Raw genomic sequence first — 1153433 nt, 5'->3', positions numbered from 1 at the left:
TTGTTTTGATTATTGTAAGCATTGTGGATTTTCATATGAATTTTAGAATCCCCTGGAAATTTCTACCAAAAAAAATAGCATACTGAGATTTTGCTTGAGATTATGTTGAGTTTATAAATCAATTTAAGGAGAATTGGCAGCTTCACAATATTGGGTTTTCCAACCCATGAGCAAGGTATACCTCTCCATTTGTTATTGAGACTTCTTTAATTGCCCTCAGCAGTTATATGCTGTTTTATAATTTTTGGTGTACAGGTTTGCATATCTTTTGTCAAGTTTATTTCTAAATATTCCATATGTTTATGCTATTGTCATGGCATTGGATTTTATATCGATCATTGCGAGTATATAGAAATATAATGGATTTTTATAAATTGAACTTGTGTTTTGCAACCTAAGTCCACTTATTCTAGTAGCGTTTTTATAAATTCTGTCAATCTTCCTCCATAGATAATAATGTCATCTGTGACAGTTTTACCTCTACCTTTTCAATCTGTCTCTTCTTTTCTTGCCTTATTGGAATGGCTAGAACTTCCTATACAATGATGAATAGAAATGGTGAGAACAAACATCCTTGTCTTTTTCTTGATTTGGGGGGAAAAGCATTAAATCTTTCATCATTAAGTATGATGTTAGCTGAAGGTTTTTCATAGATAAGCTTTATCAGGTTGAGAAAATTCCCTTCAATTCCTTATTAGCTGAAAGTTTTCATCAGGAGCAGATGTTGGAGTTTGTCAAATGCTTTTATAGCATCTATTGAGGTGATCATATGGTTTCTCTTTTTTAGTCTATTACTACGTAGTTATATTACTTGATTTTCAAATGTTAAACCAATCTTTCATTTTTGGGATAAACCTCACTTGGTCATAATGCATTTTTTTAATGTTTTTCTATTTTTTGTCTCAAAAAAGCAGGAATTGAAACTCATGGGAAGAAAACAAAAAGCCAGGAGAATATGGTGTTTCCTTCTTAATTCCTTACTCAGTTTTAAATTAGTCAGTAATTTGAGCATTGGGGAAGATTATAACCTATGTTTGCTTCTCATTACTTCTCAGTATAATTTCTAACACAAGCCTTTTTGTGCAATTTCTAAGATGTGGTTAATGGAATTATTTTTAATATGCCATCTGCTGGTCTTTTAATTTTAGCACTAGTAACAGAGACTAAGATTTGGTAAAATACATAACAACCTTATAGAACTTATATCTTACTTGGTAACTTCTCTCCAACAGAAATAATGCTCAAAGTAGTTTTTCCTCATTAATTATTTTCTAGGAATAGATGATTGTATACTTTCTCAGAACCTTGTCTTTATTTCCAACTTTTACATTGTACCTAACATTTCATAATTACCATGAACAATTGAATTCATGTATAAGCTTCAGTTGTATTCTGGTATAAGCTTCAACTCTAACTAGCAAGGAATTTTTGTCGAAAGGGAAGTTTCAATTCCATCCTAAATATTCTCCTGTATTATTTGGACACCACTTCTGGGCAGTCATTTTACCTGTGGCTGCCACAAATCAGGACATCATTTTTATGTGTTTCATAAAAGAGGTAGTTCTAGATGATACGTTTAAAAGTATGGATATATATCTAATATGTAGTTTTGCTCTATACTATTATTTATAGAAAAATACAAATAGAACGTATAATGAGTGGGGAAGGGTGAGTGCCTTTTATGTAGGTCTTTTTGTTGTTGTTTATTCAATTGAAGGGACATTTAAGGAATGCCAACTCAACACAGGGTTCTTAATAGTATTTCTTAATTTGTTATCCCTCTCCGAAATGATGGTATTTTATCATTTCATTCGATAGGTCTATTTTAACAGAGAGATGGCTACTCTTAGATTAGTCATATGATGGATGATAATGTAATTTGTTTCATTCAAGTAGGGAGAGTTTTTGCATTTCTAGGAATCCCATTGTCCTTAAAACTTTACCCAATTTTCTTCTTTTCATGAAATTACCTCCTTAGCTTAATTACAAGTGTAGTGTTTTCCCACAAGCAATATAATATCTACTTATCCTAAACACCCCAAAGTCAAGAAAACTTAGTGTTAATAAAATTGATTCATTCAGTTCAGATCAAAAGCAGCATTACAGCTTACTGGTTAATCAATGTAAATTTTGCTAATGCCACAAGGAGTCGAGTCCATTTGTAAAAGAACACGTGTGCGACTTATTTCATGAAATTGTATTTTCTACACAATGTTAATTTGACCTCGCTAATAAGATAGTTTTGTGAGACAAAAAAGAATATTTCATTAAAATATTCTAATTGTTTTATGTGAGATGTGTCCAGATAAGGAAGGAGATGTGTACAGTATTATGTAGAAACATTTGTTGACATAGAAAACTGCCTGAGCTCTTTGTGTTAAAAGCTGATCAGCTAGTGCTTACAGCAAATGCATAGAGTTCATCCTAAGGAAAATCAGGTCAACAGTGATCAAAAGAACAAGTCTACACTCTTCACCAAATTTAATTCTTGAAAATTGCTTCTAAGCTGACAGCAGTATTTCTCCACAGGGGGAATATATTATTGTGGTTCCATTTCCTGATAAAATGAATATAAATTAAAAATATAATCAATATTATATCAAAATAGCAAAGTACAACAAATATAAATTTTGATCAGATCAAGTAGGAAAATGATGCTGCCTTTGTATAAAAGAGAACAAATGAACTAATTATGAATCCCTCAAGGAAGTTAAAAATCATACCTCCCAGTACCAAACAATACCACTGTACTATGTGGTAACTAACCTAAAGTAGGATACTGGCTAAAACAAACTTTGGTTAAAATTCTACTAAAATTTCTTTGGCTTAAAATTTAGGAGGACATCTGAGGGATTTTGTGACTTTTTCAACTCTCCTAAAGCTATCCATAGACATCTGCACATCTCCCTTCTTTTTCCTAATGTATTTTTCCCTCTACTAAACAAAAGTTTTCATACATAATTATTTTGTCGACCTCAAAATCAAAATCATTGGTCTCAATATAACCAGCCACTGTTGACAGCTCTGAGAGTGGTTTACACTTCACTGGGAGGCCGTAAAAAAAATCACCAGGTCATTGACACAAACCTTTATTTTTCTTTTTCTTCAGAGCTTTGAAAGTTCTCTTAGGAATTGCAAAGATAAGAGGTATCCCAGAGCAAACCCAGAGCACAAGTATTTGCTCCAAAATCTGTCAATTTTAAGTGAATGGATAAAGGGTGGCAAAAACTGAGGTTTTAATTAAGCCTGAATTGAGGAGAATGATATTCAAAGCCACAAAAAGGAGTCTTGTGACATACCTTTAGTCCTTAGGTAACTTGGGCCAAAAGTCTTGTGACATACCTTTAGTCCTTAGGTAACTTGGGCCAAAAGTATTCTTCTTTTCCTTTGCATTTGATCCCACATACTAGTTCTTCAAAACTTTCTAAGGAGAGGAAAAAAAAGTCAGGTCAACCTTTGGGGAAGCTACATTAACTTTTCAAGACCAGCACCTGCATATTTCATGCAGCTAAACAAAGTCTAGTGAAGGGCCAACATAAAATCAGCTGTGCCCACGTGGTGCCAGGAGTAGCTGTGGAGATGAAGTTCAGCGTAGGATTCTGCAGGGCCCAAGAGAGCCTAGGAAACTAGGACCAGTTCTGGAAAACCCCCAAACTGAATAGATTTGGAGAAGATACAAAGAGCAAGATGGCTGCTGGGGACCTGGACTTGGGGTCAAGCACCACTGATTTAAACACATACTGATGCTCAGAAAAGGAGATAATGAGTGTGGATTTGTCTCTCTGGAGACACAACTTTAACCTATAATTAGTCAACAGAAGTGAAATGTCTGTTGGGAAATCTGAATGCACATAGTCCCCTAGCTGTTAGTATTTTTTCCTTCACCACACAGTCTAGGTATCAGAGGAACTGAGTTCAATTCCAAGCTCTGTCACTTGCTTGTCATAGGATTTTTATAACTTATAAAATCTCTATGGTTTAAACATTTTTAAAATGAAAGTCAAATGCTTCTCCCTTTTGGATCTCAGGATCGTTTTAAGTATCAAAAGGGATACAACACGTAGGAGTGCTTTGGAAATTAGAGCACTAGATAAGATGTTAAGAATATAGTCAATCAACAAGTAATGAATTGCTGAGTGTTTTCCAGAGTTAGCTGGACTCTGCAGAGCTGTGGTTCTCAAAGGTCAACCATTTGCGGTCAGTTTCCATGAGTTTTCCCATATCCTCCTACCACCTATACTATTATTTACTTAGTATTTTTTCCATAAATTAACTCACTTTTTTTTTCTTTTGTGCCTACTGAAGCCTCATCCTAAAATTAATATTCCTAAAATCAGAGGTTGAAGTGCTTCTTATATAATTGCAATATATATTAAAATAAATTCATACTTATTAAAATTCTTTATAGTTCTCTATACCATGCTTCAGTAAACATTGCTAAAGAAGAGTGCTTTAAAATTCAGGCAAGTAGTTGAGGCTGAACAGAGTCAGAAATGGAAGACATCAAAGGTTTTGGCAATTATTTTATCCTTTTTCAGATATAATCACTCTTCTCCCAAAAGGTACAGTTTTGCTTTTTAGATGAGTTGGAATTTTATTTTGAAATGCCTTTACAATAACTAAAGTCATCTGGAAGTGTGGTTTCCCAAGAAAACTTTGTATTTGGGGTTTTAGAAACCTGTCTTGGTCCAGCAATTTCTGTCCATTGGGGGAGGGCACACTGGCACATGCTGCAGTTCAGAAGGGGAGACTTTTCTGAAATGCCTGTTTATGAAGCCATATTTTAAATTTCTTACACAGCCATAGCTGTAGCTCAGCATGTTGGCATTATGATATAATTTCAATGATAGAGTCTGAAATAAGGCTATATTGTGTGATTTTTGGCACAAGCATTCATCCAATAAACTGAGCATTCTAAAAGGGGAAGCAAAGACCATGTAAATCCCTTCAGACCAGAGTGCCTCACTTTTGCTTCTTAGTGTATAAGTACTGCCATCAAGGTTTACTACCACTTTTCAAGCTACCCGGGCCTGCCCCTCTGAAGGCTGTAGACGACAACAGGAGGCCCCAGATCTACAGATTTGTTCCCATTTCAGCACTGAATGTAGAGGTTCTAGAATCAGCTTATGTTCCAGAATGCCAAAGTCCGAAGGTAGAATGGGCTGCGTGCAGCTGTTCCTAAGCCAGGAGTTCAATAACATATACTAAAATGGTTAGTCAGTAGAGGAAATGCTACAGTAAACACATAGTCTTCTATACTGATGATATTTTTGGAGCCTTTGATATACCCATAGTCACTGAAAATCACCAAGATGGGACTCCATATGCATCAGTCCACAAACTGATTTTACCACATAATCTTTTTTTTTTAGGGAGTATCTGAGGAGACTAGTGTCCCAGGAGAGCACTGCTCTAAAAACATAACATTGCTATTTGTGGATAATATAAATGTAATGCAATATAATATAGGAGGTTACCTTTTCATCTATTTTAAAAGTATGTTACTTTTGTGCTTTGGAATTGCCCTAGATAAATATGTTTTAAACTTTTGTTAAGTCTCTGCTTATTCAGCTTAGTAACCGCTTTGTGGCTTCTGAATAATGTAAGAACTTGATTCATTATTTAGAAATCTTAGTAGCTGCACTAAATGAAGTAGATATTACACTTAATTGAGACTACAAATACTGCAGAGGTTGCCAATCTCACATGGCATCAGACCTTACTGAGTTTTCATGCCAGCTTAAAAAAAAAAAAAAGAAAAAGAATTCACTTTCAAGAGTTAGAGAAAACACTGTGCCAGTTGCTAGTGACCCTGGATGTGACTTAGTTTATAGAAAGACACAGATTAATTCTTTTCAATCCAAATGCTATGACTCTTAGCTAGCACTTTAATTTTAAACAAATCCTATTCTCCATCTTGTCTGGGAGACCTTACCTACAAAGTGATAAAGCCTGTAATGACTGTCTGGCATGATGTCAACTTTAGAAGCATATACTGTATATGTTTTGGAACTAAATATTTCTTCTTCCCATTGACTCTTGACCCCCTTAGAACAGCTGTCGCCTTCTTCAAACGCTTTCACTAAGTAAAAAGTCAATTGGCTGTAAGTGGTGATGAAGAAATGTCATGTGATTAATACTACAGTTTAGGCTGCTGTGATTAGTCACGGAAAAAACAGTTAAACTTCCTCCCCAAGAAACATGGTACGTTAACAGCAAATGGCCTGCCTGAGCCCGATAGGAAGAAATAGTTGGCATGTTAAAAGCTGCCTATTGATTTGTGCCCTGACTGAAAGCCAGGCGTTGATGTAAATGAAAATGTGTCAAGAGTTGATATCGATTTTTTTTTAAATCAGACCATCTCTGGGGAAATACTGCTAGCCATACTACTGCTCTTGTCTATGAGTGAAATAAGGTTCCTTTCCACAAGACTACACATGTCCAGACATCAAATTTTCCTCTTTAACTGAGGTGTGGTAGGATGCTGGTCCATCATCTGCAATCTCTGCTCAAAAAAATGGCGCAGAGTCCCTATATCCAGGAATAAAATGAAAAGGAGAATTTTAAGTTTAAGAGGGACTTGTACGTGGGAAAGGATGTGGATCCATGCCACCTACCTACCAACTGGCCTGTTGTATATGGATCAGAGCACACACATACACTTAAGCTAGAAATTTCCAGCCCATGTGTTCCAAGATAAATCATTTCAGAAGGATGTTTATTTTTAGAAAATCCTATTCAAAGATAACCATGATGTAAGATAGAAGGTGAAATTTATTAGGATACAAACCACCAAGTTGGGGTCTTTCTTCTCCTTCAGCCTGTAGGAAACTAGCCACATTTTCCCCTCTTAGAAGTAATTTTCTGAGCTGTGCTTTACTCATAGGCCCCAGTGCTTGTAAATATTGATGAACAGTTTAAGAAAAGGCCAAGAATAATAATAATCATGCAGCTTTTGATCAAATCTGTGGAGGTTTCAGCTGCCTAGACAAGGCTGCACTTCACGATTCAGCTGGGGTAAGGGATGGATTTTAATATTGGGCACTTAGAATGGAAAATTAGTATGGAAAAGGAGAGGTCATCACCTGCCAATATATGTGGATTATTTGGAATCAGCTGTTGGGATTAGAGAAATTCCTAATAAACTGATAAGGGGAAGGGTCATTCCCTCCATGGTAGCTTAGAGAGCTAAATCCACTTAGCTTGATTCGTTGGCCTTAGGCACAGGCACGTGATAAAAACTCCACATTGCAAATTGATTAGCTTTTTGTTGATTACTCAATGACCTTTGAGGTATTCTAGATTTCATGATCTATACACTCTGCCCTCGAAATTAAATAAAAAACAATGATCGGAAATAGACCTTAAGGGAATGGGAATTATTATGATGAGATCATTCTATGCTGAATGTCCTGCATTAAAATTTAGGAATGTGTAGCAAAAGCTTGCAGAAGACAGTTAATTACTTTGTAGTAACAAATGAGGTAACAAATGTTCTAAGTAGATGGGACTTTGCAATTTAGGGCCAGTGTCTTAAAACAGTTACAATTAATCTGTAGCTCTTAAAATAGGTATAGCTTGCTAGATCTGTAGTTTAACTAACAAACTAAGCTTATGGCTGATCCTCCAGAGTTTCCCTGAGGAGGTTACAAGAGCAGCCCTTCCTGCAGCCTGGAAAACCAGTGCAGACCCAGAGATATTTGCCTACGATGGTCCTAGACCAACTCTTGACTGTTGTGCCTCCTGCCATCCCACGTATTGTTGTCTTGTACTGTTATTTATCTTTGGATATATGTTGATTAAGTATCTCCAAAAGGATAGCAAGCTTAGTAAAGTCAGAGAGCATGCATTATAGTTCATTGTGTTACCAGCAATGCATAACTTCATAACTGCTTAAGGGAAAAAACCTATAAATATACATACATATATATATACACACAGATGCATATATATATTATATATAATATATATTTATATATTTAACTTAGCCACTTTTCACCCTGAAATCAAAAATATACATACCAATAGATTTACACAGTTATTCATTCTAGGATAAGCTCAAATCAACTCAGAAAATATTATTCAGAATGAAAAATGCTTTTCTTCTCATAGTTCATTCAACTGCTTAACATACACACTCATTAAGTAACTCCTAGAGGCCTTTCTCTCATGCTCAGGCATATAAATATCATTTTCAAATACGTATACTTAAGACAATGAGATAAAATGATTTGAGAGTAGCCGTGAAGTCTTGAATCATGGATAATATTAATTTATCAACTATATGTAATATAATAGCAATAAATCATTATACATTTGCCTGTGTTTCCAGATTTAGTGGTCACCCAGAATTTTCAAATATGTTGTCTAGAGGTATGCATTTAACAAATTAATTGATCTTCTGATTTTGACTTCACTTACCAAATTGTAGGTTTTTGTGTGGTTGTTTTATAAGTTTCTAGGAAAAGAAATTAGCAGTTGTGCTAGGAAAAGAAATTGTCACAGCCCAAAACTTCCAGGTTGAGATCATAATAACTTTATTTACTACCTTGAATGTTTTAGTATATTCTTTACTTGCTTAGTAAAAGTCTAAAGTGTATGTTAACATTTAATTCCCATCCTTTCCTTTCACAGCCTGCCCTGCTTTTTCAAGACTAGTGAAAGAGGCATACAAGTAAATGTTGTACACAGGTTATTCATCTGTCTTTTGTTTGTAGGAAAGAAATAGAAAAAAAATGCACATATATAAACCTAAAAATAAGAATGAATTATTTGTCAACCCACAAAATTTTGTCACTACTCTTTTTTGTTCATAGGGGGTAGAGTTAGTTAAAAATCTATACTTAAAATTTTAGTGGGGAATTAAAAGTCTGAAATGGGAAACAGAAAAGAATGAGAATGCATACTATACTCTGATAAAAAGAAAAAGGAAGGAAAACTAGGGAAAATTTTCTTCCCTTTCTCATTCTCCACACCTACCACCCCCTAAAACACTTCTGATTACTTCAATTCAAAGGATACAAATTTTCCAGAGCACAAAATACACTTCAGATATAGTTCTATGTGGAATTTTCAGATATTCATGCTTCAACATTTGACCAGAATAGAAACAAATAAGAATTAACATAATGCAGTGCTCATAATTTGGACATATCTAAAAGTCTGTGGAAACAAGCACCAATCACAATATATTGTATAAAGAATGCTAAATATCCAATTTTTCCTTTCCTAGTAATAATGCTTTGTGTCATAAATATAATTTAATGTTACTGGGGAAAATTTTTTTAAATGAGTTTGGCATTTTATACGCCTGAGAACAATAAATCAAATATATCCTTATAATAAAAGATACCTTTTCTCTTAAGTATATCTACACAGGACCAAGCCTTTCATAGATTTCTCTAACTGGTAATATATTAGAATTCACAACTTAAAATTTTTATTCTGCATATTCTGTTGCATAGAGTTAAACAATCTAATATCCAATTCCATATATATCTATATGTTCTCCAGAGGGATATTTATTTCATGTCAGTAAATAACGATCTACTAGTATGATAGAATAATTCAGGTGATAAAAACATTTTAATATTTTCACTTTGTGTTACTCAGCAAGAAAAGTAATCAGGAAACTAGATGAAGTGCTTTTTTCCCCTTTTACTACACCAAAGAAATTGAGTTCAGCGAAGCATATTATGCATTTCTCTGGTCAGGTGCATATTTACATTTGCATTTCTAAATTATTTACCATAAATACATTTTTAATTCTAGCAAACCTTAAAATAATAAAATTCCATTTTCAGCCTTTATACAAACATGCAAATGTTAATGTTGCTAAGGAATATACTTTAAATTACAGAGCATTTTTATTCATTATTCTATTACCCCTTCTATGATATTGAGGTCTCCCAACAATTTTGGAATATTAGGGAGCCCCCTAGTGGCGCCTGTATTTCTAATAAATTTCCAAACTAAAGAATAAAGTTAGTTTTGTTTTGTTTTGTTTTACTAATTACTTGGACCAGTTTTGATACTTACACATATTTTGCTGACTTTTTCCCCAGTTTTTAAACACAAGTAGACTTTCTTTCATGTCCCACAAATGTTGAGTATGTTTCTGGAATCAAAAATATATTCATAATAATTCTCATCTCCAGTTATTCAAATGCCCAATTGCTACAATCTCTTTTCATTCTTTCTCATCTTGTGACCTTTCCAGTCATCTCAGAAACCATTTGGAGATTGACTATAAAGAAACATTTTCATGGGAAACAAAATTTCTGTATTAAATTGTAAAAACACACATCTACCCAAATAGAGGTTAGTTTTAATATTATTGTAATACAGAGGCGTATCTTTATTATACTTCCATCTAGCCAAAGGAAGATGTACGCAATGATACCTAGACTGCATTATCATTGGGCCAACTATATAAAACTTTTAGAACTTACTTTTAATTATGGTGAAGATTTGATGATGGGCTGAAGTATGATGTCCCCTTGGATCAAGTGAGTAATTAGCAGTAGTTCTGATGCTTTTCCAACCAGATCCCCACAAAGCCTCTACTCTATTCTGGCCTGGAATGATCCTCCTTAATAGGTGAGCAAAGGCTTCCTGTGGGTTTTAACACTTCCACCGAATCTTAAAGGTTGAGGTGAAGTCAAAGAAACGATGGGGGAGAGCATTCTTCACAGTGAGAACAACTTCAGCAGGCATGTAGAGATGAAAATAGCATGACTTTGCCTTGGAAACCGTATGGTAAACTGTCAATATCATTGAAACACGGAGTGAGTGGTGGGAGCATAGGAGACATATCCAGAGATGTAGCAGGGCCAACCCAGCTATGGAAGGCTTTGGCGGCTATGCCAAGGAGTTTGAATTTACGCTGAACACCAGTGACAAATGTCGTGAGATAGTAAGATTCGTGTTTTAGAGAGCGAGTCTGGGAACAAAGTAGAGGATAAATTTGAGAGGGAGTAAGATACAAGTCAGAGTGAAGATTTGGTCCAGGCAGGAAAGGATGAGAGCTGGTAGAGCAGGTTGTAAAAGTGCCTCTGTAGTAAGTGAGGTCATTTCTGAGCCACTGATACCCTGGGTGACAGTGGAATTAACCAAGGTCTGAGCAGAGGCCCTGGCACACCCTGCCTCAGCTCAGCACCCCATCAATTTTGTCTTTTTGTTTATTTACCCCTTGTCCTTGGCCATACTACTGCCTCCCTCCCTCTCTCTGAAAGTGAGCTCACATGAGCATCTCATAGCCTTCAGCCTTGAAGAAAGACATGGGTTGTGTAGTCAAATTTCACTACTTTGGACGATGTAAAGCATGGAAGAGACAAACTCACGGAACGTGCAGAATGATTAGATGTTGGGCATAAGGGTTGGGAGAAGCCCAGAATGACTCCTAGGCCTCTGGTATGGTAACTGGGAAGATGGAAGCACTAATCACTGGTTTGTAGAGCCAGTAAGAGAGAAGGAGCAAAGTGAACTAGTTTTCTAGGCTGTGTAACAAACTCCTGCAAACTTTAGCAGCTTCGAACAGCACACATGTATGATCTCATCATTCCTTTGGGTCAGGAGCCTGGGCATAGCTTAGCTGGTTTCTTCCCCTCACGGCCCCATAAGGCTGCAACCAAGGTGTCAGCCAGAGCTTGGTTCTCATCTGGAGGCTCAACTAGGGAAGGATGTGTTTCCTTGCTTGTGCAGCTGTGGATTGCATTCACTTTCTCTCAGCAGAGAGTCCATAGCAGCTTCCTTCTTCAAAGCCAGCAAAGCCCGCTAGCAAGACAGAGTCTTACATAATGTAACAAAACCACAGGAGTGATACCCCATCACCTCTGCCATATTCTAGGGGTTAGAAGCAAGTCATAGGTCTTACCCATGCTTAAGGGGAGGGGCTTATCCAAAGGCATGAACATCAGGTCCCAGGGATCATGGGTGATACCCTAACTGTCCGTCATGTGAGCCTTTTAATAAGGTTTTAAAATGTGAAACTTCTGGGTATCTTTACTTCCAACTGTCAACTCAAGGAAATTCCATTATATACCATAACTTGGACCATTATTACACTAACTTAGGATTATTAGAATATTTATCCTGAAAATATCTACCGTAGAGAGAGAGAGGAAAAGCTCAATTCTTTCTGATCTTCAACATCCATTCAAGAAAGGTTACAATATACATTTTAAATAAAAATTTGTTCTTCAGAAACAAATTTTTATTTGAGAAATCTCAGTTCATCATTTCAAAATTACAAAAGAGCAATATCTAAGAATACTTCATACTAAATGAGATTATAAAAACATTGGGTTGTTGCTGGTTGCAACACTGTCCACTCTGAGGTTTGATTTGACATGAATATTTAGTGAAATATTGGAACTGACTTTAAATCCTTTCCTTGGGCACCTGTTCTTGAACACTACCACCCACCAAAAAACAAGAATTTTTGAGAACTGGAGATAACCTAAAATGTCATATATTATATCCAGTCTTTCTTCCAAGTCCTAACGGCCTTTTCTTCAAAATACCTGCTCTACTTACCCCTTTTCCTCCATTCACACAACGTGTACTCTAGGGCAAGCTGTCAGTGCCTCATGTCTGGATAAATCAGCATCAGCCCCCTACCTGGTGTCCTTATTCTAATATTTCCTCCCCACTCTGTCAGTCCTATTCAAGATTGAATTTTTCTTCTACATAAACAGCTTTTAACAAACAGTTTATTTTTTCAATCATTTGTGCTGCTGTTCCGTTTCCTATGCTACCATCTGTACACACCCACGTCTGGCTTTTTACAAGATCTATCGTCTCATATATATTCCATTCAATCTCACTTCCATGCTTTAGTACAAGCCATCTTTTCTCTCTCCAATAATTCCCTCCTGGTTCCTACACATGGCGAGCTTGTGTCTGTTTCCTTATCTCTGCTCATATTGTACTTGGGTTGTTCACACCCCTGTCATCATCGCAAATGTCCTAAGTCACAATGAATAGATATTGGAGGATGGAGAACCCAGGTAAAGAATGAGGGGAAAGCCAGATTCTATGTATATGACAGAAAAGGAGAACGACAAAGCAAATCTATAACAGGACTCAGAAGGTAGCAGAGGAGGCGGAGACAGAAGGTTGGAAGAAGGTGGGTATAATGAGCACTAAGGTCATCACATCCTAGAAGTCAAAACCAATCCCTAGAGCCAAGCTAGGTTGCTTAGCCTGGACAAATGTAAGTATCAAGGGTTGAGATAAGCAGAGATGGGCAGACAGAAAGCATCCAAGAAAACAAAATCCCAGAGGGCAAGAGAGGTCATGTGTGAGGATCTTCTCAGGCATTATAGGGATGGGCAGGTGATCAAAAAGAGCAGACAGGTGCATATTCACCTGCCTGATGAGAGAACAACTCGATAAGAGGGAGTACTCTGCCTGAGACCCCAGTTTTCCCATGACATAGTGTACTTTTAATCTAGGCAGCTAGGTGCATGTGGAGGATCATGGTTTTTAAAGCCAGTCAGTCTTGGTTTCAAATTCCTCTTCCACCATTTGTTGGCTGTGTGACTTTGGACCACTTATTGACTTTCCCCAAGCCTCAGTTCACTTATCTGTAAAATGTGGATAATCATATCGAGCTCATGGTGTTATAAGGATTAAATATGATTACATATATATGAAATGCCTGACATTTAGCAAGCATACACATACTTATTGATTTTTATCGTTATTTTTATTTTTCCATCTGCCAAAACCAAAATGGCTACACAGTCGTCCCTGAGAGCTGCATGACCTTCTCTAAGCTCTTGTGATCTGTAGAGTCTGCCTCATTCTTTGTTGTGCTGTGGGTTTGCAAAGTTTCAGTTGATGTAAGCTAATTTCTCCAATGATGTTATGAACGACCTGGGGAAAGTCTTCCCAATGCTGAGCTCATCACAAACTCAGCTGGCACTTGCTATTACAATGCATTTCATGGCCCCACTTCATTCATTCCTTCAACAAATATTTCTTGAGCACCCACTGGCTGGGAGGCATGGGGATGCAAAAACAAATAACAGCTTGGCTTCCTGGAGCGAGGCATGGATGATACCACTCAAGTAAAAGCATGTGAATCTTAAAACTGGAAGGACCTAAGAGATTATCTGGCCAGCTCTTTCATTTTATAAATGTGTGATTGAGGATCTAAGAGATGACTCAGGCTTTTAATTTCTTCATCACTGATTTTTTTTTTTTTTTTTGGCCTACCAAATCATGTCATTTTGAAAAACAAAGAGAAAAGTCTAGGGTGTTTTTAACTGAGCAAGAGTTTGGAACTGAATGGTTTTACCATCTGCCATGTCATTGTGAAACTGAGCCCACTCCTCTCAGAGAACGTTGCCCCAAACGTGCATGGCATAACCTCTTGCAAGTCTTTACCAGAAAACTGACAAGAGTTCTCTCTGGTGGCTGTGCTCTGGTCTCATTGCTTCTTCCTCAGCATGAAAAAAAAAAAATCTGTCATAGAAACAGAGGTAATACAGGCAGAATGCAAAGATGCTTTCTACTTTCTTTGCCAGGGAAGGCCAAGATGATGGTTTCCTCTGATGGTCATTCCAGACCATTGCTTTGTACATTTGAAAAGACACATCTAAGCATTTATATAGAGAAGTGCATTTGAATCAATAATATGGGACTAGCATCTGAAGACTCAGTGGCTTTAATCAAACTCTTTGCTCAATACCCTTCAATACTTGATCCACAAACTTGTCTCCAGATTAGAAGGCCAAGGTGAAGAGTAACATCTCTAGTTCAGGGGGGCTAAAGAGACATTTATTAATGTCTACAAGAAATAAATGAGACATTTATGAATCCTACAAGAAAATCTTAATTAGACACTGGAGCACTGTTTGTTTCATTGTTAAAAACTACCCAATCCCGGAAGAGCTGAAGAATAAGTAAAGACTAAAATAGAAAGTAGTGTTATAATTAGGCCCCCTGAAATGAAAGTGATACTTCACACACACACACACACACACACACACACACACACACACGGAAAGTATTTGTCACTTATTTCTCCTAAATAATTCAGTATTAGCACTTACAATGAAAGTTTGATATAAACATTCTTGAAATAGCTAGACATGTGGATACCGAAGAAACAGGAGATTATGATTCAACAAAATTCCACTAAGAAGGCAGTTTTGTTGTGAGTTTTAGCTGCAGCAGTGTTAGTTCCGTCCAAGTTAATTAGCAAGATGACTTCATTATGATTTTCTTCTTGTTCATTTAATAGGTTCTTTCTGTTAAGAAACACTACTTTTTAACACAAGGATTTCATAGTGCAAGTCCACGTATTTTGGAACTGCTTCCTTTTATTTCATTGGCACTTTTTTCAGTCTACCCATCACACCCAAGGAAGCGAGGGCGATGGGAGGAGCAGGGCGGTAACATAAAGGGATGGTAGACATTTACTCAACCTTCCTAAAGCTAAGAGGGTGGCATACCCACAATGATATGCGTGGCCAACAGGCTTTCCAGTAATATTTGATGTTCTAAATTTTGTTTTCATTAGTAGGTTCAAGATAAGAGCAGAGAGGAAGAAAAGAGGGGAGGGAGAGAACTTTGGGGACATTCATTTACAGCTTCAGAAAAATTCCCCTTGCTAAAATAAGAGGTGGGAAAAATACTGCTGGCATTTTACATACAATTAGTTACAAAGTATGCTAATAAACCAGGTTGTCAGATTGTGTCAGTCCCATCTAAATAATAAGCAAATTGCCTTATACAGATGGAAAATGTGTGAGATGAATAGATCTCCTGTGTAAACTACCTCAACTAAGATTTATGAATTTTGTTCTACTTATCTATCCTATTTAATATCATACCCTGCATTCTTTTCAACTTCTTAAAAAAAAATCATTAAGCCTAAACCTCATTTCAAAATCTTCAAGCTTTCATAAGTCCCCTAATCTTTAGCAGCGGGTGGGGGGAATCCACCTGTACAGAGTTCCCAAGAAAATGTCAATTGCTGTCTCTTCATCACTGGAGTTTCAGAAATGGAGCAAGGGTACACCCCATATGAAGTTTTGGGGAGCCATTTAGCAATGGTTCTAGTTGTTGTTATATTGGATAAGACTATTGAAAACAGAAAAGCTATTTTCTTTCCACACATACTAAACCCCAAAAATTGTGTTTTGAAGAGAATATTCTGAAAAATAAGAAATTGGCTGGTGATTTTTTTTTCCAGCCAGGGTAGTGTTTATTGCCTTTCCCTTGGGCTAAGCCAGCACGAAGTCCATCTGGAGACTCAAGCCCCACAGCAGCAATGGGAGGCAAGAGGAGCTGAGCTGACAGGAAGCCCTGCTCCGATGTCTGGGTCAGGGAGAGATGGCCCTTGTACCTTGGTCCTCTTGAGGCTTCAAGGGCCTGCTTGGCCGTGACCACGGCGCTGAGGGGAAGCCTGTGCTGACTGGAGAAATCTCAGGCTCACAGGGTCCAGTAGGCATAGATGAGGGTCAGAAGGAGGGAGGTGGCCACAGACAGCAGCATGTTCTTCCGGTTCTCCTGCCGAAGCAGCTGCAGCTCCTTCTCATAGTTGGAGGCTTTGTTCATCAGGCTGCTTTTCTCCTTCTCCAGAGACCTCCTGGCCTCTGAGCTCAGCTCTGCCCCATGAGGTTGACCGATGGCTCTCTTCTGTCCACTGGCCACAGATAATACCTCTTGCCCCAGCTATAATGAATGTGTACTCTTATTCACAGTGATAATGGGAAATAATGGAGGAAGCAAGTATAGTTATTTGGAAATAATACAGAAGATACATCCAGCTCTGACCCTTCTTAGCTGTATGATGTTTGACCAGTCTTAGTTCACTTCCCTGAGTATCACATTTCTAAGTGGAGGTGCTCATAATACCTAGTAACTTTGCTTTGAGGATTTTATAGTGTAATACATGTGGGAGAAATGCTCTGTAAAATATCAAGCAACAGATAAGTGTACAGAAGGGACCAGAACAAGAAAGAATGGGGGAATCAATGAAATCCATCACTGCTATTTTGAAAGTTACCGAAAGCACATACTCTTCTGCCCAGATAAAGGGCAGCAAGATAAATAAACCCTAACCAACTTGGAGGGGGTCACCTGAACAGGAGGGGAAGTGTAATTTACTCTTGTATAACCACATATCCCTAGATGCCATTGCCAGAAAAACTGTTGAATGAATAACGCCAAAGTTGGCTGATAAGAATATTTTAAACATTGCTTCCCAACTTTCCTTCCCCTTTCTACATGGCAGAGTGAAAATCATACTACTCTGCGAATCAGGAGATATGTCGTCTAGTTTCAGTTCCCTAGGTGTGCATTGCATTGTTATTCATCCATTCATTCATTGGACCAATGTTTATTGACCTCTAAGTGTCAGGTCCTGTACTGAGCACAAAAGATACAGCAGTATACTTCGCACATCCCTAGCAGGGATCACTCAAACTCTCCATCTAGAACTTCTGCATCTGTAAGAAGGGAGAAATGGGCATAATGCTCTCTCCAGTCCCTTTCAGTTCTAATGTCTTTCTTTTCCTCTCTGCAGATTTTCATCCTATATTCTCCTCCAAAGACTCAGGGAGTCTTCATGCTGATCTTTCCTATTCATTAAACTATAAAATAATATTTATGAATATGTATATAGAGACATTACAATGTCTATAATGTATACACATATGCACGTCTATAACTTATTTCCTAAATAGCATTCCTCCATTCATTTATGCATCACACCTTGAGAGTCTTTGAGGGGAGTCACTTCGCTATTTGTGGTGGCATGTGCAGATATATTAAATAGTCCTTACCCTCTAAGTACTTTGTAATAGAGGAGACAAAAGATACTCACAAATAATTACATGTCAGAATCCTTTCTTTAGAAAAAAAAAAAATCCGTTCACTTGATGAGATCAGAAAAGATTTCTTGTAGGTAGTGGTGCTAAAATGAGCCTGGAAGAAGGGATAGGATTGTGAAGCAAAGTGGAAGAAGAGGTCATACAAGAAATAGTAAGGGCAGAGGAAAAGACTAAGAACAGGATATCTGAAAAAGTACTGACCATATGGACATTTCATGTGTGAGACATGAAAGATGAGGCTGTTAAAGGAGATTGAGGTCAAGTGTGAATCACGATGCCAAATGCAGGTGCTAGGACTTTATGCCTTTGGCTAGCACTGTCTATAGCATGTAATGCAAGCCATATACATAATTTTAGTGGCCTCATTTAAAAAGGTAAAAAGAAACAAGTGAATTAATTTTAGTGATATATTTTCTTTTACCCAGTGTAGGCAATGTATCATTTCATTTCAACATATAGTCAATATAATCAATACAAAACATTTTAATGAAATATTTTACATTCTTTTTTTCATACTATGTCTTTAAAATCTGTGGGTATTTAACACTTGCAGCAGTGTGCTAATGGCTAGTGACCAGTGACTACAGTATTGGACAAAGCAACTCTAGGCTATGGACAGACATTGCTGGGTTTTGAGGTAGAGAGTGGTTCAGTAAAAACAATTTTTAGACAGCTGAATGACGTTTTAGTATGTAGACATGTATCAGATTGTGAGGATATTATGGTCACAGGAAGGATATTATGGACACAAGACAGGGAGACGATGTTGTGGAAATAACCTGGCTTTGAAATAATTGAGGATGGGCTGTGGTGGTTGACTCGTGTATTATAGAAGTTTGGGAGAAATGCCAAGTCTGCACAATCCAGTTGAAGGAGAAAGTAAAGAGCAGTATATGCCAATTCACATAGTTAAAGGAAAAGGAGAACAGTTTGTTGCACCACCTGATTATCTTGCTTATCTCACTAGATTGGAACCTCAGTTCCACAGACATCTACTAATGAACTGTGCCAGGCTTTGGGGAGTTTATAAATATATATATATATGTATATAAATGTTTATAAATGTATTGATATGAACAGTTGTTCTTAATGTAACTTAACAACATCATGGGCAAAGCAGGCATTTACACAACAGAGAGCAAAACCTGATTTTGAACACTTTGGAAACACAGAAGAGGGAATATACAATTCTGCCTGGAAGAATCTAGAAAAGGTTCTTGGGGGAAGTGAGCTCAGAGCTGAATATTGAAGAATAAGGACAATTTTTACAAGTGGACATAAAGAAAGGACATCATGAGTAGAAGGAAAGGCATGAAGGAAATTAGCAAAATATCTGGCATATTTTGGAAATTAAATATTTGGAAACTAAATATTTGCCAAATTTAGGGTCTGTATGGACATATCATATGAAAGGAAGCTGGAAAGGTGATTAAGGAGAAATCGGGGTGAGGGAATGTCAAGAGCTAGTTAAATGAACAGTGTTCCACTTTGCTCCAGAGGCCTGGAGCATCATCAGGGAAAGAAGCCCACTTCCAGAGGTGGGCGTTGGGGAACATGGCTTTAGCTTGAGAAAAACATGCAGAGGGGTCGGCTTCCGAGAGAGTAATATGAAGACAGTAGTTTGTACATTATAACTCGGAGTACTGACTTAGTGTCGGATATAATGATCTGCCTTTTCACTGAAAAGTATCTGACATTTCACTAAATTGACCTTTTCTTGCCAATAGCAAACTCAATTGCATCATCCTCTCTGTTCAATGTTTGAGCATAGAGCTGGCATTGTCAGGGGTACATGTGTCTCTTGAAGGCAAGCCTTCCCTGTTTGGTACTCAGTATTCTAAGAGAAGAAAGAAATCACTCCTGCTTTTTTGTTTTCTTTAAGCTACAGATGATGGGGAAATATGTCTGTATTGGTTTTATAATGCTGCATAACAAATGACTTGCGAGCATCCCAACTTAATACCGATTTATTAACTCACAGTTCTGTAGGTCAGAAGTCCAGGTGGGCTCAACAGGATTCTCTCTGGAGAATCTCACAAGGCTGAAATCAAGCCATCAGTTTGACTGGGCTCTTATCTAGAGAGTCTGGGGAAGGATCTACTTCCAAGTTCATTCACGGTTGACAGAATCTAGTTCCTTGTGGTTGTAGGAATGAGGTCCCTGTGTTCTTTCTGGTTGCTGGCCAGAGGTTGCTCTCACTTCCCAGAAGTTGCTCTCCAAGTTCATGTACCTTAAGCTCTCAACAGCACATCAAATCCTCTCTTGCTTGGAATCTCTCTAACCATCCCTTTTGCTACCAGCTGGAGAAAACTCCCTGCTTTTAAAGAGCTCCTCTGATCAGATTAGGCCCACCTGGGTGATCTCCTTATTTTTAGGTCAACTGTTTAGCAACCTTAATTACAATCTGCAAAATCATTTTGCTCTGTAACATAACATAATCACAGGAGGAACACCAGGGGCAAAGGTCATGGAGGAAATGAAGAATTCTTCCCCACCTACTGTGCCCTTACTATATCATATCAGAATACATTTCAAATGGAACCATTTCATTTTTTCCTTGTAAATTGAAATAAGCCACTATACAAGATGAAACAAAGACACAAAATGTCTTTGTCTATAAAAGGACAAATTTCGTCCTTGCTGAGTGACTGATTAAACAGATGGGCAAGAAATTTATATGAGCCTAAGGGGAAAGGAATAAAATAAAAGAGACTTTCATTTCTGGCAGTGTGGTCAAATAAGTACCCTGTATCGCACTCACTATTGAAATAACTAAAATGTATGGTGAAGTAACTAAACTATATGTCCATCTCTATAAGTATATAACTATATCTATGAGGCTACTTGAAAGGAGGGAATCAGTGGAGCCCAAAAATGAAATAAAATTAGGAATGATTAGTAAGTTCCCAAGAGAATATTACTCCGAGAATTTCTGCCAAACCCTAGAATCCTTTAGCTTGCACTTTGATGGTTATGTGGGCTTAGCTTTGAGAAAAAGCACGGGAGCTGGTCAGTGCAAGGACTCTAATAAGAGACACTCATAAAAATAGTATTCTAGAAGACTATACTGTTATTGTAAGAATGAATTAGAAATAAACCCTAATATTCCACAAGGAAATCAATTTTGGCACAGAGTGAGAAGACAAAATTCCCTGAGGATTCATAATCACAAATAGGTCCTCCCTTGAGTTTGGTGTTCTAATTCATGCTACAGGTGTGGTCCAAAAAACCTCAAGCATTATCCCAGAGGATCATGCCCTCAGGCAACTGGCAGAAGCAAATCTATAACTCCTTTGAAAGACTCAACTTAAACCCAGGCTTCCTGCTAAATGGGAAGGAAATCTAAAAAAGAGTGGATATATGTACACGTATAACTGATTCACTTTGCTGTACAGCAGAAACTAACACAACATTGTAAATCAACTATACTCCAATTTAAAAAAAGTCATGCTTTTTACGACATGATCATTTACTACTCAGTTTATGTTTGAATCCGATAGTGGCTGTTTGTAGTAGAAGACATACAAGGATATGTGTTGCATTATTCCTAATAATGGAGAAAACTTGAAAGCAAACTTAGGTGTCTGACAGTTGCACATGTACTGCATATATTTTTAATTGATTTATTAAACTGATTTTATTTAAAAAAAACAAAACAAAACAGGCTTCCTGGGTTAAATAAAGTTCCTTAGAAAATGAACAACCCAGAATGAAGAATCATGGAACAAACAAGGAAATAAGACACTATGAGTAAAACAAAAAACCTCAACGGCCTCAGATAATGGAATTTTGGATGATATTGATAAATGCAGATAAATCTAAATAAGCAATGTTTTGTAAAACAGTAATAACAAAAATAATGCCTAACCTAGGAGGTGCTGAGGAATCACACTAGAATGAATATCCTGACCTGAAATGTACATAGTGGCTGGGAGAAAGTGATTGGAGTTAATGTGCTAAATTTGTAATTTGCATAATGATTGTTATTCTCAGGAATTATTTAATTAACTGGTTTCTGTCCTCTTTTTCTACCCTTGATGAAAGTATTGTCATCCAATCAGGATGTTTTTCTGGGAAGAACTGATGATCCAACCAGAGAGAGACAGAAAGGATATTAACACTTGTTAATTACTTTATACCGCTTTCTTTTCTTCCAAGCGCTATACTTTGACAAAAATCACTTTAGCACTCTTTCAAAACGTACAGCACCCAAGGATTAGATTTGCACTGATGAATGAGTATCTAGTCCTGGTACTAAAATTAATGCCAAATCTTCATAGAAAGAGGATGAATTTTCCCACAAATACTGACGGTCAATACAGCTAGATTCTATTTTGAACTCTGCCAGTCATTAGCTAAGCGGACCTAGGACTGTACCTGGACCAGACATTGGCTTCCTCATTTAGAGAATAGAGAATAAAATAGTTATTGTCTCTCATATCTTTGCTGTTAAACTCCAATGAAACAATGTTTAAGCTAGAGCTTTAAAAACTGCAAAGTGCTACACAAATAGATAGTAACTTTATGAAAACTTTTTATGATGATTAAGTAGATAATAGGAAATCTTTCTCTAAAGTTTTTAGGTTGTTCTGATACAAATTCACTTAAATTTTATGTTAAATGTGTTGAATTTTCTCAGTCCAACTTTGAGATTTGAACATGGTGCATTCACATTTCTGTGCCATCAGTCTGCTAATGGTTTAATTCTTCACTTTAATGGTAAAATCAGCATCATCTTCAGATTATAAAAGAAATATATAACTTAGTGTTATAGAGGTTAAAGGGGAGGAAAAAGTTGCTGCAGACAGAGGATAATGAAAACTACAATGAAATAAAAGTTAATGATAAAAATACCACCATACTTTTAATCTATTTGTGGCATTAAGGTATTTTTTTATATACATCATTTCTTTGATCCTCACCAAAAACAAAATTTGTGAGACAAGAAATTAGATTTAAAAGCTGACTTTTTATCTGGTAGTTTATTTTTGCGGTATGCGGGCCTCTTACTGTTGTGGCCTCTCCCGTTGCGGAGCACAGGCTCTGGACACGCAGGCTCAGCAGCCATGGCTCACGGGCCCAGCTACTCCACGGCATGTGGGATCTTCCTGGACCCGGGCACGAACCCGTGTCCCCTGCATCGGCAGGCGGACTCTCAACCACTGTGCCACCAGGGAAGCCCGATACTATACTTGATTTTAAAATAAATATACTCAACTGTTACTGAGTATGACAAGTAGAACTGATGTTACTATAAAATTTACCAGCTATACAAGGCAGAGGGAAGAGCTTATCCAGTTAACTTGAGCTCTTTAACTGCATGAGGCTAAATTACTGGAATGATCTGTTTGGACCACGTATCTTAACTTAATTACCTGTATAATTGTCACCTCTCCAACTCACACTTTTCTATAAACACAAGATTAGAGGAGAGATTCTGCTTCCAAACTTATCAGCAGGAAAAATTTACTAAACTCCAGTAACTATTTAATGAAGTGAAAAGAAACTTTAGGAGGGAAAATACATACCCTTCTTCTACAAACATTAGTTACATATACCAATGAGATACGGAAATTAAGACTAATTGGGATTTCATGCCAAAATAAAATTCAGTTCCTATCTCTTTCCTTAAGACCTCATTCTAGTAAATGAGACCCTGAAACAGAAACAGAATTAACTGATTCCTTTTAAGTTTAGTAATTACAAATGCAAAATGAGTATCCTGCAGAGAGCCAGAGGACTACTCAAGCTAATGCAATAATGGTAGCTGTGAGAAATTATGTATGCACGATATCAGAAGCTGAATGGAGGAAAGAAATGGAGAACCCATTTGAAAATTTGGAATTTGCTCAAAGCTGCTCCTGCAGTAACTCCCAGGATAAGCCCTCAGCACGGAGCAGTAATAAACTCCACAGTTCTATATAATTTACCAACTTTTTTCTTTTCATGTCTAACATTGACCCTTCATGGTTAACTGAAGAAACAAAGAACTCAATAGCTTCCTTAGCCATTTGATAGAGCAATTATGAGCATCCTGACGGATACATTTTCTGCTTAATCTGCTAACAAGTGGTGTCCATTTTCCTCTTAATCTACACCCGTCTCTTCACATTTGACCTGACACATGCAGAGCACCACTTCCCATGCCCTTGTTCTTATACACTCTTCATTTGTTTCTTTCTCCTTACAGCTGTCTTATGTGATCATTATAACAGAAGAAAAGTGAATTCTTTGTGACACTTTTCCTCTGCTGCCCTTGGTTAACTTTTTCAGAATGAGATTCCTATGGGCTCCCTGACGTCCGGGCAGATTGAAAGCTCATCAGTAGACTCTTTCTTAAGTGTCGGTGTCTTTTCAAAGAAATTTCTTGGCTTTGAATGAGAGAATTGCTTTTCACAGTGATAGGCAGCGGAATGTGAGGCAGCCATCTTGAAAGAGTTCCAGACTATTTACAACTGGGGGCTTATAAGCACTTAACAATTGAGATTCACCTCAGGCACTAATTTCCGCCCCCACTGCAATTGTCTTTACTTCCTTACACATTAATCTGTCCTTATAAGAACACTCATTTAGTGCTAATCTGTTAAAATTCCTTAGTGTAAGAGAAGTTTAGACCCAGAAGGGATTGTTAAACTCATCCCTTCCAAACCCTTTGTTTCTTGGGAGGAAAAATCAGAAGACCAGGGAGGGTAGATGATTTACCCAAAGTCACAGAGCAGGTGAGTAACAAAGTTTGAGCTTCCTGTTTTTACTTTAAAGGGAGCAGAGAGGTGGGAGTCAGAGGATTTCCCCCACAGATCTATGGTAGGGGATCCCCTCTGCTGGAGTGTGTGTGTGTATGTGTGTGACCACATTATCCTTGCGTGGCCCATGCTCTTTTAGGGATATTGTACTTAGGACTGTAAGGCTTTGTGGATAGCTACCATGCTTCTGAAAGTCAACACCATTCCCAGGGTTGGGTACCCAAGGAAGAGATGGGCCTCAGGGAAGACCACAGAACTTAGAGGGAGAAATGAAGGGGAGTGGAATCCCAGTGCTGTAAGAAGATATGAAGGACTGTGCTCCTACGTGATGGGGTTAAGACAGCACCTCTCTTAAAGCCAAGCATCTGGAAAAAGGAGGCACCACTGTGAAGGCCCACAGCCTATACACAAGTAATCCATTCTCTGAAGGCTGGAGGGTCTGGCACCAGGACTGTACACATAATTTGTGGGACCCACTACAAAATGAAAATGGGCTCCTTGTTCAGAAATTATTAAGAATTTCAAGGCAGTGACAGCAGAGCCTTAAACCAAGCATTCAGCCCTTCTAAACACAGAGCCCCATGCAAATACACAGGTCACGTGGCCAACAGCTGGCCCTGTCAGGCAGCAAGCTGTTCCCTTGGCAGATTCTGGTCTAAACATCCCAACATCTTCACTGGCAGGGGGGTTTGAAGAGAGGAGTCTTTTAAAGGAAGACTAGTGCCTTTTGGAGAGTGGTCTGACTGTGGATACTTGGGCAGGAGGCAAGGACCCTCCACAGGGGAAGTGGATCTTAGGGCCAGGAGATGAGACTCTGAGATCCAGCAGACCCTGCCCTTGTGAGGAGTCTTCCTTCACTGCCAGTCTAAGAGGATCTGGGCTCTGTGTTTAAGGGAGGATGCAGTTTCCTTACACTTTTAACAAGAGTTGACCTTGAATGCTGGAAGACAAAGAGAGTAATGAAGCAGGATCTGTGTCCCTTGTTGCCCACATCATTCCCGGAGTCTGCAGTAAACATGGCAGCACTCAGTAAACATTTGTTGATGAATGGTAACATAGGCAGTTATCTTGAGATAACAGAATTTGGTGGAGCCCTTCTGGCCCTGAAAGGAAGATCTGAGATTCCGAAAAAAGAGGTGTCTATGGTAATAAAAAGAGGAATGCTTTGAAGCACATTAATAATACTGCAATTTAAGAAAATGTTAGCCTGCCCAAGAAGGAGACTTTTAGAATCATTTTGCATACAAACTAATTATAAATTATTTTACAGATTTATTAAATACTCAAAAGATTTTACTACGAAATGTAGCTGTACTTTTCTTTTGTTATCAATGCCAAGAATAACAGCACTGCATTCTTTCTCTTTAAGTTCTGTTATTTAAAGAACATAGTGGCGGGATGCAGGGAGAAACTGGAAGCAGGCACAGAAAGCTGAGGACAAAGACCTAGAAAAGTGAAAATAGAAAGAAAGGGATTACAAGGGCCTCAGAAGTGAATATAGTCTCTTTTGAATTCTGGTTTTCTCAGGGTATATGCCCAGTAGTGGGATTGCTGGGTCATATGGTAGTTCTATTTTTAGTTTTTTAAGGTACCTCCATACTGTTCTCCATAGTGGCTGTATCAATTTACATTCCCACCAGCAGTGCAAGAGTGTTCCCTTTTCTCCACACCCTTTTCAGCATATATTGTTTGTAGATTTTTTTGATGACGACCATTCTGACTGGTGTGAGGTGATACCTCACTGTAGTTTTGATTTGCATTTCTCTAATGATTAGTGATGTTGAGCATCTTTTCATGTGCCTCTTGGCCATCTGTATGTCTTCTTTGGTGAAATGTCTGTTTAGGTCTTCCGCCCATTTTTTAATTGGGTGTTTGTTTTTTTGATATTGAGCTCCATGAGCTGTTTGTATATTTTGGAGATTAATCCTTTGTCCGTTGCTTCATCTGCAAATATTTTCTCACACATGCACCCCAGTGTTCATTGCAGCTCTATTTACCATAGCCAGGACATGGAAGCAACCTAAGTGTCTATCGACAGATGAATGGATAAAGAAGATGTGGTACATATATACAATGGAGTATTACTCAGCCATAGAAAGGAATGAAATTGGGTCATTTGTAGAGATGTGAATGGACCTAGAGTCTGTCGTACAGGGTGAAGTAAGCCAGAAAGAGAAAAACAAATATCATATATTAACGCATATATGTGGAATCGAGAAAAATGGTACAGATGAACCTATGTGAAGGGCAGGAATAGAGACGTAGACGTAGAGAACCGACATGTGGACACAGAGGGGCAAGGGGAGGGTGGGATGAATTGGGAGATTAGGTTTGTCATAGATACACTACCATGTGTAAAATAGATAGCTAGTGGGAACCTGCGGTACAGCACAAGGAGCTCAGCTTGGTGCTCTGTGATGACCTAGATGGGTGGGATGGGGAGGTGGTGGGAGGTCCAAGAGGGAGGGGATATGTGTATACATATAGCTGATTCACTTCGTTACACAGCAGAAACTAGCACAACATTGTAAAGCAATCATACTCCAATTAAAAAAAAAAAAAAAAAAGGGCTTCCCTGGTGGCGCAGTGGTTGAGAGTCCGACTGCCGATGCAGGGGACACGGGTTTGTGCCCCGGTCCGGGAAGATCCCACATGCCGCGGAGCGGCTGCCCCCATGAGCCATGGCCGCTGAGCCTGCGCGTCCGGAGCCTGTTGCTCCGCAACGGGAGAAGCCATAACAGTGAGAGGCCCGCGTATCACAAAAAAAAAAAAAAAGAAAGAAATGAATATAATCTCTTTAGAAAGGAAGGAGAATGGAGGAGGAGGCTAAAGAGGGAAGAGGAGGTGACAGACAGGTACACTGTCCTTTTCCGTGATGGCACTTGGCGGCACACTACACACTCAGTGGGCACTCAGGAAAGTTGTGATTAATGAATCCATAAAAGAAAAAGTGAGTGGGACATGGTTAGTAGTGTTCTGGTAAATACTTCACAACCTGCTCTTGGGGAGGGGGGATGTTTTGTAGTGTTTGTAAATATCAGTTGTATAAATCCTCCCTCCGAGGCCAATTTTAAACTACCCACATGAATTCACTAAGTGTGGAATTAGGAAGAGAGGCACAATATTATCTCCACTGAACAACACAATAGACCTAACTTCAGGAGCATAGATAATAGTAAAATGTAGTATGATAATTAGGAAATAATGAGTTTTCAATATTTATTGCCTTTGTTTTTTAACTTCTTTAATTGTGAATGTCTGTAATGTAGTTCTTAATCATGGCTTTAAGAACTAGCTTGCAAAGTATGAGCCAGCTCCAGCCCTCCGATGGATGGGCGTCCTCAGATGCTGCCATTATTCACGTTGTATAGAAAGAGCTTTTTCCATTTTTCTTTCTTTAAAAGAATTGAGAAAAGCAAACAGGAGACAGTACAAGAAATCTCCTGAGAATATTTTCTCCTTAGCCACTTTTCCAAAGGTTTTTTTTTTTTTTTTGATACCTAACTCATCAGAATTTACAAGTTGAATGTTTAAGAGAAGATGAGTGATATATCTATTTCTACCAATAAACTCTATAACATTTTCAACGTTAAATGAACTTAGTAGGGAGGCGGAGTTGCACAATGTAAAAAGCCTGAAACTAGCAGTTAGCAACCCCAGGTTTAATAGTTTGAGGCTTTGAGCAGGTCATTTCACTTTCTTAGGCCTCAAGGATGCCCACTGCCCCACTTATATCACAGGACTTTGTGGGGATCAGGTGCGGGTCTTCTAACATGCTGAAATGTTGATAATCTGTTACTTATTTTTAAACGGTTTAGTAAAAATAATATGTTTATATAGAGAAAGATAAAGCAAAGATGTCAAAATTTAACAATCGGTAAATCTAGATGAAGGATATGTAATCATTCAAATTTTGCAAAATAAAAAGGTGGGGAGGACAGGAATAAAGACACAGACCTACTGGAGAACGGACTTGAGGATATGGGGAGGGGGAAGGGTAAGCTGTGACAGGGCGAGAGAGAGTCATGGACATATACACACTAACAAACGTAAGGTAGATAGCTAGTGGGAAGCAGCCGCATGGCACAGGGATATCGGCTCGGCTCGGTGCTTTGTGACCGCCTGGAGGGGTGGGATAGGGAGGGTGGGAGGGAGGGAGACGCAAGAGGGAAGAGATATGGGAACATATGTATATGTATAACTGATTCACTTTGTTTTAAAGCAGAAACTAACACACCATTGTAAAGCAATTATACCCCAATAAAGATGTTAAAAAGAAAAAAAAAACCCCAAAGTGCTAACCAGAAAAGGAAAAAATAAATAAATAAAAAATAAATGTTGCCACAATGAAAAAAAAAAAGGTGGGGAGGGACTTCCCTGGCGGTCCAGTGATTGAGACTTCGTCTTCCAATGCAAGGGGTGCGGGTACAATCCCCCTGGTCAGGGAGCTAAGATCCCACATGTCTCCCAGCCAAAAAAACCCCACATAAAACAGAAGCAATATTGTAACAAACTCAATAAAGACTTTTTAAAAAAATGGTCACATCAAAAAAAAAAATCTTTCAAAAAGAAAAAGGGTGGGGAAATGAGGTTATATATTAATGAGGTTATTATACACATATAGCACTCTGTAAACCTGCAAAGTACTAAACAAAGATAAAGTACTTTTACCTGCTTAAAGAGATGTGGTATACAGGTACCATAGCTATTAGGATAGTCAAAGTTCATTTCATCTAGCTGATTCAATTATTCAGCAATTATTTACTGAGTATGAGACCCTAAATGCTGGTGATACAATAACGAACACGGCACAGTCCATAATCTCATGGAAGTTACATTCTAGTTAGAGGGACACACAGTACACAGGCAATTACAATTTGGTTTCAATAGAATTAAATGATGCTGTGCTGACACATAGAAGGAACATGTAAGCCAACCTTATGTGATAAAGAAAGACTTTCCCAAGGAGCCTAAAATCTAAAAGATAGGAATTAATCCAAGGCCTGGAGAGAAGTCAGCATTAGTAGATGTAGCTAATGTTTATTGACTATTACAATGTGTCAAACAGTGTTCTAATTACTTTACATGCTCATTTCCTACTCACAGAAGTTCTTTGGGGCGGGCTATTAGTATCTTACTGGGACACCATCTATTGGTGCCCCAGACCTGATAGATGAGGCACAGAGTTATTGTTTTTAGGCTCTGGAAACTTTATTTATCAATAGAAAGGCCCTGATGCAAAACTGACCATGACCTATTCCAAAGAACTGCAAGTTGTTCTGTCTACTGAAGTTTGTACGTGAATGTGCTGGGGGAGGGGTGGTGGTAATGAGGAATTGCGGTGGAAAGAAGTAAAAGGCCTTTAAAACCCTGTGGATAATAGGGTCCCATTAAAGAGTATTAAGCCTGAAGGCAACAGGATCAAATTTCTGTTTGGAAGGACCACTCTGTCATCGGTGTGGAGAATAAACTGAGGCGAAAACAAAAACTAACAGTGGGCAGGCCAGTTAGGAGCCCATCAAATCTGAGGGAAAGAGAGTGTGGCCTGAACCAAGGCACTCACAAATGACAGTGCAGAGAACTAGGTAGAGTCCAATAGTACTTTGGAGATAGAATTTTACTGGCGGGGCGGAGCCAAGGATGATTAGATTCCAAGGTTTCTGGGTTGGGCAACCCCGTCAGCAGATGGGGAGCCATTCACTGAGATACTGAGAAGAGCTGGGGGGAGGTAAGATGAGACGGGGTGATAATGAAAAGGCAATAAACGGATTTAGCCAAGATCTTACAGAGATCAGGACATAAGAATCTGAATCAAGGGGCAGTCAAAACCAATGTTATTTTGATCCTCTACCAAAAAATCTTTCAAAAGGAGAGTCAGTTCGTGAATTACGGGGAAAACAAGTGGGGTTCCCATGATTCTGGTTGGTTTTAATCATAAGCACATAGTGAATATGAAAAATACATTATAACCTATATAGACATTACCTTTCATTATTATTTTCATTATCATTACTTATTAATATTTTCCCTTCCTTTTATTAGGTTCAAACACCCAAATAGCCCTTTTTATTTACCCCTCCATAAAAATGTTTCCCTCTTTTACTCTTTCGTTTCACATCCTCATCTTCTACTGTAAGATTCAGTGGAAGGAAATTTGAGGAGAGTTGAAGTGGTTTTGTCTGCTCGCATCAGTCAATAAGCAAAAGTATTTATTAAGAGTCTCCCAGCGGTGATCATTTCTAAATGTATAGAAATATCAAACCACTGTGTTATGCATTAGGAACGAAATAGTGTTGTAGGTCAATTGTACTTCAAAAAACAAATACACAAACTCATAGAAAAAGAGATCAGATTATGGTTACCAGAAGCAGGGGTTGGGTGTAGTGGGTGGGAATTGTATGAAGGCAGTCAAAAGGTACAAACTTCCACTTATAAATAAGTACTAGGGGTGTAATGTACAACATGATAAATATCATTAATATTGTTCTACATTATATATAAAAGTTGTTGAGCTCTCATAACAAGGAAAAAGATTTTTTTCTTTTATTTTGTATCTGTGTGAGATGAAGGATGTTCGCTAAACTTGCTGTGATATGCATTTCGTGATGCATGTAAGTGAAATCATTATGCTGTACACCTTAAACTTATACTGTGCTCTATGTCAATTACATCTCAATAAAACTGAAAGAAAAATTTAATCAAAAAAACAAAAAGCGCCTCTCAGGTGAGCATCCAAAGCTCAGGGAGTGACATTGCCATCAAGGGGCCATGTTCTTTGGGGTCAGATAATTCTGAATTTAAATCCTCCTGCATTTACCAGCCACATGCCCTTGGGTAAATAATCTGTTCATCTCTCTGCTCTTCGGTTTCCATCAGAAAAAATAATAAAACGGATAATACCTCACAGGTCTGTTGTATTATGTGAGATAATAAATGTGAAAGAAAGTAACAGAGAGACTAGGGCTCAATAAATGTGGTTCCTGTCCACCCCATAAGGCCATTGCCCAGGATAAATGAGCTAATACTCAATAGACTGTTGTGATTTCCTTGGAATAATTCTGCTATATAAGTTCAGTTGTTTTTAATGAACTTTGCTGATGTTGTTTCTGTTATCATTTTTATTGGTACCAGGGACTTGCAGCAACCGTGTCTACAAGCCTTTGAAGAGCACTTGAACATATCTTTATTATTATTATTTTTGAATTCCCTTATTTCTTTGTGTCAGCTTGGGAATCATTTCTTTCTTTACTTAGCGCTGCTTTGGAGAAACAGCCAGATGTCTGTACAATTTGTCGTTTCTGGCCACATACCCTGTTATTTAGATACTCAGCTTTGTTCAGCTAAGATACTGTGTCTATTAAAGCTTTCATAGTCTGGAGAAACTATCATTGTGCTGTTCTTGGCACACAAAATGAAAGAGACTGGGAGATTAAAAACTGGAGATAAAGGAGGGCTTAAATGTCACTGTAGGTCTTTAACTTTTTTTTAATAAAAAGAAATAATAAATTTTTTAAACCTTTAATTTTACATAAATTGCCTATTACCAGTATGACTGCTCTGATGAAAGATTATTAAACTATCCATTAAAGCTGGCATAGCTAAAGGGAAGGGACTTTGGGGTTGGAGAAGCAGTTAACCTTCTCCCCAATTTAATAGCATTGTCTGTAAGGGTTAGATGGTATGGCTTCTCTGTGACTTGTACTCCTAGACCAAGACCTGCAACTCCCAGCTTTTAAGACTCCATTGTGGCAGATGCTTGAGCACTTCGTGATGTCATAGAAAACCAAAGAGGCATCTTGAATGTTAAATTTGCCAAGTACGTTTGGTTTTCCTTTTTTTTAAAATAAATTTATTTGTTTATTTTTGGCTGCATTGGGTCTTCGTTGCTGCACGCAGGCTTCCTCTAGTTGCGGCAAGAGGGGGCTACTCTTTGTTGTGGTGCACGGGCTTCTCACTGAAGTGGCTTCTCTTGTTGCGGAGCACGGGCTCTAGGCGCACGGGCTTCAGTAGTTGTGGCACGTGGGTTCAGTAGCTGTGGCACGTGGGCTCAGTAGTTGTGGTGCACGGGCTTAGTTGCTCCACGGCATGTGGGATCTTCCTGGACCAGGGATCGAACCTGTGTCCCCTGCATTGGCAGGTGGATTCTTAACCACTGGGCCACCAGGGAAGTCCACCTTTGGTTTTCCTTGAGCAAGGTTTATTCTGCGGCTGCTCTAATACTATCTCTTAGCACATGGTCTGAGTGATTACAAAGCAGAACGAGATTTCACTTCCTGTGTCCCAGAGAGCCTTATTAGAAACTGCAACCTTGGCCCCCCTCACTTCTCAAAAATTCCAAGAGATTTCGACTTAAGATAAGTGTTAACTTTTTGTTTGTTTGTAATTGTGCCATCTTGCTTTGAACAGCAATTATAGTGTGTGTTAGCATTTTAATGTTTAACAGGAATTTCCATTGAAAGTTATTTATATAAAAGTGGATTTAGTGTTTTGCAATCCAGTTACACTATTAATGAGAACTGCATTTATTTTATTCTTTTCTTGTTAAAGTATTACCCTCCCGAAGATACTAATTCTGCTTCATTTTTGTGAAGTGCCCAAATGTAAAGTTCTGTTCCACAGTATCTTACTCAAGGCTCCTGTCATAACACCCCTGTGAGACAAACATTATTATCTTAATTTTACAGGTGAGGATACCAAAACTCAGAAACTTTCAGTTACAAAACTAAACAAAAATGTGACTCAAGGGCTTTGACTCCCAATCCAATGGTCTTTGTACTTCACCCTGTACAACTTGTTCATATTAGTTGAGGTCTCAAATAAATTAAAAAATCTTAGTTTTCCTCAGTGTCCTAGTGGGCATAAAGATGCTTTGGAGGGCATAATGGACTTTCCATAAGTGGACGAGGCAGTGTAAAGAGCTAGGCCAGCCCTGCAAACAAAAGCCTGGAGAAATCAGGATTCCCAAAGAGAGAAAACCCCAGTGGGTGTATTTAAGTCATCTCAGCCATAAAGAAGCTGGGCCGGCAGCAGCAACTTATCCCACAGAGGAAAACCTTCATGGTGATAACTGGGCTTATCACAAAGGAAGAGTCTGTGGGTGGAGCATTGGAGTCTTCGAGACTGAGCGACATTCAGTGGCAGTAGAAGAAGTAATGACCCCATATTCAGTCAGGTTTAATAATCTAATGTTTACCAGATGATATGTGCGTTGCAATAGAGAACTGGAGAACTTTGCCATGATATTCTCCTAAATCTTGGGCTACTTCCCCAGCAGGCTTCACATCCTTAGTCGCTTTTTTCGTCTCTTTCCTGCCTGCTCACTCAAGCAGAATTCAGCTGTGAGATGGCTTCATAGCTTCACTCACCCCATGCAGGTAAATGTCTCCCAAGTTTTATCCCTAAACCCAGCTATGACCCTTTGGTCCCATAATTATCTACACAAGGGACCTGACCCATTACTACCTACCAACGGGAAGAGTGTTGGGATTTTTTCCCCCCAAATTCCACCTCCACCAGGACCACCCTCCCCAGGAAGATATCAGTGGAATCTGGGAGTATTAAAGGAGGAGAGATAGGAAAGACATTCCAGGCCAGTGAGGAAACTGACAAGAGCATAGAGATGAGAGCGCAGGGGTATGGGGAGCCATGAAGAGGCCGACCTGACAGGCATGGGGCTGGTGTTGGTGAGTAATAAGAGGGAAGAAGCCAACTGCCCAAGCTGGGACCTCAGAAGGAAGGGCCTGGGCTGGCAAAGGGAAGAGATTGGACTTGATCTAGTGAACAACTGAAAACAGATGACTGACAAAATAAGTTGTGTTAGGAAGATTAATCAGACTGTCTGGACCATAGGAAACGAACACAGAGACACACCCAGATGTTAAGAAACAAGGGAGGCACTAAGTGCCTGGACAAGACAAGGAGAGAAGAAATTAAGGAGAGTTTACTGACCGTGGTGACCAAAGAGAAAAAAGATAATAGAAAACGATTTGGAGTTTTGTGCGTCATTCCCTCCACTGTAAAAATACAGACACAAGATTAATACAGACCTGTTGAGTTGGAATCTCTGAGTAGGGGGGGCAGGTGTGTGTTTTCTAAAGACTCTGCAAGTTCAACGTGGGGAACCACCAGCCTGTGGAGCAAAGCAGACAGATTCCAGGCGGACTGCCTTTCAGTTAGTCTTCTCGGATTTCTCAGTCAGCGGGCTTAGCCCATTGCTAGGAGGTGTGATGGAACACGCAGGAGGCAGCAGCTAACGCTAGTGCAACACTTCTGAACACTGGCCTCCTAACTGAGGTTCTAACTACAAGAACAAGAATTCAGGAGAGGAGGGAGTGGACCATGGACTAGGGCATCAGCTGGAGAGCCCTTCCTAGAGGAACTGGGACATGGCCCAGACCTTGAAGAATGGCTGAGCTGTAGCTGCAGACAGACAGGTGGATCAGGGAGCTGGCGAAAGCAGACTAAGCATCATGCGGTATAGTTTTGAATGGGGAGCGTGGGTGCTACATTTAGGTAGCAGAGGAGGCCAGGTGATCCCCAGCCTCCCTCCAAGTTGCTCTTCTATATGAGGCCAGTGACCCTCATTGGGGCCACGGGCAAGCACATTTTTACCTTTGCTTTTCCCATCTCTCCCATTTGTAGCTGGCCCTCTTCAACCACATCCTAGCTTTTACTCTCTCATACTGTTTGTGAGCACACATTAAATTCATTTACACTAAGATATAATGACACATAATCCCTTATGTTAGCCTGGCATATTAATAAGCCTTTGTGTAGTGATGTCACTTGTAGAACCCTTACTTCATTCTCGTTATAGCCCTATGGAGTGGGGAAGTTAGAGATTGTCCCCATTTTATAGAGAAGGAAAAAAGGTTCAGAGAATCTAAACAGCCACTGCAAGATCACTAAGGGGAGAATTTCAATAGGGGACTTGAACACAGGTTTCTTTCTGCCACCCTGTTCCACATCTTGCTGCAGTATTTGCATTTCAACAGGGATCAGAGCCCTGTGCTGAAGGTAGGTGGCTCTGAGGACTTCAGACATCGACCCAGAGATAGGAGAAGATTGATTCTTTCAGTGGAGCCCTGAGTCATGCTACATAAGTTACTGCCTTTGCCTCCACATTACCTGCAAGTTGTGTGATCACAGGCAAGTTAGAGAAAATTGCCTGAGCTTCACTCTACCTGTTTTTGAAATGGAAATAACTGTATCTGCCTAGTACGATTCTTCTGACAATTTCCTGAAATACCACCTGGATAATGTCCTTGTCACACAGTCGGTCTCAACAAACCTCCTTTTCTCTCCCCCTTTTCTTCCCCATTTTATCTACACACAAGGCAGGCCATGCTAAGCTAGAACCCCAGCCTCACCCAGTCCCTACAAAGACGTTTCCTGTCGCCTCTCCTTTGCTTTTGCTCTTAGCCCTTCCTCTTCTCCGCTAAATCCCCGTGTCCAACCACACCAACCCTCCTTCGCTTCTCAAACTAGCCAAGCTTTCTCCCTGCGCAGTACTTTTGCACACACTGGTTAGTCTGGCTGAAACGCACCTTGCCCTCCTCCGGCCCTCCTTGGTCCTTGTGCTCCAGGCGTAAGCCCAAATGTCACTTCTTCAAGAAGGACGGAAGTATCTTCCTCCTGTATTCTTTCTCACTGCATCCTGTACTTTTCCTCTGTTATTACAATTTGTAGGTACATGTGAATCCTACATTTACCGGTTTAGTTTCTGTCTTCTCCACGAGACTATAGCCTCCCACGTTGGCCACTATCTCTGGGGCACCCGGTACAGAATCTAAAACCTAAGTCACGTTCCATAAATATTTGTGGGCTGTGTGTTGGGTGAATGCTGCTCTTCTCTCTCCCTTTTGGGGTGACCTCCTACAGCCTCCTCAGCAAATCATATACTACATACCACCAAACAGCATTCCCATCGAGCCCACATACCTGACCATCTCCTTCATTTTCTTTTCCCAACAGTTATTCATACATTATCACGAATGAGGTGGTGTTCTCTGATTGTTTCATGATTCTCTAATCACATCGTCAGTTTTCCAAGGGCTAAAACTCTTTAAGGATCTTTTTTGGGATCCCCCATAAACCTAGTAGAATAGCTGGAAATGCTATCAGTGCTCAGTATTTCCTGATGAATGAGTGAATCAACCCATCAATCCTAGTATAATCCTTTTTTGTACAGAGAATATCTTCACTTAGCAAATAGGGAGAGACTATTGCATCAAAACAATCTCTAACCACGACCCATTGCTGTTGTCCCTCTTCTGGGGTTACCATTTTGACTTTGAATGCGAAGCAAACAATCTTATCTTGAAAGGGGGACTGGATTTATATTTAATAAGAGAGACTGAATTGGAAGCTTGCATTTTTTCCCAAAATTTAATAACAGCACTAGTAAAGCCTTACACTCCTCAGCTGGCCTTATTTCAGGTATAAGAGTACAGAGCTTCCGGGTAAGCTTCTGTCTTGATGTTAGAGCGAGGTCCATAACACCAACCCTGTTTAAATTCATTGAGAGCCAGGAGGGGGTCACATAGCAGGGCACCTAGTCAGAGCATGTTTTCAGAATCAGTCAGTCCAATCCAGGCCTGGGCAGAGGAGATGAAGGGAAACATCTGGTTACTGAGAGCCACTGTCCCCAAACATTTGAGATCCTGATAGCTACCACTGATGACCTCAGTTAGCAAAGACATAGCTTTTGATCTTACCCCCTTCCTCCGCTCACAACTAGAACGAAACGAAACAAAAAACATATCAGTAAAGCATGTCATTGTTATGCCCCAAATACTAACTTACTGAAGGGGGATTTCAATTGCTACCTTCATCCCATTATACTGAAGTAGAACCTTTAGTTTACTGGTTGCCCGGCTGCTAAACCTCAGGTTGCTCCGTTGCTCATTTTATCAGTATTCTTTGAATGACTAACAACAAAAACATATATATATTTACATATATATGCATTTAAAATTATATATGCATTTTAGTGTACTTTGACAGTTGCCCAGCAAGTTCTGTCTAGTTAGTGTCTTCCCTCTGGTTTAGCATTTGATCTTATAACACAGAGCAGGGAAAGGTAGGTAAGTTTTGCTAAATAGCTGTTGTCCATGAACGCTGTCAAGGCTGGTATGACATCTGTTCTTTGTGTGACATCACTTTATCCCCTGTATTCCCACCCCTGCTTGGCTTTGTGACAATCAACAGAGCCAGTAAGAGATGACTGCTGATGAGTCCCCTTCTATCCCCATCTCTCAGGCTGCAGAAGTCCTGAAGGTTGATGGAGGGCCATGCTATTCAAACAGCAGGCATGGCTGAGACAGAAGCTCCTGGTGCTGGGAAGCCTTGCCGTTGGGAGTCTCCTGTATCTAGTCGCCAGAGTTGGGAGCTTGGATAGGTAGGTGATTAAACACATACTTATGCCTGTATGACTTTAAATGTCTCTTGATTTCAACTTCCTTAGGACATAATTTTAAATCTATCCATTTGTTTTCCTCCTTCAAGATTCCCAAGAAGCATGTTTTTCTGCAGTATTGATTTTGATTTATTGAGCCTTTAAAAGAAAGAGATCCAAGTTGCTCAAACCAAGGTGTTCATCAAGATCCATTTGTATTCTGTGTGTGTTGTTTGCTTTCAGAGAAGGGATAAAGCCATGTACAGTAAAAATGTCATTTACTATAGCTCTGTGTGCATCTGGTTGTTGACCTCTAGCCGTAGCAAAATAGTGATGATGTATTTATGTATCTACATTTTGAACTTTATAAGTGGGCAATTAATGTGCTACCAAGAGAGTTAAAATTATGTATGAGACTGTAAAGGAGCTCATCAGGTTTGGAATCCATTGCCCTGGAAGGATGGCTGCAGGGGGAGTTTTAACTATGTTAATTAGCTCTGGTTTCCAGGAGCTGAACATACCAGACAAGGAGTCTGTCGCTCAGAGTAATGGCCCAGAAAGCAGTGGAAAGTTCACAGAGAGGAAATTTACAGAGCTAGTGTTTGGCTCTAAATAAGCCAACAGTTGAGAGAGGTACTAGACCTGCAGAAGTCCAGCAGTGTCACCTGGCTTCAGCTTGAATGCCACTGGACTGTCCCACATCCGGTATGATTAGAAAGGGTAGAGAAGTTAATTTCTGAAATTTGAAGCTTCCTTTTTTGCCCTTTAAAATTAATTCTTGCTCTTGAAAAACTGATGTATGCTCCCCATGAATTCAATTCCCATTTTCTATAAAAGTGTAGCCACACATTAAAATAAAAATATCTTCCTTACAGTTTTTCTTTTCTAATCTATAGATCTTATCACAGAAATATTTAACAAATAATATAACAGTGGTCTTTGCTTTCCTTCAGCCAGTATTAATTTTGACTGATAAAATGAACCCCTTTAATGCTTTTCAATTCAAAATTCCTAAGTAAACTTCCTACTCACTATGGGAAACGGTATAACCCAGAGCTTATCACTGACTCCGAGTAGTTCCCTAAAGTAGGACTTGTTATTAGTGAAGAGCCTTGAGGTGGTACCATTGTCCTATGTCCATAATGGAACTTTTATATCAAGTTCTTCCCAATACCTTTAGTTTGCTTCTAATCATTTGCTTTATTGAGTAATTGATCTAACAATCATTAACATATTAGTTATTTAGTTGATAACTCTTTTCATTGTTAACCTGGTCTCTAGTCTCTAATGGGGTAGCTTTTATAAGGAATTGGATTGCTTGGGGGGCTTTCTCAAAACCTCTCACTTGAGAGTTTGAGCAGATTGTCTAAAATTGACACATGCTGACACAGACCTGTCCTTTAGAAACTGAAGACCCTGCTCTCTGGGCGGGAGGCTGAGCTCAATTACTTCTACTGTCCCTTCCAATCCTAAAATTTCATGTTTTTTAGTCTGGGGTCCATGCCTACTCTTTAGGGAGTGGAAATAATATGATATTTTTTCCTATCTTGAGTTAGGGAGTCCAAAAAGCAATTGTTCTGCAGGGAACGAGCTCCCATGGTAGAAGGTAAATAAAGGAAAGAAGGAAAATGACCTTTTCTAGAAGTAGAGAAATTCCTTTCGAGCTCAGACAGGGCAGACACTGTTTCAGCCTCTCTCAGCCTGGGTTCTGTGAGAGAATCAAGTCCTACAGCAAAGAATTTGATTGACTGTTTCCTCAGTTCTCCCAAGGACAGCATCATTCAAGATGCCTGGGAGAGAAGTCCATCCATTGCATTCAGTGGATGCCTTAAGGGATTAGGGTTTAATTCTCAACCGGAGCCCAGCAAGAGCTAAAAGATGAATTTGTGACATCCCAATCAACGTCACAATTGAAAACATACTTCGACTATGTACGTGTTGCTCCTTATATATCTTCCATTTAGAGCTCTAACATATTAATCCTATTAACAAATTTATGAAAACAAAACTCATGTTTCTCTAAAATATTAACTGTGATTAACCCTGTTTTTTATAGTATGCCATATTTTTATGTTTTCCACAATGAGCATACGTTGTTTTTAGAATCATAAAAAACCCACAAAAAAGGTAAAATATCTTCATATATTTCCTTAAGCATTATGATAGCTGTTTAAACATTGCATAGGCCGAGCCCCTTCCCCTCAGTTCTGCAAAATGCCTTGGCATGACCTTGAGGTTTTTCCCTTCTCCCTTTAATTGTAAACATTACAGAAGATAAGAAAGGTACAGTGGGGTCTCTTGGGAAAAGCAAGAGACAGCCTCATTGCCACAGAGAGGGGAGCACAGACTCCAAATTATTAGGGCAACCTAGAAGCTTCATTTGGAGGAATTGGTTTAACAGCCATTTCGACTAATACTATACCCTTTAACAAGAAAGCAAAAATACCTTCTCAGATAAACTTAGGAAAGTTATAATGAATTCAGTTCAATTGCAGACTATACCCCAAAGGAAATTCAATTTACTAACCATATAAATTGGCCACACCAAATTAAATAGTCACTCCAGCCTAATATCACTGTGATTGTTACCACAACTTTCTCTGCGAAAAAAAGTAGTGGTGCTTTTTCACTGCTTAGGGCAATGTTGAAGTGGAAATCCTCCTTTCTGGCTCCATCCTTTGCTTTGCTTCTTTCATGAGTTTGAGTCCCGGATTTAAATGGGCTTGACAATGAGGACCTGAGGTTTCTGACACTGCCAGAGTCTTGTTGATTTCTGGTCCCAGGTGTGGTAGGTGATATACAGCACTTGCTGTTGGCATTCGGTTTGCTCCTATGTTCAGCAAAGTAAAAACATAAGCCTGACCTTTTTAGATAGAAAGAGAAAGAGAAGCAGAAGAAATATGTACTCTTCTAGCTGTCCCCAAGGCCAAAAGCAGAAATTCTCATATAATGGAAAGCTCAGCAAGTGCCAAGATTGGAATTTTGCAGGTTGATGACGCAAATAGCCGAGGGCAGAGACTGGGACCTCTTTTCAGATTATATCTCAAAAGATTTTTCAGAGTCATATGAGTGCAGCTGAGCTGCAAGAAAATAATACCACATGAAACCCACAAAAGGGCCTCCTAGCTGCCCTTTAGCCTCCCAACTGAAGATTCTAATCTTCCGTCTTTCGTATTTTCTAAATGATGTTAACTGGTGGGCTGCTAAAAGGCTATTAGTATGGTTGGTGTCACTTGTCTGTCCTGTACTGTGAATGTCAGTACACGCTATAGTCAATTAAGAGCTTGGTGAATAAGAATTTTAAGAAACACTAATAAAAATATTCCATCAATTATGTGTGCTTCATTTAATACAGAGTTGCTTAAAATAAAATTTCCCAAACATATGTTCATTGTGGATTGCAGTAGGCAGGGAGCAGTGGTTTTATTTATGCATTTTAAGTCTTACTCTCACTGGGGAACCAGAGAAATGAGAAATTAGTTGCAGTGAGCTCCTTAGAGCATCTCTCTGTTGCTTACAGGCTACAACCCATTTGCCCCATCGAAGGCCGGTTCGGAGCCCGTGGTCAGGCTGAATTCCCCCTGCGCGCCCTGCAGTTTAAGCGTGGCTTGCTGCACGAGTTTCGGAAGGGCAACTCTTCCAAGGAGCAGGTACGCCTTCATGACCTGGTCCAGCAGCTCCCCAAGGCCATTATCATCGGGGTGAGGAAAGGAGGCACCAGGGCCCTGCTTGAGATGCTGAACCTCCATCCGGCAGTGGTCAAAGCCTCTCAAGAAATCCACTTTTTTGACAATGATGAGAATTATGCCAAGGGTATTGAGTGGTATAGGAAAAAGATGCCTTTTTCCTACCCTCAGCAAATCACAATTGAAAAGAGCCCAGCATATTTTATCACGGAGGAAGTTCCAGAAAGGATTTACAAAATGAACTCGTCTATCAAGTTGTTGATCATTGTCAGGGAGCCAACCACAAGAGCTATTTCTGATTACACTCAGGTGCTAGAGGGGAAGGAGAGGAAGAATAAAACCTATTACAAGTTTGAGAAGCTGGCTATAGACCCTAATACCTGCGAAGTGAACACAAAGTACAAGGCAGTAAGAACCAGCGTCTACACCAAACATCTGGAACGGTGGTTGAAGTACTTTCCAATTGAGCAATTTCACATCGTCGATGGAGATCGCCTCATCACGGAACCCCTGCCAGAACTTCAACTGGTGGAGAAGTTCCTAAATCTTCCCCCGAGGATAAGTCAATACAATTTGTATTTCAATGCTACCAGAGGGTTTTACTGCTTGCGATTTAACATTATCTTTAATAAGTGCCTGGCGGGCAGCAAGGGGCGCATTCATCCAGAGGTGGACCCCTCTGTCATTACCAAATTGCGCAAATTCTTTCACCCTTTCAATCAAAAATTTTACCAGATCACTGGGAGGACATTGAACTGGCCCTAAAATAATGTCATACAACACTATGTGTTGTGCCTGGGGACACACAATGTCTCGTCTGGATTAAAATATGCACTTTTCCTATAGACACAACTGTCCAAGTCATTTTTCCATGTATACTTGTACATACGCAGTGTGTGACCAAATATAAGATCAGCTCTTTTTCTACTGAAAATTTACAAAAACAAAAACAAAAAACAAACCAATTTGCTGTCTACATAGTTGCATCTTTTATGCTATTTACAAAAAGAAGAGGTGGTGGTACTGGGGGAAAGTGACTTCAGCTATTCTCAAAGAGTTAGTCTTCCTTTGAGTCAGAATTTGTCGCCTGCCATTTTCATAGATTTAAGCCAAAAGATTAACATGTGAAAATGTACCAATGGCTGTGAAGTTTCAGGAAGTAGAGGATTCGGTTATGCATTCTTTTCTAAGGGAAAGCTGACTCTTTAATTCAGATGCTGAATTGATGCCATGAAAACAGAAAATACTATTTTCTTATTATTTAAAAAAATGTCTTATCTCATAAAATTGACATCGTTCCAAAGTTCCTGTGGTGATTTTGCACTATCGTTTTCTCATATGGACCATGGTGTCACTTGTAGCATGTCAGTCACACATCGGAAAGTCAAGTCCTTTTACTTCCGTGTTCTATGTCAACAAAGAGAAATGTCCTGTACATAGTGTATATAGTTGTAAATACTGGTTTCACACTAATTCTATTTTGTAAACTGAATATGGCTATTTAATTTATTGTGAACATTAAATTTATTGTGGTATTTAAAAAATGGAATGGATTAAAATTACTCTATGTGCAATTTTTTTTTTACTCATTTTGTTTTATGTGCCCCTTGCTGGCTCCCAAAGTCAAAGCTGTTTATGTGCACATGAGAGCACTTGGAAAGATGCACTTCTCCGTTGGATTTCTGTACCCTTGTGATATGAAGCAAGGTTGGATATATTTTTTAAAAATATCTCAACCATCTGGAAATCTAGTATAACAGCCACCTCAAAGAGCACTTGTGCTTCTCTGCTACAACCTTGTAACAATTAACTTACTTGCAGTTGCTCCTGGTGCTAGGAGACAGACAAGAAATACTTTAATATAATCAAGGCATAGAAGAATCACAGTTTTATACGAACCTCTAATCAAAGTCAGACCAATAGAGAAATTAAATAAGATTAGAAAACTTGTGTAGCCTCTGTACTGAAAGCTGCTGATGCTTCCGCAAACTCTCAGAACTCCCTCTTTGAGATGAAACTACATCAGCCTGCTCAGGAATGATCAAATTACGGAGTGTTGCTATTACTAACATAAACATATGGCTCAGATTTCCATCCAGAGAAATTAATGCTAAATTGGGTGCTTGCTAACATCAGATAGCCTGTACTGTTCTGCATTTATAGATGCTTAAATATAGTTTGGAAAACCTTGGAAAGAGGTATCAACAGAAAAAATAATAATAATAATAAGATGGATTTTTCACAATCATGGTTGCTTATCCAGTGGAAGATGTTTAAGCGAGTTTTGTTCACATTGAGAGTGCCTAGCAAATAACAGTGGATTCCCTTTTGATTGTACTAAGTGTTGATTTTCTCCATGAGTTGTTCATCCTGTCCAGTGATTGATGGTGAACTTTTCTAAATAAATAGCCCTTTGCCCTTCATTGTCGGTATATGTTGCTTCTCAAGCTTCAGCCTTGGTAATCATCTCTACCGTTTCAATTAGCATTGGTGCTGTTTTCTCAGCATGGAACAGGCATGACACCAGCACATGCTTAGAGGCCAGCTTCTCACTGACTGCACAGTGAGTCTGGAGTGAGAGTCTTGGGTCTAAATGTCAATCACTCTCATCTAAGCCGTGAAGGAAATCAAACATAAGGAACTTAGCATCAGACTTCTCTATGCCTCAACTCTCAGCTAACCGTCAGAGTAAACTGATTGAATACTACACTCAAGGACATAATCAACACATTATCATTAATTTTATTATAAATCTTCCTAGAGCACTCTACAGCTAATACAGTTTTATACCAGTAACTGTCAAAGTATGCTCGACTGGAACACTGACGTTTCAAAAACTCAGCCTAGGTATTCCACCAGTAAAACTGAAAAATAGCAATCTTTTCCTAGACTCATAGAGAAATTTTTAAAAGTAATGAATAGAAATGTTTCAGTGATAATCTTTTATAGTCCAAATTTTTCTTCAACTTTGCTGCTGCTACCAAGAGTATATATCAGAGTTGATTCTAAGATTCTATTTGACTTGTGCTGTCTTTTATAATTTGTTGCTTTTAGCTCAGTAAGCAAGTATTTCTTCATCACATGCAGAAAAAAAAAAGTGTTGCAGTTTCCAGTTGTTAAATAAGTTTGAGAGTTGTTTTAGACCTTGGGGCCTCCTCACAGATACCTAAAACAGGACGCCTGGCCTAGGAGGATGTTTTTAGAGGCAGGTTTCATTTCACTGAAAAAAAAACAAACATAAAACAAAACAAAAAAACAGTCACAGCCACTGCTGATTGAACTAGGTAGAAATAAAAATGCTACGACCTTAATAGCACACTCCACTGGAGGTTTCAAACCTCCTTGTTTAGAAAATGTTTCCTGTTGTCATCAGACAGGTAACCGACCTCTAGAGGAATCTACAGCTCATCACAATAGATCCACTAGGATTCTCTTTAGTAAGTTATTCCTTTTACATCATGAAAACTTTGCATTTCTTCCAGAGGCTTGGTGGCACCATACGGTTTTGTGAAACAGTTCCAGCTGCAAAGAGTAAAAAACTGTTTAAGCAACGGTGAGGTTTCTGCTGGATTGTAAAGCTGAAACGACACCATTTTGGAAGCCAGGGAATTCCAATTATAATTGTACAAACAGGAACAGGAGTCCCAAGGGAGTGAGAGAGAGTAGGGAACAGAGAGAAAAGGAGACATGCAAACCCATAGACAGGCATCATATTCCAAGCCCATCTTGTAGTCACCTGAAATCACCCCACAAAAACCTTCAACTGATGAAGGTATTAATTTTTCCCACTAATTACACTGTAGTATAGGAAAAAATCTAAGACATCAGGGTCTTTAGGTGATGTGTGATAAAGCAAAGGCATGTAAATCCATTGTAATCACATCTGATCTTAGATTTGGTACCTGTTATGTTGATGGACCAGCAATTGCCAGAACAGTTTCCACTAAAGCTGATGGAGCCTTGTGAGAGCACTGCTTGGGGTGCTGCCCCTGGAACAAGGGCCCTGCTGGAGGACAAGCTCCAGGACCGGTGAAAAACTCCTGGGATGTGCTAAGGGAAGGTAAGAACCAAGGACAAGTGCAGCCCCAAATCCAGTCCTACCAATGAGCTTGTGCTTTGTCCATTTATCAGTCTGCTAAATTGGATTGTCTTCATAAGCTTAATTTGAGAATTTTCCATGGATGGAAAATTTCAAATGATCGTAAATCGTGTCTGCCTGCTGAAGCCTTTTGTACTCTTTTCACACACTCAGCAGCCATTTTCCACTTATGAAAACAGACACAGTCTAAGCAGAAAAGAAAACTTTGCTGAAAACATTCCCTCTAAAAATGACTAAATACAGCAAAATCTTAGCAATTCAGGCTAACAAGGTGAAAATATTTTAAAGCAAATTCATTGCAATTATTCCCAAGTAGGCAAAGTACCAAACTATACTAACGAGTGCATTGATAAATAAATATCTAATTGCACCAGCTTTACAAAATAAAAGCCTCTTAATTGGCATATTGTTTTCCTAAATGGGTGTTACTTCAAGTATTTCAAAACAGTCTGTCCTCTTAAGTAGGTTACTCAGGCCCCCTAGTATCTGTTTATGAATTTTTATAGCAAACTTTTCTTTTACAGCTAGTGCAAGGATGAAATTTAGTCCGAAATATGATCATTTGGTAAGGTCCTAATAAATTATACCTTATGATACATCTTACAAGAACAATTTCTTTATGTTTTATGCTTTTAAAGATTTATTTCCAATTACATTTTATCGTAACTTTAAGGAATAAGAGTGCTATTTCATAATGATTAGAAGTGGATTGGTGCATTGAAAAGGCAGAACTGAACTGAGAGCAATATGCATTTCCCACAGAAAGCACCTGATTGGTATTCCAAGAACAAGTGTCTGTTATTTAGAGTCAGCTCAGTCGAAAAGCAATAGCCTTTCAATCATATCAAGGAGGCAGCAGCATGCTTGGTACCTCATCGGGCTAGTTCCATCACGTCTGAATTTGTGAACCATATCAGTCTACCAGGTCTTGGGGAGCTGTTGGTGAAAGGGTTTATTGTTTCTAAACATACATGTCATTCCCCTTTAAAAACAGTCCACCAAGAAGGTGAGTTGCTCCCAGAAGATTGGTAACATCATTTCAAAGAGCTGGCTCACCTCCAACCTTTCTAAATGCGCACAGCTTTGCTTTACATTACCTTTTCTTTAAAGGCACCAGAGAACAATCTTTAAGACCAACTGCAAAACTGCCTGTTTCTTTGGTAAGGCCACGTGGATGGCATCCTCCATCTCTGGCTCATTTTTTCCAGGAATGAGGCAAAGGTGTCCTTTCAAAGACAGTTCTCTGGGTATGCTGACCATGGAAGAGTCATACTCTCTCCTTGCCACCAAGCTTCTGGCTATAGGTCCACCCATCCTGAGACTTATATCAGGAGATACAGGAAAAAGAAGGAAACTGAACACAACATTCTCCTGTAAGTACTGTAACGTTTTCAAAAGTGTTTAGGAAATAGATTTGTTTCATTGAACACAAAGGAAATATAAGCTAAATGTAAGTGAAATGGGCAAGTCAGTTCATCTCTTTGGGCTTGAGCTTTCTATTAAATAAAATAGGAGCATCAGATTAGGGGATGTTTAAGCTCTTTCAAGATAACATCATACCATCAGATGAAAACGATTACTGGAGCATGCTTTTGACAGTGAATGTCACGGAGTTGAGGGCATGAAGGCGGAGAGGAAAGAGGGGTTAGACTCAATGTACTTAGCTGTTCCTGTGCGTAGAATCTCTCCCAAAAGTTTCATATCTATGGTTTTTCTTTAAGGGATATTCTTTTTCACTTTTCCCTTGTAACTGAATTTTCTTTCTATTCAACCTTATTCTTGGCTTTGGCTTCCATTTTGCCTGTCACTTCCTGCATTAATTAACTTTTGTTGTATAACAGACCACCCTCAAAACATCCTGATTAGCTCAGTATTCTGTTTCTTATCTGGGCAGTCCTTCTGGTCTGGCCCAGCTGGGCTCCACACTGCTGGCCTTCCTCATGCACCTGTGGTTTCTGGCAGGTCATCTGGTGACTGGATGATCTAAGGTGATCACTCTTAAATGTTGGTGGCTTGTGCAGTTGATCGATTGGTGCTACTTGCCAATACTGACTATTGGCTCAATGACAAAGGTGCCTGGGTTACATGTGTCTCACCTCTTAGTAGACTCACTCGGGTGTCTTCATGGTAGTCAGAGGGGTGTAAAGAATAGCAAGAGATGGCAAATCCCAACACGCAAGCATTCTTCAAGCACCTGTTTGCATCCTGTTTGTTATTTCTCATTGGCCAGAGTATGCCACATGGTCAAGCCCATAGTCAGCGTGAGAGGGGATGACACAAAAGTGTGTATAGGACAGAAAATTATCGTGGCCATTTCTGCAAATATGGACCACATCTCTCAACCGTGATTCTATCACAGTGAAAGTTATAACAATTATAGTAATAATTCACAAAACAACTTTATCTTCCTCCATTCCTGAAGAAACATAATGATAATAAGAAGGGTGATAGGCAGAATAACGCCCTCCTTCCAAAGACATATACATCCTAACCTCAGGAACCTGTGAATATGTTACCTTACATGGCAGAAGGGACTTTGTAGATGTGATGAAGTGAAGGACTTCGAGATGGGGAGAGCTTCCTGGATTATCTGGGTGGGCCCAATGTAACCACAGGGTCCTTAAAGGTAGGAGAGAGAAAGAGAAAAGGGGACAGTCAGAGAGATGATGATAATGGAAAAATGGGTTTAGACTTTGGGGACCTTCAGAGAGATGCAGCATTGCTGGCTTTGAAGATGGAGAGAGGTGGCCACAAGCCAAGGAATATAGGCAACTTTAAGAAGCTGGAAAAAGCAAGGAAATAGTTTTCCCTAGATCCTCTGGAAGGAAACATAGCCCTGCCAACACCTTAATTTTAGCCCAGGGAAACTTGTGTTGGACTTTTAAATGTACAGAAATGTGAAAGAATAAGTTTTTGTTGTTTTAAGCCGCTAAGTTTGTGGTAAGTTGTTCTAGGAGCCTTAGAAAATGAGTGCAAGAAATCAGGGGAAACAGAGCACTCAGCAAATGCTGGTGTGTTTAATTAGCTTATTCTCCTCCAGCATCACAGGGTGAGGGAGCAATAGCCGTCAGTCACAAAGGGCATTTCCAAACAAAGCAAGCAGAAGTCCTGAAGCATAGGACCTGAAGGGTAGCGCCCCTGCAAGTTCCCAAAGGTGAATGCAGGCAGAGTGACCCTCAAGGAGATAATTCCCTGGTCATTGAAACACAGAGCAAGTCTCATTTCTTCTGGGACACCTCCACTGAAGCCCAACAGGTAAGAAACAGTTTAATGGTAAATTGCAGATAACTTTACGGCAAGGTCTAGATTATGTGACATTTAAAAGTATCTTTAACATTTTGGTTTTCACGCTGAAAAACTGAAACATATTCGGTCTTCTTAAAAGTCCATAAAATTTATCCTCGATCCAAAATATCTGAAGTCTCCAAAGATCAGAGCCAGGAGCCTTATTTTAGATTGGTCCCAGGATCTCTTCCAGATGGCCTTGGAAATTGTCCGGTGAGGAAAACAACCTGAGATTCTTTCTCCTGACCTTAATGAAATTCAGAGGCATTTATTGATCACCTAATATGTCCTAGCTTCTGAAAGATTTACCAAACAATTACTAAAGGTCACTAGGAAAGCCAGAGTTAGAGGTGTGACTAGAATACAGCCCTCCAGAATTCCAGCCACTTGTCAAGAAAAGCCTCTAAATGGTTCTATTTATTATTTATGTCTACCTACTTCCTAAAAGGATTTGAGGTGGCAATTTTCTAATTAAAATTTGTTGCTAATCTCTTTCTAATCTTGTTTTATTGGCTGCATTTCAACCCTCTTGTACTTAATCAACCTTGAATGGTAACGTGTATTGAGTCTGTATAAAAATATGAATTAGCATTAAAATTAAAATGTACACACATTTAGTACACATGTAATATTTATGGACATATTTGTATTTGTAAGCTTGTTGAAAGAAGCTAATTATAATAGTTCATTATGGGACTAATCAAAACCATTCTTTTGTTAGTGATTATCTGTCAAATTTGCACAGCTGCCGTCTAAAAATTACATTCCAAAGGTGTCACAGTCCAGCCAAACACAGTGAGTGCACATAAAGAAAAGGAAAATTCAATAAATTAATATTTCAGAAGCACATTAACTGATCTGGAAACAAATATTTTGATAAAAGAATACAATTTGCCTAATTAAAGTGTCATTACATATAGTATAAGTTTCAGTGGTAAAAAATATATGTTTATTTGTCTTGCTAATTCAAGGATTTTGAAGGTGCTCACATGGAAAATATTATACCTGCCACCATTGTGTGCTGTGCATGTGGACACGTGTGTATGTGCGTGCATGCGTGTGTGTGGTTCTTGACAATTCTATAACAGTGTCTCATCCTCATGTGATTATCACATTACTCTTCAGCTTGATCATCACAAGTCTTCCACCTTGGAATTGTATCAGGTTCCTCTGAAAGCACAGTAATAATCATTAATATTAATAATGAAAATAATTATATGATAACAGTATAATTAATAACGAAAGAGTGATTCATTCACTCAATCCACAAAGGTTAATTGAACACCTATCACTAGATTCTGAGTTATTTTTCATTATTTATTTATTTATTTTTGGCCGCGCTGGGTCTTCGTTGCTGCGCGTGGGCTTTCTCTAGTTGTGGCGAGCGGGGGCTACTCTTCATTGCAGTGCACGGGCTTCTGATTGTGGTGGCTTCTCTAGTTGCGAAGCATGGGTTCTAGGCACGTGGGCTTCAGTAGTTGTGGCTCGCAGGCCCCAGAACACAGGCTCAGTAGTTGTGGCGCACGGGCTTAGTTGCTCCGCGGCATGTGGGATCTTCCCGGACCAGAGATCGAGCCCGTGTCCCCTGCATTGACAGGCGGATTCTTAACCACTTCACCACCAGGGAGGCCCCATTTTTATTACTTTTAAATTTAAACATAAATTTAAGAACAATGTGTTTACTTGGTATTATTATCTGCATCTATTGTGCTTGAGGCACTAATTTTAAATTGTGTGAAATTAGTAAGTACAAACCTCCAAGCCTAAAACTCTGAGAGTATGGCATTGATAACTCTCTCTGGGAAACAACACTGAAAATAAAAGGTTTTTGAGGTGAGGGGCCAGAATCATCATGACAGAATAGCCCCGGTGCTCTGCATGGGAAAGAGTCACGTCATGGGAAAGACTGCAAAGGGACCAGACACCCACTTACCATTATCTGTGTTTATACCCACAGAATGACCAGCTGACTTCAGTTACACAAACCCTTAATTTGGATAGAGTTTGTTGAAATTGGTCAAATTGGTGACTACGTGATTGTCCTGAAAAAAAGTTACTTCAATCTTTCCAATTTCTCCTTCAAACAATATCTTTGAAATATTTGGAGAAAGCTTAACAACTCTTTATGTGAAATTACTTCTTTTTCCATCCCTTTGGCTGACTCATGCCCAACATGGGCCCTGGCCCCTGCAACGTGCTCTCAGAGCATTCAGGAACCCTCAACAGCTCCTTAGCTCTGCTGACACACAGCCAGCCAGCACCACAGGGCACCGTCAGGAGTGGCTGTCTGTCAGTACTGCAGCCAACCCTGCTGGGCACTGTGGCTTCCCAGCTGGCATTGCCACCATCTCCACTTCCCCAAAGACCTATGGCAATGTATGTATGGGTATGCGTGGTGTGTGTGTGTGGAAGGGGCGGAGCCGGGGGGAGATCCTGTCTCTCATGTTATACTCCCTTTTAAAAAGTACAAAAGCCATCCTATGTAGATACCAAAAAAGGTGCCCCTTCCACTCTGTGTTCAGAATCCACCCTCTCCATAAGGTCAGGCTAGAGTGGAAGACAAATCTGAGTAACAGACACCATGGTAAACTCAGAATCTCATAATAGGTGTTCAATAAACCTTTGTGGATTGAACAGATTAATGACTTTTTCCTTATGATGATGGAGACTTTACTGCTGGATTAAGCTTGTCTGCCTGTCTCTTTCTTCCCTTAGAATGGGACCTCTGCCCAGGAGATTCTAAAGTCCTTTATGCAAATAGATCTCTGGTGGCCAACCCACCATACAGCCAGACATGTTCCCCAGCAATGGACATAATGCAGGCTTTTGCTGGGCTCCTGAACGCCCATTATACTTTTAATGCATTGTAAGATACAGATGCTAAGAACCAAGGGCTAGCTTCAGACTCTACACTTCAAAGACCTTTTCATGCCAGGAACCAGCATGACAGTTTAAATCACTTCTCTCCTTTATGTCTCATAATATATGACAGTGACGCAGCAGATGTCAACTGCTATTTATATGAGTCCTGGCCCCTCAATGACATGGATCTCTAAACTTTCTCTATTAAACTGTTAAATTTTACACTTAATTTAGCATAAAGTAAAATTGTGAATTTCAAAAATAATGACCGAAACAATAAACTAATTTCCACTTTCATCACAGTGAACCATGCGCTGAATATCACTGTTTAGGGTTTTACAGTGTTAAAGGTGAACAGCTTAGTTCACTAATGGTATAGAAGTACGTACAGCTCATTGTTGTCGTTTTTAATTACACTTCTACCTCTTTTTCATGTTAACACATCTTAGCCTGAGAATGTGCAGACGCAATACGGTGGACTCAAAGAGAAGTAGACCGTTCATAGGCCACAAAGACACTAGAAAAAAACAGGAATCTTCGTATACACAATAACTCTCCAGTCACAGAGTAGAACAAACACCCACTTTTATTTGTTTTGACACATTTAGGAAATCATTATTAGATATTAATTAACGAATGATTAAAGCTAATTATTTGATGAAGGCTCCATATGTCCAAATAAAACAACCAGACCATGGATGATCTACTTATTTCTACTCTAATAGTGGAAGTCCCTGCAAATTGAAATTGTCATTCCCTGAATCTAGTTGATTCTTGCATCTCAGTTGAATGGTTACAACATATAGACACAGGCAAATCTTTTAGGAACACACTTTGATGCATGAATGATTTTGGAAAATTCAGCAAGTGAAGAGGCAGCAGCTGTGAATACATGAACAGTCTTGACCTGAGTATCCACCTGTCAATAGAAATACACCTGTCAGGGCAGGATGGTAATATGGTTAACATCTACCCACTGGGCTGCTTATTTCAGTATCTCACAGCTAATTCTGGCAGAGACTCAAAAGAAATGTTTCTGCCAGTTCCTACCCCTCAGGTTGCAGATAAGCAGCCCAGGTGGAGAACCATTATTCTCTATTCTAAAATGTAGGTGTCGACTTTATTGTCTTAGTAAACGCAGCATCATTAAGAGAATGGTGTCTTTGGGACTTCACTGGCAGTGCAGTGGTTGAGACACCGTGCTTCCAGTGCACGGGGCACAGGTTCTATCCCTGGTCGGGAAACTAAGACCCCACATGCCGTGGGGCCAGGAAATTAAAAACAGAGAGAGAGAGAATGGTGTCTTTGTTTAACATTTCTTCTCATTGTAAGCAACTATAGGACAAGTATTGTCATCGACATTTCCCTTTCCCTTGAAGGCCACAGACTCACACTTTGTACCATAGTAAATAAGTAAAAAAATTTTTTTCAAATGAAAAAATTATAACTATTTATTTATTTATTTAAATAATATCAAGAATCTTGAAAATTAATTATTTGCTGAAAAATAGCTTCTCATGCACGATACCACTCAGAGCCCACCAAATATGGATGATCGTAGATACGTGCATTTAGTGTAGGACCCATCACAGTGGGTGCAGGGAGGGCCATTTGCTCCAAGACTCACATTGACGAAGAGGTCACAGTTGGACTGGTGACATTACCTCCAAATGACATTAGACTACTGTTCCTGAAAAACTCTGACTTATTTTTTGACATTTTTTTTCCAGACCACCTTTTATTACATGAGAAAAGCAACATTAGGCACTAGATATTGCAAAATATGTTCTGACCAACTCTAAACTTTCTGAAATTAAATATGTGTAACCACTGTAAGGTTTTTAGTGAACAAAACAGTTAAATACAAACTTTCATTTGCAAAATAGATTACTGTGTAACTGGCAACCTCAGAGCCAAGAGCTAACTTTTCTTGCACAGATTTCAGCGGCAGTGGAATGGGGAGATGTAAATCCTAATGAGTACCAAACTTAATTTTGGCTTTATATATAGAAAGAAACTTTGAGGAAAAATACCTTTAAATTGAATAGTATCTTTTGAAATAAACAGCTCAGTCCAGCACTTACATATGTGAGGTTTATACTCAACCGGATCTGGGATGAAAATGAAGATTTAGGGTTTACAGTGACTTTAAATCCAGTTTCAAGAGTAGCCAAGTCACCTCATTTCCAGAAAGGGAAGTCTCTTTAGGATGACCACGACACTCTTCTGAAGACACTTGGATAGCCAGAGTTCCTTGGCCACAGTTCCACTTTTCCACGACACCGTGCCAATGCTGTAGTGTGGAACTTCCTCTGAAAGGCAGAGCCCTACACCACAGCGCTTCTCCTGGCATTTTCAAGCCTCAAAAGAAGAAAGACCTCCTGCTTCAAGTCTGCAGTTATGGCTCTGGCTAGAGAAGTTAATTAACCCTTCCCCTCCCCACTGCTTTCCCTCCTGATCTCCAGCAGGGAGTGGCAGCTTAACATTCCTTTCAGAAATAAATAGTTCAAATAAGTAATTTAGAGTTAACTTTAAAAGAGCGGCAGAAAACAGCCACTGACCATTATGTTTGCAAATGAGTGAGAGAATGAATACACGTGAACAAACACACAGAAGAATAAAGTAGAATAAATCGTTTCCCACATTCATAGGGGAAAAAAATCTTAAAAAAAAGAGTATTAATTAGCATTTGTTCTTGTGTGGGTAGAGAGTCCAGGGCTCTGAGCAGGCATGGCCTTATAAACAGGTTTGCTATAAACAGGGTTGCAAGCAGCCCTCCGCACACCAAGTCAGGACTAGGGTGCAGAGGGGGGCCTTCATGCACTTCTGACAGCTCAGTACCTGTGGGAGAACAGAGGTGATGCAGGGACTTTTTAACCCACAATGCATGAGGTATAGGGAAACGTCCATCCGTGAAAGAACCAACAGCAGCTGGAGGGACAGCGGCAGGGCGTTCTCACAGCAACTGCTGATGAAGGATTTCCCACACCATCTTCTTCCGGAACAGAGGCATCTGGTGCTGAGTAAATGTGATGGGTTTGTCCCTAGAGATATAATCTGCATATTTACAAGTAAACATTCCACAATCACTCCCATTCAACTGTTGAGGAATCTCATGTGCCTTCATGTGGTAGTGGGTCCACTCTAAAACATTCAGGTCAATATTTCTTTTGGTCTTACTTTCATCCTGTAAGTACTGAAGGAGAATCTCACAGATCCTGTGGCCCTTTTGTCCCATAGAATCCAGATATTTAAGACACGTTTTTCTTAGGTCTGTAACTACCAGGCTCCAATGTACCTTCCGATGAATAGGCACCAGAATAAGTTCTTGTTCAAAGAGACTGACCCCTTTGGTCCATCTTTTCACTGCTTGGTAACACCCAGACTTTAATTTTGGATAAAAGAAAGTACTGAATGCATAAAGTGCTAGATACCCTTGTTTTTTATTTCTTTCCACCAGGAGATTCATGTAAAAATTAATGACTTCATCATTGAGCCAGTGATAGTTCTTCAAGGTCTGGATATCTCCTCGAGTGATCCGTAATTTGAAAGCACTATTTAGGATCTCATCCTGTGGGCCATGGCCTAGAGCATTACTGATTTCCTTTTCCATGTCCTCTTAAGTTCAAGAAGATCATACGTCCTTTTATCCCTCTCTTTGCTTGAGCAATTTTTTTCTTTTGTCTCAAGTATTGACATCTTCCTCCTGAGTAAGCCATTGTTTCCACTGCCCAGGCGGAGTCGGGCTGACACTTCTTCAGATAGGTCAGGTTCCAGCTGGAGTCCCCTCCTACCTTCATTTTCAAGTCTGATTCCAACTGTCTTCTCTGTATCAGAAATTTTCCCCTTTGAACACCTCTTTTCGCTTCTCACTGACCATAGAGGTCCCCTTGTTTCAAACAACTCTATATTGTTTTGGAACAGACTGAGTTGTTTTGACTCCATGCCTTTGCTCTTGCCCCCAGCCTTTGGTCTTTAATGTGTCTATCTGACTTCTTTGAAAACTATGATGAGTTGAAGTTACAGGAGGAACAGAGTTTCCATGACCACCTTCTTTAAGTCACTCTAATAACCTTCGGTATTTCTCTTTCCTCTTTTTGAACACCCTCCTCCACAGTACAGTGGGGACGCCTCAGACCCTTGCCACCCTCTTCAGAAATCATCTGTTACAACCTGTTCCTGAGACTTACACGTTAAGGAACTCTCCAGATTGCCTTTGCTATGGCGACGGTCACCTGGTCTTCTATTACAGGCTTCTGAGCTCAAAGTAAAACCAAAGGAAGGCAGGACTCTGCATGGCTGATCTCGAGTTACTGTCACTCTGATCTTTGGATGGTCACTTATTCCATTAGGAGATTTATTACCCAGTTTCAGCATGTTGTTCCAGGATCCAGAACCTGTCAGTTCAGAAGATGAAGAGTTCGAAAATACCTTTCCTGAAGGAACCACATTCCATGTTCCATTACAAGCAGAAGTTACCACGGGCTTTGTGGTCAGCTGGAATGGGGATCCAAATAAGCTGGCAGCATTGTAGAGACTGCTTTTCACCCAGTGAATAAAGCAATCTAATCTCGGTTTTTGGCTGGTATTTCATCAGCATCCACTGTAGAAAACAGAGTGAGTCACTCCTGCCTGGGTCTCGTCTGCCAGTTGGTGCCTTTGATGTCCTGTCGTCCACAGTAGAGGCATGGACCACTGCCCATCCACTGACCAAGGAGTGGGATTATCCTTAACCCCAAATCCACTACTGCCAGAGCCATTCTCAGACCCAGGAACTCTTCACTGGAGGCCCAGAAGAGAATCCCCAAATCACACGGAGTACAAGGATATTGAGATTACTGCCCTTGGTTTGGATAACTTGCACCCATGTACTGCCAGAGGAGCACAACCTCATTGCTTCAGTTTTCATAGGGTATCCTAACTGGTTATCCTAGTTTTCCAAAAAGTATTTTTTGACATATTTTGTTAATACACCCAAAACCTCAGAAAATGGTGGTAGGCCCCTCGACCTATGAGAGACAACAATCTCAGACTCCTGGACCTAAACTCAGGCACCACAGGAGCAGCAGGCTGGAAGGGGTGTCCCTTTAGCCTATTCACTTTGCTTGTCCTAGTCAATTTGGTTGAGAAACAATAGCATGGGATCCACAGGCCTGCAGGAGAATGCACTTTCTTTCCAGCAGGGCAAGTGCTAGGAGGGAGAGTGCTAGCAGGGAAAAAAAATACAGGAACACTAACCCATATTCCCATGGAAATGCTCTGGTTTCAACATTCCTTTTGAAAAACATAGCTTCTCTAGTAAGTTGGTCACACTCCAAGAGGAATTAAGCTTGAAAGATAACAGAACTTCAAAAGTCAGATTGAAAAGACCAGACCCGAGGCTGTGAAAGGCATTCAGAAGAGAGAAGCGTTTTAACTCAGCTTTCAAAGCATGTTCTCCCTCCTCTTTGAAAATTTCTCACACTCTCAGAGTTGCTGAAGATTTTCCCACCCGAGACATCTTTCATCAGGAAACCATGAAATAACAAAAATCTCTCTCCAGGTAGAATAGGAGGAAAATGTGAAAGTAAGTTCAAGTAAGTTGCTGCTTGTTCTGCTTATTCTTGAGCCTAACACGTCATCTCCAAGAAAGTTACTAGGGTCTTACTTATCTCACTGCAAATTAGCAGGATGCACATCCTACTGTGAGTGGAACTGAGGCCCCAAACACGTGGCCCCCAACAGGAAGCAGAGGTCTTGGCAGGTTGCCAGAAATGTGTCTCCATGACCCATTTGCCAGGGGGTGGCCAAAAACCAGAAGGGAAAAAATAGACAGTAGGAATAAAAGGTGTATAAACACATCTCAACACTTACATTCCTGCCTTTTTCAGGCTACTTCCTTTACCCAGAATCCTCTGTTCTGTGTTTACCTGGGTAACCTCTGCTGACCCTTCATGGCTCAACTGAGAATCATCCCAGTTACGACTATGTGCCAGGCCCAATGCTAGGCACAAGGAACATGACAGTGCACAATGCAAGATGCCTACCCTCAAGGAGCTGTGTGCCAGGCTCACAAGTGGGCATGGTGAACAATGTACAAGGAAAGCAATTATCCTAAGCTCATTGCTTGCCACAAAGGATGAACCAGTGTAAAAGATGCCTACCCTCAAGGAGCGCTTAGATTCAATGCTGGGCAAATGGAAAACAACAGTGCACAAGACACCTACCTCCAAGGAGCTGAGGGCAGGCTGAGCTTTGAGCACAAGGAGCTTGACGGTGCATGATGCAAGGTGCCTTCCCACAGAGGTTGAGTGCCAGCCTCGGTACTGGACCCAAGAAGCACAACAGTGCAGAATGAAATGAGCTTACCTGGAGGGAACGAGAGTCCAGGCTCAGTGCTGGACACAAGGAGCATAGCAGTGCACAGTCCAAGGTTCCTATTCATTGTAGATGTGTGCCAGGCTCCATATGGGCAAAATGGACATCGTGGCGTACTATACAATGTACAGCAACGCAACTGGGTAAAGGAACCTTCCTTGAACCCCTTGGCCTGGTAATTGCTCCTACACCCTCCATTTATACCCTGATAAACATCACTTTTGAGTGAAATATTTACAGTGTTTATTTCCCCCATGGACAACAGGCATAGTGAGGGCATCAATTAGACTTTGTCTGTGTTCCCCAGCACTAAGCACAGTGACCTCAAAAAACCCAAACCACCACCGGCAGTGATAACAGACATATATGGCACTGAACCAAATTACTGAAGTTCCGTTCAAAACAATGCCAAAGAAGTTACAGGGAAACATTTTGCTTACTGTATTCTAGTTAGTATTTTTACATCAGTGTTCATGAGTGTTACTGGTCTTCGGTACTCTTGCCTTATAGTATCTTTAACTGGCTTATGTATCAGTGTCAAACTTGTTCATAAAAGAAGTGAGGAAGTTTTCCTTCCCATTCCATGTTCTAGAACATGTGTCAGCACATTTTTTCTCTAATGGGTTGATAGTAAATGATAGTAAACACTTTAGGCGATGTGGTCCATATGGTCTCTGTGTTGCAACTACAGTTATCCTTTAGTATCCATGGGGGATTGATTCCAGGATCCCCACAGAAACCAAAATCCAAGGATGCTCAAGTCCCTTATATAAAATGGCATAGAACAGTTGTACCCCAGCATGTATCCATGCGTTCTCTATCCATGGATACAGAGGGCTGTGTGTACTCAACTCGGCCAGAAAGCAGCCATAAACAATAAGGAAACAAGTGGGAGTGACTGTGTTCCAATTAAACTTTATACGCAAAAACAGGTGGCGGGGCTTCCCTGGTGGCCCAGTGGTTGAGAGTCCGCCTGCCGATGCAGGGGACACGGGTTCGTGCCCCGGTCCGGGAGGATCCCACAGGCCGCGGAGCGGCTGGGCCCGTGAGCCATGGCCGCTGAGCCTGCGCGTCCACGTCCGGAGCCTGTGCTCCGCAGCGGGAGAGGCCGCAGCAGTGAGAGGCCCGCGTACCGCAAAAAAAACCCAAAAAACAAAAAAACAGGTGGCAGAGGGCCAGATTTGATCTGTGGGCCTTAGTTTGTGGACATTTGACCTGGAATAATTTACAGAGCAGGTGGACCATGTGGTCTTTGATGGTTTGGGAGAAACGTACCTGTGCCTGATCTTAGTGAAAAAGACTGTAGTGTTCCCCACTAAATAAGATCACAAGACGTTATGGGTTCATCTTGCATTTTCCCTGCCTCAGTTCTGGAACGACCCACTTCTCCGAAGAGCCAGTACCATACTGCTTTAGTTATAGAGGCTTTATAGTATGTTTAATGTCTGGTAGAGCTAGTTTCCCTTTGTAGTTTTACTTTTATCAAGTTTTGTGACAGGATCGTCCCTGGCTTAGCCAACCACAGAAAAACAGAGATTAGGAGGGTACATGACCCAGAGGCAGATTTGCTCACAGGGGTAGGGTCTGAGAGGAGGAAGCCCAGCCCAGCAGGCCAAATGTGGGAGCTAGCAGCTCGAGTGTGGCAATATTGTGACCATGGGCCCCATGTCTTTGGTCTTGTCGAGGAAGATGAGAGTTAACACCAAGGACATAAGGAAAGGTCTGGAAGCAGTGAATCCAGGTGTGAAGGCAATCCTGAAATCCACTTATGCTGGGTAACAGCAAGTAGTGAGGATCTGCTCCAGGCAGGTTTGCTGTCCCTACAAAGGAAGGTTGCCTGGCATGGACAAGGCAAAGGCCTAAGTATAGAAGCTCAAGGTCCCAAGACAGGGACCCCAGCAGAGGAAGCAAATGAGGTCCCTTGGCAGAGCTGCCAGGAATCCAGGAAGTAAAGTGAGACCCCAGAATAAGGCCCAAGGCAAGTTACCAAAATGGGAGCACAGGACAGAGCTGGATGAGGACTAAGTGGGATTTAGGCTGAACTCCAAATGTCAAGCTAGAGCTCCTAAGTTCCTCCTGCTCAATGTCACAGTTACAGAGCCTGCAGGTAGGGTTAATTACTCTGGCTTTGAAGGAAAGAAGGAGAGAGAACTTGGGAATCATCAAGGTCAGACACAAGGCTTTGAGTCTCTGGGGTTGTCCTTAATTAGCCATGACCTTGGGCAGGCCACTTTGCCTCTGTTCTACCAAGGGAATTGAATGAGATTATATCTAAGGCTCCTTCTAGTTCTAAGAGTCAGTTGACCCCCAATTAAGAGCAATGGAGGGACTTCCCTGGCAGTCCAGTGGTTAACACTCCATGCTTCCACCACTACAGGGGGCACAGGTTTGATCCCTGGTGGGACAACTAAGACTCCGCATGCCGTGTGGGGTGGCCAAAAAAATAAAGAAAAATTGGAGCAATGGAGACCTGTGTTTCACCAGCACATTCTATGTGCCATACATGCTGCCAGACACTTTACATACATTAAAGGGAAGAAAACTAATGGTTTTTGTTACCAGTGGTGATAAATATTTAACAACCAGCTCTCTTCAGGGGAGAAAAAAAAAAACAACCCTGATTTGTAGCATTTTCCCAATATCTGAGGTGCAAATATTCCCACCATGATTTCAAGTTACCACCATGTAGTCACCGAATTCAGAGTTGGGAAGAAAAGTGCAGTGGAACACCATCATACAGTGTTTTCATCCTACAGATACAATAGATGCAAATAGGCTCGGAACATAGATAATAATAAAATGTAATAAACTGATTAGAAAGTGATGTTATGAGTATATATATATATTTCATTTGTTTTTAATATAATTTTTAACTGTAAATATATATAATTTTCAACAATGACTGTGTTTAACAACTGGCTCTCAAAATTTCTGATAATTGATCAATCAGTCCTTGAGAGCTGATAAGGACCAGCTGCAGCACACTACTGATCATTACGTACTGTCTACTGTCTACCGGAGGCCACGATTGTCACTGTAGTTCTATTGTTTCATTAATCTTCACTGTGACTTTCTGAAATAGTAATTGTTTTACTGATGAATAAAAGGATCTCAGAAAGGTTAAATAACCTACCTGGAACCACACAGCTCCTATGGTTATGTGACCTCCACCCTGCAAATCCCCAAATTATATTATCCCACGCTGTCTCTCATAGAACAAAATTTTGATTTTAAACTGTTTTATTCTTTAAGAGAGTAGATTATGTTCCATTTAAGCCAAAGTCCTCTGAACACTGATGTGTGTTTGAGGTCACTGCCGAGTCAGTTTGGTGACAGAAAGTGCCATTAAGCTAAACAAGTTGCCATTGTGAGGCAGGACTTGACTTGTAGAGTCTTGTAGAGAAGCACAGTAGGGCACCTATTACCCAGTAAGAAGTCTTCTACCCAGAAACCCTGGGAATCACCTCAAGCTCTCCTCTCATTTTCCTATCTTTTCCCTAAAGTCATTCCAACTCAACAAAGCTAATTCCTTTTTAATCAAGTCAATATTTTGTACCATGAACCTCAAGCTAAATATCCAATAACATTTCAACTACCGTTTTCAACAAATTCACAACACTTTTTATAGTTGTTGTAATTTTTGTGGTTCAGAGTTATTATTTCTTTTTACAACATAACATGATGATGTTTTCTTTCTAATAAACAGCATCACTAGAAGTTACAATGGAAGCCCCTGGGAACAAAATAATTTTTAAAAATTAATAATACATTTTCCCCAAAATAGAAAGAAGAAAGAGCTTACAGAAAAAAATATATTTTATAATTCAAAAAAATTAGTGGATACTACTAGGGAATATTTAAACAACTATACAATCTACCTAAAAGGATCAAAGGCAGTTGTTCACAATCATGAGTAACCAGCCATACCAGCAGAAGGACACCATAATTGACTCCACTGAACAACAATACATTTAATTGCAAATACTGGGACTCTTACGTAAAACTATTTTACCTGTCGCTGGTTGGTTAAGTTATCCTCATATGCCTTTATTGAGGAGTTATTTTAGGTCTTAGAATAAATGTAATATATTACTTTTAATTACAGCATAAATTTACAATATTATTTTTCCCTTCATGTTTGCTTCAGGGACCACACAGGAAGCTCTAAAGAACTGTGCAGCCCGGAAGGCTGATCTGACATCGAATGTGTTTCCTGTTATCGTCACGATTCTTGCTTTTCTGTCCCCTATCTTCAGTTATAACCCTTCTTGGTTCTTTCTCTGATGCTCTCATTTCCTCCTCCTCTTCATTTCTCTCCTGACACTCAGTAAGAGAGTAGATGGAAAAGAGAAAGGAAAGTGGGTATGTGCCCAGAGCCTGGCACATGTGTAACACATCATAGGAGCCCAGGGATGGAGAGGAAACATGGTGCAAGGGCCAGGGAACTGTTCCTCTGTACCCATCTCATTCGTTATATACTTTTATATACAAGGGTTTTGGACACTGAAATAGGGGACATAGTGGAGGGATGGAGTGAGGAAAAGATATAAAATAGAATAACAGAGCAGATTGGGACAGGGATATCTCAACACACCTCATCTGCTTCTCTTTTTTCTTCAGGATTAAACCAAAGGTTCAAATAAATTGGATGTGATCCTTCAAAACTATTCTATGTCGGTGTCATTGGTCCTACTGGGAAGGGCATGAGATTTACTGGACCAGGGCAGAACCCAGGGCAAAGGGTCCTGATGATGGATGATGAAAAGAGATCTTCCATTTTATTTAATGTACTTATTTATTTTAAGAGATAGACAAAGGAATATTTAATAACTTAAAGATGAAGTTCAGGAATGATTGTCTAAGGAACATTTCCTGTTCAATGCTGAGGGAATTGGTTGCTATTAAGCATATTCATAATGCTCCTCCCTGATCAGTAATAATAATGCCACTAACGATCATTTAAAATAATTATCACTCTCATTGACTGTTTCTTATGTGACAAGCACTGTTCTAAATGTTTACTTAACATTAATTCGTCTCACAGCAACCCTATGCAATAGGAATGATTAGTATCCTAACTTTACAGTAAACTGAAGTAAAAAGAGATTAATAATTTATCCAATAACTTCTCATTATTCTAAAGATAAACTCCAGATTCCTTAGGTTTCCAATCAAGGCCCTCCATGATGTGGCCCCAAATGCTTTTTCAAAATTAGGTCCTACTCCTAGCTGACAGCAATAGTACTCATTAGGACCTGCCACATCTTCTGCTTCTTGACTCTAAACCTCACTCCCACCACTGTTCCCACCCAAGAGGCCGTCTTCCTTGCCTTTTGCCTACTTGGGTCCTCCCATCACACAAAACTCTGCTCTGTTGTCAACTCTTCCCTGGAGACATCTCTGACCATTCTCACCCAATGACTCACAAACAACTCTTGCCAGTCCTACCTAGTAACTCCTTGTGACTTGTTATCTCGTATTGTCATTTAAATGTCTACATCAAAGTCTTGTCCCTCCAACTAGAACTCTAACTTGGTGTAAGTCATGTCTCCACAATGACTAGCACAGTTCTGAATTCATAGTTATCCTCAGTGCCTTTTCTGTTAAGTTAATGTATCCTATAGCTTATGCAGAGGTTATTCCTTTCATCGGAAATGCAGTTTGTTCTTGGACCCACACCTCACACATTTTCAGCATGAAATATGCCTGAAGATTGCATCCATTCTGGTAAAAAGAACTGACAAGATTTATCTGTTAGTCAGGATATTTGCTACCCCAAACTCATATTTTTTTTGCTCTGTTTTCATATGCTATAAAAAATAGAATGTTAGAAAAAAAATTTTTCCCACTGCAAGCAAACTGGTTAAAATAACATTGGAAAAACTCACAGCTTAGGCAAGAAACAATTGTTTGAAAGTAAATGATTTTCCTTCTGATAATGTACAAGACCAAAGGTAAGGCAGATGTAAAAGAGTGCCACATGCTACTGGGGTTCTTTTTTAATAACTTCAGAGATCCTTGTAGAAGGAAGAGTTACAAAAGTTAAAATGAGGAAAACAGCAGTTTTAAATGGCAGGTGAACTTGGAAGTTTGGAAAACTTTTCAGGGCAGTAATTCACAGCTTTTTCAATGTACTTAAATGAGGTGGAAACTGCCAAAACTGAATTGTGTTGGAAAACTTGCCCAAAGCAGACAAAGAGCTGATGGAAAGATGATGACAGTGAACACACTGCATGCTCCTTAACTCCACTTTGGTGATGGTCCATTAGACTAAAGATGAGAAAAAAAAAGAAAAACAGTGTAACTCGAAAGGAAGGAAGTAGACAAGCTAGCTACTTTCAACGTACTCTGCCTGATTTTATTTCAAACTGCTCTTTGGGGGATCAGAAGTACATCAGTTCCTGAAAGCAGACAGTGGAGACCATCTTTGTGCCCCTCCCAAAGCTCATTTGCTCGTAAAACAAAAGAATGAACAAGAATGCAGCATCAACGCTTACTGGTCCCATCGTCAGAATTAGTGTCACCTTATTTTTAGGAGTCCTGATTGGCCAAATTCTTAGCACAGCACTTAAACACCAAGGCGATTTAATTGGAGTGACGTCAGTCAAGAATTCAGGAGAAATACATGAGGAACTGAAATTAGGTAACGGTAACAAAGGCCCGGGACGCTCTAGATTCAGAAAACTGTGGACTGTCTGGTTTAACTTCTGTCCTAAAGAAAGTATCAGGTTTTATTTTTAGAAACCAATTGAGAATACTAAGGGACAAAGCTTCTCTTCATTAAGGGGAGCCAACGTGGTTGCAGGAAAATATGTCTGCTCTCACTAACAGAGGTAATAAGAGCTGTCATTTGAAGATATTAGAGCCAAGGAGGACAAAAGGAAAAGCCTACATCATAATTAGATTGCCCCGAAGGGGTATGAGAGCATTTCACACTCAGAGGAAAAGCTGTAAAGGGCCAAGTCAGAGAAATGCTAGTAATGGCCCGGTCGGCACTCAGTGTTAACACTCAGATGCAAGATAGAAAGATTCCGTAACCTCAGATTCTTGAAGATTTGGGGGGCAGTACCCTACATGTGAAATTGTTATGGACTGAGGAGTAGTTTTTATTAAATATAAATAATAGATTACAACTTGCCTTAAAACATGTTCCAATATGATATTAAGAACCATGGCTGAGAAATGAAAATTCAATCCAATACAAAACTTGACAGACCAGGGCTATATCTCATCCATACCACCCTCTGGAGAAGGTATGAGCAGACAAAAGTATATATCTAGAAGCTTCTGAATAAAAATCAATGTCTTGTATTTCTTGTCACAGACTTTCACTCCAAACAAATACATTTGGCTTTGAACAGAACATCTGGCCAATTTGGTCCAAAGTTCCATCAGTCATAGGAATGCTCCCAGGCAGCTGGATTAATGATCTTTTTAATGTATTGACTCTCCATTTAGGTGTCAGGATTTTATTCAAGGGCATAAGTGACTTCTTAAGAAAGTAAGTTCTCTGACGGGTGTGTAACTCCTTTATTTCCTGCCCTTGAAGCAGCATACGCTACTCTAGATTTGCACCATCACCAAACATTTATTGAGGAGACAAAACCCAAACGCAGAGGAGCATGCATTGAAATAACAAAGGGGCGTAAACTATGTACCAAATGAATGCTCAGGACAATAAATGCCACAGAAAGAGGTAACTGCTCTGGAAAAGAAAAACTTCACAGAGAATGCGACATTGAGTGAGTTTGAAAGTACGAGAAGAATTGGATAAATAAAGAGGAATACAGACATCCAGGGTAAGGAAGATATGTCAGCAAAAATCTAGAGTTGGAATTCATCTGGCTTGTCTTCTTGGAATTACAATGCAGGTTTCTTGTACTAGACATAATGAAAAATAAATCTGGAAAGATGATTAAGAGCAAAATGATGTAGTTCTTGAATGTCAGGTTTAGCAATTTGTACTCAACCTGCAGATGAAGACATTGATGATTTGGAAAGTTTGAAGGGATATCTGTGAATGAGATGTGTTGAAAGAATGAAAACTGAAAAATCAGTAAGACTATTTCAATAATCCTAGCCAGCCAAACCAAATTCACACACTAGTGGCCCAATCTGGTCCATTGCAGATTTTATTTGGCCTACATGCTTATTTCTATGAGAGATTATTGACGTATTACACTGTGCAAGTTTAAGGTGTATAACCTCTTATATATTGATACAGTTATATTCAATACATTGCAATATGATTACCACTGTCATGTTGATTAACACCCTTGTCACGTCACATGGTTATCATTTCTTTTTTGTGGTGAGAACATCTACGATCTAGTCTCTTAACAACTTTAAAGCATGTAATACAGTATTGTTGGCTATGATCACTATGCTGTGCCTTAGATCTCCAGAACTTATTCATCTTCTGGTTGTAAGTTTGTACCCTTTGACCAAAATCTCCCCAGTTCCTCCCACCCTCCAGCCCCTGGTAACTGTCATTCTCTTCTCTGTTTCTATGAGTTCAGCTTTTCTTACATTCCACGTAGGTGTGATATCATACAGTTTTTGTCTTTCTCTGTCTGACTTATCTGGCTTAGCTTAATGCCCTCAAGGTCCACCCATGTTTCCACAAAAGCCTACATACTTTTTAAAAAATTCAAAATAAGTTGCCAACATTTAAAATGGGAATATTTCCCACTAAAACCCAAATTTCCAATTTTTCCAGAAAGGCTGTTTTAAGACCTTCATAGTCCCTAAGGCCTAGGCACTGAGTTTGCAGACCCCATCCCACTTTCTATCAAACATTCCTAAGTGAAACCAAATCCAACATTAAAAATAATTTATACCCAACTTTCTAGAAGTTGATTTGCATTTGATTAGTTGGCAGCAATTTAGTGTTTGCAGACATTTACTTAAAACATTTATCAATTTCAATTTGCAGTTTTGTTTTTAAAGCCAAAATTCTTTTTTTAATTCTAGGTTATCCATACTTCATCATTTCTTCAAAAGCTCTAGACTGTAGACCATGCCTGTGGTGCCTAACAGATAAAATAATACTATTTTCCTGAACAGTTTAATCTAAACTAGATGGGGCAGGGATGGGGCAGCGACTGCCATTCCTTTGTTTCTGCATTCCCTCACCCCGCTAATTAGTAACTGTTCTCATCTGCCCTTTGGAACTCAGGGAAGGTCTAGGAGGCTGAAGCCTTTTTCCTACAAACAAGAAACAGGGGACACGGAAAGGCTTTTGTGCCTGGGAGAGTCCCACAGGGTTCTGATTGGTTTCAATCTCCCCCCTTTTCTTTGATACTCTTCAACCTTGAGGTGAATAGGTGTTGGACAAGAGAGGGAATAATGTTTTGGATAAAGATTAACTCGGCAGAGGAACTCGGTTTTAGGGGGACTTGGTTTCAGGGTGAATTTGGTCATTTGAAAGCCATCACTGTCTGATGCAAGCATACCTTTTGAGAAGGTGCTGGAACCAGAAACTGGGGCAGCAGTTGAGGGCAGAGCCCTGTTGCACAAGATGGCAGTTAAAATCCCACTGTTAAAAGGAAAAATTCCAATGAAGAGACGTTTCTTAAGATGTGTTGCAAAGAGGAAAGAGCATTTGCCCGCAGACAAATTGCAAATGTGCCTTCCAGGCAAGGAAGCCAAATGAGCAAAAGCAAGGAAGCCTGAATTGTCAGGGCTTACAGTAAGATAACAAAAGTTTAGTGCATGACTGAAGCACAGCTGGGGGTGTTGTCAGGGAAGGGCTGGGTTTGAAGGGCTGGAATGAAGAGCTTGGCAATGTAGGCTGGAAGCGGCTTGTAAAGCTGGGGAAGGAAGTGGGGAGGAGGTGAATAGTTTCAAGCCTTGAATACCTTAATTAGATATGCACTTTAAAAATCTGACCCTAGGCTATTTGGAGTATAGACTCAAGTGGGATAAGAGGCTAGCAAAGAGCTGGGAAGACACCATTATATACATTTCATCAGTGGTTTCCAAAGTGAGAATAATGTACCCTAGGAGGGGTACAAGTGTATCCATCATGGTTCAGAAAGGAAATTTCAGAAATTCTGTTGATATGTATTTGTTATATTGTCATCTGAAAAAAATAAGGCTTAATAGCATTTAATATATGGATTAATACGGGGACCTTCACTTGGTTTGTGTGCCAGAGGGACACATGCTGCTTATCGTGCTGGAGGAGTAGAGAGAGTTCTACACTGTAGAAGAGATTTTGCAGCCAGAGCTGCTCCAGGTCTTTCCTCAAAACCTCTACCCTTAGCAGGAGTGTCCCTTCTCACAACCCTCCAACCCTCACCTTTAGCAGGAGTTAACATAAATCTTTAAGTTAAAGGGTCCAGTAATAAGAAAGGAAGATACAAACAAACCAAAAAAAAAAAACCAGATGGAGCCAGCTGGGACCAAGATGGTGAGGAATCTGACCTCCAACAGACCCTGAGTCTCATTATATATGCTGATTTTACTACATTAACATATTAAATGACACACCTACTGGTGGCCATGACTAGACATTAAGGACCAGAAAAGGATGAAAAGTAGGTGGCACCCTACTCCCTCAAAAAAGCCCTGCCCCTCCCCCGGTAGACTAATGCATATGCCTCCCCACCATTAGCCTCACTTCTCCTCTCTTTGTTTTTACTCTAAAATTAAATCCCTCTCACTGGGTGGGAGAGAAGTTAACCTGTGAATTAGTTCCCGCTTCTCCATTCTTTGGCCACTGAATAAAACTTGTGCTGTAATTGGCTGCTCAAACCCAAACAGAAAAAGAGCTTCCCCACTGCCAGGCAGAGAGCCTTTGGCAGGGCTAGGGCCCTAGCAGAGTCTATACGAATTAATTTGGTAACATTGTTAGGACACTCTTCACCTCACATACTTTAAAGTGCCTATTTCAGTGAACATGTGCCCAGTTAAGTGGATTCATGCATTATATTATCTAATTTAAACCAAACTCACCCTCACCAAGTGAATACATGATTTATAAAAGATAAATCATATAAAAGTAGTAAGATGTTTAAGTAACAATATTGTTACTCACAATAGGAGTAAATCTCAGAAACTTCACATTGAGCAACAGACGGCAGGCACAAGGAGGATATGCTATTTGACTGCTGCCATATAAAGTTCAAAACAAGTAAAACTCAACTGTGGTGTCAGAGGTCAGGCTAGTGATTATCCTTGGCAGTGGAGGAGGAGGGAATAGTGACCAGGAGAGGGTACAAGGGGAGCTTCTGAGGCACTGGTCATGTTCTATTTCCTGCTCCTAATTTAAGTTACACGATTACACAACTATGTTCACTTTGTGAAAATTCATGAAGCTGGACATTCATGATTTGTCTTCTTTTCTCCTTGCATGTTATTGTTAAATAAAAAAGTTTACTTACAAAAACTTTTTTAAAGTCAGATGTTTAATAATAAAGTCTCAAGTACGTTGACAAATTTCTATAATATGTGAGAAAATTGCTTTTGTGCTTTTAAAAACACAACTTTTAAGATATTGTTTTGGGGAATTCCCTGTGGTCCATTGGCTAGGACTTGGCACTTTCACTGCCAGGGGCCCAGGTTCGATCCCTGGTTGGGAAACTAAGGCCCCACAAGCCATGCGTCGGTAGCCAGAAAAATAAAATTAAAAAAATAAATAAAATTTAAAAAATTATTGTTTTGTTCAATTTTACCTCCTCTAAAATTTTATTTATAATATATAAAATATTAGATAAATAGTGCATGAATTTAATTTCATCAACTATAAAAATATATATACTGGGGAGTTTGAACTCATCAGTTAACTGATGGGGATATGCCATAAAAAAATCTCATCAGTCCAAGCAAAGGTTGATAAGAGTGTTAATTCCCAGTAGTACTGGGGATGAGAGAAGGAAAGAAGAGTCACTAGTGGCTCCCAGGTTTCAATGTGGGCTCTGAGAGGCTGATAATGTCCTTCACCAAGACAGAACTCAGGAAGACAATGGCTGTGGAGAAGGTGCAGACATTTAGCACCTAAAATGATTAATTTATTATTTTCTGAAGCCACACAAAGAAGAGTCACACCTAAGAGGAAATCTTAACTAATTAATGTTATATACTTATGGTTATACGCTGCTTTTGAAAGATGGTCTAGGAAAAATTACTCTCAAATCAAGTACTGTAATTATTTTTATAACTGTGGAAAAAAGTACGCAGTATTTTATTATCAGGTCTATGAAAAAGGGCAGTATAATTAATCATCAATTATATTCTTAAAATTAGGCTTCTTTTAAAACATAACAGGCAAAGAAATGCATTCATTTTTAATTGAGGCTTTAAGAATATGTTTTAAATTAACATCATGAAAATGTTATTAAGACAAAAATCACTTGCACTGCCCACAAAAGACGCTGTTCTCTGTAATGTGCATCAAGTGTATTGTCTCTAATAAGACTTTGACCTTCCTTAGCTTTTTTTTTTTTAATCTAAAAAGCTTCTATTTCTTTACAAATATTTATCCCACGTGCCTCATGAGGATAATTCTTTGAGAGATTAAACCACAAAAAGATGCCTGCCTTTCCCTCAGGTCACACCGTGATGGACTAAGTGGCACATGCAGTGAGGGACAACCCAGGGGAGACTTCACAGTGTCCGTGTTGCTCCTTTTACTACAGTAAAAAATTATTCTACAAAGCTATGAAAGGCTATGGGAGGCCTTAAAATGTGTTGGAGGACAAGAAAAATACCCCCAAAGAAGAAAGGAGACTATTGGTGGAAGAAAAAGAAAAATGGCTCCAGCATTTGAAGGATCACACTCCACCATCATCTCTCACTCATATTCGATGTGTTTTCTTTCTCTTACATTCACTGTCTGTAACTGATTGAAGTTTCCCTTCCCTTCTTTTCCCTTCCTTCACTTCCTTCCCTTCTTTTTCTTCCTTCCTTCTTCTTTGTTTTCTCCATAGTCGTTAACTGATTGCTGACTATAGGTGGGTACAGTGCTGGCATTAGGGACACCAACATAAGTAGGACCCAGTTCCTTACCCTCAAGGAGGCCACAGTTTAGTAAGGAACTTTAGTCAAGGAAAGACATATCTTTGATACATTTTTTTTGGCCCACAAAGCATTAGGGCTTTTTAGTTTGACCAGGAAATTGCCAATATTTTTGCTTTGAAATCTTAAAACACTGATAGATTGGCTTTTTGGCCTGGTCGTTTAGGGATTTAGGTAAATCCCTTTCACAAAGGACTGAAAGGCAAGTTGGCTTTACCTGTGGATGATGTCTTTCTAAGGCTGGGAGTGATTTTTAAGATAATTGTCTTTATTGATACTGATGCATACAGTAAGCGTTTCAGAGTGCCATATACTAAAACCCCAGGCTCAGAGGTGCATAACTTTAAAAATCCTAGTTATTTTTCTCCCCTCCCTCACGTTTTTTGGTCATTCCAAGACTGTTTGGGATAACAAAGCACAGGCACAAGCAAGCATGCTTTCCTTCTTTTTTAAAATTTTTATTTATTTATTTATTTACTTTTGGCTGTGTTGGGTCTTCGTTGCTGCATGCAGGCTTTCTCTAGTTGCGGTGAGCAGGGGCTACTCTTCGTTGTGGTATGCAGGCTTCTCATTGCGGTGGCTTCTCTTGTTGTGGAGCACGGGCTCTAGGTGTGCAGGCTTCAGTAGTCGTGGCACATGGGTTTCAGTAGTTGTGGCGTGTGGGCTCTAGAGCTCAGGCTCAGTTAGCTGTGGCACACGAGCTTAGTTGCCCTGTGGCATGTGGGATCTTCCCGGACCAGGGCTCGAACCTGTGTCCCCTGCATTGACAGGCTGATTCCAAACCACTGCACCACCAGGGAAGCCTGCATGCTTTCCTTCTAATGGGCACTGCATTGTTCCTATAATTTCCCTCCTCATTCCTCAGCTAGCTATTAAAGTTGGAAGATGTGAACTTTCCCTGCATGGGCCAGAGATTTCTGGGAGATTCACATCGCACTGGGGTCTGAATACAGAAACCACCCTGCTGTTTGCAAGATCCAAGACTTAGGTTGGATGCAATGAAATGGATGAGTGAACTTCAGCCAGTGCACCTGAGAGTCCTCCCTCAGGGCTCTGTGTTGTATAAAGTGCTTTGATGCGGTTGGGAGAATGGGGCACTCCCTGGGATGCTTCTGTTGCCCAGCACAAAGTAAGTATCTTCCAATGACATAGTCAAATGAAAGGGAACCACAGCCACTGTGCAGATGAAGCAGATTTTTTACTAGTGACCTGCTGTAAAATGTAATCAGAGCTTTCCTTTAATGGACTGAAAATCCAAACCAATTAGAAAACCGACCCAAACCACAGTTCAGTTCAGACTATAAGAGAAGCAATTGTCTCTAATGTACTTCACCTCTCCCCTGAAACAAGCCCTGGTGCTTTCAAAAAGGTTAAAATTATGCCCAGGCAACAAAACTATAAATGGCCTACCTTTAAAGGAGCAGACTTCAAAATGATATCCTGAATCCTTACCCTCAGCAAGATAAAACCACAGACATTGGAGAAGCGTGGCCGCTAATGTTCAGGCAAAAGATCTGGAGAAGTAAGGAAAGAGAATCTTTAATAAATTGATACTTATTAAAATAATAATGAGAGAAGTTTCAGGTGCTTTTCATAGACTGATTCAGGAGGACAGTACAAATTCCCGAATGTCCATGCACAGAGGGAAGGAGTCTCTATTCCCCAGCAGGAGATGCACAGATATAATGGGACTGCCCATGAATTCCAGAGCCTAGAAAATCAAACTGAAGGTACAGTGTGTGTGAACAGCAGGGATAGTAGCTCTGTGATCTTAATGATCTTCCTCAACTTAACAGTGGGGTTAAGTTCCAATAAACCCATCGTAAGTTGAAAATAGTGTAAATTGAAAAAGCACTTAATACTCCTAACCTACCAAACATCATAGCTTAGCCTAGCCTACCTTAAACGTGCTCAGAACACTTACATTAGCCTACAGTTGGGCAAGATCATCTAACGCAAAATGTATTTTACAATAAATTGTTGAATAACTCATGTAATTGATTGAATACTGTACAGAAAGTGAAAAACAGAATGGCTGTATGGAAACAGCATGGTTTTAAGTGTATTGGTTGTTTACCCTCATGATCTCACGGCCGTTGAGGAGCTGCAGCCCATTGCCATTGCCCAGCATCGTGAGAGAGTATCGTACTACCTACCACTAGCCCAGGAAAAGGTCAAAATTAACAATTCCAAGTATTATTTCTACTGAATACATACCACTTTCAAACCGCATAAAGTTGAAAAATCATAAGTCAAACCATTTTAAGTTGGGGACCGTCTGTAAATGGTTAGACTGGGAAGGAATTAGTTTTGGGGAAAAAAAATAGAGGTAGACCAAATTAACCAAAATATTACTTTCTTCAGCTGAATCATCTGCCATCCCATATGGTTACATGAAAGTCCTGAGCGAACTGACAAGAAAAACTAGAGAAATTTCTCAAATCATATGTGGAAAGAAAACATGCAAGAACATCTAAGGTAGGCTACAAGCCAATGGATTTTTTGTGCTGTGGAGATGAGAAACAGGAGGGGCAGATATGCATCAAACACTATTACGTGCCGTAGGGCCTCAGGGGGGCGTTTTGTAACTCGGTGGGCCAGTTATTAATTGATTGTCTCACAGCTCCAAATCCACTCTTCTTTGCCCTGCCTTGTGACAGTGGAACGGGTCCCTGTAAAATTATCTTCATTGCTGGCTGGATCATATAAGGCTTTGCCAATAGAGGGCACTAGAGAGACTCTTCAAGGACAGAACAGGAGGCAGGGATTTTCCTTCCTTCTTCCGGTGGGACGTTTCCACTCAGCAGTTGGCAGATTTAGCAAGCATGGTCAACTGACACCCTCCAGCAAGGTTCTCCAGCACCAGCGGGCCACATGTACCCTCTTCTCAGAGGTTCTGAAGCTCAACCTGGGGTTGAGGGAGGAGCTTCCTCTAAGTTTCTAGTTCCTTATTGTTCACTCTCTTTCTGCCTAGGCATAGATTCTGCTTTACCTCTCGGAGTCCTTTCACACTCTCTTTAGTTAACTGTCTGTTGCAAGTTAACAATTCTTCGTGTTAAATTTTCCCTTTTCAGTTATTGGTGTGATTTCTGTCTCCGTGAGGTCTTCATGGAGATTAAAGCCTCCAAGGGTTACCATGGTCCAGGGTCTGGTACCAGGGTCTGGCTTTGCAGATCTGGAAGCTCAAAGAATATGAAGAATCTAGAGCGTACTTTATCACTGGAACGACTTGAATTTCAATCCTGGTTCCACCACTTTTTTTTGAATATGAAGAATTTAGAGCGTACTTTATCACTGGAACGACTTGAATTTCAATCCTGGTTCCACCACTTTTTTTTACTAGCTTTGTAATCAAGAGCAACTTGTATAAATAATTCTACTTATAGGCAATGATTCATTCATTCAATACATATGTTTATTGAGAATCCTACCATGTATCAGGTACTATTGTAGACATTAAGGATATTGACAAAAATCCCTGCCCTCAAGGAGCTTATATTTTGGTAGGGGAAGACTGGCAATAAATAAAAGCAATATATGAAATACATAGTATGTTACATGGTCATAAGTTCTATGGGAAAAAATTAGGCAGGGAAGAGGATAGGAAGCATTGGGAAGTTGAAAGTTTAAATAGAATGATTGGGGAAAGCTTCTCCGTAAATATAACATTTGAGTCAACATCTGAAAGAGATGAGAGAATATCTGGGGGAAAGTATTCTAGGTTAGGGATTGTTCCCAAAAGTGCTGCTTCAAGGCTTCATGGGCCAGATCGGCTGGAGCAGACTGAGTGAGTGAGAGGAAGGACTCCAAGAAACGAGATCAGAAAGATGACAGAGAGCAAGATTGTGAGACATGGAAGTCTCTTAACCCAGTGCCAGGCACACACTCCCTAAATGGTAACTATAATAGTTACCCTTGGGACTGAGCTCCTAAAGATGAGAGAAGCCCTCAGAGTGGGAATCACATCCTATTCACTTTTGAATTTCTAGCACCTGCGGTGGTGCCCAGCACAAAGAAAGTGCTGAATGAATGATGAACAAATTACTCCAATTACACACATGGGACTGCTATGTGAGGTCAGAGCATGAAGTTATTAATTTATAACATGTGATACACCTCTTGAATATACTAATTATGTCAGTCAGCTAACTAGGGCACTTCCTACCAGATATCAAGGTAGTTAGGTAGCATAATTAATCAAGAGAATACTGCTTAATAAGCATGGAATAAGGTCAAAGAAAGCTGGAGAGTCTTAAGGGATGTTACTTGCAGTCCTGTCTTCCCTGCCCTGGCAATTTTACATATCAGAAGACATGCCAGTCTAGTAAATTGGATCAAAGCAGGACATGGAATAAGCACACGAAAGGGATCTTGTTGGTTGCCTATCCAAGATTCATCCCTACCCCATAGTTCCTGGCTAACAGATACCCAGGAGTTACCTGCTTCAAGGGGAGGGCTGGGCCCCATCCCAGTCCCAAAAAGTGACTCACAATTGATCTAAACCAATCACAGTAATCCCATTTTCCTTGAAGGGACTACTTAGGCAAAAGCATATGATACCATTTTGACTAAGACTGAGGAGAGGATTTTGGAGGGTGGGATGGGACTACTGGAGAAGTTTTTTTTCACTCTTAAATGGATTTGCATGAGGAGAAGCCTGCTTTTCTGCTTCTTATACAGCTGTGTGCAGAGGTAACACTTGGGGCTATTAGCTCTCTTGTATTCATGCATAGACAAGCCTAAGGGTTAAAAGTCAATATGCTAAGGATGGCAGGGCAGGAAAATGAAAAGAGCCTGGGTCCTTGTTCACATTATTGAGCTGCTAATTAATCAACCCTGGGAACGTCCTAACTCTGGAACTCTCTATATTATATGAAGTGATAAATTTGCTTATATTAAAGCAATTTTGTTGGATCTTATATCAGTTTGTTAGAGCTGTCATAATAATATACCACAGACTAGGTGGGTTAAACAACTGAAATTTATTTTCTCACAGTTCTGGAGGCTCGAAGTCCAAGATCAAGATGTTGGCAGGTTTAGTGTCTCCTGAGGCCTCTCTCCTTAGCTTGTAGTTGATCGCCCTTATAGGGTCCTTCCTCTGTGAGTGCATCCCTGGTATCCCTTCCTCTTCTTATAAAAACATAGGCCATATTGGATGAAGGCCTTATCCTCATGACCTTAGTTAACTTTAATTACGTCTTTAAAGACCCTATCTCCGAATTCACATGTGGTTCATATATCCATGTATGAACCACATATGAATTTGGGAAGGACACTGTAACTGTTCATAACAGGTCTCCTCTTATAGATAATATACTATCTCTTAGGTGATTGTGAACATTTTAGAGTGTCAGTGAAAACCAATTCTCACAACATTTTCTTTTTTTTTAATTTTTAAATTTAATTTAATTCAATTTTATACAGCAGCTTCTTATGAGTTATCTATTTTATGCATATTAGTGTATATATGTCAATCCCAATCTCCCAATTCATCCCACCACCACCACCCCCCATCCCGCCACTTTCCCCCCTTGGTGTCCATATGTTTGTTCTCTACATCTGTCTCACAACATTTTCTAATAGTGACTATAGGTTACCCATCACATTTTCAGTTTGCATAATATAATCAGATGGTTAGACTAGATGAACTTTGAAGACCCTCCCAACTCTGAAATTCTATGAGTACATTTGTTTATTGTTAATATTTTTAAAATTATAATTATTTATATGATATACAAGTTGAATTACTTCCAGCCTCAAGAAATACAAATATCTTTTTTTAAAAATGCAGCTAAAAGTGACTTTAACCACATCACATAAAAAATCCAGAAACAGAGAAGTTCCAGGGTTAGTTTAAAAAGTTGATTAATAAATCAACAGGGCCAAGAATTTTTTCTTCATTCTAGCCTGCCAGTTGTCAATGTTTCAGCACTTACCTCATGGTCACAAAATGACTGCAGCAGCCCCAGGTTTAACATCACTACACAGCACCTCCACAGGCAAGACAAGGAAAAGGGAAACATCTTTGCTTCCTTCCATTTTTTTTAAGAATGAAGAAAGCCTTTCATAAAGCTTCCCTGTTAGGCTTCTCACTGGTCAAACTTTTGTCATGTACTTACCATGACTGGTTTAAATTAGCAGACTTCCCCTCAGTACTCTTTCATAGAACCAAGTAGCATACATGCCACATCAATCAAAGGCAAATGAGGAAAAGGAAACCAATTATGAGTCTTCCATGGGGTCAGCTTTCTCTAAAGCAGTTGCCTCTTGGAAAAGAGTTACCAAATCAAGGTTCCTTTAGCAAGGATAAAGGACAGGAACCTCTGTTGGTTACAACAACAGATGCAACAACCATATTATTAAAATCCCAAATCAGACCTGACTTTAGAAATGAATATTTGATATCAAGATTGCCCTGGGAAATCTGAGGGACCACAGAGATGGTGACTACAGTGGTTTCCACTCTGCAGTTCCCTAGAAATATCAGAAGGTATTGATGGAATTTCTTAACTATTTTCAATATCTCAAAAACCCTAGGAGAAAAGTTTGCACAAACTAGCTAAAAGATTTTTTTGATCTGACTGAAATTCTATAAGGTCAGTATGTTAAGGATTGTTCTCTCATGCAAATCAGGAGCCCATATTGACCATTAAATATAGATTGAAGTAATAAAAGTTTTCAGTAAATTAATAACTAAATACATATATTTGAAAGACTTAAAACAAGGAATCCATGGAGGAAAAATAGTTTTTAGATATTTTAATAATTATTTTAAGGTAATTTTAAAATAATTTTTAAAAATAATTTTAAAGGTCATTGGTGGAGTAAAACATGAGAAATCCTTGATGCTCAAACCATTCCCTTTCTCAAGGAAATGTAAAGGATGTCAGCTATTCATGATTCAGCAGTGTTGTTCTCTCTAAAGAGATAAGAACTATTTACAGACATTAAACCATTAGATCTTAGTCTGTTTTATGCCTGGGCAGTTATCTTTCACATTGACCATATGTCCCCAAATTACTAACTTTCCATACCATTAACTCATGACACCACCGGGATTTCTTGAATATGGAAAATGCATTACTTAATCTAAATGGGATGTAGTAATAGGCACCCCTGTTATCTTTTTTTCCTGTAGGAAAAGGACCAATCAACAAGGAGTACTTAAATTAAATTCTATCAACAATATATCCTTATTTGATATCATAGACATTGACATTTTATACCCTGTAATCACCATCTGCTCATAGTAATTTAATTATTTAATAAATAATACCAAGGAGAGTAAACATTAATGAAAATTGTGAACATTTTATGGGTCCTTCTAGTTTTCTTGTTCAATAGTGACAACTATATACTTAATAATTTTAAAAGAGCATTAAGCAAAGTCAGAGAGTGATGATGAAAGATGGTTACATGACTCTTGAATATTAGATGGCCAAAGGAAATATCAATTCTAGAAGTAGTGTCTGGGGAGAAGAATAAGCAGAGCATAAATTGTCAGTATGTTTTGAGTATGTGTTGTGATGCTAATGTGATTGGGTAGGATAAAAACAATTGGCTGGAAAGAGAATGCACTGAGATTGCATCAACACCCTCAGCCTTGTGCCTTTTTATTAGGCTGGCACTTTGTCCTGCTTGGCAGCTAAAAGATGAAATTAGCCTCCTTAAGAATCATCTACAGAGAAGACGTTGATCTCAGATTGTTGGAAGACATCATGGGAAGAATTTTTTTATATTCCTTTTTTTGTTTTTTAAGTGAATGACTATTGCTTGCATTCATACCCTGGTGAAGTGGACACTGAGCAAGGAATATATCTGATACTCCATATCAGACAGGAGGACCACTGTCCTAAGGAACTTTTTGGTTTCCGGGAACAAAGACTCAAACTAAGTCAAATGAGTCAGGATATTAGGAACATCTAAATGGGATAAAGAAAAGGGAGGGCTTCCCTGGTGGCGCAGTGGTTGAGAGTCCGCCTGCCGATGCAGGGGACGCGGGTTCGTGCCCTGGTCCTGGAGGATCCCACGTGCCGCGGAGCGGCTGGGCCCGTGAGCCATGGCCGCTGAGCCTGCGCGTCTGGAGCCTGTGCTCCGCAACGGGAGAGGCCACAGCAGCGAGAGGCTCGTGTACCACAAAAAAAAGAAAAAAGAAAAGGGAATGTCACAGATATACAGAAAGAGGAGTCAGAAGAGGGTCAAAGCTCAACTGTCAGGAAGAATAAACTGAAGGGTGGGGCTTAATCCAAGATTTCTCAGGAGTCCTCAGCAGTGGGATGTCTTTGCTGCAGTGCTCCACAATTTACAGAGCACCACCACTTCTCCATATGCCTTCTTTATTTTCTTTTCCTGTGAACTGGCTTCTTTATTCTCTAGTCTTCTCCATCTTCAAGTGTCTGTTCATTCGTAACCATGGCTCATGTATAGTTTTATCTCACCCTTGACCTATTTCTATCTCACTCCCTTTCACTTTCTCTCCCCATTGCTAACACTTTATTCTCTTGGAATATACCACTTGAAATGCCCAAGAGAGATCAGCTGATTGTCTCAGAGGACCTGTCCATGCCCAGGTCACTAAATAGCTCATACAGTTGACTGGCATCTCTAGTAAAACAACTAAATGAAGAGTACTCAGTCAGAAGACACACCTGTAGGTAGCTGCAGTATCTGATTTGCAGATCTTCATTGAGTCATTAAATTTGATAATCATTCCATATCATTTTATGTAATGTAATCATAGTCTATACTTCTTTCAATTTAAAAGTAAATGTTAGCAATTATGAGAGATATTTTTCAAATGCACTGGAGTTCTTGATGCAAGTATTTTCTTGAATCAACACAATTTCAATAAATCAAGATCCATGGGAATCTACCATCTTCTCTAACTCCAATGAAATAAACTCCCTGTGGAATCCATGAATCATGACTATCCACTATGTTGCTAATAAATTCTGTAGGAAACACTTCAAAATAAAGGGCAGTTTATTATTATTTAGAGAGATCATATTTATTAAATGTGCTGATGGTATTGAGGGGAATTAGAAGAAAATACTCCAATGGACTAAGAGACCACATTGAGACACAGGTCAATACTGATTACCATAAACCTACTGCATCCATTCCCCTGGCATTGTCTTTTTTTAACATCTTTATTGGAGTATAATTACTTTACAATGGTGTGTTAGTTTCTGCTTTATAACAAAGTGAATCAGCTATACATATACATATATCCCATATCTCTTCCCTCTTGCGTCTCCCTCCCTCCCACCCTCCCTATCCCACCCCTCTAGGTGGTCACAAAGCACCTAGCTGATCTCCCCGTGTTATGCAGCTCCTTCCCACTAGATATCGGTTTTACATTTGGTAGTGTATATATGTCCATGCCACTCTCTCACTTTGTCATAGCTTACCCTTCCCCCTCCCTGTGTCCTCAAGTCCATTCTCTAGTAGGTCTGAGTCTTTATTCCCGTCCTGCCCCTAGGTTCTTCATGACCTTTTTTTTTTTTTTTAGATTCCATATATATGTGTTAGCATACAGTATTTGTTTTTCTCTTTCTGACTTACTTCACTCTGTATGACAGACTCTAGGTCCATCCACCTCACTACAAATAACTCAATTTCGTTTCTTCGTACGGCTGAGTAATATTCCATTGTATATATGTGCCACATCTTCTTTATCCATTCATCTGTCAATGGACACTTAGGTTGCTTCCATTTCCTGGCTATTGTAAATAGAGCTGCAGTGAACATTGTGGTACATGATTCTTTTTGAATTATGATTTTCTCAGGGTATATGCCCAGAAGTGGGATTGCTGGGTCGCATGGTAGTTCTATTTTTAGTTTTTTAAGGAACCTCCATACTGTTCTCCATAGTGGCAGTATCAACTTACATTCCCACCAACAGTGCAAGAGGGTTCCCTTTTCTCCACACCCTCTCCAGCATTTGTTGTTTGTAGATTTTCTGATGATGCCCACTCTAACTGGTGTGAGGTGATACCTCATTGTAGTTTTGATTTGCATTTCTCTAATAATTAGTGATGTTGAGCAGCTTTTCATGTGCTTTTGGCCATCTGTATGTCTTCTTTGGAGAAATGTCTATTTAGGTCTTCTGCCCATTTTTGGATTGGGTTGTTTGTTTTTTTAATATTGAGCTGCATGAGCTGTTTATATATTTTGGAGATTAATCGTTTGTCCGTTGATTCGTTTACAAATATTTTCTCCCATTCAGAGGGTTGTCTTTTCATCTTGTTTATGGTTTCCTTTGCTGTGCAAAAGCTGTGAAGTTTCATTAGGTCCCATTTGTTTATTTTTGTTTTTATTTCCATTTCTGTAGGAGGTGAGTCAAAAAGGATCTTGCTGTGATTTATGTCATAGAGTGTTCTGCCTATGTTTTCCTCTAAGAGTTTGATAGTGTCTGGCCTTACATTTAGGTCTTTAATCCATTTTGAGTTTATTTTTGTGTACAGTGTTAGGGAGTATTCTAATTTCATTCTTTTACATATAACTGTACAGTTTTCCAAGCTCCACTTATTGAAGAGGATATCTTTTCTCCATTGTATATTCTTGCCTCCTTTATCAAAAATAAGGTGACCATAGGTGCATGGGTTTATCTCTGGGCTTTCTATCTTGTTCCATTGATCTATATTTCTGTTTTTGTGCCAGTACCATACTGTCTTGATTACTGTAGCTTTGTAGTATAGTCTGAAGTCAGGGAGTCTGATTCCTCCAGCTCCGTTTTTCGTTCTCAAGATTGCTTTGGCTATTCAGGGTCTTTTGTGTTTCCATACAAATTGTGAAATTTTTTGCTCTAGTTCTGTGAAAAATGCCAGTGGTAGTTTGATAGGGATTGCATTGAATCTGTAGATTGCTTTGTGTAGTATAGTCATTTTCACAATGTTGATTCTTCCAATCCAAGAATATGGTATAACTCTCCATATATCTGTATCATCTTTAATTTCTTTCATCAGTGTCTTATAGTTTTCTGAGTACAGGTCTTTTACCTCCTTAGGTAGGTTTATTCCTAGGTATTTTATTCTTTCTGTTGCAATGGTAAATGGAAGTGTTTCCTTAATTTCACTTTCAGATTTTTCATCATTAGTCTATAGGAATGCAAGAGATTTCAGTGCATTAATTTTGTATCCTGCTACTTTACCAAATTCATTGATTAGCTCTAGTAGTTTTCTGGTAGCATCTTTAGGATTCTCTATGTCTAGTATCATGTCATCTGCAAACAGTGACACTTTTACTTTTTATTTTCCAATTTGGATTCCTTTTATTTCTTTTTCTTCTCTGATTGCTGTGGCTAGAACTTTCAAAACTATGTTGAATAATAATGATGAGAGTGGGCAACCTTGTCTTGTTCCTGATCTTAGTGGAATTCTCTTAGTTTTCGCTTGTCTGTAAAGCTTTTAATTTCTCCATCAAATCTGAATGAGATCCTTGCTGGGTAGAGTAATCTTGGTTGTAGGTTTTTCCCTTTCATCACTTTAAATGTGTCCTGCCACTCCCTTCTGGCTTGCAGAGTTTCTGCTGAAAGATCAGCTGTTAACCCTATGGGGATTCCCTTGTATGTTATTTGTTGTTTTTCCCTTGCTGCTTTTAATATTTTTTTCTTTGTATTTAATTTTTGATAGTTTGATTAATATGTGTCTTGGTGTGTTTCTCCTTGGATTTATCCTGTATGGCACTCTCTGCACTTCCTGGACTTGATTGACTATTTTTTTTTCCCATATTAGGGAAGTTTTCAACTGTAATCTTTTCAAATATTTTCTCAGTCTCTTTCTTTTTCTCTTCTTCTGGGACCCCTATAATTCGAATGTTGGTGCGTTTAATGTTGTCCCAGAGGTCTCTGAGACTGTCCTCAATTCTTTTCATTCTTTTTTCTTTATTCTGCTCTGCAGTAGTTATTTCCACTATTTTATCTTCCAGGTCACTTATCTGTTCTTCTGCCTCAGTTATTCTGCTATTGATTCCTTCTAGAGAATTTTTAATTTCATTTATTGTGTTGTTCCTCATTGTCTGTTTGCTCTTTAGTTCTTCTAGATCCTTGTTAAACGTTTCTTGTATTTTCTCCATTCTATTTTCAAGATTTTGGATCATCTTTACTATCATTATTCTGAATTCTTTCTCAGGTAGACTGCCTATTTCCTCTTCATTTGTTTGGTTTGGTGGGTTTTTACCTTGCTCCTTCAACTGCTGTGTGCTTCTCTGTCTTCTCATTTTGCTTAACTTGCTGTGTTTGGGGTCTCCTTTTCGTAGGCTGTAGGTTCGTAGTTCCCGTTGTTTTTGGTGTCTGCCCCCAGTGGCTAAGGTTGGTTCAGTGGGTTGTGTAGGCTTCCTGGTGCAGGGGACTAGTGCTTCCTGGTGCAGGGGACTGGTGCCTGAGTTCTGGTGTATGACAGTGGATCTTGTCTTTCTGGTGGGCAGGACCGTGTCTGGTGGTTTGTTTTGACATGTCTGTGACCTTATTATGGTATTATGCAGCCTCTCTGCTAATGGGTGGGGTTGTGTTCCTGTCTTGCTAGTTGTTTGGCATAGGGTGTCCAGCACTGTAGCTTGCTGGTCGTTGAGTGGAGCTGGGTCTTGGCATTGAGATGGAGCTCTCTGGGAGATTTTTGCCGTTTGATATTACATGGAGCTGGGAGGTCTCTGGTGGACCAGTGTCCTGAACTTGGCTCTCCCACCTCAGAGGCCCAGGCCTGATGCCCGGCCGGAGCACCAAGATACTGTTATCCACTCATCTCAGAATAAAAGGGAGAAAAAAAAAAGAAAGAAAAAAAAAGTTATTAAAGTAAAAAATAATTATTAATAATTAAAAAAAATTTAAAAAGTAATAAAAAAAATGAAAGAGAGCAACCAAACCAAAAAACAAATCCACCAATGATAACAAGTGCTAAAAACTCTACTGAAGGGCTTCCCTGGTGGCATAGTGGTTGAGAGTCCACCTGCCGATGCAGGGGACATGGGTTCATGCCCCAGTCTGGGAAGATCCCACATGCCGCGGAGCGGCTAGGCCCGTGTGCCATGGCCGCTGAGCCTGCGCGTCCGGAGCCTGTGCTCCGCAATGGGAGAGGCCACAACAGTGAGAGGCCCGAGTACTGCTAAGCAAACAAACAAACAAATAAATAAATAAATATACTGAAAAAAAAAAAAAAAACGGACAGACAGAACCCTAGGACAAATGGTAAAAGCAAAGCTATACAGAAAAAATCACACACAGAAGCATACACATACACACTTACAAAAAGAGAAAAAGGAAAAAAATATATATATTGTTGCTCCTGAAGTCCACCGCCTCAGTTTGGGATGATTCGTTGTCTATTCAGGTATTCCACAGATGCAGGGTACATCATGTTGACTGTGGAGATTTAATCCGGTGCTCCTGAGGCTGCTGGGAGCGATTTCCCTTTCTCTTCTGTGTTCGCTCAGCTTCTGGCGCTCAGCTTTGGATTTGGCCCTGCCTCTGAGTGTAGGTCGCCTGAGGGCGTCTGTTCCCGTCCAGACAGGACGGGGTTAAAGGAACAGCTGATTCGAGGGCTCTGGCTCACTCAGGCCGGGGGGAGGGAGGGGTATGGATGCGGGGCGAGCCTGCAGCGGCAGAGGCCGGCCGGACATTGCACCAGCCTGAGGCGCGCTGTGTGTTCTCCCGGGGGAAGTTGTCCCTGGATCCCGGAGCCCAGGCAGTGGCGGGCTGCACAGCCTCCCTGGAGGGGAGGTGTGGAGAGTGACCTGTGCTCGCACACAGGCTTTTGGTGGCGGCAGCAGCAGCCTTAGCGTCTCATGCCCGTCTCTGGGGTCCGCACTTTTAGCCGCGGCTCGCGCCCGTCTCTGGAGCTCCTTTAAGCAGCGCTCTGAATCCCCTTTCCTCGCGCACCAGGAAACAAAGAGGGAAGAAAAAGTCTCTTGCCTCTCCGGCAGGTCCAGACTTTTTCCCGGACTCCCTCCCGGCCAGCTGTGGCGCACTAGTCCCCTTCAGGCTGTGTTCACGCCGCCAACCCCAGTCCTCTCCCTGGGATCTAAGCTCCGAAGCCCGAGGCTCAGCTCGCAGCCCCGCCCGCCCCGGCGGGTTAGCAAACAAGCCTCTCGGGCTGGTGAGTGCTGGTCGGCACCGATCCTCTGTGCGGGAATCTCTCCGCTTTGCCCTCCGCACCCCTGTTGCTGCGCCCTCCTCCTTGGCTCCGAAGCTTCGCCCCACCGCCACCCACAGTCTCTGCCCGTGAAGGGCCTTCCTGGTGTGTGGAAACCTTTCCTCCTTCACAGCTCCCTCCCACTGGTGCAGGTCCCGTCCCTATCCTTTTGTCTCTGTTTATTCTTTTTTCTTTTGCCCTACCCAGGTACGTGGGGAGTTTCTTGCCTTTTGGGAGGTCTGACGTCTTCTGCCAGCGTTCAGTGGGTGTTCTGTAGGAGTTGTTCCACATGTAGATGTATTTCAGATGTATTTGTGGGGAGGAAGGTGATCTCCGTGTCTTACTCTTCTGCCATCTTGAAGCTCCTCTCCAGTTTATTATTTATTGTTTGTAATGAAGCTTACTGGACTCAGAGGGACATTGTGAGGATCACTGTCAAATTTTGTAAAATGCCTTTGGCTTTTCAATGGAAAGGTACTATATATGATAATAAAAGAAATAGCAATCATATTCTTGAAGAACCCTGACACTGAGTTCATCTTTGTCTTAAAAATATAAGATAGTTCATCTTTAGGTCTTATGGGGATTACTGAATTCAATTTGTTCTGAGAATGCTGAGGCTGATGAAAAAAGATGCTCATTATAAAAGCACTTTCTCCAGTTCCTGTTCTGTTCAATATGTGTTGCTCTTAACTTGGTTTATACTGAAGAGTTGAGCATCATTTGCAAATGTACAATGGTACTATTTGGAATCTGAACCTTATAAAAATTTTACAGTGACATAAGAAGAACTTTTTAAAAATAAGGCAGCATAAACTTTGCAAATGTGCTCACCTAGCACTCATGTACTTATGCAGTTATGTATACATACATGAGAGAGAGAGACAAAGCAAGAAAAGGAGCTATGGAGTAAGACTCAAGAATAATGCTATGATCATACCTATCTATATGGGTTGTGCTTGTATTGCTTTACAAACCACCTTTGAATACCTTATTTCCTTTGGTTCTCACTAGAAACCTTGGAGCTAGGTGGGAAGATGAGGCTTGTCTAGCTCTCTGGTCCTGGGCACTATAAGATTCAAAGGCAATCAGACTTTCCAGAGGACAACAGAGTTTGGGGGGTGAGAAGGCAAGTATATCAACAGTTTCCTGGTGGAGACAAAGGGAGAGACCCCATGGAAGCCCAGAAAGCCACTGAACCTGAACAGCAGTGTTCCTTATCAGGTCCCAAAGGAGATTTCCAATTGCTTTTCTTTCTTTTTTAAAAAATTTTTAATTTATTTTATTTTTGGCTGTGTTGGGTCTTCGTTGCTGCGTGCGGGCCTTCCTCTGGTTGTGGCAAGCGGGGGCTACTCTTCGCTGCGGTGCGCAGGCTTCTCATTGCGGTGGCCTCTCTTGTGGCGGAGCATGGGCTCTAGGCGCGCGGGCTTCAGTATTTGTGGCACGCGGGGTCAGCAGCTGTGGCTCACGGGCTTCGTTGCTCCGCAGCATGTGGGATCCTCCCGGCCCAGGGCTCAAACCCGTGTCCCCTGCCTTGGCAGGCGGATTCCCAACCACTGAGCCACCAGGGAAACCCTCCAATTGCTTTTCCTTTAACCTTGCCAACATCTAGGTTTGGGTGAGGAGAAGGATGCATTGGGATGCAGTGAGATTTGAAGTGGGTATGTCATTTGGATCATTCCTTTCTAGGCATTTTTCAGGAGCCAACAGAGACCAAGACAGTAACACAAGCCACAGAGCTAAAAGTGAGGAGTCTTGCAAAATTCAAGATTCATGCCAAAGCTCCTGTAGTCAGGTCTCTATGACTCACATATCCGATGTGCCATTAATTCTCTATAAACAAGCCATTTTGATCAAATCACAACCCAGAATCAAGTGAATGTCTCCAGAGAAGCTGCCCTAAGCTTGCCTCCGCAGATACTCTGATCATTCCTGCCTCGTATGAAACGGTCACTCTTTTCTAGCTTTTTTTTGCATTCTCACTTTTCAAAACTTCCAGGCTATCTCACATGTGGCAGCCTAGCAACTTTCTCCCTATAGAAAACTTCACCTTGTCATTCTGCCATTTCTAAATCTAATTTAGAATTGCTTTTCTGGTTTTTACAACTCATCGGTTTGTTCCTCCCTCCCTTTCCAAATTCATTTCTCCTTCTCTTCACCAATCTGTCACCTTCAGCTCCACTCCCCTCACTCCACTTCTTGGCTTTTCAGGCAGTTACTATTGAATGAGAAGATTGAAAATCTCATTTATCACTTTTGAGAAGTCTCATAGGAGCATACTGCAAAGCTTCCCTCACACCCAAGAGAGAGGAAGAGAGGGAAAGCGCAACACCTAAAAATGAATCTCTAAAGAGGGAGTATCCCTAAATAGAGCGAAATAATAAATGGATGCTGCTGTGCTTTCTTACAAAACAAAACAAAACTCACAGTGGAACTTTCTTTTTGTAGAGGAGCTATTATTAAAGGGTTTGATTCTGGAGAAGTTCCACAAATTGCTAAATTCCCTTTAAAAATTAAAATCCATGTTGTTCAAACCACTGCAACAAATCTGCAACTGAAACAGCTGCAAAGACAAAGCCCCACTCTCACTTGGTACTAACACTACCCTGGTCCATGCTACACCACCTCACAGACTTGGCAATCCAAACATCTGTTCTAAGGCACACTTGTACTGCTGCTTCCATTCACATTCCTTCCTTCCACAGACTTGACAGATGGATGAATTCCTAATGGCCCCAGGCTACATTCACAGGGTTGCAACAGCTACCTCCTTCTTAGCAAACACTGCTTTCCCCTCCAGGTAGCAAAACTGAGATAACAGTAGAGGGATGTACAGTGACATAAATTGGGGATCTAGGCTCAAACCCCAACCTTTTCCCACTGGCAGGAACACCAGACGGTGGTGTCTGCATCCTGCCATGCTCATATTCTATGAGTGACAATAGACAATGAAGCACAATGGAAAAGAGAAAGATATGCCCACAGGGTCCTGCCCAATGGTGGCCAGGTGTTTTGTTTGAACCACCTCGTGGCTGATGGAGGTGGAATTGCAAGCTCCCTGGAAGACTGCCTGCCACCCTGTTAGGATCTTTGCCGATCGATCATCACCAAGGTTCTTAAGTCTTCGGAACGCAATGAAAAATAAGTCTCGTAAAGGAAGGTGGTATAAACTGGGAAATGCAGGCTACTTTGTCAGAATCATGTGGATGGATGCGGTCTGCTAGCGGGCTTCCATGTCACTCTATAACAGGAAGGAAAAGAGATGAAAGTCCTAACAAAAAAAACCCATTAAAACTGGTGCCAGAGAAAAGAATTTTTACCACCGAGTCATGCAGACTGGGGTCTCCACTTACAGATGGTGATTAACATAGACTAGGGACTAAACTGTGTTGACATATACAGACCAGAAGTCTCTATGTCCTTATGTGGACTCTATTTGGTCTTCTTTCCTCATGCTCTTTTCTTATGCTCCATTTTCCAATTTTGCTTTCTGCTCTAAGTTGGCATAAGATTCAGGTTTCTAAGGGTGTCAGGTTGTGAGTGTGAAAAACGATTCCATTCTAACTTATTTTTGTGTCTGAAATGTAATGTAAAATGAAGTAGGTGTATGTCATCTTTGAAAGAGGTTGTGAAGAATATTCTTCTAGTGAAGCATCTACTTCCTGTAGCTTTGTGGCCTCTGATATGACAATAGAAGGTGATCCATTTCTATTTTCATTAAAATTTATTCACAGTCTTGGCATGTCCCTTTTTTTTTTTTTTTTTTTGCCTCTCCCGTTGCGGAGCACAGGCTCCGGACACGGAGGCCTAGCGGCCATGGCTCACGGGCCTTTCCGCTCTGCGGCATGTGGGATCTTCCCGGACCGGGGCACGAACCCGTGTCCCCTGCATCGGCAGGCGGGCTCTCAACCACTGCGCCACCAGGGAAGCCCGGCATGTCCCTTTTTGTAATCTGCCAATATCCTTGTCTTTTCCACTATCACAACCACTGACAAAACATTTATTTCTTAAAAGGTTGCATGCTGTTCAGTTTACAGGTTCTCTAATAATGAATTTGTTCTCTACACCACCTTTTCCCCTCTTGCCAGCTGCTATCGCGTCTCATATTTGGCTCTTCATACGTATCCCCAATTCTAACATTTCATTTGCTTTCTTCCCTCTCTTCTTTCCTCACTAATTCTCTGGAGGAGATGAGATTCTCTCACAATTATTGCTATTTTCTTTTTTCTTCTAAAGACTGGAGGAGTGGAGCTGAAATATATGGAAAGTGACGACCAGTTCTATAAATATCAAGAGGTGAGTAGTAAGTGGAAGCTGGTCCAGGAATCTAAATTCCTAGGTTGTGAATCATGGAAGACATGGGCAAGATTCAAAATCGAGTGCCCGTAATTATTTTCTGGAGCCGAAATCAGATCGGGTTTCTGGGTTGTAAATTTATGACAAAGTTATTTTATCCATGACGATAAGCAATTGCTAAACCTTACTACTGAGTAAGAAGTTTTTAATAGATTTCTGTAAATGCTACAAAACTGCAAGAGGAAAGGTACTTTGCTTAATAAGATATAGCTCTCATTATTTTAATTTGAAAAAGAAGTAAATTGACATCTTAGCTTGATGGTATTTCTCTCTAAGCATGAAAGGATAAGAAAGCCCCACTGGCATAGGACCCAGCTGCCACTGACCTCCTTTTTTTTGGTCTGAATCAGTGGCTCAAAAGGCTGCTAAAAACCTGCTTTTGTATAGCTTAGTGGTGGTGATTTTTTGTTTTGTTTCAGATGAGATTTGAAATGGTTGCCCCCTTTTAAGAAAAACAGGGTGTCCTCGTAAACGGTAGATGAAGGACCAAACCCTGGGCTTGGAGGAAGAGGGGGTGGGGCCCACAGGAGCCCACAGCCCCTCTCTCTGGCAGGCAGCAGGCAGGCGGGAAGCCAGCAGTTAGAAGTAGCAGGCTGAGGACGACCTCAGCTGGGAGGAAGGAGAGTCTCTCTAGTGGAGAGCTGAGGTGCAGGGCTCTTAAAACTATTGTTACCTTTACTGAAAGAGCGGAGGGCAGGGCTTCCCAGACACTGGTGAGCAGAAGAATCAGGTCAACCGCTTACAAATTCAGATCCCCAGTCTCACCTCCAGAGTCTTGGGGCCTGGGACTCCTTATTTTAAATCATCAACACGGGTGATTCTGATGCAGCTGTGCCAGGAACCACACTTTAAAAATCCCTGGCCAGGGTGCAGCATCTCTGACTATAAAATACACACAGTATGATGATTATGTGGGTGGTAGGACTATTTCTCTTAGAGATTGTGCTTTCTTTTAGCCCTTAAAACAATCTTACCCATGAAATTAAATTATTTAGGGACTATTTAATTAAGACACTTCCATCTTCTGATATTCTGACATCTTGTCAGACGATGTATCCCAATCTGGGACATTCTAAATGTGATCCTCATGTATTGTACAGCACAAGGAATATAGCCAATATTTTGTAATAACTAGAAGTGGAGTATAATCTTTAAAAATTGTGAATCACTATATTGTACACCTGTAACTTATATAATATTGTACATCAACTCTACTTCAATATAAAAACACCTAAAAGAAGAACAATAAATAAATATGATCCTCATTTTAGAAAGAACTATGATCTTTGCTGTTAACAATAATTTATATTTGTTGCTCTTTTGTTCTTAAAAAATAAAACTCACATGAAGTGGGACCCCCACGTACTACTTCTCTCAGTCACTCAGAAATAAAATAATCCTGGCTATCACTGATCCTAAGCTATGCCAAGCCTGCCTGGGAGCCACTTGTTGGAATGCCTGCGCAGGGCCTTGAAGGAATAATTGTTCTCAAAAAAGGCCAGCTGTTTACATTGCCATTTCCCACAAGGGTTCTGCTGCGCAGGAAGGCTGCGCTCTGCTGGTTCTTTACTGGCATCCATTCTATCCGTTGCTGCATCATGGGCCCCAGAGTGTCTGCCTGAAGACGGTTTTCACCACAGCACAAAAGCACCATCTTACGAGCGCATTTTTGCAATCTGATGGACGATTTGAGTGGCACAAGGTTCAGTAACTGCCAGAGGCAAGTGCAGTAAACCTAGAGAAATAAATCAAAAGGAAAAGAAGGGTCGTGGGGGAGTGACTTTAATCATATGCATTAAGATTGGCAGCATTTCTTAGTTCTTCCTGGTAGGAGTCTCAGTCTTTGTCTGAGAAAGACAGTGCTTAAGGCCTTCCCCAGGAATTCATATTCTGCTATTGTCTGCAGGTCAAGGTGAAAGTCAGCGTTGAAAGAACCAGCTATAAATCTAATAAGTGGCAGAGAAACAGACGGTTTTTATGGAAAAGTAAGTTCTTTTAGATAGACTGCAAAAATGTGCTTACCTTAAATCACCAGTTACAGGGTAATATTTGAGCTATACAAGAAGACTACTGAATTTTAGGACTATTTTCAGAAATACAAGAGTTTTTTGTTTTCAAAGCTCTAAACTGAATCATCAGTAAATTATCATATCATTGAGAGGTTTAAGCAAAGTGGAGCCTTATACCTTGGTTATGTAAGCATTAGAAAGTCGGCTACAGGATCTCATTGGGTCTTTGGTCCTTCCTGGCAGGATTTTCAACACTGATGTCTTATGCTGCATCTCCCTCTGCTGCCCACACCCTCTGTAGCAATGGTAGAGCTGAGGCAATTGGTGGGTAGGGAGAGAAGGAGTGAGACAAATAAGAGGTGGCAGACTGGGAGGAAATGGGTGTTTTCCTCTTGGTAATCAGAGAATTTGATGTGCACAACTTCATACATTTCTTATGGTTGCCATAGACACTGACCCGGGGCTGATATTCTCTTTTATCTTTAAATCCTCTCCCTAAGCACATGCAGACTGTATAACAATGACAATACTAACCCTGTTTACTGAGCACTGGCTAGGAAAAGTTGGACAGCATTGATTTCAAAGGTGAGGTCGTCTGAAACGTGCAATGAGGAGTTTAAGCCCCATGGTTTCTGGACTGTGGGAGAAAGAGCAGCCTCTTCCAGAGATTACAGGGGAGTTAGACCTGGAAGGAATAGCAGAAGATGGAATTTAAGGTGAGAAGGTTGAGGGTGTATGTAAGAAGGCTAATTAGGTACCAGTTATGGTAACACTAGACAAATGCTTAGTACCAGTTATGGTAACACTAGACAAATGCTTAAACAAATAAGCCCCAAAGTTTCAATGGCTAGTTCTCTCATATCCAGGTTAACAGTTCAGAGCAGATATTCTGCACTGGCTACACCTTTCTCTATAGAGGAGCCCAGAGACCTAAGCTCCTTCCATCTTATGACTCTGCCAACCCCTAAGGCTGAAGAAGCTTTCCCATTCAGACAGGCGTAAGGGAGCAGGGAAGGCACAGATTCTTTTTTTTGTTTTGTTTTGTTTTTTGCGGTACGCGGGCCTCTCACTGTTGTGGCCTCTCCCGTTGCGGAGCACAGGCTCCGGACGCGCAGGCTCAGCGGCCACGGCTCATGGGCCCAGCCGCTCTGCGGCATGTGGGATCCTCCCGGACCGGGGCACGAACCCGCGTCCCCTGCATCGGCAGGCGGACTCTCAGCCACTGCGCCACCAGGGAAGCCCCCACAAATTCTTTTTAAAAGAAAAATTCAATTACATTGGGAAGTGACATAAATCTCCTCCTCATTCCATTGGTGAGAACTAGTCATGTGGCCACATCTGGATGCAGGAAGGACTATAGAGGATGCAGTCCCAGCCGGGCAGCAGCCTCCCGTGACATCTCTACCCTACGAAGGGAAGCTGAGTGGTGGGGAGCGGCTGGCCTCTTGCTTCTCCTGCCACTGCTGCAGGAGCTTCTTAGCCTTGTCTTACAAATAGTGGTGCTCTTCACGGTGCTGTCCCAGGCCTCGTCTCGTCTCACTTTGCACACTCTTCCCCAGTGATCTCATCCCCATGGCTTTGACTGATTTTCAGCTATCTGCTGCGGACTCCCAGATCTGCATCTCCAGCTACTCACTCAAAACTCAAAACCCCTCAGGGCTCTCGTAACCCTGAGGTTAATTGGCACTGTAACTACAGTTACCCCTTTACCTCCTGCTTTTCCTGAAGAACTAGAGCCCTGGCTCAAAAATGATTACTGAGCATCTAATCATCACTGTAATCAATCTCATTATATTACCAGGGTTTTTAAAGCTGTGGATCACGACCCATTATTGGGACTAGAATTCATTTGGGGAGTTATAACTACTTTTCTCAAGAATGGAACATGGAATAGAATGGAATAGAAATAGCCCAATGCTTGTCTCCCTGTATAAGTAAGTATTGCTTTAAGAGTTTTTGTTTTCAGTGTGTGTGCACTGGGTCATAATAAAAATTTTATTTTTTTTACTGTGGGTCATTGACAAAAGTTGAATACTTACTGGATTAGACCACTATCTCTTCCAGAGCACCCCCAATCAAACTGTAAGAGGAAGGATTCAGGAATTAAATTACCTGGGTTCAATCACAAGCTCTAGTGCTTATTAGCTGTGTTTTCTTGGACAAATTACTTAACCTCTCTACCTCTCAATTTTCTCATCTGTTAAATGAGTGTAAAAATGGTACCTCCTCATGGACCTATTGTGAAGATTAAATAAATTAATACAGTATTGCTTGACATGGGTGAGTGCTTTCCACGCATTAACTATTCTTAAACAATGAAATATATAAATACTCTATTAAAGATACCAAATTGTGGAAGTACATGATGGATATCCACATATAGGCGTACTGTATATAATATGGAAATAGACAAACTTATCAGACTGTTTCACCTTTTTCATGATGTGACAAATACAGAAAATGATAGTGTTTTTTGGAACCATGGGGTAAAGGGAACAGGCCACTCTGGCTGGAGGTGACTAACCAGATGTGACAGTGGCTTCTGGACAGGAATAAATGACGGTTTTAAGGCCTAAAGGAGTCAATATCTCTACATTTGACCCATTCTTAGCTCAAGATGAGAAACTCTAGAATCTAAATCAATAGGCGCAGTCTTTCCCAAGGTCAGTTACCAGTTCAGGGTGGGCCTGTAACCAAGGCTAGCCAAGGAGACTGGTGAGAAGGATTTACACTCCACTGTGCCTTTCTATGTCCTACTGGATGAGAAAAAGGAAGCCCATTGCCCAAGTTGATGCCAGCCTTAGGGTGGGGCCGACTCTGTGATGGCAGAAAAAGTGACCTAAGGCAGCTCGTCTCCAACAAAGTGGATGGGCTGCTGAATCAACCAACGCTGAAGGCTGTCTTATTCTAGATTCTCTGTTAGGGGGATAATAAATGTTATTATTGTTTAAGCCATTTTGAGTGATGATTTCAATTACATTCAGCCCAAAGTATCTAACTGATTCAGTGTCTTGTTCTATTTTATAGATTTTTTAACACTATAATTTATAGAATAATACTGTACCATGAAATAGAAAGTATTACACACAACTTTAGCAATCAGTGTTATGGGCCACAGAACACAAACAATCACAAGTGTTTAAATTTGGAGTTTCGAGTTCTTCTGAGATTTTCGATAACCCTTCCATGGCAAAAGTTTCTGCTAACTAGAGACTGTTTAATCCATTGCACCTCATTTAGATTTTCCTGCATTTTGGTGGATTTGATGCCCTTTCATAAATCTGGATAATTTCAGGATTTAAACTGCTGGAAGCCACAGTGCCACCATTCTGTGCAATCGCTCCTTTGGGTGGCCTGTGGGGAACTCTGTCACGGCAATTTCCATATCTGTGTAAAAAGACTTAAGTTCATGGAACTCAGTACCTGTGGGGACACAAGAACCCCATGCCTTCTAGATGGCCCATGCCTGATTGTGCTTCCTCTTACCATCTTGAAGGTGTCAAAAGCTTACAAGCTACTGCAGATAGGAAAGGCTAGGGCAGGCACACGGAGCATCTTCTTAAGCTGCTCATTGCTCTCCCAGCTCTTCTTCTGGCTGCTGCCTGACATCATCTTCTAAATGTATTGGCAGAAATAGAAGATGCATCCATGGAGTGAGCAGCCTGGGAACTCCTGAGAACTCCCTTTACAGTCACCATTGCAAAGCCTCTCGCATGTGACAGAGGATGAGAGATGCGTTCCAGCTCCTGCACCTGCCTCAGCAGGTACGGGTGTGGCAGAGGGGAGGAAAGGACCCTCGCAGAACCCTGAAGAGTGGTTGGAACGGTAATGAAGCAGTTTTTGAAGCAGAGTTCACACTGTCTCTACATTTTTAGGCAACTTTGGATGACAAATAGTGACACACATCTTCAGCCCTGCAATCACTTGAGAGGAATTCCTTCCCTCCTCTCTGCCACTTGAAGCAATCCATCTGGAAGCAGCCCACCAAAGCATGAGCAGGGCTCACTGGAATGGCTGGCTCATTCTTACTCCTCCTATTGCTTTGTTTGTTTTTGTTTTTCATGGTAGAAACATTAAGGAGCTGATGAGTTTTGACTACTGACCACTGGACTCTACTTACCCATTAACTAGATTATGCACCACTCCTGACTTAGTGCTTTGAATTTAGCATACACAGAGCGACTTCCCTTGGGGAAATGTGACTGGGACAGGATGGGTTCTGGGGGACTCCCTCATAAGGATCTCTGAATTCCCATCACTTGAATGTCTAGAGAGCCTGATCTTCCACCAGTCCCAAGGCTACTTCCAATTCCTGTCCCTGGAGTGTGTGATGCTTCTTTGAGGAAAAACTGTTAAAGTATTTTATAGCAAAGAAATGGCCTTTTGCACAGTTAATAGCAGTTTCAGTCCCTAGATATGAAGCCGTCATATTATTTGAGTTTGCCACCCTTCGTTTTGTAAAACTTAATGGGATTACTTATACAAAGATAAAGCTAGTAACCATCCATTGTTTTCAGAGATTAGTTTGAGGTCACTTTAAATCTGTGACAGATGCTACAACCTAGGATTTTAAGGATTGTAGAGAACAACAAACATTGATTGTAGAGTTAGTCAGACCCTTCCCTCAAAACAAAAACAAAAACCCCAAAAAACAAACAACATAAAAGGAAAAGTTTTCATTAGAAGGAAAAAGGAAATCTAGGTGGTGGCTCTCTTATGGGATGATTTAATATTGAAGAATCAATTACCAGCAGTGCTTTTCTAGGCCATAGTGTCCTTGGTAATTTGTATGGAGCAAATAATCTGTGTAGAGTTAAAGGAAATAGATTGTGTGCACAGTTGGGAGTAAACTGAGAGGAGAAGCTTGTTCTGGGTATAGCGTATGGCTGATGCTGGAGCCTCTGCTCACCCAGCACCGAGAGGACCCAGCGGCAGGAACAGCAGCAACAGCGGCAAAGGGGCGGCTTCACTGGCCATTAGACTTCCTCACACTGGTAGCTATGGCCCTTCTGGATGAAGTACCCTCAGTATACTTAAATTCATCACAATGCAGATCCTAGAAAGATCAAAGGATAAGGGGAATAGGAGTCCCTTAAAAACATCATTTTTTTCCTTAAGCCCATGAACTGAAACATACTCATATTACAGGCATGTGTAATGGAGATACACATTAGAGTACATGGTACTGTTTATTTTCCACTTAACTGAGATATAATTGGTGTACAACAAACTGCGTATATCTAAGTGACCTTTGACCTGTGTCTACTGTGAAATCACTATCACAATCAAGATGAAGAACATATCCATCACTTCCAAAAGTTTCCTCTTGTCCCTTTGCAATCCTTCCCGCTCTTCTGCTCCTCCCCAGTGCTTCTTTCATCTCTAGGCAACCATCCGTCTGCTTTCTGTCACTATAGATCAGTTGGCATTTTCTAGAATTTTATATACATGGAATTATACAGTATGTATTTATTTTTGTCTGTCTTCTTTCACTCATCATAATTATTTTGAGATTCATTCATGGTGCTTCATATATCAATAGTTCATTACGTTTTTAATGCAGAATGGTATTCCATTGCATGGACACCCTACAATTTTTTTATCCATTTACTTGTTAATGGACACTTGGGTTGTTTCAAGTTTTTGGCTATTAAAAATTAAGCCCTTATGAACCTTCATGTACAAATCTTTGTCTGAACATATTCTTTCATTTCCCTTGGATAAATACTTAAGTGTGGAATGGCTGGATCATATGATAGATATATGTTTAACTTTTTAAAGAAACTGCCAAATTGTTTTCCAAAGTGATTGTACCATTTTACATTCTCACCAGTGGTGTATGAGAATCCCAAATGCCCCACATCTTTGCCAACACTTGGTATAGACAGTCTTTTTTATTTTAGCCATTCTAATGGGTGTGTGGTGGTATCTTATTGTGATTTTGATGTATGTTTCATTAATGGCTAATAAGGTTGATCATCTTTCTATGTGCTTAACACCTGTATATGTTCACAGGTGAAGTGTCTGTTTAGCTCTTTTGCCCATTTGTAATATACATATATGTATAATATTCTCTAATTAAAAATAGATTTTTTGGCTAAATCATACTAGATCAATATATTGAGGCAGATTACTATTTCCTCCAGATTTTCATCCCCACAACTACTAAATACCTTACAAATAAGATATTTGAAAAGTCTCAGCCCGTTCAAGGAGTAGAACATAGAGACTAGAGTCTGACTCGAAAAGTTTCCCCTGCCTTAGAAATCTTACAGTATGGAATTTAGATGTCTTAGAGCAGGGGAGTGGAAGAAGTCAATTGCTAGAATGCCCAGATCCTAGGACCAGAGTATAAACATGGCATCAAAAGGGAACTGAAGAACAAGGAGGTTGTAAAGTCAACCACTGTTTGTAAGTGGTTCTGGGATGGAGGGCAAGATGAGGATCTTTTTTGGGCTACATTCTCTTCTTTGCCAACATGGCCTTACAGGAATGTGTCACCTTTCAGCTGGATATCTGTGCTGGAGGCAGCAAGAGTCACACAAAAAGGCTGGGCTGCCTACAAATCCACTGGATGTTAAGGCCAGAGCTCTCCTGAGAATCCCAATCTTAAGAGGGTTCACAGAGGCCTACAATTAAATAGAGTGGGCCCACAGAGTTGGAGGGGTGAGATAGCTGTGAGAAAAGGGCTATGATTTAATAAGCATGGTGGTGCCCAGTGTGGCACACAGCATTTTTCAAAAATGGCTGCCAACACTTTCAATCCCTAGTGTTTTTCTTAAATGTGACCTTGACATTCCACTCATCAAGCAGTGAGCTCTATATCCCCTTGCCTTGAGTTGGGGTACACTTCTGTAACTGCCTTATCCAAGAAAGTGCTGTAGAAGTGAAGTTATGTGACTTCTGAGGCAAGGTCACCAAAAATGCCATGTTCTTTCACTTTGTTATCTTGGCATGTTCTTAGAACTCAGCCACTATGCTGCAAGAAACACTAAACAAACCCGTGGAGAGTCTCAAAGTATCTCCCCTCAAATAAGTTGCTATTTACAAGGGGGAGAATAAAAAACTATACAGTGGAGAAACCTGTGGACACCATCTGAACCAAGTGAGCAAAGTTAACATGACCAGTGATGAGGAAAATGAATATCATGCGTCTCCTGATATGATATACCAAGAAGGACACACCATCACTGCAGTGGCATATCTGTAAAAAATGGAATCTAATCATGAGAAACATCAGATAAACACAAAGAGAAAGGCATTGTACAAAATAACTGGCCTGTACTCTGCAAAAATGGCAAGATCAAGAAAGACAGAGAGGGACTTCCCTGGTGGTGCAGTGGTTAAGAATCCGCCTGCCAATGCAGGGGACAAGGGTTCGAGCCCTGATCTGGGAAGATCCCATATGCCGCGGAGCAACTAAAACCGTGCACCACAACTACTGAGCCTGTGCTCTAGAGCCCGTGCTCCACAACAAGAGAAGCCACTGCAATGAGAAGCCCGTGCACCGCAACGAAGAGTAGCCCCCACTTGCCGCAACTAGAGAAAACCCACGTGTAGCAACGAAGACCCAACACAGCCAGAAATAAATTAATTAATTAATTAAAAAAAAAAGAAACACAGAGAAAGACTGAGGAACTCTTACAGATTAAAGGCGACTAAAGAGACATCACAGCTAAATGCAACACATGATCCTGGATTAGATCTTAAACTGGGGGTGAAAATAGCTATAAAAATATTATTGGGATAGTTGAGAAATGTTAACATAGACTCTGGATTAGATAATAGTATTCTACAAATATTATATCTCTTCATTCTCATAATGCTACTCTGCTTATGTAAGCAAATGTCTTAGTTCTCAGGAAATACACACTGAAATGTTTTCAACCTACTTTTAAATGGGAAAAAGAAGTGTATGTGAATAATTGGCAAAACAGTATACAGAAGTTTCTAGTACTATCCTTGTAACTATTCTGAAAGTTAAAAGTTATGTCAGAGTAAATAGCTCTCCCTAACCCCCTAAAAGAAGAGAGGGGCCTAAGCGTTCATGGGATAGGGCTGGCTTGGGCACAGGCAATCTTCTTGCTCCTAGAAGATTCTCTGAATCCAGCAATGTTCATAGGCTTGGTTGTGCTTTGGGAAGCAATGAGCGAGCCTCAGAAAATGGGAATACAGTACAGAGGGATGCCCTGGATTCTGGACAGGGGCTTGGACCAGCAAGTATTGCTTTGTAGCAGAGGGTGGTCAGTCCATGCAAACTTTTCTGTGACACTTTGTGGCTATTGCAGACTTCAGTGCCATCTATTTGCCAGGATTAACCTTTGAACTTGGTCATCTCTCAGAGTTCTTGGACGATTTGGGAGGAAAGATGTTAAGAGGGGACACTATGCTTCCTGTTAAATATGGCATGTGAGTTTTCAAACTAGAAAGTAGAAAAATAAGAGATGTAACAGTATTTGTATCCTGAGTTTATAAAGTGATGCCAATCCTACTTCCTTAGCTTTATACACTCCTGCACAACAATTGTGTCAAAAATGATGCAAGTGCTAAGAGAAGATGGTGAAAATACAACCGGGTGTGTTCTCACAAAAGGTAAAAGTGCAGCTGCCAAACAGAATTATGTGATAATCTTTTGCAGAATATGTGTTCATAAAAAGCTATGAATAATTTGTATTTTTGTAATTGAAACCATATTTTCATTGCACATGAGAAGCATTTAAAAGAATATTATAGAATAACATTTTGAAATGTGAGAACGTACAAACTGTTTAGTTCTTTAATCCAAATTTTCAGTGTCTAAAACAAACATTTTTCCTTAAAGTGCAGTATTCCTGCAAAGTTGGATGTTTAGATAGGTAGAGGCTAGAGATAAATCATGTAAGCTTAAGAGCAAAAATCCTATGTTTTAAATTAATGAACCATATGATAGGAAATAAATGTACACGTAGATATTAAGATAAATTTCTTCATGTATTATCAAGGCTGTTACGGTTATAAGTGACAGAGATCCACATCAACTAGTTTAAGCAAAAAATGGGAATTTATTGGCCTCTATTACTAGGGAGTCCAAAGGTAGTTGTAACTTTCAGGCATGGCTAGATACAGAGGTTCAAATCTTTCCTATCTATCTATCTATCTATCATCCATCCCTCCAGCCATCCAGCTATCTATCTGCCTATCTACCTAAACATCAATCATCTATCATTTTCTACTTCCTTCCATATTTCTCTCAGTTGCTCTTTGTACAAACAGCCTTCTCCTTAAGGCCAGGGAAGACAGCCAAGAGCAGATAAAATAAGTCTCTTAATTTGCTTTATCAGCAATGTCTGGGGGAATACTCTGGTCCAATTTGAATCACAAGCCCATGCCTGGGATGGGAGAAGGGAGGCAAGGTGATTAACAACCCTTCCAGGATCATGATCCAAGGTGGTGGGGTGGGGGCAGAATAGGATGTTACAAGGTGCAGTTCACCTAAAGAACCAGAAGAGAGAAGGAGACACTGGTAGACAGACAAAAACCATAGCTACAATTTTCCCCTATGCTTCATAGAGGCACAGTTGTATGATATAATTCTAATGAACCTAAACATAGATAACTATATATCAAAAGCTTTTTAAGGTAAATATTGGACAAAAACATAAAAATCTATTATCATAGATTTAAAGAAAACACTGTTTTATAAGAGCTAAAGATTTTTATTTAATCATCTAGTAGAGCTTCAGTTAAACAAATCTTATGTTATTCATGAAATGGTTTTGAATATATATAGAGATTTAAAAACTGTATGTATTTATAAAGCAGTATATAAACACTAAGTCTCTCTTTTCATCTTATAATGTATTTTCTTACCTGCTTACATATATACATATGCATTTAAAAAATAGGGAATGGGGCTTCCCTGGTGGCACACTGGTTAAGACTCTGAGCTCACACAGGGGGCCTGGGTTCGATCCCTGACCAGGAAACTAGATCCCACATGCATGCCACAACTAAGGAGCCTGCCTGCCACAACTAAGACCCAGCACAACCAAATACATAAATAAAATAAATAAAAAGTAGGGAAGTATATACAATAGAATGTTACCAAGGGATATTTCAAGCTGGAAAGAAATGGATGATAGATGATTTTTAAAAATTTTGGCCTATATATAGTTTTTATTTTCCTATAAAATAAAACTCAAATTCTATATAAAATTTTATGCATTAAATGTTACTTGCAAGTAACCTAGTCAGTTTCACAGTGGTGGCAACAGGCAGGTGTCGGCCCCACTAACTTACCTAGTTAACTAAATGATTTGGTCAATAAGAAAAATTGGGCCAAAAGTCTCAGTGGATTGCAATGACCTGCAGGAAAACATTTAGATACCAAGTATGGGTAATGTTTCCCAATGTGTGGGTCTTGGGTCACCTATATCAGAATCATTTCTGAGGAGTTTGCTAAAATGCAGATTCCCTGTCCTGTTCCAGACTTTCTGATTCAGAAATTTAGGCAGTGGGCCAAAGAACTGGCATTTTCAGTAAGTCCCCCAGGGAATTTTTATGCACACTGAAGCATGAGAACACCTGTTTCAGAGATCATAAGGAACAGTGTGAGAAGAAAGTGTCTGCACTGCCAGGAAGGGACCACTGTACACCCCAGTGCCTTTATATTCCCACGATCATCAACTGCACAGTTCTTTTGTCTAACATTTCACCTATGAACATTAATCATAAAATTATACAGTTGTCATCAAACATTCTTTGATTTGAAAAGTAGAATCATTTTACTACATTTTTTCCCAGTAGAATACATTCCAAAATTTTAGGGATCAAAATTCATAAAATCTTCAAAAATTCACATTATAGAAACAATTCTAGGATCATATCTATGTTGTTAGCAAAGTAGTATTGAAAGTATAGATAGTCCTGAAAGAAACAGAAAAGGAAAGGAAGGAGGGAGGAGGATGGGAGAAGGAAGGAAAGAAAAATTCATTAGCATTTTGCTAGGCACCAATTAAGTATTATACTTAGGACAAGCACTTTTATAATCAGAAAACTCCATCAAGGTTACTTTCTAAATGATTTAAAATATAATTTTATTACACCAAATTTGAGTTTGCAGATTAACTTTTAGGGAGTCTACAATTTTAGGTGTTTCTTATTATCCTAAAACTTTAGTAGAATGATAATTAAATGAAGAAATAAAAGTAAGTTGAATAATTAAGACTGCTTCAACTCTACCTAGTAAATGAGTATACATAAGTAATATAATGGAAAGCAGTCAGTAATAAGGGAAGTAATTTAATGGAAAAGTTTTGTTTAATAGAATAAAATGAGTTAAGCTAAATTCTGGTAAATCTTTATTATGAATATACTGAATAATTTTCCACTGGGAGTAGAAAAAAATCTTTATTGGCTGCTATGAATAGTTTTAAAGTACAGGGATACCACGGAGACATTGCGGGTTTGGTTACAGACCACCATGCTGAAGTGAGTCACACAAATTTTTTTGGTTTCCCAGTACGTACAAAAGTTATGTTTATGCTATACTGTAGTCTATTAAATGTGCAATAGGATTATGTCTAAAGAAACAATGTAAATACCTTAATTTAAAAATACTTTATTGCTAAAAAATGTTAACCATCATCTGAGCCTTCTGCAAGTCACAGTAGTAATATCAAAGATCACCAATCACAGACCATAATAATAAACATTATAATAATGAACAAGTTTGAAATATTGCAAGAAGTAACAAAATGTAACAAAGAGACATGAAGTGAGCAAATACTGTTTGGGAAAAATGATGCCAATAGACTTGCTCCGTGCAGGGTTGCCACAAACTTTCAATTCATAAATAATGCAGTATCTGCAAAGCACAATAAAATGTCTGTATCTGGAAATACAGTGTAGAGGGAAACTCAGCAAAATATATAAGTTAAATTACCCATTCAGTTATTTTTTTCTATAATTCTACAGTTTCCTAATAGCTTAAAGGAAGCTTTACTACAGGAGAGCTGTTGTGCACCAGATTTCAGTTATGCAGCACACAGCTTATTCTTAGGGACATAGTACTCATTCTATTGTATTCTAATATGATTGTATTAGTCAGAGTTCTGCAGAGAAACAGAACCAATAAGGTGTGTGTAGCTATAGAAAGAGATTTATTTTAAGGAATTAGCTCCTGTAAATATGGAGGCTAGTACATCCAAAATCTGCAGGGTGGCTCAGCAGGCTGGAGACCCAGGAAGGTTCAATATTGTAGTTCAAGTCTGAAGGCCATCCACTGGCAGAATTCCTTCTTGCTCAGGAGGAGGTCAGTCTTATGTTCTATTCAGGCCTTCAACTGAATAGTCAACCCGCCTTAGTCAACCTATAGATTCAAATGTTAACCCCACCTAGAAACGCCCTCACAGAAACATTCAGAATGATATTTAACCCAATATCTAGGCACCCTGTGGCCCAATTAAGTTGACACTTTAAATTAACCATCACACAGAAACACCCAGAATAATGTTTAAGCCAATATCTGAGCACCCTGTGGCCCAGCCAACTTGACACATAAAATTAACCATCACAGTGACCTAAGTTGTATCTGATGTCTATGAGATTAACAGTAATTTTTCTTTACTTTTTACAGAAATGGTTCATTTTCCAGTTGAATATTTTATAATAAAAATTAAGGTTTTCAAGTTACTTTATGAAAAGAAAGATGAGTCTGTGTATCAGTATAATAACATAGAAGAACCATCAAAGTTAATTATATGTCATTTGTATCAAGAGGCTAAGATCTGAGGTGGACATTTGTTGGCTGACCAGCATTTTGACTCTCTTCTTACGTTTGGGCAGTCTTCCACTGGTTTATTTTGATAGCAGCCAAGCTCCCATCTCCCACCAAAAACACCAGACACGTGCTCCCATGAATTCCTGATGACTGGAAATGCCCAGTACTTTTAACCTGAAGTGAACACACAGAGAAGGGAGGGACAATTTGTGACTCTGGTGTGACCAGTGGTAGCTGATTCCAGGGTCTGGAGCTGGGGGTGGGGATGGTGGTGCTATCAATGACAGTTTTCAGTGCCAATGAGGAAGTAACATCATAACCAGACCCATCAAGTGAAATATTTAGCTGTGCTCTGTCTTACGTTGGTTGATTCCTGTCAATTTTCCAAGCCCGTACCTCTGGCTTTCCCATCAGCTTTGTAAGCAACCTGTACCCTTCTAATACATTCCTTGTATGCTTATGGTAACCAGAATTGGCAACCAAGAACCCTGACTAATGTAGCACTCTTGTCTAGGAAGTTTCAAGGGAAGTTCTTTTGATATAGTTTATAAAGTAGTTATAGCATAAGTGGGGCTATTTTGATATGTTACAAAGCCTGGATTAATTTTACAACATAACTTGTGTACATTTATATTAGTCATCCAAAATCCAAAGAGAAATAAGACAAGTTTCCCTCTTACTATGGGTTGAATTGTGTCCCTCCAAAAGTCATATGTTGAAGCCCTAAGCCCCAGGACCTCTGAATGTGATTGTACTTGGAGACAGGGCCTGTAAAGAGGTGATTAAGTTTAAATGGGGTTCTTAGAGTGGTCTTAATCCAATATGACTTGTGTCCTTATAAGAACAGGAGATTAGGACACAGACAACACAAAGGGATGACCTTGTGAGGACACAGTAAGAGGGAGCCATCTGCAAGCCAAAGAGAAAGGCCTTAGAAGAAACCAAACCTGCCAACACCTTAATTTTGAACTTCTAGCCTCCAGAATTGTGAGAAAATACGTTTTTATGATTTAAGCCACCTAGTCTACAGTATTTTGTTATGGCAGCCCTAGTGAAATAACACACATGTTTGCAAGGATCTTAAAACTTTGTAAAGGGTGATAAATATGAATAAGCGTAAGAAAAAAATATAGATGCTAAGATATAAATTAAATAGAGGATAGGGGAGGATAAGCATGAAGAGTTAGGGAAGAGGGTTAGGAAAATGCTATAATGGCTTTAGATATTATTTGTCTTATTTTTAAACATGATCTTTTCTTGAAACTCATTAGTTCAAGTACTAGTTGTTTAAGCTTAGGAAGAAAATGAAAATATTTGGCGAATTAACCTACAATCACAAAAGAAATGCAGTAAAGGCAAACTATAAAGCAACTGACGGACAAAAAAAAATTCAAGCCTTAACATCTTATTTTTAAAGTTTTTCCTGAAAGATGCTTTCGAACATACTAATATATTAACCACTGTACACATTTATTGTGTGAACAGATAGAATATATAACTAAATCAGACTATTCCCACAAAGCAAGGTGGCTAAATTATACCAGGACAGCAACTGACCATCCTGTGAAGAAAGACTGCTACTAGCACAACTAAGCCAGGGTCCACAGTGAAAAGTGTAATGCTTTAGAAAATGATGAAACTTTGTTAAAAAAAAAAAGAGTTAGCAGCAGCAGAGAGCGCAGCCCCTATGACTGTGTGCACCCAGGTGGAAGTTGCTATATTAAGGAAGGTGTGGTCATTTCTCCAGGCACCACAATGGAAAGTTTGGATGAGAAAGAAAACAAGGTCATATGTCAATTGTATATCAATAAAACTGGAAAAAAAGAAAACAAGGTGAGTTAGAAGAGAAAAAGAGAAGGTGAAGAAAATGTCAGTTGGCATAATCTAACCTCCCCTGCTGCTGAGTAATATCTAGCCCGGATTACCAGCATTCTCTATCCAGGCTCATGAAGATATTGAATCTTGGATAATTTGTGATTCTATTCAAGTGCTTTCGATACCTCAACCTTTTTTGTATTAACATTAGCACAAATGGGATATGATACAAGAGCATATCCAGTTTTCTTTGCTAACTACCGATCTGATGGGGTTGTCCAATTAAACCCATCCAAAGCTAATGTGCAGTTTCCTGGGAATTTTTACAGTTTTTCCCCTGTGATCAGAAAGAAGAATCTAGGATTCATCTCGAGTTGGATGTAAAATATCTATAGGCTCACAGTATAAGGAAACATTTCTCATTGTTAACAATGTTTTGGCGTTATATGGTTACGAACTGTGAAGCATTTGGGATTTTATTCCTTCTTGCAATGTAACAAATTAACCTGTTACAGTTTCATGGACTCTGGCTCAAGTCAAGAGACTCCTGGATCAGAAACAAAGTACTTTACTGTTCACAGCACAGCGAGTGGCATGAGCATCAACATATTTGTGTCAGTTGCTCTTTCCCCCAAGCCCCACGGGGGGAATATGTGATGGACCCGGATGACATCTGTACACCAAGTGGGTTGCACTGTAAAAAAGGAACTAAAGACCAAGAATCCAGGCTTCTTGAGCAAGCAGCAGCAAGCCAGCCTCCCTTCCCCTGAGAGCAGGCAGTTACACGATAGCCATGATATGGTCACCTTGACCTACTTAGTTGTCTGTGTGACGAACCACAGAAACTGCTCAGTCGCAGGAGAAGCCTCACAATCTGGCATACTCAGCAAGGATGTGCAAGGACACTCAGAGCTACGGCAGACCTGCCTCTTCTAACAATCCACTCCACACATTCTTGGCACAACTGAAATGTTTACATGGATATGTGATTCTGTTGACCACTATGATTAATCTGACAAAGGTGTCATGCAATTTGTCTCATACAGCGTTTAATTAAGGCACTGTCACCAATAGCCGAACGGCAGGGTGAGGCCAATCTGCAGTAGTGACTTCAATCGTAGCCCCCAGGTTCCTGAAATCCCATAAACCGTCAGGGTCTACCTTATAACTGTTATATCTTCCTGCTGTTTTGAATCTTTTATTAGTATATAATGTCCTTCTTTGTCTCTTGTAATATTTTTGTTTTGTTTTTTTGTCTTGATTTTGTTGTTTTTGGCCATGCCATGCGTGGCATGTGGGATCTTAGTTCCCCTACCAGGGATCGAACCTGTGCCCCCTGCATTGGAAGCGCAGAGTCTTAACCACTGGACCGTCAGGGAAGTCCCCATCAGGGGGTACCTTAGAAAGCCAGCAGCTTTCTCCTTAAGGCTCTGATTTGACCTTTCTACTCGGTCTGAGGCATTAATCCAGGTATATCTGGATGTATTAGGGATAGTTCAGAATCTGCCATCTAGGGCAATTCTATCATCTATAACAACTCTGGCCAGTGAGTTGAGGCAGATCTGACTGCCTTCTAAGGCTCAGGTGGCATCACTGATCACTTTAGCTAAACTCAGGGATACATATCTTACCACTTTTTCTGATTAACTGACTCACATCATTGGGATTACCAATCACAGAGTGCGCATAAATGAGTCAGTTATCCCTCTGGGAAGTCCTTCCAAGTAACTAAGGATGGTCCTGTTTCAGAGAGATCTCCATAATTATCTGAGTCTCTTATGACCACGCCTGGGGTACAAATTATTGTGATCTTGGAAGTAGAAAAATTAATGTGTGGCTTCCACACAAGAAGTACAGTCCTGGGGGTGAACAGGGTGTCCCTTGAAAGAAAGTGTTGATTATAATTATTGGGGCTCCCCAGTGGAACCAACGTAAGTCTGAGATCCCAGATGGACAGTGCCTCCAACATGGTGAAGAAGTTCCAACACCTGGGGGAAAGTTATAACAACCAGGACACTGTTCAGGCATCTGTCTGTAAAGCTACTTTCTGGTATTCATCCTGAAACCCCCTCCTCACTTGCTCCTCATTAACAGGCAATACAGTGGAGGGCCATTTAATTCCCAGATGACCATACAATCTGGCTGATATGTTTGCTACCAATTCCCATGGACTTTCCTCAAATTCTGTTAGTTGATAAGGCCTTCATCTTTCCTTTTTCAGAAAGCTATGTCTCTCTCAGCATCCAAGCCTCATCACCAAAAACTGTTAAGAAATGGGAAGGATCTGAGATTTTACCCTATTTGCAAGCTAACAAGCTAGCCAACACAGTTTCACAGATGCTAGTATAAGACACAAAAACCTGCATTAAAGACAAAAGATAAGTTATTATTCATGACGATAGCAGTGACCAGTGCATCGATAATATTTTTTCGTGATGCTGCCCTGAAGCCCCAGTTCCTACAGGCCATGAGGAAGAGGCCCAGATGATACCTACACTTGCAGTGGATTGCATTAAGGAGAGGAACCCTGAATTTAGGGAACCTGAATCTTTTATAATGGGTAGTAAGCATGCCCATCCTTTGCTCCAGGGGGAGTCATCGTCTCTACCTTCCAGAGCTGTTCACTATACAAACATCCTTGAATGGACTGTTCAGAACAAAAGGCATTCAGTACCTTTGCTCTCAAGATATTCAGAAACCCATGGAGAGCTGTTTCCTAACAGAAATCCATAGTTTCTTAGTAGAAATTACCAGAAGCCACTAACTTCTAATTCATATTTTGCATGAGCTATTGTATTCAGCTGTGTATAACAAAATCCTGAGTACAGTGGTTTAACCAAATATTGTTTGTTTTGTTTGGCTTTTTCCCTGCATGTAACCAGCAGTCCAGAGGTGGCCAGTCCGGGTTTGGTACAAAACTAAATGAGTTCTTCAAGGACCAGGTCCCTATCCTCCTGCTCTACCATCCTCACCATTTGGTTTTCCACTTGATGGGTGGAGTAACAACATACTCCGCTCCCATTTGTATAGTTCTAGTGCTCCGATTATCAGATTTGAAGGAAAGCTTAAAAAACTGAGATATGAAAGAGGAAGAATTAAGATACAAATGTAGAGTGATTAGGAGATACTAGCAAGTAGATTTCCATAGAAACAGTGTGGGTGTAGAATTTTACTAGAAAATTTGTGCAAGTAGATGGATTGGATCAAAGTAATACTATGTTTTGAGGTTCACGGGCAAAGTAATAATTAACAAGTTAACAGAGGTGACTTGGAAGGTTTAATGTAACTGAATAATTTAGTAGATAAGCTATAACTCAAAAATATTTTTAATGAAAACGGGCGATTTTAAATTTTGTTACGCAAACACACAGTTCAAATAGCATTATAATACTTCATTGTTTTGGTACTACTGTTTAGATTTATGAGCTACAGTTTACAGTACTGTGTAAAAATAGGCACCATGCTTCCAAGGAGATCAGAATTCAGCTTGAGGCTGTTTTAGTTTGCGATAACACCCTAGTGTTAGTCACTATACTTTACCTTCTGTATTACCTTATGGAATTGCTACATAGAATTTAATGCCAAGAAATCTAAATTTCCTTAGAGTAGAAACAAGCTTATATGAATAATTTTATAGCAACCAAAATTAAACTGTCTGCTGCAGTTGATAGCAAGGTTTCATTGTCAGCATACGCTGAAGCAATGTTTTTAAATAGTCATGTTTCTAAATAATCCATTTATGTTTAACAGATCATTTAATTGAATAATCTCAAAGCACTAAACATCTTCAAGACTGAAAAAAATAAGTCCATGTAGACAGAGCAGGAACTAAAGAAAAATAGTTTAAGAATAAAGGCTATCCTCAATTATGCATTCTATGAATTATCCATGCATTCAATTTGTTTCCTTCTACTGATTATTGTCTAAAACTCCCCTTTTTCTAATGGTAAAAAGGTTTGATAGAGACGAGTTTGAATATGGAAATGAACTTGTCAACAGGTTTCAATAACTGATTCCAGGTTTAGCTCTAATGATCTAAAGTTCACTACAGATGTTTAGGCACATAATTCTCATGACCATAATTATCATTGGACAAGACTCCTTCTCCAATACCAGTTTCTAGGGCTAAAATAATTTGCTCAGTTGATTTAAAATCATCAAATAATCGGGTGGAGATCAAGATGGCAGAACAGAAGGACATGGAGCTCACCTCCTCCCACAAATACATCAAAATTCTGTGGAATAATTCTCACAGAATACCTACCGAATGCTGGCAGATCTCATACAATCCAAATTGCAAGAAAGATCTTTATGTAACTAGGTAGGATGAAAGAAAAGAAAGGAATTGGGGTGGACCTGCGCCCCTGGGAGGGAGCTGTGAAAGACGAAAGGTTCCCTCACCCTGGGAACCCCCTTCACCAGCTGGGAGATCAGCTGAACAGAAAAGGAGCGTCAGAGGCTCAGAGGAGAGTACAGCAGCTGGACTGTAGCGGGCAGAACAGAGAGAGACCAGCACAGAGGGTCCTGGCCATCTCTGTGCACTCCCTAGCCCAAGAACACCGCTGCTGGTGTGTGTGGGGGCTGGGTGCTGAAACTCGGGCTTCAGCAGACAGGCCCGGGAGAGGACTGGGGTTGGCCTTGTGGAGACAGCCTGCAGGGGTGGAGTGTGGTCTGAGCTGCAATCGGGGTGTGGGGGGGTACACAGGACCTAGCCCAGGTCTTCCATAGAAGCACCATTAATTGGAAGAATTTATATTGTTAAAATGGCCATACTATGCAAAGCAATCTACAGATTTAATGCAATCTCTATCAAATTACCCATGACATTTTTCACAGAACTAGAACAAATAATACTAAAATTTATATAGAATCAAAAAAACAAAAAAACCCCTAGAATTGCCAAAATAATCCTGAGGAAAAAGAATATAAAGCTGGAGGCATAACCCTCCCAGACTTCAGACAATACTACAAATCTACAGTAATCAAAACAGCATGGTATTGGCACTAAAACAGACATATGCATCCATGGAACAGAACAGAGATCCCAGAAATAAACTCACACACCTACAGTTGAGTAATCTTTGACAAAGGAGGCAAGAATATAAAATGGAGAAAAGACAGTCTCTTCAGCAAGTGGTGTTGGGAAAGCTCGACAGCCACATATAAATCAAGGAAGTTAGAACACTCCCTCACACCATACACAAAAATAAACTCAAATGGCTTAAAGCCTTAAATATAAGATATGATACTATAAAACTCCTAGAAGACAACACAGGCAAAACATTCTGTGACATAAATTGTAGCAGTGTTTTCTTAGGTTAGTCTCCCAAGGCAACAGAAATAAAAGCAAAAATAAACAAATGGGATCTAATTAAACTTATATGCTTTTGCAGAGCAAAGGAAACAAACCAAACGAAAAGACAACATACGGACTGGGAGAAAATATTTGCAAACGATGCAACCAACAAGGGCTTAATTTCCAAAATATACAAACAGCTCATACAACTCAATAACAAAAAACTAAAAACTAACCAAAAATGGAACAAAAAACTAAACAACCCAGTCAGAAAATGGGCAGAAGACCTAAATAAACATTTCTCTAAAGACATACAGATGGGCAATAGGCACATGAAAAGATGCTCAACATCGTTAACTATCAGAGAAATGCAAATCAAAACTACAATGAGGCATCACCTCGCACTGGTCAGAATGGCCATCTTTAAAAAGTTTTTTAAGTTTTTTGTTTTTATTACACAATGGAATATTACTCAGCCATAAGAAAGAGTGAAATAATGCTATTTGCAGCAACATGGATGGACCTAGAGATTATCGTACCAAGTGAAGTAAATCAAAAGAGAAGGACAAGTACCATATGATATCACTTATATGTGGAATCTAAAATATGATACAAATGACTTATTTACAGAACAGAAACAGATTCACAGACATAACAAACAAACTTATGGTTACTAAAGGGGAAAGGGAATGGGGGAAGGATAATTAAGGAGTTTGGAATTAGCAGATACAAGCTACTATATATAAAATAAACAACAAGGTCCTACTGTATAGCACAGGGAACTATATTCAATATCCTGTAATAGCCATAATGGAAAAGAATATAAAAAGGTACACATTTATACTTTAAAAAGTATACATATATATATAAAACTGAATCACTTTGCTGTACACCAGAAACTAACATAACATTGTAAATCAACTATATTTCAATTAAAAAACTAAAAATAAATAAATAAAATTATTAAATAATAATTAATATAACAAGTTCCTCAACCAGTCAAAATATATAAATATATGTCCAGGCTCTTTTCACATGTTCAAGGCTAGGTGCTGTGGATGCCAACAATAATAATTATTACTAGCATTATAACAATAATCCTAATAATCCCTTATATTCACATAGTTCTTTATTGTTTAAAAACTATTCTGTATTAATTTTCTTATTTGAGGTACTCTATATTCACATGAGGAATTACTCTCCAAGTAATACTGCCCCATTTTACAGATAAGGCAATTCAGACAATCGAGTGACTTGCCCCAAGTCATAGGCATACACATATACTTATATGCAAGACAGACACAGTCGCTCCTCTCATAACGCTCTGTTCTAATGAGAATTTCAGAGAAGTTACAGGCAACTGCAACATGGTGAGTGTGGAGCTAGAGGGGTACAAGTCACATCCAGGCAGTGAGGGGCTGAAAAAACAGACTCCGGGGTGGGGAAGAAGTAGTCAGGGAAGTGTTACAGAAGTAAACAAAGTCTCACTTCAGATTCCACTATGCTGGCTCTGAGAACATTAGTTTCTACTAAATTAACTTATTCTGTTCTCAGAATGTAGCAAGTTGATTTTGGACTTGATAGAGTAAAACTTTTAAGGTCAATACCATGCAATTTTTACCTCTGAGTCAAAGTTTCTCACTCTGGTTCCTGTACCAACTGCATCAGTTACCTGGGGTGCTTGCTAAAAATACAGACTTGGGTAGAGGGCGATGGAGCCTACCCTGGACTTTTTCTAAATTTCTTGGGGATGAGGTCCAGGAAAATTGCTGCTTTAAGTATGAACTACTTGGGGATTCTGAAGTCAAATAGCAAAATAAAGAGGATATTTTTGGTAGTGGCTCTGAATAATTCCTGCTTCAATATGGCCTTTTTTTTTAATGGGGGTGAGGGAGAGTGTGTATTTTGGGAAAACTGTTAAGTGGCAAACGGTATAGGGGAATAAGAGTTCTATGTAGCGGACTGTCAGCATCCGCCTCCCCCCAGTCACCTGCAAGGTGGCTGGCTTTGAGTAGGTAGGTGCTCGATGTTTGTTGACTTGTTGAACACAGGGACAAAGGTATTTATAACTTCCAAGACTTTTGAAAGTCCTTTCTCTGAACTTCTGCACCAATCTTTCAGTGCCCAGCTATCAGAAGCAGTCATAATGGAGTAGCTAGGGTGTATGGATTTTGGAGAAAGACTGAAATCAAACTCCAGACCATCAACATTTGAGAGGATCAAGTTCCTTAATCTCCCCATTTATAAAGAAGAACTAGAAGTAATACTTACATCCCAGCGTTGTTGGGAGTCTCAACTGAGTTAACAGGTTATCTATTACAAATAGGTATCAATGAAATACATCATTAATGCAAACACTCAGAACCCTATCCAACACATAAATGCATTCCATAAATGCCCATTCAAACCCAGGTACTCCTTAATGTCTGCAGTAGGTCCCCTTAACAGGTCAGAACCTCCGAGCAATTATCAGCAGAAAATGAAAAAATAAATGAAATCCACGACGACCCAGTATAGGGGTCGTGGGCTGCAGCTCAGCGGGTTCCATGCGGTCGAAGGGGTGGGAGAGCGGTCTCTCCCCGCCCGGCTCGGAGCACGTGGTCCGCCCGGGCGGGAGCTTAGCCACAGTGGGGGAGGGGAGCGGCGTGGGACATCGCGGAGGGGGTCTAGGCGGCCCCGGCTACGGTTGGGGAGGCGCCGACTGCGCAGGCTCGTGATAGGCGCAACCACTGTGCGAAGATCCGAAGGGGTGGAGCGTTCACCTGGCTCCACGCTCTCTTTACTTACGGAGCGAAAGCCTGACTCTTTTTAAAAATAGTTTTCCGACTGTATTTGTAGCCGCCCTGCGCAAGTTGTTCATCGTTGGAAGGCCTCCTTCCCCAGAAATGAAGAAGCCTCTTTCTCTAGTCGTGCCCCCTCCTCCCCCGTGGAGTCACAGTGGACGCGCCCCACCTCCCCTCGGCCTCCGGAGGTGGTTTGGCTGCCCCCTCCCCCCCCCCCAGTGTCGCGAGTTGGCGCCGCTGCCACCCCCTGGTCTGCGCTCTCGGCCACTCGGCCGGGCGGTACCGAGCCCTCCCGGCACTCCCCTCCTCTCCTCCCTCCGGCCCTCCGGCCTGCCTTTCCCCGCGGCACTGCCACCGCCCCCCCACCTTCGCCCCAGCCCTCTTCTCTCCCCGCCGAGCCGCGGCGGCAGCAGCAGCAGCAGCAGCCAGAGGAGGAGCCGGAGGCGGCGGTGGCCGGGGAGCCCATGGCGTACAGTCAGGGAGGCGGCAAGAAGAAAGTCTGCTACTACTACGATGGTGAGAGGCAGGCCGGCCGGCGGGTGGGTGGGCGGGCAGGGCTGCGGCGCCGGGCCCGGAGCCGCACCTGGCTCTGCGGCAGCCGTCGCGAGTGGTCGCCGGTGCTGAGGGGTCAGGAGGAGGGACCGACGTTTGGCCGCATCTTAACCCATTCGCGACCCGACACTGTCTGGCAGCCTCCGCGGGGACCTAAGTGGACGCCCCACTTTTCCGTCCGGCCCCTCTCCTTCCCGCAGTGTCGTCCGCCGCCGGCCTACCCTGGGTTCGTGCTGGTGCGAAGCAGACGGCCCTCCCTCGCGTCTCTCCCCTCCGCCTCTCCGTGGGAGGGAGGTTTGGGGTCCCCTGCTCCGGCCGCCTGCACCCGATTTCTCCCCCCGGGTCAAAACAGCTACCCCGGCCCAGACTCCACACAAAGCCCCACGGCCTCGAGAGCTCCGCCCCTCGAGCCCCCATTCCTCCTCTCCCCTCCTCCGCTCCCCTCTGTCCCCGGCTGGCCCGAGCGTCTTCTCCTTTCTCTGCTGCCGGCCTCTCCCCGGACCCCTCGACCCGGGTGGGTGCTGGAGAGTACCCCTTGAGGGTGGGGGCTCACGTGCGCCTTGAGGCGCGCTCACACCCCTGTTTTGCGTGGGCTCCATCCCTCTCCTTTGTTTGCCGGGTGCTTTGAGCGCCACTTTCTCAGCATTCAAATGAAAAGGCTTCACTTCCTCAATAAAAATGAGGGTTTTCGAGTTTGAGGTAGTCAGGCTTCAGGGGAAATAAGACGGTGGGAGGGCATCGTAGAGCTGTTGCTGCTTGTGTTGTCGGTCAGGCTCGATGGGTCCTGGCTTGCCTCTCTGAGAGGTGGTTACCACCCACTTCTTTGTTGCTTTGTTCGATCAGGAAATACCGTGCTTTGGAGGTGTGGGACAGATAGCATTGGCATTTGGCTTGCGAAGGCTGTTTCTAGGCGATGGGAGGCCTGGTGCAGGAAAACTTTGAGGAGCAGTGCAGAAAGTGCTAAATAATCAGAAAAGCTTGAACTCGTGGAACAGTAAATTATAAAAGTAAGATAATTTAATTTTAGGGGTTCTTCTCATTTGCAATTTGAGCAGTAAGTCTTCTTGAATCCCATTGCTTGGGCCAGTCAAAATACAATGAAAGGAGCGGTTACTTTTTTACAGATTGCACAAAGACGTTAACTTGGTACATAGTTCCTAGTAGGTTACTCTCCAGAGAAGAAATTCTAAAATTTAACAAAGAAGCTAGGTTCAGAGACCTGAAGGTCCATCTGATTTGTGAGAAGCGATACAAATTTTGGAAGCTGTTTACTACATTCAATGTATTGTAAATCGTAAAATCTTAGAGCGGTGGAAAGATCTTACAGGACTAGGTCAGAATAAATCTGACTTTAATTTTAAAATGGCCATATCATATCTCTCCAGTTAGCAAGGATGAATCATTTTAATGCCTATTTATATAAAATAACCACTTGTGTCATTTGTGGAAAAATCTAAAATCTTACAGAAGAAATCTAAATTGTTTGATATTTGGTAGCTAGTGCTAAGTAGTCACAGCCATGTTTTTAAAATATTTTTTGAGAGAACTTGCATGTATGTGTGATACAAATTGATTTGAAATTATGCCATCATGGGGGGGTGGAGATGGGAGTACATTTTAATTTTAACGTGAATTATTAACGTTTCTTAAAGTTAATTCTTTAAGAATTCCCGCATATTTTGGGTCACTGGCCTGGTCTTGCACTCCATGACCAAATTGGAAAGTAAATAACCATGTATGTAAGTTAATTTTTAAAACAACATTGTTTCCCTAAGGTTTAGAGATTGTTGTTGTCAGGGCTTTGGGTAGAGAAGAAAGGTTTTAAAAGTTTGGCGTAACTGGTGCTAAGGCTCTTCCTGGAGCTGTTAGTTGCTGTTGACAGTGATAGGCTCTGATGAAGTAAGCTGCTTGAAACTTCTTGTCACCAGGCTTGAACCGTAGAACCAGGAGGTACACTTAAGTTGCAGTTTTATCAGCTATTTGTTCCTGGGCCCGTCTATGATGAGCCTCTGTTGAGGAAATGGGAGCAAGTACTGGTCCCAAAGGCGGGATGCAGACTTGATAGGAAGAGTAATCTTTGATTGTGACTTAAGTACTTTATAGTGGACCATACAACTGCATTATCTGATGGCCAGCAGCAGGTGTATAACTGAATGTTTGGGTATCTCTGGTTAGGTTATCTGTCTTTTGTCTATGGCTCTTCCTTGACTAATTTTTAGAATGGAATTTGTAGTTGCTTACATTTGGAATATGCTTTGAGTTCTTTTCATGGGTGTGGGGCTAATAAAATATTTTGCAGAGGTTATTAAATTGAAGGGGTATTGTTATGCTAATTCTTTGTATGTGATAGTATTTTAAGCTGTGCATAGTTAATTCCAAAGCTTACATTTTCATCACCAGAAAAACCCTATTTTGTCAGCTTATAGAGGTAGCGATAGTAGTTTTTTCTTTTTTTAATTGTGAGGAAAGAGGATGCAAGTAAAGCAGCTTGTGCACAGGGAACTAACTCTAAGATACACAACATGGATTGGATTTGGAGTGTGTGGTGTCAATAATAATAGGGCCTTAATCTATTAGACTAGAATAGCTGGTTTTAACTTGTTAGTAAAGGAAGTAGAAGGAAGAAAGATAAAGAGGAAAGGAGTGAAGTAGCAAATTCTGTAACCATAGGAATCCTACCTTTAGGCTTACTGGAACCATTAGGACTACTCTTGGTGACACAGAGAGAATGTCTAGCAAATGAAAGGGGCTTCTAAAAGACGTATGTTCTTTTCTCCGTACACATTACAGTCTTCAATATCAATACCCTTTAGATCACTGGAATGATGGTTTCTTCTTCTTCTTTTTTTTTTTTGGCCATACGCGGGCCTCTCACTGTTGTGGCCTCTCCCGTTGCAGAGCACAGGCTCTGGACGCGCAGGCCTAGCGGCCATGGCTCATGGGCCCAGCTGCTCCGCGGCATGTGGGATCCTTCCGGACCGGGGCACGAACCCGCGTCTCCTGCATCGGTAGGCGGACTCTCAGCCACTGCACCACCAGGGAAGCCCATGGAATGATGGTTTCAAGTGAACCTTCAGGCACTGATGGATAAAGTATTCTTAAACCTTTGAGGACAAGTAAGAGAAGTTTTTACTTCTCTTATTGCAGCTATTGACTCATGACTCATTTCCGAAAACGTATATCTAAATCTTGATCTTCTAGTATATACTGCAAGATTGTCAATAATCTGTAAACGATATAGTTAGATCCCTTCTGGCTTTAAAATAATGTGACTTCCGGGGATTCCCTGGCAATGTGGTGTTAGGGCTCTGAGCTTCCACTGCAGGGGGCACGGGTTCTATCCCTGATCGGGGAACTGAGATCACACACACCACACAGAGCGGCCAAAAGAGAAGAAAATAAATAGATGTGATTCTGTACTTAAATGTAATTAGCAAACCAAGCTTTGTTAGGCTCTGATTAAATACTCACATTATTAATACTTTATCTAGAAATGTTAAGAGTACTTTCTTTTAAGCTTGAGGCCAATTACATTTAGTGTCTTCTACTGTATATACAATATGATAGGGTTGTATATATACATAATTTATATGATTACATGCATTGCTCTGTGTTATATTTTTCCCTTCTCTGATAGGACACATCAAACTATTTGGAGACAGGTGGTTCAGAGAAAAGCACTCAACACTGTACAAAGAGTTACCAAGATCATGTCTCCCAATATACTCCTAGTTTACTGTAGCACATTGTAAGAATTCTGCTTGGCAGCCAACTATTGACAGATTTCCTTAGACGTTTACTTATAACAGTGATGCCAAAGCCTTTTGCTAGGTAGTCTTTAATGTAATTGCATGGGTTCTTAGCTATAGTATAAATCGTTATTATCCATAAAATAGGTAACCTTTTCTTTGGAGGCAAATCAGGGTGCTGAATGAATTATAGCAGCAGTTCACAAATACCAATGGTTTTAATTGCACATCATTAATTTAAACATAGTAGAACATAAGACTGAGATTTTCATATACTTGGGTTCTCTTCCCCCAGATGTTTTTTTACCATTTACTTCCTTCAAATTTCACCTTTTCAGAGAAGCTTTTCCCTATTACCTTAATCCCTGTTACTGCTTTTCTCCCTATCAATTATACCACCTAATTTTTGTCTCTCTTCGCACTAGAATATAAACTTCATGAGGACAGAATCTGTTTTGCTGATGTCTATACTTTCACCAGCCTAAATATAAATAAATAAATAAACAAACAAACATTTTTTACATTATTGATGAATAAATGATTAACACCTTATATTTTTATAGCTGGAGCACTTTCATATAATATTCTCTCTAATTCTTACACCCACTCTAGTTACAGACAGGTAGGATAAGTGGCGTTTTATTTATTTTCCCCATGAAAATAGATTCGTATCTTTGTTTGACTCAGTCCACCACTTAATCCTTTTCTACATTGTCTAGTTTTAATGTCCAAGGCGAGATCAACATCTGGTACCTAAAAGATTTTTCTTTTTTCCTTTGGTGACCCAAGAGTGGAACTATTGCCACTGCTACAGAAAAAAAAAAGGTTTCTCTGCTACCAAAAAAAAAAAAAAGTATTGGTAATTATATCTTTCCATTAACAAAAATTTTAAATGCTTGTGTTGACACATCCTTAAAGGAAACAGTTGGAATTGAGGAGGGAGGGTAGTTATCTCTTAGGGAATAATAACAGCACTGAAACATGGATGAGATAAGATTTAAAAGTTCAAGTGTAAGGGTGAAGTCAGCTTTGGGTTCAGAAATATCAAATGGGCTTAAAGTCCCTACTGTGTGCCAGGTAGAGAAAAGATTGAAGTCCTAAGAAGAAAATATAAGACCATATTAGAAGTAAATGCTGGAAAGGGTGTGGAAAAAAGGGAACCCTCCTATACTGTTGGAGGAGATGTAAATTGATACAGCCTCTATGGAGAACAGTGGAGGTTCCTTAAAAAACTGAAAATAGAGCTACCATATGATCCAGCAATCTCACTCCTGGTCATATATCTGGAGATAACTCTAATTCAAAAAGATACATGCACCCCAGAACTTCCCTGATGGCACAGTGATTAAGAATCTGCCTGCTAATGCAGGGGTCACAGGTTCGAGCCCTGGTCTGGGAAGATCCCACGTGCCGCGGAGCAACTAAGCCTGTGCGCCACAACTACTGAAGCCCGCACGCCTAGAGTCCATGCTCTGCAACAAGAGAAGCCACCTCATTGAGAAGCCCACGCACCACAACAAAGAGTAGCTCCCGCTCACCGCAACTAGAGAAAGCCCGTGTGCAGCAACAAAGACCCAGTGCAGCCAAAATTAAATAAATAAATTGATTAAAAAAAAAAAAAAAAAGGATACATGCACCCCAGTGTTCATTGCAGCACTGTTTACAACAGCCAAGACATGGAAGCAACCTAGATTTCCAGCGACAGAGGAATGGATAAAGGTGTGGTGCATACATACAATGGACTATTACTCAACCATAACAAAGAATGAAATAATGCCATTTGCAGCCATGTGGATGGACTTAGAGATTATCATACGAAGTAAAGTAAGTCAGACAGAGAAAGGCAAATATCATATGATATCACTTATACGTGGAACCTAAAAAAATGATGCAAATGAACTTAAAAAACAGAAATAAGACTCACAGACTTAGGAAACAAATTTATGGTTATTACCAAAGGGGAAAGTTGGGAGGGAGGGGTAAATTAGGAATTTGGGATTAACATATACACACTACTATATATAAAATAGTTAATCTGTATAATACTGTATAGCCCAGGGAACTCTGCTCAGTACTATGTAATAACCTATGTGAGAAAAGAATCTGAAAAAGAATAGATATATGTATATGTATAACTGAATCACTTTGCTGTACATGTGAAACTAACACAGCATTGTGAATCAACTATACTCCAATGTAAAATAAAAATCTAAAAAAATTTTTAAAAATGTCTTTAAGGAGAAAAAAAATAAGACTGTTAGATAGTAAGAGAGGGAACCTTTGTAGGGTAAATCGGACAAGGGAGGGCCTGAAGGCAGAGAATGGGCCAGCCTCCTTAAAAGAGTTTTCCTACATAAGACATTGCAAACTTCAAAGGCTGGGTAGTTAGAAAGAACCTAGTACACTTAACAGAAAGGAAGCCAAGAGGAAGACATGGGGGAACTGTAGGGTGCCAGGCCAAGTAGTAAAGGGCCAGACCACACAAGACTTTGTGGTAAGAGATTTGGACTTGAATATTCAGGAAGCAGAAAGCCATTGAAGGTTTCTTAAGTAGAGAGAACTCTGGAAAGTGGAGAAAGAATGGTAAAGAGTAATAGAATGTGAACACTGAAAGCAAGAATTGAGTATATACTGGCCCACGTACAAGACAATAATTGCAACTGATAGACATGGACATATTTAAGAGAGGTTTTGGGAGTAAAACCTATAGAACTTGTTGATGGATTGGAAATGGAGTTGGGGCTTTGTGATGACTGAATAAAGGATGGCTCCTAAATTTCTGAATTGAGCAGTTAGGTGGCTTATTCCTGAGAGAAGAGGATTTAGGGCAGCACTCTTGATTCATTGACATACCCAAGCACCTGCCTGGCACACAGTAGGCTCTTGGTCTGTTCAGTGAATAAGTGAACTTGAGAAACCCCTGATATTTCAAGGTTGGTGGAGGAGTGGCTGTGGGGTGGTAGTAAAGTCCAGGAACGTGGTATTGTGGAAGCCAAGAGTGAATGTTTCAAGAAGTGGCCAGTGTGTTAAAGCCGCTAGTGGACTAACTAGTCTGGAAGACAAAAATAATACAGTAGCTCTCTGTTTTTTCCTGAATCATTTTTTAGTCAGCTTTTCTTCAGGGGTATGTTTTATATTTCATAGTCCTGAAGTCCAAAATTATCTGAAAGGTGAAAAGAAATTTTTGTAACTCATTTGGAATCAAAAGCTTAACCTGAATTAATGTTTATCATCTTTATTCCTCTTATTCTGAATATTCGTACATTTTTGCTGCAGAAATATTAATGTTTGATTACAGAAGGCTGCCCAGTCTCCAGGTTATCACATAATATCTGGCAGATTTATCATTTTACATTTATAAAATCTGAAAAAGTCTGAAATGTATCTAGTCTCAAGGACTTTAGAGGACTTTAGATAAAAGAGATTGTAGACCTTAGTAGCCACTTCTCTTCTGATAGCTTCTTGAAGAGTGAGCAGCTTTGAAAATTTTGCAGATAACTAAATCTTTTTGGTAATTACTTCACATTGACAAAGTTTGTTGTATTCAAGGAGCCACTTAGAGCTAATTTTCCTGGATAGTTATTTCATTGGTAAAGCATTTTATTTTAAACTATTTTGATGAAAATCAGGGTAACATTTTAAATGCCCAAATTACATTACTGACCATTTAAATCAGATGAATGAAATCCATAGGTTTTTAAAACTAAGAAAAGCCATATTTTATCTTTATGAAAAAGTGGATGGCTGCAGAGCACCCACGTAGAGAATTTTGTGATAGGGGATTAAGCAGGAAAAAAGTTGGGGATGGTTCTTTTAGACCCCCCTTACATTTTGGAAGAATTCTTCATAAGCCAAATAGCAGTTATCTGTAGCTTGGCTGCCCTTGTGGACATGTGTCATTTAAGTAGTGCGCATATTCTTCTTTTTTTAAAAAAAAATAATTTTTGTCTGCATTGGGTCTTTGTTGCTGCACACGGGCTTTCTCTAGTTGCAGAGATGGGGGTACTCTTCCTTGCAGTGTGCACGCGGGCTTCTCATTGCGGTGGCTTCTCTTGTTAAAGAGCATAGGCTCTAAGTGCACGGGCTTCAATAGTTGTGGCACGCAGTCTTGGTAGTTGGGGCATGCAGGCTTAGTAGTTGTGGCGCATGGGCTTGGTTGTTGCGCGGCATATGGGATCTTCCCGGACCAGGGATCAAACCCGTGTGCCCTGCATTGGCAGGCGGATTCTTAACCACTGTGCCACCAGGGAAGCCCAACAAAGATCTTAAGTCTTTATTAAAATGTTTATATTCTGTATTATGTCCTTTTCTTGTCAGGCTTCCCCCTACCATTTCTTTCTAGGTTCTATAAGTGTCGTTGCTTTCCCAGTAGCTACTACTTAAGAAGATTGGCAGGGTTGCCTTGCCTGAGTTTGAATCTAGCTCCTCTATTGCTAGCTATTGTGACTTTGACAATATCACCTGACTTGTCTGCATCTCATCCATCTTCACTATTATAAAATAGGAAAGTAGTAATAATACCTACATCATAGGATTGTTGAGAAGATTAACAGATAATACACATGAAGTGCTTAGAATAGTGCCTTCTAGTAAGCTGTCAATAAATGTTAATTATTGCTAACATCTTTTTTTATCAAGCACTCTTGCTGAGAAATTGCAACTGTACTTTCCCTTCTATAGATTATTGTGGTCTTTCCCATTATTAGATTAGTGATTACTTTTCACTGGATTCTCAGTATGTACATAACTAGAGTATTTGATCTTAAGATACGGTAGATATTAGAGACATTTCATCTTGATAATTCTTACACAGGGGCAGATGGAAGTTATGTGAAGATTAGTTTCTTTATTCTTACTCTCGTTATCTCCTTTGGTAGTGATGATAACTTAGAAATACCTTCCTTGCATTAACCTTAGCTCAATGATGCTTCCTGTCTCTAGTGGGCTTTCTACATCTAAGAATTCGTTGAGACCAGGCTGCTTTCAAGGAACTTTATGTGTACTACCACGATGTAGAGCGGAGCTTTATAGCTTGGGAGGTAGTTTGTTTCCTGCATTCATAGACTGAATTGTGATAAATGCAGAGGAGTGTCCCCATAGCTCTGCTTTGCTATTTGTCTGTATTGTCTTAGCTTTACTGTTGGTACAGATTAAGAAAGGTTACTTTCCTTTTAAATGACCATGTGTATATATGAATCGTTTTCAGAAGAGAGCTTGTGTTGAAAATGAAGAGTTAAGTAAATTAGAGGTGCGGCACCAACAAAATCAATTAGTAGTAGTATTAGAAACGGGTATAAAAGTGAATGTTCATCCTGGACTGTTATCAAAAATATGGAAGAGAGAAGCAAAAGGTTTTGAATTCTTAGTTTTCATTAAACAAACAAAAAGTGTGTATTTAGGCAGGATTTTGAAAGATTTTTTTGATCTAGAAGGGGAGTAAATGGCATTTTTTATCCCTAGTTTTTATTATATGAACCCATGTTTAAATGATTAACTTCAAACCACTAAAATCAGCTTGGCTATCGTAACAAAATTTTAGAATTGATTATTTAAAAACTAGAATTAGTACCGAAGGTAATTTCTAATAAAGGCTGTTGTAAAAATTGCCCATTACATTAGAAAAATGGTATATATTTAAGTGGCATCCTTAACACTTTTTATTATAGAAACACTGGATCTTTACCTTAAAGTATTAATTTTGTTGAAGTTTGGTAGACAAAAATCTGGGATTTTGGTGTTTTTATTTTGTTTATTTATTTTTTTGCGGTACGCGGGCCTCTCCCGTTTGCAGAGCACAGGCTCCGGACGCACAGGCTCAGCAGCCATGGCTCACGGGCCCAGCCGCTCCGCGGCATGTGGGATCTTCCCGGACCGGGGCATGAACCCGTGTCCCCTGCATCGGCAGGCGGACTCTCAACCACTGCGCCACCAGGGAAGCCCTGGTGTTATTTAAAGTAAATCTTACGTGTCAGTTTTAAGACCTTGGGATGTAATATATCATAAAAAGATAGGTTAGGAATTATAACTTTTTAATTGTGAAGAATGAGAAAAAATATCCTTATTACCTTGAAAAATGTAATAAGTATGTCATCATAGCAAAACTTTATTTAGGATCCAAATTTCAGTTACCAAAATTTTTATTGACTGTGATATGGATATATAAAACATTGTAGCCATGATAATACCAACTATAAAGGATTTTTGGCATGCCAGTGAATCATCCAAGAAGCAATATTTGCTATAAAATTTTTAAGTCATACTGGTGAAACTCAGAGAATGTACCTTAAGCATCTAAATTTGCCAGTAAATACTAAAAGCAGATATCACTCTAAGGAACAAAAACTTTTGTAAGTGAGTAAAGAGTATTTTATTTGGGCTAATCCTAAATAAGAAAGTTCAGTAAACTAAAAATCAGAAAAGCTTGCTTGCCTTAATCTTTGAACAAACATAATATATTGATGGAGTCATCAGTATGTAAAAGTGTGCATAGGATCTTGGTTTTCTAATACAGTTTGAAAGTTGAAAAATCTAAAATTATTATTTAAGATTTCAAATAAAGCTTATTTAGGTGATAAATGTCGTCTAATGGTGGACACATAAATTTTAATAGTTCATGAAGATTCTCTTGTCTGTATTGTTCATTTTGTCTCTTTCCTCTTTTAGGTGATATTGGAAATTATTATTATGGACAGGGTCATCCCATGAAACCTCATAGGATCCGCATGACCCATAACTTGCTGCTAAATTATGGCTTGTATAGAAAAATGGAAATATATGTGAGTATACCTTTCGGTAAATATTCACTGTTTGTTTGTTTAAACCACTACTTTGAAACTTTGTTTTCAAAGTTGGAGGGCATTTAGCAGATGAAAAGGTGTGGAAGAAAACAGAAACTCCTCTTTTTGTTTTATTCTTCAGAGAAAACTTGAGAGTGTGGGAGCTGTGGCCTCTTTTTTTTCCCTTATTCCTTCAACCATTTTAAAAAACAGTTTCCCTTCCCCAGGTTTTCACATAACTGGAGACCAACTCAATTTAGCATACTAAATATTTTTGTTATGATAATTATTGACCTGTCTGCTGCTGAAGAGTTGACCTGGGACTGTTAAAAAAGAATTATGCAGAAAATTAATCCTACCAATATTTGTTGGCGTATAGGAACACTGTATTAGTGAGCAAGCAAAGTGTCTATTTTGTAGAAGATGTGGGAGTATAGATAAACAGATATAAGATGCAACAATTCTTATCCACTTGGGGAGAAGAGAAAGACTTGAAGCAGTTAACAATGTTGGGTAATATATGTGAGCTTCTTTGTTTCAGATTATAGACATTTAGAGAAGAGGAGTTGGATAAGACTTTCAGTCAGGAAGCCTTGTGGCAGAAGTGTGTCATAAATGAAACGATCCTAGGAACAAGGATGATTTGGATAGTCAGAGGAAAAGGAAGAGAGATCATGAACTAATAGAGAATGAATCTCATTCTACCTGAATGAGTCTCACTCATCCTTCCTGAAGCTTTTTGGTCATTGATGAAATTACTGGATATAGAGCAGGAGGTTTGTGATAGAAAATAAGAGAAAGTAGAGTTTATGAACGTGGATTAGTCTTTAGAAGGGTTGACCTATTTCCACTAAAATAAAAGGAGTGATTAATTCATAGTTGGTGTTAGGCCTGCCTTAATCCTTTTTAAAGGAATGTGAATTATCTTTGGATTTGATTTCTGTTTTCTAAAACACACATGTATAAATTTGGATTTGCTTTGGAATTTATTTTGTTCTGGCAGACCTAGTTCTTTTGAGAGTATTGTTAGGGGAAATTGTATACTTTGTGTTTGGTAACCCTGATGTTACCAGTTGTAATTCCACAATTCTGACATTTATTTTTCTTCACAGAGGCCCCATAAAGCCACTGCTGAAGAAATGACAAAATACCACAGCGATGAGTACATCAAATTTCTGCGTTCAATAAGACCAGATAACATGTCCGAGTATAGTAAGCAGATGCAGAGATGTATGTTTCTATGTTAAAAGTATATATTAGTAATGATAAATATAAATGAGTACTTTTAGAAGCTTGTAATTAGTTATCCAAATCTAGGTATTTTCCTGATCTAAAATATTGTTTTAATTATTTACTGATTTAAAAAGTCCGTGTAACAATACTAAAGCTACTTTAAAAAAAAAACAACAAAAAACCTACTTGAAGCTTATTGGTCTGCCAAACTGCCAGAGGGCTATCTGGATCTTCTTTGCATTTTGTTTTGGTTCCTTGTTAACTTTGGGATAATGGATATTGGTGGGGAGACCTCACTCCCCTGCTTTAAAAAAAAAAAAAGATTGTACTTTGGCCTTAGCTTTGTGTGTATGCCTCTTGTCTTCTGTTTGGGTGCTTTAGTTAATCTGGACTATTCCAGAAAGTTCCAAAAAACAAAACTGAATTTGCCTCCTGTAGGCAGCTGTTTACATTGAATTTACAACTACATGCTTACGTTGTATCAGGTATTGTAAGTAATCTAGAGCTGATGTAAATACATGGGAGGATGTTCCATGGGTTGTATGCAAATAGTATATAAGGGATTTGAGCATCCCCAGATTTTGGTATCCTCAGGGTCTTGGAACCACTCCCTTGTGGATACCAAGGGACAGTTGTACATATAATTTGTACTTCCCTTTGTTGTATTAGTGGAGCTTTTGATTCTCTTCTACATAGTGTTCTCTTTTGTAGATAAAAGGTATTTTATTATTAGAGATTGGTTGGCTTGAAGATGGAATGCAAAATGTCATTCTAAAATGACTGGAACAGTGTCTTTTAAAGCTTGATACTGGAATTCATTCTCATTGATGTTTTTATTGATGGACTTCAGTAATGATTTTTTTAAAAAAAGAACAGTTTCAATAATACTAAATTAAGTGTAGTTGCTAGACATCTCATAAATTCATAGAACTTCATGTACATTTCTACCATAGATTATCTCATTTGATTCAATAAAATGCTGTAATATAAATAGATACTATTTGTCCCTGTTTTTTCAGTGGGGATTCAGGCTTCGATTAAGTCATGGGTAGCCCTAAGGTAAATGAATTAACAGGATTGGTTTAAAATTTACATAATACTGAATTGTATTAAGATTGTGATCATATCTGAATAGCAGGAAGCTAAAATTTATTCATTATAGTGTCAATAAATTAAGGATGTGCAAAGCTACATAAAATAATGACCCTTTTTTTGAAGAGGATATAAATTAAGGGATGAGGAGAAACTGAGAATGGGTTATATGCATCACGACATATTTAGTTCCTCTTTCATTCAGTACTAAGGAACTAAATATGTCGTGATGTGTGGTATATCTGCATGTGTTGTCTCCTTGTGCCTTAAATATTTCTTCTGTATCTTGGCTGTCATGAGCTTAGTTAATTCTTACCATCTTTCAAGATCAATGCTAACCATGGACATAGGGAACCAACTGTTACATCTTTTTGGTAGTCAGTAAAATACATTTCAAAGTTTTGGATGTTCTGTGTACTTAAGGAGTTTTAAAGAATGTAAATCATAAAGCAACTGAAGTTACTTATTTAAAGTTTTTAGAATTTTGTTTAATTTACTGTCGTATATTTAAGGAAAAATGCCTGGAAAATTTAAGCCCATGTTTTAATTAAATAACACCAAATACCTTTTATATTTTGCTAGCTATTGATTTCTTGTTAACAAAGCAGACATATTCCACAAATAATCATGTTAAGAATTGGTGGTGGTATTTCACATATAACACTGTAACTGCCTTGGATAAAATTGCAAACTTTAGATTACTGCTGTGCTGTGTATGTTTTATGATTGCATCAAACAAACATTATTTGTAGGAAATAGTTTTTGTAAGAAAAGACTTTCATTAATTCACAGAATGAATTGAAATTAATGAAATCCATCTTCCACAGTTAATGTTGGAGAGGATTGTCCAGTGTTTGATGGGCTCTTTGAGTTTTGTCAGCTTTCAACTGGTGGTTCAGTTGGTAAGTGTCCTGATTTGGTCAAATTTGAAAATTGATTTAAACTTGGTATGTATCTTTTGGGTTATTTGCTTAGAACAAGTTTTAATAGTGGCGGATTTTAATAACAAAAAGTGTGTTTAGCAGAGTACAGTTTTCTTTAGCTGGGCCCCCCTCCATGTTTTGGGATCTTAATGTCTCAAACTTTTTTTTTTTAATTTTCAGTTTTTTACTTCAGTTGCATTTTCACTTAGAGACTTCTAACTACCATTGTCACTACTCCTTTCCATCTATGTGCTCTTATTTAATCAGATCACAACTATAGGAAAATAGTTACCTAAGGAGAAACTGTTAGTGCCCTTGATAATGATCCTTTTATGGTTTTATACTCTTGCTTATTTGCTTATGCATGGCATACTCTTTCCACTAGGGCTTTTGTCTAGTTATACTAATTTTTTATCTTAAACATTTAAAAGTCTCCCCTGTCTTGTTTGTTAGCTGGGGCTGTGAAGTTAAACCGACAACAAACTGATATGGCTGTTAACTGGGCTGGAGGATTACATCATGCTAAGAAATCAGAAGCATCAGGATTCTGTTATGTTAATGATATTGTGCTTGCCATCCTTGAATTACTAAAGTAAGTTAATTTGTGTTGATGTTTTTCCTATGAAAAAGTGTTTTATTTAAAACAATAAAATTCTATGGCTTAAAAAAATAAAAGTGAACAGTGGGTTGAAAATAGTTAATGGTGAATCATCATCTGTGGATTCATTCCAAACCATTGTAAAAATACAGGAAATTTGCCCAGTCCTTGGATCATTAAGAATGAGAAGTACATATCAATGTTTGAGGCTCCATTAAGTACCTTTCTAAAAAATATTAGAAGTAGTTTGACAATTTAGATTGGAGATATAGTTTTAATTAATGAAAAATGACATGACCCGAGAAGTTTATGTTCTAACATTTTGTAAGTTTTAACTTTTGAAGGCAAAAATTTGAAACCTATGTTAAAGGAAATTTGTTTACCTATTGAATGAGACCAGCTAACTGCCTAGCTTCCACATAGAATGGGGTTTTGTGCTAATGGATATAATCATCTAAGTTGCTACAGGAGTTAAAGTTATTCTTGACTGCAGTTTGAGAGCAATATCTATAGCGGTATTTGTGATTTTGGAGATTTACAAAGTTAGATTTTTTACCCTCATTAGTTATAACACATCTTAGCAGATTCTACTTCAGATTGTAACAAATTGGTGTTTTCTTAACTTTGAAAATGTTCTTGCCTGAAGTTGTTCCATGCATACTATTTATAAAGGCTAATTTTTCAGTTACTTAAAATTAGGTATTGACTCCTTCAATAAACAACTGATCTCTGTCAATTGACTAATTGAGAGCCAAGCAAAACCCCTTGAAATCATTTGCCTTGTTTTTTAATTCACTGTTGATGTTGGTTGCTGTGTCTTCATCTCTGAGCAGCAGTTCTTACCTGCATGCTAACAGTCTTAACAGGTTTAATGTAGTTTCTCTGGACACACTTCTTCAACTAGTGCAAACTTGATTTAATTAATTGACTATTGGAAACAGCTTATGAGCCACTCAGACATTTAACTTTGTTCACACTTTTTTTTTTCTTTTTTTAAGAAAGTCTATGATGAGACATTCTGGTTTTTATTTTCCAAGTTTCTGAATGTTGCTTTCCTGCGAGTTGAGGATATTCTTGTGAGTGCTTAGTCGGTAATGTCAGCCTGTATTGTATTCTTTTAACATGGCTGTGGTATTATTGTAAAATAAACACAGTGCTCTGCCATTTAATTCCATAATAATCCTCACTTCATTGTGCCTTGAAAGGATGATATATGAAATTCACTTTTCTTTTTTCTTGTTTTGACATGGGTATGCACTGGTTATAAGATCCAGTATGGTGATACATGTGGCTTTTAAAATGCATTCGAATTTTACTGCGATTTGTAGTTCTCCAAGCAGTACTGTGAAGTGTTGAGAATACCACTTGTGGTTTCTGTCACAAGCATTCGGTTGAAATAAAAAAGAAGCCATAGACAATACGTGAACAAGCGAGCATGGCCATGTTTCAGTAACACTTTACTTATGGACGTTGAAATTTGAATTTCATTTAATTGTCACATATCACAAAATTATTATTTTGATTGTGTTTTTCAGCCATTTAAAAATGTTAAAAACTATGCTTATCTCAAAGGCTATACAAAAAGAGGCCATTGTCCGAATTTGGCCTATGGACCATAGATTGGCAAACCCTATTTTATAATACTAAAGATACGCTAGAGAGATGTTTTAAAGTAACAATCTTAAGTAAGGTATAATCTTCAGTTATTAATGTACGGAAACATATACTATGATTTTAAAGCAGAATAAGGCAGATTTCACAGAGCAAACATTTTCTCACCTAGATTGGGTGTAAAGGGAAGATTTAAAGGTCTGAGGCTCAAACTGTAACTTCAGGATGGTCTCTTTGAATGGTGTCTTAGGCTGGAAGCAAAGAAAAGAAAGGGGATTAAACATTCTGGAATGCAGGAGCTCAAAAATAGGTTTCCTGAATCCATGGTGGTTTTTTCCGTCTTAAAACCTTTTTGAAAACTTACTTAAGGTTTTGTTTTCAGGTATCATCAGAGAGTCTTATATATTGATATTGATATCCATCATGGTGATGGTGTTGAAGAAGCTTTTTATACAACAGATCGTGTAATGACTGTATCATTCCATAAATATGGGGAATACTTTCCTGGAACGGGAGACTTGAGGGTAAGATTGAATTCTGTCTGAATAAATATTATGAGATTAACCTAGGAGGTTAGTAATCTTACACCTGAACTAATGTTTTTCTGAGTCATTAATTTGAATCTTGTATGAAGGATTCGTCATTTTATATGCTATAACATTTGTTGGAATTCACTTTTGCTGACTACAAGCAAACATTCAACGAGAACTTAAAGGGCTTTCTTTTGCTGAGCTTTTTTCTTTGGTTGAATAAATATTTTTGAACATCCACAAAGCATGAAGCAGTTTTCTTGATGTTCAGTTTGAATCTTCAGAACCTACTTGATGGTAGCCTGTATTGCTGTTGAATATAAAGATTGGTGGAATAAAATAATTGAGTCTTTTTAAGGTTCTTGTACTGCCCTCCTTTTATGATTGGTCTTTATTTAATTGGTCTAATTTTAATCCCTTTTTTTCTTTAGGCTTCTGAAATTTGTAATGTATGTATATTCTCCCCCCGCCCCCCCCCCCACCTTGGGGAGAGAAAGAATATCATAGCTTATCCTGCCTGCCTATTACATCAAGTGCATTTATTTCTATATTTCTGTTATCTTCTTTCATTTGGTGCTCTTGAAGTTGTTTTGGGTTTTTTTTGTTTTTGCTATACTAGAGGTTTGGTTTTTTGAACCAAACTACAAACATGTTGAAGTTTATTCTGAAATTTAAACAGCTGTTTTTAGTTTAGCTGTATTTTATGGGAGATTTCTTTTGGCATGGCATTCAACATTTGTTCTAAACTGTTTTGTTAAGGTTGTTTTTCAGATCTGTGGTATGTCTTTATAGTTTAACAACCAAAAGTTTAGAGTGACCTTAAAGTAGTCTTCAAATGTATGACTTAATTATTTGATCACAACGTTGTGCTCTTTCAGTAAGAATTCAGATGGTGAAACCTTACTTTATCTATAAGTGGGTAAGAGGTCATTTGTTTCATTTATTTCAGTTTAAATTATGTGGCTTTTAAAATAATTTATATTTGCAGTTCTTTCTTGCCATGTTAGCTCATTCAGTGACTTTCCCCACTTGGTCTTATCTTACAGACCAGTGGTTCCCAAAGATTGATCCTTAAACTAGCAGAATCACTATCACCTGAGAACTTAGAAGCACATATTCTCAGACTTTAGGTACTCTGGATGATTCTTTTCTGTACACTAAAGTTTGAGAACCACTGTTCTAAACCAGTAGTATTTGTTTGTGTATAACCATTGCACTCTGATAGAAATTAAGCAAAGCTTTCCAGCTTTAAGCTTAAAGAAAGATAGTGTCTTTGCAATACAATTCTAATAATCTCAGAAATAGCAAATGGAAGCCTCTGTTTTAATTTCTGACAGTGTACTTGAAGTTGTTAGAAAATATTGGAGAATATGTGTGTTTTAAAAAGATTGAGAATGACTTTCAATATCTCTTTTCTTAGGATTTTATACTCCCTGTATAAAATGTCAAAATTTTTTCCTTTTGCATATTATAAAGGTGTCCCCCAAATTTAGGAAACTAAAATCAACTGCTTCATTATATGTGTAGTTGTATTTGGACTTTCGTGAAACTCAAGCATAACTTAATAAATATCACCTTTTCTACCTGACAGTTCATTCTAAATCAGAAAAGAAGGCTACTCTAAGCTTAGATTGTTGTTAGAACTATGCTTGCATTTATTAGATCAGTAGTCTAGGTGGAAGAAAAAAACCAAAGGTGTGATGAAGTAGTAGTTGTGGAGTAAGAAATGGAAGGTATAAAACTCGGTCCAACAAAGGCCACAGCTCTGATTTACCAGCCTTTAGCTAGAGTGAGAAGTGCTGACCAACTTTCTGTATTGTAAAATCTTAGTGTCAACATGTATTCCAACTGTGTTTTTAGTGCAGAAGTCTAGGGGTTTACAGTTCTTTAAGTTTGTCCACATGTGTATAGTTTGTATTTAGTTATATAAAAATTTAGATTCTTTAAGAAAAATTGTAGGAGTGAGTGTGTAATTTCATGCTTTTTCATTGAAAGTTGGATCATAATAACTCTAATATTGAAGGGTAAGCTATGCTTTTTAAAAAAATGGGTTCAAGCTGAGATCATTCCATGAGAGATAAGGGAAGAACATGTATTTGTATTAGTAGTTCTAAAGATTCATATATATTGAGACATTATACAGGTGACCCTTGAAGAATGAGAGGGTCAGGGCGCTGACTTCTGTGCAGTTGAAAATCTGCATATGACTCTGACTCCCCAAAAGCATAAATACTAATAGCCTTCGTGATAATATAGTCAGTTAACATATTCTGTATATGTATATCTACATGTATTTTATGCATTCATAACATACCTTTTTCTTAATTTTTAAAAATATTTCTAAAAAAAATATTTCTAGACTGTAGTCATGTGCAAGTTTTTTCAGGTTGTTGCAAATCTCCAGAAAAATTTTCCAATACATTTATTGAAAAAAATCTGCATGTAAGTGGACCCACAATTCAAACCCTGTTGTTTAAGGGTCAACTGTAATTTAAAACATGTAAGAATCAGTTACCCCCAATCCTTTGATGTTGTAGTTAAAGCACTGTTTTGTAGAAATGTCTCAGCCATATCTTCTAGGAATATACAGTTGACCCTTGAACAACACAGGTTTGAACTTCTATGTAGATTTTTTTCAATAAATAATTACTGCAGTGCTAAACAACTCACAGTTGGTTGATCTGCAGATGCAGAATCATGGAGATGGAGGACAGACTGTAAAGTTAAATTCAGGTTTTCAACTATACGGGGGTTTGTACCCCTAACCCTGGTGTTGTTCAAAGGTCAACTGTTTATGTGTGTATATATCTGTATGAACATACACATACATAGATATACACATGCATAACATACACAAATAAATAAGTATATAGTACATGTATGTATATTTTAAGTGTGTGTGTGTGTGTGTACACAAATAAATAAGTATATAGTACATGTATGTATATTTTAAGTGTGTGTGTGTGTGTGTGTAGCTGGAACCCAGCTCTCAATTTCTCTCCTTTGCTTCTTTTGGGAGGTATTAATGTCTAGAGTGGTACTTATTCAACAAGTAGAAACAAAATTTATTTCAAGCCCAGTTAAACAACAGATTTCAATGCTTTAGTCTGCAACTGTTAAAACTTCAAGGAAGTCTTATAAGTAAACTCATAGCAGATTGTGAGCCACAAGAAGGATTCTACTTTAGAGACAATTGTCCTGCAGGGTTCTTTGGCTCAGAGTTTATATTTCCTACAGTTTTACCTATAAAGTTGTCTTGTGTATTTTGTTTATGACAAATTTTTTGGGTAATACTTAACTTCAGATTGCCTTTAACTGTGTTAAATTTCTTTTCTCCCCAAAATAATCATTACAGATTAAGTGGAATTGGTTCTTTTCAGCTTTATAAGCCATCCATAAATGTTGTAATATGTACTTTTTCTGTATTATTTCCCTTCTCAGCCTACTAGATGAATTAAGAATTGGGTTTTGTTACCTAGTCTTTTAATCTTTTAAACATATTTTAATAATTAAATATGTCAAACTTTTTATTATGATATATTCTCTGAGATCTATTTAACTATGTATTTTAGGATATTGGTGCAGGAAAAGGCAAATACTATGCTGTCAATTTTCCAATGAGAGATGGTATAGATGATGAATCATATGGGCAGATATTTAAGCCTGTAAGTATTATTATTTTCAGAAATGAAAAGGAATTCTAAAATGTTTTTTAGAGACATTAACATTTGTTACCTTGTACATAGATTATTTCAAAAGTGATGGAGATGTATCAACCTAGTGCTGTGGTGCTACAGTGTGGTGCAGACTCACTATCCGGTGATAGACTTGGTTGCTTCAATTTGACAGTCAAAGGTAAGCAATTTGAAGGGTGATATTCCAGGAAGAAAGTTTTTTTTCTTCCTAATAACCTCCCATAAAAGTTGTCATTTAATTTTTACCTGCTATTTTAACAGGGAGCCATGTGTTTTTTATGGGTTTTTGTCATATGTATCTTTTATTTTGTCAAATTTATGTATATATTCATACATGAGTAGTTTTGTAAGGCTTGTTGCAATACCAACCAAGGCAGCGATTTTCTTTTTTTTAAACTTTTATTTATTTGTTTAATTATTTATTCCAGTTTTATTGAGATGTTGGCATACAGCACCATGTGAGCATAAGATGTACAACATAATGATTTGACTTCAATATCATGATTTCAGCATCATGAAATGATTAACACAGCAGGTTTAGTGAACACTCATCTCCTATAGTACAACATTAAAGAAATACATTAAAATATGTATATTTTTCTTTGTGATGCAAACTCTTAGGATTTATTCTCTTTAACAGCTTTCATTTATAACATACAGCAGTGTTGATTATCTTTATCATGTTGTACATTTCATCCCTAATACTTACGTATCTTTTAACTGGAAGTTTGTGCCTTCTGACTGTCTTCATCTAATCTCCCCTCCCCTGACTTCTTGCCTCTGGTAATCACAAATCTGATCTCTTTTTCTATGAGTTTGTTTGTTGTTTGTTTTCGAAATATAACTGACCTACAACACTATGTTAGTTCCTGGTCCACAACATGTGGTTTGATATTTCTATACATTTCAAAATGATCGCCATGCTAAGTCTAGTTGTCATCTGTCATCATATAAAAATATTATATTACTATTGACTGTATTCCCCACTCTGTACATTTCATACCTGTGACTCATTTATTTTGTAACTCAGTGTTTGTACCTCTTAATCTCCCTCATATATTTCTCTCCTCCCCTCTGGCAACCATCTGTTGTTCTCTATATCTGTGACTGTTTCTGTTTAGTTATGTTTGTTCATTTGTTTTTTTGATTCCACATATTACACTTAGCATAATTTTCAACAATTTTTGTTGATTCTTTTGGTGCTTACCTTTCTTTAAATAACATGTAAGCTTTTCTTTCTTTTTTTTTTGACCGCACCATGCAGCATGTGGGATCTTAGTTCCCTGACCAGGGATTGAACCCAGGTCCTTGGCAGTGTGAGCGTAGAGTCCTAACCACTGGACCACAAGGGAATTCCCCAAGCTTTATTATTTTTAACTTTTAATTTTAACCTTGTATATTCACTTTCCATTGTGAAAGAAGAGGGAGCCACCACTTTGTCCCCAACACATGCGTACACCCTTCCAATATTTCCATTTTTACAATTTAAATCTGGTATTTAGACCAGAATTTTAGTCATGGTATTCAGTGTTAATGGCATCACCAGCAACATTAAAGCATGTTTCAGCTTATTCAATTTCCTTTTGCATAACTTGTTTTTCCCCATACAATTTTGTCATTTCCTTAGTTTTCTCCTTACTCATTAGTAAATTGCCAGTATTTATAAATAGTACATTATATTCAGATGGATCAAGTGTTCTGTCCGTTTTACCTCCATGAAGAACAGCCTTCTGACTTGTTCCTGTTTGGGTGAATTTCCTCTGTAGATCTGGTAGAACATCGAGCTGTTCTTTGCTTATAAGTGTTGAAATCAACATATGCTAGAGGTCCAGACCAAAGTAAAGATCACCGTTATGGAATGAACTGCTAGGGTATAAGAATAAATCTGAAATTTTATTTAATAAGTTCTTAAAATTTATTATGTATGGATTAGTTGTGATTTTTCACAGATATTGTACATGATTTTGGAGTTGTTTTCCTTGTGAACTTTTAGGTAACAAGTTCATGTTCTGCTTTGAATTCTCTCATAAAATGTGAAGAATTCTCAAGTAGAACTTTTTCCAGAACAACTCTTGGCCTAAATGGAATTTAATAACTAAATACAGGTATTAAAGGCTATTTTATTTGATGTTACGATAGCTCCTATGCCAGCCAGCATTACAATTATGACGTAATCAATCTATTCTGCTTATGTTAGGTTGAACAATTTGAAATAATTGCCCCTTTTCTTGCTAGGTCAAAAGTGGCCAAAAAGCAGCAGTTTCGTATTGTTGAAAATAATGTGCAGATAACCATCTGTTGCCTCAAAATGGATACAATCTTCTTAAAATCTACTTAATGTACTCTTAAGATGTGTATTAACTTGTCAGTTTTCTTAACTTTTTGAAAGTTATTAATGCCTTTGTACTTAAAAGCAATAGCTTTCATAATCACAAACTACAGCATTTTATTTTACTCTTACTATAAATCTATATTTCAACTAACTGATAGAATATCCGTTGTATAAAGCAGGTAAAGATATTTGCAATCCCAAATGTCAAACTTGATTCCAAGCTTTCTCCACTGCCAGCTTCAATTCAAACTGCTAAAGTCAGTTTACCTCTTGTCTGTCTCCTTTCTATCTTACTTTATATTGATACTGTTGTATGCTCTCCCATTCTTCATTTTTATAAATTTTAGCCTTTAAAATATTCCTTTATAATCATTTTTATCAGGTTTTGAGATGAAAGAAAAGTAAATGTCTTTGTTTAGCCAGCTATCTTTACTGTTATCTTTAAGTTAACTGTTTGTTTATTTCATCTTTAAGTTAACTGTTTGTTTATTTCATCTTTAAAAAATACCCAAACAGTTTTCCTTTATTATAAGAAGCCTGAATTTTCATAATTGCAGTAATAACAGTTGGGTTATGAATCATATAATATAACTGTTTTTATATACATATATGTTTTTATATATGTTATATGTTTATGTGTTTACACTTTTTATGTCCTTATACATAATTTCACATATTTATACATATTTATATACCCTTTTTTTTTAACATCTTTATTGGAGTATAATTGCTTTACAGTGGTTTGTCACTTTCTGCTTTATAACAAAGTGAATCAGTTATACATATGTCCGCATATCTCTTCCCTCTTGGCATCTCCCTTCCTCCCACCCTCCCTATCCCACCCCTCTAGGTGGTCACAAAGCATATAATGTAACTATTGAAGAGTACTTAATGAAAATGCTCACAGTATAGTTACGTGAAGAAGACATACCATTAAGCTTTTAAAAATTAAAAAGAATTGGAAAGGAATATTCAAAAAACTATCTTTGGATGAGAATTTTAGGTAGTTTTTTTCTTTGTACTATTTTGATTTTTCCAAAATATTATTCAACATACATCAATTTCTTCTATAATTGAAGGATTTTTTTCTTGCTTTAAACATTGACTTGTGTTCCTGAATGATGATGATAATATAAGAAGTTACTAGTAACTCGTAACTGATTTCTAAACTATGACATCCAAAGGAAATATTTTGTTTTCATGTTAGGTTTACTTTATACTGAAATTTCTACATATAGAAATTGGTTAAAGTTTTTTATAATAGTAATAGATATTAATTTTATAATTTTAGGTAAGTTAAGAAAAATGTCCATAATACCACTGCCTAACGATAACCTATATAGTTAAACCTGTATAGCCTTACATAATTTTTCTGTATATGTCTATGGGGGAAAGTGGTAACAAAAAGTCAGTTTAGATTAGATTATACAATGTTTCATTGCAACCTCACTTATTTTTTCCCCCAGGTAACCTCACAGGAATATAATATCTTCATATCACATTAATAAAATGTGTTATAGTCATATTTTAATATTAATATAGTTGTATATTTGATCAGGGACACTTGCTGACATAGCCAGTTATGTCTTATTGTGTTTTCTATATCATTGCATAAAAGGTGTTTTATTGATAAAAGTTTTAAACTAGAAATTTTCACATAATTAAAGCCATTTTGGTTGAGTAAAGTCTTGTTTATATTATCTTTTTAAAATTTATTTTTCCAACTGTTACAATGTGCAGATGTATTGTTACCCAAATTTTCTTTGTTTTAGGTCATGCTAAATGTGTAGAAGTTGTAAAAACTTTCAATTTACCATTACTGATGCTTGGGGGAGGTGGATACACAATCCGCAATGTTGCTCGATGTTGGACATATGAGACTGCTGTTGCCCTTGATTGTGAGATTCCCAATGGTAAGTGTTCTTATTTTGATGTCTTTATTGGATGAACTGTCAGTTCATAGAGAAAGATGTTTAGGTGATTACAGTTAATTCCAAAACCATGTAAATAGGAGAGCAGTCACTTAATGAATTCATTTTGCGTTCACTTTTAAACATCTTCTCTGGAAATATTTTACAACTTGAATCTGGATTTTGTGCATGGATTTGTGTGAAAATTGAGCTTTTAATATGTAACTTTATTTCATTGTTTTTGATAGAATTGCCATATAATGATTACTTTGAGTATTTTGGACCAGACTTCAAACTGCATATTAGTCCTTCAAACATGACAAACCAGAACACTCCAGAATATATGGAAAAGATAAAGTAAGACATCATTGAATTGATTTGATAAACATTTCATCTTGATACAGCATTAGGAGTTTTTAGAGGGCCAAATGCAGTAGGTCATTTTAGCTTTATACATAGGTATTTCCTTTGTCAAAAGTATTTGAAACCTTAAGGTTATTGATTAATTTTATAAAATAATGGAAAATGTATGGGATTCATAGCTCAAAAATATTTCTATTTTCTATTAGTTAAAATGGATTTTTCAATTGAAAGGGGCACTATAAATTTTATATTTTCTCACCTTACATGAAAGTGAAATTTATTTTCATTGAAACATTTTGATAAAGCTTTATCTAAGAACGGAGTGTTTAGAGAGACATTGTAGTACACAGACCTGGGTTTGTGTCCTCTCTTTACCACACACTAGCTCTGTGACTTTTGGCAAGTTAATTTGCCTTTGTGCTTATATTTCCTCATTCTTGAAATGGGGGATGTTAGTATCTATCCTGTAAATTTTGAGGATTAAACGAGTTAATAATATGTAAAGTACCAGTGCTCAGTAAATGTTACTATTTTAATTCATAGGTTAAGCTAGATAAAAGATGCAATTTTTTTGCATAATGTTTCCTCTTACATTTAAAAGGAACTTGAAAGAAAATATTTTTTTCTTATAACTGCGCATGTTGTAATTTAGACAGCGTTTATTTGAAAATTTACGCATGTTGCCACATGCACCTGGAGTCCAAATGCAAGCTATTCCAGAAGATGCAGTTCATGAAGACAGTGGAGATGAAGATGGAGAAGATCCAGACAAGAGAATTTCTAGTAAGATAGTCCCTTGATGTGTATTGTTACATTTTTCTGGTTTATTAAAAGAATACTATAAATTGAAGCTTTTGGTGGCCCAAGGACTTCACATGTTTTCATGAGCAGCAGTCCCCAACCTTTTTGGCAGCAGGGACTGGTTTCGTGGAAGACAGTTTTTCCACAGACCGGGGATGGGGATGGTTCAGGCGGTAATGAAGGCGATGGGGAGCAGCAGATGGAGCTTCCCTGATTCGCTCGCCCGCCGCCCACCCCCTGCTGTGCGGCCTGGTTCCTGACAGGCTGCAGACCGGTACTGGTCCATGGTCCGGGGTATTGGGGATCCCTGTTCATGAGCACACTATCATTACTTGTCTTTATTTTTACCATTTTTTAAATCTTACGTGGATTTAATTTCCTATGTCTCAAAGCTTGATTGGAGTATCAGCCATTTCAGTTTATTTGACTACATATATGATCAAAAGTTTCCACAAATTAACCACTTATGTAGAGTGAGTTGAATAACATTAAGCACCTTCTGTTTGATTCTGCAGTCTAATTCCACTTGATATGATTCGTAGGTTTATAGCATAATGGTATGCTATCACGGTATAGACATTCTAACATACTTGGTGTTAATGATATTTTTTATTTTCTCTACTTCCACTCAGCTCTGAAATAAAGGATTTTTATTTGAAGACATCATTCCCACTACCTATCAGGAAAACAGTATTTTTCCTCTAAAGTTGTTTGTTTTTTTAATGAGATCTGCAAATGTTTTTCTTGTTTCTTTGAATTATTTCTTCCTAAAGCTAAATTTTCAGTATTTAGCAAGCCATGCATTCAGTTCTAATCTTAAAATCTGTTATCCTTACTTTTAAATGTGGTGACTGGCTAGTTCTTTTGTAGAGGGGTGCACTTAACAATTGTAAAACCTGTGACTGCTTTTGTCAAAACTTTTATTAAAAATCTTTAATGTATCAGTTCGAGCATCAGACAAACGGATAGCTTGTGATGAAGAATTCTCAGATTCTGAGGACGAAGGAGAGGGAGGTCGTAGAAATGTGGCTGATCATAAGAAAGGAGCAAAGAAAGCTAGAATTGAAGAAGACAAGAAGGAAACGGAGGACAAAAAAACAGGTCAGATTTATTTTTTGATTAATGTTTTAATTGTAAGTTTTTGAAAGTGAGCTATACTGCAATTTTTATGAGATCCTGAAGTCAATGATGCAAGTATTGGAGGGGGTGAGTGTGCTAAGTAGGTGACTTTTTCTTCCCCCCATGTAAGTAAGCTCTTTTAATTAGAGCTCTCTGAATGCTATTAGTCACATTGGTTTTTATATTACAGGAAACTCTCTCTTCTTGACGACATAGGCTTAAAATAGTGAACATTGTACTATGATATAGATTGGGTAAGAGAGAGGACAAAGCGGTTATAGATCCATATGTAGCCTGTGAGCAGAGGTGAAATTCTAAGATAATTTGTAGCTACCTGTAACTTTATCTGATGGGAATAAAACACAGAAGAGTCACATTATCTATCCTTAGACCAGTTTCACTATTTTGAAAAGGCTCAGAGAATAGACTTTGTTCAGAAATTATATGAAGGAAACATAAAAGCTGCAGAGATGGGAAGGGATTTGGGAGCTGGGTTGGGAGGAGATAATATTTTCTGTTGTCTTAATTTTAAAAATGCTGTGTCAGTTTGTTGAGAAAATAGATGCTTTAGGGCATTGAATTTGCTACCAGAATGTGTTACTTTTATCTGAGTTTCCAGAGCACTTACACATACCTGGGTCATTTTATTTTATTTAACACATTGTATTATAGCACCTCATTAGGGACTTTATATATCTCTCTGCTAGATTGAGCTGCTCATGGCTAGAGAATGCAACGTGCTAAATATCTGTATTCTTGCGCTTGGTGCATTTCCTGATGGATACCTGATACCTATATGCAAGTAAAGGTGATGAGCACAGGTTTTAGTTGACCTGTTAATTTTGACCCTGTAGCATGTGGAAAACTGATTCAGAGATACTGGTCCAACATCCTTTTCCTATCATATTGAAGTTATGTGAGTAAGCTGCCTCTCATGTTCTTTTTTACTAGAGAGTTAGGAATCCGTAGCATGTCTGACACATCTAGTTCTGTTCTTGTTCGTGGATTGACTCCTCTATACGCTACTGTTCTCTGTCTACCATTTTATAATTTTAACTTCCCAATGTATTACAATGATGGCTCCAGTCTACTCTTGTGTACTGATTGACATCCAGAAATTCCAGCTGTGATGGAGGTAAGGACTTAGCTTTAGTTGTAGGATTTTTCTAGTATTTTTTTCTCTTACTGTTAATTTGTCTTGTCTGGTTTTTCTGTTTGTTTGTTTTCCATTTTGGTGTTTCTTCCTGTTTTTAAATCTTTATCTTTTCTGTGCTTTTTCTTCCAAATAGGAAAGTGGGTGCACTGTGGTGCTTATCTTTCATTGCTATTTAAGCTAGAAATGAGAGTACTTTTTGATCTGGCTTAATGGCCAGGTGGTGGATTAATCTCATAGTAGTTCCTAAATACTTTTGTTATTGATACGGTAATGAAATTTGGTAATGAAATTCTTCTTATAGGGTCTTGCATTTGTTAAAATCTTGCAGCCTACAAATAAAAGAAATATTACCATAGAAAACATTTTTAAAAATCTGCAGTTCAAAACCTGAAGTTAGGAACGTTTCTTTTCTCTGCCTCCCTCCCCCTATCCCATTTGGCACTTTGAATTATTAAATTTGCACATCCTAAATTAAGCCAGAAGCCTAAACAAATGTCATCGTAACCATATTGCCATGTGTTTGTATTATAATCAGTGCCTCACAACTTTGGTTCATTTGCTTATCTAAAGAAAAAATTTAGTACATTTGGGCTAATTTGTTTCAGTGATCTTGAATAGGTAGTATTGCTCCTCCTGTTTCATTAATTTTTTTTTTAATGGTAAAGTTTTGGTACTTATATAGTGAGGGTTAAAAACTAATGGTTAGGGCTTCCCTTGTGGCGCAGTGGTTGAGAGTCCGCCTGCCAATGCAGGGGACACAGGTTCGTGCCCCAGTTGGTCCGGGAAGATCCCACATGCCGCGGAGCGGCTGGGCCCGTGAGCCATGGCCGCTGAGCCTGCACGTCCGGAGCCTGTGCTCCGCAACGGGAGAGGCCACAACAGTGAGAGGCCTGCATACCGCAAAAAAACAAAAAAAAAAACAACTAATGGTTACATAAGTAATAGAATTTACCCTCTGTTTTGTCTGTGGCCTCATCTAGTTCTGTCCCCTTCTCACAGTACCCCAGCCACATTGGTCTTTCAGTTCTTCCTTCCAGCCTAATTCCTTCTTGCCTCAGAGTCCTTTTAAGTTTTCCCTCTGTTCAAGAGACTTCTCCCTGTTTCCCACCCAAAAACTATTCGTTCTTCAGAATGTCTCTCAAACATCACTTCTTCATCGTAGGCTTTCCTAATCTCCCACAGTGCTATGCTCACGTCTGTAGGCTGGACTTCTTCACAGCACATATCCTGGCTGTAGTGCTGTGATCCCATAGAAGAAAACTTCCCAAAGGCAGGACTACAGTGTTATACTGACACCTTGAACCTCTGTCATTTAGTACAGCACCTAACACAAAGCTTATTTAGTTACTGATTTCATGAATAGTAAGATTGTATATGGCAGTTTTTTATATTTTAAGTAAGATATATTTTAAAATAAAATGTATACACTTTATATTTCAAAGTAGGTGTTAATCTTTTCCCAATTTTTGTTTTTAGATGTTAAAGAAGAAGATAAGTCCAAGGACAATAGTGGTGAAAAAACAGATACCAAAGGGTAAACTATATTCTTTAGTAATTTTCATATACTATAAAAATAATGAGCACATACTGGGGTTGCGGTGGGTGTACATGTGTTCTTTTGAGAAATACTGAACTGAACCTGGAATATCAGTAAGTTGTTGTGAGATGCTCTGAATTTTAGTCTGTAATGGTGCATAAGACAATATATGTATCTTAACTATTAGTTTATGTGTCATCTACTTTCTCATTTTTCATTTATGTAGCTTGCTTTTAAAGAATTACAAAGACTGGTAATAATCAGTATTATAGCTGAATATAGATCAGTTTATATTCTTGAACATAATTTATCTGAGCCTTGTTTTGCTATTAACTTTTTTTTTAAATTTATTTAATTTATTTATTTTTGGCTGCGTTGGGTCTTCATTGCTGCGCATGGGCTTTCTCTAGTTGCGGCGAGCGGGGGCTCTTCTTCGTTGCGGTGCGGGGGTTCTCATTGCGGTGGCTTGTCTTGTTGCGGAGCATGGGCTCTAGGCGCGCGGACTCAGTAGTTGTGGCTCGTGGGCTCTAGAGCACAGGCTCAGTAGTCGTGGTGCACAGGCTTAGTTGCTCTGTGGCATGTGGTATCTTCCAACACCAGGGCTCAAACCCGTGTCCCCTGCATTGGCAGGTGGATTCTTAACCACTGTGCCACCAGGGAAGCCCGCTGTTAACTTTTATATAGGCACTTGTGGTCTTTCATGGTGCTCTTATTTCTGTATACATGATTTTTTAGTGTTGTGAGACAGGTAAATTTAAGAAGCACTGGGCTAGCATAACATAATTTGTTTTTTAAACCGTACATAATTTTTTTAAAAACCATAGTTGAGGTTTTTATTGTTGGAAAGCATGTTAAAAGCTTGGCCACACATAATTTTGTGCTAGCCTTCATAGGATGACTTGGAATAGATTGTAGAACCACTAGAAAGATCAAGGCAGTCAGTACTCCAAAAACACTCAAGGCACTATCAGCTTAACGTGTTTCTTGGTACGAGCCAAGAATGAGGACTCAATGAAGACTGATCCATTGGTCGGTGCATTTAAGTGGTGATTGTGCTGTTTTTAATATTTCATGTTGCCTCTTTTAACAGAGCCAAATCAGAACAGCTCAGCAACCCTTGAATTTGAGAGTCTCATCACTTTCAGTGAGGAAATATTGGGAAGAAAAATGTTTTCTTTTTGAAGACTTCTGGCTTCATTTTATACTACTTTGGCATGGACTGTATTTATTTTCAAAATGGCTTTTTTCGGTTTTGTTTTTCTTGGCAAGTTTTATTGTGAGTTTTCTAATTATGAAGCAAAATTTCTTTTCTCCACCATGCTTTATGTGATAGTATTTAAAACTGATGTGTTATTATGTCAAAAAACTGCTCTATTAAAGAAGTAATTGGCCGTTCTGAGCTGATTTTTCCATCTTTTGTAATTATCTTTATTAAAAAATTGTACTTGGATTGTCTTTTGTCTGTTTATTACATCATGGAGTCTTTTTTCATAGGCTAATGACATGACTGTTTCTGTAGCAATAGAATACACTAGAGGTGGAAGATACTGATTTGCAACTTCAAAGACATCCATAAACTATTTCTTGAGGAAATTACTGTATTTACAGTAATTATTATTTCTTAATGTAATAGGAGTTCTTCAGTCTTGTCCTCTATAGGTTAACCAGTCAATGTTGGTGAAGATTGATATCTCATTATCATAATTTATCTCTGAAATTAATGATACAAGCTATGCAATTGAGATATAGGAATTATCTTTGAGCTGAACCAAAGATTCTCAAAAACTGGAAATGGAGATTCTGAGTTGAAAGAAGAAATCAATAATCAGAAAAGGAAACTATAGCTTCCATACTGAGCTACATGTGACTCTTTTGCCAACCCCCACAATAAACCAAGTAGACAAGAAATTGTATGGTTGTGTTTTACCAGAACTTTCCTGTGTTTATATTAAGGCTAAAATAAAACCTGCTGTTTAGACAAAACCTGGTTCTTGTACTGCATTTACATGGTATCCAGGTTCCACAATTTACACCCAGGTTTCCAAATCAAGGAAATCAACACTTAAAAGTCATTTATGGTTCAATTTATTGAGTGTCTACCCATTAAAGCTTTGAGTATGCATCTGAACATAAAGGGGAAAATGCCTGCTCCTATAGCTTACATTCTAGCGGTAGAAAGCAGACAAATGGGGTAATTTCTACTAAAATATGCAAAGGAGAAAGTAAAACATTTTAGAAACTTGCCAAAATCAGTGAAATCTCTCTTTTCACAAAGCCCAAATTGATTATTTTGAGATAAAAATTATAGAATGCTAGACAACAGGCCAGTCAAAAATGTTTCTTTAAAAGCCTGTGTTAAGAAATACTTCAGACATTCACAAAAGCACCTGGACTTTTGTAATGAGCAGCCATTCTCCCACCTGTATTTAACAGATGTTTCACTTTAGCCATATTTGGTTCAAGCGTTTTCTTTTTTCTTTAAATAAATTACACAGAAGTAGAAGCCCTCCTTACCACTTTGCCATTTAATTTCCCTCCCACTCTTCAGAAGTAACCATATCTCATCCATGTTTTCACTCTTGCTGCATATCTGTCAGCATATAAACCCTTATGACATTAGGAATTATGGAATTCAGTCTTTCATTAGTGAAATAGTGACATGCATTTAGTGTTTGAGAAACACAGATGGTATTGCATGTGTACACTTCTGTAATTTGCTTCTTTACATTTTAATTATCTAACCCTGTTTAACAAGTACAGCTCATTTTAACTGCTCTGTATTAATGTTCGATTACAAGGGTATACCAACAATTTGTTTCAATACTGAGGTGAGCCTGCTTGGTCACATTTAGGTTTTGTTTTCCTATTTACAAATAGAAGCATTTATATAAAACTGAAGCCTCAAGAGAACAGTATGAAACCAAGTTCAGCCAGGTGACTGGGTACAACATTAATACACAGAAACCAGCAGCTGTTAATATATCTGAACAACAACCAGAAGATCTGTTGGAAAAAGGAAGATCCCATTTACAAGAGCAATAACAAAAATTTCTAGAAATAAAAGTGCAAAGAAGCTACTGTTTTGGTGTATAGTGAAAAAGGTTGTAATACAGGATGTATAAATACCCTAATACATTTGGAAATTAATATTGGATAAAAATATTTCAAGTTGATGAGGGAAGAGAGAGTATCCCTTAAGTGATATTGGGATAATGGGTAGTCAAATGGGAAAAAAGTTTTATGCCCTCCATCAGAAGAATCAGATTAGTTGGAAAGGGAAAATGAAACTAAGTACTAGAAACCATAAGGGACTTTTGAGAAAGTACTAGGCCTTTCTAAGTATGACACTGAACCCAAACTGTAAACGAAATGATATTTAAAAGATTCTGTAGGCTAGCAACTTCTAATTGAGAAAAATGACAATTGGGGTGGGCAGTGTGCAGAATTGCAACATTACAGTTCAAGAGGCTAATATCTAAAGGTTTTTTTTTAAGGCATGAAGGATGTGGAGAGTTAGCTGGGAAAAAATGCAAATAATTCTTAAGTATGAAAAGATTTTTAACCTTAATTTAGGAAATGCAAGTTAAAAGCTATGAAGATACTTTTAAATTTTTAACCTAAATTTTAAACCTATCACTTTATAAAGAACAGCTGTTGGCAAAAGTTTAAGGAAGTTGTGTTTTGCAGTAGGTTGTATAAGTCAGTATAACCTCTTGAGCTTAATTTGACATTCTATATAAAAATCAAATAATCTGATTTAAAATGCCATTTTGGAAAATTTAATATACTTTATGTGCAATATGACTTTCAGAAGTCTTCATTATGAAACATTGCTTAAAGTAATAAAAGATTAAAATGGCCTAAATATTCAATATAGGATGTGTTGAATGACACTTAAGAAAGAATACTATACAGCCATAACTAACAAGAATGAGAACTATGTACTGTATATATGGAAATACCTTCAAGACACATCATTAAGTGAAAAGAGGAAGACCTGGGACATGTGACATACCTTTTGTGTAAAATGAAAAAAATAGGCAAAATTACTTTATTATACAGATATCTAGGAAAGGTGATCATGAAACTGGTAGTATTGAAGCATTGGCTGCTTTCATGGGGATTTGAATGCTGGACAATGTGAGTATACAAATTTTTAAAAAAATTTTATTGGAGTATAGTTGATTTACAATGTGTTAGTTTCAGGTGTACAGCAAAGTGTTTCAGATATACATATATATCCTTTTCCAGATTCTTTTCCATTATAGGTTATTAGATAATACTGAATATAGTACCCTGTGCTGTATAGTAGGACCTTGTTTATCTATTTTATATATAGTAATGTGTATATGTTAATTCCAAACTCCTAATTCCCCACTATCCCCTTTGGTAACCATAAATTTATTGTCTCTGTGTTTCTGTTTTGTAAATAAGTTCATTTATATCTTTTTTTTTTTTAAGATTCCGCATGTAAGTATCATATGATATTTGTCTTTCTCAGTCTGACTTCACTTAGTATGATAATCTCTGGGTCCATGCATGCCACTGCAAACAGAATTATTTCATTCTTATGGTTGAGTAATATTCTATTGTATATATGTACCACATCTTCTTTATCCATTCATCTGTTGATGGATATTTAAGTTACTTCCATGTCTTTGCTATTGTAAATAGTGCTGCAGTGAACATTGGGGTGCATGTATCTTTTTGAATTAGAGTTTTCTCTGGATATATGCCCGGGGTGGGATTGCAGAATCATATGGTAACTATTTTTAATTTTTGAAGGAACCTCCTTACTGTTCTCCATAGTGGCTGTACCAATTTACATACCCACCAACAGTGTAGGAGTGTTCCCTTTTCTCTACACCCACTCCAGCATTTGTTATTTGTAGACTTTTAAGGATGGCCATTCTGATGGGTGTGAGGTCATATCTCATTGTAGTTTTGATTTGCATTCACTAATAATTAGTGACGTTGAGCATTTTTTCATGTCCCTGTTGGCTATCTCTATGTCTTTGGAGAAATGTCTATCTAGATTTTCTGCCCATTTTTTGATTGGGTTGTTTGGGTTTTTTTTTTTTGATACTGAGCTGTATCAGCTGTTTATATATTTCAGAAATTAATACCTTGTCAGTACTATAATTTGCAAATATTTTCTCCCAGTCCATAGGTTGTCTTTTTGTTTTGTTTATGGTTTCCTTTGCTGTGCAAAAGCTTTTAAGTTTATTTAGTCCCATTTGGTTTTGTTTCCATTATTCTAGAAGGCAGATTCAAAATGATACCGCTGCAATTTATGTCAAAGAGTGTTCTGCCTATGTTTTCCTCCAGAAGTTTTATAGTATCCGGTCTTACATTTAGGTCTTTAATCCATTTTGGGTTTATTTTTGTATATGGTGTTAGAGAATGTTGTAATTTCATTTTTTTACATGTAGCTGTCCAGTTTTCCCGCCATCACTTACTGAAGAGACTGTCTTTTCTCCATTGTATATTCTTATCTCCTTTGTCCTAGCTGAGCTTTCTATCCAGTTCCATTGGTCTATATGTCTGTTTTTGTGTCAGTACCATACTGTTTTGATTACTGTAGCTTTGTAGTATAGTCTGAAGTCAGGGAGCCTGACTCCTCTGGCTCCATTCTTCTTTCTCAACATTGTTTTGGCTATTTGGGGTCTTTAATGTTTCCATACAAAATTTAAAGTTATTTGTTCTAGTTCTGTGAAAAATGCCGATGGTAATTTGATAGAGATTGAACTGAATCTGTATATTGCCTTGGGTAGTATGGTCATTTTAACAATATTGATTCTTCCAATCCAAGAGCATGGTATATCTTTCCATCTGTTTGTGTCGTCTTCAGTTTCTTTCATCAGTGTCTTATAATTTTCAGAGTACAGGTCTTTTGCCTCCTTAGGTAGGTTTATTGCTAGGTATTTTATTCTTTTCGATGCAGTGGTAAATGGAATTATTTCCTTAACTTCTCCTTCTAATATTTCATTGTTAGTGTATAGAAATGCAACAGATTGCTGTATATTAATTTCCTGTCCAGCAACTTTACCAAATTCATTGGTGAACTCTAGTAGTTTTCTGGTAGCGTCTTTAGGATTTTCTATGTATAGTATCATGTCATCTGCAAACAGTGGCAGTTTTACTTTTCCAATTTGGACTCCTTTTCTTCTCTGATTGCTGTGGTTAGGACTTCCAAAACTATGTTGAGTAAAAGTGGTGAGAGTGGGCATCCTTGTCTTGTTCCTGATCTTAGAGGAAATGCTTTCAGCTTTTTCACCATTGAGTATGATGCTAGCTGTGGGTTTGTCATATATGGCCTTTATTATGTTGAGGTATGTCCCCTCTGTGCCCACTTTCTGAAGAATTTTTATCAAATGGATGTTGAATTTTATCAAAAGTTTTTTTCTGCATCTATTGATGTTATCATGGGGTTTTTATTCAATTTTTTTAATGTGTAAATTTTTAATTAACTAAAAATTATGAACAGATCATTTCTAGTCAAAGGGATGGAAATTTTATACAACCTTACAACTTTCTTTTCCTTTTCTCAAATTATCTTTTGCAATGACTTGCAGATTCATATAGTTCAGTGTTGCTGGGACATTAGTGACTATCTTAGTTTCATTTCTTCCCAGGAGAAGGAAGATTTTGCCATGTGGCTAAAAGCCTAACACAAAAAATAAGGTATGTAAGTCATCTGGAATAACCATATGGTCCCGATGAGGGTATAGTAGCTATCAACCATCGGTATCATTTCATTCTTAAAAAATGGCACTTTAAAACTAAGACCTCAATTCAGCAAGGGGGTGGGGGCCAGTCCTTTAACTAAGTTAATGAAGATGTTGCTGTGTTCTCAATTTTTCTCATTTTCCTTGTGGCATGGGTGAAAGCTTCCAAATCCCATTGGTACTATAAAGTAGTTGTACCAAACCTACTAGCATTCCGTCAATAGTAGATTCTTTGAAGTCCTTACATTGAAGTAATTTACCTGCATCTTCTGGTTTCCCTGGTTTCAGTAAAATTACTACTGAAGCTCTTATACCTGGGGTTCATAGCATTTCTTATTTATATTGTGGTATAAAGGACATGGGACTTCAGGGTTTTAAGTGAAAACTTCAATTTGTATGCTATCACAAGTAATAAGTTTCAGCAGCCTAAAGATCCTTTTTTCTTCTCCATAATGTTGTGCAAGTTACTAACTTCTCTGTGCCTCAATTGCTTCTTAATTTAAAATGAGGAAGATGATAATAGTCCTCACCTCATTAAGGTTGTTGTAAGGATTGAGTCAATACACAGTTAATGCTCAGCAAGTGTTAACTACTACTGTTGTTGTTATGTCAGGTAAAGGGAGATAGATGGGGCCAGAATTGTGAGGGAAGTCTTAAATCTTCAAGTGTTATTTAGACATCAGATGAATTGCTTTTGAGCCTTCTGTTGCACTTCGATGCCTACTAGCATCAAACTACTAGGCCATGGTGGATAGAGAAGCAATCTTTGGACAACTTGTTTTAGCAAGGAAGCTATTAACGTTTGGCAAATTTAAGGGGATCTCAATGCCCTTGCAATTTACTCGCGGATAATCTGTCAAGAAAAATGGTTGTGAATGGATTATGGAAAAAATGAAACTATTAAATTGTTATCGGCTATTTACATGCGTAGCAATGTTCATGTAAAGAAATAAATGCTCAGAAGGGTTACAGTATTTAGAAGTTACTCAACAGTAGCTGCATTTCCTCCATCTTACCACAAGATGGCAGATGTTCCATTGTTTAAATTTTTTTTTCTACTGTTTGTGCATTTTCTCCTGTAATCACTTGGTGATCCATTTAACAAGCAGAGTAACACTCGTTAACAGGTTCTGCTGCATGCAATATTGGACTCAATACTATTTGAATAAAACCACAATGTGGTTTATTGATTTGGATTTTTCTTTAGGTAGAAAAATTATAACTGATTCCTGAGCTTTACATCCATAAAACGCAGTAGAGTGTATCTGGTAGTAAATGTTACTTGTGACATGTCTAGTCAAAAGTAGAATAGAAATGAATATTAGAGCCAGAGTAGTTTTCTATTTTGGCTGGGAATGGAATCATTTAAAATACACAATAGAAAAGGAGAATTGAAATTTATTTCTAAGAAATGCATCTCAGGGACTTCCCTGGTGGTGCAGTGGATAAGCCTCCACGCTCCCAATGCAGGGATTCTGGGTTCGATCCCTGGTCAGGGAACTAGATCCCACATGCATGCCGCAACTAAGAGTTCGCATGCCGCAACTAAGGAGCCTGTGTGCTGCAACTAAGGAGCTGGCAAGTCTCAACTAAGGAGGCTGCCTGCTGCGACTAAGACCTGGTGCAAGCAAATAAATATTTCTTAAAAAGAAAAAAAGAAATGGATCTCAGAGTGAAGTTCATATGCAGGGACATTGGACTCTTGTTCCACATCTTGTGTTACTAAACTAAGTACCTAACCTCTTTGATCTTTGAAATTATGAAACTTTGCAGAGTTGTGATTAGGATTACTAGTAAGTGGTAGTGGAATAAATTATAAAGGAGAGCTGAGTCCTTCCTTGATTAAATTGTTATTTGCTCTTTATTTAATAATTTACGAATGTTTAAAGGTTGAGGAAATATGTACAAATTAATTATTTCCAAAATAACGTGAATAATAAAATTCCAAATCAGTCAGTGTCTTGCCAGGCCCACCTTGTAACCAATGGTATGTGTTCACGAGTGAGTTCAACAAAGTAATGAGTGAAATCTAGGACTCTAGTCTCTCTCGAGTTATGAATTTTGGTTCTATTGATAAAGTAGAAGTTTCTAGCTTCTCTCATGTATCCTTTAACTAATTAGCTTTTTTTGTTTCTTCAGAAATCAACATTTCAAGGGTGACCGCCAATCACGTGGCATATACTTAATTTCCTGATGTGCAGGTAAAACTTTTCAATAAACAGGCAAATATAGAGAAGCAGTTCCTAAGTTAAAAGAGAAAACGTTCTCAAAATTGCTTCTGCTTAATAAATACTAACAAAAGGTCATTGGGTTCCGGCAACTAATAAACTGAATGTTTGACTTAAGAGACAAGAGTTTCTCCTTTTGCCTTTTTTAATTGCACTTTTGCTGTGTCCCTAGGTGAGAAAAGCACTTCAAAAATCTCCTTATTCTGTAGTCTAGCAGGAAAATTCAAACTTGGGTTGTCTTTGATTAGATTCTAGGTGGGATTGAGCTGCTTAAGGGCACTCTTGTGTGCTCCTGTGGTGGATAACAGCCTTCCAGGTACAAGAACTGGAGAGCTACATCTCATCAGCCTTGCAGAAGTTATACTCTTAAATGGGCTGAATTCGAATTTCCATAGGATCTACCTGAAGTGGACATACAGTATTTTCCAGAAAAATATTTTCTCTACAATCCAAAGTCCAAACTATTACTAGCTATCATCCTCCCCATCAGTCAATTGCAAATAAAATTTCTTTTGGTGAATTAAAAGAAAATATTATATTTAGACATATTTACTTGTATAGTTAATGTTTACATGTACTAGGCTTAGGTGCAATTTCTGTGCTATTCCCCTTTTTTTTTTTTTTTTTTTTGAGGTACGCGGGCCTCTCACTGCTGTGGCCTCTCCCGTTGGCGGAGCACAGGCTCCTGACGCGCAGGCTCAGCGGCCATGGCTCACGGGCCCAGCCACTCGGCGGCATGTGGGATCTTCCCGGACCGGGGCACGAACCCATGTCCCCTGCATCAGCAGGCGGACTCTCGACCACTGCGCCACCACGGAAGACCCCAGTGTGCTATTCCCTTTTGATGGTGAGTACGTTTTTAAAATCTGTCTGAAAACCAAATTAACATATGACATCTCTTTAAGTAAATGGTAAAGCATTGGGGTTTCTTAATTTAATGACACTGAATGCCGTCCTATTTCTAGAGTTAGACAGAAAACTCTGTAAGTTCATTTTATTTCAGATCTATTTATTACTATGGTGGGCAATAAATCTGATTTCCCAGATATGCACCACAGATCCTAAAAGTGATTTAAGGGTAAACAGCCTCATCTTTAGCTTGTTTGTGCTTCTTACTTGGCCTGCTCAAAACTCCATCATCACTTAGAGCAGCAACAGGTAAACAGCAGTGCACTGGAAATCATAAATATGGAGTTAGCCCCAGTCTTTATATTATATAGCTTTGCTTTGACCAAGTCATTTAAATCTCTATGCCTCAGTTTACTAATCTGTAAAACTGGTCAGGTAACAGCTGACAAATAACCGTGCTTTTCCACCACTTTTCTTTTACCTGTGGCAGATATCATAAATTGATCATTGTTTTCTGACCTTAAAATTCTTCTCAACCCAAATAGCCATTATAGTTAATCAGAGTTGGCGTTAAAGATGAAATGCTTTTGCCATCCCTGTGTTGAAAGATCTTTCAAGTCCAAAATTAACAGTATGCCTTTATGTCTTTTTGCATAATAGGTATGCAATATATTTCTTGGTTGTTGAATATAATATACTTACTAGAAATTCTTTTTTTTAATCTTTCCCTCATATCTAAACATTTACCCATAGAGGTTAATTTTTAAAATTTTACACCAGTTCATTATACCAAAAATCTCTATTGGAAAAATATCATAAAGGTCACAGAGACCAAAGATTCCCTGTGCCAGAGTCTAATCAGGAGAGAAAAACCACAATGTAATTTGCACATGACAAGTTTAATATAATCATTAATTATAACAGGATTGGAGTAATGAGGGACTGCCTAGTGAAAAATAAAGAGAATGCTAAAAAAAAAAAAAAAATGCAACCGAAAAAACAGCAATAAATAACAGATATAAGGAGAGTCCACTACCCCTAGGGCTGAGAGAGCGTGTCCAAAGAGCCCACCACCCCAACCCAAGACTGAGATCCAGACTCTGGAGGGGAAACGTGCATGGCTCTCAGGGTAGCAGAGAAGTCACCGGGGATTGTCTGGGTAGAAACCCACTCTGCAACACCTGCCAGAAATTCTCCCTCGAAGGTGCTAGGGAGATGCTGCTGACCGTTGTGTGATGGGGCCAAGCGCTAGAGAACTGACTGGTGATGCAGGAGCCAGGTGCTGGAGAAGCCATTCACGCTGCAAGGACCTGCTGAGGAGAGCACACCAGAACCAGAGAAGAGAAGCCCCTCCTCCTTTAGCACCCTCTACTGACAAAGCTTGGTATCGTGCCAGCTGACCAAGCAGAGGTATTTAGAAGAGTCCGCTCTAATATTGCAGTGCAGGCAAAGAAAACTCTATTTGGAACTGAGAGGAAATAAACTCATAACTGGCCTGTTCCTCTTCCCAGAGGACTCTCTGGTGTTAGCTGTTTTGTGCAATGGAGTAGTAAAACATCAACTGTTCCCTCTCTGGGCTCAGGTAGGCTAGACTTGAGTCACTGTTGCCTTGCCCACCTAGAAGCAAATCCACTCTTCCTTCCTGCACAACTATCCAAATCTCTCTCAGCCACTATCACTACCACTCGATTTCCTCTTTACTGCTTCTTGAACCTTTGCTAGTAATTGCCTAACACAGATTCCTGTGTCTCTAGGAACATTGAGTATGAGTAAAGGTTAAAATAATGAACCTGTCTAGTCTTGGGGTACGAGTACCAGGAAAATGAACTTCTTGATTTATGCCATAGGGAACAGAGGGAACTCTATAAGCAAAACTTGTTTTAGAACACTTGCTGAAGCCAGGTAACATTGGAGTAATTGTGACTACTTATGCTTAGTAAAGCTATATAAGGTAGTATAAAGATCACCACTTACTATCTTTGTGGCCTTTTACAAGTTTCCTAAACTCTCTGAACCTCAGTTTCCTCATCTATAAAATGGGAATAATATCAATTTCAGATATAAAGATTAAATGAGATATGACTTTATCTCTGGTCCTTCTTAAAACCACTAATATATTAAAAAGGAGCAAAAACTAAATCCAGAAGGAGAATGGAAGTGAATATTAAAGCAGAAAAGAAAAATGATCATTTTGGAAAGTTACAGAAAGTTATGATTGGAACCAACTCCTACAAGGGTAAAAGTCAGGAAGCAGTCAGTTCCTTGTCAGAACTCCAGAAAGGCATAGAATGGGAGGCATCACTGAAAGCTGCAGTGCTAATTGGAAATGAAAGTGGGACAATTGGTGGTGTCTTTAAGAGGATCAACTAGATCTCTAAATACCTTTCCCTACCCTGAGAGGCCTGGCAGTCACCCCACTCCTTCTCCCCAGTAGAAGAGCTTTGCCCTCTGCAGAAGATGAACCAGATTGGCTCTGGGCTCAGAGACACAAGACCTGAGGTGACACTCTGAGAAAATGAAAGCCTTCATGCTAAACTGTGAGACCCTACTGTGTCTCAATGTATATTTTTTGTGTTTATAATTCTTGGAGTTCATTGAGCTTCTTAGATTTGTAGATTCATATATTTCATCAAATTTGAAAAGATCAACAAAATTGACAGACTTTTAGCTAGGCTGACTAAGAGAAAGAGAGAATACATAAATAATTAAATCAGCAATGGAAGTGAAGACATTGCTAACAAACTTACAGAAATAATGAGGATTATAAAAGAATAATATGAAGAATTGTGTGCCAGAAATTTGGTAGTGTAGATGAAATGGAGAAATTCCTAGAAATACACAAATTATCAAAACTGACTTAAGAAGAAATAGAAAATCTCAATAGACATAACAAGTAACAGGGATTGAATCAGTTAAAAACCAAAGACAAAAACAAAAAAAAAACAACCTCCCAACAAAGAAAAAATGTTCAGGATCAGATGGCTTCACTGGCAAATTCCAGCAAACATTTAAAGAAGAATTTATGCCAATACTTCTCAAACTCTTCCAAAAAATAGAAAAGGAACACTTACTATCTCATCCTATGAAGCCAGTCTTTCCCTGATACCAAAGCCAGATGAAGACACAAGAAAAAACTACAGACTAATATATAATAGTGAAATGTTATAGGAATGAAATACTGATACATGCTACAACATCGATGAACCCTGAAACCATTACACTAAGTGAAAGAAGCCCGACACAAGGGATCCCATATTGTATGATTCCATTTATATAAAATATCAAGAATAGGTACATTGTTAGCAAGAGAATGCAAATTGGTGGTTGCCAGGGGCTAGGGCAGAGGGGGAATTGGGGAGTAAGTGCTAAATGGGTATGAGATTTCATTTTGGAGGTGCTGAAAATGTTTTGGAACTGGATACAAGTGTTGGTTGTACAACACTGTGAATGCACTAAACACCACTGAATTGTTCACTTTAAAATGCTCAATTTTATGTTATGTGAATTTCGCCTCAAAAAAAAATGTGTATGTTTATGTTAGGCTCTCTCCTGAATGATGTATTTACTGTAGGGTTCATAGCACTGGCCCTAAATCTAATCTACCTTCTAGTCTCATGAAAGAGGCAGGCATAGCAAACAAGCAGACAATTGATTACTCATTTACTAACTGATTTTGGTCAGTTAGCTATATAAAAGAGAAGGAGTGGCATGAAGAAAACAGTGAGGAAATTAAGTTAGATCGGGATGTGGGAGAGAGGGGACAACGGGAGAGGGGGTGTCAGGAAGGTCTATCTGAGGAAGTGACTTTTCAGCTGGGATCTAAAGAATGAGTAGGAATTAAGCCTAGTGAGGGGTTGGGTATTACAGACTCCAGACAGAAAGGGCACCTTGCCTAGTGTCCTGAGGCAGGAAAGAGCTAGTGCATTTAAGAAATGGAAAGACTAGCCCAGCCCAGGCCCAGTGAGGGCCCCGGGGTGACTTCAGTCTGTCCCTTGAGGAGCAGAAGAGGCGCTCATCTCCATGTGGATGCCCCTCAGCCTGCTCAGACTCTGCCACTCCACTTTGAGGCTCCTCAAGGTGTAGGCACCTGCCTTGGCTCTGCCTTGTCTAATATACAGTTTTTCAGACCAAATTTTTTTCAGAAAGAGAAGGTAAAGGAAGGGAAGAGGGAGAGCAAAAGACAAAAACTGGAGTCTTGTCTGCCACTATTAGTGCCTGATTTAAGGCAAGTTATTTAACCTCATTATTCCTTAATTGATTAATTACTTAATTTTTTGTGGGGAAAAAAAACATGTCCTGTGGTCAGTAAATTAGAGAAATTGTGTGTTGGTGGACTAGATACTTTCTGATCTTTGAACATCTTTCTCTTTCATTTCCTGTATTCAATCCATTGGCCTTTCTTTGTTTCTTCATAGTATCTTTCAAATGTGTCTATTTAAAATCACATATTAACATTATATACTAGGCATTTAAAAAACTATAATTTAGTCTTCACAAGAATTATATATGTTAACTTCACATCCATTTTCTAGGTAGAGAAACTTAGGTTTAGAGGGGTCAGGTACCTTGCTTGGGGTCACGGAGCTCATACGTGATTGAGCTTTGGTTCAAACCCAGTCCTTTGTAACTTTGAAGTCTGTGCTTTTCCCAGGAGTACGTGCTGTTTTCTTTCAATTCTACTGCAGTGACCTTCCCCGTTTTCCCCATGGACAACACCAACAGCTTCCTAGTTTTCCTTCCTTCCCTCCAATCTCTTTCTGCTTCAATCCACACTGTCCCATACTCTACCCTGCAACCAGGTTAATTTATCCTAAACACATATACCCCCAAAATCGAGGTCCCCAAAGGCTTTTGATTGAATCAAAGCAGAGGAGGGAGCTGAGGCTCCAGTAGCTTCACAGAAATTTATCTGTGGGGAAGATTCTTCTGCACCCATTAAAGTTTTCAAAGAAAAAAAGATTATAAATTACTAGAAGAAGGTGAGATGGTTAAAACCTTCCAGAGTACTTGAATATGTGCCCTCAGGTCAGGTGGGATCTGGAGAGGCATGGGATGTGCAGAAGGGATGATCCAGTGTTCTGGATACTGCCTGCTCTCTCCTCTGTTCCCCCTTACATGCCAAGGGGAGGTGGGTCCCTCCCTACTGCATAGGAGACCAGGTCTGGGAAACCTACCAACAATCCACGATGGAAACTGGAAAAGGAAACTGATGTTTTGATTCAGCGAATATTTGAAATTATTTCATTCTAAAGAAAAATATCCCAATTAAAGTGCCAAGCATTCAGTATTCACAAACAGAAAACAGATGCAACATGTGTTCAATTTGAAACTGGCTTGGGAGTAAGTCCCCGAAACTGAATGTGGACATATTTAAACAATATAATTCATAACAGAGCTCTGGAGGGGTTTCTAAGAGGAGACAAAGGAGTACTATACACACATTTAGCTATCCCTAGAGTATGGGCATGTACCAAATGTAATAAATATATGTCCGCTATTTAGCTCTGCAATTTCCACATGTTTTTTAAGTGACTGCATTCCTGATTACATAAGACCCTAAAATCTTTTTAGAAATATGTGTAGTGATAATGTTTTTAGAACCAAATTATAAAAATAATTAACCACTGGAAAATATATATTTTTTCTATTTCTCAAGTTCAATGCTATCCTAAGAAAAAATTTCTGCTTCCTGATTTGGAAAATGAACTTGGAGCCAAGATTTACTTTCTCTTAGAAAGGAAACTTCAATAAAGTTTTCTCTTCCTTTGATCCTTTTAGGAAAATGAGGTTTATCACTCTTCAGAAAACAAAATTCTCGAAGATTTCTCACATTCCTTTTGCATAAACATAAAAGTGTTTTTGGAGTGCAGAAATAGGATCATAGTTTTTAAAAAATGGCTATCAGGATGGCTAAATTTTAGCCAATCTTCCATCCAAGTGAATAAAAAAGTTTTAACATGTCCATAAAATACTTCCATGTGTTTCTAACTAGAAAGATGATGGTGGATACCAAATTGTAACATTTTAGAGTCAATACTGTTGTCAGTATTTTGTATGTATTTTTTTTTCTTTGTCTCAACAAATGAGAGTTTTAACATTTTGAATGTGTTGTTTTAGCAACAGTTTTCACATTCAAAATAAATTTACATAGAATCTGTTCAGCAAATATATAGAGTACTCCCTATGTATGAGACATTATACTGTGCTGTTATACACTTTCCATTTAGATTAAACTTTTATATTGGTTAATTTATGTGTCAATTTTATTGACTGATTTTTTAGAAACAAATTTTCAACCTGATTTTTTTATACTACTTCCTCACTAATGTACTGTGCAATTGACTATGTACCTCTGTAGTCTCAATTAATAAAAAGAGTGGGTTTAATATGGTGTATTTGCATCTAATAAAGTTTAAAATTAACAATCCTATTAAAATGTGGAATAAGATTAAATGTAAGTAAAATTAGAAATATATAGATATAGTACACGGTCTAAGACTGCTGCAATATAAACATATGTGAACATCTAAGATACTAACATAGATTACATCATTGGCCCCAGTTGCCCCTGCCCCACTTTCCCTCCTCCATATCCGAGCACTTTGCTGTGCCTCTTTGCAGTTCTCTCCCACAGTAGGCATACTTCTTATTGACAGTTATCTAGATTGCATTAATTCTCTACCCTGGGCTTAGTCGTTAGGATTTATTTGGTCAATGGATGAAGCAGCATCATAGTTTGCTAGCTCCAAGATTAGGCCTCAAAAGATTTTGCATATTTCCATTTTCTCTCTTGTGTTCCTGCCATCCACAAGAAAGATATGCCCAGGACTAGCCACAGGTGCCAGCAGTAGGAATTTAGGCATGTGGAGGTGAGTCGCCCCAGTTAAAGTACCCTTGTCAAACCCAGCCCAGGGCAGAGCTCCCAGCTCACTTGTACCTGGAGCCCAACTCATACCTGCTGTATTAGTTTCCAGGGCTGTCATAACTAAGTACCACATACCGGGTGGCTTAAACAGAAATTTATTTGCCCACAGTTCTGGAGGCTGGAAGTCTGAAATCAGATGCTGGCAGGGTTGGTTTCTTCCAAGGCCTCTCTTCTGGGCTTGTAGATGGCCATCTTCACGTTCACGTGGTGTTCTCTATGTGTGTCTATGTCCAAATCGCCTCTTCTTGTTAGGACACCAATCAAATTAGATTAGGGCCCACCATAATGACCTAATTTTAACTTGATTACTACTTTAAAGGCCCTGTCTCCAGATACAGTCACATTCTGAGGCACTAGGGGTTAGCACTTCAAAATATGAATCTTTGGAGGACACGACTTGGCTCATAACATCAGCCAAACTCAGCCTAGATCAGGCAGTGCTCAGGTGTCCGACAGACTCGCGTGCTGTAATAATAGATTAGCGTTTTAAGGCTCTGAGTTTTGAAGTACTTTGTAACGAAACATTAGCTAATCCATACAAATGGTATAAAAATGTTTTTGGATAATTATTGGTGATGAGATTTTGAGTAATTAAAAATATGTTCTTTAAGATTTTGAGTAATTAAAAATATTTTCTTTAAAAATATTTTTTTCGACATATCCTTTTAAACTAGCGTTTTGTGAGTGTAAAGTAATACTTTTCCATCATTATAAAAACAGAAAATATGGTAATATATAAAATGTAAAAACCCCCCCACCCTAGGGGAAATTATTTTCCTATTTACAAACACACACTCATACATATTTTTACGCATATAGTCATACATAGTTTTACCCAAAAAAGGTATTCCATCATACATACTTTAAACTGCTTTTTCTTAAATAAAAATTTTTCCAAGGATAGCATTGTTAATAAATATAGAGCTACATTATAATTTTAATGACTGCATAGTATGTCTTTTCATCAGTTTCCAGAATTTATTTACTAACTTCTTATTGACTATTATATAGAGTGCATTCATTTTTCATGATCATTTTATTTTTTTTACTAAAAAACCAAACCAAAACAAAAGAAAACATGTAATAGTAATGTTTCTTCCTAAAATGCTTTGAGATCTGGGGTTGAAAACACAAAATCCACATAGAGGCTATTACTGCTAACTCTAGTTTATTGTAAGATTTCAGTTTCTGCCAACTTTACATACATGGCTTTAACAAAGCGTAAAGATGATAATGTATCTGACCTTGGTGCAAAGGTCAGTGAATTGAAATAAGGATGATGATAACACCAGAGCTGATGGCTTCATTTTATTAAACATTAATCCAATCAGTATCTACTGGGTTACCTACAAAGTGTGTGACACTGGCCTGTGCACTCCAGAAATGAAGCAGACACAGATGCGACTTCAGATATCTTCCTACTTAGCAGGGGGAGCAGACAGAGAGGCATACAGGTGACCCTGAGGACTCACCACCTTAAGTCCACAAGGTTGCATATGGGATGAGGAAGGAAATTCAATGTAAATTTTGGAAAGAAGCGTGTTTTCTAATCTTATAATTGATAAGTTGTACTTCTTAAGAGTACTGCTTTTCTTCTTGGTTGTTCTTTCCAACCAAGAGAAGAAAACAATTCTAATTTCCCTAACAACAGGATACATTTAACAACCCTCAATATCTCTCTAAGGAACAGCCTCCTAGGCAAATACTTTCTTCGAAGTCCCTGGCGCTTTGGCCAGCCATCTGTCATTTGTGCTTCTGGTTTCTCTCCTGCCTGCCTTCTACCACTCCATCGCAGCCAGCCTGGCCACAACAGGGAGTCAACACGCATCACACAAGGACCCCTCTATCTTCTGACCCCACCAAGGCGGCTGGTGGTGCTAAACTGCTGGTGCCATTTGTTCCATGGCTTGGGGACCCCTCCTTGGCTGTGACTTGGTGCCAGAGAATCTTTACTTCTGGAGAATATGGCGGTGATGTGCTTGCATCGTTTCTCCTCCAGAAAGCAAGGCGTTCATTGCGTAAGTAACGTACCACACAGAAGTGTTTTTCTCTGCAAAGTTGGGAACCTCTTTGGAGGGAGCAATATTTTTATCTAAACACACTGTTTGAATTTAGGTTAGTGTGATACGGAAATCGTACAAAAGCCATGCCAGCCTACTTTCTGCACTTCTGGCAGTAAATTTAGAAAGCACGGATTAGTGCAGCTATATTGAGTTTTATTACATTTAACGTTTTTAGCAATGCTATGTGTTTTCAGTATCAGGATTCTAGGAAACAAATACGCTGTCTGATAATGTAAATGACAGGTATATTTACCACACACTTACTTACCTTTGGATACACTTGGTCAAAGCTCTGGGATGCAAAATAATGAGGCTGGGGACCAACAGGTGTATATATTTTCAATCAAGATGTTAAAGGTCTGGGCCAAGGAGGAGATTAGATTTTACACTGGAAGATTTGTTAACAGACTAAATATAGGAAGTGGAAGATAAGGCTAGAGTCATTATAACAACAGGAGCAACAATAATAATAATAGAAACAACAATGATAATTACAACTATAGTTTATTGAAAGCTTCCTGTTGCTCAGCATCAGGCTAAGCATGGCATATACTTACATTCTTTCTCCTCCACAACAACATTATAGAGGCAAATACTATTATTATCATTATTCTTTCCATAGATCGAGGCACAAAGTGATTAAGTGACTTGCTTGTCACCTTAAAGGTAGAAAGTGACAGAGCTGGGATTTTTACCAGATCTTGGGCTCTTAATCACTGCAATGTACTACTGATGGGCATTCATCTTTCACTGTTCTTTTCTGTACTATGCAAGCTATTATTACTTTTAAAATAAGATAATAACAAACACCTAAGGGGGGAGAAAATTCCTCAAGCCTTCTTATTTGAAGAGAACCAGTACTGCAGGAGCTAAGACCCAGGCCTTCCAATGGGGTTCATTATACCCACTACAGTCACTGCCACATTTCCATGTCTAGATCTTTCTAAATGTGAGATGAGATAGTACTTCTTAGGTATTGCTTTGGGACCTTTGCACAAAGTTTCCTGTTGACAAATGCACTGCACATGGGGAGGACACCCTTGACAACATAGGTCCTGGGTTGTCCTGGGTGGTGTGCTTGCAGTAGTTTCTCTCTGGCTGTCTCTCTCTCAGAATCATTAATCATGACTTTACTATCCATACCTTCCACATAAATAACCCCCACCCTTCCTCCTAGGCCCACTCCTCAAGCTCCCTTTCCTCCTTAGCTCACCTCCACTTGCCTCATTCTAGGGGAGTCCCTACTGGCTTTGGCATTTATCCACCTGTGCTCCAGCCTCCGGGAGAACCGTGTCACCTTCGGTCCACAGATGACCCAGGCAGTGATCCAGGCAGCCAGGGAGCTGGAAGCAGAAGAAAAGACGCACTGCCACTCTCTTACCTGCTCTTTCAGGTCAGTAGGAGCTGCCTTCTCGGGAGCACAGCAAGATACCCGACCAGTCCTGAGGGAGGGTGCACTTTCTTTACAGCTTTAATGAAACTTCAGAGTGATGAATAGCTTCGACATGTCTTATTGATGCCATGTCCACACTCATCTATATTCACATTGTCTCTTACAAGCTGTGAATCTCACAGAGCATTTGGGATATGCATTGCATGGCGCAGTAATTAAACTCATCTCAGGCCTCCTCATTAAGGCGAGTGAGGTCTGTTATACCTTGTGTTTTCCTGGACTTCAGAGGAGCCTTTGAAAATTCATTGTCATTTGCCCTTCTGTGAAGCTGGGCAGTGATCAACACTAAGGACAAAAACAGGAGCAAACTGCTGATACACACAAACATGGAGGAACCTCAAAAACTTTATCCTAATTGAAAGAAGCCATGTAAAACGACTACATATTCTAGGATTCCACTTACATGAAATGCTAGAAAGGGCAAAGCTATTAGCAACGAAAGGACCAGAGGTTGCCTTTGGCCAGGGTTTGGAGGAGGGGGCTGACTTCAAAGGACACAAGGAAAGCTTCTGGGATGACAAATGTTTTATATCTGATTCCGGTGGTGATTATAAGACTGTGTACAATTTCAACATTCATCAACTATACCCTTAAAATGGGTGAATTTTATTATGCGTAAATTATACCTCAATAAAACTGGGGGAAAACAAAGTAGCTTTAAAGACAGCGTGAGAGGAATAAGCATCATGGAAATCAGGAGGAGAGGGTCAGGCTCAGATGACTTTAAAGGAGGAATGGGCTGGACACCCAGACCTCTGCTTATAGGCTCTAATTTTGTGCTTTTCCTAGTTTAGCTCAGTGGGTCCACACTGCAGGGTTTATAAGATTCACTATACTGGGTTGTATATACAAAACCATGTTTATATGGCTCATTTTACGGATAATTTAAGGTATTTTTCGAGAGTAATTTTGACTACACACAATTTTTGTCTTTCCTGTTCACTTTAGGTCCTAGCTGGCTAGAAGATGCAATTCCACTGAGTAAGAGTGCCAGGATGGGGCAGCTGGGTTGGATCTTAAGGTCAGGATCTAAGGCTGGGCAGCCTTTGAATGGGAAAGCTGCCCACTCTGCCCATTCGCAAGGCTCACTCCCAAAGCGAGCTGTGTTATGCTCATCATAACTGGCTACCAAACCACTTCTGGTGTTCACGCTTTTGCTTCAAACACACAACTCCAGCCATTGTTAGCTTCAAAGAGGGAGGCATTTGCAGGGCTGGCCTCATAATTACTTTTGTTGGTGTTAACCTCTCCTGGCATCACCTTGATCGGGGCTGTCACGTTCCCCCGATACATAAGGTAGAGGTGAACCGCAGGCAGCAATGCCATCACTGAGGCCTCACTTTTATCTCGGCAGGATTCTCCAGTGGGTACACTCATCTTCTTCCTTTTTGGTCCTCCCACTGGGCTCTGCACACCATAAAGGCAGAGATGATGTCTACTTTTCTTCTATGCCTTATTCTGACGCAAGAATTTGGAAAATTTGTGTTAAATAGGAGAGGAATGGGTGACATCCCTCTAGGGCTTCAAATGAGACAGCAGATGTAAGCATATAACCTAACACCTGACGCACAGCAGACACTCAGTATTAGTCCTTCTTTTCATTCCCCCAACCCCTCCAAATCCCTCTTCTCGGAGGCTTTTGTCTGACTCTGTTCCCTAGTGGGAGAGGTGATTCATTGGAATCCACTGAGGGTGATCCTTCCCTGTAAGGAATGATGGGATTTGGTTGGGAAGTATATATTTCTGGAATAGTTTCAACTTGAACTAGTTTTAAGAGGATATAGGTTCATCTATGAGGACATTTTATAGAGTGATAAGTGATGACCTCACTTCCTGGGAACATGTATAGTAAATTAGCTTGTACATTAATTAGGTGATAATTGCATTTTGGTGTGGGCTGAAACTCAATAAACACATTATTGAAAACTGATAATTATAAATTGTAACAATAATAGTAGATGTTGAGATTCACCGCTAATATTATGGAGCCTACTCAGCACAAAGCAAAGAAAAATTTTAAAGTGCAAATTCAGTTCTAGAAGTTAAACTTTACCATTAAAATTATTTAAATATAAATGCCTGGTGCAGATTTGATCAGGCAGTAAAGACTATTTTGGCCACTAGAGGGAGCTCATACTTTAAAAAAAATGGAGCAACCACATTGTGCCACCGACAGCCAATGTGGGTTTTTTTGTTTTTTTTAAAAATAAACTTCTTTCTTTCTTTCTTTATTTTTGGCTGTGTTGGGTCTTCGTTGTTGCGCGCGGGTTTTTTCTAGTTGCGGCGCCTGGGCTTCTCATTGTGGGGGCTTCTCTTGTTACGGAGCACAGGCTCTATGGCGCCCAGGCTCAGTAGTTGCAGTACGTGGGCTTAGTTGCTCCGCGGCATGTGGGATCTTCCCGGACCAGGGCTGGAACTCGTGTTTCCTGCATTGGCAGGTGGATTCTTAACCACTGCGCCACCAGGGAGGCCTCCAATGTGGATTTTAAAACTCGTAATGATGTTGCACTGATTTTTTTTCTTTGTTCTTTGAGGCTTCTTTCATTGCTAACGTTGCAAAAGGATGGATAAGTGACAAGAATTGTAAATCCATGTGAATATATTAGAAATGTTGTCTAGAAATGTCCAAAAGTGTAATCTCTGATGACACATAAAGTTATGGATCTAATTTACCTTCTCTCTTTTTTCCAGAACATAAACTTTTTTTTTTTTTTTTTTTTTGCAGTACGCGGGCCTCTCACTGTTGTGGCCTCTCCCGTTGCGGAGCACAGGCTCCGGACGCGCAGGCTCAGCGGCCATGGCTCACGGGCCTAGCCGCTCCGCAGCATATGGGATCTTCCCGGACCCGGCCATGAACCCGTGTCCCCTGCATCAGCGGGCGGACTCTCAACCACTGCGCCACCAGGGAAGCCCCATAAACTACTTTTTAAAGGTACTCTCTTTTAAATACCACATTTATTCAAAAGGAAGGTTTTAGAATTATTTATTTTGTTTTCATTTTTTCACGGATGGGAGAATTGGTATCATAATTTTACCATTTCACATATGATACATGTATGAAATATGTAGTGTTTCAGGGTCATATCAACTTCTGGAATGTTCCCTAAAACTACTTCTTTTACCGGTGCTCAGTGCCACAGGCAAGTGCAAGAGCTCGTTGTTTTCCCCTGGATGGTCATGATAGTTTTTTCTTGGCCTCCCCACCGTCACAGGCCACTTCTGTCTAGTGTCTCCTAAATGCAATTTACTTTATACATGGCTCTCAGACTAATTTTCATGAAACAAATTTTTTTATCTCATCACCTTTCTGCTCAGAAACCTTTAGTAGCTCCCTACTTCTACAAAACAAAGCCACAAATTCCCACTCGGCATTCAAGATCCTATTTAATACCACCTCCTCTTCAGACCCAGCAGTCCCAGTCTGGAATATTTCTCTCCCTCTCTTTCCTAAGTTCTCATGGTACTTTTTCTCTGTACTGACCTTTATTTCATGGTTCCTTGAGAGCACGTCTGGTATCACATCCAAGAACAACTTCTTTAAAGGCATGAGTCCTTGTTCTGACCAGACAGCAAGCTTTGCCTTAGCAAATATATGAAGCTGAAGGTCTGCCTAAGAGAACCAGATTGGGGAGACATTCTGAGGCAGCATGAATAGAACCTGGTGTTCTACTGCTATGTAAAAAGCCACCTCAAACTTAGTGGCTTAAAGTGACAATTTATTATTATCTCTCAAGCTTCTGGGGGTTGACTAGACCTAGCTGGATGGTTCTTGCTTGGAATCTCAAGTGCATTTGCAGTCAGATGGTGGCTCAGCTGGAGTCATCTAAATGCTCAACCAGGCTGAACATCCAAGACGGCGTCCTCACTTACGTGTCTGGCCATCCAGGCTGGGACAGCTGAAATCTCTAGGGGCTCGCCAAGCATTTTGTTCTCTTCATGCGGTTCCTCCATGTGACTACATGGGACTTCCTCAAAGCATGGTGGTCTCAGGTCAGACTTCCTACATGGTGGCTGAATTTCCCCAGAATAGGCATTTCAAAAGACACTGGTAGAAGCAGCAAGGCTTCTTGGGAAATCACACCCAGAGTGGGCTACACAGGAGCACAATACTGGGAGGCATGGTTCAGGGGCCATCTCTGGAGACCAGCTACCTCACCTGCTAACATTTTCAATGTGGAAAATGCCTGAAGCGAGACCAATCAGAAGAACTGGAAAAGATCAGGGTAAGAAAAACTTAATTGCAAGACAAAAAGGATGGTCAGTCAATATTGTTTAGTACATCCACAAATCCTTTTACCCTCTTCTCATCAAGAGGTGGGAGCTATGCTCCCTCCCTCTAAAACTGGGCAGGCTTTTCTGACTGTGATGCTATGTAACTTCCAAGGCAAGTTCAAAAAAGGCAGTGACGATATTTCCAACTTGCTTGCTGGAATACTTGCTCTTGTAAACTTCAGCTTCTATATAAGCAGCCTGCATTCCTGAGGCTGCCATGTTGTGAGGAAGTCCAAACTACTCCATGTGGGATATGGAACATACTGTCATTCATTTACTGTCATCATTTAGATGTCATATAAAGTGGGGGCTGGGAATTCCTGATGTACTTGCTCTGGAGAGATGTTTAAATTCTCAGATGCTTAACAGATGGCCATAGGAATTGGATGGGGTCACTGGAGGACATGGTTTTGTAACCCTGATGACCCTTTTAAAACGAGATTGGAGGCTGATTTAAGACTTGGGGTGGGCAAGTATAAAGTTGTAAGCAGGTAGGATACAGAATACCCATCAAATAACTTTGGACCTTCTGCTTTTTCACTCCTATTTTAGGCTAAGTGTTCAGTGTGCTGTTCTTTCCTTTAGTTCAGCTTTTGAAGCTCTTTTCTTTTTTCTTTTTTTTAAACCACTAGCACATCCCAGTGTAGCTGTACCACTTTCCTATCACATTATGTACATCACAGTGCTACATTTTTTTGTTGTTGTTGTTTTTAATTTTTATTTATTTATTTATTTTTGGCTGTGTTGGGTCTTCGTTGCTGCACGCGGGCTTTCTCTAGTTGTGGCTCGCGGGCTCTAGGCAGGCGGGCTTCAGAAGTTGTGGCTCGCAGTCTTAGTTGCTCTGCAGCATGTGGGATCTTCCCGGACCAGGGATCGAACCCATGTATTCTTATACACTGCACCACCAGGGAAGCCCTCTTTTATTTCTTTAAAGGTCATTTTCACCTAAAAGTTAAAGACTTACCATGGGTCCTGTAAGTGTGAAAAGCCTGGAAGGAAATGGTTTTGGCATGTTTGGGTGAAGCTAAGTTTGGAGGGACACCAGTGCCAGGGGTCCCGAACTGATTCCTTTCATCCTTCTGCCCTGCTACCTGTGTTTCTGTAGCACAGTCAAACATTCTTGGGGAGAATGAAGTCCATTGACCTCATCCCAAGAAAATCAGTAGCAAACAAACATCCAGTTATCTTTGAGAAGGAAAGAAGACGACATTGAGAGATAAAGAGCTAGAACCACTGGTCACTCTTTCAGTCTTCCCAGTGGGAACTTGATGCCTCTGATAAACAAAGGCGCTGGCAGGAAGGAGGCTAAAGGTAGAGGAGGGGGCTGGCAGGCCCCACCGAAGCAGCTGGAAGAGAAGCCTGGGCTGGGGATCTCCGGGTCTCTTTTTCAACAACCTTTGAGTCCCTCCTTCTGCAACAAGGCTCCTGGTGATGCCCTCTGGCCTGGGGGACGTAGGTGAATCTGAAGCTCCCCAGAGGGCAATGCATGCAGGTTTTTGTGCTTGTCACTGGGAAGAAGTGGGCAGCACTGGAGGCAAGCAAGGTTGAGGGTACAAGGAACCTTCTTGTCAAACCCATTCCCAGGCTTTCTAACTCTCTAGGAACAGAAGGCAGAGAATGCCTTGGCGGGTTTCCTGTAATTCAGTCAGTGGAGCCGGGACGTCAGTGAGTGCTCACTGTGAGAAAACAAATGCACAAGAGAAAAGGACAAGAAGGAGGAAAAGCCAGCTAGGCAACTCCAAAGGGATCAGCGGGTAAGCTCAGGGGCAAACCGCTTTGGTGCAGGAAGGAAGTAAAGCACAAACAGGATCCGAGCGAGGTCACTTGTTCTGCAGGAGAGGGTGGGGGGAGGGGGAGGGGCCGTGGCGTGAATGTGCAGAATTCGGTCAGAGCTTCCAGGTCCTGGGCCGCCCTGCCTACAGCACGTTGCAGAGCAGCCACCCCTGCTCGCTGAGCACTCAGCTGTACAGCCCTCGCCAAATCTGTCAAGGTCATTAAAAAATTAATATCCCTCTTGTCGCAAGATCGACACCAAGAGTTACTTTCCTGGGGAGCTGCCGGGGTGAAGGGGAGGTAGTGAGAGTTCCTAGGAGAACTTTTGTGATCCGCTCAGAATATTTTTTTTTTTATGACACAACTGCAGGTTAATTTTATTGCCAGAGTCTAATTATCAACTCAGTTTTCAAAGGTAACAGCTAATATTTTATCTTTAAAAAGTATAAACAAGGTTAATACATGATTAATAGACTGATCCGCAATAAAAGCAAAAAATAATACCTCAGTGACAATTCATATTGAAGGTGATATTTATGTAGATATTTGAGTTAGAATATGATTGAAATCTACATAAAACCATTTTTCTAGGGAAATATTACTGCACACACTCAGAATATTTTCACAAATTCTTAGATGTATTCAGTGAGTTTCCTTTTTATGAAAATGCCATTCCCTGAACAGATTGTACTGATTTTCTGGAGTCATTTCTTCAGTGCACTTTTACCTTATGACCTTTCATGGTCAACTTTATGCGTGGTGTTACTTTGGCTGAACAGTAGATAATAAGAACTTTCTCATGGACCGTTTTGCTCAACATTTGTTTCTAGAGACAACTTTAGGACCTTTAGGGTGTGAAAGAATATCAGCCTGGCCTTATCACGTGGTCTTCCGTACCAAAAGATAAATAAGTTTAGGTATTAGAGAGAAAGAAGAAAAGATAGCGTAGATCAAGAATCCAAAAAGGTCAGTAGCTCACAGTCTTTGAAGAAGTAAAGACTCCTTCACTCTTGGGTGGTATTTCCCACTGTTTTACAAAAGGTGGTAACTTTCTTTTGACTTAACTCGTTTTGTTCATGTTTTCCAGAATTCCAAATAGGCAGAATTCATTAACAAGTGGGAGTGGGGAGATAAAATGCTCAGATTAAAAAAAAAAAAAAAGCCTCTCCTAAGGACTTTTTCAGTGGATTCAGCTGCTCTCACCTGATAACTACTGTCTGCTCTGGCACTTTCTACTCTGGGCTGTGACAAGTCACACCAGCCATGTGAGCTCACATGTCACCTATGTGACCCTGGAAGGGAAGGTGGAGACACCTTTATAAAACAGTGGGCCCAGGATGGGAAAGCAAAGGGAATGGGCAGCTGGCCAAGCTAAACAGGTAATTTTATATCCCAGGGAATTTACAGGCTGCTTCTAGGTCCAAATAAGATGCAATGAGGTGATTTCTCTGCAGGCTCCTTGCACGTGCCGCAGAGAGGGCCCAGGCTTGGGCCCACCTGTCTTAACATTTTCCTTTACATTGTTTTTTCCACCTGGTACTCTAACTTGAATTTTTTTTCTGGAAACAATCACCTGGCAAGGATTAGTCCTAGATATCACTCAGGGATCACTAGGCACGACTGGATTCTTACACTGGTAGAAAGGTGTCTTCTATTTATTTATTATGATTTTTATTTTATTTTATCGTCATTTTTGGCCTCACCACGCGGCATGCAGGACCTTAGTTCCCTGACCAGGGATCGAACCCATGCCCCCTGCAGTGGAAACGGGGAGCCCTAACCACTGGACCGCCAGGGAAGCCCCAGAAATGGGTCTTTTAAATGGAGTGTCCTGAAATGATTCTTGGGGAATCCAGTGAACTATTTGTGGTAGAAGCCTTTGTTGCAAAGACGATGGTCAAGGCAGTGCTTTTTCAAAGTGGTAGAAGTTACAACTGAAATTTAAGACAATTTAAGATCTGTCTAGTTATAAAATGGAAATACGTATCTACCTCTCTCTACATGTGATATATTCATATCTGTTTAAGAAAGCTGCATAAGAGAGATGCAGTTTTAATGTGACAAATGTGACTGCATTTCTGTCTCCAATGTAATAATAAATATTCCTCTGTCTCCCCTGCAGCTCTTCTATTTTTGACTGTGTGCTTGCAGCAGAAAGTAGTCTAAAAAAGTTGTAACTATTGCCCAGTGATTGGCTTCCAAGAAGCTGAGAAGTGGAGTTCACTGTTGTGATTATTTAAGTATAACAGCTGCTACAACAAAAATGCCTATATTTGACATCATTGGAATCTCATAAAATGTGCATTTCAGTTACCCAAATTCAACCATTAGTGATAAGAGCTGGTAATTGTACCTTCTAGTTCTCTCAATGTCAGATTACTTAGACTGAGCTTCCAACAGGAGGCTGTCCACCTGGTGCTCAACCAAGAGTGATATGTTCTAATGTTGGAGGAAAAGGTCACTTCATGTGACATACTTAGAACTTGTATGGTGGAAAGAAATTTTGAGATCTATTTTGACTCTTCATGATTTCTTTTATACATGTATAAGATGTGTTTCCACCTGGGTACATGATGATGTTCCAGGCCTGTTCTGAGTACTAGTAATAGGAATTTAGTTCTAGCAGGGCATGTTTGGATGTCCTTCCAGAAATTCTACTGGTCTGAAGACTTAATGAGTCTTCTGGGGGAGACAACTGTTGACTTATATCAGAAGCCAAAGGCTCATCTCTCCATTCCCTGAGCTTGGGGAATAGGTAGCATCATTCTGTCCTTAAAGCATAGGAGTACTGCTGTGATTATTCAGGTTAAAAGATGTTCTACTGACCATTTTTTGACTTAGTATTCCAGTTTCTACTCTATCCCAAAGATGCACTGGCAAGTATGGGAAGATGTAGGCACAAGGTTATTCACTGGATCACTATTTGTTTTTGGAAACAACTCAAATGTTGATCAAAAGGGGACAATCAGCTATGGTTACATCCATACGATGGAGTATTATACAGCTATAAAAAGAAATGAAGAATATTATCTCTATATAACCCTATGAGAAGATCTCCAGGATATATTGTCAATGAATTAAATGTTAAGACATGATCACTAAAACAAAACAATATGAAAATTTGAACTTATGTATTGGGGGTTGATGGCACATCCCCTCAGGGAGGAAATATTTCAAGTGACTTTAAAACATGGGAATTAACTCTAGATCCCAAGTGGGATATATATATCCTTAGATCAGAAGGAACTGCGGAAAAAACAAAAACAAAAAAACTTCAAAATTTTCAATAATTATATTGTTGCTATTGTTATTCTGAGACTGTTGGATACGTTTTGTGGGTTAAAACAAATGAGTAATTATGTAGGTGTTGCTGGGAACCAGGATTTTGGGTATGAAGGGAGATACAGATGTGAGATAGACAAGACCAGATCAAAGCCCTATGGTCCTGAACTAGAATTTGCACTGGAAACATTAGTATCAACTTGCAATATTTCGTCTACATCTACCTGTTTATCTACCTATCATCTATCATCTGTCCATCTCTAATCTCCGAGCTTTGTTTCCTGAAGAGGCCTAGAAACAATGAACAACCCATTAGGAACATGCATCCCTAACACAGAGATTAGGAACCCTGAAGGAGGAGGGCTCCTTAGAGAAATACCTGGCTCCAGGTCTGCTCAAGATGAATCTTTAACATCTGGTCATATGTGAAAAGAATGACACTATTGACCACCTCTATGACTGTGTCAAAGGGAGTCAGGAACTAACTTGGAGGGACTCTCGTTTGAATATCAATAAAAATAGTAACTGAAATAAATGGAAGCACATTAACTCTGTTTAAATCTATGAGTTTATCAAAAAAAGGAGTCCCCGGGCTTCCCTCGTGGCGCAGTGGTTGAGAATCTGCCTGCCAATGCAGGGGACACGGGTTCGAGCCCTGGTCTGGGAAGATCCCACATGCCACGGAGCAACTAGGCCCGTGAGCCACAACTACTGGGCCTGCGCGTCTGGAGGCCATGCTCCGCAACAAGAGAGGCCGCGACAGTGAGAGGCCCGCGCACCGCGATGAAGAGTGGCCCCCGCTCGTCACAACTGGAGAAAGCCCTCGCACAGAAACGAAGACCCAACACAGCCAAAAAAATAAATAAATAAACAAATGTGGGGTTTAAAAAAAAAAAAAAGGAGTCCCCTAGGAATGGCCGTCAGGGTGGCAGTAACAAATCCCAAGGACAGGTAAAGGGTTGCGTAACTGGTTAGGGGCAGCAGCGTGACCACGTCAGTGACAGCCACAAAGCAGCAGAGCGGGGATGGCGATGGGCACGGGCACAGCGGCAGCAGCATTCGGGATGCTTCCAGAGGATGCATGCCATGCTGGAACCAGGTCAGAGCACAGGAGGCGGAGCAGGGCGCTGCAGGGTTGGGGTCCAGCGGGGACTGATGGAGGCCGGCAACCACAGGACGTTCTTCTCCATGTTGTCTTTTTCCTGATGCTGTGACCCGGGAAATCAGAGTTAGGAGCATTGACATCAAGGAAACTGAAGTCAGTTACCCTGAGAATCTCATATTATTGTAGAAAAATCTAAGCATAGGGCTTTATTATTAAAATCAATCAATTTGGGGACTTCCCTGGCAGTCCAGTGGTTAGGACTCTGCACTCCCACTGCAGGGGACGCGGGTTCATCCCTGGTGGGGGAACTAAGATCCCACCTGTGGCCTGGGGCGGCCCAAACAAAATAAAACAAAACAATCAATTTTAGAAGCCAAAATATTTTCCCGCTTTTTTATTTCAAGTAGAACGTTTGTCTGAAAACTAAGATCTGCAGCCATCTTGCTGGCATTCATATGTGAGAAAGGGTTTTTGCTGTCAGCTGAAACCCTCCGCAGCCCACCCACCACTAATTCCTCTTCACTCTGGCACGCAGAGCTAAGTAAGTGACTCAGCTCGGTTTGGCTTTAAAGCATGGGTCCTACGGGGTGTTCGGAGAGGGTGGCTGAGCAGGGACTGGGGCTAAGATTGCTTGGCTCACGAGCCTGATGTTTTGCCTGACTGAGGTGCTATGATTGAATTTACATGTTTTTATGACTGCAGGCTTATTTCTTGGTTTTTCAGATTTAAAGAAACTATTCGAAATAATACACTTCCTTTTTCTCTTGTGATTGAATCTATGGTGGTAATAAAAAAAAGTAAAGAACAGCTGTGCAGAGGGGTAACCATGACTCCAAAACTTCTAGCCAACTTTGGATAACAGCAAAGGCCTGAAATGCAAAAAATGGAAATCTCGTTTGGAGCAAACATTCTGGTCAGCTTCCTCCCAAACCTTGCAGTATCCGCAATATTGCGGTTTGGGAGAGAGCAGTGATTCACAGGGTTTTAAGCCTGGAGAGCTGGGAGCCAGGAGGAGCAATTTGGTAGAACTTCCTCTTGCTACCTGGTCTCATTTATTGGTAAATCTGAACCCCACCATCAATCCATCTTTTCCTCTGTCCAGGTATATATGCCTTCCTGACTTCCTAATGAAAGTAAACTCTTCAACAGCAGACCTCACCTTAGACAAAAGCAGAAGAGTTGAACACTGACTTAAGGAAAATGTGTAGATTCCTTACCTTCTACAGGGAGAGAGAAAGTGCAGAAAAACAAACATTTTTATTATTTAATATAAATACTCAATTTGACCTATGTTTAGTGCTGTGCCTCATTATTATGCTGGTACCTGAGTCTCAAAAACAAGGTTCTGGAATGCCATTCTGGCCTGCATGTTTGATTCTGTGAAATGTGTTTGGTGCTTTTTCAAGCCAGGGGGTGACATGGTCAAGTGCACATGTTAGAAAAACCCAACCGGCAGCATTAAGGACTGCAGATTAAAGAGGAGGAGACCCTACAAGTGAGACCACTGCCTGCAAGGGAGTTATTTAAAGAATGACCAGAAATCTCATTTGCTAGAAAATATTAGTTATGAAGATGCCAATATTGGGATAACTAAAAGACATGGGCTAAATTCCCATGATTTTCAGACTTAACAGGACTATGGTATCTAATGTACAGCTAGAATATGAAGGGTCATCAGACAGCTATGGGTTGATTTGCTCCAGAAATTGCAATGAAGAAAGCAAGAAAGCACTGAGTGAACAGAACTTTAGAAGGAGAAGGGATACAGAATATTCCAGTTAAGACCTATGTTGTGGAAACTGCCTGTATCAGTCAGGGTTCATCCAGAGAAGCAGAACCAGCAGGATATGTAGGTCTACAGAAAGAGAATTGCCTTACACAATTGTGGGAGCTGTCTAAGCAAGCCCCAAGTCCACACGATAAGCAGTTAGGAAGGGAAGGTAACTAGCCAGCTCAAGCTCAAGTTCATGGATTTCCAGCTGGCTATTCTGAGAGAAAATTATATCAAACTGTTGCCTCCACTTTTTTTTTTTTTTTTTTTTTTTTGCGCGGGCCTCTCACTGTTGTGGCCTGTCCCGTTGCGGAGCACAGGCTCCGGACGCGCAGGCTCAGTGGCCATGGCTCACGGGCACAGCCGCTCCGCGGCACGTGGGATCTTCCTGGACCGGGACACAAACCCGTGTCCTCTGCATCGGCAGGCGGACTCTCAACCACTGCGCCACCAGGGAAGCTCTGCCTCCACTTTTGATGGGAATAAACATGAATGATAGCAACTATGGCAATTTCTTATTATTTTCAACTGTTTTTTAAAATAAGAAAATGAATGCAAAATACCAAGTCAGGCAACCTATTAAAGATTTCAAAAGACTAAGACAATGTAAATGATGAGATATGAAATTGCTGAAAGAACAGAGAGGAGAGAACAAAGAGAAAGGAGGAAAGAGGAGAGGAAGCTGGGGCTGGCGTCTGCTGGAGTAGACACCCCAGTTAGACCTAGTGATACTGCCACCCTCAAGTGGTTTGGACCTTTTATTAAAAAGTTGCAACTATGATAAGCAGTCCTTAACTTACACTGTTAAAGTAATTTATTCGTTCAACAAATATTTATTAAGCCTCCGCTATCCGCCAGGCACATGGCATATATAACAGCTAGGGAAACACAAGTGAGCCAAGGAAGACCTGTTGTGGTTGATTCTCTTACCGTGTCTTTTCTCAGGCCTGTGCATAACTGAAGTAGGAATATATACTTGAAATGTAAGACATTTTTCATCCTAGGATAAAATCAGAAGATTAACTAAAGAAAGAATAAAAATCCTATTTCTCTGATGCTTCTATGTTTTTATTTTCATAGAAGGGAGTTATGATTATTACCCCTTTCTAGACATTTCCAGTCAGACATTACATGGTTTGTCCAAAATAAAAAAAAAAATTTAATATAGATAGCAAACAAAAAGAAATCCAGTAAAGCTGTGATTTTCCCAATGTTAAAATCTGACCATCAATAATTTCCCTTTGCCTTCAGGAATTGAATTTGTTTAAAGGTTTCTAATTACCTTATAAGAGGCCTTGTCCTTTAAATATATAGACTTAAGTATTTACAGATGAAATAATGTGATGTCTGGCATTTTCTTCAAAATAATCTGGAGGAGAGAAAGTATGTGAGGGTATAGATGAAATAGGATAAGCCAGGAGTTGATAATTATGAAAGTTAGGTGATGCATACATGGCATTACTTATTTTTTCATATATATATACATTTATTGATTGATTATTTTGGGCTGCTTTTTTTGGCTCTTTGCTGCTGTGCGTGGCTTTCTCTAGTTGCGGCGAGCAGGGGCTACTCTTTGTTGCGGTGCGCAGGCTTCTCATTGCCGTGGCTTCTCTTGTCGCGGAGCACGGGCTCTAGGCGCACGGGCTTCAGTAGTCGTGGCATGTGGGCTCAGTAGTTGTGGCTTGCGGCCTCTTGAGCGCAGGCTCAGTAGTTGTGGTGCACGGGCTTAGTTGCTCCATGGCATGTGGGATCTTCCCGGACCAGGGCTCGAACCTGTGTCCCCTGCATTGGCAGGCAGATTCTTAACCACTGCGCCACCAGGGAAGCCCTGGCATTACTTATACTATTGATATTTTGTCTACTTTATATATATCTGGAACTTTCTATAATAAAACACTTTTTAAACTATCATATGACATATAGAAGAATCTAATATATCTAATATATGTATATATGGCACATAATATATCTAACATAAAATATGTAAAATATTACATGACTTTCTTGAGTGCTTAGAATCAGAATGTGAATGACAGATGAATTCAATCCACAGAATAAGAATTCTGCCACAACAATCCTTCAACAGTGTTTTCAACCCTCTGAGTGAAATGCCAGTGCGATTTTATGAGTCAAATCAATGGACTTTATAAAAATATTTTATATGTAATAGCCTTGAGGGTGATGTTCTTGAAAAAAATTAGATAACTAAGAGAGAGAAAGAAAAGAAAAACCTATAACGTCTCAGTCGTTTAACTAATTTGGGAGGAAAATAAACAAAAGCGTTTTTAGAGCCAACTTGAACATTTGGTGTCCGTGGAGAAATAAAAACACTCTGTGAATTGAGACTGTAGATACAAGACAAACAATACTACTTATGGAATGGGGAAGCGGGGCTGAGCGGTCAAGTGGCTGTGCTGTAAGGACTCTCACCCGGTGCGCGCACAGGCCATATGTTTAATCCAAGTGTTTATGTCAAGTGATTCCGTAAACACAGAGTATATGAAGAACTGGGGCTTATGAGAGTGTCTACTCAATAACAAATACCTGATGGAAAGTTTAAATTGTAATCGATTTTGGTGTTTGGGAGCATCTGGACTTGGGGTACTTTGAGGTGCTTCTGCTACTGGTGTTTACTGGATGCTTACGCTTCTCCAGGCCCCGATCTGGGAGCTGGAAAACCCAGAAACAACGTAAGCAAGTTCTCGCCTTCATGAATCTCATATTCTAATGGAAAGAGTCAGACAGTAAACATAACAAAAGTTAGAGATGTATGTGTTGAGGAACAAAATAAAGCAGGACGGAGCAGGGAGTACAGGAGTTGCAGGGGAGGACATTGTTGTTTTTGTAAAGAGAGCTCAGAAAAGGGCTCAGTGGAGAAGAGACCTGTGAGCAGGCAGACCTCCGGGGAAAGGATTCCAGGTGGAGAACAGTCAGTCCAAGGCCCTGAGGTAACAGCATCCCTGAGGTGCTAGAGAACAGCAAGAGGGCCGTGGGTCTGGATGGGGCTGAGAAGGGGCAAGGGATGGAAGGTGGGCGGGGAGGGGCTCAGACCACGAAACAGGTCTGACAGGGTCTCTCCGGCCCCACCGGGATCTAGAGTGGTCACAGGTGGGTCGAAAATGGTGTACCATAGTTTGTTAAACAGTCACCTAGAGGTGTTTAAGTTTTTCTGATCTTTTGCTGGAAACATAGTGCTGCAATGACTATCGTTGTGTTGACATTACTTTGCACATGAATTGAGTATTTGATCAACAATTCAGAGGCAAGGAAGAATCATATTTGAGATTCTGTTCAAGCTCTATGTTTTGCTGAGACATCATAAACTTTTGAATTCTAACTATGTAGCACACTCTAGCATTTTTCTTTCTTCTTTTGCATATGTATACCTCATAGAACTAATTGTTTAAATCCTAAAATAGCTTTGATAGATACAAACAAGTTGAACGTCCGTGGCATCTTTCTCTTTATCCAATTTTTTGGTGAGGACATGCGGTGAAGCTCAGCATAAAATTAACGAAGAAAGAAAAGAAAAGAAAACACAAAGCCATGACTCCGTGACTCCAAGGCATTTCCAGTTGAGCAGCTCTTCTGGGACAGATCAACTAATGCAGCTTTCTGAGTGTTACTTTGCAGATTTAAGACAATAGAAGCATGTGAAAACAATTACACAGGAAAAAAATCAAGAAAAGTTAAAAGAATTTTTAGGATAACAAAATGCAGCAAAAATACAACTTTAGAAATGTCTTTGAAATTCAAACTAGATTTCTTGAGTTATTTTGGAGTGGCTGAGGGCTGATGGGAAGAATCACACATCTCAGACGCAAATCCCCCCTCCAATTCTGTTGCTGGTTTGTAATAGATAGTTTGTGTGTGTGTGTGATTTGTATGTGTGTGTTTATAAAATACAATGTTCGAAAAAAAAAAATCAGGCCAACCATTTATAAACAAATTTTCCCAAGTTCCAAGAACTTTCTGACAAACTATGTCATCTCAGAATCTCAAAGACCAAGCTAATTAGCTGAAGGCTGACCTCAGAGGTTACTCATTTGGCCAAGTGTTTCCAATGCGCATTGCAAGGTGATGGAAATAGATGTCTGAGCACCCAGTGTTCTGCACTCCTCTGGGTGTTCACCCCTTAGCAGGCTCCTCAAAAATGCAACCGTAGCAGAGGAAGCCTCTCATTTGAGGGTCACTTACTGACCTTTCTCCAGTCTCAGGCCATGCACAGTAAAGGGGTCAGATAGACTGTGCGGTTTCACCTGGAAGAAAAATCCTCCTGGAAGCGGCACTTGCTCTCCCTGCCCTCAGGTGAATAAACGTGGTCCAGTGAGCTCACACCCCCCTGCTGACCTTGGGCCTTCATTGTGAGCCATAGCGACGCGTATTAGGGGAGCCCAGGGCACACAGTGCCTCAGCTCAGGCTGAGGATGGGAGCCTCTTTGCAGGTGAGCACACACTCATCAGTCACTTCCTGGCACCCCTGGACTGGGACCCTTTCCCTGGATAGAGACAAAGTACATTCCTACCTTCTTCCTGCTCCCCTTTAAAGTTTTTTCTACCTTCACTTTGTTTTTCTGTGACCTCTAACTCCAGCCCTCTCCAGTCTGATACACTGGGCCACATACCAGCTTTGTAATCAAATAGATTAAATCTAACCTGACTCTGCCACCGAAACCCTGAGCAGATTATGGCATTGCTTAGAAGGGTTAGTTCCTATCGCCTCTCCTCCCACCCTAAACCAAAAGAAGTTCATGTTATTGCAAAAAAAAAAAAAAAAGACCTAAAGCTTACATATTCATAAAGACAGTCCAAAATGACATATGAGGCACTCATATAGAGGTTACCTATTAGAGGGGTGTAGGCACTGGGCAATTTGGGGACAAAGATCGGAAGGATACTCTTTGTTGCATATATTTTTGAACTTCTAGTTTTTGAACCATTCAATAAAAATATAATACAAAAATAAATAAGAAATATATCTGCAGAAAAAAAATTACTTCTTGCTAATTAAATCTGACTTTACCATAGAGAAAATATTATAATAGGCTTATTTTGTTTAATGTAGGTTAATTTCAACAAATCAGTTTTCCTTTTTACTGAAATGGCCATAAATATGAATTGTATCGCATCTGCATTATAGAATAAAGCAATAAACAAAGAACTGTATCCCTTCAATTATCCTTTCTTATTCCATCCAATGTGTAATAAAAATTTCTTGAGTAAACTGTGAACATTTATAAAGCACTTTAATGTTTGCAAAGTCCTTCACACGCTCTGTCTAATTACAATCTTCACAGAAGCAGCCGGGCACAATTCTTCACTTCCCAGCTGAGGAAATGAGTTCTGACTTGTTCAAGGCCACAGAGCCAACCAGTGGCAGAATTGGGATTTGAATCCAGTTCTCCTGGCTCTGAATGGTGCCATAATGTTTCCTCTAATTTCAGGGCAGAATTCATACATGGAAAGTTTAAATTCAGCTTGAGAGACTAGAAAAAGAAAAGAAAAACTTAAATAACTACTCTATGGACAACGCCATCATAATTCGAACATGCTGTATTTTACACTTTATTGTTTCCATTTCTCTACCCTTAGGTCTCCAGTGTGTGGCCCAGGAACGCTTGACACCATCTCAGAATCCAAAGTGGACATATTTATAGTGTGTCCCGACTTTGAAAGGAGTTAAGAGCAGAGAGCTGAAAATAGTTGGTCTGGATGGGAAATGAAAATCAAATGTTCTCTTACTCTGAAGGACGTGATGAACGAAGATTCATAAAGTAAGATGCTATGTAGCACTCTGAGAAAAGATGATGCCTACATATTTAGCTTAATTTAAGGGAAGATGGTGAGTTGGATTTTTATGTGTATAACATACTATGAAAAAATGTGAAGAAAGGAGAATTTCACTGATGTTGAAATTTATGGTCTTTTTTTTTTTTTCACTCCCACAAGCAATTCTCTTTTTGGCAGAAACTGGAGAAAGCTTAACATTTATTTATATGGTTTAACTGTTCCATTTTGTCTTGTCATCATCTTTTGGTTGAATACAACTGAGTTTTTAAATGAGAAAGTCTTGTTAAACAATCTAACTGCAGGGATCAAACACACACACACACACACACACACACACACGAGCTATCATTCCATAGTGTATTTGTTTAAGGATTTTAGAATCAGAAGGCCTTCCTCAAGCTCTGACCTGAGAATTCCCACCTGTGAGACTTTGAGCAACTAACTCAAACTTTCTGAAGACTCATTTCCTACCTTAGAATTATATGACAATCAAGCAAGATAATGAATTTAAAGCAAAAGTATACTTCTTGAAATATAACACTGGTTTGTTCATGCATCCATTCAACTAATACTAATCAGGCTCTATCTTGTGCAGGCCCTGAACCCAGCACTGGAGATACAGCAGTGAACAAAACAGCAACCCTGGCCCCAGGAATTTTACGTTCTCTGAGGGGAGACAGGAAATAACAAATAAGGTGAAATTTTAGAGTGTCCGAGAATGCTATTGAAAAAAATAATGGGGATAGAGGAGAGAATATTAGGGATACAATTTTAAGTAATTGATTGGGGGAGGCTATGCTAAGAAAGAATGGGTTTACTAAATATTAGTTATTATTATAATTGTGGCGTATTATTCCATATTCACTTATCCCATTTGCAAGTCTTTGTGAGTAGGCGGATGAATCTGACACTATTAATGGCAAACATAGAAGATAATCATACACTCATGTGCTCATCCTGCTTCTCTGAAAATAATTTAATATCCTAGAATTGTTTCATGGCCCCCCTGCCATTAAACACTTGTTTTACATGAAATTTTATAATACATCTAGTGTCAAGGTTATAATAATGTATGATCAAAACTAGCCTGAACTTGTTAAAATAACTGTATAGAGTAGATCTATGCCTTTAAAAAAAAAAATGTGTTTTCTGCAGTGTGGAGTGTCCATTTTGATTCTCCTTGACTTGTCAAAGTCACTTGCTCCCAGTCGGAGGCTCTCTTTGAAGCAATTGTCACATCTGGTGAAAACAGGCCCCTGTACCTGGTGTCAAAACATAGGGAATCGACATTTTATGACTTTGCAGAAAATAGAGTCCTTATCTAGATCCCATTTACTATGATGATCCCACTTAGCTTTTCCCTTTATTTCTTACCTTCTTATATTTTTCTTTCTACCTTTCCCCTTCTTTGTTACCTTTCTTCTCTCAGATTCCTGCTTTTTCTCCTCTCTTCTTTCTTTTTTTAGCACTCTTCTCACTGTGAGCTTTTTTAAGACTAGGAGGCAGTCTTCCACCAAGTGAGAACATCTCAGACTAGGAATCTCCCCACTTCCTGGGCCCCTTTTACCCTGGGCAGCTTGAGTCATCTGAAAGCTTTGGCTAAATCGCTCATAACAGGGAAGAGCCACACGAGCTGTGTGGCCCCAGGTAACTCAACCTCTGAGTGTCAGTTTCTTCAACAAACACAACTTATACTTTCTGGTTAAAGCTTGTTTTATAAGTTAGAAATAATATTTGAAAAGTGCTTCGCCCCTTGGCATTGCAATGCAACTGCTGAGTGATGTACATGAAAGAAGTTTGAAAGGATTGTGGTCAACTCATTTCACATTCCCATAAATATATGAAGAATCTTTTTTAAGTGCTTGGCATACTGTAGGCACTAAATAATAAGAATTATTATTACCTTACTTGGCACCATTTTTTTCTTTGAGCTTGGTTCTTCCTTTCTGTCCTCTCTGGTGTGTCTGTTCTTCTCCATCTAAGATGGGCTTTATTTTTCTCAGTTTCTTTGCATTCCTGAAGCAGCAGGTCCTTTCTTTCTGAGTCTAAAGACCCTGGCTTAGGCCTGGGCACGTGTCAGCTGAGCATTGTCTTTCATAGCGAGGCGTTGGCAGTGCCAGGGCAGGAATGGGGGCTTCTTGACTGTGGGAGTGGGGTCCTTCCCTCACTGCGCCATATGGCCTCTGAGGGCCGCATTTGATTTTCCTTTAATTGAAATTCTTGTAGTAGATCGTGACAATAGCATTAGCAGTAAACAGCTCTTTTAATTGTCAGAATAATCCTTGTCTGTTTTTGTGCAGATGTTGTCTTGCGCCCAGGGCAGCTGTGAGTATGTGAATGTCTCATCAGTGACTGTGGACACCGCCCAAATGGCAATCAGCACAGAAACCTTATAAAATTACCAACAGATTACTGCTTCTGTCTGCCAGCACTTTCAATGCCAGCCAGCCTGGGGGCTTGTTTTGTTTTGGGTTTTTTTGGTTTTGTTTTTTTTTCTACTGGCATACGTTGTGATTTAGAGTGAGTCTTTGTGGACTGAATGAAAATATAGGCTCACACCCAGTTAACAAGCTTTGACAAATCAGAAGGCACATACATGGCATATTGGCAAGAATGAATAACAACCTAGAAAACTAGGGATCTTCTTCTCCCTTCCCTTCCCTTAGTAATCCAGGACAAATTTAATAAAACTCTGTCTTACCCCTGTCATACGCTCTATGTTGTGAGGAATACCAAAGAAGTAAGTGACACTTCCTGTCCTTCAAGGGCAAATATAAGAAGGTTGAATCACAATGACTGTGGTTTGAATCATTTACCAGGATAGAAAAAAATTAAGCTGAAAGTATCTATTCACATGTGCTTCTATCTCTTTTGATATCCAGAGGATGTGAGTGACATAACATCTGAGTTAGATATATTTCCCCCAATGCAAAAGTGATCGCCTTAGTCTTATTCTTGTTTGGGCTACACACTCTCCCAATTTCCCCCAATTCCTGCAGCTCTCCCTCAGTGACTTCTCTTTTCTATATTTTATAGGATCTCCGAAGAATCCCTGCTTCTGTGAGACCACCTAAACCATGACCCCATAAAATTAAAATGGTGAGATGGAAAACCACGTAGAGCATCACGATACACTACGGTACCTGGTGGTTGAGTGGAGCTTTGTGCTGCCAAAGGGGTCCAGGCCTGGGCTTCTGCCATGTGATTCCCTGCCCACCTTCTACCCAGAGGGGACTGCTAATTTTTTTAAATAGGTTTGACACTGCTGCTATCCAAACAGTTATACACTATTTTCTCTACTCTGTTCAATCTTCTTCCTGTGGGTACATTTTTCAATTGTTTCCAAAAAATTCAGTCCCCTGTGAAGCATGAGTTTGTAAAGATTTAGATCAGGTTTGTTATCTCTACTGATTTTAACTGAACAATGTGTCCTGATATATTATGTGAATTAGCAGGTCAAATTTTATTTCACTACTATAGAGTTTGGAAAGAGCCCTAGAAGCCAATAAGAAACCAAGCTTCTCAAGAACCTGGGCAGGTACTTTCACTTCTATTTTCTTATCTGTTACCAGGGTACCACTATGACCATACAGGTCTGCATCGTACAATTCAAGGAGACCATTCACATCATGACTGAGCAGCAAGACAGTCTGTCTATAACAGGAGGAGGGGTGAGCAAATAAAATGGTCTTTAAAATCACTTTGAGCTAAAACTTAATCATTATGACAATGTGGTATTCCAGCTTTTCTCTAGATTTTCTTCATGTTTGCTTTCTTTTTTTGGTACACGGACCTCTCACTGTTGTGGCCTCTCCTGTTGTGGAGCACAGGCTCCGGACGTACAGGCTCAGCGGCCATGGCTCACGGGCGCAGCCGCTCCGTGGCATGTGGGATCCTCCCGGACCGGGGCACGAACCCGTGTCCCCTGAATCGGTAGGTGGACTCTCAACCACTGTACCACCAGGGAAGCCCCATGTTTGCTTTTTAAAATATCATTTTTTACCGGTGCTTTTTAACATATGTTCTGGACTAAATTTGGTTTAGAAAATAGTTTTAAATTTTGTAATATTTTGTGTAAAAAAATGAAATAGTAAATATTAAAAAAAATTAATGTCTTAAAACTTTACAAACTCCACAAAAACCAAAATTCTGTAATAAAAATAGCATGCCACAGAGATCATCTATACAATGATTTAAACTGAGATTGCTAACAAATTAAGTGGATTATTAGATGTCAAATACTGTTGCTTTCCACTGTAATTCAAATGGAATATTCCTAGGCCTTAAACATCACCATGAGCACTGTGCTCTAAAGCCAACCTCCCTATCCTTATCATTGGTCTTGGAACCCAACCAAGGGAGTTTAGTTACTGAATTGCTAACAAAACTCCCTTGATGAAATGATTCTCCCCGTTAAATGGTCCTAACAGTGTTAGAATCCATCTCTTTTCCTGTAGGTAGTAGTATGTTTATGTTAAATCACTATACTCTACATCCAATCAAAAGGATGCAGGGAAGCTTCAAAGTTTATTAATACCATGATGACTAAAATCAAGTAGCTTTGCTTTGTAATTTCCAGCTCAGCAGTATCTTACAGTGCAATGTGGCAGGAAGTCTACAAACTGGAAGCCTAGCCATTCCTGCTATAAATTAAACCTGTTTCCTTATTGTTATAAACAAAATGCTTAATTATCACTCTCCTTTTTCACCATCCTTTCATAGTATTCAAGACTCTTTGGTCTTCTTATTTTTTTCACCTCTAGAAAAGGACATTTTTTTTAAAACTTCCGCCATTGTAAGGGCTTGCCTAGAAACCAAACCTGACTTCAAAACTGGGTAGAGAATTCCCCATGACATCTGAGCACTTGCTCTGTACCAGGCACTGTTTGTAATATTGTACTTTTACATATTTTATTACCTCATTTAATCCTCACAACAACCCTAAGAGGTAATTCCATTATTCTCATTTTACAGGTGAGGAACCTGAGGCCCGGAGAGGTTAGTAGGTTACCCAAGGTCATGCCATTAGAATTCAACAGAGCAGAACATGTGCTCTTAACCACTGGTCCCCACTGCTATCCCCAATTTGAGCTTACTTGTTTGGTAGCCAAATTTCTAAACACTGCTGATGCATGTAACTTAATTGCCTTCAGAACGTTCTCCTGGTAAGCAGTGTTATTGCAAGTCTAAAAGCAGGCTTGTTAACACACTCATCATCAGAGGAAGAAACGATGCTCTAAACGTTCCTAGCCTGGCACCAGCTCCTCCCAGACGGCTCCCGCCCTGTTTTTTTGTTGGATTGTCTGTTTTGCAAACGGTGCCCTTGATACTCCTTTTTCATGTTGAATACTTTGAATTTCACTTTAACTCTGAGATGTCTGTGCAGCATTTTAAAAGGAACTAAAAACATAGAGATTGCGTAGAAAATGGTAGGCTAGAATTGGTAGTTGAAAAGTAAAACAAAAATCGATAAAATTACAAATATAAAAATAATATAGTATTCTGAATTTTTCAAAAGATAGGCTAAAAGACTTCCTTAGAAACAATTTTCTACATGTCATTCTCACTCAACCACTACATGGTATAAATGTGTATTTTCAGATAATTGGGCAAAGCTAATAACTTCAAAGCGATAGAAGTCTAAACAAACTGATACCTCAGTTTGAAGGCTAAAACCATATTTGCAATAAGTCTAAATGTTAGTGCTTAAACTGCCCAGGAGTGTCCTTGGCCTTTGAATTGAGATACAGTGCACACTAGTGGCCTCTTAGTGTCACTGGTGACCTTTCCTGGACCCCCTTGCACCTCAGCTCTTGAATGGGTTTCCACTCAAGTGCCATAGATGTTCTTGCAAAGGCCACTGGAGATAATGGCTTTTATCACAGCGAATCTCTTCCCAAGACGTATAGTATTCGGGATGAAAAGAATGTTCCTGGCTAATTTATGTTGCTCAGAAAACTGAAACAGATAAAGGAATCACCTTTAAAAATCACCACCACACTGTAATATAATCAGGAACTGGGTAAACTCAACAATAGAAGGAAGTCGAATAGGCTGACCTTTCCCAAGTTGTTTTTAAACTGACATGTGAGTGGAAATTACTGGTGTGGTTTTGTTGCAGCTTCTGTTTTCCTAAGGAATTTGGAATTTGAGCAGGGAAGTAGTCTTGTTCTTTGGACATAGAACAAGAAAGAATACACCCATAAACAAGAAGTATTATTTATCTCTTACTATTGACCTGCACAGTTCTACACAGTGGTAGAGCTTGAGGGGAACAAGTTTCAAAAGAAGTATTGGAATACACTGAGTTAATAAAGGGTGTCTTCTCTCAAGAAGTTTTTACAGTTTAACTCAAAATTTTTGCATTTTAAACATGTTTGGAAGTATTTAATTTTCTTGCATCGTCATTTGTCATTTTAAAAGTTACATCTGTAGGGCTTCCCTAGTGGCACAGTGGTGAAGAATCCACCTGCCAATGGAGGGGACATGGGTTTGAGCCCTGGTCCGGGAAGATCTCACATGCCACGGAGCAACTAAGCCCGTGTGCCACAACTACCGAGCCTGCGCTCCAGAGCCCGTGAGCCACAACTACTGAGCCCATGTGCCACAACTACTGAAGTCCGCGCACCTAGAGCCCGTGTTCCACAGCAAGAGAAGCCACCGCAATGAGAAGCACACGCACCGCAGCAAAGAGTAGCCCCCACTCGCCACAGCTAGAGTAAAGCCCACGCACAGCAACTAAGACCCAACACAGCCAAAAATAAGTAAGTAAATAATTCAATAATTTTTTTTTTTTTTTTCGGTACGCGGGCCTCTCACTGTTGTGGCCTCTCCCGTTGTGGAGCACAGGCTCCGGACGCGCAGGCTCAGCGGCCATGGCTCACGGGCCTAGCCGCTCCGCGGACCGGGACATGAACCCGTGTCCCCTGCATCGGCAGGCGGACTCTCAACCACTGCACCACAAGGGAAGCCCAGTAAATTTTTTTAAAAAAATAAAAGTTACGTCTGTAGTGTCTACATAAACTGTGATTCCTGGGTTTTCTAACATGGTACCCAAATACTGTGTATGTTGTATACTGTGTTGTCTTTTCATGTAAATATATTATTAACAAATTACCAAAAAGTAGGGGCCATTGTTAAACCATTTGTTTTTAGTTTAAAAGATATGGTTTTTAGTTTAAAAAATATGGTCACTCTAACCATGCGTCAGTGTTCTAAGTGGACTTATCCAATTTACAATATCAGTCACATAGTAATACCCCCAAATAAAACAGTGGCAATACATTTCTAACAACCAACAGTAGAAGCAGAACCCCACGGTCCGTCATTCCTTGGATTGTACCTTTATCCAGAATCGTCCTGTGTTTGAAATCTTTGACTTCAAACCACAAATCAAATTGTCTTCTACTTGTCTAACTTCACCGCCCTTACTCCCATTCTGGGTCCTCTCCACACTGCTCATTTCTCATTGTCTCCCATTTCTTCTGAATTCCTGTCCAGGATTGTAGGGTCCATCGCTTTTACATCTCTCACACCAGAGTCCTTCCATATTCTCTTGTCCTTCTCCCACACCTGCCTCATCCATCTTCAATCCTGGATCAGTTCATTATCTGTTTTCTCTGTATCTCAGTCAGCAGAGAAAAATCTCATCGATGTGTTGATGGCAGGATTGCAAGCTCAGGTCTTTTTTTGACCTGGCTCATCTACTTGTTCTTGCTTGTCTTACTCATTTCCTATGGAAATGCTGCCAAAATTTTTCATTCTCTCTAAGCCTTCCCTCTTACCCTGAAAAATTCATATTCAAGAGATGACCTTGCCTCCTCTTTCACATAAAAAATAGAAACCATCAGCATTGACCCCTCTCAATTTCTTCTTACTGCAGCCTACCAATATTTTCAGGCCGCCTTTTCACTCTTCAAGCCTTAGCATAAAAGCCACCCTGGATCATTCTCTCTCAGTGCAGGTCGTCAGTTCTGTTTTCTGAGCTTCAATCATATAACGAATATAATCACTGTCAAAATGATAGATTTTTTAGGAATAGATTTTAAATTTCCTGCTCTCCACTAAATATATCTGATGAAATAAAAATCATACTTTAAGGAAAGACAAGAAAAATTTAAACATGAAATTCTTTTCTCTGCCCATTTGGACCTCCTCCCTCCCTTCTGGTATGCACTGTGCATCTGCATTATGATAAACCAGACCTTCCCAATGGCAGAGATACCTGCTCAACCATAAAGATCAATTTTTCTTCCTCTGGCACCAGCCATGTCACTCTGTAAAAGGTAACCTTCCTTTCTCAATCCTGTGAGGGGTTACGATGACCCACTAGTTGCCTCAAACCTGCAGATGTCTTTGGTGAATTTTATATACAATGCCAATATATCATTTCCCTTAAAGTTAGTGACTGATGCAGAACAGACTGGGTCAGATGACCTGGGGAGATACTGGGCCTCACCTAATGGAATTCTTAGCTTAAATTCTTATTTATGTCCTTATTAATGTTACTTGCTATCTTGCTTGTATTCTGCCTATTTTACAAGATTATGGTTTCTTGCACTACCAAATGTGTGACTGAGCCTCTGATAAAATTAATCATGATTAGGTGACTTGAAATGATTGAGCAAATATATAGTTCTATGAGATCAATGACCATGATAGTAAAACTCAAGATATGGGAAGAGGCAACAAAAGGGAAACATCTCCTGAACAATAACACACTAGTAAGACAGTCGGTCCAGAGGCTTTTGGCTGCTGTTAACAGGGCCAAGTCCAGTAATAGCACATTGAGTTACCTATCAATGAACTCCTCACCTGACGTGGGAACGAGCATTCCTAGCATCTCATGAAATGCCTCCCAAACTTGGATGAAATTAAGACTGAAGGGCTTCCCTGGTGGCGCAGTGGTTGAGAGTCCGCCTGCTGATGCAGGGGACACGGGTTCGTGCCCCGGTCCGGGAGCATCCCACATGCCGCGGAGCGGCTGGGCCCGTGAGCCATGGCCGCTGAGCTTGCGCGTCCGGAGCCTGTGCTCCGCAACGGGAGAGGCCACAACGGTGAGAGGCGCGCGTACCAACAAAAAAAAAAAAAATTAATATTAATATTAGCAAGCACACTTTCTGATTTATGCCTGAGTTATATATATATTAGATTTATATTAGACTTATTAATAATAGTGAGAATATTTGTATGCTTGCTATTATTAATTTATTATATGTATATAAATTAATATATTGACTACATATGTATTACTTGTAAATATACTTTTGATAACAAAATCGGTATCCAGGACAGTAAGAAATTAGGGAGGACGTATGCTTTATGAGCAACTAGTTGTAATGAGCCTTCTTGATCTAAACCAAAAAATATCAAAACTTTTTATTTTCTCAATAAATGTTTATTCTGTGTTTTAAGTTATGGCAGAAATGTTTCAAAAGAGCTAGTCTTCATTTGCTGTTACTATGACTATATTTTTTACCAACTGTACTAAATACTTCTTTGTCCACTAAACATTCATAAGCATGAAAAATCAGAGTGGTTCAAGATGGCAGAGTAGAAGGACGTGTGCTCACTCCCTCTTGCGAGAGCACTGGAATCACAACTAACTGCTGAACAATCATCAAAAGGAAGATACTGAAACTCACCAAAAAAGACACCCCACATCCAAAGACAAAGGAGAAGCTGCAATGAGATGGTAGGAGGGGTGCAATCACAATAAAATCAAATCCCATAACTGCTGGGTGGGTGACTCACAAATTGGAGAACAACTATACCACAGAAGTCCACCCACTGGACTGAAGGTTCTGAGCCCCACATAAGGCTTCCCAACCTGGGGGTCCGGCAACAGGAGGAGGAATTTCCAGAGAATCAGACTGTGAAGGCTAGCAGGATTTGGTTGCAGGATTTGATAGGACTGGGAGAAACAGAGACTCCACTCTTGGAGGGCACGCACAAAGTAGTGTGTGCACCAACCCAGGGGGAAGGAGCATTGACGCCATAAGAGACCGAACCAGACCTACCTGCTAGTGTTGGAAGGTTTCCTGCAGAAGTGGGGTGGGGGGGGGCAGCTGTGGCTCACTACAGGGACAAGGACACTGGCAGCAGAAGTTCTGGGAAATACTCCTTGGCCTGAGCCCTCCTGGAGTCCACCATTAGCTCCACCAAAGAGCTTCTAGGGTTGAGTGCTGGGTCACCTCAGGCCAAACAACCAACAGGGAGGGAACTCAGCCCCACCCATCAGCAGACAAGTGGATTAAAGTTTTTTTTTAATTAATTAATTTACTTATTGTTCATTTTTGCCTGTGTTGGGTCTTTGTTGCTGTGCGCAGGCTTTCTTTAGTTGTGGCGAGCAGGGGCTACTCTTTGTTGCGGTGTGCGGGCTTCACATTGTGGTGGCTTCTCTTGTTGCGGAGCACGGGCTCTAAGTGAGCAGACTCAGTAGTTGTGGCTTGTGGGCTCTAGAGCACAGGCTCAGTAGTTGTGGAGCACAGGCTTAGTTGCTCCGTGGCATGTGGGATCAGAGCAGGGATCAAACCCATGTCCCCTGCATTGGCAGGCAGATTCTTAACCTCTGTGCCACCAGGGAAGTCCATAGATTAAAGTTTTACTGAGCTGTGCCCACCAGAGCAACACCCAGCTCTACACATCACTAGTCCCTCCCATCAGGAAGCTTGCACAAGCCTCTTAGATAGCCTCATCCACCAGAGGGCAGACAGCAGAAGCAAGAAGAACTACAATCCTGTAGCCTGTGGAATGAAAACCACATTTACAGAAAGATAGACAAAATGAAAAGGCAGAGGACTATGTACCAGATTAAGGAACAAGATAAAACTCCATAAAAACAATTAAATGAAGTGGAGATAGGCAACCTTCCAGAAAAAGAATTCAGAATAATGGTAGTGAAGATGACTCAGGACCTCGGAAAAAGAATGGAGGCAAAGATCGAGAAGATGCAAGACATGTTTAACAAAGATCTAGAAGAATTAAAGAACAAACAAACAGAGATGAATAATACAATAACTGAAATGAAAAATACACTAGAAGGAATCAATAACAGAATAACTGAGGAAGAAGAATGGATAAGTGACCTGGAAGACAGAATGGTGGAATTCACTGCCACAGAAGAGAATAAAGAAAAAAGAATGAGAATAAATGAAGACAGCCTAAGAGACCTCTGTGACAACATTAAACACACCAACATTCACATTATAGGGGTCCCAGAAGGAGAAGAGAGAGAGAGAAAGGGTCTGAGAAAATATTTGAAGAGATTATAGTTGAAAACTTCCCTAACATGGGAAAGGAAATTGCCACCCAAGTCCGGGAAGTGCAGAGAGTCCCACGCAGGATAAACCCAGAGAAGAAACATACCAAGACACATAGTAATCAAATTGACAAAAATTAAAGGCAAAGAAAAGTTATTAAAAGCAACAAGGGAAAAATGACAAATAATATACAGGGGAACTCCCATAAGGTTAACAGCTGATTCTCAGCAGAAACTTTACAAGCCAGAAGGGAGTGGCATGATATATTTAAAGTGATAAAAGGGAAGAACCTACAACCAAGATTACTCTACTCAGCAAGGATCTCATTCAGATTTGATGGAGAAATCAAAAGCTTTACAGACAAGCAAAAGCTAAGAGAATTCAGCATCACCAAACCAGCTCTACAACAAATGCTAAAGGAACTTCTCTAAGTGGGAAACACAAGAGAAGAAAAAGACATACAAAGACAAAACCAAAACAATTAAGGAAATTGTAACAGGAACATACATATCGATAATTACCTTAAATGTGAATGGATTAAACGCTCCAACCAAAAGACACAGGTTTGCTGAATGGATACAAAAACAAGACCCATATATATGCTGTCTACAAGAGACCCACTTCAGATCAAGGGACACATATAGACTGAAAGTGAGGGGATGGAAAAAGATATTCCATGCAAATGGAAATCAAAAGAAAGCTGCAGTAGCAATACTCATATCAGATAAAATAGACTTTAAAATAAAGAATGTTACAAGAAACAAGGAAAGACACCACATAATGATCAAGGGATCAACCCAAGAAGAAGATATAACAATTATAAATATGTATGCAACCAACATAGAAGCACCTCAATACAAAAGGCAAATGCTAACGGCTATAAAAGAGGCTATAAAATAGACAGTAACACAATAATAGTGGGGGACTTTAACACCTCACCTACACCAATGGACAGATTATCCAGATGGAAAATTAATAAGGAAACACAAGCTTTAAATGACACATTAAATAAGATGGACTTAACTGATATTTATAGGACATTCCATTCAAAAACAGCAGATTACACTTTTTTCTCAAGTGCACATGGAACATTCTCCAGGATAGGTCACATCTTGGGTCACAAATCAAGCCTTGGTAAATTTAAGAAAATTGAAATCATATCAAGCATCTTTTCCAACCACAACACTATGATATTAGAAGTAAATGACAGGGGAAAAAACCTAAAAAACACAAACACATGGAGGCTAAACAATACATTACTAAATAATCAAAAGATCACTGAAGAAATCAAAGAGGAAATAAAAAAATACCTAGAGACACACAACAAAAGCATGACAATCCAAAACCTATGGTATACAGCTAAAGCAGTTCTAAGAGGGAATTTTATAGCAATACAATCCTACCTCAAGAAACAAGAAAAATCTCAAATAAACAATCTAACCTTACACCTAAAGGAACTACAGAAAGGAGAACAAACAAAATCCAAAGTTAGTAGAAGGAAAGGAATCACAAAGATCAGAGCAGAAATAAATGAAATAGAAACAAAGAAAACAATAGCAAAGATCAATAAAGCTAAAAGCTGATTCTTTGAGAAGCTAAATAAATTTGATAAACCTTTAGCCAGACTCATCAAGAAAACGAGGGAGAGGACTCAAATCAATAAAATTAGAAATGAAAAAGGAGAAGTTACAACAGACATGGCAGAAATACAAAGCATCCTAAGAGACTACTACAAGCAACTCTATGCCAATAAAATGGACAACCTGGAATAAATGGACAAATTCTTAGAAAGGTATAACTTTCCAAGACTGAACCAGGAAGAAATAGAAAATATGAACAGACCAATCACAAGTAATGATGTTGGAACTGTGATTAAAATTTTTCCAAAAAACAAAAGTCTGGGACCAGATGGCTTCACAGGTGAATTCTATCTAACCTTTAGAGAAGAGCTAACACCCATCCTTCTCAAACTCTTCAAAAAAATTGCAGAGGAAGGAACACTCCCAAACTCATTCTACAAGGCCACCATCACCCTGATACCAAAACCAGACAAAGATACTACAAAAAAAGGAAATTAGAGCAATATCACTGATGAATATAGATGCAAAAATCCTCAACAAAATACTAGCAAACAGAGTCCAACAACACATTAAGAGGCTCATACACCATGATCAAGTGGGATTTATCCCAGGGATGCAAAGATTCTTCAATATATGCAAATCAATCAATGTGATACACCATATTAACAAATTGAAGAATAAAAATCATATGGTCAACTCAATAGATGCAGAAAAAGCTTTTGACAAAATTCAACACCTATTTATGATAAAAAACTCTCCAAAAAGTGGGCGTAGAGGGCACTTATTTCAACATAATAAAGGCCATATATGACAAACCCACGGGAAACATCATTCTCAATGGTGAAAACTTGAAAGCAGTTCCTCTAAGATCAGGAACAAGACAAGGATGTCCACTCTCGCCACTATTATTCAACATACATTTGGAAGTCCTAGCCACAGCATTCAGAGAAGACAAAGAAAAAAAAGGAATCCAAATTGGAAAAGAAGACATAAAACTATCACTGTTTGCAGATGCCATGATACTATATGTAGAGAATCTTAAGATGCCACCAGTCAACTACTAGAGCTATTCAATGAATTTGGTAAACTTGCAGGATACAAAACTAATGCACAGAAATCTCTTGCATTCCTATAAACTAACGACAAAAGATCAGAAGGAGAAATTAAGGAAACGATCCCATTCACCGTTGCAACAAGAATAAAATACCTAGGAATAAACCTACCTAAGGAGGTAAAAGACCTGTACTCAGAAAACTATAAGACACTGATGAAAGAAATCAAAGATGACACAAACAGATGGAGAGATATACCATGTTCTTGGATTGGAAGTATCAATATTGTGAAAATGACTCTACTACTCAAAGCAATCTACAGATTCAATGCAATCCCTATCAAATTACCAATGGTGTTTTTTACAGAACTAGAACAAAAAATCTTAAAATTTGTATGGAGACACAAAAGACCCTGAATAGCCAAAGCAATCTTGAGAGAAAAAAACGGAGCTGGAGGAATCAGACTCCCTGACTTCAGACTATACTACAAAGCTACAGTAATTAAGACAATATGATACTGGCACATAAACAGGAATATAGATCAATGGAACAGGATAGAAAGCCAAGAGATAAACCCACGCACCTATTCTTAGCTAATCTATGACAAAGGAGGCAAGGATATACAATGGAGAGAAGATAGTCTCTTCAATAAGTGATGTTGGGAAGACTGGACAATTACATGTAAAAGAATGAAATTAAAATACTCTCTAACACCATACACAAAAAGAAACTCAAAACAGATTAAAGACCTAAATGTAAGACCGGGCACTATAAAACTTTTGGAATAAAACATAGGAAGAACACACTTTGCAATAAATCACAGCAAGATTGCTTTTTTACCCACCTCCTAGAGTAATGGAAATAAAAACAAAAATTAACAAATGGGACCTAATGAAACTTAAAAGCTTTTGCACAGCAAAGGAAACTATAAACCAGATGAAAAGAAAACCCTCAGAATAGGAGAAAATATTTGTAAATGAATCAATGGACAAAGGATTAATCTCCAAAATATATAAACAGCTCGTGCAGCTCAATATTAAAAAAACAACCCAATCAAAAAATGGGCAGAAGACCTAAATAGACATCTCTCCAAAGAAGACATACAGATGGCCAAGAGGCACATGAAAAGCTGCTTAACATCACTAATCATTAGAGAAATGCAAATCAAAACTACAATGAGGTATCACCTCACATCAGTTAGAATAGGCGTCATCAGAAAATCTACAAACAACAAATGCTGGAGAGGGTGTGGAGAAAAGGGAACCCTCTTGCACTGTTGGTGGGAATGTAAATTGATACAGCCACTATGGAGAACAGTATGGAGGTTCCTTAAAAAACTATAAATAGAATTACCATATGACCCAGCAATCCCACTACTAGGCATATACCATATGAGAAACCATATGAGAAAACCATATGAGAAACCATATGAGAAAACCATAATTCAAAAAGATACATGCACCCCAATGTTCATTGCAGCAGTATTTACAATAGTCAGGTCATGGAAGCAACCTAAATGTCCATCGACAGACAAATGGATGAAAAAGATGTGGTACATATATACAATGGAATATTACTCAGCCATAAAAAGGAATGAAATTGGGTCATTTGTAGGGACGTGGATGGACCTAGAGACTGTCATACAGAGTGAAGTAAGTCAGAAAGAAAAACAAATATCATATATTAATGCATATATGTGGAACCTAGAAAAATGGTACAGATGAACCAGTTTGCAAAGCAGAAATAGAGACACAGATGTAGAGAACAAACGTATGGACACCAAGCGGGAAAGTGGGGGTGGGTGGGTGGTGGTGGGATGAATTGGGAGATTGGGTTGACATATATACACTAATATGTATAAAATAGGTAAGTAATCAGAACCTGCTGTATAAAAAAAATAATTAAATTTAAAAAATAAGCATGAAAAATCATTGTGCTCTGTGTAAGAATGTTGAAAATATAGATTTTCTGAAGAGATATTAATGACAACTTTCATTATAGTTTTGAGAAGAAACTCTAGTATTTGCATATTTTTTTGTTTGAAATAAGTACATCATTGGAGTGCTAATAAATTTCATTTCTGGATCAAATGAAAATTTAAATTTAGAAGGTATATACCAATAATTTTTTTTAAATTCTCATTAAAAATTTTTAAAATTCTAATTCCAAAATTTCTACCAATAACTTATGTTTTTAACATATCAGAACATATATGTTAAAAAGAAAATAAGACATTATTTGTACCAGTTTATTCCAATACTAAAACTATAATAGTGCCCCAGAAATGGGAGGAAAATGACATTGTCAAGATAATTAATTTTTCTAGTTAAAAATTAATATTTGGTAATATGACCTGACCAAGTCCTTAGGCTTCTTTTCCTTTATAATTTCACTGTGTTCTCATATCTGTTGAAATGTTATGTATTTTAAATACTCAATTGCCTCATCCAGTGCTTGCCAATTTTTTAAAAACTTTAAAATAAGTAGCTCTAGTTGGTAGTTTCCTTAAAAGAGAATATTACCTTACGGTACTTAAATTCAACTTCCTCAAAATTTCTGTATAAAAGCAGCCAATTAATTCTGCCATGGGGGCTCTGGGCTCTACAATGAGTATAATTTTTCTTTAAAAATTGCCAGTTTCACTGACCTATGCTCCATCACAGATGTTTTAGTATTCTGCCGGGGAAATTAGTAATGCCTGCCGACCAACATGTTCTATTTAGTGTACCGCTTCATCAAGTGCTAAAATGTATGTCTCCATGACTAGTGATTGCTGAGGCTCCTCAATCTTGTAAATTTCCAGACATTTTTCTTACTACATGGAGTAAAGTGTTAAGTTCATAGATTTTGATGACATTTAAAATGATTACCCAGCAGTAATCATTGGGTAAGAGAAACAATTGCAATGCTTCCTATTTCTTTGAAATTATGTAAACAGAAGTCTTCTCGACATGACACCTCAACTAAAATTTATGGGCATGCCCACATTTAAATATGTAAATCCAATTAATTTGAGTAAATATCGAGTTGCATTTGTGTTTTGCACATTCCCATGTAGCATCTTAATAAAATTTAAACTGATTTCATTTATTGAATTCTGTAAATTTAAAAGATAATCTACCATGAGTCAATCAGAGCATCACTTACATTGCTTATATCAAATAAGCTTAAATCGATGAATGTGTAAGGATATTAAACAACAAATACCATCATTGGTCACCTTTGGAGGATATTAAGGAACCAACTCATTATTCTGAAAATCGGTAAATAGAGGGAAAGAATCAAACATTTATTCTGCCTTTCCATAAAGAAATGTACCTCAGAACAACAAAATGGTTGATGAAGGAAAGTTTCTTTTTATAGAGTAGCTGCACAAATAATAGAAAAAGGAAAGACAATTAGAGTAATGCCATTTTACAACTCTAAGTTAAATTAATGGATTTAAGATCCATTTAAGATCCAAAGATCAATGACTTCAAACATCACAAAAAGAGAAACAACCAGGCATATGTGCCTTCTGATAGAAATATATACCATCACCGATGATATAGTCCTTTGAACCTGAATCTGATCAAGCCTCTAGATCTATTGATCAATTTACAGAAAATACAAGAAGTACAGAAAAGAGGAAGGAATGTATTAAATGACAGCATGAGGTGCAATTGGCAAAATTCACACTGGAAATTATAGGACAAATAACTCAGTTTCTTGCACAAATAAATTGCAAGGAAAATACAAAGAGATGGATAAATTCAGACATAACACTACATTGTATTTTTAGACAATATTTTTTTACTATTCGTGTTTCAGAGATTTTCCCCATCAACTTATTAATAAAGAATTAAGATAGAGACGTAATCTATCTTTCTAATTTTGAAACTATTGTTTCTCTTTTCTAGGGTAAAACAATAATAATAATGATAAAAATCTCAAGCTAGAAAGTAGTCTCTCTTCCACTGAAGGAGGAGAAAAAGCAAGCCTGTAAAATTCTTTACAACTTCAGCTAAGGACAGACAATCTTTCCATTCTTACCCTGGAGTCCTGTTTTAGTTCGCTAGGGCTGCCATAACAAATACCAGACTGGGTGGTTTTAACAACAGAAATTTATTTTCTCACAGTTCTGGAGGCTAGAAGTCTAAAATCAAGGAGCTGAGAGGTCTGACGTCTTCTGAAGCTCCTCTTCTTGACTTGCAGATGGCCACCTTTTGTTGTGTCCTCACATGGTCTTTTTTCTATACACATGCACCTCTGGTGTCTCTCAGTATGTCCAATTATTTTCTTCTTATAAGGACATCAGTTACATTAAATTAGGGCTGACCCTAACACCCTTATTTGAACTTAATCACCTCTTTAAAGACCCTGTCTCCAAATACAGTCACATTCTAAGGTACTGGAGGTTAGAGCTTCAACATGAATTTGGGGGGGGACAATATAGCCCATAACAAGTTCTTTCAAGAATCTAACCATGTTTATTTGTAACATCAATGCCATATTAACTGTTTAAAATGGTTTGAAATCTAGAAAATACTTGATGTTGAGTAGAGAAACAAATGTTGACTCAAAAGCTAAGCCCTTGAAACTCATGGAATTAATTACAAAGCTACACTTTGCAAATAGTCTGTAGCCCAACACTTCTAATCATTCCTTGACTCTCACACCTTAATTCTCCAGACATGTGCCCTCCAATATGGTAGCCACATGTGGCCAGTAAGCATTTGGAATGTGGCTGGTCCAAATTGAGATGTGCTATTAGTCTAAAATCACTGAATTTCAAAGACTTAGTAAGAAAAAATATATAAACTATCTCAGTAATTTTTATATTTATTACATGTTCAAATATCTTGGATATATAGATTATTGAAGTTAATTTAATCTGTTCCTCATTTTTAAAAAATTATGGTTACTGAAAAAGTTTAAAATTACATATGTGGCTAGAATTATATTTTTATTGGATGGTGCTTTCCCAAAATGCAGGTATGTGTCATTTGAATTAAGACTTTTTTTTTTTTTTTTTGAATTAAGACTTGTTTTGAAGGCTTTCTTAGACTTCTGATTTATAACTCTCCCGAAGGATTCCTTTCCTTTTCTCACCCCCACTAATTTACACAGGTACAGAATTCTAGCACTTTATCCAGTCCATAACACACATTTCAAAACTAAGGAACACTTGCCCACTTGTTAGGAAGACAGTCTGTAATGCCAACTTAACAAATTCAACTGAAATGTTATATTCATTGAAATTTTAAGTGATGAGTAATCCTGTTGCCTTTCACCTTTCCCTGGAAATGAGAGAAATTGTAAAAGGATCAATTGACAAAGATATTCTCATTTCGCATTTACTAGTAGTACGAAAAAGTGTTATGGTCTAATTTTATCGAAACACTAGAACTGAGGACTTCCCCGGTGGCGCAGCGGTTAGGAATCCACCTGCCAATGCAGGGAACATGGATTCGAGCCCTGGTCCAGGAAGATTTCACATGCCGTGGAGCAGCTAAGCCCGTGCACAACTACTGAGCCTGTGCTCTAGAGCCCGCGAACCACAACTACTGAGCCCCGTGGCACAACTATTGAAGCCCGCACGCCTAGAGCCCATGCTCCGCAACGAGATTAGCCACTGCAAATGAGAGAACCCCACGCAGTGCAACAAAGAGTAGCCCCCGCTCTCTGCAACTAGAGAAAGCCCGCGCAGCAACAAAGACCCAACGCAGCCAAAAATAAAATAAATAAATTTATTAAAAGAAAAAAAACATACTAGAATTGAGATTATCAGGATAGTTTCTAAAAATTTTGAAGGAATTATTTTACATACTTTCAGCTGCTAGATCTTATGATGGAATAGAAATTTTGGTTTGTTTTAAAGTTGATGTTGAACAGTTGAGAGGAAGAACTATAGATAGGAGTATTTCAGGATCAGGAATTTATCACTTTTTCAGGAACATAAAACATGGTTAACATTCACATCTTTTAGAAGTATTTATTTTCCATTTTTAAAATAGCATTGTTGGGTGTAATTTAAAGGAGTGCTAGAACTTGAATATCCAGCAGGGACTGGAGCATTTGAAAGCATTTTAAAATTCCTGTTTGCTACACCCTGCTTTAAGCACTTTCATATAGCTGGGAAGTGGAGAGGGAAAAAAAATGCTCTGTTTGCACAGTGAATGATTAAAGGAAAGATAAAAGCTAATAGCCCTGTTACTTAACTAATTTTTTAATTTTCAAAGCTAACTTGGGCTATGTTAAACTACATGCCCCTCCCAGTTGGACCTACCTAAAATATATAAAAGCAAAAAGCACCCTTCCCCCAAATCCTTAACCTTAACTGCAGTTTTATTAAGTTTATATTCATATGAGGGGAAATATAAATAAATTACATTGTTTCTCAAACATATTATCAAGTTCTATCATTAAAATTTTTATTTGACTTGTGAGCATTGTTAACTCACCTTCAATGGATATAATTTTATATCCTAAGTATGATGTCAAGCATACCTTCTAAATTCCTTAAATTGAATGTTATACTTACCATCAACACTTAAGATTTAAAAAATTTCTCTAAAACTTGCATTTTAAAATTAAATTTGTAAAAAATCCTATTTTAGCAAGCTTGATTATATCAACTGGTAAAACTTTATTTTACAAGCAATAGGAATTGGATCAAATGATTATTATAATCCAGAGGAATTATTTTATAACCATAGCAAATGCCATTATACATACTGCCAAAACAGATTTAATAGACAATACTGAACTGTACAAGAGTTATTTATTTTTCCTTAATCTCAAAGCTATTTTAGTAATACAAAAAGCCATATTAACATTTTTCCATTAGAAAACAATGTGATGTACAAAACTTTGGATGAAAGGATATATGTCAAATTTCACTTAATCATTTGGTGGAAAACCCACCACTCCATCAATACCACCCAAAGTGTTTTAGGCAATGATTAAAGTCAAAGTAAGCATCTTAATTCCAGCTGTTAAAAAAACAAACCTAGTAATATAGTTTGCTACATAGTATTTTTGACTACTCAGGAGTTACTTTTTAAAATCTATTTTTTTTCTGAGTCCTACCACATACCAAGTGCTATACTTGTCCAAGTGGGTATTTGAGAAGTTGGTAAGGTGGAAGACCCCATACAGCGGTCCTTGGGTTACCAGACTTGACTTTTAACTTTCAAACATCCTCCAAGATCAAGAAACACCAACTAAAATTACACACTCCTCCAAGTGTTATTTGATTTTATTAGTGGGGAGGGTAATAGTGGGGAGGGTAAAGAGGTCATGAACTATTATTTATAATCCATTATTCCAATTAAAACCATATGTCAAAAGCTAATTTATTTTTCTAATGAGTTTAAGATTTGACATTATTACAAACGTGGTTCACTACTGACTTACTGTGAACCCTACAAGGCACACTGCTCAAAAACAGCAAAGCAGGTGTGCATAAACGCTTTTCTTTGCATTTAGTGAAATAATATTTGATACCCATCTTTATCTTAAAATTCCATTCAGTTTAGGGTCCAGTGAGGAAAATAAATCCAGTTACAGATGGTAAAGAGCAAAGAAGGTAAACTAGTAAGGATTATTACTATACAAGGAAATTTATTCTCTATCTTTTCCTTTGAATAACAAGATGCTAACACACTACTTTCATTTAAAAAAAAAATGCTTGCAACTATTGAATTGAGGCAAGTACTAAAGGCCCATAAACTGACAAAGTCGTCCATTCACCACCATTACTTCTTTACATAAGCTTGTTTTCCTAAGTATAATGCGTACTCTAAGCTATAATTTGGAAATTAGCCAAGCACTAAGCAATTACAATGGCAGGTAATACACCATCGGTTTTTGAAACACATTCGGTCACTTTTCATGACCCACCTGCAGTTTGGATTAAATAGACTCTCACTCAGTATAAATTTGTTTTGGGATCTGCATGACAACAACAACAAAAAATGTAGTTTTATGACATTTTCACATAAGACATTTAAAGAGTCTTTGGGTCATACCACTTTTGTATTAAGTGATTCATCCTGACATGCTATTAACTACAATAAAAATAATTGTTCAATTTTTAAATGAAAACTAAATGCAGATAAATGGTAACAGATTTGACATGGAATGTTGTAAAATATTCCTGTACGTAATCTGATACTACTGATTACAAATTTCCCAGTTTGAAAACTTCAGATTAAAAACCACAAGAAAATTTACTCTTGATGGCATGCGAGATCTTCTTCAAAATGAAACTAGAACCTCAAAGTCTCAGTATTTTATCAAACATAAAGAAACACAACAAATTTGTACATTTTATTCACATTTATTTTTCGCTTTTAGTGTGCTCACAGAAAATTAGAACACCTTAAGCAGGAGTTTAATAGCAATTTTTGTAAGCAAAGTTACATTCCATCTCTAAGTCAAATTGGTCAAAGCTTCTCCAGTATTTACAAAACATGATAGACAAGATGCTACACAAAACCATTGCATCTGAAGATTTTTTCCTTATTCTCAAAGACGACTGGAAAAGAAAGCATTGTCTGCTGTAATCAAAAACATACCACAGTATAAACAGTAACCATTCCACTTATCACAGCTTGGTTGAGTTTAAAATTTGTGTTTAAAAGGTCCAAGATGACTGCAGTTTTACAAAAATGGGCAGGGTGGAAAGTTGCAAACTTCATGTGCTTCTGGATATCAAGATTTGTTTTTATACAATAGTCACAGTTAAAAACACCCTGCTGGTAATACATAATTACACTTTATTAAGGTCATAAACCAGCAATAAACAATAAAGCCTATACAACTTGTAGTTCTACTTAATCACTGACTGGTACAGCTAACATGAGATAAGTGAAAAGTTCCTATGGTTTAAATGAACTCCTAAGACTATGATCTTTTTAAAAATCTGGGTATTGGTGTTTTGTTTTTTTTTTCCACTTTCCTTCTTAATCAAGACTTGTAGTGTTGTAAACCTGCCTCACAAAATACATCGTAATAACTTTTCTTTAAAAAAAAAAAAAAGACTAAGCCTTTACACCATCCTCTGTAGTGGTACATTATCTTGGCAATGTTATGCACCACTAAATTTCTCCATCGTGGCTCCTATCACTTCATCGGATATCCCTTTTTGACCCACCCATCTCCTTCATATATGGGCATGTCCATAGATTGACAAAGAAAGTTTACATTTTTGAATAAAGATGCAAAGTATGCAAAAAACATTAATACTGATGCAAAAATAAAAATAAAAGAGAAACAAGGCAGAGGAAGGTAACTAAGCTCTCCTCGACCTGTTGGAATGGTGGTAACAGAATGATCTGAGATGGGATCTGTGGGTAGGTGGTTAAAAACAAAATTTGCTGCTTAAAAAAAAGTAAAATAAGAAAAGACATCTTTAAAATCAATCCCTGGTTGTAGACAAGTTCTCCAAAACCAGTACCTGGCACCACTCCAACAAACAAACGGGGGCGGGGGGAGAAAAGTTCTTCGATTATCTCAAAAAATCTTGCCCTTTTACTCTGCCGCCTCCGCTGGGGGGGCTTCTGGACTGCACTCGGGCTGGGCCTCCTGTGAGGGAGCTGCGCAGGCTGACGACGCCGCGGCGGCCGCCGCCTCCTCCGCGGGGGCCGCCTCCTGCTCCGGGGGCGCGCCGGGCCCCGCGGCCGAGGGCGCCTCGCAGGTGGCCGCGCTGGCCCCGGCCTCCTCGGTCTTCTCCTCGGCCTTGCTGGGCTCCTCGGCGGCCTTGGCCTCCTCGCTAGCGGACGGCTTCTCGGGCGCGACGGCGGCCTCCTCGGGCTTGGCCTCCTGCGGGTCGCCCCCCGCCGCCCCCTGCTCGCCCGCGGCCGCCTCCTCGCTCGGCGCCGCCGCCGGCTCCCCGGAGGCCGCGCCCGCAGCCTCGCCGGCGGCCGCAGCGGCGCCCCCGGCGGCCTCGTCCTTGCCGCCTTCGGCGGAGGCGCCGGCGGTGCCTTCGGCTTCACCGCCCTCTCCCGCTTCCTTCTTGTTCTTCTTGAAGGAGAAGCCGCTCAGCTTGAAAGACTTCTTGAAGGAAAAGCGCTTCTTTTTTTTTTTCGGGGTCTCGTTGCTGGGCGAGGGCGTGGCCCCGTCCTCGGCCTTGGGCGAAGACGTCGAGGAGGCGGCTGACGCGGCCTCCCCCTCCGCGGCCGTGGGCGAGCCGGGCTCGGCGGCCTCGCCCTCCGCGGGGGCCTCCTTCTCCGCAGGGCTGGCCCCGGCCTCGGGGGCGGCGGCGGCCAGCTCATCTTTCTCGGCCGCGGCGGGCGACGCCGCCCCGCTCCCGGCGGCCGCGGGCTCCTCCTTGTCGGCGGCCGGGGCGCTGCCGTTAGCCTGCAGCTCCTCCTTGGCGCCGGGCTCGGCGGCCGCGGGAGAAGCGTCGCCGTTTACCTTCACGTGGCCATTTTCCTGCGGGGCAGAGAAAGCGGGAGGTCACTGAAGGGGGCCTGGGCCTGTCATCCCCGCCCCCACTCCAGGACCGGGAGGGACTAGCGTCCACCGGGGCCCCTCTGGTTTTGGAGACCTTCTCCTTCATGGGGAGGCGGTATTGGATGCCCAGAGGAGAGTTCCTCGAAGACCTGGGGGCAGTGCTGTTTGGGATGTCTAAAGGAACTGAGGAAGCCTCGACTACGCAATAAATGCCCCCGAGGCCTTAAAAGGGCCGAGTCTGAAACGTGAAAAGCAAAGGGTAACCCATTCCAACCTTCGCCTCAAGGACTTTGGGATAAAGGAGTCACGTAATATACGCCAAACACCCTTTGGAAGGAGGCACAGAGCCAGAGCGGGTGATCTGCGCCTAGGTTACACATCCCCCTTTCTCCCTAAACTCTAAAGGCGCCTTCAAAACACCAAGAACTCCCAGCGGGATCCCAGCGGTCCAGCCAGAAGTGCCTGGGCTGCGCGCGCAAAGGCCCTACGCCCGCCAAGGGCCTGGGGTCGGCAGGGGGCGCTGCGGCTCCACGGCGCGGAGCGGGGCGCGGAGGGGCGGGGCGGCCGGGCCACCCCGCCCTGCCGGGTCGGGCCCTGCCCGCTAGCCAAGGCGCCCCCAAGCCCGGATAGCGCAGCGCGGAGTCCGCAAACAAAGCTCAGGTGGCATCCTAGTCTGGATAAAACTAACAAGGCAGGGGGAAACCGATTATTTCAGAGGTCTCGCCTCTTCTTCCACGCCCACCTTCGCCAGTGATTCTGCGAAGCCCGGGCGCGCCCAGGCGGCTCATTTTGCATTTTTAACGGGTTCAAAGCCTCTTGGCAGAGCTTGCCGCCGAAGCAACACGGCCTCTGCTCTAGGAAAAGAGGCGTGGTGGGTGCCCGGTGTTTGCGAAGCAGCCACCCTTGGCCGACCTCTCGGGCCCACCCAACCGTAGCCATCCGCCTGGGTTCGGGCATCGCAGGGGCAGCCCCCGCAGTGGTCCAGGCGGCACGCACAGCAACAATCTCGACCGAAACACAAGAACTGCCTCTGGTTGACCATCTGGACAGGTTCTTCAAGGACCCACAGAGTCTTCCCACACTAGGGAGACCATTTAAAAGTCAGATGGGTGTGTAATTCCAGAGACAACTACAAATAAAGATTTAGAACAGTGGGAAAAGCCCACCGAAAGGTAGTGAAACCCTTCTGCCCAGCTCCAGCCAGCCAGCCAGCAACCTTTCCAAGAACCCGGGGCACGCCGCCTCGGCATACAATAAGACAGCCCTTCTTCCCTCCTCGCCTTTCTCCACCGCCATCCCTATTCGCCCTCCCCCCGCCCTTCCCTACCCACATACACAATCACACCAGTTCAGAAATCTTGAAGGCGACCCAGTCTCGACAACAAACACGAGAGACACTCAAATACCTTTGTGCCCACTAAACACAAATGCAACCTGGCTGGGTGCGGGGGTGTGGGGTAGCACCTAGCTAGTCACGTTCTGCCAAGCTCCAAACACGCCATTTTAGACGATTTATCATTCATTCCTCCCGTCTACACAAGAATCACCAGGATTCTCCGGGAACCACTACTTTGGAGTGGGGGGAGACCCCACCTATAAGAAATTGACAATTTAAGCTATCGATTTCCATTCAACTTTCAGACTGGAATCTGGTCACGGTCCTCTCCGCCGAAGGCGCTTCGGGCACGACCAGAAGGGAAGGGGAAGCGTCGGGACTAGAGAAAGACACCAAAGAAATAACCAGAACCACAGGTAGAATTTACCTGCCCATTCGCTTTAGAAGGCGACGAGGCCACAGCCGCCTCTCCAGGCCTCTCCGCGGCGGCTTCTCCCTTCGCAGCGGTCTTGGAGAATTGGGCACCCATGCTGGCTTCTTCAACAAAGAAACTCAACAGATCCAAGGGGGGAACAAAGAGCTTCGGGTTGGTGTAACGACGGGGTAAGCAGTAGCGGCGGCGGCAGCAGCGGCGGCGGCAGCAGCAGCGGCACACACACCGGAGGGAGGGGGGAGTGGGGGTGGTGAAGAGGACAGAACAGAACCGATTAAATACACTCCGGATAAAAAAATTTTAGTCGAAGAGATCAAAAAGCAGCAGCGCAGGAGGGAGGGAAAAAGGGTGGAAAAGTCGAGCACAAAAAAAGGAGCCCAAGTGTAGTTTTTTTAAAAAAGAAGTAATAAAAAAATCCCAGATTTGTAGCCGCACTGTAGACAAGAGGAAAATGGAGAAATCTCCCTGGTTGCTAATAAGATGCGGGGTCCAACGCCCAAGTGCACAGATGAATGGGCTCGCGGGCGCTGACGCGGCCCCCGCGCGCGCCGGCCAATCCGCGCGCCGCACACAAAGCAGGGGGCGGGGCCTGCGCGCCCGGCGAACAATGGAGCCGCGCTTTGCAAACGGTTTGAAAATCAGCCTCAGACCGAGAATTAATGTCCTCCAAATAAATAAATCAATTAAAAAATACATGCCTCTCGCCTCCCTCTGCTTGAAAATACTAATGCATTACTTGATTGGCTTGCTTTGTTTGTAATTAATTAACGCGGGAGGGGTGGTACTTGTGGATGGGGGCGGAGAAAGCGTTAACTTGACTCGCTTTGACTCTGGTCGGTCTATATCCGTGTCTGTCTCCCTCCCCTCCCTCCCCTCCCCCATCTTTCCCGTGTGTTTCTGTGTATGTGTGTATGTATGCGAGTTTTTAAGACAATGGTGGGGATATGTGTGCAGCATGTTTTCTGTCTCTGTGTTCCATATTGGTTTCACAGATACTGCACAGGGTTTGTTTTTCTAACGGTTGCAAATGTGAATTAGCCCCAAATTGAAAGGTATTTAAACCAAGAAGATCGAATTTCATCAAACGAGATCGCGAGTTAGAATTAGGTCTGTAGGCCAGATGTAGAAAATGCAAAAGCAGCAAGCAGACGAAGCCACACTCCCTTCTCTATCCCACACTGGCAGGAAATAAAATATTTCGAGATTGGCCTGCGGCGCTCATCAACCCCCCGCCCTCCCCGTTCCCAATTAGTGATTTCCCCCCCAACAATATAAAGTGAGGGCCATGTACAAAAGATCGGAAAGGTCTGCATTTTATCATTGTATGAAATGACAGTTTTTCCTCTGTGGTGAAATGAGACACAGCCTAGAGTGTACGAATCCATATTTACAGTTGGGATGCAATTCGCGTCGATATGAATCTTTTTCAGCCTACTGCCAGCCTCGGAGGGACTCTTTTCTTCCTGAACATGTGTGAATGTGCACGCAATCGAGTGGGCTCCTGGAAGGGAGGGAGGCAGCCGCGACGAAACTCTGAACAACCGGATTGACTATTACAGTTCTAAGGAGAAATTACGTATTGAGAGATAGCAAGAACATCCCTGAACGCTCCAAGTCTAACTTGGGTTAGAGAAAAGGTCTACCAGTGTACCTCCATCTGCACCCCTTGCCACCGAAGTACCAGACGCTACTTGTGCGTGAAAGACAGCGCGCTGATTTAAAGAATGGAGGGGGAGGGGGGAGAGGCAAAAATCAAGGATACACCCTTATAAGCATTCTCCTACCACCTACATTTTTGCTCCCAAAGTTTTCACTCGTGTCCAAATCAGACTACTTTTTCTCGTTTACATTTAGTGATCCTCAAATGAATAATCTTTAGCTTATGGAGGTGAGAAGCAGTCGGAGGAATGGTTCACTTCTCCCGGTGCTGGCTCTGAATTCTCAAAGTTTTATTTTCCTGCTCATTGTAGGGAAATGGGTCACACTCTGAGTGAAAAAGACGGTTGATTCAAGCCAATAACTCTTTGTTCAAGTACTGCTTTGAAAATCACCAAGCTGCAGATCGTTACATGAAGCTTCGTCTTCTCACTGTCCACTTCTTCAGATGCGTCATTATTCAATCACGAAGTCATATTCCCCAGAGCCGACGTTAAGACGTTTCCGTAGAAGTGTATCTTGCCAAACTTGTTATCACCCTAAGGGAGCCCGCTAGCCTGGCCCAAGACCCCAGCCGCCGCGATGGTTACGAATCCCTTGTATTATCGTCGTTCCAACTTGAAAAGCCAACTGGGCTGATCCAAAACCACCATCCAGGCGATTCTCAAAAGCTCTTTTAAGCTGTTGATTTCCCCCTACCCCCAACGTGAATCATGCCCCTTCCTTTGCATCCCCCTCCCGGTTAAACTTGGGGCGATTGCTAGCTCGCTTTTGGATTTTCTCCTGACGTGTTCTTAGCCCTCCATTTGGGGGCTGCTTTTATTGCTCCTTTGTTACCAGGCTGCGGTGTAGCTTTCCCGTCTTTTTCTTTCTCGAATGCCTATTTGCCTGGTATCGGCTTGTCTCCTTGGCAACGGCCAGGGAGGATTCGGAGCCCCAGGCTGGGGGGAGTGGGAAGGGGCGGAGCCGACGGGGGGTGGGCAGGGAGGTGGTGGAAGAGAAAGAGACGCAGAGCGAGAGACAGTCAGCGAAGCAGATGGCCGCACGAGGGGGCGGAGTCCCGGCGGGGCGTGGACGTCGCGAGCTCGACGGAGCCAATCAATTCCCTCAGCTCCTCCGGAGCTAGAAAACAAGTGTAAACACGTAGATTGATTACCCACGAGCGGTCCCTAGTTTAGGGTAGTAAAGTTGGTTTTCTTTCGATAAGAGAGCGCATTTTTAGCGTAGGTTGGAAAGCCGACAGTCCCCAGTAACTGGCAGGGGGAGGCGGTTTGCGGGGCTCTGCCGGGGGGTGGCAGCGGGGGCGGGGGGCGCTGGGTCAACCTCTCCTCAAACTCTCCCGGCGTCGGGCCAGCCGGGGGGAAGCCGCGAATGCGCGAGGCGGGTGAAGGCGGAGGTGAGGAAGGAAGGGGCTGGGAAATGGGAAGAGGTCACTCTGCCTCGGAAACTACATAACGACTGGGAAGGACCTCCAAACAAGACTGGAACCAGTAGGAAGTTGTACAGTGTAAGTACATAGTTCCTCAGGAGTTCGGTGTTCTTACACCCCGAGCTAAAGGTTTCAAATCAAGTTCTAAGTATATAAATATGATTATATATATATATATATGACTAAAGAACCCAAGTGGTCATAGTGAAAATGTAAAACTGGTAAATGCCTGTAACCAACTCACCAGGAGGAAACAGTCATTTATTCTCTTTTCACCACGCACTAGGGTATTTCTAAGAGGATGACAATCTGTATATGGTTTTCTCTAGAAAAAGAATGATATCTTTAGGATACCTCAGTTATTTTTTCCTTAAAATGTTAGCAGTAGAAGGGAATTTTTAGATAGTTCCACAAATTCCTTGAGGGCCTGCTGTATTCCTCAAGGCCTTGTTTTCCCATCAGAGAACAAGAGAGATGCAATGCAATCTTTGGCCTCCAGGAGCTTACTTTCTTTTTCTGGCCGCGTGGCTTGCAGGATCTTAGTTCCCCAACCAGGGATTGAACCACTTCCCTGTAGTGGAAGCCTGGAGCCCTAACCACTGGACCGCCAAGGAATTCCCTAGGAGTTTGCATTTTAGTAGATTGCTTTAGGTGAATTGGATTATCTAGTTTCATCTAGTCTCTTACCAGATGAAGAAACAGTCCTGGGGAAGTTGCCAGATTATGTCAGTTGGTAGAGTCAGGGATAGAGCTCACCCCCTTGATGATTCCACATCTCTGGCTTCTTCCACTCCTCCCGGTGCTGACTAACCTTCCTTCCCTTGATGGCACAGATTCATTGGATAGGTTGGTTATTCATAACTAAATTATTTCTTCGGCTCCTGCTAAGTACTAGGAAGGGGCTAGACATCAGTTGACACCAGGGAAGAGGATGAACAATGTCTGTCCTCTCATGTAACTTCCACTTCGCATTATTATCTCTTAAAATTTCTTAGAATATGAAGAAAGAGAACAAAGGATGGGATTAACTGTGTACTTAGAAGAAAGCAAACAAACGAAAAAACAATAACAAAGATGCGGGCCACGTTCTAGATTCCAAATTAAATATACCTTTTTCATTTGAAAGCATTCATTCAACATTCATTCATTCACAAAGTACAAGATCACACTGTGTTAATGGTGTGGTGCTCCGTTTTTCATCTTAGGTTTTATATTACCTGAACTTTAATTCCACAGAAATTGATTAATGTGGAATACAGTGTGGAGCAAAGCAGACACAGCCCGTCATTCATTCAACAGGTATTTATTGATTTCCTATCATGTGCTAGGTATGTGGAACATATCAGTGAACAAAAGAGACAAGAAATCTTTATGGAGCTTACATTCTAGAGTAGGGAGAAAACAAACTTTCATAAATGTAAGTAAGCAGATTATATGGAATACTAGTAGTACATAAGTGTTGGGGTGGGGGCAAAGTAAGGGGGATATGAGTGCAGGGTTGAAATTCTATGTAGGAGGTCAGGGAAGGCCTCACTGAGAAGATAAACTTTGAGCAGATTTGAGGAGGTGAGGGAATTGGTCAGGTGCACCTAACCTAGCAAGAGAAGGAGAAATCAGAGTTGAACAAAAAGATCACAAATAGATAAGTCATTATAAATAATCATATGTGTTCTGAAGGGAAATGTAGGGTGCTATAAGATAGTCTAATTTAGTTAAGAGGGTTTCAGAGGGCCTTTTAAAGGAGTGACATTTTAAGAGGAAACCTAAAGGATAAGTAGGCATTAACCAGGTAAAGTGGTGGAAAATTGTATTCAGATGGAGTAAAGCCCCTGAGGAGGGAAGAGTTCAAATGGGTTTGGGGGGAATGTCAAGAGATTGGTTTGGCCATATTTTTGGTTGCCTATAAAATGTTCTAGTAGAAAAGTTAAATGTGCAGGTGTAGGAGTCTGGAGCTCAAAGACTGGTTTGGAATGCAAATATAGATATATGATCATTCCAGATGTCATTATTTTCTGAAGCCAAGTCATGAACGTATACAGAGAGAGTGCAGAAATACCTAAATACCTAAATAACTCTAAATACCTTCTGCCTTAAGAGGCTGGGTAGATATTTGTCAATTATACCTTAATAAAGTATAACATAAAGTAATAAAGTAAAATAAAAATCAGTGAATAGAAAAAAAGAGAGCGGTTGGGTAGAAAAGAAGGCTAGCTGGCAAAGAAGACTGAGAAGGAACCTCCAAGGAGGAGACAGAAAACCAGGACAATGTCCTGTCTGGAAAATCAGTGAAGACAGTGTCTCAAGAAGGAGTGGTTAGTTTTGTCAAATGCTGTTGAGAAGTCAAATAAAGACTGAAAAGTTTCCATTGGCTGTTGCTGGTTATAGAACAGCATTCTGTATACAGAATACAGAAGTTACTAGTTATGGGCTCCAGAGCAGTTTTTATCCTATGTTGAGAGTGGAATGCAGATTTAGTGTGTTAAAGAGTAAACGGGAGGTGAAGAAGATGACAGCATAAATAGTCCCTTCTTTATGAAGCTTGGCTGGGTAGAGGGTGTAGAGAGACAGGGAAGTAGCTGGAAAGGGAAGGTGTAATGTTTTTTGTTTGGGTTTGTGTTGTCTTGGATGGAAGATATTAGAGCAAAGTTAACTACTCTGGAAATTAATCCAGTAGAAAGGAAAATGTTACAGATATAAGAGAGAAAAAGAATAGTGAATGGAATGAGGTTCCTAAGAATGCAGGAGGGAATGGAGATGTAGGGCACATGCTGAGATACTGACTTTTGAAAGACTCTCCTCCTTTCCTGTAACAGGGGAAGAAGAGGATGGTCAAGATTGACACGGCTGGAAGATGAGAGAACTCCCTCCTGATGGTTTCTACTTGCCTTTGAAATTCATCAGCTAAGGGCGAGGAAGAGAAGTTGGGGTGTGATTATATTATAGAAGGTATGGAATAATAATGGGGAAGCATAGGATTGAGACTTTTGGGCATAGTAAGATTTTAGAGCAATAATGAGTACCCATTTGAGGTTGATAAATCCCAATGATGCTTAGTCAGTATATCAAAGTTTCTCTCTCAAATAAATTCTTAAGTGAAAAATAGTATCTATTACAATCCTCTTTAAGATTACCAGCTATTCCCTTTCCCAGCCTATACCCAGTTTTAAAAAATTGAAGTATAGTTGATTTACAGTGTTGTGTTACTTACTGCTGTACAGCAAAGTGACTCAGTTATACATATATAAGCATTCTTTTTCATATTCTTTTCCATTATGGTTTATCACAGGATACTGAATATAGTTTACTGTGCTATACAGTAGGACCTTGCTGTTTATCCATTCTATATATACCAGTTTGCATCTGCTAATCCCAAACTCCCGGTCCAACCCTCACCAATCCCCCACCCTCTTGGCACCCACCAGTCTATTCTCTATGTCCCTGATTCTGTTTCATAGATAGGTTCATTTGTGTCATATTTTAAGATTCCACATATAAGTGATATCATATGGTATTTGTCTTTCTTTTTTTTAAAATTTATTTATTTTTGGCTGTTTTGGGTCTTTGTTGCTTCATGCGGGCTTTCTCTAGTGGCGGCAAGTGGGGGGGCTACTCTTCATCGCGATGCACGGGCTTCTCATTGCGGTGGCTTCTCTTGTTGCGAAGCTCAAGAGACGGGCTCTAGGCACACGGGCTTCAGTAGTTGTGGCACGCAGGCTCAGTAGTTGTGGCGCACAGGCTTAGTTACTCCGTGGCATGTGGGATCTTCCCGGACCAGGGATCGAACCCATGTCTCCTGCATTGGCAGGCGGATTCTTAGCCACTGCGCCACTAGGGAAGTCCCTGTCTTTCTCTTTCTGACTTACTTCACTCAGTATGATAATCTGTAGTTGCATCCATATTGTTGCAAATGGCATTATTTTGTTCTTTTTTATGGTCGAGTAGTATTCCATTGTATAAACGTACCACATCTTCTTTATCCATTCATCTGTTAATGGACATTTAGGTTGTTTCCACCTCTTGGCTATTATGAATAGTGTTGCTATCCAATTTGTATTATGCCTATGCAGTCAATATCTGCACAAAAATATAGAGTAAGCTGGGTCTGCTTTTATAAACTCCATTTCAGTTAATCCTGTATGATTTTGTACAGATATGTATAAACAGAATGGAAAAGGGAAGAGAACCTACTGGGTGCTAGGCACTGCACCATGTGAGCCTGTGCTAGGCTTGTGTTTCACCCTTACAACAAACCCATGGACTTGAATCATTATCCCCATTTTATAGATTTGGAAATTGATGTTCAGCAAGGTTTGGGAAGTGAAATTCAACTAGTGTGTTGAGGGCTATCTGATTTTAGGAATCTAATAAAATCTCAAGTGGTTGTAACAGCAAAGTGGGCTCTCATAGTAGGAGCTTTATTAATTTTTTAATTGGTACCATGTACTGAAATTTTAACTTTAAACTTGCTTTAGTGTTCTTTATTAACTATCCAATAGCACTCAAATAGAAAGATTCTTTCATGGTTAGGAAACATCAGAGTCACTGATTATCTGATCTGAAGGCTCAAGGACTAATACCTAGAATAGGAATGAAGCTTCTGGAATGTTAGATCCCCTCCAGATACTTAGGTGATTACTACAAAACCACTAGAAGCTTGAGTATATTTTTAATTACTGCTCTTCAGGCGTATTGATCGACTTAGCAAGAGTTTATATATTTGAAAAAATCCCAAAGGGTAAGATACACTCTAGATTAGAGAAAGGTTAAAAAAAAAAAAAGCAGGAAAACCCCCAAAATTTTAAAGAAAAAGTTTTCTCCAGAAATTTTGAATCAAAGCTTATCTACAGTAGCATTTTCTAGAATTTGCAGTATTTATCCTCTAAGGGACAGGCTGAAAACTTTCCGTATCAGCTTTTGAAAGAGCTGAGTTGGGAGAGGGAGATAATTCCCTTCCCATCTTTGTTTCCAGAGGTAACAGGCAAGTAAATAAAGAAAAACAATCAAAGTTTACATTAAAAGGATATGGTTCCTAGTCTTATAGAGTTATCTAACTAGTCAGCCAGAAATGAGAGTAGAAAATTCACATGGAAAAAAAGTTGAATTTTCAGTGTGACATCATAGGAACCATGTAAAGGTTCATTTTTCATTGTTATTTTAAAGTCATGGGGCTTCCCTGGTGGTGCAGTGGTTAAGAATCTGCCTGCCAATGCAGGGGACATGGGTTCGATTCCTGGTCTGGGAATATCCCACATGCCGTGGAGCAGCTAAGCCCGTGAGCCGCAACTACTGAGCCTGCGCTCTAGAGCCCGCGAGCCACAACTACGGAGTCCGCGTGCCGCAACTACTGAAGCCTGTGCACCTACAGCCCGTGCTCCACAACAAGAGAAGCCACCGCAATGAGAAGCCTGCACACCACAACGAAGAGTAGCCCCCGCTCGCCACAACTAGAGAAAGCCTGCACGCAGCAATGAAGACCAAACACAGCCAAAAATAAATAAATTTATAAAAAAATAAAAATAAAGTCATAAATACTTTCTGATATTAAAAAGTAGATTAAACCCCTGAGATACTTGAACTATTCTATGGCTCAAGAAATTAAAGTATAAAATCATATCAAACATTTATCTTTATTCCAAATGATAATGGAGTTTTTAAAAAAGGATATGTTAACCTTTAGAAATCACATGTTGCAGCCAATAAATTGACAAGTTTTTATTAAGCTGCTGCTAAACCAGACTTCATTAAGGCCCCCTCCAGTCTGATGGACAGTTCAGTGCCTTTAGCACTCTGTTAGGCTTTCTGATGGGATGATTTGGAAGGATGATGACATTCATTTTTTCAACCGATATTTATTAAGCACCTACTTTATACCAAGCACTGGGTGATAGTGCTTTGCCTACGATAGCTCACTGAATCCGCAGAGTAATTTTATAAGGTAGAAACCATTGCTTCCTATGTCTTCACAAATCAAGTCCTGCAGAGGTTACATAACATGTTCAATTTTTTGCTGCTTTTAAGTGGTCTGGGCTGGGTTGGGTTCTGAATCCAGCTCTTGGTGTTTCCAAAGCTTGTGGCACTGTTTCCCTGGATACCATGCTGTCTTAAAGTAAGAATTTTACAGGCTGTTTCCAGTTCTCCTGGAGGTTACAAAAATGCCCAAGAGACACTAGAAATTAACCAAAAGGCATTCAACTTCATTTATGCATTGTGAGAGAAGTATTTAGGGCCACGTCCATAAAATGAGAATTAGCATTCAGAAAATCACACACGCACACGCACACAAAATCTGACAGATAAGATTCTTGAACCTGGAAACATCCTTAGTAACTCTATCCAGAATATAGTTATTGCAAATCAGATATTGGTGTAATTAAATAAAAACATGGTTAAGTTGCACTCAGATCTCACCTCTATCTTTTCTGGAGGCAGAAGTGTGAGTCTGGCTGAGGGCAGAGTGAAGCCATTGGAATGTAGGTAAAACAGAGTGTAGAACTAGAAAGAGGAAGTTACAGTTGGGAAGGAAATCAAGATATGAGATGGGAGGTGAGATCAGAGATGAGAAGGTGCAGGACCACTGTAGGAAGACTGTAAGTATTCCTGGAAAGAAAATCACAGCAGAGAATGTAGGGGTGATGACAATGGGACATTCTTCCATTAAGTCTGCAGTTGGAATTTGATTTACACTGTGGTTGTAGGTTTTAAAATTTAAAGCAATTTTACATATGTTTCATTTAATACCCACAGTAAATTAAGGCATCAATTAAGTTAATTCCCAATGATAAGAGAGTTAAATAATTTGCTTCAAGTCCTAACTATAGCTGCTCAGACCAGCCAGTGTCTTGTGGTCGGCTGGGACAAACAGGGACTTCCTCACTGTCCCATCCTGCTGTCTCTGCCCTTGTGTAGCCTTTTCCCACTCCTATTCCACCTTAATACTTAATAAAAGGATAATCATGCTGTGTTTCTAATTGATTTCGAGTTTTGTTCTCATTGCTTCAAATACTACTTTTATGCCAGTGACATTAAAATCAGAAATACCTGTCCTAACTGCTACCCCAAATTCCAGATCTGTATTTTCTGCTGTCTCCTTACTGGGCATTGCTGTGTGTGTATTTCTCACCACTCCCTCAAACTCAGGTTATCATTTTCCCACCCAAACCAGCATCACATTCTGAAAGGATTTCTTTAGCTTTCTTGGAGACATTTTGGACTCATTTTTCTCCCTCACTTTCCAGGCTAAGAATAGAACCAGATATAAGACCCCCTTTAGGATTCAGTGGCCACTCTACACAATATATACATATATTAAATCCTTACATTGTACACAAACTAATACAATGTTAATATGCCAATTACATCAATTTAAAAAAAGACAAAAAGAATTAAAAACTAAAATGAACTAACAAACTAAAACAAAGCCTGAAGCTTTTGCCTGTTTGGTCAGCTCATAAACTTTTCTTTCCATCTCCACATCTCTCTTTCACATCTTGGACACATTTTTCCTTATGTTACCTTTTCTCTCTTTAAAATTACCATTTGTTAGACTTTACAAAATATAAAAATAATTCAGTAGTAAGGAAAGTACTGGAATTCTCATTGTATGATTTATTACAGCTCAGAACACCCCACGGATCATCATTGTCAAATTATGTTGATTTTTTCCTTTCAAACAACTTTGGTATTTTCTCAACCAGTGCTAAAATTGAAATCAAGGTTTTTGATGCGTTCTGCCTGAATTACCTCCTAGGTAGTTTCTCCCCTCTCTAGGACATTCTATGCCACAAATATCTCCCCTCTAACTCCCTTGATCAAAAACTGACTTTCAGTTGCCTGGGACCTAACCCTCCTTTCCTGACTTCCAAATACTTTATAATCTGTCCCCATAATCTCCAGGCAGAGGAGTAGTTTGGGTCATTGAGGGACAATTTATTAAACTCTTCCCTGTAATTGTTTCATCCGCCTCCTGGCAAAGAACTAGTAATTACAAGTTGTTAGTATAGCCCCATTAAATATTCTTTATAGAGAGAAGGTTGAAGAACTTCTTCTTCAAGGTATTTCATAATTTAAAACAATTTAGGAAGCCAGTTCTCCACCGGCTTCTCTTCTTAGGGGTGAAAAAGGAGCAGATTTCAAGGAGATGGTGGACTGATCTCCCTTTTTGTCAAAGAGAGAGTCCTGACTTTGAACTTCTCACGTCCTTTTCCAGTCTCGTATGTTTGACCCAACCACAAGAACCATTGCACCAGAAGAGGCAAAAACCCCCTAAGAGGGAGAGAAGAGAAAACAGCAACTGGTAAATCATAGACATTTCCTCCTGATTATGTAGACAGGACCAGTTTTTCCTTCCTGATGAAAATATTTTTTCATGTCCGTAACATTTCATTTTCTCACACTAACACTTAATTTCCTTGGCTGGATCCCCTGTCTTTTTTTTCCCCCACCATACTTTAAATGTCCTAACTACTTTTAGTGAATTTAAACTACACAGTGTCCATTAATTGCCTAAAACAGGTAATATTTCCCCCTGTATTTGTTTTATATTCTTTTCACTAGATGGCAAAAACTATCTGCCACTTTTGAATTTACAAAATCCATGTTATGATAATTGTGGTTTCTTCAGAGTATCCCATAATAAGCAAGACAGAATTGTTATATTTTAGACTTTAGACTTCATCACTACTTTTTTGAAAAGAATTTGATTTTCACTTGATTCATTCAATTTAATGGTAGAAAACAGTAAAACATTATTTGACACCAGATAGGCAAACATCTACTTATGTTGTTATGTCCATATCTTTCAACTTAATTCTTTTTTAAGTCCTTAATGAGTCTTCAGGATGATTTCATAAAATATATTAAGATGCAGTTTATGTCACTGTATGAATATATATTACATTATATATTATTTACATTATCTATATTATATATCACATATGATTATTATAGTGTAGTATGCATGGGGTACAATAGGAAGTTGAGAACATTGATTTTCATTGTCATTGTATCAGCACTCATAGGAACAAGCAACTATCCTTTGAAATGATCACTTTGTCAGAACACCCATCAGACAAGTGCCAATCTTCAAATCAGTTTGGGGAACATTCCTCTTTGGGTCAGGCCTCACAAGCCACACAAGAAACTCTGCCTCAATATTTTATAACTGTGTTTTATGATGATAATTTTTATTACTATAAACTGTATACCACTTTGATCACTGACTTTAATAATACTAACACCTTCTAGGTACATGAAAAAGTGTTCAATTAACTTTCAAAATATAATTTTATTCACTGTGCTTTTGGCTGTCTTTAAAATTAATACTTGTCTTTAGAGAGTGTGCCACTCTTGGGGTGAAGCAGCCATGGTGTAGTGGGACTGCGGTATTTGAGGACATAGGTTCAATTTCAGGTTCAAACACTTGGTAGCTATGTTGTGACCTTAGACAGTTGACTGAGGTTCTCTGAGCCCTTTGCAAGATATGGATAAAAATTCATATCTTAAAGAGTTTTTGGGGTAATGTATTATTGTTGTTTTAAGATGTACTCTGTGAGAGGTTTTCTGTTGGGATTTGAATGAAAATAGGCAGGAGATAAGAGAAATGTTTTGAGATAATACATGTTATTACATGTATATATACACATACATGTTAATACATGTATATATACATGTTATTACATGTATATATAAACATGTTATTACATGTATATATAATACACGTTATATAGCGTGGGACCCAGCACTTAGTAAGTCCTCGATAAATGTGGGGATTCTTTTTCTTCTTGGAATAAGGGGGAATCAGGGAAAACCTCAGAAGAGATTTTGAAGTAAAAGGGAAATAAGCAAACATATATCAGTAGAGCTGTTATTAAGTACTCGTTTAAGTAAGGATTTGCAGTGAACCCATATCTTGACTTCTCTCTTGGGCAGAATTCCTGAAGGAATTCTGAGAGAAGCTGACTAGAGACTAGAGAAGGTGCTAGAAGGCAGTAGAATTGGTAGTTGTCTTTTTCGTCCAGTAAGCCAGCTGCTCTCATGAGGGAGGTGGGATTATATTTCTTAATTAATGTTAATTTTAGTTAATGTTTAGACTTTTACATGATTAAGCGAATGCTATATCTCCACATTTTGCTTTTCTTATAACTATCTTTTCTCAATCTGTGCTTTTCCTGAAATATGCTACAAAACCGAGCTGTTTAATATAAGTCGGCGTTTTGCCCTCCTTCCTTGGACATCTCTTCATCTGAGGCTTAGCCAGCTGAGAGGTGTCAGAATAAAACCACAATTTGAAAAATCTGCAATAGATTTTTTTTAATCCCACCCTTCTCATAGAAAGCCCAGGTAGAGTAATGAGTATCTTCAGGTTCTCTCTCTTTTTTTTTCCTGAGTGCTAATTAAAAATCTTGTTAGCAGCAATCTATTAATAATTTATTTATGCCCTGAACTTCTTTGGGCAGTATTTTGTTATCCATATACAAATTTTATTTTTGCAGTTTTTGCTTTTTCCTCCAATTTTGAAAAAAATATTAAAAAGAGGATCATATTTATAACAATTATGATCCTCACAATGATTTTCATCATCATCATGATTACAGACTGTGAAATGTGTGTATACCAGGAGGCAGGAAGCATCATTCATTCTGCTTGGTGTAGCAGTTAAGAGTTCTACGATCAAATAAACTTAGTTTTGGGTCTAGGCTCTGTGAAGCAAGCACTGGTACCCCTTCAATGATGGGAAAGATACCAAGGTTTGGAAAGGTGAAGTGATTTTGCTTAGATCACACTGAAAATAAGCAGCAAAAGTACTCTCAAGGGCCTGGAAATTGCGTTTAAAAGTGCCCTTTCCCTTACAGAGCAAGAACCTTAGAACTTCATGGAAGATTAGACATCACATTCAAACTGTGCTCTTGCTATGCAGTGCCACCAGTATCATGTGATTCAGGGTTGATGTCTAGCCCAAATTTAAACGTACCTTCATGTTGAATAATGAATCTGACTGAAGGAAATAATCTCATAATCTCATAAGTCTCTGAATCATAAGAAATGGGAACAATAGACTCTTATAAGGTTAAAATTTCTCAAATTGGAGTAATACTTACATCGCTAGAATTTTGGGATTTGTTTATTTATTTATTTTGGGCTGTGCCGCGCAGCATGTGGGATCTTAGTTCCCCAACCAGGGATTGAACCTGCGCCCACTGCATTGGAAGCATAGAGTCTTGACCACTGGACCACCAGGGAAGTCTCTGGGATTTATTTTTAAACTAATATTTCTTTAAAGGCCTCACATAAGTGAAACCTCAGCAAAATTTCTTAAATATTAATCTCAAACTTCACCTATAAAATAAAGCTATAAAATGTTATCACATTCATAAAATTGAAAAACATTATAATTAAGCTTAGCATTTGTCTTTTATTTATTATGGTTGCAAAAGCACAGTAGTAGTTTCAGCAATTATCAATACAGTATGACTCTATCATCAAGTGCTTTGACACTAGGATAATTCTGCAAATATCAATAAATAAAAGTGATACTAGAGTTCTCTTATCAAAAACTTAAATGGAAGTAAATGGGTAGATTCTGGCTTAGTGATGCATCCCAACAATTTCTCAGGTGGATAGTCAGGAGGAAGCCTGATGTATTGTATCCCTTGATTATACAAAAGTCTCCAGCAGTTTCTCTAGAATAAGTAGGTATGTATTGCCAATTCCATATCACAAGGAGAAGAACTCTGAAAGATTTAACTACCTCTGTATCATTTTTCTATATTTTTAAGCACAGGGCCTTAAGTAAAATACAGTTATGCCTATTAGATTAGATCAAATGTAACAATAAAAATTTGAAATGTGTAGTATAGTCAGCCCATTTAAATGTTGATCCAGTCAAATATAGATTTAGTAGATGATAAAAATCTGGCTTGTTCTAAATACAGAAAGGGTAGGAAAGGCACTGACTGAAAGGATCAAAGATGAGGGGATCCAGGTTGCCCAGAGTGGAGGCCAGTTGAAGTAAAGATCACAAAATAAAATAAAGAAAATATGGTTTGTCTTGGCTCAGGAGGTACCTGAATTTGCAGTGCTTGTGGAGATACTCATCAAATACTGGAGAGGGTCTTGGTGTCTTCTTGAAGCCGTATGTGAGGATGAGGATTCTGACATCCTTGTTTTTACGGGTGGCTCCTACCTTGATAATGAGTCAGCTATGAACCTTCCTTGATACCTGTTATGCAGAAGCCAAGTGGAGTGTCCCACAAGTGAATGATGGGACTTAAAGAAGTATTGTATTTTAGTGAAACTCTTATATCACTCTACACAGGGGTCTCACAGAATTTTTTGGCTCTGAATTTTGGTGTCTGTGGCTCTTCTCTGGTGAAATCGAGCCTGGGAAAGCATGGTGCAGAAAGTGATCCAGTACATTAAATACTATTTCTGTTCTTTGTTTTGCTGTCTTTCATCCAGGTCCTCTTGACAGGAAATTTATTATTATTTTTTTTAGGAAATTTATTATTTTTAAAAAAGAAGTATTTCATTTTGAAAACGAAAATGTTTCTAATAATTACATGTCAGCTTCAATATCTCTACTATTTGTTCCTTGTTCTCATTGCTGCTCACATGAAACCCTCAAGCTCAGTCAGGTAAACCTCCACTGTTTCATGAGGCAGCCACACCTGGAATGAGAGCACTTGGGATCTGGTACCCAGACAGGAGGTGGAAGTAGCCCTCTCAGGATACCAGTGCCCCAGCTTTTCACAGAGGAATTGATGCTTCTTTGGCTGACCCCTGTTTTCTCTGCCAAAGAACATTTGGAAGAGATTTGCATCATGTAACTTGCCTCGTTGGCAATTTTGTTTCTTTCTTAGCCAAGAAGAAGCAAGGGGTTCATCAAACCAAATTTGACCCTTCAGCTACTCCACTTGAAAAATCATGATGGTTGGTATAATAATCAGCAAGGTCTTTGAAGTTCTCTGGCATGCAAGGCAAATTATAACTGGCTTCTTAACTGAAATTTAAGTTTCCTTTTGAGTTGTTTGGTATCCTGGGCACAGAGTTACCAGACTTCCATAACCATCACCATGGGTATTTTTATATTACAATTATATATTATGTTTCATCTTTCTCTCACTAGGTATGTTTCATCCTTTATTTGAATAGTTAGGCCAAGAGAATACAAATTTAGTCTTGAGTTGAATAAATTCAAGTTGCACAATAATTAGGTGATTATTGAGAAAGAAGTATTTTATTACCCTCATACTGGGTTTTTATATCCAGTAGAGCACCAGTAATGGAATTTCTTGTAATCAAGTATGATAGAAGTTCACTAAGAACCTGAATCTTCTTTAGACATTACCAATTAATAGAAATGAATATTCCATTTAAAGTTATTGTAAAATATTGGCTATATTCCCTGTGCTGTACAATATATCCTTGTAGCTTATTTGTTTTATACATAGTAGTTTGTACCTCTTCATCCCCCTCCCCCTACCTTCCCCCTCCCCCTTCCCTCTCCCCACTGGTGACCACCTGTTTGTTCTCTATATCTGTGAGTCTGTTTCTGTTTTGTTATATTCATTTATTTGTTTTATTTTTTTTGGATTCCACATATAGGTGATAACGTAAAGTGTTTGTCTTTCTCCATCTGATTTACTTCACTGGGTGTGATACCCTCCAGGTCCATCCATGTTGTTGCAGATGGCAGAATTTCATTCTTTTTTATGGCTGAGTGATATTCCATACACATATATATGTATATACACTCATATACGTGTGTGTGTGTGTGTGTACGTGTGTATGTGTGTGCGTGCGCCGCATCTTCTTTATCCATTCATCTGTTGATGGTTGCTTGGGTTGCTTCCATGTCTTGCCTGTTGTGGATAGTGCTGCCATGGGCATTGGGGTGCATGTATCTTTTTGAATTAGTGTTTTCCTTTTCTTCGGATGTATGCCCAGGATTGGGATTGCTGGATCATATGGTAGTTCTATTTTTGATTTTTTGAGGAGCCTCCATGCTGTTTTCCATGGTGGCTACACCAATTTGCCTTCCCACCAACAGTGTACAGGGGTTCCCTTTTCCACATCTTTGCCAGCATCTGTCATTTGTGGTCTTTTGATGATGGCCATTCTGATGAACATGGGGTGATATCTCACTGTGGTTTTGATTTGCATTTCCCTGATGGTTGGTTGGTGATGTTCAGCATCTTTTCACATGCCTATTGGCCGTTTGTATGTCTTCTTTGGAAAAATGTCTATTTAGGTCTTCTGTTGGGCACTGCTTTTTTGTACTTCTTCTTGCTCATAGCTTTTACTGTCTGGCGGGTCCCCTGGATTTCTCTCCACTCTACTATTGGCTGAGTCTATGCATCTCAAGTGCCCCAAGTCAGGGGATCTTCTAGAGAGTCAGTCACTACCCATAGAGCACATCTGTTGGACCGAGCTCTAGCATCAGGTCAGCACCAGCATAGAGACAGATGGTTATCCTGGTTTAGGAGTTGCTCCAGGCTCTGCCCCAAGCAAACGTGGCCAGGGGATTGATGTCGTGATGGCTACATTTGAGAGACTCCTCAAAGTGGTCTGTGGACACACTTGGCACCGGCGTAACTGGCAGAAGAAATAACCCTTCTGGGAGAATGACCTTTGAGGTCACTTCTATCTCTAAGAGTCTCTGACTGCCAATTCTGAATGACATTCAATTAGTATGTGTTGGATGATTGGTGCATGCCAGGTATTCCCCCATACACTGTCTCATTTATTTCTTGTAACAAACCAGGGAGTGTTTTTACCTTAGTTCACTGAATCTAAGATGCTACTAGTTATAAGCTGAACCATTATTTTATGTACCATTAAGATTGAAAGAAAATTGCCAGTTAAATTTTGACACAATATTCTCTTATTACTTAGCTTTTCATTTAAGTGTGCATATCAAAACAGCTTTCTTAGACTTATATAGACATAGTTTCTTATTTATATATCATTTTTTGTATATACATTGAAAAGAAAATATAGTAAAATAAATCAGTTAAGGTATTCTGGAAAAAATAGAAATGGACATTCAATAAATCAATCAACATGTATTTATTTAATGCTTCTTTTTTTTGCAACATTCCAGGGTTTTTAAAAAATTTATTTATATATTTATTTATTTATTTTGGCTACACTGGGTCTTAGTCGCAGCATGTGAGATCTTTTAGTTGTGTCATGCGGACTTCTTAGTTGCGGCACGCAGACTTCTTAGTAGCGACATGCAAACTCTTAGTTGTGGTATGCATGTGGGATCTAGTTCCCTGACTAGGAATCGAACCTGGGACCCCTGCGTTGGGAGCATGGAGTCTTACCCACTGGACCACCAGGGAAGTCCCTATTCAATGCTTCTGAGTTTAAAGATTTTAAAGTACTGCTGTCAGACTCTGTCGTGATGGCAACAGAGCTTCCTAGAACCTGGAAGGGATGGCATTCTCACTGCGCCCGATTTGAGTGCAGTTATAGTGGATCATTCTTTAGTGAGAGTCAGCTAACCAACCCCTCCCCTCAACCCCTACCTTTGATCATTGGCCTCATACACTAAAGCATTGACTTCCTGTTATGCTCACAGAAAATAGAACCATGAGGTGCTCATGAACTTTTAAGTTGAAGTACCATTATTGAAATTCATGCACTGTGATGTAGGTGTGTGATAAACATTTGAAATAAATGATTAGTATTCTTTTCTTCTCTGAGATTAAGAAAAACTATAATACGAGCATATGTGATAAGAACTGCCCTCTCTTCTAATTGCCCTGCTGTCTCTAAGTGCTTTTATGCCCTTTCTAAGCCCAGTTTTGTCCTCGCTGGTTGGCCTGTGGTAACTTAGCCTGTAGGAATTTTCTTCCAGGGCACAATCTTCTGTACCAAGAATCAGCAACACTTTTATGGAAAGGGTCAGATATATTAGTTTCCTAGGCTGCCCCTAAACATACCACTAAACAATAGAAATTCATTTCTGTTAGTGTTCGAAAACAACAGAAATTTATTCTCTTACAGTTTGGAGGCTCTGAGGAAGAAACTATTCATGCCTCTTTTTGAGCTTCTGGTCATTGCTGGCAATCCTTGGTGTTCCTGGGCTAGTAAATGCCTCACTCCAATCTCAGTTTCTATCTCCACAAGATTCCTTCCATGTATTTCTTTGTCTTTTCTTCTTCTTAGGGTCCAGGCTGACATGAATATTTTGTTTCTGTTGAACCCACTACAGAGGGCCATGAAATTACTCAACTTTGTTGTCACACAAAAGCAGCCACAGACAATACCTAAACAAATGAGTGGGCTGTGTTCCAATAACATTTAATTTATAGACACTGAAATTTGAATTATATATAATTTTCACATGTCCTGAAGCATGGTTCTTCTTTTGATTTTTATGCAACAATTTAAAAGACATTTCTTAGTCTGTGGGCCATATAAAAACAGGCGGGGGTTGGGGACAGCCAGATTTGACCCATGGGCCATAGTTTGCCAACATCTGATATATATAGTGTTGGTCAGCAGACAGAGGTAACTATAGGGTAATTTTTCTTCCTTCTGCTCATAAACAAAAGAACCAAATTCTGAGAAAATCTGTTTGTGATTTGCATCAAGCAATTTTTGTTAGATAGCTTCATGTTTCAGCAGAGAGGAAACCAGACTGATCAGTAATGATGCCTGTTTGGCAGCATCATTCCCAGTGTGCTTGCCAAAATTTTGGTGAGGATTTTGCTGTCAAGATTAAGAGGTGATGCACGCTTAAATGAAGAACATGACCTGGGGTCCTTATGTTGAAGGATTAGAGCATTTCCCTCATGGGCTCATAGCACTCCTGCTGCCAAATGTTTGAGTATGCTTTTGAGGTGATTTTAAATTAAAGGCATTTTGTGACTTAGTACTACATGGCATTCTGGTGAGATGTTGTCAATCCCTAGATACTCATTCAAGGCCAGTTATTAGATAATACTCTGCACATCTGAACAGACTTTATCTTCTAATGCTAAGAGTTGTTAAGTCATCCGGGTGTAAAAATAAATCTAAACATTCTGGTTTATCGTGAAAATTGTTTCTAGTAAAATTTAAGTAATAAAAATTTGTTGAGGCTATTATTAAAGATTGAGATTATATATTTGCTTTTTTCTAATTACAAAACCAATACATGATCTTTGTAGCAATTAAAATAATTCCAAAAATTAATAATATAAAGAGTGAAAGTTTCCCATAATCCCAGTTTCCAGAGATAATTTCTGAAGAGATGTTGGTAGTTATTTTTCCAAAAATTTCCACCCCATGTAATTGTGAAAGCAAATGAAAAAGAATACTCAACAGATATTTTACATGTTTCAAGAGATTTGGGGACAAAGTTTATGAACATAAAGAGCAAAGTATGATTAGGTATAAATACCTAATTACACATTAAATTCATAGTATGCTGATAATAGGATATGAAAAAGTCATATTTCCAAAAAGTAGAGAATGTTTCCAAAAAGTAGAGAATGACTCAGTGTAAATAACTTGCATATACATATATATATATATATATATGTATGTGTATATATATATATATATATATAGTGAAATCCTGTTATTCAGAAACTTACTACACCTTGGGTTCAGTGATGGATCTTTTCTCTCTACTACAGAGAGACTCTAAACAGATATCCTGCTTCTTTGATGACATCAACATTTTAATGAGGTTTTACCATTCATAAAACGTATTAGTAGAGGTTTTATTTGGCTGGGAATTGAGAAAATCCTGTGAGCTTCAATTTGGTGTAGGGAAGAGTTGATTGCCAGCATCTCAAGTGGATTTCAGTGATGACTGGTGTGGTTTATGCACTTAGCAGCCCAGAACAGAATGGCTGAATTATCATTATTCCTAGATGACATGGAAATCTTGTATACGAAAGTGGATAGATAATCCTCCACTTGTATGCAAAAATGGGTAGATAATCTTAACACTTACAATATGCCTACAAGATGCCAACATACTCTGTTAGCAGTGTCTTATGGGCTTTGGAGCCAGACAGACCTGGGCATGAATCCTAACTTTATTCTCATTATCTATGGGAGCCTTAAGTTACTTAAACTGAGTCTTGGTTTTCTTATCTACAGAATGGGTATAAATAGTATCCACTTTTGGTACTATTGTAAAGAGTATTGTAAAGATTAGTGTTACTGTGTGTGTAAAGCACTGAGCCAGTGTCTCACATTTAGGAGGAGCTCAAATAATGTTATTTCTTTTTTATTGCTACTATTTGAGGGAACTTTAGATGATTGAATCCAACCCTCTTATTTAACAGAAGAAGAAATTGGATTCAGAAGGCTTATTGCTCTTAGGTTGCTCAGGTAGTTGGTGGCAGACCAGAAAGGATAATTTTGACACTCTGATCCTTACTTCAGTTTTCTTTCCGTTATTCATTTATTCATCCATTTATTCTTTATTCACCATTTATTATGTACCTGTTAAGTTCCAGGTATTGTGCTGAACCTTGAGAAGATAAAGGAGAATAACATATAGAATGTGTTGAGAAGCTCACAGTCTAGTGGAAAACAAATGCATAAACAGATAAATTATCGGTCAGTTTCTTAGAGGCTATAATGGAATGATTTTATACATATTTATAAAAAACAGTTGAGATAGTTGTCTAACTCAGCTTTGGGGAGCCATTAAGGCTTCACAGAGGCAGCATGATATTTGAGTCTAGCCTTGAAGTGTATTTTGAAGATTGCAAGGCAGTTAAGTGTGTGTGTGTGTGTGTGTGTGTGTGTGTGTGAAGGTATTGGTTGTTGGAGGTAGTATTTTAGATAAAAGAAATAGCCTGTGCAAAAGTGATGGAGGTGTTAAAACATGGCATATTCATGGCAACTTTGATAGTTTGATGTGGTTTGGGTTGTGGGAAGAGGTGAGACCACAGGATGTAACGCAGCATCTCTTATTCAACTGAAATGCTGTCATGCATTGTCTGGTAGCTGGAGTACTAATGAGAGTTAAATGTACGTAAGGGGATAAATGAGCTTCTGTGAACTGATTTGGGAAACTGCTTACCATTTATAGCACTGCTTGGGGATAAAATATGGTCCAACTTCAAAATAACGGGACCAAAATAAACATTTGGAACCCAAATTGTACAAAGAAACTCCTTATAGTGGTCGATTTACACATAGTAGGAGCTGAATAAATACTGGCTAAATATTTTTATACAGTGGTCCAGTTATCATAGAGTTACTTTTGATATGAAACTTTGGAACGACATAGTAATTTATGCAATTCCACAGGGTACAATAAAACTTTATTGACCTCTATTACTATTATAGGTCTCTGGTTATTAATTCACCATTACAATCTGATTAATGTTATTTGACTCATTTTCCTGGAACTTAATCCAGATAAATTTGATACTGATGGCTGCTAATTGGGCAAGGGGAATAGTCTGTACTGTCATAACTATGTGTCCTTATTTAATTATATTATATCTCCATATCCAGTTGAAATTTTGTCTCATGTACTCAGTATTTTACTACCTTTGTCTATTCCCTGTTTTTGATTTTGTTGAGGTGACTTATAGAATTTTTTTTGGTGTGCGTGTGATTAAAAAGTCCCACCATGTGTCTCTTTTTAGTGTAATCTAAATTATATCATCTTTGGAAAATAATATGTTTTCAGTCTATTGCTCTAGACCTGATATCCTAACATAACCATATTTCCACATTCCTTCTTATTTTGTTGATTCCGTGATTTATTATTTTTCTTCTTGGTTTTTCATGGAGTTATCACTGGGGCATGTTTATTGCATTGCATTTACTCAGAAAATCTTACAACTTTGTGATATAATTCTGAATATGATCTGATTATAGATACTTTAGGCTTTGTTTTGTTAAAAAGGATTTCTTATTTACATTCACTAATGTATGTCAGTCAGGGTCATCCACAATTCAGAAATAAGAAAATTTAGATAGGCTGGAGGGAGCTGCTCAGAATTTTGCTATGCTAGGGACAAGGGTAAGTGAGGAGTGGGCGAGGAGGGTGGCGTAAAGTGTCAATGTCAGGGTTTAGTTGAAGAAAAATGTCAGCTAAGGGGGTCTCTGATAACATTTTTGCAATTGGTTTTAAAAAACTTAACCAAACTACTGTTTACTTCCTGGGTCATCTTTAGGGATTCTGAGTCTTAAAGGATTTGCTTGGTCCCTTGGTTCCATTAGTTGAGTAACTTTTTTCAGATAACATGATAACTGCACACAAATATAGTGTTTTAAAGTCTTAGAGGCCTTTTGAGCATAGGAATAGTTATTCCCTAAACAAGTCACTGAAGAGAAGTTTCTGGAAATTTCTGTAGCTATGGCAACCACTTCAGGCCAAGGCATCAGTTAGCTTTTGCTACATAACAAACCACTGTAAAACTTACTTGTTTAAGAAAACAGCATTTATTCCTTCTCCTTTTTTGATGGGCTGGCCTGGTTGAGGTTGGAAGGTTGAGGATGGCGTCACCCACTCACATGTATGGGGCCTCATCTGGGTGGCCTGGACGATTGAAATGCCTTAGGCCTTTCTCCATATGGCATCATCCAGCAGGCTAGCAGGTCTGGACTTGTTCATAAGATCCCAACAGCAAAAGAACACAAACACCAGTGTGCCTTTTTCAAGTCTCTGTTGTGTCATATTTTCTAATATCCCATTGGCCAAAGCAAATCATACAGCAAAGCCCAGATTCAAAGATGAAAATATAGACTCTATCTCTTGATGGGAGGAACAGCAAAAAGGGCTTGAATAGAGGACTTAGAGAAATTTGTGATCATTTTGAAATTGATCCCAGCCAATCACTGTAGAAATTATCCTACATGTTCAATAAGAGGTTATAACGGTGAGCACAGCTTTCTATGGCTTCAAAAATTACCATACTCACATACAATATTTGCTACAAGCTAAGTCTATAAAACTTTAAAAAAAAAACAACCTATCAATATGGAAGGCTGAATTTAAGAAGGGAAATAAGAAAATCCACTAATATTTCTGTATTGCTTCACACTTTACAAAGTACATTCACATATATTGCTTTTTTAAAAAATCTTTCAAGCCTCTTGGTGAGGTAAGTATTAGATCATTACCCTCATTTCATAGGTTTATAAACTGATGCCCAAACATGTTAAGAATCTTACTCAAAATCACTTACCTAGTAAGAGAGGTGGGTTTTGGACTTAGTTCTTGGTAGCCATGCCTCCAAGCTGTACCCAGGTGTCTCTGGGGGTGCTCCATTAATCATTTAATGCAGCAAGGGACAAATAAAAGTAATTATTAGCGATCTCTGTAATTCTTTAAGCCATACCACATATACATCATGCTCTCATTCAGTGAAAATTCTGAAGATCGGTACTTTTTCATTTTTGGAAAAATGTGTGTATAAATGATACTCTCATTAAGAACTTAGTGAGTTCTTTTTCTGTCTGTGTTTCATTTCTGAAGTTTGTTAATACGTATGTCCAGTTGTTTCCACAGTACACTTATATGTTTACTGAATATCACAAGAATTGCTGAATTTCACAGATTTTTTTGGATCCTAAATATTAACAATTCCTACATCCATTTTACTGTAAAAAAACTGGTTTATCTTATATACACATGTATACTGAAATTATGCATATATATGTATGTATATATGTGTGTGAGTATGTATATACGTATATATATGTATCACCTTATGTCTTTTATTTCACTCTGCACAGGCATGGTTCTCCAACAGAACTTGTAGACTTTCCACGCACTCAATGTATAGCATCAGGGAGAAGTAGGTTCCCAAAGATTTCTTTAGTGAGAGATCAAAATTCCTTAAGCCTGTACTTTCACACAATGTAGTACCTTACATGCTTGATGGGAGGTTCAAATTAGGTAATGTAGGTAAAAATCATTTGTAGACCCTTAAAAGCTATAGAAACATGAGCTATTAATATAAACATGCCTTAAAAACATACCATTAAGAGGAGCCAACATAATTATTTTAAATTCGTAATTACTAGATTTATAAAAATTCAAGGACTTTTGGAACCACTGTCTGTACCTTTCCTATTTCTTTAGGCTCATCAATACTCAAGAAATATTCCGGACTTCCCTGGTGGCACAGTGGTTAAGAATCTGCCTGCCAATGCAGGGAACGTGGGTTCGAGCCCTGGTCCTGGAATATCCCACATGCCGCAGAGCAGCTAAGCCTGTGTGCCACAACTACTGAGCCTGTGCTCTAGAGCCCGCGAGCCACAACTACTGAGCCCACGTGCCTAGAGCCCATGCTCCGCAACAAATGAAGCCCCCGCTTGCCGCAACTAGAGAAAGCCCGCGCACGGCAACGAAGACCCAACACAGCTAAAAACAAATAAATATATAAATTAAAAAAAAAAAGAAATATTACAAGTCTGGGAATAATCACAACTGCTCGTGACTGTACAGAGCCAGGAACTTAGTCCAGCAGTGAAATTTTTATGGTTAACTTCTCGTCCCCATCCCTGGGCCTCACCCCCCCCCCCCCCCCCCCGCCAAAAGAATGGAGAGGGCCTGCAGAATCTCCTCAGGGGTCTGTTCAAGAGGCAATTAACATTCCTACCTGACCACTCTCCAGTTGCTCCCTTCACACGGTGCAGTACTTAGACCCGTCCTCACCCTTGGTCTGGATTCTTTTAGTGAGTCCTAATTATATTCATGCCTTGGCTTTCAGGCTGAAGTAACATTTATGGCCAGTTTATGGGCTATTTTCAAAGAAATTTCCTAGTGTTTTATAGGGACTTTATTTACTTTTATAAGACCTCTTCAGTGTAGTCATTATAAAGAACCATATTCGTTTGCTTTTCTACTCTTTCCTTCATGCTGCCACCTCTACAGGAAATTACATTGCAGGCAGAGGCTTCATGCAGAGAAAAGATGTCTCCTTATTCACTGGAAGCAATTTCTGTCTTACGTGTTACTTTGATTATCATAACATTCTCAGGCATGAACTTCACTCTCTTGATTAATGTTTATAACCTCCTCTTTAGGAACCTGTAATGTCAGTGCCTGTGGAGGTGGGAAGCTCAGTACATGACGGGCAGGAGAGTTGATACAGTCAGTTAATGCATAAAGAGACTGGGGTTGCCAAAAGGTCCCACTGTCAAAGAAAGCCCTGGGACTAGTTCTGGCTCCTCTAAGTAGTCAAAATTGGACTACTCATGGGCTCTCGTGACCCACTGGACTTGGGACAGGATACCCCAGCCCTCTGCAGATACGTCTACTTGCTACTGGTTTGCTCTGTGACTTTGGGCAATTCCCTTATGTTTGATACCTTTATTTCCCCAACTGTAACATGGAAAGTGTCTACATGGGGCTTATTATAAATAGGACAAGTGGTACGTCTGTGAAGCTGCCCTCAAGGTCTCCTGCTCTCAGAAAGTTTAAAACTAGAATATCTTCCTCCCCCTGGAAAGAAGAGATTTCCAAGAGCGGCGTAGAGTTACAGGCACTGGAAAGGCATGCCTGTATCCATCATTCCACGGGCTCTCAGATACTGCCCACCTCTGGAATGACACAACTATGTCACATACCTCTAGTAGATCGCGATGCAAGATCTGGGCAGACTTGTAGTTTAAGGAAACACAAAAGGCTGGAATGTCTATTGGATTGATAACTGCTCATGAGACATTTAGATAAGCTTTTCTAATCTTTGTCATTAAATTCGTGGGTAATTTCTGATAAATCACCTTGTACTTGGTGTCCATTTTCATTATTCATTAATTACTTCATTCATTGTTATTCAGTCAGCACATATTCTTGGAGAACCTAGTATGTCTAAGATACCATAGAATGCTATCCTAATTTTAGGGTTCAGGTCTAATGCTCCATGAATTTTTTTACCTGATACTCTCAGTTGCAGGTAATCTCTCTTTGCTCTGGTTTCCTACTTTCTAGCTTTCTTATAGTACTTACCACATAATGATACATATTAATGTTACTTGTGTACATGTTTCTTTCTTATACTATAATTCTTATATATCATTAAATACTTAAACTGTCTAGCACATCCCCTTGTATTTCACAGATAGATATGTAATAGGAGACATGTAGAAAAATAACAATAGTATAAGACAGTATATGATGTTATATGGACATATAGTGCTGCATGTAATAAATGCTTAGGGAATTAAGAGAAGGTGAATTGACGAGCAGGGAAACACATTTGGAAGTAGTCAAGGTGGTAACAGGTGGAGTTAGGGTGAAGGCATTCCAAGTAGTGGAAAGGCATTAACAACTGGCACATATGGAAACAATACATCTTTGGGGAGCCAGGGGACATGACAGACAGTAGTCACTAGAGGATGGGACATTGCAAATGCCAAGCTAAGGCAACAAGATTCTTCTGAGGGCAAAGGCTACTACTCAAAAATTTTTGAGCAAGTGAGTGACAAGATCAAAGAGGTATTTTAGGAAGATTCCTCAGGTAGTATGCAAGGTAGCGAGACAGCCTAGAAACTGGAGGTATTAGACAAATTTGTTACTAGTGCAAGAGTACGTGAGAGTGTGTGAGCGCCTGGGCACAGATATAAAGGCATGAGGCAGTGAGACTAGAGCAGAAGAGTGGACTCCAAAGAGTATGAAGCAAGGATCAATAGGAAGATGTGACTGAGTTTGAGGATAAGGAAAAGGGTGGAATAAAAACTGACTACAAAGTCTTGTGTTTGGATGATTTTGAAAATAGTGATACCGTGACTTCCCTGATGGCGTGGTGGTTAAGAATCCACCTGCCAGCGCAGGGGACGTGGGTTCCAGCCCTGGTCTGGGGAGATACCACATGCCGCGGAGCAACTAAGCCCAGGCACCACAACTACTGAGCCTGCGAGCCACAACTACTGAGGCTGCGTGCCACAACTACTGAGGCTGCGTGCCACAACTACTGAAGCCCGTGAGCCTAGAGCCCATGCTCTGCAACAAGAGAAGCCACCGCAATGAGAAGCCTGCACACTGCAACAAAGAGCAGCCCCTGCTCGCTGCAGCTAGAGGAAAGCTGGCGTGCAGCAACGAAGACCCAATGCAGCCATAAATAAATAAATACATTAATTTATATAAAAAAATAGTGATACCATTTATAAAAATTGGAAAATCAATTTTAGAGGGAAAACAATGCATTCAGCTTTAGGCATTTCAGCTCGAGAAATGCATTAGACTATGTGGGTGCAGAGGAGGCGGGAATTAAAGCAGCTTGTTAAAAGGACAGGACTTAAGCTTAGGAGGGAGGTCAGGGGTTAGGAAGTAAATACAGATAAGATAGAGTTGTCCAGCTACTTGCCTTTGTTGTACGCTCCTTGATGGCAGGACCAAGTACTGTTTGCTTTTGCTATCTACCTGGCAGATAGTAGGCATTTTGTGAGTCATTTTGCTTGAAAGCTACCTAGAGTCATAAGCAACTCTGTGCTCCCTGTGCCCATGATTGAGGTGCAAAGGAAGCACTTACATGTGAAATTCACGGAACAGTGAAATATCCAGGAAACAGTCTCAGTCTTTTCTGTCTCCTGGGAAATATTTTATTAGTACACGTTACCAAATTAAAATTTATATTTGATTTAAGTATAAAATAACTTGAAAGGCTTTAATCCTGTTACAGGTAGGATCCCTCGGTTAATTGGTATTTTTTACTTGCTGACTTCTCAGCTCCCTTAAACTTCTAAGAAATCTATGCTTCTCTAAGTTAGGTGGAAAAAACTCCACCTAGATAAATCTACTAATCCTTGAAATATTGAGAGTGTCCATTACATCGAACATCTCTATTTTTTTCCCCCATGTTTCCCCATAAATTCATCCAGTACTGAGAAGTGATTGTGGAGCCTTGAGAAAGGGTACTTTTTGGTTCAGCTTCTGTACTTTTTAATCTGCTTCTCCTCTCCCAGCCTGGGAGAGCTCAAGCCATGCATCCTTCCAAGTGTGGAGGGAAGAAGTCAGCTTCCCCAGCTCTGTCAGTTCTCAGAGGTGCTGGACTGATGCCTGGTCGCCCCTGGAGAATTGCGCGGCCGCCAGTGCAGCTGCGTTCCTAGTTACACGGTGACCAAGCAAAGTCCCTTTCTATGCACTGATTTCTTAGCCCGTAGACATTGAGGCACCAGGATGTTGTAGGGATTGGGGAGGCCCTCTGCCCTGTAAATATGGCCTCATCGGAGTTGCCCCCTCCTCCTCCTTGCTTTAGTCAACCCTACAGTTCACACTGTAACACAGCAAAGAGACTGCAGCTGTCTTTTCTCTCTTCAGGAGAGAGACACTCATCCCTGCCGAAGTGCAGAGAAGGAAGGAGGATAGGATAGTAGAAAAGGGCCTTTTTTGGGGTGTCTCTTCAGTGGCAGAGCCCTGGATTAGGGCACAGCAGGAGGTCTGCTACTTCTAGCTGTGTGACACTGTTCAGGTTTCTCTACCACTCTATCTCCCTTTCCTCTTTGCAAAATGAGCAACTCTAACTAGATGATCTCTAAAGCCTACTTCCTCTCCTAATATTCTAGTTTTTAAAAATTTTATGGGATGAAAGAGAATAAACATTCCAAGTTGGTCTTGTCATAATCCCACTGGAGTACTGGGCAATGTCTAGCTCACAGATAAACACTCCTTTATGCTTTTTAAAGTACTTTGGGAAGAAGAGAGTAAAGAAAAAGTAAAGTTCAGAGGATGAAATTGATCCAGACAATTCCATTACATTCAGGAAACTACAACCTTGAAGTAGTGTTCCTAAATTGGCCAGGACTTGAGTTCTGAGGAGGTAACCACTTCCAGGCTGACTTTCAGACTTATGCTGGCCTTGAACCAGCAAGAGCTCTCAGCCTGAAGGACTGTGATACAGTAAGGAGGCAATCTGGCTTTGGATTAAACTGTTCCATCTAACTTTGCTCGTGGTTGTTAGGGGTTATGCTGTCAGTTACCACTGTGAGTGAGCAGCAGGGTCCGCGTGGATACTTGGCAAGGGTTGGTATGTATAGGGTCATGTGCCTTGTTTGTGCTGAAATCCCATAATGTCCCCAGGCAGTTTAATTCTGTGGTAGAACCAACTTGAATAATTAAACAAAGCAAAGATTTGACAACACTGTGCTTGTGGTACAACACAGCTGTGATTCCATGAGCTCAGCAGAGAGAAGGAGTTGGGGGCATCTGTCATAGCAAAAGCATGCTTTGTAACAAATAACAATTTAGCAGGCATCCAAAGTGCTACAGAAGCTACAAAGAATATGGTCTGTCAGGATCGAAGGGGTCATGGTGTCTGTTTGGGGCATGTTAAAGGGGTAGTTGATCACATCTGCTTGGTTACCAGCATCCTTTGGAATGAAACTGTGCCAGGGGAGAGTCACTACACCTTACTCCCCTTTTATAAACACTTTTTTTAAAAATTGAGCATTATACAAACTGATTTATAGATCAGTAAGTAAACAGCTGGGGGGAGAAAAGATCAATCACTCTTTGGAACGCTAAAAGTTTGATATCTTTTTTGTGTATCTGTGATAATCCTAAAGATAGAAAAAGACTACAGACTCTTTGTCTATTACATGTAACAGAAGTTTGTACATTTGAAAGGATTTCTTCCCTGCTGCCTTTTCTTATTGGGTTAGGCTTTTTAAAAAATAAAAAGATTCGTAAGAACTGACTAATTTGCTGATGCTAGACCCTGAGATCTGTATCCCCAAAGGATTCTCTTTTATTTTATCCTGAATGTGATAGCTCTTTGTGTTCCGGAAGAGTACAGGGGATGCCTTCCAATAGCTGTTTCCTCCCCAGTCACATTCATTCCTGCAGAAGCCATTTGTACAGCAAGTGAGAACTGGAGCATGTTAAGTATCGGAATAATTCTACTGCACAGTATTTCCACAGAGCAGAAATGATCTTGGATCTTAACGTTCAATACCTTTGAACTGCGGGGCTCAGCTACATAAGTAGATCAGCATATGATTCTAAAAGGCAGTCATATTATGTGATTTGTGTGTTTTGACTTCAGAAATCTCCAAGAATAATTAAGTTACTGTCATAGTTTTGTTTTGTGATTAACATAACTGCAATGACAGTTTTCTCAAAAAATCAATTTACATCAAAATTCAACTTTTTTTCACTTTTAACATGGGCAATGTATGTAGTTTAAGATCACAATAAAATGAAATGACGTATTTCACATTTTATGGAAGGTGTGTGAAAACAAATAGTCAATACTGATTTTTAAAAAACTCTTTGAAATCTTCCTTTTGATCTGGGCTGTCACGGCATTGATTACTTTTCTCCTTCTGTTCCTATTTATTTTTCCCTTCTTGACTCCCTTACTCCTCTTTTAGAGACTTTCCCCCTGTCTATGGAATGAGGTTCCACTACGAGTCCACACTCTCTTCGTTGCACAGCTTCCCCACCGTACAGTGTCATCATCCTGGTTTGGTGACCGTGGCACCATCCAAATTATCTGTCCATCTCTCCGCTTCCTCCTCCTTCAGACTTCCAGCCTCTGCTGCACAGTAGCTGCCTGACGGGTCAGTCTACACAGCCCAAGTCATTTTTTACAGAAAGTTCTTCACTTTACTCAGTTCCTACAGTCTGCCACCCTCCTCAAAACGCTGAGCTGTTCTCACTTGGCCATTCCAAAAGTCTGGCATTTCTGTGTCCCTGACGGCTCACCCTCCCATTCTTAGTTCTCTCACACCTGGATATTTTCACTTGGTCTCCCAGTCTGAGGTTTCTCAACTTTGATCACTACAAAATATTTCAGAACAAAAATTTCTTTTCTCTCTGGTGCGTTTGCAGCCCGCTTTGCTTCAAATTCATCAGATGTTTCTCATCTTTACCTTTAATTTATCTGTACATAATTTTTAGGGCAAAGCTCCCGGATTCCCACTACTTAAATTTCTTCATTGTGCTACTTGTACCTTGTCTATAAAGTCTTGCCCACTGTCGGACACATTCCTTCCACAGGCTTACTTCCAAATGTGTTTAACATTTTTTCCTCTGTTCTGGAGCGTACTCCTTCCTTTTCTTTGCCAAACCCACACCTATGCCGGGTAGTGGTTTAAAGCCTGGGTGCTGGAGCCAGATTGCCTGGGTTCAAATTCTAGCTCTGCCATTTACTAGGTAATTCATGTTGTGCAGGACACAATCTCTGAGCCCCTGTTTCTTCATCTATAGCACGGGAATGATAACAACAGACCTTACTTAATAAGGCTGCTGTGAGGAGTGAATGAGTTTACACACATGAAGTGCTTAGAATGCGTCTTCACAGAGTGGGCACTACTTACGTGTTAGCTCTTATCATTCACCCACATTGAGTGTTTCACTGGCTTTTACAGTCTAAGGCCACACCTCTCTCCCCAATCCCTTTTGTTTTCATCCTCTGAGGATCGAACATAAGATTCTGCATATCAAAGTTGATCAACAAATATTTGTAGAAATAATCTAGACAGTGTTGGGAGACAGCTGAATTCCCTGGATTTGGGATTTGACTTTTAGTTGCCTGAGAATGGAACAATCATATGTCATTGTCATATGTCATATGTCTTATACTGTGTCCCTGGCCCCTGTAAGAGGGCCTGACATATGGTAAATGCTCAAGCTATGTTTGTTATAAATGCTCAAATAAATGAATGAATGAAGTGAATTGTGAAATTTCTCTAAGTTTAACTTAGGAACCTCTTGGATCACAAAGATAATATAATTTATTTTTAAGTTAAAAATAATTTGTATTATTAGTAGTAATAATATATGTAATATATAATATAAACATTATATATAAATATATAATACATATACACATACAAAATATAAGTACAATATATAGTATATCTGGTAAGTATATATATTGTAAAACTATATACATATAATTTTTATATATATATACTTTTGAAAATTAAAAAAAAGGTAAAATGTATACAATCCCATAACCAGAAATATCTATTTGGTGTATATATTATATTTTCAGATATTTTCCTGAACATGTATGCATAAATTTTTAAAACTAAAATTGGATCATACTGTACCTAATATTTTATAAACTCTATGACTTTGTTTATTTAAAACTGTAGTGTGCACTAGATGTCTACTGTATAATGAACACCAAAAGTGGGTTAAACAGGCCATCGAGCTTTTTCTTTTTTTTTCCTTCACATCTACCCTTTCAGTCCCACTTTCTTACCCTTATGGTGCCTATTTTGAAATATTATAATTTAAAATGCAATTTACAAGGTGGTGGGGGAGAGAGGGTGGGTCTAACTTATACTAGAACATAATTAGCATTCCAGAAAATACACTTAATAACTTTGTTTAGCTCTACAACTTTGATTTTCCTTTTAGAATGATTTTTTTAATATTTTATTTTACCTGAATTTATAGCTGAAATTCCCCATTGATTTTAGAACAAACACTGAAATTAAGGGTTTAATAATAGAGCATAAACGTGATACACACCTAGATAGAGGTTTTCAAGGAGATCAAAAGCATTTTTTTCCTATTCAGAAACTATACAGTTCAACTGTATTGGGGGGCTTCACCACTAGCTCTCTCTCCCTCTTAGTAAGTGTCAAGAGAGACCAAGGACACTGTTGCTTCTTCCAAATTCCGTTTTTGTTTACAAAGGACTCTCAGTTTTAAAGGTCAATATAATGTCAAAATGGCTGAGCAAAAAGGCACAAAAGTTCACAGAAAAATGACCATGATTTAACCAAGAAGCCACCATTTACATTGTAAATGAGATAAAGTAATAGAAAATATGCTGAATCAAAATAATAGTTTGGGCCACACTAATGAAATCCTCAGGTGGTAAGTCCTTGAGTGAACACACACCTTTGCTTGGCCTTGTGCAGTCAGGTCTGGGAGAGCCCCAGCTCTGTGCTGTGAACCAGGAAGTATCAAGTTGTCAGTAAGTTATCTTTACTTTCACAAATATTTACCTACCACCACCCTCTTCTCATGAAAGGAAAAACAAGGGGAAAAACAATTTAAAAAAGGAACATGAATTTCACGTTTATGAGGTATCATAGATAAGGAATTACAGTTAAGGGGCCTTTTTATGTTTTATTTTAAAACAGTAAGACTTTTGACTCTCTTGATTCTCTCAAACAACATTTGCAAGTAAATGTTTAACAAAAGCTCAAGGTGTAAGGAATGATTCTCAGGTAGAATCTATAAGTGAAATGTACATAAATATCCAATTTACTTTACAAGTTTAGCTGAGTTTTGAGTCTGCAGGCTAAGAGGATAGAAGGAGGGGAAAAAGTAAAAATATATATTAAGGCTTATTTGTGTAATTTAGTTATGATAGAGATAAATAATATTTAATGAAATGCCAAAGCTAACTAACCCTGCAGAAATAGACAATTTCTATAAGATCCCTACACTAAATTATACCTTTAAACAAATAAAAATTATAATTTATATACCAATCAGAGTGTCCTCGTAAGAGTTTGAATTATTGTTTATGTCATGTTTTCTTAGTCCATTGGTTAATATTATGCTCAAGTCAGAGATATTTATTATTCCAAAGGTTTTATTAAATGAGTTTTTGGTAATGTCTCTATAGCTACTGGTAGAAAAGTACATTTTTGTGACATTAAATTTTATTTGCTTAGAGTTTGTCTTCTAAATGTGTAATGTCTAAAGAGAATGACAATCTGAAAGGACAGTGCTGCTTCAGCTGGTCAGTTTCATTTCTCCCTCCCTTTAAATCTGTCTTTTGCTTATACAGAATGGACTGACTTCTAAAGTATTTATTTACTTTGTAAAGATACTAATTTTTCCAACAGACCTTTCATATATCAGAAGGTCCTTGGGAGTCAAACCTTATCGCTCTTCTTCCTTCTCCCCACCCTCCCCTGTTTGGTAAAACTTGTGAATTGTTTCATTGACCTTGAACATTTTGTTCACATCCTCTGAAGAAAGGCAAAGGTACAAAATGATGTTTTTGAAAGTACTGTGTTACAAAAGAAAGAGTGCCTACTAGTCCATGTTCTGGGTAATACTTCTCAGGCTTCCAATTTGGGAATGCACAAATACTAGAATATTAAAGTTAGGTGGAAAGAGTTTTAGTGATAAGTTCAAAATCCTTTGATTTACTAGAAGTAGAAGAGTTTTAGGAGATCATTTAGTTCTGCTATGAACCTATACAAAATATTATTAGACAAATTTTTCTTAATATAAATATGGTATAGAAGTTCAATGCAAAAATTTGTGAAAAATAACAAATACTTCTGTGTACTCTATCTAGCTTAAAATATAAAACATTACTCTGATCAAGCTGGGACGAAGTGAGAGAGTGGCATGGACATATATCCACTACCAAATGTAAAATAGATAGCTAGTGGGAAGCAGCCACATAGCACAGGGAGATCAGCTCGGTGCTTTGTGACCACCTAGAGGGGTGGGGTAGGGAGGGTGGGAGGGAGATGCAAGGGGGAGGAGATATGGGGATGTATGTATATGTATAGCTGATTTACTTTGTTGTACAGCAGAAACTAACACACCATTGTAAAGCAATTATACTCCAATAAAGATGTCAAAAAAAAAGAATCCCTACAGAGACAGGGATTCCTAATACAAGTCCAACAACTCATATAGCCTTGTCTGGTCCCATAATCTCTCAGCTCCTCGATTTCCCCATTCATACAATCAGGATGCTATTATTACCTTCCTTAGTGGGGGTCTTTTATTTTTCCCCCAAAAAATAAATAAATAAAAAGACGTTCTCTCCTCTGACATCATAAAATATTCTCCTAGACTAATAACATTAAAGCTTTATTCACACTTAAAAAAAAAAAATTATTTAAATAAAACATTACCCTGATCGATCGATACATGGTTTAGTTTCGTATGTTTTTTCAACTTGATATAAATAGGAATCATGATAATAAGTCACCAGCAATGTTTTAAGTTCTGATTGTTCCGCACCCTTACCAACATTTGATATTGATGAACTTTAAATTTTGCTTTTCTGGTTTATGGGAATGATATCTTGTGATTTTAATTAGCATTTCCATGATAACTAAGAAGATTGAATTATCTTGTATTTTTTTGGATATATTCTTTTTTTCTTTTCAATGATGCCTATTTTTCTGTTGGGTTATTTATATTTTTAAAATATATAGAAAATTTTCATGAATTTTGGATGATAAGTCTATGTCAATTATGTTTTGCAGATGTTTTCTCAGTTAAACTTACATTTTCACATCCTTTGTCATACATATTACGGAGGTCTTATCTACAATCTGCAAAGTGAATTAACTTAAGTGTACAGAATTATTATATATGTACATACCCATATAGCCGTCACCTAGATCAGTATGTAAAACATCTCCAGGACTACAGTAGAATCTCTTATGCCCCCTCTCTAGTTAATGCTCCTGCACTGCCTGTGCTCACAGTATTCTACCCTCTACCACTCTGGATCAGTTTTGCCTGTTTTGAACTCTTAGTGCATGGAATTTTATAATATGGTTTTTTTTGTATAAGGGAATTTTTTTCAATATTTATTTATTTTACTTTTTGGCTGTGTCAGGTCTTAGTTGTGGCATGCGAGATCTTCTGTTGCAGCATGTGGGCTCTTTGTTGTGGCACGTGGGCTTCTTTCTAGAGGAGAGAGCGTTTGAGGGCATGAGGGTTTTCTCTCTCTAGTTGTGGCACATGGGCTCCAGGGCGAGTGGGCTCTGTATTTTGTGGCATGTGGGCTTTCTTGTTGAGGCTCATGGGCTCAGTAGTTGTGGCACGCGGGCTTAGTTGCCCCATAGCATGTGGGATCTTACTTCCCCGACCAGGGATTGAACCCGTGCCCCCTGCATTGGAAGGCGGATTCTTTACCCCTGGACCACCAGGGAAGTCCCGTGTATAATATTGTATAATATTGTATGATTGTACAATTGTATACGATATGTACAATTGTACAATTGTATACAATATGTACAATTGTATAATCATACAATAATCATACAAAATGTACTATTTTATAATTGGCTTCTTTCACCCAATATTGTATCTGCCAGACACTGTATGTAAAAATATTGTTCTTTTTCATTGCTACATAGTATTCCGCTATGTGAACATTTTACAATTTTCCATTCTATAGTTGATGCATACATGTGTTCTTGTGTTAGACTATTAAACATTCCTGCTATAAGAATTCCTGTACTTATCCTTTGATGGACAATAGTCATCAATCCCTGCATTTATAGTGGGGATATAGTCAATCCCTGCATTTATAGTCAGGAGTGGAATTTCTGGGCATAGTTGTATGTATGGTTGGCTTTAGTAGGTATAGCCAGACTGTTTGGCAAAGTGGTTGCACCAATATATGCTTGGAATAACAGTATGTGAGTTTCAGCTGCTTTATGTCCTCACCAACATTTGGTATAGTCATTCCTTGAATTTTAACCACATTTTATTAGATTGGTCTATATGAAATCATCTTGTCATAGGCAATTTTATATGGTTTAATCTAATAGACTCTCATTTTCTCTTTAATTTGCATTCTCTTGGTGACTAATGATGCTGAACAATTTTTTGTAGGCTTAATGGCCATTCATAAATTTCTTTTATGAAGTGCTACTATTGTTTGCTCTTTTTTTTTTTTTGATTGTCAGTCTTTCTGATTTTGATTTGTATTTCTTTATATATTATGGATTCAAGTCCATTGTTAGACATATGTAGTATCCTCTTCTGGCTTGTGGTTTGCCCTTTCATCTCTACACGATGTCTTTTGGTAAACAAAAGTTCTTAGTTTTAACGAAGTCCAATTTATAAAATTTTTTATGGTTAATGTTTTTAATGAAATCCAATTTATAAATTAAAAAATTTATAATATTTAACATTACACAAAGATTCGTGTTTAAGAAATCTTTGCCTACTCCAAGGTTGTATGTTTTCATTTAGAACTCTGTTTCAGCTTTCATATTTAGGTCTATAATGCATTTTGAATTTTTTTTTTCATATGTGGTATGAGGAGGTCCAGATTTATTTAGTTATTTATTTATTCATATTGATATCCAGTTGACCTTAGCACAATTTATTGAAAAGATCACTTTTTTTCCTACTGAATTGCAGTGACATCTTTGTCATAAATCAGATAATTGTATCTGTGGATCTCTTCTATGCTTTCTGTTTTATCCTATTAGTATATTTGTGTCCTCTCTATGTACCTTTTGATAGATAGTATTTCTAAATCTAAATATAGTCATATATACAATCTTTCTCTTTATAATTTGCACATTTTAATGTCTTCCTTAACTCAAGGTAATAAAGATGCATTTTCATATTATTTCCTAAAAGTTTCATAGTTTTACCTTTCAAATTTTTAAGGTTTTTTTTTAGAATTAAAGTATTTAATGAAGTTGCAACTGATTTTTGAGACTGGTAGAGATCCAATTATATTTTATTCTGTGTATATTCCAATTGTCCCAGCACAGTTTATGGAATAGTCCCTTTTTTCTTCTTTGAGCTGCTATTCCAGTTCTTTCACGATTACTCATGGGTTTGCTTCTAGGCTGTATGTTTTGTTCCATTGGTCTGTTTGTCTATCCCTGTGTCAGGATCACACCACCCTAATTACCATAGCTTCAAAACCTCCAACACTGGGCTTCTTTAGGAATATCTTGACAATTTCTGGCCATTTGCATTTCTATATGAATTCAGAATAAATCTGTCAGTTCCACAAAAATCTCTGTTAGGATTTTGTTTGGTTTATATTGGATCTATAAGATAATATAGTGAAAAAATTTATTCATTTTTTAATTTAAAAAATTTTAATTGAAGTATAGTTGACTTACAATGTTGTGTTAATGAGAAAATTTACAATATTAGATTTTCCTATAGATGTGTGTAGAGTATCTCTGCAGATTTTTTTATAGGATTTTCCTTAATGTCTTTTAATACACTTTTATAATTTTCTTTATGAGGATATTATAATTTATTTGTTAGATTACTTACAGGGAACTTATATTTTTGTTATTATAAATGATATATTCTTAACTATTTTAATCATGAAGTCTAGTGTATGTTTGTAAAGACCCTAGCACACACGTATGCAGTTTAACAAATAATTATAAAATGAACACGCTTGTTATCACTATTCAAGTCAAGCTATAGAATATTTCTAACCCCGTAGAAAATATTCCAAGTTGTAGCCTCCCAGCCTCTCCCAAGAAGTAACCACTATCATGACTTTAAAGTAATCAGATCTTTATTTTTACTTTAGTTTTCACACCAAAATATGCCATCCTAAATAATGTAATTTAGTTTTGCCTGCTTTTGAACTTCATATGGATGGAATCTTTATGCATTCTTCTGTCATGTTTCTCTTATTCAATATTATGTTTTGTGATCCATCCATGTTGTAATGGTATCTTTTTTTTTAAAAATTAGATTTTTCTAACTTTTTTTTCCTGGAGTTTAGAAATTCAATTGATTTTGCCTGTTGATTTTGTATAGGAACTTCACTGAACTTTCTTACTATAGTTAATTTTTCTGTGGTTTCTTTTGGATTCTTTCTATAGATGATTGTATCATCAGCGAATTATGAAAGCCTAGTTTTTCCATTACAATCCTTATGCCTTGTTTATGTATTCAGTGTTTTCATTCATTTCTGCTTTACTGTGCTGGTTAGGATTTCTAGGGCAATGTTGAACAGATTTAAGAGGAGCTGATATATGTGTTTGTTCATGGTTTTAAAAGGATTTCCATTGCTTATGATGTTTATTGTATTTTTTATAGATATCTTTTAATAGGATAAGGAAGTTTCCTTTTTTTCCATTTTGATATGACCATTTAAACAAATCATGAATGGATTGAATTTACTCAAGTGCTTTTTTTGCATATATTGAGATAGTCATATAGTTTTTCCCTTACATCTGTTAATGTGGCAAATAAAATCACATTTTCAAACAATAAACTATTTGTTTTCTTGTGGTAAACCTAACTTGACCTTTATATAATATCTTTTATATACAGTGTCAAAGGCAGATTTATAGTGAACCTAAGAAAATTTAAGCTTCAGGACCCCACACTTGCCCAAACTCTCTCCAACATCTGTCAATCTATATGTATATTTCTGTTCCCAAAGTATATCATTTTTATTTTATTCCAGCATTATAAGATTGCTTAAATGCCACATAGGGAAAGATTTATTTTATTTTTTTCAAAAATGTCTTGGCTGTTTGATTGCATTTTTGCTTTTAGATATATTGTTAAATCAGCCCTCCCTCATTTAAAAAAAAAAACAGATCCTGTGGGCTTTTCATTGGGTTTATATTAAATTTACGGTTTAATCTGGGGACAACTGACATCTATACAATCTGGCCATGGTGGAGTAACAGGGGCCAGATTTACCTATTGTGTTAAACAACTAAAAGCAGGACAAAATATGTAAAATAATGATTTTCAGGTATTAGACAACAGGGCAGAACTGTGACCCCTGAGAGAGGAAAATAAATGAAGAGGGCCCTACAAATAGGCTGCCATGCAGTGGGCGAGAACCCACACAGAGCCTGGTGGGCTACTTGAATTCTGGATTTTTAGCTCAGAATTCAGGGGTGCCGAGGCTGCTAGAATTCATAAGGCAGAGTACCAGAGGAAAGAACTGAAGAGATCTCTGGAGTTCTGCAGAGAGTTCTTCTCAAATCTGCAGCTGGGTAATGATTGGCACACATGTGTGAGGAAGCTATCTAAGGCCAGGGAAGGAACTTCATGAAAAGATCAAGAGGACAGTCCCCAAATCTCATACAGGGCCAAGAATAGTTTATGTTCCCATCATCCAGTGTCAAAAGACCTAACACACAGGATATCAAGTAGAATATTCACAAGGGGTACTTATTGGTGAGACAGTCCTAGACCAACAGGCTGTTCTGGTCTCACCTAAAAAAGCAGGTTTCAAAAGGGCCAAGTAACTTAACCATGTCCCAGAGCAAGATCAAGAATATTTATAAGAATACAAAAACATCCAGGACCCAACAAAGTAAAATTCACAGTACCTGACATCCAATTTAAAAATTAACAGGCATACAAATAAGCAAGAAAATGCAATTCATAATGAGGAAAAGATCAATCAATTGAAATTAACACAGAAATGACACAGATGAAAAATTAGTAGAAAAGAACCTTGAAATGCTATTGTAAATATACTCAATATGTTCAATAAGGTAATAATATGTTCAATATGTTCAATAAGGCTGGGGTTAACAGAAGATTAGAAATTATAGAAGAAAAGACCAGTGAATTTGAAGACAGAGCAATAAAAATCTGTCCAAAATGAAACATACAGAAAAAAAATGAACAAAGGATTCATGGGGCTAGCTGTAGAGCAATGTATAGAGGCTAAATATGTGTCTAATTAGAGTCCCAGAAGGAGAAGTGGATGAAGTGAGGTCAGAAAAAAATTTTTGAAGAAATAATGTCTGAAATATTCCAAATTTGATGAAAATTATAAATCTAGAGATCAAAGAAGCTCAGTTAACAAAAAGGGCAAGAAACATAAAGAAAACTTCACCAATTCATGTCATAATCAAATTGTTTAGAACTGATAATAAAAATATCTTAAAAGTGGTAAGAGAAAAAACCCCATAAACAATGTAAGCAGAATACAGTTGGGCAACACCTCTAAAGTACTGAAAAAATAATTCATCAATGTAGAATTTCATACCTGCCAAATTACCTTTCAAAAATAAAGACTCCTTCAAACAAACAAAAGCTAAAAGAATTTACTGCCAGCAGGCTTGCGCTATAAGAAACATTCATGGAAGCCCTTTGGGCAGAAAGAAAATGATACCAGGTGTAAATCTGGATCTACACAAAGGAATGAAGAACACCAGAAAGTTAATAGGTACGTAAATATAAATGACATTTAAACAAATCTCTTTAAGTGATAATTGAATGCTTAAAGCTAAAATAATAACAACATATTGTGAATTTTATAACAACAGCAACACATGTAGATATACAATATATAAAACAATAGCACAAAGCCTGGGAGAGGGAAATTGGATGTACACTGTTGGGAGATTCTAATACTATTCATGAGTGTAGACAATATGGAGCCTTCTTTTCCAGGATCACTACTTATTTTTATATTTCTTCATGTTTTCTTTAATGTCCTTCATAAATGGATTAATTTTTTTTGTTTGTTTGTTTGTTTTTGCGGTACGCGGGCCTCTCACCGCTGCGGCCTCCCCCGCCGCGGAGCCATGACTCCGGACGGGCAGGCTCAGCGGCCACGGTTCACGGGCCCAGCTGCTCCGCGGCATGTGGGATCCTCCCGGACCGGGGCACGAACCGGGGCACGAACCCGTGCACCCTGCATCGGCAGGCGGACTCCCAACCACTGTGCCACCAGGGAAGCCCTGGATTAATTTTTTAACATAGGCCTTGCAAATTTTATATTAAGTTTATTTTTAATTCAACTTTAATTTTTATCAATGAACACATGTACATAATTTGTCATATGATATTACAAAAACAGTATTCTTCCAACTTTCTCCATCTCTATTTTCTGTTCCACTACAACAAATGTTTTCCAATCTTTAAGTTATTTCTAATAATATTTATTTTCATATTTCTAATATCATTCTTATACTGCTATTTTTAATTTTTTCCATTTATTTTATTTCCTACTTATTTCATGCTTTAGGAGAGAATTTAGTGCTCTTACATTACCCCCACACATACTGCTCCATCCCCACATACTCCTATTTGTTACATCATAAAGTTTTTGTTAAATAAATATTCAATGTCAATATTGACATGATCGTAAAAATTTTGTTCACAGCTAAGCTACACTATGTACTATAATTACACAAGTGTGTACTTGTACAATCTTATTTTTTTCTCATTTGCTGAGTTTTTTTGTATACCTATCGTTAATTGAGCCTCAGACTTCCCAACAAAGCTACAAAATTTATTTCAGTATGGTCAGTTAAAGTAATATGTATATTTCACTTTTTCTTTTAAAAATCTTCCCTTTTGGCCTGATTTCTAAGTGACCGTAGTAAGCATAGATTGTCTGCTAACAAAGTTAATCTACAATGAACATGTAGAGTGAGAGAGAAATTAATCTCAGTCTAATTAACAGATTTGGGGGAGGGTTGTTTATTACTGTAGCATAACTTAGCCTGTATTGACTGTTATAATATTCCTTTAGGTAAAAATAACTGCTCTGTCACAGGCTGAACTTCAGTCATCCCATGCTTTGCCTCTGCCATCAATCTAGGAAGCCCTTTGACCTTTTCATTTTCTTTCATCCCTGCTTTTTTGAATCTCAAGTCTTCCTTTTTCTTATTTTACTCCCTTGTTTTGGTGGCACATATTCTTCAGTAGCTTCCTTAGAAACACTTGTGGAAAGCAAAGTTTTTGAGACCCTAAATGTTGAAATGTGTCACACTAGATATGATTTATAACTTGGCTGAATTCAGGTATTTATGTTAGCAATATTTTCCCCTCAAAATTTAGAAGACATTAATTCCTTAATTACTTGTTGAAAGTGTTATTATTTGAAGTCCAATGCCATTTTAATGTAACCTGTTTTCCTTTCTGGAAGTTTGCAGAATATTCTCTTTGCCCTAAGTGCTCTGAAATTTCACAGTGATATGCCTTGGTGTGCCTTTGTGCTTTGTAACTGAATCTGGAAACCCATGGACTTTAGTTCTGGAAATTTTCTTACATTGTTTCTTTAGTAATTTCCTCCCTACCATTTTCTCTGAGCTCTCTTTAGAATTCCTATTATTTAGATACTGGATTTCCTCAGTTGATCCTCTAATTATTTTATCTTTTTTCTACCATTTTCAAACCCTTTATCTTTCTCTTCTAGTTTCTTGGAGATTTTCTCAATCTTATCCTCCAACCTTTCTCTTGGTTTTGCTTTCCATATATATTTTTAAATTTCCAGATCATTTTTATGTTCTCTGAAGGTTGTCTTCCTCTCTTTTTCTTTCTATAAATGTATTTTTTTGATGTGGACCATTTTTAAAGTCTTTATTGAATTTGTTACAGTATTGCTTCTGTTTTATGTTTTGGTTTTTTGGCCACAAGGCATGTGGGATCTTAGCTCCCCGACCAGGGATCGAACCCACACCCCCTGCGTTCGAAGGCAAAGTCTTAACCACTGGACTGCCAGGGAAGTGCCAAGGTTGTCTTCCTTTCTTCCTTCTTTCCTTTTTCCCTTCTTTCCCTCCTCCCTCCCTCCCTCCCTCCCTTCCTTCCTTCCTTCTTTCTTCCCTCCTCCTCTCTATAGTTTTTTTTTTTTTTACAAATTTATTTGTTTATTTATTTATTTTTGGCTGCATTGGGTCTTGTTGCGTGCGGACTTTCTCTAGTTGCAGCGAGCGGGGGCTGCTCTTCGTTGCGGTGCGCGGGCTTCTCATTGCGGTGGCTTCTCTTGTTGCGGAACATGGGCTCTAGGCGCATGGGCTTCAGTAGTTGTGTCACGCAGGCTCAGCAGTTGTGGCTCACGGACTCTAGAGTGCAGGCTTAGTAGTTGTGGCGCACTGGCTTAATAGCTCCGCGGCATGTGGGATCTTCCCGGACCTGGGTTCAAACCCATGTCCCCTGCATTGGCAGGCGGATTTTAACCACTGCACCGCCAGGGAAGTCCCCTCTACAGTTATTTTAGAAATCGTTTTATTGTTCTTCTGCTCCCTGCATTTTTTTCCTATGTGCTTGTTTATTTTTATCTTGTTAGGAATTTCAACCAAATGTCTAAGGATCCTTGACTATTCATTCATATTATGAGTGAGTCACTAAAAAGCTAACTGGAATCTCTGGGAACGTGGGATTCACCATTATATTTGTTGTAGAATTCTGGTAGGTTCTATACAATGCATTTATTTAAGAATATTTATTTCCGTTACTAGCTGGCTAAGATGAAATAAAAAAAAAAGAATGGATTTTGTATTTCAACAATGCTTTCTTGGCATCTATTGAAATCATCATGTACTCTTTAACCTTTAATCTGTTAATGTAGTTTCTGAATGATAGGGTTTCTAACAGCAGTACTTCAGAAGGGCTTTGTTGTCCTTCTCTAAGGAGAAGCTAAAATTTTCTGCTAAAAAAGGGGAAACTGGGGCGGGAAGGCAGACAATGCTGTCCATGCTGCCCATGTTTAGGTCTGGGGTTGCACTCTCCTTGCTCTATGCAATGCAGAAGTTAAGATTTTACTTTTCAAACCAAGGATTTTACCCTAGAAAGGCTATGACATAATTTAAGGAGTCAACTAAGTTTGTTGTTATTCTTAGACTTTTTGTGTTTAATATCATTTTTTGCTTTATCAACAGCCCAAATGGAATTAAATCGCTTACAAGCGTGTCATCTAAAGCATTTGATTTGACACATTTTAAGGGTAAGAAAGGGTGTTTACAAGATGTTTTTTCAATGAGCTCTTCATCTGTGGTTTAGCTACTTTCCTTACCACAGCATAGCTTTCCTCCTACTCTTTATTGTCACATGGCAATCAAAAGACCAAGACTTTTTTTTTCCTTCTGCAGTATTTTACTATTTTACATACTTCCCCAAAGAACAAGGAAGAGTAAGAGGCCTGTTCTGATCGTTAACATTGGCTACAAAAGAGTGTCTGATTTGCCTGGTGTACCAAAGGATATTTAGCTAAGATTTTCCCTTAAGCATTAAGCTAAAAAGTCTTAGAAATTATTGGTAGATTGAAAAAATGAAAAGCAGCCTACAGGTGTCATGGAAGAGACTTAGAACTTGAAACCAAGCCAGGAGGTGTTAGGCTCACTTCTCACTCACTGGCAAGTCACTAGCCTCTCTGGGCCCTTGTTTCTTTGTACATAAAATAAGGAGGTTTGACTTCACTAGGTTGTCTCTATGGTCTTTTGGGGCTCTAACATTCTTTTGTACTCAAAAGAATAGCAACTCTAGAAAATATTCAGTAGATGGACATATGCACTTCATTGTTTAATTAGATGTAAACTTCATTAATATTACATTTCAGAATTGAATATTTTTCCTTTTTGTTCTGAACACTTTGGTTTTTACTTTATTTATTTATTTATTGTTGGCTGCGTTGGGTCTTCGTTGCTGCATGCGGGCTTTCTCTAGTTGCGGCGAGTTGGGGCTACTCTTCCTTGCGGTGCATGGGCTTCTCATTGTGGTGGCTTCTCTTGCTGTGGAGCATGAGCTCTAGGCGCACGGGCTTCAGTAGCTGTGGCACGTGGGCTTCAGAGTTGTGGCTCACGGGCTCTAGAGCTCAGTAGTTGTAGTGTATGGGCTTAGTTGCTCCTCGGCATGTGGGATCTTCCCGGTCCAGGCCTCAAACCCATGTTCCCTGCATTGGCAGGCGGATTCTTAACCACTGCGCCACCAGGGAAGTACTTTTGTTTTTAAATATATGAAATAGAAGGCTTCCTGGAGAACTATAAAATATCCCCATAGTAGGCAGAATAATACTCCACAACCCGAGATGTCCACGTCCTAATCCCAGGAATCTGTTAATGTGTTACCTTACATGACAAAAGGACTTTGCAGATATGATTAAGTTAAGGATTTTGAGATGGAGAGGTTATCCTGGATTATCCAGGTGGGCCAAATCTAATCACAAGGGTCCTTATATGTCAAAGAGGGAGGCAGAAGAGGTCAGATGTGAGGGATGAACCTGCCATTGCTGGCTTTGAAAATGGAGGAAGGGTGCTCTCAGCCAAGAATGCAGGCAGCCTCCAAAAGCGAGAAAAGCCAAGGAAACCGATTCTCCCCTAGAGCCTCCAGAAGGAATGCAGCTCTGCTGAAATGTTGATTTTTAGCCTCATAAGACACATTTTAGATTTCTGACTTCTGGAACTGTAAGGTAATAAATTTGTTTTGTTCTCAACTGCTAAGTTTGTGATAATTTGTTAGAAGCAGTGGTAGGAAACTCATATTTCTATCATGTTCACATAGTAGCAAACACTGTTCTGCCTAAAAATCCAAGGACTGTGCTATATTGAGCTATTTGTTTATATTACAGCTAAAGGAATAATTAGAAAATTAATTAATTATGCTTCTGTGTACCATTATATTCCTAAGTTTACTTCCTGGGACTATGTTTTATTCTTAGAATTCAAAGAACGTTGGATCTGGAGAGAAGCATAAATATAATCTAATGAAGTCTAGTACTGTCTTTTTATAAGAGAAGAAATTGTGACCCATTGAAATTAAAACCCTGAGTTTCTCCATCATCATCCAGCTAGCTGCCTATAACACTAAGATTGCAACTGAGGACCTGTGGCTCCCAGTCTAGCAGTAGTTCCACTACACCATACTCTTTCCAACTGAAAGTGTTAGGACGTGAAGATGTTTAATAAATCTCTTAGTGTGAAATATGAAGGAGTATGAAATTCAAATGCACCTTGTCTGACTCAAGGCATTCTCGCTTGAGAAGCAGTGTAACGGAGTGGATCTGATCTAGGACCCCGGAGCAAGATTGCCTTTATGCAAATCCCATCTCTAGTACTTCCCAGCAGTGTGACCCCTGACAAGTTACTTAACCTTTCCATGCTTTCATTTCCTTATCTGTAAAATGGAGATGGCAATACTACTGAACTCACAGGGTTATGGGAAGATTTAAATATATTAATAACAGTAAGCCTCATAGAAAAGGGCCTGGACCATATTTAGTACTAAATAATTATGAGCAATTACTATTATGAGCAGTAGGCTGTGTAATAAAGACAGACTATTTCTGTTAAATAAAAGAATATTTTTTATTAATATTAAAAATTTTTGTATTTATTAATATTATTAATATTTGTTCCTGCTGTGGTTTTAGCCACCTCCTATGGTGAAGGCATGAATACCTAATCCTAAAACAGGGGCCAGATGTTCTGGTAAGTTGCCTGTAGACTGAAAGTCTTGTCCTCTTCCATGCCTGCAGACGTTTTGTGGACAGTGAACACATGACTGTCATGAGTGCTCTTGCTAATTAAAGTCTCATTAATACCAAAGAGCTGTATAGTGACTAGTTCTATACTGTCGTTTCTGCAAGCTGCATTGTTTCAAGGACAAAGCGGCTGATGTTCTGTTTCGTTTCTTTCATAATGCTGAGCATGGCTATCCGATAGAATTGCTTAGGCTGGCAAACTTGTGAGCAGAAGTGCTAGATTTGTATGCATCTTCAAGAATGAGGCAGTTCAAAGCTAAAGTGAGCTAGGAAAGAAACAGGAAGTGAAAAAGTAGAGCGGAAAGACATAGGTAGATAGAGGAAGAAAAAAGAGGAAGGAAGAAAGAAGGAGCCATGAAAGGACATGAAAGATAAATGAAAACAGTTAAATGGAGAAGAGACTTTAAGAGGCAGTTTAGGCAAACAGGAGACTGTTTTATCTGAAGTGTTTCTGACGCCTAAACCCTGCTTTTCAAACTTTAATGTGCATCAGAATCACCTGGGGGACTTGGTAAAATAGTTTCCTGGGTCCCATCGGCAGATTCTGATCCAGTAGGTCAGAGTGGAGGCCAGTAATGCAGTAACACAGATTCTAACAAGCTCAAAGGTGATACTGATGCTGCTTGTCTGGGGACACTGAGAACCTTTGGCTTAAACCGTATTCACACAAAATAAGTATAATAGCTTTTAACGTCATTTTTATTTAGTTATATTTTACATACAGTAAATCGCAAGGATATTAATGTTCTTGGTTTCCTAACATAAGTAACTCCCTACTAGGTCATAAAGATATCTACCTGTTCCCATATACTGTCTCTGTCAAGGATACCAAGAGGCTTTTTTGAATAAAGTCCTAGTGGCCTGATGTTATTTTCCATAAGAACGAACTTCAGTAAGTTTTTTAGCTTTTTGAAGAAAAACATGTATTTCTGTAATCTGGAATTGAATGCCAAAGAACTAGAAAGCACCTGTATTACTTGGACTACACCTGGAATTCTCCTGGTCTCATCTAAACTACAGCCCATTTTCTGTCTGGTATTTGTGATCCCATTTGAAAGGAGGATATTTTGGTGTGTTACATTGAATTCTCTCTCATTCTTTGCGTTAGCAATTTACTGGATGTCTATAATAAGTAATCTGAGATGTTGGGCAAGGAAGTTATTGAGTTGAAATCCTTCAGCTGTGCTTCTTGAACTTCATGTACATCTGAATCCCTAGGGATCTTGTTAAAAATGCCAATTCTGATTCAGTGGGTCAGGTGTTGGGTTCTAAATTCTGCATGTGTAACAGGCTCCCAAATGATATTGATGCTGCCAGTTTGCCGCTCACATTTTCAGTAGTAAGGCCCTGTATGGTGTGTGTAGGTGGTTCTCAAACTTAGCGAGTATCAGAATCAGTGGAGGGCTTGTTAGAACACAGATTTTTGGCCTCTCCACCTGAGTGTCGGGTTTAGTGGGAGTGGGGCCTGAGAATATGGATTTCTAAGTCCTCAGATGATGCTGGGGAAAGTGCAGGGAACACACTTTGACAACTACTAATCTGTTGACCAACCTCTTCATTTTGCCAATGCTCATTGACTTCCCAGAAATTTACACTGCTGGTTGTTAAGATCTACCCTTAAATGTCTCTGACAGAGTCACCAGTGGTCTCTTCATTGACAAATCCAATGGACTTCTCTGAGTCTTACATTACCTGGCTTCTCAGTGGCTTCTGACTATTGTTATTCCCCTCTTGATACCCTCATCTCTCTTGGTTACTCTCATAGAATTTTCTTTGTTTCCTTCTTACTTCTCTGACTCAGACTCTATTCTATCTCAGATTCCTTTGCAAGTTTCTCTTTTCATCCACCCCTGTGCTTTAATCTCACAATTGTGCCTGACATCAGCCTCTTATCCTCTGTTACCTAGACCACATCAGTGCTCTTATAATGAATCTCCCTGCCTTGAGTCTCTAAGCCCCTCTTCCCACCTCTACCAGAGTGATCTTTCTAAAATACAAGAGTGGTGATATTCTCACTATGCTTAAAACCCTTTAGTAGCTTCCCATTTGTTCCCATTGTTCCATTTGGATGCATTCCAAGCTGTTTAGCTTGGCTAATGTGGGTCTCTATAATCTAGTTCTTATCTACCCTTTCCTCTTGTCACGCCTACTTTGGAACCTTAGTAGACATACTTAAAACAACCAATTTCAGTAGAGACTACATGACTTCATGCCTCCATACCTCTGTTCATGCTCCATTCTCTTCCAACGATTCCCTCCTTCCCATATCCGTTTAGCCAGCAGACACCTTCTCAACTTTCACATGTCCCTCCTCTGTGAACCCTGGGTGACTATGCCAGGAAGCAGTGACCATTTTCTTCTTGTGCCCACACATTATAATGACATCAGCTATCCTTTATTTGTACTTCTTAGTTTACGTGTCTGATTCTGTCTATCAGATTATAAAGCTCTTGAGAGCAAAATTAGTTTTCCAGCTCAGGGTCCCTGTGCATTGCTCAGTGCCTGACACGTTTGCCTGTTTGTTTTCTGAACAAGTGAATGAATAACAGAGTTTGAGGAAGCAGCAACTGTTGAAGACCTTGGGTGACTGTATTAGTTAACAAATCTGCCGTGACAAATGACCACAAATTTGGTGGCTTAAAACAACAGAACCTATTCTCTCATAGTCCTGGAGGCCAGAAGTGTCAAATCAAGGTGTTGGCAGGGTCGCACACTCTCTGGAGGCTTTAGGAGAGATTCCTTCCTCTCTGTTTCCAGATGCTGGGGACTCCAGCGGTTCCTTGGTGTGTAGCTGCATCACTTCAATATCTGTCTCCGTTTTCCCTTTTTCTCTTCTTCCTCTTCTAAGGACACTTGTTGCCTTTGGGGGCAACCTGGATAATCCAGGATGATCTCATTTCAAGACCCTTAACTTAATTTCATCTGCAGAGACTCTTTTTCCAAATAAGGCCACATCCACAAGTTCTGGTAGTTTGGGGGCCACCATTCAACCCACTATAGTGACTATGAAAAAAATAAGGATGGTATTCATAAGTAGAAATAGGAAAGTGGGAGAAACTCCTTTTCTGCCCTCTGGATCCCACTTAATGGCAATGAATAGAAGGTGGCGGACGTGCGCTCTGTTTTTTCCAGTTCTTTTCAAACCAGTTATCACCACAAGCTCTTCTTAAAAAAAAAAAAAAAGTACATGTGTGTGCATGTGTGTGTGTGTTTTGAGGGACATGGGCCAAGCACTAAGAATATTCTCCTTTCTGCCTAAATCACAGCAAACCTCCTTAAGCTTCAAAAGAACAAGCAAAAAAAACAACAGAAAGCAAAAGGATCTCATCTATTTGTCTTTGAAAAGTAATACTTTCGGAACTGATTTCGGTTTTCTTGTCACTTTACATTTGTCCTGGAAGAGAGGGAACCGTTCACTTCTTGTTATAGTACCTTGCCTTCTTCACCAATTAGGCACTGAAATACTTTTGATGAGAATATGAATTTGTATTGGATGAGAACAAGCAAAGAAGTAAGGTTGGGATAAGCAGTTATGGAAATTGTGGGAGTGGGAGACGGGGCAAAGGCCTGGGAACGCTGGTCCAGATTCCAGCCTCACCACTTACTCTGCAGTTTGCACATGATTCCCCAGCACTGAAGCCAGGGTTTCCAGAGCCAACAGCTTTCATTTCCATTAGTGAATGACTTAGTTGCCAAGATCAAACCTTTTTCCCTCTGACTTTGCAATTGAAGGTCGAAGGCTTTCTCTTCTAGTCTACAGCTATGGGAGAGCTCAGGAAAAGTGGGGAAAACGTAAAAATACAGGATGAAGAATCTATGGAGCTACAGTTCCCTGTATTTTTCCATGAGACAGGAGAACAGCACAGGATACTGTAATTTGTCAAACCCCCAAACAAAACAAAACAGGTCTGTTGTTAATACAGACAAACGGTCACAGCTGCAGAGAAGTTTCCACATAAAATCTTTCAGTCCTAAATAGTCATTTTGCAGTTTTGTGATCGCTTTTCCAGGATTCTTTTTCCCCCTCAGTGTTTATTCATGTTAACTGTTTGTTCCATGTTACAAGGTCCCTCCTGTTAGATATATTTCTGACAGTGCTGCTTTCCATACAGTAGTTTTAAAAAATATTAAAATATTCTACTCAGTTTCATCAGTACATTTCACTTGGCACAATAACTTTAGCAATGAAATGTTTTGATTACATAGAAGAACTGCTGTTATACTCCCCCTCCGTACCCCCATTCTCAGCATTTGGGTGATACAGCTCCCCCCTGCAAGCGTGTGGCTAACTGCTGTACCACAAATTAATGCAGTGAAGCTTGAAACCCAGGTTGTCATACAGCTCAAATGTAGGCCAGGTGTGTTGAGAGTTTTCCAAGTGTTTGACTATATTTTGGTTAAGTTAAATTTTCTAAGCTGGCTTGAATTGCTGTAAAAGTGAGAAAGCCAGGCCGAAAGAACTGGTGTTTGATCGTTTAAGGCTGAAATTTAAACCTCAAGCAAAACTTAGGGAATCCAAAACCGATTCAAACAGAAAGAAGAAAGTTTTATGTGACATTGCTCTGATGGAAACTGATGAGTTATACATTTTTACTGTTGATTCTTAGCTTGTCTTCCTCTTTTGCCAGAATATATTTATCTCTTTGGGAATAATACCATGTTACAGTAAAACTGCTTTCATTTTGACTGCATTTGTGATACTCAAAGAGGTTGATGTTTACTTTTGCCCCGACGAGAGTTTCCAAAGAATGGTGTACAAGCTTGTGAGATAAATGTTTAACCCATGTAAGAGAAGAGGGATATCTGGGCCTTTGTAAAACACTTTACCAGAAATAATTTGCATATAAATAATTATAAAATCAAAATGACAAAATATTCATATGTAAAAGCAGAGTCCAAAGTTTTTTACTTGGCAAATTTTATGGACTTTCAGAATTATTCAATATAAATGAAAGTAATAAAAATTGAACTTAAATATAAAGCAATTTTTATAAGACTTTTTACAATGTGTCCACTTATTCAGATGGTCTTTTATCTGAATTAGTAAAATATTACTGTATTTGAGTCATACCCACAAATTTTCTAAAGATACTTTTATTTACATGCATTTTAAGCTATAATTTTATAGATTTTATTTTACAGTTAAAGAAGGAAAAATAAACATGAAAATTAAATGTTTTATTCATTTTTAGATATAAAGTATTACAGGTTTATTGTCAAAAATTAAGGAAATACAGAAAACTCTAAAGAAGACAGGAAACGGGCTTCCCTGGTGGCACAGTGGTTAAGAATCCTCCTGCCAATGCAGGGGACACGGGTTCAAGCCCTGGTCCGGGAAGATCCCACATGCTGCAGAGCAGCTAAGCCCGTGTGCCACAACTACTGAGCCTGTGAGCCACAACTACTGAAGCCCACGCGCCTAGAGCCCATGCTCCGCAACAAGAGAAGACACCACAATGAGAAGCCCGTGCACCGTGACGAAGAGTAGCCCCTGCTCGCCACAACTAGAGAAAGCCCACGTGCAACAACAAAGACCCAACATAGCCAAAAATAAATAAATAAAATAAATAAATTAAAAAATAATGTTTAAAAGAAAAAAGACAAGAAACCACTTCTAATTCTACCACTTAATAATAATAATTGTTAACATTTTTAGGATAACTTTTAGCATTTTTGGGTGTATATTATCTTTTTAAAAAATAAATCAAGATCAGTTAATGTGCCAGTGCTGCTGGAACAACTGAATATCCATATGGAGGAAAACAAATGAACTTTGACCCATATCTCACTCCATACACAAAAAATTAATTTGAGATAGATCATAGACCTAAACTTAAAACCAGAAACATAAAGCTTCAAGGAGAATAAAAAGAGGCTATCTTTATGATCTTGGGAAAAAGATTTCATGGAAAAAACACAGAAAGCATTAACCATAAGAGAAATAATGTTAAACTGAATTGTGCAAAATTTCTCTGCTCATTAGAAGACACCATTCAGATATGACCAGACAAGTCATAAACTGGGAAAAAATATTCTCAGCATGTATGTATGACAAAAGACTTACATCCAGAATTTATAAAGAACCCCCCAAATCAATAATAAAATAATACTATACAGTAATTATTTATTGCTGTATAACAGATCACTCTAAAACTTAGCTTAAAGCAACAAACATTATCTCATACTTTCTGAGGATCAGGAATTTGGGGGCAAATTAGCTGGATGGTTCTGACTGAGTGTTGCTTATGAGGCTGCAATTAAAATATCAGTTGGAACTGTAGTCAGCTGAAGGTCTGACTGGAGCTGGAGGATTCATTTCCAAGAGATGACTCATACGGCTATTGGCAAGAGGCCTCAGCTCCTTGCCACGTGGGCTTTTTTATAGGCTGCCTGAACGTACTCCTGATATGGCAGCTGTCTTCCCCCAGAGTGAGCAATCCAAGAGAGAGAGCAAGGAGGAAGTCACAGTGCCTTTTATGTTCTTATTGAGACATCCACATCATCACTTCCACCATAGTCTGTTTATTAGAAGCAAGTCACTAAGTACAATCCAGATTTAAGACGTTTGGTTTCACCTTTTGAATGGAGGAGTATCAAATTTAAATCACTACAGACACTTCACAAAAGAAGATGCATATAAATGAGCAATAAGTATAAGAACAAAAGTGGTCAACTTCATTAATCATAAGATAAATGCAAATTAACTCCACTGTAAAATACTGTTTCAACCCACTAGCAGGGCTAAAATGAAAAAGATTGACAACACCAAATGTTGGAGAGGATGCAGAGCAACTGGAACTCTCATCCTTGCTGGTGAGAGTGTAAAATAGTACACACACTTTGGTGAATTTCCTAGCGGTGTCATATAAAGTTTACACTTAACTCATTCCACTTCTAGTATTTTCGTGAGAGAAGTAAAACATATGTCCACAAAAAGTGTTAAACACGGCAATATTAAGTTTATTCATAAACACTTAAAACTGGAAACAACCTAATGTCTATTAACAGGGAGAAGGAAAAATGAATTTACACAGTGGAATGCTTACAAAATGTATATTTATACGATTGATTATTACTTAGCAATACAAAAGAATGCACTCCTAATATGAATCTCAAAATGTAATTACCTGATCTAATTATTAAACAGAAGCAAGTAGACATAAAAGAGTAAATATTGTATGATTCCATTTATAGGAAGTCCAAGAACAGACAAAACTAATCTATAGAGGCAGAAATAAGAAAATGGTTGCCTAATGAGAATGGAGGAAAGGGATCAATTGGAAATGGGCAGGAGGGAATCTTATGGGGTGGATGAAAATGCTCTATTTCTTGTTTTGGATGGTAGTTACACTGGTGTACACAATTTCCAAAACTCATAAAACTGAACACCTAAGATCTGTGCATTTTATTGTATTAATGCTGTAATGAAAAATAAAAATGAAGATCATATAGTGTTTTATTTACTGCTTCTTTGACTAAAATTACATTGTGAGTGTTTTTCTATATTCCCTTTATTACTTTTTGAGAAAGTGTTTTGATGGCTACATATTGTTTCAGGATATTGACACCATACAAATATAAATATCATGATATGAATAAGATTATATACCAAGATATGAATATATCAATATTTAATTTATAAATATTAAGATTAATCTCAAATTTTATAATAAGCATGAGTAAATTTTCTTTTATCTCTAAGCATCTTGTTTTGTGTGCATTTGTGATCATAGGAACATTATATTTAAGCTTTTAGTTCAAGGATATCTGGTGTTCCTGATTAGGTAATGGAGGTTAATGGTCTTTCATTATTAGATGTTTCCTGCTGAATCTTTCCCCCCTCCCTTCCTTCCTTCTCCCTCCTCCTCCTCCTTCTCTTTCTCTCCCACTTTGTGTTTTTGTTTTTTGGGGTTTTTTTGTCCATGCTGCTCAGATTGCGGGATCTCAGTTCCCCAACCAGGGATTGAACCTGGGCCACAGCAGCAAAAGCCTGGAATCCTAACCACTAGGCCACCAGGGAACTCCCCCACTTTGTGTATTTTACCTAATTTTTTATTTAAAAAAATTTTAATTCTATAGAAAAGTAAAATGAATGACGAGTATAATGAATACCTGTATACCTTCACCTAGATTCACCAATTCTTAACATTTTGCTACATTTGCATGCTGTGTGCACATGCACGCACGCATGCGTGTGTATGTGTGTGTGTGTGGGCACGTACATTTTCTTAAGTTGCAGATGTTACTTCAGCATGTGAAAAATCCTGCAAAATCACAATAAAATGATTACTCTCAAGAAATTTAACATTGATGCGATTATATTATTTAATATAGAGTGCATATTCAAATTTTCCAAATGGGCCCCAAACTTTCCTTTATACTTTTTGTTGTCGTTGTTTCAAGATCCAAACAAAGATAATGCAGTGCCTTTAGTTATTTCCTTCGTCTCCTTTAATCTACTCTAGAACAATCCCTCTACCTTTTTTGTTTGACATACATTGATATTTTGAGGGATCTAAAACAATTGTCTTGTAGAATGTTCCTCAGCCTGGATTTGTCTGATTAATTCCTCATGATTAAGTTCAGGTTAAACATTTTTGGCAAGAATACTACAAGTTATGTGTATAATGTGTTGCCTTATATAATGTCAGTGTATTCCTTTGCTGGTGAAGTTAATCTTGATCCCTTGGTTAAGATATTTTCACCAGATCATTCTTTGAAACTAAAAACTAATCAGTAGCATGATCATATGAATATTGTGTCCTTCAATAACCCTTCATCGGATGGTTTTGACATTTATTAATGATCCTTACCTGACTCATTTATTACAGTGATGGTTACAAAAATGGAGATTTTTGTAATTCTGTCCTGTTTTTTACACTTATTATTAGCTGTATTCTTCTGCACAACAGTGCTTTTCTATTTCCTCCTTCTCTATTTTAGTATCATGGACTCTTAAAAAATTTTTTTATTTAATGTGTTATAATCTCTTTTGGACATTTTAGTGTTCAAACTGCCTTGAACTTGGCCAATGGAGACGAGAGCAAATAATTTTAAATCATTTTAGATTGCTTCAGGCCATTCTAGGCCCCCCAAAAGTCCTTCCATAGATTTTCAAATCAAATTTATTTCTTTAGTGTTCAAAGATGGTGTCCAGTGGTGTGATGGTAAATATTTAGCAATCAGCTTTCTCAGAAAAAAAAAAAATCCTGTTTGTGGTGTTTGCTAATTTCCATGGTGTACATACTCCTGCCTTGGTTGATTTCTAGTTGCCAATGGGGAGAGAAGCATGATAACTTACTACCGTTTTGTATTTCTACCATGCAGGTACAATAAATATAAATAACTTCAAGAGCATATGTAATAGTCAAATATAATCAAATTATTAGGAAGTGATGAGAGTTTTGAATTACCTTTTTATTAAAAAATTAATTAATTAATTTGTATTTTGGCTGCGTTGGGTCTTCGTTGCTGTGCGCGGGCTCTCTCTAGTTGTGGCGAGCGGGGGCTACTCTTCGTTGTGGTGGATGGACTTCTCATGTCGGTGGCTTTTCTTGTTGCGAAGCATGGGCTCTAGATGCGCAGGCTTCAGTAGCTGTGGCACACGGCTTAGTTGCTCCACAGCATGTGGGATCTTCCCGGACCAGGGCTCGAACCCATGTTCCCTGCATTGGCAGGCAGATTCTTAACCACTGAGCCACCAGGGAAGTCCCTTATTACCTTTGTTCTTAATGTCATTTGTTTAACCGTAAGTTTGTGTAGTTTAATTTTTAATAATATCAGTGTTTAACAACTGGCTCACCAAATTCCTTGCCAAAGTTTAACAATTGGCTCTTAGAGCAGGTACATAGCAGTACCCGATCAGTACCTGATCCCAGTGTCTATTACCAATCAAGGTTTGAGCCTGACTTTTGGCTTCAGTCTTAATTAAATGTCAATAAAATTATACTTAAAACCAGATTGGAAAAATCTTAGCAAATTTTTTCCCCAAAGAAATCACTTAGTCAGAGAATCAATTTCCCTCCCTCTTCTCTATCTACACTTGATGCTCTTAGTTTAGTAATGTCAGAAACCATAACTATCTTCAATTTACTGAATTGGAAAGTTGGTAAGAACTTCAGGTAATGTGTGAAGGAGAAATGAAAGACCGTTTAGGGACAAGAGGCAATCGTGTATCATCCTGTCCAGATCTTCTGTAGGGAAACATACACTTTCTTCTGCCCTTCCATCCCTTTTAGAATCAGCTCCCCTTTTCCTGGTAAGTGTCCTTCCCCCACGTAAGCTATATACCTTCTCCTTCCCACAGTTTGTTCCTTGGGAATTTTTAAACTGGATCTGGTAAAGAGATTCAGTCCTTCTCTGCAGGAGAAAGTGTGATGTAAAACATGGGAGAAACTGGCAGGAGAAGTTGTGTGACCAGATTTACCCCCTCGCCTCCGTGCTGGTAGCACCACTGCAAGGCACTGCCCCATGTGCTCTGTGTCTCTCGTGGTCCAAGGATGCACCTCCTTAAAGTGAGATCGAGAAATTAGGGTTGAGCCACCAATTGCAAGTCCCTAAACACTGATTCTTGAAATGAGAAGATAACCATAATCTTGTTCAGCTCAGTTCAACTTTATTAAGTGCCATCCTTGTGCAAAGGAACAATGTTATATGCTGGGGGAAAAGGAGGAGAGTTACATCTATACCTTAAAGGATCTAGTCTAGTGGGAGAGAAGTGTGTTATATCAAATACATATAAATACATGGACGTGGCATGTCGTACTGCATATCTATACAATGAACACTCAGCAGCCATTAAAATGATAATCTATACGTACATTTGTGAAATACTACATAGCTACTAAATCACATCTCTGAAGAGTATTTCTAAATAGAGGAAAGAATCACTATATGCTCATTACATACACACACACATTTTATATATATACACACACACACATACTCATATATATACTCTGCATATATATATACATATGCATATACACACATAAGTATACACTCATACATACAAAGCATATGTAAGTAAAATTAAAAAACATACATAAGGGGGTGGCTCTGATTTTACTTTTCTAACAGTATATATATGTAGAAAAAAGGATAGAAGGAAGTACTATAAAGTGAAGAGTAGGTGGTGGATTGTAAATGACTTTATTTCATTATTTTTTTTCTGTTTTCATAATTTTCAAAAATTTCAGATAGAGGCTAATGTGACTGACATCAGTACTCAAAATATTTTATTGTTTAAGATATTACTCAGTTAACATAGGTCTTAATTTTTGCAGTGTATTAATCTTCTAGGATTAATACAAAATACCAGAGACTAGGTGGCTTAAACCCGAATTTCATTTCTCATAGTTCTGGAGTTGGGAGTCCAGGATCGGGGTGTCAGCACATTTGGTGTCTCCTGTGGCCTTTCCCCGTGGTTTGCAGGTGCTTGCTTCTCTCTGTGCCCTCAAGTGGCCTTTCCTCTTTGTGCTCACAACTCCTTGTGTTTCTTCCTTACCTTGTAGGGACCCTAGCCTGTTGGATTAGGACCCCACTCATATGACCTCATTTAACCTTAATTACCTCCTTAAAGGCCCTCTCTTCAAATGCAGTAACATCAGGGTTAGAGCTTCAACCTATTTAATTTTGGGGGGGGTACACAAATCAGTCCATAACAAACAATTTCAAAAATGAGCTCAAACTTAAAAAATTGATTCAAGATAAAGCAATGGAAGTCCTGAAACTAAAAGAAATTTTCATGTGGCTTATTGTAACTGGTGATTATTTTTAACATCTTTGTAGACTTGAAAATCAGTGTCTAGCTTCTAAATAAATGTTGCCCTCTCCATTTCCCAGATCCACTACCCAAATATTTTCTTAATTATATTGTCATCTGATCATGTGAGTATAGATGATATTATTGTTAAAAATACTCTGTCCCTTAAAACATGAGTTTATCTTTGAAACTTTATTACAATGCATTAATTTTCTTTTCTAAAACACAACCAGGTGAATCCTCTATATAAGATAGATAAAAGCACATATTTTTCTCTGATTTAAAAATAATATATGTATGGGAATTCCCTGACGGTCCAATGGTTAGGACTCCATGTTTCCACTTCAGGGGGCACGGGTTTGATCCCTGGTCAGGGAACTAAGATCCCACAAGCCTCATGGCCTGGCCAAAAAAATAAAAATAAAAATAAATTTAAAAAATATATGTTCAGTGTAGAGATTTTAGAAAAGCACAAAGAAGAAAAGCATACACTTTATCCCAATGTCCAGAGATATCTGATGTTACTATTTTGCTATGTATTCATGACTGGCCTCCAAGATGGCATGCAAACAATCCTCACCTCCCTCGTGTCATCTCCTTGCCTGTGGAATCAGGCTGATCCATGTGAGCATTAAAATCATTTGAAAGTGGCTATGGGAGAATTCTGAGAGTAAATCATTAAAGAAATCACAGCTGCTCTTTTGCTCTCTTGGGAGTCCAGCCACCATGTTTGGAGATACTCAAGCAACCCTGGAGAGGCCTATGGGGAGAGGAACTGAGCCCTCCCACCAACAGTCAACATCACCTTGCTAGCCACATGAGTGAGCCACCTTGGAAGTCGATCCTCCAGCCCTGGTCAGACCTTCAGATGACTACAGTCCTGGCTATCACCTGCTTGCAACCTCATGAGAGAACATCAGCAAGAACTGCAAACTCCACTCCTCCCAAATTTCTGACTTATAAAAACCATGAGAGATAATAATTGATTATTGTTTTTAGCCCTTAAGTTTTGGCATGATTCATTACACAATAGATACGTCGTAGAATATTCTTCCAGTTTTTCTATTTTTTTTTTTTTCATTTGACAAATGTTCACTAACACTTGCTACATCAGTCAGGGTTGACCCAGAGAAACAGAACCAGAAGGGAATATATATATGAGGTGTGTGTGCACACGCGTGTGTGTGCGTGTGTATTATTTACAAAGAATTGACCTACGTATGCTCTCATGGGGGTCACTAAGCAAGCCTGAAGTCAAAACCACAAAATCAGAGGAACCTCCTATATATCAGATATGGCTTTCCTTCATGTGGTGATTTGGAACCTAAAGCTCCTTATATTTTGTGACTGTGTCATCCCCTAGGAACACATAATTATTTGCATGCAGCTGGTGGAAGGGGAAAGGGATGGAGGAGCCATGTTTTAGATTTTAATGTGCCTGAATTTGACTTCACTACAAATAACATTCCCTTGGAAATAATTCCGTATAGTCATACCTAACTGCAAAGGAGGCTGGTAAAATTCTAGCAGTATGTCTAGGATTGGAGATGGATTTCTGTTTTCGTCCCCTGGTACTCGGGTTCGCCATTCCAGACGCTTTACTAACAGTCTCCCCACTTGGAGAGTCAGTGCCTTTAACCTCCTGTTTGGCACAGTTTGCAATTTCTGCGGAAGATGAACAGGAATAGGGAGAACCAATGAGCATTCTTTCATGTGTTTGTTGGCAGTCTGTATATCTTCTTTCGAGAAATGTCTATTTAGGTCTTCTGCCCATTTTTGGATTGGGTTGTTTGTTTTTTTGTTATTGAGCTGCATGAGCTGCTTATAAATTTTGGAGATTAATCCTTTGTCAGTTGCTTCATTTGCAAATATTTTCTCCCATTCTGAGGGTTGTCTTTTGGTCTTGTTTATGGTTTCCTTTGCTGTGCAAAAGGCAGGCAAGAAGGAAAGGTCATGAGCAGGTTGGAGCCCTGTGAGCACAGGCTGAAGCTTGTCCTTAGGCAGCAAGCACTCGGGAAGGAAGACCTAGGGGAAAGGGAGAGGAATTGCGCATCCAGCTGCTGTTTTGACGTCTTTTAGCTCAGGGAAGTCCTAAGCTTTCTTTTAAAGGTCTTCCAACTGTTGAAGCCAGGTCCCCTAAGGGTAATCTCTCTTTGTATTAGTTTGAAATCAACTGACTTGGGACTTTAATTACATTTGTAAAATCCCTTCATAGCCACACCTAGCTTAGTGTTGATTGAAAAACTGGGAGGGAGAGAGAGAGGGATAGCGGGGGGGGGTGGGGGGGGGGTGGGGGGAGGGTGGGGGGGGGTGGGGGGTGGGGGGGGAGAGGAAGAGAGAAGGTTTTATATTATGAGGAATTGGCTCACATAATTATGGAGGCGGAGAAGCCCCGTGATCTACTGTCTGTGAGCAGGAGATCCAGGAAAGCCAGTGGTGTAATTTAGGCTGAGTCTAAAGGCTTGAGAACCAGGGGAGCAGATGGTGTAAATCCCAGTCTGAGAGCTGGAGAAGATGAGATGAGGTGTTCCAGCTCAATCAGTAAGGCAGAAAGAAGGGGTGAATTCCTCCTTCCACTGCCTTTGGCCCTCAATGGATTGGATGATGCCCACCCACATTGGAGAGGGTGATCTACTTTACTAAGTCTGCTGATTGAAATCCTACTCTCATCTAGAAACTACCCTCAGAGACATACCCAGAAATAATGTTTAATCTGGGCAGCCTGTGGCTAGTCAAGTTGACACATAAAATTAACCATCACAGCTGGTTTCTCCATATTATCACCAACCTAACATGCTACTAGTTGACTAATTTTGCTTATTAAGAGTCACATAACATGAGCCAGCAAGCAATATTCTACATCAATTCTGTGTCTTTCTTCCATGACATATACAGTTTTTTAGAAAGGTTTTTAGAAATGTTCATGCTGTTTTCCATATTGATTAATATATTTAAGACATCAATACAGAGCTATAATAACTGACTTAAGAAATCATCCTTAAAAATTAAACACTGTTCAAAGAAAGCAGCTTGCAGTGTTTATTAGCTATAGATTAATATTGTGTCTTGCTTTTGGATTGAGGTTTTCTTCCCATTTTCAAAATACTTTCACATCTGTATCTCACATGATCTCCACAGCATCCCTGAAGGTAAGCAGGGCAAGATGTCACATAACAAAATGTACAAGTTTGAAAGAGGTCTTCTGGTTCATTGTGAGTCTACTGAGTATAAGACTTAGAAGGTACACGGATAAGAAAGAGTGTTTCTATCTTAAGGAGTTGTCAATCTTGTAGGGGAGAATAATATGTAAACAGATAGCTCTAAGAGAAGATTTGATGTGGCAAGTAATGTTATGGCTAGCAGACAGGGATGGGTTTGGGGAACACAGAGGCAGAAGAATCCGATTGAGCAAAGTCACAGAATATGCCAAATACCTCACCAGAGAGCATATCACGGTGTTCTTGGCACATCTTTGAAATGAAAAGTTGGGCCAGTGAAAAGTCATGAATATAAGTAACAAAAGTAATGTTTGAGCCTGCCTCAAATAATGTTTCTTTGAAACTAAGCGGAGAAGATATTATTTTACCCCACTGGGGAAAAAAGCTTTTTGGAAAATGTTAACCCTCCCAAGGCCTCAATTAAACTCTGAATTTTCTGTGGCTGAGAATTTTCATCAAGACTGTTTATGACATTGAGTAATATTTGATTTGGGAGAGGACTGAAATCTTTTTGTATTTGAAATACATTTATCATTTTATTTGTTATTATTTTTAAAATATTTTATTTATTTATTTTTGGCTATGTTGGGTCTTCATTCCTGTGCGTGGGCTTTCTCCAGTTGCAACGAATGGGGCCTACTCTTTGTTGCGGTGCGTGGGCATCTCATTGTAGTGGCTTCTCTTGTTGTGGAGCACAGGCTCTAGGCACGTGGGCTTCAGTAGTTGTGGCTCGCGGGCTCTAGAGTGCAGGCTCAGTAGTTGTGGTGCATGGGTTTAGTTGTTCCTCCGCGGCATGTGGGATCTTCCCAGACCAGGGCTCGAACCTGTGTCCCCTGCATTGGCAGGCGGATTCTTAACCATTGCACCACCAAGGAAGCCCCTATGTTTATTATTGAAATCTTTTAGTATTTGAAAACCTGTGAGGCCGAACACAAGTGGAGCAGGACTAGAGAGAAAACAGTGAATGACAGGAGCATGGAAACCTTTCTGCTTGATGACCAAGCTCAGGACAAAGCCTGAGAACGCATTCCTGGCCCTGGGGTGGTTGGCACTACCAACGTGTGGCTGGTGGAACCACAGTGCCTGCCCTCCTGGGAGTCATCTTGCGTTCTGCAAGCACTACCAGACTAGTGTGTGCATTTCTTCCATCAGGGTCCCTGCATCCTCTAATTGCAGTCAGTGGAGGCTACCATCAACAGGAGCAATAAAGGCAAGCTCTGTCCTCTCTGTGTCAGGGGAATGAAACCAGGGGTCATTTACTTTACATATTTATATTTTAAGTGACATTTTCTTCCAATTGTAGCTAAGTAGTATTGTCAGTAAGTCAGGGTACTGTATCACAATATGCTAGTAACCTCTCACTTAGCATGGTGATTCCTCTACTGCTATCCTGAAGTGTTTTATGGGCACAGTTTGAGCAATATCATTGTTTTTTTAGACTGTGCTCAGGACTAATCCCATTAAATCAAGGCATGTATATATGTATGTACATATGTATATGCATATATGTATGTATGTCTGTATATGAAAGTCCATTGCAATAAAACTGGTTAGATTGTAGATCTCTACAGGATGAAACTGTTCTGACAGCTTGTTTATTTCAAGCACTCTTTCCTTTAATACTCTTTTGACCTCCTATAAACTTAGACTTTCTTAGATGTCAAAATACATAAAAGATTATTTCTAATATCTGAAAAAAATACAATTATTCTTTAAACTATTAATAACCAAAGGAAAAACATGAGGGAAATATTCAGGACTTAAGGGAATGAGCTATCCTAATTTTTATATAAAGGACTTGAATAATAAGTATAGGTAATTGTACAATAGGATTCAACTGGGTGAACCAAGAAAGAAACCTTTTATTTTATGTGTATATTATCTTGATTTGGATTTAGAAACGCTTAATTAACTGGAATTCAGTAAAGTGAAATTGTAAGGAAACATCATTTGCTTTCTTAGGATTTCTCTATAAGAAGAAGAAAGACAAATCACAGAAATTGGCAGGATGCACGGTGGTCCAACTGAGAAAAGAATGTGACTACACTATACTTCTGCTAAGGGTCTATGAGTAGCTCTAAAATACAAACAAGAAAAAACAACTCACTTCAAAGACCTTAAAAGGCAACAGAATAATTGCAGGGTATTTCTTGGGGTCAACATAGGTTAACATCAGTATGTTGTACTTTCCCGTCAAATCTGCACAACCATTTAATTGTAATTGTCATCGATGACTCTAGCGCACTGTAACATTTTCAATCATAAAAAATCATTAAAGCAATTTTTACTCTGCTTATTAAAGTATGGAATCTATTTAAAAATATTAGAAAAATTATCAGCCACTAAGTTTGAAACAAAAAGGGATTTCATTTGAGTCCCTCTGAGGTTTTCATTATTTAGAAGATCTTGTTCCTCTAACTTCAGGAAATCACTGACTTAATGTTCCATTTTGTTTCGGTCTAGGTATTGCTACTTCTGAAATGAGTTTCAACAGCTAAAAGCATCATCTATTTAGGAATTACTAGAACCCTTTCCTGAAATTCTGAAAAAATTAAAAGTTTCAAAATAAGAGTGTCATGAATTTAAACTAACTGCTCCCAAATTAATTATAAATGTAGTCATGATCAAATGATCATGTATATACTATATATACTATATGTGCTGTTTTTTGTTTGTTTATTTGTTTTTACCATTATCAGTGCTAATTCACTCAACAAGAAAGATCCCAAATGTCTGGAAAAATATTATCTGCCTGGTTTTGTGATATCCATAACAAAGGAAATTTAGCCAGGCATCCCATTCTAGATTTGGTGTGGATGACAGGTTTGACAGGAAGAAGAATATGTTTTACAGATTGAAGAACAGAATGTCAAAATGAGTAGATACTTTCATAAAACATTTAAAATATACTGTCTATATAGAAAGCTGATAAAAACATTGAATTAAAAATAGGAGCTGGGGCTTCCTTGGTGGAGCAGTGGTTGAGAGTCCTCCTGCCGATGCAGGGCACACGGGTTCGTGCCCCGGTCCGGGAGGATCCCACATGCCGCGGAGCGGCTAGGCCCGTGAGCCATGGCCACTGGGCCTGCGCGTCCGGAGCCTGTGCTCCACAATGGGAGAGGCCACAACAGTGAGAGGCCCGCGTACCGCAAAAAAAAAAAAATAGGAGCTATCTCTTTAAGTTGATTTATGTGGTCTGTATTAACATTGACTATATCAATATTTTATGTTCTATATGTCCTTTGGTAATCTATAATATTTTCATGTACAAGCTCAGTATACGAACGTGCACTTATTGGCAGTAAACTCCACCTTCCTCTTACACCAGGACTTATTTAAAACTAACACGTACATTCTGGATTTTAGGTATATATGCTATAGTATTTTTTTTGTCCCACAAATTAATTACTTTTGTAAAGATTCTATAAGGTCTCCTTCTTATTGTAAATATTATGAAAGCATGCATAGAGCATGGGGATCTTCCATCTAAGGAAGACCTTTTTCTACTGGTGATTAACTCGACATCACCAAACAGTACCCTTTGGGCTCAGTTTCCTGATCTGGGAGTTGAAGGTTTACAATGGCTAATTGCTAAAGATCCTCTTTATGATTATATAAAGACAATTATCTTTGAAATTTCTTTTAAAATAAGAAATGTGGGAAATTTGGGATCTTTTAGAATAAGAACTTAAGAAAATAGGAATCAGGAACATATAAATGGATGTTACCCTAAGATATACGCTTTCGTCATAAAAACATTCACTCAGAACGAGGTAAAATGAGAATCCCAGCCTCAGTATCTGCATGTGTTGAATATTTTTTGGTTTTAACATGGTTTAATGTACAGTTGTGCCAGTACTAAAATGAGTTTTCAAGCAATAATGTTTTCCCTAAGGAAAAAAATAAATGCCAATTTTGTCTGTGTAGGAAGTGTGTAGGCAGGACTCTCAACTTTCAGGAAAATTTCTGTCTTTATAGAAAGATACTTTCCAGCTACCCTTTGAATTACTTCCCTGAGAATGAAAAAACTATGAAAATGGAATTGTCACAAGACTTGCTTGATGGCAGAGGTGATCTGTGGCTGCTTCCACCTTTGCTGGAGTTGAGAGCAGAACCTGAGGAAGGACAGAGGAGGTGTCGCAGTGTGGCTGGGGAGGGAGTGGGCCCAATACTGCTTCAGAAAATGGTCTGATTGACCAGTGCCCTGTGATGGCTATAGATTTTTGACATCCGGTATAGGTTGAACTGAGTGCCACCAAAATTTGTCTGTTGAAGTCCTAACCACTAGCACCTCAGGATATGACTTTATGTGGAGATAGAGTTTTTACAGAGGTAATCAAGTTCAAGGTCATTAGGGTGGGCGTTAATCCAATATAACTGGTGTTCCTACAAAAGGGGCAAGTTTGAAGACAGACACACATACAAGGAGAACACCACGTGAACATGAAAAAGACCATCAACAAGCCAAGGAGCAAGACCTGTAACAGAGCGTTCCCTTACAGCCCTCAGAAGGAGCCAAACCTGCCAGCATCTTGATTTTGGATTTCTAGCCTCCAGAACCGGGAGACAATAAATTCCTGTTGTTTAAGTTACCCAGTTTGTGGTACTTTGTTCAGCAGCCCTAGCAAACTAATACAACACCCAACCTGAATGAATTTAAGGAGTAAATAAGCAGCAGAAATCCTGATTGTATTTGAGTCATTCCACAGAGTAAAGTGAAATTTTGTTTGTTTGAAATGGAATTAAGTGGGAGTTTTTGTGATTTTTATTTGTAATCAAAAGAATTTTAACTAAAAACGATGACATATACACATATATTCACACACATATATTGTTTTAAAAAATTAAACTATATATAAATGTAAAATATAAAATGAGAGTCATTCTTCACTCCTCTTCCCCCAATTTTAATTACCCCCCTAGTGGTTAGCCATTTGAAATCTAGCATTGTATTTTTACAGTGCTGGATTCTTAATATTACACTGTACAAACTTGAATAAGATTCCAGCCCGATACTATAGTTTTGCTGAAACATCACATTTAGACTCTGTGCTGTGGGACAATAAGTAGGATCTTACACTTCTCTTACTGCAACACCATGGATAGGCTATAAAATAGGTAGGCCTGTTATTTTAAATTCCATCCTATACTAAATCACATGTTTAGAATTTAGTATATTACCAACCAAGAGTGAATTTTTTAAAAATCACCTCTCATTTGGGGTTTTTCCTGACTTTGTTTTGTTTACTACTTCAAATATTGTTATAGTTAAGAAACAACTGACTACATCTTGTTAAAGCTCTTTCCTAGGAGTCAATAATAAATTATCTGCCTTATATGAAGCTTGAGTCAGTTCTAGCAGAGTGATACCCTTTTGATGGAGAGCTCAGTGAACCAGCAGCTCTTCTACCTAATATAATAGTCTAGGACTTGAGCTATATAAAGACCTCTGAATAAACAATACAAATGTTACAAAGTCCACACACGAAAGCTCAGAGCTTTATTGACAGACAGGTCCCTGAGTCCTCAGCTGATGTCTGTGTACTCACGCTTTGTATATAGTTCCAACAACTTTGTTGATGTAGTTCCTAAGTCCAAAGCAGAGTAGAAGTCATAAAAAGAAGGGGACATTTTACTCCTCCTATGCACAATGACCAGACTCAGAAGGAAAATTAAAGAACTCAGTGGCTAGGAGGGAACCAAAAAGGATAAAATGCTACAGTAAGTTGAAAACAGTTGCCTGGAGTCATTTAATAACAGAAAAAAGAAAAGAAAAAAGAGTTCTTTAGGTCTTGAGGTCATTTTTATATTATAGTGTGATATAATAATTGATGCTCAAAGTGGCCCTGAGTCATTTTGAAAAAAAAATTTATTGTGATCAATATGCCCTGTTTAAGGTGGTAGAAAATTGTATAATATATTTAAGAATGATTTCCATTTAAAGTTGTTCAGGGCTTCCCTGGTGGCTCAGTGGTTAGGAATCTACCTACCAATGCACGGGACATGGGTTTGAGCCCCGGTCCAGGAAGATCCCACATGCCACGGAGCAACTAAGCCCATGCACCAAAACTACTGAGCCTGAGAGCCACAACTACTGAGCCCACGTGCCACAAGTACTGAAGCCTGTGCGCCTAGAGCCCATGCTCCGCAACAAGAGAAGCCACCGCAATGAGAAGCCCGCGCACCGCAACGAAGAGTAGCCCCCGCTCTCCACAACTGGAGAAAGCCCGTGCACAGCAACAAAGACCCAATGCAGCCAAAAATAAATAAATAAAAATTTTAAACTTTATATAAAGAAAGTTCAAATATCAAAAGGATTTGTCACAGAGGAAAAGATTTAGTAATAGGAAAAAAATTTGGTCTCTACATAGTTGAGGTTTTTATTAATACCCCAATTAAAGTATTTCCTTTGCTAAGATGCCTCCATTGATGATTGTACCTTAATTTATCAGACCTTACTTCATAAGATAAGGCATTTATTCCACTGGCTGAAAATAAATTATGAAGCAATACTTAAATGTTTGTAGTACTCTTATTTATTTAGGCACATTGAAAGCTGTATTGTATCAGAATAAGGGACGCCCACAATATCAGCCTACAGGAGTTCACCAAGATGAATGGACTTCGAGTGAAGAGATTTTATTAAAATGTACGCCTCTCATTTTTGGAGCTCTACAGCTAAAGGAGAAGGAAGAGACCATAAACAAGGTGGTATATTTTCAGCAGTGTTTCAGATATCTTCTTTTTCTCAACATCAGATCAATTGGTACGTTGTTATTCAAATTATATTCAAAGAGTCCAATAATGTCAGTTTAGGATTAAAAAACAAAGGCTGAGATCATATCAGATGAAGTTCTCAGTATTATAATTAAATGAAGGTAATATCTGTCATATTGAGCAAAGCAACTGTCTAACAAAATTTACCCCAGGTTTTGAACGATGGGCTCACGCTTGCCTACTCTTTGGTGACTCTGCGACAGCACCTCTAAGTGTGAAGTTAGGTGCGGGATGCTAACAAAGGAGAACAGCTTATTTACAACAGCATCGCAGACAGAGTTCTTTCAGAGTTCAAGCATACCATCTTTCCTTCCCAAGGAGCAATTGCCTTGCACATATGCTCTACAAATACCAAATACAAGGAACCTGGTTTTTAATTATGAAGTAAAATATCATTCCCAAATTGCATGATTGGTGGTTGCCTTTTGCAATGCAATGAACATAAGGGGACCTGACATTAAATGTCTGATGTGTTGCCATGACATTTTCTGGAATTTTATTTTATGCCACTTTTAAGCTGCAAACTACGTTAAATTTGAATTCCTTGGGGGGGTAATAGAGTGGTACAGAATTAAAGAACCTAACTCTGATGTTGGAATGTCTATGCTCACAGAGTGTATAGTTCAGGTTTTAGAAAAAAAGTAAATACAGAAATAGAGACACACTGGGATCTTTATTCTCTCCTTACAGTAGTTATATGTTTTGCTGGATATAGAGGCCATTTAGTCAGGGAGGGATGTCTCTAGCTTTCCCTTTGAGTAAAGGGAAACATAATAGAGTGGAAGAAAAGACGATGGCAGTCAGTGCGCACCACATTTGAATGTGCAGCCCACTGAAACTGAGAGAAAAGGGTCACAGACTGTAGTGTGTATATAGGTATGTGCAGGGTGGGGGGGGATTGGTTTCATGACCGCCCGCGGATACCAAAATCCACAGATGCTCAAGTCCCTTAACTAAAATGGTGTAATGCAGTTGGCCCTGTGGATCCTCCGATTCTGCATCCGCAAATTCAGCATTCCCAGATTCAACCAAATGCAGAATCCGTGGATATGGAACTCCAAGATCAGGGGCCAACTGTATTCCTACACATTGCAGAGTTGCTGGAAGAAGCAGTAGTACGACTGACGTTGCTCTAGTTCTCTCTATTCCAAAGTGCCTTTTAGAGTAAATATTATTTGCTCAGCAGGTTTCAACCCGTATAAACTGGAAGATAATGAACGCTAGTTTTTCCCCTTCCTATACCTGTATTTTCTACACCTGCAACCTTCTTTTGTTCGTTACTCCCCAAAGATCTCTGACATTCTGAAAAGTGGAGAGCCCAAGTCTTAAAGCTGGAAGACACTCCAAGACATCCTCTGTTCTCTCACTGTAAGAGCAAAGGGCAATTAGGTATCATGATTATAATATGGGCTTATATAAATAAAACATAATATAAAAAGCTGGGTCATCCTACTTGAAATGGTTTTCAAAGGTTCAGTATGGTCCAAATGCCTTTGACCTCTAAAACACCCAGTACAGCTAAACATGATACAGTAAATTTAGTGAGTGAATAGTTACTATTTTTTAGATTATCGTGAGGAGGGTTGATACAGAGACTTTAAAAATCTATTGTCTTGTTTTTAAGTTTCACACCCATAGCTCATGTATGCATTTTTACTCCAACAGTCAGCTGAATGTGTGGAAATAAATCCTTATTTCTTTCCTCAACCCCGCCTAGACTGTTTTTGCCTTCCCCCCTGCCTGTCCCAACCTTCAGGGCCAATCCAAAAGGTCACCATCCACGGGCCTGTCTCCATGAGACCTCAGTATTGTAATTTTCGTTGACCTTTCACTCATTTTCTTGTATTCCACTGTTCCTAACAGAGTGTTTTGCATATAGCAATTATTTAATAGACGTTTGTTGACATCAGTTAACAGCTGCCTTCCTGCCAACTTTAAGATACAATTTAGAATTTTCTTAGGGTCAGGAACTAAGTCATCTGCTTGTTGACCACTTCCCACTCCACAATGATAAAATGCGATCTAAAATAGAGAGATTGAACTGACCTCAGTGCTTTGCTAAGAACTACTTACATGCAGTAGTATGCTAAAATTACATACAATAAACTGAATCACTTTGATGCACACCTGAAACTAACACAATATTGTAAATCAACTAAACTCCAGTATAAAATAACAATTAAATTAAAAAGAGAAAAAAAAATTACATACAATAGCTAACATTTATTCAGATTTACCATGTATCAGGCACAGCAAGGTCACTGTGCTAAGACTTCTATAATCATGATCTTACTTATCTCTCATAATTTTGTTAAAATCGGTAATAATGTTACCCCCACTGAGACCTAGATTCATTAAGGAATTTGCTTAATCCTATTTAGCTCATTAATGGCAAACCAAAGACTTGAAACTGTGCACTTAACTACTGATTCTGTTGTGCCTCTTCAAGTGCCCAAAGCAAGTCAAGAAGTAGGAAGAACTAAGTTCTAGAGTTTCTAGTGCATGGTTGAGCAAACAGGTCATCTGATTTCTTCGTGGTTTTTTTTAAACCAATATTATAAATCCAGTAGTATATCTGTACTACTAGGTACATAGAAGGCTTGAGGAAATATTAAGCCAGCTTCTAAATATGGCATTTATGGAAACATGATACTTTATGTCAACTTTTAGTCCAAGAATTATGTTCCATTTATATCAAGTACTATAATTGACAAAGTATTTTCATATATATTATGTCATTGGATTCTTAAAACCATTCAGAGACTATTATTATCTGGCTTTACTGAAGAGGATTTGAGTTTGTGAAAGGTGAGGTAACTTCCATCAAATCATACAGCAAGTAAGTGTGTAAGAATTAGTTCTTTTTATTATACTCATTTTATTTTATTTTTATCATACTCTTTTTATTATAATCATTTATAATAATGATTCTGGAATATCTCAACACATTAATATCTCAACATATATGTGCATTTGTAATCGACTTCACTAAACTACTAAAAAAAGTTTACAGTTTACTAATAACAATAATAATAGCAGCTTTACCGCTTCCACACAGGTTGAACACATGAATTGTCATCCAAACCAGGACCCCCGAGAATGACAAATGCCAAACTAATTGGGAAGCTGAGACAACAATCATAAATTGGACCAGCCCAGGCAAACTGGGACATGTGATCCCCCAATTGAAACAGCACCTATCTTGTGCTATTCTAAACACTTTACATGAATTAACTCGCTTAATTCTCAAACCTTATGAGGTAGGAATTATACTCATTTTTCAGATGAGAATTTTGTGATGTGTTTAAGGTCACACAGTATTCGTGGATTCTTTTCAGTGCTCTGTGCTCTACTGAATCTCTTCGCTTGCTTACAGTAGGGAAAGGGAGAGCAAAGGCCAAAAGAATAGACCTGGGTAAAGGGAAGCAACGGTTATGAGAATTTCGTAGGTGAAAGAGACAGCTAGCTGTTTCCTAGTGCCAGTAGCAGGTTGGGGGAATAGTTTGTGGGAAGCAGTGGCAATTAACTAAGGAAGTATAGGTAATATATCTAACAATCTTGCTGGTTACTGTTTTTTAAAAATTATTGCACATTTACACACATTAGAAGTGGTTTTGATGTACTTGCTACTCTTGGATGATTATTTAATGACCTGTGAACAATTAGCTAGGTAAGCCCTCTAAGCAATTGACTTCTGTATGTTTCTAGGTAAGATGAGTGAACCGATCAGGATTAATTTGTTAAATTAATTGGATCCAGCCTGGGATAGATCCCAGTTTCTCGCTGTGAGAAGCCCTCAGGCTTGTCGTGCCTCTGCTAAGGCTAAAGGTTGTTTGTTTTTTCCTAAGTGGGTGTCATCTGCGTGAAGTCCTGGACCCTTTCTCTTAACTACATTCCTTTTCTTCTCTGCTCTACCGCCTCTTAGTTTGTTGAGAGAAGGCTGTTGGCATTCCACTTCACTTGTCAGGCTGCATATAAAGGCAGAGATTGGAGATCTACAAGTGAAAAGAAATATTTCAACAAACAATGCCTGGTACTTTCAATCTGATCACTTTACAAACAAGCAGATGCTTTCTTTATTGTACAGATGACCTCATCAGGGAAAGTAGATTAAGCTCTGGATCACTCTACTCAGAGCCATCCTCCAGCACTTCTCAAATCACAGGCCTATTCTTCTGCTCTACTCTTCCCTTAGAAAAACAAGGACAACTCTAAGTAACATTCATCTATTCATGTTTTACAAAAAATGGGTAAATATTTATACCTCAAAGAGTTAAATGTAAATAATGTTTCACTAAGTGTGATAAATTGCATTCACAATGATTTTAAAGCAAACTGTGTTTGGGGCAGGCATTATGCTAGAATTTCTTTCATAACTTATTTAATTCTCACAACATTCTAGTACTACTTTCCCATTTTAAACATAAGATAACCACGGGTTAGAGAGATTACATAACTTGCTCAAGGTCAACAGTAATCTCTTCAAGAGACAAATATGCTCTCTACCAAAATTAAATTTTTTTTCAAAAAGGTGCACAAGCATATTTGCACTTCTCTTTAATAATATCAGTTAATGATATATCACTTTTGTGCATTTACTACATACTAATCATTATGCTAAATACTTTTCATATATACCTGTACTTTTACCAAAACCTTAGGAAAAAGTCACTATTATCTTCATTTTACAGATGAGGAAATGGTAGCTAAATAATTTATCCAACGTGATTACTAAGTTGGAGAGCTGGAATTCAAACCTGGGTCTGTATGACATCAAAAAAAATCTTAATTAGGGCTTCCCTGGTGGCGCAGTGGTTGAGAGTCCGCCTGCCGATGCAGGGGACGTGGGTTCGTGTCCCGGTCCAGGAGGATCCTACATGCCTCGGAGCGGCTGGGCCCGTGAGCCATGGCCGCTGGGCCTCTGCGTCCGGAGCCTGTGCTCCGCAACGGGAGACGCCACAACAGTGAGAGGCCCGCGTACCGCAAAAAAAAAAAAAAAAAAAATCTTAATTATACTAAAGTATTTTTAATAGTGTAAGCGGAGTCCTTTAATAAAGCATTGATTTTGCACAGCATTGATAGTCTTTCTATAATTTTATATTTTTTTAAATTTAAGTTACTTACACACTTTTTTCCACAAAATTAAATACAGGTTGATGACCTTAAATTTTCTATTCAGGATTCTTAAATACTTCTGCCATAGGATCTGGACACCAGTAAGCCAACCACTCCACCTAATGAGGTATAATTGAAACCAAAGCAGGACCCTGTGGGACTCCTGGGTACAAATCCTTTCTGTGCACCCTATTTCTTGTTTGTAGGAAATTGGCTTCTTTTAGCTTCCTTGACCTTCCCTGAGTTCTAAAGGGCAGATTCAAAGAGTTGCTAATCAGGGAAGGGAGAGAATGCAGAAACAAGGGACGAGCAGTCAATAAACAATAGTGCAGACTTGGGGCAGGGTCCTGGTTCCTCCTCAAGGAACATACATGACAATATCTTTGAGCTCTTCCGTGGAGTTAAGGCCCCCCCACAGCCATGGAGGATGGTAACTTCTGGCTGAGCCCAAGATACCTGGAGCACTACCCTGTTTCCTCACCACCAACCAATCAGAAGAAAGTCACACACCTTGCAGCCCTCACCCCAAATTTTGCCTTTGACTGCTCTTCCCTTGTTTCTGCATTCTCTCCCTTCCCTGGATCTGGAGGTGGCCATCCTGTTAGGTATCCTGTTTGGCCACTGCCTGTTTCAGCTGCTTACAAAGTTTATGTCTGACAGGGTCCAACAGTTTCAGACTAAGATGTTGTTTCTATGTGGGTGGAAGCTGGTTTAGATACAGAATACATCCATTTAGATCAGGTGGAGAGAGACTTTTACTCGACTAGATAGGACAGCACCCACTCCTACTGGAAGTAGTTACAGAAGAAAAAGACCTCTACCCCAATTCCCGGGAAGTGTCTTGAGTGTGAAGTCTCTCAGCGGGGAGTTATTAGGGAACCATTGACCAAAACTGCCCACCTTGGCCAGGCAATATAAGAACTGCTTGCATGAGTTGTTTCACAACAAGAGGTCCCAATAAGGAACACAGTGCTGCCAGGATAATTTGGGAGGGGCCAAAAAGAGGGAGGAGATGCCAGCCCATAATATGTCCTGCCAACCTCCCAGAAACCCTCATGCTGGAATCCATCTTGGCTGAGAGATGCTCCCGCCACCAGGAAGGACCCTGAGCCAGACCAAATGTGGTCATAAACAAGATGATTGGCCAGAGACAACCCAGAAAGCTAACCCCATCTCCATAAAACCTGAGACTGCAAGCCACACGGCAGAGCATTTCTCCTGGGTTCCCCTACCCAGCTGCTCTCCACTCTAGCACCCTGTCCCAATAAAGTCTTTTGCTTTGTCAGTATGTGTGTCTGCTCAGACAACTCATTTCCAAGTGTTAGACAAGAGCTCACTCTCAGGCCCTGGAAGGGGTCCCCCTTCCAGCAACAATAGTATAATAAATCCCATTTCTGAGTTAACCAGGAAGTGAAGTTGAAAGATCAATCCATCACTGGAGAGCTATGAAGAAACAGGGAAGGGACTTCCCTGGCGGTCCAGTGGTGAAGACCCTGCACTTTCACTGCAGGGGGCATGGGTTCAATCCCTAGTCAGGGAACTAAGATCCCACATTCCGTGTGGTGTGACCAAAAAAAAAAAGAAAATAAAGAAACAGGGAAGAGTGAAGAAAAGGCATTTAGAAGCTCAGGTGTGAATCTAGAACAGTCTAAAAATTTACCCTTGACTCTTGTGTAAGAGAGTAATATTTGCTATAGGTCAGGATATCTCTACCTCAGCACTGTTGCTATTTTGAGCTGGATAGTTCTTTGCTGGGGGTTGGGGAGGGGATGCCCTGTGCATTGTAAGGCGTTTAGCAGCATTCTTGGCCTCTACCTGCTAGATACCAATAGCATCCCCCGTGTGCCGACAATAAAGTGTCTTTGACATTGTCAAATATCGGGAAGGGGCAGGATGCAAAATTGCCCTGGTAGAAAACCAATGCTCTAAAGCTCTGGGAGGGCTTTGTGGGTCCAAATCTCTGACAAAATACTTTTTCTTGGTCTTTACTGTTTTCTTTTGCTATATTATATCTTCAGGTGTTGGAGAAACCAATTAACTGAGCACATGATTCTCAGATGTTGAAAGACTCTATTTACAGCTAGTCAGTTGACTTTGATACAAACAATGTAGGTTTTTGTATTACAAAGGAGCTAAAGACATCAAATGACATACAGTTGTGTTTCATTATCAGTCATTAACTCCACCCTTTTCCAGATCATCAGGCAAAATATGCCATTTAAAAGATAGGAGCCCACTCTTCCAGGATGACCTGACCTTATATTTTGTTATCAATCACCTAACAAAATGAAAGAGGAAATGTATCTTGTCCCACAACATATTTTAAAACAATATCTTACACTGTTGTTTTCAACTTTTTTTTTTAAAGAAAGCAGAACTCTCTTCCTTAGACATCTGTTGGAAAAAAATTAGCATTTAAAATAGATGAAAACAGTATCCTAGTAATATGCTCAACTGTAAGGTCAATTTGTACGACTTGCTTATTATAGTCAGTCATGTTAAGAGACTCTTCCTATGAACATTGGTATTCAAAATGAACAGGAAAGATTAAAAAAAAAAGTTAGGAAAGACTGTGGTAGGTTTATGTCAGTTTTACCATCCAATTTTTTTCTTTATTTGAAAAATAAAATTGACTCAAGAAAAGTTATAGTTCATACTGTTAGGGATTAGTATCTAAATTTACACTTTTAGCTATACAGCCAGAATCTTTCCAGAATTAAAAGAAAAAATTCAGGCACATTTATTAATTATTAATAAATGACACATTTGTAGTAAATTCAAATATCTACGTAGAGGTGGCAAGAGAAAGTGGGTCAAGTGAACATACTGATGGTTTCTTATTTGATATAGAACATATTTCAGCGTATAGATTTTCTTTTTAAATTATAATTCTTATGTTATTGAATGTATTTTTATTGTATTTTATTTATTTTAAAATTTATTTGAAAGCATATTTTTATAATGAAATTTGAGCTCAGTATTTATAGAACAGTTGAATCACCTTCCAGAAATTCTCAGAAAGACAGCTTGAAAAGCATAACCTTACTTTTTTTTTACTTATTCAAATGCCAGTGATATTTGTGAATCAAAACTACTAAGCATTTTATCATCTGTACTTGATAATTTTCATATGGAATGGTACTTAATCTTTTTAAATAATGAATTAAAACCCTTTTATTTTAGCTCCTGTTATGAAGGAACCTCTGAGCACTTATACTTTATTTTTTCCATCTGTGTTGCAAATTTCTCCCCCCTCAGTTTTTTAAAAACTTTTCTTTAAGATTTTCTTAAAAAATGAGTATTTCAAACTTATAGAAAAGTTGCATGAACAGTTCAAAAAACTTCCATATCTCATGTAGACACAATGCTTAAAACTCCAGTGTACATTTCTCAAAAACAAAGATACTCTCCTCTTAATCCCAAATAATCCTCCAAATTAGGAAATTGATACAATGCTGCCTTTCAATCCACAGACCCCATTCAAATTTTGACAGCTTTTGCAGTCTTTTTCCTTTATGAACCAGAATCATGCATTGTGGTAATTTTGACCACTCTTTACTTTTCTTTAATCTGGAGCATTTCCTTAGCCTTTCCCTGTGATTCATGACCTTGACAGATTGAAGAGTACAGACATTTCATTTGATAGGATGTCCCTCAACCTGGGCCTTTACGAGGTTTTCTTATGACCAGACTCAGATCATTCCTTCCTGGCAGGAAGACCTCAGAAATGATGCTGTGCTCTTCCCAAGTTGATCGCACAATGGAAGCTCAGGATGAGCATCTATCCCACTCCTGGTGATGCCAACCTTGAGCACTCGGTCAAGTTGCCAGCTTTCTCCACCTTAAAATCACCATTTCCCCCTTTTTTTAATTGATAAAGATTTTATGTTGAGATAGTTCAAGGCTATGCCAAAGGCTTCAAACTCATTAAGCCTCCACTCACCAGCCTTAGCATCTGTTCCTAATTCCTGCCTGAATTAATGACTATTATATGACTGTCAAATGGCGATTTTCTATTTCCATTATTTATCAGTTGGCATTCTAGAGTTGGATAGATTTTTTTCCCTTCTCCTTCATTTATTTCTTCATTTAATAGTTATTTTTCATATCAGTATAGATTTATGGATTCCTATTTTATTCAATGGATCTGTTACTATCATTACTCTGATGCTCAGTTTTCCAGAATTGTCCAGTTGGAACCTTTGTAAACTTGCTCCCAAGTCTTTTTGACAATCTTTATATCATTCTTTGAACACTTCCTAACGTTCTATGACAAAAAGATAATCCAAGTCTATATTGTATCTTCCCCACCCAAGTGCTGGAATCAATTGTTTATCTAAGGAGTCCTGGTTCCTTTTAGTGGAAAATGTTATTGGAAACCAAAATCTGCTCTCAGACTGCTCATTGCTACTGGAGTGTCATTGCTTCTAGACTCTCTTGGAAAACAGAGCTGAACTTCTATATGTATATACATACAGATGCATATATATGTATGTATATATATTTATATACACAAATCTATATTTATCATCTATTATCTAAAACTACAAGTTCACTCTAATATTTCCAATTCCAGTTCATAATCTCAGGGTTATTTCTAGCTTTCTCTTTTCTTTCATTTCCTTTGACAGTGAGGAACCTGGCTCTCATTATTGACAATATAGTTACATTTTCTCAAAGTGATTGTCTATAACTAACCTTCCCATCATGCTTTGTTCCTCCTCCACCATCTGCAAGGGGAGGGAAGGAAAATGAAAGCATCTATACTTTTCAGTTTATGGGGCAATTGTGGCCCTGATCATTCAGTACAGTGCATCTCTAGAAGTATTTCCTAATCATTTTACCTGTCTTTCAGTTTCTCTCCACCTCCAGGTTTGGTAGTAGAATGATTATAGAATATTTTGTGGAATTAGAGAATAACGTTCAACAATTGTCCTCAGTCTAGCTACTGTTTCTTCATTTTATCCCCCTTCCCCCTCATCTGTTCTGCCACTGCTCTTGGCTTATTTCTTGCTTGAATTGCTTTAACAGGCTCCTAAATGCCACAAATCTGGTTCCCTTGAAGATCTTCCACATAAACATCAGAGTGATCCTTTTAAAACACAAAGCTGAGTACAATATTCTACTACTTTAAAATTTCTCAATGGCTTCCCTATTGCTCCAGACTCATTAACGTGGTTTATAAGGAAATCTATAAGTTGATAGATTCTTGTTTTCTCTCCAAATCCATCTCTAATCACTTTCTTTTCTGAACTTCCTATGTCAGCTACCACAGGTGTTTGTATGGATACAAAAGTCATTAAAAGAGTGCTTTTTGATACCAAGCTTTCTGGAATTGAATCCTCTTTCATTGCCTGATTAAGCTTGTGTTTTGTTTTGTTTTTTTGACCCAGTTACTATTGCTATGAAAGTAACCACCCAAAACTTAGTGATATAAAACAATAACCATTTTAAAGCCAGCTTTTGTGGATCCAGATTCAGGAAAGGGCCAGTGGGGACAGTTGTACGCTGGGTCTGGAGGATCCATTTCTAAGATGACTCCTCACATGTCTGGTGCCTGGGCTGATGCCTGAAGAATGGTTTCTGCTGGTAGCTGGACATTTTACTGGCAGCTCAGGGATCCAACATGTTTGTTTCAGCAAACCAGGTGGAAGCTGCTTGGCCTTGGAAGTCACATAGTGTCACTTCCACTGTACTCTATTGATGGTAGCAAGATTCAAGGGAAGGGACATAGATTCTTTCTTTCTTTTTTTTTTTTTTTTTTTTGTGGTACGCGAGCCTCTCACTGCTGTGGCCTCTTCCCGTTGCGGAGCACAGGCTCCTGACGCGCAGGCTCAGCTGCCATGGCTCACGGGCCCAGCCGCTCCGCGGCACGTGGGATCTTCCCGGACCGGAGCACGAACCCGTGTCCCCTGCATCGGCAGGCGGACTCTCAACCACTGCGCCACCAGGGAAGCCCATGATTCTTTTAACGTTTTAAAACTGTTTCCCCTTGGAGGTAAAATGGCGGTACTAGAAGTCTGGGTTAAATGAGTATTTTATAAGGGGGCTAATACACAGTAAGAGGTTGATAAATATCAGATATTTTTGTTTTTCAATGACATTTCTGCCTGGAATTTGGGTCCTATTCCTCACTGTCTGATGAAGGTGGAGGTAGTTCAGCCCCTCTCCCCAGAAGTCTTCTCTCACTCTTAAAAGCCACCTCAGGAAGTTTCCTGGTTCCCTGACTTCTACAATGCTTTATAAACGCCCATGTATGTGCTTATTTTCCCTACTAATCTGAGGCTTCTAGGGCAAAGACAATCAATACAGTATCTCTAGCATGCAAGGACTCAAGCCCCTGAGATAGGGTGATCATACATCCAATTTTCCTGGGACATTTCCCTTTTACATCTGCTGTTATAGTACAGTTAGTAGTAGTGCCACATTTTATTCTCAAAAAGTTCCCAGTTTGGATGATAAATTATGCAGTATCTACTCAAAGAGCCTTCTAGAGTCTTAATCATGTTGGTAAAGGAAAGACTGCCCTTGACCCTCTGATACGCTTTCCTATTGTAGCAGCAGTGCTTACGGGTAACACTGGAGCCTGGGAAACTTGCCTCTCACCGAGGGGGTGGGGAGGCTGTGAGGGAAATATGCCTTATGATATCCCAGGGAGCCAGCCTGTAGTGCTGAATCACTGGCAGCATTTCCCAAAAGTGAGTTAAGAAACCATTTCCCACTGACTCAAAGGGTGTGGGGCTCTCACTGGTCCGTACTGACTAGAAAGGAATCACCTGGTTTGCTTTGACTTCCGTTGAAAATGTAGCGAAAGTCCACTCTGAAACCCCATTCCCTGCTGTTCTCCAAGGGTCTTCTGGTATTGTCTCCTAGATGTCTTTCAGGAAACATTGGCTGGTGAATGCGCTTAGGTTGTGCTACAGAGGAGTTCGAAATGGAACAAAACTGAATGAGGACTAAATTGTAAATAAACTAATGCTCAGATGTTTGTACTTACCTGGAAAAACAGGTTTAAAAGATCCAGGAAATAGAGCCATAGGTTCACTCAAGAAGGGAGTTTGAAAGAATGCGTCATCACCTCCGGTAGTCCTGCCAATTGCCATTTTCGGAAGTGAATGGGGACTTTTTTTGCCTTTTGTTTGGTCTTCTTCATTTTTCAAAGCCCAGTTTAAGTCCTGCTTTGTCCAAGAAACTTTCCTGAGTTGCCACAGAGAGCCTCACTTCTCCCTGACCTCTGCTTCTCCCTAACTCACCTTTTTTTTAAAAATTTGCTTATCTGACAATTCTCCTGTAAGGTCAATAACCTGTGATACAGCATTTATGGGTGCCAAACTCTGTGCTGAGTGCTTTGCCATAATCATTCCTTCTAATCCCTTACCACCAGGTAAGTACTCTTACCTACATTTTACAGGTAAGGAAACACAGGTAACATTGTATTATTATTTATGTTATTAGATTACATCGCCTCTCCCCATCTAACTTGTAATCCTCTCAAGAACTGCAAACAGGTTTCTTATCTCTTGGTATCTTAGTTTCCCCACACGCAGTAGGAACTCAAAGGAGCAAATTGTTGATGTTAATGGCCGGTTTTACTTTCTGTCTACTCCATGAAGACGGAATTTTAAATGCAAATACATAGATGTGCTCTACAGGCCATCTTTAAAGCCCTAGAAACCTCACATCAAGCCAGGAAAATTAAGTGTGAAGAGAAGGAATAATACGTACGTGGGACTTGCCATTTTGAGAGTCCATTGATGTCGCTTTTGAGTCACAGGAAGCTTTGCTTCAACATTTAAAAGAGGAAGAAAATGTTAGGCACATTGTGACTATTTGAATATTCTCTTGGGTTGATTTCCTGCATTACATCTTTGAAAGTGTCCTGATTTTCATATGTATTCCAGTGCTGAGTGGTATTTCCTGTCTCAGCCTAAAAAATGGGATTTGACTCTTAACAGGAAGTGTCAGTAACGGCATCAGCTGCAGTGACAGAGACGCTGCAGCAGCGACTAGCACATTGTAACACATTTGAATTTGGATCTTAAAATAAGCCACACACGCTGAATAAGTATGTAAATGTATATGAAATAAGTATGCGTGCCTTATCATAATTTGAAGTCTGATTTTTATTGTCAAGAATGTTTCCATTTAAGAGTTTTTAAACTCTTGCCTTAAAGGGTTGGCCAAAGATCATTTTTCTGTTTTTTAGTCTCTTATATCCAAATTGTCAGATATTATGTGTGAAGAGGCCATTCAAGGCAGAATCATGAAAATTACAGATGGAAAATTAGGTCATTTTCTTTTTCCTTTTCCAATACAGGCTGCTTTCCTTACAGAATATCTTCAAATATTTTTTCCATCCTTGTTTAGAGTGACGTACACGAATGATGGGGCCATTACAGGTTCCCCTGGGAGGTTATTCCACGGAATAATGGGACTTGCTGTAGGTATATTTTTTACCTGATTTTTAACCTAAACTTTTAAAATTTTTTGCTCAATTTCATTCTGTTACCCCTTGGACCACCTGTACGGTTCTTCATAGAGGGTTGCAGGATGCTCCTTTTGATAGGAATACTCAAAATAATTAAAGGGAACTAGGCCCATTTATGTTTGATGTGCATAAGTCTGTTTTGTTTATTGTGTGCTTATTGACATGGCCTAAGGAGGCATAATGATAGTGGGTGATTCTTAAACATAAACATAATCACAGAACTGGATAAGAAAAAGTTCATAAATATTCTTTTAAGTAGGTGTAAAAAATATTAGACCCCTTCTTTTGGGCATATGCCAGTTCTCTCATTTATGGGAAAATGAATGAAATAAGCAACCTGATCAGTCTAGTCTTGGATTGTCTAGAACTTCGCCAGTAAGTTAGACTTGCATTAGTATGTTCAGTTCAGCTTCATACTCTAGCCATAAACTGGGATTTCCAATATGCCGTATCCCAGAGACACCAACCTTGAGGCTTGTTGTGTGCTTTATTGGTCTCTGTATGTCCATGGCTGAGCCCGTGCCTGGCAGATATCAGGCGCTTTGTTGGATAATTGAATCCAATGAATTATGTACTAATTAGAAAAAAAAGCAGTGAGAACAGCCATGAATCTAGTATTTTTGACACCCAGCGCCAATCATTTTCAATACCCTTATATGAAAAATGTATTTCAGTAATAATTGTGCAATGAAATGAGTAATAACAGCCAGAAGAGAAATATAGACAATAGTTTTATTAAACGTAACAGATAATCATGCAAATAAATTAATTAAAAATAAAAGTTACAGAATAAAAATATTTTAGTTTTATATATATATATAAATTAAAATATAATACATTAATGATTTCTTGGGAAAAAGGAAAATACTTTATACTGCCATTTATTCCATTGCTTCCAGAGGCGGTATTGAAGGGACTCGAGTTTGCCTTCTTTGTCTTTACAATCATTGTTTGTTTTGAATCTATTGTTTTAAACACTTGAAGCTGTAGTACCCTAGGAATTGGAGATGCTAACTGCCCTCTAGGTAAGCTCAAAGGATTCCAAACCATTTTGAACTTACTCTCTAAGTGAATGTGGACAGCTGAGTCTCTGGGTATACAAACGGACGTTCCAGAATACGATGTTTATTTAAGAATAATATGTTTATATATATATATGAAGATTACATATGTATTATTAAAACTCAGCAGTAACCACAGCAATTGCTTGGAACTTGGACCAACGAAAGATATTTTAAGGGGGAGGAGTATTTTATCATTGACATTGTTTAGAGTTGGCAGAGCATAGGGAAAATAAAAAGCAGTGTGCCTTTGAGCTTGTCATTTCTTTTAGTTTATTACTGAAAAATTCTTAATATTATTTAAAATTTTAAAATTTCTCTACAGACAATGATGACTTGCTTGCACCTGGGGCAGACCGTTCCCATTTCCCTGTCCTAGGTTCACCACTGTGGAGGATACTAATTTTGCTTTGAACAAAATTTTTGAAAAAAAAAAAATTTAAAAATCTCAAGTCATCCATTATAGTTTGACTTCCATGGTTTGCAGGCATCCAATACATATTTTTTGAATGCCTAACGAGGAGAGAGAGTGGAGGATGGGTGAAATCCCTCAGAAGGGGGTTGCGGGCATTGGAAAGTAGCAGGCCAGTATCAGGTCCCCGGGGGCAGCAGAACAAGGACATCAGCAATTTAGAAAGGGAAGTGAGCAGTAGAACAAAGAACTGATGTTTTGTTCTGTTGGTGCTGGTCATGGGCTGCTGGCGGGAAGAGCAGAAGCAAGAGAGTTTCTCGAGGCTTAACTTCCCATCTCATTCTTTTAATTTCTACCTTTGACCGGGGTTAGCCATACATGTTTTCCCCATTCTATTGTTCAGTTCCTGAGAAAACCCTTCCTACTCTTCCTTCAGTGACTTATCTGCTTCTGTCGATAATCTGGAAATTTTATGGTGAAACTGCAAAATGGTGAAACACTAAAATGCATCTCAGGTCACGTGGAACATTTGTATGCCAGATGCGTGGTACAAGTAGGGAGTACTTTGCATTAAATTCTTTCTGACATTCTTCTCAGGCTCAGTTTTCTCTTGCTGACTTTTTAATTTTTTTTTTTGCGGTACGCGGGCCTCTGACTGTTGTGGCCTCTCCCGTTGCGGAGCACAGGCTCCGGACGCGCAGGCTCAGTGGCCATGACTCACGGGCCCAGCCGCTCCGCGGCATGTGGGATCTTCCCGGACCGGGGCACGAACCCGTGTCCCCTGCATCGGCAGGCGGACTCTCAACCACTGCGCCACCAGGGAAGCCCTTTGTAGGCATTTTTATACACTTTCTCTCCAGTTAGAGCAAGGGTAACCAAGAAGTGCACTCCTCTGAGACGGCTCTTAGCCGTTCTGTTTTAGTCCACATCACTCTGTCCAATAGAAATCTCATACAAATATATGAGAACGCCCTGTAACCTGTTTCATCTTGGCCCCTCCATCTCCTACTCTCTTATCAAAAATAGAATTTCAGCATACCCATTAGGATGGCTATTAAAAAAAATAGAAAATAGAAAATAACAGGTGTTGGTGAAGATGTGGAGAAATTGGAGCCTTTGTGCATGTAAAGTGGTGCAGCCACTATGGAAATCAGTATGGCAGTTCCTAAAAAAATTTTAAAAAGAATTAATAGATGTAGCTAGTGGGAAGCTGCTGTGTAGCACAGGGAGATCAGCTCGGTGCTTTGCGATGACCTAGAGAGGTGTGATGGGGAGGGTGGCAGGGAGGCTCAAGAGAGAGGGGATATAGGTGTACATATAACTGATTCACTTTGCTGTACAGCAGAAACTAACACAACATTGTAAAGCAATTATAATCCAATAAAGATATAAAACAAAATTAAAATAAAAAAGAGTTAATATATGATCCAGCAATTCCACTTCTGGGCATACACCCAAGAGAATTGAAAGCAAGGAGGAGATATTTGCACCCCCATGTTCATAGAAGCATTATTCATAATAGTCAAGATGTAGAAGCCGCCAAGTCTGTTGATGGATGAATGGATAAACAAAATGTGATCTATCCATACAATGAAATATCACTCAGTCTTAAAAAGGAAGGACATTCTGACACATGCTATGACTTGGTTGGACTTTGAGAACACTATGCTTAGTGAAGTGAACCAGTCAATGTTGTATAGCTTACTTTATAGAAGATACCTAGAGCAGCCAAATTCATAGAGACAGAAAGTAGAATGGTGGTTACCCAGGGTGAGGTTGAGAGGGAAATGGAGAGTTGTTGTTTAATGGATACAAAGTTTCAGTTTGGGAAGATGAAAAAAGTTCTGGAGATGGATAGTGGTGATGATTGCACAATATGAATGTACTTAATGCCACTGAACTGTGCACTTAAAAATGGTTAGGATGATAAATCATCTAACGTTACATGTTTTTAACCTCAGTAAAAAAAAAAAAAAGAAAATCTGACATTATACACCTTAATCCCAGAAAACTGCATGTGAAAAATAATTATGGGTATTTTACCACAATAAAAGATAATTAAAAAATAGAATTTCAAGTTTGATTGTTACACATCACTCTTCATATAAAATAACAGAGAGCTATTTTAGAGGAGTTAGAGTCTGATGGCATGGGCCACATGCTCTAGCTCAGCCCAGGTAAGTTTTGAAATAATGCTTGGTGGTTGGCGTGGTTTGAATACAATACATGGTTAAGCGGTATTACCTTGTTCTTTCCAGGTCAAAGAGAGGAACAGAAGAGTAAATCAGAAAAGGAAATGGCCACCACTGTCTAATTAGGTGGTACCCTCTGAGATGGAGATATTACACCCCCAACTCATCTACAGGATGTTTAAAGATCTGAATGGTCACTTCAGCTCCTGTTGCATCTTAGTGGAGGCTGCTTGTGCAAAGTGATGTTTGGCAAAATAAAGTAAGCAAATTGGATGTCATGTGAATTAAAAGCAAAGTTGGGAAGAACAGAAACCTTCAAAGCTTGCAATGGGATATCCACCTTTTGACAGTTAGGTTACCAGGCCAGAGATGGCATGGGATATTAGTAAAAGAAAGCTATGATTACTTTGGAGACTATTGGGCGATAAGAAATAGCAATAATGATGCTTTGAATTAAGGCATTTCTCCCCAGGGCTCACATATGCAATAATTTCTTTTCACAATATACTGAGAAACCAGGGAGGAATGGGTATTATTATCTCCAGTTTATAGTTATAGAAGGTGAAACTGAGGCACAGAGAAGTAATCTGAGTTTGAAGCAGTGTCTCATTGGCAGGGGTAGCAGTAGAAAACAGGATTAATTTCCTGATCTCCAGGCCTCCTGTCTATAAATAGCTTGCCTTCTGTTCTGTTGATCCTGCCCAACAAAGCTGCACCCCAATGTCCCCAAACATGGCAACAGTTGGCTCCCCAAATACGCTTTTAAAGCAGAGAAGCCATACAAGAAGACTGGGACCTTTAGGCCCCTCCAGAGGCTAGCAAATGTGTGGGTGACCATCACATAACTTCAGTGTTGGCTCGTGAACCTCAGTTTCCTTCACTGTCACATTTCTCTGTTTCTAACTTCCTTTGAGCAGGGAGAAAAGACAACTGGAATTTCAGTGAACTCCATTTTCTTGGCTTACAAGTCACAAGCTCCAGTTAAGTGCCACCCTGAATAAGTGGCTCCTTTGTGTTGAGGGAGAGACCACCCCCTGACACAGAGATGCGGTTTTGCAACACGCAGATGGAGATTTCCAGAAGTCCTCAGCTGGAGCAGCTAAATGTGACTGAGACAACACAGTCCCATAGACAAAGGTCAGACCTATTTTAATCTCTGAGTGAGGCTATTACTCTGGGACAAGGCCCTTCTTGTCTGATTTCCTGCTATTTTCAGTGATTCACAAGCCTGAATCTCTTTCATCTGGGAGTGCAGAGACCCATCCCCCTTTTAGATTTGTTTGTGAGTTAAAATAGTTCCCATCCTCAGTCTTCTCAGAGTGTCTACTTGCAGCCGTAGAATTCCTCAGGCTGTGACCTGGAGGAGTCCCTGGGAGGGAGAGTCAGGGCAGCTTGGAATGCAAGCCCAAGGGAGGAATCCGGAGTGTAACAGGAAGTGGGGTTGCTGCTTGCTTGCCCAGAGGCTCGGAGCTGATAGATCAGTGGGGCTGACTCCTCTGACAGTGCTCTGGGAGGCTTCTGCAACACAGCCTTACGGAGGCTTGCCCTGTACTGTCTGCTGAGGTGTATGCATCGTGCAGGTGTTTCAGTCCAATCCAGTCACTATAGAATCCAATGCAATTAGGATGAAAGACGCTCCTTTAGTTTCTTGATGACACAGCCCTCATGTTCTGTAATTACTGGTCTACTTGGATTGATAACCCTCGTATTTATGGGTTATTTCTCCAAAGTGAATGCTGCAATATAAAAGCCTGCTTATCCAGTTATCCTGTGGCTTTTGAGTTTGCTAGTTCCCTCTTTTCTTTAAAAAATTTTTTTTAAATAACTTTATCTACTGTGGAAACATCTCAAATCACTGTTTCTTAATTGTTTAATACCTCAGTTTGATGTAGACAGAGAAGAGTTTGAGAAATGTAGCCAAAGCTAGCCTTCAGGGAATCTGCCCAGAGTAATAATAATGATGAGTTGACACTTGTTGATTCTATACTCCTTGCCAAGTACTGTGCAAATGCTTTATACATATTCTGTCATTTAATCTACATAAGAATCCCATGAGATCATTTTACTGAAGACAAAACAAGGTTTAGGGAAGTTAGGTAATTTTCCCTAGATCACACAATTAGTTTGTGGATAGAACTAAAATTCCATCTCAGATCTTCATGCCGCTAAACACAATGGAACAATTTTGCTGAAACTTTGAGAATAAATGTTGGATCTTCCCTAATGTCATGGTCTTTGTGGATATCATACAATTAAAGATTTTCTACATTTTCTTCTCATTCTTTTTAAAGAAAAGGTCCCTGAAGTCAGTGAGAAACTTTGGTGAGTTGCCCTTTCCATTTGTTTATAAGAGGAAACGTTAACTTCTGTGATTGTTCCACACATTCTTGCCACTTCCCTAAATCAAAGAAAAAAAAGAGCCACAAAACATGGCTGTAATGCCTGTTTTCATATCAGAAGGTCAAAAAACAAAGATCCATGAGGAAATAGTGGGAAGAGAGTATGTCACAAAAACACCAGAAGTTGCATAAATAAATAAATAAATAAATAAATAAACAAACAAATAAATAAATAAATAAATAGTTTTGAGGGGGATGGAGAGAAGAAATGAACATTTTGTTTCTGAATTCTGATCCAGATGTAATGTTTTCAGAAGTGACAATTCATCCCACAAAAGACTGAAGGCTTTTGGATTTGGGTGTATCAACACTCCACCCACAGAGTAAAATTGAGAATTGATTACACCCCTCCCCCTTGCTTGAGGTCTAGCAAGCAGCAGAATCCACTACTTTTGCTGTGGACTTTGTCTACAACCCAGAGCAAGGTGGAGAGATAAGACATTATCCAAATTTTCAAGTCAAAGAAAAAGTACTTTGGATTTAATTATCTGGTAGAAAGTGTTTGGAAACCTGAATTATTTGCACATATTTTTATCTTTGCTTGATACAAACAGAGTGACTTTGTGTTTAGGCCATTTCAATTGATAGTTATTCAAGATTTCCTAGTTACTGGACTTGTCTCTGCTCACGTGAAGAGAGGTAGCTTCATGTTCCACTGGGAGAGAAGGGCTGAGATCAGAGATTTGGTTTTTAGGTCACTGCCAACACTGAAAAAGGATGCAAACAGGGCTTCTCAGCCCCAGCTTTGCAGGAGAATCACCTAGGGAGCTCTTAAAAGTGTACCAGTGGCCCTGGTCCCATATAAGGCCAACCAAGTCAGGATCTTTGGGGTTGGAGCTGAGGCCAGGACATTTTCTAAAAGCCCCCTTGTGATTTGAAAGCATCCATGGTTGAGAATCATTGGATTCATCATAGATATTATCATTCTGATGATGAAAAGTATAAAAAAGATGGAGAATACTTCAGTTCCACTGTCCAAATGATCCACAGACATTTGATTTTTAAGAATATCAAAAAGAGATAAGGCAAAATGACAGCATAAGTTTATCTTCTTGCCCTTTCCAGTGGCACTGTGGTCTCGTATACCTGTCTCAGATAAAATATGCCTTATAGTTCTCAAAGTTAGTTATGAAAGCAAATTCTAAAACAGAAAACTCTTTCAGAAAGATGAGAAAGAAAAATCTCTATCTGATGAGTACTACCAAATAGAGAACAACATTGACCAAAAACCATATGTTTAAATGATTCAGAAATCACCTGCACAAATCTTTTGGCTTTATATTTTACTATTCGCACAGGCACAATTATTTTCCATACCCATTTGATGGTTTAAAGAAGTAGTGCTTCTCAAACTTTATTGTGCATCTAAATTACCCAGGGAACTTGGTAAAATCCAGATTGCTGGGCTCCATTCCTGTGGTTTCTGGTTTGATGGGTCTGGGGTGGGATCCAATAATTTGCATTTCTAGTAAGTTCCCAGGTGAGGCTGGTCATGGGACCACAGCAAACTAAAGTAGAACTTGAACACTTCTCCCCAAAAGCTCATTATAAGTTTGTGAAGAATAATGTGAATATTTACTTTAGTATTATTTTTATTCCAAAATGGATTTGAATGATTCTCTAAAAGTACACAAAATAGGTTAAATTTTTAAATTAAAAAAAAGGTAAGGAAATTAGGGTGAAAAGTAAAGTTTGAGTAGTAAGATAAAATCAAACAGCACATACCTATAAAAGGTATTTTAGGGCTTCCCTGGTGGTGCAGTGGTTGAGAGTCCACCTGCCAATGCAGGGGACGCGGGTTCGTGCCCCGGTTGGTCCGGGAAGATCCCACATGCCGCGGAGCGGCTGGGCCCGTGAGCCATGGCTGCTGAGCCTGTGCGTCCGGAGCCTGTGCTCCACAGCGGGAGAGGCCACAACAGTGAGAGGCCCGCGTACTGCAAAAAAAAAAAAAAAAGGTATTTTAAAAAGTAAGATACAGAAAATGAAATATATTTTACTATTTAACAAAATATACATTTGAGAGTATCAATTCTATATAGCAAATCTTATATCATTCCTGAGCTTCTTCTTACTTCTGAATTCCTTTGAAACTTAGATAATATAATATTTAGCTATTCTAAAGTAAAGTAAAAAAGGAAAACTGCCCGGCCAATCCTAGGGATACTGGCTAATGATGCGAGATTCCATTTGGCTCTTCCGTATATGCATAGACTGCTTTCAAACAGAATACAGTAAAATGAAACGAGGGTGACATGCCTGTTTTATTTAATAAAACTGTGTGTACAGTAGATAACTAAACTGAAGAAATGATTTAGAGGCTTGAAATGTTTAGATTCATTATCTACACAGTAACACAAAATCAAAAGCAGGAGGCAGTCTGAGCAAATGAAGCGAGTCAGGTGGAGAGTGTGGTCCCCTGACATGGCGCCCTGTCTAACGGGAGCACGTGGCCCTGTGCTGTCAGATAGTTGATTTATTGAGAGAAGCTAGGGCGAATTTTTATACAAAATGTTATGAATTTTAAATGTTGACAACAAATTCAATTAAAATAAATAACACTATGTGAGTCAAAATCGATTTGGGCCAGATTTGGCTTTGCTAATTTGAAAACTTGTCTTCAGGAATTAATTTTTCCTGGTTAATTACCCACTCCTCTTTGCATTCTGAGTAGGTTTCTACCCAGGCAGCTAATTGAAGCAGAGCCAAACAAATTACTGACTGCTATTTGCATGGCTTTCCTTTAACCCACTGGTTCTCAAAGTGAGGTCCTAAGTTGTATTAGCATCTTCTGGGAACTTGTAGAAATACAAATGAGACTTGCCCATCCCAAATGGGCTAATTTCATATGACCCGCCCCAAACTTACTTAGTCAGAAACTCCGGGAATGGAGCCAGAAATCTGTTTTAACAAGCCCCTCCATGTGATTCTCATGCCCACTAAAAGTTGGAGGGCCCCAATTTACTTGAAGAGAATTTAAGGCAGCCTCATTAAACCAGAACAGATCTACTGGGTTGGTAATAAGATGAATACCTTACCAGCATCCGGAGCCGGAGCGCTCTGGTTATGCGACGTTCCAAACGGTGCTGGGTATCATTACCCTGTTAATAGATACTCTGGTATATTTCATTGAAAAAGATATAATTCCAAAGTAGCATGGAGAGTCTCATTTGAAAAGTTTGCTGAAGAATATCTGTCAGTTTAGGGATCGTATCAATGGTTATTTACTCTTTCTTACCAACTGCTCCGGTTGTCGTGCTTGGTGTCAGCTGAAAATATTCTCACTTCCTTTCTCACTCACGTTTACCAATTTTCGGAGGGTCACTAGAATGTGAGTATAGTTATAGATCCTTGTAACTAGCCTTCTAATGGGAAAACAGCTTCAAATATACAAATAAGAGTCAAGATATATCTATAGAAGAACACTTATTCTCAACAAAAGAGAATTTAATCTTAAATCAGTATATTTAGCAATATCCAGATGTGTGGTAACAAATACCAACATTTCAACTGCACATGCTATTTTCTTCCCTATATTTGACATTTGGTAGTTAGCTGGAGCAGTGTAAGAAGCACTGGTGGGCACTAACGAGGCTTGGTTTCTTCATGTCTGTCCCTATCCCTCCATGTGCCTTGGACGGGTCGTTTGTGACTTCCCTTTTCTCAGCCTGTAAAAGGAAGGCCTTGCACTGTATGATCTCTGAGAGCCTTTCAGCTCTGAAAACATTCCGTGATATTTAAGGCTTATTGTCATGTGGGTTACTAGTCTTAGCTGAAGCTTCTTTAGTTGTTTGGCTGTCTGTGGATTGTATATTCACGTGCATTCCATTTAAATCACATGCTCTGAGCTCATTTACTTGAACTTTTATAGTAGTACTTAAGCATTTATATATTGCTTTTTATCTTCAAAGCACTTAACATACTTAAGAATCCTTCCAGCAACACTTTGAGGTAGCTAAGTATTATTAAAATAGAAAGAGGAAGAGGGTGAGGGAGAAAGAGAGAAAGAAGGAGAAAGAGAGAGAATTGTAAGTCAGTTAATGATTTGTCTCTGGCTAAAGGAAGAGAATATACCAGGGCAGCACAATTAGAAATTTTAAAAAATATTTTTTAAAAAGGGGGGTGGGGAGGAAGAGAGAATATACCAGGGCCAGAATGAAAACTGCTTCCCTGTTTCACATTAGACTTGGTATCAAACTTTTCTTCCACCACACGTTCTTAGGGTTTAGAATCCTCCCTGTGCTGCTCTAGGATCTCCTCGAATCTTTGTAGGCTGAAGGCATTTTGATGTCGTCTGCCTCATTGGAGGGCAGAGACCACATCTTGCACAAGTGCTCAGTTCATAACTGAAGTTTGCTCTTGGGTCCTTTCCTATTTTAAGCTGATGTAACCAAAAGCAGAAGGAAAGAAAGTGAAGGCTTCTATTGCAAGGAAGCAACGAATCCATGGAGTAGATGCTTGGGCTGCTAGCTTGCAGGTTTGCAGTCTTAAATTTTCCTTGTAGCTTACCAGAGAGCAACGCCTTTTAAAATAATGCCAAACACATGTTGAACTTTAGTAACCTGTACTCTTTAACGAAAATGTAACTCTGAGCAGGGTGTATAATCAAGGACCTAATAATGAAAATATTGCTTAAAAATTTAAAGTTTGGTTTGAGGTTTCATGATGCTGACACAGGAAGAGCAGTGTGAATGGAGAGAGAGAGGATGTGCAGAGGGATGGCAGGGAGAAAAGGGCAAAGGGGAGGGAAAGGAAGATGAGTTCTCTGGAGGAGACTCTGCACAAGAACTTCAGCTATCACCGCAGTGTCCTCCAGACATGTTCAAAGACAGGAAGACCAGTGCTAAGAAATGAATGTCAGAAGTACCCGCATGAATGCCTCTCTTGTATGAAGTTAGATCGCCTTTAGCATAATGTTATGTATTTTACTTCAGAAATTAGATCAGATTAGACTTTTTTTTGCTATCCACTTTAATCCAAGAACTCATTTCTTCGTAAATTTCTAATCCACCATGTAACAATTTTAGAGGTGTTTTATGGTTATAGAAATTTGTGAAACGGCTGCTTAAGCTATATTTATACATAAGCTTATATGCTCCAATTAAAAAAATAATAACACACAAAAAACAACCCAAAGCTAGTTCATCAATATTTAATGTTGAGATTAAAAAATGGAGCTTCGCTGAACCGTGTTTTTAAGTTGGACAGTCTTCTCCTGGCAAATATTTTATTTTATTATTTTTTTTTTTTTTGCGGTACGCGGGCCTCTCACGGTTGTGGCCGCTCCCGTTGCGGAGCACAGGCTCCAGACGCGCAGGCTCAGCGGCCATGGCTCACGGGCCCAGCCGCTCCGCGGCATGTGGGATCCTCCCGGACCGGGACATGAACCCGTGTCCCCTGCATCGGCAGGCGGACTCTCAACCACTGTGCCACCAGGGAAGCCCCTGGCAAATATTTTAGATGGCCTGCCCTGGGACTTGGTATAACTGCCTTGCTCACACTGTTGTAAAAACATGCATTTGCCTCAGAAAGTAGTTTCCTGTTTTCATATTTATTGGCTCACTGAATTTTATTTTCCAAAGTACTGATGAAAAGATGTCAGAGAGGATGGGGCTGGGCGTGGCCTCCTGTTTGTTTCTGGCTGAGCTGCTCCTGGTGCTGGCACTTCCCTGAGGTCCCAGCAGGTATTATTCCTGGAGCTCATCTTCCCAGGCTCTGAAATGTGAGGTTTTCTGTAGATAGAAAGTCGGCAGGACTTTGAGGCGACTCCCTTTCTCATGCTGGTCTACTCATGACAGACCTGTTCATACAGACTTAGTAATTTGTACTGTGAAATGGAGATAGATAGTTCGTTTTTGGAATTGGTCTGGGATTCCAAAAAAGGATTCCTGGGTCTCAAGACATCCTAGGTCAGTAACCGGAAGATTTCTGGTGGTGAAAACAATCACCACATAATGAAGGCAGCTGGCCAATCTTGGGGACTATTTTCTCCAGGCAGTTGTAGAGCCAGGGAGATTGTCCTGTCTTCGTAAGTGACTGGAAGTCACTTGAAGTCCTCAGAAGGTCCCTCTTCCTTACACAGTGCTAAAGGAATACTTGTAAATTTTTACTCTGCAATTCTTATTTTTTTTGACAGTGCAGCTATCCAGGTGAAAGAGATTTCTCTGTGCTCTGCAAATCTGTTCCTTAATAGCTTACTACATTCTACTTTGTATTTTGATGAATTGTCTACATAACTTATTTGCTGTATTAAATTTAAGTTCTTTTTGGTAGGAATCATATTCTATTAATTTCTATATCTCTTTGTGCCTATAATTCTGCCTTGCACTCCATAGAAATTCAATACGTAGGACTTATCTATTTGTTGTATGTATGTATGTATGTATTCTACTTATTGCCAGGCCCCCCTTATTTTTTCTTTTTCACCAAATAGTTTCTTCTATGAGGTACCTGGATAATGATCTGACTAGAAAATAATCTCCACCCCTAGTACTTAAAATATATTATGTCATGGATCCACAATAATTTCCAAAGAAACACAGCACAGTCCTCCTCCTATACAGCCATCAAGTATGAAACCCTGTGGTTGGAAATAGATTTTCTAGCCAATACAGCTTCCCCCCACCAGAAATGCAAAATGCCATTATTTCTTCAGATACTGTGGGAAATGTATCAGAATACCAAAATATAAATTGCTATATCCTGAAATTCTTCTCATATAGTTACTCTTAAGAGGGTACCAGGAAATAGTGTTCAGGCCCCATATATATAAAATGTGTTAGAACATGCTTTTGGGGATTTTGCCTAGCAGCATCGTGAGATGCAATTCAATTCAGCCCACAATATTTCTCTAGAGTGAGTTTTAGGAAGAAAAAAAGAAGAAAACTATCTAAGGCTCTACTTATTAATGCCAAGTAGACTTTGAAAACTAACTCATCTAATTTGCTTTCCTAACTCTAATTCACTGACCCTTTAAATAGGTGACACTCTTCCATGGTTCGAAAACTGAAAGGAATAAAAACTATTTGGAGATGTCTCTTATCCTTATCCTTGTCTTCCTGCCCCCCATCCCTATTTTTTTTTTAAGTAGTAGTTTCTTTCTTTTTTTTTTTTTTATAAATGTATTTATTTATTTTTGGCTGTGTTGGGTCTTCATTGCGGTGTGTGGGCCTCTCATTGTGGTGGCTTCTCTTGCTGCAGAGCATGGGCTCTAGGCACACAGGCTTCAGTAGTTGTGGCTCACGGGCTGTAGAGCACAGGCTCAGTAGTTGTGGTGCACGGGCTTAGTTGCTCCGCGGCATGTGGGATCTTCCCAGACCAGGGCTCGAGCCACTGTGTTGGCAGGCGGATTCTTAACCACTGCGCCACCACAGAAGTCCCCCTATTTTTTTTTTTCATTAAACAATATTGCTCAGCAATCTTCTCATACTGTGCATAAGGAGTTTTCTCATTCTCTTTTATTGCGACAGAGTATTTGTTTGTAAGGATGTACCACAATTAATATAAAGTCTTCTATTGGTACACGTTTAGGTTGTTTGCATTATTTTAGTATTATAAACAATTATTCAATGAATAAGTTTGTACAAATGTCATTTTGCAAATTGGCAAGTATATTAGTCAAGTAAATTTTCAAAAATAATATTACTGGAAAATTTTCTCTGTGCATTTATTAATTTGTTAATATTGACAATTGTCATCATAGAGATTTTTGTCTAAGTTTATACTCCTATAGGTATATTTTCAAGTCATTGAATTTTTGCCAATCTCCTAGATGAAAAATAATATCTGAGTGTAATTTTAATTTGTATCTCTCATAATGAGTGAGGTCAGTATCTATTCATATGTTTAAGAGTAATTTATAGTTCTACTTTTTGAACACACTGTTCATATAATTTGCCCATTTTGGGGGTTGCCTTTTTATTATTGATTTTTAGGAGCTCTTTATATATTAGAAAAATTATTTTTCAATTTAACTTGAAAAATTTTTTTGCCAGTTTGTTAAATGACTGGCTTGCATATGTGTGTGTCTATGTTTCAGAATTTCTTTTAAATGTTGTTGAATTTATCAGCTTCTCTTATGGTCTCTAAATTTTGAGCCATATTTTAAAAGCCTTCCACACTCCAAAGTTAAAAATATTCTTCTGCAGTTTAATTTTTCATATTTAAATCTCTGATCCCTTTGGAATTTATCTTGGTGTATAGTGTCAGATATAGATCAATAAATTATCTTTTGACATAATCAGGAAAACTAAGATAAAACCTTCCTATAGTTTGGAATAAAAACTGAATCTATTTACTAAATAATGGCTCAGATTGGTTGTCTACAATGATTGCTCAACCAAAAATCCCTTTTACTGCATATAATCTGTATAACTTCCAACTTTTCCAAACTCAAGATTCCAACTTTGAATTAACAAAGAGGAGTAACCCCTCATAAGACAAGCCTAATTAATCATATTATGTAATTATTCAGAATATAATGAATGCCTTTAAAGGTCTATAGCACTAAACACAATAAATTACTTAGTTTGAGCTCCACATTCAAATTCCAATAGTCTAATATGACTATTAGACTAAGATCAAGATCACCCAAAAGTGAATACAGAACATTGAATTAGATCTAGAACATCTATATCATATAGTTCAAATGGGGTATAAAGGTCCAAAAAAAGAGCATAATCATTAGATAAAAGGTTCTGATTCTAACTGGGAGGGCTTACTGAAGACATACATTTTGACAGTACTTCTGAGGTAAATGGCTACAGGAGCAAATGGAACAGGGACACAAAGTGCCCCTGTAGTAGAAAGAGCTTCTTGAAGCTCCTGGACAGATTTTTACTGGAGAGGGCAAAAAACAGGTGTGACTTGTTGACAGAATTTGCCATCACTTTTAAAGGCCTACTTAGGGAAACCAAGTGTGAAAGAGCCCATATGTTCCAAAGATAAGACTATACAACGGAGCTGTTGCTAGAATCCTGTATCTCACCCCAGATAACAGGCACTTGAAGATGACCAGGCCAACGACAACAGATGAAAAAGGGCAAACCTCACTCAGTCTGCAACTCCACAGCACCTAGTTCACATCAGGGGGAATGGCTCCTGGTTGGTATGGTCACTAATGACCACAATGAGTGTGAGTTTCATGGATTGTTAGTAGCCTGTTAGTTGCCCTCAGCATATAAGGAATGATTAATTGGACAAAGCTGTAGTCTTGGAGTAAATTGCTTTTGCAGATGTTCTAAATATCTCAGTAAAATATTCTGTGTAGATGTTTATATTGAGCATTTCAGGAGTTCTGAAATACGGAGAGAACACTGGACTGCATGTTAAAAGAACTGAGATTTAATTCTGGTTCTGCTATTTAGTTGCCTAGCTGTGTAAACTTGAGCAAATCACTTATCCTTTTTGGTTCTGTGTTCTAAATTATTCAGCTTTGCTCTAGGGATGAATAACTGTACAATCTCAGGGGCTTACAACAACAGAAAATAAACAGTTTTTCACATTCTTGACATGTGAGAAGATGGATCATATGCTTGTCTGCTTCCAGTGTCCTCTTCATTCCAGCCTGAAGGAGCTGTCTCCTCCAGGACATGTGAGTCTGTGGCAGAGGGAAAAGAATAGGGAGCTGGCAAACCCACATGATGACTGTTAAAGCTTCTGCTTGGCCACAGCATATGCCAGCAATGTCCCTTCACATGCCAGTGGCCAAAGCACATGACCAAGCCCAATGTCAGTGGGATAGAGGTATATACTTCTGTACGAGGCATTGTATGTTACATTGCAATGGGTGGAATGAATTAATCTTTTCATATGAAAGGGAAATGAATATTTGGGGACAGAGGTACAATCTATTCCAAGTTCTAATCATAATTTTATCACTGCTTCCTGAATATGCAACACAATACTCCCTCTGATCTTCAGCTGTTGAATGGGGGACTTAAATGATCTCCATCATCCTTTCTGTTCTGAAGTTCTATGATTCTGGGAAATAGTCATTTCTATTTGCTGTCAGAATCTGGCTACAAGAAAGGAATGTTGCTTCTGGACTCTGATGACCTAAAGGCAGGGCTCTCCATTCTATCTCTGCTCCTTTGAGTGCCTAGGATATGATGAATGACAGGTATAGCTGGTTACACTTAACTGGATTATCTCATTTCACTAGGTGATAACTGATGGAGTTTGGATTAAAACCCAGAATTGTTGGATTCTCTGAGCTCAAATATTCTTGCCTGTTTAGGTCTGAATCTCCCAAATTCATTTGTCAGTACAATACTTTTAAAAGTATAACATAGTGATGGGACAGCAACTGGAGCTCATGAGAAATAGACTTGGATTAACAGAAATCATAAAAGGGTCTCATGAAAAAATTAATTACAGTTAGAAGCTATCAGCATTTGATTTATATGCAAATATACAATTGATGTTGGGTAACATCAAAAATACATGCTGAAATTATGAGATACCTAACATAGAATGGTAATAATAATAGAAGACAGAGTTTGGCACCAGCTGCTGGGTAGGTATAGCTTGTGTAGCAATGGTAGACCTGACATCACATGATCTTGACTGTTACATCATTTCACTTGACTGTTTGACATTCTTGCCGCACTTTTTTAAAAGGGAAATTATCACACACGAAAAAGGGATACCTATGTGTTTGATATTTCTCTTATGCATCTTCTAGAGTAATTTGAGAGGAAATATTGCTAATGCTGAGAAGGTTTTGTTTTGTTTTCTTCTGTGGACCTCCCATTAATATCTCACAGAATGCTAGCGAGGTTTACTTTGCTAAAAGATAAATGGAGGCATGTTAGAAATTTTAAGAGTTTGTTTGAGCAAACATCCATTCAAAGTGGGCAGCTCCACACGGGAAGTGGTTTGGAACACTCCACAGACAGGAGCACGTATTATTGGCCATTGTGGATGAGTATGAATAGAAGTGGGTCTCAGTGAATCCTGGCTGTATACCTCCATCTGATGAAAACAGGTTTTTTTGGGGGGTGATGAAATGAACCATGAGTTAACATTTGCCCTCTCTTTTTGAAGATAAATTATAAGATGACTTTAGAGTTCACAGCTAGTAGCCCTACAACATGTAGGTAGAATCAGAGTTGCAACACATTTATCCATGTTCCTTTATTAGCATTGCTTAGCTTTGAAAAAAGTATATATATATTAAAATATATAATAATAAAATATATTAAAAATATTTTTTTCTACCAGAAGATATATGCTAGAAATCTAGAGAGAATTTTGGATCAATTTTTTAAAAAAATATTTATTTATTTAGGCTGCACCCGGTCTCACATGGGATCTTAGTTGCAGCATGCGGGGTCTTTAGTTGCCTCATGCCTGTGGGATCTAGTTCCCTGACCAGGGATCGAACCTGGTCCCCCTGCATTGGGAGTTTGGAATCTTAGCCACTGGACCACTGGGGAAGTCCCCAGAATTTTAGATCAACTTTTAACTAGAATTACTTATTTGCTTTTATTCTAATCATGGGCTACATACTTGTGAACATTTCACTAAAGAGTGATTAGGATGAAAGATACATCTTCTTTGACATTATTCTAAAGGTTGACAGGATTTTAAGCTTCTGACGGGAATTGATCCGTCGGTTGCCTGCAGGCAAGTAGATAACCTCTCAAGATGTTCTCCATTTCTCCTGTATGACTTCTGATGTGCAGAGGTAGGAAATGTTATTTACAGGAGAAATGATTGCGTAGAATGACTTTTTAAAAATAACAGCTTTGTTTGGCTATAATTTAGATACATGAAATTCACATCTTTTAAAGAATACAATTTAATGGTATTGTATTAGTATATTTACAACATTACACAGCCATCATCACTAATTTAAAACATTTTCATCACCTCCAAAAGAAACCCCTTACATGTTAGTAGTCACTCCTCACCCTCCCCCATCTCCATCCCTGGCAACCACTTATCTTTCTATCTCTCTGGAATGGGTATGGGCTATACCCATACCGGAATGGGCACTAGATTAATTATATATATATAAACATGTACACATTCTGTCTCTCTCTATATAGACATACACACAAATATACAATACGTGCATACACATACGTACATTTATATGTTATGTACAAAGACTTTGTATGAGAGAAACTCTTTTAGATTGCAAAAATGGAGACACAGGCATTCAGGCATTCATGTGCATTCAGGTGTTAGAGATAGCATCAGATCCCACAGGTTAAGGGCTCAGTCCTACAAGATTCCCCCTCCCTGCTCCCGTCCCAGCACACACACTTCAGACTCCTATGGCAAGTCCAGGTTGTCATCTGTGATTCTGACCCATTGACTATGAAACAGGAGGAAAGGGAGTAGGGCACAACCTTCAGAAGAATGACATAGTCATGGAGGATATGACAAAACCTGGTTAGAACCAATTAGGCTCAGGATAGTGGAAGATTTGACTTCCAGTAAACCTTGAACCTCATTATATGCTCATTGTAATACATTAGTGTATATGCTAAACGACACACCCACGACAGTTCCAAGGCTGACCATAAAAGGCCAAAAATTGGGTGGTGACCCAATTCCTGGGAATCGCCACCCCTTCCCCTGAAATAGTTTGAATAATCCTCCCACTCGTTAGCCTATGAAATTACCCAGCCCATAAAAACTAACCACGCGATATTTCAGGGCTGCTCTCACCTTTTGAACGGACCGCATTCTGTCTATGGAATGTGTATCTCCCAGGGCCTCTCGCCTCCTGAGATGGTCCATGCTCTGTTTATGGAGTGTGTATGTCTCTCAATAAATCTACTTCTTACCTATCACTTTCCCTCTCACTGAATTCCTTCTGCTCTGAGACATAAAGAATTTGAGCTTCAGTAAGTCCTGAGACCGGGTGTGCGATTTCAATTAAAAGACAGTGATTTTGAGTCCCAGTCTATGGGTTCAAGTCCCAGTCTGAGTTCTGGCTGGGTTCGAATCCCATGTGAGGTTATGAGGTTTCAGCTGTAGATGAGAGGTTCCCACAACTCCTTCCTTGGGTTCCATTAATTTGCTAGAGTGGCTCAGAACTCAGAGCAACATTTTACTTACTAGATCACCTGATTATTATAAAAGGATATAACTCAAGAATAGGCAGATGGAAGAGATGCACAGGGCAAAGTATGTGAGAAGGGATGCAGAACTTCCATGCTCTCTCTGGATGTACCACCCTCCCAGAATCTCCATGTGTTCACCAACCCAGAACCTCTCTGAACCCCATGCTTTTAGGTTTTTATAGAGGCTTCATTACATAGGTGCAATTGATTAAATCATGGGCCATTGGTGATTGAACTCAGTCTCTAACCCTTTTTTCTTCTCCCCTCCCCAGAGGTCAGGGAGGTGGGACTAAAACTTCCAACCCTCTAATCACATGATTGGTTCCTCCGGCAACCAGCCCCCATCCTTAGGTGCATCTCAAAATTGCCTCATTAACATAAACTCAGCTGTGGTTGAAAGGAGTTTGTTATGAATATCAAGGTCCTCCAATCTCTCTTATCACTTAGGAAATCCCAAGAGTTTTAGGAGCTCTGTGCCAGCAAAGGGGATGAAGACCAAATATATTTATTATAAAAACCAAAATTATAGCCATGGAACCACCCCTCCTCTGAGTTTGACTCTTTATCAAATCACTTAACAGCTTTGCTCAGGTGTTTCCCCATTTTTAAAATAAGGATGATAATAGAACCCACACCATAGGAATTATGGGAAGGTTAGATCGAAGGACACATGTGGAGAACAGAGAGCAACGCCTGACCTGCAGTAAGTGTTATTTAGATGTTAACTATTATTACTGACATTTTAATATATCTCTCCCGACTCAACTATTTGATCATTTTTTGAAAGTAACTAACTATTGGCTCTGTTAGTAGTTTATACAACAGGGTGACTCAGCTTAAATCAGTGAGCCACAATTTCTCTCTACTCCACTGTCTACGTTATGAGTTGTACTGCCTTTTCTGTGGTTTTCTCTGGGCTTCCTTATGACTCCACCAACCACCAACTCTTACCTTCTCTAACCTGTAACAGAAAATCTGACAGATTTGACAAATCCTAATAGAACGGAGGTGTCTGTGTTGAGTACAATATCAACTGTAGTTCTGAACCAGGCTATGGAAGCAGGTCCGCACGACACAGAGCCTGGCTACACACACACACACACACACACGCACACACACAAAGAGCTCTGAGCTTGGTGAAAACTCTGAGGCTTCTGAAAAGAGGGAGGTATAATTTTCAGGCATCTTGCATGGAGTATCCACTACACTGTCCAGAATTTATTTATTTATTTTTGTTTTTGTTTTAATATCTTTATTGGAGTATAATTGCTTTACAGTGTTGTGTTTCTGCTGTACAAGAAAATGAATCAGCTATATGTACACATGTACCCCGATATCACCCTCCCTCTTGAGCCTCCCTCCCACCCTCCCTATCCCACCCCTCTAGGAGGTCACAAAGCATGGAGCTGATCTCCCTGTGCTATGTGGCTGCTTCCCACTAGCCATCCATTTTACATTTTGTAGTGTATATATGTCAATGCTACTGTCTCACTTCTTCCCAGCTTCCCCTTCCTCCCCGTGTCCTCAAGTTTGTTAGATATTTGCTATATTAAGTGAGAAAAGAAGAATACAAATTTAAACACGAAACTATGGAAGAAAATTAGAAGAAAATATACAAATTAAAAAATACATTTTGACTTAGTCAGTGAGTTAATGCTCTTCTTTTTTTTTTGTTTTGGTTGCATGGCCTATGGAATCTCAGTTACCCAACGAGAGACTGAACCCAGGCCCTTGGCAGTGAAAGCACGGAATCCTAACCAGTGGGCCACCAGGGAACTTCCTATTTTTCCTTTCTAACCTTTAATATAACCAAAGTCTATCTCATGTGCTGATACTACTTTATATAATGTACCTTATAGATAGTGAAGTTTAAATAAAAGTATTTTTTTTTAAAGAATAACTTTGTTTTATTATCATGATTTGTGAAAAAAGCAGGGTAGACAGTTCAAGAAAGGACACAGACAGTGCTGTTTTAGGTCCCAGATTTCTTCTTTTTGATGGGTGGTGGGACCTGATGTCATCCAGAGGCCATTCTACTGCCACCAGTGCTCTTTCATCCAAAAGATCTGTAAACAGTAGAGGCTTATATATCTTAGAAATTTTAAAGGCATGAGCTGTGATGTATTCTTTAAAATGTAACCATTTCTCCATTTAAGGAGGTGCACAAGAAAAGTAGAGAGCAGTAGTAACTACTTAGATAATTTAGTTGGGGATTTTATACTTAAGAAAGGAAAAAGCATTTCAGATCAGATTTCTTGTGTTGTCCAGTCCCACTTTTCCTAACTGACACAATTATATAGTCCTCACCATGTTTATTTTCATGATCGTGGAGACCATGTAAAGTCCTTGGTTCACCCTGCTTGTTGTGGACACGCTGACTCTTCAAAACAGAGTTTAAAAAATAATCTCTCTACTTGGAGGAATCTATGACATATGGCTCTCAGTTTGTTTGCCAGCTGTTTTCTATTAACCTTGACTCTGGGAATTTTTTCCCCCAATAATTTATATATCAAGGCAGGATGCAGGTCAGTGGGGAGTTGTACTTTGGACGTGAGGATGTTGAGGTGCAGAGCATGAAAAGAGAACTCGATTTTAGCAAATTATAGATAGGTCACTATTTATACTTTTCAGTTCTTTCAGTTCTTTCTCACTCTCCCATAGTTTTCCTTCTCTTTCCTCTTTGGCCTTTATCAAACTTTCAGATACACTGTGCTTTGCCCTCATCTGAATAACTTGTGCTTCTGGAATAATTCTAAACCTCTCTGAGCGGCACCACTTTTAAGGTCACAGGATCATGGGAGCAATTAATTAAAAACAGCAGCCTCTTACCTGATGTCTTCAGGATGACTTTTAATTACACTAAATGCCCTACTTTTCCCAATGAGGATATTCTGTAAACCTGCACATGGTTTTCCCCCACTGCCCTTACGGACAAACACTGTGTCCAGCAGGACTGCTGCTGCCTGCCAGCCCAAATCCTTTCTCTGGGACAAAGCCTGCCATTGTGTCCCCCATGCAGCCCCACTGATCTTTCCCAAAGGGCCTTTTAGAACATGTGCACACTTATTTCCATTCCCTGATGTGCTGGATGCAGTAATAGCCAGAGAACCATGGTAACTTGCCTGGACTCAACGCTGTCTAGTGTTCTCTGAAAGCCGTATCTGGCAGCTGGACGCATGCGTGTGTGCATGTGTGTGTGTGTGTGTGTGTCTAGTTGGGGGAGGGCAATCTCTGGTGCTTTTGTTGGAGGGTGAGGAGGGAATAAAGAGCTAGAAGAAGTGACAAGGTGTCAGTGTCCTCCTGACTCAGCTGTTCAGGAGCCTAATCCCAGCCCACAACTGGATGTCTAAGGGATTGAAGGAGAACATTCCTCCTGGCTAATTTCCAACCGTTTCCACATGCACTTGATAAAGTTCCATGTGATTTTTTTTTTTTTTAATGTCGCACCTGCTCTAGCAATCCCAAAGCAACTTTTTCCCCCTCCATTATACTCTACATCTGTTATTTTGCTGACATGGAAGCTAGCATAACAATTAGATTCATTACTTGCCCAATAAGTTGATTCCAGCTAAGCTTAAAAGACATCAGTGTATTCTCTGAGCATTTACCCAATGAGAGAACACATTTTAAAATCCTGTCTAAGAAGGATTTTTTTGAGTTAGACCAGTAACATGTCATTCATATAAGCTTGTTTCATTTAAAGGTGGTGATGAGATGAAGTTAGAAAGCCTGAATGATGGGTAAGACAATGAGAGGTGGCTGGGAATCATTTTCAATTTCTCTTAAGCAGAAGCAATTTTGGGAAGGTCCTTAAAAAATCCTAAATTTTCTGCTTTCAGAACAATTTTAACAGATGAAGACCTTGATGGGGTGACAGTTGCACTTTTTTCCCTTCACTTCTTCTCAATAATAAAAATAAAGAAATAGTTCTTCTCTAGAGCTGAATTTATTTTTTAAGAATGAAAAACACATACTTTAGTTGGGGCAGGGGTGGGTAATGAAGGAAGGTAATTTGAAAGTAATTTGGTTCAGCCCTAGACACTGTCTTTGTGTGTGACCATGTGGTATACAGTAAAGTTTCACCAAACAGAACATCTTCTGAGAGAGAGTAAATAAACTGGCTAAAGGGATGCTATGGCTGGAGGTGCTAAGCCCCCAAAAGAGATGCTGGTAGTGGAGGTGAAGAAAGTTCTCCCAAGTGGGAAACTTAAATCGACAGGATAAACTTAAGTATACCAAAACACAGCTGGGGGCTTCCCTGGTGGCGCAGTGGTTAAGAATCCGCCTGCCAATGCAGGGGATACGGGTTCGAGCCCTGGTCTGGGAAGATCCCACGTGCCGCGGAGCAACTAAGCCCGTGAGCCATAACTACTGAGCCCATGCGTTGCATCTACTGAAGCCCACGTGCTCCAGAGCCCATGCTCCGCAACAAGAGAAGCCTGTGTGCCGCAACGCAGAGTAGCCCCCGCTCGCTGCAACTGGAGAAAGGCTGCACGCAGCAACGAAGACCCAACACAGCCAAAAATAATAAACAAATAAAAATTAAAAATACAGCCAGTTTATATAGTTCAGACTCTAACTTAGAAATTATTTCTGTCTAAAAAGTTTGCCTCAAATTTTGTTTAAGAAACATTGATGAAACTTTTTTTAAATAGAAATATTCTTATACTTAAATTCTATACAACAAATATAATTAAGCACCTATTATGCACAAAGAATTGTGCTAGTGGCTGCAGGGAATACAGATGAATAAGACAGAGCCTTCTTGCAGTGCTTCTAGGCTAATTGCAAAAAACAGCGGTAAGAAAATATGAGACCTCACCCAAAACCTCTATTTCAGGGCAAAAGAAGGTAAGTCCCACAATTAACATGTATTTTAAAAGGTATTTGAGCTTTAAAATATAGAAAATGTACATTTTGAAAAATGGGTAGAATTCTAATCCATGAAAGGGTACTCCAGGTCCAGTTAGCAGGACGAGTTAAGACTGGAAATGTCTAGCCATGTTATTTTTTCCAACTAACTCACAGAAGTCTAGTATGTAAATGTAACTTTAACAGTATGATTAGCATATATATATATGAATATATATAATTTGTATATGTATGAATGCGTTCATATATGTATTAATTGTAATCTGAACCAGATTACTATATATTTATATATATATACAGTTTGTATATGAAATAATTTATAAGACTATCAATGAGGGGGAGAATATTAAAAGAAATGGTTTGTTTTCCAGGGTTCTGGGAGAACCTCTGGTGTACTTTGCCAATTGTAGGTATGAATGTTTAAAAGTATGAAACATGAGAGTTAGTTACAAAGTATTTATTTTGCATGCATTCTTTGAACAAATATCATCGAGCACCTATGCTATAAGCTATGTCTAGGCACTGGAGATACAACAATGCAAAAGCCTCACTCTTCTGAACCTAAAGTTCTCATGGTGAGACGTAATAGACAAACAAATAAGTAAATATATGATATGTCATATGCTGATAAGATCTATGGAGAAAAATGAATTAAGCAACGGGGGAGGATGGTATTTTACACAGGTGGTCAAAGAAGATATGCCATTCGAACAGAAACTTGAAAGAAGTGAAGAAACCAGCCAGGCAAAGATTTGGAGGAAGGGCATTCCAAGCAACAGGAGCAGGGAGTGCAAAGGCCCCGAGGCAGGAGCATGCCTGGGGTGTGACGAACAACTTTGAGACCAGTAAGGCTTGAACAGAGTAGGACAATGGGAGAACATTAGGGGATTGAGAGCTGTAATCTGGGAGTAAGATAGGCCTTTGAAGTCATTATAAGAACTTTTACTTTGACAGGAGTAGAGACATTGGATGCTCTTAAAGTGTGGAGCACCATGATCTGACTTCCATTTATATAGATGCAGGTGACTTGGGCCAAGGTGGCGGTGGCAGAGTTTGGAATATTCTGAAGGAAGAGCCAACAGGATTTGCTAATGAACTACAAGTGGAGAGTGAGAGAAGGGTCAAGAATAACTTGGAGGGTTTTGGTTTAAGCACCAGGAAGGAAGGAAGAAAGAAGGGAACAGTGGGAAAGCCATAAACCAAAACTGAATCACAATCTCCAAAGCTGGCCCCCACATTTCTCAGACACTCTGTGACAGGTGGCAGTTCTTCCAAGGAGTTGATGGTGGTCAGACTCTGGCATGGCACCATTCACACAACTGCTGTATGGTATGCGTCCACATGCAGGAAACCCACAGGTCTCAAAGGGCAAAAGCTGAAAAGTCTTCCTGCAAAGCTTTGCTCATAAAGGAGGAGGCCAGATGCGTTTTGAATTTTCAGTTATTTCACACACTGTGGGTTAACAGACCATAAAGTTTTATTTTTATGAACTTTGTTTTCTAGTGGGGGAAGAGAGGGAGATAATGAACAAATAGGCAAGTGAATATATAATATGTCAGATGTTACATGACCACTTGGGGATTATTTCTCAGCTAGCCCCATATGCTCTAGAATAAGAAAACATTTCCTTTTTCAGGACTGAATTAACATCTAGACTAGAGCTGTCCAATAGATATATAATGCAGCCTACAAGCTTAAGCTACACAGGCATTAAGAAGGAAAAGGAAACAGGTGAAATTAATTTTAATAATATATTTTTTTACCCAGTATATCCAAAATTTTATCATTTTTGCATGTGATTAATATAAAGATTATAATATTACATATTCCTTTTCATATTAGATCTTCAAACCCCACTGTGTATTGAATACTTAGAGTATGTATTTTATATTTACTCAGACAAGTGTTCAGTAGCCGTATGTGGGCAGTAGCTACCATTCTGGACAGCACAGATTTAGATTTGGAGTCAATTCTTCCATATTTAAAAATCACAAAGAATGATCCAACTCTTTTTAGATCTGGATACATTCTCCTCAGGTTATGTGTATACAAAAATATACATCTACAAAAAGTTTAGATATATGATATTTAGATAGAACTGGACATAGCATTGCATTATTCATCAAAGTTAAGGTTTAATTGACAATCACTAAAAACCACCAAATGGAAAAAAAAATACTTTCCCTTCTCTGAGTTTTCCACTTCGGGGAAATGTATTTCAATCAGAGGAAGGAGGAAGTCTTATTTCAGGGTCAGTGTGTGTGTGTGTGTGTGTGTGTGTCGTGTATGCATACTCACTGGCACGTCTGTTTATGCATCCCTGTGTTCTCTGGAAGATGAGGGGCCTTGCCGTTTAATGAAAGTCATAATGCCATGGAAGTATCGGTAAAAATCCTGGCCTTAGCGCACAGCAGAGTACTGCTTCCTGACTGCCATCCCAGTGTGGAGAGACCAGAATAATTATCTACGATAAATAAAAGCTATTGAACATTCTTGAAGTAGAAGGATATATTCCTTCTGAAAGAGAATGAGTCTTGAAGCTCTGTACCTATAATCATTAGCTATAAAGAATTATTTGTGACCAAGTTTATACACGTATATATATATTAGTTACGATACTAAACCTTAGATTCAGTGTATATAGTTAGTTGTCCACTAGGCATTAAAGGATAGAAACCAAATATATATTCTTGGCACATGGGATATTTAATGCAGTGGAATGGTTAGCCTTAAAAACAGACAAACTAGTAATTATTATTTTGCGAGGGGAATGCTAAAATACAGGATCTAGGAAAGTAGGTGGAGGGAAAAAACCCAAATGTGAGAAGGTAATCAGAGAGGGAAGTGAAAGGACAGGAAAGGCCAATGTACCCTACTTCGCTCTTTTGTCCAGAGATCAACCCAATCCCAGGGCACTCTTCCCCGTAGGCAGTCCCCTAGGCCAACCCCCCTCCCAGCAGAGAGGACAGGGTAAGAGGGAATGCGGGTGAGCTTATTTCTCACACATTCCACCGACTAGAAAGTCACTCGGTTGTGGACATCTTTGTGCAACAGATGTGTCATAGCGAAGCTTATCAGTCTTGTTAACGAGGTAATGGAGCTGCTCAGGGCAGGAGGAGAGCAAACATTTGGGACCTATTCTCTGCCAACTACTTTACACATGACATCTCAATGAACCGTCACTTATTTATTATTTATATTTGTATTCAAATGTTTTAAGTTGCAGAGATGGTAAATGAATATACGCTCATTGTAACAAGAAATTATATATGAACCCAATGTACACATGAGAACGCTGAGATTCAGAGAGGTTAGGCAATCGGGTATGTGGTAGAGGATGGATTTGAAACTAAGCTGTACCTCCTTATCTTAAGAGTCTCCTGAATGACTTAGCTAAGCTATGGATATTTTAAGGTGGAGTGAAAGTAGGGCGTAGAAGAAGGGCTACTTTTGTAGAACGAGGATAAGGGGCGAAGGGCCGTGAAGATGGGAACACCAGTGCTACTTAGACCATATGCTAATGGCCAGGTCCTTCAGGCTTCCTGCTCCTGGCTTCCTTGTGCGTGTGTTCCGGTAATAATCCTTGCTTGTTTTGTGGATTGAAGGAGGTAATAGAATGGAGTTTTTACACTGTATAGTAGTATATGTTAATACTGCTAATGATAATGGAGAGTGTTTGGCGTTCATAAGGGTGAAAAGTGAAAGTGGAGGCTTTGGACAGCTGTTGGGCAATGTGTAATTGATATCTCAGGGGGAGAGAAAAAACACCCCGCAAAACTGAGAAGGAAGTTGGGAGTTACCAAAGATACACATCCCATACTTACCTGTGTTGACCCAGTCCTCGTCATTTATCTTACAATTTTTTTTTTTGTGGTACGTGGGCCTCTCACTGTTGTGGCCTCTCCCATTGCGGAGCACAGGCTCCGGACGCGCAGTCTCAGCGGCCATGGCTCACGGGCCCAGCCGCTCCGCGGCATGTGGGATCTTCCCGGACTGGGGCACGAACCCGTGTCCCCTGCATAGGCAGGCGGCCTCCTAACCACTGCGCCACCAGGGAAGCCCTTGCCTGATTTTTAAACTTCACTCTGATTTCTTTAAAGCTGTATTTATTGTTCTTGCTGGCATGGAACACTTATCATGAGCCCTGTCATTATTTCATGGGGAAAAAAAAAAAAAATTAAGCACCTGGATGCCTTCTAGAACTTCTCTGATGAGACTCTAATAAATTTTACCCCATTTTCCAAGCTGACAGCAGTGCTCTTCAAGGCTCCAAGCCTTTGTCTGTGCTGTCCTGTTTCCTGGTTAGTATCTATAACCCTCTCCATCCTTGAAAACCAATCTCAAATATCACTTCCTCTGTAAAGCCTGCCAGAGAACTTCCACTTTTGCATTCATCACATTGCACCGTAATTGTTTGTTTACACATCTGTTTCCTCAACTAGACTCAGAGCTCCCTGAGGTCGGAAATCTCTGTCTTGTTCAACTTTGCAGCTTCCTGTTGGCTGCAGGGAAGTCCAGAGCCAGAAAGGTGGCCCACCCTTAGCAAGTATGTGACCCTTCAGGGAAGTTTTCCTGCCTCTAAGTTTGCCCCTTCTTCATCTTCCCTTGGCCTTATCTATCTTATGTACTTCTAATTCCTGTTATCTGGCAGCATTGTTTATATCTTAGTAAATCATCTGAAAAAAGTTTTAAACTTGGAGGGTTTAATAAGGAAAATACTCATCTGTGTATTCCTAGGGCTTAACATACCACTGGCACCTGGGCAGCACTAAGATACTCAATAAATGTGTGTTTAATACACAAGAAGTAACAGCAACATTTGAATGTTACTATGGGCTAGGCAGTTTATATGTATTAACTCATTTAATTTTTCCAACCTAGAAGCAAAACTATTTTTATCCTCATTGTACATGTGAGAAAACTGAGGCTCAGAAAGTTTAAGTAATTAGTACAGGTTACACGTTTTGAAAGTGGCAGGGTCAGTATTCAAACAAAGATGATATAACAGGAAGAAGCTAATTCATTTCTCAGTTGAATCATCGCCAGGATTTCATAAATGAAAATTATGCATATTAATTGAATACCTAAGGACCACGGATGAGGTAAAATTTTGGGTTCACGTACAAAGCATGTGTGGTGGGTTTTCCCTTTAATTTACAAACCTATATTTTATGGGAGTTGGGAAAATATCACCCAAGGGCTGCTATGCTCCTCGTATCTCAGGGAATATCGACAACAAGAGGCACAGAACTGAGCCACATGAGTCTGTCTCCATAACATGTGTGCCCAAAGCAGCCTCTGAACCCCTTGAATGATGCAAAAAAAGTGTGGAATCAGCAGCAAACTGCCTAATCCTCATTTTAACTTGGGCCGTGCAACATAAAACATGTACCTTCAGTGATTTCTTAACTGACTGACTGAGTCATTCCAGGGATCCTGAGTTCCAGGGCAAGTGGGCCTTGCTGTGGAGAAAAGGCAATAAGAAGAAAATCTCTTCCCCTTTCCTGCCCTCTGGGTCAACCTCCTTATTTCTCCAGCCTCATTACACTTCCTTTCACTTCGAAATCCCCACTACTGTTTCAAGTCAGTATCACTAGACTAGCTCTGTGCCTCAGCTCGCTCCTCTGCAAGATGAAGACAGTAATAGTCACTACCTCCCAAGGGAGAAGCAGGGAGGCACAGGGTGCAGTGAGATCTGTGTAGGGACTGGAGGGGTGCCGAAGGAAGGAAGGGTGGGGTGGAAACACTAGTAGGGAAGCTCAAAAGATAAATGTGAGTAAAACAGAGGATGGATGGGGGACTGGTGGGAGAGATTTGGGCTATTTCAAGTGAGGGTTCTGACTTACAAGAGACCAGAGGAGGGTGGGCTGATTCCAAAGCCTGTGCTCTTTCTCGAGCAGCAGATGGAGAATGTGGCTCCTGTTCTCCTGATGCAAGTGAGGCCACCACGGGGGTTGCTGGGAGAAAGAAAAGCTGACTATAATGCCAATCCTCAGCTAACAGCCAGATTGTCACCCCTACTGCCTAGACATTCTCAATCTGCCATTGTTACAATGACATCATTATATAAGACTACACACATTTGAGTCACTCCTTGTATGTTTTTCTATGATGATCACGGATTCTGATCTGTGCATTTGTATATCTAATATTGTATTCAGAAGAGGGATGAATCTTCTACCCACTACCCTAGATAAAAAAAAGCAGAATGATCCTGAGTCACCCTTAGGTGGGGCAATGTTGGCTAATTTGTCACTATGCTGATGAGACATTCCCTGATGTAAAACTGTAGTCATAGACCTAGGAAGGACCTTGAAAGTCATATAATCTCTTTCTTGGCTTCTCAACCATAACAGACAGATAAGGAGATTAAAGCCCAGGCAGTGATTTGAGGACTTGAGTAACTGGGTGTTTCCATTTCCAGCTCTGTTGGCCATTAGTTGACCAGCTGACCATAGATGAATCTCTTAACCTTTAAAACACTAAAGCGGTACTTTCTGAGTGCAGTACATTTAAAAATCTTTTAATCTTCCATCCCTGCTTTGTAAACAGTGAAGGACATGGACACATGCTCTACAAATGGCTTTGCTGTTTCTCCAGTGAGACAAATTTTCCAAAATACCATCTTCAGGTCGAGCAGACTGAGTCTGAAGGCAAGGCCAACTATATCATTCACCTCAGTGGCATCCACCTGGAATGGAGGATTTTAACTCCAGGGGAAAGATAGATGGTGACAGCCTCTGGCACACACACACAGTGTACTGTGGTTATATCTGAGATGGATGGAAAAGCCCATCTGATCAAATTTACCTTGGATATATACAGCCCCCAGACAGTCATCCATGTTAGGTAACGAGCTAAACTTTTCAAAGAGAAGCATCTCTGGGAAAGTTAGCTCACTGTAGTTAACTTTCCCAGAGATGCTTCTTTTTGATAACCCCTCACACCTTCCTGTGACTTTGTTGGATGCAGATAAGGAGAACAATCTTATGTGTGACTGAGGAAAGGGCAAGCTGCAGTGGGGAGTTGATGCAAAGGCTCTGTCCTCCCCAAGGGCATCCCAAGGAATAACCTTATTATTTCAGGGAAGAGAAAGCAAGATTAAGGGAAAAAAGGAGATTGGAGAAGAATAATGGCCAAAGAGCTATTTTGCTATTTCCTAATGATAAAAATAGGATTACTGAGTTAGATAGGAAGAAACACCTTATAATTATATATTTATTTTTAGTTTTTTCTCCTCCTTCTCTTCCCCCTCTTTCTTCTTCTTAGGAGACCTAAGTTACCATTTTCTAAGGAAACTCTCTGAGTCCCAAGTGACCAAAACCTTTGCTTTGGCTGAAAACATGCATAGAGGAAGTTAGTTATGAGTTCTAGCTACTGAGGACAAAGACATTTGTTGGGGCCTCTTTCATGCAAAAATGATTGAAATTTTTTCCCCCTATTTTTAAAAAAGAGCTTTATTGAGATATAATTCACATATCATACAATGCACCCTTTTAAAGTATATTGGGTTTTGGCATATTACATTATTTTTTTTACATTGTAGCAAGATATATACATATATGACATAAAAGTTGCCATTTTAACCATTTTTAGGTGAATATGGAATGCACAGTTTTTAAATCATCTTTTACAGGGGAATTCTGTGACTTATCTCTTGCTTGTAAATATGAAAAGAAAAAAAAATTGAAATATAAAAGACGAGTTGGAAAGACCTGCTAACATGGACTCTTCTGTAAACGAACAGCAAGTTATTAACTGTTCTTAGGAGACCCCATCTGTGGCTCCCAGAGGCCTTGTAGATCCCAGACTCCCCCCAGCACCATCTGCCCAGAAATACTGCTCCAGGGTCATTATCACAAACAGGTAAGTGTTCAAAAGGCGAGGGTTTCTCACATCTTCCCAGCAACTCTGGCTTGTTAGAATGTTGAGAAAGCTCTCCAGGTGATTCTGATGAGTGGACCTGGCTAAGAGCTGCTCTGTCATGTGGTTCTATTACTCAGATTGTTGACTGCCATTATCTGAGGCTTCCTTGGTTCAGGATTTCACAGTAGCATCATTTTCATGTTTTGTCCATGTTTTTGGTTGAAAATAATAGTAGCTAACAATTCCTGAACACTTCGCAGGTGCTGTCTTAAGTGCTTCACATACATCATCTCCTGTGGTTCCCACAACAAATCTGAGAGGAAGAGGCCCTTATTATCTCCTTTACACAGACAAGGAAATTGAGGTTTGGAAATATCTAGTAACTTACTGGCCTAAAGTCAGGTCATATAGCTGGTAAGTGGCAGAGCCAGGACTCCAACCCAGGCCCCAGCCCTGGTGAGTAGAGATGCTGGGCCAGGAGGACAGATCACAGTAAGGTCCTTGAGTTGTTCCACGTAAGCCCCTGCTGTGGAAAGGTCTCCAGCATCAAGAGCTGCATCAGGAAAGCTCTGAGCCAGGCCAGCCCTGAAGTGATATTCCTACCCTCCAGGGGCTTTCAGTCCGGGGGGGGGAGAGAGTACAAGGTAGGCTCTAATAAGGTCTATAATAAAGCTACCAATAAAGTAAGTTGGGAAAACTTTTACAATTTAAATTTCTTAATAGCTGGATGCATTTTTGTCCTAGATACAATGATATGCAATTGAAACGGACCAGGGTGAAAAGATACACACTATGCAAATCACTTTTTAAAGCTTCTTTTGTATTTTCTGATACTTCATACTATAGTAGCTGCTGAGCTAAGGGGCCTCCAAGGTCCTGCAGTAGCTTTGAGAAAACGATGCTTGCTTCACACCCAGAGCAAACACGCTGGTCCTTCCAGTGCTATTGTAATTAGTCTGTTTACTCGGAACACTTGAGCTGAGTTTTCAGGGCCACTAACTAAAGCCTCCATCACTTAAGGGCTGTGTACCTCTCCAGGAGAGATGTCAATTACTGCTTTGCAAATCCTATCAACTTCTTGGCAAAATGGCAGTGAGCTGTCAATGTGAACACAAGGTGAATCATGTAACTCAAGAAAGGTAGAGGAATTTGCAAAAGCAAACTTTCAAAGAGCTAGACAAGCCTGCAACAGCCTTTGGTTCCTTCATCTTTCACATCAGCAAAGTACATTATGCTCAAAAAAGATATTAATCCTTTTTGGGTCCCTGACCTGTGTATGCCTCTCTAACTTTTCTCTTTTTGACGTTGTTTGCCTCTATTTTTAAAAAGTGCTGAAGCATAAATGCTATTCTAAACTGTGTTACTTGTGAAAATACTTTAAAAATTATTTTTGCAGCCAAAAGTAAAGTAAAAACGTAAAAGAAATTTTTGCTTGTGTTACTTAATCATGGATTTAGAAGCCAGGGATGAAAAAGAAATAATCCAGGATAGGTATTATGTGTTAACAGAAAATGGTTAGGTTAGCAGAACGTCAACATCTGTGTTTTTCAAAGTGTGGGCCTCACACCACCTGCTTCAAAATCTCTTAAAAAACAAACAAACAAACAAACAAACTCCACCCAGGACTACCTGAACTCAACTATCTGGGATAACTATCTACGTTTTTTAATCAGATTCCCATGATTCAGTGGTGTAGTGTGGATTTTTCTCTTCTTTTCTGATTATAAATAACATGCTGGAACATTCACAGTTCTGGCCGGTCACGTTTTTCCCAGTGACTGTGCTTGCTGCCACAGTGAGGGTTCCTAACTTTTTGTCATGGACTCCACTGGGAGTCTGATAAGTCTATGACTCCTTTCTTAGGATACTGTTTATACATGCATAAATAAAACACATAGGATTACCAAAAATCAATTATACTGAAACACAGTTATCAAAGGAAAAATGTAATATCTGCCTTTTTAAATGAATATATAAAATGATAATACTGAATGGTAGATGTAATAACTACCAGCATTTCAAAGCTGTGATGAGCATAAATGAAAATTTGATAGCCTTAACAATTGATGTATCTGTGATTGTATTAATGAATTCTATTTCTATTACTGGTATTGCTAATACCACTGCTTTATTGCCTGCATTCAAAATAGAAGGAAATGCTAAAGATTAGTTAGAGGTTAGCAAAAATAAAGATGTGATTTTTTTTTTTCCTCATCAGGGAGTTCATGAACTTAAGAGTAAGATTCCCCTTGTCAAAAGAGGTAGATGGTAGTCATGGAAAAACTTCTGTTGCTTCCCAGTTCAACAATGTCACTACTAAGAAATTTCTTCCTAATAAATTAGAGAAAAAGACTATATTAAATATAGCACATGGCAGGGCAGCAGACACACAAAGATGCTACTCTTGTTTGCCCTAGAGCAGTGTGGGATGCCTGACCTCTTACTTGCCCACCTTACAGACTGATTGTGTGAAGTTGCAGACAGGTGTTGGATGTGAGATTTGGTCACCCCTCAGGGCAGCTTTTCCTCCTGGACCGTTCATTCTCCAGATCCCTGGAACAAGCTTCCTCCATGGCTTCCCACACTGAGTTGGAGAGGGTGAAAAAAGACTGCTTACATTATGCTGGTGGAAGATTAGTCCTGGGCCCTGGAGTTGCGGGTCTGAAGTTGGAGTGTGAAAATAAACCATGGGTACATTTATCTTAAAACCTTCCCCCACAGCTCCATCGTTTCACGATTTACCCCAAAGGGCCATTGCTGTGGGTGCTTCACCTCACGAAGGGGAATGAAGTGCTGAGAGCTCAAAGGATCCATCTTCTGGGTGGACACTTGGGTCTGTCCACACTCGGCTCCCATCATGGTGCGGAGTTGCTGAGTGAGTGTAGGTCCTTCAGTGTGACCTCTACTGATTAAAGTGACCCTTCAATGACCTCCTGATGGTGAGGTCACTCACCTGCGGCGGTGAGGCACACTGAATTCGGTGTCAGGAAACAGGGTTCCAGTCCTGGAACTAATACTGACAGACTGTGTGACAAGAGCAGCTCCTTTTCTATCTCTCTGCCAAGGGTTCCTCAGCTAGAGTCAAGAGAGTTGTATTAGGTGACCTTTGTATTTAGTGATTGTATTGGTCTTCTAGGGCTGCTGTAACAATGAATCACAGACTGGGAAGCTTAACCAATGGAAATATCAATATATTGTCTCAGTTCTGGAGGCTGTATGTCTGAATCAAGGTGTTGGCACACTCTAAGGGCTGCGAGGGAAAGGATTTCTTCCAGGCCTCTGCCTGTGGCTTGTGGATGGCCATCTTCTCCCTGCCTCTTCATGTCATCTTCCCTCTGTGTGTGTCTCTGTGTTCAAATTTCCCCTTTTTATGAAGATACCAGTCCTGCTGGGTTAGGGCTCACACTAGTGACCTCACTTTATCTTAATTACCTCTGTAAAAACCCTGTCTTTATAATGTCCCATTCTAAGGTACTGGGGGTTAGGACTTCAATCTGTGCGTTTGGAGGGGACACAATTCAGCGCATAACTGTGATCTTTTGGGTCTTCTTCATGTTAAATGATCTTAGGTATGGGCTAAATGTTCAGCTCTCCTAGGTGTAACTGGTTCCTGACGCACTGAGAGGAGATGACCCATTTTTGGCAGGTCTCTGCAGTGGCCTGAGGAGACTTGTGGGGAAACTCATTCCTCACCCCACAGAGAAAAGGCTAGAAAACTGTGACTCTCCTTTGGGAAATCAGACAGGGGAGCCAGGAGGGGTAGCGCCATCATCGCCAGAGGCAAACTGAGAAAATCCACCCGTCCCCCTCTCCCTCCCCCCCTCCCCCTCCCCGCCCCAACAAAGCCAGTTCCAGCTTGGCTCAGGCTCTCTGTGCGGAGGGAGAGGCACAGGGTAATTACTAATGAGTAATCTTCCCAGCCCAGGGGAGGGTCGTGGTCCCACCTGACCCACGCCCTTGCAGCACCGCCTTAGATACACAGAGCCAAGCAAACCTTCAATTCAGAAGAGGAGAGACATCATGGAGTGAATAGCTTTCACCCGCTTACTCTGGATTTCAACAGTAAATTGCTGGGTGTTATCATAGTGTGTTATTTACTCTGTGGCACTTTATCTGTGTTTATAAACTATCTACTTGGTTTTCCTGCCAACTTCAGTGTGGGATAATTGAAATTTAAAAAAAAGAAAGAAAGAAAGAAAGACACCCAGTGCCAAAGTCTGAAATTGTCATCTGTAAAACAAAATAAAAAGGCAGCTGACTTTCCAAGCTAAAACATGTACAATCTGATGTAGAACAATTATTTTTAAAACAAAATCCAAAGGAGAGTATGTCTTCTAATTACCAAGGGATTTTGAACAATTGAGAGAAAAATATATAACATCTTATGGTGATTTTGATTCCATTAATGTTTCCTTGTTACCTTAGATATATACCACCATCTATGAAATGTGAACAATGAACAGTTATCTAAAATTTTATTACAGTGAGGGAAAAGCAATTTTAAATCTATTTGGAACTGTGAATTTTCAACTTCTAAATTTTTACGTTAAAAATTTATCTAAATCTCTGTGTGAGGCATGCTATTTTTTCCTCCCACAAATAAGATGTCACTCTGCTCCATGACGTGCTTCTTTAACTTAGTTCTTTCTCTAAACTGAATTCAGTGATTTTGCTCTCATTGGGGCTCTGCACAGTCTGGAATCCACCTTGATCTTCTACTTCATTTCATAGCTTTTACCCTTGTGTCAGCTTCTGGGACTGTTGTTTTTTTTATATACATATATTTATTTTCATGCTTTGTTTTTATGTTGCTCACAGAAAATGTAGCTGTCATTTACATATCCAGTCGTCTCTTCTTTTTACATCTTTCTAATGTTCATTTCCTGAACAATTTTCTGCAACTCTGCTTTACTTGTTAGCCACTCTAATTTTTGACTGACCTAGATACCTCGATTCTAAGTGCCTCAGGGTAGGGATCTTGTCACTTGCTGTTTTGTAAGGTGTTCCAGAAACTTCTTACGTGAGTTTGAGTTATCATGATATGCAAACCACTGTAATTATAATAGATTATGAACCTACGAATGCAGTATGTCCTGCAGATAACAGCTCGGTTAGGGTGTGGTCAAACAGTATGGATAGCCAGAGGTCGGGGAAAAGGATTAAGCCAAAGGAAAGCTGGACATAAATTTACTGAAAGTGTAAAGGAAACCAAACCTCTTGCAATGTGGCTCTTAGCGCCAAAGAGAAGCTGCTGGTAAACTCTCAAGGCCCGGAGAAGACTTGTACTTTAAGAGGCATGCAGAATAGGCTACATGAGAAAATAGAAAGCCCATGGCTGCTCATTTGGGGCTTGTTGGAAACCGGAAAAGAAGAACTATTCCTCGAGTACAGAAAGTCAATGAATGTTTTAAAAATGTGGTGGTAATACAGTGCCCTGCTTGGAAACTGATCTGACTAGTCCGTGACCCAAATGAACTTCTTTCCTGTCTCTATATTGTTATGGCTATGATCGGTACGTCTCCTAGGAACTTGGAAAGTGACAAGTCAGAAGTTTGGAGATACTTCTCCTCTAGTGTCAGGTCACTTCTGGTCACTTCCTCATGGGCTTTATCAAATCAACTGAACAGCTATCCTCGAAATCTCCATTAGGTATCTGGGGAATCAATATTTACAAATATCGAAAGTTGCCTTCTTCATTCTCTTTCAAGAAACAAAATGAGATAAAGGAATAGGAAATTTGGAAAAATTTGGAAAAATTGCAGAGTTAAGAAATTTAAAAACTAACGTTTATGAAAAAAAGAAAGCCCTCCTCATAGAGATTGCCCATGGGGACAGTGGCTTCTGGGAAGCCACTTTCTGGTTACTGCCTCAGGGTTACTGCTGCAGCCACCCCCTGGGAGCATGGTATGGAGTGTGGATCTCCATCAGATCTCCAAGGCCTGGAGAGCGCAAGTATAAAAGAGCTGTTCAGACACTGGGGCTAGGATGCCAAGGCAAAGCTTTGCAGCATGTTATTTGGCTGTGTAAGTGCTCCTGAATCTCAGTCTCTCCTGAGGCTCCCAAGCTTGTGAGCAATTAAAAGGGGTGACATCACAGGGTCTGGAGGGGCTATCACCCAGGTTGACTCAGGGGACAGAAGAGTTAGTGACCCCTCACAGTACAAGCTGACCTCCTGGAGAGGAACGTTGGCAGCCTCTGCAGAGGTCTAGGGAAGATCTGTCTCTGGAGGAACAAACAGGCACAAGAAGACATAAAGGTGGCAAGATGAAGGATGCGAACATTCCAGCTTTCCTGGCAAGCTTTCTGAGGTGACAGGGGTGGATGAGATTCACTCAGCAGATCTGGCAAATCTCCATGGTGCTAGCCCCTTAGGGGCTTTAGACCTCTCTTTAAGGCAGCCTAAAATAAAATAAAAATAATGTAGGGTGTTATGGACTGAATGATTATATGCATCCCAAGTTAATATGTTGAAATCCTAACCCAATGTGATGGTATTAGGAGGTGGGGCTTTTGGGAGGTAATTAGGTCATGAGCGTGGAGCCCTTATGAATGGCATTAGTGCTCTCATAAGAAGAGAGCTTGCTTCCTTTCTCTGCTCTGTACCATATGAGGATATGCACGAGAAGACAGCTGTCTACAAGCCAGAAATAGGACTCTCACCAGACCTGCTGGCACCTGGGTCTTGGACTTCCTAGACTCCAGAACTATGAGAAATAGATGTTTGTTGTTTAAGCCACCCAGTCTGAACAAAGACATAGAGTATGCCCAGAACACTGTGGGAAAATGTATGCGGGTAGTTCACAAAAGGATGAAAAACTAACTTAATATCTTTGGGGACAAAATGAGCATGATTTAGTATCAAAATTGGTACAAAGCCCAAGGAAACCCCGATTTAAAGTTTTTCTTTTTTATTGTCTTTCTAGGAATCTTCCCTATCATCTAAGAAGGTCCTTAATTAATCAGAAAATGTACACTCTGAAAACACTCCATGGGATTAGTAGTTTTGTTATTGTTTCTGACTCACTTTATACATAAACTGTAGCATCAAGAGTGTCAAACAATGGGACAGTGTTCTCTCACTATAATCAGGCTTTGCTCTCTCATATCAAATATTGCTAATTAAAATTATTTTTCTTGCCATCTTCAAAGTTGTTTGTTACATAATTTCTTATAAAATAAGCCACAAAGCTCAGTTGGTATTACTTTATGTCTTTGAAATGAAATCTAAGGAAGTGTAGTTTAAAATTCTCAGTTATAACTGTTAAAATAGAGATTAAAGCCACTGACCTCAAGTGACCAAACAGAAATTATTATTATTTTATTCTATTTTTTAAATTGGAGTATAGTTGCTTTACAATGTTATGTTAGTTTCTGCTGTACAGCAAAGTGAATCAGTTATAAGTATACATATATCCCCTCTTTTTTAGATTTCCATCCCATTTAGGTCACCACAGAGCATTGAGTAGAGTTCCTTGTGCTATACAGTAGGTTCTCATTAGTTATCTATTTTATACATAGTAGCGTATATATGTCTATCCCAATCTCCCAGTCTATCCCACCGGCCTTCCCCCCTTGGTATCCATACATTTGTTCTCCACATCTGTGTCTCTATTTCTGCAACCAAATAGAAATTATTAAAATTAGAGTTATATTAAGATATATTACTAAGAACAGTTTAAATACAAAACTGTCACAATTTCTATATCTCAATTTCTAAAGATATTTTGAAATATTTGATGACGACATCTTTCATAATTTAAGGAGACCTTAGTAGATAGGATTGTTGTCCCCATTTGTAAACCTATTTGAAACTTATGTGTTTGAAAGAATTTTTTGTTTTGTTTTTTTACTTAAATCAGTTCCTCTACAGATGTTTCTAAAAGAACTCAAAGCAATACTGTTTATTGCAAAACTTTCTTATTTTCTTTGTGTGCACCTGCTGTTAGATTGGGCAGAGTTTAGAAAACTCAAAGCTTGGGGATCCAAGTAACACAGGAGGTTTAAGTTTGAAGTGATGCTAATTTGCAATATTGTGACCTTTTCAGGTGACATATACTAAAGGTACAAATAGATGTTATGTACATATATATGGATATACATACACATGCAATTATACACATTTTTCTCTTTCTATAATTAGCATTTGTTTTTGATTCTCTCTATGTGTGTTGTGAACCTGATCACACTATTTTTTCCCTGGGATTCCATGTAGTATAAACCATGTAAGTGTTGAAAGGGAAGACTTTGGGGCTACATTTGGTGATGAATCCTTGGGATAAATCCATATGTCTAGTGTATTTGGCATTCCTCAGCTGTACAAAACAAGCAACCTTCCCATATTTCCTTTAAGGTTAATATCAACACCTTATTCAGGGGTCAAGATGCAGTAAATCTGTGCTTGCCAGCCTAGTCCAACAGGGAGCCTTCCCTGATGAGGCTCACACCTTAACAATAGCTCATTCTTTTTCATCCCCTCAGCACTTAGAGTTTCAAGTTGGATTTAGTTTTTTTTGTAGATTGCCATTTTTCAACCAACACAATATGGTTTTGTTCCTACGACTGCCCCCAAATTGTTCTTTTCAAGGTTACCAACCATCGAAATTCTTGTCACCAAATTCAATAAACACTTGTCAATCAGTATCTTGTCTGTTCACAAGCTGTCAACATTGTGACTCACTCCATCCCCTGGGCTCCTCTGTTAACATTCAGTGTTTGTTTACCTCTTAACCCCATGGATAGTCCTCTTTCTTCAACACTTCTATATTGGGTTGCCTCTCAAACCTGCTCTTCAAGATCTGCTGTCTTATTTAGTGAGAGGACCCATCCACCCAAGATGGTATGGATGGTATGATATTGTTGTCTGATAGATAAGACAGTTAGACACATCTGGATCCAAGACTTGTCTTTGCCATTTGGGTGGTCTTATGAAAATTACATCTCTGGCTCTAAGCTTCTTCATCTGAGGTCAAGGTGGTAACAATTATGTCATAAGGTTATTATGAAGATTAAATAAGGTCAAGGATATGTACGACTAGCACAATGCCTAGTACATAGAAAACCTTTATTAAGTGTTAGGCTCTTCTTAATTTGTTCCTAATTTCTTTAGCTAGAAGTCATCTTGGACCCTTTTCTCCCTATAATTAAACTCCATGATACAACTGTTCACAAAGTGCTATTGATTTAACCTTCTAAAATTTTCTAAGATTCATTACCTCCATCTAGTCTCATGGTTTCCTTATTTATTGACTGGATCATTGCCACAGTTTCCCTGATCCACTTACAGCTAAAATAAAGTTTTAAAATGCAAATCTAATCTTGTCTGGACCCAATTTAAATTCTTCAGTGGCTCCCTGGAGAGTTCACAGTCAAGTCTGCCTCCACAGCATGGTGGGTGGAGAGCTTCCTGACCCGCTTTCCACTATCTCTTCACAGTTAACTCCCGCTACTCCCCACCACAAATCACACCTGGATTTTCTTGAAAGTCTCCGACAGTCTTTACCTTCCCGTGTGTGGTTCTCATGCCTTAGACTCTGCCCATTCTGCTCTGATTCATCTGGTTAACCCCCAGACTTCCCTTAAAGTCAGCTCAGGCTTTTTCTCCTCTAGGAAGGTATCCTGATGAGCCAGCCTGGTTTAAGTGCCCTTCCTTCCACTGTGGTTTCCATCGCCATGTGCATAGCATGGCCATAGCATGGATTACATCATGTTTTCCTCATTGATTTAATTTCCAGTTTCCCTAGTAGCCTGGAAGCCCCTCAGGCTTCTTATAAGATATTCTTATCTCTTGGATATAATATATACCTTATACATGCTATGTCTCAATATGTGTATCTTGAATGAATGGAATGTTGAGTAATTCATTGTAATGAAGTAAAAATTGAATGAATGAATGAATGATTGGATGGATGGATTAATGAATGACTTGAAGTCTTCAGAATGGGCCGGGCTGGCAGGCATTCTTTTTACAGGTTGGTTTCAATACCTGTTCACCCTTTTCTATTTGCCTAACTTTTGCCTTCCTCTGCTGAGTTAAGTGCCCAGACTCCAAATCCCTTTAACACTCCATACATGTCTCTGTATTAACACTTGCCACCATGTTCCTGACAAAAAATTGAACTAAATTCATGTCAGGGTTGTTTCGCAGTAGAGTCCAGAGTCTAGGCTCACCAGTGGGCTCTAGGGCTGTGGCCTTGTCTGATTTATCAACTGTACATTGTGGATATTATTATTAACCCTATTTAGAGATGAAATCTGCTTAGAGAGGTGAAGTGACTTGCGCAAACTTACAGGCTTCTGCAGTGGCAGAACTAAGATTTAATTTCCAAACACCATGCTCTTCTACGCCTCTTCTAAGAGTCAAAAACAAAGTAGAAAAAGAAACACATTTTATTCATTTCAATTTTTATTCATGTAACTGCTGGATCTAACTCAATTATAGTCTAATTTCTGGTCCTTAACTAATATATACAGTTCTCATTAGACATTTTGGACTAATGTTATGATTTCTTTTAACAAGGACAATCCAATGAACCACTTCCCTATTGTGTATGATCAGTGAGGAGAAAGAAAAGAAATGGATTACAAAGTTTTACTCATAGTTTGTAGGTTTACAGACTATTTCATATTGTTATGTACAATAATAAATGTATATATGGTGATTTCTAAGACAGTTTTATTCAAGTGTTGTGACTGACAACAGAAGAAAAACCCAAATATACTGAGATAAAATTAATTGTTTCACCTGAGTTGTTGTTAGGTTTTAGCTGAGCAATCACTTCTTTACCTCCTTTTCCCCCACTTTTTTTTCTTTCTTTCATTAAACCTTTGTTTCAGATCCCTATTTCTTCCATATAGAAGGGAGGCTTCTAGACGAGGCCTTGTTTGGTTAGTTAATGACCTCACCTGGACAAGTTCCCACCTTATCTTTTATGTCTTTTGTGTGCACTAGACAAATAAAACAGATGGGGAACAATATTTTGAGCCAAAGAACACAGGGCAGTTGGAAATACTTGCCGCATGTAGCCATATCCGTGTTTATTGTTGTTCTAGATAATAGATGCTAAAACACAGACTGGAAGATAGGAGACCCTAAACATACTACCTTCTTTCTCACGTCCACACCTTTGGTCCTGCTGAGATTGCTACATGAACTGCCCTTTTCTCTAGCTCTTGGGTGAAGAGGAGTTCATCTTTAAAACCTTAACTCTCTTGGGCTTCCCTGGTGGCGCAGTGGTTGAGAGTCCGCCTGCCGATGCAGGGGACACGGGTTCGTGCCCCGGTTTGGGAAGATCCCACATGCCGCGGAGCGGCTGGGCCTGTGAGCCGTGGCCGCTGAGCCTGCGCGTCCGGAGCCTGTGCTCCGCAATGGGAGAGGCCACAACAGTGAGAGGCCCGCGTACCACAAAAAAACAAAAACAAAAAAACCTCAGCTCTCTAGCAAACCCTTTCAGATCTGCCTCTGCAGAGGTAGCTGCTACCTCTTTTCAGCAGCACACTTTGGGTGTAGCTCAGAGGTAGCCACCACACTGAATAATAACCATCTCTTTGCACATTTGTCTTCTCTACTAGGTTGTGAGCACCTTGGGAGCAATAGATTGTGATTATTTCACAACCGGGTCCTCAGAGCCAAGCTCTAGGTAAGGCAGACACATAATAGTCAACTCAAAGTGTTTGCTGAATAAATGTGAAGTCCTGTCCTTAGTCTGAGATGATGTAATATTTGCAACCATTGAATCAGATGATAAAATCCTAAGCCGATCAATGAGGCAATGTTAAGAAAAATGACTAAGGTTCTTTGTATTTACCCAAAGTGTATTGAATGCAGCTATTTTAAAGACTAGGTAAGCATTTTGATTGAAATGTGTTAGCTCTGTAGAGTGGGTTGGAGGAATAAAATGGCATAATGGCTAAGACTGTGCTGTTTGAAATCAGTATAGCTGGGTTGAAAAACTAGTTTTGGTGCTTACTAGATTTGTGACATTGAACCCCTCTCTTGCATCAGTTCTATTGTCTGTAAAATGAGTACAATAATGCCTACCTCACAGAGTTAATTAGAAAATTAGAAAATGTCAGCAGAATTCTCTCCATGGTTCTCAGCACGTAGTAAGCAGTGGATAAACTGTCTCTCTTGTTAGTGGGCCATGTGCTCCTGAGGCACGGCTTTGCTGCAGAGTTCTGTGATTCTGGTCCAACAGTTTTGTTTGTTTTCAAATGTACCCTGGTGTGTAGCTTGTTTGTAGGTGCTAGGATCTGACCTTAGCCTCCTGCTGACTTTGAGCCCAACTTTACAGATGACACTGAGGTTCACAGGATGACAAATAACAGAGGACCCATTTTGAGTGCGATTTGGCATTTTAAGGACAGACTTTTTCACTGTCCTCCTTCGCTTTGCACTTACATCTCTCCTGTCTCTTTGCTATTGCAAGACTTTCATCATAATGCTTGAAGATGAGGATGGGAGAGTAGATGATTGTATACTCATCCAGACTCTGTTCCAGACGTAAGCCTTATGTCCTAGGGGCTTGACCTGGGTATGGGACTGAAACCCCGGGAGCTTCTAAAGTATAGTGTGTAAAGCAGAAATTGATAGAGAAAACTAAGTAAACAGTTGAACTAGGGTGTCAATTCCAAAGTGCTGTTGTCAATTCTACTAGCAGAATTCTGCTATGAGGTAACATGATGAAAACGGGGGAAAGCAGAACTGAGAAATAAGGTTAAAGGAGGATAGAATAGCGCATATGGAGAGATTCCCTGACCCATGGAGCAAAATCACCAAAAGGTAGCATGGAATAATGGAAAGGTCAGAGGCTTTGAGACCAGACAGGCTGTATGACCCTAAGGCAATCCTCTAACCCCTTTGGGCCTCACTTGTTACATCTGTAACATAGAGATGCTAGTGATGGTCTTATTGATTTTCTGGAAGATTGAGGAAGAAGGTGTACCTAGAGCATCCAGCACTTTCCAGATACTCAGCCCTCAGGCTTGGCTTTGACAGAGGAGGGAACCATCAAGCTGCTAAACCCGACAGAGATCTCAGGAAAAAAGCAAGCTTTCCATTTCTGTAGTCTCCAGTCATCTCTTCTGATCCAGGCTAGTAAGATAGAGAATGGAAAATCAGATGAAACATTGTTGATGTTTAAGAAGAGGGTGCTGATGAGTTTAGAATTTGTAATTGTTTTGGACTGCTAACCAGAAGGTTGGTTCTGATTGGGTGCTGCTGATGTAGGCTCTGACTCAATTCCTGTCTCTAATTTAGGGTGGAAGAATGGCAAATATGGAGTCCTAGAGGAAACATTGCCCCAGGATAAAGCTGTTTTCTCCTTAGAGATCCAGTGTCCACTTTCCTGATGGAGTGAGCCACCCTAGTTTGCCTAAACTCTTTTGGAGAAACCATGCAGTTTGGTATATACTCCAATTTCCTCCATGTGCAGGAATGAGCATGATAAGTCACCAGTATTTAATCAAAGTATATCAAGCATATGTTGTTTGAAAATGTAGTTGAGTACTTTGGACAAATGGCAGTAATTATATAGAATAGCATTATACAGATGATAATGTGAAATTCAGATGCTACTGATTTTACTTAATGGTGTTTAATTCCATTCTTGGGAATAAATTTAGTTTGCTTCAACCTAATTGAAGACGCTTGATTGAGGTGCTTGTCTTGACTGACTTAGTGCTCAGCTAGGTGCATAAGGAAAAAGGCAAAAGAGAACTGATAGTCAACACTAAGTTTCCGGGACTTGTGTGTGTTTCAAGCAGCATTAGATTTTTTCTTTTTTTTTTTTTTTTCTGAAAAACTGCTTTTACATTAGTCATTCATTTTTTAAAAACTGTTGTAAATATCAGTGACTAAATATAGAAAGAGGAAACGGATATTGATAAGTAAGAAACGCTCTTGATTCTTGAGAACCAAATGTTTGCTTGTTTCTCGCTTGTATTTCCAGTGTCACCTGCCAGGCTACAATTATTGGGGTTTTTAAAGGAAGGGTCTCATGTGAGAGAAACAATAAAATGAGAACATTTTATGATCAAAATTTAGCGCAGTTCTTTTAATTTACTGTTTCCCACTGGATCCTGCAGGAGACATGATTGTAAATGAAGGGGAAAGCATTTAAAATATGTGTTCCCCGCACCTTTTCCCTAAGCGGGTTGTTTTCAGCTACTTTTATACCCTGATTCATTTCCCACTGTCCCTCAATTTCACATACTTGAGCGCTGAATCTCTCTCTGCTTTTTGTTGTCTTTCTAGCAGAAGATAACTCTCCTAAATCAATAATCTGTTTTCATCTGAAATGATTTCCTTACATAAAGAAAATATCATAGAGGCATAATTATTAGAATAAGCCTCAACACAACTATGGAGAGAATTTTGGAGAGACTCTGGATCTGAAGATCTGTGTTTGAGTCTTGACCTGGCCACTCTCTTATGATCACTTTTGTGATCCTGGGAAAGTGACATCTTTTCTGAACCTCCGGTTTCTCATCCATGAAATGGGATAACACTTCACAGTGGTTGTAAGAACTAAATGAAATAATGTCACAAAAGCAGAACTGCTTGTAAATTCCAGTTGAAAAGCTTTTAGATTTGTTTCTCCTAAAGTACAGGGACAGTGTCTCCATCGTTTTTATCCTCAGCACTTAGCAATGAGCAGGCATACAGTAGGCCCACAGAAATGTCTGTTGAAGGAGTTATTGATATCTTCACAGGTGCCTGCTTCATGTCAAGGCTTCTTTAACCATCTGTGAACTCCTCTGGGACCAATGTCAAACTTACCAGGATGCTTCTCACAAATCCTGATACTGTTCCTGGCATAACGGCAGCTGTCTCCTGAGGATTCCAGAATGAATGGGCGTGGGGGGCATGTTGGCAGCATGCTCTACTTCTGAGGGAAGCAAAATCTACCATATCATATATGTTGGACCATTCTTTGTAACTATATCATTGAGCAGAGAAGTCTTTAAACTTCTCTAATGGCGTAGAAACCTAGACAAGCATTCATAATGAAAGAATCATGCATAACACTGGGAATAATAAATAATCCCAAAGAGATCACAGATGTTCTATCATAAGTACTTTAATAAACTTTATAAAACTGTTTCCAGAATAAATGCATTTCCTCTAATGGCAGTAATTAGAATCTGTAATAAAAGTAAACAGAGAATTGGAAGAGATAATTTATTATGGATCAACACAGTAGCTACATTTGCCCAGCTGCATTTTCTATAGCTTTGTAAAAGAAGTATGAGTCAGGGTCATGGCATATGAGAACACTGTGCTGTATTCTTTCTTTCTTTCTTTATGTATGTATTTATTTATTTATTTATTGGGCTGTGTTGGGTCTTTGTTGCTGCATGCAGGCTTTCTCTACTTGTGGCGAGTGGGGCTACTCTTTGTTGTGGTGCGCGGGCTTCTCATTGTGGTGGCTTCTCTTTTTGTGGAGCACAGGCTCTAGGGCATGTGGGCTTCAGAAGTTGCAGCATGTGGGTTCAGTAGTTGTGGCTCACGGGCTCTAGAGTGCAGGCTCAGTAGTTGTGGTGTACGGGCTTAGTTGCTCCCTGGCATGTGGGATCTTCCAGGACCAGGGCTTGAACCCATCTCCCCTGCATTGGCAGGCGGATTCTTTTTTTTTTTTAACTTCTTTATTGGAGTATAATTGCTTTACAATGGTGTGTTAGTTACTGCTTTATAACAAAGTGAATCAGTTATACATATACATATGTTCCCATATCTCTTCCCGCTTTTGTGTCTCCCTCCCGCCCACTCTCCCTATCCCACCCCTCTAGGTGGTCACAAAGCACCGAGCTGATCTCCCTGTGCTATGCGGCTGCTTCCCACTAGCTATCTATTTTACGTTTGGTAGTGTATATATGTCCATGTCCCTCTCTCACTTTGTCACAGCTTACCCTTCCCCCTCCCCATATCCTCAAGTCCATTCTCTAGTAGGTCTGTGTCTTTATTCCCTTCTTGCCCCTAGGTTCTTCATGACCTTTTTTTTTTCTTAGATTCCATATATATGTGTTAGCATATGGTATTTGTTTTTCTCTTTCTGACTTACTTCACTCTGTATGACAGACTCTAGGTCCATCCACCTCACTGCAAATAACTCAATTTTGTTTCTTGTTATGGCTGAATAATATTCCATTGTATATATGTGCCACAACTTCTTTATCCATTCATCTGTTGATGGACACTTAGGTTGCTTCCATGTCCTGGCTATGGTAAATGGAGCTGCAGTAAACATTTTGGTACATGACCCTATTTGAAATATGGTTTTCTCAGGGTATATGCCCAGTAGTGGGATTGCTGGGTTGTATGGTAGTTCTATTTTTAGCTTTTTAAGGAAACTCCATACTGTTCTCCATAGTGGCTGTATCAATTTACATTCCCACCAACAGTGCAAGAGGGTTCCCTTTTCTCCACACCCTCTCCAGTATTTATTGTTTGTAGATTTTTTGATGATGGCCATTCTGACCAGTGTGAGAGGATATCTCATTGTAGTTTTGATTTGTATTTCTCTAATGATTAATGATGTTGAGCATTCTTTCATGTGTTTGTTGGCAATCTGTATATCTTCTTTGGAGAAATGTCTATTTAGGTCTTCTGCCCATTTTAGGATTGGGTTGTTTGTTTTTTGATATTGAACTGCATGAGCTGCTTGTAAATTTTGGAGATTAATCCTTTGTCAGTTGCTTCATTTGCAAATATTTTCTCCCATTTTGAGGGTCTTTTGGTCTTGTTTATGTTTTCCTTTGCTGTGCAAAGCTTTGAAGTTTCATTAGGTCCTATTTGTTTATTTTTGTTTTTATATTCATTTCTCTAGGAGGTGGGTCAAAAAGGATCTTGCTGTAATTTATGTCATAGAGTGTTCTGCCTATGTTTTCCTCTAAGAGTTTGATAGTGTCTGGCCTTACATTTAGGTCTTTATTCCATTTTGAGTTTATTTTTGTGTATGGTGTTAGGGAGTGTTCTAATTTCATACTTTTACATGTACCTGTCCAGTTTTCCCAGCACACTTAATGAAGAGGCTGTCTTTTCTCCACTGTATATTCTTGCCTCCTTTATCAACGATAAGGTGACCATATGTGCGTGGGTTTACCTCTGGGATTTCTATCCTGTCCCATTGATCTAAATTTCTGTTTATGAGCCAGTACCATACTGTCTTGATTACTGTAGCTTTGTAATATAGTCTGAAGTCAGGGAGCCTGATTCCTCCAGCTCCGTTTTTCTTTCTCAAGATTGCTTTGGCTATTCAGGGTCTTTTGCGTTTCCATACAAATTGTGAAATTTTCTGTTCTAGTTCTGTGAAAAATGCCAGTGGTAGTTTGATAGGGATTGCATTGAATCTGTAGATTGCTTTGGGTAGTAGATTCATTTTCACAATGTTGATTCTTCCAATCCAAGAACATGGTATATCTCTCCATCTGTTTGTATCAGCTTTAATTTCTTTCATCAGTGTCTTATAATTTTCTGCATACAGGTCTTTTGTCTCCTTGGGTAGGTTTATTCCTAGGTATTTTTTTCTTTTTGTTGCAATGGTAAATGGGAGTGTTTTCTTAATTTCACTTACAGATTATTTATCATTAGTGTATAGGAATGCAAGAGATTTCTGTGCATTAATTTTGTATCCTGCTACTTTACCAGATTCATTGATTAGCTCTAGTAGTTTTCTGGTAGCATCTTTAGGATTCTCTATGTCTAGTATCATGTCATCTGCAAACAGTGACAGCTTTACTTCTTTTCCAATTTGGATTCCTTTTATTTCTTTTTCTTCTCTGATTGCTGTGGCTAAAACTTCCAAACCTGTGTTGAATAATAGTGGTGAGAGTGGGCAACCTTGTCTTGTTCCTGATCTTAGTGGAAATGCTTTCAGTTTTTCACCATTGAGGATGATGTTGGCTGTGGGTTTGTCATATATGGCCTTTATTATGTTGAGGAAAGTTCCCTGTATGCCTACTTTCTGCAGGGTTTTCATCATAAATGGGTGTTGAATTTTGTCAAAAGCTTTCTCTGCATCAATTGTGATGATCATATGGTTTTTCTCCTTCAATTTGTTAATATGGTATGTCACACTGATTAATTTGCATATATTGAAGAATCCTTGCATTCCTGGGATAAACCCCACTTGGTCATGGTGTATGATCCTTTTAATGTGCTGTTAGATTCTGTTTGCTAGTATTTTGTTGAGGATTTTTGCATCTATGTTCATCAGTGATATTGGCCTGTAGTTTTCTTTCTTTGTGACATCTTTGTCTGGTTTTGGTATGAGGGTGATGGTGGCCTCTTAGAATGAGTTTGGGAGTGTTCCTCCCTCTGCTATATTTTGGAAGAGTTTGAGAAGGATAGCTGTTAGCTCTTCTCTAAATGTTTGATAGAATTCGCCTGTGAAGCCAGCTGGTCCTGGGCTTTTGTTTGTTGGAAGATTTTTAATCATAGTTTCAAATTCATTGCTTGTGATTGGTCTGTGCATATTTTCCATTTCTTCCTGGTTCAGTCTCGGATGGTTGTGCATTTCTAAGAATTTTTCCATTTCTTACAGGTTGTCCATTTTATTGGCATTTATTTGCTTGTAGTAATCTCTCATGATCCTTTGTATTTCTGCAGTGTCCATTGTTACTTCTCCTTTTTCATTTCTAATTCTATTGATTTGAGTCTTCTACCTTTTTTTCTTGATGAGTCTGGCTAATGGTTTATCAATTTTGTTTATCTTCTCAAAGAACCAGCTTTTAATTTTATTGATCTTTGCTATGGTTTCCTTCCTTTCTTTTTCATTTATTTCTGATCTGATCTTTATGATTTCTTTCCTTCTGCTAACTTTGGGGTTTTTAAGGCTAGGTTGTTTATTTGAGATGTTTCTTGTTTCTTAAGGTAGGATTGTATTGCTATAAACTTCCCTCTTAGAACTGCTTCTGCTGCATCCCATAGGTTTTGAGTCGTCATGTTTTCATTGTCATTTGTTTCTAGGTATTTTTTGATTTCCTCTTTGATTTCTTCAGTGATCTCTTGGTTATTAAGTAGCGTATTGTTTAGCCTCCATGTGCTTGTATTTTTTAAAGATATTTTCCTGTAATTGATATCTAGTCTCATAGCGTTTTTGTCAGAAAAGATTTCAATTTTCTTAAATTTACCAAGGCTTGATTTGTAACCCAAGATATGATCTATCCTGGAGAATGTTCCATGAGCACTTGAGAAGGATGTGTATTCTGTTGTTTTTGGATGGAATGTCCTATAAATATCAATTAAGTCCATCTTGTTTAATGTATCATTTAAAACTTGTGTTTCCTTATTTATTTTCATTTTGGATGATGTGTCCATTGGTGAAAGTGGGCTGTTAAAGTCCCCTACTATGATTGTGTTACTGTCGATTTCCCCTTTTACGGCTGTTAGTATTTGCCTTATGTATTGAGGTGCTCCTATGTTGGGTGCATAAATATTTAAAATTGTTATATCTTCTTCTTGGGTCAATCCCTTGATCGTTATGTAGTGTCCTTCTTTGTCTCTTGTAATAGTCTTTTTTTTTAAGTCTATTTTGTCTGATATGAGAATTGCTATTCCAGCTTTCTTTTGATTTCCATTTGCATGGAATATCTTTTTCCATCCCTTCACTTTCAGTCTGTATGTGTCCCTAGGTCTGAAGTGGGTCTCTTGTAGACAGCATATATAAGGATCTTGTTTTTGTATCCATTCAGCCTGTCTATGTCTTTTGGTTGGAGCATTTAATTCATTTACATTTAAGGTTGTTATCGATATGTATGTTCCTATTCCCATTTTCTTAATTGTTTTGAGTTTGTTATTGTAGGTCTTTTCCTTCTCTTGGGTTTCCTGCCTAGAGAAGTTCCTTTAGCATTTGTTGTAAAGCTGCTTTGGTGGTGCTGAATTCTCTTAGCTCTTGCTTGTCTGTAAAGCTTTTAATTTCTCCATCAAATCTGAATGAGATCCTGTCTAGGTAGAGTAATCTTGGTTGTAGGTTTTTCTCCTTCATCTCTTTAAATATGTCCTGCCACTCCCTTCTGGCTTGCAGAGTTTCTGCTAAAGATCAGCTGTTAACCTCATGGGGATTCCCTTGTGTGTTATTTGTTGTTTTTCCCTTGCTGCTTTTAATATTTTTTCTTTGTATTTAATTTTTGATAGTTTGATTAATATGTGTCTTGGCATGTTTCTCCTTGGATTTATCCTGTATGGGACTCTGTGTGCTTCCTCGACTTGATTAACTATTTCCTTTCCCATATTAGGGAAGTTTTCAACTATAATCTCTTCAAATATTTTCTCAGTCTCTTTGTTTTTCTCTTCTTCTTCTGGGATCCCTATAATTCGGATGTTGGTGCATTTAATGTTGTCCCAGAGGTCTCTGAGACTGTCCTCAGTTCTTTTCATTCTTTTTTCTTTATTCTGCTCTGCAGTAGTTATTTCCACTATTTTATCTTCCAGGGCACTTATCCGTTCTTGTGCCTCAGTTATTCTGCTATTGATCCCTTCTAGAGAATTTTTAATTTCATTTATTTTGTTGTTCATCACTGTTTGTTTGTTCTTTAGTTCTTCTAGGTCCTTGTTAAACGTTTCTTGTATTTTCTCTATTCTATTTCCAAGATTTTGGATCACATTTACTATCATTATTCTGAATTGTTTTTCAGGTAGACTGCCTGTTTTCTCTTCATTTGTTAGGTCTGCTGGGTTTTTACCTTGCTCCTTCATCTTCTGTGTGTTTTTCTGTCTTCTCATTTTGCTTAACTTACTGTGTTTGGGGTCTCCTTTTCGCTGGCTGCAGGTTCGTAGCTACCAATTTTTTTGGTGTCTGCCCCCAGTGGGTAATGTTGGCTCAGTGGGTTGTGTAGGCTTCCTGTTGGAGGGGACTAGTGCCTGTGTTCTGGTGGATGAGGCTGGATCTTGCCTTTCTGATGGGCAGGTCCACATCTGGTGGTGTGTTTTAGGGTGCCTGTGGCCTTATTATGATTTTAGGCAGCCTCTCTGCTAATGGGTGGGGTTGTGTTCCTGTCTTGCTAGTTCTTGGCATAGGATGTTCAGCACTGTAGCTTGCTGGTCGTTGAGTGAAGCTGGGTCTTGGTGTTGAGATGGAGATCTCTGGGAGATTTTCGCCGTTTGATATTATGTGGAGCTGGGAGGTCTCTTGTGGACCAGCGTCCTGAACTTGGCTCTCCCACGTCAGAGGCACAGCCCTGACGCCTGGCTGGAACACCAAGACGCTGTCATCCACACGGCTCAGAATAAAAGGGAGAAAAAATAGAAAGAAAGAAAGAAAGAAAGAAAGAAAGAAAAAGAAAGAATATAAAATAAAAGTTATTAAAATAAAAATGAAGAAAAAATTTTAAAAAGTAAAAAAAACCCAAAAAACGGACGGACAGAACCCTAGGACAAATGATAAAAGCAAAGCTATACAGACAAAATCACACACAGAAGCATATACATACACACTCACAAAAAGAGAAAAAGGGAAAAAAAAAAAAAAATATATATATATATATATATATATCGTTGCTCCCAAAGTCCACCTCCTCAATTTGGGATGATTTGTTGTCTATTCATGTATTCCACAGATGCAGGGTACATCGCGTTGATTGTGGAGATTTAATCCGCTGCTCCTGAGTCTGCTCGGAGAGATTTCCCTTTCTCTTCTTTGTTCGCACAGCTCCCGGGCTTCGGCTTTGGATTTGGCCCCGCCTCTGCGTGTAGGTCGCTGGAGGGCGTCTGTTCTTCGCTCAGACAGGACGGGGTTAAAGGAGCCACTGATTCGGGGGCTCTGGCTCACTCAGGCCGGGGGGAGGGAGGGGCACGGAGCGAGGGGCAAGCCTGCGGCGGCAGAGGCCAGCGTGACGTTGCACCAACCTGAGGCGCGCTGTGCGTTCTCCCGGGGGAGTTGTCCGTGGATCCCGGACCCTGGCAGTGGCGGGCTGCACAGGCTCCCCAGAAAGGAGGTGTGGAGAGTGACCTGTGCTCACACACAGGCTTCTTGGTGGCGGCAGCAGCAGCCTTAGCGTCTCATGCCCGTCTCTGGGGTCCGCGCTTTTAGCCGTGGCTCGCGCCCGTCTCTGGAGCTCCTTTAAGCAGCGCTCTTAATCCCCTCTCCTCGCGCACCAGGAAACAAAGAGGCAAGAAAAAGTCTCTTGCCTCTTCGGCAGCTCCAAACTTTTTCCTGGACTCCCTCCTGGCCAGCCGCGGTGCACTAACCCCCTTCAGGCTGTGTTCACGCCGCCAACCCCAGTCCTCTCCCGGCGCTCCAACCGAAGCCCAAGACTCAACTCCCAGCCCCGCCCGCCCCGGCAGGTGAGCAGACAAGCCTCTTGGGCTGGTGAGTGCAGGTCGGCACCGATCCTCTGTGCGGGAATCTCTCCGCTTTGCCCTCCGCACCCCTGTTGCTGTGCTCTCCTCCGCCGCTCTGAAGCGCCCCACCTCTGCCACCCGCAGTCTCCGCCAGTGAACGGGTTTCCTAGTGTGTGGAAACCTTTCCTCCTTCACAGCTCCCTCCCACTGGTGCAGGTCCCATCCCTAGTCTTTTGTCTCTGTTTTTTCTTTTTTCTTTTGCCCTACCCAGGTACATGGGGAGTTTCTTGCCTTTTGGGAGGTCTGAGGTCTTCTGGCAGGCGGATTCTTAACCACTATGCCGCCAGGGAAGTCCTGTGCTGTATTCTTAAACCAGACCCTGTACAGCTCACCTAATCACTTTTGTTTCTATGTTGGCCTAAAGTCCAGAGCAATGGACTAGAGATAGGGGTTCCAATTCTTCTTCTGCCATTAATTTATAAAGTGAAGAAAAGCAAGTCAATTAATGCCTCTGTGCCTTAATTTCCTAACCTCTAAAATGGGTATTTTAATATACTTGCTTTACCTACCTCTCAGGGTGGCTGTGAGGATTAAATGAAGGACTACAAGAAAGTGCTGGAAAATAAACAAAAAAATCTCTTTACACAGACATTTGGCAATGATTCTGGATATAGCAATCGCCAATTACAAGCCTAAATGGTTTCTTTCATAATCTTCAGTGAAGATATTCCAACTGCCAAGCCTTCAATTTCAGTTGCTATGTTTTCTCTCCTGATAACCATGTTGTTTCAGTGTTATAATCTTTATAAATCTATCGTGAAAATCACCTCCTCAACTGATGGCTAACCCTTGTGAAAGTTGGAGCTTTGGCTGTTGAAAACCATAGTAATAATGTTTGTTTAGTTTTTTTATTAATTCACTTAAAGTTTTCAGTCTCCTGGCAAAGAACGTGCCTGTCTTGTTTATTACTTTATCTTCATTTTCTAGCATAGGGCTGGGCATATAGTCTGTGTCTAATAATATTTATGAAATAAATGAATGATTGAACTGTATATTATTGAGTGATTTTTCCAAAGGAGTATTTTAAGCCGCTACCAATTTCTTTGACAAATTAACAGTTAACTTAGGAAGAAAAATGTTTTGAGTAGATGTGGTCAGCCATCAGATAACTATTCAAATCATTAGGTTAAGAACCAAATACATGAGCTACTAATTTGATGGATATTGTCTGAGCTCAGGCTCCATGGTGGGTAGACCAAGAAGACCTAGAGCTGAAACCCAGTGACCCCGGGTGGAGCAGTGTCTCATAGGGGGAGTTGTCTGGGGACACATGAGCTCACAAAAGTTACTATTTTTTCTCTTTTATTTTTTCCTTATTAGTAGAATAACTTTTTCACAAAGACTTAACAAATGTATTTGTACATTAAATGGATTTTTGATGTAAGACTTCATTTATTCAACACATTTTCAAGTGCCTTTTATTTATCAGGAGTTGGGCTATACGTTCAAGTTTAAAGGTGACTAAGAAAGACCTACTTCCTGCCCTTGTGGGTCTTATTGTAAGCTGATGATGCAGACACATAAACAAGCAAGTATGACTTTGTGATAAGGACCATGGGAACACATAACAGGCTTACCTTAGAGATTAGGGTGGGAGAGGGGGTCAAAATAGGCTTTCTAGAGGAGATGCTGTCTAAGCAGGAAATGCAGAAAAAAGATTTCCAGGAAGTATGAAAGGTGAACAAACAGTAGGGCTGGTCCATGGAGTTGGGGGAGGTGAGTTGTGCAAGAAATATTCCTTAGGAGTCACCTGGGATAGGTCACACAGGGCCTTGAAAGCAGTGTTAGAGTTTAGATTTCATCATATGGCCAATCTCAAGCTCTTGTAGGAGTTTAAGCAGGAGGGTGATCAGATCAAATTAGTTCTTTAAAGATTCTCCTGGCAGGTAGTGCGGATAATGGACTGGAAGGTGAGACTAAAGAGAAAGCTGTTATAGACATCCAGGAAGGGAGGATTAAGGTTGGAGCTGGGGTACTGGCAGAGAAGCAGATGAATCTGAGAGAGCTCAAGGGATTGAATTTAAGGGTTACCACAAATCCCTGCCAGGGATATGGCTGTGGATCTTAGTATAATGCAAGAGGGACCATGGGACTAGGGTTTACAAGGCCATAAAAACTCACAAAGAGCAAGCTGTGTGATCTGTGAGGACAGACCCTCTGCAAGGCCACCTTCATGAGTATACAACCTGTGCAGTCACACAGAGCCTTAGAAAGGCAATGCACTTTTAATGGTTTAATGCTCTATTGTCGCCATTTTGAAATGCTTCATAGGTTTTGAACTGGGTCCCACAACTTATATAGCTGGTCTGGACATTACCACTGTGGTTATGATATGGTGGGTGTTCATAAACATCAGTTGAATGAAGGAATTCTTCTATTTGTAGTAAACACCAGCAGTCAGCTTAGGAGTCACGAGGCAAGCAGGCAGTAGCAGGCTCCGCAAGGCAAACAGCTTCTTAACACCGGCCAGGTGTCCTGTGTCCTGCTGCGTGAGGGTAGAGAGGTCTGGAAAGTGTGTGCTGGCAGCTAAAGCCGAGCAGTCACGCCTCAGGGATTTCTAAGTTGGGTCTGCCTATCCAGCCAGCCGATTCAGCTTCTTAGGTCGTCTTTTCAGTTACTTCTAGACACCAGTCTTTATTTAATACTTATTTAGATTATCCAGCAGTGATTTCTTTTTCCTGTGTTGACTTCTAGGTTTTTATATAGGTTACTGAGATCATCTCTGAATCCTTGATTTTCTTTTGTCTTCTTTTCCATGCCGAGCACCATGTCACGGCGTTCAAGTGGCATGCGGTATAATTATTTTTAGATCAAGTATAGTTACTGCTTCGATTGCTGAGAGCAAATTATATACTGTATATCCTGTAAGTCTGTTGTTAGATTTAGGTATAATAGAACTATTTTAATCTCTCTTCATGTTAACTCTTGAATTTTTCTCTTCTGTACGTTTTCTTGCAGCCACTTCAGTCAGTCTTCACTGACATGTATCCTTCTGAAGAATCTTACTCCTTCCAGGCTCTTTCTACTTCAAACGTTGCTGAAGGCCAGTCACTGGTTAAACTTGGTGTCTTAGTCCGTTTGAGCTGCTATAACAGAAATACCATTGCCTAGGTGCCTTGTAAACAATAGAAATGTATTTCTCACAGTTCTGGAGGCTGGGAAGTCCAAGATCAAAGTGCTTTCAGATTCAGTGTCTGGTTCCTGCTTCCTGGTTCCAATTCTCACTGAGTCTTCACGTGACAGAAGGGGACAAGCAAGCTCTCTGAAGGCCCTTTTAAAAGGTACTAATCCCATTCATGGGGGCTCAGCCCTCATGACCAAATCACCTTCAAGAAGCCCCACTCCTACCATGATCACATATTGGGGGTTAGGATTTCATCATATGAATTTGGGGGCAGACACGAACATTCAGTCCACTTGGCAATTAAGAAGCCAAATAATGCCTTCATCTCACTTTTAGAACCTGGGAGGTGGGGACCCAAAATGGAACAGCAAGGACTTGGGAGTCACTGAAATCTTGGTTTGAATTCTAGTTCTGCCAGCATAAGTTGTGTTAATTTGGGCAGGTTATTTAATTTATTTGACCCTCAGTCTCTTTATCTGCAAAAAAGGGATAATAATGCCTATCTTGCAGGGCAACCTAGAAGAATAATTATGTTAATGTATACAAAAATGTCCAGTATACAATAGGAACTCAACAATGACAGCTACTCTGCAAAATATATTCTGGATTTTCTTCTTAAACCTTCTATAACTCAGGGAAGACATAAAATATTCTCATTGTGTACAAGGGAAGCAAGAGAATTCTATTTATTTTTATCTACCTATTTGTCTCTCCATCCATCTATGTTTTATATATATAATTTGACTTCTAAAGCCTACCTGCAGTATTTTCTTTCATAAAGAAGGAGGACTCTACTTCAACTTTTTAATTTGAGAATTTTTGAATCTACATAAAAGTTCTGATGTAATAAGCACTGATATACTTTTTCCTGAGGTTCATCAATTTTAATATTAATCAATTGTTAATAATCACTAATAAAATCTATTGTATACATGCACTTTTTTGTTGAACCATCTGAAAATAGTTGAAGACATCATAACCCTTCACCCTTAAATACTTCAGCATGTATCTCTTAAGCATAAGAACATTTTCCTACATAACCACACTATATCACACCTAAGAAATTTAATATAAAAAAAGCCTTCCATTATCTCTGTTCATCCCCATCCCTTCAGCAAAGCAAGTCATTAAGAATTCTTGTCAGTCCTGGCGTTAGTTTCAATTCAGAGACAAATGTTCTCTGAAAGAGAGGGCAGCTTGGTTCTTGGAAGTTAGACCTCAGTCAATTGTTAAAAGTATGAACTAGCAGGGTGGAGACCCAATTCCTAACATATTTACGCTTATGTGTCTAACTCTTCTACTGAAGGCCATGCTTTATTCAGACTAGTTTTGTCCTTACTCGGCGTCTCTTTACTTATCATGCTCACCTGTATCTCCCTCTTCCATTCCTGATTCTAAGGCCTTTTTTTCTCCACCTGTGGGAATTCTACCACACCCTCAGGTTTCACCTTGTCCGTGGACTTCCCTGAAGACAACAGCTCACACCTGTCAGCCTTCTCTGAATTGTTGCAGTACCCCTTGTATGCATCAATTTATTGAGCATTGTCTTACCTTGTTGTTCTCCAATTGTTTTATATGATTTTTATGAAACAAGATTTAGGCTCCATAAGGGCAAGGTCTTTGAGAACATAATAGGTGCTTGACAAATATGTGTTAATTGATGGTTTTATTTATAGCTGTGTATGTCTTTGAGTAACAATAGCATTGAGCTGATTCAGTGTCTTTTAACTCAATAGCATCCAGCCTTTGCCAACAAAAAATGTTTTTGCAACTAACACACTTGCCATCAGTTACAGTCACAGTTGCTTTGGATTATTGGCTTTTCTTTGTCAAAGGGTACAGATCCATCATTTGAGTCAAGATCAGTAGAGGCATCTTCATTTAGGCAGAGGTTTCAAAGCCAGCCGGATGTCAGGTACCAGGATAGTATTCAGACTGCTATGTGGCCAGAATGATTCAGATGTTTAAGTAATTGAAATAACTGCAGTGTCACATGGTTTGCTTTGTTATTTCAACTGTATTATTGTTTGACTTGTAGAAAAAGCAGTTGTGTGCTCCTCCAACTACTTTCTTTCTGGAATCCATATTGTTTAAAGTATGAATTGATATTTTAATTGATTCAGTTGGGCTGTATTGGATCTGTTAACAGACATGATAAGTTTCCTAAAATTCTAGATTTTAGTTAATCATTTCTTAAAAGTTTTAATGAGGCTTGTTTCCCCTTTTATGGAAACTGGGATAATTTTAGATAATTTGTATTTTTTTCTAAAATGCTAAGTAAATTTTCAGTCTCTCCAAATAGGACAATTCGTTTAGTCATAAAATTACTCCATTTTGGCTATGTAATTTTGGTTTAAGTAAGAGCAGGAGGTTCTCTTTAACTTAGTATATTTTTAAGTGTACTTTTGACCGGAGCTTGTTATTATTCTCCAAGTTCTGATGCTCTTTTGATCGATGTATTTCCAGATTCCACAAATTAATCAATTCTCTGGAATTGAGTCTTCTCCTCTTAGCAGTTTTCAGGGGTTGCTTGTCCTGGTCTCCCCCTCCCAGTGCTGTGGCAGGTGGATGTTTTGGTCACCGGGTGACTGCCCTGAGGCTGGACCTCCTTGCTGAAGACCTTCCCCCACTCTTGTGTTCTGAATTGAGGAAGTCTGCTCTGTTCTGCACACATGCACTCAATGTTTAAACATACAAATGACGTTTTAGCTTTTTCCATACACCCACCTAAATTCAAATTCCACTGAATTTAGTATCAATAGAAGCAAAGCAAAGCAAATACTATGGTTTAAAGCCAGTCCAATTCATGAATTTGTCTTCTGTGACAGTCACAATAATCAGTACGACTGAAATGTTCATGCTTCAACCACTTTTGAGGTCATACTTCTATAGAACTTCATTGTAATAAGTTTAGAAAGGTAAACTAAAGTGGCTCAGTCTGTTATAATATGATGCTTTCTCATAACTTACCATTATTTATATTTATCTATTTTAAACTCCATTTAGATGCCATTTCAATTTGTTTTAATATTTGATAACTTATAGGACTGTGTTTTGGAATGGATACAATTGTTAGTCAGGTAAATGTCAAACTTGTTTCCTCCTGAATCTTTGTCCTATGTGACTTCATTTTTACTTTGATGCTAATGCCAGGAAGTGATAAAAATTCATTTACATACCTCTTTGGGGATGTCAGCTTTCACGCTGAAAGCTGTTCCTGTAACACTTAAATACATAAATTGTGGTGAACAGTTTATATGATGTGAGCAGCTAGCTTTAAAAAATCCCTCAAGGGCTTACCTGGTGGCGCAGTGGTTGAGAGTCCGCCTGCCGATGCAGGGGACACAGGTTCGTGCCCCGGTCTGGGAGGATCCCACATGCCGCGGAGCGGCTGGGCCCATGAGCCATGGCCGCTGAGCCTGCGCGTCCGGAGCCTGTGCTCTGCAACGGGAGAGGCCACAACAGTGAGAGGCCCGCATACCGCAAAAAAAAAAAAAAATTCCTCAAGATGTTTTGGTATTGAATTTAGATTCAAATAAGACATATTGGGTAGAAAGAAAATGGAAATAAATACGGTTTAAAATAATCAAGATTTACTGAACAGCTGTACTTTAATACAAGGTAAAATAAAAAAGAATGTTAATATTTTATTTTTTTGAAGATTATTTAAAAATTGTCCATTTCTTATTTCCCTTACCCTCCTTTACACTTCCTGGCCTTTTCCAAGTCACTTTCATTGGAAAAGCCATTTATTTCTTATAACAACCTACTATGTATGAGTATTTAGCTAAGGATTGAAACATGGATATTCTTACAGTACCAAAATTATTTTTTTCTCTCTCTCTCTCTTGCTTTCCTGTCTCAAATGCCTGGAAAAATAGTCTATTCCTTGAACTAGGTCCTGAAGAGTGTTTTTTTTTGGTTTTGTTTTTTAATCAGAAGCATTTCCCCTAGCATGATTCTTTATACTTATCTTAAATTATTTTACTCTAGTTTCAGAGAAAATAAATTGAAGGGGGCTAAAATCTCTCATGGTCTCTTATCAAGTGAAAACCTTCTAAATTCTAATTTCAGTTTTCAGAATACATTCTCTTTTTTCTAAGTAGCCTGTGGGTTGACGTTCCTTCCATAATTTTCACTCTTATTTCACTAATTTTGGGTTTTTCTCACTCAGCGCCCCCCCCACCCCGCGACGACAGACGTGACCATATTGTCATCTCCTCCTCATCATCTGAATCACTTCTTACCAAGACCTACAGACTAGACAGGGTTTTAGGCCCTCCCTGTGCAGCATGTGCTATACTTATAGCAACCTACAAGGTTTTATAGATGAGGAAACTGAAGCTAAGGTTGTGTGGCAGGCAGAATAGCGGCCCCAAAGTTGCCCACACTCTAATATCCAGAACCGTGAATATGTTACCTTACATGGTAAAAGGGACTTTGCAGATGTGATTAAGGTTCAGAATTTGAGATGGGGAGATTATCTGGGATTATCTGGGTGAGTCCAGTCTAATTACATGAATCTTTAAATACAGAGAACGTTTCCTGGCGGGATTAGAGAGAATTGTGATGGAGGAGGAAGGTTGCTGGGTTTGAAGATGAAGGAATGGGCCATGAGGAAAAAATACAGGCAGTCTCTAGAAGCTGGGAAAGGCAGGGAAACTGATTCTCCCTAGAGCTTCCAGAAGGAACACAGACCTTCCAACATCTTAGTTTTATTCCAGTGAGACCCATGTCAGACTTCTGCCTTCCAGAATTAGAAGATGATACATTTGTATTGTTTAAGCCACTAAGTTTGTGCTAACTTGTTATGGCAGCAATAGAAAACAAATCGATAGATTTAGTCACTTGTTTATGGTCACTTGTGTATGGGGGGGTCACATGTTTATGGGGGGTATACTATTTTATTAACATTTAAATTTCACCATTAAACATTGAGCTCAAGTATATGCTGGCCATATGTTCAGAATTTTAAAATAAAGATAAATGGACAGACAGCTTTAAGGATGCAGTGTATTTAATATTACACAGTATATTCAGCAGTTAGAGAAAATCTAGGGGGTGGTACCTTTATATACTTTGTAGCACAAGTATAGGGACAAGACCTGCAAATGGAGGAAAAACGTGCCATTCAGGACTAAACAGAGGTCCTTGGTTGCTGACAGAATCTCCCCTTGACTTCCAACTTGAGACAAACCGAGGAGTCTGTCAATATACAAAACCCACTGAATTCAGGACAAACAGTAACAGGATAGATTGAGAAGAGCCAATTCGAGTTGTAGGGGCCAGTCTGAAGGGAGCAGGCTGGAAATGTTGCAGCTCAAGTCCAGGATCTGTAGAATAGAGCAGCAGTCTAGAGATAGAATGGTTACTGCATTCTTCTAAACAAGTTCCTAAGATGCTTTTTCCCAGACAGGGTGGTCACACAACTTTTTAATAGTTGGAGCCAAAACGTCATTGCTCGTTGATCTGTCTGGCCTTCCTCCATGCCATGCTGCTCTTGGTAGCCAGAGCAGAGAGCATCTAGTTCTCTCAGCACATTGACTCTAAGCGAATCTTCTTCCATCATTCTTCTTTCCAGCCTCTGGGCTGCTAATTCATCTGTGCTCTTCAATATCTAGCACAGTGTACAATTCTTAATGGAACCCAGGTTATGAATGACAGTAGGAAAATTCACGTAATCGATGTGAATAACCTATAGCCCTCTATTAGCAATGAGTTTGAAAAGCAAGAGATGCAAATTGAAAAACATTAGAAGAACCTTTATCTCTTTTGTGGTATTTGCTAACAAGAAAAAGGCCTTTGGTTCAACATTGTTACAAGAAAAGGTACATTCCATTCTGTTAGAATACATTCCAGCCTAAAATTGCAAGTTAATTTAGTATCCAGTTTGTGTCACAGGCTGTAGCTAAATTTCATACCCACACACCATTTTGCCACTCTCCTTATTTCACTGTCTCTCTGTTGTTCTATATAGAGAGGAAAAACAAAGAAAGTGTTTGTAAATACTGACTAAACAAAGGACACTTTAGAAAGGATTCTAAGAATTCCTTGTACTTGTATTACCATTACACTAAAGTTACCTTCTAAAGAGGCAAAGATCGAAGCTGAAAACATTCCAGCAGCATGCACACCTTGAGAAACTGCAGTGCTGCAAGTCAAAGTTCAGGACAGAAAATAGCAGTAGAGTAGTAGAATGAAGAAAGTGATTAGGTGACTGAAATTATTTTAAAATAGTACTGAACATCTTGTTTTGTACAAACATTTACAGAATAGTCTCTTCCTTTCCACTGTGGCAATGCCTGAAAATTATGTCTGAAAGTTGAATAATAAGCTTTGAGGTAAAGGATTAACAAATTCACAAATATCAAACAGCTTTTCTTCTCTAAGCATAAAGATTGCTAAATACTGGAATGGAATACTAAAGGAAATCATGAACTACCTATTTATTTAAGAGTTCTTTTAAACAGTATGTGTTCTTTATCCATCAGTGATTATTAAAATAAGGCCAGTTCTCAATCTGGGAGAGTGGCTTTACCGAATCCTCAAGGTTTAATTTTTGTTGAATTATTCCATGACCACTTGTGGTAGGTACTGCCATCTTCCTGCGGCCTGACCTTGAGAACTGAGGAGGTTCCTTTAGATACAAAGGCATCCTCCTATCAGCATAAAGCTTTAAGGATAGAAAGTATTAAAAAGAGTCAACTATCTTATTTAAAAAAAAAAATTTATAGTCGCAAGAGTTCATCAAAAAAGGCCTGTCATCTAAGCCCTTCAGGTGCTAGCTGCTCACTTTTTCTAATTTACAAAATTGGCATGTGAACTATGATACCAAAAAAGAGATTGGCCATGGTGTTCCAAGTGAGAATGGGGTTACAGTAGTGATGGTGACCATCTCCTCTTGGTTTTGACAACTTCTGTACACTCTATGGTAGAAGTTTCTACTTGAGATTGACCTGGGGATTCTTTAAGATGGAGAGTCTTGGGCTCTTTGGAATTTAACATTTTACAGCTGGAGCAAAGAGAAAATAAAGCAACATAGAAGTAAATATCTAGTCTAGTCCAAAGGTGCCTTTTCTCCCAGATGACTCAATACGTTTACTTACCGTAAAGAACTGCCTACTGCCATTATATATTTTAACTTGAGCATAATTATTTGTTATTTATTTTAAAATCAGTTTCTACATATCTTCTTTCCTATGTAAGGTTGACATTTGTGTGTCTTTGCTTTCTTTCAATCTATAATAAGCTTCAATAAATACAGTACAGTGTATATTCAGAGATAAATGTATTCTATTTCTAGGCATTTGAATGGCAGCAACTTCCTCTTTTAAAACAAAGGAGTTGACTTTTTTCAAATGCCCCATCATGCCAGTGCTACTGAAACTCCCACTGCCCTGATTCTTTTGCTCCCTAGGTTTGGTGAGCAAATCCAGTGAAGCATCTATGCAGACTGGGGCTGGCCAACGTGTCTCTGCTACTGCTCCCTTCTTACCTATTCCTTCTTCTGTTAGCCACATCCAGATTATCTTGGGGGGAGTCACCACTGTCCAGAGCATGCTGTTCAGATAGAGGCGATCTCACTCCCTGGTGTCAGGACTGGGTCTGTGTCTCAGATATGGCCATCCTGTGTGGTTCATTTGCTTGGCTGTACCGAATCCTCTACTGATATTATTGGGGAAGAGACATCCTTTCTGCTGGTTGCTAAGCTAGTATAGTAGGTTATAAGCCTAAAACTGTTGTGGACAATCTTGCCACCACAAAGGTGAATCTTGTCACCACAAAGGTGAACCTGCTATAAAATAAAGCCCTGAGTCAATTGGAGCTGAGGGTGGAGACACATTCTTAGTGAAACTGTCAGAGAATGCAGGTCCAGCCATGACTTTTCCCTGGACTTCTGAATTATGTGAACCAAAAAATTGTGTTTTTTCTCTCATATCTCTTTGAGTTGCATTTCCCTCACTTTGCAACTGAGTCAAGTCCTATTTGATGATAAGAAGGGTAATGAATCACTTTCTAGTTGTGTCCCAAGGATCCCATAGTGAATCAGGAATCAAATGCCTTCCTTATTCATTTCAGGAGATAGACTCTGGTGTGGTGTCTGCAATATCATATTTTTCTTGTGCCCACAACAGATGTTACAAATCAGTCAATATGGTAAACTCTGAAAGCTGTATGAGACTGCATTATTTATACTCCAAGAAGGTAGAACAGCGTATAAAATGACCCCATCATGGTTCTAGTATCTTCTTGGTCAGGAAAAAAGAGATACAATGTGGGCCTCAACAGGTCCTTCCAAGGACCACCAGGGTGCCGCTTGCTTGCACTGAATGGTCAGCACCATGTGGTCTCAGGGACCATGGAAGACCCTAAAGCCGTCTTCTCCCACATCCTCTTCTACTTCTATTTGGTGCTCTCTGACTCCTGAAATTTTCCTTCAGGGCTTCAATCTTTGTCTTTACATCTCAATGGCTGTTTATAATACATGCATAAAGCATTTATGAGAAACTTACTATAGTGGCTTCCTTTGGGGAAGAGGTCTGGAGAAAATGGAACAGCTGGCTCTTATTTTTTATTTTATCATTTCTGCATGGTTGGACTTTTTAACTATGCTTAAAATTGAAGCATAATGGTTTGACTTTTCTAGCTTTGTACTCAAGTTGTTTTTATTTTTTTTTAAAGAGACAAGTGGATAATCTGTTTACTTGTTAATCTTTGCATTAAAAAGCATAATAAATGTCATAGTATCTATATACATACCATGTGCTCATTCGTTCAACAACTATTTGAGCCTCTTGTTTGTACTGAGCTCTGTTCCAGGTCGTAGGCATGAGTCCAGCGGACAGTCTCTCCCTTCATGAGGCTTCCATTTCTGTGTCCAGAGCTTTTCTAAGAATGTCACCTGGACTTTCTCATCTTATTTTTACTGCGGTGCTGGGGTGATGGTTTTATTTTACAGAGGAGGAGGATATAAATGTAGAGGTGCTAATTCCTCTGCCCCAGGTCACATAGTAGTAAGTGGAGGAGGTGGAATTTGAGGAAGGCCGTCTGACTGCAGCATCGGCAGACGATATCGGGATGCACAAATGCCTCTTTGGGAGAGAATGTCCGATTAATACCTGTTAAGGCATAAATGTCTTTGGGAAAAGCGTACTTAAAGTTGTGATTCAGTCATTTCAGTTTGGCTGAAAGATGTGAGAACAGATTTTTTCTAGAGCACAGAATGGAAAGAGCAAGAGGACTGGAACTAGGGTAGTGGTGACTGGAGGACGAGGAAAAACAAGGGGCAAGGGAAGGGGAGGAGGAAAGGAAATGAGGGAGGAGCGGGCCAACTCCCTGCAGGGAATGGAGACATTCCCTTAGTGGCCTAACACATTTCTCAGGTCTGGTACCTTGGCTGTTGGCGCTTAACACATTATATCACTTAATCCCCACCACAGCTCTGTCTGGCTCCAAAGCTCATGTCCTGGCAGCTCACTTCCAGTCCCAGCACAGTGTTGTCTGGACTCATTTCTGGGGTGAACCAACCTAGCAGGCCCCAAAGTGAGGATCTGAAGATTCAGAGGCATGGCATTCAGAGAGTGGCACAGCTGAGCTGGCCCTTTCTGGGAAGAGCATTCAACAAAAAGGAGATTTCCGGCTGAAACATTAGTATTATTTGGTGATGATATTTCTGGGTATAAAGTTGTGATGAGCCCCAAGACTGGATTCAGTCTTTTCTCAATGATTATAGCAAAGAATTTGGTCTACTGCCTGGGAAAGTAGCTCCTAACCAGAGCCTGATGGGGGACAGAGGAGGACGCACACGGACCAGGCTTCCTGGACATGCTCAGGGCACAGTTGGTTTGTTCCTGGCTTAATGGTGGGTGTGAGTGTATTTGTGTGGGCATGAGTATAAGTGAGAGAAAATGACCGTGTAGGGTGTGTGTGTGACCAGTGTGAAGTTTCAGGGAAATTGTTCTCCAGGGAGGTATTATTTCCCTCCCGGGTTGAGAGCTCTGTGGCCCGGCTATCTTTTAGACAGAGCACCAGGGGCCAAACAACCTTTATTTAAGCACTTGTTTTCTCCTAACCCCAGGTTTGCTGTAGAAAAGTTCTTTTTCCACAATTATTATTTTAGTTACCAAGAGAAAATTTCAGGCACATCTAGACCATGCTAAAAAACCAACACTCCTTTACGGTTATTACATTCAGATATGAGACTACATGTAACCTCATTTATTCATTCTATCAGAAAGGAGTCTACTGCCCAAAGCTATTATTTTCAGGTGGGTTCCTTTAGAATTGGGTTTTTATGTATTCCAGCAGAAAATACATAATCTTTTGTCTGAAGTACAAATTATAGTCTGTATATATAGCAAATCAACCCCCCAAAACGTACAGGTTTAAAACAAGAAACATTTATTATCTCAAAATTTCTGTGAATTGGGAATCCAGGAGCGGCTCAGCTGGGTGATTCTGGCTCAGGGGCTCTGCAAGGCTGCAGTTGAAGGATTGGCCAGGGCTGCTGTCCTTTCAAGGCTCATCTGGGGAAGAAGCTCCTTCTAAGCTCATTCTTGTGGCTGTTGAGGGACCTCAGAAGATCTGTTTCCAAACTCACTCAAGTGGGCCTCTCAACAGGGCTGCTGGCTTCCCTGAGAGCAAGTGATCCTACAGAGGGGAAGAGAGAGCCCCCAAGACAGAAGTGACTTTTTTTTTTTTAACTTTTTATTTTATATTGGAGTATAGTTGATTAACAATGTTGTGTTACTTTCAGATGTACAGCAAAGTGATTCAGTTATACATATACATGAATCTATTCTTTCTCAAATTCTTTTCCCATTTAGATTATTGAGCAGAGTTCTCTGTGCTATACAGTAGATCCTTGTTGGTTATTCATTTTAAATATAGCAGTGTGTACATGTTCATCCCACACTCCCTAACTATCCCTCCCTCCCCACCCTTCCCCCTGGTGACCATAAGTTCGTTCTCTAAGTCGGATCTTGAAAGTGACATCCTATTACTTCTGTCACACTCCATTTGCTAGAAGCAAGTCGCTAGGTCCCCAGCACTCAGGGGAGTGATTGCATAAGGGTTGACTAGCAGGAAGGACTGTTGGGGGCCATCTTAGAGGCCACTTCCCACAGGGCTGTCACAGAAATCTTTCATCTATGAATAGTTTTGGCCACCAAATACAAACAAGCATTTAATTGAGCTTCACACAAGTAAATAGTCTGTGAGATCAAAGAATGCTGCTAGTTATTCTAAAGCAGAGCTAACTTATGTTTGTGCTGAGAAGAAAAAAGTAAACAATGGGAGGTAGATCTGAGCGACCTGACTTCTGAGAAACTTGCTTCTCAGAACACTGAAGACAGCCGAGCCGGTTCAATCAAATCAGCATTTATTAAGACCTCTGTATAGTGTAGGCTCTGCTCTGTGTGAAGGACTTCATATCTCCCTTCATACAAAACGTGCATTGCCTATTTAGGGAGGCAAGACAGAGAGAAAATGGAGCGACAGTAGAAGAGCTTACATTAACATGAAGCATGTAGGATGGTATGGAGAGACTGCTCTGGAACAGGGGGCAGCAAACGTTTTCTGTAAAAGCAAAAGCCACATAGGATATACTTCAGGCTGTGTGGGCCATATATGGTGTCTATTGCATCTTTTTCCTTTTTTTGTACACTCTTTAAAAATCGTAAAAGCCATTCTTAGCTTGCTGGCCAAACAAAAGCAGGCCGTAGCTCAGCTTTGGCTTATGGGCTGTAGTGCACCAACCTCTGCCCTAGACGCTTTCTCTAACAGTTTGTGAAGAAGCAGTTTCTGCCTCCCAGTTTACTGCCAACAGATACTTTTGTAAAAGCCAATAAAAATCACTTACTAGAAAAAAGGCACTGTGATGGTTAATTTTACATATCAACCGAGAGGGTGTTTTTGGACAAGGTTAACATTTAATTAGGTGAACTTTCAGTAAAACAGATTGCTCTCCGCAATGTAGGTGGGCCTCATCCAATCAGTTGAAGGGACAGGAAGAAAAGACTGGCCTCCCCAAGCAAGAGGAAGCTCTCGAGGAGCTGCCTTCAGACTAGAACTCCACCATCAGCTCTCCTGTGTCTCGAGCCTCCTGGGCCACACTGCAGGTTTGGACTTGCCAGCCTCCATATTTGTGTGAGCCAATTCCATATACCAAATCTCTTTCTATATGTAGACATATGTCCCATTGGTTCTGTTGCTCTGGAGAACCCCAACTCATACAGGCATACAAAATTCAAGTCCGTATTTTTAATTTTTTTAAAATTTTTAAAAAATTTTATTTATTTATTTTAATAAATTTATTTACTTTATTTATTTTTGGTTGCATTGAGTCATTGTTGCTGCACACAGGCTTTCTCTAGTTGCGGTGAGTGGGGGCAAGTGCAGGCTCAGTAGTTGTGGCGCATGGGCTTAGTTGCTCCGCGGCATGTGGGATCTTCCAGGACCAGGGCTCGAACTGGTGTCCCCTGCATTGGCAGGCGGATTCTTAACCACTGCACCACCAGGGAAGCCCCCTTATTTTTTATTATTAGATTTAAAGGCATGCATTTTCTTAGTTAAATTGTTACAAATATTTTTAAACGCTTACTCTTCATTTCTGTACTTATCTCACTGTGGATCAGCACAGGTAATGGCCTGGTACTCTTCTGCAGACCGTTCTCTAGGGAAACTGCTCTAGGAGGTCAGATAGGTAGAGCAATCCCCATGTGTTGTTCTGCCAAAAAAGCTGAGATTGAGCCGTGCTCTTTAGGTCCTGCAGGAAAGTGAGCAGGCACTGGGAGTGCGGTACCATTGTCACTACAGGTTCAGGCCCAGGAATGGTATGTGTGCATGCACATGTGTGGGATTTGGGAGTGACTGAAATAAGGTGAGTCAGGTAAAGCAGTGAGCTTTCTCTGAGTGGAAAGAGAGAAGTTTGAGCTTAGCCCTGTAGGCAGTGAGGGATCACTAGGTTTTTGAGTAAGGTTGTTACTGACTTGATGAAAAATTGTTGTTTTAGGAATGTTAATCTGGGGCAATGGAATGGGATGCTTGCTGTGTCGTTGGAGTGGAGTATTCTTGGGCAGTGGGTGGGTGGGTAATGAGAGACGGCATCAGACATACAGAGGGAGGCCATATTATGAAGTCATGGACATTAAAAAGTAGGGGTTATCTCAACCCATTAAGATCAATGAAGAGGACTTTGCATTAATCCAGGCCTAATGAACTGATGAGGGCCTGGATTGGGCTGGCAACTAGGGCTCTATGCATGTTGCTTAGCTCAGGACTGGCTTAATAAATGACTAGATGGCTCTGAATAGTGATAAATGAACACTTCTTCAGACCTGGGAGATAGCTGAGTATCTGGTCTCAAATGGGGTTGCATATGAGTAATAATGCACACCTATATACATATACTATATACATAGTAGTGTATGGGGCTGATAATCTTCTCTTTTAGTATTGGGAAGGGCCCTCTGGACCATCCTCTTCTGGGGCTTAGATCTATCATGCAGATGCCATTTGATAACTAGACTTTGTCCCTTTGATTAACAGACTGTCTCCTAAATTAGTTAGAATGTATAGGCCTTAAAGTATGAGCAAGGTAATGTAATTTAGTTATGATCCAGAAAAATGGATTTATGTGCAAATGTTTGAAATGTAAGATTATGATTGACTTGTAGCAATATAATTTACAAAACTTGTTCTGTTACTTATACTTGGGAAACCAGCCCCTTACTCTTCATAGGAACCATTGAAAAAAGTTCTCCAGACCTCTCTTGTCCAGGTGGCTGGGAGTGACCTGACATACACTGCAGCCTATGTGGTACTCCTTACACTAGAGCTCCTGGCAGAATTTCTCAGACAAGGCTGACACGGTGCCTCTAACCTGGAGTGCTGGGAACTGTTATTCTCTGCTCTCTCCTGGGAAGCGAACAGTCCATCCTCTTTCTCCTCTTCTGAGTCTAAGGGTAGCTAGGCTGATTAAAGCCAGCTTTATCTGTGCACACCTAGTGAGTTTATATTCTTAGCAAAATAGCCAATTTGTTGAGAACAGTGGTCCTCAAAGCATGGTCTCCAGACCAGCAGCAGCAGCAGGATCATCTGGGAATTTGTTAGAAATGCAAATTTCTGGACCCCAAACCAGACCAACTGAATCAGAAGCTCTGGGGGTTGGGCCCAGCAATCTGGTTTTGTTTTTTGTTTTTTTTTGCGGTACGCAGGACTCTCACTGTTGTGGCCTCTCCCGTTGCTGAGCACAGGCTCCGGACGCGCAGTCTCAGCGGCCATGGCTCACGGGCCCAGCCGCTCCGCGGCATGTGGGATCTTCGCGGACCGCGGCACAAACCCGTGTCCCCTGCATCGGCAGGTGGACTCTCAACCACTGCACCACCAGGGAAGCCCAGCAATCTGGTTTTAACAAGCTTCCCTGGTGATTTTCATGCATGCTAAAGTTTGAGAGGGAAAACCTCATTCTGAATTCCATGTTTGAACCAGGGATTTAGTCTTAAACCAGATCAATGGATCTCTGCGTCCGTTGTGTCAAGAAACATAACAATACAATCATCACCAGGGAGTCAGTTACAAGCAACGTCAACAAGACTGTGAATGGATAATTGGGTATAATAAAGAATCAGCTCCCTGGGAATGCCTGCTCACATCCGTTTGGAGATATTTCCAACACAGAACTTGCATGCCATACGGGAATATTCTGCACGTTGAAAAAAGGATGCGCGTTTGATAAGCAATAATGCGTTTACTTATCAACAAACACAGTCTGTGGCTCCCAAAGCTCCAGGCAGCCAGCTGAAGCTGGTCAGGCCAGCCTGGCTACGGAAACCAAGCAGTGTCCCCTGTATGGCAGGAAGCCTCAGGACTCCTGTTTGTTTTGGTTTGCAGGTGCCACTCCCCCTTCCCCCTTCCTGTGTCATAGTTGCTTTGAGAACAAGCTCTTTAAAATGAGATAGTAGCCAATTCCAAATGCAGAGAGAAAAAGAAAATCTTATCTGTTTCTCCAAAAAAAATGTAATTGAGGCAGATTTTTCCTAGGATCTAAGTTATTCTTCGGCTGCAGATGTACCTTTGGAAGGGGTACAGCAGGGTCTCCCCACACAAGAAGTAAACCAGCTGGGTGTACTTCATACAACAGATGGATTTTGACCGAATTTGAAAATCATACTTTTGTAAATCAAATTACATTTTAGGGGCTTCCCTGGTGGCGCAGTGGTTGAGAATCTGCCCGCCAATGCAGGGGACACGGGTTCGAGCCCTGGTCTGGGAAGATCCCACATGCTGCGGAGCAACTGGGCTTGTGAGCCACAACTACTGAGCCTGCGTGTCTGGAGCCTGTGCCCCACAACAAGAGAGGCCGCGATAGTAAGAGGCCCACGCACCGCTATGAAGAGTGGCCTCCGATCGCCGCAACTGGAGAAAAGCCCTTGCACAGAAACGAAGACCCAACACAGCCAAAAATAAATAGATAAACAAATGTGGGGTTTAAAAAAAAAAAAAAATTACATTTTAAATTCAGCAGAGAAATTGTCATTTAAAAGGAATTTCCCAGCAGATCTTTTGCCAAGAGTATAATTATTTCATTATTTATTTCTTACTACAAAATTTTCCATATGCAATAAAACCTCAGTGAAGCAGAATTTTCAAGGAATTGGGGGATTCTTGTTATTTACTTCTTCTTTGTTTTTGATTGACAAAGGCTTAACTGAAAGAAAAAGATCCTGTTTCCAACTTTTGTTGAAAATCTTTCTAAAATGCTTAAAATTGATTTTTTAAAATTAGTGGGTAGTGGATATATAATCAAGCTTTCTTGGTGATTAGAGATTTTTGCAGCACATTTCTGTCAGCTGGATAGTGATAGAATTTTAGGTTGAATTTGCATTGACTGTAAAATGATACACTGAAAGCGAGTTACTAGAATATTAGAATAAAACTTCCAGTTTTACTTATTTTCAGTTGATATTTTACCTAAGTATTCAGCAGAGAAGGATGTTGGTTTACTTAGAAACTTTTGTTGGTTGTTGGGTCTTGGTTGAAGTTTAACAGATTTACCTAATGAGTGTACATGTATGTTTAGAAAAACTAATAAATAGGAACTGAACTGAGTTAACCCAAAGTTAGATGTTGAAGCCCAGTGGTAGTCTTTGTTTTGACATTTTGTTGTTATTAAGATTAAGAAGTAGCTCTCAAGCAGGCCGTGTTCAAATCTGTGACTTGGGCAGCCTTCTGTAGATGGAGAGGATGGGAGGGGAAGCCAAGTTTAGCACCTTGATTGCTCACCTACACAGGGATTAATTTAACTTCAGTAAAACTTATTATACATTTACTATGACTATTAGTCCCTAACTCTTGGTGCCCCTGGAGGTACAAAGATAAACAAGAGATGGCCCCAACCTCACAGAGCTCACAGTTTAGGGTGGGAAAACTCTGGTATACGAAGGTGGGGTGGAGTCATGGGGTGATCCAACCAAGGGATGTATAGTTCGGGAATCCTTAAACCCGTTTAGGTGGTGGATACCACTGAGGAACACAGTGGAATGCTGATCCCTTTTATGTCACTACAGAAACTGGAATTGATCTTAAGAGCCGAAAACATAACTACTTAAATCTATATATGTACTGTAAAATCACAGCTGTGAACTCCCAGGCCCACAGAATAACCGCGAGCTGTTGAGCTAAGCAGGATGGACGGTTCCCTAATTTTTTTTGTTAATGTTAACATGCACCTCATTAATCCATGTTGTCATTTGCTAGCACTTGTAGCCAGACAAACAGGAACAGGTACCCAAATTTGAAGGAAATGGAGACTTGAGAAAATTCTATCCACTAATTTAGTTTAAAACTCTGATTTGAGAAATGATGATCCCTCATTTCGGTAGCAGCTCAGAGAACCCCAGGACTCTGTTGGAAGGGTACGCGAGCATCTGAGGTGCTGAGAGAATGGGCATTGTGTCCAAAAAGATTTATCGCCTTTCCAGCCCCAGCCAGGCAGTCCCTCTAGAAAGTACCTGCTCTGTTCCTGGGGGCGGGGCGGGGTAGAAATTTCTAAATGGTAGGTATGCTCCTGGCTCAGCTTTATACCTTTCCTTGGCACTAATATTCCTTCAGAAAGTAGCTGCTCAATAAGAAAAGTGTTGAAGAGTGCCACAAGCTGGAATTTGGAAAAAATTTCCCTATAAAAACAATGTTATAATGATTATTAGGTTTAAATGAAATGGTGTTAAATTCATAATAAAAAGATGCAAATGGGTTGAATAGATTTTGTCTGCTGGTCTTGGAATTTATCCTCCTATTTATGACATTATTTATATGGAGTGGTGATCTCTTACTTTTTTAGCTTCAATTAGCAAATATTTATCTCAAGACTATCACATGCCAAGCAGCTTTTGGACATGCTGGGTCTGTTTCCTCTTGTATTAAATGGGGACAAAAAGAGTTCTTCACCTCATAGGATTGTTATGAAGATTAAATGAATTATAATATGTAAAGCTGCTCTGAAGAGTGTCTGACTTATAGAAAGTGCTTAATAAATATTAGCTGGCCATTCTCAGTATTATTGTATAGCAGTATAATAACCACTGTCCCTCCCCCAGGGAAATTCAAACAAACAACTTTCTAGCTGGGGCCTGCCTGTATTATTAGTTTCTTGGTGTTCTGCTCTTTAAGGGACCAGCTGTTCTCTTGCAGGTGGGGCTGGACTGCCCTGTGAGCAGTTGGTATTTGTCTGTGTGGTTTGACTGGTAAGCAGAGCCCTTTTCACTTTTCCCCTGGGGCTGAAGGACAGCAGAGCAGGGAAGTGGTGGGGAGCTGCTGGCGGCTTCTGGAAACTCTAACCAGTGGCCTCACCTCATGGGAATTGCAACTCTACCCCCCCTGCGTGTTTACCTGCCTTCTGGGGAAGGACCGAGTCTGTGGATATGAGGACTGCTGGCTTGCACACCTACTCTTGGAAGCTCTCAGCTTTGTGGACATGTGGGTCTCCCACTGCCTGTGGAAATCCTGTGAAGACCAAGTTTGCTGGTTTGACATAAAGACTTTCTGTCCTGATCTGGAGGAAGCAGGCAAGAAGAAAAATCGGACTTTTTCACTTTTCAAAATATGTCAAAGTCTTAGAGTTAGCTTCTTCAATTATAAAGTTCCAGAATTGTTTTGGACATCCTAAAGCAAAAACACCAGCTTCTGAAGCTGTCAAAGATTTGGGATGAAATTTTTACATGCTTCCTGCTGCTAAGCCTTGCATAGCTCAAGTTAGTCCCAGGAGGATTGAAGAGTGCAAGAACTACACTTTCATGCTGTTGAAAATCTTGGTAAAATGAAGCTTATTGCCTCCTGAGTAACACCAAGGTATACAACTCTGTCAAGTTTAAGACGAACGGTGACAAGGGTAAATAGGAGCTGTTCCTGGCAGAACCGAGTGGAGGACTGTCCTCCACAACTGATACTCATTTCACCATTTAGAGGCTACTTTTATCTTTTCTGACTAGTCCCTCATACTTAGCCCCTCTGCTTTCAGGGGTCTTCTGTTGATTTTGGTTGGGGTTTCCCTAAATGCCCATTCTTATCTCATGGTAGAATAATTTCCATCCATTCAACCAACAACTTCTATATGTTTTCATTCTTCACTGGTTTCCATGTTACCCATAAGGACCTGGCCTTTATGGGAAACAAAACAGAATAGAACAAAAACTAGGTATAAAGCCATTTAACCAAAAGTATATAGATTCAGTTTTCGATCTTGGTAGTATTTGCAGAATTTTATTATGTTAATTAAAAGTTTTCAGCTTCAAACTTGGACCGGGCTTTACTAACAGAAGACATATTTGTTTTGTCCTCTGCTCTCAAAGTTCCTTGGAAAGTAACCATCTGGGGGAAAGCTTATGAAAGTATCTCTATATCAGTATTTACTATGGGGAATACTGGACGCTTTGAAGAAATACTCAGTCTTACTTTGGTATCATCTTTGGACACTGAGCTTAGTTTTAACTGGTTCTACAGTTAAAGGTGGGACATGAAACCGGTTTTCATCAGCACAGAGAAGCTGTTAGTAACTCAAGGACTGAATACCGCCTGTATCTTTTGAATGTTGGTGGATGGAGGAAGTGGCCTCAAAAACATGCAGGTAGACTTCAGATAAATCCTCTTTTTATTATTAGATCTTTCAAATTGATCATTGATATAGTGATCCTTCAGATTTAATATAGGACTGATGCTTGGATTTGCAAACAGGGAGTATAGAAAAACAAACAAAGGGTATCTAACTGCTGAGATGATGTCTTCTGTGTTCTGTTTCAGTGTCAAACATTTCAAAAGACTGTAACTCTACACTAGAATCTTGATACCGCTATGGTAGCAGAGTATTCTTAGAGCTCAGGAGCAAGGGTCTCAGGAGGAAGAGAAGCAGAAGCATGAGGCACATGCCAGTGGAATCTCACGTCTGTAGCTAGACTCACCGTTCGACAGAAATCAGCCAGCTGTGATGGTAAAAGTGACTTTTGGGCTTATTTCGAAAGTACTTAAACATTGTGACTCACTGAACAAAGCTGATTAAGGAAGAAGTACAACTACCTGTAACCAAGATTGATGACCTTGATTGAATGAAGAAAAATTTACCTGCCTTGAGATGGAAAGATTGAGAGAGAGAGAGAAGTAGTATTGTGCGATGGATTCACCATATACTTGGGATCTACCCCATTCTAGTTCTAGCTATGTGACACTGGGCAAGTTGCTTAACCTCTCTGGCCTCATTTTTCTCACTGTACAGTAAGGATATATACATGAGGTTAGTATAAAATAAAATGATGAACAGGTAAAGGGCTCAGCCCAGTGGCTGGGGCATTAAAAGAAAAAAAAAAACTGAATAATTGTAAGTAGTATCCTTTATAGTTTTACTGGTATTTCAAGAATAAGAACTAACATGACAAAGCAATTTTAAAATTAGGGAAGAAAAATATGTACATTTACTTTTTTAGGAGGTAAAGTTGAGATGACTATCAACATCATCCATGGAATTCACTCCGAATTTTGATTCGTACCTTTAAGGAGAATACCGATATTAATTTTACTTTCTCTAAAGATAGTTTCATACACCAAAGTCATTTTATTTTGAAGAGTCTGAGGAAATGAGAAAATTAGAAAGGAAATAGCATATGAGTGTGACTATATCATAAAACAAGTAGCAACGATGAATGTGAGAACATATTTACCTTCTTAGCTTCTCTGGATCAATGAAGAAGATTTTGTAAGTACAAAGTGGAAAATTCAATATTCTTACTATTTAATTCTTTGGTATAAATAAAGATATTGTTATAATTAAGCCATACTTTTTTAATGATACTACACTCTTTTAATTTTAAAATGGCTAATGGCTAATGGCTAGATGGCTAATTATGCTATATTTAAAATTTTTTAACTTTAGCATTTGCAAAGTGCTTTTAAAGTTTTTTGAAGCACTTTTCTGCTCTTTTAATAATTCAATCCCCAGAGTAATCTTCTAAGGTAGTCAGAGCAAGTATGGTACTATTTTTTACATTCTGCAAATGAGAAAAAAAAGCAAAGGAGGTTGAATGACACAGCTAGTCGGGGATGGGGTTGGCACTCAGTAATGTTATGCTTAGAACTTAAATTTGTTTAGAATGTGTAGTTTGAAATCAATTAGATTGATCTAACAAACAGTCCTTGACAGGAGGAAGAATATTTTTTTTAATCTCCATTTCACTCTTTAATCTCAACGATGAGTCCTCACAATGTGTCTTCCCACTTAATCATACCACCTTCTTGTCAGAGTTCTCTATAAATTATATTCCATTTTTTTTTGGAAAATGATGTCTTAATCTACAGTATGATTATGTGGCACCTGTGTACCCTTTCAAATGAATAATTGTCACTGTTAAATTGACTCCAGACCCTCAGATTGTCAAATTTAGTGAATAGTTGGGTAAATATTATAAACTCCAATCTCATATTTGGGTGAAAACTGAAAACTTCAGTCATCCAGATATCTGTAAACACTAGATGATTGAAACATAGTTCTTTTAATTTTTCATATAGACCCATTGTCTCATGTATTGTAGATACGACTTGGGTGAGGAAAGTTTAGGAAATGTTTCTGAGTGCCCCATCAAGTGCTTGTTGGTTTGGGGTGTTTTCACATGCTTTTTTTTTTTTTTGGCGGTACGTGGGCCTCTCCCGTTGCGGAGCACAGGCTCCGGATGCGCAGGCCTAGCGGCCATGGCTCACGGGCCCAGCCGCTCCGCGGCATGTGGGATCTTCCTGGACTGGGGCACGAACCCGTGTCCCCTGCATCGGCAGGCGGACTCTCAACCACTGCACCACCAGGGAAGCCCCACATGCTTTCCTTTAAGGAAACTTTCTTTCACTCTCCAGAGTCTGGCCATACTTGGGACCTGCTGGACGACAGATACTCATCTATTAGTTCCTAGCGGGGCCCCAGCTGGTGTGACTTTCACACATTCTTAGAGAGGATCCATCTACAGCATATGCTGAAAATGACAGTGGGAGAAAAGAAGCAACATCAAGCCAGCTGCCTTTTTGCCCAAGGCAGACTGAAGAGAAACCCTTCGAAAAATAATCCTGTACGTTTGAGATGTCACTCATAAACAAAGGGAAACTGCTTCCTATATTTACCCTACTTTGAAATTCACTCCTCCCCTCTTGACCCCAGCTTCTCTGAATCAGTTGAGTCACTTAAGTGATGGGAATTAAATGCTGTAGAAGCTGGAACACATGTTTAAAAGAGTTTTGAGAAACCTTACTTAGGGCTTCCCTGAATCAAGGTAAATAAGGAAACAGTCACCTCTTTAGCCCTTGGGAACTTCTCATGTTTTGCTTAGTAAACACCTGTAAATTTTATGGCCTGTAGTGCTTTCTTTGAGTTTGGCCCCCTTGCATTGTGTTATTTCTGCTTTTATCTTTTTTTGTGCACAAGCCTTGTTTCCCAATTAAATTGAGGAATAGGACACATTTTATAGTTGTGTATCTCTTTAAGTTCTTACATATTTACCCTGGAAATCTACACAGAGGAGATACTCAACACAATGGTTACTGCTAATAATAATTACAGATTTCCTCTTGGAGATTCTGATACTCTCCATCCCCCACATGGGAATGGAGAGTGTATCCCTTTCCTGGAGAGGCATTTGTGACCTTAGTAAGTTGACAATTGGTGTGTATAAGCATGGCTGAGTTGGGAAAAAGACTCAGAAATTCTTTAGAGAAATCAGTTTAAATTAAATATCAAAGAGTCATAGCATTCCCCCTGCTTAAGAGATCTAGTTAGATTAAGCAAAAATGTAACAGTCTGTATGATCAGGCCACCCAAGATGTCTGTTCTCTTGCTCTCTGTACATCCCTCGCTGGACCAGCGCCTGCTTCACCTACCCTCTACTCACATGACTGACCTTCCTATATACTTGCCCCCAACCCAGCTGGTGATTGTTCTAACATTTAGATAGAACATCTCCACCTGATAGCTTTTCAAAGGGGCGGTGAGGGGCCTGCCCCCTGCTAGTTTCCCTGGTAACCCATGAGCCAACCTGACGTCAGTTCCCCCTATAAATGGTAACCTCCCCCCTCCCTCCCGGAGTGAAGACTGCAGTCACGTCCTGCCCATCGTCAGCCGCGCATGGTGGGGTGTTGCTCGGGGACCTTGCTTCAGACGTGTAAGCTCGCCCACCGCCTAAAAACCATTGATGTCTCCGTCGCTGACTCTGGGCTCTAACTTTGGTCTTGAAGCTGGGCCAGTACAGGGTGCAGCCCAACACAGCCCAAACTAAGTTCAGTCAGTGTGAAGTTTTTTTCCTTCCTTGTAGTTAGTTCACCACATTTTAGACAAGGAATTAGATTCAAAGACTTTGTTGGGAGACAAGATAAATTGTATAAGTGCAATTGTTTTTTCATTTGGAGAAGACAGAGAGAAAGATCTATTTACTCAAAGGACCAAGAGAGTCACACAAACTTCACTGAGCCTAAGTAAGTAGTATCTTAATTACTTCTCAAAACAAGCCACACTTGAGCTGATAATCACACACAGGAAGGTGTTTCAGCTCACCACCATAATTACAATAACCTCAACAGCGGAACACCTCTCCTTCTCTACCTCCCTCCCCTTGTGCCCACTTCAAACTTTAAATTTACCTTCATTTTATTGGGAGGAGCATCTTGACTTGTGTCAGTAAATAGTACTTTGGAAGCTGGTCATTCTGGGAAACAGCAAACAAGAAGGTCCTAATGGAAATGGAGACTTCCTTCATAGGTTAACTATGGAAACAGGCATTTCTCTTTCCTTCCTCTGGTGGAGACAGATTTTTCTTCACTGTGTCTTTGTGTGTGTGTGTGTGAGTGTGTGTGTGTGTGTGTGTGTGAAGTCATCAAAGTAATAGCACATACCATTCCAGGGATTTTAAAATAATACATGGCTGCGAAGTGGAAAATGGAGGTAATTACTATATTTGTGTAGTTTGGGTCAACTTCCTTTTGAACTGTACAAATAATATGTCTATTTTTCAGATAATTGCCTAATTTTTGCCAAGGCAGTTTGTTTACGTGGCACAAATAACCTGAGTAAACCTAAAGAATGCCTTGAGTGGGGCTATCCCTCTATGTTGTGTTCATAATGGCATTTAAGGTTGGCTTTAGAATTTTAAGATATATTTACATAGTGTGTATCTCTCAAAACTACTTCACTCTGTATATAAATAGGGTTTGCTTTGAAAGACATTGGACTGGGACTTCTCTGGTGGTGCAGTGGTTAAGAATCTGCCTGCCAATGCAGGGGACATGGGTTTGAGCCCTGTTCTGGGAGGATCCCAGATGCCGTGGAGCAACTAAGCCCTTGTGCCACAACTACTGAGCCTGCGCTCTAGATCTTGTGAGCCACAACTACTGAAGCCCACGCGCCTAGAGCCCGTGCTCTGCAACAAGAGAAGCCAGCACAATGAGAAGCCCGTGCACAGCAACAAAGAGTAGCCCCCACTTGCCGCAACTAGAGAAAGCCCGCGCACAGCAACGAAGACCCAATGCAGCCAAAAATAAAAAAAATAAATTTATGAAAAATAAATAAATGAAGGACATTGGACTTTCTGCCTGCTCAAAATACCTCTGCTAGACCTCATATCACCTTGGTTGGAATTTCCTTTCATTAGCAGCCAGTCTGATCCCCAGAGACTAATTTGCTGAGTAAACTTCTGTGTCATTTAAACTTAGACTCAATTTCCTCATTTGTAAATTAAGGGGTTGAAGAGCTCTACTTTCTCTGGTCTGTTTTTCCCTGTTTCCTTCCTTCTCTCTCCAAATCACTTAGTTTTTTGTTTAGTGTTTTTCTGTATTCAATTTGCAAAGTGTTATAGATAATTTTAATTACACTGCAATCAAAATGTCAACTTCTAGTCTTAGGAAAACAGATTCTTATTGACTAGGATTGCTCTTAAGCACTTTCTTATCAAGGAAGTGTTCCCTCTGCAAATCCCTGATAACCATTCTCTGCAAGGACTCAAAGAAGTTCTTAACCTCCACTCGAACTTCCTTTCTTGTTTCAGACCTTTACATCATCTTCATTACCTTCTATGCTTCCACTAGTGAGCTAATGGCTACAAGTAGTTGATATAGAGATAGCTTCAGTTTTATCAGGTCTTCCTTTTTTTTGGAACATCAGGCAGTGAAAGCACAATAATTTTCTCTACTGTCTCATAACATCTTGAACTGACAGGCACACACCTCTGTTGGGAGAGAGATACTTAATTTTAGTAAGGCCAAGCCTGCTTCCTGTGTCCACCATTATAGGCCTTTTAGTCTTAATCTCAGAAACTCTCAGCTAGCTCTGTCTCCCTCAGTTTGTGTCTAGCAATAACAGTTGTGCAGTGAAGGAAACACATACCTAAACACACACACGCATACACAATGCAGAGTTTCATACATGCAGTTTCTCCTAATATGAGTAAAATATCACCTAATGGATACATTTGGATGAGGATGGGTTGAAGAAGAGATTGTCAATTTTTTTTAAATTGAGATATAATTGATACACAACATTGTATTAGTTCCAGGTGTACAACATAATGATTTGATATTTGTATAATACATATCACGAAGTGATCTTCATAGTAAGTCTAGTTAACATCCATCACCATACATATGTACAGAACTTTTTTTCTTGTGATGGAAGCTTTTAAGATTTATTCTCTTAGCAACTTTAAATATGCATTATAGCATTATTAACTGTAGTCACCATGCTGTACATTACACCCCCATGACCTTTAAAATTTAATTAATTAAATTTTTGTAGATAGGTCTTTATTTTTATTTTATGTTATTATTTTAAATTATTCAACTTATTTAAACTAAAACCAAACAAACCAATTCACCCATTTTTTTCCACCACCTACCCCCAGCCTCTTGCAACCACCAATCTGTTCTCTGTATCTATGAGCTTGGTTTTTATTTTATTTTTTAGATTTCACACATAAGAGAGATCATGTGGTATTTGTCTTTCTCTGTCTGACTTATTTCACTTAACATAATGCCCTCGAGGTCCATCCATGTTGCTGAAAATTGCAAGATTTCATTCTTTTTTATGGCCAAATAATATTCCATTTTATATATATGCCACATCTTCTTTATCCATTCATACATTAAGGAATATGTAGGTTATTTCCATATCTTGGCTATTGTAAACAATGCTGCAAAGAACATGGCAGGGTGTGGGGGGCAATATATCTTTTTGAATTAGTGTTTTTCATTTTCTTCAGATAAGTACCCAGAAGTGGAGTTGCTGGATCATATGATATTTCTATTTTAAAAATTTTGAGGAACCTCTATACTGTTTTCTGTAGTGGTTGCACCAGTTTACATTCCCAGCAATAATGCACATGGGTTCTCTTTTCTCCACATCCTTATCAACTCTTGGTTATTTCTTGTCTTTTTGATAATAGCCAAATAGTGAGGTAATATCTCATTAAGATTTTGATTTACATTTCCCTGGTGATTAGTAATGTTGATGATCTTTTCATGTGACTATTGCCCATCTGTATGTCTTCATTGGAAAAAATGACTATTCAGATCCTCTGCCCATTTTTTAATCTGATTATTTGTTTCTTTGCTATTAACTTGTATGAGTATTTTTTTAAAAATTAGTTTATTTTGAATATTTAAATTTTATTTTTTATACAGCAAGTTCTTATTAGTTATCTATTTTATACATATTAGTGTGTATGAGTTCTTTATATATTTTGGATATTAATCCCCTTACCAGAGATATGATCTGGAAATACTTTCCCCCATTCAGTAGGTTGCCTTTTCATTTTGTTGATGGTTTCTTTTAGTGTGCAGAAGATTTTTAGTTTGATGTAGTCCAACTTGTTTATTTTTGATTTTGTTACCTTTGCTTTTGGTGTCAAATCCAAAAAACCATTGCCAAGACTGATGTCAAGGAGCTCACCATCTAAGTTTTCTTCTAAGAGTTTTATGGTTTCAGGTCTTACATACAAATCTTTAATCCATTTGAGTAAATTTTTGTGTATGGTGTAAGATAGTGGTCTAGTTTCATTCTTTTGCATGTAGCTGTCCAGTTTTCCCAACACCATTTATTGAAGACACTGTCCTTTCCCCATTGTATATTCTTGGCTCCTTTGTCATAAATTAATTGACCATATATGCGTGGGTTTATTTCTGGGCTCTCTATTCTGTTCCACTGATCTATGTGTTTGTTTTTATGCAAGTACCATGCTGGTTTGATTACTGTAGCTTTGTAATATAGTTTGAAATCAGGGCGTGTGATGCTTCCAGCTTTGTTCCTTTCTCAAGATTACTTTGGCTATTCAGGTGGGACTGTCAGCTTTTAACTCTAGAAGCCTGAAAGTACCAACCTTATAGTTAGGTATATTTCCACATGGCACACAGACATTTATTGAGTATCCATTATGTGTTAGCCATGGGGCTGGGTTCCAGGTGGGAAGTATACAAAGCTAAACTGTGTGCTTGTTGAATTCACTTTCTAGCAATGGAGCTCCCCCCACTCCTGATATGCCTCATAATTTGTGTAACATTAAATGTTTAGTCCAGGCAAAATTGCCAAGTTTAGTTGGTTAGTTTAGTCTTGAATAGCACCTGATTCCCACCTGAAACTGTAAATCGTCTCAGGTTTACTCAGAACTTGGCTTTCATACAGATACCTCACGTTCCAGTCTCAATGAAAGGTGAGCAAACCTTGAGGATGCTCTCAGTAGTTCAAGCATGAGCTTAGAAAAGTACACCCAGATGAGGACTGTTGATTGAGAAAGCTTCATATCACTTTCCAGATTGAAAGTGATTGCAAAGAAAAGGACATTTCCACCCACCTTCCCATCTGCCCTTCCTTTCTTCCTTCCTTCTTCTTTCCTTATAAAGGCTATAAATGTTAGTATAGTCTGTTGGAGTTTCCAGAAGAATAAGCACTCCACCCCACATTGTGCACTTTCTTTATTAATCAGAGTGAGATTGAGACTTATGAAATACATCTTAGAGACAGCCCAAGAAATCTCTCAAAATTTCTCCACTTTGTGATTCACTTTTATACGTGACAATTTAGAAGCAGACAGTAATGGGCTACTCTAAAGTAAGTTACAGTCCCCAGTTTAACCGTTACTTCCAACAGAACCTCAATATTCTTTAGAGCTATCAGTTGATCGCTTGTGCAGACTCATGCTGTCATTCCAAACGTTCCTGCCCAGTTTCTGCTGCCAGGAGCTGTTGAAGCTGTTGAAACCTTTCCTTAAGACAGTATGTGTTTTCCGTCTGATGAGGGATTTAATCTGATTTATTGGGGAAATCATTTTTTGAGAATGATTAATATCTTAACATTAATCCTTTATTTGTCATTTTAACTTCTTAAAGATTTTTACCTTTATTGTTATTTCCCTTTTATTGTTTCAACTTAATGTTTGTTCTAATCTTAACTTAGAAACAGAAGTATAATCTCTTTTATTTATTTGAACTTTTGGGCTGAGTGGGTATAATTAAAAGGGAAGCATTTCAAGAAACATGGTCATAGACAAGAAAACAATCCTAATGAGAGTAAACGTGACCCATGTCCAAGCCATAATTTAAAACTCCTCAAATATTACTTTCTTTAGGAAACCTTCCCCAAGATATAAAGTAGGGAGTTAAAGGAACAGGTAAAAATAATCTTTCTAAAATTATCTTTGAGGGTTTTCTTATTTCACTCATGACTCTTATTTCACTCATCGTATATATATTAAGAGCAATGCCTTTTTTTTCCATCATAGGGTTTAAGCTTTTTGAAGTGAAATGTGTAAGTTTTGATCTTGAATACAGATCCCAACCCAATTTAGTTGGTCTTTTATACCCCAAGTAATCAAAAGGTCCAAGCTGTTCTTATAAGAACTTCACATCGTATGCTGATTCTGATTCCCGTAAACAAATATCAAAACAACCAAGCAGAGAAAAATCCATCTTGAGGGTTGAAGCAGTAGAATGGGTTATCATATTAACTCCTGGCCCATGGCAAGTCTATTAATGTTTACAAGGAAAATGCATTTCCTTGTTCATTTATTCATTAAACAGTTAATATTTTTTGCAAGCCTCCTATGTGTAACAACAGCCATTCCAGATCAGGGACGGTCAAACTGTGGCCTGCAGGCCAAATCTGGCCAGCTGCCTGTTTTTGCACAGCCCATGAGCTAAGAATCGTTTCCACATTTTGTTGTTGTTGTTGTTTGTTTGTTTTAAATAGTTTTAGGCCAAGCCGTGGTGGCATGTGGGATCTCAGTTCCCCAGCCAGGGATTGAACCCATGCACCCTGCATTGGGAGCATGGAGTCTTAACCCCTGGACCGCCAGGGAAGTCCCTCACGTTTTTTTGTTTTTTTTTTTTTTCACGTTTTTAAATAATTTAAAAAATCAAAAGAAGAATAACATTTTGTGGAACGTTAAAATTATATGAAATTCAGATTTCAGTGTTCAGAAATAAAGTTTTAATGGAACACAGACACATTCCCATTAGCTACGGTCTACAGCTGCTTTTATGCTAACAAACCAGAGCTGGGGTAGTTGCAACAAAGACTGCATGTCCTACAAAGTCTAAAACACTTACTGTCTGGTCCTTTACAGAAAAAGTTTGCCAATCCCTGTTCTAGCCACTGGGAATTCAACATGAGAAATATAAGAAAAGTTTCTGCACTTATGAAATTACATTCTAATGGGAAAACAAACAAAAAGAATAAATGAACAAGATTGTTTCACACCTTTGAATGTATTATAAAGACAATGAAACATTTGATGTGATGGATAGTGAAGGTGGTTAATTTAGATGGGGTGGCCAGAGGAGGCCCCTGTGATAGCGAGTCTGAGAGCTGAAGACAAGGAGACAGCCATGAAGCATCTGGAAACAAAGGGTCCCAGTCAGAGGGAACAGCAAGTGGTACGTCTCAGGAACAGGAAAGCGTGGCTGGGTCACAGAGAGATGGGGAGAGTAGTAGGTGAGATCAGAGAGGGAGCTCGGGTTAGGTAGGGGCCAGCTCACAGAAGGCCTCTTAGGATGTCAGGTGTGTATTTTTCTCTATGGGCAAAGAAAATTCTCTGAAAGCTTTTATGCACAGGAATGATATGATCTGAATTACATTTTAGAAAGATCAACTTGATGATTGTATGGAAAAGAGATTCTAGTGGAAGTCAAAGTGGACACAGACCGTCAGGGGCTGTTGTAGTGGACCCAGTGAGAAAGGGTGGTGGCTTGAATTATGGGTGCAGCTAGGGGGAGGGGAAGAATTGGATAGATTTAGAGCTTAGCTTGGAGGTGAGCTGTCAAGTCTTGCTGAGGTGGAAGGTGGAGGAAAGAGAAAAATTGAGGATTACACTTGGGTTTTTGGCTAAGCTGGTGCCATTTCCTAATGTAAATTGTACTCAAAACTATTAAAATATATGAACTTATGTCTCAAACAGGAGTTCCTATCTATGTAATGGGTGTTTCTCACCCATTACGAGGTATAGATGTAGTTGTGCATCTATACCATGGTGTCTTACTAATTTTTGTCTTTACTGTCTTTCCTGAATGTAGGAAATAATTGATATCATCCACAAAGGCATGTTAACCAAGAGGAAAGATGGCTTTTAACTTCAAGTCCGCGTGTGGACCTCTTTCTGCAGAGACTGAGGAAGAGGTAGGTATGACCATGAAAAACAAGCTTGATACCACTTGTGAAGTTTGCCTCACACAGGTGATCTGTTGTTGATTTGTAGCTAACAGGGAAGTAGCCAGGTTTCCTTGTGGCATTCTCACTATTGCTCTTAATTCCAGCAGATACTTGGAACATTGATTCGGTTGTTTTGGTTCAGCCTGTTAGAGATATCTAGTTGATGCAGCCAGCCAGCCAAGCAGCAATAACCTGTATTTCCCCAGGCTGTAGAAATATTGTGTTTGCAGAAAGAAAACGTGTTTCTCCCAGTTTTGTCAGCATGATCAAACATTAATGATGTGTATCTGCAAAAAATTGTGAGAAAATTGGGGGTATCATCTTACCAACACTATCATTAAAAAGGTGAGAGGAAGAAACTGAGAAACCTTTACTAGATTTTTTTCCCGATCTTCTATAAAAAGAACCAGAACTTTAAACCTCCCCACAGGTGATCGTTTTAGTTACACTAATGATCCATAAAGATTACGTGATTTTGAACAGTTGCGGTCACTGAAATGGTTGAAAAGATAAAGTGAACTGGGTGATAGGATGGTTGTGGTAATCAGCATCAGATTCTGTACAACTTGTGGTAGACTGAGTGTGAGTGAGTGTGTGCGTGTGTGAGAGAGAGAGAGAGAGAGAGATGGAGAGAGACTTGAACTTGAGTTCAGGTTTGAGTGTCTAGCTGGGTGATGACAGCCTTTACTGAGACAGGAAACCTGCAGAGGGAAGCCACTTGGGGGATGAGGGGAATGACTTCAGTTTGGGGCCTATGTTGCATTTGGGTTTCTCATGGATATCCATTTGGAGACATCCAGGAAGTAGTTGGAGATATAGGTCTGAAGTTCATAGAAGAGATTGAGATGAAAGATTTAGGGGGACTTTAGAATCTTGGGAGTAAATAAGATAGCCCAGAGAAAATGTGCATAGTGAAAAAGGCTGATGTTTACTCTCTAAGGAATAGGGATAAGAAGAGAAACTTGTAAAGGAGACTGCAAAGGAGGAATCAGAAAGGTCTATACTAAATCACTAGAGTGAAGAGCCATAGAAGCCACAGGAAGACTATTTTTAAAAAGTAATCTATGGTGTCAAGTGCTGAAGAAAGGCAAGTGATAAAACAACTGAAAATGTACACTGAATTTATTCATACGTAGACTTTGGTGATCTTGGTGAGAGCTATTCTGGTAGAGCAATTCATGGCAGAGAAAACTAGATTGCAGTGAATTAAGGGGGAAGTGGGAAGAGAGGGAACAAAGTGAGTACTGTCAAGTTTTTCAGGAAGTTTGACTGCGAAGAGTAGAAATGCAATAGGGCATTGGATTAAAGAGGTCTTGGAAAGAAGAAGATTTCCCCCTTTACCACCATAAGACTTGAGCCTGTTTAAATACTGATGAGAAGGTTTAATAAACGAGAGAGGTTAATTACAGGTCAGCGTCCCAGAGAACACTAGGATGGATTTCATCGTACTTGTCGAGGGTTTAGCTTTATATGCAATGATGGATAGTGCTATTTTTCCTAGTAGAAGAGAAACGGAGAGGTGAAAACAAGGGTAGATTTGATAGGTTAGATAGAAGTTGAGAAGCTCCCTTATGATGACTTCTCTTTCTCCGTGGAGTACGGGGAAAGGTTATGGGATGGAAGTGCAAGGTAAAGTGTAGCTATCAGAGATTTGAGGGGAGGGAAGTGAGATTAAAGCAGCATGGGAAATGATCATGGCTAAGGAATCCTGGTAGGTTCCCTGACAGCCAGCTTGGAGAGCCCAGCAGAGAGTGACGATCACAGATTTACGATTGCAAATTGCCCAGTTGCTACTTCTCACCTGCACCATGCAACACTGAACCAAGCCTGTGAAGTTTCATGGAAAAAGTAAACAGTTGATTGATTGTTTTCCACAGCCACTGTGGAGAACAGTATGGAGGTTCCTTAAAAAACTAAAAATAGAACTACCATATGACCCAGAAATCCCACTAGTGGGCATATACCCTGAGCAAACCATAATTCAAAAAGATTCACGTACCACAATGTTCATTGCAGCACTATTTACAATAGCCAGGAAATGGAAGCAACCTAAGTGTCCATTGACAGATGAATGGATAAAGAAGATGTGGCACATATATACAATGGAATATTACTCAGCCATAAAAAGAAATGAAACTGAGTTATTTGTAGTGAGGTGGATGGACCTAGAGTCTGTCATACAGAGTGAAGTAAGTCAAAAAGGGAAAAATAAATACAGTATGCTAACACATATATATGGAATCTAACAACAACAACAAAAAGTTCTGAAGAACCTAGGGGCAGAACAGGAATAAAGACACAGATGTAGAGAATGGACTTGAAGACAGAGGGAGGGGGAAGGGTAAGCTGGGACGAAGTGAGAGAGTGGCATGGACATATATACACTACCAAATGTAAAATAGATAGCTAGTGGGAAGCAGCCGCATAGCACAGGGAGATCAGCTCGGTGCTTTGTGACCACCGAGAGGGGTGGGATAGGGAGGGTGGGAGGGAGATACAAGAGGGAGGAGACATGGGGATATATGTGTATGTATAGCTGATTCACTTTGTTATACAGCAGAAACTAACACACCATTGTAAAACAATTATACTCCAATAAAGATGTTAAAAAAAAAAAGTAAACAGTTGAGTTCACCTAGAGGTGGGGTTTTGCCAAGCAGATGCTATGGAAAGACAAGGGGGTAGGGGAATCTAGAGTACTGGTAAGAGAGAAATCAGAATGTTCAAACCATGAAATCTATGCAGGATAATTATGGAAATTAAGATTGGAGAGGGCTGTTGGGCAAGGAAAGAGTAGCAGAGGACTGAATGTCCTGATAAACTTCCAGCACTTATTCTAGATTCAATATGCATTTGATAGATATTCAGTTGATAGTAGAAATATATAGATGGCTACTTCCAAGCCCAAATACCAAAGGTCATGGGACTCCCACACGTATATCCCATTCCTCCATTACCAACACCTCTCTTCCAACTGGAGGGAACAGTTTATTAAATCAGAATATGTCACCCTGCCTCTGTACCTTTTGTCATAACAATATCCTGTATTAATGCCTATTCCATTCCTTTTTGCCTATTCAAATCTTACCCATCTTTTAATACTTAGCTCTCCCTTTATTCACAAAACTTTCAGAAGAGGGAAAGCAAGGGGAAAACAAAATTCCCTAACATTTATTGAGCACCTATTATCTTCCAGGAAATGTACCTTTCACATGCAATTCTAATCTAATTTGGGCACTGGAGCACTCAACTTCCTTTTGAATGTGAGTTATTTATATTGTCTTTAACATTATATGGCATTCCTCTATGTTTACTTGATTCAAGAGATTTTTGTGTCTATGTCTTACCCTTATACTGTGTACTAATTTTTTTAACTTTTTATTTGATTTTGGAGTATAGCCGATTAACAATGTTGTGATAGTTTCAGGTGCACAGCAAAGCGACTCAGCCATACATATACATGTATCCATTCTCCCCTACACTTCCCTCTCATCCAGGCTGCCACATAACATTGAGCAGAGTTCCCTGTGCTATATAGTAGGTCCTTGTTGGTTATCCATTTTAAATATAACAGTGTGTAGATGTCAGTTCCAAACTCCCTAACTATCCCTTCCCTCCACCCTCTCTGCCCCCGTAACCATAAGTTCCTTCTCTAAATCTGTGAGCCTGTTTCTGTTTTGTGAATAAGTTCATTTGTATCATTTCTTTTTAGATTCCACATATAAGCATATCATACTATGTTTCTCTTTCTCTGACTTCATTCAACGTGACATTCTCTAGGTCCATCCATGTTGCTGCAAATTGCATTATTTTATTCTTTTTAATGGCTGAGTAATATTCCATTGTATATATGTACCACATCTTCTTTATCCATTCTTCTGTTGATGGACATTTAGGTTGCTTCCATGTCTTGGCTATTGTAAATAGTGCTGCAGTGAACATTGGGGTGGATGTATCCTTTTGGACCATGTTTTTCTCTGGATATATGCCCAGGAGTGGGATTGCAGGGCCATACCGTAGTCTATAGTATTTTTTTTGATGGCTTAATTATGTTGTATTTTCTGTAGCACCTTTCAGAATGAATTGGACATGGCAGGTATAAATTCTTACTTGATTAAGAATATGAAAATACAGATAATAGACTAAAAAGAATACGGAAAAAGGAAAGAAATGTGAGTGCCAACCATTATCCCTTGTAAATTCATGATATCTGCTGGGAACTGGGAAAAATTGAGAAATATTGCACTAGTGTTTGAAATATTAATATACCTTCTAAAAGTGGGTAATTTACTGCTCTTTCAGTAGACTCAGACCTGATACATTTATTATAGAATGTCTTATAGCCAATTCTACATAACTGTTTCATTTGAAAAGTAGCCAAACGTGATATATTGGGTGGAGACATAGATTTCTTTTTATTAGTTGTGTTCCAATATATTTATATGAGTTTATAATTCAGTAAAATATAATTCAGTATTTGACTTATTTTGAAAAATGAACACTGTATAATTTGGGTAGTTGCACATTAGAATATCTGATAAGGGTTTGATATCCAAAATATATGAAGAACTCCTACAACTCAATAACAAAACAAAAAAATCTGATTAAAAAAGAAGGCAGAGGACCTGAACAGACATTTTTCCAAGGAAACCATACAGATGACCAATAGTTACATGAAAAGATGCTCAGCATTACTAATAACCAGGGAAGTATAAATCAAAACTACAGTGAGATATTACCTCACACCTGTTAGAATGGCTCTTTCCAAAGACCAAAAATAGAGTTGGTGAGAATGTGGAGAAAAGGGAACCTGTGTGCATTGTTGGTGGAAATGTAAATTGGTGCACTCACTGTGGAAAACAGTATAGAGGTTTCCCCCAAAATTAAAAATTAAAAACTATATGATCCAGCATTTCCACTTCTGATTATTTATCCAAAGAAAATGAAAACAAAATGAAAAGCACTAATTCGAAAGATATATCCACCCGCATGTTCATTGAAGCATTATTTATAACAGCCAAGATATGGAGGCAACCTAAGTGTCCAATGATAGATGAATGGATAAAGAAGATGTGATCTCTCTCTCTCTCTCTCTCTCTCTCTCTCTCTCTCTCTCTCTCTCTCTCTGATGGAATATGATGGAATATTACTCAACCATAAAAGAATGAAATCTTACCATTTGCAACAACATGGATGGACCTAGAGGGTAATATATTAGTGAAGTAATACCACATGATTGCACTTATATGTGGAATCTAAAAAAAACAAAATAAAACAGAAACAGACTCATAGATACAGAGAAGAACCTGATGGTTGCCAGAGGGGAGGTGGGTGGAGGGACAGGTGAAGTAGGTGAACGGGGTTAAGAGGTACAAGCTTCATTTATAAAAATAATTCATGGGGATGTAATGCACATCATAAGGAATATCATCAATAATATTGTAATGACTTTGTATGGTGACACATGCTAACTAGACTTATTGTGGTGACCATTTCATAATGTATAAAAATATTGAATCTCTATGTTATACACCTGAAACTAATATAATAATGTATGTCAATTATAATTCAATAAAAATTTATGTATTATTTAGTAAAGGTACTATTTAAAGTTAGCTAAAATTTTAAAAGACTTGGCCCATTTAAAAAAATAGTGGTGTTTATGTCAGAGATGAAAACCAATAATTCAAATTTCAGCAGCAGCAGCAGAGTATTTTTTTCAAGTTAAGCACTGGAATTGGCTCATTAAAGAAATTTTGTAGCATCTCATCGAGAAGTGGCTATGAAATTTTCTGTAATGAACCATCAAAACTTTCTTCTCTTCCTTTTCCAAATTCTCCTCCTACTTCATTTTTAGGAGGTTTATAATTTTTTTATATTCAAAAGCTAAGCTTCATTTAAAGGCTTTGCCAATATGATGTTCATTTCATAGACAAATTAATTCAAGCACATACAAGTTATACATGTCTGAGTTTCTGCAGAAAGTTTTTGCCGGAACTAGCAGTGGAACTGGAGTTTCCTATTTGCAAATGAGGTAACTATTTTAGAACGTTATGTGCTGTATATTTACTGGGCAAAGGCTGTCAAACTTGTTATACAAAGACAAATGGATCAGTTTTTCTTCCCTTTTTACAGCATTACCATCACCTTCTGCCTGGAGATTGTCATTTTCTTCATTAACCTCAATTATATTTACTAAAAGGAATGTTCATTTTAGTGAAAATTTACAAAGTATTTCAGTATTTTAAATGCTTAGCAGTTTCTTGCCATGGGAAAAGGAGAAGCTTTTTCAATTATAAATTTACAGTGACAGATAAATCATTGAGATGACAAAGGCTAGGCCATTTTAACTTTCATATGTATATATAGTGTTCTGATCCCTGGATATACCGTAAGGGTAGAGTCTATAGAATCTACCAGAACATAATAATAGCTTACATTTGTAAAACAAGTGCCACAACATGTTTTCATATGCTTTATTTTGCTTTCTAAACATAGTTGTTTTTCCTTATTATAATAGAAATACATGCGCATTATAGAAAAATTAGAAAACACAGACACATAAATGGAAGAAAAATAAAATCTGTTACTCCGAGTTAAACTCTTTGGACACTTTGAGTTTAGTTTCATACCATCCTCCCACCCATGTGGATGTGTGTAGATCATATACATAAAATTTTTACTTGCTTGTACACTTAATAGTTACATTTTACACACCATTATATACTAGTAGCTATATTTTTTATTTTTACAACATTGTTTTTAACAGCTGTATAGTACTTTATTATGTCAGTATAGTCTAATTTATTTAATCAGTTTCTGTTATTGGATAGTTGATTGTTTCTAACATTTTGTTATTACAATCAACACACTGGTAAATATCCATTTACATACACCTTTCTGTGCTTTCTTAATTATTTCCCGAGGCTAAATTTCCAGAAGAGGAAAATCCAGGACAAAGTTCTGGGCATTTTTAAGTCTGATAATTACTGCCAAGCTGTCCTCCACAAAGTCTTATAATTTGCACTCTGACCAAATACATATGAGACCAAATACACTCTTTCCTCACTAATAGAAATTAAACTATTAATTTGTATTGTCTCATTCTGATTCTTATAATAATTGTGATGTAGACAGAACAGATGAGGAGAAATGTTAATTGTCACACATCTAGAAAGAAACAGGACTGGAACTCAAGTTTTCTGACTTGCCATATCACATATTTCTTTTTTTTTTTTTTAACATCTTTTTTGGAGTATAATTGCTTTACAATGGTGTGTTAGTTTCTGCTGTATAACAAAGTGAATCAGCTATACACATACATATATCCCCATATCCCTTCCCTCTTGTATCTCCCATCCACCCTCCCTATCCCACCCCTCTAGGTGGTCACAAAGCACCGAGCTGATCTCCCTGTGCCATGTGGCTGTTTCCCACTAGCTATCTATTTTACATTTGGTAGTGTATATATGTCCATGCCACTCTCTCACTTCATCCCAGCTTACCCTTCCCCCTCCCGGTGTCCTCAAGTCCATTCTCTACGTCTGCATCTTTATTCCTGTCCTGCCACTAGGTTCTTCAGAACCATTTTTTTTTAGATTCCGTATATATGTGTGAGCATACGGTATTTGTTTTTCTCTTTCTGACTTACTTCACTCTGTATGAAAGACTCTAGGTCCATCCACCTCGTACAAATAACTCTTTTATATCACATATTTCTTGCCGTCGTGCTGTCAATGACGGCAATTCCAAGTGAACGGTCAGGAAAGAACCTCTAGCAGGAATTCTTACACGCCACAGCCTGACTCATGTCTCTGTTGCTGGCAGTGCCCTGGCCTCCAGCCATTGGACTGTGGGTGGCACAGTTCTTGTGTTCTGAGGAAAAGGCCGTGTGGTCACCCTGCTTGCCCAGGCCAGCACTGAAGCCAGTGGGAAAGGGAGGAGGAAAGAAAGTTGGAGGCAAATAGGCAGTGGAGGGTGACCAAATTATAGACCTTGTAACAGCATGTCCCTAAAACCTTTTGAGTCTTGCCCCATTTTATGAGTAACATAATCCAGGCCATCCATCTGACCTGAATATTTTAAATTAGTGAGTTTATTTTTATAATTTTTTTAATTGTAAGATTCACACAAATAGGATTCTGTTTCTGTTTTCATTTATACAAGTTATTCAAGGATCCAAATTCTCATAAGTGAAACAGAGGAGGTGGTGAAGGAAAAAAAATTCTCTTTTGAATAGAAAGACATAAAAGTGGGATTTTTTAAATAAGAAATTTATTTATTTATTTATTGGCTGCGTTGGGTCTTTGTTACTGTGTGTGGGCTTTCTCTAGTTGCGGCGAGCGGGGGCTACTCTTCGTTGTGGTGCCTGGGCTTCTCATTGTGGTGGCTTCTCTTGTTTCGGAGCACAGGCTCTCAGCGCACGGGCTTCAGTAGTTGTGGCACGTGGGCTCAGTAGTTGTGGCTTGCGGGCTCTAGAGCGCAGGCTCAGTAGTTGTGGTGCACACGCTTAGTTGCTCCGCGGCACGTGGGATCTTCCCAGACCAGGGCTCGAACCCGTGTCCCCTGTGTTGGCAGGTGGATTCTTAACCACTGTGCCACCAGGGAAGTCCCAAAAGTGGGATTTTTTTAATTTTTAGTTTTTGTATCGTATCGTTTAGTAAATTTAAATCAAGTTTAAAGAAAATTAAAAAAAAAAAGAATAGCGATGTGTTTAATGATACAGTTGTTTGCCAAGTTCTAAAAAGTATTTGGCTATAGAATTGTGTTAGAAAACTGTTGTGCAGAAGTGCAAGCAGCATTTGTTAGGGGCTAATAAACCAGATATACTAGTAGGTGTTGTACGGTTAGTAAGATGAAATAGTTACAGGCCCTGTCCTCAGCAGCCATCTTGTAGTGGCCGGAAGGTTGCTCCAGGAAGCTTTCCTGACCTTTAAAATCTGTCCTCTGATCACTAAACCTACTTCATAGATTGAAGTCATCTATTTACTTGTCTTTTATACCCACTAGACTGTGAGTCCCTTGAGGGAAGGAATTGTGTTCTGCTGCTTACTGTGTCCACCGTGAGAGGCTGTATAGAAGAGGGGTCATAGAAACTGAATAGAACGCAATTATACCAGCGGAAACATAACATCATATTTTACCATTTGAGGGAAGGAATTATTTTTTGATTATTATGTTCACTACCTCTCAAAAATATTGGGCTATACTTTTCAAATTTATTAAGGTAAGATGATATATTATTAAATTTCAGTGTTTATTAATTTTGCAAACTTGGGCATATCATTTATGTTCTCAGTTTTTCTCATCTGCAGAATAAGGGTGTCAGACCAGACCAATAATTCTCAACTGATGTTGGGGAAACCGATCCCAATATTCAGGGATGGAGTAGAACACCTCAGAATCTTAGGATATTGTGGTTTGAAAAAACATACTCAGTATCATTATATAATTTTAAATTTGTAAAATAAAAAGAAAGGCTCTATTTCTATAATATTAAACAATAGAAAAAAAAAGTATCCTGGAAAATGTTGGCATCCAGGCTTCTCAGAGGTTGTGGGACAACTCTTCCCAGGAAGTTGTGTAAAAAACTCTAAGGTAGGTGTGGGAAGGGTCATAATTTACATTTTTTATGGCTTTCAATGAGTTCAGTAAAGTTAAGAGACACTGCACTAATCCAGAAGAGCTCCAGTCACCTAGGATTTCATCGTGGATGACATAAATCTTGTTTTTCTTTGCATGTGTTGGCAAAGTTCAGTCACCTTTGTTTTTTTTCTTTACCTTATTTTGAAGAGAGGCAAAATCTATAGATCATATTAATATTAGGCTGAGAAAGATAAAGAGGGTAAGAAAACCAATCAGACTGAGTTATTGAAGAATTGATGTATAGAACTGCTCTTACTTCTTGGACTCGCCCATGTGATCCAGGACAGGCTGATGGTTTAGTTTAATTGTAGCAAGATCTTGTGAGAGAACTGAAACCCAGCATAGTGGATTTGGGTGATGGGGTGCTGTATTTTTAAGGGACTAGAGGCTGTGCTCTCACAGTGCTTGGGGTCTTCTTATTTGAAGGAGTTTTTTAAGGGTTAACTACTTGCTGTTTGGCATCTGAATGACTTCCCCCTACAATAAAGTGCTTCCAGGTCAAAATCGACTTGATTTTCATATAACTTTCTGGTCGTGAGTATCCACATCACAACAAAAGTATAAAATGATTTAAAATGCCCAGCACAAACTAAAAACAAATAGAGATTGAAATGCCACCCCATTGCGGGAGTTGATACAAAAGTCAGTTCTTGCAATCTCCTCTTCTCTGGGGCTCTCTCAGATGGATAGTGAAGGAGATAGCTGTGCTTTTTATACTCTGTGACTTTTGGAGGCCTGGTCCATGCCTTCAACCCCCGGTCCCTCGATGACTTGGCCACACTCCTGTCGTCACAGGAGTCAACAGTATCCTGACATCCTCAGTTACAAGCCAACCTGGGTTAATTTCACCTTCCGTTTTGCCAGTGTGTCCCTCAGATACGCAGAAGCAGAATCCGTTTGTCCTGTCTTGTGGTATTTTACGCTCTGATTCTAAACTACTGCATAGCTTTCGACTAAGTTAGGGCATAGTTCAATATGGGGCATGGTCCACAGATTTAGAGTAGCATTTTTAAAATTCGACTTTTTGACCTAAATCTTTAAGTACCTCTCAGTTTGGGTCTTCTGAAAAGCAGGTGTCAAGGTTGATTAGATGAGCAAGAGATTTGGGGGGGAAACATGGTGAAGGAAAAAAGGGAGGGAGCACGAATAGGCCAAGAAGAGCCTTGAGTCCTTGATGCAGGTCTGTGAAAGGAGAGTGGGAAGGGAGGATTGGGTTGGAAGGAGCCTCGGACCACAGTGTAGTTCTGAGAAAGCCTCAGCCTGGCTAGTGAGGAGCCCTGAGCTCTCTGAGCTCGAGTGTCCCATTAAAGGAATCCTGTGTCAGGCTGAAGTGGCCTGGGCCTACTGCCGCCACTGTGCTCTGTCATTGTCTGGGGGCAGCCGGTGGGAAGTGTGATCTAACTTGAATGCTGCACTGGATCCACAAGTGACAATTTGAGGCTGTCCGTCAGCTATGTTCCCTGCAGCAGGTCCTCTGGAAGGGAGAGTTGAAAGGGGTACCTCCACAGCCACTGAAGTATCCAAAGGTGGCACCTTAAACCTCAGGATCCTCAGCAGAGCTTTCTAAAGGTTATTGGCATTATTCCTTCTACTCTCCACTCCCATCTCCGGCCAAACTCATGGCGATTCCTTCCATTCCTAGACTCTCAGTACCCACAGAGCAAGCTTAGATAGGGAAGCTACACCTCCAGGGGCTCACTTTTGTTGGTTTTTACTTCCTAGCCAATAAAATCATTCCTTAAAAAAAAAATCCTAATTGTCCACAAACATTTCAGGGGTGAAATTCCCAGCACTGTGTTAAATACAGAGGACACGAGATAAATAAGACACCTCAAAGGACTCATACCCTAGAGAAGGTGATGCACAAATTAGCATACATTTTAATAATGTGATAAATAGAGGAATAGATTGAACACAGAAGAGAACTAACTTGACCAGCCTGGGTGAAGTCTGAGCAGAGTCTCCAAGGACAAATACAACTTAGACAGAAAAGGCAGGTGGAGGCAAGTCTAGGCAAAGGCAAGAAAGTATGAAGAACAGACTATAAGAAACATGGCGTTCCTGGAGGATAAAGGGAAGGCTTATGAGGTAGGCAGGATCCAGATTTATGCTTGGGAACTTGTACTTGATTGTGTTAGCCATGGTCACCTGTGCATTTTACAAGTGTGGCAGAGGGTTTGGATGGGCAAGACGAGAGAATAGTAGGAAGCCACTGCCTGTCAACTATTTATTTCCATCCATTGGAGGACAAGAGTCCTGGGGAAAGATTGCCTGCTTTGCATACAAAAGACATGGGTTCTAATCTCAGCATCACAGTTTACCATAGTTTTTAGGCGAGTCACGTAACTCTAGAAATGGAAGTTTCTGTTACTTAAAAACTGGCAATCATGATACTTGCCCTGACTCCTATTGAGTTGTCGTGAGGATCAAGTTGGTTGAGACAGGCCTCTATGAAGGCACTTTGCAAACTTTCAGCACTGTAAAAAATTAAGGGGCTGTTATTATGTGCTGCTCAGGAAGTAACAGGCACCTGGGAAAACCCACAGAGTGTGGTTTTGTAAGAAGTTGCTCAGCCTCCAAGAGAGAAAATGCCTGGCTTAACATTGGCCAAGAGGAACATGTCTGGGAAATTACGACATGGGGGAAAGCAAGTGTGGCTTTCTGTTTTGTTTTCAAAGATTACAGTTTCTTGTCATTCTCATTGTTTGCCCTATGTCACCAAGGGTGGTTTTGAAGTGAGAGGAAGCTGAGACAGGGAGTATTAATAAGGTAAAGCAGATGGTTAAAATTTACTTGGCGTAACAAATAGAAACTGAACCACTTTAATGTTGGGAAGATAGTAAGCTAGACATTGGTTACATAAATGGGCACATGTATAGGGATGGAAAACAAATTCAGCTTTATCAGAAAATTCTCTGACTTCCCAGGAGCCTCATGGGGTCCTCATCCTCTCACAGTGTCAGGGAGAAGTAGCAGTACAATATCAAATAAATAAAACTTGCCCTAACACTTCTCTTCTGGACAAATTTTTTAAAAAATCCTTTCTCTTATTAGCTCTCTTTTGTTGACGGTTTGTTTGATTCTTAATGAAAAAAACCACTATCATCGACATACTCACTGTTGGTGAGACTCAGAGGCCAGGCCTTTGACATATATTATCAATATATGTCCTTATAAATATATTACATATTATAAAGGTATGAAAAAAATCTCTATGTAAACAATTCTACTTACAGACCTTTCCTGGAATACCATTGATCTCCTAAAAGAATTGACTATTCTATGAAGAAACTCTTGTTTTTTTTTTTTTTGATAGAGGAATCCACAGGAATATCTGCATGTGAGTTGAGACAATTGGTTCCTATAGGGGACTTGTTGGCAAAAATGTTAATTATTTTTTCTTGAATACACATATGATAGGTTGATCTTTGCCAGCTTAAAGTTAAAAAACTAAGGGACTTTTTAAAGTTGTATGACCTATGAGAGATGTTTTGGAGAACAGAGTGGCTGAGTTAGAGATCGATTCATTTGATACCAACATCAGCCACTTTTGACTTTCCCTTACTGAATTTTACAGGTGGAAAGCTAAAAATAATATTCCTCAAACTTTGGTGAGCAACCTGGCCTCAGTCATGCAAATGCAAGTATTAATTTTTTATCGCTGTGTAACAAATCATACAAATTTAGTGGCTTAGAATAACATATATTGGCGTCTAGTTTCTACAGATCAGAAGTATGGGCATGGGGTAGCTGGAGCCTCTGCTCAGGGTTTCACAAGGCTGAAATCAAAATGTTAGCCAGGGCTTCACTTTCAGAGTTCTCTTCCAAGCCCACTGGTTGTTGGCAGAATTCAGTTACCTATAGTTGTGGGACTGAGGTCCTTGTTATCTTGCTGACCATCAATGGGGTCGTTCCCGGCTCCTAGAAGTTTCTTGCACTCTTTGCTCTGTGGCCCTCTCCACAACATGGCAGTTTGCTCTTCAAGGCCAATAGGAAAATGTCTCTGGCTTTGAACTTCTGACTTCTTTTAAGGGCTCACTTAATTAGGTCAGGCCCACTCAGGGTAACACCCGCTTTTGATTAATTCACAGTCAGCTGACTGGAGACCTTAATTACATTTGCAAAATCCCTTTTTGCCATATAATAGAACACAATCGTGGAAGTGCTATTCCATTGTATTTACAAGTCCTGCTCGTACTCAAGAGGGTCTTGTACAGTGCATGTACCTCAGGAGCAAGAATCTTGGGGCCCGTTTCAGAATTCTGCCTACCACAATGTGCCATTTATAGATAGAAGTAACCAAGGTGAGGTAGGGAGATTGTACCGTTCAGCAAGCACAGTGGCATTGATGCTGCTTTTAAAAAAGGAGAGTTTCTGTTTCTGTTTCCTAGTGCCACGTGTGCCAAGGAGTGAGAAGTAGCAGAAAAGGGTTTTTTGGGGTTTTTTTGCTAGAACGACCAGCAAAAATGTAGTTGAGCATTTTTTCTGGGCAACTTTGTCCTGTGTTTTCCTTGGTAACATTCCTTGGTTCTTTGGTCCTCCCATAGATGGTATAAGCTAATGATTACTTAAATCTCTTTCTGCTTAAACTAGCTATAGTGAATACTTTTATCTGCAACATAAAGCCTTGATTGATACAACAGGGTCAATAATGACTTCTTTTTATATATCCATTAAATGTGTGTCATTCTGTATTGCCTGTATAGATACATAGAACTTTAGAGCAGGAAGGACACTTTCAGATCTAGAACTTTTAAAAATATATTCTGTAGAAAACTTGTAATAGAGTCCAGGATATGGGGATAGTTTTTTGGGGAAAAAATATTCGATAGCTCTGCCAGCTTGGAATACACTATGCACACTTAGAGGTTATGATACTCATTAGCATATGAAAGACTCTGAGAGATGCTACAGAAAAACAAAATACAACCCAGTCCAAAACCATTAGACTTTTCTTGATCCAACCAAGGTTTCCCAAGCCAAGGCCCCAAAAGGCTTCCCTGGTGGTGCAGTGGTTAAGAATCCGCCTGCCAATGCAGGGCACATGGGTTTGAGCCCTGGTCTGGGAAGATCCCACATGCTGCAAAGCAACTAAGCCCGTGTGCCACAATTACTGAGCCTGCGCTCTAGAGCCCACGAGCCACAACTACTGAGCCTGCGTGCCGCAACTACTGAAGCCCGCGTGCCTAGAGCCCATGCTCTGCAACAAGAGAAGCCAGTGCAATGAGAAGCCCGTGCACCGCAGCAAAGAGTAGCCCCCGCTTGCCCCAACTAGAGAAAGCCCGTGCGCAGCAACGAAGACCCAACACAGCCAAAAAAAAAGAAAAACTCAGTTCCAAAAAAAAAACTAAGTCACCAAAGTCAGCTGGTGGGTTAGCGATAGAGGGAGGGCTTAAAACTAAGCTAGCTAGGTTTTTCTGACTCCCAGAAACATGAAGCTTATTCCTTACATCTGTGTGAGAATTAAGCTTCAATGAATATAAACACAGTCTTATTAAGAAGTAGAAGATATAAATAGTTCCACCAAATATATTAGTGATGTCTCTATGAAACCTGTCATAGCTATTAAAGAAGCTTGGAATCTCACACATGCCCACCGCAGCAGGTGACTGCCAAGAGAGTGGACACGAAGAGGATGTTTCCCTGCCTCGCTGTTAATCGCACAATAGCTTTCCCTGGGTGCCAAGGCCAAGCGCTCCCAGACCACAGGCAAAAGGAGCTTGTGATTTAGGCTCCGGGACATTTTGGTAACTGTAGCAGTTATCCTCCATGCAGACATTTTGGGATTAGGGCTTGTTAGAAAATGAATTGCTTTAAAATAATTTCAAAAGGAAAATGAAAAAAAAAGTATTAAGGTTACGACAAAAGGCAATATGGATCGTGTGCATTATAGAAACCTGATTCCCGGATCAGAACGCTTGTAAGTGCACGACTCTCCCACATTCCAAAACGTAAATCACATCGTACACATCTGACCCAGAGAGAAGAGGTTCCAGGAGGTGCATATCTTCAGCATGAGAACAAGGAGCCATCAGTGTTACAAGCACAGCTCACAGTCAGCTGGCTGGCCTGACACACCTTGGCATTTATTGTTCCCCGAGGCCACGTGGCTGTATCATGAGAGGCAGGGGTGGATGTGGGTGTGCTGAAGCAGCTCCAGTCCGCAAGCTTCCCCCACCCACCTTTGCTGTTCTTGGAAGGAACTAAGATTAAATAAAGAATTTAGTCTCCATGACATGTTTACTATTGGGAAGGTTTCCCCTGCAGGGCAGAGAGGTAGGATAACAGGTTAGACTTCTTGCATTCTCTACTGGGGCATCCCTTTCAGCAGCATAGTTTTTCCTTCCTTTTGGTAGCAGCATTTCTCAAAGGACTAGGGCACGGGTTCAAAAGCAAAACCAAAACCCAGCAAACTATCCTCACAGCAATCTTTTGTAGCCACTGAGGCCCTTAAAAGAAAGAAAATGGTAAACAAACCCAGCCATTAAATGAGTCATAAAGGGACTCACACGACCACATACCACCACCACAATTCTATGGGAAAAGTTTCCACGTACGTGAGTATTCTCTGGGGTTTGTGGTATTCCTCAGAGCTTGGACTGGGGCAGGACTGTGCAGTACCCTGTGAAAGGCTCCAGGCTTTGTGGGGTTACCTTTATTGTGCTTGAGGAGTCAGAAGAAGGCAACTTAGGAGTTTGGGTAATGGCATAGGCAATGGCATTTAGTCTTCCGTGCCTCGTGTTCAATAGACGTTTTCTGGCCTTTGTGGTTCAGCTGTTGAGCCTCCACCCAGATGCTTTCAAACTAAAGCTATTAAGCCAATGGAAGTGGGTTGTGTGGATACTCTTGAGGACTACAAAAGAGATCTTGTTTCTAGTAAAAAACGGCAAAGCAAGCATCCAAGGAATGGGATGTATTTCAGCTTTTAACTATTATTCCGGGACATGCTTACGGACGAGCAAAATAATTGGCAAAAGAGGTTTCAAGCTCAAAAAGTTGGCATATTTGTTAATCAAGAAGTAAATAATATTTTCCTCTTCTGTTGTCCTCAAAACTGGGCTCCAGCTATATTTAGTCTATAATTGATAAGATGTAATGAACATTTTAAGCAGAAAGATTTAAAATGTGATCACCCCCATGCTTCGTCAGATCATATACAATCAGGACAGAGTTATCCTGTGAGAGAGAGCATGCACACTGGATGCAGATGGATGTACAGATATATTTCTGTTCTATCAATGGGGTAAAATATTTACAGCAGGCAAGGATGTCCAGAAAACTCTGAAAATCCAAGTTGTTTGCTGTCTGTACAAGGCTTCTGCCTTTCAGTATTACGCAAAGGGTCTCCAGGAAGAGTCTGGTACCTATTCCCCAATTCCAGGATGACATGACACTTCACTGTATGAGGAGCTCATTCGTTAGCATATTCTTTATTGTAAGAAGTATGGGTTCACTTCTCCCTGTGAATTGTTTATGACAACTTTGTATTAAGAAACGACTTTGAAACAGTAAGGTTTCCAGACTTGTGATGGTATAGGAGACCATATTTTCATTCCTGTTCTTTCTGTTATCTGATAGCTTGAATTCATTTCAATCAACCAAAACCAAAATGAAATCAATTCCTTTAAAACCTTTGATTTATAATAACCTGAAGAATAAAAAAGAAGATGTGTTGGAGGTTCCCAGTAGAATGGACGGGTGTTTTCCCCGTCACTGCCACACACCAGGGTCTCCAGTTCAAACTCCAGGAAGGCGACAGCAAAGGTGTTGAGGGTGTGGATAAAGTTCCCCAATTATTTTTCTTTTCTTTCTTCTTCTTTTTTTTTTTTTAATCAGGCTGTAACCTTAAATGAATGTCTTTCTGGTCCAAAGCAGGAATGACTGCTAAGTATTTCAAATGACCACTCAAACAATTTTATCGGGCCCAGTAATGGACAGACTTTTGATAAGTGAGTGGGGAAAGCTGATAGCCCTATTTCAAAGCAGGCCAGACTAAGGTGGCTCCCAGGAATTTTCAAGGAAACACTCTTAAATGTCGCCTATAGCCTGCAGTGGATGCCTTTGTCCTGTACTTTGGACTCTTCACTGCTATTCTAACAGGTGAGGCCCCAGATGCAAATATTTGGTTTGACCCTTTCTTACTGTAAACACTGCAGCCCTCAGTATGATGTGAAGTATAGAATTTATGGCTATTTGCTCAGACATTATCAAAGTAATTATAAATTCTACTTTCTTGTTATTTTTCAAGGTTCACTAGCCTGGTTGCCATTTTGGGGAAGGAATTTGGTCAAGGTAGGTGAATAGAAAGTTCGGGGATGACAAATAGCAATAGTACAAATGAATCTCAGGACTCAGCATTTACATTCAGACACAAAGTTAGAGCATGGAGGACTCTTCCAGTGAATCCAGATTTCACATCAGCTCAATAAGTAATGAGCTCAATAGGGTATACATCAAAATGAACCTCCACACAAGTTTTTCCTCTCTACTTTTTGTTCATGACCACGTGTGATGGTTCTTCACCACCTTCTTTGTTGCTTGAATCTCATCTTGTATTTTTTTTTACCTCAATATTTTTTCCCCTTTTTCTGTAAGCAAAGAAAAGGCCTCTCCCTGTAGATTTCAAGCATCATCAGGGTAGGTCCATTTGGTATGAAGACATGGTTCAGCAAGTAGAAAAAGCATGAATTGTGGAATCAGCCTAGCTGCTTTCAAATTCTGGTTCTTTCACTTACTAACTGAAAACATTGGGAAGGTAATTAACTTCTCTGTCTCCAGTACTTCATCTCTCAGAGATAGTATCTACTTTTCACTTTGTTTAGGGATAAAACGAGAATATCAAGCCCACAGCCTAGATTCAGTTCCTCAATACATTTTTTTCCTTCTCTTGTATTTCTGTGATATCTGCTTGCCCCAGCACTTTCTGCTCACACTTAGTATATAACAGGCATTTAAACATGTTAGTTAAATATAGTAGAAATATATATGCTGTTTGGAGCGGATTGGAAGGTTTAGAAACTGTCAGTTTGTAAGAGTTTGGAGAGACTCTGTTCTTAAAAAGCCTGCCTTCCCCTGGATCAGGGATCAAGAGGTTGTTATTTCTTGCTGAATACTTCTCAAGGTAGTTGCCTTAGCTCCCTACTTTCCTGTGTAGACACAGCCTTAATATTCTATCCACATTGGTATGTTTAAATCTAGAAATAGTTTCGTCAAGAGGCACGTGGAGTAGAAGAAGAAGATAAAGGGAGAAAATCAGTGAGAAGGAAAATGAAGAGCAAAGTCCTAAGAAGCAAACTGAATGAAATAAATTTAAAACAACAAAATTCCATTTAAGCAATATGATTACTGTAGCATAGAAGCGGTGAGGTCAAAGACTTGGGTAGACATGATCAAGTCTAGTGCAGGCTTGGGTGTTGAGTGACGTCAGCAAATGTAGATTCTCCAGTGAATTAGAAAGTTGAGGGATTGGGCAGAAAGTTTAATAAATAAAAGGAATCAATCCTGCAATCTGAAAATACAGACGTGCACGGCTGAGTTAGACGTATAAAAGACTTGTTGAAATACAGAAGCTAATAAGGGGCAGCGTGGAGAAGCAACGCCATTTGAGTTACTGATTCAAACCCTGAGACGGGCTCATTGGGGAGAGTTTTGCATGATATATGTGTCTATCATAGGTAATATTTTAATATTGCTGTGTGTGTTGATATTGGGATCTTCTTTTCATCAGCTCTGTATGTCACTCAGCTCTTGTTCCTCTCAAGGACATTATTACCCATTAAAACACCATAAACATACTTTAATAAAAATCTCTAAGTTAGGGCTTCCCTGGTGGCGCAGTGGTTGAGAGTCCACCTGCCAATGCAGGGGGCACGGGTTCGTGCCCCGGTCCGGGAAGATCCCACATGCTGCAGAGCGGCTGCGCCCGTGAGCCATGGCCGCTGAGCCTGCGCGTCTGGAGCCTGTGCTCCGCAGCGGGAGAGGCCACAACAGTGAGAGGCCCGCGTACCGAAAAAAAGAAAAAATTTTCACTAGAGGCAAAATGAAGTTATTGCCTGTGAGATCCTAAATTCTTAAGATAAATATGTAAAATCTAAGGTCTATGTAATACACTGATATTAGAAGCAAGATTTTGATACCTATATCCCTACTCCTAGTTGGAAAGGTGTTTTTTAATAGTTGCTTGAAGCCACTTAGTTACTGGTTTGGTGTAAGGAGAAGGAAATACCATGTAAAAGCTTCATCATTGGGTGTACGCTGTACTTAGGAGCTAGCTTAGACCATGCTGTGGAACAAAACAGACAAATGTTTTGTATATCATTTGAATTTGGTGTGTATAACATTTTGATCTGGCGTATCCCGAAAAATCATAGACTGAGGTGTACCCTTTTACAGGAGAACATATCAGAATTAATATTGGATTAATGGTTTGGGGGAGGGGGAGGAAGTAGGAGTTATTATCCTCCCATCTCTATTCCTGTGCAACTGAAATTGGTCAAAAAATTTATTCAAAGTTGACAAGCTCAAAAAAATTATTTAAACTGTAGGAAGGCAAATGTAAAGGCTGACATTGAAGGATTGCTATGGGCTTTGCCCTGAGCCTGCTCTCCATTTGGGAATTAGAGGCATTTAAAGATAGCACGTATACCTGGATTAGCCTGAAGTGCCTTTCCCAGACTGTTTCTGCAGGGAGATGGGGGTCAATGTTTCCTCCCTGTGCACAGAAGGGTCAAACCACGAACACATTTTTTTTTTCTCCAGGAAATGGATTTTGATTATGTTATGAAAATGAGTGCAAACATTTGTCTTTCGCTGTTTCTCATTGGTTCTCCATAGGCACAGACTCCAAATGACAAGTCAATATTTAATTATAGACTTCATGACCTGTTTTGAATATTTAAAAGACAGACCTTAAGAGTTAGTAGCTGCCTGTCCAGGGTGTACAGTGCACTAAAAGGGAAAAGTAAAAAGTAGCTCTAAGCTGTTTTTACAATAATTTGGGAAATTAAATGAGAATAAAAAGTCTATGCGCAAGGTTTATGTTTGTTTCTTCTTCCTGTGCTTCTTTTTTCTTAAATCTAACAAATTTCTTAATAGGTTTGTCCAGAGGCAATGACAAAGTAAGGGGTGAGAAGGAAGTATAGGAAAGCTGGCAAGGAATCAGCAAAAGGGAAAACAAAAAGGAAATTCATAATGAACAATCTTAACTACTCACATTTGAAGTAATAAAACTGCATCTAAGTTGATGTGAATATTGAAAAACTCCATGAAATCAAAGGTGCAGGGGTAACTTGTTTGCTCAAGTATGGAAGCTAATGTACTATTAGTTAATATGCAACTGATCTAACATGCTCTCTGAACTCTAGCAGAATTCTTAATTTTATTTCAGTTTTAGCTCTAGTTCAGTTTAGTAAATATTAGTTGAGCATTTGCTGTGTTATAGACACAGCCGGAAACTGGTGACCTCACGTAAGCCCTGAAAGAATTCCAGTGTAGTTGAAGAGATGACAAGTAAGCAGAAACTTTTGCTATAATAAAACAGGATGCTGTAAGATAAAAGGGTATAATAGACATGATTGCTAATTTAAAAATATTTTTTGTTTAAATCCAGTTTGAAGGATGTAATGGCCAGATGTAGGATGAACTAGGACCCTGGAAATAGCTAAGCATAGTGGTGAATCCTAAAGGACTCCGCCCTTCTGTGACTGAGCAAATTACTTTATTTGTAAAAGACTCATTATGTTTAAAATACAGGCACTTTCTTTTAAAATACATACGTCATATAGTAATTCTGAAGCTCAACCACTGTTACGTATCATCATGATTATATGCAATTATTAGTTATTGAACTAATACTATTTTGCCATGTTTACATAAAACTATGGAAAATAATTAGATCCAAGCAGTAGATCATAGAATGCTTTAACTTTATACACTGTGGGTTTATGAAATATATGTTTAGTCTTCCAAAATATCCAGATGTTTGGCTTTTCCTGGAAAAATCGCTGCTTGTGTTTCTCTCTTTTCATTCAGATGCTTTGGCACCACATAGACTTTAATGTTTCTGTTGTCAAGATGTGATTAGAACTTTCTAAATTATTGTCTATGGTGTTCAGCATTATTTATGGTCGCATTAGATCTGACATCACACATTTAATAGTCGCTTCAGAGTTTTTAAGATTTTCGTACCATGCAAAATTTGATGCCAAAGCTTTTATAGCAGATGTGTTCAATAGGAAAAACCTTTATGAGAAATTCCCATCTGCATATTAGTCATCTCCCATCAATGTGCTTCTTCCTGATCCAGTTTATGTCTGCCTTCTCCAGCCTCCAGAGTTAAGGCACCTTTGGCCAGTCATGGCCATGCTGGCTGCATTAGGAGTTAGGCATTACAGGGTCTGGCCCTGTCTTCGGGCTCGCTTGTCACCTCCTCTCACAGGCTTTGGACCTACCTTCACCTCTCCCCAAGCACCTCCAGCTATGGCTGGGTCTCTCTGGTCCCAGGGGACCCTGTCCCGAGATCCTCCACCAGCAGTCCCACCAGCCTGAGTGCCAGCACTTTTGTTTTTCTCTTTTCAAGCCAAGTGTTCTCACATAAACCTTTATTTTTTTAATTTAATTTTTTATTTATTTTTATTTCTTTGAAACCTTTATTTTTGAGGGTTTATCATTTAGTGTTCTTTCTCAGGTTCTGTGGGAAATACATCCATATCTCTCAAATTTGTTAACTTCATTGGACTCTCCCAAATTTCTTAAAGACTCATTTTGTGTGAAAAAACCTTTTGGAGTCTCCCCTGTCCCTTCGGTGTGACTCATCAATGGAATCTCCCTGTTTTTCCTTGCCTGCATGTTAGAGTGTAGCATAAGCCCACCAGGAATTTCCATAACTTCTTGTCCACTCTGAGGCTTACCAAGTTGTTGAGCTCACTTCCTCATTTCAGGGATTGTGGAACTAACTCAACCAAGAGCCAAAATTTAGAGTGGCTGTCATTAGAATGATTTCCAAACAAAACTGTGAATGAGGATGTTTGCCCTTAGAGATCTTATTCACCACTTGCCCCCCAATATTTCCCATGTTCAGATCAATAGGCTTTCCAAACAATTTTCCCCTTTCATCCTCCCCTCTCTACCACATTTCCCATCAGTAACATTTCAGATCCCCTTAGCACTTTTATTAGTCCACAGGGCCTCTTCGTGAAGGTCACATTAAGATGTTAATAGTGGTTTAGTGGGTTTCCCTGCCGAGGAGTCTTTAAAAAACACACCCTTTTCAATGAGAAGTGAAGTGGACGACCAGTACTCTCCTAAGCAGGGGAATTTTGTGCATGGGGGTATCTAGATGAACAGCGAGTGGAAGGGTTTAGTGCTTTCCTGTACTCATCAAAAATACCCCGGACGAAGTCCCACTGTTTTTTGTTTGTTTGTTTGTTTTGTTTTTTAAACTGGTTGTGCCAGATATTTTATTTGTGCTTCCAACAGCACCCTGAATCTGAAAACTCAAACAATCCCCATGCCCGAGTAGGAGAATCAAGTCTGTTCAGCCCTGTCTCTTCCCCCAGGACTCCCTAGACGTCGTTTTGAGTTTTGCAGACACAGCCCTTGACCCTTCGTTGCATAACTACCCTGGAGGGAGAGACATTCTCTGCCCTTCGCATAACCTTGTTCTCTTTTAGACAAACAGCTCTGCAAGATTAAATACACTTGAGGGAGAGTGACATTACTGAGGAGACGATAGTTAGTTGTTCCCTCAAAATCCAATGGGCCGAGATCCAGGAACATTTGGGGAAATAGAAGTAACTCATTGCAAGCTAGCCAACCAGTGGCTTAAACTCTTTTACTTGGCGATTTCTTCTGAGCGTGTAGTTCAGTTGCCTTAAGATTCATCTTGATATTAACAGGCAATTTAGGATTTTAACAAGATTATTTAGAGACTCAAAACCTTTCTGCGCTCATTTAACAGATGAATTCTATCAGGATGGGCAAAGTGTAAGTGGCTCCAAAGTGAGGTGCACATTCCCCTTGATTTAGTGAGGTACAGAGGGGAAATAATAAAAATATATAGATGAAAAAATAAATAAATAGATGACTCTTTAAATATAATCTTTTAAAAAATTCTATTTTTGTGAATGCTTTATATTGTTCATAACATATTGGTAGTACAGTTATGTAACTCATAAATAAAAACAGATATATTAGGGTACATGCTTATTTTCTTTTAACTAGTAAGAAGGAGGGATTTAGTAAGACAAGAGCGCCTTGCCTTTAATGCCCAACCCCCTCCAATCCATGCATTATAATGAAGGTGGGCTCTCCACGTAAGCAGTCTACCCAAGAAAATGAAGAGGTAGTCGTGCCTCACTCAGAATCCAAAGTTTATCTCTGAATTCTAGCCACCTCTAGAAGTGGAAGCTGGGTACAGTTACCTAGAGAGTCCAGTATTAGTTTAGATAAAGTTGAGGGCCGCTCTTGAAGGAAAACATTTCTTTTTTAAGCCAAGGCACTTTTTTTGCATAATCCTTTAGTATCATGACAGTCACACATCCCCACCAGATACTTATAAGTGCTCACAAGGGAGGGATTTGAGGAAGCCAGATGGGTGGAAATCAGAGTGCGGAGTATGGATGTTCATGAAGATTACCTACAATCTGTCCTCTCTAGGGGAGGAAAATTAGAGCTTGTCCTTCTCTAGACATCATAAAAGGGGACCCCCTGTGAGAGAAGAGGTTGCCTGCTTTGAATTGTCACAGAGGATGTTCTAGGCATAATTCCTGCCTGTCTGTTTCTTCAAAAGTTTCATCCCCAAGGGACACAATGTGGAGGGGAGGGGAAGAAATAGAAGCATTTCTTCTCTTTCTGCCTCAGCCTTCTTCAGCTGCGGAGGAAAGAACACGTTCCGGTTTTGAAGGCCTACATATCTGTTTTCAAATCGCTTCAGGGCTGCGTCACTGCACAACTTCACGTGCTCTGTTACCATCAGAATCTAGGTGACCTGGAGCCCCTGGAGCTGTTCTCTGAGTGGCTGTCTGGGGGTGGGTGCCTGCCTGAGTCTCGATGCTCTGAGTTACTGGGTGCGTGATCTTGGATGCGTTGCTTATTCTCTCTACTGGTAAATGAGGTAATAATTCCTACTTCCCAAAGTTGTCACCTGCATAGCATCCCTTGATTATCTTTCTTCACATTAGGATGTCACCTTTTGGACACCACTGATCAGGAGCCCTCCGTGGAGCCCCTTCCATGTAACTTCTCCCCTTTATAGTTTCATTTCTTCCTCACTAGCAATTCACTAAGAATTATTCCTAAAGCACTAGTTGTGCAGGATTAATAGCTGTGATATGAAAAATAAAAGAGGAGGTCGCCAGTAACTTTGGGATGTGTTGAGTCTGACAGATATGCCCAGGTCTCTCCAACAAGATGGGTGCAGTGCAGGGGACATCACACTTCAGGGTTTCCAAACTGTCTACTTTGGGGCATAAAACATTTATGCACAATAGCTCATGGGCCTGGAGTTCTGTGGAACTTACTTGAAGAAATATCATTCTTGCCCTAAAAGCATTAGAAAGATGCTTCCTTTCTCTTAGTTTTTCAGGTCCAAAGACTTGCTGTTTCTAACATCATTTGAAGACTGATGTTAAGTCTACAACTGATGTTAAGTTAACCAGATTTAACTCTAGTTTCATTTCATTATTCCAAGTAACCTCACTCTAGTTCCTTAATCAAAAACCACCAGTGTAAGACCATATCTATCATCGCCTTTTGGGACTGGGAGAATTTTAAACATCTTCCCTTCTTCATAATCGCAACAATGTTCTTCTCTTTTCACTACCTTTAAGACATTAAACAAAGTAGAGAACAATCCTTGGAGTAGTCAAGAGATCAATTTTCATATCGCATTCCATAAGTCCCTAGGATTTTATATATGCAGTGTGTAATTTTAACTTTCTATGCCTTTGATCACAAAATAGCTCCTTGTTCAAACCAAGCAATTTCTAAAGACATCAAAGACCATGTAAAAAAATATAATGTGAAAACCATTTGCCATAGATATGCCCTAGCTTACTAGCAACAAAGGAGAAATTACAGCATAATATATGCTGAAACCACAGAGGAAAGTGTGATTGTGGTGTCTGTCTTTCATGTATTTCTATTCTAGAATATGAACACTAATGTTGAGTAATTTAACCCCTTCTTTGTCATGTTTGCTGGTGTTTCCAGATGAGGAGACTGTCTCTTACACAAGCATCAGTGAACAAGCTGTTGCCTGTCAGGACAAGCCCAGGGGTGGCATTATTTGCATTTGTTGATCGATGACTCTTGGGAGCTGTAAAGACTCTGACTCACAGAGTGACTCAGAAAACCATGGACCCATGTCATTCTGCTCTGGACTCGGCCATGCAGTGTAGCAGTGTCGTGACTCAACAGCCCTGCAGCTCACTTAGCTGTCCTTTTCCTTGTCTTATGGTGCCATGAGTGAAACTCCTGGCAATTCAGAGTTCATACCCCAGCATCTCAGCATTTCCCCCTGTAGTTCTTCCTTGATCAGAGGCCGAGGACAACAGTATAGTGATTCATAGCGCCTGCCTCCTGGCAATTAATCATTTTCCCAAAGTGGTGTTTTATTCTGGGAGAGGGGTAAAAAGTGTTGATTTGCTTCTTTAAAAAAACAGTTTTAATTCAACCTTTCTGTTAACGTGGGGTTGGCTAGGGATACTTTGTCTCCATTTACAAATCCTTCTTAAAAATGTTTAAAAGCACTTTTGTTTCTTTAGCTTGGGATCCTTAAATATATATTATCCATTGAGAATGGAATATGATAATCCCATCATATTCTTTTTTTTAAAAAAGAAAAGGAAAAACCATTTTGGAAGTTGCTTCCGAGAGATTGTTTCAAGATGGCAGAGTAGAAGGACGTGCTCTCACTCCTTCTTTCGGGAGCACCGGAATCACAACTAACTGCTGAACAATCATCGACAGGAAGACACTGGAACTCACCAAAAAAGATACCCCACATGCAAAGCCAAAGGAGAAGCCACAATGGGACGGTAGGAGGGGTGCAGTCACAATAAAATAAAATCCCATAACTGCTGGGTGGGTGACTCACAAACTGGAGAGCACTTACACCATAGAACTCTACCCACTGGAGTGAAGGTTCTGAGCCACAAGTCAGGCTTCCCAAACTGGGGGTCTGGCAACAGGAGGAGGAATTCCTAGAATCAGACTTTGAAGACTAGTGGGATTTGACTGCAGGACTTTGGCAGGGCTGGGGGAAACACAGACTCCACACTTGGAGGGCACACATAAAGTAGTGTGCGCATTGGGACCCAGGGGATGGAGCAGTGACCCCATAGGAGACTGAACCAGACCTACCTGCTAGTGTTGGAGGGTCTCCTGCAGAGGTGGGGGGGCAGCTGTGGCTCACCAAGGGAAAAGGACACTGGTGGCAGAAGTTCTGGAAAGTACTCCTTGGCATGAGCCCTCCCAAAGTCTGCCGTTAGCCCCACCAAAGAGCCCAGGTAGGCTCCAGTGTTGGGTCGCCTTAGGCCAAACAACCAACAGGGAGGGAACCTAGCCCCACCCATCAGCAGACAAGCAGATTAAAGTTTTACTGAGCTGTGCCCACCAGAGCAACAGCCAACTCTACCCACCACCAGTCCCTCCCATCAGGAAACTTCCACAGGCCTCTTAGATAGCCTCATCCACCAGAGGGCAGACAGCAGAAGCAAGAAGAACTACAATCCTGCAGCCTGTGGAACAAAAACCACATTCACAGAAAGATAGACAAGATGAAAAGGCAGAGGGCTATGTACCAAATGAAGGAACAAGATAAAACCCCAGAAAAACAACTAAATGATATGGTGATAGGCAATCTTCCAGAAAAAGAATTCAGAATAATGGTAGTGAAGATGACCCAGGACCTCAGAAAAAGAATGGAGGCAAAGATCGAGAAGATGCAAGACATGTTTAACAAAGATCTAGAAGAACTAAAGAACAAACAAACAGAGATGAACAATACAATAACTGAAATGAGAAATACACTAGAAGGAATCAATAGCAGAATAACTGAGGCAGAAGAATGGATAAGTGACCTGGAAGACGTAATGCTGGAATTCACTTCTGCAGAACAGAATAAAGAAAAAAGAATGAAAAGAAATGAAGACAGCCTAAGAGACCTCTGGGACAACATTAAATGCAACAACATTCGCATTATAGGGGTCCCAGAAGGAGAAGAGAGAGAGGGAAAGGACCCAAGAAAATATTTGAAGAGATTATAGTCGAAAACTTCCCTAACATGGGAAAGGAAATAGCCACCCAAGTCCAGGAAGCGCAGCGAGTCCCATACAGGATAAACCTAAGGAGAAACATGCCGAGACACATAGTAATCAAATTAGCAAAAATTAAAGACAAAGAAAAATTATTGAAAGCAGCAAGGGAAAAATGACAAATAACGTACAAGGGAACTCCCATAAGGTTAACAGCTGATTTCTCAGCAGAAACTCTACAAGCCAGAAGGGAGTGGCATGATATACTTAAAGTGATGAAAGGGAAGAACCTACAACCAAGATGACTCTACCCAGTAAGGATCTCATTCAGATTCAATGGAGAAATCAAAAGATTTACAGACAAGCAAAAGCTAAGAGAATTCAGCACCACCAAATCAGCTCTACAACAAAGGATAAAGGAACTTCTCTAAGTGGGAAACACAAGAGAAGAAAAGGACCTACAAAAACAAATACAAGGGCTTCACTGGTGGCGCAGTGGTTGAGAGTCCGCCTGCCAATGCAGGGCACACAGGTTCGTGCCCGGGTCCGGGAAGATCCCACATGCCGCGGAGCAGCTGGGCCCATGAGCCATGGCCACTGAGCCTGTGCATCTGGAGCCTGTGCTCCACAACGGGAGAGGACACAACAGTGAGAGGCCCACATACCGCAAAACAAACAAACAAGCAAAAACAAACACAAAACAATTAAGAAAATGGTCATAGGAACATACATATTGATAATCACCTTAAACATGAATGGATTAAATGCTTCTACCAAAAGACACAGGCTTGCTGAGTGGATACAAAAACAAGACCCAAGTATATGCTGTCTACAAGAGACCCACTTCAGACCTAGGGACACATACAGACTGAAAGTGAGGGGATGGAAAAAGATATTCCATACAAATGGAAATCAGAAGAAAGCTGGAGTAGCAATTCTCATATCAGACAAAATAGACTTTAAAATAAAGAATGTTACAAGAGACAAGGAAGGACACCACATAATGATCAAGGGATCAATCCAAGAAAAAGATATAATAATTATAAATATGTATGCAACCAACATAGGAGCACCTCAATGCAAAAGGCAACTGCTAACAGCTATAAAAGAGGAAATCAGCAGTAACACAAAAATAGTGGGGGACTTTAACACCTCACTTACACCAATGGAGAAATCATCCAAACAGAAAATTAATAAGGAAACACAAGCTTTAAATGACACAATAGACCAGATAGATTTAACTGATATTTATAGGACATTCCATCCAAAAACAGCAGATTACACTTTCTTCTCAAATGTGCATGGAACATTATCCAGGATAGATCACATCTTGGGTCACAAATCAAGCCTCTGTAAATTTAAGAAAATTGAAATCATATCAAGCATCTTTTCTGACCACAACACTATGAGATTAGAAATGAATTACAGGGAAAAAAACATAAAAAACACAAACACATGGAGGCTAAACAATACGTTACTGAATAACCAAGAGATCACTGAAGAAATCAAAGACGAAATCAAAAAATACCTAGAGACAAATGAGAATGAAAACATGATAACTCAAAACCCATGGGATGCAGCAGAAGCAGTTCTAAGAGGGAAGTTTATAGCTATACAAGCCTACCTCCAAAAACAAGAAAAATCTCAAACAATCTAACCTTACACCTAAAGGAACTAGAGAAATAAGAACAAACAAAACCCAAAGTTAGCAGAAGGAAAGAAATCATAATGATCAGAGCAGAAATAAATGAAATAGAAACAAAGAAAACAATAGCAAAGATCAATAAAACTAAAAGCTGGTTCTTTGAGAAGATAAACAAAATTGATAAACCATTAGCCAGACTCATCAAGAAAAAGAGGGAGAGGACTCAAATCATTAAAATTAGAAATGAAAAAGGAGAAGTTACAACAGACACCACAGAAATACAGAGCATCCTAAGAGACTACTACAAGCAACTCTATGCCAATAAAATGGACAACCTGGAATAAATGGACAAATTCTTAGAAAGGTATAACCTTCCAAGACTGAAGCAGGAAGAAATAGAAAATATGAAGAGACCAATCACAAGTAATGAAATTGAGACTATGATTAAAAATCTTCCAACAAAAGCCCAGGACCAGATGGCTTCACAGGTGAATTCTATCAAACATTTAGAGAAGAGCTAACACCCATCCTTCTCAAACTCTTCCAAAAAATTGCAGAGGAAGGAACACTCCCAAACTCATTCTACAAGGCCACCATCACCCTGATACCAAAACCAGACAAAGATACTGCAAAAAAAGAAAATTAGAGCAATATCACTGATGAATTTCGATGCAAACATCCTCAACAAAATACTAGCAAACAGAATCCAACAACACATAAAAGGATCGTACACCATGATCAAGTGGGATTTATCCCAGGGACGCAAGGATTCTTCAGTATACGTAAATCAATCAATGTGATACACCGTATTAACAAATTGAAGAATAAAAACCATATGATCATCTCAATAGATGCAGAAAAAGCTTTTGACAAAATTCAACACCCATTTATGATAAAAGCTCTCCAGAAAGTGGGCACAGAGGGAACCTACTTCAACATAATAAAGGTCACATACAGCAAACCCACAGCAAACATCATTCTCAATGGTGAAAAACTAAGATCAGGAACAAGACAAGGATGTCCACCCTCGCTGCTATTATTCAACATAGTTTTGGAAGTCCTAGCCACGGCAGTCAGAGAAGAAAAAGAAATAAAAGAAATACAAATGGGAAAAGAAGTAAAATTGTCCCTGTTTGCAGATGATATGATACTAGACATAGAGAATCCTAAAGATGCCACCAGAAAACTACTAGAGCTAATCAATGAATTTGGTAAAGTTTCAGGATACAGAATTAATGCATGGAAATCTCTTGCATTCCTATACACTAATGATGAAAAATCTGAAAGTGAAATTAAGGAAACATTCCCATTTACCATTGCAACAAAAAGAATAAAATACCTAGGAATAAACCTACCTAGGGAGACAAAAGACCTGTATGCAAAAAATGTAGGACACTGTTGAAAGAAATTAAAGATGATACCAACAGATGGAGAGATATACCATGTTCTTAGATTAGAAGAATGAATATTGTGAAAATGACTATACTACCCAAAGCAATCTACAGATTCAGTGCAATCCCTATCAAACTACCAATGGCATTTTTTACAGAACTAGAACAAAAAATCTTAAAATTTGTGTGGATACACAGAAGACCCCGAATAGCCAAAGCAGTCTTGAGGGAAAAAAACAGAGCTGGGGGAACCAGGCTCCCTGACTTCAGACTATACTACAAAGCTACAGTAATCAAGAAAATATGGTACTGGCACAAAAACAGAAATACAGATCAATGGAACAGGATAGAAAGCCCAGAGATTAACTCATGCACCTATTCTTAGCTATTCTATGACAAAGGAAGCCAGTATATACAATGGATAGAAGATAGTCTCTTCAATAAGTGATGCTAGGAAAACAGCTACATGTAAAAGAATGAAATTAAAATACTCTCTAACACCATACACACAAAAAAAATCTCAAAATGGATTAAAGACCTAAATGTAAGGCTGGGCACTATAAAACTCATTGGAATGAAACATAGGAATAACACACTTTGACATAAATCACAGCAAGATTTTTTTTTTACCCACCTCCTAGAGTAATGGAAATAAAAATAAACAAATGGGACCTAATGAAAATTAAAAGCTTTTGCACAGCAAAGGAAACTATAAACAAGACAACCCTCAGGATGGGTGAAAATATTTGTAAACGAATCAACGGACAAAGGATTAATCTCCAAAATATATAAACAGCTCATGCAGCTCAATATTAAAAAAACAAACAAAAATGGGCAGAAGACCTAAACAGACATTTCTCCAAAGAAGACATACAGATGGCCAAGAAGCCCATGAAAGGCTGCTCAACATCACTAATTATTAGAGAAATGCAAATGAAAACTACAATGAGGTATTACCTCACACTGGTTGCAATGGGCATCATCAGAAAATCTACAAACAACAAATGCTGGAGAGGGTGTGGAGAAAAGAGAACCCTCTTGCACTGTTGGTAGAAATGTAAATTGATACAGCCACTATGGAGAACAGTATGGAGGTTCCTTAAAAAACTAAAAATAGAATTACCGTATGACCCAGCAATCCCACTACTGGGCATATACCCAGAGAAAGCCATAATTCAAAAAGACACATGCACCTCAATGTTCATTACAGCACTATTTACAATAGCCAGGTCATGGAAGCAACCTAAATGCCCATCGACAGATGATTGGATAAAGAAGATGTGGATACAATGGAGTATTAATTAGCCCTAAAAAGGAACGAAATTGGGTCATTTGTACAGACGTGGATGCATCTAGAGACTGTCATACAGAGTGAAGTAAGTCAGAAAGAGAAAAACAAATATCGTATATTAACGCATATATATGGAACCTAGAAAATGGTACGGATGAACCATTTTGTAGAGCAGAAATTGAGACACAGAAGTAGAGAAAAAATGTACGGACACCATGGGGGGAAAGCGGTGGGGGGTTGGGGTGATGGTGTGATGATTTGGGAGATTGGGATTGACGTGTATACAGTGATGTGTATAAAATGGATGAATAATAAGAAAAAAAAAGTTCCTTCCTTATTTTGGCATGTGAGGACTAGGTATGCCTCATAGAAATTGAAAGAAGAGAAGCCTCCACCACAACCCCATTTTATAGATGAGAAAACTGAGACCCAGAGAAATTACATGAGTTGTCCATTTCCACGGAACTGGTCAGTGGCAGAGATAGATTAGGGCTGAAATCAGCTAATTTTAGACTACTATCTTTCCTGACGTTAGGCTTACTTATACCTGTCATAAGAGAAAATCTAGGTATAAAGAAGTCTGTGGCTTGCACAGTGAGTCACATGAATTAGGGGCAGGGGGTTGGGGCAGAAGTGCAGTAATTGGTATCACATGGGCCTCTGTTTGAATCTTGGCCGTGGACCTGGGTGGGGTTGGTTAATGTATTCCTTAATTTCTCTGAGTGTGTTTTCTCATCTTTACAGATGAGAAGGGGATAGTTCATATTATCTGCTGTAAGGATAAGAGATAATGTATGCAAAGCTCCAGGCACACAGTAGGTGCTCAATAAATTGAAGCTCTGGTTATTGTTGAAGACTAAGAGGCATTTGCCCTTCCTCCCTGCTGCTCCCTTTCAAAGCAGCATTTGTGGTTCTCCACACTCTTAGAGTTCTGCCTTGTCAGGCTTAGCGTGGTTCAGCTCATTTTCTCAAGACACCGATGAATATTTTTTTCTTCGTAATTTGCATCAGTGTTGTCTCATTTCCCTGAAACCCTGTCACAAGCCAGGAGGTTGTTGCAGAACATGATCTGAAACCTCACTAGCAAGGGAAAGTCCCCTTCAAAAGAGGCATTTCCCCTCCTCTTGAGTTTTACACTTCTCTTTCAAATTGTGCAGGCAACCCCTCAGCCTGGTGGCTGACTGGACACAGAGAAGGACCTGCCCTGAATGTCCTGTGCAGCTTGAATGCAGTGGGAGGTGAGGGTCTGGCCACGGTAGCCCCTGGTGACTTCACTGCCACCATTTCTGCACCATGCCTCCCAGTGCTTCCAGCTTTCCCCTTTCACCAGGTCTCACTCTTGAAACCCCCGATGGAAATTTAGAGGCTTCTGTGGTTCTTAGGGGTTACTGGGGCTTTGCATTTTCTGTTTCCTCACTTCCTGTATAGCTCTCAGGGATTTCCTAAGAAGCCTCTTCTGTCCTAGTAGCCTAGGCTGGCTCCTCTCCCCTGGGATGGGGGAGCTAGCACGTAAGTGCATATGTCTTCTCCTTTTTTTTTAAAAACACAGTTTCAAAAATATACTTAGGTTCAGGTCTTGTAATGAAAAAGAAAAAGTTCTCCAGTCATTTTTGTGACATTTTTCTCTAATTCAAATACTATGTCCATATTATGATAAAATATAGTCTATTTTATCAAATGGATTCATCCTTTTATCCCAAATGTGTGTGTATGTGTGTGTGTGTGTGTTTTTTTTTTTCAGTGCCCTACTTTCTAGATATTTTGTCATCAGGGAATTTTCCCACTTGAAGGTATGTAACAAGTGAAGTATCTACAATACTTTTAAAAAAGTACAGATCTGTGTTAATGCTTTGAAAATAGTTTACATAACTGTAAACATCATACAGGAATTTTTCATGAAGAGAAAATAGGACTCTAATCCTTTTTGCATAACAACTCATTTCACTTTCATTAACTTTCATTTTTTATTCATGTACTATTCATGTGTATGGTTTCATTAGGGCAGGCTTTAAAAATTTGTGCCATAAAAATAAAGTTAGATGTTGCCTAAAATTTATTGCAATGGATCTGCCCACTTTTCTGATTTCTTGCGCCCTGTCTTCTTTGACCTGCAATGTACCACTTAATGTTGGAGCCAACATTCTCTTGTCCTGGGGGTTGGTCCCCAGTGGGGTCTCTGGATCAAGCTCCATTTTTTGAAGTTTCTCTTCCTTGTAAGAGTGACAGAGAAAATTCCAGCATTTTTTATTTCATTTCTTTCACAAATATCTACTGAATACTCAGTAAGTATTGAGTATTACTATGTTGCTTAGGACAAAAGTTGTAAAATCACTTTGACCTGTTCAAGATGGGAGTGAAAAGCATGGAAGAACCTTACAGTTTGGCGTTTGTGATTCTGCAAGTGGCTCAGGGCCAATCCAAGTGGAAAGATATTCTCTGCATTATGTCCCACAGCATAGGAAGAAGTGGATGTGGTGGTGATGAAATAAAATGAGAGAGCATCGTAAGCCATGGGTTAATGGTGGCATTGAGTTTGCATTTGGGGAAGTATAAAGTAGTGGGCTCTGAGAGTTGTAGAACTAAGCTACATCAAAGACCATGCACTGGAGAGCTAAGTATGTGGGAGCAATAAACTAGTGGCTTGGTTTGTTTGGTTGTTTGTTTGCAGGGAGTATTTAAACTGAATTAACTAGTTTGATTCTCACTGAAAAGGAAAGACAATTCTAACAGGTTTACACAGAAACTGAAATTTATCACACATGTAACTAAAAAATCCTATGCTAGATTTGGCTTCAGCTTTGGATGAAATTATGTCTTCCAACAAAAGTTGTTACAGTTTTGTCTTCCTCCAGCTTTCCACTTAGCTTTCTCCCTTGTTGGGTTCCATCTTAGGCAGGTTTCCCAATATGTTGGCAAAGATGATCGTCACCTGCTTGTGGCTTATGTTCTACAAGTTTTGTAGCCCTGATGGAAAATGTATGCCTTTTTAATTTTGATTGCCCTGGTTTGGGTCACAGGCCCACCCTGGAGCCAGGTGGGGCGATTAGCCCCATCTAAATCATATGGATTGAGAATGGCAAAGTGGTCCTTCTCCAAAGGGAAGGAATTCATTTTGTTACTAGCAGAAGGGATGATGCTGGGCAGGCAAACACCAAGAATGACCACTATACAGATCCCTATAAGTGTCTGAGTATCTGATGAAAGGATGAACCTTCTATTTCTAGAAAATTGCTCATAAACTCATCTCAACATGAAACAATTCTCCTCATAATTACTGGAGTTCAGTAATTCTGCTTATAATTACAGAACTTCTGAAATTGCATACTGTACCCTAGAGTTCCATAGATCCCAGCTTCAAAAAAACTCTATAGTATGAAATAATTGAGGGCAAGCACCAGGACATTTTGGACATGATCTCTCCCACACTTAGTAGACAGCCTTGCACATGTTGAGCCCTGAATACACCGGGTGAATGAAGGAATGAATCAATCAATCAAATAGCATTTTTTGGTGATCTGTTGTACTGGTAGTATGCTAAGTGTTTTATAAAGATTATTTCATTTCATTCTTCTAATATTATTCTATGGATGAGGAAAGTGAAGCTAAGCTAGAAGTTAAAGAAGCTGAAAACCTAGAATTGACAAGCATGGAAAGGAGATGAGAGCAGATCTGAAATTCAAGGGGAGAAATCCTTGATACTAGGGTATTAGTCTGGGTAGCAAGGAACGTTGTGGGATTCACTACTGTGGCTCAGATGGTCCTAGTCCCAGCTACAGCCATGGGGCCATCACCTCTGAGGCCTTCTCAGGCCGCTATGTGGCTGGTGACTCCTGTCTAGCACTTGCTGTCAGTGGCCAAAATGTACTTACTATTTTCTCGGTATAATAGGCTCTTAAAATAACACTTGAATCTTTCTCATTTTTAGCTTCAGCATCAGAACCTACACTCAAACTAAAACTTTTTTTGTGGTTGAGATTTATTTGCAATCCAGTTGTTGGATTGGACAGCCACTTACTGGCTGTTTAGGAGCCCCATAGATAATTGCTCCAATGAGTCCATACTCACTGTTGGAAGTTCCCACAGAATTGTTCTTTCGGGGAAATGATGAAAACTATAGGTCAGTTGCTAGAGTGCCAGCAAATTGAACAGCCCATAAAAGAAAATGCCCTCAGTCTGTGGCATTGTAGGTGCTGGGTCAACAGAGGAAAGTGGTTAAAATAATTACCATGGAGCCTTACCATGGAGTCGTGGAATTTGGCAGATTTGGGAGATCACACATTTAAAGGGGGCTCTTTTACTCTGTTTTCTTACCTCGGGCCCATGTAAATTGATGAATATAAAGGTACCAAGAGAACAGAAATAGGAGTTATCCTCCTCAGACCCTGAACTGAGAAGAATGAAATAACCAACTCTATCTTTCAGCAAATCCTCTCACATAGGAGGAATGAGGGACAACTAATATGCAAATTACAGTAGAAGACATATGGTTATGTTCTGATTACTTCCTAGTGATTTGAATCCATGCATATGTATCAACTGCTGATATATGTATGGACAGTATATGTGTTTGAATAATTTTTTTTCATTTTTCTTAAGGACCTAGTACTGAGTGCCAGTATGAGAAGGTATTTTATTTCATTTTTCCATTAATTTTGATCAGCCTCAATCAAGCTACTTTCTTTTCTCCTATTCTTGCTTTTGTGAAGGATCTTTTTCTCTCCTTGTATGTTTGTGTGTGTAGCTTTACTAACCATATTGTTTGGGCTCTTGAAAAAAGAGATGTGATACAGTGTACATATGAACTAAACATTTGTTTTATTCAGCAAGGACTTCTGTTTAAGCTACACAGGGTGAGAAGCAAAATAGGGACAGATGATTAAAAAACACTTACTGTGAATGTATCTGATATGTCAAAAGAGTCTTTGCAGATATTTTTAAGTTAAACATCTTGAGATGGGACAATTATCCTGGATTATCCTGGTAGATCGAATGTAATCACAAGGGTCCTTATAAGACAGGGGCAGGAGTTCAGAGTGAATAGTAGGAAATGTGATGATGGAAAAGAAGGTTGGAGTGATGCTCCTTGAAGATGAAGCCTCAAGCCAATGAATGCAGGCAGCCACTAGAAGCTAAAAAAGACAAGGAAACAGATTCCTTCTGAAGCTCCAGAAGGAGCACGGCCCTGATAACACTTCGATTTAGGCTTGTGCTCTTCAGAACTATAAAAGAATAAATTTGCGTTACATCGCTATGGCTGTTAAAATAGCAATAGGAAACTAACACACATTTCTCTTAGGCTCATGGAAAGAAAATTCCAGTAGACATTTATATTTATTTATTTATTTTTTGGCAATGAATAAGCAGATTTCTTTCTTTTTTTTTTTTAACATCTTTATTGGAGTATAACTGCTTTACAATGGTGGGTTAGTTTCTGCTTTATAACATATTGAATCAGCTATACATATACATATATCCCCGTATCCCCTCCCTCTTGAGTCTCCCTCCCATGCTCCCTATCCAACCCCTCTAGGTGGTCACAAAGCACCGAGCTGATCTCCCTGCGCATTGCAGCTGCTTCCCACTAGCTATCTGTTATACATTTGGTAGTGTATATATGTCCATGCCACTCTCTCACTTCATCCCAGCTTACCCTTCCCCCTCCCCGTGTCCTCAAGTCCATTCTCTACATATGCATCTTTATTGCTGTACTGCCCCTAGGTTCTTCAGAACCTTTTTTTTTTTTTTTTTAGATTTCATATATATGTCTTAGCATACGGTATTTGTTTTTCTCTTTCGAACTTACTTCACTCTGTATGACAGACTCTAGATCCACCCACCTCTATACAAATAACTCAGTTTCGTTTCTTTTTATGGCTGAAAATATTCCATTGTATATATGTGCCACATCTTCTTTATCCATTCATCTGTTGATAGACACTTAGGTTGCTTCTATGTCCTGACTATTGAAAACAGAGCTGCAGTGAACATTGTGTTACATGACTCTTTTTGAAGTATGGTTTTGTCAGGGTATGTGCCCAGTAGTGGGATTGCTGGGTCATATTGTAGTTCTATTTTTGTTTTTTTAACGAACCTCCATGCTGTTCTCCATAGTGGCTGTATCAATTTATATTCCCACCAACAGTGCAAGAGGGTTCCCTTTTCTCCACACCCTCTCCAGCCTTTATTGTTTGTATGGTTTTTGATGATGGCCATTCTGACTGGTGTGAGGTGATACCTCATTGTAGTTTTGATTTGCATTCCTCTAATGATTAGTGATGTTGAGCATCCTTGCATGTGTTTGTTGGCCATCTGTATATCTACTTTGGAGAAATGTCTATTTAGGTCTTCTGCCCATTTTAGGATTGGGTTGTTTGTTTTTTTGATATTGAGCTGCATGAGCTGCTTGTAAATTTTGGAGATTAAACCTTTGTCAGTTGCTTCATTTGCAAATACTTTATCCCGTTCTGAGGGTTGTCTTTTCGTCTTGTTTATGGTTTCCTTTGCTGTGCAAAAACTTTGAAGTTTCATTAGGTCCCATTTGTTTATTTTTGTTTTTATTTCCATTTCTCTAGGAGGTGAGTCAAAAAGGATCTTGCTGTGATTTCTGTCATAGAGTGTTCTTCCTATGTTTTCCTCTAAGAGTTTTACATTGGCCTTACATTTAGGTCTTTAATGCATTTTGCGTTTATTTTTGTGTATGCTGTTAGGGAGTGTTCTAATTTCATTCTTTTACATGTGGCTGTCCAGCTTTCCCAGCACCTCTTATTGAAGAGGCTGTCTTTTCTCCATTGTATATTCTTGCCTCTTTATCAAAAATAAGGTGACCATATGTGCATAGGATTATCTGTGGGATTTCTATACTGTTCCATTGATCTATATTTCTGTTTTTGTGCCAGAACCATACTGTCTTGATTACTGTAGCTTTGTAGTATAGTCTGAAGTCTGGGAGCCTGATTCCTCCAGCTCCGTTTTTCTTTCTCAAGATTGCTTTGGCTCTTTGGGGTCTTCTGTGTTTCCATACATATTGTGAAATTTTCTGTTCTAGTTCTGTGAAAAATGCCATTGGTAGTTTGATAGGGATTGCATTGACTCTGTAGATTGCTTTGGGTATTATAGTCATTTTCACAATGTTGATTCTTCCAATCCAGGAACATGGTATATCTTTCCATCTATTTGCATCATCTTTAATTTCTTTCATCAGTGTCTTATAGTTTTCTTCATACAGGTCTTTTGTTTCCTTAAGTAGGTTTATTCCTAGGTATTTTATTCTTTTTGTTGCAATGGTAAATGGGAGTGTTTCCTTAGTTTCTCTTTCAGAGTTTTCATCATTAGTGTATAGGAATACAAGAGATTTCTCTGCATTAATTTTGTGTCCTGCTACTTTACCAAATTCATTGATTAGCTCCAGTGGTTTTCTGATACCATCTTTAGGATTCTCTATATATAGTATGTCATCTGCAAACAGTGACAGCTTTACTTCTTCTTTTCTGATTTGGATTCCTTTTATTTCTTTTTCTTCTCTGATTGCTGTAGCTGAAACTTCCAAAACTATGTCGAATAATAGTGGTGAGAATGGACAACCTTGTCTTGTTCCTGATTTAGAAGAAAAGCTTTCAGTTTTTCACCATTGAGAACGATGTTGGCTGTGGGTTTGTTACATATGGCCTTTATTATGTTCAGGTAAGTTCCTTCTGCCTACTTTCTGGAGGTTTTTTTTTTTTTTTGCGGTACGCGGGTCTCTCACTGTTGTGGCCTCTCCCGTTGCGGAGCACAGGCTCCAGACGCGCAGGCTCAGCAGCCATGGCTCACAGGCCCAGCCGCTCCACGGCATGTGGGATCTTCCCGGACCGGGGCACGAACCCGTGTCCCCTGCATTGGCAGGTGGACTCTCAACCACTGCGCCACCAGGGAAGCCCAGGAGATTTTTTATTATAAATGGCTGTTGAATTTTGTCGAAAGCTTTTTCTGGGTCTATTGAGATGATCATATGGTTTCTCTCCTTCAGTTTGTTAATATGGTTTATCACATTGACAGATTTGTGTATATTGAAGAATCCTTGCGTTCCTGGGATAAGCCACACTTGATCATGGTGTATGGTCCTTTTAATGTGCTCTTGGATTCTGTTTGCTAGTATTTTGTTGAGCATTTTTGTATCTGTGTTCATCAGTGATATTGGCCTGTAGTTTTCTTTCTTTGTGACATCTTTGTCAGGTTTTGGAATCAGGGTGATGGTGGCCTCGTAGAATGAGGTTGGGAGTGTTCCTCCATCTGCTATATTTTGGAAGAGTTTGAGAAGGATAGGTGTTAGCTCTTGTCTAAATGTTTGATAGAATTCACCTGTGAAGCCATCTGGTCCTGGGCTTTTGTTTGTTGGAAGATTTTTAATCACTGTTTCAATCTCAGTGCTTGTGATTTGTCTGCTTATATTTTCTATTTCTTCCTGGTTCAGTCTCAGAAGGTTGTGCTTTTCTAAGAATTTGTCCATTTCTTCTAGGTTGTCCATTTTATTGGCATAGAGTTGCTTGTAGTAATCTCTCACTATCCTTTGTATTTCTGCAGTGTCAGTTGTTACTTCTCCTTTTTCATTTCTAATTCTAGTGATTTGAGTCTTCTCCCTTTTTTTTCTTGATGAGTCTGGCTAATGGTTTATCAATTTTGTCTGTCTTCTCAAAGAACCAGCTTTTAGTTTTATTGATCTTGGCTGTTGTTTCCTTCATTTCTTCTTCATTTATTTCTGATCTGATCTTTATGATTTCTTTACTTCTTCTAATTTTGGGGTTTTTTTGGTTCTTTTTTCTCTAATTGCTTTAGGTGTAAAGTTAGGTTGTTTATTTGAGATGTTTCTTGTTTCTTAAGGTAGGATTGTATTGCTATAAACTTCCCTCTTAAACTGCTTTTGCTTCATCCCATATGTTTTTGGTTGTTGTGTTTTCATTGTCATTTGTTTCTAGGTATTTTTTGATTTCCTCTTTGATTTCTTCAGTTATCTCTTGGTTATTTAGTAGTGTATTTTTTAGCCTCCATGTGTTTGTATTTTTTACAGACTTTTTCCTGTAATTGATATCTAGTCTCATAGTGTTGTGGTCAGAAAAGATACTTGATATGATTTCAGTTTTTTAAAATTTACCAAGACTTGATTTGTGACCCAAGATATGATCTATCCTGGAGAATGTTCCATGAGCACTTAAGAAGATAGTGTATTCTGTTGTTTCTGGGTGGAATGTCCTATAAATGTTAATTAAGGCCATCTTGTTTAATGTATCATCTAAAGCTTGTGTTTCCTTATTTATTTTCATTTTGGAAGATCTGTCTATTAGTGAAAGTGGGGTGTTAGTGTCCACTACTATGATTGTGTTACTGTCGATTTCCCCTTTTATGGCTGCTAGCATTTGCCTTATGTATGGAGGTGCTCCTAGTTGGGTGCATAAATATTTACAACTGTTATATCTTCTTCTTGGATTGATCCCTTGATCATTATGTAGTGTCCTTCTTTGTCTCTTGTAATAGTCTTTATCTTAGTATTTATTTTGTCTGATATGAGAATTGCTACTCCAACTTTCTTTTGGTTTCCATTTGCATGGGATATCTTTTTCCATCCTCTCACTTTCAGTCTATGTGTCCCTAGGTCTGAAGTGGGTCTCTTGTAGACAGCATATATATCAGTCTTGTTTTTGTATCCATTCAGCCAGTCTATGTGTTTTGGTTGCAGCATTTAACCCATTTACATTTAAGGTAGTTATTGATATGTATGTTCCTATTACCATCTTCTGTATTGTTTTGGGTTTATTATTGTAGGTGTTTTCCTTTTCTTGTGTTTCCTGCCTAGAGAAGTTCCTTTAGCATTTGTTGTAAAGCTGGCTTGGTGGTGCTGAATTCTTTTAGCTTTTGCTTGTCTGTAAATGTTTTAATTTCTCCATCGAATCTGAATGAGGTCCTGGCTGGGTAGAGTAATCTTGGTTGTAGGTTTTTCTCCTTCATCCCTTTCAATATGTCCTGCCACTCCCTTCTGGCTTGCAGAGTTTCTGCTGAAGATCAGTTGTTACCCTTATGGGGATTCCCTTGTGTGTTATTTGTTGTTTTTCCCTTGCTGTTTTTAATATTTTTTCTTTGTATTTAATTTTTGATAATTTGATTAATATGTGTCTTGGCATGTTTCTCCTTGGATTTATCCTGTATGGGACTCTCTGCACTTTCTGGACTTGATTAACTATTTCCTCTCCCATATTAGGGAAGTTTTCAACTATAATCTCTTCAAATATTTTCTCAGTCCCTTTCTTTTTCTCTTCTTCTTCTGGGACCTCTATAGTTCAAATGTTGGTGCATTTAATGTTGACCCACAGGTCTCTTAGAGTGTCCTCAATTCTTTTCATTCTTTTTTCTTTATTCTGCTCTGTGGTAGTTATTTCCACTATTTTATCTTCCAGGTCACTTATCCGTTCTTCTGCCTCAATTATTCTGCTATTGATTCCTTCTAGAGAATTTTTAATTTCATTTATTATGTTGTTCACCATTGTTTGTTTGCTCGTTAGTTCTTCTAGGTCCTTGTTAAATGTTTCTTGTATTTTCTCCACTCTATTTCCAAGATTTTGGGTCATCTTTACTACCATTACTCTGAATTCTTTTTCAGGTAGACTGCCTATTTCCTCGTCATTTATTTGGTCTGGTGGGTTTTTACCTTGCTCCTTCATCTGCTGTGTGTTTCTCTGTCTTCTCATTTTACTTAGTGTGTTTGTGGTTTCCATTTTGCAGGTTGCTGGTTCGTAGTTCCCGTTGTTTTTGGTGTCTGCCCTCGGTGGCTAAGGTTGGTTCAGTGGGTTGTGTAGGCCTCCTGGTGAAGGGGACTGTTTCCTGTGTTCTGGTGGATGAGGCTGGATCTTGTCTTTCTGGTGCTCAGGACCACATGTGGTCTGGGGTGTCTGTGACCTTATTATGATTTTAGGCAGCCTCTCTGCTAATGCGTGGGGTTGTGTTCTTGTCTTGCTAGTTGTTTGGCATAGGGTGTCCAGCACTGTAGCTTGCTGGTCATTGAGTGGAGCTGGGTCTTTGTGTTTAGATGGAAATCTCTGTGAGAGCTTTTGCTGTTTGATATTATCTGGAGCCGGGAGGTCTCTGGTGGAGCAGTGTCCTGACCTCGGCTCTCTCACCTCAGAGGCACGGGCCTGACACCCAGCCAGAGCATGATGACCTTGTCAGCCTCATGGCTCAGAAGAAAAGGGAGAAAAAAAGAAAGAAAGAAAAAAAGAAAAAAAAAAGTTAAATAAAGTAAAATTATTACAATAAAAAATTATTAAATATAAAAAAAATTTTTAAGGAAAGAAAAGAAAGAAGAAAGCAACCAAACCAAGAAACAAAACCACCAATGATAACAAGTGCTAAAAACTATACTAAAAGAAAAAAAACAAAAACAGGCAGACAGAACCCTAGGACAAATGGTAGAAGCAAAGCTATACTGACAAAATCACACAAAGAAGCATACACATACACACCCACACCCACAAAAAGAGAAAAAGGAAAAAAATATACATATGTATGTATGTATATATTTAAAATAAAAAAGGAAGAGAGCAACCAAATCAATAAACAAGTCTACCAATGATAATAAACACTAAGTACCAAACTAAGATAAACGTAAAACCAGAAACAAATTAGATGCAGAAAGCCAACCCCAAGTCTACATTTGCTCCTGAAGTCCACTGCCTCAATTTTGGGATGGTTCGTTGTTTATTCTGGTATTCCAGAGAGGCAGGGTACATCAAGTTGATTGTAGAGATTTAATCTGCTGCTCCTGAGGCTGCTGGGAGAGATTTCCCTTTCTCTTCTTTGTTTGCACAGCTCCTGGGGTTCAGCTTTGGATTTGGCCCTGCCTCTGCACGTAGGTCGCCTGAGGGCATCTCTTCCCACTCAGACAGGACAAGGTTAAAGGAGTAGCTGATTAGGGGGTTCTGGCTCACTCAGGCTGTGGGGAGGGAGGGGTATGGAATGTGGAGCGAGCCTGTGGCGGCAGAGGCCAGCGTGATGTTGCAACAGCCTGAGGCGTGCCGTGTGTTCCCCTGGGGAAGTTGTCCCTGGATCACGGGACCCTGGCAGTGGCGGACCGCACAGGCTCCCGGGAGAGGAGGTGTGGAGAGTGACCCGTGCTTGCACACAGGTTTCTTGGTGGCGGCAGCAGCAGCCTTAGCATCTCATGCCCATTTCTGTGGTCCGCGCTGATAGCCGTGGCTCGTGCCCGTCTCTGGAGCTCGTTTAGGCGGTGCTCTGAATCCCCTCTCTTCGCGCACCCCGAACGATGGTCTCTTGCCTCTTAGGCAGGTCCAGATTTTTTCCCGGACTCCCTCCCTGCTAGCTGTGGCACACTAGCCTCGTTCAGGCTGTGGTCACGCAGCCAACCCCAGTCCTCTCCCTGGGATCCGACCTCCGAATCCCGAGCCTCAGGTCCCATCCCCTTCCCGCCCCGATGGGTGAGCAGACAAATCTCTTGGGCTGGTGAGTGCTGGTCGGCACGGATCCTCTGTGTGGGCATCTCTCTGCTTTGCCCTCTACACCCCTGTTGCTGTGCTCTCCTCCATGGCTCCGAAGCTTCCCCCCTCCGCCACCCCCTGTCTCTGCCAGTGAAGGGGCTTCCTAGTGTGTGGAAACTTTTCCTCCTTCACAGCTCCCTCCCGGAGATGCAGGTCCCATCTCTATTCTTTTGTCTTTGTTTTTTCTTTTTTCTTGTGCCCTACCCAGGTATGTGGGGAGTTTCTTGCCTTTTGGGAAGTCTGAGGTCTTCTGCCAGCATTCAGTAGGTGTTCTGTAGGAGTTTGTTCCACATGTAGATGTATTTCTGATGCCTTTGTGGGGAAGAAGGTGATCTCCATGTCTTACTCCTTTCGCCATCTTGAAGGTCTCTACTCCCAGTAGACATTTAATCCAGTATATAAATATGTGTGTTTATCTGTCTGTGTTATATACATATGGTCAATCCAATTAACTGCTTTTCCAGGTGCCAGCTCCCAATATTTTCTTATTAGTTCTCCTAAAAAGTATGTATGTTTCTCAGTTTAGTAGTGAATTTAAGGAGAGAATGGACAGTACTTCGGGACATGCTTAGGGAATCAAGGGAGCTTGCTATGGTAGGGCTTGGTGTCTCTGTCTTGGTTAGAAAGGCTAGGCCATGCTGTGGTGAACAACCCCAAATCTTAGAGTGACAGAAGTTTCTTTTTGCTTGTGCCAGGTCTGCTGCATGAACAGGCGACCCCCAGGGAAGCTCCCTTCCATGTGATGGTTCAGCATCTAGTTTCCATGTTAACATCTGCTTCCATGGTAGCCAAGTCAGGGCAGGAGAATGCTAGTGGGTCTCACACCAGCCATTAAATGCTTCTGCCTGAAAGTGACACTCATATCTCATTGGCCAAAGGAAGTCACATGGCTACATCTAATTTCAAGGAAGTGGGGAAGTGTAATAATACTCCTTTGTGCCAAGGGAGGAAAGTTAGGAATACAGGGAAGCAGCATATATATCTATTCCATGACCACAACTTTGTAGAGTATTTTAAATAACTTTGGAATTTACATATATCCCTCAAATGTATAGTGATAAATCCATGTTCAAATTCAAGGTATCCATCTTCTTTCTTAGAAGTGTTTGTAAGTCCTGAATTTTCTCAGTATTGTCACAGATCCAGATTTCAGTTTAATAGTTAATGCTAAAAAAGTATCAATACTATAATTAGCAAACAGTAACAAATGAAGTTGATTTTTAATACTGTATTTTATTTTAAAAGGCTTAAAAAAAACAACTTACAGAGAGGTAGACAAAATGAATACAAGTAAACTAATCATAAAGAGAGAACCCAGGTGGTGCTGAGTTAAGTATTTAGTAACATTTGTAAAGAAATAGAAAAATCACATCTAATTATTTCATCGTGCTTACCTTTCCTTGGTCAGAAAGCCTTTGGCATGCAGTGCGTATCTATAGGCCTTTCATGGTGATTTAATATCAATTAATATCTACTTGCAGCAAAATGTTGATAGTCAGTTTCTAAATTCACAAGCTTGACATTTTGCAGTTTAATTGGGCATAAATAAAGGAGCTTTCCAGGTTGCTGTTAATGGCACCTTAGAAAGATGGGAAGTGGATTTTAGCCCTTTACCGAGGAGGCCAGCTGAATCCACTCACTGCAGTTTAAGATACATTGCATCCAGGGATAGACAAAAGAATTGTGTTTGTTTATTCATTTCCTTCATTTTTCCTTCTTACAAGTTGACTAGTGTCCCCAGCACACAGTAATTAGGCCCCATGTTTCTCACAGGAGCATTCTGCTTAAAGTGGCCTTTAAATGCCTCTTGGAGTTATTATCTAATTTAGACTTATTTTCTTGGAAAGGAGTCAACAGGTTTTATAGACCCTGCCAGCTAAGAGCTTTAGTAGTTTGCTTGTTTGTTTGTTTGCTTTTGACCTTTAGTTTTAATCACCTTCTTAAAAACATTCTCGGTAACTCACTCAGGGCAAGATGGTGGATTTCTTTGTACCTTGGTCTTTAACTTTGATATGTGGCTACTAATCACTAAATCGTTGAATATATTTTGTCTTTTCTTACCTTGCTCAGTGTCTGCTTGGAGAGGTGTCAAACCCAGAGTCCCTTTGAATTTAATGGGAGTGCCAGGTAGTCTGAGAGTCACATAAGAAACAGGCCGCTTTCGATGTAAAATCTGCCAAGTATGAGATCTGAATGACCATTATTATGTATTTAATGTGCGTAGAAAAACTGATCTGCAGCCTTCCAGAGTGCACCAGAAGTTTGGAATGTTCTTATTATTGGCTCCATCTCAGATCAGTCAATAAGTCAAAGAAAGTAACTTTGCAGGAATTAACTCTGCAAACTCTAGACTCCTGCTCTGTGTGGACCTCATGATGAAGGGGAATCTGCTCTCAGTGGACCCTAGAATCATTCATACCAAGGTCCTCTGTACATTTCCTACCTCTCCCTCACTTAATAAGAAAGTTGCCTCTTCTTGATAACTGAAACAACCAGTAAGGCTGGGAAAGGGGAAAACCCACTTCTGGCTTGAAGTACAGGTAAGAAATATTTTCCTCATCAGTGTATCTCTCTCGCATTGAGAAAGTGATTTCATGTGATTTATCATGCGAGACACTCATCAACAAATATTTTCTGAGCACTAACTATGTGCTAGGCATTGGCCCAGGTGCTGAGGATTAAGCTTCAAATAAAATCAAATCTCTGCCCTCCTGGGAGTGGCTAGTGCGAAATTCAAAACAAAAATTAGCCAAGGATAACACCGCACGACAAATGAGATAAAGGGAGAGCACATATGCTCTGGAAATACCAAGGAGGGGCATGTAACCTGTACTCAGGGGGCTGGGAAAGGCTTCTTGGAGGAGGTGGAGCCACAGTGAAAGATGAGCAGGAATTGGGGCAAAGCCGAGGCCTAGGCTCCGAAGACAGAGTGATAGGTCGAGGAAAGCGCAAGCCAGGACTCGAAAATGAGAGAGAGCATTTGAGGTAATAAGATGTTTAGGTGGGCTAGAAAGGTTAGGGTTGGGCTGACATGGCAGGGATGAGATTGTATAGGAGTTTGTAAGCTAAATTAAGGAATTTTGCTCTATCTCTAAGAACAGTGAGATTTATTGAAAGATTTTTAGGCATAGGGTGACATGATCAAATTTATATTTTAGAAAAATCACTCTGGCTTCAGCATTAAATGACCCGGAGAACTTAAAACCACGCATCTGTAGGAAGACCAGTTAGAATGGGATTTCAGTAATGTGACAGATGCTGTTGCCTCAACTACCCCAGTGACCAGAAGATAAAGAGGTGTATGGAGGAAGTAAACGTGACAGCCATTGATGATTGGTAGTTAGCTAGGTCAAGAGGTCTGGTCTAGGTAATTGGCTTGATGCTGATGCCATTTTTGGAGATCAGAAATACAGGAGTAAGAGCAGGTTTGAAGAGGGGAGATGATGATTGTGGTTTGGGTCATGCAGGGTTTGAGGTGCCTGTGGAGATGTCCAGGAGTGCAATTGGTTATATGGGTCCAGCGCTCAGAGGAGAGAGCTGGTCCGCAGATAAATTGGCAGTCACCAGCATGTAGATGGTAATAGAAGATATTACCTGGAGTGATGGCTAAGGGAGCAGCAGTAGGCACAATGCCAAGGAATACCATAACCAAGGGATGAGCCCTGGGCAGGAACCCACAAAGGAGACTGAGATAGAAAAGAAATAAGGAGAAAGCCAGGGAGTGCTGATGGTACAGAATTATGACTCTAAGAAAAACCAAGGTGGATTAAAACACAGGACCAATTCTTAATACATTTTATTGTAAGAAATCAGGAAAGGCCAAGAAAATTTAGGAAGTGGGGCTAATGAAAATGAAAAAAAAAGACTTTCCTTTTAATATCTGTAGGAGTGTGTGTGTGTGTGCGTGGTTGTTTGGGATTTAGAGAAGGAAACAGGGAACGTGGGGAATATTGTCAGCAGATATTACTTGTGTTCCCTTAGCTCAGTCATATAAGGATTGTTTAGTCACTTAACGTATATTTATTTAAAGCCTACATACACAGCATTTTTCCTAGGGCAGTGGAGGATATACTGGAAGTTATATCTACTCCGCCAAATCTTGTGATCTAGTTAGGGATGCAACACCTGTATAATAGCATCAATAGCAGAGACAGCATATGATAAGTAACAAGAGCTTATATAGAAAATAAAGTCTATAAGAATTCAGAGGAGGGAGGTATTAATTTTCACCATGAGTGTCAAACAGAAAGACAAGACACAGGGCTGGGCATCCAGTGCTGTGCACTGCCTAAAATTTTGCAGGTTTTGAATTTTTAGAAAACTACCTGCAAGGAAGATAGGCTCCTAGACTTATTCTCCAGCATGCTCCTTGCTGAACTCACCAGGGTTAATGCTCCATCTTTTCAGAAGTGCCTCTGACTTCTCAAAGCAACTTTCATTATGGGGAGGAACAATTAGTCTTTATCTCTCATTAGTCATAGAATCAACAGCTCAGAGAAGAAAAGCCAGCAGTGACTTTTCAATCACCCCTTCAACCCCCCAGGTTGTTCTGAGAAATCCCCAAATTTCTTGTAGGAAGAACATGCAGTATATTTAGCAACAAGTTCCTCCTTGCCCTGAAGTACACTAGAAACATACAATTTGAAAGCTCACGGAAAATACAAAGAACTTGTGGGTTTTGTTACTTGGCAACTGAGATCTGAGCTGTTAAAATAAGAAATTTACATTATTTTATCATTTTAAAAATGCAATGCATGTTATTTTCCTATCTAGGTGGGGGAAAGTCATGTAGATTCAATATCTTATTGTTTCAAAAATCCACTCTTGTTGGATGGTCTTTCCTGAGATTATATCCTTGTCATCCAAATTGGATACGTCATGGGCTGGTGGTTTCCAGGTAAAGCAGCAAGTCTAGCTAGAATTCCCAGTAATGCCATGGGAAAACCAAGTCAATATTCAGAGAATGAAAAGAATTTTATCAGAGAACAAGGAAAGCTCCCTTACATGTTGTGTTGGTGGGAGAGGACGTTGAAGAGACAGAGATCAGGGCAGAGATATCATCCTGAGATTATAGGAGAGACTCTTGCTTGCATCTGCTCCCCTTCTGGGAGGTACGCCTTCCCCCTTGCTTCCCTGCCTCACCTCACTTACCTCTACTCCTACACTTTGAGGTTGTCCTTAACTCCAATCCCAACACAGGAGAAAGTATCAGTGTGGCGCCCATACTTCCCACACCACACTTTGGGACTAGTGCTCTGACAAGAGTAAATGAATGAGGAGGAAAATGGACAGAATATTTGACGTAACTTCTTGGAGAAAATGGAATGGAGGATGCCTTTCTAAATGGATCAGACTTGGTTGAATTCTCTGCTTTGGGTCACCTAAAACTCTAAGGTGTATTAGGTATGTTGAGCACTTCTGGATTCAAGGGTGCATCCTACTCCATTTCTGCTCCCATCCAGTGTTGTCATAAAAGGTTTGAGGTTGTTGAAGAAGAGATCCTGTAGTCAGATTGCACATCAGTGAGTCAGTAGGAGGGGAGCTCCTGGGATAAAATGTTCTCTTTTTTTCCCTGGGCTTCCAGCTAATAACAACTTGGTGCTCTGCCAGGGGTAATTCTTCTGAGTTTAAACAGCGGAGAAGCTAAATAATGACATTAAAATTTTGGCATTATATACTTTACAAGGAAGTGATCTGTTCTGCCTTTACTGAGAACTTCATAGAAAGCACTTCCTTCTATGTTACTTTATGACAATACTGTAGTAAGCTCAGGAGGGGGTACTATTACAATACTGACACATGGGCTAAAATATAAGTTTTGCTTTATTTTCACTGATATATCCCCAACTACCTAGAAGAGTTTCTGGTACATAATAGATGTGAAATAAATATTTGTTGAATAAATGGATTAACTGAGTATACTATGCATAGATAGTATAAAATTGAGTATTTTTTTCTAACATTTCATGGGATTAATTCTCATTCAAATTCATGGATTATATTTCTAGACACAAATTCTGCAACATCAGGTAATGTTTTCTTGTCTGTTAACTGAAAGAGGTTTAATGATGTTCAACAAAATGTTATCTTTTCATTCTAAAAGCCAACAAATCTATGAATGTAGAATATTTCTCAAGCAGCTTTCACTTATAACATTCCATGATTCTTATAAAAACATACCCATTGGTTCTACTTGACACTTATACCTTAGAAGGAGGCTTTGGGAGACTCTGAAACAGCAGTGCCAATTCATCTTTGGTGGTTGTCCAGGGCATCATCACATATAGAAGAAATATTACTTATTGACCTCTTAAGAGTTGTAGCTGATTATCTGCTCAGACAATTAATTAACAATGAAAACATTCTATTTATTAATCATCTTCCAAGCACTGTGCTGGTGCCGTCCCACTGATACTTTGAGTATAATTGAGAAGACAGACAAAAAACAGTAACTAATAATTACAAATTGTGAAAAATTACCATCTCAAAAAGTAATGGGGCCGGGCTTCCCTGGTGGCACAGTGGTTGAGAGTCCGCCTGCCGATGCAGGGGACGCGTGTTCGTGCCCCGGTCCGGGAAGATCCCACATGCCGCGGAGCGGCTGGGCCTGTGAGCCATGGCTGCTGAGCCTGCGCGTCTGGAGCCTGTGCTCCGCAACGGGAGAGGCCACAACAGTGAGAGGCCCAAGTACCGCAAAAAAAAAAAAAGGTAATGGGGCCAAGGTAGGGAGGTCAGGGAAGGCCTTTCTGAAAAGGTCTCATCTGACAGATGAGAAAAGTCAGCCATATTCAGAGCTAAGGGGCAAGCATTTCAGGCAGAAATACGTAGCAAGAGCAAGTGAATCACAATTTTAAAGCTTCTTGTATTTTCAGATGAAATCATATGACACTCAGGATTTGCTTTAAAATAATTCAAGCGGAGGCTGGGGAAGGGGAGTGTATGTATATGGGTAGCATTGGCCATATAAGGATGATTGTTAAAGCTAGGTAACAGGTACATAAAGATTTATTGTGCTGTGCTCTCTTCTTGTGTGTGTTTGTAGTGTTCCATAATAAAAAACATTTTTTTAAAGGCTTGGAACTTCTTTTGTTTGTAGGTCAAGTTATTGTCTCATTTTTTAGTAGTTTCAGAAATATGACCTTCTTTCATCACTCACGGTTTTTAAGAATATTGGAACCGTTGGTCTCAGGAGAGTCATGTTTGGAACATCTGAGAGGGAAGTTCAGTAATGTCTGTGGTTCTCAATATAGACTAATCTCTGTTTTAGAAGAGAAAGATTTTCAATATTTTGTATGAAGTGAGAGAGAAAGAATATTTAAGAAAGTTTGACCAAGTTCAGCTTCTAAAAATTCAACTTTTGGGAAGTATAATTTACATTCAGTAAAGTTCACATTTCAAATACACAGGTTGATGACACTGTGGAGCTACACCCTGGTCAAAGTATAGAACATCTCTACTTCTCCAGAAAGTTCCCCTTTACCACTTGTGCTCAATTCTCCCCTCCCCCACTTTAGAAAACCACTCATCTGATTTTTATTATCATCAATTAATTTTGCCTGTTATATAATTTCATATAATAGAACCATACACCATGACTTCTTTGTGTCCTGTCCTTTCACTCAGGATAATGTCTGTGTGATTCATTCCTGCAGTGATGTGTATCAGTAATTCATTCTTATTATTGAGTAGGGTACTCCACTGTATGGCTGTACCACAATTTATTTGTTTATTTACCTGCTGTTAGACATTGGGTTGACTTCCGGTTTGGATAACTATGAACATTGAACATTTGTGTACAATTCTTTTGTGTGCACATATGTTTTCATTTTTATTGAGTAGATACCTAGGATTGGAATTGCTGTGTCATTTAGTAACTGTATTTTTAACTTTGTAAGAAACTTCCAAACTATTCTTTGAAGTAGCCGCATCATTTTACACTCTTACAATGTGTGAGAATTCCAGTTGCACCCCATCTTTGGCAATATTTCTTATTGCCAGTCTTTTTAATATTAGCCACTCTAGTGGTATGAAGTAATCTCACATAGTGGTTTTAATTTACACTTCCCAAATGACTAATGTTGAACATCTTTTCATGTGCTTATTGGGTATTCATATATCCTTGTGAAGAGGCTACTGAAGGCCTTTATAATAAGTTGCATTATTTGTCTTCTTATTGAATTGAAAAAGTGCTTTTTATATTCTGGATATACTCCTTTAGCAGTTATATATGTTGCAAATATTTTTTCTCAATCTGCCTCTTTGTTTTCTTGATATTTTCTTTTGAAAACAACAGAAGGATTTAATTCTAATTAAATCCAGTTTAATCAATTTTATTTTTAGTGCTATTTCTGTCCTAACTAAAAAATCTTTGCCTACCCACAAGGTCATCATACATGTTTGGGTTTATTTCTGAACTCTCTATGTTATTCCATCATCTTAATTGCTGTAGTTTCACAGTAAGTCTTAAAATCAAGTAGACAGTTCTTCAGTTCTGTTTGTGTTTTACAAAATTCTGTTTTCCCCTTAGATCCTTTGCATTTCCATGCACATTTTTAGAATCACCTTGTCAGTTTCTTAAAAAAAAACTGCTGGGGATTTTGGTTGGGATTACATAATATAGATTAATTTGGTAAGAGTAGAGAACAATACTGAGTTTTCCAATCCATGATCATGGTATATATTTCCATTATTTAATTCTTTAAAAATGTCCCTAGCAATGTCTTATATTTTCTGTATAAAGATCATGAACAGCTTTTGTTAAATTTATTCCTAAATATTTTATGTCATTCGATCCCATTGTACATGGTATTCTTTTGAAATTTTATTTTCTCTTTTTTTTTGTTTCTCAATTTAATTTTTAGGTCATTTCTAGCTTTATTATTTTGAGATGAATACATTTGCAAATTTAACAAACCATATCACTAGGTTTTCGTGGCTTATTTCTCACAAAAACACGATTAAATTTACTCAATTTTATAGCTAAAATCTGACAGCATGAGGTGAAATAATTTGAATCAAGCTGTGCAATGCACACAGTCCTTCCCAGCCTTTTCACAAGGCCTCTCTTAGATGGAAGAGAACTGGATAGCTGTCACCATTTCTTATACTATCGGAAATGGGAAGGAGATAGTTTCTTCTTTATACTGAGAGTACCCCTAGAAGGGAACATAACCTGAGGATGACTGGAGGAAAAAGAGAGCTTTGTCATGATTGTCCAGAGAACACGTACTAAGTGTCCTGCATTGTGTTTTTTTACAACAGTCACCTTACCCAAAGCCCAGCTGGGGAGTCATTGTTCTTTCCCAGAAGGATCCTGATTCTCTGGGCTTAAGTCTGAGTTTTGTGACTTTCTAGTTGAGAGAGTTTGTTTAAGTTGAGCAACTTGTTCTATAGGGGACTTAAAGTGATTTTTACTTTCTTCTCTAAAATTAAGATGGTAAATATTCTTGCTTTGATCCTTTATAGAACTTTTTTTGTTTGTTTTGTTTTTTTAAAAATTTTATTTATTTTATTTTTGACTGTGTTGGGTCATCGTTGCTGTGCACGGGCTTTCTCTACTTGTGGCGAGTAGGGGCTACTCTTCATTGTGGTGCGCGGGCTTCTCATTGTGGTGGCTTCTCGTTGCGGAGCACGTGCTCTAGGCACACAGGCTTCAGTAGTTGTAGCTCATGGGCTCTAGAGCTCAGGCTCAGTAGCTGTGGCACATGGGCTTAGTTGCTCTGCGGCATGTGGGATCTTCCCGGACCAGGGCTCAAAGCAGTGTCCCCTGCATTGGCAGGCGGATTCTTAACCACTGCGCCACCAGGGAAGTCCATTGCTGTTGTTTTTAAATTTGGCACAGGAAGAGGTGAGAAAAGGGGGTCTTAACATACACTGAATAAGTAAGCATTATTATCATCCCTTTGCAAGTAAGAAACGAAGGTTCAGAGAGATCAACTTGCTCAAGGTTCCTAGTTGTTAAGTGTCTGACTTTAAAACTTTGCCTCTTCTACAGAACAAATTGTCTAAATGAGAAACTGGTGATTATTGGAAATGAGCATGCAAGGGTAAGCGTAGGGATACTTGAGTAGGGCATGGAAGACAGTACAGAACTCAGCCTAGGGCCACTGGATTTGCTCCCCACTTTTCCTTGTATCACCATCCCTGGGCACCACATCCATATAGAGTCTCAAAGGCGCAAGGCAGTCCAAACTCGGAACACAGCTGAAATCACACCTCCCAGATTATTATTGAGGTGTTTGCATAGATTTAAGTTTATTTACAGTGTCTGTACTGAAATTTATCTTTGGAAGCTGCAGTCAAATAATGTTTCTTAAGTGTCTTGATATGTTAGACTGGTAGTAGATGCTGAGGAGGAAGTTCGTGCTACAGCCCCTAAACCCCAGAAGCCTTTTCTCTACATATGGGCACAGGACATATCCCTGGGCAGATAATTCATGATAATCCCCAGCAATATACAGGTAATGCTTTAGGAATACATAGAACATTATGCTCCAGGATACAGAGGGAGTTGAGATCATGAGTGGGCTTCTATGGGTATCTGGAATCTCACTTGGGCTTTCCTTCTTTCTTTCCTCCTTGGCTGTGTTGAGTCTTTGCTGCTGCCCGTGGGCTTTCTCTAGTTGAGGCGAGTGGGGGCTACTCTTCCTTGCGGTGCGTGGGCCTCTTATTACGGTGGCTTCTCTTGTTGCAGAGCACGAGCTCTAGGTGCGTGGGCTTCAGTAGTTGTGGCACGCGGGCTCAGAAGTTGTGGCTCGTGGGTTCTAGAGCGCAGGCTCAGTAGTTGTGCTCCACAGCGTGTGGGATCTTCCCAGACCAGGGCTCGAACCCGTGTCCCCTGCATTGGTAGGAGGATTCTTAACCACTGTGCCACCAGGGAAGTCCCTCACTCGGGCTTTGAATTGGAGGAAGCAGGGAAGATGTACCTCCTGATAAGGAACGAAGGGAGTGGGAATATACATTCTCTGCTTGAAGAACCTCAGGAAGCCTGTGTGGCTGGAGACATGCCTATTGTGTAGTGGTTAAGCACGAGGGCTGCAGGGAGACTACCTACATCTGACTGACCACCAGTGACTGTCTTTGAGGTTCTGGTTAGTTTATTCATCCCCTGTGGCTATGAGTGCACAGACACACACACACACACACACACACTTTCTCATCTGTGAAATAAGGGCAATAATAGTGTTCATCTCCTGGTGTTATAGGGAGGATTCAGGGAAACAGTGTATGAAAGCACTTAGCATGCTGCCCGGTACATAACAAATGCTGATTAAAATGATAGCTGTTTTCATTGCTTAGATGCCTCACTAAAGCAAAAATTTGCTTAGCTTCTGTCCATCACCTTCCAAACTTATTTGCATTTGTAACCATGAGTAAGCTAGGGCTACCATAACAAAATACCATAGACTAGGTGGCTTAAACCACAGAAATTTTCTAACAGTTCTAGAGACCAGAGGCTCAGGATCAAGGTGTTGGCAGGTTAGTTTCTCTGAAGGCCCTTTCCTTGGTGTGCAGATGGACACCTTCTCACTGTGTCCTCACATGGCCTTTTCTCTCTACACAAACCTGGTGTCTCTCCCTCTTCTTGTAAGGTCATTCGTCCTATTGGATTAGGGCCCACCCATATGACCTCATTTAACCTTAATTAAAGGTCCTCTCTCCAAAGACAGCCACATTCTGAGGTACTAGGGGTTAGGGCCTCAACATATGAGTTTGAAGAGGGGGGGTTACAATTTGGTGCCTAACAGACACCATTCTTACATTCTTCTCCTCTGCTTTCAGAGTGTTAGTTTTCTTGTCAAGGTTAATCCTTCTACATGGCCCTTATCCCATTAAGTATTGCCTTCCTCCTTTCCAGTGGCTTGATATTTGGGGCTTTATATCATATCTCCTTTTGCTGTTCATTTATTTATTTATGTACTTATTTTTTTTAAAGAGATGGATAACTATAAATCTTCCTACCTCACATACTTAATATTTATTTATTTTCTCCTTAAGTAAATTGAGAAAAGGTCCTTTGTTTTAAGATTTTTATACAGGGCAGTTTAGGTAGCAGCAAGTGACATACTAGAAGTGTGTGTGTGTGTGTGTGTGTGTGTGTGTGTGTGTGTGTGTGTAGGTGGGTGCATTTGGCAGTTAGCCTGAAAATTTGGAAATCCTAACCCATATTTGGACAATTTAAAAAATGCTTGCTCTTCAATTAAAGAAAGTATCAAAAATAGGAAAACCTAAAGATTTAGAAAAATCTAAAGGAAAAAGGAATCATCAAAATATAAATGCTGGGGAAGATTGCTTGTCTGTATTCAAAATGCAGATCATTGCTTTTAAAAAGAACAGAAAAAGGTAATGAATATTTAAAAGGGAATGTCAAATAAATGGACACAAATGTATAATTTACAGCTCCAACATGCAAGGACAATTTAGAGTTTTCCTAGCAACAAGAGCTCTGATGAAGAGTCAAGGGTGCAGAGATGCTGAGGCCTCTGTTCTCTCAGCTCCCCTCCAATCTCACTGAATTCCTGCTATTTCAGACATGCTGTAGACATGCTGTTAACTTAAATGGTACCCAGGAAAAAAAAATGCACATGCTGCGTATGGAGAAAAGCCCAAGTTCTTCCTCTTTTTATGAGCTGCCAAATCTTGCTGCTGGTGTTTACATTAACAGAGGAATGTGATATTAATATTTAGCTCACTCTGCAGAAATATGCATTTAAGTGGGGGAAGTTTCAGCACGCAGTCTCCAGAGCAAGATCTCTGTCTCTGTGTCTTTCTTACAAACACACACACACACACACACACACACACACACACAAAGAATGTTTTCTGGCTCCCATGACTAGGAACTTTCAGTTAAATGGGGAGCACAACACATGGCCAGCAGAAGGAGGGGATCCAGCAGAATGACAATGTTTACAGCTACAGGGGATGCCCTGTGTGCAGGAGAGCTCTATGAACCCCGCTGGAGATGGAAGTCCCACATGGACAGCTGCAGCATCAAAGAATCCCGATGACCTAGATTCAGCTATAGATCCGGAACTGCTTTGGCCTGTGTGGCTACCAGTAGGCCAGCAGCCTGCTTGCAGTTTCACGGGTTGCCTGGCAAACAGCGCTGACCCATTTCACCATGACAACCTGGGCTGCTCTGCTAAAGGCCATGCACAAGGAAACCCATGCTGCTGGCATTTTAAAGATTTCAAAATTAAGTTTACTTGGAGTTTCTGAAAAATGCATTTAGAAAACCCAACCAAAGCTGACATTCTTTGACAGTGGTGGAAGAGATGGAGAAGAGAAATGTGAGAAAGTTGCTGTTAGTCTTTTCCATGTTCTAAACTGTCAGCAAAACTATCTATTTTATGTTTTACTCAGCCAATAGCATTGTAATAAATATGTCTCCAGCCAGAGTGTATTGATAAACAGAGAATAAGTAGGTGAAAAGGCTAAGGGATTAACTTCCATGGCCATATATATTCTGGTCTGTTAAAACAGAGTATATAGAATCTAATAATTTAAAATCTCCTATAAATAAATGGAAGTATTTAAATGTGGATTTATTATAGCTTAGGCTCAATCTTGAACTGTACAGAATTGAGTTTCATTGGAGAACTAAATTAGTATGCCCCTTGGGGGGAAAAATGGGTCTGTGCTTTGGTAAAGGAATTCCATTTAGTAAGTGTAATTTAGGAAAATCAGGGCCTGGTTTGTGCGTGTGATCACATTGAAATGCAACCTCTGCTTTTTTGACAAAAGCCATAGCACAGAATTGAAAGCATTTGCAGGTCTTTATACTGAAACCCATGCACCATTCTCAGCACCGCTTTTTTTGGTTGTTGTTAAATTAGCTCAGGAGATTAAACCTTAGAACTTTCTGAGTGATCTTTGGTGTTTCCTACACAAAGAAAACAAAATCACAACAGGCCAAAGAATTGTTTCATATGATGCAGAGTCTGTTCCCAGTGACTGACCCTATCCTTGGGCCGTGAGGGTCTTTGTTTGAGGATGATAGAGTCACACAGAGTCTTTAGTTTCAAATAGACGAAGGAGAAGAGTAGCCATAGCTTGGCACCATGGAATAAATCCAATGCCATTTATGGAAACATGGAAATAAAACTATAATGTATCTTTGTAAAATAAATGAGCCATTCACTTCCTTTGAAACAAAGATGTTAAGATCTTTTCTTCATTCTCTCCTACTCAGCATTTTCCATCAGTGCCTTAAAAGGTTTCCTTTTCTCCTACAAGGGCTCAGCCTCCTTTCCGTATCCTTCCTTCCAAAGTCTTCCAGGAGCAGTCTCTATCCTATGTGAAAGAATTAACTTCTGTTGGAGAAACATCTAACTACATTTGCAGTCGTGCCACCCCTCATCCCAAGGTCGGCTGTCAGCCAAGGGTTTATTAGGTGAACTGAGGATCTAACACATTGCTGCAAACTAGATGAGTTAGAAAACAAATGCCATTTGTAGACACTAGTGGCTATGGAATCAATCATTCAACTCTCAGAGTCAATTAAAGATGAAAATTAATTATCCAACACAGCAGAAAGATATTAATAGTCAGTCATGGGCAAAAATGGAGTTATAAGTAGAATAACCATACGTTCTAGCTTGCCTATCTTCCTGTCATCCTGATATAATTATAAATGGTGGCCCCTTTTGTATCCTCATTTGAATGATAAATTTACATGGTCTTCCCAAAAATAATATTTTCAGGGCTTGAAAAATCTTTCTTCAGTGTCTTTCTACAATTCAGTTTGCCGTCTACAGCTATGGTTTTATCAGGAAGAGGGTTATCTTTAAAGCCTGAGGTCACCACCTCTTGGCAGGAGTTCCACCACCTTCACATGATAGATTTGGTCACAGGCATGTTTCCAGAGTGACCATAACCAACAATGGGGAGTAGGGAGGTTCAGATTGGTGTCTCATTCTCTCCAGGATAATCCGCTATACGCTACTCTCCTCAGTTAAGTGTTTTCCTCTAAACCTGTCCCGCCACCCCTATTGCTCTCGCTAGTCTCTCCTGTTCCTTTTCCAAGGCCTTAAGTTCTCAGATCTTCCCCTAGCACCTGTCTACAAATAATTGATAAGAGCTTTAAAAGTTTGTTTTCTGGAGGGTTGTTTGTGATTTTGAAAGGAGGGAAGACTTGAAAGACGAAGAGAAATCTTCCTTGGTGGAATTTTGTCATTCACCCTTAAAATCATACAACTCAGGCTGCCTCTCTCTTATTTTTACACCTAAGTCATCAAAGTCAGTGAAGCCAACAGAGAAGTGATCAGCAGGACTCCTCAGTGTAAATGATCTGAAACACGAGGTAGAAACCAGCCTTCTAGTTTCAAATACTTTCATTCCTTGGACTATGAAGCTATGTTATGTGGTTCTGAAAATGGCCTTTATGGGAAAGCACACATAGATCCAGAACGTGTTTGTCATTTCATACTTGGAAGACAGGAAATATTTGAGATCAGTGTAACGCCAGGGCTTTTGATTTAAAAAAACAATGTACGCATGCCATATATAAGTCACTTCCTTAATTAAATTGGCATACAGCTAGCAATCTAACTGTATGGTAATTACTTTTTACTTTGTGAGGAAAAAGTCTTATGATATCAATACATTCTGGTGGATTGTTTCCCATAGAAAACATTTTAAAATATAGGGTAGGGTATTTCATTAGATCATTCAAAATCCTTTTAATGTTTGTGATATTGTTTCCCTTCCACCCTTCAGTCACTGATTTTTTAACTTTTATGGATTTCCTGGCCAAGGTATTTAAGAACTAGTGAAAACATTATGTTTGCAAATGCTTTCGGACATCCAGCTCTGAATTTCTGCACAGTGTTAATGGAATTCATTATCTAGACATTCACTATCTTGTAGAGTGAATCATCATTGTGAATTGACCATGGGTTCGATGCTTTAACTACAAGACATTTAATGATGCAGATGACCAGTCCATTTCTGAAATACTGGAGCATCCATCAACGGTAAAGAAAAAATCATTTGCCTTGATCTGCAAAAGCATGGTGTTAGGTAGAGAATATTTAGTCCTAATGCAGGTAGGATACATGTGAGGATCTGGTCCTGGTATCATTTTCCCCTTGGAATTTTCAGAAGAAATGCCTTATAGCATGATATGTTCACAGTCTATGTTAGTTTTCTTATTGAAAGATAAAATGATTTTCCATTCTTTGAAAAAATCATGGTCCTTCCTCTGTTTTATTTTTTCCCTTAAAGCTCTGTTTTTATTTTTATTGATATTATTCATTCATTCACTCAGTGAATATCCAATCAATACCATCTTTCTCTTTCAACAAGACGTCGTACCAGATACTGTGCCATGCAAGATATGACTTCTGCTCTCCATTGGGTTGTAGTCTGGTGGGAGGGCTAATACTTGTACTCATATATATAGTATCCCTGGCAGTGATGACAGGCCATATATATGATGAAGACTGTGTGCTTCAGAAATCTGAAATGGAAGGTATCCTGGCTGTAGTAGAAATAATATTTGGAACTAAACTATAGCCTTCCTTTGGATAAAGATTGGAGGGCAGTGTTGGACTCAGAAGCTACAGCAGCAGCAACAACACGGGCACTAGAAGGGCACTCTATGATCAGAAGAGTCTTTAAAAAGCTGCATTTAGAATTCAACCTTGAGGAGTAGTAGGGCTGGGGACTGTAAGAATGGTTGGGAGCCAGATATTAAGGCTACGTGGTCTGGTCTAAATTCTAGGCAGTGAAGAGACAGTGAGATTTTAAGTAGGAGCTTGATGACTTCACTGTGCTTTAAGAAAATGATTTAAGGACAATCTGCAGGATGAACACAGGAGGGAAGAAGGTCAATTGGGAAATTATTGTAACACTCAAGGTGTGATGCGATAAGAGTTGGAAAGGAGGTGGTGGCAATGTGAATAAAAGGGAAGACATGTAACATGGGAGTGTTATTTTATTTCCCCAGAGAATTGAGTTTGTGTTGATTAGTGAAGCAGTAAAATCAGTTATGTTTCTGCTAAGCCTTCAAAAAATGTGCAACTTATTTTGTCCATGATTTACTTATGAAATGGATTCAGTCGGTGATTTAAAAGACATACATCAAATGCTAGGTAATGATTATCATCTTACGTCCAATATGTTTTCTTTCCCAACCCTCCATTCCCCACACTATGCAGGAGCAGGGGACCTTATGGACATTACCTGTTCAACCCTCCTGCACCCCTCTGAGACTGAAGAGCGTTTCTGTCTGAGGATGGGGAAACTGCAGCATAGAAAGTTTATGTATACAAGGTGGCACAAAGGCAGTATTCCCATTATACCAACTGTATTTGGCAAGAGACAGGTCAGGATGGCAGTTAACTAACAGTGAAATAATTTGACCAGGCCAAACTTTTGATGAAATGTCTAATGAGTGATGATTAATGTTGAGCGTATGTGGAGGACTGAGGTTTGTCCTCTAACAAGGAACTGTTCTTAATTGCTGAAGCTGGCATGGATAATTTAGGAAATTTAGGACAATGACATTGGATTATTGTCTAGAATTCTCTGGAATATTTTTTATCTTCTTGGTCAAATTTACAAAAAAAAAAGCCTTGTTAATACTTGACTTTGCGTTGAGTAGGTCCCAATCTACTAGCTGCCCACATGGGACTGTCTATTTAGGGATTATCCTTGGCTCACCAGTGGGAGGAAAAAACCAGGATATCAGATAGAGCATAAGCTTCAGCTGAATACAAGTTTTGACAACATTACTGAAGATGCATCCCAGCAAATTACACTAGCAAGCAATGATTTCATTGAAACAATTACTATGCATGTACATCAGTTATACATTGTGTGTTTGTGTATCTATTTGGAAATATAAAATTTCTGATTTTGCGTATGTATACGATGAAGTAGGAACAGGGAGAGAGAAGAAAAATAAGTTTTACCTAAAAGCTGAATTTTCTGAGTATTTGTGCTTAAGCCATTTTTCCTTTAAACTACTTAGAAACCTGCCCTTCAGCGTTTGAAATAGAAATCATCCTTTTAATATTCTATTTTATCACTCATTTTTTTATTTGTACAGAGTTGCCCAATTAGGCTGTACTCTAGTGTGCTATGATTTGCTCTTCTGTCCCAAACAACAGAACCACTGGGCTTTGAAAGCTGACGTATGGGGGGAGGAGGTGAAAAAGGAAATGTTTATACCTCCTCATTTTGAGGTGGCTCCTCCAGAAATCTGATACTAAATATCTTCCTGCATCTGGAGGAGGGAAGAAAGAGGCCATACAGGCATTCTGTACAGAATGTTGAAATAAAACCCTCTATTGTCCACCAAGACAATAGAACTAGTCTATAATAATGTAGTACAAGTAGAGCAGAAACTACACAAGCCAGCAATGCAATCTTTGTTCCAGTGTAATCTTCCATATCAACCATCGACAATCCCCAGGGGTAGGAGAAAGGCCTTTCTCCTATTTCCCATACATAACTCACCACCCCTTCTCTCTCTGTCTCCTTGCTGTGTAGGAAGCAGTGTAATAAGGCTCCCTTTCGGGATGGCTAAACACCTTTGACAACATAGGAACTGTCCTAAATCATGGCCAAAGTCTCCAACTGAGCTCAAACTCTTTGTATGGATAAACAAATTGGTTAGCTTCATTTTCTGTTTCATAGTCTGCAGGTGTTTCCTTTGGTGGGAAGAGAAGTAGAAATACTGAGAAGTATGATCTGAGGTGCTCACAATCAACGTGCTACTTGGGAAGGTAGCATTTCAACTTTTATCTAGAAAGATAGCATCTTTCTATAGGAGTAGGGGGTGAAGACACAAACATGACTACAACAAATTAAAATATCCAAGAACATCGGGAGGAAGGCAGAACACTGACTGAATACACTGAAGCTGACACAGAACCAACTGTTCCCTAATAGTTCACCACTACCTGGCCCTCTGCGAGGTACCGGCTGGCTGCCGCAGAGAAGAGAAGGATTGGTGTGCTGCCGTCTGCATGCGGCTTTCATTCTTAGTGGGCACTCTGCCCAAATGCACAGATGAGCATCGGACAAATATCTCCCAGCATTTTTCTTGAGCCTAGCCACATTTGAGCCTGTAAAATTGCTTGAATTTGTCCATACTTAGTCTTGCTGAAACCTATGACTTCAAGTTATGTGCAAGAGTCAGAAAGAATCCCTAAAACATGTCATGCCTTTTTGCAACCCTAAAATTAACCTTTCGTTTAAGAGAAAATTCAATCTGTTAAAAATGTTTTATAAAGGAGAGAGACTAGTCTGTAAAGGTAAGACCATTAAGAATTGTGAAAGCAATCAAAATAGGACGATTGCACATTAAAAAAAGAAATTGAAAGGGCTCTGGACGAAACCGGTTTATGCTGATATCTTTGCTTTACTGGAGAACAAAAGAGAAAGAAAGGCTCACAAAGTTCATAACCTCTTGACATTCTACCTTTCTCATGCTGGGAAAGGCTGGTCTCACATCTTTTTGCTGCACCTTTCATTTTGCTACATGTCTCAGAGTCTGTCACACAGAGATGTTCAATACTTCTTATAAAGGTGTAGGGATATACCAGTGAATAAAAACAAGGACCCTGATCTCACAAACCTTATCATCTATAGTGGAGACATACAATAGATATATAAATATTTGAGGGAAAAGCTGTTAAAAAGAAAAAAAGCAGGATAAATGGAGAAATTTATGGAACTGTTAAATTGTTGAGGAGCTTTTTAATGTAGAGCTATCAGGGAAAGCCTCTTTGGTTAGGGGACATTTAGCAGAAACCTGAATGATGTGAGGGAACATGCCAGGTAGATATCTGGGAACAATGGCTCTAGATAGAATAAACCAGCAAGTGCAAAGGCACGGGGGCAGGTATGTGTCTAGTGTTTTTACAGCTATGAGGCCAGTGTGCCTATAACTGAGCAGGCAGCGGTGGAGTGGGAGGAGATGAGATCAGTGAGGTGAAGAGAAGGGTGAATAGAGAGATTACGAATGGGTCTTTGAGGCAACATTAAGGAATTTGAATTTTATTCTGAATGAGATGGATGATTTTTTCAGAGTGCAAAATGAAGCTGAGAGGAGGTCATCCATGTTTTGAAAATGATCTTGAACAAAGATCATTTTGTTTATACGGAGAAAGTTTGGGTTAGATCTCCAAATAATATTTGGATTTTAAGGCATTTAATCATTGGAAAAATTTACCAAAGAACAGTAATAAATCTCAGTCTCTAGAGTTATTTAGGAAAGGCCACGTCTATTTGACATGAACTGCCGTCTAGAAAAAAGGATCAATGTGCTTCCCCCCAGTTGTTTAATCCACAGTCAATTTGATTAACCACATAATCAAACGGATTTAGTAATTAAGACCACAGGAAAACTGGAATGCATTCGGCTCTTCATTCTATTGTTTTTAATCAGTAGGTACTTCCCAGGGGAAATATCCATTTGATAGTCTCTAGGACAGTGGTTCTGCTTTATTTGGCCCATGAACAACTTCAGTAGATCTTCAGTTATTCATTCCAGAAAAAAAAATTTTTTTTTAAGAGAGTACCACCAGGGACTAGACATGAAGGTAACTTGGGATAATGCATGATTTAATATCAAACTGATATTTAAAAAACATTAACCCAATACTCAGTGGGAATGCAGAGAAATGAATTATCTTTTATTAAATATTATATACAAACCAGGTTCTTACCAGTTACCTTTCAGTGCTCAATAAGAACATTATGTTAAAAAAAAAATTTGGTAAAACTTTTGCTATTTTTCTGTGTGTTTTATTTTTTTTTGTTTCTTTTTACTGCTTCTGTGCTTTTTCAAAGCCTCAATTTGTTGATGGCATAGGAAAGTGTTTAATATTTAGATAATAAAATCATTTCCATAAACAGCACCGTGCTGAACACTTCTTATTGTCAGAATTCAGCACTCTGTGATCTTTAGTTGAAGGCCTTCGTGCCATTTCCCCAAGATACCCAACTATAATAGGTTTATCCTAGTAAGGAATGCTCTCGTTTGCTCCTCTCAAAGGCACTGGGAATGGGATCAAGGTACATTGATCCTGTGACATTTTGGTGGCCTTTATACATTAGTGACAATTAGTTGCCAAGCTACCGTATGAATAGGTTATAAACTATAACGCTACATAGGACTTGCCCAAGGGCCAAATAAGGGACTTCCTAGGCCAGTTGAGACTTACGGCAGGGTGACCAGGCTGAAGAAGTGTGGGAGTTCTGCCTCAGACTCCTACTCTAGCTCTTATCCCAGGCGTCCCTGAGAGTCCCTGAGACCGCCGGGTTGTTCTCTTCCCCCTTCCTGTGACTCACTGCTTGAGAGACTCTTTTATCCCTTGCAGAGCATGATGCCCACGAAAGTAAGGGATTAAGAATCCGTGTTTATTGGTTCTGGTTTCTGTTTGTTTTAAACAGTGATGATGGATGCTCTAGTTGCTTTTAGAGACTGGATTAAGGAGTTAGATGGTGCTTGTGTACTTGTCAACCAAGGCTTTAGAAAAGCAATGTGTCTCCAGTGTCCAGAATAGTCACCCTTCTCCCTGGACCCAGGCAGAAGAGCTACACAGTCCTGCCCACCCTGCTCTTCCCCTCCCATCCCAGGGTCCTCTGACAGCATGCTTTGTAAGCTTGTCTGTTAAGAGTAGGGACGTCAGTGCGTGTTTCTGCCAATAACAACACCAAAGTTCCATGTTTGCAAAGTGTGAAATCAATCCTGGAAAGGGAAAGTCAGCCTTTCCCTTCCAGAAATTTCTGGTAGATCCCTAAGCTGACTAAGACAAAGAACTGATAAAATTCCCTTTTGCTGCGATGAGGTCTGGAATGCTTGTGCAGTTCTAAGCTACCCATTTCCATTTCTAAGCAGTCTATTCTATCTAAGCCCCTCCACATACACACTTTCCATGGACCTGCCATTACACACTCAGTACACATGTTCAACATTGAATGCAATGTATATCCATGCCTCTGGTCTGCCTTCAGGGCAGACTTTTTTTAAAAAAAGTTCTATTTTATATTTGAGTATAGTTGATAAACAATGTTGTGTTAGTTTCAGGTGTACAGCAAAGTGATTCAGCTATACACATACGTGTATCTATTCTTTTTCAAATTCTTTTCCCATTTAGGTTATTACAGAATATTGAGCAGAGTTCCCTCTGCTATACAGTAGGTCCTTGTTGGTTATCTATTTTAAATATAGTAGTATATACATGTCAATCCCAAACTTCAGGGCAGCCTTGAAGCTGGTAAGAGCACGCGTCTCAGAGCACCCCTCTGTAACCATCTAGATGTTCAACTTCAGGGTGGAATTGTTACCGAGTCTGTTGCCCCAGAATCATGCCCCTGCCCCTCCCTCAAATGTAAACCAATTACAGTACTCATCTAAGTTTCAAGAGGCAGCTGCAAAGAGAAAAAAACAAGAGCTGGTTAGAACCAACTAGGCCCAAGGTGACAGAGGATTTGACTTCCAGTAGACCTCGAGCCTCATTGTAATGCATTAGCATGCTAAATGACACACCCACAGGCACCATGACAGTTGACAATTGCCATACAAAGACCAGAAGAGCCCATACAAGGACTAGAAAGGAGAGTTGCATCAGTTCCAGGTCCACACCACACCCTTGTTCTCAGATAACTCATGAATATTCCTCCCACTCTTTCCAGTTTCCCCCCTTTTACCTCAACCCTCCTATGTATTTGGCATCTCTGCTCAGATTGGGTTGAGAAATTGATTTTCAAACTAGGTTCCCATTTCTCCATTCTTTGGCCATCGAATAAAGCTTGTGCTCTTCCAGTCCCAGCATCGGTTTCCTTATTGGCTGTGGGAATCCAATCAGAAAAAGAACCTCCCTGGCCTAGACAAGGGGTCTTGGCCCAGGCTAGGTCTGCTGCGTGGGTCCAGTCAAGCAATTCAGTAACAAAATGAGGGGACTCCCTAGGATGACCTCTGATGTCTTTTCAAGGTCATGACCTTCAACTGTCTGCCTGTCACTACTTCCAAAAAGAACCACATCCCTCATCCTTTCCCCAGACATTATTTCCCCAACTCAGTTTCTTACCACATTGTGTGGCAGATATGGAGGTGGGGTGGGATGGCAGGAAGGAGAAGAAGGGAAGGGGCTGCTCAGATTGTTTTCTGAAATGATTTTCTCTGAAAGTTTTATCCAAACAGTAATATTTGCAGTGGGAGCATCTAGAGTTACCATTTGGAGGGCAGAAGGCAGCACTGTAGCTCCGAGTGGAATTGCCCCTGGTGCTTCTGCTGAGCTCCAAGATTTATGAAGGGGAGAGAGGGACTGGTTCCTCTGAAAAGCACATTTCCTGTTAAGAACAGCTTCCTTATACTGAGTGCCTATAAGGAGTTATTTAATTTCATCAGCCTAATAGTTCTATGATATAGGTATTATTATCTCTATTTTATATGTTAGGAAATTGGGATGCAGGAGGCTTAAATAATTTATCCAAGGTCACACAGCTAGAAAGTAGAAGAACAAGCATTCAAACCGAGGGCTCTTTGTGTTCACGATTTGTGTCCTTTCCACTACATGAATTGCCTCTTGGTTCAGACTTCTCTGGGGGAAACAGTAGAATAATTCAGCCGACCAGTGATTCCAGGCTTTGAGGCACAGAGAGTAATCTTTCCACAGTATGCGCAGTTGGGATGCTATGGCCGTGGGTAGGTCCATTCTTGGTGAAGGGTTGATTAATTCCTTCGCTGCCCCCCAAGAAGCTCTACACTAGTCCACCCCACCCCAGTGGCATTGGGAAACAGATGGTGTTGGTGACCTTTCTGTAGTGACACATGCAAGGTAAACACAGACCCCGAGGGGAGACTGGTTGACAGGTAACTCCTCTGTGACTCAACCCCTTACTCATTACGTAAACTCAGAAGCCCAGACAAGCCCCCAGTCCCTACACCTCATGGCACCAGGAGAGATAACCCAACCTGAATCTGGAATCCCGCCTTCCCGAGAGAAGCACCTGGGAAGCCAATTAGCACAGCACATTCTCAGTGCCTGGCTAAGGCCGCACAGAGGGGAAAATAACCATTCTTCCCTAAGCAGATGCAACCTGAGCCTTTTATTTCACGATACTAATCACCAAGTAAACAGGCTCTTTGATGCTAGCATCTGTGTGAGGGCTACTTCCCACACCGCCTCCTTCCTGCCTGCCTGCTCTCACCGAAGTCTCAGCAGCATCTCTGGGCCACCTTAGCCCTTGGAGCTGCCCTGCTGTCACGGGACCTATGCCGTGTTCCACAGAAGCCTGGGCTTAGGGACTTCTATTTCCTCCCCTTGGTGTGCAATATCCAGGAGCTGCTTTGGCAGCTGCAGAGTCTCTTTCAGTGGTCTCCGTAGAATTTTCCTGGGTTCTGGAGTTTCCTACCCCTGCTGGTTCATGGTTAATTCGCTGGCAGGACTGACTGCTTGAGAATAACTCTTGGTTTGCTTCGGGTTTCTTCCTTGCCTAATATAGGCCAGTTCATGAAGCAGTTCACACACACTGGTGCCAGATTTATAAAGTGTGAATTGAATTCTGCCCTTGGCCTTCTCTGCCCAACTCCCACAACTTTCCTATTGTAGCTTCTCTTAAAACACAGCCATGTTTCCCTTCTAAAGCCCTAGTACATCCTGCCAGATGAACAAATGGTAGGGAAAGGATGATTTCTTATGCATTTTCATATGTAGGCTATAAACAGCCCCTGTTCTCTGAGATCTTCCTTACAGCGTTCCTGTGGAACCAGGGTAGTTATCTTGCTCCAGGTTTTACAAGAGGAAAAGCAGAGACCGTTCCTTTTTTTCTGCTGCCAAAAACCAAACCAAAACAAAAAAACAAACCCAAAATGAAGTGAATTGGAAATGAAGTCCAAGGAGCAGAGGCCTTCTGTCTTTCAGCTCAGCACATGGTGATTTGCTTGATTACACTTCCCTCGGCCCCTCCCTCAAATCTCATAGGCGCAGACTCATTACCCCATTAGGATTTGGCTGGGGAGGCTGAACGGACAATGAGAACAGGGACGAATCTGGGTAGGCTGCCAGAGTTAACAACCTCTTATGTGCAATAAAACCAGACAGCATTTTTGATGGACCACATTCTCATCGCATTTGAACAGCCTTGGAAAGCTTCCATGGCTGCTGATTTCAAATAGGAAAACATCCCGTAGGGAAGCGGGGAAAAGATGTGTCCTTCGGGCTCGCCTCTAACATATGTGGGCCCAGTGTAAGTGTCCAAATAGAGGCGCACATGCCATATGCTTAAGTACTTAAAAGTTATGATTCAAGCTTGAAAACTCTCAGATAAAACATAAAATATGTTCTATCCTCCCTCCATGATAAACAGTGATAATCTAGAGGCTGGGTTGAAATTTAGATTTCTCTCACTCCTTGGAGTCTCATTCTGGAACACAATGTCCAGGGAGAGGTGGCCTCTCACTGCCCAACTCAGTGCCCTTGGTCCCAGGTCCAGCCCCTTCTCTTCACATTCTGGCTCCAGACGTCAGTGTGTGTGTGGTCTCTCAAACTCCTGCAGGACCCTCTACCTCACATGTCCAAGTACCAGGGACACTCCCGCCATCAGCCCCCCAGGGCCACTCCTTGGCCTAGCGGTGTGCCCGGTTTGCATTCAGGTGCGCACACACAGGAAAGAGGCTTCACACAAATCCTGGAAATTGACTCTGGTTGATTGGAAAGGGAATTCCAAGATCCTGGGAAATCAAAGCATGGTTGAGGGTATGTGTGTGGGAATAACCCTTTGGCCCCATGGACTCTTCTCCCCATTAAGAGAGCCGCTGTTAAAAGACCAGGCTGGGCGTTATAAGATGCAGGGCACAGAGCAGTTGGCCCTCTTGCTTGGATTTATGGATAGTGTGTATAAAGTAGGTCCTTTGTAAGAGGACGTTTCACTTAGAAAATGGATACTTGCCACCGTGCCCACTACAGTATAGCAGTTGGCGACTCATCAGGATAATGTGCTCTTTGCTTCATATGCTGGATTAGAATGAATGTCTAGCTGTGATGGTTCTCAATTATGGATGCATAGTGACATCACTTGGGGAAGATTTCTATGACCCCACGATTGAGATTCTGACTTAATTTGGTTAGTGTAGGGTCCAGGCACAAATATTTTTTGTAATCTTTTTTTTTAAGTTGAAGTGTAGTTGATGTATAATATTATATAAATTACAGTGTACAGCATAGTGATGGATAATTTTAAAAGTTATACTCCATTTATAGTTATAAAATATTTGCTGTATTCCCTTGTAGCTTATTTTATACAGAGTAGTTTGTACCTCTTAATCTCCTACTTCTCTGTTGTCCTTCCTCCCTCCCTCCCTGCCTCCCCTGCCCCCACTGGTAACCACTAATTTGTTTGCTCTATCTGAGTCTGCTTCTTTTTTGTTATATTCACTAGTTTGTTGTACTTTTTAGATTCCACATATGTGATATCATACAGTATTTGTTTTTCTCTGTCTGAATTATTTCAGTTAGCATAATGCCTGCCAAGTCCATCCATGTTGCTGCAAATGGCAAAGTTTCATTACTTTTTTATGGCCGAGTAGTATTCCATTGTATATATTGGGTTGACCAAAACGTTTGTTCGGGTTTTTCTGTAAGATGTTTGGCCAACCCAATATATACTATATCTTCTTTATCCATTTGTCATTTGACGAACACTTAGATTGCTTCCGTATCTTGGCTTTTGTGAATAATGCTACTATGAACATTGGGGTGCATGTCTCTTTTCAAATTAGTGTTTTTTGTTTTTTTTCAGATATGTACCCAGGAGTGGGATTGCTGGGTCATATGGTAGTTCTATTTTTAGTTTGTTGAGGAACCTCCACACAGTTTTGCATAGTGGCTGCACCAATTTACATTGCCGCCAACAGTGTTCAAGGGTTCCTTTTTCTTTACATCCTGGCCAACATTTGTTATTTGTGTTCTTTTTGATGATAGTCATTCTGACAGGTGTGAGGTGATATCTCATTGCGGGTTTGATTTACATTTCCCTGATGGTTAGCAATGTTGAGCATTTTTTCATGTGCCTGTTGGCCATTTGCATGTCTTCTTTGGAAAAATATCTATTCAGTTCTTCTGCCCATTTTTTAATTGGGTTATTTGCTTTTTCGATATTGAGTTGTATGAGCTGTTTCCGTATGTTGGATATTAACCCCTCATCAGTTGTATCATTTGCAAATATTTTCTCCCATTCAGTAGCTTGTCCTTTAGTCAATGGTTTCCTTTGCTGCAGGCACAAGTATTTTTAAAAAGCTCCTAGGTAATTTTATGTGCAGCCAGAATTGAGAACCACTGGGTCCAGCCTAATGATTTTTCTTCTCAAACCCCAGGGCATTCGCCCTTGTGCCTAACCCTAAGAACTCAAAACTGCCATGGCTCAGGAGATGTTCATCTCCAGAATAACAGGGTTCCTGTGCTCTAGCCAACAGTCAGTTCGGTGCTTGGAGCAGTGAGTAAGACTGGTTTACATAGGTTCTGCTGGTGGTAGGCAGAGCTCTTAACTGATATCTCCATGCCAGATGAAACTGAAAATAGTTAACATTTAACAACCACTGCAACAATGAGTCCAAACAGACTCCAACTGTAGAATACTGGTTGGCCTTACCATCATCTGACAGATTCCTCTAGTTACTCCTCCTAGAAATCTCTTACAATAGACATTACCGTGTACATTTATCAGGAAGGTGGCGGATCTGGGACCCAAAGTCAGGTCTTTCGACTCCGAATCCTGGGTTCTATCAACTGCAGCAGGCAACTTTTCTGGTTAGCACTTCTGGTTAGCCCAAACTGAGTTCTTTAGCCTGTAACGTTGGCCTACGCCAGGACACTTGAAGGAAGATATATTACTGACTTCACATAAAACACTACCTACAAAATGGATCACCTAGTTTAAATCTACACAAACACAAAGGAGGGAAACAACAGTTTAGAGCCTCTATCTGAATGACATTTATTTCTGAGCTGAGTAGTTAGCTTTTTAATTCTGAAGTTTACGTGTAAATTCTGACATATACTCGGAGCTGTGCTTACCCTTAACAATTGGCCGCACTCAAGTCTTGCAAATATGGGATCCACTGTTTTAAGGTTTCAGCTACAACGTGACCCATGTAAGTTTAAGTATCTGATACTTACACCTTGTTTACTTTAAATTCAGACAGAACCGGATCTTTCATGGCCATCTAGTCTACTTCTGTTTCTGGGAAAGTTTGCATTTAAACCATCCCAGAGACAAAACTTCCCCACTTGAAATACAATTTCTTTCTCTGCTCAGCAGGGGAGCCTTCTCTTCAAAGCCCAGGTCAAGGCCTATCTTGGTGGCAAAGTAACTCATTGGAAGTCTCTGTCCTCAGCAAGGCAGATTCAGGTTCTGAATGGAACTTTATACGATTTGGGGAGTTCCCTTTATGATAAAAAACACAGAATTAGGCACCAAAGTGAACATTAATTTAGGATGAGAAAATAAATCACGTATTGTTTAAAAATATTTCCATGTGTAGGGCTTCCCTGGTGGTGCAGTGGTTGAGAATCTGCCTGCCGATGCAGGGGACACAGGTTTGAGCCCTGGTCTGGGAAGATCCCACATGCTGCGGAGCAACTAGGCCCGTGAGCCACAACTACTGAGCCTGCGCGTCTGGAGCTTGTGCTCCGCAACGAGAGGCCGCAATAGTGAGAGGCCCGTGCACCGCAATGAAGAATGGCCCCGGCTCGCCGCAACTAGAGAAAGCCCACGCACAGAAACGAAGACCCAACACAGCCAAAATTAAATAAATTAAAAAAAAAAATTTCCATTTGTAAATCTTATCTCTTCAACAAGACTGTAAGCTTCTTGGAGGAAAAGATCATGTCTTATATATTTTTCAATTTCTCCACATACTTTTTCAGTACTAAGCATGTTACAGTTGCCCAATAATTATTTGTGGATTGATTGGCTATCTACCAATTCTTGCAAATCTCTGTAGAGGTTAAAGTGGTAGATTGATCAAGATAGAAGGGATTTAATAAGGGAAGGTTCCTCATGGATGTGTGCTCAAAACTGATTTTTGAAGAAGGAAAGGAGTGTTTGATTGGAAAGGCGAGACTTCATATGGGGAAATATGAAATTAGAGATAGGTGTTTAATGAAGCTTTTAAATTTATTAAGAGAAATACGAGTTTATAATGAATATCTTCACTGAAATACAATCCCCTGAGTATAGGAACATGTTCAGATTCATTGAATGAGCTGTGTTTGGTAAGATTTTCAAAAACAATGTTGTGATTTCAAAAGCGGTTAGAGTATAGTGATATCTGATTATCAGTGGGTAAGTCTCCCAAATGTTTCCATCTAGAGAGAGAAAAACAAAAAAAAAAACCAATGGACAAGTGATTGAAGTGAATCAAAATTGCAAAAACTCCTTAGGGCCTTGACAACTCTCCAAATATTAAACTCCAAAGAATTGTGGCTCTGCACAGGCCTTTTCGTGTGGCAGAATGGTTTACAGGTTCACATATGAGGAGGTGCTTTAGGTTTTCGCGTCCGTGATTTCCATTCATGTCTATGAGGTGACTGGGAGGGTGATGAGACGCCGTAAAGTGGAAAATGAGCTCCTGTTACACACCATCTTCTCCCAGATCCTTCAGAGGTGAAACCCAGAAGAGCATGGAGGCTACAAAGAAGTCCTGATGCATTTTTTTTTTTGCGGTACACGGGCCTCTTACTGTTGTGGCCTCTCCCGTTGCGGAGCACAGGCTCCGGACGCGTAGGCTCAGCGACCATGGCTCACAGGCCCAGCCGCTCCGCGGCATGTGGGATCTTCCCGGACCGGGGCATGAACCCGTGTCCCCTGCATCGGCAGGCAGACTCTCAACCACTGCGCCACCAGGGAAGCCCCAGTCCTGATGCTTTTAAAAATCACGTGGGTACTTGAACATCTGTCCCAAGTCAAGTGGAATGGTAACAAGCAGTCAGGAGATAAGCACGTTATCTTACAGATTCCTTAACCCGATCCCACGTAAGCCGAATTCTGCACCTCCCTCGCCTCTGCTACCAAGGGTTTAGAGGATATCACAGAAAGTCAAGGGCAGCAGGGGAGGAGCATTCTAAACTCAAGGCTTCCTTTATTCAGACACAGGTGACTCACTGCCTTATCACTTTCCTGTAGATTGTCCTACTGGACAAGAACCAATTTTATTTCTCAGTTTATTTACCCTCCAGGCTGTGTGTTGAGTAATTATTATATGTTACTTCTATCATTTGATAGCCTGGATGTGTCTGATTTTTCCTCTCCCAGTGCACCAATCCCAGTGTGGGTGACATGGTAGGAACTAAGTAAGTATATCTTGATTGATTTTGTCTTTTTAAGGACTTCATCTCAATAAAATTGGGCCTCCACTATGTCTCCCTATCACTGGTCCATTCCAACTTGTCCAGGACTTCACATTGCTAAATCAATTTTCACTGAAGGAGATTTTCATATTTTTTACTTTTCTGGTAATAAACACATCTCTACTACCTTCATTAGTTCAGATGCTTAGAAAGCTGATTATTAGAAATCCTTTCTTACCCTGAGTTATATTTCACTTCAAACACGGATGAGTAAAGTCCTGCGTAGAGTATACGTAGTTATTGATTTTATCCATTCCCAGAAGCTTTCTCATCTCTCTTATTGTACAACAGATACTGCAACTCCAGCCGTAGGAATAGGCAGTAACAAGACTGGCCAAATATTCCCCTGGCTAGAAAGTTAAAGTTAAAATTTGGTCTTATGAACCAAGCAGGGCCAGTCAGACTCTTTCCCTGGTTTTGTTACATGGGAACTAACAGAGAAAGGAGTGACCGCTTTCTGTTGGACTTACTAGAGAACGGATGTGAATCTGGAACTTCCTTCAGCTATTTTCTGGAGTTACTCAGAGGGAGTCTCCACTGTAACAGAGCATAAGGCAGCTCTTTCAAGAAAAGTAGGGCCAAGAGATGATGGAAGAGCAGAAGGATGGAAGCAAAGGGTCAGACAAATATTGGACATTTATTGATCCCAAGATTTAGTCATGCTTAAAGTTAGTGCCTCTCTTGGATTTTCTAGTTACAAGCGTCAATAACTATCCTCCCCCTTTATTTTCTTACTCATTTGTTTGAATTGGTTGTTTGCCACTGACAATCAAACGTTACCTGTGGAATATCCAGGTAGATTATCCAAACCAACTTGGTCAATTTTGGATGAGGTATATTTTATCAGAATTTCTTTCCCTAAAAGAACTTTTCCAATTGAATATAGTAAGTCCCAGGATTGAAGAAGTGATCAACTATTGCTCCTGTGATTGTTATGAGCATTAAATAAACCAGTCATATAAAGCTCTTAGCACTTAGCACATGGTTCTAATTGTTTGTTAATTCTCATCATCGTCATTTTCATCCTAAGTGTTTACTTAAAGTTTTTGAGATGGGAACTAGGTTGAGAAATTGCCTGGAAGCCAGAAAGTGGTAAATCTATATGCTATGCACGAATATTTTACAGGTAGTACTTGGGGTTTAGTCTATATGACTGTAGTTATATGGAGTAAAATGTGCTTCAGAGATTTTTGTTGTTTTTGTTTTAAAAATTCTCCGTTCTTTCTCTTAGTATTCTCAGAGCCTTTCCAAGGCAGTTACATAAGTGCATTTGGGGGGAGTTGGCAAGGTTTATTTTTACATGGAAAAACAATATATTACTTTGACTGCCTACACGGGGAGACAAGAGGTAGCTTACTGATATGGCTAAGACAACTCCTCAAAAGCAAACAGGATCCTATCCTTTTTCATGAACTGCGGTCCAGATGATAAGATCACTTTAAAAAATAAAATAAAATTTTATGTTACTTCTGAACTAAGGTGAAAATTTTAAAGAAATTTAAAAATTATTTTGAAGAAAACATGAGAATTGCTCATCGAATTAAACTAAACAAAAGCTGTTGACATAGTATGTTGTAAAGCTTGCGCGTCTATCGTCTGACCCAGGAGGCAATTAAAAGCAATTCTGTTGAATAAATTGGCTGTAACAGGACAGGAGACTACAGTTATCATAATCTGGGAAAGATTCAGTAAAAAAACAGAAGTTGAAAAAATTCAAACTAAGAAAATCAACCATTTTTGCTCCAGAGGATGCAAGTTGAAAACATCTTTGTTTTTTCACCCACCATTTTATTTCTGTTCTCACACCCCACCCTCCTTTACATGAATATTAAGGACTAAGTCTTTAGCAACAGGCTTTGGTTGTGGGTGAGATGGGGGTAAAGGGAAAAGTGTTGTGTATGGCTTTTCATATGTTAATAAGTTGATTCCATGACAACCATTGAAAAAGAAGGGCTGGAAACAAAAGCCACCACCAGAGAGAGGATCAGTGCTCTTTCACGGGCGCTGTAAGAATAACAGCCGAGACTCCCTCCTCTGAAAGGTATCTGATGGCCGCTAGTCAAAGGGCTTTGTTTTAATAGTGCAGAGTCAGTATATAATTAATGCAGAGTTTTATGAGTCCAAATTGCACCCTCAATGATGCTTCCCTTTTAGAAGGTTGTGAGTAAGAATCTTTAACCAAGAGGATTTGCTTCCAGGAGGAACCTGGGTCGTTCACAGACTATCAGTTCCTGTGATCATGCACTTCAGCCTTAGGTGAAAAGGTCAAGGGCTTTTATCTCTGAGTATCCGAAGGCGTTTAGAGCTGGGCCACTGGAGAAGTGCGATGGGAAAGGCTTGCTCTCCTCTCCAGGCAGCCTTTGAACGTGGGGCAGCGTTATCCCCAATGATGTGTTGAAAGCGCTGAGGACGCACACAGGAGCGGGCCCTAGGACACCGATGGCATTCCTGGGCTTCGGTGACCAATGACAAGAAATCCCAGCTGGCTGTTTATCCTTCCAGAAACATGAAGTGACACCCTCATGGCAGATTTCGTAATGCCTGGTACAGCTAATTTTTTACTTTGACTTAAGTAGTCACACATATCAATTAGCTGTTGTATCAAGTTAGCACAATGCATTCCTTCTACCTAGTTCTAAAACACTGTAAAGTGCTGCATTCAGGAATAGTGCTGACTTTACTGTCGGTCCAGCCTTGCTTTCCTCTCATGTGTATTACCCAGTCTTTGATTGAATTATATTAAATTCCTCTTATTTGTCCCCTTTAAGTAGTTGCCAAAAACTTGCCCTGAGTAACTTGTGATACAGTGTTTTCTCTGTTTGGATGGACACAAGAGCTTTCATCACAATGGAATGCTTATGGAATTACATATTTCAAAGGACACTAACACGAAAATACAACTTCATTCAGAGTCAGGTCACAATGATGAATGGTAATGCCAAAATGATTACTAAAAGAATTTGCAATGTGCTTTTAAAGTATTGGCTTTGGTCTTCCCTGTAATTCCTTTTCTTTTCTTATAAACTTCATGAACTTATATGAATCTCACTTTCATGCTATTAGTATCTATAGTAGTGTTGTTTCATGAAAAGAAAAGAGATATTGTAGCTCTGATGAATCAGAATTTGAGATATGACAATATCGTTACCAAGATTGTATCAAAAGTATGCCAGTTTACTTAAAATAATCTTATTTCCAAATGCACATTTTATTCAATATATTTATTCAGTATCTGCAGTGTGAAGTTTATCATTGTCCAATATTTTGGTAAAAATCATTAAACCACTCATTCATTCAACAAACTTTTAATGAGTGTCTATTGTGGACCGGAACTGGACTAAATTCTATTCACACATAGAAGACAATATTTTTGCTTTTCTTGAAAAATTCATTGTTTAGCGAAATGGATAATTATGTCAATAGATAATTACAGTTTTTCTTTTATATGTCATCTCTTCTGAAATTAAGATTTGATATGGCTTAAATAATTATATATGAGAAAAGAGAAAAGAGGATGAATAGGTGAAATAAAATCAAGACAGGAAAAGAAAATAAGGTGAAAGTATGGGTACGGTGTGCTCTAGAAACAGACCAGAAAATCCTGTATTGTTGCCAGAAGTGATCCACAAATTTGACCTTGAGTTTTTTAGCAGCCAGTCCAAAGAGTATTGTTTACAAAATTCATGGTATACCTAAGAGCAGAGCCAGCAAAAACTAATGATAAGCCACACTTTTACTTGTATGGAGATATAAGAGAAATCTCCCTACTGGATCTGTGAAAAAGAGCGTATGTATATAGTGTCATGCCGTGGTACATTCTCAGCAACATTCCTAAAATAAATGCAATATCATGGCTCTTATAAATACTTTGGGTACTGTTCCTCAGTGCAAAATAAGACAAAGATTCAAAGTGTTTACAATGGCCACAGATCTCTAAAGAAAGGAAAGTAGCCATAGTTGACTTGACTACAAGTAACCGCTCTGTACCCTGTAGCCTCCCTTCTAACACACACACACACACACACACACACACACACACACACACACACACACACACACACACACACACACACACACACACACACACACACACACACACACACACACACACACTAACCCAAACCTCCCAATTACAAACATTATGGCCACTGCTAATTGGCCTGGGGATGGGAGGGGCACTTGACTCAAGAGGAACTAATGTTTACAGACTGGCCAGTGGCCTTACAAGGCCATCTGACAAAAAAGGTTTGTTCAGAAAGGGTGATCGAAGTTGAGAGGAAACAATTGGATGTTTTCTTTTGGAACATTTGAAGTTAAGAGATACACAGAGGGAGGCAATTATTTGGAAGTGTGAGCAGGAACCAAAGGGCACAGGGAGAAAAGTTAGGTTGCAAAGGCCAAGAGGCAGCTGAGACAATAAATAGGCACAAAGTGAAAGGGACACACAGAGCAAGGGATGAGGTGGTGATTTCCTGTGGAAAGAAATGATGTCATCAATAAACTCCTGCTGCTGAGCTGGGGTGGGAGAGCCCATTGCTGGTTCTGCAGTGGTTTCTGAACGACAGCAGGTTTCCCTGGGGCCTGATTCTACTGTGCTTCTGCTTTTCCTGCAAGACGTGGGCTTGCGCTTATTACTGTAGCTAACCTGAGAGAATCGCTGACTTTTGTCATTGTCAGAAGAAGCCAAGTATGTAGCTCATGGCACAATCTGAAGTGCAACTCAGTACTAGAAATCCTACAAGGAAGTAAACAGTGAAGTGCAAACATGCAGCCTCTCAAGTTCTGGCTTGATCCAAGAAAAAACATATACATATAATGGTGGGAGTCCATGTCCTTCAGATAATCTTCCATTAGGGTTACCACTCTGATTTGTAAATAAGTTCTTCATAAGAATTAAATGGCAGAATATCTGGGCTTGCACCCTGGAAAGAATGTAGAGTGCAGATGTCCCCTGAGTTTATTAAGGGTCAATCTAAATGTTTTGCATATCAACAAACTGGAGGATAGGGTTGATGTCCTTTCATAGAAATTTTTAAAATGTGGGTACTTTTCCTCTGTTTATAGGTGGGCTGATCCACAGGTGGTGGGTTAGGGCAACATGTTCTAACAAAACAGAACAAACTCGCAGTTCTATATGTCAAGCACACAAATAAATGGAAATCTGGAAACCCACAGCTCTGTTCCATAAAACAGGGCTGCAGAGATGTTTATCTACAAACATTTTAAAGTATGATGGGCAATGCTTGTTCCCCATGGTCATAACAAAATTTCCATTATACCCTCATAGAACATCTTGCCTGATACGGCATTATTAGAAAGAACAAATTGAGTTTTAAAGTTCAGCTGCCCAAGGCAATGGTTTTAGTTTTAGTAATAATATAAATGTCCACTGTGTATTGGAGTCCCTCCTGGTCATCACAGTGATCAGTATAGGACACGCATGAATGGAGGACCTGGTAGACACATGAAAGGAACAAATGACTCATCAGAACTGAAGGGGATTGGGATGTGGCACTGACTGAACCTTGACAAATACAGGCCACACAGAGAACCCACAGACTCTGAGCCCCTGATGGTGGAGACCTAGCTGAAAGCCTAGCCTATAGTAGGCTTTCTATGCCTCCCTTCCACTATGCATGCGGGAGTAATTGCAATGCTGATGCAATCCCATACAGAAGTGGCCAAGGTAGATGAGGGGCTGATGTAGAAGCAGTATTTAAAAAAAAAAAAAAAAAGCACACACTTATGATGAAAAAGGGATATCTTGATCAGAGTCATGGAAGATACTGACTGCTGTAGAAAATTCAGGTCGATACAACACTCAGTAGTTCTTAACCAAGATAGACGTTAAATCATATATGGAAAAATTTCAAAACGCATTTATGTCCAAACCATATCCTAGAGGAATTAAATTCTATAAGAATGGAATCGGACCTCTGTAATTGGGTAATGCTTTCCAAGTCATCCCGATCTGCTTCCTGATTAATAGGATCACAAGACCAACCCTGGGTGAGAAACCAATTCCTAGATTTAAGTGTCAGAACCCCTCTGGGATCTTATCTCCACACAAGTTGGAATTTACCTGGCATGTACCTATCCTTAATTTAACTATCTAGACAACTATGTACAGTACATTTCAAAGTAAGGATTAGGCCTTTATTAAGTTCCTAATTCAAAGAACCCATTCAAACGCTAGGCTCATTGTGTTACGTGATGATGTTATTTATCTCTGCCTAGCACAAAATGGGAAAAACAAAAACAACCTGTCGGATTTAATTGATTTTGTGAAGTAAAACATTCTCAGAAATGATTTGATTATTTTTTCCTTTTTTTTCCCCTTAATTTCCCTTTGGTTTGCTAAGCCAAGTCAGTTGACTTTCAGAAGTAATTAAGTCTTCTAATTTTACTAGCAAGATGTTGAGGGACAGAGATTAAGGAAGAGGAAGTTTCCGAATGTTTTTGATATTACTAATGTAGAGAAGATTTCCTATCTTTTAGAGGATTTACACTAAAAAAGAAACCACCAGAAGGTGTTACTTTTCAATTCCCTGATTAGAGAATTTTCTCATCTGTGTCTCTGCAGTGGATAGACTTTTGGGCTTGATAGCAAGAGAACAATTTGGTTCTTCATGTTGTTGGGCAAATTTCTTATCTTTTAAAAATTCTTGACTGTATCTGCAAAATAGATGGAATTGTATCTACTATATAGAGGATTTTCTAAAATAAGAATTAAATAAACTATTTAAACTACTGCCATCCATAGTGTTTGCCTAACTTTGGAAAGTTGGATAAAAACAGAGCATAGTGAATGAGAAGATTCAACTAACTCATTCTTTTAGTGGGATACTATGAATAGATTTGGTTTTGGTCATTGTGGAATGATCTCCCTCTTGAAACGACTTCTCTCTCCAGTCTCACAAGTTTCATGTTTTGAATAAAATGTGGAACTTTGCATTTAAAATTCCAACTATGGGTTTTCCTTTTACTTTGAAATGTCCCTATACAGGGAAAGTGAAGGAAAAAATTGAGGCAGCTGCCTGAATAATTCCAGCCAAACCAAAAAGAGACTATAATTGTGTGGATTATTATCTGTGAAAGTGGTCCTTAGTCTAAATTATCTAGATAATTGCTACAATTCTGTTCTACTTTGTATACATATACATCACCTTAGTATTGAAGAAATGTGAGGGATAGTATTCTAGCCAAATTTTAACTTCAAATTATTCTTTCATGAGCTTCCTTGCTTCAGTGGTTTAGTAACCTCATGGAGTTGCCTTATTTCTTTTCTACCATTTGCTATACCCTATTAGAGAAGGAGGTGATATATACTATTTTATGCTGTTTCAAAACAAAAGGTGACTAGTACTTTGAAAATATTTCTTGGGGGACCAAGCTGTTTACATTTCCCTGAGGAGATAAGAAAAGGTGATGGGAGGATTTTGAGATCTCAATTTCTGTTTCATGAATCTCAATGTAGTACTCTGAAAAAAAAGGTCAGCTCTAAGGTATATATTAAATATGCAGAGAAATAGAGGTCTACATGGCTTTTCCCAAATGAAAATATTTAAGATTATCTACATAACAACTAAAACATTGGAATAGAAATGAAAAATGCTATCAAATATTTGGATATTGTGTCTAGAAAATATAAAACATGAGGTATTTTTAAATATTCAGGAATTTGAAACTATTATAGCTAGAGCACCCAAATGTTAGATTAGAGCATCAATATATTTGTTTTGTAGGAGACATCTACTGAAAATGAGGGTATTTCAAGAGAGCAGGTTCTGTGGAAGATTCTAATTAGATATGTTGTGAAGTTTTTGTAAGGTGTGGATGCCTAGTATATGAAGGCAGTTGGAAATTCAGAGAACATGTTTGGTTTATTGGAACAAGTTTTATACTATGACTTACAAAACCTGGGGTTCTCTGTTGGTGAGTGGTGGGACTTTGGAAAAGAGTCTTCTTCTGTGCCTTAGGATTGTCATCTGTGGTGTTTTGGTTGTGAGAGAGGGCTCTGGAGTCCAAATTGAGCCAATGGGAAGAGAGGGGGCCTCGTGTAACTGTCAGCGTGTGATTACTGCCACTTCATCTTCCTCCCAACCCCATCATGATAGAACACTTTCTCTTCCAGGTCCACTTATTTAAAGATATTTGTTAGTGATGAGGACTGTGAGGTCAGGGTGTGGGTCATGAAAAACTCAATGAAAAAAAAAAAAACGGAGGCTTCAGGAAAATCAAAACTGTGGGAATACTGATGTAATGAGTTTGGACACACAAACACCTTTTTACACTTACACATGAGAGTTTCAAAAAGAGGGAAGCTAAAGGAAAAGCTGAAAGGAATAGCTGAAGATTAGGGCAGAATAAAAGAAGAGAAAGGGATAGAACGGAGGAAGGGGAAATGACAAAAAAGAAAGAAAGAAGTAACTGTTAGTTTATCATCTTCTTCAAAAAGGACTAAGCAAGGAGAGAGCAACTCAAAAGGAAGAAAAACAATAAGAATCGCCCTGCACTTTCTGAAAGCGGAGATGAAAGTAAGAAGATCCTTAAAGGCAGGTTCCAAGATGGGGACTCAGAGGACTGAACTGAATAACTTAAAAAAAAGTAAAGTATAGTTGATTTACAATGTTGTAAAGGGGAATGGGGCAGAGGGATAAATCAGGAGTTTGGGATTAACATATACACACTACTATATATAAAGTAGATAACCAACAAGGACGTACCGTATAGCACAGGGAATTATACTGAATGTTTTGGAATAACCTATAAGGGAAAAGAATCTGAAAAAAGAATATATATATTCTTTTTCACTTTGCTGTACACCTGAAACTAACTCAACATTGTAAATCAACTATACTTCAGTAACATTTTAAAATGAAGTTGGTAGCTATACTGGTTAGTATCAACTAAACCGGTATAACCAATAGATTCAAATGCTGTGTCTCTACCATAAGTGAAGTTTATTTTTCACTCCATCCAGAATAGATGTTCCTGTGTCTCAGGTTGGGAGGTGGAGGGAGGACTCTGTTCATGCCGTCTTTCAGGGAACCAGGATGACGACGAGTCTATCATTTTTAATATGTGCAGTACATGGATGCTCTGGTTATCAACATCCCAGGCAGTGGAAAGGGAAAGTATCTCTTGACATTTTATACTCCAGGCCTGGAAAGAAAAGACATCAATCATTTCTGCATATTTGCCATTGGCTGGAACCCAGTCATGTGGCCCCAGCAGAAAGCAGAGGATCTTGGGAAATGTGGTCTAGCTGAGGAGGAGAATGTACTCTGATAGATGGCTAGCAGTCTCTACCACAGTTGCTGACATTTAAAGCCCACAGATTTCTCTCTCTCTCTCTCTCTCTCTCTCTCTCTCTCTCACACACACACACACGCACACACACACCCATTTCTAGCTTCCCCCAAAATGGAAAGATGTGAAAATTCTGGTCAGATTCCACATGACAACAATTTGATGGAGCCAAGCAGCAGCTCCCCTTTGGAAGGAGCATCCTATCTTTGGGTTGCTATCATCTTCACCACTTCTATTTTTGTCCCAACCCTGGTCCTACTTCACTCCACCCTGGCATATCAACTCACGCTTGAAGGGATTATATCGTTAGAGGCCTTCTTAGCCAATGTAATTGGGACCAATATTTGGTTCATTAAAAAAACATGAAAAAACAACTAAAGCAGGAAATTAAAAAAAGATCTTTAGACTTTCTATACTATCCTAAAACATATTAATTTACTTTTTTTGCTAGATTATAATCTTGCATCAAAGTCTTTTCTTTAAATACATGTTTACTGATAGAACTCAGAGCTATCTTTTTTTCTATAAATCTCACACATATCATTCCTATAATGTTCAATTTTTTTAAGTAAAAGGAGAATTTCAGGACATTTTGTGAAGCACCTTGAGGGAAGAATCCTTTAGATTTTGATGCTTTTATGCCCATCATTCCCAGATGTCTCATTCACACCTAATCTTTAGTGACTCATCTTTACTAAATTGTTCCAAAGTATTCAAGTAGTTTTTATAGAGACAATAACTTCTTTTTACTTTACGTTTCTATTTTATTGGGTGAAGTAATATTTTGAAGAATCATGTAATTACAATAACATACATCTGTCATAAATAAGTTTGAATATAAACACAACTGACTCTTGGTAAGTTTATTAGTTCAGTTAAGGCTAAGTTGCTATTTTCACAGAAGGGTTCAAAAGCAGGTGAGTACTTTAGGGTGGGTAAACAATAACCCTTAAAGTGTTTCCTTTTTTGTTTAGTTAAAGGTGAGCTATGCTATACCTACATTCAGTCCAAAAAGTAGGGGAGGGGAAAGGAGAGAGTCCAATGCAAACAGTATTGTATTTAAGGAGACAACCCTGAGGTTGTACTTGTCATTACTACTCACATTCTGTTGGCCTAAATCTGGTCACTTAGCCTTGGGTAGCTACAAGATGGCTGGAAAATGTAGTCCATAGCTGGCCACGTGTCCAGATAAAGGTGGAACTTCTAATACTGAAAGGAGCGGATGAATCTTGGCACTAGCAGTCTCTGACCCCATAAACAAAGAAAGTAATTAGGGGAAATGGAAGTGAGTCTTGTGTACTAATGTATAAGTTAGCTTTTGCTGCCCAGCAAACTATCCCAAGCTTAGTTGTTTGAAACAACAAATATTTATTATTCCTCATGTTCGTTCGTTGAGTGCTTTTTCTGGTCTGGCTGGCTTAACTGGGGCTGCATGATCTACGATGGTCTCACTAAGATGACCTGTTTCTGATTCACATGGTCTCTCATCCCCTGATAGGCTGGCCCAGGCTTCTTTTTATAGGTATCTCAGAGGTGCATAAAGCAACAAAGGAGCAAGCTTCACAGGATAAGCAATTTTCAAGCCTCTGATTGCATATATTTGCTGAAGTCCCATTGACAAGGCAAGTCACATGGCCATCCCCATAATGCAAGGAGTGGGAAGATAGACACCATCTCATGATGGCAGAGGCAGCAATATCACATTGTAAAGAAGAGTACATGGGGGGGGGAGGAATTTGTGATTGCTTTTGTAATTTACCACACCTAAGAAGCAGTCTATTGACTTTGAGGGTTCAGTTTTTTTGTAGAGAGCGTTGGTTACCCAGGCTAGTCTGTTAAATGAAAATCAGACATCAGAGCTTCTATCTATTTGTTATGATATTTGCTCCTCAAAGGAGAAACATTTGCTTACCTCTACTCCTACTTAGAAATAGGGAAGGATTTTTTAGATAAGAACCTCAAAGTGCAAACCACAGTAAAAAGATTGATAACTAGAATACATTGTGATTAAGCATACTTTCATTAGAGACATAAATAACATGAAAAGCCAAGTACGGACTGATTGTCTATGTAGCGTATTTAGCCAAAATGGGTTATATACCACAAAACTCCTGAACATCCATAAGAAAAAGATAAGCAACTCAGTAGAAATATGGAAAGAGTCATTTCTGGGAAGAGGAAACTCAGAGGCCAATAGACATGAAAAAAGCCTCAAGCTTATAAGACACTGAGGAAGTGCCAGTTGAACTCTGAATCAAATACCATTTCAACTCCTAAGATTGGCAAAAATTAAAAAGTCAGGCAATGAATGTTGTAAAGGATATGAAGCAATAAGAACTCATGTATTTTGGACAGGAAATAGTATAAATAGTTTGGAAAATGATTTGGCACTATTTTGTGGAGTAAAAATGTTCATATCCTATGACCCAGAAAATTACTCCTAGATAAATAGAGTAATTTCTACCGATGTGCACCAGGACACATGTATGATAATGTTCCCAGCAGAGCAGTGTATGTAAAAGTTAATGTTTGGAAACAACCTGAATGTTCATTGACATGAGAATAGATAAATATTTTTTATCTTTTTCATGCCATGTCAGTTATACAGCTGTGAAAGTCAATAAACAATAGCTACAAAATATATATATAAAATAATCAATAGACACAAGTATCAATGTGTGTGAAAAAAATCTATTTCAACAGGATAAATACAGTGTGAGTACCTTTATAAAACATTTCAAGCATGCAACCCATGCAAAAACAATATATTGCTTAGGGATACATGTATATGTCGTAAAAGTGTTGAACAAAAAAACAGAATGATGAAGAAAAATTTCAGGATGGTGGTCGGTGGGACAGGATAGGATACACGAGAGTGTGAATGGTACTGCAATGTTTCGTTGTATTGTTATTATTTATACCTTTCATATATGTTATTGTATTCTTTGGTATTTATGGACAATTTATAGTTTTAAGAAAAAGGATGGTGGCTTGTGGGCTCATATTGCTTAGAGTTTTTAATCAGGACTTTAAAAAATATTTCACTAGGCATCCATTACTCCTGAGGGTCTGGGGATAAAATCAAATCCCCTTGTTTTAAGCACAGAGTGTCTTTGAATTCTTCAATGACTTAAAAAAAATTGACTATTAATTTTGCATCCTACTCCATATTTCAGTGATTATTTTAATACTAAAGCCATTACCCTAAACATTAGTAGAATTTAAGTTTTAAGGAAATGAATCATTTCATCCTATGGCTTTGAGGACTCCCTAGCAAACCATAGTGTATTTCACATGGCAAACATAGGTTTATTATACTATAAAACATGACAGTATTTAAAGTTTTAAATTCTGTGGTTGTTGTAGAACAACAAAGAAAGCAAAGTAGAGAACCTTAAAAAGGAGAGACAAAAAATTAATCTTCAAGATATCAAAGAAAGGCACTTACTTTGTAGTATTATCATGTCATGTATGACACTCTATTATAATTGCTTGTTTCATGGGCTACATGCCCTCCTAGAATGTAAGCTTTTACTGTTCAGAGTTGTTCATTTTTCTATCCTTGTACCCCAGCAAAATGAGCAGCACACAAAATACTCTACAGGAACCCTCTTGGCTCTCTTAATAATTGCAAGTTATTAGATTGCAAGTTTGGCAGTAGGGGACAAATCCTGGTGGAGGGAGGACCATGAATGGCCCTTTCCTTTGAGATCTCACTAATCACAATTGCCATTTCCTTGTTGGCCTCAGGGAGCACTGCGCTCTCCTTAGCTTTTTCTGAAGTGAGTGGACATGGGCTTTTCCCTTAATACCACTCAAAGTGGCTAGTATCTTTGCCGAATTCCCATTCTGACTTTAATATGGCAATGGCCATCTTTCTCCTACCACCCCATAATATGTTCAAGAATATCTAGATTCTAGGGTCAAGAGAATGTGGCTGCAGAAGTGAAAGGAATCCAGTTTATCCACTCTCTAAATTCTGCCTTTGAAGTCATAATTTTCAGTATTATGATCTATATAATTTCCATTTAATAAAGGGACCACCCTCTCCTTTCGGGGGTAACAACTCCAACAGAACAATCACACAGGGACAAACATATTTAGCATCAGTTCAGGAGACAGACCAGTTTGGGGGATAGTAGGGGCTGGATGGAGCATGAGTAGCAGGGTTGGGGGGAGGGTGCATTTTCTGCCATTAAGAGGTGGCTTAATAAATGTCGAATGTATGAATTTTAAAGGGCCAGTGAAAATTCTTGGAGTATACTGTGATGATCAGAACATACAAAAGGAAATTGAGAAATGAAAACATAGGAAGTAGAAAGTAAGCAAACCAAATTTTAGAAAACAGAGTAATATTAAACAAACATACTTTTTTGCTGCCAATTTTTTTTGAACCGTAGTTGAGTGTAATTCTACTAATGGGGTGTGCCAGCCTTCTTATGGGGCCTTGTTCATGACCTAATGAAACAACACTGCAAACAGGAAGGCAGCTCACAATGTTTGCCAAGGGTGAGAGAGATTCTAGGCACACCAACTTGGATGTTTTTCAAGTTTGATGTGTCTGAACACAGGAACAATTAAGAGGGCATTCCTCAGATTCGGCCTGCTCGTGTCAAGTGGCTAGTGAAATGGACACATTACTTAAAGAGATTTTCTTTTTTTTTTTTTTTGAAATAGGAAGGGGGAATTATAGAAAACCTGGGTAGAAGAATTATTCATTCACCCCACACACATTTATTGTGCATTTCTATATGAAATACTCTGCTGTGTTGTAGGGATACAGGACTATTTACACACAGTCCCCTATTCCTAGCAGCCTAGCATCTAGTACAGATAAAAAGTAATATAGATTGTGTAGGGTTAGTGTAAACATAAAGGACCTCAAAAGGGTTATAAAACAGCAAAAACAAAGGAAAACTACGGGAATGTGCTACAGTAAGATCTATCAGATCTGAATAGTAATTGTAAAATAGACATTAATGGACCCAAAGGTTAGAATAACATATGGCAATTATCTGTAAGAGATCGAAGAATTGGTACAAAATAGATGTCAGTGGAATAGCCTACGTAATAATTCCTGATTAAAACTGTGTAGAACTCTAGGGTTGTAGAGACAGCACCTTGCCAGAGAAGGGTACAAGGATTATAGCAAAGTGCATTTTCTGAATGTACTTTATGGAAGCAGGATCCAGAAAATGGAGACAATTGGAGGTGGAGAGAGAAGGAAGAAAGGATAGCCTGTAGTTGTTATGAGGGAAATCTTACAGCATTTTATCCTTCTTGGTATAAAGAATAACAAGTAACCGTGATATTGGGGTAATGATTTCCTGGAACTATAGTAAAGTCCAAGTACAGAGAAGGGTGAGAGAGTCAAGAGAAGAACTAGTAAGCAGAGCAGAATGCTGGGAAGAAGTGAGGGTGAGACAGGTGAAGGGCAAACTACAAACATACTCTGGTAAAGTTTACTCTGGTAAAACTTTTATGCAAGTTTGAACTGTAACGTCAGTGGACATGCTGTTTGCTTTGCTAGAGAAATGATTGTACCAACTTTTGATTAATATATAAATACTTTTTATAATTTCACTTTTAGAAGTTGAAATTGGAATGTGACAGAATGTATTTGGGGTTAAATGTACATGTAGGGGATTATTATTATATAACTTTCATAGGGTCTTTTTTTTCCCCCCTCATCTGAGGTAGAAAAAAATAAACCCAAAATTAATCTGTCAAAAAGTGATGAAAATACTAATTTATTCTATACACATTCATTAAATTCTTGTTATGTGTAAAACATTGCTCTGGCTTAGGAAACTACTATAATATTATGATACTTTAATTCTTGTTAAGCATTTTGTTTTTACTGTACAGCTAGTGCCTTTTATGAAGACAGGGACATACAATATACTAGTCACATTAGCTAGGAGAAGTGTTTAATTCCCAGTAAAATTCTACCAAGTTTCTTAGGCTAAATAAAGTAAAAACTGTAGCCTTCCATGTGACAACCATACTACATTATACTTTTAAACTTTTCAGGCCAGAAGTGTAGCAGGTAGAGCTAGTTTCCTACCAATAGCCATCTTTCTCTTCTTTCTTACTTAAAGAACCCCAATATAATCAGAGAAGTTATGTTCCCAGTTAAAAAACATTTCTCTCCTTAGACTCTTTTGTAAATAGAGTTGGTCATACAACCAGTGTTTACCATAAGAAGAAATCTACTGGTGGGAAAGGACTGACACTTCCATGATGTCTTTTACCCTTTGTTTTTCCCCAATTCCTCCTGGGAATGTGGCCATAATGCATCGTTCATCTTGCAACCGTGAGGATGTGACAGCATTTGAAGCAGGGCAGAGAGAAAGACAGCAGGATGGGTCTCTGGTGGCATCGTGGTGGCACCTGCTCTAGCCCTTCCGCCTCGAGACTTCCGGGTTATGTGACAAAAATAAGTCCCTATTTGGCTTGGCCTCTGTGGTCAGGTTTCCATTTCATGGAATTTCAGAGAGTCAGGGACGAAACAATAATTCTAGAGGAAGAAAGGAAAAAAAAGAAAAGAAAAGATGGGACAAAACGCAATACAATAGAAAACTGTCTTCTCATGCTCTAAAGTTGGTATCAACTTCTGTGGAGTAGTAAAGTAGTTCTACCTAGTGAATTATAGCTCATTCAGTAAGTACTGCACCTCACTGATTCTAAGATGTACCTTTTTTCATATTTTTATCGCTGAAATTGGATGTTTGTCAATCGTTCTTGGCTAGGTAGCACCCCTATTGTGGATGTTGTTTGCACACATGCATAAGAACCAGCAGAATTAGTGTCAGTGGCTTGGAAGAAAATTCTGGACATGATGATAGAGCTGTCTTGTAAGAAATTCTGCCTCACCAAGGCTCTCGATGGCACAGATGACGCCATTGTGCGGAAAACATAGGCATTAACAATTCTCCTACAAAACATGATTTAAGAGAGTTGAACCTGAACTACGCAAAAGTTTTTCAAATGCCTTAACCTACTTTTTGCTTATGTTTTCCCTTTTATAGAAGCATAAGAGGAATATATGATCTGGAATAAATCTAAATGTGCTCTTTTAGTACGTATAAAATTAAAATTCTAAGAGAGAAAAAAGTAAGGGTAATCATTTAATTTGCAGCTTTTTAGTCATTCTTAGTTGTATGTAAAATAATGGGATGTTTTACAAGATGCGATATCACAGATTTGATGAAATACCATAAAGCTCTGCTCAGCCCACAGTAATAGTCAGCCTTCATTTTCACAGCATGATGTTGTAATAGAACATAGGCCTTGGGGAAAGAGAGGCCAAGGACTCATCCCAAAGTAATGTTTTGTGGGCTATTTGCAAAGTGCCTAGCAGAGTGCCTGGAAGTTACATTGCCTTAGAGACTCATCCTATGAATTGCTCTGAACTCTGGTCTAAATCAATATGCCATATCCCAGGCTTGACAGGTACACAATGTATATATTTGTAGGATGAAGTAATTTCTAAAAATTCAAATCAGTTTCGTATATCATGCAAGTTTCTCTGGTATTTTTAACTTCTCTTCAAGTGTAATGTTTTCATATAACATATTTATACTTTTGCCTTCTAGAACTTTTGTATTTGAACTAAATTTTAGGAACTATACTGACTTTTCTCACGTAGAGGCAGGTTTTTATATGCTTATTTTAAAATGGAAGAATCTGAGGCATCAAGAGATAAATGACTTGCCTAAGGTCACAGAGCTGGTAAGTGGCATAATTAGGATTAGAATTCGTATTTATCTGTTTTAAAAGTCCACATTCTTTACACTGTATGTAGTTAAAATAAGCCTCCCACTCGCCAAATCACACCTAATAAGATACTGGAATCATAGAGTAAGCTGCTAATAGAAGAAGCCAAATATCACAACCAAGTTGTGCAAAGTTTAACTGTAAAAATTAAAAACAAACAAACAAAAAAACTAGTTTGTACTAGGCTGGCATTGCTTAGGAAAAAGAGAAAAAAAAGAAAAAGAAGGTGGAATGGGATAAAATTTCCTACATAATGAGCAGAGAATAAAAAAGTCATGGCTAGGGGGCTTCCCTGGTGGCGCAGTGGTTGAGAGTCCGCCTGCCGATGCAGGGGACACGGGTTCGTGCCCCCGTCCGGGAGGATCCCACATGCTGCGGAGCGGCTGGGCCCGTGAGCCATGGCCGCTGAGCCTGCGCGTCCGGAGCCTGTGCTCCGCAGCGGGAGAGGCCACAGCAGTGAGAGGCCTGCGTACCGCAAAAAAAAAAAAAAAAAAAAAAAAGTCATGACTATGAATTTGGTCCCAGGACTCAAGGATGGACAAAGTATTGAGCTTTCTCTGGAGCTCAGAATCTTCTGAGTGACAGCTTTCATTTGTACATAAAACTTTTATGTCTAAGGAGAGATTGATGTTAATCAGACGATGCTTGTGAGAGAGACGGAAAAGCAAACAAGAAATCATTTTAGTGTGCTAGGTATCCTTTACACGTCCTGTGCTTTTCACTTCCGGAGTGTGCTTTCCGTCATTACATCTCTCACTAGTGATAGAGACACGTTGCTAATTCAGTTCATCTTGTTCCCAGAATCCAAGGGGATAAACAGAACCAGTTTTGCTATTTTTGTTACACAAATATCTTATGAGGAATCTGCTAGCAAAGTGCCCCACGTGGAGCCAGGCTGGGGTGGGGGTGGGGGGGCAGGCCGGGGAGGAGGGTGATTGCCAGCTGGGCTGGCCCTCCCTGGCTCAGGGATTCTCGAGACTGGATGCCATCTTGAGGCAACTCCTGTTTAGGCTGCGCGTACAGCACAGGGCTGCTAAGTGGCACCGACTACGGGGCTTGGAAAGTACCCTCAGCCCCACAGTAGACAGATGGTATTTCTTCTGCATTTGTGTGGAAGGGGTGGGGGCGTGGTGGTAACAATAAGCAGCAGTAGCCACTTGACAGGATCCCTGCTGCCAAGAATTTGCATGACGAGCACTGGCTGCCATCTGGAGAACTTCAGCTCATTGAGGAAGAATCAGCATCTCAGCCTCACAGTTCTCTTTGCCCCAGTCTGTGCTGAGCATCTCTCTTCCCAGGGGAGGAAGAGTGCAAAAGACAGATCCAGCAGATGAACCTGGCCTGGAGGAGGCAGGCTGTGCCATTCCTTAGGGGAAGTCCGGGAGAGCTGGGCATGCTGCTCTAATCCAGCGGATGTACGGATGGGGCTGGCTCTTCAGAGTGGATTAGGTCAGCGGAGTCCGTCACCTTTTGAACTGGGGTTTGTTTATACGCCGGTAGTTGGTGGAGGAAATGTGGAACTGGGAAGGAGAAAACTCAAACAAGAACCCCCTTTCCCATGACCTCCAGCGTGGAGTTCAATGAGGCAAAAGACTGACCATACACCCCAGGGATCGTATCACAGACCGCTGTGCTATTGTATGATAAACACATGTGGGGGCCATTTAAACACATAACAGGTTTCCAGCTGCTAAGATGTTGCGTGTTTAAAGCAAAACGTATTTTTCAAAGTGTGAAAGAAATTCCACTTAATATTAGTTCTGCTGTTAAAATGCTTTCCTTCTTTCCTACCTGGGAACCTTATGGTTATGGTATTTTTTCTCTAACGTTTTTTTCTCTAAAAAATAAATTTTTTCTCTAAAAAGTATTTTTTTCTCCAAAATGTCTCTAATTGATACTTAAAATTTACTAGGATCAAATGATACCTGAAAGGAAACATTTTATTGGTAGATTATACCCTATAAAGCCTGTATTTAATACATAAAACCACATAGCTTTATGTCTTCTCAGAATTTCTAGCCTCAAACAACACCAAGGGAATTTCTCACTGGAAAAAAGACATGGACTCATGTATATTAATTATGGAATAATCAGATAAGTGGAAGTAATGCCACATTTACCACTGATGCTCTGTGAGATTTGCAAAGGGGGAGATTGTATTATGTTTGTCTCCAGTACCCTAGCACCTAGCACAATTCCTGCCTTGGAGTGAGTCTGTGTCTGTTTCTGCTTTGGGAGTTACAAGGAATTGAGTTACAAATTAATGGCATATTTCTGCCCAAAGGAGGATTTACTGGAAAGGTTCTGAGCCTTTAGGTTCACCTCTAAATGGTGAACAGCTAAGACTAGAAGGAAAGGGCCAGCACCCGGGCTGCAGGAATATGTAGACTGCTTTGGTCATAAGTATGCCCACATTCTGGTGACCTCAAGCCTCTGAATCTAAATTTCAGATTCACTGAAGGTGGATTTTGATGGGCCCAGCTTGGGTGTGTGTCAGGTGATCACTCTGGACCAATCAGAGAGGGGAGGAAGCTGGCAGGTGCAAGTAGTATAATAGTGCTGTTGGAGCCTGACTCTGGGTATCACAGGCAGCTTCCACCCAAAGGGGAAGACATGTCTCCATATCGTGTGCCAGCAATACTGTGCAGTCATCGGGGGAGTCACCTAGCAGTACCAGGGATGAGGCATGCTGGTTGACTATATATTGCTAAGAACTTAAGCCTAATGCGATGATTCTCTCAAGAACCACTGAGGGATAGGAGAGGCAGGCCTGGGACTAGGGTAAGGAGAGGGAGGCACCTAGGATGTAATATTCAAGGAAGAGAGGGTGGGATGAACTGGGAGATTAGGTTTGGCATAAATACACTACCATGTGTAAAATAGATAGCTAGTGGGACCCTGCTGTATAGCACAGGGAGTTCAGCTCGGTGCTCCGTGATGACCTAGTTGGGTGGGATGGGGGGGAGGGAGGTCCAAGAGGGAGGGGATGTGCGAATGCATATGGCTGATTCACTTCGTTGTGTGGCCGAAGTGAACACAACATTGTAAAGCAATTATACTCCAGTAATAATTAAGAAAAAAAAAGGCACTCAGTCCAGCATTAGAGTGAGTTAAGAGTATTTTCTCAAATGTTACATCCTAGGTGCCTCCCTTGCTGTGCCCTAGTCAGAAGGTATATTTAACCTTAAACAAAAAAGGCTTCATGTTATTCACCTAAGTAGTTTTGTCATCTGTTACTTCTGAAGAAACCATTGTTTCGTAGGGCCCTCATTACAATCATTCTCACTTCTCCCCGCCTTCAAACTTTTCTACTTTTCTTTTGTTTGCTGTAAGCATGGTGTCCTAAGAACCCTTTATCCCCACCCCACCACTAATCTAGGGCAATTCTGATTTAAAAATTCCATCCTGTTTCCATTGTCATACCCATCGTGAATGTAAATGTAATATGCGTATGTACATGAGTATTCAAACCAGTTTGAAACTTTCATAAAAGGGTCATTTTGAAATAATACTAAATGAGTAATCATTATGTGCAAGTGTATTGAGATATACACATTTCCTATTAGAACATGTGTCCTGATTTTTAGATTTGAAAACTCAGCAATTATAACCATAATCTAGGGAGAACAAAAGATTTAAAGGAGAAAGCAGACAACTACAATAATAAAATTACATACTACACTTTACATAAAGCTCTAAGACAACACAGTTTTTGTGTGAGTGCTTGAGGGTGATTATAGTTCTGACCTGTAGAGAAATAGCTCATGACATTTGTGACAGATTCTAACCTTATTTCTAGGCTCTATGTGACCATTAAGAGCCTAATGCTGAGTATAAGAGGTGATTCCCAGACAAAGGTGATGCGATGGTGATACAGAATATCATTAACCTGGAGGGGAAGCCAAGACTCAGGTTATTTTCCTGGCTCTACCCTAACTTGCTAGATTACCTTAGATAAGTCACTTACTGTCTCAGACACACAGTTTTCAGGTCTATAATTGGACTAGACAATTTTGAAGTCCCCTTTAGATGTAATATTTTCTATTTTCATTATTTCAAAAAAAGTTGACTGTTTTAATGTAAAACTTGAAAAACGTTTCTACTGTTTCAGGTGATCTACATACAGCAGTAAAATAATTTTAACGGTTTTCTTTGTGGTGTTCACATGATATTTATCACAAGAACAAAATGCTGTGCCTATGTGACCTGTGATTATAGCTCTGAGTCATTCCAGTGGTATGGCAGTTTTAGGTTTTTTCCTGTATCTATACACCGTCTGTTCAACTTTAGGAAAATTGAATTAAAAAAAATTAACCAGTGGGTAGTTTGCCTCCAAAACACTAGGCAATGAACTAGCTCAGTCTGAGGATAGAAGTAAAATGTCAATGTATTCTGGTATTATAGAGAACTAGTCTTTGTTTAATAAAATAACAAACCAGGCGTCTAGTTTGGTTCTTGCTTGTTTTTGTATCTTTTACTCTATCAGTGTAATTATTCTTTTAGGGGATATGCTATTGGCTCAGCTGTGTCCCCCTAAAGAATATGTTGGTATCCTAACCCTAGTACCTCAGAATGTGATGCTATTTGGAGATAGGGTCTTTACAAACGTAATCAAATTAAAATAAAGTCTTTATGGTGGGCCCTAATCCAATATGATTGATGTCTTTATAGAAAGGGGAAATTTGAGCACAGACATGCACACAGGGAAAATGCCATGTGAAGAGGAAGGTAGTGATCTAGATTGGGGTAATGCATCTCTGAGCCAAGGAATTCCAAAGACTGCCAGCAAACCACCAGAATTTAGGCAAGAGGCATGGAACAGATTCTTCCTGTCTGCCCTCAGAAGGAACCAACCCTGCCAACACCTTGATATTGGACTTCCAGCTTCCAGATCTGTGAGACAATAATTTTCTGTTGTTTAAGCCACCCAGTTTGTGGTACCTTGCCTAGCAAACTAATACAGATACCTATTAGAACAGTGTCTAGGTAAAAACCCCTTATTAACTTCAATGTTGGTTTTGAACACACACATTCACATGTACAAACGTTCTAAAATTACATGTGTATTTTTTAGATATCACAGTGAAACAAAAAATGTGCTCTAAAGGGGGCCCCATAGAATTTGTACTTTATACACATATTCACTAGTAGCTTGGAAACCTAATTGCTTTCTGAACCTCATTTATTTAGTAACCTCATTTATTGATTACCATTGGAATAATTTTCAGAATCATCTTGTTACTCAGAAGAACAAAGAAAGGGACTTCCCTGGTGGCGCAGTGGCTAAGAATCCGCCTGCCAATGCAGGGCACACGGGTTCAAGCCCTGGTCTGGGAAGATCCCACATGCCGCGGAGCAACTAAGCCCGTGTACCACAACTACTGAAACCCGTGTGCCTAGAGCCCGTGCTCTGCAACAAGAGAAGCCATCGCAATGAGAAGCCGGGGCACCACAATAAAGAGTAGCCCCCGCTCGCTGCAACTAGAGAAAGCCCGTGCGCAGCAACAAAGACCGAACGCAGCCAAAAATAAATAAATAAATTTATATATAAATAAAAAGGAACAAAGAAAATTAGGAATTTAGTCTAGAGCATTTTTGAACTACTACTAGGCAAAATTCTTCTATAACAAAGAGTGTTCCCATCACCCCGAAGAAAAGATAGTGTCATGCCATTAGTGAGTTTACGGGATACAAGAGCATTCATACCTTTATTTCTCTAGGAAATATTGATAAACTATCCTTAAAAATTGTTGCTTTCTTCTTTATAATCTCATGAAGAAGAAAATTGTATAACCTTCCTCGTTTTCTCTTCCAGCATTTTAGAGTCCCCTAAAGGAAGATAATTCTTTCTAATATCTAAGTACAATCCCCTTCTTTTATAGGATTTATGCTTGAACTTTTTTACATACAGTAAGAAATAAAGAGCTGATTACTGCCACTACCACATATTATATCATGGAGGTAATGAATATGGAAATCAAAGATATAATATTTTTAGTTACTTCTATTTGCTTTGCCAGTTTTAAAGTAAGATTATATGCTTATAGAAATGTTTTCCTTTCTGCCTCACTAGGCTGTATTTTTTTTCCTCTTTGATGTACAGGGAGAAGAAGTAGGGCAATTTAAATATATCTTCTGAGCCAAGGAAGCTAACAAGAAATAATCACAATTTTTAGGAAAAATAAGAAAAAGTAACAGTGTTGGATTACATTATATTTGGATTCTGTTAATTACTGCTAGCAGTCCACAAGCTGTCGCAAAAGTCCTCTGGAGATTATTTTCAATCTATTTGTGGAATCTTCAGAGAAGAAGCTATGAGAATGTCTTTTTATGCTATTCTCTTTAAAAGACTTTCATTTTCAATAGCTCACAATTAGTTGTCTGGAATGAGGATGTATATTAGGCTAAATATGCAGGGGTCATAATTTTCTGACCCACTTCCTTCTTCATGTCCAGATACATTTGAAGAGAATTCTTTCCAGATTCTGTTTGTCTGTTGTATTAGCTTACAATGGCATCTTTTCAACTGTCTTGGTCTTAAAAGTGTCTTGTAGCTTTAAAGTAGTGATTTCCTATTTGAAGGGATCCATTAACATGCCTATAAGAATGTGGGTACATTGGAAAAGCTACCCCACAGTGGTGAATACCTTATGGAGAAAGTTTAGAACTGAGATGGGCAGACAGATTAAAGATGGGAGAAAATTAATGCTGAGAAAGGAGGTAGATTGTAAAGGGAAGCTGGGCATAGCCTTCTTGTAGAATGGACTCATTTAGACAGTTTTCTCTTCCTTCAGGTTACAATGGAAAATTTTGTCTTCTTTATTAGAAAATCATATTTGATAATTTCATTTATTTACAGTTCCTCTCTAAGTAAGAAAGAAATATTTGGTTTTATTCATCAGTTTCCACAGAGTAGAATTTCATACTTCCCTCTTTGGCACCATATGTCCATTTGAGAAGGGCGGGGCTTCCTTAATTCCCTAAAATGGGTTTTGTATATGCCAGAGGGCAGCATGTGACACTCGCCCATCTGGCATGCAAGTTGCCACTTGGCTGCTACCTGGGTTACCACCCAGGACCCTTGCCACTCTTCCCCCATCCAGTGCATTAGACTCTAAGTCCCCACAGCCCCTTGCTGGCTGCTGTCTCTTCTCCCATGGCAGATGTTGGGATAGGAAACACTTTGAGGGCCAAGCATTTGCTATTACCAGCCTGGCATAGACTCAAATCCTCCTCTACTGGCAAAATATAACAACATGGAATATGTTTGCCTCTAGGTTTACAATCACTTCCCTCCTTTCCCACAACCCCAATTCCCACCTTCATTTGACTCGTTGCTCTAACTTGGAGTGGGTCTGATTGGATTGATATTGCCCATTGTGCTTGCCATCCCCAGTTCTCACTGAAGAGATCTTTTGTGAGTCCTTGCTTGGATGAGGACTCACAAAAGATGGAGGACTGATTCATGCTGTCTTTAATCAGCTGAGCTTAGGTCCCCTCCTGAAATGCTCCTGGTCCTTGGACATGCACGTCCCAGGCCATTAAGTTTTTGCAGTCCGAATATGATTACCGAGCTAGTGGAAGTACCACAGAGGCCACCAGGACAGGAAAGAGGTGTGAATAGATTTGATCCCTTTAATGATGAGATAACAGCTCTAGCATCATAAACTCATACTATTTTCAGAGCAGGAAGTTATCTCAGAATCATTCATTTAACAGATTTATAAATTAGAGAACCAGAAGTCCTATAGCTTGGTTATGTTTTGTTTACACATTGCTGCTATTCCCATTAGTTGATATTCTGTAAAAACCTACGTCATGAAATTTATCGTTTTGGGGATTTATACTTATTGTTTATGCACATAACCTTTGAACCTGGGAAGTATTAGGAACAAAGCATTTCATTTGAATGAGACCTCTGAGTGCTAAGAGTCCTTCCTGGGCATGGGGTTGAGACACTTTACACACTGAGAAAATGTTTTTCTTCCACTATTTGAAAATCTATGGGAATATCTTTAGAAAACATCATTCAAATCCATAACTGTTCAATTATTCAATAGGTACTTATGGAATATTTATTGAAAACTGGCAGGCACTAGACTAGGTGCTAGGGATATAGTGAGGAACAAAGCAATTAATATTCTAGATGCTAAGAATGAGTGGCTTATATTTTTATTTAATGGGCAAGTGAATGTGGTCTTAAAACCATAAATTTAGTTTTTATTTTGTTTTGTTTGCGTTTGTTTTGCTTTGCTTTAATGTCACCATCACTACAAAGTGTTTGTTAGGTACAAAGTGTATTAGTTAAAATGCATTTGGCTATAAGGGAGAGAAAAGTCAATTAAATTCAAACTAGCTTAAATAATAAAGGGAATTTTTTGGCTCAGTAACTTAAAAGTCCAGCTGGAAGGTGGGCTTCCAGCATGGTTTAATCAGGGCTCCAGGTTATTGCTCTGTGACTGTTCCAGCTCTATCCAACTCCATGCACGTATCGTGTTACTCCTTGAAAGGCTTCTCTTGTGGTTGCAAGATGAATACCAGGAGAAAACAAGGTTTGAGTTTTCTCACTCATAAAAAGGAGAGAAAAAGAGTATCCTTATCTTAGGATTCCAAGCAAGATATTGAGATGACTCTTATTGAATTTGATTAGAGCATATGTGCACAACTGAACCAATTATTGTGGCTAGGGGAATAAAATATGTCATTTGATTTAAACTAATCCAGGACCTAAAATTGGAGATGGGGTAGGATCAATTTCCCCCAAAGTAGTTTAGCTGGAGGGAGAATAGGAGATACATAAACCAAATCCGAGTGCTATTAAAAAGTGGGAAGTGGTTAATGGATACCAAGGAGAAAATCATCAAATATTTACTAGATAAATTTTGGGGTACTGCATCAGGTTCTATGGTCTTGCTGGTCACCACTCATGGATATTTATTTAACAAGCTCAAAATGAATTTACATTTTACATTGTTCAAAGCAATAAAGAAAAGAAAGTTAACAGGTTAAATATTCAACTCAGTAAGAAAAACTTTGATAAAACAAACCAAACAAAAAAGTACATTAACAGAAATTAATAAAGGTGAAAGCAGAAATTACTGAGAACAGAATGAAGTTCTTCCTTTTGTGGCCATAGCAGACTATTTACTTTTAAACCAACTCTATACACTGAGAAAACTGAGATAAACTAACAAGAACAACAAAATCTGTTTGAAGACATTGAGGAGCTACCATGGTAGCAAGGGCTTGAGGGGCAGAATTCTGGAGAGAAGAAGAGCACTAAGAGATGAACCCCATTTGGGCACCACTTTTCGTCTTAAGGCATTTGCCAGTTAGAAGCATAGGTGAAGGCTGAGAGGCTAGACGTTTTGCAGAAAGTGGTGTTTGAGAGGCTTCGAGGCTCAGCAGAATTTGGGGTGGTCTTATGGGGCTGGGGTGACCCAAGCTAGATTTGAGAGCTCACTAAAGAGGAGTTACTTGTAAATACCCAAGGCTTTCAACTGGGGCTCCCAAACAGTTACACGCTAGGAGTGTGGGCTGACTGGCTAGCTCTCACAAGGGGGAAAAAAAAAATCCCAGTTTTGAGTCATTTCAATCAACTTTAATCAATTAGGTTAAAGTGATAATCCTTTGCCTTAATTCACTGTCCGAAGCAAAAGTAAATCCTCTCTGGAGAAACATGACATTGTCCAGAGTTTCAAATAATTTTTTATGTATGATGTCCAGGATCACATTAAAAAATTGCTGGTCATGTTGACCAAAAACCAAGAGAGAAAAATTAAAACAGACAATAAAATCCAACAGCAGGAGATTAAGTAAATTATGATGTAGCCATGATTGGATACTATGCCTTAAAATAATATTTTAATGGCATAAAAATAGTAGCTATGTATTGATAAAAAAGTCACACCTCTGTAGATAGAAATGTACACGAAAAGACAGAAAGGATATAAACCAAAATCACAGCAGGAATTATTTAAGTAGTAGAGTTGCAGTTGATTTTCATTTTTTCCCTTGAGCCTTTCTGTAATTTCACATTTCCAAAATTTCCACAATAAACATAAACATGTCCTGTTTTTGTAACCAGAGAAATATTATTTTAAAAATTGTACTTGAAGTAAGTAGGGCAAAAAGTGGAGGTTATTTCTTTTCAGGAGAGCTGGAAACTTTTTAATAGTTTCCAGCATTACATCTATGACTGGCAGAAACATATTATATCCCTTCCCTCCTAAATTAAGCACTGCTTACATACTAGTTTTGTCCTCTTAATATCTAACATTCGATTAGAAGAGGGTCCAAGATGGCAGCATAGGAAGACCCTGAACTCACTTCCTCTCATGGACATACCAAATCTACAGCTATCTATGGAATAACTCCTGCTGGAAGAGAACTGTATATTAGTTGAACAGTTCCCTCCACAGCAAGAGATAAAAAAGCCACAATGAGACAGGTAGGAGGGGCAGAGATGTAGTCTCTCCCCAAACCCTACCCCTGGCACAGTAACCCAGAACAGGGAGGGATCTCACAGGTCTGGAGCATCTCCCTGAGCATGAGGGGTTTGTGCCTCACATTGGGTACTCCAACTCTTGGGACCTGAATGAAGAGATGAGGTCCCCAAAATATCTGGCTTTAGAAACCAACAGGGTTGACATCCAGGGGATCTGGAGGGCTGTGGGCATCTGAGATACTCCTTTTGAGGGGCTCAGGTATGGACTTGCTCATCCTGGGGCCCAGTGAAAAGGCAACAGTTTGAGAAGTGACTATATTATATACGAAGGAGATTCATTTGCTTGTCTTAAAGTACTTAACCACAAAGCAGTTGATACACAAAAGATAATGAGAAAGGAATCTGAACACAACACTAAAGAAAGTCATAAAATCACAAGGGAAGAAAGCAATAGAAGAAGAAAGGAACAGATAGGAACTACAGGATTGTAGAAACAAAGGAGCCATCACAGGAGAGTGGTAAAGGAAAGTTCTAGGTTGTCAGCTATGCAGTGGGTTTGGAAGAGCAGTCCAGACTGTAGAGTGGGTGAAAGAGGTCTCAGAGGGAGAAATTTCCAGGAAAAAATATGGAACGGCGAGACATCTGATGCATTTGACCGTGTGGAAAATAGTATTATGAAATACCCTATGTGTTATGTTTACCCTTTTGAGACAAATTAGGTGCAGGTATATAGAAGCCTAAGTCAATGAAGAATTGAGACAATTATTAACTTCAAGAAAGAATAAAAATACTACAGAAATGGAAACATAATCATATTACACTACTTGGCTCAGCAGCAAACGATAATTACGCAGTTATAATGAAGTACCTCCATTCAGGAATTTAACCAAAAATTCTGTAAACCTTTACTGGGAAGATGGTGGGAATGGGAAGTGATTATTAGTGTAAAGGGGTTGGTTTAGTGTAAAGGAGAAAAAATAAAAATATTTACACTAAATATCTTTAGTGTAAAAGATATCAAAATATCTTTTATCTGTAAAAGAGAAAAATATAATTGGAAGTCAGTAGATGATGTAGAATCATATTAATTGGAAATATAGGGGTAGAAGTCAGACAAAAGGGCTAAGACATTTTTGCAAATATTTGCCTTGGGAAGTGGGACTTTGTGTGGAGGTGTACGGCAGTGATGCTGGTTTTCACTGTGTTTTCTGGAACTATTTGACTTTTCAAAACCATATATTTGAATTACTTTGATAAAAATAAAAATCAGTGACTTTTTAAAGAGATCCTCTGCTAGTGAGGGGCAAAGGAGTACGACAAAAGAAAACTAAGATCATTCACTTGTATTTCTAGGCATATCTCCAGAATTAAAAGAACATAGAATGCTCTAAGCTCTTTTAACATCAAAACTTTTGTGGTCTCTGCCTTACACTTGGATGTGGTCTTCAAATTCTGTAAACTTGCCACTCTACCAGGTTATCTCAAATCATTTGGAACATCAGTTGATGTAAAAGCAACTTGACTCCAGTTTTTTCCTTGAAAAGATTTTCCTTTTCTACTCCTCTTGGCAATGAAGACTTGACTCTGGGCTTTCCCAGAACTGGCTTGGTGCTAAACAGTCCACCCAATCAACAAAAGTAAACATAAAGTGTCTTTCTGTTCCTCACGTTTCAAGACGCAATCTTTGCTCTGGCAGATTTTTGTTGATACTGTACCAGTGGATTGATAAACCTTTAGTGTGTGGCTTTGATTGGGGCAAAATGCAATCAGCTGTTGACATAGAAAATATGAATAAAAATTCAAAGGAAGATCTGGAGTATGTTAATGTGTGGGGTTAGTTTGCAGGATGGAGTGGGAGGAAAAGAATTTGAGAGGAGACAATGGAGAGAGAATTGAGGGCACAAATGTATAAGCTCTGCAGCCTCGATGTTTTACCTGACAGCCCTAACTTTGGAGCAAGCTTCTTCGAAATTTCTTTATACTTATGATAATGGGAAAGTAAAAAGAAAAGCATATCATTGTTTTTGACTTAGACTCTTACCCACAATGGAGAATACGATAGCTCATTTGCAAATCATTTGTTCTCATCTGAAGGGGCTCCCATTGTTAATGGCTTCCGGAGCTGAAACTGAATACTCTGGGATTTTACTCAGGGCCACTTGCCCAGCTTGAGAGAGAGACATAGGCTTGGCTTTGGACCCCAAGGCAAATGTTCTAGGAAAGCCTGCTTTGGTGCATTTTAAAAACCTCTCAACTATCGCTTCTCTTTCTCCTCAGTCCTTCTTGGTAGAATTCAGAACAGGTTGGAGCTCTGCTCCATTTTATACCAGATAAATTACTGGAAGTTAAAGTGCAGTTAATAAAGGCAAATGACTAGGGAAGTACTAGCCACAGCCAAATTCTCCCAACTTCATCAGCAAAGAAAAATTTGCAAGATATTTTAACAGCTGAATAGTCTAGGTCAACTTCAGGTGGGAATGAGTGACCTCAGAAAGGACTTCTCATGATCATTAAGAATTAAGGAAACCAAATAATCATGTGACATTATTTAATTCGTGACCATCTTGAAAGTTTTCTTGGTAATCTGGGTTGCATCCGATCACTTGACAATTTGATTTGAAAGAGTTAACATTCCACCAGTCAATTTTCGTTAAACTCTTATTTTTATACTCTGGACAAACAGTATAGTGGATACACTTAGTTGAGGAAAATTAAATATTTGTGTAATTATGTGTTTTATTATTCCTCTTGGGTTGATGACAGAGCATTTCAAGTCTTCTAAGATCACATCATCTAAGAAGAACAAATAATATGTCCCAATCTCCATTCATTTTCTCAATAGCCACAGGCTATTCTACATCACCACTCAGATTTCTCCTCCAAGTACTAATGAATGGTATTTGCTACCTAATGATCTGTGACACTAGAGCTGAGCTAATAACCACGAGGTGAAGAGCATTTGGTATAAAAGTATATGTCCTTTGTTTTAACCTCATTTTTCCTTAACTGTTAGGTTTTCTATGTTTGTTTCAAGTTCAAAAACAACATTGTATGTTGTTACACTGGTATATAAGCCTTAAAGTTATAATATTTTTTCCCCAGTTACTTATAATATTTTATTAATAATATAGCCAAGCTTTGTAACACACTCCTATGCTTTCTATAAAATAAATGCACACACATATATATATATATATACATATAATGGGGGGAGGGGTGTGAGTCAGTTTCAGCCCTGAAAGCACTGGTGGAAAGATATTAAATTGGTGATGTGCAAAGTTATTTTACTTTCCCCTTCTTATTCTCTCGCTTTCTTCCTCCCTCTCTCTAAATATGTATGTATGCCTGTGCACATATATGTATGTGTGTTTATGTGTATGTATGCATACACATATAACTATCCCCTGTATTATGTCTTACACTATGTATGTCTGATAAAATGCAAAGAGAAATAACGTTGGGAAACTATAGGGTCAAACACTAGAATTGCAAACCAACCCTTCTTTTCTCATTAGAAATTGTCAACCTTTTTTTCTTCCAAGGCAAATTCATTTTGGTTTTCCTTAATGTAAAAATGAATGATTATCTACAGTCTTTTCACATTGGACTCAAAGTTCCTCCCTCCTTGGCCTTATCTGGTTTCAACTCCTCTTTAGAATGAACATAGTATATTTTCTTAGTCCACAAATATAGACAAAGCTCCTACTCTTCTGATTTGCCCAAGGGCAATTGGGTCTGAGTCTCAGAGCAGTGCTGTAATGTGTTTATATGAAAACGAGCATCCTTGGGTGAGTCACTGCACCTCCCACAGACCCCTGTGAAGTGCATGTAGTTTCAGAGCCCTGGTCAAAGGAGAGAGGCCAAATCTGGCTCTGTCTGAGCTCACTGTGAACCCTGAAAACAACATCAGTGCCTGGGGTTATTTTAAACTTCAGCATTTAAGTGTCTATTCTTTTTCACTACTGTGAGTAATTTAATGAGGGTTAGTTGTAACAGACTAAGATATTAAAGAGTCTTTTGTATTTATGAATGAATTATTTAAAATATACTTCATCTTTAAAGCAAGTAATTATCTTTTTTCTAAAGATAATTTCTAAAAACAGAGATTTAAGCGTACATTTTAACTTTCTGAATCTATAATGAGTACCATTCTGGAAACAAATACTTATTTCCAAAAAGAAAATATAATAAGCAAAACAAAAAATATTATTTATAACGTTATTTTTTATTCACCCATTTGTTAAGAGTTCTTTCTGCAAGAATATTTACACCCTTGATGAATGGAATATTAAACCCAATTTTAAGGTGAAGCTTGTCCCTAAAATATGTATTTGGTTTAAGGGGATATTAACACTTACTTATAACGGTAATTAATGTTTTCACTAAAAATATGAATCACTGTACTTTTCATCAATACGAATTGGAACATAGTATTTTCCTCTATTAATGTAAAAATAACCATTCTGAGTTTTTGTTATATGCAAGGCACTCTATTATTCATTTAGTCTTCAAAAAGCAAAGACCGCTATACCTGTAGTGGCATAAAATAAAATAAATATGGTTCTAACTCTTAGAGTGCTGATGTTCTAATTTGGTACCATGAGAGTCCAGAGAAGTAAGAGACAACTGTGTTTGGCTTTGAAAAATGGAAAAATGTTTCAGGAAGTGGTAATAGAATGAGCTAAAGTATGGAAGGAAGAAACAAAAAGAGAGATGTTATGGACTGAATGATTATATTCCCCCAAAATTCATATGTTGAAACCCTAATCCCCAATGTGATGGTATTAGGAGGTGGGTCTTTGGGAGGTAATTAGGTTTAGATGGGATCATGATGGCAGGGCACTATGATAGGGGTAGTGACCTTCTAAGAAGAGAAAGAGACACCAGAGTTTCTTCTCTCCACTGTGGAGGACACAACAAGAATATAGCTGTCTGCAAGCCAGGAGGAGGGCCCTCACCAAGAACTAAATGTGGCTACACCTTGATCTTGGACTCCCCAGCCTCCAGAACTGTGGGAAATAAATGTCTATTGTTTAAGCCACCCAGTCTATGGTATTTTGTTATAGCAGCCTGAGCTGACTAAGATAAGAGGAATGAGACAGATTTGACTCAAGTAGATAGTTTAAGTTGAGGATTATGTTGCTTGTCTATTACAGTGTAATAATATTAGCACAAACATGGTGGATTAAGACAACACACATTTGTTATCTCATGGTTTCTGTGGCTCCAGATTTGAGGCACAGCTTAGCTGATAACTCTGCTTGAGTATCTCACAAGGCTGAAATCACTGCTGGCTGGGGCCGGGGATCTTACCTAAGGAAGGATCCGATTCTAAGCTCAGGTGGTTATTGGCGGCATTTTGGTCTTTGTGGGCTGTCAGATTGAAGACCTCAGTTATCTGCTAGCTGTTAGTACTCAGCCCTTTGCCTTGCGGACTTTCCAAGCATGGCTGCTTGCTTCCTAAAGCCAGGAATGAAGGGAGAATATCCTAGTAGGAAGGACATTACAATTTTATGTACTATAATCACATGTATGTAATTCTGTACATCCTGTCACCTTTGCTGTATTCTATTGGTAAGATACAAACCACAGATCCCATCTATACTCAAGGGCAGGGATTACACAAGGGTGTAAATACCACAGGGCAATAATCAAGAGAGCCACTTTAGGGTCTGTGCACCACAAGGAACAAAGCAGAAAAAATCAGGAAATAAATAAGTGTCCTCTTTTTAATGAATAAATGGATAAATGTGAATGATTATCTTCATTCTGAGTAAAAAAAGTGTCCAATTTCCTAGCTCTTACTGAATGAACTTCCAACTTGAACTTTCAATGTAATATACAGGTTATTGACAGTACCCTGAATTTATGAATAGATTGTGTCCAACTCTGGGTAGGCAATTTGATAAGCAGTATTGATACGTATTTCCCCTCCCTGCTAGATTGTATGTGGTGCAGCCATGGGATGTTCAGCTAAATGGAGAGGAGGTGTGGTGAGGTTTTCGGAGATGATCTGGTGACTGGAGGGGAGAAGACCCATTTGGGGAAGGATTCACCACACATGCATCTGAGCAGTTTGATAGACATGAGGCCATATTTGGGGAGAGAATAATGAACAAATTACAGAATTATAGCAGGGGAGTGGCAGAGCCAAGAGGTCAAACCAAGCAGCTTAACCCCAGAGCCTGCACTCTTCACCACGCCCCTGACCCCCACCAGCCAGGGCTTCTGAAGTGCCTGGGTTCTTGGTGAAAGGGAGATCTCAGAGGTCATTCAGTTCTAGCGCATCAACTTTCAGATAAGGAAGCTGAGGGGCCCACAGGGATTAAGCGTCAGCCTCAAATCATGAAATGGTCCTCTGGTACAGCCAGCAACAAAAGTTAAAACAGAAGTCAAAGTACTGCTTTAAAACTTCCTTGGATTTTAATTCTTATTTAATAGGAGGAGAGCCCTCAGAGTAGCATTGATTATCTCTTACGGTTTCTAAAGAGGAGGCAGCCTACATAGTTGAAAGGAACTGAACGTCTGAAGAATTCCTTCGGGCCTCTTCTGCTTGGGGTCTTAGGATATAAAGTAATTCTGTTAAATCAATGTTTTAATAGCAGCAGCAGTTGCACGTCCCTTGGAAAAAAGGGATACATATAAAGCATATCATTTCTCAGCCTTTTTATCTTCTTTATGCCTCTACCTCTTCAGGACAAACCCAATGTGGGGCTTTTGAAAGCAACATGGAATGAGGGCCTGGGAGAAGCTTAAATAAATCTAATCAAGTGTTATTGTCTGCTGACTTCAAAGGGAAGCCAAGTATGAAGGACATTTGTGAAGATTCAGCAGGAAGAAGGCTTTAAGATATTTTATGACAGTTTGCTTGAGTATGTAGCGCTTCTAAGTGTTAGGAGCATCTAATCAAGCCAGAAGAAGCATTGGGGGAAAAATAGGTACTACCGGCATCTAAAGAGGTTCAGGTATGTTAGTAGTAATCAAATCAGGCTGATAGATTATCTGAAAACTCTGTGCACAGTGTTTCATATTCAAAACCATGACCTGATTACGTCTTCATTGGTTTGAACCAATCAATCATTGTCTCATTACTGTTCATTTCCGGTCAATCAACACGGTGAGAGGTTTGGGGGCAAAGACCAGATACAGAACAGAAGATGAAAGGCTTATGCAGAGAATATATATTTGAATTTTAGTGCGGCTGTTTGCTATTTAATCTTTTCAGTCACAATGAGTTCATATCTACCTCCCTAGAGATGCTCTAACCATTAACCTCAGTGGCCTCAAGTCCTTTACATATGCACACTGAGACCCAGGAAGGGTGTTGGCCACAGGTCCGGGTGACTGCAAAGTCAGAGCGTGGGCCCAGGTCTTTAATGCTTTGTCCATTGTGTCAAGGCTCTTAGTTCCCACCCTGGTTCATGTATATTGACTCACAAAGAAAAAAAAAAAAGGTAAAATGAGATGATTACATACACCTGAGGAGAGGAATGAACTTTAGTGAATATTTCATTTCCATCCAGGCACTGATCTTGAGCCTTAACATTCTGCAACTTCTCTAAAATTTAGGAGGCTGACTTGATGCTCTAAGACTTACTTAATGACTAAAATATATTTAGAAATCCTCAGATGAAAGGTGCTGCATAAAATTAATGTATTCTTATTATAGAGCGGCTGCGTGGAGCCGGGTATGTGTATGGCTAGGATGTGTCTCACCTGTTTAGCTGGCAGCCAGGGTATTTGGGGGATATGACTTATACCTGTTGCAACAGCAGAATCAGAGAGAGGGAGGCACTGGCAGGGGGTCTTCTTAGAACAAGCCCCAGGGTAAGCCCAACCCAACCTCTCCTCCCACTAATCGTAAGTTTTACTTTTTTTTGCCTTTTAGTAAATATCTTTGTTATAAGATTATGCCAGCTTATCTGGTTATGACACTTTATAGTTAAGAAAATGTTCGTAGAGATTATTCCTTTAGAGAGTCCTAAAGTCTGTGAGATAGGCAGGAAGGTATTACCATTCTCTTTGGATGTAGAAGCACCGACAGTTATTAGAAACACGCTGTCAGAAAATGACATTCCTTACTAGAACAAGGCTGCTTCCCTAACTGAGCTTTAGCCCTGAGCAGAGGTAACATTGATGTCATGCCTCCTGGGGTGAGCTGGGGCATCACTGCTGAGTGGGAGATTGGCAGCTCTGGGAGGATTACTGAGAGGGATTCAGGCTATCCTGGTCAGAAGTGCCAGGAAGTTAGATCTCTGCCTTTGGTTTTATCACTGTGTGTTACGAGGTTCTATGGAAGAATTGCCTCATTCTTCTGGGCCTCAAGTCCATGCCTTAGCTCATCTAGGTGACTCTGCACTGGAGCAGAGGGAGACCGGCACCAGGGGCAGCTTCCCAGGGCTGTTGTGGATGGTTGTGCAGGCTGTACACTACCCAACTTTAGGAGCACCGTTCAAGTCAAAGATGTTATAGATGTTCACATTTCTTATGATATTGTTCTGACACACTGAAGGAAAATGTTGAGGAAAAGGTGTTTTTCTAATTTATACAAAAGTTTAAGGCAAGCAAGGCCCTGAGTCAGGAGAAATTTGTGGAAAAAGGTGAGAATGAAGCCAAAAAGAAGGGTTATTAGAATTCTTCATTTCACAGTCAATTCACTTAGAAGGCAATTAATGAGAATACAATCCAATTTACGTTTAAGATCAAAAAGACGATCGGTACATTCTGCATATTATAGGTATCCTATCAGATAACATGGTGAATACAGGAATTTCAGGCGCCAGGCCTAATTTTCCAAAAAAAATTAGACTTAATTAGAAAATAAATCTACACAGCTTCAGATATCAAGCAATTTAGGGAAAGAGGAATTTTCCCCCACCTGTATTTCACAGGTGACTGAGAGATCTAGTTCTAAAGATTCTAGGTCATTGGAAGAACTTGCCCAAAGGATCATTTCCATTTTTCCCCAGCTCTGTAATCTCATTGGGTGACTACTCTCATACTCAATACCTCCTCAAATTATATCACAGTGAAGAATGAATCAATTCATAAAGGAGTAATGGTTTAAAATATTTTAGTTAGCTTGGATGGGATTTGATTGAACTGAAGCTTGCCTAGTAGGAGTTTGAAGTCAAACTTGAGTGCAAAGTTATAAATCAGAAAACCAAGGAGAGCCCAGAGTTACCAAGAATGAGAGTATCAAAAGAGGTAAAATAATGAGTTTTGCATGTTGAACACAACAATAAATAAATGCAGCAAAAGAGCGGCCATCATGCATTTTCTCCAAAATTCTATGAAATTCCTATTTTCCAATTATATTTCCAATCAATTCCTTATATCATATGGAAAGAATTGCAAGTATTTCTCAAAGAACTGTAATAGCTCTCATTTTTTATAACCACAGTAACAAAAAATTTTTAATCTCTGACTTCAGTTGCTTAATGAAACCTCTTGGTGAGGTCTCTCAAGCCAAATCTATCTTCTTTTTTTTTTCGCGGTACGCGGGCCTCTCACTGTTGTGGCCTCTCCCGTTGCGGAGCACAGGCTCTGGACGCGCAGGCTCAGCGGCCATGGCTCACGGGCCCAGCCGCTCCGCGGCATGTGGGATCTTCCCGGACCGGGGCACGAACCCGTGTCCCCTGCATCGGCAGGCGGACTCTCAACCACTGCGCCACCAGGGAAGCCCCCAAATCTATCTTTTCCTTCTCAGTCTTGATATTGGTCTAACAGCACTGACCACCTTCTCATCTTGGGTGCTCTTGATTTCAAAGTTTCTGTGCTCTTTTCGCCATCCTCACACTTATTCCTCCTTTTGTTCATGCTTTTCTGGACTCTTCTAATTCCTTGTCTTATTTTCTACAAAAATACATGCATGTATTTTTGCATGTACTTCCTGAGCCTCTTTTTATCTGTGTTGACGTTTCTCCAGGTTTCTTTTTTGAACTCTTTTCCCATCCCTACATTGATGGTCATATCACTGTATTGTTTTGCTTAACTGGCCAACAGTCAGTTTACCATCCATCCTGTGTTTCTTTCCCGCAGATGCTTCTGAAGTCCACTCCTGGCATCTTTTCATTCTACAGTCACAGAGCCTCCAGCTTGCTGCCTTTAGCAACCTCCTTGCCAATCTCCTTGTCTTTAGTCTATCTTCATTTGAATGGCTGCATTCACACAAAAAATATCTTTTTCTTTATTTTATATGACTTCTTTTGTAGTAACTTCCAGTAACCGGTCACATCAAGTCTAAGTATCTTCTCAAGAGATTCTGGTCTTTCCATGGCCCTCTTCCTCCTCATCTCATTGCCCTCTGCTCTCTGTAAGGAATTGTATATCCCGGTTCACCCAGGATAGTACTGGTTTGTGCCTGTTGCTGCAGAGCAATTATTAATTGTGCCTTCTTACTCTCAAAAGTGTCCTGTTTAGATATGAAACTATAGGGTCATCCTATCTTAATGGAACCTTTGTCATGACTGTGTCTGCTACGACAAATCTACTTTGCAGTTCTCTATTTGAGTTGCCCTTGTGCTTTTCAGTAATGATACACACCATTCTTTGTGAAATTTTTTTTTCTCATATTCTCCTTATCATGACTCATTTCTGTCAAACTGTGCTCAAGATCACATGTGGTAAAGCCTATTCATTCCTTCTTCTAGTCACCAGATTCTCTCCAGAAACCCTAATATATTTCCTCTCCAATAGCCCAATTTATTAAGGCTGCACTCCACACTACAGTGAGGGCCTGGAAGTTCTACTTTCTCTTCTTATTAATGTGGCCGTGTAGAACCAGGGTCCATTTTTTGGTACCACCTAATGGTATAAATATTCAGAAGCCATTTTTTGATCCATGTCTAAATTTGTAATGTTACCTGGTATATTTCTGTGTGAAATAATATAGTTATTATATTATTATAATATAGATCTGAGCTTTTTTATTTCATTTCCTCTGGAAGAGAGTCCTATACCTTCTACTGTTAAATAGTATCCTGGCTGTAAAGATTTAAAAAACAAAATTGCAGTTTTGCCATTTCTAATAAATGATGTTAAAGTTTTTTCCATATACAGGTGTTCCCTGTCAAACTATGGTTTGACTTTACAGTGGTGTAAATGTGATTCATCTTTAATAGAAACCATGCTTTGAATTTTGATCTTTTCCCGGGCTAGTGATATGCAGTAGATACTCTCATGATGCTGGGCAGTCAGCCTCGTGATCGTGAGGGTAAACAACCCACACATTTACAACCATTCTGTACCAATATAGTCAGTCTGTTTTTTACTTTCAGTACAGTATTAAATAAATTACATGAGATATTTAACACTTTATAAAATAGGCTTTGTGTTAGGTGATATTGGCCCGACTGTAAGCTAATTAATGTGAGTGTTCTGAGTATGTTTAAGGTAGGCTAGGCTAAGCTATGATGATCAGTTAATTAGATGTATTGAATGCATTTTTTTGTCCCTCCCCACACGTGGCATGTGAGATCTTAGTTCCCTGACCAGGGATTGAACCCACACTCCCTGCAGTGGAAGTGTGGAGTCTTAACCACTGGACTGCCAGGGAAGTCTCTTAAATGCATTTTTTGACTTATGATATATTCAGCTTGTAATGGGTTTATCAGGACCTAACCTCTTTGTAAGTCGAGGAAGACTGGTACAAAACTTACGGATTTTAGCACCTTTAGTTTTTGCACATGGGTTGAAAGTCGAACATGATCTGGAAGTGTTCTTGCTTCCCTCTTGGGTTCTTGCCTTTAACAAATAGAAAGGTTACCAAGTATTCAGTTAGGATCATACGGATTTATCATTATCTACAATGTGTTTCAGTGGAATTCAGGACAAACATTAGTCAGCATTAGGGAGGGACAAATGACTGAAATCATCGATTTCTGTCTCTTTTCTTGTTCCTAAAGGAATTCTGTTGGGCCTTATCAGAGCTGCTGAAAGAAAACAGCTGAGGATTGAGCCCAGTGAACTAATTTCCCCACATCCTTCAATAAGCAGTAGTTGGTGAAAAGGAATGTAAACATTCTTACAGTAAAAGGAGTTCAAAAAGAAGCCCTAAATCCTTAAAATTAATAAACCAGTAAACCAAAACATAAAACTGCACAACTATTTGCATGGCTGATAAGAAGAAAGAAAAGAATTTTGGATATCTTTTTGAAGAAAGGAACAATAAAACAGTAGATTAAAAACTAAAACAACAGTTAATACTATACAATAGAAAAAACGTAGATGGCACCAAATTAAAAAAAGTAAATATAAACTTCTATTGACAGAGAGTGCCTTTTAGAGGGATGATTCAAGTTGTTGACTTCCTTCACTACCTGATCCCTTATCTAGAACTTCTGCATTTTTTCCTTTTTTTTCTTTAAAATTACCTTGTACCTTTCACTTTTCCCTGTTCATCAGGGCGTTTAAGAAAACTTCATTTTCTGAGTTACTTATTCCTTACATGCTGCAGCTATGGTTACATGTTTTTTTAGTTGTTAGCACTTGTACTGAACTCTTAGCATCCCACTGCTGGTTTTTGTTTGTTTTTAAATAAAGTTATTCTTCACTTTACTAAGATGATACTACTGATTAGCCAGCAATATTAGGTACTTCAGGTTGTTTTCTGGAAGTGATGATGGGTTTACATTGCCTACTCACATTTTTCAAACATGGTTCCCTGGCAACTATGGACATTAATTTAAGTGAGGGTTTTCCAGGGCGTGGGGGCCAGTTTAGGGTCATGGAATAGGACAGTGATTTTGCAGCATATCAAAAGCATGCAGGGAACTTAAAGTCTTGATATCTAGGTCATATCACATACCAATTAAATCCAAATTTCTGGGTGAGGGAACTTGGGATCTAGTTTATGGTTGTTGTTTAATCTATGTTCATGCGGGATTTGGACCTGTAGTTTTGTTTTCTTGTAATGTCTTTCTTTTTTTAAACAGCTTTACTGGATATCATTAACATACAGTAAGTTTTGACATATGTATTCCCTTATGAAACCATCACCACAATCAAGATAATGAACATATCCCTATGTTTCCTTATGCCCCTTTGTAAACTCTTCTTCCTGCCCCTTGCTGCCATTCCAGGCAACCACCAATCTGTTTTCTGTCACTATAGATTAGTCTGCGTTTCCTATAATTCTATAGAAATAAAATCGTATAGTATATACTCTGTTAGGTCTGGCTTCTTTTACCAGAGAGAGGTTGCATGTATTAATTCCTTATTTTCTTTTTCTTATTGCTAAGTAGTATTCCATTTTATGGAAAAACCATAATTTGCTTATCAATTCACTTATTGATGGACATCTGAGTTGTAGCTATTTCAAATAAAGCTGCTATGAACAAGTCTTTGTAGAGGAATAGGCTTTCATTTTTCTTGCATAAATGTCTAAGAGTAAAATGGTTGGGTCATATGATAAGTGGATGTTTAAGTTTTAAGAATCTGACAAACTGTTTTCCAAAGTGGCTGTATCATTTTACATTTTTATCAGCAGTATAAGATTTCTAGTTCCTTCACATCCTTGCCAACAATTGATATGGTCACTCTTTTTCAATTTTTAGTCATTTCTAATTGATTCATAGTGATGGCCCATTGTGCTTTTAATTTGTGCTTGCCTAATGACTAATGATGTTGAGCATATTTTCATGTGGTTATTTGCTAATCATATATATTCTTTGGTGGAGGGTCTGTTCACCTTTTTAAAAATTAGGTCATTTTTCCTCTTATTACTGAATCAATATAAACTAATTATATATGTGTGCATCTATTTCTGGACTATATCCTGTTACATTGATCTATTTGCCTATTTTTATGTCAATGCCACACGTCTTGATTACTATAGCTTTACAATAAGGCTTTAAATCTGGTAGTGTAATTCCTTCATCTTTATTCTTATTTTTTCAAAAATGTTGACTATTCTGGGTCTTTTGAATTTTCATATAAATTTTAGAGTCAGCTTGTCAAATTCGACAGGAAAAAAAAGGCCTATTTTGACTGCATTATGTTGAACATGTAGATCAAATTGGTATCTATATTGGTTCTAGTAGCTTTTTGGTAGATTCCACAGGATGTTCTACATAGAAATTGTCTCTTTGAATAAAGACAGTTTTACTTCTTTCCATATTCTCCCACCATTGATACTTTTGTCTCTTTTTTTCTTATCTTATTACACTAGCAAGAATCTTCAGGACACTGTTAAATAGGAATAATGAAAGTGGCTATCCTTGTTTTGTTTCTGATCTTAGGGGAAAAGCTTTCTGTGTTTTACCATTTAAATAAGATATTAACTGTAAATTTTTTGTAGATGCCTTATCTACAAAAAAGGGTAAGTTTTTATTTCAAAATACTTTCCCTTTCAATGCTTCCTTTGTATCATGGATTATTAGAGTGTATTTGGTTTCCAAATATTTGGGGATTTTCCAGATTTTTTTCTCTTAGTCATTTCTCATTTAACTACAGTCTGGGAATAGAACAGATTTTGTATGATTTGAATCCCTTCAAATTTATTGAGACTTGTTTTATATGGTCTGTGTTAGTAAGTGGTCCATGGACACATTAAAAAAAAGTGAACATATTCTGTGTTCACTTTAAGAATCTATGAGTGAGGGAACCAGGCATCAGTGTTTTTTTTTTAATGCTCTCCAGATGATTTTAATGTGTAACCAACGTTGAGAACTAACGGACTAGACCATTGGTTCTCAAATTTAGCATGTATCAGAATCACCAAAGGGACTTGTTAAAACGCAGATGCCGAGTAATACTCACAGAATTTCTGATCCAATAGTTCTGAGATTGAGCCCAAGATTTTGCAGTTCTAAAAATTTCCCAGGTGATACTGGTAATAATACTCTACAACAACATTTTAAGAATGACTAGACTAGATTCTTGATATTCAAAGTATAGACCAGAGACCAGCAGCATAAGCATCACCTGTGAGCTTATTAGCAATGTTGAATCTCTGGCCCACTCCATATCTACTAATCGTAATCTGCATTTTAGTGAAATCCTCTGGTCATTCATATACACATTAAATTTGTGACTCACTGGGCTAGAACACTGATTCTTATTTTGATTCAGTAGGCTTGAAGGGGGGCCCAAGATTCTGCATTGCTAACAAGCACCCAGGAGATGTCAGTGTTTTGGGTGTGTGATTCACACTAAAGTTGTGTTAAATAAGAAAAATTCAACTGATTGAATTTTAAAGATCTAACTGGCTTTGTTGAGCAAGGCATGAATCGGGCAGCATCCCATCTAGTGAGTAGTAAAGAGGTCTGCCAAGCTGTAGAAAATGTTCTTAAAGGTGGAAAGGGGGTGGAAAAGGACAGTATTAGCAAAGAATGCATTGTTTCAGGCAAGGTCACCCTCCTAAGGGCCTGTTGGGTGGATAACCTCACTAGTGCTGACCAGAAAATTTCAGGTTGACTGGTTCAAGGTTATATTCCTAGCGGGGTTGAGACAGTAATTAGGTATTAAGTCTTGGTTTGCTGATGTGGGGTTTAGCACAAGTGAGTCCATTTTGGGCCTGCTGTCTCCTTTTTAAGAGTAATAAGGGACAAGAATATCTACTGAATGTAATGCAGTGAAAGGAAGATAACAACAGCAGTGATACAAAATCCCTCCTTATAAGAGTTTAAAATTTCATGTAATCATGACTTGCTAGAGAATGTAACATGGAAGTGATTAACTAATACATATAATTAGGTAGGAGGCTAATGAAGACTAAAGGAAAGTGATGTGGTGGGGGTGATATTATAGGTTTTGAGTTTATGCTAAAAGCAAAGCTCATTTTAGTACATGTGAAGAAGTGGGCTATGTAAATAACTACGAGTTTGGGATTAGGCTCAGAAATTTAGAAGTATGAGAGTTCTAAGTTATGATGTTTCAAGGTGTGGCCAAGCTTGTCTAGGGCAGAGGAGAGATGCACCCAGTTGGAACTGAGAAGTTGGTACAAGTATGGGAACAGGTCATATCAATGACACATACACTGAAAGGATGAAGGTCGTGTTAGCTGACGGACATGAGTCAGGTTCACAGATCGCTTAGCAGGGATTTTCAATCCTGAGTACAAGTTAGAATAACCTGGGAGCTTAAAAAATTTCATCCACATGTCCATACTAACATAAATAAAATTAAATGACTAGTTAAACAAATGGGGGAAGAAGGGATAGTATTCTCTTACAAAAGAATTCAATTAATAAGTGTGGGAGGAAAGAGGGAGACAGAAAATAACCATCTGAACACCACAGTAAGAATTGTTGCAGGCAAGATCCAGGGACACCTGCTGAAGTTAGTTGACTTGTTTGTGGAGAAAGAGGACATTTGCATAGACTCAAAGTGTTTTCTTCAAGAAATGTATTAATTACGAAAGTGAAACTAGTAGTGTTACAGTGGGGACACCCAGCAGATACCACCGCAATCAAGTGACCAAGATTACCACCACCAGAAATAAGACATATCAGCATAATATACCTGCTAATATCATGTACTGAGAAGGGCAGACCACTTCTGTGGAATTCTGGCAAAAAGTAAAAGACTTAATCGAATAATCATAAAACAAAATGCTCCCAAATTGAGGTATATTCTACAAGTCAACTGGTCAGTCCTCTTTAAAAATGTTAAGGTCATGAAAGACAAGGAAAGAATGGGAACTGTCACAGACACGAGGAGGCTGAGGAGGCATGACAGCTAAATGCAACGCGGGATCCTGGATTGAATTCTGGAACAAATAAAGGACATTCCTGCAAAACCGGTAAATCTGATTCACATCTGTAGTTTGATTATTGGCACCTAATCCCAATTTGGTGCCAATATTCATTTCTTAGTTTTGAAAATTATACTACAGATTTGTAAGATGCTAACATTAGGGGAGGCTGTTCTACGTTTGCAATTTTTTTTTTTTTTTTTTTTTCCGTACGCGGGCCTCTCACCGTTGTGGCCTCTCGCGTTGTGGGGCATAGGCTCTGGACGCGCAGGCTCAGCGGCCATGGCTCACGGGCCCAGCTGCTCCGCGGCACGCGGGACCCTCCCGGACCGGGGCACGAACCCGCGTCCCCTGCATCGGCAGGCGGACTCTCAACCACTGGGCCACCAGGGAAGCCCTACTTTTGCTGTTTTATGTTTAAGTCTAAATTTATTTCAAGATAAAAAGCTAAAAAAGTGTTTTAAAAAATATGGTTGCTTGAGTCCCATCACAGACCAATTAAATTAGGATTTCTGGGGTTAAGACTTGGACATTTTTAAGATCTTCAATATGCCTCAGGATTGAGAACCACTGATTTAGGTTACCAAAACAGTAGTCCTTGGAAGGTTTAAAAAACCCTGGTATTCAGCTTTCTTTTATTTTTTATTATTTTTAATTTTTTTAAAATTTATTTTATTTTATTTATTTTTGGCTGCGTTGCGTCTTCGTTGCTGCACGCGGACTTTCTCTAGTTGTGGTGAGCGGGGGCTACTCTTTGTTGTGGTGTGCAGGTTTCTCATTGCGGTGGCTTTTCCTGTTGTGGAGCGTGGGCTCTAGGCATGCAGGCTTCAGTAGCTGTGGCACGCGGACTTGAGTAGTTGTGGCGCACGGGTTTAGTTGCTCCGCAGCATGTGGGATCTTCCTGGACCAGGGCTCGAACCCGTGTCCCCTGCATTTGCAGGCAGATTCTTAACCACTGTGCCACCAGGGAAGCCCCCAGCTTTCTTTTAAATAAGGAGTATGTACTTACACATTTTTTAAGGCTTCAGAAGCAATGCTTTTACTAGAAAAAGAAAGAATAAAATCATCAAACATTTGTTAAGCATCTTCTGTGTTCTAGCTTTGGCAGATGAAACCATGACTAAAGCTCCATTCCTGCCACTGAGACAGTTTATAGCTCAGCAGGAGAGAGAGACAAGGAAACAAAGATGTTTGCAACCTGTTATATATGAACCACATACAGGGCGAGTGGGACAGGAAACATGGGGTATGCTATTCCTTCTGGGTGAAAAGTGAGTTTTAGAAATGCCCAAACCCTTAGATTCGAGGTTCCACTGGAAAGATCATGAATTCATCTTAGAGTTACTCAAGTGTTTATGGTCTGCCTGGGAAAAGGATAATGCAAAGCAAGAGAACTTCAGAGCGGTGGAAAAACAATAATGACTTGTGCATTGCCAAAGGGGTAGAGAAGCTTTTAATTGACTTTGCATTGTCAGTAGCCTAGCGATTCATTATTTTATAGTTAGTAGAATGGAGCTCTATTTGGAAAATTTGTTTGAATTGATGGTGTCAAAATACTAACCAAGCCATGTCTTAGAACCAAATACATTAGTTGAATTATTCATAGAGACGTCTCAATCCCAGTGAAACAGTGTCAAACCCATTAAAAAATGTTTAAATTTCATCTGTGCCATCCAGGTAAAAATAGACAAAATATCTGTGGACACCCCCAAACCCAAACAAAACCAAAACCAGAAATGTTTGCTTTAAACTAAATAATTAAATCTTGTATTTTCAAATGCTTTACATTTCAGCCAGGATTTTTAAAGGGTAGTGTAAGTTCAGAAGTTTTCTTTTGCGTGGTGGGCAGTTCGTAAGCAAACAGGTGGAGGGATTATTTCATGATAATAGATGAACTGAAATGTGGCAGTTTTAGACAGGTCCTCACATTCTTTGACATTCCTCCCGTGGGGAGGTGGGATCTATGTCCTCTCCCGTGGAATCTGGGTTATCCATAGTAACTAGCTTCTAAGCAACAGATTGCAGTGGAAGCAACACTGGGGAACTTCTGAAGCTTGCTCAGAAAAAGCCACGCAACTTCTTCCAGTTTTTCTTGGGAAGCTCTCTCTGGGGGAAGTAGCTGCTATGTGGTCCAGCCCCGAGACTGCCGTGTGGGAGAGGCCATGTGTTGGCACTCTGGTTGTCCCCAGCTCAATGCTTAGCAGCAGACAGCTTCAGCTGCCGGCCTTGTGAGGGGGACATCTTGGATGGCCAACCCAGTAGAGCCTTCGGTTGATCCCAGCCCACATCTCACTGCCACCTCCTGAGACAACCCAATTGAGAACCGCCTGGACAAGCCCTTCCTACATCTTTGATCCACAAAATACTGCCTCAAATGAAACAGTTGTTTTAAGGCACTAAGATCTGTAATCATTTGTGACGTAGTGAGTATAAATAGAAGAGTATCAGAAAATTTATATGATATCACCTGATTTATTTATTCATTTATGTATTTCTGGAACGATTTGTAGATTGGAAGGTTTTTACCAGTTAGGGTCACACAGTCCATAAAAATTGATTTACTCTACTGTCCAATTTTTGTCTAATTTTAATCATGCATTCTGGATTTTACATGCATTTATCTAAAAGCAGTCACTGATTGATTGTATTATTAGTGCGGAGGATTCATGGTTTATGCTCAGAAGGACAGCTGCTGCCAGGGAGGAAACAGGTTTCAATGGGCTGGAGACATAGGCCCCAGTTTTTCCGGCTCCAGCCACCTGTTTCCACCCAGTTAAAGCAGCCTGTATGCAGAGATTTTGGAAGTAGTCATTAGGAGAGAAAATAAACTACACTCATTTTGAAAACTCAATTTTATGGAGAGAAAAAAATTTCGAGGCCCAATTTAGGGTATAGTCATGAAAGCAATTTTCAAATGATTTAGGATTTCTCAGTGGAGAATTTTTTATCCAAATGGTGAAACATTTGGCACTGCTGACTGCAGCAAGAATATGAAGCTGCTTTGAGAAAGGAGCTTGGTGAGGGCTGATTTCATGAAGCTACATTGTTGAAAGTGATGTAGTCTAAGTCACTATGCATATATGGCTTATAAACCTTCTGTTCTGGGGAGTAAGTCCTCCAAGCAAGTCACAGGGTATAGGGCTGCATACAAAATCGAATGAATTCACTGTTGTATGAAAATGTCTCTGTAACTGAGCTATTATAACTACTATACCCTATGAATTTAGAAACCGTACTAATTTTCTGAAACTTACAAACTCCTGCTTTTGTTATTTGTCCTTTTTTCTTTACTCTAATTAAACTAATTAGAAAAAAAAGTAAACTAAAAATGGGGGAATCTGGGAAAGGAGGAGGAAGAGGGAAGCTCAACCATTTACCTGAGAAAGAGAAAAAATAAGGTGTGAGATAATATTATCGATTTAATTTTTAGTTAACACATTAGAGTTCTGAGGAGAATGTGGGTGCTTTATATTACTAGGTTTCCCAGTCTTTTTTTGTGGTAATGTTTCAAGTGTTTTGTCTTTTGAATCAGAATCCTTAAAGTTATGTAAATGATTTATTGAATGGGCGAATGGGTGGGACCTGAGAGGGTATAAATCAGGAAAACTTTTTTTCTCCTACTATCTTTTAGAGTTCCCTTCCCAGGAACCAGAGATCCCATTGCTTTTATAGTTGCTTTTAGGTATTAGAACAGTCTTTGTTTTTTTCTTTTTTTCCCAGCTATGTAAAGAATTTAATTAAAAAAAATTAAGCTGGCACTAAATTCGGAGCAGTATCACTTCTCCCTAACTAAGGCCTAACCCAGGCCTGGCCTCTGCTTTCCCAGGCATCAGAGGAAAGGAGCAAAGGCCCCCCTGCCTGATTGTTGTGCCCTAGTCCAGCTGTCATCCCTCTTTATGGTGGATGCCCAATGCTTGCTTTCCTGCTAGGTGCATTGGTGGGTTCTTTGGGGAGGCCCCTCAGAGGATGTCCACACTGCAAATCCCTCACAGGTGAGGCTTCCTCTGGGTCAGTTCTCTGAACCTTCCTCCTCTCCTGCTTCAGATGTACACCCCTGTGGTTCCCTCCACCCTGTGGGCTGCCCTCTCCACTGGGATCCTTTCAAGATGGCTAGAGCCTGGGTCCCTCCTGCAACTTTCTCTTGGCCTAAAGGAAAACTCTGGAAGTGTAGGTTACCCCCCACTGCTGCCCTCTTTTCTCATCCTCTGTTCTAGTTTCCTCCAGCCAGCCTCCCATCCTCAGACTTCTCTAAGGAGAGGCAGCCATCAGTCTCTCTCTTCAGGCATAGCCCCAAAGTCCTGGAGACACTTGTCAGCATGTCACATTTTCCCAAGTCTTCTCTGAAGGACAAGCCTCCGAGATTCTGCAGCTCTGTACATATGCAGCTGGAGGCTGAGGTACCAGGCACTTAGAGAAGATAATTCCAATCTCAAAGAGAGTTTCTCTCAGGGCTTGAGGGTGTGTGTGTGTGTGTGTGTGTGTGTGTGTGTGTGCGCGTGCGCGTGCGCGTGTGCGTGTGTGTGTGTGTGTGTGTAGGAAAGGAAGCATCCCAACAGGAGGTGAGAGAAAACATTAAGCTCTCTTCATTCCTACCAATGTCTTTCAAGAAAAATCTCCTCTATTGCATCTTCAGCTCCTCCAGGCTGATGGACTCTGTAGTTGAAGAAAGCAGTTTGACCACTTCTTAGTTAAGTTCTGTGGGGATGTGTCTAGGACCTCTTTTTTTAAATGGGGAAGGGGATAATACTCCCCTTTGGTCCTTAGATTTGAAGCTTTCGGATGTGAAGCCAAACTTCTGAAACAATAGGAAAATCTTCATTCCGTATCTTGTTACATTTGAACTTGGACATACTCTAAGAGTGATAGTGAGCAACACAGTTGGAGGGCAATTCTCAGATTTCAGCTTTGGAATTATTTCTACGTGATTGAAGCCCAGAGTAATCTATCCTCCACTTCCTTTTCTATGACCCTTTCACTGTGTGAATTCTGTGAGACTCTTCAGTTCATTGCCGTAAGAATATGGCCCCTCCCTGCCTTGCCTTTTCTCTTTTTTTCCTAAATTCCTTCCATCCTCCCTCCCTTTTTCCTTCTTCCTCTTCTCCCGTCTACCCTATTTGTGTCCCATCTCTTTCTTCTCCGGTCTCTCTGTTCCTGATATTTTCTTCCAACAGCAACTGAAGTATTTTACAGTGAGATATAAATTATAAGTAGTTCAGGAAAGAGAAAGCAAGCTAGAGCGATATGTAATACAGAGCTAAGAACAAACCAAATGTAAAAACACATTCCATAAAAGCCTACATAGTATGTACAAAAGGACCGTGAATCTGATACTAATTGGCATCCTAGCAGCCAAGAAGAAAGAGAACACTGCTTGATTACTTGTATAACTTAGAGAGTCCATGACATAGAAAGAGACTAAATGGACAGAAAAAACTTAACTATTGCTTGTAATAAGGACAGAGAGGAATTTCTCCTGAGGGTGTAAAGTTATGAACAAAAAACCCAACAAACGACCTCTTAGTAGACACAAGAATGAGTTTTGTGGGGCTACTTCATGGAGCACCCCTGGGTGTGAGCAGATGGCATCTTGCCAAAGCTCTGTTTGGTAACAACAATTTGATGAGCCCTGGTCACTGCTCTGCCTCTTTTTGTCTGCTCCGCAGAGAAGAGTATGACTTATAAAGCTCAGGAGAGGAAGTGAAGTTTCCTTCACTAGGCTGGAAGCAGCCTCGTTTGACCTAGTTCCACCTACATGGAATGTAAGCTTACTGGGAGTCATCCTCCTCCCAGAGAGGAAGCAAATACTGCCTAGAAAATTAATTGAGTTCCAGAGAATATAAATTGTGTTAGTATGTTTTCATATGCAGTCTTTGCAGGCTCAGCGGCCATGGCTCACGGGCCCAGCTGCTCCGCAGCATGTGGGATCTTCCCGGACTGGGGCACGAACCCGTGTCCCCTGCATCGGCAGGCGGACTCTCAACCACTGCTCCACCAGGGAAGCCCTCATATGCAGTCTTTAATTAGCGCCAGCACACTAGGGCAGTAAACAATTCCCCGAGTCTAGCTGGTCTTCCTGGGGTGTGGAAAGGCCAGTTTCCAGCCTAGAGCATACCGCTTGCTAACATCTAATTGTGGACCTGAAGATGGTAGGAATATAAAACTACTGTTACCCTACATTTGCGTCTAAAGAATATACTTCAAATTTGATAACATCAAGAAGACTTTCCAAGAAATAAAGTATGTTTTCTATGGCAGCTGTTAGACAAGAGCCAGTTTCTAAAATATTTTAGGTGTTTTGTAAGTCTCCGTCTGATGTCCCAGAGCCCCGAATTCCTAAGGGCAGTATCTTATTCTGACAATTCATTGGTGGTGTCTCTTTTCTTGGTGTTCCTGACCTGTTTCCTAGTCTTTGTTGGAAAAGAGATTCTGACTCTTGGGCAGGGCTTTTCAAAACATCTGTGGCAAGGACCAGGGTATTCCCCCCTCCCTTCCCATCTGTCATGGACTCCACTTTTTATAAAATACAATGCAAATGACTAGAAAAAAGATCATGTATTTGAATATTGTGGCAATGTCAAATTGTTAAAAACATTTCTGTATGCTCAGTCTCAGTTTCTGTGTCTCTCTCTTTGAGGGTTGGTAACAGTTTGTAGATGGGCTTACAGTATCTGGGCTCTTCTTTGAGGAGACAGCTCCGAGGTATCTGATGCCATTCAAAGTCGAATTCTAGTTGGTTTGTGATCAAGCTGAGAGGCTGTTTGGCTTAATATCTTCCAACAGTTTTAACTCACTTTCCTGTCCCTTTAAAAGGTATTTTGCTGACCTAGCAGATGAGAAGATGCAGGGCACCCACCTGGGCCAGTGCTGGCAATAGAATGGGCAGGGCTCAGTGCAAAATGAAAATACGGGGCTCCTTATTCAGAAGTTATTAAGAATTTCACGACAGCGATGGCAGAGAATTAAATCAAGTTTCAGGGCCCTTCTGAGGGTAGGGCTCTGTGCAATTGCAAAGGTTGCATACCTATGATGCTGTCCGTGACTGGGTTCCTTAAATTGCTCCATTGAACTTTAATACCTGAGAGCAAGACGCCATGTGCCTGCACTGCCAGGTGCTCTAGGAGGCATCCCTGTGAAACTCATTCTGGAGTCTACTGAGGCCCATGTGGTATCAGTGTTCAAAGATGTTGCACCTGCTGCTGCTGACACAGTTGTCCCTTGACATGTGTGCATATGACCTAAGAAGAACCGTGAACAACAGTCCTTTTCACACTGCACTCAGGTGAAGCCAGGTGTGTGTTAGGCACTATTGTTAATGTAATTCCAGCTTCTTAGCCCTTTAGAGGGCATTTACTTAAAACTGGCTTTCGGTTTTCTCTGGTTTCTGAATGCCAGGGCAACAAGGGTAAATAAAAATAATCACCTTGGTGGCAAGTGTCAGGATTATTCTTCGGGAACAAACTGTTTTTTTTTTTTTTCCCTTTCTTTATAAAAAAGGTTAAGTGGCCCAATAGAGTGTGAGAAAGAGGCCCTAGGTTCTTTCGGAAGGTTCAGTCTGGAAGGTGAGAACAGAAAAAAAGGAAGGCCTTTTAGGTACACTGGTGTTTACAATTCAGTCTTAAGTTGTTTTAATAGCTGTAAGGCAGACTTGTTCCATCCTCTAATAAAGGATAAATAAAGTCTGCTACATAAATGTTTTGTGTGACCTTGTTTTTCTTTTCTCTCTCTTTTTTTTTTTTTTCCGGTAAATCAAATAAAGAGGTTATTTCATTCAAGGTCTATGAGGTGCAAAACAGAAACAGCACCTGCAGGACAGGACAATATTAGGTCAGCAAAACTTAATGGACAAGAACTTGGGCTCTGGAGCCAAACTGCCCGGGCTTGGATCTTGGCAACAACACTTACCAGCTCTGTTAATCTCGGGAAGTTATTATCTTCTCTGTACTTCAGTTTCCTCTGACAATAGTAATAGTCCCCTTAAGGTTGTTGTGAATATTAAACAAGGTATTATCTGTACAGCTCAGAGAACAGTGCCCAGTTTGGTAAGTGTGTTAGCTATTACTATTAATCCATAAGCTATGTTAATTTCATGAGTACCGTAAGACTATAAGCCCACTGGAAAGGCACAGAAATCTCAGGAGGGCATTGGGTCACGGGGGTTTAAATCAGTCTGATCTGAATCTTAAGAGTCCAGGTAACAGCGGTGGCCATCTTGATGAGGCCATGCGCCCATCTGATGGTCCCGTCTTTGATCCCTACCATTCATTCTGTTGTCCCTGGTCTTCCCTCCTTCATTTCATCATTACTCCTTTTAGCTGTAGAAAATACCCTGTTTGGGTCTCCACAGCTAGGCTACATGACTTAATTTTATTTCCCTACGTAGTTTATTTCTTTAATGTGTCTTTACAACATTCCCCTTAGCTGTTTGGCACCACCTGTCCCTTCCCCAATAACTTGAGCACCTGTTTAAGAACTCTGACGTTATTCACCTGCTCTCAACACCTTGTCCAGGGAGGCTGGTTATCATCACTCTTACACTGCACCCCTGCCGAGGAGAGGACATCATCCGTGGCCTATGGTGCTAGACAGTAAGAAACCTGCATGGAGCTGCCTCAGGGTCCACAGGTTACTAACAATGAAAGGCATATAAACACTTCCCCTCAATAAAGAATTTAAGAGCAGTTCACAGAATCAAAGTTCACTTGTCCCAACATAGTATTTTAATTATGCTCATGAACCATTTCATGAACTATGCTACCGTATCATGGTAGCAATGATAATGATAATAAGCTAATATTTATTAGGCACATATACGCCAGGCTTCGTTCTAAGTATTTTATATGTACTCACTCATTAATTACCATAGGAATCTTGTGAAGCAGGTATTGTTTTTCCATTTTTACAGATGATTGAACTCTCGATCCTTGGTCCCATGTTTGTGAAAGAAAAGTGCTGGATCTCTGTGGTCCCTTTCAACTCAGAGTAAGAATGATCTGGCTAGGGAACGCAGTAACGTTGAAGTCTAAACCAATGGTCCTTGAACTTTGGTGTGCATCAGAATTACCTGGAGGGCTTGTTGAAAAACAGATTGTCAGGCTCCAGCACCAGAGTTTTTGATTCAGTGGGTCTGAGTAGTGCCTGAGAATTTATATTTCTTTCAAGTTCCTAGGTGATGCTGATGCTGTGTTGGGCTGAATAATGTGAGGTTGTGATGTCATTATTCAGGACTGGCGAGAACTAAGGCAGAATTCTATGGCTATGGGATCACCTCTCATATAAATAAGTAAGCTGCAAGGCCAGTTATATATGTACATATATACATATTTAAATATGTCTCTATCCCACTGGAATGAGAAAAACATCTTTTACTTCTCTTAAAAGCTAGAGACTACATTTATTTGTGTCATGCCAATCTACTTAAAAAAGAAAAATAACCAACTATTTTTTAGAGCAATTTTAGGTTCACAGCAAAACTGAGTGGAAAGTACAGAATTCCCATAAAACTGCTGCCCCCAACACGTGCACCTTCCCCTACCATCAACGTCCCTCACCAGAGTGGGATATTTGTTACTACTGATGAACCTACGTTGACACATCATTATCACCCACAGTCCATAGTTTACATTCGGGTTCACTCTTGGTGTTGCACATTCTGTAGGTTTTGATGAATGTATAATGATATGTATCCAAAATCCCACTTTAAAAAAAATTATTTTTAGCTATTACTAAGCAAACAAATTTTCACACTTTGCTTTGCTTTTATGGAATATTCCTCGTAGTTTTCCTCAGAGGTAAAATAATATTCATTTTGCTGAAAGGATCCATCTGTTCCTTGACTCCCACTTCCCCACCTCCGCCCTCCCAACCACACACACTCACATACTTCTATTTTTTAGAAAGTTAAGGAAGGGGCAATAAAAATATCGTATTGGCTAATTTAATTTTTTTTTTCAGAGTTAGAAATTTCCCGGTAAAAGAAGCTCTGCTTCAGATTTCAATGGCAAATCAGCCATGGGATTATTGGATTAATGTAAAAAGCTTTCTCAAAAAGAAAAAGAAAATCCACTCATTTTCTTCTGAGTGAATGTGTCTGTGATTTCAGTGACCCCAGCAGTGCAGTATGAAACAGCCAGCACACAAATGGATGGTAACAGCTGTACTGTAACACCAGGGAAGACAGTAATTGTACGTGCAGTGCACAGTTCTGAAAAGCTTGTCTATATGTGATTCCCTTTATCGTAGGTCGTAGGGATGTCTTTTCAACAACGCTTCACTTCAATATATTAGCAATATTTAAAAGGCACTGTGTTATGGTAGAAAGAACTGTGTAGGTTTTTGATTCCATTGTGTTTGAGTTTGAATCTTGGCTCTAAAACTTGGGCAGGTTCTTCATTCTCTCAGAGACCTTTGAAATGGTGGCGATGGAGGACAAAACCTATCTTCTCAGGTTACTGGGAAGCTTAGCAAAGGGCTATTAAAAATGCCAGTAAGTGAGCACTACATTAAAACAACCATTCAAAATTTCACAAGGAAAATTATTCATAAGTCAATTCAGGCATTCATTCATTCATTCCTTTTTATTGAGCATTTGTGTAAGTGCTCCATGTGAGGCACCGAAGAGTATCAATGGCTCTTTTTTTTTTTTTTTTTTTTTTTTTGCGATACGCGGGCCTCTCACTGTTGTGGCCTCTCCCGTTGCGGAGCACAGGCTCCGGACGCGCAGGCTCAGCGGCCATGGCTCACGGGCCCAGCCGCTCCGCGGCATGTGGGATCTTCCCGGACCGGGGCACGAACCCGTGTCCCCTGCATCGGCAGGCAGACTCTCAACCACTGTGCCACCAGGGAAGCCCTCAATGGCTCTTTTTTTTTTATTATTGTTTCCTTCTCCATAATGATTTCACTAGGCAAGATATCAACATGAGCTATTTTATTTTTATTTATTTATTTATTTTATTTTATTTTTTACATCTTTCTTGGAGTATAATTGCTTTACAATGGTGTGTTAGTTTCTGCTTTATAACAAAGTGAATCAGTTACACATATACACATGTTCCCATATCTCTTCCCTCTTGCGTCTCCCTTCCTCCCACCCACCCATCCCACCCCTCTAGGTGGTCACAAAGCACGGAGCTGATCTCCCTGTGCTATGCGGCTGCTTCCCAGCAGCTATCCATTCTACATTTGGTAGTGTATATATGTCCATGCCACTCTCTCGCTTCGTCACAGCTTACCCTTCCCCCTCCCCATATCCTCAAGTCCATTCTCTAGTAGGTCTGTGTCTTTATTCCTGTCTTACCCCTAGGTTCTTCATGACATTTTTTATTTTTCTTAGATTCCATATATATGTGTTAGCATACGGTATTCGTCTTTCTCTTTCTGACTTACTTCACTCTGTATGACAGACTCTAGGTCCATCCACCTCATTACAAATAGCTCAATTTCGTTTCTTTTTATGGCTGAGTAATATTCCATTGTATATATGTGCCACATCTTCTTTATCCATTCATCCGATGAAGGACACTTAGGTTGTTTCCACCTCTGGACTATTGTAAATAGAGCTGCAATGAACATTTTGGTACATGACTCTTTTTGAATTATGGTTTTCTCAGAGTATATGCCCAGTAGTGGTATTGCTGGGTCATATGGTAGTTCTATTTGTAGTTTTTTAAGGAACCTCCATACTGTTCTCCACAGTGGCTGTACCAATTCACATTCCCACCAACAGTGCAAGAGTGTTCCCTTTTCTCCACACCCTCTCCAGCATTTATTGTTTCTAGATTTTTTGATGATGGCCATTCTGACTGGTGTGAGATGATATCTCATTGTAGTTTTGATTTGCATTTCTCTAATGATTAATGATGTTGAGCATTCTTTCATGTGTTTGTTGGCAGTCTGTATATCTTCTTTGGAGAAATGTCTATTTAGGTCTTCTGCCCATTTTTGGATTGGGTTGTTTGTTGTTTTGTTATTAAGCTGCATGTGCTGCTTATAAATTTTGGAGATTAATCCTTTGTCAGTTGCTTCATTTGCAAATATTTTCTCCCATTCTGAGGGTTGTCTTTTGGTCTTGTTTATGGTTTCCTTTGCTGTGCAAAAGCCTTGAAGTTTCATTAGGTCCCATTTGTTTATTTTTGTTTTTATTTCCATTTCTCTGGGAGGTGGGTCAGAAAGGATCTTGCTGTGATTTATGTCATAGAGTGTTCTGCCTATGTTTTCCTCTAAGACTTTGATAGTTTCTGGCCTTACATTTAGGTGTTTAATCCATTTTGAGCTTATTTTTGTGTATGGTGTTAGGGAGTGATCTAATCTCATACTTTTACATGTACCTGTCCAGTTTTCCCAGCACCACTTATTGAAGAGGCTATCCTTTCTCCACTGTACATTCCTGCCTCCTTTATCAAAGATAAGGTGACCATATGTGCGTGGGTTTATCTCTGGGCTTTCTATCCTGTTCCATTGATCTATCTTTCTGTTTTTGTGCAAGTACCATACAACATGAACTATTTTAGATGGTTATAAAAATATAGGTATAGTATAATATTTTATTTACGTTTTTTTTAAAAGTTAGAGAAATAAGAACCATCTCTAAATGTTAAAGTGATTTTTATAGGGAAGTGAAATTATGTATGTCCTATGTTTTCTTCTTTATTTACATTTTCTAAACACTTTTACAAGTTTAAATGATCTGCAGATAATAAAAAGGACAACAATTTTTATTAAAAATTTTCAAGAGAGTTTGGCTAATTCTGAGAATCATCATTACAATAATCATTAATTGGTTCCCACTGTGCATTATAAATTGGAGGGCAGAGGGAGGAATAAGAAAAAAAACTGTGCTTAAGTGTCTTTTAACAAAGTTATAAAGGGTGGTGCTTCTTTTATATTTTTAATAGGGTCATATTTTTAATAGGATTGTGTCATGAATCCGTTGTATTATTACTATTTTTGTTGCTTGCCACATCTAATTTGATCAATGATATCCTGCTATCTTTTCAAATTTCCAAAAGACAAAGGATAAAGCTTAAAGTTTAGAAATAAGGGACTATCAAAATACTGAGAAATAATAACACATAGCTTGCCTAGGAGAAGAAGAAATTCTCTTTAGAAAAAAGATTTTAGAAACCTTCCTCATGCTCCAAAGTTAAATATATGTTTGCTCTCTTTGGGCAAAGAATTTTTAAAACTTAGTTTCATTTCATTTCTTTCTGATTCTGGTCTAACTATACCTCACACTGGCTCTAATTACCCAGGTTAATGTAAACACTGATAGACTTGTCCTTTCTAAGAATATTTACCATGTCGCTGATAAAGTCATTTACCATGTCTGAGTGATTGTGGGAAGATATCCAAAGTAGACCAAAGATGAAATTGTGTTAGAGATCTCCACTATTACCAAATCTGTGACAAATGGAAGGTTGTCCTTTCTAGAAAGTATCTTTGCTGTTTCTGACAAGTTGTCAGGTGTCAGTTGCTCTGAGATCACAAACATAGAAACGACCTGAATTTAACAAAAACATTTTCTTAGGTGTAAACTAATTCAGCAGTCAGATTCACAGAATATTTCAGAATGTCGAGGTGCATCCAGGGATTGGGAAGCCTTGGCAGAGCTATGGATTCTGAAGAAAAATGTCATAGTTGTGGTATTTAGCCACAGCGGGGATATTTCTACCTATTCATGATATTGGACACCTGAATTGCCTGCTTTGTCAGTGCTGCAAAGGCCTCAGAATTTATATTTGTAGTTTGAGAACTGAGAAGGCTCGATAACATACTTTTTTCCCAGCGTGAAACCAAATTATACTTCTAGGGCTTATACCAGCAAAAATAATATTTCTTTTTCAATGTTAAGTCAGATCATTATCATAGCTGTCAGGCCTGGGGTGAAAAAAAAATTACATAAGGTATTATTACATTTTTTAAGAGGAAAAAAATGTAATGAACATTATTTACTCACCAATTCCCTATCTTTGAAGAAAATTTTTATATAAAAGGTATGATTCTTATCAAATTAAAGTGGTTTTATTATGGATTTGATTAGTCAATTTTAAAAAAAGGAAAATATATTGCATGTAATGCATATATGCTTATGATTGGTAAAATGCAGCTTCATGTAAAATGGTCAGCAGGTGGTTCGTTAAGTCGTTCATGGTGGACAGATGCGGGTGGTATGGTGAACATCCATGCCCTGGGCTCAGGAATGCAGTTGACAAGGGAGCAGTGATGGTTCTAACACTGGGTGCTGGACAAGCTCAAGGCCTACCTACCTCAATTCAATTTATTCCACACTTTTGAGGCTTTCTGGGCCAGGCTCCCACTTTATTCGGTGTATAGCACCACGGAGGCAAACCTCTACCCTCAAGGGGTCCACAGCACAGTGGAGATAGGCAGATATCAGCCCCCAATAGAGACTACTGTGGGAGCCTTGAATGGGGGGTCTTAATGTCCCTCAGCTGGTGGCCAGAGGTTTTGTTTTTGGTGTTTTGTTTTTTTGTTTTTAATAGAGAGGATCCTGAGGCTTAGAGAAGTCATATAAACAGAAGTGACAACGTTGGGATTTGGAGCCCATGTCCTTTGCCCATACTATGTCAACTCCCTTGGGGGTGGGAAGGTCTTGCTGAGGCATTAGATGGAAGCAGTGGGACAGAGATTGATTGAAAAGATTTATAAGAGATAAGATGGGGTGACCGATTGAATGCTGAGTGCGACTTAAGGAATCAGTTGGGATGACTCTTGGGTGGAACTCTGACTTGAGCAAGTAGGAAGATAGTGACCCCAGTTACCAAGAAGGGGTAACAGTGGGTAAGAAATGGAGCAGGAAACGTGGTGTTGTCAGTTTTAGATCTGTTGTGTTCCTACAGCTTATGAGTCTAGCTGATACTTAAAGCCTATAGGAGAGGAATGTGAACAGGCAAATGGGTTTTGGAAGTCTTTGGCACACAGTTGGTGGTTAAAACTGTGGTGGTGGTGTGTGAAAATGGCATTTCCCAGGGAGAATGTGTAGGGAAAAAAGTGGTTTGGAGTGAGGAACCTGAGAAACACAGGAATGGGAAGAGGAATGGCAGACGAAATTGAGTTAGAGGAGAAATGATCTATAGAAGAGATAGAGAGCTAAAAGCACAGTGGTATAGAACTGAGGGACATTGGCTTCAAGAGTGGTGACGACTTCCCTGGTGGCGCAGTGGTTGAGAGTCCACCTGCCGATGCAGGGGACACGGGTTCGTGCCCCGGTCCGGGAGGATCCCACGTGCCGCGGAGCGGCTGGGCCCGTGAGCCATGGCCACTGAGCCTGCGCGTCCAGAGCCTGTGCTCCACAACGAGAGAGGCCATGACAGTGAGAGGCCCGCGTACCAAAAAAAAAAAAAAAAAAAAAAAATGGGGAAAGAATGGTGACGATTGGTAATAAAGGCTCACGATAGCCTGTTGTGTGCCGAGCACTGTTCTAGACTCTCCAAGATTAGCTTCTTTTACCCTCACAACAACTCCATGAGGTAGGTACCATTATTGTCCCTAGTTGAGAGCTGTAACTTGGCCAGGGTCATGTAGTTAGAAGACAGTAGAGCTGGGATTTGAACCCAGGCAGTCTGGTTCTAGAGCCTGTGTATTACGTTGCGTTACACCGAGACTTTGGCCTATTAAGTTTCCGGAGAAGCTATAAAATATCATGGTCTCTTTATTTTACTTTTAGCTTTTTATACTTACTTTTCCCTTTCCAGGTTAACCTTGAAATTCTTTTAAACCCAATGTCTCCCATATAAACTGCTGAGGGAATAATTTGTTAGAGTGCGCGTTGCCTTGGGCACTGCTCTGCTCTCATGATTCTCCTGGGATAAACTCAAACGAGAGTTCTTAACCTGGTATCTGGTCCCTAATAAATGCTTGTTGAATGAAAACATGAAAGGGCCTCACCTGGACACCTACCTGTGGTGTTTTCAACACATTCCTTTAGCATCCAGACCACCATACCACACCTTACTGTGGTAGCCAGTCTCCAAGATGGTTTTAGTGATCCTTGTCTCTTGGTATGCATCTCCTACCCTCGAGTGTGAGCTGGACTTAAGTGTTTTGCTCCTAATAAATAGACTAAGGCAGATGTGAGGTTGTGTGATTCGGAGATTAGGCCGTAAAAGGCAGCAGAGCATCACTCTCTCTGAGGGAAGCCATGTCATGAACTTGACCTATGGAGAGGTATATATACAGCAGAGAAGAGAAGCCTCCTGCCGGCAGCCACATGAGTGAACTTGGACGCGGATCCTCCAGCCACAGTCAAGTCTTTAGAGGTTGCAGCCCCAAATGACACCTGATTTCTTTTGTGTGTATGTGGATGGCGCAGTGGGGCAACTGTCTGGGTTTTCCAGGGACTTTCCTAGTTTTAGCACTGAAATTCTTTATCCAGGGAAACTCCTCCGTCACAGGCAAACTGGGATGGTTGGTCAGCCTAGCTTGATTGCAACTTTCCGAGACCCCCTGAGCCACAACCTGTTAGCTAAGCCACTCTCAGATCCCTGACTTTCCAGTATCCCTGAGATACTAAATGTTTTCTGTGGTAATCTGTCACCAGCAATGGATAAGTAATTCACATACCACATCACATGCACCAAGAAGCCACATTCTGTCCTGACCGAAAGGATATTGGAAAATGCAAAGGATTAGGCTGTCATTTTCTACACCTCTGCTTAGGAGATTTCTCCAGATCCTACTTTCCTATAGGACAGAGAACATTTTGTTTTTCCTGGCACCTTAATTTTTGTTTCAACGGCTGTGGAGAAACGTTAACAGAATGCCTTCTCACTGGAATAGTAGGAATGCCCTACGTGAACATCGATGGAATTACTACCTGTGAACAAGGCAAAGCAGCAAAGAAATGCTGAGGCCAAACAAAATATCAAGTGCTGATGCCTTTTCTTCTTTCACTGCTGCTTCACTGTGGCCTCAGGAGAGCAGCCTGGAATAACGATTTCGTGTTTGAGTTAGTTTTAGGCATCAATAAGATGTTTTATTTACAACATTTACAAGTGTGTTTATAGTTGAGAAACGGAAAAAAAATATTACTCAGTTTTTGCTTAACAAGTAGATGAATTCAGGATTCCACAACGTAGTATGAAATTTGACTTCTCAGTACATGCAGTTTTTTACTGCGAGGTTTAAAACACTGTGGGTTATACATTGTTTTATGTGGAGTTTGGGCTTCTGGGATATAAAATGATTCGGTGATCCTAAACTTTAAAGATATGTCTAAATATTCTGAAGCTATAGCTTTTGTATTAGTGGTACCTATGCACTGTGTTGCTGTAAAATATTAATCAGTATCATATAACTGACTTTTCAAGCTCAGACCAAGCACATTTTATTTCATCAAAAGTACTATATGCATGTACTTTTCTATTACTTCATTTCACCAGAGGGACAAAAGTAAACTCTCTTGTATGAACTTTGTTCCATATGAAATCTTGAGTCTTTAGAAATTATTATCTGAGAAACTGTTAGGGTGCTCTTGATGGCTGAGGTTTTGGAGAAAGGGCCTGGGAATAAAAGAGCAAGCTTGAGTCTTTCTGGTAGCTGAAGGAACACAGGAGCTTGGAGAGTTCGGGGATTGGGTTTCATGAAAGTACTTTGCACTTGATCTTAGACAACAGCTGAAAAGGATCACGAGGGTACTTTGAATGGAAGATACCGACTGGATGAGAGTAGAATATAAATCTCCAAATGCTAATATTGCAAATTAGAAAATAAACCAGGATAAGTAGAACAATCTAATGAGTTTTATCTTATCAGAATCAAATATTTAAGGTGATTAAATACTTTTAAAACTTAAATGAAAATTAGTGATATTTAACATAAGATTTAACAAAACAAACATTATGCAGGTAAAGAATTAAATGCTTTCTTGTCTATAAATCTGGAAAACTTTCTGATAAAAAATATTCTTCCTCCTTCCAGTATCTTTGTTCCCCACCATTTCCCAAGCAAAGGAAGTTAGATCTGGTCATCTACAGATTCTGCTGCATTTCTTTTGTCACTTTTTAAAGTTAAAACCTCATTTTCTCAATTTTTCCCTTTCTATCATTTTTACACAGTACGTAGTAATTACCTTATTTTGTTTTTACCTCTTAAAGCCTCTTATGTGTTTTTTGGTTTTGTTGTTGTTTTCCAGATAGTTCTTCTGATAGTTCTTCTGTTGTCTAAGCTTCTTTGCTCTTGTCTTAAACAGTATTCATGTCCTATTCCCTTAAACTTGCAGTTTCCACACACTTAATCACTCCCTGTGAAACCTGCCCACTGTGACCTTCATAGCCTCTGACCTGCAGCACCCAGATGCTTCCTGTGACACAAAGCACAGGCGCTGAGTTATGAGTTACAGGAAGCACTGTTCTTTTTTTCTAGTTGAGAATGCTAAAATAGTGTAATAATGCACTATGTTATCTCTTGATTGTTGGAAGGGTGGTTCCTATGCTTTTAGATTTTTCTCCTCTTTGGTGACCAACTTCCTAACCATTCACATCAATTGCCACGCCTGTATCAGGGTTTGGATAGAAACTAGACATGCAGGTGATCTTGGTACTGCTTGTTGGTGTCTCCAGTGAAAACTTCATGGAAGGACATGAATACTGTAGGCAACCTTTGATTGTGTCCTCTATCAGAGGAAACATTACCCATTTTCCACAATGGGCCCTATTTTAAAATGATTTTTAAGTATTAAAATTACATTTTAATATTTTAAAATATTAATTTAATATTTAATTTAAAATATTAAATTAAAATATTTTAATATTTTTAAAATATTAAAAATTTAAAATTATTTTGAAACGTAATTTGATGGCCACATTTAGATCTGCATGTGTCTGATATTCTGCAAGGCTTTAACACTTCAAGCAAGATCATGAGGCTCAACTATTAAAAGGAAATGGTGATAAAATCACTTGCCACACTCCACCGCTGAGTCTCCTCTATACTGGAAAGAAATGACATCACATCTTAGGCTGATACAAGGCTTAAAGCATGGTCAGCAGGGGGCCAACCTGCTCTTTCACACTCATTCAATAAATATTCATGAGAGCCAACACTTGTCAGGCCCAGTGTTAAAGACTAAGGATGAGTATGTAGGAGAGCTCTGCAAGACATTTTGAGGTCTTGGAGGAGAGAGATTCAGCTCCACCTGGAGTGTGGATGGGTGTTGCTGTCAGAAAAGCTTTAGAAACTTATATGTAGCTCATTCTCAAAGGATGAGTAGAAGCTAGGCAGGGAGGTGGTGTTGGTGGAGGCAAGGGGACAATAAGTGATAGGAATGGAGACAGCCTAAGCAAAGTATGAAGGCAAAAAATTGAATGCTATATGGGAAGTGACAGACATTTCAAGTTTTCTGAAATAGGGAGAGTGAGATTGAATGGTAAAAAATTAAAGGTGTTAGGTTGCGTGACAAGAAATGAGGGCATAGAGTTGGGCAAGGGACCGTGTTCCATGTCAAGGACTTCATTCTGAGGAGCTAGGGCTCCGTTAAAAGACAGACATTTTGGACATAACTCTAGGGGTAGGGAAAATAAAACAAATGTAAACGAGGTGATAGAGAGAGGAGGTTGCCACAGTGTTTAAGTGGAGACAAGAGCCTTAGTTATAAAGTAGTAGTTGGGGTAATAAAAAGGATAGATTTTAAAAGTACTTTGAGTAAAATCATCAGAATTTTGTGATTTCACTGATTACATACGAAAATTAAGGTAGATGCAAAGTCAGGAATGACACCTAGGTTTCTAGTTTAAATATTTGTTTGAACAGCAGTATTATACACTAAACAGAGAATATGGAACAGGAACAAATTTAAGGGAAAATGATGATTTCAGCTCTGGATGTGAAGAGTTTGAAGTTTTGTTGTTTATTCTGGTGGAGTTATCTAGCCTATAGTTCAGTATATGAATCTCATTCTCCACTGGGAGATCTGAACCAAGGATTTGAACTTGGAAGCCATTAGTAGGCATGTGGTTGTTAAAACACAGGTGTGGATGAAACCACAGAGGGAGAGAACATAGATGGAGAACAGTGCAATAAAGCTCTGGGCCTGAGCAATACGGGATGTTTGTGCAGAGAAAACAGGCAAAAAGAAGACTCATAGAAACATAAGGAAAATCAGGGAAATGTGGTGGCACAGAGACCAAGGGAGTAGAGTTTTAAGAAGCCTGAGACGATAAGAGAATTAAAACCAAGTTGCCTTCCACAAGTAAAGACTGAAAAATAGCTCCTGGAGGTGGTAACTTAGAAGTTGCTTGTGACCTTCAGGGGAGCAATGAGAAGAATTTCAGTCAAGTCATGGAGCAGATGTTAGATTTCACTGAGTTCTCAAGCAAATGGGAGTGCAGGTTTTGCTTTTGAGAAATTTGGAGAAGGGGTAAAAAATTTGAATGGTATACCCGGAGACAGAATGGGACAAAAGGAGATTTTCAAAAAAATGGTTATGGAAGAGTCTTGTACATGTTTAAAGAATATTGAAAGAGGAAGAAGCCAGAAACTCACCCAAACCTCTGTGCCTCTGCTATGCTGCCTGACCCTACAGTGCTTCACTAAGAACAGAAATTCAGAAACCAGGACCTTGATAGAGCAGAATCTAGTTGATCCAGTTTTGCCAACCAGAGATACTCACTGATGAAATACGTTGTCTTCCTGGTTAGCACATTGCTTAGGGGTGAGTTGGGCAATTAAATGAATTAGTTGAAGAGGTATGACCTAACTCCTTCATGTCTATAGAATGCTGCTGGGGTTTTAGGAAACAAAAATTACATGGAGATTTAGGAAGGAGAATGGGAAAATGTATTAATCAAAAAAGTAAAAGCAACGTTTATCATGAAAGAATGAATTTTAAAAATTGAATGTGATGTCTAAAATGAAAGTTTTTGCATTAAGTAACCTAACTTTGCCCCTGATTAACATAGATAATTGAGGATTACTTGCTTCTACTCTTCTTTTCCCCCAATTTTCAAAATGTAAGTTCAACCTTATGACTCCCTCTAGGAGTCTACTTTCTTTCCTTTCTTTTATATAAAAGGGGGTTTATCCTTAAAAAAATATATATATATATATATAGTGATTCTAGATACATCTAGGTGTCAAGCCTAAGCAACTAGAATGCAAAGGACATTGGGTAATGGGTGACCCATGTTTGGATAGAGCCTTAAAAGGACTTGGGGAAAGAATGAGGCCATTTTCTTCCTTGCGAACAAGGCTAGTCATATGCATCATTTTTTATTATGCTGCCTAGGCAGGCCTTTAGGTTTTTAAGGATATTCTTCCTGTCATATTGTTATGCAGAAATATCACATTTTACCTGTGATAGATGCATTCCTGGAAACTGGTAAATAATATCTTATTCAAATGAAGTAAAACAGTTATTTAAAGGAATCCTATAGCAAATCTTTTCTTAAACCCAAGGGGCATTTTTAAGTGGATCCATTGAGGAGGTAGACGTTTTTGTGAATCAGGCTTTGTCACGTGCGAGGCTGAATGACATCTGCAGGTGACAAAGCCCCACCATATACAGAAATCAGAGAACAGTAATCAGAGTCACCTCTAAGTTCACTTCAATGGGTCAAGCTGTGATTAGCAGTAATAGGTCCTGGAGATCAGGGCTGAGGTCTCCTGAATCCAAGTGTAATTCCACCGAGCTACTGGAGGATAAAGAAAGCAGGCTGCCCCCCCAGAATGTTTGTAAGGTGACTGAACTGGGGCCAGTAGACTCCAGAGTACAGATGATCCTCAGCCTGGATGCAGAAAATAAACAGCCGTAGCACGGAACAGTCGGAAGCACAATCACTGAACAGCTCTTGGGCCAAAGGTTCAAGATGATCCCACAACACAAGCGGCTGAGTGGTAAGTAGGGACAGATTTTGCAAACATCAGGAATACCTGAAAAGAGAATTGACATAGTTCTTTGATTTTATGATCTCTAAATGTCACTTTAATATGTATCTTAGTAGAGTTAGTTATCATATACTCTAACAGCTTTATTGCTAAATTTTATGAACACAATTACATTTCATCTGTCTGTGTTATCACCTCTGTATGAACTCCTTTTTTCAGTTTTTCTAGCTGCCCTTCCTTTACTCTTATTCTTAGCATTAGCATTAATACCACCCTCTTCTGTCAGACATCATCTTGACATAACTTCTGTCAGCAGCCTCTCTTTTGGACATTACTTACCTTACTTTTTCTCCTTGACGTGAAGTAGAAGACACTTTGAGAAAAATACCACACATTTCATTCGTACATTCAGATGCAGACGTTTCGTGATACCCTGTTCTAGGCACGCATTTTGGCTTTTCTGTTTTTAAAGAACAGCGGGTAATATTTTGCCATACCTTAAAATTAATAAAGGACTTTCACTAGTCTATTCGCTTTTCACAACTATCCCTAGAGGAAGTGTTACGAGTTTTGTTTTACAGAGTAGAAAACTTATGCTTTAGAAGATCACGCAACTCTGCACGGGTGGACCAAGAAACAGTATGTCAAATGAATATTCTCTTAGGGTACTGGATAGGCTCTTTCCTCAAGTAGACTTAGTGAACTTCCATAGTTAGTACGAAATAGCCAGAAGGAGGGTGGGAAAGCGAGTGACTTAAGAAAGAAGAACAGAAAGCAGCATCAGCAGCAGTGTGGCCGCATCTCAGGTCAACAACAGTTCCCTGGGCAAGTGTCTGTTGACTGCAAGAGATTATAGAACCCAGTCCCCAACCATTTCCTGGTTTTTATCTGAAGTTCTTTTTAAAGAGTCCAAGACTGCAAAGAGGAGAATGGATATCCTGTGTCCATTTAGATTGTGCACGACAAAGATGGTTGGGCTTGGCTTGCAGCATTTGGCAGATTGAGGGCTCCTGACTTAATTAATTATGAGGCTTGCACATGTGCACAAACATTCACATATACAAACACGTGTCCACAGATATGTAAATCAAGTTAGTGAAAGTAAAAGTAGAGATGATGTCGGTTAATTTTAGTCCATTTTAAAGTTAACTAATAATTGCATGTACCTAATCCTCTTCTTCTGAATAATTTATTTAAAAATATATTACTGTTACAATGGAATATATCCAGAGAAATAATCCAGGGAAAATATTGGGCAAATAATGCATATTATGTATTAATTAACCTTAAATGCCACCAAGATAAAAAGAACAGAGTAAAAGGAAACCTAGGATGTACTTCCCTGCATATGAAGAATTCCAATGGAGAAGCAGGGAGTGTCTGTTTAATTAATTATGAATTGAATTCTCAAGAAATTATTATCTCCTTAAATTCCTTCACCTTGTAACTGTTGATCTGGGCCTCGGCTGAGCTGGTTATGAAATATCTAGCCCAGAAGTAAACAGCACATGGCAGCTGCGGACTCATTAGTCAACACCGTTGCATATTTGAGATGTGTCGAGGGGCGTGGGAGCTCAGTGACTACATCTCCAGGTGTGAAATCTCTTTACCTGTGATTCTAGTGCTGATCTGGAACATAGTTCGAGCTTCACGTCTAGGCTCCTCTTCTGCGAAACCTCATTATTGTGGTTGCTAATTTTGCTCAGCACCGATCTACCAACCGTGGAGTTCCAAGCAGGATAACACTTTTATCTCCTTAACTTATAAAGGCTGCCATGAGAGTGCCAATGAATTCGTGAAATCACAAAGTACCCTTCAAGGGTGAGGAATTCTGAAAACGAGCAATCTGGTGATAAATACGTCAAGACAGAATAACTTCTCCTAGAGGCATGCACAACAGTAGCAGCCTATATAGAGAAATTTTATTTGGATGAAAGAGTCCAGGCTTTTTACTGTAATTCTTTTTTCCTGACTTCAGAAAAGGAAAATCTATATTGAGCTTCTAGTGTTGAGAAATCTTTAAGCCTATAGGAATCATCATGGTTTAATTTGAACACAGGAATTATGTTATGTTTGCCATAAGACTAGATTAGATTTACTCACAGACTTTCAGGAACTCCTAGGAAAGACCACTGCACATCCTTCTGTAGATGCAGCAACTGGAATTCTCATCATTACCAGAGGAAAAATAAAATGGTATACCACTTTGTAAAACTGGCAGTTTCTAACAAAGAGCCACTTACCCCACGACTAATCCATTGTACTTTTAGATGTGCATCCCTGAAAAGACCTTCATAAGCGTATTAATGGTGGCTTTGTTCACAGTAGCCCCCAAATGGAAACAACCAAAATGTCCATCAGTATAATAGTGGAATAACCAACTATGGCATATTTATATATATATATATATGACTACTACTCAGCAATAAAAAGGAATAAACTACTAATAAATTATTTGAGAAAAAGGATTCTGACATAAAAAGTGAATGTATGATTCTATTTACATAAAATTCAAGAATAGATCAAACTCATTCATGGTGATAGAATTCAGAATAGTGATTATCTGCAGATGTGGGATGTTACTGATTGTGAAGGGACTGAAGAAGCTTTCCAGAGGTGTGAAAATATTCTCTATTTTGATCTGGTTACATTGAAGTATAATGTATGTACAATTTCATCAAACTGTACAACTAAGGTTTTTATTATACTGTATGTAAATTATACTTCAATAAAGTACTATAAACATAAATTTAGAAAAACTCATAAGATATTGTAAAGAAAGAAGAGATTACAAGGGAAATTTGTGCTGGATCCTCAGTGAGGACAACCTGAAGAAGTTGTAGACGTGGTGAGGAGGCAGTTTAATCTACACTATGGCTCTGGTATTTTGGTTGAGGGAGGAGGGAGCTCGTGCATCGCTACTGGGAGGAGAGGGAGGATGGAAATAAAGATAGTTGAGGGTGGCATATAGATTCAGATCCCTAGCTTAGAGAGAATGTGAGCACAGCTGTGTTTCCGTACCTTAAGGGCCATATAATTTCAATACATTAAGAGAAGTACCTTTAGCAAGACAGTGTCCTCTAGAAGCAGTAGAAATATTGGTGGACACGGGGGATGCTCACAGGTGTGGTGTTTGTCCAACATAAGCCTGAGAAAAGTTACACTATGTCCAAGTTAGACTTGTTCCAGAATGCATCTTTGGGGGCAGGGATGTTATTTTAAAGGGGACTAAAAATTCTATATGAAAAAGTGAGAGATGAGTCAGAGAGGTAAAATGACTGTGACATCAGCTTTCTTCAAGGCTGGTGAGTCTAGGGCCATTGGGTTACATTCAGGAGGAGATGGTATGTGGGATTTGTATTCATGTGTGTGCTCTTGGACCCCAATGTCAAAGCTCAATGAGTCTGACTGGGTTTGATCATCAGTTTTATTGCTGCAATCTGTAAGCAGTTAGAAAATGACTTTCAGTTTCCAGACTTTCAAAACAGGGCGAGCTTGCCAGGAATTTTGTAAAATCTTATAGCCAGTCCGGCAGTAGCTGCCGAAAGATTGAATCTCCACAGCAGCAAATGGCTATGCTCAGTAGGAGCTGATCCCAGGTAGAAGCCGTTTCTTTTGGAAAGGCTTCCTGGTAGACTCTGAGCCACCTCCAACGCTAGGACTGAGAGATTTCCACCTACAGGATGGCCTAATGACACCTTGCCAAGATAAAAGCAGAAGCCTTAAAAAAGCCTATTTACTCATCTATAGGAATGGTTTGCAAATAAGAGGTGACATGTACCCATGAACTCAATTAATCTTCCAAAGCAAAGGGGCAGGGGATTTGCCCATATGTGGGTTTTGTGTCTGGACACTCAGGTAATAAAGCTAACCCCAAACATGAAATCTTAGCTCAGCATCAATCAGCAGGAATGAGTGACAATTTCCAGGGCGTTAGAGTAAATCTTTTGAGTTATTTATTGTATAATAGAAGATATAGGAGTCACGGGGAAGCAGAGTACTATATATTTCAGTTTTATATTTAGAAAACACCTCTGATCCACCAAAGCTATGTTTTACTATAAATTTTTTTCTCAGCATAAAAATAAATTTCATCAAAATAATTGAAAACTTGAGAAGCTAGTGTGATGAAGTCGAAAGAGCATGGACTTTGGAGCCAAACAGACCTGGATTTGAGTTTTGTCCTCACCAGTTACTAGTGACTCTCAGTCAGCGTCAGTGTAGGTTAAGTTAGGATGTACTGCGGCCAGATCCCTCCAGTAGCTTATGACAGCCAACTTTTATTGCTTACTTGCATTACATGTTTTATTGGGTTGGCCATGCCTCTGCTCCATGTTTTCTTTATTTCAGAACCCCAAATTAAGAAGCAACCCATATCTTATTGTTGTTGAAGGCATTGTTGGCCTCATGGGAGAGGGAAAAACGAGGGCCCGTAGTAGACAATGTGATATTTCTACTCATTGGCTTAAATAAGGCACACGGCCAAGCCTGAGTCAGTGGGGTAGGATTGTATAATAAGCTCATTGGAAGTAGCAGAAAATAGTCTGAATATAATCTACTTCAGTGATCTTAGTGAGGTTACTTCTCTAAATCTCAACCTCCTCAAACTGTAAAACAAGGCTAATGATCTCTGTCTCTGCAACTGTTCTCAGTAAACAGATGTAAATTAAATGCTCTGAACAAATCTAACTCTTTTTTCCTTCTTCTGTGATATCTGTGGATGAGCACTGATTTGCATTACTGTGAATTTCAGAGTTTAGAAATTATAGTATTTAATGAATCTTCATAAGTCATAATTTCTTAACAACTGCTTTTTGGCCACATCTTACTATGTGCCCTGGAAGTCATTAATTTGAAAGAAATATAGATGTTGTCTTTTTTTTTTTTTAATTTTACTAACCTATGGAGGAAACCAATATTAACAATTTGAACACAAATATAATAGTGTTTCCGTTATGCTTTGTATATGAGGACATGGGAAAGTATAATAGTGTTTCCATTGCTTCATATATGAGAATATGGGAGGGAGAATAGCATTATTAGTCCCATTTTATTGTTAAATAAGTTAGTACAATGATTTTTTAAAATTCATTAGCAACATTTTAAGACTTTTTTCTCTGATTATTAAGCAGTAGTACACAGACATTATAGAAAACTGAAAACACAGAAAAGGATTTAGAAGGAAAATAATCATGCATAATCTCATTCCAAGAATATCCTTGATTAACATTTTTTATACTTCCGTAGTCTTTTTTCTTTGTGTGTGTGTGTGTATTGTGTGTGTTTATAACATTGCACAACCAGAATCATAAAGCATAGGGTTTTTTTATACTTGATTTCTTAATAGTATGTCTTACTTCCCTGACCATTAAAACATTGTTTTTCAAGGATGTTTAATGTCCTTCTATCATATATTGTATCATACATGATGCTTCTACCATTGGATATTCCATAAATTACTCAGCTTTCTTCTGTTGATGATTAGTTATGCTGTTCCATTGTTTTTTGTTGTTCTGTTTTGCAATCAATGCAGCAGGGATCGAACATCTTTGCATATATATTTTTGTTTGCATTTGGAATTGCTTATTAAGTCTAGGATTCCACAAGTACTTAGATCAAAGAACGTTTAAAGAACTTGATATGTATCACTACTTTGTTTTCTAAAAATTTTTGACAAACATTTTAAATATTTAAAAATTTTTACCACATGCATAATAGTGGTGGGATGAATAGTGGTGGGATAACAGTAGGGAGGGATGAGGGGTTGGATTGGAAGATGGGTTGTAGACATGAACAAGACCTCAAAGAAGATCTGGCCTAGGGAAGAAAATAAGGTTATAAACAAATAAAAATGGGCCATTGTGGAAAGAACTGGGTGTGGGTTAAATCTAAGAGCAGCCAAGGTCAAGTTACTAAATGGGAAGAGGAGCATTTTCAAATCCTAGCGCAGAGGAATGATGCAAGGTTTTGTGTTCTGACTGGTTTAGAGGACAGAGAACAGTCTACTCAGTGGGACTGGGCATGTGTGGGTCTCCCACGAGGTCACAGAATTAGTTAATGACCTAGGATCTGGGCCTTCTGATCCTGTGGTCAGTGCACTTTGCATCACACCACACTGCCTCTCACGGCAAGGCGTACACACGTACATTAAAGAGTCAAATTACCACACCGGGCATGCTGTAATTCAGTGACAAAATGCATGACATATACCCGTACTTCCTGAGTCAGCGGTTCTCCACCCAGGGACTCCGCGTTGGGTCAGGTAAGTTTCAAAACAGTTACTGAAAATGTGCTCTTTCTTTGTTCCCATGACCTCCTGCACATTGGCTCACTGTTTTCCACTGACCCCACCTCTGACCCCAGTCATCTATGATAGGATTCTAGCAGGCTGTTCCATCCTCAGAACTGCTATTTCTCTTGATGTTCTCCTCTCCCTGCTCTCCAACAAGCGTTTTGCATGTGCCTCCTCATGCATAGTGGAAGGCTCAGCATTTATTAGTCAATTTTGAAAGATGATTGAGCATTACCCTGCACCAGCACAGTTCTAGCTCCTGGAGGCAGGGCTGCTCTTCACAGGGTGACACCTCAGTGAAGGGGGACAGACAAAAACCAAGAAAGTCACTGGACACAATACCTTCGGAGAATAATACATGTTTTAAAGAAAGTGAGGCAGGAGGATGGTGGTGAGGCTTGGGCCTTATTTAGCTTCATGGACAGGAAGGGCTTTTTTTTTTTTTTTTTTTTTTTTTTGCGGTACGCGGGCCTCTCACTGTTGTGGCCTCTCCCATTGTGGAGCACAGGCTCCGGACGCGCAGGCTCAGCGGCCACAGCTCACGGGCCCAGCCGCTCCGCGGCATGTGGGATCTTCCCGGACCGGGGCATGAACCCACGTCCCCTGCATCGGCAGGCGGACTCTCAACCACTGTGCCACCAGGGAAGCCCAGGAAGGGCTCTTTGAGGAGATACCTTTTAGGTAAGACCAGAATGGCAAGAAGGAACCAACCTTGTGAAGAAGACTGGGGAGAGTATTCTGTACAGAAGGGAGGCCAACTGCAAAGGTTTCAAATCAGGAACAAGCTTGGCATGTTCAAGAAATAGCAAAACACCTGTGTGCCTGTAAGGTAGTGAGTGAGGGGGTGAAGAGGAAAAGAGGATCTTAGAAACCTAGACAGGGGCCACATCCTGTGGGGTCTGGAAACCCGCCTGTCACCCATGATTCCTCGCTCCCTTGCATCCTCCACCTCTAATTGGTCTCCTCAAATCTCAAGCCTCTCCCCTCCCTATTCCTCCTGGCCCTCCCCTTTTATAGGCCTTTATCATGTCTCTCTAAGATACAGATGGTCTTCGAACGCTTCTCCTTGACGTCAGGTTTCCTCACCTTAAGTCTCTCCCATGTCAACACAGGAGGGACGTTTCTAAATGCAGTCAGACTGTACCACTCCAGCTTTCAAGTAATGTACAAAAAACCCATCCCCAAACAAATAAAACCCCTCGTTAGTTGGCCCAGCCTCATTTCTCACCACACTCTTCTCTTCACACTCCTCCCTCTTTATTCCCCCTCCTCGTATTCACTTTTTCTCAAGCCATCCAGAGCTACTCCCCCCAAACAGGCCATGCTTGTTTTTGGACTTGTACCAGCATCTCCCTCTGCCATGCACACGTGGTCTTTCTTCCCTCCTCTTCATGTCCCTTTCAATGCCCCTGATGCCATGAGGGATGGAGCCAGCTGCCCTCCTGGATGCCTTAGCAACTATTGTAGCTTCTGCCGCGCACTTAGGACTTCTCACGAAGTCCATCTCCCTCCCCACCTCCCTGTCCCTCCCTCATCTCCTGCAGGTTAGGGTCCGAGTCTCATTTACCTTTCTACTCCCAGAATTAGAAGGAGGGCAGTGCCAGGCACAGAGGAGGTGCCCTGTGAACATGGGTAAGAGGTGCACATCTACTGTGGGTCCTGATAGGAGATGTATTTGGGCAGGAGGGGCCTTGAGGAGCTTCTGAGCCCTCCTCTGATGTGGAGGTGTGGCAACTTCATAGTCTCAGGAAATCTACTCAAAAAACGATGGTAGTGTCAGTCTTGGTTTATGAGAAAGATACTAAAAATCTCCTAGTGCTCTGTCTAGACATAGTAGGGGCTAAATAAATATTTCATAAATTAGCGAATGAACAACTTAATGACTTGAAATATCAATTCTTTCCATTTCAAAATAGGCCTGACAAGGATCACAACCTTTCTTCTCCAGTGAAAAGGAGGAATATATTCAAGTTTTTTTCTTACAGCAAAGTCAGAATTTTTTGCATGTTTGGATTATTCCCATTGAACCTAAGGCACATGCTTGAACTCTTCTCAGGGCACTTCACAGACAGATCCTACATGTATTGTGTGTGTGTGGAGGCCTGTTTATTTACTTGTGTTTGTGGAGAGGAAATGTTGTATTTACATGTCACTTCAGCTTTCTCAGAACTCCCTTCCTACGGTCCCAGGAAACTGCATCATGCTGGAATTAACTATTTCCTGACAAACCCAGAGCACATTCTGTCATTCTGACCCTCTTGTCTGTGTGAACAAACTATTTAAGGTAAACATGTCAGCATTGAGATGTCGTTTCCTCAGGACTCAGGCTTTTTGTGTGGCTGATGTGATCACATCTGAATGGAAAGACTTTTAAAAATTAAAATATTGGCTAAACAAATCAAAGAACAATATTTTGAGAAAAATTAAGATTAAAGCTGATTGATTCATAAACTTAAGAACTTGATCAAATATAACGTAGTGATCTATTCAAAAAATCATCGCAAAAGAGAGCGGATGTACTAGATACGATATGATATTGAGTTACTTATCCAGTTTTAAAAGTTCTGGAGATGAACTGAAAAAAATCAATGACTGAAGAAATGTGAAGGATGCTTTTATTCTTATTGTGACTTGGATGTTACGTGAAAATTGCAAAGTTATGACTAGTTCTCTGAAACTGGCAGAATAAAGAGGTTGTGTCTTGTATATATTATGAAAACCACAGTTCTTGTCAAATGCATAAAACACTCAAATATGTTAGTGAATGTGGTGTTTCGTTTTCCTCCCATGTTTAGTGACAAGCAATATAGACTCTATATTTTGGATACATATTCCCAAACCAAGATCTCTCTTGGTATACAGATATATAAGATTTATTTTTAGCATTAAATAATATTGACCAAAAGAAAACTGCCACATCCAAGACTGGAAAGTAGGAAATAAGTAAAAACAAGGGCAATTCTAAAACTACAATTTCAAAAGTCCAACTCAATATTGTAGGGGTAGGCCCAAGAATTTATTTATTTATTTATTTATTTTGCGGTACGCGGGCCTCTCACTGTTGTGGCCTCTCCCGTTGCAGAGCACAGGCTCTGGACGCGCAGGCTCAGCGGCCATGGCTCACGGGCCCAGCTGCTCCGCGGCATGTGGAATCTTCCTGGACCGGGACACGAACCCATGTCCCTTGCATCGGCAGGCAGACTCTCAACCACTGCGCCACCAGGGAAGCCCAAGAATTGATATTTTTGATGAGCTCCCTGGTAATGCTGAAGCATAGTCAGGTTTAGGTAGCTCTGGCAAAACCCAAGTTCTCTCTGCCTGGAATTAAATTTAACATGTCAGACTGCCTCCGTACCAGGTATGGGTGCTAAACGGGGTCCCTAGCCTGTGGCAAGAGAGAAGGGAGCAGGTACTTCCCTCTTTCTTCCTTCATATAATGATAGGAATGTCTACAGTATGTGGACATTGGCTGGCTGAAACATCTAGTTTGCCCCGTTGGAACTGTCAGCTGACAGAGTTGGTGGGAAACGTGGAGATTATTTTAGCGTAATTTATCATTTCATAGTTGAGGGCACATTTATATAGATACTAAGTTACTTGGCAAGGTCACACAGATAGTTCTGGAAAGGTTTGGGAGTAGAACTCAGGTCTCCTGAGACCTCATTCAGTGCTTTTCTCATTGGAAGAAAAAAAAAAAAAGCTCTTTATACTAAGACTTCAACCTAATTTTCCAACCTCATTTCCTATCACTTTACTCTAGATGTGCTGTTACCTTTCCTCAGACCTCGGGTATTTCCTAATACAGTAGACATCAGTTGTAATGCCAGCTCAGTGCCCCTTCTTCCTTCTTTTTGTAAAAGCCCTTGACTAGTCATTGTGAAAGCACTTACTTCATTCTCTTCTGGTTTGAATGAGTTCACCCCAGTCCCTGGCTTAAGAAACAGGGCATCACCCAAACCAGGACGATTGAAGATGGAGTGCTTCGTTCCAGGAGGACAGGGATTCATCCAGGCCAGTGAGAGTCAATCAGGGCACTTTGTCGGAACCACTGGGAGAGAGCCACTCTCTCCACTGTGGTCCTCTTGGGCAGGAGGTGAACTACTGCTGCTGGTGGCCAGATTGGCAGCAGCTGGGGACACTCTGACTGAGCCTGAAGCCAACACAGAAGAAAAAGTCATGTGGAGAAGTGAGACTGATCCCTGGTGCCTCAGCCAGTGTACCTGGGGGATCCAGCCACGCCATTTCCACGTCTACTCCTGGAGTTTTCACTTAGGTAGTCGATAAATCAACTTTTTGGCTTTAAGTTGATTTGACTGGGTTTTTGTTTACTTGCAGATGAGAGAGATTCTGCGAAATACCGGCTTCTGTCACTTTGCAGCTATGCTACCGTTTCACTGTAATACCGATTCTCTATTTTTCCTTCTGAAAAGCTATTTATTAGAAAAGGCATAAAGAGTTAGCCACGGTTGCCATGTTTATCATTCACACAAACCAACTGCCTGGTTTTCAATAGCTCTGCCCTGATAGCCATTGCATTAATCATGAGGAAAAGTGTTTTTTCATAACTATTTAATCACTGGTCTAGGCCCGTGAAATGTCGTCGAACAAAGATTCTTGCCTTTGTGGAGTTGAACTTCGTGTGCAGGGAGAGATAATTCAAAAAGAAAACATGAAAAGCTAAACATGTAAATTATTCTGTGGGTTAGAAGGTGATAAGCATTATGTTCAAAACACGATCACCACTAACAAAGAAATCAGTAGGGGTAGTAGAAATGCTGGGGGTGGGAGGATTGCAATTTAAAATAAAACTCATTACGAAAGTTACAACTGAGCAAAGACTTAGTGGTAAAGGAGTTGTTTCAGGCTTTCAGAATAATCAGTGCCAAGGGCAAAAATGGAGTGTACCTGTATTCCAGGAACAGCAAGGAGGCCAGTGTAGCTGCCACAGAGCTAACGATAGAAGAAGAAAGTCAGAAAGATCACAGAGGTTAGATCATATTCCATCGGTAGCCATCTGTGAGCACTTTGTTTTTTACTCTGTGAAATGGAGAGCAAGGGAAGTTAATTTTAATTTATTTTTAAAATTTTATTTTATTATTCTATTTGCTTCTAGAAGAGGAGTGACGTGGTCTGATCTGCATTTTTTTTTTTTTTTTTTTTTTGGTACGCGGGCCTCTCACTGCTTGGTCTCTCCCATTGCGGAGCACAGGCTCCGGACGCGCAGGCTCAGCAGCCATGGCTTACGGGCCCAGCCGCTCCGCGGCATGTGGGATCTTCCCGGACCGGGGCACGAACCCGTGTCCCCTGCATCAGCAGGCGGACTCTCAACCACTGTGCCACCAGGGAAGCCCTGATCTGCATTTTTAAAACAATGCCTGTGGGTACCGTGTTGAGAATAGGCTGGGGGTAAGTGTGGAAGCAGGGAGACCAGTTAGGAGGCTGTGGCAGAAAACATCCACATATGCTCAGCTGCACACTCAGTCTTCTAAACATTCCTTGGTACTGTGAGGCTGGAAGTTTGCAAACTATTTTCCTGGAATCCTTTGCCACCTGGTTTCCACATAGGATCTGCCACTGGAAAGCATGGTGGCAAAATGAACCTAGGAGGAAGGGGAGCGCCATTTTTCCTGGTGGCACCTCCAGCTGTGGTGGCAGTAGGAAGAGTGGGTAACTGAGCACCTAGAGGAGGGAAAGACCATCAACTGAAAAGGAGAGGAACGTAAATGGAGCAAGTTTGGAGCAGAAGTGGTGGGAATAGGAGTTCGAGTTTGGGTATGTGAAGTTTGAGGTGCTGTCCCAGTGGAGCTGTCAGTAAGAGACTGGATAGTCTGGAATTCAGGAAGATGCTCTAAACTGCAGACATAAATTTGAAAGTTGGTGGTGTTATCTAAAGCCGTGAGATGAAGAGTAAAGAAGACCACCACTTGGATTCTGAGGCTCTCTGACATTCAGAGCTCAAGGAGAAGAAGAGAAAGCAGAAACAGAGATTGAAAAAGAGTGAGTAGTGGTGAAGGATGAAGACCTCAGACCTCGTCAAATCGGCTGATGAATCGAAAAGATGAGGACCGAGAATGGACAGCTGGGTTTAGCAATGTGGGGTGATTGGTGACACTGATAAAAGTAGTTTTTATACAGCGTGAGGGTGAAAATCTTGGCGCTGGTTATTCTTTCACTAATTCATTCAAAAGTATTTATTGAGTATCTGCTTTGAGCCAATCACTGAGAATTTGAGGTGAACAAGAAAGACATTGCCCTGACCTTTCCAAGTTTAGAGTATTCTACTGTGAGGACAGGCTGTGATATCATGGAGGGATCAACTTCAAAACAGACCTTTACTACGTGTGTACGTGCACATAGTCATACACACCCTTGAAGGCTGAAGAAAGCAAGAAAGACACAGGCTAAGGGAAGTTTACTGTGAGCCCATAGGATGCACTAGAACAAGCCCTGCCTCTATGGGCTAGGACTTGTTGAATATGGTTTATCTTATGAGTGGAAGCATCTGGCATCTTTAAAAAGGGATTATCGGCTCTCTTTTTGTTTTCATTTGGAGAAGTATTTGACCAGGTGCCATGATTTGATTTTAATCTGATTTTATCTCTGTAGTGCTTAGATAGTTTAATTGCTGGTTTGATCAGGCACCTAGAATATGAATTGTTGGAAAAATAACACGTTGCATTCTTGTAGGCGGGATTGTTTCCATTGATTCTCTCTCCTGAATACAAGCGGTTATTCATGACTCTCCAGGGACTAGAACTTGAAAAACAGTATTTTGTTCATCTAAATATTGTTTGATAGAAATCCTGTAAAGCAGTATCTGAAACCCTAATATTTTCTTGGATAAGTTTTGGCATGAGGTCCTATGCAAATTAAAATAATTGAAACTGAAACAAAACTTAAAACTTAAAACGCACTGGAACATGTGTTTCATTACAATATGGCTCTTAAATAGTCTCCTGTAATCTTCAATAGCAAAGTAATCACTAGGAGACACTAAAAATGTTAGTATAGCTTGAGAGTTATTTCTTTATAAATAGGAGCCCTCTTGTAAAGTATGGAGAAATTTTACTCTTGCAAATATAAAGTGCATCAATAGTTTGAGTTTTCTATTTGAATTCTATAAATACTACTAATAACCTAGAAGCGAATGCTCTTGGTACATGACAAAGTCACATGGTGAGAAAGTGTGTATATTTTGTTAATTCAGACAATGAGATTTTTCTGTAAAGAACTTCGCTTAACAAGCATCAGTATGACCCATTTTGAACTCATGGTAGGAATATTAATGAGTAGCTGAATACTCCCACACTCAGAAATCTGAAACACAAATGATTTGTACTTAAACATTTACATTTCAAGAAAGGGATTCTCTCACTGGGAATTTTTATTGGAAAATGGGTGAATAGGTGAGAAACTATGGCACTATTCTAAAAAAATAGCGGTTTAATATTTTGAAAACTATCTATAATCAAATGATTTATTCCATTCCCTAACATATCTAAAATAAAATATAAGCTCCAGGGCTTCCCTGGTGGCGCAGTGGTTGAGAGTCCGCCTGCCGACGCAGGGGACACGGGTTCGTGCCCCGGTCTGGGAGGATCCCGCGTGCCGCGGAGCGGCTGGGCCCGTGAGCCATGGCCGCTGAGCCTGCGCATCCGGAGCCTGTGCTCCGCAACGGGAGAGGCCACAACAGTGAGAGGCCCGCGTACCGCAAAAAAAAAAAAAAAAAAATATATATATATATATATATATATATATATATATATATATAAAAGCTCCAAGTGATAATAGCACAAAAATTAAAAATCAGAAAGCCTAATGAAGCTCATGGCCTGGTTTTGGCTCAGAGGACTTTAAATAGCCAAACACAGCCCTATGTGGTCGAAGTGTTTGCCATGTTTTCTTATTTCAGTAATAGAGCCCATGGAATTAGTGGCTAGAATGAAAACGTCTTAGTTTTCTTTTTTTTTCTCCTAATTTAAGTTTTTTTTTTTCCCCCTAATTTATCCCTCCCTGAATCCCCTTTCCCCTTTGGTAACCATAAGTTTGTTTTCTGTGTCTGTGAGTATGTCTGTTTTGTTAATAAGTTCATTTGTATCATCAGTTTTTAAATTCCACTTATAAGCAATACCATATGATATTTGTCTTTCTCTATCTGGCTTACTTCACTTAGTATGATAATCTCTAGGTCCATCCATGTTGCTGAAGTAGAAGGGAGAGAAAATCAAGTTCCAATAGAAAAGTCAACAGAACCAAAAAAAAAGAAAGAAAGAAAGAAAAATATAAAAGCAAAGAAGTTTTCTCAAAATGGATGGACCCAGTGAAAACTTTAGTTTTTTTCTTTTTTAGTTCTGTTGATTTTTCTTTTGGGACTGGTTTAATTTTTTTCTCTCTTGTACTCTTGAAATGAAATGGAAAAGTTGTTTCCAGGAGTATTAGGCATAATTTGAGCTCGTTTCTACCCTTACATGCAACTCCAATCTAGACAGTTTATTAGCTAATGAGACATAACATTGCTTCATTTGTCAAGATTAGATTTGTGGGGAAGAATCAGAAATATCCTCCCCTTTTACTCTTTGCATCAACATGATTATTAATTCATGCTTGGCAGTGTGTTCTGCAAGGTCAGAAGTGCTCTCAGGACGCACTGGGAAATGGCTCCACGTTCACTTCCATGGGTGTTCACTCAGCTGACAAGATGGATATAAATCAGGATTTGAAGAGGACTTTTCATTATTTAAATGGGAGAGTGTGATTTTCACTGGCTGAGAGTGATTTTCACTGGCTGTGCTTAACTGCTGAGGAATCATAGCATATTATTTTTGATGATAAACACTGTGAGAGCAGTTTCCACATTTTATTTCTTAGAATGAAAGGTCTCCCACGAATTGAGTGGGGTGGGGATCAGAGGAGACCCAGAGGCTCCTTCCGGCCCCTCACTTTCTAATTACAGCCAAAGGAGCTTTCCCTCTTCTCTTTTAAATAGCAATATGTTACATTTGCAAGTAACACTACAACATGGACTTGCTGCTTTAAAAATTAATTTGGGGCTTCCCTGGTGGCGCAGTGGTTGCGAGTCCGCCTGCCGATGCAGGGGACACGGGTTTGTGCCCTGGTCCGGGAAGATCCCACATGCTGCGGAGCGGCTGCGCCCATGAGCCATGGCCGCTGAGCCTGTGCGTCCGTGCTCCGCAACGGGAGAGGCCACAGCAGCGAGAGGCCCGCGTACTGCAAAACAAAAAAAAAAAATTAATTTGACCCTTGGAGAGGAAGGCCTTATGAAGTGAAAAGAGCAGCATGGCGGGGGTGGGGATCTGAACCCAGATGTGGTAGAGTCTGCTGATGGTTCCCACAAATCCATTCTTTTTAGGACTAGTCTTCTGAGCTCCCTGGTCTCCTCCCATTTTAAAAGCCTAGTACAAGGCCACCAAATAGAAACCATATTTTCCAGCCTCTCTCGAACCAGCCCTAAGTCATATGAATAAGTCCAGAGAAATAAGGCTTTGAGCAGAACTGATCTGTGCACATTCTATGTCAATTCTTTAAAAAAAAAAAAGGAAGCCCACTGCCCTCCATTCTCTCTTTTCCCCTCCCATCTTAGAGCCACCTTAGTCTCTAAGATGAAAGCCATGAGTTGAGGAAGTCAGAGCCACGCCAGCAGACCTTAACTGCTCCTTTTGAACTATGACATGAGTGAAAATAAAATTCCATGCAGTCGAGCCCCTATATTTTGAGGGTTTTTTTCTTTTTTTTACCTAGTAGTTTAGCCTTTACCAAAAGTAATGTAACAAAGGTCATGCAAGAGTTGTGAGGTCAGACTTATTAGAAAGGCTGACTTAAAGAATTTAATCTTCAATGTAACTGAGTTTTATTTCATGAAATAACATGGTATAGAGAAATATCACAGCGACCAGTGCTGTATAGGCCCAAGTGGACAGATTCCAGTCATTACTGTCTGTATTATTTGACACAGCACAACCGTAGGGCAGGATTAAAGGCATAGACACATCTAAACAAACACACACGGGCCAGAATTAAGAAGTAGAGCCAGTATTTCGACATGCATGCCTAGCAGTTAGTGTGTACTGAGAGGAAAGCATGGAATGAAGAGAAATTTACACAAATGGCAACTAGGGGAACTCTCTCGTTATTGACCATTTTGTACTTTTGCTGCATCTTTCCTATAAGGAGCTTCTGAGTCTTTACACAATAATAACAGTTATCTTACTGACACCCTGGTGCTTCATACACTCTACTGTTGCACAGGCATCTCCCTGTGGTCTCTTATCCTATAGGGTTCCTCAATACTTATGCTAAACTCACCCTCGGATGTCCTGCCATTGCCCTACACTGAACACATTAAAACCGAATCCCTTTTTTCCTTATGGAGATTGCTTCCCCTGTCTATTGTCTGTTTGTCAATGTTACAATTTTTTTTTGCCATTTCTCTCAGATTTTTTTTTTTTTTTTACTTTTCTTTCTCCTTCATCTGTCTAGCCAATGTCAACACATCCTCCTTTTCTTCCTCGAAACTGGTTTTTAGATTCACCCATAGGTCTCTGTTCTCACAGCCACCCACTTGTTCTAAGACCAGAACACATCAAACCCTGGATATGGCCCACAGCCTTCTATTTGGTCATAACCAAATTCTGTTTGTTCTCGCATGTTAAGATCGGAGAAATTGCTCTAAAAATTGCTCTTAGCATTTTACTTCCTTCCTCAACAACCCGTAATGGTTGGCTCCCATTTGCCTATTGCCTTTAATCCATAGTTGCCTTCTTGCCAGGCCTTCCGTAAAACGACACTAATGAAATGTATTTTGGGGTAGTAGTTAAGCAGAGGTTTTGGTGTCCTCCTGACCTAGCTTCAAATTCCAGCATCACCACTTAATTACAGGCTCTGTGGTATGGCCATTTAAGCCTCAATTTATTATCTGAAAAGTGATGGTAATGCCCCCTTGATAGGGCTTTTAGAGGCATCTAAAACGGGGTGACATTTGTAAGGTGTGTAGAATAGTACGCAACACACGGTGGGCACTCAGTTCATGTACTTACTCTTACCTTCCAGCCAGCGCTCCCTCACTTCTGTCCTCTGTGTTAGATTCCTCACTCTCCTGGGCTGCATCATCTCTGTTCCTTCCTTGGCACTTCCAGTGCCCTTCACCCTTAATTCCCAGTTAAAGTCCTACTTTCCTCACAGTCTTGTCTGAATTCTCACTGTTTCTCTAATTGCCTGACATGTTGTCCTGCATTTTCTTCAGCTACAGCTCAAGTGCACCTCTTGAGGGGCAGGAATCATTCTTAGACTTCTTTTCTACTCTCTCCAGCATCTGGCTAATGTTGGACACATGTCATCTGCTCAACACCTAGCAATGGAGGTATTAAAGTAGATGGATTCACACGTATCATAAAATAACAAACTCTTCTGATGTACCATTTGAGGAAAAATTTTGGAACACATGTCCTCAAGTAGCCTTGATGTTGTATGGCCTCACTTACCCCCTTCTTTGCACTGTTTCCCATGTGACTTGGCTAAACTTGAGAATAATTCATAATATGGTGAAGCAGTAATGGGAAGGCAATTAGGTGATATGGGACTGAGAGAGGAGGTGGAACCTGAGTGTTGAAGGGAGAAGGGGGCAAAGAGAAAAAGAAAAGATGTGAAATCGAGAGGAAGGAATGAAGGTACAGGAAAGGACAGTAGGCTAGTATATAAGACTACCTCAGCATTATGCTGAATCATTGATATCAGTAGTCTCATCAAATTCTAATCATAAACCTGAAAGACGGGTATAATCATTGTATTAACAAACCTGTATTAGGTGAACGATAACACACATATGAAAGATGCGTTAAATACAAAAATTTGCATTATGAATGAGCATGCGTTGAGCCATCATTGACCCAGACACGCAATGCTCCCAGGAGCCTTAGAGAAACTCTCAGTCCCCGTCCAAGGCCTGAGCTTCTCTGGGATAACCAGAGCACTGCAGGTCTGTGGGCTAGGTGACTTCCGGGTCCCCTCACCCTGAGGGTATGGGGTTCCAGGTTAGACTGGGAGTGGTTTATCAAAGTCCCCAGCTTCGGTAGACTCTGGGCTCTACCTTCTCACTCTAGTCTCTAAGGCTGCTGAAAGCTCAGCTCAGTTCTGCTGCTATTTTTTTTTTCTAGATCAGCAGATGACTTCAGAGCAAAAGTAGCTTTGTGTTTGGGCCTTACCTCTCTGGAATCTTGTCTTTCAGATTTTGGTCCAGTAATTCCTCACTATCTTGTTATCTCTTGGATTATTATTATAAATATTTTGTTCAGCTGTTTTGCTTGTGCTTAATAGGAGTGTGGGTCTGAATTACTTACATTGTAATTATTAGAAGAAAGCTTGTCATTGCCTTTTTTAGATGTAGAAATTGAAGTCTAAAGAGAGATATCTGTCCAGTAGAACCAGAGCTTGAACCTAATTTGGTCTTATCCTCAATTTCTTGCTCATTCTGCTCTGTCATATAGACTAACAGATGAATTTGGTGAAATTTGGCTATAAGGTTAATGTGCTGGGTAAAAATTAAAGGAATCAGTTTCTTATTTGCCTCTTAGTTATCTGCCTTTACGTCACTTTTAGCCTTGGCTCACAACACTTTCTCTTCAATAAAATTAGTTACTAAAGAGATGAAAGAAAGAAGATTAATAAAGGCTGCTGGCTGTTGCTGACTCTACGTACTGTGCATTAAAGGAAACTGGATTTTTTTTGTTTTAATCATGCACCCAGGAGGGAAAATGATGGACTCATCTCCAGAGGGTTTAGAGCACTTAACCAATGCGATCTTGTTACTTCTCAGGACAGGACCTTGATGTCTCTGTTTCATAACGAGTGCAATTTACCAGGAGGAAGTAAATAACTTGACTCGAATCTTGATTTTAAAAACTCTTCTTTTTGGGTCCCCTCACTGTTAGGCACATGTGTGGGCTGCCTCTCCACATTGACAGCTTTGTGGTTTATCTAGTGTGGCTTTCAAAAGTAAGACTTTATAAGACTCAAGGTAAAAAATGTTGAAGATATGAAGCTAAAGGGATGTATTAAAGGGATGGCATTAGGGTAGTGGTTATAGGGTTGGAATGGAATTTTCTCCTGGTCTGATACAAAGTGAATATAGAGCTAGAGGAAACTCACCCATAAAATCAGGCCAACATCACATTGTCTTTTGATAAATGTAGAAAATTGTGATGATGGATTTTCTGCTTCTCTTGTGTGGACAATTGCCCCAATTCTATGCTATCACTTTTCAGTAATGGATTGCAAATTGTGTGTGTACTATGCTTTGAAACTGAAGAATTAGACACTTTAATATTCTTTCTCATAATTATACAAGGGGAATGGACCCTCAGTCAAAGACTGACAGAGCTCACTCAACGCCAGAGATTCTCACAGTCCTCAAAAGGGTCAATAGGAATATTTCTCTCAAAACTTAAAAATCACACACCCTCTTGCTCAAAGCTTGCCTACGTGCCTGCTATCTACACACCACAAACAATGCACACTGGACTCAGAACTGTATCCCCAACACCCACCCTCCACCCCGAAATTTTTTTTTTTTTTTTTTTTTTTGCTATACGCGGGCCTCTCACTGCTGTGGCCTCTCCCGTTGCGGAGCACAGGCTCCGGACGCGCAGGCTCAGCGGCCATGGCTCACGGGCCCAGCCGCTCCGCGGTGTGTGGGATCTTCCCGGACCGGGGCACGAACCCGTGTCCCCTGCATCGGCAGGCGGACTCTCAACCACTGCGCCACCAGGGAAGCCCCACCCCGAACTTCTGACAGCAAAAGTCCCATACCCAAACCATGAAGAAGCAGGAAGCTCAGACTGCCTTTCTGTCACATCCTGGTAGCTGCAAAGTGAACTTTTTTGTTAGGAAAGCTAGAAGATCACAATGGGGCAACACGTTAACTTCGTCACGCTTACGCAGCAAGAAAAAATGACTGTTGGACTGGTTGAGGTCCCCTCTAACAAAGACGACCGGAGCTAAATATAAGAAAACAACTAGGGCAGCATGAAATACGTGAGCCGAATGTTTGCTACCTCCGAGTCCAACAGAGTCACGCCCTTAAGTATTCATGGCTGTGATGGACTCTGCCAGAGCAAGGCCTTGTGGTGAGATGAGGGTTGAAATAGCAGATTGCGGGGATTCATGCTTGCACTGTCATTTTACCTGAGAATTACTCCGTTTGCTTCCGTTGTCAGGGCTATGAAACATTTCTATTTCTCAGAGATATCTAGGTTGCTACGGGACATCTCATAGTTCAGATAATGGGCACTCAAAGAAGCACACTGAGAGAAAAGATGACTTCATGTCAAGACAAGGTTTTGGGAATGAGCTGAAACCACTGCATGTTTGCATATTAATGAGAGGGAGCAGGTGGACACTAGCAAATGGAAGCGCAGAGGGTGGCTGGTGAGATAGCTTAGGGGTTGTGCAGACCCAAAGGATGTGCTGTTAAGTACAAGCTAATGGGGTGATGCTTTAGATTCTATCAGGTACAAGCGATCCATAGGAAGCTAAGGGCTAGAAGTACACATTTCCTTTCCTCTTCAAATATAATATTTCAGCTGGCATTATAACAGTAATCAGTGACGGGTTATTAAATAGAAGTATTGTTAATTTCCGCATAAAGCAGTATAACGGTAAGAAGTTACTGAGGATTATTTCGATTTTAATATGGTCCAGTGTCAGAATAGCATCATCAAGAGTACAGGGGTGGGCTTCCCTGGTGGCACAGTGGTTGAGAGTCCGCCTGCCGATGCAGGGGACACGGGTTCGTGCCCCGGTCTGGGAAGATCCCACATGCCGCGGAGCCCGCGCGTCTGGAGCCTGTGCTCCGCAACGGGAGAGGCCACAACAGTGAGAGGCCCGCGTACCACAAAAAAAAAAAAGAGTACAGGGGTAAAGTCAGCTGTGGAGTCAAGCAGTATGGGTTCAAGTTGGCCTCTCCTAGCCCTGGGACTGTGGGCAAGTTATTCATGTGCCCTTCCTGAGGCTCAGTTTTCTCAGCTGTAAAATGAGGATAATGTAGGTTTCCCCTCATTGTTATAGTATAATGTTATGTAAGTAATTTAGTGTTGTAAGCAAAAGTGAATAGATGAAAATCTGTGTTAAAAAATAATTTTTGCTCAAATATTTCTGTTTTTTAAGCAGCTGTTTTCTGGCGCATTTGAAATATTCTCTGACTTATATATATCTTGACCTAAGCACATTCTACAAATCTACATGTAATCATACAAAGTGTTTGCCCTGTTCCCACGGGCTGGGTTTTTTCCTCCCTTCTGTTCTGTCAAGAAGCCTTAGCTCAGAGCTGGGAGTCCCTACATCCCTATAGGGAGACTCAGTCCCCGGCAAAGAGATGGCCTGTGGCAGGGGACATCCTTCAGCCTTTTTCTGTTGGATTCCTGCAGCACGGGAAGGGTGTGACTCCAAGGGTGTGTGTGGTGTCCGGAGGAGCAGATCAAGCTATAAAGTAGACATTGGGAATTTTAGTAGCACCATAGGTATTTAACTACTTGCCCATTCTCTGGTATGAAAATGATGTGGATAAATTATAGGGCAGAATTCAAAATACACATAAAGGCTTTAAAGAAATTCGGTGTTTGAGGTGGGAATAAAGTAAAATTTATAATGTAAAATGTAGAAGTATTCTACCCTGACACTAAGGTAATGTGAGGAAATTGCAGAGAAAGTCAGTTAGCTCTGTATTCCTAAAATCAGCTGCTGGCGCACCCACCATGCAGGACTACTCTTAGCTTTGTTGGGCTTTACTGAGACTCATCCTAAGGAAGTAAATGGCTTTGTTTGATTACATTTTCTGATGAAAAAGAGATAAGGTGTTTGCCTTCATTTGTGTTTTTTTGTTTTGTTTTGTTTTTTGCTGTGCGTGGGCCTCTCACTGTTGTGGCCTCTCCTGTTGCAGAGCACAGGCTCCGGACGCGCAGGCTCAGCAGCCATGGCTCACGGGCCCAGCCGCTACGCGGCATGTGGGATCTTCCCGGACCGGGGCACGAACCTGCGTCCCCTGCATCAGCAGGCGGACTCTCAGCCACCGCGCCACCAGGGAAGCCCCCATTTGTGCTTTTTAAAAGCTAACCTATTCAGCTGAATTGTTATTGGTTACTGTTCTTTATGCTTATTAATCTAGTGGTTATAATATTGTATATTTTTGGGGCTTCCCTGGTGGTGCAGTGGTTAAGAATCCGCCTGCCAATGCAGGGGACATGGGTTCAGGCCCTAGTCTGGGAAGATCCCACATGCCACGGAGCAACCAAGCCCGTGAGCCACAACTACTGAGCCTGCGCTCCAGAGCCTGCATGCCACAACTACTGAAGCTCACGTGCCTGGAGCCCGTGCTCCACAAGAGAAGCCACTGCAATGAGAAGTCCGTGCACTGCAGTGAAGAGTAGCCCCTGCTCGCTTCAACTAAAGAAAGCCCGCACGCAGCAATGAAGACCCAATGCAGCCAAAAAAAAAAAAAAAAGAATAAAATAAATAAATTTTAAAAATATATATTAAAAAAATGGCACAACTCTTTAAAAAAATATACTGTATATTTTTTCTCATCCTCTTCCTTCTCCTTTTTTAATAACCAAATCAAGAATTAACATTCTCCTGGCACTTACGGGAAATATATAATTAGCCATCTAATGCTGTATTAGGCAACTATTGTTTTTTATAATATATTCATGGATTTTAGATAAGTAAATAAGTTAAAGAAGAAAAATTTCCTACTTTTGAAGCTATGCAATTTTAATTTGACCCTATAATCAATTTCTTAAGTTTAAATATTTTTGAGATGAAGGAAGAAAATAAAAACAGACAAATAAGTAAGCCCCTTTGACTTGACACCTTGGATTGTATTTTAACCACATAAAAGTTTTAGCACGTTGAGCCATTACCTCATTGAGTTATTTTTAAACAACCAGGAATCTTGATTTCTGAATCTGTATTAAAAAAGAAAGAATTGATTTTAATTGCTGGGTATAAATTATCTAAAGCAGGGGTTGGCAAACTACAGCCTATGGGTCAAAATTTGTAAGTGGCTTGTTTATGTACAGTTCAAGAATTAGAAATGGCTTTTACCTTTTAAAGTGTTGTAAGAACAACCAAACAAAGGACAATACTCTACAGAGACTATGTGGTCCACAAAGCCTAAAGTATTTATCATTTGGTCTTTTACAGGAAAAGTTTGCTAACCGCTGGTCTAAAGGATTACACAATATATTTTCTTTTAATTCCTTTTAATGTTCTCTCTTCCTATAAATGTCCTCATCCTTTCTGGGACTCACTGCTGTTTGGTTGTCCGAACCGTTCATGGAGTATGGTTTGAGTTAACAAACACAATGTGTCATTACTCAAAAAAAAAAAAAAGTGCCTTATTCTGCTCCTTTCATGGCTTCTTACAGTAACATTTCGAATCCAATCTCTGACCTTTATGCTTACTGCAATGAACCTACCCTGATCTCGAGTAGAGTCTTGTTCTCTGGCCATAATTAATCCAGAATGTTATTAAGGAATCATTGTCATTAGTGAGTGGTAAAGAAAAGCAGGAACGCTAAAGTTTGGAATACTGGTTAGTCCTCAAAATATATACACATACGATGCAAAGAAATTCTTTTTCATAGTGAGGAGGAAGGCCTCAGGAATTAACCAGTTAAAGAAAAAGCCTTTTTGCTTTGAAAAGGGAGGGAAACAAGGGCAATCCGGTGGGTTGGGAAAATGTGTTGCTTTTATCGTCAGTGGAAATGGACATGTGAAAAACACAATCCTCTTCCTGTGGGAAAACAGAAGACCAATTCTCAATTTCTCTTCCCTCCCATCTCTTTTTTTCCTGTGACCAGTGGTTGTTTACCCCTCAGAGTCCAGAACATGGGCTCCTGTAGACATTCTGGCCCCAGATATCTGACTTTCATTTGTACCATTTCATGCAGAATTCCTTCGTTTACTGAAGAAAGGCCAACAGTCCAGTGCAAAGGAAAAGCAGTAACTAAAGAAAATATGATCTAAAGTAAGGTGATTTTGAAACAAATAATGATACTAAAAAAGGCCAGAATAATATTGTAACCTGTTATCAGACCCCCTCAGGTCCATAAAAAGTTTTCTCTTGAGGTCTTCTTAGAATTTTCTTGTTTGTTTTAAAAAAACTGAAAATAATTTATGTACATATACTCTTAGGTAATAAATTTTATTCAGGAACTGGTTAAGTCCCAGATCATTCCATTTGCAATTCTCCTAACTGCCTAATGATGTTCTCATTTTGTCATTTGTTCTAATGAGGAAACGAAGAAAGAAAGGATCAGACTAAGTTTTTACATAGGCAGAGTTTGGGCAGGTTCTTTAAAAATTCCCTTTGGACTTTGTGGGAATGGTACAACCAACCACGAAGCCATTCCTGGAATATTTACTCTTGTCCAGCTCTGGAGGATTCCTGGTTGTCACATGGACTTGGAGAAATACTTGGTCTTGTTTCCTCGCAAAGGGGCCCCTTCCCATGGTGCCGGCTGCAGCTCTACTCTGACCTTTGATGGAAGGCGACACCCACTTCCTGGCTGCCAGCTAACAACTTCCTTAATACTTCTTTTAAGGAAGCAAATTTCAGGAAGTGAATGATCAGCCAAACGAAGTCAAGAAGAAAGAGATTGTAACAAAATGAAAAAATAAAGTAATTTTGGTTACTTTAGGAAGAATACCATAAAGCTACAGATTCTGATCTATTCCATTTACTACCGGATAAACTTTCAGATATGGATAGTGTTACAGAATGTATGATTAGCAAGATCAACCACTTACATTCTTTAACACACAATGCCACATCACAACTGGCAGAGCCCTAGACCTGGAATCAAGGGATCTGGATCTGAGTCATTGTTTAAATAATAGTGCGTATGCTTGAAGATGTGCAGGATAGTCTGTTCTAAGTTTCAAACTCACCCTTCTTCACCTTCTCTTAAACGTGCACCATATATTCCAGACTCCTTTCCTGGAGGCATTGATGGGAAATTGGAAGTTTGGAAGAGTGGGGGAAAGGGAGAAGCTGCATCACCCATATTTTGTTCCCTAACCACACATATGAACACACGTGTGTGTGCGCACACAGACACAGCAGACACAGACAGACACGCACACAGAGCTTCCCTCCAGCATTATTGGCTTGTGACGGTGTTTAGAATAATGCCTGCAGCGTAGAATGTGCTCGATTGTTGTTAGCTATTATTATTATTGGTTTATGCACAAAAATGTTCCAGCATGAGATTAATTTGGAAGGGCTGCAACCTCCCTCTGTCTTTCCTATGAGGTTTATAATAAAAGTGCTAAAGAGTTCTGCATTAAAAAAAACAGTTCGACTTTAGTTACTCCAGCATTCTGTAAACCTATTTGAACACCAACATTTTCCCCCTCAAATACACCAAATATTATCTTGTAGAAGTGGGGTTCTGCAGAAGGTATTTTTGAAAATGACAACCTAGTGAGACATCTGTGGAGTTCTGGGACTTAATCCCAGAACTGCCCCTTTACTTTTTATATGACCAGAGTGGGCTTCTAAGCTCTAGTGAACCCCCTCTTGGTTTCTTCACGACACTGTCAGTTCCTGTCAGTTCACAATTTAGGGTGACCCTCGATCACCCATGCCTTTGTATGATCCCCTCCCCATGAATATGACTTGCTTCTAACCAATAGAATATGGCAAAGGTGATGGATTGTCACTCCCGTGATTGTGTTTCGTTATATGAGACCCCGTTTTAGCAGACTGGAGACAGAGAAAGAGACTCTCCCGCTGACCTTGAAGAAGCAGTTGCTATCATGTGAACAGTATTGAGAGAGTCACGTGGCAGAGCACTGTGGGCAGCTTCTAGGACCCAAGGGCCTCAGTGATACAGCAGCCAGAAAGCAAATTCTGCCAACAACCATGTGAGCTTGGAAGAGGATCCTGAGCTCCGGAAAGGAACATGGCCCATCTGACACCTTCATTGTGAGACTCTAAGCAGAGAACCCAGTTAAACCATACCCAGACTCCTGACCCATGGAAACTGAGATATAATAAATGTATGTCATTTTGAGCTGGTAACTTCATTCTGTCATTATAGCAGCAATAGAAAACTAGTATAGTTGCCTACCAAAACCCATTCCCCCTCTTTCTTCATTATTAACAAAACCTAAATTTCCTTCAGAAAGTCAAGCTGCCCAGAAAAATACTTTATTTTCCTGAATCTCTTTGCTGAAAAGGGAACAAAGGGAACATATCTAACCTATGAGTTCTGAGTGGAAGTCTGAAAAGGATTCTTGAAGGCTTGCTTTCCTGATGAAAGGGAAAGATACCCTGGTGCTCTCCTCTTCCCAATTTTCCCCTTTGAATATATACCTATGTAGGGAGCTGTAGCAGCCATACGGGGCCAAGAGACTCATAAAGATGACAGCCTTGACCTTGTTGAACCACTTAATCAACACTAGCTCCTGCCTACTTCCATTTATCTTGTTATGTGGGAAAAATAATCCCATATATATTTAAGCTACAGTTTGTTGGGCTTTCTGTTATTGGCAGATGAACACATTCTTTAATGGTTAACATACTATATGATTGTTGTGAAAAGTGAGTAACAAAAACACAGAGAAAGCATTTACTGCAGTGCCTGCCAGGGCTGGCCTTTCTCCCTCACACATGCGTGCACGTGTGTTTGCTCGCTTGCTTCTCTGCTCTTTTACCCTCTTTCAGTGCTCTCTCTTGCCCTTGCTGTATCTCCATTCATTCATTCATTCGTGCAGCAAATATTTACTGAGCACATGCTAATTCCTGGTGCTGTGCTAGGGCCTGAGGATACAAACATAAATAAGACACACAGGTTTCCATCTTAACGTTTCAGTCCTGGCCTCATTAGAATGAGAAGAGTTTAATGATTAATTCGCTGATTACATGTTAGTGTGATTGAGTTCCATTTGCAATCTCAGTATATGTCTGAATTAATGATTCTTAACCCAACTTGCCATAAACGCCTTTACTCCCAGATATAGAAATTCCAGGCATTAGCGAGCAAATGATGAGGCCTTTTTTGGTGTGGGGTTGGAGGGGGCATGTGAAAGCAGGTGGTTGACTGTGGATGAAGAAAGCTATCTCGTTTGTTATAAATGATTTCTGGAGCCTTCCACATGTTTTCTGATAGTGCTTTCTTACCTTCCACCTACCTGGCCGCAGGTCATTCTCTCTCCTGTCTGGTAGGTGTACTCCAACTCTGACCCTTTCTACCTCTCTTTTAGCCTCAAAATTCTGAGAAACATACCATCTGATTTCAAGTAGATTTTATTTTCTTTACTGTATAACACCACTGTTGTACTATGGACATCTGTTCTGGGAACACCATTCTAATGGCCTCTATGTCATTTCTACCTTTGGTAATAATGACTCAAGCCAGTAGTGTAACAATAGAATTCATTCTCTTTGTTAAGAAGATATTTCTGTGCCCTTAACTAATTATCCACTACTTATTTCATTTTTATGTACTTTACTGCTCTTTATATGTTGATTTGACCTATCTCAGACTACAAGCCAATTGAGAGAAAATCTGATACAGTTCTATCATGTTATATTCTGGAAATCAATGAATGGTGATAATGGTGGTGATGGACTTTCTCTGAAGCTCTTGGGAGCTAGGCTTGTGATCATTTAGGGTCTGACTAAAATATGCCTAATTCTTCTTTCAAGTACCAGCTACAGGATGAAGCAGAAGTAGACCCAAAAGGACGTAAAATGTGTTGAAGACTATTCGTAGTTTGTGAACTTAAGCTAATTAACATTTGAATGGCCCAACCATGATCATCCTGAGGACAAATAAGCAAGAGAGACCGAGGCACACCATCTGGCTACCATGAGACCATTTGTTACCATGGTTAGAAGGCTGCACAGGAGTTCTGGTGTTCTATTTGCCTGTCAGTGGAATCACTACCAACAACTCTTTTTCCCCTGAGTTCAGAATCTATTGAGAAAGATACACACCCACAGGAGTCAGGCAGTTGGTTGGAGAGCAAAAGGTCACCCTTATCACCAAGACTGCTGCTGGGGGGACCTCATGCTTTGTCTGTCAGTGAGGTGGACTTGCTAATAACCTCAGAGTCTCTGTCAGCTCTGGCCAACTGCAGCCCCTGCCTCCTGGGGCTCACCTGAGTAACGCTCACATAGCAGAGCAGGGCAGGCAGGCAGATTTTGAAGGAAGAGCACACTCAGATCCTTCTCTCAAACTCACCAACAGAACACTCACCTCTCTTCCCAAGGCAGGAGGCTGAACAGGGCCGGGACTAGGGTGAGGCAAGTGAGGCAGTGTAGTCTTTATGTAAAATTTTGATATTTTGTTCATCTTAGATTTTTTTGCTTGTATTTTGATTTTTAAAAATATTGTATTAAAATATTATTTTTCTCGATTATTGAGCTTTTGGATGCATCCTTAAATTTCTTAATGGAGGTGAGCGCCTCAGCAGGCTCATCTGCATCCCAGTCCTGCAAGAAGATAAAAGGGTAAATGGATGGAGACCCTTCCAGACAGAAATGTCAGGAGCAGGGGATATATTCCTACCCTGCTGGATGCATGTTTAGGAGCTTCATCAACCATACCCTACTGTAATTGTACTAAGATACTCATGTAGTCGAGGAAACTTTTCTTTCTTTAGTCAGTATGTTGGATCTCTATTATAAAATGAAAAACAAAAAGCAAGACAGGTGTCAGTGATACTAGAAGGTGATTATAATATTCAGTGAGGCTACCAAATAAGGATGGTTCTAATGGGCTCAGAACCAAGTTGTTCTTTGAAACAAATACTTGCTATGCCTTGCTTTTTTCTTAATTAAGATTCAGAAAATATTTGAGTATGTATACAAACATTATGAAAAACACAGATTTGGATTTGTGGAATTTAATGCATGAATGTGTCCAACTAAGTCTTCAGGCTATGACCATCGGAGGAACGGCCTGTTCTGTGACGAGTGTGTGCCTGCCTTTGGAATTCACAACACATTCCGGGAAAATCATATCCTAACTAGTTTGGTTGTTTATGCCAAAGAGGGCATTTTTGCACCTCATTTTTCAACTCTAGTTTGTTTACATTGAAGCAAAACATTCTTACACAGGAAGAGACTAGACACTCTTTCTCAATGGAGGGAGGCTTCTCTTTTCAGGGTCAGGAACTGTATTTCTGCAAAGTTAATTATCACAAGACTGTAAATCAGTCCTTCAGTCTCCAAGTCTGTGTCTCTGACCTTTGCCAAGGGCATAGTGCCACCAGACATACCACAAGATATGCAAAGGACGGAGTCTAACTTGAATAGCCTTGTTAACTTGTTTTCTGATGCTGATATGAAGAGTCTCATCATAAATCACGTTGGTGCATTTGAGAGAGAGCTCAGTTCAAAAGGTGGAATCGTCTAGTATCAAAAATCTTATATAATTAACTGTGACATCTTTAATTCTTTCAGCGGGACCTGTAAAGGAAAGCCTTTCACATTTAGGCAAGATCTAAGCAAGGGATTGGATGAAGTTCATTAGTTTTGTAGTCTCGTGAGCTTTGACAAATCAAAAACATTATTTCTGATCTATAGTTTACCTTTAAGCAAGATCTAATATCATGGTTATTGGACAGGTTCAGTCAATTACAAAAGCATGGGGCTTCCCTGGTGGCGCAGTGGTTGAGAGTCCGCCTGCCGATGCGGGGGACGTGGGTTCGTGCCCCGGTCTGGGAAGATCCCACATGCCGTGGAGCAGCTGGGCCCGTGAGCCATGGCCACTGAGCCTGTGTGTCTGGAGCCTGTGCTCCACAACGGGAGAGACCACAACAGTGAGAGGCCCGTGTACCGCAAAATATATATATATATCATCAAAATTTATATCACCTGTTTCTTTATACTTCGTTAAATGGTGATACTTAACTTTAAGTTTAAGTTAAATTAAAACTTACATATGTGGCCCACATTCTATTTCTGTTGGACAGTGCCAGTCTTGATGTTTTGGAAGTAAACATCATGAAGAGAGACACTGATATAGTTTGTGCATTTATACTTCCTTTGAAGCACTCCAGAAGCAGCACTAATTTACATAAAACCCCTGTGAGGAGGATAGGAAATGCCTTTTACTAACATTTCAAGGAAAATAACTTCAAAGAATGTTGTTGTCATGACTATGATTCATAAATCAGAGAAAACTTTGGGTTCATGCTTCAGAGAGCAAAGCATTCAGGGACAGCTGTTTCATTTATTACTAACTCTTCCTCAGTCCAGTTTGAAACCAAAAATCTTGGGGGAGGGGTGAAGAGTGCTGTGGATTTGGGGAGTTAGGTGTAGATAGTAACTTTTACAATATACCTAGCAGAGAGTAGGTTCTTAACAAATGTTTGTTCAATCAAGGAAAAAGGACTTGTGAATTTAGGTTAAAGCCTCCTGTTGCCAAAATACAATTGGCTGTACTGAGGGTCATGGAGCAATATGACAATTCAACAACTCATTGCAGTGACAATGGTTCCCATTCCACCATGGCATGGCTAGGCTAGGTCCAGTGGCAGCCACAGCACGTGGGGTCACTGGGCAAATGTCAGATATGAGGAGTCCAGGAATTAGTACAAGGGTGTAGAGTTCTGAGAGACTAGAAGAAGTGAGAAGTCAGAGGTCCGAAGACATCAAGAAAGGATTAAAAATGCATTCTGTGACAAGGATTCAAAAGGGTTGGGAAGTGAGGATTCAAGATGAGCTCCAGGTTAGTGGAAGAGCCATTCCCAGAGGTCAGCTTAGGTACAACATCTTGAACCTGACAGAAGAATGGGTCATGGTGCCATGAGTTAATTCCTGGGAAGCAAAGTTTGACTCAGCCAGGAGCCTCTGGTCCACTTTTTGCCTGAGCAGTAACTGGTTCCAGGTCATGTGCAGGTTTGAATGTCCCAGTGGCAATAGGAGCTGACATCAATCGATTGCAGATGGGATGAGATAGTAGCTGAACTTAGGTTCTGACAAACTCTCTACTGGTTTGGAGTTTTGCCATCCAAAATGTGAGCCAAGCTGCTTTAATTACTCAGCTGTGGTTCTGGACTGGAGGGAAAGGACCAGAAGTGAGGGGCTTTGATACTCTCATGTCTTTTCTCACCACTGGTTAAAAGAGCAAAATTCTTTTCAGCATTACCACAGGTACTAGACACAGCCTACTAGGTGACCTAGGTGTGTAGTTAAACACTCCTTTTTTCTTTATGCTCTTGGCTACTTGGAAGAACAGAAACAAAAGAAAATGTTTGGCTTATTTTATTATATGTAAGGACTATCTGGTTTTACTATAACGATCTATCAAATAGGCTTAACTGAAATAATCTTGCCTCAGAATAACTGTAGGATAACAAACCTGAAAGCTACTCTATTTAACTTTGATTCTGTAATATATAGATAATGTCCAGCAGAGTCATACCCTCATGGACCTGAACCTGTGATCTTAATCTGGGTTGAAGTAATGGCTTTGGTGCCTTATTGTTTTTTTTCTTCCAGTTTTATTGAGATACAGTTGACATACAGCACTGTATAAGTTTAAGGTATACAGTATAATCATTTGATTTATATACGTAATGATTACCACAATAAGTTCAGTGAACATCTGTCATCTCATATAGATATAAAATTAAAGAAATAGAAAAAAAATTTTATCTTGTGATGAGAACTCTTAGGATTTCCCCTCTCAATAAGTTTCATATATAACATACTGCAGCATGAAGTATATTTATCATGTTGTACATTGTATCCCTAGTACTTGTTTACCTTATAACTGGAAGCTTGTACCTTTTGGGTGCCTTACCGATTTTGACTAAATGGCAAAATTAGCAGTTTAGGCAGAAGGTGCTTAAGAGATGTGATCACCCTGTTGCTCTGTGGGAACACATGGGGTCTTTATGCTATTCTTATTGATTTGAAATCAAATTGGTGACACATATTAGTCTAACAGCTGCTCTGGGACCATCGTTAATGATTTAGTGATAGAGTTCAAATTATAAGTGCAACTTTTTGTTTCCTCCAAGAATCTGAATTATACCTTCTTCCTAAATAACTTCCATGCAAACTTGGTCTCTCTTAAAAAGATGGGCTCATCTCTACTCCATTACTAGAAATGTGACAAATTATAAAAATAGATACAGCTCTCAGATTTGACAACACCTTTCCTCAATACTCAATGTACATTGAAAATGGACATCTTCAAATTCTTGGTTATGGAACATCTGAACAAGCACAAATACTTCTGCAACCCATAATTGCCAGTTTGAACCATAAAAAAAAAAAAGCAAAAAAAACATGGCTTTTGTGGATTAAAGACTAGATTTCAAGCACCACCCCAACCTCTAATACAAAATCCAGTAGTCTTATACATGCAACATAAATCCACATACACTATAATTATTGTGGTCAATTATGCTAAACCAAGCACATAGTTCTTCCTCAAACATTTTCGTAAGCAAAGAAAAAATTGCCTCCACGACTCATTTTTAGAGATGGGCTAACAAGTTCGGATCATGTGAGAGCTAACTAACTTTTTTTTTTTGGCCTCCACATTTAAGATGTGTTCGTGTTCAGGGGAACCTAACTAAACTAACTTTCTATTACCTTGATTGGGACCAGATGAAAAGAGACTAAAAACTAGGTCAGAGCTTTTAAATCCTGAGGATATCTTTATAATAAGCAGTGACTAAGTAGTTTATGACCAGATGCCGTCTAACGTAACACAATTTTTTAAAGACAGCTTTGTGGGAATATAAGTTACATACCATAACACTCACCCATTGTAAGTATACAATTCAAATATTTTTAGTAAATTTATACAGAAGTGTAACCATTACCATATTTCAGTTTTAGAACATTTTCATTACCCCTAAAATTTCCCTGTGTCCATTGACAGTTCACCGTGCTTCCACCCACAGCTATAGGCAACCACTGACTTGCGTTTTCTCTCTATAAATTTGCTTTTCCTAGATATTTCACATCAGTGAATTATATAATAATTATGCCTCTTGTGTCTGACTACTTTTTTGGGGACTCATCTATGTTGTAGCATGTATCAGTTGTGCGATCCTTTGTTGAATAATACTCCGTTTTATGGATACGCCGCATTTAAAAAATCTATTTACTAGTTGATGGAAACTTAAATTTTGTCCAGTTTTTGGCCATTCTGAGTAATGCTGCTATGAACATTCATTTACATATCATTGAATGGACATATGTTTTCTTTTCTCTCCCATAAATTCCTAAGAGCTGACTTACTTTGCTGTATAGTAAGTTTATGTTTAAATTTTTAAGAAACTATCAAACATTTTCCAAAGTAGATGTGACATTTTACATTCCCATCAACAATATATGAGGGTTCCAATTTCTCCAACACTTGATATTGTCTGTCTTTTTGATTATAGATTCTAGTAGATGTACGGTGGCATCTCATGGTGGTTTAAATTTGCATTTTCCAAAAGACAAATAACGTTTAACATCTTTTCATGTGCTTAATCAACCATCTGTATATCTTCTTTGGTGACATGACTTAAAATCTTTGGCCCATTTGTAAGTTGAAGTGTTTGTCTTTTTATTATTGAGTTGTAAGTGTTCTTTATATATGCTGGGTACAAGTCCTTTATTAGACAAATTTTCTTCTGGTCTGTGGCTTGCCTCTTTATTTTCAAAACTGAAGTACAAATATTTTAAATTTGATGAGGTGAAAATGTTTTAAATTTTAATAAAATCTAATTTATCAGTTTATCAACTTAAAATTATTCATGGGTTCTCTTAAAATTATTCTTTGTACTTCTAGTGCCTAGTATAACAACAGGTTCATTCTAATTATGTAATAAATATTGGTTCAGTATATCCTGTGTTTCAAAAAGTTATCAAAAGCCCAACTTTTAAGAAAGTTGTTCTACATGGTGTATTACGGACAATCAGAGGTAAGCATTTTTAAAATCTACATGTTCAGAGAAATAAGATTATCAGATGGATTCTGAATTCAGCAACAAACCATTTATTCAGTTTATATTCTGGAAAGACACTGAACTATATGCTTTACATGCATTTTCTGTCATACTCAAAACATGCCTCTGCAAGAGAGGTAACTGTTAATATCTCTGTTTTATAGGAAAGAAAACTCAGACTGTTACTAAGTGAGTTTGACTGAGGCCACATAGCCATTTGCAGTGGGAAAGAGAACAGGTCATTTCTAAACTTAACATGAAAAGAAGTTATAGCTTCAAGGAACACAGTTAATTCAGTGAGCACATCCATATTCTAGGAGCTATGGATACAGGAGGGAAAGAAGAGACAAAATATTCTGTTGTCATAGAATTTATATTCTACATACTTATATCACCTGCACTAACACAACAGATGCTACTCTAACCAACATTTAAAAAACATTTAGCATTCAACTCACCTGAGACAATGAAGACAGGAAAAGATAAAAATGTTGAGTCATATAGGCATGGGAATGCTTCTTTTACCCTTCATTATTTTCTAAGTGGTAGCTGGGAAACAGCAACAGGTTTTCATGTACACGTGGCTTTGCAGGCAACATAAACTGGACCTGGAGTGACCAACTGTTTGGCCATGATATTTGTCAGAGTATCTAAGCAGTACCTATGTGTGCTATGGCATGCTTAGGGGAGAGTCGAGAGGAAGGAAAATTGAGAAGAGGCAAGAAGGGGGTAGGAAAATAGAAAATGCAGTGGGGAAGAGAGAGAACAAGGATAGCCATTGGCAAAAGCACCATATGAGGATGCTCCCACTGCATGTCGAGGGTAGGGACCTGCCCATACTGATCAATATTGTATGACTTAGCACCAAACAAAATGCTTATCACTTAGTTGGTGTTCACTAAGTGTTAGAAATATGACTTACTGAAAGAAGGCTACCCATTAATTCAAAAAACATCTGTTGATTGAGCTGATCTCCTAGCCATGGTGTGAGGTCTTGGTCTCTGCCCTCAAGAGATACATAGAATATTTGGGGAGAGAAACATAATCAAATTATTAAAAGGAAAGCATGATATGCATTGTAACAGATAGATGAACAAAGTGCTCTGAAATGGTAGAACAAGCTACTTGCTCTGTCTCAGGGATTGGGGAAGGCTTCATGGAGAGCATGGCATTTGAGCTAGGAAGGCTATTGAAGGCATGGTGTGGAGAGAGTCATTTGAGAAAGGATGAGAATGGCACAGTACCTAGAGGTACAGCACACAGACAGAAGACATTGGGCACACATGTGGGGCTTGCAGGCCAGGCTAGAAGTTTGTATTACAGCCTGGGGCACATGAAAGGCAATAGGAGCCCCCATGAATTCATCCTCTGCTTTGCCATCAGAGAAATCTTCTTAAAAATGTAAGTTTTATGATGTTAATACCCATTTTAAGCCACAAAGCTACTCAGTCATCACATAGTATTATGAAATATGGGTTTCCATAGATAGACACCAACATGAAGGTCCTATTGTGGAAGCGCTAGTCCACGCAGGGCATTGAACTTCTGTGGTGGCCTCAGCGCCACCTCCTGGTATCCATGCCCTAGTGTAGTCCCCTCGTACACTGTATTGGGATAGGTCTGTGTGACCAGTGGAACACAGAGGAAGTGATAGTATGTCACTTCCAAGGCTAGTTTGTAAAATACATTGTGGTATCTGTCTTGCTCTCTCCCTTGGATCGTTTGCTCTGGGAGGACCCAGTCACATTTTGTAAGGATACTCAGGTAGCCTATGGATTTCCCTATGTGGCAAGGAATTTTAATTGCCAGCAGCCAGGTGAGTGAGCCATCCTGGAGGCAGACTGTCCAACCCCAGTCAAGTCTTTGGATGGCTGTAGCCCCAGTTGGCATCTTGACTGCAACTTCGTGAGAGAGTCTGAGTCAGAGCCACCAATTCCCAGACCCACAGAAATTTTGAGATGATAAATGTTTGTTGTTTTAAGCCATTAAAGTTTATGATAATTTTAGGTAGCAATTGATAAATTAATGCAGTCATTGATCATACAAAGTCAGAGTTAGAAGGAACACTAGAGATTAAGTAGGGCAGGCACTGATAATTGGCTTCAACACTTCCCGTGAAGCTTGAAGAGATTTGTGGAGTCCTTCTCCACTTGTACTGAACACGCTGAAACCTCTTTACTATCCCTGATTTCAAGAGAGGCAGGGCTTGGTCCAAGCTTGCATGTCTTAATTAATGATAAGAACTCCATTTCCTGACTATAAGCCAGGCTCATACCACTATGTTGTGTTACTTTCCATGAAAATTACTTAAGTTAACCTCTTTAGTTTATATGGGATACACCCATTTGCTAAAGATCAGTCATTGAGCTTGTTAAGAATTACTCATCTAGGAAGAATATGTTATACCACTTAAGAAAGTGGAAGATAGTTTGAATGTTAATTGTGGTAGCTGAATAATGGCCCCCAAACACATCCAGGTCCTAATACCTGGAATCTATGAAAGTTACCTTATATGGCAAAAGAGATTTTGCAGATGGAATTAAGTTAGAGATCTTAAATTGGGGAGATTATCCTGGATTATCCAGGTAGAACCTAAATGTAATCACAAGTGTTCTCATAAGAGGGAGTCAGAAAGCAATTTGATAAAAAAGAGGAGAAGGCAAAGTGATGTGAAACAGGGAGAGAAAAGATAATGCGATTCAGGGCCATGAGCCAGGGAATGAGGATAGCATCAATTCTGAAATAGATAAAGAAAGATTTTCCCCTAGAACTTCCAAAAGGAACCAGCCTTGCTGACCCTTTGATATTAACCCACTGAGACTGATTTTACAATTCTGACCTCCAGAACTGGACAAGAATAAATTCGTGTTATTTTAAGCTACCAAGTTGGTTATAATTTGTTGCAACTGCCATAAGAAACTAATACGCTAATCTTATCTTCAACATGTCCTAGTTCTGCTAGTTTGTGCAAGACAATTTTTCTAAGACTCTGTCTTCTCATCTATAAAATGGGAACAATAAAGTGTCTATTTCAAAGGGCTGTTAGATTGAATAAGATCATTCATACAAAGTGCTCAGCAGAGGACCTGGCACCTGGAAAGTTCTTTGTAAACTTGGCTATTGATTTGGTCTAGACAGGAAAACTGCAACATTTAAAAAAAAATTGTTTTTAAAATTTTATTGAAGTATAGTTGATTTACAATGTGTTAATTTCTGCTGAACAGCAAAGTAGCTCAGTTATATATATATATATATATATATATATATATATATTCCTTTTCATGTTCTTTTCCATTATGGTTTGTCACAGGATATTGAATATATTATAGTTCCCTGTGCTATACAGTAAAACCTTGCTGTTTATCCGTCCTATATATAATAGTTTGCCTCTGCTAATCCCAAACTCCCAATCCTTCCCTCCCCTCCTTCACTCCTTGGCAACCACAAGTCTGTTCTCTATGTCTGTGAGTCTGTTTCTGTTTCATAGATAATTTCATTTGTGTCAAATTTTAGAGTCCACATGTAAGTGATATTACATGGTGTTTGTTTTTCTCTGTCTGGCTTACTTTACTTAGTATGATAATCTCTAGGTCCGTCCATGTTGTTGCAAATGGCATTATTTCATTCTTTTTTATGGTTGAGTAATATTCCATTGTATCTATGTATCACGTCTTCTTTATCCATTCATCTGTTGATGGACATTTAGGTCGTTTCCATGTCTTGGCTATTGTAAATAGTGCTGCTATGAACATAGGGGTGCATGTATCTTTTCGAGTTATAAAAACTGCTACATTTTTCGTCTCCCTTTGAAAACTCAAGTAGAGTACTAAGTAGTCTTGGAATATAGAAACGGTTGAATATTTGTTAACAATTCTGTTGTTACCATTCTATCAGGAACCCTAAAGTCCATTTGCTTCATCCTCTCTGATTGTCCTTTCTTAAGGGTGTTGATAGCAAGATGGGGAAAAGGCAAATAGACTGGAAAATAAACATGAATGAGAGATCTAACGAGGATTTTGAAAGGATTTCTTTGCTTATTATCTGCTTTCAGAGAATGCCACACAAAACAGGTGAAAAGTTATCCTATTTATAAAGATCTCCAGAGAGGGAGTGTTTGCAAGGTTTCTTAGTAATTTCCCTTGGTACATATGAAGACTGTTCTTTAGTTTCAAAGACTGCACTGAAGGCTGTGCATTCTTCTCTATAAAAATAAAAAAGGAATGGTTTTGTTTTTGAAAGCTGCTTGATATACAATGATGCCTAAAATAGTCTACTATAAAAGCAGCCATGCATTAGTTACCTGGCCACGTGTCTAGTGAAGCTTCAGGACCACTGAAGGTGTGGAGCAGCCTAGCTGTGTAAACCTTTTCTTTTCCTTATTCTGGAATAAATTTCAAAAATTCATTATTAAAAAAACTTACAGTCATCATATTTACTTATATTATTCATCCCTACAACTCAGTTTTCTTTAGGTGCTTATATCTCAAATTTCAACTGATTCAGCCTTTCTATTCTTTCATTTCAATGTACTTATCACATTTGCATAGATTAAGTGCTCTCTAGTTTCTCTCTGAGCCCTGGTGGACAGGAATAAGATCTACATCATTCTCTCGGTGGAACTTCTTGTGCGTCGTGATAAAGATGACACTGTAAAATGAAGCCAAAGGAACATTTTTTTTTTTTTTTTGCGGTACGCGGGTCTCTCACTGCTGTGGCCTCTCCCGTTGCGGAGCACAGGCTCCGGACGCGCAGGCTCAGCGGCCACGGCTCACGGGCCCAGCCGCTCCGCGGCATGTGAGATCCTTCCGGACTGGGGCACGAACCCGCGTCCCCTGCATCGGCAGGCTGACTCTCAACCACTGCGCCACCAGGGAAGCCCCAGGAGAACATTTTTAAAATAGGGTCTGATCTTGTCAGACCTTCATTGGATGTCTCTCCATTTACACAGTAAAGAACTGAGGAATAACTTGTATCATCAGGACAAACAACTGACATAGTCGAGGCCAGTGATTTTCTGAAGCCCCGCAAAATCCTGGTCCTTTTAGTTGGGGATGACTATGGAAATAAATGAACTGGGCTCATTGATTTGGCTTCTAATGCCAGACTGAGGCTCACCAAAAGGGCTAAAGATCAAGTTCTCTTCTATCTCTGAAAATACCTCAACCCTGGACATTGGTCCTCAGTCACTGAATTCCAAGTTTGCCCATCACTATGGTTAGCAGTACATTAGAGGAGGGAGTGCCTTTTTCCTAATTTGGCCAGGGTTGGTTGATAGCTGTTGATCAAAGACAAGTCTGAAGACAGCTGACCAGGTTGTCATTGTCTCTAATGCAAAGACCCAACTACCTAAATTGATAATGGAGGCAAACAAGCTCCTGATTGAAGTGACCTTGTTTGGCCAACAGAGATTGACAGTTGAGGCAGAGCTCACCTCTACCTTAAGGAGATTTACTGCCTCGCAGGTGCCATCTAATGGTGGCTGTTTAACAATACCCTTAGTAGGTCTTTGGTGACAGCTTTAAAGCCACAGGGTATAAGCCAAGCAAAAATTGCTTTCCTTCCTGTAGATGCTCTCATTGTCTAAGGTAGGCAAGGAATGAAAACAGGCGCCTCCAGAAGGTGGTGTTCGACCTCTCTCCAGATAAGAGGCTCATGCCAGCCTTTGCTTTCGTGGGGAATCAAAATTTAATATATAACCTGAAATCTTCCCAGCGTATTGAAGTCAGATCACAGGTTCTAGAAGGGAAGATGAAACTTTCATTTATCTTCACTCTACACATGAATAGTTACTGTGCATAACTGTCTCAGCCGAAATCTTGTAGATTTTGATGCATTTTATCTGTTTATACAAGATCAACGATGCTTGGCTACACTCACAGTAAACACTGAATCCTGTTTATAGAGGAAGGGCAGTGTCTGCGGGTAGCATGCGCAGAGCGCTCCAGGCTCCTTTTTTTTTTCCTTTTTCAGAGACTCCAGAGGAATGTGTCTTTGCACCGATTTACCAGCAACCCTAAATCATGATTAATTTAAAGCCCTTTCTCTCCTTGGTTAAGCCTGACACAAGCAACTGCTTTTCTGTCACATTGATTTTTTCTGTCCTTGTGGATTCAAAGGCAGGGTTGAGTCCTCCTAACAGGGTGAATTCTCTGACAAGGAAGTTTTGCAACCTAATTTACAGATGGAGTCAAGCTTGTCAGTGAGTGCCAGAGGGGAACTGTTGCAATCCGCTGGTTAAGTATGTATTTAATAGTGTTTATCCAAGCAAGTTTGTGATTTCTTCACTGTCTCCAACAAATATGCTATTTGTAATACCTATCTTCTCCAATCTAGGTGTTTGAAAAATGTGTCTAACATGTGTGGGCTAGAATACATTTTGTTTTTCTGTGGGTCTATTTATTGAACAAAGGCAGTCTCTGAGGAGCGATCAGAAACTGCTTGCCATCTTTCCAAATCCTCTCTCTCTGCAGTGACCATGACTTAATCCTGAAGGAAAACAAGGTAATCTTTTCAAATAAACATTCTCAAGGATGTTTAGGGGGAACCCAGTAGCTAGTATGCAGAACCATCCCAGTGTTTGAAAACAGTTATATTGTGGGAGTACAATTACAGTAAGTTGGGGTGTTTGTAAGCGTTCAGTGTTTTCAGATGATTAACAATAATAAGTTAAATTGCAAGCGAAGCTGTGTGTGTGTGTGTGTGTGTGTGTGTGTGTGTGTGTGTGAGTTCAAAGCGTCATCCAGGGTGTTTTTCTCATTGCTGTTGGTGGAAAATGAGGCACAGAGGGAAGTTCAAAGCTTTTACTAGGTAAGGGAGTTGGTAAGGAACATTGGCAACATTTAAACCTAAGCCCTGTTAGGTTTCACTGGGCTAAACTGCTTCTTGTGAGAGTAAGAGAGAGAAGGAACATTTGATTGTTAAGTGAAAAGAGAGCACTGAAACAAATACACTTGGTTGCATGCAGCTTATTAGCACAAATTCCTAGTCTCAAGGAGCTTGGCCTGCAATAGGGAAAATATAGAGTGTGGATTGAATAAACTCAAAATTACTTGGATGATCAAATTAATTAAATAAATACAGACTATGTGTGCTGGAATCTATCATATTACAGCGTAATTTTGTATTTTTAAAACATTTAAAATATTTAATTTTCAGATACCTTCCTTTCTCCCTCTTTGGTCTGTAGGCTTCTGAAGGACAAACCTCTTTTCTCATTTGGGCCTGGAGTCTCAAGATGTAATGCTGATCCTGGCACAAATGAAGGCAGGAATGATTAAGTGAATGAATTTGGTCTTGATTTGACATTTTGATCTCCCATCGTTTGTGGTCCTGATGTTCTTTAATTTATTTATCATTTGTTGTTTAAGGTCCGTGTACATTCAAAGCATCTTTCTATGTCCCCACCTACACATGACATAAATATATCATCACCTTGTTAAAAATCTTAGAGCAGTCCATTGCTTGTTTCTGTCCAACAGAAGTACAATGTGAACCACATGTGTAATGTAAAATTTTCTAATAGCCACATTAAAAAGTAAGAAGAACAATATCTTTTATTCAACTCAACCTATCTAAAACATGACCATTTCAACATGTAAATATAAAATTATTAAAATACATTCTTTATTCATACACATTTTTTGGAATTAGGTGTATATTTTACACTTAATGGGCATCTCAATTCAGACCTACCTTCAGACTATAATGCAGGTGATCAGATTCCGAGTGATCAATGGACACACAAGGCCATTGTGGTCAGAATAGTTCTGTAGTCACATGTAAATGTAGTGTATATTTCCCCCTGCTTAGCATGCAACCCCTGTTATTATGCCCACTCTCAACCCCTCTAGTTTGGAAACACTACCATCCTCAGTGGTCTATATGAAAACTGAGGTGACCAACCATCCCAATTTGACCAGGGTTTCCTGGGACGTAGGACTTGCAATGCTAAAACCAGGACAGTTCTGAGTAAACCACAAAGGCCGGTCATCCCATATATAACCCGTGCCTGTTCAATCAATATATTTTATCCTCCAGGCCACTGAGAGTGGATAAGACATGGCATCCATAAACCTGATTGCCTATCATGAAATTTTGTGAGAACCACTGGGGAAAAGAACCTCACTTTCTGCTGTGGTTATTATCTAGAGTATCAGCTAACCTTCTTTATATCATGCGGGGAGACTCTGGTTGACACTAATTCCTAAGGTGGAGAAAACCAGAGGTAAGGAGAAACTGAGTATGGGTGACTTCTTTTTTTTTTTTTTTTTGAATTCCTGGATCCAGCCTTGCCTTAACCTATCCTACCCTTGGGTTTTTCAGTAAGTCAATGAATTCTTTACACCTATCTTCATTTTTTTTTTTATTGTATGTTTAATCCATTCAGGTTGGATTTCCATCACTTGAAACTAAAAATAGGTTAAAAGAGAGAGAGAGGAGGAGTGCAAAAAATCTAGCTGGAATTCTTCAAGCTCTTAAGAAACATAGTTCGAGGTTGTTTATTTTTCTTTTACGTAGCCTCCTGGAGCTACTGTGGGGTGTGTGTGTGTGATGTTCTCTTTTATACTGCTCAGAATAGCGGGTACCTTTGTGGTGAAAGGGGTTGAAAGCAGCGAAATAGCTGCCTGCAATAACCTATGAATTAGTGGGAATTTTTTAAAGTAGGAAGCAATGAAGGCCTACTGTTTCTTCTTCTCCCTCTTTTGCTGTCAGACCTTTGCGCTTTGCCTGTGTTGTGGTTATTTCGCTCCATTGTAATGACTCTCATGGTGGATTATAAGACTCATTGTAGGTATTGGAACAATCTAAAGTTCATGTGATTTCCAGCCTGTGGACTTAGGGACCCTTGGGAGGTTACAGAGTTGCAAAATCAGGCATCTGAAAATCCATCCATCCATTTATCTCTTCTTAATCAATGGATACTAAAAGTGCAATTGATAGCATGTGGAAGGATTATAATACTTTTTGACAGTTCCAAGAGAAGAGCGAGTAAGCATTCAATACGTGTTATTGAGCTACTAATATGTAGCTTGACAGGGTTACGTGCCCTATGTGAAGCACTTAACATATATTATTGCATAATGTTTAGACTTCACAGCAATCTTAAAAGGCCGGCATTATTATCCTTGTTGTTTTGAAATAAAAAAATAAAATTATATATATATAATTTTCTTTATTCACTATTCATCTAAAAAGTTATTTTAAAAATTATTATGTTCTCCAGACTTGTGGCTGCCAAGGGGGAGTCGGGGAGGGAGAGGGATGAACTGGGAGTTTGGGGTTGGTAGGCACAAACTATTACATTTAGAATGGATAAACAACAAGGTCCTACTGTATAGCACAGGGAACTATATTCAATATCCTGTGATAAGCCATAATGGAAAAGAATATTAAAAAAAGAATGTATACATGTGTATAACTGAGTCACTTTGCTGTACAGCAGAGATTGGCACGATGTGGTAAATCAACTATACTTCGATAAAAGAATTATTACGTTCTCAATGAATTTAACCTCTAGTGGAGAAGATAGGCTTATGAACATATGGTTGTTGTACACCATGTGTGAGTGTATAAAGAAATAAAAAATACCCCTGGAGAGGAGAGAAGAAGAAGGACAGCCAAGATCAGAGGTGCGGGGGCCATGGGGCACAGAGGCAATCAGAGAAGCTGCTGGAAGCATGATGCCTGATGCCTGACATACTGAAGCTTTTCTGCTCTATTGCAAATTTCTTTACCATTTTCAAGAGGGAGTCCCATCATTTTACAATGACAAATTTTAGTTTGTTTTTCTGCATCATAGTGACGTTAAGTGACAGAAGGAGCAAAAGAGTTGGGTTCTTTACTAGATTCTCTGAATTTGCTGCTTGTGAGAACTTTGGGTAAAGTCTCCTAAGCATTTGGGACTAGAGTTTCTTCACATGTGAAGTAAGGCAGATCAACCAATTTATTCATAATAGTACCCCTTCCAAACAAGATACCACAAAGCCTTCAAATAGTGACCTCCTTTTAACCTTTACTGTCCTTCTATCAAGAATCATTACCTGGAAACCACAGTTCAGAAGCAAGGAATTGCAGCTGAGTGTAAAGGGAGCTCATCTTACAAGGAAGCTGTTTTATTTTTACCAGAGTCAAAAGATTGTCCCATTGTAGCTGCAGGGTTTCTTCACTTACGTATAGCCTAGGACGGGCTAGTGAAGATTCGGCAAATCGGGATAATGATGGCAGAGAGAAGAAATTTCACTAAATGCCTCAATCTAGCATTATCAGATTCACAGCTGAAGGATAGTGAGTTTCATCCACAGTTTATTAACACCTGAAAGTTTCCTATACAGGAGCAAAAACAAACAAACAAAATCTCACATTTTCACATAAATATACTTCAGAGGCAGACCAAAATCTTAATCTTAGAATTTGGATTTTCCAAGAAATCAGCTTTCTTCTTGTGTTTAGCTTTGTTGTGCCTGGGAATGCATTTATGTATATAGCTATGAAATCAGGGAGAGAGAGAGAGAGAGAGAGAGAGAGAGAAACTATCTGATGTGTTGTGTTCCTGAGTTCAGCATAGGTTCCCAGCTTGAAGATAGAAATCATTTTTAAGATTATATGAAAAAATAAGAGGATGGAAAGGGAAAAACTATTTATTGAACATGACCATGTTGGTGCACTTAGCCTCTCACACTGAATTAATTTTTTGGTTTCAAAACACTTCTTAATATTAGTTTTATGTTTTGATTTAAATTAAATAAAAATATCTCATGTTTTATGAACACATGTGGCCATTAATGTCCGTTGTATATTAAAATACAAAGTAATATACATTAGCCTTAGAAGATTCTGTTTGGCTTTCATAAAGTGGATGTTTCTCCTCACTGCACACTGAAGTTGCTATTTTGCTTCTCTGCAGCTAAGTATATGACAGTTTTGGCTACATGGTAACTCAGCAGAATGACCCATATACTGACTGTATCATGACGCTCTTCCAGATTCAACTGTTTCTTAAAAGGACACAACTGCAGGATTAAGCCCTGAATACTCAATATGACACACTTGGAAAGTCATCCAACTCACCATATCAGAGTCACAGACATGGTACACACTTATCCAAAGTTAATGTATCCAACATCTCTTTTCACTGATTATTGGATAACACTAGCATGAAAGTCTCTGGTATTTTCCACCTGACCTTTGCTACTTTAAATGTGGCCAGCCCTCCCTCACACTGCATTGTGACTGGCGTATAAAAGCCAATAGAAGATATCATCAACAACTGTCACCAACAACTTCCTAGTTGGTATGACTACCACTCGCTACTACCACATTTGTAAAGAACTCCAGGCCTGCACCATACCGGAAACAGGTGTATCTCTAAGATTTGACTTCCTCTCTGCATCTTGCCTCCCCTGCTTCTGTCCCTTCTCATCTCTCCACACTCGCACAGCTTTGGCTTCTCTTTGCTCAGCCTACGGCTACTGCAAGGGGGCTCATTTTTATCTGCTTGTAAAGCCAAGCATTAATTTTGCAGAACTGATCTGTCCCGTATTTTAGCCTCTTCCTGTTTGAAATTAATCTATATAACAGCTTGCAAAGGCTTTGGAGCCAAGCTTTTGCACAAAGCTCCATCCGTACCGCTATGCACTGCGCTGCTAAGTCACCATATCTGTGTCACCTGCCCTGTCACCTAACCGACAAGGCAATAGCAACATGAACTTAGAAATTTAGGCTTCTTTCTTTCTCCATCTAAAGTACCAGGTTGGTGTGCAAGAAAGGTGGCTTGGAGGCATGACAGTATGAACCATGGGATTATTAACTCTTGGGATCCCACTGAAAATCCTTTAAAATATTTGCCTTTTATACCTTTTGTCTGTTCCTTCCTGAAACTTTCTGCCCTCCAGCACACCATTTTTACACAGCAGAAGGGATGATATTGGACCCGTTGAAAGGCTGGTTGTGCTGTTTAGTTCACTCATCTGGAGGCTGGTACAGAGAAAGAATCAAGCTTGCCCTTAGCTCTGCTCGGTCAGTGCCTGGCCCCGCTGCCTGCTGTTCAGCAACTTACCCTGACCCATTCCTTAAGGAACTTGGCAAGAGAGAGCAGAAAACCCTCCTTTGTTTGTTTTGCATTCATTCATTAGAGGTACACTGCTGACCTACTAGCTGCAAAACATTGAGCTTCACCATGAGGGTCACAGAGAAATATGACATCTGGTCCCTGTTCTTAGGTGGTCACCTCTGTTCGTGTGCTTCCTGCCCTCTGGGCTCACAATCTAATAGGTAAGCTACAGAAAGGAATTTCTCCTCTGGAACCCTCTACTGAACTATAAAAGCTGGGCGAGTTGGAATTAAGCACCTTTTCTAGATTTGCTTTCTTTCATTGCCCTAAGCTCACCTCTCTGGCAGCCAAATTGTACTGTTTAGCATCTCCTGAACCCACCCTGCCTGCAAAACTCATGGAAGGGCCGCCTTCTACACCTGGCACTCCACTCTGTCTCCCATCACTAGGGATATATCCATTCTATTTAAAGGCCTATTTCAAATATGTTTTCCTTTTGTCTGGATAAAATTCTTTTTGCCTGGGGACTCAGAGAAAGTGACAGAAAAAAACAATAAACTTTGGAGTCTCAAGGATCTCATTCTGCACTTGGGGTCTACGGCTTACTAAACATGCCCCATTGGAAAAGTTAGGGGGCCCCTCTGACCCTCAGTTTCAACATGTGCAAAAGAGTTAAGGCTTTGTGACGAGCTAGTTCACATAAATGGCCTGGCACAGTGTCTGGCACTCAGTGGGCATTTCCCAAATGCTAATCAGCATCCCTTCTTGGAGACCTCCGCTATTAAATTCTGTTTTGTGTCTCCGTTTGCAGGATTATCTCCTGTCTTAGACTCCAAGTTGTTTAATAATAGGCACTACAGTTTATTCACGCAGGATTCCCTGCAACTTTGCACAGTGCTTTGTACCCAGCAGATGCTCAGGCACATTGGATACATCAACGTGTTACTGTAAAAATACAAATAATCCTAGGTCTGTAAAGAGCAAGCCTGGGCACAAAGCTCAGGTCCTTTAAAGCCTTTGCTGCGCTCAGCAAGGTTCTTGAGGGTAGGGTAGCTGCAGGGAGAAAGTGGCAGACTACGTGTGCAGGCTCACGTAATTTAGGGCCCCAGGGTGACCTCTTCCTGGGTCACACACATGATGAATCAGGAAAAGAGAGAACAGAGATGAGGCCAGCTGCTCTCAGATCCTTAGACATTCTAAACAAGAGGGAGAGACTCAGTTTTTCCTGATTAATCTTTGATGATTTATTCTTTAGACATCATTTAAAAGGAGCATTTTAAAGTAAATTAAATGAACTCCCATGACCTTTTACCCTACTTATATCATCAAAAGAAACTAGATCTTGAATTTTTAAAAACACTCTATTTTCTGTGACTTACAAACTACTGAGGAATCTCAGTTGGGTTTTTTTTGAAATTATAAATACAAATCCAGCCTTTTCAGCAGTAGTCGAAACATCCAAAGTTTGAAAATCCCAATTTTAGTCAATAGGTGCTGAGTGAGGGGTGTCATAGGGATGGAAATGATAAATATATAATCTAAGACATACAAAAATGGGAAAGCCTTTGTTGCCTTCAAAACAGCTATTTCCCCTCTACCATGTTGGCCTGATAATATTCCTGAGTTTATCCCACTCCAATATGACTTGGGTAAATTCTCATTAGTATAAGTTGGCATTTTTCAAAGTGCAGGTAGCAGTCTATTAGTGAGTTCTAAAATCAACTTAGTAGTTGGAATCAGGATTTCTTAAAAATTAGTAGAATAGAGTAATATTGAGAGTAAAATAGAGTAGAAAATATCTACATGTATTGCACAATAAGGGTGAATTTTATTTTATGAATTTTTCATTTCTGTGTTATGTATGTATTATGAAGCATATTTACTCATGTGCTGAGCTGGGGTGTACAATGTATTTTTCACTGTGGTCCTATCTCAGAAACTTTGGAAACTGTTGAATCTGGCCTCACGGTGCTTTGTTTACAAATTTCCCTGTGATGGTAATATAGCTCTGGCCAATGAGATGTCAAGGGAAGTCTGATGGGGAAGGTTGAGTATGGATAGGGATATGGGAGAATATTCTTCTCTCAGAAGCATCATGCACAGTGGAGCTACTGTCCTTTCTTTCACTGGATGTTGTTATATCTGTACATGCTTCCTGGAACTGAGGCAACGACTGGCAAACACAAAAGGAGCTCATGTGAGATCATGTTGAATATAGCAGATTAAGAAGATGGAAGGAATCTGGGTCCTAGGTTTGATGTTAAGCTGTGATATTAAATACCTCTGGAACTATCCTACCTCTGGGCTTGTTATATGAGATCATACATCCCCTTACTATTTAAGCCACTTGAGTTAGTTTTTTGTTACAGCTTAAATAACCCTAAAAGATAAAGCTTATTTTAGGAAGTGCAAGTAAATGAAACACTGGTGTATAGGGCCGTGGAGGGAAAGCCTGGAAAGGTACTCTGGGTCAGGTCATGATGGATTTTGAATTCCAGGCCCAAGCACTGGTTCTGACTCAGTGCAGGCTTATAGTTGTGAGTATAGACTTGGAGTGGTCCGTCTGGGCTCAATCTTTGTTTTCTGCTTGTTAGCTGGGTTACTTTGGGAAAGTGATTATTTTAAGCAGTAATGTTAGAGTGTTAATCTGGTGTCATTGTCCAGGGTAGGCCAAAAGTTGGAAGAAATGAGCAGCAGTGAGACTGGTCAGAAGACTGTTGAAACAATCTAGTGTTGTAACATTCTAGTAGTGAAAAATGAGGGCTTATGCTCTGGAGATGGTAAAGGAAACCGATAGGAAGAGAAGGATGCAGGAGCTACTAAGAAGGTGGACTTGGTGATAGACTGGGTATGGGAGATGGGGTTGAGGAAGGAGTCAAATCTAGCTGTATGATTTCAGTGCTGGAAGTCTGGAGTGGGGCAGGGATGGTGTGTGTGGTGGGGTAAGAATAGGGAGTGGCCGGGGAAATGACTTCCTAAGATCCCCTTTATGGGTTGAGACTCTATTTACTTATAATTTCCTCATCCAAAACCCCATTTTATGGACGATGTACCAAAATTCTGAGAAGTTAAGGAGCTTCTGCTAAGTGATATAGTCAACGACAAAGCCAAAATTTCATCCCAGGCCATTTTTACTTTAAATATCTTGAGAGCCACTCATGACCAGGACAAGAAATAGAGGAATCATGAGGAAGTGAAAAGGTTTTAGAGAGAAGACAGAGTTCAAACTATACGTCCATAATACAGATAGGAAATAAAGGAGAGAGAGCAGATAGGGCTTAAAGACAGATCTTTTTAGAATGATGGGTTTTTTAATTGAGAAAAAAAAGTGGGGTGAGAAAACAAAGGCAAGTAGTGAAGACAGAGAAGTATGAAAAGTGGCTGGAAGGAACATTAGGATGGTCCGGATGTAGGGAATTCCAAGGGAAAAGTGTGTAGCCAGAGATCAGGATCCATAATGTTGCTGCTTGAGAGATTAAGAGAGTTAGGGGCTGAGAAAAGGGTACCAAATACAACAGTAAGTGGCCTCTTGTGGGTGACTTTCAAGCAAGAAATCCCAATAAGCTTGGCAAACATGTGTGCTTGATTATAGGATATACGAGTGAGTGGAGGAGGAATTGTGGGACCATTAATGAAAGGTCTCAATGGTAAGTAAAGATTTAACAAAAAAGGAAAGATCTTTTCTTGTTTAAAGTAGAAAGAAAGGAAAATAGTTTGAAGATAGCTTAGAAAAGAGTAATAATTGAAGGAGTCCAGAGAAAGTTAGAGTTAAAGAGACAGAAAAGAGGAAGAAGAAGGAAGAGGAGGAAAGAGAGTACGGAGGGAATCTGTGTATAAACTGCTTTGTAATCTGAAAGAGGTGAGTACAAATGTGAGTGAGTAGCATCTGGGGGTCAAAGGAAATTGCAGGCTGTGACTTTTTCCTGCAACACGTAATGCCTTCAGGAGAAGGTGAGGAGAAAATAGGCTTTGGAATTTGCAACCAGAGACTAGGGGAAATGGTGCAAGAATATTAGTGAAAGCAGCGCTGAAGTGATGTTGGAGGCCATTTTCCTGCAACAAGTTCCAAATGGCACAGTCAGTGGAAAGCGCCCAGAATTCTAGCCGTGGCTCTGCTCTAATTAGTTGGAAAGTCAATTTTTTTTTTAACCATAAGGACATTACTTTCTTTTATCTATATAATGGGACACATTGGCTATGGCTTCTTACAGTTTGTTGTGGAAATTCAGTAAGATGACACAGATGATGGTGATGATGATAAATAACAGTAATAATAATAGCAGCTGCATCTAAAAATTATTTAGCTCTTTCTGTGGTGGACCAGACACAGTTATAGCTTTCTACATATATTATCTCATTTAACCCTCCCATCATTTCTGTGAGGTTTCTATATTTTGCCCCCAGTTTACAGCAGAAACTCAGATACAGTGAACTTAGTTGCCTAAATTTAACAACTAACAAGTGACAGAGCCAGAATTCAACCTAGGTAGCCTGACGCCAGATAAAGAATTTTGAAAATCTAAAGCCTTATTTTTTGCCATGTATTATTACAAGAGAAATAAAGTCTTATATTCTTAAAACATGGTCTAAACAAATTTCAACAGAGGATATTTTTCAAATTTATTTATTTATTTTCATTACTACAGTTTCTGTTTTGCTAATCCCATTGGCTCTTGATTACGTTGTGTTTCCATAGTTTTGTTGTTTTCCCGCTTAGAAAACAGCACCTCCCATCTTCCTGTAGTTTCCTAAGGACAATAAATGTCTGAAGTTGTTCGGTGGTATTTGTTTCTGTGAGCAGCAGCATAGTTGCTCTGGGAAGGATGCTTCTCCTCTGATTGGTGGGGATGGCAGCTGCTGCCTCAAGCTTGCTGGCTGACCCTGAGCCGATTGGTATCAGGCAAAGGTGGTGGAATTGAAAGAGAATCCAGATCTTCCTCAACTTACCATGGGGCTACATCACAGTAAACCCAGTGTAAGTTGAAAAGCATTTAATACACCTAACCAACCAAAAATCATAGCTTAGCCTCGTTTACCTTAAATATGCTCAGACCACTCACATTAGCGGTTAGTTGGGCAAAATTGTCAAACAAAAAAAGCCTATTTTATAATAAAGTGTTGAATTTCTCATGCCGTTTATTGAATACAGTTCTGAAAGTGAAAATCAGAGTGGTTGTATGAGTCCAGAAAGGTGAATGTATGGGTTGTTTACCCTCGTGATTGCGTGGTTGACTGGGGGGACATGGCTGGTGACCACTGCTCGGCATCAGGAGAGAGTATCTACTGCATATCGCTGGCCTGAGAAAGGGTCAAAATTCACAATTCCATGTTCAGTTTCTACTGAGTGTACATTGCTTCTGCACCATCATGAAGTCAAGAAGTTGTAAGTTGAACCATCATAAAATTGGGGACCGCCTGTATAGCTCTTTAAAAGCTAGAGAGAATTCTTTGCTATTTCATAAAAATGTAGAGTCAAATTTTGAATGGGTTTCCTCATAGCGTCATTTTAATGACTTCTGCTTCAAGTAGTCTTTGGGCTAAATTGCAAGCAAATTGGGTAGGGTGGGTGATATTTTACATGAAGACTAGCTGTACAGCACCAACACAGGATGCGGGGCTGTTAATCAAAGGCTTACAAGGCTGTTCCAAAGAGCCCGCCCGTGCCTGGTAGGATAATCACTGCTTTCAATACCACAACAGCTGTAGAAGCCTATTTGTAATATCTTCAAACTCAATTGGCTATAGTTTGGAATTGCAGTAGCTACCTGGGAATTTGATCAAAAGAAAGGTTAAAAAAGTTGTCAGGGTGACATCCTTTGTTAGCATCATAAAGAAAGCAGAAACACAGCTTAATCACTGCATTGTATCTACCCACCTCGGGGGCAGAGATGGGGACTCAGACAGTGACACAAGGCCAATTTGGAACTGGCCGTGATAGAGTCAACAGATAATAAGCCGGTGCTCCGGATTCGTGGGGTTTGTAACTCCTGTAAGGTGCTGTCAGAAGATTTTCTTTCCTGTTTCCACACATCCTCTCATGTACAGCCACAGTCCCAGATCAGTGTTCTCCAGGGTGAACAATGATGTTTTGAGACTTGGAAAAGGCACGTTTTCTCTCTCTAACCTTGTTCATATATTTTTAAGAGAAGCTTCGGTCCAAAAAAAAAAGTTATTGATTCAGAGCCACAGGAACTAGAGGATAAATAGTAAAAACCGAGTGGAATCCAGGCAGCAAGGACAGCGACGTGGACATCAGCCCACACAGGGGTCTCATAGAGGGTTAGGCACCTATGCAGTGTCTTCAGTGATAGGACAATTCAGGCCCAACTGAAGGAAAGTCAGTGGCAACCTCAAAGGGCCTCAATGATGTGAAAACACAGCCTGGCTTTTCCTGTGGCAGTGCTGCCTCCTACTTAGTGTTTAGCTTGCTTCTAAAATATGTTTGTTTAAAATCTATTTCCACCCTTTTTTCTTAGGGTCTACTCTACATTTTTGTCAAAAAATGGAAAATTACATCAGACGTAATGAAAAAAACACCTCTAATATTAGGCTGTAAGCGTATTGATACAAAGGGCTTGATCCCAGCTCTTGCAAATCTTACTGAAAATTGTTGGGAATGCTGTAGGCTTGCTCTTTTTGACATTTCGGGGGTTCTGCTGACTTTTCCTACATATTAGATATTCTTAGATGTTAGCTAGTTTGATACTATATGGAATTTACTTAGGAATATCGTGTGTTTTCATACTCTGGAATTCAGGCTAAGCTTGCTTTATAATGTATTCTGAAAATAATATTCTATTTCTGATCCTACCCCCATACTCTTCCAATAGATTTGGGCTAAAAGAGTTGAAGTCATGACTGAACGCTCTTCCTCTCATCTTGTTTCCATACGCTACCTGTCAGACCATAGACCGAGGCTAGATAGGCTCTAGATTGTTCCAATCCTAAAATGGACCCTCTAAAATTTTCAAGTCTTATTTTTTGTTTGCAGATAATCTCACATAAACACATATTTGTACTACATGTTGTAACTTCTTTTTCTATATCTTAGTACTTCTGCTTTTCAATATAATTACTATTATATTTAAGTTCCCTGTGAAGGCAGAGGCTTACTTTGGTTACAGATGTCTCCTTGGTGTTTTTAAAATATTGATCAGATTGTGGCAGTTCCTTGCTTAAAACTCTTTATTGGTTTCCCCTCATGTTGGGTAAAAGCCCAAATTCCCTCCTTGGGTCTAAGGACCTGCATGATATAGACTCTGCCTCACTGGAGGCCAACATCCTGGTCTCTTGCTCTTCATTCAAAGAGGCCTCTTTCCATTTCTGCACGCTCTTTCCCACCTCAGGGTTTTCATACATGCTGGTCCCTCAACCTGGAATGCTCCTTTGCGAGGATGACTTCCTCTTATTTAAAAGTCACATCTTCAGCTACGTCTTCCCCAACCATCCTATTTAACTAGATTTCTCCCTCTCTTCCAGGAGCCCCATCCCCATTTTCTGTATTTCAGCAACAACTTTGTTTCCTTAGGAATACTTACCATAGTTCATTTATCTTCTTGTTTATCATCTGTCTTCGCCGCTTAGCCATGAGATCTATGAGGTCAGGGGCCACATGCCTGGGATATTCCTAGAGCTTAGCAGAGTACATGGCACATGGTAGGTATTCAGTAAATAATTGTTGAATGAATACATGAGCTTGGGTGGGATGTGATGTTAAATGTATCACGTATTTGTCATCATCAGTGTGGAGGAATAGAAAGAGACAAAATTAGAGAGGTGAGTTGAGTCTAGATTATAATAACCCTTAGTAGTATTCTGTAGTAGGTCAGCGAGCTAATGTCACCTGGTCTGTATTTTAGAAAGACTGATCTGGCAAAAATACAGCCAGCTTGACTGTAGTAGAAAAATAGCCTTAGGGAAACCAGTAATGGTATGAGGTGGAGAAGACTGAAATTAAGAAAAGTGTTTTAGATAAGGAGCAGTGTTGATTAAAAACTTTGATTTAGTAAAGCAGGTAGACAAGAGAAAAGAACCAAACTCCTTTTGATGGCTATTTTATTCAAAATATAAGTTTTAGGGAGCTTGTTAGGGAAAATGGAAGGAAAAAAATTACCCCTTGTCCCGACTCTCCATCCTGAGGAGTTACTTTCAAAGATATGACTTGATGTAGTTCAGCATCAATTCAGTACTTTTGTTCCATAGAAGATCTTCTGCTCATGTCTGGGATAAGAAACTTAAACAGCTATTTAATTGATTTTTTTTTTAAAGATCCTCTAATGTCTCCCAATAGAGAGTCAAATGAGCTGAAATGTATTTGATTTTTGAACCGTTTTTTATGGAATATTGTGGGAAAGGAGGGCTAGGCTGTTTTCCTTTGGGAAAGGTGGTCTTGGTTTTGGTGGAATATAGGATTTTGAGTTGTATGTCCTAGGCTTGAGTTCTGGCTCTTTCCTGCACTAACTGGGTAAGTTTGGACATGTCATTTAACCACTCAGAACCCTGTTTTCTGATCTATAAAGTGGAAATGAATCATACCCTAACTTACAGTAAATACTTTTAAACTAGAAGATACTTTACAAACCCTCATGACCAAGAATCACAGATACTCTGCATCTCCATCTTGCCCCACATAGCTACATATCAGCATTCTAACTTCTATTTATCCAGAGATTAGTGGAAGGGGATTTACAGATATAAAGATGGAGAGGAAGAAATGGAGAAATAGAACACATCAACCAGGCTAGTGTGTCCAGGGAATGGTAGACCAGTAGTATAGTGCTTGTGGGCAGCACACTTACCTTTACAATTAAAATCATCAGGAAAGTATTAGCACCAGATAGTAAATGATTAAATATTGTAATTTTTAGAACTCTTTTTTGGGGTAGGGCAAGTTTGTGAGGGTGTGGTGGTTAGGGAAGGAAGGAGAGAATCTTACTGTCATGTTATTGTTATTGACAACAATACTATCACTGTAAGGCAATGGTTTCTAAACTCTTGGGTCAGGGACTTTTTGGAGTCTTTGATGAGAGGAATGGAGTCTAGAAAAATCCCCATGTACATATTCAATCCCAATTTTGCCTTCAAATCACCTGAAGTCTGTCTAGAGAGGCACCAGGCTAGCGGACACCAGGGTAAGAGACCTGGCCGTAAGGCGGCAATGGAACTTTCTCTTTTTATGCATCACTCTGTTTTCTATTTTGTTTTGTTTTAATTTAATTTTCAATGGGATTATTCCCCTGGGCCATAAGCAGTCACAAAGGGCCTGGCATTGTGCTAAGAACTTCCTCAATCCTTAACAGTAATCCTACAGGGTAATGGGGTTTGTGGTGCGTTTTTATGTAACATTGACTAATGACCAAGTCAAATGTTTTGGATTGCTCCTGGATGAGTCTGGGGAGCCTGATTATAGGTTCTAACAGGAGACCATCAGCTACTTGATGCCTTTCACCACAGATTATAATGTACCCCTTGGTCAAGGCTACCCTTCTCTATGAGGTGTACCCCTTAGCACCACCTGGGAGGGGTCTGCACAGCACAGGGGAGGAAAGACCACTCTTAGAGTATTCTCACATCTGGAGTACCTTACAATATGTCAGACCGCCATTAAACCCAAGGTGTGTGGGTGTGTGTGTATTTTAAAAAAATGGGAAGAGTTTTGCTCTTCAAATTGAAAGAACAAAAAATGCCTAAGTTTTACTGAGATCAGAAAAATTTCTCAAAGATTTCTTTTTCCAGGTCATTAGAATTTCAATTCCTGACTTAGAAAAAGGATGCATATGTCTATATTTATTCTGGTACCTCTTACAATAATAGATGTTTAACTTTGATAAAACCTGTCATCAATTCCCAGGAAGCAAGCTATTTCTAGAAAAAGTGCACAGATATTCTCTAAATAAGCTAAGTGTATAAATGGTTGAAATGCTAAAACTGAGGGATTCTGTGTTTATGATTAATGCTGATATTTGAAGCAACTTTACAGAAGTGCGTATAATTGGAAAAACAGGTTCATTTGGGGAAAATCAAAGTATTTATTAGTAAAGTTCTCTGAGATACTTAGATGAAAGACACTGTAGAGGTATAAAATATCATTATTATTATTATCATCATCATTAATAGCAAGTCTAGTATGCTAACGATTTTCTTAAATTGCTTTATTAGTATTACATGCATTAACTTTTTGTACGTGATTGCAATTAGGGCATTAGAAACTGCTGATTTGGGTTAACTCTGGGAGCAAAAAGAAAGCAAGTCAACCAAGCATTGCCAAACCAAAAAACTCTTTAAGATGAGCACATTTTCCATGCCTTAAGGATACTTTCATATTTATTTCTAAATCTACCCTTTCATGTAAATTAACATCCCAGAATGGAAGGTTGGTTATATCAGAGAAAAACAGAAATTATGCTAGATCTCATAGTACAAGATAACTCTAGTATTTATGGATAATGACCATAGTTCAGTCTCCATTAAATTTGAATTTTAGCAGATCATTCAAAAGAAATGACATTATCTTGTTCAAAATCAGAAAACCCAGTGACTCTGAAATTGGTTCTTTGGAATAGGTCCATATGGTTAATTAATGTGATTGGCTGCTATCTGGGTGGTGTTCTGGAAAGCAAATTTGCTTTTTCTACAAAGAAAAACCAGATTCCAAATATTCCCATAGTTCTTTTACTGCACATTGATATTTTGCTCTACTTTCCATTTTTTGTGGACACAGCCATTTTGAATGATGACGTGTTCAGATAAAGTAATAGTTTTCCTGAAAGAATGATTATACCTCCAAGTGAAAAATCCAACTTGGAGAAAAAGAAATGGTCAGCAATATAAAGCAGAGAATATGGCTTTTAAAGGAAAGTTTTGAGTCACTAAAGAAAAAGAAAAAAAGAGAGACAATTCCTATTAGTTACAAACTGATTAATTAAAAAACCTGTGTTAGAAGAAGTACAAAATAATTGTAAAAAATGTTACAAGCCATCTTTCATGAACTTCCTTGTTATCAAGGCTTGGATGCATGATTTTACTACTCAGAAGCTGCATTACAAGTGTCGACAGCTAAAACACAATAGACCAAAAAAAAACCCAAAAAAACTGTCAAGTGGAGCATATTGACAAACTAAAATTTCAAATTAAAAAATGTTTTAAGGAAAAATCCCACCTTTAATTTAAAAATTGTTTTATGAAAACTTTCAAAAATAAACCAAAGCATTTTCCTGCTTTAGAAAATAAAGGCAGTCTAGTCAAGAGTTTCTTTGATAATTGAAATGTCCAAAAGTATCTAAAGATCATTATTTTAAAAATAAATTTAATGTTCAAGATGGTAGATCTATTACAGCAGTGTTTTTTCAGATTGGAATTCTGATGTGTTCTTCAGTGTGTGGAAGTTTTATGAGAACTTTTTCTGGTTTTGTGTTTTCATTTCACTTAAAAAATGTATATGCAGTGTATGCCAGATCACCTGAAGACAGCTGTATAGACTCAGGGTTGCTATTTGTGTTACTATTGTTTCAGTGCTGAAAGATCACCTAAATAGTCAGTATCTAACCCTTCATGTCCTGTGTCCAGTCTCATGTCAAAACAGCAATTGTCGCAAGATAGCCATCAAGATGAATTCTTCTTGCCAGTTGTAATAACAGAACTTTTCTTTTACAACCATGATTTACAATAGAAAAACTATTTTATTGACTAAGACTTTAATTTCTTTTTTCTTTAGTGTTTATTTATTTTTGGCTGCATTGGGTCTTTTTCATTGTGGCATGCAAGACCTTTCGTTGCGGCATGCGGGCTCTTCTTTGTGATGTGCGGGCTTCTCTCTAGCTGTGGCACACGGGCTCAGTAGTTGTGGTGCGTGGGCTTAGTTGCCCTGCAGCATGTGGGATCTTAGTTCCCTGACCAGGGATTGAACCTGCATCCCCTGCGTTGGAAGGCGGATTCTTAACCACTGGACCACCAGGGAAGTCCTAAGACTTTAGTTTCTTAAGTTATTTAATAAATTGTGAATTTTTATATGATACCATAAAAGTGAAATTGGGTACTTATTGTTATGGAGTCACGAAGAAACTAACAGGAGTGAACTTACTACATAAATAAACTTTATGTTTTTGCTATATGGAGTGCTATGTCAAAGATGGTTTTACCATAACTCGTTAGATAGAAGTCATGGGAGTTTGGGGACTTCCCTCGGCACATAGAAGAGCAGACATGTCCAAACGTATAGAGCCTGAGAGGAAGCAGTCAGCACCATACTCACTATATTCAGGCTGGGAGTAAATGTCAGGTGTGGATCTTTCTTGTCTTTGTATGATGAGGCAACTTGTAAATGTTCAATAGTAGTGAATGCAGAAGCAAATATATGAAAAATATTTTTTAAATTCAATGAAATTAAATTTTCTGCATTATTATATTTGGGGGTTTACTATTGAATTTTATCAATAATGGATTGATGGTGAAGATAAGTTCATTATCAAAATTTTCCCTTTTGAAGGTGATTGTGCAATACTGAAGGTCGAGGAAAACTGATATAGAGGAATTCAATTTAAGTTAAGCTCACTCTTTTTTTTTTTTTTTTTTGCGGTATGCGGGCTTTTCACCGTTGTGGCCTCTGCTGTTGCGGAGCACAGGCTCCGGACGCGCAGGTTCAGCGGCCATGGCTCACTGACCCAGCCGCTCTGCGGCATGTGGAATCTTCGCGGACCGGGGCACAAACCCGTGTCCCTTGCATCGGCAGGCGGACTCTCAACCACTGCACCACCAGGGAAACGCTAGATTCACTGTTGAACAAACCATTAAAGTTGTTTGAAATAAACAAGCAAACCTTGATAACAGTATTTTCCTTCCTTCCTTCCTTCCTTCCTTCCTTCCTTCCTTCCTTCCTTCCTTCCTTCCTTCCTTCCTTCCTTCCTTCCTTCCTTCCTTCCTTCCTCCCTCCCTCCCTCCCTCCCTCCTTCACACCCCTTTTCCCTCCCTCCCTCCCTCCTTCTCTTTTTCTCTATCTCCCTCTATCTTTTCTCTTTCTTTCTCTCCTCCTTACCCCTTTCTCCTGAAAGTTAAGAAGAGCAAGATAACATTCAGTTGTTAATTCTGGATAATCAAGATGTTATTTATTAAACTAAAAGAATTTCTAACATAGATGTTAGGTACATTTTCTTTTTCCTTGAGTCTTTAAGTATCAAGAATGGTTTGAGTTTCAGGACATTTGGGCCACACTTTTTTTTTCCTACTGATTTACTCAGATCCTACTCATGTGAAGACATAGCAAGTTGATATGAAATTAGAGTTCATTACTCTTCAGAGATCCAGGTGTTCCTGGAAACAACTCCCACTGGAAGCTTAACTCTTTAAAGAGGTAAATTCAGTTCAGTTCGATAAATAATATTTGAGAATGCACTATGTACAAGACACTACACTAAGCCCTGGGGATTAAAAAAAACGTTATTTCAGCTAACAAGGAACCTAGAATCTGGTGTGGGACATTAATACAGAGAAAGGAAAGGTAAAAATATTTTCCATTACAATTTTAAAAACATATTTGCATAATTTATGTTAATCTACTAGTGCTTCTTAATACTTTTTACAAAAACTTTCTGGCATTTTTTAAAAACTAGGTTCTGAACTTATGAAAGGGTAATATCTATTTTACTAGTTTCACAATGTGAGAGAAGAGGCATCGTTATTACATATGATATTCTTTGCAAGATGAAAAAGCCTCAGGCTGGGACTAATGGATCATAGTGAAAGTAAAATAAGTAAAAAGTGAAACTGTGATGAAAGAAGGCTGAGTCCCACATGGACGCATTAGCTAGTGCTGAATGACAAATGATAACAGTGTTTGGTCCTTTTCAGTCCTGTTGGCAGGCACAGGAATGCGGAGCTCAGGCAGCCCTGGGTGGTGTGAGCCATTAAGGAGATGTTCCTGAAACAATCTCTACATTAAAGCCCAACTAGTATAGTGCAGATTTTTAAAAACTTTTTGTTTTATATTGAGTATAGCCAATTACCAATGTTGTGACAGTTTCAGGTGCACAGCAAAGGGACTCAGCCATACGCATGCATGTATTCGTTCTCCCCCAAGTTCCCCTCCCATCCAGGCTGCCACATAACACTGAGCAGAGTTCCCTGTGCTATACAGTAGGTCCTTGTTGGTTATCCATTTTAAATAGAGCAGTGTGTACATGTCGATCCCAAACTCCCTGACTATCCCTTCCCCCCATTTTTCCCCGCCGATAATCATAAATTCGTTCTCTGTGAGTCTGTTTCTGTTTTGTAAGTAAGTTCATTTGTATCATTTCTTTTTAGATTCTGCGTATAAGGGATATCATAAGATATTTCTCTTTCTCAGTACAGATTTTTAAAACAAGAAAACTAAAAACTAAACCTTAAAATAACATGGCTCTCAATTATTTTGCTTTGATTTAAAAAAATGCTCAATATTAATGGAAGGAGGAATATTTAATCCACACTTAGAGCAGGACACATAACTTAGTAAAACAGCTATTCGGAGCCAGAAAACAAAACAACAACCACAAAAAAAAACTACCTTCCTGCTATCTCTGTTTATACAATTAGATGTGAATAAGGGCAAGAATATTTGCAGGGTGGACAGTAGAATGAAAGTGACGAGCCCAGAATGTCCTCTTTAGATCTGAGTTCATCAAGTATGTCTTGGTGGGTGGTAGTATCATGGAGAATGTCTGTGGTCAAATAATTTTGAAGAACGTTGGGATAAATAAAGCTAAACAGACTTGTTTATTGTAGGACTTTTTTTGAGCCTTGCTGATGTGTCCTGTAACTCTCCAGGAGGGAAACATGTTATAGAGCATTCCCCAAATGCATTCAAGTGTGGAACACTTTTAGAAGAGCTCACAGGGGAAGCAAGTCGTTGGGGCACAGTTCTCTGTTAGTATTGAGCACGTGGAAAACACAATTATGGCTCTTTATCTTAAGGGAAAAGAAGTTAAGCCAATTTAATTGTCCCCTGGGTCCAAAGTGCAGTTAGGTAGGTGCTTGATATGTGTCATCTCGTTTTATCCTGGTCTCTGTGATATATTGTTACTCTTCCCCTGCCATGGCCCCCACCATCCCCCCAATTCCCAGCTGAAGATTAGGAAACTGAGGATCTAAGAGGTTAGATATTGTGTTCTGGTAAACCAGTAAGATTTAGGCTGGGATTAAAATTTATAGTTTTTTTTTTAAGCATGAAATTTGGAAATTTTGAATTGCAACTGAAATAAGTTAAATAAGAAATGAATTGCATCCCACGAGTGATTCGTTGCTGAATTCAAGAAACACCATTGTGTGAAGGTCTGATAGCATAGTGATGAAGAAGATGTGGCTCCCTCCTAAGAACTTAAAGTTTGGTGGGAAAGGCAGACCCATGAATAAGTAATTTCAGTGCTATATAGTAAATGATCAAAATAGACTCACACATCTCTTTGCCTTTGTTCATGACATTTTCTCTCCACAAAGTACAGTGAACCTGAGCCCTCAACCCTACACTTTCACACCCATCAGAAGTTTTAAGACTGAATTCCAATCATGTTCTCTATGAAGTGTTTTCTAGGCACTCTGCTTTTCCTCCGCCAAAACCTTATTTTCAAAGTGTGATTTGAGATGTATCTATTTATCTTTCTTTTCGATTGGAAGTGTCTTGAGGGATGATATTATCTCAGATATTCTTATAACCACCACTGCCCAAAATAGTGCTTTGCTTGAATATAGCAGACCCACAGTAAATGTTTTTGTTTGGTTGCTTGGTTGTTTTTGAAATAAACCTTTTATTTATTTATTTATTTATTTGCAGTATGCGGGCCTCTCACTGTTGTGGCCTCTCCCGTTGCGGAGCACAGGCTCGGGACGCGCCGGCTCAGCGGCCATGGCTCACGGGCCCAGCCTCTCCACACGGCATGTGGGATCTTCCCGGACCGGGCCACGAACCCTCGTCCCCTGCATCGGCAGGCAGACTCTCAACCACTGTGCCACCAGGGAATCCCCCTTTTTTTTAAAGTTACATTTTACCATTGTTTCAAAATCATTAATAACATGAACTGTAGCATCAAGAAAATTCTTAGAGGCAAAAAAGGGTAGAATGTTCTTCCTATTTTATTTTATTTTTTACCTCCCATCATTTTGTCATTAAGTCATAGAAAATGAGGAAATGTCAGAGGAAATAGGGCATGGACTATGTAACTCATTAGGAAACCCACAAGAGCCTTCTGGTGAAACTAACAATTCAGTTCGATTACCAGGCAATTTTAGCAATTACAGAGAGAAAATGAAGAGTAGGAGGAAGTCCCTACAAGTCCCAGGGACATCTAAGACAAGCTGGGGAAAATACGATTATTTTAACCAGTAATAATTAAATCAGCAAGGGTATAGGCATTTACTTTTGTCAAACTTTGTTCAGACTTTGGAGACTTTGAAAGAGATTTAAATATATGAAAGGGTCTTTCTTATCTGTTTGTAATTTGAAATTAGTTGACTATTTAAAAAAATAGTTGAAGTAGGGAATCATAATCGTGATATATGTGATTCTTGAACATTTAGCATAATGGGAAGCCTAGTTATTTGTTTATAAATTATCAAAACTACATAATGCAGACAAATTTAAAAACGTAAATATATTGCCTCATATGTTTTATTCTTTAAAAAGAGGAGGTACAGGGCTTCCCTGGTGGCGCAATGGTTGAGAGTCCGCCTGCTGATGCAGGGGACGCAGGTTCGTGCCCCGGTCCGGGAAGATCCCACATGCCGCAGAGCGGCTGGGCCCGTGAGCCATGGCCGCTGAGCCTGCGCGTCCGGAGCCTGTGCTCCGCAACGGGAGAGGCCACAACAGAGGCCCGCGTACGGCAAAAAAAAAAAAAAAAAAAGAGGAGGTATAAAGAACTAAGTGTCTCAAAGTAAGTACAGGAATAAATACATAACCAATTTTCTTTTATAGAAAACATTTAGGAACTAGAAAGGTTTCTCAGACCTGTAACTGTTTTGGTTTTACTTATGCCATATTTTAACTCTAGATATCCTCTGAGAAAATTATTTAAAACAGGGGTCAACACTTTTTGTATTTCTGCAAAGAGCCAGAGGGTAGACATAGGCTTTGCAGTCTCCACGGTCTTTACAGCAACTATTTAACTCGGCCATTGCAGGGAGAACAACAGCCGCAGTTTACACGTATGTGAAAGGGCCTGGCTGTATCCAATAAAACTTTATTTACGAAAGCAGCCAGTGGGCCTGATGTAAAGCATTGACACTGCTGCACATCAAGGTTATCTGTGGAAAGTGACTGAATCTCGGGGTAGCCATCTCTGGCTTTGCAAGCCCAGAACACCTATGACCTTCTTCTGAGAAATGCTCACCCCACACTCACTCTGCCACGTAGGAGTTTGTACTTGCACTGCCACCTTTGACTGAGGGTCTTCTTTTCCTGAGTCAACTCTTCCTTTCACTGAGTCAATAAATCTGTCGTTGGCCTATGCTAATGTGAGTTGTACTTCTGTTTCTCGCTCCTGGAAGGGTTTGGCCAGTCCAAAGAGTACGTACCGCCCAGCTGGAGATGAGGCTAGAAGGGAGAAGGGACGGGGTTACCTACTTGGCTTCGCTGGTTACCCCAAGCTGAAGACCCCAGATGTCTTCCTCAGCTGAGGCCTTCCTGACCCCGTGCAGCTGGGTGAAGCTGAGATTCTCCCAAATGGAAGTGATTGTAGATGAGCAGTCCTCTTCCCCTCATAAAAACCCCCAAAGAGCTCTCCAGCTAATGCCACTCTGGGGGAGCTATTTGGCACGCTTGCCCTCGGTCCAGACCATAGGTTGTAAACTTGATCACTTCTCCATGGTGTGCTGGAGTTTACTCCCACTTGGCCATTCTCCAAGTATCGTAAACATCCTAATCCCTCTGGGAAGCTTTTGTTAAGAATATTTGGTTTCTCAAAATAGTCATTGGTCTCCTTTCACAATCCCCAGCAGCATGGTCTTTGGGAAAATTTTAGCAGAAATGAACAGGAAACACCCAGATGGTCCTGTTTCTTCTTGTCGCTTGAATCAGTGTCTGCTCTTGCCTGCTGTCAGAGTCCTCCACATGCTCTCTGCTGTGGCTGGTGGATTTCTGGTTAAAGTGAAGCTTTGAACCATCTGAATCCCTCCATGATTTCAGGTGATCACTTGGACTCTGTCATGGTGACTGGGTGGGCCCCCAAAGAGGATGTTCTTGGTCAGCGTTCACCAGTTCCTAAAGCCACACAGCTCAGCATGCTGAGTGTTTACTGAAACAACTTTGTGGTCTGTCAAACTGCAGTTACGTTTATGTTGACCATTTTCCCGGGCACTCCTACTGAAAACAAAAACTGTGGGCATCCAACATGAAGGGAACTAAAGGCAAATCAAAATAAAAGCTGGAAAGAGCTCTAATTATTTGTAGGTCCTACTGTATGATTATTTAAACTTGTTCCCATTAATGAGATCTGTCAGTCCTGATTGGATTTGTGGTTTAAAAGAAAAGGGAGACATATCTTCTTCATTGAAGCTGAATATGAATCATGCCATATAATAAATGATGATTTATTAGGGGATTTCCAAGTATGAGTATTAAGATAGGCTGTTTTCTTTGACCCTTACAATAAGCTCTCAGGTAGGTATTGTTCCCATTTTATGACGAGGAAAACTGAGGCTTAGAGAGGTCAGATAACAAGCCCTTGGTCACACCAGTGACAAAATGATGGAGTCAAGAAAAAAATCTGTGGAAGCACCACACATAGTGCTTATTACCTGAAAGGCATAGAAGAATCATGAACTTACTGGCTTTTTTAGTGGGGGCCAGGGCTATTTTGTCCTGGACTAGTGAAGTTTGCCCCTTTGTTAAATACATTTGCAAATATATAATACACAGTTTATCTGAGAACCCTAAATTAATGTTTTATCCTCCAGAATAGTGGATCTCAGCCCAGGGCAATTACCTCTGCTTCCTACTGCCTTACCCCAGGGACATTTGGAAATGTCTGGAGACATTTTTGGTTGTCACAACTGAGTGGGAGCTGCTATTGCTGCTAGAATCCCACAATGTACAAGACAGCCTTCTCTCAACAAAGAATTAGCCTCCCAAAATGCCAAGTGCCAAGTTTAAGAAACTCTGTTTTAGGGTGCTCTGGAAATTAATAGAACAACCTTGGAAAGATCAAGAACTTGGATAAGCAGAGCTAAACAGCTCATATCCATAGAGAATTCTGTCCTATCTCTAGCAGTTCTCACATATCAGCCCCTTTAGCACATGTCTCCAGTAAGACTGGTCTGTGATGTCACTGAATATAATAAAAAAAAAGCCAAACTGATACCACAGTGGAGCTCCAGTGTTTCGGAGAAGATAACTTTGGCAGTCATGTTTCTTGTTCCATGTTCCTTGGCAGCCATGTTTGGTGTTTTTTTTTCATTCTTATGCTGAACATTTTTTCCAGAAAATGGCAATGTCTGAAACTATGCCTCTTCTTTTGAAACACAGCATATGCTTGTTTAAACGCTCCATGTGGCTGGAGTTCCAAACACGGGGCTTTTCACATTTGTTTCTCATCATTTTTGACAATTAGCCTCCCTTATTTCAGTAAACATCTCACTCTTAAAGAGTAGTTCTTAAGTACCATTTATCTTTTCCCGGGTGGAGTGAAGATTTCCCATGCACAAGCATGTCACATTATTCTTTGCAAAATGTTTTTCCAAGTGCTTAACTCTGCGGGCAAATCTACAGGGTAGACAAAAAGGATGTTTTGAGAGATGAAAGTCTCCTCTAAACTCCTGATGCTAATTCTTTAGTTTCCACATTAAGGAAAGCCCCCTGCCTCTGACAGCAGTCAGGACTGAACATTAGGGATATGGTTTCACTTCAGTACAGGTAAATAACATTCTTGTTGGCAATTAACCAGGAAATAGAATATTTTAACCTAACATATTTCTCTGAACGCTTGAGTTCAATAATCTTTTACTATATCAGCAACTTCAGAAAAAATAAGAGAAATTTAAAATAATTAATATATAAACTTCATTAGAAACAAGTTAAAAAACATTGACTGGTACACTGTTCCTTTTATGGGGCCAACCAATTTAATCAAATAACATCATTTCTAAGTCTTGGAAAAGTTTGAAAATAGATGATTATTTTAATTGAGTTTTAAAATGGAGTTCTAAGAGTCATATCTAGGATCACGCTTAGATTATGAAATTACCATTTTAAGGGCACTCCTACATTGGGGTTTAAGAGACTGCTTATAAGGCAAAAGGAAATTGGCTTACCAAGGGACATTTAAAATGCTGAAGACCTGCATAGAGAAGATGAAGCCATAGTCTCCCCACTTCATCTTAACTTCATCAAAACCAGACAAAACCATGAAATTGAGTCTTTTTCCTTCCCAGTTCTTCACTGTCCCCATCTTAGAGGCATCTTTTGTGTTTATATTCCTTTTCAAGAGAAAAAAATTCCAAAATTCAAAAAATTTTGGAATTGATCTCATTATGATTGGGCACGCGGAGCAATACTTATCTGGGGCTTTGCCCCCAGAGTCGGCCATGAGAGTATCCAATGAAGGAAATGCCTTTAAGCTTATAAACTTAGGAGATTGGTTTAGACTGAGCAGTAATCGTTTTTGGCCCCAATGCTCTGACAACTGAGAAACAGAGTTCCTACATTTATGTTGTTTTCCTCACTAAACCAAGGTTGTGTGTGTGTGTGTATGTGTATGTCTATAAAATGCTAATCAATAATGTGGCATATAGGCAAACTCAGACAAGAGGTATAATATGTACCAGGGCTGGACATACCACTTATTCTCCAAGGAGCTTCTCAGTTGGAAACTATTAACTTTCTCAGTGTACCTTGTAAAGCTTCTTCCTCCTCTTCTTCCACTCCCTTTTCTCCATCTCCTCCACCTTCTCCTCTTCTCCTTTGCTCATCTACAAACAAAATGAGAAGATTTAAGGATAGATACGGCCCTTTACCTCCATCACAGGGTGAATTTTACAAAGAGTTATTTTATAGTCTGAGATTTCTTGGTTTGTGATTTTATTGGCTTGCCTAGAGGGCTGCTCCTCCCTGGAGAAATTAAGTCTTCAGACTTCTGGTTGGCAAAGTCTTTAAATCCCTCTGCTGTGCTCCCCTTGGGGGATGGAAGTGCCTCAGGTTGGTCTACAGTGACTTCTTTCACTGAGCAGTGTATACTACTGTTCCAGGGAGAAATGCCAAATGACAGCCAGACATGAGGGGTCTGGACAATTAGCAGGCCTCTGTTCAGTCCTTGGTCTTATTGACTGCAGAGCAAGCATGTCACTCGGATGAGACGGGAATTCAGGCATGTGAAGGAACTGGCCAGGATCCAGTGGCAATACCAAAGGTGACCGGGGGCCATCCTTTAGTCCCCTACCCCAATCTCCATAAGCCCTCCAAACATACCAAGTACATAAAATCTGAATCAAAACCAACAGCGAGCTTGCTATGTATTCAAATGCAAGACAAGTACAGTAGTCCTTCTCTTCCAAATAGGTTTTTGCCTGTAAGCCCCTTTTTATGTAGAAATGCTAAACCTGTCCATGCCAATAGCTTAGGAGGGACTATTCCTAGATTTTAAAAAATGAGTTATGGTTGGTGTTAAACTTGTTTGCTGATATTTCCATAGTCACATTGAGCCTCCTTGGATTATACAGCTCCTGAGCAAAAATGTTTACAAAAGTTTCTGGGATTATAAGAAGTTGAGCAAACACTGACTAGAGGCATCTCAGATAACCACAAGAGACATTTAGGATTAAACTAGATTATTAACAGATGGTTGGTAAGCATGTAGAAAAAGAAGCCGTGATTGCTCAGAAATTCCACAGATTCACTGAAAATGAATCGTACCAAAGAAACACCATTTCCTATTTAAATGAGCTTTGTCGAGTGATCGATAAGTAAAGTGTTATGCGTACGGTATTTCCTTTTAGTAGGACATTTGATACAGTCTCAATTGAGGAGGTTGTATAATGAAACAATCATTGGATTTAGAATCAGAAAACTGACCTGATTCTCCCACTTATCAGTTCCATAAGCCTTCACAAGTCGTGTAGCTGTTCTGAAACTAGGTTTCTTCAACTCTAAAATTGGCATATTTTTTTAACATCTTTATTGGAGTATAATTGCTTTACAATGGTGTGTCAGTTTCTGCTGTATAACAAAGTGAATCAGCTATATGTACACATATATCCCCATATCCCCTCCCTCTTGCGTCTCCCTCCCATCCTCCCTACCCCACCCCTCTAGGCAGTCACAAAGCACAGGGCTGATCTCCCTGCGCTATGCGCCTGCTTCCCCCTAGCTAGCTATTTTACATTTTAAAACTGGCATTTTTACTTAGGTATTTTCAATCTCATTCCAAAATTACTGAATGCTTGAGAGCAAGGTTCAGCACTATGACTTGGATGAAACTTTAGTTAGACGATGAATTCATAGTGAGATAAAGAACTAGACTCATCAATTATACCTCAGTTTTTAAAAAAAACTTTAAAAATCATAAGAAAAAAGAACTAGCCTCAAAGACTACTACTGGTCAATGTCAGCTTTATATACGGGTCTTAGTGGGTGTCCCACACAACTCTTAAATTTTGTCCTGTTCAGCGTATATTGAAACATTTTGCAGAAATATAGAATTGATTATTAAAGCTACATACATAAATATGGGAGGATAGCTTTCAGTTATAGAATCAAATTATCAAAATATTTTATACCCACAAAGCTGGGCTAAAACACAATGCCAAGGTTATTACAAATAGATGTAAGTTATACGTAGACATATTCTTTAAATTATAAATTATCAGTAGTGTTATTACAAGATGGGAACCGACTATAACAGCAACTTAAGAAAAAAAGCACTGAGGAATTTAACTGAAAATAAGCCAGATAGGAGAAAAATTCAGATGATTTTAGGAGTTCCTTTCTTCCTCCACTTGTGCAAATATTTTACCTTATTTCAAATAAACGAACACTCATTGCCTTGCCTTTGCAGGACTCATACTTAGCTAGGAGTAATTATACCACAATTTGATGTATGTTGTGATAAAGTTATGTAAAAGGGACTGTTCGATCTGAGAAAAGGACATACGTGAGACATTTTGCATGTGTGTATATGTATGTTTAGATGTGAGTGTACCTGTATGGGTCACTGGAAGCTATAGAAGCAGGCTCTGCTGAGTTGGGTCCTGGAATTGGAGTTATCTAGTTGGACAACATGGGGAAGGACATCCCACATAAAGGAGATCATGACATGGAAGTGCATGGCATGATTGAGGAGTATTAAAAGTTTTATATGGCCAAAGCTTGGATTTTTGTTTAGTGAACCAAGTTATGAATAGCTTTTTTTTCAGATACATACTGAAAATATATTCTTTTCTTTTCAGAAAATATATTATGAAAAGATATATTCTTTTCCAGTATGGTTTATTACAGGGTATTGAGTATAGCTCCCTGCGCTATACAGTAGGACCTTGCTGTTAGTCTATTTTATATATAGTAGTTTGTATCTGCTAATCCCAAACTCCTAATTTATCCCTTCTCCACCCCTCTCCCCTTTGTTAACCATAAGTTTATTTTCTATGTCTGTAAGTCTGTTTCTGTTTTGTAAGTAAATTCATTTGTATCATATAATATTTTAGATTCCCTATATAAGTGGTATCATATGGTATTTGTCTTTCTCTTTCTAAATTACTTCACTTAGTGTGATCATCTCTAGGACCGTCCATGTTGCTGCAAAGGCATTATTTCATTCTTTTTTATGGCTGAGTAGCAGTCCATTGTATATATGTATATATGCCACATCTGCTTTATCCATTCATCTGTCAATGGACATTTGGGTTGTTTCCATGTCTTGGCTATTGTAAATAGCAATGAACATTGGGGTGCATGTATCTTTTCGAATTATGGTTTTCTCCAGATATATGCCCAGGAGTAGGATTGCTGGATCATATGGCAACTCTATTTTTAGTTTTTTAAGGAACCTCCATACTGTTTTCCATGGTAGCTGCACCAATTTACATTTTAATATAATGAATAATTTGAACTTCATCTTGGAGGTGATGGGGAAAACATCACCAACTGGTGATCGTCACTTGGTGGCATCACTGGATTTGTGTTTAAGAAAAACAACTTTAAGGGCTCAGTGCTGCACGAACAAGTCAGAAGAGGCTGGAAGCAGGGAAACATGTTAAGAAATAGGTTAGTCAGGAGTCTTTGGTTGCAAGGGGTAGAAATCTAAATTGATCTAGTTTAAGCATAATAGAAAATTGATTGGATCCTATAACCAAGTGTAGATGTAAAATTGGCCTTAACAATGACGCTGTAAGAATTAGTAACCTGAGTGCCATTTGGATTTTCTTTTTCTATCTCCTGTGTTTACTTCTTTGTATGTCAGCTTCCTTCTCTCATGTAAGTCTTTGTTAGGCTTAATCAGTGACTACAGGCAGCTGTCTCTCCAGGGAGTTTCAACAATCTTGTGTAAGGGCTCTGTTGGCTAGTTTGGGTCATGTGCTCATCTGTGGACAAATCACTAAGGTCATGTGGTAGGACCTTAGTTTTGACAGGCTTGGAGCTTACCTGCCTATCCAATACCTACTTCTTAATTGATAACAGGACCTTGAGTTTGTTTTGGGATGTAGTGGGCCAACACCATGCAATGTATCATGATTAGTTTAAGCCAAGCATTACAATTTTATTCTACACTTTTTTCAACTTTTATGTATGTATGTACATATTTTGCAACTGAAGGTGTCCTTGAAACCCACTTCATTCCAATGGGATTTTAAGGAAAGTGTGCTGCAGAAACTTCTGAAACCCATTTACTTTCTTGATAAAAAGGATTGGAATTAATTGGAACCCTCTTTCTTCCTCCTGTTTTTTTTTTCAACCTTAGAACACATATAATTTGAGTTGCAGAGGCCAACTGGTGACCATGAGTTAATATATATGTGGGAAATGCCAAGGGAATTGCAAAGGTATAGACCCAAGTTTTCAGAGTTACTATAATGAATGTGAGCAAATACTTACCTCCAGCATTATTATTATGTGAGAAAAACAAATCCTTTAAGCTACTGTTAAACAGTTTTGATTACTTGCAACCAATTACCTTTTAAGTGTTATAATACTTCTAGTCAAATACTGTGGCCATGGAGGCAAGGTCAAGGAAATTGGCAGCTCCTGTTCAGAACACACATCTAATAGGATGAGGGAGGGGAACCAGTTCCCCCAAAGAAGAGAGTGGGTGTAGCATAGAGATAGTCTCTGTAGGAATCATTGTAAATGTGGCAGAAAGAATGAATGACAGCGTGAGCATGTCTCAAATATTCACAGACCTATGTATGGAAGAGGAATTGGACTGATCTATAATCTTAGCTTGGTATAATTTTTATCTCAGAGTGCGGCAGAAACATAAGGTGACCCTAAAGTTTTGAGGTAGAATGTTTATCACTGAATAACCACAAGGGAGAGGAGTTTAGAGGAGAGTTTGTGCTTCTTTTTGTGGAACGTGGAGCTGTGTTCTCTCGGGTGCAGCAAAGAGAGCTCACAGCCTATATTCTCTCAGTGCATTTAATAATGTTGATAGAGCAATTGCAATGCTGCCTCCATTTAATGTTCGGTGATCATGCTAAGGAGGAAGGAACTTATTCAATTTCCTTGCCACCATGGATTATCTGATCTTCCACATGAAAGATTTTATAAAACATAGAGGAAAAAAAAGCATTTTCCAGGTCCTTCACCTTGTTCTCCATCTTTAGAGACAGCACACATTTGCGGTTGAGAGTCTAGGCTCTGGGGCTAGGTGATCTGAATTCAAATTCTTACTTCACCACTTACTTATTGTGTGACCCTGGTCCAATTACTTAATGTTTTGTGCCTCAATTTTCTCATAAGTAAAGGAGAAATAATAAAAATAGTAACTCATATCAAAGGATTCTTGTGAGGATTAAATAAGTTAATTCATGCAAAGAACTAAGAAGGGACTAGCACGTAGCTGACACTCAATAGATATTAGCTAATATTATTATTGTTCACTGATGCTTTCCTTTTGTTGACTTTTGCCATGTTTAATATAAAAGTATTCGTAGTTTAAAATAAAATTGAAAAATATTGTTGCATATCTAGTACGTTTCAGACATTATTAGACCATATGCAGAATATTAACCTTGCCCACAAGGAACTTAGAATCTACTTACAGAGGCAAAGTACAAAAACCCACAAGAAATAAGAACACATACAATTAGAAAGACGAACATGCAGCAATACAACAACGCAAGCAATGTCACATGGTGGTAACACTGTTTGGCAAATTATTGGCATATGGGTTTTTTAAACAAAAATGAATTAATGAATTTGTAAAAAAAAATTGGTAAAATTTAGAAGTGTTTATTTGATATTTCATTACAGTTGATGCTGGGAGAGGGGATGACTTAAAAGAAAAACCAAACGTGAAAGGTAAAACAGAGAGATTAACTTAGACCTAACATCTCCCAAGGTATGAAAAATTACAGATTATGTGGGTCATTAATAAATGAGTAAAACATCAAGCAGCCTTCCAGCATTTGTGAAGAATTACTCTTGGAAACAGATAGGCTGGAAATGTGGTCTGAGTTTATGAGGAGTTTATGTATATATCTGATCCCGGGCCAGGAATAGATTCCAAGCATGTCCACAGAGTTGGTCGCGCATGTGAGTGTCCTGGAAAGCCCAGCCATAATTCTGTTTCCCCAAGTTGCTCAGCCCCTGACTGAAATGTTCTTGGAAACATAAATATGCAGAACACTGTAGAAACCAGAACCATTTACATGATTGTTTTTCTGCAGAGCAATGTTTTAATCTTTGTAGCAAATAGGGTTAGTATTCCTCAAGATTTGTTCACCAAATTCTGCTTAAAATTCTAATAGTATTAAGAATCATTTACTTTTCCTCTAAAGTATTTTAATACCTTCCACCCTACTGAAGATCACAGTTTACTTTACTGTGATTTTGCAAAGGAAACAGGAAAAAAATGGAAAGATCCAGGGATGAAGGGAGTTAAACTGGAAGGTCCAGCCACAAAATGCCAAGCATTTTAATGGATACTCTTGTTTTTCCTTGCGTTTTTAGGAAAAATTTCCTATCTCAAAATCTGAAATCACATTAGTTTGTAAAGGCTATTCTGTTTATAATGAGAGGTTCACAGAACCTTGGGTTAGAGGAAGCTGCTGATATTCCACCCGCACAGAAATCTTTTCCACAGCCTGGCTGACAGTTTCTCATCTGATCTCTAGCTGAGTCCTTCCAGTAGCAAGTACCTTATTACTGCACAAGTCAGCCCACTCTATTGTTGAATATCTGATGGCAAAAAAAGTTCTTCTTTATATAATTCAAATGTCATTTGCCTTTTCAGTCTCTCAATATTTGTAAGGTTTTGTTTCTATTAAAACCCAAATTATGATGACTTTGAGTCTCTACGGGACCTTGTAAGAATTTGAGTCCTTTCAGAAAACTTAGGTATGTTTCATGGCCCTCCACCCCCAACGGTGTTGTTTCACGTGTGCTCTCGTATAGATCCAGCCCAGTTCTTTGCTCTGGTCCTCTAATCAATGTGCCATGTTACCTGCTCAAACCCAGATGGTCATTATAAGGTGGCCACTCTGCCAGGCCCAGCTGGTTGTTACTGATGGTCACTACTTTGGAGCTCCCATTCCTCCTTTGGCCATCCATCCTGAGTATAGAACAAAATCTTCATGCAGGGCTTCCCTGGTGGCGCAGTGGTTGAGAGTCCGCCTGCCAATGCAGGGGACACGGGTTTGTGCCCCGGTCCGGGAAGATCCCACATGCCGCGGAGCGGCTGGGCCCGTGAGCCATGGCCGCTGAGCCTGCGTATCCAGAGCTTGTGCTCCGCAGCGGGAGAGGCCACAGTAGTGAGAGGTCCGCGTACCACAAAAAAAAAAAAAAAAAAAATCTTCATGTAATTCTCTACAGCACAGGCTGTAATTTTCATTAAGATCTATCAAAGATTTGGGATTACTTGCCATTAGATATGGTCGCTCTTGAAGCCTGTAGGCCATGGGACTCTCACAAAGCACACTCTCACATAGCCCCTGGCTTTCTTCCTCCCGGCAGATCAATTCATCTCCACCAGACAAGTGTCCTTGGGCCCCCAAATCACTAGGCCCAAAGAAAGAAAAAATTCAGCCTTTCCACTGCTCTCAGGTCTACATTATTCTGTCCTCAAACCTGCTTTTTTCTAGGTAATTATCCTGTGAGGTTCAAGAACAGTTATGTTAATATGTAACAATCCAACATCAGTAATTTCTTAAAGTGTGGGTTTTTCAGTTTTAGGAAATGCTAAGTAAAGGACCTTCTACCTGGAAAGGGTCTTGTTGGAACTAACAGAAAACAACTGTGGGTAACTTAAACAGGAAAGAAATTTGTTGGAAGGAAATTAAGTGGCTCTCAGAATCAGGCTTAGATAACAGACAGTGACCTGCAAGGTTAGGCTGTAGGAAGCAGCTCAGGCACAGCTACAGCTGGGGTCTGGTTAGGAAGTTGCCCCCAGCATAGCCACCTCTGGACACTTGTGTCAACCATCACTGCCAGACTCTGTGTTCTTTTACCTTTCGATCCTAAACTAGTCCTGTCGAATAGAAGTTCCCCTGATGATGAAAGTGTGTCTTCACTGTCCAACAAGTAACCACTAGCCACGTGTGTTTACTGAGCACTTGAGATGTAGCTAGCGTGTCTGGAGATCTAAATTTTTAATTTTATTTGATTTTAACTAAGATGGATTTAAATAGCCACATGTGGCTATTAGTCTACCATATTAGCACAGCTCTAATCTATCAGAGCCTATTAGCTTGGGATTATCAGTCAAATTTTTTCCTGAAGCCACTTTTCCAGGTGTGAAAAGTGCCACCCATACCTCTAATCCTTGACTCCTAGATCTCTGTATTTGGCCCGTGTGAAAAATAAATAGCATCCTCCCAATAAGCACTGTCCATAAACCATTGCACTAGGATGGCTTCAGTGGCCTCTTCCATCATTTAACAAGGCCAGGAGCACTTGAGTGATGGGGTAATAATAAGATCAGTGGATCTATCCATGTCCATAGGTCTTAGCTAAACATCATAGTTCTGAAGCTATGAAAGTCAGACTTTCTAGATTAGAATTCTGGCTCAGCCACTTGTCTGCTCGGTGCCCTTAAGTGCCTTCACTAAGGCATTTGCGCCTCAGTTTCCTCGTGGATACGATGAGAGTAACTAACTATTATTGTCGTCAGTGCTACAGATACCCAAGTGACCTGCAACAGAAGTGGGTACTAATCCACTGGAAACGTGAACAGGTACGTCTACCAAGCTATGAATCATAGACAGGCTGTGAATCATAACACAGACTGGAAAGTTCAAGTTGCCAAAAGACGTTAACTCAGATGGCCTGACTCCTAGAAGGGCAAACCCTGCCTTCTTAGTTGAGAATCTATCTTGTGTTGTAAAACTATAACTTCTAAAAACAAGGAGTAAATTGTTTTATGATGAAACTTCTACTCTGTATGTTGAAAGATTAAAAAAAGAAATTGTCTGCAGATTGAGAGAGTGTGGAAACAGACACAATGAAGGAAACGATGCCAATAAGGCTAATCTGTGCTGACTCTGAAATACACATTAGTGGCTTCAGAAATTATTCCTGTCATTATTGTGAGGGGTTTTATTTTTATAAAAGCAGAAACCAAAGATGCAGAAAAGAACTCCAACACTCAGAGTAATACATGGAGCATTCAGTGGTGAAAGAAACTGTGCTTGTCTTAAGTTTAGACATTTATTTCAATCTTGAACTCTGTTTAAACCTCACCATGGGCCTTCAGCAGCCAGCATTTAGAACCATACAGTCCTGTCTTAGGCCAGCTTTTATTTTTTTCCTTTGCAAAAAGCAAAGAAAGAAAGAAAAAAGTAAAAAACCACAATAATCCTAATCCCTCAAAAACAAGTGCCTTTTTTTTTCTAAAAGGTTTCAAAAAAAAATTGAAGGAAGTATCTTGCTTGCTGTACTTTCGCTTGTGTGTGTCCCTAGAAGACATTATATTATCTAGCTAGCACAATTTTCCATCTGGTTTTAAGAACTAACAGAACATATTTTAGTTCCATACCCTGTTATAGGCAGCAAATGAGAGTTATAATATGACTATTCCACAGGAAAAAAAAAAAACAACCTGGAGATTGTTCATATGAGATCAATAAAATTGCCCCCACTTGCCTGTGTATATAAATTTTGCAAGTCTTCTACACATGTGTTTCTCAAATGCCACTAAGTCATAGAAAATAACAAATCCCCTAGTTTTCTAGGAACCAAATCAATAAGATGTGGAATCTTCATCAGTCAAGAGCCAAGTACTTTGAAGTATTCATACATACCAGCTGGAAGAAATATACCATTGCTACACTTAAACCTAAACACGTGCACTGCATGATATTATTACTAAATTGGATATATTAAGGTTCACAAATTCCTGGATGCAACTATTTGCAGTTTCCAGGCTGACAGAAAGTAAAAAAAAAAAAAAGTGATATCTAAACTGATGCTTTAATTTTTTTGTAATGGATCTCCTAAAATAATATGATTTATTATGAATACTTTTAAAATAGAATTGTGTTTTGAGTTGATTTTCTGATAACGGAGATGAGCTTTCCTCAATACATGTGCCTCATGGTTCCATGAATGATGGCACTCATTTGTGAGACAGCTGGCCAAGGCGAGAGGAACTTTCATTTATGCAAAGTTTTATTTATTTCATACCAACATGTTCATATGACAATGAACCTTAAAAAAGTTCACACTAATGCCATGTTTTACCCAACCATATGCATAAATCAGAAGCTGGAATACTTATATTTACTGGCATTTTTCACAATCCTCTTTTGACATAAAAATCCAGAAAAATTTACCTTTACACACAGAATTTTCTGTTTTGAAATAGTAACTACTAGAGTCAACAAAGTGTGCTCTAATATGGGGGTCAATTTGTCCTTGTCCAGGAGGACAAAGGGTCAAGGGAAGTAGTGGAGAAAAAAACTAAGGAGACTTGATTTGTCTATTCTCTTCCACTGAGTGGTAATGAGGTCCCTTCCCATCCCACTTTGTGTTAGAAACATAAGGCTGTTTATCTCACTAGGGAGTCTTTAAAAGACAATGGGTTGTTCTGGGAGAGCATAGCAACTGATGGTCCTTCTTCCCTTAGATTTCGCAGACATAAACACCAAACATGAAACTTCCAAAGAGAAATAGTCCTGGAAGCTGCCTCTTCAATTCACTTACAAATTGCTTCTTCTTCCCTCCTCTGTCCCATTACTCAAACACTGCATTGTTAGAACACACTCTTGGTACTGAAGGAAGAGATTGGAATGTAATTCAAATGAGTTAATTCTCTGATGAATGAGAAAGAGAATCTCAGAGATTAATGAAGGCTTCTGGGGCCATTTCTTCTTGTTTTGGAAATAAAATAATAAAGACCCATTATCAAAGAGAATTATATAAAGCACCAGGGACCTGGTAGAAATCCAACCAACAGAGAATCTTCTGAGTAAACAACAACCTTGAGGGCTGGGAGGACCAAGTCTAAATAGCTTTTGCTTCATTGCAACACTATTTACGATAGCCAGGACAAGGAAGCAACCTAAGTGTCCATCGACAGATGAATGGATAAAGAAGATGTGGCACATATATACAATGGAATATTACTCAGCCATAAAAAGAAATGAAATTGAGTTATTTGTAGTGAGGTGGATGGACCTAGAGTCTGTCGTACATAGTGAAGTAAGTCAGAAAGAGAAAAGCAAATACCGTATGCTAACACACATATGTAGATTCTAAAAAAAAATGGTTCTGAAGAACCTAGGGGCAGGACAGGAATAAAGATGCAGATGTAGAGAATGGACTTGAGGACACGGGGAGGGAGAAGGGTAAACTGGGATGAAGTGAGAGAGAGGCATTGACATATATACACTACCAAACATAAAATAGATAGCTAGTGGGAAGCAGCCGCATAGCACAGGGAGATCAGCTGGGTGCCTTGTGACCACCTAGAGGGGTGGGATAGGGAGGGTGGGAGGGAGATGCAAGAGGGAAGGGATATGGGGATATATGTATATATATAGCTGATTCACTTTGTTATACAGCAGAAACTAACACACCATTGTAAAGCAATTATGCTCCAATAAAGATGCTAAAATAAATAAATAAACAGCTTTTGCAAGTACACAGTGAGACTCTCTTCATAAGATAGTTTTATACAATGCTTTAACAATGATTTGGAGAGTAAAAATTTTAGCTGCTTAGGTGGCTATTTTCTTTGTAAAACCACAAATTGAGTGTTTTGCTTGAATGTCTAATTGACTAATTCCTCTCCTTTCATAACTCATGTTTTTACACACACATGCAAACATGAATACCTGCCATACGCACAATTTGGTATGATACTGGTGTCACACTTGAGTGTGAATAGCTAATTTTGGCAATCATTTTGTAATTCATCGTGAGTGATGTCTCAATCCAGAGGTTTTTTGTTGGTTTTTTGTTTTTTAACACAGGCATTTAATCTCTGGTTTAAAACATTGCCTATTCTTGAGAAGGAGTGAAGTGCCAGATAGTCTTTCAACACAGTTCTGAGTGTCTGACCTACCTTAGGAATATCTTCTTACTCCAAAGGAAAGAATGGTGAAAATATTAAATTAATTCCTTAGAAGGTTATTGGAGGTTTATTCTCTATCTTTTCCTCCCATGAAAATCTCTGGTAACTGCTGCCCCATGCTGGGGACCAGTGGACAAAAGCATGGTGGTGAATCAAAGTTACAGTTCAAGCCCTGAAAGAGAATTTCTATTAAAATGGACAACAGATGTGAACAAAGAAAAGAAATAAATCAAAGCTGTGAACTCCATTCATGAGATTATTCGCACACACAAAGCATGTAGGTTTTTGTTATTTTTAACTTTCATCAATGCAACCTTCTGGGTGGAGGAGGAAATAACACCAAAAAATAAAATTAAGCAGGGAGTAAGCAACTATGGAATAGAAAGAATCGTGTCTGTGGAAAAGAATGGAATTTAAAAGAAAGCATTTTTTGAACACCTTATTTATGTAGGCACTGGTGGGGATGCTGAGAATAGAGACAGTACAACATGCCATGAGCTTTGCTTTGAAAAATCCAGAGTCCAGTGGAGAATCTAAATTACAAAATAACTGTAATATAAGAGAAACGTGAGAATCCCAGAGGATGCAAAGTCAAATTATTCATTATATATATTGATACAAAACTTTGATATTCTTTTCAAGAATTCTGAATTGTTTTCCTAATCAAATAATGATCTGAGCAATGGTTAGCTGTTGCATAAGAATTGAAACAATTTGTAAACAACTCAAGTAATTGTTGGCTCTTGACTTTACTCTTGCGCTGGAGAGTCTGAAGCAGTTCTGTAGAAGAAGCAGTGGAGGCAGAGGAGACTGAATTTGAAGCCTGTGATTTTTAGCACTTGGCTTGATTTCTACTTACGGTTAGTCGTTTCCTATAACTTTGAACTTCACCACATCTCTCATTCCTTACTGACCAATTAACATTCACACCACAAGTCACAGTGCCTTTTATTTGCTCTTTGGCATTCCCAACCTCAAGTAAAGACACACAAATTAGTACCACTTAGTCCAGACTTCACAAGTCTTTGGGTACAATTTGGAGGTTTCTTTTAAAAAGATAGATTAGTGGGCTTCCCTGGTGGCACAGTGGTCGAGAGTCCGCCTGCCGATGCAGGGGACACGGGTTCGTGCCCCGGTCCGGGAGGATCCCACATGCCGCGGAGCGGCTGGGCCCATGAGCCATGACCGTTGAGCCTGCGCGTCCGGAGCCTGTGCTCCGCGCAAAAAATAAAAATAAAATGAAAAGATCGATTAGTTATTGGATACTTGCTGGTATAACTTTCATTCTTAAAGTGTTAAGGCTGGTGACAACTGTCAAATAAGTCTCAAAATGGTCCTATAGCAATGACGAATGAAGAAAATAATAGTGCTTACTTCAGATGGTCATTACACAGATATCAAAAAATATGAGGTGACTTACTTGAGTTAGTGGAAGAAAATGGGAAAAAGTATTGGGTTTGTCCTTTCTTTAAAAGTTTGTTTTCATTTTAAGAAACCTCAAGTGGATCTACAATAAATACACTAACTACTTATTTTAGGACCTCGAAGGTGCTCTAAAGTCTATGGAATAATTTTGGAAGTCTCTCCTTTTGATAAGGATATTCATGTAAAGAAATAGAAGACTGTAGATCAGATATTCCTGGACTCTGATCTAAATGGCAGGAACCCCCAAATCAAGTAAAAAAAACTGTTCCAAATTCTATATTAGAAAACTAATTAATTATTCTTCAGTGTTTAAGTAACTTAAATTTCAGTTAATCTATTGTAGGATTCAACTGCATTTTTTTGCTCTAATTTCTTTTTTATGGTAGGCATTCACACAAATTTTATTCAGTGAAGGGCATTGCCCTAGGAGGTCAAATGATCGTAAAGGTTGCTTCTAAAATTTTATATGTCCAAAGTTCATCCACAAAATGGAAGATAAATTTATTTTTGATTTCTCTTATTCTGAGTAGCTAGGGCTGGTAAAAACAGAGATATCTAAACAAATGGAAGAAATCAGAAAACAATATTTTCTGCTTTTAATTTGCTTCTATGTAAAAGTAGATTCCAGTTTGAAATAATCTGTTTTGTGACACAGTTTCCAAGAATATATTGTGGTAGAAGTTCAGTTTGTGCCTTTAAGTAAAGGTAACTTCATGGATAAACACCTTAATTAATTGGAAAGGGTAACATCCAGCTTCCTACCCAGATAGAATGAAAGAGGACGTAAAGAAAAAAATAAAATCAACAGCACTTCAGAATGATCAAATTATTTTCGCAGTGAGTGGATGGATTCTTGGACAAAGTGAATTTTAAAAGAGCATAAGAAATGGGCAGCTATCTAAGGTGCACGTGCAAGGAAGTTAGAACGGGAATTCAACCTAACAACATAGTGATGTTAGTTATTTATAATAACGAGGGATGGAGTGAAGAAGAGCCTATATAAAAGAAAATTATAGAAAAGAACCAACATTTCTTTTTCTAGTAACTTTCAACTTACATCCTCCCACCATATTTTTGTAAAAAATTCCTATCTGCCTACAGACAAAAAAAAATTGTCTAAAGTCAGTGTAACCTGTTCTTTTCATCCTCTTGGTCTGATGAATATAACAATATAGCAAAGAGAAAGACCTAGTATGAGGGAGAGAAGCAACATTCCGGAGTAACATCTAACTGAATGATCCGTTCTTGAGAAATTAAAGACTAATTGTGCATAGTTATAAAGGGGAATTTGGAATGACAGGAATAACAGAAAATTTAAAGACCATTAAGAAAAGGCTGATGCACAACAGCTGAGTGTTCCATAATAGACTGGATATCAGTGAGATGGGGTGGTTTTGTGCCCATATGTTCATAAGTGAAGCAAAGTACACAAAAGGAACAAATTGCTTTCCCTCCACGGGTCCAAATCCTGGGTTCCGTACAGTGGACTTTCTTTCTCTCCAGTCCCACCTTCTCTCACGTCCTGCCTTGCACTTCACCCTGCAGAAGCACCGAAGTGTTCAGTGTGTCCTTATTCCCTTCACTGGCTTCTTCCAGCACACACTTCTGCTATGCTAATCCTTAGGAAATTCTCTCTCCATGGAAAAATTTCCCGTATTTTATTGCCACTCTTTCATCTTTTAATGTATGCAGTTCAGGCATTATCTTCTAGAGGAAAATTTCCCTGACCTCCTATTTGAACTTAGTTGCATCTTTGGGTACTCTAAGTAAAATCCTGTGCAGTTACATATATAAAAATACCGTCCATTTCCTTGTCATCTTCTTAAGTAGACTTAAGTAGACTTCTAGCATCTCCCGTATAGGTATAGCACATAGCATGGCACAGTGCTCAGTATATACTTGGTGAAACCAACCCAATAGAACTGAAAGCTAGACTGTATCAGAGCTTGTCAAAGTGTAGTCCACCACTGCGTACCAGACTGTAAATAGTGTCCGATGCTCTGCAGTGAAATATGTACAGAACTTGAGAGTGAGAATTTAGAAATTTTGACTGCAATTTAATATTGTTGCAATATCTGAAGTCACGACTTGTCTCACTCCACAGGGTATAGACCAGTCTGACTACTGTCAAACTTGTATGGTGAGTCATATGCGGCATGAGGTGCATAATGATCACACATGGAAAGAATACATGACAACATTTTCAGGTTAGTCAATTGTAACCCCAAAAGGTATAGAAATATGAGAGAACATAAGCGTGTGTTTATTCTTATAACTTGTAATTTTTAATCATATTTTAATCAAATTATATTTATAATTTAAAAACAAATATATTATTTATATGTATTTCTAGTTAATATATGGTAAAATAAGCTTCATTGCATTATTTTTGGTCAAAAAAAAGCACTTCTCTAAATATGGCTATAGAAATAAATGAGATGATGATGGCAGTGATTCCAAAGAAATAAAGACTGAAAGAATTTCTACTGCTTTTATTTGGGATTATGATTTGTCATATATTGAATTCCATTTTGTAGCCTTAACTGATGGTGGAGTATTGAAATCACAGTTGTTTATTAAATAGTATGTATAGGCTAATGAACTAAAGAAACTATTCCAAGTTAAGGGTTATTTACGTACGAATCATAAACCATAGGTTTAAAACCAAAAGGATTGTAGAAGAAAGACTATTAAATTCAGAAACTTTCAGAAGCAGAGGTTTAATATTTCACATCTACATATTAGTGATTTTCAGTCTTTTTGTAAAGTAGCACTTTGGACTGATAAGAATAAGAAATCATACACAACTTCTAAAGCACTGGTGAAAGGCTGAATCAAAGATGCTTTCTTAGAAAAATATTGGGAAACTGCAGAGAAGTAAGATTACGTATGAGTTTCCAGTGACATCAGAGTTTGATGTTTTCAGGAACTGGTTGATTCTATGGAAGGCCTAAATAGAGTAAACAAAACTAGGAGTGTATTTTTTTGAATTGCACTTGACAAATGGACATATTAACATAGCAATTCCTTTAGTATCTGTGCAATCTGAACATGATGGTGATATGAAGGAAGAATCTTTTTGATCTTCATTAATGACAATGAATGCTAGCTCTGAAATGTGTAAAAGCAAGAAAACGATGACAGATTACATTATCAGCAAATCTGGTTTGGGGTTTGTTTTGCACCAGAGCGTTGTTATGATGATGTGCCAGTTGTGACAGAAAAATGTTCCGGAGCAGGTATCTAGATTAGGAGCTTTGGTTAGAAGGCAAGTAATGCACTGTCTTCATCAAGGAAGTCTTGCTATTAAAATAAAAAAAAACATATGCACTAAGCAGTATCCTAGCAATGGAGTAAAACTTGTGAATTAGGTAGAGTCTAATGCATTAAAATAGAGATTATTCTCCTTATCATGAGATAATATGGAAACCGATTGTAAAGTACTGTCACTGCACCCTGAGGTGAGAGGATGAAAGGGAGGAAATTCTGTCAGGAGAGTTTAAACTATGAAATACATTCTTTGTGTATCTGCAAGATAAGAAACAGTTTGGTCCCAAATGTTTAAAGATGGGGATTGGCGCCCCGGAATTTCTTCTCTCTCTGTTTGTTTTTGTTTTTCGAATGATCTTAATACTTGCATGCATGCGAGGAAGGCATGCAACCTGTTTTTCAGTGGCTGATAAAATTGAAAAGCAAAAATAAAAGTTAGAAGCTTGAAAAAGCATAGAGCTTCTATAGATTATAACAGATATCATGAAACAACAATTATCAATAAAGTGGGTGATGATCTTGATATCGCACATCTGTGAAAAATTATCACCAAACATCTTACAAATTTAATAGAATGTTACTTTGTGATTCTAAAAATAGAAAAATCAAAATTGTAGTTCATATGCCTTTATTTCTTTCATTATTCTAGTAATTTATTTTTATCGTATTTTACGAGTATAATTATAAATAAATCACCAACAGAAACAGTTCGATCACCGCAGATCGTGTGAGAACTGCTCTATATCTGTGATTCTCAAACTTAAATGTGGGGGCTTCCCTGGTGGCGCAGTGGTTAAGCAGCAGCCTGTCAATGCAGGGGACACCGGTTCGAGCCCTGGTCCGGGAGGATCCCACATGCCGTGGAACAACTAAGCCCGTGCTCCACAACTACTGAGCCTGCGCTCTAGAGCCTTTGAGCCACAACTGCTGAGCCTGCGTGCCACAACTACTGAAGCCCGCACACCTAGAGCCCGTGCTCCACAACAAGAGAAGCCACTGTGATGAGAAGCCCGTGCACCACAGTGAAGAGTAGCCCCCTATTCCCACAACTAGAGAAAGCCTTTGCGCAGCAACAAAGACTTAGTGCAGCCAAAAATAAATAAATAAATATTTTTAAAAATTAAAAAAAAAGCAAACTTGAATGTGCATTTGAATCACCTCAGGATCTTGTTAAAATCCAGATTCTGATTCACAGATCTCAGGTGCGGCCAGAGCATCTGTATTTCTAACCACTGTTCAGTGATGCTGCTGTCCTTGGTTGCGGACTATACTTCAAAAGGCAAGTTTCCAGATAATAGCTCTAGTCTTTCTTCAGAGAACATTTTTAGCTATTAAAGTCGCTACACACTCTTGTTTTATGGGAAAATGGCCTTTAATTTTTTTTTTAACATCTTTCTTGGAGTATAATTGCTTTACAATGGTGTGTTAGTTTCTGCTTTATAACAAAGTGAATCAGCTATACATATATATATATCCCCATATCTCCTCCCTCTTGCGTCTCCCTCCCTCCCTCCCTATCCCACCCCTCTAGGTGGTCACAAAGCACTGAGCTGATCTCCCTGTGCTATGTGGCTGCTTCCCACTAGCTATCTATTTTACATTTGGCCTTTAAGTTTTCATAAAGCATTTAAAGAGTAATAGAAGTACATCGGAAGCTCATAGGGACGAGACAATTTCTCCACAGCGACCACTGCGCCTGGTGGGCAGTGCCTCTGGTCTGAGTGGTAAGTAAACTCAAAGCTTGCTCAAAAGAAAAAGGAGGTCAGAGGAACTTTGCAATCTATCAGTGGCAGTTCCCTGGGAACTTAGCCATACTGTTTTTTTTGTTTTGCGGTACGCAGGCCTCTCACTGCTGTGGCCTCTCCCGCCGTGGAGCACAGGCTCCAGACGCGCAGGCTCAGCGGCCATGGCTCACGGGCCCAGCTGCTCCGCGGCATGTGGGATCTTCCCGAACCGGGGCACGAACCCGCGTCCCCTGCATCGGCAGGCGGACCCCCAACCACTGCGCCACCAGGGAAGCACAAGCCATACTCTTTTTAAGTGAAGATATGTCAAGCTCTTTAATAGTACATTGTCCCTGATTTTTGATGTGGCTCAAGTCATTGGATAGAAATCCCTCCACTCTGCATTTCCACTGAAGGCAAACTGGACGCTGGTTTCTCTATAGACTCATCAGTATAAGTATTGGTGCAAAATGTAGAAATTTAGGGCTCTGATGTGTTACTTACTTTTGGAGACTAAAGTATAATAAAAGCCAGAAACAATGCTTTCTTCATGAATAGTAGTACCTTCTAATGAGTATGGGTGAGACTATGATGTTGAACTAACATAAATTTGTCCCTTTAGTTTTAGGTAGTTTGCAGGCTAAGTGATGTCTGTATTAAGTATGTTCAGGTAATATAAAAATACAACCAAGAGCCTTTGAAAGGAAGTGAAAGTGGAAGTCCACAAAGTCTGCAAATCAATAGTTTTAAAATGAGTGTTGATTTGTCAACAGCACAATGCACTTAAGCAGAAAACTATGTGGAATGTTCATGGCTTTGAATATAAACAAATAAATAAATGCAAATATAAAAATTATCCTAGCGGGCTTCCCTGGTGGAGCAGTGGTTGAGAGTCCGCCTGCCGATGCAGGGGACACGGGTTCGTGCCCCGGTCCGGGAGGATCCCACATGCCGCGGAGCGGCTAGCTTCTAGGCCCGTGAGCCATGGACGCTGAGCCTGCGCGTCCGGAGCCTGTACTCCGCAGCGGGAGAGGCCACAGCAGTGAGAGGCCCACGTACCGCAAAAAAAAAAAAATTATCCTAGCATAGTTTCATTCTGATTCTTCCAAAGAAGTACATTTTCTCAGTGTTATGACAATTTCTGTAAGTTATCTTGTTCTATAAAACATATCCTTATCATTTTACCCTTAAACTGATTTTCGATAGTGTTTATTATAGAAAGAACACTGAGATAGCAAACCCCAAATATCATACATGCAGAAAAAAATCATTAAAATTAAAAAAATCTCATTTAGACTATTTGAAGAAAATTTGATACTATGAAGTAAAAAAGCTTTTCTTCTTATCTTTCCCAAAGAGCTTTCTTTGTATACAAATGTGGTATACATCATAAAGCTAAACTTAAATGGTCATAAGAATGAATTGTGCCACATTACAATAATTATCAACTCTCAAAGTAAATTTAAGCATAAATTATGGCATGAAAATTCACATGTCTGCCTAAGTATCAAAAAATGTACTTGATTTATAGAACTTATATATTCTCATTTGAAGAGAATTTCTAAAATAATAATGATAAAGAACTTCTAGACCTCTTTTTATCTGCTGACTATAAAACACATCAAGAATACCCATTCAACAATGTAACACTTAATAAAATTTCCAAGATGGACACATGGCTTTATTTTTCCAGCTCTCTCAAAATGTCATTTGAAGTTTTCTATTTTTTTCCCAAAATGTTTAAGATGAAATCCTTTTTTTAGTCTACATCATTTCCTATTTTTTCCAATGACAGTAAAATCTGATTATTAGCAAAATGATAGAGTGCTTTCTGACAACCAGCTGTCAGAGTCACGCTGGGAATTAGAGAAAAGGACGAGTTAGCAAGTAAAAAAATAAAACAACCAGCCTCTAACTCATGTCAGATATACTCACAGGATGTTTTGAAATAGCAGAGGCCAGAACAAAATTGGATTGTAACAGATGAAGAGAATATCTTTTAAAACTTTTACTTTCATAATGACCTGAAGTGATTTACAAAGCAAAATCCAGAAATATTACATTAACGATGATCTAGGATTTAAAAATCTCTAAAGAGAGGAATAATTTGTTAGATTGAGTGAATAATCACAGCAGGTTACTTTCAAATAACCAACTGTACACTTCCTTTATGTTATTTGTGCTCTCATATAATTAATCTCATCCCTTGTTTCTAAATAGCCTGTAGGTATTTTCGTGATTTAATATTAAAATATGACTTCCAGAGATCTCTGTTTTTATCAGAATTTATTCTTAACTTCTGAAAAGAATTGCTTTTATTTACAGCTATCCAGTGCAGGTAGCTGTGCCTATATGAATTTCTATCTGTTGGGATCCACTGTTGGATTCTTAAGTCGTTGCAAGTGCAATCATTTTTAAAGAAAATGTTGGGATATCTTTGTAAGAATGCCCCTCTATGGTAACAAAGCTTACTGATGTTTTCCTTTGACATTTTTTCCAATCTGACCTTAAAATCCCCAGTCTTATTAACCTAACGCTTTGGGTGTTGTAATTGCCATGAAAAAGACAGTAGAGGAAAAGACCACCATGCATAATTAAGATAGATAATAGCAGAGAAAAAATAAGTGTCTCCTACAAACTTTGAATATGCCAACAAACATTTTATTCACCAGTTAACTGATCCCTCATGTATTTCTAAAAGTGGAACTGAGGTTAATTGAGAATGGGCTTTTAGATACAAGTTTTATTAAAATAATTAAGCTCCAATTGTCTGCTAATTTCATGATTTTGAGTAGTATTTGTGCCAAATTGGGGATAATTTAAGTCTACCCTTCATGAGTGTTTGCCATTAAACAAGTACTCAGTGAGTAAATTGGTCCAACATTACTATGCATTGTGATTTTTCTCCATGATTTATTCTTTTAAAGCTACTGTGCTATGTACACTTATTTTGAATGAAATAATAAACATGTATAGGCCTTCCATTTACACAGGCTGCCTTAATTCGAGACTTGATATCCATCCATGGTAAACATTTACATTGTTAAATAGGGCTCCCTCAACATGGAGGGGCAAGGACAAGAATAAAATTTTATATTAGACATCTACCATATGTCTAAATATTTAAAAGTTATAAACTGAGGTATCAGATTTTAAAATTGTTCAACCCTCGTACTCCATCAAATATACTTTTATACCAAAAGAATTTGTGCAAAGCTATAATTTTTTATATATTGAAAGTTGAGATGATATCAAAGAAAATGGAATTATTATTGCACATGTTTGGGTATGCTGTTTATGAACCAGATATATTTGATGACTAATAATATAAATACATTAGTTATTTATTTTAGCACATTTCTGCTCTAATTTTGCTGCTATTAACAACATTTTTACATTATTTTTGTGTGTTGGCAGTCATGCTCTAAAGCATTAAAAGTAGACCCACTGAATACATTTTTATCAAGATGTAAATTAAATGTGTAATATTAAAAGTAGTCTTCATGTTTTCAAGAAGGTGTATTCTTTCTAAAATATTAAATTTATCTCCTAACAGTAAAGACAAATGCAAATTTTGATTTTCATACACCAAATGTTGCAGTAAAATTATTAAAATATTAAAAATATATTTAAAAAATTTATTTTAAAAAATTAATGGAAATTTGTTAACTATTTTTTGTTAAAATATTATTTTAACATTCAGTATCCATCTGGTGGTCATTGTAAATTGTCAGGATCATGTCTTAGGCATGTTACTTGACCACATATATACAAATTTAAGGGTAATAGGAATTGTTTAATACTGCAAAATGTTCATTAGTCGCCACATGGAACTTTTGTGTACCCAAGGTAATCTATGAGTACCTTCAGAACCACAAATTGGGACACAAAGAGAAGCCTAAAAATGGATGCTCCCAGAGCTACTGGAAAATCATATTTCATTATGCAAAAATCTATCGCATTCATAGTGTCTGAGAGGAAGGATTTGGTTAATTCATTTGTCTTTTTTCTTCCTTAATGTGTTTGCTTCCCAAATCGTCTCTGCACTTCGAAGCAGCGTCCATCTCCAGTGCTGGCAATGACACATCTCACAGATTTTTGAGCACTATGGACTTCTGTTTTGAGGGTATAGGGCATAAGATGGGATAAAGGGTTTTGCTGGGGCTCGAATGGTGGCTGGTGAGGAAAGCAGTTGTTTAGGGTTCCAGGTGTAGCTCAGGTGCTGGAACTGAGCTCTGCCTCCTGAGTGACATAGGCACTCATGTTTCCTTTAATGCAGCTTTTGTTTTTCTGTTTGTGATACGCAGAATTTTTAAAAATATAGGGCCCAAGACAGGGGCCCTTCCTGTCCAGGTTCCAGGGCAGTTTTGTCTTTGTTTTGTTTTGTTTTTCCCAAGTATGACGCAGAGGGCCTAAGAAATCAGTTTGGGAACTCAGCATACAATCATACTCAGTCAAGGATGTATGTGTGCATGTGGCTGATTCACTTTGTTGTGCGACAGAGGCTAGTGCAGTATTGTGAAGCAGTTGTAGTCCAATCAAGGTATATTAAACAAACAAAAAAAGGCACTTTAATGATGGAAAATTTCAAACTCAAATTTGGATTTATTTAAAGGAAGAAAAGAAACTTCATAGGTATGTATTATATGATTTACATTTGTGTAAAGTATAATTTATGTTTTGGAGTTTTATGTGGTTTGTGCATAGAACATGGACATTTACAATTAATATTTGTAGATCAATACCAGTCACCTTCCCATTAGAGATTACCTAATGTCGCCTTGAGAAAATTCTCCGGAAAGAATTCCGTGTGCTTTGCAAACAATTTTGTAAAATCATGTTTTATTATTTATACTTAATGTGATGTTAATTATATCTATGAATTATAATTCGGTCAAGGAAAAAAACATATTTTTATATAAAAGACAAAAAAAGCAAAAAGAAAAAGAGAGAGAGAGACTTGCTATCCATCCAAATGGCAAAAGTCTGGCAACTGGCAACTTATAATATAAATCTGTCAAATATGTCCTGCTGCTTTATAGTGTGGCCACCTGCCAAATAGCTCTGCATTGCATCCTCAATAGGTTTGACAAGAGGAAGTGGAAAGGGACTCAGCTATAATGCTATGGCTCAATTAATAAACACTTGTTCAGAAAATCTTTAATTGTTTAAATTGAGTATACAGTCTGGTAGAATGTGCAGGTTTGTAGCTTGATAGGAACAAAGCTAATTCTGCTTAGATATTTTAGAATACCTCTTTTAAGGACATCTCTTATTTATTAATTACATGTTTAGGATCCCTATTTTAGATAAAGGGCAAATAAAGTACAAGTCCTCGAGGGCTGAATTGATAATAAGTGGAGCAAAAGCATGAACTCTTCCCCTGTTCCACATTTGAAAGTTTATGATCTGGGGTTTAAACCAAATGAATTTCTCAGGAGTAATGCTTCCATCAGAGTCTAGAGCTCCCATTCTTAAATCACTTACATATAAGGTTATCTAAATGTCTGAAGTAAAACATATCACTGTGGTGTTTTGGGTTTTTTTATATTCATAAGTTAAGAGACAGCCTAAGTGAGGTGAATAAAAGCTTTACAGAATTGGGCATTTGGAGCAAAGAAACAAGAGAAATTATACATATAAAGTATCCAAGAGACATAGGACAATATAAATGCTTAACCTAGAATCGTATATTTGTGATGGATGTTAGCTTAGAGATGATCTAATCCAATTCTTAATTTTAGATATGAAGTAAATGAGGGCTCAGTGATTCTAGTCTAGTGCTATACTCTTAGTGCAGTTCATTGATGTTCATTAGAATCATCTAGAGAGCATGTTAAAAAGCTGATTTAGCGTACCAGTGACTCAAGTGTTTGGAATGGAGTAGCAGAAAACCTTATTTTCAACAGATGTCCTAGGTGATTCTCAGGCATGTTGTCCATGGACCTCACTTTTGGAAACCCTTTAGGACCCCATATATCTCCTCTGCATAGAAGATAGTACTGAAGGTCATGCAGGCCAGGAGGAAAATGGCTGATGAGTAACATGATAGAAATGCAAGAGAATAAGAATTATTAAGGTTTCTCAACTGCCACAACCCTGGGAAATAGGAGTGAAGAGCAGTAACTCCAAATATGACACCGGTGTTTTCATTTTGACACTCGAGCTGGGACAATTCCGTTTCCAGTTTGTGCCCAGCATCATTCCCTATTCTCTCCTTTATTTACCACTTTGTATGTGTGTTTGTGTGTGTTAATATCTGTCTGTCTAACACCATGAACTCCTTTGAAGGAAGGAACTATCTTACTTTTTTACCTGCTCTCTACCTCTCTTTCCTCACTTCTAGAACTGTTCACATAAGGGTGTTGCATACGTAAAGTACTCTGGCGAAAACATGCTACCAGAATTTGTCTCTGAGTGTCTTGTTATCAAAAAATCTTAATATATCCAAGTATCAGATAGCTTTCACGTTGGAATTTTGCGCAACTAAATATACCCATATTCTGCTGGTCTGGGAAGATAGTTCTAAAAGCAAGGGAAAGACATCAGTACTTGGGAAGACATCAATGAGTGCTGAGGTAGATGAGCAAAGCTGGAATTACCTATAGCTGGAGTAAATGCTTCCAGGTAGGACTTGAGGGCAACTAGTGAGGGTGTCTGTCGAAATGTGTAGCATCTAGCATATTTGTTAACGCCTAAAGTTTATTACTTTGAGTTAAGGCAGTTCCCTTGTTAAAAATCCAAATAGTTCTGGGAAAGAGAATTTATGAAGTCATATTAGTGTCACCAGGGATAACAAGTTGCCTGTTAGTTCATCAATAGTATGCCAAATAATGAATGAATAAACAAACAAATGTTTGCTGAGGGCAACTGAATTTACCCAATTTATGGAAGACTGAGGATTAAATCCAGCAGGCTGGTAAATTCTTTTGACTCCATGCCAGTAGCCTTAGGGCGTAAATGTCTCAAGATGGGGGAGTGGAGGAGGGGCTTATAGAGGAGTGGGTATGCTGCCCTTAGCACTTTTTTCTGCTCACAAAGAATTAATGGCATTTACCCAGTTAAGGATATAGCTAAATGGATGAAGTCAATTTGGGCTCATCTTATGTACATTATCTGTAGCAAAATGTCACCCACATAACAGGCAACTGCATAGTGCTTCCATGGCTTTTAGTAGGAGCCTTAGGTGAGTGTAATTAATGGGGATGGGTTGGTATCAATGAAAACAACTTTGCATTCATTTAAATATTTGCTGCTGTAATTTATTTATTTATTTTTTAACATCTTTATTGGGGTATAATTGCTTTACAATGGTGTGTTAGTTTCTGCTTTACAACAAAGTGAATCAGTTATACATATACATATGTTCCCATATCTCTTCCCTCTTGCATCTCCCTCCCTCCCACCCTCCCTATCCCACCCCTCCAGGCGGTCACAAAGCACCGAGACGATATCCCTGTGCCATGCGGCTGCTTCCCACTAGCTATCTACCTTACGTTTGTTAGTGTGTACATGTCCATGACTCTCTCTCGCCCTGTCACAGCTCACCCTTCCCCCTCCCCATATCCTCAAGTCCGTTCTCCAGTAGGTCTGTGTCTTTATTCCTGTCTTACCCCTAGGTTCTTCATGACATCTTTTTTTCTTCTTAAATTCCATATATATGTGTTAGCATACGGTATTTGTCTTTTTCTTTCTGACTTACTTCACTCTGTATGACAGACTCTAGGTCTATCCACCTCATTACAAATAGCTCAATTTCGTTCCTTTTTATGGCTGAGTAATATTCCATTGTATATTGCTGTAATTTATTTTTAACACCACATCCCTAGATGCTAACCTAGGGATGTTGTGTTAACTTACTAGTATTTTTTTGTGGGGTAGCAGAGAGGGGCATTGAGAGCAGCTATGTTTACATTTTCCTTTTTGTAAAAGTACTCCAATGATGGAATGACCAGACCTCAGTAAGTGATCTTTCTACTTGGTTACCAACAAAAATAAATTCTTCATGTATGAAATATGGGTAATGATACAGCCCTATAGTGTTCTTGAGAGAATTAAATAAGGCAGTATCTGTAATATTAGCACAGTTCTTGGCTCAAAGTTAGGGCTTAATTAATGGTCCTTATGGTTGCAATATATGTGTGTTGTTAAGAGTAAGCAAAAGCAAAACAATAGTGGTTGCCCACATTCCCATGATGCTTTATTGAGTTCTTTAGACAATGAAGAAAACATGATTAGGATTCTCTATATGAACAAAATTCTTAGCATTTTCAAATATGTGGGTAATTGAAATGTTTGCATTTGAAGCAAACAAAGAATAGAACAAACAGGTATTTGTGTATTTTAATAAAGTGTTACCTAATTAGTAGCCATACCGGGAAAGTTGAAGGCTAGATAACAAATTCAAATGGCCTAATCATATGGTCATCTCGGTAAATGCAGAAAAAGCATTCGATAAAATTCAATGTCCATTTATGATAAAGACTCTCAACATAGTGGGTATAGGGGGAACATACCTGAACATAATGAAGGCAATATATGACAAACTCACAGCTAATATACTAAACTGTGAAAAGCTAAAAGCTTTTCCTCTAAGATCATGAACAAGGCAAGGATGCCCATTCTTGCTACTTTTATTCAACATGTTATTCAGCGTCCTAGCCACAGAAATCAGACAAGAAAAAGTGATAACAGACATCCAAATAGGAAAAGAAGTAAAACTGTTAGTATTTGTAGATGACATAAGACTATATATATAAAACCCTAAAGATGCCACAAAAAACTATTACAGCCAGTAAATGAATTCAGTAAAGTTGCAGCATACAAAAATCAATAAAGAGAAATTCTTTGCATTTATATACATGAATAAATATAAAGATACATATACACACACACACACACACATATATATATAATGGAATATTACTCAGCCATAAAAAAAGAAAGAAATCTTGCCATTTGTGACAACATGGGTGGACCTAGAGGGTATTATGCTGATATAAGTCAGAGAAAGACAGATATCATCTGATTTCACTTATATGTGGAATCTAAAAAACAAAAGAATGAACAACAAAAAAACCTGAAATAGACTCAGATGCAGAAAACAAACTGGTGGTCACCACAGGGGTAAGAGGTGGTGGGTCTGGCAAAAGAGGTGAAGGGGAATCAGAGGTACTCAGTTATAAAATAATAAGCCACAGGGATGTAAGGTACAGCATAGGGAATATAGTCAATAATATTGTGATAACTTCGCATGGTGACTTATGCTTACTAGACTTATCCTAGTGATCAGTTCTTAATGTATGTAAGTGTTGAACCACTCTGTTGTACACTTGAAACTAATAATACTGTATGTCAACTATACCACAATAAAAAAATTTTTAAAAAAGAATTCCAAACAGCTTTCAGGTGGAATTACATCTTTTTTTTTTACAATTTGAACTTAAAAAAATATTGAAATATAGTTGATTTACAATGTTGTGTTAGTTTCAGCTGTATGGCAAAGTGATTCAGTTATATATATATATATATTATATATATATATAATATATATATATTCTTTTTTTTCTTTCTGTTCCATTATAGTTTATTACAAGATACTGAGTGTAGTTCCCTGTGCTATACAGTAGGTCCTTGTTGGTTATCTATTTTATATATAGTAGTGTGTATATTTTAATCCCAAACTCCTAATTTATCCCTTTGCCCCACTTTGATAACCATAAGTTTGTTTTCTATGGCTGTGAGTCTATTTCTATTTTGCAAATAAGTTTAATTAGTATCATTTTTTTTAGATTCTACATATAAGTGATATCATACGGTATTTGTCTGGGGCTTACTTCACTTAGTATGATAATCTCTAGGTCCATCCATGTTGCTGCAAATGGCATTATTTCATTCTTTTTTTATGGCTGAGTAGTATTGCATTGTCTATATATTTGTATACAATACATATACATACATATACATACTATATATATATGCCACATCTTTATCCATTCATCTGTCTATGGACATTTAGGTTGATTCCATATCTTGGCTATTGTAAATAGTGCTGCTATGAACATTGGGGTGCGTGTATATTTTCGAATTATGTTTTTCTTCAGATATATGCCCAGGAGTCGGATTTTAGGAGCATATGGTAGCTCTATTTTAGTTTTTTAAGGAACCTTCATACTGTTTTACATAGTGGCTGCACCAATTTACATTCCCACGAAGAGTGTACTAGAGTTCCTTTAAAGTCCACTGGTCATTAGCTGAACCTGAACTCTTCTTTTGGCAGGCAATGAAAACATTTTCTGTTCATCTTTAGGACTTGTAATATATAAATTGTCACCCATAATCTAGATACTTGAAATTAAAAAGTTAAACTATTTTTAGATAAATAAATAGTTAAAATTATTATGCAAACAAAAAGAATTATATAAATCTTACTTTTAGCTGAGTTTGGTTTTTCTCCTCTGTAATTAGTAATTAGACATTTTTCAGACAGATCTCATAAATACACTTACTCTTTACCATAAACATATACACGGAAAATCATTATTGTGTAATTACTGAAGCTGGGAAATTTTTGTACTGAATTTGCTATAGTGGGAAGCACTCTGAGTTCGGGATCACGAGGACTGTGTTTTATTAGCATTCTACATCTAATACAGTTACCAAACCAGGTTCATTTGCCCAAAGCACAGCAAGTCAAACGCAGAGACGCAGAGGTTTACAGCAGAGAAAGGGGTTGTTCACAAGGCAGCCAAGCTAGGAGAGGAAAGAACAAGTCTCAAATCTACCTCCCTGAAGGCCAGGGGCCTGAGATGTTTATGGCATGAAGCTGAGGTACTGGGAGCGAGAGTGGGGAAAGATAATTGGAGACAAGAAAAAGGTGGGCAACTGTTCTGCGCACACGCACAACTAAGCTGCTGGCTTCTTCAAGGTACGCATGCTCAGAAAATGGCAGCGTTGGCCTACTCTGAGGGTGGGGTTTTGGCCATCTTAAGTCAAAAGGTCGCCAAGTGAACAATTGTGCATGCCCAGATGGAGGGTCGATAGACTTAACCAGTTGTAATGGCTGGTGCTCGAACAGGATGCTGCCAGCTCCAAGTTCCTAAAAAACAAGTTGGGCAAACACCTTATTGCTTAGGCTGCATGATACTTGGAGGATGCAGGCAAGTTTTTTATAAAAACAGTTAAAGCGTGCTTGAGTGAAGGCCGGTTACAGGTGTAATGGATCTAACTGACGATTAACTTCGGTTTCAATAGGAGAAGATACCAGGCAAGTTTCTTGCACTGAGACTCAATATTCTTACGTTAGAAATGAAATCTTTGGTTCCTTTGTACTTTGCAGAGTCAGATAATATCACAGATGTGGAATGCTCTGAAAAAGCTGTGAAGCGTGGTAAAAAGAGAAGTTTACATGAGTGTTGCTATGCCCTTGCTCAGCTCCTGCTGTGCCAACTATGTTCCAATGAAACCTAACTAGGCAGAGTCATGGTTACCTAATTTTCAGGAATTGACTTCCCCAAGCCTAGCAAACATGACACAAAACACAATGCATATTGGGACCCTCTTGCTTTGCATTTCACTGAGCAGAACATGATTTGGTCCACAGGCTAATTGCCATCTTCTTTACATATCAAAATCTGGCCAAGCCCATGAGGCCTGTGTGTTCCAGCCACAATTATCTCATTTTCTCTGAATTCTCTTCATAGTACTTCGTGCAACTTGAGGACTAAATTGTTTATCCATTGCTTTGTATCCAAGCAAACTTTGGATCCTAAGGGTAAAGTGCATATCTGATGTATGCTTTTACGCCCAACAGAATCTAGCAGAGTACTTGGCACAGAGTAGAGAGTAGGCAGTGGTGGGTGAGCAGGCATTTCTTTCTTTTTTTTTTTTTTTTTTTTGCGGTACGCGGGCCTCTCACTGCTGTGGCCTCTCCCGTTGCAGAGCACAGGCTTCGGACGCGCAGGCTCAGTGGCCATGGCTCACGGGCCCAGCCACACTCCGCGGCATGTGGGATCTTCCGGGACGGGGGCACGAACCCGTGTCCCCTGCATCGGCAGGCGGACTCTCAACCACTGCGCCACCAGGGAAGCCCCAGCCTACCACTTTTGATAGCAGCTAGAGAAGCACGGGAACGTTGGGGCAGTTAGAAGACAGGAGATGAGCCAAAGGTAAATTGAAAAACTAAGTTTAAACAAGGAGAGGGAACTCTACTCAATATTTTGTAATAACCTATAAGGGAAAAGAATCTGAAAAAAAATAGATACATATGTATGTATGACTGAATCACTTTGCTGTACACCTGAAACTAACACAACATTGTATATCAACTATACTTCAATAAAAAAATAAAGAAAAAAAAGTAGGTTTAGACATGATGAATACCAGACAACTGAAATGAAGGATTAATTCAAATCCACAGGTCAAATTCAATATAATAGGAGATCTTTTTCACAAAGAAATAATGTATAATTTTATTAAACTACAATTTAAATCAGTTGTTCAACGATCATGTATCAAAGATGCAGTAAGATGTGAAAAGGATGAAGGGAAGGGAACTATTATTTCACGTGCCTATTATATGTCAGGGTGTGGAAGAATGCTTTATATAAACTCCAGTTTATGAGAAAGGATGTGGTTTTCTGTTAAGCTATAGATAGTGCCAGGGTGAAAGCAACTCTAATGATGATGCTTGGATTAAGAAAGATGGGACAACTCTGGAATTTAAATGTTGTGGTGTTTTTCCTCCCTCAATATTAGGAGTTATAATGGAGGACAAAATATCTGCCAACGCTTATTAAAAGAAAGCCTGAGAGTGCTGAAAAGAACAGTTAGTGACAGATACCAGGAAATATTTTCTATGATATTATTGTAAGATTTGCACGGCATGTGCATGATCTCTGCAATTCATAAGCAGACAGAGGAATCATGCTGGGTTCTTTGACTTTCTATCAAGCTCATCAAAGAAAGCAGAACAAAATGAATTGCAAAGATATACATTTGAGGAGAGATGTTTGAACATATATGAGAAAACAAAATGAAAGGGAAGTTAATAGCCATGATTTTTTTTTAAGGAGGGGAAAGTCAAATAAATAGTCTTTTGTTTTTCTTCTAAGAAAAATTTGAATTCTAATGGACCTTAGACAACATATCACCTTTTGGGAGCTATTAGTTTTTGTATGGAGTGGTCCATAGAATGACATTTTATTGAATCTATTGAATCTAGATGAGAATAGGCCAAAACTGTAATTGTTTTCAGAAGTTTGAAGTCACCAAAAACATATTTCAGTAGAGAATGGGAAAGAAAAATTATGTTTAAGCCATGGGAAAAAAGATACAGAAGTGACATTTTGAAAGAGAATGAGGTGTCATTAAAAGTTATTTCATGATAAAGGAAAATTCCATTGGCTTTGATTTTTTTTTTCATCTTTATTGGAGTATAATTGCTTTACAATGGTGTGTTAGTTTCTGCTTTATAACAAAGTGAATCAGTTATACATATACATATGTTCCCATATCTCTTCCCTCTTGCGTCTCCCTCCCTCCCACCCTCCCTATCCCACTCCTCCAGGCGGTCACAAAGCACCGAGCTGATATCCCTGTGCTATGCGGCTGCTTCCCACTATCTACCTTACGTTTGGTAGTGTATATATGTCCATGCCTCTCTCATGCTTTGTCACAGCTTACCCTTCTCCCTCCCCATATCCTCAAGTCCATTCTCTAGAAGGTCTGTGTCTTTATTCCTGTCTTACCCTTAGGTTCTTCATGACATTTTTTTTTTCTTAAATTCCATATATATGTGTTAGCATACGGTATTTGTCTTTCTCTTTCTGACTTACTTCACTCTGTATGACAGACTCTAGGTCTGTCCACCTCATTACAAATAGCTCAATTTCGTTTCTTTTTATGGCTGAGTAATATTCCATTATATATATGTGCCACATCTTCTTTATCCATTCATCCGATGATGGACACTTAGGTTGTTTCCATCTCCGGGCTATTGTAAATAGAGCTGCAATGAACATTTTGGTACATGACTCTTTTTGAATTATGGTTTTCTCAGGGTATATGCCCAGTAGTGGGATTGCTGGGTCATATGGTAGTTCTATTTGTAGATGTTAAGGAACCTCCATACTGTTCTCCACAGTGGCTGTATCAATTTATATTCCCACCAACAGTGCAAGAGGGTTCCCTTTTCTCCACACCCTCTCCAGCATTTATTGTTTCTAGATTTTTTGATGATGGCCATTCTGACTGGTGTGAGATGATATCTCATTGTAGGTCTGATTTGCATTTCTCTAATGATTAATGATGTTGAGCATTCTTTCATGTGTTTGTTGGCATCTGTATATCTTCTTTGGAGAAATGTCTATTTAGGTCTTCTGCCCATTTTTGGATTGGGTTGTTAGTTTTTTTGTTATTGAGCTGCATGTGCTGCTTATAAATTTTGGAGATTAATCCTTTGTCAGTTGCTTCATTTGCAAATATTTTCTCCCATTCTGAGGGTTGTCTTTTGGTCTTGTTTATGGTTTCCTTTGCTGTGCAAAAGCTTTGACGTTTCATTAGGTCCCATTTGTTCATTTTTGTTTTTATTTCTATTTCTCTAGGAGGTGGGTCAAAAAGGATCTTGCTGTGATTTATGTCATAGAGTGTCCTGCCTATGTTTTCCTCTAAGAGTTTGATAGTTTCTGGCCTTACATTTAGGTGTTTAATCCATTTTGAGCTTATTTTTGTGTATGGTGTTAGGGAGTGATCTAATCTCATACTTTTACATGTACCTGTCCAGTTTTCCCAGCACCACTTATTGAAGAGGCTGTCCTTTCTCCACTGTACATTCCTGCCTCCTTTATCAAAGATAAGGTGACCATATGTGCCTGGGTTTATCTCTGGGCTTTCTATCCTGTTCCATTGATCTATCTTTCTGTTTTTGTGCCAGTACCATACTGTCTTGATTACTGTAGCTTTATAGTATAGTCTGAAGTCAGGGAGCTTGATTCCTCCAGCTCCGTTTTTTGTTCTCAAGATTGCTTTGGCTATTCGGGGTCCTTTGTGTTTCCATACAAACTGTGAAATTTTTTGTTCTAGTTCTGTGAAAAATGCCAGTGGTAGTTTGATAGGGATTGCATTGAATCTGTAGATTGCTTTGGGTAGTAGAGTCATTTTCACAATGTTGATTCTTCCAATCCAAGAACATGGTATATCTTTCCATCTATTTGTATCATCTTTAATTTCTTTCATCAGTGTCTTATAATTTTCTGCATACAGGTCTTTTGTCTCCTTAGGTAGGTTTATTCCTAGATATTTTATTCTTTTTGTTGCAGTGGTAAATGGGAGTGTTTTCTTGATTTCACTTTCATATTTTTCATCATTAGTGTATAGGAATGCAAGAGATTTCTGTGCATTAATTTTGTATCCTGCTACTTTACCAAATTCATTGATTAGCTCTAGTAGTTTCCTGGTGGCATCCTTAGGATACTCTATGTATAGTATCATGTAATCTGCAAACAGTGACAGCTTTACTTCTTCTTTTCCGATTTGGATTCCTTTTATTTCCTGTTCTTCTCTGATTGCTGTGGCTAAAACTTCCAAAACTATGTTGAATAAGAGTGGTGAGAGTGGGCAACCTTGTCTTGTTCCTGATCTTAGTGGAAATGGTTTCAGTTTTTCACCGTTGAGGACGATGTTGGCTGTGGGTTTGTCATATATGGCCTTTATTATGTTGAGGAAAGTTCCCTCTATGCCTACTTTCTGCAGGGTTTTTATCATAAATGGGTGTTGAATTTTGTTGAAAGCTTTCTCTGCATCTATTGAGATGATCATATGGTTTTTCTCCTTCAATTTGTTAATATGGTGTATCACGTTGATTGATTTGCGTATATTGAAGAATCCTTGCATTCCTGGAATAAACCCCACTTGATCATGGTGTATGATCCTTTTAATGTGCTGTTGGATTCTGTTTGCTAGTATTTTGTTGAGGAATTTGCATCTATGTTCATAACTGATATTGGCCTGTAGTTTTCTTTCTTTGTGACATCCTTGTCTGGTTTTGGTATCAGGGTGATGGTGGCCTCGTAGAATGAGTTTGGGAGTGTTCCTCCCTCTGCTATATTTTGGAAGAGTTTGAGAAGGATAGGTGTTAGCTCTTCTCTAAATGTTTGATAGAATTCGCCTGTGAAGCCATCTGGTCCTGGGCTTTTGTTTTTTGGGAGATTTTTAATCACCATTTCAATTTCAGTGCTTGTGATTGGTCTGTTCATATTTTCTATTTCTTCCTGATTCAGTCTTGGCAGGTTGTGTATTTCTAAGAATTTGTCCATTTCTTCCAGGTTGTCCATTTTATTGGCATATAGTTGCTTGTAGTAATCTCTCATGATCTTTTGTATTTCTGCAGTGTCAGTTGTTACTTCTCCTTTTTCATTTCTAATTCTATTGATTTGAGTCTTCTCCCTTTTTTTCTTGATGAATCTGGCTAATGGTTTATCAATTTTGTTTATCTTCTCAAAGAACCAGCTTTTAGTTTTATTGGTCTTTGCTATTGTTTCCTTCATTTCTTTTTCATTTATTTCTGATTTTTATGATTTCTTTCCTTCTGCTAAAATTGGGTTTTTTTTTTTTCTTCCTTCTCTAATTGCTTTAGGTGCAAGGTTAGGTTGTTTATTCGAGATGTTTCCTATTTCTTAAGGTAGGATTGTATTGCTATAAACTTCCCTCTTAGAACTGCTTTTGCTGCATCCCATAGATTTTGGGTCATCATGTCTCCATTGTCATTTGTTTCTAGGTATTTTTTAATTTCCTCTTTGATTTCTTCAGTTATCACTTCGTTATTAAGTAGTGTATTGTTTAGCCTCCATGTGTTCGTATTTTTTATGGATCTTTTCCTGTAATTGATATCTAGTCCCACAGCATTGTGGTCGGAAAAGATACTTGAAACAGTTTCAATTTTCTTAAATTTACCAAGGCTTGATTTGTGACCCAAGATATGATCTATCCTGGAGAATGTTCCATGAGCACTTGAGAAAAATGTGTATTCTGTTGTTTTTGGATGGAATGTCCTATAAGTATCAATTAAGTACATCTTGTTTAATGTATCATTTAAAGCTTGTGTTTCCTTATTTATATTCTTTTTGGATGATCTGTCCATTGGTTAAAGTGGGGTGTTAAAGTCTCCTTCTGTGCATGTGTTACTGTCGATTTCCCGTTATGGCTGTTAGTATTTGCCTTATGTATTGAGGTGCTCCTGTGTTGGGTGCATAAATATTTACAGTTGTTATACCTTCTTCGGTCAATCCCTTGATCATTATGTAGTGTCCTTCTTTGTCTCTTCTAATAGTCTTTATTTTAAAGTTTATTTTGTCTGATATGAGAATTGCTACTCCAGCTTTCTTTTGGTTTCCATTTGCATGAAATATCTTTTTCCATCCCGTTACTTTCAGTCTGTATGTGTCTCTAGGTCTGGGTCTGGTGTCTCTAGGTCTGGGTCTCTTGTAGACAGCAAATATATGGGTCTTGTTTTTGTATCCATTCAGCCAATCTGTGTCTTTTGGTGGGAGCATTTAGTCCATTTACATTTAAGGTAATTATCGATATGTATGTTCCTATTCCCATTTTCTTAATTGTTTTGGGTTTGTTATTGTAGGTCTTTTCCTTCTCTTGTGTTTCTTGTCTAGAGAAGTTCCTTTAGCAGTTGTTGTAAAGCTGGTTTGGTGGTGCTGAACTCTCTCAGCCTTTGCTTGTCTGTAAAGGTTTTAATTTCTCCAACAAATCTGAATGAGATCCTTGCTGGGTAGAGTAATCTTGGTTGCAGGTTTTTCTCCTTCATCACTTTAAATATGTCCTGCCAGTCCCTTCTGGCTTGCAGAGTTTCTGCTGAAAGATCAGCTGTTAACCTTATGGGGATTCCCTTGTGTGTTATTTGTTGTTTTTCCCTTGCTGCTTTTAATATGTTTTCTTTGTATTTAATTTTTGACAGTTTGATTAATATGTGTCTTGGTGTATTTCTCCTTGGATTTATCCTGTATGGCATTCTCTGTGCTTCCTGGATTTGATTAACTATTTCCTTTCCCATATTAGGGAAGTTTTCAACTATAATCTCTTCAAATATTTTCTGAGTCCCTTTCTTTTTCTCTTCTTCTTCTGGAACCCCTATAATTCGAATGTTGGTGCGTTTAATGTTGTCCCAGAGGTCTCTGAGACTGTCCTCAGTTCTTTTCATTCTTTTTTCTTTATTCTGCTCTGCAGTAGTTATTTCCACTGTTTTATCTTCCAGGTCACTTATCCATTCTTCTGCCTCAGTTATTCTGCTATTGATCCCATCTAGAGTATTTTTAATTTCATTTATTGTGTTGTCCATCGTTGTTTGTTTCATCTTTAGTTCTTCTAGGTCCTTGTTAAATGTTTCTTGCATTTTGTCTATTCTATTTCCAAGATTTTGGATCATCTTTACTATCATTATTCTGAATTGTTTTTCAGGTAGACTGCCTATTTCCTCTTCATTTGTTAGGTCTGGTGGGTTTTTATCTTGCTCCTTCATCTGCTATGTGTTTTTCGTCTTCTCTTCTCAGTTTGCTTATCTTACTGTATTTGGGGTCTCCTTTTTGCAGGCTGCAGGTTCGTAGTTCTCATTGTTTTTGGTGTCTGTCCCCAGTGGCTAAGGTTGGTTCAGTGGGTTGTGTAGGCTTCCTGGTGGAGGGGAATAGTGCCTGTGTTCTGGTGGATGAGGCTGGATCGTGTCTTTTTGGTGGGCAGGTCCATGTCTGGAGGTGCGTTTTGGGGTGTCTGTGGACGTATTATGATTTTAGGCAGCCTCTCTGCTAATGGGTGGGATTGTGTTCCTGTCTTGCTAGTTGTTTGGCCTAGGATGTCCAGCACTGTAGCTTGCTGGTCGTTGAGTGAAGCTGGGTGCTGGTGTTAAGATGGAGATCTCTGGGAGATTTTCACCGTTTGATATTATGTGGAGCTGGGAGGTCTCTGTGGACCACTGTCCTGAAGTTGGCTCTCCCACCTCAGAGGCACAGCACTTACTCCTGGCTGCAACACCAAGAGCCTTTCATCCACACGGCTCAGAATAAAAGGGAGAAAAAGTAGAAAGAAAGAATTAGTAGAAGTAGAAAGAAAGAAAGAAGGGAGGGAGTGAGGGAGGAAGGAAGGAAGGAAGGAGGGAAGGAAGGAAAAAAAGAAAGAAAGAAGATAAAGTAAAATAAAATAAAGTAAGATAAAATATAATAAAGTTATTAAAATAAAAATTATTAAGAGAAAAAAAAATGGACGGATAGAACCCTAGGACAAATGGTGGACGAAAAGCTATACAGACAAAATCTCACACAGAAGCATACACATACACACTCACAAAAAGAGGAAAAGGGGAAAAAATCATAAATCTTGCTCTCAAAGTCCACCTCCTCAATTTGGGATGATTCGTTGTCTAAAGGAGGGAAGGAAGGAAAGAAAGAAAGAAGATAAAGTAAAATAAAATTTATTAAAATGAAAAATAATTATTAAGAAAAAAAATTAAACAAAAAAAACGGACGGGTAGAACCCTAGGACAAATGGTGGAAGCAAAGCTATACAGACAAAATGTCACACAGAAGCATACACATACACACTCACAAAAAGAGGAGAAGGGGAAAAAATCATAAATCTTGCTGTCAAAGACCACCTCCTTAATTTGGGATATTCGTTGTATATTCATGTATTCCAGAGATGCACGGTGCATCAGGTTGATTGTGGAGCTTTAATCCGCTGCTTCTGAGGCTGCTGGGAGAGATCTCCCTTTCTCTTCTTTGTTCTCACAGCACCCAGGGGCTCAGCTTTGGATTTGGCCCCGCCTCTGCATGTAAGTCACCGGAGGGCGTCTGTTCTTCGCTTTAGACAGGACGGGGTTAAAGGAGCCGCTGCGGGGCCTCTGGCTCACTCAGGCTGGGGAGAGGGAGGGGCACGGAGTGCGGGGCGAGCTTGCGGCGGCAGAGGCCTGCGTGACGTTGCACCAGCCTGAGGCGCGCCGTTCGTTCTCCCGGGGGAGCTGTCCCTGGATCCCGGGACCCTGGCAGTGGCGGGCTGCACAGGCTCCCCGGAAGGGGGGTGTGGATTGTGACCTGTGCTCGCACACAGGCTTCTTGGTGGCGGCAGCAGCAGCCTTAACGTCTCATGCCCGTCTCTGGGGTCCGCGCTTTTAGCCGCGGATCGCGCCCGTCTCTGGAGCTCCTTTAAGCAGCGCTCTTAATCCCCTCTCCTCGCGCAGCAGGAAACAAAGAGGTAAGAAAAAGTCTCTTGCCTCTTCGGCAGGTCCAGACTTTTCCCCGGACTCCCTCCCGCCTAGCCGTGGCGCACTAACCCCCTCCAGGCTGTGTTCACAGCGCCAACCCCAGACCTCGCCCGGCGCTCTGACCGAAGCCGGAGCCTCAGCTCCCAGCCCCGCCCGCCCCGGCGAGTGAGCAGACAAGCCTCTCGGGCTGCTGAGTGCCGGTCGGCCCTGATCCTCTATGCGGGAATCTCTCCGCTTTGCCCTCCGCACCCCTGTTGCTGTGCTCTCCTCCGCGGCCCCGAAGCTTTCCCCCTCCACCACCCGAAGTCTCCGCCAGCCAAGGGGCTTCCTAGTGTGTGGAAACCCTTCCTCCTTCACAGCTCCCTCCCACTGGTGCAGGTCCCGTCCCTATCCTTTTGTCTCTGTTTATTCTTTTTTCTTTTGCCCTACCCAGGTACGTAGGGGGTTTCTTTCCTTTTGGGAGGTCTGAGGTCTGAGGTCTTCTGCCAGCGTTCAGTAGGTGTTCTGTAGGAGTTGTTCCACGTGTAGATGTATTTCTGGTGTATCTGTGGGGAGGGAGGTGATCTCTGCGTCTTACTCTTCCGCCATCTTCCCGGAAGCACCCCGGCTTTGATTCTTATAGCAGATTCTCTTTTCTCCTGAAGTTAGTGTTATCATTAGGTTAGATAATATGCACATAAATTCTTCCTGTTTTCATCCTTGAGTTCCAGCCAATCTCAGGATTTGTTTTCACGTGTATTGTAAATCAGTAAAAGACACACATTAATAAATAACCTGAACTTTCTTCTTTTCCTGGAGGTTTGAGATGTCAGCCAGCTTAAAAATATGCATAAGCCAGTCCAAACTTGGTCGATATCTCTTTTATTCCCTTAAGTCAATTTTGTCAACTGCCAAAAAAAAAAAAAATTCTACTTTATTAATGCTTGAATGAATAATTTACTCTCAGGCACTGAATGATCCAAAACAAACAAGCCAGTTTGTATATTTAGTTATATGAACTTTTGAATGTACTGCCTCATAAATCTAATATGTTGCTGAACTTAAGAAAAAAAGTGTTGACACCTAAGGACCCCACCATTAATTATCTCCCACTGCAGACATCATGACCTCCCTTTATTCTTTAGGATTTGTTTCCTCCTTAAGGTGCTGTAAATATTTTATATATTTTTCCCTATTAGGTCTGTGGTGCTCTTCAGTGGGCATTTGGATGACCTTTGTTATGGTCTCAGTAAGTTTTCTAGGATATTCTGCTCTTTTTGTAAAGATGTTGCTTGTTACTTATTTTCTAATATAAATCTGTAGTAGGTATTAATATATTCTATTCTACTAATAAGGAAACTGAGCTTCAAGCAGGTTGATTCATGGACATGATCATTTCAATTCCAAGTGATACATTTTTTTGAGGGGTAGAGGGCTCTAAGCCATGTTCTTTGCCTCTGATCACTCCTTTTTTTTTTGCGGTACACGGGCCTCTCACTGGGGTGGCCTCTCCCGTTGCGGAGCACAGGCTCCGGATGCGCAGGCTCAGCGGCCATGGCTCACGGGCCCAGCCACTCCGCAGTATGTGGGATCTTCCGGGACCGGGGCACGAACCCGTGTCCCCTGCATCGGCAGGCGGACTCTCAACCACTGCACCACCAGGGAAGCCCTGATCACTCCTTTGCTCCAGAACCATCTAGCAGGTCTGATGACATTCTCTGTGGCTTCTGCCTTTGTAATGACTTGCCTTACTCCCAGTCTAAATTGGGACCTCCTTAAACTCTCTTCTTTACCTTATACTTTCTCCTCAGCATTTATAATAATTGGGATTTAACATTTGTGTGATTACTAATATATGTGTCCCAGACTCTCCTATAATCTCCAGGAGGGAAGGGATTGTGTCTCCAGTGCCCACCACTGAAACTGATGTGAAGTGGGCGCTTAGTAAATATTGTTGAAAGAATGAGTTAAAGTGAGATTCGAACCCAGGTCTGTACAACTCTAGAGTCATGGATTTACTCATTGAGGAGTGGTTGCAGGGCTCCCATGATCAATCCTTGCATGTGGATTTTTGAGTCCTGGTGGCTATGTGTGCTCTATCCTATAACCTGTATCCTATACTGTCATATTGAAACTAGATTGGAAGCTCATTGAGAGCAGGTCCCATAGTTTACATTTATAGTGAGTGAAGCATATAGTTGGTTGGTACTCAGTAAACACTTACCAACTGATCAAGAGCTGATCATAAAGTGTGATCTATTATGGAGCATTATCTGTTTCATTATAGTCACATTCCTATCACTGATCCTTGGCACACTCTGTTCTTCTGTTATAATGACTGACAATCATAATCATGATTGTGTCACCAGGCTATGCTTGGTGTTAATGTTTCATTTTTTTCTCCTTTATTCCAAGATATTTGGAGTGATCAAGATTTCAAATCCTTGAAAAGGGTGAACGGCACTGTCTGTGGCAGGCTCCATAGTTTTATGATGTACCACGCAACTCTGAAAGCAACACAGAAATTCAGAGTATTCAGACTGAAAAATGAACACTTTCCACATTTAAACGAGAATGAGTTACATATTTTTGGAGTTACATATGTTCTTCCTCCCATTTATAAGATCCAGAACCCACAGCTGGGCACAAAGCAGGAGATTTAATACTATTCTGCTTTGGGTCTTTGTTGTTTTTTCTTCCCACTCCCACCCACTCTACTCCACTCCTTTCGTTCTTCATAGTTTTTGTGCTAACTTCAGAGCTGCAGACATGTCATAGATCACAGATTTATATATATTAGCTAAGAGCAGGAATGCTAAAATAATTTCTTTCTCAGGCCTTAAAGATAGATGTCAGGTCAAGACACTCGAGTTCATAGCCAAACATACTGAGGCACAGAGCAACATGGCAGTAATTTGAGTTGCAAGTGCCAAAAGTGCTTGTTCAGCACTAACAAGAAATAGGAGAACAGGATCAGTATAATCTCATATTCTTATTAAATTAAAAAAAAAAGCAGAGTAATGCCAAGGTTGTGACATGAACTGACAAGACCAAAAAAAACAAACTCTAAAAACAAAACACACACAACTCAGAGTTTCTCTGATGCTTCATCTTCTATTTGCAGGCATGTGAAAGAATAAAAACAAGCCCTATGGCATGAGTTATAGATGAAGTATCTGCCTTTAGCTTGGAATTTCCTGGCATTTTTCAGCTTGTGACACAGACTTGATGTGATTAAACAAAGGCTTTTCTCCAAATTTAAAGTTCTTTTTTTTTTTTCAAAGCTGAATCTAATATGCTCTAACTTTTTTGTAAATGGGAGCAGATGCCTCTGTTCTATGAGCTGGCTACCAGACTCTCAGAAATAAATGGAGAATGGAGGCCTATTCTGGTTGAGGTTAAGGAAACAGTCCACCATGTTTGCGTTTTAGAACTGCATGTTACTCCGGAGCTCCCAAGAAGCGGGGCCTACTTCCCTCCACAGGATGAGGCTGGGCAGAGGGTGGCTTCCCTTGGATTGGATTTCCCTTGGACTCCTTTGGAGGAGTCTCCGAGGTAACACAGCCTTGGGGCCAAGCTGTCCAGTGAGCCACAGCATCACTCTCCCCAAGAGAAGAAAGAAAGAGGTTCAGGGGGCACCTCTAGTGGGGGAGTACAAGGTTGTCAAAATTACTATTGTCGTTTTCTTTTTCCTAAAGCAAAAGGGAGGTAGAGAAATGGGGAGAAGTGAACTGAGTGAAGTGGTAAACTGTCCTGGGGCACTTCTGGGTATGCCTGGGTCTGGTCCTAGGGCACAGGCAGCCAGGATTCTCTGCGTGCTTGGTATTTTTGTGGGAAGAGTCACGTAGGGATGAGAAACAGGGCCAGCCTCTGGTAAGTACAGCCCCTTCCCCTAAGGAAGTGGCTGTCACCATCACTGAGGAGCATGAATTGGACTAGGAAACTAGGTTCTGAGCAACCAACAACAAATAGTGGGGGATGCAGAATAGGCTCAGAGACAAACCTTACCCCAGTCCTTCCTTCTGCAGGGGAGAGTGAAAGGAGCTGAGGAATGCTCCTTGCTTTCCTTTTAACTGCAGTGGTCTTGAACATGGGCAGTGAAGTTAAATACGTGGTCGAAATGGCTCTGGAAAAGGTCCCCTGCCCCTAAACTGTCCCCAATTTAAATATCACCACTTAGAGGTGTATTTGCAATCATAAATAGTGCTTTAATAATAATAAAGTGTTATGCTTGAGTTTCTTGTTTTTGGTTTTTGTGAATCTGTTATATGTTTTGGATTTGTTGTTTCTCTTCTTTTCAAGTATATTAACCCATTACTATATCTACTTGCTTTAGACTGGCAATCATATAGGCTCAAACACCATCCTTCTAGTCACATCTTGATCTCTCCCTCCAATAATAATTAAGTAATAATTCAATAAATAATTCTGGTGGGGATTGGAGGAAGGGAAATTATATCTCAGATTAGATTCATTTAATAAAATTATTTTCTCTACCTGTAAATCAGCTCTACAAAGGAAAGGAAAATGTTGATTGATGGAAGGATTGCATATTTATTTCAGTGGTCTGTGGCTAGGATCTTGAAGAATTCTTTACCCACTGATGTGACCATGCACACATCACCAAGCTTCTTGGGGCTCAGATCTGTTGTCTGTGTAAAAGAAGTGTGTGCATATGCATGGACGTGGTGGCCAACTTGCATGCTCGCTAAGGTTCTTTCTGGGCCTTTCATTCTATGGGGAAGTGATTCTTGAGAAGGAGGCAGGGCACAGGACATTGTGGCTGGCAGGGAGATTCGACGTGGTGCTGAGTGTTTCAGATAAATGGTTTTTTATTGCTAAAGATCACGTTTCTCTAAAAAGATATTTTTGATTGGAATCTATACTTATTTATTTATGAGACACATTCCTTTGGACTTACTATTTACAAAGAAATACCAACCACAGTTTGGGTGGTGTGTGTGTGTCTGTTATTTGGTCATTATTTTGTTGTGGCTCTTCTAAAGCCCAGCCCACTCAAAATGTAAGTTTTTACTAGTTCGTTCACAGATTTTTGATTTTAGAGGCTATAATGGCCACAGTTAAAAACATATTAAGGCACATTAAAACCTTACGTTAAGAAAAGCACAAGGACTTGCAAATTTTTTGTGCTAAAATAAAACTTATTTGGTAATTGGTTTCACCACCCACTCACTTTTCTGAATACTTATAAACCATCCATTCAGTAACGAAGTTATACATGAAATTGTTACCTCAGAAGCTGCAGGGTGCTTTGAGAACTTAGGCACTGAAGATCATATGGTCCTTGACACTTATAGTTCAAACAGAATAGTATAAATGTTGTGCAAAAAAGTGCTATAATTGATTTAAGACTGTGCTGTAGTATTTGACCTGTAAAAGCATTTGAAAGCCCCTAAAGTATGAAACCTGAAAGTCCACAAAGAAGCCCAATCTAACTCTTCACAGACAATATTTAACTCTGTAAAATGTTGATAACATTAAGGAACTCACCATGAAAAAAATCATTGCAATTTCCCTTAGAAACTTTAAAAAATAATGGGCCTAGCAGAGTTTTAGACTCTGACCCACAAGGACTGAGGTGGGAAAGTAAATAAATTTTCTGGAAGAGCAGAATCACTTAGCAATAGGATATCAAAGGTGACATGTGTCAGAATTAGTCACTCCCTTTTAATTCTCCTAAAGTGTTTTCTTGGGGCCTGTTAACAGCAGTTGCCAAAGATCTCACCTATAATACATTCAGCTATGGATATGACTGTCTGTCCCATGCTCTGATGACTCCTCAAGGAAGGGAACATGGTCATTTATTTCTGTTTCCTCCATAACTACTGTTCCAAAGATTAAAACGCTGATCACTGAAACCATTCATGCCTTTTAGTCTCTGAACTAGCTTGACTGACTACTTGAAATTTTCACTCAGAGGTATAATAATCATCTCAGACTTGACATTGCAAACAGAACTGTTTTCCATCTCTACTTCTCACAAATTGGCTGCTTCTCCATTTCAGTAACTCTTCACCCCATTGTTCAGCCCAAACCCCCAAAGCTATCCTTGATTCTTTTTGCCATTTACACCCTGTCCTCCAGTTCTTCAGCACCACCTGCAAAATGTATCCCGAAATCACCCACTCTTCTTACTTCCTTTTTTCTTTTTTTTTCTTTTTTTTTGCGGTTCGTGGGCCTCTCACTGTTGTGGCCTCTCCCGTTGCGGAGCACAGGCTCCGGACGCGCAGGCTCAGCGGCCGTGGCTCACGGGCCCAGCCGCTCCGTGGCATGTGGGATCTTCCCAGACCGGGGCACGAACCCGTGTGCCCTGCATCGGCAGGCGGACTCAACCACTGCGCCACCAGGGAAGCCCCCACTCTTCTTCCTTTCTAACGGTCATTTTAATTTGAGCCAACTTGACTCTCATGACAGCATATCTCAGCTTCCATGCTTGGCCCTGTTCTAGCCCAAACCATTCTCCACGTAGCAGCCAGAGTGATCTTTTGAAAAGTTAGATCTCAGTAGGTCACAACGGTGGTATACCCTCCCCTGAATTCCTATTGCACTTAGAATAAAATCCCAAATTTCTTCCAAAGCTTACACAGCCCTGTGTGCCCTGGCATGTCTGTCTTCTTTGACCCCCTCTTGTACCTGTCCATCCATCACTCACCATGCCTCAGCCACACAGGCCATCTCTGGTTTTGAACACAAGACTCAGTCATGCACCTGTTTTCTTTAGCAGCGGATGCTCTGCTCCGTGAACCTCGGGGGGCTGGCTCCTTCATGTCAGCCTGCTGTCAGCCCAAATATCTACTTCTCAGCAAGCTCTTACCTGACCACCCTGCCTAAATTAGCACCCACCCCGACACCCCTTATCTCTATTACATCATTCTGTTTTGTTTTATTTGGAGCATTTATCACTAGTAAACATTATTGTCTGTTCATTTTTTAAAAGATTTATTTATTATTATTAATTTAATTTGTTTTTGGCTGCATTGGGTCTTAGTTGTGGCACGCGGGATCTTCGCTGGGGTGTGTGGGATCTTTCATTGTGGTGCGCAGGCTTCTCTCTAGTTGTGGGTCGTGTGGGTTTTTTCTCTTCTCTAGTTGTGGCGCACGGGCTCCAGAGCATGTGCGCTCTGTAGTTGTGGCTCATGGGCTCTAGTTGAGGTGCACGAGCTCAGTAGTTGTGGCACATGGGCTTAGTTGCCCCGTGGCATGTGGGATCTTAGTTCCCTGACCAGGGATCAAACCCATGTTCCCTGCATTGTAAGGTGGGTTCTTTACCACTGGACTACCAGGGAAGTCCCTGTCTGTTCATTTTTTATGTGTTTATTTATTGTTTGTTTTTAGCTGTGTCCCCAACTCCCTGCTAGAATGCAAGGCCCACGTGAGCAGGAACCTTGCCTGTTTTGTTCTTCATTTCAGTCCTAGTCCTAGAACAGCACCTAGGACACAGTAGGATTCCATAAATAGTTGATGACTGAATAAATGAATTCATACAGTTCCAGTCCTATTCCTGAACTCTGCCTTTACTGAGAAGTATACGATGACCCTCTTGATATAGAAATTGATAAGAGTGGTGAGGGAAGGTAAGGAAGGCATAAAATGTGACCTCATTTCCCTTACCTGTCTCATCCACTCAGTACCAGACACCAGAGCATGTGGGGAGTGGCCTACATGATGATGCTGGGAGGTCTGAGCAACGCTTCCTCATCCCACTTTTCCTCGGTATCATAGCCTGATAAATGATATCAGAAGTGATACATTAGAAGTAGGAAATGAAACAGCAAGTTTAAATTCCATGTCCAGAGCTACTCAGGAGCTGTTTTACTGGGTTTACTATTCTTATTGGTCTAGACCGAACTGAGGGTATCTTGGTAGGTTTACCTCATTCCAGGGCCTCTGGATAATGGGAAATGGCCTTGGTGCACTTAGATGAGTTTCTCTGATCTACACACACACACACACACACACACACAAACACACACAGCCTTAGCCTTCAGAGGGCACTTAGATCTATGCACTTTGGAATATACCAAGACTCTACCTCTGATATCATAAAGCTTGAAGTATATTTGGGAAGGCATGACGTATGCACAAGGAAAATGAGATAATTATTTAAGGAAAAGACTTAAATGCTACAAAGTAACAAAGTATGTGAACATGATGACTTCAGAAGCAAAAAGAAATAACTGTGAGTGAAAATTATTAGAAAGGTCTTCATCCACATTTTACCAAGTTTGTAAAATTATAGGGGATGCAGTGAGGCCAGGAGAAAATAGTTTTCTCCGTACATTGGAACTAAATATTCACTAATTTTTTTGCAAGTTACTGCAAGATCCGAAGTTGAATCACATTCAATTAGCAACAATTAACATAGCCAAAATATCAATTAAATTTTAAAGTAATGGACTAATGGATAAAGTGTTTTTACATTCTTAAATATTAAGATTTTTATAAGAAAAAATGACTCCTATTTGCATATTTACAGTTGTCTCTATTTTTCAAAGCCTGTTTTTCAGATACATATTATATAGTTCCTTTATTCTTTTTTTCACATATTCTTTTTTTGCTCTTATTTACCTTTTAGCAACTCAGAAAGAAAGAAAAATCAACCTAGTCACATTTAGTTTCTTTTAAGTTTAGCAGCTCTAATGAAAATCCTGGAAAGAAAGAAATTTGAAACCAGTTGTTTCATGGCGATCGTGGGTTTATCTGGTGACTTTCGTTGTTTGTGCTCTTAGTATCACCCAAGATCATACTGTGCATAAATGTACACAACTGTGGGTGCATAACTGTGGATGAGATCCTGACTTGCCCCAGTTTATCAAACAAACTTTTGAAATGTGCTATTCTCCACAGCGCTTCTGTAAACTGGTCCTCTCTAAGACCTCCCTTTCAAAGTTGCACAGGCTCTTTCAAATCATTAGAGAATATTGTTAGTCTTGTATGGCACCTTGCCACCATGCTCTTCGGGACTCTATTGCTCTAAAATAACCTAATTTTCAAAGGAAAATCGCTGTGACTTGAGAAAACACAAAGTAAATGCAGAACAAAGTAACTTGGTTAATATAAGCTCTCCTCCAAAAAAGATAAATTTGATATATTTCAGCCTTCATTCATTTGCAGTTCTTCAGTAGGGAAATTTTTATCAAAGATTACTAGGTTGAGAATTTCTAGGGTCCTCCCTGAATAAGACATTTGCTGGTTGAGTAGCTTTTAAAACTGACTTCTTTATCAGGAAGACTTCATAGGCAGCTGAATATTTTATTGCCTTTCCTCAGTCTAGTTAACAAGGGAGAATAATCCATTGAGAAATACATAAATACATATTCAACTTATACTGTAGCAATTTAAAAAGTGTTTCTGAAAATGCCATGAGCATTTTATGGATCGTGAACTCTTTCAATTTTTAATTTAAAATTTATATTATAACCATAAAAGTTTTGAAGACCTCTAGGAAAAAAAAAAAACCTCACTTCTTCCTTAAAACTTATGTCTGAAACTGATTAGCCTCATGAAATACCCCTTTATGTAGGGAAAAACTTTATAAAATCTAGGGCTTACAGTTCAGTCAAGACCATTTATATCTTAAATCATGTTTGTTTATACCTGGCATATACACCCTGGCTTAGACATCTCTTGTGATCCCCAGTTTGTGAGTGGTAAATGTATAGAGCGTGCATAGGAGAGTGTCCAGTGTTTATGTTTGTCCTGGCATGTTGCTTCAATGGATTCTCCCAGAGTAAGGGGAGGAGAAGTACCCGAGGCCCCTGCTGGATGTATAGCTGATCTATTCTGACAGCAGCCAGGGCAACCTCTTAAGGCAGCCACTGAGATGCATACTGTTAACTATTACCACAACTCAGTGCAATTTGCTAGTTTCCAGTATTATTCATTTGATATAACTAATTTTACTTATTTATGTATAATATAATGATATTCCTATTTATTGCTACTTCCTGGAGCTATTTCAAGCAAAAGCTTTATTTGTATAACAAGAACACTGTTTCATCTTTATGCGAGTTTCTTTTGCTTTGTGTGGTCCTTCATATACATAGTGTACTTGCAAACCAAAAATCTCTTGGTACAGCAAAGCCATTAATTTACTTTATTTTTTTTTATTTTTATTTTTTTGCTGTACGCAGGCCTCTCACTGTTGTGGCCTCTCCCATTGCGGAGCACAGGCTCCGGATGCGCAGGCTCAGCGGCCATGGCTCACGGGACCAGCCGCTCTGCGGCATGTGGGATCTTCCCGGACCGGGGCACGAACCCGTGTCCCCTGCATCGGCAGGCGGACTCTCAACCACTGCGCCACCAGGGAAGCCCCATTAATTTACTTTAAACAGAAGCTCAAGAAAAATATCGATGAACTACAGTGGCAGTGTCTTCCTATTTTAATATGACTACTAATATGACTATCAATGTGAATACAGACGTGTGTGTGTATAAATTTTTTCTTTTTTCGTCTGTCCTATAGTGGTAAAAATAACGTAGGCTTCAGAATACAGTAAGGAATTTTTATTAATTTAAAACTTTACTTGCTCATCTTAAATTGAATTTGCTTGCTACTTTTAAATTGGCATATATTATCCTTAAAGTGCAGGACCATTATATAATGCCAAATCCATGAGAAACATGGATTTGTATCAGAAGCAACTGGAAGGTAAAGAAAAGGAACTGTATGATACAGGACAGTTGATGTGACCAGTCTTAATATTTCTGCATTTCAAAATCCTAAGAGATCTTTTGGTCTAAGGGTTCCTGCATGGTGGCAGGCTTATGTTTGAGGGAGGGTGGCACTCTTTCTATTCTTCCTATAGTGAAAAGAATTTTAGTTCCCAAACTTTCCAGTCATTGAATTGTGAGTGAAAAGAAATGGAACTTCTGTTTTACACATTTGTTCATTCCCGTTATGTTTCTATTTTTGTTAGATATTAGACAATATAGACAATCTGTACGGTACACATAATTTCCATTTCTGAGGTGCGGAAACTGGGATTCAGAGAAGATAAGCAACTGCTGTGGTCACAGTTATTAAGAAAAAACTGGGATTTGAATGTAGGTCTCTCTGATTCTAAAACCTACATTCTTTCTTTGGTGGGATGCTGCCAGTGACCCCAGAGCCTTTGCCTTCTTCCATTATTCTCATTGCTTTAAATATGTAATCATCCTTTAACATTTCTCTTCATGCACTCCAAATTTTGTACGTCCTGGTTTAAAGTGGGGCCCAGATCTGTCTGGAGCCCTCTAATAAAGGGCAGATCCATCTCTGAAGGAACCCCTTTAATAAAGGGCACATCCATCTCTGAAGGAAGTTCCTACCTGGGGCAGAGAATACCGTATAACATAGTTCTCCAGAAGTTTTCAGGGAAACTGAGTTAAGATGAATGTTAGTGTCAGGCTTAAAGTGGAGCAGCAAGGGAACAGCTGCCCCAGCTGACCATCTGTGGCCCAAGAGAAGTGGGCACTTCAGCTTTAGCCATTGTGTTTTGTAACTGTAGATGGAGTCAGGGGGGTCTGGCCTGGGTCTAAAGGAAACTGAGACTTACCTGTATTTATCTGATGAGGTTGGGGAGTTAATGGGCCCAAGCTGATTTGCATGTGGGTTTATTTGGCTTCAGGGGTGGGTGGAAGTATTAGTATTAGAGCCTTTATGTGGTGGAAATTTCCCTGAAACTACCTGTTGTCCAGGGTGTGTGGCCTGAGGGGCTGGGGTAAAACTGAAGAAGCTGGAATGTCTCTGTGACATCCTGAGAGGGATGGGTAAAGGGATTTGCAGTGACTAAGTGTGACATGGCCTGGGGCTGGAATGTTCCCCCCATCTCTGTGGGGACTATAGCATGCTCCAGTACATGCAGCTGGCAGTGCCAGGGGCATCAGGGACTATTTCCAGGAGCACTGAAGACACTCTCAGCAATGGTGGTAGAGTGGCAAGTTGGTGAGGGATAGCAGAGTGTAAAGAAGGAATGCCCCAGGCCCACAAGCCATTAGAGCAGCATATCTGAGACGGCTTCTCAGACTCCCAGAAACATCCAGAGGAGACACTGCAGGGACTTCACCACTGTGTGCATGGAGGGGGGTCAGATTTGGCTTAGTGCTTTTAAATCGTAACCTGACCACAGCTGCATCCATGATACAGTGATACTTACATGATAAGTCTGCAGTTTTTGCTTTTGATTGCTTTCTTTGTCTGTGTGCCTCATTGATTCAGAATTCCTCCTCTGCAGTTTCTGTGTAGAAGAGTTATTTTTTCATCATCTGTTTTGGACTCTAAATATTGAATAGAGTGTAGCTTCAATCATCTCATCAGAAATTCTGTTGATTGGGCTTCCCTGGTGGCGCAGTGGTTGAGAGTCCGCCTGCCGATGCAGGGGACACGGGTTCGTGCCCCAGTCCGGGAAGATCCCACATGCCGCCGAGCGGCTGGGCCCGTGAGCCATGGCCGCTGAGCCTGCGTGTCCGGAGCCTGTGCTCCGCAACGGGAGAGGCCACAACAGTGAGAGGCCCGCGTACCGCAAAAAAAAAAAAAAAAAAAAGAAATTCTGTTGATTGTTTGAGAAGTTTGTCCAGCCTGTGTCCTGTTGACCCACCAATCAGGACACCTACTACCTCTGCAAAGATCTAGTATAATTACAGATTCAGAAGAAAAGTTGGAATGGGACAGAATGTGTGCCTGTGGATACCCAAGTTGTACTCTCCATTCTCGCTTTCAGACGGTGCCTAGAATCCCCAGTCACATTTTTGACATGCATCCCTCCAAAATGGATTAAAAGGAATGATGTATAGATAGAGTATCTAAGACCAGACCGTTAGAAATATGAGTGAGAAACCCGTGGTTACACAATGGCAAATGACTCTAGGATAAAAATAAGACAGCTGTTTATTTCAGTTATACTTTATGTTGATAGAAAATTGTCCCTCTTTTTTTTTGTAAGGCAAGATATTTAATGCAATGCTTCTCAAAGTGTGTTCTGAGAAATATCAATTCGGCCAGATGCCAACTAGAAACGAATTTTTCAGTTACATGGCTGCATAAGTTTGGGAAGTACTGTTACACACAGCCAATCACATTTGTCCACCCCAAGAATTTGCAAGACTTTAATAAGCCAATAGGTTTTGTGACTCTCCCAGTGTGGGGAGATCGCTCACAAACGCCCTCCTTTTTCTATGAAGTCATTTTTAGAGGAGTGAAACCACTTTGAGAAATGTGGGTTAGCTCACTGAGAGCCACTTACTAGGAGTAACTCATCCAGGCAGATTAAGGATCAAGACAACTAATAGAAGAACCACATTTCCCATTGAAATCACCGGCAAATTAAACAAGGATGGGATTCTTCATGGCTACATCTTTATGTCTAAATTCAATAGTTTCCAAAAAGTTATCCAGAACAAATGCCTCTGAAATATGAGATACAGTTTTGTGTTCATAACAATTCCCTAGAAAATCGAGCTTTTAAACTAAAAGCTCCCACCTTAGGAGAGCTAGGAAACATAGAAGATGGCTGAGGATGTTTCTAGACAGTGATAAGAGAAGAGAGGAATTAGCAGGTGTCATGTAAGTGCTGACATTAGGTCTTGATGGCTGAGGCATCCGTTTCAAAGACATTCATCTGGAATAAACATATTGCCAGCTATATGACACAGATACCAATAAAACAACTAGTAAGTGTGGCCACACTCGATACGTTCCCCTTTTAGAAATCCCTGAGTAACCTAGATAAGGTCACTCTGCTTGAGTGACCCTCCTTATCCCTTTTTTACCCTAAATCCCACATTATGTTTTAAATCTGCCAATAGTGAACCCGCAAAGCCCTAGGCACCCCATTCTCCAGCCCCAGTAAAGGAGAGATCCAGGTCTGCACTGCCTCAGTCTCTCTGTGACCTCACTGTGTGGCTCGTGGATGTGCTGTGTACCCCCCTAGACTTGTGAGTAATGAATCTTTTTCTTCAGTTTCCTGATGATCTTTTTTTGTTTGTTTAGGTGTGTCTTGCAATCCTAATAACCTCAGAGACTGGTCCAGCCACAACGTTGGCTCTGGTTGGGGAAATTTCTGTGCGAGGCTTGCCCCAAGTTGTACAGTCCAGGGGGTATCCCAGGCATTTCTAGCTGATAGCATTGCTGTCAATAGGCTGAGACTGATGATGGCACGTAACGTGATTTAGGAATTCTCTCTCTACATAGGAATCAATCCCTCTGTTTGAAAGCTCCTAACATTTTCAGCCCCCCATGTTGGGGGCTGAGATGTGGAATTTCCAAGTTCTGCTTGGTGCTTGGTTAGACAGACTTTGTCACAGGTGTTGTATGCTAGGCTGGGTTCACAACTCACCTGCTGGGGAATTTGTGAACACAGCCTTACGCATCAGAGGAACAGGACTTGATAATGTCCAAAGACAGCTGAAGTGGGAGTTTATTTTAAAAATCCATTATTTAAGAAATTCTAACTCAAAAGCAATAATAAGAAGCATTCAGAAGATCAGGCAAATGTGCCCTATAAGACAACACAGGAGGGGAAATATCAGAGGCATCTTCTTCCCCTGGTTCTGGGGATGGGACTTTGAGAGGTGTGAACATTGCCCAATTTGGAGAAAGTGTGACAGTCCAAGCAAGGAGCACCAATAGACGCTATGGACCCTCCCCCTGGGCCCATAAGCAGGAAGCCACAGAGAAAGACCATGTTCCCCATCATTTTAAAGGTCCTGGGTACATCATCAGAGAAATTCACTGGAGGAAAAGCCAGGAAAACGCCTACGTCTTCAACCTCTCTAGTTTCTCATTATAGTTTTCTATTTTTTCCTATCCTAGGTCATAAAATGTAATGTAAAACCAAGATGGATTATAGCAAAGCATGATCCAGATATGTAACTAATTCCTGCAACTTAAGCTCTTTAGACGTTCTAGAAATAAGTTTTTCACTTTATGATATGAAAAATTAAGGTAATAGAAAAAGTAGACTTTACAGACAGTTAATGATTAGCTGAAATTGTGACCTTTTCCAATACTCATATCTGAATAACATCATTATTAAAACCACTTAAACTTTGTCGTATATTTTTCTAGACGTTAGTTTTATAAAAAATTGCAGGTCACACAGAATTTTAATTTTGAATCACAAGGGAAAATATTTTGGCTATGATAGGATCATTACTTTTTTTCTTTTCTTTTGAATATTGGCTAAAAGGAGAACAAGAGAAGGAAAAGATGTGCAAAATTTTGGTACTGAAAACAATTGTGATAAATGTTATGGCTAAAGATTAGAATTCTGTTTAATACCTATAACAGAAATTAAGAGAGTGCTTTAATACTTTTGCTTATCATCGTTCATTGATTTTTCTAAATGTAAGGACTTGAAAGGCTGTTGACATCTAAGAATAAATAATGCAGGTATGTTTGAATTTCTATACATTTCACACTTTACCAAGTGAGTATATTTCATATGATGAGAACTCTGTCCTGGAATAAGGAATACTAAAATTGATGGACAATTTGATTTTAAATATAAGCATAACATCAAGGAGAATGGACACATTTTGTAAATGTTTTTATATCACTCAGGAAGTCCTGAATGAGGCTTTGGTAAGTGTGCAATAGACAAAGCAAGGCAAGATTTAGAGTATTTTTCAAGGATCTTATGGCCCAGTTGGAAGAAGAAACATAGGTCCGTGAAAGCTAAACTATTATCAAGAAGACTAAAAGTAAAAGGCAAGATGAATAATAAAGGCACGATTTATTAATGGAGTTCAGAGGAGAGAGAAAGAGGACTTCAAAGCAGTGGTAGGATTTGAACATGACATTAAAGGATGGGGAAGATTGTGTTAGTTGGAGAGGATCACTCCAACTCTTTGCATGTGAGGGAGAGTGAGAATATTATGGAAAAGATTATAGCAACAGGACACTATGGTTCTAATTCAGGGGCGAGTGAATAATATAGTTTGTTTGGAGCCAAGAATTTTTATAGGTCAAGGGATAAAGAGCCATATTTCTGAAAAGGAAAAATGAGGCTGGATTATGGAGAGTCTTGAGTGCCAGACCAAATTTAAACTTTAAAACATAGTTTGAGAGCACGGGAATATAATGACCTCAGTTGATTTTAGGAAGAGTGAGTGCTCTGTGGGAGGGGAGGGAAGCCTGGAGGCAAGGGATATAGCCATTTGTCTGCTGATGTTAGCCCACCAGCCTCTGGGCCACTGAGTTAGGTAGTGGTCGTGGAATAATGGGAGAGAAGCAGAGACCCCGATGATTGTGGTTGGACCTGGGACAGAGAGGAATCAGTGACAACTCTTTCTGAGGGTGACGTGAACTGGCTCTATTTTTTAAGTACCTTAGAAATGAAAGTTTCAATGCATTTTAGCCATGAATTGACACATTCACTGGCTCTCAGAGCTAGAAGTAAGATCAAGTAGCTTTTGTCAAGTCTTCTGTTTTTAGTGATGTTTGTTTACTCCTATTTTATAGACATGGTAATTCAAAGTCCTGGAGACTGAGGTCTGCAGCAACATACGAGAAGCTAGTTGTCTGGGCTCTGAAAGCAAGGCCCTGGGCCCTGCCGCATAGCCTTGCCCCAGCAGAGGATTTATTACAGATGGGAGCAAAGGTCGTAGGCTGATATTTTAAATGTGTGAATATCAGTATCTGGCATTATATTACAATAACTTAAAACATAAAATTAAAATCACAGAAGGCTCAGCTACATATTTCGTTTCCAAAGCAATACTTTTGCATACCCAAAGGATTTGAGGAGTTTTCTGTTTCAAACAAATATTTTTTAGCCATTTCATGAAAACCTAGCTTAGTGGTATCTATCTCTCTGTCTGTCTGTCTGTCTGTCTATTTATCTCCCTAAAAATGTCCTAATCCTTTCTAAGTGAATTCTTTCTTAAAAGTGTAAAACAGCTCAATCTTATTTAAGAAAAGAATGTGTGAAAAGTTCTGAATTTCTCCAAGGGTTCTTTACAATGCTGTCATATTATTACAACCTCAATATCCTGTGTTAGCAATACTTATTTAACTCATCACATTTTAGTTTTATGGGAGAGCAATGAATGTAACAAGCACATAAAACCCGCAGCCAAATGGTTGACATCTGACCTTTAATCATCTCTTAGACTCGTCCTTAGTGACATACCACCTCCTCTTCTACAGTGGGTGTATCAACCCCTTCTTAACTTACTAAACATGATGGTGTTGCTTAAAAAAAGAAATCACTGACTTTCTTGACCCTGGTTGCCTTCACCACCCCCCTCTTTTTTGGTTTTTACCATTTATATTATTTTCTGATGTTTGGCCCTGAAAATTGCCACTTCCTCTGTGGTTAAGACTAAGATTTGAAGCCTCAAGCAAAGGTGTTAAAAGTGACATATTAAACTGTCACAAGACCAAGAAGGAACTAAGGAGTTTGCTTTGAATTTTGAAACTTTATTATCACCAATAATATAGTTCTTAATTTTTACTAATATATAAATAATTGTCTGATGTGAATTTTTTAAAAAAATATGTATATGGCAGAAAATTAAAGAACTAGAGATGGAATTCGTAGGAAGGGACCTCAGAAGAGGCCTGTCCATGCATCATTTGACAGGGATGAAGGTTAAGAATTTTGGAGGATGTGACTAATGTCACATGGCTACTGAGGGTTGAACTGGGACCAGAACAATCCTGGGCCCAGCACTGCTTCCTTACAACTGTGCCCGCAGACATGACCTCTCTGTCAGATAAGAGAATGCTGTGCCTTATGTATACAAAGGTTGAACAGGAGTGTCACACCCTTCACAGTAAACCGGGAACTGCATCTCATCTTTTTTTTTTTTGCGGTACGTGGGCCTCTCACTGTTGTGGCCTCTCCCGTTGCAGAGCACAGGCTCTGGACGCGCAGGCCCAGTGGCCATGGCTCACGGGCCCAGCCGCTCCGCGGCATGTGGGGTCTTCCTGGACTGGGGCACGAACCCGTGTCCCCTGCATCGGCAGGCAGACTCTCAACCACTGCGCCACCAGGGAAGCCCTACATCTCATCTTTGAAGCAAATTTCTTGATTGCTGCCCCACTTTCACAAACTTGCAGTGATGTATGTCTCCCGAACACTCCTACCCTGGCTTGTTGTGCCTTCATGAGATGAGAAAGGGTATAAAAAGTCTGGAAACCTGACCCAACTTAGTCCATAAAAAGGCTTTTGTCTGTGAACCTAACCACAGTGATTCATTAATAGGCTATTGAAAGATTTTTTTTGTCAGGAACACCCCTTGCCCCCCTTTTACAGAAATAAACAATTTGAAACATAACTGAAGTATAAGATGGTATCAATTCCCACTTCAAAATAGTGCTGTCTACTACATGTAAAGGTGTTTACTTCCTTATGATGAAACATTTGTTAGCTCTTCCGCAAGTATCCCCTTAATTAAATATACCATTTGTTTTGTCAAAAGTGCAGTACAAAAAATTCTTTACAAAATATCTTTAGGGCATCCTAAAACAGTAGTTAAATTAGTTTAAAAAATTTTTAAAAACCTTAATTTTGTGTTTCTAGCAGATGCATAATTATACTCAACATCAGGCAGTGTTGTGTTTTCATTTATTATATAGAAGTTCAAAGGACATTAGTAATTCAACTTTGGATTTTTATCATTTATCCTTCAATGCTTACTAAAGATAGGTAATAACATTTTTAAAAAACTGCTTACATATGTGTGCATTGCATTGCATTTGCGTAGTATTCTTCCTTAAGAATCATATGTTATGTTTGACTTTTTAATAACTGACTTCAAATAGGAAGTAATGGCGTTAAACTCCATTCAACATTTATTAATATAGTAATTAAACTCAAGGAAAATGCCAGACTCTAAAATTCTGACAATGAAAATTCATCCTAATCAGGCTGTCTCTGCCCTTTGTAAGAACTGCAAGAAACTGGGACACCTTCTATGCTAAATAACCTGAAATATAGCAAGTAGCGAGTAGCACCCACTTGTGAAGTTACAAGTCTTTTCATCATATTTACTTTGTATTTTTAAAAAATAGGTATGGGTCCTCTGCCTATCCAACTTGAGGTGTGAGGGGATCAACAGACAAAAACACGTATCATCACTAAGGGCTTGGAATTCTAGAGACAATCTCGTTCAGAGGGAAATACAATATAAATTGTTTGGTGGTGGTGGTATTTATAACTGCCTCAAACTGCCATAGAAGCCCACAAACGTTTCAGTATTAATTTTCAGCTCTCTTTGTAATTGCTTATATGTCTTTAAGATTCTACCTCACTTGGTAATAAGACTTAAGCCCTCAACTTTCTGAAAGCTGCCCGGGCAAACGTTCAGATGTAGGGTTTGATTAACACACTCTCTCTCTCCAGGTGCGCTCTAACAAGTCAAGCATTTCCTGGAAACCCGCCCACAGGTTGTGCGACTATTTTTAGTAGCTCACCTCCTGGTAAAGGCAGCTATTAGATATCCAGATATCCCTGCCCCTTTCAGGTGCAGTAAAATAGAACATAAAAGGGTGTAATTGAATGATTACAGCTAAGGACTGTAACCAGGAGCCTAGGGTCTCTCTCCTTCTCCTGCGACCTCTGGGAGTTGCCCAGAAGGGCCTTTCTCCTCCCCACTAACCTACACAAGGCAGGGGCCCCGTGCCCTGCAGACGCAGTCTAACCTCACAAAAGGCACTGCTGGGCTTGTTTTCTGTTCACACACGTGGGGTGGAAAAGAAGGGAAAGCGAATTTACCTCTTTGGACAGCTTCCGTGTGCCAGATTATATAGAAGTCCCGAGAGGTAGGTGGGTATCCTTATTCCCACTTTACCATGAGCAGAGCTTACCCATCAGCCGAGTTTGCTTACTGCCCAAGAACACGTGGCTAAAGAGCTGCAAAGCCGGATTCAAACCCAACCCATGCTTTCTCTCTTTACTATTTGAGGGGAAACTGAAAAGCAGGCTCTAAAGCTAGGGTGGGCCGGTCATTTATTATCCAAACCAGAACAGGTGATGTAGGAAATATTTTCTCATAAAAAGAAAAGCCTCATCATCTAGGAGGAGGAATGGGAAGGTGGAATTTATAGGGAAATATGTAGTTGAGTACAAGGAAGAGAGTGTTCCACACGTTCGTGCAGAGCTATGATCACTTCCATCTCCCTCAACACTGTGGACTAGTTTGGACAGTAGTCACTGGAGCAGAGAGCTGTGATGGAAAATGAACTTTCAGTGGCTGTTTACCTCATTAAGCAATGTTTCTTCTGCCTTTCCTCATGCTCTAAAATGTTTTGTTTATTTTAGAAGAGAATTTTTTAAAATTCAAGCTGAAAAAATTCGGCTTGCAAACCTTTGCAAGTTTATGAAGGGCAAAGGCTATATACATTTTGAATCCCTACAGCATCTAGCATAAAAATGGTTAACCAAGTATATGATGATCTCCCCATCCACAGTGCAGGGAAAACATTGTGGATACCCAATAACTAGCCAACATTAGCAGTTAGCGGCAATTAAGGCACGGTGTGAAGTTAAGGGTTTAAGCCTCTGAAATCAGTCTGACTGTGGAACTCACAGGCCTTCAGATCTCCAAGGAGAAGAAACAGCTACTTTGTTATGACTTCCTGGAATTAAACCATTTTAGAACCAAAGCTCTGTTGAACATTTTGCACATGGATTTTTGTTTTTAATACCAGTTCGTGTGTTGTTGCAATTGTTTCACCCATACAGAAGGCACCCTTTTATTTAAACCATGAAATATAACTGTAGTTCTGAAAGCAAGTGAAAATAATCTGCTAGTGGAAAATAATTCTCAACAAAATGTATGTATGTTTTGTTTTGGCCTGAGCCCTTTTCGGGATGCTAAGCCTGTGCTTTGTATGAAATTAGGCAGCAATTAACAGAAGCCTGTGCTTTAAAAGGACACATTTAGAGATGGCAGAACCGGAAGGAATTAAGAAAATGTACCAGTCTGAGAAGTAGTTAGTACTAAGGGAAAATGGATATTCACTTCTTAACCCTTGAGGGCATCAGTATTGTTGAGTCTGGATCAGTCAACACGGGCTAGCTTACGCCACAGTGCCCAAATACCCAAGAATCTCAATGCCTTGACAGGAAAGCTTTACTGATTGGTTATATTGCCAGTTATGATTGGCTGGGCTTTGCTCTGCAGCATCATAGTTCAGCCTCTAACTAGTGACCACAGCAGAGGGGAAAAAAAAGGGGTGGTCAAGCACAAAATCACTCTCAAAGCTTTTGCGTGGAAGTGACCACATTGTTTGCTGTTGACTCCTGTAAATCACACGTCAAGCCTCTTTTCAACGGAGCAGGAAAGCATAACCCTTTCCCAGGGAGGGAAAGAAGGTCTTGGTAACCCGTGATACAGTCTATCACAGAGTCCAGTAAATAATTGATGCTTATAAAGTAATCTGAGTAATGAAGAAAAAGTTAAGCAAGTCCCCATATACTTCATTCAACAAATATTTATTAGATTCTTTAAATATCAGGCAGTGTACTGAGTACTATTTTATAAAGCAGATAGATGATAATATATATTCATCAAGCGTTTGCACTTAAAGGAATATGGTTTATCTGAGAAAAATGTTTGTGTGAGTTAGCTCATTTCCCCAAGACAAAGCAAAGGTATAATACAGCCTGTTTAATTCTGTGTTGATGCATTGCAGATTACTGTAAACTTAGTGGCTTATAAAAACTCAAGTTGATTATGTCACAGGTTCTGTGTAGTGTCTTCACATGGCGTGACTGGTTTCTCCACTCAAGAGTCTCATCAGGCTGAAACAAGGTGTCAGCTGAGGTTCTCATCTGGCGCTTGGGGTCCTCGCTGGTTGTTGGCAGAAGCCTTTTCCTGTGATTGTAGAGCTGAGATCCTTGTTTTTCTGCTGGTCGTTGGCCAGGAGCCCCTCTCAGTCCTAGGGGACACCCTCAGCTCCCTGACCCATGTCCTCCACAGGCCGTTCACACATATTTACTTTCTGCCAGGCCAGCTGAAGTGTGTATCTCTGACTTCCTCTGGTTCCACCAGCTGTAGAAAAGGCTCTGCTTTTAAAGTGCTTGTGTGACTCGGTCAGGCCCACACCGATAATCTCTCTATTTTAAGTAGAGCTGATTTGGGATGTAACTACATCTGTAGAAGCCCTTCAAGGGATTAACCCTTCACTAGATGAGCATTTGATTGAATTATTGGGATAAGCTATGTGAACACCAGAATCCAGGCCCCTAGGGGGTCTCTCAGAATTCAGCCTAATACCTGGTCCCACTGCAGAGAAGTGGGGGTTAGTATGACTTGCATATGGCAGGACTGATGAGATGATGCCTGTTCTAGTGTCCTATGGTTCTCCTGAGTAAGAACTGGATTTAAATTTATTATAGATTGGTATCTAATTGAGGGCATTCAGTGACAAGTAAAACCCTGGTTCTATACTTCTGAGGTGGTTTCTCTAAGAGTTGCACTGAATGTGATCCCTTAACTGCTAAGAGAGTTACTGAAGTAGTCAGTCTGGCACGAAACAGACTGCTCTCAAACTGGGTATTTGGGTAGAGTTTAATAAAGAGGCTTTCCTCCCTCCCTCCCTCCCTCTCTCCCTTCCTCTCTCTCTCCCTTCCAAGTTGTAGGCAGAGGTTAGGAATCCAACAAGGGATAGTGAAGTACCTCTCCCAGTCCAGAAGGGAGAAGGCGGAGGGGTGAGGCCAGGAATCTGGAGTGGGGAGGTGGGTGGAGAGGGACACCTGACCGAAACTGTGGCCTTTGGTAGGAAGATGCAACCATGGAAACTGAGCAGGGAATAAATAACTTGACCTCATTCTCCTCCCATCCTCTTATTTCTAGCCAAGAGGACAAAAGAGCTTGTTGGTCCAGTCCTCAGAGGTCAGCCTCCTGGGGCAAGAACAGGGTGGAGAAAGGAGCAGACCTAGAGGGACAAACAAGAGATATGCAGCCCAGTTACCAAAGACATATTTCCTGGCTGTGGTCAGGGTCATAGGCTCTGTTGTGACTTGCAGATGAAGTGTTTCTTCTTCATCTGTGCTTCATAGAATGTTTTGACGAGCTTGATTATAACTTGCATCCCATTAAGCTCAATCATTAATATGTATGGCTCTGTTTTCTGCTATTTTGAACTTATGGAGTGCAAAGGCCATGCCTTATACATCTTTATACCTATAGTACCTATGTGCTTGGCCCATAGCAGGTGATTAACAAACGTTTGTGGAGTTATAAATATATGAAGCCGATGGTAAACTATTGTTGAAGTCCTGTAAATCAGTTTGGTATTAGGGGCCTAAACAAATGTACACTGTTCTAATTGCTCTCTAAGATGTTCTATTCCATGTGAGCTGAGAGAGTAGGAAGATCCACTTACCATTGCTGCGACAAGTCTTACCCTATGACAAGTTGATGTTCCACTTCCATTTTCTATTTAAAGGTCATCAATTTCCGGTTATCCTACATACTCCATTCAATGAGCATTAAAATCTGTCAGCACAGAAGGACGAGCAAATGTAGGGTAAATGAGACAGCTCAGAGCTACTTGTAATCAAATTGCAGTTGGCTGTGTATCTATTGATGGCCTTGGGATGAGAGGATTGGATGCCCTGCCTTCCTGCCGTTGTCACATGTGGTTCTGGTTTCCAACAGGGATGGGAGTGTGCTTAGTCTATGGAAAAACTGTTTTCTCCTATTTTACTTTTTAACATTTTCAAAGCACTAGGTAAGGATAAATGTGGTCAGCTTGATTTATGATCCTTGTTTTGATTCATATAGAATCACATGCTACAGAATCACAGGGACTGACAGTCTAGGGAAAAATGTAAATGTCATAATTTTGTTAATTGTTTTAGCATGTGTTTCTTCCACATGTCTGAAAGCAACTGTAACTGAGGGTTGTGGTTTCTGGGGCACAGCCAAAAATACAATGTGACTAACAACTGAGGAAAGTATCGTGGGATGTCATGTGGTATTGGATCTTTTATCTTTTTTTTTTTTCACCTCTGCCGAAGTGAGTATTTTCCAGTATTTCAGTGTGTTACTGGAGTATGAAAAGAAGAATGATACAAAATGAACCCTTGGATTGGTGTTTTTTATCAGATAAAAAATAACATAAAACTCACTTTTAAATTCTGTGGCTATCCATTCCAGCCTGGAGTTTCCTATTTCAAAAACTGGATTTGTGGGAAAAAAAAACCCTCAGCTCTCTCAATTCTTTAAACATTTCAATGATGATAAGGGTCCTTCTCAAGGAAACAAATATCAGGAAATTCAAATACTGGTATGAAGCCATAAACTCCCCTCACCTTGTTGCTCCAAAGCATAATAACTCTATTGAGAATGCCTGAAACCAGTGGGTGATCTCACCCTGAAGCTTCATATACGATTTCTTATTTTTATGACAGGCATTTCACAATTTCAAGGCAAGGTTGAAAAACAGTCGATTTCCCCCATTAGGCAAGTGATCAGGTTGCTGCAGGAATAAAGCAAAAGGCTGAGTTCACATGCTTGGCCAGGAGCTCCCTTGCAAGCTTCCTGGTTTGGGACGGACTGCAAATGCTATTAGTATATTTCCTGATATTTCAGTCTTCTGCGAATTGCACAGTAACTAGATCTTTGAACAGTGAGCATCTGGTAGCCAGAATCCCACAAAGACTTTCCCGTATTTTTCAGAACTGTCTGCTCGTTTTGAGGCTGTTCTCTCATTGTTTTATACTATCCTTTCTGTTTCTCTTCCCACGTGTCTGGAATTCACAAATCTTTGTGTCACGTTTAAAACTGACTGTACGTAGGTGACTAAACCAGTCCTTCGTGGGTCCAGCAGGTCATAGGAAGCCGCTGCTGATGTATAGCATACTCATTTTCCCGACACACTCACACCCCCTCCTCTATCCATGACGACTAGCCCCACAGCTGCTGGGAGCTGCAGGAGCGGATGGCAAGTCTGTCCTGCCAGTGGCTGGAGGAAAGATTCCAAAGTGTCCTTGGGAGTGATGTCAGCTAGAAAATCAAACTGCAGAGAGCAGAGGAAGAAAGGACAGCTAAGACAGGGGTTCTGGCTTCTTCAGGGAACTGGGTAAGGGCTTTGAAGGGTCTGAAATGTCATGTAAATATCTGCCAAATGATCCCATGTACATTTTTTTTTTTTTTCGTGAAAAGAGTCTAAAACTTACATTATATGTTCAAAGGGTTTGGGCAACAAAAAATTTGAAGAGGGATTATTGTCAAGAAAGTAAGTTTAGGTAACATTAAATTTTGCAAATCAAGAGGGAAGGAAGACTGAAGGGCAGTAAGAAATAATAAAAGTAAGATACATAAGGAGAAAATACGGACAATAGAGAGAATAGCCCTTTACTCTTCTTGTCAGTTACTTAAGACTTGGTCCTGTGAGATGGCATGTGAGGGTGCCATTTATATAGCTAACACACATCTGTTTTAGAGATGAGAAAATGAAGGCATAGAGAGGTAAGCAACGCATATGCAAGGTCAGTCACTTTGCTAGTAAATATCAACAATCAGCTTTGAGGGTTGCTCTTAAACACTAGTTTAAACCAATAGGCTTTCTCTTTTCTTTCTTGGTATGTATTATGAATTTTTTTTTTTAATGTAATCTGGAGAATAAAGTTACACACCAAATTGTTTTTCTGGGTGTTGCAATTATGGGTGATTTAAAATTTTATTCTTACCTGTATTTTATATGTATTTATAATAAGTATGTCTTAATGATATCATAAAAATAATAATTTAAAATTATTTTCTTATTTCTAATAAAGTTCAAATTGTTTTGTTTTTGTTTTTGTTTTTTGTTTTTGCGGTACGTGGGCCTCTCACTGTTGTGGCCTCTCCCTGTTGCGGAGCACAGGCTCCGGATGCACAGGCTCAGCAGCCATGGCTCACGGGCCCAGCCTCTCCGCGGCATGTGGGATCTTCCCGGACCGGGGCACGAACCCGTGTCTTCTGCATCGGCAGGCGGACTCTCAACCACTGCGCCACCAGGGAAGCCCGAGTTCAGATTGTTAAATTCCTCATGAGCAACCACATATCTGCTGAACAAAGGGCATCAAGTAAAGAGTATGAGCAACAAACTTGGAAGAGTTTGGTATTAATTTATAATGACCACTGTCATTTTAGTGAAATGTGACTTGCTCATAGTAACTAGTGAGATGCTTGATGAAATCAGTGAATAAAACACAGTCCTAACAAAGAGTCATTTTAATATAGATTTACAATATTCAACTAAATAAATACCTTTTATTCTTCTAACATATACACAGATGCCCCATGACCATGTGTCCTGGTTGTGTCTCCATAGGCACAAAGAAATGGGGGCCTGGGCTACTTATGTGGTAATTTCTGCTTTGAAAAATTTCCAGGTAAAACCCATTTTGGTAGAGATCTTCAGGAGCTGAGTCATCCATTGCTTATTTGCTAGAACAGACTAAAGACTAGACAGTTGGTTGAGGAAAGAAAATCCTCACTTTCCTATCAGTTATCTTTTTAGTAGAGGCAGTTGAACAGTTCTCCTTTGAGGCAGGGGTCCTGGTTAGGCTTCTTTATTTCCACACAAGGATCTGAAACTAAATAATTGCCCCTTCTCCAAATTCTAAAGAGTAGGATGCTCTTTCAGCCAATCCACTCAGGACGTGAGCCTCAGACCCTCCCTCTAGACTCGACATTCTCCCTCCAGACTCTGCGCTCTCCGCAGAGCATGAAATTGGGTTGCCTCCAGCCCCTTTCTCCAAAGCCCTGCTGAGGAAGTGACCCTTTGGAGGGTTGTTGGAAGGTGATTCCCAGGGTCCTCAAAGTTCCATGCATGCATCAGCCCGGATCACTGAAAAGCTGTTTTCATTTCATTTTCATTTTCAGTCTGTACCACTCAGACCACATTATCTTGACCCCATTAAGAATCATTATTCCCCAGGCTTTCAAGTTTTTATCAAAGGGTACAGTGAAACTACTTGCCATCTGACTGTGTTTCTGGGTGTCATCTACTGCTTCGGCCAGAATACACATGCAAAATCTTACCTGAAAAATTGTTCAGAATTAGCACTAGGAAGTTTTTTTCCTTGGAGGAAGTGATTTATTTCTTTCTCTCTAATGGTAAGAATATTTGTGGAGGGGAAGGATGAGGTTGAGTGTGTCTGGGAGAAGCCAAGATGGCTTTCTACTGAAATTCTCACTGAGTTGTCGGTGTTCGAGATTTGATCAGACCCAGTGAGGTCAATTCACTCTGCTCAAACTTCTAAGAGTCAGATTCCTAATGTGGAATGCCACTGTCTTCCATGTGAGGTCTGCTTTTCCTACCATCTTTAAGTTTGCTGAAGAAACATAAGAAGCAGAACCAAGAGAGATGGACAATTTCAAGAGAAATTTCTTTCAGGGCTTAGGGCCTGGTGCATTATCCTGGTCAAAAAAACATTCATTTCTTTGTAGTTCAAGGCCAAATTTTTCTCTTTCCAGGGTGGTGCTTAATAAAACTGTGCCAGCTTCTGTGGCTTTAGCTTTTTTTTAAGTTGGTATGGGAGGAACATCCCCTTTCTAGTCATATAGTGGTTTTCCCAGATGAACAAAACATATATCGTTAGGAATATATATATATATATATATATATATATATATATATATATTGCTCTTAATATACCCAATAACATCATGATTTGCCTCATGATGTTAAATTTCTGTTTAACCTTAGTTTGGATATTTCAAAGTCTTGTGTGTGTGTATTTATATCTATGTATATGTAAAATTTGTATAACTGTATCTCCCATAGCTGGCAGATCTCACTGATTGTTATGAATTTTACTAACTCTCAGAGGGCAAACTTCTTTCAAAATTGGTGTGTTGAGAAGCGTACATCAGTATTTTCTTCATTACTACCAAAAAGATTATGTAACTCATTTTATTTCTCGTTGCTTCCACTGCAAAAACAAAAACAAACAAAAACCTACAAGGAATTAAGGTTAGATCATGGAAATATATAAGCCCTTAGAGCTCCCATATTTGTGATATTTATCCAAGTTTGGCCCTAAATATCTATTCTTAGTTATATTTCCTTTCATCTTTTTTACTGTTTTTATTTTTGTAATTCTATTCAAATTGTCTGTGGACAGAGGTGAGGCAAAGAACAGACAAACAAATGAACAAACCAGCTGTTTTCCCAGCCCCTCTGTTTAATATGTGGCAGTTTTCTATGTTCTGTTGGATAAAACCAGAAATCCTCACTTATACAGATTTTCCATTGTTGAAATGAAAAATACCATAAACTTTATAGTAAAATATAATTTAAATATAAAGAAAATTATTAGAAGTCAAATTCTGCTCTTTAGAATAGTCAGTAAATGGAGTAATCTGGTAACTATTTTGTTTACCTGAGAGTTATCTTTAATTTAGGCATAAATCATATGCAACTATCTATAAATACATAGAGGGTATATATAATATATGTATGTATGAGTAGGTATATAACAGAAGTAGATTTTATAGTAAGATCTGTTCAGATTTTTTGCAGTTGCTCCAGGTAATCAAGTATCATTGGCGAGAGCTGGGAGGGAACTAATCCTCTGAACTTTTTACATTCTTGTTTCAATTCTAGATAATGAGAGGCTGAAAATGTTAAGCACAGAGGCATACCATGTGCTATGTTTTGCACAAAGTAAGCAAATAAAGAGTAACTATGTGTGTCTACATAGATAGAAATCTTGTACCCCCTGTTTTGTTGCTAATTGGACATGAAAGAAGATGGCTTTCATATAAATGTCAAGTTCTTCTTGCTGCTTTCATCTTCCTCAGTCTCAAGTTTCTGACTGTTTCTAGGAGATTCTTGAAGGCATTAGGAGTAGATAATTCATCACATCCTTTTCCAAGTATGAATCTGTGAAACAGCAATGGGGCTGATGAGCTAATACAGTTAACAGAAACGCCACCATGCATTTTATCTCATTTTTTCCCCTACCACAGGAAACCGGGAAGGGAATCTTATTCCAACAGTGAAGAACAAAGGCAGTTTATGGGGGGAGGGGGGATTTCATATATCACCCTCCACAAAGTTTTTCTTTTTTTTTTCCTAGAAGACTGTAATCAAGACACAGAAATGCACAATGGGTGTAGTGAGTGAATAAGTTTGTGTCGTTAATTATATATTTCAATATAGTGTAATTTTAGAAATAGTTTTGTGAATGCTATAAATAAATTATAACTAGAAAAATTACATCAGGGATGAAAAGAACTTTGAAAATAAATATTGGTATGATCAGCTACATGAAAAAGGAATGGATCCAATTAAACCATGATAGCGGAAGGTCTCATCTTGATGTCCTATTCTTTTTTTTTAATTAAAGTTAGTTTATAACATGTTAATTTCAACTGTACAGCAAAATGATTCAGTTATTCATATCTATATATACATATATTCTTTTTCAGATTCTTTTCTCTTATAGGTTATTATAAGATATATAATTCCCTATGCTATACAGTAGGTCCTTGTTGTTTACCTATTTTGTATATAGTAGTGTGTATATATTAATCCCAAACTCCTAATTTATCTCTCCTCGCTCCCCCTATCCAATCCCCTTTGGTAAACATAAGTTTGTTTTCTATGTCTTTGAGTCTATTTCTGTTTTTAAAATAAGTTCATTTGTATCATTTTTTTTTTAGATTCCACATATAATGACATCATATGATATTTGTCTTTCTCTGTCTGACTTCACCTAATATACTTCACTTCATATTATAATCCCTAGGTCCATCCCTGTTGCTGCAAATGGCATTATTTCATTCTTTTTTATGGCTAATATTTGGGGCCCATTCATGTCCTTTGTGCTTTCCCCACTGACAGAGTACATACTTTTACATTTGACCAACAAGGGAAGCCTTTTGGAGGAAAAGAGTGACAGAATGCTGAGGACATTGGTAGAAGAGGGTATGTGTGGACAGCATGATCAAAGTTGACCATCTCTAAAATCAGATAGATGTAAGTTCATATCAAAGTTGACCGTCTCTAAAATCAGATAGATGTAAGTTCATATTCAAGACAAGACATCTTTTAAGTGATATTTTTTTCCCTTAACTAAGCTTTAGACTTTTTAAACATCAGAAAGAAGTATCTCTTTCTTCTGTGTAATTGACCAACTACTCCCAACTGATTCAGCATGCAGAATGTGCTTGATGTTTACTTTATCTGTTGCAAGAAAGCTTCCCTGGAATGCTAGCCCCTTAACAGAAACTATTCAGGAAAATACCACTAATCAAAGGAACTCAAGAAATCATTACCCTACTGTCATCATCCATGCGTTAAGGAGTCTATTAGCATTTGCTAAGGCATCTGTCTTTTCAGATTTAACACAAGCCACTCTGGACTGGAAAAAATCGAAAACACCTGGATAACCAAGAGGGTATGGACAAGTATAAGTACCTATCTCCTTGGGACAGAGCCACTTGTATATTACTTTAGATACCCGTAATAACATAACTAATAATTAATATTAATTAAAAAGGTAAGAGGAATCTTTCTGAGGCAATCAGTGCCTGAAGAGGGATCTGTTGAGTTTCCCCAAACTGATAGTCTGCGGTTGTCACCACTTATGAGAAAGCAACACTTCACTAAGGACTCAGACTAACCCCTGTATTGACCCAGGGATCAGGCTGTGACAAAAAGGATATTTTCTTCTAAAAAAAAAAAAAACATTGGGGCTTCCCTGGTGGCGCAGTGGTTGAGAGTCCGCCTGCTAATGCAGGGGACGCTGGTTCGTGACCCGGTCCGAGAAGATCCCACATGCCGCGGAGCGGCTGGGTCCGTGAGCCATGGCCGCTGAGCCATGGCCGCTGAGCCTGCGCGTCCGGAGCCTGTGCTCCGCAACGGGAGAGGCCACGACAGTGAGAGGCCCGCGTACCGCAAAAAAAAAAACAACAAAAAAACATTGAAGGATAATTTTGTTTTTCTTTCAGTTGATAAAATTGAATGTTTAATATGTTCACAGTACTATGTTAGACCATCAGGGTGTTGCAGAGTTCTGTGAAACTCAGTTCTTTTTCTCAAGCAACTTAACTGGTAGATGTGAGAACCCTAAATAACTTTAATTCCAGGTAAAGTGAAAGTAAGCGCTACTGACCGGTTAGATGTTCGAAGAGGAGGAGGATCTCTTGGATTACTCTTGTGAGCATGGGGAACCTTGAAGAAGAAGAGGTATTTGAACCAGGCCTTGAAAGATAAAATTAGGAAGGAGGAGTGGAAGAGGGAGTTAAAAAGTGAGCTTGTTCTCAGATGGAAGGACCAGTGTAAACAAGGGCACAGGGAATGAGGAAATTTGGGGTGTGATTAAGAAATTATGAGGTGGGCTTCCCTGGTGGCGCAGTGGTTGAGAGTCCGCCTGCCGATGCAGGGGACGCGGGCTCGTGCCCCGGTCCGGGAAGATCCCACATGCCGCGGAGCGGCTGGTCCCGTGAGCCATGGCCGCTGAGCCTGCGTGTCCGGAGCCTGTGCTCCGCAACGGGAGAGGCCACAACAGTGAGAGGCCTGCGTACCAAAAAAAAAAAAAAAAGAAATGATGAGGTTAGTTTTCTTAAACAGGAGGGTTATAAGATGGGACTGAAAAAGAAAGCTAAAGAGGTAGATTGTTTCGAGAGCATAGGGAACATTGGATGTTAGACCGATGAGTTTGTTCTTTAATTTAGTAATAGGGAAACATTGAGGGGTTTTTAATTGTGAAAAGATGTGATAGCAACCGGTGTAGTATTTATAATTTGAGAGAAGCTTATGTCAGTGTTCATCAACGTTTTCTTCATTATTGCCCCTCTAAGGAGACTTTGTAGACATCTGCCTGATATTCCACAGGTTTAACGTACCGTCATGTTCATTGAGAGCTGATCTATTGCATCTTGTTTCCATCAATGGCCAGGATATTCTCTTTTCTTATCTTCTTTCATTTCCTTTAGTGTGTTTGAGCCTTGAGTAGCTGTTGAGATAAAGCAATCTAACATCATTAGGTACCTGGTGAGTATCATAGGAGTAAAATTGCAAAAATGTGACTTCCCTAGTTTTGAACCCAGTGAAGAGCTGTGTAATGTTTGAGTCAGACTTTGTTTTTTAAAGAAGTTACCATTGTTATAAAAACATCATAACAAACAGCAGGTTGCAAGCATATTTAGATCATTCTTACTGAAGAAAATAAACATTTATTGCCAACTGTGAAAGGGCAGATTTGATGACTGATGGAAAAATCACACTGCTTTGTCAGTTCACATAAATAATAATTTATCAAAGAAACATGTGTTGATGAGTGCAGTCTGGTTTGAATTTAAACCACAATGCATTCTTGGGAAACAGCTGAAGTACCTGAACCTCCCTTGAAAAGTCTCCAGCACATTATCTAAGGATATAAACAATCCTTCCTAAGTCATGTAATGAATCTTATCAAAAATGCTCGGGGATGACTAAGGTTGCCTATATTTACCTGAAGAAAAACATATCTGGGTGCCCATGAATATCTGATGAGTACTTAAGAAATATGATCTGAGTTCACTTTTGCAGTAGATGCTCAACAAATTGGTTTGGGATCAGATGAGTGTTTACCAGACGCTAAGAAAAATACAAAGGATTGGCTGCTCAACCTTCTCTGATAATCATTGTTCAGTGAGAAAGGATAGAATGTGATATTTTCTCTGGTAAGCATTCTACTCTTGGGCCACCCCAATCCAGAGACCCTCTCTGCTCTTGATGAACTGATGGGATTCAGCAAGCTGCTGTGTGAGTCTGGCAGCCAGGTGTCTCGGTGTGGTTGAGACAGGAGCTAACAGATTTGACATGTGGGAATATTACTCCCAGATGCTCCCCAAAGGGAAAGAACAACTTTCTTTCAGTGACCTGTCCTTTCAAGATGAGTCATATGGCGTAGGTACTGTAATTAATTAGCGCGGTGAGAGGAAGCAATGCATCGTGGGTGCCGTTCTGCCAGAAAATAATAAGCATTTCCAGTGGGTTCTGCCCGATTTCTTAGTAAAATCCAGTGGTCTGTGTCTGGAGGTCATCCAAGGCAAATCAAAGAACGAAATCTTCAGATGCTGAGATAAGGAAGACAGAACACACTAAGGATGTGTGGTGTTGATTTTAAACTGAAGAGACCAGTTAACCAGGCGAAGCCACGTCACAGATAGTTATGTCCCTTGCTGCCAAAGTCAGTGCAGAAAAATACAACCCGAGGTTGAGGTCCACAATGCCAGTGCTCTGATGTCCAGAGCCTCATAGCCTGTCAGGTCTCAAATACTACCGTATCACTTGGAAACGAATATCTGTCTGACAATATTTTTACGTTTATGTGTTTAAGAGACTTTGGTACTCACTATGAGTTGCGTTAAGAAAGCTTTTTCAATCTGTCATTCAGCAGATTTCTCAGCTTTCTTCCCATCTTCCAAACTCTAGAATGCAATGCCCATCTTCATGACGGCTTTCGTGATTCTAGATTATGTATCCTAAAAGTGAAACACTCTCTATGCAGAACTGCATTCACAATATCTGAATGCATGTTGGTAATGGAACAATGTAGGCAAAGTAGTACAGATATTGGGCAGGCACAGGTGTTGCTGCCCAGGTTTCAGGGGAATGAGCTCAAGTTGTGACTCTCTGGTCCTCTGTCTCTGTCCTGTACCCAGTGTCTAATAGGTAAGTTTGATTGCTCCCTTCTTATGACATAAATGTATTTTGTCCGTTCATTCTATTATATGAAATTATTGTTGTTTAGCTTACAAAAATTAAACAGATTTCTGTGTTTCTATTTCCCATGGTTGTTTTTTAGCCTTCTATATCATCTCTTACTACTCTGAAGAGCAGTAGAGAAAAGAAGTTACTCTGTTGTGTGAAAAATATTTTCTGTTGCAGGTTCTGGTTAAGGTTGTCTGGGACGATTCTGATAATATTTCAAACACTCCAAACTCTCCATGTCAGGTTACATAAACCTGCCTTTTATTAGAACTTAAAAGAGAAAAAAGAAAAAGCAATGTGTTTAACTCCTGGGATTTAAAAATCCTGTAATCAACTGAACCCAAGCTGTATTACCTTTGCAAGGTTCTATATTAAAATTTTTGTTGGTTTATAAAAAAAGAATAAAAAAGACATTTACAGTTTTCTTTTAGAAATGAAATATGATGGATTAACTGCCCTTAGCACTTCTGTGTTATATTAATTCTATATTATATATTAATTTCCCTTCTTTAATTTTGTTTTAAAGCTTGTTTCAGTGGTCAGTTTATTGCCTTTCAGCTTCAAATCCACCCTTCGCTGCCCTGCTTGGTGAAAATAAACTGGACCCTGTAAACATTTTTCCTTTGCCGCTGGCACGATGCTAGGCTTTGCCAATAGAGGGCACTAGAGGGATACCGCAAGGTGACAGTGTCAGGCTGATACTTCCCTCGTGGTTCCAGTCCTCCATTTGTTATTCAGTGTGGAAGTCCGGAAGTTCCAGTTACATTCCCAGGACACACTTTCATCAACTAGGGGCTGTTTCTGAGCACCTCTTGTGGGCCACATCTGTGGTAGCTTTAGTTGAACTCTCAGACCATGCCCTCTTTGAAGAGATCTGAATCTCCGCTTTGGGTCCCTTTATTATCCGCTTTCCCTCAGCCAGGAGGTAGTAGCTGCTTTTTTGCACATGGGAATTCTGGACTGCTTAGAGTTCTCTTTTAGTCCTTTTAGTGGTTAACCTGCTTTTATGAATTAATAATTACTTATATTACATTTTTTCTATTCAAAGTACTGATCTGATGTCTGTCTCCTGATAGGACCCTGACTGATATACAAGTTGTTTATAAGTATTCTTAACGTATGCGTGCCTAACCCACCTAAATAGTTTTTAAATTCCCCAAGGGAGAGGGCACTTGCTTCTGCATTTGTAATTTTTTTTTACTCCCTTCAGAGCTTCATACAATTCTCTGTACATTGTATGTACATGTTTAATACATTTATTAAACACTTCTGACCAACGATGATGAATAAGACATGGGCATCAAGAATCTCATTGTCTAGTAGGAGAGAGAGACATGCAAACAAGTAACTTGTCCGGTTAGAATGTGATAGATACGTTATAGAATGTATGCGGTCCTGTGGCACCCCATGTGGGCTGAGGCTGGGGGCGGGGATGGAGGGGACTTCACAGAGCAGTCGTCACTGAACTGAGTTTTCAAGGTTGAAAAGAGGGATGATCCCCACAGATTAGGGAGGAAAGGGCAATGCAGACAGAGGGAAGAAGTGACATTTTAGGAATATGTGAAGCAAAACAAGACAAACTTGAGGAATGTCAAGTAGTTCACCGTGGTGACCCAAGCAATGTGTGTGTATCTGTGGGACTATAATGTGAATGGGGGAGGGAGCAGCACTGAGGACGGTGGAGAATGAGGCTGAAGGACTAGGTAGCTCCAGGACAGACTGGACTTTGTAGGTCACGCTAGAGAGTTTGGATATTATCACGGACAACTACAAACTCAAAGAACTGCAAGGATATAAAGAATATAGAGGGCTTCCCTGGTGGCGCAGTGGTTGAGAGTCCACCTGCCGATGCAGGGGACGCGGGTTCGTGCCCCGGTCCGGGAAGATCCCACATGCCGCGGAGCGGCTGGGCCCGTGAGCCATGGCTGCTGAGCCTGCGCATCCGGAGCCTGTGCTCCGCAACGGGAGAGGCCACAACAGTGAGAGGCCCGCGTACCGCAAAAAAAAAAAAAAAAAGAATATAGAGAAAAAGTTAACCATTAGTTTTATGCATCAAGTGTATTTAATCCTTCCTTCGCTATGTGGAATGCACTTTTGAAGGATTCAAAGAAATTCAGATCCTTAGCCTCACCTTGGAGTTAAAAGAGGGAGATTTAAGTATTAGGAAGTAACAAGAAGCACTAAATGGATAGCTAAAGACCAAACTGTGCCCTGAGGTTTGAGGCAGGAGAGACTGGGGTAGTTAAGAAGTAGAACTCCGGTAGGGCCTTCGGGTACTTAAATTTCTTCCTCTGTCTGCATTGTCCTTTCCTCCCCATCTATGGGGACCATTCCTGTCATCTTTGAAAAAAACTCAGCTCAGTGACAACCACTCTGTGAAGTCTATTTGATTCCCACTCCAACCCCACCCGACATGGGGTGCCACCACTGTTTCGTGTACATTCTTCTATAGTGGTATCTATCACACTCTAATAACAGAAGGTAACTTGTTTGTATGCAGAGTTACTTGTTTGTATGTATGTAGAGGGGCTGCATTTTAGGGAAAGAGCAACCTTTTAGAAAAGGGAAGCAAAACCACAGAATATGTTTGGCAGCCGGAGGGAAGCTCAGCTGAAGGGGAGTGATGAGAGAGAAGGTTGAAAATGTTGGTTAGTGCTTCTGGAATGACAAACTTGTGGCATTGTGCTTCTACTCACCACTTCCACACCATGCCACCTGTCGTGTTCCTGCTGGGCTCAGGGGCAGCTCCAGCTTCTTTCCTGTGTGCTGAGTGAGGCACTTTGAACTGAGAACTTAGTCTTTAGGGTACCATGGCAAGGTTTTGACTGGTGGATTGCTGATTATAAAGATTTTTCTGACTATGTTGTTAGAGGTAATGAATGGAAGATCCCAAAGATGGAAACCAGAAGCTGTTGAAAGGTGCTTGTATATGTAAATTATATTTCAGGTGTTAGGAAGCTACATGTTTCAGCTATTAGTTGGAAAGATACAAGGAGTGTTTGTATGAAATTTACATTGATGCTATCTCCAAAAGAAACAAAGCTGTAACACACCAAATGCCATAAATCAGAATGTCATGCTGAAAAAAAACGTTGTTCCATTTCTCCCTTAGGATATGGTTGACCTCAGAATAGGAATTCAGAAATCTCTCTGCCTGCCTCTTTGCCACTAAGAAAACAGAGACTGGTTCCCCAAACCCCTGATTGAGAAAGAAGCTGGAAGAACATGCAGAAGCTCTTTGAGACTGTGAGTACTCCTACCAAAACCCAGTGGGAGAGCCTCTGGAGAAATGGAGGTCATAGAAGTTTAAAAGTTTGATTATTTTAAAAAGTTTTTACTGCCTTCCCAGTAAACAGTACCTTAATTCTTCATTCTTACTAGCAAATTGTCATTTAGCACCCAATAATTCTCTTACTAAAGCCCAGAGGATTATTATTTTCAGGGATGGGTGAATTTAATCGTCTTGCTCTCTCCCACAACTTTGCAGAAGTATCTCAGGAGACAAAGTTCTTTTCATTCCCTACCCCCAAGCCCCCAGCAGCCCCCGAATATATTCCCTTTTCCTGTGAAGCATGAAACCTGGAATACTGAGACTCAGATGTATGAGAGGAGAAAAATGCATCAGGGCAAAGTGATCGCTTGGTTCTGTGCAGGACTCACTAATTCTCTGACCCTTGGAAAGTTATTTAACCTCTTTGTCTTGTCTTTTTAATTAGTAAATGTGGATACTAACAATTTTCTCTGACTCCTTATAAGACTTTTATCCAGACAAAGTGAAATAATAGATATTGAGGGTCATTTTGAAAAATTACAGTGTTGTAGAAACATAAGAAATCCTTCTGTTATCCTAATTACATGATAAATTTCTCGTGATTAAGAAATTTAGATGGTGGTGTTGGGAAAGATTTGCCTGGTGTAATGAGATGGGGCATCACAACGTGTGCAGTGGCTTGTATGTTTTAGTTTTCTTTGTGCATATGTACAGTGACTTATCAGCCATTGATCTCCTGCATGGCTGCATCTTCATCTTCACTCATTCATTCATTCAACAATTATATATTGAGTGCTTATTATGCACAAGGAATTGTTCTAGGTGCTGGAGATACTGCCTAAAGAAAAGAGCCAACGTGCCTGCCCTCATGTAGCTTATATCCTAATTAGAGGAGACATAAAATAAACAAACAAATTCACAGTATGGCAGATGGTGTTAAGTGCTATGAAGAAAAATAAAGCAGGAAAGGAGCATGTGAGGGGTTGGGGGACTATGGCCAACTAGCCAGATCTTGTCCATGGCCTGGTTTTGTAAATACCGCCACGACCATTCATTTGTATTTTGTCTGCTGCAGCCTTGACTTAAGTAGTTGAGATGGAGACCATTTTTTACCACAAAGCATAAAATACTTACTACCCTTTGGCCTTGTGCAGAAAACGTTTGAAGCTCCATTCGTAGGCCTGGAGACACAGATAGAGGCAAACTTGTTAAAAACTAAACCTACCTTAACCAAACCTATTGTAACAGGCTACAGAGGAACTACTCACCTGCCCAACACTTGGTTTTAGCCGATGCTGTGAACAACATTTTTTAAAATCAAATCTTCTGGACAAAGTTACTGATAAAATTTGAAATATTGACTCTTTAGGGTCTTACCTTTTCTAATTTCCCAGGCCTAAATTTTGGTGCTAGCCAGTGGACGGCCAAAGAACAAAAAATTGCTAGAAAAAAGAGGGAGTGGGAAGTTGCTGGAAAACATCACATAGAATCATAAATTTCTATTTAGTTGTTAAATTTTAGTAACTATGTCTGTATTCCAATGATGATATTTTTATTATTTAATTAAAGTTAATGCTATTTTTTGGTATTGGTTTGGGAGCTGGCAGTGTCAGGTGGTATATCTTTAAGGGGGAGTAGGGTTAAGTGGGTTGCAACTTGCTTCCAGGTAATTTGGCGATGGGGGGGTGTGGATAACATCTAGTTGGTTACGTCCACTAGAGTGAAAACAAAACATAAAGGTAAATTGTCAACCGTAAAAGATATTTCCATTCTTTAAGCATGTTCCTGTGGCTAAGGCTAAAATGGATCCATCTGAGATCTTCTTTACATAGAAATTCTTAGTAATATTTAAGTAGCAGGTACAGTAGATATTAGTGTATGTCATGACTTCATATTATTTTTAATGGCTGTATATATAGTAAGCCTTTTTTTAATGAGAAAGAAAAGGGTCTAATATTGAATTAATAGTGATTTTATACACTTGCATAAATTTTCTTTATTTAGGAATATTTTGTATGTTAAATATCAACCTGTTGTCTTACGCTTGAAATTAGTAAAAGTCAGAAATGGATTTATAAAAGGTGCTCTCAGTTTGAATCCTGGGTTCTCTTTTGACATGTTAGCATTTTCAAGATTCTTTTTTCTTGTACACACCTACAACCCATATACAACATTCCACTTGACCCAAATTCAAAACCCAGTCCTTTCAAAAGATTCAGGGAAGGTTGGTTCTTTTATCTGCACTTGATATAAGGTCTGCTTCATTTAAATAGTAATTGCTCCTGTGAAGCAACCAATTCTAGGTAATTCTAGTTACTGCTCTTGTATGAAGAACAAAGACACACAAAAACACACAAAGACACAATCTGGGTGAAGTTACCTGGTTCGAGGACTTTTCTTTATCACACCCAAAGGGGGTATTGTTGTTTGTTCCCTTGGTTAATTTATTTTTCCTCTAAACATTGTAAAGACTAAAAAGGTTTAGGGAGAAAAGGAAGAAGGTGGTACTAACATTATTGAATTCATATGTTGTGTTAGGCATCGTGTCAAGTTCTTTACATGAATTATAAAAATTTTATGAGTTAGGTATTATATTTTCCCCCTAACCCTCAATTTAAAGATGAAGAAAATGTGGTTTGGAAAAGTTAAGACATTTGTCTCAAGTCCCAGGGCTAACACATCTTAGAGCTGGGATTCAGGTCATTTTCCCTACTGTAGCAGGTGACCTCCAACCATGGCAAGACTGAGTCTCCCAGAGTGGAGCATGCTACGTGTTGTTTACTAAGGGTTAACTTAAGCAAACTTAAGTAGACACATCCAGTGTGTGCTGCAGCTGGCTTGTACCAGCTCACAAGAGCTGATTGTTGAATTTTCAACTGCTGGTTGTTACACCTAGACGTTTATAAACATTAAATTCCATAAACTTAAAATCTAATAAATTATTTGTAAAAAGGTAAAAATAAGGTAATAAAAGGTATTAAAAAGGTATATATAAAAAAAAGGTAATAAAAACTCAAAACATCACCTTGAAATTATTTTTCTACAGTTTACCATTATCTGTGCACTTGAGGTGACTTGTGTCTATTGTGTCTATATGGCAGAAATACTGTATGATGATGTGCTGCTGCACTGTCTTCCCAACTCCACATTCAATGACCTCACATCAGTAGCTTGACAGTGGCCATGGTAGGAACGTTTAGACCATGGAAATAAGTAAACACTACAAATCTGCACCCTCAACCCCAGGAAAGCCATTTGTTAATATTTATCAGCATACTGCTGTGTACAGCTCTTACAATTAATATACGAACTTCAATTCTTTTGTGCTTTCTTTTTTTAAAAACTCGTGAGCATTCACTGTGTATTCACTTAGCATTCACTGTGTGTCAGATATTGCACTACACCCTTCTGCCATCCTTATTTCACTCTTATAGCTATTTCATTTATAGCTATAAGGTAGATATCATTACTCCCATTTTGTAGACAAAAAACTGAGGTTTAAAGTAAAGTAACATTCCCAAGGTCACACAGCTAGTTAAGTGGTGGAGCACAAACTTGATTGTATGTTTTGTGAATCTACGTTTCACAGCACTGCAGCTGCAGTGGCATATTGTGGGGATAATCCAGGACACAGTTGTGGTCAAGAAAAAGCATTTTGTTAAAGCCATACTTTTTCTCCCTGTTTTACTACTACTGTATTCATTTGAATGAATAATCAGCACATCCATTGGAATGCAACATGACAGTCTGTACTGTTGAATAGAAAAGTGAAGGCTAGAATAGAGGATAAGAGGAGCTGAAAGGAAAAAGCATAAAACATGTGGCAATCCAGACTAGCTGTCTCATACCAAAAAAAAAAAAGCTTGTAATGTCCTTGCCCTACAAACTGGGCAACACAACATAGTCACCCCATTCTGAAAATACAGTGTTCCAAACGATAACTTTATTAAGGACAGAAGAGCTGATAGCACCTATTCTTGAGTTGATTATGGTATGAGATGCCCACCTGATACTTTGTAGTATAGAGAGTCAAGATTTCTTTCAAAGAAGACATTTTAGAAGGGCTTAGTGGAGAACCTTAGCTTTCATCATTTCAACAGGCAGTTTTATAGGTCAGTAGCACAAACCCCAGAATTTCAGTGCTTTAATACAGCACTACTGAGTGAGCACAGTTTACTTCTTGCTCCCATTGTAATCTGCTGCAGATCAGGCGTTAGCGGCTCATTGGCCCTCCAACTATGTCTCAGGGATGCGACTGCTTCCATTTCAGAGTTCTTCACTTCCAGCCAAGGCGTTCGAGGAGAATTCACCTCTGTCTTAGCTGCCTGAGGCTGAGCTTCCATTCACATTCTTCTCAGTAAGCCCTCATTCACATGGTCACAACCAAACTACAAGAGAGATTGGAAATGTCAGAGAGCGCATAGATGGTTGGTGCTAGGGACCATCTTCTCCATGTTCCCTAGAGCCTACAAAAGCTTTCTTTCATTCCAAGCACTCTTTCTTTGCTCTCGAGTTGAAGTAGATTTCTGTCTGCCAAACACACGAGAAGAAGTAAAGCATTACTTATTAAGACTGTCTCTGTTCTTTTTCCTAATGGCGAGGTTTAGACAATACAGTTTGAAGTCAGTGTAGCTGTTGAGCTTTTTTGTTTGCAGAGCCTTCTCTAACACAAAGGCTATCAGAGATCTCATTATATTTACTCCATGGCATTTAAATTCAGGAATTCTAGAAAAATATTAGAGAAATCTATCATGCCATTTTTATAGTTTAGCCAATAAACTACTCAGTTGCTAACACTTAACATTCTTCTTTATGTGTTTTATATAAATCTCTTGTTCCTTTAATTGGGCATATTAAATATTTTATTGGCATGTTTAACTTTTACCCATTTTAATGAGTTCTTGTACATTGTCTTTTTGGAACTCCCGAGGCCCAGTGTAAAATTTGCCCTTATAGATTAATGTACAGTCATCAATGGCTACTACTTCAGAGTAGCCAAATAATTGTGAAGTATTAATGTGGGGTTTATGCAACCCATTTCTAACCTCTGCCTCAAATCTCACACAAAATACAGTCAAAAGATATAGAATGGTTTGCTAAGGGGGTTCCTGGGACATAGGAATCTTAAAACTAAAACTGGGAAAGTTCCAGGCAAACCACAACCAGTCGGTCACCTTATGAGTGTTCCTCCTTGAGTTACAGATTTGGTTCCTTCTAACTGACTTTGTGTTTTTATCTTGGGCCCCAACCCCTGTCCTACATGTGGGAAAGAGACTCTATGAGGTAGTGTCCTAGGCATATACAGGAGAATAAAATAAAGAAATTTCATCCAAGTGGATTCATGATAAATGTGTTTGGGTCAATGGAGGTTTCATCTTGGGGGAGAAGATTCACCATAAATGTCTCAGTGGAGGAAGTTTCCAGTTTTCACAATCAAGTCTTTATACCTGAATGGTTTCTCTCTTGATTTTAAAGTAAGATAATATATGGAATTATTCTCCACTAGTTATTCCAGTTTGGCTTTCAAACTGGTAATTTTTTTTTTTTTCCACTGCAAAGAAGGAAAACAAATAGCAACACAGAGAGAGGAACTTTTGAGCTGACAACCAAAGCTTATGCCATTCAAGCATCTCTTCCCCTTTCCTTTTGATGGTAGCTGGCATATTTCAATTTTCTTTTTCAGTGGCCTCAACAAATGAGATGAAAGGGTGAGACTGCTGGTATGGCATTTAAAAGTTATGACTTCAGCAAATTTCCTTAAGAAAAATGGGCTTTGCTTTTAAAATGACCTCTTTCCCCCCTGTTTTAGTAAAAATGTGCATTACCCTAAAATATTCTGTTCCTTATATGGAACCTAACGTTTTGTTGTTATTTTATCAGCCCTCTCTGGCACTACTCTGCAGAAATTCACTGACATGTTATTTTCTCTCTGCAAACATGTGGCTCCAAGTTATAAAGATAAAATTAAATGTCATAGAAAGTCATAAGAAAGTCTAATTCACCTCCAAACAGTGAACGGAGGAAAGCAAAGTTAGATTTTATAGAGTGGTTTGTGGTCCTTAAGTATAGTTAAGTCAGACTGAGAATAAAGTCAACCCAGGAAAAAGCAGAGTTGAGACAGATGGAAACAGAGAGAATGTGGACGAGCATATGGGGGACAGCAGGAGAGCTAGTTGTGATGACATCATTTGTGACCCTGGATCTAGCCATGTCTAATCCACCCCCTTGAACTTTTTAGATAACGTGAACTCATATTTCCCTTTTGTTCTCAGCCAGTTTGCTTCCAAACAAAAGGTTTCTGACTGACAAGCTCTCTCAGGAAAGGTTGCATTTTCATTGTTGACATTTCTACAGCTCCCCAGGACTGGGAACATGATTGAGTGACACCCTCTCAATTTTGTACCCTTGCAATGCAAATTCTTATTTATTCATTTTCTTACACAACAAACACACGTGTTTTTTGAGCCCTTGGAAGAGACAAGGACAAAGGGCGATGGGGATGAAGGACACAGGCCCTGGGGTGGACTGACTGCCCAAATCCGCACAGTTTCTCTACTTCTGTGACTTCGTGATTGACTTGCCCCTCAGCCAACAGACTCATGAGAAGATTGTTTTCAGAATTAAAAAGAGCTGCACTTGCAAAATGTAAAATATTAAAAATAGCAGGAACTTTATAACTTTGAGCTGTCATTGTAATTGGTATTAGTAGTATTGATATTGTTATTTTTTGATGCGTACAAAGTGTTCTGCTAGTGTCCCCATGATATAAGTAGAAAAGAGCAGGAGATAGTTAAGTTCACAACAAGAAGCTGCAAGTTGGGGTTATAAAATGAACACACATACTTAATGGCTCATAGTAATATTTAGGGTACTTAAAAAATATTTAAGGTACTTTTGTTTTTTTGGCTGTACTGGGTCTTCGTTGCTGTGTGCGGGCTTTCTCTAGTTGCAGCGAGCAGGGTCTACTCTTCATTGCGGTCCACGGGCTTCTCATTGCCGTGTCTTCTCTTGTTGTGAAGCACAGGCTTCGAGGTGTGCGGCCTTCAGTAGTTGCAGCACATGGGCTCAGTAGTTGTGGCGCACTGGCCTAGCTGCTCCACAGCATGTGGGATCTTCCCGGACCAGGGCTCAAACCCGTGTCCCCTGCATTGGCAGGCGGATACTTAACCACTGCGCCACCAGGGAAGTCCCATATTTAAGGTACTTTTAAAAAAATAAACTTTGCCAATATGTATTCATATGTGAGTTGCATAAGTAAAAAAGGAAAAACAGGACACATAATGCTTGCCATTTAAAAATAATCATATGCCCTTATTTTCCTCCTTACTTTATGTGAAAGGCAGCCATGTTACCCATTGTTCTGGAGCTTTCATTTTTCACCTCATATCCACAGCATGACAGAAGTGTGCTGCTATTTGTACTTTACAGCTGCATTGTATTTAGTTGATTAGAAGTAACTTAATTAGTATAACCTGTGTGCTTTGGGCAGCCATTTGGATGGTAGCTGAACTTAGGCTATTACAGACTCTGCAATAAGTCACTTTTGAGGCCTAGCATTTTCACTTACACAAATATAGCTCTTGAAGGTGATATTGCTGTGACTAAGAGCACACACATTTGTAATACGGATAATGATTGCCCACTTGTCCTCAAAGGACATCCGACCAGTAATGTATGAGGTTGGCTGTTCACTGATAGCATCTCCAAAAGTGCTAATCAAAACTTTAAATACTTTCCATTTTGATAGATAAGAAAAAATGGTAATATATTGTAGATTTAATCTTCAGTTCTCTTTTTGCAAGTGACATTGAGCATCTTTTGATGTTTAAGAGCCATTGTCTTTCCTTTACTATGAACTATACTCTGACCATTTTTCTGCTTGGTTATTGATCTTTTCCTTTATAAATTTGGGAGATTAGCACTTAGTCTCTGATGGAATGGCATATAGCTTTTTGTTCATTTGTTTGTATTTTGCTGCTTTTTTTGCAAAGTAGTAGTTTTTAAAATTTTATATCAAATTTATAAAGATTTCCTTTTATGGCTTGTGGATAATTTCAAGTCAATTAGAAGGTCCTTTATCTTTTTTATGAAGGCATTTCCCCACGTTTTCTTCTAGGATTCTTGTGCTTTAATGTTTTTCACATTCCAATCCTGATGCATTAGGAATTGAACCCAATGTGCAGTGGGAAGGACAGATCCATCCCAATATCATTTACTGATTTGCTACATTGATTACTTAATGAATTACCATTTGTATTTGAGTCTGTTTCAGGACTTCCTGTCTTGTCTCATTAGTCTTTCTTTGTCCACATGTCAGTATGAAACTTCTTAAAATATTAAATCTTTATAATCTATTTAAATATTTAGCTGGCTTAATCTCTACTGGTTGTTCTGTTTCAGAATTTTGCTGGCAACTCTTGTTTGTCTAATTTTCCAGGCAAACTTTAAAATCATCTCATCTATTGATACCCTCCCTGCAAAAGTTGATATTTTTATTGGGATCACATTAAATTTAGAAATCAATTTTGGAGGAATCAGTATCTTTATTTTTGCAAAGGTGTTCTATCCAAGCACACAGTATGTCTTTCTATTTGCTTAAGTCTACTTTGAGGTCTTTCAAATTAAAAATTTTTAAAATTTTGCTTCATATAGGTGTTAAGCATTTCTTAAGTTTATTCCTAGGTTTTTTTTTTTCCTTCTGTGTTGCTTTTGTAAATTAGAGTAACGTCTTCTTGGGTTTTCCAAGCATATAACCATATATCTACAAGTAGTTTGATTATTTGCATGTTGAAAAACAAATTTAAAAAAAAATTGCATACTTCTAAATTCTTTTGTTTTGTTTGTATTGGTCAGTGCCTCTAACACAATGCTAAATTATAGAGGGGTTAAGGGAATTTTTGTCTTGTTCCTAATCGTTAGGAGAGTATATGTAAATGAGCTGGTTAAACAGTCTCTGTAAGACAAATGCTCGAGTTTGAAGTCCACAAAGCAGCCAGTGAGGAAGGGAAGATGGATGTAAAGAAGGGAGAGTGAGGACAAGCTGGAACTCACAAGCACGATGTGGGACCCATTAGGATGGACCGAAACACGTGTCAGTTTTAGGAGTTGTCGGTATTCTTCACCTCAGACCTAAATAGTTGTCTGGCCCTTGATCCACACTTAAAGAAAAACCCATGGGAAAGCAGACTATGTTACCTTAATATTAGTGATCTTACCTAGTAGCTGTTACCTACCTTTCACCACTGGGATGAGGAGGGAACACGTTCATCTAGGTTACTTTTACTTGTCATCCAAGATTCAGCTCAGGAATTATTATATTTGCTAATTTTTTCTTGACATTGTATTCGCCATTCCCCTCAGTTATTCTTTCTCTCTGCTTCCATCATTTTGTGGACATCTACTTTTATTATACTGCTGAGCATTTGTTCTCCCTTCTGCTGATACTTGCACCCTGAATTTCATCTGGGTACCACCTCCTCTCCCTTTCTCGGTCCCTATAGTTCAGGTAGAGTTGACTGCTCACCTGAATCAGGGTGGGAACATGGCTCATATCTGGTCAGTCAGAGCATCACATTCCCCTGGCCGTGATAATTTGTTCAAAGATGTGCAAATGACCTAATCAGAGCCAATGCAATATAGTAACGTTTGACAGGAATTCTTGAAGAATATACTTGCAGTTACATTGGAAATAAAATTGAGAGAAAATGGAAGCTATCTTGCCTTCTATGGAGGCTGAAAACAAAGCCAGCCGTTGGAAGAGAGCAGAGATGAAAACATCAGGATCTTTTGATATTATCTGAGCCCTAAGTCCAGTTATGCATGCAACTGGCTCCACCCATGAGCTTGTCAGTTATAGAAGTCAATAAATTCTCACTTTCCTCAATCTATTTTGAGTTAGGTTTTCTATCGTTTGTAACCCAAACAATCCTAATACACATTACTGATCGATACTCAAGCACTTCCATTGATTGTAACTGTGATTCCCTTTTCCATGTTCATAGCTACTCCATATATACTACCCTCTAGCCTTATTATTCTATGAGCACCTTTAGAGCAGGGAGAGTATTTTTAAATTTCATAACCCCAGAGATGATTATCAGTATATTTTGTAAATATCAGGACACAAATAATGTTTGTTGAATGAAAGAAAAAATAAGTGTGTTCTATTTGCACAGTGAATTTTTTTGAGCCTGGTAAATAACTAAGGCACCTGCCATTTTCATGTATTGTCAGTGTTCTCATCCTTCTTTGGGGTTTGTGCTTTTTAGTGTCTATTTTCAGTCTCATTGGTAAGAAATTTTCTGATTCTTTATCTCTTTATTTTTACCTTTGGAAGCTTGCCCTTTTCTCTTTGATTTGTGTAACACAGCCCACCTGTGTTACATTCAATTTTTTTAGTCTTTGATTACATTATGTATTTTGTTTTCTTTTTTTATGGTAATTCAGAGTCATTCAAGCTGTTTTCTATAAGCATTTCCACCCACTTACAGGATCTTCTACTGCATTTACTTCCTGACACCTGGGAGTATTATTTACCGTCTATCTTTTAATGTGCATCTAAGGCTGTTTCTCTGCCAAGCCCAGATGACAATTGAGTAAAACTATACCCTATGAATCGTTCTAAAGATGAAGGAAATAAACAGACAGCCTCTCATTCTGCAATTAGTTAATCATTGAAAATATGTCAAATGGGCATTGTGTGTCTGATTCTGAACTAGGTGCTATAAGGGATAGAAAGATGAAAAACACAGGCCCTGCCCATTGAGAACAAAGTAAATATGATACAAGGCAAAGAGAACAACATTGATACACAAGTGTATAAGAACTCAGTGAAGGAGTGAGAGAGGAGTGACTACATTTGACCTGGAAGTCAGAGGTGATCCAATCTGGGCTGTGAATAGTGGATGAGAATTTTAAACGGGGGAGCATGACACCCAATGGAGGGAACAGTAAGAATGAAAGGTATGGAAGTCTCTGTTCTCGATCCAATGCTTCATTTTTGGTACGGTGAGTAGACAGTATAGCTATTAGAATAGATACATGTATATGTATAACTGAATCACTTTGCTGTACACCTGAAATTAACACACTGTTAATCAACTATACTCCAATATAAAATAAAAGTGAGAATTTTTTTAAAACAGTAAACTATTTTCTGATTAAGTTTACTTAACTAATGCATTTGTCGCTTAGAAAATACCTTGACCTCATGGTTGAGCCTAATGGTCCTCACAGTTAGTCATAGTGAAACACTTATTAGTCACCTTGCTCTTTACAAAACACCACAAAACTCTGATCTATTAACATAAATAAGTACACAATTTTGTGCTTAAAAAAAAAGAAAATGGGATGTGAGGCCAGAACAGCAGAACAGGTAGTGTATTAGTTTTTTATGGCTGCTGTAACAAATAATCACAAACTTAGTAGCTTAAAACAATGCATATTTATTATCTTACAGTTCTGTAAATCAGAAGTCTGACATGGGTCTTACTGAGTTAAAATCAAGGTGCAAGCCAGGCTGTGGGAGAACTTGTTTCTTAGACTTTTCTAGCTTTTAGAGGCTCCCTTCCTCTACCTTCACATCTCTCTCACCACTCTTCCATTGTCGCGTTTCCCTCTGATCAAAGCCCTGTGATTAGATTGGGCCCACCTGGATAATTCAGGAAAATTGTCTCATCTCCAGGTCCTTAACTTAATCACATCTGCAAAGTTCCTTTGGCCATATAGGTAACGTTCCCGGGTTTCAAGGATTAGCATATGGACATTTTAGGGGACCACTATTCTGCCTACAGGTGTCTTAAACCAGATCATGAAGGACTTTGCCAGACATGCTCCAGCAACATATTTCAGGCATGGTATGTGAAGTATTATCCTGATGACAGCAGATATAGTGAAAATAGGGCAAAGTTGGAGAGTTTGAAATAACCAAACCTAAATATTGTTGGAAGCTGTGACCTCACAGACAAGTTGTTATCAAACAATTGGCTCAGCCCTTGCATCCACCTGTGTATCTACTACCACTTTTGGCAAACAAATCAATGAGTAATATTTACAATTTGTACATTAATCAGAATCTTCGTTTTCCTTCTCCTCTCTCTTAATGCTATTAGTGTTACAAATGCCACTCTGAGTATCTTTGAACTAGGAAAAATAGTATGTTTCTGGGTTATTTTAAGATATGGGTACTAAAACCGTAGTAGACGTAACATTACTAAACAAACTATCAAAGAACTTTTCACAGATACGTAGACATTTTTGTTGAATTTTACTTGGTTTATTCATTCAAAAAAAGTCACTTTCAAGTAGATGATTTGTAAGTGCTTGAGATATACCAATAATTTACGTGTCTCTGTTCTTTAATTAATTAATTAAACAAATATATATTAAGGGTCTGCTATCTGCCAGACACTGCTTACCTGCTGGGAAGAAAGTAGTAAACAAAATGTCAGAACCCCCTGCCATCATGCCACTTATATTCTACCATGGTGATGGACAATGATGAAGATAACTAAGTGAGCTGAGAAGCATTTTAGACAGTGATAAATATGAAGGAACAAATAAAGTAGGAAGGGCAATATGAAATGTTAGGGGTTTGAAATTTCTGATGATGCAAGTCACTGAGAAGATGACTTTCAAATAACGAGCTATAGGAAGTGAGGTCGATCTAATTAGCTCCAATTTTCACAGCTGGAATCTGAGGCTTAGCGGGCTGGAGTTGACTGGTTCCCATTCTGGCTGCTGAGTGCTTCCTCTTCCTGAATGTGAACTGCCAGCCACAGTCAGGAAGAGCTGAGGGGGAGGCAAACATGGATTCAGTGCTGCCTCTGCCCTCCAGGACCTTACAGGGAGGGAAGACAGGGCTCAGATCATCTATGGTATAAAATGATTATGAAAGTGCCATGAAGGATGGGGAAACTTAAAAGTGCTTAAGTAGGAGTTCCATTTATCACCCAAAATGGCAAAGAGCCAGAAAAGCATTCAATCCTATAGAATTCTTAAAAACAGTTCATCAGAGGAATAATAGCTGGTCACAGTGGCTTTTTGAGTTTTCTTTCCTTCTTTTATTATGAATATGAAGCAGTAACCTAAAACAATTGAGGAAAAAGACAGGCTTGCATGTAGCATCTTGGAATACCTGCATTGCTTGGAGCATGTGAGTGAAGTGGGGTCCAGTTTTTGACTACCTTTAAATAGTGTCCCTCCAACATGCTGCAGGCTTCACATGGGCACTGGCACCCAGAAACTGCCATTTGGAAACACAGGGTCCTTGTCTGGCATCTTATTCCTGATGTCCTTGCCTGTCACTCAGCCTCCAGCCACCTGGGTTCTTTCCATTATGTTTTTGTTCCTGATAATAAAGTGGATTTTCTTTCTTTGAGAATAAGCATAAAGATACCCAGAAAATAAAACCAGGTGCCCGTTCGCAAGGCTTCAGCAAGCAAGCACGCAGATGAGGCTTCTCGGCCTGTCCTGCAGTTTTCCCAAGAGGAAAATGCTGCCGCTGACATGAATAGCAGAGGCCAGACAAAGATTCTTAGGGAAGATAAACAGGCTGTGATTCTCTCCTGACGGCTCCCACTCTTCTCCTCAATGACTGATCATGGCACAAAAGGTCACGGGGATAATTCTGCACCTGCAGCCTGGGAAGGCCAGGCTCAGTCCTTGCAAAGAACTCTCCCATAATTGATGCTAATTATTATTGAACCAAATGCACCCTTTCATAGAGGGGCATGTGGGAGGCTCTGTCACTGTCAGGGTGATTTTACCAAGAGCAAGTTTAGAATTCTTCGCACAGATGGACACACACTCAAGAAGACCCAAGTATTGCATACAGGCTCTTCATAAAGAATATTATCATTAGAAATTTCTGCAGCTTTATAATGAGCTGCTCAGAACTCAGGTGAATGACAAATGCTACCCAGTACCCAGGGCCAGAGTACTGAGTGGAGGAGATGATTTATTCATAGGGGCTTGAACTCTACTGCTGGGCCTCTGGGTTGCTTGTGAGATTTTGCACCCTGCCATCTGGACTCTGAGACAGGTTAACAACAACTTTGGAGACCTTGGAACCCACTGGGGATTTGCTTTCATGGACATCCATCTGCTTTCTGGTGACTTTAATGGGAGGAGGGGCCCAGTGAAGAGGATTAAGAATAGAGAGGAAATGGAAGAGAATTCACCCAGCTGTACTTAAAGCAGGGCTGGATTTAGCAGAATGTCAGCGTGGAAGTGGGGACTTTGCCTTGACATTAACCACTCCCTGTTTTGGAGAAGAGTTTAAAAGAATGTTACATTTTCTTGTTTCAATGCATCATTTCTACTTTTTTCCTCCTTTGATTATAAATTAATGGTTTTTGAAGGTTGTTCTTACATATAAAAATAGCATTGCAAAACTATACAAAGTGGTAGATTGTGCTTAAATTTTATTCCCAATTCTGATTGTTTTATTTTTAAAAACACAATTATACCCCTTAAGCCAACTATTGATTGGAGAAAAAGAGTCACATAGTTGTTCATCCGTCAGAGAATCATTGTACCCAGACTATGTTCTGGGAGTTTGTTCTGGGTTCTGACACAAAGATGAGGAAATCTTCATCCTTCTCATTATTTTTTTTTCCAGTACTTTAAAGATGTTCCTCCACTGTCTTCTAGTTTACCTTGTTTCCAGTGAAACATCTACTGTCATTCTTATCTTTGCTCCTTGGTAGGTAGGTAATGTGCCTCTTTTTTTTTTTTCCTGGCTGCTCTTAAGATTTCCTCTTTATTAAGGTTATAAGCAATTTAATAATGTTAGGTCTTAGTGTAATTTTTTCAGGTTTCTTGTGCTTGGGTTCATTGAATTTTTGGATCTGTGGGTTTATTATTTTCATTAAATTTGGGACATTTTTATCCATTAATTCTTCAAATATATTTTCACCCTCCACCCCACCCCCAACCCAGGGACTCCAATTACACATAAATGCTCAAAGTTGGTCCACAGTTTACTGATGCTCTATTCACTTTTTTAGTCTCCTTTCTCTCCATTTTTCATTTTTTGATAGTTTATATTTTTAGAGCTTTAAGTTCACTATTTTTTTCTACAATATTTAATCCATTGTTAATCCTACCTTTCAGACATTGTATTTTTCATCTCCAGAAGTTCTATTTGTGTCTTTTTTGTATCTTCCATGTCTCTTTTAACTTTCTCATGCTTCTCTCTACCTTTTTGAATATGTAGAATATAGTTATAATAATATAATGATTTTTATGTCCTTCCTACTAATTTTGTCATCTGAGTAATTTTTGAGTCTGTTTCCATTAATTAATTTTTCTCCTCATGAAATTCCTGATTCTTTGCAAGTCTGGTAATTTTTTATTTAATGAGTTTACTTTTTTGAGTAAGGAATATTTCTTTAAATATTCTTGAGTTTTTTTTGGGATTCAGCTAAGTTACTTGGAAACATTTTGATTCTTTCATGATTTTCTTTTTTGATTTGTTAGATGGGACAAGAATGCCATTTGAGCTAGGACTAATGTAGCTCCACTATTCAGGCAGTACATAACGCCCTATGTATTGTGGGAATTCTCCACTCTAGCTGGTGGGAATGTAAACTATTCCTGTCTTGTGTAATCTCTAAAAATTGTTCCCCCAGCTTTGGTGGGTCTTTCCCCAGCCAGGATCAATTTCCTCACAGGCATGTGCTGATCAGTTCTTAGCTAAAGTCTTGGGGAGAATCTTCTATAGATCTCCAGGGCTCTCTCTCCATTCTGGTACTCTGCCCTGGGAATTCTACCTGTCTTGGTCTCTTTATATCTTCAACTCTGTCCTCTCAGTTTTTGAACCTGCTTCTGAATCACTTGGGGTGTGATTATACAATACTATTGACTTCTGAGAACCACAGCCCTGATGAAATCTTTCTCCAGGTTTATCAGTTGCCAAATCCAACAGCCTTCTCTGGGTTTTCAGTCTCCTAGACTTTGTCTGGGATACAGCCATACTCATCCTCTCCTCATGGATGTCCTCAGCATTATAATAGGTTAAAACAGGTGTTTCCCAGTTATCCCAGCTCAACAGTCACCCAATTTTGGGCCAAAGAGAGGAAAAACTTGACCCAAGTTCTGGGCTGGGGAGTGCCACTGACTTGCCTCCCTTACACTGTGTATGGATTTCTGATTCTCCATCTGCAAAATGAACGATAATAATTAAATCTACCATACCAGGTGGCTATAATCAAATTAAAACGGAAAGAATGCTAGACATAGTGTAAATATCTCTCAAATTTTTTTACATGTGTTCCATCCCTTTGTCCTTTCTCTCTACATTCCAAGAGTATCCCTTAGGGAGATATTCTAGCTTATATCTTCTGTGTCCAGAATGCCACTCAGCATACTGATTGAGTTGTTTTTTTTTTTTTTTTTTTTTGCGGTACGCGGGCCTCTCACTGCTGTGGCCTCTCCCGTTGCGGAGCACAGGCTCCGGACGCGCAGTCTCAGCGGCCATAGCTCACGGCCCCAGCCGCTTCGTGGCATGTGGGATCTTCCCGGACGGGGGCACGAACCCGTGTCCCCTGCCTCGGCAGGCGGACTCTCATCCACTGCGCCACCTGGGAAGCCCGAGTTGTTTTTATTTTTTACATTTTGTGATCATGTTTTTCTAAGATCTCTAATTGTTTCTTTTTCATAGAATCCTGTTACTGTTTTATGGATGCAATATCAACTAAAACCTCTCTGAGGATGTAAGTTATACCTATATATTGTATATAAGCTGTCTTCTGTTTGTTATTTTAACTCAATTGCTTCAAGTGTTCTTTTATTTGGTGAATATGGTGCCTCTGTTTTGTGGTGCTGGTTTTCCTCTAATCTTAGTGAATCTTGATAGTTCATATTTGCACATGATAATCAATGTTTAATTGTGAACATATGTTCTGATTAAAGTAGGTTTCTCTGGAACTTGTGTGGGAGGATAAGTAAGTAGTCTGCCACAGTGTGGGGGGCTCCTTATTCATTCCACAGTCTTAGTTAGTTGGGGTACTGCTCTACTTCTCTAGGTACAGTATTTATTCTGGGAGTCTTTTATGCCAAAAATACACACTTTCAAAAAGTCCTGTATTTATGCTTTAGCACAAGAAGCTGAAGTCCACTGTTCTCCGTGTTTCTTTCTCTGGTTTCCTTATGGAAGGTGATGTTTCATTAGGCTTTACTCTGTTTTTCTATGTACTCCCATCACAGTGCTAAAAGCCATATCCTGGAAGATCACTCACGTTTAAGGACCTAGATTTTCTTTGGAGGGAGTGAAAGGAAGGATATTTGGAGGAATCATGGCTACTACCTGTTGCCTAGCATAAGAGGGGTCAAAGCGGCCTAGTTATTCAAAATCTGGTGCTTCAGTTTCTCTGATTATTTTCTAAGGTCCTCTTGTTTGTTGACTCTGAGCTTCGTTTATATGTGAAATTGCTTTCAACAGTAATTTTCTCAACTGTGTATTTTGGACTGTTGTTTTCTCCAATTTTGTTTCTCTGACAATCTGACTCCATCTGCTTCCTATCTTTCAGGAATTCCTCAAAATTTCCCAGGAGCTGGTAGCATTCTTTCTGTTTGTAACTGTTGTTGTGGATCTGCTTCTTTAAAAACATTTAAAGATGTATGTGCTCAGCCCCCATCCTGAAATAATCTTTGCCATAGTACCTCTAGTTTTAATAACCTAGGGGAAAAAAGTTCAGTTTTTTTTTTTTTTTTGTGGTACGCGGGCCTCTCACCGCCGTGGCCTCTCCCATTGTGGGGCACAGGCTCCGGACGCGCAGGCTCAGCGGCCATGGCTCACGCGCCCAGCCGCTCCGCTGTATGTGGGATCTTCCCGGACCGGGGCCCGAACCCGCGTCCCTTGCATCGGCAGGCAGACTCTCAACCACTGCGCCACCAGGGAAACCCCAAAAGTTCAGTATTTTAAATACATTTCTAGAGAATATTTTTTCTAGATGTGTCCCCAGATTTTGAATGTGCAGCTTATTTGGAACTTGTAATCATCTTTACACGGTTGCCTTATAGAAGACCTCTTATCTGATCTCATAATTGGTTGATAAAAAGTTGGTTGAAGCAGGGAATTATAAAAATGATACATGAATACATTTTATTTCACTGTGAATATGTACATGTACATTCTTGTATCAATCTTTTGATTAAGGTCCATTTTCTTTTTGAGTATAGATACCCGTTTATAATTCCGATTCATCTTTCCTTTAAAACCATGCCCATAAGGCATCATCTGTTTTCCAGTTTCAATTTCTCCACAGTGGATAAGAAGTTAAAGCCCTTTGAGTGGAGGATTCCTCTTGTATCTTTATAATTTCCATCCCTTTCTCCCAGTCAGTCATAGTTGCCTAGCCCACACCTGTTTTGCAATAATTATTTTAATAATTCTCCTTATTGCAGTCCTTCAAAATAGTCCTTATTGAAACAACTCTTTGTACTCTTATTTCATTTATTTATGTAACATTTAAATTATATAGTTGCAGTAATAAGTATAGTAGGCATAAGCAGTTTTGGAACTAAAATAACTAATTCTTATGAACATACACTTTAACTGGTGGGTACAAAAATGCTAGGGCCTTTTTAATAATGAAAAATCTCTGCTGTGAGTGTTCAGAGACTGTGAGCATCCGGCTATGTTTGAAATGGGAAGAGAACTCTGGTTGATCTGACAATTATGTTAAATGGACACTGGTTAAAAGGCTTTGTTATGAATATGTTATCATCATTTATTCCACAAAAAATTTTAGGCATTCTGCTAGGCTTTGAGGATATAGAAGTCAATATGATGAATAAGAATAGGTAAAAAAGAAAAGAAATATACCCAAAAGCCTCAGAGACAGGCTAGTGTATACATATATGATAAAGAGGGCATCATAGGGATTTCCCTGGTGGTCCAGTGGTTAAGAATCTGCCTTCCAACGCAGGGGACATGGGTTAGATCCCTGGTCAGGGAACTAAGATCCCACATGCCGCGGGGCAACTGAGCCTGCGCGCCACAACCAGAGAGCCTGTGCACCACAACTACTGAGCCCGTGTGCCGTAACGAAAGATCCCCCGTGCTGTGGCTAATAACCGATGCAGCCAAAAATAAATAAATATTTTTTGAAAAGAGGGCATCATAAATAATGGGGAAGGGACCAACTGTTTAGTAGATGATGTTGAGAAAATTATTCACTATATGGAGAAAAATAAAACAGGATCCCTATCTATTGCCACATACAATGGTAGACTCCAGATGGATTAAAATATTTTAAGTGTGAAAGACAAAATTGGAAAGTTAATAAAACAAAGTATAGGAGAATATCTTTGTGATTAAGAGATGGGGTGGGGAAAAACTTCTTAAATAAAACAAATTACAAACCATGAGATAAAATATTAGTTTTACATCAAAATTAAGCATTTCTGTTCTGTGAGGAATTTAAGGGACTATGTAATGAACAGTTAGCAAAATGGAAGAATATATTTCAAATGCCTAAATCTGGGAATGGATTAATATGTACAATACACAAAAAACTCCTGAAAATAATCGACAGCAACAAAAATGCAACAATCCTAATAGAAATACGGACAGTGATGTAGAGAAGAGAAACCACCAAAAGACTAAGTATATAAAATGATTCTCAAACACATTACTAATCCAAGAAATGCAAAGTAAAAACAGAAATATAATTTTACATTGCTAGAAAGGCAAAATTTGGGAAGTAAGTAATGCCAAACGTTGGGGAGGATGTGAGTGTATTGATATTCTCATGTGCTGCGGGTAGGAGTGTTGACAGATTAAGCCATTTTGGAAAGAGTATTTTTGCACTACCTAGTCAAATAAGAATGTGAGTTTCCTGTGAGCCAGGAATTCAGCTCTTAAGAGATGTATATATTTAACATATGCATATATACACACATACATTATACACACGTGTATATACATACAAAATATATGTGTGTATATATATATGTTCATTGTATATGTACACATATTATCCACACATGCTAAAGAAATTCCCACAAGGTCTAAAGGGGACTTGTAAATGAATGCTTATTGCTGCATTACTGTGGTGATGAAGATTTGGAAGCAACCAGTAAATGTCTTGGGAGCACAAATAGGTAAATTGTGGCAGCTGTATACCAGAGAACATTATGTACCAGTTAGAAGCAATCGATTTTGAGTGTACTTGTGGCACCATGGATTGATCTTAAAAATATATTGTTGAGCAAACAAATCAAAACACAGGATAAGTTTAATTAACGAATAAAACCTAGAATATAACACAGTACCACTTACAAAAATTTAAAAAAATGCACATAAGATAGGAAACAATGAACAAGAACGCAAAAAAATACGAGTGTGCATTATCACATTACACTGTTGCCTATCGATGGCAGAGAGGAACTGGAGTGTTATGCAGAAATTAAGGAATTAAGTAAATGAGTAAATAGGTACAACTAGGTGGTGGGTAGTCTTAAGATCACCGTGTGTGACAATTGGCAATGAATTCAGAACTGGGATTAACTCAGCCTTCCTCACTTGAGATCCAAATTATTTAGAAGAAAAGAAACCGTCATAAAACTTAAATCCAGTCCTCAGAGGACTCATGGATTGTCGGAGTAATCAGTATGATAGAGTATAGCAAGGGAAGTATTATATTACAGAGGGAAGTACAGCATGCTAAAGAGAACTTGGGAGAGACACCCAACCCTTAGAAGACTCTCTGGAAGGGTTGACACATAAACTGAATTCTGAACGATGAATCTGAATTAGCCAGGTGAAGTGGATGGAAAGGAAATAAAAGAAAGAAAAATGGGACAAAATTTTCAACGAGAAAGTATATTTATATATTTTAATATGGTTACATTTATAGTGTATTGTCATATAAATTAGTTTACAAAGGATTTTATGTCCTGATTTTAGATTATCAACATTAGAACATATTTGCTGAGAGTTTATCATGTGAAAATCATGTTTGAACGTATAAAATACTTGTGAGAAATCCAGATATTCAAATGTGACTATAGTCATTATATCAGTTAGAAATTGCATTTGGCTGTTAAGAGATATGACGAAGTGAGAGAGTGGCATGGACATATATACACTACCAAATGTAAAATAGATAGCTAGTGGGAAGCAGCCACATAGCACAAGGAGATCAGCTCGGTGCTTTGTGACCACCTAGAGGGGTGGCATAGGGAGGGTGGGATGGAGACACAAGAGGGAGGAGATATGGGGATATATGTATATGTATAGCTGATTCACTTTGTTACAAAGCAGAAACTAACACACCATTGTAAAGCAATTATACTCCAATAAATATGTTAAAAAATAATAATAATATAAAAAATGGTAGGTTAAATAAGGTAGAGATTTATTCTTTCACATGAAAGAAGTTTGGAGGCTCACTCTGCAAAGCAGGTATGTGATGGCCAAATGTCACTGCCATGGTTAATTTTATGTGTCAACTTGACTGAACCACGGGGTACCTAGATATTTAATCAAACATTTTTCTGAGTGTGCCTGTGAGGGTGTTTCTGGATGAGGCTAACGTTTGAATCAGCAGACTGAGTAGAGCAGATTGCTCTCCCTATTATGGGTACCAAATCCAGTCAGCTGAAGGCCTGAATAGAACCAAAAAGCTGAGTAAGAGGGAACACCTTTTGCCTGACTGCCTTCAAACTGGGTCGTTGTTTTTTTCCCAGTCTTCAGACTCAAACTGAAACACTTTCAGTGTGTTTCCAACTTGCTGACTGCAGACCTTGGGACTTCATAATCACGTAGGCTGATTCCTTATAATAAATCTCTTTATATATATATTTACATCCTGTTGGTTCTGTTTCTCTGGAGAAACCTTACTAGCATTGTCACCACTGTCCCAAGGTCCTTCTCTTGTTCACCTCTGACCTTATGAATGCTGGCTTTTCTATCCTGGAGCTCCAGCCCTCACATTTCTTTTTCAGACAATAAACCAAAGAAAGATGGAAGGGCCAACCTCTAGCCAAGTCAGATTCACCCTACAGCTTCTGCTACTTGCTACTGGCCAGTCACGTGGGCATCTTTATCTGAAAAGGAAGCTGGGAAATGTAGTTTCTCAACTTGACACAGTGCCACGCCCACACCCAAGAGAAAGCGGGTTCTGCTATTCAGAAGAAGTGGACCTTGAATAGCAGATAGGTACTTACTGGTCTGTGTCTCAGCAACCAATGCCTTTTGCACACAGTAGGCATTCCATAAATATTAATTGAATCAAAAATTTAAATTTTCATAAAAGTATCTTTGTATCATAGAATTGTAGAGAAACAAAATATTGATATCTTAGCCTTATTACTCTGTTCCATTTTTTATTAATTCTTGCACGAATTAGAATAAAACATAAATTCTAAAAAAGTGCTCTTGAATGACTTTTTTGTACCATGAGTTTTTCAATTAAGTTAATGAATTATTGTAGAAGAATCTTTAGCAAACAACAGGTAAAGTTTTATCAGGCAGATAAAAAGGATATAAGCATATAAATTATGTAAGTGTAAACCAATGCTTCTAAATTGTTCTAGCATGTTTGAAAATATGTACATTTTAAGAAGTTTAAACATTACCTCATTGATCTTATGATAGTAATTTGCTAAGAAAAATTTTCCTTATTGAAAGTGAAAGCTAAATTTCATCCTGAGCTCTGAGTAATTATGAAATATAAACAGAGAAACACTATCTGATGGAAGTTTTACATGAATAAATATATTTACTCCCAATCCTCACATATAAGATACATACATTTCATGCATTTTAAATATAATATTGTTTTCAGTGTTAATTGGTGGTACATTTTGTTGAATATTTTATGCTTTTTTTTTGTTGTTTAGGTTTTTCAGAGCAGGACAGAATGGCAGAGCCCTTGACTTAAACATGTAAATCTTAACATTGTATGCTTAGAAAAGCGGTGGGTCAATACAGTAATTCATTTGTCATATTGATGCATTAGAAGTCAGTTATACTTAAAATACGCGTGTGTGCGCGCGCGCGCGCACACACACACACAGCACTTAATGACATTAGGTTAAAAGCAAAAATGACCAAACTAGCTTACTCATGGAAAAGAGAAAACTCACTTAACCACTGCAGAAATGACACTTCCTGATTTTGCAAAGAGGTCATGAGTGGCCCACCTCAGCTCCTGCCCTGGGAGAGCTCCCAGTGTGAGTGATGCTATTGTCAGAGCTGCAGACTCTGGTAGAAGTGTCTCCAGGACAATAGAATCCTATGGCAACAGGCTGATAAAAATGACTCAGCCCTCTGCTGCCAAAGCTCTTTACCAGGCTGAGAAGAGTGAGAAGGATGTATGAACTATGATTAGTCCTTGGTATTAATAGTTGGAAAATGTGTTGCTCATCTGTAAATGCCACCCGTCCACTCTGCATATTCACTGGTCTGCTTTTTTGTCCGTATTAGTGAACCGTTGCCGCCCTCTTCCCACCATGTCACAGAGAGTGTGAGAATCTGTGATGTAAGAAATGGTCGCTGCAATTAGATTATTCCTAAAATCAAATAACACAGCATGTCGTATGCAGAAAGAAGTGATGTAGGTATCTAAAAGATTCCTAATTTCTCATATTTGGGGGATCAATGTTCTGACTTTAACATTAAATAATAGAAAATAAATATTAGCTTTTGATAACACGAGACCATTTATTTTTCTATTCTGTAACGTATTTCACATTGGGAATAATATTTGACCCTAAGTAAAATTCTAGTGTTTTGTCCGAGTTAGTTTGATTCAACTCTTCGAATTTATTTATAAAACAACATATATTAATAATATTCCCTTTGTCTCTATTAACCTTTTAAAAATAATTAGAATGACAAAAGCTACATTTGAATGGCAACAGTTAAAGAAAACTCACAGTTCCTTACTGTTCTATAATTCAGTCAATATGATTACACTATTTTTGAGATCAGCTCTTTACAAAATTTCTCATAGAAACTATTATTTGAGGTAATAAAAAGTATTGTAAGGTAATTACTATTTGGTATTTTTTTCAACATTTAGTCCACAATTCTGGAAGTAAAATAACTAAAATCCAACCTCATGAATGAGTTTGGTTAAAATTTGGAGCAAAGATTCAAGCAAGGATTTTCTATTATTTTTCATGAGAAAGTGATATATTTCAAAACACAACTCTCATAGTATTACCCTAGCAAAGCAGGGTAATATTTAGTGCTACCTTCCTTAGGGTTAAGTTCCACAAGAATGAATCCAAATGGGTAGTGAAAAGACCACACAGAGAAGCTAAAACGCATTTTTGCAGAATAATATCCCTGGCATCCGGGCTTTTAAGCTGTAAGGTTTTTTAATGCCTCTTTTGGGGTCCTCAGTAACCCATATGTGACTTGGCCATCTGAACATTCCAGACCTAAGGATTGACCTTCCAGTATTTATCTTGCAGCCAATTGCTGAAAACAGCTGTGTTAAAGAATCATTACTTAACTTTACATGAAAAGTGAATTATTTTGAATACTTGTCATCCAGTTAAGTCAGGTCTAATTAGGACAGCAGCTCTGTCCAAATTGAGGTGCCTAGGATCTCTAGCACTGCCCTCTGGTGGCAAGCTTTGCTCACCCAGTCTCACAGGTGTGATTGGTTGCTGCTTTGTCAAGGTCAGTTGAGCTAAGCTGTTAGAATGTCTTAAATTTGTGTCCTCATTCAATAGCTCTTCCTCTTGGGCAGTGAATTTCAGATCATCATCTCTAGACCAGAAGCATCAGCATCCCTTGGAGCTTGTTAATAATGCACATATGGAGGACCCACCCCATACCCTCTGAATCAGAAATTCTAGAGGTAGAGATCAGTGATCTGGATCTTGTTTTAACAAGCCATTTAGGTGATTCTGATGCCCGCTGAAGTTTCAGAACCACTGTCCCCCTCTTCTGGCTCGTGATTAGAACTCTTCAGAAACACCCATACCGGTAACAATACTGTGCTGGGGCCCCCACTTCTTTCTCTTAGTCTCTTAGCCTCCACCAACACCAGAATCATATACAGTTGCTAATAGTAAATGTAAGCAATTGCTGGCAGTGCTGTATCGAGCATTTGTTTTTACACATGTCTGCTTGTGTGTGTATTTCTACAGCATAAATTTCTAGATGGTAAACTGCTGAGTCAAAGAATATACATATAGGTATTAATGTATTTTCTTATTTCCTGTAATCTTGATGCTCTGACATCTGGGGCCTTACTGATCCTGGAGAAATTACCCCTCCCAGAGTTATCTAATTTCAAGAGATAGCAACAACTTGCCTGCAAACACACCTTTAATATATAAATCAATCGATCCAAAGCCCGTACTCTGAACTCCCTCTGATTCTTACACTCCAGGAGGCAACATTCCTCTGCCCTGGTTATCCTATAGCCCAGAGCCTGCCGAAATCCTTCAAACGATCCAGTCCTAAGTCTGCTCAGCTTGCTTACCCTGCCTTGCCCATTCCTTCCTGCAAAAACCACGATCAAGGCTCTTGCTCATGCTTTCCCCTCGCTCCTTCTGTCTCTCGACTGATCCTGGTGCTTCCTCATGTGTCTCTGCATGGCATGGCATCCCCTCTCCACTTGAGAACTGTGAGTAAAAAACGATCTTTTCAGCAGCAGTTTTCTCCTGATCTGTTAGCCTCACCATCTCTGAATAAAAACAAAATCCCAGGTACATTTTCAAACAATATATGAAACACCATGAGGTGATGGTTAAGGCCATGAACTCTGATACCTGGGTTTAAATTTCAGCATCTCTGCTTCCTAGGTATGTGAAATTCTTACTTGGTAAGTTATCTGCTTGCTCCACGACTCAATTTTCTCATCTGTAAAATGGGGAGATAATAACAGTATCTACCCTCACAGAGTCATTGTAAAGACTAAATGTTAATAAACATAGAGTGCTTTTAACAATGTGTAGCATGTAATAACTTCTTGCTCTCATTTTTGGTAAACTTGCTTAATCAACTTCAAAAAAGTTGAAACAATTTAGTCTTCATTAAGAACATTTGTAAAAGCCTATCTATTATATTCTTAACAAAACTGGATCATTGAATAATATCAATTTATTGAAATCAAATTGTATTGAAATTGAATAATATTTTAAATCTTTTCCTATCGAATAGATTTTAAAAAATGATCTCTATTAGCATTGTTTTTCAGTTCAAGAATGACTGAAAATTTTTAGGCTGTATCAAGGCTTTGATTGTCTTCTGCTATGAATTATCTTTTTTCTCCTTTTGTTGTTTATTATTAGACTACTGAATATTACTCCAATGTTTAAAATTGAAAATCTTTTTGTGACTGTGCCTTAACATTTTTATGCCAGTTTTAGCCAAACATTTTAAATTTTATAGGGCCAACTGATCTTACTTTCCCTTTATGGTTCCTGGGCTTTATTTGTATAAAAATTCTCATGTGTTTTCTTCTAGGACTTTTTGTGTAAATGAACATTCCTTCATTTACAATTCAGTCCTTTTAAGCTGGATTTTGAGCATCTTAAGAAAGAAAGTTTCTTATATTCAGACAAGCCAATGTCAGTACAGTCATAAAAATTCCCAGAAACTTTTCTTGTTTACTTGTTCCTAGTCTTACCTTCATCCCTTTTTTAGCACTTTCCCATATGTGAAATATAGGATAGAATCTCTTACCATGGGAATATCAAAATAGAAATTTCCTATTTAAGTAATATACCCATCTTGACCATTGACAAAGTAAGCTTGTTTGGAAATTAAATTTTCCATGGTGACAATGGTCAAATCTGTGTGTGTCCTAGAGTTCACCCACCTGACTAAACAGATGAAGAGATCTTAGGTTCTTTTCCAAGAGTCGCAATCATGCTAATCATTTCCACAAATGTTATGGACAAACCCATTCACCAGTGGGGCCTCCCTGCTTGGCTCTGCCTCATCCCTCCATTTTTCTATCTTTGATGCTAATACTGTTGATTTACTGAAAAGCTATTTCTAAACTCACTGGGGATTCTTTCTGATCACTTTGCAAATCCTCTTTATTGCATGTTTCCAATAATTTATTCATTAATTTAAAAATTACAGTACTAATTAATTATAAAGGGCCTGTCAGTGGCGGACACTTGGGATACCTCAATGACACAAATCCCAATGGCAGAGACTCCTGTCCTCATGAAGCTTTTATCTCAGAATTTTTATGGTGTCTGGAACACAATGTATACTTGTATGTGTATAGAATAATGAAATGTGCATGTAGATAATTGGTTCGAAGAGTTAATTGATTTAGATGCAGCTGTGTTCTCTCAGTGTATGTGTGTGTGAGTGTGTGTGTGTGTGAGTGTGTGTGTGTGTGTATGCTTTTCAATTAAATTAATAGGCTTAATATTTTAGAACAGTTTTTTAGGTTTGCATATAAATTGAGCAGATAGTACGGAGTTCCCATATACCTTTTGTTATACCTCCCCCCTCAATTTCCCCTATTATTAACATCTCGCATTAGTGTGGTATATTTTGTTATATCTGATTAACCCATATTGATATATTATCATTAACTAAAGCCCATGGCTTATATCAGGGTTCACTCTTTGTTGTACAGTTCTATAGGTCTTAACAAATATATATTGTATTGTTATCTACGATTACAATATCATACAGATAATTTCACTGCTCTAAAAATCCCTTTTGCTTCACCTATTCATCCCTTCTGCTTCACCTATTCATCCCTTCTTTTTCTCCCCACCCCCAAACCCTTAACCCCAGGCTACTACTGATCTTTTTACTCTTTGGCTTTGTCTTCTCCAGAATATCATGTAGTTGGAATCAGACAGTATGTAGGCTTTTCAGATTGATTTCTTTCATTTAGCAATATGCATTTAAGCTTCCTTCATGTCTTGTGGCCTGCTAGCTCATTTCTTTTTATGATTAAGTTATGTTCCATTCTATGGATATACCACAGTTACATCCACCTACTGTAGGACATCTTGGTTACTTCCAGTTTTTGATTATTACAAGTAAACATGCTATAAACACATTCATATGCAGATTTTGTGTATATATTAGCTTTTATCTCATTTGGGAAAACACCTAGGAATGTGACCGCTGTACCACATAATAAGATTGTGTTTACATTTGTAAGAAACTTCCAAACTGTCTTCCAAAGTGGCTGTACCGTTCTTTACTCCTAGCAGCAAAGAATGAGAGTGCCTGTTGCTCACGTCCTCACCAGCATTTTGTATTGTCATTTTTTTTTTTTTTAGATATTAGCCATTCTAATAGTGGTGTAGTGGTATCTCTTTGTGTTAATTTTCTCTAATGATATATCTTTTAAAATGCAAAAATTTAGAAGGGATAATGTATTAAGCTGACATCAGTCATTAACATCACATTTTCAATTAAGAAACAGACAAACATGTCACTTCCTCTTTTCTCCACTCAAATATTTTCAATGGGTCCAATCACCTATAAGATGACATATATTATTTAATATTAATTAAAAGACGCATAATTGTCTAATCCTAATATTTTTAGCCCAAGTTCCTACCCCTTTCTTTTGGTTTTTGCTGAAAGGCGTACATGACTCTTCCAAATTTTGAAAATATAGGCTATATTCTATCAAAACCCTGTCCCTTTGCACAGATAAGTCCTTCTGTTAGAAATGTCCCCTTGCCCTCAGTTTCCTTAGCCTGGCAGAATGTCTCCCTATTCTTCTGCATTTGGCTTTGCCTCTTTCTTTGATCCTTCTCTCTCTTCCTGATCCTTCCTTGGCTCATACAAATGGGCCAGTGCCCTGCAGAATTCTGTGTGGTCTTTCAGGTTAGTACCTACTGATTATGTTGTAAATGTCCTCCTGGCTGGGAAAAATGATTGTGAGAGTGAAATTCTTTCTAACTGAAAATTCCTAAAAAGGGTTCTTTGCTGACCGAATGAGGTGATGAGAGAAAGAAAGCAAATCAGAGAAGTTAGTGCTTCATTCTTTGCTTTAGAAAGGTTTTAGAAAGGCAGAGATTAAATGTGTGTATGAATAAGGCTGGAGCTAAATAGGCCAAATTGGCCAGATTACTAGGATATGTGTACTTACGGGGCGGGGAGGTAGAAGGAAAGCTGGCTGCCAAGAAATAAATACCCAGTCCCTGACAACTAACTAGAAACTTGACAGGAAGAACAACCTGTTTAAAGGTGATTTTAGCACATGGGTAGGTAATTTAAGATTTTAATTTGTATATTTAGTTCCACTCAAATAGATAGAACCTTTGATTGTTTTTAAAGGGCTAATCTGAAGCGGAGTAATTGGTGAGAACTCCCACCCTGCCTCTCCATGTGGAACTGTGGCAGCAGTTTGAGAGATCTCAGAGGAGATGGCTACGCACGGGGCCTCTGGGGGTTGGACCTGGGCTCCCAGGATTGGCAAAGATTTCTGTACCTTAAGCATGGCACAGAAGCAGCAAAGCCACCAGACCTGACCGTGTTCTGTGGTTTGGGACATGGAGAGTATTGTGTCAGTGGTAGCTAGTGTGGACCTTTAGGTGTTGACTAATGGAGCTCCCTGACTGTTTGGTTAGGTATAAGATCCTGGGCCGTCGAATAACACTGGGTGTGCGAGTGTGACAGGGTAATGACCTGTAACGACTGAGGTACAACTTCCCACCAGTTTAGTAGGATGGAATCTCAGTCAAATTTAATTCAGTTTAAAGAAAATAAAGAAATGTAAAACAAATTTGTCATTATGTGCTTATAGTGTATTTGTCTACAAAGAAAATACTAGATAATGGAGAGAAATTTTTTTAGAATTGGTGAGTATTCAACAAAATTTGTGATTAATATTTAGAATTCAGTCGTGTTTCTATATACCAGCAAATATTTTTTGAATAGTATTTACAGTAGCAACCAAAACATATATGGTACCTAAGGAATAAATGTAACAAAATATATGCAAATCTTCATGGGGAAATAGATAACATTTTATGGAAGTATATTAAAATGAAGTATAGAAATACAGGGAATCACCATGTCATGTGTAGGAAGACTAAGTATTGCCAATATGTGCACTTAGGATAATTTTATATATATATATATATATATGTATATATATACACACACACAAATATATACACAGTGCTATCTATTCAAAATCTCAAATGTTTTTGAGAAAATTTAAAAGTTGACTTTAAATTAAAATCAGTTTGTGAAGAAATAAGAGGTATCTTCCAAATACCAAGATTTTAGTAATTAGGTCAAGCTTAAAAATTCAGCTGTACTAATTAATAGGCATGCTATTCGTGCAGGAATAGATAAAGAATAATATATACTAGACAAGCAAGAAATGGAAGAGACCATACATTTATGGAAACTTGGTCTATAATAGAGGAAACATTTTTTTTAAGTGGGGGGGAGAATATACTGCTTATACAAAAATGCTATGGGGAAAATTGATTACATGGGAAAAAAAGAAAATGTTTCCTTATTCACATCATGCACAAACAAAATTCAAGAGAGAGAAAATACATAAATGTAAAAAAGCAAAAATTTATAAAACATTTAGGAGAAAATATAGGGGCTATCTTTATGACAACGAACTAGGGAAAAATCAAACAAGATACAAAAAGCATAAATCGTAAAGAAAAAAAGTGATAATATATACTACATTGAATCTTCAAATTTTGTACTACAAATTTTGATAAAGTAAAAAGATAAGCCATAGGGCTATATATTTGCCATACTTATAACCATTAAATAATTATTTCCAAATACATAGAGAACGTTTATAAATAATAAAAGAGATGATATAATAGGAATGTGCAAAAGATATAAATAAACAATTAACAGGAAAGGAAATCTCAAATCACAAAGGTGCTCAGCCTCATTAATCATCAAGGGAATGCAAGTTAAGAATACTGAAATACAATCTCATAACATTAGATTTCCGAAAACTAAAAAGTCTAGCTATACCAAGTGTTGGTGAGGATCAGAGTGATGAGAATTCTCAGATAAGGTTGGTGGAGTGTGAAATGGTACAACTACTTTGGAGAGCAATTCACAATTTTAGAACCAATTCCTATGACTCAGGAATTTTCACTTACACATGAACAAAATATATGTTATGTTCTTCATAAGCATTGCATGTGATAGCAAAAAATTGGAAACAATGTCAACCGATAGGAGAGTGTATGTATTTGGAGGTCCCCTGACCACCCTCAGGTTCAATGATTTGCTAGAAGAACTCACAGAATTCAGCAAAGCTGTTATACTCATGGTTATGGTTTATCACAGTGAAAGGGTAGAGCTTAAAATTAGCAGCAGAGAGGGACACATCAGGCAGAATCCAGGAGACAACAGGCATGAGTTTCTAGTTGTTCTCTTGCAGTGGAGTAGTATAGACACCACTACTTCTCTCAGCAACAGTGTGTGACAACACTCACAACTAGGGAGGCTCACCCAAGTCTTGGTGTCCAAGATTTTTACTGGGGTTGGTCAACTAAGCTTGGCTGACTGCTTATGTGACTGATCTTAGGCTGACCTTACTCTCTAGCCCCTCCACAGGTCAGATATTGCATGGTTCAGTTTCTCCACCATAAATCACTTCGTTAGCGTAGACTGCCTGGCACCACCCAAGGCCCCTAAGTTAACAAGGCCACTCTTACCAAGCAGGACACTCCAAGGGCTTAGAGGATTCCTCCCAGGAGCTGGACAAAGGCCAAATTTTTCTTTGGAATGTGGACGACTCACACTTTCTGAGTTGTCCTTTACTGTGCTGTATACAAATAAATTGTGTTATATTCATATATCTACAAGTATCAGGACAGATACATTTTACAAAACTAGCGTTGAAAGAAAAAGCAAACTGGAGGAGAATAGGTACAGTGCAAACCTATTTATAATGTTAAAAATTATGTAAAATATTACTTGATATTGTACATGAATACATAAAATATAGAAAGAGTATTAAAATGTTCATGGGAATAATAAATACCAAGCACAGGCTAGTTTTTAACCCTGGGGACAGAAACTGGGATGATTTTCTATGAAGTATATGTTAGGGACATCAATTAACTCAGAAACGTTTTACTTCTCTGGCTGGGTGGTTGGTACATGGGTGTTTAATTATTATCCAACAACTGGCTATGCCTAGACTATTTCAAATGTTTTAAAAAGATAATAAATTTTTCATATAATTGAGTTTGTTTCCTAAGTATATGCCTACTATAGTTATTTGCTACAAAAATTTTGCTGTAATATTGATTTGTTATGATGTTCCAAGGAGTTGGATCTATTTTGAGGATTTATCACAGCACTGAATCCAGCTTCAAGACAGGCAGAAATAAAGCAAGAGAGAAATTGCTGAGTTAACCTGCTCCCCTCCTTTCATGTATCTTCTTCATCTTAACTTCTCAAGAACAGAGCCTATGCGTCACGTCTTTTCTCCTGGCACTTTGTACCCAATGGGTGATACATTAATGAAAAAGTTATAGGTGAATTTTTCTGAGGATAACTACTCAGAGTAGGATCCTAAGTGAAGGACAATTAGGAGAGAAATTGGTGATGGGTTGATCTGGGGAGTATATTCTCTGAGTCTCAATGTTGCAGGTAGAGGAGACATGAAGGATCTGGAGCAGGGCCTGTTTGTGACTCTCAGCATATGTGCTAGAATGTAGGTGAAGAGAGAGGCTCCATCAACAAATCTCATCAACTTCACAAGTAATATGGAGCTAGCCCTGGCTTATGCTGAAAATAAAAGGGCTAATAAATAAGACACATTTTCTTTGGTGCTGCCAAACCACAGAAACTAGAGGAGTATTATATGGTGATAATTGTCCTAGGATTAAATATAAAATCCACTTAGAACCCTCTAGACTGAAAGCCCCAGTGAATTATAATTGGCTGTTATAATTGGCTCCGAGCGTAATTGGCAGATGCACATGGCAAGGGAAGCTTCCAGTTTGCAATGGTTCCTTGGGGAATGTCTTTCTAGTTTGAAGTCCCCGAAAAGAGATCACTTCATTTCTACTAACACCCGAGTAGGGGACAATCAGGTGTGATTTGGGGGTTACTAGAAAAGCAGAATTATTGGTTGGCCAAAAAGTTCCTTTGGTTTTTAAGTAGAAATAAAAGACACGATCTCTTCCATTCCACATTATTGTACAGTATCCACTTTTCATCGCCCATCACAATTTATTTTAAAAACGGACGGAACATTTTCGTTACGTTTAAGTAGAGAATTGCGTGCGGTCAAGAAGGTTTTTTTGGCTTAACTTATGTGGAACCCAAACATCAAAGCAATTAATGTAACCAAGCTGGTGCAAATGGTTTTCAACGCTTAATTTGGATATTTTGAGTATGTTAGCTATCTCCCGCGTGGTATAACGTTGATTGTTCTCAGTTAATGTATCGACTTGATCGCTTTCAACTTCAGATGGTCTACCTGACCACGGAGCATCGTCCAGTGAGAAATCTCCAGCACAAAACTTCGCAAACCACTTTTGACACATTCAATCAGTCACAGCACCTCCATACACTGCACAAATCTTTTTTATGTGTTTTAGTTGCGTTTTTACCTTTCTTGAAATAATAAAGCATAATACGCTGAAAATGTTGCTTTTTTTCTTCCATCTTCAATATTAAAATGGCTACACAAAAATTCACCAATTTTGATACGTTTTTTTAAATGCACTCTGACATGACAGCTGTCACAATACAATCTAACAGAATTGTTTCGAATGAAGTTAAAGACAGCTAAGTGCTATTAGAACCCTCTTATGGCAAAAACAGAATGAGCTTTTTGGCCAACCCAATATCAAGCACCCATCAACCACAGGAAAAATCAGACATTGCCCTAGAAACTGAAGCCAGAGAGAACACATTCCTGCCTATCGCACGGTGTTCAGTGGAAATAAATCCTGGGCTGTTCTGCCAATCAAGAGGGGGCACACTTTCCCCTGTTGAGGGATGACATGCTACAATTTTAACTAACTTAGCACTGGTAAAAAATGATGGATTACAAAATCATACACATAGTGGCATCTAGGGTATCTAAATTCCATTCCTTAAGCTGCAATAGGATGTGTGTTGGGGGCGCGGGGTAGTACGTGATCTCAATTTTAATTTCCCTGTTATAATTACATGACTGCAGTAAAAGGCTGGTCAAATTTTCTAAGTGCAGGCTGTCTTAGCATCACAACTGGGGAGAATTTAGGATGCTGCCTGGTAATAATAAAAACTAAGACAGATTGAACACTATCTATGTGCCAGGCACCCTGATAACCACTTTACTTGTATTTTGTGGTTTGCTACTCACAATAGCCTTATGAGGAAATCTAGAGAAGTTGAATAACATAACCAAGGTAGCACACAGGTTGGGGGACTTTGAACCCGTATCTGTCTGACTGTAAAACTCAGTCTGCTCTTGATTGTGATGCCATGATGACATTTTTCTCTTCTTAGTCACCGTTGCCATTGGCATACAAGCAGGGCAATTTAGTTTGATAAATGTGCCTGTTAGCGAATAAGAACATTCACATTGGCCCATATCTACTTCACGAAAATCCTATGAGGATGAATTAGGTTGAGTCAAATTTTAAGTTTTCCAGGAAATGCAAAAAAAAAAAGTAGGAGAAATATGACTGTTGTCTTGAGTTTCCCTATTAGCCTCCACCCCCATGCCCTGTTGGATACTGAGTGGAGCTCATGAATGCTGGAACAGTAACCATTTCTTATAGCATTCCCTTTCAAAGTCCATAATATAAATGGCAAAAGGTATAAAATTTCCATAATTTTGCATTAGGAGGAGAGGAAAATTGCATTAGGGGAAGAAAGATTGATGGTACTGACCTGTGAGAGTTGCCATTAATTTGTCATCTACAAGGGCCTAGCTCTCTGCTAAGTATTATCCATTGACTCTCACATTTAATCCCTGCTATCACACTATAGGGTGGTATTATTGTTTCAGTGTCACCGCTGATTAAACTGAGGTGCAGAGAGGAAAAGTGACATACCCAAGTCATGCCCCAGCAGTTCCACTCAAGAAAGCAGGCTCCTCCCCATGTGCAACACGGTCTCTGCTTAATCAGGGTGATCAAACTGATATGAATGGAACGTGGCTTTTAGGGGTGAAGATGAGAGCTGGAGAAGACTCCTAATTAAAGATATAAATGTAATCCTTCAAAAAGTCCTGTGTTGTATGAGTGTGTCTCGTGTTTGGTAATTACAATCGTTGCTTTTGTTGTGGCCATCCATTTACAATGCTTGGTGTCAGTTTATCTCTTGTAAAAATAAAATACAGTGTGTGTGTGTGAGTTGTGAGCAAAAAAAAAAAAAAAAGAGTTTGTTTGTATAAGGTTTACAATTTAAGTATAAATTAGAACAATTTAAATCAGGGGACCTAATTACCGCTCCTTACCATACAAAGAAATGAAATCGGTTAAAAGTTAAAAAGAAATTATTGTTTCCAGACCTATGTAGTATATGGAGCAGAAAGAACAAATGAAATAGTAACTTTACATATTATTATAAAACCTAAGAATAAAAAGGAAATAGCCCCCGCCCCAAAAAAGTCCTGTGTTAAAAGGGAAAAGAAAAACAAATGAATTTATCGGTAATATATTGAATTAATTTCTTCATCATCTAACTTAATAAGAACCACAGTTATTTCAGAAGCTGGGGAAGCAGACAAAGGACTATCCACAAGGAAGTCCAGTGAAGCAGTTCCTAGTAGAAAAACAGCAGCCCTTGGGTTACTGGGTGAGTGACCAAGGTTAGACCCTGGGCTTAATTAACTAAGGAAGAAAGGAAACAAATATCTTGAAAAGGACCCTGCCCTCCCTTCCTAGCTGGTGTGTGTAGTAGACTCAATGTTTTTCTCTTCTTTCTTTTTTCAACAGACCCCTCAATCTTTTAATTTCTTTTCTTTCATTCCTAAAGGCTGCCTTGCCATTTTGACCTATTCGTAATGATACGGATTTGACAGAGAAATGGTAGTTTTTCAAAAAGCAAAACCCCTTTTTTTTACCATTGTTATGGTTTCTACATTTATTGATTCATGTAACAGCTATTTATTAAGCCCCTATTGTATGCCACCCTGTCCTCTGAGAACTAGGAATATCAAAGTGAACAAGAAAAAATTCCTGCCCATGTGGAGCATATGTCTAACGGGGAAGACAGGAAATACAATGCGAATCAAAGGCAGAGCTCCAGACAGGGGCAGGGCTATGAAGGAAATAAAACCCATCTCTGTGGAGAAGAAGTCTGAGCAGACTGCACGTTGTGTGGAATCAGATCATGTAGCGAGCTGGGGAAAGGTGTTCCAGGCAGAAGGCACATCCTGGGTGTAACACAAGGCAGGAATGAACCTGATGAGTTCTCTGAATAACAAGATCAGGGTACTTGTTACGTTATATTATGATTATTTACTTACTGTCTGCCTAAGTAGGATGTTAGGACATACTTCTTGTTCATTTTTTATTCTTAGGGACTAGCACAGAGTTTGGAATGTGCTTGACACCCAGCATCTATTTAATAAATGAATGAGTCGACATGAAGAAGCTGTTGACAGGAAGTATTGTTAGCTACATAAAGGTGAAATGAATAATCTTCCCCAACGCTCAGCGTGTTTACTGATATATACTACATTTTCAACATTTTTTTAGTCATTTTTGTTCAGCATGTTAAAATGATGATAAATGTGTCTGTGCTCACTAAGACAACATTCTGACAACGATTTTGTTATATATTTTTATTTATTAGGTAAACTTAAGGTGTTACATTCACTTTATTTAGAGGCATTATTAAGAACCATATTAGGATCATTTAGGTTTCCGAATAAAAATTGTCTAGAGTTTACATTCTAGGAATAGTTTGAATGAAATGACCCTGTGAAAATGAATCTTTATATTTGATCAAATTTTTATTGTGGTATTCTGAAATTAAATTTAAAAGTATTTTGGCATTAAGTACCACTAAAATGAATTATAACATTAAATTCTGAAAGTGTGCATCTTAAAACTTCAGTACTCAATTTTGACTTCATTAGTGTATTTGGAAGTGCTAGCACTCTCTAGAAAGATGATGAAACAAATTTAGAGGATATGAAAACTTACAGTGGTTTACACTCTACTGTTTGGGATTTTGAAAGTAGTTGGGTTTGGCCTGACTGCTTTGTGTGCTGACAGCTTCCATATGGAAACACAAATATTCATATTTCCAGAGCCTCAGCAACACTGCTGTTACATCACTAAAAACCAAAAATAAAAATTCTACCAGAAGTGAGCAGATCTCCGTGAGAAAAAATTGTTGGTTAGTGACAGACTGAAATATTTGTTTGTTTCTGCTTTTGTCTTTGTGATACTAAGACTGGCCACCTTGTCAAATACCCAGCAACCCATGTAAGTCTGCGGTTTTGGTTTTAAGTCAACTTAATTATTTTCCTCCTGTTTTCTAAGCTGGCTTTGGCAAATGCACACTGAAGTCTTTGCTGTATATGAGCCTCCCATATTTCACAAAGCCTGACAGCATAGACATCTGTAACCATCCTTCCCACGGGGAGCTTTTTCTTCTAGAGCAAGGACCCAAAAGAGGAATCTGCTTCAAATTCCCACCCTCATCTCTCCTTACTCTCTTAGCAGAGACTGACAATAAGGAGGGAGCCAATCACAAGGATAACATTTCTACTCTAAACAGATTCAAATCTTAAAGGAGAGAGACTCGTTTAAAACATTAATACCATTTTTTCTGTTTTTTTTTTCTTAAGCTTTCTCTTTCCTGTCTTAAAAAAAATATGGATATCAATAAGACTGAATTTCAGTGAAAATCTGTTACTGTAGAAGGCCAGCTAGATGACCAAGACCCAAATGGGTTTTTAGAAACCCTTTAGATAGATCTTGTGCTAATAAGCCCCTTAGAGAGCATCCTCAATTAGAGGTAAGTTCTGTTACTGTACTTAAGTCCTGTATTGTTTCCACGCCTCTACATGCAGAACTTTAAGCTTCTGAATTCCTCGGGGCCTTGGACTTTATTTTTATCTATTGTACAATGTAGTACACGGAGGACTCATTATTTTTTACAGGCTTCCACTGCTGGTAATTATTTTAGTGGTTTTATAGATAAAGGTGCAGGAACACAATTCTCTTTAGAGATAAAAATTACCTTTTCATATTCCAAAATCACTGGAGAGATTGATTTGTATTATTTGTTTTTTGGTATTTGATTGCAGTCTAACAGCTCAGGGGTCATGAAAACAAAACAAAACATTGTCTTCATTGGTAGTAATTTGAAAGGAAAATTTCACATTTATGCTACATTTTTGCAGAACCAAATAAGCTAGAAAGCAAAAAGTCATAAAATAAGCTTGATAAACCTTCCTGCTGATGCGAAGTGAACATTGGTCACTTGGCAGTTGGATAAAAATTCAACTCACAAAACAGCATTTGGGCTGCAATCAATGCTTATGAAAATCACGTGCAGTTTGTGCAAATCCTGCAGGATTTGGCAGCGCTGGGAGTCAGCTGTGATTCCTGAGCATAATAAATGCATTGGTTTGAGTTCTCCTGTCTGTTGTATGTGAGGTTTGTCTGGAGCTCATTCAGATTCAAGATGCACTTTAAGATAGAATTAAGAGGGGAACTGAAGGAAAGAAGAAACTCTTCCATTTGAAATGCTTTTATTGGAGTATGGCCCTACTAGGTGATTGCTCCACTGGACATAGGTCATTTTCAGAAATGAAAATAACATTGCTTGCCTCGGTTCAGATTTCATCCACAGAAACTACTACATTCTTATCAGACTCGGCTTCAGCAGCAGATGAAATCTTAGTCCTTTATGGAAGGGGAATCATCTGGCCTCCTATTTCTAAAATAGACTAGAGATTACTCATTTACTTCTCTGCAGTTATAGCCATCTGATCCTTTGAAATTGTGGAAGGGTGAGATAATGACATGACTGTAACAGAAATCCATATTGAAGAGCCCAGTATTTTAAAATCCCCCATGTTCACACGCCAAAGGGTTACTTATGAGCTGATGCACATCACTGATAACCGTCGAATATGGTTATCAACTTGGTGTCTGGACAAAGAGTGAAAACAGGAGATAACATTCTATTATTAATTCCTAGGCTCTGAATATAGGAGAGACTATGAAAACATACCTAACATCCCTAGTAATCTTTTCAATAGAACATACACAACTGCAGTGGAGCACCCCCTACAGAGTCCTTTCTAGTCAGATGAAAAGGTCATTATTTTTTACAGATGGGACTTTGGAAAATTCAAGGCAAATCGGCCAGATTATAGCACGAAGCTCTGAAGAAATGCTCTGAGAAATGGTACTGTTCCTCCTCTGTTTTTTCTGCTCCCACCTTCTCATCTCTTTTGCTTTTCAATAGCAAAGCCCTAGCATGGTGAAGTGGAGGTTGATGAAAATATGTCCAAAGGCCAGAACTTAAGTATTCTGTTCAATCTGAATACTCCTCTTCTAAAGGAGGTATAAAATGTAATTCCAGACCCATCATTTAAACGTTTTTTAAATTTAACGTGTTGATGAGTAAGAAAACACTGGATTAGGATATAGGACACTAAGGTTCAATATAGTCTCTGCTGTATACTCACCACTAAACTTTCTATCTAGCCTGAGCTTTGGTTTCTTCTTCGAAAACTGGAGATATCTGTTAGCCTCACGTTAAGAAGTTGTTAGGTGAATCAATACAATCTACGTATCTTGTGAATTGTAAAGTACTATATAAATGCATTTTATTATTATTGTCTGTATCTAATCAATAAACAAGCGAACATTTATCACATGATTCAGGAATATTAAACTTCCTTTGTACTTTTATCCTTTACTTCCTGAAAGACTTATACTAACTCTTCCTTTTCCACTTCAATTTTATCCTTTCGTGAGAGTTTTTTTTTTTCTCAAATGCTTAACCCTGTAAAGATCATGTAACTTTAAAAAATTGTTTTAGTCCTTTTGTACTTCATTATTTGGCATTTGACTAAACATTGCCGTGCATTATTCAAAAGGTTCTTTGGTCAGAAATGCAGTTTTCTTCAATAGTTGTGTAAATTCTCAATGACTTCATTTCTATTCTGCTGATATGATACATATGGACATAGAATAGTACTGGGCAAATTTGCCTTCTTTGTCAGGGTAGTTTGCCATACGTGTGGATACTGTGATCTAGAATCCTGTGTTTTGATCTCCACGCTGTGCTTCATATGCTACTTTTGGTTCACTATGGCCCAGATATCTCTCCTCCTTGGTTAACCATATCCTTAGTCACCTTGTGTGTACCTCTAGGACTTTGACTCTTTTAACTTAGTCAACTAAAATGGACTTCAATAACTCTTTCATGGTGTGTAAGCAAAACATACTGGAATAACAGGAAAGTTACTTGTGAGTGGGGAGTAGCTTATATAGGAAGAAAGACAAGAATGTCTGCCCTTATTTTTACTCAGATTTATGCAGTAAAATTTTTTTGGAAGAGGGGGATGGTCTTCAGTTACAAAAAAATTATACAGTTGTCAAAGCCAAAAATAGATAAATAAATAGAGCCCTGTGTCCATTAAGCAGCAAAGTGCTACATGTATAGCAATATTAGAGGAAAAATGCTCTGAGAGGATTTTGCTGCATTTGTCAGTGTTGCAGTCATGTCTCTTTCCAATGAGTGTGGTGTGGTTGCCCAGAGGTCTATATTCAGATGGTTCCCTGGAAATTTAAAAATATTGAACTGAAATTACCATTTTTCAGCAGGATTCCCAGGCACAAATTCTGTTATTGCCATCTAGCAGCCGGTGTCCCTGTTCAAGCTTCTGTCTAAATTTGCAAACATCATACAGTTGTCTCCTTTGGTAATAATAGAGCCTCAATGTGTTGAAAAGAGATGGCACTTAATAACACACATTCCAAGGCATAGTAACTTAGGCAATGAAAACCCTGCTTTAACAGACACCATTGTAATGCGAGCTGCATGGTGGGATACCTATAATAATCAGAATAGATTTAATATACATATTTATGCCAACTGTAAAAAGGTTGCAGACAACAGCGGGAGAGGCAATGTGTTACAAGGGTGAAACACTGAAATAGGGAACAAAACATATTCTTAACATATTTAGCCACAGTTTTGTTTCCTAAAAGAAGATCTAACACTATGAGTCTATCAACAGAATCAGCTATTTGTTTTGAATTCTAGTGTGTTTGTGTTATGAACCATGAAAGAATTATCCTTATTCAAACTAAATTAAATTTCAAAACATAAATATGGTCAAGTATGTAAAACCCCATTCCAACTGTTTAACTTTCTTGACCAAATAGATTCAATTTATGTTTTCTTTTTAATCTTATCATAAGAACTGTTCAAGACAATACTCCTATCACTTAAGTAAAATCCATCTAATCTTTGAACATTATTGCATTGGATGTACAAGGATGTGAATTTTGATGGTGGGGAATTTCCTGATAACACTGTAGTACCACCAACAATGCAGTTTTGCCATGCTGAACAAACAACAGGAATATTCAACTGCCTTTAAAAAGCCACAACCTGACTCCTTAGGAGTGCTGAGAACTGGTTTAGTAATTTCTTTATGTTATATGAAACAGGGGTTTGTAGCAATCTCAGACATGTGTACCAAGAAAAGATTTTTGTTAGTAGAGACTTGATATTCATTTAGTAAAATTAGGGTCTTTAAGAGGTCTCCAAAACAAGCTAAATTATAAATAGTTTCTGGTGTGTTTTTTTTTAAATGGAGCAACAGTCTCTTATTATAGCTATAAGAGCTCTAGCTTTGGCTATAGGTAGCTCTTTATATCTTTTAAATCTTTGTAATGCTCATGTCCCTGTGTACTCCAGTTATGAGCCGTAGGAATTCCATTTAAAGTCCAAATAACACTAATCCATATTCTCTCCCTTCAAATCACAAAAAATGTCCAGTCAACTACAATGTGATATATGGTAATCCTCAGCAGTGCTCATATGTTTTACAAATCAACACTGGTGCCATTGTCATTCCACCAAGCTATGTGGGCCACACTCCTTCTTCTCCAAAGCTTTGAAGTCATATTTTGCTGTTTTCCAAGACAGTTACCTGTCCATCCCATATTGCTTTGCCCCAAATGTAGGTACAAATCCTTCCTCAATTTTCTGAAGCATGGTTAACTGCAGGATATAATATATTTTTAACAGATTTATTGAGATATAATTTGTATATCTTAAAATTCATCAATATATTATTAAAAAAAATTTTTTTTTATTTTTGGCCATGCCACGCAGCTTTCAGGATCTTAGTTCCTGGATGAGGGATTGAACCCAGGCCACAGCAGTGAAAATGCCGAGTCCTAACCACTGGATCGCTAGGGAATTCCCCAAATTTATCCATTTTAATTGTACAATTCAATAAATTTTAGTATGTTTATAGAGTTGTACAGCCATTACCACAATTTAATTTTAGAACATTTTCATCATCCTAAAAAGAAAACTTCTGCCCATTTACAGATATTTCCCATCTACACCCCAGCCCTAAACAACGCAAATCTGCTTTAGGTCTCTCTATATTTTCCTTTTCTGGACATTTTATATAAATGGAATTATATAATATGTCTTTCTGAGTCTGATTTCTTAGCATAATATCTTTAAGATTTATCCAGGTTATAGCATCTATCAGTATTTCATTCCTTTTAACTGCTGAATATTATTCCACTGTAGTGTACACTACATTTTGTTATTTGTTCACAGGCTGTAACACTTTAAATCTTCACTGAAGGGGGACTTCTGCTTGTGCCATGTCAGAATAATAGTACCAAACTTGCCTCCCCGATAGGAAAACAGGACAAAATATAAGAAACTACTACTACTGTTTTCAGATCTTGGACAGTAGGACTGTGATACCTGTGAGAAAAGAAACTAATGAGGTAAGGTCTGTGATGGCCCTGGTTTTCTATCTGGAAGCACTTTTCAGACTGTGGCCAGGTTAGGGGAACTTAAACTCAGGACAACAGTCTCGCTGAGCTGAACAGATAGAGTTCATAGAAAAGGGAGCTAAGGTGTTGGAATTTACAGGAAGGAGTACTGGAAAGAAGACTAGGCAGAAGAAGAGCTACAGTAATATTTCTAAAGTCTCTGAATATTTTGCTAAAGAGTAGGCATGGAAATCCTATGAGGAAAGGCAAAAAAGTACCTGAGAGCTGTAACTGGAACATTTCTCAGTGCTCATACAAATCTGGGAGATGTTTAAATTTTACCAACCAAACTTGAAGAAACTCACTAAACACCTTATATATGCAGTAAAGACTCAAAAAAGGCCGTGCCTGAGGAATAGGGCTAAACTAGTCCTCATATAAAGGCAATTCTGGATCATCCCTAACAAAGCTTATGAACAAGCCTTGAAAGGATCAGTATGACCTGAAAATATATCAACTGCTAGCCCAACAAAATTCAGCAGTCTTTAAGGGAATGTAACTGAATCTAAACACTCAGCAATGTAGTTAGCAATGATAAGCATCCATTTAGTAATTACTAGACACATAAAGAAGGAGAAAAATGTGGTTCTTAACCAAAAAAATCAGGAGGTAGAAAAAGAACTAGGAATGTAAAATGTGAGGAAATTCATAAACAGGAACTTTAAAACAATTATTAGAAATATGCTCAATTTAGAGAAAATTCTAAAATAATGAGGAAAAATAGAAAGTGTAAACAAAAAATTAATGGATCCTCTAAGGATGAAAATAGAGTACCAGTAAATAAAGTTTGATGGGTGGACTAAATAACAAATTAGACACTGCAGAAGAAATTATTGCTGAATTCAAGGCATAGCAATAGAAAGTATACAACTGAAGCACAGAGATTAAAAAACACTAAAAAAAATAGCTATAGTGACCTGTGGGACAATATTAAAAGTGTCTAATAGTTGTAGAGCTGCAATTTTTCCAGAAGGAGAGCAGAAACATTAAAAAAAAAAAGTTGTCAAAAAATTTCTTCAATAAAAATTTTAAGCCATAGATCAAAGAAGTTTAATAAAGCCCAAGAGGGATAATTATAAAAAAAACAGACCAAGGTATACAGTAATTAAATTATTGGAAACCAGTAATTAAAAAGAAAGCCTCAAAGGTAGCCGTAGAAGACACATGACTTACAAAGAAGAAAAAAAAGTAATATCTTTGTAAAAAAAGAAAGAGTTGAAAGATATAGTCTGATATCTGGGAAGGAACATTGCAAGCCAGAATACAATAGAACAATATTTCTAAAGTTGTAGGAAGGAAAAATGTCAACCTAGAATTCTGTAGCCAGCAAAAATATCTTTCAAAGTAGAAAAAAAAAATATAAAGATACTTTCAGGAAAGCAAAAGTCAGAATTTGCCACTGCAATATCTGTACTCCAAGAAAAATTCTTCAGATGGAAGAAGTGACATCAAGTGGAAACTTGGAACTACAAAGAGACTGAAAAGTGCCCCTAAATGGTAAATATATGAATAAATGTAAAATAGTTTTTCTCATTTAAAAATATATTTAAAAGAAAACTGTTTAATGCAGTAGCAGTGGATTTGGAGTTTCACAGCCTGGTTAGAAGCATAATGTATGAGAAGACTATCAAAAAGGATGGGAGAGGATATAAAGTTCTGATATCTACAGTAATAAAATATAATGTGAAAGTAGAGTGTGAAAAGTTAAAGATATATATATATATATATATAATATATATATGAAACAAACCCCAAAGCAATCACAAGTCAATCAATCAAAGGTGTATGCTAATAAGCCAATAATGGAAATAAAATGGAATACTAAAAATTGCTCAATTAACCAAAAGAAGGCAGGGAAAGAAGAAAAGGGGGACAAAGAGCAGAGGAAGCAAATAACAAACATCTTGCAAGATAGTGGACGTAAATCCAGCCATATTAATAATTACATCAGATGTAAATGGTCTAACCACTTAAATTAAAAGGTGTAGCTTATCAAAATGGATAAAGAAACAAGACCCAATTTTATGCTGTCTATAAGAAACCCACTTTCAATATAAAGACACAGATAAGTTAAAAGAATGAGCGAATGTATACCATACAAATACTAATCAAAAGAAAAGTAGAATTACTATATTGATATTAGACAAAGACTTCAGAACAAGAAATATTTATTTCCCATAATAAAGAAAAAATTTAATGATAAAAGGGAATTCATCAAAAAGCATAACTATCCTAAATATGTATGCACCTAATAACAGAGTTTCAAAATTCAGGTAGCAAAACTTACATAGTTGAAAGGAAAAATAGACAAATCCATTATTATTGTTGATTCTTGTTGGAGATTTTCACACTCTTCTCTCAGTAATTAATAAAATAATAAACTGAAAATCAGTAAAAATATAGTGAACAATACTATCAACCAACTTGACTTAATTGACCTTTCTAGAACACCAAACAGCATAGTTCACATTTTTTTCCAGTTCTCAAGTAAATTTTACTGGGGTAGAACATATCCTGAAATTTTACTGAAACAATATCCTGGAACATAAAACAAGTCTCAATAAATTCAAAATATCTGAAAACATAGAAAATATGTTCTCTAATAATAGTGTAGTTAAATAGAAATTAATCAACACTCTTCTAAGTAATCTATAAGTGAAAGAGAAGATAATGAGGGAGATTTAAAAGATTTTGAAATTAATGATAATGAAAATATAAGATATCAAAATATTTGGGACAAAGCTAAAGCAATACTTAAAAAGAAATTTATAGGTTTACTTGTTTGTCATGCTCACATTAGAAAAAGAAGACAGATCTGAAAATCTACCTCAAGAAACTAGAAAAAGAAGAGCAAATTAAATGCAAATTTCATTTATATTTAAAAAATTAAATGAAATAAAAGCCAAGCAAAAAATCAAAGAAATAGAAAGTGGAAAATAATAATAGCAATTAAATTCAAAAGCGTGTTATTTGAAAGATCAATAAAAATAGACATCTAGCTAGTCTCAGAGAGAAAGAGAGAGAAAGGGAGGGAGAAAGATAAATTACTGCATATATTACAAGGATAATAAAGAAATATTATGAATAATATGCCAATACATTTGATAGTGTACATGAAATTAACAAATGCCTCTAAAGGTACAAATTACAAAAATAAACTCAAGAAGAAATCAAAAATCTAAAACTTTTAATTTGTTTTTAAAAATATTTCCATATAGAGCTTGAGGAATAGGTGACTTTACTGCTGAATTCTTTCGTCTATTAAAGGAAAAAATAGCAATTGTATACAAACTTTTTTTTTTTTTTAAGAAAGTAAAAGAGGGATAATACCTCCTAACTATTTGAAGCTAGCATTTCTCTGATGCCAAGATCAGACCTACACATTATGGGAAAGCAAACTATAAACTAATATTTCTCAGAAACACAGAAGAAAAAGTTCTTGATAGTAATAAGTTAAATTCAGCAACATGTAAAAATAATAATAAATGATGACAACGTATGGTTTGTCTCTAGGTTATAAGGTTGATTTAACATTTGAAAACCACTCTGTTTAATTTACATATTAACAGAATGAAGTTGAAAAACCATACGATTATCTCAATAGATAAAAAAAACATCTGACAAAATCCATTTCCCATTCATGATAAAATTTCTATACAAGCTAGGAATAGAGTGAAACGTCCTTATTCTAAAAAAGGACACTTAAAAAACTGTCAGCTAACAACATATTTAATGATGAAAACCTGAATGCCTTCTCCTAGAATTGGGACCAAGGCAAGGATGTTCACTCTCACAACTTCTATTCAGCATTATACTAGTATTACTAGCCAGCACAATAAAGTAAGAAAAATAAAAGACCTACAGTTTGGAAAAGAAAAAAGTTATGCTGTCTTTATTCCCAAACAAAATGATCATGTAATACAGAGACTTCTAAGGAATGTACAGAAAATCTATTAAAATTAATAAGGGAATTTAGCAACGTCTCAACACCCAAGGTCAATACAGCAAACACAAAAACTACTGGATTTCTATATATTGCCAGTGAACAATCAGAAAATAAAATTTAAAGTATTTCATTTATAATAACATCAAAAACGTGACATGTTGAAAGATAAGTTTAATAAAGCAAGTGATAAACCTGTACACTGAAAACTACACAACATTGCTGAGAGAAATTAATGAGAACGGAGAGATAAATATCATGTTCATGGTTTGGCAGACTCAATATTTTTAAGATGTTAATTCTCCTTAAGCTCATCTATAGATTTAACACAATTGCAGTCAAAATTCCAGCAAGATTTTCTTTTTTTGTTTTAGAAATTGACAAACTGATTCTAAAATTTATTTGAAATTGCATTGCAAACCACTTTGCTATGTGGTCTCTGATCTTTCCTAAACTTGCACCATGCCAAAGAGTTACTACAGTCAAAGGAAATCTCTGTGCCCTAAGCACAGCCACCCTCAATTAGATATTAACCAGGCAGCAATCCTCTGATGGAATTAATCCACATGAATAGTGAAAGACAGAGATTCATAAGGATGCCAGCTATATTTACATTTCATAATAAGATGAACTGGTGGAATTTTGAGAATGTAACAGATTAAGGTAAAAATCTGGTGGTGTGCATATGATGTATTTGTCCAGGGACACGTCACCATCTATTCAGGGCATTGCAAGTTGAGAATACACCACAAAGGCCACCTCTTCCTACATTTCACAGGAAGTTTGCTTTCTCCTGAGACTACAGATGCCCCAGAAGCTCAAAAACATTTTTTTTTCACAATGCCTTCCTTGGCACTAAGGGGCTATTTCTGAGGACTGTGAGATGGATGTTTGTAAGAGGAAGAACTGCTTATATTACAAAACTTTTCTACAATATTTTATCATTAGTAACTGTGGTTTCTTTCTCCAGCAACAACCGCTTACAAAAAGGCAGACTTCATTAACATTCCTCAGTCCTGCTGAGTCTCCCCTACAGCTCTCAGCAGTCATTCACATTTCCAAAAAGCTTGAAGGTCAAAATTCTGCCTCTCCATGTGTCAGAATTGCTTCATTACTTCAACTTATATTCAGACCACATCAATCTCCATTTTTGCTGCTGAAACTGAAACCCAGGAAGAACTCACTTTGTTTAGACCAGCCAGGTTGCTAGAGCAATGAATAGTACAAGTCTTCAGTCATTCAGTCAAATTAAACAGGTTTCTGCCTTGAAGAACTAACCAGATGATGCACCAAGATACGATTATGGGCATGACTTAATTATTTAATTTGTGACTCATGATTTATAGTCAACCTAATTCTAAAAGGGATTCTACACAAAATGTGTTAGGAAACTTCTTAAGGGCATGAATATAAATATATTAAATTAGAGGTCAAAGCTCAAAATGGCCCAGTTATTTTAAGTACATTTTAAATTTCAGAATAGTTTTATATTCCTTTAGTTTTTTCTTCTGTGATTTGATGATTTTCTTTAGTGTTACGTTTGTGTTCTTTTCTCTCTAATTTTTGTGTATCTGCTGTAGGTTTTGATTTGTGGTTACCATGGGGTTCATATCTGTCGACGTATAACTATATCCACTTGTTTTAAACTGGTAGTCATTTAAGTTCAAATACATTCTAAAAGAGCTACCATTTTTACTCCCCTCTCCCACATTTTGTTTTGAAATATTTTATATCTTCGTGTTTATCCCTTTACTGTTTATTGTGGTTACACTTAATTTTACAATTTTTTTTTCTTTTAATCATTGCAGTAGCTTATTCAAGTGGTTGATCCACAGCCTTTACTATATATTTGCCTTTACTAGTGGGATTTTTCCTTTCCTGTAGATTCTTACTTATTGTTATAGCCTTTTCTTTTCCACTTAGAGAAGACCCTCTAACATTTCTTTTAGGCTTGGTTTAGCATTGATAAACTCTTTTAGTTTTCGTTTGTCTGAGAAGTTCTTAACTCTCCTTCAATTCTAAATGATAATCTTGCTGGGTTGAGTATCCTAGGTTGCAGGTTTTTCCCTTTCAGCACTTTAAATATATCATGCCACTCCCTTCCGGCCTGCAAAGTTTCTGCAGAAAAATCAGCTGATAGCTTTATGGGGGTTCCTGTTTTTCTCTTGCTGCCTTTAGAATTCTCTTTATCTTTCACTTTTGCCTGTTTGGGTTCACCTTGTTTGGGACCCTCCGTGCTTCCTGTTCCTGTTTCCTTCTTCAGGTTTGAGAAGTTTACAGCCATAATTTTATCAGATACATTTTCAATCTCTTTCTTCTCCTTCTGGAACCCCTGTAATGCGAATATTGGTATGCTTGATAGTGTCCCAGAGGTCCCTTAAACTGTTGTCAGTTTTTTTCTAAATTTGCTTTTCTTTTTGCTGTTCTGATTGGGTGATTTCCATTATTTTATATTCCAGAACACTTACACGTTCTTCTCTATCACCTAGTCTGCTATCCATTCATTCTAGTGTGTTTTTCATTTGCTATTGTACTCTTCAATTCTGACTGGTTCTTTTTATATTTTCTAGTTCCTTGTTAGACTTCTCACTGTGTTCATCTATTCTTTTCCCTAATTCAGTTAGCATTCTTATTACTAACACTTTGAACTCATTATCTAGTAAATTATTTATTTGTTCTGTTAGTTGTTTTCTCAGGGGTTTTCTTTTGTTCTTTTAATTAAAACAAATTCCTCTGTCTTCTCATTTTGCTTAACTTTCTCTCTTTATGAAATTAGGTGAAACAGCTACTTTTCACTGTCTTGAAGGGGTGTCCTTGTGTAGGAGCACTCCTATACAGTCTGTGTGTGCCCATTGGCGGTGGTGGGAGAGCTGTATCTGATATGAGTATGTCACATCTTCCCCCAGGATATGCTGGCAACTATCACCTTGGTAGGAGATGGGACTGGAGATGGAGGGGCTAGAGCCACAGCCAGTTATGAACTAGGGCTTTTCCTCTGCTCAGGAGCCAACATGACCTTATTGGTGGTGAGGTCAGGTCTCAAGTTGCTGGAGCAGAAGCCCTGAGGGTCAGGTCTGAGCTGGCTCCTTTTCCTCTAGCTCTTCCTTCTCCCAGTACTGACACCCTTGCCCCAGAGTGGGCACTTGGTGTGGGTATGGGCTCAGGCTGTGGCAGTCCTGGCCCCAGTCAGAGTCCTGGACCACTCCCAACGTGCTGCCTCTACGAGAGCCAGTAAAAGCTGTCTGAACCCCATTCAGATGCTCTTCTGTGTCGGAGCCCATCTCTCACAGCTGAGCACTCCCCTCTGGCCCAGCAGTCCTCACCCTGGTGTGGATCTACATCACAAAGCAAGCAGGGCCACAGCAGGTGCTTGGCTCAGGCTGAGACAAGCACTGGGGTGATCGCAGGAAACTGGCCAGAGACTCATGCAGTTTCAATCTGCTTTCTCTGCCTGGATTCTGGAGTAAGCAAGCATGTATGTACTCTTCAGAAGTGGAGTCTGGGTTTCTTTTTTTTCTTTTTTTTACATCTTTATTAGAATATAATTGCTTTACAATGGTGTATTAGTTTCTGCTTTATAACAAAGTGAATCAGCTATACATATACATATGTTCCCATATCTCTTCCCTCTTGCGTATTCCTCCCTCTCACCTCCGTATCCCACCCCTTTAGGTGGTCACAAAGCACCGAGCTGATCTCCCTGTGCTATGCGTCTGCTTGCCACTAGCTATCTACCTTACATTTGGTAGTGTATATATGTCCATGCCTCTCTCTCGCTTTGTCACAGCTTACCCTTCCCCCTCCCCATATCCTCAAATCCATTCCCTAGTAGGTCTGTGTCTTTATTCCCATCTTATGCCTAGGATCTTCATGACCTTTTTTTTTTTTTTAGATTCCATATGTATGTGTTAGCATACAGTATTTGTTTTTCTCTTTCTGACTTACTTCACTCTGTATGACAGACTCTAGGTCCATCCACCTCATTACAAATAGCTCAATTTCGTTTCTTTTTATGGCTGAGTAATATTCCATTGTATATATGTGCCACATCTTCTTTATCCATTCATCCGATGATGGACACTTAGGTTGTTTCCATCTCCAGGCTATTGTAAATAGAGCTGCAATGAACATTTTGGTACATGAACCAGTCGGAATGGCCATCATCAAAAAATCTAAAAACAATAAATGCTGGAGAGGGTGTGGAGAAAAGGGAACCCTCTTGCACTGCTGGTGGGAATGTGAATTGGTACAGCCGCTATGGAGAACAGTATGGAGGTTCCTTAAAAAACTACAAATGGAGTCTGGGTTTCTTACAACCCTCCTGTTAGTCCCGCTGGTTTTCTAACCAGCTAGGGGAACTCATCTTGCCAGTGTCAGACCACAGGGCTGGGGCGCCCAATATATGGCTCTAACTGCTCACTCCCCAGGGAGGATCCCCTCCCCTCCCCTCCCCATGTAATCCCCCTCCCCTTCTGTGTCCCCTCCCAGGGGCACAAGTCCCAACCTGGTTGCTTCTCTTCCTTTCCTACCCAATTCCGTGTGTATCTTTCTTACAGCCTTTGTTGTATAAGAATCTTTCTGCCAGCCTCCAGTTAGTTTTCAGTGAAAGTTGCTCCACATGAAGATGTACTTTTAATGTGCTCCTGGGGGGAGGTGAGCTCCATGTCCTCCTACTCTGCCATCTTGATCTGTCCCCCTAAATAGTTTTAGATTTGCAGAAAAATTGTGAAGATAGTACAGTTTCCATGCACCCTGTAACAGTGTCTCTTATGATTAGAATCTAACATTATTAGCATCTAGTGTGGTACATATGTTACAATTAATGAGCCTTATTATTAATTAAAGTCTATACTTTATTCATATTTCCTTAGTTTTTACCTAATGCTCATATTCTGTTCCAGGATCCCATCCAGAATACTATGTTACATTTAACTGCCATGTCTCCCTAAGCTCCTCCAGACTAGGCTATTATAGTTTCTGACTTTGATGACCTGGACAGCTTTGAGGAGTACTAATTAGGTATTTTGTAGAATATATCTCATTTGGGACTTTTCTGATTTTTTTTTTCTTTCATGAACAGACTGGGGTTATGGACTTACTGAGGTAAACTCCCATTTTCATCACATATCAAGGGTACGTGATATCAATATGACCACTACTGACGTGAACCTCTATCATCTGGCTCAGGCAACGTTCATTAGATTTCGCCGCTATCAAGTTACTCCCTGTGGTCACTTTTGGAAGGAGTACACCTTTCCAAACTTTACTCTTTGTAAGGAAGTGATGATGTCCATACTTAAGGGCTGAGGAGTTGTGCTCCACCTGCTTGAGGGCAGAGTGTATACATTTTATTTGGCATCCTGTATAGGAGACTTGTCTCTCCATTCTCATTTATTTGTTCAATCATTTATTTATCTCAGTATGGACTCATGCATATTTATTCATACTTTGGGTTATAATCTGATACTACATTATTTATTTTCCTACTTAAATTATTTCAGCTTTGGCCACTTGGAGTTCTCTCAGTTGTCTCCTGTGTCCCTGGGACATATCCCCATTGTTTTATATTTGATTACTTCCTTACTTTATGGCACTAGAAGATGCTCCAGTCTTGTGTTTTGCCTTCCCCAGTCCTAGAATCTTTCATTTCTCCAAGAACCTCTGGTTCCTTTTATTGGAGAGTATTAGTATAAACCAAGGTCTGGGTGCCGGGAAGACTGTCTAATTTTTGAAATAATAATTTTCTCCATGTGACTGAAAGGATCCTGTACATTTCTGTTTTACCAGTGGATTTCTGGGTCATTTAAAAGTGCTTTGAATATGTCACTTAAAGGAGAGGGTCAGACTAGGTAATATTCTATTGTTTCCATTGAATAATTGATGCAAACAGTGCAACATGGAGTTTAAATGTATGCAGGCTGTAGAAATTTAGAATCGAACAGCACGTTAGAGCAGTACCTCTCAAACTTTAATGTGAATTCTAATTACCTGGGCATCATTTAAAATGCAGTTTCTCATTCAGTGGGTCTGGAGTGGGACCCGAGATTCTGCATTTCTAACAAGTTTCCTGGTGATACCACACTTTTGATAGCAAGATCATAGAGCAAGGGATGGCTTTTTTTTTTTTTTTTTCTGTAAAGGGCCAGATATTTTAGGATTTGTGGGCTATACAGTCTTTGTGACAGCTACTCAACTCCACTGTTGCAGAGTTGTAGATGAAACATAAAGAATAAGTATGGCTGTGTTCTGATTAAGCTTTATGGACACTGACATGTGAATTTAATATAATTTTCACCTGTCACAGAGTATTAAGGTAAAAGCTGTTCTTGACTCTAGGTCCATACAAAACAGGTGGCAGGCCATAGCTGACTGACTGTCTTGAGTGCTTATTCCCAAACCAGGTCACATATCAGTATCTTCAGTAAGGAAGTTTCAGGAACAGTTGTCCAGATTTTATGCCACAGGTGTGCCATGGCCTGTTTACTTTACAAACCTTACAGGTGATTCTGATGCACAGCCAGGTTGGAGAACCACTGCTGCAGAGGGCGTTGCATGACTTCCCTGTCGTAGCCATTTTCTCTCTGCTTGCACACTTCTAGTGAGAGGAAGCTCACCACCTGGCAAGTAGATCATCCCATTTATGGACACATCTAATAATCATGAGAGTGATTTTCCTGCCACTGTGCCTAAATTTATCCCCTTGTACCTTCTAGTTATGAGCTCCCTCTTCCTTCCAAAGCCACGAGGAACACATCTAATCCTGCTTCTATGTAACAGTGCTTCTAAAGTATTTGAAGAAAGCTATCATCACACTTCCTTTAAATCTTAAATCTTCTCTTTTGAAGGATAGGATTTGTATTTCTAGCTTCCTATCACTTAGATCACACTCCTCTGGAACACTTTGCGTTCCTCTTTCCCCTGTCGTTTGTTATACCCAGAACGTGTGAGGTATGCAAAATCCTGGCAGACTGTTGGCTCCATTGTTTTGACATCTCTACTTCCAGTAATGCCACTTAAGATTACATTAGTTCATCTCTTTCTTTTGATGGTCAGTTCACACCACTGATTTATACTGAGCTAGTTACCAGCCAAAATTCCTAAGACATTTTCCATGGGAGTGAAGTTAAGTCAGGTCTCCTTCTTTCTCTACCTATGTAGGGGTGTCCTGAATGCAACTGCTATAATCTACATTTTATCCCTACGAGATTTCACCTTGTATTTTTGGTCTACCACTCTTGCTATTTAAAAAAATTCTTATTTATCATCTGTGATGGGTTGTTGCAGTAATGGCTCCAAGTTTATTTATATTTCTTTTTGTCCCCTGCACTTTGCTAGTCCCTCCTATCCTGACTCAAGGCTTGGCCAGGTAACTTGTTTTAGCCAATGAGACAATAGTAAATGTGACACAGCAGAGACCTGAGAAGTGATTGCAATAGGGGCTTGCATTCTCTTTTGCTGCTCTTTGGAACCATGAGACTACAAAACAAACAAGCTCAAGCTAGCCTGCTGGAGGATGAAAGGTCATGTGGAGCACTGGGGCACTCCATCCCACAGTTAGCTAGTCCAAGGCAACCTGTACTTGATGGTGAACACATGAATGAGCTTCAGTCATGACATATTAAGCTCAGCCCAGGTCAGCGGAACTGCCCAACTGAACCCAGCCTAAACCATTGAACGATAGAACTATGAGCTAATAAATACCTGCTGTTTTAAGCCACAAAGTTTTGGCTGATTTATTTTCTTTTATGTAGCAAAAGCTAATTTATACAGCATCTAATATAGCATAGCATGTATTCTTTTTTTTTTTTAACATCTTTATTGGAGTATAATTGCTTTACAAATGGTGTGTTAGCTTCTGCTGTGGTGTTAGTTTCTGCTGTATAACAAAGTGAATCAGCTATACATATACATTTATCCCCATTTCTCCTCCCTCTTGCATCTCCCTCCCACCCTCCCTATCCCACCCCTCTAGGTGGTCACAAAGCACCGAGCTGATCTCCCTGTGCTATGTGGCTGCTTCCCACTAGCTATCTGTTTTACACTTGGTAGTGTATATATGTCAGTGCTACTCTCTCATTTCGTCCCAGCTTACCCTTCCCCCTCCCCGTGTTCTCAAGTCCATTCTCTACATCTGCGTCTTTATTCCTGCCCTGCCCCTAGGTTCTTCAGAACTGTTTTTTTTTTTTTTTAGATTCCATATATATGTGTTATCATACGGTATTTGTTTTTCTCTTTCTGACTTACTTCACTCTGTATGACAGTCTCTAGGTCCATCCACCTCACTGCAAGTAACTAAATTTTGTTTCTTTTTGTGGCTGAGTAATATTCCATTGTATACACGTGCCGCATCTTCTTTATCCATTCATCTGTCGATGGACACTTAGGTTAGCATAGCATGTATTCTTTCACTTGCACGTCACTCACAAATGTGGTGTTTTCTATATCCAAATTATTGAGCAGATTCTGACCAAATAAAGAACTCTTGAAATATAACTCTAATGTTGACGTTGGCCAAGTCTCTTTGTTCAGCCAGCTTTTAAATATTTTAACTACTTTACGTGCAGCCCACAATTTGCAAAGGAAAAATTTGCATTGGAATAAAAGATGGAATTAGATTGTAATTTTATCTTATTTCTGCCCTCTGATTAGTCTGGAAGATTATGTTCTGTTTTCTTATGTCGCAATATTATTTGTGGTCAGAATGTTTGACATATCTGAAAGTAAATTATGTTCGTAAGAAAAAGTTAAACAAAGCTTTTCTGAGTAGTCAAATTGTTTCACATTATGGAAACCAAAAGAAAGAAACTGTCGGACATTTGAAAAATTCCTTAAAATCTTCTCATATTGATGAATTTTATAAGTTTTGTAAATGCAATGAGAAGGGTTTCTTTTTCTTTTCCTTTTTTTTTTTTCTTCCTTTTGACTCTGTATTTTTGTTTTCCTCCTGAGGCCCCTAACTGTTGCCTTCAATCTGAAATAGAAGTGCTGAAATCTTGAGTGTGAGGGTTGGCGAAAAGAATGAAAAAGACATTTCCTGCATGATTAGTAGCAGGAAATACCAGAAATCTCATCCAAAGTATTCTTTTCCCTACAGATTTTTTGTTCCATATATTATTTTTATTCATGTTTTTAAAAAGCAATATATTATCTGCTTCAGTGCATGTGTTCTGTTCATACTCACCTCAATTACTACATTGAAAAAAAAAGATACAAAACCTTAGAACATCTTTGGAATAACAGAGACAGCAAACAAATGATCTTATAATAAGACAGACTAATGTAGTGGAAAGAACACTCAGTTGGTAATCAGATAATCCTGATAGGATTGTCTCATATACCAGTTACCAGCTCTGTGACATTGGGCATCTGTCAGAATTTTTGTTTCTGTTTATATAACATGAGGATGATAATAGTAATATCTAACTTACTAGATTCTTGTGAGGACTACCTGTGTAAGAGTCTAGTACATTGTAATTAATAAATAATAGCTGTTATAAAACTAATAAGAATAGAAAATATCTAATGAGCACTTATTTTGTATTAGCCCCTGTGCTAAGAGGTTAGCTTGAATGGCATGGTAAGACATGGTGTCAGGAAGCAAGTCTTTTTCTATTCTTATTAGTTCTATTCTTATTAGTCCTCACAGAATGTCTGCAGGGTGTATATTTTGTTGTCCACCACATGTAGCTTCCATTCCTGGCCCAAGAGGGCTGCTTGGAACTAAATTATAGCATCTCTGCTCATAATAGCAACTAAAAATGGATATATATTTTCTCCCCATTAAGAACACTTTCATCTTCCTCATGTGGCAACATTTAGCTATAAAAGAGGCTGGAAAATGTGGGCTTTATTCTGAGCAACGATGTGCCCAGTTAAAAATTAAAAATTCTATAATGAGAGGAGAATGGATATTGGGGGGATAAACTAAAATTCTCTGTTATAGATGTCTAATATATGTATTCTTCAGTGCATTGGTGTGAATGTGTTTTTCAAATACATAATTTCATGTTAGTAGGTGAGGTGGAAGCAAAAGTAAGGAGGAGTACCACTAAAACATTATACCCAATTCCAAGTTTTGCCTAGGGCTAGCACAGAGGAGATATCTGATTAGAAAGTGATTTTCTTGGCAGCCTGAATGTTAACACACTCTAGTTCTTCCTCCCTTCCTTCTTCCCTCTCTCTCCCTTCCTTCCTTCCTTCCTTCCTTCCAGGTCAGGAAAAGAATTAATTTCTAAAGATACTAACACTTACATGAAGTCCAAATCTAATTTACTTTTCCATTTTAGAGGCTACACAAAATTTGACTTCTGGAATAAAAGCATGTCATTCATCTCTAAGAAAAAAAAATACTAAATTAAACCTTCTTTCATGATGGATCAGTTAAATAGATTTGAAAGCCAGCCTCAGGGAAGACTGGAAGAAATGACAGAACAACTAATTTCTACTTTCATTAAGAACTATGCTTAAAAAATTCTTAATTGATTTTTATATTTTTTTCTTTCCAGGTCTTCATATTTTGTTCCCTGAACCTTTCTAATTTCCTGATCTCAGTATTTAATCCCCTCCCTTTTTTTTATAATACATGGTAGTAAATACTACAGACATGGTATCCTACTGACAAAAGTTCATATATTTATATGAAGAATGACTGTCTTAAGAATTCATAGTATGTGCTGTCAATAGCTGTATTAGTTTCCTAGGGCTGCCATGACAAATCACCACAGACTTGTTGGCTTAAAACAACAGAAATTTCTTCTCTCATAGTTCTGGGCACAAAAGTTTGAAATCAAGGTGTTGGCAGGGTTGACTCCTTCTGGAGATTCTGAGGGAGAATTCCAAGCCTCTCTTCCTGCTTTTAGTGGCCGCTGACAGTCCTTGGCCTGTGGCTCCATCACTGTCATCTCTGCCTCCATTTTCACACTGACTTCTCTGTGTATGTCTGATTGCTGTCTCTATAAGGACATTTTTGGTGGCACTTAGGGCACTCCTGAATAATCCACAGTAATCTCCTCATCTCAAGATTCTCAATTGCATTTGCAAAGATCCTTTTTCAAAATAAGGTAGCCTTTTAAGTTCCAAGGATGAGGACTTGATGTCTATGGGAGGCCATTATTCAACCTACTACAATAATTCATAAATGTTGCTTAACCCTTAATGTTTTGTGATGTTAAAATGCTCAATAGAAACAGAATTCACCTCTTTACACTGGATGTTACAAGTTGTACATTTGGTAGACGTCATTTTATGAAAATTTTGAGTAAAATTTTTTGTGTTTTTCATAGAATAAATAATATTTTTGTGAGGAGGCACCTTATGTGTTTATCGTCTGACAGCTAGTTCTGGAAGTAGAAAATGACTCCCAAGTAACTGCTCTGAAAGAATGTTGGCTTTCCTCACCCTGACTGCCTTTCACCTTCTCTTGCAAGTCCTTTAGCAAAGCTAGGGTGTTGTAAATAATAGAAAGTGGCAATGGTTGTATTGCCAAAAAGTATAATATATGTTGCTTTCAGTCTTCATTCACCAGCCCTGGGTAGGATACTCAGCCTCTCTCTCTCTTGCTAAAAAAGGGTAAGCCTCTCCCTGTTGAACTCAGGACATTTTGCTTTGCTGGGAGAGGCTAGTATTTACCATCAACATGTGTGTCACTGATGTGCACCAAAGAACCCTTATACAGGCTGTCTGCAAACAGGAGCCAATTCCTGATAGATGATAAACCTGGTGACTATCCTGAAGTAACCATGTATGTTAACATTAAATTTAAAACGCAAATTAATTTCAATTACAGTTGTTTTAAAAATAGGCTACTTGATGAAATTTGCTTTCATTTTTTCCTATTGGTTTATATGTGTAGACTCAACTGATATATAATTCTATGTTGGTGTATATTTTGACTGCAAAGTCTCTGGGAGGTGGCAGAGAAGATTCATCACATGCATGATGTATTCAGTTGTCCATCTTTCAACTCAAGTGTTTATTAGTTTCCCTCTAGCTCTTCTCCCAAAGTGCTTCTATTCCTATTCAAAGATGGTGCTGAAAATGTAGTTTTTAAATAAGGATTATCATTTTTGTGACAATTTTGATGGACCAGACAAAAAAAAGAAAGAAGCAAAGAGTTCAATGAAAAAGATGTGATGATTCAGGCCAGAGATAGCCCAGGATGAACTGGTCTTTTCACTATAGATTGAGGAGAAAGGGCATACTTTAGTGATAAAGTGGGAGGAAGAAAAATGAAATATGCTGAATACCTGTGATAAGGGTAAAGCGAAATTACATGGTGGGGGGATAAATTTGTATTTTTTTAGTTCATTTGTCCTTGTTATAGACCAGACTTAATATCTGGCTCTTTTCTGCCAAGAGCTTAAATCAGATCAAGCGGCCAGGCTTGGAATACTTGAGCTAATAGCTGCTCATAGCACTGTTTTCCCTTCTAAACAGTGTAGTAGAAATAATGCACCTTGATAAGAGCAGCAATTAACAGTATTATCACTTAAGAACCAACATCTTACGGAGTAATTTCCTGAGAGGAGACAATAAGATTTAAGGACTTAGCTGGCAGATAAATAATTTATTTACACAATATCTCCTCTTGTTACCCATTTATTTTCACATATTCCATATTTCTTATGGTAAAGTAAGAAATTCCATTTTCTGGTTTGCTTTTATGTCAGAGCAAGGTCTGGTGAATTGATTTGGTTATTCTGCTAACATTCTCTTTGCAGAAGCCCTATTTGAAAATGAAATTCCCATACAGAGCTATTCACCAGCCTGGCCTGGTCACTGATAATATGTCTTTACTTCCAAATGACAGGTGGAAGTAGCATATGATGAAAACATCTTGTTTTATATGCTGTATCTTTGGCAATTAGCATGCCATTAGATTAAGAGAAATATTGTAGCCTCTTTCGGGGGAAACTCTTCTAAAGTATAGGGCTCAGAGCACTAAGATAAGAATCTGAAATTCTAGATGTTAATTACTGTTACTAATTAACTGTAGTCCTAGGAAAATTATTTTCTTCTTTCACATTTACAAAATGGGGATAATAATGAATATTTTAATTACTTTATACAGTAGCTGGAAAGAACATATATGTCTGTGTTTGTGTGTAAGCACTTTGAAAAAATAAGAATTATACAAATGTAAGATTTCAAAAATAATATTAATGAATACTTGCTTGGAGAGAAAAATGTGTATATATGTATATACATATTTATGTATATACGTATGTAAGATATTTCAAGGCATACATATATGGGAGGAGTATTGTTTATTTTTCTTTCTCCTGGCCTCTGTTCCATGCACATCAGGCTATGACTTCATTTAAGTATTTCCATCTGGAACAAAAAGTAAAGGAAAGTTGAGGAAGTCATATCTTGCATTCTCAATCTTCCAAACCACATCTCCCTAGAGTTCAGGTTCTGGTATGCCTGGGAATAGTTTACAGCATTTTATACTTAAAAAAATTCCTTCCTCCAATAATACAAATTCCTCTGGAATAGGCATCCAGAGCCGTATTCAGCGTGTTTAGAAAAAAACCTAATGTGTGTCTCTGTTACTGGAGTGGCCAGCAGGGACCCTGCTCTGCTGGAATATTTATGGGAAACACATGCAGAGAAGATGCTAATTACAGAGCACTCAGAGTAGTGAGACTTCGAAATCATTTTCCCCAGATTAGACATTGAGAAGCAGTAGAAGAAATTTAACTCATGTGCCCTCTAGGCAGACATTTTACCTGTGTTGGATGTAAATTTCCAGCAGAAAGGACCTCCCTCCTTTGGCGGTCTCCTCTAATGAGTGAGTTTCGTTTGCTGCTCTCTGAGCATGTTAGAGTCCATTCTGAACACCTGTTGTGTCTGCAGTACTTTTAAACGTTTTCATTGGAAAGTGAGACTTTTGTCAATCATTCAGATACGCGATGTGCATGATGCTAGGAGTTGTTTTTGATAGTTTGTAGATGGTATAAAAACAACCATCCTGAATGTCACCAGTAGGGTAAATAATAAATAAGCACACATGAGCACATCTATTGTATGATGGAAAGGACAGAGAGAAAACCAAATAGGCAAGAATAAGGGGAATGCGAGACAGGAAAGGAGATTACAAGTCATCATCAAGTGCCCCAAATGTCTCTGTGGAGTCCATGCCTTCAGCAGCCTGTGCCTGGTGCTGACAGGACCTCATGCAGATCTGTGCAGGTGGCCCTGGCTTTAGAAAGCTGCTCTTGTAGGTTCTAGCCACTCAGAAAGAATAAACTATGTTTACAACTTAGCAAGTGAATAAAGAATAAAGTTAGTATTTTTATTATATGCAACATTTTTGCAGCTGCTAACTAATGCCAGGACTAGTGCTGTTTCATAACTGAAGATGTATACCTTGAATAAAAATTAGGGGACTCAGACAGCAGGAAATAGTACTAGCCAGTCAAGAAGCTCTACATGATACTGTTAAACACAATTAACTGAACATTTAAAAGTAAAAAGGAGATGGCGAATATTCTCTAAAAGGTCAGTAACATGCTTCCCAATATGTAATCATTTTATCTTTTGATACAACATTTCTCTAGAATTCCATTCGTTAGCAACAGGCTAGGCATACATATGGTGTCAAAATTCCATTCTGATTTAAATTTCCTAACTGATTAGTGATTGGCATTCTATACATTTTCTGATAAAATATAAATTTTAGAGGATCCTTAAATTCTTTTAACCATTCCATAGTTTGTGAGAAACTATAGAATCTCATTCTGAAGTTCCTAAAGCGTGACCACTCACAGTCTTCTGTGGAATAGCTTTTGGTTAATTATACTACTCCAAATGCCTAGGTGGTTAGAGTAATATAGATCGAAAGTGCAAATAATACATTTAAAAATTTTTATCTTGAAAGCTGTATGTCTCTTTATTTCATCAGCCACAAATAACTGCTATAGCATGTACTTATCTTAAGCTATAAACTCTTAGTTTTTTTTCTATAAGTGAACTTAATCTTTGTTTTGAGCTCTCATTCTGCCAGGTGATGGACATTTTTCCCAAAGCTGTACCTCCATTATAGGAGGCTTAGGTGTCAGTGTATTACAAGTTGATCTGAGCCAGTTTATTCTCTGTAGATAGTGACAGCCTTCCAAGAAATTTAATTCAAGATAAAAAGAAAGTCTTAGGCTAAGTTCCACCATATATGTACACCACACACACATGCACACGCACACACACACACACACAGAGTAGGCGAGGGTGGGGAGTGATCTGTTAAACAAATCCTTATTAGTTCGCTAGTACAAACAGTTCATAAACCTATTTTGCAATCTTTATGGAGTCCCAGTTCTCTGTTCTTTGTTCTTTAATGTATTCCAACCACCATCTTACATAAAATGTGCCTTAAAGCAGATGTGACAGTTTTCTAGAGGCTGGGTTCCATGATCTTGTCTGCTGTCAACAGGTGTCAAGAATTGTGAAGGATCTGAGATTTACCCTACTTGCAAACTTACATGTTAATCTACTAATTCATAGTTTTGTGAACACTGGCAGAAGACATGGGACTCTTGGATCAGAGACAGAGGACAGTTAATACTCAAAACAATAGAAATAGCTAGAGTATCAGCATTTACACTGGTTCTCTGAGTTCTGGTTCTCACAGGCAATGTGAACAGGGTCAGATAATACATGCACACTCAGGTACATTGCAAGAGTAAACCTGAGTTTTGATAACTGAATCTTTTATACTAGATAGTAAACCTGACTACTTTATGCTCTGGAGAGAGATATTATCTTTATCTTTCAAAGTTGTAAGCCAAGGATTGACAAACTTTTGTGTAAAGGGATATTATAATACAGGGCCAAACAGTAAGTATTTTAATTATTTTAGGTTTTCTTGGCCAAGTACAGGCTCTGTTGCATATGCTTCTTAACTGTTTGTTTGTTTCATACCACTAACAATTTAAAAACCAGTTTAACTCACAGGACATTCAAAAATAGGCTGTAGGCTGAATTAGGCCCACTGGCCATCATTTACCAACTCCTGCTATAAAAAAAAAGCCAACTGCCCAAGGAGGAAACCCATCTCTATTTCCTAGGCTGTTTACAATACAATAAGCCTTGAAAAGGTAGTCCAAAAGAAGGACAGTCTGTGCCTTTGCTCAGAGACATGCAGAAACCTGAAAGACCCATGGAAAGTTATCTCTAAATAATACCTGCCCCTCATTTCTACAGTGTCTTGGTTTCTGGTGAATTTTCCCATGAGTTTGCCACTTCGTAAGCAACTTTGATTAATCCAACCTACAGAAGCTGGGACCAAATTTATTCAGTTGTCTTGCATAGCATTTACTTCAGGCTATTACCAAAATGAATCCAAGCAGGCAAGGCTAAGAGTGTATCTAAAATAGTTTATTCAGTCCACATTCTGTAATAGATTTACTGTCACCTAAGAAGTATATTTCTAACAATCTTCATGCTATTAATAAACCACAGTTTCACTTATGAAAACTCAGTTTTTGATAGTCTTCTGGTTAGCTAAATGTCTGTTGTGCTCAGATATAACGATAGCTGAAGTGCTCATAATAACCACCTCTGGATAGTGATTTTCCTGATATAATGCTTGCTGACCACTTCTGGGGTAAAGATTCTTAATTAAAATAGCTACTGCACATGAAATATCAAAATGTTCATGTTTAGCTATTCTAATGAAAATTGCAGATGTCCTAGCACTAGGTTCGAAGGTGGCACCTGTTTTTTTGTCATTATCACCTGTCTTTGCAGGCATTTGCTGAATAATTTGATGCTGAGCAATCATCAGTCATTCACCTCTACAGATGCATCCCTTTTCTCCAGTAACAAAACCTCTCAAGGTCTACCCTCTTTCAATTAATCTGATGTTTTCTTGGATTGGCAGGAAACTCTTAACTATACCTGTTCTACTTTGACTAGAAGAAATAACATTTGAGTACTGCCTGGGCCATACCAGTACACATGGGAAACTCACGAGATTGTCCCAAGTCTACGTGCCAAGATAACACCCCAAGTCATTGCTGTTCTATTGTTTCTGTGCTATACTGAGGTATGGAAAGTTCTGGAATTTTGCTGATTTCTTAGAGACTACCTGTCTGTGATTAAAGTATACGACCCTTCAGTTCTCAGTTCAGTTGTCCATTCCCCTGGGAAGTGGGTTCAAGCATTTTCTCAGGGACTCATATTAAGGCTTCATTCTCTTATTAAATCTCCAATCTTCTCTCTTTTTCAACCTCATCTCAATCTCTAGAGAAGTTCTATCCAGTAGAATTGTCTGTAATAATGGAAATTTTAAAATCTGTGCTCTCCAATGTGGTAGCCACTAGGCACATTTGGCTATTGAGCATTTGAAATGTGACTAGTGTGACTAAATAACTGGATTTAAATTTTATCAATTTTAATTCATTTAAATTTAAATAACCACAACTAGTGGCTATCATTTTTGATAGTACTGTTCTAGAATCTTTATATAATCTAGGTTGGGTAATGATTAATAAGAAGGAAGGGAAATCTAATACATATTTTCTAACCTTAAAACCCTTTTTATGTCCTTAATTGTCTTTAAAAATTTAAGTCAAGGATTGGCTTTGTTCAAAACAGAAAGCACTAGGCTCAGAGGGGTCCACTCTCAAACATTTAAGGAAGAAATTATACCAATTTTCTACAACCTCTTTTAGAAGCTAGAAGCAGGGAAAATACTTCCTAACTCACTCTATGAGGCCAGCATTACCTAATACCAAAACTAGACAAAGATATTACAAGAAAAGAAAACTATAAACCAATATCTCTCATGAGCATAGAATAAATAAAACATTAGCAAATAGAATAAAAAAATTATAAGAAGAATTATACATCATAACCAAGTGGGATTTATCCCAGGTGTGCAAGGCTGGTTCAACATTCGAAAATCAATTAAGATAATGCATTACATCAACAGACTAAAAAAGAAAAATTACATGATTGTATCAGTAGATGCAGGGGAAAAAAGCATTTGACAAAATGCAACATCTATTCATGATAAAAATTCTCAGTAAACTAGGAATAGAGGGAAACTTTCTCAACTTGATAAAGACTATCTATACAAATCCTAAATCTAACTTTACACTTAATGATAATGGTGATAAATTCACCCTTTAATAAAATTGTCTTTGTTTGCAAATGACATTATTGTCTGCAAAAGAACTGACGAAAAGAAAACAAACTCCTGGAACTAATAAGAGATTATAACAAGGTTATAGAATACAAGGTTAATATACAAAAATCAATTGCTTTCCTATATACTAACAATGAACAAGTGGAATTTGAAATTAAGTACATAATACCATTTACATTAGCACCCCCAAAACTTAAATACTTAAGTATAAATCTAACAAAATGTGTATAAGATATATATGAAGAAAACTACAAAACTCTGATGGATGAAATCAGAGAACTAAATAAATGGAGATATATTCCATGTTTATGGATAGGAACACAATATTTTCAAGATGTCAGTTCTTCCCAATGTGATCCAAATCAAAATTCCAGCAGGTTATTTGATGGCTATCAACAAACCGATTCTAAAGCTTATATAAAGAGGCAAAAGACCCAGAATAGCCAACACAATATTAAAGGAGAAGAGCAAAACTGGAGGACTGACGCTACCCATCTTCATTAACTTACTATAAAAATGTTACAGTAATGAAGACAGCATGGTATTGGTGAAAGAATAGACAAATAGATCAATGAAATAGAACAGGGAGCCTAGAAATAGACTCCCACTAATATAGTCAACAAAGGAGCAGGGGCAATACAATGGAGCAGAGGCAGTCTCTTCAACAAGCAGTTCTGGAACAACTGGACATCCACAAGCCAAAAAATGAATCTAGACACAGACTATGCACCCTTCACCAAAATTAACTCAAAATGGATCATAGACTCAGTTAGATGTAAAGTACGAAACTATAAAACCCCTTTAAGATAACATAGGAGAAAACCTAGAAAACCTTGAGTATGGTGATGCTTTTTTTAGAGACAACACCAAAGACATGATCAATGAAAGAAATATTTGATAAGCTGGAGTTCATTAAAATTTAAATCTTCTGCCCTATGAAGGACAATATCAAGAAAATGAGAAGACAAACCACATTTTCAAATATTCTTCATATTTTTCAAAATATTTTCAAAAGATACATCTGATAAAGGACTGTTATCCAAAATATACAAAGAACTCTTAAAACTCAACAATAAGAAAGCAAACAACCTGATTAAAAAATGAGCTGAAGACCGTAATGGACACCTCACTAAAGGAGACATACAGATAGCAAGTAAGCATATGAAAAGATGCTCCACGTCATAATTCATCAGGAAAATGCAAATTAAAACAATGAGATACAGCTACTCATCTATCAGAATGGTCAGAATCCAGAACACTGGCAACACCGAATGTCAGTGAGGATGTGGAGCAACAGGAATTCTTATTTCTTGATGGTGAAAATGCAAATTGTTCAGTGACTTCGGAAGACAATTTGCTGATTTCTTATAAAACTAAACCTCCTCTTGCCACAGGATTCAGCAGTCATGCTCCCAAAGAAGCTGAAAACTTAAATCCACACAAAAACCTGCCCAAGGATATTTATATCAGCTTTCTTTATAATTGCTAAAACTTGGAAGCAACCAAGATGTCTCTCAGTAGATGAATGGATAAATAAACTTTGGTACATCCAGACAATGGAATGTTATTCAATGCTAAAAATAAATGAGCTATCAAGCCATTAAAAGACACGGAGGAAACTTGACTGTATACTATTAAGTGAAAGAAGCCAATTTGAAAAGGCTACTATATGACAATCTGGAAGAGGCAAAACTATGGAGACCATAAAAAGATCAGTGGTTGCCAGAGTTGGCAGAGTGAGATGAATAGGCAGAGCATAGAGGATTGTGAGGGCAGTAAAAATACTCTGTATGATATTGTAATGAAGGATTTGTGTCATACATTTTTCCAAACACATAGAATGTACAACACCAAGATAAGGTAAACTATGGACTTTGAGTTATGATGTGTAACTGTAGGTTCATCCTTGGTTAAAAAAAAAAAAAAAAAAAAAAAGTATCACTCTGGTAAGTGATGTTGAGAATGAAGGAGGCTATGCCTGTGTGTGGACAAGGAGTATATGGAAAATCTCTATGCCTTCCTCCCAATTTTGTTGTAAACCTAAAAATGCTCTAAAAATAAAATATTTAAAAAATAACATCCACCATTTTAAAAAAATGAAGAATTGGCCTTTGTATTCTGCTACGTTACTCCTTTGCTCAGACAATGAATGCTGCCATCCAAATGTGGGAAGGACATATGTAAGTGAGTTGGGGCAATCTTGATTATGAACTTGAAATTTAGTTCTTTAGATATTATAATAACTGCACTTTTCTTGGGTCTCAGTTTAGGCAAAATCAAAGTGAGAAACTGGAAGATTCTCTTCTGAAATAAAAAAGCAAAGAAACTTCGTAGGTGCTTACATTTTAATCTGCCTTTACTACTGACTCCCATTGTGACCTTAGGAAAATCACTTAATATTTTAGAAGCATAATCTATCAACTTACAAAATAGAGGCTAATAGTATTTTTCCAAGATGATTGTGATATTTCAAACTGAATAAGATCATCCATACAAAGCACCATCACATTTCAAAAAATATTATATATAGTTTAGATATCATTAGCCATTCTTCCTCTGTTTTTAAAACAAGATGTATTTAATAATTGCTTGGTTTGCATTGAACTCTCTATTTGTTCAAATTTAGCTTCTAAGAAATATATAATTATATATACAATATTTTATCTAATCATTGATAATTTTATTCTCCAATTATTATTTAAATCATAACATTATTGATGTACCACTTTGTGACTACTACTTATCTTTAACAATTATATATTTCCATGTGTGATATCAGCCCAAACTTGACCTATGGATTATATAAATAACCTGAAACATATATTCACAGCTCACTTTCCATTTTCAAAAAAATTAATTTATTTGGCAGTGCTAAAAAAGAAAAAAAAGGTTAAACCCATATCTGAATTTTCAAGTCTATTTGTGAAACTGGTTGTTTTCAGAGGCTATAATAAACTTTATTATAACCATAAGCCAACATGGTTGAAAGCCTTTACACTCTTGAGAACAAATACACGAAACTGAGAGATACTTATAAAAAGATGTTATGAACTAACTCCACCTAGAATAACACATAAAAAGGCTGTCGCTTAATGCTCTTGAAAGAATACACAGCAAACTCATGGTTGTGTATAGGAATAGGAGATGGCCCTAGTGAATGAATAAACATTGGCCTCATGAAACATTGCCAGGAGACACTACAAGGGAAAATTACAGAGAGCAAGGGCTAGGGTCACTTGTTCATTTACGTGCTTACTTAACCCATGTTTATCGTTGTCTATATTGTGCTAGATCTACGTTTGTCAACCTTTTCTCATTATCAGCCTCCCCACCCTGCCAAATTGTACTCCTTCACCATAAAATTTTAGTAACATGGATATACTATGTATCTGTTGATGGATTTTGACCCTTTGCGGGGTGAGCTGGGGGATGATAAACCATTCGCTAAGATTTTTTTCACCCCCTTGGGAGTGATATCACCCCGCCTGAGAAGGCATGGACTGTTTGTCAGAAACAGTGGTGAACAAGGCAAATGAAGTTTCTGTCCTCAAAGAGTTGGCAGTTTAGTAGGGCAGACAGACGCACAAATAGATGATTGCACATCATGAGAAGTGCTACGATAGGTGTAGCAAAGCACCGGCTAGCTTTCTCCAACTGGGGAAACCATCTCCTGGACTCCACATTCAGGATGGGAGCCTTTCTTCAACTGAGTGTCCAGGGGGATGCTGTAAGTGACTGAACTTGTTTGAGGCTTCAGTTTGAGCCAGTTTCGTTTTGAATAGTTTCAAAATTAAAATGTCAATATTATTATTAACAATAAAGAGACTGAATTCAGTTTAAGATTTCCCCCCGTGAAGCTTGGGGGACGCAGTAGACTTGTGTTTAATGCCTGAAAAATGCTATGAGGCTGCCTGAAGAGGCCAGCGAGCAGAGAGGGTTGCTTGGGGGAAATGACTGCACTCCCACTGAGAGATGATCAAAGGTGCTTTATTCTTTAAAACCAGATGTGTAACTTGCAGTAGAAACGATGGCCTGGGGCTATTTTAAAAGGGATGATGCCCAGGAGGGCCTCTGCCAGAGGGCATGACATCTGCAGCAGGAAGAACTAAAGGTGAACTGATGGCTGCTGAAGCCACAGAGAGGTCTCTGATGGCAGGAGGGGCCCTGCTCAAGCCAAGGGGCTATGTTCAGAGAGGCTGGCAGAAGAATCAGGAAGACAAAAGTGCCCGTGAGAGGCTTTGAGCAGCTGCTATGGCTATGGGAAACTGGTGCCAGAGGACATCAGTGCCACACAAATAAACCTGTCCTGCCCTTCCTCTCCCTTCCCCCTCCTTCCTTCCATAGCCCAGTGAGTAGAAGGAAGAAAAAAGAGGCTAAGATAGGGAAATGAAGAAGGTAACCGACCCGCACCTCTTTCCACCTGCAGCTATCCAGACTGCCATAGGCTCAAAGTGGGAGGTAAAAGAAAATTCAGCCTTAAATAAATTCTAGAGATTAACTATTTTGCCCACTGTCTTGGACACAGTAATTACCGAAATGACACCTTTTGTTCTAAAATAGACTGGAGGAATTTTTATTATCTGAGGGTAAGTAGTAAACTGGGAAAATTGCCCAGGATCTTAGGAGAAGTGGGAAAATGATCTCCACAGGGAGAGGGGAAATGAGTGCTGAACAGGCTGTGTGGGGAAAGCAAAAGGTTGCTTCTGATCGCCATCTAGGAGCCCTGTGTGTTCAAGCGACCAGTCACACCTGAGCTTGATGACAGCAAGCAAACCTGCCATGGGCCCCGCTGGGGCAAGAGCAAATTGACACTGTTTCAGAAGTTGGGGTGAGAGCAACCAGGCCTACTGGGGCACGTGGAAGACTCAGCAGGAGCTAAGGGGAGACAGAGGTGGCAGAGCAAGGCCACTGAGCTGAGCAAACGTGGATGCCAGGTGAGAGGGGGCAGACATCATCAGCAGAGCCAGGATGTAAGCTCAGGGACGTGGCTGCACTTCACTGATGCCCACCAAACACTGCAGCGGGAACCATGGAGAACCTGGGTGACTGCGTAGCTCAGCAGACTCTTCCCTCTGCCTACAGGATCAAACTAACATCCTGCCCATCCGCCCTACATTCCCAGACTCTGTCTTAGAGAGAAGTAGGAGAGCCTGGGCAACGGTCCTCCAAACTGATCATTACCTAAAGGGACTATTTATTTTATCACACAAATTTATAAACCAGATTGGACATTTGTTCCTTTTTTCCCTGCCACCTAGACAGTGGGGATGCCTGAGGAAAATCAGAACGGTTTTAGACAAAATAAACATTTCCCCTGCCCTTGGAATTGCAAATGAGTACATTCTGTAGTGCCTCCCCTACGCATTTAGCCTGGGCACTTAAATAACATAATTAAAATGTGGATACATGGTATAATTCTTATTAATTTGCTTTCTCCTTTTACCAAGGATAAGTACGTTTTTCCACCGGCAATGACTAGAAGTAGCCATTCTTCTAGTCCAGCAGTCCTGGCTCCAGTTCTTATTCTTAATGTAGTCCTTTCCATAAGAATCTTGTTGGATTTTTAAAAAACTTTTCTTTACAGCGCTTGGTATGCAGCAGTAATCAATACCTGTTGAATGAACAAACAAGGGCATCTTCTATTACCGTAATGCGTTTAAAACACAATTTCAGGCCTCTGCAGGTGACCTTCTACTTCCTGAAGTCTAGTTCCCAGTGTATTAAGCTGAACATCTTAACTGTAGCATCTGCTTTTACTCTTTCTGAAACTCTTTTTTAATTTCATCTATCTTTATCTGTGCACATTTGCACTCTTGTGCTCTGCATTTGACTTCCAAATGGGAGATACCTCTCTCTCTCTAGTTATGAAATCTTTTAGGCATTTTCCCAGAGCTCTGCGTTAATCTTTGCTAGTACTAGTTTTCTTAATGGTCTGGGCTTTCATCCTGTGCTGCTCTTTGCATCCTATTTCTCTTGGAAGTCTTCTAAAGAAAGCCCCTGTAGATAGTATGACCTCAGGTACTTATCTCAGAGGTCTCATCTGCTTTCTATTCTTGCTGCCATTGACCATAATGACAATGGTGGGTCCCCTGTGACGGTCACAACTTTGAGGTCTGTTAGGACACTTGTACCTCCATAGTTCCTACTATTTCCCTTTGATCTCAGCCCTCCTGAAAGGACTATAATTTTCTCACCATAATTTTGGGCATGAATAACTTCTGGGCAGTGGGTGGCTGTGAAAACAATCTCTCTGGGAATTGTTTTTTTCCTTGTTCCTGGTATTTGTGCCTTTGTTTATTTCCCTCCCATATTGAGAAGGGCTGACCTGTGTAACCAATAAGATATTGCAGAAATAAAGATGTATGACTTCTAAGCTAGGTCACAAAAGATACGTGGCTTCCACCTTGCCCAGTCTTGTATGACTTGTTCTCAGTGAAACCAGCCACTGTGTCATGATAGCACTCAAGAGCCCTATAGATGGGCTCATGTGGTGAGGAACTAGCCTCCTGCCAGTAGCCAGCACCAACTTGCCAACCATGTGAGTGAACCATCTTGGAAGAAGATCTTTCAGTCCCAATCAAGTCTTCAGATGATGCAGCTACAGTTGCTGTCTTGACTACAACTTCATGAGAGACTCTGAGCCAGAACCACTTAGGTAAGGTGCTTCCTGACTCACAGAAATCATGAGAGATATTAAGCATACATTGTTGTTTTAAGCTGCTGTGTTTTAGAATAATTTTTTATGCAGCAACAGATAACTCTTATCTTAGAAAGATCCATAGTGAATTTAATGTGAAAAGCATGATAGAACACAGTATTGACTTGAGGAAAAATAATTTGGGAAATAGTAGCAAGGTTACTTTAAAAAAAAATCCAACAAGAGACAGTGATTTATGATCTTGGAAGATAAAGGACAATGGTGAAATGGTGATGACACCAAGGCTATACTATGAGTCAAAAGAAGCAGTCATAGATTAAGGCTGCCAAGCAGAGAAGAAAATATGTTTAAGAGAAATAAGAGTGTCCATTGGTTTTCAGAACGAAGGAATAATTTCCTGTTACTTTGCCCATGGAAAACAAAAGTTTTTGAAGGAGGTAGAGAGGTACTCATCGTCAATTAAAATTGTCTTTACCCTTGCAAGAGTTACCAGTGATTTTAAAATTTTAATTCCCTTATAGTGACCCAGACAGCATTCATGAACCACAGTAAACAATATGATATCAATAGACATTTTACTTTTGTCCAACAAAATAGGCAACACATATGTTCCATGGAAGATATTTATCAATTGATAAACCATTTGATTACAAAATAAGAGCATACATTCTGGCAGAGAGCAATATGTTATGATTTAGCTTGGGCAGAGCTGATAAAGCCATGTTCTACTCACAGACAGACTCTAAAACAAGTTGAGTTTTATCAGGTTGACTCAACAATGCTGGAGTACATCATAAAACACTTGAAGGCAGCTATTACAACCTATTTTTAATCCCCTGGAAATCTCTTCCCACTCAAAAGGCCACATGTCATCTAGGGACTATTCTATTCCCCTGAACATATTCTAGAAACATACATACCTGGTTTACACACCAAAAACTTGACAAGTGTATTTCTCATCAGCACAGGGCTAACAACCAGTTAAATGTAAACTAGAAAATTATACCAGCCAATACAAGACAATTTAATGTTTGAAACCAAAAGATACAGTAACAAAGGTCCCTTGTCCCAATTACCAAAAACATATGCACTCTCTCTAAAGAGATATTTACAAGGTCACAGGCTAGGGTACAGATGGACTGGCATAATGTTACCATAGGAATCGACTAAAATGGATTTCTCTGCAGGGAATCTTGACGACAGCATAGTTAAAAGCAGCAACTCCTCTATATCCATTCAGCATCAACAATTTTGGTCACATATGAGACCCCTCAGAGTGACAGAAATGCAAGGAATAGGCTTTTCCCCTCCCCAGTGAGAATGCTGAAATAGGGTTTCCTGATATTTCTATAGTCAACAGTATAATACCAAGACAGCCTCAGTAAATGAAATTTCTGCTAGTTTTGGCTAAGGGCTAAAGAGGTATGGTCAGTGTCATTCAATATTTGCATTAGCTTTTCTGAGTTCTGTTTAGTACTTTGTTCTCCTTTGTCTTCCTGCAGTTAGTTACTGCTGCAGTGATTAAAGGTGGAGTTTACCTCACATAGAGTTTGTATCTAATAAACAGCTTTATTTGGAGCTTGTTCATCTCCAGTTTCTCATTATCATTCCAAGAAAACATCTATTTACAGGAGAAATCAATTTGATGAAAGGATACTGTGTAGTGTGTCCACTTGAAGGAGATCTGGGATAGTGGGGCCTAGAGCATGGTTTAACCTTAGTGTGCATCAGAATTATCGGTGAGCTTGTTAAAATACAGGTGCTCAAGACCTTCTCAGGCTTATTCAGTCAGGCTCACTTCTGGGATGTGACCTGGCATGTATGTATGTATATATATATATATATATATATTTTTTTTTTTTTTTTAATGAGCCACCATATAATTCTGAAATGTACCAGTGTTTGAGTACCAGTAGTCATTGTGGAAATAAGGGCAACCAGGGATTAGAGCTATTGGTTGGTGTACCTCACTTCCCACATTCATTTACCAAGAAAAGTTTTCTCTGCTCTTTGGGTACCAGGATATGATGCCTCAGGAGGCCTAAATAGTCTTCCCTATTCACTCCCAGAAACAAGCTTGTCCTCTCCCAGAAGGGAATGAGAATCAAGCCCCAAAGAACAGTACCTTTAAAAAAATTCATCACTTGACTTAACTTTTAGCATCAACTTTCAGATGAAAGAGGTATCATCTACTTTGCCTCTTTCACAGAAGGAAGAAAACTGTTAATGACAGCCATCAAATTTCATAAAATTGCTTTTCTTTAATTTTTTGTTGAAATACACTTAACATACAATACTATCTTAGTTTCAGTTGTGCTACATAGTGATATGACATTTGCGTACATTATAAAATGATCACCATAAGTCTAATAACCATCTGTCCCCATATAAAGTTATTACAGTATTACTGATCATATTCCATATGCTGTATATTATATCCACATGGCTTAATTATTTTATAATTGGAGGTTTGTACCTTTTAATTCCCTTCATCTAGTTCACCCACCCCTCCCCTCTGGCAGCCACCCATTTGTTCTCAGTATCTATGAGTCTCTTTTCATTTTGCTATGTTTCATTTGTTTGTTTTATATTTTAGATTCCACATATACATAAGATATACAAATAGCAAAATTATTTTTTTAGGGGGGAGCTGCTGAATAATATTTCCTTGTATGTATATATCACATATTCTTTGTCCATTTATTGATGGATACTTAGGTTGCTTCCATATCTTGGCTATTGTGAATAGTGCTACAATGAATATTGGGGTGCATATATCTTTTCAAATTAGTGTTTTTGTTTACTTTGGGTAAATACACAAAAATGAAAGTGCTGGATCATATGGCAGCTCTATTTTTAATTTTTTGTGGAATCTCCATACTGTATTCCATAGTGGCTGCACCAGTTTACATTCTCACCAAAAGTACATGAGGGTTCCCTTTTCTCCACATCCTGAGAACGTGTTTGCAGACATAATAACTGAAAACTTCCCTAACTTGGGAAAGGAAGCAGATATCCAAGTCCGGGGGGTGCAGAAAATCCCATACAGAATTAACCCAAAGAGGAATACACCAAGACGCATTGTAATCAAAGTGACAAAAATTGAGGATAAAGAGAGAATATTAAAAGCAGCAAGGGAAAAGCAACAAATAACATACAAGAGAATTCCCATAAGGCTATCAGCTGACTTTTCAGAAGAAACTCTGCAGGACAGAAGGGAGTGGCATGATATATTTAAAGTGATGAAAGGGAAAAACAACCAAGAATACCCAGCAAGGTTCTCATTCAGATATGGTGGAGAGAGGAAAAGCTTTACAGACATGCAAAAGCTAAAAGAGTAAAGCACCACCAAATCAGCTCTACAAGAAATGTTAAAGGAACTTCTCTGCAAAAAAGAAAAGGCCACAACTAGAAACGTGAAAATTATGAAATTAGGAAGCTAATCAGCAAAGGCAAACATACATTAAAGGCAGGAAGCCATCCACATGCAAAGCTAGTAGGAAGATTAAAAGACAAAAGTAGTTAAATCATTTATATTCACAATAAGCAGTTAAGGGATACACAAAACAATTAGATGTCAAATATGATATCAATAACAGTAATCATGAAGGGAGGAGAGTACAAATGCAGGACTGTGAAAATGCATTTGAAAGTAAGAACAACTTAAAATAATCCCAAATATATATATAGATTGCTGTATAAAAACCTCATGGTAACCACAAACCAGAAATATATTACAGACATACACACAAAAAAAGAAAAAGTAATCCTAACATGACACTAAAGACAGTTCTCAAATCACAAGAGAAGAGAAGAAGAAGAAAGGAACAGATAATACTTACAAAAGCAATCCCAAAACAATTAACAAAATGGCAGTAAGAACATATATATCAATAATTACCATAAATGTAAATGGACTAAATGCTCCAATCAAAAGACATAGAGTGGCTGAGTGAATACCAAAAGAAGACCCATATATATGCTTCCTACAAGAGACTCACTTCAGATCTACAGACGCTCACAGACTGAAAGTGAGGGGATGGAAAAAGTATCTGATGCTAATTGAAGTCAAAAGAAAGCCAGGGCAGCAATATCAGACAAAATAGAATTTAAAGTAAAGACTGTTGTAAGAGACAAAGCAGGATATTAAATAATAATCAAGTGAACTCTTTTAGCTTTTGCTTGTCTGTAAAACTGTTTCTCCTTCAAATCTGAATGATAACCTTGCCAGTAGAGTATTCTTGTCTGTAGTTTGGTTTTTTGGGTTTTTTCCCTTTTATCACTTTGAATATATCCTGCCACTCCCTTCTGATCTGCAAAGTTTCTGCTGAGAGATCAGCTGATAGACTTAAGGGAGTTGTTTTTAATATGATTTTTCTCTTTTTACTTTTAAGATTCTCTCTTTAATTTTTTGCTGTCTTAATTATAATGTGTCTTGGTGTGGACCTCTTTCAGATCACCTCGTTTAGGATTCTCTGTCTTTCCTGAACCTGGATATCTGTTTCCTTCCCAAGTTAGGGAACTTTTCAGCTATTATTTTTTTCAAATAAGTTCTCTGCTCCTTCCTCTATCTCTTCTCCTTCTGGGACTCCTACATTGTGAATGTTAGTATGCTTGATGTCATCCCAAGGGTCTCTTAAACTATCCTACTTTTTTAAAATTCTTTTTTCTTTTTCTGTTCAGCTTGGGTGATTTCCACTACTCTGTCTTCCAGATTGCTTATGCATTCCTCTCTACCATCTAATCTGTTGATTTTTTTTAAGTGTATTTTTTATTTTAGTTATGGTATTCTTCAGCTCTATTTGGTTCTTCATATTTTCCAATTCTTTGTTTAAATTCTCACTGTGTTTATTCATTCTTCTCCCAAATTTGTTGAGCTCTTTATGATCATTACCTTGAGCTCTTCATCAGAAAGATTGCTTATCTCCACTTTGTTTAGTTCTTTTTCTGAGAGTTTTGTCTTTTCCCTTCATTTAGGACATATTCCTCTGTCTCTTTATTTTGCCTAATTCTCTGTGTTTATTTCCACCTATCAGGTAGGTAGGTCAATTACATTTTTCCATCCAAGAGATGTGGCCTTATGTGGCCTTATGTGGAAGATGTTCTGTGGGGCCAGCCACATCTTCCCCTCTGGCCATCAGAGCTATATGCTCTAGGGTTGCCCCCTATATGTGCTTCATGCCCCCTTCAGTTGTGGAGGTGCTGACTACTGTGGGTACACTGGTAGGCAGGGCTGGCCCCAACCCCTGATGGCTGTGAGACCTTGCCTTGTGTGGTGGCTGTGGGCCTGCTGGGTGGGAGAGGGCAGGTACCCACATGGCTAGCTGCATGGGCCAAGATGTCACGGGCCCACAGGGCTGGTATTGGCCTGCTGGTAGGCCAGTTCTCCTGAACGTAAGCCCTAATGGTTTTCAAACCTGGATGCTCTTGGGGCGTGTCTTCCCAGTGCAAGACCCCCAGGACGGGGAGCCCAATGTGGGGCTCAGATACGTCACTCCTTGGGGAGGACCTCTGTGATTATGGTATTCCTCCCATTTGTGGGTCACCAACCTGGGTTGTGAGTCCTGACTCTGCTGTCTCCACCCCTCCTATCCATCTTGTTGTGGTTCCTTCTTTATGTCTTTAGATGTGGAAAATCTTTACTAGTAGTTTTCAGGTCATTCTCATAGACAGTTGCTCTGTAAGTAGTTGTAATTTTGGTGTATCCGTGGGAAGAGGTGAGTTCAGGGTCTTCCTACTCTGCCATCTTGGCCACACCATGTTTCATAAAATTTAAAATTGAGCTCTCTGGCAGTAAGACTTATGACCTTCCAAAATTATATTTAAATCTTTCTATATTTCTCACAAATTTCTTTTAACAGATTCTACAGTAGAGCAGGTGGTAATAGACATTCTGCAACATGAAAGGAACAGATTTCCTCATCTAGCCCTGCAGACTTCTCATTCTTGTAGTCATTTTTGTGATTTCAATCAGATGAGCTACTATGTTTCAGACTGTAGTTGGAAGGAAGCTTAAGATACACTATTTTATAAAGCACAAGAAACCAATTATTTTTTCTCTCTCTCTGACTATAAGTTTGCTTTCTAGTGGTTGATTAATAATGAAAATAGATAACTCCAATCTCTCACCTCTGAAGACACATAGGATTTGGTTTGAAGGAAACAACTAAAACCCTCCCAACTAGTGCCTCTACCATCTCTGACAGCATTGGCAGGGTAGCTTTGGGAGGTTTATGATAACTTACAGTCTGCAGGCGCAGAAGTGACTGTGGATCTCAGACCTGACAGTTCAGCTCTCTGCGAAAGCAGTGGCTGTAAATGGGTTCTGCTTTACTGTTTCCTTCACTGTATTCTGTGAAAAGTATGGCTCCAATCCAGCTGCTTCATTAATATCCTGGATCATAGATGAAATAACAAAGTTCTGCTGGAAATGAGCATAGGATTGAGCCTTTGAGTGCATGCATTTTTGTTTCTAAGCAAATATTACCACTAGAGATTGACAAGGTATGAAGACAGCATCAAGAAAATTATCCCTAGATATTTTTGCAAGTGCCTAGGCGTGTAGATTCTGTTTTGTTCTTTGTTTCAGGAGTTCTGCACAGGTTGCCTGTTGTCTCAAACAAAGGAATGAGAGGCATATTTGCATTTTCCAAATTAAAACTCAAGTCAGTAATAGCTTTTGCCTGATACTGGCACAACACGGCTAGTTAGATATCAAATTCAGTGGGTAGGCATGCCAGGTTAGTAATAGGAACATGAAGCCAAGAGGTAAATTGTTTCCAAGACCTTGAGGCTTCAGGGGAGGGAAGCATGAAGAATAACCATGGTCAGTAACAGCATTCAACAGAGAGTAGCAAAAGTCATTTCAAAGGCTATAGCAATACAAAGTCCAGACTGCACTGCTATGTCAGATGCCAGAGAATGTAGCTGGACATCAAAGATAAGAGTAAAGGGTCAGGTGGGGAAGATAAGATAGATTTTAGCATATGATTTTCTTGCTGTCTCTCCTAGATTTCCTTGGCTAGTTGTGAATGACAAACCTCTTGTTCTGGATGACATCTTAAAGGCACCATATAATTCTCCAACACTGCTTTAACATGTCACCACAAGGCACAAACAATAAAACATAAAGTGCGGATTCAGACGGTTACCTTTTTTTTTTTTTTTTTTTTTGCGGTACGCGGGCCTCTCACTGTTGTGGCCTCTCCCATTGCAGAGCACAGGCTCCGGACACGCAGGCTCAGTGGCCATGGCTCACGGGCCTAGCCGCCCCGCGGCATGTGGGATCTTCCCAGACGGGGGCACGAACCCGTGTCCCCTGCATTGGCAGGCGGACTCTCAACCGCTGCGCCACCAGGGAAGCCCAGACGGTTACCATTTTTAAGTTTTATTTTTTAAACAGGCTGTTCACTTTGGATATGGCAGATGAATATTTTTTGTTATGCAAAGCTCTGGGGAAGATAAACTCCAGATAAAATTCTGCTTTGCTTTAGCCATTATGGAAACTAGTTTATATAAAAATCCCATCATATGGTTGAAAGGTTTTACTATTACTATTTTATTCAAATGTGAAAAGTCAGAGTGCTAAAATGGGAATATCATTAGAGTAGGAGTTAGATGACGTGGATTCTAATCTCTGCTAAACAGAGGTGTAAACTTAGGCAAACATTTAACCTTTTTATTTTATTTTTTAAAAGATATTGGAGTATAGTTGATTTACAGTGTTGTGTTAGTTTCAGGTGTACAGCAAAGTGAATCAGTTATACGTATATCCACTCCTTTTTTTAAAAAATTCTTTTCCCACATAGGCCATTACAGAGTATTGAGTAGAGTTCCCTGTGCGATTCAGCAGGTTCTTATTAGTTATCTGTTTTATATACAGTAGTGTGTATATGTCAGTCCCACCATATAAATGTTTTAGACCTTAGCTTCCTCATTTACTAAAAGATGCCAATCATTCATTCATTCATTCATTGCCTAGTAGGCTTTTAGTGAGAAGCAAATGTGATAATGCACATAAATAACTTCATATTTTTCAAAATCATTAAAATAGATGGTACTTTTAAGTTGTTAAGAGCCATAAAAAATTAGGACTGACCCTTATATTATCATTTTATAAATGATCTTGTAACATCTTTTTATAACTAAAGAACCTGCAGTTGCCACTTGGATGGATGACTAAGCAGATACCCCTGTTCCCTAGTAACTCACCTTCTAGTAGGGAGAATAATCATGTGTAGTGTTATCTCTTGATTGCCTCCCCAGCATCCATTCCTCCATCTCCCTTCCTACCGTGGCTCTGAATTTCCCAGCCGAATGGGTTTGAGTAAGATTAATGCCTCCACTAGTTATTATAATTGGCTTAGGTCTATCACTGGTCTAAGGATTGGTTTGGGGGGAAGGGATTTGGTTACCAAATCGAGGCTCATCTAATCAGAGTGAATCTCAGACATTTTGTTTGGAATGCTGGAATGTAGACTCGTCTCTGCTAGGCTTATCCCATAAGGATGGCGTGCCTGGTACAGCTGCAACCACAAAGACGGAGCCAGGAGCCACTTTGCAACCACCCAAGCAGAAGCAGATCCTACATATGGATCCTAGTGACATAATTTAGGTTCATGATAAGAACCTTGCCATTCTTCTCATCTCCCTAGAGATTTTGATACAGGAAGTCTGTGGTCTAGGACCCCAAGGCATTTTTAAAAGCTCGCCAGTGATCCTTGTTTGCATCCAGACTTGATTATTAAGTGATGGAACCAAGAGCACGCATGTAGCTTTAACTACAGAATGAAGGGTTTTTTCCGACTATGCAGTTCTAGAAATCACATTTGTTCACAAGTCTTTGTTTATTTAGAAATAACTTGTCCTTTTGATACACTGTACTTGCACATTTATTTACAATCTGTTCACTAATTTCATTATTTATCTAGTGCTGATTTTCTGTTTAGTGCTAAGTGTGACTAATGGGTAGTGGCCTGACGTGAGAGAAGGAGGGAGGAAGGGGTCTGCTCCCTACTTGGTTCTGATAGGTGGAACTAGGTAACTTAGCACGTGGTACTGGAGGACTTCTGTCAGCAGCGTGTGGGACTGGTTGTAAACCACATTTACACGTGAAAAAGTGATGGGTGTAAATGTAATGGGTGAACTTCTTTTTACATCTTTATGAGGTAAATGAGGCTTTCCAAGTAGAAAGAGGAAGTAGTCACTTCCAATTGGGGGAGGGGTCTGAAAAGACTTTACAAAGGAAAAACTTGCTTTAACCTTGAAAAACAGAATTTGGATGGGGAAGGAAAGTCAAAAACGGCAAAGGGTGGGGAAAAGCATATTTTGGGGACAGTCCATAGACTGGCTAGACCGTTTCAACTGAAGGTATAAATTTAGTAAGAGCCATGTTTATCTTCCCAACGTAGATGCTGTTACACAATTCTACACTTGTTCTTTCATGAAAATGAAGTCTGTAAAAAGATTTTTATATGCTGTTGACACCTCATCTGTTCATGTGGGCAATAGACTTATATCTGAAAGTAGTGTAGAGGTAATACAGCAATGTTGGTGCCCTATTAAGTTTGTTGAAAAGGCGTTCTACCTGTCATGTACTGTTAGCTGCTTTGGCCAACTCTTAAATCAACATTGAAATAAGGAAACCAGGAGACCCAAGGGACAAAAAGTCCTTGCCACAGTGTGTAATCTAAGGGTTTTCCTTAAAAGAAGTGAAGAAATAAATAAGTGTTGAAAACTTAGGAGGGTTTAAGGAGTGCAAAGTGTTTGCTTTTTTGCATGCTGTTCTTGGACCCAGGCCATTTTTACAGTACCCACTGGTGTTTTTATGTTTTCCCTAATTTATTGGTGATTTTATTTCATGACCTGTAATCCAGGAAATGCCACATAAGAAATCCACTGAGGAAACTTTCCTATCATAAATTTTAAATAGACAAAAAATGGTCATCTCTGGGTACTCCAAGTATCCTGAAAATCTTGTCCCGGAGCTGATCACAGAAAATTATGAAACCTTAAGGAGGCACAGGAGAGAATTTTTCCTTCATCTGATCTGATTACAACTATTATAATGAGGTATAATTAAGATGCATTATAATGCATTCATCAGTAACGTAATATGGCTTAACTGCTTAGTTATATCAGGAGCAAGTGCTGGTTCCATAGGACCAGCTAGGATATCCCAGGTTTCTTCCTCAAGTGGAATTTTTGGTTAGCACATTAAGTGCAATGTATCTCTGATATCTTTGATACCTGGTGCTGCTTTGACCTGCTCTGTTCCTGTCCTTTGAGTAGGCCCTACTCAGCATTTAAACTGACATTTGTTCCCATCTGGAGGTTCCTTTTAATTCTGGCTCCTGGTGTAGTGCCTCCTAGTTTCTTATTTAATCCAGTACAGTCTGTGATTTAGCCTCACTCCTGGATTCCAGGTTACCTGCTTTGGTCCCTAATGTGGCTCACCTGTTGAGTTGGGTCTCTTGTCTGTTCCTTTACTTGGAACTCTCTGCTTCTGCCACAGACCTGGCTGCCTCCTAATGGAATGTCAACTCTAATTTAACCCTTTCAGATGGAGGAAGATTTAATGCCTCTGGTTCTGGCAAATATTCTTTTTCCTTTCATCTAGAATTTATCAACATTACAATTCATGAAGGACATTTCTTTTAAAATAAAACAAAATTTCCTGACATATCTTCCCAGAATATATCAACATAAAGGGCCAAAAGCAAGCAACCTTCACACAATCTTAGTATCTTTGTTTCTTTATCACAAGTTATGATTTGGAATTATAGTTGTCACATAATTAAAATGTATTATGCAGCAAAGTTAAATGGTACTATTACAAAAATTCATCTATATATTCAAAAATCTTGAATTATCAGGGAATTGTTTAGTGAAGATGCTCAGTATCAATATTGGTCACCAAGATGGTGATACAGGTTGTTCCTGACTTTGCTTCCCTCACAAGAAGAAAAACTAACATTTATTCAAGAACAAGACACCATTGAGAGAATTCTAGAACATGGGGGTAGGGCTGAAGCACACCGCGGCACCTCAGAGAGCAAGGTAGGCTGCATTTTAAGGTAAGAAAAATAGCTACACATTGGCTGCATTGTCCTATCCCTGGACAGGCTGGCACTGCACCTTGCTGAAAGGTCTCCCCTGAGCTTCCATTTCCCCCAGTGGTGAAAGGAAACCCAAGCGGGACGGCCAGACTCCCCCAGCATTGTAGGGGAATTTGGCGGAGTCCCTACTCTGATCTCACACGGTGGGGATTACACAGGAATCTGCACAACCCAGTCTCTGGGAATCTGACTGTGACAGAGAAGTGGCAAGGGGCCTGCAACAATCATCACAGGAATCGTGGCAGACCAAGTTCATACCTGCAGTGCCGAAGTAGCAATCCCAATCAGTGGCTTTGCTCATCTGCAGGACTAAGTCAGTACTGTGCTATGACCAAGGACCTCGAGAGGGTGCAGATCTGCCTGACTCACATCCTCAAACGAGAAGTTTTGCCCAATTTTTCACGCCTAGGCAAGGTGCTGAGTCACCACCCCACCCACTGTGGAGAGTGCCTTCCAGCCCTGTCTGAGCAGAAAGGCTGGTGACAACTATTAGAAACAGTGCGGCCCAGTGGCACTTGAGTGGAGAGAAGGGCGGATGGAACTAATAGTTTGCAAAGCAAAGATAGTGGTCCTGTTCAGACAAGGAACTTGGGGTGTAGGTCAGCTTAAGACATGAAACAGAGCTCTACTGGTTCTAGAACTGCTTCTACTGCTTCACCCAGGCAGGAAATCTAATTTGCTGAACACACCCTTAAACCTGTCCAACCAGGGAAGCAAACCAGAGCACATGGGAAGATATATAGCCCATTCAATAGCCCTGCATACAGTGGCACTTATACAGAGAGCACAGCCCATGGCTTCCCTGGTCAACAGAGCAAAATGAGTGGGCTCACCTGACCGGGGAATTCCATGCCCACTCAGGGCTGGTCTGGGCCCTCAAACAATGAGCTGCACAGGCCCTGGGTCTTGGTCTGCTCTCCTGTCAGGGCAGAGAAGCTAATTCTACTAATGAATATAGTACTCAGTCCTCACCATCCTGGTAAGCCTGATCCAAGAATTTAGACAATCACAGAACCTATCCTGTAGCCTTACTTGCGTAGGGAACAATTGATTTCAAGTAATACTGTAAAGGTATAGTAATCAAAACAGTATGGACTGGCCTAAAAAAACAGTCAAATTAGACCATAAAAACAGAATTGAAAACCCAGAAATAAATCCAACCATATATAGTTAACTAATATTTGACAAGGGAGAATATTCAATGGAGAAAAGATAATCTGTTCAATAAAAGGTGCTGATATAACTGGATATTCACATGTAAGAGAATGAAACTGGACCCATATATTACATCATTCACAAAAATTAACTCAGACTCAAATGTAAGACCTGAAACCATGAATCTTCTCGTAGAAAACATAAGAATAAAGCAGTTTGACATGGGTCTTGGTAATGATTTTTTGCATATGATACCTAAAGCACAAGCAAAAAAATAAAAAAAACTAGTGGGACTACATCAAACTATAAAGCTTCTGCATAGCAAAATAAACCATCAGTCAAGTGAAAAGACATCTTACAGAATGGGAAAAAATATTTGCAAACCATATATCTGATAAGAGATTAATATAAAAAACATAAAGAACTCACACAATTCAATAGCAAAAATTACATAACCTAATTAAGAAATGGGCAAAGAACCTAAATAGATATTTCTCCAAACAAGATATATGAAGGACAAACAAGTACATTAAAACATGCTCAATATCACTAGTCATTAGGGAAATACAAATTAAAACCACAATGAGATGTTATCTCAAGCCTGTTTAAAATGGTCATCATCAAAAAGATAAGAGATATCAAATGTGGGCTTGGATGAGGAGAGAACGGAACTTTTGTGCGGTTTTGGTGGGATTGTAAATTGGTGCAACCCCAATGGAAAACAGTATGGAGGATCCTCAAAATAATTAAAAATAGAACTACCATATGATCCAGCAATTCTGCTTCTAAGAATGTATTCAAAGGTATCGAAAACACTAACTTGAAAAGATATCTGTATCCTACCCCCCATGTTCATAGCAGCATTATTTACAATAGCCAAGACATGAAAACAACTGAAGAATCCATGGATGGATGAATGGATTAAAAAGTTGTGATATATATGTGTACACACACACACACACATAATGGAAAATTATTCAGCCATAAAAGATGAGGAAATTCTACAATTTGTGACAACATGGATGGACCTTCAAGGCATTATGCTAAGTGAAATAAATCAGATGGAGAAATTTGTATGATTTCACTTATGTGTGGAATCTAAGAAAACAAAGCAAGCAAACAAAAACATCAAACTCATAGAAAAAAAGTAAAAGAGATCAAACTGTGGTTACCAGAGGGGGCGAGTGGGCCAAGGGATAATTAGAGCAAGGTGGTCAAAGGGTACAAAGATAAATAGATAAATATTTATAAGATAAATAGATATTTATAAGATAGATAAATATTTATAGTGCTATTTATATGATAAATAGCACTAGGGATGTAATATACAACATGATGACTATAGCTAACACTGCTGTATAATATGTAGGAAATTTGATAAGAGAGTAAATCCTAAGAGCTCTCATCACAAGGAGAACATTTTTTTTTCTTCTTTTTATTGTGTAGGTGTGAGAAGATGGAAGTTAGCTAAACCTGTTGTAATCATTTCACAATATATGTAAGTCAAACCATCGTGCTGTACACCTTAAACTTATACAGTGATGTATGTTAATTATTTCTCAGTAAAAATGACACTTTTATATGTATAAAAGATGCTCAGTTGGCTCCCCACTTATATTGCAAGCATCTGTATTTTAAAAACGTAAGTGATTTCTTATGTGCAACCCAGTGCTTCTCTTGAATGTGTTCATGAATCACCTGGGGACCTTACTAAAATGCAGGCTCTGATTCAGGAGGTCTGACTTAGAGCCTGATCAGGGCCTAAGAGTCTACAGTTTTAACAAGTTTCCAGGTGTTGCTAATGCTGCTAATACTTTGGTTAGCAAGGCTCTAGACAATGACTTCATCTATATTTTTAGAATCGTAAATAAACAACTTCTAACACACAGTCTATACTCAATATATACTAATTTAAGGAAGGAGTGAAAGAAAAAAAATCAAATGTTGACAATTTGGGGAGCTTAATGGTTTAATTCATTAAAAAACACAAAGCCTTAGAAAATGAATATAGACATAGGTCATTGTTTAAAATGTGTTCAGTGTTATGACTTTTTTAAAGATGCTATGTCATGATTCTGATATATTTAGCTAGAGTCAGCACTTATGCATTGAGACCGACTGCATATGAGAGACAGTGCTAAGTAATACAGGGATGACAAATGAATTAAACAGTCGGGTCTGTAAAAAAGTTATTTTGTACTACAGTACCTGAAAACTAACATTGTTAGGAAATGATACCTAAAGATAATTTGGTTGTCACATCTAGTGTGAGGGTTGATCTAGCTATTGTAGATGCCCAGTCACATCCACTTACTCAGTGTCTCAGTTCTATCTCTAAGCTGGGTGCTTGTTGAGGAAGAAAAGGAAAGGTTCTTATGTAGGATAGGACCATTTAATGGCATAAAATAAGTCATATATTATTTTTTAAAATAATGATAACGATGATGGTAATAGTGAATGTAATAAGGATAATAAAAGCTAACATTTAATGAGCACATAGAATACTAAGTACTTAATAAAATTATTTTCTTTAGTCCTCACAACATTCCTATGAAGTAGATACTATAATTTTCCCATTTCATATATGAGAAACCAAGACTCAGAATGATAACTTGTTCCATGTCACATGGTCTATCAGGTGATGGAGTCAGGATATGAACCTATGCAGTCTGGATTCTCTGGAGTTCATTCTCTTAACTCTGAACATATACTGCTGTAAGAGAGTCATAAAAAAATATGCTGGAGATTCCAAGGAAAAAGGAGCCATACTTGAGTAAAGGGATTAAGCTTTGAAAGATGGCGAGATTTCAATTGGTGGAATAAGGTGGGATGACAGTCTAGGGAAATGAAATAGCCTGAACAAATGCTCTGAGACTAAAAAGACCATGACTTTGAAGTTTTAATCTTGGGTAAGCAAGAAAATGATGGTACAGCAATAACACTAATATGAAATCAAGAGGAAAATGAAGTTTCTTCAGTTTATCTATCAGTAGATCACACCAATCCTTAGAAAATTGGAAGCAATGTTCTTGAATTCCAGAAAAGAAAGTCCAGGCTGAAAATACTGATTTGAGAATTAGCCACACATTTAACAAGAAACTTCTTGAATGTACACTTTGTCTTCAGAGTGGAAATAATTAGACAAGAGATGACAAAATTGCAAATGCATTCATGTGTCTCATAAGACAAAATACTTACCTTTGAGGTAATTTTGACCATTTAATATTTTAAATTTTACCCCCCCAAAATAGAATTACATTGAGGAGGATATATATAATTATTAAAATTTAGCAAAAATTACTTCTTTGGTATACTTAATCAAACCTAATTGGAATCATTTGTTACTAGAAGGACATGTAATAATTAGATAAGATGAATGAGTGTTTTGTCTTTATCCCTTAAGTCCATGATGTATTAATAAACTTAACTAGGATGATCAAGAAAGATGATGTGTCTTGTTACACATCGTCAATATGAACCTAGAGCCAGAATGGCAGGGTGGTTAAGAGCCCTGGTCTAGGTTCAAATCCTGGTTTGTGAGGTTATCAGTGTCCTCATCTAGAAAGTGGAGGTAATAATAATAGTAGTACTTACTTTTTAGAAATTTGGGGGAGAATAGTTGAAATAATATATGTAAATTTCTTGGAGTAATATACCATAAAATAATTGTAGGATAATGGTGAATATTTGTTATCTATCAAGAAAAATGTTAGATATTATTATTACTGTCAGTAACTTACAGCAGTATTATTTTATTTTATTTTTATTAGTTATCTGTTTTATACATATTAGTGTATATATGTGAATCCCAGTCTCCTAGTTCATCCTCCCCACCCCCGCTTTCCCCCCTTGGTGTCCATACGTTTGTTCTCTACATCCGTGTCTCAACTTCTGTCCTGCAAACTGGTTCATCTGTACCATTTTTCTAGGTTCCACATACATGCGTTAATATATGATATTTGTTTTTCTCTCTCTGACTTACTTCACTCTGTATGACAGTCTCTAGATCCATCCATGTCTCAACAAATGACTCAATTTCGTTCCTTTTTATGGCTGAGTAATATTCCATTGTATATATGTACCACACCTGTTTTATCCATTCGTCTGTCAATGGGCATTTAGGTTGCTTCCATGACCTGGCTATTGTAAATAGTGCTGCAGTGAATATTGGGGTACATGTGTTCTTTTGAATTATGTTTTTCTCAAGGTATGTACCCAGTAGTGGTATTGCTGGTTCATATGGTAATTCTATTTTTAGTTTTTTAAGGAACCTCCATACTGTTCTCCATTGTGGCTGTATCAATTTACATTCCCACCAACAGTGCAAGAAGTTTCCCTTTTCTCCACACCCTCTCCAGCATTTGTTGTTTGTGGATTTTCTGATGATGCCCATTCTAACCAGTGTGAGGTGATACCTCATTGTAGTTTGATTTGCATTTCTTTAATAATTAGTGATGTTGAGCAGCTTTTCATGTGCTTCTTGGCCATCTGTATGTCTTCTGTGGAGAAATGTCTATTTAGGTTCCTGCCCATTTTTTAATTGGGTTGTTTTTTTAATATTGAGCTGCATGAGCTGTTTATATATCTTGGAGATTAATCCTTTGTCCATTGATTCGTTTGCAAATATTTTCTCCCATTTTGAGGGTTGTCTTTTCATGTTGTTTATAGTTTCCTTTGCTGTACAAAAGCTTTTTTTGTGTGTGTGGTATGCAGGTCTCTCACTGTTGCGGCCTCTCCCATTGCGGAGCGCAGGCTCAGCGGCCATGGCTCACGGGCCTAGCTGCTCTGTGGCATGTGGGATCTTCCTGGACCGGGGCACGAACCCGTGTCCCCTGAATCAGCAGGCATACTCTCAACCACTGCGCCACCAGGGAAGCCCTGTACAAAAGATTTTAAGTTACATTAAGTCTTATTTGTTTATTTTTTTTTAATTTCCATTACTGTAGGAGGTGGATCAAAAAATATCTTGCTGTGATTTATGACAAAGGGTGTTCTTCCTATGTTTTCCTCTAAGAGTTTTATAGTGTCTGGTCCTACATTCAGGCCTTTAAACCATTTTGAATTTATTTTTGTGCATGGTGTTAGGGAGGGTTCTAATTTCATTCTTTTACATGTAACTGTCCAGTTTTCCCAGCACCACTTATTGAAGAGACTGTCTTTTCTCCATTGTATATCCTTGCCTCCTTTGTCATAGTTTAGTTGACCATAGATGCGTGGGTTCATCTCTGGGCTTTCTATCCTGTTCCATTGATCTATATTTCTGTTTTTGTGCCAGTACCATATTGTCTTGATTACTGTAGCTTTGTAGTGTAGCCTGAAGTCAGGGAGAATGATTCCTCCACCTCCATTTTTTTCCCTCAAAATTGCTTTTGCCATTCGGGGTATTTTGTGTCTCCATACAAATTTTTAGATTTTTTTGTTTTAGTTCCGTAAAAAATGCCGTTGGTAATTTGATAGGGATTGCATTGCATCTGTAGATTGCTTTGGGTAGTATAGTCATTTTCACAATGTGATTCTTCCAATCCAAGAACATGATATATCTTTCATCTGTTGGTATCATCTTTAATTTCTTTCATCAGTGTCTTATAGTTTTCTGCATACATCTTTTGTCTCCCTAGGTAGGTTTATTCCTAGGTATTTTATTCTTTTTGTTGTAGTGGTAAAAGGGAGTGTTTCCTTAATTTCTCTTCCAGATTTTTCATCATTAGTGCATAGGAATGCAAGAGATTTCTGTGCATTAATTTTGTATCCTGCAACTTTACCAAATTCATTGATTAGCTCTGGTAGTTTTCTGGTGGCATTTTTAGGATTCTCTATATATAGTATCATGTCATCTGCAAACAGAGACAGGTTTACTTCTTCTTTTTCAATTTGTATTCATTTTATTTCTTTTTCTTCTCTGATTGCGTGGCTAGGACTTCCAAAACTAAGTTGAATAATAGTGGTGAGAGTGGACATCCTTGTCTTGTTCCTGATCTTAGAGGAAATGTTTTCAGTTTTTCACCATTGAGAATGATGTTTGCTGTGGGTTTGTCATATATGGCCTTTATTATGTTGAGGTAGGTTCCCTCTGTGCCCACTACCTGGAAAGTTTTTATCATAAATGTGTGTTGAATTTTGTCAAAAGCTTTTTCTGCATCTATTGAGATGATCATATGGTTTTTATTCCTCAGTTTGTTAATATGGTGTATCACATTGATTGATTTGCATATATTGAAGAATCCTTGCAATCCTGGGTTAAATCCCACTTGATCATGGTATGTGATCCTTTTAATGTGTTGTTGGATTCTGTTTGCTAGTATTTTGTTGAGGATTTTTGCACCTATATTCATTGGTAATATTGGTCTGTGATTTTCTTTTTTTGTAGTATCTTTGTCTGCTTTCAGTATCAGGGTGATGGTGGTCTCATAGAATGAGTTTGCGAGTGTTCCTTCCTCTTCAATTTTTTCGAAGAGTTTTAGAAGGATGGGTGTTAGCTCTTCTCTAAATGTTTGATAGAATTCACCTGTGAAGCCATCTGGTCCTGGACTTTTGTTTGTTGGAAGATTTTTAATCACAGTTTCAGTTTCATGGCTTGTGATTGGTCTCTTCATATTTTCTATTTCTTCCTGGTTCAGTCTTGGACAGTTATACCTTTCTAAGAATTTGTCCATTTCTTCTAGGTTTCCCATTTTATTGGCATAGAGTTGCTTGTAGTAGTCTCTTAGGATGCTTTGTATTTCTGTGGTGTCCACTGTAACTTCTTTTTCATTTCTAATTTTATTGATTTGAGTCCTCTCCCTCTTTTTCTTGATGAGTCTAGCTAAAGGTTTATTAATTTTGTTTATCTTCTCAAAGAACCAGCTTTTAGTTTTATTGATCTTTGCTATTGTTTTCTCTTTTTCTATTTCATTTATTTATTCTTTGATAGTTATGATTTCTTTCCTTCTACTAACTTTGGATTTTGTTTGTTCTTCTTTCTCTAGTTCCTTTAGGTGTAAGGTTAGATTGTTTATTTGAGATTTTTCTTGTTTCTTGAGGTAGGATTATATTGCTCTAACCTTCCCTCTTAGAACTGCTTTTGCTGCATCCCATAGGTTTTGGATTATCATGTTTTTGTTGTCATTTGTCTCTTGTTATTTTTTGACTTCCTCTTTGATTTCTTCTGTGATCTCTTAGTTATTTAGTACCGTATTGTTTGGCCTCCATGTGTTTGTATTTTTTATGTTTTTTTCCCTGTAATTTATTTCTAATCTCATAGTGTTGTGGTTGGAAAAAATACTTGATATGATTTCAATTTTGTTAAATTTACTGAGGCTTGATTTGTGACCCAAGATGTGATCTATCCTGGACAGTGTTCCATGTGCACTTGAGAAGAAAGTGTAATCTGCTGTTTTTGGATGGAATGTCCTATAGATATCAATTAAATCTACCTGGTCTGTTGTGTCATTTAAATCTTGTGTTTCCTTATTAATTTTGTGCCTGGATGATCTGTCCATTGGTGTAAGTGAGCTGTTAAAGTCCCCCCACTATTATTGTGTTACTGTCTGTTTCCTCTTTTATAGTTGTTAGCATTTGCCTTATGTATTGAGGTGCTCCTATGTTGGGTGCATATATATTTTTCATTGTTATATCTTCTTCTTGGGTTTTTCCCTTGATCATTATGTAGCGTCCTTCCTTGTCTCTTGTAACATTTTTTATTTTAAAGTCTATTTTTTATGGTATGAGTATTGCTACTCCAGCTTTCTTTTGACTTCTATTTTCATGGCATATCTTTTTCCATCCCCTCACTTTCAGGCTGTATGTGTCCCTAGGTCTGAAGTGGGTCTCTTGTAGACAGCATATATTCGGGTCTTGTTTTTGTATCCATTCAGCAAGCCTGTGTCTTTTGGTTGGAGCATTTAATCCATTCACATTTAAGGTAATTATTGATATGTATGTTCCTATTACTGTTTTCTTAATTGTTTTTGGTTTGTTTTTGTAGGGCCTTTTCTTCTCTTGTGTTTCCCACTTAGAGAAGTTCCTTTAGCATTTGTTGTAGAGATGGTTTGGTGGTGCTGAATTCTCTTAGCTTTTGCTTGTCTGTAAAGCTTTTGATTTCTCCGACAACTCTATATGAGATCCTTGCTGGGTAGAGTAATCCTGGTTGTAGGTGTTTCCCTTTCATCACTTTAAATATATCATTCCACTCCCTTCTGGCTTGTAGAGTTGCTGCTGAGAAATCAGCTGTTAACCTTATGGGAGTTCCTTTTTATGTTATTTGTCGTTTTTCCCTTGTTGCTTTTAATAATTTTTCTTTAATTTTTTGTCAGCTTGATTACTATGTATCTCAGCATGTTTCTCTTTGGGTTTATCCTGCCTTGGACTCTCTGTGCTTCCTGGACTTGGGTGGTTATTTCCTTTCCCATGTTAGCAAAGTTTTCAATTATAATCTCTTCAAATATTTCCTCAGGTCTTTCTCTCTCTCTTCTCCTTTTGGAACCCCTATAATGCGAATGTTGGTGTTTTTAATGTTGTCCCAGAAGTCTCTTGGGCTTTCTTCAATTATTTTCATTCTTTTTTCTTTATTCTGTTCCGCAGCAGTGAATCCCTCCATTCTATCTTCCAGGTCACTTATCTGTTCCTCTGCCTCAGTTATCCTGCTCTTGATTCCTTCTAGTGTATTTTTCATTTGTTATTGTATTGTTCATCTCTGTTTGTTTGTTCTTTCTTCCTTCTGGGTCTGTCTTTTTAAAACATTTCTTGCATCTTCTCGACCTTTGCCTCCATTATTTTTCCGAGGTCCTGGCTCATGTTCACTATCATTATTCTGAATTATTTTTCTGGAAGGTTGCCTATCTCCACTTTGTTTAGTTGTTTTTCTGGGGTTTTATCTTGTTCCTTCATCTGGTACATATTCCTCTGCCTTTTCTTTTTGTCTGTCTTTCTCTGAATGTGGTTTTCATTCCACAGGCTGCAGGACTGTAGTTGTTTTTGTTTCTGCTGTCTGCCCTCTGGTGGATGAGGCTATCTAAGAGGCTCATGCAAGCTTCCTGATGGGAGGGCCTGGTGCTAAGTAGAGCTGGGTGTTGCTCTGGTGAGCAGAGCTCAGTAAAACTTTAATATGCTTGGGCTTCCCTGGTGGTGCAGTGGTAAAAAAATCTGCCTGCCAATGCAGGGGACATGGGTTCAAGCGCTGGTCCTGGAAGATCCCACATGCCGTGGTGCAACTAAGCCCGTGCGCTACAACTACTGAGCCTGTGCTCTAGAGCCTGCATGCCACAACTACTGAAGCCCACATGCCTAGAGCCTGTGCTCCGCAACAAGAGAAGCCACCACAATGAAAAGCCTGCACACTGCAACGAAGAGTAGCTCTGCTCACCACAACTAGAGAAAGCCCACGTGCAGCAATGAAGACCCAGTGCAGCCAAAAATAAATAAATTAAATAAATGAATTTATGATGTGTTCCCTTTCTTCTCTAGTTCAACAGACCAAACACAAAGTCATTCTCTGAAAGTAGAATCAGAGTACTTTAGAATTAATTTAAAAAAAACCAACAAACTTTAATATGCTTGCCTGCTGATGGGTGGGGCTGAGTTCCCCCAGCTTGGGGTTGTTTGGCCTGAGGCGACCCAGCACTGGAGCCTACAGGCTCTTTGGTGGGGCTAATGGACTCTGGGAGGGCTCACGCCAAGGAGTACTTCCCAGAACTTCTGCTGCTGGTGTCCTTGTCCTCGTGGTGAGGCAAAGCTGCCCCCTGCCTTTGCAGGAGACCCTCCAACACTAGCACGTAGGTCTGGTTTAGTCTCCTGTGAGTCATTGCTCCTTCCCCGTGGGTCCCGGTGTGCACACTACTTTGTGTGTGCCCTCCAAGAGTGGAGTCTCTGTTTCCCCCAGTCCTGTCAAAGTCCTGCAATCAAATCCCGCTAGCCTTCAAAGTCTGACTATCTGGGAATTCCTCCTCCCTTTGCTGGACTCCCAGGTTGGGAAGCCTGAGGTGGGGCTCAGAACCTTCACTCCAGTGGGTGGACTTCTGTGGTATAATTGTTCTCCATTGTGTGAGTTGCCCTCCCAGCAGTTATGGGATTTGATTTTGCTGTGATTGTGCCCCTCCTACCGTCTCATTGCAGCTTCTCCTTTGTCTTTGGATGTAGGGTATCTTTTTTGGTGAGTTCCAGGGTCTTCCTGTTGATCATTGTTCTGCAGTTTGTTGTGATTCCAGTGTTCTTGCAAGAGGGAGTGAGCGCACATCCTTCTACTCCTCCATCTTGAACCAATCTAGCAGCAGTATTATTTCATACCAGGAATATACCCTGTTAAAACAATCATAAATTATCTGAAAGAGATGGCCATGTCAGTTGCATATGCTTCTTTTGTTTCCTATCTCTCTTCAGTTTTAATCCATTTAATCTTTCAATATCATAAAAGTATCAAAGTTGATATTTAAAGATGAATAATTAAAAGTTATAGGAAGAGTAGACATTTCCCCCAGAGGGGCAGTGTATGTTCATAGTTAAAGTGATAAAACATTTTCTTGGTGTTTTAGTGATACAAAATGACAAGAGAATGTGTGAAGAGTAAATTCAGTTCTGTTGTAAGAATTGTGAATATTTTTATTTTTTTTAAAATTCTGAATAAATTGAATTCTGCTCAAAGTCTGTCATATTCCAACTCTTGGAGAAAAATCGAGAAAAGTTTTGACACTTTTGCACACCTCCTCTCATTATTGTCCATAACTAGCCTGTGTCTCAAACTCCTGAAAAATAGTCTGGATAAAGCTTTAATCATCCAAATACTATTATATTGATGATATTTAAAAATTTATATTCTTATATTTTGCCTAGAAATAACATTTGTTTCCTAGAATTCAAGAGCTTCTTTTTACCATTATCTGTTTGCATTCCTCTTCTTTTAGTTATTTCAGAATGCCTTTAATTCCATAATTAAAGGATTATTACTTCAGGTAAGGAGAACAGATCAGAGAGACAAATTTTTTCCCCAAGAAGCTATGGTTCTTAAAGAATTAGGGAGCCACATAAATAAGAAAAAAAAATTATATTCATGAACAAAACAAGGTTTTTCCTGTGAATGTAACCTAGATAGTCATGTTTAAAAGTATATAGAGGCAAATGTGCTATATTTGTTATGAATACAAGTTTTCACGTTCTATTCCATCTATGTGGGTGTTGTTTTGTTTTAGGAACGCAACTTATATTTCTTAAAGTTTAGTAGATTACCTGAAACCTAAAAAAAGAAATTTGAGGGAAAAAGTAGATTATCCTGTTAATAGATAGGTACAAGACAATTATAGTAGAAGGGCCACAAATTCAAATTTCCCAAGAGGTCAAGAAATTAATATAAATGTGTTAAAAGGCCTGATGTAAATAAATGGGGAGCACAGGGCATTGACGGCAGCTTGTATGCCACACCTAAAGGCATTATAGAAACATTTGGAGCCAAGCAAACCATGTATGGTTTGGCTATATTTTTATTCTCTGTCTTGTAATTTGCTGCCACTTATTTTAGGGGATTTGATTTATGCTAGTTTTAAATACCATTTCTTAGCTTCACTGATTCACATCTGTTTGCCTAAGTTCTATTCCAGAACTAGAATAAAAATTTATATCATTAAGTTATATTAGATATTTAGAAAGACAATGATAATTTGAATTAATTCAAGGAACATACGTTGGGTATAAATTATATGCCATATACAATCTGCTGAGCATGGCATATAGAAAGACAACTTATGATAATTCAATAATAAGCTTCAGGTTGGTCAAAAGAGGAGAGAGTTAATCTAGTCTTTCCTCTTCTTACTCACCTGAATGGTTTAACCTGGTAACACATATACCTTTGTCACCTCTTTGATTTTCACCTTAACAAATCATGAGTGCAAATTATGTTCCTAGCTTTGAAAACTGTGGGGAGGGGAGCAGTGAGGAGAAGCAGCAGCAAAAAGGAAAAAAACAAAACAAAAACACTTTCTTGCTTATGAGGAATTCTCTATATATGAAATACACAATGTGACAAGGGCTCTAATAGACCCAGTGGTACCAAGGGGAGGAAATAAGCCTTTAATGGAAGGAGAGTCTCTGGTTGAGTGTTGAATTAGCTCTCTCCACAGAGTGAAGGAGGAAAGGGAAATTCTATATAGAGGCAATAACAGGTATAAAGGGCTGAGGATGGCCAAAGCAGAGGCTACTTACAAATGATGTGCCTACCTCCTGCTTCCAAAAATCATGGTCAACAGCAAGATTATGATACTGCAGAAAATTGGCATTATCCTTAATAGTTCAAACAACATGGTTATTATGTATTAACTCATGAAAAAGAATTAAGTAAATCAGTCCCTGAGCAGTGCATAATAAAAGAGCAGGTTCACGGACACTATCCTTTTTCAAACATTTGCACTAAATGCTTACATTGCCTTCAGCCCCGTGCCTCAATATCTTGTTTATTTTTATTGCTGAGAACCTCACCCAGTGCCTCTGAAACCTGTGGCTGAGAAGTAGTTTATGAATATTTTTGATGATGATGATAACCCACTGTAAGGCAGCTTGAGGAAAAAGCAAATTCTTAGATAAAAATTATGTTTGAAATTCAGTACTCATTGACACCCAATAAATACCAATTTGTGGACCATATAGGACTGTGCTGCAATGGAGCATATTAAGTCATAGCAAGTAACCTTCACCTCAGCCCATTACTTTACTAAGTGTAACATATTAATCACCTCACTCTTGTTGTCTTTTCAGAGGCCTCTTCCATTCCCATCACTCTACATCTTATCTGAGATATAAGGAGAGGAATAGTGTGTACTCCACAGGGTCTTAAAAAGGTTAAAAGATAATGTAAAAAAAGCACTTAGTACCATGAACTCATAGACATTAGAAGGATAAATATTAGTGGTACAGTGGGTGGTGGTGTGGGCTGCTTCACCTAATCTTGAATTCCATCATTGGCTTCCCGGCTGATCTTCTTATACCCAGAATCTGCAATCACGTTCTACCTCTCATTGCTTAAATGTCTGAAATTAGAATGTCTTTCAGAATATCTGTTTGTTGCTTGCTTTTTTTTTTCACAATCAGACCAATAAATACAAGATTCTTTGAACTAATAATAAGGCACTTGTATCTTTTAAGTCACTCTATGCTGTGTTCAGTTAAATCAAATTGTTATGTATCTCTCGCTTTGAGCAAATTTTTTCTCCCTATGATCTCTACTCATTGATCCTAGATCTATCCTCTAGCCACAAAAATAATCTAATTCCATTTTAATGTTTGTATTAAATTTAATTAAAGCTACTTTTTAAAATCACATCTGATCAAAATTTTCTAGTGATTTCCATCTGCCCAAAGAGCAAATTCCAAATTTCCCTACCTACCATTGATAGACCTTTATGACTTAACCTCCATTTACCTGTTTTGCCTTGTCTACTATAAACCCTAGTTTAGTCAACCCAGTCTTCTTGCAGTTCTTCTGTTGTACTTCATTTATTCATACACTTCCACACTTCTGTTCCTCCTTCAGTTGGCCCAACTCATCTCTTCCTCTCTATAGCCTAAAATCCTGAGCGTCCCTTAGATGTCATTTCCTAATGAAAAAACTCAACAGTTTCTCTTGCTCTTTCCTTTTCTGGTCTTCTGTAGGAAACTTTCCCCATTGGCAAATATTATCCAATTCCAATCTTTTCATGCTCTCTGCTAGCTTTAAGACTCATGTTTTTCTTCTCCTTCTATTATATTTATATGTCTAATTACATACCATCTGATATTTTTCTCAGTTTTATAATTATTAAAGTTAGAAGATAACTTCTATAGACTATTACTTTTTGGTATTACACTTTGATTTGTCATCGTTTAACAATTTCATATTGATGAGCCTAGTTTCCCAAATAACACAGTAAGCTTTATAAATGGAATACTTCTGTTTTGTATTTCCTTTGTGGTTCAGTAGTATCTCATATACTTTCTCATAAAGTACATGCTCAAGTGTGATTTCATTGAAATTACCAGATAGTCAGTAATTACTGCATACCTGCTTCTATATTGGTTATTGTAAACAATACAGAGATAAGGCATGGACATTTTCCTCAAGGAACATCGTGTTGGGACTAAACTATTTTCTCCAAGATGTTATCCCCTTAACAGAAAACCTGATCAAATTATACTCCAGTGTGTTTAAAGAGAGGAGCATTTGTTTAGTTCATTTTTATCACATGCATCTCTCTATCTGGTTATGAAGTCAAATCAAAGTTGATCTTGAAAGAAAATTTTTTTTGCAACTTCTGAAAGGTCAAGATGTCAGTGTCCTAGTAGATCTTGGCAGCACCTCATAGAATTCTTTTTTTGTTAGAAATATTTTTTTCCTTAATTCTAACCTTTCGTGCAATTCTGAGAAGTGACTTATCTTGCAAAAGCCCATGTAAGTCAGCAGTCTTATCTTGAATATGTAGGCCAGTATGATATTTATTTCAAACTAGCAGCTAACAGTAATTTCTGTAAACCATCTGGAAGGACAGTTTATCAGATTACACACTCTCTCCTCCCAGCTTGTGCCAGATAGCAGGCAGTCTGCTGAATGGAAGATTATCTCTGTACTTCCCAGAAGAGCCATTTTGGACACACACTCCTGAATGAGTTGAGAAAGCAAAGTTTGGCTTGGCAATTTCACCAAAGATTAACAATATTTACCTGTGTAACTATTGAAACAGGAGACGGTTTAGGCTCTTGTTTCTATTCATTTGTTAGTCTTTTAACTTGCTGATTTTGCAGAAAGTCAAAAGGACTACGTCATAGGTTTCACAGTCCGTTTTCTGTAAGTCAGTGATTCGGGGCTTTGTTACTGTAGAGCAACAGTGGTTGCAATGTGGAGTGCCTCTGAGAGTGTAGCATTTAGACAGGCTCACTGAGTCATAATGTTTGTCTCTAGAGTTTATTTTTCTGAACGTGGTCATAAAGGAGCATGATGCAAAAGTTTTTTTCTTAGCTACAAGTGGCACCCAAATTTTGGAAAAACTAGAAAATGAACTCATATAAGATGGTTTTGTTTTGAGGAAGATTTCCTTCAGTGAATATAGAATCAGCTATTTCTGGTGCAGGATCTTTGAAAAAATTATCCCAGAAATTAAGTGACTGGAAAAATAATTCATCCTTCAGTGGATTGGACTAAATTATGTTGGCATTTAAGAGAATTAAGTCTCAAGGACTGCACTTTAAAAACACATTTTGAAAAGTGACTAAAGATGGTTTCAATGACTCTCCAAGCTGGACTTGCCTCCTGCTGGATAATTATCTGATCCCTGCTTAACAATTTCCACTAAAACTTCAGATGGTTTGGATCTGCTTTGCATCTTACTAACAGTAACAAATGTGATACATTAACATCTTGGCCCATGGTTAGATTCGTGCCTGTCCCAGAATGCTTTCTGTGCCACTGTAGATTACTCAAGAGTAGAGGTGCTGGAAAGAATAAATATAGTAACAGCATCTTTTATTAATTTCCTTAGAAGGTAAAGTAAAACTGATGTGTGTGTGTTTATTTCCTATGGAGGCTTTTACTTACAGTTTTATTTAGAATAGTGAGATTGTGGTCAGATTTTGTATTCTGGTCATAGAAATTCTGTGTACTCAAAAATTTCAAGAAATTATTTTTCCTGAAATCAGCAAGTTTGTTTTCTGTAACAATGATAATTTTTTTGATTGAAACATAGTTGATGTAAAACATTATACTTATTTCAGGTATACTACATAATAATTTGATATTGAAATAATAGCCATGATAAGTCTAATAACCATCTGTTCCCATACAAAGTTATTATAAGATTGTTGACCATATTTCTTATGCTGTACGTTACATCCCCATGACTTGTTTGTTATATAACTGGATATTTGTACCTCTTAATTACCTTTGCCTGTTTTGTAACCACCCCCTCCCTTCTAGAAACCACCTGTTTATTCTCTATATCGATGAGTCTGTTTTCATTTTGTTTTGTTTGTTTGTTTTGGTCTTTAGATTCCACATATAAGCCAGATCATATAGTATTTGTCTTTCTCTGACTTATTTCATTTAGTATGATACCCTCTAGATCCATCAGTGTTGTTGCAAATGGCAAGATTTCTTTTTTATGACTTAGTTATATTCCACTGCATTTATATACCACATTTCTTTATCCATTTGTCTATCAGTGGACACTTAGGTTGATTCCATATCTTGGCTACTGTAAGTAATGCTGCAGTCAACATTGGAGTGCATATGCATTTTCAAATTAGTGTTTTTGTTTTCTTTGAGTAAATACCTAGAGTGAAATTGCCGGATCATATGGAGGTTCTATTTTAACTTTTTGGTGAAGCTGCATACTGTTTTCTATAGTGGCTAACAGGGATAAATTTAATTTAGACATAGAGTTTATATTCCACTTTGATTCTCATTACTTTTATGATTTTTGGATGACTAATTGTAAATCTGTAAGAAGTTGGGTACAGAATGCTATTCAGCTGTCTAAGGATCTCTTAATTCATTATTTATTCATTTGTTCACTTATTCAACAAATATATATTGAACACTTACTATATAACAGGTACTTTGATAGTTACCAGTGAACAGAAATGAAAACTGTAGCCTCTGCCCTCGAGGAGCTCTCAACCCAGTAAAGAAGACCCACAGCAGATCAGAATGCAAAACAAGGAATACACGTATGTTATCAGAGCACAGAGAAGGGAATGAGTACTTTCTCTAGGTTGGGTATATGTGGGCGAAGGGATGTTTCAACATTGCAAATATTTCTCTGGGAAGATGTCAATGGTTTAGAAGAGAGGGTGGATTGAAATGCACTTATTTCATCACATGGCAGCTGTGGACTCTAATGAAAATAACAGAAGCCCCTTATATTTTAAAACCTTTTACAGCTCCAGGGTACTTCATAAACACCTCCTTATTTGATCCTCAAACAAATGGATGAGATGTATATGACGGTAAAATGAATGCAAGCCAATAAGCTTTTGTGGAAGAGGAATGGAGGGTGTTCCCTGGGCTTCTGTGTAGAAATTCAGGCTAGAAGGGTAATGTGGTTTTAACCTTCACTGGGACCACTTTGTGTTGATGATCCCCAGTGTAGGAAGGAGTCAGGGTTGAGAACCTCTTTTATCTAGGAGCTAAGGTAATTCTTGATAGCAAAGTATTCTTTCTCTTGATCACACCTAATATGATTTGTTTACTATTTAATTCTAGGAGTCAGTTATTTGTTGACTCATGTAATCAAAAGAGAAAAGTGGGTATAACTCTGCTGAAACAGGGATACTAATTTCTGACAAGTCCTGCTGTTCTGTTCAATTTATACTCTGCCACATTCTTATGAAAGAGAATTGGGGATGAGATTTATTCTCTTCCACCTTCCTGGAGAGAGTGGGTTCTTCCTAGCCTTGGAAGGGAAAATGAGTGTGGAATGCATGTTATTTGCTTTCCTTCAAAAATGCATAACTGGAAAGAAGAGAATACCATATAATTTTGCTAATCACATGTTCTACTAAGTAAACAAAGAATATTTTAGGATAGATTTTATTTAAAGTCATTACCTTTCATAATTATTTCATTCTGCATCATAATTTCCTAATTAGGCAATGTAATTGCAGGTTGAAAATCCTATAATCATATGTATTTAGGTTAATTATGTTAACCATTAATTACTTTGAACTACTGAAATGGTAACCTGTGCAAATGAAATGCTTATAGAGAAGCAACTTAGATTTTGAAAATTATACCATATGCAAGCATACTTGAAAATACTGCAGGTTCGGCTCCAGACCACTGCAGTAAAGCAAATATCACCATAAAAGAGTCACAAGAATTTTTTGGTGTCCCAGCGCATATGAACTTTATGTTTACCCTATACTGTAATCAATTAAAGTTGCAATAGCATTATGTCTAAAAATTGTACATTCCTTAATTAAAAAATGCTTTATTGCTGAAAAACACTAACCATCATCTGAGCCTTTAGCAAGTCATAATCTTTTTTCTGGTGGAGCATCTTGCCACGATGCTGATGGCTGCTGACTGATGTGGTGATGGCTGCTAAGGCTGGGATGGCTGTGGCAGTTTCTTAAAATAAGACACCGGGGAAGCCGGCCACATCTACTGATGCTTCTTTTCACAAACGATTTCTCTGTCCCATGAAATGCTGTTTGATAGCATTTTACCTACAGTAGAACTCTTTCAAAACTGGAGTCAATCCTCTCAAACCCTGTCACTGCTTTACTAAGTTTCTGTAATATTCTAAATACTTTGTTGTCATCTCAACAGTTTTCACAGCAACTTCACCAAAGAGCTTCCATCTCAAGAAACTATTTCCTCATCTATTAGAAGCAGCTCCTCATCCATTAAAGTTTTATCAGGAGATTACAGCAATTCAGTCATATCTTCAGGCTTCACCTCTAATTCTAGTTCTATTGCTGTTTCCACCACATCTACAGTTACTTCCTCCACTAAAGTCTTACACCCCTCAAAGTCGTCTGTGAGGGTTGAAATCAACTTCTTCCAAACTCCTATTAATGTTGATATCTTGACCTTTTTCCATGAGTGTTCGTAATGGTATCTAGAATGGTGAAATTTTTTTTGGAAGATTTTCAATTGACTTTGCCCAGATTCATCAAAGGAATCATTGTCTATGGCAGCTATGGTCTTACTAAATGTATTTCTTAAAAAATATGACTTGAAATTACTCCTTGATCCATGAGCTGAAGAATGGATGTTGCGTTAGCAGGCATGAAAACAACATGACTCTCATTGTACATTTCCATCAGAGCTCTTGGGTGATCAGAGCTTTGTCAATGAGCAGTAATATTTTGAAATAAATCTTTTCTTCCGAGCAGTAGGTCTCAATAGTGGCCTTAAAATAGTTAGCCGTGTTGTAAACGGATTTACTCTCATCCAGGCTTTGTTGCTCCATTTATAGAAAATAGGGAGAATAGATCTAGAATAATTATTAAGGGCCCTAGGATATGGGGGAATGGTAAATGAGTATTGGCTTCAACTTAAAATCACCAGCTGCATTAACCCCTAACAAGAGAGTCAACCTGTCCTTTGAAGCTTTGAAGCCAGACCTTAACTTCTCCTCTCTACCTATGAAAGTCTGAGATGGCATCTTCTTCCAATATAAGGCTGCTTCATCTACATTGACGTTCTGTTGTTTAGTGTAGCCACCTTCATTAATTGTCTTAGCTAGATCTTCTGGATAATTTGCTACAGCTTCTACATAAATATTAGCTGCTTCGCCTTGCACTTTGATATTATGGATGTGGCTTGTTTCCTTAAACCTCATAAACCAACCTCTACTATCTTCAAACTTTTCTTCTGTAGTTTCCTCACCTCTCTCAGCTTTCATAAAATTGAATAGAGTTAGGGCCTAGCTCTGGATTAGGGTTTGGCTTACAGGAAAGTTGTGACTGGTTTGATCTTCTATCCAGACCACTAAAACTTTCTCCAGATCAGCAATGAGGCAGTTTCACTTTCTTATCATTCCTGTGTTCACTAGAATAACACTTAATTTTTTTTTAAGAACTTTTTCTTCACATTCACAACTTTGCTGTTTGGCACAAGAGGCCAAGCTTTTGTCCTGTCTCAGCTTTTGACATGCCTTCCTCACTAAGCTTAATCATTTCTAGCTTTTGATTTAAATTGAGAGATATGACTCTTCGCTTGAACTCGGAGAGACCATAGTAGGGTTATTAATTGGCCTAATTTCAATAATGTTGCATCTCAGGGAATAGGGAGGCCCGGGGAGAGGGAAAGAGGCAAAGGGGAAGGGTCGGTGGAGCAGTCAGAATACAAACAACATTTATGGATTAAATTCGCCATCTTATATGGGTACGGTTACAATTATAATAGTAACATCAAAGATCACTGATCACAGATTACCGTAACAGATTTAACAATAATGAAAATTTTGAAATATTGTGATAATTACCAAAATGTGACACAAAGACAGGAAGCAATCAAATGCTGGAAAAAATGGTGCTGATAGACTTGCTCGTTACAGGGTTGCCATAAACCTTCAACGTGTAAAAAATGCAGTATCTGTGAAGCAAAATAAGGCTGAGCACAGTAAAACGAGGTATGCCTGTAATAAAAACAAAGAAAAGTCTAACATTGCACTGATTAAGATCCTGTATGAAACTCATTAAGTCAAAGAAAATGACAGTTAACTTTTCAATATTTGAACAAATTCAATTAACATTCCTTTAATGTTGATTTCAAGATGCTGATAAAATTATGTTTAGATAAATTTATAATTTATGTCTATTCATAGAACAGCAATAAATGCCTTTGGGATGAATTAACTATCATACATGTTATAGCTAAACAGTGAATGTTTCCTAATGGAAAACACAATGAAGAAAAATTAGCATTCACACATTGTGTTTCTCTTGCATAAATAAACTTGGCATCATTTGCTCAGTTAAAAATGTCTTTGTCATTGGTGAGTGAAAAGATGTTTGCATTTACATAGTAATATATGAATTTCATAAAGCCGTTGTTTGACCAGGTTCTGTTTGTGCCTAAAATGTATAGTAGTCCTTTCATGAGTCAACAAAGAGGATTGTATCCTCCTCTATTCTAAGAACACAACCTTATCATTTATATTCTAGGATTGGTCTTTAAAATTTTTTGAACTGTTCATCAATTGCTAAGGGTGGGGTAGGAGGGACTAAATACTAATTAGGACAAAAATACACTTCTGATTTGGGGCAGATTTCTTCTAGCAGTCAGATGGGTAGCACTAAGTCTATTTTACAGTTTAACTTATTTTGTTTTTTGGGTGTACATTTTGTTTCTAACATACTATAGTGGAGACAAATAAATATAAATAGTTAAATATAAGTATGGAAGGTAATTTAAATATATATCTTATATCACAAGTGAATATTTGCTTGATAATTAAATATCTATAAAAGTATACGAATTTACATATCACTTCCATCTCTGTAGTACAGAATTTCAGGGCATCAGTTGTAAACTTGTTCAAACACATCAATAACTACAAATGTGATTTTGCGAAATTCATTGTGTCATTTGAGACCCTTACTACACAAAGTGTGCGCCACAGACCATCAGTGTTGCTGCCACTCGGATCTTGTCAGAAATGCGGGATCTCAGGCTCCACCTTAAAACTACTTGATCAGAATCTGAATTTGAACAAGATCTCCGGGTGATTAGTGTGCATCTTGAAGTTTGTAAAGGGCTGCTCTAGACCACATGAATTGTCTTTTAGTCAACAAAAAAAGAACACTAAAGTCATCACCTACTTAGTGATCTTATTTTCATGAGCCCTAGAATCACAATTTCAAACCCTGCTAAAGCAGTTAATATTTGTTGAGCAGGATAGTCTATGGGATAAGTGAATTGTTTCATTATAGTAGTATGTATTCTAGGACACTCTTATTCAGGAGTGGTGAATAAGGTAATCGAAATATATGTATGAAAAAGAGCTTCGTTAAAAAATAATACATACATAATTAAAAATTTTAACCTAAAATAGCTACTTATTTGCCAAACTTCAGATGTAAGGTCAAGGCAGTGTCTTTGAGTTTGAGCCCTTTGAATGGAGTTTGAAATCATCTTTTCTGTTAAAACTGAACCTGTAGGGCTTCCCTGGTGGCGCAGTGGTTGAGAGTCCGCCTGCCGATGCAGGGGACATGGGTTCGTTCCCCGGTCCGGGGGGATCCCACATGCTGCGGGGCGGCTGGGCCCGTGGGCCATGGCTGCTGGGCCTGCGCGTCCGGAGCCTGTGCTCTGCAACGGGAAGAGGCCACAGCAGTGAGAGGCCCGCGTACCGCAAAAACAAAAAAAGCAAAAACAAAAAAAGCAAAAACAAAAAAAAACTGAACCTGTAGGGCTTCCCTGGTGGTGCAGTGGTTAAGAATCCGCCTGCCAGTGCAGGGGACATGGGTTCAAGCCCCTGGTCTGGGAAGATCCCACATGCTGCAGAGCAACTAAGCCCGTGTGCCACAGCTACTGAGCCTGTGATCTAGAGCCCACGTTCCACAACTACTGAAGCCTGCGCACCTAGAGCCTTTGCTCTGCAACAAGAGAAGCCACTGCAATGAGAAGCCCGCGCACCAAACAAAGAGTAGCCCCCGCTCGCGGCAACTAGAGAAAGCCCATGCACAGCAACAAAGACCCAATGCAGCAAAAAATAAATAAATAAATAAATTTATATATTTAAAAAAAACTGAACGTTACATTATTTGATACCCGATTTTAGCTTCTTTAAAATGAAAACAAAACAAACAAAACGTAAGGACACTTGGAAAGTAATTGGAGTGTAATAGTTTAGATTTTGCCTAGTTTAAACATTTTTTTGTTGTAGCAAATTGAGTAAATTATACTACTTATTTGGTGGCCCAGTATTATCATTGCTTTGCTCAAGGTCACTTTGCTACTTGATTGACTGGCATGATTACCTGTTTTCTAATCTTGTGTTCTTCTCCATCCTAACATGTTTAATGTAATGACAACCATTCTAATATGTTTAACTGCATATGCTTTTTATGGTATGTGTGTTAGAAAAATGTATATTATTTTGTATGCTGTATTATAAATGTCGTATAAATTGCAGTATTTCTCACTTTGTTCCTACTTTCATTCAGCCCCATATTTTTAACATCTATCTGTGTTGGTTTGTGTGTAATTTGTCTACTTATAATGCTGCATAGTACTTCTTGGTGTGAATTCATTACACTTTCTATAGTCAATTCTCCAGTGATGGACACTCAACCACTACAAATAACGCTGATATACTCTGATATATATAAAAATTACATATGCCTCTTTTTGGATTGGTGTGAGAGTTTCTTCTTATTGATAGATACACAGGAGAGAAATTGTTGGACTGTAGCACATGCCATATTTCTCTCCAGAATTCCTTCACCAGTCTATAGTTCCACCAGTAGTATGTAAGAGTTTCTGTATTTGCACATCCTCACCAATACTTTGCTTTTCTTACTGTTCTAGTTTTGTCAGTCTAATAGACATAAAGAGATATTTCATTTTTATTTTTTAAAAAATAAAATTATTGAATTTTGAAATTATTTTAAATTTACATAAAAGTTGCAAAGATAGTGCATTCCTGTGTACCCTTCATCCAGCTTCCCCTAAAATTAACATAACAATAATACATTTGTCAAAACTAAGGGACCAACATTGGCACAAAACTATTAAGTAAACTAGAGACTTTTTTTTAGAGCTCACATTTTTCCACTTAAATCCTCTTTCTGTTCCAAGATTCACTCCAGAATATTACATTGCACTGAACTATTAATGCTCCCATTTCACTCCTGGGTATATATCTGAAAAAAACAAAAACACTAATTCAAAAAGTTACATGCACCCCAAAGTTCATAGCTGAATTACTTAAAATTGCCAGATATGGAAGCAACCTAAGTGTCCATCAACAGACTTATGGACAAAGAAGATGTAGTATATATCTATATATCTATAGTTATACATATACATACATACATACAGTGGAATACTACTCAGCCATAAAGAGGATGACATTTTGCCATTTGCAGCAGCATGGGTGGACTTGGAGGACATTATGCTAAGTGAAATTAGTCAGACAGGGAAAGACAAATACTGTGTGATAACACTTACACATGGAATCTAAAAAATACAACAAACTAGTGAATAAAATGACAAGGAAGCAAACTCACAGATAAAGAGAACAAACTAGTGGTTACCAGTGGGGAGAGGGAAGGGGGAGGGGCAATATAGGGTTAGAGGGGAAAAAGGATTATTATGGGATTATAGGAAGTCATGTGTGTGAAACTTTTAAAAAAACTGTAAAGTGCTATAAAATTTAAAGAATCTTTCAATCAGTAAAAAAAAAAAAAAGGTAAAAAAAATTATTATGCTCTTTTAGACCCTTCCTATCTATGACACTTCCCTAGTCTTTCCTTTTTTTTTTTTTTTTTTTAATGACCTTGAGACCTTTGACTGTCACTGGCCTGGTATTTTGTACAGTGCCCTTTCATTTGGGCTTGTCTGATGTTTTCTCCTGATTAGACTTGGTTTTGGTGTTTGGAAAGAGTACCACAGAGATGATGTTCCCTCCTCATCATGTCATATCAAGAGATACAAGGTATCAGTGTGATTTATCATTGCTGATTAAGTCCCATTGTTTTAAATTGCTTTTCTCCTTTTACTAGTAAGTTGGGGTGTTATCTTCATAAACTTGATAATCTTTTGTGTTGCCTCTTCTGTAAATTTCCTATTCATATGTTTTGCCCATATTCCTTTTTGGATCCTGTATTCTTTTGGTTGATTCACAGACATTTTTGTTATGTTAGAGATACTAGTCCTTTGTCTGTTTTTTTAGACATTGCCAATATCTTTAATATGCCTGTCTATTCATGGAGTTCTTCATTGACCAGACATCCTTACTTTCTATGGAATCGCATTCTTTTATTTTCCTTATGCTGCAGGTTTTTGAGGTTTTAAGAAGTCCTTTTCTGAACTTAGATCACAGAGATATTCTCTAATTTTTTCTATTACATATATAGTTTTATCTTTTAAGTATTTATTTATTCCATCTGTAGTCCACATTGCTTGTCATCTTAAGTAAAAATACAGGTTTTTTTCCCTCACACAGTGAATTAGTTTCCAAACTTTATTTTCTAAGCAACTTGTCTTTTTCAGTTAATTTGTGGTGCCAAGTTTATTGTAAATTTGGGGTCTTCTCTGAGTTCTCTTATTTTGTACCATTGATCCATTGTTCTATTGCTCTGGCAGTATCACAATAGTATATATATATTTTCACTCCGATCTATCTTTGTAGTATGTATGGCTTAACACTTGGGAGGGCAAGTCCCAACTTTTAATCTTCTTTCGAAGGCTGACATCTATTCATCATCCCTTATTATTTCATATATATGTATATACACACATTTCATATGTATGTGTATACTATTCTATATAGTATATATTCTATATACTATATAGAATAGTTTACTAATTTTCTCAAATATTCAAATGCAATTTGTATTGGGGTTGCATTGACTTTACAAATTAATTTAGGGGGAGAACTGATGTAAATATCTCTATTCAGATAATCCTTTTTGCCCTTATTTCCCAGTTTAAAGTTTTAGTCATGGAAGTTTTTTAGACTCTTGGCTAAGAAGATTTCTTATAATTTTGTGCATATTGTAAAAAACACATTTTAAAAAGTTATTTTCCTAATTTGTTATTGCTGTTAGAGAGAAAAAACACTATCAGTTTTCATAAGCTGATTTAGTAAATGATTAACCCATTTACTCCCTACGTTTTACAGCTGTCTTTTCCAAGCTTCATTAATTAATACGGTTAGTATTTATTGAGAGCCTACTTTGTGCCAGGCACTCTTCTAGCCACTTGCAGTAGCTCAGATAGCAGAATACTCCTATGGAGATTATATTCTATCTACATCATAGGGACAGATAGAAAGGCAATAAACAATAAATTACTAAATTGCATACAATAATAGAAGTGGAATGTGCTAGTGAAAAGAAAATCAGGGCAAAAGGGATCAGGAACGTGGGGAAGTGTTTGCAATCTTACTAGAGTTCAGGGTAGACCTGTTTGAGGAGATGACATTGAATAAAGATTTAAAGGAAGTTAGTGAATCTGTTATGTAGGGAAGAACCTTCCAGCAGGAAGATCAGCCAGTGCAAAGGCTCTGTCACCTATGCTGGGAGTAGGTCCAGAGGCAAAAGAGAAGGGACAGGGATACCACTGAGGAGGCTATTTCAGTAACTCAGATGAAAAATGCTGGCTTTGACCAAGATGGTACCAGTGGAGATGATAAGAAATATCTGGATTTTAGATATATTTTGAAATTTTGACAGATTTTTCTAAAGCAAGATGCTTGTATCAAGTCTTTATGAAGCCTTAAGCTGATTTATTTTTAGATCTCTTTTCACATTCTCATTCCATAAGCATGAATACTGTTTAATTAACTAGATTATTAAAAATACTGTTTTATTAACTAGATTATTTCAGCACAGTATGAAACCAGCTTTGGAACAAATCCAACTGATGTAAGGTTGTATATGACTCAAGACAAATACATATCAGGATAATGCAAAGTTACCTTCCAGTGGAGTATGAGTGTGCCCTGGGCCACAGCCAGAATTTTTACAGAAGAAATGAGAACATTGCTTAACCTATCAAGTAAGCTAAGTGGGGATCAATTTAGACAGTTTCCCGTGCTCTGCTTGTCTATGTATGTATTATGTATGTATATATGTATGTATGTATGTATGTACATTCTACCTAGTTCCAGGAAGAATTTAGGACAGCTTTGTAAACATAGAAAGTAGTAAGCTAAAATATAATTTGAAATAAGTAGATGAAGGGAGCAGACATAAAAGGTAAATGAAATCAGGAAAGATAACATAAACATAGGCAAGAAGACTGTTTTTTGTTTCTTTGTTTTTACTACAGATGAGTTTTAAATCTTGTTCTAGTTTTTAAGTAGGTTAAACCATCACTCCTCAAAATTCTTTAGTCTGGTCCCATATAGAAATAATAAGCTATGTTTTGGGGTTATTTGACTCTGACTTTTTTTTCTTTTAGAAATATATCTTAACTATATGCTATAGGATTTGAGGGTTAATATAAAATATGAAGATATTTATATATCTATATATAGATAGAGATACATGCTATGAATAATGTCATACATTAAATTATTTAGTACTATCTGTAAAAATACTTAACCTAGTTCCCTTCAAAGTATACATTTTTGTCTTTCTGTGCTGAATTGCAGTGCTTACTTTCAAAGAACAACGCGTACTCTGTAGCTTGTTTTCCTCTTTGCTTTGACTTCCAGGACGCTTAGGGGAGATTGCTAGGGATTTTCTTAATTTGTTTTTTCTGGCATGAAAATCTCCTTCATTCTCAGGTCTTCATATTATTTGGATCTTTTGTTTCAGTGTTTCAAATAATTTTATGTTTTGTGATATAGCCACTTCAAATCCTTTGTGGAAGCACTGTGTGTGTGTGTGTGTGTGTGTGTGTGTGTGTGTGTGTGTGTGAATTGACTAATTTATAACTCCTTTCCTTATAATTAATAGAAATCTATCTTCAGCAAAATACATTAGATATTCTTTTAAGGTTGAAAGAGGCAAGACTAACATAGACCTTGGGAATAGGGACTGGAAAAGGAATTAGACTATCTGTTACTCTCATTCCTCTTGGCAGATCTATTTCCTTTTTCCTTCTTACTGTGACTGGCTTTCTCTGCTTCCTCAGTTCCCAAGCTGGGTGGAAGGGGTTCATCTCAGTTTCTCAGGCCTAGAGCTTATAGATCAAGTCACCTCAGAGAGCTGACCTCAGCCTGTCTTCTCTTGCTCTCTGTCCGTCTCTTTCTTTCCCCCTCTCTCTGAATGATGACAGATAGGCCCAGCTTTGGTCATGAGACCGCTTTGGAACCTATGAACTCTGCTTAGTGAATGAAATTATTTGACTACTGGTCCTTCCACTGTTCCACAAGACATAGGTTCACACTTTCAGGCTTTCTCTACAGACGAAAAGAAAATACCATGGTTTAAAGGTGGAATACAAAAACCAAAACCAAAGCAAATGATACAAACAAAACTAAACACAAACAAATAAAAACACTAATGCTTTTGCTTGTGATGCAGCTGCTTGATACTGCAAATCGAGAGCCTTGCTTATTTAACATGCCTAAATGTTTGCATATTTACATGATTTGAAGGTCTCTCTACATACACACATTTATACACATATACATATATACACACGTATGCACTATATATACATATATATGCGTGTACATATAAACACAAGAATTTGCATTCCTTTTGAAACTTGCATAAAATAAGAAGTTAGTAAAGAAATATTTAAGCACCTACTGTGTTCCAGACAGTGTCTAAGCTTCTAGATTCTGCAGATATAGCAGTGAATAAAACAGGCAATGTTGTTTATGACTGTTGAGGAGGAAATGTCTTCCTATCTATCTGTATATTTAGCTATGTAAAAAACTAGATAGGTGGCTTAATGTCTCTTAAACAGAAGACTTTAAGGTGGCATATGTGTTTGTGTACACTACACACTTTTACACGTTACATACGTGCACACACATTCTTGTTTGCTTTGGTGTCCTCTGTGAAAGTAGGTCATGAAAAAGTAGTGAAGAACTAATGGAACCTCCTTTTACTTTCAAAATTCCTGAGGTTTATAGAATGTGCATAATTGCAAGATTATTTCTCAATTTGCATTATTACAAAGATATATTCATTGATATACATTAATTAACACAACAGAAACAATGTTAAAGCTGGATTTATGTTCGTTAGTGGAAAAGTGACACTGTCACAGTCTTTAGGCCTGCTGGGCCCCTGAGACAGCCCAGATGCTTGGTCATGCTTCAAAGGCTGCTGTCCCTTTGAGGTTAAGGCTTTGGCCCCCTCCACAGGCGCCAGAGCCACAGAGGAGACAATCCAGATGCAGTCTGCTTTGGGGAGCAAGAGCCTAGAATCCCTCCGTAGGAGGAACCAGCAGGAATTCCATAAAAAGGAGGGGCAAGTAAGTACATAAATGTACAAAGGTCTGCTCAGAGACAAATCAAGGAGTGACGCTAACATCTTTGGTTTGGATCCTGGCTTCAGCCGTAATAAGAAAGATGGTCAATTTGCTCAGTGATACTTTAACGAATTGTTCTTGGAGATAATATGATACTGCATTCATAAAACTAAATTATATATGTATACATACACATGTATTTTATTTCTGATTTCAGGACAAAAATACCATGATACTATTGACTATACATTTGAGTTTTAAAAAATAACATTAAAATTTTAGCAAATTAATTTTAAATATTTAATATCCATTATTAATGAAGGGGAATTGGTATGGGGAATAGGAGCCCTAAACAAGTGTTTTGTTCCCCCTCACACTGGACAGCATGGTTACATTTTAATATGATTCATTGAGACACAATCTCAGGTTCTTATTTAAAAGTGATTTTCACCCTTCTCGGTGAAAATTGTGGTATTTTACAAACATAATTTTTTTCCTTTGAAATTTCTGCCCAAGCATTCTAAGCATTCCACATATGCAATAAAAACTAAGACACACACACACACACACACACACACACACACACACAAAGGAAGGAAGACAGGTACACATCAGGTTGATTCACTTGGTGGCAAATTTGATGATCAAACTAGATTCATTATTAACTTTCAGTTTGATACGTGGTGTGGGTTAATTGAATAAATTTTCCACTCAAGTGGGTTAATACCACTAATTTAGACAGCCACTTTATTTAGGGTTCTTAAGTCACACACCCTTGCCTGTGAGATGCTGAGGTCTTGACACATGGGTAGGCTTTGAGTTCCTTCCTGTCACCAAACGACTACCTCTCTTTCCTATCTATTGTTGAATTATCCCCAATCACTGGTCAATATAAATTTTTGGAACTTAACGAAGCACTTCTGAAAAGTGCTTTTCTTGGGAAGTAATATACCTTCTAACAGTAAAACTCCTATATCAGATAGGATTGGTTATTTTATTTGTTGGGAATGACATTTAATTCAGATCATTTTCCATGTGGTAGTGAACACGAAACTGAATAATGGAGATTTTTCCTAACAGGATGTGGTGTGATAACTTGGATAGTGGGCAAACTGACAAAAGTGAATAAAGTAAGAACTACCAGGCAAGGAGAATTTAGAAGGTAAGGGGCCTTCTGAGAGCAAGGCTGAGGCTGTAACTCAACACTGCCAGCACTAATGGGTGGACAAAATATCTAAGTCAAATCAGAATCTAGTCCCATGGGAAGCAGTGAAAGGAACAGGTAGGAATTCAGAGGTTTCTCTAAGCCAAAAATGGCATTTGCTGTCAAAGTCAATTTAATTCAAGCAGGAAATCATAATACCATCTGGTATTATGATTTATTTGAAATTACAGGAATATTGTCTTTTTTTCTTGTTACTCCGCACATAGTAAGTAGGCCCTTAATGCTCCTTTTAAAAATCTTAGTAAACACACATTAAGAGCTTGAGGAAATTCATAGTTTGGTTGTAGTATCTCTCTATTTTTTCCCTTGTGAATGAAACAATAGTATTCTTGGAATATGGGGAAAAATTGCATTGAATTTTATCGGTATTGGGTTTTGCAAGAAAACTCAAACAGCAGAGCTTTTATAATCTCAAACACAATGAAGTGTTATGATTTGATTCTCCCAGTCACATATTCCGCTGTTGTCTGTTCATGAGTAATCTTGAACTCCCTTCTCCAGAAAGAAACCTCTCTGGATAGGCATTTTATTGAACTCATCGTGCAGCAGAATCTCTAGGCCAGGTTATAATATGCAATACCACACAGGTCTTATGCTCACAGCTTGCTGTCATGTTTCTTAGCAATTAATGTTGAATGAGGTATTTGGGATATTTTGATGCACCAAAATATGTGTGTATCAGACCACAGTCTGATTCCATTAGGGCAGATGAGCTGTGACAATGCTGCTGTGTTTGCTATGATGTAGTGAGTAACAGAAGATATAGGCCCAAAGGAACTGCTTGTATGTCTTTTCACGTGAAGGAATAAGAAATGGGGATAGGTGGTAGATGTGTAAGTACTGCTACAGTCTGCATAAGCTATAGTGAAATAAATTCAGTCAATTCAGAAAAGTCTTCAGTCCATCAAGAGTACCAATTCTTAGGCTTCTTCATCAGTTTCCCTTTGTGCCCCCTCCCCTTTCCACTCACCCACCCCCAGGGTATACACAGAGCTGCCTCTTCCTGCTTAACTTCATTTTGACCCTCCATTAGTATCTGGGAAAGGTAAAGATCCATTTAAAATGTAAGAATTGTTCCCAGCTCCTCTATAGGAATGTAGCATCCTTGCTCACCTGAGCTTCTCCGGTCAGTCTCCTGTCCTGCTTTCACCTAAAACTAAACAAAGAAGGGACCCTTCAGACCTTCTTCTTTTCAGTCTTGAGCACCTTCCATGTCCCAGATAGTGTTTCAGATTCGGACTCATATTACATCCACACTTGCTTTAGGATCAGAAGCAAATAAATGACTTAGGGACTAGGGGGAAAAAAAAGAGAGACTCTGGAGTCCTTGCTTCTAAGATTGGGAGCAGGCCAAGGATCTGAGCTGGAGGAGATCAAGGCATAAAGACAGGATTTCCCAAGAAGAGCAGTCTGAGTTGGGAAAGGATAACTAGACAGAGAAGGCAAGCGGGTTTTCCAAATCCAAGAGGTTAGGTGGGGAAAGAACTAGAGCCAGTGATGGATCTATTTGTATATATACATCCCATCTATGGATGAAGAGATCTGTCTCTCAATGATAGGACACTGAGAGACAGATTTCTCTCTACTCTGTGAGGAAGGGGTTACCAGGAGCATCTTGCCTTTGGGCCTTGGCCTGCATTCTTTCACCTGCCCCCTTTTGGTCAATGTATCCTTGGTAGCTTATCTCAGATTCCATTTTCTTTATAAGTGTTTCGGACAAAACCAGGCAATTTGATCATTTCTCCTTCCATCTCATGTTGTTTTTCTGTATTATATGTTAGTCCCTGATGGTGTTTCATTTAGCAGTTCAGTTGTTTAACCTATTGTATGTCTAATTGTGTAAAGTATGAGACCTGTATGTCCCCACAAATGGCTGTATATTTCCTCCAGGCTGGGATTCCACCAAATACTTAACATCAGGGGAATGAGGCTAAGAGATGAAGGGGCAGAGGGGGCTGGGCTTCCTCCCTCCCACCTTCAGCAGGCTTTGGGGAAGTCAGGAAACGCCAGTGTGTGGAAGTCCCTATGGTGGTGCCCTGACCTGCGTAGCACTAAAATAATCCTGAGTGGCTCGTACAGGAGTGGGCTGATTTCCCTAAATCTGCCCTCCTCAGTATGGCCCACTGTGAAAACAGAGGAGACCTGTGAGGGCTAATGGTTTTCTGACAGATTTATAGTTCCGCTTAATCAGATGTCACTGTGAAGACCAGATGGAAAGCTGTGAACCAGATCAGCAAAGAGAATTATGGGCCTCCATTCCCCTTTTCCCCTCTTCTAGGGGACGAGTGAGCCGTGGAGGGAGCCACAGGGAGGTGGGAACTTGGATAAACTGCTACTGCCCTTTCGTCATATGTAGGGTGATGGGGGGGGCGGTAGTGATGATGTCACGTGGTGTGTATGAATATATGTTTAATACATGAGGCAACAGTACTGTGCTGTACATCTCCCTGTATTCTCCAGACACCACACACTGTGGGCATTACAATAACTGTTCAGCTGGAGAGCTACTTGTAATTCTACACACTGGAAATCTCTCTGAGCCACTCTTCTCCCCGCTGCAGGCTGTAGGAGGCAAACATATAACACATTTGGTTCTTCCCATGCATTTTGACAACTTTTTAAAAGCCATCAGGGTAATGTTTGCATGCATTATGTAGCTGGAAGAATGAAAACTCCATTACAAGATCTGAAACTAGGAGGCTCTCTTAAACTGACATCAATCAGGCACATTTGACATCACCATTTCCAGCACTCAGGGTGCAGGCACCAGGCTGAGTATGCAAACGAGAGTGTTGCTTCCTGGTGACAGCAAGGGTGAAGCCTCAAGCAGGAAGATTTAGAATGCAGCTACATCTGATGCCCAAAGATATTAAAATACACTTTCTCTCTTTGTGGACACAAGTAAGTGTTTTGGGCTATTGTAACTGCCAATGACCATAATAGCAACATGGTGTCCTATTGATCTGAGGGTTTAATATCCTTATCTAATGGAGTGCAGGCCATATGAGACGTTTATAACCCCTGTACCTTCTCCTAACAGTTAGTAATGTGCACTTGGCTGTACGTAATCGGGCTATAATTCCTTCGTGGGCTCTCCGTACATCCCAACATGGAAGGAAAGCTCCCATGATTTAGTAATGTCATCAGCAGTCTGCAGCAGAATTATCTGTATATCTGAAGTTGTACATTTGATTGTTTACAATCTGCTTTGTTAAAATTTTAATGATAATGCAGCATCACTTTCCTGCTTTAGTGGTATTTTTTAATTTGCTTTAAAAGGTGAAAGTATCTGTTTAATTCTTTAAAACATCTTTTACTCGTAGCTCTACTGCCTTAAACGTTTGGATCATAAAATAAAATATCCTAGAAGCTTATGATTTCTTAATAGAATATAAAATCCAAAAGCCAAATAGTTTGGATAAAAATATTGATGTGAAGCCTTTAGTGTGATCTTATAAAGATGATCCTGGTCTGAATTTTCTTTATATTTCTGTTCTTTTACCAAAGATACATGAGTGAACATTATTCTAAGGAATGTGTATGTGTATGGGAGAGAGAGAGAGTTAGGTTTTGGTACCAAATACTAGGATCATCTTTATCTCAAAATACATTTTTATAATGAAACGTGGAAAAATACAGCAACAAAATACTCCTTTTGCTATTTAATTTCTTATTAAAATTAAAGATACAAATTACTTTCATTGTTTTAAATAATAAAGTCAAAGAGGCTAGGTTAATTTCTTCAAAATCCTTTTAAACTCATTCTTCCCTCGATATTTTATTTGTCTAGACATAAACAAACAAAACAAAAAGCTGAGTTCATCTCTGTGTGTGCACATTTGCAGTTGTGCACAAATATGCGTGTGAGCATACCTGTGTGCATATGTGTGCATGTCTGCATTTGCATGTGCACAAGCAATTGTGAATGGTTTTTTTGTGTGCAGAATTGATTGTGTTTGTGTGCATGTGAGCTTGTGTGTTGGTATACATGCATGTGCATGAATATGTGTGTGTATAAATAGAAGCAGCTTGTGCAGACCACGTATTAAGTTAATTTTCATGTCACCATAAATTCACTGACCACATGCTCATGTCGTCTCTAGCATTTTGTTAAATGTGTGGGATACAAAAATGAGTATGACCCTGTTCTGGACCTTGAGAATGTCAGAACAGAACAGAAGAGACAACTTTGCATACAAAGAGCAATAAAGCAATGGAATGCATGTTTTACTAATTTAATGAACAGAGTCCTTAGTTAGCTGATAGGATGGAATTACACATTCAGAGGAAGGATAGACAATGGAGGAAGGTGCTGATGATGTGTGAGATAGCCTTGAACTGTGAAGAGAATTTTGCCCTTGGGAGAAAGGAGGGGAAGGTGATTTCATAAGGGAGTTAGCAGGAAAATGGAGTTGTGAAAGTGCATGCTACCTTGAAGGAATGGTTATTTAAATGATAGGAGAATAGGGTAATGGAATTAAAAGGGAAATTAAGATGCCTGAGTACCTACTGCCAGATAGGGAGATACAGTGGTGAGAAAGGTGGTCTTAGGCATCAAGTTGTCTAGCTGTGAATCTTGCCTCTTCCATTTACTGGCTGTGTGGTTTTGTGCAAGTGGCTTAATCTCTCTGAGCCTCACTTTCTTTTTCTGATAGTAACTGCAGTGAAGATTCGTTGAAGTAATATACTTCATAATGACTGGTATATACTCGATATTTAGTGAGGGATATTTATTATTATTGATATTTTCTGCTTGGCCTGGAGATAATATTAACAGCTAGAAGTTACTGAGCTTACTACATAATAGACACTGTGCTAAATATACATCATTTCATTTCATCTTCACAATAGCCTTTTGACATAGTTGCTATTGTTATCCTGTCTTATAGTTGAGGAAACATCTTAGGAAGGTCACAGAGACAAACAGGACTGCACCTGGGTTTGCCCGACTCTGGAGACTAGCCATCGTGTCTCCTCAGGAGGAGGACGCTGGCAGGAAGTAAACTAGAATGAGAGTCTGGGGCTCAGATGGTCAAGCGCTGCAGTGATCAGATAGAGTTTGAATTTTCTTCCCTCAACAGTAGAAAGGAGTGAAATATTTTTCTCGTAAAACTGAGTGTCATTAATTCATTCATTCATTTAACAGCTACATATTGAACTCAGTAAAATATGCATAGCTCTGTTTTATTGCTTTATGAATACAAAGTTCTCTTACTTGCTATAGTCTGATATTCTTGCTTCCTGACTTGTGTTTTAGTAATCTTTGCACCCCAAGCTACTATATGCCCTTCCCTGTGCTAAACATTGGGAAGAAAGTGGTGAGCAAAAGATGTGGTCTCTGTTCTCATGGAACAGACAGCTTAGTTGAGGGTGGGGGCGGGTTGGTATCTAATAAGTACACGTGGTAGATTTGTCACTGTGACAAATGTTACAGTGGTGAGGTCCATAGTGATGTCAAAGTAGATAAGAGGAAAATTGAACCAAGATACGGAGGCCAGAAATGTTTTCCTTGAGGAAAAGAGGCTTGAACAAAGAGCTGAAAGATGAATAGTGGTTAACTGGGTGAAGGATGGAAAGGGATAGAAACAGCATGTGCAAAGGCCCTGTGAGGAGAGGAAGCTCTGTAAATACAAGAAGCAAAGAGGGGACCGAAGTGTCTGGAGGAAACAGATCTAAAGCAGCACAGTCCAATAAAAATATAATGAGAGCCAGGTATGTAACGTAAATTTTCTAGTGGTCACATTAAAAAAGTAAAAAGAAGCAGGTGAAATTAATTTTATTAAAGTATTTTATTTAACCCAAAACATTATCAGTACAAAATATAGTCAACATAAAAATTATTAATTTGATATTTTACTATTTTTTTCTTTGCACTATTTGAAAACCAGTGTGCATTTTAAATTTGTAGCACATCTAAATTTAGATGATAGATTTTCATTGGGAGTACTTGATCTGTATTTAAATTTCGTAAGATTTATAGTTGAAAAAAATAACTGCACATATTGAGTTCTTCCAAACATACTTAAAAGATTTTCAATAATTGAATCAAGTATCTGTTTTTAAATTTAAATTAATTAAAATTGAATAAAATTAAGAACTTAGTTCCTCAGTTGCATTAGTTACATTGCAAATACTCAATAATCACAAGAGAGACTGGCAGCTACTCAGTGGAACAGTGAGAAATGGGAGAGTAAGACTGTGGCCAGATCATACAGGCCTTCTAAACTTCATTCAGATTTTTGTATTTCTTCAAAGATCAGTGGAACATGACTAAGGCGTGCTAAGCACAGCATGACATTAGGAGATCTGAGTTTTGAAAAGATCACTCTGCAGTGTGGAGAATGACTTGGGGCTGAGCTGGAGGCAAGGAGAAGAGGTTGACCAATGAAAATGCCATTGCCATATTTTAGGCCAAAGATAATCGTAATTTGGACAAGGGTTTTGTTGACAGAAGACAGAAGTTCATGAATTCAAGAGATATTTAAGGGACAAAATCCACAGGAGTTGATAATGGAATTGAAAAAGAGTAAGACATTGAAAGAGGACCAAGGTTGCTATCTACTGCTGTTTTACCACTGGGTCAAGAATTTAGATAGGGCTCAGTGGGGATGGCTTATCATGATGGTTCCATCTGTCTGGAATCTCAGCTGGGGAAAATCAAATGACCAGAAGTAGTGAATGGAACCATCTGGAGGTTCCTCTTTCTCCTCTCTGGAGCCTGGACTGGGATGACTCAATGATTTAGGCTCAGCTACAACTGTCTACGAGAATGACTACACCTGTCCTGTCTATATATAGCTTGGGCTTCCTCATATCATGGCAGCCTTGAAGTTGCTGAAATTCTTACATGGTAGTTTCCCGTGAGCATTGTATCAAATGAGGTGGAAGCTGTGTGACCTTTTATTGTTTAGTCTTGGAAATCACATGCCTTTGGTTCCACTGTACTCTATTAGTTGAAGTAGTCACAGGCTTACACAGATTCAAAGAGAGGGGACAGAAACCCTGTCACTCAATGGGAAGAATTTCAAAGAATTCGTGTCCATGTTATAAAACCACTTAAATGCAATTTGGAACATTCTCATTTTACAGTGCCTTTGAGTCTTCTAAGAGAGACGGTTGGATAGCCTCATCTAGAGTTTAGAGGAGAAGTCTAGGATGGGAATATAAGCGTACAAATCATCTGTATTGATGTGGTAATTAAAGTATAGATGAGAACTCCTCAGAAGGGCATCTGCATTGAGTATAGTGCCTTGAGCATTTTCGGCCAGTTACTGTTCTGGAAAGGGACAAAAGTAGAGCAGTCAGAAAGGCAGGAGAGTGTCATACCTTGGAAGCCAGGAGAAGCATGTGTTTCAAAAAGGAAAGACTAGTAACAGCTTTAAATCTTCTGAAATGTCAAGAATGATAAAGGCGGATTGATGTCTATTGTGTTTATTGACAGGGCAGCTGTTGTTTACCTTTTAAGAATTATTTTGGTGTTTAGAAAAAAAAATCTGGATGCAATACAAAAGGTGAGTTGCTGCAGAGAGAGACTAAAAACTGTAAGAAACTGGTGACTGGTTGATTCTTGCCAAAGAGTAGTAGCTGCATTTCATCAAAATGACAATATTAATTGGATTGTAGAGAGGCACAAACAGATGGATAAAAGGCATTGTTTCATTTTTTTTTTTTTAATAGAGATGAACATTTCCCTTAGTTTTGTATCTTAAATAAATTTTCATCTATAATACCTAGAGTAAATAAAAATTTATACTGAGTTTCTTTCACACAACATTGTAGACTCGAGAGCTGTAAATATTGTCACAAATCCGACAAAATTTTGTTGTCAGCTTTGGGAAGATAGCTAGGTGCTGTGGGTTTGATTCTGGATGTGACCACCACAGACTGCTAAAATAGAACAGAATTTTTAGATATGACATAAATATGCTGTCCATATCTATATTCTGTTCTATCTGAAAAATTTTAATGTAATATTTAATATTTTATGTAAAATAAAAAATGTAAAAAGTTTTTGTGTAATAAAAAATTTCAACAGTTTAAAAAGGGACTCAAAGTTTAGTTACTTAAGATACAACACACACTACACACAAATCCAATATTGTGGGATAAAAATATTTTATCTTAACATAAATATACTTTTAATGTACATTTCGATTTGACACTTTGTATGTATATAGTTATTTATCTGATGAATTTAAAATATCTGCCATGAATTCCTAGAAACATAAATTGATATGATCTCGTATTAGACTAACAAGAATTTAAAGAAGACTCTAGAAATATAACTATTTCTAGTATACTTCAAGAATCTTTTAAAAACTTGTTACACCAATATAAAATATTGTTTAATGAAGTGAAACTACAGTGTTTTCTGTTTGATTGTTGAGATAAATCCTTCAAATTCTCATTGCCTTTGTGACTCCTGAGCTAGGTGGCACTTCATCTGAGCCAATCACAACATTTGTTTTCATGATCTGTACTTAGAGTTGCTACTGAATCAATACCAGTCCCAAATGAATGAGCACAATGGTCACAATGATTGGGTCATGTGTTCTACAGTATATTCTCTTTAAATTCACATTCCTGCCAAAACCTGGAAGGGAAGTCATAGAAATGCAAAATGACAGTTTATTTTTCTGGTGAGACTGGCTTCTGTCACAACAAAAAGCACAGTTTAGTTTAGTGAAAGAAATATTAATTATACACTGAACAAAGTAGTCAAATATGTTACTTCATGAGATAAAGATCAACCATATGATTGATTTTCAACTGTTTTCTCTGATATGCAGACTCAGTTTCCCTTCATTTTTCAGTCCCTGTGAAAAGAGAGCATTTTTTGTCTGACTTGTTAAGAGGAGATATCCCAAGATGAAGAGCCAGAAAAACACAGATTAATGAAGCTATGTTGGGCACTACTTCTATCTCTATTTCCTTCCTTCCTTCCTCCTTTCCCCCTCCCTCCCTCCCTCCCTCCCCCCTTCCTTCTTCCCTCTCTCCCTCCTTCCCCTCCCTCCATCCCTCCTTCCTTCCTTCCTTCTCATTTTCCTTCTGCTGTTTTCTTTTACAGTTAACTTCATCGCTTTCACCTATTTTCTCTCTACTATCCTGTTTCTTTTTTCTCTTCTGTCTGCCTCCATATCCTTTGGACTTGTTCACTGAATCTCACTATTGATAATAGATTTGACTCTAGCTGATGACTTTTCTGTTAGAGGTGCTGACTCCTAAATAATGCACAGTGTAACAGAAGATCATTTCCTCTTAGCATTAGTGATCAAAGCAAGGGAGAAACAGGTGAAATCTGGCATTGATTTGCTTTAAAACAATAATTTGATTTTTTCAGTGTTGGCTTGCTATTTGGGGAATTTTATGGGACCTATATGCAGCCTTTCTGAAATATGAGTAATGTATTGATTTCTCTCAGAAAGAAACAATCTTCTGGACCTATAGTGTTGTCTTTAGTTATTTTTATTTTAATGTGATCTACATATATACCACACAAAATTTGACATAAGTATATTGTGCTTACGATTCCTATACAGCCAAAAACTAATCTACAAATTAAATACAAAATAATAGATAGACACATGAACTTCAAATTTTAATGTAGAAATATGGTCCTTTGCATCCATTTTGTCTTTATTACTATCCATTTACTTTAGTCAAACAGATTCAGAATATGTCTGGTAACATTACAATAGTATATAAAGAGATAGTAAATTCAAGTTCAGGATAATCTGGCATTCATCAGAAAGCAATACTCTAATGTCGTTTTAATGTGGCATTGCTTCTTAAGTCTATAAAGCTGTCTTCATTTGAAGAAAATATTATCGTGCAATGTTATTAAAATTTGTATTAAATGGGTATGTAATCCAATTATTTCTGGAATTAGAAACTGCAAAATAGTATCTGAAGTTGGTTTCAACTCTTCAGATGATAAGAAAAATATTATACTTTCAACAAAGCACATCATTGGACTGTTGATGAACATCACTAAATGTTAGAAGTAGATCCTCTACTGTTTTGGACTAGGAACATTCAAATCCTCATGAAGCTATTTTTGGCATTTAGCCTTCACTTGGCTTGAACATTTTACTTTAGGATTAAGCCATTGTTCTTTTCTTTTTAGTCTAAAAGGATAAAGGTAGTATATTGAGCTACCAGAATATATCATTTTTGCCACATAGAACCAAAGGCTTGGTTTATTAAAAACATTAAGAAATTAAATTATTTTATCGTGGAAATATCTGTCATATGTAAATTATTCGTGTAGAAGAGACATTTTATATTTATTTCTAGTAAAATTATTTAGTATAAGAACAATAACTTTGATCAGACTTGCTTTGCTCCCAGATATGTTCACCAAAAATTAAATGTGTCCATGATCATTTGTCACATACATGCTTATAAATAAGTACAGGAATGTGTACACCAAAATCTTGTGGTAAAACTTGGTAGTAAATGGTGATTCAGATAAATGATAATAAACAGTTTTTAAAATAAACTTTTAATTTGAGCATAGTTTTAGATTTACAGAAGAATTGATACAATAGGACAGAGAGTTCCCATACACCCCACACCCAGTTCCCCTATTATTAATAATTTATATTAGTATGGCACATTTGTCTGATTAATGAACCAGTACTGATATTATTATTGATTGAATCCTTAGTTTATTCAGATTTTTCTTAGTTTTACCTGATGCTGTTTTTTTTTGTTGTTCCAGCATCCAATCCAGGATACTGCATTACTTTTTTTTTTTTTTTTTTTTTGCGGTACGTGGGCCTCTCACTGTTGTGGCCTCTCCCGTTGCGGAGCACAGGCTCCAGACGCACAGGCTCAGAGGCCATGGCTCACGGGCCCAGCCGCTCTGCGGCATGTGGGATCTTCCCGGACCGGGGCACGAACCCGTGTCCCCTGCATCGGCAGGCGGACTCTCAACCACTGCGCCACCAGGGAAGGCCCTGCATTACATTTTGTTGTCATGTCTCACTAGGCTCCCTTTGGCTGTAGCTGCTTCAAAGACTTTCCTTGTTTTTGATGACCTTGAGAGTTTTGAAGAGTACTGATCATGTATTATGTATTGTAGGATGTCACTCTATTGGAACTTGTCTGATGTTTTTCTCATGGTTAGACTGGGATTATGAGTTTTGGTGAGGAAGATCACAAAAAAGTAAAGTGCCATTCCCATCACATCATATCAAGGGTATGTACTCTCAAGATGCCTTCTCACTGCCGAATGTTAACCTTGATCATTTCACTGAGGTCATGTTTGTCATACTTTTCCACTGTACAGTTACTTTTATCCTCCTTTTTATATGTCACTCTTTGGAAGGAAGTCACTGTGTGCAGCCCATACTCAAGGAGTAGGGAGTTATGCTCCATCTCCATGAACATAAATTATTTGGAATTCTTCTGTACAGATTTGTTTCTTCTCCTCCATTTATTTATTTATTCAACCATTTATTTATCTTAATGTGGACTCATGGATATTCATTTTATACTTTGGCTTATAATCCAACAAGCCTTTGTGTTTTTGCTCAAATTGTTCCAGAATTGACCAATGTGAGCTCTTTCAGTTGTTTCTTGTATCCCTTTGACATGCCCCCACCTTTGAGTTTGTTTGTTTTAGCATTTTCTTACTTTCTGGCACTACTGATGCTCCAGGCTGGTCTTGTGTATTTCTTAGCTGACAGAGCAAGGAAACACATGCCTCTGTGTTAATCTGTACATGTACATATTTAAAAGCATGGAATGAATTTTTCCCTAGAGCCTCCAGAAGGAATGCAGTTCTGATGACACTTTAATTGTCACCCAATAAGGTCCATTTTGGACTTCTGACCTCCAAAAGTGTCAAAGAATAAATCTGTGTTAAGTCACTACATTTGTGATAATTTATTATAACAATAGTAGGAAGCAAATATAGCCAAAGACAAATGATGTTGACCATTTTTTCATAAGTTGATTTGCCTTTATATCTTTGGTGAGATGTCTGTTCAGATCATTTCCCATTTATTAAATTAGATTGTTTGTCTTCTTATTGTTGAATTTTAAGAGTTTGTGTTTTTGGATACAAGTCTTTCATCAGATATCTTATTTGTAAATATCTTCCTCTAGTCTGTGGCTTGTATATTCATTCCACTAATATCTTTTGTAGAACAATTTTAATATTAATAAAGCCTAAGTTTTTCTTTCATGGATTATGCTTTTGGTGTTGTAGCTAAAACTCGTAAACAAATTTAAAAATTATATAGATTTCCTCCTATGTTTTCTTCTAGAAATCATATAGTTTTGCATTCTACATTTAGTACTATGATCCATTTTGAGTTAATTATTGTGAAAGGTTTGCACCCAGGTTCATTTTCTTGCATATTGGCCAAACTTTACCAAACTTTAGTCAGCCTCCTCTGAGCCTTCTTCTTGACTAGACTTTAACCTTACTCAAATTGTGGTTAATACCATTCTCCAAAAGAAAAAAACAGTTGTTTTTTTTTTTATCCAATTTGTATAATTTTTATTTCTTTTTATTTTCTTATTGCACTTACTAGGACTTCCATTACTATTTTGAGTAGGAGTGGTTCCACATTCTTGATCCTGGGGGGAAAGCATCCAGTCTATCACCATTAAATATGTTGTTACTTGTATGATTTTTTTGGTAGATGTTCTTGATCAAGTTGAGTAAGGTCCCCTTATTCCTAATTTGCTGAAAATTTTTATCATGAATTGGTATTAGATTTTGTCAGTTTTTTTAATGCATCAGTGGATATAAGCATGATTTTTCTTCTTTGGCTGGTTGATATGTAGATTATATTGATAGAATTTGGAATGTTGAACCAGCTTTTCATACCTGGAATAAATCCCACTTGGTCATGGTGTATGAATCCTTTTATACGTTGTTGGATTAAACTTGTAACATTTTCTGAAGGACATTTGTGTTTATGTCCATGAGAGATATTGGTCTGTAGCTCTCCTTTCTTGTAAGGTCTTTATCTGACTTTGGTATTGGTGTAATGCTGGTTCTCATAAAATGAGTTGTGAGTTAGGAAGTGGTCTCTCTATTTCTACTTTTTCTCCACAGTAGAGCAGTGGAGAACGGCTCTGACCGAGACCTTCCATGTGCGAGTAATCAGCTTCCTCATATGAGAAAGACTGTGTTACTCATACCTGAACGTAACCCATCAATATATTTTCAGTTGTGTTTGACTATATGTGGTTAAAACTGTGTGGAAGATGATCAACTATTGATTCAATCTGTTTCGGCTATATTACCTATGTTTCCTTGTGTGAGTTTTGGTAGTTTGTGTTGTTCAAGGAATTGATCCATTTCACCTAAGTTATGGAATTTGTGGGTATAGAGTGTAGTGTTCCTTTCTTATCCTTTTCGTGTCCATGGGTGATGACACATCTTTCATTTCTAACACTGATAATCTGTGTCTTCTCTTTTTTTGACATGGTTAGCCAAACTACAGCTCTTCAGGCTGTTTCTCTTTGCGTGCATTATAGTAGCTTGTTTGTGTTTAGGACTTATGCTCTTTCATCTAAATTGTCAAATTTATGTACATAGAGTTCTTTGCAGTTTTTTCTTGTTATTCTTTTTGATGTCTGCAGGGTCTGAGTGAATACCTTCCTGTTTCATTTCATATGCCGGTAATCTGTGACTTCTCCCTTTTTACTTTGTTCATCGTGCTAGCATTTATCACTCTTCTTGACCATGTGAAAGAACCAGCTCTTATTTTTGTTTGTATCTATTGTTTTCCAGTTTTCAGTTTTCTCACTTTCTGCTCTAATTTTTATTAGTTCTTTCCTTCTACTTGTTTTTGTCTAAAATACCTCTCCTTTCTTTAGTTGCCTAAGGTAGAATATAGGTTATGGATTTTATATCTTTCTTATTTTTAAATGTATATATTTAATGCTATAAATTTCTTTCTAAACACTGCATTCACTGTACTCACAAACTTTGCTAAGTTGTATTTTCATTTTCATTGAATTAGAAATTTTTTTAATGTTAGGATATGGATATTTTAAAATATTAAAACTATAGTACAGCAATAAAAATTTCTTGTAGAAATACTTTTGGATTCTGAGAATACCCAAGGGTTTGCACTCTCACGTTTGAGATACCCTAGTAATCACCAGTGACACTTTCTCATGACCCATACAGCAATCTGCTTGACTAGCAAGTTGGAAGTTGGACAACTATGTTTAGAAGGACATAGCACCGTGATTTCCGTAGTGAGGCCAGAGAATCAGGACCGTGTGCTGATACTTAGTCTCAGAAAAATCTACCATGCAAAAGGAAACCTTTGGACAAAATGTCAGTGAGGTGAAATCAGTCATTTTGTGCCAGAGAGCTTCCATATGAGGGCACACCATGAGAAATGATGCTAGTCAGACTTGGAACTCTTTCCAAGACAATTACCAGCTAGGGGATTTGGGCCCTTTCTAGTATAGTAGGAAAGCTGAGGAAGTAGAGTGCTGCTTCTTTCTGATAATGAATAATAAAGAATTAGTTGTCCCTCACTTTGCCACAGCCATGAAACTCTACTCTGATAACCATGTAAGGTTTTTTTTTTTTTTTTGCGGTACGCGGGCCTCTCACTGTTGTGGCCTCTCCCGTTGCGGAGCACAGGCTCCGGACGCGCAGGCTCAGCGGCCATGGCTCATGGGCCCAGCTGCTCCGCGGCATGTGGGATCCTCCGGGACCGGGGCACGAACCCGTGTCCCCTGCATCGGCAGGCGGACTGTCAACCACTGTGCCACCAGGGAAGCCCCACGTAAGGTTTTTCTTTGGGGCTGATCTATTCACACCTTTCATCTGACTTTGTTTCTTCACATATGTTTTATATTTTATGGGTCTTTATTCTGTATTCTTATTGAGTTTAAAAATATTTATTCCATGTATTCATAAGCCTCTCAAAATAATTTTTTAACAAAGTAAGTAGGAAGGAAGGAAAACTTAGGTGAAAGATAAAATATTTTTTTAAATGCCTTGCCAATCTCAGTTTCCTATTTGTAAAATGGGGAAAAATAACACCTGTCCCCCTACTCTGTTGTGAAGCTTAAGTGTGTTAACATGTAAAAGCTTAGCATAGTTTCTGGCACATAGTAACTGTTAAGGGATTGTTAATTCCTCTCTCTCTCAATCAATCTCTCTCTCTGTCTCTGTATCTCTGTCTGTCTTTCAATCAATCTCTCTCCCATGCTAGGTTCAGCCTATGTGCAAGGATAATTAGTTTTAATTCATATTTTCCAAGTCCTCTAATCACCCTCACAATTTTCCCCATCCATATCCTATGTTCCCTCTGTTCTCTAGTAAGAAATAGACTACATGTTGTAACATGAATAGACACATATTTAGCTAGAACTTACCGTATTTCTAATCCTGCGCAAGGGCCTCTGATACATACACGAAATAAATGACTTTCTCCTTCCTGAAACTACAATCTTGTTGGATTGACAAGACTATTACTAATAAAATAATTAGGGAGCAATATAAGTCAATATGTTATTAAGCCCTGAGTGGTTAAATAATGACCATAAATGCCATCAAAACTTCATGTGAAATTGCCCGCAGTGTTCCTTTTCCTTTGGGGAGTTTAGAACTAGTCTGTTCAATAGATTTGTCAAGAGCATCTCATCAGTTGCTTTTATTGGAAGGGACAGAAAACTAGTGGAGACTAAAATACCCATGTAATTAATAAACACAAGATAGCTCAGGTCACTGACCCTGCAAATTATTTGTTTAATGCATAGACACATCAATTCCTCTGATTTTGTCTCCTTGGATGATTTTTGGAATGTGATCGCTATTGGAGTGGAAAGGAATCATTTTTGACTGAGTTCCAGAAAGAGATGTCCCTACCTTGTTCTGTGTATGTGTGTGCATGTGTGTGTGCACCCTTGCGTGTGCACACACACATATATATCAATACATATACACATGTACAAAGGGGAAGTAAGATCCACTGCTTTGTGCTCAACGTAAATGCTTAACTGTTGATTGAATTTAAATGAATACCAATGTCATTCACCAAAAACCCCTTAAATCTTTTCCTTCATATCACAAGCTGTTAAGCTAACACCTGGTACTTTCCTGAGGCAAAAAGAAGCCTGAGGAAAGCAGCCCTTGGGTAGAAACTCAGAATGGGGCTGACTGCACGTGGGTGGAAAGCTGGCAACGACCTACATGGGAACGCCACGCTGGTGGTCTCCTTCCCAAGTGGACAAGCCTAGCAGCCTCCTACTAGCTGCTTTAATGTTTCTCCAACTGAAGTTACTTGTGTACCACTTTTATGGGTTTTGCCATGTCCATGTACCGCTTGTGTCATTATTCATTTGAAGTATCCTTTTATTTATGTCATAAAATACTTAAGACTTTTATTAGCAGCAGGAGTAGCAGTATTATAGGGCATTTTGTGCAAATGTAAAAGCAGATGTAAAAGCAGTATCTCATGGCCTGCATTGAAGAACCTCATTTTTAAAAGATTTTCCCCCAAAATGTTTGGGTAAAAATAACCAAAATAAGATAAATAGAAGACGCACCTAAAGCTCGTTCATGTTCCACTAAGACACACATGTCACATTCTGGGAAGTGCGGACATACAGAATAAGGTCCACGTGAACAAAGCATGCAAAGCCTCAGTGATCTGGCCCTGATTTCTCTCCAGATTCGTCTCTTTCTGAATCATGCTTCACATCCCATTGCTTAGCTTGCTTGAATAATTCATATTTCCCCAAGTCACCCTGTTTTAGAGGTGTGGCTCACAGCTGTTCTTAGGTGCCAAGAAACCTTTCACTCCTTTGTTTGTTTACCTAGAAAATATCTTCACACCTTTCAGACCTAGAGCTGCATCTCCTCTCTGAACCCTAAGGTGAATTTATTTCTTTCTCTCTGTCTCCCCCTTTAACACTTCAATGACCTTCCTTGTTAGGGGAGCTCTCTTCCTCTCCCAGATTACAAGTGCTTTTTGATAACTTCTAGGCACTCAATGATTATAGAATGAGAAAATGAAGGCCGAGTAAGTGATTGAGTGCGTGGGGTAATCTCTGTGGTACCCCTTAAATTTCTCCATACTTGCTCAAGCCTGAAATTATGCAAATGGAGATACAATTCCTTGCTTTAAGCATCTGTGTTTGCTGTTGAAGTTTAATACCCCTAGGATTGGAATCATTCAGTCATGTTAAAGTGTTTGCAGATTCATGTGAAGGTTCTGCATACCTCTCCAGAGAGGAGGTTTTCAGAGGAGGGGATTAGGAGAGAAGTAGGAATATGAACACTGAGGGGAAGACGGCACCAAAAAGACATGAAACATTGTGGAAAGAGACTGTCTATTCCGAGAGTTTAACTGTAGACCACCACATTGGTAATTTCAATTAGAGCAGGCTAGAGCAATACAGAGAAGCTTAGGTCATGGGGAAGGTGTTACCTCCACTCCTACCCTACAAGCTCAATCCTGACTCCAGGGTAGAAGTGGCTATGGCGATAGAGGAAATTCCATGGGAAGAACACATGGTCTGGGCTAATAGGAAGCAGGGTGATACTTATCCTAAGGAGACACAGTTCCTGATATTCTGAGCAATAACCAAAACTATATTCATTGAAGTTGATCTGAGAGGCAAAGGTGAGGTCCCATGGGATTGCAAAGCTGTTCATTGTTTTTTAGATATGCATAGTTACAAGCTTCTGTGTAGGAGGAAGTGAATAGGAAAGAAAGGAAAATATTCTATTGGAAAATTTAAAAATAATTTCATAATATCACAGCTGAAGATTGTACAGGTCCATGAAATTGAAATAACATTATAGCAAATAGCCTGTGTACCCCTTCAGCATGCTTTTTTTTCGTCTCAGGCAGAAGGAAGTAATTCTGGTCTTCAACTGAAAGTTGGAAGGTGTAACACTTCCAATTTAGAACAAACTCTTAGGTCTAATTGCCACGTGTTTTTTTTAATAGCCATTTAATTTTGGTAAAATAGCTTTGTAGAACTATCTTTCTTTTCTTGTTTCTTTTAAACCATTAATTTTCGCAAATGAAATAAGATCTTGGTATGTCAATAGGACATGTTTACAACATATAACATCTGAATTGTTTCTATAGTGCAAAAGAAAGAAAGCAAATAGAGAGCCAGGCAAGGAATCCTCCAAAATTCAAAAGGACTACGACTCTTTTATTTCTATAGGTAAATTTGCTTCTTTTCTACAAGACTTAAAGTATTTCCTTCTGTAGTCTTAAGGAGGTTGTGAAATACCTGATGGAGAGGCATATGAAGGAGGATTTGCTCTCACTTAGAAGACCGTGTGAGCCTGTGATGGATATTCCTGGCTGTTATATGCTCGCTCGCTCTCTCTCTCTCTCTCTCTCTCTCTATATATATATATATATATATATGTATAGGAAGTACTGGCATCATTAGTGAACAGAGTATGGATCTAGATTTTAAGCAAGGGAGTCAAACCATTGTAAGACTGTTATATGTTGGATGAAGGATTTGTGTAAATAGTGTGGGATTTTTTAGAATCTGAAAATTGGAGGATTTGAAAACTACCTTCCTTACAGATAGACAAAAAAAAAAAGCTCTTTGGCTTTAGAATTCAAAGCCATTTTTTTTTACCTCTGTGGGTTTATAAAATAAAACATCTGTTAAGCTAAATATATATATATTTTTTTCTTCCCTTTTTCTCTCTCAAGAATTCTATACAGAGGGAAAAGAATTGTAGAATATGTTTCTATATATAATACATTTATATATGAATGACCTGAAACTAAAAAGGCACTACATTGTAGAAACACATGTCTAAATTAATGAAAGGCCTTGGAAATAGAAGTTTGGTTACCATCACTGCAAGGGGGCCAGCTGTCATAATTCTGGCTCAGTTGGGTCTTTAACTTGGGGGGTCCTATTCATTATCTTTGGAATGCCACATAATAAGTGATTCTCTGAGGATACCATCTAATAAAAATACCATCCAGACATGTTCTGTTATTTCTGCCTCTTCCTTCCTCACCAATTCAGGTCTCTAATTATTACCAGAAACGAAATCCAAGAGAGTTCTTGATGCTGGTAGCATCACTTTTTCCTGTTTGCCATCACAAACTAAATAATGGAAGACTAGCTTATATTTTTTAAGAAAGATTATATTATGTTTTTATATTCTAGGATGAACACAGAGTAAATACTCTCTAAAGTTTCCCATTTCTAATATTGTAGCTTGTATCATGAATTTTAACACCGAAGTCATGCAGTTATTCAGAAAATGCAACGCCTGTTTCAACTGTCAGTTTCAGAAAAGCATACTATGCTCTAAAATGTCTAGGCATTATCTTAGAGCGATACATTGTTTGGACAATATTTTACAGTATCCGGCTTCTTTTTATTGGCAAATCCCTTGTCATTATCATTTCACACCAAGAGCCCATATCCTGCTACAAAACACAGTAAGTAGTAGCGTATGTAAAAACAATTTGTGTTGTGGAATTTATATTCTAAAATTCCTTCCCTTTCAGATATGTGAAATCTGAGCTCCTGTGGTTCTGACGAGCTTGATATTGTGACAGATTATTTGTGCATGCGTGTGTGTGTGTGCTGGGGAGTGGGTGGCAGGAAGGCAATGGAATAGTTTGGAATGGAAGGATCCTCATGACACATGGGCTGATGGAAGTGAAGCATTAAATCCCAGGCATTCTGAGACACCTTCCCTCTGCATTCAGACTCCTAGCAATTACTATAATTTTTCAGAGGAGAAAATTTTTTTCAATTTCCAGCACAGCCAGCATGATACAAAAGCCCAGTGGAACTATAGCAGGTAGAACAGGAAGAGGGAGTCTAGTCAGAAACCCTTCATCATATCTTGTGTTTTGTTATATGCTACGTGGCATGAACATAATACTTGTTTTATTAAATTCTAAGCATGTTTCCCATTCAGGGAAATGTGCAGCCAAGCAGACTTTTTAAATAGCTGAAATATAAAAATATAAAAAGATTTAGTGTATCTATCCAGGCCAGATATGTGGAGCTATGGCTTATATATGTGTGTGCTTCAAGATGAACAGGGTTCCCACAAAGTAAAATGCTTCCAGAAGGTTTTCATTTCAGCAGCCCTGTAAGCAAACATCTACTACCCCATCCTTCTCTGCTAAACTGTAGCTTCAAATTCCAAGCACCTGAGAAATGCCCAGGAGTTCAGCTGGAACAGTTATGGCCCAGAACTCCTCCAGCAACCCCAGAAGACCATACTCTCTGGCCAGAGAAACCCCAATCCTGGAAGAATCCAACTCTGCCCCTCCACCTCTGTGCCCACCCAGTCCAGCACAGATAGAAAAACCACAAAACTGGGGGGCATTTCTGCCATTTTTAAATCCATGGTCACCCACCTTAATGGGGCTTTTAACACTTCATAGAAATTCTAATGAGATTTTTTTTTTTTTAGCTTTCTTCCCCACTCTCTGGAATGGCAATTTAAAACATTTTCTGCTCAACTCACATCTGCAATTTGCTTTCTTCTTGTTCCTAGCAGATGTCTTATTTCACAGAAAATTAAAATAGAAACCATGAAAGCGAACCACTTCAACTTCCTGCCATCATATCTACAAATCTACCTCCATTTGCCCCTTTTCCTTTTCCTCTCCCCTCCTGGCACAGAGTAGAAAGCATCCCTTCTCCAGGTTACCTCTCCTCTGGACTGAGCCCCCAAGGACATAGTCCTTCTCAGAAAACAAAGCTGGGCCCCACCCATCTGACCTCTTTCCTGGATCACAGCTGAGGCTTCCTCCATGGCACTCTGCTCTCCTCTCGCCCCTCTGCTCCATCCAGATTGCAACCAGAGTGAACAAGTAACACATAACTGAGGTCATGTCACTGTCCTGTGCTAAACCTTCTCTTATGGCCTGAACTGTGTCCAACCCTGACGAAATTCATATGTTGAAGCCTTAAAGCCTAGTACCTCAGAATGTGACTGCATTTGGAGACAGAGTTTTTGAACAAGTACCTAAAATGGGGTCATTAGGGTGGCCCCCAATCCAATAGAACTTTTGTCCTTATATGAAGAGCAGAGTAGGACAGACTCACATAGAGAAAAGATCACATGAAGACAGCCAACTACAAGCTAAGGAAGGAGGCCTCAGCATCCCTGATAATATATATATATATTTTTTGTGGTACGCGGGCCTCCCACTGCTGTGGCCTCTCCCGCTGCAGAGCACAGGCTCCGGACGCGCAGGCTCAGCGGCCATGGCTCACGGGCCTAGCCGCTCCGCGGCATGTGGGATCTTCCCGGACTGGGGCACGAACCCACGTCCCCTGCATAGGCAGGCGGACTCTCAACCACTGTGCCACCAGGGAAGACCCCTGCTAATATTTTGATCTTGGAGTTCTAGCCTCCAGAAGTGGAAGAAAATAAATTTCTTGGTTAAGCCACCCAGTCTCTATGGTACTTCCTTATGGCAGCCCTAGCAAACTCATATACCTCTCAGTGACTCTCAGTCATCTCTAGGGTAAGGTCTATATGCTCGGATGGGGTTTCTAAGGCCCAGGATGATCTGGCTCATGCTTGCCTCTTCCACTTCATCCTTGGCCACTCTCTGCCCCTCTCTCCACTCCAGCAGCCACACTAGCTTTTGAGCAGTTCATTGAAAATGCTATTATCCTCCTTACTCTGAAACTTTTAGATGTACTGTTCTTTTCACTTGGGACATTCCTACATGCTCATGCTACTCATTCACCTAGTCAGCACCCTCATCTTTCAAGTCTCAATTTAAATATCATTCCTTAGAGAAACCATCCTTGTTCCCTAAGACTAGGTTTGGTTCCTCTGTGGTAATCTTCCATAGCATTTTGTACATCTACTGTATAGCCCATATCACTCCCAATTGTTTCGTCAATATATGTCTTCTGCCTTACTCACTGCTCTGTCTGCAGCGTGTGTGCCTATATCTGTTATATATTTGTACTCTATGTGTTTGAATGAAGCATCGGAATGAACAGGCTAAAAACAGACAGGATCATAACTTCTGGAAGGAAAAATAGACAATTATAGTACTGCTTTGGACATGGTGTTAGTAAGATTTCCATTTATTAGCAAAATCCAATGAGGTAGTTATTTGTAACTGAAGTTGAAATAGTGATGTAATTGCCTATAGAAAAATTGTACTACTAATTCAGTTCAGCTTATCAGAGGCAAAGGTTATTTTTTATTTTCTCAAATTTATCAAATGTTCCGAATTTGTTGGACTAGACATACACTAGGTCTAATTTATTTTGGGATACAGTTGAAACAGTTCTGGGAAGGACCAGATTTTATTTTTTCACCTGGAATTTCTTATTTTTAAAGAAAGAGTGAAAATGTGTACAAAATTGGGGCACCATCATAGGGCACATAGTAATGCATGTTACTACCACTGGAAATTGGGTTTTCTGCAGCTCTTCATCTCTGGTTTATAGCAAAGGGTGGAAACCCGTTAAAGGAAGCATCTTGAGGTTCAGAGCTTACTAATCATGTGGGAGTCACTAGCATGCAGATGTGGAGAAAACGTTGTTAGGGACCACTTTTTTGCAGAGTGGCACACAGACGATGGAAGAGGGAACTTATGGTTTGTGTACCTGGCTCTTGTGGTCAAGAGGAGGGTAAACATGACAGCTACGCCATGCCAAGAGAAGCCTTCTATGGCACTTGTGCGATAAGTACAATGGTGCCATCTATTTGTGACTGATATTTTTGAAGGGGTTGACTATCTCTGAGTGGGCTGGGGACAAAAAGAGTAATGTAGCTGGCCATCATTCGCACATTTATTTACATGTCAGGGCTTTTCTTCAGATTGTGACTGAAGCCTATTTGTAGATTCAGGCATAATGAAGTAAACCTCATTGAGATTCACTTCAGGACATACCCAAACAAACAAGATCTTCATTCTGAGCCCATCCAAATGTCTGTAATTTGGTAAATTACTCATTCTATTTGAATGCATTAGTCATCATTTATGAATGTCAGTGAAATTGAATGGACTTCCCTCAAAGCACTATAGAACATTTTCATCATGCTACAAATGCCTTTTTTTTTTTTAAGACATATTTTTCTGCTGCATTTAAAATTTCTGATCCATGAGCCCGATAGGCATCCCAGGAAATAAAAAATCATCTCCAAGGAGCTCATGGGTATTTATGAAATTTTTTTTTTAGATTTGAGCAGATTAAGGTCACATCACATATGTTAAATGTATAAACCTTCATAATCTTCAGATTTAGTCAATACTTACTAAGCACTTTGGAAATGTTAGTAACCTTCAGCATAAACAGCTGTCAATAAGAAATAAAATAGGAAGAACCTTATGGAACACAATACCTCAATAGCTCACCTTCTCAAAAAATATTTTAAAAACATTCAGAGTAATGAAAGCTTTTTATTAAGTATATTGACTCATAGCAAATAATAAAAATTAAAAAGGCCTTAAAAAGAAGTAAGACACAGAAGACTTTTCTGATGCCTTGACGTTTCATGTTCTCTGTTTTTTTTTTTTTCCTTTTTTTGTGGTACGCGGGCCTCTCACTGTTGTGGCCTCTCCCGTTGCGGAGCACAGGCTCCGGACATGCAGGCTCAGCGGCCATGGCTCACGGGCCTAACCGCTCCACGGCATGTGGGATCTTCCCGGACCGGGGCACGAACCTGTGTCCCCTGCATCGGCAGGCGGACTCTCAACCACTGCGCCACCAAGGAAGCCCTCATGTTCTCTTTAAAGTCAAAGCGTTTTAGCAAGACAACAAAGAGAGAAATCTGATATTTTGCCATTCATCAAGTATTTGCAGTAAAGTTATGTCAATTAAAATTTTCTATTCCAACACATTTTACTTGCTGTGTGCCAGCTGTAAGTCTTTATAATGTATTGCAAATGCATGATAAAGACAGGAGATAAGGTAAAGGCTTACCATTGAATTTCTGAGTGTATTTATGTAATTCTATAAATTCTGATTTATCTGGGCCAAAGAAATATCCTGAGTTCTCTTTTACATTTATTTAAGGAGCAATGAGGACAATGGTGTCTATAAATCATTATTGCTTAAACGACTAGAATTCTTACTAATTTAGCAAGGAAAGGTTCTTCTCAGGAAAGCATCTTTTTAAGTCTTCCCCCGGAAAAGTTTCATAAGTTGAGAGCTGAATTTTTAAATGAAATGTTAACAAGTTGTCACAGGTCTACTAATCTAATGACGGAGTCTTGTCCTTATTCTGTCTCTCAGAACTTTCCCAATGCTCTGCATAGGCAACTCTAGTTTTTCTAAAGGGAAAACTGGCTATTCTTCTAGAATCTCTGTGCAAAATTTCTTCTTTAATTGACCCATTGTGTCGCAGCTACACATATGCTGTCCACTTTCTCTATACATTCCTTGTATTTTAAATCCTAGAGGGTTTTCTTTCATTATAGGAAACATGTCTGCCTTTTAATAATTCGTACTTGAGGATGACTTGATTCATGATTATATGTATAGTTTGCATTTTTACTTAAGCATATATGTGTGTATAGCAAGTATTTATTAGTGTACCATACTTCATCTTGAACTTGAAAGACTAGATAATTCTTGGAGGGGATATTAAACTTTCTCATGCAAGCATTCTTAGACTCAAATGCCTTCAGGTTTCCAGAGAGGAAGGGAGATGAATAAAATGGTTGTGGGCACAGTGGCTGAAGAGCACTTTGTCTTAAGGTACCAGCATCTACTCAGCTGTAGTCAATTGCTGCTATGCAATAACAGTCCCAGTGCTGTTCAATCATCCAGGTTTACAAGAGTAGTCAGGAACCTGGATTTTCATTTGAAAGCTCCAAATATGCAAATTCTAGTAGCTAATTCTAAGTCAAACACTGTGCGAACCAAGCAAATAAGTTTGTGGGTGCCTAGTGTGCAATTTCTTCTGTAAAACAGGGGGTATATCATATCTAGAAACAAAATACTCTACGTAAGACTTACCAGCTTCATTTAACAGCAACATAAAATGTCTAAAAAAGAAATGTAAATGTAAAATGCACACCCAGATAACATGTTTGGGAGAAATACCTTCTGTAAAAGAAGGACTTCTCCCTGCCCCTGCCACTGAAGAATCTGCTGGTTCCAGGGACTGGTTCCATTCAGCACCACCCACTTCCTCACCCTGACTCCCACCAATACAGGTGCAGGGATTTTCTGTTTCCTCAATGCTCACCTCCTTGTTTGCTGTCCAGAGAAATGTGCTTTTTGGTTTATGGATGTAATGGAATGTTAGGGGAGGCAAAGAGGTGATTCAAGGACATTTCCAGATTATGGACAACATCATTCATGCTGAGCACATACTGAGGGAAGTGATGGCAGAGAGGAGGACTCTCTGCCAGACAACAGCAGGAAATTGGAAAGAATGGTCTCAGCCCTGTTGGCCTCAATGCACAGGGGCCAAGTATGGGTTGGACAGCTTACATACGACCACTCAACTCCTAGGCAGCCCCAGAGCACTGGTGACCATGGATACTGGGTAGTCTACTGATGCAGGTTTAGCTCCCACACTGCTGAAAAGCTGAGAGTAAGGCCCTTTGCAGAAATACTCTTCATCTCCACATCCCTTTCCTCCTTCAGAGCTCTCCCTCCACACCACCTCTCAATATCTCTGTTCTCACCATACCCCTTTCTGGTAGGAAGAAACTTCATTCTCTCACACCAGATGTTTCTACCCCAAATTTGCCCATGACCTAAGTCTTTTCCATATCCCTAAGGCCTTAGGATTTTACAAATAAACTGCATATGATTCTCCTTTTCTCAACTCTTTACTCTGTCACATTCATCTCTGAGACAATGAACACATTGAATAGGCTGTTTGAATGGAGAGGAGGAAAAATTCTAAACATCAAGATAAAAAAATTATCCTTCCACCTAAATATGTTTAAAGTAGAATAATTTTTGTTTTTATATTTATTCTTATTTATATTACTTTACAATCTGGCATAGCAATCTTTTTGGCCTATGAAAGAAAATCACATATTCAAAATAAAAATTTACTTGAATGGATGAACTTGCTCTGTACTTCTTCCTCTTAGCCCCTTTACATGATGTGGAGGCTATAGACTATCTTTAGTTGTGTGCCCTTCCTTCTGCTTCTAAGGTAGAAGCACAGGACAAATACACTTGAAAATATGGTTAGGGTTAGGGTTAGGAAGCATGTTGAAGCATCATCTACTGGTAAGAGTATTACAAGGTATCAGGTGCTTTTAAACCAATGATGAATGAAGTCCGGGTGATGTTAATACCATATCAGGACTGAGCACCTAATAGAGAAGAAGCCACATTTTTGTTTTCCAAAAGGGGAAATGTTTAAACCTATTACTTTTCTGACAGATGACTAGAAATCTCCCTCCATGATGAAGAAGAAACAGAAACATAGGTCTATTTGACTCCATTATTTATAAATTCTTGTTAGTTTCAAAAATAAAATAAAATAAAATTCTCACCTCAGTTACTGTGTCATCAAAGTCATCACACACTTTCTTTCACCTGCCATAGAAACCCTCTTAGGTGTTATTGCCTTAATGCACAGGGAGTTTTAAAAAATGAATAAAGACTTGGGGAAAGTGTCTGCTGATGCCTTCAGGAAACTTTGACATGATGGTGGAGAAAATAAAAGAACTTTGTTTTAAGTACTCGTATCTTTGGTTATTCTCACCTCTTTCAGAACCCCTGTTAACATCCAAAATTATTATGACCTCTTTAGTTTCCACATTTCTCATCTTAGAATATTGCTTGTTTCACATGATAATAAATTATTTGTATATTTGGTAGATATTGAGAGCTTTCACATGCTACACTGCATTAAATTATGATTACCTGTTTCTTCAAACTGATGAGCATGTGTTATGACATATATGCTAGGTTTTTCAACATAATAAACAGACGAATAAGAGAGGTCACAGTAAAGTGGGGAAGCAGGATGTGTAAATGTGGTTGTAATAGGCTGTTATACGTAATAGATGTAAGCAGGTTGCTCTGACAGATGATAAGAGTGAGCTAGATAAGGCTGCCCAGGTGAAATGACCCTTCTGTCAGCCTTCACAAGTAGGTGATCATTAGCCAGAGCAAGTGGAGGTGAGGACCAACACATGCTGAATTAGAAGAGCTATGTACTTACAAGAATATCACTATAACAAGAACATAATATGCAATGTGGAGAATACTGCATTCAAGGGTTTACAGGGTGACCAAGTATGAAAGACCTGATAGTTTATGGTAAGGCATACTGCAGTATGGCACCTTAGGGAGAGTTTAACCAGCGGGATACTTGTTCTGATTATCATAGTGGAAACACTCTGGCTGCAGTTTAGAGACTGCATTGGAAACAGGCAAGAGTGCAAATGGGGAGGCCAACTATGAGGGTTTGTTGTAATCCAGGAAGAGGCCTGAACAAGGCAATGGCAACAGAGATGGAGGAGACGGGGCAAATTCAAGGACTATTTAAGAGATGTAAATGGTAGATATGACTCAGTGAATTTTGGATGTGAAGAATAAGGAAAGAGAGTCTAGGTTTCTGGCTTTGACAACTGGATGTAGAGTGGTGCCAAAAACCAACACAGGAAATTCAGGAAAAGGATGAGATTTTACATGGAAAATGGTGAATTTATTTTTGGACACATCGAGTACAGTTATCTGTGGTTTATCCAAGATCAGACATATATTGAGTGTTGAGGGCTTGGTTCAGATGTGAGTGAAAGAGGAAAATCTGAGATTTACCAGGTCTCAGTTGAAGCTATGAAAGTGGATGAGATAAACCAGAAAAATATATAAAAGATGAGGTAAAACTTACAGATCTGGGAAACATTAACATTTAAGGAGCAGGCAGAGGAAGTGGTGACTGCAGGTAAAAGTTAAATATAAATCCAGAAGATTAGCACTCTAAAAACCAAGAGGTAAGGTGATTTCAGAAATAAGTGGGGGAAGTTGGTCACTGGCATCAAATTCACAGAGGGATTAGGCAATAGAAGAATCAAAGAGAGTTACTGAGATTTAACATCCTGGTGGTCATTGGTACCCTAGGGTAACTCTTTCTTTCAACATGTAGTAGAGAGAGTAGCCAGACTTTAGGACTTTGAGGATTGATTGGATTGTGAGCGTTGCTGAGTATGGTTATGCAGGGAACGTCTTGCTTGAGAACTCCCATCAAGTAGGCAAGTGTGGGCTAAATATACCCACTTGGTCTATTTAGTGGGTCATATGCCCAGTTACAAGGTAGTATACATCCTAAGGCATTGGCAACATTTTCTAATTTTTTCAAAGGCATTGATGGTTAACTGAAGCCTGAGGGAGGATTTCCCAGTAATACTAAGTATGAAGAGGAAAATGAGGGTAACAGCTAGAGGAATGTAAGATTTGTTTGATTTTTAAAGATCAACTAGACTTGGCCATACTTAAAGGCTAGAGGCTGAGACATAATAGAAACATAGAGTTTAGAGACAAGTGAAAAGAAAAGAAAAAAACAAAACAATAAATAGAAGGATCTGAAGAAAATGGGATGTAGAGACAGTTAAAAAAAACAGATTAGGGCTTCCCTGGTGGCGCAGTGGTTGAGAGTCCGCCTGCTGATGCAGGGGACACGGGTTCATGCCCCGGTCCGGGAAGATCCCACATGCCGCCAAGCGGCTGGGCCCGTGAGCCATGGCCACTGAGCCTGCGCGTCCAGAGCCTGTGCTCCGCAGTGGGAGAGGCCACGACAGTGAGAGGCCCACGTACCGCAAAAACACACACACACACACACACACACACACACACACAAGAAAAACAGATTAGACTTGGGTAGAAGGAGAGATTCCTCTTTTACTGATATGGAGAAAAGGAGATAAGAATGAGAGAAGATGCAGAGGAGCTTATGTGTGAAGAAAAATGTGAAAAAAACCTGAAACCAGGTAGAAATAAAACAACAAACAGTAACCAAAAGAAAGAAATAGAAGTACTAAAAATGATAAATTAGCTAATTGAAAAACGGTCAATAGTCATTGTGTCCAAATTGGACACAAAATGAGACTAGGTAGATAACCTAGCAGCTTGTCCAGAATGTAGCTAAGGAGAAAAAGAGATAAATTAAAAAAAGAAAAGAGAAGCTAAGACACATTAAAGGTAGAGTGAACAGGTTCGCAGATGTTTAAAAGAAATTCCAGAAGACGTTAATAAGAGGAATGGCCTATAAAAAATATTAAAATAGATAACATATGAAAAATTTCTCAAATTGAAGAAGAATATGAGCTTAAATTAAAAGGGTCACACTAACTGCCAAACAGTTGAAATAAAAAACAAATCATGATTGTGGTAGATCAGGGATAAAGAAGAAATTTTCAAAGCTACAAGAAAGAAGACATTTTAGCTATTGTGGTAGGTGGTATTATTTATTTACAAATCTTTCCTCCCTACCCTTACCAGGGTGGGTGGTATATACCTCCCTGACCCCTTGATTTTGGCCAGTGGAATATGGGTGGAACTAACAATATATAAATTCCAAGGAACATTACCCAGAGAGAAGGAATAGGGTATAGTCTGAAGTTATTCACAGTTACAGTAAGTTTAGAAACTATTGTTCAATGTAATTGATTATAAAAATAATTTTTCTTTTAAAAATATGTAATTCCAAATAATAAAAAAGGAAAAATGTTTATTTGTATGTGCATGTATAAGAATGTGATTAGCATATAAGATTGTATACACACACATACATATCTATGTACAGGTGGCTGGTCCACCATATCCTCAGGTCCTGCATCCTTGGATTCAACCAGCCTCAGGTCAAAAATATTCACCCCCTCCAAAAAAAAATTCAGAGATTCCCAAAAAGCAAAACTTGAATTTGCCATGCACTGGCAACTCTTTACATAGCATTTATATTTTATTTACAACTATTTACATGGTATTTACATTGTATTATAGGTATTATAAGTAATCTAGAGATGATTTAAATTGTACGGGAGGATGTTAGGTTATATGAAAACACTATGCCATTTTATATAAGGGACTTGGGCATCTGAGAAGTTTGGCATCCGAGGGGGTCCTGGAACTAATCCTCTGCAGAGACAAAGGAATGACTGTGGATGTATGTGTTATCTATATATACACACATAAATTATATACATTTATAATTTATTTACTTGTATGTAATTTGTAGCTTCTAAATCATCAGAGCATAAAAAAAGATGAGGGGGATGACTAAAAGCATATAAATGGGAAAAGACAGTAGAAATAAATCTAAATGTATCAATAATTTCAATAAATATAAATGGACTGTACCTGCTACTAAAGAAAAATCTATTGAAATATCTAAAAAAAAAAAACAAAAAGGTTGTCACATATTATTCCCAAGAGATACACCTAAGCCAAATGATTCAGAATTGCTGAAAATAAAGAGATGTAAAAAGATATAGCATAAAATTCTAACCAAAGTTAAGTGAATAGAACAGTATTAATATCAAGACAAAAGAAAATTCAGGAAAAAAAGACTAATAGTCATAGCTAGGTATAGTAGATACTTATGAATAAACTTCTAGCAAAACAGAGAAATCATTTGCTTTATGCATATTACAATATGACTTCAAATTATCTAATGTAAAATGGATAAAATTTCAAGGGGAAGTTGACAATCAATAATTATAGTATGGATTTTAACACATGCTTTAGAAACCAATAGATTTAACTGACAAAAATTTAGTAAGTCATAGAAGATTTGAACAATAAAATTAGTAAATGAAATATATATTGTGATATTATATATATTACTTTTTCAAGCTAAAATGTACTTAAAAAATGACCCTTTATAAGGCCACAAACTCAAAAAACTCCAAAGAGCACGTAACATAAAGACTACTTTCTCTGACCACAATTGAATTGAGTCAGAAATTAACATACAAAATGGCCAATTTCCTTACTCAATGTTTCTAAAAAAGAAGAAAATAAAATTAACTAATTTATGGATTAAAATATGTCACTGGAAATTGGAAAATACTAAGAACTAAAGGAAATTTAAAATATTCTATAAAATATGAGATGCACGTGTGGACCATAGATTTTGTTTGTGCCCTGACTCCACATCTTAGAAAAAGATTATAACTTTAAATTATATTCATTAAAAAATTAAGAAAATTGGAAAATAACTTATTTAAACATTCAAGAACTAGAATCAACTCAAGAATTAGAACACAGAAAATAATAAAAGCAAAAGTATAAATTATTGACATAGAAACCATAACCAACAATAATAGAACCAATAGAAATGTTTAAAGAAAATAATCCTATCTTTTGAAAAGATGAACAAAATAGAAAAAGCTATAGTAAGATTAACATAAAAAAATTAAAGATACAACTGTAGAGTGGATATTTTAAGACATTTTAAGATACATTTTTAAAATCAAGACAATTGCACCAATAAATTAGCAAACTAATATTAAATACTTTTCTAAAAAATATAAAGAAATAAAATTGAATAAAGAAAAATTACATTAGTCAGAATTATTTATTCTAAAATAAACTAGTTTTAAATTGTTTTAGAAATGTTTTCTCAAACTTATAAGGAACAGACAATCCACATATTATAAATTTGCTTCCAAGAAAGAAAAAGAGAAAATGCTATCAAATTAATTTTATGCAGCTGTAACATGCACCCTAGACTAGGACAGTATAAAAGAAAAGCCAGTTCAGTCTTCTTACTGAACATACGTGCAGAACCACCTAATGACCGATAGTGCACAATTCAAATGTTTGCAAGACAGCAGGTGGATAAGATAAATGTTCGAAGCAGGTTGGGTGAGGATAAGAAAGATAGTGTAAGGACCATGGCAAATAGAAGGGCACACATAAACATGTCCTTGTGAACTTGTGAGAATACACTTAGTTTTGTCAGATTGGCCAATTTTTTAAAGAAGAATCCTAAATCTATATTTCTAAGTATAATCTTCTGATTTTTAAATGTTGACAACCTATTCAATTTTTGTGAGCCAACTGCACATGCCCATAGGCGGGATTTGGTTGGAGGACCAGGAACAGCTCTGGTTGACTGTTTTCCAACTTTGCTATGAGGGCGGACAGCGAGGCTTGGGGAAAGAGTGGATCCACTCATTCCTTCTGACCTCTCAGTGCTCAGATGACCACCAGAGCCTCCAGCTGTGCCCAGAGCCCAGTTTCTGACTGGGATCCAGGGATGCTACGATTGGGTCAGCACTGGTGATAGGCCTACTTGCCACTCAGCTGTTTGGTTACCTTGTGTGACCCAATAACTTTTCTTCATACTTTGCCATTTCTGCTCAAATATGCCTATCAATTTTTAAATCCAATCCTAAATAGTCTTACCAACATCTTAGAGAGTCTTTTCCTTGCTTCGTTTTCTTTAAAGGTCTGATGGGAGTGAGGTTGTTCTTTTCCTTTGGAGTAGATGTGGTCTGTCACTGATACTGTGAAGTTATTTTATGAGCTTTAAAGTAAAAACTAATGTCTGCAAACGTCTTCCCTCAAATAAAGATGATCATTCCAAGAGAATACATAGCCAAAACATTCCTTGCAAATTGAGTTCATCAGAAATATCTGGCCTTATTCAATGCTGTGATGTTGATGCTGTAGTCAACAAAACATGTGGAACTGATAATCTTTTTTGTGTTCAGTGATTGTTGGCCTATTATTGGTCTGTTGCTACATGACCCAGTGTTGTAGTTTTATTTAAAAGGTTTTGATGAATTATTCTTTTTGTTTTTGTTATTTCTAGTAAGTTGCAATGTTGACACATAAGATTTCATGCCACATTTGGAGTTGTACCAATAACACAATATGAAGATCACAATCAAACAACCCAAAAATATTCTGTAATAATGCAGGGGGCTGAAAAGAACTGGCCTGTAGCTTGCCAAGAAACAGCAGCTTTTTATACAGCAGGAAATCAGGTTACTTTTAAGGCAATCCTCTTGTTACAAATTTTCTTAATCAGATTATATCTGTACACAGAGAGGAAAGGGGAAAACTGAGGCGTGTAGCTTAATATTTTTAGCTTTAAACTTGTTTTTGGCTGGTAATATTAAGACAATTGATGCCAGGGTGATATTCAAAGGCCTCGGTTTTCTAGTTTGTTCTCTCATTTCTGCACTTTAGTTTGACCATTGTAATACACTCTGTATCAGGAAATAGGATGGAAAGTACGGTCCTTATTCTAGGCATATTGTGGGAAGTCTAGGGGATTCTTAAAGTGGGTACATGCACTTTTTTTTAAACTATAAAAAGGAAGGACTTTAAAAAAATTATGATTATCTGTCCAATACTTCCTCTCAGGTTTGATACTGCCTTGATTATTCTACCTGCCGAATAAGACCTATAAGAACTATGAACACTAATGTGTAGAAATTAACTTGAGCAAGTATATTTTCTATTTTATTTAGCATTCACAACCAAAACAGGGCTATTTTTGATGACTACAATCAACTGCCTTCATGCCCAAGTCTAAGCTTCCTAAATCAGCAAGTGCCAGAAATTACACTTTGAACCTCCAAATAGTGTGAGTTGAACAGAAGTGTATTTTTGGATACCAAATGTGCTCTCATATCCTTCCAACTCTGAAAAATCAAACAAGCAGGAATTTCATTATCTGGGCGTTCAGCCTTTATCCCTCACAACTGGCCCTGTCTTCCTGTGACCCTGTTCCCCTGCATCAGACAGAGCCATAACTGTATCTCAGTGTTCATTTCCATCCTACCACGACCCCTCCCTCCACCTCCTCCCTCGCCCTCTCCCCTTCCAGCAGGGAAATGCTTCAACAGAAGGGAGAGAAAACTCAAAGAATCCCCCTTTACCAACTAGAACTAAGATGAATTGTGTCAGAGTTCAGAGCCCCGTTGTTGCTTTGGCATGAAATCACTGCCCTTGGTTTCTGCCAAGACGGGTGTCAGCTGGTGAATTATAACACTGGCAGACAAGACTGAGATAAGCAAAAAATACAATGACAGCTGCTACACAGAACTATTCTTTCTGGCCTAGTGAATACAAAAATACATTGTGTAAATAAAGACAGACAGCTTCATTATGCAATTGTCTGCTACTGTGTCACTGCTGAAGAACAAGTATTGATTCTGGAAAATATATCCAGACTCTTCAAGCTAGTATGGTCTTGCTCTTGGCATGCAGGGGGCATTAAGGAAAGTAATCATCTCATCTAACTTCTTAACTTTGGAGCTGAACCAATAATGTAAATTTAGTATAATGTCCCATTACTTTAGACATTTAAAATTTAACTTTTTAAAAAAGCCTCTTTTGCATTCAAGTCCTCAATTTTTTATATGAAAAAATATATATTTCATGTAAAATTCTAGGGCTTTGATTAGGTTTTTATGAATTATAAAGTAAGTGTGTGTATTAGTCTGCTCAGGTTGCCATAACAAAATACCATAAACCAGATACCAAATACCATAAAATACTGTTGGCTTAGACAAGAGAAGTTTCCCTGTGCTATACAATATATTGCATATTTATTTTATACACAGTAGTTTGTGTCTCTTAATCCCATACCCCTATCTTGCCGCCCTCAATCCTCTCCCCATTTGTATCCACTAGTATTTTTCTATATCTAGTCTGTTTCTGTTTTGTTATATATATTCATTTGTTTTACTTTTTAGATTCCACATATAAGTGATAACATGCAGTATTTGTCTTTCTCTGCTTCACTTATTTCACTAAACATTGCATTCTCTAGGTACATCCAAATTGTTGGAAATGGCAGGATTTCATTCTTTTTTATGACTGGGTAATATTCCATTATATATATATATCATGTATGTATATATGATATATATATATATACTAAATTTTTTTTATTCATTCATCTGTTGATGGATACTTAGGCTGCTTCCATGTATTGGCTATTGTAAATAATTATGCTGTGTATATTGGGGTGCATGTATCTTTTCAAATAAGTATTTTCATTTTCCTTTAATATACACCTATAAGCGGAATTGCTGGATCATATGGTACTTCTATTTTTAGTTTTTGAGGAACCTCCATACTGATTTCCATAGTGGCTGAACCAGTTTACATTCCCACCAACAGTTTACAAGGATTCCCTTTTCTCCACATTCTCACCAACATTTGTTACTTGTAGATTTCTTGCTGTTAGCCATTCTGACAGGTTGTGAAGTGATACCTCATTGTGGTTTTGATTTGCATTTCTCTAATAATTAGTGATGGTGATGTGGAGCTTTTTTTCATGTGCTTCTTGGGCATCCATATATCTTCTTTGCAAAAATGTCTATTCAGGTCTTTTGCCCACTTTTTAACTGGGTTGTTTGTTTTTTTTAATATTGAGTTGTATGAGCTGTTTGTACATTTTGGATATTAATCTTTATTCATTATATCATTTGCAGTTGTTTTTCTCCAATTCAATAGGTTGTTGTTCCATTTTGACAATGGTTTCCTTTGCTGTGCAAAAGCTTTTTAGTTTAATTAGGCCCCATTTGTTTATTATTACTTTTACTTACTTTGCCTCAGGAAACAGATCCAAAAAAACATTGCTACAATTTATGTCAGAGAGTGTTCTGCCTATTCTCTCTTCCAGGAGTTTTATGTATTCAGGTCTTACAGTTAGGTCTTTAATCCATTTTGAGTTTATTTTTGTATATGGTGTGAGGAAATACTTTAATCTCATTTTTTTACATGTAGCTGTCCAGTTTTCCTGACACATTGTATATTCTCACCTCATTTGTCATAGATTAATTGACCACAGTCATGTGGGTTTATTTCTGGACTCTCTGTTGTGTTCCCTTAACATATGTATGTATGTTTTTGTGCTAGTACCATGCTATTTTGATTACTGTAGCTTTGTAGTATAGTCTGAAGTAAGGAACATGATACCTCCAGCTTTGTTCTTTTTTCTCAAGATTGCTTTGGCAATTTGGCATCTTCTGTAGTTCCATATAAACTTTAGGATTATTTGTTTAGTTTTGTGAAAAATATCATGAGTATTTTGATAGGGATTACATTAAATCTCTAGATTGCTTTGGGTAGTATGGCAATATTAATTCTTCTAATCCAAGAACACAGGCTATCTTTCCATTTCTTAGTATCACCTTCAATTTCCTTAATATTTTATAGTTTTCAGAGTATAGGTCTTTCACCTCCTCTGTTAAGTTTATTCCTAGGTATTTAATTCTTTTTGATGTGATTTTAAACTGGATTTTTTTTTTTTTACTTTTTCTTTCTGATAGTTCAGTATTAATGTATAGAAAAGCAACAGATTTCTGTATATTAATCTTGTATCCTGTAATTTTACCAAATTCATTTATTAGTTCTAATAGCTTTTTGGTGGAGACTTTTGGGTTTTCTATATATAGTATGTCATCTGCAAATAGTGACACTTTTACTTCTTCCGTTTACATGATGTATCTTTCCATCCCCTCACTTTCAGTCTGTGTGTGACTTTATCTCTGAAGTGAGTCTTCTGTAAGCAGCATATAGCTTGGTCTCGTTATTTTTGTCCAATCAACCAACCTATGACTTTTTGTTAGAGCATTTAATCCACTGATTTTTAATTATTGATAGGTATGTACTTACTGCCATTTCATTACTTGTTTTCCAGTTGTTTCTATAGTTCTTCTCTCTTCATTTTTTCTTCCCTTGTGATCTGATGATTTTCTTTAGTGGTATGCTTGTGTTCCTTTCTTTCTAGTTTTTATGCATCTATTGTAGGTTTTTGATGTGTGGTTACAATGCAGTTCATATATGTTGACCTAAAACTTTGTTTTAAACTGGTGGTCATTTAAGTTCAAACACATTCTAAAGATTTACCGTTTTTACTCCTCTCCACATTTTGTGCTTTTGATATCATATCTTATGTCTAATGTTAATCCCTTCCTTTTTATTGTAGCTATAATTACTTTTACAATTTTTTGTCTTTTAATTTTCATTCTAGCTTACTTAAGTGGTTGATTCTCAGCACTTACTATATATTTGCATTTCCTAGTGGGATTTTTCCTTTCCTATAGATTCTTACTTATTGTTATAGCCTTTTCTTTTGCACTTAGAGAAGACCCTTTAACATTTCTTTTAGGGTTGCTTTAGTATTGCAGAACTCTTTTAGTTTTTGCTTGTCTGAGAGGTTCTCTATCTCTCCTTCAATTCTAAATGACAATATTGCTGGCTAGAGTACCCTAGGTTGTAGGTTTTACCTTTCAGTACTTTGAATACATCATGCCACTCCCTTCTGGCCTGCAAAGTTTCTGCAGAAAAATCAGCTGATAGCTTTATGAGGGTTCCCTTGTATATTACTCTTTTTCTTTTGCTGCCTTTAGAATTCTTTCCTTATCTTTCACTTTGCCATTTTAATTGTGATATGTCTTGGTGTGGAACTGTTTGGGTTCACCTTGTTTGGGACCCTCTGTGTTTCTCATACCTAAATATCTGTTTCCTTCTTCAGGTTTGGGAAGTTTTTAGCCATAATTTTATCAAATATATTTTCAACCCCTTCTCTCTCTCTCTGCCTTCGCCTTCTGTGAACCCTATAATGCAAGTGTTGGTATGCATTATGCTTCAGGGTATGCTTCATGTTATCCCAAAGATCTCTTAAACTGCTCTCATTTTTAAATTTATTTTTCATTTTGCTGTTCTGATTGGGTGATTTCCATTATTCTATCTTCCAGATCACTTACGCATTCCTTTGTATCAGTTAGTCTGCTATTCATTCCTTCTAGTGTGTTTTTCATTTCAGTTATTGTAGTCTTCATTCCTGACTGGTTCTTTTTTATGTTTTCTAGTTCCTTGTTTAAATTCTCACTGTGCTCATCTATCCTTTTTCCTAATTCAGTTAGCATTCTTACTACTAATGTTTTGAATTATTTATTTGGTAAATTATTTATTTCTGTTTCATTACTTATTTTTTCAGGGGTTTTCTCCCTCTCTTTCAATTGAGACCAGTTCCTCTTTTTGTTTTGCTTAACTTTCTGTCTATGTATATTTAGGTGAAACAGTTACCTACTGCAGTCTTGAAGGGGTGCCCTTCCATGGGAGTGTCCCTATACAGTCTGTGGGTGCCCATTGACTTTGGTGGGAGAGCTGCATTGGAGCTAAAGTCTCATCTTTCCTCAGGGTGTGCTGGCAGCTATCACCTTGGTAGGAAGTGGAGCTGGAGCTGGAGGGACTTGGGCCAGAGGCAGGTGTAAGGCGGGACTTTCCTCTTTGTTCAGTGGCCATCACCGCCCTTTTGGGTGTGGGGTTGGATCCCAAGTTGATGGAGCAGAAGCCCTGATGGTTGGGTCCAGGCTGGCTCTGTTCCCTTTAAGTGTGTGCTTTCCCTTCTCCCAGCCCTGGTACCCCTGCCCCAGTGGGGAGCAGTGCTGGAGCAAGAGGGGCCTATGTGGGCTTTCAGCTCATGATGAGATGCAGGCTGTGGTGGGCTGACTACAGACAGAGGCAATCCCTGTTGCATTTAGGTCTCCTTTGTCCCTCACAGCTGATTACTCCCCATAGCCTCTCCCACCCCCACCCTGTTGTGGTGCCACTCTGCAGAGCAGGCAGGACCCATGTGGGCTCTCTGTAGCACGGGCTGTGGTAGTCCAGCCTCATGATTTCTTTTTTTTATCCTAAGAAATGTGTTCACATTTAGAAGCAATGAACTTTTTGGGTTGGCCAAAAAGTTTGTTCAGATTTTTTCCATAAACTGGCTCTAGTAGTGCTTAGTGGTCCTAAACTTCATTTGAAACAATTTTGTTAGATTGTATTGTGACAACTGTCATATCAGTGTGCATTTAAAAAAAAAACTTATCAAAATTGGTGAATTTGTGGGTAGCCATTTTAATATTGAAGATGGAAGAAAAAAAAGCAACATTTTCGGCATATTATGCCTTATTATTTCAAGAAGGGTAAAAACACAACTGAAACACAAAAAGAGATTTGTGCAGTGTATGGAGAAGGTGCTGTGACTGATTGAATGGGTCAAAAGTGGTTTATGAAGTTTCGTGCTGGAGATTTCTCACTGGACAGTGCTCCACGGTCTGGCAGACCAGTTGAAGTTGATAGCGATCAAATTGAGACATTAATTAAGAACAATCAACATTATACTACGCAGGAGATAGCCAACATACTTAAAATATCCAAATCAAATGTTGGAAATCATTTGCACCATCTCAGTTATGTTAATCGCTTTGATGTTTGGCTTCCACATACATTAAGTGAAAAAGCCTTCTTGACCATATTTCTGCATGCGATTTTCTACTTAAACGTAATGAAAATTTTCCATTTTTTAAAACAAATTGTGATGGGCAATGAATACTGGATACTGTACAACAATGTGTAATGGAAGAGATCATGGGGCAAGTGAAATGAACTACCACCAACCACACCAAAGGCCAGTCTTCATCCAAAGAAGGGGATGTTGTGTATATGGTGCAATTGGAAGGGTGTCCTCTATTATGAGCTCCTTCTGGAAAACCAAACAATTAATTCCAACAAGTACTGCTCCCAATTAGACCAACTGAAAGCAGCACTCGATGAAAAGCGTCCGGAATTAGTCAGCAGAAAATGCATGATCTTCCATCAGGATAACACAAGGCCACATGTTTCTTTGATGACCAGGCAAAAACCGTTACAGGTTGGCCGGGAAGTTCTGATTCATCCGCTGTGTTCAGCAGCCATTACACCTTCAGATTTCCATTTATTTAGGTCTTGACAAAATTCTCCTAATGGAAAAAAATTTCAATTTCCTGGAAAACTGTAAAAGGTACCTGGAAGAGTTCTTTGCTCAGAAAGATAAAAAGTTTTGGGAAGATGGAATTATGAAGTTGCTTGAAAAATGGCAGAAGACAGTAGAACAAAAGGGTGAATACATTGTCCAATAAAGTTCTTGGTGAAAATGAAAAATGTGTTCTTTATTTTTACTTAAAAACCAAAGGAACCTTTTGGCCAACCCAATACTTAATGAACTGCTGTTTCTTATGTGATCAATGCTTGATGTTATGCAGTCATTCATGGGTAAAGGAGTCATTCAGCATGCAATATAGACCAATGTATTTCAAAGTAAGAGATTATAAAAAAATTCCTTGATAAAGTTTCAAATTCCACTGAAGTTAACCTTTAGGAGCTACCTCTGATTGAGCTTTTGGCATGATATCAAAGGTGAATATACACAATATAAAAAGGCTACTGACATTTCCCTTATCCGTCTGCATGTCAGTGTGAGACTGGATTTTCTTCGTATACTTTAAACCAAAACTGTATATTTTGACAGATTGAGCAGAAGCTGATCTGAGAATCCAGCTGTGTCCTATTAAGTGAGACATTAGACAGATTTGGCAAATATGTAAGGTGATTTTACTCTTCCTAGTAATTTTCTTTGTTTTGACAAGAAAGTTCTCTTTTTTGGTAAAAAGTGTATTATCTATGTTAGCGTGTAATGTGCTCATTATTACTGATTTAAACAAATCATTAAATAATATTTTATAAAATTTTCAGTTTTATGAGAAACCTTGAGAGAGATAGCTCATATAAACAAAAGCTCTTTGGAATACCCAGTATTTTTAACAGTGTAAAGTGTCCTGAGACCAAAACAGTGTGAGAACCACTGGTGTAGTGGAAAAATAAGAGCATTTGTCAACTGGAAACCTTTTTTTAAAAAAATGTCCTCTGCTAGTTATTTTGTGAGTTGGGGCAAGTTACATAATCTGAGCTATAGTTACATTATTTATAAAACAGAGATAATAAGGCCTACTTCACATAGTTTTTGTAAGGATTTATTTAATGGGATCATGAACATGAAAGCACTTTATAAACTGTAAAGTGCTAAACATTTTCAGTTGTGTGTTGATGTTTGTCTCTAGCATAGACTTATGGGACCGGCAAGATACTGAAAGCTCACAGAATTTTCCATTACGTCTTTATTCTTGATTTGCCCCTCTTAATCCTGTTCATCAACAACAGAACAAAGATGATAAATGTCATCCTTTTCTTCAAGGCTCTCTACAATACAGCTCCAATTTACCTGTCCCCAGTTACCTTCCACAAGTGCTGTATGTGACCAAGAGAAGCCCTGGCCAGAGGAGCTCTACTTGCAGGTCCTGCATTGTGCTTTCTGCTCATGCTGTTCTCTCTGCCTGGGATGGTACGTGGAACTCCTCCATCCTCAAGGCCTTTTTCAAAAATCCTTATGAAGCCATTCCTGCCATTCCTCTCCTCTCCTGAATTTGTAAATGTTTTCCGTTTTTTGACTCTGCATATTAATTTAATGTGCTTAATTTAAATACATGTAAGACATGCTTCTCCTGGTTCACTTGTCTTTGCAGTTATTTAAGCTCAGGCCACTTCTCTTGGACCATGATTCTCATCAAAAGGATTTTGTTAAGCTCACCTCTTTTATTCTCTGTAAGCAGTACTGCTTAGAGGAGGTATTTCATAAATTTTCATTGAGTAGAATTGAACTTATAAATATGCCAAAGCCTATTTTATATGGTAAGAATAATTTGTTTATAAGGGACAAGATGGCATACGAGGCTAAAATTCTTTTGAAGTCTGAAAACAATTCTCTTAGCACGTATTGTAGGGGAAACATCAAAAGATTATTTGTGATTTTCTTATTGAAGCAGGTAAATAATGCTTCCCTCTCACATCTCTTTCATAACTTCCTGTCACTGGTGATACATATGTCATGCACAGCTTTGTAGCACACCTATAAGTTTCCATGAACCAATTCAATGAATTCAATAAATTGAGCTAAAAAACATCATTCCAACTGTTTGCAGTCCATTGCAGAAACTTTATTTTGCTTTTGTTTTCTGTTTTTTACTTTTCAGGAATTTGTTTTCTTCTGTAGAGATTATTGAATTATTTCTTCAGGTCTTGAAGTATTCCTAGCCTTTAATTCATGTTTAAAGAAGACCATACAAATTCCCTGTTCCTCTTGGTAAACTGCAAGATTAATGTGAAGTAGTGCTGACCAATAGGACTTTTTACAGTAATGGAATTGTTCTCTATCTGTGCTGTCCATCACAGAGCCACCAGCTACAAGTAACTTTTGAGCACATGAAATGTGGCTAGTGCAACTGAGAAACTCAATTTTAATTTATTTTCAGTTTGATTAGTTTAAATTTAAAATAATTTAAATTTAAATAACAGTGACTAGTGCCACTGTATTTGACAGCACAGGTGTAGATTGTGAGTCAAAAACTTTTGCCTGTCTGAGACAACTGGCCCATGAAATGGTAAACTGAGGGAAATAGTCTAAAAGTAACTAAAATTACCTTTTTTTCTTCAAGAAACACAAAACAGGAAATGTCTTTTAGTTTTAAACTGAAGGAGCAGGGAAGAAGAATTTATGGTCAGAGACAAACAATAGAGAAAATAGAAACATGAAAACAGATATACAAAATGACCAATACACACTTAGGCTAAAAACTGAAGAGAAGGAAAAAGTAGTCAGAACACTGGGGATTCTGAAGAGTTAATTAAATATTCATTCTACCCTGCCTTACATTTGGATTGTGTCTTCAGATTATTATCACTTCTAATCTTGTCCTTTTATATTCTTGTCATTCACTGCTCATTGTTCTCTGTTTTCTTTCATCAACCTTAAAGACAACTGGTGTTCCCTCAGATAATTCTAGAATTTCACTAAGATGAAATGAATTCACTGTGCTGCTACAGTAATGTCCAGAAAAAAATAATATCCCAAGGGATGCATAAAAGTAAGTCAAGGGCTACTGTGAATATGGATTTACTCAGAAGCATGAAGAAAGGAAGGATCAGAAAAGTAGTATTTTTATTAACTGAGAAAGAGTAAAAGAAAAAATACTGTTTTAAGTTTTATGGGAAATTTGGATAGATATCTGCTATTAGAGAATATGCTGCTTCATTCTTGATCCCCTCATTTCTTTATCAAGTGATCTATGAAGCTGCAAATTTAAGATGTTAATAATTGGCAGGCACGTTTAGTAAAAGTCATTAGGTTCCATAAAGAAAAGCTGATAGCGTTTGCTCCTTTTTAATCTCTAGACTGAGTAGTATCGCCTCAGGTGCATCTTGCTAAAGCAGGTGGTAGACCTAATGATCTCTTTAACAGTAAATCAAATCCACAACATTATTGTAAAAACTGATAATGTTCTTAAAGACCACCACTAAAAGTGAGAATGTAGTAAATTGGAAATATTGTGTGTGATCTCAGCTAACCAAACCATATAAGTGAAAATAGAATAAATTTAATTTATGCTTCTTACTTCTAAGAATACTCCTTCTCAAAGCTTTTTAATAGCCTCAGAACCCTTTAGGCAGTAATAATCTATAATATTGCCATAATTTCACTAATATTAAAAAGAAAACAGTAAAAGGGAACTTTGAAGTAAGCTTCATCATACATTAAGTCTAAAATAGCAGTATTTCTTAAACTAATGGTCCTACAACATTGTGAAATCAATTTAGGGGACCTCAATAGCAGTGTTTATCTCTTTAAGGAAAACAGGATGGGATAGACAAGCCTGTATTGCATGTAGTAAGGGTAAATATTATATCATGAAATGTTGTTTCACTTAGATAAATATATATTTATTTGTATACTGTTTATGTTGTATGTTTTTCTGTTCTGAGTTAACTTGACAAAGACTCTTCTAAGTGAACAGTCAATTGATTTAGTTCTAGTTCCAAACAGGGCTAAACCTTTTCCACACAGAAACACACATTTTTATTCTTGGCAATGGACAAAAATTTTCAACATATTCATAGAAATGTCCTTGTTGATATTTTTGGGTTAAAAAGATGGTGAATTTGTGAGGGTTTACTGAATTGAAAATATAAATATATAGGATATCTGAATATTTATCATGGGGTTTCTGTGATTCATTGGTGCTGGGCCCTCTGTGGGCCCTTTCAGTCTTGAAATACATGCTGTTCAATTCTGAGAAATTTTCCTGAATTACTTCTTCGGTAATTTCCTTCCTTCTGTTTCTTTTGGTCTCCCTTTCTGGAAATTTTATTTGGATGTATCCTTAAAGGACCAATTAGCTAATTTCTCATCATTTATTTTCTAGTGATGCTGTGTTGTCTTTTGCTGTACCTTCTAGAAGCTTTCTACATCTTTATCATCTAAACTTTCAACTGGCTATTTTATTTCTTCTACCACCATTTTAGTATCCAAGAGCACCTCCCTTCCATCTTTTTCCTTGTTCCTTTTTAGTGATCCTATGCCTTTGGACTCTAAACTTCACGAGAGTTTCTCAGTTTTTTTCTCCCTCAGTAGGTGGGACAGAATGGCTACAGCTGACTGGAGTTGGGTATTTCCCTTTCCCCAGGTCAATTAGGCTCTGATTAAACCCCGGCAGGTTTGGATCTGGTTAATTAGTTTCTCCTGAGGGCAGACCTTGTTAAGAACAGAGCGTCGTGGCAAGTTCCAAAATGGTTTCCTTTCCTCTCACCCGGCTGGAAGCTCTAGGAGATTTTTCTCCATTTTTTACTGTTACTATGTTGAGCTCCTGGCGGCAAAACTCAAGAAGCTGTGGAAGTCCCTCCAGTGACTGGGTCCCCTGGAGTTCTGAACTCTCAGAGTTGTTCATACTCTAGAAATTAGTAAACCCCAGTTTGGTTTGTCTTACTCCCAGCAGCGTCAGTTCCTGGTTTCTGCGGCTGGTTCTGCTCCGCGTCTCTGCTCTGGTAAGCTGTACCATGCTCCTTTGTTAATAGCATCTTGTTTCATAGTTGCAATGTGTTTTCTTATCTCTAAAATATATATATATTTATATTACTTCATCCTTCTCGCCTACTTTCCGTTTCCTCTATTTTGTTCTTTTTCTGTTTGGGATTATTATTCACATTGAATGCTGTCATGAAATGTTGAAAATTGTTTGTAATTGTTGGCTCATGATTTTAGTTGAATTTTGCAGTCCCTAAATACAGCACCCATCCACCTCCCATTTATTTAGGTTTTTACTTAATCTCACTAATATTTTAGAGTTTTCTCTGTAGAGGTCTTGCATATCTTTCACTAAATTTATTCCTCGATATTTGGTGTTTTTTAAATTTGCTTTAGAAAATGGTATTATTTAAAGAGATTTTTTTCTAATTGTTTGTTGCAAGTATATAGGACTATATCTTTTTTCAATAGACTTCATAAATTAACTTTTTAATTCTGTAAATTTATCTGTGTATTCTTTTGTGACTTCTCCCTATACAATCATATTGTCTGCTAATAAAAACAGATTTCGCCTTTCCTCATGATCCTTATACACCTTTTATTTCTTCTTTTTGACTAATTTCACTGGTGAGGACAACTATGGAGTGTTAATAGCAGGCTTTCTTGTCTCATTCCAGCTCAAGAGTAAACGATTCCATAGTTCAGTCATAAGTTTGGTATTTAGGCTTCTTTCTTTTAAAGATATTTATCAGATTAGGGAAGTTTCATTCTATTCCTTGTTTATGGTGCATTTAAGAAAGTAATTATTGGATATTGAATATTATCACTAGCTTTTCTGCATTTAATATGATCATATGGTTTTTCTGTCTTATTATTTTAATGTGGTGGATTAAATGGATTGATTTTCAAATGTCAAACTAATTTTTCATTCTTAAACCCATTTTGGTCATGATATATTATTTCTACATATTGCTAGACTTGCTAATATTTTGTTTATGATTTTCACATATATGTTTATGAAAGTGATTTATCTGTTGATCTGTAATTTTCCTTTCTTAAAATGTCTTTATTAAATTCTGGTATCAAGTTTTGTTGGTCTCAAAATAATTCGTTAAAAGTTTTCTCTATTTCTGATCTCTAGAAAAATTTGTGTGAGATTGGTTTTATATCTGCCTTAAATGTTTGGTAGCAATTAATAATAGCGTCTGAATCTGGATATTTCTTTATTGGAAGGTTAATTATAGATTCAGTTTTTAAAAATTGATATAGCACTACTTTGACATTTTATTCCTTCTCATATTGGTATTGATCATTTGTGTTTTCCTAGGAATATGTCCATTTCATCTATTTTTAAATTTATTGGGGTAAAGTTGTTTATAATATATCCTTATTGACTACTTGATTCTAAGACCTGTAGTGATTCCCCTCTTTGTATTCCTGATATTAGTTGTGTTTTCTCTCTCTCTCTTTATTTTAGTCTCATTTTGGATTTATTAATTTTGTTAATTGTTTCAATGAGCCAACTTTTGTCTTTTTTTCCCCTTTAAGATCTATATTTAATTCTGTTTTATTAATTTCTGCTCTTATTGTTTCCTTCCATATAGTTTCTTTGGATTTACTTCCTCTTATTTTTATTTTGTCTCTCTCTGCCATTGCGTTAATGAAAACCATCAACATTGGATATTTTTTAAATGTGTACCTTCTCAAAACAATGGGGTGTATGGAATGGATAATTTAATAACCTATTAAAGTCAATAATTAAAAAAATATTATTTCCTGTGAGAAAATTGCAGTTTTTACAGATTGAAATTTAAAACGTTCTGATAATATCATGTAATTGGGAAAAATCTATATAGTTTTAAAAGATTTTTATTAAATTAACAGATATTTTAGGAAAAAAGTTGCCAAAAGTAGCAATATTTCTAAAATTATAAGGAAGAACTAAGTATAGGAATTCTTTGAATTCATAATAAGGTGATGTACTGAATGGAGAAGATATTATTACTAAAACTTAAATTTTAAAAGCCATATATACATTTAAAATACATTACAATTATTGGTGTACTTTAAATTTTAAAATAAAATAGAAAAGAATTCAAATTATTAGTATTACTTTCAGAAAAGGCAAAATTAAGAGACTACTATAATCTTCCATATATAATTAAAAAAATTTATATATTGTGGATCAGCCTCATAAAAATTCTGGAAGTTGTGAAATGCATTTTAAAAATGTGAATAACTTACACTGAGTTAAAATGTACTATTGTCAAATGGAATACTGATTGGATTGCAAAATTAAGATTTAATGGAATTTAAAAATTACTATAAATTTATGAAAACAGCTTCCATTTTCATCTTCCACTCTTTTTTCCTTATACTTCTGCTTTGATAATCTTTCTTTTGGTCTCTTTTTTTGAACATGGAGGAGGTCTAAATAAGCCTCAATTAAAATATTCTTTTAGATTATCCATAGGAAGTATGCTGTGGAAATAAGCTTTCTCGTGAATATTTGTGATGAATGAACGTTCTCTTCAAAGCAGTAGTAATGGTTTGGTGATCATAGTTTGCGTTGATTAGATTATAGCTTTTGTACTGTATTGTTAACCAGTCTTTTTTTCCTTAAGGATTCTTTATCTTGACTTGTAGTCTACACAGTTATAATTTATTAGTGATCAGGTATTTAGTGTGTGCTGCACAGTGTATCATTTTACTTACATGCAAAATCTCATTTAATGTTCACAAGTAACTGCATAAAGGAAGTATTATTTGACTCCTTTAACAGGTGAGATAGCTAAGGACTATAGGAATTAAGCATTTGCCCAAGGTCATTTGAGTAGTAGTGAGATTTGAATCCAAGAAATCTCATTAGAGTGCTTACTCTTAATGTATTTAAAAAAATACAGAATAATGAAAATAAACCTTACAGTTTTCTATTATTTAAACAAGAGTCATCATGGAATTCAATGTTATCCTTCAGGGGAAAGAGTTTTATAGCTCTTTGATTACCATTTAGAGCTTTCTGATGTTTGACATAATCTTGAATTTGGAATTTTTCTGGACTTTTGAGTGTCAAAGATATCCTTAAGAACAAATAGCAAGAAGTTTTCCTTACTCTCTGAATATCCTATTTAGAAAGTGTGATAACTTTAAACAATGTTCTAGTTATTTTATTTGACCCTGTAAGAAGTAATGATCTTATAGGCATCAGCAATAATGATTTCTGTTCTTTAAAATATGCAGTTTTCCTCAAAACTGGATATTACTGTTGAGACAAATTTTAACATACTTATAGGACAAATGTGCAGATGATACAAATAATTAAAACAGCTATTTTTAAGTCCAAGGGCACTGTTAATACAAACAAAACTTTATTTTTAAATACCACACAGACCTTAAGAATTTAGCCTTTTTTTCTCATGGTCATTTCATATTCAAATGCTTACTATTTCTTTCACTCCTGTAGCCATGGCTGCCATGCCTAATTCCTTTCTCTCAGTTGTAAGCTGTTTTCATTACGTTCAGGGGGAGAATTGTCCCTGGTTAGGTAAGGCTGATGGAAGAAAATCATTATATCCCTCCCAGAGGGGTGTTCCCTCAATGCTTTCAGAAATGCATTTTACAATTAAAAGTTGCTGAAATGGTGGTGACCAGTTTAACCAATTTCAGAATATGGTCAAGAAGGAATGTAGATTTGGTAGAGGATTTTGTTTTGTTTTGTTTTGAATGCTGAAGTATAATTTCAAACTGTTTCTCTGAAAAAGAAAAGGAACTCCCTTTTGAAGCATAAAACTAAATATCTATTAACAGGAATCCCATAGGATTGCTTTTTGCAATCCCTGTGTTTTTTGTGGCAGTGAGAGATAAAAATTAAAGTTCTTGGCTTCTTTTTCTCGTTGATTATAGCAAAATCTGATGCTGTGTATTCATGGCGTTTTTACTATGCCAGCACAGCCTATCCATGGAGTGAATTTGTTATAAAGCTTATATATCTTCTTCTAACTAAATTGGAGAGAGTAGATGTAATCATCTGGTGCATTTTATTGCTATTGTAGTCTCACATAATCTCTCAATGTGATGCAGTTCACATGAGGACTTCATAGAATTTCTTCCAAATTTATTCAGTTAGCTTTGCTCTGGATTCACAATGCCATGGCTATTATTCGTAAATATCTTTACCTCATCTTATTCCCAGTCCATCTCCAATTTTATATCCTTCTCAATCTCCTCATAAAAATAAAGCAAACAGCTAAAGAAGAACGTTACCTGCAAGTGTTTTTTGTTGTTGTAATAAATGAGTTGTTTTACTATTAATTGTAAAGATAACCAGACAAAAGAGTAGCAACCAGTTAAGTGATCAAGATACTGTAATTACATCTGTTCTTTGCTTTATTCTACTGAGAAGCAAACCTTTGTTTCTAATATTCACTGGTATCTTAAAAGCAGTCCTCAGAGTTCCCTAACATGTTTAGTTATATATCGTTGAAATACACACAGGGCTCACTAAGTCTGTATTTTAGAGTGAAAGAGCTGGAAGGCCTCTTAAAGCTCATTTAGCTCAAACTGTGTATTTCAAAGTTAGGACAGTGGAGGATAGAGACAGGTGGACTATGGCTCTCTCACTCAAGGGCTCTCAACCATGTGGCAGATCAAGAATCAACCTAGGGTGGCTGACTCCCAGCCTGTTACTCTTGGTAGCATCATTTTGCCTTCACTGGAACCCAGCATACATTAATGTGTGCACATTCATGTCTAAGAATTTATATAAATATACTCTGTGCTTCTCTATGTCTATAAATGTAAATATATTGGTGCAAGATCAAAGCAAGTGGTTAAATCAGACAATGGGAAGGCATGGAATTTAACCACTGTTTTGAAGGTAACAAAGCAAGGACATACAGGGCAAGTGAAAGGTATTTTAGGCCATGAAGTTCATTATGAGCCCATGTTTTGTCAACAACAGATTCAAAGAAGCTGCAAGGAAAAAAATATATATCCCAGGGAAATGTTGTAACTTGAAAATCTTGAGACAAGAGTGAACAAAATATACTGTTTAAACTGAAAAGTTCGTCCAATGTCATCATTTATTCTTTTTTAACATCTTTATTGGAGTATAATCGCTTTACATTGTTGTGTTAGTTTCTGCTGTATAACAAAGTGAATCAACTATACATATACATATATCCCCATACCTCCTCCCTCTTGTGCCTCCCTCCCACCCTTCCTATCCCACCCCGTTAGGTGGTCACAAAGCACGGAGCTGATCTCCCTGTGCTATGCGACTGCTTCCCACTAGCTATCAGTTTTACATTTGGTAGTGTATATATGTCCATGCCACTCTCTCACTTTGTCCCAGCTTACCCTTCCCCCTCCCCATATCCTCAAGTCCATTCTCTAGTAAGTCTGTGTCTTTATTGCCGTCCTGCCCCTAGGTTCTTCATGACTTTTTTTGTTTTTTAGATTCCATATATATGTGTTAGCATACGGTATTTGTTTTTCCCTTTCTGACTTACTTCACTCTATATGACAGACTCTAGGTCCATCCACCTCACTACAAATAACTCAATTTCATACCTATTTATGGCTGAGTAATATTCCATGGTATATATGTGCCACATCTTCTTTATCCATTCATCTGTCAATGGACACTTAGATTGCTTCCATGTCCTGGCTATTGTAAATAGAGCTGCAATGAACATTGTGGTACATGACTCTTTTTGAATTATGGTTTTCTCATGGTATATGCCCAGTAGTGGGATTGCTGGGTCGTATGGTAGTTCTATTTTTAGTTTTATAAGGAACCTCCATACTGTTCTCTATAGTGACAGCATCAATTCACATTCCCACCAACAGTGCAAGAGGGTTCCCTTTTCTCCACACCCTCTCCATTTATTGTTTGTAGATTTATTGATGATGGCCATTCTGACTGGTGTGAGGTGATACCTCATTGTAGTTTTGATTTGCATTTCTCTAATTAGTGATGTTGAGCATCCTTTCATGTGTTTGCTGGCAATCTGTATATCTTCTTTGGAGAAATGTCTATTTAGGTCTTCTGTCCATTTTTGGATTGGGTTGTTTGTTTTTTTTGATATAGAGCTGCATGAACTGCTTGTAAATTTTGGAGATTAATCCTTTGTCAGTTGCTTCATTTGCAAATATTTTCTCCCATTCTGAGGGTTGTCTTTTCATCTTGTTTATGATTTCCTTTGCTGTGCAAAAGCTTTTAAGTTTCATTAGGTCCCATTTGTTTATTTTTGTTTTTATTTCCATTTCTCTAAGAGGTGGATCAAAAAAGATGTTACTGTGATTTATGTCATAGAATGTTCTGCCTATGATTTCCTCTAAGAGTTTTATAGTGTCTGGCTTTACATTTAGATCTTTAATCCATTTTGAGTTTATTTTTGTGTATGGTGTTAGGGAGTGTTCTAATTTCATTCTTTTACATGTAGCTGTCCAGTTTTCCCAGCACCACTTATTGAAGAGGCTGTCTTTTCTCCATTGTATATTTGTGCCCCCTTTATCAAAGATAAGGTGACCCTATGTACATGGGCTTATCTCTGGGCTTTCTATCCTATTCCATTGATCTATATTTCTGTTTTTGTGTGAGTACCATATTATTTTGATTACTGTAGCTTTGTAGCATAGTCTAAAGTCAGGGAGCCTGATTCCTCCAGCTCCATTTTTCTTTCTCAAGATTGTTTTGGCTATTCGGGGTCTTTTGTGTTTCCATACAAATTGTGAACTTTTTTGTTCTAGTTCTGTGAAAAATGCCATTGGTAGTTTGATAGGGATTGCATTGAATCTGTAGATTGCTTTGGGTAGTATAGTCATTTTCACAATGTTGATTCTTCCAATCCAAGAACATGGTATATCTTTCCATCAGTTTGCATCATCTTTAATTTCTTTCATCAGTGTCTTATAGTTTTCTGCATACAGGTCTTTTGTCTACTTAGGTAGGTTCATTCCTAGGTATTTTATTTTTTTTGTTGCAATGGTAAATGGGAGTGTTTCCTTTATTTCTCTTTCAGATTTTTCATCATTACTATATATGAATGCAACAGATTTCTGTGCATTAATTTTGTATCCTGCTTCTTTATCAAATTCATTGATTAGTTCTAGCAGTTTTCTGGTAACATCTTTAGTATTCTCTATGTATAGTACCATGTCATCTGCAAACAGTGACAGTGTTACTTCTTCTTTTCCAATTTGGATTTCTTTTCTTTCTTTTTCTTCTCTGATTGCTGTGGCTAAAACTTCCAAAACTATATTGAATAATAGTGGTGAGAGTGGGCAACCTTGTCTTATTCCTGATCTTACTGGAAATGGTTTCAGTTTCTCACCACTGAGAACAATGTTGGCTGTGGGTTTGTCACATATGGCCTTTATTATGTTTAGGTAAGTTCCCTCTCTGCCTACTTTCTGGAGAGTTTTATCATAAATAAGTGTTGAATTTGTTGAAAGCTTTTTCTGCATCTTTTGAGATTATCACATGGTTTTTCTTCTATTGAAGAATCCTTGCATTCCTGGGATAAACCCTGACTGATCATGATGTATGATTCTTTTACTATGCTGTTGGATTCTGTTTGCTAGTATTTTGTTGAGGATTTTTGCATCTATGTTCATCAGTGATATTGGCCTGTAGTTTTCTTTCTTTGCGACATCTTTGTCTGGTTTTGGTATCAGAGTGATGGTGGCATCGTATAATGAGTTTGGGAGTGTTCCTCTCTGTTATATTTTGGAAGATTTTGAGAAGCATAGTTGTTAGCTCTCCTCTAAATGTTTGGTAGAATTCGCCTGTGAAGCCATCTGGTCCTGGGCTTTGGTTTATTGGAAGATTTTTAATCACAGTCTCAATTTCAGTGCTTGTATTGGTCTGTTTATATTTTCTATTTTTTCCTGCTTCAGTCTCAGAAGGTTGTGCTTTTCTAAGAATTTGTCCATTTCTTCCAGGTTGTCCATTTTATTGGCATATAGTTGCTTGTAGTGATGTCTCATGATCCTTTGTATTTCTGCAGTGTCAGTTGTTACTTCTCCGTTTTCATTTCTAGTTCTATTGATTTGAGTCTTCTCCCTTTTTTTCTTGATGAATCTGGTTAATGGTTTATCAGTCTTGTTTATCTTCTCAAGGAACAGCTTTTAGTTTTATTGATCTTTGCTATCGTTTCCTTCATTTCTTTTTCATTTATTTCTGATCTGATCTTTATGATTTCTTCCCTTCTGGTAACTTTGGGGTTTTTTTGTTCTTCTTTCTCTAATTGCTTTAGGTGTAAGGTTAGGTTGTTTATTTGAGGTGTTTCTTGTTTCTTAAGGTAGGCTTGTATAGCTAAAAACTTCCCTCTTAGAATTGCTTTTGCTACATCCCATAGGTTTTGGGTTGTTGTGTTTTCATTGTCATTTGTTTCTAGGTATTTTTTTTATTTCCTCTTTGATTTCTTCAGTGATCTCTTGGTTATTAAGTAGTGTATTGCTTAGCCTCCACGTGTTTATATTTTCCACAGTTTTTTTCCTGTAATTGATATCTAGTCTCACAACGTTGTGGTCGGAAAAGATACTTGATATGATTTCAGTTTTCTTCAATTTACCAAGGCTTGATTTGTGACCCAAGATGTCATCTATCCTGGTGAATGTTCCATGAGCACTTGAGAAGAAATTGCATTTTGTTGTTTTTGGCTGGAATGTCCTATAAATGTCAATTAAGTCCATCTTGCTTCTTGTGTCATTTACAGCTTGTGTTTCCTTATTCATTTTCATTTTGTTTGATCTGTCCATTGGTGAAAGTGGGGTGTTAAAGTCCCCCACTATTATTGTGTTGCTGTCGATTTCTCCTTTTATGGTTGTTAGCATTTGCCTTGTGTATTGAGGTGCTCCTATGTTGGATGCATAACTATCTACAACTGTTATATCTTCTTCCTGGATTGTTCCCTTGATCATTATGTAGTGTCATCCTTTGTCTCTTGTAATAGTCTTTATTTTAAGGTATATTTTGTCTGATATGAGAGTTGCTACTCCAGCTTTCTTTTGATTTCCATTTGCATGGAATATCTTTTTCCATCCCCTCACTTTCAATCTGTATGTGTCCCTAGGTCTGAAGTGGGTCTCTTGTAGACAGCATATAAATGGTTCTTGTTTTTGTATCCATTTAGCCAGTCTATGTCTTTTGGTGGGAGCATTTAATCCATTCACACTTAACGTAATTATGTAGCTTCCTATTACCATTTTCTTAATTGGTTTAGGTTTGTTATTGTAGGTCTTTTCCTTCTCTTGTATGTCCTGCCCAGAGAAGTTCCTTTAGCATTTGTTGTAAAGCTGGTTTGGTGGTGAATTCTCTTAACTTTTGCTTTATCTTTAAAGGTTTTAATTTCTCCATTGAATCTGAATGAGATCCTTGTTGGGTAGAGTAATCTTGGTTGTAGTTTTTTCTCTTTCATCACTTTAAATATGTCCTGCCACTCCCTTCTGGCTTGCAGAATTTCTGCTAAAAAAATCAGCTGTTAACCTTATGGGGATTCCCTTATATGTTATTTGTTGTTTTTCCCTTGCTGCTTTTAATATTTTTTCTTGGTATTTAATTTTTGATAGTTTGATTAATATGTGTTTTGGCGTTTTTCTCCTTGGATTTATCCTGTATGGGACTCTGCACTTCCTGGACTTGATTGCCTATGTCCTTTCCCATATTAGGGAAGTTTTCAACTATAATCTGTTCAAATATTTTTGCAGTCCCTTCTTTTTCTCTTCTTCTTCTGGGACCCCTATAATTTGAATGTTGGTGCATTTAATGTAGTCTCTGTGGTCTCTGAGATTGTCCTCCATTCTTTTCATTTTCTTTATTCTGCTCTGCGGTAGTTATTTCCACTGTTTTATCTTCCTTGTCATCCATTCTTCTGCCTCAGTTATTCTGCTGTTGATTCCTTCTAGAGAATTTTTATTTTCACTTATGTTGTTGTTCGTCACTGTTTGTTTGCTCTTTAGTTCTTCTAGGTCCTTGTTAAACATTTCTTGTATTTTCTCTATTCTATTTCCAAGGTGTGGATCATCTTTATTATCTTCACTCTGAATTCTTTTTTAGGTAGACTGCCTATTTCCTCTTCATTTGTTTGGTCTGGTGGGTTTTTACCTTGCTCCTTCATGTGCTGTGTATTTCTCTGCCTTCCCATTTTGCTTAACTTAACTTTGTCTCCTTTCTGCAAGCTGCAGATTTGTAGTACCTGTTGTTTTTCGTGTCTGCCCCCAGTGGCTAAGGTTGGTTCAGTGGGTTGTGTAGGCTTCCTGGTGGAGGGGACTGGTGCCTGTGTTCTGGTGGATGAGGCTGGATCTTGTATTTCTGGTGAGCAGGACCACATCCAGTGGTGTGTTTTGGCATGTCTGTGAACTTATTATGATTTTAGGCAGCTTCTCTTCTAATGGGTGGGATTTTGTTTGTCTTGCTAGTTGTTTGTCATGTGGTGTCCAGCACGGGAGCTTGCTGGTTGCTGAGTGGAGCTGGGTCTTAGCGTTGAGATGGAGATCTCCTGGAGAGCTCTCTCTGATTGATACTATGTGGGGCCGGGAGGTCTCTGGTGGTGCAATGTCCTGAACTCGGCTTTCCCACCTCAGAGGCTCAGGCCTGACACCTGGCTGGAGCATCAAGACCCTATCAGCCGCATGGCCTGGTACATGGGGAGTTTCTTGCCTTTTGGGAGGTCTGAGGTCTTCTGCCCGCATTCAGTAGGTGTTCTGTAGGAGTTGTTCCACATGTAGAGGTATTTTTTATGTATTTGTGGGGAGGAAGGTGATCTCCACGTCTTACTCCTCCACCATCTTGAAGGTCCTCCCTTGCTCATTTGGGGCTTAATCTCTTCATCCAAGTCCAAATCTTCTAAATCAAGGAAATTGTCTTCACCTTCCCTGCCCGATTCATATCACCTTGAAAGGAACTGCCCCAGTGTCATCTTTAATGAAAATACTTGAATCGTATGTTTTTGTTCTAAAGGCTAACGATCAGAATAATTCACAGTGAACTGTTGAAAAATGAATGTAAAACAATCAATTATTTATATGAACTATAAGAATCACTGCTTAGAAAATACAAAGTTGTTTATACTTGATTCTTTTTCTTTGTCAAGAGACCTCCACTTGAATAATTCTTTCAACCTAGTACTCCTTTTTATTCTTACCTGGGAATATGTCTTATTGTTTGAAATACCATAACACTGCTTTTTTTCTAATTTACATGTATATATTAAATATACATTTAAGCTATATCTTGCATCTTTCTCCCTATATTTATTTTCATAACAACAACTTCTTTCCAAAGCCCTTTTCATTTGAGAATGTTAAACAGTAAAAGCTCTAGGAGTGGTGCTGAATAGACATTACTAACAAAGATGACTTGAGGAGATTTGAATTGATAATTTTTTTCTAAGTGATGTAAAAAGTATTTTAAACCTATCTACAAATTAGAAGACCAAGTACACAATACAATAATCAACGAATTGTACAAATTAGGATTCTTGCAATTACCAAGTACCCCTCATGTGTACAAAACTTGAAAATAATGAATTTTTGCCTTCCAAGTTTTTGTTTTCTTGTGTATGTGTATTTTTTTTTAAGATGCTAAGTGTTATTAAATGATCCCTATCTACAGAGAAGGATAACTTTACAGATTAGGCATTGTTTGTGTTGCTGTTATTTAGAGGGGTGGTGGGAAGTTCCTTGCCCAATTCCTGCTTCCTCAGGGTCCCAAGTAGTTATTGTTTCCTCTGGACACAAATATTCTGAAAGTCTGCCCTGCCCTGTCGCCTTGTGTGTGCCTCAGAGGAAGGGAAGGGACACAGAAGGTTGAGATGATGGAATGGGTGGAGGAAAGCTGTGTCACAGAGCCTTACCTACATGGGAAAGCTCCCTCCAACCTTGGGACTTTGCTCTCTCCCCACATTACTAAATGCGTGTCAGATTCTTGCAAAACATTACGCAATTGTTTAAAAACCTGCAACCAATTATTTTTCCAAAATGTAAGCTTGTCCTTTAAAGATTATAGATTATTATTTATAAGAAAATAAACTGATCATGTAAAACCCTCAGTAGGGAGCAACAAATAGCTCAGAATAGCTCCTTTTTTTCTTAAAAACCATATTATATTTGATGCATTTATCATTTTTAAAGTATCTAAGAATAAATCAAAAGGTATTTTCCAATAAGATCCTACCACATTCACTCTTTACAAAGCACTTGTGACCTGATGTAAGTAAAATTTTTCCTTTATAAAATTTATCTGAAAGACTCAAAGCAGTGTTTGATTTTTATCTTTCAGTTAATTTAATAAGCCTTTATTGAACTCTTATTATGTGCTAGGCACTATTCTGAGTGCTAAGAGTATGAATATGCAGAAGACCCTGGCCTCAGAGCTTTCTAATACAATAGAAAAACATTTACCATAACAATAACATGCATAAGTATAAAATATATTATCAATCTATGAAAAAATGCAAGTACATATATAAGGCAGAGAAGCAGCCCAGAGAGAGAGAGATAAAGGATGATAGAGTCAGGAAAGGCTTTTTGAGGAGGACATGTCTGAACAGGCTTTTGACAGTTGAATAATTATTTACTCAGTGGAGATAAGTTGATAGGGTAGGGTAATCCAAGCAGAGAGATGGTGTTATGTGTTGAATAGTGTTCTCAGTACCTCACAGTATGACCTTACTTGGATCTTTACCAAGTTTAGGTCTTTGGCAAGTGAAGATGAGGTCATTAGGCTAGACCCTAATACAGTACAACTGGTGTTTTTTTGTTTTTTTGTTTTTGGCTGCTTTGGGTCCTACTTGCAGCATGTGGGATCTTCATTGCAGCATGCGGGATCTTTCGTTTCAGCGCATGGGCTTCTCTCTAGTTGTAGTGTGTGGGTTTTCTCTCTCTGGTTGTGGCACGCGGGCTCTTTAGTTGAAGCATGCAGGCTCTGTAGTTGTGGTGCACGGGCTTAGTTGCACTGTGGCATGTGGGATCATCCCAGACCAGGGATTGAACTCACATCCCCTGCATTGGAAGGCAGATTCTTTACCACTGGACCACCGGGGAAGTCCCCACACTGGTGTTTTGATAAAAAAAAGGGAAATCTGGAGACAGATTGGCACACAGAGAGAATGCACGTGAACATCACGGAGAGACCAGGGTGCTGTGTCCAGATTTCGCCTCACAGCCCTCAGCAGATACCTTGATCTCAGACTCTCTAGTGTCCAGAACCTTGATCTCAGACTTTCTAGTCTCCAGAACTGTGAGAAAATAAATTTCCTTTGTTGAAGCCACCCATTCTGTTGTACTTTGTTAGGTCAGCCCTAGCAAGCTAATATAGATTGGCAAAGCCTTGGAGGTAGGGAATAAAAAATATGAGTTGTTGAGGAACTACCTGTATTTCTGAATGCTGGGCTCCTAAAAGCCTGTGCTGGTAGAGTACCTAGAGGTGAGGCTCTATCAGCAGCCAGCACTGGTTCCAGAGGGCTCAGCCCAGGAGTTAGACTTTATCAAGTAGATAATGTGGAATCAGGCAGGAATCTTAATAGAGTGATGTTGCCATTTTTGTTTAAAAAAGACCTATCTGGTGGCAGTGTGAATGCTATTTTGGAAGAGGAAGAGTGGGAGGAAGAGAGGTTGTAAGCAAGGGTCTCCTTGGTCGCACTTACCAGAGTCTAATGATGCTTGGGTGATTTTAAAGTCTCTGCAGAGCAAATTCCAGATGATACCAAAGAGTCCATTCTGCAGAGACTTGTGCATCAAATCAAACCAGTGAGAAGTTCATTCACATGTGTGTTCTCCACATTAACTAAAATCAAAGAACAAGGAAAATGCTGCCTGAGTCCTAGAAAAGATCAGTATTTCTTTCTTCCAAATTACAGTCATTATACTCCATGGAAAATACTAGATAGAGATTTTTCTTGACTTGTGAGGAATAGACTCCATATAGTAAGGTGCATTTTGCTGATCTCAGGCTCTCTTACTTGCTAATGGACAAGCCTGCAAAGGGCTAACCACTGTCTTTCATTGGCTCTTTATTAAGTAGCCTGCGCTGTAGATAATCATTTTCACTGAATATGACAAGCAACCTAATTGAACCAGCCTGGATAAGATCGTAGGTTGAACAGCCAAAGTCTTAGAAATGAAAATTACAAAGCTGAGAGTACTTTGAGCCAGTTAGTCTGTTCAGTACCAACTTAATGTTTGACAATACTATAAAAGAGCATGACTGCAAATAAAAACAAGTCTAAAAATAATTTCTGGGCTTCCCTGGTGGCGCAGTGGTTGAGAGTCCGCCTGTCGATGCAGGGGACACGGGTTCGTGCCCCGGTCTGGGAGGATCCCACATGCCGCGGAGCAGCCGGGCCCGTGGGCCATGGCCGCTGGGCCTGCGCGTCCGGAGCCTGTGCTCCGCAACAGGAGAGGCCACAACAGTGAGAGGCCCGCGTACCGCAAAAAAAAAAAAAAAAAAAAAAGAAAAATCATTTCTGTGTTGTTTGGCAAATTATTACTCTTAGTATGGCTGCTTAAATACCTCTTTGGGCTTCTTTTTTTTTTTTAGGCATAGGCTTAACACATACGATAGTATATTGACATTTACATCTGTGAAGTCATCGAACATCTGCACAGAGCCATACATGCTCATGCTGATAAATTTTCTTGTCTTATAATCATTTCTTATTTATATAAATACATACATACATTTTTATATTTATTTAGTCATTTCTTATGTGTCTCCCAGAAGACATTTTTATATTTATTACATTTTAGTAAATGTAAATACATTTTTATATTTATTTAGTCATTTCTTATGTGTCTCCCAGAAGACAACTCCCCACCTACCTCACCAATGACTTTTCCAAATGGCAACAGAAATAAAGTCAGATTATCATGTAAACCATGAGATAAGGATAATTTCTGAAGCCTTTGCTATGAAAAAGTACATAATAGAAAAGTAACATCCATGATAAATTGTCTCTTGTGTTCAGGGCATTTTTCCTCCAAAATCCTTTCAGAAGTGAAATAGAGCTATTAGAAGGACAACCACGGTCGCACAGTTCCGATAATATATTAACAATTTCCAGCATTTACTGCGCTCTTGTCATATAGCAGGCATACTACCACATACTTGGTATGTTTTACTTTACTTAATTCTTATATCACAATATGGGATTATGATTATTATCCTTATATGGGGAAATAGAATCTTAGGATGAGTTAGTAAATTCCCTAATAAGTTTAGTCAATACTGAAGCTGTTTTTTTGTGGGAAGAAACAACCATTAGGCAAAACAGTGTCAAATGCCCATAGGAAATGGTGTGTATGTTTGTGTATGTGGGTGGTGTGTGTATGCATATTTATATTTGTGGCGAGTGTCCGTGTGTGGTGTGTGTGTTACATGTTGGGGCTGAGTCTCATGTCCTTTCAGGAGGACAGACAGAGGATCTCATCGTCTTTAAGAACCTTGTGTTGGTGTGATCCATCCCTATGAAGGGGGTAATATGATTTCCTTTGTATTGGGCAAAATATGTCAGTATTTACTAGGCTATCTCAAATGAATTATGATTTGAAAAATAAGTTTATTTGTAACCCAAATGTATATTTCACAGGCCTTTTCCCTTTCCCTCCTACTCACCATTCCCCCAGGGGCAAACACATGTCATGTCGTCTGCAACTCTACACAAGGCCACAAACCAAATGACTCAATTCTCACAAGGACTGGTGAGGAACTTCCCCATAAAACCGAACAGGAATGCCTACATTAAAATGAAGCAGACTCAGGAATCCTTTGTGGACCTACAGAATGCACCTAATTGTGGACCTAGACGCCCAGCTTGTGCATATGGATTGTGTCATGTATAAATTTAGTTTGCAGCTCTGCTTGCTGGGGTTGATTTATTCAAAGAGAGGAGACAGGACAACAGCTTACGGAAGATGTTGTTTCCAATAAGTCTAGGGCTTTTGAAAATGGATAGGCTGACTGCAGCATCCCTCCCCCTTGTTTTGGTGGTCTAACACCTGTACGCTTCTGATGGAGGGATATTTTCCCCTCAACTTTAAATATTCCAGTCACACTAAAACTTGCACTTCTATTTTTTGGTCTCCCTTTCTCCAGATGGAAACTTCTCTTTGACAGGATTCAACTTATATAAACAAATACAAATATTAAACTTCAAAGTAAAAGACTAGAAATATATTTCACTCCTTAGACTCTCCGTGACCTTGAAAAATGCCTGCCAGTTGGCAGCAGCCGCTTCGTATAATCATGCTGTTGACCTCAGCTATGCCTTTCCAAGAACTCAAATGGTAACAGGGCTCTTAAATGGGAAAGGGACTGCTTAGCTTAAATATTTTGTTTTCAATTCCCTCACACCTGCTACTGGACTCAGGGAGGAGGTTTGCAAGTGCAGAGAGATACAGTGGGAGAGATCTCAGGTCATGGCTACAAAAACAAGCACTGTTTGTTTGTTTTGCAACTACAAAAAAATGGCCACTTCCTCTCTGAAGAGCTGTGATAAGCACTCCTGGAGGTATGTGTTGGGCTCTGAATGAAATTAATCTTTCTATCTTAAGTCACAAAAAGAGCCTACAGCCTTCATTGTTAACACAAGTTCACACCCCATTTCCTCAATGCCACCCCTTCTTTTTCACAAGCCTTCTTCCTCTTCCTTCCAGCTCCAATAAACCTAAGAAGGATAAAGACATGAAAACATCACGCAGCCAAACACACACACACACACACAGCCCCTCACAGTGATACCAGTATTTTCAGAGATTCGCATTTCAGCTTGCAAATGGATTATTTAAAATAAGGCAGAGAAATAGTAATGAAATACGTACATTTCTTTCTCTCCTCCATGCCATTAATGTAAGAGTAAACTTGAGGTCACTGATAGGAGGAAAAGTAAACTCAATCCTATGGAAATACTCAGTACAATCATTTGCTTCTTTGTTGCAACAAATGTTTATTAAGTGTAGCAGATCTGTTTGCTTTGTATTAGAAGGGTAGCAATTCAACTTTGTAATACGTATAAACAAATTAGTACAGATTTGCTAATTCTCAGAAGAAAGGGTGCTCTTTTAAGGTGTAGATTTGAATACGAGGTTTAATCATTTCTGGAAAAAATCATTGGGGACTTGCTTATGACATCGACCTTCCTGAAAGACATCTTATGAGATAAGCATTAACCTTCCTGGGAAGGAATAGACAATAATTCATAGCCACCATAATATATCAATAATTGGAAAAAGAGACTGGCTTCCTAACAGAACTTCTGTGACAAACTATTTTGTGTGTTTACATTTGACTTCTGATTCACCAAGAGAACACAAATACTGGAAGAGGCAACTCTGTCATTGACTCTGACAGCATTCAAAGAAGAAAAAGCCCAGATAAAGCTATTTTAAGTTATTCTTGTCACCATTTTCCTATAAACTTGAGCCACTTTTTCTTGACAGTTCTCATTCATGGAGATAACATTGACAATATCAGATCTTATCTAACACGTAGAGAGAATGCGTACTTTCTTCCTAAATCTGTGCAGCACATGTGGCTATTGAGTTTTGAAATGTGACAGGTTCAAATTCAACGTGCTGTAAATGTAAAGTGCACATTGGATTTCAGACTGAGAATTAAAAGTGTACAATATCTCGTACATAATTTTTTAATAAAGATTACATGCTGAATGATATTTTGGATATATTGGGTTACATAAAATTTATTATTAAAATTAATTTTATATGTTTAATCCTACTTTTTAAAAGTGTGGCTGCTAAAAATTTTAAATTACATAGATAACTCACATTCTGTTTCTATTAAAATAGTGCTACTCTAGGCAATTCATTTTATTTTCCACATGACACGACCAACTATGAAGATACATTTTATAAAACAGGTTTTGAAAATTTTCTTTTCCCAAAAAATACAACTTGAAATTTATGATGAGATGTCTGATGCCACTTTTGTTTTCCTGTAGAGTATCCAGCAGTTATTCAGAGTGAAAAAATTAAATTTAATAGAAATTTATCTTTTTATATGTGTTTAATATTTCTTCATTGTGTGTGTCTGTGTTTCTAATATGACTAATGGTGGTTACTCTCTGTATTGTCAGATAAAGTTTTTGCTCAAAATTACTATCTTATTGTTAACCTACCTCATTTCCACTGTAGCACCAGTTTTCGAAGATTCTTAGATATTCTTTTAACCCTAAGATTAATTAGTACTTAAAATAGATTTGATTTGTATTTTTAAAATAATTTTTGACTAGCAACTCTATAAAGAGTGGCCTTCTCTGCCCTGGAATGGACATAAGCAATTAGTCATGTCTGTCAGGCAATCAACAATACCCACGTCATGCTTTCTTTAGGCTTGGCTCTCAGCTAATGCTGTTAAATAAGTAATGAGAGTCCTGGCTCCTACTCTTAAGAAGCTGATAGTTTTGTAGTTGAAGAGTCAAAATGATTTGCATTGAACACAGGTGAAGTAAAATAAGATAGAAAAATTTCATACTAAACTCAACATTTGTGGCTTCTCTTGAAAAATGGCAACACTGCTCTGCATTCTTGTCATGCAAACCATTGTCTGAAGTTAGTAGCTACTGTCCACATGAGATGGGCGTACAGTGTGCAATGTGCTACTTTACATTGTCTGTCTGGCTCATATAGACATTTGAGTTCGATTCCTGATGTAGGTAATTATTGATGTCCCTTTCAACTGCCAGCTTTGATTATGAGCTTCTTGACCCACTAACTTAGAAATCTTCCTCAAAGGACTCTCTTGTCAAAGTAGACTTGGCTCCTACTTAACTTCTACTGAAAAATCATAATCCACTAGTGGTAGGAAGTATATCGGGTAGCAGTTCAAATAATAAGCATTATGGAAAATCATGTATTATCTGAATTAACTTTTCACGATAGTAAGATTAACTCAGTATTTGACAGATCTAGTTTCTGCTGCTTGTGTGAGATCCCTTTTCTGGGCAAACAAATACTGGCATGGGATTATTAAAAATGTTACCCATGTGCTTATGGTATCTAACAAGGGATAATCTGTGTAGTAAAACATTGTGATGTTATTGTTTACTGGCTCATTCAGAATTGAGTGGTAAGATGCCGTGATGGAAAACTGTATTGCCAATTCTTTCCATATGTTCTTAGATATAAAAATAATGTTTGTCACATAAAATTCTCTATTGGGAACTGTAATAAGCCAATGTTGCTCTTATTAGACATCCCCAAAGAGAGCAATATGTTAGTGGTTTTTGGTATTTTGTCCTATTAAATACTAATGGATGATGAAATTACATCCTGGAAAAAAATGATAATAGGGAAAAGGACTATAGTAATATGTAGAAATAAATATAACAAGAATTTACAAGAATATTGAAAAATTTAAATTATATTAACTGAACAGTTATAACAATTATTGGATCAACATTTTGTCACTTTAAAAAAATTGATAAATTATTCTTTCTACGATATGTATCAGTATTTTGGACAATTCAGTGTATAATTAGAAAGTACTTTTTAGAATTTCCTACCATTAAACAACAAGTAGATATTGATAATTTAAAGCTAGGTCAAAGAAAGCATTATTAATAGTGAAAAGGACATTCTAGGCAGATGAGAACAGCTGTCTGAGGGAGAGGGCATGACTAGGCCAGGTATGAAGAAATTGAACTCTAGTTTGTATTGTTTACTATGTATTAACTTGCCAGTTCCTCATTAGTCAAGGGCTGACAAAGAAATTAACAACCAATTTTTATCAACTCCCCGTATACACTGAATAGCTTTCTAGATTATGTGAGGGATACAATGAAATCCAAAAAATGGTCCCTTTCAAGAAGTATACACTATGTCTTGGGGTTCAAGTAAACAGATAACAGATGCTACTTGGTAATATGTAATCGAGTTCTGCAGGATTTTAGCAAAGTTTAATGAAAATTTCTAACACTGAAATAGCTTGGGAAAGCTTCTTTGATGAAGTAGGACTTTATGAAGACAAGGATGAGGCTGAATCATAGTACTTGCATATGGCAGAGGTGGTACAAATACCAGGAAAATTTAGGCAGAAATTCCTTTTCATCCGGTGTTTCAGTATTTTATACTCCTTCTTAAGACTATGGAAAATTATGCATAGAATTCTGAGTCTACTTTTTTATCTGTGAAAAGGAGATACTATTATACTTAATTTCTCTATGATTCCTTGCAATATAGAGTGTTAGAAAGTCAACTTCATTCCAATCAGTTCTTTCATTGGTGAAAAAACTGAGGCCTGAGGAGGTGAAGTGACTTGATCAAAATTACTTTGTTGCTTCTAGATGTCCATAAAGAAAATAAATTGATAGCTACTACCCTGGCTGCATTGTACAAGTGACAGATTGAGCATGTATACAGAGCACCAGAAGATACAACCTCAGAAATATTTTGGGGAAAGATGGCAAAGACTTTTATGTGGACATTAAATAACCATCCAAAGAAAAATTAGAACTTTATTAGATGTTCTTATGGTTCAGCATTGTTTTTATTTTGATTTATGCAGATGAATGGTGAAGAGTGGACACCACGATATTTTAGAATGTAGGACTTTTAAAATTTTTCATATAGCCCTATTTTGGTCTTTACTTTTAAAACCGTCTTCACATTTTTACCAGAAGAATCTCAAATTAACTTTACATTGTTTATACTTCATGTAAAAGTCTATGTTCTACTATTGGGCTTAGCTTCTCTGGGCCTTTCCCAAGTGTATATGCTCTTTCCCTGATGAACACCTGGACCTTAGAGCAGCTTTTTATTCCCTGCACATAGCATGGGTGGAGAGGGTAAGGCAACGGCCATAGGTGGGTGTTCTGCAGCCCTGCTATTGGACTTTGCCTTTCTTGTAACATCCTAAAAGGGGGACCCATGGAAAAAGGTCACACAGATACACAAAGAAGCGGCTCTTCTCATCGAAAGCACCCACTCTTGCCACATTAGAATGTACTTTTATGCATCAGGCTCCCAAAGATCAAATGGACCATGCACTTGATCTGATTCTTGCAAAGGACCATATTACCAAAAGGTGCATTTAATGGGAATGCTGTTACATAAGGAGTTGCGACACGAGTGAAAGGAGATGGAATTTCATTATCGATTAATTTGAATTCTACATTAGTGTCAGTTAAAAGGGACAACTTTTATCTGTATCTTCAAATCATCCAAAAGGCTGGTAGTATATTTGGCCAGTAGAATGAGAAACAGCACTGGCCATTTGAAATCTGTGCCTTTGGCATTATTTGGAAACTTTCTTGTGCTATTAATAACACAGAATAAAGGCTTTTAACCATCAGAATTTTTTTAGCCAGTTATACTGATGGGTTTATTTAACCAAAGCAAATCCATTATGCAATGAAATTTTACATTTTAATAGCTTGTGATGAAGTAGATTTTCTGTCTGGCTGTTGAGTCAGTTCTATCAGATATTGAGTTAGGTAACCCTTTTGATAATGATTTTTGCTATTCACAGTGCTAAGCCTCTAATGAATGCTAAGTGGATGTGAAGTGATGAGGATGGTATAAGTTTAATTTGTCAGTGCCATGAGGAGAATGAGGAACCAGAACTTTGTAATAAGGAAAGACATAAAAGCATATCTTTACCAGACTCAGCTAAGTGTTTCAGCCCAGATTTGACATATTCTTTAGATGAACCTTGCAAAAGATAACAAATGCAATTTACTTGCACCTTGCCTTTTTATTCATTTATGACATGCAAATATCTTCCACAAAAATCTGGGGGAAGAGTGCTCCCATAGAAGAGGCATATCTGGCAACATTGCTGGAGATTATAATTGTGTTCCCTGCTCTACCTGTGGTATTGATTAATTGAATAATGGAACCATGGGGATAGCAGTAGAATCCTCTGTGGGCCTGCAACGATTAGGCTTTTCATAATTTGTTTATGTTGTATATTTTATCAGAAACACAATGAGGAAATAGATTTTCTGCCTGCATTATGAACTTGATTTCTCTGTTGATGGTTCATGAATATTAGTCATTGAGTGACAGATTTTGTTGTATGTGTTTGTATTCATTGCTCTCCGGAGTGGGTGTTATATCTTGAATATGCCAGCTGTCTCTTGGGCCCACTTGACAAAATGAGAGGCTTTTCTCAAAGGGTAGTATTTTTTGTCCATAAAGTGGAAGTCAAGTTCTGTTTTTTCCCTTCACTATTTGAAAAAATTAAATATTGTGAAGAAAAAAGCATTTCTTTTTCAAATCATTTCTCTCACACAAATGGCACTTAGTTCAGAGTTTTGCACTTTTCTCCAGAGCTGAGTGACACAAAGAAATCTGACTTGAATTTAATGGATTTACATGGTAAACACCGCAAAGCACATAGAATCATCTTCGACAGTGGCATATAATAAGACCTGTATATCAATGAAAGGCTATAGAATAGAATCTGCAATTCCTAGAAATTCTTTATGCATAATATTTATCTCTACGGATAAGAAATGGATATCTTGCTGAGAAGAAACATGAAACATACTGAATTTGGACAAGGATAATTGTGTCTGGTGTGAAACAAGAATCTTCTCCATTTTTTCCCCTACAATGAGTAGTAGCTGTGAGTCCTGAATCAGAAGTAGCTAATAATGAAATCTACATATATTTAAAGATAAGTGAGATGCATGGTTTGTAGAAAGGATCACACCTTCTGGTTAAAGTACAGTGGACGAAGAGCTAGGATAGTAAGTTTCACATGTCACCGCTGAGACTAGTGAGCTTAGGAGATATCAGGAGGAAGACGACCTTGGGTTTGCGCAAGTACGAGAGATGAGTGAGAGTGGAATTACTTCTCAAATTGTCGGATTTTTGTTGAAGCCTTCAGTACTCCTCTGCATAAATTCATGGCTGACTGATAGAAAGCTCTATAACCAGAGGGTGAAAATATCATCTCTAGAGCCCAAATACCTGCTACACTTGGGGATAAATTCAGGGTGTACTGCACAGCTAATCAATAAGAATCTAGCCAATGGAAGATGAAGGAACGTGAGCTGTATAGGAATATGATTCAATGGAAATTAAGGCCTACTTCACAGGAAAAAATTGAGAAGGGACTTGCATACTGAAATTGTCCTGATTTGCAAATCCTTTGTCCCAAAGACCGGTTAAACAGTGAAATAAGAATGCATATGGTACAGAAAGCCATCATGCTTGATCCTTAAGAGGGAGGGGGAAAAATCCAGTTTTATGATGGCAATTACAACCAGAAAAGTGGTATCTGTCAATTTCTAGGAGCCCATGCACACACATTCACTGCTCCAAATCCAACCAATTATTTTGACCTCTTCCTGTTAGATGATCAGAATAGGTCCTGAAAACCTTATTTTAGAATTCAAAGCCAGGGCCATGGATGGTTGAGCCACATGATCTAACTAGGAAATGACTGCTTGCCTGTATCTGCCTCCTCAGGTCCACGTTGGGTGAATGGGCCCCTGCTTCCATCAATATAAGGTTCTGTTCCTTAGTGGAAGCTGGGATTAGTCCTATCTGCATGTAGTTCAATGTGCCTTTTTTTTTTTTTTTTAAGATTCCAGGGTAACTTTTATTAAGATATACCTTTTAATTTTGGATATTACAAAAATGAGAGTATCACTACACAATTAGTGATATTCCCCCAGAAAAACTTTCTTAGCCAGGGTGAGGGTTCCACTGGACACTCCAGCATAGGAATACAGTTCAGAAAGCCTCTATTTCAGTCAGCTGGATTATATCATACTGTGAAATCTAGAGAATTCCTCTCATGCCTTTTGAACCATGAAGAAAACCCTAACTAATAAAATAGCGCTTAAAGGCATATAATTATCATCCTCATATATAAAAGCTAAAGTTTATTGGGAATTTTTTTATGTGTCAAGCACTATCTTAGACACTTTATAAGCAATACTTTGTTTCAACACTTTTATAAGATAGGTACTAATATCCATCCGTTTTTTCACATGAGAAAACTGAGGCTCAGAAAGGTTAAATAACTTGCCTAAAATTAAACACCTACTAAAAACCAGAGCCACGTTTCCAACTCAAGACTGTTTCCTGAATCTGAGATTTTAACAACTTTCATAAGTTGACTCTTTTAGAAACCATAAAGATAGAAATTTGGTTTCCCAAAACTTGAACAGTGTCTGAATGTCTAAAACACTGCAAATAATGAAAATAATACTAGCTCTCATCAAGTTTGTACTTGCTATTTCCTAGACACACTGCTTAGACTTTATGTCCATAACAGGTCACACCATCCCCATTTTATATATGTTAGACCTGAGTCTTTTTTTTTTTTAATTGAAGTATAGTTGATTTACAATGTTGTGTTAGTTTCTAGTGAACAGCAAAGTGATTCAGATATATATATATATATATATATATATATATAAAACCATATTTTCCATTATGGCTTACTATGAGATATTGAATGTAGTTCTCTGTGCTATACAGTAAAACCTTGTTGTTTATTTTATATATAATAATTTGTATCTGCTAATCCCAAATTTCTAATTTATACGCCCCCCCCCACCGCTTTCCCCTTTGGTAACCATAAGTTTGTTTTCTATGCCTGTGGGTCTGTTTCTGTTTTGTAAATAAGTTCATTTGTGTCATATGATAAAACTGAGTCTTGCTGAGCCAGAGTGGCTTGTCCAAAGTCACACAGCTAGTAAATGATAGAATTCGGATTTGAAACTCAAGTTTGCCTAATACCAAAATCTGTCCTCCTACTGAAAGACTGTTTGCAGTCATCTGGAAAAAATATTTGTTTCATTTGTAACAGACAAAAGGTTAATAACTTTCATTCAGAAAAATAAGGTGCTGAAGACGGAAAAAAAATATACAGAATTATTGAATGCAACGTTAGGAAACAAGTGAAGAAAAATAACTCTAATGGTCAATAAAGAAATATTATAAGTTAATATAAAGAGATCAAAAGAAATGCAAACAAAGCCAATAAGATACCACATCTGAACAAAATAATTGAGGCAGAGTTCTTATGTTTTAATAATACCCAGTGACAGTAAATATGCAAGAAAACAAATATTCAAATACATGGGGGAGTAAGTTGATATACTCTTTTCAAGAAGGGAATTTGGCAATATATTAATCTGAAGCCTTGAAAGTGGATGTTGGCTTTCCCTCAGTAATTGCATTATCAAGAATTTATCTTAGATTTAACAAAGATTTGATGAAGTAGAAATTATAGCATATTTTAGAGTGCTGCAAACCAAAAGCAAAGTAAATGGGTAGTAACAGGGATTGGTTAAATAAGTTACGGCACATTTATAAAATGGAATATGGTACAGATTTTACAAGTGATAGTGCAAATATGTATAGACTGATTGAAAATATAGTCACAATACAATAAAAGAAAATAAGGATAAACAGTGTGTACACCAATGTCACCTTTTTTCTTGCTGTTAAAATAAGTTTATTCATAGAAAATTCTGAATACATAGATACAAAATATTAACCATTTTTTTGAGTAGTGGGTTTCTGGATCATTTTCTTTTTATGCTTCTCTGAATTTCTAATTTTTCTTGGTTGAGAATATTTAACTAAAAATTGAACTTAAAAAAGAGTCTAGTACACACACACACATGAAAATCTCAAATTTAGTATGGAAATGAAATTACTATCAGATTTTTCAAATGGAAGAAAAATTCTTCTGGGTTTCCAAACAATTTAATTAATGTCTGGTAAATTTAATTAATGTCTCCTAGATACAATCTAAGTAAAAGTTTATATAATTTACCTGAATACTGGTGGGCATTGACATTATGTTTCTTTATTACTTACAAGAAGACGATTGATATTAAAAGAATAGATGTTTGACTAAGCAGTCATTTGTTTAACAAAAGGAGAAACCAACATCGAGATGAAATGTAACCATAGACAATAGCAGAGTGGGTCGATTTGCTCCTGTTTCCGATATATAGACTCTCTCTGCATTGTTTACCAACAACATTTTTCACCAACAATGGATTAATTTATTTAAACAACTAATAATCCTTGCATTGCATATGAAAAATAATTTGATATTTAGTCCCCAAACAGTTCTTTAATTTTAAGAAAGCAATAAATATTAGTTGCTATTTAAGTTAATGAAAAAGTCTCACTTGTTAATTATATCCTTATATGGATCATCTTGATCATATATTGCAATTATACATTTTTTGATTTGATGGTCTCAGAATACTTTTTCACAATAATCCAGACCAGTATTCTTGTGGGATAACAGAAGCATAAAATTTAATGTTTAGGTTTATTTTGAATTTGAATATTCACAAAATGACTACTAAACTGAGATACTACTTTTGGCCTCTGATTTCTCAGCTGTCAAGACCTAGCAGCTATTTCTCTATTCTGTCATCTATCAGTCTATCTATCTGCCATTTATTTATCATCTACTTATTGTATACATAACATTTACTGTATACATAACATTTACACTTCCCTAATAACTGGAAATACAATAACATATAAAATATTCATTTTTTAAATTTTATATTATGAACTAGAATAAAAGTCTCTCAGATTTAAAAACTGTAATGAATTTTCTCCCAAAAGAGCCTCTACTTTCTCCTTCTTTAAACTGCTAAAAATTAAAAAAAAATCTTTTGACGTTGATTTATAATGATCAGCAAGTATCAATTTACTTTATCAAAATTTGGAAATACACATTTTTCTATCACTCCTCTTGTGTTTCCATACTGTTTAGTTAAGAATTATTTCTGCAAGGAAAAAGAAATTTGTTTTCTTTTATATCCATATAGGATGAAGGATATTAACTAAACTTATTATAGTAAACATTTCATAATATATGAAAGTCAAGACATCATGTTGTATACCTTAAATGTACATAATACTATCTGTCAATTATATCTCAGTAAAACTGGAAAAAATGGAATTATTTCATAAGTGTGAATAGACTTCTGAGGAAGAATGTCCTTAGGATTTCTTAGCTTGAATAAAAATTATTCTTTCTTTAAAAAATAAAAAAGTAAAATACAAAAATAGAAGAATAGTATTAGCAAGAAGATTTTATTCTTAATAATGATGAAAATTCCTATCATGGAATTTTTAACACAAGGCCAAAGAACCTGTAATTAACCCCAGACTTCTAACCGGTAGTTCCTTTCATTTAGGTAGAAAACCAGTTGGTCCTAAACAGCCTCACATCCATGATGTTATGTTTTATTCAGTACAATAATAAAACTGAAGCTGTTTTTGCATAGTCAATTATCTGCTTACGTTGGGGCCTCCTATATCTCGTAAATGATTTGTTCCTCTTCTGACATTTATTGTTCAGAGACCTACCCTCTTTTCAGAGTGGCTGGAAAGTGCTGTGTCGGCAGGCAGTGTTTGGGTAGTGCAGACTGTGCTTTCCTCTCTAGCTGAAAACAGACAGAGGAAAGGAACGTGTCTTCCTGCAGCCCTGAGCTGCCCTCCTAGTAGGACGCTCTCCGCAGCTGCAAGGCTGGCCACCTGGGCCGGCAGCCCTGTTCAATAGCTGGATATCCTGTTCTGCTTTTCTGCTGCTGAGCTGTCCAGGATGATCGCCTGGGAAGTGAATTGTGACTTTCCAGGGTTTTAAGCTTGCCAAGATTAGTTAGGAAAACACAGTTTGAGGTTATACAAATTCCAAATTTTCTGGCACTCTTGTTGCCTGAAATTTGAGAGAAGGAAAAAGTATTGGTGGGAGTTGTAAGCTTAAGTGTGTTCTAACGTGAGGATTTTTGTTGAAAATATATAAATTGTCAGTGAGCATATTTTGTATGCAAAGCACAGGGGCCCTATTGGATATTTTCTAATGATGTATTTAAAAAGTACGAGGTCCCTCTGTGCTGCATGGAGTAACATGTAGAAATTGTTCTCAGAGGCAGTTATGGCAAAACAAATGCTGAGTGTTAGAGTTAAAAGGCATCTTTGAGACTTGGTTGAATAGTTAATGCACTTAGATGTTAGAGGAATGTTCTTACTTTGAAATTGTTCTGATGCGCCAGAAAAAAAAAGGAAAAGAAAAAAAATGTTTGGAGGGGAAAAGTTGCTTCTGTGCTTTCTTACTGGCAGTCCTGATACTTCCTACCAGATATGCAGTTGCTGAATAAATTCAAGGGACAATTGCTTTGGGAAGACGCTTAGACGCCACAACATCAAAAAGTCTGCTCCAGCCTCACTTGAAAGGGATAAAGTCATGAATCTGTTATGTCAGGAGATGGAGTCTGACGAAATACTCTCCACCTAGTATTACATGGACTTTTTTTTTTTTTTGCGGTACGTGGGCCTCTCACCGCTGTGGCCTCTCCCGTTGCGGAGCACAGGCTCCGGACGCGCAGGCTCAGCGGCCATGGCTCACGGGCCCAGCCACTCCGCGGCATGTGGGATCTTCCTGGACCGGGGCACGAACCCGTGTCCCCTGCATCGGCAGGCGGACTCTCAACCACTGCGCCACCAGGGAAGCCCTTAACATCTTTACTGGAGTATAATTGCTTTACAATGGTGTGTTAGTTTCTGCTTTATAACAAAGTGATTCAGTTATACATATACATATGTTCCCATATCTCTTCCCGCTTGCATCTCCCTCCCTCCCACCCTCTCTATCCCACCCCTCTAGGTGGTCACAAAGCACCGAGCTGATCTCTATGTACTATGTGGCTGCTTCCCACTAGCTATCTATTTTACGTTTGGTAGTGTATGTCCGTGCCACTCTCTCACTTTGTCACAGCTTACCCTTCCCCCTCCCCATATCCTCAAGTCCATTCTCTAGTAGGTCTGTGTCTTTATTCCCGTCTTATGCCTAGGATCTTCATGACCTTTTTTTTTTTCTCCTTAGATTCCATATATATGTGTTAGCATACGGTATTTGTTTTTCTCTTTCTGACTTACTTCACTCTGTATGACAGACTCTAGGTCCATCCACCTCACTACAAATAACTCAATTTCATTTCTTTTTATGGCTGAGTAATATTCCATTGTATATATGTGCCACATCTTCTTTATCCATTCATCCGATGATGGACACTTAGGTTGCTTCCATGTCCTGGCTATTGTAAATAGAGCTGCAATGAACATTTTAGTACATGACTCTTTTTGAATTATGGTTTTCTCAGGGTATATGCCCAGTAGTGAGATTGCTGGGTCATATGGTAGTTCTATTTGTAGTTTTTTAAGGAACCTCCATACTGTTCTCCATAGTGGCTGTATCAATTTACATTCCCACCAACAGTGTAGGAGGGTTCCCTTTTCTCCACACACTCTCCAGCATTTATTGTTTCTAGATTTTTTGATGACGGCCATTCTGACCAGTGTGAGATGATACCTCATTGTAGTTTTGATTTGCATTTCTCTAATGGTTAATGATGTTGAACATTCTTTCATGCGTTTGTTGGCAATCTGTATATCTTCTTTGGAGAAATGTCTATTTAGGTCTTCTGCCCACAGGTACATGCAAAAGTATGAAGTTAGAACACTCCCTAACACCATACACAAAAATAAACTCAAAATGGATTAAAGACCTAAATGTAAGGCCAGACACTATCAAACTCTTAGAGGAGAACATAGGCAGAGCACTCTATGACATAAATCACAGCAAGATCCTTTTTGACCCACCTCCTAGAGAAATGGAAATAAAAACAAAAATAAAGAAATGGGACCTAATGAAACTTAAAAGCTTTTGCACAGCAAAGGAAAGCATAAACAAGCCCAAAAGACAACCCTCAGAATGGGAGAAAATATTTGCAAATGAAGTAACTGACAAAGGGTTAATCTCCAAGATTTACAAGCAGCTCATACATGGACTATTGATGGCACCGATTGTAGCTGCCCCTTAGGGAACAAACAGTGTTTTCATCTGGTTTCAGATCATGTTTTGAAGTCCTGAGCTTTCTCACTAAAATGTCTAATTTTTTTTGTGTCTGCTTTAAGATAAAGGCTATTTCTTTTTCTATTTCTTTGGTTTAGGGAGTGTCATTAGTGAATGAAACCATTATCTCTACCTTGAAGATGTTGGCTTATGCAATGACTTGGATCTGTTTGGAAAAAGGAGTATACCATTTTATCACAAAGTTAAATCATTGATATCAGATCTTATAATAATCAGAATATTTAGCACGCATAGAGCTTATAATTTAAAAATTACTAGCACAACATTTTAAAAGTGAGAGAAAGAAAGTAAATGTATCATCGAATAAGGAAAACACAACCCCCTCCCCCCACCTTTTACCGCTTCTGCCTCTGTCCCTATCCTGCAGCCACACATTACGGTTCTGTGCCAAGCAACTTCAGGGAGAGGCTCTGGGAGGATGTTGATGAGAACGTTTTCTTCCCCTTCTGGATCATCACTTCACTTTTTGTTGTCCCCAGTGAGAACCATAAGGACTACTATTTTGAGAGGTATATAAAAATCAAATACATCAAGAAACCAAGAATTCACTAAAGGCTGATATTAATTTGGAAGTCCACGTTTTTACATGTGAGTCAGATAACCCGATCTTCAACTAAATATTACAGTTCACTTCTCCAGTTCTAAACCATAGAATATGAAAACTAAAATTAAGTTGTAGGAAAAAGCATTTAAGCTTTCACAGGTTCAAAGAGGAGCAATGATTATTTACTACCACCGAACTTCATAAACTTAATTCTGGGACTAGGATATTGGCCTTCCACTAAATTCACCATTATAATATGGAAGGCTAAAATATCTAAGTATTTTTAAAGTATTTTTACTTTTCCATTATCTTAAGAGCTACAGTTTAACTTGAAAGTTTACTGTGATTGTAATACATAGGCATCAAAAATTATTTTTCACATTTACCTCTAAGTGTATCTTTTGAAAAGTTAGTATGTAAATGTAAAATTCTTAAAGACACTTGCCAAGAATGAAATTTTATATCCTATCATTCAAACTATGCATAGGGTTTACTCAAATCTCCAATTTCAATTCTGAGGAAGTGTTTCCTAAATGTATATGTAAACACACACACATACATGCATGTATATAAATATGTAAAAAACTCGGAAAGTAGATCTTCGAAGAGGTCAAGTTTTTAAGAAGTATCATTATTCATATTTTGATCTTATACACAGCTGTGATTTTCCCTCTTCTGTTTTTAGTAGGGCTATAACTTCTGTTTTTGATGAAAACAAAACAGAGCACATTGGAAATTTATTTATGGTGAGGCTGAATGTTAGTTAACATTCAGTCTCTAGTTAGGGTGAGTGGATTTGTGTGTGGATGTTTGTGTTTAATTTTATCTACAAATATGGTTAACCGTGATATTAAATAGTTTCCAAGGTGAATTTCAATTTTTTAATTGAACAGTCTTAATTTAAGTTTTCTAATAAAGAGAATTAGGTTTAGAATAGCAACATTCATAGAGGTGATATTTGCTCAGCATTAATTCAGTGTGAGTAATATAAGTCACCATGTCTTGGAAAACCTAATTCATGACATACCATTAAATAATCCAGATTGAATGTTCTTTGATGGCCATGATTCATTCATTTCATTCATCCCTTCAGCAAATCTTTATTGTCCAACAAAAGATTAATTCAGTTTACTCAATAAATTGACCATAATAACAGAAAAAAGTTTGTGAATAGTTTTATATTAGAATCTAATTTATTGCTTATCCTAAATTGTTGGCATCATAAAGCTAAGAAAAGCAAATACTAGTTTCAGGTTGATTATGGGCAGTATCTACACATTTTAGGCACAAATATTATATCATTTTGGTAATTTCCAAACTTTGAAATATTTCACATGGGCCATAATCTCCTAGCATGTTACAAACATGCAGATTCTGTGATGAGATAGGTAAAAATGTGTATATAGTTCTAAAAGAATGTGAAAATATAACTTGTGAAACAATATGGCATATTTCATTTATGTGCTTTATATTTTATGTCAAACATAAAAATTATACATATTCATAATATATATATAATTTTAACAGGGTTTAAATCATTATTTTGATAGATTTTGATCTTTAAAGAAGAATTTAAAGATGACTTAATTTAAAGAAAAAATCAATACCAATCTTTTTCAAACTCTTGCAAAAGTAGAAGAGTGAACACTTCCAACCTTATTCTGTGTGGCCGGCATCTCCCTGACAACAGAGACATACAAGAACACTACTAGAAAAGAAAATTATAAGCAAGTATCCCTGGTGAACATAGATGTAAAAATCTTCAGCAAAATACTAGCAAACAAAACTCAACAGCACGTTAAAAGGATCATATACCATGATCAAGTGAAATTTATCCCTGGGATGTAAAGTGGTTTAATATATGGAAATCAGTAAATGTGTGATACCACATAACAGCATGAAGGATAAAAATCATATAGTCATCTCAATAGATGAAGAAAAGACAACTCACGAAACTCAACATACTTTTATGATACAGATTCTCATGAATTAGATGTAGAAGGAATCTACCTCAACATGAAAAAGACCGTATATGACAAGCCCACAGTGAAAACTGAGAGCTTTTTTTCTGAGATGGGGAATAAGTCAAGGATGCCCATTCTCACCATTTCTATTCAACGCAGTACTGGAATTCCTAGCCAGAGCAATTAGGTAAGAAAAAGAAATAAAAGGTATCCAAACTGGAAAGAAAGAAGTAAAATCTCTGGTTGCAGATTACATGATTTCTTACATATAAAAAATCCTAAAGTCTCCACCAAAATATTAATTAGAATTAATAAATGAATTCAGCAAAGTTGCAGGGTACATAATCAACATACAGAAATCTGTTGTGTTTCTATATGCTAACAGTGAACTATTCAAAAAACAAATTAAGAAAACATTGCCATTTAGAATAGCATCAAAAACAATAAAATACTTAGGAATTAATTTAACCAAGGTGAAAGATCTGTACACTGAAAATTATAAATAGATAAAAGAAATTGAAGAAGAAACAAATAAATGAAAAATATACTGCATTTATGGATTTAAAGAATTAACATTGTTTTGAGTAGTGTGGACATTTTAAATAATCTACAGATTAAAGTCAATTGCCATCATAAATTCAATGACATTTTCCACAGAAATAGGAAAAATAATCCTAAAATTCACATGGAATCAGAAAAGACCTCAAATAGCTTTGTTCTTCTTTCTCAAGATTGTTTGGCTATCCCACTTTCTGATTTCAAACTGTATTACAACACTATAGTAATCAAAACAGTATGGTACTGGCATATAAATAGAGGCACAGACCGATAGAACAAAATCAAGAACCCAGATATAAACCCATTCACAAAGGGGAAAGGATAGTCTCTTAAATCAATGGTGTTGGGAAACTGGTTATCCACATGCAAAAGAATTAAATTGGACCATTATCTTACACCATATACCAAAAAATGAATTCAAAATAGGTTAAAAACTTCACTGTAAGACCTGAAATCATAAAACTCCTTGAAAAAAACATAGGGGGAAAGCTCTTTGACATTGATTTTTGCCATGATTTTTTTGGATCTGACACCAAAATCAGAGTCAACAACAGGAAAAATAGACAAATGAGATGACATCAAACTAAGAAGTTTCTACACTGCAAAGGAAATAATAAACAAAATGAAAAGATAAACTACAGAATGGGAGAAAATATTGCAAACTATATACACAATAAGGGATTAATATCCAACTATATATAAGGAACTCATACAACTCAATAGCCAAAAAGCAAATAACCCAATTAAAAAATGGGCAGTGGACCTGAATAGACATTTCACCAAAGAAGACATACAAATGGCCAATAGGTATATAAAAAGGTGCTAAACATCACTAAACATCAGAGAAATGCAAAGCCAAACCACAATTAGATATCACGTCATGCCTGTTAGAATGGCTATTATCAAAAACTCAAAAGATAGCAAGTGTTGGCAAGAATATGGAGAAAAGAGAGCACTTATAGACCATTAGTGGGAATATAAATTGGTAAAACCATTATGGAAAACACTATGGAGTTTCCACAAAAAATTAAAAGTAGAACTGCCGTAAGATCCCGCAATCCCACTTCTGGGTAAATATCCAAAGGAATTGAAATCAGGATCTCAAAGAGAAATTTCCTCTCACATGTTCATTGCAGTATTATTCACAATACCCAGGAGGTGGAATCAACTTAAATGTTCATTGACAGATTAATAGATAAAGAAAATTTGGGATATGTATGTATATAAATATTATTCAGCCATGAAAAAGAAATTCTGCCATTTCTGACAACATGGATGAACCTGGAAGACATTATGCTAAGTGAAATAAGACAAAGAAAGACAAATACTGTGTGAACTTACAATACATGGAAAATTAAGTCAAACTTAGAGTAACAGAGACTAGAATAGTGGTTAACAGGGCCTAAGGGATGGGGGCAATGAGGACAAGTTGGTCAAAGGATAAAAATCTTTCAGTTATAAGATGAATAAGTTCTTGACACCTAATTATAGCATGGTGACTATATATAAGAAAATATGTTTAAAATAAATTTTTATAAAAATGTATATTTTTAGGGTTGAAGCATTAGGGGAGTGAGGTATAAAGCTAGCACAAAATAGTCCTTAATTCCAACTTCAAGGTTTTTTTTATAACCAAGATTGTTTAATAGTGAAATAACTGGGCAAAAGATTACATTAGGTTTATATGGTTGAAAGGGAATGTAAAAAAGAAAAAGTCATCACAAAAATTTTCATTTGGAATGGAAATTATTACCAAGGATTTGTTCTTGTGTCATTTCTTATTTTATTAAATTTATGAAATTATTGAACATTGTGTCCTATTCCCCTGACATTCTACTAAGTGAAAAATGATAGAGCTCAGCTAATTATTTGATTATGGTATAGAATTGTGTCTGATATGTCAAGATAAATGTTAACACTGGTACAGAATGTATGGATTTGTAGACAGTATTTAATTTTTGGAAAGAAATCTTTAATCAAAATTATTAATCATTTATTATTGTCAACACAACCATGTGGTAGGTTTCATTACACTGCAGTAAAAGATATTGAATGTAAAATCTCTTTCTGAACTGACTGTCATGAAACACCCAAAACATTTGAAGAGGAAAAATTTTTATCTATGTTTTCACAAAGATTTACACCATCATCAGTTTTATATAAAGAGAAACCCTGTGCCTATAGAGAAAAGATACCTGCAGGTAAAATGTACATCAGGGTAAGTGTGGATCCATGAGATCTCTGGGACCAGGGGTCCAATTACTAATCCACTTTTTTTTATTTTAAAAATTGATAGACGGGCTTCCCTGGTGGTGCAGTGGTTGAGAGTCCGCCTGCCGATGCAGGGGACACGGCTTTGTGCCCCGGTCCAGGAGGATCCAACATGCCGTGGAGCGGCTGGGCCCGTGAGCCATGGCCACTGAGCCTGCGCGTCCAGAGCCTGTGCTCTGCAACGGGACAGGCCACAACAGTGAGAGGCCCGTGTACCGCAAAAAAAAAATTGATAGACTTTAATTTTTAGAACAATTTAAGGTTTACGGAAAATTGAGTAGAGAATTCTCTTAACTCCCTCTTCCCCTAGTTTACATATTCCCCTATTTATTCTTTTTTAAAAATTTTTATTGGAATATAATTGATTAACAATGTTGTGTTAAGTTTCAGGTGTACAGCAAAGTGAATTCACTTACATATATACATAGATATGTATATCCACTCTTTTAGATTCTTTTCCCATATAGGTCATTACAGAGAAGTGAGTAGATTTCCCTGTGCTATACAGTACGTCATTATTAGTTATCTATTTTATATATAGCAGTGTGTTTATGTCAGTCCCAATCTTCCAATTCATCCCTTCCCCCTCCTTTACCCCCTGGTAACCATAAGTTTGTCTTCTACATCTGTAGCTCTATTTCTGTTTTGTAAATCAGTTCATTTGTTCTGTTTTTTTTTTTAGATTCCACATATAAGCAATATCATATGATATTTGTCTCTCTCTCTCTCTGACTTACTTCACTCAGTATGGCAATCTCTAGGTCCATCCATGTCGCTGCAAATGGCATTATTTCTTTTTTATGACTGACTAATATTCCATTTTATATATGTACCACATCTTCTTTATCCACTTCTCTATCAGTGGACACTTAGGTTGTTTCCATGTCCTGGTTATTGTAAATAGTGCTGCAATGAACACTGAGGTGCATGTATCTTTTCAAATTATGGTTTTCTCCAGCTATTTGCCCAGGAGTGGGATTGCTGGATCACATGGTAGTTCTATATTTAGTTTTTAAAGGAACCTCCATACTGTTCTCCATAATGGTTGTACCAATTTACATTCCTACCAACAGAGTAGGAGGATTTCTTTTTCTCCACCCCCTCTCCAACATTTACGGTTTGTAGATTTTTTGATAATGGCCATTATGACCAGCGTGAAGTGATACCTCATTGTAGTTTTGGTTTGCATTTCGCTAATAATTAGTGATGTTGTGCATCTTTTCATGCACTTTTGGCCATCTGTATGTCTTTGGAGAAATGTCTGTTTTGATCTTCCATTCATTTTTTGATTGGGTGTGTGTTTTTTTGATATTGAGCTGCATGAGCTGTTTGTATATTTTGGGGATTAATCCCCTGTCAGTCACCTTGTTTGCAAATATTTTTCTCCCATTTTGTGGGATGCCTTTAGGTTTTGTTTATGGTTTATGTTTTGTTAGGTGCAAAAGCTTTTAAGCTTAATTAGGTCCCATTTTTTTTTTTTTTTGGTACGTGGACCTCTTACTGTTGTGGCCTCTCCTGTTGTGGAGCACAGGCTCCGGATGCGCAGGCCCAGCGGCCATGGCTCACGGGCCTAGCCGCTCCACGGCATGTGGGATTCTCCTGGACCAGGGCACGAACCCGTGTCCCCTGCATCGGCAGGTGCACTCTCAACCACTGCGCCACCAGGGAAGCCCTAGGTCCCATTTTTTGATTTTTGTTTTTATTTTCTTTACTCTAGGAGATGGATCAAAAAAGATACTGCTGAAATTTATGTCAGAGAGTGTTCTGCCTATGTTTTCCTCTAAGAGTTTTATAGTATCTGGCCTTACTTAGGTCTTCAATCCATTTTGAGTTTATTTTTGTATATGGAATTAGAGAGCATTCTAATTTTATTCTTTTACATGTAGCTGTCCAGTTTTTCCACTACCACTTATTGAAGAGGCTGTCTTTTCTCCATTCTCTTGCCTCCTTTGTCATAGATTAGTTTGCTATAGGTGTGTGGGTGTATCTCTGGGTTTTTATCCTGTCCCATTGATCTATATTTCTGTTTTTGTGCCAGTACCATACTGTTATGATTACTGTAGCTTTGTAGTATAGTCTAAAGTCAGGGAGCCTGATTCTTCCAGCTCCTTTTTTCTTTCTCAGGATTGCTTTGGCTATTCAGGGTCTTTTGTGTTTCCATACAAATTAAAAATTTTTTGTTCTAATTTTGTGAAAAATGCAGTTGATTATTTGATAGGTATTACATTGAATCTGTTGGTTGCTTTGGGTAGTATAGTCATTTTGACAGTATTGATTCTTCCAATCCAAGAACATGGTATATCTCTCCATCTGTTTGTGTCGTCTTTGATTTCTTTCTTCAGCATATTATAGTTTTCTGAGTACAGGTCTTTTGCCTCCTTAGGTAGTTTTATTCCTAGGTATTTTATTCTTTTTGATGTGATGGTAAATGGGATTGGTTCCTTAATTTCTCCTTCTGATCTTTCACTGTTAGTGTATAGGAGTGCAAGAGACTTCTGTATATTAATTTTGTATCCTGTAACTTTACCAAATTCATTGATGAGCTCTAGTAGTTTTCTGGTAGTGTCTTTAGGATTTTCTAGGTATAGTATCATGTCATCTGCAAACGGTGATAGTTTTACTTCTTTTGTAATTTGGATTTCTTTTCTTTCTTTTTCTTCTCTGATTGCCATGGCTAGAACTTCCAAAACTATGTTGAATAAAAGTGGCAAGTCTGGATAGGACATCCTTGTCTTGTTCCTGATCTTAGCGGAAATGCTTTCACTTTTTCAACACTGAGAATAATGTTAGCTGTGGGTTTGTCATATATGGCCTTTATTTTGTTGAAATAGGTTCCCTCTCTGCCCACTTTCTGGAGAGTTTATCATAAATGGGTGTTGAATTTTGTCAAAAGCTTTTTCTGCATCGATTGAGATGATCATATGGTTTTTATTCTTCAGTTTGTTAATGTGGTATACCACACTGATTGATTTGTGTATATTGAAGAATACTTGCATCTCTGGGATGAATCCCGCTTGATCATGGTGTATGATCCTTTTAATATGTTGTTGGATACATTTTGCTAGTATTTTGTTGAGGATTTTTGCGTCTGTGTTCATCAGTGGTATTGGCCTGTAACTTTCTCTTTTTGTGGCATCTTTGTCTGGTTTTGTTATCAGGATGATGATGGCCTTGTAGAATGAGCTTGGGAATGTTTCTTCTTCTGCTATTTTTTGTGAGAGTTTCAGAAGGATAGGTGTTAATTTTTCTCTCAATGTTTGATACAATTCACCTGTGAAGCCATCTGGTCCTGGACTTTTATTTGTTGGAAGATTTTTAATCACAGTTTCAATTTCATTACTTGTGATTGGTCTGTCCATATTTTCTATTTCTTCCTGTTTCAGTGTTGGAAGGTTGTACCTTTCTAGGAATTTGTCCATTTCTTCTAGGTTGTCCATTTTATTGGCATATAGTTGCGCATAGTAGTCTCTTATAATCCTTTGTATTTCTGTGGTGTTAGTTGTAACTTCTCCTTTTTCATTTCTAATTTTATTGATTTGAGCCCTCTTTGTATTTGTGGCAGGACAAAAAAAAAGATACTTGTCTTCTAAACATCAAAAACTTTTTTCTACAGAGTTGCTTTTGTAAAAATTAATTTATAAAGTATTTCCATATCTGTTGGTTTGAAAATAAGTTCTGCTTTTATTTCAAGTGAAACTACGCACCAATAAGGATGTGTCTGTTCAACATCCAACATGCCAATTAAAGTGTAACAATATTAATATAAAAGGTTTCTCAAAAACTGGAATATTTTAAGTATAGCCCTCTCCTTCCTCAGAGTGAAATGCTATATTGAAGTATAGCTCTTCACCCGATTATTTTAGTAGTTGGTAGCAGTTGTTATATAATTGTAGTAATACTCATGTTAGCAAATTAACTCTTTTTTTTAATGCACAGTGAAACAAATAAGAAAACAGCAGAAAGAAAAGGATTACTCCTTAGCAATCTAAGTTTAAAACTCTCTGCTATTACCTTAAAGAAATAACTAGCTTTAACAAGAGAAACAAGTTTATTTCTCAAGATAATTCATCTTGAAATGAAGTGATTACATAAATATAAGATTTAAATCGTATATGCTAAAATCTTGTGAATTAAATGCTCTGGCGAATAATTTAAAAAATGGTAACTTCAGAGCTTCTTTGTCCTCGCGGTGAGACACAGCCAACCCCAACTCTGCAGGAGACCCTCCAACACTAGCAGTGCTGCATCCAGGAGTCAGTGCTGTGCCTCTGAGGTGGGAGAGCCAACTTCAGGGCAGTGGTCCACAAGAGACCTCACAACTCCACATAATATCAAACGGCGAAAATCTCCCAGAGATCTCCATCTCAACACCAGCACCCAGCTTCACTCAACAACCAGCAAGCTATAGTGCTGGACATCCTATGCCAAACAACTAGCAAGACAGGAACACAACCCCACCCATTAGCAGAGAGGCTGCCTAAAATCATAATAAGTCCACAGACACCCCAAAACACACCACCAGACGTGGACCTGCCCACCAGAAAGACAAGATCCAGCCTCATCCCCCAGAACACAGGCACTAGTCCCCTCCACCAGGAAGCCTACACAACCCACTGAACCACCTTAGCCACTGGGGACAGACACCAAAAACGACGGGAACTACGAACCTGCAGCCTGCAAAAAGGAGACCCCAAACACAGTAAGATAAGCAAAATGAGAAGACAGAAAAACACACAGCAGATGAAGGAGCAAGATAAAAACCCACCAGACCTAACAAATGAAGAGGAAATAGGCAGTCTACCTGAAAAAAATGGTAACTTCAATATACTGAAAAAAATCCTAGTGGCCTTAAAAAGTTGATGTCTTTTAAAATAAGAAAAACAAGCTTAATTTACTCTCAGGGAATAATTTCAGCACTGGGAAAACTGGGTAGAAAAAAGAAAACTTATAAATGAAAGTCAGTCTTTAATGAGTACTAGCATAAAAATCTATAGAATACACACAAGATAGCAATTCAAGTTTTAGTTGAATTCTTTTGAAAAGACATCATCTTGATTAGATTTAAGAAAATGGCTTAACAGGGAAATTATGTGCATATATTTTGAAACAATAATTTATGTTAAATGACCTTCTGTATGACATGAGAAAAAGTAAAACTGGAGGATTTGAGATTTACATTGAACGTGTACTTGTCATTAATTTTTTCCAACTGATGACTTTCTAATGTGGTAAGCCTTAAATCTCTCTTCTTAAGAAGAAATGTTCCCTGAGCTTAATTTTAGAGTGAATTCTCCTTTTCCTGTCAGTACCGAATGGAATGGATAGCAATGGAAGAAGATGTAAACAGTTTTCTTGCTATAAATAAGTAGTTTATGTAGAAAGTATTTTTTTTTAACAAAAGCTTGCTTTTCTTTAATAAAAATTGAGGATCAGTGCCTACTCTAAATACTGGATAAATGATGGATTTAGAAGAAAATAGGAAAATACCATTTACTAAAATGACAGTTCCCTAGAATTGCCCATGTCCAATGTGGATGTTTAATCTAGACTGACAAATCTATTGCTGTACCTTCCCCCAAAGATGAACCGTGGCATCTGAGCACTATTTCAGGTCCTTCCCCGAGTGTCATGATCTATCTTGAGTGTTCTTGAGTTGTACTCACTTGTAATCTGCTCTTCCTCTCTTATTTATGGTTTAACTCCTTCCTATTAATTTCATCATCTGTATTTGTTCTTCTTTCATTAACTCTTGGATCTCCCTCAGGGATGTAGTTTAACTTTCCTACTGACTCTTACTGTTCCCAGCTCCACATTCAATTAGTCAAAGACTCATGGTGCTTTTCCTCTTAAATATTCACAGAATGTATCTCCTGCTCTCCTCATTACCACCAGTTGCTTAGCTCACAATTACATCTTCTCTGAGTCACTTCAAATATTACAACACTCTGCTCACCAGTTGTTTTGCCATAGTCCTTGTCAACTTCTAGTCGATACACTACACTTTTCTAGAGTAATCTTTGTAAAAGAAAACGTATATTATTTCCCTGTTTAAAACCATTTGATGCTTCCCGGAGCCTTTTTGGATATCTTGTAGACTCCATTGCATGATATGAAGGTTCTTCATGGCCTGGCTCCTGCCTTACTTGTTTATGACTTTCTCTTAACAGTCTTCAGAAGGAACACAGTACTTCAGCCATACTGAGCTATTTTCTTTTCTTTGAACATGTTGTGTTGTTTCAAAACTGTGTGCCTTTGTACTTGTTGTCTTCTCTGCTTATAATACCCTTCTTTGTTTATCTGTGAGAAATTTAAATAAAGTTTGAGTGTGAAGATCAAATGTGCTCTGTCTTAGGTAGGCAAAGTGTTGTGGATGAGTTGAGACATTTATAGCCCTCAGTGTATGAATAGCATCCATGAATACTGTCAGAGAGTAGTAAGAACCCAGGTTTTGCCTGAGAACTAGGGTGCCCAACAATCCCAGTTTGCATACGACTGAGGGGTTCCCAGGACACACGATTTTCAGTTGTAAAACCAGATAGTCCTGAGCAAAGCAGGATGGTTGGTCATCCTAACTGAGACTCAGGAGCTAGAAAGAAACAAATCTTCCTCTTATATATCCCCAGTGTTTCCTAAATCTCTAAGCTTATCACTGTCTACTGCATCTGCTTTATGTTTGTGTCTGATTCCCACAGCAGGCTATGAGCCTCTTCGGGGATTGGGTCTTATTCACCTCTGTGTCTTTAGCAACTGCTTTGTTGCCAGTCATGTGTTTTTTCCCCAGGAAATGTTTGATAACCATGAGTGAAGGAATTGATGAGCAGATACATGAATAATTGAACGATATAGAAAAATTGAAAAGGGGAGGACAGGACTCATGTCCCAAGAGTTCTAGATAAATTAACAAAATTGATCCAGAAATTAAGACCCGCCATAGAGATCTCAGAACAAGCAAGAAACCCACTTCTCAGATTCTGGAGCACATGAGTACTATGTCAACAGAAGTCTCTTGCCTCTAGAAATGTCAGGGTTGTTAGTTTAAACTCTGGTTCCTCCATTGCATGGAAGTCTAAGTCTCTCTCCAGTACATTAATAAATTCTGGGAGTGAGGAAGATTATATTCTGACTGTCACATCTGTCTTTGGGCTCTTGGTTCCTCAAGTACCAAACGTGTTTGTACCAGTAACAAATGTGTTTGTACCAGCCAAAAACAGATGAAAAGCCAAGTCTTGCCCATGGTTTCCAAAAACAATTCACTCACTCAAAGCATTTGCAAAGTTGTAGAATTTACTGAAGATTTGGGGTCAGGGAGAAGAAATGCTTATATTACAAAAATGTGGAAAACATCAGCAAAAACACCAAAACTTCAAATTGAACTTTGGCATCTGTGATCCTGCACTCAGATATCCTCTGGCCATCTATACCCGGAGAATTTCCACGCACTTTTCCCCTGAGAGCCCCTCCCCTCATACTGGCTCTGTTGTTCCTATCCCTCTCCCTTTTCTTGTCTGCTCTTGTTTTTCTTCTCTCTCCCTCCTTCACAAAAATAATTTATCCTTTTGTCTCCTACTGAACAGTGCACCTTGGTTCTTTCAAACATCCAAGTTTTCTTGGACCTACTCTCTACTCCAATGGGCTTAACCAAGGTATAGTCCCAAGAAAAGACAGTTCCCTCCCTACAAAGTTCTTGCCAGTCTTGATGATTACATTTCAATCCCATTATCAAAGGTTAGAAGCAGATTAATCACAAAAGCGCAAGGACAATGAATCTCAGAGTCAAATAAAAGGTAATAATTGCTTGTTACCTAATGATAGGCAGGACAGATTATGAATGGAACTGAATTCTGCTCTGCTTGAGGGTAGAGACCATTTCTGACTTATCTACAATGTATCATCAGCACTTAGCCCAATTCATGTCACATAGTAAATACTCACTAAATGTTTTAAAATTTTGAATAAATAAATGAGTTTGCAAATTTGGTGACATAAGCATTTGATCAAATTAAGTCATTGAAATCCGTGGCCCGTTCAGAGAAAAACAATCAATTAATCCACTTAATACAACAGCCAGTTTATTAAACACAATCAGTTGTTAGCGATTCTGAGAGCTACCAATGCAATTCCACAATTTTTTGAAAAGTGGAAAAATAAAATTACTGAATGATTCTTGTCACTTCATTTGAAAACAAGTTTTTATGTTAACTATATTATTACCTTAAGAAGTTGTATAGGCAGAAATAAAACCACAAAGAAGCATTTTTGCCTAAGTGTACTGCAACAGAAGGCATGTAATTGATTTGGGCTCAAAATTAACATTAACGGATTAAACAAATAAGTGTACATATAACTTGGAAATTTATAATTAAATTATTAAAGCAAACAGGCGCATTACAGAATGCTTTAATATTGCTAACGCTGCTTATTCAGAGTTATGTAAAATGGTAAAGGCTTAATTTGTTTCAACAAGCAATTCATAAATCCACAGTGATGTCAGCATTACCAAAACTATAGGAGTGATTTCTTACCCTATCAAGGTTAAAAGACTATCCTCACTGATAACATTAGTCATTAATGTATGTGAAATACATTTAAAAAAACAAAACAAGAATCTTAACTGCACAGTCACAGTTATATAAAAGCAATAGTTTAGCAGGAATTGTTTCAGAAGCTTTTGTCATTTATAAAGTCCTTTTGTAGTTCAAATATACATATATTAAAAATATTTTACTTTGGGGAGCCCTGGAAACAATGTTTTGGTATTTTATTTCATTTCAGTTATTCTTCCCATGGATTATTTTTACACTTTTAAAATTCAGAGTCAAAGGAACAATTCCAATGACTTTTTTTGTTTTTATTCTGTTGTTAACAGAGACAATTATAGGTTATTACCTAGTGGGATTCTGTTTCTAATATTCAAAAGAACATTCAATAACTAAGAGACAGAGAATGACAGAGAATATAGATATTGTTTCAGCTCACTAAATCTGCACATTAAATAATCATGAAAGCATTTAAAACCATCAATGGGTTTTCTCATAAAATGTCTCTTTCAAGTGTCTGTTCTTCCCTTCTTCCATTTTACAGAATTCAAGATGGGAAAGCACATGACTTTCTTCTGTTCTGGCTTTCGTTTTTTACTGTCCCCAAGTGTAACTCAGACATCACAGCTATTTTAGCTAAAACAGGAAACTATTCTGTAATGTGAGTAAACTCAGATTGTTAAGCAGCTCTTATTACAAAAATTCCTGCTTTGCTATTTTTCTCAAGGATAGCAAGAGTTGCTAGGATTCCAATTTGGGAGGAAAAAAAAACCATAAGGGGAAAGGGAACTAGTCCATCATGTTATTTAAGTCTGGTGTGGTGAAAAGGAAACAACTTTGATTTGTTGAGTGGATCATTTTTATAAATCTTTTGAATGATTGAAGTCTGAAAACATATATAACACATATATTCATTTTGATATGTCATTTTTAGGATATTAGAATTTAAAAATGGAAATAACTGCAAATATGGGGCAAAATGGGTGATTTAAAATATTTCTTCTGAAAGACTCACCCACCCTCTGCTTTGCCTTTCATCAATTATGGATCCAAAGAGACTGTTGATTTTACTTGGATTATTTATGGCAACACAGTCTGTTTCTGACTTCTTTTGGTGGAAAAGTGTCTGAGGAACATTTTTATTCAGTTCTTAAAATTGCCATATCATCCATCTCTTTTTTTTCTCTAATGAACACTTTAGTTGTGTTCATACAACACCAGACAGAGCTAAAGTTCGTATCTCAAAGTGACATAAGACTGTCCTTAAAAAGAAAAATAACAATATTCACTAGAGGAAATACTATGTATATATTTACTTATTTGTTTGCTTTGCTTTCTTTAGATGAAATAGGATCACCCTGGGCCTATGTTATGAGCAAGCAAGCTGTCCTAGCTATGCTCTGATGGGCACCTTGGAGAGTTGCCTTAAGTGGAAGGGAGATACGTGAACTGGCTGCCAGCGAGTTGAAAGAGTTCAAGCAACCTCCAGGGCTACCTCCTAGGATGTAATTTATATGCATAGAAAATCCACCTCATTTTTCTCAAAGACCAAAATGTACGCCCTATCCCCTAGCATATTTTGAAGCATTATTTATTATCATAGATGTTGGAAAAGGAAACACTTATTCATACTACCATTTTCCCAGAAGTATATTTTTTCAGGATACCCTGACAGCTTTGCCTAGTCGAACTCTAAATGATTGCAAGGGTTTTCTTTTTTTTTTTTAAATCACCAACTTGAAAAAATTTTAAATTAGCATCCTAATTTTTTCCCTTGATATCTGCAATTAATCCCTCAACTTTACTGAAACCAATTTACCTAAATTAGTCCTCTGTGCTGATAGTCTTCAACGTTTGTGGAGTAGAACAACTAAAATTCCTTTGTTTTCTGATCCATAGAAAATTTTTGAAGTTATTAGTCAAGTATTTGTCTTCTTTGAATTGTTATATGCATTTTACTACATTTTAAAGTCCAGAGTATCTGTGCTACATTTAATTTTGGAAATTTCATTATTGTTTTGCTCTCAAGAAGTATTATTGAATTATGTACAGATCAGTCAATTATTCATTCTGTTATATCCTTGTACTGCAAGTACTGGTCAGTGCATCTTTCTAAAGAAGTAGTTTAATCTTAAATACAATACTTTTATTTTCCTCATTTTCTTTAAATTGGTTAAAAGTTTAAATGTACTCCTTGCCTGTATGTATACACATATTAAATACATTTGCTATCCCTGCGTTTAACTAATAGCTGTTGAAGGTTACCTATGCCACTATTCTAGGCATTAAGAGATATTTGTCTCAATAACTTGAAAAAATTATTTTGTCTATGATAACATCTAATCATTCTTAAAATTTCAGATAATTACCCCATTGTATCATTGCAAATGATTTATATATTACCTATTGATCTTATGCTTAATAGATGCTTAAATGGCAAATATTAATTCCTAATAATGCAAATGCTCACTTATAAGTCTATCCACAATGTTTTCCATTAGTGGTATTTGCAGCAGATATGCAAGGTGACATCGACAACTTTCCACAGGGTCATTTGGGGTGAGAAAGTATGCAAGTCTTACCAAGGAAAATTAGCTTGAAGGCAAATTGCCTATTATTTTGTAGCGCAGAAATTGGAAAACCCAGATATGTGGTTCTTTTGTCCATTTGCACATTTTCTATTGGTAATGAGATACATTGGGCTTGGAAAAAAGAATTTGACTTCTTAACATAAAAAAATGTATCTTAAACCTATGCGATCAAATGTTCTTGGGTTGTTCACTAGAACATGGCAAACCTTGGGTGTGGACGGTTTATCTTCTTACCTGAGGAAATGATTTTTTTAAAGGGATGATTCGTAACAGTCGCAGATTAAACACTTTTCATACTAGGCATTCCAACATCATAGAGAGTTAAATCACAATGTAAGTTGTTAGTTATTGTAAATTGTGTCAGTTACTATACTCCAGACAGCATGTCCTCTATTGAAAAGAGTTTTGAAAAGAATAGCTCACTTATATGGCTGCCTAATTGTTCTGCAATATCAAATCCATCTCACAGAAGTTAGAACTCAAGTGAAAAATAAAATGAGACAGAGAAGACTTCAAAAATTGAATTGTGTGATAGCTACTCAAGTGTATGTATATGTCTCTGTGTGTGTACATTATGTATATAGAGAAAATTCCTCTTTTGTACTGGGCTATAACCTCCCATAGAGTCTGAACTTAGCTCTTAACAGGGAAAGAAATAGGAGACAAAAGACACAAGTCTAAAACAACAAACATTCGCATAAACCTCAAAGTTAAGACCTTGCGGACCTGACACATTTTTACAAAAGTATATGCCTGCTATTTAATATTGATTTCAAGTTAATTCAAGTTTCTTTATAGGCTTTTTGAATTCCTACAGGCATGTGTGTGTGTGCGTGTGTGTGTGTGTGAGACATATATCTCATGGGACAACATGCTAAATTCTCCTAAGAGCTTAATTTACTTATCCTGTATTTTTTCAATCACATAAAAATCAGAGTGGAAATGAACTAATCTTAAGATAATTGATGAGTTAAAATTTGACTGTTGACATAACAAATAATTTTAATTAAATGTATCCAGTAAATACACATCAAAGGCAGAGTGTAAGTACTTGAAAGTTAATGTTGTATATGTGCTTGCTAGACTTCAGCAGACTTGTTGAAAGTTTTTATAATGGAACACACACACACACACACACACACATGCTCTTGCATATTTAGAATAAGCTCGCAAAAGTCAGATTCATTTCTCAAAAATGTCTCAACTCAAACATACTGAACTGAAGTATTAACATCTTTCTCTTTTATATTACTAAATATCTATGCATTGTATAGAAATAATATTGCATTTATTGTTTTGTGAGACTTAGCACCGTGGAAAAATATTGGAGAAGACCTATATTCTTTCCTGCTTTTAAAATTTGTGAGACCTATTTTATGCCACATGAGATTCAATTTCATAGTCTCAGATGCCCCTGAAATGTTTTAGGGATGCATTCCCGGAACAAGACATATTGTCTGTCCTCACCAGGTGACAGTTTCATGCTCAAATATTCTCAGACAAAATAGTAACAACAGTATTTTTTCACACAACTGTAAAATACTTGATTTTCTCACGAGGAATCAATTGTGACGTTTAAGAATCTTTATAGTCAAGCCATATCATTGCACAGTTGTAGTCCCTCATGTTGGAACTAAATCTCACTTTTTTCCTTGTGCTCTCAGTAGAAACAAAGTTTCTGACAATGGTAAACTCTAAATGTATTTATTGAATGAATGAGTGACAAATAGCCAGTTATGTGTTTTGCATATGAACCTCTACTGGCCAATATTTAACTATAAAAATTAATAACTCAAATTGAAGTTTCTCATTTTTCATATTTTCATTGCATTGAGCTCTGTTGTAATATACTAAATATAATATAGCAGTGCATTAAAGCTGAAAATTTCATGTGTGAAATAAAGATCCTCAGTTTCTTTCCTGCTCCCAAACTCATAAACTCCTATCTGTGCTCTCCTGGTCTCCCTCTATCCTTTCTCTTTCTAGCCCAAGTCCAATCTCCTGCTTGTGCACTGTATTTCACCCTTCTGCCCTAAGGCAACTTGCCCTACCAGCGATCCTGTTTCCTCCTCTGTGATTGCATTTTCTCCTTCTTTTATCTAAGGATATTTTCGGTATGAAGTATCTCCTAGCTTAAAACAGTGAATCTGAAGTGGTTCACACTTTGCTACCTGTCCTTCCTTCTTTGCTTTTCATACCTAATAAGGATTCAGACTCCTCCTTCATCATCCCATGTAAGCTATTCATTTGGTTTCATTACTGGCCACTTTGCTGTACATTTTCCAGTTTTCATCTTATTTGACTTTTCATTGGCATTGATGGGATGACCAATGATATCTTCCTTGTTGGAAACTTGCTCTCAGAAAAAAACATTTGGTTTAGGTTCTTTTCCTAATTTGCTAGGTATCGCTTCTCAAGCTTGGGTAGACTTATCTTTTCATGCACTCCTTAAATACTATTCCTTTCCTTCCTCCAGGGTACAGTGGTCTGTCTTCTCATGAATACGATCATGAGTCTTTATTTTTTCTCATCCGCAAACTCTCTCTGTGAATCCATGCTTACTGACAGCTTCCACTGCTACTGAAAGGAATGTTGACTTTCTGAAAAAAAAAAAAATCTAAATTTCAAGCCCAGAATTCCTTCCTGGGACATTTGGGGCAAGGTGGAGTCTTATAGTCACAGAAGTACCTTTTGGCTGACCCCTTCAGCTTCTAGGAGGTAGCTACTATAGTTCCCCTAATTCTAACTGACCTGACTTAACTCTTCATGTTTTGAAAATTTTTTTGTACTCAATTTTCTGTGATTCAAAATAAAAACAAAGCTCTTGATTTAAATTGTTAATTCTATCAATATTACGATTTTTAACTCTATTTTATAAATAGCAGTAAAACTTAAGGATTTAATTGAATAAACATGAGCATAGATTATAATAATATAATGTTACATTTATATAATTTTATTATTTTCAAAGGATGTTCTCATGTTTAGACAATAAATTCTCGCAACCATCATGTAACTTTATTATTATTATTTATTTTATTGTAGGAAACTTTGGCTTCTAGAAGTTTGGAGGCTTGCCAAAGATCACAGTAGAAAGTGATAGAACAAGGCTTGAAATATTTAGGAAAAATTAAATATCTTTACATAAATATTACAAAGTGTTTAATTGTTACCAATCACAAGTTAATCAAATCCTGTACCATACCTGAGGATAGTTTTCCTCAAAGATGTTACAAAGAAGGAAATATTAAGTTTCTTATTTTTACTAGCTTGTCCATTTTTTTGATGGAAGTAATAATTTAGTCCTAAGGCATAAGACAAAGTGGAAGATTAGAGAGGTAAATCAAAGACCATGTATCACCTATTAACTTGAGTTTTATATTCTAAATAATCAACAGTTAGTGACTGTGTATATGCTTTCTTTTGAATGAGATTCAAAAAAAATACATGCTGGACAGTATCTAAAATTGGAAAATAGATCTTACATTTTTTTTTCTTAAAGGATTAAAAAGCTCCTTCCCCAAGATTCAGAGAAGTTGACTGTCCCTAGTGGCTTTTGCTCAATTTGCTGGTACGGCGATGGCCTTTTGACATTTGCCTTAAGGACCTTTGCTGATCTTGCCACCCGCTCCACAGTTTAAATAAAACACGTGGTTTTGCCAGTGTCCTGCCACCAACCAACCAGGAAACGTAATCTCTGAATGAGACAGGAGCCAAGACCCCAGAAGTTCTTCAGAGTTATGCTGGGATGAGACTCCCGGCTAGCAATGAAGGGGCATTAAATTCCTTCCTGGCACCTGCTGAAGCAAATCTCAAGAATGGCAACAGCCTTGTTTTAGGGGTTTTAAACTACCAGTCTGGGATCAGCAGTCTGTTCTGAGAGGCTGGGGATGTCAAATTCCAGCTGTCGCAACTTGCTTCTGTGAGAACCTCATGCTCAGTCAGTCAGAGACGTGGAAGACGAACTTTGTCAAGACCATGCACCAGAACTCTTTTTATAGACAGACCAAACGGAAACCACAAATCTCCCTCTTGAAAACCCCGGCCCTTGCTTCCTAGTTTGGAATACAGGGTCAACACAGGGTTATCTGTAGGTTGGGTGTGAGCACCCAAACAAAATATTTAGCCAACTGCATGACTAGTTTGTGGTTTCAGGTTTTCATTTCAAAATCTTTGCAGCCCATTAATCACTATCATGAAAGAGTCTTCATCAAGAGTTCATGCTTAGTTCACTCACTGGGCTACAGAATCAGTGTTTGTATTTTCAAAGCCCAAAGAGAAAAGCAATAATTGACTAAATTGAATCAGAAACATGCCTTGAATTTGGAACTTCCAAGCAAAGATTTTCCTCTGGACAAGATTTTCATTTATCTACACATGACTCTACAGTAGTTACTTGGGTGATATTAATTTTCTTAGGGAGGAAAAGGTAAGGTTTCAGCTCCACGTGTGTTTTCCCAGGACCAGAACCGTGACTAATGAATTGTTCATCAACGGGAATAACAGCTGAGCTTCAGAAATTTAGGAATGTTTCACTGGTTAGCTGCAGTGAACCTTATACTTTATTTAAATAAAGTGTTTATTGGACCTAACAGGTCTCTGATTATACTCCTTAAAGAGAATTTCCTAAATTATTATCAAGAGCAGTTAAGTAATAGTTAAAAATAATTGAATTCTTAATAGGTACAGTGCACTGTTCTGAATCTTTTACTTGTATTAATGCTTTTAATCCTCACAATACTACTAAGAGGTGGCTATTTTCATTATGCGCATTTTATTAATGAGAAATATTAGGCCCAGAGAAGTTAAATAACTTGCCCAAGATATCACAGCTAGAAGGTAGAAAAAAAATAGGATTTAACCTTGATGTTGCAATTTAAAATAATAGAAAGCAATAAATGGAAGGCTATATTTATTACTGCTGAACTTATTCAGTCTTCTGGCTTCCCTCTTGAAATTTGTAAGAGCTACTTATATGCTAGGTATGTCTCTGAAATAATATCATGATTGGATTTTCAGTAACATTGCTCTTCCCATTATTATAGTTTAACTTTGTTGTATGAGTGGTCATTTTCAATAAGTCAATGGCAGTGTTGATACTCTTGGTCAGTGTTTTGGATGGAGCGTGAGGTTAGGAGTCAGAAGGCCTGGATTTTAGATTCATCTCTGCCATAGACAAAGTCTTTGTCCTTCACAAGTCACTTAACCATTCTGATCCTGTTTCCTCTCTCTCTCTCTTATGGTCCTAAGGCTTCTCCTGTTCTGCCCATTTAATGGAACTGCTTAGACATCAGAGACAAGAAATGTGTTAAAGGATTGTGTCCATAAAAATATCATATGGATGTAAACTGTTACTATTTATTGATGAAATAAATACCCACTCATCTTAAAGCCATGAGTGACTTTGACAAAAACTAATAGCTATTTACTTATAAAGCCAGCAATTCTGTCAGATGTTACAAAACTTAATTTTGATAAAGTACAACTTATCCATTTTTTCCTTGAGTGCTTTTGGTGTTGTATCTAAAAACTCATTATCAAAAGCAAAGTCATCTAGATTTTATCCTATTTTATCTAGAAGCTTTATAGTTTTGCATTTTACATTTAAGTCTACAATGCAATTTGAGTTAATTTTTGTGAAAGATATAAACCTTTATGTCTAGATTCTATTGGATATGGATATCCAATTATTAGTATAATTTGTTGAAGAGACAATTAATGCCTTAGCTCCTTTGTCAAAGATCAGTTAACTATATTAGTGTAGGTCCGTTTCTGGGCCCTCAGTCCTGTTTCATTGATCTATGTCTATTCTTTAATCAGTCAATCAATCAGCACTACACTATCTTGATGTCTGCAGCTTTATGGAGTCTTAAAATTGGTGCTGTGAGCTCTCCAACTTTGTTCTCCAGAACCCTGTTGGCTATGCTAGGTCTTTTACATTTTCATATAAATTTTAGAATAAGGTTGTCGGTATCTACAAAATAGCTAGCTGGAATTTTGTTCAGGATTATATTGAATCTATAGAACAAGTTACAAAGAATTAATATTTTAACAATATCGAGTCTTTCAATATACGAACATAAAATACCTCTTCATTTATTCAGGTCTTTTTTCATTTCTTTCATCAGTTTTGTAGTTTTTGCATATAGATTCAGTACATACTTTGTTAGATACCTACGTACTTTATAAAATACTAATTTTATTTGCTGATACTATTGTAAATGTCATTTTTCCCCCTAAATTCTAATTTTTCAATGCTAGTATGGAGGAAAGCAAGTGACTTTTATATATTTACCTGTATCTTGCAACCTTGCTATACTTCATTATTAATTCAAAAATTTTTCTTTTTTATCAATTCTTTCAGACTTTCTACATACAAATGTATGTCATCATATATAATTCTTTGTATACATTATTGGATTTGATTTGCTAATATTTTATTGAGGGATTTTGCATCTATGTTCATGCAAGATATTAGTTTGTAATTTTCCTTTCTTATGATGTTTTCATGATAGTATTTAAATGTATCAAAGAACTAGTTGCAGTATAAATCAGGATGCTAAATCCAGTCAGCAAAGCTAATTTATGGGTACAGTCAGTAGCACATTTTAGGCAGTTTTTTTCTCACTTGCTGATCCATATTAATGTTATATCTATTTGGCATCCTTATCTCACTAGAACATAGCCCAGAACCTAAAGTTTAAAAGGTCTTTGATGGCCTACAATATATATCTATTACTGAAAATACAGAGGAGATCACCATCAGATCTTATTTACTTCTATTTGATATAAAATATTAATAACCTTGGTAACATGACCTTTAAGTCCATAGACTAGAAAACACAAATAATTTGATTGAGGCTGGAGGAACACCAAAAGAAATCTTACAGAAGTGAGAAGTTACAGCTGCCAATTTTGGAGCATTCTGGCCACATGAACGGCAGTCCCAAGAACACTGGTATAGGTATAAGTTCAAAGACTTTTCACATCTCATCAGACAATAGAACTACTACTGTGTTATAACTATACACATTAATTGCTTTCACACTGATGTCAGTAAGTCCTCAAGAAAAGCTGGAACTGCATCTCTGATGTTTTCGTTCTGCATACCTATCCATTTTAGATGTGTGATACTTGATGTGGTTCAGAAAAATTGCCATAAAAATAGATAAACGAACAAATTGTTGTATGATACGATTTTATTTATCTTCAAAATACCAAGGCAGAGCACCATCTTCTCTGTATTTTTGGATATAGCATTTCTTCTGAGCTTTTGCTTTCTAAGAAAGCAAACTGGAATTAAGGATATAGGACTGAGCAGTGACAGGCCAGGTAAACAGTTCCTTTCAGACTCTACGCACACAGGGCCAAGTCATCTAAGTCAAGTTTTTGAGACCATATTTGGCACTTGGTGTCTTCACTTCTTTCCCTCTAATTTTCTGCTCAGTCAACAGTGATCTGGGTTTCACCTCCTACTACTTAAGTAAACTTACTCTCACTGTTGATTCCAAAGCACACTCTCCCATCATTCTATCACTTGAACTTTGGGGTATTGGACATTATTGACCAAAGTCTTTCTTTAATGCTCTTTTCCCTTGGTTTCTTGGACATCAGACTGTCCTGGTTTTTGTCCTATACTTATGGCCAAATCCTCTTGGTCATCTTCACAATCTCTTCTTCTTCCCCAATTCATAGATATATACATCACTCTTCCTTAAAATTGTATGCTGCCCAAACTAAATTTTATCATTTTCCCTGTGACTCGTTCTTCTAAAAATATTCCCCACCGTATTTATTTTATATTGCTGTTGTGATGATTCACCGCAGACTTTGTGGCTCAATACAACACATGCTTATTGTTTTATGATTGTGGAGACCAGAAGTCTGAAATTGGTCTCAAAATCAAGGTGTTGGCAGAGCTATGCTCCTTCCCAGTGCTCTAGGGGAAAATCTGTTTCCTTTCTCTTTCCAGCTTCTAGAGACCACTGGAGTTCCTTGGTTCATGCCCTTCATTCCAACATGTAGCATCTTCAAATATCTCTTTGATTTTTACCTCCTTTCTTGCCTTACCCTTTCATGTTAAAGTACTCTTGTGATTACATTGGCCCTATCAGAATAATCCAGAATAATCTCCTTGTTTTAGGGCCAGTTTATTAGCAACCTTAATTCCATGAACAGCTTCATTCCGCCTTACCATATTATATAACAAACATATCATAAGTTCCAGGAATTGGGACCAAGACATATTTGGAGAAGACCATTATTCTGCTTACCACACCAACTTTTGTGCATGGCAAACCCACAAGCTAAAAGCCTGGAGGTTTTCCTAGATTCCAGCTCTTTCTCAAATCTGAACACAGTATGTTACCAAGACTTGTCAGTGCTACACTCTGATTTTTCATAAATCATCCTCTCCTCCACACAATCTCTGATTCCTTCTCAAACATAGAAGTTCATGTTTTTAGCACTACTTAGGTAACCGAGGTACCCTCCTAATCATTCTCCCTGTGGTCAGTCTTACACCATCCTTGCTCCCATTATCCTAACATCCCTGCATATTGAAACATCTGCCTTATACTCTACAGGCAGATAGATATAAATATGGGTAGAGATATATAGTTTAAGATTCAGAGTTGACTATTCTATTTTCATTAAAAGCTTCTTTCAGTGGGTCCCTACATCTCAGACTGTGACAGTCAAATATCTGAGACTGCCACTCAAGGCATTCAGGCCTGGCTCCTGCAAACCTATTCGTGCTCACCCCCAACACATTCTCTGCTACAGCACATTCAACTCAACTCCTCATTAGGTGATGCTACTTCTTGCTTTATTTTCTTTTGTACTTTCAATATCTTCTCTGTCAAATGTTTTTCCTCCTCTATCATCTTTCTTCTAGCTAGCCACACTCATCCTTCAAGACTCTGCACAAACAAATCTTTCTTCAAGACTCGCTTGCCCTGCCTGGGTGGAGAGTTAGTCTTTATCTGTGCTCACAGAGTACTGCATTTCTGTCAGTACTCTTACTGTGTTATAATCTGGTTTACTTGTCTGTCTCCTCATGACCTTCTTGAAAACAGGAACTTTGACCTTTGTTTGGTCAGACCCATCAGACCTACAGAGTTATTGGTAGGAAATAGATACACAGAAACTGCTTAATGAATGAATGAGTCCTGGGGATATTAATCTATTCTAGGAGCTAAAGGAGTATTTCATCTTGAGCTTGGTGAGAACAGCACTGGTGTTAATCTATTCTTCAAGGCTTTTCTCAGGTAGAAGCAGAAATTCTAATCCTTGACATCCTCAGAACTGTACCAGCATTTAGATTCTTTCTCTAAGAGGAGGCCAGGAAAACGTTTCTTCTAGCTCTTGTTTAGAGCCACAGACCATGAAGTAGGCTTATGAAAGGCAGCAAGGATGCATGCACCAGATAAATGTTACAGGACTTGAAATGACATCTCCCTCTTGTCTCAATTCTTAATTGGCTGCTCATGGTCGCTGGGGTGTTTATATGGCCTCAAGGCTGGCTCCATTCTGCTGCCATCTGTCTTAGTTATAAGTACACTACAAATTCCATATGGCTGCTTAATTCCAGTGACCCTAAAGCATTCTCATATTCCACAGGGCCAGTTGAGACAAATGACTTACCTAATTTGTTTGGGTTTGGAATAACTAGGAAATGAAATTAGTAGTACCCCAAATTTCTCAGAATGCTTTTCCTTTAATAGAGGAGGATACTATGGGCAACTGACCCCACTGCTACATCTTCTCACCTGTTTATCTACTCTCTAAATGGAGAGGACATGTTTGCTCTTAAAGGAATGGAAAGAAGGTTACATTTTTATTTGTAGTCAAGAAAACTAACAGTATCCACTGGATTCATGTTAAACTTACTATTTCTCTCATAGTGTAGATCATTATTCTTTTTAAATGGTGATGCCGACAGTGGTGCTATTTTACCTTGCCTGGGTACCTCATGATCAGAAATTACATATGCATTTATTCAATCCAAGAGTTTTCTTCAGTGCAAAGGCTTCTCAGTTATTTATCTGAATTGTTCTTTCATGAGAACCCTTTGAATCTTCATTTCCCTTACTCTTTTATCTGTTTCATAACTGCCCTGCAGAGTCCTAATCCTTGATTTATGCAACCATCTGCCTTACCAATTATAACTAAACTGGAGAATTTATGCAACTATGCAACTTGGCCTCAGTACACATTCACTGTGTCCCAGGCCTGGTGGGACCTCAGTCTATTATCAATTCCTTGTCCTTCAAAAGCTTCTGTCCTAGTGCCTCAACAAAATTTCTGAAGCCTTACCATTCTTTTCATGACCCAAACTCTTCCTTTCCTTTCCCACACCCCTACTCAACTTCCCACTTCTTACAGCTACAGACTACTCAAAGGGGCCACCTCATCCTTATCCATTCTAATCTAGGAGGATTAGTTATTCCATGAAGACTAATCCTTCCAACTGTGGTCTCCAATACACTTCTCATCTTCTCAGGGGGCCTTGCTTTATCAGTTGCCTACTCTGTTTGGAATCATGACCCATTCTTTTTTACTAGATTCTTCTCTTCATCATTAAAACATTCAGGTAAACATATCCTCTCTATATAAACCATAAAACAAAGACCCAGTACTAATACTGTCTCTAGATTATACCAAGATCTTACATTCCTTTGTCATCAAAATTTCTTGAATTCCTTCTCTATACTTGCTATCTTCACCTCCTCCCTCTTTTCCTTCCCCCATCTCCACCTCTGTTAACTGTCTTAAATGATGCACTCTTATCTGTCATGGAACTTCATGTTCTCTTTATACCTCTGTCATGTATGTGAGCTCCTTTTTTCTGTCCCTTAAACTATCAGTATTTCTAAGATGTTGCAAACTGACCTCAGTCAATTAGGCAATTCACGATCCTAAGTTTCATTTTTTTTGGTAGGCAATGGTAGTCACTCTAAGGGTTTGAGTTGGTAAGAGTTAGCTACTTTCTAGATTTGCTACTAGTTTATAATGAAAGCAAATTACAGACCAAATTCTGCACAGGGACTACAGATGCTTATTCAACAAATGTTCGCTAGAAAAGCAGACATTAAATGAGTCTTTGCGATTGATTTAATCTTTGATTTTTATACTGAAATCCCTCTGCATCTTTTAGTTTCATTAGATATCATCATGATTTGAGTTATGTTATATGTGTGTGGATGGGCTGGGTAAATAGGTGCGTGTGACTCCTTCTATGTTTATGTTGGCATGCCATGAAACAGGTGGAAAAATTCAGTTACAAAATCTCAAATACATTTCCACATTCATCTGTGCTAACTGGGGAGAGAGAGAGAGAACATGCAACTAAAAAAATACTTCTTTTTATATTCATGACCCATCAGGTACCTATTATATTTTTACTCTGTAAATTCTTCTTTTGGCTAATTTCTATGTGTTTCTCGATCTTCACTTTTTTCTAGGTGGCCTTTTCTCTCCACCCACTCTTCCCTAGTCCTGATTGGGTGCTCTCTTTATGTGCTCTCCTTGCCCTACCTTTTATTATGTTACTACCTAATTTCCATTCTGACTGAATCCACCATGAACTTTATGAGTCAAAGATAGTGTCTTTTTTCTCTGAATCCTTAAGGCTAAACATAATAACCTCTGAGAAGGTTCTAATATAGAATATGTTATATAATATATTCTATATAATATATAGAATATGTTATACCATATGTTAATATTGCTATGAAATGTAAGCTAAAAGGAGTTTAATGACTCTTGGAATTTACTCCTTTCAAGCCCTAATTCCTGTTCTAAGGATCAAAATGATTCTATTTCAATATTTTTCAGCAAAATTTACTTTGGTGACAACCAACTCTAAGTGACAGTCACCACATTATGGTCATGTGAGGGCACAACTATACTTTCCATGTTGAAATTATCATAATAAAATTGGTCAAGGCCCTCACAAAATACTTTTTACCTGTTTTAGAGTTTGGAAAGTAAGATGAAATCTCCAGTTGCATTTTAGGAAGACTTTTGCATTTTGGTTGCACAGATAGATAACAGAATTTACATTTGGAACTCTGGTCTTTTAGAAACATCATGGGCAGAGAGATGGTATGTGGGCTTCCATGAGCTGACTGCAGCTCCCTGTGGATATCAAATGGTGGGTAGACTGCAGTTTCTGCATTTGACACACAGAGCGCTTTCATCACTTAAGTAATTATGGACAGGAATGTGAAAAATAAGCTAAAGAGGAACTCATGACACTGAGGTTTTGGAAAAATGTTATGCTGGTGAAACATTAGCAGCCCAGCCTAGTTTGGGATTTTAACTATTTGTTGCTGCCATTCCTCTGGTTATGTTGGTTCTACTCATGATTTTTTATCTTCAGAAGTGGCTATAACTATCACTGTTAGGTTTTCCCTGGTCTCATAATATTCAAAATCAACATTAAAGGTATCATCTTGATTCTGAGAAACATAACCAGTTTAAACTTATGAATAGCTATAATAGTTACTTTTTAGGTAGGCATTTTTTAACTTTATGGTTTACTGTGGTAATAATGATCACATTCTTGCCTTCCTTCCAGGTAAAACAATGAACATACCAAAGGCATTTGACAAATTATTTATAATATCCTCCATAGGCAAGAAAGCAACAAGAAAAATGGGCTCCATTTCTTAGAAAAGCAAACAAGTCATGGTGATGTTTTATGACTTACTCGTGGCACATGCCCCACAGATCAGTAACAACCAAGGAAGCAAAGTGGCAGCCACATAACTACTTGCAGATTCTCGAACATACCAAACCCAATGGCAGGCATGGTAATAAATCACTGAGTTAAGAACATTTTTTCTAAAAATATTCCCAAGTGAAATATTCCCCAGATACAGTTGTGTTTTTTTTTCACAGAAAGAAATAGGTATGAAGTATAAAGTTTTACCTCAGGCAATAGTTTTATTCATTTTTATGCATTCTTCAAATTATTTATTTACATACTTATTCATTTAAATAGGTAACACATGCACACAGTAAAACAAATCATTAAGTACAAGGAGTATACATGGAAAATACAGTTTCATCTCACCCCTTCCCTGGCTCCCACTTCTCTCCACAGAGTCAACTAGTTACAGGTTAAGACTTGTGTTTATATGTTTATACATACATTTTTCCTTGTTTAAGAGACTTAAGTATGTTCTAGTCTCAATTTAAAATTTTTAATCTCTAAAACAAGGTTGATATTAAAATAATATCTATTCTCTTTTCAAGGAAAACCACAAACTCAGAGCCATTATCAGTCCTAACCAGTTATCTATCTTTAAAAAGAAACACATTTGTTTCAGTCAAAGCCAGCTGTACTTGTAAGGAACACATAAATATTTAAAGAAACAGCAAAAGCTGCAAAGTAAAAACTGTGATATTGGCTGAACTCTCACAGTACATCTTATGTACAATATTAGATGCTTTTAGAGTCATTCTGGAAAGGTTCTTATAGAGGTCTATTGAGGAAGTAAAGTTTAATGCTTAGGTTTGGAAATACTGAATGTCCTCGACTGCATATTAAAAAGGAGGTTGTTGTAAGAGTATTACAACATTATTGTAAAGACAGAATAAAGTGAAATAGAAAAATTCATTTTTCACTTCAGGAAGTCCTCGGTTTACTTGACTTTATTTTGTTTTAATATCTAATGTGAATCCACAGGCAAAATAGAGGATCTGGAGAAATCAAGGAAGAGGGTATTATGTTTGCTTTTATCATCTTCTAATTCTGAATATATGAGGTCAAGAATTTACTCAGTGGAAATATTATTGCATTTTGGAAACTAGAGAGCTTAGAAAACTCTTGTAAAAGAACAGTGAATTAATTGGAAATATCTTCTATATTTAATCACAAGGATAAATGGATCTGAGTAAAATATTAGTTCTGTGGTCAGGATTTGGTCATGATGGTTGACTAAGTATTCAGTTAGATTATTTGGCGTAGGTTTTCTTTGGTTAATTTTATATACTAAATTATGCAAAATTATGAACATTAATTTGGTTTTGGTATGATTTGTAAATCTATTTTCCTAAAATTGTATTTACCCAAATATAATTTATATTAAAATTTAGTAAATAATATTTTCCCATTATTTATAATGCTTTCTTTCCCATATGTGAAATACTCTGACATATGCTAGAGTCTTATAATGAATATTCTTTTGTGACCCATTGATATGTATGTGTGATATAATTATGAAATTTTAATTATTTTGTCTTATAATGGTTGTAATATGTGCCAAAGAGATAGTATAGGTTCCTTCACAATTCCTCTACAATCCATTTATGTAATATGTACTTGTGATAGTATTGTAGCATTTAATTATTTTGTCGTGGAGATATATCTCATTGTTGCTTCATTTTAAAATATTTTGAAAATATAATTTGATAATCTTTTATAGTTCCAGATGAATCTTAAGTTAATTTTGTTTTTCTTCAGGAAAAATCAGTTGATTTTATTTTGTTATTGTATTAACTGTATGCATTAAATTTGGAAAAACGAATAACGTATAATTTACTTATCAAGAAAACATTTGAAATCACTGTTTAAGATAGATTTTTAAAAGTTACAGTACTTTTCTAAGAAATATTAATAATAGGAAATTGTTTTGTTTGATACAATACCGAGTGAAAAAAGAAAAAAAATATGGTTCGTTGAAATCATGTTACCTTATATGATTTTTTAATTTAACTTTCCATTTTACATTTTACAGTTAAATCTGTGATCCATTTTGTGTTAACTTATGTACTAGATGTGAGACTTGTTTATTTTTTGCCAGTGGATGTCCAATTCCTCCAGCATCATTTGCTGCAAAGACTTTTCTCTGTTTAATTGCATTTTTACCTTTTTTTCAAAAATCAGTAAGGAATATTTGTGTGGGTCTCTATTCTGCTCCATGATTTATGTCTGTCCCTCATCTAACACCACACAGTTTTGATTACTGTAGCTATGAAATTAGTATCATAATCAGGTAAACTGATTCCTCCTATTTTATTCCTCTTTTTCAAAATTGTTTTAGTTATTCTAGTTCCTTTCTTTTCCATAAATTTTAGAATAATTTTGTCCGTATCTTAAAAAATTATTTTGGGATTGTGTTAAATCTGTATTTTAATTTGTGGAAAATTGATATCATTATTATATTGAGTTTTCCATTTACTTAGTCCTTTTTGATTTCTTTTATCAACATTTTGTAATTTTCACCATGCAAATCCTGTGCTTGTTATGTTAGATTTAGGCCTAAGTATTACATTTTTTGAGCTATTGTAAAAAGTATTGTATTTTTAATTTTCATTTCCACATGATGTTGTTAGAATATTAAACTATGATTGATTTTTGCATGGTGATCTTAACATCCTCTGACCTTACTGAACTCACTTATTAGTTCTAGGAGGTTTATGTAGATTCCTTGTTTTATTCCATGTAGATAATTGTTATTGACTGAATGTGTACACTCAATATTCATGTTGAAATCTAATCCCCAATGTGATGGTATTTGGAAGTGGGACTTTTGGGAGATAATTAGGTCATGAGGGTGGAGCCCTCATGAATAAGATTACTGTCTTTATAAGAAGAAGCCAAAGAGCTAGCTTGCTCTCTTTCTGCCTTATGAGAATACAGCAAGAAGTAGACAGTATTTCATTCTTTTTGTTTTTGGCTGAGTAATATTCCAGAGTGTGTGTGTGTGTGTGTATATGTATGTATGTGTGTGTCTGTAGCTATATCACATCTTCTTAAACCAGTCATCTGTTGATGGGCACTTGGGTCATTTCCATGTCTTGGCTTTTGTAAATAGTGCTGCTATGAACATTGGGGTGCATGTATCTTTTTGAATTAGCGTTTTCATTTTTTTCTGGATATGTACCCAGGAGTGGAATTACTGGATCATATAGCCATTTGCAGCAACATAGATAGTCCTAGAGAATATCATACTAAGTGAAGTAAGTCAGACAGAGAAAGACAAATATATAATATCACTAAACAATAATACAAATCAGTCTATATACAAAACAGAAACAGACTCACAGACATAGAAAACTAATTTATGGTTATCAAAGGGGAAAGGGGGGAGGGATAAATTAGGAGTATGGGATTAACTGATACAAACTACTGTACATAAAATAGATGAGCAATAAGGTTCTACTCTGTAGCACAGAGAACTATATTCAATATCTTGTAATAACCTATAATGGGGAGAATAATCTGAAAAAATATATATATATAACTGGACCACTTTGCTGTACACCTGAAACTAACACAATACTGTAAATCAAGTATATTTCAAAAAACAAGATTCTGCAACCCAGAGGATGCAACTCACCAGAACCTGACCATGCTGTCGCCCTGATCTCAGACTTCCAGCTTCTAGAACTGTGAGAAATAAATTTCTGCTGTTTATAAGTTACCCGGTCTATGATACTTTGTTGTAGCAGCCCTAACTGGCTAAGACAATGATAATGTTATCTGTAAATATGTACAGTTTTACTTCTTCCTCTTTGATCTATATGTTGTTTATTTCCTTTTCTTGCCTTTTTAGCTAACTAGAACTTGCAGTACTATGTTGAATAAGAGTGGTTAAGAATGGGTATCTATCTTTGCCTTGTTCTCAGTCTTAGGGTAAAAATACAGTCTTTTACCAATAAGCATAATATGAATTGTAGGGGTTTTATACATGGTCTGTATCAAGTTGAGGAAGTTTCCTTCTATTCTTAAGTTGCTGAGAGTTCTTTTTCATGAATATGTTTTTAATTTTGTTAATTTTTTTTTTTTTTTGCGGTATGCGGGCCTCTCGCTGTTGTGGCCTCTCCTGTTGCGGAGCACAGGCTCTGGACGCGCAGGCTCAGGGGCCACGGCTCAGGGGCCTAGTCGCTCCGCGGCATGTGGGATCTTCCCGGACCGGGGCATGAACCTGTGTCCCCTGCATCGGCAGGCAGACTCTCAACCACTGTGCCACCAGGGAAGCCTTTGTTAACTTTTTTTTTTTTACATAAATTAATATAATCTTGTGATTTTTCTTCTTTTGCCTGTTAATATGGACGAGTACATTGATTGATTTTTGAATACTGAACCAGTCTTGTAACTCTGGAATAAAAAAAAAGTCATGGTAAATCATGTTGTAAATCTTTTTATATATTGCTAAATTATATTTGGTAATACTTTATTATGGATTTTTGGTCTATATTAGTGAGAAATATATATATATATATTTACTGTCTTTGTCTCATTTTGATATCAGGGAAATGAATTGAATTTTCATTATAAAACGAAATTGGAAAGTGTTCCCTCCTCTTCTTTTTCTAGAAGAGATTGTGCAGAATTGCGGTTAATTCTTCTTCACATCTTTGGTAGCATTCCCCAGTGAAACAATCTGGGCCTAGAGAATTCTCTTTGGAAAATTTTCATCACAAATTAAATTTTGGGTGAGTTGTGGTAGATTGTGTTTTTAAGGACTGTTCCATTTCATCTAAGCTTTAAAATGTATGTGTGTAAAATTATTCATAATATTCTTTATTATCATTTTGGTGTGTACAGGGTCTGTTTCACTCCTGCTATTGGTGATTTGTGTCTTTTCCCTTTTTTCTTTGTTAGTCTTATGAGAGTTTGTTAATTTTATTGATTTATCCAAAGAATTAGCTCTTCATTCATTGTGTTTATTATCTTTCTCTTCTTAATTTAATTGATTTCTGCTCTTATATTTGCTTTCCTCCATTTGTTTGGGTTTATTTTGCTAATCTTTTTTAAGTTCTTGAGTTAGGCTCTTAGATTATTGAATTGAGATTTTTCCTCTTTTCTATTGTATTCAGTTAGTGTTATAAATTCACCTCTCAGCATTGTTTTAGCTACCTCTTTGACTCAAGGAATATTTAGAAGTGTGTTTAGTTTCCAAGTGTTTAGATACATTCTTATTATCTTCTTGTCATTGATTTCTAATTTGATTCCAGAGAATCAAATGCTCAGAGAATTTGAGAATACGCTATGTATGATTTTTAATTCTTTTAAATTTGTTCTTCTATGGCTCAAGATATATATTTCATGGTCACTTGGTAAAGAAATGTATGTTCTGCTACTATTTGGTACAGTGTTCTAGAAATGTTGATTACATTATGCTAGTTGATGGTGAGTTTTTGCATACCCTTGTTGATTTTTCTATCAATTGTTGACAGAGAAAAGTTGAAGTCTCCAAATATAATTGTGCATTTGTCAGATTTTTCCTTCAGTTCTATTGGTTTTGCTTCATACATTTTGCAGTTCTGGTTTCTGGTGCATACATGTTTAGAATTGGTATGTCTTGTTGGTGGATTGACAGCTGTTTTATTAAATAATGTCCTCCCTGCCTCTGGAAATTTTCTGTGCTCTGAACTCTGCTTTATCTAATATTAATATAGCTGCTCTTTCTTTCTTTTGATTAATGTTTACATAATAGCTCTTTTCCCTTTCTTTTAACTTCAACTTGCCTATATTATATTTTAAGTAAGTTCCTTTTATATAGTGTATGTTTAAGCTATGTTTTAAATGTCTTGTTATTTATGTATTTTGATCATTTACATTTAATGTAATTATTGATATGTTAGGCCTTAAATATGCTTTTTTATTTTTTGTTTTCTATTTGTTTCCTTTGTTTTTTATTTCTCTGTTTTCTTTTGCTTTATTTCTCTGCTTTCCTGTAGGTTATCAGAACACGTTTTTGAACTTTATTTTGATTTATCTATATTGTTTTCTTAGTGAAAACATTTAATTGGTCACTCTGTGTATAATGTTATATACAAATAACATGGTCTACTGGTTTTGTCATTTCCCCAGTTTAAATGAGGTATACAAATTATCCCTGCTTTTGTGTTCCTTTTTTCTGCCTAGTTATAATATAATTGTCTTAAATATCTCTTCTTTTGTCTTCATAATATGTCTTAAATATTACATATATTTAGAACTACATCAGGTGGTACTCTAATTTCTGCTTCAATTGTTAAACATAATTTAGAAAATTTATGAAGAGAAGCAAAGCCTTCATTTATCCATAATTTTGTTACCATGTGATTTCTTCCTGATGTCCCAAGGACTCTTCTTTTACCATTTCTGTTTAGAGAACTTACCTTAGTCATTCTTTTAGTTTAGAGTTTTTGGAAACAAATTCTTAATATTCCCTTATCTGAAAATGTCTTTTTTTCCCCCCTTATTCTTGAAGGATATGTTCAATGGATATAAGATTATAAGTTGAAGTTCTTTTCTTTCAGCACTTGGAAAGCAGTTGTGCCACTTACCTCTAACTTCTATGGTTTCTAATGAGAAATCTGCTGTTATTGAATTGGTTTTCTCTGTTAGGTAAGGTATGGTTTTCTTTTTCTGCCTTTTTTTCTTTGTCTTTGCTTTTCACAAGTATAAGTATGTTATAGTATAGATTTCTTTTGGTTTATTCTATTTGAGGTTTCTTCAGTTTCTGGAATTTGTAGGTTTGTATATTTAACCAAATTTGGTATGTCTTTCACTTCTCTGTCCAGTTTCCAAGGACATAAATGTTAATTTTTTTAATAGTCCCACAGTATTCCAAGGTTCTGCTTCTATATTTTTCAACCTATTTTCTCTGTTGTTCAGATTGAGTGATTTCTACTGTTTTACCTTTCAGTTCACTGATTCTTTCCTCTCTTCCCTCCATCCTTCTGTTGAGAGCATCAATTAAGTAATTTAATTTTGGTTATTATATTTTTTCAGCTCTAAAATTTCCATTTTGTTTTTATTTATAACTTCTTTTTCTTTTCTGAGACATTCCATTTTTTCATTTATTTCAAGTGTATTTGTAATTACTATTAAAACATCTTTATGATGGCTACTTAAAATCATTGTAAGGTAATTCTTACACCACTGTTACCTTGGTGTGGGCATCTGTTGACAGTCTTGATTCAGTTTTAGATGTTCCTGGTTCTTGGTATAATGTGTGATTATTTCTATTGAAACTTGAAACTTTATGGCACTATGATAATAGACCCTGGATCTTATATAAACGTTCTATTTTAGCTAGTTTTGTATGGCATGACTCCATCAGTAGAAGAAGGGGATCTCTGCTTTGTTACTACCAGGGCGGGGCAGAAGTTCAGGTTCTGCCAGTAGGAGTAGAAGTTCAGGTTCCCCATTCAGCCTTTGCTGATATTAAGTGGAAGGGGCTTATCCTTCTGTGAAGTGGGAGTGAGATTCCCGGCTCCCCACCAGGCCTCTATTGATACACCCTGGCTGAAAGGGGTAGAAATGCCTCATTACTCCCCATGTAGCCACTGGCTACATCACTGGTTGTGTGTGGCAGGGAGAGTCGTACCCCTTACCTGGCAGTGGTGAAAGTCCTGGGCTGAGTGGTCACAAAAGTCCTGATTCTTCTGGATTTCCTTCTACACTGCCCCAGCAGAGAGAGGGAGGGCTGGCTTATTAATACTGAGTGGGAGTGAAAGTCCAGATGCCCCCATAATACCTACTAACACCATTCATTGGGGGGCACATGATCTTGTTAATGCCAAATGGGATGAAAGTTCTGGCTCCCTACTTGGCCTTCTCTGACACCACCTTAGTGGTCAAGGGGAGGTGGATTGGGTCACCTCACTGCAGCCTGGAAAGCATGAAAATCTAGGCTGACCATTCAGCCTTTGTTGACATGGATGGAGATGGGGCCACATTTTATTTTCCATGTGGTTGTTGGGTTGGAGTAGAGTGGTTATTGTGCAAAATTTTTTATGTTGCCTCTTTTCTTGTCCTTTGGCTGAGAGAACAGTTTTTGTTGGAATTTATTTATTTTTTATTTATTCATCCATCCTGAACCTATTGGTGTTTCTGGGTTGTAGGCTTCTTTAACTCCAAGTCTGATACATATGAGGTACATATGAGACAAAAAGGAAAACACAGGGAACTCACCACATCCCCAGTCCTAGATGGTCTGCAGTCTCTGCTTCACCTTCCAGAGTCTTAATGTTTGCTTTATATATTATGTCCAGGATGTTTAGTTGTACTTAGCAAGAGAAATATGAAAGTATATCTATTTCATCTTTCTAGAAGCAGATGTCTGAAAACTTTTAAGACTTTTAAAGTCCATAAAGTATAACATTTTAATATATATATATTTTTATACTTAGGTGAAAGCTAAATGCATATTTTAGTAGTGTAGCAATCTAGTATTACTTAAGATAACAAATCTGTCACAATTGCCTAATCACCAATAAAATAATCACAGATCTTATTCAGAAATGTCCGATTTTCACTTGGAAATGAGCTAACGAAATATTGACATCAGGTCCACCATAAGAAGTGTCCAAAGGCTGAAAAGTCTGCTGATTAAAGAATCTCATGGGGGTATCATTTATCTTTCTCCATTTCTCTGTTTTCTTAAAATTACACTAACATTCCTAACCTGGTCCAATGTGATTTCATCTGGGAGGAGTACAACTGCAAAGATAAAAGCCCCAGAGTTTTAAATTTGTTAACATGTTTTACATTATTTTCCTTTTAATACTTTTTTTTCTGTGTCCTATTTGGGCTGGTGTAAGAGCAAAGATTTGCTCAACGTTGCTTAGATTAAGCCCCCAGTTTGATGAGACAGTAAGTTGGTAAAAAAGCAGCAGCTTGTTTGAGATATAAAGGGTGAGCACAGTGCCTGTGAAGGCCTTTCTCCTCTTTAGCATACAGAGGTGGGCTTGTGGCCTGTGGGGATGTGTACATTGGGGCTGGGGGAGCCAGTGGAAAGCACTGCCTATGAATCTTTGCGTCTGGAAGATCTTTCTCTCTGCTTGGAAGTCAGTACTCAACCCTGAGCCTGTGCAGATGGCCACTGAAAGGGCCACACCTTAAGTCTGTTCAGATAGTTCCATGTCATCAGCAGTGGAACAACATTATTATGTCATTCCCTGCCGATTTTTCCACCTACTTCCATTTACTTACTAAAGAATACACTCTTATTTCAGTAATAAACTATCCCATCCTTAACCAGATGAAAGAAAGGGTTTCAGTAATTCCTGTAGGAAAAAAAATCGTAGTTCAAGATAAATTCAGTCTTGGTAAGCTTAGATGGATCAGAATATGAAATATTAAACAGGCATGTGCGCGCGCGAGCACACACACACACACACACACACACACACACACTTCAGTCTGTCACATCACATATACTCAATAACATCCCATAAGCAACCTTCCAAATATTTTTCAGAGGTATCCTCCTAGAAATTGATAACCATTGCCTGTGCTAATTTTCCTTCTTGCTCAAAGCATCAAATGTTTGTTTAAATTACAGCCACTTTGGAATGCACAGGAGATTTTCAAAACAGTGAGCTCTTAAAGTTCTTTTCCATATGCTCAGTATGCTTTTGGGAATCATCAGTATTTAAATTTTCCCCATTGAGAAATCAGTTCCTGCAGAGGTAAACATAGGAAATTATTTCTGTTCCTTTATCTTATATTGTTGTTGCTCTGCTAAGAACTGCAATAGAAAACAGAGAACAAAACACAATATTTATATATTTGATGCAAGTCATTACTTTAAGCTATGTTGACCTCTAACTAGTATGCCCTAGTTTCCAGCCATGTAAGATCACCAGATATTACTTTTGAGTGAAGTTTACTTTCAGAAGTGCCACAAGAGAGGGAAAACATGTAATTTGGATTTTGTTTTAGATGTTGTAAGATAATTCCATACATACTTCAGAAAAACCACATGTGAAAGATATATCTATTAAGGTAGAAATTTGTAAATAAGGATAACTTTTTAAAAACTGTGCATGTTAACGAGATGAGGGAAAAAGGACTAATTGCAAACAAACTTTTTTTCCTTTCTGCAAACTATAATTCTGAGAAAGGAGCACTATGCCAGATTAATGGGTCATTGAATGTGAGAATTCAATGCCTCTCTTTTAAGAGTGATGCTCTGAGCATCAAGACTCAGCATGAGCATGACATCACCCTCTAGCAGTCTTCATTCAGATTAGATTTCATGCACTGTTTCAACTTTGCAATGATCACTGGAGTCAGGCACTTAGATTCTCTGTTATGTGGATACTGATATTGCTGGACTATAACCTGATTAGAGAAATTGGTATCTTTTTTTCAGCAGGCATTCTGGGAAACAGAGCACATGATCAATGATGGAGATTGTTATTATGGTACATAACTAAGCTGAATTGCTGTTACTGTTTGTTTCTTTATACAAGTTATAAGATGTTAACATTCGATTTAAAAAATATTACTCCTGGAAAGAAAGATGGAAATATGCTCTCCTTATACATAAAGATGACAGATGCCTTGCCCACCAGAGGTTCAAATTCAGTTCACGTTTAGCTTGTGTCTTGTCAGGAAAAGGCAGGCAGAGATGAAAGGCCTAAATTAACCCCAAAAAGCCAGCCTGGTTATGTAGCACATTGTAGCAAGTTTATGTTTATATGCCTTTAAATAATTTCTCAGTCTGTAAAATTTAGTAATATGTTAATAATTAAACATCAGGCCATTTGTAACTTTTGGAATATAATAAAAATAGCTTAGTAATGTAATCACATGGAACTTTCCATTTTCAAAAGTGCTTTTATATGTATAATCTCATTTGCTCCTTACAATAGCATATTATACAGACCGGGGAAATGTCATTTTCCTCATTTTTCAAAGGAAACTAATGTTCACAGTGTTGATTGACACAAATAAGAAGACACAGAATCAGTCTGGTAACCAGGCTTTCTGACTCCTCCTGGTCTCGTGTTCTAATCAACAGATTAATTCCCATCAATTCCAAAATGAAATTGTTTAAGGCTGAGTTCCCTAGAAGCAGAATCCAAAAAATTAATTTGCAGATAACTTACTGAGGGAGTATTCTCAGGACAATCTTCTAGGGTGGTGAGGAAAGCAGGGTAGAGCAGGGGGAGAAGCCAGGGAAAGATGGGGTCTCAGGAGAAGGCTAGCCTCGGCCTGATCCTGCAGGCAGCTTTGGCGTGTGAATTGCACCTAAGGTTTCCCACTGAAAGGTGAGAGCTGTTGTACTGCTTTCTCCCCATCAGTCATTCATTAGCTGTGGACACCGTGAGGATGGGATGGGGTGGGATGGGGCAGCTGTCTTGGGCATAGTCGTGGGTGGTGACTCCCAAAGTCAACTAAGGACCACGCTCTGAAGAAGGGTGCACAGGAGAGCAGCAGATGGGTAGGGGGCCATCAGACCACTAAAAATACCCAATAGAATCTGCTGCGGATAACTAATTATAATTATTCTTTGAGAACTGTTTCATTTTTCAATTTGTTTTGTGAATAATTTGAAACATATATCAAGATAGAGAGAAAAGCATAATGAACTCCTATGTACTTATACCTGCATCAGTAATAATCAACATGTGGCCAATAATATTTCCTCTGTGAACGTTGTTTTGAAATACAGTGCAGTGCCTGTTACTCTCTCTGTTCAGGACACCAACATACACAGCATAGTTTAAATAATTGTTTTGATTGAAATAGTTCCTTGTTGTTGAGGAACCATTTAGTCTACTACATTGAGACTAGGATTTATGATATATGTGTTTCAGTCTTTGTTCTGCAAAGTTAGGGAACTGGACAGATTACCCCCTATGATCCTTTGTAGCTTAAACACTTGATAGTTTCCTAACCAAAGGTAGCATAGAATAAATCGCTTATATTCTCAAATGCATTCAGAAGTTTTGCACTAGTTCTCTGATGACTGTTGAACCCAAGACAGACTCCCAAGTACAGCTTGTACAAAGTGGCCTTCTTCAGGTCATCATAGGACAGATGGGCATGCCAATTGGAGCCCTAGGGCAGGGGGTCTTAGCAGATTCCTATTGTTCATAGGATGAACTCCACACTCTTAGGTGAGATGCAAGGGTCTACACAATCCTGCCACCACATCTCTTTACTGCTTCACCATCCTCAAGTCTCCCACATCTATGCTGTGTCCCTGGCACTCCTGCTCCAAAGTCACCATGCCCTTTGGTGTGACTCTGGGCCTTTTAACTTTCTATTCCTCTGCCGAGACTCTGAGTCTCCACATTGCTGTGTGAAAAGATTAGTAATAGTACAGAATATCGTCTACCCTCAGAAATATTTTTCAGCCTCCATTATTTCCTCTTTTCACACTTTCTTTTTCCTTCTTTCCCTCATCTTTTCACTCTCACCCCATCTCTTCCTAGGCAAAGAGTGATTTCTTTGTCCCCAGTTAATAATCTACATTCCCAGAAATATCTAGGACAGTGCCTTGGTGCCTTGTTTACATTTGCATGAATTGGGAACCTAGAAAATGGTGCCCAACAAATTATTGTTAAAAATGAACAGATGAATGTAGCTCCCTTCTTTGATTCCCTTGACGTTTTTAACATATATTTACATTTTTTTTCGTGATTATCTGCTTCCATGCCTGCCTTACCTACTGTGATGATTAATTTTATGTTTCAACTTCACTGGGCTAAGGGATGTCAGATAGCTGGTAAACTATCTATTTCTGGGTGTGTCTGTGAGGATGTTTACAGAAGAAGAAGATCACCCTCACCAATGTGGGTGGGCATCATCCAGTCCACTGAGTGCCCCACTAGAACAAAAAGGTGAAGGGAAGACAGATTCTCTCTCTCTCTCTCTTTGAGTTGGGACATCCATCTTCTCCAGTCCTCAGACACTGGAGCTCCTGGTTCTCAGGCCTTCGAGCTCAGGCTAAATTATACCTCCAGCTTTCCTGGTTCTTCAGCTTACACATGGCATATTGACAAAGAAACTAATATCTCAGACTCCACAATCACATGAGCCAATTCCCATAATAAATCTTCTCATATATCTGCATGCAGTTGATCCCTGAATAAGGCCGGGGTTAGGGGCACCGACCTGCACAGTGGAAAATGCACGTATAACTTTACAGATGGCCCTCTGTATACACGGTTCTGCATCCACAGATTCAACCAACCGCAGATCATATAGTACTGAAGTATGGATTTTTTTTTTAAAGTTTGCATACAAGTGGACCTGCGCAATTCAAACAGTGTTGTTCAAGGATCACCTGTATACCCCATTGGTTCTGTTTCTCTGAAGAATCCTGACTAATATACCTATTGTCTTAATTTGCATTTTCCCAGAAACAGACCCTGTGTTAAGGATTCTAGAACAAGTAGCTTATTTGTGTCATGATATTAGGAAACATGAATAGGGGAGTGGAGAAACAAGATAGGAAAGGAAAAACCGACACCGTGGGCAATTGGAACTTCAACCTGATGGGGAACTCTGGAATCTGTAGAACATGGACTTCAGTGCTATCCCATCTGCAGAGATTGATGTAGGACTGTTTCTGAGAAACGTTAATTTCCAACATTTCGGCCTACTGCACATGGGCAGAGCAGGATTTGATGGCCAGAGAGAGCCCTCTGATAAAGAGATTCAAGTGCTGGCTGTTGGAAGTTAGTCAGGCATGGAGGAAAATAGTAGCACCAAGGGCATCGGGTGTGGCACCGAGAGCATCTATTTTACATACAGATTGAGGGAGTTGCTGGATTTTAATCAAGATCAATTTTGCTTTTACCCTATCCCATCAAGCTAATGATAGTGTAGAGGACCAAAATAAATGCTATAAAATGAATGCATAAATTGATAAGTGAATGGTATGATGAATGGCTCCACTAAGTTATAGTCATGCTAAATCCAACCAGGCTCAGGGTCCTGCGAGGAAACCTCAGACCAGCACAACAACCCTGTCCTGGAATGTGATTTACTCTCCCATACCGACAGATTTTAAGACCCTCAAGCTGAATCCTTTACAACACATGCATACCACCGAAATGCCACCCCTGCTATATGTGGTAATTCTACTCTCCAATTGTGGCTTGTTAGCTGAAACCGTAAAACATAATCATAAAAGGCCTTGATATGGGTAACCTAACACATTCCAAATTTTTTCCAAGCCCATTTTCCATTAAGTTGCCAATGTGTGGTTATTTCAAGTGGAATACAATCCATATGGCTCATTTACATTTACCTCTCTGAATATTGCTTTATAAAAACAAGTTAATATCCTGAGGTACATTTTCAAATATGTTTTAATTTGAATATATTTCTCTTTGCCTTGGAGATGACCCAGAAAAATGAAGTTGATTTTTGTGGGTTTTGAGTATCAAAAGGTTTTAGGATTGAGTTAGGTATGCACGTAACACAACCCAGATTTTGCCATCATTGCTGTGTAAGGCAATGGGGAGTTTTTATCATAGTTAACATATTTGGAAAATGAGTGTGATTATAATGATTTGGTGTTAAAAATTTTTGACTAGGAAAAAAATGCATTACAGCAAATCTTCCACAGTGAATGAAAGATATGTGGCTCTGGTTTCTCTGAGTTATTTGGTATAAAATGATTTTTTAGCATATTCTGAAGATATTAAGAAAAAAACAACAGAACTCTCCACGGACCGTGAAAAACCAGATAGCAAAAATATCTGCTTTTTCAGAAGGTAAATAAACTTACCTTCGATTTTATTTGTCTTATGTTGGATTTTACGAACATATATATCTTCATAAACATATATAATGTGTGTATGTGCATGCTCACATACACACACATACATAAACAGAGGGGAGAAACTTCTATTTTCTTTCACTTGTGAATATAATATTGTTGCTATAGCTTAAGATATATTGATATCACGTATTGTGAAGTTGATGGGCTTAGTAACATCATAGGTAACCTCTTTTATTTGCCTGAAATCTGTGAGAGTTTAAGATTTTATGTTAAAATTTGTTTCTCACCACTTTGTTATGAAAAATTTCAAATATACAGAAAAGTTCAAATAAATTTACAGTGAATGCCCATACACCCATCACCTAGATCATATCATTAACATTTTACTGTACTTGATTTATCACATATCTACGCGTCTCTATCCTTTCCATCAATCTTCAATTTTTGTATGATTCATTTCAACAAAAATTGCAGCTCTCAGTACTTCTTAAATACTTCAGTATAATAGATTTCATGATACATTACCTTTGAACAAAACCATGTTTTGGAAGATAAATAATGAAAATAATTTTAATGCTGTTGCATTTTATTACCTTTCATAGTTTGCAAAATAATCTCAAAAACAATTTTATGAAACATAAGAAAGATTTTATGTTCCCATTTGAAGAAAAAGAAAAAAACGGAAAAGAATATAGCACTTGTCATAGTTTGTAAAATATGTGATAGTTCCTATAGATCACAAAGGTAGGTCTTGTGTCTCCCAATCCGATCTATTGCCAAATATATTATAAGGCTGAGGTATTTACGCTAAAGATATATGGACAGTGTTGTTTAAATATATAGATATTCTTTGCTTCAACCATCAAACATAATTTAGAAAACTCAAAAGGAGGAGGGAAGTCTATAATATTTATCTGTATTTTTCACTATTTCTTCAAGATTTCTTAAGGTTTTTTCCTTTATTGTTTATTTCTTTTTCAAGAACTTCCAAATTAGCCATTCTTTTAGTGCAGGTTTTCTGGTGACAGATTCTCTTAGTGTTCCTTCATGTGAGAATTTCTTGATTTCCCCTTAATTCCTGAAGGATATTTTGCTAGATATGGAATTCTGGCTTGACAGTTCTTTCAGCACTTGAAATGTAGTGTCACTTCCTTCTGGCCTCTGTTGTTTCTGATTAGAAACCTGCTGTCATCCTAATTACTTTTCTACTTCTACTTTTCAAGATTTTTTTTTTCATTTTTAGTTTTCAGAAGTTTATGTTATTTGGCATGGCTTTTCTTGAGTTTATCCCGTTTATGGTTTGCCAAGCTTCTTGAATTTGAAGATTTATGTCTTTTACAAAATTTGGGAAATTTTTAGTCATCTGTTCAAATATTTTTTCAATCCCACACCTTTTCTTCTCTCCTCCTGGGGCTCTAATGCCATGGATATTAGGTCGTTTGTTTTAGTCTTATGAGTCCCTGAGGCTCTACTTACCTTTTCCAGTCTATTTTTCTGTTTGTTGTTCAAATTGGCTAAATTCTATTGTTCTCTCAAGTTCATTGATTTTTCTTCTGTCCCCTCTATTCTACTGTTGAGCCCATACTTTTTTTTTTAATTTCAGGATTTTCTTTCTAAAATTTCAATTTGATTCTTTTTTATATTTTCTTTGCATTTTTTTTTGGCTGAGAATTTCTATTTCATTTGTTTCAAGTGTTTCCTTGATTGCTCATGGAAGCATATTTATGATGTCTGCTTTAAAATCTTTACTAGTTAATTCTAATGTTTGTATTATCTTGGTTTTGTTATATGTTCATTATCTTTTCTCATTCAAGCTTATATTTTCCTAGTCTTGAAATATTGAGTGATTTTTTTTTATTGTATCATGGATACGAGATTCTGGATTTTATTAAATATCTCACATTACACTGGAGGGAAAGAGTATACTGCCTTGTTACTTTCAAGGGAGTGGTAATTGATTTCCCTGTCTTGGTCTCTGTTGGTACCCCAGTGGGGAAGGATGCCTCATTACAGCTGAGCTTGATGAGAGTTCAGGCTCCCCACTAGGTTTCCAATAACACCACCTTGATTGCAAAGGGAAGGAGTTCCTAGTTATTATACCCCATATAGCCTCCACTAACTCTGTGGTCAGGAGAAGACCTTATTCGTGCTGGAAGGTGAGGAAAGTTCCTGCTTCCTGCTTGGCCTCCTCTGACATTATCCTTGTAGGGAGAGAAAGTGGTGCCTTGTTACTTCTGGGTGGAGGTTGAAGGGTCCCCTCATGGTCTTTACTGACACTGCCAGTGGGGAATTCTCATTATTCCCTAGTGGAAATCAAAATCCCACCTTCTCACTTCTGTCTTCTCTGGTATTATACCTCTGACATAATCTTGGTGGGAGGGAGGTATGACTTGTTACAGTCAGGGCAAGGGTGGAAGTCTAATCTCCTCATTTGGCCTTTGCTGACATGGAAACATAGCCACTTCTGTGCGTGTGTTATTTTGTTGGAGTAGAGTAGTTGCTGTCTAAAAGTTTTCTATCTTACTAGAATGCCCATTTCCTGGTCCTATGGTTACAGAGAGCAAGCTTTCCTGAGGCTTTTTTGTCTGAGCCGTTGGTTGGCATTTCCATGTTGCTTGCTTCCTCAGTGCCCACTCTGTCTATAATAGAAGGCCCGGGGAATATACCACTGGGTCTTTTCTTGGGTCTTGGGAATCTTAGCTAATCTGCCTTCAGGGCGCTCTTATGTTTGTCTCATTTACAGTGTCTATGATGTTTAGCTATACTTAGCAGGAAAGATGAGAAGTGTGTCTACCACGCTTTACTGTAACTCAAGTTTGTTTTAATAGAAGCATAGAAAGAAAAAAGTAAAAATATCATTTAAGGAGACCATACAGATCATATCTATTAATATTAATCAAATAAAATGGTTAGAAAAGCAAATGGAAGAGAAAAGCATAAATAATAATTAGAAAACTACTGTGCTTGATGTCTAGTCCCTTTTAACAAAAGTAACCATTATGAACAGATTTTGTTTTAATACGTGTATATGTCAAGGAAAATGACATAAACAGAATATGTCGATATAAAACCAAATATAAATATTGCTTTCTAGTATTTTTTTAAAAGGAGGGATAATGTTATACTCAGAGATCTATGTCTTTCCTATACTCAGTGTATCTTAGGAATCAAGACATGAATACATTGATTTCTTTAGCTGCTATATGGATTCCATTACAGAGCTGCACCTTTATTTATCCCATCCTCTAAAATCTCTTGGGCTTTTTTGGTCATAAATAATGTCAACTATAGAAACAACATAGTTTTGTTGTCATATCTATAATATAATTTAGTAGCAGTGGATTTTGTTGGTCAAAGAGCACATACACTTTTAATTTTGATAGATATTTCCTAAAAAAGTTCTCCCAGTTTGCACTTCCACTAATAGTATATGAAAGTGCCTCTCCTACAACTTCAACTGTCAATATCACTAAACATCTATTTTTAAATGATTATGTATATATCTAATGGCTGAAAATCATACCTTATTGTTAATTTCACTTGCATTTAATTATGAGCAAGTTTGCATCTTTTTTCGCTGTTTTCCCACTTGTAGTTCTTCATCTGTAAGCTACCTATTGGACCATTTTTAAACTGAGCTCTTCATCTTATTTATTCTCAGGAACTCTTCTTCACAAGAAGAGATTGTCTTTTCTTTCAATTTTATCATGACGTTTTTGCTGAATAGAATGTTAACTTTTTTTTTTCCTAGTCAGATTCAAAAACCTCATACTTCATGGCTTTTGGGTTTTGTGATTTTCCTCAAATGTCTGTTGAGATTTTGATTGAAATTGTATTAAATCTTTAGGTCAATTTGCAGAGATGACGTCTTACAGTATTGAATTTTGAACATTATATGCCTTTGCATTTTTTAAGTCTTATTTCTTTCCTCTCTATAATATGTTGTAGTTCTTAGTGTAGAGATTGTGCACATCTTCCCTTAGATTTATTCCTAGGAACAAGATTTTTATGGTACTGTAAATGTTATCATTTTTTAAGTGTAATTTTTTGATAACTTTTTGCTGGCACATAGAAATAGAATTGAATTTTGCTTGATGGTCTTGCACTCAGCATCTTACTGAATTCACTTATTGATCTGTATTCTCTATTTTTATAGTTTTCAAGTTTTCTGTGGGTAAAAACATACCAAGTGGAAACAATAATTATTTCTTCTTCAATCTTCATATCTTTATTTTATTTTATTTTTACTGGCAAGCCTCCAATGCAGTGATAGATTGGAAGTGTTGATACAGCATATCCTTGTCCCTCTCCTGATTCCACAGAGAACGTGTTCAATAACTTACCAGTAAGCATAATGTATGCTGTAGTGTTTTTCACTTGTAGATACTCTTTATCAGGTAAAGGAAGGTCCCTTTTATTCTTAGTTGGCTATGAGTTTTTATCATGAATGGATATTGTCTTTTGTCAAATTCCACTTCCACATTTCTGAAAAAAAATTATGTTTTTCCTTCTTTGTGTGTGTTAATGTGGCAGATTACGTTGATTTATTTTCATATGTCAAACCATCTTTGCATACATGGAATAATAATAATTCTTACTGGTAATTTTTTTTTTATGTTTGGGTTTCATGGTCATATCATCTTCAAAAAATGAATTGGGAAGTGTTTCTTCATTTTCCATGCAGAAAGTATGGAAGCTTTCATCCCTGAAGCCAACTAGACCTGGAATTGTCTTTTTAGAACAGATTTAGGTAATGGACTTAATTCTTTAATATGTATGTGTCCATTCATATTTTCTATTTTTATTAGCTATGGTAAATTTTATGTTTCAAGGAATTTATCCATTTCACCTAAATTTTCATATGGATTTCTGTAAAGTTGTTCATAATATTCCATTGTGAGCTTTTTTTTTTTTGTAGTCAACAGGATCTCTAGTGATGTTCTTTTTTTTTAATAGAGAGAGTATTTTGTCTGTTAATGTAGTCTTGATAGATGTCACAGATAGGACTATCACTGCATTGTAAAGTAAGCTTTCCTTTGTGATTCTTGTCTTTTTTAGCTGGGTGAACCTGAATAAGCTTCCTAAAAATAATCAAATATTAAAATAACCATTTCATAATGGGAGTCTCTTTTACAGGTTATAATTGAATTTTGATAAAATCTATTATTTGTTGGATAACATGATATTATAAAATAGATATTACCATTTGAAATAAATGCCTATTTAATCAATTTTTCTTTCTGATTTGACAATTGTTTTGCTTCCACAAAAGTACATAGAAAATGCTGTATTCACATATTGAGTAACTTCATAGAAAATTAAAATTTTTCTTTGGTTTTTCATGAAATTTATTATTAAAACGTTGATAAAGCTTCAAAATAGATTTGACTGTAGAAAATATCAACCTTGCATAATTTCTACTTATTGTCCATTGTTCTTTTTAAAAGTAGTTTCTTTCATCCTTCTGGCCATTGAGCCATGACAGATGTATCTTCCTATGACTTTACAGAGCTATAGTATTTATTATAAAGACACCTTATAACAAGCCACTTAGGAAAGGCCCAAGAAGACTTCTGCAACCAAATTCCTAATCAGTCAAGTTATTATTTAAAAGTTGCTTTATTGTTTGTATTTTGCTGGATTCTAGTGAGAAAGAAAAGAATTGTTGGTTGTTTTACTTGCTTCCAATGGCCTATATTATTATTTTTTTTAATATTGGCTATATTCCCTGCATTGCACAATATATCCTTTTAGCTTTTTTATTTTATACATAGTATAAAATAATAGCCCATGTTATTTTACTGACAGAAAAACCTGATATGTAAAACAGCTAGAAGATAATACAGAGTATAATAAAGAGGAAGTTTTGTTAGAGTGTGGGATGGGTTAGAATCTTGAAAAAAGATACTAGACCCTTTTAAAATCATTTAAGAAATGCCATGACCACATCTGTGCCTACATGATACCAGAATAATCTATTGAAATACAAAAAAAAAATTATCCATACTTGCCTGGTACAAACTGACAGCATATTAACAAAAATGATGTTTAAAATCAATATTTTCTTTAAACTATTGGTCGAAAAAGTTATGTCTAAACAGATGTTGCTAACAGCTGGTTAAAAACTGAAGGAAATGATTGGGCAAATAATAAGTTAATCATTTTGTGTACATTAGTCTAGGTAATAGTCTGGATGATTTTTGTTTTGTTTTACTAAACTGAGTGATTTTTATGGACCTAAGTAAGCATAATATCAAAGGCTCTTTCAGGAACTACTGCAATTCATTTTTTTATCCTGGAGAAGTCAGGATGACTAGGAGAGTACTCAACAATGAAGGTTAATACCAGATTACCAAAACAAATGAGGAGTCTATATACAGAGTCCAGTGGTAGCATGGAACCTGAACGATAGATACAGATACTTCCCTCAGATTTAGAAATATATAACCTTTTAAACTAAATGCAGAGGTTATGAGGTCTCTATCTTGAACTCACTTCTCATTTAAGTTTTTCTTGATCTGTGGATAGAAGATGAATCAGGGCTGCGTTTAGTAGAACTGACATAAGCAAGATTCTTTTGTCATGTCACATGATAAAAAATGATTACAGCTGCAATATGGGTACATAATCTCCAGAGCAATATTACATAGAAACTTCATAAAAACCCTCTATTTCTAAAACACACTATTTCTATTCTGTGAAATTGAGATGATGACATAACCTTTATGAAAAATAGTAGCTTTACCTACCATAGTTTCAAAGTAAATTTGGGGCAATAACTATTTGAGGAATATAAACTGTCCTACATTTTGAGGTTAGAGTTTAAAAAAAAAAAACGTGAAACACAAGATTTGTTAGCAAGGACATGGACGTCTTTAACCTACATATTTTTGGTGCAAGTATATAATAGTACAATTTATTCAGAAATCTGTCTGGCAGTTTCTCATAAAGTTTAGCACATCTACCCTACCATTCAACAATTTCACTCCTAAGTATATACTCAAATGAAATTAATACGTAGCACACACACACATACACATACATACAGACAATGTGTACAGAACTGCTTGTAGAAGTTTCATTCATAATAGCCTCGAACAGAAAACAACTCAAATGTCCATCAACAAGAGAACTGATAAACAAATTGTAGCATATTCATACAATGGAATATTATACACCCATGAAGAATATACTACTTATATACACAACGACACATATTAAGATAAAAAAATACTATGCTCGATGAAGAAGCCTGAAACAAAAGAGAATATAATGTATGATGCCATTCTTATGAAGTTTCAGATCAGCAAAATTAATGCTGGTTGAAATTCAGAGTGGTTGCCAATGGATTAACTTGAAAGAACATGAAATAATTACTCTGGTGATGGAAATTTATATCTTGAGCTGGTTGATGGTAATAAGCAGTGTGTCCTGGTACATGCTTTAACAAGTGGCTCTCTGAAGGAAAAAGAAAGTCCTACTTTGCAGCACAAATTTCTGAGTTGTAAATACTCTCGCTATGGTCAGTTTCAAATTACCCATATGACATTCCTCAAGCAAAGCCAGGAAGGGATGTACCCAGCAGCTCTTGTGAGCCAGTAAAAGTGGGCCTTCGTACATCACTGGTTGCAAGGTGTACACATTTTTAAAAATTCATGAAGCTGCACACCAAAGATTTGTTACTGTATTTAAATTATATCTCAAAATTATTAAAAAAACTTGAAAAAAGAAAACAACATGGAAAGTTCCTCTAACCCCTTTTAGTAATCTGAAATCCAACAGTGAAAGATCACTCACTAACAGTGACATTTCTAAGACATATTTATGAAGCATCTAGCTTTGCTACATTATGTTTAGTGAGTTATAAAGATGAGTACGGCTTGGTTCTTATCCCCCAGTGAGCCTAAGGTGCAAGTAGAGAAATAAAACAAAAACACTGAATAGTTGCAACATACAGTAAGAAGTGTAAATACAAAATACATATATACGTGCATAATACATCCATACAAAATGCCTAGTAATAAAACACATCTGATAGAAAAGGAAAAAAGGTGTCCTCACAGTATGTTCCCTTCAATTTCTTGCTAACTTAATTGAAACCTTATTCCCAAGTTAGCCTGGGTGAAAGCAGTACAATTTTCTAGCTCTCTGGTGATGTTCCATGACTTATATTCTTTTTTTTTTGCGGTACGCGGGCCTCTCACTGTTGTGGCCTCTCCCGTTGCGGAGCACAGGCTCCGGACGCGCAGGCACCCCAGCCATGGCTGACGGGCCTAGCCGCTCCATGGCATGTGGGATCTTCCCGGACTGGGGCACGAAACTGCGTCCCCTGCATCGGCAGGTGGACTCAACCACTGCGCCACCAGGGAAGCCCAATGACTTATATTCTTGTACCTCCATGTACCCATGATTTTTACTTATCATTCTGTACTTCTTAAAGTACCTGCTTTTAGGGCACATACTATATTCACTGAGGACTTTCCATCTGCTTACACTGGCCTTCTATACCTCAAATCCTGTCATCACAGGAAGTTATTTCATCATCTATGAGGATGCCAGTCCAACTCGGGATTCACTTAATCCCTGTGACCTTCACCTTTGTTCTACCTTAGCCATCCTCTTTTAAGTGTATACGGCAGCATTGTTAGCTGAAACTTCTATAACTTTGAACTCAAATGTCCAACTTCCTGATCTCAAACTTCTATTTTGCAACTTTTTCCACACCTTATTTCTCACACCTGTTTAAAGTAGCTTAGATTTCAAAAGCATTTCCAGCCCTTGCCCTTGACTCTTAACACTTTCACTGGGGTTAATAGTTCTATGTCAGGTTTTCCTCTCCTCCTACTTCGTCTCTCTGGCTCCCAACGTTGAATGTTTAATTCTCTAGTTATTTGGCACCGGAAATAGACAAAGGTTTTGATAAATATTAGTTGAATGAATAATGAAAGTCCTTGGTATTCATTGCCAGAAATAAGCACCCAGTAATTCTCGCTGACACATGGTCTTAAGAAGAAACAATGACAAATTTAATTAATTGTGATTTAAAATTACATTTTAACACTTTAAATATACCTTTTCAGGAAAATTACAACATGCCTGTATGTTACTCGTCTGAGTTATGACAATGTATTAACCTTACATAATATTCTTTAAAACTGGTGGCCTTTTTGTGTTCAGAATATTTGCAAGTTATAATTAGAAATGACTTTAAAATTTCCGAACTGAACTTGTATGTATTGATACCATGTATTACCTGGCTTTAAGTTGTCCATACTTGATCAAGCTCCACAAATCTTCTGTTAACCATTCAGGAAAGGTGGATATTTAAATATTAATGAATAGCAATCCCACTTATGGGGGTGGCGCCTTGCTGACAGTTTTATACTCCTCTTCTTGTTTTTCTTAAAGGACCCAGTGCTGTAACATTATAGATTCATAATTTTAATTCTAACATATGAATTGTCTATCCTGCCCCTAAAGTGATACATAGATTTAAAGTGCATTTCTGAGATTATTCTTAGTAATTTGGATATAAGTATTAGAGCTATTTCACATTCCACAAGTGTTTCAACATCATTTACTTTCAAACTGAGTTACTGTATTTGAAAGATATGAAGCTACAGTGCAGGACACCCTATGCCAAACAACTAGCAAGACAGGAACACAACCCTACCCATTAGAAGCGAGGCTGCCTAAAATCATAAGGTCACTGACACCCCAAAACACACCACCAGACATGGACCTGCCCACCAGAAAGACAAGATCCAGACTCATCCACCAGAACACAGGCACTAGTCCCCTCCACCAGAAAGCCTACAAAACCCATGGAAGCAACCTTAGCCACTGGGGGCAGACACCACGAACAACAGGAACTACGAACCTGCAGCCTGCGAAAAGGAGATCCTGAACACAGTAAGTTAAGCAAAATGAGAAGACAGAGAAACACAGAGCAGTTGAAGGAGCAAGGCAAAAACCCACCAGACCTAACAAATGAAGAGGAAATAGGCAGTCTACCTGAAAAAGAATTCAGAATAATGATAGTAAAGATGATCCAAAATCTTGGAAGTAGAGTGGAGAAAATACAAGAAACATTTAACAAGGACCTAGAAGAACTAAAGAGCAAATAAACAGTGATGAACAACACAGTAAATGAAATTTAAAATTCTCTAGAAGGGATCCATATCAGAATAACTGAGGCAGAAGAATGGATAAGTGACCTGGAAGATAAAATAGTAGAAATAACTACGCAGAGCAGAATAAAGAAAAAAGAATGAAAAGAATTGAGGACACTCTCAAAGACCTCTGGGACAACATTGAACCTACCAACAATCGAATTATAGGGGTCCCAGAAGAAGAAGAGAAAAAGAAAGGGGCTGAGAAAATATTTGAAGAGATTATAGTTGAAAATTTCGCTAATATGGGAAAGGAAATAGTTAATCAAGTCCAGGACACAGAGAATCCCATACAGGATAAATCCAGGAGAAGTACGCCAAGACACACATTAATCAAACTATCAAATATTAAATACAAAGAACAAATATTAAAAGCAGCAAGGGAAAAACAACAAGTAACACATAAGGGAATTCCCATAAGGTTAACAGCTGATCGTTCAGCAAAAACTCAGCAAGCCAGAAGGGAGTGGCAAGATACATTTAAAGTGATGAAAGAGAAAAACCTACAACCAAGATTACTGTACCCAGCAAGGATCTCATTCAGATTTGATAGAGAAATTAAAAGATTTACAGACAAGCAAAAACTAAGAGAATTCAGCACCACCAAACCAGCATTACAACAAATGCTAAAGGAACTTCTCTGGGCAGGAAACACAAGAGAAGGAAAAGACCTACAATAACAAACCCAAAACAATTAAGAAAATGGTAATAGGAACATACATATTGATAATTACCTTAAATGTAAACGGATTAAATGTTCCAACCGAAAGGCATAGACTGGCTGAATGGATAAAAAAATAAGACGAGTATATATTCTGTCTACAAGAGATCGACTCAGACCTAGGGACACATACAGGCTGAAAGTGAGGGGATGGAAAAAGATATTCCATGCAAATGGAAATCAAAAGAAAACTGGAGTAGCAATTCTCATATCAGACAAAATAGACTTTAAAATAAAGACTATTACAAGAGACAAAGAAGAACACTACATAATGATCAAGGGATCAATCCAAGAAGAAGATATAAGAATTGTAAATATTTATGCATGCAACATAGGAGCACCTCAATACATAAGGCAAATACTAACAGCCATAAAAAGGGAAATTGACAGTAAGATAATCATACTAGGGGACTTTAACACCCCACTTTCACCAATGGACAGATCATCCAAAATGAAAATAAATAAGGAAACACAAGCTTTAAATGATACATTCAACAAGATGGACTTAATTGATAATTATAGGACATTCCTTCCAAAAACAACAAAATGCACTTTATTCTCAAGTGCTCATGGAACATTCTCCAGGATAGATCATATCTTGGGTCACAAATCAAGCCTTGGTAAATTTAAGAAAATTGAAATCATATCAAGTATCTTTTCCGACCACAGCGCTATGAGACTAGATATCAATTACAGGAAAAAATCTGTAAGAAATACAAACACATGGAGGCTAAGCAACACACTACTTAGTAACCAAGAGATCACTGAAGAAATCAAAGAGGAAATCAAAAAATACCTAGAAACAAATGACAATAAAAACACAACAACCCAAAACCTATGGGATGCAGCAAAAGCAGTTCTAAGAGGGAAGTTTATAGCTATACAAGCCTACCTTAAGAAACAAGAAACATTCAAATAAACAACCTAACCTTACACATAAAGCAATTAGAGAAGGAAGAACAAAAAAAACCGAAAGTTAGCAGAAGGAAAGAAATCATAAAGATCAGATCAGAAATAAATGAAAAAGAAATGAAGGAAATGTTAGAAAAGATCAGTAAAACTAAAAGCTGGTTCTTTGAGAAGATAAACAAATTTGAGAAGCCATTAGACAGACTCATCATGAAAAAAAGGGAGGAGACTCCAATCAATAGAATTAGAAATGAAAAAGGAGAAGTAACAACTGACACTGCAGAAATACAAAGGATCATGAGCAATTACTACAAGCAACTCTATGCCAATAAAATGAACAACCTGGAAGAAATGGACAACTTCTTAGAAATGGACAACCTGCCAAGACTGAATCAGGAAGAAATAGAAAATATGAACAGACCAATCACAAGCACTGAAATTGAAATTGTGATTAAAAATCTTCCAATAAACAGAAGCCCAGGACCAGATGGCTTCACAAGAGAATTCTATCAAACAATTAAAAAAGAGCTAACACCTTTCCTTCTCAAACTCTTCCAAAATATAGCAGAGGGAGGAACACTCCCAAACTCATTCTACGAGGCCACCATCACTCTGATACCAAAATCAGACAAAGATGTCACAAAGAAAGAAAACTACAGGCCAATATCACTGATGAACATAGATACAAAAATCCTCAACAAAATACTAGCAAACAGAATCCAACAGCACATTAAAAAGGTCATATATTATGATCAAGTGAGGTTTCTTCAATATATGCAAATCAATCAGCATCATACACCATCTTAACAAATTGAAGGAGAAAAGCCATATGATCATCTCAATAGATGCAGAGAAAGCTTTCTACAAAATTCAACACCCATTTATGATAAAAACCCTCCAGAAAGTAGGCATACAGGGGACTTTCCTCAACATAATAAAGGCCATATATGACAAACCCACAGCCAACATAATCCTCAATAGTGAAAAAGCGAAACCATTTCCACTAAGATCAGGAAGAAGACAAGGTTGCCCACTCTCACCACCATTATTCAACATAGTTTTGCAAGTTTTAGACACAGCAATCAAAGAAGAAAAAGGAATCCAATTTGGAAAAGAAGAAGTAGAGCTGTCACTGCTTGCAGATGACATGATGCTATACATGGAGAATCCTAAAGATGCTACCAGAAAACTACTAGAGCTAATTAATGAATTTGGTAAATTAGCAGGATTCAAAGTTAATGCACAGAAATCTGTTGCATGCCTATACACTAATAATGAAAACTCCGAAAGTGAAATTAAAAAAATGCTCCCATTTACCATTGCAACAAAAAGAATAAAATATCTAGGAATAAACCTACCTAAGGAGACAAAAGACCTGTATGCAGAAAATTATAAGACACTGATGAAAGAAATTAAAGATGATGCAAACTGATGGAAAGATATACCATATTCTCGGATTGGAAGAATCAACATTGTGAAAATGACTCTACTACTCAAAGCAATCTACAGATTCAATGCAATCCCTATCAAACTACCACTGGCATTTTTCACAGAACTAGAACAAAAAATTTCACAGTTTGTATGGAAACACAAAAGACCCCGAATAGCCAAAGCAATCCTGAGATAGGAAAATGGAGCTGGAGGAATCAGGCTCCCAGACTTCAGACTATACTACAAAGCTACAGTAATCAAGACACTATGGTAATGGCACAGAAAGTGAAATATAGATCAGTGGAACAGGATAGAAAGCCCAGAGTTAAACCCACGCACGTATGGTCACCTCATCTTTGATAAAGGAGGCAAGAATATACAATGGAGAAAAGACAGCCTCTTCAATAAGTGGTGCTGGGAAAACTGGACAGCTACATGTAAAGAATGAAAGTAGGACACTCCCTAACACCATACACAAAAATAAAATGGATTAAAGACCTAAATGTAAGGCCAGACACCATCAAACTGTTAGAGGAAAACATGGGCAGAACACTCTATGACATAAATCACAGCAAGATCCTTTTTGACCCACCTCCTAGAGAAACGGAAATAAAAACAAAAAAAAACAGATGGGATCTAATGAAACTTAAAAGCTTTTGCACAGCAAAGGAAACCGTAAACAAGACGAAAAGACAACCCTGAGAATGGGAGAAAATATTTGCAAATGAAGCAACTGGCAAAGTATTAATCTCCAAAACATACAAGCAACTCGTGCAGCTCAATATCAAAAAAAGCAAACGACCCAATCCAAAAATGGACCGAAGACCTACATAGACATTTCTCCAAAGAAGATATACAGATTTCCAGCAAACACATGAAAGAATGCTCAACATCATTAATCATTAGAGAAATGTAAATCAAAACTACAGTGAGATATCATCTCACACTGGCCAGAATGGCCATCATCAAAAAATCTACAAACAATAAATGCTGGAGAGGGTGTGGAGGGAAGGGAACCCTCTTGCACTGCTGGTGGGAATGTGAATTGGTACAGCCACTATGGAGAACAGTATGGAGTTTCCTTAAAAAACTAAAAATAGAACTACCATACGACCCAGCAATCCCACTACTGGGCATATACCCTGAGAAAACCATAATTCAAAAAGAGTCATGTACCACAATGTTCATTGCAGCTCTATTTACAATAGCCAGGACATGGAAGCAACTTAAGTGTCCATCATCGGATGAATGGATAAAGAAGATGTGGCACATATATACAGTGGAATATTACTCAGCCATAAAAAGGAACAAAACTGAGTTATTTGTAGTGAGGTGGATGGACCTGGAGACTGTCATACAGAGTAAAATAAGTCAGAAAGAGAAAAACAAATACTGTATGCTAACACAGATATATGGAATAAAAAAAAAATGGTCAGAAGATCCTAGGGGCAAGATGGGAATAAAGATGCAGACCTAGTAGAGAATGGACTTGAGGATAAGGGGAGGGGGAAGGGTAAGCTGTGACAAAGTGAGAGTGGCATGGACATGTATACACTACCAAATGTAAAATAGGTAGTGGGAAGCAGCCACATAGCACAGGGAGATCAGCTCGGTGCTTTGTGACCACCTGGACGGGTGGGATAGCGAAGTTGGGAGGGAGGGAGATGCAAGAGGGAAGACATATGGGGACATATGTATATGTATAACTGATTCACTTTGTTATAAAGCAGAAACTGACACACCATTGTAAAGCAATTATACTGTAATAAAGATGTTCAAAGAAAGAGAAAGATATGGATTATTCCCCAACTCCAGACTTAAGTTAATAGACACCTAGAGATATATAAAATGTATTTTTTTCAAGGACAATTAAGGGTTTTTTGTCCAAGAAATATTACAAATAGAATCTGTTTCATTTGGAATGTTTTTCACCTTCTTGACTATCAAACTATATTAATTTCACCATATGAAAATTTGAAAATTTTTTGCTATTAGGAGTATATGGGGTATAATAACAGGAAATAAAACTATTCTATTTCAGTAGCTGATGAAACTACTTGGTGTATAGGAATTGGTCTTTTTCACTGTGAAGTGATAGAATTAGCATAAGCTGAAGGATTTGATTAGAAATAGCCAACAAAACTCCATGCTATGCTTTCACAGGTAGTGTCCAAGAGCATTTCTTACAGACATTTTTGACCAATTTGTCAATTTTTGTTTTATGTAATTTGTGATTCATGTAAATGATTACATAGAACTTTTTTTTTTAATGGTACAGTCACTTTTTTATTTTATTTATTTTATTTATTACTTTTGGCTGTGTTAGGTCTTCGTTTCTGTGCGAGGGCTTTCTCTAGTTGTGGCAAGCGGGGGCCACTCTTCATCGCGGTGCGTGGGCCTCTCACTATTGCGGCCTCTCTTGTTGCGGAGCACAGGCTCCAGATGCGCAGGTTCAGTAGTTGTGGCTCACTGGCCTAGTTGCTCCGCGGCATGTGGGATCTTCCCAGACCAGGGCTTGAACCCGTGTCCCCTGCATTAGCAGACAGATTCTCAACCACTGTGCCACCAGGGAAGCCCTACATAGGACTTTTTACATTGACCGATAAAATGCTATTGGCTACTTTTAATTATGTTGTCTGGTCACAGTAAAGAATACATTTCATTTCAATTTTTTTAATTTACTTTTTTGGTAAGGAGAAGATGTAAATAAACAAGATACTAAATCAATTACTTAAGTACGTTCATGTTCAAGGGATTTCCTAAGTACAAATTTAAACTGAGATTTATTTTATATTAAAAATGAGAGTACTTAGTGACATTTTAGGATTGTTCAAATTCTGGTTTAAGAGAGAATCAAATGTATCTTTCTCATATTGAGTCAGCATTCATTCAACCAAGTTTTGGAGCAATTCAGAGTCTATTTTATATTTAATATGCTTTATATTTAAAAATAAATATGAAAATATGTTTATATATATGAGGTATAAGGGGATGAGATCAAAGGATTGAATTAATTTAGAATATCTTGACAACGGATCTACGTTGGCACCAGGAATTGATTCTGCTTCTCGCAGGCCTATCTATTAAATTGTTGGCACATTTAAATGTGTTCACACCCAATAATGCCAGAGTATATTGATATGAATATGTTCAGCAAAGTATTAAAGCTAGGTGTATCTCTATAATAATGTTTTTATTATGTTTGTGGCATGTGGTTAGATATTTATGGAAAGAAATAATTTTCTATCTCCAAATGGACTTTCAAATATAATGACTTTCACTTAAAGACAAATTAACTCCAGAGTTTACCATGTATATTCAAAAAAAAGTCTGTTTTGCCATCCCCAAATTATCATAGTACAATTGGATTCTATCTTTTAAAATCTCACTCTGTTATCCAGGGTTTAAATGCCAAAAATGTTTTTGTTTTGTTTTGCTTTGTTTTAAATGTTAGTTTATGTGAATTGCTTAAGTCTGCAAATTTCAGAAGGAAATCTCTGCAGTACAGACTTTGCTAAAATATTTCCAGTATTTCCTGCATCTGTTTGGGTGGAAATGGTACCCAATGCAGCTTTTACAACTATTTCAGTAAAAAACAGAGGTGGTTAGAATATAAGTTTAAAACAATGGAAACAAATGTTGGTTATTTTTAAAGTTAAAAAATGTGTTTTAAGCCTAGCTCCTGACAAGGTTAAACTGTTAGTTATTTCTTATCCTGTCTGAATTCCTTCAGACCCTTAGTCCTTGAGTTGGAAGTAACTTCAAGGAAGGTTTAATTCATTATTATGTGTACATTCATATGTATAACACAGTTTCTAACAGTTTTATTTCCCCAGTATTATTAATTTTTCTATTAATCTATAAACCATGGTTAATTAGGGAAAATTTTATTTTATTGTATTAAGTTACAGCTCCACTGTCATTCCAAATAGAGTTATTTAAAATTCCACTTGGAATTAACAGTTAATCTGCATAATCTCATGTATATATTTAAAATCCTTTAAAAATCATACCAGCAATAGAAAGAACACTCGTAATAGAGAGTCAGACTTCATTTTTGATGTTTGATCACTGACAGATTTCAAGCCCCATCTTCCCCTTTTTTTGCATCATCTGAGCAAGCTGATAAGAAACTTTACACACACTGCCCCTTTTGGTACCAGCAAAAAGTTTAAGCCTTGCAACCCTCCAACCCAGGTTCTGGAACTTTTCCCCAGCCACAACTCCTAGCTGCTATAAAGGCTCAGCCTACACACCCTGTCTCATTCAACTCAGCTCAAACCCACTTATACCTACTCAGTTCCCTCTTTAGATTATCCCTTTGAAGAGACACAATACATTTTTACTTGGCTACCCATGGGAATACCTCTTGAGCCCTGCCGTGGCACACAGTATTTGCAGACAAGATCTTAACTACACCCAGCTTTTCTCCAGAAACACAGGTATGGCATTGCACTAATGACCTCAACCCCACAATTGGATTCACCCCCTCTTTCCTTGTAATAACCAGCCCTGCAGGTGTATTCACTCCTCATGATGACATCACCTTCACAGCTAGATTCATCCCCAGTGATTACCTCAACTCTAGAGTTGGAACAGTTGGATTCATTCTGGACAGAATCACCTACAACCTTGAGTCCCATTATAAAACCTATGAAATATATTTTCTCCCCCCGCCATATTCCCTTCTACGCCCCAACTTTCAGCAACCACCACCTTGATTAGTCAGTAGCCATCAACATCTAGGCAAGAGGCTCAGATGATGGTTAGCATTTTTTAGCAATAAAGTAGGTTTTTTTGTATTTTGGTTTTTTTTTTTGCGGTACACGGGCCTCTCACTGCTGTGGCCTCTCCCGTTGCGGAGCACAGGCTCCGGACGCCCAGGCTCAGCGGCCATGGCTCACGGGCCCAGTAGCTCCGCGGCACGTGGGATCCTCCCAGACCGGGGCACGAACCCGTGTCCCCTGCATCGGCAGGCGGACTCGCAACCACTGTGCCATCAGGGAAGCCCTAAAGTAGTTTTTAAATTAAGGTTTATACTTTTTTTTGGACATAATGCTATTGCACACTTGATAGACTACAGTATAGCATAAACATAACTTTTATATGAACTGGGAAACCAAAAAATTTGTGTTACTTGGTTTTTCATGATATTCACTTTATTGCAATGATCTGGAACTTATCCCACAATATGTCTGAAATATGCCTGTACATATATTTTGTTTTGTCATACTTTGTCAGTTCCTTTGTTTCTGGATTCCAGCAACTGCCAGTCTTGTCCTTTTCTGCATCTTACACCATATCTGAAAACACTATTTGTCAGATCCTCTCCTTCAGTTTGTTGCTTTGACTTCCTGCTCATCTCCTGTACTGTCTGACTGTCTGCTTCCCTTGGATTTTAGCTTCATCCATCCATTCTTACTGCTCTGGACATTTGCTCCCCACTCTGCATGGATTTCCTGTATCATGTTGCCCTTTTGCCTCTATGCCCACCACTTACACAGGGCCTTCTTGACATACTACTTTCCAGTCTTAGTCCCTTTTCTTCTCCAAAACCTCATGTTCCTTCAACGCTCGCTGAAATTCATCACCTCTAACCTTTTTCTCTCTCAAATTTTGACTCCGCCAGGAGTTAGGAAGCGTGGCTATTTCTGGTGGTATCACAGTGTGTAGTGTGTACTTGTTATTTATACCTGCCCAGCAGTCAGTCGTTCACTCTTCTTTTCAAAAGCCTCTATTTTTCTATGAGATAACACCTCCTCTAACCTTAGTCCAAGCAGTTTGTTTGGGAGAAGGTGATTGCACCTCAGTATCTTGGAAGACTTATGACTCAGGAGAAGCCCCTTGGGGCTGAGAGTATTTAAAGAAAGGACTTTTGTGGAAGTATAGGAAAAAAAATAATTTCTTTCCTGAGGGATTTCTGTAAGATTAGATATAACCTTGGAGATTCACTGTAATCACAGTTTGCAAGAGAGTGCTCTCCTTGTCTCTTCACATGGTATGAAGGGAGATCTGGACTGGATTCATAGATCTGTAAATCATTATACAGTATGCTGCAGTGTAAGCCAAGTGAGCTCACTGAGTGACTGACTGTCTGTAGAGTGAGAAATTTTGCCAAATGGAACTTTGGAGGAATGTCCAATATTTCATGATTAGGTGGAGGAAGACAAATCCCTAGAAGAAAAGAGAATGGCCAAGATAATTAGAAAAATTGGGAGCTATGGCTAAAATAAGACAGAGAAAATGTTTTGAGAAGTAAGGTATGATCAACAGAGTTAAAATCTGCTGAGAGACCAAGCAAATTAGAACTGAAAACTAGGTGGTGTTGGTGATCTTGGCAACAGATATTGAAGTAAATTGATGAAGGAATGGGAAATGAGGGAATGGAGACAGCAAGTACACCTATGCTTTCATAAAGCTTGACTCTGAAGGGAGGAAATAGGTAAGGAAGCGACCAGAGACCAAAAAAAAAAGATCAAAGAGATTTTTTGAAGATGAAAAAGATTAACATATGTTAATACATTGATATGAAATATGGGGAATGTGAGAGAGGGGAGAGATAGAGAGGGAACTGAGGAAGAGGGAAGAGGGGAAGAAAAAAATGAAGAAAAGGCTATTCGGTGGAACAGAGTCTTTGAAGATACTGGTGGGAATAGATTTAAGCTCACAGGATGAAAGCAGATTGCCTATCTTCTTCACCCTGCATCACCTTTCCCCACCCTGCTCCTAGGGCTGAGATTTATGACTAGTAAATTTTATAACATAGTTACTTAAAGTTATCTCAAACCCTGCATACACTAAATATTTCCTTATCTTTTCTCTGAAAATCTCTTTTCCCTATTATATTGCTTATCTTGATACCACCGTATATTTTGCATCTACTTTCCCAAGTCAATAATCTCACATTCATTCTTCACATTTTGATCTGCCTTACTCTTATTAGCTCATTAATCAACAACATTTTTTGTTTCAAGTCCTTATCATTATTTACTGCAGGTAATCTCTAAGAAGCATCAAAACTCTCTTGAGAATCTCCACTGTCCTCTGTATCCTTTCACAGGCAATCCTTTCTCTATTCATTTATGTTTGAATAAATAAAATAATGTTGCAGAATTGCTGTATATAAAATCTTAAAACAGGCTTCTTGATATTTTCATTTCTCCCTTTTATATTTTTTCTTACTTTCCTCTTTCCAGATTTATAGGATCTTCATCATGTCTCTAAGGTCTTTCATAGTCAACATCTAAGACACTATCTGTCTAGCACCCCTCTCTTCTCCTGGGAATGCTTCTCATGTGGCTTCTCTCCAACATTTTAATGTGGTTGATGTTAGAACTACCATGTTTTTATATGATGTTGATTCTAGAAATAGTTGATTGGATCTGGAGTGGTCCAAGACCTACTATGATACAATTAGGGTTCTTTCCTGGGGCTATTTGAAGCAAACTGAGGAAGTGAAAGAAATAGTTTTTCTTTGGTGGTGTTTCTTTTTGTTTTTTGTTTTAGAAGATGTTGGGGGTAGGAGTTTATTAATTAATTTATTTATTTTTGCTGTGTTGGGTCTTCGTTTCTGTGCGAGGGCTTTCTCTAGTTGTGGCAAGCGGGGGCCACTCTTCATCGCGGTGCGCGGGCCTCTGACTATCGCGGCCTCTCTTGTTGTGGAGCACAGGCTCCAGACGCGCAGGCTCAGTAGTTGTGGCTCACTGGCCTAGTTGCTCCGCGGCATGTGGGATCCTCCCAGACCAGGGCTCGAACCCGTGTCTCCTGCATTAGCAGGCAGATTCTCAACCACTGCGCCACCAGGGAAGCCCCTTTGGTGGTGTTTTTTAGAAGAGGTAAAACTCCATCTTCTGTAGAAGAATCTGGTATACAGTCAGAGACTATACACACACCCCACACCCACATGCACATATACACACTCAGAGAGAGAGAAGAGAGAGAAGGAGAGAGAAGCTGACATACACAGAAAGATAGATAAGATTTTGAGAACAATTTCAGGTGATTTTCAAGCCCATGGTATTAGTTGTTTGTAACACCCAGCCTTAACTGTATGCCTACTCTTACTGAGGTCATGCCCATTTCTTACAACAATATTTCAGATGGTTTTCTGTTACTTGCAACTGAAGGATTTTTGAATAACAATCTCTGTTTACAACTCTTAGTTAAAAAGTATGAAAAAATAAACCTATTGTATCCTTTAGAGTTTGTGATAACAAAATATTTTGTGGTAACAAACAAAACTAAGTGTTACTGGCTTATAGCAACAAAAGTTTATTTCTCTCTCCTTTTATATAGGAGTTGAGTGTCACTGTGGGTTTATTCATCATGTGATCCAGACCAAAGAAACGATTCTTACTCAGGATATACCATTCTCATGGCAGAGGGAAGAACAATTACAGAACTATGAAATAACTCTAAAGCTTCTGCCATTCATGGCACACAGCGCTTCTTCTCTTATTCTATTGGCTAAACCAATCACTTGGCCAAACCTTTGTCATCTTGATGCAAAGTATTTTCATTCCACAGGGAATTCTGTAAGTCATATAGCAGTGAACATAATATATGACTCATAAGAAGGATGATGAATACTTTCTAATAAGAATTCAATCTACCAAACCTAGTTTTTTCCCTACAGCATTCCATGTTCTAAAGTTACATTTTCCACTCATCATGCCAATTCATCAAAGAGTGAAATAAAATTTTACCTCTTCTCTTCCCTGGTCTCAGATACATATTAGAAAAAAAAGATTGAGCCTGTACTAAAGCCTTCCCAGAATTATTTCTCCTGTTAAAATAGGGGTTGGTTTAAAAAAAAATTGGAGTTGTTCAAGTAATAGGAGAAGAAATAAGTGAAATATCTTGGGCAGTGTGAGGGAAATACATTTTGAGTTATATCTGCTTATTTTATCTATCTTGTGACTAGTTAATATCTTCCCTGTTTTACCTAAAGCTTCATGAGAGAAGGTACAAGAGCAGGGAAGCATGGTGTGGTAGTCACACATCCCTTACTTTGGAGTTAGACCACCTGGGTTGAAATTCTAGCTCTACTGTTTCCTAACTATATGACCTAAATTCTTTTCCTTCTCAGTGTCTCAACTTCAACCATATAGTCCTTTTTTATGGGGTTAATGATTAAGCAAGTCTAGAAAAGGCACGTAATTTAGAGCAGTATCAAGCATGGATATAAATCTTTGTTATTGTTATTACTATAGAGATGTAGAATGTCTTGCTTATAATCACATTCCCAGGGATTAGCATAATGCCTGTATATAGCAGGCACTGAAAATATTTACGTATTGAGTGGATGAAAGACTGTGTAAATGAATGGATGATTATATCTTTGTATATATTTTTCTGCATGTGAATATATCAATACATCAACATTGTATATGTATAAACATATATACATGTAATTGTTTTATCTTTTTATGGTAATGCATTAAGGCAAATACACTTAAAATGTAGAAGTAGTAAAAGTCTTACATTTTTAAAGCTATAAAATCATTAATTTTGCAAGATGTCAGAATTTGAAAGGAAATTATCAGTGAAAAGCCATGGAGATGTTTCTATATAATGGGGGACAAAAGGAAAGAGGTATGGCATTTATTCTTCTGCCCTGCCACTTGGGCTTTATGTCAGCTGCTTAAAAGGTGGCACTGAAGTATGTGATTGGTTTTATAAGAGCCTTAAAAATGAAAAAAGAAAAGTGATTCTTGCATATTAAAACAAAGGTCCAGCAGATTCAACAGACTGAAAGAGAGTGAGGAACAGACATCGTCACATTTTATTATGGATACCAGCGTCTCTTCACCACCCTGAAGCTGACAACCAAGATGACCATAGAGTATTAGGCCATTGCTTGTGTACTGATGATTCTCTGTGTTCGGTATATATTTGTAGTTTTAGGGAACCTCAGCAGTGATAGCCAGCTGGGAACTTCTGACAAATAAAATCATAAAATGCTGATGCTAGAAGGAAACTCAGGTTATATGAATTCAGGTCCAGCAACCTATCCCTGCTCTGAGATTGCTTGGTCTGACCTATTTTGTTTTATGGAGCCTGTTAGGCCAAGGAAAGAAAACATTTATCAAATGTGGCAAATGACATTCAACAGTTTGAACATATATAAATTATTCATTCAAATTCAGAGAATCTTTTTATTTTTTCATGTTTAAAACAAGGTAATTGGAAAACTGAAACTTAGTGCCTTCCCAAACCATTATTAATTATAATAGTAATTAGAGATTTATTTAATAAACATTCAGTAAACAGTTTATGATTGACTACTGGAAAATTATTATTATTTTTTGCTTTTTGAAAGATTAGTCAAATTTACATACAATAAAATGTCTCAATTTAAAGTATCCAGTTCAGTGAGTTGAGGCAAACAGAATCAGCCATGTAACCGTCACGAACAATATATCGACTATTTCTTTTACCCCAGAAAGTTTCCTCATGTCCTTTTCCAGTTAGTTCCTTCCCGCACCCCAAAATCAACTGCTATTTTTGCTTATACTTGAACTTCATGGAATTTATATCATGCAGTATGAACTATTTTATTCCCATATTTACTCATTCAACATAATGTTTTTGAGATTTTTTCCCCAAATTGTTGCATGTATCAGTGGTTCATTCTTTGTAATTGCTGAGGGGGATTTTATTATATAAAGTATTGCAATTATTTTCTTCATTTTCCCATTGCTGGATATTTGATTGTTTTGCATTTATTAGTTATTATGACTAAAGTTTCTATTAATGTTTTTATATTAGTATTTTTGTGGATGTATGTTTCTATTTCTCTTAGGAGTCAAATTGATGGGTCAAAGGGTAGGTATGTTTTTAATAAATTGCCAATTACTTTTCAGAATGGTGGTAGCATTTTACACTCAAACAATATATGCAAATTATGATGGCTCCATATCCTCCCTATGTTGGTATTGCCAGTCTTTTAAATTTTAACGATTACAGTGGGTATAAGACAGTATCTCATTATGCTTTTAATTAGCATTTCTCTGGTTACTAACGATGTTAAGCATCTTAACAGATGTTATGTTCAGGTCTTTTCACTTTAAAAAAAATTATTTTATTTATTTTAGTTTTGGCTGCAATGGGTCTTTGTTGCGGTGCACGGGCTTCTCATTGTGGTGGCTTCTCTTGTTGCGGAGCACAGGCTCTAGGTTTGTGGGCTTCAGTAGTTGTGACACATGGGCTCAGTAGTTGTGGCTCGCAGGCTCTAGAGCGCAGGCTCAGTAATTGTGGCTCACGGGCTTAGTTGCTTCGTGGCATGTGGGATCTTCCCAGACCAGGGCTTGAACCCGTGTCCCCTGCATTGGCAGGCGGATTCTTAACCACTGTGCCCCTAGGGAACCCCAGGGTCTTTTCACTTTTATGTATGGGTCTACAATACATCTCAAATTAACTTGTATATATGAAATAGAGGTCTAGGTTTTTGGTTGGTTGGTTGGTTGGTTGGTTTCCTTTTTAAATGTATGACTATCCAGTTGTTCCTGCACCATTGGTTGAAGTCTATTCTTTCCTCAGTGAATTATGTTGGTGTATGTGTCAAAAAATATAATTGGTCATGCAAGTGTGGGTCCATTTCTGAAAACACTATTCTGTTCCATTTATCTGTTTGTTTGTATGCAAATACTACATTATCTTGATTATTGTGGCTTTATGTTGAGTTTTAAAATCAAGTAATATAATTTCTCTAAGTTTGTTATACTTTTCAAAATTGTTTTCACTGTATTAGGTCTCTAGTTCTTCCATCGTTTTTAGAATCAGCTTATCAATTTCTATTAAAAAAAACAAAACCTGAGATTTTTTGAATGGGATGATGTTGAATCTATAGATAAATTTGTAATGAATTAACATCTTAATGTCTTAAAATCCATAAACATGGTATATGTCTCTATTTATTTAGGACTTCTTTAATGTCTCTCTATAATGTTGGAGATTTTTAGTATAGAGATCGTGAACATAATTGTTAAATATATTGCTAAGTATATTATGTTTTTTTAATGTTACCGTAAATGGTATTTTTTCTTAATTTCATTCCCAGTTGTTTGTTGCTTGTATACAGAAATTAAATTGATTTTGTATATTAAATTTCTGTTCTTAAATCTAGCGAAAATCACTTTTTATTTTTAGGAGCTTCTAAATGATTTTATCACTTGTGAATAGTAGTGTAACTACCTCTGTAATCAAATGCCATTAAGTATGTGTGCAGTCAACTATGCCATAACCACAAATATTTACTTCATGCTACTCCTTTATTTTCATAGCTATTCCCTGTCCCCAAGCCATCCCTAATTCCTGCCAGCCACTAATCTGTTTTCTACATCTATAATTTTGTAATTTGAAAAATGTTATATGGATGAATCATATAGTATGTGACCTTTTGAGATTTTCTTTTTGACTCAGCATAATGTTTTTGCAATCTATTCTAGTTGTTGTTTATATAAATACTTTTTATAATCGAGTATTATCCATGATATAGCTATGACATTTTATTTACCTATTTACCTGTTGAGAGACATTTTGATTGTTTCCAGTTTTTTTTCTACCACAAATAAAATGGCTGTGAACATTCATACACAGATTTTTGTTAGAATATAAATTTTCATTTATCTAGGAAAAATGCCCAGCAGTGTGATTCCTGAGTCATATGATAAATGTAGTGTAGTGTTTCAAAGAAACTGCCAGACTATTTTTCACAGTGGCTTATCCATTTTGCATTCCTATCAGCAATGTATGAGAGATCCAGTTTTATTGCATCTTTGCCAGCATTTTATGTAGTCACTATTTTGTAATTTTAGTTTTTTAATATATGTTTTGTGATATCACATCATGGTCTTATTTGCATTTCCCTAGTGGCTAGTGATGTTCTCATGTTTCTTTTTCCATTTATATTATCATCTTTGGTGAAATGTCTCTTCTTGTACTTTGCCTACTTTCAATTAGATTGCTCACTTTTTACAGTTGTATTTTAAAGATGCTTTACAAATCCTAGATATAAATTCTTTGTCATGTGTCATTGGCAGATAGTGTGTAGTTTTCTTATCTTCTTAACAAGGTCTTTTGCAGAATAAAAGTTTTTAATTTTAATGAAGTCCATTTTATCAGGGTTTTGTTTTTTCCTTTTATTCATCATGATTTGGGTCATTTCTAAAAACTCTTGCCCAAGCCCTAATTCTTAAAGACTTTCTCATTTGTTTTATTCTGAATGTTTTACATTTAAATACCCATTTGAAGTTAAACTTGTATAAGGTGTGAGGTTTAGCTAGAGTCTTTTTTCTTTTTTTACCTATGGTATATCAGGCAAAAGACTATTCAAAGACTATTCTTCCTCTTCCTTCATTGAATTGCTTTTGCACTTTTGTAAAAAAAAAAAAAAACGAAAGAAAGAAAAAAGAGATTCGTTGACTGTACTGGTATATACTTGTGTATTTTTAATTCTGAATTCTTTATTTTTTTCCACTGATTATGTGTTTATCCCTCTGCCAGCACTACTGTTTTCATTACACTAGCTATATAAAAATCTTAAAATTGTGTAGAGAGATTCCTCCTACTTTATTATTCTTGTTCTTGTTAAAAAATTCTATTCTAGTGTTTTTGCCTTTCTGTAAAATTTTAGAATAATTTTATTTAAATCTATAAAGTATCTTGCTGTAATTTTGATAGATTGCCTTGAACATATATCAATTTAAAGAAATTTAATATTTTTACAATGTTAAGTGTTCCAGTCCATGAACATGGTGTCTCCATACCATTTAGATCTTCTTTGATTTTTTTTAAAATAAATGTTTTATTTTTCAGCATGCAAGTCCCATACATGTTTTGTTTATTTATACCTAAGAATTTATGCAGTTCACTTAGTATTATTTATTTAGAAATAGCTAAGTATTTTAAAAATAAATTTATACCCCCTTCATCTATTTCTCTTACCCCCATTCCCTGCCTCTGGCAACCACCAATTTGTTCTCTGTATCAGTGAGCTTGGTTTTGTTTTATTTTGCTTTAGATTACACATGGAAGAGAAATTATATGGTATTTTTCTTTATCCATTGGACTTATTTCACTTAGCATAATGTTTTCGAGGTCCATCCATATTGTCACAAATGGCAAGATTTTATTTTTATTTTTCATAGCAGAATAATATTCAGTGTGTGGGGGTGTGTGTATGTGTGTGTGTATCACAATTTTCTAATCCATTCATTCATTGATGGACACTTAGGTTTTTTCCGTATCTTGGCTATTGTAACTAATGCTGCAGTGAGCATAGGGGTGTGTATATCTTTTTTATTTAGAATTTTCATTTTCTTCAGAAAAATATTCAGAAGTGGAATTGCTGGATCATATAATAGTTCTATTTTTAATTTTTTGAGGAAGCATTATAGTGTGTCCCATAATGGTTACACAATTTACTTTCCCACCAACAACGTACAAGGATTCCCTTTCCTTTACATCCTCACCAACACCTTTTATTTGTTGTCTATTTGATAAGTCATTCTAATAGGTGTAAGGTGATATTTCATTGTGGTTTTAATTTGCAATTCCTTGATGATTAATAATGTTGAGCATCTTTTCATGTACCTGTTGGCATTCTGTATGTCTTCTTTGAAAAACGTCTATTCTTATCTTCTGCCCATTTTTTTTAAACAGAGTGTTTTTAAACAGATTGTTTTTTTGCAGTCGAGTTGTATGGGTTCTTTATATTTTGGATATTGCCCCCTTATTAGATATGTGACTTGCAAGTATTTTCTCCAGTTTAGTGTGTTGGCTGTTTATTTTGTTGATGGTTTCCTTTGTTGTACAGAAGATTTTTAGTATGATATAGTCCCACTTATTTATTTTTAAACTTTTGTTACTTTTGCTTTTGGTGTCAGATTCAAAAAATCCTCACCAAGCCCTATGTTGCCTATATTTTCTTCCAGGAGTTTCATGGTTTCAGGTATTACATTCAAGTCTTTAACCCATTTTGAATTCATTTTTGTGTATGGTGTAAGAGAGTGGTCCAATTTCATTCTTTTGCATGTGGCTGCCCAATTTTCCCAGCACTTTTTTGAAGACACTTTCCTTTCCCTATTGAATAGTCTTGGCTCACTTGGTATAAATTAATTAACCATGTACACATGGCTTTATTTCTTGCCTCTCTATTGTGTTCAGTTGATCTGTGGGTCTGTTTTTATGACAGTTCCATACTACTTTAATTACTATAGTTTTGTAATACAGTTTGAAATCAGGGAGCACGATGTTTTGTTCTTTTTCAAGATTGCTTTGGCTCTCTGGGTTTGTGTGTGTGTGTGTACGAGTGTGTGTGTGTGTGGTTCCACAAAAATTTTGTGACTATTCTGTTTCTTTGAAAAACACTTGAAATTTTGATAGAGATTACATTGAAATTCTAGATTGCTTTGGGTAGTATGGACATTTTAACAATACTGATTTTAATCCATAGGCTTGGAATATCTTTGCATTTATTTCTGTCTTCTTCAGTTTCTTTCATTAATGTCTTAGAGATTTTAATATAGATCTTTCATTTCCTGGATTAAATTTATTCCTAGATATTTCATAATTTTTGATACAATTGTAAATGAGAGTGTTTTCCTTATTTCTCTTTCTGATAGTTTGTTATTTGTGCATAGAAATGCCACAGATTTTTGCTTATTGATTTTTTGAATTTTATTTAATTTATTTTTTTATACAGCAGGTTCTTATTAGTCATCAGTTTTATACACATCACTGTACACATGTCCATCCCAATCACCCAGTTCACCACACAACCACCCCCACCCCCCGCCGCTTTCCCACCTTTGTGTCCATACGTTTGTTCTCTACATCTGTGTCTCAATTTCTGCCCTGCAAACGGGTTCATCTGTACCACTTTTTTAGGTTCCACATATATGCGTTAATATATATTTGTTTTTCTCTTTCTGACTTACTTCACTCTGTACGACAGTCTCTAGATCCATCCACGTCTCAACAAATGACCCAATTTCGTTCTTTTTTATGGCTGAGTAATATTCCATTGTATATGTGTACCACAATTCTTTATCCATTCGTCTATTGATGGGCATTTAGGTTGCTTCCATTACCTGGCTATTGTAAATAGTGCTGCAATGAACATTAGGGTGCATGTGTCTTTTTGAATTATAGTTTTCTCTGGGTATATTCCCAGTAGTGGGATTGCTGGATCATATGGTAATTCTATTTTTAGTTTTTTAAGGAACCTCCATACTGTTCTCCATAGTGGCTGTATCAACTTACATTCCCACCAACAGTGCAAGAGGGTTCCCTTTTCTCCACACCCTCTCCAGCATTTGTAGTTTGTAGATTTTCTGATGATGCCCATTCGAACTGGTGTGAGATGATACCTCATTGTAGTTTTGATTTGCATTTTTCTAATAATTAGTGATGTTGAGCAGCTTTTAATGTGCTGATGGGCCATCTGTATGTCTTCTTTGGAGAACGGTCTATTTAGGTCTTCTGCCCATTTATGGATTGGGTTATTTGTTTCTTTAATATTGAGCTGCATGAGCTGTTTATATAATTTGGACATTAATCCTTTGCCCGTTGATTCGTTTGCAAATATTTTCTCCCATTCTGAGGGTTGTCTTTTCGTTTTGTTTATGGTTTCCTTTGCTGTGCAAAAGCTTTGAAGTTTCATTAGGTCCCATTTGTTTATTTTTGTTTTTATTTCCATTACTGTAGGTGGTGGATCAAAAAAGATCTTGCTGTGATTTATGTCAGAGTGTTTTTCCTATGTTTTCCTCTAAGAGTTTTATAGTGTCTGGTCTTACATTTAGGTCTCAAATCCATTTTGAGTTTATTTTTGTGTATGGTGTTCGGGAGTGTTCTAATTTCATTCTTTTACATGTAGCTGTCCAGTTTTCCCAGCACCACTTATTGAAGAGACTGTCTTTTCTCCATTGTATATCCTTGCCTCCTTTGTCATAGATTAGTTGAGCATAGGTGCGTGGATTTATCTCTGGGCTTTCTATTTTGTTCCATTGATCTATGTTTCTTTTTTTGTGCCAGTACCATATTGTCTTGATTACTGTAGCTTTGTAGTATAGTCTGAAGTCAGGGAGTCTGATTCCTCCAGCTCCGTTTTTTTCCCTCAAGACTGCTTTGGCTATTTGGGGTCTTTTGTGTCTCCATACAAATTTTAAGATGATTTGTTCTAGATCCATAAAAAATGCCATTGGTGATTTGATAGGGATTACATTGAATCTGTAGATTGCTTTGGGTACTAGAGTCATTTTCACAATATTGTTTCTTCCAATTCAGAAACATAGTTTGTCTTTCCATCTGTTTGTATCATCTTTAATTTCTTTCCTCAGTGTCTTATAGTTTTCAGCATACAGGTCTTTTGTCTCCCTAGGTAGGTTTATTCCTAGGTATTTTATACTTTTTGTTGCAATGGTAAATGGGAATGTTTCCTTAATTTCTGTTTCAGATTTTTCATTATTAGTATATAGGAATGCAAGAGATTTCTGTGCATTAATTTTATATCCTGCAACTTTACCAAATTCATTGATTAGCTCTAGTAGTTTTCTGGTGGCATGTTTAGGATTCTCTATGTATAGTATCATGTCATCTGCAAACAGTGACAGTTTTACTTCTTCTTTTCCAATTTGTATTCCTTTCTTTTTCTTCTCTAGTTGCTGTGGCTAGGACTTGCAAAACTATGTTGAATAATAGTGGTGAGAGTGGACATCCTTGTCTTTTTCCTGATCTTAGAGGATATGCTTTCAGTTTTCACCATTGAGAATGATGTTTGCTGTGGGTTTGTCATATATGGCCTTTATTATGTTGCGGTAAGTCCCCTCTATGCCACTTTAAGGACAGTTTTTATTATAAATGGGTGTTGAATTTTGTCAAAAGCTTCTATTGAGATGATCATATGGTTTTTCTCTTTCAGTTTGTTAATATGGTGTATCACAGTGATTGATTTGCGTATATTGAAGAATCCTTGCATCCCTGGGATAAATCCCACTTGATCATGGTGTATGATCCTTTTAATGTGTTTTTGGATTCTGTTTGCTAGTATTTTGTTGAGGATTTTTGCATCTGTATTCATCAGTGATACTCGTCTGTAATTTTCTTTTTTTGTAGTATCTTTGTCTGGTTTTGGTATCAGGGTGATGGTGGTCTCATAGAATGAGTTTGGGAGTTTTCCTTCCTCCTCAGTTTGTTGGAAAAGTTTAAGAAGGATGGGTGTTAGCTCTTCTCTAAATGTTTGATAGAATTCACCTGTGAAGCCATCTGGTCCTGGACTTTTGTTTGTTGCAAGATTTTTAATCACAGTTTCCATTTCATTACTTGTGATTGGTCTGTTCATATTTTCTATTTCTTCCTGGTTCAATCTTGGAAGGTTATACCTTTCTAAGAATTTGTCCATTTCTTCCAGGTTGTCCACTTTATTGGCATAGAGTTGCTTGTAGTAGTCTCTTAGGATGCTTTGTATTTCTTCAGTGTCTGTTGTAACTTCTCCTTTTTCATTTTTAATTTTATTTTAGTCCTCTCCCTATTTTTTTTGATGAGTCTGGCTAATGGTTTATCAATTTTGTTTATTTTCTCAAAGAACCAGCTTTTAGTTTTATTGATCTTTGCTCTTGTTTTCTTTGTTTCTATTTCATTAATTTCTGCTCTGATATTTATGATTTCTTTCCTTCTGGTAACTTTGGGTTTTGTTTGTTCTTCTTTCTCTAGGTCCTTTAGGTGTAAGGTTAGATTTTTTATTTGAGATTTTCCTTTTTTCTTGAGGTAGGCTTGTGTAGCTATAAACTTCCCTCTTAGAACTTCATTTGCTGCATCCTATAGGGTTTGGGTCGTCGTGTTTTCATTGTCATTTGTCTCTAAGTACTTTTTGATTTCCTGCTTGATTTCTTCAGTGATATCTTGGTTATTTAGTAACGTATTGTTTAGCCTCCATGTATTTGTGCTTTTCACATTTTTTTCCCTGTAATTCATTTCTAATCTCATAGCATTGTGGTCAGAAAAGATGATTGATATGATTTCAATTTTCTTAAATTTACCGAGGCTTGATTTGTGACCCAACATGTGATCTATCCTGTTCTGTGAGTATTTGAGAAGAAAGTGTAATCTGCGTTTTTTGGATGGAATGTCCTATGAATATCAATTAAATCTATCTGGTCTGTTGTGTCATTTAAAGCTTGTGTTTCCTTATGAATTTTCTGTTTGGATGATCTGTCCATTGGTGAAAGTTTGTCCATTGGTGTCCATTGTTAAAGTCCCCCACTATTACTGTGTTACTGTCGATCTCCTCTTTTATAGCTGTTAGCAGTTGCCTTATGTATTGAGGTGCTGCTGTGTTGTTTGCGTATATATTTATACTTGTTATATCTTCTTCTTGGATTGATCCCTTGGTCATTATGTAGTATCCTTCCTTGTCCCTTATAAAATTCTTTAAAGTCTATTTTATCTGATATGAGTATTGCTACTCCAGCTTTCTTTTGATTTCCATTTGCATGGAATATCATTTTCCATCTCCGCACTTTCAGTGTGTATGTGTCCCTAGGTCTGAAGTGGGTGTCTTGTAGACAGCATATATATGGGTCTTGTTTTTGTATCCATTCAGCAAACCTGTGTCTTTTGGTTGGAGCATTTAATCCATTTACGTTTAAGGTATTATCGATATGTATGTTCCTATGACCATTTTCTTAATTGTTTTGGGTTTGTTTTTGTAGGTCCTTTTCTTCTCTTGTTTTCCCAACTTAGAGAAGTTCCTTTAGCATTTGTTGTAGAGCTGGTTTGGTGATGCTGAATTCTCTTAGCTTTTGCTTGTCTGTAAAGCTTTTGATTTCTCCATCAAATCTGAATGAGATCCTTGCTAGGTAGAGTAATCTTGGTTGTAGGTTCTTCCCTTTCGTCACTTTAAGTATATCATGACACTTCCTTCTGGCTTGTAGAGTTTCTGCTGAGAAATCAGCTGTTAACCTTATGGGAGTTCCCTTGTATGTTATTTGTCGTTTTTCCCTTGATGATTTCAGTAATTTTTGTTTGTCTTTAACTTTTGCCAATTTGATTACTATGTGTCTCAGTGTGTTTCCCCTTGGGTTTATCCTGTATGGGACTCTGTGCACTTCCTGGACTTGGGTGGGTATTTCCTTTTCCAGGTTAGGGAAGTTTTCAACCGTAATCTCTTCAAATATTTTCTCGGGTCCTTTCTCTCTCTCTTCTTCTGGGACCCCTATAATGCGAATGTTGTTGCATTTTAGTGTTGTCCCAGAAGCCTTTTAGGCTGTCTTCGTTTCTTTTCATTCTTTTTTCTTTATTCTGTTCCACAGCAGTGAATTCCACCATTCTGTCTTCCAGGTCACTTATGCGTTTTTCTCCTTCAGTTATTCTGCTATTGATTCCTTCTATCTATTGTATTTTTCATTTCAATTATTGTATTGTTCATTTCTGTTTGTTCTTTAATTCTTCTAGGTCTTTGTTAAACATTTCTTGCATCTTCTCAATCTTTGCCTCCATTCTTTTTCCGAGGTCCTGGGTCATCTTCACTATCATTATTCTTAATTCTTTTTCTAGAAGGTTGCCTATCTCCACTTCATTTAGTTGTTTTTCTGGGTTTTTATCTTGTTCCTTCATCTGATACATAGCCCTCTGCCTTTTCATCTTGTCTATCTTTTTGTGAATGTGTTTTTTGTTCCACAGGCTGCTTGGTTGTAGTTCTTCTTGCTTCTGCTTTCTGCCCTCTGGTGGATGAGGCTATCTCCGAGGCTTGTGCAAGTTTCCTGATGGGAGGGACTGGTGGGGGATAGAGCAGGGTGTTGCTCTGGTGGGCAGAGCTCAGTAAAACTTTAATGTGCTTGACAATGCTGACAGGTTGGGCTGAGTTCCCTCCCTGTTGGTTGTTTGGCCTGAGGCGACCAAGCACTGGAACCTACCTGGGCTCTTTGATGGGGCTAATGGCAACTCTTGGAGGGCTCATGCCAAGGAGTACTTCCCAGAACTTCTGCTGCCAGTTTCCTTGTCCTCACTGTGAGACAGAGCCACCCCCCGCCTCTGCAGGAGACCCTCCAACACTGTCAGGTAGGTCTGGTTCAGTCTCCCCTGAGGTCACTGCTCCTTCCCCTGGGTCCCAATGCACACACTACTTTGTGTGTGCCCTCCATGAGTGGAGTATCTCTTTCCCCCATTGCTGTCAGAGTTCTGCAATCAAATCCCACTAGCCTTCAAAGTCTGATTCGCTAGGAATTCCTCCTCCCATTGCCAGACCCCCAGGTTCAGAAGCCTGACCTGGGTGGGGCTCAGAACCTTCACTCCAGTGGGTGGACTTCTGTGTTATAAGTGTTCTCCAGTTTGTGAGTCACCCACCCAGCAGTTATGGGATTTGATTTTATTTTGCTTGTGCCCCTCCTGCCATCTCATCATGGCTTCTCCTTTGTCTTTGGATGTGGGGTCTCATTTTTGGTGAGTTCCAGTGTCTTCCTCTCAGTGATCGTTCAGCAGTTAGTTGTGATTCCAGTGTTCTTGCAAAAGATAGTGAGAGCACATCCTTCTACTCCGCCATCTTGGCCTAAATCCCTGCTTATTGACTTTGTATCCTGCAACTTTATTGAATTCATTTATTAGTTCTAATAGTTTCTTGGAGGATTCTTTAGGGATTTTATATATAGTATCATGTTATCTGCAAATAGTGACATTTTTATTTCTTCCTTTCCAATTTGTATGCTTTTTATTTATTTTTCTTGCTTAATTAATTTGGGTGGGACTACCAATACTATGTTGACTGGAAGCGGAGAGAGTGAGCATCCTTGTCTTACTGTTGATGTTAGAGGAAAGGCTTTCAGCTTTTCACCATTGAGTGTGATGTTATTTTGTGCTTGTCATATATGGCCTTTATTATGTTTTGAATGATTATAAATGGTAATATATTTAAAATTTTGGTTTCCATGTGTTCTCTGGTCATTTATGGAAATAAAGTTAATTTTGTTATGTTGATTTTGTATTCTGTAATCTTGATGAAATCAGGTATTCTTTCTAGGAGTGTTTTTGTAGAGTCCTTGGGATTTTCTACATAAACAATTATGTCATCTGCAAATAAGGACAGCTAATTTTTTCTTTTATGATCTTTATGCCTTTTATTTCCTTTTATTTTTACCTTTTTGAATGGATGAGAATCTCTAGTACTATGTTGAATGAAGTAGATGTCTTACCGTGTTCCAGACTTTAGGGGAAAAGCATTCAGTCTTTCACTACTACATACCATGGTAGATGTAGGTTTTTTGTAGTTTAGGAAGTTTCCCTCTAATTTGCTGTGAATTTCTAGCATGGACAGGGGTTAAATATTATCAAATGCTTTTTGCATTAATTTGTAATGCTAATGTGATTTTTCTTCTTTAGCCTGTTAGTATGGTAGATAACACTGATTGGTTTTCAAATATTGAGCCAGCTTTGCATCCCTGGATAAACCCCACTTAGTCATCATGTATAATTCCTTTTGTATACTACCCAATTTTACTTGCTATTATTTGGTTAAGGAGATATGCAGCTATGCTCATGAGGGATATTGGTTTGTAGTTTTCTATGTTTTGGTACTGCCTTTGTTTCTTTTTGTTATTAGGGTAATACTAGCTTTATAAAACAAATTGAGAAGTGGCCCCGTTTACATTTTCTGCAAGAGATTATTTAGACTGATGTTAATTCTTTAAGCATTTGGTAGAATTCTCTCTTGAAATCATACAGGCCTTATTTGGAGAAGTTTAAAATTTTGAGTTCAATTTCCCTGATATTTTTAGAGCTACTCACACCTGGGCTACCAGACACTATGTGGTTTTTTAAAGAACTTCATATTTCTGGGAACTACACTTTTCTTCCAGAAAGGGCATGTAATGAAAAGAGAACCTTGACTCTGATGTCACTTTACTTTTCCCACTTCATATCTAATATTTTGTTATTCTTCTATAGCAATAGTTTCCAAACATTTTTTTTTTCATAATGTGGAAGCCCAATGTAGAAAACAGACAAAAGAAGTGGTCAGAGTTGGAAGGGCTCTCTCTTCTGTTTTCTCATAAGGTGTCTCTGAAATGAACAGGACTCTGTGAGACACACTTGTCAGTAACCCTGGTCTAGGAAAATAGAGTACTGGAGTGTGAGTCAGCAGGTCTGCCCTCTTGAATCATCTCTGCCATAAAATTTCTGACCTCAGTTACATTTCTTTATTTCTCTAGGTCTCAGTACTCTATAGAATAGAGCATTAAAATTGATCAGACATTCATAACCAGGGTTCAAGTAACACATGAAATTACATCCAATATTTTGCTTGCCTGTGAATATATTTATTTTTCTTGGTATAATATCCAGAACTTTTATCAAATTTCCAATAAGTTCTGTGACCTAAAAATGTTTCAGAAACATGGGACTAGAAAATGTTCTCTGTTCCATTCTAGAGTTAAATCTGTGATTCTAAGTCATTATATTATAAATATGATAAAGCCAAGGTATGGAATGACTTGCACTTTCTAAAATGTTATGATTTTATCTTGCTTTTATTCATATTCTTATTTGATTTTGATAATAGTCTGATAACATGGTCATACAATTTTTTCTTTAATCTATTCTATAGGAAAGAAAGAGTATAAGTGACTTGTCCAAGGTAGAGAGATTTATATAGGGAAGCTGACAAATGAGCACAGACTTTCTGGCTTCAGATCCAGATTCTTTTTTCCTATCTCATATAACCCAGAAAAGGAAAGTTTGAGAATCATTTTGAGGGTAATTTTATGTTAAAGCAATATGAGGTAGTTCAATTTATTTAGTGTCATATGAAGTTCACTTAAATTCTAGGCCTATTATCCCAATATCTGTCTAATAAGATAAAAGATATTCCATTAAATTTATCTCTAAGTTGACCAATAAGGACCTACTATATAGCACAAGGAACATGGCTCAATACTCTGTAATAACCTAAATGGGAAAAGAATTTGAAAAAGAATGTATACTTGTATGGGTATAACTGAATCACTTTGCTGTGCACCTATAACTAACACATCATTGTTAATCAACTATACTCCAATATAAATTAATTTTTTTACAAGCCTAATCTGATAGGTTTTTAAAAATAGTAAAATAAATAAATAAATAAAGTTGAAACCACTCTACCATCTAGAGTGTAGGTAAAACCTGATGCAGGAAAAAAAAAAATCTAAAAGCTGTATTTAAAACCTTTTGATTTATTATAAGGAAAATAACTTTTAAAAAAGTTTTTTGTGTTTCTTTTTTTAAAATTTTACACTATTAGGAAATATTTTTTAATCATTTTTATGCTACAAATACAAATATTAAATTTCCTCAGTTTCTAGCTACTTGCTTCTAAGAACTCAGAGAACGTTATCTCTTAGAATAATGATAGAGAATTATTGTAAAGTATAAGTATTAACAGGAATTTGGAAGATAAACTGAAGGTCTAAGGGAGGTGATGTGGAAACTGTATTTCACTGCTTTGATCTCCCTATTCCTGAAGAGAGTTAAATCTATTCTTAAAAGTTCTCAAGAAGAAAAACTACGTACAGATATAAAGAACAAATGTATAGACACCAAGGGGTGAAAGCAGGAGGTGAGAGGTGGTGGTGGGATGAATTGGGAGATTGGGATTGGCATGTATACACTAATATGTATAAAATAGATAAGTAATAAGAACTGCTGTATTAAAAATTTCTTTTTAAATAAAAAGTTCAGACATACAAAAAAAGAAAAAAAAAAAAAAGAAAGAAAAGTTAGGTAGTCTGAAACTCTAACAGCTTGTACCAGATTCCTGGAAGTTGTTTATGGAAAGAATATTTTTTCTCTCTCCTTAAAATTTTAAGTCAAAGCTTTATCCTGCTGAGTGGACTTTAATAGGAACCCAGAAACTCAAATTCAGATTTATTAAAAAAAAAAAAAAATTCAGAAGATATACTCTGTGAAGTGAATCAAAGAATAGAGTTGCTAAATATACTAAAAGGTTTTTTTTCTTTTTCCCAACTTTTTTTTAAAATATCTTTATTGGAGTATAATTGCTTTATAATTGTGCGTTAGTTTCTGCTTTATAACAAAGTGAATCAGCACTACATATACATGTATCCCCATATCTCTTCCCTCTTGCGTCTCCCTCCCTCCCACTCTGCCTATCCCACCCCTCTAGGTGGTCACAAACCACCGAGCTGATCTCCCTGTGCTATGCAGCTGCTTCCCACTAGCTATCTATTTTACATTTGGTAGTGTATATATGTCCATGCCTCTCTCTCACTTTATCCCAGCTTACCCTTCCCTCTCCCCATGTCCTCAAGTGCATTCTCTAGTAGGTCTGTCCTCTTTATTCCCATCTTGCCCCTAGGTTCTTCATGACCATTTTTTTTTTAATATTCCATATATATGTGTTAGCGTACGGTATTTGTTGTTCTCTTTCTGACTTACTTCACTCTGTATGACAGACTCTAGGTCCATCCACCTCAGTACAAATAACTCAATTTTGTTTCTTTTTATGGCTGAGTAATATTCCATTGTGTATATTTGCCACATCTTCTTTATACTAAAAGGTTTTTAATGGGCTTTTCCCTTTCTTCTTCAGAAAATATCTATACTTCCTAATTACAAGTTAATGGAGAAGGTTAAATAACTGCTGTCACAAAGACAGCCTGAAAATATCAATTGCATGTTAATGACCACCTATCTTGGTATTGCACGTAAAATTTCTGAAAAAATATACATCTTTTAGTATTCTGCGCATGTTTCTGATAAAGCTATTTGTATTATTTCTGCTTTAAAATAAATGATTAGAGCAGAGTCTGCTCTAGTTTGTTTTCATACTTTTCAGGAGGATTGTGAACTAAGGTTAACTACTTTTTACAGATAAGTTTCAAGATAATCAGATTTGAATACACACAATTATCCCATATAAAGAAACTGTCATAGTTCATTGAGAGTCATTTCCTGAGCTTCACTGCTGATAAAGAAAACTTAGAGGGAATTGCCTTTAAGCTCAAAAAAAAAAAAAAAAAAAGAAAGAAAGAAAAGAAAAGAAAAAAGAAATCCCATGCTTAGGCTGACATCTGGTAAGTAAGAAACTCATCTGCCCTTTAAGCAATGGAATCTGAACTTTAGTGAGTAGAGGTTACAGTGAGTCCAAATCTTTTATCATTCTCTTGGCCTCATTCAGTATTCAAAAATCCATCACAGTGGAGCTGTTGTTGTTCGTGTTGCTCAAAAGCTTCAACAAATATGCATGCCAGTATTTGTGGGAATAGTTAGTAATCTTCCTATTTCAGAAGAAACAGAAAGAGAGTTTCTTCAAATTGATGGAAAAGAAAACTACCCGAAGATTTTATTTATTTATTTATTTATTTGTGGTAAAAACTCATCTACAATCAGCCATTTTTTTTAAGAGTACAGCTCAGTAGTGTTAAGTATATTAACATTACTGTGAAAGAGCTCTCCAGAACTTCTTCATCTTGCAAATTTGAAACTCTACATTCATATTAAACATTTCCTCTTTTCCTCTTCTCCCCAGGCCCTGGCAACCTCCATTCTATTTTCTCTTTCTATGTGTTTGATTACTTTTGATACCTATATAAGGGGAATCATATAGTTTTTGTCTTTTTGTGCCTGTGGCTTATTTCATTTAGCATAATGTCCACAAGGTTCATCCACATTGTAGCATGTGAGAAAATTCCCTTCCTTTTTAAAGGCTGAATAATGTTTTGTGTGTATACCACATTTTGTTTATACACTCATCTGTCAGTGGACATTTGGGCTGCTATCACCTCTTGGCCTTTGTGAATAGTGGTGCTCCAAAGCTTTTATTTTACTTTTCTAATTTAATCTAATTGTTTGGCGTACATCAAAGCAAATGTGGGAGAATATATTTAGTTAATTGTCTAGGAGTTTTGTTTTCCTGTAGAGTGAACCAGAATAGTAAATATGTATAAATGAATTTTAATAAATGAGTCAGGTACAGTTTCTCTAAGAGCAAAATTAAAGAGGGAAATGCTCCAGGAGAGACTATGGGAATTGGGAGTGGGGATGGAAGTTGGGCTTGAGTTGGGAAGTGAGGTGAGAAGCAGGGTTGATTTGCTTGCCTCGATCTAGTGCCCCATGTAGACATAGGAGATGAGTCCTTTGGTCCATGAAAATTAGGGATTTAAAAAAGGGGCCTTCACCTAAAGTGGGGGCCTTTGAAGTGCTATGCCATCAGTGAAATGATGGACAAAAGTAAGTTCACATACCTGTATAGGAAGATAATCAGGAAAGCTTTTGCTCTGGTTAGGAAAGGTAAAGTGTCCTCTAGGAATTCCTAACTTTTTGCTTGTTCTTACATGAGTTTGGTATTTAAATTTATGCAGTTAAGCTGAGAAAATGACATAAAAAGCAGTCCCAGACACACTAAGTATTGGCAGAGATATGGAGGAACTGAATTCTCATACACTGCTAGTGGAAATATAAAACAGTACAACTGATGTGAAAAGTAGTTTGACAGTTTCTTAAAAAGTAAAACACCTACCATATGACCCAGGCATTCCACTCCCAGGTATTTTTCCAAGAATAATTAGACATTTTTTCACATAAAGTTTTGTATGTAATTGTTCATAGCAGATTTATGTGTATTAACTTCAACTGAAAACAATTCAAATATCCATCAATAAGTGAATGTATAAACAAACTGTGATATGTCCATGCAGTGGAATACTACTCAGAAGTAAAAAGGAATAAACTATTGATATGCTCAATAGCCTGGATGAATATTAAATTGTGACACTTTTATTATCAAATGTCAAAACCATTATGTTGAACTTTAAAAGCTATGCAAACAATAGTATATACTATATGATTCCATTTATATAAAATCCTAGAAAATGCAAACTAATGCAAATGTAGCTCCTCCTCTGAGAAATTACAGATTAGTGGAAAAGGAAGATCTATTTAATAAATATATACAAAAATAATTTTCAGATGGATCAGAGGCCAAAATACAAACATTTGCAACTGTTAAGAACAATATAAGAGTATATAACAATGACCTCAGGGAAGGAAAATCTTCTTAAACAAGATATTAAAAGCATAAATCAGGGCTTCCCTCATGGCGCAGTGGTTGAGAATCTGCCTGCTGATGCAGGGGACGCGGGTTTGTACCCCGGTCCGGGAAGATCCCAATGCCGCGGAGCGGCTAGGCCCATGAGCCATGGCCGCTGAGCCTGCGCGTCCGGAGCGTGTGCTCCACAACGGGAGAGGCCACAACAGTGAGAGGCCCGTGTACTGCAAAAAAAAAAAAAAAAAGAAATGCAAATTAAAATGAAATTATATATCTATATAGATTCCTAATAGGTTTTTTTTTTCGAGGGCTTGCTAGGTACTCTTTTTTTAATCAGTTTTTAATTGAAGTATAGTCAATATACAATGTCGTGTTAGTTTTAGGTGTACAGCAATTATATATACATATATTTTTTTCAGAATCTTTTCCATTATAGGTTATTATAAGATACTGAATTTAGTTCCCTGTTCTATACAGTAGGTCCTCCTTGTTTATCTATTTCACATATATTAGTGTGTATGTTAATCCTAAACTCCTAATTTATCTACCCCTTCCCCCCACTATCCCTTTTGGTAACCATAAATTTGTTTTCTATGTCTGTGAGTCTATTTCTGTTTTGTAAAAAGTGCATTTGTATCATTTTTTTTTAGATTTCACATATAAGCAATTATCATATTTGTCTTTCTCTAACTTACTTCACTTAGTATGGTAATGTCTAGGTCCATCCATGTTGCTGCAAATGACATTATTTCATTCTTTTATATGGCTAAGTAGTATTCCATTGTATATATGTACCACATCTTCTTTATCCATTTATTTGTTGATGAACATTTAGGTTGCTTCCATGTCTTGGCTATTGTAAATAGTGTTGCTGTAAACATTGAGGTGCATACATCTTTTTGAATTATAGTTTTCTCTGGATGTATGCCAAAGAGTGGGATTGCAGAATCCTATGGTAACTCTGTTTTCAGTTTTTTAAGGAAACTGTACTGTCTCCATAGTGGCTGCCTCAATTTACATTCCCACCAGCAGTGTAGGAGGGTTCCTCTTTCTCCACACCCTCTCCAGCATTTATTGTTTGTAGACTTTTTGGTGATGGCTATTCTGACTGGTGTGAGGTGATACCTCATTACAGTTTTGCTTTGCCTTTCTCTAATAATTAGCAATATTGAGCATCTTTTCATGTGTCTGTTGGCCATCTGTATGTCTTCTTTGGAGAAATGTCTATTTAGGTCTTCTGCCCATTTTTTTTTTCTTTTCCCTCCCTCTTGAGCCTCCCTCCCATCCTCCCTATCCCACCCCTCTAGGTCTTCACAAAGCATGTAGCTGATCTCTCTGTGCTATGCAACAGCTTCCAACTAGTCATCCATTTTACATTTGTTAGTGTATATATGTCAATGCTACTCTCTCACTTCATCCCAGCTTCCCCTTCCCACCCTGAGTCCTCAAGTCCATGCTCTACATCTGCATCTTTATTCCTGCCCTGCCACTAGGTTCATCAGTACCATATTTTTAGATTCCATATATATGGGTTAGCATACGGTATTTGCTTTTGTCTTTCTGACTTACTTCACTCTGTATGATAGACCCTAGGTCCATCCACCTCAATATAAATAACAAAATTTCGTTCCTTTTTATGGCTGAGTAATATTCCATTGTATATATATGCCACATCTTCTTTATCCATTCATCTGTCGATGGATACTTAGGTTGATTCCATGTCCTGGCAATTGTAAATAGCACTGCAATGAACATTGTGGTACATGTCTCTTTTTGAATTATGGTTTTCTCAGGGTATATGCCCAGTAGTGGGATTGCTGGGTCATATGGTAATTCTGTTTTTAGTTTTCTAAGGAACTTCCATACTGTTCTCCATAGTGGTTGTATCAATATCCCTTCCCACCAACAGTACAGGAGGGTTCCCTTTTCTCCACACCCTGTCCAGCATTTGTTGTTTGTATATTTTCTGATGATGCCCATTCTAACCAGTGTGAAGTGATACCTCATTGTAGCACTGATTTGCATTTCTCTAATTATTACTGGTGTTGAGCAGCTTTTCATGTGCCTCTTGGCCATCTGTATGTCTTCTTTGGCTATTTAGGTCTTCTGCCCAATTTTTATTGGGTTGTTTGTTTTTTTAATATTGGGCTGCATGAGCTGTTTATATATTTTATAGATTAATCCTTTGTCCATTGATTTGTTTGCAAATATTTTCTCCCATTACAAGGGTTGTCTTTTCATCTTGTTTATAGTTTCCTTTGCTGTAGCTTTTAAGTTTATGTTCCATTTGTTTTTATTTCCATTATTCTAGGAGGTGAGTCAAAAAATATCTTGCTGTGATTTCTGTCAAAGAGTATTCTTCCTATATTTTCCTCTAAGAGTTTTATAGTGTCCAGTCCTACATTTAGGTCTCTAATCCATTTTGAGTTTATTTTTGTGTATGGTGTTAGGGAGGGTTCTGATTTCATTCTTTTACATGTAGCTGTCCAGTTTTCCCAGCATCACTTATTGAAGAGGCTGTCTTTTCTCCATTGTATATCCTTGCCTCCTTTGTCATAGATTAGTTGACCATAGGCATGTGGGGCTCTCTATGGGCTTTCTCTGGGCTTTCTATTCCATTCCACTAATCTATATTTCTGTTTTTTTGTCAGTACCATACTGTCTAGATTACTGTAGCCCTGTAGTATAGTCTGAAGTCAGGGAGTCTGATTCCTCCAGCTCTGTTTATTTCCCTCAAGATTGCTTTGGCTATTCTGGGTCTTTTGTGTTTCCATACAAATTGTGAAATTTTTTGTTCTAGTTCTGTAAAAAATGCCAGTGGTACTTTGATAGGGATTGCACTGAATCTGTAGATTGCTTTGGGTAGTATAGTCATTTTCATAATATTGATTCTTCCAATCCAAGAACATGGTATATCTCTCCATCTGTTTGTGTCATCTTTGATTTCTTTCATCAACGTCTTATAGTTTTCTGAGTACAGGTCTTATAACTCCTTAGGTAAGTTTATTCCTAGGTATTTTACTCTTTTAGTTGCAGTGATAAATGGGATTGGTTCCTTAATTTATCTTCCTTATCTTTCATTGTTAGTTAGGAATGCAAGAGATTTCTGTGCATTAATTTTGTATCCTGCAACTCTACCAGATTCATTGATTAGCTCCAGTGGTTTTCTGGTGGCATCTTTAGGATTCTCTATGTATAGCTTAATGTCATCTGCAAACAGTGACAGTGACAGTTTTACTTCCGCTTTTTCAATTCATATTCCTTTTATTTATTTTTCTTCTCTGATTGCCGTGGCTAAGACTTCCAAAACTATGTTGAATAATAGTGGCAAGAGTGGACATCCTTGTCTTGTTCCTGATCTTAGAAGAAATGTTTTCAGTTTTTCACCATTGAAAATGATGTTTGCTGTGGGTTTCTCACATATGGCCTTTATTATGTTGAGGTAGGTTCCCTCTATGCCCACTTTCTGGAGAGTTTTTTATCATGAATGGATACTGAAATTTGTCAGAAGCTTTTTCTGTGTGTATTGAGATGATCATATGGTTTTTATTTTTCAATTTGTTAATATGGTGTATCACATTGATTTCTGTATATTGAAGAATCTTTGCATCCCTGGGATAAACCCCACTTGATAATGGTTTACTATGCTCTTAATGTGTTGTTGGATTCTGTTTGCTACTATTGTGTTGAGAATTTTTGCATCTATATTCATCAGTGATGTTGGTCTGTAATTTTTTTGTAGTATCTTGTCTGGTTTTGGTGTCAGGGTGACGGTGGCCTCATAGAATGAGTTTGGGAGTGTTCCTTCCTCTGAAATTTTAGGAAGAGTTTGAGGAGGATGGGTGTTAGCTCTTCTCTAAATGTTTGATAGAATTCACCTGTGAAGCCATCTGGTCCTGGACTTCTGTTTGTTGGAAGATTTTTAATCACAGTTTCCATTTCATTCCTTGTGATTGGTCTGTTCATATTTTCTGTTTCTTCCAGGTTCAGTCTTTGAAGGTTATACGTTTCTAAGAATTTGTACATTTCTTCCAGGTTTTCCATTTTATTGGCATAGACTTGCTTGTAGTAGTCTCAGGATGCTTTGTATTTCTGTGGTGTCTGTTGTAACTTCTCCTTTTTCATTTCCAATTTTATTGACTTGAGTCCTCTCCCTCTTTTTCTTGATGAGTCTGGCTAAAGGTCTAGAAATTTTGTTAATCTTTTCAAAGAACCATTTTTACTTTTATTGATCTTTGCTATTGTTTTCTTTGTTTCTATTTCATTTATTTCTGATTTGATCTTTATGGTTTCTTTCCTTCTATTAACTTTGGGTTTTGTTTGTTCTTCTTTCTCTAGTTCGTTTAGGTGTAAGGTTAGATTGTTTATTTGAGGTTTTTCTTGTTTTTTGAGGTAGGCTTGTATAGCTATAAACTTCCCTCTTAGAACTGCTTTTGCTGCATCCCATAGGTTTTGGATCATCGTGTTTTCATTGTCATTTGTCTCTAGGTCTTTTTTGATTTCTTCAGTGATCTCTTTGTTATTTAGTATTGTTTAGTGTCCATGTGTTTGTGTTTTTTACGTTTTTTTCCCTGTAATTGATTTCTAATCTCATAGTGTTGTGGTTGGAAAAGATGCTTGATAAGATTTCAGTTTTCCTAAATTTACCGAGGCTTGATTTGTGACCCAAGATGTGATCTATCCTGAAGAATGTTCCATGTACACTTGAGAAGAAAGTGTAATCTGCTGTTTTCAGATGGAATGTCCTGTAAATATCAATTAAATCTGGTCTGTTGTGTCATTTAAAGCTTGTTTCCTTATTAATTTTCTGCCTGGATGATCTGTCCTTTGGTGTAAGTGAACTGTTAAAGTCCCGTATTATTATTCTGTTACTGTCGATTTCGTCTTTTATAGCTTTTAGCATTTGCCTTATGTATTGAGGTGCTCCTATGTTGGGTGTATATATATTTATAATTGTTATATCTTCTTCTTGGGTTGATCCCTTGATTGTTACCTAGTGTCCTTCCTTGTCTCTTGTAGCATTCTTTATTTTAAAGTCTATTTTATCTGATACGAGTATTGCTACTCCAGCTTTCTTTTGATTTCCATTTGCATGGAATATCTTCTTCCATCCCCTCAGTTTCAGCCTGTATGTGTCCCAAGGTCTGACCTGGGTCTCTGGTAAACAGCATATTTATGGGTTTTATTTTTGTATCCATTCAGTGGGCCTTTGTCTTTTGGTTGGAGCATTTAATCCATTCACATTTAAGGTAACTTTCGATATGTATGTTCCTATTACCATTTTCTTAATTGTTTTGGGTTTGTTTTAGTAGGTCCTTTTCTTCTCTTGTTTTCCCCACTTAGAGAAGTTCCTTTAGCATTTGTTGTAGAGCTGGTTTGGTGGTGCTGAATTCTCTTAGCTGTTGCTTGTCTGTATAGCTTTTGATTTCTCCATCAAATCTGAATGAAATCCTTGCCAGGTAATCTTGGTTGTAGTTTCTTCCCTTTCATCACTTTAAATATATCATGCCACTCCCTTCTGGCTTGTAAAGTTTCTACTGAGAAATCAGCTGTTAACCTTATGGGAGTTCCCTTGTATGTTGTTTTTCCCTTGTTGCTTTTAATAATTTTTTTTCTCTTTAATTTTGGTCAGTTTGATTACTCTTGTGTGTCGGCATGTTTCTCCTTGGTTTTATCCTGCCTGGGACTCTCTGCACTTCCTGGACTTGGGTGGCTATTTCCTTTCCCATGTTAGGGAAGCTTTTGACTATAATATCTTCAGATATTTTCTTGGGTCCTTTCTCTCTCTCTTCTTCTTCTGGGACCCGTATAATGCAAATGTTGGTGTGTTTGATGTTGTCCTGGAGGTCTCTTAGGCTGTCTTCATTTCTTTTCATTCTTTTATCTTTATTCTGTTCTGTGGCAGTGAATTTCACCATTCTGTCTTTCAGGTCACTTATCTGTTCTTCTACCTCAGTTATTCTGCTATTGATTCCTTCTAGTGTAGTTTTCATTTCAGTTATTGTATTGTTCACTTCTGTTTGTTTGTTCTTTAATTCTTCTAGGTCTTTGTTAAACACTTCTTGCATCTTCTTGATCTTTGCCTCCATTCTCTTTCCGAGGTCCTGCATCATTTTCACTATCGTTATTCTGAATTCTTTTTCTGGAAGGTTGCCTATCTCCACTTCATTTAATTGTTTTTCTTGGGTTTTATCTTGTTCCTTCACCTGGTACATAGTCCTCTGCCTTTTTATTTTGTCCATTTTTCTGTGAATGTGGTTTTCATTCCACCGGCTGCAGGATTGTAGTTCTTCTTGCTTCTGCTGTCTCTATTCTGCCCGTTTTTTGTAGTGAAAAAAATAAAAAACATAAATTATTAACATCAGACTGATAAAACTTTTAAAAATATCGCAAAACTGAATGTCAGCATGGAATTCTCACATACAGTACTCAGGGTTTGAGTATAAATTGGTACAGCCAGTTTGGAGAGCAACTTGAAAACACCCAGTAAATTTTAAGATTTCTTTTCCTTAAAACCCAGAAATTCCATTTCTTGGCTTATACACTATGGAAACTCTTAAAAATATACCTACTAAAACATATACATATTTTCCATTAGCATCATTTGTAATAGTAAAATCAGAAACATCCTAAATATCTAGCTACAGAATAAATAATTATAGCATTTTTGTTGTCATCAAGTAAAATATGAACCAGAAAATTTTTCAAGAAACATAAAGCTAAAAATATACACCCATTAAAAATTGCAGTTCAAAACACTATCTAAACATTTTGACCAATACCATGTATTTTTATGTCTAATGGAGTTATGGTAAAAATATAAGATAAACATATTCAGGCACATAATAAACACTTCATTCACTATTATGGTTACATTTAGAGAAGGGAGACTGGAAGATTGCATTTCAGAAGGATATACTGATGTTTTCAACTGTATCTATATTGTTTGATTTCTTAAGAATAATTTTAAAATATCACAGTCCAATGCAAGGTAAGGTTTATATTGATCAGAGTTGGCTACAAATTCTTAAGAGTGTTTTTAAAACATTAACAACAAGAGAAGCTAGAATTTATCTGTCTCTATGACAGTATGCTTTTAAAATGTTCAGTTTTTCCATCACCTGCTTCTGTGTCCCTCTGGGTAGTTGCTTTACAATGTAAAAAGGAAAACAAGCAGTTCAGGCAGCTTGGGTAGTTATCTCAGCCTTTTGTCCTAGGCTGAGTTTCCTTTGCATGTACTGATCAATTACTGGAAATATTCATGAAGACTTAGGTTACTCCAGGAAATGAATTTTGCAGGTTGTAGACCCAGTGGAAAATTTGTGACAGATTTGAAGATTTTCTTGTTTTTGTAATTCATTGTCAGTAATTTGGGTGGCAGAGTTAAAAAGCATTTAACCAGGACTCAGGAAACTATCCTTAGCTAATTTTTTGACTTTGTGAAAATTTGTTAAACTCTCCATACTTATCATTTTTTTTAAAAAAAGGCAGACTTTGGATTATCTCACCAATAACCATCTTTCCAGTTCTAAATGTTCCAAGTCTCCGTTTTAACATTAATTCATATTGTTAGCCCTAAGGGAATTATTTTAATTCTATGTACTGTGTTGACACAGTCTCACTGTGACAAAATTTTAGGATGCTAGCTTGAAGCTTCACATGTTATTTGCTGACATTAATTCTCTGAAGACATAATTATATTTGGTTTATCAACTAAACACATAATCACAGAACTTTTATCAGAATACAGTTTAAAATGTACACATATATTCTTTTGAGCTAAAGATTAATGTTCTAAAGATTCCAGTATGAACCAGTTGATTTGCAAGCTGTTCAGGGAATTTAAATGCTTCTAGGATATGCATTAAATTTTAGTCACAGCATGTGTTTTCCTTCTCCAAACTATATTTCATTGATACACCGTAATTAATTGGCTTTTAAATAAATGTTCTCTTTGTATTTATCAAGCTGGCAAGAAATTAATCAAAATCATTATTTAACTTTTTAACTTGAAATAACTTTTAGAGAAATTTAAAAAGGTTTTTTTGTCATATGATTTATAGTTTCCTCAAAAATACAAATAGTTCAAGAACATTTGGGGTATTAGAGTTGACTATTCTCTAGCCTGGTATAAATAGGAAAGCTCAGACTTTATAATATTTCTTTAATGAGGTATGTATTACATTAACTTGTAATGAGATGATTTCAGAGATACAGTTGCAAATACCAAACAGTCTGCTACAGATTAAAGCTAATTCCTTCCAAGTGGTTGGAAACTCTGTTACACACTCCAATCATCACCACCACCTGGCAAAAGTAATTCTGGGATTTACACAAAAATATACATTTTTAAAATTTGAAAATGGTACTGTATATTTAAACCTTGTTAAGTGTGTAAATAACTATAAAAATGTATCAAAATGAACTTTTCCCATAATTCCCTTAAGGTTTAGTCCTTATCATACCAATATCAGTAAAATGATTTCTGGGGGAATCAGTTCATAAGTAACTCTTTCTGGTTACTTGTTAGGGTTTTAAATGAAGCAATTCATAATATATGAATCTTAAAGAACTATGCATTGAGTTTTACACAGTGTATACCATAATATTCTTGTATTGATCTCTTATCCAACACTTGTGCAGGGAAATCTGTTTGTTGTGTTACAGTAGGCAGATTGGCAGAATTTCTATTTATGGTACAAATGAGCAATTTTCACTGATTTTTCAGAAAATTAGTCATATAAGATTAAATTATCTATAAATGGTAACTTATTGAAAAATAATTATTTGAAATATTTAGTTGTATCAGTATTCCATCATATACATTTGTTCTTCCAGGTACATTTGTCAATATTTCACCTCTCAGTCTTGATTTTCCAACTGAATATTAAGCCTCATCTATCTTCTGAGGTTCTGGGTAAATAAAAGAAACTAAATATATGATGTTCACAGTAGTTTTAAAACAGACAAATCTATTATTTTGAAAAATCTTATTTTTCAAAAATTCATATAAATAAGCCTAAGGATTTTTTAATGAAGCATTTTTAAAATTAATTAATTTATTTATTTTTGGTTGTGTTGGGTCTTCATTGCTGCACTTGGGTTTCTCTAGTTGCAGCGAGCGGAGGCTATTCTTTGTTGCAGTGCACAGGCTTCTCATTACGGTGGCTTCTCTTGTTGTGGAGCATGGGCTCTAGGCATGTGGGCTTCAGTAGTTTTGGCACACAGGCTCTACAGCACAGGCTCAGTAGTTGTGGTGCACGGGCTTAGTTGCTCTGTGGCATGTGGTATCTGCCTGGACCAGGGCTCGAACCCCGGTACCCTGCATTGGCAGGTGTATTCTTAGCCACTGTGCCACCAAGGAAGTCCCAGCCTAAGGAGTGTTAATCATGGCCAAATATAGGTTTTTACTGCTTTGCTTGTGACTGCAATACAAAATTTAATTCCAAAAATTCTAAGTTTAGTAAGACAAAATAGTTTGGAACTGTTCTCAGTTTAATTAACCACAGGTTAAAGGCTCAGGAGAGCTGGAAAAGGATGCATTAACATAACCTTCACATTGCTTTTTCCCCCATTGGGTTACCAAATAGCTCTTGAATTGTGCCCAAATCTGTTTATGGCAACTGTACTTTTTATCACAATTATATGATTTAATTAATGTCACAATAAACCACTTATTATCACCAAAAAACTAATGAGAAATGAGTGACAAATGGAACAAATTCTATGAAAACTCATTTGAAAGCTTTGGAAATATTAATGATATTATAGTGAGTTGCTAAAAAAATAATGTTAAATTAGCTTTGATCAGACAATTATAAAGTATAGAAGAAAATATTATAAAAATCTTAAACAAGCCTGCATCTAGAGGGCTTAACAAATATCTATTATTAATTGCTTGTTCATCTTTAACAGTGTGGTAATCTCAGATAGTGCTTTATGAGTGTGACTTATACACAAAGACTGGGAACTCCAATCATTGGATCTACAACCAAAGACTCACCCATGCATTAAAAGAAGATGAATGAATGCAACTTCTCTACATTTTATATATATATACATATATATTTCATATGTATGTTTCCCATCTTAATAGACTTAAAAAGTTAATCTACCAGTGACGACTTCTAATCATTTGAGAACAGAGGATATCTATCTTAAATGCCAGGCAAATTGTGGACATTGGGAATGGAGTGATGAAGAAAGTCCTTGCAACTTTGAACATCATTTTCTGTATTCCTTGCAACTTTGAAAATCACTTTCTGAGACAGGTGTGGTAAGACAGACAATAAATATAAGAGCCAATAATCAAAAGATAATTACAAATTAACTTAAGGTAGTAAGTGCTATGAAGAGACTATAAACATACAGAATAAAAGGGAATGATAGTTGCTTTGACTGTGGTGGTCAGGGAAACCATCTTTGGAGAGCAGAAATTTGAATAGAAACTTGAAAATAGTCATGAAAATATCTATAGTTCTCTACAGGGAGAAAATGATTTGACGTGATTAAGGAACATCTAGAAGGTCACTGTGGTTAGAAAGTTATGAATAATGGGGAAAGTGGAGAAGTTAAATTCAGAGGGAGAGGTAGGGGTCCGTTTACATGAGGGTTTTTAGATAATAAGTCTTTTGATAAGGGTTTTGATTTTAGTTTAAATGCAGTAAGTATCCACTGGGGAATTTTAAGCAAGTATATAATATAATCTAATATGTTCTTTGATTTTTACCTTAAAATGATAAGAGAAGATACTGCAGAATCTTAAGGATTAGCATGGTAGCAATGGAGACGGCGATCCTGTGACTTGAATTATTATCTTTTTCTTTCTTCCAGAATGTAGCCACCAGATTTTGCTGATAGTTGGTATAAGTGGAATGAAAGAGAAAAGAATCAAAAATAACTTATAAGTTTTAGGCTTAGCATCATTAGCTAAGATTGTAATGACTAGGGGAGGGGTAGGTTTGGCGTATGGGGCAGGTGGTGATAAGTGATTAGTTCTGAGCAACAGTTTCAAAGTTGAGATGCTAATTTGATACTAAGGTAGAGATGTCAAGTAGGAAGTTCAACATACAACTCAAGATCTCAGGAGATGGGTTGTAGTTGGAGATACAAATTTAAAAATCATCAGAATCTAGGTATATTTGATGCCCATCTAGGGAAAGGGTAAGTCCAGAAGAGAGAATAAAGAGAATAACTGAGATATGAGCCATGCTGTCCTTGAGAGGTCGGACCACAGAGAAGGAGTCAAAAAGGAGATTGAAAAGAAGTAGCCAGTGGGGTATAAAGAATTTGACAACTTTGCGGTAATGAGAAGTTAAAGGAAATGCTGCTTTGAAAGAAAGAATGGATAATATAAATAGTTGGGAAAGAGACTGTTGTGGCTTCAATAGTGTCTTAAGAGCCCTTCTCAGAGCTCTTCTTGTTAGTAGTGAGAACAAGCCTAGAGTTCCTTAAAAGTATATGCTATTGATACTGTGTATAAAATAGATAACTAATGAGAACCTACTGTATAACACAGGGAACTCTACTCAGTGCTCTGTGGTGACCTAAATCGGAAGGAAATCCAAAAAAGAGAGGGTATATGTATATGTATAGCTGATTCACTTTGCTGTACAGTAGAAACGAATACAACATTGTAAAGCAACTATACTCCAATAAAAATTTTAAAATAAACTATTCAAAATTTTAAAAAAAAGTAAAGACATGAAGATGTGGACCCACAGTATAAATGACTCATTTAAGGAATGTTGCTATGAATTGATGAGAGAAATGGGTGGTAGCCATCAAGGAATATAAGGTCACTAGGAGTGCAAAAGAGATCTCATATTAAGTAAGCCATGTTGCTATACCAGTGACAGTAGTACTGGTGTGAGGGAGAGATTGAAGATGTAGGGGGAAAGTGGGACAGTCACCAAAGTAAAATCCTTGAACAAGTGACTGAGATTGGCTCCAAGCATAACTGTAGAGATTGACCTTGGACGAATGCAAGGCACTTAATTTATTGTGACAGGAAGAAGTACAGCGTAAATGAGTCCAGATGCAGAGGATGGATTTGGAGAGGTAAAGTAAGTCCGCTCCCATTTGAATATGTAGTAGTTAAGAGCAGCGCTCTAGGGCAGACTGCCAAGGTTCGTTTCTTAGCCTGGCCTCTGACGGCATTCTCATCTTGGACAAGTTACTTGACCTTTGTGTGGCTTGACTTCTTCATCTGTAAAGTGGAGAACTACCTTGTAAGGTTGTTGTGAGAATTCAGTTAGTTAATATATCTCTAATACATGTACAGCAGTGCCATAATCCTTCGTGCAAGCTGAACTAGCTTCTAAGTGAGGAGACAAATAGAAAGGGATTTTGGAAATCGTTGTTTTTCTTAACATGGTATTTGTCCTGACAATCTCTTAGGCACTGTTTTAATGCTTTAAATGTATGAATATATTAAATACCCACAACATCCCTAATAGACATATAAATAAGAAAATTGCCTAAGGTTACACAGCTGGTAAGTGGCAGAGCTAGTATTCATATTAAGGGAGTCTGCCTCCAGAGCCTGAAATCTTTTTTTAAGGGGGATTTTTTTTTTTTCTTTTTTACATTGGTGTTGAGGTACAAAATACATAAAGTATCCATGAAGAAGATATACAAATAACAAATAAGCACATGAAAATATGTTAGCCATTAGAGAAATTAGCCATTAGAGAAATTCACATTGAAATTATATCACCCCTGTCAGAATGGGTAAGATGAAAAATAGTGATAACACCAAATGCTGGTGAGGACTCAGGGAAAGTGGATCACTCACATTGCTGGTGGAAATTTAAGATGATACAGATATTCTGGGAAATAGTTTGGGAAATCATTTTGGCCTTTCAAAATTGAAAATGGACTTAACATAAAACTTAGAAATTGCAGCCTTGGGCATTTAGCCCAGAAAAATGAAGACTTATTTTTATTCATGTTTGTAGCAGCTTTATTCATTATAGCCAAAACTAGAAACTACCCAAATGCCTTTCAGTGGGTAAATGGTTAAACAAACTGTGGTATATCCACACCATGGAATAGTACTCAGTGACAAAAAGGAAGAAACTATTGCTATGCACACCAAATTGGATGAACCTTAAGGAATCATGCTGAATAGTAAAATAGCCAGTCTCAAAAGAATACATACTGGGGTAGATGCACATAGAGTCTGTCATACAGAGTGAAGTAAGTCAGAAAGAGAAAAACAAATACTGTATGGTAACACATAAATATAGAATCTAAAAAAAAAAAATGGTAGTGATGAACGTGTGGCAGGGCAGGAATAAAGATGCAGGCATAGAGAACGGACTTGAGGACATGGATGGGGGAGGGGAATCTGGGGCGAAGTGAGAGTAGCATCGACATATATACACTACTGAATGTAAATAGTTACCTAGTGGAAGCAGCCGCATAGCACAGGGAGATCAGCTCAGTGCTTTGCGATGACCTAGAGATGTGGGATAGGGAGGGTTGGAGGGAGGCTTAAGAGGGAGGGAATATGGGGACATATGTATGTGTATGGCTGATTCACTTTGTTGTACAGCAGAAACTAACAGTACTGTGAAGCAGTTATACTCCAATAAGGATCTATTAAAAAAAAAGGATACATACTGCATGATTCCATTATTTTACGTTCATGAAATAACATAATTAGAAAGATGGAAAATAGATTAGTGTTTGCCAGGGTTAGGGATGGCAGAGAGGGAGTGGGAATGTGGCTATTAAGGGCTAGCAAAAGGTAATCAAGTTGAGTTTCTTGATTATGATGGTAGTTACATAAGGCTACACATTAATAAAATTGCATTGCTCTGTGTACATAAAAGAATATATGTGTAACCTATGACATTTGAATAAGTTCTATCAATTGTAGTATTCTCAATGTCTTGGTTTTGATAGTCTAATAAAATTGTGTGAGATGTTAAATTTGGGAGAGGCTGGAGAAACGAAGCACATAATTTCCCTGTACATTTTTTCTTTTGCAGCCTCCTGTGAATCTATATTGTTTCAAAATAAAAAGGTTTTTTTTTTAAAAGAAAGCAAAGTACAAAAATGTGCCATTACCAGTGTATAGCTCAATGAATTTTCACATGTGCACATGTCCTTATAACAACCACCATGCAGATTAAAAAATAGAACAATTCTAGCACCCTATAAGGATTTCATGTGCCTCTTCCTAATCAGTACCCGCTCACTCAGACTTCTATCACTACTCTGACTTGTATTACCACCGATAAGTTTTTGCTGATCTTGGAACTTTGCAGAGATGGAATCCATTGGTATACTCTTATGCATCTGGCGTCCATCCATGCTGCCGCATGCATCAGCCATTGTCCTTTTCCATTGCTATGTGGAATTCCATTGTGTAAATACACCACATATTTTTTTACTTTGCCATTGATGGATATTTGGGTTGTTTTATAGTCTTTGGCCATTTTGAATAAAACAGCTATGATTGTTCTTACACATGTGTTTTGGTACATACATTTTTCCCCCCTTGGGAATGTGCCTAGAAGTAGAATTGCTTTAGTACATACAGCCAAATAATTTTGAATCAATTACACTTCCACCTGCAAAGTATGAGAGATCCAATTGTTGTACATCTTTGCTAGCACATAGAAAGTGCAGTCATAACCTCTATGCTATACATTGGAGTAAGGAAAAGATGTGAAATAAGCACAACAGAGAGAAGAAAATGGACTTTACTTGGAAAGTGTGGTAGGATTACTGACATTAATAAATATCCATTTGAAATTTCTTGATCCTAATTTTAAAGGAAAATGAGTAGTCCTGATTGTGTAATTCACTCCATCAAGATTTAGCTGCTTGAATGATGATATAGCTTGTTGGATTTAATCAAGGTGTTTCAGGAAAAGCAAGTAGAACAGATTGGAGCCCTTTGAAGTGCTTAACACCTTGTAGCTAGGAGGTTTGTAGATGGTGGCAACAAGGACAGATGACGCATGTGTGAAAAAGTGGGAATAGCTATATTTTGGGGTATTATATATTTCTTGGGGTACTATATATTTGGGGTACTATATATTTTTTGCTTTAAAAGAACCTCAATATCTCCTTTGTATCTTTCAAAAGGTCTTAATACATCTTTTAGAGAGTGCAAATTTATGGTATTGATAAGAAACTACTTTAGAGAATCATGGCAGATAAAATTTCAGTAATATATCATTGTTTACCCATTAGGATCCCTCATTTTGCTTTTATGTTGCTTGTACTTTTTACTTGCAAAGCCCATTGTTTGATATTCTCTATAGAACTTCACAGAGTTTAAGTTTACATATCCTACAATACATCCATTATCTTATGTTTCAAAGCTTTTAGAAACACAAAGGGAGACAGCATTGTTATCACAAACGTCTGATTCCAGTTCCCCACATATTTGTTAAATCTGTTCTATAATCCTGCCTGTTGGAAGGTTTCCTTGAGAATTTCCTCCAGAGATTCCATTGCCTTTTCATATTTTACCTGCTAAGGAGGCTTAGCCAAGTAATGTCTTTCAAAAAAACAAGATAGTCAATTATTTTTAACAAAATAATTATTGATAAAGATATTTCCAAGTAGTTCTGAATTTTACAGAAAGTCACCTGTTTTTCTTAATCATCATCTTGAGTTTTCATCATCTTTTGTAAATAAGACTGTTAGCTTATCTCTACATGTCTGTGTTTATAACTGTGTACTGCAAAAAGTTTCATGAGTCTTTTGATTGGGCCATCCCTTTAATAACATAATTTTGTTTCATGATATAGAATTCTTGACCAAGAACTTTGGCTAGAGTGACTTTAACTTATTTTATTATGCTCTTTCTCAATTGCATACATAAATTTAAAAATTTCTACTACACAGTAAGTTGAATTTTTCCAATGCTGTTTTAAAAATTTCTAGAAAATACCTTTCTGTATCTCATGATAACTTAAAGTGTAGAATAATTCCTAATGTTATTGGGAGGTATTATGATTTTGTGGTTTTAGTGACTACTTCTGCTAAAACACCCTGTGTTTCAACCTGTGTATGCCACATGATTTTGGAGGTAGTTGGAATGACCTTTTAGGTGAAAAATATCAGCTCCATAGTAAGGTAGCTTTTCTTTACATAATTTATAAAAATATGTTCATCTTACTACAATATCATTTACTACTTTTACTGAGAGCATTTACAATAGTGATTTTTAGAAAGGATGAATATTATGGAGATTTCAAGATTCCAGCTATAAGAAGAGCCAATTTTCAACTTCCTCCAAATTTTAAAACCACAGACCTTACCTTATTATTCTCTTATTATATTGAGAGAACTTGTCTAGGGGTAAAGAAATTATTGTTATTAAATTCCATAACTCTTTTTATATAAAACTACCAATTTGATCATTTTAGAAATTTATTTTGAAGAGAGGAGAACTTAGATGGCAAGATTGAAACTGAATCTATTCTCAGCATTTACATCATCTACAGTACAATTGGCTATAAAAGGCAGAAACCAATTCTGACTTGCTTAAGCAAAAATAAAGAATTATTAAAAAGATATGTAGGGCCACATCATGAATGGGAGTCTGGGAACCAGGCTGGGTACTAGGGGAGCTGCTTAGAGCCAAAAAGCTAGAAGCACAATGACTGTCTTTTAACAGAAAGAGTAAAGCTAGGTCTTCTGAGGCTCTAGGATATGGTCTCTTCTGTAGCCTTAAAAGAATTCTTCTTGTTCCTCATTTTTTATGTCATTCAATCAAGAGACAAAGGCCTACTGGGGCATCTGATAAGCTATTGCAAAATGATGTCCATATGTGCTGCCTGCCAGTGTAGAGCAAAAGTTCTTGCCTTTCTGGTACTGGTAGTGGGAGACAGACCATTGCCTTTCAACAAGGTGACACATACAGTAGGGAACTCCTACCAAATAGAAAAGAAGGATGGAAGCTCATCAATCAAAAGAAGATACCAAACTTATAAATGAGCGCTCTTCCCCATTAAAAAATTAAATATATATATACATATATACACACATTAATACACGTATATATAAATTAAGTGTACATATACACGTGTATTTCATGTCAATATGCATGTATATTTTACACATTTTAGAAGACATAAAATTCTTTGGAAAAAAGAGATCAATAAGTACTTTTTTCTGTGACTCTTTCCCTCCTTTTTCCCTTCTGAGCCATAATATTTTAATCTAGAGAAAAAGTATTTTGACTACTGGTTTCCTCACCTATGTGCAATGAATTAGTGTGTTAACAATGTGAATAAAATACATAAATATTTTCCAATGATATTGTCCTCTAAAATCCAGAAAAAATGTACAATTGCCCCATTATTTCACTTTCCAAATGACAAGAGTGAGGAGAAATTCAAGTTGCTTATTTTAATAAGGAGTAGACAAGTGATGCTGTCACAGGTGCTACATGATGTGTCCCATGTACATGACCCTGTTGCCCCGAGGAAGCTCCCTGACATGCTTCCATCAACCCTCCCTTCATCGGCGGTCTGCATGTTCTGAGGAGACCCTGCAGACAGAACTAACCTTTCCCAGCTGTGTCCTGGTCTCTCCCTCCTTTCACTCAGCACCTCTCCAGGAAGAGGCTCTAGGGCTCCAGCAGCTCCAGCCACAGGGGGCCTGGCTAATTTCTACTCTAGGTGGATTTTCAAATGATATAGTTTAAAGTTCTGATAAAAAAGTGCAGTTTCTCTTGCTAATGCTGCATCTCATATGGGAACCAGGATCTCTAGTCTGAAAATTTGTAATTAGAGATTGATGCAACGTAGAGGACTATATAATTTCAGATATTAACCAGGAGATAGGCAGCTAGGTACATAAACAGATAATCACAATGTTTGAAGATAATCATACTCCAGACTTGTAAAGTCTTTGAGGAAAACTAATGCTTCCATTTTCTTTTCCTTATATTGAACCAAAACATATATTTTAGAGAACAATATATAGCAATATTTACAATTTTGGAATTATATCTGAAGCTCTATTATTTTCAAAGTAAAGAGTAATATAAATGGATTGGACTTGGATTACAACATTAAACAGTTAAGAAAATAATTCTCCGTTAAGTTTCTTCCTATGTGTAGGGCCACTCTTAAATTCAATCTCTCTATGACACTGACCCACAGCTTTTAACAAGAAACACCTATTTACAGAATTGTAGATATTTTCCTTTTGGACTGTCTTGATATTTATATTTTCTATTAAAATAGAAAAGAATAAATTTCAGCCCACTTCTCATGGTAAAAGGGTGACCCTTCTAAAATATTTTTTGGCATATTTAAGTTGCAATGCAGCAATACACTGTTTTTCTAGTGTTTAGAGATGATGTGTCAGAGAAGACTCTTTTAGAGAGCAGAGTTGGCTCAAATCCTTCACAGATGTAGTTAGCACAACTTTAAAACTAAAATAGGAAACAAATACATCCAATGTGATCTAGGTATATCTCAACTGTGATCGGAGCCTGTCTTTCCTTTCCCTTTGGAAACGCTGAGTCTTCCCAGAAGTGGATTAAGAGAGAGGACACCTGCTTCTCATTTGAGAGCTGACAGGTCATCAAACATTAGTGATTCTTGCTTAGTTCTCAACATTCTTTTCCCTGTTCTGATTTTATTTTCATTCTGTGCTCTTCACTATAACTTAATATTTCAGCCCAAATGTCCAAGCTAGTTTTTACCTTAAGAACCAGCTCATCCCTTACCTTCCCACCACCATCTTTTCCTTTGTTGTTGAGTTATTCTACTGTCATCTCTTTATTCCTCCCCTTTAGTGAGTCACTCATACCTAGCATTTCCCCACTGAGCCACCCTGACCAACACAAAATCACTTTATAGCAACTACTCTTAACCACCAAGAATAAAAATAAAATTTGAAATAAACCTCATTCTTTGTAAGTGGAGGTGTGAGAGGAAAAGTACTCCTTTGTTTTCATAGTCACAGGCTCTCTTGGCTTTTTTTTTTTTCCAGTTTAGAAGGTGAGTGTATCTGACACCGAAGCATATTTTATACCCTAAACCGAGGGAAAATAGCAGGAAATAGTTCTAACCCAATGATAGAATAACCAACTTTGCCCATTGTAGTAGTACAGGGAGAGAGTACTCAGTTGCTTGGAAAAGATTCCTTTATCAGGTTTTTGCAAACCAAATGTATTTTATCCTCACTAACGCCTTACCCCTCTCCCTATTAAGTTTCTAAAGCTTCATGAAAATGATTAGACAAAGGATGGGGAGAATTCACTTTCTCTGGATATGTCAAAGAACTATTTTTTTCCTGTTTATTTTAGTTTTAAAAAATTCTAAACATGTTTTTTTTTTTTTAATTTCTTCCTCCTCTGCTTTCACATCACTGAGTCCCAAAGAGGTTGTTACTTCGAGTACTTTTTGAAAACTGACAAATAGACAAATACATGGAAATAAAGTTAACCGCAGCAGTGGGTTTGTTCAGACCTAATTAAAGAAATAGAAATTTGATTCAAGGACATTTTTACCATTCCGATTTGAGCTTGTCCCCAGCAATACTGAAATAACCTTCTTCTTTATAACTAATGTTTTTAGCTCATTGATGTGAAGCAGGGGCCGTTTTACAGTTTGGATGAATTGTGTACGGGTTGCTGGGTGAACAGGACTGGCTGCCATCCTCAGGCCAAAAGGCTTTGGCTTCTGCAGCTTCTGCCACTTCTGCCATCACCTGTAGGGTTGAAGGAATGGACACTGAAGCCATTCTGCAGACTCCAGTGCAAGAGGGACTGCTCCTTACCAAAACTTACCGGAAAAAGAATTTCAGAGAAATTTTCATTCTGAGTGCAATGAAGACAATGGGCCCCAGGGGAAGGCCCCACCTGGAAACAGGAAGAAATGTGTAAGGGACCTTGAAATTAAAAATGGTGATATGGTTGAAAGAATAATGGTGCCCTAAAGATGCCCACATCCTAATCCCTGGAACCTGTGAATATGTTAGGTTAAAGGGCAAAAGTACATTAAGGTAGCAGATGGAAGGATTTCCCTAGCAGTCCAGTGATTAAGACTCTGTACTACCAACGTAGGGGGTGCAGGTTTGATTCCTGGTCAGGAACTAAGATCCCATATGCCTTGCAGCATGGCCAAAAAAAAAGGTGTCAGATGGAACTAAGGTTGCCAATCACTAACTGACCTCAAAATGGATTATCCTGGGTTCCTGGGTTTTCCAGGTAGTCCCAGTGTAATCGCAAGGATTCTTAAAAGGGGAAGAGGGATATAGAAGAGAAGGTCAGAGTGATGAAGTATGTGAAGAACGCAACCCACTGTTGCCGGCTTTGAGAGGAGGAAAGGGCCATGAGCTAAGAAATGTGGGTAGCCCCTAGAAGACAGAAAATACAAGGAAATAGATTCAGCCCCGCAGCCTACAGAAGTCTGTGTACCATTTTTCTAGATTCCACATATATGCATTAATATACGATATTTGTTTTTCTCTTTCTGACTTACTTCACTCTGTATGACAGTCTCTAGGTCCATCCACGTCTCTACAAATGACCCAATTTCGTTCCTTTTTATGGCTGAGTAATATTCCATTGTATATATATGTACAACATCTTTATCCATTCGTCTGTCAGTGGGCATTTAGGTTGCTTCCATGATCTGGCTATTGTAGATAGTGCTGTAATGAACATTGGGGTACATGTATTTTTTTGAATTATGGTTTTCTCCATATATATGCCTAGGAGTGGGATTACTGGATCATATGGTATCTCTATTTTTAGTTTCTCCATAGTGACTGTACCAATTTACATTCCCACCAACGGTGTAGGAGGGTTCCCTTTTTTCCACACCCTCTCCAACATTTATTATTTGTAGACTTTTTGATGATGACCATTCTGACTGGTATGAGGTGATATCTCATTGTAGTTTTGATTTGCATTTCTCTAATAATTAGTGATATTGAGCATCTTTTCATGTGCCTCTTGGCAATCTGTATGTCTTCTTTGGAGAAATGTCTGTTTAGGTCTTCTGACCATTTTTTGATAGGGTTGGTTTTTCTTTTGATATTGAGTGGCATGAGCTGTTTGTAAATTTTGGAGATTAATCCCTTGTCTGTCACATCATTTGCAAATAGCTCTTTGTTAAATATTTCTTGAATCTTTTCAATCTGTGTCTCTATTTGTTTTCTGAGATCTTAGATCATCTTTACTATCATTACTCTGAATTCTTTTTCAGGTAGATTGTCTATCTCTATTTAGTTGTTCTTCTGATGTTTTATCTTGTTTCTTCATCTGGGACATATTCCTCTACCATCTCATTTTGTCTAATTTTCTGTGATTACTGTTTCTGTTTTGCAGGCTGCAGGGTTGTAGTTCTTCTTGCTTCTGCTTTCTGCCCTCTGGTGGATGAGGCTGTCTAAGAGGCTTGTGCAGGCTTCCTGATGGGAGACTGGTACCTGCCCACCCGGAGCTGGGTCCTGTCCCTCTGGTAGGCAGGTCTGTGTTGGGGGTGTGTTTATCAGGCAGCTGTTTATTCACAAAGACTTTAAGCTTATCTACTGATGGGTGGAGCTGTGTTCATGTCCTATTGGTTGTTTGGCCTGAGGCATCCCAGCACTGGAGCCTACAGGCTGTTGGGTGGGGCCAGGTCTTGGAGAGAAAATGTTGGCCTCCTAGAGGGCCTACACCAATGAGCACTCACCAGAACCACCACCGCCAGTGTCCCTGTCCCCACAGTGAGCCACAGCCACCCCCACCCCCACCTTCACAGGAAACCCTCAAACACTGGTAGGTGAATCAGGCCCAGTTTCTTATGAGGTCACCACTTTTTTCCCTGGGTCCAGGTGCACACAAGACCCTGTGTATGCCCTCCAAGAGTCAAGTTTCTGTATCCCCCAGTCCTGTGGAGTTTTTGTGGTCAAACCCTGCTGGCTTTCAAAGGTGGACTCTCTGGGGACTCCTCCTCCCATTGCCAGACCCCCAGGCTGGGGAGCCTGATGTGGGGCTCAGAACTCTCACTCCTGTGGGAGAACTTCTGTGATACAATTGCTTTCCAGTTTGTGGGTTGCCCACCTTGCGTGTATTGGATTTGATTTTATCACAGTTGTGCCCCTCCTACTGTCTCATTGTGGCTTCTTCTTTGTCTTTTATATAGGGTATCTTTTTTGATAGGTTCCAGCGTTCTTTTTGTCAGTCATTGTTCAGCAGTTAGTTGTGATTTTGGTGTTTCCGTAAGAAGAGGTGAGCTCACGTTCTTCTACTCTGCCATCTTGCCTCCTCTCCTAAAGTAATTATCTTATTCAGTGACAGCATTATAATCCAGTTAATTAGGTTTTATCATCCCTGAAAATAAAATATAAATTTAAATTCACATTTTAACTGCACTGTACATATCCTTCTTATTAGAATTTATTAGAGGTCAAATTTGGGTATTCAAATATATGTGTTTATTGATTTACCTATCATGTTAAAAATTGCAGAGCTGCATAAGTAGTAATCACTTATACTTCTCCTATGTTAGTGTTACTTCAGCAAAAAGTCTGTAAGGCATTTCCATTTCTTCCAAGTAAAAGCATTATGTGACAGAAAATATAATACAGGAAGTGCATTAATGTGACACTTAGGAATATTTTAATGATTTAGGGATAAATTTTGAGCAATAAATCAGAACTTTAATTCTTTCATGTTGTTTCAACATGCATGTAGATGAGACAGGTAACAATTTCCCTGAAAAATTTCTGGACCATCTTAACTTTCATCTCCACTTTATATGAGCTACAGTGCCTAGAGAAAATCCATGAACTTAACCATCACCTGCAAATGGTCCGCCTTGAAAATCATAAATGTAACTTTCCGCTCTTTGACCACATTCTTCCATTCTTCAGTCTCACTGTAACTTTCCCAATATGCTCACTTTTCAAACTAAGAGAGCTCCCAACTCCCTGATGCTTTCTTTTTCTCCTAAGCCTATCAGCCCTCCTCACTGCTAATCATCTCCTTCTGCCTCTCTCCCTTCCCTCTCCCTCATTTGACACCAGTAATCCCAACTCTGCTGCCTTCAATTCCTGTGGAGAGAGAGCAAAAAATAACTTGGTTGCACCTGCCAGTTCTGCAAATCCTGATCTGTAATCCTGGAAGCAACCTTTTAATATCCTTGGTTCATTAGTGATGAGAGGTTTGCTTACGCTGCCATAGAAAATCCCAAAATCTCAATGGCTTAACACAATAGGGCTTATTTTCTGCTCATATTATACTCTGATAATACTTGATAGCCCTTCTTCAATTTATAGCTTTTCCATTGGAAGCTCACAGCCTTTAAGATTTTCATAGCTGGTGGAGAGCCAGCATGGAGCAGATATACCCACTCTAAACTGCCTTTGACTGGACAGCACTCTGCTCACATGAGCCCTCCTAGCTGTGTGAATGCTCAGGAAATCTAGAGGACAAGGTGGATATTTGCTGAACACTAACAATGTCTGGCACACATCATTAGCTCAACTCTATTTTCCTGAATATATGTTTTACATTTTTATCACTCTCCTTAAGGCCTTAAATAATTTTCTGTATCCTCCTACCTATCCCACCTCCCTCACTTCTCCTACCATTTTCAATAGATGGCCCTTTCCTTCTTCCATGAAAACTTTGAATGTTTATATTTGATCTCCTTCTATTTTCCAGTCCTATCCATCCCTCATCATTTCTCTTTCACTCTCATGCCAATGAATCTACCCTAACCCTTTCTCACCAAGACCATGCTCCCTTAATTCCTTCCTATTCTCTATCTTTAGACAACCTCTTTTATCCTAGGATCTTCTCCTCAACCTATAAGTATAGATTTAAAAAAATCTATCCTAAATGCTTCTTAATCCCGTTTACTTCCTTTTCTCCTCCAAACATCTCAGAGTTCTGGTTTATTACCTCTCATACACTCATGCCATTGTAATCTAGCTTTTGCTCTCACTATGTTTTTGAGATTTTACCTTACAAGGTCTAAATACAAAGGACAAAGTCTTTACTTCAATTGACTCTGCTAATCAGTATCTAGTTCTGAAAACTTTCTGTATTACAAAAGGAACATACTCTTTTGAGTCTTTTCCTATCTTTGCGTTTTTCCATGTAATGGATTTTTCTCCACCAGTCCTTTCAGTGCTGATTCCTGGAGGCTTCATCCCCAGCAGCTGTTCATTTTGCATTTACTGTGGGAGATATTGTCCAATTTCATGTTTTCAGAGACCAACCATATGAAAAAAATAGCTCTGAAGTCTATGTGTCTAGTCAAGGCCACTTACATGACTTGAAGACCTTGTATCTGATTGCCTATTTTACCACTCCAACTGACTGTTCTAAAGATACCTCAAAACCAAAAATTTAAACAGTGAACTAATTTTCTCAGCACCATCATTCAGTAGACACGTATTCCTGAAGTCTGTTTCAGTTGGTGATGACATACTACACCCTGACAACAAAGTAACATTCTGGTCAACACCTTCCATAACACCAATAGAAGCCTTGACCTCCTCTCTCAATCTGCACAATAACCAACCAATGATGAGGGCTGTCACTCTCACTTAGCATATATTTCTGAAGTCACTGTAACCATTCCTAGTCCCACTGCCATAGTTCAGATACTTTTCAACTCAACTTGACTACAGCAATAGTCTCCTAGATGATGTTTCTCTTTCTAGTCCTGTCTTTCCAAGTCTATTTTGCATATCCATAACCTCAGGTAATATCATTCTACTGCTTAAAATTCTTCTTTGACTTCTCACTACCCACAGGATAAACTCCCAGTCTCTTAGCAGGGCATATAAAGAACTTTTCCATCTGTGCCTTGCCTACCAACCCATCTTCACATCTTTACCTATTTTGTATGTTTGCTCTCACAACATTAAACTGTTAGGAGAGCAGGAGCACACCATGCTGTTTCTCCCTCTATGCCTTTGATCATGATGTCGCCTTTCCCTGGAATGTTCCTTCTCCCCTCTTCACTTGGCTGGGTCTTCCTGTTCTCCCCATTCTTCACAACAGGGAACCAATAGGAGATATATAAACATACATATACATTGGATTTATTATAAGGGATTTTCTCACGTGATTATGGAAGCTGGCAAGTTCCAAATCTGCAGAACCAATGTTCCTGTTTTAGCCTGAAGGCTGGCAGGCTGCTCTTGTACCAGGAAGAGCCAATGTTTCCATTTGAAAAATTACCAGTGCCTTTGTGGGTCAGTGGTGGGTCAGCCTTTGTGATATTCAGGACTTCAACTGATTGAATGAGGCCCATCCACATTGTGGTGAACAATCTGGTTTACTGTGTCTACTGATTTAAATGTTAGTTTCATTCAAAAATAGCCTCCCTTGTAAATCAACTATACTTTAATAAAAGAATTGGCCTCTCAGAAACACCCAGAATAATATTTGACCAAATATCTGTTTACCCCATGGCCCAGTCAAGTTGAAACATAAACTTAACCATCACACCACCTAATACTATTCTAATGTATCTTATACTTGAACTCTTTTATAGAAGACCTTATCATACTTCTTTGCAATTAAAATATTTATATTAAAATTTTTTCTGATCATTATGCTCTGTTAAAAAAGTTTCCTCTAGACTGAGATATTATTATAATGATTATTTCTATAAAATGGATCAAAATAACATAAATAGTTTACATTTTTCGTAGATTGTTAAACATAAAATTCAAAATTTTACCAAGAACTCCTATTTTAATAACATAGATAGCCTCTTTCTCTTCAAATAGTTTCCATGTATTCGGATGAATAGTACTTAATGCAGGACTGAGAATGGGTTTGGCATCAATTCTATCCCTACTTTTCATTTTTATAAATGTGAATGATAAGGAATCTTGTTTTGATATAGCAGTGTCACTTGACTCCTTGTCATATGCCAAAAATCACATAGTTATCCGTCATTTACAAAAAAGAAAACTCATCTTTTTGTTGACAGCTTGATTAAGTCCTCTAACTCTTGAATCAAAGAATCAGAAGCCACCCTAGTGTGATAATCTGGGCTTTCTTAGATTGTGACAGGTAACACTGTGTAAGATAATCACATACATGTGTTTGCCTTTCTGACTGGTTTGTGAGTCTCAAGAGGACAGGGACAATATGGTATCTATCTTTGATTCTACAGTGCTACATAATATCTGTCACATAGTAGATGCAAATTAATAAAAATTAAATTCATATATTGTGGTTTGTTTTATAGTCATTTTTATTATCTCCAAAGGTAGATAAATAATAGGTCTCACATGAGGCATAAGTAAATTAGATAGTTACCTGTATATAAAAATACTGATACTTTTTTTCAAGAAAAATTAAGAAAATCCTCTCATTCAAAGACTGGATAAATATTTCCTGCATTGTTTGCTAGGGCTGTCATAACAAAGTACCACAGACTGGGTGGCTTAAATAACAGGTGTTTATTTTCTGACAGTTCTGGAGGCTTGAAGTTGGAGATTAAAGTGTTGACAGGATTGGTTTCTTCTGAGACCTTTCTCTTTGGCTTGCAGATGACTGTGTTTTCCTTGTGTTTTCACATGGTCTTTCCTCTGTGCACGTCTGCGTCCTAATTGCATTTTCTAATAAGGAGACCAGTCATACTGAATCAGGCCCCATCCTAATGATATCGTTTTAAATTAGTTACCTCTTTAAAGGCTTTATCTCCAAATACAGTCACATCTTGAAGTACTGGGGGGTTACAGCTTCAACATATGCATTTGGGGGGGACACAATTCAGCCCATAATAATCCCTAATTAATAAAATGACTGAATTTTACCTTAATTATATCTTTGATTTTACTTTCTGATTGAAATCTTATTTCCCCCCTCATCCTCACTCAAACTACTGAGTTACTTTATTCTAGGACGAATTCTCAGTTGTTTCAGCCTGTCAAAGAAATACCTTATTCACCTACCTGTGCCCTTGCTCTAATTGCCCACAGATCTAATTGCTCAGTGTTAACAAAATTGCTCTTGTGAATGGGAAGCCTTTCCATGTGTAGGTGTATATAACCACTGATCAAAATATGTATGTGTACAGTTGTATAAAGAACCTAGTACAAAACTTTACCATGGAACAGATTGTATTCATTGTTGTGTTATTTTTATGTGCTTATCTCCTTCACTAGTGTATAAGTTACTGGAGGGCAGGAACCTGTCTAATTCAACTTGGACTTAGAACCAAACACAGTGCTAGTAATATGCATAGTGGTATCTCTGTAAGTGTTGAATGATCAGTTAAAAGTCATATCTTAGGTTTTGCTGCATTTCAACTGATTATGTGTTGATTTTCCTTTTAGTTGGTGTAAATCTCCGCCAGACTTTTGGTGAACATAAAGGAATTGAATAGTAATTCAATTTTATTTATGTCTTTAGTAAAGAATGTTCTCAACATCCAGATGGGAGAAAAGAATGGGATAAAAGCAAAAAGCTTGAGCCTTTGAGTTTTCTGTCCTTTAATGTTCAAAGCAACTGATGCTTGAAATCTACTTCCTCACTTTCAGTGCTTGTAAGTGTCAATGTTTTAGGGGAGGAAGCATCTTGTTCTATTTAGAACTTCTTTTCCTGTGCAGGAATCTGCACTTTTTTTTGCTTTATTCCCCCTCCCAGAGAATTGTGTTGTATACCATCAGACCTGTGTCTTCTCTTTTTCTATTTGCTGACTCTTCTCACCAGCTACCTACATTTTTACTTCAGGATCAGCATGGAAATCACACTAGCTGGCTGTGATGTTGAAAATGCTTGTCCTTTTCAAATTTCTAATACAGATGGTCAGTTCCTATAACTATCTTCGTCATTTGATCAAACATACCCAGTGGAGGTGACAGAGGGGCATAGTGATCAGTATTACTCTCTTTGTGACAATTAGCTTCATTTTCATTTTATTTCAATTGTGAGTTATATGCATTCATGGACAAGATGATGAGAAATTACTTTTACATGTATATATGACAAATCACATTAATGCCAAAAAGTTTTAGAGCACAGTGTTAGCTAAGTAGACTGTTCTATGAGGTTATCTGTAAATATTCTCTAGTCTGGAAAAGACTGATAAGTGAAAACATTAGTCTTAGTTTACCAGATTGCTATAGAAAAAATAGCAATATGAGAACAAATGTAATTAAATAAATGTCTAAATGCACCAGATATTTTTAGAGACATTCCACAGAGAAGTAGTAAAAATCAGTTATCGGGCTTCCCTGGTGGCACAGTGGTTGGGAATCCGCCTGCCAATGCAGGGGACACGGGTTCAAGCCCTGGTTCGGGAAGATCCCACATGCCGTGGAGCAACTAAGCCCGTGAGCCACAACTACTGAGCCCAAGTGCCACAACTGCTGAAGCCCGCACGCCTGGAGCCTGTGCTCTGCAACGAGAGAAGCCACCTCAACAAGAGGCCCACACACTGAAACTAAGAGTAACCCCCACTCTCCGCAACTAGAGAAAGCCTGTGCACAGAAACAAAGACCCAACACAACCAAAAATAAGTAAATAAATAAAAAGAAAAAAAAATTTTTTTAAATCAATTATCAATTAAAGCCAAAATGCTATATGAGCACAAAACATATACAGTAGGTTAGAATAATACAATTCCACTCAGATAATTTTCTAACTATAACTTAGAAATGTTAACAGTTCAATCTTTATCTTCCATGTACAAGATCACCTATATTTACTGGTGTATTTTGGTTGATAACCACCAACTTTATGTTCTCAATGAAGTACAGAGAAATAAATGCAAGAAATGTATTTTCAAATATAGGCAAAGTGTATTTATCTTTTTGTTGATAAACTTGGCCCAGGAAACTCATGGTTCCAAGCTTTTACAAAAGTTATCTAAAATAAAATTAGGTTTTAAGGGCTTGGGAGCAAAAGAAATAAGGCTACTTAGATAACAAGAAGTTTTGATTAAAAATGAATGATTGTGTACGTATGTCACTTTATATAGAAATTATTGGGGTTGCTGCTTGTGTGACTACCTTATATTTATAAGCTTATTTCGTAAATACTTCTTTTAATAATCATGACAAACTTATTAGCTAGATATGTTATTCCTCATTTACATATGAAAAAATTGAGTTTTAAAGGCGTCAGTCAGTGGCCCAAGATCACGCAACTAGAAGCAGAAGAGCTAAACTTGAACTCCCATGCACTGAGTTTAGTATATCCCAGCTTTCTCTCATGAGCGGCAGCTAAAATTTTTTTAAGGTTTAAAGTTGGAGATCACCTTAGAATGTGATAACACATGTCCCTTAGATAGTTATGTCCCTTAGATAGTTAGATTATCTTTGTCTATTGGCAACTGTTATTTCTTCCTCCACTCACTTGCCCTATTCATTGCTTCATAAAATCATAGAGCTGAAAGGGACCCAGATCTCTCCTCTGTTTGTGAGAAAACAGAGACTAAGAAAACCAAATATATTTGTTCTAGATAATCCAAATGATTATTGGAGAATTTCAAATAGAATTTAGCTTTTCTAAACCCCATTTCAGGGATCCTATCATTGCATTCCTAGTGAAGCACATAATCATTCAGAAGTTATTTATTGAAAATCTGCTCACTGAGGTAATAAAAAGCTTCATTTTCTCTGACTTCTAAGTGCCTTATAATTCAGCTGGAGAGATATAGAGATATGAAATAATAAAGTGACTGTCATTGACCATAAGTTTACTGGTACACCTCAGAGCAAGCAGAGATCAGTTCAGGACATGGTACAGGAGCCCTAAGTGAGGGAGACTGGGCCTTAACCCTTCCGAATAGGTAGATTTCTAATGGAGGGTGGGGCAAAAGAGAATATTTTAGAAGAGGACAACAGTCTGTCCTTAACCCATATGCTACGAACTTTGTATAGATGCTCCATCAAATTGTGAACAATTTGTTAAATTTATTGTTGCTGCAAAACAGAGGCTCTGGTGATGACTGTCAGATGGGATGTTGAACTGAGCAAGGGTAAGTGGACAAGTAGCTGAAGGATGTGAGAGGTGTGGCTCAATGTTTAGCTAATACCAAGGAAAAGTTGCTTTTTTTTCTCATATTTGTGAGCACTTTGTTTTGTGAAACTAGGCAAGAGGACTATCAAGGAGGTAAATGGTGCCATTCAAACAGGCAGCACAAGACAATCGAGTAAAAGAAGAAATAGCTAGATCTTTCTAAAGATGTACTGAGCCGAGGGTGATTATGTGGTCAGTAGTACTGACTTGTTTGGTAGTTCCTACAAGAACTTGACCAAAATACTAATTTTTAAAAATAGGTTGCAAAAACAAAAAGTTGCTGGTCTCATAGGAATGTCCATAATGACTATCAGGAGTCAGTAAAGAGATGGAGATTCAGGCTGGAGTGGATGGCCTGAATTGATGCGGGAAAGGAAACTGTGCTGCCACTCAAACAGAGGAGAAACTGACAAGCATATTCTCTAAACTTCATTGGTTTTTTTGTTGTTGGTTTCAGTTAAAATGGAATTCAATCTCATTCCTGTTCCTAAATTTCCTTTAGAGAAAAAATAAAAGGTGCTTATTTTGGTCAAGCAAATCAAAAATAAATCACAATATCTAATACCAAAAGAGATGAGAGTCTTTCCAGCCTACCCTAGACCTAAAACTTGTTACCTTGTCCATCCAATATTTTAAGGAACATGATCTCCCTTGACAGGAATCAATTCACCTTAAATATATGTATAATGACCAGGCTTTTTTCTTATTCTTGACATGTTCTGAAGATAAAAGAGCCTATGAACCTCCAAGGAGCAAAATTTAAATACTGAAATGAAAACAATCATAGTAATAGGAAGGTCCTAAAAGGACTTCAGTTTTATTAGAATCACAGTAAACCAATGTGTGAAGAGAAGCCAGTTGCAAATGAAAAACAGAGAATAGGTGAAGATGAATTACAAAGAAAATATAGGCATTTAAAATAATCAAAGAATATTATAAATTGTTACACAGCTATATCCCAAAAAAAGATTAGGAAATAAAGAAAAAAGATACTAACAGGGTGAAATTGGAAAGTTAACATGATTATAGCTAATTTGTTAGCTATAAAACAGCAATTACAAATCCTCAAACAACACTAGAGTTTGTAATACTGTGACTTTTTAGTCTATTTTTTTAAAGTATGAGCAACAGATACATATATCTTGACAGGATTAAATTTAAAAATTTCTAACAACATTTAGAACATGCTGTAATTAATTATTAGTTCTGGCTGAGTGCATTTTGCAAAAAATGCTCTTAGAAGAATACTTAGATGTTAATAGGCTCAACGTTGAAATCTTTTCAGTAAACTACAGGAAAGACCTGAATTTTAAAATGGAATGGATAGCTCATATGACAAGAATGTTACTTAAAAGAGTTGGTCATACTTCTGAGGGAAAAAAAAATTAACAATTTTACAGCCTGGCTACAACCTGGCAAAACTAAATAGCAGAAATTTATGAAGACACAAAGTAAAAATTCAAAACTAAAGTAATAGAAAAGGTGTGGCAAGTAGAAATGTAAGGACAGGAGAAAAAAAGAATGCTACCCTTTTATTCCTAAATATTTCGGGAACAAATTAGAAAATAAATATACAGAAGTATTGAAGATTTTAAAGCAAATGTAGTAAATAGAAGATGAGGGTGGTGCATGGTGGGGGTGGTGTGTCTGTGTTGGTGGTAGTGGTGTGTGTGTGTGTGTGTGTGTGTGTGTGTGTGTGAGAGAGAGAGAGAGAGAGAGAGAGAGAGAGAGAGAGAGAGTGAGAAAGAAACTCAGTACCCAAAGGAAACCAACCAATAGGGTTTTGTGGCTAGATTTAAAAGGACAGCAAGTTGATCTTTCAAGCTTGGTGGTAAGGCAGCCATGGGGCTTCAAATGAAAACCCATACTCTGTAGGGTCACATACTTTCTTTCAAGTATAACATGCATAACTGTGGATTAGTAGTGCTACAAAGACTTGGCGTTACACAGCTCATTTTGACAGATTCATCAAATCATGGATCAAATTGCACCTCTAGTCTATATGTCCAACATTTATATTGTGTGATACGTAAAATACAGCTGCACTTTGGGGATATGAGGAGATTCAGAGACACCCTTCAAACTATACTAAGAAAACACATTGCACCATGGTTTTATAAATCTTATACGCTCACTTAGAATAGTGAGGTAAAAAGGAATTTGAAAACAGAAAAATTAAAAAAAAATACCCTTTGGAATCAATAAAGTGATTTTGATGTAAGAAAATAATTAAAAAGTGGGAATGAAAGGGAAGGTATGTACATGGGAGGTAGACTTACAAGAGTGCTGAAAGGATAGATTTTTAAGTGCAAAACAATGGGACATTGGTAATTAGTATGAAATACCATCATGAACATACAGTGGGCTGGCAAATTCAAGAGTATCATCAAGAACCTAGGGTAAGCTTTTATCTAAGACAATAAGCTATCCTGTACTGGCATCATGCCATAAACACATTTCTTTCTTTTTTTCTTTTTTTGAACTTTAATTATTTCATTTATTTTTTATACAGCAAATTCTTATTAGTTATCTGTTTTATATATATTAGTGTATATGTGTCAATCCCAATCTCCCACTTCATCCCACCACCACGCCCCTACCTCCACTTTCCTCCCTTGGTGTCCGTACGTTGCTCTCTACATGTGTGTCTATTTCTGCCTTGCAAGCTGTTTCATCTGTACCATTTTTCTAGATTTCATATATATGCGTTAATATACGATATATTTGTTTTTCTCTTTCTGACTTCCTTTACTCTGTGTGACAGTCTCTAGGTCCATCCACGACTCTACACATGACCCAATTTCATTCCTTTTTATGGCTAATATTCCATTGTATATATGTACAATATCTTCTTTATCCATTTGTCTGCTGATGGACATTTAGGTTGCTTACAAGACCTGACTATTGTAAATAGTGCTGCAATGAACATTGGGGTGTATGTGTCTTTTTGAGTTATGGTTTTCTCGGTATATGCCCAGTAGTGGGATTGCTGGGTCATATGGTATTCTATATTTAGCTTTTTAAGGCACCTCCATAGTATACTGTTCTATTTAGTAGCTGTATTAATTTACATTCCCACCAACAGTGCAGGAGGGTTCCTTTTTCTCCACAATCTCTCAGCATTTGTTTGTAGATTTTCTGATGATGCCCATTCTAACCAGTGCGAGGTGATATCTCATTGTATTACTGATTTGCATTTCTCTAATAATAAGTGATGTTGAGCAGCTTTTCATATGCCTCTTGGCCATCTTTATGTCTTCTTTGGAGAATGTCTATTTAGGTCTTCTGCCCATTTTTGGATTGTGTTGTGTGTTTTTTTAATATTGAGCTGCATGAGCTGTTTATATATTTTTGAGATTAATACTTTTTCCATTGATTTGTTTGTAAATATATTCTCCCATTCTGAAGGTTGTCTTTTCATCTTGTTTAGAGTTTCCTTTGCTCTACAAAAGTTTCATTAGGTCCCATTTGTTTATTTTTGTTTTTATTTCCATTACTCTGGGAGGTGGGTCAAAAAATATCTTGCTGTGATTTATGTCAAAGAGTGTTCTTCCTATGTTTTCCTCTAAGAGTTTTATAGTGTCTGGTCTTACATTTAGGTCTTTGATCCATTTTGAGTTTATTTTTGTGCATGGTGTTAGGGAGGGTTCTAATTTCATTCTTTTATATGTAGCTGTCCAGTTTTCTCAGCACCACTTGTTGAAGACACTGTCTTTTCTCCATTGTATATGCTTGCCTCCTTTGTCATAGATTAGTAGACCATAGGTGCGTGGGTTTATCTCTGGGCTTTCTATCTTGTTCCATTGATCTATATTTCTGTTTTTGTGCCAGTACCATATTGTCTTGATTATTATTGCTTTGTAGTATAGTCTCAAGTCAGGAGTCCATTTCCTCCAGCTCCATTTTTTTCCCCTCAAGATTGCTTTGTTTATTCGGGGTCTTTTGTGTCTCCATACAAATTGTAAGATTTTTTGTTCTAGTTCTATAAAAAATGCCATTGGTAGTTTGATAGGGATTGCATTGAATCTGTAGATTGTTTTGGATAGTATATTCATTTTCACAATATTGATTCTTCCAAACCAAGAACATGGTATATCTCTCCATCTGTTTCTGTCATCTTTGGTATCTTTCATCAGTATCTTACAGTTTTCTGAGTACACGTCTTTTACCTCCTTAGGTAGGTTTATTCCTAGGTACTTTATTCTTTTTATTGTAATGGTAAATGTGATTGTTTCCTTAATTTCTCTTTCTGATCTTTCATTGTTCGTGTATAGAAATGCAAGAGCTTTCTGTGCATTAATTTTGTATCCTGAAGTTTAGCAGATTCATTGATTAGCTCCACTAGTATTCTGGCGGCATCTTTAGGATTCTCTATGTGTAGTATCATGCCATCTGCAAACAGTGACAGTTTTACTTCTTTTTCTATTTGTATTCCTTTTATTTCTTTTTCTTCTCTGATTGCCGTGGCTGGACTTCCAAAACTATGTTAAATAATAGTGGTGAGAGTGGACATCCTTGTCTTCTTCCTGATCTTAGAGGAAATGCTTTCAGTTTTTCACCATTGAGAATGATGTTGACTGTGGGTTTCTCACATATGGCCTTTATTATGTTGAGGTAGGTTGCCTCTGTGCCCACTTTCTGGAGAGTTTTTATCATAAATGGGTGCTGAAATTTGTCAAAAGCTTTTTCTGCATCTATTGAGATGATCATATGGTTTTTATTCTTCAATTTGTTAATATGGTGTATCACATTGATTGATTTCCATATTTTGAAGAATCCTTGCATCCCTGGGGTAATCCCACTTGATCATGGTGTATGATCCTTTTAATGTGCTGTTGGATTCTGTTTGCTAGTATTTTGTTGAGGATTTTTGCATCTATATTAATCAGTGATATTGGTCTGTAATTTCCTTTTTTGGTCTGGTTTTGGTTTCAGGGTGATGGTGCCCTCATAGAATGAGTTTGGGAGTGTTCCTCTGCAATTTGTTGGAAGAGTTTGAGAAGGATAGGTGTTAGTTCTTCTCAAAATGTTTGATAGAATTCACCTGTGAAGCCATCTGGTCCTGGCCTTTTTTTTGTTGGAAGATTTTAAATCACAGTTTCAATTTCATTCCTTGTGATTGGTCTGTTCATATTTTCTATTTCTTCCTGGTTCAGTCTCAGAAAGTTTCACCTTTCTAAAATTTGTCCATTTCTTCCAGGTTGTCCATTTTATTGGCATAGAGTTGCTTATAGTAGTCTCTTATTATGCTTTGTATTTCTGCAATGTCCATTGTAACTTCTCCTTTTTCATTTCTAATTTTATTGATTTGAGTCCTCTCCCTCTTTTTCTTGATGAGTCTGGCTAATGGTTTATCAATTTTGTTTATCTTCTCAAAGAACCAGCTTTTAGTTTTATTGATCTTTGCTATTGTTTTCTTTGTTTCTATTTCATTTATTTCTGTTCTGATCTTTATGATTTCTTTCCTTCTGGTAACTTTGGGTTTTGTTTGGTCTTCTTTCTCTAGTTCCTTTAGGTGTAAGGTTAGACTGTTTATTCGAGATTTTTCTTATTTCTTGAGGTAGGCTTGTATAGCTATAAACTTCCCTCTTAGAGCTGCTTTTGCTGCATTCCATAGGTTTTGGATCATCGTGTTTTCATTGTCATTTGTCTCTAGGTCTTCTTGATTTCCTTTTTATTTCTTCAGTGATCTCTTGGTTATTTAGTAACGTATTGTTTAGCTTCCATGTATTTGTGTTTTTTACGTTTTTTTCGCTCTAAATAATTTCTAATCTTATAGTGTTGTGGTCAGAAAAGATGCTTGATATGATTTCAATTTTCTTAAATTTACTGAGGCTTGATTTGTGACCCAGTATGTGATCTATCCTGGAGAATGTTCCGTGTGCACTTGAGAAGATAGTGTAATCTGCTGTGTTCGGATGGAATATCTTTAAATATCAATTAAATCTATCTGGCCTATTGTGTTATATAAAGCTTTCCTTTCTGTATTAATTTTCTGTCTGTGTGATCTATCCATTGGTGTAAGTGAGCTGTTAAAGTTCCCCACTATTACTGTGTTACTGTTGATTTCCTCTTTTATAGCTGTGAGCAATTGGCTTATGTATTGAGGTGCTCCTATGTTGGGTGCATATATACTTATAATTGTTATATCTTCTTCTTGGGTTGATCTCTTGATCATTATGTAGTGTCCTTCCTTGTCTCTTTTAATAGTCTTTATTTTAAAGTCTATTTTATCTGACAGGAGCATTACTACTTCAGCTTTCTTTTGATTTCCATTTGCATGAAATATCTTTTTCCATCCACTCAGTTTCAGCCTGTATGTGTCCCTAGGTCCGAAGTGGGTCTCTTGTAGACAGCATATATACGGGTCTTGTGTTTGTATCCATTCAGTGAGCCTGTGTCTTTTGGTTGGAGCATTTAATCCATTCACATATAAGGTAATTATCGATATTTATATTCCTATTACAATTTGCTTAATTGTTTTGGGTTTGTTTTTGTAGGTCGTTTTCTTCTCTTGTGTTTTCCACTTAGAGAAGTTCCTTTAGCATTTCTTGTAGAGCTAGTTTGGTGGTGCTGAATTCTCTTAGCTTTTGCTTGTCTGTAAAGCTTTTGATTTCTCCATCAAACCTGAATGAGATCCTTGCTGGGTAGAGTAATCTTGGTTGTAGGTTAATAATTCCTGGACTAGAGACAATAAAGAATTATATAAAATCAGAATTTAATTTGGAAGGTCAGAAAATTTACCTATCTATATTAGATATCATCAATAGAATGAAATGTTGAGGTTTAACCAATTTAAAAAGTATTAATGTGACAGGAATTCTAATCTGTCAACCTTAGGGAATGTGTGCAAGGCCAAGGCAGAGGTAGAATTCTAGGTGATGTCTGCTTGTGTTTTAACATTTTCTCTAAGTGTTTTCCTACCACTAAGTACTGGATTCCTTCATGCCATTTCAGACATGACTGTCATCATGTACTATCTTCAGATATTTATCTATGTTATTTAATTGTCAGATCAAACACTAATATCTCATTACCTCTCATTTTGCTATTCTTGCTACTTTTTACACCTGCAAATATTAATGATCTTTCTCTTTTGGATATGTTCATGGTAATGTTAAGGGAAGTTAAAATGTCATAAAATTTAAATTCAATACCTTCAACTCATTGAGGTACATTTTATCTTGCTTTTTGCTTTTTGTTTTATGAGTCTCATTTCTATATAATGTATCTAATTATAGTCTTCAGTTCATGGCAAACTATCATCATTGGTCTGTTTTATCTGAGGTTATTAATTTTTCCTCTTCAGCCTCTCCCACCTACAGGAACCCAATCTAATGTGTTTAGTATCTGACTTCAGTATGGGGCTATTCTATATTATTGCAGTATGTTATTTTATTTTAGAAAAGTGATATTGTGTTATATTCTTGTTTTCTTTCTCAATTTTTTTCACCTAACATTATGTGTTTAGAACCTACTCATCCTGAGCTGTAACACACTCACATACACACACACACACACACACACACACACACAAACACGCACCTCAACTTCAGTGTTTTTGATTGCCGTATAGTATACTGTTCTCTGTTTCTACCATATGAGCTTCCCACCCCCCCGCCAGCCCCCTGAAATTGCCCTGATTAACAGCCATATTCATGTCCTCCCTTGGGCCTGTGGGAGAGAGTCCCTGTGGACACACTAAGAAGTGGGATTGCTGGGTCAGAGAGATAGGTTGCTGTGCTAGTTTTCAGAAAGGTTGCATTTGTTGACACTCCCACTAGCAATTTATAAAGGTTTTTATTTCCCATACATTTTCTAAAACTTAGTGTTATTGAGCATTTAAAAAATGTACTAGTTTTTATGGAGAAAAGTAGAACCCCATAGGCATTTCTCTGATTACATTATCAGTTGATCATGTTATTCTTACATCAAAGCCACTTAGGATCTCCTCTTGTGATTTGCCTATACACGTCCTTGGACCATTTTCCTGTTGCGCTTCCCATGATTTTCTTGCTAATTAATGAGAAGTGCTTGTTAATGTTAGATGCATTATTCACATCTCTGATTTAGGCATCACTAACAACTTCCTCCAATGGGTTCCCCTTTAGCAATTTTATCTGTGGTATTCTTCATTGAATAGAAACCTTTAATTTTGATATAGTTAAGTCGTACTATTTTTTTATTTTTTTGCATTTTGTTTTGTGCTCTTGCATTTTATTGAAGAAATTTCCACCCCAAGATCACCAATATAGTCTCTTATTTACTCTTACTATTTACCTTATAGTTTTACCTTTCCATTTTTTTTTCTTTTTTTTGGTAGGTGGGCCTCTCACTGTTGTGACCTCTCCTGTTGCGGAGCACAGGCTCCGGACGCACAGGCTCAGCGGCCATGGCTCATGGGCCCAGCCGCTCCGCGGCATGTGGGATCTTCCTGGACCGGGGCGCGAACCCGTGTCCCCTCCATCGGCAGGCGGACTCTCAACCACTGTGCCACCAGGGAAGTCCTAGATATTTTTTTTTAATTAATCTGGGTTTTATTCTTCTATGTTATTTGAAAGAGGGGTTGAATTTTAGTTTTTCCTATATAGAGAGCCAGTATTACAAATGCAGTCATACATTATCTATAGTAAAAAAATATCTATTCTCCTACTGCTCCCTGTTGTCACAGCTATCACACAACACTACCCTAACTAAATATAAATCTGCTTCTGGGCATTCTTGCTTTTCCCTACTTTTATGTGTCCCTGTACCAGTACCATACTTTTTATTACTGTGGTATAGCATGCATTAAAAAAGCAATAAGGTGAGTCCTCCTCTTTACTTCCTCAGAAATTTCTAGGAGGACAAAAAGCTTACTGGCCACATTTATTTTTCCTTCAATATAAAATTTGCTATATTTGAGAATGCTGAAAAACAATATATAAAAAAAACTTTTATGGGCTTCCCTGGTTGCGCAGTGGTTGAGAGTCCGCCTGTCGATGCAGGGGACACGGGTTCGTGCCCCGGTCTGGTAAGATCCCACATGCCGCGGAACGGCTAGGCCCGTGAGCCATGGCCGCTGAGCCTGCGCATCCGGAGCCTGTGCTCTGTAACGGGAGGGACCACAGCAGTGAGAGGCCTGCGTACCGGAAAAAAAAAAACACCTTTTATTGCCTGCTTTAGGAATGTCAATGCAGAATTGTGCTCTGCCCTGGAACCACTAACACTTGATCTTTGGTATGTTAGAATAGGAACTGGCAGCAGTATTTTAATATTTCATTCAGAAATTAAAGCATGAGTCTTGAAGCCCAGCCAGCAACATACTCCTCCACAGTCTTTATTTTGTCCAGCACTGCTCAAGGACTTAATGAGAGATAGTTCATTAACTCTTAGCCAAAAATTTTTTAATACTCTATTGTTTTCTCTCTGTTGATCCTACTGCTTATTTTACCACTACTAGCAAAAGGTATACGAAAGAGTCCGAGAAACATGAAGGCTCTTAATACATTATGTATTTTCCATTATAAAGAGTAGTGTTTTATAGATAATAACAGTAAAGCTTTATGTTTGTATGATTTATAAGTTTATACAGTAAGACTTTATTCTTTCCTTGACTTTAATGACAAAACCTCTGACTTAAGAATTTTTCTTATCCCAGATTATCCATGAAGGATCTGTGGCTTAGTGTGGTTCTCTTACTTTTTCAAGATCATAGGGCTGTGTGAAAGGCAGAATCAAAACTGGACCTCAGTTCTGTCCATTGGCATGCTGATACCATTTCATTGTTTGTATTGGCAGAAAAGCCTTGTCTACTGTAGCAAATCACATAAGAGACCCCTACAAGCCACAGTGGAATCTACTATAGGTTGCATTAAACTAGAACCTCTGGGTAAGAAAGATAACCATGCATAATGTTTTTATGCCTGATTTATAAAAGAATATACTATGGCTGTCAGGCAAACCGGATTGCAGTAACAAGAGCATCGATAATCCTCTATTGGCAATATTGTTCTAATATTACCAAGTATTCACTCTCCTTTTTAAATCCTTCTTTTCCCCCTGGCTCAGCTTATATCATACGTTCTCTGCATTTGAACAGTTATGCCAGAACCACTTGGCATTTATAAAAGCTTTCCCTCACAGACAAAAGTTGGCAAACACGTTGTGAGACAAATGCAAGAGGTACTATGGCATTTGCGAGGCTCAGAATATGAGGAACATATGATCACTGAGGACAAATAGACTAAGAAAAACTAAAAATGTGCACAATACGCCTCTGATTTTCCAAACTGTGATGTGGGAAGATTGGAAATCTTTGATTTGTTGCCCCATTACTAAGAATTTTCTCACCAAAATGAAGATAACAAAAGAATTTAAGTACACCTATATATTTTAAATATTCATGCAGAAAACCCAGTGATAAAACAAATAAAATCTATTTTTTGTGTTCTTTATTACATCATATATATATTTATATATATGCATTTTATATATATATATACATAGAATTATCTCCACATTTATGAGAAAGGGAAAATCTTGTACAAACTATGCTAGATGAAAAAAGTTTAAAGGAGAAAATCTTGTCACCTGCTTTTTATTTTTTTTATAATAGGCTATAAATTAAGGGACTCAGCAATATAGGTGAATGACCATGAAAGACAACATGTGGGACTGACTGAGAGACCCTAGCAGTTTTCTTTTTATCTTCTTCAAATGAGCTGCATTAAACATTACTGGTATCTTGTGAAGATCAGCTCTTCAGGTTTCTGCAGATCTCTTGAGCTTGAAGCTGTAGTTGTCTCCAAACGACTCCTTTCTCCGTATTTATCTCCTAGTGACAAGTCCGTGCTCCTGTACCTCTGTAATAGTCTCTCTCTCTCACCACTGTCTTTGCCTCAATAACTCTTTCCCAGGAGTAATTCTGGACCCTATTAAAATAATGAATAATGTGGCCTTTTAACACACACCTTCCCACAACACTGCAGTCTATTTTATACATTACTTTCACATTAATTGTCATTTCGAACAATTCCACTGAAGAGTCTTCCTTCCCTAATCAAGATTTGTGAGCCTGTAAACAGCCCAAGGATGGATTTTGAATAGCCGAGGCCATTCACCATGCCACTCTGCCTGCTTTTTATGGCTGTGCCTCTGTTATGTATGGTTGGATTTTTAATTGTTCCAGAGCCTTCAGATAACATGTCAGCAGAGTACATTTCTAATTGGCCTTTCCAGCAACCACATTGGTTCAATGCTGAGTGCTTTATGTGTGTCCCAAGGAAGAGTCATTTATATCCACCCTAGTCAAGATTCATTTGCTTCAACATTTATTATATTTAGATGTTTGACATCAGAGCATAACTCAAGGTATAATGATGGAAAAGGGAGGAATTTACAGGCATTCCTTTGCACAGTTCTCATGGGCACAAATACCAGTTGCCACGATTTAGTAAATAACACCAGTCTACCAACAACACTTCAAATTTCAATGATCACTGTATTAGCTGTGAGTAATTGTATTAGGTACAAACTTGGAGGCTAGCTCTCAGTGCACAAATCGCTACATAAATAACAGATCCCTTTATGATCAGGGACTGACTGACCACATCACTTCTTTCAAAGTCTATCAGTGATTGGTCACTGCACATCTATTATTTGGTTCACCCACAGACAGCAAAGGGTATAGTTCAGTTACATCCTTGACTCCCAATGATAAAACCCACGTGACATTTTACAAAAGTGGATATCCAGAAGAGGAAATTGGCCAACAAAGATTGAAGTGTAGCAAACAAATGATGAATGATAATGCTGGAAGTGAAATATGAATTGGGAAAAAATGGAGGTATAAAGAAACAGCGAACCTGGGCATGTTGATGGGGCCCCGATTGGAGAGAGTCTAGATGGGCAGCCAGGAGAACTTAATAAAGGGGAACTTGACATAAATGAAGAGAGTGGTTGTGAAAAAAAGGATGACGACTGTCCCGAGGAACAATACAGGCAAAACACTTCACATGAAAGGAACTCCTGGAGTTATTTCACAATACTGAAAGCACAAAGGATGAAATGTCAGAAGCATATTCAAAGTTGGAGAGAGGTATGATGGTTCTCCAAGGCTTAGAAAAAAAAGTAGCTCTGTATCCTGTTATATGGCAAGCAGAAGGCAAGCACTGTTCAAACAACCACTTGATAAGTTTTATTTTTTACATAAAACACTCTAATTCTCAATATTTCTAGTGGTTAAAATTATAGTTAGTAAATAATAATAATTTTACATCAAAAATGTTTTAATACATTTTAAACTAACATTAACAGAATTTTTAATGTTCTGACAAAATTTTTAAAGGTCACCAAAGAATTGTAACTTTCATTTTTAATTGTTATTAAGATCACTTTACACAGTTTCAGCTTATATGGTCATTTTTACAGTCCCATACTGTGCAAAGTGAGGAATACACACTGTGAATGTGTGTGTACGTGTGGTCGCGGTATGTGTGTGTATTTTGGGAGATAAAAATGACAAATCTTTTCAAATAAAATTTAGATATAAAGTTTATAAAGTGTAAAATGTTATTTATATATATAGCCCACATATATTTTACACTCAAATTATAGATTACTAAAAGAAGTCATGAAAAGCTATACTTTTATCAGAAAGATTACATTTATAAAAACTTAACTGGAGCTCATCAGAGTTTATCTTTTAATTCAAATGTTTTTCAGTAGAGTTTTAAAATGGTTATATAACCAGGTATTGAGCTCATATCTCTCTGGCAAGTTTACCAACCTCTCTGGAGAGTGCACCAACATGGCAGTATAGCAGTGAGCACTTTCCAATGCCCCCTGCCAAAAGGAACATTAAGTGGTTTCAACAAACAATGAATTTCAGCCACTCATATTGAATACTCTGTGTGCCATCATTGACCTACTAGAAATAGGATCCTTAGCACATTTTGCCTGCTGTAATTTTGTGACTCAATTGTCATACAGATATGAACAACCTATACTCAATAATGGAAGGCATACTTCAATCCGTTGTGCAAATAAAATGTAAATTTTTCCTTGATATTGAAGCTTTGCAAAGCAAGATGTTGCAAGGCTACCAAAAGTTGTTCATCTGTATATGCATATGCTACTTTAAAAAACAAAATAAAACAACAAAAGCAAAACACAGAAACATCTTGTGGTACTGAAATCTTGTCCACATGTGCAGTGAATACTCCTTAATCAATAGATTGGAGAATGCAAGGTTCAAATCACTCAAATATTCTTAATAACACACAGTTACTCTACATGTGTCTTCAGATATTAATATTTCAGATAAATAGGGCCAATAGCATTGCTTTCAGTATAATTCTTAATGAATTAGAATATATTTTAAGATATTCTTTATGAATGGAAATTGTAGACCTCAGGAAATACAGTGCTGGTTAATGGGGATTTCTGCCTGAAGGGAAAATATTGCCAGACTTTAGGATGTGCTGTTAATAAAAAAAAAAAAATTCTTTAATTTGCAGCAAATGCTATTTCAAAAGATTTATGTGGTTTGGAGATTTTGCCCATCTGTCATAAAAAAGGCAAAAATTACCCAACTGGTTCAAACTCATCCTTAGGCCATGGGGTTCCAGCGTACTCTGAGGAGTCTCCTCTCTAATATCACCCTGAACAAGTATCACATGCCCACTCTCTTCACTGCCACGCCAACACCCACCTTACTCCAATAACTCAGTCTTAACCTATCATCTCTAAAGGTATTACCTGAACATGGTTGAATTTCAGTCTGTGTCAACACTTGACAGCAAGAAAATCCATATATAGGTCTTTACTCTGTAAAATGCATTTTCATAATTTCTGCTTAATTTATCTCTTAAGGTTCCAAGGGGTAGGCTTTGGGTTTTATATTTCAGACTTGCTAAAGGAACTGTCTGCTTTTTACAACCCCTTCATGGCCTTATAAGCAGCAACACAATCCTATTTGGCACTTAGGTTAAAAACAGGCAACTTACTAAATTTGTGGTTTGGTTATGGAAACTTACCATCATTTACACGTTAAATACATAACTCTACAAGGCCTAGGAAATGTGAATTTGCCGTGAGGTGGTTAAGAGGTTACAATGTAAGAACCAGAGTCAGCAATCCTGGGTCCATTGCATGACATTTCGAGTCACACAAATTCTATTCTCACTTTCTTCATCTATAAAATGGGTATAATAATAATTTATGCTGCAGAGTGTTGTTAAGAGGATTAAATGAGATGATATACATCTTTATACTTGGTGGCATGTAATAAGCACTAAAATATTTTCAACTATTATTAGAACAACAACATAATTTATAACCAAGCCCAGAAGTTTTGTATTGGACAAATGCCAAACCAGACAATACGGGGCTTAAAATAGGATCACCCCAGGAAAACCAGGATGTATGGTGACCCTAGTTATTATTATGTGGTTGTTTTAATTAGTTTTACTTATGGCAACTGCAGTTAACCTTTCTACCCACCCATTCTTACCTTTTTTTGTTCTTGTATCCCAACCTATCCAAGATGGCACATATGTAAACCATAAGATGACATTAGCAAATGGTATACCATATCCGAAGTCTCTGTGGCCATACAATTGATTGCTGGAGTGGGTCAGCCCCAGAAGTACAGTGGACATGATGATGCCAGTATCTCCATTCATTATAGCTGGCCCAAAGGTGGGCAACCCATTTTCTAGACCTGAGTCCTTTATAGCAATCTTCCTAACTTTTTTTTTTTTTTTGGCTGCTTTGGGTCTTCGGTGTTGCGCCCAGGCTTTCTTTAGTTGTGGCGAGCGGGGACTACTCTTCATTGCAGTGCACGAGCTTCTCATTGTGGTGGCTTCTCTTGTTGTGGCGCATGGGCTCTAGGCACGCGGGCTTCAGTAGTTGTGGCACATGGGCTCAGTAGTTGTGGCTTGCAGGCTCTAGAGTGCAGGCTCAGTAGTTGTGGTGCACGGGCTTAGTTGCTCTGCAGCTTGTGGGCTCTTCCCGAACCAGGACCCGAACCCGTGTCCCCTGCATTGGCAGGTGGATTCTTAACCACTGTGCCACCAGGGAAGCCCAACCTTCCTAACTTTTTCAAAGCCTTCATCACTGTTACTTTTATTTATACAAATTGAGGACTATGAAAGTTCAGTTATAACTCATGTTATTATGTGAATTCCAATTGATGCGTGCTTTTCAGCTAAACTCAATAGTTCTTGTGTAAGTAATTCTTCAGAGTTAAATAATTCTTACCCATGAATCTCATTTTACTCTTCAGATAAAACATTTTCTTGTTTTTAATAGCTATAAACTCTAGAAACATGATGGCATTTTTCTTCCTGGAGCTAGAAAGATTTAAAAAGAAACCAAGCAAGTTTATGCAACCATGGTGCTAGCAGCTGGATTGTGTCAAAATTCCTTCATTTATTACTTCAGATTTACCAACAATTATGGACTCTTTTAAACCAGCCTTCAGAGTTTGAACATATTTTATTTCTATAATCAGAGTATACTCCAAACAGATGGATTAAGAAAATGAGACCATTGACCTGTGAATGACAGTTGGGGGCAACTGGGGGAGAATGTGCAAAGTATTAGGGCTGCTGGAAATTTCCTCCTTTTATACCAAGTTTTGGACTTGAAGAAGCATAACTATTACATTTTTCTGACTAGCAGTGGGAATCATTTTCATTAGTAGTAGCCTTAGTGCCAGATTAGGACAAGGAAACCTGGGCATCAGCTAGTATTTTCACTTAACCTCTAGAGTTCAGTGTTTTCTCCTTAATATAAGAGAATTGGCGTAATCTTCAAGATGTGTGCTTTATCTGTAATTCTCTGCTTCTAGCGTTTTCTTGACAATTTAGGAGAAACTAGTCATACTTCTGGGATAATAAATCTTGCAATTGCATGATGCATCAGAGGAAATTGAAGGAAGAGAGAGAAACTCTCATATAAGAGTCAAAACCAAGCCCCTCTGTAACCCTACAGCATCCCCTTGATGCAGTACCTATGCTTAGAAATGTGTGCAGTAGGGACTCTAGGCATTTTTACTTAAGATCAAGGTCAACAGTTGCCACAGTTGTCCTGAGTTACTCTTAGTAGTAAGCAGTCAGCTACATAAGTTCTTTTGTGTGTGCCTGAGAATCCTTCACATCTCAGAACCTTGGCCTTCCTTAGAGCCGCTTGATATTTCTGCCTCAGTTTCTCAAGTTCAGCCATTACACAGTAAGTCATACAGGAAGTGTACTCGGTGTATAGAGAGTCCATCATTCACTGCAGTATGACCAGTTTAGCTTTAGTGGAAGAGTTGATGAAGTTGATTTCCACCAGGATGGAATGAGGTTGGTCCATCTGGATGTTATGCGGGGAAGACTACACAAAAAGAGAACTTCTTTTTCCTTTGCAGATTTTAATGTATGTTTTTCTTTAAACATCTGATCTCAGAGACTGAGCCTTCATTTTATTGTTGCATAATGTCTTGCTTTCTTTCCCTTTTTTATATAAATGCCATCTTTCTGACCTTTCAGAATCACTAATTGTGTGGCATTTATCCTGAATATATTTTTGAGTGGTATTTAAATGGAACAATAACAGAATTTCTTATGACTCTGTCTCTAAGCTTTTGCCAAATGTCCTTAGATCCTCAGATTCCTGAATAACTTAAACATGCAATCAGAGATCTATTCTTTAGAAACTAGGCCTCATGTATGTGAGTCACAAGAGGAGAAAGTAGAGTCATGACCTCATCCCCAGATGCCTATCAAAGGTGAAGCAAAACAGGACCAAGTCATACTGACATCCAGGCCAAAGAGATTCCAGAAGCAGTTACTCAGTGTGCCAAGACCATAGCGCTTCATCACATGTCCCACTAGGAACACTGAAAATTCGAACTGAAGGAGATTTTAATATGATTGTAGCTTCAGAACAAATATTTTATACCTCCAAGAATAATATGCTGTTTTGGTGAGTTGACATATCCTGGCCTGCTTTCCTGCATGAAGAAGGTCAAGCTTCAGTACATTAAATTTGTGATGCCACTTGGGCCTGCCAAGGGAACTTAAGAAACACACACCTGATGTCTAAACTGAAATATTATTTTTGAAACCAACCCTATTTTGTGTAAAACTCAGCTATGTACTTTAAAAAAAAAAAAAAAGCAGTTACTACTCAGCATTTACCCCCTTTCCAGATCAGGAAGCTGAGGTCTGTTTTATAATTGGCTGAGAATATGTAAGTTTATCCACTGCAAGTTGGACTTCAAATTTTATAACCAGTTAGAGCTCTCATTAAGCTGCATGTCCCACGAATTTGATTCCATGTCTATTTCTTCTCTTCTTGCCAACTACAGCAACCTTGAAATACTTGTCTACTATAAAATTTTGCTTTGCATAATAATCCCCAAAGGAAATCAAATTTAAACTTGGTCAGTTGGGTTTTTCTTTTGCTTGTTTTATTTTTGTTTTTTTTTAATCTCTTTATCAAGAATATTCTCGCCTTGGTAAAAATAATGAATTTCATCTGGGTCCTGGTACCAATGTGCAGCTCCCAGACTGGGAAACTTTTCAGGGTGGATGTGAAACAAACACTGCCAGACCTCTGAGGGTCTCTAGTCACTGTGGAATGTCTTTTGTTTCTCATTGTGCAGTCTCAGGAGCCCTGGAGGTATGTAATTTTCATGTACTGGAAAGTCTTAAGAGCTAAAGTGGAAGTCACTAGACCTGGAGGAAAGAATGGTGACTTGCAAAAAGGTCTAAATAAAATATCTTATTTTTTTTGCTGGATAATTGGAGGGATTAGGTTAGAAATACCAAACCATAGGAAAAGATACATTCATCAAGGCACAACACGTCAGATTAAAGAGAACTCCAGAGTTATTTGAGTTCTCGGGTGTTTTCTCAAGGGTCTGACTGCCTTGGAGGTCTCCTCTGGGGGAAAAAAAACCACCTTACTCTTGTAATAAACAAGTTTTTTATTGCTAGGTGAGGGCCTAGCACAGTGTCTGACTCAATAGTAAATGCCCTTACTAAGTAGTTGTTATATTTCTTTGATATGTTGTGACTTTAAACAGTTTGAAATATCTTTTTGTCCATTATGATGTTTTTCACTTTAAATTCTATTTAGTCTTATGTTAAAATTGTTACATTGGCATTTTTATCCTGTATGTTTTATGTACATTGTTGTTCTTTGATTTCATGCTTTCTATGTCCTGTTGTTTTATTTTTCTTATAAACAGTATACCATGGGACCTTCTTTTTAAACAGATATGAGAAGCTCTATCTTTTGATTGTGTTTACGCACTTATATTTGACTCTTACCCATTTATTAGCTCTGATTACTCTTATATCTGCCATCTTGTTTTGTATTTTCTTGTGCACATGTGCCTGTGTGTATATGTGTGAGACTTTGAATACCCTGAGTTCCATGGCCAGCCAGCTAACACCAGCTGAAGTTTGTGACTACAATGGAGAAGGTAACACCTTTCTCAGGCTACCCTGATGGCAGCTTCTGGATTGGCCAAACTCAGGGCAATGTGGGAAAGAGAACAGAACAACTAGAATGCTCTCCAACTTAGTCCACTATAGTTGGCTATTTCCTCCCTGTCAGGGGACTTGTTCCTTTTCTGATCTTTCTCAGATAACTTTTAAGTTTTCTCCATGAATGCCTTAGGACCCATGATTCTCTACCCTCACTGCACATTATTACCATCTAGGGAATATTTAGGAAGTACCAGTGGTGTAGTGTCACCTTAAGGGACTCCAGTTTAATTGGTGTAGGATGAGATCTGGGAATTGGTTGTTTTTGGTTTTTAAATTTTTATTGCAGTATAGTTGATTTACAATGTTGTGTTAGTTTCAGGTGTACAGCAAAGTGAATCAGTTTTACCTATACATATATACACTCTTTTTCAGATTCTTTTCCCATATGGGCCATTACAGAGTATTGAATAGAGTTCCCTATGCTCTACAGTAGGTCCTGATTAGTTATCTATTTTATATATAGTAGTGTGTATATGTCAATCACATTCTTCCAATTTATCCCTCCCCTCCTTACTCCCCAGTAACCATAAGTTTGTTTTTGACATTTGTAACTCTATTTCTGTTTTTGAGATAAATTCATTTGTGCTCTTTTTTTAGATTCCACATATAAGTGATATCATATGATATTTATCTTTCTGTGTCTGACTTACTTCACTCAGTATGACAATCTCTAGGTCCATCCATGTTGCTGCAAATGGCATTATTTCATTCTTTTTTGTGGCTGAGTAATATTCCATTGTATATATGTACCACATCTTCTTTATCCATTCCTCTGTTGATGGACATTTAGGTTGCTTCCATGACCCGGCTGTTGTAAATAGTGCTGCAATGAACATTGGGGTGCATGTATCTTTTTGAATTATGATTTTCTCTGGATATATGCCCAGGAGTGGGATTGCTGGATCATATGGTAGCTCTATTTTTAGTTTTTTAAGGAACCTCCATACTGTTCTCCATAGTGGCTGTACCAGTTTACAGTCCCACCAACAGTGTAGGAGGGTTCCCTTTTCTCCACATACTTTCCAGGCTTTATTGTTTGTATAATTTTTTAACGTCTTTATTGGAGTATAATTGCTTTACAGTGTTGTGTTAGTTTCTGCTGTACAACAAAGTGAATCAGCTATATGTATACATATATTCCCATATCCCCTCCCCCTTGTGCCTCCCTCACATTCTCCCTATCCCACCCCTCTAGGTGGTCGCAAAGCACAGAGCTGATCTCCCTGTTCTATGCGGCTGCTTCCCACTAGCTATTTTACATTTAGTAGTGAAGATATGTCACTGCTACTCTCTAACTTTATCCCAGCTTACACTTGCACCTCCCTGTGTCCTCAAGTCCATTCTCTACATCTGTGTCTTTATTCCTGTCCATACGCTAGGTTCTTCATAAACATTTTTTTTTTTTTTTTTTTTTTTGTGGTACGTGGGCCTCTCACTGCTGTGGCTTCTCCTGCCGTGGAGCACAGACTCCAGACGCACAGGCTCAGCAGCCATGGCTAATGGGCCTAGCCGCTCCACGGCATGTGGGATCCTCCTGGACTGGGGCACGAACCTGCATCCCCTGCATCAGCAGGCAGACTCCCAACCACTGCACCACCAGGGAAGCCCTATAAACATTTTTGTTTGATTCCATATATATGTGTTAGCATACAGTATTTGTTTTTCTCTTTCTGACTTACTTCACCCTGTATGACAGTCTCTAGGTCCATCCACCTCACTACAAATAACTCAATTTCGTTTCTTTTTATGGCTGAGTAATATTCTGTTGTATGTATGTGCCACATCTTCTTTATCCATTCATCTGTTGATGGACACTTAGGTTGTTTCTATGTTCTGGCTATTGTAAATAGAGCTGCAATGAACATTGTGGTACGTGACTCTTTTTGAATTATGGTTTTCTCAGAGTATATGCCCAGTAGTGGGATTGCTGGGTCATATGGTAGTTCTATGTTTTGTTTTTTAAGGAACCTCCGTACTGTTCTCCATAGTGGCTGTATCAATTGACATTCCCACCAACAGTGCAAGAGGGTTCCCTTTTCTCCACACCCTCTCCAGCATTTATTGTTTGTAGATTTTTGATGATGGCCATTTTGACCGTTGCGAGGTGATACCTCATTGTGGTTTTGATTTGCATTTTTCTAATAATTAGTGATGTTGAGCATCCTTTCATGTGTTTGTTGGCAATCTGTATGGAAATAAAGATAAACAAATGGGACCTAATGAAACTTAAAAGCTTTTGCACAGCAAAGGAAACCATAAACAAGACGAAAATACAACCCTCAGAATGGGAGAAAATATTTGCAAATGAAGCAACTGACAAAGGATTAATCTCCAAAATATACAAGTAGCTCATGTAGCTCAATATCAAAAAAACAGACAACCGAATCCAAAAAGGGGTGGAAGACCTAAATAGACATTTCTCCAAAGAATATATACAGATTTCCAGCAAACACGTTTGTATATTTTTTGATGATTGCCATTCTGACCGGTGTGAGTTGATATCTCACTATAGTTTTGATTAGCATTTATCTAATAATTAGTGATGTTGAGCATCTTTTCATGTGCTTTTTGACCATCTATATGTCTTCTTTGGAGAAATGTCTATTTAGATCTTGTGCCCATTTTTTGATTGGATGACTGGTAGTTTTTTTAAGTCTCACCACCCTTGGGGATTCTAATGTGCAGTCACGGTGGAGAACCCCACTACATTACAAATATCATCTTTCACGATTTGTAACGTTTACCTAATACAAGGAACAAAAGCCTAGTCCTGAGTGGCTGCTCCTCCTGGAGGCTTTTGGAAGCTTTGTACATGTGGGGAGCTGTTTGTGGGGCTATGAGTACCCTGAGTTCTGGACTGACAAACCCCAGACAACATTTGTGGTTACCATGGAAAGAGGGCTACCCTGCTCAGACCATTCTACTAGGAACTTCTGGGTTGTCCTCAACCAGGACAATATGGAGGGAAGGGGTTAGAATAAGGCACAAGGGGAACTTTCTACCTGTCCTCATATTCCATATTGTCTTTCCCTAGCCCCCTCCTACTGTAGGCTGCTGTTTTCTCTCAACGCAGGGACTTAACCTCCTTTTTCCAAGGGTCTCTCATAGGATTTTTGTTTAGGTGACCAGTGAGGCTTTAAGTTCTGTCAGCCTCTCCTGTGCTCTTTCTGGTATTGAATGCGCCATCTTAAAAGGGCATTTTCCCTCAGCTCTTCTTTTTTATCCCTCACTGCCTTTGTCTATCTACAGTTGTAGGTTTTCATGTCTAACTGTCCTCTCCACTGACTAGACTATAATCTACTTTGTCTCTGGTAATTATTGTTTACTCTGTGCACAGAGTGGTGCTTGGCTTGGCTCATAAAATTATCTTTATTCCTGTTATCTTCAAGTAGTGAAGCTCTCCATCTTAAACAGCTTTGATTTTACAAGTTTCAATAAAAATATTTTTTAATAATCAGAAATAAAACATACATTAATTTAAATAATTTATATAATTTATTTTACTCATTTAATAGGAGGTAGGGCTATAATTTCAATTTTGTGATGGCCTCTAAATAGTTAAAATGAGCTTGTAAGTATCAAACTATTCTTAGCACACTATGATATTACTGTTGACACAAATCAATCTGATGTGTTTATTCTGGAAAAATTACATTTTATAGAAGACATGGGCCTCTAAGATATTTTAGTTTCCTGGCTTATTGCTACATACTGCTTTTTATAATACCTAAAGTTCTGGCAGCAAATAGAGCCTTATAGAGAAAGAAAAGTAGTTGAAGGTGTTTTATTACACCTTGGGATACAAGAAAGGGAAAAACAAGGCCAAACTTTGGAGGGAATAAGCCAAGTTCAGAGCATACCAGGAGCCTCAGGAAACAGGATCTGATGGCTTCAATTAGTCACAGAGGATGAAGAGGGGAGGCTGTAGAGCACAGTAAACAAACCGTCTTGCAATAGACTTTAGAGCAGGCGTAGAGTCAGTTACATGCCTGAAGATGTGGAGGTTGTCCTTGTGGAAAAATTAACCTGAGAGAAGAGTCTGTTTCTGCCAGGAGAAAGGAGAAGAAGAAAGACCTAATTGGGCTTATAAGCAATTTGGTGAACACACAAACCAAAGGGAGTGGGGGCGGGAGGGAGAGTGAGAGAGAGTACAGAGAGCAAGAGAGAGTTAATTTCCATAACTAAATGATCTGTTGGGAGAGTTTTATGTTTTTCCTTTGAGAAAACATCACAGTTTAAATGGAATATGATCAGTGTCTCAAGCTTATTCACTTTCCTTTGATTATGGCCACCATACTTAACAAAGATAGTTGGCTCGGTATAATTTTTCTCTTTGCTTGTCAGTTAGTTTATTTGCTAACTCTCAGAAAATAGCCATACATATAAAATGATTTTAATTTATAACATCATTATGAGATATGAATCTCAATTTTCCTTTAAAAAGAGTATAAAAGGCAAATTTTACATATCAGTAATAGCATATGCATCATTATGTCGCATTAGTCTGAAGCATTAAATATATTTTTATACTCAAAGGAGACATGTTTAAAGTGAATAAGTTAATTTTATGTGAATTTTTTTATTCATTAAACTTCTGATAGCCAAAGGAACATTGAGATTTAAAGTTTGTTCATGTTCCATGTTCTAAAATTGAAATAATTTAAGCCCTACACATAATTTTAAGACATTCAGAAGTAAAACAACAGGGTGTCTCTAACTCCCTGGTTAACTGAGTTAAAGGATTAAAAAGACTGTACAAGTCAATTTCAAAAGGAATTCAGAAATGTAAATCACCACGGCCAATGTCCTGCTTTCAATTAATGAATAAAAAACCCTGTAGAAAATCTACAGACTCCTATTATAGAGAATGCCCTGAAACAGCAATTGTTCCATAGTGTATTGTTAAACAATAAAACATTGTCTTTTCCTTCATATAAAGTTTGAATATTTTAAACAAAGCAGAATACCACCCATCTCTTGAAGAGCTCTTGCACCTGTTTTCCCCAGAATAAGGAGTCTGTTGTTTTATAAACCAGATCTGTCGGGAGCTATCTACATGGCTAAAAAGCGCGGGATAGTCAGTAAACGGTTCATCTATAATCCCAGCAAGTCAGTTTATTGATGGTTCAGTAATCCCTCAATTCCTTGAATTGAACAACTGGGGATTTTTTTTTTTCTCTTCAGTTGATAGATGTGTCTGCCTCCAGACTCAGAATTTACCTAAAGCTCTTAAAGGATAAGTACACATACTTTATCAGTTAGGAAAAGCATGTTTGAAGTTTCAGACCATTGGTTCTCTGATGGTAGCAACTTCCTTAATTTCTGGTTTAGATTAGTCTTCCGAAAAATGATGAGGTAGAGTTTGTGTAAATTATACGATAGCTATCTTCTGTCTCTAAAGTTCTATAGCACTACTAAAGGATCTTATTCCACAAAAACAGTCACTGGAATTTTTCATTTTGATAAAAAACTGGCCAGATATACATTGCTCTCGACTTGAGGTGCCTCATGAATAGACTCAGCACTAAAATCAGGATGCACGTAGAATGTATATTCTTGTCAATTTTCAGACAAAAACAAGAGTAAAATCAAAAGCTGTCTGAAAAGATGAGGTGATCCCAAATCTAAAGGTTTCTATATTGGCTTGTAGTTGCTATGCTTAGTAATACAAAGAGGTACTTTTTATTTTATACTTTAAATTAAATCCACAACTTGATACCATCACTGCTGTGTTTTTTTGAGATTATAATCATACATGAATTATTGACAAATAATCTCACGGGTTATAATCATTGATCACTTTCTCCATTTATTTGAATGTCATTGCTCCAGGTGTTTTTAGGACTCATAGCAGGAGTGGCCCAGACTTGAAAGCTGCAAGCACAGGCATGGAGTGTGCTCTGTGAATCACTCTTTACAGTTGGGCCATAGTGTGAGCTTACTACACTTATTTTCAATAATTTAGGCACATAAACTATAGTACAACCAAAACTTACATCTAGATTTGAACAAAAGTTAAGCTAATTTTCTGGTATAAAGACCTCAAAAATAGTCTGTTTGCATTCCTGGTCTGGTTTACCACATTTTCCAGTTTTGAATAAGATCAAACTAAAATAATCTGCGTAAATAGCATGCTAACCCAAAAGAAAACAATTATCCAGTGCCATAAATCTCACAACAAGAATTTTGTTGGCAGAGTTTTGCAAATCTCATTGATATATGAGGGCCTTGAGCTGCGTATCTGAGTACAGCTGACATTCATCAATGATTGCAAAAAATTAAGGGAGAATTAAAACACTAGAAATACTCATTGCAAAAATGGGAGAAGCTGTGAGATGTTCCTAATCTTTAAAATAATTCCTCTCTTTCAGGGAATATATTATGTAATCAGTTTATTAGTTAAACATTGCTTTTCCTATCACATTCTTCAAGCTCAGTTCCATTCTTTTCCTAGAACATTTTCTTTATTGTGTGCTTGCATTTATATACCTTTAAATGCTCTTTTGACATAAATTTTGTAGTATTGCTTAAGCTACACCTTAAATCTTTTCTAGAGTCTTGTTACATAAGAAAACAATATTAGATGTGAAGGATTTTTTGCCTTATTAAAAATCAATAGCTAAGATAAATAGTCTCAAAAATACTGTCAAACTGTAAAGATAGGGGATGGTATATTGATACATAATACATACATTTAAAAAAATAAACATATGCTTGTCATAAAAAATTAAACTTGAAGAAACCTGAGAAAACTACAAATATATGTCAACAAAAAGAAGGTAATATAGTAACTGACTACTGTGAACTACATCTAAGTGGTATATATCTATAGTATATAACTATAGATACTATATTAGTATATGGCTATAGCTAAGTATTATATCTAGTAAGTTTTTTTTTAATTTTTATATTTTTATAAAGTGGTCTTTAAAATTAATTACAAGCAATGATTTTCCTCTCACTCTCAGAAGTGAGTGCTTTTATCTCTTTAGCTTTTTCTTTTGGAAAATAATATTCTTCCAGCTAGTTCTCCATCCATCATTTTAGCCATTGATTATCTTTTGCCAGACAAATGAAATTTATCTCCTTTTTTGCCAGACCTCTAGCTCCCCTCCTCCCATATTGGAGATACACACTTTTTTTCGAGATTTAGTTCCTTTTTCAAAATGTCCCATTATATCTGTAAGTAATGCGTTAACCTCTTATTTCATGTTCCCTCAATTACGGAAGAGCTCTTTGATGCTCCACTTTGTAACAAATGGATACAGCCTCCCCCATCCTACCCCACCAACAGCTCTTCTTATAATTGTGTATAAATACTGTTCATTAAAGACCCAAGAGTGAATATGATTCCACTCTACTTCTGCTGCTGCTTCTCTTTTCCCTGAAGTTGCTAATTATTCCTTTTTATGTACTATTTATAGTAAGTATTCCCTCTATTTCTTTCTAATCATGTGTGTTTTTTTAGAAACCTTTCTCCAAGGTCTTAGTGTTCGGCTTTGATCTGGTACTCTGTACACTACACTTCTTTCCTCTTTCCTGGATTCTGTGTTTTTTCCTTTCCTTTCCTTTGCTTTTCTTTCCTTTTTCCTTTTTTTCTTTTTGAATTCTGTTTTGCTGCAATCATTTAGATGGTTTGGGTTGGGTCCAGAGATTCTGAATTTCTGTATGATGCTGATGCTATTGGTCAGGGAAACACACTTTGAACAGTATTGCTGCAGACTAGTGCTGTCCAGTAAAAGCATAATGCAAGCCAAATCTGTAATTTTAAAATTTCTGGTGGCCATATTAAAAAAGTAAAATAAACAGGTAATTAATTTTAATAATATATGTCATATTACCCAATATATTCAAACAGGTAGCATTCAACATGCAATCAATATTTTTAAATTATTCAAAAAATATTTTCATTATTTTTCATACTAAATATTTGAAATCTCGTACATATTTTACACTTTACAGCATGTCTGAATTTGGACTAGCCACATTTCAAAAGCTCAATAGCCATATGTGTCAGGCACCACTGTATTGGACAGTGTAGCCCAAGGGGACCTCTTGCATATGTGCACTAGGACATGTGTACAAAAATGTTCACAGTGATGATGCTCGAACTAGCAAAACAATGGAAAAACCTAAATGCCTATTGACAGGAAATGAATAAATGACTACTGTGCAGGATTAAAACTACAACTTCAAACAACAACAGGGATGAATATTGGGAACATAATTAGTTAACTAATAATAAACTTAGTTAACTAATAAAAAAATTAGTTATATAAAACTGTACTTATAATACTATTTTATAAAGCTCAAAGACATAGAAAAGTAAAACAGTATATTCCTTTGGAATACATAAACATATGTCAAACTTATAAAAAAAACTACAGTAAGAGAGTGACAAAACCAATGCTTGTGACTATGGCTCGTGGAGGGCACGAGGGTTGTGAGAGGCTGAGGAATGAGATGGGGAGAAGCACATAAGAACTTGTGGGTTATTGGAATACACTAGTTCTTGGGAGGTGGGTAGTGTAGCCAAGGGTGTTGTAGTTTATATAACTGCAATTCAAACCTTTTAACTTGCTTTCTTGGCTGAGGTTCCCCCAGGAAGATAGAGCCTGAGACAAGTGATGGCATGCAGGGAGTTTGTTATGAGAAGTGATTCCAGAGAACAGGATAGGGATTTTGGAAGAGGGAAACAGGGAAGAAGAGAAAGCCAACAGAGTTATTGAGGACAACTGGGGCAGGACAAATCTGCCAAGACCTCTGTGGGACCAAAAGAATCTACCTCAGAATCCCAAAGTGATGCATTCATCACTAGCTCCTGTCTCCTTTGGTCAAGGATTGCCCCATGGAGCATTAACTTCCCACTTCCAGGTGGGGCAGGAATGAGTGCTGGCTCAGTTCACCCCAGCCTCCTGTGTAGTGGTTTTAGGGAAGCCTCAGCCCCCAGGTGAGAGATCACCACTCAGCTAAAGTAGATGGTCGTGGCGGGAATGGCTATAGGAATAAAATGTCCTCAAGGATGTGAAGCAGGAGACCAGAGTTGTCCAGACAGCTTCCCTGCAGAATACATATATTCTTATGTAGGTATCAAATACATTTTAAAAGTTGATAATAAGGAAAAAAATACATGTACGTTTCTTTTTCCCCAGATAAAATTATTTCATGGGTACTTAATACTTAACAGATATCATAGTGTCCCTAACATGGACAAACATAGCATCCATGACCTGGTCTTGGCTACTTCTCTAACCTCATTTTCTAACACCCTCCTCATTCTTTACAGCAATCCATCAACATTGCCTACAGATATTCCGGGGACTCACCAACTCCTGGAACTCACCTCAGGGTCTTCACTGTTCCCTCTGCCCGGCTGCTCTTCACACGGCTTACTCTCACTCCATGGAGGTAGGTCTCTGCTCACCTGTCAGTTTATCTGAGAAGTCTTTCTTGAGCACCTAACCTTCACATGAGTGTCCCCCACTGACCCACTAGGTTGTCACTCTCTGTACTCTTGTGCTGCTTTTCTTTACATGGCATTTCTCACTACCTGATATTACATTATAAAATTACTTTTGCTGTCTGTTTCTCCCACTAGAGTGAAAGCTCCATGAGGACAGGGATACTCCCTGTTCAATTCATAATTCATGCCTGTACCCCAAGGGCCTAGGATAGTACCTGACACCTGATGAATATTTATTGAATGCCCTCTTTTTACTATTAAATAAAGCATACCCCTAGCTACTTTGGTTTGTTTTTGGCCACACCGTGTGGCATGCTGGATCCTAGTTCCCCGACCAGGGATTGAACCCATGCCCCCTGCAGTGGAAGCATGGAGCCTTAACCACTGGACCACCAGGGAAGTCCCAGCTCTCTTTTTTAATTTCACACTCTACCAAAATCTCACCTACACTTCTTTTTCCAAGGACTCAAATCCAGAACAACTGCTTGAAATATATGACCCCTTTGTAAATAGCTGTGCCTTTTATAGAACCTAAGCTGACATTTACGTTTTAATGAAACCTAAAGTTGGACAAACTCACATGGCCTCAGGCCTAACTGAGTACTTTGCATGGTATTGTATAAAGTATTGTATAGAGTGGTCGTTCATTAGCTCTTCCAGACAACACTTGCCTCGCCCGGAAGGATATTTGGGGATGCAGAGTTACAGCTGAGTGGTTATGGGCTTCCTTAGGTGGCACAGTCTGTGTGTTTGTGAATCAAAAGTGTGGGCAGAAATATGCTTCAAAGTCTAAAGAAATGTAGGATAATACTAACATTTGTACATATTACTTAATTTAGTCATAGGCTATTGTTATAATATTTCAGTTTACATTAAGCTGTTTGGGTCCTATTTGTAGTTGTTTCTTCTCTGACAAATGGTACATTTAAAACCGATTCGTAATGCTCTCCACATAGGAAATGCTTTATACTAGCATATATTTGGTATGTAAGCCACATGGTCTTGCTCACAGGGCCAGTGGAATCACAGAGCTGATCAGTGGGGAGGAGCAGTATAAGTGACGATGATGATTTTTACACCATTAAGTTGTAACTCTGAAGGTGGAGGACTAATGACGCTTTAGTGTTGGTGCCCAGGGCTCCTATCTAGGTCCCCTTGGGGCTGAGTTACTGTCCATGGAGTCTCATCTTTGACCTAGCTACACATTATGGGTTTCTAAGAAGAAAGTACATTCACATTCAGGGGTGGCAAAGCTCTGCCTCGAAGGAAGCAGTTATGCCTCATTCATATGTGGGGCCCAACATATGAGGACCTAGTAAGTATCTGTTGATTGAGTTAATTAAATGCCCAGTATCAATGATCAACTAGTACTAAAAGAAAAGCAAGAGGCAAATTTTGTTTTTGTAATTCAAAAAAGTTTAAAAGTACTTTTTTCTTTGAAAAATGTACTGTCAGTTGTATAGGCTTTTTTGTTTTTGTTTTTGTTTTTGCGGTACGTGGGCCTCTCACTGTTGTGGCCTCTCCCGTTGCGGAGCACAGGCTCCGGACGCGCAGGCTCAGCAGCCATGGCTCACGGGCCCAGCCGCTCCGCGGCATGTGGGATCTTCCTGGACCGGGGCACGAACCCGTGTCCCCTGCATCGGCAGGCGGACTCTCAACCACTGCGCCACCAGGGAAGCCCAATGTAGGGGGTCTTTTACCCACAGCCTTAGGCCAATACCTTTACTTCTTAGCCTCAAACTAAATTAAAAAAAAAAAAAAAAAGCATGAAACACCAAAATTTTTAGTACTACAAAACCAAGGTTTTTTCATCCTTTGTGGCACTACATATGAGTGTGTGTGCATGCATTTGCATGTGTATATAATACAAAATATTAGTAAATTTAGAAAATGATATCAAAATATAAAGAGCCCAAATCCTGAAAAATAACTTGAAGTTAATAATTTTTCTACCACTATAATATATATGATGGACTTTTTTGATTTTGTGTTTGTTCTTTTTATATCTGAAGATTTAATGAATCAATACATCAATAGTACTTGAAAGAGTGCCTATTTAAAATGGCACTTGGTTTCTCAAGGGAACTTACCAATAATTAGAATGTTGGTATCTACATAGATATGAGAGGAAAAAATATTGGAGTTTTTCTAAGGTTTAATGCAACATTTCATTAAAGATTATAAGATAGAACCTAGGAGTACTAGTAAAATTTCAAATTTTAAGAAATTTTAGCTTGTGTCGCATTAGAGAGTTGTGTTCTGTAGATACACAGTCCTCATCCTTTCCTCATTTTCATGCCAAGTATTTTGGCTGCACCATCTTCAAATATCCATTTGGAAAAACATGTCAGCAGCTCATTTTCTCATCAATTTAAACTACTAAACTATAAATTTGTTGCAAACCGCAGATGGCCTCAAAGATTGTGTTAACTATATAGAAAATATGCTGGATGCTTTCTAAATACGTAGCAAAATAAGAAGCATTTTTCTAAGTCAAGACATTATACCCTTTACGGAGAGACCTTCAAGATGATGGAGGAGTAAGACGTGGAGATCACCTTCCTCCCCACAAATACATCAGAAATATATCTACATGTGGAACAACTCCTACAGAACACCTACTGAACACTGGCAGAAGACCTCAGACTTCCCAAAAGATGCCCTCAGGCGACCTACACACAGAGGCAGGGCCAAATCCAAAGCGAACCCCAGGAGCTGTGCAAACAAAGAAGAGAAAGGGAAATTTCTCCCAGCAGCCTCAGGAACAGTGGATTAAATCTCCACAGTCAACTTGATGTACCCTGCATCTGAGGAATACCTGAATGGACAACGAATCATCCCAAAATTGAGGCGGCGGACTGTGGGAGCAACTGTAGACTTGGGGTGTGCTTTCTGCATCTAATTTGTTTCCAGTTTTATGTTTATCTTAGTTTAGTATTTAGAGTTTATTATCATTGGTAGATTTGTTGATTGATTTGGTGGCTCTCTTCCTTATTTTTTAATATATATATGTATTTTTTTCCTTTTTCTCTTATTGTGAGTGTGTATGTGTATGCTTCTTTGTGTGATTTTGTCTGTATAGCTTCGCTTTTACCATTTGTCCTAGGGTTCTGTCTGTCCTTTTTTTTTGGTATAGTTTTTAGTGCTTGCTATCATTGGTAGATTTGTTTTTTGGTTTGGTTGCTCTCTTCTTTCATTCTTTTTTTTTTTCCTTTTTAATTTATTTTATTTTCCATAATTTTTTTTCTTTTAATAACTATTTTATTTTATTCTTTCCTTCTTTCTTTTTTTCTCCCTTTTCTTCTGAGCTGTGTAGCTGACAGCATCTTGGTGCTCTGGCCGGGTGTCAGACCTGTCTCTGAGGTGGGAGAGCTGAGTTCGGGACATAGGTCCACCAGAGACTTCCTGGTTCCATGTAATATCAAACAGCAAAAGCTGTCCCAGAGATCTCCATCTCAATGCTAAAACCCAGCTCCACTCAACGACCAGCAAGCTACAGTGCTGGACACCCTATAGCAAACAACTAGCAAGAAAGGAACACAGCCCCACCCATTAGCAAGGAGTATGTCTCAAATCATAATAAGGTCACAAACACCCAAAAACACACCACCAGAAGCAGTCCTGCCCACCAGAAAAACAACATCCAGCCCCATCCACCAGAACACAAGAAGCAGTCCTTGCCAACAGGAAGCCTACAAAACCCACAGAAACAACCTTAGCTACTGGGGGCAGACCCCAAAAGCAACTTGAACTATGAACCTTAAGCCTGTGAAAAGGAGACCCCAAACACAGTAAGTTAAGCAAAATGAGAAGGCAGAGAAATACGCAGCAGATGAAGGAGCAAGGTAAAAACCCACCAGACCAAACAAATGAAGAGGAAATAGGCAGTCTACCTGAAAAAGAATTCAGAGTAATGATAGTAAAGATGATACAAAATCTTGGAAGTAGAATGGAGAAAATATAAGAAATGTTTAACAAGGAACTAGAAGAACTAAGGAGCAAACAAACAATGATGAACAATACAATCAATAAAATTAAAAATTCTCTAGAAGAAATCAATAGCAGAATAACTGAGGTAGAAGAATGGATAAGTGACAAGGAAGATAAAACAGTGGAAATAACTACCAAAGAGCAGAATAAAGAGAAAAGAATGAAAAGAATGGAGGACAAACTCAGAGACCTCTGGGACTACATTAAACACACCAACATTCGAATTATACGGGTGCCAGAAGAAGAGAAAAAGAAAGGGACAGAGAAAATATTTGAAGAGATTATAGTTGAAAACTTCCCTAATATGGGAAAGGAAATAATCAATCAAATCCAGGAAGTGCAGAGTCCCAGACAGGATAAATCCAAGGAGAAACACGCCAAAACACATATTAATCTAACTATCAGAAATTAAATACAGGGCTTCCCTGGTGGTGCAGTGGTTGAGAGTCCGCCTGCCTACGCAGGGGACACAGGTTCGTACCCCGGTCCAGGAAGATCCCACATGCCGCGGAGCGGCTGGGCCCGTGAGCCATGGCTGCTGAGCCTGCGCGTCCGGAGCCTGTGCTCCGCAACGGGAGAGGCCACAAGAGTGACAGGTCCGCGTACCGTAAAGAAAAAAAAAAAAAAAAAAATTAAATACAAAGAAAAAATATTAAAAACAGCAAGGGAAAAGCAACAGATAACATACAAGGTAATGCCCATAAGGTTAACAGCTGATCTTTCAGCAGAAATTCTGCAAGCTAGAAGGGACTGGCAGGACATATTTAAAGTGATGAAAGGGAAAAACCTACATACAAGATTACCCAGCAAGGATCTCATTCAGATTTGACAGAGAAATTAAAATGTTTACAGATATGCAAAAGCTAAGAGAATGCAGCACCACCAAACCAGCTTTACAACAAATGCTAAAAGAACTTCTCTAGGCAGGAAACACAAGAAAAGGAGAACACCTACAATAACAAACCCAAAATAATTAAGAAAATGGTAATAGGAACATACATATCGATAACTACATTAAATGTAAATGTATTAACTGCTCCAACCAAAAGACATAGACTGGCTGAATGGATACAAAAACATATATGTGCTGTCTAAAAGTTACCCACTTCAGACCTAGGGACACATACAGACTGAAAGTGAGGGGATGGAAAAAGATATTCCATGCAAACGGAAATCAAAAGAAAGCTAGAGTAGCAATTCTCATATCAGACAAAATAGACTTTAAAATAAAGACTATTACAAGAGACAAAGAAGGAAACTATATAATGAACAAGGGATCAATCCAAGCAGAAGATATAACAATTGTAAATATTTATGCACCCAACATAGGAGCCACTTGATGAGTTTAATTGTACAAGAAGATGTGCTGATGAAACCCTACTAAGTCATTCTGTACTTGGACAGGAACTATTGAGAGACTAAGTTTCACTGGAAATGAAAAAGACTTCCAATGATTGACTGAAATGAAATTGTATCTAACAAAAATAGTTTGCAATTTAAAAAACTTCCCATCACCTAAAGAAGAAAGGACTATGGTAAATGAGAGGGCAAAAATATTTTTTGGATGAAGATGGAGACTTCTTTATAGAGAAAAAAATCCAGTAAGAAATTTGGTTTGTAATGATATAGAGTAAACTTTCTAGTCAGGAAGGTTGTATTTGTTTATTTTTACCAAGGGTAAGTCCTAATATGTTATCCCAGAAGAGAGTCCTCCTTTCAAAAATATACAGTCTAAGCCCTACACTAAGGATTGTGTTACAGACACTGAAAGGACTTTCAGATTTTAAAAAGAAAACTACAGACATGACTCTTATCACTGTAAGTCAAAAGTACAGTGCAAGACTAACAATCAGAAGTGGACGGGGATGACAAGATCTAATTATTTCCACCTCTGATCCAGGTTTCTCAAATTGATTCATTGCTAGTGCCCACTAGGGAATCTTAAGCCCATCATTTGCCCCTTACATAAATCCCTTTCATTGTTCCCATAATAATCAGGCTGGCACTGCTATAATTTGAAACAGTGGTTTCATGGAGTCTTATTTTTCACACTAGCTATAAGAATTCTTTGAGACACCTGGACCATACTATCCTTTGATTTTTTTTCTAAGGCCCAAGGGTGAATCATGAAAGCAAAAGAGTAATGATTCCATGCATGGCAAACTAAAGACACTTATAACCCCTTTGCTGTAACATTCCCGGAGGGTTGATGTAAATACATTAATCATTCTGCCAGGAGCTAAATTTATATTCTAGTTTGCACAATTGCATCATGACAAGCAAGGTACTGTATGTTTCAAGACATCGTACTTAATTAAGGCTTTTTAACAGGTCTTCTTTCCTTCTTTGGAAGAAGAATTTAAAACATTTAACATAATGTGATCTGGCTTCCTGAAGTTTACTATAATTTGTTTGGGCAAATTAAACAAAAACTATTATAACTGTTTTGTAGATTCTCATTATTTTTCTAAAATATAAACCAGAAATATGAATTAGAGCCACTTCCTCAATGAAAACCTCTGATAGATTCCCATAACTAATGCCATTTATTATAACAATGTTAAATAACACAATTGTATTGTTTTTGCAATATAATATTATAATTGTAAAGTTATTAATATAATTACATACCTGTTAATTATGGATTTATACATTTTATTATATATATAATTAGCAACTTCCCAGATACACAATTAACAAGCACAATGATAAAACTCTTGAGAGAGGAGCATATAGTACATCTCTTGAAAGAGTTGAAAGATCTATGTAAGTTTCCTTAAAAGTTTGTCTCTATGACAAATTCAAAATATGCACAATCTCCATATATCTATTTATACACTGGATTATGGTTTAAAAGTACTATGTGGTTAATGCTACTCCTTATAGATACTCTAAGAATAATTTTTAAATAATTAAGTAAATAAATGCTCAGAAGCAGATATAATTCATACACATAATTACTATCTCCCTGTCACATATGTGTCAACATTTATGAATTAGGAGGCACAACTTACACCTGATCACATTTGTTCATTTATTCTCTTGGATAAAAGAGTAATCCCATATAAAACCTTCTGAGCTGCTCCTTGGGGAAATATACATTGGTATTTATACGTATGCAGATGGATAGCTGGTGGGTGGGAGAGAGGTTGTTCACTGGGCTATGAGTAATAGCAGCCTTGACCTCTCCTCTTACAGTCAAGACAAGGTGGAACCAGCGAGGCAGAAAATTCCTGGGGTGCTGCCATGGCATTTATTGTGCCTGGAGTCGTTATGTATGAAATGGGATCAGCCTGGGATCATGAACCTGGTATGGCCCATATGTCTGGGTTGTGTCTACAGTGCTCAGAGTATTCGAAGTAGAGAGGCAAGGCCAGTACCTGCCACTGGAGTCATTGGTGTACCTGGGCCTTTAGTAGAGCATGAATAGCTAATATATCCAGGTCATCAATGAGTGCAGTAAAATCAGTTTTCTCCATTCAGTCAGGATGTCAGTCAGACATCTGGATGGAGTGCAGGCTCCAAAAGGATCTAGGTCTACCTGTTTCCTATACTTGGCCTTTTGTGTCCCTCCCAAACCATGACCTGAGCCTCTGTTGATGTTAGTCCCAGCAAAAATCTATATCACTCTCTTTGCCTGCCTACTCCCATCTTATTCCTCACACACAGCTCTACGTAGAATCTTGCCCGTAACCGTGGGGCCCATAACTACTGCAGCTCTGGACTTCATGTTCTGGAGACCAGAGAGTGGTGGCCTAGATGGCTAATGACTTCTCAGTGTGGGCTCCATATGTAGGCAGTCTGGGGTCAAGTCCCAGTTATGCTACTGTTGGTTAGGGAATTTTGAAGGAAGTAACATAACATCTTTAAGGCTCAGTTAACTTATCTTTAAAGTGAAGAAATTAATAATATCTATTTCATAGATATTAGATATGAGACCATAAATAATGCCTAGCTCCATGCTTGGTACTGAATAAGCAATGAAGAAGTGAAGTGATAGTTGTCTTCTTTTCTTTTATCCCTCAACATAAAACATTCTTCTCCCAACATTCATCTGAGCATGGTTTTTCCATAGTCACTAGGTGGTTACACACTCATCCCTAGACTGAGAACATGAACCCGGGGAAACAATGGAAACCATTTCGTTGGAAACCTGTATTTCCATCCCCATCTGCTCCTCACTGCTGTCTACATTCCTTCCACTCTGAGCCTCTGATTTTCTTCCCACAGCTCTTCCACACCACTCTTTTCTTGCTTTCACCTCTTCCCTACGTTGAAACTCCTCTTAGACTCACCTCAAATATCTGCTCTGTAAAATCATCACTGACCTCAGGAAGAGTTGAGGTCTCTCATTTGTGTCCTCAGAATTCTGTGTACAGACTCCTCTAAGCACTCCTCATACGAAAATTATTTAATTCTTCTGTGAATTTAAGGAGATGTCCATCTAATGACTGCCTTTTATGTTTTAATTCTTAGGAATATAAACATCTTCCTCTGAAAATAAGGATAAGTCAGCATTAATATCACAGTTTCACAAACTTTTAAGTCACAAACTTAAAACACGTACTTTAAATGGCACAGCAATGAATACCCAAAGCAGCAAAAAAAAAAAAAAAAAAGTTCCTAAAGCAGTCAACATTTTACACAACTTCTTTCAAAGTCATATATCATAGGCTTTTATAATACATAATTAATTATATAATTATAACAGCAATGAAAATTGGCATCACCAGTTTGGGGAACAAACACAACTGACTCTTGGTAAGCACAACTTGTGGGAGAAAATAGATGTAGGTAAATAAAAGATTAGCTTGCAGGTTGACTACGAGCATTAACTATTCTGTGGGCATCACTCAGCTATGTTTTGCACAGGGAAGAGAAATCTTTATTTGAGACCGATAATGCGTTAATTATACTTAACACTGGATGAAAACACCAGGGTGGGGTAAACTTATTTATTTGTATAATTCCTATAAAACTACATGAACAATTTATGAACATTGAATTTAGATGTGCCACGAGAATATTAGTCCAGGTCATTCTGTTAGGTGAATAAGTCCAAGTTAGAATGGAGAATGGCAACTGTCTGATGGGATCTGACATAAGATGAGGAGAGATGGTGGACACTAGGAGAGGAGTCTGGGTTCCAGGCCCCATGTCATTGGCACAGGCCATGCAATGAGCCTCTGGTTCCTACCTGCAAATTAGGGATCCCATCTGCCTTTCTAACACATGATTAAATGAGATGGTAAATGTGGAAACCTTACAAAAGCTGAAGGTAACAATGAGAAAAATGTGATTATTATATTTTACACATTATATTTAATCTATTTAAAAACCAGCTTTTAAAATGGAAAAGGACCGTACGTGGTTTTAAAATACGTCCATTTAAAATCTTTTATGGGGCCTCAATATCCATAGTAGATAATACCAAAGAGATAACATCCAGATCCAGCTGATCTATGTGAGAAAAGCCCAGGGTCCTACTTCCTGAGGCTTTCTCTCATCCTGTCAGGCAGCCCTTAAGGCATCTTAACTCTCTCCTAAGACTCCACAAAATTCAATTTAACACCAGAGATCCAGGCCAACACTCAAGTTTTGCAGATAAGGAGTCTGAGGGCCAGAAAGGCCAAGCAACAAATCTGTGGAGACTTGGGGCATTAGAAAGGCTGTGATTTCACTTTCAGTAGGTCCTATTTTTTTGACAATTTGCTCACGTAGTGCCTTCTAATAAAGAGCTCTACTTAACGCGTTACTGTTCTCACTGGTTCACTGAAAGGTTACTGCCAGCACATGAACAGATGAGGAAAGCAGCATGCATGGTCAGAATACAGCACATGCACCTAAGGCAGCCACCTTGGATAGATGACTCATTCTCTACATGACACTCAGGCACCTGCCATGTGCCAATACTACACATATTTTGCTCCATTTTTTTATAAGCCAAATTTGTTTATATAAAATGTCAAGATGATGAAATTTCTTTTTTTATTGAAGTATAATTGATTTACAATGTTGTGTTAATTTTTCCTGTATAACAAAAGTGACTCAGTTTTATATATATATATATATATATATATACACACACACAGACATATATATATTCTTTTTTATATTTTTTTCCATTATGTTTTATCCTAGGACATTGAATATAGTTTCCTATGCTATATAGTAGAACCTTGTTGTCCATCCATTCTATATGTAATAGTCTTCATCTATTAACCTCGAGATGATGAAATTTCTTAATTTCTTCTGGGAATTTTTTGAGTAGTAGAGACAAAGCACATAATTTCTATTTTTACAGATAGCACTATGTAATTCTAGATTCTAGTCTCAATCATGCTGTCTCTCTCATACATACACACACACTTACACAGACATAAACACCCAAGGCAAAAAAAAAAAAATGCTCAAATGGTTAAGGTAAACAATTTTCTCAAAATACTATACCATGCCCTAGTACATCAGTCCTGGACATTTAACGAGTAGAAAGGGTTATTTCAAGCTATCCCAAACTAGAAAGAGTTATCACATATCCAACACAAGACATTCGTATGTTTTAATTTTTCACATTAGCAGACTTCCTTGTGAAAAGTGTCACTTCTGTTCTAATAAATTTAATAAAAAGTATTTAAATGTTTAGAATAATAAGACCCAAATTAGGAATATGTATTTTATATGAATAGCTCAACTTTGTTAAAAGAATACAGTTGGTTCATTTTTTAATGTGGGAAAAGTTTGAGTAAAACAAGAGGAGCCTTAAGGGAATGGAACTTAAATATGCCTGGAAATAATACTTTAGGAAAAAGGGGAACATTTTTGACCCAGTGGGAGAAACTAGAATTAAATTTATGTTGTAAAAATATAAACAAAGGATAGAATCCAATGTGGTTAACTAGGATGTAACTGTAGAAAAGGAAATTAGCAAAGGAACTTTAAAGCACAAACAATGTGGTAAGGGAACAATTTTGAATACATATTATAAAAATAAGCAAACCTAAATGGAAAAGGATAATTAAGAAACAAATGAGAATAGACAGTATGAAAGTCAATTAAAATTTTGCCAATGATTTAAAATGAGTTTGATAATATGTGGGAGTCAGCAGTTACATCTTTGGCAAGCCTTGATGAAAAATTATTTGTTCATTGTAATTGGACTATTTTCCTCATGAAAAACTGTATTTTGAATATTTCCTTTTATTGATAATTGAATTAATGATAACTCCCCCCCCAACTCCCCAATACTTGACTAGGTTCTCCTGTTCAGAAACCTGCTTCCAGCTTCTCAGGCAGTTTCACTAAATAGATGCAATTAAGTAAAATATTTTTCACACTTTCAAGTATCTTTATCCTGAAATTTGTCAAGTCAACTAATTCTTTCTTCTCTCTATTTCTCTTTGCTTTCTCCAGCATTCACTTTCTCTTTATTTATTCTCTGCTAGAATATGTGCCCCATCCTGTTTTTCTTTCTCTGTTCCTGGAAATCAAGATGGAGAAGCAAGCCTACCTTGGCTTACTTGATCATGTAACACATTTGAGTATAATTAAATGACTTCTTTCGTGCTGTATAATGTCCCAGATGTCAGTTCTGATTTAGATATATTTAGGACTCATCTTGAGCTAATAATGAATTAATTTCTCATCCTAATGAACTAAGTTCATTGTATACTAACTTGGGACCAGTTAGAATGCATCATATCATACTTTTCTTTGAAAATGTTTTCCTAAAAATGTTTTGTGAGTTTAGGATAGATTAAGAGAAATTCTTTTATTAGGGAATATTATCACTCTCAATTAACCAATATTTATTGAAACCCTACCTCTCAATTATAGCAACTGTGGATGATAGATACAAAGATCAGATACTTTATCAAGAGAGACAAATATGTATTCTCACAACTCTGTTGCAAAGTAAACAATGATACATTTTATAAAGTAGACCCAGTGCAAGGGCTGTGAAAGAAACTTTGCTCCCTGTGCATGAGTTTTTCTCACACTGTGTATCCTCATTTGGTGGAGTCCTGTGTCTCCTGTATTGTTCAAAGATTTTCTTCACAATGGCCCTTAAACAATGAAAAATTGACTGGATTGGCAGTCTTCCAGTTTCTTTCTCCCAGGGGCATTGGGTGGGGGGCATAGGCGGAGGGAGAATTTAAAATTTTATTCTGCTTCATTTTTAACCAATGACCTCTATTCTCCGGAAACAGGGAAATGCATAACCCTGAGCTGCTAATTGGCCTTATTCCCTTATGTTATTCATGGGAAGAAATGTTCTGCTTTTTCATAATAAAACAAAAGCTCATATTTTAAATGCTTTCTAACCATTATAGTTCCAGTATGTGAAGGATCCTATGATTAACTGAATATAAAGTAGATATGATTTGGAATTTCATTTATCACATCAAGTGACTTTGTGTTTTGTTCTATACTACAATTAGAACACCACATAGAACAAAGATTTCAGCAGTGGAAATATTCTGGGATTATCCTTTATGGCTAGGACTAGAATGAGATGACTGAGGAACTTGTCTTGGACATAAAGTATAGAGAGGTGCTGAAAAATTCAGTAATTAAGATAAATAATATATAGTGCAAGATTTATAAAAATAAAAACTAACCTAGAAAATACATAATGAACAAAATATCACAATTAAAATAAAGACAGATTAGTGTTGATGATTTTTCCTTTTGCCTCAAACTATGGCTCAGCACAGCACTGGCATTGTCTCTGAAACTTCAATGTCAATGGCCAATATTGAATTGGTTATTCAGTCAAGATTCATCTGTTCGGTTAAAGACATGCTAAGTGGCTAGATCTGCAGTGATATGGTTATTGAGAAAGTTTATCATTTTGGTCCCCAATTTATTTTGCCTTGAACTGATGAAATTGACAAATCATTTTAATGACATGTAGACTTTACCATACTTATTCTTCTTTCTCAGTTTTGCAGTTCCTCTTTTTACTTTTTTCCTCTTGTGGTTTCATTTCTTATGCAAATGATGTCTGACCTTTTGGAGGACTACTTTCATTATATGTTGTAACAGATTTTTGATGGTTCACTGGTAGAACTTTGCTGACTTACTTCCTCTCCAGATTTTTTAAAATCCACTAATAATACAAGGGAAGCGATAGGTCAAAATTTTAAAGCCTTGATTATAAACCTAAATTTGAATTTCCTCTGGAGATGATTTCTTATCATTTCTGAAATTTAGTATTTTTTATCACAACGGACAATGTGTAGCTTTTTTTTTCAAAATGAATGATCATAATTTAGTAGTGAGACAGAAATACTTCTAGTAGGGTATAATTGCTGGTGTAGCATTTTTAATGCTAAACACCTCAGTTGCATACACTCCTCTTAAAATTCCAGACGAAACCAAATCATCCAGCTCTGAAACTAGCTTCAAATATCACAGCACTTGAAATAATAAAGAGTAAGAACCTTCCAACAGTACAATCGTCATTCCTCCGTCCCTTCTTTTGCTATACTGTTCTCATACAATTTACTTTTACATATACTATAAACTCAAAATACATTGCTACTATTTTTGCTTTAGATATACAATTTTTTTTTTTTTTTTTCGGTACGCGGGCCTCTCACTGCTGTGGCCTCTCCTGTTGCGGAGCACAGGCTCTGGACGCGCAGGCTCAGCGGCCACGGCTCACGGGCCCAGCTGCTCGGCGGCATGTGGGATCTTCCTGGACCGGGGCATGAACCCGTGTCCCCTGCATCAGCAGGCGGACTCTCAATCACTGCGCCACCAGGGAAGCCCTAGATATACAATTTGAAAATAAATAAAAGATAATAAAAATGTCTCTTATATTTACCTGCATTTTAGCCATTTCCAGAGATCTTCATTTTTTGTATATACTTAGGTTTCTGTCTGGTATTATATTGCTTCTGCCTATAGAACTTACTCTAAAACTTCTCATAGAGTAGTTCTGCTGATAATAATTCTATGCTTTTGTTTGTCTGGAAGAGGCTTTACTTCCCCTTTATTTTGACGTTTTCTCTGATTATAGAATTCTAGGTTTAGTTTAATTTTTTTCCTTTCAGTACTTTAAAAGTGTCACTCCAGACTTCTGGCTTGTATAGTTTCTGACAAGAGAGCTTCTGTAATTCCTATCTCTGTTCTTCTGTAAGTAATGTAAAACTGCACATAGAGACCCACTTGTCTCCCAAGAAGACTCCTCTAGTATTATTAAACTTGGCACTCAGCATGCTTGGATAGATTTGAATCCATTCAGAGATAAATAAACAGAAAAATAATGAGATTAAATGTGGGACTTGTGCAAATTTTTGTCAAAAAAAAAAAACACACACATAAAGCATGCAAAAGATAGATGAGGAGACAAGATATTTTGATTGCATACCCCAATACAGAGAAAAAAATTTGGATAAAAACTTCATTGAACTTTGAAGGAAATTAAAGGAAACATAGATGAGAGAGAGAGAGAGGTAGAAATGAAGACACTGTCGCTCTTAAATGCTACGCATCTTTTGATTAGGAAAAGGGAGTGTAAGTACAGCAGTCCCAGTGCCTCAAGTGGCTTCCAAGTGCTTTCATCCTGTGCCAGTTGAAATTAGGGAATTATGAAGCTGTTTACCAACATTACCTTTATATAATTTCCCTTAACATGTCGGGTCTCTCTCAGGAAGTAGGATTATATGATTAGAAATATCTATAAATTAGAAATCATATAATCTATACATTAAAAATATAATCACCTTTCATACAGATTCCACTATATCTGGCAGAAATTCCTTTATGTATATATTTGGCACTATTCCCTAATTTTGAAACCAATGAAGTGGCTGCCACCTTTTTCATTTCTCCTTGATCATTTCAGTCTGGAAGAGGAATGTGTAATCCCCTTTGCCGCTTTCCCAGAAGTTTGTATAACTGATTAAAAACAAAACACCACCACCAGCAAAAAGAAAGACTGTATCTTTTGTAAAGTTTAGAATCTGTGATCACTGCAATAATCAACATTAATTAATAAACATTATAATTTTTAATTAATAAACAAAAACATCTGCTTTGTAGTTTGGGCTTTAATTTAAAAATTTGGATATCTATTGATATAGCATCTTAATTATAAAAATTAGAAAATATAGGTTAGTGAAAACAAGAAAATAAAGTTACCAGCAATCACCATTCAGGGCTAACCGTTGTTGACCTGTTAGTCTGGTGCCTTTAAACTTTTGGAAAATCTGTTTGTCACCCCTACCTCCCCAAATTAACAAAATATTATGAATATTTTCCCAGGTAAATTGTTCCCTAAGGACACCTCCACATTATTTCACATTCACTATTGTGATGTTAGACATTTTCCAGTTATTTGCTACAGCTATATCTTATTTTCTTGATTCTGTTTTAAGCTATTCAAAATGGTTTCTATTAAAATTTTCTCCATCCCCACATCAGTACTCTTGTGCTTTATAGAAGCCATTTGTCAAATAAAGATCTGATTGTTTTGACTGGAAGACAAGCAATGAGTTTTTAAGATTCTCATTTAAATCAAATAGGGGCCTATTCATATGGACTTCTCACATCTATATAGGAATTGAAGTTATCTTTTAGGATGCCTGAATGTTCATCATTATAATCAACTTAGTTGTTGAAGAGCATTACATCTTCAGCAGCTCATACTAAATAAATAAAACAGAAGTTTCAGGTCAATACATGTACTTGTGTCTTAAGAGATGTACCTCCAGATGGCACTTTATAAAAATAATACTCATCTGTAAACTCAGAGTAATATATGAAACCAATTGACTTCTCTAGTCTCATCAATACTGCGGATGATAAAATCTTCTGTATCTGTTATATATGGGTAAAAATGGAATCTCATTAATTGTTTTAATTTGTGTTTTTCTGATCACAGGTGAAAATGGATATTTTTCTAATTATAAAGTATTTAGTCAATACTTGTGCTGTTTTTATTGAAATATTTCCTTATTGATTGGTATTTTTTTAATTTATGAAAGGTAAATCTTGATAGTTAAAAACATAAATGTGATTTATGCTTTCTTATTTCTTGCTTCAGTATCATGCTAAGGAAGTCATTCCATCCCCCACAATTATAAAAATTCATCACCTGAATTTTCTTTGCATATTTCAGTATTCAACATATACTTCAAATATATTTTATATATATATATATATATATATATATATTTTTTTTTTTTTTTTTTTTTTTTTTGCGGTACGCGGGCCTCTCACTGCTGTGGGCTCTCCCTTTGCGGAGCACGAACCCGTGTCCCCTGCATCAGCAGGTGGACTCTCAACCACTGCGCCACCAGGGAAGCCCTATTTTATATTTTTAATACATAAATAATAAGCCCATAAGGAATTTATTCTGTGTAATGAATTTGTAATGTATAGCGTTAAGATATGATTTTAACTGTTTTTTAAAATTTTTTTAAATTTTACTGAAGAATAGTTGATTACAATGTTGTGTTAATTACTGCTATATAGCAAAGTGATTCAGTTATACATATATATTCTTTTTTGTATTCTTTTCCATTCTGGTTTATCCCAGGATATTGAATATAATTCCCTGTGCTATAGAGTAGGATCTTGTTGTTTATCCATCCTCTATAGAATAGTTTGCCTCTGCTAATCCTTCCCTCCCAGGCTTCCTCCCCCTTGGCAATCACAAGTCTGTTCTCTATGTCTGTGAGTTTGTTTCTGTTTCACAGATATGCTCATTTGTGTTGTATTTTAGATTCCACATATAAGTGATATCATATGGTATTTGTCTTTCTCTTTCTGACTTATTTCGCTTAGTATGATAATCTCTAGGTCCATCCATGTAGCTGAAAATGGCATTATTTCATTCTTTTTATGGCTGAGTAATATTCCATTGTATATATGTACCACATCCTCTTTATCCATTCCTCTGTTGATGGGCACTTAGGTTGTTTCCATGTCTTAGCTATTGTAAATAGTGCTGCTATGAACATAGAGGAGTGACTTTAAGTGTTCTGAGTATTGGCTATTCTCAAGTGGGTAGCTTGTTTTACTGAGTATTCCATCCTTTGCTCAAGTATTTGAAATATAACTTTCACTATATACTAAATTCAGGCTTAGTAGTCTACCCTATTGTTCTAGATCTACTCCTACAGTAATACCACACTTCTTTAATAGATGTAGTTTTATAATACACATCTAATTGAAAACTTTTGGATATAATTGCAGATTCACATGCAGTTGTAAGAAATAATACAGAAAGAAATATGATTAGTTTTCCCTAATCATAACACCTTGCAAAATTATAGTCCATTATCACAACTAGTATATTAAAATGTTTACCATCCATGAATCTTATTCAGCTTTCCTCAATTTTATTTGTATTCTTTAATGTATTCTTCAGTGTATCTTGACTGTGTGTATTTAGTTCTATGCAATGTTATCACATGTATATATCACCACAGTCAAGATATTTAGCAGTTCTATCACCACAAAGATTCCTCAGGTTTCCCTTTTATACCCATATATACCTTCCCATCTTCCTACCCCACTCCCATTCCTGACCCCTGTCAATCACTATTCTGTTCTCTATCTCCAACATTCTGGTGAGGATGCAGAGAAACTGGATCACTCATTCATTGCTGATGGGGATGTAAAATGGCACAGCCACTCTGTAAAACATGTAATTACCATATGACCTAGCAATTTCACACTTGGGCATTTATCTCAGATAAATGAAAACTTATATTCATATAAAAATTTATACACACAGGTTCATAGCAGCTTTATTCATAAAAGTACTCAGTAATAAGAAGGAATTATTGATACACACCTGAATGAATCTTTGGGAAAATATGCTGAGTAAAAAAAAGCCAGTTCCCAAAGATTACATACTGTATGATTCCATTTGTGTAACATTTTGAAATGAAAACATTTTAGAGATAATGCAATTCAATATCTGTTAGTGCATGACCCTTATCATGTTTTTTTAGCATTTTTCTGCCTAATCTCACAACTTTAAAAATTCTGATCAAATTATCAAATCTTTTTTACCTTATTTTCCAATTACTGAGTTGTGATATAGCTGAATTGCTATATTAAAATCAGGAATTTGACCCTATGATACTAAATATTGTCATATATATGACTTAATGAGTATCTCTAGTTCAAATGTTCTTTTATGTTGCTCAGTAGAATTCATGGATTCACCCATGGTGATCTTGCATATTTCTTATTAAGTAGATTTTGAGTCACTTCCTGAAAATGTGCTCTTATTAATTTCACTTTTTACTTTTTACATAAATGAAGGACACTAATTTCTGTATATTTATTTTATAAAAACTTACACTATTCATTATGCACTATATATACTAGTTTTTTTTTTTCCCCCTTAATGCTCATGATTATTGAGCACCAAGGTTTGCATATGGGTTAGATACACATTTTTAGAAGATTCGGTTTTCTAGTTATATTATTAAATAATCATTAAAACATCATTTGCATGATGGCTAGTTTTCATTTATATTTGAAATGATAAAATCCTTTGATTATTTACATGCTTTTTAATTCACATCTATAGATGCCAAATTGACATAAAAGACTTTGGTTGTTATTTAGGTTGAATTTCTCTTTGGTCTCTTAGAGTAGACATTGAAAAACATCAAAGTTCTTTGGGAGTTTGGAGCTCAGGTTTGGATTCAGGCACATTTGACTGGGTATCTCACTGGGTATCTCATCAATTGTGAGACCTTGCTCAAGAGATTTAACTTCCACCAGGTCTCAGCCTCCTCATCTATGAAGATGAAAGCATCCATCTTACAATGCTGTTATATAGATTAAATGATTAAATTTAATATAGATTAAATATAAAATATTTGGTAGACAGCCTGATAGAGTTGGAGAGCAATAAACCTGTGTGTGTGTTTGTGTGTGTATTGGTGTATGTGTGTGTGTGTGTGTGTGTGTGTGTGTATATGTAATATAAAAAAGTATTATATGAGAAGATTTATTTTGATGTGATGAGCTGGACTCTTGTTTTAGCTGAAGTCACCCAAGGGCTATAATAAGTATATCTAAAAGATAAAATATATATATTTTTTATTTAGTTAGTTTTTTAATAGATCTTTATTGGAGTATAATTGCTTCACAATACTGTGTTAGTTTCTGCTGCACAAAAAAGCGAATCAGCCATATGCATACACATGTCCCCATATGCCCTCCCTCTTGAGCCTCCCTCCCATTCTCCCTATCTCACCTCTCTGGGTCAGGCAAAGCACCAAGCCGACCTCCCTGTGCTATGCTGCTGCTTCCCACCAGCCAGCTGTTTTACATTCGGTAGTGTATATATGTCGATGCTACTCTCACTTTGCCCCAGCTTTGCCCTCCCACCCTGTGTCCTCAAGTCCCTTTTCTATGTCTACCTCTTTATTCGTGCCCTGCAACTAGGTTCATTAGTACAATTTTTTTTTTTTTTTTTTTTAGATTCCGTGTATATGAGTTACCATACGGTATTTGTTTTTCTCTTTCTGACTTACTTCACTCTGTATGACAGACTCTCGGTCCATCCACCTCACTACAAATAACTCAATTTCATTTCTTTCTATGGCTGAGTAATATTCCATTGTATATATGTGCCACATCTTCTTTATCCATTCATCTGTCAATGGACACTTAGGTTGGTTCCATGTCCTAGCTATTGTAAATAGTGCTGCAATGAACATTGTCATACATGTCTCTTTTTGAATTATGGTTTTCTCAGGGTGTATGCCCAGTAGTGGGATTGCTGGATTGTATGGTAGTTCTATCTTTAGTTTTTTAAGGAACTTCCATAGTGTTTTCCATAGTGGCTGTATCAATTTACATTCCCACTAACAGTGCAGGAGGGTTCCCTTTTCACCACACCCTTTCCAGGATTTACTGTTTCTACATTTTTTGATAATGGCCATTCTGACCTGCGTGAGGTGATACCTCATCATAATTTTGATTTGCATTTCTCTAATAATTAGTGATGTTTAGCATCTTTTCATGTGCCTCTTGGCTATCTGTATGTCTTCCTTGGTGAAATGTCTATTTAGGTCTTCTGCCCATTTTTTAACTGGATTGTTTGGCTTCTTTCATATTGAGCTCCATGAGCTGTTTGTATATTTTAGAGATTAATCCTTTGTGTGTTGATTCTTTTGCAAATGTTTTCTTCCATTCTGAGGGTTGTCCTTTTGTCTTGTTTATGGTTTCCTTTGCTGTGCAAAAGCTTTTAAGTTTAATTAAGTCCCATTTGTTTATTTTTGTTTTTATTTCCGTTACTCTAGGAGGTGGGTCAAAAAAGATCTTGCTGTGGTTTATGTCAAAGAGTGTTTTTCCTGTGTTTTCCTCTAAGAGTTTTATAGTGTCTGGTCTTACACATACGTCTTTAATCCATTTGGAGTTTATTTTTGTGTATGGTGTTAGGTAGGGTTCTAATTTCATTCTTTTACATGTAGCTGTCCAGTTTTCCCAGCACCACTTATTTAAGAGGCTGTCTTTTCTCTATTGTATGCTCTTGCTTCTTTTGTTGTAAACTAGGTGCCCACATGTGCGTGGGTTTATCTCTGGGCAATCTATCTTGTACCACTGATCTATATTTCTGTTTTTGTGCCAGTACCATACTGTATTGATTACTGTAGCTTTGTGGTATAGTTTGAGGTTGGGGAGCCTGACTCCTCCAACTCTGTTTTTCTTTCGCAAGATTGCTTTGGCTGTTCGGGGTCTTTTGTGTTTCCATATGAATTGTAAAATTTTTTCTTCTAATTCTGTGAAGAATGCCATTGGTAATTTGATAGGGATTGCCTTGAATCTATAGGTTGCTTTGGGTAGTATAGTCATTTTCACAGTATTGATTCTTCCAATCCAAGAACATCATATATTTCTCCATCTGTTTATGTCATCTTTGATTTCTTTCACCAGTGTTTTATAGTTTTCTGAGTACACATGTTTTGCCTCCTTATCCAGGTTTATTCCTAGGTATTTTATTCTTTTTGTTGCAGTGGTAAATGTGAGTGTTTCCTTAATTTCTCTTTCTGATTTTTCATTGTTGGTGTATAGGAATGCCAGAGATTTCTGTGCATTAATTTTGTATCCTGCAACTTTACCAAATTCACTGATTAGTTCTAGTAGTTTTCTGGTGGCATCTTTAGGATTTTCTATGTATAGTATCATGTCATCGGCAAACAGTGACAGTTTTACTTCTTTTCCAATTTGTATTGCTTTTATTTCTTTTTCTTCTCTGATTGCTATGGCTAGGACTTCCAAAACTATGTTGAATAAGAGTGGAGAGAGTGGACATCCTTGTCTTGTTCCTGATCCTAGTGGAAATGCTTTCAGTTTTTCACCACTGAGTATGATGCTTGCTGGGGGTTTGTCATATATGGCCTTTATTATGTTGAGGCAGGTTCCCTGTATCCCCATTTCCTGGAGAGTTTTTATCATAAATGGGTGTTGAATTTTTTTCAAAAGCTTTTTCTGTATCTATTGAGATGATCAAATGGTTTTTATTCCTTATTTTGTTAATGTGGTGTATCACATTGATTGGTTTGCACATATTGGAGAATCCTTGAATCCCTGGGATAAATCCCACTTGATCACCGTGTATGATCCTTTTAATGTGCTGTTGGATTCTGTTTGCCAGTATTTTGTTCAGGAAAATGATATCTATGTTCATCAGTGATATTGGCCTGTAGTTTTCTCTCTGTGGTATCTTTTTCTGGTTTAGGTATCAGGGTGATGGTGGTTTTGGCATCAGGGTGATGGTGGCCTCGTAGAATGAATTTGGGAGTGTTTCTCCCTCTGCAATTTTTTGGAAGAGTTTGAGAAGGATAGCTGTTAGCGCTTCTCTAAACGTTTGATAGAATTTGCCTGTGAAGCCATCTGGTCCTGGACTTTTGTTTGTCAGAAGATTTTTAATTACAGTTTCAACTTCATTACTTGTGATAAGTCTGTTTATATTTTCTAATTTTTCCTGGTTCAGTCTTGGAAAATTGTCTTTCCAAGAATTTGTCCATTTCTTTGTGGTTGTCCATTTTATTGGCATATAATTGTTTGTAGTAGCCTCTTATAATCCTTTGCATTTCTGCAATGTCAGTTGTGATTTCTCCTTTTTCATTTCTAATTTTATTGATTTGCATCATCTTTTTTTTCTTGATGAGCCTGGCTAAGGGTTTATCAATTTTGTTTATCCTCTCAAAGAACCAACTTTTAGTTTTATTGATCTTTGCTATTGTTTTTCATTTCTATTTCATTTATTTCTGCTCTGATCTTTATGATTTCTTTCCTTCTACTGACTTTGGGTTTTCTTTGTTCTTCTTTCTCTAGCTGTTTTAAGTGTAGGGTTAGATTGTTTATTTGAGAGTTTTCTTGTTTCTTGAGGTGAGAATGTACTGCTGTAAACTTCCCTTAGAACTGCTTTTGCTGCATCCCATAGGTTTTGGGTCGTCGTGTTTTCATTGTCATTTGTTTCTAGGTATTTTTTTATTCCTTCTTTGATTTCTTCAGTGATCTCTCGGTTATTTAGTAGCACACTGTTTAGCCTCCATGCATTTGTGTTTTTTACCATTTTTTTTCCTGTAATTGATTTCCAGTCCAATAACATTGTGGTCAGAAAAGATGCTTGATATGATTTCAGTATTCTTAAATTTACCAAGGCTTGATTTGTGACTCAGATGTGATCTATCGTGGAGAATGTTCCATGTGCACTTGAGAAGAAAGTGTATTCTGCCACATTTGGGTGGAATGTTCTATAAATATTAGATCTATCTGTTCTGTTGTGTCATTTAAAGCTTGTGTCTACTTATTTATTTTCTGTTTGGATGATCTGTCCATTGGTGTAAGTGAGGCGTTAAAATCCCCTACTATTATTGTGTTACTGTCGATTTCTCCTTTCATGGTTGTTAGCATTTGCCTTATGTGTTGAGGTGCTCCTTTGTTGGGTGCATAAACATTTATAATTTTTATATCTTCTTCTTGGATTGATCCTTTGATCATTATGTAGTGTCCCTCCTTATCTCTTGTAATAGTCTTTATTTTAAAGTCTATTTTATCTGATATGGGTATTGCTACTCCAGCATTGTCTTGATTTCCATTTGCAAGGAGTATTTTTTTCCATCCCTTCACTTTCAGCCTGTATGTATCCCTAGGTCTGAAGTGAGTCTCTTGTAGACAGCATATATGTGGTTTTTTTTGTATCCATTCAGCCAGTCTGTGTCTTTTGGTTGGGGCATTTAATCCATTTACATTCAAGATTATTGTCTATATGTATGTTCCTATTACCATTTTCTCAATTGTTTTGGGTTTGTTTTTGTGGGTCTTTTTCTTCTCTTGCATTTCCTGCTTAGAGAAGTTTCTTTAACATTTGTTGTAAAGCTGGTTTGGTGGTGCTGAATTCTGTTAGCTTTTGCTTGTCTAAAAAGCTTTTGACTTCTCCGTCGAATCTGAATGAGATGATTGCTGGGTAGAGTAATCTTGGTTGTGGGTTTTTCTCTTTCATCACTTTAAGTATATCATATCACTGCCTTCTGGCCTGCAGAGTTTCCACTGAATAATCAGTTGATAACCTTCTGGGGATTCCTTTGTATGTTATTTTTTTTTTTCCCTTGCTGCTTTTAATATTTTTTCTTTGAATTTAATTTTTGTTAGTTTGATTAATATATGTCTTGGTGTGTTTTTCCTAGGGTTTATCCTGTATGGGACTCTCTGTGCTTCCTGGACTTGGGTGACTATTTCCTTTCCCATGTTAGGGAATTTTTCAGCTATAATCTCTTCAGATATTTTCTCAGTCCGTTTCTTTTTCTCTTCTTCTTCTGGGATCCCTGTAATTCGAATGTTGGTGCATTTAGTGTTGTTCCAGAGGTCTCTGAGATTGTTTTCTATTCTTTTAATTCTTTTTTCTCTGTACTGCTCCTTGGCAGTTATTTCCACCATTTTGTCTTCCAGCTCATTTATTCGTTCTTCTGCCTCAGTTATTCTGTTACTGATTCCTTCTAGTGTATTTTTCATTTCAGTTATTGTGTTGTTCATGTCTGTTTGTTCTTTATTTCTTCTAGATCTTTGTTAAACATTTCTTGTATTTTCTCAATCCATGCCTCCTTTTTATTTCCGAGATTCTGGATCATCTTTACTATCATTACTCTGAATTCTTTTTCAGGCAGATTGCCTATTTCCTCTTCATTTATTTGGTCTTGTAGGTTTTTACCTTATTCCTTCATCTGTGACATATTTTTTTGCCATCTCATTTTTTTTTTTTTTTTTTTTTTTTATCAGTGGGATTGTGTTCCTGTCTTACTGGTTGTTTGGCCTGATGCTTCCAACACTGGGGATTGTAGGCTGTTGGGTCGATCTGGGTCTTGGTGCTGAGATGAGGAACTCCGTGAGAGCTCACTCCAATGAATATTCCCTGGGGTCTGAGTTTCTCTGTTAGTCCAGTTGTTCAGACTTGGAGCTCCCACTGCAGGAGCTTCAGCCCAACTCCAGGCTCGTAAACTAAGATCCCACAAGCCACCTTGGGCAGAGAAAAAACTAACAAACAAAAAAAATACAACAATAGCAAAGTAAAAAATAAAATTAGACTAGGAAAGTAGCAGCTATGTTAAAAAGAATATAAAAATAAAAATATAGATGGATCAACAACCGGAAGGTACATCAGTACCACAATAGTAAAAAATAGGAGGAGGGAAAAAAAAAAAGGGGGGGTGCGAGGCCTTGGCTGTGGTGGGGCCTAAGCAAGGGTGAGGTTTGGGTGGTGGGTGGGGCCAATGCTCAGGACCCACAGGGCTGGAAAAGGCCTTGGGGGCTGTGGGGGGTGAGGCTTAGGCTCAAGGAACAGAGGGGTCCAGGCGTGCCCCCCACCCCTGGTCTCAGAGGGCAGGGGACCTCACCTGGGTGCCCAGCAGGCTTCCTGGGCTCAAGTGGGCAGGGCAAACACCCTCCTCTCCTCTCCTGCTTCCTCCAGTCTGGGAGGGCTCCTCCTGCCTTCCTCTCCTGATCTCCCTGGCCTCATTCCTATGCCCCCAAGGACCATCCCATCTCCTTGGGCATCAGAGTCACCCCCAGAAGTTGGCAGGCACCCTAGTTGTGGGGAGATGCTAACTCCATGTCTTCCCACATCGCCATCTTGACTCTGCCTCTATATATGTTTTATTAAAGTATAGTTCATTTACAATGTCATGTTAGGTTCAGGTGTACAGCATGGTGATATATATATATTTCAGATTATTTTCCCTTATAAAATATTGTTATTACAGAAGGTTGTTACAAAATATCAAGTGTAGTTCTCTGTGCTATACCATAGGTCCTTGTTGGTTATCTATTTTATATATAGTAATGTATGTATGTTAATCCCAACCTCCTAATTTATCCCTCACCCCCTTTCCCCTTTGGTAACCATAAGTTTGCTTTCTATGTCTGTAAGTCTCTTTCTGTTTTGTAAATAAGTTTGTGTCTTTTTTTTAAGATTCAACATATAAGTGATATCATATAATATTTGTCTTTCTCTGACTGACTTCAGTTGGTATGATAATCTCTAGGTCCATCCATGTTGCTACAAATGGCATTATTTAATTCTTTTTTGTGGCCGAGTGATATTCCATTGTATATATATGTACTACATCTTCTTTATCTATTCCTCTGTTGATGGACCTTTAGGTTGCTTCCATGACCTGGCTGTTGTAAATAGTGCTACAGTGAACAGTGGAGTGCATGTATCTTTTTGAATTACGATTTTCTCCAGGTATATGCCCAGGAGTTGAATTCCTGGGTCATATTGCATGTATCTTTTCAAATTAGAATTTTCATCTTTTCCAGATACATGCCCAGTAGTGGTATTGCTGGATCTTATGGTAATTCTATTTTTAGTTTTTTTAAGGAATGTCAGTACTATTTTCCAAAGTGGCTGCACCAATTTACACTCCCACCAACAGTGTAGGAGGGTTTCCTTTCTCCACACCCTCTCCAGCATTTATTATTTGTAGACTTTTTCATGGTAGCCATTCTGACAAATGTGAGATGATATTTCATTGTAGTTTTGATTTGCATTTCTCTAATAATTATTGATGTTGAGCAGAAAAGGTAAAATATATTAATGTTGCTTTTTTTCAGGGAGGTTTTACTATACACACAGGGCCCCCATGAATTGCCATGGAGTTTGTACACAATCCATGTCCTGGAGCACCATTCACACAGACTGCAATGAGATGGTGACCTTTGTGTCTATGACATGCACAATCAGCAGGTCCAAAATTAAGGTGATGTGAGTGATGCAATCAAATATTAAATATTATTTAATATTTAATAAATTAAAATATTAATATTTCAGTGTAAAAGTTTTAAATGTCAGGTAGACATATTTTTGCTTTTGCCTCAGACTCTGCTATAAGTGCATGGCACTGTTTCTGGTCCTGTCTTTGTTTACACTTTTTATATTTCGTTCATGATAAATTTTTGCATTAATTTTTGATTCTTAAAAATATTTGTAAAATATTGCACTAAAATAGTATTTATTATCTTGATTACTGAGTTTTTCGGTGACCCCTTAAATTTTGCACCCAAGGCAAGTGTCACACACTCGCCTCACCCTAGTCCCAAACATTGCAGCTAGTACAACTTTACTCAGTGGATCTATGTATACAGCTGTCATGTGACAATAGTATTGATAATCCCAAACTTTCTCTTCCTCCAGTCATTCCCTTCTCAATAAATGGCACCACCATGTACTCAACCACTCCAGGCCAGAAACCTTACAGGTATGTTTAACTGATCTTTTTTCCTCTACACCTCGCATGTATATAATCCACATGTAATGTGGATATGTGTAATTCACATGTAAGCTAATCCAGCTGATTCTCCCTTCAAAATATATTCTACATCCACGTTTTATTACTTTTACAATCCGCCTTAATTCAAGCCTGGACTAACTGGTGTTTTTTTCTCTCTTAACCCTCACCCTCCTAGTCAAGATGAACCAGAGGGATTTTTATAAAATGTAACTCAGACCATGTCATTCTTTTCATGATCCAGAGAGACATGATTTGTGGCTTACTATACAGTTAGGGTTCATTTTTTACAAATTGCCTCTTAGAATCTAGATTCTAAACAAACATAAAAGTATTTGTATTCCAGTCATCAGAGCCCTCAACTGGCTTCCCCTTCCAATAGAACACAATTCAAATTCCTTTCAATGCCCTAGATCATCACAGAACCTGACTTTAGCCCATCTCTTCCTTGTCGTCTCCAACCACTGACAGCCACCCTCACTCCAATCTAGCCACACTGGCCTACTTCTGTTACACTACCCTGTATTATTCTCCATCAGTTCACTTTTTGGTATTTAATTATAGGTTATCTCTTTATGTGTTTATTGTCTCAGTTGCACAATTGAAAAAAATTGGAAGATAGCCTTATTTAAACTATGTAAATGATAAGGATTACCAGAATGTAATCTTTGCAAGATAGTAATTTGTCTTGTGCTTACTATGGTACTTTTTGCTTGCCTTGAAGATTTTTCTTCATGATTTTTAGCATTCCATTACAAAATATATTTCTTGTAATTTATCTAATATATACTCATATTGTTAGAGGAAAGTTCCTCAAATTATCTAGTCCTGTATTTTTAGAAGCAACTCTTTCTGAGTAATTTCTTTTTAAATAAGAATTTTAGTTTATATCAAATTTAAATGCCAATTAAACAGTGTATAATGGCTAAATTTTTTTAATGTTAAAAAATTATAATTTTTAACAAAAATGCCACCTGAAAATTTTGGAATTGAGAAGAAATACTCTTAAATCTTCAGGTAAACAACACGTTACCTGAAAGTTTCTGTTGGGAGTCTGCAAGTACCAATAATTGTCATAAAAGCTTAATTCTCTACCTTTTAGTTCTCTGTTATCCAGGAGAGACCCTGGCCCCATGTGCTATTAGCACTTGAGGTGTGGATGGTCTGATTTAAGATGTTCCTCAAGTGTGAAATATGTACTAGATTTCAAGGACTTAGCACAAAAGGAAGAGTCTAATTTCACTTAAGAATGATTTGTATTTTACTTGCACATTAAATGATAATATTTTAGACATAGGGGGCTAAATAGAATGCATTTTTAAAATTAAGTTCACATGTTTATTTGTACTTTTAATGTGGCTACTTGAAAATTTAAATGATGTTTATGGCTCCCACAGTATTTCTCTTACCAAGCATGGTAGCTCTATCTACCATTTTCAGATTTTCTACAAATTTAGTCATATTTTTAAAACAGTCTTGAAATATAAACTGGTAATGATTTCATAAACTTTCAAAGTATAACTTCCAAAGAAGCCTTAAATATAAGATAAATGCTATGGGTAGACTTTATGACACTTGTTTTAGAATTTGCTTTGGATAAGAAATGGTTTTAATTTTTGTTCTTATTTACAAATATAGTGCATACCCTTTGTTAAAATTTCAAACAATTTAGACACGCATAAAGTGAAAAGGCAAAAAGTGAACAACTCAGTTCTAACCATTCAGAACAACCTTTATCAATACCACAATATTAGATCTTCAGAATTATTTCAATTATGTACACATATACATATGATTGATTTTTTAGTTAAACTCTTATTCCAAAGGTGAACAAAAGAACTCATCACTGCACCAGTAGCAATATTTCTGAAGTAAACTGATGACTGTATATAAAAAAAAGTAACTATGCAACTATTATGGAATTGATACAAATTACATGTGAGATGCTAAATCTATATCTTGAGAGGTTCCCTTAATTTTTATGAATTTTTTTGTAATGGTATAGCTTGCTTTCTACATATTGTGAAATGTTTTTTAAAAGAACTGTAGTTACTAAGAGAAAACCCTGAGTAGTCTGTATGCATTGCACCAAAATATCCACTTCTAAGAAAAGTTTAAAAATACACTGTGAGAATTCAGTAATTGCAACGAAAACCGACTGAGCAAAGATGAAACCTATTCCTTAAGAAATGTATTAAGATTTGAGGGTGGGGTGGGAACTGAAGAGTTAAAATAAATACATCTTTGACAAGGAGTCATAGATTTAGTTACCATTACTATTTATGAAGGCAGTGCTGATGCTGAACAGCCAAAACACTTCCTCCATCCTCCATGGACTTTGTATTCTTAGAAAGTCATCCTAACTGATGTTGACTGTGAAATCTAATGATAAACTTGGTTTGTTAATCTATAGAGAAAATATTACAATTCTATTCATTTCCCTCTGCATTTTTCAATAATAACATAAAATTATCCAACACTGTGCCATTTTTTTCAGGTTCACATCTACAGACACTGTGAGTTTCTTTTACTGAGTTTTGATACTTACAATTGCTATAAACTGGGAGACAGCATACAAAGTAAAATCTAGTATTAAATCAACTGAGAATTATAGAAGTTTGTAGTTGTTGATTTTATTTTACCTCTTTGAGAGTCATCTGCTTTACTAGTTTTCTCATGGTCTAGCCTAGATCAAATGTGAGAATTGACTTTGAGTTACCTTTTAGTGGCTTAACCGAATATAATTCATCTTTTTACTATTCTGAGAAATTTAAAACCTATAAAACTATTAGATTTAATTCCAGTTTTGATTAACAACCTACTGCCATATACTCCTTTTTAACCAAATAGTGTGTGTATTTATATAGATATAATTATATATATAACTTATATATACTTACCTATAAATATATATATACAATTTTAACATTAAAAACTGTCCATATTGAATATTGTGATTGGCTTACATGTAAAATATAATAGGCATCATCTTAAATTTCATGGAAGCAACTTTGGTGGTAGAAATCTTCCCCTCTTCTTTCTGTGATGACTTGAGCTGTGAGGCTGGGGGTGGGGGTGGAAATGGCAAACAGAAAGCTTCTTGACAGTGTGAAACTCTCAGGAACATTATAGGGGAAAGAAAATTAAGAAATAAAGGAAGGGGGTGTGAGGAAGAAGGAAACTGGAAAGCAGGCATTGAACACCGCCACCTATCAGGACTAAAGGTCTTCCTGAGTCCTTTGCAGGAATGAAGGTTTATGCAGCGTCTGAAATCCACCACTTTTCTGAAATCAGTTCACCACTTTTCCATTACTATTAAGAGGACAGTCTGTCCCTATATGCTTTGTCATCCTTGTAATAAAAAAAATAGTGTTTATAAATGTTGAAACTCAAGAGAACATATTTGAAAATGTATCTGCTATTTTTTCCACTTTGCTAAAATATTTGAAACTTAAAACTAATTCCAACATCAGAATTCAAAATTCATATCAAAATTCATATGATCTAAAATACATGTGTTTGCTTTGTTAAAAACTATGACTAAGAGTTTGATCAAATAAAATATAAATGCATTAATAAACAGAAAAAATATAAATATTCTGTTGAAATCAGATAAAGTAAACACAATTGTTGAAAAGTGTTTTAGAAAAATAATTTTTTATTCTTTTTTTAATTGAAGTATAGTTGCTGTACAATATTATATATTAGTGATATAGTGATTCAAAAATTTTAAGGTATATTCCATTTATAGCTATTATAAAATATTGCTATAGTCCAATATATCCTTGTAGCTTAATTTATACCTAATAGTTGGTATTTCTTAATACCCTACCCCTATATTGCTCTTATATTTGTCTTACTCTGTCTGACTTATTTCACTTAGCCTAGTGGTCTCCAAGTCCATCCATGTTACTGCAAATGAAAAAATTTCATTTTCTTATGAGAACAAAATAGCATTTTTTTAAATGAAAGATATAATTATTATAATTAAAAATTCAATGAAAATTTCAAACAGAATTAATGCACTGGAAGACATACCTGAAGAAATTATCTTATGTGTAATGTAGAGAAACAAGGCAATGGAAATAATAAAAGAGATTAAGAGATGACAATAGGTAATATTATACATTACAAGAACATCTAACATATATCTATTCAGAATTCTTTTAGAGAATGAGGAGTATTAGGTGGGCAATATTTAAAGATCTAGAATGGATGAAATTTGCTAATTCACAGGCAGAGGAGGGGAGCTTAACTTAAACAAGAAAGATAAAAGAAATCCACCATAGACATAGTGAAACTTCAAGTTAGATTCTTAAAATCAGCCAGGGAGAAAAAAAGAATTGCCTACAAAGAAGCATTAATCAGACTGGCAGCTAATATTTTATCAGCAACAGTAGAAGGCAGAAAATGATGAAGTAATATCTCAAAAGAAGTTGAAGATAATAACTTTCAACTAGAATTCATACTCAAGAAAATGATGATTCAAGATCGAGGATGGAGTAAAGTCATGTCAAATTAAAGAAAAACTTGAGTGAGGATTGGCAAATTTTTACTAAAGTAGCTACTGAAGGATATGTTTCAGAAACAAAATGTCATATGGTAACTCTACTTTTAGTTTTTTGAGGAAGCTCCATACTGTTTTCCATAGTGGCTGCACCAACTTATATTCCCGCCAACATTGTAGGAGGGTTCCCTTTTCTCCACATCCTCTCCAGCATTTATTATTTGTAGACTTTTTAATGATGACCATTCTGACTTGTATAAGGTGATACCTCATGGTAGTTTTAATTTGAATTTCTCTAATAATTAGCAGTGTTGAGCATTTGTTCATGTGCCTGTTAGTTATCTGTATGTCTTCTTTGAATAAATGTCTATTTAGTTCTTCTACCCATTTTTTGATTGGGTTGTTTGATTTTTTTGATATTGAGTTGTATGAGCTGTTTGTGTATTTTGGAAATTAATCCCTTGTTAGCTGTATCATTTACAAATATTTTTTCCCATTCCGTAGGTTGTCTTTCCATTTTGTTTATCATTTCCTTTGCTATGCAAAACTTTTAAATTTAATTAGGTCCCATTTATTTATTTTTGTTTTTATTTCCATAACTCTAGGAAATGGATCTGAACTTGGGGATTTAGGTTGGGTGGGTAGGTAGGTAGGTAGATAGATAGATAGATAGATAGATAGATAGATAAAGTAGGTTGGTAGAGATATACATTGAAATTTGTATTTATGATATGCTGGGTACTATCTGCATCTATGTCTATATATTAATCTATATCTATATTTATATTTTCACTGAATAAGCCCAGAAATAAGGATACGCCAGTAATAAAGATTACTCCTAGTGCCCGGGCTGTGGTGTCTGTATATTGTTTCCATTAAAATGAACCGGAACTTCTTGGAGAAATGTCTAATTCCAGAACTGATTCTATTTATCAATTACCCACTGAGTATTTCCTCTCCTGAAGCTTCATCTCTTCCTACCTAGTAAATCCTTTTCTCTGTCTATAGAACAGTGTTTTCCAACTTCCTTTAACCTTGCTCCCAGCTGGAACTTCTGCTTGGTGTCCTTCCTTTAACCACTACATTAGTTGTTTAAAAGACTGTCTGATACATGCTAAATACACTTCTCAGGAAATGTACAGTTCACTAGTTACTTCCATATCCTCAACTCTAGTCATCTCTTAATCTGTTGCAATCTGACTTCTGAAATGAACTCTTTGGTAAAATTACCAACGAGACACCTTTTCACAAAGTCCATTGTACTACTTCTTGACACCTGTCCACCATTTAATACTGTTTCTTGTAGTGTAGAGAACTTTCTTGGCTTTGTTGGCACTTAGGCTACCTTGATTCATGCTACAACTGTTAAAACTCCTCTGTTTTTGCAACCATCAGCTTTATGTCCTATTTTTTTCATATTTGCATAACTTCATTATCTCTAAATAGCTCTACTTTCTTCATTTATTTGCTTTAGAATCAATAAGTGGAAGGATCACAAGTTTGATCAGGTTTAAGCTATCATTTTATGCTGCAATCTGCATCTATAATGACGTTTGTTAAGAGACCACCCAGCCTTTGGCTTGCTAAATTTATAGAGCATTGATGTCAGGCACTATATAGGTTAAGCACTCACCAAATACTCACAATGGCCCTTTGAAAATTAATTAATTTCCCCATTTTAGAGATGAGGAAACAGAAGCTTAGGTTAAGCAGCAATGATTATACAACTTGTAAGAGTTGGACCTTGATGGTGGCTCCACCCATTATCCCTGCTGCCTTGCTTGAAAGTCTTCCTTTGAGGTTGTTCTTTCCGTTTTCAGATAGTTTTTACTGTTAGAAATGTATTTCTTATGTTGAAGTCTATCTCCCCTCTAGTTCCTACTATTTATACTAGCTCTGTTTCTGGAACCGTGCAGACTATGGCTAATCCCTCTTTCACATTATGACTTTCAAGTATGTGAAGATAGTTATCACATCTCCTTTAATTAATTGTCTTTCATTCCAGTACAAATACCCTCTGAACCTTCATCTATTCACCATATCACATGATTTTTAAATCACCTTACCATCCTGGCTACCCTCTTCTTATACAATGTTTCCATTTGTCATTATTTTCCATAAAGATCAATGCCTGCAATTGACTGTAATACTCCATACGTGACTTGGCCAAGTAAGAGTAATTCTCATGCTGTTCCAGCTGCCAAGAATACCCTATCCCTTATCTCATCTCCTCCTACTGGGATCTTTTACTGGTCCAGATATCTGGTACCGCTGTCACTTATTTGACGAAATCAATACTGTCCCTAAAGCCAGAAATTTTTTCTGACTTCTCTACTTTCTTTGAGCACTTCAACCTCTCTTTTTGCATTACCATACTTGGTTTTATATTTTACATGCATATATGTTTCATCTCTCCTATTAAATAATATTCTTTGAGATAGGAGACCAAGTTTTAATTTTTCTATTTCCCACACCAACTACAGTACTGCACACTCCTCTAAGAATTCTTATATATTAGTAAGTTCTCAGTCCATGTTGTGGCTCAGGTCGTGAGTTCTTTGCTACTGTGGTATATCTGGCACATGGTAGGAACATTAAGTAGTTATTTAATCACTTATGAAATAAAACTATTAGTTTTACATTCAATACATTTAGGTAGTACAAATTTAATTTTCAAAAATTTTTCCTCTTCATAATAAGCACTATACATTATAATTAAAACGTGTTCTCAAGCATCTGGAATTTTTCCCCATGATATCTAACAACTATATCCTTGGAAACATTTGATTAATGAAGTGTTTCCTTTACAATAGAGTATTTTCTATTACATAAACACCACCTCAGGATTTCTATAACTAAATACAAAACAAAATATAATTTTTTAAATATAAACATTTGAAAAATCCCTGGAATTAAGCAACAGATATTTTCATGTCCAAAGAACTAAAGAAAATACACATATAGTCATTCACTCTAATAAGGGTGGCATTCAGCTCTTACTGTTTGCAAATACAACCAGAGGGTAGAGAATAAATGTTTTCTTTTGAATTTAGATCTCTGCCTTTAAAGCAAATGACAGAATCTTACTCTGATGGTACATTTTGTTACAGTGAATATTTTTTATAAATTGGACATTTTCTCTACATTGACAATTTAGTACTGGAGGAAAGAAAAATATGAAATTTACAAGTTCCAGTCACAATCTCATGTCACATTTTTACTTACAAAAAAGATTGACAACACAAAGGCCCAACCTGGCATCATTCTCTTGCCTCTCTGTGTTGTTTTTTGATTGTTGTTTCTCTTCACACAGTGCATATTTGTAAGCCAGTATGATCATTCCTCAGCACAGTACTTGCAGTAATATATAATTAACTACATATTTTTTAGACCCATAATGTCCAGTTGGTTTACCAAAAGCCTTGGTAGAGCTAGAATTAAACCCATTTTGGAGAGTCTAGAAAGGGAAGGGTAAAAGGCAAACAAAGAACTCTCCCAAAAAATTCAGCTCTGGAGTTCAGCTTTTGCTTTGAAGCAGAGGTCACCTAAAATCAGTGAAATTGAAATCCTCTGGTAGGACCTGAGAGCCCCATGCTCTGGCCTTGTGGGCAGTGTGAGTGCATTATGAGACTGCACACCCTGAAATATGAAAAGCCTCAGAAATGGAAGCCAGGACATTTGCATATAGAGTGCGGATTCGGTTGTCTGAGTGAAAGCTGCTCTTGCTTTGCTTCACCCCTGTAAAAATCCGTCCAGCCAACTGTTTACATGCTCTCCATTATGTTAGTGTTGGCAAGGAAAGGGCAATAGCAAAGAGATTTTATTTCAGCTTACACTCTGGGGAACCGTGGGAGTTCACCAGCTTGACAGACAATTAGACAAGCCTGCCTTCTCTTTCCAAGAAACAAGAAAGTGACCTGTGAGCTATGGAGGTATATGTGATAGTGAACTAGGCTATGTTGCTTGGACCTCAACTCCTGAAGTTCAGTTCTTAAGTGAGGGAGAGGGCAAAGCAGAACAAATAGAACAGGAATAAGTCAAGGCCATAATGTGTGAGTGTGCTCTGCTACAATTATTCCTTGTAGACCAAAGGGGCCTCATTGATTTTTTCAAATAGAGCTCCCTTCTAAACTCATAATTTTGTTTTTAAAATCTACTTTTCTGACCTGTTGGGAGCAGGAGGATCTGTATTTTAAAAAACTAAAAGCTAGGGCTTCCCTGGTGGCGCAGTGGTTGAGAGTCCGCCTGCCGATGCAGGGGACACGGGTTCATGTCCCGGTCCGGGAAGATCCCACATGCCGCGGAGCGGCTGCGCCCATGAGCCATGGCCGCTGAGCCTGCGCGTCCGGAGCCTGTGCTCCGCAACGGGAGAGGCCACAACAGTGAGAGGCCCGCGTACCGCAAAAAAAAAAAAAAAAAAAAAAAGCTAGAAGGCAGCAGTTTTGAGAAATAGCATGTTACGATTTCCATTGAGTAAAATATTAGCTTGAGTCCATAGCACTGCTGTCCCAGCATCAGAATCTAGGGCCTCTGGTTAGCCCAACTGATTATAACACAGAATCAGCTATAAGAGGATAAATGTCATCAAAATGTAACAACTAAATGCAGGACAGATACTCGTGTAGCACCCATGAGGATCTTCCTCTATTCTATGCATATAGATTCATGTGATTTTCTTTAAAGGTTTGAGTTTGATATTGTCTGTCAGGAGGAAGGTGCAATTACATGGCAGAGATAAATCTCAGTAGGTGTAGGCATCACTAGTGTTGCTGATGAGATTGATAGTATCGCATGGGCCCTAGAGTCGTTAAGGTGTTTTGTTTGTTCACAGTTGATACCTTGTATTCTGTTCCTACAGTCCAACCAAACATAGTAGCTAAAGCAGAGTTTCACAGTTTATCAAGAAATAACTATTCTTAATTAAAAGGATTTTGTTAAAAGGAAGGGGAAAAGAATTTGTTTTTAGTTTTGCATATAACTTATTTTAATTTTTTCTGATTAGAAAAGTCAATAAAGAACTTAGAAATGCATAAAAATGAAAATCATCAAACGCTAAATAATTAAAAAGCATTAAAATTAAGTAGTGGGCTTCCCTGGTAGCGCAGTGGTTGGGAGTCCACCTGCTGATGCAGGGGACATGGGTTTGTGCCCCGGTCCAGGAAGATCCCACATGCCACGGAATGGCTGGGCCCGTGAGCCATGGCCGCTGAGCCTGTGCATCCGGAGCCTGTGCTCCGCAACAGGAGAGGCCACAACAGTGAGAAGCCCGCGTACCGCAGAAAAAAAAAAATTAAGTAGTGGGGGTGGGCTATTGACTCAAAGGCTGTGCCTGAAGGCTTCTAGGGTTCAGGTTATTTTCTTCTTTGTAAGTGCTGGTTATCCAGGTTGTCTCACTTTGTACTTAATATTAATAGAGTTGCAAACATTATTTTTGCACATTCTGTACATATACTTCAATGAAATTATAAAAAATCAAACTCCTTAAATATCCTTTTCTCCCTATAAAAATCACTCATGAGGATTTCCATTATGAATATGAAGGTATAAGCTCAATATCTTCCACCTTCTCCTTCTGGAACTCAGAGTAAAGAAACAGCAAACAAAAATGATACCACAAACTCCCTGTTTTAGCAAAACTATGAGATTGGCAGCTTGAGAACTGTCAAGAATTAGATCTAAGAAAACACAAGCAAAAATACATTGGAAGTTGATGGGTTCACACTGAATTGCAAAAGTTACATCCCGTTTCTTCAAGAACGTTAGTTAAGATGTAGGCCTACCAGGGCTGATTTCTGGCTGAGAATGTGCAGGGTGAAATGGAAAAAACTGGTATAAAAATGGTAGCTATAGAAGACAAGCAAAGGAGAAACAATGTACTCCTCCTTAAGGAAGAAAAAAGAGTCTCCAAAGGGGGGGAAGAAAAGAGAGAAAAGAGAAAAAGAGTGAAAGAAATATTTTAAAGTAGAATTCAAGAAAACTTGAGTCTAAATATAAGAATGCACCATGTACCACATCCTGCAAATTTTACACCCAAAAGTCAATACTGAGACACAAACTTGTAAATATACTGGACGTTAAAAGTAGAGAATGGATCTTTCAGACAGGCAAGCAAAAGGATCAAGCATTTATATGTTGAGAACAATGAGGCTGTCCACAGACTTTGCCACAGTGACATTTGTTGCAGGAAGACAGGAGAGCAAAACTTACAAGATGTTCATGTGAAGGAGGCATGAGATTTATATCCAATCAAACTCTCATTCTGGTGTGAAGACTGCAGACAGACAGTTTTGAACATGCATTATCTGAGGAAATATTATTCCCATGAACCTATGGAAGATAATTTTAAAGGATGAACTTCAGCCAACCAAAGGGTTACTGGAAACATTATGGCAGAAGAATTCCTCTCAGATTTGATCTCAAAGGAAAACCTAAGTTTTCTCTATAATGAAGAACCACTAGAAACAAGAGAGGGAGAAATTGAGGAATGTTAAAATATATGTTTTTAAAAGGATGTGTAAATGTATATCACCAAATGCAAATATACAAACAGAAAAATGTAGGAGTTGCAATCTTAATATCAAGCCAAAGGGTACGCCATAATGATTAAGGGAACAATTCACATTGAAGATATACAGTTATGTGTATTAATGTATGAAATACCATAGTAGCGTAGTAAGCAGACATTACAGGAGATGTGAGAGAAATAGAAACAAAGAAACTAGCAGAAGAAAATGTTAACTCACTACTCTCAGTCCATCAGAGTTTGAGTAGACCACAAATAAAGATGTTACAGACATTCAGTGTATTTAATGAAGTAATTTTCTATCTACCACCCATCTGCCTGTCCTTCTATCTCTCTATCTATCTATCTATCTTTGTCTATCTGCCTATCAATACATCTCACAAACTCTACTGAGAAATAGAAAACTCTCTACAGTAAAAATGGAAAACATAGATTGCTTTTAAAAGTCACAAAAATTGCCAACGTATTAGGCCATAAAAATAATCATTCAATTCAAACTCAAAAAAATATACACGTATGTGCAAATCCAATTAAAAAACATTAACAATTTGTATAAGGCCCTGGGTGCACCTGGGCCACCTCCCTCTCCCCACCGCCCCATCCCCTTCTGCCTACCTCTCTTAATTCCCTTGATGCCTTCCTGCCTATTCCTGAGCACATCAGGCATTTTCTGCCTCAGGGTTTATGTCTTATTCTTTCCTTATTTGGAATGCCCTGGTATATCATTTTACATCCTTTTACTTTTAACCACTCTGTATTTAAGGGTTTCTTGTAGATAGCATTTACTCTGGTTCTACCTTTTTTATAAATGTTGTTTCATTTGTCTTACATTTATCTGCTTTCCTTTTTGAAATATTTATTTTTTCACCCTTTTCTTAGCTCATAAATGTCTGTGCAGCTGCTTAAGTTATATAGGTTTTCTGATAAAATATTCTGGTTTTGTTGATGAGTTATACCCTGTGATTTTCCTTCATGTCAGTATAGGTTCATATTTCTTTAATTTTAAGGTTTATCTTGTCATATTTTTCTAACTCCTTGAGTTAATGTGTTTGTTGAGTTATTTTAATTTTTTCTTATTTTACAATAAAGATATTTAAGTTTGTAAATTTCCACACAAGCTCTGCAATAAAGTTTTATTCATTTCAAAAAATGTAAAGTCTATTTTGATTTTATTTTTATATTAAATACATGTTTGGCTTTTGCCTGTTACTTGCATTAAATACCTGAGCGGGAAGATTTTGTTGTTTGGCAGTCCCTTTGTTGTTAATTCTAATATAATACTAGTGAATTCTAGTCAGTGAATGTGTGTTGTGAGCTTTTTCCTGTTTGTATGTTAATGGTTTATCTTCATGATCAAATGTATGGTTTTAGTTGGGATTTCTTGTGTGTTTGCAAGTCCAAGCTTTGCATTTGTCCTCTATGTCTTATTTATTTTAGGTCTGCTTGAAGTTTTTTTTAGGGATTTAAACTTATCTCTTTTTTTAGTTTATTTTTACTCAAAACATTTAAAGTAAGGTAATAAATTTGGAAGAAGGCTTCTTAAATAAAGAAAATCACAAAGAGAAATTCAAAAGATTTAACAATTCATAAGCAGAATTAAATGGCAAATAAAGTTAGTGCAGAGCCTCACTCCTTAAATAACTGATGGATTATATTTTAATATCTGATAGAATTTATCAGTCATTTATTACTTTTCTTCATATTATTTTTGAATATGGTCTCATTTTTTCTATTTAAACTTTAGAATCATACTGTTTTAGAAATATGAACCTATTAGTATTTTACTGGGGATTGCATGAAGTATATTACTTTATCTCGAGAGAATGGACATATTTATAATGGTGATTCTGCTTCTCAAAAACTACCTATTCGAATCTTCCTTTGTGTTCTTCAGTAACCAGCCAATAGGGCTTCTAATGATAAACGACAAGTTTTGTTTTCTGTTTTTTTTAATGCAGATCTTGCCATTTCTTATATGGTTTATTCCTAGGTTTTTGTCCTGATCCTTAATTGATCATTTCTTCTTAGTGGTTGTTCTTTCAGAAATTCATTGCACACATACCACTGAGCATTGACTAGGGTCCAGTCACTGTTCTAGGAACCAGGAATACAACAGTGGACAGAGGAAACAGCAAAGATTGCCCTGCTGTGCACTAACTTTATTTGCCATTTAATTCTGCTTATGAATTGTTAAATCGTTTGAATTTCTCTTTGTGATTTTCTTTATTTAAGAAGTGTTCTTCCAAATTTATTACCTTACTTTTAATGTTTTGACGTTTCCTTTTTTACATTGGGCAATTCATTGCATCCGGAATTTATTTTAACATTAAGTACAGAAAGGAGACAGGTGATGATGTTTTTTTCTCCAAAAGTCTTGCCAATTTTCTTGATGCCATTTATCAGTTCACACATTGACTTACGTGCTTCCCTTGCATATATAAATTTCACATATATATACATATATATAATCACGCACATAGCTATATCTATTTTATAAATACGAGATTCTCTCTCTGTCTCTCCCTCCACAGGATTCAACCGAGGAGAGTTTTGTTCTTTGGAACACATCTGCTTCTGTGAGCAATATCACACTGTTTATTGACTTTAGTTTTATACTATTTTTAAATTTTTGGTTTTCCTTTGTCCGTCTTCCTTTTATAAACTTTTTCATAAATTTATCTTATTTATTTTTGCCTGTGTTGGGTCTTTGTTGCTGCACGTGAGCTTTCTCTAGTTGCAGCTAGCGGAGCTACTCTTCGTTACGGTGCGCAGGCTTCTCATTGCGGTGGCTTCTCTTGTTGTGAAGCACAGGCTCTAGGCTCGCGGGCTCAGTAGTTGTGGCTCACAGACTCTAGAGCACAGGCTCAGTAGTTGTGGCACACGGGCTTAGTTGCTCTGTGGCATTTGGGATCTTCCCAGACCGGAGATCAAACCATTGTCCCCTGTATTGTCAGGCAGATTCTTAACCACTGCACCACCAGGGAAGTCCCTATAAACTTTTTGACTATTCTAAACTGTTTATCATTCAATTTAAAATATAAAATTATTTATTAATAGAAAACAATCCACTCGTATTTTGATTTGGACTTTTCATAAACTTAAGGATTAGACTGAGTAGTTGATGCCTTTCTGATATCAATTTTATAATCTAAAAGCACAGCATATCTCTCTGTTTATTTGAAGCTTCTTTATCTTTCTCAGAAAGTATCTGAGGCTTTGTTATAGGTTCTCCATATATCTTATTGTTTATTCTTAGATGATTTATATTTCTGTTGCTACTGTGAATTTATGGAGTCCTTGTTTCAAATGTATCTTTTAATTATTTTGGCACCAGTGTTTTTAAAATATTTTGTTTTATATCAGAAATATCAATGATGGTTTAATAATTCTCTTTTTTACTTTACAACTTTTATTATTCAAATTTTTGTTTCATACTTTAGTGGCCAAAAGTTTCAGAAAAAATACATTTAAATGATGCTGATGTGACTTTTTCTATGTTGTCCCACAGGTTAAGGAAAAATTAGATGTTTCTATGTAACTTGAGAGATGTTTTTATATCATATGAAAGTATTATAATATTGTTCCTAATTTGATTATTTTTTAAGATTGGACTTAGGGTTTAAATTTTATCCACTAGTTTTCTATCATCTGTGGATATGGCATGTGGTTTTCTTGGCCAACTGAGATAATATTATAGTTTATGATATTAAATCATATTTGCATACTTATATAAACCTACTTAGAGATGATAATTTTTAAATAAACCATTCATTTAAATTAAATTTATCCGATTAAAGATATGATGAATATAATATTTAACAAAACAATATTTATTAATAACTATTTGGGGTTTCACATATATGTCCGTAAGTGAAATAGCTCTGTATTATTATTATTGTATGATATCCTGGTATAAAAGTTTTTCTAGTTTCATATTACAGATAATCTTTTAATTCTAAATGTAGTAGACAGATGGTGGTCTATACATTTAAAGCTTGAGAACAAAACTTATATAAAAGTATCTATTATATCTAATTAAGGCCATTCTATATCAGCTGTCTATTAAACATTTTAGTATATTATTGCTAGTTTTAAATGCTATGACTGTTAGTTTTATGTTGATCCAATATTTAGTAATAACAAAGCCTACAACAAGACCTTTAAAGTTCTCCCCAAATCCTTACATATACATAGGACTTCAGGAAAAGAATTTTATCACTTAATGAACACATGTAACGAGTGACTTTCCCCAATAAAGAATACTTGAAAATGACAAGAATGCAAAAAAAATTATTTTCAAAACTAGATTTTGGCCCTCAGGTCAAACGATGATAAATAGAAATAAAGATGAGGGTACATTACATATCTTTCTTAATTTAAGACATAGATGTGTGTGTGTGTATATATATACATAAACACATATATATGTAAAGAAGAAATTAAAATTGTAACTCCTCACCTTCCTTTTTATGCAGTCTATTAAAAAGTTGCATTTAGTCATTTATTTACACACATCTGACTAATGTTTGGCAAGAGATGGCTATGGTGGAGGAAGGCATGACAAATTATCTAGAATAAAACAAACTTCAGTGCATATTTATAGTTATTGTTCTGGGAAAGTTGCCAAATAGGGAATTTTGCTTAGTAAGTTTAGAGAAAGTGGTGTGTGTGTGTGTGTGTGTGTGTGTGTGTGTGTGTGTGTGTGTGCGCGTGCGTGTGCGTGTGTGTGTGTGTGTGTGAATAAGCAAAAAACTGGGGGCAGGGGTTCTAAAACAACTTTTAAAAAGTGGAGTCTTTACTTGACTATTTCAGGTATCAAAAAAGATATTTCTCTTTAGAATATCTTTATGCTTTAAATAAAACTTCAGTTTTTCACATCAAGGGGACATATCTTTGCCTTTTTCCCCCCCACTAAGCACTTGAACCTGCAAGATGTGGACAGTATTAGAATAGAATAAACAAATAATATTTTTTCACCTATAAAATCACTTGACTGTTCACTTGAAATAATTTATAAATATTCTAATGTGTTAATTTTCTCTTCCTTGATAGTAAATTAGCTCAAAATATAGTGTCATAAAACAACAACAATTTCATTTGCTCATGATTTTCTGGCCAGCAATTTGGGCTAAGCCGATCAGTTCTTTTCATGGATTCCATTCTGCAGTCACAGTCATCTGGTAGCTGAACTGGGACTGAATGGTGTAAGACGGTCTCACTCACATGTCTGGCAGTTGGTGATGCCTGTCAGCCAGGCTACAGTAAACGTAACAAATGAGCCTGAACTCCTTCACATGGTAACGTCAGCATTTCCAAAGGCAAAGAGTAGATGCTGCAAAGTCTCTTAGGTCCTAGACTTGGAAGTTGACAAAGTAATCTCTGTCACATTTTATTGGTCAAAGCAAGTCACAAGGTCAACCCAGACTTAAAGCAAAGGGAGAGTAGACTCTACCTTTTGATAGGAAGAACAGCCAAGTTACATAGCAAAGAGTGTGAATTCAGGGGTAGGAAGAATTCTTATGGATCTTTGCAAACAATTTATAGTTCATATTATGGGACTACTAATGAGAGAAAGTTCTCAAAAGTATGTGAATGAGGTAACAAGCATATCTGTCATGTCGTTTAATCGATTAAACTTCAAAATAAATAAATTTGATGAATCAACTTCCCCTGAATGTAGAATGTCAACTATATCCATTCAAATAGTTTCCGTGTGTGTGTGTGTCTGTTTTGTGATTTGGTGTAAAACCTGCCATGAAATGAAACAACATAAACCTAAAGTTTTGGGATCAGGTTTAAAATCAACTTAGACTTTGAAGTGCAGGGTGAGACGAGGAGCAGTTTGCCTCTGTGAGGTTAACATCAGCTAGTATTTTTATTAATTTACCTGTTAGTAATTAGCAGATTGTCCGAATAGTCTTTATAGACAGTTGTTTTCCTTATACCATTTCACTTCAACACAGAATTGTGTAAAAATGAGGTGTATTTCTCCTTAATAATTAGATTATGCATTGATCTAATGCCACTTGAGTAAAAAACAACTCCTTAAAAAAAGCTGAAATGTTACATGATAATATGTAAGTGCTTAGTCCATCCTGACCCAATAAAAATTATTTAAATATATGTAAATAATGGCAGAATTGTCTTTAAGATAATTGAGAACAGGAAGTAAACCTGGCTGCAGGAAAAGTGAATGACTCATTGCACAAGACCTGAGACTTTGTTTGGGTTTAACATATAATAGCTTTTTGGTGAAACAAATTGTGTTAAGCTAGTCCTTACATAGACAATATATAATATAACATTTTTTACCTAATCCTTTCACTTTATGGATGAAGAAGTTGAAATCCAGTGAAGTTAAAGAACTTACCCAAAGCCACTTAGTTAGCTGGTAGTAGAAGGGGGCTGAAAACCCAGATTCCCTAACTACCAGGGCAGTGCTTTTGTGTTTGTTTTGTTCAATTATTCAAACCTTGCATTAAGTGAATTCATATTTACCTGGTAGTTCCACTCTTCCTTCTTTATCTAGGCATTTGGCCAACCACTATTCCACCCACGCCCCCGCCCCTCCACTTTTGTTTCATGTGTATAGACCAAACTTTGGGGATATCAATGGTAGCTTAAACAATGTTCTTCCTTGATAACATTTTAATGATATTATAAAAATTAATTTACTCTCATAGTATAAGCACAGTTATACCCCCGATATTAAACATTGTTTTATTAAAATGAAATGTTTGGTTCAAGTAAATTAATTCTTTTAACATCATTAACTATTATTAAGGAAAAATTCTTTAAACTGTCACTGATATAACCTATGGTATATTAAACATTGGTTTATTAAAATAAAATGTTCTGGGGCAGGACAGGAATAAAGACGCAGATGTAGAGAATGGACTTGAGGGCACGGGGAGGGGGAAGGGTAAGCTTGGACAAAGTGAGAGAGTGGCATTGACATATATACACTACCAAATGTAAAATAGATAGCTAGTGAGAAGCAGCCACATAGCACAGGGAGATCAGCTCGGTGCTTTGTGACCATCTAGAGGGGTGGGGTAGGAAGGGTGGGAGGGAGATGCAAGAGGGAGGGGATATGGGGATATATGTATACGTATAGCTGATTCACTTTGTTATAGAGCAGAAACTAACACAACATTGTAAAGCGATCATACTCCATTAAAGATGTTTAAAAAATAATAAAATGTTCTGTTCAATCCAGATAGCTCATATCATTATCTTCATTATTCATCATTTATATTTCAGCATTTGGAAAGGTGAGGTTTTAAAAATATTATTTGGGACTCTATGGAAGATAATTTTCACATAAGTAACATTAAGTAAACAACTTATTTACAAGTTTGCCTCAATTGTATTTTGCACAAAGGTTTGAATTACTAGTCATTATAGAAAAATTATTTTTCATAGGACATGTACACATTATGGTGAATTATCCAATTGCCATTTTGTAACAATATTGGCAGTTTTACATGATTTAATCCAATATACATGTTGATTGTGTTACTCTCAATGATTTGTGTGTTGTTTTTCTATATACGCACATTTCTAGTTAAAATGTTATTCAGTCTGTTTAAATTATTAATTCAACAAATATAAATGTAAATTAATGAAATAACGCTTTTAAAATGGCAAATTGCTACACATTTATATTTTTGACAGAACCATGTAATCTTCAAGGCATAAGAAAATTCAGTCTTAAAAATAATACATAACACTCACTCAGCTTCCCTGGATAATACAGCAAAAAGACTTTAAGCAAAAGTAAAGAAATAAGTGAAAGAAGACTGGGATACAAATCAGAAGTTGAGGGTAGAAGAGAAAAGTGGAAAAATGTAATTTTACCAAAAGGCTCAGAAGTATTAGAGTACATATTCATGCCTGAATAATACATTGATTATCTGAGATTAAATTAGAATCAGGAAAAAATGTAATACTACATTTCTTGTATTCACGAAGATATACCAGTTGAAAGACTATGAATAAGTTATTTTCTACTCAACGGTTAAACCAAACTATTTATGAAATTGACAAAGAATCTTTAAAGAAGTGTCCTCTTTGACTTTAATATTTCATTTCAAAATTGGAAATGTTATTTTCCACTCAGAAATATCCATTAGTTTGTTACAGCAATAAAATACCATGAAGAATAAAGCTATGACCTAATAGTTTGAGAAAATTTTAGGGCCCCTAAATTCAGTTTGGAATGTCTATGTGTACATCCGTGGATTTTATGGCTCCATTTTTTATTTTATTTATGTTTCTTTGGTGTTCCCACATTTGTATTTCATAGGGACTTGTCGTGGCGTTAAGCCCATTATTTTGTTTGTTCATTTTTAGCAATGAGGAAGTTACGGTTTATAGTAGCACAGTTTCTTATCTGGTCACTGTTACCAAATAGATTATTCTTTTCTAAGGAATTCAGACTTTCTCTGGCTTTTCCTGTCACTATTCTAGTGAGCCTTCAAAGTGCAATAGCGTTTCACAACACAATAGGTAAGATGGAGACCTTCTTGGATAGAAACTCCTAGAGAAATGAAAGGGTATGGGCAGCACAAGTAGAGAGACTATCTCTAAGTTTCTATACTGAGTGTTAGATGGGGCTCCCAGCTGTCACTGTGTAACTTGATGAGCCAGAGGCCAAAGGTCTTAACTTCCTTGACCTGCTACTGCTCATGTTGCAAAGACTCTTCACTGAACTTCCAAGAGCTTCTTAAGTTTCTATTCTATAAAGTTTTGCTATTCTTACTACCTTTATGTTATTATTGTGATTATTATGATTAACCAAGTAGTCTGTTAGGTGCTGGGGATATAATGGTAAACAAAAAGACAGTTTCTGCTCTTATGGAAGGGAAAGACAAATCATTAATCCATAATTTGGCATAAATGTGATCACATTTTCATACTTTAGGTCAGTTTTTAACTACCCATAATCCAATTACTGTGTTTAATTTCATCATATACAGATACTTTTGCACAGATCTCAGTTCACCCTTTGGTGTTGAGACCATAGTCACTAAATTAAGCCTCCCCACTCTTTCTCCTAGATAGCATTTTTTGAGTGTCATATGGTAATCAACACTCAATATGTTTATGTTAGCTTTAAAAAAATCTCCACCGTAGTCCTATGAAATCAAAAGCTAGAAATGATTAAGCTTAGTGAGGAAGGCATGTGGAAAGCTGAAATAGGGCCATAGTAGACCTGTTGTGCCTAACTGGTTAGCCAAGTTGTGAATACAGAGGAGAAGTTCTCAAAGGAAACTAAAAGTGCTACTCCAGTGAACACATAAATGATAAGAAAACAAAACAGCCTACTTGGTGATATGGAGAAAGTTTTAGTGGTCTGAATAGAAAATCAAACCAGCCACATTCCCTTAAGCCAAAGCCGAATCCAGAGCAAGGCCCGAATTCTCTTCATTTCTGTGAAAGCTGAGAGAGGTGAGGAAGCTGCAGAAGAAAAGTTGGAAGCCAACAGAGGTTGGTTCATGAGGTTTAAAGAAAGAAGCCATTTGCATCACATAAAAGTGCAAGGTGAAGCAGCAAGTGCTGATGTAGAAGCTGCAGCAAGTTATCCAGAAGATCTAGCTAAGGTAATTAATGAAGGTGGCTACACTAAACAACAGATTTTCAATGTAGACTAAATGGTCTTCTATTTGAAAAAGATGCCATTCAGGACATTCATAGCTAGAGAGGAGAAGTCAATGCCTGGCTTCAAAGCTTCAAAGAACAGGCTGCCTCTCTTGTTAGGGCCTTATGCAGCTGGTGACTTTAAGTGCTCATTTACCATTCCAAATATCCTAGGGCCCTTAAAAATTATGCTAAGTCTACTCTGCCTATGCTCTGTAATGGAACAACAAAGCCTGGATGACTCCACATGTGTTTACAACATGGTTTACTGAATATAAGACCACTGTTGAGAGCTACTGCTCAGAAAAAAAAAAAAATTCCTTTCCAAATATTACTGCTTATTGACAATGCAACCCATCACCCAAGAGCTCTGATGGAGATGTACAATGAAATTCATGTTGTTTTCATGCCTACTGATACTACACCCATGCGTCAACAGGTAATTTTGTCTTTCAAGTCCTGTTATTTAAGAAATACATTTTGCAAGGCTATAGTGGCCATAGATAGTGATTCTTCTGATGAATCTGGGCAAAGTAAATTTTAAAACCTTTTGGAAAACGTTCACCATTCTATATGCCATTAAGAACATTTGTGAGTCCCAGAAAGAGATGAAAATATCAACATTAACAGGAGTTGGAAGAAGTCATTTCCAGTCCTCATGGATGGCTTTGAGGGGTTCAAGACTTCAGTGGAGGAAGTAATTGCAGATGTGGTAGAAAAAGCAAGAGAACCAAAATAAGAAGTGGAGCCTGATTATGTGACTGTATTACTGCAGTCTCATGATAAAATTTGAATGAATGAGGAGTTGCTTCTAATGCATGAGCAAAGAAATTGGTTTTTTGAGATAGAATCTACTCATGGTGAAGACTCTGTGAAGACTGTTGAAATGACAACAAATAATTTAGAATATCCCATGAACTTAGCTGATAAATCAACAGCAGAGTTTGAGAGGATTGACTCCAATTATGAAAGAAATCCTACTGTAGGTAAAATGCTACCAAACAGCATTTCACGCTACAGAGAAATTGTTCACGAAAGGAAGAATCAATCAATGAAGCAAACTTCCCTGGTGTCTTATTTTAAGAAACTGCCACAGCCATCGCAACCTTCAGCAACCACCACCCTGATCAGTCAGCAGCCCTCAACGTTGAGACAAGACCCTCCACGAGCAAAAAGATTATGACTTGCTGAAGGCTCAGATGATGGTTAACATTTTTTCGCAATGAAGTATTTTTAATTAAGTTATGCACATTGTTGTTTTAGACAGAATCCTATTGTACACTCAGTAGACTACAATATAGTGTAAACATAACTTTTATATGCACTGGGAAACCAAAAAATTCATGTGACTCTAGTGCAGTCATCTGGAACTGAACCTGTGATATCCCCAAGGTATGCTTGTATTTTGTCATCACACACTTATTGAACACCTACTAGTTGTCAGGCACTGTGCTAGGATGCAAAAATGAATAAGTTGTAGACCTCAGTGTTGGTGGTGTGATAAGGTAGACCTATTTGTATGCAGATGTTGCACTACAAAGTGATATGTGCAAAGATGGTGGACAAAAACATGCAGCAGTAGCCTACAAGAGAGAAGGCCTCCACATCCGGAAGCTCTAGCTAGAACAGAGAATAAAGTCCTTTGTCTTACCAAAGAATAAACAGTCATCTTCCAAAGAATTCCAATAATTTACAGATCACTCTAGGGTAGGAGCTTTTCCATGCATTTCTGTTTACTGGAAAGGTTCTTATAACCTATAATTAGATTCCATTCAGTTGCAAAAGTTCTCATTACTCACTTTCTCAAAATCCCAGACAGTTTCCTAAATCCCAGGTAAAGACCCATCTCCCCAGATATCTATACACAGTGGGACTTGCAAATAAAATTCCCTCTGGCCACTGTGGTTCAGTGGCATATGTTTCCACCAATATTAGTTTCCTAGGATGGCCATACTAAATTACCACAAACTAGGTAGCTTAAAACAGCAGAAATTTATTCTTTCACAGTTCCGGAGGCTAGATATCCAAAATCAAAGTGTCAGCAGGGCCTGCCTACCTTCCAGAGGCTACAGGGGAGAATCCAGTTATGTCTTTTTCAGTTTCTGGTGGTGCCAGGCATTCCTTGGCTTGTAGTCGCTTCACTCCAGCCTCTGCCTCTGTGGTTACATTACCTCCTGCTTTTCTGTTTGTGTCTCTCCTCTGTCTCTTATAATGTTACTTGTCATTGGATTTAGGGCATACCCAGAATATCCAGGTTAATCTTCTCATCTTAAGATTCTTAATTTAATTATATCCATGAAGACCCTTTTCCTAAATAAGGTACATTTACACGTTCCAGTGGTTAGGACTTTATATCCTAATATCAATTCACTACACCATCTGAGGCAACCCTCCCTTCCAGCTTGAATTGTCCTTTGGTTTGTTTTTGAGAGTTAATGAAGGATTTCGTAGAGATTCAGGATCTCTCAGTGAAAAGGAAAGATCCTCTTTAGAAGAGTCAGGACACACCTTTCACTTTGGTGTCACCTGATAGTATTTGCAAAAATTGGGGAACCAGGAGAGATTTTGAAGCAATGTAGAATTGAGAAGCCTGGCAACAGTCTTAGAGAGACATGTATTCCCGAGAATGTCCTGGGATTTCATGAGTGGCTCTGACAAGTGGAACACAGCTTGTTTTTGATAGAGCTGGGATATCAAATGAGTTTATTTTTTTCACTGTAAGCGGCAATGATATATTTGTTAGACCCTCTCTCTAATACCTAAGTGAGTGGTTTGGCAAACATCCTAAATCTCAGTTTATATCTTTTAATGCACTAGGTTCTATAACAGCAGTAAGCTAAGTTGAGAAACATTTTGATAGAAACCAAAGAGTTCATTTGATACCTTTAAGCACATCCTCATAGGGCTCTAAAATAACCTTATATGCAACCATTATTCACGGTTTGCAATTAACATCTTTATTATCCACTGACAAACTCAACCAAGTATATGACATTCTAAACTCAGTAGTAATTTTTAAAATGTAGTGACTGAGAAATGTTATACATTGTTCCTCTTGCCTTCTCTGAAACTAATTATGGTTTAGCAGCATCTCATAATATTAGGTCACTGGCTATGCTCAGTCACATATAGACTTTAAATTATCTCAAGCATTTTCAGAAACAAGAAGATTAAATCACATCAAGGAGTTATTTCAATATGGCATTAACAATTAAAGACACAGCTGAATCTAATTTAACTACTGTTTAATTCACCTAGTGGGTAGTGGCAATAGACTCTAGAGATCCTAATATTTTTAGGCCACATTCTTTGCTTGAATAGCCATCCACATTTGCTAGGATAAAACTGTAATGCTTCATTTAACTTTTCTAAAATAGATAATGCTTGGATCTGCTGGAAACCCTGTTGAATTTAATCTATTTTTTAATAATTCTTAAACTACCTATCTTCAAAAAGGTTTGATGATTTATAGTATTAACACGTTTAAGAAACAAAATTATTATTAATTTTTAAAACATCTTTATTGGAGTATAATTGCTTTACAATGGTGTGTTATTTTCTGCTTTATAACAAAGTGAATCATCTATACGTATTATCCCCATATCTCCTCCCTCTTCTGTCTCCCTCTCACCCTCCATATCCCACCCCTCTAGGTGGACACAAAGCACCGACCTGATCTCCCTGTGCTATGTGGCTGCTTCCCACTAGCTATCTATTTTACATTTGGGAGTATGTATAAGTCCATGCCACTCTCTCACTTCATCAGAGCTTACCCTTCCCCCTCCCCATGTCCTCAAGTCCATTCTATACGTCTGCGTCTTTATTCCTGTCTTGCCCCTATGTTCTTCATAAACTTTTTTTTTTAGATTCCATATATATGTGTTAGCGTACGGTATTTGTTTTTCTCATTCTGACTTACTTCACTCTGTATGACAGTCTCTAGGTTTATCCACCTCACTACAAATAACTCAATTTCATTTCTTTTTATGGCTGAGTAATATTCCATTGTATATATGTGCCACATCTTCTTTATCCATTCATCAGTCAGTGGACACTTAGGTTGCTTCCATGTCCTGGCTATTGTAAATAGAGCTGCAATGAACATTGTGGTACATGTCTCTTTTGAATTATAGTTTTCTCAGGGTATATGCCCAGTAGTGGGATTGCTGGGTCATATGGTAGTTCTATTTGTAGTTTTATAAGGAACCTCCATACTGTTCTCTATAGTGGCTGTGTCAGTTTACATTCCCACCAACAGTACAACGGGGTTCCCTTTTCTCCACACCCTCTCCAGCATTTATTGTTTGTAGATTTTTTGATGATGGCTTTTCTGACTGGTGTGAGGTGATACCTCATTGTAGTTTTGATTTGCATTTCTCTAATGATTAGTGATGTTGAGCATCCTTTCATATGTTTCTTGGCAATCTGTATATCTTCTTTGGAAAAATGTCTATTTAGATCTGCCCATTTTTGTATTGGGTTGTTTTTTTGATATTGAGCTGCATGAGCTGCTTGTAAATTTTGGAGATTAATTCTTTGTCAGTTGCTTCCTTTGCAAATATTTTCTCCCATTCTGTTGGTTGTCTTTTCATCTTGTTTATGGTTTCCTTTGCTGTGCAAAAGCTTTTAAGTTTCATTAGGTCCCATTTGTATATTTTTGTCTTTATTTCCATTTCTGTAGGGGGTGGGTCAAAAAGGATCTTGCTATGATTTATGTCACAGAATGTTCTGCCTATGTTTTCCTCTCAGAGTGTTATAGTATCTGGCCTTACATAGAGGCCTTTAATACATTTTGAGTTTCTTTTTGTGTATGGTGTTAGGGAGTGTTCTAATTCCATTCTTTTACATGTAGCTGTCCAGTTTTGCCAACACCAATTACTGAAGAGGCTGTCTTTTCTCCTTTGTATATTCTTGCCTCCTTTATGAAAAATAAGGTGACCATATGTGCACGGGTTTATCTCTGGGCTTTCTATCCCTTTCCATTGACCTGTATTTCTGTTTTTGTGCCAGTACCATACTGTCTTGATTGTTATAGCTTTGTAGCATAGTCTGAAGTTCAGGAGCCTGATTCCTCCAGCTCCGTTTTTCTTTCTCAAGATTGCTTTGGCTATTCGGGGTCTTTTGTGTTTTCCATACAAATTGTGAATTTTTTTGTTCTAGTTCTGTGAAAAATGGCATTGGTAGTTTGATAGGGATTGCACTGAATCTGTAGATTGTTTTGGGTTGTATAGTCATTTTCACAATATTGATTCTTCCAATCCAAGAACATGATATATCTCTCCCTCTGTTTGTATCATCTTTAATTTCTTTCATCAGTATCTTATAGTTTTCGGCATACAGGTCTTTTGTCTCCTTACGTAGGTTTATTCCTAGGTATTTTATTCTTTTTCTTGCAATGGTAAATGGGAGTGTTTCCTGGATTTCTCTTTCAGATTTTTCATCATTAGTGTATAGGAATGCAACAGATTTCTGTGCGTTAATTTTGTATCCTGCTTCTTTACCAAATTCATTGATTAGCTCTAGTTGTTTTCTGGTAGCATCTTTAGGATTCTCTGTGTATAGTATTATGTCATCTGCAAACAGTGACAGCTTTACTTCTTCTTTTCCGATTTGGATTTCCTTTCTTTCTTTTTCTTCTCTGGTTGCTGTGGCTAAAACTTCCAAAACTATGTTGAATAATAGTGGTGAGAATGGGTAACCTTGTCTTGTTCCTGATCTTAGAGGAAGTGGTTTCAGTTTATCACCATTGAGAACGATGTTGGCTGTGGGTTTGTCATATATGGCCTTTATTATGTTGAGGTAAGTTCCCTCTATGCCTACTTTCTGGAGGGTTTTTATCATAAATGGGTGTTGAATTTTGTCAAAAGCTTTTTTTGCATCTACTGAGATGGTCATACGGGTTTTTCCTTCAGTTTGTTAATATGGTTTATCACATTGATTGATTTGCATATACTGAAGAATCCTTGCACTCCTGGTATAAACCCTACTTGATCATGGTGTATGATCCTTTTAATGTGCTATTGGATTCTGTTTGCTAGTATTTTGTTGAAGATTTTTGTATCTATGTTCATCAGTGATATTGGCCTGTAGTTTTCTTTCTTTGTGACATCTTTGTCTGGTTTTGGTATCAGGGTGATGGTGGCTTCATAGAATGAGTTTGGGAGTGTTTCTCCCTCTGCTATATTTTGGAAGAGTTTGAGAAGGATAGGTGTTAGCTCTTCTCTAAAAGTTTGATAGAATTTGCCTGTGAAGCCATCTGGTCCTGGGCCTTTGTTTGTTGAAAGATTTTTTATTACAGTCTCAGTTTCAGTGCTTGTGATTGGTGTGTTTATATTTTCTATTTCTTCCTGGGTTACTCACAGAAGGTTGCCCATTTCTAAGAATTTCTCCATTTCTTCCTGGTTGTCCATTTTATTGGCATATAGTTGCTGTAGTAATGTCTCATGATCCTTTGTATTTTTGCAGTGTCAATTATTACTTCTCCTTTTTCATTTCTAATTTTATTGATTTGAGTCTTCTCCCTTTTTTTATTGATGAGTGTGGCTAGTGGTTTATCAATATTGTTTATCTTCTCAAAGAATCAGCTTTTAGTTTTATTGATCTTAGCTATTGTTTCCTTCATTTCTTTTTCATTATCTTTATGATTTCTTTTCTCCTGCTAAATTTGGGGGGTTTTTTGTTCTTCTTTCTCTAATTGCTTTAGGTGTAATTTAGGTTGTTTATTTGAGATTTGAGGTAGGATTGTATTTCTATAAACTTCCCTCTTAAAACTGCTTTTGCTGCATCCCATAGGTTTTGGGTCGTCGTGTTTTGATTGTCATTTGTTTCTAGGTATTTTTTGATTTCCTCTTTGATTTCTTCAGTGATCTCTTGCTATTAAGTGCTGTATTGTTTAGCCTCCATGTGTTTTGTATTTTTACAGATTTTTTCCTGTAATTGGTATCTAGTCTCATAACGTTGTGGTCAGTAAAGATACTTGATACAATTTCAATTTTTTTGAATTTGCCAAGGCTTGATGTGACCCAAGATATGATCTACAATGTTGTACAAGTACTTGATAAGAAAGTGTATTCTGTTGTTTTTGGTTGGATTGTCCTATAAATATCAGTAAGTCCATCTTTTTTTAATGTACCATTTAAAGCTTGTGTTTCCTTATTTATTTTCATTTTGGATGATCTGTCCATTGGTGAAAGTGGGGTGTTAAAGTCCCCTACTCTGATTGTGTTACTGTCAATTTCTCCTTTTATGGCTGTTAGCATTTGGCTTATGTATTGAGGTGCTCTTATGTTGGGTGCATAAATATTTACAATTGTTATATCTTCTGCTTGGATTGATCCCTTGATAATTATGTAGTGTCCTTCTTTGTCTCTTGTAATAGTCTTTGTTTTAAAGTCTATTTTGTCTGATATGAGTATTGCTACTCCAGCTTTCTTTTGAATTCCATTTGCATGGAATATCTTTTTCCTTCCCCTCACTTTCAGTCCGTATGAGTCCCTAGGTCTGAAGTGGGTCTCTTGTAGACAGCATATACACAGATCTTGTTTTTGTATCCATCAGCCAGTCTATGTCTTTTGGTGGGAGCATTTAATCCATTTACATTTAAGGTAATTATCGATATGTGTGTTCCTATTACCATTTTCTTAAGTGTTTTGGGTTTGTTATTTTAGATCTTTTCCTTCTCTTGTGTTTCCTGCCTAGAGCAGTTCCTCTGGAATTTGTTGTAAAGCTGGTTTGGTGGTGCTGAATTCTCTTAGCTTTTGTTGTCTGTAAGGGTTTTAATTTCTCCATCGAATTTGAATGAGATCCTTGCTGGGTAGAGTAATCTTGGTTGTAGGTTTTTCTCTTTCATGACTTTAAATATGTCCTGTGACTCCCTTCTGGCTTGCAGAGTTTCTGCTGAAAGATCAGCCGTTAACCTTATGGGGATTCCCTTATATGTTATTTGTTGTTTTTCCCTTGCTGCTTTTAATATTTTTTCTTTGTATTTAATTTTTGATAGTTTGATTAATATGTGTCTTGGAGTGTTTCTTCTTGGATTTATCCTGTATGGGACTCTGAATTTCCTGGACCTGATTGACTATTTCCTTTCCCATATTAGGGAAGTTTTCAACTATAATCTCTTCAAATATTTTCTCAGTCCCTTTCTTTCTCTCTTCTTTTTCTGGCACCCCTATAATTCAAATATTGGTTTGTTTAATATTGTTCCAGAGGTCTCTGAGACTGTCCTCAATTCTTTTCAATCTTTTTTCTTTATTCTGCTCTGCAGTAGTTATTTCCAGTATTTTATCTTCCAGGTCACTTATCCGTTCTTCTCACTCGGTTATTCTGCTATTGATTTTTTTTAGAGAATTTTTAAGTTCATTTATTGTGTTGTTCATCACTGTTTGTTTGCTCTTTAGTTCTTCTAGTTCCTTGTTAAACAGTTCTTGTATTTTCTCCATTCTCTTTCCAAGATTTGGATCATCCTTACTACCATAACTCTGAATTCTTTTTCAAGTAAACTGCCTATTTCCCCTTCATTTGTTTGGTCTGGTGGGTTTTTACCTTGTTCCTTCATGTGCTGTGTGTTTCTCTGTCTTCTCATTTTGCTTAACTTACTGTGTTTGGGGAACACTGTAGTTTTTGCATCTATAGAAAGAATTCTTGGTTTAAATACAGAGACGTTTGTTAAAGTACCTTTTTATGTTTCTTGAAAAACTATAGTTGGACTCGTTCAGTGCTTCCTCAAAGTTTTTTCTTTTCTTTTTTTTTTTTAGTAAGTATCACCAAAGTGAAGATGCAGCAGCTAAACTTAGAAAATAGGGGAAAGAAAGAAAACAGCTGTGTTGCTTCTGGAAGAGTTTTTTAAAACAGTCCCTGAGTTCAGAAAATTGTAAACCTGTTTCTTTTAAACATTAGATTCTCAAGTGAGATTTTGTTCACTTTGGGGTCCTAGATGTGTGAGAAGGACTGCTGATAATCTGTCATAAAAATGTCACAGTCAAAGCTCCATCTTTTTCTTTAAGTTTCCATCCTACTTTACTAAAGAAGTGGTTCAAAAGGGTGCCTTCAGAGAAGGCCATTTTTTCTTTAATGAAAATTATGTTTAAATTCACTCAGGCTCTTCTTCAGACATTAAATTAGTGTTCTGGTGTGTTCTGCCATAAACTATGGACAATTTTGGGCCTAAAATACCAGAGTGTGATCTCTGGGGAAGGTCACACTCTCAGTAGAACTACAGTCTGATAGACACACTTTAGAAGAATCCTTCAAAGGATATTTATTACATCGTTCAACACCATAATAATCCATATTAAGATCCCACAAAAGCCTGAAGACCAACAGTAGAAATAATTATTTATAAAAAGTTATTTCCAAATGAATTTCTTTAGAAAATATTGTCATTTCGGTAGGGTTTAGGAAATTTCTAAGATTATTTTATATGCTCAGAATGTAGATTATTTTAGGTAACTATGTCAGTTATATATGTGAATTCTGACTAATGAATAATGAGGAATATTTTAGAATAATGACTAATGGACTAATTCTTATTAACTTATGAAGATGTATTCAGCCAAGTGTACCAGTGTTAAGTGGTGCTCTCATGAATATTCTCAATTATTTAGGTTTATAAATTTAGAGTTGATTATTTTCAAGTAAACATATTATTCATGAAGTTCCAAATTATCACATTTTCCCAAGAATCACATTTTTATTGCATGCATGCAAGTTTATAAAAAATCCTTTTCTTTGGTTATTAATAAAACATATCTGGCATACACATTGGCAGCTGACACATTAGTATCAAAAGTGTGACTAAATTGATTACTAACATTTCTGCTCCCTTAGGATTATGGACTCTTCATTGGATGTTAAAAGAATATAAAATGCTATTCTGGTCATTCCCTAAAATGCTTGGTTATGAGAAAAATTGAAGCTTATCTACCATGAGTTCTTTTTTACACAAAAATGAATTTATTTCCTGAGTGATTAAAGACCATGTGTTGTCAGAGTTAGTTCCTCTTTTAAAAATATTCTATGATAAGTACATCAGACACAGATTATTCTTTAGCAAGATTGTTATCCTACTTTTGAAAAACTGACAATAATGTCTTACTTAGATCTTGTTATAGGCCTATGTTTTATTATGTCTTACCAGGACACTGAAAAGGCTTCTTTGTGGTTTATATTTGAGCAGACAAATCAGTTTTTTTCCCTCCATTAGAAAACAGTCACAGTAATAACAGTTTACAGTTATGGTCTCAAAATAAATGGGCACCATGCAGACATTTGAATCATGCCATCTATTTAGTTTGGTTGCTTAACAGAGTTCTATAGCATAAGCACAGCTCTATTACTAAACTATGCAGGCAATCATTGAACAATGTTATTTTTATGTAGAATTTTTTATTTAGGTAAAATATTTTGTTTATATTCCAATTTATACTTGATGTAGATTTGATTGCATGCTATTTTTTATGGCCGTGTTGACATGCCTTGATACAAAATTGTTCAGAATAAGTTGTCATAGAGTTAATAAGAACTGAATTCTGCCTAACACAGCTTCTACCCAAAGCATAAATTAGCTATTCACTTTAAATTGCTTGATCAAAAAGACAATGGTTTCTAAAAGCTTCCCTTGAAATTTTCTGGAAAATATACAGTGGAATTCATGTTGTAATGCAAAAGGTCTCAAGAAAATACATTCTTGAAGAATTTCTTACTTCAGTGTACCATCATTATAGTGTTGTACTCCATTGCTTTTGGCTGATAAAGTTATCAAGATAACTTTAAAATTCAATATGTTCTCAGTAAATATTTTTACCTAGTAATCTCTGAACACTTCCTGGCAAAAAACTAAGTCCTTGACTAAAAAACATATAAATTTCTGACTTATGTCCCTTTTCCTTCCCAATTCTCTGTCTCTTTGCCTGTGTGTAGATGTATGTGGAACTCTTGATATAGAGAGAATAGAACAATAAAAAAGAAGCTAGAAATGAGTTAAGCATAAAATTTGGCATTAAGGAGCTGAAAATAAGGCAAAGAAACTAAAAATTTGTATACATTACATACAATAACATAGTGGGAATAATGGGATGTGAGTAGAGGGACAAGGGAGGAAATCCATTAGGCAACCTCAAAACAAGAAAGTTAAGAAAAATAATAGTGTCAGCCTCTTGCAGATCAATTAAAGAGTGGGAATTGAGCCAATGTTAGAAGGGAAGAATAGTACTATAATCTTCTTTTGAAAACAATGGCAATGGGCCATTTATCCTGTTGGTTTTACCTCGGGCTGGTGTCCAGCCTAGACAATTAATAAAATATTCTTGTTAAGGCACTGACAACTTTATCTTGCCGCTGTTAGCAAAGTGTCACTAACAACTATGTGCACAGATCTGATCCATATTCTAAGTTTAAATGAAGTGAAAACGTAAAAAACCAATGCAATTGTAAAGAAACAAGTTAGTAGACAATGGAGATGGATCTTTGCTCTTTCTTGGGGCAAACGTGTTGAATGGAAGGACAATTCAACCTGATATTTTCATGATAATGACCATCTTTACAATGAAATATCCAGATGATATCTGGGTATCTGAATGGATAAGTAAGGTAGATTATTTATGGCTCCAAACAACTGGATATTTGGAGGTCCAAGTACATTGGTCCTAACAAATGCCAAGGTAAAATAACCTAAGTAAATGTGTTTTTGTTTTTTAACATCTTTATTGGAGTATAATTGCTTTACAGTGGTGTGTTAGTTTCTACTGTATAACAAAGTGAATCAGCTATACATATACATACATTCCCATAATAAAAAATATATAGTACATTCTGTCCTATGCCAATAATATGTCTGAATTAGAACCAGTATTTGATATTCTCTCTATTTCTCTAAGTATTTTGAAGAGCAAATGACAACGAATACATTAGAGTTTTTTAATTACAAGGAATCCTTCAATATTTTTGCTTTCCTGTGGTTTAATCCCAATTTATTTTTATTCCCCCCAATAAATTTTTTACTAATATTAACATTGGCATTATAAACAATGTATTTTATAATTTATATACATTTATAATAAAATTCAGATAATTAACTTTTTAATATATTATTTGATGGAACACATTTTGTTTTTCATTTGTTCTCTTTTTTTTTTAAGAGTACTGAAGTTGCTTATTTCTGAAAATTCTTATACTCTACAATGTTAGCCACAATTGGGTCAGTTTAATCTCTTTCAAAATCAGGATCCTATCCAAGAACAAACAAGTCGCTCTCATTATTTTAGTCACAGTACGTAAACACTGGGGAAGTGTATTCAATGCTTTCTGTCAGAGTTCTTTCAGTCATCAAAAAATACACTGAATGGAGTCTAAACAGTATGATTGTAAATTTCTGATAAAGATCCATTTATTTCCATCAGCCTAAATCTTAGAGATTTTATATAACATGATGGTTCACCAAAAACTAAAGGTTTGATGTGTGTGTTGAAGTTCAGTGAAAATCTAATTTCTTCTCCATACTGTTTTGTGTTAGAGAAGAAAGACTTAAAAAGGTTAACTTGGCAAATGGTATCCTTTGTTGCCTTTTCTTCTAATGGAAAATTGATACATTCCCCAGGTAATTTTTATAATGATGGAAAACTTATCATGTTTAATTATCAAACTTACCACTTATATGCATACCCATACCTAATATGAAAATGAGAGTACAAAATTCTGAAGATTTTAGTTCCATTACCATAACAGATTAGACTACTCTTCTGGAGACTTGGTTTTGTCAAAAGAATAAGAAACACATACCCAAATACCGAAAACAGTAGAGAGGCAATAGTAACCACTGAAGTGTGGCTGCCATATTTAATATTTTATGTGCTATGTCTCCAGATAGCTTAGAGAGTAGCGATAGTGGAGTCCCCCCAAGCAGTGTGCCTTACTTATATACTAACATGGCATTATCACTTCAAATTAAATAAATTTTTAAAATAAGGATTATTTAAAAATCTGTAGTTTAATCAAGAGCTTGAAGATAAGCTGCAAATTTTCTAAAACTAGCCTCTGTCTCTACCTTACTCTAGTTATTTTAAGTTTTCTTTTATGAAGAAGTCTAATGAGATTTTGCACAAAAGTAACACTCTCAGAAATATATAATGATACGGAATCTTCAGAATAGTTAAGGGTTTTTTGAGTCAACTACATTATTTTGCAGGATTATTTCATGCAGTGTTTATTTTCACCAGGGGATTTTTATTTGCTGTTGTAGTTGTATGAAGTAATGAAAATACCTTCTGGTCATTTAAATAAGTAAATTCCTATATCCGACTTACCTAGCAGTAGTTCTTTTAGCAATTATGTGGCAAAACAAAGGACATTTCTTCTATATACAAAAGCTATGTTTCAATCCACGGATTGTTGTTGCGTTCCGAGATATTAGGTATAAATCCAGTTTATCCTTATAAAATATTCCCAGTGAAATTAGGTGGAGTCCTGATTGATTTAATACTGAAGAGTCTGGCTTACTGTAGTAAAGGCAGTTGAAAATTATATGAAATAATTGAAATTGGAATGGGACACACCCATAATGCTAAGCAGAAAGCAATATAATTAAAACCACACTGATATATCATATGACCTTGACCTAAAGGGAATCAGTCTTGGACAATTCAGCAAGGGCTGTTTATCTTTGTCTTTTAATATTTGTGCTCATCCTTCTTCAGTACTAAGAAGAAAGTCAAATGGCTTATTTTTCTTGGAAAACATCCAAACATCTGTATGTGGATTTCTACTCTCCTAACCATCCAAGTAGAATGTAGGTCACTTCCTTACATACATGAAACTCTGTATACAGACTCTACAAAGTGGGGCAAAACCTCATTTAATTTAGAGTGTGGGTATATGACTTAATAAATAAAGGTCATATCCAAATTTTTTTATACTCAAGTTTAAACTTTTCTATTTTACCATAATTTCTAACATTTAATGACTGTTTATTTTTAATTTAAAATATTCATTTTACACCTGATAATGATAAAGAGAATTCAACTGCTCTTATTAAATTTTTTCCTACTTCTCATTCATCCCAGTCTGTCTATACGACAAGAGATCCTTCTGCACAGGCATGGGACACCCCTGCCTGCATGTCCAGGCTTTGTCCACACCCCTGTAAACAGCTACCCTGTAGCCACCCTTTGGGCCTAGAGGCACGTACTCATTGGAGTATGATTGGCCCTCAGAGGGTGGAGCTAGGGAAAGGGCCTGCAGGTCCTCTGGATGTGGGCATGGGGCACTCATGTCAGAGTTCCTGGTTCCTGGAGTATGGTTTAGAAATGGTGGCAGGAGGTTGTAGCCACTGGTTGAGCGGGTGTCCTTGGGCCATCAGATGCCTAACACCACACAAAGAGACAACTGGAGGAGGATCAGAGCAGGCTTCTCTGAAATATGAAGGCTCAGGATAGGGGCACTAGTACCTGAGAATATAGATCTGGGAAATGAGAGTTCCAGACTAAGGTGGTGAGCTGTGTCAGCCCTTTGGAGTTCAAGCAGGAACAGCTCTGGCAAGAAGTGGGGTAACGTAAAGGTTGTGCACCCCACAAGGAACTAGAGAGAGCAGGCTTCGACACCTGTATTTTATAAGTTGGACTCCTTGCACTTTTAATATTCTTTGTATTTATTCCTTTGGGCATTTTTTCTCCTTAGTACTTAGCTATCTATTTTGTATTTCTAGGCCTAACTTAGCTGTGCTACAGAGAACTGGCTTATCTATACTTGCGTCAGAGCTTTTAGGGGACAGTAGCTCCAGGTGCATGCAAGGCATGAGGGAAATAATCAAAGGAAGTGGAAATTTGGAAGGCAGTGAGGATATTTACTGGATGACGGTTACACTTGTACTATGGAATCCAAGTTGGAAAAGAAGGGTGTGTAAGAGAGGAGGAAATTAATGGATAAGAGAAAAATGATGGAGTCAATACATTTGAAATTTGTGAACTAAGAGTTAAAGTGGTAATGTAAATCTGTTAGTTTTTTTGGTTGGAAACCAAGAAAGTAATGCTGACTCCCTTAAACATTAAAAAAAAATTAAAAACTGTAACAAAGCCCTGGAAAATGCAGAACAGAAACTCATGGGAAGTCTAGGAGAGGTCCACGAGATGACTCAGTGAAACCACCATTCATAGTGGTTTATCTTTGCTCATTTATATTTCCTAAATTTCCAAGAAAAAGGCTTTTTTTTTGCTGACTTTAAAGTGCATTTATAAATTTCTCCTCATTGATTGTTCATGTACATTCAGGGGACAGGGCTGATAACAATAATTTAATAACTAGGGAATTAACCACTTGAGCAAGAGAGCTGGATGAACAGGAGTTTATGGTCAGAATGGAATATTAGAAACTGTGATTTCAGAAAGGGTGCAATTTCTGCTGATGACAAGGAGTGATAAGGGGTGGTGGCTGAGTTCTGCAGAAAAAGTCCTAGTCAAGGAATCACGGTCACTTGTTCCATGTTGAACAAAGGAAGAGACAAAGAATGTTTCTGGTCTGAGATATGGGAAGAATTGAAGCAGCAGTAATCAGAATGAAGGTTGTCTACCAGAAGAGCTAATTGGAGGGCGTGAAAAGAACGGACGGGGAATTATGTGGCTAAAAAATGCTAAATGAAATGCAGTGCATTATATGGAGAAATGGAGACAAATGAGGGGAAATGGGGAGACACAGCACAGGCCTCAGCCCTGCCCTGGCTTCAGTAACCTATTGTTCTTTTGATCACTCCAGGTCTCTGTTTTACTCTTGTAGTTCTCCTGTGCCCTCCCATACCTTTGTTCTTAGTGTTTTGATAAATAAACCCTTCTCAAATTATTCCAATTTGAGTGTACTATTGATTTCCCGTTAGGACCCTGAATGATACATCAGCTAATTTAAAATATTTTATCTCATTTTTCTCTATTATATATTATGGTTAATGATAATGATCAACTTTGTAATTACTAATAATCAAGCAGTATGCATATATTACATAATAATAGACATTATATTATTTAATTATATTATTTAATCTGTGAGGTAGGTTGTGCTCTCTTCATATTATAGGTGAGAAAACTAAGACTCAAAGATATTGTTATATAGTCAGTAAGTTGCAAAACCAGTCTGGCTCCAGTATTTGTTTTCTTAAATACAAGTATTGGATTGACTCTCACAAAAGGGGATACCAAACTGAGTAAGCTTTACCTCTGCCCTTAGTAAGAGCAACAGCTATTTGGTAAAATAATAATTAACTAATTAATTAATGTACGGTGTGTGTGTGTTTGTGTGTGTGTATCCTTCAAAGGATAAACTGGCTATCCTAGGTATGGAAGAAACCCACTTGAAAACTTTCCCAAAGCCCATCAAAATAGGTCATTACTTTGAGAAGTTGGCTTGATGAAAGCAACATTTACTTGAGTAAGTGTCTGCAGTGAGAAGTTTAAGCCATTCTCTATACACAGACAGCCACATAGGAAAACAGCTCAGTAAATTCAAAGCATGAAGATCAAAGTTGTTATGATTACATTTTATTTCCATTTCACCTTACCTTACTGTGCATGCTTATTATTTTATGCTGTTTATACAGCCCATTACCTACTCCCTCTAGTTCTGAGGTCAGAGGAATGGCATTTCCCCTTTAGAGCATTACTACCTCACACTCTATAATTGGCTAGTGGAATTAGAGATTTTGTGGTTATGGGAACAGAAAATTCCCCCCTTCAGCAAAAATGCAGAATTGTCATGGTACAATTTACTTTCACTCATTCAAGCATTATTCAGACTTACTTTTTTAAAATTTCTTTCATTTTAAAAAAATTTGAGGTATTTTCTATTAAATTGGGCTGGCAGAAAACTATTAGAGATATTTAAAACTTGGAGAAATTCCAGACACTATTAATCCAGACACTTTTTGTTTTGAAAAGAATCCTTAGACATCATTTACAATTCACAGGACTGTTGTTTTCACATAGGGGAAGTTGTTATCTGCCAAAGTAATATCAAAGATAACACACAATATCTGACAGGACAGAAAATTAGAGAAGTAATGTTCTTTGAGTTTTGAATTTTTATTTTATCTTTAAAAATGTAAATCTGTTCTTATAAAATAGCTCATCTATGATTTGGCATTTCTGTTGTCAATAATTTATAGAAAGTGAGAATAGCAGTTGGCTTATTTTTTTCAGGAAACTTTTCTGAAGACAACAGAACTGGAAAACTAAATTGAACAATCTTACCACCCTCAAAGGACATTTCTTAGGAGCAGAAGCCCAGACATGTAAGTTTTTCCTTGGTAATCTTGTTAATAATAACTCTTAACCACTGGCGACAAGGGGACTTTTCCGTTCAGTACCATCAAAGGCAGTTGAAATTAAGGACACTGAAAATGAAGGAGTTGGGTTGGGTGGAGGGCAGCCACTAATATAATCTAATTCATATTTAACCAGACAGTGATAAAAAAAAACTTGCTTTCCTATTCATATAAATTGGATAGTTCATATAGGCTTTTTTTCTATTATAGGTTGGATTTGTAAAGAGTTAGTTTCTGTTACTTCTCCTGGTTACTGTGACTCTGCAGAATGAAAATAGAAATTCCGAAGGCTTGTGGCATGTGTTTGCATGCCTGAGTGTGTCACATGGGTGAAGAGGGAGAGAGAGAGAGAGAGAGAAGCTTGTGAGCTGGTAGATGGAGCCAGTGTTCTCCAAGATGAAGTCTTTTAGGGGAGCCTTCTTGGACTTAGATTATTCCAAGCACAGCCTTCATTTCACTCTGATATCTTTTAATGTTGGGCTTTTTCTGTGCCAGTAGCATTCTTGAAAGCTATAAACACAAGAGAGAAGAACTGTTTATTGGTCAGGCCAAATGGGTTTTGTTTGTGGATGTTCTATGCACTGTGGAGGAAACAAAAAGGCTGTGAGGCCAGAGGTGCTGAGAACTGAGGTGCCAAGAACACCAGAGCGCATAGGGCAACTAGGGATGGGCTAGAACACAAAGGAGTTTATAATCAAGCCAGGTGAACTCTAAAACTTCATTCGTTGGGGAGGCTGGAGATTGGACTTAAGTTCGACTTCAATTTTTCCAGACATGCGGGGCTCCTTTGGGCAAGTTTAATCCACGTGGACCTCAGTTTATTCTTCCGTGTAATGAGGGATATCTTCTAGTCAGGGATAAAAAAATATATGCATGAAGCTGAGTCTTCCCTGTTTCTCCACCCATGTGGCCGGTAAGCTAGGATGGTCACACCTTTTCCTGCAGAACCCAGAGAGTGCTTAGAAGCCTTCTCAACATGATTTGCAAGAAGTAACTATAAGTTGATTGGAGCTAGTGTGTGAAGTGAAACCAATTCACCATTCAGGGCCTGATTGATCTTTGACATCTGAATTTATGAATCCAAAATATGTTGTACATGATCTGTGTCACACGTTTGGCATAAAAATAAACAGAAAAACAATGTCTTAAATTACAGCCCTTTATGGGCCACAAACTGCTTTAGGTTAAACCTATTCTAAAACAACTGGTTTCTCAATTTTCAGTACACATCAAAATCACCTGGAAAGATTTTTGAAAATAGCAATGCCCGTTTTATCCTCAGAGATTCTGATTCTGTTTTCCTGGGGGTGGGTCCCGAGTATCACTTTTTTTTAAGCACCTCTAACAAATCTAATGTGAAGACAGGGTTGCTAACCATTGAGCTGGAGGAAACAAAACAGTGGCACTGAACACTACTCCTCTCAGATAAGCATGAGTAACAGAGAGAGAGAGAAACACCTGTGCAGTCTGCTGCAGTATGTCTCCATGTACGAGGCAAGGATTTTATTTGGCTGTGAAGATTAAGCTGGGTCTGAATACATGTTGAGGAGAAGGGAGAGAAAATTTCAGGTTGGAGAAGCAGAATAGACAAAAAGCACAGAAGTGAAAAGCATGTCATGAGTGAAGAAGACACAAAGGCTATTTGATGTTGGGGGAGGGCTGTGAGAAATTAGATTGGCTAAGTGTATAAAGCTATTGAAATTGACTAGCATTTATCATTTAAGTTTCATAAAACTGTTCTATACACCTGCACTGGAAGCGTTACAAAAGCCTTCAGTCTCCGTTTTAGTGACTGAATAAATAGCCAATTTTCTCCTTTTAGAAACAAACTAACTCATGCTTTTAACCTGACCGATGAAGTAAAGTAGGCCTTCATCTGGTAGGAAATGCTGGTGACTGGAGTCTGTCTGCTCATTCTTGTTTAGACCCCCAGAAGAAGTGTAACCTCTTTCTGAAAATCTTATAAAAACAGTGTAAGAATTCCACAACCAGTGGAAAATAATTTAACTTAGCATTAACGTTAGAGAAAATCCATACCATAAGGGTTACTTTTTCTCTTTATAACAATCTTGAACTCACTGGGGTAGAAAATGAAATGGTTTTATACATCATCCTGTGACCATAAAGTACCTAACATAGAGCTTTATAGAATCTGGGTATTGAGTATGTCTGAAAATGTAACCAGATTATTATGCTCCTTCTTTTTTGTTTTCCAATTATTGTTCCTTTCCTTGCATTTGAGTTCTTATAGCAGTCTCCCCTAATTAAGGTTTTGCTGTTATTGTTTTCTGTTTTCCCGGCGCAACACATCCACCCGGCAACCCTCTCAAGTCAGGATGCATTTCTAAAGTTGTATGTTTAAGATAAGGGGAGCTCTTAAATAACCTGAGAACAAAATTCACTTAATGTGAGGTAAAGGTTAATAGATGAAAATAGACTGTGGAAAAAAAGAGCTTTACACACAAGTTCTTTGCTATTTAACTTTGAGTTTTGTAGGCAGCTAAAAATAGCCCAGGCACACCTGTGTTATTAAGTGATCCTTTATACTGTAGACATTAGGTTAGACTGTTTTTACTTAAGTGTTGATAGCTAGGCAATTGCTTTAATTTATCTGCTACATTTGAATTATTTCAAGTTAGCATCATTTTTCCATGATTAGCAAAATAATAATTTATGAAATGGAAAGCTCTTCATTGGGCTCTGTCAATGGTAGATCATTATTTCTAATCTTGACCTTCCAGCTTCCACTAACTGGTAAAGAAATAAGAGACTGCATTAGGTGAAATAAGAATAGTAATAATAGCAATAGTAATACTTCAGTGAGGAATCAACACTATACATAATCACAGAGGAAATAGTTCTCAAGCATTTTATTTTCTCCCTTTTATGGATAAGCTTTTCTACAATCTATAAACATTCATAAAAATCTCAATCTCAGTGAGTGCCCTGAACTTTGTATTTTCTAAAAATACATAAATAGAGAGGACTTCAAAATTCTGAGGTATGGATCAGGATAGCCCCAGAGATCTGTTGTCAGCATAAAGGTACATTCCAAAGATGTTTGGTTTGGTTGGAGTTTCATTGTGAATGGAGCCCACTCAGATCAGGAACTCCCCAGTATTACACTGAGCTGAAATTTTTCACTTATCCAGATTTCCTTAAATGATTCATAATCTTACTACCTCATATAATACATTTTTATTTTAGTATGTATTCCCTTCTTGTTTTTAAGTCAGCAAATTCTTTTTCAGCCATATGCAATATATATAAGTATATTACATACACAGTTACACACATATATATATTTCCTTGTATATTTAAGAAAAAATTTTAGCATCATCTCAGTATTGCAATGAATCTTAAAATGTCCAATCCAACTATCCATCTGATACTAGAATATTCTCCTACTACCTACAGGCATCATCTAGGTCAGCCTTGAATATTTTCAGTGATGAATAACTCACCACCATTAGAAATCTTAGGTTAACACTAATATTTGAAATTTCTGCCTTACATTGTACTGTACTTTCTGCTTATGGTTTTTTTCTCTAGTCTTTGACAACATAAAAATTGAATCTAATGTGTCTTGTACATGCTATTTCCTGTAGTAGTTCCTCATATGGCAGAGTTTCCAAATCTATCCTTCATCAAGAAACTTTCCTCAAGAATATTACATAGAGAGGTGTTATATTCCTAGTTACCGAAAGATATATCTACTCATAGATGTAAGTATTAGAGTATGTAAGTAAGTATGCAAGTAAAGCCAAGTATTAGCTTTTGACTTTTTTGGTTGGTTAGTCTCTTTGTTTGTTTGGTTTTGTTCTTATCTCATTCCTGTTGACCTGTTTCAAAGTTTATCATTGCATAAAATCACAAGGTTGCTAGCCAATTGATCAGACACTGTAAATTGTACACTACTATATGTTCACCACAACCATGGTTTATCTTTAAATTTTACAGTAAGTGAATTCCTAATGTGTTCAGGTGTCTAGCTTTAGGGAAGTTTCCTCTATTCCAAACTCATGGGTAAATCCTGAACCCATGTCAATTATGATAATTAGTTTTCCTTACCAGAATTAAGTAATGGATGTGTGACCCAGGTCTAGTCCATGAGATGTGTTGGAAAGTCTGTAAGGTAGGAAGAGAGGCTTCTGAAATACTGTTTTTTTGAAATACTTTTTCCTACAAGTAAAAAGAGACCATATAAAATAATAGTTTCTCTTCCACTGAATATTGTCTTACCTGTCTGTGATGCCTGAGAATATGGCAGCCTTCTTGCAAGCATGAGAAAAATTAGCCAGAGGACAGGCAGACACACACAAGATGACAAAGTAGTTCTTTTTGCTGGTTTTAAAATTTATTGGGGTACAATTTAAATACAGTAAAAATACAGGCATAAAAACTTATGAATTTTAACAAATGTGTATATTCATATAACAACACCACAGTCAAGATATAGTCTCATCATCCCAAAGTGTTCTCTCAAGACACTTTGTAGTCAGTCACCTCCCTACACTCCTGGCCCTTGGTAACCACTAATTTTTTTTTTTTCCTGTCATAGTTTTTCTTTTCAGAGTGTCACATAAACAGAATCATACAGTATATAGCTTCTGACTCTTTTTTCACTTCACATAATGTATGTGAGGTTCATCTACGTTATGACACAAAACAGTAGCTTGTTGTTTTTTTTTACTACTGAGTAGAATTTCATTTTGTGCGTATGCAGCAGGAACATTGATTCTTCGTGGTAGTCAACCACAGAATTAATCAGATTGAAAGCCATCCTACTCTGGGATGTATTGATAGGCAAGACAGTTTTTCCCTTTTAAGCCAACCCATTATAGCTGATATACCAGATTGATCTGTCCTACTATTAATGATGTCAAACAGTGAGTTTAAATGTAAGGTGGTATATTTATTCCAGCTGGACATTTCACTTAAAGTGAGTTCATTCGAAACAAGTTTGCTTAAAATCACTGTCTATAGTCCGTTCACTTAAATTCTATCTTGTTGGATTGAGCACACCACAGTGGCTGTCAAGATATATTTTTGCCCTAATTTTGTCATTTAATATGTGTGCTATTCTGCTGCATTTATGCTGTACAAATTGAGTGAGCCTATCTTATATCAGCTAGTCCAACATAATATAACAAAAGCTATATATATTGAAATCTAGTCTTATTGTCATTTATTATATTTTCCTTTCTCCTTTAGACCATTTATTTACCCTTTCCAATACAGATGACCACATTATTCCAATTGTTTCCAGGTTGTCTCTAAATCATTTTTCTATTTGAAATGTTTGTCCTTAATAATTTAGAGAGAGACTCAATTAATTCTTCTCCCACTGATGTTCATTTATTTCAGTAAAATTTATTAATGATAGCATCTTTCTAGAAAGAGTCATATTACTCCAGAAACACAATAAATAACATTAATTCAGCATCTATTAAGTTGTTTACACTTTACCACATATTAACTTATATCCTCTCATTCTTCACAATTATCATTTCAACTTTACAGATGAGAGAATTAAGCTTAAATCTTGTATCAACCACAGTAACATGTCCTAAATTAAATTTTCTACACCCAAATTTGTAAAATGTCATAAAAAGTAATGTGCAGCAATGTGTTTTCTTTTTGAAATGTGTTTCTTTTGACTGTAAGGGGAGGGTTTCATTTTATTTCATTAATTTCTCAACTTTAAAAAATAAACATGCCAATCTTCTACACCAAAACCCAATGGCTGCATTCAATATAAATATATCCATATGGTTTCTGTATCTGTTTTATATTTTGAAAATTGCTCCAGCTAGAAGAAGTAGTAGCAACAACATAATCTAGCAACATTCTAGCAACATTCTTCAGTATGCTTGTATCTCTTATGGGTCTAGCAACATTCCTCAGTATGCTTGTATCTCTTACAGGTCGCCAGAAATATAATTATATATCTCAATAGATATAATAGGTATATATATGTGCCTGTCATTTGTTTGTCCTCATCTCAAAAAGGGTTAATGGAGGCACCAAATCATATATTAAAAGCACATTGAGAAGGATGAAAGAGAGATTCTTCTGTGGGTACTTTATAAAACTACATTTACAACATGATAAAACTGCCATGAGGTGATTCTCTAAATCATCCTTGAATGTTTGAGCAGTGGCATCAATGCCCTTTCCTAGCAAGTCATAAAGCAGGTTGCCCTGGAGGTTCACTGGTATCCCTGCCCAATGGCCATTTTTTCCCCTAATTTGCTTTTATAGTCAATGAGTGTATTTAGTCATGTCTCCATTAATCATTTCCAGGGGAGCCAGCCAACAAAGGTTATGATGTTCTGTTTTAGGATGTTAGTCCTGGTGTTTGCTTGAATACAAAAATCTCCTAGACAATTAGCCACGGCAATTCCAAAGCTGGTGCATGGAGGCCTTCCTTCAATTTAGGAAAGATCCCTGGGTAGCTACAAGAAAGGCCACCAAGCAGGGGAATGTCCCTGTTTGAGTTATGCTGAGACTAATGTGTAAATGTGTATAATGAATATGCAAGGAAGATTCTTACTTCAAAAAGAAATTACTTCTGCCCCAGGCATCAATACCTTTACAATAATAATGACTGATGCCTCTGCTGCAGCTTTCTTGGCCAGAGCTGCAATAAATGAAGGGAATCCATCAGTAGCGAAGGCTAGCAGCCTACTGTCTTATAACAGATTGTTTGATTTCCCTCAGTCAACTTAAACAAGCATGGCACTCAGGGAAGAAGTATGCATAGTATGTAGAACACTATTTGGGGAGGACTGGGAAATGCATGCTTCGGGAATGTCACTCTGTTTCAAATCCCTGCTCTGTCACTTACATCCATGTAATCTTGGTCAATTCCTTAGTTTCTCAGTGCCAAAACTTCCTTACCTTCTAAGTTAAAAATAGTACCCAGGTCATAAGTTTGTTGAGAAGACTAAATAAAATATTTTGTGTAAAGAGCAAAGAACAGTGTCTTGTATGCTATAGGCTCTTGGTTAATGGTAGCTATCATCATCGTTGTTGAATATGTGGATTACAGTTCTACTTTAGGACATCATATGAAGCTTTTTAGACTTTTTAGGTACCAGCTTCATCAAATCATTTGGACCCGCAAATACTAAAATATCTGAATGTCAAAAAGCTAAGTTAGAATCTTTATGAACTAACTAGAATTTGCCAAAGAAAAGATTTAATCATAAAATGTGTTCTTATACTTAAATGAAAGGTACAGAAATGCTGCTACGCTACTCTGTATGTTATTCAGCATGAATATACAGTTTCTACATTTTTGTTTCAGTTCTTTAAAAAAAAATCTGTTCTCATTTACAAGGTGCTAATTAAGAAACAAAAGAAACAAAGTGAGACCCAGGGTTGAGACTGGTTCTTTATGACATATTTTACTTGAAATCACCACAGAAAGATTCTCTCTACCACATGACTTTTCTACTCCTTTCTATTTCTAGTATTTCTTACATCTCTCTGCCCTTGAACTAAAGAAACATAACCAGCTATTCATATATAATACCAATCATACAATAGGTAATGTGTGTCGAAGACACATGAATGCCCAGCACAGCTGTGGGTGCTTCCTATGTATCATCTCATGAGGCCTTCACAACTCTATGAGGTCTTAGTATTCCCACTTTATAGATGGGAACACTAAGGCACAGAGAATGTAAGGGACTTGTTTCAGATCATATAGCTAATTAGCAAACTGCATGGGATTACAGAGAATGCTCCTCACCACTGTGCCTCACTGCCTCCACAGTGCAGAGTTTGATTATAGTACTGTGTCCCTACCAGTCATAATCATCTATGTGACTTGACTAGGTATCTAACAATAATCTTCCTGGTTATTTTATACAGAATTCCATTTTCTTTCTTAATCTCTTTCTAAATATGCTGTGACAACTGTCATAAATACAAAGTATGAGGGTTATTTGGTCTGATTTCCTTTTTGCCCACAAGGATAGTGGGCAAAACTGATCAGATAATCAGTCAAAAGAAAGAATAGGTCCCTAATATCTAGATTTATGAGACTGTACTATGAAGTAATTGAACCAACTTTTTAACAAACCTCTAAATAAATTCTGTTCTGTTCAGTGGTGTCACAGCTTGGTGAGGATGTGATTAACCCCAGTGATGTCTCCATTACTCTTATGGAATTTCCTTTTGTATCTGAAACACAGTTTTTTGTCTTCTTTTTAATTTTCTTTGTGGTGAACAGTCATGCATTGAACGAAAGGGGGTAATTTTCAAAAGGAGCCAAAATTTATTGAATTAAAAGTATGAAAGAATATTGTAGAAGGTAGTGGCAGGACATATTTAAAGTGATGAAAGAGAAAAACCTACAACCAAGATTACTCTACCCAGCAAGGATCTCATTCAGATTCAATGGCGAAATGTAAAATTTTACAAACAAGCAGCGACTAAGAGAATTCAGCACCACCAAACCAGCTTTAAAACAAATGCTAAAGGAAATTCTCCAGGCAGGAAACACAAGAGAAGGAAAACACCTACAGTAACAAAACAAAAACAATTAAGAAAATGGTAATAGGAACATACATATCGATAACTACCTTAAATGTAAATGTATTAAATGCACCAACCAAAAGAAATAGACTGCCTGAATGGATACAGAAACAAGACCCATATATATGCTGTCTATAAGAGACCCACTTCAGACCTGGGACACATACAGACTGAAAGTGAGGGGATGGAAAAAGATATTCCATGCAAATGGAAATCAAAAGAAAGCTGGAGTAGCAATTCTCATATCAGACAAAATAGACTTTAAAATAAAGACTATTACAAGAGACAAAGAAGGACACTATATAATGATCAAGGGATCAATCCAAGAAGAAGATATAACAATTGTAAATATTTATACACCCAACATAGGTACACCTCAATATATAAGGCAAATGCTAACAGCCATAAAAGGGGAAATCAACAGTAACACAGTCATAGTAGGGGACTTTAACACCCCACTTTCACCAATGGACAGATCATCCAAAATGAAAATAAATAAGGAAACACAAGCTTTAAATGATACATTAAACTAGATGGACTTAATTAATATTTATAGGACATTCCATCCAAAAATAATAGAATACACTTTCTTCTCAAGTGCTCTTGGAACATTCTCCAGGATAGATCATATCTTGGGTCACAAATCAAGCCTTGGTAAATTTAAGAAAATTGAAATCATATCAAGTACCTTTTCTGACCACAACGCTATGAGACTAGATATCAATTACAGGAAAATATCTATAAAAAATACAAAAACATGGAGGCTAAACAATACACTACTAAATAACCAAGAGATCACTGAAGAAATCAAAGCGGAAATCAAAAAATACCTAGAAACAAATGAGAATGAAAACACAATGACCCAAAACCTATGGGATGCAGCAAAAGCAGTTCTAAGATGGAAGTTTATAGCAATACAGTCCTACCTCAAGAAGCAAGAAACACCTCAAATAAACAACCTAACCTTATACCTAAAGCAATTAGAGAAAGAAGAACAAAAAACCCCCAAAGTTAGCAGAAGGAAAGAAATCATAAAGATCAGATCAGAAATAAATGAAAAAGAAATGAAAGAAACAATAGCTAAGATCAATAAAACTAAAAGCTGGTTCTTTGAGAAGATAAACAATATTGATAAACTGCTACCATGCTCATCAAGAAAAAAAGGGAGAAGACTCAAATCAACAGAATTAGAAATGAAAAAGGAGAAGTAACAACTGACACTGCAGAAATACAAAGGATCATGAGAGATTACTACAAGCAACTATATGCCAATAAAATGGACAACCTGTAAGAAATGGACAAATTCTTAGAAATGGGCAACCTTCTGTGAGTAACCCAGGAAGAAATACAAAATATAAACAGACCAATCAGAAGTGCTAAAATTGAAACTGGGATTAAAACTCTGCCAGCAAACAAAATCCCAGGACCAGTTAGATTCACAGGTGAATTCTATCAAACATTTAGAGAAGAGCTAACACCTATCCTTCTCAAACTCTTCCAAAATAGAGCAGAGGGAGGAACACTCCCAAACTCATTCTATGAAGCCACCATCACCCTGATACCAAAACCAGACAAAGATGACACAGAAGAAAACTACAGACCAATATCACTGATGAGCATAGTTGCAAAAATCCTCAACAAAATGCTACCAAACACAATCCAGCAGCACATTAAAAGGATCATACACCATGATCAAGTGGGATTTATCCCAGGAATGCAAGGATTCTTCAATATACACAAATCAATCAATGTGATACACCATATTAACAAATTGAAGGAGAAGAACCATATGATCATCTCAATAGATGCAGAAAATGCTTTTGACAAAATTCAACACCCATTTATCATAAAAACTCTCTAGAAAGTAGTCATAGAGGGAACCTACCTCAACATAATAAAGGCCATATATGACAAACCCACAGCCAGCATCATTCTCAATGGTGAAAAACTGAAACCATTTCCACTAAGATCAGGAACAAGACAAGGTTGCCCACTCTCACCTCTGTTATTGAACATAGTTTTTGAAGTTTTAGCCACAGTAATCAGAAAAGAAAAAGAAATAAAAGGAATCCAAATTGGAAAAGAAGAAGTAAAACTGTCACTGTTTGCAGATGACCTGATACTCTACATAGAGAATCCCAAAGATGCTACCAGAAAACTACTATAGCTAATCAATGAATTTGGTAAAGTAGCAGGATATAAAATTGATGAACAGAAATCTGTTGCATTCCTGTAGACAAATGATGAAAAATCTGAAAGAGAAATTAAGGAAACACACCCGTTTACCGTTGCAACAAAAAGAATAAAATACCTAGGAATAAACTTACCTAAGGAGACAAAAGACCTGTATGCAGAAAACTATAAGACACTGATGAAAGAAATTAAACATGATACAAACAGATGGAGAGATATACCATGCTCTTCGACTGGAAGAATCATCATTGTGAAAATGACTATACTACCCACAGCCATCTATAGATTCAGTGAAATCCCTATCAAACTACCAATGGCATTTTTTACAGAACTATAACAAAAAAATTCACAATTTGTATGGAAACACAAAAGACTCCAAATAGCCAAAGCAATCTTGAGAAAGAAAAACAGAGCTGGAGGAATCAGGCTCCCTGATTTCAGACTATACTACAAAGTTACAGTAATCAAGACAGTATGGTACTGGCACAAAAAGAGAAATATAGATCAATGGAACAGGATAGAAAGCCCAGAGATAAACCCACACACATAGGGTCACCTTATTTTTGATAAAGGGGGCACAAATATACAATGGACAAAAGACAGCCTCTTCAATAAGTGGTGCTGGGAAAACTGGACAGCTACATATAAAAGAATGAAATTAGAACACTCCCTAACACCATACACAAAAATAAACTCAAAATGGATTAAAGACCTAAATGTAAGGCCAGACACTATAAAACTCTGAGAGGAAAACATAGGCAGAACACTCTGACATAAATCACAGCAAGATCCTTTTTGACTCACTTCCTAGAGAAATGGAAATAAAAGCAGAAATAAACAAATGGGACCTAATGAAACTTAAAAGCTTTTGCACAGCAAAGGAAACCATAAACAAGATGAAAAGACAGCCCTCAGAATGGGAGAAAATATTTGTAAATGAAGCAACTGACAAAGGATTAATCTCCAGACTATACAAGCAGCTCATGCAGCTCGATATGAAAAAAACAAACAACCCAATCCACAAATGGGCAGAAGACCTAAATAGACATTTTCCCAAAGAAGATATACAGATTTCCAACAAACACATGAAAGGATGCTCAGCATCACTAATCCTTAGAGAAATGCAAATCAAAAGTACAATGAGGTATCACTTCACACCTGTCAGAATGGCCATCTTCAAAAAATCTACAAACAATGAATGCTGGCGAGGATGTGGAGAAAAGGGGACCCTCTTGTACTGCTGGTGAGAATGTAAATTGATGCAGCCACTATGAAGAACAGTATGGAGGTTCCTTAGAAAACTACAAATAGAACTACCATACGACCCAGCGATCCCACTACTGGGCACATACCCTGAGAAAACCATAATTCAAAAAGAGACATGTACCACAATGTTCATTGCAGCTCTATTTACAATAGCCAGGACATGGAAGCAACCTCGGTGTCCATCGACAGATGAATGGATAAAGAAGATGTGGCACATATATACAATGAAATATTACTCAGGCATAAAAAGAAACGAAATTGAGTTATTTGTAGTGAGGTGGAAGGACCTAGAGACTGTCATACAGAGTGAAGTAATCAGAAAGAGAAAAACAAATACCATATGCTAACACATATATATGGAATCTAAAAAAAAAAAAAATTGGTTCTGAAGAACCTAGGGGCAGGACAGGAATAAAGATGCAGACATAGAGAATGGACTTGAGGATACAGGGAAGGGGAAGGGGAAGCTGGGACGAAGTGAGAGAGTGGTATGGATATATATACACTACCAAATGTTAAATAGATAGCTAGTGGGAAACAGCTGCATAGCACAGGAAGATCAACTCGGTGCTTTGTGTCTACCTAGAGGGGTGGGATAGCGTGGGAGGGAGGCTCAAGAGGGAGGGGATATGGGGATATATGTATATGTATAGCTGATTCACTTTGTTATACAGCAGAAACCATTGTAAAGTAATTATACTCCAATAAAGATGTTAAAAAAATTATTGTAGAGTTATGGCAGAGCAGGGGAGGAAGGAAGGAAGGAAGGGAGGGAGAGAGGGAGGAGAAAGAGAAAGGGGTGGGTGGGGGAAGAGAGAGAGAGAGGAGGGAGGGAAGGAAGGAGAAAGGAATAAAGAAAAACAGAAAGAGTTTCTCTCTGTGGTTATAGTGGATCCAGAATGCAATTCTGAAAAGAAGTCTCATAGATTTTGAGCTCTATTGAATTGTATGCATTGGAATTTATGTGGAACCTCCACAGATGACAGCTATAAAGACAGTATTTTTTTGTTAAACTTTGAGGAAAAATGCTTTTAAATTTTATTATTTTACTTTTTTTTTTTTTTTACAAACACTGAGTCAACAATCCTAAATTTTTGTTTTTTCACAGAGGACAGCCGGATGGCAAAGAAAAAGAGTTTGCTGGAATGTGTAAATCTATTTAAACCTATGCTTGTGTTCCTCTTTACTGATTTTTTAAGTAGCCAAATGCCCTATTTAGCATTCTAGTCCTCCATTTAGGGTTTTAATCCAACTACAACCGTGGAAAGAGAGTAGTTTTAAATAATAATGGAATCTTACTTTTACTATTGAAACTTTACATCATCCAGGAACCAAAACATCTTTTTTGTCAGATAAGGCCCTCCATAAGCCTGCGTTATCCATCACTTCCACTCTAGGTTCAAAAAGCGGAAGGACCCACTTTTCTTTCAAGTAGATTTCTCATCTGTCTCAGCTAAGTCCCCTCCTGAACAGTATTCTTCGCCGTTCTCCCCTTCTCTTTGCAAAAAAACTTTAAAAGATCTCAGGAAAGAGCTCTTTGGATTCTGTTGTTCATGGCAGGATCAGCATCGCTAATTCTTCCTGAGTGTTCTCAAAGTGTGGCTTGTCTCCAAAGCCAGAAGTGCAAAATAATGTGATTTTTGTCATTTCCTTCATGGTCCAATTTAAGGCATTTGGAGGACTTACATTTTATATCATTAAAAGGTCTTTTAAATTTTTGTTATTGAAATAGTCCCTAAAAATTATTTGTATGGTCAGTAATAGATAAATTATGTGGTCAGTTAATGGTTTTATAAACATGTGGTTATGTAACCTCTAAACCCAAAGATCTATCATAAATAAATAAGTCAGAATTCAAATCCTGTGAGAACAAATTACATGCCTCCAGTTTTCCTTAGGAAACAGCTGTACTGAATCAGGTGGATTGATGAAGGCCAACTATACTTGGCCTTGAGAGTTGGACTTAATTAGCATCCACGACTCTCACTAAAATTTATGAGGATAAACCTTCCTTAGACATAATGGTCCCTGCCTTTTTGTTATCTCACGTCATGCTCACTGGCTTCCACAAAGCACTTGAATATGTTCAGGGCCTGTGTGTAGAAACTCGATAGCATCTTATTCCTAAGGATTTTCAGGGTTATATGATGATTTCTCAGATAAATGGAACAACAAATTTCCATGAAACTTATAGATTATTAAATGAGAAATGTTCATGCTAGCTAGAGGTAATGTGCGGAATCAATCTGAGTAAAATGCAGCACTAGAAAATTTTTATGCATTTTTTAACGGACATCTATAGCAGATGCCAGTTGCTAAAGGCTAAGTAGTTTTATTTAGCAGAAATAATAAATAGGGTCAGTCAGTAATATCTGAAATTTGATATGGACCTAAGCCCTGTGTGGTTTACATGGAAAGAACATCTTTGCAGATGGGTTCAAGAAATGCTTAGGGGATCCATATGCTACAATAGTTGTATACTTTCTGCTAATTGTCCCTACCTAAAAATTGCCGGATGGTGCTAAGAAATTGGATAGATCACTTGCTAGTATACGGATGGAAGTAAGAGCAAGTTTTATAGGAACAAGTGGAAGTTATTCACATTATTCAGAAATATTAGTAATATCATTGACTTGATCAGATAATTTAATGTTTAGTCATTAGTATTAAATTAATTTTCTAAGGAAGATTTTCTGAGTTGAGATTTTCTTATTTTTCATTCAAAATGTGAATTTCTTATTTTTTTAATTTTTATTTTAGTATAGCTGATTAACAATGTGTTAGTTTCAGGTGTACAGCAAGGTGATTCAGTTATAATATACATGTATCTATTCTTTTTCAAATTCTTCCCCTATTTCGGTTATTACAGAATATTGAGCAGAGTTTCCTGTGCTATACAGTAGGTCCTTGTTAGTTATCTGTTTTAAATATGATAGTGTGTATATGTCAGTCCCAAACTCCCAATTCATCCCTCAGCCCCACCTTTCCCCTTTGGTAACCATAAGTTTGTTTTCTAAGTCTGTGAGTCTCTTTCTGCTTTGTAAATAAGTTCATTTGTATCATGTTTTTTAGATTCCACATATAAGCAATATCATATGATATTTGTCTTTCTCTCTCTGACTTACTTCACTCAGTATGACAGTCTCTAGGTCCATCCACGTTGCTGCAAAATGCGTTATTTTGTTTTTGTCTATGGCTGAGTAATATTTCCTTGTATATATGTACCACATCTTCTTTATCCATTCATCTGTTGATGGACATTTAGGTTGCTTCCATGTCTTGGCTATTGTAAACAGTGCTGCAATGAACAATGGGATGCATGTATCCTTTTGAACCATGGTTTTCTCCAGATATATGCCCAGGAGGGGGATTGCTGGATTTGAGAGGAAGTAACAAAAAGAATAACTTAAACCATACCAAACAGGTCAACATTTAATAAGTAAATTGAAACTTACTTAATATACTTATGCATTGGGACCACTTTTGACTCCTATTTAAAATGAATAAATGAATGAATGGGTATTTAACAAAGCCAATTAGTTAATTAGTAGCCTTTACCAGTATTTTTCCAGCAAGCACCTTGCAAATTCCCTATCTCAGAGCAGAAATCTAAATGTTCTTACTCTGAGAAATAAAACTTCATCTGTGGATGTTTGATTGGGAGCTCAAAATTTTGACATTTATGAATAAGATTATCCATAAGAATATATCTCATTCTGACTAGTTCTGAACACAGCTGTTTGGTAAAATTGTATTACAAAAAAACATAGAAAAATTTGAAAATATAATTAAATGAAAAATATTCATAACCACCAAGGCCTAACTGCTTTTAATATTTTGGTATATAGTCACTCAGGCATTTTGTTGTGCACATATGGTTGCATATGTAAGTATATATGCATTATAATATATAAATTATAAATCCTTAAAAATAATAGGTAATTAAATATATAATACAAAATATGACATAATAAAGCTTTCTCAAATGAAAACAATTATAATTCTATAATTCTTGCCATTTTTCATTTTACCTTCTGATCTGCATTCATATTTCTACTTAATTGTAATCATAAAATTCATACTTGCATAACTACTTTGATAAGAAAATTATAACTACTTTTATTGCTTTCGGGCAATTCTTTTAACACACATTCCTCTCAAATTCATCCAAGAAGTGAAAAACCATGACATTTACATCAGAAGTGTTTTAGCCTTTTTGGGTGACAACTCAGTAGACTTATTTTAAAAAGCAATGACATAAAAAATTCCAAACATCTTATTTCCATATGGGAAGCAGCTGTTCTTTTTCATATTGGTCAAAGGAGATTTTTGTGTTCTCTGCTCTGTCTGGCCTGCTGGGGCCCTGATCACTGAAATCGCCCTCCTGCTCTGATGCATCCTTGAGAGTTGGTGATGATACAGATAAGTTTATTGGAATTTATTCTGTGACAACACTGTGCTGTGCATTTTACAGTCATTACCTCATTTATTTCTCCAACTGCCATTTTAAAGATGAAGGAACTCAGGCTTAGAAAGGCCACCTATCTTGCCCAGGGTCATGCAAATAATAAGTGGCAGGGCCAGGATTTTCACCTGCTTGTTGCCAGAGCCCTTGACCACTAGCACAGTGTTATCCTTCATGCCTCTGTGTAGCTACATTCCACTGTTGATTGGGAGATTAATAATCAGATGTCTTATGCTGAAACCTTTCAAATCCTATCCGTTGTCTTCACATCTTGGAGTAAATACTTCTGGCTTTTAGAAGAGCCTAGCTTTGGAAAATCTACTGTTCTACTCTTGGGAAAGCTCCTGACACACTGTTCCTTTTCTAGCAATTTCTCCTCATTTCTTGGCTCAGTACCTTGAATTAATGCAGTGCCAATCATTACCTATTTCTACGTTATTTCTCTCCCTTAGACCTGTAAGCTTTATGCCTCCCCCCAAAATCAACCTGCATGTAGTTCTCTTATCTTCAGTTTCTTATCCATTTGAGATATTTGAGGGATCCCTTGTAATTTTCAAAACAATTTAATTCCTCAAAAATCTTCCATATTGTTTTCCAGTTGTTCAGGTCAGAATTTTTGGAGTCAACCCTGAATCCTCTTTTTCTCTCTTATCCTGCACCCAAACCATTGGCACACCTTACAGGTTCTACTTTCAATATATCTTCAAGACACAGTAGTTTAAGATAAAACCACTTCTTACGTTTTTTCATTGCTACGACCCTGCTCCAAGCCCCTATCATCCTTCTCCTTCTATCCTTGCCTCCGTATTGTATTATTTACACAGAGACTAGAGGGATCCTATAGAAACTTCTGTCAAATTGGGTCACTCTTCTGCTCAAAGTTCACTAATGAATGACTTCCTGTCTCAGAGCAAAAGCCAGATGCCTGCACGGCCCTCCATGCTCTTATCCCTACTCCCACACTGTCCTACCAATATCCCTACTTGTCTAATTAAACTGGCCACCTGCACTTTCTCAAATAAGCCAAACATCTTTATACTTCATAGGCTTTGCACTTGTTTTTCTCTCGGTCAGGGACATTTTTCTGGCCAATAGACACACGGCTTGATTCTCCATCTTATTTCACATCTTCCCTTAGAAGTCACTTTTTCAGAGTCCATTCCTGGTCCCCTTATATAAAATAGTAACTCCCAACCTCAATGTGCCCTACTCTTCCTTTCCCTGTTTTAGTTCCCACCATAGCAGTTGATCAAAACCTGACCTGTGACACATTTATTTCTTCAATTGCATATTGTAGTCCTATTAGAATGTAATCTTCATGAGGGCATGGAGTCTGCTGTGTTTACTGATACACTGTCAGCCTAGAAGAGCACCCACCACACAGCAAATATTTGTTGTATACATGAATGGAATTCACCTCACTTTTGAGGGATCATCGTTTTAGTATGGTGCTCATTACTTTGGAAGTAGGGTGCCCAATAATGCAAGTCACTTTAATAATAATACTTAAAGTGTTTCTAGAATATTTTAGTAATTCATGTGATATATTGACAATTGAACCCAGAAATGAATTTATCATCAAGTTATGAAGTTTAAGTAATCAAATAGTTATCTAAACAAAAGTAGACAAATCAATTTTTTGACGATGTATGTTTATACATAGCACTTGTCTTTGTCTGGTCCAATATCTCACTATCAACATTCCATACCTGGGCTCTGTGCCATTTTACAAGATAGAGAATGTTCGGAAGTGGAATAATGCTGTTTTGGCTGAACTGTCCCTATTTCTAAGGCTTTTTCTCCATTCTACCCTTACCTCTCTGTTGGAATACTATGATAGTTTTTAAAGCTGTGATCATAGGGCAAAATTTGCACTTCCCAAATTGGGTCAAAATCTATTTGTTCCTTCATGTAACATTTTCTCTTTTCTCCTAAGAAACATTTAACGAAAGCTGTCAGGCAGAACAATGAGAGGAAAGTAAAATCTCAACCAAAAAAATTATGGCTATTTTCACAAATCGAAAACTTATTAGAATTAAACATTCACTAGCCAAACTGGCCTCGAATGGTAATCTGAATACTATCCAATTTCATTTAGAAAATGAACCTAAGATCAAATGGTTCTTTAAAAAAAAAATCCACATAAAAGATGACTTAAAACAAATACTGATAAATATACAAAGAAAGGAGGAGACATGGGCTAATTTAGGAAAAGATTTTTTTTTTTTCTTTTTGGTGGTTTATTATGACCGGGGCTGAACCCACCTATTTACAGTTTTCAGGGAAAGAAAATATTTTTTCTGACCACAGCTGAAGAGAGACCCTGACAGAGCTTTCCTGCTCCCCATCTCCCATGTCATCAGTGTTTTCTGGGAGAGGAATCTGAGGTGGTTTTCCAGCTAAGTGGTTACAGCTGTTTCCACGGCATCAGTCAGATGGAGTTTCTGCTCTTGTTGACTTTGGCTGAAGTCTTCCCCATGAGCCCAACAGCATAAGAGCATTTGCTCTGAGGCCTGGGGCTCTGGACAAACATTCCAGTTTCTGAGTTCTTAACATTAACATTTGATAAATTCTTCTCTTAATTTCTCCTGGAGAAAAGTCAAAGACACTGGAGAGTTCCCTTTGCCCTGTGACAACCATGGTATTTCCCCCACACGTAACCCTTTTCCTTCTTTATATATAGCTGAAAACCTGAAAAACATAATCATGTGTGCAAACTATGCCAATCTATGAAAAAAATGCATTCTTTTAAATACGTTTCAACATATTTTTGACAGTTTTCTGAAACACCAGACTCCTTTGAAGACTTTAAAAATAAAAGAGAAAAATAAAAGAGAAAAATAGGCTTTAAAGCAAATGTTGAAATGCTGGTGTCAAAAGGTGCTATGAGAAAATTTGAAGTGTAGTTACAGAGTTAATTAGGGGGGTCAGCTGTCATAACTGCATGAGGTAGGATAGCACTTCTTAAAGTTATTTTGATAACCTTTAGAAAATAGTAAGTCTAATGCTTACTTTTGGTTAAAATAGTTTTTATGTGGATCCTCACATTAATCATGAGAGGCAAAACTAAGGTTTGATTCTTCAACACCTGAAGTATTGAACATAGAAGGTTATAACAAAATGACATTAGGAAATGATCCATTTTTGTTAACTGGCCAGCATGAAATGGATGAAATCTGCCTCCATTTGGGATAGCAGTAGAGGAACCCAGCTTTGGTTTCTACTCAAGGATTCCAGTTGTAAATAAGAGAGCACACCCTGAAAAAAGGTTATAAAAATGATAACTTGGATACCAAAAGTGACCTTAGAATCTTTTGCCAGGCAAGTTCTGAAAGTATACTTTAAAAAATTATTTGACTAAATTTGCCAGTATAGTCAAAGTAGGTATTAAAGTGATATTAAATGACATTTCAAAGTTCTATCAAGTCCACTACTGTGATATTTATGTAAGGTTACACTAAGATACAAAATGGCTACATGCATTTATTTTACACACACACACACACACACACACACACACACATAAATTTTATATATCACTATAGTATTGTATATGTTCCCATATGTATAATTTAGAAAATAAACTCTAACAGAGCATAGTCCTTGATTCTTATACTGATTCATTATATAATGAATTTATATAATGAATTCATTATATAAAGCTCATAACAAATAATCTGGAATCTAAGGCTATATTACCTATGTTATTTGCAACATTATTCTAAGGGTAAATGAATAAAATGTACATTGTTCGTATGTTTGTAGATATATATATATCCCCACCTATTTTAGGAAAACTTAAAACCTTGTAAGAAAAAAAATCTTAACTTTGACAGTATAGGGTGATGCCTAAGAGTGTGGTCTTTGGAGACAAGTTGCCTGGGTTTAAGTCCCGTTCAGTCCCTTGTTAGCTGTTTGGCCTTAGGCCAGTTATTTATCTTCTATGCCTCAGTTTTCTCATTTGTAAAGTGAGAATAATATCGGCATTTAGTCCATATACTCATAATGTTACTGAGTCCAAACTTGTACTGCTCACCACATGACAGGCCAATAAATTAAGGGATGAGGTGCCAGAGCAAGGAATAGCAACCTTATTTGGAAAGCCAGCAGACCAAGAAGATGGTGGTCTAGTGTCCCAAAGAACCATCTTACCTGAATTAGAATTCAGGCCTATTTTGTACTAAAAGGGAAGAGGGGGTTATGGCTTGTTATTGCAAACTTCTTGGTGCAGGAATCCTTTGGTCTTGTAACTGTCCATGCAGGTCTGGTCACAATGCTCCTATAAAACTCCAACAAGACAGCTGTTATTTTCTGCAACTTTTTTTTTTTTTATACCTTTAATGGTCATGCCTGGGAGGTAGAACCTTGAGAATGGGCTATCATGTATATTTCAAGCTAGAGGCACCATTCTTTTACAGAGGTGCAGAGCCAGCATGACAAAGGACAGGAAGAGAGCACAAAGTTTAGCACAATATGGAGTCAGGTTTGTTCCTCTCTGTTACAATAAGAATTAAATACATATTCTATTTAAAGTGCTTACAAAGCACTAGCCATATAACCCATTCTCAATTTTAAAAATTCATTATCTTTGTTCTTTTTCTATTTTAATGCAACTCACCTCCTAATGAAAAGATATCCTCTGTAACATGGTGCCTGTGGTCAAATAATATAAGCTTGAATATTTAAGTAAGGATGCTTTCTGGAAGAGCCCAGGGCTTTGCTGTATATCTCTAAGGGATAGAAGTTTCATTTTTCAATTTATGCAAAATATGACTTCCTGAATCTTCTAGATGCCTAGATCAACTCCAATCATTTCTACACCTTCCCTGTTACAACCTTCAAACCCTTAAAGCTTTCTTTAATCCCACTCCTAACCCCTATCTGTAATTACTCCCACCCTGGCCAAACACACTGCATGCACTCAGATATTTCTTCTATTTTATGATTTCATTAGTCTCTTCCCATCTTAGTGAGAGGTTTGAAAACTCTTAGTTTTTCAGCCTTTGAGCCTATCAGGTATTTTACCTTTCCGAACTTAGACACATACTTATATTGATACCGTGTAAACATTTTGGCTATATTGTTTTTGGTCAAGTAAAACCCCTTGATCTCTTTCATATAAATTTTTGTAAATCAGCTTCCTATAATTCTTTCTTTATTGTGTTGCTCTAGGACTCTTTATTATATTGGCTCTTTATTATATTGGCTCTAGGACTTCTGTTTTTAACAATAACAGAGTGGCTTCTATCAAACCATCCCACTACAAGAAAACCTATAAAAGCTGGATAAAAAACAACAAAAACAAGGACACAAGTATCCCATGTGGTTGCAGACATTAGCAAACAAAACAGCCATGATGTGAGGGGTCAACATCCCTAAGAGAAGGAAAATTCACAGGAGCAATCACCACTTCTTTCTCTCTATGAAGGTAACAATCTGGAGCTTTTAGCAGTTGTAGAAACAAATACTGTGCTCAAGAGCTACCAAAAAGGCAAATCCCAGAATCAAGGAAAGCACAGAGACTTGAGTCTCATAAATGGTATGTCTTTTCCCCTTCAAAATACTTGCCAAAACCAAAGCTTCCAAGGATTGAGAAGGGAAGATCCAAGTGGAAAGTGACTACTGAGACGAGCAGAGTTTTTGGCATTCTCTGAGACAGTACAAGGAGATGGGGAAGGCAGAGCAACTCTTTACAGCCTGGAGAAACTGAACGTCTGTCTACCTTCTCTTTTTGACCTTTTCTGATGTGGTTGGTCCTGAGGCCCCAGTTTTTTCTGTGCTGTTTGGCCGAGTAGAGAGGTTGTCATCTAAAAATTCCGTCTTGTTAGGTTGTCTCCTTTCTTGTCCTTTAGATAAAGGGAGCAGACTTTTATTGGGGCTTTTTTAGGTCTACTTCACTTGATGTTTCCAGCTGCATGTCTAGGATATATGAGGCAAGTTTCCCAGCAAGTCTGCCTTTTTCTCTCCAGCTTTCTGGGTCCAACTAATTAATTAATTATATCATGTCCAGAGTTTCCAGTTGTACCTAGTAGGAGGAACAGGGAAAAGTATACCTACTTTATTTTCCTGGAAGCATGAGTTCCCTCTTAGTTTTCTTTTACATAAAAATGCCTTTATGTAGCCTTCATTCTTGAGGGATAGCTTTGGTGGAATAGCAAAGTATTCTGAGTTGGTAGATTTTTTTTTCCCCTTCAGCATTTTAAAGATGTTCTATGTTCTTCTGAGTTCATAGTTTTTGATAAGACACTAGCCATCACTTTCCACTGTTTATAATGTGTCATTTTTCTGTGGCTGCCTTTTAAAATTTAATCTTTACCATTGATTTTTAGCAGTTTTATGGTGACATGCTCAGGTGTGTTTTTTTATTTATTTATCCCATTTGGAATTTTTTGAACTTCTTGAATTTCTAGACTTATTAGTTTGTAGTTCTGGAAATTTTTGGCCATTTTCAAAAATCATCTTTACCCCTTTCTCCTTCTTTCTTGCTGAGATTCCAATTAAATATGTACTAAACCATTTATAATTGTCCCATACATCCCTGAAACTTTGCATTTTTTCAATCACTTTTTCTCACTCAGGTGGATAATTTTTATGATCTATCTTCAAGGGAATTAATTTTTCTTTTGTAATCTTTCTTATGCTATGAAGCACACCCGGTTGATATTTTATTTTATATATTGTATTTTCAGTTATAAATTTTTCATTTTAAAAATTTCCATTTATATTTTGAGGTTTCCTCCATCTTTATTCATTATAAACATATTTGTCTTTGTGTCCCTGACTATAGTTAAAATAGCTGTTTTTATTTTTTTAATACCTGCTTTTAAATCTTTGCTAATTTCACTGTGTTGTCTCAAAATTCTTTTCTATTTATCTTTTTCTATTGTTCTTTTCTATTTCTCTTTTCTTTTCCATGAGAATTTGTCACATTTTCCTGGTACTTCATTTGTTGAGAAATCATGAATGCTGTGTTGCGGAGCCTCTGGATTTTGTTTTATTCCTCTGAAGAGTGCTTCTGTTTTTGTTTTTGTAAGAGCAGGCAATTAACTTGATTAGACTCAAACTTCAACTTCTGTTTCCTGGCAGCAGTTTAAATCTCAATTTAGTTCTTTTATTCCCTTATCTGGCTTGTGTGTGTCTTTTCTGCATGTGTGTTTCAGAGGTAAGACAAATATTTGACAGATTCTTACACAGAAACTGGATCTTCCCCTCTCTCTGTTTCTTCTCCCCAAAATTCCTTCCTTACTTCATGTAAGCTGTAGTAGCCCTGAATTCTGTCCTCTGCTTTTTCAGAGAAACTGCTGGTGTCTCTTTTGAGTTTTAACTGCCCCTTATAGAGCTACCTTTGTTCTTCCCTAAAAGCCATATAAATGGATAATTTACCTATGCCATAACTTCTTTCAAGTATTCACTCCAAAAATCTCTCTCTTATTTTTCTCACTGTCCACTGCTTCTATAGTTTTTTAAAGTTACTACTGTGTTCATAGTTGTTATCTACAGTATGGTTGGGTCCAATAGAATCTTACTTCATCATGCAAAAGCAGAACTACATCAATTATATTGGAGTGTTTGTGAATCAGAAGGCTCCCAAAGATAAAATTTTGAAAAGTACTATATAAAATCGTCTTTATCTCTAAATTATTTCTAAATAAAATTGCTATATAAGAATATTAGCTACCAACTGGAAGAAAATATTTGCAAACAAAAATAACAGTATAAAAATAGTTCATCAAGACTTCCAAATTAATAAGGAAAAAAACAAATAAATCAACAGGAAAAAAGGATATCAAGGGGAAAATCAGATATGGAAACCCAAAGGACAATAAGTATATGCATAAAAATTCTTAAATTCTCTAGTAAGCAAATAAATGAAAATTAAAATGTTGTCACTTCCCATGTATTAACTGAGCAAAACATAAAAAGCCTGACAATACTGGATTTTGGTGAAAATGTGGAGTAACAGGAATTTTTATGCATTACTGTTGGGAAAAAAATTTGGCATGAGTACACTGGAGATATTTTGTAAAAATTAGTAAAGAGATAAGCCTAAACTATGAACAATAATCCCACTTCTAGATATGTACTCTAAAGAAATCCTCAACCATAAGGACACCTTTACAAGGATTTTATTGCAGCAAAACTTTGGAAAGAATATAAATATTAATTAATATGGTGTTATGGACTAAATTGTATCTCCTCAAAATTATATGTCAAAGTCCTAACTCCCAGGACCTCAGAATATGACTGTATTTGAAAGAGTGTCTTTAAAGAAATAATTACGTTAAAATGAGGTCATTTGAGGGGACTCTAATCCAAAATGACTGGTCCTTATGAGAAAAGGAAATTTGAACACAGAGAGTTACAGAGGGAAGACACAGGGAAAAGATAGCTGTAAATAAGTCAATGAAGGAGACTTTCAAAGAAACCAACTTTGCTGACACCTTGATCTCAGATGTCTAGCCTCCAGAGCTGTGAGAAAATAAATGTCTGTTGTTTAAGCCAGGGAACCAGACTGCACAGCAGGATGTGAGTGGTGGGCAAGTGAGTGAAGCTTCATCTGCCCCTCCCCATCGCTCGCATTACCACCTGAACCATCCTCCCTACCCCCGCTCCATGGAAAAATTGTCTTCCACGAAACTGGTCCCTGGTGCCAAAAAGGTTGGGGACCACTGGTTTAAGCCACCCTGTTGTGATACTTTGTTATAACTAAGACATAGGATACGTTAATGATATATTGTTGTATACTTAAGTTATTACTATATAGCAATCATAATGAATGGATTAATGCTAAATGCATTTATGTGCATAAATCATTTTGAGGGAAATAACTTGCAAAATGATACATATATGGAATGATTTATAAAGTATTAAATACACAAAAATCTGCTTCATGTTTTATATATGCATACCATGTAGTTAAAGAATAAAGACTTTGATAGAAAGATTAAACAGCCACTTCAGAGATCTTATCTCTGGGGAGAGAAAATGAAATTGGGGTGATGAATATAGAAACCTTCAAGTGTACTTGTGAGGGAGAGGGAGGAAGTAAGCTGAAGCAAATATGCAAAATACTAACATTTCCTTGATGTACGTGATAAGCACATGGATTTTATTTTAATAACATTCTTTAAACTATGTTTAAATATATATAATGGATTAAAAAGAGAGATGGATCATAATTATCATATGCTGCCTCATTTTATGTTGTTAGTTGTTAATTACTCAGTTGTTAGTTATTCCTGAGTCTTTCTGTGGCAATTTTCATTCTAAAATTATTTCTTGGGAATTTCTTTTACAATAGGATTTACATGACTAGAAGTACATTATATTTCTTCATTGCTTATCATATAAGTCAGAGATAACTATAAGGTGCCCATCAAATAGCTCCAACTATTTTCTACAATGGTAGAATTACAGATGACTTTTCAAAAATGCCAATTAATGAATAATAAATTTAAGTGACAACATTTAGACCAAAAATTATGCTTTCTTCATTTCCATTTTATGAGCAAAATTGGCATACATATGATTGGGGTTTTATTCATCTTTTTCTTCTCTCTTACTGCTTAATTAATTGCTACTTCCTTTTAACTGCTTTAAATATTTATTTTTGAAAAGGCAGGAAAATCATTTTTAATTTAATTACATTGTTGCCAACCTATTAAACAGCCTGGCCAGAAAACTCAATGAGTGATATGGAAAAAAAGAGAAATTGAGACAAGTATTAGAACCCCATGCTATCTTTTAGATTAGTAATCATAATATAATCAGTGTGATGAATTGAGTGTTCGAGAAAAAGTTCATTAAAATTAATAAAGAAAAACAGAAACGTCTTCAAGTCTTTCTCAACATTAGAGAGGTCTATTTTAAAAGTATTTTCTGATGGGGCCAGGCTAGATCATTTAACATAAAAAGACTCAGTAATTTTGTACTGCACATCTGTAGGGCCACTAGTGACTATTTTTACTCCCCAGGAAAAGTCAGTCTATTAGAAACATTTTTAGAATTTTTAGGATTTATCACACATTGGAAGTGGAAAAAACCCTGAAAGATAACTTAATCTAACCAATCACTTCACTGTAGTGATGAGGAAACTGAGGCACCCCAAGTTAATGGTCTCAATCAAAGTATTAAAGGGGGCTGAGAGCAGAGCCAGTAGTAAAATTCACTTATGATCTATAATTCAACCTTTCCTTTTTTAAAGCCTACTCCATTTAGTAGATGCTTTCATTATAATACTCAGTTCTTCTTTGCTTTAAAAATGCTTCTGAGGACTTCCCTGGTGGCGCAGTGGTAAAGAACCCACCTGCCAATGCAGGGGACACGGGTTTGAGCCCTGGCCCAGGAAGATACCACATGCTGCGGAGCAACTAAGCCCCTGCGCCACAACTACTGAGCCACGAGCCACAACTACGGAAGCCCACATTCCTAGAGCCCATGCTCTGCAATAAGAGAAGCCACTGCAAAGAGAGAAGCCTGTGCACCCCAACGAAGAGTAGCCCTTGCTCACTGCAACTAGAGAAAGCCCGCACACAGCAGCGAAGACCCCAACGCAGCTAAAACTAAATAAATAAAATAAATAAATTTTAAAAAATGCTTCTGAGCATTTTCAATGGGGATTTCTATGAAACTTACCTTTGGGTTATGAATGCAACCTAGGTCTAATGCTAACCAGTTGACTCTGTGTATGAGATCACTGACACTTTTCAGTGCAGCTGCCTTTGAAGGTGCTCAGATTCCAGGCCAACTGCCAAATTGCCTGGGCAAGATGGGGCACTGAACACAACCCTGTTGATTTTGAAGATCTGTCCAAATTTGTGTCCTTCATTCCTAAGAGTCACTAGACCATCTGATAACTGAAGAGTTCAGTTAAGTATCGTGAAAGCAAACATCTTTTCTAAGCTGATCTTTCTTTCCATCTACTTGTTCCCATTCCTTTCTCTCTCCGTTTTTCTTTTTAATTAATTTTTATTGGAGTATAGTTGATTTACAAGTTTGTGTTAGTTTCTGCTATACAGCAAAGTGAATCAGTTATACATATACATATATTCACTGTTTTAGATTCTATTCCCATATAGGCCATTACAGAGTACTAAGTAGAGTTCCCTGTGCTACACAGTAGGTTCTTATTAGTTATCTATTTTATATATAGTAGTGTGTATATGTCAATACCAAACTCCCAATTTATCCCTCCCCCACTTCCCCTTTGGTAACCATAAGTTTATTTTCTACATCTGTAACTCTATGTTTCATAAACAGGTTTCATTTGTACCGTTTTTTAGATTCCCCATATAAGCAATATCGTATGATATTTGTCTTTGTCTCTCTGACTTACTTCACTCAGTATGAAAATCTCTAGGTCCATCTATATTGCTACAAATGGCATTATTCCATTCTTTTTTTTATGGTTGAGTAATATTCCATTGTATATATGTACCACATCTTCTTTATCCATTCCTCTGTCGATGGGCATTTAGGTTGCTTCCATGTCCTGGCTATTGTAAATAGTGCTGCAGTGAACATTGGGGTACATGTATTTTTTTGAATTATGCTTTTCTCCAGATATATGCCTGGAAGTGGGAATGCTAGATCATTTGGTAGCTCTATTTTTAGGTTTTCTTGGAACCTCCATACTGTTCTCCATAGTGGCTGTACCAATTACATTCCCACCAAAAGTACAGGAGGGCTCCCTTTTCTCCACACCCTCTCCAGCATTTACTGTTTGTAGATTTTTTGATGATGGCCTTTCTGACTGGTATTGGGTAATACCTCATTGTAGTTTTGATTTGCATTTATTTAATAATTAGTGATGTGAGCATCTTTTCATGTGCCTCTTGGACATCTGTATGTCTTCCTTGGAGAAATGTCTATTTAGATCTTCCACCCATTTTTTGATTGGGTTGTTTGTTTTTTTGACATTAAGCTGCATGAGCTGTTTGTAGATTTTGGAGATTAGTCCCTTGTCAGTCACTTCATTTGAAACTATTTTCTCCCATTCTGTGCATTGTCTTTTCATTTTGTTTATGGTTTCCTTTGCTATGCAAAAGCTTTGAAGTATAATTAGGTCCCATTTTTTAATTTTTGCTTTTGTTTCCTTTGTGTTGGGGGATAGATCCAAAAATATATTGCTGTGATTTATGTCAAAGAGTATTCCACCTGTGTTTTCCTCTAGGAATTTTATAGTATCCAGTCTTAGATTTAGGCCTTTAATCCATTTTGAGTTTATTTTTGTGTATGGTGTTAGAGAATGTTATAATTTCATTCTTTTACATGTAGTTGTCCAGTTTTCCCAGCACCACTTATTGAAGAGACTGTCTTTTCTCCATTGTATATTCTTGCCTCCTTCATCATAGTTATGTGACCATAAGTACCTAGGCTTATCTCTGGGCTTTCTATCCTGTTTCACTGATCTGTATGTCTCTTTTTGTGCCAGCACCATACTCTTTTGATTACTGTAGCTTTGTAGTGTAGTCTGAAGCCAGGGAGCCTGATTCCTCCAGGTTAATTTTCTTTCTTAAGATTGTTTTGGCTATTTGGGATCTTTAGTGTTTCCATACAAATTGTAAAATTTTTTGTTCTAATTCTGGGAAAAAGCACTACTGGTAATTTGATAGGGATTGCATTGAATCTGTAGATTACTTTGGGTAGTATAGTCATTTTGACAATATTGATTCTTCTAATCCAAGAACATGGTATATCTCTCCATCTGTTTGTGTCATCTTTGGTTTCTTTCATCAGTATCTTACAGTTTCTGGGTACAGCTCTTTTGCCTTCTTAGTTAGGTTTATTCCTAGGTATTTTATTCTTTTTGATGTGATGGTAAATGGGATTTTTAAAAAAAATTTCTCTTTCTGGTCTTTCATTGTTAGTGTAATTGCCTGGGGAAGCAGGGGCCCTGAACACCACGCTTTTGATTTTAGAGACCTGTCCAAACTTGTATCCTTCATTCCTAAGAGCCACTAGACCATCTGATAACTAAAGAGTTCAGTTAAGTATGGTGAAAACAAACATCTTTTCTAAGCAGATTGCTCTTTCTATCTTCTTGTTCCCATTCCTTTCTCTCTCCATTGTTAAATAATACTGTTTACTGCTTTGACAATCAAAAGGAGTCACCCAAATCAGTTTTTAAATCAGTCTAGAAACATTTTCTGAATGCCTACCATATTCCAGGCAGTGTGCTAAATATATCAGAAAGTGCCTTGACTGCAGGATAATTTTCACAGCCAGGTCTTTCCAGGCTATTTTGATTCAGAATCCATTGTTGGTGATCCTTTTCAGAGGTAGACAATCTAGTACCTTCTTTCATCCCCATAATCTGTCATACTTGAATACAGTGATCCAGTGCACTTAGAGTTATTGCAAATCTTTGGAAATAAGCCTGGATCATATTGACAAAAGGAGATCCAGGCTGGTCTTTTTGCAGAGTCTTTCTTGGGGTCTAATCCAGAGCCCTGACATTTCTTGCCTCCTTTGTCATAGATTAATTGCTGTTAATGTGTGGGTTTATTTCTGGGCTTTCTATCCTGTTCCATTGATCTATGTGTCTGTTTTTATGCCAGTACCATACTGTTTTGATTACTGTAGCTTTGTAGTATAGTCTGAAGTCGAGAAGCATGATTCCTCCAGCTTTGTTCTTTCTCAAGCTTGTTTTGGCTATTTGGGGTATTTTATGTTATCTAATATCAACCAGTCTATTATCTATCTAAATAAAAATACCATATAACATCTTGTAACTTGATTTTGTCCTTTAAACACGTATTAGGGGACTTCTTATTTTTATTAAATATATTTCTATACTATCATCAGTCTTAATTACTAAATATTACCTCAATGTATGAATATAATTATCTTTTACAAATTTAGGCTTTTTCCTTTCTTTCTTTTACTGTTTGTAAGTGATAGATGCCCAGTGCCTCAAGTATTTGTTGAATGAATACATTGACTATAATAATAAAAATTATTTAAATTAATTTTTGTTCATTTGTTCACCTACTTCCTTATGATAAGTCATTAGAGGTGGAATGCATAGTCCACCAGTATGCATAATTTTTAACTGCAGCAATTACAACAAATAAACACCCAATTAACAATTTGTTCTAATTTTCAACGTGCAGATGACAGTTGAGTAAATTACTTAATGAGGAGATTATAAAATATTCAGAACATCTGGGGGTAACTCTATAAACATGCCTGTAAGAGTTTCTCCTAAAAATTTCATCTGGGCTTTATGTTTAAAGTAAAATGTGTGTTGGTGTTCTTACTATACACAGTTCTGAATATGGACCTGAAGTAGATTTATTTCTGTTTATAGTTTTAGATATTAAATATAGACCTGATGCCTAAATTGAACACAGGTTAAAAGATAAATCGATCTGCATAAAAATGTTAACAGATTTTATCTCAGTGTGGACAAGCTGTTCTAGACCTAGTGACCAACTGTCATCCTAAGAGTTCCTTTCACTAAACTTTTGTGTTTGCTCTACTCCTTCTTTCTTAAACCTGTATTTTGCCTGAATATGACCTCTGCAACAGTTCCAGGAACAGCGCATATCACATAAATTTTCTGAGTACTTATGTGTATGAAAATACTTTTATCTGGCCATTATGCTTGATTGTGTAGTTTAGCTGGGTATATAATTTAAGGCTCAAAATATCTTTCCCTTTGAAGTTTAAGACATTGCTTTTCATTTTCATTTTCTTCTTTCATCAAGGCATTGCTAATGAGAAGTCTTATGCTCTTCTGACACTTCTTTGCAGATGATCTGGGGTTTTTTTTCCAACCAGAAACTTTAAAATCTTCTTCTTATACTTAGTGGAATTTTATGAGAATGCATCTAGGTGGAATTTTATGAGAATGCATGTCTTCCTTCATCCTACTGATACTTAGTAACATGAGTCTGAAGACTCTTTCTTCAGTTCTGCTAATTATTCACCTATTCCTTTTCGATTTTCAATTATCTCCTTTTTCCCTGAATTCCCCATTTGTTGAATACTGCACCTCCTATATGATGATTGATGTCTCTTAAATTTTTAACCATGTTCCCCTCTATTTAACTACGTCTGAGTTATCTTCTCAGTTTTCTAGCCCTTTGAAAGTTTTATGTCAACTGTCACACTTTTTAATTCTAAGAACTCCTGACCTCATGGATTTTTACTGAACTTCAGTTTTTGTTGCATGCATGCAATATCATTTCACATATCTCTGTGAATATTAATTAGACATTTATATTTTTTCTGAATTGTCCCTTTAAGAGACATCCACTGAATTTCACTCAGAGCTTTGTCTGTAGCTCCAGCAGCATAGATCAGTAAGCTGCCCTTCTTCCCAAGAAGCTGAATGAGGAGAGTTTTTGATTTGGAGCACTAGCATCCGCAATGGAAACCCATCCATCCTAAAGAGCAGTTTACCAATTGTATCTGCTTAAAATGACACTGTTGGTAAATCAGAGCCAGCACCATATTCCAGGGATTCTGATTTCAAGGCTGGTATTCTTTCATTTCTACTTCTGGCTGAGTGATCCAGCAGATATGATCAAGGCCAATTAGTTTTATATCATACATTTTTAAATATTTCGTATAAGGGACTGGCCCTTTATAGTTACCATAGTCTTTGGTATGTAATATAAGTCATATAAAATTATATCATTTTTTACATCAACCATATCTCAATAAAGATTACATCATTTTTCAAAGTATGAGTCATTTACAATAATACATTTATTCACATTTATAGAAGTTCTCATGCATGCAAATAGTTTGTTAAGACATCTTAGTTGAATAACCTCTACTGTGACAAGGATGCTGAGTTTTCCTTGAAATGTCAATGCTTTGAAGTCTAAGGAAAATATTCTACAGCTCCATGGCAGCTGTTTTCAGAGAGAGTTATGGTTAGTAGTTTATGGTTGCCACAGTATCCCAGTTAATACCATAGCAAGGAGGCTTAAGTCCTGTCAGAAATACAAAAGTCACTGCATTTGTATGGATTCAGATGGTATTTCTTCTCTATAGTTAAAAACAAGTCAGAGTTTTCAGCTGGTAAAATTGAGATCTTCTATGCTTTCCAAAGTACATCTCTAATCTGGTAAGGGCATATCTTCTGATGTATGCATATGGGCATTTAACATAAGTGTGTCAGGCAAGAGAAAAGCCAGGAGGATGCTGTCATCTGCAATCTGTGGTGAGTTCTACAATGTCAAGCCCTTCCTGAACAGCCAAAGGATTTTAGGAGGAAACCTGAAAAAAATGATTTCTAGTTTAAGAAACGCAAAAAAGGATTTAAAAAACCCCACATGTTCTCTTTGCAACAGTTAATTTTTCAGGACAGACAATTTCAGAGAAAGTTTACCCCATACTTCAGCCACAGCACTGTTTCTCTATGAGGACGTCTGAGTTTCCTCAAAGAGTAATCAAATATCTGCTTCCTAAGAGACAGAAGTGCCCAATACCTCTTGGCAATTTACCCACTAGGGACTTGTCAATCATATGTGGAGACCAGTTGTCAATTCTTACCATCAGGTGGCAAATCAGAAAGGCCAACAACAACAATGATTTAGAATGTCATAGCATTCTGACTTCTCCTGAGGTGACTAATGTTTTAGCCTTGCTTTTTTTAGCTGTTAGTTTCTTGGGAAGATTTTTTTGTTGTAAGAGGAGATAATATATTTTAATAAACACAGGGTAGTAGAGTAGATGGTAGACTTATGTTGAATACCTCTGTGGATCTTTTTTTTTTTGGGGGGGTACGCGGGCCTCTCATTGCTGTGGCCTCTCCTGTTGTGAAACACAGGCTCGGGATGCGCAGGCTCAGCTGCCATGGCTCACGGGCCCAGCCGCTCCGCGGCATGTGGGATCTTCCCAGACCAGGGCACGAACCCGTGTCCCCTGCATCGGCAGGCAGACTCTCAACCACTGCGCCACCAGGGAAGCCCTCTCTGTGGATCTTATTGCAGGAAATATTAAGAGCAAGAATTCAGACATTTTTAGAAGTCTAGTGGACAAGAGAAAGCAGAGAATACAACATGGAAAACATTTCTTAAATGGCTCAGTAGCTTTAAAAAGATCACAGAAACATTCAATAAATGTACAGTTGTTTAGGCAGGAAATTAAAGGTCTGCAAGTGTTAGTCTGGGATTGGACACTGTCAGTGTGCCAGTATTGACCACTCTGAAGGTAGAAACGTGCTCTAATTTGCACTTGTGAATATGCTCTAATATATGTGCAGATGCCGGATGTGCTTAGACTAACATCATCAAAAGTGCAATGTTTCTGCTGATACGGTGAATCTATTCCAGCAAGGATACAGGAACACCATGGATAAAATGACAGAAGGTTTGAGTAGAGAAGTAATTTCAGAATTTAGGTAACATCAATTGTGGAAACCTCCAATTAGAGGTAATGAGTTCCTCCCTCTGTGTTGTCTGTAATGCTGTGTGTTGTGTTCTTGCTCAGTAAAGATCGGTGATACTGGGCCAAGTGTGACTCAGTGCCTAAGTTCAGGGGAATTTAATTCGAATGCAACTTCCAACATAGGACACAGTCTCAAGAGATCAAATTCCATTTGGTGGATAAAATTAAAATGTGTTGTTCTCCTTTGAGACAAAAGTAATAACATTTTACTGAGTGGCTCAATCCTGTAAATATTAAGAGCTAAGTAATAATAATAACATTTAGAAAGACAATTATATTTGAATTTACCAAAAGATATTTAGGGTAGAAGGACTTAAATATACATATAAAATATAAAATCCCTGCTTTATGTGATCAAAAAAGGTATTATTTAGTGTCAGGTCAGTTAGAATACAATTTAAACTGGGCACCCTTACATCACTCTTAGAGTATATTATATAGGTATTATCTTATTATTGAAAGAACCCCTAATCCCATTTCTGTCCTATCCATAGGGATATTATGTATTAGAATTTTGGGTAAAATTCTAATGGTAGAGATTACTGTTGTTTATTTATTTTTTTTAAGACGGAGCTTATAGCTTACATAGAAAAACAAGAAGCAAAGCAAACTCAAATTTAGGGAATGATTAAAAAAAACAAAAAACAAAAAAAACACAGTTCAGAGAGCAACCTCTGGTATTTCCCTAGCTCAAAAATGTCAATTGGCAAGTGCTTTTTGGATTACAAATCCAAGTGAAAAAGTGCTAATCAGCAAGACATAGCCTGTGAGTCACACCCTGGACCTTGGCCACCCCCTAAGCAGCCACAGGACCTCTGGGAATCACTAGAGGCTCTGGCTGCCCTTCCCCATGAACCTGAACCCTTGCAACAGAAACAGGAGCTGACTCAATCTGCTCGCTGCACACTTTTTTGTCCCCCATCCCGCTCGCCCTACTTTATTTATTTATTTATTTTGGCTCACTCTGTAATGAGTAATCTTTTGCTATCTTTTTGTTAACACTCTTTAAATCCTATTTGGATAGTCAAAGGCAAATGCTAGACTGCTAAAAAACCTATTCTCTAAAGTGAGTAAAAATTATGGGCAGAAATAAATAATATTAATCTTTTCCATGAGAACTTTGAAAAACATCTTGATATTTTAAAGAGCAGAGTTTAACTTATCAAGCATCTGATGCCTAATGGAAAGAAAATGAAACCCACTGTGTCCTTTCCAACTTTCACCTTCCCCTGAAAGATAGGCTCACACCATTACCCACTATATGAGTTTTCAGGGGCTGCTGCAACAGAACACCACACACTGGGCTGCTTAAGCAACAGATTTACTTTTTCATAATTCTGGAGGTTGGTAGTCTGAGATTAAGGTGTTGGCAGGTTTGGTTTCTTCTGAGAAACCTTTGGTTTCTTTGGTTTCTTCCTCTCCTTGCCTTGAAGATGGCCACCTTCTGGCTGTGTCCTCATGTGGTTGTCCCTCTATGTTATCTGTGTCCCTGTGTTTGAACCTCCTTTTCTTTTAAGGAGATTAGTCCTGTTGGAATAGGGCCCACCCTAATGATCCCATTTGAATTTAATTATCTTTCTAAAGGGCCTATATCTAAATAAAGTCACATTCTAAATACTGGGGGTTAGGGGTTCAACATCTGAATTTTGAAGGAGGTGGGAGACACAATTCAACCAGTAACACTTTCCAACAGCATTCTTCTACTTATTACTTTTGATGATAATTTCCTCATTTTTTTTTATCATGGTAAATTATTGCTGTTGCTGCTGTATTGTTTAAAATACAGCACACATTTTTTTTAAATAATAATGTGCCCTGTGCTTTGTTTATGATCAATCATCTAAGAAATGAGACATGTTGTTTTATGTCTATGTTATTAGTTAATTTCGGTCCTTGATGAACAATTCTTTAATAACGTAGTAAAAGTAAATTCTAAACTTTAAGTCTTATGATATTACCTATTGTATTAGGCATCTGATATTCTCAAACTAACTGCCTTTTTTTTTTTTTTCTGGCTGCTTTGGGTCTTCATTGCTGCACGTGGGCTCTCCCCAGCTGCGCTGAGCGGGGGCTACTCTTCCCTGCGGTGCGCGGGCCTCTCACCGTGATGGCCTCTCCCGTTGTGGAGCACGGGCTCTAGGTGTGTGGGCTTCAGTAGTTGTGGCTCGCATGCTCAGTAGTTGTGGCACACGGGCTTAGCTGCTCCGCGGCATGTGGGATCTTCCCGGACCAGGGCTCGGACCAGTGTCCCCTGCTCCGGCAGGCAGACCCTCAACCAGGGAAGCCCCCACCTGCCTTTTTATTCTGTAGACTACCTTCAAAGATTTTTGTTGTTTATTTGGACTTTTTATACAAAATATTTGTTTGCAATATAAAATGAAATCGAATTTCATAAGAAAGCCTTAAAGGGAGAGGAAGGGAAAAGTAGTGTCCAATCAAAGTGGGAGCAAGAGGAAGAGAGATGAAGAATATAGCTAGAAATGACAAAGAAAGCACTGCCAGCTGGGACATCCAGTTCATGTGAAGCTTGTTGGAAGGTGGCAGAGTGGCAGGCTTCAGGGCCGCATGCCCACAGCTTTATGTGACACACTTGGCAGTGCCAACTTTTAGCAGATTGATGATTGTAACTCTTCAGCATAATGGCAGGGAGGTTAATTTTTAAAAATCAGTGACAGGTTAATTATTCATTTCATCTAAGGTGGTTTTCTGTTGGTGTGGCCATTCAAAACCAAAACAAAACCATATTCCCGTAATTTCTCACTCACGTCCATAGTGCAGATATTCATAAATTAAAAACATGTCCAATCTGAGCACCGTGTGTTTTTCTTTTCTGGGCATAAATTAAAAACACGGAAGTATCTTTGATGGTGAATGTTGTCCAGAGCTTAGCCAAAAAAAAAAAAAACCAAGAGTCCCTGTTTCACTAATTACAGTTGTCACTAGTCAAATGTAATTGGAGAGTGTGGAAGATATTTCTAGAGGATGGTTTATTTGCCCTGTACTGAACATTTTTTTGCATGGTGTTCTGATGTTCTCAGCGACTAAAAGTGTATATGCTCTTTACTGATATTGTTGCTATTTGGCTTCTGCACACTGACTATTTTGCTTGCTAAGAATGCAAGAGTTAAAAAGACAAAAAATTAAACGCTAAAGCACAGTGATTCACTCATGAAACTACTGTACCTCAACACATAAGTCTAACCATTGTGCTTTACTAACATCAAAGAACGACTGGAAAATAAGGATTCTGTGAAGTTGTAAATATAAGTTTAAAGAGCAGAGAAGTAAGACCCAAAACTAACCAGCTGATTGCTCTTAGCAGAAAAAGAAGCATTGCAGTTTGCTTTGTGTTTGTGTATTTCCCAAAACAAAGTAAATGTCATTCGTTTGTACTTAGATGGGTACTTTTGTCTTAGCACTAGTGTTTGCAATGAAACACGCTTAGATAAAATCACAGCCCTGCATCTCTTTCTAGTCATATAATTTTATACAAAACTATAAAATTAGCTATTTTTTTCTGTAAGTTAGTGTTACCTTGGTGAGGGTGATGAGTAGTCACAGAATATAGGAATGTGTACATTGGCATTTGCTCTGAGAGTGTGTTTATGTGTGTGTGTGTGTGCACATGCATGTGTCTGAGGCATTTAATTTAACCCCCAGAATAATATATGGTACTTTGAAACCAATTATGCGGGTGTTTTGATTACAAATAACTCAAGTAGAGCTTTCATTTAGCATTTTATCTGCATATTATCCTACCAAAGGCAATTGCTACCTCGAGTTTGCGGGTGGACATCGATCGATTGATAGGCAGCTCCTGAACGAACTTGGCAGACTCCACAGTGCCACCAGTGGGTTTCTCACGGTACCTTTCCTGTTTGAGATTGGAAACTAGAGTGGTTTCCTTATTCCCTTCTTTTCACTGCAGTTAAATGTTCAGAGATTTACATTTAAATCCCATGGCCCTAAGCAAGATTGAACAAAACAAAACAAAATTCATGATTGTTTATTACTGAGCCTCTGCTTTGCCCAAAGCACCATGTGTGATTCAACTACATAAGACAGGACCTCTGTCCCCAAGGAGATTCAGAAATGCTCTTCCTGGAGACTGTGACACAGTCCTTTCTCTCAGGATATCACAAGCTCTTAGGAGGCAACTGGTGCAGTGACAACACTTAGTGAAGGGATTACTATTCTCTACTCTCCTATCTTGGCCCATAAAGCAAGGCAGTGCATCATTTAGAAATGGAAAGTAAGTATCTGTGATATTGCTTAACTCCCTTACCCCTCAAAAGAAGAGAAGTAGCTGACTTGATTCATGCAATTAAGAGAAGGAAATAAGCCTGTTCTGCTCAACCCCAGATTTTTTCTTTCCAGCAAGGTGTTTCTGTGTCCAGGCATGCCTTCCAGAGCTAGTTCTATAGGCCATCTCATTCTGTCCAACTGCCTAGGTCCCTTGCATGTGAGGCAGGGATACTGGATCAGAATATCTGCTCTGCAGACACACATTCTCCCTCCTGTGGGTCATCTCAAGTTCTATATGGGGTGGGGGGTGGGTACAGAGGCATCAAAAGGCAGATTGTTCCCCCACATCTAAACCAGATTGTCCAGGCCAGCCTTATCAGAAATAAAGCTGATAAATCTACCTGATTTTCAGAGCATCTAAGTTTTTAAAATTTTGGTTGGAATTCTAGAGGATAAAGCTATGTAATATTTATTGTTCCTCAACATTCATGCAATTAAACATCCATCGACAAAAACTTAAAATTCTTTATTTAACCTGCAACTCCTAGCAAGTTACATGAACGTGGTTAAGTTCTCGTTAATGAATTAATCGATGTTGCAATAAGAAATCAGTGTTTAATTGTTTTTATTGGATGGGAAAAACTTAATGAAGATGACTTCAGTAGCTTTTGAATTTATTTATAGACTTTTGTGTTAGTGGTTCTGCCACTATACTCTGCCTGTATCTTGAAAATTGCACAAATATACAATCATTGCTACCGCAGTACTACATAACTTTGCTGCTCAGAAGATAGCACAATTTTTAGTTGTCAACGTTTATTAAGAAAATGACCCAGAAAAGCAGTGTAGATTATTTGAAGAGCAACAAATTAGTGAGTGTTTAAAGAAACAAATGAGGGAGAAATGTCCAAAAGGATGAGGCAATAGAAAAGGCTCCAAGCTAAAATTTGGGAATCAGTCTAGCATATTTCTGATACCTTAACAAAAGTTGTTATAAACTTGTTTTCAGTAGCACTTAAGAGTTATTATCAAGGCTTTTTAGTAACAAAATATAGTAGGGAATGTTTACTTGGAGTGTGTTTAATGTTCTGATCGCCCTTCCTGTATTTCTTCCCCCTCTCATTGGGTTCTCCTCTCTGCATTCAGCTAACCTTTGTCCCCTTCGGCACTTGAAAATTCCCCTTTGATATAGGTATAATTCAAATGTGACTTCCATTTCCTCTAGAATTCCCTGGAAGAGCAAGCCAGAATTACCCTCATCTCCTTCATGGGACTTTGTTGGATTTTATACTTCAGAGTGGTTCCTTTCCTTTATGCCCCAGTTCCCCAATTCTTTACTGGTTTTTCCTTAGAACACTTCTTAACTTTACCTTCACTTTATTCCTCATCTCGGGGTCTAATTTGGGGAATCTCAACCTAAGACACTGGACTATATAAATAGGCTGCATGTAAGATTCGAATAGCAACTCAATCAACGTCTCCTTCTTACCTAGGTTTGAGACCTTAGTACTTTTAAGGTCAGAATATGAAGGGTGGGTAGTGATCATTTGACTAATTATTGTTCCTTTAAGATTTCCACTGGATCAGAAATGTCCTTTATGTCCTTTCAAGTTTTCACCCGTATTAATAAAAAGGGGGAAAGGCTTTAGGTTAGGAATGTTTGTCTTCTAATTAAATTTTAGCAGCTAATGTGTCAGGAAATGATCTATATTCTCCTATGTCATTAGTTGTGGCTAGGCAACTTAAACTGGAGGAGAGTCATATGGATAAAAATAAATGGAAATTAATGTAAAAATGAATGAGCATAACAGAATTTTCAGGTACAGAGCATCTTGAAAAATGTTTGAAAGTCTGTTTAAAAAATTATTATTACTGGACTTTTGCATCTGGTAATGGCAGCCTAGGTAATCAGACCAAATCTCTGAGAGCAATTGGAAAAACTGGATAAAATATTTTTCTAAAACCTGCTTGAGATTAGCAAAATGCTAACAGTGTAATAAAGATTTAGGGGCCAAGATCTATAAGAAGAATCAAACCCAGAGGGCTGAGCCCAGCATTGGGGAATGCTTTTTCTCTAGGAACATCTGCCCATTCTGGATTAGGCCAGAACTTTAACAATCTTCTGGAGTTAAGGCAACAGAAATAAGATTCCGGAATCACCAAGAATTGAGAACCCTAGTAACTTCCCTAGGTTTGGGGTTCGATTCTAAAGGAATGAGCTCTAGAATTAATGATGAACAAAAGTAAATAGGCACTCAGAGAGAATGATACCCAGGTAATAAACTCAATCACTGGAATTGAATTAAAGACTGCTAATGTCTCTGTCTGTACAAAGTAAACATTTATCCTTCCTGAAACAAAAGACATTATGACAGTTCTTAAATAAAATTTACAAATTTTTATATGCAATTTCTGGTAATTATTCAGAAATTACCTGACAAGAAAGGAGATAAGACAATATGATTGCAAATTTACTGAGAAAAAAGACAACAGAAACAGACCCATAGGTTATATAGATAATGAAATTATTAGATACAAGTGTTAAAATAATCATGCTTGATATGTTCAAAAAATGAAAAGACAAAAAGGGAATTCTAAAAGGGAAATGGAAATTATATCAAAGAACTAACAGAATTCTAGAACTGAAAAATGTATAACAACAATAATTAGTAATTAAATGGATGAGTTTGATAGCTGATTAGACTCAGTGGAAGAAGGAATTAGTTAATGACAAGACTCAAAAGGAAATACCCAGAATGAAGCAGAGACAGACAGACAAGTGAAGAAAGGATAGAAGATAAAAGGAATAGACAAAGTCTTAAATATGTGTTGGGAGACCTAGACAGGACAGAGAGAGAATTGGGTGGGAAGAAGCAATATTCAATGAAGTAATAACAGAGAATTTCTTAAACTACTAAAATATTAAGCTATAGATTCAAAAATATAATGTTATTTTCATAGTAAAATTGCTTAAAATGTAAGGCAAAGGACAGGTTTTATTTAAATGATCAATAATTATTCTGGCAGCTGCTTTGTTAATATAAAGGTGTAAGTCAAAAAGACCATAGACTGATATCCTGAACATTCTGAAAGAATAAAATCACTTCTCAAGAACTCTGTGTCTTGTGAGAATACCCTTCCAAAATTAAGCTGGACTAGAGGCATTTAGACACACAAACAAAAAATTCTGAAAAAAATTATCACTGGCATACTTTCATTAAAAGATATACTTAAAGGTGTTCTTCAGGCCAAAAAAAAAATTAATGTCAGATGGAAATGTGGAGATACAGGAAATAATAAAGAGCAAGTAAAAAGGTAAATATCTGAGTAGACATAAATAAAAATTGGATATAGAAGTATAAAAAATATTAACTACAATGTTTTTTAGAGATATAACTTCTAAAATAAGCTGACTCAGAGACAGAATTTAGCAAATAGGATATTTATTAAAGAGAGCCCTTGAGATTAATGCCCATGGGAAGGGAAGGAAAGAAATAGGGACCAGAAAGAAGGAGAAGTTAAGCAAGCATCCAGTCTCAATTACCATCTTGGAAGATCCTCTGGGGAGCTTTGGGTCTAGAATAGTTCAAGTTGAACCAAGCCAGGATTTTGTACTCTCACATTGATCAATCATTTGATGTGTTCACCCCTAGGAAGGAGTGGAATCTTGGTTGAGAGAGCTCTCTCCAGCTGAGTCAGTTCTTGAAATGGTTGACATCTAAAGGCTATTTGCCAGCAGCACTCCCAGATGCTGGCAAATACTCATTGTAAAAGAATCTGGACGGCACATTATAGCATTCTTCACAGTCCACCCATTATGTCACTCTGATCCACTTATTCACATATGTTCTGGAACAGTTCCATTAGATTCTGATGGATGTCTCTTCCTGGGGTAAAACATAAAAGAAGAATAGTGGAAAAATAGTTCTCACTATGACAGCATCTCAGGTCAGGACTGATATTCATTATATCTCTCCTTCACTATCCAACCTAGATCCCTCATTTGCAGCTAGGACGTCTGCTAAACTCAGTGATTTATTTAGGCACATGAACCAGACCCTTACCACTGACAGTTTTGTTTCCCTCTTTGGGAAGTGAGATTTCTAAACTAGTAGATCCCAGAGGTCTATGTGCAAGTTCCCTCGAGTTGGTCACTCTTGCTTCTAATCCTTGATCCTTATTCCTAAGAATTCTTCTTATTGGGAACACATTATCATGGTGAAATTGCATATAGAGTACCAAATCAAATTTCATAATGTACCTGAAGGTTGGGTCACATTCTCATAAAATATTACCTTCAAACTGGCACATTAGCTACAACTTTAATCGGTTCAGTGTAGTCAACTTTCCAACTAGTGGCTATTGGTCTTCTGAAGAGGCGGTGCTAAATCAAGGACTAAGCATTTGCACAACGCTGAGAAGTGAGTGACTCCTTAAATTTTATATGTGAGGTACCTCTCCCTTTACTCTAATCCAAGCCCAGAATCTGAATATATTCTGACTTCAGATTATTTCTCTGTTCCTACAAAACTGATGACCAGATGAAACAACCCAAGCTCTGATCTTTGGTAGGATGCTCCCACACCACTGTCTTTCAGACCCAATCTTGAGTGGGTTTATAGTATGGCTGCCATCTGTTTTCAGCTCCCACCCACATACTGAGACAACTCATCCATAACCAAGCTCGACCTTTTTCTTTCTCTGCCAGTTTCTCGTAGGAGATCCCTCACACAACACAGGTGTGAGCTGAGAGAAAGGTACAAATGCATCAGTAGTGCATGGCATGTAGGTCTGACTACCTACTGTACAACTTGATTGTGTAATCTAGTCCTGCTTATTCTTATTCACAGATGTACCATTTCCACCTTATAATGGATCATTGCTAGATCTGTTTATTGTTAGGTCACATGGCTTGGTGGGTCTGACAGAATTTGGCTCATAGTAGAAAGTTATGATCACGTGGTGGCCAGTGTTCCATATCAGACACTCTACACATCTACAGTGGCCGAGTAGTACATATGGACTTATTTTCTGAAAGGCAAAGAATTTTCTTAGGCAGATGGCATGGCCTTGCTCTGAAACCTGAAACCTCTGAAACCTATGGGTGTGTGTTGTGATTATCACATAAACTCCATACAGCACTTCCTTCCACTGTTGTTACCTTTAAAATAATAGTATCTGCTTGGTCTTATGGCCCAAGTGGCAGGTTGCTTGTGCAACAGTCTGGACCTGTTTGGGATCCTATTCTGCTGTGGGACATACATAAAGCTAAAAGCATGGTGTGTCACAAAGTGTACACATCAGAGCTATATTCCAATGTGGGAAATATGCTGCCACCAGAACCCAAAGAGGGCTACTTGACATGGGCTTCCTTCTTCATATTGAATGTAACCATCCTTTACTTGGGATGACATGTCCTGATGTATCTGATTACTGGTTCTCTAAAATTTTTACCGATATGGTAGGCTCCCAGATCTTGGTAGCGTTTATTTCCCATCCTTTCAAGAACTGTGTAAGGCCTTGGATTTTACTCTACTTACAGGTTAAGTAGTTAGCCTGCCACAATCTGATGGATGCTGGTAGAATATATGATAATCCTTTTATTACTTGTATGACTTATAATTTATTACTTATAGCAATAGCAGTAACCAGATCATCACCATTTTTGTACTGGCTTCCTAAACTCCAGTTTCCACAGAGTAACATGAATATGGCCACATACCAGATGCCTACACACGCAGTGAGTTCTGTTACAGGAAAGAAACAACAAGTTGAGGGAAGTCACATGTTTTATGACTACTCTTTGCTCTTGAGGGAGATACTATCTTTATTTTCCAAGGTTATTTGCTATGAAACATTCTTGAAAAGATGGTCCAGAACAATGGGTAGTCAGTGCCTTGGTGGTAAGACATGCAGAATTGTAGGAGACCTTAGGAGAAGGTTTCTTACGAAGGTCTCTAACATACTAGCCCATTCTGGCTCATCTGGTCCAATTATCATGATATTATCAGTGTAGCAGATTGGTGTATTGTACACAATGTTCATTCACTCCAGAGCTTCTTGGCTTTTATTATAACTAATATGAGAAGATTATTAACATACTCTAGGGCAAAACCTAAATATGTTCCATGTGAGTATGAAATGTTTCTTATCCTCTTTTCTAATAGGGATGGAAGAAAATATATTAGCCAAATTAATAGCTTCATATTATGTTCCTGAGGCCATGTTCTAGCACAGATAACACACATCTGGAATGGAGGCTTCAAGTGTGTTTACTATTTGAATCGTTTTGCTTCACAAAAAGCTTTGGAATAGAAATCAACCTTCAGAGATGCCTCAAGTTGGCTAGATCTTTACTCTCCTATATCACCTATTGGATGAGGGCTGACCCAGGAAGGAGTGTGGCCTGGCGTGAGGTGGCTCTATGCAGTTGAGGCAATCCTAGAAGAGGCTGACATCATGAGGCTGCCACGCAGTTGGGGCAGAAAGTCCTTCAGTGAAGGGGGATGTGGATGGCACACTACAGTGTCTGCCATGATATAGAGTTAAAATATACCACCAAAAGCTGGCAGATAAGTCAGCAGGGATATAAATTGAGTTAAAGAATGCAAAGTTCTTTGCATTTTTTTTTTTTTTTTTTTTTTGCCGTACACGGGCCTCTCATTGTTGTGGCTTCTCCCGTTGCGGAGCACAGGCTCCGGACGCGCAGGCTCAGCAGCCATGGCTCACAGGCCCAGCCGCTCCGCGGCATGTGGGATCTTCCTGGACTGAGGCACGAACCCATGTCCCTTGCATCGGCAGGCGGACTCTCAACCGCTGCGCCACCAGGGAAGCCCTCTTTGCATTTTCTTGAAAGAATTAGAAGCATTGCTTTAATTATATACTGCGTGATTTTGACTATATGACATTCTGGAAAAGGTAAAACTATGGAGACAGTAAAAAGATCAGTAGTTGACAGGGAATGGGGTTTGTGGGGAGGGATGAATACACAGAGCACAGATGATTGTTTTAGGGCAGTGGAAATACTCTGAATGATACTATAATAATGGATATACATCATTATACATTTGTCCAGACCTACAGAATGTACACCACCAAGAGTGAACCATAAGGTGAGCTATGGACTTTAGGTGATTATGATGTGTCAGTGTAGGTTCATCAATTGTAGCAAATATACCACTCTGGTGGGGAGTTGTTGATAATGCTGACAAAGACGGCAAGGGGTATGTGGAAAATCTCTGTACCTTTCCCTCAATTTTGCTGTGAAACAAAAACTGCTCTAAAAAATTGTCCTAAAAGAAAGCACTGCTTTATTTTAGACTTTTATTAGTGATGTATATTGTAATTTCTAGTATAATACTGAATAACAGTGCAAGAGTGAATAGCTACAAAGCTAAAAGTGGGAAAGTTGTGGATTAATAAAATCAATCCAAAGGAAGGTAAAAATGGAAAGATAAACAGAGTATAGCTATATAGCAAGTGATTGAAATGTTAATTTAAACCAGATATATCATTATTTATATTTAAATTTACATTATTTACATTTAATTTTGTAATTTTATTACATTAAACTTAACAAGGTAGAATAAAAGAAGAAATAGATAAATCCATAATCATAGTGGGAGATTCTATTACAGTGATAGAAAAATCAGGAAAAAATTAAATAAGATTATAAAATATTTGAACGAAAAATTAATAAGATCAAAATAGCTGGCATATACAAATCATAGCATTAAAAAATGTCAGAAACTCACACGTAACATATCTTTCGAGCGCACATGGAATATTTTTGATTGGTTACCAAAGGACATTAGACAAAGGAAATTATTAGCCTTATATGTGTATATTAGGAAAAAATTATTATTCAATGATTTAAACATCATAGGAAGTTAGTAAAATAATTAAACCTGAAGAGAATATAAAAAAACGAGTAAAGAACAGAACTTAATGAAACAGCTTCTGTTTAAAAGTTTTCTTCTCTCTCCTGAAATTGTTCATTTTTTCAGTTATTATATCTTATCTTCTCCTGTAAATTATTTAACATATAAAATGGTCACTTTTATGTTATTGGAGTGTCTGGGTTATCTGTAGGTCTGCTTCTGTTGGCTACTTTTCCTCTTGATTATGGGTCACATTTTCATGTTTTTTAAAAAATTCTCATTAAAAAAATTATATTCTAGACAGTTTTAGGCAGAAAAGAGGAGATTGAACACTAATATATTTCTATTAAGATTTGTTTTATATTTCCAAGATACTGCAAGCAAGCCCTTTTCTCTGTCTGGTGGTTAGGATGGCAATTGGTTATCAGATTCCTCCAAAAATCAAGTTGAGGTGAGGCTGAGCTAGAACTGAGATTAAGTTGAGTTTGTCTCTGCTTAGCCCTGCCCTCATTTCCCACAGCACTGATGGTGAGGAGGAGTACTTTTTTATTGTTGGTATTTGAGCTGGGAGGGTATCAGGCCAAATTTTCAGCTAGTTGGTTTTCAGCCCTAGCAGGATTAGAAGCATTGTGCAAATGTGGGAGACTCCATAGATTCTCTCAGCTTTCAGGACTCCCTCCACTGGTGCTTTCTCAGAAAAATACATAGGGGTTTGGTGAAGAGAAGAATTTGGGGGCTGAAAGTGTCCTCTCACATTTGTGGCTCTTCAAAATTCCAGTCCATTCTGTTAGCTCATCACATTCTCGTTTGGTTTCTCCTTGTCTCTCAAAGTCTTTCCATTGATAGCAAATCTGCTCCTCTCACCACCTGCACTGAGATCTGGTGCTCGAGCCTAGTTATGAAAGCTGTTGCTTCTCTTTGTTCATTTAACAGGGGTACTTCCTCTCTAGAATTTAGTTCATCACTGCTCTTTGATAGCCTCATAAAAAAAACTTTGATTTTAATTGTATTTGTTAGTCTTATTGCACCATAGGAGTAAATGTCTTTCACATTATATATGTTTCCTAATCGAAAAAGAGCATCTACCTGAGCAATTTTATTTTATACTTAAGTTAAAAATTTATTTTAAAAGTTATTTTTAGCAATATAGATAAATGAATCTGCTAGAAGACAAAAGAATTTTCACATAAAAGTAGATTTACAAAATCATATCCATTCAACAAATCTGCATCACTTTAACAAAGCAAACATTTATGTAATTCCCCAAAATTCAATCTTCCATTTCATTTGGGTGGAAAAATGTTCATTAATTATGAATTAGTATCTTTTTGTTGATTATTGAAAGAGCACAGATAATTAGATAAAAAGTAGACTTCCAGGTACATTGTGGCCACTGTATTAGTTTATTTTGTAGTATTCAATTTGCCTATAAACTCATAGTAAGAAAATCTACTAAAAAGACTTAGTGCCTTTCTTTTCTTCTGTAGTGATTTAATCAGAACATAAGGGAATTGTATAGTAAGAAGTAAATAAGGACTAGATTAAGGGTTTGCAGACTAGAAAGAATATATAAAATACCTAAATCTAAAACATATAAAGAAAACTTCCTAATCATTCATGTGTTCACTTAAGTAGCACTTTTCATTTCCTTCAAGAACATTTCCTTTGCCTTCACAAGTTGGCTAACTGTTTGGGTCAAGAGGCCTAGCTTTTGGCCTATCTGGGTTTTTGACACATATTCCTCACTAAGCTTAATCATTTCTAGCTTTTGATTTAAGGCAAGAGACGTTGGATTCTTCCTTTCCCTTGAACACTTACAGGCCATTGTAGGGTTAGTAATTGGCTTAATTTCAATATTGTTGTGTCTCAGGGAACAGGGAGGCCCAAGCTGAAGGAGGTAGATGGGGGAATGTCCAGTTGGTGAAGCTGTCAGAACACACATAACATTTATTGATTAAGTTCAAGTCTTACATGGACGTGGTCTGTGGTGCCCCTAAACAATTACAATAGTAACATCAAAGATCACTGATCACAGACCACCATGATGAATATAATAATAATGAAAAAAATTGCAGTACTGTGAGAATTACCAAAATGTGATGTAGAGACACGAAGTGAACAAATACTGTTGGGAAAATAGCACCAATGGACTTGCTCCCTGCAGGGTTGCCTCAAACCTTCAATTTGTAAAAAACATAATATCTGCAAAGTGCAATAAAGTGAAGCACAATAAAATGCGATATGCCTATATTCCCTTCTGTAATTGTCCCATAGTTCTTGGATATTTTGCTTCATTTGTTTTTCAGCTTGAGAAGTTACTGTTACACATCTTCAAGCTCATTAATTCTTTCAGCAGCCCATGTTCAGTCTACTGATGAGCCCGTTAAAGACATCCTTCACGTCTGTTTCAAAGTTTCTGACTTCTCTACTAGTTTCCAGAATTCCCTACCAAAAGTTATATTACTGAGAGCATCAAATGAGGAATTCTCAATAGCAACAAGTTAAGTGATTTTACTCTAATGAAGCCACCTAGTATAGCCTCTCTAGTTCACATTCTGGTTGAGAAAACTTAACAGTGCTCCTTATGAACGTAAGTTAACAGACACGGCAAGAAAATGGAAACCTATTTATTCTTAACTCAGCACAACAGAAAAGACTTTCCTTTTCTGCTCTCACCTATTAGGCCATCAATTAATTTCTCTTTACACTCCAGGACACAGCATGGAAAAGACCTGATAATTGCAAGCAAACCTAGATTTCAGTAAGATGGCTACTTCCCACTGAGGACTTTAAGTGTTCACGGGGACCCTGCTGTGTTGAATATAGATTCAGTGCCCTGTCAGGAGGATGCTCTTTTTGTTCCCATATTAACTTTCAGATCACCGACCTGTGGAGTCTCCCTTGTACTTTGAACAAAACAGAATATTCACCTGTAAATTCAGACCTCCTGACAGTCGTGCAAATATCCAGTTAGGAAAAAAAGCCCTTTTCCCTGTCACCTTTGAATTAGTAGCAAAGGATTTCCCAAACCTTTACAAAATGCGTTTCTAACTAATTAGCTGCTACCCTGACTTGTTTTGAACAGCTTCAGTAATGGAGAACTTTCTTCCTCTTCAAGCAGGTCATTCCATGTGGACAGCTATCATAATGTTGGATCCAGATTGTTTCATTCTCTCATTCATTATCCTTCTTTCATTTTATTTTCCCCCTAGTGTCTTATATGACAGCCTTGTAGAAAATGGCACTTCCCGTATCTAACACCCATTCACACAATGGATCTTTCTTTAATTTTTTTCAAACTGAGCATCCCGGGTTCCCTCAGTGATACCTTACACCACATGGCTGTTTTCTCTGGAGATGCGGTACTCAGAACAGGACCTAGGAATGTGTGAGATAAGTGGATGAACTCTAGATTACATATCCTATACTCTGCCTCTTCTTTGTATTTGTAAGCTATCCAAAGACAGATCACTCTCTTGGCTAAGTAATATCCATTGACAGAGAGTCAGGAAAATTACAACAGGGAGATGAGACTCTCTCTGTGATGCCTTATCTTTCTTAATCTTCCTTATTTGGGGTCCTCATTACTTTCTTATAGCATGATCTCTCATGTGCATCTGGATGCTCCCTGTCAACAACAGTTCCTTTCCTGTGCCGTATCCCAGCAGGAACCTGATCATCTCTGTTGAAAGTAGATTAGTATTGAGTTAATTAGAAAAGTTTAATTTCAGGTTTACCTGGTGATATTTTTTTCTATCAGCATCAACTACAGAGTTGTGCAGAAATCCAATGCTTTATAAATTGCTTAAAATAAATGTCAACCCATCCGAAATGCACATATACCCAGAAAGCACTTAAAGGATGGCTAAAGATGTTATATTCCATATTTAGAAACACACAGGTCTGAGTTGTGTCTATTTAGGACTGGGATATAGAAAGAGCAGACCTTTTCTAAATGAGTGCTACTCAAAGTGTGATCCCTGAACAGACGTATAAACAGCATCTGGGAACTTAGTAGAAATGAAGACTTGAGGCACCTCCTCAGGCTTAACGGAATCAGAATGCCTGAGGATAGATCCTAGAATTCTCTGCAGAAAATTTTTGTGCAGAATAAAATTTGAAAACCAGGCTTCTTAACCACGGCTCGCTCTCATGATCTGTCCCTTCCAGGCGGCTCTGGCTTCCTGTTGACATGGCATTAAGTGTGGTAACATGGAATAAGAGTGTATGCTGTCCAGCACTGGGCGCCTGTAGTATTCAAGATTTTCAGTGATCTGATTCACTATCCTTACTTCCAGCTTTCTCCTAAAGAACCTCTCTTGGATTACTGCTCTTGGACACACTGTTGTCTGAACTGTCATTCAACCTAGAATGCCAATGTTATTCATCTTCATCTATCAGAATTATGTTCATCTTTCAAAATAAAACCTAAAACCCTGCTTCCTCATCACTTTCCTGACAAACCTAGATACTGCACTTAGGAAAAAACTCTTCTTTTTCTAAACCCTCCTGTCACATCATTCACAGCTCTCTTGTACTCATTAACACATTCTACCTGTGTAATACTTAAGTGTTCCTAAAACAACAACAACAAAAACTGAGACTGAAGCAAAATTTTATATGCTAATAATTAATTAGAGAGTATAATCACAAAGATCAAGTAAGGGGAAAAGAGAGGAGGAAACAGAGGGGGAAAAAGAAATTAAATTCAAGAAGATGAATTCCTGATGTGGGTACTGCTTGGTATCAAGTGCATCTAATTGGTTATTCTTGAAGAATCCTCCTTATAGCACCCATATGAAGAACTACATCTCAGGACACCCTGTCCAGAGTGAAGAAGGTACAGAAATACAAGATTAACAGGGACTTTAAAATGTCTGCTTAATGAATTCCACGAAATTAATAAGTTCTTCTCTCCACACCAGAAACTTACAGTCTGGAAATCTTCCAGTTGTCATTTATTCTCTTTATTCTTACACCTGCCAACTAGATGTCTATGTCCAGTGCTGTTTTGGAGTCCATTTGTTAACTTCTATAAAAACCCATAAAACAGAGTCTACAGTCTTTAATCTATTTGACAGATAAGGAATATGACCTCCAGCTAGGGCACTAAGTATCGGATACTTTTTTTATGTGTGCATATTTTGGGGAACATTAGAACGTTTTATATTCCAAATTTATTTGAAAATATCTGTAGTGAAAATGATTGCATTTACTTTTCACACAGTACTTGAACTAAAACTTGCTTTGCAAGACAAATTTTTATCTTGCTCCTGGCAATCACATAGAAAGCTATAGGAAATACAAACAGAATCTGTACTTGCTGCTGTGAGGAATGGAAGCTAGAGGCAGTGCTAAAAGAATGATTTCTTCATAGCACAGGTACGTTTCTAAAGTAAAAGTCTTGGGGGTTGAAAAGAATGTCATCTCCTTGCTGCCTACAACAGTGCTTTAATATGGAAGGAAGTGTGCAGATATATCAGCTTTTGGCAAATCTCTTTCAGTACTTTTAAATGAATCAGTATAAATTGATCTGTTAGGTAAACTTATCATGTGAATATCCTGAAGCAGTTGTAATCTATGTAGAGTAGATTTTTTGCAATAGAAAAAAATTGCAACCAAGAGTTTAGGAAAATTGAAATGATTGTGAAAGAAATTTACTCAATTTAACAACTGCTCAATTCAATAATTGCTGAATGCACACTTATTAAACACTCCATTTTTTAGAAGAAAAATACATGCCATCCATATTCTGGGTGCTTATTATGCGATCTGTAGTATAGATGTTAACATCTTGGAAAACTGTAGAAATGTAATACCAAACAAATGAAGCAAATGAGAATAGGCTATGAGGCAGAATGGTTTGATTTTTTTTTTTCACACATTATGCTAAAGCTTCTATATGTTAGATGCTCTCCTGTCCCGTGACTGTGTTTGTGTACCCAACACTAAAGGTAATGGAACTCTTCGTGGCCTAGGAGTGAGGGTGGGAGAAGTTAGCATCTGCCCTTTGGGGGAAAGCAGGAGCTTTTCTTCTTCTGCCTGGAAAAATCTAGCCATAGATTTTTTGTTTTTTAAATGTGGGTGATTGAGCTGATTTGGATGGGAAGTGGGGGAAGGATGGATATTATGATGGGAGGATTCTGTGGGAGAGGAGAGAAAAAGAAATCCCTAAATGTAGAAGATGAATTTTTTCTTAAAGATATATTGCGTTATTGAAATGCTTGTATAGAATTTTTCTGTTCCTAGTCTTCTAAAAGAAAACAGTGCTTGAAAGAACATGAGGTTAGGATTTACAACGTGCATCCATGAGAGCAATGCCTCTAAGGATATTTGTGTTACTGAGCTATCCATCACAAGAATCATCTGTGAACTGAATGATAAGTGGAGTTTCCAAAGTCAAGTTTTGAAGAAATTTATAGAAAAAGAAGGGACCTACCTTTAAGAAAATGGGTAAACAATTTAAAACTTAGCCTACACATTACTCATAATCTAAGAATTTCAAAGCTTTGACAGGATATTTGTCTGAGGGAGTTTAAATCTCAAAACTAAAATCTTAATTATTAACTGAATTTGCATTAGGAAGATGCTGTAGATATAATCAGTTTTCAGTCCTTCTCTGCATAACCTTCATTGACTTAGAAATGCCTCTAAAATTTTTTACAGATATTTCAAATACAAAACAATTATAACTCAATAAGCATTAATGTAATTATTTTGGACCCATGTATTGAATGTCCGAAAAATAATTATTTTGAATCATTTCATCTAAGACAAAATGAAATCGTGATTTTTTTATCAGATACAATCAAGTGGAAAAGCTCAACTTCATTCATGGATTGCTTACCTCCTATTCCTTAACCAAATGTAATATGAATTAATTTGCCCTTTGGTCACTAAATTTAGATCATACTACTAGTTGGTGTACTAAGTGGAGACAGTTGTTATAATTATTAACAGGGTGCTTAAGAAAAAAGAAACTTAATGCTAAGCCTAACTTATCCTATGGCACAATATTTAATATCTCAGACCCAAGTTTTCTGATACACTTAAAAAGGATAACACCTACTTGTAGGGTACTAAATTAAACACAACGTATGAAAAGCACTTAGCATAGTGCCTGATGAATGACACGCATGTCATAGAGGATAGTTTTATTACCATTGCTGTTGCAAATATTACTAGGCAGTTCAAGTCAAATAATCAGAAAAACTTCATTTTACAGTGCTGAGATATAGTCTAAACTGGCATCCTTAAGAGAGAACACTTTTCATGTCCATTTGGAGATTAACATCAGTTTGGGTTTGCTTGAAATGAGTGACATACTCTACTTCTCCAAATAGCAAAAACACTTGTAAAAACAAAACTGTAATAGGTTAATTTGAACCAGTTTTCTAATTCCCATGAGAACTATTATTATGTTTTTATTTCCCATAATCATATGGTCATATAAAAAACAATTTGGGTGTTAACCAAATTAATGATATTCATAAAAATTGTTAATTTGATGATGCACTGATTTTATTACTAATGGTTTTTAATCCAATACTGTCTAATGGATAGTTACAGCCTATAATTTTATAAAAATAATGATTTCAAATCATGTGGTACTGTCTAACTCAACAAAATAGTTTTGTAGAATTTGCATTTCATATATGTCTGGATGTGCAAAGTATTGATTCATTGCCTATAACCAATCATATTAATAAGTGCCAAAGAAAAAAATGAAACTACTTATCTCATATTTTTACTCCATTTCCCATATGAATAAAAATCATCTTCATATTAAAAAGTGGAAAATAGCATTCATAAGAAGGAATGGAAGTAGATTGGGATTGACATATATACACTAATGTGTATAAAACAGATAACTAATAAGAACCTGCTGTATAAAAAAATAAAATTCAAAAAAAGAAAACATTGAGAAGAAGGAATGGAAGTACTTAAAGATAAGTATATTAAAGAGCACAGGCTGTTGGACTAAATGTAATCTCTGATAGAGCAAATGGTGTCCTGGTAAATTATTGAAGTCTCTGGGAAATTCACAGATGAGATAGCTGAACCACTGCTAAGAATCTCTAAGGAAACTATAGGACAAGAAAATCACCATAAATCTTGAAGATGAGCAAATATAATGGCAATTTTTCACCAAGAAATTGAACTAAACACTAATTTTTTCCTGCAAACTTGAGTTCTTGAAAGAGAAACCTGCATAGATTCACTAAGGACAAGTCATTGTTCACTAGTCTTGTGGTCATTTTTTAAAATAAGACAGAGCTGGTTATTCAAGGAAATTCTACCAAAATTGTTTTTATATTATCTCTAAATTTTAGCATGGAATTGTAAAACTTCTGCTGTAGCTTTCTCAACAATGTGAAATAGTAATAATGCAGTTTGGAATATTCATATAGATTTAAATAGTACTACTAATAAAAAATGATAATTAATGAGTCTTAACTTAGCAAAATGGAGGGCCTCTGTCTACAAATCTATTTCATTCAGTAGTTTATTTTTAAAATTTTCTATCAAAATAATATGCAAATATTTTTAAATACTTTATTACAAAGTAGTTTATTTTTAAAAGCAATAGTCCCTACCTTACTTTTCCCCACCCCAATCACAAACACCAGAAGCAATCATTTGTGATTTCCATGCTTAAACTTAAGTTACCTCCATTTTCTCTAAATGATATACTCATTTTAATATTTCTCAATTTATCAACAATAGGTATGATTTATTGCTTGTTATACCATGACTTTAAAGAGTTAGCTTACTTAAAATCTGCTTCATTCCCACCTCTTCTCAATAAAATTATAGTACTACTTTTCCTTTTTTTGGTAATGAGTAGAATATTTTATTTATTTATTTTTAAATTTAGTCTATTTTTTGAGTTGAAGCATAATTGCTGTAAAATATTATATAAGTTACATGTGTACAATACAGTGATTCACAATTTTTAAAGGTTATATATACTCCATTTATAGTTACTATGAAATATTGACTATATTCCCTGTGTTGTACAGTATCTCCCTGCAGCTTATTTTATAGCTAATAGTTTGTACCTCTTACTCCCCACCCCCTATATTGCCTCTCCCCACTTCCCTCTCCCTGCTGGTAACCACTAGTTTGTTCTCTATATCTGTGAGTCTGCTTCTTTTTGTTATATTCAGTAGTTTGTTGTATCTTTTAGATTCCACATATAAGTGACATCATACAGTGTTTGTCTTTCTCTGTCTGACATATTTCACTTTGCATAATGCCCTCCAAGTCCATCCATGTTGCTATAAATGGCAAAATTTATTTCCTTTTTATGGCTGAATAGTATTCCATTGTGTATACCACATTTTCTTTATCCATTCGTCTGTTGATGGACACATAGGCTGCTTCCAGATCTTGGCAATTGTAAAAAATGCTGCTATAAACATTGGGGTGTATGTATCTTTCAAATTAGTGCTTTTGTTTTTGTTTTCATTTATATACTCAGGATACCCAGGAGTGGAATTGCTGGGTCATATGTTAGTTCTATTTTTAGTTTTCTGAGAAACCTCCATGCAGTTCTCCACAGTGGCTGCCCCAGTTTACATGCCCAGCAATGGTGTATGAGGGTTCCCTTTTCTCCACATCCTCACCAACATTTGTGATTTGTGTTCTTTTTTATGATAGCCATTCTGACAGGTGTGAGGTTATGTCTCACTGTGGTTTTGATTTGCATTTCCCTGATGATTAGCAATGTGGAGCATCTTTTCATGTGCCTGTTGGCCATCTGCATTTCCTCTTTGGAAAAATGTCTATTCAGTTATTCTGCCCATGTTAAAATCAGGTTGTTTGTTTTTTTTCTGATGTTGAGTTGTATGAGCTGTTTACATATGTTGGCTATTAATCCCTCATCAGTCATACCATTTGCAAATATTTTCTCCCATTCAGTAAGTTGTCTTTCATTTGTCTGTGGTTTCTTTTGCTGTGCAAAAACTTTTAAGTTTAATTAGGTCCCTTTTGTTTATTTTTGCTTTAGTTTCCTTTGTGTTAGAAGATGGATCCAAAAAATATTGCTGCGATTTATGTCAAAGAGTGTTCCGCCTATGTTTTCCTCTAGGAGTTTTATAGCATCCAGTCTTAACCTTAGGTCTTTAATCCATTTTGAGTTTATTTTTGTATATGATGTTAAAGAATGTTCTAATTTTACTCTTTTACATGGAGCTGTCCAGTTTTCCCAGCACCACTTATTGGAGAGACTGTCTTTTCTCCATTATATATTCTCTTACCTCCTTTATCCTAGATTAATTGACCATAACTGCATGGGTTTATTTCTGGGCTCTCTGTCCTGTTCCATTGATCTATGTGTCTGTTTTTGTGCCAGTACCATACTGTTTTGATTAGTGTAGCTTTGTAGTATAATCTGAAGTCTGGGAGGCTGATTCATGCAGCTCTGTTCTTTCTGAAGATTGTTTTGGCTATTTGTAGTCTTTTGTGTTTCCATACAAATTTAGAAACTATTTGTTCTAGTTCTGTGAAAAATGCCATTGGTATTTTGATAGGGAGTGCAATGAATCTGTAGATTTCCTTGGTTAATATGGTCATTTTAACATTTGATTCTTTCAAACCAAGAACAGGGTATATTTTTCTATCTGTGTCTTCTTCAGTTTCTTTCACTGGTGTCTTATAATTGTCTGAGTACAGGTCTTTTACGTCCTTAGGTAGGTTTATTCCAAGGTATTTTATCCTTTTTGATGTGATGGTAAATGGGATTGTTTCCTTAATTTCTCTTTCTGATAGTTCATTGTTAATGTATAGAAATGCAACATATTTCTCTATATTAATTTTGTATCCTGAATTTATTGATGAACTCTAGTAGTATTCTGGTGGCATCTTTAGGATAGTCTATATATAATAACAAATTTCTGGGGTTTTTTGTTGTTTTTCAGACATAGTGTATACTGAAACCCTTTATTGCTAGATAAGTATATCAATACCCATAATCATTCCTTCACCTCTCACCCTCCTGTCCACTAACTTGTATGAGCTATACTTTGACTTTTGCATTGTCAATAGTGATGACATTTGGATTCTATTCTGCCATTATGACAAAGCTTCCATGCTTTATCTGAAAGTTGAGCCTAAAGTTGAAAGTGAAGTTTTCACATTATTTTAATTATGTGCACTGTGCCCCATGCATACTGCAGTAGTTTACTTCAATTACATTTCTACTCTGCCACTCAAGAAAGCATGCTCAAATGAATTCTCCTTAATGGCACACCAACAGCTGGTCAAATATGTCACTTACTTTAAATTTGGTCCATGGTTGTGGTAGGCAGAATTATATGATGACCCCCAAATCTCCACTTCCTAGTGTACAGACTTTGCATACTCCTCACAATGTGAATATGATGGATTTTAGTCCTATGATTTGATTATGTTATATGGCACAGTTGACTTTAAGGAAGGATGATTGTCTGCATGAGCCCTTTAAATTTGGGTATTAATTTCAGATACAGAGGAGTCAGAGAAAGAAGTCAGAGAGTCATTTTTCCTGTTGATTTGGAAAAATGTAAAGAGCTATGTTGTGAAATACCTATGAGGGGGATTATCCTCCAGGAGCTGAGAACGTTCCCTTGCTGACAGCTAGCAAGAAAACAGGGACCTCAATCCTACAGGCACAAGGAAACAAATCCAGCCAAAATCTTGAATGAGCTTAGAAGGGGATTCTTCCCCATGGCTGTCAGATAAGAACTTAGTCCTGCTAACACCTGATACATTGATTTCAGGCTTGTGTGAGACCCTGAGGAGAAAACCTAGTTACACTGTGCTAGTCTTCTGACCTATAGACTGTAAGATAGTAAATGGTGAGCTAATAAGTTGGTATTGTTTTAAGCAACTAAATTTGTGGGAATTTGTTACACAATAATAGAAAACATACAGCAAACATACAGCATTTACAGCTGTGTTTGGAGAGTCAAAAAATCTCTGAAGTCAGGATTTTTTCCTTTTTTTTTTTTGAGGTGGTTTTAAAACATATCCACAAACTTTGATACTCCTATAAAACATGGAGTTTAATTCCTCTCCACTTGAATACGAGCTGATGTTAGTGACTTGATTTTGTTGAGCAGAAAATTATATATATATATATATAAAAGTGACGTTGTGTTACTTCCCAGGCTAGGTTGAAAAAAGTGATGGGTGCCCAAAACTAGAAGCAACCAAGATACCTTTCAGTAGGATAATGGATAAACAAATTCTTCTAAGTTTATACTATAGAATATTATTCTGTGATCAAAAGAAACAAGCTGTCAATTCATACAACAAGATGGGTGAAATTTAAGTGCATATTTCTAAGTGACAGAAACCAGTCTTATAAGACTGCATGCTGTATGATTGCATTTATATGATGTTCTGGAGAAGGGAAGACTAAAGAGGTGGAAGACAGATCAGTGATGCCAGGATATGGAGAGGGGAGGGGTTGACCAGGAGTAGGTGAAGGACACAAGATTTTTTAGAGCTGAGAAACTATTCTATAGGACACCATTTGACAAAACTTCTATCAAAACCCATGGAACTTCACAACATGAAGAATAAACTTTAATATATGTAAATTTTTAAAAAATCAGGAAAGCTCAAGATCTCAGGATGGAATGCAGTTTGTGACAAAAGAATCTAACTATATTATAAATGTATGATGTAACCTCACTGAAGACAATGAAGAAAGAGAGGTGTTGTCCGACATAACTTTGGAAATGACTGGAAAATGTAAGGCTGAAGACAAAGGAACCGTATGAAAGCACTGCACTCTAGTTGGCAATAGTGTTTCTCATGGAAGTGCAGGTGAACAATTCTGAAGCCACTGTACATCTATACTGAATTAAACAATAAGTAAATAGATGGCAGATGGTGAAAATCAGGCTTATTCACCGTTAGAGTGGGAAGTTACAGATAAGCAATAGGTGAAAGCTAGAATGAACCAAAGGTACTTGGACTGTGGTTTAGATTAATATAAATACTGATGGATAATGTGAACACACAGAGATATGTATGTGTACATGCATTAGTGTACATAAATATATTTCCTCACTCTATCTGCTGAGAGGACCTAAAAAGTAATGATCACACCCACTGTCCAGATATTAGTTTACAACCCCAGTCTTCAATAAACTTAAGCAAGGTGTTTTTGAGAAATGGCTGAATCTAGGACCAAGGAAAGTAGGAAATATACAAGATGAGCTAGAGCATCTTGTAGTGTCAGAAGGGACATACTGCCAACTGAGAGAGCTGCTAATGGTTGAAGCTGAAACAATTTGAGCAGTAAGACAAATAATGAATAAGGGAGTATAACAAAGTATAAAATAAATATCCATGAATCCAGACTGATCTGATTAAAAATTGGATGAGAGAGAAGAGGTAAATCTTCCATACAGAAGAATTCCAAATAATGTATATAGGTACTGCTCCCTCAAAGAAGTGGAACATAACTCCTCATTCCTCAGGTATGGGCTGTGCTTTTTCACTTGCTTCCAAATAGGAGCTGGAGCCACAGAAAACATATAGCTGCCAGAGATGCTGCCTGAGGCAAGAAGGCTGAAGAAATACCCTAGCTTCTCCTTTTCTGCCATCCTCCAGTCTATTGCCAGTACCTTCTGTTGGGTGAATGCAAGAAAAGTCAGCTCAATCAGGAGGCTGGGATATGCAGTTTGTAAGATTCAGTCTCTGTGACACAGATCTTAGCAGAGAAAGGCAGGGCTGAGCAAGCCCAGGAACGGCATGAAAAAGTTTTCATATGGATCCAACAATCAAATGTATTGAGTCAAAATTTATTATATATACATGTTGAAGTGGCAGGATTTTATGAAAAAAAGAATTGTATTTTCTAAGAACTTTTTATGTTAATTGAGAACTATAAACTGAAATCTTAGTAGGAAAGTGTAGCATTTAGTTTTTCACCAAGGAGGAATATCCAAGGCAAACAAAATTGTTGCATTTATGAACTCATTCAGCTTTATATATGTCCTTACGATTATATATTTATCTCAACTAATGTTAAGTCAGGCACTAAAAACCTGACATTTATTGAGCTCCTGCCCCAGTAGCGATTTGCAGTCGCCACAGTGAGTTGGTAGCCTCGCTGTTCCTCCACAGATGCCATCTTGAATAAAATGAATGTCACAGAAGGCACTCAGATAGAGCAACATAAATTAATCCCAACTTTATGGAAACCTTTATGGCATATATTTACAATATGTGATGTCTTTATATCCGACAATAAAACAAACTTTTTGAATTCTGCTGAACTGATACCATTATAATCACTAGAGAGGAATTGAAAAGAAAATTCCTTTTAGATATTCATTATATACTGCTGCTTAATCTCAAAGATTTTTGATGAAAATATATGGCTGTTTTGCCCCCATGATGACAAACAACCAGATGTTTGGGAATATCCAGAAGTTCCTCTGAATATTTTTTAACTTTCCTCATTGTTTGGAGTGACATCAACACAGCTAACATATGGGAATTGCAGCTTGAATGGCAATATGTAGCTAAGAACAAATACAACTATCTTTTTGGTAACTGTCTGTTTTGGCATATCGGCTATACTATAGTTATACAGATGATTTTAAAAATTAGATGAATAGAAGAGTATGCCTCACTACCATTGCAATTAACCTGGAAAGAACAAATACTACAAAACCCATCCCTTTACTGTCAAGCCTTAGTTTCCCATTTTTTTTGCCCTAGCCTCCTAGGGGCATCTTCTTTCATTCTCCCTCCACTTGGTCAAAGCACTATAGCTTTATGAATACTATTTATTGAAGGTCTAACACATGCCCTCTTTGCTAATCAGAAACTTTAAAATAATCTTATGATACTAAGCACTCTTTGCTTATCCATTCATTGTTTCAATCGCTTATCCAATGTTTATTGAGTGCCTGCTCTCTGTTAAGTGCCAAGAATCCTGACATTATTTCCCTTTTACAGGAAGAAGATACACATTGCAAGAGTTATTCGCATTTTAAAGAAGGGAAAATTGAACTTTAGGAAGTTTAGGGACGTTACCCAAGGTCACAAAATCTAGCACATGTAGCCCTAGGATTCCAGCTTACGAAATCTGACTTCAGTGTCAACAGTCTTGACTAGTATAATGGTTCTGATTCTCCTGCCTTTAGGCACTGTGTTTTCTCCTTTCTTAAGAAAGCCTTTAATTAATTTATTTATTCACACTGAGATGCACCTACTTGATAAGCATCTATATGTGGTAGACTGTGGGCATTGTTTTTTCTGGCCTAGCAAGCTTTCTTAATTCATTTTCCCTAGTTACAGACCCTGTCCTTGGGTCACATGGATTAAACATAAGACCCATGCCTGACCATCTTGGTGAGTCATGGTAGACCATAATCCAGACAACAGTTACTGGCTTATGGAGAGTGTATGCAACTCAAATCAAGTTAATTAGATTATCTCTCTGGGATTAATATATGGATAATAGGAGGGAAAAAAATCACTCTTTGTCTTTCATGAGTACTGATAAGGTGAGGTTGCTGGACCTTGGTAAGACCTGTCTGCAGAAGAGAATAGGGCCAACATGTAAAGAAAATGAAAGAAAAATGGATAAAGACATGGAAAAATAAGGAGAAAGAGTGAAAGAGAGAATCTCCTGACAGCGTTGAATCCCCAATTTCAGTCCCTGAGTCTTTTTCTTTTCATTTTTCTCTCTTGTTCTGTGAATTTCTAAAGCATCTACAAGACAAAAAAATCTTTTGTTTGTTTATGGGAGTTTTAATTGGGTCTCTTGTAATCATGACTAATTCTCTCTTCCAGTATCATATATATTTGTATAAGACATAAAACCTTAAGCAAATGAGTCTCCAATGTGGGAACTCTTAGCATTCATAAGCCAGTACTAAAGGTGTACCTTGGTTCAGGAAGACTTGCCTCGTACCACATCTCTTATGCTTATTGACTTCTTCTAAGAGATTTCCTATTTTTCAGGGCTCCTTTACTTCACGGAGTGCAATTCTCTGGACCAGAATTATTTGGCTGATATAATCTATTGAACTGGAATGCTTTTAGGTGAGATGGGAACACTTCAGTTGTTCACAGTTCCTACCATTACTATTTTTTTACATCCTGCCTGCATGGCTTCTTCCTGGCTCTGAAGACATTTACATTTATAATCCCTATACTAGAAATTTCTTTGTCACTCTTTGCATTAAAAAAGTGATTAATTTCTTATCAGTTTATAATTTGATAACTCCTATTTACATGTCTGACTCCTATGGAGGCAAAGAAACTTAAATTTTACCATAAAATCTGAAAACCTGATTACTCAGAAGAAATTACATGTAAAACCTTATCAGTTAGTGTTCATGTTTATAATCGTCAGGTATTCAGTTGATAAAGTTAAGCAGCATGCTACTGATGTTATGGATTATAATACCAAGGTCACATAATTTTCTCCATAGATACAAGTTAGCCTACAACTACTATACAAGGTGGTTTTAAAACTAATTGGATACTGGACATAAACCTTAAAAGTCAATAGCGTATTGGCTATGGAGACAGGTGGAATGGTAGTTGACTCTTTACTTCAACAAAATGATGTTTAGCTGCTTCAAGGAGGTAGAATGGAAATGAGTACTTGAGTTCATTCAGTCTCCATTCAGACGAATTCAATAAAAAGTCAAGGAAAATAGCATTTGGGGATATTGGCAAGGGTATAATGGGAATGATAAATTATGAATTCTAAACTGGATTGTGAGTGAAGTTATATGAGACAAGGCTTAGTTGGTTGAAAAAAGTAGAATCATATGAATAAAAAGATGGATGGATGGATGAATAGATGGAGAACCATCTAGAACAAATGCAGGCATTTGTCAATTGACATTATATATGTCTTAAAAAACACTGAGATTTTTTTGTAGTACAAGTTTGAGAGAAAACTAAGAATATCCTATCCTGAATGTCAAGAATTCCTTTCTGTTGAAGTCCTAATATTCAATATAAATCTTTGGCCAGGAATATTTTCATCACTTCCTGTAGAAAAGCCCTTGGGGAATTACATTGAACACCTTATCATACAATACGGTGTTTTCACAATGAGATTTAATTTCAGATCATCTGTTTCTAGCCAGTTTTAAATGGGAACACTTCCTAGATATGCTGCATGTAGTGCCACAGGAGTAGTATCAAACCATCCCATTTGAACAGGAAATTAATGTTGATGGAATCTATATAGGTTGATTTCTTTTTAATGGGACCATCCACTCCATTTATATGCAACTAACATCTTTTAAGCTTATAATTTGATAGGTTCTGTGGTAGATATTAGGCATATAAATCTTAATAGACTGTTTCTGCTCTTTAGAAGCATAAAGTCCAGGAGGGGAGTCATATATGTAAGCAGTGTAATGACATAGGTATAGCAGGGTACACTGGGATCACAAAATGGGAAAAGCTGACTGCCTACTGAATTGGTGAAAGTTCATAAAGTAGTCAACACTTGTGCTGGGTCTTGATGGATAGATCAACAAGTGAGAATGTGTAAGATCTGAGTATTAATCATAAAATATTCACTTCTCTACCTCTCCCCCTTTGGGTGGAGCATATTTCTCTCCCACATTGATATTGGGTTTGACCAATGTGCATTGTTTTATCCATATGAACTCAGTGGCCACGATGCAAGCAGAGTCCTTAAATGTGCTACTGTGATCTAGGGTAACAACTTATATTCAGTAATCTTCCAGAAGGAGAACATACTCTGGATAGCTGCTGGTTCAAGGAGAATGAGGAAATACATGGAGCTGACCTAATTTCTAATCTATAGCTTGGAGCCAAGCCTGGTAGTTCCCAGCTGAGCCTTACCTAAAACAGAGCTGCCCACACAATGCATAAGAGGAAAAATAAACGGTGTGATGCTGTAAACCACTGTACTAGGTGTTGAGGTAGTTTGTTATGCCTTATTATTGCCACATAACTAAATAATACAGAGGGAAAGTCTTGCCTGGTAGGGGAAATGCTATATGAAAGAACATGGTTATTACTTTGCTATGACTAGACATTGGGTGATTATAAGGGAAAGAAGGGAACTGGAAGACACAGTTTGAAGCCCAATAGTGAATCTGAAGTGTTGGACCAAGTCCCATAGGTGGTGTAGTGTCATCAAAGTATTTTTCACTGAGGAAATGACATAATCATACTCCACAGAGTTAATCCTGCAATTTTATCTAGGAGGGTATCTACCAGAAAACTCACTCATTCAACAGATAATTAATGAGCACCAACTATGTGCCAGACATTTGGGATATATTAGTAAACAAAAATAAGATCTCTGCTCTTACCTCTTAGTGGAGGAAAATAGACAATAAACAACAAGTATAATAAGCAAGGTATTTGGTGTATTAGAAAGTGATAAGTACTGTGGAAAAAACAAGAAAAAGCAGAGCATGCAAGGGAGGGCTGCAATTTTTAAAAGGTTATATGGGGTAGGTCTCATTGAGAAAGCAACATCATCTTGGAATCTGCAGTATCAAGGATTTTTCAAGATTGGCAGCTATCATGTAGCTGTAAGCATCTAGCCAAAAATTCCATAAAAATGACTCTATAATTAATGGTATAAACTGTTCCTTAGAGAAAGCTTATGACTCACACAACTTGTAAACATCAGACAGAAAGAAGTTGTAGAATGTTATGACTCCAATAATAACAGCAAAGACGTCTTCGTCAATATGTACAGTGTCCTATTCTGTGATAAAGTGGTTCATGAATAGGCAGTAACTACTGCTGCTGGCCCACCTGGCGTCTTGTGATGAAACATGTTTTCAGCACCAGGATCTGAGTCTTCACTGGTGAGAAACGGTGATTTATGTTCGCCGAGGCATACCGCAAAACCTTGGCAGTCAGCACCAACTTGGCATTCTGGAAGGTATCTTTACGCTGGAGAATTCAAACACTGTGCCAGGCCTTCCTCTAAGAAACAGTTGAACTGACTCAGTTATGGTTTCAAGTTATATTTTCTTTTAAGGAAGATAGCATGAAGTTATTCAAATGGTGCAAAAAGATTCTAAGTCCTTTCTTTGCTTTACGGTGGGCACATCATGGGATACAAGTATCTTAGTGTTTTGTGCTAAGTGGAACTCTGCTGATAGGAGCTGTACCATATAGATACTGTGGTGGAAGGTGCTACATGATTTTATTCATTTCCTAGTTTGCTCTCTGAAGTAGCATAGATTTGTGGAAATCTTTTGGCAAGACAATTCTTTTTTTTATAGATAACATAAAAATCTATTTTATGTTTTAATTTATTTTTATGTACTTATTTGTGTATGTATTTATTTTTATTGAAGTATAGTGGCTGTACAATATTATATAAGTTACAGGTGTACAATGTAGTGATTCATAATTTTTAAAGGTTATACTCCATTTATAGTTACAATATATTGGCTATATTCCCCGTGTGGTACAATATATCCTTGTAGCTTATTTTATAGCTAATAGTTTGTACCTCTTACTCCCCTACCCCTATATAGACCCTCCCACCTTCCCCCTCCCCACTGGTAACCACTAGTTTGTTCTCTGTATCTGTGAATCTGCTTCTTTTTTGTTATATTCACTAGTTTGTTGTATTTTTTAGATTCCACATAAAAGTGATATAATAAAGTATTTGTATTTCTCTGTCTGACTTATTTCACTTAGCATAATGGCCTCCAAGTCCATCCATGTTACTGCAAATGGCAAAAATTCATTATTTTTCATGGCTGAGTATTATTCCATTGTGTGTGTATATCACATCTTCTTTATCCATTCATCTGTTGATGGACACTTAGGTTGCTTCCATATCTTGGCAATTGTAAATAATGCTTCTATGAACATTGGGGTGCATGTATCCTTTTGAATTAGAGTTTTGGGGTTTTTCTTGGATATATACCCAGGAGTAGAATTGCTGGATCATATGATAGTTCTATTTCTAGTTTTTTTGAGAAATCTCCATGCTGTTTTCCACAGTGGCTGCCCCAGTTTACATCCCCACCAACAGTGTACAAGGGTCCCCTTTTCTCCACATCCTCACCAACACTTGTTATTTGTGTTCTTTTTGATGATAGCCATTCTGACAGGTGTGAGGTGATATCTCATTGTGGTTTTGATTTACATTTCCCTGATGATTAGTGATATTGAGCATCTTTTCATGTGCCTGTTGGCCATCTGTATTTCCTCTTTGGAAAAATGTCTATTCAGTTCTTCTGCCCATTTTTTAATTGGATTGTTTACTTTTTGATGTTGAGTTGTGTGAGCTGTTTATATGTGTTGAGTATTAATCCCAACATATCATTTGCAAAGATTGATCATATCATTTGCAAAGATTTCCTCCCATTTAATAGGTTGCCTGCAAGACAATTTTAGGTAGTCCATCTTGACACCTCCCTCGCCCTCATCCTTCACATGCTGCCCTACTAAGTCCATCTCTCCACTGCTGATTCTCTGTCTTCTCTGACATCAACACAGTTCACAGCCATTCTCATCTCAGAATCCTCCCAGCTCTCCTTACAATGTGAGTTCTTGTACACCTACCCTCTGTGCTCTGCATTGCAACCTGAGTGATCTTCAAAAAATGTAAATCAGTCACTGACCTGTGTAAATCTCTTCACTAGTGCCCCACCGTTGTTTTATTTTTGTTTTTCCATCTTCTATTTTTAATAAAAACTTATTTATTCATTACAAATTTATGTTTCACATTCAATTTCCAGTCTTTAAAAAGTTACTCTTGAATTTTGAGAATACACATGTAACAAAGTCTACCCTTTGGATATGAGTTAAAAAGTCACTTGGTCAAGGAAAGTTTTCTCTTGACATAAGTCCTCATAACATCCTGTTTTATTATTTCATAGAACTTATTTTTATCATACATAGAATTAATTATGTAATTAATTTATTACATCTGTCTCATTCCCTCCTCCTCCACCCTACCACCAACAAAGGCCATTAGCACCAAGGGCAGGTTCCTATCAAGTTCGCGCCAGATCCTGAATGCCAATCATAATACCCAGCATTTAACATTTATTTAGAGAGTAGATGGATAAATGGATTAATGAATCAATCAATGAATCAATCAATATATCATTCATATACCAAACTACAATTTACCGCTGAAAACCAGCATAAAACAGATAAGAACTCCCTAACAGAGATGTTTCATTATGTAAAGCAAAAGTTATATAGACATAATATATTTCACACAAAGTTGTAATGTACAATTCAAACTGTAAGTAATTATCTTCATGAAGAAAGAAAGAAAGAAAGAAAGAAAGAAAGAAAGAAAGAAAGAAAGAAAGGGAAAGAGACAGAGAGAGAGGGAAGAAAAGAAAAGTAAAGCAAAACAAAGGAATCAGAGAAGTCTATGGAACCCATCTCACTAAAACTGCAGAACAGACACTGAGTTGAGAAAAAACACATGTAAGGTTGTAGGACGTGGAATAACATTTTGATATAACTAACATATTTTTGGTTCTAAATTATATCAATTCCATTTTTTAGTCTCCTGGCCTTTTGTCCATGAAAACAAAACTATGCAATTGAGCCATTTGAAGCTTATTGGCTCTGAGCCAATAGAGGACTGAGTGACAACTGGAAGAGAATTCAAGTTGGGGTGCATTTCTGAGAAAGGGATTCTATAACCTTTCTCCTATTCCTGAAGTGAGTTTGAAGGGAAGGCATGTAAAAGAAACTCCAGTTAAATGTTGGTGATTCTGAAAATAGAAATTATCCTCTTCCCAACTGGATTTTGGAAATAACATTCTCAAGAAAGCGTCTACTGCCTTGGTAGGGTTAGAAAGAAGTGATGGACCATAGAGGCAAGTCTTGGCAGGGAGGGCCTGAAGAAGCCCCATCAAGTCTCCATGACCCTGGAGTTCCATGAGAAAGCAAACATGGTGGGACTCTGTGGTCAGGCTGGGCAAGACGCAGATGCAGAGGCCCACCCCACAGCCATAGGAACACATCCCTCTTGGAAGAAGTGAGCATGAAGACCATCCACAGGGCTAGAGAGGATAAGTTATAGTTCAGTGGATATACCACTGTGACAGAGGATGGCTGCCACAAAGATGACGCCTGCTGCATGTCATGATGGTATGTAAGTGCCTGGAATGTACCCCTACAGAGAAGATGCAGTGAAAGTGGAATCTGGAATTGAGTGAATTAAAGCTTGAAGTGATTGATGATATTCTGGGATGGCTGAGTCTACCTAGACTTGAAAAAATTAAGTTTTTTGCCATCAAAAATAATAATAGCTCAAAGTAAAGATTTAGTTAAGTTGAAAGAAAAGAAGGTAGTTATATATTTGCACACCTGAGTTTGCGTCTTGAAAATTCCTATTTGTTCCATTAGCAAATGTGCAGATGTAACCAGCACTTTATAGATTTTATATACCAGCTGCATATTAAAGTAGCTGGCATTTGTTTCACTAAAAAAGAGAAAAAGCATAAATTTTATCTTTGGTGCTAATCCCTCCTAGAAGGGAATCCTGTTCCCTAATAAAAATATTTCCCTGCAAAAAATACTTAGTTCCCCCTAATATCTTTCTTCAAGCATTATGGAAAGGGAGCAAACTTTCATTTACCAAAGACAAATACCCATATTTGTAATGCTACAGGATATGTTTCAAGGACAGCCCCTCCCTGCAAATAATTCAGGCACATAAGACTCAGCCCTATTGTACACATGGCATTCTCCCTGGGCATGATCATGAATGAGTCTGAATATTGGGAAATGTTCCCACTTCCTTCTTCTGGGATATCATACCTATTCTAGGAGGTCAGTCCTCTAGTTATTTGTCCTTCTGATTCCCTCCTCTGCCCCTCTCCTAGCCCCCTTTGGAGATGGGATATTGCACATGATTAAGGCCTGAGATACCTGGACAGCAGCAGCCTCCCACTCCATGCTGCTATGGCTCCCCAACTTCCCAACTTTGACCCAAAAACAGCATTCTTCAGCTTCCACTTGGGAGGTTACTCTTTGCCTGTCTTAGCACTTGTCCACCATTTTGAAGAATAGAAGACCATTCTTCACAAATTAACCTATGGATCACATTAATTTCCTGGGGCCATTCTCTGCCAGCACTTCTGCATAGGTACAGGTCCAAGTCTCTTGAAAGCATCGTGAAGAGTAGCTCTCAACACGTTGCAAATTCAGGGCTTACTAGGGAGTTCCACTTTCTATGACAGTTCTAATTTGCTTCCTTGCATTTCTGGGCCCTGTACCTGGCATTATGTGGGTGCCAACGTCTTCCTCCCTCCCTCCCTTCCTTACTTTTCTTTCTTTAATGGTTGTTATACAAGAATCTAAGGTAAGCTTTCTAAATTTGCCCTAGATTTGGCTGGTACTGAATGAAGACTCCCAAAGGTTCATTTCTCTCATAAATATGCATAAATCAATAGAGAGTCAACATTTCCACCCAGGAATGAAAAAATAGTTTTCAGGGCAGTGGCATCATTTATAGAGAGTATTTGGGCTTTATTAAAAATAATACATGTTGGCTCATTGATATTTCTGCATAGGTTTTAGTGAATCCTACATATTTAAAAGTTCATCTAAGCCTCTCTGGTTTGGGGGTGTTTTAGAGATAACAAAGAGTGGCTCTGGATTTTGTACCCCAGTCAATTGAAGTAATTCATCCAATAGGCAAACCCACACACTAAGAATGCTCCATAGAGTATCAACTGTTTGGATGAAACATGAGGCCTCTTTTCCTCAAAAATCTGTGGAAATTGTGTTGTTGCAAATAATACTTTGAGAAGAAGCCTGAGGGGTTTTTTTATCCTTCTTTTTCAAACCATATATTTATTCTCTTCCTCTAAATCCCTCTCCACATATAACTAAATGTGTGTATATATCTTCCCATGTTGTACCCATCCTCTGATGCTCACATTATATATCATTATATATTAGATACTATATATACATCATATATATTAGTAAAATTTCTCAATTTTTTTCTTTTAATTATCCCTTCAAGGCAGAAGATTATGCATCAAATCTGGGGGTCTCTTCCTAGTTTATCCAGATTACATGGAATCTGTAGGATTATCTTCCAAGTTTGTTGTCTGAGCCTACACTGTTCCCTTGTCTTAATAATGAGGATATTTTCTTTAGAAATTTTAAAGATTTTTAAAAAGTATACCATTGAATTTTGAAGAGACCATTTACAAACTTGTACTTTTCTCAACTTTCCTGAATGTAAATCAATTTTTTAAATTGTGTGTTCAACTCATATTTTTAAAAATAATAATCCTTTCTAGATGGTGCTTGAAATGAGATAGGTGTGAATTTTAAATCCCATTTAAGCCACTTGTATCGAATGGCCTTGAGCAAGCTCTCAGCTTAATGAACCTAAGTTTTCCCACATATAAAATGGAGATAATCTGGAAAAGTATTCATCTAGAAAAGATGTTTTGAAGATTAGATATGACGTATATATAGCATCTAGGCAGCATCTGATAAAGAGGTATACAAACAAATAAATACATTATCTGAAGCCACTTGTTTCAATTAGTTGTAATTTTTAAGCTCCATTTCAAGCCACTCAGTATTTGTAAATATTCTATTTACAAATGGTTTTCGAAACATGTCCTCAATAACCATATCGGATGGTGGTGTGTGAGCAAAGTAGAAACTACTTCTCTAAAGTCTTCTAAGGATACTGAACTTCCATCTTTTTAAAAGAAGGCTTCTGTGAAAATTAATCAAAATGGCATTTTCAGCTATTTCTCATGCTTTCACTTTTCTTCTATATTCTTCATGAACCTGTGGGAAATACTGAATTAAAAAGTTCTAAGTTATCATCCATAATTGTTCTATCACTTTTGTATTATAAATAATCATTCTGTATACTCAGCAATTCATACAGGCAGGAGTAATTATAGGTGTACTGTAGAAATAAATCACTTTTTTAGGAAAAGGAATTGAAGGAGTCATTACTTTAATTCTGTAATTTGAAATTTATAAACTGTATGTATAGTAAGATATCACTAGGGCGTACTAAAATAAAGCAATATTTTAGTAAAACTTTTTAAACAAAATTCTTTTGATTATTACTTTAATGCAAATAGGAAAGCTTAGTTGTTATTCTGAATGCCACCAAGTAGACAATTCTGCATGTTCATGTTTTCCAGTAAGCTGTTGAACATTTTCATCCCAACTCTAAGAAAGGGCAAAATCACAAACTTGAAATAGTTTATCTGAAAATACATATTCTTGTCTTAAACATAGGCTTTGTCTTACTGGTCCATGTTACTTCTAACCAAGATTCATCAAGAGAAATAGTTATATTTTTCATAAAGTAGCCAAGCTACATGAAATAATCCATACACGTCCTGCTGTCTTCCTACGTAGGAAGGTTATTTTGCCATTTCCTCTGGTGGATCTATAATTTGGCTTTACAGGGAAACAGCCTGAGAAATAGCACCCTCCCAGGAGCTGACTGAGCTGGACTGGGGCAGGAAGTCACAGTCTAAGTCGAGAAGGAACTGAAAGGAGACAAGCAGTGTGCTGACTCTTGGGTCAATCAACGAATGTCAGTCAAAGTGAGATGACCTTATTTAACACTTTGTGCTTTTGACTACAGCTTCACAGGTCTCATTTCAAACCCATGGCATGAGATGAAGCATAGACCCTTGTGTAATCTTTGGAGTTCCGTACGTGCTTTCACAGGTCAGGAAACATGAAGGGTGAAAGAGAACAAGGAGAAATAATAGCTTCAGCAGTCTGTTGGCCTAGCTCTATGGTTACATCCTTTCTACTCCTTTTCCTGTCTTGATAAGCAAATCCCTAAATTAATTGTAAAATGTGAAAGCCAGGGGTAGCTTTCATGTCTACCTTTTCATAGACAAATCTCATGAAATGTCTATGAGATTTTAATCACAAGCCTCAGAAGTGGAGTCGAATAGTGGTCAAGGGAAAAATTAGACAATCTGAGTTCAAATTCCAGCTCTGCCTCTTACTAGCTGTGTGATTATTGACAAGTTAATCAATTCCTCTGTCCCTCACTTTTCTTGCCCAAAAATGAGGAGTAAAATGATAGTACTTAACACATAAGAGTTTTGTGAGGCTTAAATTAGTTAATGTACTTTTACAGTACTTAGTTTCATCGGTAATACTCAGTAAATGCAATCTATTGTTAATAATATTAAAATACTCAAAACTGACCTAATGGAATATATATTTGAGTGTCTGTCTTCAAAACACAGAACCTAGGCTTCTAAACTCAGAGTATGTGACTTAAGAAAAGATACAAGTACCTTGGAATGCTCAATGTCAAGTCATGAGGCTGAGGGCACCTGAATATTAAACTTTTTTTAAGTTGAAATTCCTAAATATGTTCCCCTTTTCCCATGTTTTTTTCCATATTTACAGAAAAAAAATGTAATTGTGCTCCTGACCAATTAGCAAAATATCCCACACTATTCCATAGCCAGGGCCATATGAAATGCAAATTAATTAACTTGCCCAAAATAGAGTTGCCAGATAAAATGCAGAACACCAAGTTAAATTTGAATTTCAGATAAACAATGGATATTTTTTAGTATAGGTCTACCCTATGAAATATTTGGAATATTCTCAGACTAAAACAATGTGTAGGTTTATCTGGACTTTAAAATTAGCTGAATGTTCCATATTTTATTTGTTAAATCTGGCAAATGTAATCCAAGAAGACACCAAGACTGTGTTGGTTCTGTGCTAGCCAATGTGAAGATAAAACACAAGAATATCCAATATTCTGCTTCCAGGTTAGGAATCACTTAAAATAACTTATAGAATTGATATTTTCAGTGAGATGATAATCAGTATACAAAAATAATTGTATTCCATTTTGAGTTTATTTTTGTGCGTGGTACTAGGGAGTGTTCTAATTTCATTCTTTTACATGTAGCTGTCCAGCTTTCTCAGCACCACTTATTGAAGAGGCTGTCTTTACTCCATTGTATATTCTTGCCTCCTTTTTCAAAAATAAGGTGACCATATGTGCATGGGTTTATCTCTGGGCTTTCTATCCTGTTCCATTGATCTACATTTCTGTTTTTGAGCCAGTACCATTCTGTCTTGATTACTGGAGCTTTGTAGTATAGTCTGAAGTCAGGGAGCCTGATTCCTCCAGCTCCGTTTTTCTTTCTCAAGATTGCTTTGGCTATTCAGGGTCTTTTGTGTTTCCATACAAATTGTGAAATTTTTCTGTTCTAGTTCTGTGAAAAATGCCATTGGTAGTTTGAATGAGATTGCAATGAATCTGTAGATTGCTTTGGGTAGTAGAGTCATTTTCACAATGTTGATTCTTCCAATCCAAGAACATGGTATATCTCCCCATCTGTTTGTATCATCTTTAATTTCTTTCATCAGTGTCTTATAGTTTTCAGCATACAGATCTTTTGTCTTCTTAGGTAGGTTTATTCCTAGGTATTTTATTCTTTTTGTTGCCATGGTAAATGGGAGTGTTCCCTTAATTTCTCTTTCAGATTTTTCATCATTAGTGTATAGAAATGCAAGACACTATCAAACTCTTAGAGGAAAACATCGGCAGAACACTCTATGGCATAAATCCCAGCAAGATCCTTTTTGACCCACCTCCTAGAGAAATGGAAATAGAAAGAAAAATAAACAAATAGGGCCTAAAGAAACTTAAAAGCTTTTGCACAGCAAAGGAAACTATAAATAACATGAAAAGACATCTCTCAGAATGGGAGAAAATATTTGCAAATGAAGTAACTGAGAAAGAATTAATCTCCAAAATTTACAAGCAGCTCATGCAGATCAATATCAAAAAAAAAACAAAGAACCCTATCAAAAAATGGGCAGAAGACCTAAATTGACATTTCTCCAAAGAAGATATACAGATTGCCAACAAACACATGAAAGGATGCTCAACATCACTAATCATTAGAGAAATGCAAATCAAAACTACAGTGAGGTACCTCACACCAGTCAGGATGGCCATCATCAAAAATATCTACAAGCAATAAATGCTGGAGAGGGTATGGAGAAAAGGGAACCCTCTTGCACTGTTGATGGGAATGTAAATTGATACAGCCACTATGGGGAACAGTATGGAGGTTCCTTAGAAAACTACAAATATAACTACCATGTGACCCATCAATCCCACTACTGGGCATATACCCTGAGAAAATCATAATTCAAAAAGAGTCATGTACCACAATGTTCATTGCAGCTCTGTTTATGATAGCCAGGACATGGAAGCAACCTAAGTGTCCATCGACAGATGAATGGATAAAGAAGAATTGGCACATATATACAATGGAATATTACTCAGCCTTAAAAAGAAACGAAATTGAGTCATTTGTAGAGAGGTGGTTGGAACTAGAGTCTGTTATACAGAGTGAAGTAAGTCAGAAAAAGAAAAACAAATACCGTATGCTAACACATATATATGGAATCTAAAAAAAAAAAAAAAGATTCTGAAGAACCTAGGGGCAGGACAGGAATAAAGACACAGACGGAGAGAATGGACTTGAGGTTATGGAGAGGACAAAGGGTAAGCTGGGATGAAGTGAGAGAGTGGCATGGACATATATACTGTACCAATTGTAAAATAAGTAGCTAGTGGGAAACAGCCGTGTAGCACAGGGAGATCAGCTCGGTGCTTTGTGATCCCCTAGAGGGGAGGGATAGGGAGGGAGGGAGGGAGATGCAAAAGGGAGGAGATATGGGGATATTATGTATATGTATAGCTGATTCACTTTTTTACAAAGCAGAAACTAACACACCATTGTAAAGCAATTATACTCCAATAAAGGTGTTAAAATAATAATAGTAATTGTACTATATATTTCAGGATTATGTATTACAAGTTATATTTATTGCTTGGTTATTAGATTCAAAACCACCAGATAAAAGTATTAATTTATTCATTTCTACATCTACTATCTAATATGTCTCATAAACCAAAAATCTGGACTAAAACGTCTAAACACTTTCTATTTTCCAACTGTAAAAAATATTTACATTTAAAAATTATTTTTGTTCATTTGTTTTGTTTTTGGGTTTTTTGTTTTGTTTTTATTTTTGTTCACTTTTTATCTTTTAAAAGGCACAACATGTTTAAGGGCACATAGAATATGGGGGAAAAAATCACTTCTAAAAGATCAAGTGTTAGTACAAATCAGGGCTCTTACATCTTAACCAGTTCAAGAATGATATCATTAATATGATGTTTACTTCAAAGATACTATTCAAATGTGTTATTTAGAATACTGTGCCTAATATATCTATCAAAGACTAAGCACTGCTATCTAATTTTTATGGTTTTTATTACCTTCTAGATATACCACCACCTCCTCCATATGGGTTTCCATAACTTTCTTTTCCATAGTCCCCTTTTCTCACGTAATCTCCCTGCCCACCATGATCTCCCCTTCGCAGGAAACCATCTTCTCTACCCCAGCTTCCACCATTTCTTCTTTCTACTCTTCCTCCCCATTGTCTGCCTACTTCCCAACCTCCTCCACCATCCCAGCCACCCCCTCCACTTCCACCACCTCATCTACCATCACCACTACCACCACCACCACCCCAGTCACTCTTTCCCTGCCTGCTTGTTTCTTTTAACAAAAGGGCATTTCAGAGAGTAGTGGTTCAACTGCATTTGTTCATCCTTCCCCGTAAAGCACTCTTCACAGGAACACCTTATTAATGGTACATAGTGTCTTCTCCTGGTGGGTTCCACTACTGTTTTAATATTCTTGGATGGATCTTCATGAGCAGCAAGTAGATGTGCCAAAGTCATAGTTGTCATGCATGGAAAGAAGTAACAATTAGGCTGGTAAACTTTTGTTGTATCATCATCTTTTTTAACTGAATCAAATACACATATTTTCTGCAGAGCAGTTTAACTTAAACATCCATATGTATTATTTTTTTAATGATAATTTCATTCAATGGCATGTATCTATTATGATACAACCAACTGCTTTTTACTATGTCACATCATCATATTTACCATATTCTCATTTGAAAAGTTTTTATATTGAAAAATCCCGTCCTTAGCACGGAAATAAATTTCTGGATTAAAATGCAAAAAACACAAATTGAAACTTCCTAGTCTGATTGTATAAAATTAGGATTACGTTTTATGTATTTTCTCCATGTTATTTCTAAGTAACATTTAGAATACCTTCTTTATCTATAACAAAGAGAATATACGTATTAAAGACAAATCTTTGTCAGTTATGTGATGATTTTTTTAACATCTTTATTGTAATATAATTGCTTTACAATGATGTGGTAGTTTATGCTTTATAACAAAGTGAGTCAGCTATACATATACATATATCCCCATATCTCCTCCCTCTTGCATCTCCCTTCCACCCTCCCTATCCCATCCCTCTAGGTGGTCACAAAGCACCGAGCAGATCTCCCTGTGCTACACTGCTGCTTCCCACTAGCTATCTATTTTATGTTTGGTAGTGTATATATGTCCATGCCACTCTCTCACTTTGTCCCAGCTTACCCTTCCCCCACCCCATATCATCAAGTCCATTCTCTAGTAGATCTGTATCTTTATTCTCATCTTGGCCCTAGGCTCTACATGACCACTTTTTTTTTTTAATTCCATATATGTTTTAGCATACGGTATTTGTTTTTCTTTTTCTGACTTCGCTCTGCATGACAGTCTCTAGGTCCATCCACCTCACTACAAATAACTCAATTTTGTTTCTTTTTATGGTATTCCATTGTATATATGTGCCAATTCTTCTTTATCCATTCATCTGTCGATGGACACTTAGGTTGCTTCCATGTCCTGGCTATCATAAACAGAGCTGCAATGAACATTGTGGTACATGACTCTTTTTGAATTATGGTTTTCTCAGGGTATATGCCCAGTAGTGGGATTGCTGGGTCGCATGGTAGTTATATTTTTAGTTTTTTAAGGAACTTCCATACTGTTCTCCATAGTGGCTGTATCAATTTACATTCCCACAAACAGTGCAAGAGGGTTCCCTTTTCTCCATACCCTCTCCAGCATTTATAGTTTGTAGATTTTTTGATGATGGCCATTCTGACTGGTGTGAGGTGATACCTCATTGTAGTTTTGATTTGCATTTTGCTAATGATTAATGATGTTGAGCATCCTTTCATGTGTTTGTTGGCAATCTGCATATCTTCTTTGGAGGAATGTCTGTTTAGATCTTCTGCCCATTTTTTGATTGGGTTCTTTGATTTTTTTTTGATATTGATCTGCATGAGCTGCTTATAAATTTTGGAGATTAATCCTTTGTCAGTTGCTTCATTTGCAAATATTTTCTCCCATTCTGAGGTTTGTCTTTTCACCTTGTTTATGGTTTCCTTTGCTGTGCAAAAGCTTTAAAGTTTCATTAGGTCACATTTGCTTATTTTTGTTTTTATTTCCATTTCTCTAGGAGGTGAGTAAAATAGGATCTTGCTGTGATTTATGTCACAGAATGTTTTACCTATGTATTCCTCTAAGAGTTTTATAGTGTCTGACCTTACATTTAGGTCTTTGATCCATTTTGAGCTTATTTTTGTGTATGGTGTTAGGGAGTGTTCTAATTTCATTCTTTTACATGTAGCTGTCCAGTTTCCCCAACACCACTTACTGAAGAGGCTGTCTTTTCTCCACTGTATATTCTTGCATCCTTTATCAAAAATAAGGTGACCATATGTGTGTGGGTTTATCTCTTGACTTTCTATGCTGTTCCATTGATCTATATTTCTGTTTTTGTGCCAGTACCATACTGTCTTGATTACTGTAGCTTTGTAGTATAGTCTGAAGTCAGGGCGCCTAATTCCTCCAGCTCCATTTTTCTTAAGATTGCTTTGGCTATTCGGGATCTTTTGTGTTTTCATACAAATTGTGAACTTTTTTGTTCCAGTTCTGTGAAAAATGGCATTGGAAGTTTGATACGGATTGCATTGAATCTGTAGATTGCTTTGGGTAGTATAAACATTTTCACAATGTTGATTCTTCCAATCCAAGAACATGATATATTTCTCCATCTGTTTATGTCATCTTTACCTTCTTTCATTAGTGTCTTACAGTTTTCTGCATACAGGTCTTTTGTCTCCTTAGGTAGGTTTATTCCTAGATATTTTATTCTTTTTGTTGCAGTGGTAAATGGGAGTGTTTCCTTGATTTCTCTTTCAGATTTTTCATCATTAGTGTATAGGAATGCAAGAGATTTCTGTGCATTAATTTTGTATCCTGCTACTATACCAAATTCATTGATTAGCTCTAGTAGTTTTCTGGGAGCACCTTTCGGATTCTCTATATGTAGTATCATGTCATCTGCAAACAGTGATAGCTTTACTTCTTTTTTTCCAATTTAGATTCCTTTTATTTCTTTTTCTTCACTGATTGCTATGGCTAAAACTTCCAAAACTATGTTGAATAATAGTGGTGAGAGTGGGCCACCTTGTCTTGTTCCCGATCTTAGTGGAAATGGTTTCAGTTTTTCACCATTGAGAAAGATGTTGGCTGTGGGTTTGTCATATATAGCCTTTATTATGTTGAGATAAGTTCCCTCTATGCCTACTTTCTGGAGGGTTTTTATCATAAATGTGTGTTGAATTTTGTTGAAAGCTTTTCCTGCATCTATTGATATGACCATGTTGGTTTTATTCTTCAATTTGTTAATATGGTGTATCACACTGACTGATTTGAGTATATGGAAGAATCCTTGCATTCCTGGGATAAGCCCCACTTGATCATGGTGTATGATCCTTTTAATGTGCTGTTGGATTTTGTTTCCTAGTATTTTGTTGAGGATTTTTGCATCTATGTTCATCAGTGATATTGGCCTATAATTTACTTTCTTTGTGACATCTTTGTCTGGTTCTGGTATCAGGGTGATGGTGGCCTCAAGGATGAGTTTGGGAATGTTCCTCCCTTGGATATATTTTGGAAGAGTTTGAGAAGGATAGGTGTTAGCTCTTCTCTAAATGTTTGACAGAATTCGCCTGTGAAGCCATCTGGTCCTGGACTTTTGTTTGTTGGAAGATTTTTAATCACAGTCTCAATTTCAGTGCTTGTGATTGGTCTGTTTATATTTTCAATTTCTTCCTGGGTCCGTCTCTGAAGGTTGTGCTTTTCTAAGAAATTGTCCATTTTTACATGTTGTCTATTTTATTGGTATATAGCTGCTTGTAGTAATCTCTCATGATCCTATGTATTTCGGCAGTGTCAGTTGTTACTTCTCCTTTTTCATTTCTAATTCTATTGATTTGAGTCTTCTCCCTTTTTTCTTGATGAGTCTAGCTAATGGTTTATCAATTTCGGTTATCTTCTCAAAGAACCAGCTTTTAGTTTTGTTGATGTTTGCTATTGTTTCCTTCATTTCTTTTTCATTTGTTTCTGATCTGATCTTTATGATTTCTTTCCTTCTGGTAACTTTGGGGGTTTTTTGTTCTTTCTCTGATTCCTTTCGGTGGAAAGTTAGGTTGTTTATTTGAGATGTTTCTTGTTTCTTGAGTTAGGATTGTATTGCTATAAATTTCCCTCTGAGAACTGATTTTGCTGCATCCCATAGGTTTTGGGTCGTCATTGTAATTTGTTTCTAGTTATTTTTGGATTTTCTCTTTGATTTCTTCAGTGATCTCTTGGGTATTAAGTAGTGTATTTTTTAGCCTCCATGTGTTTGTATTTCTTACAGATTCTTTCCTGTAATTGATATCTAGTCTCATAGCATTGTGGTCGGAAAAGATACTTGATACAATTTCCATTTTCTTAAATTTACCAAGGCTTGATTTGTGACCCAAGATATGATCTATCCTGCAGAATGTTCCAAGAGCACTTGAGAAGAAAGCGTATTCTGTTGTTTTTGAATGGAATGTCCTATAAATATTAATTAAGTCCATCTTGTCTAATGTATCATTTAAAGCTTCTGTTTCCTTATTTATTTTCATTTTGGATGGTCTGTCCATTGGTGAAAGTGGGGTGTTAAAGTCCCCTACTTGATTGTGTTACTGTTGATTTCCCCTTTTATGGCTGTTAGCATTTGCCTTATATCTTGTGGTGCTCCTATTTTGGGTGCATAAATATTTACAATTGTTATATCTTCTTCTTGGATTAATCCCTTGATCATTATATAGTGTCTTTCTTTGTCTCTTGTAATAGTCTTTATTTTAAAGTCTATTTTGTCTGATACGTGAATTGCTACTCCAGCTTTCTTTTGATTTCCATTTGCCTGGAATATCTTTTTCCATCCTCGCACTTTCAGTCTGTATGAGTCCGTAAGTCTGAAATGAGTCTCTTGTAGATAGCATGTATATGGGTCTTGTTTTTGTATCCATTTGTATCTGTGTCTTTTGGTGGGGGCATTTAATCCATTTACATTTAAGGCAGTTATCAATATGTATGTTCCTATTACCATTTTCTTAATTGTTTTGGGTTTGTTTTTGTAGGTCTTTTCCTTCTCTTGTGTTTCCTGCCTACAGAAGTTCCTTTAGCATTTGTTGTAAAGCTGGTTTGGCGGTGCTGAATTCTCTTTGTTTTTGCTTGTTTGTAAAGGTTTTAATTTCTCGGTCAAATCTGAATGAGATTCTTTCTGGGTAGTGTAATCTTGTTGTAGGTTTTTCCCTTTCATCACTTTAAATATGTCCTGCCACTCCCTTCTGGCTTGCAGAATTTCTGCTGAAAGATCAGCTGTTAACCTTATGGGATTCCCTTATATGTTATTTGTTGTTTTTCCCTTGCTGCTTTTAATATTTGTTCTTTGTATTTCATTTTTGATATTTTGATTAATATGTGTCTTGGCATGTTTCTCCTTGGATTTATCCTGTATGGGGCTTTCTGTGCTTCCTGGATTTGATTAACTATTTCCTTTCCCATATTAGGGAAGTTTTCAACTATAATCTCTTCTAATATTTTCTCAGTCCCTTTCTTTTTCTCTTCTTCTTCTGGGACCCCTATAATTCGAATGTTGGTGTGTTTATTGTTGTCCCAGAAGTCTCTGAGACTGCCCTCAATTGATTTCATTCTTTTTTCTTTATTCTGCTCTGCAGTAGTTATTTCCACTGTTTTATCTTCCAGGTCACTTATCCATTCTTCTGCCTCAGTTATTCTGCTATTGATTCCTTGTAGAGAATTTTAAATTTCATTTATTGTGTTGTTCATCATTGTTTGTTTACTCTTTAGTTCTTCTGGGTCCTTGTTAAATGTTTCTTGTGTTTTCTCCATTCTATTTCCAAGATTTTGGATCATCTTTACTATCATTACTCTGAATTCTTTTTCAGGTAGACTGCCTTCCTCTTCATTTGTTTGGTCTGGTGGGTTTTCACCTTGCTCCTTCGTCTGCTATGTGTTTCTCTGTCTTTCTCGTTTTGCTTAACTTACTGTGTTTGGGGTCTCCTTTTTGCAGGCTGCAGGTCCGTAGTTCCTGTTGTTTTTGGTGTCTGTCCCCAGTGGCTAAGGTTGGTTCAGTGGGTTGTGTAGGCTTCCTGGTGGAGGGGACTAGTGCCTCTGTTCTGGTGGATGAGGCTGGATCTTGTCTTTCTGGTGGGCAGGTCCATGTCTGGTGGTGTGTTTTGCGGTGTCTGTGCTCTTATTATGATTTTTGGCAGCCTCTCTGCTAATAGGTGGGGTTGTGTTCCTGTCTTGCTAGTTGTTTGGCATGGGGTATCCAGCACTGGAAGTTGCTGGTCATTGTGTGGAGCTGGGTCTTAGCATCGAGATGGAGATCTCTGGGAGAGCTTTTGCCGTTTGATATTACGTGGAGCTGGGAGGTGTGTGATGGACCAGTGTCCTTAACTTGGCTCTCCCACCTTAGAGGCACAGGCCTCACAACTGGCCAGAGCACCAAGACCCTGTCAGCCATATGGCTCAGAAGAAAAGGGAGAAAAAAAGAATGAAAGAAAAACGAAAAGAAAAGAAAGTTATTAAAATAAAAAAAATTAAAAAGTAATAAGGAAAAAGAAAAAAAAGAGAGAGCAACCAAACCAAAAAAGAAGTCCACCAATGATAACAAATGCTAAAAACTATACTAAAAAAAAAAGAAAAACGGACAGACAGAACCCTAGAACAAATGGTAAAAGCAGAGCTATACAGACAAAATCAGACACAGAAGCATACACATACATACTCACAAAAAGAGAAATAGGAAAAAAATATATATATCCTACTCCCAAAGTCCACCGCCTCAATTTTGGGATGATTCGTTGTGCATTCAGGTATTCCACAGATGCAGGTACATCAAGTTGATTGTGGAGATTTAGTCCACTGCTCCTGAGGCTGCTGGGAGAGATTTCCCTTTCTCTTCTTTGTTGGCACAGCTCCTGGGGTTCTGCTTTGGATTTGGCCCCGCCTCTGCGTGTAGGTCGCCTGAGGGCACCTGTTCTCGCCCAGATAGAATGGGGTTAAAGGAGCAGCTGATTCGGGGGCTCTGGCTCACTCAGGCCGGGGGGAGGGAGGGGTACGGAGTGCGGGGCGAGTCTGCCGCGGCAGAGTCCAGTGTGACGTTTTACCAGCCTGAGGCGCGCTGTGTGTTTCCCCGGGGAAGTTGTCCCTGGATCATGGGACCCTGGCAGTGGCGGGCTGCACAGGCTCCCGGGAGGGGAGGTGTGGAGAGTGACCTGTGCTTGCACACAGGCTTCTTGGTGGCAGCAGCAGCAGCCTTAGCGTCTCATGCCCGTCTCTGGGGTCCGCGCTGATAGCCACGCCTCGCGCCTGTCTCTGGAGCTCGTTTAGGTGGTGCTCTGAATCCCCTCTCCTCGCACACGCCGAAACAATGGTCTCTTGCCTCTTCGGCAGGTCCAGACTTTTTCCCGGACTCCCTCCTGGCTAGCTGTGGTGCACTAGCCCCCTTCACGCTGTGTTCATGCAACCAACCCCAGTCCTGTCCCTGGGGTCTGACCTCCGAAGCTGGAGCCTCAGCTCTGATGATTTCTTTAAGGGTTGGGTTGAAATATGCTCATTCACCACTGCAGTGGCCATATGAATATATTACAACTATGCTGTTAAATACATTGATGTGAACTTTTTGCTTTGTTTTATTGAAGTATAGTTGATTTACAGTATCAAGTTGGTTTCAGGTATACAGCAAAGTGATTCAGTTATACATATACATTGTCTTTTTTCAGATTCATTTTCATTATACATTATTACAAGATATTGAATATAGTTCACTGTGCTATACAGTAAATCGTTGTTTGATATGAAGTTTTAATCTCTTTAATATTAGAGTTTCTCAACCATGTTGTTTTGCTTGAACCATATGTAGCTAACTATAGAAGAAGGAAAAATGGGATAATTAACAAAGATTAAATTTTTAAAAAAATCTGTCAGATGCTGCCTAAGGGAAACAAGTTTGTGTCTTATCCCAGTAAGTTCAAGTAGTAAAAGCTTCTCAGGAAAATTGTATTGCAATAGTACTTTAGATTCAGTACACCTGTACTTATTAAACAACTAGTATATCTTAGACTCTTGGATTGGGGAATACAGAAGTGAATAAGACATGGTTCTTGATCATGAGGAACTTCTGATCTAGCTGGTTGGCCATATAAACCTATATACATAGTAATAAGGAAAGTTTAGGGCTATAAGAGAACTACAACCAAAGTATCATAGTGGGGAGAGAATTTCCAATTGGAATGATCAAAGAAGACTTTTTGGAAGAGGTATTATTTGAATCAATTTGAATTTTAATTGGTGAAGGTGAAGAAAATGGAAGCATCGTATATTGAAATAATTGGTTTGGAATTTCATAGCCCTAAATTCAAATCTTAAGCCCACCATGGTATAGATGGAAGCAACCTACGTAGTTTCCTCATTTACAATGTAAAACTGGTTAAGAAACTTTGTCAGTCTTTTAATCTCTAACATACAACTTGTAGGTTAAATTAGATGAATGGATGTGAGAAAGAGCGGGACGAGAGAGATAGAGAGGAAAAGGGGCAGGAGAGAGATATGAGGTCAGAAGTGTAACGTGCTACAGGGAACCTAGGTAAAATGAAAGACAACTACATAGCTGCTGACCTCACCTAGCTGACCTTCTCTAGGTAGCAGAGTGAAGGAGAAAGGGCAGGGAATTCAGGAGGCTGAAACCTTGTCTCCTATGTATATTTCCCAGTGGTAATTCAAGGTAGTTCAACTTTAAAATTCTTCTCTTTAAGTCTCTCTTTGCCAATTTCAAAGCTTTTCTCCTAACAATTCAATAGCAATTCCATGATATTAAAATGTATGATACATAACCTTTGAGAGCAGAATAAAATAGTAATAATAAGCATGTCATGAGAGCACAGAGTATATTTGAATATTAGTGAGTATGGAAGGAAAAAATTTGAAATCAGATACTGAGGTAGCAAATGTGAAGCAATCTGATCCGAGTCATTACTAGTTACATATCAAAGTGTGTTTATGTTGTAATGAAAAATAAACACGTGCAAATTTAATATTTCTGACTTTAGAATTACCCATCTGACAGTTTCTCTATGCTGATTTATTTTAAGAATGATTATGCTTATGGAAACATGTACAGATGTTGAATTTGATGAATTTTTATTAACTGTTGGCACAGGTTTTCTATTTAATTTCAAAGAAACACTTTTCCTGATTTATTTTGAAAAAAATAATTATTAACAATTCACTTGTGGGAACATGCTTTGGGGAGGTCATTGCTTTTTTCTCCTTTAAGTAAGCATTCATTTTAAAATTCAGCAGGAATGTGTGAAAAGGGAACTCAATGACTAGTGTTGAAAAGAATTTTTTAAAAACAGCTCATTTTGTTGCTAGTATATTTAGGAAGACAGGGAGTCATTATGCTTTTGTATTTTGTACATTGAAAATACCCAAGGCCAGGTGTAAAACTGGGGAAATATGAAGAGAGGTAAATTTGATTCAACAATGAATTGACTATGACATCATGGGTATATAATGGCTCTTCCCATAACTGCTAATAAAAAGTCACTTTGCCAGCACAGGAAAGGAAAGTGCCAGATAAATGCCATGAAGAACCTTAAATTGTATAAATTTAGTACATTTTCAATCTCTCTAACTACTGATGAGTTAAAATGGTGTTCTTTCTTTGTGAATGTTAAAATCACACACACCAAATGTATTAATTACTGGCCAAAAATATACTGGATTTTATTAGGCCTACTGAAATTTTTTGTCCTCTAATACCACAAGTTAATGTAAATGAAAAAGGAATTGGTAATAATGATTCAAGACATATGTTAAGCATTAATTTATTCATTCACTCAATTAATGTATATCATGTATATTAAATTATTAGACAGCTGTGTAAATGATTCTGACATGTATCAAGGTTTGGAAATCCCGGGCCTATATAAAATAACACTACTTATACTACTAATCTTACTCGGTTTCAAAACAGAAAGGTAAGTAAAGGTGTCCCTAATATCTTTCTGTTCTCTCCCAATTCTACTGCTGTGGTGCCACATCTGACCCTCATTAGCATTAACTTTCATAGGAGCCTCCTACCTGGTTTCCTTTTCTCCATTCTCTTTATTTGGTTATTAAAATACCCAGATTACTAAAGCCTTAGTCCTTACTCTCAATTGACTCTCTAGAGGATGTCAGACAGTCCAGTGATTTCAATCACCATTTTACAAAGATAACTCGAACATTCTTACATCCAGCCCGAATCTCTTTCCTGAGCTTTACGCTCATACATTTCACAGTTTAACGCACACCTCTGAAACGAGACACAAAGACATCCCAAAGTCAACTCATCTAATGCCTTGCCAAGCTGGTCCTCTTCTGCCATATCAAAATTCAGAGTGACCACAGGTTTACTCCCCTGACCATTCTTCTAGTGACTCCATAAGCTGGGCCCATGGATCTTTCCATGTTTTTCATTGGTTGAACTTTTTTTTTTTGATACATCCTTTTTCACATGAATCTGCCTCCTTCCCCTTACCAAAACACTCTGCCTCTGCCTGCCTGGTCACCTTTCTGGATGTTAGTCCCTTGATCTGGACAGTCTTCCTCTCATAGTTAACATTCTTGCTGGTCCTGATGGCCATTCCTGAGAAACACTCTCTAATCGCATCCCAGGAAAAGAACTTTCCCATCTCTGTATCTCATATTCTTCATGATAATTTACAACATTCCATCTTTAATTACAGTTATTTGTAAACATGCCTTACTTATACAGTTAAGTGTAGAAACCAGATTTTTTTTGAAAACCTAACACATGCTGCAACAGTCCCAGAAACATATAAAACTCTAAATAAGTACTTATGAAAGAAATTAATCATTCCACTCTCTGCAGCTTTGTCTTGCTCTTAAAGGCAATTTATTTTCCCAGTTCAGCGGTTTTATGGATATTTGTTTTTTAATGTAAAAAACAATGCATTCCTTTCATTTTATATAGATTGGAAATGTTGAAAAACATGAAGAAAATGAAAATTGCCTATTACCCCATTACCCTTGGGTAAATACCTTTAATATTTTGCACATTTCCTTCTAAATTCTTTTCCTATGCCTATATGTAGGTATTTTGTGTAGTTACACATACCATAGATGTTTTTATGGTACGCTTTTTAGTTTTATGGTGTACCCTATAGATCTCCACAATTTTTAAAGCAGTTAATTCGACATAACTTTATTAATCATAAGTATAGATATTAGCAGCAATGTTTCTAATGGTTTTAAAATATTTGTTAGTAAAACCTGAAATACTCTAGAAATATTATACAGTAAATGCAAATAAGGGCTCTAAGAGAAAAGGAACAAAGATGGCTCTGTTTATAGTCTTATGAAATGTATATAATTCAAGCTTAGAAACTGAAGTATTTGGGAAACTTGTATTAATGTTTCCAAGAATACAAAGCAAGAGAAAACAGTAATTGTGAAATGTGTGCCCTTTCATTCCCTAATTTTAAAAACTTTCTGAACACTTGGCACTGTATTAAATATGCAATGAACAAGATACACCAGGTGACTGTGCTTAAAGAACTTACGTAATAAATGGGGAAACAGACAATATATAGTTAAATAAATAATGGAAATCAATACAACCTGTAGTAAGTGCCAAGAAGGAAATAAAAATGATGCTGTCTAAAGAACAGCTAGTGGGACCTGCTTTAGAAACAATAATCAAGGAAAGAACCAGCTACCAGAAGAACAGAGGAACCTCTCTTGAAAAAAAGAACAGAAAGTACATGGTGCTGAGGACAGACAGGTGTGCTGTCTTCTCGGAAAGGACAGGCCAGCCAGTGATGCTGAAGTTGGCAATAAAGGGAAGAGCATATGAGCAGAGTATGAGGGGAGTTGAAGGCATGGGCAACAGTTGGATCATAATGGGCCATATATGTGGCCTTAGCTATTCTGCAAGCATATAATATAGCAGATCTATACTACATCTAAATATAAAAGCTGCTAAGACTGCAATTCCTATCATTTTTTCTTGTGTTTATTTATATATGTGCACATATAAAGACAGCAGTTAATATCCACAGGTCTGATTACAAATGAGTACATTTTCTAACTCAGTCATTTACATAGCATATTGTAAAAAAAGAATCTTCAAACTTTGGGTAAAACTGAATGCATTTAATGCAGTGCTGCACACAGAAATGTTGATTGAATCTGAATTGCTGTTATTACAAAGACGAGGATGTAAAATTCAAATATATTGGAGGAAATTTATACCCAATGTCAACCATGCTGGTTTGTATTTTATCTTCTTTAAACAAAAATAGTTGAGGGCTTCCCTGGTGGCACAGTGGTTGAGAGCCCGCCTGCCAATTCAGGGGACACAGGTTCATGCCCTGGTCCGGGAGGATCCCATGTACTGCGGAACGGCTGGGCCCGTGAGCCATGGCCGCTGAGCCTGCGCGTCCAGAGCCTGTGCTCCGCAACGGGAGAGGCCATAACAGTTAGAGGCCCGCATACCGCAGAAAAAAAAAAAAGTTGAAATAAGAATCCATAGAAATGGAAAATAAGTCTGAATATCACTTCAATAAGTTACTTTGTCAATTGTTTACACCATTAACATCTCATTAAATCACACATATGATTCTAAAACGTATGAATTATTCAGTCAACTTTTATTCTGTTAGCCATTTCTTTCCACTTAGTCTCTCCTTGGCTGCTTTCTGCCCTCATATATTTCAACTGAATTATGAACCTGCCTGAAGCTGAGTAAACCTGGCCAAAATGTACTTTCCACTAATGCTATGGTAAACATCCACTGCTCACATAATATATCGTACACCACCTCCTTCCATCTTAATGCTGTTTTCTGTCTGTATTTCCACCTACTTTCTTTTCATCAATTTCTCATTCATCCAACATGTCCAGATTCATGACTTCTGGTAGTCAGGCGGGAGAGCAACCCAGAGGCAGAAGGGCCCAGGAATTTATTTCATTTTGTGAGGTTTTTTTTCTCCCAAAGCCACGCATCTTATTGCAGAGCAGGACAAGTGGGGTATGGTGGGTTGGGTGGGATAGGTGTTATTTTCCTCAGGGATGGCAGCCATGATGATGAGAGAGGGCTACATGATGCCGGCACCAAGGACGTTCTCTGCACAGTCTCTGACCAGGGGGCTGAGAGACCAGGTGGGCCAGAGACTGAGCAATGATGTCAGCTGAGCTTACCTCCAGCTCTACAGGTGGCTGGAGCACCAGCATCTCCATCTCCATGACTAGTCTCCAGGGCTTGAGCTGTCAATGAATTGAGGGTCTCCACACGATCCTGGACCTCCACATTGACCTTTTGCCTTCTAACATGCTCATAGGATTCTACAGCATCAGCTCTAGAATTCACCTTCTGTGAATATACAAAAAGCCAGGCATACACCTTTTCTTCCAGGTCAGTATTTATTGAAGATTGATAGCCAGGGGTACAGGTTTGCAAAAGCAGATCCTTAGGCTTAACCCAGACCTAGTGAATCAAACTCTCTTGGGCCAGAAATTGGTATTTGCTTTCCTAACAATGCCTCTGGTAATATTTATTTGCACTAAGATTTGAGAACTCCAATTGTTTAGACTTAATTTATATGCATTTGTATTTGATATCTGCCTCTTTCCATGGAGAATTTTAGATAGTTAAATTCCCTAAAAATCAAGAAAAGTCAAAATATGTAAGCAAAAACTTACTTTATATTACTATGGAGAGTACAGAAAAAATGTTTATTTAGTTGTTTAATTTTTCTAATATATTGGTACCTGAGAGCTTGGGAAATTTACTTCAAACTAGATATTTTTTCAAGAACAGAGATAGCATTTGAGCTGGAACTCAAAAGATTCATATTCCTTTTCTTTATTATTTTATTGAAGTATAGTTTAGTTACAATGTTGTGTTAATTTCTACTGTATAACAAAGTGATCCAGCTCTACATATATATATTTTTTCATATTCTTTTCCATTATGGTTTATCACAAGATACTGAATATAGTTCCCTGTGCTATACAGTAGGACCTTGTTGTTTATACATCCTATATATAATTGTTTGCATATGCTAATCCCAAACTCCCAGTCCTTCCCTCCCCCAGTCCCCCTTCCCCTTGGCAACAACAAATCTGTTCTCCATATCTGTGAGTCTGTTTCTGTTTCACAGATATGTTCATTTGTGTCATATTTTAGATTCTACATATAAGTAATATATAGTATTTGTCTTTCTCTTTCTGACTTACTTTGCTTAGTATGATAATCTCTAGGTCCATCCATGTTGCTGCAAATAGCATTATTTCATTCTTTTTATGGCTGAGTAATATTCCATTGTATATATATATATATATATATATATATATATACACACATATTCTTTATCCATTCATCTGTCAATGGACATTGGTTGTTTCCATGTCTTGGCTATTGTGAATAGTGCTGCTATGAACATAGTTTGCTCTGGATATATGCCCAGGAGTGAGATTGCTAGATCATATGGTAACTCTATTTTTAGTTTTTTGAGTAACCTCCCAAACTGTTTTCCATAGTGGCTCTACCAGCTTACATTCCCATCAACAGTGTAGAAGGGTTCCCTTCTCCACACCCTCTCCAACACTTATTGTTTGTAGACTTTTTGATGATGGCCATTATAAGCAGTGTGAGGTGATACCTCGTTGTATATTTGATTTGCATTTCTCTAAAAATAAGTGATGTTGAGCATCTTTGCATGTGCCATCTGTATGTCTTCTTTGGAGAGATGTTTATTTAGCTCTTCTGCCCATTTTCTGATTGGGTTGGTTTTTTGTTATGGAGCTGTTTGTATATTTTGGAAATTAAGTCCTTGTCAGTTGCATTGTTTGCAAGTATTTTCTCCCAATCCGTAGGTTGTCTTTGCATTTTGTTTACAGTTTCCTTTGCTATACAAAAGCTTATAAGTTTAAGTCACATTTGTTTATTTTTGCCTTTATTTCACTTGCCTTGGGAGACTGACCTAAGAAAACATTGGTATGCTTTATGTCAGAGAATGTTTTGCCTATGTTCTCTTCTAGGAGTTTTATGGTGTCATGCCTTATATTTTAAGTCTTTAAGCCATTTTAAGTTTTGTTTGTGTGTATAGTGTGAGAGTGTGTTCTAGCTTCAGTGATTTACATGCGGCTGTCAAACTTTCCCAACACCACTTGCTGAAGAGACCGTCTTTTCCCTATTGGGTATCCTTACCTCCTTTGTTGAAGGTTAATTGACCATACGTGTGTGGGTTTACTTCTGGGCTCTCTGACCATTGATGCATATGTCTGTTTTTGTGCCAATACCACACCGTTTTGATTACTGTAGCTTTGTAGTATTGTCTGAAGTCTGGGAGGGTCATGCCTCCTGCTTTCTTAAAAGATTCACATTTCTGAGTGAGCAAGAACAAAACAGAAGCATTAGGGTTTAAGGATCTCAAAAGCCTGTGGACATATATAAATAGAGTAAAATTTAGATAAATATCTAGGTAGAGAGAGTAAAAGTTAGCTGCTAAAATTCTTTGGGGTCTGGAAATGAAAGACCACTTTCTAAGTAATTCAGCATAGCCATAATTATGGGAAGACTTGGGAATGCACAAAAAATAACCTCAGCTCTTTTATACCTCAAAAGCAAAGCATCCGAGATCTAGGAAACATACCTGCCTTCCAGAACTAATTCTTTACCTATGGTAAAAATGAAGAATATGGTAAGCTGGATGGCATAAGGCTGCTTTGTCTAGAAAGTGGAGTAAATGTTCTAGAGGAAGTGGCCCTAGATTAACACCTTTAAAGAAGAAAACACATGCCTCAATTCTCTGTGAAAGAGATGCCACTAGGTGTGTGCTTTGAAAAACTGAGCAATCATCCATCCATGAATCTCATGGAAAGAAAAAAAAAGATTTGCCTCAAGTTTTGAGGTAATTGAATATATGAAATGAAGAATTGAAAAACATTATTTAAATTAGAAGTTCACATATTTTACTGTATTCTGCTATTCCAAAATTTCATTCCCTTCTCGACAACCATGATAGATATAATGTTTGACACAGTGTAGAAACAGCCAGAGGGCTATGGCAACACTGGAATTGGTTAAGTCAACCTACCTGAGATAAAATGGATTCAAAGCATCCTAAAGCCAAAAGTTCTAAAAACTAAGCCCCTCTGTCCTTTGGCTCCAAAGACCAGAGACTAAGTTTAGGGTCATACTCTTGAATGAGAAGCTCTGAGCCCTAAGCCTTGCCTCCTGCACACTGGCTACACAGTCTTGGGCAAGTCATTTAGCCTCTCTGTTAATTGATTTTGTTATCTCAAAACAAAAACAATAATACCACAAAATCAGGTTGATAAGAAATATATGTGTAAGTGCTACATGATGCTGTTGAGTATAGAAGACCTAACATAATTAATATGCTGTTAAAATTATTTTAATATGCCAAAGCAATCCTTGATTTTCCAATGGCTGCCAACCATTACAGTGTTAAAAATATATATTCTCTTGTGTAGCACTCAATTATATTTGGGAGCAAACAATCCAAGAGGTCTGATATTGAACTTGTATGTTCAAGCTCTATTACACATGGCATAGCATTCTTCATTACCAAGTTACACAGGATGAAAAGCATACTACATATCAATACTTTACATCTCTTGTCTTATTGATTGCATTTATAAACAGAAAAACTAAATTATTATTTGGTGGTTCATAACAGCTTGTTTGCTGCTTTTTGTGTTAATACTCCAGTTACACGCAGTTTTTGTACCACACTGGAGCATGATTTAGTACACTCTTTGCAGTTTAGAAGTGCTTAAGCACCCTTCCCTCACATCAGCAAACCCAAGCATAGCTGCCATTTATCAGAGTCAGCCAGAAGAGTGATGAGCTTGTAACAAATAGGATTTTAAAAGCTAGAATCAATGAGTATACTCAGCATTACTGCCCTGCATACCCCAAAGGAATGGCAAAATGACCCATGAGCAGGAACTAATAGTTGATGTCTTATGGAGCATAACAGTGATTTTCCAACCGTTGGCCACATGGGTTTGAAGACTGTTCTTTGGGAGACATATCATCCATTCACAGAAATTATAATTACTGCACATTCCAGGCTGAAATTGTTGGAGCCAGCTTTATTTGTGTATCATTTGTTTTACATTTCCTCTGAGAGTTTATAAAATAGATAACTATTGCAGATAACTGTGCATATACAAACACACACATGAAGAAAAGAGACTTATAACCATTTTCAGATTCTACTTCCACCCTTGTCAATACATTTATCCATCACTAATAGTTCTCCAATCCCAGGGCCAGAACAAATTTTTGATACTGAATTTAAATTCCATGCATTTTTTTTTTTTGCTTTTCCAATGGACATTTTTCTGTTGGCATGTATGAAAGTACACACATGTCTTCTGTAATAAGAATGGAAGCAGGAGGATTTGCCAAAGCACTTTTTTCAAAATTGGACACAGTTTTAACAATTCAGAAAATTGCGATTACCGGATTTATGGCTTAACTTCACTGAGGTAAATAAGTGCTTTAATTCCATTTTAACTGGGAAAACATTTGCTAAGCTAGTGACACCTCGATGGACATTATCTGTTTCATCTCCTTGAGGTATCTAGGCTACAGTCAAATTTCTCTTTTCTAACATTTAATGCTACATAAAATGATGCTGGTAGTGTTTGTCTGTCACTAAGTAATAATTTTAGAGAAAGTGAAAATCAAGATAATTATAAAATACACTTGAATAACTTCTTTAGGGGAGGGAAGTAAAGGTTCCTATATACTCTGTTATTTTACCTGCTGTTTTTCTAGCATTTACTTTCTGTTCCCAACCAACTCAACAATTGGCTTCAGCCTCTCATTGTCACAGAAAAAAAAAACCCAAAATAAAAACCATACTAACCTCTCCCTGTTGAGAATTTTATTTTCTTTTTATACTTAATTTGAAAGATCCAATCCTCAGAGGCTAAGTAATAATTATATGTGAGTTGATGATTCTAATCCTCACCTAATTGCTACTTTTATGTGGCAATCTAGGTAAATCACAAGTTTTAAGTTTCTCTTTTATGAAATGATTTTAGCAACTCTTTTGCCTTAGTTATACAGTTATATATCTTGAACACTAACAGATTTTTGAAATATATAATATATGCATAGTTGTATATGTATATATAGCTCCGCATGTAGCATCAAATTTGTTAACACACATGAATTATTCAAACAATTTTGACTAATGTTACTACTAGCATTCTCTTTACAATGCTTTTCCATTTTGGAAATATTTACAGAATTTTCAGAAAAGATAACAAAGAAGAATTACACATAATTTCAACTGGCTAACCAATGCTATCATTTTATGTTTAAAACTCAGATTTCAATATGTCTCTAAACTAAATTTATTCTGATATACCCCTTCACCCACATTTCCTAGAATTTGAGATCAGTTTCAATTCCAAAAGCCTCTCCACCATATGTGGAGGTCTCACAAATATTCCCAAAGTCAGAACTTGGGTCACCAGGAGGGAGCCCATAGAATCAATGGTTCCTGGGAAATTCCCTGGCAGTCCAGTGGTTAGAACTCTGCTTTCACTGCTGAGAGCCAGGGTTCAATCCCTGGTCTG

The 1153433-nt window shown here is 38.0% G+C and overlaps 3 protein-coding genes, 1 long non-coding RNA gene and 2 pseudogenes across 6 annotated transcripts; 3 read left to right on the top strand and 3 right to left on the bottom strand.

Annotated features, from left to right (window-relative positions):
• Positions 1–16352: 16352 nt before the first annotated feature.
• On the bottom strand, positions 16353–20075 carry LOC149747884 (coiled-coil domain-containing protein 167 pseudogene; annotated as a pseudogene).
• A 17785-nt stretch (positions 20076–37860) lies between these two features.
• Positions 37861–42592, top strand: HS3ST5 (heparan sulfate-glucosamine 3-sulfotransferase 5). The gene is made up of 2 exons (XM_022554776.2): positions 37861–37991; positions 41509–42592. Exons 1-2 carry the CDS (start codon positions 37885–37887, stop codon positions 42437–42439), a joined length of 1038 nt encoding a protein of 345 aa, XP_022410484.1. The 5' UTR covers positions 37861–37884; the 3' UTR covers positions 42440–42592.
• A 12284-nt stretch (positions 42593–54876) lies between these two features.
• On the bottom strand, positions 54877–56533 carry LOC111168859 (sentrin-specific protease 2 pseudogene; annotated as a pseudogene).
• Positions 56534–114648: 58115 nt separating this feature from the next.
• On the top strand, positions 114649–145869 carry HDAC2 (histone deacetylase 2). 2 transcript variants are annotated; one of them, XM_089921631.1, is made up of 14 exons: positions 114649–114958; positions 125407–125519; positions 126632–126749; positions 128672–128746; positions 129221–129359; positions 131359–131500; positions 135079–135171; positions 135253–135361; positions 139306–139446; positions 139692–139800; positions 140459–140589; positions 141553–141708; positions 144359–144416; positions 145510–145869. In XM_089921631.1, exons 1-14 carry the CDS (start codon positions 114907–114909, stop codon positions 145538–145540), a joined length of 1467 nt encoding a protein of 488 aa, XP_089777757.1. In that variant the 5' UTR covers positions 114649–114906; the 3' UTR covers positions 145541–145869. The 2 variants fall into 2 exon arrangements, with proteins under 2 accessions (XP_089777757.1, XP_089777756.1); XM_089921630.1 differs by having other exon boundaries at positions 114785–114958; positions 141553–141704; positions 144358–144416.
• Positions 145870–202266: 56397 nt separating this feature from the next.
• Positions 202267–209444, bottom strand: MARCKS (myristoylated alanine rich protein kinase C substrate). The gene is made up of 2 exons (XM_022554713.3): positions 208755–209444; positions 202267–206970 (listed from the first exon to the last, which is right to left on the bottom strand). Exons 1-2 carry the CDS (start codon positions 208854–208856, stop codon positions 206068–206070), a joined length of 1005 nt encoding a protein of 334 aa, XP_022410421.1. The 5' UTR covers positions 208857–209444; the 3' UTR covers positions 202267–206067.
• Positions 209445–211359: 1915 nt separating this feature from the next.
• On the top strand, positions 211360–1115722 carry LOC149747883 (uncharacterized). Of its 2 annotated transcripts, XR_016395104.1 has the most exons (11): positions 211360–211923; positions 213051–213144; positions 214659–214791; positions 220052–220138; positions 295770–295962; positions 296621–296840; positions 379446–379548; positions 663184–663317; positions 994539–994660; positions 1021384–1021447; positions 1059324–1115722. It is a non-coding gene; the product is annotated as an uncharacterized LOC149747883 (long non-coding RNA). The 2 variants fall into 2 exon arrangements; XR_016395105.1 differs by lacking the exons at positions 211360–211923; positions 213051–213144; positions 214659–214791; ... (3 more) ...; positions 379446–379548; positions 663184–663317 and adding an exon at positions 689446–735009.
• Positions 1115723–1153433: the final 37711 nt, after the last annotated feature.

Source organism: Delphinapterus leucas, chromosome 12 (assembly GCF_059928025.1).
Source record: "Delphinapterus leucas isolate spDelLeu-1000000601 "Yukka" chromosome 12, BTC_Dleu_Yukka2, whole genome shotgun sequence".
NCBI lineage: Eukaryota > Metazoa > Chordata > Mammalia > Artiodactyla > Monodontidae > Delphinapterus > Delphinapterus leucas.
Note: the sequence above shows the minus strand (reverse complement) of the source record. Positions and strands in the feature narration are given on the sequence as shown.

Coding starts and splice junctions, on each gene's coding strand:
- MARCKS (XM_022554713.3), bottom strand. CDS start 208,856: ATGGGTGCCCAATTCTCCAAGACCGCTGCGAAGGGAGAAGCCGCCGCG. Junction 206,971..208,754: donor CTTCTAAAGCGAATGGGCAG/GTAAATTCTACC, acceptor TCTGCCCCGCAG/GAAAATGGCCACGTGAAGGT.
- HDAC2 (XM_089921631.1), top strand. CDS start 114,907: ATGGCGTACAGTCAGGGAGGCGGCAAGAAGAAAGTCTGCTACTACTAC. Junction 126,750..128,671: donor TAGTAAGCAGATGCAGAGAT/GTATGTTTCTAT, acceptor CATCTTCCACAG/TTAATGTTGGAGAGGATTGT. Junction 129,360..131,358: donor GCCATCCTTGAATTACTAAA/GTAAGTTAATTT, acceptor TTTTGTTTTCAG/GTATCATCAGAGAGTCTTAT.
- HS3ST5 (XM_022554776.2), top strand. CDS start 37,885: ATGCTATTCAAACAGCAGGCATGGCTGAGACAGAAGCTCCTGGTGCTG. Junction 37,992..41,508: donor AGAGTTGGGAGCTTGGATAG/GTAGGTGATTAA, acceptor TGTTGCTTACAG/GCTACAACCCATTTGCCCCA.